Source organism: Rattus norvegicus, chromosome 19, assembly GCF_036323735.1.
Source record: "Rattus norvegicus strain BN/NHsdMcwi chromosome 19, GRCr8, whole genome shotgun sequence".
NCBI lineage: Eukaryota > Metazoa > Chordata > Mammalia > Rodentia > Muridae > Rattus > Rattus norvegicus.
Window position 1 is genome coordinate 10,604,016 of NC_086037.1, and position 1,153,433 is coordinate 11,757,448.

The window sequence follows — 1,153,433 nt, forward strand, 5'->3', positions numbered from 1 at the left end:
AAATTCCTTATGGGGATCTTAAGTTGGTGACTAAAAACCTCTGGGCTTATCCATTCCTTTCTCAGTTGAAAGCGAAGTTTCTTAAGAAATAATTAGGCCGAGTACCTTGAATTTGGAGGATCTAATCTTGAAGGGTTCCTACACAAGCTAGTGACATTTAGATAGGATATGGGGCCATACCCAGGCACAGGCCTAGTCACCAAGAGCTTCTGTCTCACTGCTGCCTCCCTGGAACAAACAGCCCTTAAGTGTTTGGGTTACTTAAGGATTCGCAGCTCAACTATTGAGTCTCCAGTGACAAAAGACACAGCAAGCTTGCCAGGACAGTGGGAGTCCCTGCCACAGTCGTTCATAGCAAAACTTTATTGAACAGAAAACCCGGCAAAGGCTTTACCTGTGCCAAGTCGCCGCCCTCAGTAAGTAAGCACTGCGTTTTAAAAAGCAATGATACAATAAGTCTCTCCTAGAAAAGTCCTGCTAACATGTCTAGCAAGTCACTGATTATATAAAGTAGTACACTTAGTGTAATTGCAACATTCCAACAGGAATCAAATCGAACCAGCAGAACCGTTTCTGCATCTATGACTTCCATGTAGAGCACACATGCACACACGTCTATGACTTCCATGTACGGCACACATGCACACACGTCTGGGGAGGTGCTCAGGCAGAACATGCGACCCTGGGCCTTCTGTTTACAGTGCCTATGAGACTACATACAGTATACATTAAAGCTCTTCAGAATAACGACATGAGGGGCCCTGTTCAGTTTGTACCACGGCTTCATGTCTTAGTTTGTGCTTTTGCTTGGCACAGAAGCACATCGTCATCCTGTGGGTTTTCAATGACTCTCTCGAGTCCACGCCAGGGGACGATCCAGTCCAAGCTGTGAAAGCCTCCAGCAACAGAGCACAGGGGCCATCAGTTTGCTAGGGCTGGTGGGCCTTCCGGAAGAAGAGAGGCAAAGAAAGTCTTGAAGACTAGCCATGCTGTGCTCATGAACGAGGGGCTGGTATGCTCAGGGTCCAGCACTTCACGGCCTACGGGGAGGCGGTTGGGGTCTTCCATTTCAGGGTCCAAACCTCCCTATAGGCAAAGACAATGAGAAAAATGATTAGAGTCTAGAGGAACTCCTATCCTCAAGTCAGGTCAGGGTAGAGCCTGGTGAGGGACGAGTGCAGAAGGTACCTCTCGGGGTCTACAGCACTTCTGCAGTTGACCTCCCATAGTTCCAAACATTCCTCTCGGCCAGTGTCAGAGGAAGTGACCTCCGGTTACTATCAAATAGTAATTAACTTTGCCACAAGCTAACCAGTCCTCTAATTTGGGCGGTGCCCTGAGCTAAGAAACCAACCTGGCAACTCAGTGTTCTAAAACCAGACTACAGGGGCGATTTCTGTTATAAAGTACATCCTTCAGGATTATGCACTAATCTGCCTTGTGAAGAAAACCTATTCTGAGGCGCGGTTATGTACCCGGTCCATCAGAATAAAAATCCACCAGCAGTTTCCAAAGTTAAGCGCACAGTTACATCTCTCTTATTCTCAAAATGTGGGTCGACCCCCCAGCATTGCATATGCAAAACTCCCAATTGCCATGTGCTTATAAAGAATAGTCAAAGTCTCCAGTGATTGGCCACAGCAGTAGTGCCAAGAGAGACGAAGCCTATGATTGGCCCACAGCAGCAGTGCAGACAGAGACGAAGCCTGTGGGTTGGCAACAGTTAAAATATGCCAGCACCCGGCTTCTGACCTTTCAAATGCTTTCGTACAATTGCTACCCACAGCTGCCGCTCCACGTGGTTTGGCCTAATGCAACCAGAGACGGGCGAACCAGAAGTGTGTCGCCTCACACCTTTCCACACATGATTCCTCTTTAGAATTAATGGATTTTTAAACACTTCTAAAGATTAAAATTTAATTGAATTAAAATGTTTAAAAAAAGAATATTCGAAGTCTTAAAAACAGCTGCCATGAGAACAATTCTTTTTTTTTTTCCTCTTTTTTTCGGAGCTGGGGACCGAAACCCAGGGCCTTGCGCTTGACTGAGCTAAATCCCCAACCCCGAGAACAATTCTTATCCATAAAACGCTTAGCCTTACACACGGCAAAGCACTAGTTCACAAGGCTGACGCTCAGGACTAGAGCAGGCAGGGCGGTGGGCCTGTACCTGGAGGTTATTGTTGGGGTCCTGGTTGGCAGCTTCCTGAGGGGGACCGTCATCTGGGAAGTTCTGAACTGGCCTCTGTCTGAATGGAAACCACCCGACGTGGTGCCTGTGAAGAAAGCACAAATAGGCACCACTCAGCCAAGTCGCCGTGGGATTCACACGAGACTCTTAAGGCCCCAACACTTAGGCGATACCACCTCACAGAAGCCTGTCAGACCCTAGATTCTCTCAGGCCTCTGGTCCTTAAAAGCAGGGTGCGTGTCTCATTTCCTGGCAATAGATAACTGGATGCGGCGGGTGCTAATAAATGCTTGCTGATACGAACTACGCCTGGCACTTGAAAACCTCAGTGTAGCCAGGGTATCGTGGCATGGGGCCCAGTAATCCCATAATCCCAGCCCCCTGGGAGGCTAAGGAAGAAACCAAAGTTCAAAGCCTGCCTTGGCTACAGAGTGAGGTCCATGCCACTGGTCAACTCTGCAAGACCCTGTCTCAAAACAAAAAATAAAAACAAAAACAAAAACAAAAACAAAAAACAAGCCGAAACTATGAGTGGAAAGTGCCTGCTTGCGTGGAGAGAAATGGCCTAGGGTTCTACTTCAGCACCACAGAATCAGAGCAAACCAAACAACAGAAATGGGAAATATAATCATATATAAAGCTGCTGTAATCATATGTATATGATTATATATACATATGTATGTATACACATACACATACATATACACACACATATATGATTACACACACATATATACATATATATGTATATATAATAACAACCTCAATTTGGTCACAGAAATATTTGATTCTAGAGATAGAAATGTTTGATAAAAGCCTTTAACTGGAAAAAAAAAATCTAACAAAATTCAACTTTCAAGACGAAATATGAAGAATGCTTGTACTTCTTACATTTTAAAAGACGAAACTAGGACCCATAAGTTTCACTGCAAAGGAAAAGTTCCTTCCTTGCATTCTAACCAGAATGGTCCCTCTAGCCCAAGCTTTCTTGGGCTGCATCCTCCAGATGAGCTCCCCTGCACACTGCTGGAAACTCTGAAGCATCCCTTCCTACCCTACTCAACCACAGACCAGCCCTCTCGCTCCGACATCCTTCAGATACCGCCAAATGTCCTCCGGGGGAAGATGCAGAATTACCTCCAGTTGGCGGCTGGAGCAAACACAAAGTGTGTAAAAGGTCACTGGCCCTTCATGGCTGTGACGACACTGTCTGAACTTTGTCCTGCAAAGGCAGCTACAGCCTGATAAAAACCATCTGTCCTTCTGGAAATAAATACAACCTCTTATGCTTCAGGATGGCTCTGTACTGTTACATCATGAGCCCATGAGCCATGAGCCCATTTATCTGCTGATGCAGACGATGAAAATATGCTTCTTTTGCTAACCTGGGATTTCTGCACTCTGTGTTTGCATTCCTTGAAACGAAAGTGCCAGAATGATAAAATTTAAGTACACCCCCTTTAAGGACCACAGACTGGAAGAAAATATCTGTACTCAAGTGACAATATAGTGTCACTTTCCGTAAAGGTAAAAAGAGAAGCCATCTGCTTACAGGTACATGACTACGGTGGCGCCCATGACCATGAGGAATCTGCTCAGGGAGGAGTAGAAGTAAAGAATGCTGAGGAAAACGGAAAATGTCGCTGCTGAGTAGGTCCAATCCAACCAGTCTCGGTTTATCTCATCATCTTCTTCCACCAGAGGGCCGCCTTGTGCATTCATCCGCAAGTTCTGATTGGCTCCGGGATTAACAACCGCTTGAGCGGCTGCATTCTGATTGGCCGGCTGGTTTTCTGCCGGAAACTGGTTGTGTATAGGGGCGGGAGCCGGTGTAGAGACCACAGGTATTTCTTGTGCACTTGGTGTAGGGCCAAAAGCTCCTGAAGCAGCAGTGGCAGCCAAGCTAAAAGACAAACAGGCAGACGCGGCTGAAGGCAGGGCGTCGTGGAGACCGGGCTCTCTCCGCAAGCTAGGCAGCACTAAACATCACATCTATAAAACGTCTTTTTCTGAGGAGAGCTCTATGGCAAAGCTTATCCGGAACTAATTCTACATCAATACCCAAGTCTTGAAGCTGCTATCATTTCCACCCTACTACATCCAGGACCACAAAGAACAGGGCTCCAGGAGTCAGGAAGACACACCCATCTCTCCATTTGGCACTGTACAGCCATGATGGGATTTCTCTCCATCCCCCACCCACAGCCGGAGTAAGACTCACTATTGCATGTAGTACTGTCTTGCATAGATCTGCTGGAACCAGGAGAGCTGCAGCCACCCGTAGGTGGTGTAGCCAGAGAAGCCGGGCCCGAGGCCTTGGAAAGTCTGCTGGACGGCTTCAGGCCTATACGCAGGGTCAAACGAAAGAGCACTTTGAGTTGGTTGGGAACGACGACCTTGATACTAAATTACAATCAGCAATAATAAATAGTTAAAGAGACAGGACAGACAACACAATAGTCAACTCTACGATGTGTCCTATATGTTGAGGACAGCAGCACCGTGGCTCATCAGATCCCATGGGAAACATGAGCTCCGTCCGGCCCTGGCAGGGGGAGGCTGCGTGCTTTCTGCACAGCTGTGCTGACAGGCTAATGCTTTCCCTCTCAAGCCTCACTCGGGGTTAAATCCACGGATCGTGCTTTAGAGGGGAGTGCTCAAACCACATTGCCAAGTCCATCCTGAAAGAACTCTGTCGTGCCCCGACCCCAGGTAAAAATCCACACTGTGGCAGTTCTGAGTGCCGTGACAACCCTCCCTGTGTTTGCAGCTCATCTGGTCCCTCACACAGGTTGTTGCAGGAGCTCAGAAGCCAAAGGAGCAGGCTGGACTCTTGGACACATTTGTGCCGTGCCAGACCCGCTTCTTCAGGCAAGGAACAGCCTTCGCTTGCCGGGAGCAGGCAATGAGAAGCTAAGGGCTGTGCCCTCTCCCTCCCGCTCCCCTTTCTCTGTGCAGCCCTGGCTGTCCTGGACTCCATCTGTAGACCAGACTGGCCTCCAACTCAGAGATCTGCCTGCCTCTGCCTCCTGGATTCTAGGACTAAAGCGTACGCACCCACTGCCTGGCAGGCTGCGCAAGTCTTAATCAATTAGGACAGGTCAGAGGAGGACATGAGAAGGAGGAAGCCCCACAGTCTAGAACCTGTTACATTCCTTACCAGTTAGGAACCAAGAAACCTCGATACGACTGATAAAATACAAACCGCATAGAAATAAATGCTTCTGCTCCTAAAAAGACATCACAGTAAGGATGTCCAGAACAATAAACCATCTTGTGTTGGGCCAGAATGTTCCTGACCTGAGGTTTAAGTTATTATAATACTTATTCCTTCTTATCCCTGAATCAAATGATGCGCCTCAAAAACTTATTTCATTTATGGAAGTAAAGTCTCCAAGAGGAAAAAATAAAACAACTTGTTTATTTGCATTTGATCGTTAAGCTCTGCCTCACCTTTATCCTCAGATCTCATCACAGATTATAGCTTTTCAACACTGTAGCTTAACGCCACAGGGACAGGACTGGTCAACTGGGTCCATTTACGGGTTAAACAACCCGTGTTTTTGCCTCATATACCTACTTTTAAAAATATACCTCAAGAGACTAATATTAAAAAATCCACGAGGTCTTTAGACTGAAGCCATCTTGTACGTCCTGAAGTTCACATTGTACCAATTCGTTTTTCAAGACAGGGTTTCTTGGTGTAGCCCTGCATGTCCTGGAACTTGATCTGTAGACCAGGGTGGCCTCCAACACAGAGATCTGCCTGCCTCTGCCTCCTGAGGGCTGGGATCAAAGGCATGCGCCAGGATGCCCAGCTTAAACACACCTTATTTTTCAATTGACACAAATGAAGTACGACTGTTTTCTGCATGGACACTCACCTAGAGACGTTCTCCCATCCAGAGGGAGGAAGGTTCCGAAGGACTTCCCTTTCCCGTAAGCCATCGCTTGAGGAATCCCCAGGATACTGTGCCTGACTAGTGTTGTCCGGCTGCTCTGTGGACTCAGCACCCTAAAGCGAGTAACACAAATGTCAGAACAAAGGGCCCGATGCAACTGTTGGCAATCAGGCTAATTATTTTGCCACCAAGTGACTGATGTCCCTGTCCCCGCCCCTCAGCCTGACAAAATTAAGTGCAATGTCATAGGAAGATTCTGAATTTGTTCATTGCAACAATTGTGAACACACAGAAGCTAGAGCTGAGGAAAGGTAGCTCAGTGGTAGACCTCTCCCTTGCCTGCATGAGGCCCTGGGTTCGAGCCCCAGCAAAAACTCTCTATACGGACACCAATACACACACACACATACACACATGCAAAATAAAAAGGATAATCCATGTTTTTCTCTAAGAATAACTACGGTTGTCACAGGAAAATATTGTGACTACAGCTACCACTACTGAGAAAGCTTCCCACTAATGCTAACATGTATGTTGTGGAACCCAGTAGGTCTAGAAATCAAATGTGACACATAACTAGGCAGCAACGTAAAGGAAAGAGAATTCCCGTGTGACACTCAGAAGTTGCAGGAAATACAAGTGAACTACAAATGTAAGTCAAGTACCACTCTAGAAGGGGTGTAGTGTTCACATAAGCAGATGTTGTCGAGAGGAAGAGCAAATGTGTTTCACTGTCAAACCAAAGTCTTTAGAGATCATGTAATGAAGACTGTGGTCTATTCCTACCCAAGTAATCATGACAGAAATTTCCATAGGAAATATGTTTATGGCTCTACTCTTTATAAAATTAATATTCCTAGCCAGGTGGTTGTGACACATGCTTTTAACCTCAGCACTCAGGAGGCAGACGCCAGGCAGGACTTTGGGAGTTTGAGGTCAACCTGATCTGCAGAGTGAGTTCCAGGACAGCTGGGGGTACATAGAGAGACCTACACAGAGAGACCCTGTCTTGAAAATAAATAAATAAAGTCCCTTAGAGAAACGTGTTCATTTCTGTAAACACCACTTTCATCTGCCATCCTGGGCAAACGGTGACCTCAGGTCAAAGGCGTGACTTTGCTTTTGCACACGGCATGCATATGGCAGTCTGCTTTCTACTATGCCCAGTGGTAAGCACTGAGGGTTACCACTCAGCCCTCGCTCTACTGAGAACACAGCCTCTAAGTTCTGGCATGCCTTGGGGGAAACACCATAACATCTTTTTTTTTTTTTTTCCGGAGCTGGGGACCGAACCCAGGGCCTTGCGCTTCCTAGGCAAGCGCTCTACCACTGAGCTAAATCCCCAACCCCAACACCATAACATCTTAAGTTTCACTCAACTTCCTTTCTCCCTCCCTTGGGAATCAGAGACACAGGTAGCTGTTATCATGAAAAGGCACCATACCTTTGTGCTGGCTTCTGGCTTTTTTGAGGGACTCCTCACATTGCACACGAGGTGCAAAACATGTCGCTTTTCCTGCTGAATGGAACAAGAGACACTTCAGGACCTGAATTCCAACTGCCAGAGCTTGACCACACCCCAAGGCAAGAGCTAAGGATGACAGATACCTTTGGAAGCAAGTCTTGGAGACATTGGTGATCCAACAGCAGCTTCCCAGAATAAATTAACCTCTGGTCCTCTGGGCGCTGATCGTAAAGGGAAAGAAAAGCAAACGTCAGCATAGAACCCAACAAGTATTTTCCCACACCACAGGAAGATCTTTTCAAAACATAATAATAATGATGATAATAATAATAATAATAACAATAATAGTTCTCATATGTAAAACTTTTTTTTTTAGTAAGTGCTTGAGTTTAATCTCAAATTTGGAAGGCAAATGACCCCCTAGTCCATAAGAACTACGACCACATACCTTACTTCTTACTCAGAGGGACTGTGCTTTCTGCTACTAAAAACACAAACTGGATTTAGGGCTTCGGCAGCAATGAACTTTAAAACCGGAGAAAACTCAATTTACTTTTGGTCAGTCTTCGCCCAGGCCACCCGAGGTTACCTGCTGCTAGAATCAAGATTCCAACCCATGTCCTCCTCTATAGCAGGGACTTTAAAGACATAGAGTCCATATACTTTGATGTAATTCTCATTCCTAAAGTCTACTTTTAAGTTTCTCTTAAGCCATATTTTTAAAAGTATCTGCTTAAAAGCAATGAACTCCAAGAATGGACACCACCCTGCAGATCACCAGCCTGCACACCAGAATAACCCATTAAGCCAAACTTGGAATTAAGATGTTCCTTCCAGTCTGGGAAAAAACAAACAAACAAACAAACAACTGAACCCGAGACTAGACTCTCAGCATGAAGGTCGCTCGGGCAGAAGTTTGAGGCCAGAGAGCCCCTATCTCAAAATGCTGCCACCTCCCCCCCAAAAGACCAGGAGAATTGTCCCCACCAACGCATGGTGACACATGCTCACAAGCCCGGCACTTGAGAGGTAGGAGCAGAAAGATCAATAGTTTATGGCTAGCCTGTGTTAGGAAACTTGGCCTCAAACCATCCAAAACAAGGACAGCGAAACCTTTCATCTGCTTATCAACATCCGTTAGGACTTTTTGACACCACACCTAAAACAAAAGCATATTGGATGCAGTGTTGGGGGGGGGGGGCTTCACTGACAAATGCTGTTCACAACAATTTGCATAATGCTATTCTCAGTGTGAAACCAACCACCAGCAAATAGTAAAAACAGCAACAAGAAAAAACAAAACAAAAAAAACCACACACAGTTGCAAGCCAGTTTGAACTGTTTTCCTCTTCTAAAGACCCAAACTGAAGCTCTGTTCTCACCTGGAAGGCCAATTCGAAAATTAAATATTAAGCGAATAACTATTATAAACTATTATCATCACCCACTGATTGGTACTACTACAGAAAAAGAAATATGAGCATGCTTTCTTCCTTAATTTCTGAGAGACTCTCATGTATCTAGCCCAGTCTGCAATGCTTGCTCCTCCTGCCCTGGTCTCTCCAGAGAGAGATCACAGAAGCGCGCCACTGCGCCCGCACCGTATTTTTTAAGGTACGGATTTGTATACCCAGGAGACCTGTATTTATCACCTTAGGTCTTCAAATCCAAGAGGCCCAATGTTCCTCGCCCGAGGAAAACAGGCCTCAAAACAGCCTTTTTCAAATGATGCAACCAGCGATAACAGGAGCATCATTTTATGCAGCTAACTGCCATCTCTCATCAAGGACACCTGGTTTCTTGAAAACAGCCGCGGAAGATCCTGCAGACTGTCCCAACCAGTCCCAGAGGATTAGAAGCTTACACCCAAAGTGATAAAGTTCCTAGCCAACTCTTAAGGAAAAGTCTTGTTGACATTCCCGACAACGCGGAACAAAAACAAACCGAAACCCACGCGCCACTGCCGGTTGGAGCTCAAAGGCCACTGTTCGAAGTCCCCATCTGCAGCCACCCGATTGCCCTCTCCTGTTTGAGCCACAACTGCACTCGTGGACACTTACATAACATCAGAGAACAAAGTAAATACAGGAAGGTCCAGAGCACAGCCTCCGTCACGTGGCAGGGACCGGAGGGGTGGGTGGGGCTAGGGAGCTGTTGACGGACGTGTCAACCAAAGAGGATAGAGGGAACCCCACAAAACAAGAAAGTCTCCTAACTGACCCATGGTTGTCGTCAAATCAGACTCAGGGCTACGCCAGCTGCTGGCTTCCTTTCTCAGTCATCCTTAGCTAGAAAGTTAAGGGGGCTCCTCCCCGAGACTAAGTACTGCGCGACAGGGAGGGGCAGCCAACGGAAGGGTGCAGAAGAAGAACCATGTCTAGCCTCTGGGTGTGGGACCTTCAGAAGTTGGGCACGCACCCCGCCCTCTAGCTAATGGCCCAAGCTGGCACATAGACTCGTCTGTCTTCGGTGCACCCAGAAATCTTGTCTGGCAACATTTACTTTTCTTATTTCTACCCATCAGATGCAAGCGGAACTGGGAACACCCAGTCACCTACTAGTCTGTGGAGGGTCACTGAGATTTGGATGGGGAAATGACTCATTAAGGTCAAATTACTGTTTCCCTGGTTTGGCGAAGGCTGTACACTACCTGGGAGGATGAGGAGTGGGTAGAGGGACGTGGGGCAGACGTGTGACAGTCTTGGGAGTTAGGTGTACGGGGAGGTGAAGTAAAGAGGGCAAGGGAGGAGGGGTGGAGGCCCATAAGGGATGACAGGCGCTGGAGCGAGCAGAGGGGCACCCGGGACGGTGGGGCAGGAAGGAGACCCGCGCCCTGTGGCTTGTGACAGGTGAGCTCAGGCAGCCTTTCAGGCGTGGCACCCCGGGGTCCCACTCACCGGGCGTTCGGGGTAGACTCGGCTCAGGTGGGCCTTGAGGCGACTCACACTCCAACCGCGGTCGCCACTCAGCTCCAAGTCGCGGTGGCGCTGATTGGGGCTCTTCACCAGCAGCGTGACCGGCTCGGGCTGTGGCTCGGGCTCCATGTCTGCGGCGCTGGAGGCTCGACTGCGCTCAGGGATGCCGAACGGGCGGCGACGCAGCCGTCTGCGACCCCACAACGACACTTGGTGTCTTTGGGACACGCGCCCCCGTCTCGGGTACCTTTTATGGGCGCCCCGTGCCAGGATTCCGCAGATAGCGCTCTCTGTGGCTGCCGTCCATTGGCTGAGACAGAGGTCAGTGCCCAACGTGGCCCAATCAGCGCCCGGGGAAAGGCGGCGGAGGGGCGGGCTAAGCGCGAGGGTGCGGGCTGATGCAACCCGCCGTGGTTGCGTCATCCTGAGTCCCGACAGCGGCGCGGGAGCCGGTCTTCGGCGGCCATGTCAGGGTGCCCTCTGGGGCGCTGGTTGGGTTCAGGCTCCCTAGCGCGGGGTGCGTGCGGTGCCTGAGCCCGGCGGCTCGCCTGACTCCCAGATCAGCAGGCTCTGCAAATTGTTCCCTCACAAAGCGGCCCTCCGCCCTTTCTGACCCCATGCGCCTGACCGTACGTCTGTCCGCTTGCATTTTCCCGGGTGGCTCCGCTGCCTAGCATCCAGGGAAGCCTTATGAACCAGCCAGGCTGAGGTGATACCTTAGAAGCGAAGAGAAACCAGGGCTGTTTTGCTCTGAGCTAAGAGGACGAAGGATTCGGCCACTTTCCAATTTGCCTGCAGCTCTGGTCTTTAATGATGCATCAAGTGTGGGACATGCCCCTTATTATGAATGGCACTAAGTGCCTCTTGGTTGACAAGCCCTTTAGGAGACACTGGAAAGGGTCATCATTTATGAACTAACAACATCTGCTTTTAAACCGGGGTTGAGACAAGCACAGCTATGGTCTCAGATAACCGGAAACCTGACCAGAGGCCTCAAATGTTGTTGGTGCTCCAGTGTTTCCTCTGAGCTTGAAAAACAAAACTGGCATTGCTCTGACCCATCTTTGTCCAGATCCTGTTGGGATGCCCGGGTTTTCAGCCATGTCAGGAGCTTATAGAGGTCAGAGGGGGTAATAGGAGGAGCCTGTTTGGAGATGGTTATGTGAGAAACACAACCATGAGAAAGTGTCATAAACCGGGGGCTCAAGCAACAGAAATGTATTTCGAAGCTGTAGAAGCTGGAAGTCCGAGACCAGCGTGTAGGTCAGCCTTGCTTCCTTTTGGGGGGGAGAATCTATCTGTACCACTCTCCTAACTTGTGCAGGTTTGCTAACTGTCCTTGGCACATCTTTGCTGAGAATTGTTCCAATACTTTCTGATCACATGACATTCTCCGGGTGTGCATGTGTGTGCATGCTCAGACACGTGTGTGAGTGTATCTGCATGATCTCTATGTATATCTCTGTCCAACACCCCTCCCCCTTGATAAGGGTATCATTTGTATTGTAGTGGCTAAAGACACCATCTTTATTATCTTTAGCAAAAAAAAGACTAAATGCCATCATGTTCTGGGACTGAGACTTCAGCGTCTCTCTGGAGGACACACTTCACCTCACCACAGCTGGGCATTTGCCAGTGGTCCACCAGAAACACGCCACAGAACACCAGATGCTTTCCCTCTCAGGTTGTGTGTTGAGGACCACTGAGGCTGGGTGTGGTGTTACAGCATAAATGCCTGCATCTGGAGCCAGAAGCAGGCAGAGTTTCAGAAACTAATCAGAGAGCAGCAAGAAGGCTTCTGTCCCTTTGCATAAAGACTGGCCCCAAGGGCACGTGATATCTGCCACAGTCATCTTCACATTTGATTTGATACCGTGTTGTTTCTCCCTTAAAATTGTTTCTCTCTCTCTCTCTCTCTCTCTCTCTCTCTCTCTCTCTCTCTCTCTCTCTCTCTCCCTCCATCCCCGCCCCCTGGGCTCTTGTTAGCCCACAAGCTGCATGCACCAGCAATCCTGTCTCCCCTCTACTGAAAGACATTTGCAAGGGACGCTCAGTTTGTTGTGTGGCTGCTGGGAGCTGAACTCTAGTCTTCATGATTTTGAAAAAGTGATTTAAACTCCAGCCCTACCTTTTCTCTAAGACTTCTTCATAAGACTAATATTTTCAGTTTTTTTTCTCTGGCCCCCACAAATTATGAAGCCTTTCCTACTTCTTCTGGAAGGGCAAACATAACAGATTATGGTATGGTAGGCTTGCTGGCCAGAAACCGCCAGTCGTAGAATATTAGATAAGACAAGCCAGAGGCCTTGGGGAGGCAGCCAGGTGAGAGATACAGACCTCATTGGCAAATAAAGTGTGCCTACAAAGTGCTTTCCCCTGCCTTCAGGGACAAACCTTAGAGTCCCTAAGATAGCTCGTCCGTTTCCACGAAGTACTTACTACCCAGGAAAGGGATGGGCTCGGGATGCTGCTTGATGGTAATATGCTTGTCAGACATATATGAGGGTCTGGGTTTGAGCCTCAGTAGTGTGTATGTGTGGAGTGGGGAGAGAATCTGCATTCTTGACTTTACCCTTCCCCAGCCCAAGAAAAAAAAGCACATCCAATTTGTTTCTGCCTTGGATTTTATCTCCCTGTAAAATACCCCTCCCCGGAGGCCGGATTCTGCTTATAGTGTGTTTCAGAAACTCTGGGGTTAGCTCATTAAATTGCCAAGGATAGAAAGATAGGTGCAATGTGACCCTGCTCTTCCTGGCCCTGCAATTCCGAGGGGCAACAGCTGTGGGACAGTGATAACAGAAATGCCAAAGAGATTGCAAAAGCCTCAGGGTTTTGTTTTGAATGCAGAGACTCACCATGTAGCCCAGGCTGGTCTTGAACTCATGATCCTCCAGCCTCAGCTTCTGAGGGTTTGTGTGTGTGTGTGTGTGTGTGTGTGTGTGTGTGTGTGTGTGTGTGTGTGTGTGTGGTGTCTGCCTGCCTGTCTGTCTGTCTGTGTGTCTGTCTGTGTCTGTCTCTGTGTCTGTGTGTACTCATTCATGTATATGAACATGCGTATGTGCCTGCCATGGCGCTTGTGTCCCAGAACAACCTTGGAGGGTGGTCCTCACCTTCCACCTCCTTTAAGACAGGGTCTCTTGGTTCCTTGCTCCTGATGCGTGGGCCAGCTGGTGGGTGAGCTTCTAGGGATTCTTCTGTCTTTGCTTCCCGTCTCTCCATGGGAGCACTGGGATTATAGAACACTAGAGACAGCATCTGCCTTCATTCGAGTTCTGAGGATTCAAACTCAGGTCCTTGTGCAAAATATATATGTGTTGTATATTACATGTCAATATATTTATTATACATAAAAACAGTTGGTGGTTAATAGCTACGGGGCTAGTTATCTTTATACACAGAATTTGCATAGGGGTTGGGGTACAGCTCTGTGGTGAAACTACTGAGCCAAACTGCCTGTCTTCAAGCCCATTCAAATGGGAAGACATTACTAGGTTGGTGAGACAGAGCCGGTCGTCTAGTGAGCGCTCAGCGAATACCCGTCAGTGTTTGGAGAGCAGCAGCGACTCCAGCCGACAGGTTCTGAAACCAAAGTCACCCAGTGGACTCTTCTTCAAAGGGACACCAGGGTTTGAAAGTTTGCCTCCTCCAAACTCATCTTGAAATTCAATTGCCGTCGGAGGATATTGAGATGCGTGGCCCTTAAGATCCGATCATGCCGTGATGTGAACTGACCGGACTCAATGGTCACAGGAGCTACGGTTCCTTCTCTCACCGAGGGCTCACATCTTCCCATGTTCCCTCATCTCACTTCCTTCTCTCCACGTGAGGAGACTGAGAGGAGACTCCTGCCAGATGCCGTCACCTTGACATTGGTCTGGCTAGCTTCCAAAACTGCGAGCCAGTAAACATCTTCTGTTCATGATGAATTGATCCGACTTTGATGTTTTTGTTACAGCGGCAGCATAAGATGGACCCGAGGCGCAAAGAGAATAATCATCCACAGGGAGAAAAATTACAAAACAGCACAGCCCTGTGGAATTTGGCTTAGTGATTTTCATACAAAGCTATGCGCACACACACACACACACACACACACACACACACACACACACACACACCTCAGAATCCAGCCATTATAGGAGCAGGAACCAACCCAAGGGAAAGAAAGAAAAACTTAACATCTGACTGAGACTTCCACAAGAATGTTTGGACTGTGCTGGGAACAGTCCAGGGAGTCAGATAAATTATGATGTCCATAATGTAATATTACTCAGTAATAAAAACGAGTGGATAACTGACACACTCAGTGGCGAGAACAAACTTTAAAACCACGTTGAATGAACGAATCAGACACAATGAACCTGGTCGGCCCTCAGATTCTATGAGTTTTGCATTTATGGATCTAATCAACTTCAGCAGAGCCATGTTTAATGCTACATTGTTTTGTATGATATAGCCACTGTATTTAAAATAATTAAATCTTGATAGTTAAATGGATCGGAAATCCATGAAAATTCAGAGGGGCTATAAAGACAGAAGATTGTGTTTTGTGCCGCATACATTACAGGGAAGCTGTCATAAACCTAGAAGTTACTTCTCTTGACTATTCAGTAACCAGTCCATGAAGTGACTTGAGAAACCTTTGGAAGATGTGCCTACGAAAATGAGCAGCCTTCCTGGGGTCTGGGGGACTTGTACTTGGATATGCCAGTCAGCAGAGTGTCACACTGAGTATTCTGAAGACAGGGCTGTTTCAAGCCTGCGGCTGCCTAGGAAGCCTCCAACCGGAACTGCAAAGGCCACCTTCTTCACGGCAGAGTTGCTGTCACACTGGAACAGTCAGAGGTGCTCCAAGCAACCCTCTGACCGGATTGGTCTGTGTCAGCGTGCAGCAAGATCACTGGATCGCAGAGCCAGGAGTGGCCAGCAAAGAAACATATTTTTAAAAAGTTGTGTCTGGAGCCAAGCACATGCCTGTAACCCCAGCATTTGAAAAGCTGAGGGAAGAAGATCACATATCTAGGGCCAACTTGGTTACGAAACAACACCCTGATTCCAAAATGAAAACAAAACCCAAATAGTTTATGTCTGTACTGAACCATACGGAAACTGTTGTCATCATTCCCAAGACAATTTCTGTGACCTCAAATTGTTAACTAATCTAGAGATGACTGCAGCCTCCAGGAGGATGCGTGCAGGTTCTGCACAGGAGTTTGTCAATTGTGTAAAGGACTGGAGTATCCACAGATTTCAGTACAGGGAACCCTGAAACAAATTCTCCACGGGTACCAATGGAACATGTAGGTCCCCACGTATGCTACTCCATTCCACTCAGAGGAAACTCTGAAGAAGCCTAGGTGACAGGAAATAGTAGCTGCCTTGGGAGGGAACAGGGCAGTGGGCATGGCCTCGAGTGGGGTACATTTATGGTCCCAGTTGTCCTGGTTCACCAAGACTCATTGTAAGTCACTCTGCCCAACTCTGACTCAGTACACTGATAGCTGGTGACTGACTATGTCAGAGTATGAGTACCAGGGAGGTCAACAAACACTGGAGATCTGTTCCAGGACATTGGATTATTGTACATAGAAAAGCTAGTTGTTAGCAAAATCTAAAAGCCCCAGTAGATGTGTCTGTCGGATGCAGTTAGGCGTGTCCTGAAGGGATGCATTTTTGGGGGTGCCTCCAAAAGCCTCCATAGGGAAGATGCTGAAGAATGGAATGTCCTTGCCTGGTTTAAGGTAAGTCGCTTGGGAGAAGTCTCATGGTCTTTGCTCTATAACACAGGCAAAGTCAGCAGGGTGACTTTGTGCTACCCCACCACTTGGTTTGGAGTTATTCCCCCACAGGATGGAGATGTGGTTCAGCCTGCCAAGGGGAGGGGAGGGGTTAGAACTTCTTTTCTAAGCAATGGAACCTTTAATAGAGAGCTTTCTCCCCACCCCCACCCCGCCTCACCTCTCTCTCCCTCTACCTCCCAGTCCTCTCTTGCACTCCTGCACTCTCCCCAGCTGTAGGCTTTGAACAGCCTTCATGGATGGAGCTCCAGGGAAGAGATGGGGAATCTCTCGTGGGCTTGCAGGAACAACAGAGAAATAGCGGGCAGAACAAGAAGGCTTGGATTTAGAGGATCTCAAGATAAAGGTAGCCTAACTCCTTAGAGTGGCATCGATAAAAGATCGATCTCTCTCTCTCTCTCTCTCTCTCTCTCTCTCTCTCTCTCTCTCTCTTTCTCTCTCTCTTTTTTCCCCCGGAGCTGGGGACCGAACCTAGGGCCCTGCCCTTGCTAGGCGCTTGCCTGCTGAGCTAAATCCCCACCCCACCCCCCATAAAAGATTTCTAAAGCCCTAGCAGTTTAGTTGTAGCATCAGGCTTGGAGATAGATATTTTGTATGTAGTTCAAAGAACAAGTTGCTTCGGGGAGCCAGCAGGTGCTTACCTCCGGTTAAGCCTCCCATGCCTTGATTGCTATAAATATTAGTTCATTTAAACGGTTACAGAGATCACCAGTAACCTTTTCCTAGGAATCTGTGTTAGTTATGTCAGCATACTCCAAGGCACCAGGGGCATATCTAGAGGAGGATCTACCCTTTGTTTTGATTAGAATATGGCTTACTCTGGCATCTAAGTTTGTCATAACTAATCAAATTAGGGCTAGAGGTGTAGCTCAATAGGAGAGCATTTACCTGACACCCACAAGGCTCTGCGTTACATACGCAGCACTACAAACAAACGGATGATCAAATTGTGTGTTTACAATTTGTGCATTATTGCTGAGCAGTGCTGGTACAAGCCTTTCACCCCTCCAGAGACTGAGGCAGGCTGATCTCTGTGAGTTTGAGACCAGCCTGGTGGTCTACAGAGCAAGTTCCAAGACAACCAAGGCTACACCAAGAAACCCTGTCTTGAAAAACCAAATAAATAAATGTGTGCACATTGTTGCATTTATATGCAACTTCAGTTTAAAAGTATACAGACTTTACAAAGGACAGACAAGTCAGGTATGGTGGCGCACAGAAATCAGGAGCTCTCGGCAGGGTGATCTCAAATCTAGGTCAGATAAGCTACTCCGTGAGACCCTGCCTGCCTCCCCTTAAAGGGCAAATGTTTGTGAAGCTTCTCGGACCTACCTGGTAGGGCCTGATATGATCAACTGGGTACACATTCAAAGGCCCCACTCAAGCTGACAACAAGTACAGGGTTTATTTTTAGGTGATGGTGGTGGTGGTGGTGGTGGTGGTGGTGGTGATGATGATGATGATAGTGATGATGATGATGATGATGATGATGATGATGATGATGATGATGAAGCCATGTTAATGTCAGTGAGACTGAATGGAAAAAAGTCTTAGGGCAGCTTAACAAAGACCCTCTTGGAAGTGTGAGCATTTGGGGAATTGGGGATAGTTGGGAACAAAGCCATTACAGAGAGGGAGAGACTTGAGGCTGGATCTTCCTACTGTCAATGGAAGAATAGATACAGACCTGCAGTCAGGTGGAATAACACACGGAGGGAGGGGAGACCCTGCAAAACCAAAGCAGGAGGAACAAGGGCTTAGACAGTGAAGACTGCCTTTGCATATAAACTGTAAAGACAGCTGCCACACACAAGGCACGCACTAGGGTTGGTACCATAGTGACACCTCGGGGAATGTGCACGACCTCATCTTCAATTGACCAGCGCTGACTTAGAGAGGATGGGATCACCCTTTCCACCCTACAGCTAGGCAAACCAAGCACTGAGAATGCTAGAGGCTCTGTTAGTCTTGGTATTTAACTAGGCCTGAGTTGTGATTGACCTATATCTTGGCAACTGTATTTGCCTATGTAACCCATACCACTCCCATAACACAGAGCATTCCAATGTCGCCCACACTCCTCAGCGTCCCTTCCTAGTCAACCTCCTGGCTCCTGTCACTCCTCTCTGCCATCACTGGTTGGTTTCTGTGCCCCTCAGAGATAGGAGTTCAAGTGGACCAAGGGAAGAAAGTCATGGAGCTGATGAGAAGTCCATGGTTTTAGATGGTATCTGCAAATGAAAGGGCTGTGGCCAGTTAGAACTCGATCGTGCTGAGACGTAAGACAATTTCCATTCTGAACGTGGCACGGAAAGCCCGAAGGAACCTGGGCTGACTCGTGCACAGTCATGTCTGAGGGTCAGAAGAGGTCTTCACAGACCCGGAGCTGGGGAAGAGACAGAGCATGCCCACGTTTTGCTTCAAACCCTCCGGTGTCACAGGCCTGGTAGAACTTCTGCATTTCATTTTTGGAACTCTTGTTTTTATTTGGTTTCTAGAAATCCCCTAAATAAAGCACCAAGAGCTTTGCCTTTTATAGTCATTTCTGAGGTCAGCAGAACCACATCCAAAAGTATCTTTGTCGCCAGGAAGAGGCGACATGTTCCCTGTGTCATGTTCCCCATTCTTGAAATCTGTCTTCCTGAAGCCCATGATAACCACGGTAACCAGAGCAACTCTCTTGCCTTACCAGAAGCTGCTCTGGAGTCAGATCCCCCTCCTAACTGTCCCCAGTGCTATTCCACTTGAGAGAGAGGAAGGATGGCTTGGTAGTTAAGGGCCCTTGCCGCTCAGTCCTGAGCACCAGAGTTCAGATCCTGGGGCCCATATGCAGTAGCACACAAATGCCTCTTCTTGCCTCCATGGGTACCCGTGCACCACCACACATGCCGGCACTCATCGTCGTCATTGTCGTCGTCGTCATCATCATCACGATGTCATTTTTAAAGGAGGAGAGGACTTATGGGACTCATTTCCCTGTTGACCTCTGTCCTACACACACACACACACACACACACACACACACACACACACCTAAAAGAATACACACACATCCTAAGCCCCCTACTCCCAAAAAACCCCTCTCCTCTAACATTGTTTAAAAATGTACCCAGATTTCACTGTAAGTCAAACATAATATGATCCTCTGAGCTAGCAATTTTACTCTTAGGGTTACATCAAAACAAGAAACTAACAACAGCAAAAAAACAAGAACTGAAAACAGTTTAAGAAGAGAAAAAGGAAACAATTTGCTTATGAATGTTCACTACAGCATGATTTACAGCAGCTCCCAAAGCTAAAACAACCCGGGTAGATGTCAACTGAAGAATGGGTAAACCGTGGAGGGGCCGCACAAGGGAATCCTACCCAGCCTTCAAGAGGTGTCAAGTGCGAACCCCTGGTGATGTGGCAACCCTCGGAAACAGTGGACTAAGAGAAAGAAACAAAACACAGAAGGGTACAAGTTCCACCTACTGATAGGAAATATTCAGAATAGGCAAATCCATTGAGACAGAGCAGATTAGTGGTTGCCAGGGAGTGGGTAGGGAGTGAATGCCTTACCCATCCAGAACTTCTTTTAAAGGGTGATGAAACCATTGGTGCTCCAGAGCTCTCGCACACGGGCAAGGTGCTGGGTCCACTGGGACACGGTGGAAACGTGGTATTGTTGTTGTTCTGTTCGATCTGAGTTCCCAGCCATTGCAGTGGAGAGAGGACAAAATAGCAACTGCCACATAGCAAATGCTTATAGATCCCCCTCTTCTCCCCGCAGGGCAGGGGGCTCGGCTGTAGTGGAGCAGTGGGGAGGGCCGTCTGATCAGACTGCCCGTCTCTCAGAGCAGCAGCTGACACGGCTCAGCCCGCAGGGATGTCCAGATCCAGACTTCTGGTTCTCCCTGGCTGCTCCAGTTTGTTTGCTTTGGCTTCAGGATGTGTATAAGAGTCACGTGGACACCAGCCAGCATCCAGGGAGCAGTCACAGCTGAACACCAGCTCCAGGTAACCGCGGAAGTTAACCTTTCACCCCGGAGCAGCCTCCCCCACAAACCTCTCGATTAAAAATGCCACTGGGCATTTTACTTTGAAGGGACAGAAACCAAGTTGGACAGTGGTGGTGCAGGCCTTTAATGCCAGCACTCAGGAGGCAGAAACAGGGGGATCTCTGTGAGTTCAAAGCCAGCCTGGTCTACTGAGTGGGTTCTGGGACAGCCAGGGCTACACAGAGAAACCCTGTCTCTGAAAAACAAAATAACACCATACCACACCACACACACACACACACACACACACACACACACACACACCACACACACATACACACACCACACACACACACACACACACACCACACACACATACACACACCACACACACATACACACACCACACATACACACACACACCACACACACACACCACACACACACACCACACACACACACATACCACACACACACATACACACACCACACACACACATACACACACCATACACACCACACACACCACACACACACACCACACATACACACACACACCACACACACACACACACACACACACACACACAGAAGTGGGGAGAGAAAAGACATCAAGAGCTGTGTATTTGAAATGCTTACTGACTGGTTTCTTTCTCCCCCACCCATCTCTATCCCATTTCTGGCTGGGGCTGGAGTCCAGTGATAGAGCACGTGCTTAGCGTCTGTGGTGCCAGAACCTCAAACAAACAAGGAAGCCACACGATCTTACCTTCCTGAAACCAGTTTCGCACTAGACCCAGCGCCTCGGCGAGGACTAGAGACACAGAAAGAGCTCGAAGGCCATTCTTGTTAAAATGGTAGGACCTTCCAGAATGTCTCCAGTGTCTCCCTCTCGAATTTCCTGCTCAATCTTAGACTCTTCCCTCCTGTCTATCCAGCCCACGCAAATGCCTCTGCCTGCTACTCCATCTCTTTCTTTCTTTCTTTCTTTCTTTCTTTCTTTCTTTCTTTCTTTCTTTTTTTTTTCTTTTTTCGGAGCTGGGGACCGAACCCAGGGCCTTGCGCTTGCTAGGCAAGTGCTCTACCGCTGAGCTAAATCCCCAACCCCACTCCATGTCTTTCACTGCTGATCTGCTCAGGGCAGGAATTTTTCTTTTAGGACCAGGGTAGCTAGTCAGTCTATAGGAATCAACCCTGGGTCTGGGTCTTTGTGAACAGGCCCAGATCCCTTCCTGTCCCTTGGTGTATGGTTTGGGTTGTAAATGCCTCAAAAGACAATTGGCTGTAACCTACTGTGCTATTGATAGGTGGTGCAACCCCAGGATGTGGGGCCTGGTGGGAGGAAGTGGGGTCAGTGGAGGTGTGACCCTCAGTGAGTCTTCCCTGCTTCCCTGCTTTGCTGTACTCAACACTATCCACCATGTTCTATTTCACCAGAGGCCCAGAAGCAGTGCAACCAAGTGACTACGGACTGGGACCTCTAAAACCGAGAGTGAAAACAGACCTTTCCTTTTTATAAGTTCACCGTCTCAGGGATTCTGTCACAGTGATGAAAGCTGACTAATACATCTGAGCTATTACCCCAAACCTCTCAACCTTAACCAATGCTTTCCTCCAAGAAAAGACCCTTGAGCATTCCCCACTGAGGAGGCTACACACACACACACACACACACACACACACACACACACACACACACACACGCGCACACGCGCACAGACACGCGCCGCACACACAACCTGACTCCCTCTTGCTGCCTCTCAGCTGATGCTGTGTCTCTTTTCCTGAAGGTTTCTTCAGGAATGGCCTATTGATGTTCAGAACTGTTTTCTAGGTGCCCGTCTTGTCACTTGCTCCCACAATGCACTGCTCTGTTGACCTTCATTTTGTTGACATCTATTCCCACTCCTTCGAGTGTAATCCACTCATTCTTTATTCATTCACTGCACAGATGTTTATTGAATGCCTACCTGAGATGAAATGAAAGTGTGGAGAGAAAAGAAAAACAGAAGACGTGGATACAACTTTATATTCAAGTAAACCAGCAATGGAGAGACCTGGGAAGCTGAAGTAGAAACTCAAAGGAGTTTCACCCTTTACAGGAAGTGTCTCATTGCACTGTCTTAGGGAGCATATTAGTCAGGATGGTGGCAGGCTCTGCTGCAGTAAGAAATGGCCCACCAAGTGTTTGTGGTCTGCAAAGCATGTATTTCTTTTTTCCAAATATTTTTATGTTGGTCAGGCAGCTCTTCAGGCCCCTTCAGGTTCCATGATCAAAGATGAGAGATCTTGTAAGTCTAACTTTAATGAGTGAGCAGCTTCCTGGTCACTGATAAAGTGGGAGAGCTGTTCTCTCCACTTCTAATACTGCGGCCCAGCAGTTGTGTGCTTTCTCTCAAAGTCTATTAACTGAGTAGGCCGGCTCTACCCAACTGCAAGGGGGCTGGGACAGTCTGGGGGAACAAGAGGATAGACATTAAGTTCAGTTCTCCATTCAAGACTGGAGATGAGTAGAAGAGGCCAGATGCTGCTGATAAGTCAGAAGGGAGAGATTCAAAAGGCGAGGGAGCCGCAGGGGAGAGAGGGGGCTCAATTCAGGGAGAGAGAGGAATAGCAAGCCCAAAACGTGGCTCTGGGAAAGGCAGAGGTGAAGTGTGTGGTTCAAAGTCACAAATCAGCCAGGGCAGTCTTGAGGGACCTACCCCTGGCAGGGCTCCTAAATGCAGAGAGAATCTGTTGTGTATTGTATGGATGCATCACCTGTCTGTTTAAAAACCTATGCCTATTGGAAAGGGTAGAACAGACGGTGGGGCACCCAGAAGGCAGAGAGGATTCTGGGATAGAGCAGGTGTGGGAGACTCACCCAGGAAGAGGAGACAGAGGGATGGGCCCTGAGCACAGGCACCCAGCCACGTGGCAGAAAGTAGCTCAGAATAGATGGGGTATATTAAGTTATGACCTAGTCAGAGAAGAGCTTAGCTACATGGCCAAGGTGTTTTTAAAATCTGATTTTTGATTCTGAGTCTTACTTCAGGAAGCACAGGGCTGGGAGGAAGAACTAGACGTAGCTTCTACACCTGAATACCACATAAGGAGGTAATGTGAAGACCAGAGTGACTGCTCCAGCCACACAGCCGGCAAAGCAGGGATGGAAGGACAGGGGCTTCGTTCCTCAGTCCTCTCCCCGCCTGCCATGTCACCAAACCGTCCTCTGTAGGGAGCAGCAGTGTTGCTGTGGCTTCAGCCAGGCAGCTGTGGTGTGAGTCCCCCCAGTCCTTCAGCTCCTCCTTCTTTGGAGCCCCCTGAACTACCCGCTTCCCTGCCCACCAGCAGCGCTCTTTGTTTGTTTTTAATTTAATTTTTAAAATGCATTAACTGTTTTAAATTTTAAAATATGTAGCTGGGCGGTGGTGTTACAGGCCTTTAATGCCAGTGCCTGGAAGGCAGAGGCAGGAAAATCTCTGAGTTTGAAGTCAGCCTGGTCTACAGGAGAATTCTCAGATAGTCAGGCATAAACAGGAACCCTGTCTTGAAAAAATATTCGATCTGTATGAGTGTGTGTGTGTGTGTGTGTGTGTGTGTGTGTGTGTGTATGTTTGTATGTGTATGTGTGTGTATGTTTGTGTGTGTATGTTTGTGTGTGTGTTTGTGTGTGTATGTTTGTGTGTGTGTGCATGTGTGTATATGTTTGTGTGTGTATGTTTATGTGTGTATGTGTATGTATGTTTGTGTGTGTATGCTTGTGTGTATGTTTGTGTGTGTTTATCTGTGTGTATGTTGGTGTGTGCATATGCTTGTGTGTGTATGTTTTTGTGTGTGTGTATGTGTGTTTATCTGTGTGTATGTTGGTGTGTGCATATGCTTGTGTGTGTATGTTTTTGTGTGTGTGTATGTGTGTGTATCTGTGTGTGTGTGTATATATCATGTGCATGCCTGGTTTGTCAGATCTCCTGAAAGTGGAGTTAGAAGCAGTTGTGAGCCACCATATGTGGGTGCTAGGCACTCGACCAGAGTCCTTTGGAAGAGCAGCAAGTGCTCTTAACCATGGAGGTAACTCTCCAGCTCTTCTAATATTCTTTGGAAAGCTCCATCAATGGCTGCCTCCCCTTCCTCCTGCCTGCTAAATGGAGCTTTCCCCAGCTCTGGCATCTGCTCCCTGTTCCTCGTTCATATTCTCTCTCTCTCTCTCTCTCTCTCTCTCTCTCTCTCTCTCTAATCTAAAACGTGGCTATGCTTTCTGTATCCTGATCACGAGTGTATCTCTCAGGTCTGTTTCTGCTCATGGCTTCCAAGAGCTTCCAGCCAGTGGTGAAATGCCCAAGCTCTTCCACAGCTCCTGGGTCACAGTTCTGATGGATTATGTGTTTGTGCTAAAATACCCAGGAGGGTTTATCTTGACCATCCACTTGATGTGATTAAGAATTACCTAAGAGAGGGTAGGTAGGTCTGCGATGATGTTTCCAGAGAAGACTCACTTGAGATGTGTGGAAAATCCTTCCTTCCCTGGGTAGGATAGGCTCCCGGACTGACTAGGAGGAACAAAGCAAGCTGAGCTCCACGTCCTGTTTCCTGACAAGCTGCCTCCCGCTCTGAGAGCACACCTCCTGATCACACGGCCTAGCCAGTCAAACGGAGAGCCAACATTCTTCCTTAGTTGCTTTTTTCTGATATTTTGTTACATCACTGAGAAAAGTAACCAATATCACAGTACAGCCAAATCTGTTCATTCTCTTTCCATAAGTCTATTCCCTATGTTGGGGTCCAGGAGTCCCCTCACAAACCACAAGAACGCAAATCTCAGACAGGGATAGTTCATTGAGCATACACCCCAGGACTGATCGATCAGGGCCAGGCTCCAGGTTTGGGGACTGACTGAACTGTGACCCTGAGTTAAGGCATTATGACTTTTTTTAAAGCCTGAGACCTACAAATACCTGTGCCAAGTTATTCCACCAACTAGGGCCAGATGATTTCCTTAGGAACGTCTTTGTTGTACATTTATTCTGTCCCCATTGGTTGGGGTATTCAACTGCGGCAGGGGACTCGTCTTGCCTAACGCTCATGTCTTAACTTGTCTACGAGGATGGGACTTGTCTTGTAACATTCATGTCTTAACTTGCCAACCAGGACATCAGTTGCCCAAGTACATGCTTCCTTCTGCCAAGTAGGATATCAAATCCTGGGGAGGTCTTGGGAACTTAAATTTTAATCCATTACTAATCAAAAATAGAAGTCTTATTCCAAACAGTGTCTTACATTGGTGCACGTCTCTCTTATGTTGGGTCCATCCCAGGAACAGCTTATAAAAGAAAATACCACAGAAGCTTATACGCAGGTGCAGGAAGTGCTGCCGGGTGGTTGGTTCGGGTCCAAGCCTATTGTGGGTAACTATATAAAGCAGTTCTACTGACTTCCATTGTGATCGGTTTCCAAGGGCACAGAGTGTGGCAGAATATGCAATCAACTTGGCATTAGAAAGTTTCCTAGTGACAGCAGAAACACAAGGAAGTTTCTTTATAATGGCGTCCTATGACAGTTACCTAGGCCGTAACACCCTGACCCCATGGTCGCAATGTCCTTCATTCTTAGAACTGCCCCAACTCAGTATCGGGGACCCTGTCTACTCATGCATGCATCCAGGCAATCCCTACTTCCATTTCTTCCTACCGTGCTCTGCACCCTTCCTCTTTTCCCTTCTATCCGTCTTGCTTAGAATGTTGAGCTCTGGGGTTCCATTCTGCTTCCCACTGAATCCTCCTGGTTTCCCTTCCCACCCTCACCATCTGGCTAACACTTCCTGAAGCTTGGCTTATCCCTTCCCACCTTCAGTACTGAGCTCCTCTGGCTTATCTGGAAGCTCACCCTCACCACCTTGTGTAGTTTAAGACAGGGTCTTCTACATGTCGCAGGCTGACCTCGAACTCACAAACTTGTCTCAGCCTCTCCTGGGATTACAGACATGCCTCCCCATGCCAATTGCCTGCCAGCATTATACCTGGGGTCTGCATGCGGTGGCCCTGCCATTCTTACTGGCCTGGGTGCATACTCTAGGAAAACTGGTTGGTTCTGGTTTTCCCAGCATATCTAGAGTTGCTTTTAGGCTGGTCCTTGCTCGTGCTCTTCCTCCTGATAGCATGTTTCTCCCATCCCAGCTCCTGCTTCTCCATTTTTCCTTCTATTGAATCCTAATCATCCATTGAATTTAATAATTAATAAATTCCAGCAGCAGGTTTGCTACTCACCTCAATGCTTTACATTTTGGAAAGACACACACACACACACAGACACACACACACACACCACACACACACACTCATACACACATACACACACATACACACATACACACACCACACACACACTCACACATACATGCACACACACCACACACACACATACATACACAAACACACAGACACATACACACACATATATACACACACACACTCACACATACACACACACCACACACATACACACACTCACACACATACACATATACACACACAGTCACACACACACTCACACATACACACACACCACACACATACACACACTCACACACATACACATATACACACACAGTCACACACACACTCACACATACACACACACCACACACATACACACACTCACACACATACACATATACACACACAGTCACACATACACATATACACACACAGTCACACATACACATACACACACACACTCACACATACACACACACACCACACACATACACATATACACACAGTCACACATACACATACACACACACCACATACACACACACATACACATACACACACTCACACACACATACACATATACACACACTCACACATACACACATACACACATACACAAACACACACAGACACACACACATACACATACACACACATCACACACTCACACACACATACACATACACACACATCACACACTCACACACACACACCACACACACACACTCACACACACATACATATACACATACACACACACCACACATACATCACACACATACACACTCACACATACACATACATACACACATACGTACATACACACACACACTCACACATACACACACCATACAGACACACACCCCACACACACACATACAGACACACACTCACACATACACATACATACACACATACGTACATACACACACACACTCACACATACACACACCATACAGACACACACCCCACACACACACATACAGACACACACTCACACATACACATACATACACACATACACACACACCACACACACACACACACACACACACACACACACAGCCTTTATATTTTAATATGCCTTAAGCAGCACAATAGCTGTGCCACTGTCTAACCTTCACAAGGTTAATCCACCTCCTGCCAATAATCCCAAGTTATTACTTACTAAACTCTACATTCTATCTCGACTACCCTGGACCCAGTTGGGCAGCCCTCTTGGGCCACACTTCCCCGACTCCTTCTCTTGGCCTCTCTGTCCAGCACTCTTCTCAGACATGGCTGATCTCCTCTCCTCCACACTCTCCTCTTTCCTCACCACCACCCCCATCCCAAGTCCAGGAACTGTCCTGCCTCAATCTGCCCTTCCCAGCCATTGACTCCTGGCACCTTTATTTACCAATCAGAGCCAACTGGGGGTGGGTTCCCAGAAGCGACCTGCAAACACTTATGTAAGCAGTTTTGGGGACCCAAATTAACATTAGAATACAAGTAACCTTAGGCCAAACCCACTACACCCATCTTCCAAGGTTCTTTTTGGGGAGGGCCAATTCTCCTGCCTCAGCCTCCCAAGAGTTGAGGTTGCAGAATGGCTCTGTGAGATCCGAAGTTACATTTTAAGTTGTAATCATTGTGCCTAAGAGAGCCATAAACAAAAATGTCTGTAATTTATAAGCCTCTTGCCCAAGCACAGATATTTCCTGAAAAGCTGGAGGCTAATGTTTGTGGAAAATTTTAGTTGCATGTTTTCACTTCTCTAAACAAATGTTTAACCCAACTGTACCCATCGTGTGCTTGATCACAGGTAGTTAAAAGATGTGTAGGCAAGAAATAAGTCAGGATATATACTTGCCCGATTGGACCTGATGGGAAATATGGTAGCCTTATAGCCATGCCTTTATAGGTCTCTGCTAAATGTCATTGGTACCCATTTTCTGGGAACCCTAGGATGATCCTGGCAGAATGTATTATAGTGGCCAGTGTTAGCATTCTGTCTAGGCTCCACCCCACAGTTACCTGGCAACAGCCAGGTATGTATAAGAGGGGCTGCTTTCCCCCTCCTCTCTCTCTTGCCTTCTTGTTCTCACTGTCCTCTCCCCCTCCCCATCTCTCTCCACTTGCTCATGGCTGGCCTCTACTCCTCTACTCTTACACACACTCTCTCTCTCTTTCTCTCTCTCTCTCTCCCTCAGGGGGAAGGGATGTCTCAGCATGGGCCCTGCAGAGGCACCCCCTTCCCCCACACCTAACTACACATCCACCAAACCTATTCCTTTTCTCCATAACGTTTTATAAAACACAGCAGTCAGTATTTAATTAAAGCTTGCCTCAAATTTGGGTCAAATTTAGTGGTAGTGGTCTCATTCTTGATCGGTTCAACACCACCACACAAGCTCTCCAAGCCTCTTTCCAGTGCCATATTCTCCACAGGGACTTGTCTGACTTTGTTACCAAGTGTTCTCATATCGTTTGCTACGGAAACGTTTTTCTTTGTAACTCACAGAACCACTTGCTTTTGCCACTAGCCACCGTCTCCTGTGTACCCAGAGGACTTCCGTTTGTGGGCCTCCCAGCCAATGGCTCTCACGTCTTCAGAAAGTGAACTGCTCCTGTGTGTTTAAGGAAGCAGGTGCCTTCCGAGGCACGTGTGTCTTCAGTTACAAGATTAAATTTCTCACAAACTGGCTTATTACCAATCCAGACAGTGGCTGGACTTTTTGTTCTGTAAACATTCTTGAAGCCTTGATGCTGACGCCATGACCTGTGTGAGGCCAGTCAGGCTGCTTGACTGCTTTAGGGGCTTCCCAGCCTGGTGGTTCCTCTGGAATATTCCATCAGGTCTCATTTCTATGAAACCCACCTCACCCTGACCACACCGGAGAGGCCAGGCAAGTACTTAAGGGGGAATTCAGTTCAGAGTGAGCTGAATGAGACCCAAAGCATCAAGAGAGCTACAGGGCAGAGAGTGGACTGCACTCAATTACTTCAAAGCCACAAGACATCTATCTGGGAGCCGAAGGTACAGGTAATTCTGGAGGCTGAAAGGCCAAGGGGGAAATGAGAGCTACTTACTGGAGCAGCGCCCTCAGGGGAGCGAAGTGAAACCTTCTTCAACAGTGGCTAAAGCTGGCATCACCTCTGTGCCCTACCTCCCGTGGGAGCATCAGAACAAAAGCACTGTCAGAAACAATACCTGCTGGCTGTGAAACACAGTAAAGTGGAGCCTGGGGGATGGCTCAGGGGTTAAGAATATGTATCGCTCTTCCAGAGGACCCAAGTTTGGTTCCCAGCAATCACACCAGGCAGTTAGTTCCAGCTCCAGGGGATTCCTCACCTCTAGTCTCTGATGACGTCTGCCCTCCTATGTACATACCCATACTCGCGAGCGCGCGCGCACACACACACAAATTCAAAGTAAACATTAAAATTGTTTTTTGATGTAACAATGTGAAACATTTTGTTACCCAAAGACAGAAAGAACTCCGTAGCTGTCACTGGGCCTCTCTGCCCCTGCTGCTGCTGCCTAATGGGGGAATGGAATGCCTTAGAGACCGGACCTAAAGCTCCTACAGTTTTAGGAAGGGGTGGGCACAGAGAGGAAGTGGGGACTGGAGAAGGTCTATTCTGGCCCCACCTGCCCATCCATGTTATTTAAACTGTTTGATCAGCCTTGATGGGTCAAACCACATTCACTGGCTGGTAAACTGCCCAGTCCTCTCATTTTGTAAACAGAGGCTGGGAGTGCATCTGAAGTCACACCATGGAGAGTATCAGAAACTCAGATTTAAGTTTTCTTTCTTTTTCTTTTTTTTTTTTTTTTTTTTTTTGGAACTGGGGACCGAACCCAGGGCCTTGCGTTTGCTAGGCAAGTGCTCTACCACTGAGCTAAATCCCCAACCCCTTCTTTTTCTTTTTCAAGTTTAAATATATAAGTACACTGTAGCTGTCTTCATGCACACCAGAAGAGGACATCAGATCCCATTACAGATGGTTGTGAGCCATTACGTGGTTGCTGGGATTTGAACTCAGGACCTCTGGAAGAGCAGTCGGTGCTCTTAACCACCGAGCCATCTCTCAAGTCCCGAGATTTAAGTTTTCAAGCGGCCACATAATAGGTATTTGTACTCAGCCTCCCTTTTGGTTGAGGCAAGATCCCAAAAGCTGTCAGTCAGGGGGCTGAGGAGAATGTGCTCCCTGTGGACTGACTACAAATGTAGTTAAGAGGAGCAAAGGGGAAAAAACAGCTGCAAATATTCCTAAGCAAAGTGACCTCAGGGACCAAGAGAAAAGTCCCATCCAGGGGAGAAGAAAACAAAACAAAGCAACAAACCCAAAAAGCAAAACAATGAAACAACAGCTAATTTTTTTCAAATCACTTCTCATAGTTGAAAAATGTTGAGTTCCTAAACAAGTAAGTTCTTCATCCTGCTTTTAGGCCTTAAGTTTAATTTAAAAAAAAAAATTTTTTTTTGTTTTTTTAATGTGGGAGGTGTCAAGAGAGGGTGACCCCACACTTGTAATCCCAGCATTCAGGAAGGTCGTAGAACAAAAGTGCTAAGCCCAGCCTAGTCTGTGAGTAAAACCTTCTAAATCAATTAATATTTTTATATTTTTTCTCTTTAAAAATAGGACTTTTATTATTGTCGAACATTGTCTTCACTAGGGTTTATATCGCTGTGATATAAACACCATGACCAAAAAGCAAGTTGAGGAGGAGAAGACTTATTTGGCATGTCATTGAGGGAAGTCAGGACAGGAACGCAAACAGGGCAGGAACCAGGAGGCAGGATCTGACGCAGAGGCCATGGCGGGCGCTGCTTACTGGCTTGCTCAGCCTGCTTTTTGTAGAACCCACGACCACCATCGCAAGGATGGCACCACCCACAATGGACTGAGCCCTCTCCCATCTGTTATTAAGAAAACCCCCTTCAGCTGGATCTTATGATGCCATTTTCTCAATTAAGGTCTCCCTCCTTTCAGATGACTAGCTTATGTCAAGTTGAGAATGAAACTAGCCAGCACAAATGTATTTAACATTTAAAAAAAAATCTAAATATCCAAAGCCAAAACATTCTGTAATCTCAAGCCAAGGACTCCTTGGTGTCTGAAGGAGGACACCATTTGCCAGGAAATTGTTATCATGTACTTCCAGAAAAGTCAACACTGCCTAGAGGAGGCAAGAGTTTCTATAGAGCTGGGAATTGGGTGCAAGGTCCTGAGATAGCAGAGCTAAGCTCTGCCAGATCCCTATCTTGCTCAGCAAGCCCTGGTGTACCTTGAAAGCAGAGAGGGCTTGGTAAGAGCCTTCAGGCTTGAAGCCCTGGCGTTTGGGTGGGAAGACATCAAGAAGGGCATAGCTTTTGTGACCGGATGACCTTGAGTGACCTTGGAAGGAAATGACAAAACCCAAGAACGCCCTACCTTGCTGTCTTCCTCAGCATTAGAGGGACAGGCCCAGCCATATCACCAAAGAACATGACTGTCTGCCTCTGTCCATCAAGACAGCAAAGACCATTGTGTTTTGTATTGGTGTCCCAAGAGTTCCTGTGTGCCCTACTCTCGATGCATGTTCCCGTTTGTCTCACTCTTACACCATAGCTGCCACCTTTCTTGGGGACCCACCCTGTAGCAGCGCTGGCACACTCCCTGTTGCTGGGTGTAAGTCCTTTTACCACCTGCCCAGCTCTCTCCGCCACCTTACCCTGGTGCACTTGGCCGTCTGCTAAGCTGCTCTCTTTCATCCGGGTTGGAGGATCCTTCCAGCTCTGGGCTGCGTAGAACGTTTCCTCCCTTCTTCCTTCACCCATCTTGCCATCTTCATCACCCTCTCCGCTTTTAACATCTGGGCTGTCTCTTCTTCCAGCCCCACAGTGTAACACCCTGACCCTAGGCTCCTTGAATCCTGCATCTTCTTGTGCCTTCTTTCTCAACCCTCCCCGCATCGTGGCCGTCTCTCCAGCTTTGCTGGTTTCCTTTACTTTCCTGAGCGATGGGTGGGGATATGGGCAGTGATGCCCAGCAGTGCCCGGGTTAGTCAGGGCTTCTATTGCTTTATAAACATCATGACCAGAAGCAACTTGGGGAGAAAAGGGTTTATTTCATCTTATGGCTTATGGTTTATAATGAAGAGAAGTCAGGGAAGGAACTCCAGGCAGGAACTGAAGCAGAAGCCATGAAGAGACACTCCTCACTGGCTTGCTCCCATAGCTTGCTCAGCCTGCTTTCTTATACACCCCAGGACCACCTGCTCATGGTGGTACGGCAACACAGTGGGCTGGCCCCCACCCCGTCAATCATTACAGGCCGCCAATCAGCAGGAGGCATTTTGTCAATTGAGGTTCCTTCTGCTTAGATGGCCCTAGCTCCTGTCAAGTTGACAAAACAAAATTCCCGAGCAACAAAGAAACCAACCAGCAACAGACCCTACACACAACCTCCAGAAATTAAACCTGTTTTTCAAAGCACGGGTCACTGCACACGAGTGGGTTTGAAGATCATTTAGAAGGTTGCAATCAACTTCAAAGGAGCACACTAGAGACTGGGCGGGGGTAGCATAGTCAGCAGGTGATTGCCGGCACCCATCAACCGTAGGTGTGGTCCCTATCACCTCGTGAAACATGCCTATGTGAATGTGCCTGGAATCCCTGTGCTCTGTAATGGAGGCAGGGGGATCAGATGTTTGAAGCTATTCTTGACTACAGAACAAGTTCAAGGCCAGCCTGGACCACATAAGACTCTGTCAGAAGGAAAAAGGAGAGAGAGAGGGAGGGGGGGGAGGGGAGAGAGGGGAGAGAGGGGAGAGGGGAGAGGGGAGAGGGGAGAGAGGGGAGAGAGGGGGGAGAGGGGAGAGGGGAGAGGGGAGAGGGGAGAGGGGAGAGGGGAGAGGGGAGAGGGGAGAGAAGCACCCTCGAGAGTGAGGACCAGTTTGTGATGCTTCCCTACCATTGTTCTGTGTGTTCTGAGTCTCTGAGGAAACCATAGAATTTGTAATCAAAGAACCCAGAGGACCCTGGTCTAAATAACTAGTAGGAGCACCCAGGATCCATCACTGAAAGGGAACAGGAGGAGAAATGTGTGTTGCTGTGTAGCTCAAAGGGTCCTGTGGTCATCAGAACTCCACATGGGTCCTCAGGATGGGCTCCTGCTCTGTCTGGGGGAGATGAGACAGCTTTGGGGGTGGTCACAGGGAAGGTCCCGAGAGAGATTGTCAAGTTGCACACCCAATACTGGGACTCGATTTGTATACAAATCAAAGACTGAATCAATGACTAATATTTCGGTCATCAAGACAAAAAAAAAAAAGAAAAGCTTTTTAAAAAGAGATAAGACTCTTCCAGAAGCTTTTCCGTGCAACTTCAAGGTCTAGAAGGTGTGTCTGATGGGGTGCAGCCAGCTTGGAAACACAGCCGGTAGATGTGATGACACAGCAGGAATTGAAGCCTCTTCTCCAGCTGGAGAGCGTGAGTTCCGACTCTATCCCACGCGCTCAGCTCTCGGCAGGAACTGCCACACTGGACATCACTGGCAGTAAAAGGTGAGCACGTTCTCCTGGTTACCTCGGATGAGGAGAACGGGAGGACTGAGGTCCTGGGACAGGGTCTCCAGCCAGGCCATGTACAGTGAACTGGGGCACTTCCCCTTCCTTCCAATGGGCAAGGTACTGTAGGAGGAAGAGCAGCAGCAGAGTAATTACCCTCAAAGAATATCTTCAGCCACAAAGTATTTCTAAGCAGACCTATGGCCTGCACGGTCCATGAGGATCCAGTCCCCTGCAACCCTTCTGTGGCGGTTTGCATAGGTTTGGTCCCCATAGACTCATGTGTTTGAATGCTTGGCCCACAGGAGCGACACATTTAGGAAGTGTGGCCTAACTGGAGAAGGTGACACTGTGGGGGCGGGGCTTTGAGGTCTCCTATGCTCAAGCTATGCTCAGTGACACAGTATCCGTCTGCTGCCTTCAGACCAAGATGTAGAACTCTTGGCGGCTCCTCCAGCACCATGTCTGCCTGCACACTGCCATGCTTCCCACCATGATGACAATGGACTCAACCTCTCAAACTGTGAGCTAGCCCCAGTTAGACGTCTTCCTTTATAAGAGTTGCCTTGGACATGTTGTCTCTTCAGAGCAATGAAACTGTAACTAAGACACCTTCCAACCTCACTCGGTCCTAATCATTCCTGAATAGCCATGGTGGTAAATTGCTCCTGTCTTGAGACCTTTGGACTTGGTAAACCACCATGCCCAGCTCTGGGTGGCTCCTTTGAATCATCCAGGCTTGAGGGCATCCAGCTGCTTAAGGACAGCTCCCCTGATTGACCACACCTTTCCATCCAATCCCCAGATGACTGTTTTCATGGCTCTCCACAATCTTAAAGGCGTCTTTAGCTGTGTTTATGTGTCGTCCGTCTCGCTCATTGGAACATATGTTCATCTGCCTGCTGAGTTTTGTCTAGTCCTTCCCTCTGTGCATTCTGAGACAGACAGGCTCAAAGCATGATTGCTGAGTGGGTGAGGTCACCCCACCAGGTCACTAGCATGCTCCTGTGATGTGGCTGCAGACCCTTGTCCTGCCCCCCCGGACCATGAAGCATGTCAGGGAAAAATCCGGCATGGTTTCTCAGGGGCCTCTTGTCCTAGTTGCAAAACACCATGCAAGCAACGGAATGTCCTAGAATGCTATTCAGTCATTTTTGGCTGTTTAGATAAGAAAGTGATCTTTTTCTACCATATTAAGAATTCTAAACATACATTTGGGACCATTTCAGCTCCTGGGAAATACAGCATCCCACAGTACCAGCTATGGTGCACGAATTTGGGATACAAGCGCTTACACAGCATTGTAAGGGATTGTACCCTTGACAATCCCTCCATCTTAGCTCTAATACAGAGCAGCAGTGGACAGTGCCCCAGCTGAACTCGGGCTAGCTGGTGCAGCCAGCCAGGCAGATGTGAACTCGGGTTCAGAGTTCAGAATCTGACCCCATAGACGTTGTCTGAGTGCTGGCATTGCAATGTCCTCAACTTGGCGGCTCTGGCAAAGTGCCTGACTGGCCCTGAGCCTCGGAGTTCTTTAAATAGAGAACTCACAAGACGTACTGCCCCTGTTGGCTGTCTGCGGTCACACAAGGTACAGGCAGGCGGTAGAGATGGGTCTCCAACCAGGCTCCTAGATCTTCCTACTTAACGCATCTGCTTCCTACAACCTCACCATGTCTGTGACCACTAACTAAAATGCAGGGTCAGAACATGCAGGAAACATTGTCCTATTTTTAGAAAGTAAGGTTCCAAAGGGCAGGGAAGGTGGGTGGGAACAAGGATGTCTATATCACTAAGCAACTGTCGTCTTCACCTGAAAGCGTTTAGTGATCTTCCACAGAAATGGCATAGGAGAAGAGAGAGGCCGAGTTTAGAATTCACAGGCACTCGTGAGGCTAAGGACTCTGCCATCAGGGAAATGCTATCGTATTCGGGGAACTGAGTTCACCAACTTTAAAGGCCACAGGGCACAGGTGTCTGTCTGCTCAGTCAGAAAACACCCACAGCTCCCGCAGCAAGCTTCAGCATGAAGTTCCCTCCCTAGGCAGAGTCTGTGGCCCTGTCCCAGGAACAGCACCTTTAACTCATTCTAGCATTAGCCAATGACAGGCTTGCTCTTGCCAACAGGATGTGCTTCCCTAAAACCACTGATCTTTAGAACAAAGCCAAGAACAAAACGAGTTCTGTTCAAATTTGCAAGGCTATGTTGGGTGAATGCTCGCTTCAGAAGTTAAGTCCTTGAACGGAACCAATCCAGGAGGAGTGCCAGGCCACTCCCCATCTGGAAGGCCCTGAGTAGAAGACCTGACTCCTATGACAGTGTCCTTGTCTCAAGGAACACAGTTTAGTTATGATCCTTAAAACAGCAAGGCCTATACTTACAGCATCCTCCTCGGCACATGCGCTGCTGGTAAGGATGCCTTAATGAATTACTCTTTGGCAGTGTGGAGGAAATCCTTACTGAGAAAAGGAATACCTGGTCCTCACAGGAACAGGCAGGCTCTTAACCTGCTCAGAGGCTGTGGGGTGGGGATGGTTACTGTGCAGTGCCAGCTCAACCCCTGTGTGGGTGTAGCTGCGTTCACACATGGGTGGAGGTGTGGGGGTGGGTCATCGGATAAGCCACTGAGTAGGAGACAGACAGAGCCAGGTTCTGCCCCAAGCTGAACCATTTCATGGAGTTTCAGTGAGGATCGCTCCTTGTTTGTTGTCCTTAGAATATCTGGGGACAGAGGTCTTGAGGCCCACCCAGCCCTCTTCTGGAAGAGACTAGCATTTGCATTTTCAGGGTTTCCAAGTCTTATGAGGCTGACCTTGACTACATCCTGTGAAATCTGGGCTGGTCTCCAACTTGGAGGGTTGGGACACATACACAGCTGCTCTGTGGAGTTGGCCCAAGAGCTGGGGCCCTGTTGGGTGACAGCTGGCTAGGGTGGGGTGGGGTGTGTGCAGGTGACCAGACACACCAGCTAATCCCGCCAAGACTAGTTGGTGGCCTTTTGGATTTTCCTCAAGTTTTGGGGAAGAGAAGAAAGTGGGGTAAAATCCCCTGTTGCGTGTCCCCCACCCCCAGGCCAGAGATGGATTCATTTTATAGCAAGTGAACTTGGGATCTCAGTGTGATGAAAGAGAACCTTGAACCTACTTCAGGTTCCTGCTTCAGGGAAATCAAGGCTAGAGAGACATGGTGTCCCTCACCAAGGCCGCACAGTGAGTCAATAGCAGGTCATAACCGCAAGTGTGTTTCTTTGAAGAGAGACTGCACTATGGAAGCTGCAGCTCGTCCCACCCATGCACCCTGGACAGTTCACACCTCAGAATCCCCATATGGTTCTACGTCTTGAGCCATCTCCACTGTCTTGACTCAGGCCACACCCTGGACTCAACCTTGCTTTAGGAACATTATCTGAGAGGTGTTGATGGAACAAATCACTCCCCTCAGCACTTTCTCAGGAGGAAAACATGGCCTCCTGCAGGTCCTGGGAGGTGCTCAACAATGGGTGTCATGGAACTTCAGAAGGCCCTACCCCAGAGGGTCCACATCTGGCTTAACACCTTGTTATCACAGTCTTGACGTTTTCAATGCTGTAAATTGAAAAGCATTCCAAGGCAGAATTCAACCTCTGGCCTGTGACACCACCCTTTGGCTGCTGAGAGCTGAGTACAGCGAGCCAGCCCTTGAGGAAAGGCCTGTAGGTTCCAGTGTCCTCTGGGGTGGCCCAGAGAAGAACTGGCAACTGCTGGAGCTCAGATCTCTGTGCTTGGATGCTAATCGGTCTGAGATCCTGAGACCACTCTACCCAGGACTCCACCAAATCACTAAGGGTCCTGCATGCCTCTCTTCCTTGGGCACACTTGAAGTAACTCACAAGAACAAAGTCAGTAAGCTATTTGCTGTGGTCTGAAAGTGCATGGTCAGCTAAAACTCAGCCCATTGAAATGCTTCCTTCTGGGTTAGAGGACGATGGGTTTAGGAGCTGGGGGGCTTTGGGAGGCGATAAGGTCAAGAGCTTAGCACCCTCTGTACAAAATGTCTTGGAGAGTTCCTGCCATGTGAGAACACAATGACATGGGATCTCCTAATGACATGTGACTCTCATCTCTGACCAGAAGGCTGGCTTCGTCAGATACCAAACTTGCTATCATTTTGATATTAGACCCTGAGTCCTTCAGAGCTGTAAGAAATGAGCTCCTGTTGTTTATAAAAAGACCCACTGTGTAGTATTTTGTTACAGTTCAGAATGGACTAAAGACGTAATTTCTGAACCTTGGTTGACTGAGTACTGTCCAAGAAGACACCCCATCCCCACACCATCCCCACAGTCTGGCCTGGAACATAGCTCAGAAAGTTCTCCATAACTCTAACCTTTAGCGGCTAGCCAAACTCTGTTGGTAGAAATAAAGCACCTTATGCGCTGACGCCATATGCGCTCCCATGAATCTGCAGACAAGACTGAAGGGCCAGACCCCACTGGCATCAGGGCTCCGATAGTAGGCTTGCCACGGGCCTCAGACCTCACTTGTCGTTCTCCTGTCCAACTGCTGGAAGGCCCTGGGCATTTTTGGTCTTTACTCATTTGCCATTGCAGATCTTCCCACTGCCTGACAGAATCAATGGCGGAACCCTCCCCTGAAAAGGTGGTACTCCTAACTGTGTGAGAAGGATACCCCATTTCCTCCTGTCCCCCCCTCAAGGGACTAAGGAACAGTCTCTTCTTGTGAATTTAATGTCAGGTATGGCCTGTGGAGACTATGGCGCTAAGTTTGAGGCCTCTCTACAGAAAAACTAACTAACTAACCAACTAACCAACCAACTAGCTAACTAGTTAGCTAGCTAGTTAACTAACTAACTAGCTAGTTAGCTAACTAACTAGTTAGCTAGCTAGTTAACTAACTAGCTAGTTAGCTAACTAACTAACTAGCTAGCTAACTAACTAACTAGCTAGCTAGCTAACTAACTAACTAACAAAACCAAACAGCCTTTTCCACCCATTCACTGCTTGTCCTGGTTAATTTTTGGTCGACTTGACACAAGGTAGAGTCGATTTTTTTTTTTCCCAAGACAGGGTTTCTCTGTATAGTCCTAGTTATCCTAGAGCTCACTCTGTAGACCAGGCTGACCTTGAACTCAGAGATCTATCTGCTTCTGCTTCCCAAGCAATAAAGTCAGTTTTCGAGATGACCACAGTTGAGACAATGCCCTTATCAGACTGGCCTGTGGGCAAGGTTGTGGGGCAGTTCCTTGACTATTAATTGATGTGGAGGGTGGGGGGCAAGGCTATGTGGGCTAGCCATCCCTAGGCTGGCAGTCCTGGGTGCTATAAGAAAGCAGGCTGAGCAAGCCATGAAGAACAAGCCAGTAAGCCGCACTCCTCCCTGGCCAGGAGCTGATGCAGAGGCCAGGGAGGAGTGCGGCTTACTGGCTTGTGCATCAGCTCCTGCCTCCAGGTTTCTGACTTGAGTTCCTACCCTGACATCCTTGAATGGCAGACAACAACCTGAAATCAACTTTTTCCTCCCTATTTGCTTTTGGCCATAGTGCTTATCACAGCAACAGCTACTGTACTGCTAGTATCAACAGGTAAAGATTTCTTTCTAGACCAGATAACACTTTTGCAGGTCTGTCAAGATGTTTAGTGCTGAGGCTTGGCCTTTTGCTATACTAAATACAGGTTGCTCCCAGAGGACACTCGATTGTAGACCCAGGTGCCACTATGTGACCTTGCTCCCCACCCCTAGTTGTCCTTGATTGGTGACTAAATACAGACAGCTAATAGCTGGGCAGAAGAGACATAGGTGGGTGTGTGTGTGTGTGTGTGTGTGTGTGTGTGTGTGTGTGTGTGTTGTGTTAGGATTTCCGGGCTTAGGGTGGGGGAGACCTGAAGAGAGAGAGGAAGTTGGGGAAAGGAGAAGATTTCATAGGGTAAAAAAGTCTTAAAAAAAATTCAAAGCCCAAATTTTTTAGTGTTGGGGATTTAGCTCAGTGGTAGAACACTTGCCTAGCAAGCTCAAGGCCCTGGGTTCAGTCCTCAGCTCCGATTAAAAAAAAAAAAATTCAAAAAAAGTCTTAAAATCACATCCACGAGGGCTGGCCAACTGTAGTTAAGAGCAGAGCGGATGGAACACAGTAAGTAATAACTCAGAGTTATCAATAGGAAAATAGAGTCTAATAACACAGACAGTAGATATCTGCCCAGCTTTAGTGCTGATCAAGGGTTATTAGAAATTAAAGGCAGCATGTGCCTTTTATCTGGGAAGTGAATAGTCAAGGCAGGGTGGAAGCCCCTGATTGGGATTAAATATTTTCTATAACAGTTTAGATCCATGCACATTAAAAAGGAGGATGCTAAAAGCACATGGACGCTCCATTTGTCTGTGACCATCATTATCAAGTAAGCCTGCCTCTGGCCTTCCTCCTTGCCACTACCTCAGGATTTTATGAGAAAGACCCTTGAGGTCTATATCAGAACACGCCTTGAAAAGGCCACTTCCAGGCGGGTTGTTGCTGGCTGCCAAAGAGGCGGAGGTAGAAGGACCCCTGGTTTGAGTCCCAGCTAGGGATTCATAGCAAGCTCCAGATGTTAGGCTAGGGGCTTAAGTTCTCGTGTGTGATGTCCTGCCTGAGCAAACAGTGCTTGGCCCCTGGCGAGCATGAGAAATGTCTTACCAAATCTGCAGGTTACCCTAAACTACAAATGTGGAGGTCTTGGCTAGCCATGTTCTCGTTCCTGGCCCCAGAGAGGTTAAAGCCACATAGAGAACCCTCCTTGCCACTGTCCCCATCCACTTGCCCTGCCCTGGCCAACACTGGAGGGTAGCGTGGACTGGGTGTTGTTCCAGGGGACAACGTGGCCGCAGCAGACACCATTCCTCTTGTCCAGGTTCAGCACGCAAATCATTAGGGAATGGCAAAGGGCCAATGAGAGTTGGACAGTTTCCAAGCTAGGGGGAGACACTGGCTTCTGGGATGAGAGGCCTCTGTCTGCCAAGCCTGTTTGGCAGGAAAAGAAGTAAACAAGGAAGGAAGATCAACAATGCCTGAGACAGAGGCTCAGGCCAGGGCCTCCAGGCAGACACTGGACTGCATTGGACTGGCTATGTTCTTTAAGAATCCACCAGGCTCAGGCTGCAGCCTCCTGGGCCCCTCTGAGCAGCTACCAACACCCCAACAGGCCACTCCCCCCCCCACCAGCCAGCCACCCATGACTTACAGGATGATCAGAGCAGCATCCCGGGAGTAATCCAGGAGAATCTCATTCAGCCTCACCTGCCGAAGGGACTGGGGCCAGGGAAAGCCAAGGTCACTCCCTACTTTCTTAACAGCACCCCACCGTACCTCCATTTCATCTGGATACAGGATTACTCCCCTAAGCAGTTCCTGACTCCTCAGCCCCAGAAATACAGGGACCCTTGTGGGAATCTCTCTCTCTCTCTCTCTCTCTCTCTCTCTCTCTCTCTCTCTCTCTCTCTCAAATTATTTTTTTTATGGTTTTTGGTTTGGTTGTTTTCTTCTTTTCTCCTTGCCTGACTCTATTGACCACCATAATGATGGGAAGAAAGTTCTTTACTGGGTTGAAACTTCAGCCCCAGAGCTTCTTAGCAGAGAGCCTGGGCAAGGCACAGTGAGTACCTTTGCAAAGTGGGTATGGTAATGCTCTCCCCAGGGGATGTGGAAGAATTCAAATGCGCTAACTCACAGCCGGGGCAAAGGGGCAGGCTCTGCCTCCACAGTGGCAAAACTTGGAGCCAGCTGTCTTTAGACACCCTGCTTATTTAGTCCTTTCTACAGAGCCAGCTGGTGCCAGGCTGGGAAAGCATCCAAAGTCCCAGGGTGTGTGGGGCAGCCTGGGAGGCACATCTTAACCTAAGGAGTCCCTCCCCCGACCTGAGAGTGGATAGATATTTTCTGTAGAAAAATAATCCGAGGAGTTAGTCCAGTCCGGGACTTTCATTGTCTCACTCTGGACATCTTGGATGCCCAATCTTTGCTGTGATGTTGCCCTGTGCCTTGTAGGACATTTAGCAGTGCCCTGGGTCTCTACGTAATATGTAACAGCTGTAGCACACATCCCTTGATGTGACCTCCAAAAATACCTCCAGGCCATTGACAAAATGTCCCTACTAGAGGACGGTAGCAAGTGGCCCCCCAGTTCAGGGCCACCGAGGGGAGAACTAGATCTGTCCCTTGGGGGCCTGGCTGTCCCTGCCATTTTATTTACTCTGACTAAAAATATCACTGCAGACAATTTCAAGAGTCTAGTGTCTGCTGTAAGAGTCTGGGTATTGGAACGCCACCAATAGCCAGAACCACTTATACTGTAGGAGGGTCAGTCTCCCCACTAAGGACGGCATGGGGCTCTGTCCTCTCATGTGGCCCAAGGACATCTCAGACATTGCTAAGGGCAAGTAGGGTGGGGCCAAGAGGGGATTCCAGAAGCCCAGGACAGAGACGCATACTGGGACCCCAAACCCTGGCGAGCCCCTTCCCTCTCTTGCACCTTAATTCTGTTCTTATTAATCTCCTCGTCTGAGATCTTCCAGGGATAGTCCCTCCTCATCTCGGCAACAGTGGCCTCGTCCTTGAAGCCGTCATTGAGACGGAAGGGGGCAATCATGTCCTCAAACCGCTTGGTGCTGGGAAGGAAAATACAAGTGAGGCTGGGCGGCAGGGCCCTGTTTCTGGAGGAGCCAGGGACTTGGGAGGAAGCTCAAAGAATACCTAGGGTTACCACACACAAAGACGTGCTCCTCGGACTGAACCCATACAACTCTGCCATTTGTACGGAATGGCTCACGTCTGACATTTAGCAAAAGTCCACGGGCTGTCCGCTGACCTGGGCCCTCCTCTCCCAACCCATTTAGCAAGTAGCATCAAGTCCTGCTGCCCCTATGTCAACAAGACAGACTGGACCCCATCCTCACTGAACTCCTGATCAGCCTGGCAGAAGCAAACAAACGCAGAGGCCGGTCTTTTAGGAAGATATGCCCTGAGTCCTGTAACAGAGAATAACTGGGAGAGGCCTTTCTGCTAGCTGAAGGAAGCCTGTCCTTCTGAAGTCAGCCGTGGGCATAAGGCAGAAGGTGCTGGGTGGAGAAATGTGCAAAGGTCCTGAGGCCCGCATGAAAAGCAGCACAGGAGCCAACAGGTCTGGAAGAAAGAAACAGCAAGCAGAGGGATCCACAGGCCCAGTGCCGGCCCTCAGTCTGGAACTCCTAACACAGAACTCACTGCTCCACCTGGGGCTTCTGGTTGATGTCAGGAAGGACGTGGACTTCATGGAATCCCAGTCTGAACTTGCTCAACAGAGAAATGATCCTGGAAGACAGATGCAGAATTTTTTTAAAAAAGTGTCCATCCATTCTGATATTCCTTAAGCACCTGCCGAGTACGTAGTAATGAACAGAACAGAAGGGGCTAACAGAGGGGGCGAGGTGGCTAGACAGTGAGAAAGTATGGTGGAGTAGGTGAGAGAGTAGCAAGTGACGTGGAGAAGTATTTGACCAGAATCTCCCAAGTATCTGCTGGCTGGCTCTGAACCAGTGTTAGCCGGCCCGGGTGGAACCTAGGATGTTGCTAGGCTTGGGGCCACACTCTGGGAAGTGAAGGCTGAAGGGAGGAAATGAAGAGAGAAACTGAAGAGAGGTGGTAGAGACAAAGACAACAGCACACGTGAGCTAAGGAGAGAACCAGGAGCTGAGCGTGCTAGACGGGCAAACTTGGCATCTGATGGAGAAGCCCACTGTGGTCTTCACAGTCATGAAAGACGTCACAGGGGAAGCAGCCATCTGGCAGGCTGGTACATGCTGGAGAAGGTTGCTCTAGGCTCAAGGAACTGGGATAGGGCAACGTCCACATCAGAATCTCCCAAGATTGTTTGCAGAACACACCAGTCAGACTCCAGTCAGTGCGGGGCCAGAAACCCTGGCAAAGCATAGTCTGGGTGACACCTCCAGGCTGTGATGTGCTCACTGACTGACTCATTGGAGGAGGAAGTCAGTCAGAAGGTGGGGAGGAAGCAACTGGGATGATATGGAGCATGCTGGGAAGGGGAGCCTAAAGGCCCAGGCTGGGGCCTCCACAGACAGCTCCTGCTGGCTCTGGAACTTAGGGGTGGGACTTAAATTCTTCTCCTAAGATTGATGTTTTTATTTACACATATGTATGTGTATTTCTGTGTGTGTATGCCATCTATGTAAGGGTGTCTGAGAAGGCCAGGAGACACCAGATCCCCTGGAGCTCAAGATCTAACAACGTGAGCTGCCCTGTGTGGGTGTTGGGGCCCAGGTTGGGCGCTGTATAAAAGCAACCGTTGTAATAAACTGGGGAAGCACCTCTCCAGCCCTCGCCCCCAGCCTGCTATGCCTTTGTGATTGCTGGATGGTGGGTTTGGGTTTGTTTTTGTTGTTGTTTTGTTGACATAGGGTTTCTTTGAGTAGCCCTGGCTGTCCCAGAGCTTTGTCTGTAGACCTGGCTGGTTTGAACTTGCAGAGATCTGCCTACCTCTGCCTCCCGAGCGCTAGGACTAATGGTGTGTGCCATCACTGACCTTGAATTTCTGCCTCTTCTGCATCCCCCTCCCCAATGCTTCTATTTCCAGAAGCAGGGTTTTAAAAGCAAAGCCATGGCAGTTTCATCCATGTATCTGTCAGGAGCCCAAGCAGTCCTTGGGTCATAGGGCCAGCAGATCACATGACCCACTAAGTGGCAGTTGGGACAGAAGGGTTTTTATGACCATGGTAAGAAGGACATGTGGTGGGGCTGGGGATTTAGCTCAGTGGTAGAGCGCTTACCTAGGAAGCGCAAGGCCCTGGGTTCGGTCCCCAGCTCCAAAAAAAAGAACCAAAAAAAAAAAAAAAAAAAAAGAAGGACATGTGGTTACCCGATGGGCAACCTTGAGCTAAGCAAACCTCAAGGAACCCAGCTGCCACCCAGAGCTGCGACAGGAAACACAGACTGTCGGGGAGCCTTCTGGTCTGTTTACTCTTTAAAAGTCCCGAAAGCCAGGTGTCTGGGATCCTTGCCAAAGAAGGCCCTTTTGGTGGTGAAGTTATCACAGGGTACAGGGGGCTGAGGGAGGAGGCAGGGACAGTATGCTGGGCCTCCCTGAACTCACAGGGTGATTAGAAGAAAAAACAGGGGTGGAATCCTGGTATAGGAAGAGTGGTACAGGCCAGGGTCCTACTGTGGTCTTGTGCTAGAACTTGCATCAGGCTCTTCTCTATGGACAACACCACTATTGGTCTTAGCATGTCTTATCTATGACCTTTAGTATTACTTTCCTTTGCTGAAAAGTCGATGTTGCCCCAACTCCTCCCCTACGACTCATGCCAACCTGACACCACCTCGGTCACACCTCTGTGTACTTCTGTGTTTATTTAAGGCAAGTCACATTTTGTCTTGGTGCTGCGATTTGCATACAGTTTACCCCATAAACTCAGGTTAAATTTTAATCCTCAGCGTGTGGGAGTGAGATCATGGAAATAGAATCCTGTTCTTGTGTTTCTGGATTGGGGACTCTGGGACATGTTTAGGTTTGAAGCCAGGTCACTGAGATTGCATCCCACGGTTGAACTGAACTTTGGAGGTGTCATAAGAAAAAGGGGAGAACGCACGCACACACACACATATATACACACACGCACATGTACATACACACACATGCACACACACACATATACATACACATGCACACACATGCACACACGCCCACACACAAACACACACACACACGCACACCAGTATCTTGCCATATGATAACCGTGTCACCATCACGTCAGGTGTCTGACAGCAAGATGAATGTCACTAGACATGGCCCTTAGAGCAAAAAGAAACCTCTCTTCTTTATGAGCTGGACTGCCTCAGGCGTTTTGTTACAGTCATTAAAAAGGGGCTAAGTAACATACTTCAGAAGAAATTTTATCTCCTAATTGAAGTAGGAAACAGCGCTTATTGTCAGAAAGAGGTCACAATGAAAACCCATATAAATATACCAGTGTCACCAAATTCTGCCAAGATTGGGCATTGCCTGCCAAGCCAATGAGCCGGGCCTGCTCTGTTTGCTTAGAAGTTCCACTGAGCTCAAGAATAGGCCAGCTTTACACCAAGATCTCCTGCCAAATTATCCCGAGACCTGAGGGGGAGTTAAAAGTCACTTCTCACCATGAGATTGGTGTGGTTTTCTCATCTCCTGGCCACCTCACGTTTTCCCTAAGCCTGCATCCCCACTCTGGGGACACTGTCAGGAAGCATTCTAATCCTGCTTCACTTACCTCTGTCCTGTCATCCCACAAGTCTGTCCTTGAAGAGTCCTGTGATTTCAGACTTACCACATGCTCCTATCAGAGCAAACACCAAGACACCTGGGTCTCCTTAAGGTGGGTCCAGGAGCCAACCCTTCAGAGATGGAGACAACTCCTGTACGAGCCCCAGGCACCATTACTGTGAGCTGGAGAGAGGCTGACCTGGGCTTTGGGGCAACCTCAGGGCCACCCACAGGCAGAGCTGGAGGGTACAGGAACCGGGAGTCTGGCACCACAGGGAGGCGGGATGGGAAGTCAGCTCAGCCCCTGTGGTCCCCACTTACGCCTTTCTCTCTTCATCCATCCTGTTGATCTGGCCCCCAACGAACACGCGGATCTTGCATTTGCCCCATCTCTTCTTGCGGTGCAGGAGATAAGGGATGAGGAGGGTGAGGCCTGGCAGGGAAGATCCCCAGGAGCCAAAAGTAAAGGACTCAGGACAGAACCCCGTGTCTTTCCACCCCACACTGCCACAGCGGAACTCTCCCCTCTCTGGACGTGAGCTCCTCAGCCATGGAGGAGCTTGCCAGACTAAGCCAATGCACTTGGCAGGCTGGGGTTTATTTGCTCGTCTGGCTCTTTACTTTTCAGAATTATCATTATTTGGCCTTTTTGAGGCAAGGTTTTATTATGTAGCTGAGGCTGGCTTCGAACTCTCGATCTTCCGCCCTCTATCTCCCAAATGATGGGATTGTAGCTACGTGACACTGTGTCCAGTGTCCTTCCTCCAGGCAGGCACAGATTCGCATATCCCGGCTTACACAGGTGACATAAAGAACCACACAGTTACTCTTCGATATCCACGGGGAAGTTGACTCCAGGACCTGCCCTCAGATGCCCACCTCTGCAGGTCCCACAGACCCTTTAGAGAGTGATGCAGGATCTGTGGGGCACCTACACACCTGCCCTTGAATATCCCTTAGGTCCTCTCCTATCACTCCTGCCACAGAGCAGGGACCATGATAATGGCTCCTGGAAATGGTGACAGGAAAATTAGCTTATGTATGTCCAACCAGACATAGTTTTCTTCAGTATTTTGGTCTCTTGGAGGACAGGACTCATGTGGAACCCACAGACACTAGGGCAGGGCTGTGGTCTCTTTCTTACTCTGTCAAATACAGCGCCACTAAAGCTGAGGGCTGTGTTTTAAAACCAAGATGGGCTAAGGCGCCTGTCCACTTAGAGGCTCCCACCAGAGGCCTGGGCAAGCGCAACACAGAACATCATGCCAGCATATGCAGAGACCCTGAGGACAGAAACTCCCAAGGGACAGAGATGGGTCTGAGGGGACCAGACCTCCATCGTCAAACAGCCAGTAGATGTCAATGGTCTTCTTGCCTTGCTCCGACTGGAAGATGGTGCTGGTCTGCTCCTCCTGTACCAGTGCCTCTGGGGCTGCTGAAAAGAAGGTGGCCAGAACAGAGGCAGGAGATTCACTGCCAAGACCCACCTGAAAACAGCCAGCTTTCCCAGATAGGTGGGCTAGCCACCCTCACCAAGGTGAGCATGCAGTGGCCAGAGGCATCCTGCAGGCCTGGTAAGACAAAGCTAATGTCCCTTCCCATGCTTTATATAGTGCTATGTGAACCTCTTCCCCGCTCCTGACTCCCTCTTCTTGGATGCTGATGGGCACTGAGGGACCACTGGTTAGGAGAGCACTCTTCCATCTCTGCGGCATCCCTGTGCAGCATCTCTGTATCCCTGTGCAACATCCCTGTGCACATGGAGCTTGTCCGTCTTCCTGTACCTTTTTTCCCCTCACAGATGTAACAGGACATCCCCTTACTAGCTGCCACTTTCCCCACCTCCCAGTTGCCCCTGAAAGAAAGCAACTGCACGCTGCTCCTCTTTGAATATGCCATTTGAACAACCGAGAGGGAGTCTTATAAGGGGCAGAACTTGGGCCCATAACTGGTCATCTTCAACAGGAAACCAAAACCTACAGTAACCCAGCCCTGGCTGTTAGGACACCACTGTCGCAAGAGAAAGCCATTTACTCTTGGCCAAATTCCCAGATGGCCTGACACTAGCATCCCATAAGACAAGAGTACTTTGATCTGAACAGATGGGGGAGGGGCTGACCCATGCCAGACACAGATGGCCCAGCCTTTCTGCCACTGGCTCTCCTGTCTCCCTCTCTGGGGTCAAACATGGGATTAACTGCAAGGGGAGGTGGGGGGTTCTGCCCGTAGGCTCCTCATCTTCTGGATCTCTGCTAACACTAAAAGGAAGTTCTCTGCGTCTTCTGCCAGCGTACCTGACTGCTGCTTGCTTCCCTCTCCTGCCCTGGCTTCCCACAAGTCTTTAGGTATTTTGTTTTGTCTTGCTCCTCCACCAGACACACTACCTCAGGGTGGAAGGTACCCCACCTAAGACATTCCTTGCCCAGCTCTGCCCTCCTCAGCATCAGACAACCCTGGTCCTCAGAGAGGCCTCTGAGCATCCACCTCCCCAGGATACTCTCGTGTTTGAGGTAACCATCTTGAGCATCAAGCATGGCTTTGTCCGTAGAGGCTCACCACTCTGGGTTGGGGGAACTTTGTGTTCCCTGCTGAGAGCATGATTGCTGACTGCCACAATGGCTACATAAATGTTTGTGCCTGGATGCTATGGACATAGGAATATCTTTGGCCCCAGGCGACAATACCCTTGCCTGCAAGGAACAGAGTTCTGCCTCCGTGTCTGCCAGTCCTGACCACCCTTTTTCTTCCCCATTTCTATCACTAATTCAGAGTCTTCTCGGTCAGGTGCAACTTCCAGATGCCGTAAAACACGTTCCAGCTTTGAGTACCAAGGACAGACCTGAGATGCAATGGTCAGAGTCCATGGCCTTTAGGTATTTTCTCTGTGGTATTTCTAGATGCCTGACTTCTATCAGGTCCAACTTACCCATTGGTTATCAGAACACAACAGTGACTTGGAGAGCTCTAGTCTCCTTTCTGGTCCTAGCTGGAAGCATGACCCTGGCCCAGTTGGTCACTTGCTCTTTCTGGATCTCACTTCCGTTTGGAAACCGATGGACTCCAAGGAACCATTAAGAACTCGCTATCTTCACGTCCATGACTTAACTAATTTTTCCCTCTCTTCTACTGCTTAGAAAAGGCACTGGTTTTCCACAGGGGCTGATCAGATGGCAGCATGTACTCACTGTGCGTCTGCAGCGCCTCAGAGACATTGAGCCCCTCACGCATCCTCATGATGCACACCCCGTAGTTGAAGTCAAAGGCATCGCTAGAAAGAAGACGCAGGGTCAAGCTGCTAGCCCTGTGACCTGGCTCCCAGGAGATCTGATGTCGAGCACTGGTCTGCGGGCCTCAGTTTCCCTATATGTGTAGTAGACAGGCAGAACTGGAATGCCATCCAGGATACTCATGGGGAAACCGAATCGGGGCTGCTTCACATCATGCTCACGAGTTGTTCTTGTCAACCTCTCTGCCCACAGTAGTGGGGGTTGGTGACTCTAGTCTCCACTTTCCACAGGAAAACCTGTCCTGGGGTGGGGGCAGCTTCCTCACCATCAGACAGTAAGGAACTGAGTAGCTGGGACCAAGATTATGTGGTGGGACCATAAGCCAATGGACAGGTGTGCACACAGGAATGGCCTTCCTCACATGACAGGTCAGCTATACAGGATGTCTGGAAGACTTCTGACCCAAGAGTATAATTACTGACTCACTGATAGTACCAAGGCTTCCCTGAAGGTCTGACCCATTGGGCTTCCCAGATTGCCTTAGACACTGGAGCTCCAGAGAGCCTGGAGGCCAGATTTTCTACCCCATGCCATGCTGTGTTAGAAGCAGCTACTGTCAGAGCTGAGTTCTATAGAGGGTCAACAGCAGACCCGGGTGTAGGTTGCAGGGCCTCAAAGCTCAGCCTTGTATTTTGATGGTGCTTCTCTCTGTGTGGGACGACAGTGGAAAGACAATCTAGACAGCCATTCCCTACACACAGAAGGGCAAGAGCTGGAGGTGCTGAGGTGAGAGTCAATGCTCAAGCCTTCTGGGACTGTTCTCAGGTCTCTCTCCCCAACTCTGCTTGATGTCCTACCTTAAAGCTGTGAACCTTCAAAGATTCTCCCTTAACCACCACCCTTCTCGGCTCCTCTGAAAAACTGAAAGTTCCTGCAGCCCGGATTGGCCAGTGCTTTCTCCAGTTTGCCACAGTCCCCAGTGCTCCCCAGAGTCTCACACCTGGCCCGCTCCACTCTCTGCTGCCAAATCCCTGCTGACTTCGGTGTCTGTGGAAGTCAAGGGGAAGACGCCCTCTGCTAGTTCTACCGCAGCCTTCGCCAAGTGACTCAGATGTCTCCGCGCTGCCTCTGCTCGGCTTCCCTCTACCCAGGAAGTCCCTGTGCTGCCAACCCACCGCTCACAGGCTGTCCCTGCATGCTCACTCACTGCAGGATGCCAATGTAGTCCTCCAGTGTGGCTGGGTGGGCAGACTGCCAGTTCTTCTTGAAGCCAACCACCAGAATGTTAGGTTTCATTCTTCCCAGACCCGAGGCCTTCGAGGGGGGTAGGGAGAAGAGTCAAGTCAGAAAGTGGCCTGGCCCCCCGAGACTCTAGGATCAGCAGGGGCTCTGCCCTGTGACAAATGACCAGGGAAGGGCTCTTGCCCCTCCCAGCCACCCCTCCCACCCAGGCTCCAAGGGGCTCAGGGTTCTGTCTGTACGGAAAGCGTGAGACTTGAGTTTTATGTCAAGTTACAGGACTCTTGGGCCACCCAGTCTGAATATTCTCCCTTCCTCCCTGTCTCTCCTCCTTTCTTCCCTCCCTCCCTCTTTTGTTCATCTTCCTGCCTCTGCTTCCAAAGTGCGGGTGTTCACATCCTGTCAGGGTCTTCTCTTTCACTTCCCCCCAAGTTCCCCCCTCGTTCCTTCTCTCCCTCCTTCCTTCCCTCCCTCTGTTTCCCCTAGCCTCTCCCTCTCCTTCTCCCTCTTCCATATCAGAATTCTTTAAAATATTTGGAGTGAAGTCAATATAGTAAATTAGCCATTTTGGCGTGGGGAGAGACAGGAGGCAGATCCCTGTGAGTCAGATTAACGGGAGGATCTGCACTGATAGTTTCTGTTAGCCGGGATCACACTGTTAGACCTTGTCTCCAAAAGAAATTAATCATTTAAAGGTATATAATTCAAAACCAATTCACATATCTCTCTTTATATACGTCAGTCTATCTATCTGGGCATGGTATACTTGCCAATAGTCATAACTACCAAGAAGCTGGGGGCACACGATGGTTTTGCTCAGTGCTGGAGTGAGTGCCGAGTGCTTGCCTAGCCTAGCACTCAGGAGACCCTGTACTTGATCCCCAAGTATCAGCCCCCAACCCCCAAAGCTAAGAAGGAGATACTTTGCATGAATTGGAGGAATTTGGGGCACACCAAGCAACACAGTGAGTCCAAAGCTAGCACGCTCTGCATGGTGGTTACTGGTGATCACCTGTCTCAAACGAGAAACAGGAAACCCACAAAACAAACACCAAGTGCACACTTCACTGTGTCCCTCTCTCTACCTCTTCTAAAACTTTTTTTTTTTTTTTTTTGGGAAACTCTGGAGCGACCTCCAACATTTTTTTTTCAAGCTGAGAAACAGCTAAAGCCATTGAAAAGGATTCTCTGATGTTTCTCGTAGAAACATAGAGCAGTGAACTCACTGGCCAGCAGAACAATCTGGATGTCAATCTGAGCAATGGCTATATACCACTGTATGGTGGCCACATGTGCAAACATCTGTTACTTTGCTAAGTGCAAACTATATTTGAAAAAAATAAAATAAAATAAAACGGGAGCTAACTAGGAAGGTGAGGCAGGAGGATTTGCAAGTCACAGCCCACCTGGGCTGCAGAGCGAGTTCAAGGCCAGCCCGGATAATTTAGTGATACTCAGTCTCAGTCACTTTTTGGTTTGTTTGTTTAGTAAAAAGGTCCTAAGGCTCAAGGCCCAATACTGATACTGAAAGAGAAAGAAGAAAAAAAAACAAAACAACTAAATTTAACTAAACTAAAATAAAGCAGAAACAGGATCTGGGCAAAGCCCCAAAGTCCCCACAAGTTCCCAAGACTCCTGGGCACTCTTGAGCCTGCACTGCTTGAGATGTAAACCAGTGCGGGGCGTCCACTGCAGTCAAGAAGCTTAAGCTGGGTCAGCCCACTCTGCCTCTGCCGTGCTTGCTGCCTCGCTAAGTCCCGTAGGAAGCCTGGCTAGGACACCTGCATGAGAATCTGGACGCCACTGCGCAAGTCCTCAGCTATGACGTCAGAGTAGAAGGCCTTGATCTTCCTCTTGTTCAGCCACTTGGTGTGTCCGCTGGCGATGAGTCGGAGCTCCGGCACTCTCTGTTTGCCGGGTGCCTGTGGGTGAGGAACATGTGGTGTCATGGCTGTCCTCAGTCCTTCTGGTGTCCTAGAGGCTCCCCTGAGCCTCAGAAGCACCTAGTGGTGTTCTTGATTAGAGCGGAAGATGGGAGGTAAAGAATGGAAGCTAAACGTGGCACTTGGGTGCTCTGCCTTAACTACACAGTGAACTTGAGCCAGCCTGGGCTTCATGAGACCATGTTTTCTTTTCTTTCTTTCTTTCTTTTTTTTTTTTTTTTTTCGGAGCTGGGGACCGAACCCAGGGCCTTGCGCTTGCTAGGCAAGCGCTCTACCACTGAGCTAAATCCCCAACCCCATGAGACCATGTTTTGAAGGAAGGACCTGGCCAGACTCTGCTAGATCTATTTCCGCTGTTCCTCCTATCCCTTGATAGATACTACATCCAGGTCCCAGTGCCTCAGGGTACAGGTTGTCCCTCCCAACACCCCAGGAGCACTCAGAATGAGCACGTGGCCACACCCCACGCCCCGTGGCCACACCCCACGCCCCACAGTACAGGGTGTCCTTCCCAAGCCCCCAGGAGCACTCACAATGAGCACGTGGCCACAGATCATCAGGCTTAGGTTCTGGGTAAACGTGCTCACAAAGTCCACAAGAGCTGGGCGGAAGTTGGGGGGTCCTGTAAGCACCAGGCACTGGGGGCTAGGAGAAGGAAGAACACAGCGAGAGGTGTCAGGAAAGACCCTTTAGGGCCTTTGTGCTAAAGGCATATGCTCCTGGATTCCTCAATCCTGATAGCTTTGGATGAGACTTGTGTGCACTGGGACCCATTTTTCCAGCTGTGACACGAGATCTTTCATGGTTTTTTTTGAGGTATGATACTTTGTTTCCCTGTCCTTGCCTGGGCCATCAGACGCACCAGCCTACCTACTTCCTCTGCCCCCACCAAACCCAGCGTGGCAAAAGCAGAGTACAGATCAGTCACAAGGAGGCCATTGTTTACAAACTCTGGCCGGGTGCCGGAACCTTTGTGTTGAAAGGCAGCACGAGTTAAACATTCCTGCCCATCCAAACCAGACTCCATGGTTCATTTGCCGGCTGGGCAAACAGAGGTAGTTAACATCTCCAAACTTCATTTGTCCTCTTCTGTGTCTGAGGTTAGGACCCTCCGAGGTTTGCCATGAGCATCGGGGGTCACAGTCATAGATCTTACTGAATCTACTACGGCCAGGTGAGAGGAAGATAGAAGGTGAGCGACTTCCCTCACCATTCAGCTTTGAAGGGCTTGTCACTGCCACCAACCCACGATCGTGTCACGGGAATCAGACCATGTGACCCTGACAGCTCGGCTTCCACTGTGGGAGTTGGGACACTTGGACCCCTTATCGCTTTGTCCCTACCTGGCAGGGCCGACTGGTTCTTCCGTCCTGGACCTACCAGGGCAGAGAACCATGGCTAGCTCCAGGCTCCCAGCTGGCCCGGAAGCCCTGCTCACCGATAGTTCTTGATGTGGTCTTCCACCTCATTGAGGCCCACGGAGTAGCTCAGGGCCAGGTTGTAGGAGCCAGCCTGCACTGAGGAGCCCCAGTTTACCTCTGCGGGAAGAGAGGCGAGAACAAGACTCAAAACTGCAGGGAGCAACCAGTCAATTGGGGGTTGGGGGAAAGGTACTGTCCATCTTTCTTAGGCACAGAGCACCTCGGGATGGATAGACAGCTGTGGATGGATAGACAGCCGGCAGCTCTGTCCCTAATGAGTGCAGGTCTGAAGCCAAAGGCCACATATATGGTCACCTAGTTCAAGGTCATGGAGCTAAGGGTTGAACACCCATTCGACAAGCAGAGCTCTGAGGCCATCCAGAAGGCCACGTTCAGAGGTAGAGCTCTAGGGTAACCTCCCTCAGACTGCAGTCCGTTCAGGACTGCTACATGCAGGTAGACTGTCTTTCTCAGTGTCCACCTTTGCAGTTCACTCATGGTCACCCTACCCCGTATGTACACGCTATCCGGTAGAAGACTGGCTCTCAGTGGGCTTGTTCCTTTGAGCACCAAGCTCAGGAAGGCTGCGGTGGAGGCCAGCCTGAGTCCCACTTAGGGGTGAGGCCAAGGCCAGGAACCAGCTGGGAGGAAGGACAGGCTTGGCTGCATGGCTGCCCAGGCAGGGAGTTGAGCCCCAGGGTAATGATGGCCACCCACCTGGCTTCTTGTAGATCACATAGAGCAGGAGGAAGAGAACGACTCCAATGGCAATGAGAGCTGCCCACCAGGTAAGCAGGAACATGATGACCACGGAGATCACTGCCCCAAACAGCGCCGCCCACTTGCTGTAGTATCGGAAGGAGGGTCTCCATCCTGGGCGGGGCCAGGCCAGTGCACATGCGCATGCTCAGGAGCCTTCTCCCTCGCAGAGCTACAGCAATCTCCATGCTTTCACAGCCAGTGCTGTGGTCCTGGCCTGTACCCACTACCCCTAGGGCCCCACCAGGCTTAACACCCGGGGTGGGGTAGGGAGGCTCTAGGGAGTACCACAACCTTGCCTGTTGGGTATTTATTTCACTATGGCGATAAGCTATACCAGGAAGGGAACATCCAGCCCTGATCAAACAGAGCCCAAGCATCAGCAACAGTACCAGATCCCAAGGGTCTTATGGGACCCAAGGGATTAAAGGGATGGAAAGACACTTAATTCTGCCTGGCTCTCTGCTAGGTCAGGGCTACTTCTAGTGATCACTGTACCATGACGCATCTGTTAGAGTGCCAGGCACACTGTGGTCTTTATGAAAAGTGTTGGGATAACAGGCCCTTCGAAGATCTAGGATTCATTGGCGAAAGTATTCCTCTGCTCGCTACTGCCATCTGCTAGAAAGTTTGCAGCAGCCGCGGAAGTATCGCCTCCACCCCAAATCTATGCCGTTAAATTGCTGCAGGATGAACAGCGCCCCTAGCGGTGATCTGTGCACAAACAGCTACATCTTCTGCTACTGGGAAATTCATCCCTTTCTGGCCCAGGTCTCCTCCTCCTTTCCACCCGCAGCTCCTCCCCCCCTCTTCCTGTGGTTGGAACAGGGGTCTGCTCACCAGGTGAGTTGGTGATGGAGGCATGGAAGCAGCTGAAGTTGATGAGGGCGTAGGAGCAGAGGAAGAAGTTAGAAATGATGGGAGCGATGGTGTTGAGCTCAGCTTCAGAGACCCAGGGAGAGAGGGGCAACATGTTGGGCTCCTCCCAGGAGCTGCCTGGCGCGCACTCACAGGTTGGCCCCTAGCGCCGCCAGGCCTGGATGCTCAGTCAACTCAACCTTCTCATCTGGGAAGCGAGTCCTTTGCCCCGTGAGGTTCCCGAGGGTCAGTGTCTTAGAAAACCTAAGCGTCAGTTTTTAAGATAGAGGGAGCAGGCAGGTAACGCCACTCCCCATCAAGGCCTGCTGGCCTGAGCCATCACACAAGCGCTGGAAGGAGTGGACTCCCGAAAGCTGTCCTCTGACCCTCATATGTTCCCCCTGCCCCATAACAAATGTATAAAAATATTTAGAAGGTGGAAGACAGGGGGATGGACATTTTCAGGCTACTGGGTGACCAAGGGCAGTAGCCATGACAGTTTTGGCCTCAAATAAAAGGAATACATTTGTCAGTGTGACCCATGACCCCTGAGAGCATCTCCCAGTCCTGTCCACAGTGGTCCTTCCTCTTCCCTGACTCGCTGGCTGTAGTACACTCACATAAACATGTGCATGTCCAGCTTAGGGTCTTTCTGGGGAGCCCAAAAGAAAGACAAGCAGCTCTTTGGGGACAAGTATTTCTGCACAGAACCTTATTAGGTTCCCTTGAGTACTTAGGGTCATGGTCCTCAGCTTGGCTAAGTCAGAATCATCAGCCCAAAGGTACCACCCAGAAACCTACAGCTCTAAGGAGACAGGGTGGCTCTCGAGAAGGCCGGACGACGAGACTTCTCTGCTTCCCAGGCGAGACACTTCATACAATGCAGGATCTAGTATCTAGAATCTTCCTTTGGGTGATAGCAACCAGACTACTAGGGGCAAGTCTCATGGCTGGATGACTAACGGGACCAGCCGGAGCTGCAGGGATCTGGCTCTAACAAGAAGGTACCTTTGGGAGAGGGGGTGGAGAGTGGGGAATAGGGGTGGGGGTGGGACTTTCCACAGACCATACGCCCCACTTCTGCATAGGGAGCCGGGCAGGGGATGTCACGTCATAGGGTGGTTGCTTCTCTTTTTCGAATTCTGCTTCCTTGACTGAATTAACCAGGATATATTGGATGTGTGCGTCTGTATGGGGTTGTGCCCTGATATGGACTCTCTTTCTGCCCATCTGTGGCTTACAATCCATGCACTGCCCCTTACTCTGCAGCAGAACAAACCGTGGCTCAGAGAAATGACAGTCATACAGCAGGAGCATGGCAAAGCCAGCAGAGGCCAGCCTACCTATTATTTGGGTGAGAGGCTGGCTTTGTCTAGTTTACGCATGCGCAAAGGTAATGACTGTGCTAGCCAATTATATCAGGTTGGCCCACCTCCAACGGTGTCCTGGGGGCGGGGTTACGGCCCAGCTGTCAGGACACTGGAATGCAGAAGCAGGAAAGGCACTGAAGTTTCCTCCTAACAACACTCCCTGGCATGGCTTGGTGTGGGCCACCCTGTCTGGAGGTGGAAAGGATTGTGTGGCCTTCCAGGCTGGGCCTCGCCCACACAAACGTTTATGTACCGGGACCGGGATGTGCCTCGATAGTAAAACAAGTGTTTAGTTTGTGCCTGGCCCCAACACCAAATAAGTGCTGTTCGCCAAGTGCCCGGTGACACAGGGTAAGGGGAGCAGGTCCTAGGACCTTCACAGGGGGCAGGAAAAGGAGCCTCTTACCAATGATGATGAAGGCCACCGCGATGGCGTAGGCCAGCAAGTAGCCACGCACAGGTTCCTTGTTCTTCCCATAGCCCTTGCCAAAGAAGCCAATCAGAGGGTACAGCTGGTCTTCGCACAGGCACTGTAGACAGTGAACGCCACACTCAAACCCTAGCCAGGACCCACCCCTTTGCCCTTCCCAGGGCCAACCGTGCCCTTGACCTCGGCAGCTTTTCATTTCTGAGAACGGTAAAACCCAGCCCTCTCCTCACCATGGAGACAGGGCTACTTCCTTTAAGAGTTTGCGAGCCCGTTTTCCTTCCCTTCCACCCAGACCCATATCACATGACCCACTTCACAGTAGCCAGGGACCCTTCTCAGCTCTTCCCAGCCAGAACCCCAGCAGCCCCTTTCCGCAACCTCACCTGGAAGACCTTGGCAGCTGAGACAAGACAGGCCAAGGCCGAGGACAGGGTGGCCCCAAAGATGCCGGCTGTGATCAGGGGTGCGAAGGCAGACACCATGCTCATGGTCTGTGGGAATGTGGGGGTGCTGAACTAGAAACACCATTGGGTATCCCTTCCCCAAAGCAGGCTGTGGTCCTGACATTTCAACCCCCACACTCTCCCCTACCTCTCTGGACTTGGGTGTCCCTCAGCCAGGTCCACCGCTTATACCTGGTAGTAGTTGATGAGGCCATAGCGGCAGCTGTGCTGCTGGGAGCATTCCGTGAAGTTCCAGCCATAACCGCAGGCTAGCCCTTCACAGAGGCCTGGGCCAGGAGTTACGGTGTCGTTCACGTCCCCAGAGGCATCCCTCACCACACAGGACCCTGAAAGGAGGAAGGTGTGTTGAGATGTGTGTGCATTGCGTGTGCATGTGCGTGCGTGCGTGCGTGCGTGTGTGTGTGCATGTGTGTGCATGTGCATGTGTGTGTGCGTGTGCATGTGTGTGTGCGTGTGTGCATGCATGTGTGTGTATGTGTGTGTGTGCATGTGCATGTGTGTGCATGTGTGTGTGCGTGCATGTGTATGTGCGTGTGTGCATGTGTGCATGCATGTGTGTGTGTGCATATCTCTGTGTGTGTATGCATTCGTGTATGTATGTGTGTGTGTTCGTGTGTGTGTGTCCTTTGCTTTACCCTCTCCCCTATCCCCAAAGACTGGCCACCTCTACAGAAGTTGAGATACTGTATACAGGCCAGCTTATCATGTGACAGTATCAATGACAGCAGCTATGGAGGTATTTGGGGGGTACCTGACAATCTGAGCAAGGCAATATCCTTATTTTTGTTTAACCCAAGGCTGGGAGAGCTGAAGTGCTGTGCTCTGTGTCCTTAAAGCAGAGACCCGACTCTTAAGCCCCGAGTGCCCATGAGAATGTTCGAGTCCCCTGGCCACCTGGAAACAAGAGTACCCAGAGATTCTACCCCTCAGAGCCCTGGGTTTCTTCTCTAGGACGAAGGCAATGGTAGTGCCCAGATTAAACGTGATCATTAAACACTGTGCACGGTCTTCACACAGGGATCTGGAAAAGCAATGTCTTGAGGTATCAGAGGAACCTGGTCTGGCCTCCCTCACCAAGAAGATGCTCTGTCACTGTAGAGGTAACGGGTGCCCCAGAAGCAGGGTTCAAGGGCTGCCCCACAGAGCTCTCACAGTTAGAAGCCAAGTCCACATTGCAGACTCCTCCAGCCCCACTATGGGGCGGAGCCACTCTTCTCGTTCTCCCCATCCGTGCTCTGCTGGCTACTCACCGATGGTGGCCGAGATGGCAAGGTAGGAAATGGTGGTCCAGAAAATGGCCATGAGTGTTCCCTTGGGAATAGCGACAGCAGGGTCCTGGGGGAGGGCATGGTATTATCAGGCAGCCTGTGGGATGGATCCCCTTGGGCCTCAGTGCCTTGGTGGGGTGAGCAGCAGACCCTGACCTTGGACCCTCAGAATCTGTCCAGCCCTGGAAGAAGAGGGTCCACCACTGAGGACCTACAAGATGGCCGTCACTCTGGGATCCCAGGGTTGAAGGTGAGAAACCTTATCAGCGCCGTATTACACCCAGAGGACCCATGTTAGGGCTCACTGGTGGTTGTGGGGGGAGGGGAGCTCATGCTGGCTCTCCATCTCAGACTCACCCGCGGCAGCTGGCTTCAGCTAGAAATGAAGCCAGGGCCCAGACGCTCTTTGCCTAGCTCTATGTGCCACAGAAAATCACCATTAGCTTTTAGTCTGGCTCTCCGAGTCAGAAGACATCCCCCCAAGCATTCTCCTGCTCTGAGAAAGATTTTTCCCAACTGTCACGACGCCCATTTCCCACTCCCTACGCCCACCCCCACAGATCATAGCCTTCTCCTCCCCTGCGCTCTCTCAAACACAATTTCCCGAGATATGGCCTGTACAATCCCACCCAGCTAGTGAGGAATTGAGGGTGGTGGGATGTGAGGAGGACGGCTTTACAGAGCTTCAGGTGCAGTCCTGACCCACAGACCCACAGCCTCAGACCCCGGGAGCTGGTTCCTGCCCAGCCGCACAGGCTACTTTTCCTCAGCAACCTCAATGACTGCTCCACTCCTGAGGCCCAGACCCAACCCAGGGGGAAGGCCAAGTCTGCCATGAACTAACTGTCTGCAAACCTTCCAGTGCCCCGGGAAGCCCAGCAGACAGATCACAGTGTGAAACGAAGGTTAACAGACTGGAGAGGGATAAAAGCAGAGCCCCACAGTGGAAGGAGGCTGCAACCTGGGGAGACCTGAATCTGCCGGGGTCTCTGTCTGGGGATCCTATGACCCTAGCCTTGCTAGCGATGCTCAGTGATCTGAGTTGTGTGCAGTGAGGTCCTGGCCCCAATTCCAAAAGGCCATAGCCACTAAGTGTGGAACTGTTGGGGTTTCTCACTCCAGAGGGTTTCTCAGGCCTGAGCTGTGCTGTGCTGTGCTGTACTGAGCGTTCTCTGACCTCCTCTATACACCTCCACCCAGAACCTCAGAACACGCCCTTATTTGAAAAGACGTCATTGGAGGGGTAAGTAGAGATGAGGTCATTCTTAAAGGGAGCAGGGACTCCCTGAGTGACTGAAATCTTGAGTGACTGTGTCAAGGACTCCGAGGCCTTAGCCCCAAGAGAGTGACAGAGCCTTACCCTGGTGACAAAGCTTTACTTGGGAGTCTAAGTGAGTGACTCGTGTATACAAAGACCGGTAGCGTCTGAAGCTTCTCCCTCCTCTGGGATGCCTACAGCCTGAGATTCTCACCTACAGAGACTTCCTACCAAGCTAGTAACCTCTCCCCTGTGCTGGACTTAAATATGCAGTGGAGAGATTCTGGTGGCTGGCGGTAGGAGGTGTGTGCTCCATTGGACCCAGACTCCAGTGTCCCTGTCCATGTGTCTGTCCTTCCTTTGTTCCCTCGCTGACCCTAGTCAGGGTTCCCAGACCCAATCACAGCTGGTCACGCTACATGCTGGATTAGAGGGAGCCTCAGCTGATGACTGGTGTCCTATTAGAAGAAGGAGCATAAAGATGTCCCCCATTGTTAGAATGACAGGTTAAAATGACCGCCAGTTCAGGGCGGCATTGTCAGGATGCCACACAGCTAGGACAAAGCTAGAAAGGACCATCCCCAGACTTTTAGAGGGGCATAGTTGTCAATGCCTTCTCTGAGGTTTCCAGTCTCCTGAGCAGGGAGATGTAGATTTAAAGGCCTCTGGTTTGTGGGGACCATGTAGCCACAGGGAGAACATCTAGCCCTCAGCCTCTACTTGCACCCCTATCTTGGTCTGAGGGTGGCTCGCAAATCTAGCCCATCTCTTCCTAGCCAGGTGTTCTGGGAGGCCCCCCGGCATCTCTGAGACTCAGTTTCCCCACCTGGTGAAATGGGCTCATAAATGGTGTGGATGGGGACGGACCATGCCATGCTCTCTGCATTCCTGGGCAGCTCAGTGTTATATGGGCTCCGATCTGCAGAACCCACACAGAGCTCAGCACGGAAGCTCGCATCTGTAATCCTAGGGCTCCCACGGCCAGATGGGAGTCAGGGACGAGAGAAGTTCCAGCTTATGAGCCAGCTAGCCCGGTGTGTGCCAGAGTAGACAGTGAAGCAGCCCTGTCTCAAACAAGGTGGGAGGTAGACAGGGCCGCCCAAGGTCATCCCCTGAATTCTATTACAGATACCTTCCTTAAGTTTACACGTATGAGCCCCACACATCATATGTACACAAAATATGCGAAGGCCTATAAAATGGGGTCAGTGATACAGCTCAGTGGGTAGAGCGCTTGTACTGACCCTAATAACCTGAGTTTGATTCCCAGATCCCGTGAAGGAATGGGAAAACAAATTCCTAGAAGTTATCTTCCCACCTCTGTATCCGTGTGTTGTGGCATGTGCCCATCTGCACTTATACCTGTACACCACACACATGTGCACATCTGCACTCATACATGCACACCACGCACATGTGCCCATCTGCACTCATACATGCACACCACACACATGTGCACACCTGCACTCATACATGCACACCACGCACATGTGCCCATCTGCACTTATACCTGTACACTACGCACATGTGCCCATCTGCACTCATACCTGTACACTACGCACATGTGCACATCTGCACCCATACATGCACACCACGCACATGTGTCCATCTGCACTTATACCTGTACACCACACACATGTGTACATCTGCACTCATACATGCACACCACGCACATGTGCCCATCTGCACTTATACCTGTACACTACGCACATATACACACCTGCACTCATACCTGTACACCACACACATGTGCACACCTGCACTCATACATGCACACCTCGCACATGTGCCCATCTGCACTCATACCTGTACACCACGCACATGTGCCCATCTGCACTCATACATGCACACCACGCACATGTGCACATCTGCACTCATACCTGTACACCACGCACATGTGCCCATCTGCACTCATACATGCACACCACGCACATGTACCCATCTGCACTCATACATGCACACCACGCACATGTGCCCATCTGCACTTATACCTGTACACCACACACATGTGCACACCTGCACTCATACATGCACACCACGCACATGTGCCCATCTGCACTCATACCTGTACACCACGCACATGTGCCCATCTGCACTCATACATGCACACCACGCACATGTGCCCATCTGCACTTATACCTGTACACTACGCACATGTGCACATCTGCACTCATACATGCACACCATGCACACATAGTAATCGTTTTTCAAATAGCGTTAAGTGGGACCTCTCTAAGCTTTCACTGTGTGGCCCCTCACCGTTGCGTGGTCATTGTCACGCCTCTGGTTCTGGGCTTGCGTGATAAGAACAGGGCACAGATGACAGCCCTCCCTGCTCTCACAGTCTCTGCTCTAAGTGCTTAACAAGAATCAGCCCTCCGAGTCCACACCTGCTGTATGAGGCTCACTTCACAGCTGAGGAAGCTGAGGCTTACAGAGATTGCTCAAGAGTCCCACAGGAAGGGCGGAGCCAAGTCCAAGAGCCAACTTAAGGCCTGAGGACAGAGGGCACTGCACGCCACCATACCAGGCTCTTGGATAGCTTCTGGCCCTGATGCTGGGCACTGGGGAGAGAAGCTTGATGACTGTCATGGTTTGTATGTGCTTGTCCCCGGGAGTGGCACTATTAGGAGGTATGGCCTTGTTGGAGAAGGTGTGTCGTTGTGGCATGGGCTTTAAGACCCTAGTTCCCTGGAAGCCAGTCTTCTCCTAGCAGCCTTCAGATGAAGATGTAGAACCCTCAGCTCCCCCTGCACCATGCCTGCCTGGATGCTGTCATGATCCTGCTTTGATGATAATGAACTGAACCTCTGATCCTGTAAACCAGTCCCAATTAAATGTTGTCCTTATAAGAGTTGTCTTGGGGAGTTGGAGAGATGGCTCAGCGGTTAAGAGCACTGACTGCCCTTCCAGAGGTCCTGAGTTCAATTCCCAGCAACCACATGGTGGCTCACAACCATCTGTAATGAGATTTGACTCTCTGCTGGTCTCTGAAGAGAGTGATGGTGTACTCACATACATAAAATAAATACACCTTTAAAAAAAAAAGAGTTGTATTGGTCTTGGTGTCTGTTCACAGCAGTAAAACCCTACCAAGACAATGACGCTTAACAGGGCTTGAAGAGGGTCAAGCTGAAGGCCTTCTGCCAGCTGCTCTCTCGAGTGTGTTAGGTAAACGTCCTGCCCTCCAGGCTTTCTCAATAGGAAGCTCTAGCTTAGCAAGCTGAGTGGGTCGCTTTCTTCATTGCCTCCAGGACACTGGGTTTGCTCTTGGTTTGTTTTGGCAAAACAAACAAACAAACAAACAAACAAACAAAAAATGGTGCCTCACAGAGCCCAGACTGGCTCTGAACTCATTGTGTAGTAAAGAATGATCTTCGCCTTTCCTGATCCTCCCCTCTCAACTTTATGAGTCCTGGGATTCCAAGCCTATGCCACCATACCCACTGTGCCCACCACATCCACTGCACCCACTGTACCCTCCATGCCCATGGTGCCCAATTCTTAATTCTGCGAGAAGCGCGACACCTTCAATGGGGAGGGAGTCTAAAGTAAGAGCTCAACACAATACCATTTTGGGCCTACTGTCTGGCACACCCCCAGCTCTTTGGCGTCTGGCTCTGGGCCCACTCCCACCCAGAAGATCTGCTACTCCTTCTCTTCTCACTCCCACCGCACAGCACTTTGCATTGCTGCTTTGACTCTACTCACTACCATTCATTCAACAAACACACCAAGCACCTTGCTCGTGTCCGACGCTAAGCTGGAGACAGAGCCAGAGACACTGGGCTGACCTCTCATGCTGGGAACACACCATGGTGGGCGGAAGGCCAGCCAGAGCCCTTGCAGGAGGGATTTGAAAGAGGCACAGAACTTTGCAAAGTAACAAGAACAGAGCAGGGCGGATTAGGTCTCTTAGGCAAAAGGCCTGTCATGAGCGAGTAAGTCAGTCTTCAGAGCAGAGCTGGGGGGCACCTGGGAATGATACCAGGGTTCCAGGATGCGGGTCCTCTGTGGTACCAGACAGTTAGGACAGCCTCTGCTTACCTTGAGGTCCCCAGAGATGTTGGCCCCTGCCAGAATGCCTGTGGCTGAAGGGAAGAAGATGGAGAACATCCCGAAGAAGCTACCATCGATGCCTCTCCAGTCGGGTACCAGGTTCTGAACAAAAATGTCCCCTGGAAAAACCAATGCCTAAGTCAGAGCTACCCTCAGGGCTTGGCCATCTAATATGGTCCAGCCAGACAGCAGTAGGATCCCTGGAAGCCTGTGGCCATGGGAGGAGATCCTGGCCTCTTGTGCCCATTTAAGGAGTCAAATACACAGCCCGACTGTCCCCATCCACAGAGCCACTGTGGGGCCACCGGCCTCACGTACCATGGTAGCTGTAGAAACCTTTGGAGGCTTTGTCCTTAGATGCTGGGATCAGCGTGCCCACCAGGTAGTTGGCAAAAGAGACCATGATGACAAGAAAGAACAGCACCTGGGCCTGGAGTAAAAGGACACGGGAGGTCAGATGGCGGCTCCAGCCTTCTGGGGGGCTGTGTGGTCCCTGACTCTGTTAACCACGTGACTGTGTCCTCATCTCAGTCAGGCTGCAAGGAGTCAGGGACGTTGACAGTGAACAAGTTGGCCTGCGACTAGAAGCAGGAGGCATGATGGGGTCAGGTTGGGGGCTCCATGAGCAAGGCGGTCTGGAGTAGTAGTTCCCAGCAGCAGACGCTTGCAAGGGGAAGGCTAGTGAAGAACCACCTGGAGACCAGAGCCAGGAGGACAACATGGAGAAGCGAGGCACACAGGCCAGGCCCCTCCCAAGTCAAAGGCTCCCTTCTGGTCCAGCCCGCTGGCTTATAGCTCAGCGATTCTTTTGTTCGGTGATACAAAACCTCTGAGGTTTGGCTGGATACAGGATTTTGCAGGATTGGAGAGCACATTGTCTTGCCTCTCTCTGCAGCTTCGCAAGCTACAAGAGCAGGTTCTGGCCAATGGGGTGTGAGCAGGAGCAATGTGCACAACTTTTGGCTTAACCTAAAAGCATGGATAGAGAATTCCTTTCTTTTCTTTCACTCTCCCCAGTCTCTCTCTGCCTGGACCACAGGTGTCAGGATGGCAGCCATTGTGAACCAGGTCAATAAGGACCGCACTCAGGGCTGGAAAGGTCACGGGATGGAAGGCGTCTTCATACCTCTCCCCTGCTCCATGGAAACCACCATGCTAGCCCTACACCACATCCTTGGGAGAGTTACAGGAAATAGAACAAAGTCTGTCTTAGGGTTTTTGTTTGTTTGTTTATTTGTCCTAGAAGCCACACTTCAATCCTAGTTGGCACACTTAGAAGGGGCAAAACCAGGCCCACCTCCTCACTCCCAGCATATCCACCTCACCTTGGACTCCCACTCCATCCCAGCCAGCGAGATGGCCAGCAGCACAGTGACCGTGACCACACCGATGATGCGGATGTCATTGATGGGGTCTACAATGGGTGTGCCGTTCTCCTGTGGGGAGCAGACCCGCTGTGTGTCCAGTCTCCCCCTCTATTCCTCCAGACCCCCACTCTCACTTCACTTAGGGCATACCCTGAGAGGATACCTCACCCCTGCCCCAGAGAACTACTGTATGGGCAGGGACAACATGGCCCAAAGGCAGCATGTACCCTAAAGGGGATCTTGTGAGGATGGTCTATACTTATGAGACTTTTACTGTCAAAGTGACCAGACACAGCTTTGGTCAATGGTGGGAAAGATTAGGCTGGGGGAGGAAGGCCTGCGTGAGGAGCAGTGTGGGGAGGTGGTCCCGCTCCCTCCACCCCACGCCTGGCCCCTCACCTGAAGTAGGTCTCGTACGGTCTCTGCAAAGCCCACAGTGTGCATGGCCACACCCACGGCATTGGCAAAGGCGAAGATGAGGCCAATGGAGCCCCCCAGCTCAGGTCCCAGACTCCGAGAAATTAGGAAATAGGTACCACCTAGTGGGCAGAGCAGGGGGCCAGAGAAGAAGCCATGTTCTGCAGGGGGCAGGACCGAGGGCCACAGGGTGGGTAATCCAGACCGCTTTGAGAGGTAGAGAGCCCCCACAAGACCCCATCTGAAGCAAGGTGGGTATGATGGGGTACACCAGGGGTGGGATGGCAGCTCAGAAAGCATGGAGTCCAGGGAACGCTGGCCCCAGAACTCACCCGACTTGACCTTGCCATTGGTGGAGATGGCCGAGATAGAGAGGCCGGTGATAGATGTCACCATGACTGACAGCAGGATGATGAGCCAGGTCAGGACTGTGTGGGGGTGAATGGGAGCACCCCAAAACTCAATCAGCACAAGTCTCAGGCGAGAACCCATGGAGAAACCTGAGTCTGTCCCCTAAATCCCCATGCGACCCAAGTCCCTTTCTCTGAGTCTCAGTTTGTCACCAGAGGCTGAAGTGCAGGCCTGTCACCCCAGCATTTGGGAGGTAGAGAGTTCAAGGCCAGCCTGGGCAATAGAGAGAGAGGCCCTGGGTCAAAGCAGAAAGGAGGAGCCAGGCATGATGTCACGGGTCTTTAATCCCAGCATTCACACGGCGGAGGCAGATGGATATCTCTGATCGACAGAGCAAGTTCTAAGACAGCCAAGTTTACTTAGAGAGACAGAGAGCCTGCTTCAAACAACAGCAGCCCCCACAAAACCCTCTGAAAATAAGGACTGGGGATGTAGCTCAGTTGGGAGAGTGCCTGCCCAGCACAAGGACCGGGTTTGAGCCCCAGTACCCCATAATCCAGGCATGGCGGCACACACCTTTAATCCTAGTAGCTAGAAATCCTGGTAGCTAGAACTCTAAGGTCATCCTTGGTTGTTACATAGTGAGTTTGAGACCTGGGATAGACCAGACTCCATCTCAAAATGAAAACAAAAGCCAGGGAACCTGGGAGTTAGCCAGGTACAGTAAAGTGCTTGGCTTGCAAGAGCGAGAATGTGAGTTTGGTCTCCACAGCCTGCACAAAAGTCAAGGCCTGGGGTTGGGGATTTAGCTCAGTGGTAGAGCGCTTGCCTAGGAAGCGCAAGGCCCTGGGTTCGGTCCCCAGCTCCGAAAAAAAAAAGAACCAAAAAAAAAAAAAAAAAAAAAAAAAAGGTCAAGGCCTGGTGGCATGCACCTGCAAGGCCCATATTGGGGAGGTAGAAATCGGAAGATCCCTGGGGCTTGCTGGCTTAATTAGTGAGATCTGGGCCAGTGATCCGTCTCAAAGGAGACTGATGGCTCCTGAGGTAGATGCCTGAGGCTTTCTCTGGCTTCTACAGGTTCAAGTACAAAGATACACATGAGCATGTTTGAACACGCATGCACGCATGCACACACACGCACCTTGCCCTACTCAGTTAAGGTTGGTCTGTCTACCTTCCTTGGTGAGCTGACTAACAGGAAGTTCGTGTGCCCATGTTGGAATAGTTTCCGGTCGTGGAAAGGACGGCAGCCACTTTGACAATAGGAAGAAAGCCATGCCTGTGTTGCTTCCCAGCGCCTTGTAGCCCTGTAGGCGGGTACTGTTGTCAACCCATTTTACCCACCAGGAAACCGAGGCTCAGAGAAGGTTAGGGACTCAAAGATACCCAGCATCTGAACCCTGCTCTTTTCAGCTCTGACACAAACACTCTGCACTAGAAGTTGGCTCACCGAGGTACCCTGACACGGCTGACTCTGCATCCGATGTTCTCTTCTGCTCCACCCTCACCGGTGGCTGCTGCCATCCCAGGTGTGCTGGGGAGGAGCAGGTCTAGCCTGGAGTCTCTACAGCCCAAGGGGTTTGACCCAGAACTCAAGCACATGTGCTTTCCCTTCTCCTTGAGGTGACTGGCACTCACCAATGCCCGCCTGCGCCGTAATCCAGGGCAGCCGCAGATAGAGGATCACACCCCATATGTTGAGCATGCATCGGATCTGGTAGGAGAGCGGAGTTAGAGGCTTCCTGAGGGCCAGACTCAAGGCCAAACCCTCATGTGCTTGTTCCCAGGTCTAGGGGACACCCGATGCTTCTTGGGCTTTCCCTCCCATGGGATCAGCCTGCCTGGCTTGGGGGAGAAATGGGAGGACAATTTTCATCTGCTCCCACTCTGCCATGGAGGTCTGGGGATGGGCTTTAGCCTTCTCATCACTCTCCCTGGTCCAAGCCCAAGACTGTATATCTGCCAGATCCCAGCCATTGCCTTGAGCAGCTATTGGCCCTGGGCATGGCGTTCTGGAAGCATCAGCAAAAGCCAGCTGAAGCCAGCACCCCACATAGAGCAGAAATCAAACCTCAGGTTGCTTCCATATTAAAGACAAAGCCAGAGGGGCTGAAATTCCAAGTAGGAGGGCCTGATATGGACTTTGGCCTTGCCAACTACTAGGGCCAGGTAGGGCCAGGTAGGGACATTTGACTTTCACACTCAGGAGATTTCTGGGGCTGAGATGAAAATCAGAGGGTGCCTGGTTCCGGCTAACACAGATCAGGGCTGTTGCTACTCTGATTGCAAAGCCCCCGGGAGATGAAGGCTCTGGTTCTGGTTTCCCCTGCACTCCATCCCATCATTTTTGTAAAACCCGATATTGTCTTTCAAGGTCAAGGCCACTTGACTCTTTGCTTCCTGAAGGCTGGCGTAGGCTTCCTACTACAGCTAACACCCGTCTCCCAGTAGGTATGGTATGGGAGTGGAGGGGGAGGAATTGTAGATTTGTATGTTCGTGCTGCCCTCTAGTGGCCCTATGTGGAATTTCTTCTAATAACCCCCTAGCAGGCGTTGATTCAAGAATTTTCACACATAGTAACTATTTTAATGCTGGAGGTTACAGGTGAGAAAACTGAGGCTGCCAGTGGCTAAGTAACTGCCCTAAGGACACATTAGTGAGCAGAGATCTTCCCATGGTTGGGTCTTGGCCAAGAGCACGTAAGAAGTGTGGGAAGCCTACACCAAATATGATGTCACTGCTTATGGGGAAACTGAGCCCAAAGTCTAAACTGCTCGCTAGGGCCTGGGAGTCAAAGCTGAGGCTGAATGGGGCTCTACCTCTTCCCTGTCTAGACATCACACCCCAGTCCACAGCCACTCACCATCACTCCCTTGACCCAGCCGAAACGCACAGGTTCTCCAGGGCTCTTCTCGCTGTTGGCGCCTGTCTCGTCTTCCACAAGTCCATCAGTCAGCTCATGGCCTGGCCGTCCATCAAAGGCCAGGGCATGCAGGTGGCTACCTTCCTGCTGGGGGCCCAGAGACCGGTAGGAGTCAGGAAATGGGGTTGGGGGCTGGGTGTCTGTATTCAGTCCTGCCTGCCTCACTTTGCCACACAGGCAGCCCCTGGACAGAGCCTTGCGCACAATGCTGCTTGAAGCTTGGAGAAACACCAGAGAGAGCAGAGTGTGCTTCTGCTCAGGGAGGCTCCTCCCCATCTGGGGCAGAGGGCTGAGATGTGACAAGCCCGCAGTCTAAGAAGGGACAGGATGGAAGGTGAAACAGTATGTCCCATGTCACACACTGGGTCTCTGGCACAGATAGACTGAACCAGGCCTGGACCCCCCCAGCATGGCAGTCTTGGGTTTCCTATCCCTACTGACTCTGGGGCCACCTATCCCACAGCCCACTCTGGGGCCTTCTTCCCCTTCTTCCCAGCATCTCATCTCAGCATTCCTATTCAAACAAGGGGTCTTGTTTGGCCCCTTCTGAGGTAGCTTTGAAACACGGAAGAGTGTTAGAGGTTAGCAAAGCCCCAGATCCAGAACCATGCAACTGTCGGTGAAACCGTGAGGTGACAGGAATTAGACCCTCCAGCCTCCCAGACAGAGAAGCCAGCGAGCTGATATTTGAGGGGGCCCAGCATGCTCCCTCCCACTCACAGTCTCTCTCAGTGGTGTACAACCTGCATTTGTAGAAGCAGCAGGCTCCGCTATCATCTTTGGGCTGCGGGGGCCTGGATGATATGTATTATGTGTGCCCCTGAGCTTCATGGCACCTCTGTCCACTATTTCATTTGGGTATCTTTTTTTTTCTTTTTTTTGGAGCTGGGGACCGAACCCAGGGCCTTTGGCAAGCGCTCTACCACTGAGCTAAATCCCTAGCCCCTAATTTGGGAATCTTGATCCTTGAGGAAGGTACCCAGTCATCTTCACAACACAGATGACAGAATGTGCCAGGCAATCACGCCAAAGTCACACAGCCGGGAAGCGGCCGGTCTTTAAACTGCTGCTTACCTTGAGGAACGAGTGCAGGTCAGCCAGGGTGGGCCGCACCTTCCGGGGCTCGCCGGGCAGAGCGCTGTTAGCGTAGTGTTCGTAGGCGGGTACCACATCTATAGTGTTGTAACCAAAGGTGCGTAGGTACAAGGTGCTGCCATGGGTCAAATGGCTGGGCTGGCTATTGTCACAGGCAGCTGGTGGGGGCTCGTCACCCCCCAGCAGCGTGCTGATGGTGAAGCGCCCACTGCACAGAGCATCGCCTGGCATCTCTGTCACGGGTAGCTCTGCCATTATGGCTCCGGGTGTCAAAGGAGGGGACAGAGTGGGCAAGGACACTCAGGGTGGCTTTATAGGCTGGGCACCAGCTGGGAGAAGGCGGGAGCTTGATCCAGACAGCCCATGGCAAAGGAGCAGGGTCTCTGCTAGAGTGGGAGGCGGAGCGTAGCAACTGCTGTCCTGCCCCCATGTATCTGATCCTTGATACAGGGGCCACTTTGAAGCAGGAGGGCCGGGTTAGAGCCACGAGCCACATCTCTGAGTCCTGCAGCAGCTCTTCTAAGCCTAGGAAGCAGCAGACGTGAGGGAGGACCCAGAGAAGGCCTTGTTGCCAGTGCCTACCTACACTGCAGGTTAACAGTCCTTGTATTTCTTCCATTTTACTTACTGGTTTGAATGGATGTCATCTTAGGACATGCATATAACAAAAAGGAAGCCTGTCTTCCAGTCTCTGTCCCTCACAGTCTCAGCGTCTCTCCTGATACATTTCAATATACATTATGAGCAGTGGCCTCAAGCCAGACCTGCAGCCACCTCTTGGCTGACAAACCTTGAGGGTTTGCTCCTGGTCACTGGCCTCTAGGACAATCAGGCCCAGTGCCATATCTGATCTCTGCATTCATAGGCTGGCCTACGGAGGCCATAGTTTAGAGTCCAGAGATTTCCTCCCTGGACCCATGAAGCAGTGTTCCTGAAGGCTCTTATTATCCATGGCAGGGACAGTGCCCTGGTATGAAAGACACCCTGGGTCTTGATGCATGAAGTAGTGAATGCTCGATATGTTCTAAGACGGCAGTGGACTTGTGGCTGTGAGGGTCCCCAGAGTCAGCCCTTTCATGAATGGCCCCACCCAGAACTGTCTTTCCCTGGGAGGCTGGGCATTCAGTAACTGATGGCTGTGAGCCATAAAAGCCTGACATCCTGCCTTGACTCTGAAGGCTCACCCAGGCTTTCCCTGGATCACCTGAGGCTTAGGGCCTCCGCTAAAGCCTGCTTCCTCTGCCCTCAGACACATGCCCTGAATTTGCTCTCAGTTTGCTTCCCAGTGAGGTGACGCAGCCTCTTACAAGAATACGAGAAGACGGGCTGGAGAGATGGCTCAGTGGTTAAGAGCCCCGACTGTTCTTCCAGAGGTCCTGAGTTCAATTCCCAGCAACCACATGGTGGCTCACAACCATCTGTAAAGAGATCTGATGCCCTTTTCTGGTGTGTCTGAAGACAGCTACAGTGTACTTATATATAATAAATGAATAAATCTTTTAAAAAAAAAAGAATACGAGAAGACTGTGAGTATTTACTGCTGCTTTATTGACTCTAACAAAGATTTGGAATTGACTTTGTCCATCAACAGACAAATGGATAATAAATCTACATATATATATGCACATATATATATGTAGTATATATGTATATGTATATGTATATACACACACATATATGTATGTATAAATTATATATACGCATGCCACTCAGCTATCCAGTTTAAATGTTTCCAGGAAATGGATGGTCTCAGAATGAATATAAGGTAAGATCACACAATCTCAGAAATAAACCACACCTTCTCCCTCATGTGGAATCTAGCCAAAAGCATCTATGTATGTATAAAAACCAAAGTCCCTGTGGGTACAGCATAACATGAAGAAAGAGCATAGGAAGGCTGAACATACAGGGATGGGGAAGGCCTGAACCAGGCAAGGACACGGAAAGGGGACAAAGGCTAATGTTTTCCTAGTTCTAACTGTCACGGTTTTTCTGTTTTGTTTTGGTTTTGGTTTTGGGTTGGATGGGGGACAATTGCAAAACATCCATTCGATCCTAAATGTGTAAATTAATGTGAAGGCCTGCAGCTTCCATTTCTACACCAATTCTACCTGTATAGGAAGAAGTTCATTAAGTTGTGATGATTTGCGGGTATGGTTAAATTTGGTATGGAGCTTTTTATTTATTTGCAAGATATTTTTTGTTTTTCGAGACAGGGTTTCTCTGTATGCTAATAGCTCTGGCTGTCCTCTAACTCACTTTGTAGACCAGGCTGGCCTCAAACTCACCCGAACTCAAACTCAAGTTCCTCTTGCCTCTGTCTCCCAAGTACTGGGATGAAAGGCAGGCACTACCACATCTGGCGCAAGATTTCTTAAAATAAAGTTTGTGAAGTTAAAAATAAGGTTTGAGAACTCTCATCGCTGTCCAACAGACCTTTACTAGCACCCCATGCTCTGGCAGTGGGAGCCAGGGACTTGGAGAAGCCACAGTGGAGCAAGAGCTCATGAAAAGCTACAGCCGGAAGCAACAGGCCAGACCAGCTGTGAGGTAAGCAGACAGCTGCAGGAGTGGGTCACCAGTGAAGGGTTAAGGTGTGGACAGCCCAGGAAGGCTTCCTGGAGGAGGCCTTTTACCTGCCTTGTTCCTACCGAGGCCTGGGCTGAGTAAAGTTCAGAAGGCTTCTGTCCACTCAGTACTGGGACTCCGCTTAGGCTCAGCTTCCGTTTCAGGCTCCAGCATCTTCCAGAGGAAACTGGAGGAAAACACTGCTCCCTCCCACGGCCTATTTCTCAGGGCCTACCTATATCCCCTAGGGGACCTGCTCCAAGGCATCCAGACCCTGGCACCTCCAACAGGAAGATGCGCTCTGGGCCAGAGGGAGCAGGACAGATGTGTCTAGCTAGGAAGACAGTGCTGGGACCAGTTAGAGACTGTCCCAGCGTCATCCTATGAGCATGGAGAAGTTCTCAGACCTCAGTGCTCCTTTTCATCGAGGGGGCAAGTGTTCCCTTCAATTGCTTGGAAAGGCAGCCGCAAAGGCGGGGACCTCGCACGATTGATTCTTCAGTGATTATCTCGACCAGCCGGACTTTCACGCCGGTGCTCAATAAACGCTTTGGCTGTGCAGGGAAAGAGTGAAGGAGACTAGAACCAAGGAAAGCTAAGCCTGGTGGGCAATCCTTGGCTGGCAGGATTACCTCGAGGTGGGCACGCAAGGGGTCTTTGGGGGTCCCCACAGCACAGATCCTGCCTCTATTGGACATTAAGCGGTGAGCAGAGGAAGACTTAAAGGTGGACACATGAACGCCTTTCCCTTGCCAGCTCCCAGCAGGGCTGAAGGCTTGAAGTAAGGACTCAGGGGCCAGGGACCCTTCCTGGTCAGATTTCTACCTTCTTGGCATGGGTGGTGGGATTAGTGAAGCCTCCCCCACACCACCCCCCAACAGGTCCATGGCCCTCGGGGCAGATCTTATCTTCCGAGTGTTAAACGACAACTACCTGGTAAAAATCACAGCTACCCAGCATCCCCACACCATTCCAACACACTGTGCCCTGGCAGCTATGGAAAATTCCAGATAAAGATCTTGGGATAGAAGAGGCCAGTGCTGGTTTTCAGCCAGGAGTAAAAGGCTGTGAAATTGCTGAGTGACCTTGGCACACAAACCCTTCCTTTCTGCAAAGCACTTCTGTTAGCTGGAAGGGGTGTGGGTTTGCTTCCCAAAACCTGCTGCCCACTGCACTCTCTGGAAAGAGGTTTAGGCTGGATCCCTTGAGGGGCTTATCAGTAGGCCAGCTGGTAACTGTTTGATACCTTGTGCCAAAGCACAGACCCTGAAAATGGACTGCTCGTGACAGATGGGATGCCGAACGCCCTGGATCCAGTTTCTGAAAAGATATAGGACCCCTACTCTGAGTACAGTCCTGAGATTGGAGCTCGAGAAGTTTCCATTCTGTTTGTTTTGCCTGGGGGTGAGGTGGGGGTGTCTCTGAGAGAGTCTCCCCACTGGATGAGCCTCAACTATTACCACAGCGAGGCGGGAGCCACACTTGTACCATGACTAGCCAGGGACCAGACAGACTCAGAGATCAGAAAAAAAGAAAAATCCTCTGGCTGAGCCACAAGGACAGGAGGGCAGTTCCCAGCCTCCCTACCCTAGGCCTGCAATCTTCATGGCCACAGAGTCCCCTCCAAAAAGTGCCTTGTATATACCAGGCCCTGAACCTGGAGGCTCAGAGAATGAAGCACCGGCAGAGGAGGGGACCTCACAGGAGATGGGGGCTGAGAGGAAAGCTGGGTACGGAGAGAGGAGGAGGGTGGTTGGCTGAAAGAATAGAGAATTGGTGGGATAGCAGGCTGAAGGGGCTGTCTACCCATTCCACCACACTTCTTAGGTAATTAACATATACAGTTTTCTGTGTGAGTGAGCCCCGCCCCCATCCTCCCTAAAACAAGACAAGTCCCTGTCCTCCAGGGGCTCACATTCTAGAGGGGGGGGGGGCAGGCGGTAATAAACAGACAGGCAATCATCAGAATACACTTACTGATATGTGCTATGAAGAAAATAAAGCTTTTCTTAGGTGGCCCACTAGGCCTCTTTGAGGATGCAAATCTTGAGCTTGGCTACCCCTGTGTGAGCAGGAACTGTGGGGGGGGGGGTGCGGCGGGGGGGGGGGGAGATAGGCAGGAAGGGAGCAAAGGCCCTGGAGAAAATGTGGCTTGGGCTTCCAACAGAGCAGGAAGTCCTGTGTGTTAGGGCCAAGCAGGCAGGGTGTGCACATGAGAGAGAGAACCTTGGGGCCTCATAGACCGACTTTCAAGTGGCAATGGCGGAGAGTCCTGAGGTCAAGAGATGATGGCATTAGCATTTTGTATGAAGCCAGGCTTCTTTGGAGGGTGGGGTGGGAGAACCCATGGGCAAAGATGTTTATGAGTAGGGATTCTTGACAGGAAGGGCCTTGGATACCAGGATGAGGAGCTGCTTTTGTCCTGGGTGTTGTGGTGCCAGGAGCAGCCGTTGAGTGATGTAATCTAAAGGAGTGGAGCCGGGAGGGCCCACGCATGGTCAGACAAGAACAAGGGAGCAGTTCAATTCTGAGCCCTGGGCCTACCTGCTTCCTTCTTGCTGCCTGTGGATTAGAACCTCTGGGGAAGCTGACTCTGAGATCATACCTCTGAGCCTTCATGGGCTTGGGCAGAGCAGTGGGGAGGGCAGACACAGCGGCCCCAGGTGATTGCGAAATGTATGACAGACACACTATGGGCTGCCGGACATTATCTTTCACAGTCAGTTGTCCCAACCCACCCTGTCCCCAAGTTCCTGTGTCCTGTGGTCCCGCGAGGCTTGCCTGGAGAGGATGGGTAGGGTGCAACCCTGGTGTCGTGAAATAGCCGGGTAAGAGGATGCGTTGCTCGTCGGCCTGATTCACAACACCAGCTGCAGCAACCATACCGGAATTAGCGGCTTCTTCCTGGGGGCGTGGCTCCTCCGGCTCCAGTCGGTTAGAAAGCTCATGCAGACGTCTTCCCCGACCAGGAGCTGCCCATGAAGGCCCAGAACCGTGCAGAGGTCTAGAGTTGTCAAACATGGAGTCAGATCCCTGCCCACTAGGGGCTCACAGACTTGATGACTCCACGGACGAGAGACAGATCCAAATCCTACCCAGTGTAGGGACAGAGAAGGCACAGAGATATCAGGTCTACAGCAGCTCTGGGAAGCCAGAAATAGGCTGAACTGCACGTTTCCCATGGGGCCCTGAAGAGCACAGGGTGTCTGTGCTACCTGCACAGTGTTAGAGTAGCTGGACACCAGCATGCTTTGAAGCTATGGCCAGCTGGCACAAAGGGGAAATGTGCAGACATTAAGACATCTGCATGCTTAAAGAAAGGACTCCTGGCTGTTTCTTGGCCTTCTGGCTAAGATCTAGGGAAGGAAGAACTCCTGGCTTCTTTTCCTTCATGGACAGATTAACTGTTTAGCCACCATCCACCCCATGGGCCTCCGTGGATATGAGCAATGCATTAGGCTTAATCAACTGTTCTGGAGCATAAGCAGAACAAAGTACGTTGGTGCCCTCAGACGCATGCAACTCGGGACCCAAAACCATGAGTCACAACCAAAGCATAGAAGCATAAAACCTTTGTATAAAATACTACATGGGTTCAGAAAAGGGCTGGCTTCCTCTGGCTGGGGCAAGGATGCTATAACTACAAGGCGTTTGTAATATCTCAAAGAAGAGAGAGAGAAACAGCAATCCAAGCTTGGAGCTTCTTGGCAGCCAAGGTAAATGGTAGAGTCCTGGATAATGGTTACTGTTGGCCGAGTGAGAGTTGACTTTCCTTCTAGCTTTTCTGTCTCATAAGGCAGGAAGCCTCCATCAGCCCTTTAGCCCTCCACGCAGGCTTAGCTGCATTTTCAATGCAGGGCTGGTCTGAGCTCCATGCAGCTGCACAGTGGCAACCCTAGAGAAGTCAGGTTTCCAGTAACAGGTAAATTCCTCCATCCCACTGACAGCCAGAGAACCAGTGATTCAGCCCCGTTTGCTTCCCTTATGTCTAGACTTTCATTATAAAAGCTTTCTAGCCTCAAACTTTCCCCTTGAAATGGGGGTTATGGAGGAAGACATGACCATTTTGTCTCATCTGAATTCCAAAGGTACACTTTTGGTAAGAGTCTTCTATTAGCAATAGCCTCGTCTCGGATAAACCTCATTGGCTGCAATACTGCCACTATGCGAAGCTCCAAGGGTTCAGTTTTAAATAAGCTTTTTGTTGTTTTGTTAAAGCAATCTCAAACTGGGTGTGGTTGCCCATGTCTGTAATCCCAGAATTTAGGAGGTACAAGCCAGAGGATCAGGAGCTCAAGGCTATCCTCAGCTACACAGTACATTCAGGCCAGCCTAGACCACATGCACCCCGAAACAAAACAAAACAAAACAAAACAAAACAACCCATGAGGTTTTACTATGTAGCTCACGGTGGCCTTTTTTACTTTAAGATAGAGTGGTCTTGAACTTGTGATCTTCCTGCCTCCACCTTCTAAGTGCTGGAGTTATAGGTGTGCACCACCAGGCTCAAACTGTCTAATTCTTTTTCTTTAATTCTTTTTCTTTTCTTTTCTTTTTTTTCGGAGCTGGGGACCGAACCCAGGGTCTTGTGCTTGCTAGGCAAGCGCTCTACCACTGAGCTAAACCCCCAACCCCTAATTCTTTTTCTTATTTTTGAGACAGTCTTGCAAAAGAAACATTGCTGGTCTGGTAATTGCTATGTAGCCCACACTAGCCTCAAAGTTGCAGCAAGTCTCTTGTCTCAACCTCACAAATTCTGCGATTATAGACTTAATGGTCTCAAGATTTTGGACCCCAGAAGCTCATGACCTGCTCCTGCAACGAAGAGCTTGGAAACATCACCTTAGAGTTGCTTTTAAAGCCCAGTACCCGGGCTGGAGAGATGGCTCAGCGGTTAAGAGCACCCGACTGCTCTTCCAGAGGTCATGAGCTCAATTCCCAGCAACCACATGGTGGCTCACAACCATCTGTAAAGAGATCTGATGCCCCCTTCTGGTGTATCTGAAGACAGCTACAGTGTACTTATATATATAATAAATAAAATAAATCTTTAAAAAAAAAAAAAAAAAAAAGCCCAGTACCCAGTTAGCTCTATTGCCAAGCCTGGTGCTGGAGTCACAGAGGGACTAGAAGAGGGATCTGGTCCCATGCCACAAACACTTTGAGACCTGGGTGTCAGTCTCACCACCTGACGAATGGAGAGAACCCTCCCTCTGCGGGCTGACCATCAAGCAGGGACTTTGAAGGACATTTGCGGTGTTCTGTAAACAGAAAGGCTTTGTGTATTTCTGGACTCAGCTCTTCAGTTAACATGAAAAACAGGTGTGCGAAGATAAATTCCTTGACTAATCTGTTTAGTTGACAGCATGCTTTCTGGTGAGCAGCTGCTTCAGTGGTAGGCTGCGGGCAAAAGCTGGACAGAGCGGCTCAGATGCCAAGCAATAAAAGAGTTGGCCATGTCTGCAGGTGAGAGGCTGGGTACAAAACTAGAAAATACTCAGAGAATTCTGGGAGTGCAGCGCATGGTGCTTGCATGACACCTGAATGATCTGCCCATCTCCTTGAGCTCTCCAAGTCCCTGACTCTCTACCAGTGGCCTCTAGCACCTGAGGACAGTTTCTGAGGACATCTGACCTCAGTCTGAAGAGCTGGGCACTGGATCCAAACTGGATCTATGGTGGCTGGGGCCAAGTCCGACAGTGTTTGTAGTCCCAATAGGAAACTGCTCAAGATTTCAGGGAACGAGCTTGGGTTCTTGGCCCAGAGCTTGGACTTCACACTCCAGGCATTGAAAGGCTCTTGGAGGGCCCCAGTCCTTTGTCACAGCATAAGAAAGCAGGAGCAGGTGGACATGTTGGGTTTGGGCTTAGGGATTCAGCTCAAGTTAGCAGATTCATTCACCTGTGATATCTTAAAAACATGACCTTGACTCCTGTTCCCCACGTGACAACTTTTTACATCTGATGCCATTTAAAAAAGTCATGTCCCTTTGACCATGGTGGGGACACTGAGCAATGGGCTGAGGCCTGGTGAACTTTTTCCTAGCCGAGCTGAATTTTACTTCTTTACACAGCTCAGAGGCTTTTCTGAACAAGCTGCTGTGCTGTGGGGCAGGGGAAAGGACTCCGTGTGTTAGAGGCTGAGAGGCCCCTGCCTCACCACTCCCTGCAGTCAAGTCAGAGAGACGCTTCCTGATCCTGCTAGAAGAAAATCACCTGAGAAACTTCTGAAACATACCAGCCAGTGTCCAGCCCCTCAAGTCAGATGGCAGCAAGACCCCAAGAGCAACAGTTAAGAGCCTCCTGTGTCATCAGGCCTGGGGGCTGCTGGGTTAGAGCTGAGAGGAGGTTTGGCAGTATAGCCCGAAAGCTGGCTCTTCTGGCTAAAGGAATGCTGACTTGGAAGTTTTCAAAACTTTCCTTTACGCTGCAGGCAGCTTCTGGAGATCTCTCTTCTTCTGGTTAGATACTGAAGACAGAATGGCTTTGTGCTAACTCACTGCCTCGGTGTGATAATTACTGCCTTACACTAACAGGTGTCTCCTCAAGTCACTTACCCAACTTCTCTCTCTGCCTCATGGGTCACCCTCCCCGCTCCCCTCCTGGTCCCCACATACCTCTTGAACAAGGCAGGTACCCTGTGATCCAGGCTGGCCAGGGAAGGGACGAACATGAGGCCTGTGACCTCTGGCAAGTTCTCCTCCGGCTTCTGCTGCTTCAAGCCACAGGAAGCGTGAACGCACGTGCCGCACCACTGGAGCATGAGAAGTGGGAGCAGGGTGGGATTGGCCTGGTGCCACACACACCTTCCGCTTGCCTCTGTGGGTCTGAATCTATGTCATATACAGAGAGCTCCTCCATCCCCAGTTCTAGAAATCCTGCCTTCCATCTTGCCCCCTCTTTTGGAGGGCAGTGCTGGGATTGAACCCAGGGCCCTGGAGGAGGCAAGCAGGCACTGGCCAATGAGATAACCCGACCCCAGTGCTTTTATATTTTGAGACAGGGTCCTGTCATTTAGTGGCCCAGATTGACCTCCAGATTGCAATCCCCCTGCCTTGGCCTACATAGCTAAGATTATAGGTGTGCACTACCAAGCCCATCTTCATCCTTCTGTATCCCCTCTTATAGCACTTTTGGGGGCCTATTTCATTAGTTTATGTATATACATCTAGATCCTCCAGAAAACAGGGCTGTCTTCACAAACTGCCCCAGGCTATATAGCCTCAGGGCTTCCGGTTAGTGCTCAAGGAGGTCAGAGAAGGCTTGAGGTCAGTCAGGAGACTGACTCACTTGCAGGACAGTCCTTCCCTGTTGCTTGTCCCCGAAGCGTGCAGTGACTTTGTTTTAGGGCCATGTCCTGGGAAACTGGGGACACAGTGTGAGCTGAGTCAATTGTCTGGCCTTGTGCAGGCCCTCAAACATTTGTTAAATCCCAATCTCCAATCAGCAGTCCCTGGACACTTAGAAACCACCAGCTGAACTTGACACATCAGTGTCTGTCCTCCAAGAGCAAAACATTGCTCCCTGGCTGTGACCTAAGTTTTCATCTTGAAATAAAAGAAATAAAGGAAAAGCCCACCTTCACGAGGGCTGTTCTGCCTGAGGCCATGTGAAACCCTGCTGTGAAGGAAATACACCAAACAGCAGAGAGAAACCCTCTCAGCTTTGAGAGCCACCTCCACAAGGCAGGGAGAGGAGAGACGCAAAGTAACTTTTACCTGATGAGGGTCTCTCGAGTGATGGCTCCTGGTAGGTGAGTGACTTGGATGCATGACTTCCTAGGAGCTGAGGGAGAGGGAGCTGGTACCCCTGTTTTCCCTGTGGCAAGGTGTCTCAGAGCAGAGAGGAACTGAGCTCCCAGCCCTTCCCAGAGCCCTGCCACACTGTAGCTCTGTGGCATAGGATGTCCCCTACCAGCTCACGCTCTGTGTCCAGGGCTCTGCTCTCCAGAGTGCCTCATTCGACTGTGTCTCTTCTGTCGCTCACACCTCTCAGGGGCAGCTTATGCTTTCAAACGTGGATGGCTGCAGTTACCACCAAAGGGGCCGCATGGCACACAGCCAACCATGGCTTAGAAATTGGTTTGCTTTAAAGTTTCTGAAAGTGCAGCCAGCCCATTTGCTCAAGGGCTCATGGCAGGATCCCGTTCGTTCTGAGCGAGTGAATGACAGAGGCGGTGAGGAGGAAGCCTCTAGTGTAGCGCTGCTGGAGAAAGACACACGTAGGACAACTGAGAAGGAAGTTTCCGGCGATCTTCAGAGCAGTGGGGATGGCGCCCAACAGAGCTGCTGTGAAGCTCCTAGGCTCTGGGCCTCTCTCTCCAGCACTAGTTCATTTGCTTCCAAGGGTTTTTATTGCTGAAACCTGGTCATTTCCAAGGAAAAGCTGAGCTGACGATCACGATGGGCCAATAACGCACCCCCCTTCTTTTTATAAAGACAAGGTCTTAGTTGGCCTTGGGCTAAACTCAAGTCCTCCTGTAAATGCTTCCCAAGTAGCTGGAACCACAGGTAGATTCAGAACTTTTCCATGAAAAAGGTAGACACTTCAAGAAACAGCTGCAGTAGTATTTCTTCTCTGTCTGGTTCCGCCCACTCGCCCACGTCCTTTCCAAGGCCACACACTGCCTTGCCACTCTGCATTCAGTAGGTGCTGAGTTCAGAGGACATCATGAAGCCTTAGAAGGGGTATGAGGCCATGGGTACAGGGCAAGGCTCTAAGATCAGCCGACTGCCACCAAGGGACCTGCTCAGCTAAGGGCCCCAGCAAGAGCCATGACCACCAATCTGTACTGCTGGTCATTTATCTATCCCCAGGCAGAACACCAGAGCCCAAACCTCTACAAACACACAGCAGGTACTGCCAATAAACCCCAGTCCCCAGGGCAGGCTCACCTTTCCTGATGTCAGCTAAGACACAGCCAGCCCTCGATATGGACTACCCAGTGCTTCCTGAAGGGCCTCGGCCCCAGAATGCCACCTGCTGCCTTTGTCATCGAATGCCGTTTATTGTCTACCAGTTTGAGTCTGATGTTCCCCAGCTGCCAAAGGGCTAGGTCTGAGGCTATTAATGACTTCAGAGCTGGAACAGAAGTCCTCTACTTAGGGAAGTGGGTGGCTGTGACTGGAGACCCACTAGGGGCCAGGTAGGCCTTAGGAGCCTTACATACAGGAGTGCAGGGGAGCTCCCTTACCCGAGGCGAGGAGAGGCACTTCTGTTACCTTCTGGGAGCCTTAGCTAGGGGGTTCCCATTCCACTGAAGAACGGAACAAAGGTAGCACATGGTACAATGGGAGAATATTTACCGAACAGACAGGGGTGGAGTGAAAGAAGCGTCCTGAACAGAGCAAACACACAGGTTACTGCACGGAAAGGAACACACGAACACGCACTGACTCCCCCACCACTCCCTCCCCACAAACACGAGTGACATCAGAAAGGTAAAGAGGAAAATAGAGAATCCGCCCACCACATTCCCAGCAGAAGTTACATATTGAGAATTAACTCTGTCTTGCCTCTTTCCCCCTCTACACAGCATCTGAAGCTCCTGATGGACAAACATCTGGCAGGTGACGGGAGAAAAGACCTCTGGGGTCCCCAGTTATCCCAATCAACCTGCCTGAAGGCCAGTTACTGCTTTCTAATCTTGCTGCCATTTTTGCTACCTCTCAAGTGTGAATGGCAGCAAAGGAGGGGTGTCCAAGCAGCAAAGAGCCCCTAGCAGCCCACCAGGCCTCGGCCCCCAGGTAATGAGTGTCAGCAGACGCAGAGACAGAGGCACACCAGACAAACTGCAACTCATGCTGTCATCGCTCACTGCTTACCTTTAACCCAGAGGTGACTGTGTTCATTTGCTAAACCTGTCCCCAGTGAAGGAGGTCATACAATCTTTTGCTACTAAAAGGCTAGGCCGGGTCTTCTGGGACCCCAGAGGGCTACATTTACTTTGAAGCTAGACACCCTTTCTAGAGCTGCAGCCAGTCAGAGAATGTCACGAGCCAATGTTTTTACCTGCCTCGTGCCCCCCAAAAAACATGCTCAAAGGCAAAGGCAGCCAGGAACAATGTATGCCAGGAACAATGCAATGCTGGGTCTCTGCCCACACTACCCCTAAGTATGCAACAGTACTCAGTCTTGGGGACGTCACCCTGTAGCTTGTCAGTCAACCCCACTTTAGCATGCTCAGGGCAACATGCCAACCCGGGGGCTATTTGTGACATAGTATTCAGCAAGATCCAGGCATGAATGGCATAGACAGGAGTGGATTCACGGGAATCTGGCGAGATCCATGAAATAGCCAATGAACTGCAGACAGAGGCTCTGATGCCCAAGGAAGAACATGGGTGTGGATGGAGCCTAAGGCGGCAGGGGCTGGCACATTCAGCTAAGTCAACCTTGAGGGTTTGGACCAGGAGCATTTACTCAACTAGAATAGGCAGTTCTGAAATCCAAAGCTAGAACAAACTCACCCTTTGTTTTGTTATTTAAATCAGGTAGTGCTGGGAACTGTGGGAAGTCCCACAATTCTTTGGTTAGACTATCCTAAACCCTAGGACCTAAACTGACAGGGCTAAAGCATCATGAGCAGTAACCACAAAACTCCTTCCGCTCCAGTCTAAGTTTACATGGTGTAGGAGTAGGGTCTGCTTTCTGCCTCCGGTGTGAAGGGGCTTCCAGTCCTTCAGTGAACCTCCCAGCTCGGGAACTGCAAAACCAGAAGGCTCGCTCTATGAGGGTCCCCCAGTTCCACTTCACTGTTCACTTGAAGTTACCCAACTTTAGTTACGAGTTTACCTGGGAGCAGAAGGAAAGAAACTAAGGGAGAAAAAAAAGGTGAAATCAAATCTCCAGGCCCCAAAAAGGTGCTCTCAACTCTTACCTCCCCTGTATGGTCCCCAGGAAGTTAATTATGAGCCTCCAACCCTGTCTGTCTCAAAACATCCTTGATTTTAAGACTAGAGTCTCAGCCGTGGAAAACAAGGCACTCTAGGAGCCATTTTCTTCTCATTTCTCCAGGTAAGCAATGAAATCACAAACAATGCATGAGGAAAGGATTTAGTTCTCTGAACAAATGAGTGGAAAGATGGCTTAAGCTAATAATCTGCCACAGAGTCATTCAGCCAATGGACATGCATGGCTTCCGGGAACAACAGAACCTGATGATGTCATGCCATGCAAACTCAGGTTGTTTCAGCTCTACACAGGCCCAGCAAGACACATGCAGTCACAGAGTCAGCTTGTAGAACAAGTGCTGTAATTTGCTTGTGGGAAGTTTGCCTCTTCTGGAACAGTACCTCACCCTTCCCACAAAGGTCTCCCTACACTACGTCTTAACCTGCTGGCCACTAACCTCACCACTGTGTGAGCAGCTGCTTTTCATTCCTACTTGCTGTTGGTCTCGTTTGGTTTCTGGCGGACATGTGTGCAGTTCTGTAAGCAGCCAGACTGCATGAAGGAAAGGCAAACTCACAACTGACTCTCATGGAGAGAGGAAGAGACAAGCCAGAGGCCACAACCACCTCCAGCCTTCTTACATTGTGGGGAAGGAGCCAATTTAAGAAATACAGTCAGGGGGTTGGGGATTTAGCTCAGAGGTAGAGCGCTTGCCTAGCAAGCGTAAGGCCCTGGGTTCGGTCCTCAGCTCCGAGGGAAAAAAAAAAAAAAGAAAGAAAGAAAGTCGGTTAAGTGCCATGAATGTCTGGAGTTCACTCAGAACGTCCTATCAGCTCTGGGGGTGCATAAGTGAGGCAGACCTGGCTCAGACACATCTATAGGTCTTTCCTTCTGTGACTTCAGAGTGAAGCTCAGCTTTGGGCTCCAACAACAAGATCAGACCAAAGAAGGAAGATAGAACATGACCTGGAGGACCCTCAAGTAATTCCCTTCATGGATCATGAAATCTATGTCCATTATTGATCTATTAAGCCCTTTCTCAAAGGACAAGATGTAGACATGACTATCCTGTGGTAAGAGATTTCTCCCTAGGAAAATCCTTTTGGGGGAACCCGTGGGAAAATGTGTTCCTAGAGAGCAGGCCTTGCTCAACTGGCTGACTCAGGAGCAGATGCTCATTCAGATCTTTCTGGTTTAGTTCAGGGCTATTGGTCCTGTAGGAGAAGTAGGGTCAGTAACAGACGACAACTACTGCTCAGGGACCAAATACCCAGAATGCAGATGCCAAATGGTTTCTGTGTGTGAAGCATGCAGAATGAGCCCACAAACTTGCTTCTGTGAGTCTTGGAGGATCTAAGTAGATCAAGTGAGTGTCAAAGGAGAGATGTTTAAAAGGGCTTATGAGAGGGGAGTGTGGAGTCAGCCCTCGCAGGCTCACCCTACTGCACTGTGAGGTGGGTGCTTGCAGCTCTTCAGTCCTAGCAGGCTATGCCCATGCTGTGCTCCACCACTGGAACTGCAGGCCAGCAGACTGTCACCTGGAATCTTTGCTGAGGAATGAGGGGTGGTTTGGGGCTGGATGACCTCAAAGGCCACTCAAGAGCACAGCAGCACTTGGTCCACCCGAGGTTGGCTTCACGCTCGACTATACTTGTGAAAAAGCTGTGACTCTGTTGTACGAACTATGGTACCTGAGTGACCAGGAGTCTAAAGGCTGTGATTCCTTGCTCATGGTGGGTAACTTTTTAATCATTTAAAGTCACATTGGCCAAATTCATACACCTATGTAGCCTCTCATTCTCTGGCCCCAAAACTGTTGACAACATTTCCTAAGTACACACACACACACACACACACACACACACACACACACACCCCAAAACAAGAAAAAAACCTAAAATTTTAAAGGAAAAAAAAAAGGAAAAAATTTTTAAAAGAAATATAAATCAAAGAAATTTATTGGTATTGACAAAAATACATAATACAAAAAACAAAACACAACACAACAGAAACGGAACTGGAAACCCACACCAGCTGGCCACATGCCTAATAGACTGTGCAACCTCAGACCCCATCACACAGCGCTTAATTCATCAGGACCTCCATCTGCACCAGCCTGGCATTAGTGTCCCCAGACGTCCGGTACGGTATCATCCCAGCAAAGGTAATCAGGGCTCTGGCTTGACTTCGGAGTTGCTGAGAGAAAAGGGGTCAAGACAGGAAACCTGGTTAACTGTCAGGCTGGGCGAGGCACCCACCTGGCTCTTCTGTGCTGCGCACTCAGTGTGAGGAGCGCCTCAGCCTCCACTGCCACACTGTTGCAGCTTCACATCCCTTTAACAAAACTTGTCCAAAGGGGCCCCACCCACAGGGTGGCAAAGCTTTTGACTGAACAAACGCTGGAGATGGCCAGAAATCTGCCTCACCTCAACACACCTGGTGAGCTCTACATGGCTGAAGCTTAGGTACCTACCTGCTCCAGTTTCCTGAGCCTCCCTTTCTCCTAGCTGACTTCTGCTGGTCATCTCTGCAAGGACCTGAGTGTCTAGTGCCCCACAGAGCCCTGGCAGTGCCACCCTGCAGGCTATGTCCCTGCAATCCCAGCCACTCTTCCCATCCCTTTTGCCCATTCCCTCCTTCTCTCCCTCTAGGACATAGGGCACTTTTCTGAAAACACAGTATTTTATCAAATTCCTGGGTTGTAGGGGGTAAAAAGAGGGCCCTACAAATTTAAAAATCTTTCCAGTAACTGAAAAAAGAGAGCCCGATTTCCAAGTGATAAATTACTGAACACAGAAGAGAGAAATTTAGGAGGGGCAAAGTAGACTTAGGGTCCTGTCAGGTAGGTTGAGAGACAGGCTCTGGTGACTCAGGCTGCCCATACTAAGATGAACCCTCTTGTACTAGCAAGCAAGGAAGCGATCCAGATCATAGAGGAACGGCCATGCCTCCTCTACAGATCATAGAGGAACGGCCATGCCTCCTCTACAGGGCCTAAGGGTACAAGTGGACAGCACACAACCTCAGAGAGAGGAGGCATGATTGTCTAACATGTCCGATTCCTCCAAACAAGTTCAGTTAGCAGAAAGTGCTCATAAAATCCCATGAAAATACTAGACTAGGCAGTTGGTTCTAGTGGCCAGCACACTGGCTCTCAACTTTCACATGCCAGGATCGAAACTTTAGTGCAAACTCTAGGGTCACTACTAGGTCCTCAAAGACCATCGATGCTTTTCACCTGAGATGTGAAATAAACTGTCATGTATATGGTGCCTTGAATGTCCTAACAAAAAGAAACCTTACTCTGTGATGAGAACCCTCATGGTATTTCTTTCAAGGTAAACAAAACCACCTAGGCTACCAGGCCGATTCAGTTTCCTTCAATGAGTTATGGAGAAAGTTAGGTAAAGGGATTTGGCAGCGCTTACACTGGAAACTGATGGTGGCTTTGATGGATAAGCTTCTACTCAGGGTCATCCGTCTCCACCTCTCAGAGAAAGACAGGAGACTGGGCAAAAAGGCACATAACTTTAATCCCAGAACTTGGGAGGCAGTAGCATGCAGCTCTCTGTGACTTCAAGGCCAACTTCGTCTATAGAGTGAATTTCAGGATAGCCCACACTATGTAGGGAGACACAGCCTCAAAAAGGAGGGGGAAGAGGAGGAAGAGGGGGAGAGGGAGGGGGAGGAGGAGGAGGAGAAAGAAGAAGAGGAAGAGGAAGAGGAGGAGGAAGAGGAAAATACAGAGTGGTAGGCTATGTATATAACAACGGTTCTCCCTTTCGGTGCTGGGATGGGATGTGAGAAGTCACGCACACTATGCAAGTGTTCTACTACACTGCGCTCAGAAGGTCTGCGGAAAGGGCTCCCTCCAGATGAGGGAAGTGGCTGGCTATAGCACATCCTGCAGGGTCCCACTGACATATAAAAACACACAACTGCTCAGAGGTTCCTTTGCCACAGAGCCCCCGGCAAGGGGTCGGTTGCATGAATGGGCTATCAATGGTGCATTCAGGACACAGGCTCTAGACTCCCCAGGGGCAGTTGTATCTGATGTCCCAATGGACCAGCACAGTGGCTCTCAACTTTCACAGGGGTTGCATATCAGATATCCTGCATATCAGATATTTATACTAAAATTCATAACTAGCAAAATTACAGCTGTAAAGTAGCAGCAAAAATTATTTTATGGTTGGGGTCACCACAGCATAAGGAACACTAAGGTTGAGAACCACTGGCCCACTGGATCACTTCCATGGAGCACTCCCAGGCACTGTTCCCTACTCACAGTTACAAGTTCTATCAGGGACAGTGCCTAAGGGTACAAGTGGACAGCACACAACCTCAGAGAGAGGAGGCATGATTGTCTAACATGCTCGGTTCCCCCAAACAAGTTCAGTTAGCAGAAAACGCTCATAAAATCCCATGAAAATACTAGACTAGGCAGTTGGTTCTAGTGGCACAAACACGAAATCTTAATATGCAGGAAGCTAAGGCAATAGAATCAGGAGTTCAAGACCAGCCTGGCTGACTGAGTGAGACCTTGTCTGCAAAAACTGTAAAACATAGCTATTAAGGCAATTTAAACAAACTGTCCCCCCAGTCCCAAAACAACAATGACAACAAAAAGCCAGTGTCTGTTCTGCCTCTTGGCTTAAATGGATCAAAGCAACGGTATACGCTGTTGAGTCCCAGGATCCAAACCACTAGACTACTGAGCATAGGAACTGATGGAAGCCCCACAGGAAGTCATACCCAGACTCTCCCAATCCTTTGAGGAACCAGCCCTAGCACAAACAAGTGTTCCCTATGTCAGGTCTGTATTAAAGAATGTACTAATCAAAAAAGTAGAATACAATATTGTTGAAAGTGTTCACCTCTGAGCAAGACTCAAAGTAACCTTGCATGTTAAAATGAACAGAAAATCCCATGGAACCAATAACAAATCAACATTATTTCCACCCCATCCACCCCTAGTTTGAGAGCAGCAGCAACCCCACTATTTGATTTCTCCCAGGAGCTTCCTGTGTAAGGTTAACACTACTGCTAAGTTCTAAAGTAAAGAGTGATTAGGTTCACGTGGTCAAAGAGGACTAGGAAATGGGATTCCAAACCAGCAAGGGATTCTCAGCAATATTTCTCAGGAATGCTGGGATCTTACAGAGTCACGGTCTTCGATGACTCGCTGGGGCCTGGTTGCTGAAGATGGGCTTGTTCCCTTGAGCCTCTTAAACTGTGTGAACAGGATGTTCATGGTGGCGAGAAGAACTTCCGAGAGGTTGTGCCTGATCTACAGAGAAAAACACCTAGAATAAGGGAAAGGGCCCAGTCCACAGAGGGAGCAACAGGTGGAGGGAGCATGGCCTCTGCCTGGTCATGCTTCATCCCACAGCTGCCAATGGAGAACTACAATCAAAAGGGAACATCGTGATGTCCCTGGTGGCATCCTGATGTCCAGAGTGTCAGCAAACTCCTGGAGCTGCTGCCCACTGGTCCTTCTCCCTGCTCCCTTACGTACTCTGGTGGAGCATCATGCCAAAGTACAGGCAGCACCTGGAGCCCGGAGGCTCCGCTGCCAGCATAACGGGACCAAAGTGTCTGCGTTTAGTGTAACAGCTCCCCAGGTCCCTGAAGCTTCCCACTGCCTCAGGCCTGTCTACCTGTCTCCACTAGCCCTTCATGGGGAAGTGTACAGGGAGAGCTTGGTATATTACTTTAGCCTATGATGCAATAAACCTTGTATCTAGGGCAAGGTAAGAAGCAGCACAGAAACAATGGCTGATAGCAGGCTCCTCTCCTTGGGTGGAGGGGATAGCAGGCTCCTCTCCTTGGGTGGAGGAGACAGCAGGCTCCTCTCCTTGGGTGGAGGAGACAGCAGGCTCCTCTCCTTGGGTGGAGGGGATAGCAGGCTCCTCTCCTTGGGTGGAGGGGATAGCAGGCTCCTCTCCTTGGGTGGAGGGGTGGTTGGTAATATCTCTCACTGAACCTTCAGCTTCACATTCTGGCTGGCAGCCCCACTCCCAGCCCTGGTGCCAAGGTTATGGAGATGTGCTGCCATGCTAATGTTTATACTCCTACTGTTGGCCAGGCAGTGGGCACCCACACTCAGACCCTTCCTTCTTCCTGCCATCACCTTATCCAGTGAGCCACCTGCCCTCCAGCTTTTTATTTTAATGTATTCTGAGAGTTCTAACTACAGTAGCCACCTAGACTGGATTTTTCTAGAATGGGTCCAATTTCAGCTTTCTTAGTGGTCTGTGCGTTCATACAATAGGTTCTTGGAGAAAAAGGGTTCTGGTTGGCCTGTGAGTTTGGCTTAATTCTCTCTCTGTCCATGTACACCAGAGGATATTTTAGCACTTAAGTATTTCTACAGGGTGCATGAGATACACCCCATGATTTACACCCTACTTCCCCAAGGTCTGCCTCAGTATATAGAGTGGAGAGCAAATGAGGAAGACATCTTCTGTGAGCTTCCACACATACCCACACATATGTGCTCATGCACATGGGAACATATATACAGAATTCTGAAATGAAAAAAGAGAAAGACTCACTTCGTCACTGAAGTTTCTGAAGGCAGCCACCCTTTCTTCCATACTTTCCTGATTCAGAGGCACCAGCTTCAAGCGGTCGATAATCTGTTTCAGACAAGGCATCACCAGCCATATGATACAGCATTATTGCAACTCCCCGCCCCTCCCCAAATGGTCAGCTTGTTCAAAACAACAGAAAATGCTAATCTTCTTGTACAGAAAGCTTTGATCCTGATAGTGGCACATGTCTTTAGCTCCAGCACGAGGGAGGCAGAGACAGGTGGATCTCTGTGAGTTCGAGGCCAGCCTAGTCTGCATAGTGAGTTTCAGGACAGCCAGGGCTACATAGAGAAACCCTGTCTCAAAGAACCAACATCAAAAAAACAAAAAACAAAACAAAACAAACAAACAAACAAAAACCCCAAAACCAAAAAAACCCAAACTCCAAAACTAAAGCTTTGATCCTAACTTATTACTAACTTCATTTTTATAATTTCTAGACCCTAAATTCTAAATTCTAAAATTCTGAGATTTCTTTCAGAAGCATGTTTCTATATTAAATGGGACAGAAAAAAAGAAAAGTGCTTGGGGCAGTGGTGGTAGGGGGTGGGGTGGAGACAGAAATCTATAGATGCCCAGGATCACACCTGTCTTCATCATTTAACAGTATGTTGGTGGTAACTTCAAACACTCTTGCAGACACTTACATCGAAGGCTCTGTCAATATGACCACTGTGATATTCGTCAAAAAAGGTGATCAGGTCCAAGAGGAGATAGAACGTAGAGTCCACAAACTTATTTGCACTTATTCCCTGAGCCCTGTACCTGAAAGACAAGAGAGAGGGGTGCTGAGGGGGGCAAGAGTGGAGAGGGATTTCCACAGAATCCTAACCTGAATACATCAGCCTCCTGAGCTCTCTGGACGGGCATGGGGGAAAGTGGCAAACTGTTCATTTTGACGTTGTGAAGGGCTGACCACTGTAGATCTGGCAATACTCTACCCCACACGTTCTAAGAAAAGCATGCTTTTCTAACATCTGCCATCAGTTCTGCAGCCAAGTCTTTAGGAAGGAGAAGAAGACCCCATGGCTAAAGAGCCTGAAGGCTAATGCTGAGGAGCACTGCTTACGTGAGAGGCCTCACTGGCTAAAGGGTGTCTTGTGTTGTTACAGGAAAAGCGTCTCAAACCCAGTCTCCTCTGGAGTTAAACAGTCTGAGAACTCAGGAGCTTTACTGGGGAGCAAGGTGGACTCTGTAACAGTGTACAGAACCAGCGGAACCCCACCCCACCCCCACTGAAAGACACTCTGAAAGGTGAATCAGTGTAACCTCTGGACGCTGTCTGTGTGCCTAGTGAAGCTGAACACACAGCAGGGTGGACACAGTGACCTGACCCCTTTGGCTCCTTTGAGCAGGCCCTGGCCTTACCGCTCTGCAATGGAGAGGGCCATGTTCTTCAGCCTTTCCTTGTTAGACTGTGGGGCGCTGATCTGTGGGACCACAGGGCTTAGCAGCTTGTTCATCAGCTCCAGCACCTTGTCCGCATTCTGTTTACATTTTTAAGATTAAGGAAACAATCAACAAAAGGACAAAGTAATTAAGCAAAATAAAACCAGCAACCTTCTGGGGTGATGAGCGGAAGGAACTGTTCTGTGTCCTGAGATGGAGCTGTGAGGACACAGCTGTGGACAGCTCAGCCAATGAGTGCCTGCCTACCACTTGGATGTTTTCCTATGTCCTAAGTAGACCTCAACACATTTTAAAATTAGGAAATCAATATTTTTAAGATTTATTTATTTTATTTATATGAGTACACTGTAGGTGTCTTCAGACACACCGGAAGAGGGCATTGGAGCCCATCACAGATGGTTGTGAGGCACCATGTGGTTACTGGGGATTGAATTCAGGACCTCTGAAGAGCAGTCAGTGCTCTTGACCACTGAGCCATCTCTCCAGCCCTAGGAAATCTTTCTTAAGTTAAAAAAGATTCACTTACTTTATGTGCATGTTTTATGCCGGCACGTACGTATATACACCATGCACATGCCTGGTGCATGTTTTATGCCGGCACGTACATATATACACCATGCACATGCCTGGTGCATGTTTTATGCTGGCACGTACATATATACACCATGCACATGCCTGGTGCTTGCAGAGGCAGAAAAGGTGCCAGAGCCTCTAGAACTGGAGCTATGGGGGGTTGTGAGCTACCATGTGGGTGCTGGAAACCAAACCCCAATTCTTTGGAAGAGCATCATGAGCCACCTCTCCAGCCCCAGACGCCCTTCTTTCTACAGCACGTAAGTCATCAGAGTTTATCACATGCTCTTAGGAGACCACTTTAACCCAGGCTCTTGGACTACACATTGCTGGCCACTACCACAGGGAACCAAGGTGGCTTTGACAATGTACAGGAGAGTCTTTCATGATGCTGTTATTTGGCCATAGATACTTTTTGGACGGTTAGCATTCTGTAAAATGGGAGCTTCACCTGGCTGAACCATTAACATGGCAGAGAAAATGTTTCAGCAGGGACAGTGATAACAAGACAGAGCTGAAAAGCCTGAGCATTTATGGCAAAGGCCAGCAGAGCCCAAGCACAAAGAAGAGTGGTGAAAAGGGCATTTACCTTGGCAAGGTCATAAAGCTTGGCTGCTTCTTCAAATAGTCCTTTATTTTCTGCCACGGAAGCAACTTTGTTGATAATAGGCTTTGTGTCACTGGTAAACTTATCTATGACTCCAGGCTGACAAGACAAATATCAAGGGGGAAGGAAAGACTCAACATCCAGCAGCAACTGTGTTACGGAGCACTTGAACTGGAAACGCTTGGCCCGGCCAGATTTGGGCTCTCCCGAAGACATAGGGCCCACACCATGACCACGGAATGAGAGACAGGACACATTTAATGGAAGTACTATAGATTCGGCTATGGCACGTTAGTGATTTCTGAAAGATTTCCAAAAATGACTAAGAGTAGCTGAATTGTTAGCGATTCCTAATTTGCTGGCAAGCAGGAAGCTATGAGGAAATACCTTCAGGACTTTAGATTTGCTTTCTACGACAGACGCTGACCAAATATACAGGAAGTAGTGGTGAGGACTTTGGAAAAAAAAGTCTCCATCACCATTCATCAGTAGGCACATGACCAGGAGAGTCTGATAAGCCCCAGGACACAGAGAGGAGGAACAACACTGTGCTTAGCCAGGCTAATGCTCCTTCAGGGCTGGACTTGCCCCTCAAAGAAATCTGCTCAGATTCCAGTTGTGTGGTCTTCAAGAAAATAAGTAGCCACTTTCATTTTTGCTTCTTCATTTGGGAAACCAAATCTAATGGTTGTCATTTTGTGGGTGACTGTCCTAACGCGTAAGAAAGTGCACAAAGCTCTGCCATACTGCCCAAGACGATGGGCTGCCATATCAGTACCTTCAGGCCCTTGTCTGGGCTGCTAGGTCAAACCATGCAGTTTACAAAGGAAATAAGTGCTTCAAGCACACAGGGGACCCAGGGTTAGAACTGAGCCTTGGCACGAGGCTTCTGCCCTTCTCTTATGGTGTCCCATGGGATGGCAAGTCCTAGAGGAGCTGCTGAGGCTCCTGGGAGATGGCATTTCCGGGGTTGGCGGGAGTTCTGAGTTTTGAGAGAGGTGAAGTGCATTTCTAATTTTTCCATCTGGAGAGAGTAGACATAGTAAGCACAGATTTTTCTTCATGTTTTCTGAGTCAAAAATATAGCTATCTCAGCTTTAAGAAAAATGGCAGGTACATTTTGAACATATGAAAACACTAATTACAAATGTATAAATTTTAAAGAAAGAAAAATGTGTGTCAGACTAAGCCTATCAGTTGGGCTTACAATTCCACCCTTCTAAATGTTACAATTACTGTATCCAGATGTGAATCCTACAGTGTAATTATATTCTGACAATCAAGGGCACATATAACCTACCTTTCTACTTCCGTCATTCTCTAGCTTCCCAAGAATCATATCAAACTGTGGGGAAAAAAGGTTTACTCAGCTTACTGGTCAAGGAAATGAACACAACACACAATTCCTTAGGGACAAGGCAGAGGAGAGATCTCACACAACCAGAACACAGCAAGACTGAGATCAATACTGTCACTGTTAGAAACCAAAGCAAGCCCCACCCTGTCTCCCACTCGAGCCCATGTATAACACATTCACACAGAGTAGGACGAGAGCACATTGAAAATTCCAGCCAGGATGACAAGAGTGCTGACCTACCTCTCGACTTTCTATCACAAGCTCACTCACACAGCGCAGAAACATGTTTTCTCCTTGACTGTCTTTCTCATCCCTACAAAAGCAAAGAAGTAGCTTGGGCGATTTGCGGTACAGATGCAGACAGTGTCTCCAACAGTCATTGTCAGGATGGAGAAATAAAAGCTAGCCAAGTAAAAAGGCAAAAGCAGGTTTCACCTGAGGAAGTAAAAGTACTGCAGGGCTTCTCTTGGGTCCGTGGACTCAAACTTGCGGGTGTAGAGCATGAGTAGACGCACAAAGTTCAGCCGTCGCATGCAGGGAGGGTCACCAGGCTCGTGGCTGACTGCACATGGGAACGGAAGAGTCCCTCAGCCCTTGCAACCCAGGACCCATGGAAATCAAATGTACAGGCCAACAAGTGTGACTTCTGCAGTGCATTCCGCATTTTCCAGTGTGACCTCACCACTGTCCCTCACTTTCCTTTGTACAGACAGTAGAGGAGAATGTCTCTATGGTGAACGGCCAGCCTGATGGCCTTTATAGGAAATGACTATGTACCTGACCATCATGGCTCATGCACTGGGGAGAATGTGCTGACTCAGTCACTCACATTTACCTGGTTCTCTACCTGCCTCTCCTACCAGGGTAGGCAAGGAGATAGGTGACTAGCTGGTGTTTCCAAAGTCTTCAAAGCTTCCAGATCCCTAATGAACATCATACTCATGACTCCTGGCTATGGCCTTGCCTGGCCACAACGCTAGTGCCTGGAATCACCCTTTAACATTCCAGGAAATGCCAAGGGGTTAAAACAAGCATTCTAACACTAATAGAAAATCTCAAGTACCTACAATGCTCTAAGATGACCAAAATCCGGAGTGGTTGCCATTTTACCACTGTAATCAAAGGGGATGGTGTGCTGTGGTCGCATCAATGCCAACTAAGACCTAAATACTCACGGAGCTGAGCACTCTGCCCGGAGGACTTTAAAAGCAGCTTTAGCTCAAACAGCACCAGGGCCACATGGACAGCATGGCAGCGCAGCCGCTCCATGCGGAAGAGAAAGGCAATGGCAGCTTCAAACTGTGCAGTCAGGAACAGCACTTGGAAGTAGAGGAAGGGCTGCTGGTTCACCGTGAAGTGGGACTCGCCTGCGGAGAGAAGGCAAAACCTACTCAGAGGGAAGCCGCCTCCAGCGTCTGACCCACCCTGGGTATCTACTGGCCTTGCTGGGTGAGAGAGAGCAGCAACATGAGCCTAAGGGACCCTGCACACTAAACTACATGAAGCCAGGCATGGTGGCCCAGACCTCTAACACTTTTAGTCACAGCTACAGAAAGACAGAGACAGGCGCATCTCTGTGGATTCAAGGCCATTTCTGACGTACAAACTGAGATCCACAACTGCCAGAGAAAAACACTGGCTTAAAATAAACAAAGCAACACGACCCAGTCCCTCTACTTCTCTGGGCCTCATTCATGGTTGGCAAGCGGGGTTCTGTTACAAAAATCTAAGCTGCTTGCATTAGAGAGGAGAGAAACAGAGATGTTGAAGCGACAGAGGCAGAAACTGCCAAGCTGAGGTACAGTTGGAGTCACCGAACCCTGCACTGAGGGCAAAGGGAGAGCTACTCCTCTCTGTAATCGAATGTGACTAGCAAGATCTACGAGGGAGCAACTGAGACCCCATTCACATCTCTCCCAAGCAAGAACTAGGATCATGTTTATGGTCTATGACTGTGGAAGCCGCACGTTTCTCTTTTCTTTTGGCCAAAGATCAAACTCAAGGTCTCTGGAATGTGAGGCAAATACTTCGGTCCTGAGCTACAGCCCCAGACCCTTTTATTCTTATTCTGAGACCAAAAAAATGTCAAACTCACTCTGTAGCCTAGGCTGGCCTTGAACTCAGGATATTCCTGCCTCAGTCTCCCAAGTATCCAAGTGATGTATATGTCTCAATGCATAACAGTCTGTGCCTGATTGAAAATGGTAAGCCCCAAAAGAAGATGGCAATCGTCCAGGGTCTTACCATAGTCCTCTAGCAGCTGCTTCTGGAACTGTGAGAGAGTGAGCCTGTCTTGTGGCGAGCTGGTGCCGTCATCATCGAAACACACCTGGTTCAGCTAAAGCCCCAAAGGAAACAAACACACTGGTACAAACTACATCCTCACCACATCAGAGCTGCCTGCCCAGAGGCTGGCTCTGTGCTGTGATCTGGAGGCTGCACAGCACACTGTGGTTCTGGGTTGGCTTGTGTGTTAGTAGAGCATGACTGAGACCCTAGATGCCATCCCGAGCAATACAAAAGGGGAAGGGAAGTGGGGGAAGAGGAGGGAAGGAAAGAAGGAAAAGAAAGCTAACTGTAGTTATTAGCTGGAAATCACACAATAAAAAAATAGGGCCAACTAGACACAAAACCCACTGGCCCTGTCTTGAGCCCCACACAAACGTCATGCACTATGAGGGCAGAGTATAGAGAACTTGGGCAGCCACAGGACACTGTGCCTACTTTTAACCACAGGTAGTCCTCGGTCTTGTCTGCTACTTCGCTCTGGTTGTCGGTGATGTCGCATCTCCCAATGATACAGTACACAGCTCGCTTGTAGGGGTCTGTGTTGTTCCTGAGGGCTCTGCGGTAGTGAAGCCGGAGTTTGTTCTCAGTAGCTGGAGACAATCTGAAGACACAGAGAGACACAGACTCAGCGAAGACTCAAAGGTGGAGTGCAAGCATGCCCAGAACACTCTGGAAGCTCTCCTTCATCCTTCATCCTGAGCGCAGGGCCTGCCTGCCTCATCCACCACGTTCACCGCCGTCTAACTACTAGCACCACATGCTTTGGCCCATCAGTCTTCTCAAGTCCTGAGACCTCCTTGGGAAGATGGGGAATGCTACGGGTCAGTATTCTACCCTACTCAGCATTCCTCCAGCAGTGACAGAGCAGTCCTTCCCTAATCGTCTTACAGTTTGTTTATCTGAATGCACATATGTGTGCAGTAGAGGATAGAGGCAGAGGTGCTGTTTTTCTGATATAGTATGTCTACTGGTCTGGAGCTTGCCAATTAGGTTAGGCTGACTTGCCAGAGTCCCAGAAATCCTTCTTTCTTCATCTCATCATGCGGAGATCACAAGCTAGTGCTACCATGCCTAACAAGGTTCTGGAATTGAACTCAGGTTTGCACAGCAAGCACTTTTACCCACTGAGATTGCTCTCCAACCTCCTCTCCTCCTTCAACTGTCATAAGCCCTTGGGTCCCCACCTTCCCTTATTCACATGGGATCACCTCCCAAATAATGGACTTGCACCCAAATCTTTGGCTCAGGATCTCCTTCTGAGTTGGGTGCTAATGCTGCCTCCACTCCAGTGGTGATCAAACACAGGGCTCCGTGCATGCTGGACAAGCAGAGGCTCTACTTCTGAGCTAATCTTTAGCCCTAACCCTACTTTAATCTATATGAGCGAATCTGAGACAACCTCTTCAAGTGGCAGTATTACCCCTTGAATATTTGCTTTCCCAGGACCCACTGGAGTGAGCATCACATTTCCTCTATAAGTGCATACATACAACTGGGCTTGGTGAGTCCAATTACATAAGCGCAATCCCAACTCTGCTTAGCAGGCCCTTAGTTCAGGAAAGCTTCTCAGGGCCGTGGTAAACATCCCAATGCTAACTTCACACGGACTAAATTCTAGCTCTAACTTGAAGCATAAAGCACACACATCCACACGGACTGAACAAACCAATGTCTAACACAAAAAGTCTCATTCTATTTCAGTTATTATTTTAGTGGTTTTGGAGACAAGGTGTTAAAATGTAGTCTAGGCTACCTTTGAACTCACAAACTGATGTGTCAGACTCCTGACTGCCGGGATTACAGACACACACCAACACTTTTGGCCAAAACGTTGTATTTTACAAAGCAATCAATCTGAGCCGAGAGGGTGTTCCACACAGTGCTCCACTGACAGGAAACTCACTAAATGCAGTCTACGACTGCAGCAAAGCAGGGCACTCACTGTACCTTCTATCCTTGCTGTTCATGTATTCCTGGAACCAGGTTTTAAATTCCCCCAGCTGGTGCTGGGCTCGACTGACGACTTGTGATGCAGCAAGCAGGTCTCCACAGCGCATGCAGTAATAAATTAACGCCCAGACCGGATGGCCTTCTACCTCTCCATCCTAAAAGACAAAACACACAGTCAAATAAGAGCTAACCAACCCCTTTCTGATGTGTGGACACCCAGCTAAGGCATTTAATTCCCACCATAACCCCATGAGTTAAGAGCCACCGATTGTATCCTACTCCCTGTGTTTTGCAAACACACTAAGTTGTCCAGGGGAAACTGGGAGTGGCAATGTAGCATGGATCTGGAGTCACTGAAATGTGAACAGAGCTTACCTGTGTGTTCTCTCTTAGCCAGCAATGATGGGATCTCCTTCCTCTTCTTTTTTTTTTTTTTTTTTTGGTTCTTTTTTTCGGAGCTGGGGACCGAACCCAGGGCCTTGCGCTTCCTAGGCAAGCGCTCTACCACTGAGCTAAATCCCCAACCCCGGGATCTCCTTCTTTATTTTGACAAAATATAGAAGGGCTAAAGATGTCACTGACCAATGAGAGCCACTCATCCACTTGAGTTTATAAAACTAACTACTACTGAACCTCCCTACTGAACCTCCCTTGTTCCTCCAAATTTTTGATGTCTGGATATCAAGATCTGCAGGGTGACTGTCTCACCCTCCCAACAATGCAACCACCCACCCACTTACTACTCGTCCATGGAGCAGGCCTGGACTTGTCCTATGCTTCATCAAGTCTTTCAGAACTCTTGGTACTCCCTTCTGTAGCAGAAGCTTCACAGACTTGACATCACATGGTGTCACATGTCCTCTTCAACACATTTAAGCTATTCAAGTCCAAAAGCTCAGCCTTGGCACTCACAGCCTTTCTCTACCAGCTAACCCAAAACATGCTAAGCCCTATCACATGCTTACCCACTCCAGATACGTGGCTTTCTCTGTTGTGTGCCCACACTGTTCTCCCCTCCTGGAACAGCCTTCTAGAGTCCCACTGAGGGTGAACCCCTGCTCTTTTTTTTTTTTTTTCGGAGCTGGGGACCGAACCCAGGGCCTTGCGTTTGCTAGGCAAGCGCTCTACCACTGAGCTAAATCCCCAACCCCGAACCCCTGCTCTTTAAGAGTAAGTATGATCTTTTATAAAGGTAGCATCTTTTATATCCCCAAACTTTTGGCACAAAGCTCCAGTTTAGCTTGTACATTCTATCAGACACTAAAATAATCCCCCAGTTGCAAGGCACCTTAGGCAGAAGGACTAAATCACACCCAATGCCATTCTTTCAGTTGTTTGGCTTTAAACTTCTGACATATTCCTCACTTTGCCTCTTACACCCACATGTAAGTTTCTGAGAGTCCTTAAAGTTTTTCTGAGACCTGATGTTGACCCCCTCTCCTGTCTCTATTCAGGATTCCTGCATGACTGATTTTCAAAGGGTCCCACGTGAGCACCACCCTCTCATCTCTGGCCTTTTTACCACATAGAACTGCTTTCAACTAAGAATGCCCAAGACCAGCCAGTGGCTCCGGAATGTGTCTGAGCACGCAGAGGTTTCTAGTACCTGAAGTCCTGGTGAGGGAGCTGGCAACTTAATGTTTAGAAAACTGCGAACCAGCTGGTAAGTCCCAGGCACACCGCCCAGCTGTGCCTGATGCAGGTTTCCAAAGACAGTCACAAGGGTGTAATTTTTATAACTGGAAAAATGTTAAAAGAAAAAATTGGCAAAGGTTGACAACATGTATTATACACATCTATGTCCATGTTCAGAACACCAAACTATGAATTCTATAGGCCAGGGCTGATTTTAAATTTCACACAGAAGAGGAAACACATAGGCAAAGAAGCAAATTCTATCCATATCATTGTGTAGATTTTTATTACAGATAGCCCTAAGAATTCCTAGGAGAACGCAGCTGAGGAGTTCACCTACTTTAAGAGTAGAGCCCATGGCTCTAATGGGTTTGCTTTTTAAAAAACAAAACTTCTTGTTTTAAAGAACTTGAAATCAATTCCATGAAAAGTCAGAATTGTCCACTGATTCCTTCTTGGCGTTTGCCTAGATTACCAGGTTCTGATATTTGTGCGCCTTCTCTCTCTCCATTTCCTACCCCACACCCAGACACACATAGGAATGTGGTCTTGTTTATTCCCAGAAGCATTTAAAATGTTCTGAAAAGAGAGTTACCTTACCTACCGACACTTCAGCCACGTGCCTCATGAGAGCCAGGACATTTCCTACCTAACCCAATACCACCGGGACACCCGGAAATCGAATATGAACAACCTACCATCCAAAGCACGAGCCTTGCCAAGTTTTATAACAATGGACCTGACCTGACTGCTATGGTCATATTCACAATCCACCCAACACCACTTCTGTTTGAGACAGGGTCTTACTCTGTAGTCCCGGTAGTTCTGAAACTGTGGGAGGGGGGCACTTTGTATTCATAGTGATCCTTCTGCCTCAGCCTCCTGAGTGCTAGAATTACAGATGTGAACTACAGGACCCAATAGTTTGTTTTCTTTCTAAATCCCAGACTCAATGTATAAAAATCAAGGGAAGAAACTGCTCCCATTTTCAGCCCTTGAGTCCAGGGAGTGATCCCACCTTTCTGCCTTTCATGATAGCCACCTTGTTCAGAGAACCAAGAAAAGCTGTCTGACAGAATGCCTCACAGCTACATCATTTCTACGTGATTCAGCTCAGGCTTACGTTGTCACCCAGTAACTAACTCTTCGTACACAGTGAGGGTCTTACAATGAGAGTCTGATACTGGCAGCTACTACATATGGTTCTCTTGGCTACCAAGCACTGACCAGAAGACTCTTCTCCTAGTCTGTGTCTGTGTGGCTACTCTGTTCACTGTCAAAGTTTAAATTTACCTAACACTTTTAACTCCCATTGGCAGTCCATGTTGAACCATTATTACAGCGGTGACTACAGAATGCTATCATTCCAGTGTCACTTCCCTACTTCCTACCATGTTTCTTTTTAAGTACCTCTGGTTCAGTATGAGTCCATACTATAGTCAGAACCTTCTAAACATGTTCTGTTGAGAACATAACTGACTGCCTAAAGGTCAGGCTTCCCATGAGCACAAAGATTTTTAATGCTAAGTTAGATGCTGTGAGCATGTGAGGTGAGAAAGGGGGAAAAGATGGTGAATAAATCCAAAGGCCAATTTCAGAGAACAAATTATAAAATTTGATGCAGTTAGTAATAATGGTTTTCAAGAATTAAAAATGAACTATGCAAAACTACACACACACACACACACACACACACACACACACACACACAAACACACACGTACATCATAACTGTACAAAAAATTAAACTAAATACTCATGACCGAAGAGGGAGGAAACTACAAAGAGGCAAAAGGAGCCTCTGGGTATGAGGAATAGCGACCTCTCTTCCTTTCTGTAGGTCTTCTTTTCATCACTTTCCAAAATTTCTATAAAAAAAGCATGTATAACAGAAAAGAAGCACAAGGTAATTTAATAAATGCATTCCCTCCGCACAGTAAGTATTTAAATGCACAAGAAGAGAGAACAGAATTCTATGCAGTAGCCAGAACAAACAGATGCTCGCTACCACCTCTTCCAACTTGCAACAAGACTTGTATGCTGGCAAGAGCCTAAATTAAAGAGTCCTAAACTCCTGAGGACCACGACAAACATACCATTCCTCCAGCCTTGGAACATGGAAGGGACAAACCAAGCCTGTATTCTCTCAACATCTTTGGCCTAATATCTAAAAGCATATTTGGAATAGGTCTGCTTTACCATCTGGTATATTATGTAACTTGAAACACTGTGTATACTATCAGCAGAAAAGCATCTGCAGAACTGTAACCCTGAGACAGCTATTGTAAACAGGTGACAAGGAGAGTTGAAAGGATGCTGTTGGAGGGTAATGCTACTCAAGAGATGGAGAAAGGGCTTTAGTAACTGGGCAGGTGCTTCAAGAGAGCTCTTAAAGTCCAGTTAGAGAATGGGCAATGGAAAAATAAACTCTGGGCTGGAGAAATGGATCAGCTGTTAAGAGTACTTGTTGCTCTTACAGAGGACCTACGTGGGGTTCCCAGAACCCACATGGTGGCTCACAACCGTCTGTAACTCCATACAGTTACGGCCTCACTGTACCAACCTCACTGGCACCAGACATACATGTGGTACACATACATACTTGCAGGAAGAACACTCATACACACAAATAAATACATTTACAAAGTTCAACACTAAGTAGAATAAACAATAAACTGGGATCATAAACAATGGAACACAGCCTGGTGGCTGAAGCACCAGTTTAATGATTAGGTTTATCAGAAAAAGCATTTTTAAACTTTTTTATTTTAATTTTTAATTCCTTAAGATTTTTATTTGGTATAAAATTATCTGACTCAGTTTTCTAACTAAAAATGAACAGATATTACTTGAGTAGGGTTCTTATACTTGACAATCAATACAGCCAAACTTCCATCACAAAAGTTTAGCCAATGAGGCTGGAGAGACAGCTTATCAACTGAGAGCACTGACTGCTCTTCCAGAGGACTTGAGGTTCAATTCCAGCACCCACATAAAGGCTGGCTCACAAGTGTCTTTAACCCCAGTCCTAGGAGATCCAATGCCCTCATCTTGCCCCAGTGGACCCTGTACACTTGAGGGACATGCAGCAAAACCAACCATAAAAATAAAACTGCAAACTAAAGTGAAGACAGTCTAGCCAAAGTCTGAGGAATTACTTATAAAGCCTTTACAGAGAGACTAGAGAAACTAAACAACGACCCCACTTTACAGCTCCAGATTTCTTGTAACAGGAATGGAGACTAGTGAGGGTGCACATCTCATGTTGCTAAGGTGTAATTAGAGTGATATTTGATATGAAAACCAGTCCCTGCAGCATCAAGTCTGACTTCCCTCAGGGAACTTCCTAATGAAGTATTATTTTGTTGACGAAGAGCAACCACGCTGCACGGCAGATGCAGAGACTCTGAAAAGGGCGCAACTCAGCTAGTACATTCAACCAAGCCTTCTCCTCTCAGGCCAGCAGGGTGACAGCCAGCACCTCGTCTCTGTTTAGAGTCTGTTGCGCACGCCTGACCGTCCCTGCTGGGATTCTGTAGTCTTTCACAAAGACAATGAATGGCGCTGGCCCTAATGATGAAGTGGACAACAGGGTACGAGTAACCACCAACAAATCTGTCAACAACCAACCCTGACTAGTGAGGGGATGGCAAGAAAGCCCAGGCACGAAGCACTGACTCGGGGGTTAACTGGGCAGAGCCAGGAAAGGTAAAGCCACAGGGGCCGTGCTAAGGTTTCTAAGTCATTCACTGCAGGAGTGAGTTAAAAAGCTGTAAGAAAACAAAGGAAGCTGAGGAGTGAATGCTGAATCCCATAAGGAAACCGGGATGATGACCTAAGTCGTCATGATGTAATCAGCACGTCACTACGTTAAATGATGGGAAGCAGAGAAATAAGAGAGATGCCAACAGTACCCCCTCACCACCCTTCCCACGTACTGTTTCATCAGTTACAGAACAGTCTGGTAGATAAGTGTTCTGACGACAGAATTAGCTCAGCTCCAGTCAGTTTAAAGTACTCCAGGTGTAACACACCCAATCTCAGAACTACATAGGACTGAGAAACAGGTGACTAGGGAAGGTAAAAGCTAGCCCCCACCAGACACACAGACACACAGACACAGAGACACATACACACACAGAGAGACACACAGACACAGAGAGAGAGAGAGAGAGAGAGAGAGAGAGAGAGAGAGACAGAGACAGAGACAGAGACAGAGACAGAGATAGAGAAAGAGAGAGCTGCCTTACCTCTGCTCAAGGTATCCCAAGGCCTGCTTGACAAAATCCATGCGCACTTCCACACTGCTTCGGCTCTTCAGGGCGTCAGTTGCCGGTGTCAGGACCACATCTGTCATTTGTTTTACCATGGCCCACATGTCAGAAATGCTCTGCACATAAAGAGGTTGTGTATGACAATGCTGTAAGAGTGGAGGCGTTACCTGGCTCTGACTGTGATGGCAGGCAGAATGAGGAAGGGTTGAAGGTTTATGTCTGAGATGCCCCTTGCTCAGTTCAGAAGATGGGCCTCTGCCTTGGCAATTGTAAGGCTCTGAGCATTGATGAGTATCGCTTCCCTGCTTGGAGCTGGCTTTCAGAGCAACTACCATGGTAGGCCTGGCAGAAGCACCTCAATGATTAAAGGTACATGAAAGTAAGAAGAGCTGAGTCTCAGTGGGTCACCCGTTAAGAGTGAGTGAATGCATTTCTAATTACCCAGAGCTCTAGGAATTTAAACACAAGGCCTTACAAGGTTATTTAAGTTTCTTAAGGCTTAAAATAAGAGGTTAACCTAAATAACAAGGTTTTGTCTTCCCAGAGGCTCTCTGGGCTGCCACCATAGCCCACTTTATCAGTGAATGCCACAACCTCCTATTCTCCCTCCCACTCCTCCTCATAAACGCTTCCAGGAAAGAGCCTTTTCTTTGTGTTCCTTCCCCAGAAACATGTTTTCTGGCCCCTTGGCAACACTCTAAAGATAGAACCAGAGAAAAGCACCGCAGTAGGGAGACGCTGGTTCTCATGGCTCCTCGCTCAGAGGTGAGCGCTGCACAATGAATACCAAGCAAACGTGACTAGTGAGTTCCCCACTTGTCTTCAGACCTGTTTGTATTGCCTTTTATTTTACTCCTGGGGAAAGCACCCTCTGAAAAACAAACCTGTGTACGGGTGCCTCTGTGCTGGCCTCCCTTCCTTCTGCCTTCCCTCCAGCACCTTCTAATGCACCCACCTCCACCCACCCACTGCTGCCCCTTCCAAAACGAGAAAGCTGGCCAGGGAATTAAGAGGGTGAGGATAATAAAAATCGGGGGAAGGGATTCAAAAAGAAAATGGGTTAAGTTCAAAGAGATGGCACAAACTATGCCCTCTGCCATCGGCTGTCCTTGAAGTGTGTGCTGGTACCTGAGAAGAGAAAATGGGTAAGCGGCCAAACAGAACTCAGGACCTCTTGCCACTGACTAATCCATCAGGGCCTTTTGAGGACATCTTTTTTAAAAGTCACCACAAAAAAAAAAAAAAAAAAAAAAAAAAAAAAACAACCCTCCCCAGCTCCGAAAAAAAGAACCAAAAAAAAAAAAAAACAAAAAACAAAAAACAAAAAACAAAAAACAAAAAAAACCCAAAATCCAAATTTATATAAAACACTGGAAAAAACAATGTCATGTCTTAGAACAGTCACTCTTAGAATACTGCAGTCAGTCAGTAAGGGGTTGAGCCCTCCTGAATACTGAATGTGGGTGTCTACCGAGGTTAGGTCTGGGCACTACCTTGTCATCCAGCTCTGCGACAGAGGCACACAGGTCCACCAGGTTGGGCTGTAGGTGTCCACTCACGATCTTCTCATTATAGATGTAGATCTGAAATAAGGAAACAGCATAGGCTACTTTCATTTCTTTTTAAGATCTGAAGTCATTCTGAAGCCAGCCAGTGGTCAATAGAGGCGTATGCCGTCCTTCCCTTCATCAGAGTGCCTCATCGTCCGCAAGGCCAGGGCTGCAGCTGTGGCCAGCACATTAAAGCTAACCACTAGCCCAGCCTTACGGAGCAAGACAGCGGAGGACAGAGAGGCCAGGAGCAAAATGGGAAGATGGCACACTACAGAAGCACAGCCAGGCTGTGGTAAAGCCAGTCGAGAGGACTGAATGGTCTCAGGGCCAGGGTTCATGGACTGCGGTAGGGTGCGGCTGCCCTCTGCTTTGCCAGGACAGTGTTTGCCACACAAACTAGGAGTTGGAACATTACTCCAGAAAGCACCTCTGGGCCCACACGGGAGTGCAAGGAAGGCTGAGTCCCACTGGCCGCCCTCTCACCCTCTCAGCACTGCCCCGACAGTGGGTAAAACAGCACAGAAGGGGGAAGGGATCTCTGTCTGCTCTTCAGGTGACATCTCTCAAGAAACAAACAAGCAAAACAACAGAAACAAACTATGAAGCCACAGCGATAGTTTAGTGTCATGTTTAAGGCGTAAGATGGTGCACCATTTTACTCTGGATCTGGCTTATAAAATATTAAAGTGAGGGTACATCATGACCCATGGAGCCTCGGCCTTGTCTACTGTAGATGGAGGGTGCTGATGTCATTTAGCTTCCAGGGCTGTCACACAGATTAACAGGTCCTGAGTACGTACTCACTCAATGAGTGCCCTAGGAGCCTCCCTTTGGAAGGCTGCGTCTACAGAGCACCTAAGCAGTCACTATCAGTGGGAGAGACCCACCTACTGGGTCCTGGTGCTGCAGAGGTTAACTCTTCAGAGGAAGAAGCTATCCTGTTTCTCCATGCGTTTGTAACTTTGTTGGGTCTGAGCTGGTGGTGGCCACAGCAACCAAGGGAATTAGCCAGGTGAAAGCTACAGGATGCTGATGTGGAGTGAGTAAGGAAAAGGAGGGCGAGTGATGGAAAAACTGGAGAAGGAACTGAAGTCTAGTGTGAAATATGGAGTGAAAAGAAGGGGATGTCATCTCTGGAGGACGAGGTGGGCCTCAGCTGCCTGGAGTGTGAAGCGGCAATGTTTGACAGAAGAGCCTTCAATCCTAAGTCTGCTACCCTCCTGTGCAGTGTACTCTTGGTTTTACTATCTCTTAACACGCATCTACATTTACACTAAGAAAGCACTTAGGATATTTATCTCCATGTGTTAATCAAGATTTCTGATATATGATACTTGATGTAGAACTCCATTAATAAAACTAGTTGCTGAAGAGAGTCCTCTATTGCAGAACACAAGGTCTAAGTTCCTCATAGGCCCTGCTCCTTTCGTAGTCGCCATCGCCAGGGTGGCAGGGGGGAGAAATATATTCTCTCAGAGTCCTGGCTAAATGACACAGGTCTGGACACTCTGTGGAGGAAAGCAGCAGTTACAATGAAACACGGGCTTGAGTTGCCATTCCTTTATTCCAAGAGTCAGCCCCAGGTAAGTCTTGCACACAGCTCCAAACAGACCTTGATCTTGATTGATGTGTGCTTACTGATGCAGGCTCATGATCAGCCACCAGGAACAGGACCCAGCAGGCACATCCTTAGTGCCACTGCAATGCTAAGTAGTGTCAGCACGGTGTGTTTATCAGACAGCCCTTTGAAAGTCCCATCAACTAGGGTAAAGGAGCTGACCATACCATTAGCCAGCCAAGTAAGCAATTCAGTTAATACAGAACCCCATTTGCTTCGTTCTCCAGGAAGCTATTGCCAGCAATGCCAAAAGAAACACCTGGTCAGTGGAAGGGCGAATTTCTATTACCTTGCACTGTCTGAGTCATGAGATTACCCCATTTAACAGACTGTAGAACAGCGGCTTTCATGTGAAATATTAACTAATCCCATGAGCGAGAAGCCCCCGTGCTTTCAGGTCTGACTCTGCTGTGAAGTCACGATTCCCCCGACTCTCTCCCGGATCACATCTTCCTAAGAGACATGCTCACCTGCCGGGCATAGGCCATCTCAATGCTATCCAGAGAGCTTCGGCCAGGAGGACTCACATCGCTGACGTAACTCGGCTGTAGGTAAAGACACAGCAGGATTAGTTAAGAACAATACTCGAGTGCAAAAAACACATCCATGTCTGTAACCTGAACAGGAAAAGCAAAGGAGAAGAGCACAAGGCTGTGCTACAAGGACACAGCTCCTCTAACAGCCCCAGGAAATATTTTCCAGTACTAAAAACCTAATTTTAAAAATTATGCATTTAAAGAGTACTTGATTGCAGCCTCTGGATTTCCATTTAAATGACTTTTGCTTAATGCTCCTGTTGTCAAAAGCACCTCTCCTTCAGCTGTCCTTGGCCAAGCCACTATTTTATCGCACCTAAAGTCAATTATCCATCAACAGGATGTGTGCACATAATTCCTGAATAGAAGTGGCTGGCAAATGTTCAGCCGAAATTCCACAGTCAGGGCTGCCTAAGAACTGGGAACATGGATGCCAGCACACTGTGTGGGAGAACGTTCCCTACACCTCCTACCTCCAACCAGGTCACTGGAAAAAATGTAGTCTATATATGAAGCCATACTGGCTATGACAAGACAGGACACAGTAAAAGAATGTGTAACAGGCCCAGGAAACCAGAGATCAGAAAAGCAACGAAGCCAGGCAAACAAGGCCGGAGAAGAAGAGGACTCACCAGGAGCCTGGAGGTATGTGAAGAGACAGCAGTAAGCAGTGTAAGACAGACAGACAGACAGACAGACAGACACACACACACACACACACACACACACACAAAGGGGGAGGGATGGGCTTCTCAGAGTAGAGAGCATTCAGAAAATAGCCATTCTGGGACAGGCATGTAGCAGAAGGGTTAGCACCCATGACTGTACAAAGTGTTTGCAGAGGTGTGTAAAACTTTCCCAAGGAGAGGGTTCCCTCTAGCACTCTAAGCAGAGGAGAAGGAACTGTAATAGCACTCGCACAGAACAAGTCTACGGTGAAAACTAAATCCAGTGACACACACAAGGAGAGAGATGAATTCCTACATAGAATGTTTTGCCTTCATGAACACAAAGAGAAATTAAACTGATTACTTTACAAAATTGTTATAAAAGCATGGTACTGTTTAATTAGAAAAATAACAACAAACAAACAAACAAACAAACACCAGGACCTGAACATTAGAGCTCTAAATGCAACCCATTGTGTATAGCCTAATATATAAAACAAGCAGAGGATGTGAGCCATTCCTATGAGGGAATTCACCACAAGAAAACCAACATGCCCTTTCCTATGTGGACCACCACCACCACCAAAACCAAAACCTCGATTGTCAGTAAAATATAGGGCAAAGCAAAACTGTAGAACCTCAGATACACAACGATATAGCTTATACAGTTGACGAGGAAACAATATGGCACAAACATATAATATCCATACATGGAAGTCCCTAACAGGGAACCAGAAGGACTGACAGAAATTGTCTAGGTGTCATAAGAGTGCACCATGTGAGGAAGCTTTTGTGGTACATCACTGCAGTAAACAAAGGGCCCGTTGAACAGAGTTTTAAACATCTTTTGCATAGAGCAGTGGAGCACTTTCTGCGCTTGGAATTCCACTCGAACCCCAACACATGAAACTAGGCTCATCCCTCAGCAACCTGACAGGGAGCGCAATACACAGCTTAGAAGCATCTAGTGTGAGGCTGTCAAATTCAAATGTCGGTCTACATTTACAAGTACATCATTCATTTAACACATGTCATACTTGCCACTCTATGCTAGAAAGAACAAAAATGCTGCCAAACCACGCCCATAACTGAATAAGATGTTGTGATTTGAGATGTTAAAATATGGGGACTGAATGACTGACACTTGAATACGGTATGAAGTGTCTCATCAAAATCAGTGGCTGCTCAGCAGTCACGAGTCCCACACAGAGCGGAGCGGCAGCTGTGTCATCCGTCATGAAGCCTCAGTTCCGCTTCCCTCGAAAGTCTGCTGCTGCTCAGTCACTCTCCAGACAATAGTGTGGGGATGCGCCAGTGACCATGGCCAGAATCCAACCCACCAAAGTTAAATCCCCCTTCAAACAAAAGTGTGTCTGGCGGGGGGGGGGGGGGGGGATACACATATGCACATCTGTATGCATGCATGAACATATGAACACATGTATACATACGTTGAAGCCTCCTCTTCCACTGCCCATGGCTCCCAGGGTTCATATTGAGGCCACCAGGTTTTCATGGCAAGCACTGTTACCCACTGAGCTATCTCACCAGCCCCAAAATACATTTTAAATGTCAGTTAAAATATATCTAGGAATTCCCACACTGCTCAACTCCATCTTGCCATGCAAGCCACAGACACTGGAGTCCTTCCTTACACTGACCAGATGTAAGAACTGGGCCACAAGAATCCACAGCAGGGCAAACAGCCTCGAGGGACGTATGTTAAGGCACATTATTTTTATCTAGACGAACAGGAAAAGTTAACAATCTTTCAATTCCTACCTTCCTAGCTGTATCTCTTTCTTCAATGGCATCCTAAGGATATTAATTTTCCAAGTAACTTTATGCTACTAAAACTTGCCAGGAATAGACATTAACAGTATCTTTGCTCTTCTGTTATTGAAAGTCTGGGGGGAACAACTGTTCTAGAGACTACCACATTTCAGTTCATTTCTGCCTTTAGAAAGTCTCCCGAAAGCCTCAGGCTCAGCTCTATATTAAATTATCCAAATTGGGATATTTTCCTTCAAACATAAGATGAACTCAAAATGATCTGAGATCTCCTCTCTGACAACTCTTTGATCCAACAATTGCTACCAATAAGATGCCCAAAAAAGAAGGCTGGCTATACTCACCAAGTCCTACTTCTTCAATTATTATTTTTCTACTTATATCAGATTTTTTCATTCTTAGCAGTACTTCATAAATCAAAAGAGAAAAAAAACATATTGAAACAACTGATCTTAGCAATGTGCAGCTTACCAAACGCTGAGTTTGCAACATTGCACAGGCGTGGAGCATGCACCCCACGCCAGACACTGGGCTGCAGCTTTATACCTGTTCCCAGGCCTTACAGCAGAAGAAAAGGTGTTTCACAAAGAGACATCCAGGCTCAGGTTTAATTCTGATACTTGTCATCTGTCCTTCAAACTGTGTGCTCTCCTCTACAGGATGAATGAAGTGGAGATAATATATCTTTCCATCATTTTGAAGGAAATTACATGGAAAGTGCCTGTGAAAATACAGGGCTCTACCTACTACAAGAATGGCCAAATTCTGAAAGATCACACACAAGTGTGGCAAAGACAGGAAACAGATGGATTTCTCACAGACTGACGGTGGAGGACATATAATGAAACCATTTAGGGGCATGTCTAGTAAAGTTAACTTTCCCAGGGTGTGGTGGTTCATGTCTTAATTCCAACCCCTTAAAGAAGCTAAGACAAGAGGATCATTGTGGGTTAAAGTCAGCTTAGACTACCCAGTGAGTTTTGGGCCAGCCTGGACTACAGAGTAAGACCCTATCTCAAAAAACCAAAAAAAGGGCTGGAGAGATGACTCAGCGGTTAAGAGCACTGACTGCTTTTCCAGAGGTTCTGAGTTCAAATCCCAGCAACCACATGGTGGCTCACAACCATCTGTAATGAAATCTGGTGCCTGCTTCTGGTGTCTGAAGACAACTACAGTGTACTTATATATTATAAATAAATCTTTAAAAAAAAAAAACAAAAGAACAACAAAAATAAACTGTGTATGGGGGGAATGGGGTACAAAGGAGAGGTGGGTGCTGGGAATTGAACCTGGGGCCTGTGCACGCTCAGTGCCCTCCAGTAACCCCGGCTCAGCTCCAAAGCTGAACACACATACCCAGTCACTCTCTCTGGTGTACCCCACAGAGATATAAATATATTTTCATCAAAAGATAAAGAAATTTATAAAATTTATTTTTATAAAGTTTATAAAAGCCAAGTATCCAAATGTCCATCAACACTAGAATGGGCAAACAAAACTAGTTACACTGTTCAGCCACAAAGTGAATTTCTTACCACTACAGTAATATCTATGAGTAGAGTATGATGCAAAAAAGTAGCTACAAAGAAGACGTTTTATGACTCCAGTTGTATAAAGTTCACAGAGGCAGGACCATGGGGGAATGGGGCAGAGGTCAGAGGTTACTGCTGAGATGCTGGGACTGTTTTAGTAACTGTTCATTTTTAATAATTTACTGAATTACATACTTCAGATTTTATGCTTTACTATATAATGTTATACTTTATAGAGAAAATTCAAAACAATAAAGGCAATGAAAACCATATGTAAGCTGAGAATCAGCCATTGTAAGCTCAGGTCTGTAACTCCAACACTACAAAGAATAAGGCAGAGATCTCATGAATGAAGTCCTGCTGTTCAACCCACAAGGATCCTCTTGTCTTAGCTTCTTTTTTTTTTTTTTTTTTTTTTTTTGATTCTTTTTTTTCGGAGCTGGGGACCGAACCCAGGGCCTTGCGCTTCCTAGGTAAGCGCTCTACCACTGAGCTAAATCCCCAGCCCCTTGTCTTAGCTTCTTTAAGAGGATGGTATTAAGACACGAACCACCACACCCTGGGAAAGTTAACTACTCGGGCTATATATTAAAACCCTAATTCTGTCTCCAAACAAAGAAACAAAAACTTCCCACAAGTTTTCAGAAAATGGTAATTCTCTGGATACATGGAAGAGACTTGTGTGTACCACCTGCCAACTTACACGGCAACATTGTTAACTCTGCCAAAAATCCCAATGGAGAACAGTACAGGCATGGGTAACTCTCTCCAAGGGCCTGGAGGTCATGGAATAAGAGCCTACTGAATAGACTGTCTATTTTTGAGAGAAGAGCAATCAAGGAAGAATATTTCATTTGTAGTTTATAATTACTTTCAAATCCCTGTACAGAGTACAACCTATTAACACCATTTTAAAAAAATGAAGTTTATGAAACCAGGAGTTGCTCTAATTATTGGCTCAGACTCCGGAAGAATTGAAGAACACTAGATTAGCCAAGGGTCTTGTGTATATTAGTTCTTCCTCCTCAAAGATGGCTTTCAGCTGAAGTCTTTGAGTCTAAGAAATATAGGACAGTGTCCTTAAGGAGCAATTTCCCAAAATAACCAGACACCAGTAGCTATTTACCTGGGCACTTGACTGAACAGAAAGACTGGTTCTTAAATCAACTTCAAGTCCACCAAATCCTTGACCCACACTTCAATACAGCCAAGACCTGAAGTTCTGGGCTTTGCAGCATGTTCTAACTCTGAGCCTGAGCGTCCTACCTCCATATAGGTAAGCGTGTAGAAACCTGCTAAGGGGCATGCACCTGTAAGCCAGTACCACAGGATAGGAAATTTGCAAACCCGAGGGTAGCTTTGGCTACATAGTAAAATCTTAAGTCCTCACCAAAAAGACTGAACACGAAGCACTGGTAATACTAATATCATCACTTCTAAAACCTTAAAAACTTTAAATAGCTATTTCTGAAAGTACTTTTAGATGCTTTTTCTTTTTTAACTTGACATAGGATCTCATGTATCCTAGGCCGGCTTTGATACTGAACTTGTAATCTTTCTCCTCTTGAGCTCTGGGAATTGACCAGGGCTTGCACACGTTGCTCTGAATGAGCTACCTCCTCAACTCTGAAATTCCTTTAGAAAGAACACAGGGCTTTAATTCTAGTACTCAGGAGACAGAAGCAGGCAGATCTCTGTGAGTTCAAGGCCAGCCTGGTTTACAAAGCAGGTTCCAGGACAGCCAGGGATACACAGAGAAAACCTATCTTGAGAAAAATAGGAGAGGGGACAATTGGGGAAGGGAGAGGAGGAGGAGAGAAAAAGGAAGAGGAAGAGGAGGAGACGGGTCTGTTAGACCTAAAAATAGCCCCCGAAATTCCTTGCAGGAAGGACCTCCAACATGCAGTGAGACAGAAGAAAGGGAGCACACAAACACTTTACACAGACACGCACACACACTCAGCCGTGTGCACCTGTGTAAAGCAATGTGAGATCTGTGTGTGAGGGGAAGTGATGGCCTGCAGACTACAAAGCGGGACAGAATGGAGTACCGGGTGTTTTAAGTTTTGAACCATGGCCCTACACTTTATTTGTTTAATTAAATCTTTCAAAGAGAAGAACAATCTCAATTAGTACAACTGCCAATTAGACAAGCAGACAAGCACTAGGGCTTCGTATTTCTACTGATGGTGACGGCCTGATTGAACCTACCTCACTTTCTTGGGTGAAGTCAAGGGCATCCTCCCCTGATGCCAGCAGCGTATGCAGAATTCTTTGTTTCACCTGTTCCCACTCGACCAGCATTGACTCTCGATGATACTCCTCAGCCATGCCAAAGGTCTGCCAGACAGAAGAGAGCGGGCCTGATGATTCTGGTTTCCTTTAAAACAATGCAGAACTGCAAAATCGGAGCTCCATTCACTGACCAGTTCCAGAAGCAGACCCAAACCATCTACTTAAAAATTTATCATTTAAAAATTTGTTAGCAATGGTTTATAATACACTATTCACTGATGTGAAGACATTTTTAAAAACTCATTAAATTGTGAGAAAATTTATATAAAATATACCATTTAAAGTTATTTTATTTTTATGTAATAGCTGTTTTACCTGCATGGATGTCTGCACATCACATGCATATCTGGTGCCCAGGGAGGCCAGAGGGGGATATCAGATCCTTGAGACTGGAGTTACAAATGATTATGAGTCAGTCACCATGCTGGAGACTGGGAACTGAACCCACATCTTCTGGAGTAGCCAGTGCTTTAACCTGCTGAGCCGTTTCTCCAAGCCAAGTTTTCCAGTTTTAAGTGGACAGCCACCACCTTCCATGCTTATAATGCTGACACAAAACTAAATTAGTTATTCACTCACTAATAACAGGCCGTTCCTTTCTCTACCCAGACCCTGGCAACCATTATCCAGTTCTCTCTCTCCGAATGGGATTACTCCCGTCATCTCTCAGAAATGGAACCATACACTCTATCTTCTTACGACTGGCTTACTTTATCTAGCAGTCCCATCATGTTGAAGCATGTGCCAAAATGTCCTTCCGTTTGTATACAACGCTGCTAAGAACATGGCTATGCAATATCTTTCCAAGTCCCAGCTTTCAAGTCTGGGGATATACTCAGATGCAGAGTCGCTGCCATCGTCTTGGTCAATCTGGATTTCCTGCGACTACCATGTTTCCATCAAGGATGCAGCACTTCAGAATCCCTCTGACACTGAGTCAGGGTTTCCATTTTCTACCCCCTCACCGACACTTGCTCTCTGCTGCTGCTGCTGCTGCTGTTGCTAATAAAAAGTGTCAGATAGTCGTCCACTGTCATTTTGATTTGTGCCTTCCTAATGATTAGTGAGGATGAGCATCTCTCCCTCTGCTTAGTAAGACAGACATCGTTACTAGCTCTTGAATTAGGCTATTAAAAGCCACAGTAGTACCTTTTCCTTGTAAGATATAAAACAATGATGGATCCTTTGTATCTTAAGAGTTAACACACACTAAAGGGTGGAGGGCTCTTCCAGTGATTTTATTTATTTATGTTTTTTAAAGCACTAATATTTCTTGTAACAGGAAGAAAGCACTTTTTTAAAAAAGCCTTCTGGGATTGATTTCCCATCATCCTACTCAGGTGACTACACTATTGTTAACTGGCAGAGACAAGACAGGAAGATACCAGAACAAAGGCACTGGGGATCGGGGAGGGGAAGAAGGTGGAAGGGAGAAAATCAAGAAGTAAAGGATGAAAGGAAGTCAGAACTAGCACAGTTTATAGCTCCACTGAACCGAGGCTGCTCTCGGCCTGTAACTTCGCACTTGGTGGGTCAGGGTTCCTAGATTAATCCCACTTTTCAGATGGCTACCTCACCTGCAGTGAGATCGCCATGTAATCAGGCAGCACTGAGAACATATTAGTAATGCCTGCTTCATTCTGGGCCATGCAGATAATTTATACTGATAATAGTTATGTATACAAACTGTAGGGAACTATTAGAGAAATGAACAAAACTTAAACCAGACAGCATGGGTGTCAGGTATAGAGGTAGGACAGCCAGTTAGCCAGGGTTGGAACACAGAAAACCTTTGTCTCTTGTTAATATGTATAAACATAAACACTAAGGCTGTGCATTTGTGACAGATCAGAAAGGTGGAGCTGAAAGAGGTGATTTCCTGGATGTGACTCCCAATGTGTACACAAGGACACCACACTTTTTCTAATGTTCTTCTTAGTGGAAGCTGCTGCCTCTTTAACCTTGAGCCTCTCCCCACAGTTTTGTTCATTCTCTCCCACGTCTTCAGAGTACATTGTAGAAAGGGTATAAAACGTGCTGCCCTTCTTTCTAGTCATTGTGTGTGTATGTGTGTATTTTTTTTTTCCAGGAGCTGAGGACCGAACCCAGGGCCTTGCACTTGCTAGGCAAGCGCTCTACCACTGAGCTAAATCCCCAACCCCGCATGTGTTATTGTATCCCTTGTTCCTTTAGCCTACATTGTAATATGGTTCAAAGCTCAGTGCATTTGTAGAAAGTACTTGATTTCTCCCTTCCACCCCTCTTCCCCTCCCTGGTCCCCAGTGCCTTTGTTCTGGTATCTTCCTGTCTTGTCTCTGCCAGTTGACAATAATCTAGTCACTCGAGTAGGATGGTGGGTCAAAGCAACCACAGTGGAAATTAACTACCCCATCCCCACGCCACTCCATTTACTAAGCTCTCCTGGCACTTCTAGAAATACCAAACAACTTTGATGAGTGGAAGATTTGGGGGCTCAAGTGCTCACACGTCCCTAGGAAGTATGCCAAGTTACTCATTTACAAACAACCAGGAACCTAAACACTGTCATTCTATTTATTGTTGGTATGATAAAAACAATGACCCAACATTAAGATTCTCTTGTCTTACCATATCGCCCCCAGCTTATCTTAGAGACTGTGGAATGTCTAACTTGCGGCCTGCTCGGATGAGGAGCACCCATTGCCCAGCTGCGGCCTGCTGGAGTTACAGTGGAGTCTGCAGTACTGAGCTAGAGACACAAAAAGTAATGGCGACTAAAGAGGAGCTACGCAGAAGAGAAGCTAGAGAACAGGGTCTGAGGCAAGGTAGGAACGGGACACTGAAAGAGTAAGGAGCCACTGAAAGGAAATGTAGAGACCTAAAAACCAAAAGGAGGGCAAAAGCAACCACAGAAAAAGGGACAAAGGAAAGCTGAGTCACCCTTATGTTATTGTTGTGTGAGGAGAGCATTACCTGTGGAAAGCATTACCAGTTAAGAAAAGAAGGCAGGGAGCAAACTAGGCAACTGAATTAAGACCTCGTCGGGAGCTCCTGCACTCCACTTGACCAAAATGAAGAAAGCAAACTGCTTTGGCTTCACATCCTATCATTACTGAGCTGCTGCGGCTTTTAGAAACATTCGTATGTTCTGAGAGTGTCGTTTTGTCTCTGCTGGGATGCACTAAATGGGAAAAGCAAAGATCCATTTGTGGTTTTCTAGCCTGTTTTCCTGGCATTTCAGCAGGACATTGGCAAGTCATTCAGACATGAAATTGTAGCTGAAATGCCAGGAAGCTGCTGATTTTTTAATTATTTTTTATTGAAAATTATTTTTGCTCAGCAGCAACCTTCCAATGTCCAGCCAAGTGAGAGGTATCCCCTCAGGCTAGCTCCCAACACTGGAATGTCTTCCTCATAAACACATATGCACACATTTTGTGCTATGGCATGTCACCTAAATGTTTTGGCTGGCTGCACATTTAGTCTCAGTATGGCACAATATTTAGAGACTGCCAATTTCAGAAACACATTCTACCGGGTAAATGTATTAATAAGGTTTGGAGGCACTCAAGAATCCTAATTTAATTTCATTGGTCTTTTATAACAGGACAATTTTGGTGAGAAATTCAAGAGTATGAACAACAACAACAACAAAATCCTTTCTAAACATCTTCAAATCTAAACCAAATGAATTTCTCTATCTCCAGGCCTAAGTACTGTTGCCAACAATGTAATGAATGAAACTGGAATTTCTCTACTGGTCACGTAACGCCTTTGGAACATTTCTCACACACTCGAGAGGGCAGCCATGCCTGCTCTCAGTCTTATTGAGGACTTTACCCTGTAGACTAAACTGACAGAGCGCACCAAGCAGGGGCACGTCTCACTTTATTACTTGCAGATTTCACAATAATACATAAACACATTTCACCTGACAGTCAAGCTAAGGAAACACTGCAACAGAAACAGCCTTCCGTCCTCCAATTCCTTTGCAGAGAGACACAGCAGACAGACTGGCAGGTGCTTCTGGGAGAAGGCGTCGTCTCAGAGCCAGGGCTAGCTTGACAGCTAACCACCTCTCTCTCTTCCCCAACCTCTCAGAAGCCTCAAAACTCTCTGAACTGGGATGTTACGGAAAGGCTTCAGTCCTTATCAGAAGCAAGAGGAGCTGACTCAAGTTAATGAAGGAGATGACCCTAAGAGCATCATGAAGGAACACGTCTGTAAAATACGCACATTTATCCGACATGGGATGCTATCCTGCTGTGCCTTGGGGATCTCACCTAACAATCATATTCTCTCCCAGGATGAAATCATCCAGGAACACCTGGGTAAAACTATCTGCTCTGACATTTTCCGGTTGAGAGCATTTACAGAGGCGGGGACAGGCTAGAATGTACAATGGCTTGCTGCCAATCCGGAAACCCCCACCCCCACCCCCGGGTCTGAACTCTGAACCCACATGGTAAAAGGAAATAACCCACCCACAAAAGTTGTCCTCTGGTTCCACACGCCCCACACTAGGAATAAAAGGCAGCATAAAGCAAAGTTTTAATTTTAAAAAAGCGTCGCCATCATGCAGTAAGATGAGGAAGCAGAACAGGCCGGACTTGCGCTCCACTGGTGAACACGTCACTCATGCGTCTCCCGTGGGCTGTTTCTTACCCTCTTCCGGGACTCTTCGATAGCAGACAGCAAGGCATTATCTTTCTCATTCTTCAGGAAGCCCTAGAAAATGAAGTAAAGCCACATAACCAAGGTTACTTTCAAATAGCAGGAAGTGACTGCTGAGCAGAGACAACCCCAGGAGCCTGGCAAAGCAGTGCATGTCTTCACCTTCTGGCACCGAGGTAGAGACAGGAGTATCAGGAGCTCAAGGCCATTTTCAGTAACACAGGAAGTATGCCGGCCAGACTGGGATACTGGGACTTCATGTACTCTCTGTTCTCACTGCCCCTGCCAAAGCCTAGTGGCAGGACATTAGCCAAACTCTAAATGTCAGCTGACTTACGTATAACAAGGAGATAACGTAATGAAGCTCTTGGACCCAAGGCTCAATACACAGCCCTATCATTAATACGGACTGCCTGATATGTGGGAGACACTAAGGAAAGGGAGCTCAGGATGACCTCCTTGTTCTTGTCCACTGTCTCTATTTGCCTGAGGTCAGTTGAGAGAGGACACAAGAGACTGTGACAATAGCCGCAGATACACACAGGCAGACACCAGGTCAACACCCTGTCTTTTATACATAGGTAAAGCTTCTTTTCCACAGCCTGGGGCTGAGGGGCCGAAGTAGAAACAAGGACAGCTACAGTTAGTATTATAGATTCAAGTATGGAGACCAAAGTTTTGGATGTAATATGAAAGACTCCAAGGTATGCCGCACCCCAGATCCACCTACATTCTGAACAGCACAGTTGGCAAGCACACTATTCATACATTTATACATTTCAATGACCTGCTTTCTTTATAATTTTTTAAAAGAATTTTGGGAATATAATAGAAAGAATTAAGCAATGGCTTTTAAATGGCAAGCTCACTGAAGCTGCCCTGATGATTTCCCACAGATATGGTTGGTTTGAATACTTGCATTTTAACAAGCGTAGCTTCACTGCACTCTGTCAAACAGCCTAGTTCTTACACTGCTGGCTAACAAATTGTGGGTGGAAGGCAATACAGGAATATAGTTTGGATAAGATATTAATAATAACCTTAGAGTTCCAAGATTCCTTATGCACTGGCCCACACTGCTCTCACACTCCAAACCACACGATGCACTGAGGTAGGCAGCCAGCAGCCAGCCAACAGTCGTCTCAGAAAGACGGCTCTAGAGCAGCTCTCAGGATTCAATGCAGACTTCCATCTACACTGATAACAGGGCCATGAGGTGAGGGTTACGGAGGGGTTTCAGTCCCTCTTTAATAATGGTCCCCGCATGTAGGAAAGGGAGACAAATTATGTGATTATAAAATATGCATATATTGCCCTTGATGAAAGAAGTCAAACTTTTATTATGAATTCTCTATTTTTGAGACAGGGTCTCAACTGTATAGCATCCAACTCATATCTTTCTTATGAGGACTTCAATGGCTAAGGCTGTATTAAAGGCTTACAGTGTCTCCAGTTACGAGCAAAACTATGCATCATGCTGTGAACTGATACTGCTCAACAATGGCAGGCAGGGACCATGCGCTGCTGCTTCAGGCAGCCGTGTGAACAATGGTAGGAGCGAGAGGAGAAGCCACTGCTTGCTAAGGCCTAGTTTAATTTTCCTGTTATGGCTGATGCAGAGGGCAGTATGCTGGTTAAGTCTGATAGTCTATCTTCTCTTCTATGCTTCCCCGATCTGCCCAAGTCAAATGATCAGCACTTTAATTTCTTTAACCACGCTTACATTCATGCATTTCACATACATGCATACTTGCATGAAAGCAGTGGTCAGACACATTGGTTCAAAAGCGAAATTCTTGTAAATGGGGCTCTTAATTGAATTTAAAATTTAAAATTTTCTCTCTCTCTCTCTCTCTCTCTCTCTCTCTCTCACACACACACACACACACACACACACACACACACACACACACACACATACACACACACACACACACAGAGTCATAAAAACAAACATTACCAACAAGAAAAAAAGGCCATATATTTGAAGAAAATTGGGGTGGGGTTTACATGGGAGGGACTGGAAGGAGGAAAGGGAAGGGGGTAAATGATGTAATTATATTATAATTTCCAAAAATAAAAGATTATCATAGAAAAGGGAAAATAACAAACGATTAGGGTCAGATTAAGCTCCTTGCCTTTTAAAAACTGTTTTTAAAAATGACAACATATTAAACGACAACATATTAAACGAAGCATTTGTACATGAGACTTGGATTTCAGATCCTTTCCCAGATAGCACAGTATTTGCGTGTGCCCTGTGCACAGTTTAAGCCATAGATAACTAATGCAATGTGAATGCCGAGTTAAGAGCTTAAATACCATATTATTTAGGCAATGATGACAAGAAAATCTGCATCTACTTAATACCCCTCCACCAGATCTTGCCATTTCTCTCTCCAAGGCTGCCTTAAATGTCCAATTCTCTCTCCAAGCCTCCCAAGCACCGGTGTTACAGGTCAGTGCCACCACACTGTGCAGGTTAGACAGTGTTTATTCTAGAATGTTTATGTTTGGGTATATACAGGGACAATTACATTTATTCTGATCTTTGATATTTATCTGTTATTTCTTTCTACAAGGAAACATTAGAATAGACTATACATATTATATTTTTTAAAACTATACATTAGCAGCCGATCTTTAAAAAAGAATTAGCAGGTACACAGTAGTGATGGGCTCTTGTGCCATCTAGTGGTGATTAATGTCTTCTAAAGAACACACCCTTGGGGGAAAAAACGAATGAAGATATTTTAAAGACACCATCTCTCTCTCCCATTGACTATCAAACTATAGAGACCACCCAAGAAATTCTAATTTCCCCAAGTATCTCATGATGGGAGGAAAAGGGCTGAAACTAGTGCCAGACAGAGGGGCAACCTGTCCCCAAGACAGACACTTAACACAGGTCTGACAACTCCTCAGACCACCCTGCAGGACAGACTGGAGTCCAGATGAGACAGGGAGGAACACAATCAGACCAGCAGGCTTGGCTAGGCAGACTTCTTGCTCTGTGTTAACTTAAACCTCATGTCAGGACATGAAGATGGATTTGGAGGGACTGGGGGCCACTTTGTTCCTCTCCCAGTACGGTCATATTAAATAAATCTTCTTCTGTTCTTCACCACCACCACCACTACCACTTACCCACCCCAGACAGGGTTTCTCTGTGTAGCCCTCTCGTCCTGTAACTTTCACTGTAGACCAGGCTGGCCTTAAACTCAGAGACCCACCTGACTCTGCTTCCAAATGCTGGCTCTGTTCGTCCGTCTTACTTCTCTCTTTCGCTCTCTATAGAGCATGAGTAGCCCTAACTAGCTTTATAAAGGATGAGTCTTCACAACTCTGGAACAGTAACACTAGGCTGGAATAAAATCGCTGAACTAAAAATGGGAGCAATAATGTATTTTACCATATAAAACAATGAAAGCAAAATTAAACATCGAAATGGGTAAAAGATTCCTGTCTTCTCCTCCCCTTCCTTCTGACAGCCTGGACAGGGCCAGCTGTGGTGGCTCACCACTGTAATCTCAGCACTTAGGAGTAATGCTGCAAGTTCAAGGCCAACCTAAGCCTCAGCGTAATACCTTGTCTCAAAACACCAAAACCTAAAGCATAACAAGATAAACTGAACAGTTGGACAGAACACAGTCTGTCTCCACCCTAGCTTCTAAGCCTCTTCCTTGACTTGCTGTGGCTAGTTATGTTTTAAGTTTAAATTACTGGGCTGGAGAGATGACTCAGCGGTTAGAGCACTGACTGCTCTTCCAGAAGTCCTGAGTTCAATTCCCAGCAACCACATGGTGGCTCACAACCATCTGTAATGAGATCCGATGCCCTCTTCTGGTGTGTCTGAAGACAGCTACAGTGTACTCATATATAATAAATAAATCTTTTAAAAAAAAGTTTAAATTACTGTGCTCAGAGATCTTCTAAACAGAAATGCCTCTAACCTGCCAGCCCCACTTGCCCAAGAGCAGAAAACTCCCTGGAACGCCGGGGGCTATTGTTAATGTAAGAGAAGAATTGGGTTTCTGCTTCTGTGAACAACCTTGGTTGTCCCAACTGTACACGATGTGTTTGATCACACATAGGCAGGCATTATGTATGTCAGGATGTATGTGTGCCTTTGATTGGACGAATGTGGTTAGAATATAGTTCCTGCTTAATGTAATTCAGTGCCATACCATGGGAATCCAGAATCCGTCATTCTGGCCAGTATTGAATAAAGCTAGCTTCAAATTTGGCTCAAAAATTGCGGTAGTGGTCTTATTCTTACTATTGGATCAATAGACTTTGTCTATGTGCTGCTTTTCTTTCTTTCTTTTTTTTTTTAAGATTTATTGTTTATGTATATGAATACCCTGTAACTGTCTTCAGACACACCAGAAGAGGGCATCAGATCCCATTACAGATGGTTGCGAGCCACCATGTGGTTGCTGGGAATTGAACTCAAAGCTCTGGAAGAGCAGTCAGTGCTCTAACCACTGAGCCATCTCTCCAGCCTGCTTCTTTTCTTTTGGGTTTCTGAGCCTCTTCTTAAAACTATAAAGCCTATCCTCATCCTGGAGAGGCATTTTTATCATTTACCAAAAAGTGGGTTCTCCGGAAAACAAGTTAGGGTACAAAGGTAGGCTGAGCTGGGTCTCCACAACTAAAAGGTCTCTGCGCATGGCTCCCCTTGTCCTCGGAGATGCCTGCAGGCCTTTGGAGTTAATATGTCTATACCCAACTTTCCTATTTGCTCCTCCCTTCCAGAGCCCTGGATTAGACACTTCATGGACTCTTGGAATGGGTTTTGGTTTCCGGCTTTCAGGAACACTCAATAGCTCCCATTCAGGAAGGAATGAGGCAACTCAACAACATCTAGGGTCAATCCTTTAACAATAAAGAAGCACAGACATCACAAGTCTAAAAGATCCATAGCATACACACGCACACACGTACAAACACACACACACACACAAACTTATAGTATATATATATATAATATATACATATTTAAAGTATGTATATATACATACTATACATTTATATGTATATGTACACACAGACACACACGCATACACACAGGCCTGAGTATTTACATGTATGTGATAACACATGCATGCCTGGTGTTACAGCCACCATATGGGTCTTCTGCAAGAGCAGCAAGTGTTCTTAACCGCTGAGCCATCTCTCCAGTGCATCTTTGCTAGAATAACCCAGACCAAAGCTTCCAGATCCCATCCACTTTCGTAGCGATACAATAGTATTTAGGGATCCGATGGTCAAAGTGGCTCCTAAATCACTGTAGGCCGGAAGATGAGCCTTATTTAACTTAATACAGACTCTGGTACTCAGAGTACTCCAGAGAAGCAGCATAGGCAAGAACACTGCCTTGCCTAACGCACACATGTTCTTAGTTCATCTGCTTCTAACAGTGAGGAACCAGTTCAGCAGGCACGTGCTCTTTCTCTTTCAAATCCTGAGGACCTGAGTTCAGAGTCTTAGAACTCATATAGACACTACATATGTGCTCACACACACGTGCACATAACATAATCACTTAAAAAAGAATCTCTAATGAGAAAATTTTCCATGTTCAGTTTAGTCAGAAAAGAAAAGCCATTAAAAAAACAGGATTTATACTGCTTCTTTTACAGGTCTCTGCTCCCACCTACAAGTAAGCTTGACTTGAACATATAAAGTTCCTCACTGCTGTAATGCAGGCACACACACAATTAGAAGCTGCTGCACAAAGGAAAAGCCATGTTTTATATGGTTCTCACAACACAAAACACTATTTATTCTCTCTTTCCTCCAACAGACCAACCAGCAATCCATGCTGTCAAATGGAGAGTGAGGCTGGATGGTGGACATTTACCAAAAGGCATCTGACACGATGTAAAACCCACAGTGGACACCATGGAACCTTTGTGCTGCCTCCCACGTCATATATATGATAGATACAAATTAACAGGAAATCTGTAAGAACCAACACTCAAAATACTTAAGTTTAAAATTTTACATTTACTTATTTGGGCCAGGGATCATGGCACACATGGAGGTCAGAGACAACCTGTGGGAGTTGGTTCTCTCCTTCAATCACATGGCCTCCAGAGATTGAGCTCAACTCAGTAGACTTGGCAGCAAATGCTTTTATTCGCTGAGTCATCTAGCCAGCCCCAAATCAAAATATTAACACTATGACTGAATGAAGTACCAAGACACAAACAAAAGGTGGATAAGCAAGAAGGGGCTAGGTGGGCATGGTGACACACACCTTTAACCCCAGCACTTGGGAGGCAGCGGCAGGTGGACCTCTGTCATCTGAGGCCAGCCTGGTCTACAGAGAGAAGTCAAAGACAGCCAGGGCCATATACTGAACCTTGTCTTTTGGAAGGTGGGGACAAAGGAGGTGGATAAATAAACAGGGTAACTCTTACTCCGAGATGAAACAGAACACAGTGAGCTGGGCCTCTGGAATGCTGTGGACATGCTTCTTCATTACCCTGTCTGTGGCGTCTGGTGATGCCCCTCCCACACCCTCCTAAGGAATCACTCAAGTGCAAATGATGAACTCAAAGAGCAGATAGTTTTACATTTGGGTAAGAGGATTTACTAATGTCTTAAAGTACTTTGTGTTATTTTATCAGGTAGAGATTACTGTGATAAGGGAATATAGAATGAGGCTGGATCTCCACTAAGGTTCAGGCTTTATTCTCCAACTCAGATTTAAAGTCCCACTGCTTGTTTTCTTAAATCATCTGTTGATAGATTGCATATGTTCCCCATAAGAAAGTCATGTCAGACAGACTAGAATGACGTCACTAGCCTGATGCTGGTGTGAGTCTGTGCTGAGCCTCACAGCCCTTTCAGCAGGCGGCAGCAGGTGCTTGTTCAGACAGGTCTGGAGACAGAGGTGGCAGCCCCTGGCAATGTGACACGGTGCTGTACAAGTCATGATGACTGTCTCATTTTGTATTTTGGACAAAATGGACTTCAAGTGTTAGGCTATAAGGAAGGTCATAAAATTGCATGCTGGATCTGGATGCTTTAAAGCAGATCAGATTATTATTAAAACTGGTTTACGGGGCAGTCTTCTAGTTCTCCCCCAGGAGGAAGAGAATGCAGTGTCCACGAGGAGATGCTAATAAATGCCAGCATGGGTGGTATGTCCTCCCAGACCAACAAAGGGCACGTGGGCAACATTTTGACCTTAGGGCGCTGACACACCTGGTCTCCTCAAAATCATGTCAGTATTAGTCCATCTGCACCACTGCCTTCTAAGAAAGCATGGGCCTTAAAGAGGGGCACTACTGTAAGCCCACTTATGCTTCATGCATATTTCCTCCTTACATGTTCCCCACCCCACAAACAGGCAAAACCCTAGAACAAAAGCCCAACTTCTAAGACTTCAGAGTCAGCTAAAGCTGTGGACAAGCAGCAGCAAGGTCAGGTGGTGAGGGCTGCAGAGATGTGTAAACACCGTCCTGTCAACATAACGTGGGCACAAAAACGCTGGATGCCTCTTCCTGGCTCTGCACCGAGGCATCGCACTGCGGCTGATTAGTACAGGGAGTTGCTAACTTGAGGAAGACCGTGTTAGAGGCTGCGTTCCACTGAGGCTGCTTATATCCTATGCTGCTACCGATAAGCCTCTTCTGCCCCTTGTAAGGGCAGAGGGGCATTCTTATTACCTGCCTTATTACACCAGCCATTTCTAGATATTCAAGAATGATAAACAAGTCACACATCATAGTTATTGGGAGGCTCGATACAGAGGGTACAAGTATTGATCACATCATATAAATGAGTGATTCCTTTGACATTGGTGACAAAGGAAAAAAAATGTTTTTCTACACATTCTGCTTTCTTCCACATCCCAAAGAGCTCTGCTGCCCTTAAGGCCTGCATAAAGCACTGCTTTTTCACAGGAGGACTGGAGAGGGGACAACTCAGTCAGCACTGCTGTCACAGCACACCTTAAAACTATGTCCACGCCTACACCCAGTGAGAGAGACCAGGATGGAGCATGGTAGCATGGCCTCTGCTGGCCATCCCCTCCCTCCCACCCTCCTTCACTCCCTCCCTTCCCCCCCACGGGGGGGGGGGATGTGGCTGTCACAGTGGTAGACAAGGGATAAGGGGGGCCAGTCAGCAGCTCTGACACTGGGATGACACCAAAGAGAAAAAATTGTGAGCATTTCCTCTCTTCCTTCATCAAATGGCCCTAACCTCAGCACACTTGCTAAGGCTAAACTATGGAGACACAAGAAAGGGAAGGATTCTGCAGGAAGAACTTTTTCAATCCACCTCTGCAAATGGAAGGAATATTAATAGTACATTGTGTGCTTGGCTTCAGAGAGCATCAGCAGAGGCCTCTCCTCACCCAGAGACATGAATAGGATCTCACAACTGGACCCACAGTCACTCTAGGGGAGGAACAGGTGGGCTCATTAGGGACAAAGGAAGCATTCCAAGTTCACCTTGGACTCCGGGTACTAAACCTGCCCTGCAGCATAAATGGGAATACACCAAGAATGGCCTGGTCTGTGAGCAGCATCCTCTCCACGGCCCTTACAATGACTCTGAAAAACCCACTAAGGCAATCTCTACTTTTAACAGGAAACAAGAGTAGGAATGGATTCCTGAGCTTTATCTGATCTTGTGCCTTCTATCCTGTTGGGGAAAAAAATGAAAGCAAGCTTTGGACACTGAGCTGGGGGTTGGGAGTAGGTAGGGCTTTAGCAGAAAGTGTGTCTCAGTGAGTGAGTGAGAGCTAGCAGCCTGCTTTCTGAGGAGCTCAGGATGAAGCCTGAGCTCCACTCAGCAGCACAGGAACGCTGGGAGGACAGTGTTTAGGATTCACACTCACATTAATTCTCCGCTGCTGCCCAGTGTCGGTCATTCACACTGCAGCCAAGAATGGCAGCCTCTGTGTTGGGGATTTAGCTCAGTGGTAGAGCGCTTGCCTAGCAAGCACAAGACCCTGGGTTCGGTCCCCAGCTCCGGGGGGAAAAAAAAAAAAAAAGAATGGCAGCCTCCCTGCTCTGCAGCCTCCCCTGCTCTGCTCTGCAGCCTCCCCTGCTCTGCTCTGCAGCCTCCCCTGCTCTGCAGCCTCCCTGCTCTGCAGCCTCCCCTCTCCCCTGCTCTGCAGCCTCCCCTGCTCTGCAGCCTCCCCTCCCCTGCTCTGCAGCCTCCCTGCTCTGCAGCCTCCCTGCTCTGCAGCCTCCCTGCTCTGCAGCCTCCCCTCCCCTGCTCTGCAGCCTCCCTGCTCTGCAGCCATTCCCAAGCTGATAGGTCTGAGCACAGGCCAGGATGGGCATCACAGAAGAGAGAGCCTTGGTTTCACTGCAGTCCCTTCATACTCAAAAATTCATTTTTCAAAAAATTGGAAACAACCAAAGACATTTCCTCTGACTTCACATTGGTTTAAGTGTAATTTGTCAAAGCATTCCTTTGTTAAAAGTGCTTGAAGTTTTGTTCTCTCCCAAACCTCTTTGTTAAGGCTGGAAACCTTCAGACTTTACTCTGTTGGAGCCAAGGAATGCTGCGGAATGCACCACTTACCACTGTCACCATAGACACGGCCGCAGGTCTGAAAAATATAAGCAGTGGAGAACATGGGGCAAGGCCATTTATCAAGTAGAAACTGCCCCAGATTAAAGGCAGCTAAATCCTTTTACTCATTCTTGTCCTGCAGAATGTTCTACTAGGGATGACTTCAGAGAACCCAGCCCCATTCCAGCTAACAGAGTATCTATTCACCACGAGCCTAGGAGCTTCAGTTGCAGACCATATTTTTAATTGTGTGTGTATAAAGGACAAATTGGTAAGTGTACATCATCTTCAACACAAACCCAGGAAGACTCTCAGCACAGCTCAGGAGTCATTTCTGAGATAGCTGCAAACAGACACGTCTGTAAGTCAGGTTGCTCCAGCAGACAGACAGATTGACTGTGATGACTCTGACCAGCCGGCCAACAAAGAACAAAAAAAGGAGGAGGGGGGAGAGGGAGGGGAAAGAAGAAGAGGAGGGGGAGGGGAGGAGGAGGAAGAGGAAGAAGAAGAGGAGGAAGAGGAAGAAGAGGAGGAAAAGGAGGAGGAGGAGGAGGAGGAGGAGGGGGAAGTAGATGCAGACAGCATGTGGGTCAGGAATACAGTGCTATGGATGTAGAAGACATCATTTCTTATGCCTGACCTTGAGAAAGTTATTTACTGCAGTAAACCTTGCTTTACTTAAACCAGATAAGCTGACTGTACCAGATAAACTTTATGGTTGGCTCCAAAAACTCAAACTTGTAAGAGATGGTAATGAGAAAAGCAGCATCGTCATCACCATTCTGACCATATTTCATCTCAGAACAATCTATCCCCAGAGTCATAAGAAATACCGTAAGCTTCGTTTTGAAAGCTCTGGCATATTTCATATATAAAATAACAAAGCCCATGAACAACTAGAATGAGACAGAGAATACAGTCTTACAGGTATGTTACTTTACCCTGCCACTAAGAAACTGTTCTGTGTTCTCTAAAAATGCATCTATATAACAAGTTCTACACTAAAGAACACACAACGGAGGCCACCCCAAAGTGTTAATACAATCTCTTAAAGGTGGCACAGACACAAGTGCTAACAACTCTTTAGGAAAATCTGAAACGTCTATCTTCTATAGATCACGAGTAACCGTGAACTGTTGGATGTCTTCAGACTGCAACAGAAGATAACTGCAGCCCAGCTCTCCTCATGGTGCCCCCATGACGCCATTTTACTCCCTCCTCACTGCCATCTTCGTGCCACTGCGTGCTTCCTACAGGCTGGCTGGCATGTGTGCTTGTCTGCTATGTACTGCAGCACAGTCAGAGGTGTGATATGAATTTATTTTCTGTTATGGAAAGAACCAACTCCTGATTCTTTACTCTCAAAAGGCTAAAATTGTATGTGGAAACTGAAGAGCTTCCAAATTGCAGAGCCTCAAGAACACAAGTATCAGGAAGAGCCTCATCAAGCAGCCAAATTGGAGTAGACCAGGCTGGGAGCGAAGAAGACACAAAGCACTAGACCTCTGCCACCTCCCAGATGATCTAAAAAGGTACTTGGCACAGAGCTTTTTTTATAAAGCCAGTAACAGGAAGGAGGGGAGAGCCCACAGAATCTTCTAACAAAGAGTACTTCAAGATTTTCAAAGGAAGGCTTTGCAGAGCTCCTTAAACCATCTACCCACATTCTATGTAGGGATGCAGTTCTAATTCACTACCTGAAGACACTTTGATTTCAAGGTGTGAGCCTTGTGAAATCAAAGGGAAAGGGACCTTTGCTTTCTAGAACATCTATGAACAATTAATGCATGCAATGCAGGCTCTCTGAGACATTAAACACCCACAATGAAGGCCAGGCTTCTTTCTGTATGAGGATTCTATCAGCATAGAGGGTTTACAGAATGTCTCTAGGATTCCCGTCAGAGTCTGTACAACTAGCTGAGTCTGCCATGTCAATATAAAGTTGCTGTGAAGAAAACTGCTCTTTCCTGAGCATCCAACATGTACTAAACAGAGACAGTGCATAGCGTCCAGGAGGAACAGCAGCCCCAACAACCTACAGAAGGAGGCTTCCTAAGCCTGCCACAAGTCAAGAGTTCTGTGAACCCGGTTCTGTGAAGGCTGAACTGAAACAGCCCCTCAGCCTGGTGAGCCAGCTCTTCAAGCACAGTTTACTGTCAAACTTAACACTCTTCAGGGTTAAAAAGATAAAAATCCTTCTGCCTTTAAAAAATAAACACACAAGTCACAGTTAAAGTCCACACGTGTTCTCTCAGCAATCAGATCTGAATCAAGTCAAGTCCAACTATATTTAAGAATCCAGGTTCATAAGCTTACAGTTACAGAAATGGGTTTGATGTAAGTAGCTCTGAATTCACAAGTATTTAACTAAGTAAAGGCACTAACTATGGCCCCCATAAGTGAGAGACAGAACTCAATCTAGTATTTTTTAGAACAAAATCTTCTTTTGTTCCAAACACTTTTTCCTTATGCCTTTAATCATGTATTTATAGACTATTAACATGGAAGTCTTTTTTTAACAATAAAAAGCTCTAAAATTCAACAATCCTTTTCAGGAATAAAAAGCATTCTTCTTAAAGACAATAAAAGAACCTAAACTCTGAAAGTTACTACTCTTATGCTTCCTTTTGTTCCCTCAGAAATCATTTCCATCTGTGATTAGTGATAAATTCATATTTATCATTATTAATGAATAATTAATTAAGGTCATTTGCTAAAATTACTCATGAATCCCATATTTTAAGAATATACCTAATTTTTGACATAGAACTCAGAAAAAAAAAATCCAAGGATCTCTGCTATACTTTTACAGTGGCAACCTTAGCTTAAAGTCTATTTTACCCATTCAACCAGAGACAAATTTTCGACCTTTATCACTATGGGAAATACTTACTGTAGACAAAGGATTCCGTTTTCTCTGGGAATATCTCCCCACCCTAAGGAACTTCTCTACAGCGTGTAAACCAGTGTAGGCCACAGCTCTGTGCCACAGCAGCTAACATAACTGGGGTGGACCTGCGGTTGCCTTCAGAATCCTGCTCATCTCGCCCAGGATACAGCTAATTGGTGAAAATGGTGGAGGAGACATTTCCATACATTCCATTCAGGAGCTCTGAGGAGGGCACTGGCATCCACCCACTTCAAACAAAGGGAAATAACTGCAAGTGTACAAGGCGTGGGTAACTGAGTCACCTCCCTGTGCACAGGGTCTGCCCCCCCCCCCCCTCACAGGTTCCTCCATCTTTACAAAATGCAAACCACAGCCATTGTCTCATCTCAGAAATCAATTCTATGCCGTGTTGCATCGGGTCAGAGTTTTAAAGGAATCTTAGGCACAAGTAAATCCAGACCCCACCCCCACCCCAATACTGAGAGAAACCAAATTCTCACAGCTCCCCTCCCTTTCTGAGCAAGTCTCCTCCATTCGCACTTGATAGCTTCTCCAGCTTCCTATTGTTAGTAAAGAAAGTCCCACCTCTGAGGGGCCAAAGCTCAGCCAGGTGAGCAATTTCCAAGTCTCCGTTTCAAAGGAGCTCCAGACCCCACAGGCCCCACAACAGAAACAGAGTCTTGAGATGAAAAGGTGTGTGTGTGTGTGTGTGTGTGTGTGTGTGTGTATAAATTGGTATTTTTGTTTTTTTTATTTAATTGCTTTTTAAGGCATGACAATGAACTGATTTAATGTTGAACTAAAACTACTTTATTTCTGATATTAATCAAGTTATTAAGTACTATTTATAGAAAACATTATTATTATCTTGTTATTCTCCAAACACTGTTTACATGACTTAGGAAGTTTTTATTTCACTTATAAAAATCACAAAAATCTGAGATATATGTAAAATATATGTAAAAGACCTATACAGTTCTCAGTTGGAATTTGAGAAATTAAAATTATTGTCTTAATTTAAATTGCCAATAACTGATATTAAGAATTTATGCTACGTACTAATATTTAATTTTTCTCATTTAAAATCTTATACTAAATCATTCCCTGTGAGATAATTCCAATCTGACAATAATTTTTTCCTTACACAGTAAACCCAAGTTATGGGATTCTATGAACACACACACACACACACACACACACACACACACACACACACACACACACACCCTAAATTCTAAAAAAGGAACTGGTTTTATCAAAAAACAAAAAAGAATTACTTTTTTTTTTTTTCGGAGCTGGGGACCGAACCCAGGGCCTTGCGCTTCCTAGGCAAGCGCTCTACCACTGAGCTAAATCCCCAACCCCAAGAATTACTTTTAACTTCATATTTCACATCATACAAGAATTCTGTAGTTCACCTAGCTCTTTTAAAAAAATCCTAAAGTCTACACTATTTGCTAAAGATAAAATTGACAAAAAAAAATTAAAAATAAAATAAACCAATTATTTAAGTCTTCAGGCAGATCTTTGCCCCACCCAAACAATTTTTTGTTTTTAAGAAAAACATTAAAATAGTAAGGCACAAATCTGAGTGATTCTCAGAAGAACAGAATACTTTTTCTAACAAATGAGTTAAGTGCTACCAAATTTATCTCAAAATTCCACACAAACTAAGATCTTACCTTTTAAAGATACTGCAATGTGCCATCACTCTAATTCGGGGCACAGTTATCTTATTTTCTTTATGAGACAAGAAATCCTACCTGCTGCTCTCAAAAATGCGAGGAGTTGCAGCCGGTGATCTGATCCGTCAGTCACTGCAGCTTTCCCTACCCTTCTAGTGGGGCGAGTGCTGCTGGCTCCAGTGCTCAAGGCTTCCCACCCTCAACTGCCTGGATTGAAAAGTCCGGTGGGAGGAGGAAGAGAGAGAAGAGAGAAAGAGAGGAAAGAAAAAGGGGGAAAATCCAAGCTCTCTGCAAGTGCTAATATGACTAAAGCACTAGAGTCCAATTAGACAATGAGACTGCAGCATCCTCTTAAATGGGGTGCACGGCAGGTCCCTGCGCAGAGCACTGCAATCAGAAGTGCTCCACAGGAAATCAGAAAAGTCAGCTATCAGTTTGCAAGCACAAACTGATGGGGAGTAACAGTTTATAGGTTACAGAAGGGTATTTTATTGTTAACGGACTGTACCAAGTTAAGATTAAAGAGGGGGAGAGACAACATGTAGGCAAGGAATGCTAGGGTACTTTTCCTTCAACCCAAGCCACTACAATTCCTCTGATGTAAATTTCTGATGACTTCCGACATCTTGCATGGCTAATAATCACCTCTCTGTCATGTTCGGTTAAAGTGGGAAATACATTTGCTGCATTGTGATGCAGTGCTATGGCCACAGATTGTGCAAAGCGGGTCCTTAACTGAGCAGCAGAAATCTGCACATGTCATGATGCTAAAATAAATGGTAGTTAAAGACTTTGTACAGCAGCAGGCAGATTCTGCTATTTTAGTCTACAGAATATGTAGCTCCAACGTGCAGGATTGTCTCAGACACCATGCCCTTGTCAACTGCACTGCCCTTCAGAGAGAGCAGTAAATTCACCATCTTAAATGCTTGGTCTCTGAGTAGTTAAAAGATTTTGATACTAAATAACTACTTGGGTTAATTATATCTTTGAACAGAACAGAGGTTATTTGCATTTCAGGAATATACAGCCAATGAAACTGTCAGTGACACAGGAAAATGCTGGCCTTTTATTAACATATGCTCAGCTCAACTGTCACTTCTTAGTACAACATTTCGGGGGAAAACATATGATGTGTATGTAATGAATGTTCCCATTCTACTGCAACAATTTTTAAGGTGCTTGTCAGAAAAAGGTTATTTTTTCTGCACATGTTTAATACACATCCTGGAAATTAAAGATCAAGATACGAATGTTTTTCACTGTAACAAAAGAAAACTCAATGCAGCGAATAAGTGTGCAATGACAAGAAGGTTTCTATAAAACAGCAAAGATTAGACTGCACCAAGGTGGGTAAAGTCAGACCAGTTAGTGAGAGGGCATGCACGGGAGAGAAAACCTGAGACATCCCCTCTGCAAAGCCATATCAGAGAACCCGAGAGTGTAATCTGTTGGCTGCAAACCCAACCCCTACAGTTACAACCCCACACGTACAGAACCTGAGTGATATGGATACACGCCAATGTCATAATGCACTTTGGCAAAAATATTAATCTGGCCACTCAGCATCCAGAGTTTGGGTACTTAAGGTTGTTTATTCTATCATCATCATTTGTATCTTAAGAAACAGAACCAAGTCATAGACTTTGGTGCTTAAAAAAAATCCTAATAATATAATTCACATATTTCTTACATCAAAACTTGTCAATTAGATACCCAAATTGAGATGCTTCTGACATTTCTACCTCACAAACAAATCAAAGCCACTGACAAAAGAAATGAACGCAGGAGCACACCACACAGTGGTGTCAGAACAGAGTCAGACACGGAGGGAACTTAGGACACTGGCACAGAGAGACGCCCAGGGATGCTGGTCTTTCACTGCGACAGCAGCAAATTCCTAGCTCAGATGTGCATGTTGCTAACAAGGGCGATAAAGCTGAAAAGCTTTCTAAGTTTCTGATCCTAACTTAAAATTAACCGCACCAACAGTGCTATTCAGTGCCATAGCAGATGTCACAATAGTTGTTGTTGACATTCAACAATTCAGGTTTTTGTTCCAGACCCAATACAAGGAAGGTACCACCAGCAGCTCAGAACTGCACAAGGAGGAAGGCAGGAGCATGTGTTGGGGTGGCTTTGAAATTAACCAGGCTCGGCTTAGCCTCCAATTACTGAACAAAAGACAATCCTGGGGGACTTCTCTCTGAACCAGTACAAGAAGCAAACTCATTTGTCTTTTATCAAATAAATCTGTATTGAGCATAGCAGACATGCAGCAATAAGGGTTCTGTCTGAAAATGGAAGGAGCAAGAAAAAAGATCCCAAGTGTGGTAAAAGTCAAAATACCCCACTGACACAGAATCTGATGTCACATGGGGAAGTGAGAAGACACTCTTTGTTTACTTAAAAGCAAAATATCACTGCGCTGAATCTATAAGACCTTTTTACTCTTTACTAACCCCACCCCCAAAATTAACAGGATGTTTCTTTGTAGCAGAATAAATTTTAAACCAGTTCAGAGCCTTTCCCTCTGTCCATGAATATTTAAAAAAAAAAAACCAAAAAACGAAAAAAAACAAAAACCAGGCAGGACGCTCAGCTCAGGACTGCAGAACACTTTGGCAGAAGAGGCCAAGGCAGTGGAGACAGAGGTGCAGCTAGTCTGCCTTCAGACTAAATGCCTGGATGTGGGGGTCAGAAAAACACTGGGAAGGTGTCACTTACAAAAACGGAAGGATCTCTACATGTGTCACTAGCCAAAAACAAACCAGTCCATTTCTAAAGATGTATTTATTTATTTTTATGTATGTGAGTACACTATTGCTCTCTTCAGACGCACCGGAAGAAGTCATTTGATCTCATTACAGACGGTTGTGAGCCACCATGTGGTTGCTGGGAATTGAACTCAGGACCTCTGAAGAGCAGTCAGTGCTCTTGACTGTTGAGCCATCTCTCCGGCCCCCAACCCATTCTTAAATGTCTATGAGGTCATCCATTTTTAATTTAGTCCTAGACATGAAAAACAAGCAAAACTGGGATTGTTGACTCATATTTACAATCCTGGCATTGGGAGGCAGAAGCATGAGGATTTCAAATCCAAAAGACAGCCTGAGAGAGAGAGAGAGAGAGAGAGAGAGAGAGAGAGAGAGAGAGAGAGAGAGAGAGAGAGAAAGAGAGCACGCGCTCAAAGCCAGTTTAAGCTACCTTGTCTTAGAAGTAGGGGAATGACTCAGGGGTTAAGAGCCCTGAATGTGTTTCCAGAACACCCACATCAGGCAGCCCCCAACAGTCTGTAACTCCACCCCAGGAGACCTGACTCACTCTAACCTTCATGCACCTGCTTTCACGTGATGAACATAAGCCATGCAGGCACACAAACATACACACATTTAGAAATCAATAAATCTTTTAAAAAATACTATCTCAAACAAGTAAATGAAGAAAGGGGGAAACAGTATGTTAATAATTATTAACATTAGATAATATAAATGATAAGACTGCAGAAAAAAAGCCACTGAAATTCTATAGTTCATACAGAATTTTAAGCATCGTCAGATAAAATCATATTCATGTAAACAACTGTGAAGAAGTGTAACAAGCGCATGCAGACGTCACCCAAAACTGGGTGGACTCTGTTTTCAGGTTCCCCAGGCTGCTGTGAAGATCACACAATATTGCTAGTGGCATATCCTATCTTGATTTTTTATGGCAGCTCATCCATCAGGTGGCCTAAGCTGGCCACGGCACTATCTTCCTGCCTCAAGTTTCTGGGTAGCTGAGATAACACTAGGGTAACGCTCCTTTATTCTTCTTCGTATTTACCTGCTCTCACCATAGCACCTGCTGCCTCCATCCCGCCGCGTGGCAGATGTTCATGCACAAATCCATGTACAGACCAAAAGAATCACTTAGTGCATCACTTCCTGGCTTTGGTGTGACTGTATTATCCTTCTCTCTCACTTTCTGCAAGCTGAACCTATTTTATCTCTCAAAGCCCATGAAGGTCCCAATTACTCCATGGATTCTTCTCCAGCCTCCCCAGAACTCGTCACTGCCTCTTCCGCCTCAGAATTCCCAGGGCATTCAGAATTTCATAGCACTCCCATCAGCTGGCAGCTCGATCCTGCTGTAGGACATTAGTCCTGACTCTCTAGAGGGAAAACAGGAAGGTGGCTCTGGAAGGCAACACCTAGAACTTAAATTTATTCTAACTATCTTTGGTGGCTACCGAATGGTGTTATAGTGCTCACAAAACCATTCCTGTACACTACCACGTCTCACCCAGTAGAAGAAGAAGGTGACAGTTGAAAAGGAAAGCAAGTATTATTCTGATTGTTGTTGGTTCCTTCAATTCTCCAGCTTCCTGACAATTCCCAGCCCTAGGTGAGGGGCAGATGCTGAGGCGGTTCTTAGCCAACATGCAGAAAGTCACCGAACGAGCGCCCTGTGACCAAGCATCATCTGAAGCAGTACTCAGTTCCCAGAGTCAGCAGCATCTCACAGAGCCAAGAAGGCTTGAGAGAAAGGAGAAGGCTCCCAACCAACAACAGTGGTAAGGCATTCACAGCTCGTCTGCCCTTACAGATCTGCCCAACACCAACAAGGAGTCCACAAAGTCACGGCACACATTTTATCCAGGACACTGCATGAGAAACACTACTATATAGTAGCAGTTGGTTAAAAAGAGAACTTGTTCATGTCTTTACCTTGTAGTAAAACAAGTCAAGGTTCTTTCTCTCTTCTTTCTATTCAGGCCATTTGGACCAGGGGCCAAAACGCATGAAAAGAAACCACAAGCACACCCTGCCTGGAGAAGGGGGTCTTCCTGACACCTGGAAGCAAGGTTCTTCCTATCTTCTTCTGTGGCAAGTGTATGCCATAGAGGGATGGGGTATTAAGAGTGAGCTACGGTATGGTACGATATGATATATAATATAGTAAGATAAAATTTATTCAGACCCTAGGTGGAAGAAATTTGAGAGGAAGACTCTAGCTATCCCCTGGTAAAGGCAGTAACCAATGGGCTTAAACTAGGATGAGGAACTATCCTCCACAGGTACTCCTTCAGGTTTGTGACAGACTGCACTGCATAGTCCACACTGGCCTCAAACTGGTGATCCCCCTGCCTCTGCCTCTTGGGTGCTGAAATTGTAGACATTTATTACAGCTTCAAGGAGTTTCCTGATTTTGAGAAACACAAAATGAGACTCTTTGTCATCCATCTATCTTGTCTCTCTTATTGTCTAATGCCTCTGTCTCTCTCAGCTCTAACACTAACAGACTTCAGGATGGAGAGAGATGGGACAAGCCAGGCGGGTGTGGTACATGCCTTTAATCACAGCACAGCACTTGGAGGGGGAGACAGGTCTCTCAGTTTGATGTCGGCCTGGTCTACAGAGCAAATTCTAGGACAGCCAAGGCTATATAAAGAAACCCTATCTTTAAAAAACAAAAACAATCCAAAAAAAAAAAAAAAAAACAAACCTAAAAGGATGTATGTGCAACAATAAAAGGTAATGAAATGATAAAATTATATGAAGATTCATGAAATTCATGGCTATAAAGTTCCTGAGAATACTCATTTCCTTTGTAGAACAAGTTATGGAAATGAAGTGCAGAAAAACTAACTTAAGTTCTAGCCAGAGTCCTGCAACCACCTGCCTGGGTTCTGACTTCAGCCCAACCCTTGACATTGTTGCTCTTGGCCAAGCTACTGCCCAGTGACAGGGCACTGAGAGAAACTACTGGGCACATGCCTAATCCCAAGTTTCAGGGAATATGACATTACCACTGGGGGATAATGGTAATTTCAAAAGAACAACCTCTGGGGTTGGGGATTTAGCTCAGTGGTAGAGCGCTTGCCTAGCAACTGCAAGGCCCTGGGTTCGGAAAAGAACAGCCTCTAGCTTGCTAATTCTTGTTACCACAAGCTAATTCTTGTGTACTTTACACAACAGATGTGTTTCTTGCCAGGTTGACTGCAAACAGAATCCTCTTAAAATCCATATTGAGTTTAGTAGGGAAGCTGTTATGTGAACAAATACTAAAATGAAACATACCAATTTGTCCTATAAATCCACATATTCAAAGTGTGGATTGCTTATTAATGTAGGCAGAGAGGTTATTAGAGGGAAGATGGATCTCCATTTCCACACAAGCTTTTTGCTACACGTATTTATTATTTCTACCTTTTTGATTACTAGTTAAAAACACAGGACTGCTTGGCAGAGCACGGTGATACACACCTTTAGTTCCAGGCCTTGGGAGGCAGAGGCAGGTGAGTTGAGTCTGAGTTCCAAGCCAGACAAACACACAGTGAGATCCTAGCTGATAAACAAACACGTAAGAACAAGGAACGGACTCTCTAGTAAAAGAACAGAATTAGTCATTTACTCAATCCTCAGCAACTTAAAAATGGGACAAAAACTATTTCATTTTAAGGTCAGAATTTCATATCTATTCGCAGAAATACACATTCTTAATACATGTGCCTTTGATTCCAGATCTTGGGAGGCAGAGGCAGGTGGATCTCTGAGTTCTAGAACAGCCAGGGCTGCACAGAGAAAGTTTGTCTCAAAAAAGAAAGGGAGAGGAGGGGAGGGGAGAGGAGGAGAGAGGAGGGGGAGAGGAGGGGAGGGGAAAGGAGAGAAGAGGAGGGAGAGAGGAGGGGAGAGGAGAGAAGAGGAGAGGAGAGAGGAGGGAGAGAGGAGAGGAGTGCAGAGGGGAAGGGAGGGTAGCAGAGGGGAGGGAAGGGGAGGGGAGGGGAAGGAAGGAATGAAAAAACCAGGACACAAACTGATGCCTGGAAGAACAGTGGGTCTAGACAAAGAATGGAAGAGATACCCACTCTGTCCTCACTACTACGGCCGGGCAACCTATCTAGTCCAGGAAGCTTCTTATGCCACCTTATAAAGCACTGTCAGGTTCTCATCTCCGAATTAGGGACACCAGGATCTGGAATTCTAAACCTTTTTTTTAAAAAAAAAACAAACAAAAAAAAAAAAACAGGCTGATTTGGAAGCTGTTTTCCCTGCACCATTCTCTCCACCAGCTTAAAACCACAGCAAGTGGTTTTAAAAATAGGTGCCTTGTTTTATCAACACGCTTCTTCACAGCAGTCCACAACAACCAACCAAGAAGACCAAATATCCAGTTGTCACCTCACATCCCTTCGAGTTATTGGGCATTTCAAATAGCCAAATCCTGTTACAGAGCTTGGAACACTGAAAGTGTAACGAGCATGGGGATTTGGCATCCACTTCACAAAGATCTTTCCAGGACGTGTGCTTCAGCAAGTCTCTGGGTGGTAAGGGGTAGAAGGCATTATCTGGAAGTTCTTACAATGTCTAGGCAACTGTGAACACCACACCATATACTCACAGTCTCGGACTGAAGTACTCCTTGGCAAATTATTACAATTTAATCTGTTTAAGTACCTCATTAAAGGTACCACATATGATCTCTAAAATCAAGTGACAAAGATATCTCCTGAAACACATGCTGAAGTTGGAGCCCCAAAGCAAATGGGGCCTAGGTAACTCCATACAAGCTATTTGCTCTGTGCCTCAGTCCCCCCCCCCAAACCCCAGACCCATTGTCCAAAGGGACAATGCCTGTACCTTCAAACGCTACAGGAGTGGAAACCTCACTACAGGGTTATTCTTCAAAGAGAAGTCAATTAAAATGATTCCTAAAACATAGGTTGCACATTCTAATGCAATTTTCAAAAATGCAGACTGATTTCCACAATTCCAAGGAGCTGCTTCACTCTGCTCCTCTGCTTGCTCTCATGGCATCTGTTGTCAGTAGCAGCTAAGGAAAAGTAAAACCTAATGACATTAACGGTAAACCCAAGATCCCCAGCGTTCACTGAACTGAGGTGGGGGGTGGGGAAAGGAGGCTGGGAGAAAGGAGCAGGTCAATGAATGAAAACAAGTCCATCTTTCAGTTCTTCTGGCTCCTACTGATGGCAGACGGTGTATTTAATCTGCTGAGAGACCAGATTTAAGGCTTCCTTTTGGCATAGTCCACCCATGAATTATTAATGCTCGCAGAAGCAATAGCACATCCGCTCACAGCATCAGAGAGGACAATGATGATGAACTAAAATGGGATTATTAAGCCCACGCCCTGTGTCTATGTCTCCCTCTCCCTTTCATCCTCCTGTATATGACTGCTTTTTAGGTAGTATATTTTGAGCTAAGCTTCAATTTTTATTCAATATTCCCATAATGAAAAAAGTCGTAATTGACAAATCTTAAGTCATAACAGATATGTCAAGCGTAGTTCTTGACTCCTGTGTCCTTGAAGAAGCACAACTAGAAACAAGGATGGTTCTAAGAAGGAAGTGGTGGCTCCGACTATCATCTCAACACCTGGGTGTAGAGGCAGGAGGACTAATGTTCTAGGCTAGCCTTGGCAACATAGTAACTTGGAGACCTGTTTGGGTACTTGAGGCCCTATCTCAAAAAATCAAAACCAACCACATAATAGCAGCAGCAACAGAGGAAAAAAAGCAACCCAACAAAACCCACCACAAATGATTATGTATCTTTTGTGGACTCAAGAACTTTTAAAGATAAACAGCTTATAGGTTGGTGCTAAAAATTATTTAGTAAAAAAAAAAAATCTCTTCTGGGGTTATTCACAGGTAGACTAAACCCAAAAGGCACAAGAACATGTACAAATAAGTGGGTTAGTTGCACTAGACTTCTGCGCTCATACAACCCAGTTGGTTCAAACAAGAACGTTTACACACATGGTGCAGGCCTTATCCTAGGGCTAATCACTCTATGAGGGCTGGACATGCCAACTTCTAAGTCCTAAAAGTGATATAAATGCCACTGTCCTGGGTACCGCACTTTGGCCACTAACCAAAAGCTTCTAGTTGCCAAATATGCACGGGGCAGGAGAGTCGCACGGAAGGAACTAAAGCCACCATCATGTAGAAAGCTAATACAAAACACAGAAAAATAGAAGACACAGGAACATGCAAAAGTAAGAACCAGAGTGCATGAAGCCAGAGGTAGATTAATTTACAACCTTGTTCCCAAAGTGTGAGGGGAACAGTCTTGTTTCCTCTGCCCCTCTGAGTCCTTTCCTCTACTCTGTGGTCTGCTTTCATGTGTAATTTGTTCATCCTTTAAAATGAATAGTTCTAACAGCTTCCACTCCAAATCGCTATTTGTAACAGAAAATTCTTATAGATCTTCAACACAATCTGAGTTAAACACTAAAAATCAAGAGTAGAAAGTTAGCCCAGGGTTTAAGCAAGAACCAAGAAAGAAAGTAAAGAAATACGCTTCAGGACACTTGTTAAAAGAACAGGGTGAGCCGTACTCTCAGCACGTTGGGAGGCAATGACAATAGGACCCTAGGTCCAAGGCCAGCCTGACTATATATTAAGACCCTGTCTCAGAAAACAGGAAAAGAGAAAAGTATAAAATATAGTTAAGAGCTGGCTAAGCTAAATTCTAATTTTTTAAATAAGGATGCAAATTAAAATTAAAAACTATTATTGAGAGAGCAGGCATGGCAGTAGGCAAACAAAATGGTCCAGATGGGGACAGCAAGGTAAGACCTCCAAGGGGCACTTGCCACCAGTTCCACAGACCCAGCTCATCTCAAACCCTGATGTGCCAGTCAGCTGTGGCAGGTGAACACTGCAGGGCTAAGGAAACCCTGAGAACAGACAGAAGAACGGACTAACCATATTCAATTTCTCCACCTCACTTATGCCCCAGGCACTCTGAGAGTCTGGTCTGGTACATTTCCATTAGCAGTCGCAGCATCAGTTGACAGCCAGTCTGAAAATGCTGAGGCAAGGAGAGAAGGTGGTAGGGTAGGGAGAAAGATAACAAAGGACAGATGGGAGGGAGAGAAGGATCAAGTATAAAAAAAAGGGGAAAAGGTAAAAACAAAATACCTTTCTTCTCATCTACTCTGAATGCTGATATTCTGGTCCACCTAAAGTTCAAACTTACTCTTGTAGGCCACTTTGCGTTTATTTAATATTTTAGGGTTCCTACTGTTGCAATGAACCACCTTAACAAAAAGCAAGTTGGGGAAGAAAGGGTTATTGGCTTATATGTCCACACCACTGTTCATCATCCAAGGAAGTCAGAGCAGGAACTCAACCAGGGCAGGAAGCTAGAGGCAAGGGCTGACACAGAGGCCATGGAGGGATGCTGCTTGCTGGCTTGCTCCCCATGGCTTGCTCAGCCTACTTTCTTATAGAATTCAGGACAAGTAGCCCAAGGATGGTACCATCCACAATGGGCTGAGGCCTCCCCCATTAATCACTGAGAAAATACCTTTCAGCTAGGTCTTATGGAGGCATTTCTCAATTAAGGTCCCTCCTCTCAGCTACCTCTAGTTTGTGTGTAAGGTGATGTAAGACCAGCCAGCACACTTGGCATCAAGGACTGATTCATGTGGTCTAAATGTAGCTAATGGGCAAATCTCAAAACTTCAAGCCCTTCACACAGCAGTGAGCTGTGTCTGTAGCAACAGCAAACATCAGTGTGTTTGTTCCAAAGTATTCCTTAGGAAGAAAAAGTAGGGTCACCATTATTCCCTGTAAAGCCATGGGAGCCTTAAGTACAAATTACTTTTCTAAGTAGTATCTTATACATCCTTATAAACCGGATAGTTGACCCAAAATCTTTCACACAGAAAAAAATAAACAGAAATATAACTTCAAATAAAACAGGCAAGAAGATATCCAAGAAGAAACATAAGGGCACAGCATTTAAAAAGCCGCCAATGAAAAAAACCAGTACAGCATGCTGAGAAACACCTGTAAGCTCAGCATCCAGGAGGCCAAAGGAGGAGGCTGTCCTCAGCTAGAAAGCAAGACTGTCTCACAGCATCAACAACAAAAAACAAAACTACATCCCCCTCCACCCCCTTCAGCCCCCCAAAAAGCCAACCACTCACTTATGGTGTATCTGCGAACAAACACACAACAAAACCAAGTCAGTCATGGTGGCCCACACTTGTAATTCTAGCATTTGGAAGGCAGACATAGGAGGAACAACTGTATACAGTTATCCTCAGTTACTAAATAAATTGGCCAGCCTGGACTACATGGGACTATCTTCTAAGAACAAAACAAGACCAAGCCTGCCAAATAACAGAAAGAACTGGCTCAGTGTCTGCAGCAAACAGAGACATGGAGGTCACTCTACCAGGTCACTACCTGATGCCCTCTTCAATAAGGCAAGATAGGGGTTCAAATCTCAGATCTTACAGCAGCTACTCTCTTCTGTTGCCAGTTTCTTCTACTTCTTAGTTTTTTCTGCCATTGCTGCGACAAAAAGAACTTAAGAAAGAAAGCATTCGTTTTAGCTAACAGTTTAATGTACGTGTGGTGGTTTTGAAGGAGACTGGTTCTATAGGCACTGGCACATTTGAAAGGAAGTAGCCTGGTTGGAAAAAGTATGGCAGTGGCGCATGAGGTTTCAAAAAGCCCATTCCAAGCCCAGGGTTTCACTCTCTCTTCCTGCAGATCCAGATGCAGAACTCTCAGGTACCTCAGTACCATGCCTGCCTGTGTGCCACCAACCTCCCCACCATGACTACAATGGACTAAACCTCTGACACTGTATGCCAGCCCCATACTTTCTTTTATAAGAGTTGCCATCATCATGGTGTCTCTTCACAGCAAAAGAACACTAAGATAGTATAGTTCATCACCTCAGAGAAGACAAGGGAGCAAGACTTGAGATCGCTGATCCTATTTCACCACAACCAGAAGATAGAGAGGGATGTGTGTGCCTGTGGAAATGATCCTGCCCACAACTAAGATAGGTCTTCCCAAATCCCTTAACCCAATCCAGATAAACCCCCATGGGCACGCCCAGAGATACTTTTCCCAGGTGTCTCTAGATCCTGTCAAGTTGGTAATATCAATCATCATAATTTCTAAATTAAGGTGAAGCCAACATCGTTGGACCGGCAAGTACTACAGTGAGGAATAGGTGAGGAATGGGCAAAGTCCACTGGAAAAGAATTACACAAAAAGCAGAAATATTCTGATACACCAACAGTTCCCCAAACGCTCCTGACTGGTTTCTGCCCCCAAATCTTCCCAACTAGGGCAAAAGCAAAGATTTTCAGACTAGCAAGAGTTCCAAATGGTCCGAGGGGGATAATAAAATGACTCAATGACTGTGCATAAAATCTATGTGTCCCTTTTCACATAACGGAATGCTTCTCAATCACAGAATAAAATAAAACCCCACATGCTGTTTTACAGGCCCCTAACACTTGTCAGTAGTAACAGCCATTCCAAGCCATCTCTAATGTATGCTTGATGTAATAATTCCTCGCTTCGGGGCTGGAGAGATGGCTCAGCGGTTAAGAGCACTGACTGCTCTTCCAGAGGTCCTGAGTTCAAATCCCAGCAACCACATGGTGGCTCACAACCATCTGTAAAGAGATCTGATGCCCTCTTCTGGTGTATCTGAAGACAGCTACAGTGTACTTATATATAATAAATGAATAAATCTTTAAAAAAAAAATTCCTCGCTTCCCTTAAAAACATGCCAATTTCTCTTTTCTACTTTTTCTTTTTTAAAGACTGGGTGTCACATTGCCCAATCTGGCCTCCACTTTAACAATAAGCAGCAGAGGACAATCTTGAAGTTCTGATCCTCGCCTTGAGCATACACCTGTTGGGTGCTAGGATTATATGTGTGACTGCCACATCCAGTTTATGTGGTGCTGAGAATCAAACCGCCAGTGTCTCATATATGCAATGCAGACTTTCTACTGACTTAGTCATATCCCAAGCCTTCTTTGTCATTTCAAACAGGACTTTTCACAACCCTGATATCTGGTTATCTTGTCCAAATAAACATTTTCAAATGGTGGCTGTTCCAACAACTTTATGAGACAGCATGTCAGTCAAGGTAGTGTGCTAGATCCATTTCCCAGGATAGTTTTGAATTAAGCAGGTCTCACTGTAATGGTAAATGTTAACTGTCAACCTGATGCAACGTAAAATCACCTGGAGAGGCTCCATGAGAAATTATCCAGATTGGGACAGCCTGTGGGCATGTCTGGGTTATTATCCTGATTACATTAATTGATATGGGAGTGTGCCCACTGTTGGTGGCTCTATGTCCTAGGAAGGAAGTTTACTAAGAATGGACAAAGCACGCTGAGCATTAGCATGCATACATCACTTCTCTGCTCTCTGGTCTTAATGGTCAAACGACAGGTTCTCCCATGCTCCTACGGATCTAAACTCCTTGCCAGGATGGTCTGTAACCTGAATTGTGAACCAAATAAACTAGTTTTCTCTTGGTTTTGTCAGAGTATTTGATCACAGTGTTTAAATGTGAGCACTCCGTGTGCACTGGCTGCTAGATGTTCTCTTCATGATTCCACAGTATTAGTTTGTATTTAATAGAAGAACCAGTTAGTCTGCAGTACATGACACTCATGTCAGGCATTAATGTTCTGATGAATTCAACTCCTGCCTCCTAGAAGTGGGCAATCTTGCTGTAGATAATCTTTTTTCTTATATTCTAGAATACATGCAAAGTTGAGAGCTTTGTCTGTGTCTTTAAAATTCAAACACATATAATACCCTTAGGCAGCCAAATCATATTACACGATACAAGATTTCAACATTCCGGCACATTGCCAGAGCTTAATGGCCACTTAGACTCAAAGTAAGGAAATGGGTCTGCATTAAGCCTACAAATCAGTCAACAATCAATAGTCAGTATTACAGTAAAGATGTGATGTGCCCTTTAAATTGCTTCTAGCATCATCTTCTAACTCAAGCTCAGTTTTAAAAACAAAACACAAGGACGATCAAACAAGAAGTGGTACACAACCTATTCTGCACAAACACGAACCTGGCATTTTGAACCACAGTTGCTCCCGGATCACACACAAGTCTTACTGTGCACCTATAGGGCAGCAGGCTGATAAATAATAGGCTGTGCTTCGGACAGTAAATTACACTGACAGCCCAGCAAGCAGAGAACAATAGCTGGGAAGCAGCACCTGGAATGTGAGTGAGTGGAAGGATTTGGTCCTCCTGCCACTCCCCATCTCTCCCCAAATCCAGCAGGGCTTTGCATCAAGGTTTAGCTGTCCAGCTTTTTATTCATTCAACATTATTTTACTATTAAGTCTCCCCCAAAATAAGCAACACCTACCACATTCATTCAAAAGGTAGCACACTGACCTGAGAAGGTGGCTCAGTGGGTAACAGTGCTTGCTAGGACCTGTGTTCCCCAGCACCCCCACAAAAAACCTGGGGTTAGCCATGCACATAGTCCACCCCCAGCACTGATGGGACAAAGACAGGTAGCCCTCTGGAGCTTACTGCCACCACCTTGGTCCCAGTTCACTGGGACCCTGCCTTAAGGGAGTAAGGCTGAGCACACCAATGTTCTCCTCTGGCCCCATGCATGCAGAGGTGTCTGTGCCTACATACATATACAATTTAAATTTAAAAAATCATGTATCTTTCTCAACATGTTTAAGATAAATAGAATGCTTATTAAGGAAGGAGGAACAGCCCTGGGTGGTGGTGGTACATGCCTTTAACCCCAGTACTCGGGAAGCAGAGGCAGGAGGATCTCTGGGATTTTAGGGACAGCCTGGTCTACAGAGCAAGTTCCAGGACAGTCAGGGCTACACAGAGGAACCCTGTCTCGAAAACTCTCCCCTCCCCCAAAAAAGGCAGCTTTTGAATTACTGATTGCATAGCACCACATTTCTTCAACACTAAGAGGTCCAGGACATCGTGGGGCCTCATGATGGAGTCAGATGTCACTGTGAACACTCACAAACCTATGCGGATCCACCAGGTCCTGCCCATTTAGAGGCCAGCCCTACTGTGACAGCCTGACATACTCTGAGTATGGGAGAGTCTAACAGAGGAGAAAGTGCCCAGAGAATAGCATACCCATGTATTCTGCTTCCTTGAGGAAATTAAGTATATCATAAACTCCTATGGTGTTTGCCTGCTTTCAGACAGTAACAGCATTTTAAAGGCACTGGAGGAATGCACGTACATATCCTCTTGCTCACGTCATTCCAAGAAATAACCAAATTAGGCAACAGTAATAAACCTTAGTCAACAAAGCCACAGTCCACTTCAGAGTCTGTTGCCCTGAAGCTCCTCTAGTTTTAGATATTGCACAGACAGAGCAGTCCTGCTTGTAAATATGTGTCAGGAGACCCGCCCTTTCTTCGGCACGCTTTGTCAGCTGCTGCTGTGCCCCAAGTGCCCCATGCTTCTGAAAAGTACCACAGACAGGCTCCTGCATCTGCACCTCAGTCTCAGCCACTCTACAGTGAGCGGCAAGGCCTCAAGCTTACCCTCGACTACTAGCAGTCATGGGCCTGTGCTGCTCCTGTGACACACAGGTGGGGCGTGTCTGTCAGAATGGAGGGCCTCACTCTGGCATCACCGGAGCAAGCTGGCCTTAACAATGCTGAGATTTTTCTACCCCTCAAACCCAAAATGAAGATGCACAATTGTGGAGCAGGAAAATGCTTTAAGCAGCAACAACACAACTGGTTCTAAGTAACAAATGATGCTACTATTCTACTCTTAGCTTCCTTCCTCTCACCAAACGAGAGTAAAAGCCACTCCAGTCTGAGCCGCTCCCTCCATTTCTTCTCATAGGAGGTACTGGTGGTGGAGACCTAGGCCCTAAGTTTCATAACTACAGAGCCACACTTTCCAACTTTGTTGGTCAAGCAAAGGGGTCACAACAGGCTGATAAGATGGACCACAGAGCACAGTGTGCAGCAGATCAGAGTGGCACAGGGTCAAGGGCTGCCCACAAGAAGTGCTGTCAATGTCTGACAAGGCTTTAACCCAAATCATATCCACTCAAGTGTCGGACAGTTGAGATGATAAAAGGATACGCTCGTTTCAGGTTCTGAACAAACAAAGCCTTTTAAAGATGCTAGACTGAAAATGACAACTTATGTTCCCCAGCTACAGAGGGTGCTGCATCAAGAGACAGCAGCAGGTTAACAGAGCTAATGAAGAAGGAAGGGATGCCTCAGTGCCAGTTCAAAGGCACAGCCCTGACAGTATCTATCCGCCCTGCTCTATTCAGATGTTAGATAAATATTTTAGCTGTGGGCTTGTTCCAAATATTCAAAAAGAACTATTCCAACTTCTTTCTTCCTTAAGGTAGTAATTGATATTCTCTGGCTCACTACGGGGTATAAGAAAGCCCTGGGAAGACAAAACAGCCTGTCATTTCCTGCTCGCTCAGAACGCATTCAGCAGCCATTTGCTTGCTTGTTCTGAAAACCTGGCTTTCAGAAGCGAGTGTGAATGGATGAATAAAAGGACTGAAATTTTATATCCCTGGCTTACAGAAAAGCAGCTTCACACTTTCCACAAACCCTGTTTGATTCCAAAGGTTACAGTTTTTATTTCCATTCACCAAACAATGTAATTGTACTCTGCTACCAAACCTCATAATGCCTGCCTTTTGTCTGATCACAAACAGGCAGGAAAATGTAATCATTTTAGTCCTCACCATGGTTGATTTAGTATAAATAACTATAAACACAAAACAGGATGCACAGTGCCCTGCCTTTGTGGAGACACCTTTTTTGGGGGGGTTGGAGGTAGTGGTTCAAGACAAGGTTTCTCTTTATAGTGTTAGCTGTCTTGGAACTCACTCTATAGACTAGGTTAGTCTGGAACTCCTTCTTCTGCCTCTTGGGTGCCGGGAAGACTTGATTTTTACAAGTTTACTGGATTTTGCCAACTGTGAGATTGACACTGGGTCAAGGTTCAGTGTCAAGGACAGCAGTTATGTTTGAACAGCATGAGTATGGAAACCACTATGTTCACATGGAGAACAAGGCCTGGCATAACTCTTGCCTCCGAATTATGCAGAGCTGGGCACAGATGTAAGCTTTGCTAAATGCAGCTCAGCTGTCATGCCCAATCTTGGCCTAAAATTTACCTGCTATTCCAGAAAAGGGTTTCTCTTCAACCAACAGGCCTCAGATGCTGCTACACTGATTCATTTGCTGGTGAGTCTTAAGAACACTAACCACAGCCTACATTAGGACTGGGAGAGATGCTATGTCAAGCTGGGAAAAGACAAGGTCCAGATGTCCATTGAAATCCTCTATGATCAGAGTTGGAAGTGACTCAGTTGTTAAGAGCTCTTGCAGAGGACCCGCGTTCAGCTCCCAGCACCAACCTGACAGTTCCAAACTGTCCCTAACTCCTATTCCAAGGGATCTTTCCCAACTCCTCTTCTGGCTCTGTGTACATGGTGCACAAACATACACAGAGAAAAAACACACAATGCACAAAAAAATTAAACCTCTATAACCTTAAAGAAAAGGTTACCATGAACTTCCCAAAGGCTCTCTTAGGGTTGGAAGAGATACAATAAAAGAAGATTAATAAACACAAATGCTTAACTAAACTTCCAACCACAGAGTACATGAACTGGCCTCATGTTTTCTTTCTTTTTTTTTTACTTCTTTTTTTTTTTTTCTTTTGGAGCTGGGTACTGAACCCAGGGCCTTGCGCTTGCTAGGCAAGCGCTCTACAAGCGCTCTACCACTGAGCTAAATCCCCAACCCGGCCTCATGTTTTCTATTACATGAACATACCAATTGGTACACAGAGACCCACTCAAGCATATGAAGTATAGTAAAGCGAGACAGAAGGAAGGTGTGTTTGGCCCACTCACGACAAAGCAACTAACTTCTTTCAAAATGGGCACATCCCAGTGCTGAGAGGCAGAGGCCAATCTGTTCTGCATAGTAAGCTCGCGGCTAGCCAAGGCTGTCCAGTGAGACCCTGTCACAAACCCTGTCTAGACCCTGTCCTAGAGCCTGGCATAATGGCTCACAACTTAACCCCATCCCTCAGGAAGATCTCAAGGCCAGTCTACACCTACAACACCACCACCACACACACACACACACACACACACACACACACACACACACACACAGTAAAGAAGTCCGAGTGCTAAGATACTGTCTGCCACTCTGACTAAGGCATTTCCAGCTGCACTATTACAGAATTCCCATCCGCACAGCGACGCTCCCAAGAGCTGCTACCCACTGTGCCAATCCCTCTGGCAAACCCAGCACTCTCTCCAGCAAACTACACAGGATCTCTGCAACCTGTTCCAAGTGCACAATTACTGAGCACACAACTTCTTTCCCTCTTTCATGTTTTATATAGCTGTGTCTAAATGGTAATGTCTCCTTCTCAAGATAGAAAATCAAAAGACAAACTGAAAATACCAATTTAGATGATAAGGGGTTACAACATTGATTCATTTTTAAGCTCACAAAGACATTTAGTTTTTCTTCTCACTGTTTAAAAAATAAACTGAGTGTCCTAAGCATACTTTACATTTCCAAGAACAGAAAAAGAAAGAAAACACAGAATATTTTATCATAAATACAGTGTGGTAAGCAAACAGCTTACCAAGCATCTCAACACCAATGCTGTGCCTGTGACAGATCAACTTTCCCGACTCTGAATTGTCTCATGATAATGTATCCTTTATTTAATACTTCTCTTTACTCTCATAAAACAGTTCAATCTACTAATTAAGGCAGATTATGAAGCTGGAGGCCAGCAAGGGCTACACTGTACTACTGGGAGACCAAAGGCTACATTGAAAACTCTATGGAAGAAAGAGGGGGCAGCTTGCTCTGTTCAGGGCTTTGTGTGCAGCAGACCATTTGTAACTGAAAAGGTCTGAACTGAAGTCTCTCTAACACATTATTGTTCCGTGACTTGTTTGGACAGAATGGGTGGCACTGAACTCTGGAATCAAGATGTGAGTAGTCAGCCCCCTGTCCTAAAGGCCCCCAAGAGAAGTGGGAGACGCACTGCCCTTGTTTGCCTAGTCACAGGACATGTAAGTGCTTACTCCAGTACTCTCCATGGGTTCAGCTGAAGTTGTTTCAGGATTTTTAATGAAAGGTTTAACATTTCTGGTACTCAAATTTCTGGACTCAAAACTGTAAAAGAATAAATCCCCATTGTTTTAGGTACCTATTAATATTAGTTTCTGGCAATTATTCAATTGTACAGTTATTCCAATACTGCTTTTTTCTAATGCCATTTAGAAATATTACAGATTAACACTGGAAAATGCAACTCCCATTTTTACGCCCTACCCATAGCCTTTGAAATATGTGTTTGTAGTCTTTTTGATGTATAGCCTTTTGAAATATACAAGAAATGTAGTTTTAAAAAAAAAAAACAGGACTATGTGAAACTATACTATATAATTCATTTGTGTCAATGATACATGAGGGCTATTCAGACGGTGGTGAGGACATACAATCTGTCTTTAACAATACACTGAAGTGAGCAAGTGGACTTCTGTAAACCTTGTGCCTAAAACCATACAGACACTGACCAGTCCAATACAGTCCACTCAGCAGCCTGTCATAGCACACTACTGCTCGTAACACAGGTTGGTAGGCCTTCTTTATGATTGTTTCCAAAAATAAAATCAATAAAACATTTTAAAAATGTCTACTAAGTATCATTCCTATGTATATTTAAGTGGTTTCCTGTTGCTTGCCACAGCAACTTTTTAACAATGCATTCTCAATGTGTGCCAACGTCACTGCATTCTCAATGTGTGCCAACGTCACTGCATTCTCAATGTGTGCCAACGTCACTGCATTCTCAATGTGTGCCAACGTCACTGCATTCTCAATGTGTGCCAACATCACTGCATTCTCAATGTGTGCCAACATCACTGCATTCTCAATGCTTGCCAACGTCACTGACTAGGATAAACAAGAGAGTAAAAGCAAAACCCATGTTAATTTCAAGAAATTAGAAACAGAAGGAAATATAGTCAGTGTTTATACGTGGAAAAATGCCCTGTGAACTTGTAAGATGACAAACTATGAGCAGTAAAGCCCGACCGGCATCTGTCAGAGCGCCCCAGCCCATCCGTCCGACCGGCATCTGTCAGAGCGCCCCAGCCCATCCGTCTGTGACAGTGCACAGATCTTATAAACAGATGTGGCAGTTCTACTCTGATACTCAGCATACAGGGTTACCACACAGTATATTCTTGTGCCCAAAAGACATGCAACATTTGAAAACCAAAAGCTCATGTATCAATGCAAAAGTCAATCACACGGGAGGAGGTGACTCCCACTATTCTCCGCTCTGAGGGCAGAGGCAATAAGATCACTGCAAGTTGTAGGCCTCCCAAGCTACTTAGTGAGTTTCAAGTCAGTCATAGCCACATATGAAATTCCGTCTCAAAAAAAAAAAAAAAAAAAAAACCTTATCAGGACTGGAGAGATGGCTCAGCAGTTAAGAACACTGGCTGCTTTTCCAAAGGACCTGAGTTCAATTCCCAGCACCAACGTGGCAGCTCACAACTGTCTATAACTCCTCTTCCAGGATGTCAAACACCCTCACACAGACATACATGCTGTCAAAACACCAATTTATATAAAATAAAATCACTAATTAAAAAAGATCAAGTATATGGTATGTGAATAAAAAAACAGACTACCAGATATTCTTCTAAAATTGAGCAAATGACAATGTCCAATTTTACTATTATCCACAGCCAAAACACACCAGAAGAAAGGTAAAAGGAAGACCCTCAATGCTAACAGTGGCACTACAATAATCAGGCGCAAACATGATATTGCTGGACTTTAACATAAAATGAGAGCACAGAGCAGTGCTCCTCACCCTTCCTAATGCAGCGACCCTTTAATACAGTTCCTCATGTTGTAGTGAACCCCATCCATAAAAGTATTTTTGTTGCTACTTCATAACTACAGTTTTTCTATTGTTATAGATCAAAATGTAAATATCTGATATGCAGGATATCTAATATGTAACCCCCAAAGAAGTCATGATCCATAGTTTAAGAATCACGGGCATAGATCAACTGAGCTACAAACCACAATTAAAACCATCAATTCCTACAGATAAACTTGAGTTAGTAGTCCAGTTCAAAGTCTTTTCAGGCCAAAGCTATATTTTCCCTTTCTTGACAAGAAGATGAAGCTGACAGCAGCTTAATATTACCAAGTCTGACCTTTTCTTCAGGTCTAAACGATAAATTCTCCCCTACTCTGCAGGTGTAGGGTAGGAAGAAAACCTGGGCAAGCACGAGGACCTGGGTTCAGCTGTGAAAGCTGCATGGGGAGGGGCGTACCTACAATCCAGCAGTGGAGAGAAGGAGGGCAGAGATATGTGGGTGCCCAGAACCTCACGGGCCAGCCAGCCTGCCTCACATGCTCAATTTCCAGGCTAATGAGAAACCCTTTTTTAAACAAAAGGTTAAAAGTGCCCAAAAATAGATAAAAAAGGTTGCCTTCAGCATTCTTCCCGTGCCTACCTGTACCCTCCCCTAAAATCACATACAGGTGGGTGAACACATGGGAATACACACCCAACTGTCTTGGATTATTATGCATTCTGGCAAAGTCCAAGTGAGAGCTGGAAAATCTGAAGTAGAGCAACTTTAGTCTTAAAGTTCAAAGCTTTTCCCACACAAGACTAAAACTCATTGCAATAATCATTCCAAATTAAGAAATTCCTTCTGATGTGACTGAGCATACATTGCTAGGAAACCATCCACCAGGATGCTGGAGAAGATGTTCTTACACTAAGCAAATGGCTGGAAGAAATCACCACTCTTCCTCCTACAGCCAGAGCCAGCTCCCTGCCAAAGTATTTGAGTTCTATCCAGTTCATGCCGTCTGATCAATGCCAGACGTACTATGGCAGAGCACCAATACTTGAGATCGGCTAGTATTTAACTTGTTAAAAGGCAAAATAAAAATAAAAACCTCAGGGTTTTTACATTTTGGGAACATTCAGTAATTGAGGAAATCATGAATATCAGTAATTTCTAGTCTCCATTCAAAACTACATGTTTCCAAATTAGAATAAATGCAGAAATATAGAAGCAAAGTAAATGGGTCTTCAAAGGGTAGTGGCATACAGTATTGATTTAAGTCTGCCTCATAGAGAACACAATTACCACCCAATTTCTTCCTGGACTTGCCTTTGTGGGACCTGAATCCTTTCAATTTCAAAGGAAATTGGAATAGGTGATAGCACAGTCACAACTCCTCAGGAGCTCTGGGACCATGAGCCAGACCACGCAAGAGTGGGTCCTATCTCAAGCAAACCAACACAAACAGCACGTGCTTTCATTCCAACACAAAACTACTCAAACCATGAGGTTTCTTCTTAACAGTTTTATAGCAGTTTCTGATTAGATTAAAATAGCGAGTAACATCGAGTGGAATGCTTGGCTCAACGAGAGACTTGGTCTGCTATTAGGCCATTTCCTGGTATCACTAATGCGGAAATATTTCCTGATAATCATTGAGTCAGTTTCAGTAAATAGTACTTTAAGGCCCAATACAACAAGATGCAAAAAGAAATTCAAACAATAAATAGTAAAATATCTGATATCTAGTAAAGAAAGCAAGAGAAACTGAACAATTCCTGTCTCTGTACCCTTGGACTAAGTCCAAGTAAAGAAGTGAAATCTGTACTCAGGACCAAAATTATCTAAAAAGTAACAGGTTGGAACTGCTTTCTTGGGGTTGGGGATTTAGCTCAGTGGTAGAGCGCTTGCCTAGAAAGCGCAAGGCCCTGGGTTCGGTCCCCAGCTCCTAAAAAAAGAACAAAAAAAAAAAAAAAAAAAAAAAGAAGGAACTGCTTTCTTAAATTTAGCCACAAAGAGCACTCTGAAAACAACCCAATGATTCTCCTCTCATCTCCAAACCCGAATCTCTTGTTCTTTTAGTTCCTGGGCAAGAAGAAAATCAAGTAAGAAAGTGGTGTTCTAACTGGTGAAGAAAGGGCTGTGGCCTACAGCCTGGGTACAAGCTCCACTGTGCTCGCAGCTGGCAGCCCTTACCTGAATGTCCGTGTCCTTCACAGGCTCGAGAGGTTCAAAAGTGGTGGCTGCACTCAGACTCTCCAGTCTCTGGGAGATGTGGGATATGTCAAGTCCACGTGACCCGAGAAGAACTGATCTATATGGGGATGAGGACAGGAAGACAAGGGAGAGAAAGCAGTATTAGGGTATCTACTACATACCGAAAAGTACTAGACAAGGGAGAGAAAGTAGTATTAGGGTATCTACTACACACCGAAAAGTACTAGAGAGTTGTTTTCATTCAAAACCTCCTACCTTGGAATAGAGTAGGAGACCAGAACAAATGGTAGAGCACCACCGAGAAAAGCTTCACTTTCTGACCAGCTGCTTTTCTATGGCTGCTTTCTTACCTTCCCATAAAGGTCTACAAACTTAAACAACAGACATAACACTGCATGTGTGAGTGAGAAAGACATCCAAGCTAGCAATGACTGACTTAGGGAGAGGACCTCATTACAGAACGATATGACATAAACCTAGTGAGCTCCAAACACTTTGAGGAAATCCATGAGACAGATGCCATTACTCCACCCTGTTTTGCGTATAAGAAGCTAGGGTGGTGTGGTGGTTTGATTGTTTGGCCCAGGAAGTGGCATTATTAGGAGTGTGGCCTTGTTGGAGTAGATATGGCCTTGTTAAAGGAAGTGTGCCACTGTGGGGGTGGGCTTTGACACCCTCCTGGATGCCGGGAGAGACAGTTTGCTCCTAGCTTCCTTATGAACAAGATGTAGAACTCTCAGCTCCTCCTGTGCCAGGCCTGCCTGGAAGCTGCTATGCTACCAGTTTGATGATAATGGTCTGAACCTCTAAACACGTAAGCCAGCCACAATTAAATGTTGTCCTTTGTAAGAGCTGCCTTGTTATAGTATCTCTTTACAGCAATGGAAACCCTAATTAAGACAGGTGTGAAAAGACTAACCAACTTGTCCAAAGTTACACAGCCAGGACACAGCAAACACAGATGATAATCACTCTATCCTAGAACTAGAAAACAAACTCTTCACCACCACTCTATGCTTAACTGCTTTTGGAAGGAAAAGCAGGAGAGCACAACATTTTAACTCCATGAGTACCCACGTCTAAACGTTAGCTGAGGAAACTGTCTCGGGCAGTAGCAGATAACTTGCACAGAAACAGTCAGACCAGAGTCAAGGTCTATTCTGCATGGCTTCTCTTCAAACTCCAGGTACCATGCTACTATACCTTCAAATTCTCTCTCTCTACTGCTCAGCCAATAAGATAGTAGGCTGTTTTCTGAACAATAAATGCTTTGGAAGTAAATCAGAAATATAGCCAACTTCATTTCTCCTCATCTAGGCAGCAAAACAATGAATACATTTTGAATGAATGAATGAATGAATGAATGAACGAACGAATGAATGGTCCAGTATGACATTGTTTATCAGTTAGAAAGGCTGAACCAGGAAGACTGCAAGCTCCAAGCTAGCCTGGGCTACAGGCGAGCCCTTCTCTCAAAAATCAAAACAAAAGCCAAGAGATCCTCCCTAATACCTAAAGCTCTTTAAAGAAAGAAATTTGGGTAAGTTAGGTCAGCTTTCTTCGTTAGTTACATTTTGGGAATATCAAATCATAATACAAAATTAGCAATCTAAAAAATAAACCTGGCTAGTTAGTTTTGCTTTTATTTCTATTTCGTGATGTGTGTGTGTGTGTGTGTGTGTGTGTGTATGTACACATATGTGCACCAGTGCGTTCTCTCAAAGTAGAGCTGCTGGGTTAAATTAGAATTCTGTTAAGTCTTTTAACTTAGTCACCACAAAAGTCACCAGGTCCCTTGGCGCTAGATTCACAGGTCACTTGACATGGGTGCTTGCCTGGGAAGCAAATGCAGCTCCTCTAGACGGGCAACCAGGGCTTTCCACCTCTAAGCCTCTCTCCAGCTACTTCTGTTTTATTTGTTTTTAGAAGTCTCACTTTCAACTCCAAATATAGAAAATGTCTCCATGCCTAACTAGCCAGGTTTATTTTTTAGATTGCTAATTTTGTATTATGATTTGATATTCCCAAAATGTAACTAACGAAGTATGCTTTCACCTTGAGTAAGAAGCTAGAAAGCCAGGCTGAATGAGACCCCAGATGGTGATGGAGACGGAGGAGGACGAAGGGGGCTGCAGCCTCTGGGACCTCACAAGACACCTGTGAGCATAATTCAACATTTTCACTCCCAATCTAACAGAAGAAAAAGGGTCCCCTATGCTTAGCTGTATTCTGGTAAATGTTGACAGCTCCTCCCAGGAGATTCTTAATTCCTTATGCCACCATCTCTGGACTTCCCTTCTAAGCTGACATATCTGATAGACAGCCTACCTCTCTCCCAACAATCCTTAACAGTTATCTTCCTTCCACAGTGCTTCTCAATCCTGGCTCCCTCTCAGGATCGCCTACACAAAGACCTACTCTGACTTCTCCTGGACAAAGTGGGGAATCAAGTATAGTATAATGTCCCCTCCTTTTAGGAAAGCTCTACTAATATATACTTGCATACATAAGAACTCATCAGTTACCGTGTACATACAATACAGTATGTACAGTGTACATACAGTACAGAAACCTTAGTATGTTCATATACAGAAGTACACAACCATCACCACGATCAATTCTACAATATTTTTATTATCCCCCAAAGTAAGCTCTGTCTTGAGAAATACTTCCCTGTTTCCCCGTATAAGACCCTGACAATGCATATAAATGGAGTAAGACAATGGTCTTTTGTGACTGCTTCCTTTCTCTTAGTGTAATGCTTTTGAGGCTCATCTATCTGGGGTTGATTTAAGACTTCATTATATTTTATACCATACCTCATTTTATGTAACCATTAATCAATCAGTGAGCATTTGGGCTGCTCCTAAGGTTTTCCCTATTATGAAAAATGTTGCCAAGAACATCTACGCATAAGTTTCACATAAATGTTTACATTTCTCTTGGTTATATACCTCAAAGTAGAGCTGCTGGGTTAAATTAGAATTCTGTTAAGTCTTTTGAGGAACCCAGACCTTTTTCCAAAGTAGTCACACCATTTTACATGCCATCAGCAATCTACAATTCCCACATCCTCACCTTTATGACTACACTATCTTGTCAGTCTCCCTTTCTGGTTGTTATAAAAAAAATGATTAAATGCAAGATTAAAATACTATATTTTTCATACTTATCACCCAGCTTCAACAATTCATAGGACATGATCACTGTTGGCCATCTATCCTATTTTTCTCCACTGCTCCAATTACTTTGAGGTATATTACAGTAAAATCAATGTATTTCCCAGTTGCCTCATAATTTGAAAATCTGTGTTTGTCTGAATGAGTGCCATATATGATCTTGTGGGCGACTGGTATGCTTTCTAAATCTTTTTTCTTTTTTTTCTTTTCTTTTTTTCTTTTTTTTTTTCTTTTTTTTGGGAGCTGGGGACCAAACCCAGGGCCTTAAGCACTCTACCACTGAGCTAAATCCCCAACCCCTAAATCTTTTTTCTTTATAGGTTTTCCCCTCCAACTCATTTTTTCCTTCTAGTTTCTTTGTAGACGAGTTTAGGTGTGCCTGTAAGACAATTTAACTCAGATTTAATCATATGGGTCACCTAATCTGGGAAAATGCTGGGTCTGATTCAACAGCTCTGGATAGCGTATAGAGCCTGATACTCGTCATTTCAACAAGCCTTGTGGTCGACACTTAGGTTACTGATATGAAGAGTTCGCTCAAAGCAAGTGCTAAAGGTCTGATTACATGCAGGAGCCACTGGTCTGTTGCTATGTCCTAGTCACATTTCTATCACGAGGTATGGAATGTCCGCAGACACTGATGCCCACTGCTTAGACTCAGCTGCTCCTTGTGGGCTTACAAACTGGACCGTACTTCTACCTTTGTGAATCCTACGGTCGAACATGTGCTCACCCTGAACAGTGAGCTGGCTCTCCAGCACTCTTCAATGTGACTGACTGTTATTTTGGTATCATCAAAAATTGAAACACATTTGATATTTTAACCTACTGGATTCTTACAGGTTTATTTTTTAAGTTTTATTTCTATTTTGTACATATGGATGTTTACCTACATGTATGTCTATGTACCACATATGTACATGATGCTGTGGAGGCCCTGAGACTAGAGTTACAGATGTTATGAGCTGCTGCCATGTGGGTGTAGGTTCTCTGGAAGAGCAGCCAGTGCTCTTAGGTGCTAAGCCATCTCTCCAATCTCCTATGCATTTCTTACCCTCCTGATGCTCAAATGATCTCACCTTTGGCCAGTGGAAGCCTCTTCACATTTATTTCTAAGTTTTAATTTCATTTCATTTTTGTGTTGATGTAGAGGTGTGTGTGTGTGTGTGTGTGTGTGTGTGTGTGTGTGTGTGTGTGTGTTTTGGCTTTTGGCTTTTGGCTTATGGTGTTGAGGATAAAACCTGGGAGCTTACACACACTAAACCTCTATTTAACAGGTATCAGTACTGCCTTCCGAGTTCTTTCTGAAGTGACTCCAGTAAGTCTTTGTAACTGCCATCTGACATGGCAAGTTTCAGGTGAGTCTTAAGCAGAGTCAGGGATCAGCCACCTCTCCAAAGAGCACTAGTTACCTTTAAAGAACTTTACAGACAATCCTCTGGGCAACCAGGATTGCTGTACTGTTTCTAGGCCTCTTCAAAAGCAGAGCTAGAAATGGAGCTTCTCGTTTTGTCTTCAGTTTCTTGTGACAAATTACAGCATGAGTTGACATTACTGCTTTCAATTCAAACTTAAGAACACTGAATTTCAGGCTTGCTTCAGATGCTCTAATTGTATCTCCTCTTCCCGTCACAAAAGTCTCACCACCATAACTAATAATGTATTTTAACCTACTCAATATATGTCTCCAGAAAACAGTAATAGCCTTCTACCAGTAACAATCTATTATATATTAAATAACATTAAAATATAATATAGAGATATTATCAACTGATAAGCATTTAGTTTGTTTTATCCATTTTAGGAATTTTTTTCAACTTAAACTTTATTTGAAAAAATATACTAAATATTTACATACCACTCCGAAGTCAAGTCCATTAAAAGGTCCCTGTCATCTTCACCATATTCCTCTCTCTTAACGCTTTGACATGTGGGGCTCTGCTGACACTGTAGAGTGTCCCTCTCAAGGAGTTCAATTTCCAAAAGGTACCAAAGTTCCACTGCAAACAAATCTTTCCTATCCACACCAATTGTGGTGGTTCAAGGGAGACTAGTCCCCACAGACTCACATATTTGAATGCTTGCTCCCTAGTTACTGTTTGGGAGGGATTAGGAGGTGTGGCCTTGTTGGAGGATGGGCTTTAAGGTTTCAAAAACCCCCACCAAGCCCAGTCTCCTTCTGCCTGTTGCCTTCGGATCTGGATGTAAGCTCTGTCACAGCTCCTACGCCATGCCTGCCCTAATTCAATAGTTCCTCCTTTTATACTGTGCCATAATCGTGGTATCGTCTCACTGCGATAGTAACCCTTGACACCAATCAATCCACATCCCATGTTCCAATCATCTCCTTCATCAGATTCTCACAGGTGATCAGACTGAGCCACAATATTTCCTTCCCAATCATGCCAAAGCCAGGTAGCAGATAACTAGAGACAGCCTCTGTACCTCAGAGCCTACAAAAATTCCCCACCCTAACTAATTCTAACCATATTTACCATCCTTCTACAGAAACCACAATGAAAGCTCCTGCCCTTGCTCTATCTGCCTCTTGATTAGGTTTGGGCTATAATCCCAAAAGATACAACCTACACAACCATAACCCTGAATGGCAAAATCTCAAAAGATCAAAATACAAAAAAATATAATTCTGGAAAAAATAATTTTAAAACTTTAAAGAATATTTATTGGAGTCAGACAATATGACAGAGGTAGACACCTATAATCCCAGCATTTGAGAGGTAGTCAGGAGGATCAGAAATTCAAGGTGATCCCCCTTCATAGAGCCTGAGGCCAGTCTAGACTTCGTGAAACCCTGTCTCAAAACAAGCACAAAAGGCATTTGTCTTATTTACGTGCACTAAACCCAGAGGGTTTTGCTGCTGCTGTTGTTTCTTAAGATAGGGTCTCTCTGTTATGCAGCCCTGGCTGTCCTAGAACAAACCTAAGATTCTGAGGTACTAAGCACATGCTCTACCAACAAGCTACATTTCAAGTCCCAACTCAACCCCCCTCATGCACATGCATGCATGCCTGAGTGTATGCAAGTGTAACAGTTTTGGTCTGTACCTGAGGCTGCCCTGGAACACATGGTGTAGACAGAGGACATCTGCCTGAGACTAAAGGTGTGCATTATCATGCCCAGCTAGTTTGTCTTTTTAAATGGAGTCATTTGGGAAACACAAAACATTCTGTGGGTGGTTTTATTCAAATGGTTTTACAAGTGTAAACAAATATACCACAACTCTGTGGGTGGTTTGAATAAGAATGGCCCCCATAGTCTCAGACAGAATGCTTGGTCATTATGGGATGGCACCATTTGAGAAGGATTAGGAGGAGGTGTAGCCTTGGTGGAGGAACTGTATCACTGAGGGTGGCTTTGAGGTTTCAGAAGCTCATGCCCACCCAGTCTTTCCCTCCCTGCCTTTGGGATCATGCATGTGAAGCACTCAGCTGTTTCTCCAGTGCTGTTCTGCTCCCACTGTGATGATATAGACTCCGCCTCTGAAACTGTAAGCCAGCCTCCAGGTAAATATTCTTTAAAAGAGTTGCTTTGTCAGGTTGGGTGTGGTGGTGCACACCTTGAATTTCCACACTTGAGAGGCAGAGAGGCAGAGAGGCAAGCAGATCTCTGAGTTCAAGGCCAGGCTGGTCTACAGAGGGAGTTTCAAGACAGCCAGGGCTACACAGAAAAACTCTTGGGGGTGGGAGAGGAGAGAGTTGCCTTGAACATGGTATCTCTTCACAGCAATAAACAGTGACTAAGACAAACTATAAGAACAAAGCTATAAGGGAAAACCTTATTCAAAAATAGGTTAAAAAAGAACAGGCAAGGGGTTGGGGATTTAGCTCAGTGGTAGAGCGCTTGCCTAGGAAGTGCAAGGCCCTGGGTTCGGTCCCCAGCTCTAAAAAGTAGAAAAGAAAAAAAAAAAAAAAAAAAAGAACAAGCAAAAATGTATAAGGATATAAAGCCCTGCGTTCATTCCACAAATATCCAACAAAAGCCTTTTATTCATTTGTCATTACAATTGGTAGTTGGTGTACCCAGCTATGTTTGTTGTTTGAGACAGGGATTCTCTGTGTAGCCCTGGCTGTCCTGAAACTCATTCAGTAGACCAGGCTGGCCTTGACTTACCTCTGGATTAAAGCTGTGTACCACAGCTTTATAACTGCAGTCATATAAAAGAGCATGATGGATAACCTCTCTCTGCTAGCTTTTTAAAATGTATTCTGTGATATATATCACCATAAGCATGCCCTATTATGTCTTCCACAATTCTGTGTTGATTTGGGTACACAGATAGAAATCCAACCTGTGCCACAGTGATATAAAACCACAAAGTTGGGAGAAATAAACTAGCACCACTGTCTAAGTTCCTCTCATAGCACCACTGTCTAAGTTCCTCTCATAGCACCACTGTCTAAGTACCTATCATAGCACCACTGTCTAAGTACCTATCATAGCACCACTGTCTAAGTACCTATCATAGCACCACTGTCTAAGTACCTATCATAGCACCACTGTCTAAGTTCCTCTCATAGCACCACTGTCTAAGTACCTATCATAGCACCACTGTCTAAGTACCTATCATAGCACCACTGTCTAAGTTCCTCTCATAGCACCACTGTCTAAGTACCTATCATAGCACCACTGTCTAAGTACCTATCATAGCACCACTGTCTAAGTTCCTCTCATAGCACCACTGTCTAAGTTCCTCTCATAGCACCACTGTCTAAGTACCTATCATAGCACCACTGTCTAAGTTCCTCTCATAGCACCACTGTCTAAGTTCCTCTCATTATACCATGCGCATGATTATTTTTGAGGCAATTAGTAGCTGCTGGGTTCTTCAGGCAAATGTAGCTTTCATTTATTAAAACCTCCTGGAATCTCACCATCTGGAGGGAATGTGCATGCTGATGAGCAAAGACTTTTTAGGTGACATTTCCATCGTCACTGTACTGCATGGCCAACCCTTTCTGTAGAGGCCAGCCTTGAACCCCTCCCATGCGGCAGCCTTTCTGACCACCAGAATTACAGTTTGCAGAGCTCTGGATTTCAAGGTTTCAACATGTGAGACTATGGCATTCTCCATCAGGCCACTGCTACCCAGCTGGCTGCAAACAGTTCTAGTACTCACCTGGGTGGGCTGCGCGGTGTATCGGCCTGTATCCAGGCAATATGTGAATGAAAAACTACCTTGATGATAGCCATTTCCCTGTCTGCCTTGACCATGTTCAATTAAGACAAACCTTAAGTATTTAACCTTAAAGCATCTCCTTTTTTTAAATCAGCAAGTACGTATATACATTTGTATCACTTGTTCTTTAAGAAAAGCTTGTGATTCAATTCTTTCACTGTGTAATCTATCCATTCAAAGTATAATAATCAGTGGTGACTCTTAGGTACACTCAGTTACCCAGCCATCACCACAATCAACTTTAGGACATTTTCATTGCTTCCCAGAGAAAACCTCTACTCTTCACAATTAGTTCCATTTCCTCGTTTGCTGTTTTCTACAGATTTGCCTATTCAAGGCATCACTCATAGGCAGGACCATACAATATGTGTTCTGCCTGCTTCACAGGAATATCTGGTGTTCACAGAGGTCAAAGGAGGATGGCAGATCCCCTGGAGCTGGAGTAACAAACAATTAGGAGTCACCATCTGGGTGCTAGGAACTGAACCCAAGGCCTCTTGAAGAACAGCCTGTGCTCTAAATCACTGAGCCCCAACTAGACTTGTAATTCTATTCCAACAACCCATCCTCATGCCACATAATCTTGATTAGTGTGGTTTTCTGTTTATAAATACGGGGTTACATTAAATAGCCCAGATTTGTTTTGGAGCTCACTATACAAGCAGACAGACCATGAGTTCACTATTCTCCTGCCTCACACGTCGTGCTGACATAATGGATATGGATGACCACACCTGGGAACTACTGTGGCTTCCCAGAAGTTTTTAAATTCTTAGTCTTCTTTGTTCTGTCTTTTAAAGATTATTTTGGGGACTGGAGAGAATGGCTTCATGGATAAGAGCACTGGCTGCTCTTCTAAAGGACCTGGGTTCAATTCCATGGGTACCAAGCAGGTACATGGTACACAGACACACAAGCAGACAAAACACCCAAACTCACTTAAATTGTTTGCTTGTGCAAGAGCTCTTGTATTTTGGTTCAATCCATCAATTTCAGCAAAAAGGGCCAGTTGGGAAGCTGAATTTTTTTTAACTTTTTTTTTTAATGTCTATTTTTTTTTCAATGTATGTAGGTATTTTGCTTGCAAATGTTTGTGTACCTTGTGCATGTGTGATGACCTTGGAGGCAAAAGAGGGCATCAGAATCTCTGGAAATGCAGTTAACAAATGGCTATGAGTTACCATATAGTTGTTGAGAACTGAACCCAGGTCCTCAAAAGAGCAGCCAGGGCTCTTAACCACTGAACTGTCTCTCCAGGCTTGGATGCTGGGATTTTAACAGAGTTTCTGTTGAATGTATAGATTGACATCTAACACATTAACACATTAATATATTAACATATCAACATATTAACTACCTCAAGCCACTAACATAGGATGTCTTTTATCTGCTTTCTTAAGTAGAAGGGAAAAGCACTATGCACCTACCCACCGACCCTTTTGTTGTTGATGTTGTTGTACTAGGGACCACCGCAGGACCTTTCATAAGCTGGCCATGCATTCTATTTCTGAACTACATTTCAGTCTAGTACTTTAGACACTTTTCCCTACCTTGAAATGTTTTCTTAATAACTTGTCCTGAAGTCACTCCATGGTAGAATACATGATTATTCCTTGGTCCCACTGTGAAGTATCCAAGTATCCAAGCCTGGCATACCTAGCCAGCATCCTAAAAACAGACCCTGTTCCCTACGTTTGCTGTGTCAAATAAGGCCACAGTGATTCTTTATGCACAGACACTTCATGTTTCTGTTACTAGGTCTTCGGAATGAATCCTTAGAAACAGAATTACCAGATCACTTTTAACACTGCATCTTCACCAGTAACATGTGAGAGTACATCCAGTGTCCAAATGACCTTGACATGTACTAGAATAAAAAACTCCAGAATTGAAAAATCAGCTCTTGGGGCTGGAGAGATGGCTCAGTGGTTAAGAGCACTGACTGCTCTTCCAGAGGTCCTGAGTTCAAATCCCAGCAACCACATGGTGGCTCACAACCATCTGTAATGAGATCTGATGCCCTCTTCTGGTGTGTCTGAAGACAGCTGCAGTGTACTTATATATAATAAATAAATAGATCTTTAAAAAGAAAAAAGAAAGACCAGCTCTTGAGCCAGGGTGGCAGCTCAGATTTGCAATTCCTGCACAGGAGAGGCTAAGATAGGGATCAAGAATTCCAGGCAAGCTTAGATTACATATTTAGTTCCAGGCTAGCCTGGGCAACACAAATAGTGCAAGTATTGGAATTAGAGGAGAATGCCCATCTAAGAGGCATCTACAAGAACTAAATTGCATAGCTTACGTGTTAGCTATGCAAAAATGCTGGTGAGGAAGAGGGAAGGGGAGAGGAAGCTCTCTAGCAGAGTGAAGACCTACATGAGGATGGTTACACCAGAAATTTCATACAACGGGCAGGAGTTCTACCACTGAGCTACACTTCTAACCCAACATTCAGCTCTTAAGGCCCTTGCCTTTTATCAGCCCAAATCCTAAGTCTACACAGACAGACAGTCCCCACAATCAGAAAGCCACAGAAGCTGGAGTCACATTCCAGAGCCCAAAAGAGTAAAAGACACAAAAACCGTTCCCAGTACATACAAGGTTTAGGAAAAAGAAGAAAGAAAAAGAAAAGAATTCAAATTTCATCTACAATTTGCTCATGAAAAAAAAACCTTAAATAGCATTTCAAACATGAGCATCAGTCCCTACCTCTCCCATTTCTCGAGCTCTGACAATAAGTCAGAAGAGTGACTGTGACAGTCCTCTGAGAAAGTACTTATGGCAAGTGCCAAAAGGGTTTTTTTAATTCATTTATTTTTGTTTTACATGCACTGGTTGTTTTGCCTGCATGTGTGTCTGTGTTGGATCTCCCAGAACTGGAGTTACAGACAGTTGTGTGTGCCATGTGGGTGCGGGAATTGAACTCTGGTCCTCTTGAAGAACAGCCTTAACGACTTAACTACGGGCCAGCTCTCCAGTCCTCGACAAAAGGGATTTTTATTGACCAAGCTGAATTTGACTCTAGTTGTCCACTACGACCTGATCTTCCTTACTTAGAGAGTGGAGATGATGTGGTTTTCAAGGGTTGACTTCACATTAAATGATGACACTGTACCAAACACAAAAGTGGCCAAAAAGACAGCTTAGTAAAATTATCAAAGCAAATGAATATTTACTATGCAGCTTTGGCCAAATTATGTTAGATGTTTCACAAGGTATGGAGAAAACTGTCAAAGATTACACAAATTAATAACGATAGTTACCTTGCAGGATAAGTTAAGGCAGGAGAGTGGTTACTGTCTTTCTCTTTGTACCTCTCTAGGTTGTTAGGCTTTGTTTTAGTGGATAAATCCACTGACCTACTTCTGCTGAGAAACGTGGGCAGACAGTGATGACAGGCAACCACAGACACTGGTAATGTTCTGTATTTTAATGGAAATATACACATGAGTGTTCGTCTATTCTATTACTTACACAAGGAGTTTGTGAGATTTTGTCCTATAACCTGTGGCAATCACTCAGCTCTGTCATACAAAAAATAAATAAATAAATAAATAAATAAATAAATAAATAAAAAAGTTACACAGTCAACAAGTAAATGTGGTTCCCATAAGATGTAGTAGTAGACAGCGGGTTCATGGGCACAGTCTCCAAACCCCTGCTTTACAGATGCCAGTCTTGTGTGGTGGGAAAAAAAACCAAAAGTTTAAAAGATCAAATACATGCATGCAAAACTGCTATCAAATTTGCTCTCTACGCTGGAAGTGTTGGCATACTCCTGTAACCCTAGCTACTCGCTAGGCCACAGCATGTTTTAGGCTAGCTGGGACCAGTAAGATTCCATTAAAAAAAACTGTTCTCTTAAAAATAAAAATGCATGTGGTACAGGCAAAACACCTATGCACATAGAATAACATTTTTAAAATGAAAAGAAAAAACTGCACAAGATCCTGTTCGGTTCTCTTCTCTGCCCTCATCCAGCATGTACTAAAATATCCACACCACACTTTGTGACTATGCCTATCAAGAAGATGGAAAAATACAGTCGTCAGCCCTCTGGTTTCTTTTTAAGCACCTGCCCCACCCAATATCCATTCTTTCAATTCCCAGCCTCCCTAAATAATGAACTTAAGGTAGAAGGGATGAGGAAGAATGGAAATTTACAAGAAACAGAATATGACTGATAATTGTTACCAAGAAAACATCTTCCCTTTTTGCTCTTAATGGGCTGTAAAGCTGATGCAATTAAATTATAACTATAGCAACTCAGCGGGCATCCACGGGCTCCTGCTCCTCCAGCATCCTTGCACAAGCAGAAGCCGTCTGCTTAAAATCAAGGAAACTGTAGGCAGCCAGAAACAGAAGTTTGGGGCCTACGAGGAAGACAAGTTGGCAGAAATATCTACAGGGTACTGGGGACCAGTGTAGGTTAGCCATTGGCAGCGTTTTGCTACAAGGCTGGATAGTTTAAAAAGACAAAACCAAGATACGGCAGTGTGACAAATGCCTTTTACCCCAGCACTTAAGAGGCAGAGACAGGCTGATCTCTATGAGTTCAAGGCCAGCCTGGTCCACAGAGCAGGTTCCAAGACAACCAAGAGTGGTCCATAGCTTATTGTTGACTTCATCCAGCAACTAAACACTCCCTTTCTCATGATCACCGAGAAAGGGAATGCAGCCTTCCACACCACTTTGACATTTACCAAGTCCCTGAAACAATGCCCTCAGATTAACACCAGTCTTTCTCAAGGTCACAGAATGAACACTAGATAGACATTCTCCTGAATTACACAGAATCCTGGTGACTTTCTGGACGCAACAAAATCTCAGTAGCAGATCTCCCTTCACCCCTTTCTCCAGGACCCTTCCAGAAATACAGGAACATGGGTGCTAGCATCAGCCTTACTGGGTTTGAATCTTGGCTCACCACTTGCCTGCTGTATAATCTGAGAAAGGAACTAGCCCCTCTCTGAACCTTTGTCCTTCAATTAGAATATACAGATCAGCAACTTGATGCTGGCTGTGATGGTTAAGCAAAGACTTAATGTATAAGAAGTTTCTGATACACCGTAAATAACCATTCAATTACATTTTTCACAGAAAGCAGTTTGGTTTTGACTTTTTTGTTGGGTTTGTGTTTTATCCAATCAAGATCCTCTCTAGGGATCCTGCTAAGGCTGTTAATCAGCATTTTCTCGAAAAGCCTTTTTCTCCTGGGGCTCGCCCACCTTCCTGTTTCTGCAATCAGCTGGAGAGCACTGTATTTCAAGGCCTTTCAGAGGCAGCCTCTGGGGTCACCAACAATAAGCAGACAAAAATCACTCCTCACTTGGATGGCTTTCCTTACTGACCAATCATCAATTTTTTTCCAATTACCCTTAAAAACTCTGTTCACCGCTGAGTGCTTTCTGGCTTTGGGTAGCATTTATGTGCACGACCCGTATCTACTAACACACTTACAAGGGCCATTTATGACTCAACAGACCACAAACCCAAGCAGGAACTACGGTGCAGAGCTCCCCCATCCTATGATATGGGTTATCAGCTTGGTCAGACAAATAGACTAAAACTCTAAAAACCTAGAGAGGCACAGAAACAAAGCAAGGTTTGCTGATCTGCTTGTAACTCTGAGGTCCTGACTATCCGGCTTGTGACTATCATAGAAGAAACTGATCTGCCCCCAAACTACCCAGTCCAACAGTACTTCCCCACCAGTACTCACGCCTTGACATCTGCTGTCTCCTGGGATGTTCGTGTGAGGGTACGGGAACGCAGGCGCTCACCCGCTTGCTGGATCTCCTGTAAATTTCGTTCTACATGTGGAAGCTCAGAGATGCCTTCGGTCTCAGCAGCAAGCTGTTCAGCTTGCTGAAGGAGCTCACCAAATCCCTCAGTATCCATTGGAGATGCAGATGCTACATGAAAGAAAAAGACCCAAGTCAAGGGGGAGGGAGGCGTCATGTTTGCTTCAATCTGTTACAAGATAATAAAACTCCAGGACTTTTTGTAAACTGAAAGGGGGGCAGTTCATCAACAAGCAAGATTTGTTCCTGAATATAGCCCAAGAACAGGCCTGACAGAGAAAATGAGTCAGACTGTGAACAACAGATCATTTCTGTGAATATTGACAGTCCCAAGATTGATTTCACAACCAGAACCAATGCAAGCATATTAAGCCACAGGCTAGAATTCCTGCCTTTTCCTGTAGACCCAACACAGATAAGGAAATGCAAGCCATTGTGGCAGCTCCAGGAAGCCTAAAGAACGATCCTTCTATACCTCCAATCTCTCCACATTTATCTTGAGAAAAGGGCACTACCACCCCTCCACCTGAAGAATGCCCCTATTAAGAAGGGGTTGCTGTAGGGCCATGATGGTACACGCCTTGAATCCCAGCATTCCCGAGGCAACGCAGGAGAAGCTCTTTGAGTGTGAGGCTGGCCTGGTCAATAGAGTAGGCAGGGCTACACAGTGAGACTCTGTCTTGAAATATGCTGCACCCCAAAGAAAAGATGAAGGCATTGCTGTAGCCTAAGGCCTTCCATGAGGATGTTCACGGTAACTCTAGTCCACGGAACTCAGTTATGTGCCCGGCACACGCCCTGCAGTGATCTGGCTGTACTGAGATCAGAGAAACACTAAGTGTCTTCTAACTAAACCCAGTCTCGCTTTGTTTTAGCTCATCCATGTCTTCTTGAACATAGAAGACATCCGTTTTTATTACTCACACCCTGGACTCCATTTACACATTCTTCTAAAGTTACTGAAGGCCTCATTATGCATGACATATACCTGTCTTTTAGACCATGAACATAATTAATAAGGCCACCTGTTTCTCTAACAAGTGATTTAAAGTGCTGTAGCTTGAGAAGATGACTGAACTCATGGGGAAACATTTGCTATTGTGACCAACATTCAATTCCTGAGGTCCATACGGTGGAAAGAAAACTGACTCCAAAAAAACAACTCTGGCCAGTTTTCCTCTAACCTCCACATGTGGTATGGCATGACTCCACATACATACAAGCACACATACACATACTGTTTAAATAAATGTTTAAAAAAATATCAGGAGTTGGAGAGACAGGTGGTTCAGTGGTTAAGAGCACTGACTGCTCTTGAAGAGGACCTAGGTTTAACTCCCAGCATCCACATGTCAGCTCATAACCAACTATAACTCCCGCTGCAAACCTGATACGCTCTTCCAGCCTGAGGGCACTGCATGCATATCAAGCACAGACACATTAACAGGTAAAACACACATAACATAAAATAAGAATATTTTACTTTTTAAAGAAAGTGCTGCCCTTTGCCAGGCATGGAGGCACACACCTTTCATACCAGCACTCAGGAGGCAGAGGCAGGTGGATCTCTGTTCAACGTGGTCTATACAAGACACGTATATCCTGTCTTGAAACACGAAAAGAAAAGAAAAGAAAAGAAAAGAAAAGAAAAGAAAAGAAAAAGGAAAGAAAAGGAAAGGAAAGAAAAAAGAAGATCGAGCAAGCTATTTACCAGCTAATACACATCTATGAATCTTGTGTATATACACTATACCATCCTAATACAAGGTTCTTGATGAAGTCAATATTTTTAATTCCTACCACTATTAAATTAACAGAAGGCAAAATGTATTAACATCATAAAAATAGTTAAGGACTGGCGAGGTGGCTCACCAGTCAAGAACACGTGCTAATCTTAAAGAGGACCCCAGTTTGGTTTTTAGTTCCCATGCCAGGCAGCTCACAATTGTTTGTATTCTAGCTCCAGAGGATCTGATACTCTTTCTGGCCCCAAGAGTACCCAAAAATATATACACACATGAGTAAATCTTTAAGAGACTAGAGAGATGGCTCAGTGATTAAAAACATTGTTTATTCTTAGAGAGGACTCAGGATTTGGATCCCAGAACCCACAAGGCACCTCACAACTGCCTATGACTCTAGTTCCAAGGGATCCAACAAGTTCTTCTCCTCTCCATGGGCACTGCATTGATATGGTGCACTTACATACATGCAGGATAAACACATAAAAACTCATACACGTAAAAAAATAAATCTGCAAAATTATAATGCTAAAAGATTAGGAACAAGTTTATTGTTAAAAAGAAAACATTTAGAGGGGCATCGTAGCTCACAACTGTAACCCCAGTACTCAGCAGGCTGAGGGAGGATTGCTCCAAATTTGAGGCCAGCCTAGGGATACAAAGTTGAGTTCTAGGCTAGTCTATAATATAATGTGAGACACTGTCTCAAAAATGAGGTGGACAATTCCTTATAAACAGCAGCTCGATTTTAAAGATTTTATAAATTTTATTTTGATGTGTATGCTCATGTGTCTGTGTGAGTGCACAGTGTGGGTATGGGTGTCTGCAGGAGTCGGAAGAGAGCATCCGATTCCCTGGGGCTTGAGTTTAGGTTAGTTGTGAGCTGTCTGAGGAGCGTGTGGAGAGTCAAGCTGGACTCCTCTGGTTGGACTGCAGATCTTAGTTACTCTTTCTTTCTCTGCTTTATGTCCATGGTTTCAGCTACACACATGAAACCCCAGTGGTCTAGCTCTATACTTAAACTGTTATTATCGCTCAGCTACAGAAACATATGCTAATGTGCAGGGCCAGAGTAACCATCCTAAATCCATAGCTGGAAGATAAGGACTTTTTGAAATGAGCATTAAAGGGCATTAACTTTAAAGGCTGGTTAAAACGAAAATAGATCCTCTCAGAGTAATCATAGAAGTATTTTGGTTTTCTTCATGTGGTTCTAAGCTGGCTTTAATCTTTAACAAAAATCATATACACTGTAAGTTTTAGAACTAAAGTTCCTAGAAAAGTATATATACATATTAAATCCAATACATTCAGACTACACCTGTCATTATATATGGGAGAACGAGGAGGGCAGAGCTAACATCCTCCAGGCCTGCTCTAAGTCTACTCCCAACCTAGCAAGCAGTGATCCTTTTAAATGCAGGTCCTATGCTTGGGCTTAAACATCTGGTACAGTGGTGCTCTCCAGGTGGGGCTCTACCTACCCCTGACTGTCCAAACCTGATTCCCTTCTTCCTTGGGCTCTGTCCACCCTCAGGGCTTCCTTACTGGCTCCAGGGGAAGAGGCACATTCCTGCCCTAAACCTTTCTCTTCATTTCTACTACCAGAGCACTCCTCCCCAGTTTCAGCTGAACTTCAGACTGCCTTTGAGGCCAAGCTGTAAGATGCTATTCTGAAAGGTTAATACGTAGGACTGGAGAGACGGCTCTGTGAGCAAGAAAGGGAACTTACTGCTCTTGTAGAGGATCTGAGTTTGAGTCCCAACACTTATGTTGGGCAGCTAACAACTGCCTGTAACTCCAGCTCCAGGAAATCTGACACCCTCTTCTGCACCCCCCCCACCGAAAGCGAGAGAGAGCAAGTGACAGACAGACAGACACACACACACACACACAGACATAAATCAAATAAATTGTGCCAGGTGTAGTGGCACACGCCTATAGTCCCAGCACTCAGGAAGCAGAAGCAGGTGGATCCCTGATGCTATCCTGGTCTGAGTGAGCTCCAGAACAGCCAGGACTACAGAAAAATACCTGTCTCAAAAAATAAATAAATAGATAAATAAATAAATTAGCAAACAAACAAACAAAAACACTATACATAGATGGATGGATGGACGGACAGACAGACAGATTTAAAAAAATTATTGGATATATTTTTATTTACATTTCAAATGTTATTCCCTTTCTCGGTTTCCTGTCCAGAAGCCCCCATCCCCTCCCTATCCCCCCTCCCCACCTTCCCCTACTCTAGGGGTCCATCCTTGGCAGGACCAAGGGCTTCTCCTTCCTTTGGTGCCCAACAAGGTCATCCTCTGCTACATATGCAGCTGGAGCCATGGGTCAGTCCCTGTATAGTGGTTTAGTCCCTGGGAGCTCTGGTTGGTTGGTATTGTTTTTATGGGGTTGCAAGCCCCTTCAGCAATTTCAATCCTTTCTCTAATTCCTCCAACGGGAGTCCCGTTTTCAGTTCAGTGGTTTGATGCTAGCATTCGCCTCTGTATTTGACATGCTCTGGCTGTGCCTCTCAGGAGAGATCTATATCAGGCTCCTGTCGGCCTGTACTTCTTAGCTTCATCCATCTTATCTAGTTTTGGTGGTTGTATATATATATATATATGGGCCACATGTGGGGCAGGCTCTGAATGGCCATTCCTTCAGTCTCTGCTCCAAATTTTGCCTCCATATCCCCTCCTATGGATATTTTTGTTCCCCCTTCTAAGAAGGAGTGAAGCATCCACATTTTGGTCATCCTTCTTCTTGAGCTTCAGGTGGTCTGTGGATTGTATCTTGGATAATTCAAGCTTTTGGGCTAATATCCACTTATCAATGAGTGCATACCATGTGTGATTTTCTGCGATTGGGTTACCTCACTCAGGATGATATTTTCCAGTTCCATCCATTTGCCTACGAATTTCATGAAGTCACTGTTTTTGATAGCTGAGTAGTACTCCATTGTATAGATGTACCACATTTTCTGTACCCATTCCTCTATTGAAGGGCATCTGGGTTCTTTCCAGCTTCTGACTATTATAAATAAGGCTTCTGTGAACATAGTGGAGCATGTGTCTTTGATGTATGTTGGAGCATTGTTTGAGTATATGCCCAGGAGTGGTATAGCTGGGTCCTCAGGTAGTGCAATGTCCAATTTTCTGAGGAACCTCCAGGCTGATTTCCAGAACGGTTGTACCAGTTTGCAATCCCACCAACAATGGAGGAGTGTTCCTCTTTTTCCACATCCTCACCTGCATCTGCTGTCACCTGATCTTAGCCATTCTGACTGGTGTAAAGTGGTTCTCAAGGCTGTTTTGATTTACATTTCCCTGATGACTAAGGATGTTGAGCATTTCTTTAGGTACTTCTCAGCCATTCGATAATCCTCAGCTGAGAATTTTTTATTTAGCTCTGTACCATTTTTTAATAGGGTTATTTGGCTCTCTGGAGTCTAACTTCTTGAGTTTTTTGTATATTTTGGATATTAGACCTCTTTCAGATGTAGGATTGGTAAAGATCTTTTCCCAATCTGTTGGTTGCCATTTTGTCCTAATGACAGTGTCCTTTGCCTTACAGTAGCTTTGCAGTTTTATGAGGTCCCATTTGTCAATTCTTGATCTTAGAGCATAAGCCATTGGTTTTTTGTTCAGGAAATTTTCCCCAGTGGCCATGTGATCGAGACTCTTCCCACTTTTTCTTTTATTAGTTTGAGTGTATCTGGTTTGATGTGGAGGTCCTTGATCCACTTGGACTTAAGCTTTGTACAGGGTAATAAGAATGGATCTATCTGTTTTCTTCTACATGCTGACCTCAAGTTGAACCAGCACCATTTGTTGAAAATGCTATCTTTTTTCCATTGGAAAAAAATCTGTAGATTGCTTTTGGCAAAATGGCCATTTTTACTATATTAATCCTGTCACTCCATGAGCATCAGAGGTCTTTCCATCTTCTGAGATCTTCAATGTCTTTCTTCAGAGACTTGAAGTTCTTGTCATACAGATCTTTCACTTGCTTGGTTAAAGTCACACCAAGGAATTTTATATTATTTGGGACTATTGTGAAGGGTGTCATTTTACTAACTTCTTTCTCAGCCTGTTTATCCTTTGAGTAGAGGAAGGCTACTGATTTATTTAAGTTAATTTTATACCCCGACACTTTGCTGAAGTTGTTTACCAGGCTTAGTAGTTCTCTGGTGGAAATTTGGGGTCACTTAAGTATACTATCATGTCATCTGCAGATAGTAATATTTTGACTTCCTTTCCAATTTGTATCCCTTTGACCTCCTTTTGTTGTCTAATTGCTCTGGCTAGGACTTTGATTTTTAAAACTACTAAAATTAAAATTGGCAGGACTAAAGTGGCAAGGTATACCTGTACTCCAGTACTCGGGAGGCTGAGGCAGGACTGTGAATACAATGCCAGTGTGGGCTCCTACTCAGTGTGACTCTGTCTACAAAATAAAGTATTTTGAGTTTTGTGGCACGCAGCTTTAAGCCCACAACTCCAGAGACAGATACAGGCAGACAGATCTCTGTGAGCTTGCAGCTAGGCTGGTGCTCTATACAGTGAGTTATAGGCCACCAGGGTTACAGTAAGACTCCATCCCAAAAAAGAAAACAAATAATGTTCTTACTGTGATGATCCCATGATCTACATCTCTTTCCCCAGCCTAGAATATACTTGGGAACCTTTGTAAGAAAGCTCTAAACTTACTGTGAACTACAGATGAGCTACAGTGCGGAATGTTCTTCCCAGAAGGTAGCCTTCCAAAAAAAATTTAAAAATCACACAAACTATGATAAATAAATGCACTTAAAAACATTTAACATACCCCAGCATGTCCACATTATCGCCTTAGAGAAATATTCTTGGCTTTCTGCACATGACCAAAGGTGGTAAGGCATAACGCCAGGGGTATTCCCTCATGGTACCTATATTTGCTTAAGCTAAACTGTAAACCTCCTGCTTTGCTTACTTTAATAATAAAAAATGAGAAGTGCTTTGTTTGCACTACTCTTGAACTCAAAGCCTGGAGTTCCCTGGTATCCCTCTCGGATCTTTGGAATATAGTCTTTGAACCTTAAGAATGTAAGTGGTGGTGGGTTGGTAGCTGCTGAGAAAATTAAATTCAATAACTACTGTCCACAATTTCTTCTGTTTCTTCATGCTGCTTTGCATTCAGCTGCCATTCAATGTCTAAACATGTCCCCCACAGGGGGTGCAGTAACATTCTCAAATGAGGTAGATGCAAATACTTGCAGTTTGAATGTGAAACGCTCCCAATAAGGACTCAGTGGTTGAACACTTGGTGCCTGGCCGTGGTACTTGCTAGGGGACACTGTGCACCTGCAGCAGGTGAAGAAGTTCCCTGAGGACAAAGCCTGGAGGCTATAATCCAGCCTCACTTGTATGCACACATTTCCTGGCTGTGAATTCCCTGATGTGGAAGGCAGTCCTTCAGCAGGAGCCATTATCCAGCTGGGGTTTCTATTGCTGTGATGATGCACCATGACCAAAAGCAAGTTGGGGAGAAAGGGGTTTGTTTGGCTTACATTTCCAGAGCCCTGTAAATCACTTAAGGAAGCCAGGACATGGTCTCAAACAGAGCAGGAACCAGGAGGCAGGAGCTGATGCTGAGGCCATGGAGAGGTACAACTCACTGGCTTGCTCTCTATGGTTTACTTAGAGCCTGCTTTCTTACAGAACCTAGGAACACCAGCCCAGGGATGGCACCACCCACAAGGGAATGGGTCCTCTCCTATCAATCATTAATTAAGAAAATGTCTTATGGCCTGGAGAGGTGGCTCAGTGGTTAAGAGCACTAACTGCTCTTCCAAAGGTCCTGAGTTCAATCCCAGCAACCACATGGTGGCTCACAACCATCTGTAACGGGATCTGATGCCCTCTTCTGGTGTGTCTGAAGACAGGTACGGTGTACTCGTGTAAATAAAATAAAATCTTTAAAAAAAAGAAATGTCTTATAGCTTGATCTTACAGAGACATTTTTTTCCCCTCTGATAACTCTAGCTTGTGGCAAACTAACATAAAACTAGTCAGGACACAGAATGAACTCTTTCTTTAAACTGTTTCTTGCCAGGCTATCTGGTCACAACAAACAGAAAGTTAACTAAAACAATCCTTACAGTTGCATATATAGTAAATGAACTCATTATAAAGATAGTGAAAATACATCAGATAATTTCAGTTCAGCTGCTATTAAAACATATGAAGGGTTGGTTTGTTTGTTTGTTTGGTTTTAATTTTTCGGTTTTTGAGACAGGGTTTCTCTGTGTACCCTTGGCTGTCCTGAAACTCACTCTGTAGACCAAGTTGGCCTTGAACTCAGAGATCCACCTACCTCTGCTGGGACTAAAGGTTTGTACTGGAGATTGATCTTGTGAACTATACGTTCAGATGCTAATTTCTGTACCCTGAGATCTAGTTATAGTCAGGATACATGAATACTGAAGAGTCTCCTAGATCAGTGTGGTGTAACGAATGCTCCCCAATTATCTCTGGTTAATAAAAGGTTGAATAGCCAATAACTGGGCCGAGTAAACAGAAAGGCTGGACTTTATATCCCGGCCAGGGGTCTGAGGGAGAAGATCGAGGTAGAAAGATCAAGGTACAAAGAGTTAGGGTCCAAGAGAAGGGCCACAAGGAAGAAGATGGTTGCCATGAGCTTGGGTATGAGGAGGAGTTGCCATTTAACCATGTTAAATATTCAATCGAGCCAGAAAAGAATAGATATCTAAGAGCTCCAACTACTGAGAGCCTCTAAACCATTCTAAGTCAGTGTCTTCATAAAATGCCCCTTCAGTATTCTAAGTGGCCCCTTAATGATTTTCCTGCTTTTATGTCAAAATGTACTCACCTGTTCCTGGTAATACTAGCTCGTTGGTTTCTCTCCCTTTGCCTTTAAGCACCATCAATAAGTATTCTTTTTACCTAACAGGCCTTGTGACAACTTCCAAATTGGAGGTTCACTAAGTTCTTTAAAGTCTACTGCCTTGAGCATGGTTGGCACATGCCTATAATCCAGGCACTTGTAGGCAACTGGATAAGGAATTCAAAGGCACTCTTGGCTGTTGATTATCAACTTGAAAGGATGCATAGTCATGTAGAGTGAGTTTCTGTACATACCTTGAGGATTGTACATACCTAGACTGGGTTAGCGTTTGGGCGTGGCAGTGAAGAGCTACCTTCAATGGGTTAATTAAAGTAGGAGACCCAACCTAAATATGGGTGGTACATTTCCATGGGCTGAGACCCTGTACTCAATAAGGAGGAGGAAGCAGTGCAGTGCCAGTGCAGTCCATTACTCTTCCTAGCAGCAGATGCAATGGCTGCCCTCAGGTTCCTGCCATCATGCCTTCCCCATCATGGACCATCAATCTTTGAGCCAAAATACATCTTCTTCTCTTACATTGCTCTTGTCAAGGTATTTTATCATAGCAGCCAGAAAAATAACTAATACAGCTACAGTTTGAGGCCAACCTGGACTACATGGCACACTTTCTCAAAAGCAAAAAAGACCACTGGGCCATCCCAGGCATGGCTACAACTCCATGGTTCTTTTGTTTCAAATCTGTTACTCTCTGAATACTTTCCAGAGACCAGAGTCTTCACAGCCTCAAAACTGACAATCAAAGGCAAGCATGAAAGACATGGAGGCAGCCCTCTCAGGTCTGTCTCCTAGGAGCAAGGGAAAGGCAATGACTATTTTAAACTTTAGGCCAGACTCTGTCACAACTCAGTAAAACCACTGTTATTCGACAGCAGCCACAGATAATATGCAAGCAAACAAGTATGTCTGCTCTCCAGGAAAAAAAAGCTAAAAGAAAGATTGGGGATGCAGCTCCCTAACTAACAAGCACAGTGTCCTGGTTTTAATCCTCAGTACTCCTCACCCCTCCCCCCAACAACTTTTCTTTTCTGTGTAGTTCTGGCTATCCTGGATTCACTTTGTAGACAAAGTTGGCCTCAAACTCTCAGGGATACATCTGCCTCAGTCTCCTGAGTGCTGGAATTAAAGGGATGAGCCACCACACCCAGCTCCTTAGCACTTTTTTCTTAAAAGATGTGTTTGTTTCTTTGCTTGTTTATTTAATGTATGTGCGTACACTGTCGCTGTCTTCAGAAGAGGACATCAGATCCCCATTACAGATGGTTGTGAGCCACCATGTGGTTGCTGGGAATTGAACTCAGTACCTCTGGAAGAGCAGTCAGTGCTCTTAACCGCCAAGTCATCTCTCCTGTCCTCCTCAGCACTTTTAATGGCTCAGGAGTTAAGATCACTCTCTCTCTCTTGTGTTCCCTACTGGCCTCCATGTCAAAGAGACATTTAAGGGCTAGGGAGATTGACTGATACAGAACATGCCTGTTATATGAGCATGTGGACCTGATTTTGGATCCCAGCACCAAGTTAAAAAGCCAGGCCTAGTGGTGTACACCTACAATCCCAGTGTTGGGAAATGGAGATGAGAGGATTATGAGAAGGAAGTACACCCCCCCACAAATCCCTGCCAGTCTCACCAAGTGGATAAGCTCTAGGTTAAGACAAAAGGCTCAAAAAATAATATGGAAAGCAGTAATAGGAAGACACCTAGCATTGATCTCTGGCCTTTGCCTAAGCATGCACAGGCCCAGGATCAAGTGCACGTACGCATGCATGCACACGCATGCACGCGCGCACACACACACACACACACACACACACACACACACACACACACACACACACACATGGGTAGGGAAGGGTAAGGGAGATTTTTGATGCATAGCAGGTAGATCCCTGAGTTCGAGGTCAGCCTATCTAGAAAGTGAGTTATGCACACTCACAAGATTGATATATAGCAAGCAGGTCTCTGAGTTCAAGGTCAGACTGTCTACAAAGTGAGTTCCAGGCTAGCCAGGGCTACACAGAGAACCTTGTATGGAAAAAACAAAAAGCAACAACAAAAACAAATAAAAAACAAAAAAGTAGGGCTGGAGAGATGGCTCAGTGGTTAAGAGCACCGACTGCTCTTCCAGAGGTCCTGAGTTCAAATCCCAGCAACCACATGGTGGCTCACAACCATCTGTAATGGGATCCGACGCCCTCTTCTGGTGTGTCTGAAGACAGCTACAGTGTACTCATTTACAAAATAAATAAATAAATCTAAAAAAAAAAAAAAAAAAAAAAAAAAGTATTCTTATTTTTTGTTCTGTTTCTTTGTTGGGCAGAATCTTATTCATTCTGTAACAAAGGTAGTCTAGAATTCATTAAGTGTCCCATCAAGGTCTTAAACTCAGGTGATCCTTTTGCCTCAGCCGCCAAAGTGCTAGGATTACATGTGTGAGTTACCATATCCACATAGAAAAAAATTAATGTTTAAAATGTTAAACAGTTAAAAAGAAAACAGTGCTGGACAGCTCCGTCGACAGTAAGGACGACCTCGGTACCCACCCAGTGGTGCACCAGCACTCAGAACCCAAGTAGAAACCTGATGCCTTCTGTGAATGTCTGTAAGCATCTACACTCCCAGCACCCCTAGGGGAGATGTCTGGCAGAGACAGGAGAACCCTCAGAAGCTAGCCTGGCACAGTCATCAGAAAAGCATCAAGGAGACTCCTGAGGTTGGTCCTCTGATCAATGTGCAAGTTACCATGATACACATACCTATATTTACACACAGGAATACATGTGTACATTCGCACTCAAAAAGCAAGGTGTTGGGTAATTCTTTATGGTCCTATAAGACAGTAAAAGAGAGACCTGACCAAAATTCACAATAGTCTTCTGGGGAAACAAAGAAGTAAACCAATTAGCCCACACAGAAAAGAAGGATCTAAGTACTGCCCAGGATGACTTAGTGTCTGCAGAGAGGAGTAGGTAGTGTGGGAAAATGTCGCTTGTGCTGGTTCATCTCCAGGGAACAAAGACAAGTAACCTGGTAGCACATAGAAATATAAATGATCTACACAAGGACGTTTGGGGAACTCTGGCCGTCCGGGACAGAAGTTCTAGCTAGAAACAGAAAGCAAGAGAGGACCCAGGAAGCTCCACCCCACCCTCTCACCCTGTGACTGCAAATGTCCATGGTGATTTCTAAGGCCCTGTCCAAACATCTGTATTCAAACTCCTCAAAAGGAGCAACTCTTCAGAGGTGACATTCTTTATCCCAGGATAAGGTAGGCTCCATCTTGTAGCTGACATAGACACACAGGCCACCAAGCAGTGTAAAAGGCTTCTCACTCTGAGTCTTTTCTCTAAGTTCTGGTTAGGGGTGACTTTGACCTGAGGCCAAGTGTGTCAATATTCTGAGATATTCCTGGATATCACGATTTGGGACAGAGAATACACATTATTGTTATGTAGAGAGTAGAAGCCAGGGTTTCTGCTAAACATCCTACCACATACAGCATAACCTTCAACAAAGAATTAGTTGATTCAAAATATTAATAGTTTCTAAGCTGAAAAACTCTTCTGTAAACCAAGATAGGTGTCTTAAACTTGGGTTACTACTGATTGCTGTGATGAAACAAAGGGTTTATTCAGTGTATGCGTCAAAACCATAGGTCATCATCCAAAGAAGTCAAGCAGGGCAGGAACCTGGAGGCAGGAGATGATGCAGATAGAAGAGTGCTGCTTGCTGGCTTGCTTCCCACGGCTTGCTCAACCTTCTTATAGAAATCATGACCACTAGCCCAGGGATTGTACCACCAACAATGGGCTGGGCCCTCACACTACATCAATCACTAATTAAGAGAAGGCCTGGGAGCTGGAGAGACTGGCTCAGTGGTTAAGAGTACGCAATGCGGGGTTGGGGATTTAGCTCAGTGGTAGAGCGCTTGTCTAGCAAGTGCAAGGCCCTGGGTTCGGTCCCCAGCTCCAAAAAAAAAAAAAAAAAAGAGTACACGATGCTTTTCCTGAGAATATGAGTTCAATTCCCAACACCCACATCAAGTGGCTTACAACTACCTGTACCCCAGCTCCAGGGGTCTCTTGACATCTCAGACTCCATGGGCACTTGCATTCATGTGCACATATGCCCCTTTATACACACAACTGAAAACAATAAAATATTTTTTCAAAAAGAGAGAGAGAGAGAACACTCTCCAGGCTGTCCTATGGCTGATCTTATGGAGGCAATTTCTTTTTTTTTTCTTTTTCTTTTTTAAGATTTATTTATATATAAGTGCACTGTAGCTGTTTTTCAGACACACCAGAAGAGGGCATCAGTTCTCATTACAGATGGTTGTGAGCCACCATGTGGTTGCTGGGATTTGAACTCAGGTCCTCTAGAAGAACAGTCAGTGCTCTTAACCACTGGGCCATCCCTCCAGCCCTTTTTCTTTTTTTCTTTTTCTTTTTAATGGAGGCAATTTCTTAATTTTCTATCCTGTCAATGGCTCCAACAATGTCAAGTTGACATAAAGCTATGCAGCACAGGAAGTTTCAAAGTTATACATCATTAAAGACACTATGACCCCCTGGAAAGCAATATAGATTTTACTAGACCCAAACAACAATATAGGATCCTTCCCCCACCTCAAAAAAATTTAAAAATCACTGTATACACAAAATTATCTTAAGGTAGTATGCATACTCCAGGATATCATATAGCAATAGAAAAGATGAAACTATAGCCTAGACTCAAAATTAAGGGGGACAAGCTGTGTGCATCTATTTAAGAACAAGAAAAACTAATCTATGCTGCTAGAACCCAGAATACTGGCTACCATTAGGGGCTCAGAGGGAGAACTGATTCAGAGTGAGCATAGCATACCTTTCGGGGTACTATGGATTGAACTGTGGCCCTTCAAATTTTGTCTGAAGTCCTGACAAAGGAATGGCATAAAAAAATGAGGCCTCTGAGAGGCAGTAAGTTTGAAATAAAGTGATAAATGGTGGGAGTTCTAATATGCAACCAGTGGGACTCTATGAAATCACGCTAGGAAGTTCATCATCATCTCCCATATCCTGAGGCATATGTCAAGAAGATTAGCACAAAGTAAGAGAAAGATGGTAGCCATTAACAAACTTCCAATTTCCAAAGCAGTTAAGAAATTTCAGGAGGAAGAGTTGAGTTGGGCTTTTTCCCCCTTTGTATGGTTTGTTTTGTTCTAACAAACAAAATCTTTTATGTAGCTAAATGGCCTTTCTGGAAAAGACAATCCAACCTCTTTCTCCAGAAGGCTGGGAATACAAGCACCAAAGCCAGCTCAAATTTCCTTTTAAACAGCTCAATCTATGGCCTTTTGTTATGTTAACTTGACCTGATAAGGATGCAAGGGTAATGGGAAATTCTATCTCAATATTCACTGATCACAGGCATGAACAGACATGTAAAAATAATTACTGAGCCACATCAGGAACAGCTCTTAGAAGGTTAATAAGAAACAAACAGGGGTTGGGGATTTAGCTCAGTGGTAGAGCGCTTGCCTAGGAAGCGCAAGGCCCTGGGTTCGGTCCCCAGCTCCAGAAAAAAAAAAAAAAAAAAAAAAAAAAAAAAAAAAAAAAGAACCAAAAAAAAAAAAAAAGAAACAAACAACACAGCAAGAAACACTGCCTCTGAATTCCCTATTTCAAACCTGCTCACTGCCCCTAACTAATTCTCAATGACTCACATCCAGCCCTTGCACTCCAACTCCAGCCTGGGCTGGGTTTCAGACTCTGCCAGTGTACATCCCCTCATCACTGTCAACCTACTAGGTGCCAAAGTGTAGTTTTCTAAGCACCACTGCCAGCTACCCAGTCCACTCCCATGTGGCCCTGGGTTTCCATCTCTCAGGTTCTAACTCTCGCTTTCCCTCTTTATCTGCACTTGACCTTAGATTGTTACCTAGCGAGTATTTCTCATTCTGCTAACTCTGACATCATAATACCAATACCTTACACTTTGTTTGCAGGGAGGGGTATGTGTCAGAGTGTGGAAGTCAGAAGACAGCCTGCAGGAAGAAGTTGTTTCTCACCTTGCACCTCATGGGTGCACCTAAACGTAGGTGTGGTCCATGTCCCTTTAGCCACACCCTCCGGTCAATCTATTCTTTGTCTCACATCACTTTCCATAAAATACTCTAACTAAAAACGCCTTGGGCCCCACTCCCAGGGATTCCAGTGAGACTGCTTCTGACTTCGGCATCTGGTCCCCAGATGTACTGTCCATGACTATGCCCTGCCCAGGTTTCTAGTTAACATTTTCCTCAACGAAAACACCCACCAATCTTCTAACAGCTATTTCATCCTTGTATTGTGAGACTCTGAGCAAGATAATTACTCCCTCTGCAACTCATCTTTGACTACTTTAACTATACCTCCCTCCCCTGCCACATTGTAACCACTGAGCAAATAATAGCATTAAGGCCAATTCAAGTCAACCCAATACTATGGTTTATATATAGTTGAAGCTATCCAAGACTCCAATGTGGCAATACTCAGATGTGATAGGACCTTTAAGGAGTTGAGCCTAGTGAGGAGCCCCTCCTTGTTCCTGCTCCCCCCCCCCAAGTGTCTGTCATGACACCTGCTAATTAACCTGAGTTAATTTATTCTGAAAAGACATAAATACCTATACGAATCCACTTGTTTATTCTACCACTATCACCCTACTCCAAGCCACTCCATGCCTCATCCAAGATCACAGTAGCTTCCCTATTCCTATACTGACCTCTGCTACCCATATGTTCTCTTCCATATATATGAAAGGGGGAATAAAGGCTAAGCCTTCAATAATTCCCATTACCTGTACACTCAAGTCCAGCCTAATGTGATAATAATTGCCCGCCTATGATCCCGACTACCCAGAAAGCTGAGGCAGGTGGTCCTGTAGCATATATGAGCTCTGTGTGTGCTGAGATCTCCATCATGTGTCCATGAATCAACCCTTGCCCTTCTGTTCCCACTCTTCCCCATGACTATATAACCATATGGCCTCCTGCTGGTTTTCAAATATGCTAAACTCAAGAGCTGTCACTGCCCTCTGCAGGAACCACTTCCTCTGCAGCTACAGAGCATTTGCCCCTAAATGTGGGCGAGGCCTATCCCCTTACTCAATTCAGGTCTCTGCTCACGGGTCTCCTTTGTGAAGATGCTACTAAGACGCTCCACATAAAGGAGTCCCACCATTTCTACGGTTTATCCCATAAGAAGTGCATGTCAAAACCAGGTCTTCTAACAGTGTCCTTGAGTCTGGCAAGCTTGTCCTGCTTTTTTTTTTTTTTTTTCACTGCATGAATTCCTAGTGCAATGAACAAAAAGTAACTAATACACCAAAGACACCCGAAAACTACTGGAGGGAGAAGAATAAGGTTATTCCTTTAGTTGACCTTACAGATCAGCACAGGAATGTAGAACAGAAATTTCTGGAGGTGCTTGAGGTTTTCCTGGTAGTCAGTAACTGTGTACTGGAGTTAGATTAAGCTACTATTTGAGCGCATTGGTGGAGTAAAGTGGCCTTTAGTCCTTACAAACAGAAGGCCGCTGACTGCGAAAAGTGAGTTCAGCGCAAGCGTGAGGATGCGAGTTTGAATCCCCAGTACCCATGTATAAAGCTGAATGTGGTGGCATCAATTTGACACCAGCACTGAGGGAGGGATGGACAGAGACTGGTAGATCTTGGGTGACTCATTGGTAAGCTGGTCTAGCCAATTGGTAGGCTCCAGGTTCAGAGAGAGTTGCTGTCTCAAAAAGCAACAAAAACATCCAACGCCAACCTCAAGACTCCTGACCTGGGACATCCACAAACACGCATGGGCATGCATCTCACCACCCCCAACACACACACACACACACACACACACACACACACACACACACACACAATCAAATGCATACAAAGTATAAAGCTACAAAACATTTCAACCTTTAGGTTATTTGAAACAGAGGAGAGAGAACTATAAGAGGCCATAAAATAAGGCAAAAAAACAAACAAACAAACAAACAAACAAACAAACAAAACTCCTGCATCTTTAAATTCTAATTCTTTCTCCAAACCAATTCTTTCTACTCGTCTATCTGATAGCTACTCCTGACTGATCTATGAGTGCCAGCGACAATTCTAGTTCCTCATCTTAGGTCCCCACAACAGTCAATTTAACCAGAAACCATCTGGCTCCCCTCTCCCCCGAGCCCAGCCTATCTCCAAGTTTACTTCTCATACCTCATAACGAGTCACACCCTCACCTTTCCTCTCTGCTCTGACCCTCATAACTTCCTCCAATTACCTCAACAGCCTAAAACTTCCCATTTCTTCTAACCCAGTCTTGCTGTGGCCAAAGTGGATATTCCAAAATACCTCCTACTTTAGACCATCAGGGGCACCTTCAACCTCAGGTTGTGACCTGGCTGCATGCTCTGTAGAATAGACAGTGCCATGCACCATCTTCGACTCCTCCCCAGCTGTACCCTGACAGTTCTCTATGCCTTAGGAAGCTCTGCATAGTTTCCTTCCTTCATGCTCCAGTCCATGTCAAGTACACTCACATCCTCACCAGACACAGGGAGCTCCTAAGCATACTGCCAAGTCAGAGGGCTGCTCTAACCTACCCAAAGGACTCCCTAATTATACTGAACGTTCTTCCCTAGTGGAGCAATTGCAACCACTTCTTCTCAAACATGTCTTCCTGTAGGGAAAGGTTCACAAATATTTAACCCTGAATCCTGAGCATCTAGCTAAGCCTGGCACACAACAGAACTAAAAATGTGTTTGCTAATTAAAATGACCAGTGACCATAACAGACTTGGGTCTTCTTCCTGATCTTTACTCTGTCACACACACACACACACACCCACACTTCTAAATGTAACTACCTCATAGGCCCAGGGGTTAGAGAGATGGCTCAGCAGTTAAGAAAACTTACAGCTCTTTAGAGGACCCCAGTTTAGTTCCCAGCACCCACATCAGTGATTTACAGCTAGCTGTCTGTAACTCTAGCTCCAGGGAACCAGACACTCTCTTCTGGACTCCATACATATATCCATATACATAAAAGTCACACAAGAAGGAGGGGGGAGGGGGACAGAGACCCCAAACTCACCACAGCTCCAACAGTTCATCTCTCATGGTGTGTGTGTGTGTGTGTGTGTGTGTGTGTATACACACACATACATACATATACACACACACATATATGTACATATGTATATACACTCATATGTATATATAATATATATTATATATATGATGTCTTCCCAAGAAACAAGCCTGTCTCATTCACCACCACATTCACAAGCCTATAATGATATCAATAACATTCATTTATTTGGTATTTATTGAGCACCTACTTTATTGTGTGCCAGACCCAGGTTCTAGGTAGGCGCTCATGTTCTACAGCGGAGAGACAAGACATAGGTCGAGTAGAACCTAAATATTGGAATACAACTAAGGCAGTGAAGACAAGGAGTGAGGAAAGGTTTACACTCTAAATGCCCCTCTAGAGCTGGCAAAACAGACATCCAACCACAAGAACTAAGACCTGAAGTCAAAGCATGTCTAGCAGTGGTAGCGGTGGGGGGGGGGGGGGGTGTAACAGACTCTGAGAATGTGGGTCACATTATTTAAAAGCCTTACAGCTCACTATGGGGGGGGGGCTTATATTATTGTTGTTATTATTATTACTATTATTACTAAAGCACTGACCTTTGCTTGTGCTGAAAGTCATCTAGGGAACTAGGGGTGGATGATGATGATGATGATGATGATGATGATGATGATGATTATTACTGTTATTGTTACTAAAGTGCTGACCTTTGCTTGTGCTGAAAGTCATCTAGTGAGGTAGGGGTGGGGCAGGGTCTAATGTAGACCAGCCTGGCTCCAACTCCCTTTGACAGTGACACCATGCCCGGCATGCTGTGATTTTCTTTTAGAAGGGACCCAATATATTTGGGCACTCCTTACAGAAGATAGGATACAGGGTACCCAGAAACAGAAGAGACAACCGGAGTGGCAACCATTAGCATCCTGTTGGATTATCCGTAAAAGGAGACAACAGTTGACAGGGGTTCGCTGGGTGGCCTCCCTTCACCCGGAAAAGCCATTCTCTAGAAGAACGCCCCCCACGACCCACAGAGGGCAGCCAGGCCTAGTGACGCCTGGCAGCCGTGGGTGGGCGTGGCGATAGTGCACCAGTAGGAAGGACCACGCTCAGAAGAGCCTAGTCACAGCACTCGGTGAGCTGTCGCCGGTCGGCGTGCCCAGCCAGCCACCACAAGAAAGGAAGCGCGAGCCTCGTGGCTACGAACATAGGATGGAGTTCGAGTTAGGCTCGGGGTTCTGCTTCGAGGCCAGACCCCGAACTCGGGCCAGGCCCAGGATCGGGGTCGCGTGGTCGCCCACGCCGCACATGCCTTACCTGGCTCTGCCGCCTGCTCGCCGCCAGCTCCCGGCTACTTCACTACGCCGCCGCCGCCGCTTCTCGCGCCGCTCGCCCGCGCTTCTTGATTGGCTGAGGCGGTCAGCTCCCAGAAGCCCCTGCGCGTTGCGCCGCCAAGTGAACTTTATGGAGATCCGCAAGAGAACACAGACGTGGGCGGGGCTGGGGCGGAACCAGGGGCGGAGCTGTCGCTACAAGTAAGTCAAGGGAGCTCCGCCCTTCTCCCGCCCACGTAGTTCAGGTTGACAGTACTTGAGAAAGCATTTCCGCAGTTCCCACAGCTGGACCAAACCAGAGAGCTCAGCTACTCGCTGTAGAGCTCTAGGCAAGTGCCTGGGCTTGTTCTAGGTGTTGGGGACACGGTGACTTCCGCAGCAGACAAGATCCCTGACTTCAAACGATTCTCAGCTTGGCCAGGGAAACAAAATATAGTGAATAAATACAGGAGTAATTAGGAGAGCTAAGAACAGAAAAGCAAATTAACTGAAGAAAAATGGTTGGGTTACCAAGGAAGGCTTCTCTCAGGTGACATTCTGACTAAAAGGTGGAAGCTAAAAACATGTTTTGGAGTTTTTAAGGGAAAAGTCTGTGTTTTGGCAGTCTGAACAAGCAAGCTAGGTTGGCCGCCTGCCCCAGTAGGCCAATTACAGAAAAGAACAGTGGTGAAACTTCAAAGAGATTTACTTCAGTGTAGCCATGTTGGGAAGTGGAACAAAGTGTGTCACTGGGATATATAAGAATCCTTCTGGAGGTTCTTAGTTTAGTAAGTAAAAAGAAATTTGAAAACAGACCCAGAAGGAAGACAATTTTGCTGGAAGTTTGAGAGAAAAATAACAGTACAGGCGGGTTGGGGATTTAGCTCAGTGGTAGAGCGCTTGCCTAGGAATCGCAAGGCCCTGGGTTCGGTCCCCAGCTCCGAAAAAAAGAAAAAGAAAAGAAAAGAAAAGAAAAGAAAAGACAAAACAGTACAGGCAAGCTACAGATCTCAGCAACTGCTGGGAGGAGAATGTGTGTGTGTGCGTGTGTGTGTGTGTGTGTGTGTGTGTGTGTGTGTGTGTGTGTGTCCTTGTGCCCAAGGGGGCCAAAAAAGGTCATCGGATCTGCCGGAGTGGTTGTGAGACATGGGTACTAAGAAGGAAACCCAACAAGTCCTTTGCAAGAGAAGTATGCTAAGCCATTGCTTCAGCTCCCATAATAGCGTTTACTTGTTAAAGAGGCATTTTTTGGGTTGCACAGTCTCAGACATGTCTAATCTTTCAGTGAAGGTCACCCACCTGACATAATGAGGTACATGTGAACACAGGCCTAGATAAAATTGTCACCATTAATAATTCTAGTTTGGTGGATGCCTGCCTGATAAAGTGTTCTATTAAGCTTTGCCTGATATGCTTAGGGAACCTAAACACACTTATCGGTCAAGGAAGCCCACAATAATTAGCATGTCAGCCGCATAGAACTTCTTTCTGCCTGCATGTGTATGTCTATACATTTGTGTATGTACATACATAAGTGTATGGGCAGCTATGTGCACACGTGTTTGGAGGTCGGAGGTCGCTGTTGCGTGGTTTCCTCTATCCCTTTCCACCTTTTTTTTTTTTTTTTGAAGCAGGCTCTCTCACTGAACCCAGAGCTCACCGATGGGCACAGATAACTAGCCAGTGAGCTCCAGGGATCCACCTGTCTCTGCCACCCTCCCCTTAGTGCTAGGGTTAAAGGGGCTTCCCACCACACTTGGCTTTTACTTGGGCACTGGGGATCAGAACTTAGGTTCTCATGTTTGCTCAGAAGGTACTCTACCAACTAAAATGTCTGGCCAACCATAAAGGTCTTTACTTTTATGACATTAATTAATGTGCCAGGAGACAGAGAGAGAGAGACAGAGAGAGAGAGACAGAGAGAGAGAGAGAGAGAGAGAGAGAAGAGATAGCTCTGTGTGTGTGTATGTGTGTGTGTGTGTGTGTGTGTGTGTGTGTGAGTGTGTGTGTGTGTTCCCAGGTCCTTAGACTTGGTAACAGTGTCTTTATCCGCTGCACCATCATGCTAGCCCCAGAAATTCTGTTTTGTTTTAACTTCATGGATATGAGGGTTTTGAGTGCATGTGTGTATGTGTTCTGTCTTTGTGGGCCAGATGCCCACAGAAGCCAGAACAGGGCATTGAATCCCCCTGAAACTGGAATTACAGACAGTTGTGGGCCAGCCTGTAGGTGCTGGAAATAGAACCTGGGTCCTCTCCAAGAACAGTGAGCACTCTTTATACCACCAAGCCAATTCTCTAGTTGCCCCCCACACCAATAAGTTCTTTATAAATTAACCCAGCTTCTATTTTTCCAGCAAAATTTAGAACTTTTGGCTCAGTGAGCTCTACAGCAGTGGGTCTCAACCCTCTACTGTGACCCCTTAATACAGCTCCTCACGCCGTGGTGACCCCCAACCGTAAAATTACTTTGTTGCTACTTCATGATATAATTTTTCTACAGTTATGAGTTATAATATAAATATCTGATATGTAGGATATCTGATATGTGGCTCCTAAAGGGGTCTCAATCCACAGGTTGAGAACTGCCAGTCTACAGAAATGACAAAAATCAATACTTTAGGACTTTCTCTTGCCTATGTAGGGAAGGGGAGTGGTGACCACAAGTGATCATTTTCTAATGTCTAAGGTGTGTCTCATGTACAATAGTAAATCTCATCTCGTCAAGCAAATAAATATTGGCCAGTGTCTTTGTTAGGGTTTTACTGCTGTGAAGAGATACCATAACCATGGCAACCCTTATAAAGGGAAACAGTTAACTGGGACTGGCTTACGGTTCAGAGGTTTAGTCCATTATAGTCATATCGGGAAGGATGGCAGCATGCAGGCAGGCATGGTACTGGAAAGGCTACATCTGGATTGGCAGACAGCAGAAAGAAAAAAATGACAGTGGACTGGGCTTGAGCTTCTGAAACCTCAAAGTCCACTCTGACACACTTCCTCCAACAAGGCCACACCTACTTCAGCAATACCATACCTCCAATAGTGCCACTCCCTATGGGTCTATGGGGGCCATTCTCATTAATTAATTTATCCACCTTATATCCTGACCACAGCCTCCCCTCTTTTCCCAGCCCCCACCTCGCACAGCCACAGCCATTCCTCCCATGCCCTTCTCCTCTGAGAACAGGGAGGCTCCCTGGGGTACCAACCCACCCAGGCATATCAAGTCACTGAAGATTGGGCACATCCTCTCCCACAGAGTCCAGGGAGCCCAGTAAGGCAGGCAACAGAGTCAGGGGCAGTCCCCTGCCCCTGTTGTTGGAGGACCCACATGAAGACAAAACTGCACTTCTGTTGCTTATGTGCCAGAGGGCCTAGGTCCAGCCCATACATGCCTTGGTTGGTGGCTCAGTCTCTGCGAGCCTATGGGGGCCATTTTTATTTAAAGCACCACAGCCAGGTTTTAAAAGAACAATGAAACTGGCCATTTCATCTGACACTGATCACAAAGGACAAAAATGTCACACTTTTATTCACTGTTTGATACGCTGTAAGTCACGGTGCAATGCATGTTGCATAAAAGAGAGCATTCTGTAGTTAGTAAACTTGCACACTAAAAGGTTTAGCTGTAAAGTTTTGCAGAATATTTAGATACACAGCTCTACACGTTAGTCTCTAGTCACAGATCCAGAGGGTGTTAAAATGTACCAAAAGTTACCTTAATATAAAACTACTTGGAGTGGCCCACACCTTTAGTCCCAGCACTTGGGAGGCAGAGACAGGTGAGGCTCCTAGAGTTTCAGGCCAGCCTGACCTACACGGTGAAACTCTGTATCAAAAAGACAAACAAGGGTGCTGGAGAGATGGCTCAGCCTTTAAGAGCACTGACTGCTCGTCCAAGAGGTCCTGAGTTCAAATCCCAGCAACCACATGGTGGCTTACAACCATCTGTAATGGGCATCCGATGCCCTCTTCTGGTGTGTCTGAAGACAGCTACAGTGTACATTAAATAATTTAAATGCAGATACATTAAATAAATAAATCTTTAAAAAATAAGCAAAAGTTAACATAAGCAGTTACTTAAGTGAACCCTTACTCCGTTCAGACTGTCTCCCAATTCACCAAAAAGCCTTAGAAAACAGCAGAAGCACAAATAATTTCTTGATTTTAAAAAAAGTCTTCGTCCTTGAAGCCAGTTTTTACAAATGTCTCTAAGAGCGGAATATCTTTATTATTTTAGACATGACCTCACTATAGAGCCCTGGCTGGCTGAGAACTCCCTATGCAGACCAGACTGGACTAGACCTCTTGCATGAGTCTCACAGAATGTGAGGAAAAAGAACGAGATGCAAAAGGAAGATTCCATTAGCATAGAGTTCAAACCAGGCAAAGCTAATTGCTAATCTGTGGTGATGGATGTCAGGATGGTGTCTATTTTGGAGTGGAAAGAGGGTGTTGGCTGGGAAGGGGAAGAAGGAATCTTCTCAGATCTGAAAAATGTTCTGTTTCTTAATCTGGCTGCTGAGCACACGGGGGTATTCACTTTTTTAAAAATGTATTAAGCCGCACATTTAAGATCTGTGCATTTTGCCATGAATATATTATTCATTACACTTCAAGAAAATACTTGTGGAGTTTGAAATCATTTTGGTGACCCAGAATTCTGATTTATCATTTTGCTATTCTCCCATATGAAGGACAAAGCAAGAAATACTTTGTAAAGGACAGACAGACACCTCCCCCACCACACCGATTGCTCTCCTATCTCAAGCTGCCGCTGCCAGAAATGATTTCATAGTGGGCGGCAGCAAATTACATAAAGCTTTGTGATCTGTGGCTGAGCGATCAGCCATATTTTCCAGGAGACATTAAGAGCTTAAAAGGGAAGGCGCTAACTTCACCCTCTGCATGGGTTTAATTTCAACTTGCACGAAAAGTGACTTGACATTATCGAGGGTGGCAAACTGGCTTCTGCTGGAGCAGCAGCTCCTGGCAATGCAGCAGGCGTGCCTGGAAGCTGGTGTGGGGGATGCCAAGAGCAAGTCCAGGCTCAGTGGAAGACTGTTAGGAGCAGACTATATAGCCCAGGACAGTTGAGCTGCAGGTAATCAGTTGAAACAATGAGGACCCTTGCATGCTCTCCTATTAGGGGTCCAGCAGTAAGGGGCATGTCCGATTGATTGACCCAGTTCTTTCCATATCCATGCTTCACCATCCTTAAGGCAGACTTAGCTTAAAGAAATAAGGCTGTTGGGACTGGGGATTTAGCTCAGTGGTAGAGCGCTTGCCTAGCAAGCGCAAGGCCCTGGGTTCGGTCCCCAGCTCCGAAAAAAAAAAAAAAAGAAAAAGAAAGAAGGCTGTTTCTGGTTGAAGAAAGTTGACAGTTCCTACCCTGTAAGGCAAATCACATCTTCAGACTCTGTCAGGTCTCCTGAGAAGCGTAAGTACCTAAAACTGTTATCTCCAACTGGGATCTGTTAAAGAGCAGGCCCAAAATATCTGTAAGTAAATAAATACCACAGAAATCAACGATTGAGCACTAACTGTGTGCAATGTTCTGGGATGAGAGGTCTCTGCAAGGATTTTCCTCACGTAACACTCACAGTGACTTTTGGGGAGAGGCGTCAGTAGCAGTCTCATTTCAGCCGTGCTGTGAAAGCAGACTAGCGGGAGGATCATACTTCCCCAAAGCCATATGTTGAGCTCAGAGAGGAATAATGAGCCAAACAAGACCAGGGCCATAAGTCCTGTATGAATCCCAACACACCGTCTCTTAATTAATACTAACGGTAATACCCCCGGCACAACGGAGGCCGCCACAGTTCACAGGCAACTAGTATGAGTCAGAGAAATCCCATTCTCATGCTTTTCCGGAGGGAACAGAAATTTAGACCGCTGCTCCAGAAAACTAGCAACCGCCCATCATTCTGGCGCTATGTACTTAACCTAGGAGACCCAGAAATGCGTTTACACAGACTTGCTTCTACCAAGCAGCTTTATTCATAACAACTCAAAACTGGAAACAGGTAGTTTTCCATCGTCCATCACCAAGAGCTGAATGGTGTGTGGACAGTCGCATGGCTGTAGGGACGGCTGATGGCTGCACCTGGGCAAGTGTGTCTCCTAAACCGCTGTCCACCCAGAGCCAGACATGTAAGAGCAAACGGTCTGAGACCCCAGTTAAATCAAACTCAGGGATACACCAAGCTGGTCTGCAGTGAAAGGGTTGGGAATAGCCTTTCTTAGAACTGTTGATGTGATGAAGATAGCCTTGTGGCCAGCATGACACGCACAGCAGTACACGTGTGCAAAACTTTACTGAGTTGCTTGTCAGGATGCCTGCGTTTTACTTCAGGAAATTGTTTCTCAGTAAAATCCCATTCAGCTCGGGAATCGGGCTAGGGCAGTAGCTCAGTGGTTGCGTGCCTTCCCAGCATGCCCTGGGGCTGTGCTCTGACACTTGTCATCAAATAAGGCAAGACAAAGAGAGGAAATAGGGGGTTGGAGATTTAGCCCAGCGGTAGAGCGCTTGCCTAGCAAGCGCGAGGCCCTGGGTTCGGTCCCCAGCTCCGAAAAGAAAAAAAAAAAAAAAAAAAAAAGAGGAAATAGGATTTAATAAACTTCCATTATTTCCAACAACCTCGGATCCTTGCCAGGCTCCCATCCTAAACTCTGCGGGGAACTGAAGTTCCAATGGTTAGGTGTTACACAAGCTGTGGTGGCAAGCCAGCATGGGCACTCTTCTGCTTTGAAGGCCAACACTGTCTATGCCAACCAAGCCTCACAGGCAAGCCTAGAACCCTTGGGGACTTCCAGAAAAGCCCTTAAAGCTTTGCAGGCAACTGTGATTGACATAGGAGAGGAGCCCACATACTCATTAACCACAGTAGCAGCTGACGAGCAGACAGCATTGTCAAGGGTAGGGTCTCTTCCAAATATCCAGATGTTTTATTTGTTATTAAATATATTGACAGCTGGGTAAAAAAGAAAAAAATGGGGGAGGGGGAGAAACCCGACCACCCCACACAGTTCTCCGTTGCAGCTGTGTAGAGACAATCTGTCGACATCTGCCAATTTTGTTTATGTCAGATCGGGCAATTTGTCACTGATGCTGAGTCTGCCAAAACAAACAGGAATTGGATTGACAAGACCTGGAGCTTCTCTCCCTTACATTTCATTATTCCAGATGTTCTATTAAAAAAAAAAAAAAGTTGTTTCCCCCATCAGAAAGGCTCATCTGTGAGGGAAACATGAACCAAGGGAGGTTGGGAGACGTAGTTTTGGATTTTGTGGGTCTTCTTGATTGGCCAAATTACCCTCCATTTTTGACTGCCGTCTCTCATTGGAGCCATCTGTTTTGAGCCCATCTGTCAAGGGCTATGTTGTGGTTGACTATTAAATATATTTGCAGCTGATGTTTCAAGAAAAAAAGTGACAAAAGAAAAGCATCTCCGAGAAGGAAGGGGAGAAAAAAAAAAAAAGAAGAAGAAGAAGCAGACTGTAGTCATCACTGTGCCCAGAAACCAAAGAACTTAATTCTGTAACTCCAGCATTTATGAGGCTGAGGTAGGAGGACTGCCAGGAGTTCAGGGCCAGCCCGAGACTATATGTGAATTCCAGGCCTGCAGTATTAGACCCTGCCTTGAAGAAGGAGAAAGGGGAAGAGAAGAGGAGGAAGAGGAGGAGGAAGACGAAGATGAAAAGCTTCGGGGTTGGGGATTTAGCTCAGTGGTAGAGCACTTGCCTAGCAAGCGCAAGGCCCTGGGTTCGGTCCCCAGCTCCAAAAAAAGAAGAAAAAAACAAACTGTATTAGCTAGGGTTCTCTAGAGGAATAGAACTTATGGAATGAATGAGTGTGTGGTGTGTGGGGGGGGAGTGTGCGCATGCGCGTGCGTGTTATTAGAGTGACTTCTAGGCTGCATTCCCCTAATTCAACAATGTCTAGCTGAAAATTCCAGAAATCTAGGAGTTGCTCAGTCCCTCAAGGCTGGGGGTCTCAGCTAGTCTTTGCTACATCCTAGATGCTGGCATCACAGAGAAGTAGGTTCCATTACCAGTGAAGAAATGGATGCGCTAACAAGGCCAGGGCAAGCAGAAACTTCTTCCAGGCGAGTCTCTCTCTCTCTCTCTCTCTCTCTCTCTCTCTCTCTCTCTCTCTCTCTCTTTCTCTCTCTCTCTTTCTCTTGCCTATGGAGTAGGATATGGTTCTCCTCTATGCACTAGTACACAGTGTGCCATGCTTCCTGTCGTGCTGATAAGGAACTAAGCCTCTGACACTGTAAGCCAGCCCCAATTAAATGCTTTCTCTTATAAGAGTTGTCTTGGTCATGGTGTCTCTTCACAGCAATAGAACACTAAGGGCACCGGGCTTGTCACGTGGGTAAATGCTAGAATCTGAACTTCAGTCTTCAAAACATAATAGGCACTCCTAACCTCTAAACTCTCTCTCTCTCTCTGTCTCTGTCTCTGTCTCTCTCTACCTACCCCCCCTTTTTCTTCTAATGTTGACATCTTCATAGCTTCATTGCACATAACCATTCTAAGGTGATTTTTTTTTTCTTTTGGTGTGGTGGTTTTGTTTTGTTTTTTTCTTTTGAAGCAGGCCTGCTGTATAACCCCATGTGGTGTTGCATTCAATCCTCCTTCCTTGTCCTGAGTTCTGGGATCGCAGCCATGCACCACCATACTCAGTAGGAAGTTAACTCCTCACACAGTAGGTATTCTTATAAGAATAGCCATAAGTTACTGGGAAGGGGTCTTGTCAGGACCAGGTTAGTTGATGCATCTTAAAGACATAGGTACTAAGGGTGCAGCTCGCTGGGAGAGTGCTTGTGTGCACAAGGCCCTGGGTTCGAGTTCCAGTGAAGGAAAGAATGGAGGAAGGAAGGTAGGCTTAAAACACAGCCATATACTATATATATATATATATATATATATATATATACATACATACACATACATACATACATACATACATACATATTATACAGTAGACACTCAAAAATGTTATTTATTTTTATTTCTGCTGAAGCCTACTTTTACAGACTTTTAGAACTGAGTAGAATAGAAGCTGCCCCTCCCCATTCACTAAGACAAAACTTCCAAGCACTCTACAAGCTTCCCTGTCCACAGCTGTCTGTAGACTTAGCCCTTGAAGGCCTCGGTGTGGCAGTTCACCTTCGTGTCCGTTAGGGGGTGCTCAAGGACTGCTAGCGGAGAATGGTCCCGCAGGACCTTGGAACTCCAGCCAACATTGATGGCAGAGGCCGACTTTTAAACAGAAACAGGACACTAGCATTTGAGCCAAACAGGGCCAACAAGCCTGTGTGGCACTCAGTGTTAAAAGGAATCAGCTCTTCTGTGGACTCCCTTCCTGGTCGTCAGTCAGTTCAGCTCGGCTGAAACATTGCTAACATCAAAACCTTTTCTGACCTCGCTGGCTATGAGAGATGAGTGATACACTCTGGCCAGAGTCGGAGTCGACCGGTATGCAAGCCATGGTCACACTCTCTGAAGGCTGTGCTATCAAGAGACTGCGGTAGGAATCCGTGAGTTCAAGAGCAACCTGGAGCTACGTGGTGAGTTTAAGGCCAGCGTAGGTTGTCTGCTGAGATCCTGTCTCAAAAAAAAAAAAATTAAACAAAACAAAATAAAGCCGGAACAGGCTGAAGGCACTCACATGGCAACCCAAGCTAGCCCTGAACTGTCAATCAAGAGATCACCTCGAACTCATGTTCCTCCCATCTTACCTCAGAGTGCTCAACTTTAACTGGGCTGGCCCCGCAGGTAGTTACACTTACTGACCACAGCAAAACGGGTTCTTTGCTCCCTTGCTCTATGACCAAGGAGAGAGAGAGAGAGAGAGAGAGAGAGAGAGAGAGAGAGAGAGAGAGAGAGAGAGAGAGAGAGAGAGAGAGAGAGAGAGAGAGAGAGAGAGAGAGAGAGAGAGAGAGAGAGAGAGAGAGAGAGAGAGAGAGAGAGGGGAGAGAGAGAGAGAGAGAGAGAGAGAGTCCAACCGGAAGCTTGCTTCTAGTTTCGGAGGGTTAGTCTCTGACCTTCATGGAAAGGAGGCAGATGCTAATTTGGGAACCCGTGTGTCCAATCAATAAAAAATACACGGCACGTGAGAAGCCCAGGGTTTGCTCCTGCTCAGCTTTAACCAGGGTGGCCCACTGAGTAGTTACCCCGACCAGCGCCAACCGCATTGATCACCCATCTTTTCCGACAAGGAGACCTCTTTGCTTCTGACTTCTATCCTTTAAGCCATTAGCTTGGAATTTTGAGCCTCTGGGGCTGCTCTTTGCGCAGAGCGGAATCTGGGTTTGTTTTTCATTACCACGCTAAGCAGTCCGAGGGTCGTGCTGGAGAGGGTTTAATTAGCGTACCAGGTGGATGAAGAGTCATATTTATAGTAAAGACGATTTTAGGATGAGGGGATTCTGTATGTCCCATGAGCCCTCCAGCGAATGCTTGCCTGGCTCATCAAGAAAATATTGAGTCTCCTGGAAAGTTACAGTTTCGAGCCACCAGGCAGGGTACTGAGAAACAAACCCAGGTCCTCTGCAAGAGCAGCAAATGCTACAGAACCATCTCTCCAGCCGCAAAGCCTACATTTTTAAAGACTTGAGTTTTTACAGCCACCTTGCCAGAAAACCAAACACGCGGGGTATGTCGTGATTCAGGAGTATGGTTTGCCGTGTTGACTGTCTTTCTGTCTGCCCGGCAGTGGGATGGCAGCAGGCAGGGCTGTGCGGATCAGGCCTCATTCTTCTGAGAAGGAAAATACTGCACTCTCCCCACCCCCTAACACAGACAAGGTTTCTCTCTGTCCTGGAACTACCTCTGTAGACCAGGCTAGCCTTGAATGCACAGAGATCTGCCTGCCTCTGCCTCTAAGTCCTGGGATTTATAAAGGTGTGTGCCAACACTACCCAGAACCTGTCCCTGGCAGGAACAGTCCCTCAGTCCCTCCTCTGCAGAAACTTGGCTTTTCCCAAAGGTTGGCACCCCTGTCAAAGCCTGCAGTGATCTCCCCTCTGCCTTCTGTTTTGTCTCCACCTCCATTTTTTATGGACCTATTTACGTTTTTTGTTGTTTTCTTTTTTAATTCCACCTTTCTCCCCATTCCATACCTAGCTGCTGCTTGAGGCTTCAAGGCAAGTCAGGGAAACAAGTCTTTCTTGCCTTAGCCACCTGCCAGCTGAGCTTTCCAGGGGTTGCTACCCTTCACCAATGTACCAGGAAACCTCTGACAGTACAGGGCCTTATAAAGGATTGCTGGGCCCCAGCTACTGGCACATGGAGCTACCCCTGAGCTGACCCTGGGGCTCTCCCTGCCCTGGGAACCTAGGCAGAGACACCTCATCCCAGAAGTGAGTAGATGAAGCAAAAGCCCATAGAGTCACAGAGGCTAAATCCATGTTACAAGGTAAGGAAAGGGAACGTGTGGACAGAAGAGGGTGTGACTTCACACTAAAGGAGGAGGGGCAAAATCTCAGACAGCATTGTGAGCTGTTTAAACCCCATTGCCACCGGCAAGATCAACAACTTAAATGTTCTAGCATTGAGGGAAAAGCTTAATTATGACACCGCACGCTTATGAACACGATATTGTCCCTGACAGTGCCCTAGAAAGCATGGGAAAATGCTGACTTTCACGGGAGCTTGGCTTTATTAGACAAGTCTCTCTGCTCTGTGTATCTAGTTAAATTTTTGCATAATAGCACATTTAAAGATGGGTGAGAGAGCCAGGGTTCAGCTACTTGGGAGGGTGAGGCAGGGGGATCAACTGAGCCCAAGTATTCTGGCCTAGCCTGAGCAACATAGGGAGCCTCTCCCTCCAATTAAAAGAAAACAAAAATGGATGGAGAAAATGTTACAGAATATTTAATGACACTTAGAAATTGTACTGTGCCATTAAATAAAACAAAACTAGCCCAAACTGCTAACTCGGGTACATAAAACAACATACGTTTAAAAGAAAAGTTTAAATACCAAGAAATTGGCTTTTGGGGGTGGCTGAGCTGGCAAAGTATTTGCCAAAATTTGGAGTTTAGATCTCCAGCATCACCATTAAATGCCAGATGCTGTAACCCCATCTCTGAGGAGAGAGAGAGAGAGAGAGAGAGAGAGAGAGAGAGAGAGAGAGAGAGAGAGATCCTCAGAGCTTCCCAAACTGGCTGGCTGATCAAGCTCTAGTAAGAGATCCTGTCTCAAAAACAATAAATAAATAAGGTGGCAGTGGCTGAGGAAGACACGTATGTCCATCTCTGGCCTCCATACACACTGACACACACATGTATGCATATGAATTAAAAAATTGAGCTGGGGTTGGGGATTTAGCTCAGTGGTAGAGCGCTTGCCTAGCAAGCGCAAGGCCCTGGGTTTTGTCCCCAGCTCTGAAAAAAAGAAAAGAAAAAAAAAGAGGTCCTGGATCTTATCTCAGCATGGCAGAAAAAGAACGAGAAACAAAAGAAAAGTTTTCGCCATTTGCGAGTGCACACGAACAATCTGCAGTACTGTTAAGTGCTTATCTGGCAAGAGCTGGAAATAGCAGGGGGGAGGGGCAGAGCTAGCCATCTACTAGAGGTGGAGACCCACTGGACTGTCCTAATTTTTCACAAGCATATATTCATGTATTCTGCATAATTAAAAATTAATAACACCCAAAATACTCTCCATGGATACACACTGGCATTAGCTAGGAATCTCCACGGACGCGAGGCGGTCTTAGTTCTTTTCTATAATTTATGGCTCTCCTGCCAGTGAGCATTTATGGCTTAAGCTATCAAAGCTGGGGGAGGCTGGAGGAGGGATGGGGAAAGAGGCTGAGGTATGGGTTGGTTGTAGAGCATTTGCCTACCCTTACTTCCGTGTGCAAGGCTCTGGGCTGGAGCCCGGCACTGATACAAACAAATAAATAAGTACAGTTAAGCTGAGCGTGGTCGTGCACACCCTTAACCCCAGCACTTGGGGGCAAAGGTAAAAGCAGGCAGATCTCTGTGAGTTTGAGGCCAGCCTGCCTGGTCTACAATCGAGTTCCAGACCAGCCAGAGCTACATAGTAAGACCTTATCTCAAATACATTTTAAAAAGAGGAATGAAACTCTTTCACTCTCTTATAACATGGAATCCATGGTGTCTAGAGTTCACTCTTCCAGGCCCCACTCCAGGTTTCCTGGTCCCCAGTCCTTCTCCATGGTCAGTTGCTCCCTTCTTGGTGTTCTTTATGCTCAGGAAAAGCTCCCGTAGTAGGTTCAGACCATGTTGGCCCACAGGAGTGGAGTATGGACAGTCTTGGCCTGTGCTGGTGCTGGCCAGTCACTCTCCTTGCTGAACTGCCCCTTGGAAACCTTCCTGCTCCTCCATGGGTATTGAGAATCATTGCGAGAATTTACTTTGTTCTGAGTGTATTAAAAAGGAAATGGACCCAGCCTGGGCTACAAAGTGAGTTCAAAGCCTTCTTGGGCAATTTAATGAGACCTTGTCCCAAAATTTAAAGGCTTACCTAGCAGATTTGAGGTCTTAGATTTAATTGCCAGCACTGAAAAAAAATAAGCAAATAAATATAAAAATTAAAAATATACATAGGTTCCTTCCCCACTCGGGGGTCTCCTAACACCCATTCCCACCCCTGCACTCCCAAAGTTCCACCACCGAGGGACAGAAGCAGGCAGATCTCCAGCCTCATCTACAGAGTGAGTTCCAGGACAGTCAGGGCTATGTAGAGAAACCCTGTCTGCAAAAACCAAACACCAAACTAAACAAACAAACAAAAAAACTCCACTGTGTGACTGGCGTTGTTCTAGGGACAGAGAGGTATGACTAGCAAATAGTGACAGGCCTGACCCCAGGCCTGAAGATGCCACTCCTGGTAGAAGACCCAGAATTAGGGATTAACCCCTGTCTGACTGGATCCTTAGTAACCATTGTTGTCAGTTTTGAGCTGGAATTTTCCAGCATGACTGTTACTTCCTGAATGCCCTTTGGTGACCTTGCTTCCCTGCCTATTTATTTTAAAGATTTTTTAAAAATTTATTTTATGTACGTGAGTACATTATTGCTGTCTTCAGACACACCAGAAGAGGGCATCGGATCCTATTACAGATGTGAGCCACCATGTGGTTGCTGGGAATTGAACTCAGGACCTCTGGAAGAGCAGTCAGTGCTCTAACCACCTAGCCATCTCTCCAGCCCCTGGAGGCATTGTCTTAACTGGGGGGTTTCTTTTTTCAGCTAAGTCTAGTTTGTGTCAAGTTGACAAAAACAAACAAACAAACAAACAACAAACAAAACAAAACCTCTATACACAACAAATGGATTCCTTCAAAGAAAATCCTCATTTCCAGATATAGAGGTCTTTAGTGTCTAATTCTGTGCTGTCTGACTCCTTTCTTAAGTCCATACCTTACAGTTTAATATTTGTAGTAAAGACTTCATTTTTTAAAAAATCGGGCTGGAAAGATGGCTCAGCGCTGCTTGCTATGCAAGGCTGACAGCTTGAGTTTGATCGGTAAAATGCATATGAAGGCTGAAGGAGAGAGCTAACTCTGTAAAGTTGTCCTCTTGACAAAGGCCAGCTTCCGTAGGTCAGGGACTGAGGGGATGTGTGGGGTCGAAGGCTAATCACTCTGTGAACTTTTTCTCTGAGAAAACAAAATTTAGTTCTCTGGGGATTAAAAAGGGGAAAACACACATACATATACACATACATACACATACACACACATGTATGTACACAAATATGCCCACATGCACACACATATGCACACATACACATACATACACACACATATAAACATACATACACACATACACACTAACACATACATACACACATACATACATACAAAGATACATACACACATGTGTACACAACACACATACTCACATATACAAACATATACACATACACACATAAAAACATACATACATGTGTTCACACATATACACACATACATACACACATATGCACATATATACACAAACACACACATACACATATACACACATACACACATATATACATACACACACACAAACACACGTGCACATACACAATTGATGGATGAATTGAGGCTCCAATAAATTTACCTTTTTCTCTTAGTCTTTTATACCACAGACAAAAATTCTCTTTGTAAGAAAAAGGATCAACTCGGGCATAATTTACATAGCCACCCCCACCCCAAAAAAACCCCACAGAAACATATTCTTGAAAAACAGATTAAAACCATTATACAAAGGGAAATTACAACATGGCTACTTATTACATGGTCTTCTTTTGAAACCCACACCTAGATGAACACTTCCCATCTGTCTCTCCATCCACACACTCATCCTCGCCCCAGGGCAGTCAATCTTTTGTCCTCCATTAACAGGGTTGAAGCAAGAAAAGTCTGCTGTGGCCAGTTTCCCCTATGCTGGCTGAGGACAGTCTGTATTTATCAAGGAATAAATCTCATGTCTCCTTTTCTGCGGCCTTATTCAGCCAATCTGGCTGACCATCTCCCCCTACTCTTATACTCACAATAGGGTCCATCTGCTCTTTGTTCATAACCCCGTCCTTCATGGTGGACACTGAAAGCTGTGGCCACCCCCTTAGATCACCAGATCAAGGAACTCAGACCCAACCCAGAGAGAATGTCTTCTTTGATCATTATCCACTCAAACCTCTTTCTCTCTCCACAAGTACATGTATGTGCCTGGGCCCGCATGAGGGCTCGCTGGGCTCCATGTCTAGCCTGTGCAGCCCTCACCAGCATTACTCTATGAAAGTTCTTCTTCATGTTGATCTGCAGGAAACCGTCCAATAGAGTGGACTGCACGAAGCAGTCACACCAGACTGGAGGAAGTGAGGGTCTCCCCATGAATTCACACCATGCTAGCTAGACACAGGAGGAACAGGAAAAGGTCCAGAACCATTAAGAAGCAGGGGCAGTATGTCTGTCTGTCGTGCTGTCTAAGCGTGGGAGCCTCAGCACAGTATCCTGCATCCGAGGAGTGTAAGCCTGGCAACCTTTAGGGGCGGCCTGGTTAACTTGTTGACTCCAAATCACAATTTCCCAAGCTTGCAATGAAAAGAATTAACCAGCAGGTGGCAGCAAAGGCCCGGCAAATGGAGTCAATCCCGGCTTGAAAACTGCAAGCTGCTTTGGATCTGTGCTGTCCTGCAGGATGACCATGGTTAAATTACGCAGCTGAAATTTTCTTTTGAGGTAAACATCTCATGTATCCAAGGCTGACCTCAGATCTGTTATGCAGAGAAGATCACGTTGAACTTCTGATCGAGGTGTGAAACTGATGAAATCCCGGAAGGTCCTGAGTGCTGGGGTTACCGGCATGGCCCCCCCCATATCAGACTGTTGGGATAGTCTCCGGTGCTGTTTGAGGGCGGTAGGATAGAACAGTGTGCTGTTTCACATCGCTCCCCAACTTTGTTTAGTAACCTCACACTGGTAGTGCAAAACTGGGCGGTACTGATGGAGCGTTTGCCTCCTGTGCATGAGACCTGGGTTCCTTCCCCATAACCAGAGTGGGGAGAACTTAAGTGAATGAATGGATGGATGGATGGATGGATGGATGGATGAATGAATGAATGAATGAATAAATAAATGTCCAATTGAAGCAAGTTGTATTCTTGGGACTGGCCACCCTAAGTCGCGATTTGAAAGAGTAGCTCCTGCTGGCTTCTTGAGGGCCTTTTTGTAGGACAAAGTGTTCACAGGGAGGAGAGAGCTGGCTATTCTCCATTGTTAGAAAGATACTGTAAACGGAAGGGAACAGGGGAAAGGATGAACATCACGGGAATGGGGTCGAAAGTTTAGTGTGCAGGGAAAAACATCTTTTGCTATTTACATCAGATCTAAGAAACAAAACCATTTTGTTTTGTTGCTTTTTTTTTTTTTTGAGACATTTCTCTGTGTGGCCCTGGCTGTCCTTCTCTTGCTTTGTAGACCAAGTTAGTCTCCAACTCACGGTGATCCTCCTGCCTCTGCCTCTTAAGTACTGTGATTGAAGTCATGCACCACTGTGCCTGTGATGGTTTGTATGTGCTTGGCCCTGGCAGTGGCACTACTGGGATGTGTGGCCTTGTTGGAATAGGTGTGTCACTGTGGGCGTGGGCTTAAGACCCTCACCCTAGCTGCCTAGAGGTCAGTCTTTCACCAGCAGCCTTCAGAGGAAGATGTAGAACTCTCAGTTCCTCCTGTACCATGCCTGCCTGGATGCTGCCATGTTCCTGCCTTGATGATAACAGGCTGAACCTCTGAACCTGTAAGCCAGCTCCAAATATATGTTATTCTTTATAAGACTTGCCTTGGTCATGGTGTCTGTTCACAGCAATAAAACTCCAAGTCAGACAATGCCTGACTCAAGAATTTATTCTTTTTTTTTTCTTTTCTTTTCTTTTCTTTTTTTTTTTTTCCCGGAGCTGGGGACCGAACCCAGGGCCTTGTGCTTGCTAGGCAAGCACTCTACCACTGAGCTAAATCCCCAACCCCTTATTCTTTTTTTTTAATGATTCATTTATTTAATATATGAATGCCCTATGAGCATGTACACCTCCATGCTGGAAGAGGCCATCAGATGCCAATGAAGATGGTTGTGAGCCATCATGGGTTGCTGGGATTTGAACTCAGGACCTCTGGTAGAGCAGTCAGTGCTCTTTTTTTTTTTTTTTTTTTTTTTTTTCGGAGCTGGGGACCGAACCCAGGGCCTTGCGCTTCCTAGGCAAGCGCTCTACCACTGAGCTAAATCCCCAACCCCGCAGTCAGTGCTCTTAACGGCTGAGCCATCCCTTCAGTGCCCCAGGAACTTATTCTTGATTATAAATAGAAACCTTAAGCTTCAAAGACTTAACACAGGCACTTGTGCTTTAACTGCTAACAGAACCCTTAGCCTGCACCGGACAAACAGGAACTTCTTAACTGTCTTAACTGCAAACAGAACCCTTAACCTGCAAGCAACATTTATCCCACTTTGGTCTCCCATTAACCGAGGTATGTTGTTCCTTTTGTGGTCTCTCGCACACACTCCTAGACATACCTGGAAAGAGGAGACAGGACCTCACACTATGTAGCCCAGACTGGCCTGGAACTTTCTATGTAGGCCAGGCTGGCCTTGACCTAGGCCTAGACCCCCTGCCTCTGCTTCCTGGGTGCTGAGCCTGATCGTGGCACTACTTTCTTTTTTTTTTTTCTTTTTTCTTTTTTTTTTTTTTTTTTTTGGAGCTGGGGACCAAACCCAGGGCCTTGTGCTTGCTAGCCAAGTGCTCTACCGCTGAGCTAAATCCCCAACCCGTGGTACTACTTTCTATACCTGACAAGGAAGAAGGAATCTTTATTGAGGAAGTACGTCCAGCAGAGTGGCCTGTAGACAAGTCTGTGGGACATTTTCTTGATTAATGATGGATGTGGGAGGGCCCGGACCATTGTGGGGTAGGGAGGGTGCCAGCCTGGGCTGTGGCCCCGGGTTCTCTAAGGAAACAAACTGAGCAAGCCATGAGGCTCTCTCTGAGTTCCAGGCCAGCCAGGATTACATAGAACAACCCGGTGTCACGAAAAAAAAAAAAAAACAAAACAAAACAAAAAAAAAATAGCAACAACAGCAACAAAGATACATGTTATTTATTGAAAGTGAGACCCTGGGCTGTTGATATGATATAGCTCAGTTGATAGAATGCTTGCCTATTATCCATGACTCCCTGGACTCAATTCCCAGTACTGAAACATACGTGAGCGGGTGTAGTAAACACACTTGTAATCCCAGCAGTTGGGAAACGGAGGCAGGGGGATCAAAAGTTAAAGGTCGTCCTCATAGCAGGATAGACACCCCTTACGCTGCACAGTAAGACAGAACTGTCTCATGTGGAATGGTGGGGTGGGGGTAGGGAAGGTCTACACAATGCTTACACTGAAAAAAATATAAAAACCCCTTAGAAAAATGGCCACAAACAGAAAACAGTGACATATGGTACAAAAGGGGAAAAAAGTGTGTGTGAGGGGTGTCACTGCTCTAGGGGTGGTGGGACCCGGGAGAGCGGAACCACAGATGAGGCAGACTGAGGTCTCATGTAACAGCTAACTTTATTCAGAGCCCTAGGCAGTTTATACTCTGAAGGTTAAGAGGAGCCACATGGGGGTATGATCACTAGGGCAAGCCGCAGGGGACAGGCAAGGTATGCAGCAAAAACACGCATTTCCACAGAGGCAGCTAAACAAATAGCGCGCTATGGGCAGTGGTGAGCAATGGTTTGAAGTGAACCCACTCCCAGCTGCTATACCTGGGAGGGGCGGGAAATCCAAGAGCAATCCCCTAAGAAACTGAGGTCACAAGACTCTTGTTTGGATTTCTTGGAATTTTTTTTTTTTTTTTACAAGCCCTGAGAAATCGCCTCACATGACTTCACGCCTGGTTCTGTCAGAGAGGGAGGAAGAGGGTGGGGGGAGAGAGAAGAAAGTGATTCGTCTACAGTGATGTAAGATGGGAAAGGGACACAGGAACCAACGGAAAAACTTCCCGATGGCCGAAGCTGCAATGGTCTGAACAGGAAAACGAAGCAATATCGGATTGGAATCTAAATCACAAAAACATAATCTAAGTCTTAGAACAGCAGCCTGGACTACACAGGGAGATCCTGCTTCCCAAAACCAACGTCAATGTTACAAGGCACTGGGTTCTCCTCTCTCCACGGCTTAGAGAAAGAAAGGAGGGAGGAAGGGACAAAGGGAGAGGATGGGGAGGAAGAAAAGGGGAAAAGGGCCAATAGAGAGATGTCAAGGTCATCAAAACAAGGATAGTGTGAGAGGCAAGATGCCGCAGGAGACACCATGGCTAGATGCTTGTGTATCTTGGATCTAATCCTAGGACAAGAAGAGCTTCAGGTGAAAACTGGGGAAACCTGAACAGAGCACAGACCAGTTCATTACAAACAAGCTGGGATTCAGCTCAGCTGGCAGAGTGCATGTCTAGCGGGCAAGCCAACGTGGGTTGGCTCCCCAGCATGTGAGTAAAACCAGACCTGATCACATATATCTATAGTCCCGGAACGTGGAAGCAGGGGGGGCTGAAGTTCACGGTTATCTACACTTTTGTTTGTAACGTTTGTTACATATTGGGTTTGAGGCTGGCTTGGGCTCCAGGAGAACCCGATTTAAAGCAAATGTAGGAAACAACGGGGCTATGGAGGTGGTTTGGTGGCTAAGAGCTCTTGCTGCACTCCCAGAGTTAGATTCCCAATACCCATTGAAGAACAGCCAATGCACTCGAGGGACAGATAAACGTATATCTTAGAAAGGGAGACCACTGTATCAAGAAGCCTAAGACCCCCAGTACTGGCTCTGAACTGTGTATTTAATATCGCCTCTCGAGCCATAAGCTCAGAACCGCATCATTAATCAGTTCTCGTCACAGGTCCACCACAGGACAGAGAAAGTAGCGGGAATGAACACATCATTGCTTTGCTCCTTAACCATTCCTGCTGCCCCGGAAGTGAGCAGATAACACTATTTCCAGGTGTTTTCTCATTCTGCTTCTTCCACTGGGTCAGGCAGGGCAGTCTCTGGGGTGAGTGTGTATGTAAGGGGACACAAAGATGCCGCTAGCCCTGGGCTACCCTCTTTGACCTCTTGCTGCCTAGGGAGCTTGCTATGGGGATTTAGTGTTGATTTTTCCATCTGCACAGTGGGCGCACATGACCCATATGTCTCTGAGGAGCTATTTACTTTTTTAAAGAATTATTTATTTATTTATTTTATGCAGAGGAGTGCACCCTAACTGTCTTCAGACACACCAGAAGAGGGCATCAGATCCCATTACAGATGGTTGTGAACCACCATGTGGTTGCTGGGAATTGAACTCAGGACCTCTGGAGAAACAGTCGGTGCTCTTAACCACTGGGCCATCTCCAGCCCGAAGGGTCTACTTACTATTGACACAGATTTGAATTCTTCCCCGGGGAGAGTTTTCGTCAGGCCGGACCAGGATGGGAGAAACAGCTTCTGTGTTTCACAGGTGGAGACAAGAAGGAGTAGAGGAAATACAGTGTCTTTCTGTCCATTCTGCCTGAGTCTGGGGCCCTGGGATAAAGCCAGCGTAACTCAGAGTCAGTGGGCAGTTCTGCAATGCCGAGGGAAGGCCCCTCTCCACAAGTTTCCTCCCCACCAAAGGGATGTCAGCCAGGATTCTTCGTGTGGTCAATACAATGAAGCCAACACTTGTTTGCTGGAAGAAGGAAAAGTGGGGACCAGGAGACCACTCTTAGAGGGCAGGAACGGAGGGAGGAGCCTAGAGTTGGGGTGTAGGATCCACACTGTGGTCTTGGGGCCCATAGTTGTGTCAAATATCTTCGATGAATGTCCTTTGAGACAACTTTCACAGTGAACAACTGACTGGCTGTGTCTGGATGTAAGGATGAAATTGACTTCATCCTTAAGTTAGCTTGCTTTTGGCTAACTTAAGAGATCAAGGGATTTCCCACAGCTGGAAGTCACAAAGACAAAAGAAATCAGTTGAGTATAACTGGCAAAGAGGTGGGAGAGAGAGGACCGCTCTAGACTATATTCCCCTGACTCTGTCTCGTCAGGCCCAGTGGCAGCCAGGTAGTCACAGCTGATGTTGACACAGCCTCTCAGGTTTAGGCTGCTGCTCTCTGGACTCAGGCCTGCCTGGCTACTGCTCCCCAGGCTCCAGACCTGGGAGCCTACACTGAACCCCTTGAGCCTTTTTCTTTTTTGTAAACAAACTCTTTATTAAGCTTTGCCCAATTACTCACTGATTTCCTGCCAAGACTCTAGCTGGTATAGAAAGCAGATTCCAGGGGAAATCTCAGGGGTAAGCAAGGCCCCAGGTCCCACTAGAGAATCGGCAGGTGGTCAGGTCCACCTTCTCCCCGTTCAGCTGAACTTCCTAAGACTGAGAGGGTGGGCGGGTCATACTCGAGGAAAGAATAATCCAATGGAGAAATTACTTTGTTCTATGTAACAGTGGTAGATGGCAGGGCGAAAGAGGTGATATCAGCTGTGTCAACTCTGCACACTAGCCAGGCTATGCATGGGACACAGCCTGGACCTCCTGCTCTCTCTCTGTCTCTCTTAGCCATGGTCTCATTGTGTAGCCTCAGCCGGCCTGGTCCTCACTATCTCTATGTAGGCCAGGCTGGCCTGGAACTCAGAGATCTGTCTGTCCCTGTCTACTGAGTGCTGGCATCGGAGGCATGTGCTACCTTGCCTGGCCTTTTTTCCCCCCTTGAGTGTCTCATTCTGTAGCCAAGGCTAAGCTAGGCTGGAACTCACCATGTACTCTAGGCTAGCTTGAATATGTAGCAATTCTCCTGGTTAAGTCTCTTGAGTACTGGTGAGGGTCTAGATGGCAGACAGAGTCCTGATAGGCAGACAAGGAGAGAAGCCACCACGAGATAAACAAAAATGTCGGGCCCAGGCTTCTTCTTTACCCTCCTGACCAGAGACCAAGGCCTAGCATCTTCAAACAAGGGCACGGAAGACTTTTATCCTGCCAATATGCCCTGCCTGGTGGTGAACCCATCAAGTTCAAGGCTGGACCACGATGTGTTTACCAAAGCTGTGGGCCTATCATCTGCTGTCTTCGTTCAAACTGAGCAAGCCTAAATTAGGGTAAGAAAACTCTGCAAGACCTTAAGAAGCCCCAGCCCTCCAGAAGAGTCCCAGATTTGGGGTGCTTGGGGCTCCCTTTCCTTTATAGCGGGCCTTTCTCCCTGTGTGCCTTGCTTTGTATGTTTTGTTAATGCAAAAAGGACAGCTCTTATCTCAAAGGGAATAAGAGATATTTTATTCTGGTGTCAAATTTGAGTGAGCATACATGGGAAATGCAGTATTAGGCTACCCTAGATTCTATGACCCCATATAAAAGCAGTTTCATGAGTCTTATAGTAAGAGAAGGTAGATAGATCGATAGATACATAGATTCATAGATACATAGACAGACAGACATTTAACAAAGGGGTGGGGATTTAGCTCAGTGAAGAGTGCTTGCCTAGCAAGTGCACGACCCTGGGTTCAGTTCTCAGCTCAAAGGGAAAAAAAAAAAAAGATAAAATAACAAAAAAGACCAAAATGATGAGGAGGAAGAAGGAGGAGGAGGAGAAAGAAAAAGAAGAAGGAGGAGAGGGAGGAGGAAGAAGAAGAGGAAGAAGAAGAGGAGGAAGAAGAAGAGGAGGGGGGGCTGGAGAGATGGCTCAGTGGTTAAGAGCACTGACTGCTCTTCCAGAGGTCCAGAGTTCAATTCCCAGCAACCACATGGTGGCTCACAACCATCTGTAATGAGAAATGAGATCGATGCCCTCTTCTGGTGTGCTGAAGACAGCTATGGTGTACTCAATATAAATAAACTAAATAAATCTTTCTTTAAAAAAAAGAATGTTAGGCACCATTCAAAACAAGACAAAAGGGGTTGGGGATTTAGCTCAGTGGTAGAGCGCTTGCCTAGGAAGCGCAAGGACCTGGGTTCGGTCCCCAGCTCCGAAAAAAAAAAAAAAAACCAAAAAAAAAAAAAAAAAAAAAAACAAAACAAGACAAAAACAAAAAAAGAAGGAAAAAGAGAGAGTTCTAAGTTAAGGTCATTTTAAAGTACATTTATGAGTTATTTAGAGAAGCAAGTGCAGCAAGATGGGGAATTGCTCCCCTGGGCCTCAGATGCTGTCTGATGACACTCTTAAGTCTTTGCTCGGTAGAAGTAAGGGGCTGTGAAATTAATACTTGATCCCACAAGGTTTTTATCTGTCAGTCACAGGACTGACTGATACATGTTAGCACTGACACATACGTGGGCATGCCATGGCTACTGTAGGACTGAAACTAACCCAAAATAAGGAAATGGGGTTCTGGGCCTGCACCATCCCAACATCCCCACATCCCCGTAGTTTAACCAGACAATCGGTGTTTTCAGACATAGCTTCTTTCCAGGAGTTCCTGATTGTGCCTTTAATAAAATATTTCTTCACTGGCTAATTCTGTCTGCTGTGTCTGAGATTTTCTCCACTGCTACCTCAAGATTTTCCCAGCCTTCTCATTCTTTAACTGGCAGAAAAAACAGACCTAACCATGACCCCCAGACAGTGACTCTGGGATCAGGTGTGAACTCACCCCTGGGCCTGTTGCTTTTCTAAGCTGTTTCCCACCATTCCTGTTAGCTCTATGGATCCCGATATCCTGTTTGATGAAGTTGTCTTGCCTAATTTACCTAGACCTCACCCCTGCAGCTTGTGCCCAAGGAATCCCAAATGGGATAGGGCTTGCTTCTAGAATTCACACAGTACAGTGGGTACCCTTCTCAGAAGATGCCCAGCCACCCTGGGTCCCTTGAAAAGTAAGATTATACGGCGTTCTCACAGAAACACAAGTCCAGGCTTGGCAATCAGTTACTGCGGCCGCCATCCTTTACAGTCACACAATGCCACTCTAGTCAACACAAGCTCTGGTGGCCTTTTATAGATGTTCCACGTACATCTTGAATTTACACTCCTAAGAAAAGAGAGTCTGACTGGTTTCTCTCGTTTCCACCCACTCTGGATTGTACGGTTGGATAGGGCGTCATGTCAACACTTCAGAAGACTTAACTTCCTGCTTCTCTGTCTCATCCACCGATGGTTTCCCTGCTGTGGGCAAGACGTGGTCATGCGAACAAGTAGGGCCCTTAAAAATGGCTCAGTGGATGAAGGTACCCTCCAGCCAGACTGGGCCATTGGTGGGAGAGAACTAACTCACAAAAATGTTTTCTGACCTGCATACATGTCTCATGCCATATGCACATGTATGTGTGTGTGTGCACACACTCTCACTAAGTGTAATAAAGAGTGTGTGAGTGGTGTGGTTCTGAGTTCTGCTTCCTTCCTCGAGGTGTCCAGGCACCACTGCACACTCGGGGTCGGGGGTGGGGGGAATGAAGTGGAGCCCAGAATGGGCGGGTCGGAATGGGCGGGTCGGAATGGGCGGGTCGGAATGGGCGGGTCGGAATGGGCGGGTCAGCAGGATCTCAGTCCAGCTATGAGTTGGGGGCTGGACTTCTCGGAGGATTTCAGTGTTACAGCTCTTTTAGACAATATTCAGTGAAACAGCTCTCTTCGAAGACGACATTCGGTGAAACCGCTTCCTCTTTTATTGTTGTTTTGGGTTTTTTTTTTTTTTCTTTTTTTTTCGGAGCTGGGGACCGAACCCAGGGCCTTGTGCTTGCTAGGCAAGTGCTCTACCACTGAGCTAAATCCCCAGCCCGCTTCCTCTTTTAATTAGAGGTTAACAAGGGTAATACGAAGAACTATGGGGAGAGGGTAGGAGTTTTCAGGGTGAGAGTACATCATTGGCTGTGGTAGGAAATCTGGGAATGCTTCATTTACATGAAGAGGAACTCCAAGTGCTTGCCAGCAGGTTCTTAATGGGAGAAATGGAAGTCGAACCTTGGCCACAGCTACTCGACTTTCCAGGGGGAGAGGATGTGGAGGGTCATGCTCTCCAGATAGGGTCAGGCAGAGAAGAGGAAACCCCGGAGAGAAAGGGAGTCCTCCACTTTGTGCCATGCTCAGAAGCTATCCGGACACGGTGGACTTCAACCTTTAATAGCAGGTCTTCCAACAAGTAGGGGTGTCTTCTGCCCTCCTGGCTTCTCCCAAGAGTTCCACACATCCGTCTTAACTTGTCCCACACAGACAATCCTAGAGTCAGTGAGGGAATGGGGCCATCGCACGGTGGAGATGTTCAATTTGTAGCTATCTGTTCCAGTTCAGCAGCAACGCTCTGAAGTGGTGATTGATCCCTGAATAACACTGTGTGGGCGCAGCTTGACACAACTGAGGCCATCTTGATTATCCCCGTGATTATCCCAGGGTAACCCGAGTTAATGGCCCCGGCACAATTTCTTAGCAAACCATGAATTGATAGGTGGAGTCATTTATGAGGCTTTCCAGTCAGACTCAGGCTGGTGGGATGCATCTGACTCCCCACGGTCATCTTAAGATAAGCCGGCTACATTCCATTAGTGTCAAGTCACTTTTGTTCTAGCCCATAAAGCCCTTTCTGAGTCAAATTGTGGCGTACCAGATTGGACATGCTGATGCCTGGGACCACACTTCGATTAACAAATCCCCCAGTAATTGTCATTCATTAATTCTAGATTTGTTTACATCTCTTTGACCTCGCAGCCCCTTGTCCTCATCCGTTAGGACTGGGCTGTTCCAGATGAACAGTAGACTTGAAGACTTCTGGAAAAGGGTCTGTGTTATATTTATATATCCTCTCCTCTTGGAAGCTGAGCAGGGTTGTACCTGGTTAGTACTCGAATGGCAGGCAGTGTCCTATACGTGCTCATTTAACTTAGAGAGCGTTTATGGATCACCTGCTGACTGCCACACACCATGGCTAGATGGGAGGGAAACAGTCCCGATCCCCTGATTATGTGGCAGGGACTGCCCTAGACACATTCAGGTTCATGGCATCCCTATGGAGGGATCCTGCGTGCTTCCCAAGATGAGACATGGGATTGCCCATATATCATCCTACGACACTGACATCCTAATGGGGGAGCAGGTCTAGCTAGGCAGTCTGGATCCACAGCTCATTTTCCTCACAACATCACCAGGGCATTTCACAATGCTGTACCAAAGCTTCCGGAAGTAAGCAAGCCATTCCAAAAACACCCGCATCAGAAGCATTCGATTTACTGTAATCTTACTCAACAACAGGGTCTACAGTTGCCCTGTTCTGCACAGCCCCATGGAAGAGAGGGCTCAGGGACAGGGAAGGGGTTAATAGAGTGTGCCCTCCCACACATGACTTGAAAAGGAAAAGGCTGCATGTTAAACGATTGCTTTGTCAGGCCCAGTGAAGACACTGTGTTCCTATCCCCTTAGAGGCTTGGCAGCTGTACTTCTACAAAACACAGTTACCACAGAGCAGTGGCTGGTTACGTTTGAAATCCTGGCACCACAGCATCTAGACCAAGACAGAAAACAACATGCCCTTGGCCAGGGCCCACAAGGCTTTACCCCAGATTCTTTTGCAGGGAGATGGTGGTGGGCCACCCACACTGGACAAGCATGCAGGACCAATAGGAGTGTGTAGCTGCCTGAGTTGGTTTCCATGACAACAGGACCAAACACAATTCATAGCATGCCATATTGGGTACCTGGTTACCTCGACCATGTAACTCCATGGTCTCCTCGTCACAGTACTGGCAGCCACGTGGTTGGGGAGTAGTTCCAAATGCCTTCTGTGAAAATAGCCAAACCCAAAAAAACAAAAATGTCCTCAGGAGTGGAGCGCTGAGCATAGAAGGGTGAGCACACAAGAGAGAATGGATTTAAACAAATACAATGAGAAATAGACGTGAAAACACTATAATGTAGGTATTACTATGTAGGTTAACTTACAATTAATAGTAATGGGGTCAAAGAGGTGACTCAGTCAGTAAAGGCCATGACTCAAAAGCATGTGGACCTGATTGGATTCCTTTTTTTTTTTTTTAAGATTTACTTATTTATTTTTATATGAGTACATTCTAGCTATCCGCAGACACACCAGAAGAGGGCATTGGATCCCATTGCAGATGGTTGTGAACCACCATGTGGTTGCTGGGATTTGAACTCAGGACCTCTGGAAGAGCAGTCAGTGCTTTAACCACTGAGAAATCTCTCCAGCCCCTGATTTGGATTCCTAACACCCATGTAAGAAGCTGGGCAAAGTGGCATGTGCCTATGACCCCACAGAGGGTTGATGGGGACAGGTGGATCCTTGAAGCTCGTTGGCTAGCTAACCCAGCCTAATCAGTAACTTTCAGGCTCAGAGAGAGACCCTGTCTCTACAAATACAGGTGGAGAATGGTCCAGAAAAGACACCTGATGACTAGACCTACCTACCTACATTAAACATACAAACACCTACACTAACAAGCACACACCACTCACACAACAGTTAAAATAATAACAATGACTGTAATTATAATGGTTATTATTATTATAAAAAAGAAATGTTGTCTGAGCTTGAGACCAGAGAGAAAACGTCTTTTCCCAAGCGGTTCTGTGTGACGCTTCCAGGAGTTGTAACCTGAAGGACTCATTGAGGAGAATTTCCTGGCCTAGATGTGTGCTGCTCCGTGGTAAAGGGCTTCCCTAGCAAGGCCAGGGGCATGATCCCAGCACTGTGAATAATTAATTTAACCCATTAATTAATTAAAATAAATGCAGGTGTCCTAGGTCCATGAGACCAACCTGCTGCACCTGCTGTCCTGAGAGGGTTGATTTCCGGATCTATCTCAGCTCTGAGGAGGTTGATTTCCGGATCTATCTCAACTCTGAGGAGGTTGATTTCCGGATCTATCTCAGCTCTGAGGAGGTTGATTTCCGGATCTATCTCAGCTCTGAGGAGGTTGATTTCCGGATCTATCTCAGCTCTGAGGAGGTTGATTTCCGGATCTATCTCAGCTCTGAGGAGGTTGATTTCCGGATCTACCTCAGCTCTGAGGAGGTTGATTTCCGGATCTATCTCAGCTCTGAGGAGGTTGATTTCCAGATCTACCTCAGCTCTGAGGAGGTTGATTTCGGGATCTATCTCAGCTCTAAGAAATCAGAATAGTGGCAGGAGTGAGAGGCTGCTTCAGAACTTTCTCTGTAGTGATGTAGCCAGAATGGGAACCGTGGTTGAGTGAGGCCTGGGATCTCTGTCCACCCCTCCCTCAGAGGAACACAAGCTCCTCCCCCTTACACCAGACACAGGCTGGCCCTCTGTTTCCAGGATGCAGCAAGCTGTCCCTTAACGCCAGCCCTTTGCTCCACTGTGCCTCCTTGGGAGTCCGGCTCAGGTGTCTGTGCAAGGAAGGGGCTCTGACTCCAGGCTAGCCTCTGTACTCTCGATGGAAGCCATTCTCTGTGTACAGTTTGGGTTCCGTTTCGGCTTGGTCTTGCTCATCAGCCCACACCTACCTTGAACTTGGAATCCTCCTGCCTCAGCCTCCAGGATACTTAGGGTCGTAGGGGTGCACCATCATGCCTCACCGCTGCTTTTCATTCTTCCCCCTCTTCCCTGTTCTCCTCTTTCTCCATCTCTCCTTTTTTTAAATTAATTTTTTAAAGACTTTATTTATTCATTTTATATATGACGAGTACACTGTCACTGTCTTCAGACACACCAGAAGAGGGCACCGGATCTCGTTACAGATGGTTGTGAGCCACCATGTGGTTGCTGGGAATTGAACTCAGGACCTCTGGAAGAGCAGTCAGTGCTCTAACCACTGAGCCATCTCTCCAGCCCTCCTCTTTTTTTTTTTTTTTTAAAGCAAGATTTCTTGTCCTGTAACTCTCTGTCTTCAGTAAGCGCCACACTCCTCTCACCAACAAGAGCCTCAGACTTGGGCAAAGTAAACAGTCGGTGGAGCATAAGCGGCTGCTAGGTATATACCATGACACTGATGTGCGAGCTAGCGGAATCATCTGTTGAGAACAGAAGAAATCCTTGCCACGACTCACAAAGAGCTAAAGTCGGAAGAGATTACAGAACACTGAGCACCTGTACCAGTCCAGCCGGTATGATGTCCTCTGAGGGGGGGAGTGAGGATGACTACAGGAAAGAAAGAAAAAATGCTAGAGAGAGGTATGGGAGGGCTGTGGGTTTACACCGTGCCAGCAGAGGGTGGATTTCTCATAGCCTTCTTATACTACAGCACGGTGGAAAGCAAAGCCACAACCTAGCACAGTTTTGCTAAAGCGTACAAAAGACATTTATTCCCATCCCCCAAACCCCTCTGTTCCTTCCTCAAGGTCAACAGAATCTTCGGCCCCTAGCCTTGAACCTCAGGTGCACCTCCCCTTATCATCCCAGGCCTCAGCAGACTGGGAAACCTGCCAGCAGGCCTTACCCAGCCTTGACTCTGCCTGACAGGCAGACTTTTTCTCTTCTCTTTTTTTTCTCTCTGCTTCAGAGAAGCGGCAAGATGGCTCCCGACGTGGACCCAGACTCCTGTCCTCACTGCCCTCACCTCAATTTCCTTCAGCTTGAATCCCTTACAACACAACTGAAACCGAGTCCCATGCCAAGTGTCATTTTCACATACCAGGAGGTAGCTGGAGCCTAAATAGTCTACACAACTTTTTATTTATTTATGTATTTATTTATTATTTATTTACATATTTCACAGGAGGGGCTGGAGGAATGCCTCAGAGGTTAAGAGCACCCGACTGCTCTTCCAAAGGTTCTGAGTTCAAATCCCAGCAACCACATGGTGGCTCACAACCATCTGTAATGGGATCTGATGCCCTTCTGGTGTGTCTGAAGACAGCTACAGTGTACACACATATTTCACAGGAAAAGGAATATGGCATATGATAGAGTTTTTGTTTTTGTTTTTGTTTTGTTTTTTTGGTTTTGTTTTATTCTCTGAGAATTTCATACAATATTTTTGATCCTATTTTTTTTCTCCTACCCCAGATCTTCCCAGACCACTCTCTGCAATCCACCCAAATTCATGTTCTTTCTTTCTCTTAAAAAAACAAAAAACAAAAAAAACCTGGGGCTGGGAAGATGGTTCCGCAGTTAAGAGCACTGGCTGCTCTTCTAGTGGTCCTGAGTTTAATTCCCAACACCCACATAGCAGCTCAAGACCATCTATAAAAGGATGTACATGCAGCAGAGAACTCACATATCAAATAGATTTTTAAAAAATCAAGTCAGCAGTGGTGGCACATGCCTTTCATCCCAGCACTTAGGAGGCTGAGTATGGGATATCGTGTGTCACTCCTTCAGAGAAGACTGATTTCTCTCTCCCAGCAGCTACCAACAAAAGCAAACTGTTTCTTGTGCATCTGACTGCCAATTTTAATTGTCAACTTAATACTATCTAGAATCACCTGGGAAAGAGTCCCAAAAGAAGCATTGTATAGATTAGGTTGTCCCAACTTGACTTGGGCCCTAGATTTTATTTTAAATTTGTTTGTTTGTTTGTTTGTTTTTCAAAGCAGGTGTTCTCTCTGTGTAACAGCCCCAACTGTCCTGGAACTCACAGTGTAGACTAGGCTGGCCTTGAACTCACAGAAATCTACTTGCCTCTGCCTCCCGTGTGGGATTAAAGGCGTGTGCCACCACTGCCTGGTCCATATTTAAAACATTTTAAAAGAAGGTGAGCTGAACACTGGAGAAACCATTAGTGAGTGTATCGTCACTCTCATTCCTAAGCATGGATGTGATATAACCAGTTCCCCCAAGCTTCTGAGGCCGGCCCGCCCCATTGAGCTGGAACTGTGAACTGAATCATGTTCTTTCTCCCTCAAGTTGCTTCTATCCGATATTTAATCACAGCAACTGGGAGGGAAGCCGGCAAGCAAATAGGTGAGCGCTGTATGAAAAACATGTCCAACTTTTAGATATCAGAGGACTTGTAGATATCATGACGTTGTGGGGAACGCTGCCCCATCTCACATGGGCAGCTGCACCTGCTTAATGACACTTTGTAGCTGCAGTGCTGGACAGAAGGCCCGGAAGCAGCTCTGCCTCCCACCCACAGTAAGCCATGCTCCATCAGCAGAGGGTTTGGGAAACTACTAGAAAAGTGCAGACGAGCCCCGCCGAAGGACTTAGCGAATCAAGTCAGTAGCAAGCACTTTGGGCAGTTTCCCAGCATCGGGACACTCTAGGTGGGCCTCAGTGTCCCAGTTCTAAGGATAAAGAATCAAACACCTTGTAGTTCTCCCTGCTCTGACCCCCAGTCAATTGCCGAGAGAAGAGAAAGGGAAACAGGAAGTGGACGTCAACCTGGCGCCTGCCTGATAATTTATGGGTCCCCTGCCCTGACTCAGCCCTTACCCACTAAGATTCCTGCACAAGGGGCACCAGCCACTGTGCAACTGCAGGAGTCAGTGAGGAAAAGAATAGAGGAGAGTTGGAAACAAGGGAGACAGAGCACGCAGTCATTAACTTCCCAGGGCACCTCCGGCCCCAAGAGCTTCTGCCTGACTTGAGGAAAAGGGGGAGAGGCCCATTCTTATGCCCCCTCATCTGAGAAGGGCAAGTGCCCTTCAGGTTTACCACACAAAGGAAAGTCCCTAGGTAAGCCCATGATGGCAGCAACTGAAGTCAGGACCTGAGGTCCTCGGCTCTCTGCCCTCCACCTTCACTGAGACTCCCAGACACACACACACACACACACACACACACACACACACACACACACACACACACACACACGGAGCCCTGGGTCCGGGTAGACACCCCCGACCAGCTGAGTGATGTTAGATGGGGTAGCTTGAGCCTCAAGTCTGAAGTGTGACCCGGGAGGAACATTCGGGGTGGACATGCTTGCTATCAGGAACTCAGCTAGAAGGAAGTCAGTGGACGAACGGAGTTGACTGAGCTCATAACCCAAGATCGACCCTCCTCACACCCACGCACATTCAGTGTTGTCTCTGGGAACTGGGAATCCTAAGACCCATTCCAGGGGTCACTTTCCAGCGGCCCAGTGGATCTTTTCCCAGACTATAGGAAGATGGAGGTCTAAGCAGGGATAGAGGTGTAAGCGGGATGGAAGTCTAAGTAGAGATGGAGGTCCAAGCGGAGGTGCTGGTGATCACCAGAGGACAGCTTAGAGCCTGGAGCAGTGCCGCTCCTTTCCAGGTATCACAGCGGCCTGGTGCACTCAGCACTGGTGTCCTCTTTGGCTGAGTCATCCGCACCTGGCCCTGGGTAGTGAGTGCAGAGCGCACCAGACGACCTGAGTGCAGAGCCTATGGTCGCACGGGGGCGGCGGAGTCCCTCCTCCCATGCCGGCTCTATCTGGTATAACCTTTTGCTTGCCCGGTGGGCCTCCCTGCCTCGAGGCAGGCCTATCCCACCCACTTCCCTGAACCTCATTCCCACCAACATTCCAGAAGACCAATCCCGCTTTCCACCCTCACCCCTTACATCATGATGGTTCTCACCTTACCCTGGCTTGGAATAACTGCTCCCGAATTGCTGGGCTCTGATGAGCTGTGAGGAATTGGTTGGTCCCCAGTGTCTGTCACCTTTGTGTTCCTCTGCATTTTTTCTCTTTTCTCTCACTCCCAGCCACTCCTGTTTTGGAACTTTCCTGGGGCTCCCCAAGCTTGCAGGCTCGCTGCATTCCAACACACCTAGACAATCAGTACTTCCTCAGGAGCAGACAACATTCGCATTAACATTAAGAGAACGTTAGGCAATTGCCTCCAAATCGTGGAACATTCCAACTTAATGGCCCAGGGCTAGAATCTGAAGGGGCAAATTCATCCAGACTTGAGGAGGCGCCCACAGAAAAGGAACCTCGTCACGAGCTCTCCTTGTAGCGTCCTTTCAGGATTCCAGGACATTGATGATATCCCCCCCCGCCCCGTGTGGATGTCTGTACTACACTGCTCAGAGTGGGACCCTCATCTTGGAGGTGTGTGTAATGCACACCCTCGAGGAACATTTTCTTCAAACTCCAATATCCATAGCTCTAATCTCAAGATGGTGAGACCTAAAGCAGGGTAAGAATCAAAGCTGCCAGGCATGGCGGTGTATGCCTTTAGTCCTAGCAGCTGGGTGTGGTGACGCATGGGAGGCAGAGGCAGAGGCAGAGAATCTCTGAGTTCCAGGCCAACCTGGTCTACAAATTGAGTCCAGGACAGTCAAAGCTACACAGAGAAACCCTAAACCAACAAACAAAAATTTAAAAAAACAAAAGAAGAAAGAGAGGTAGTCAGAGGCTGAAAGTAGAAGATAGAGATCTCTTATGAACATGTTCAAGGAGAGGACCGACAGAACAAGTCTGCCTCCCCACCAACACGCCTGCTTTCTTATGCGCCAGAGATGAAGCCCAATGTACCTTACCCGTGTGGTTTGTGTAGGGATGGGACTCTAACATTCGAGTCCACAGTCCAGGTCTCTACATTGATGTCAAATACCTCACCTCAGTCCCTTACCCCAAAGCCTCACTCAGAAAACCAGGTCGGAATATATGTATTCTGTGTGTATGAAGAATGAATCCTGCTTTTCACGTGTTGTTCTCTTTACAGGTGGGAACAACAATTGTCACGTCAGCCATGGCAGCTGCTCTTGTCAGACACCAATCTGAGACAAGAGAGGAAGGAGCGAGGCAATGTTAACCTCTCCAGGCCTCACACCCAAGAAGTATTTGTTGGGTACTTGTTTAGTTATTAATGAACAGGGTCTGACATAGCCTGTGTTAGCCTTGAACTTATGATCCTCCTGCCTCTATCTCCCAAGTACTCATATGACACACCCATAGCTCCATGTTCCTATGAGGAGGCATTTTAATGAAGACCTCGGCTCTGTCTGTCCTGAGAGCCCAGATATGAACTTCAGGGTTTGTGACCCAATAGAAATAGGCTACCTAGTCTTGGGACCTAAGGACAAATGCAGAAACTCTGGATTGGTTAAAGGATAGCCAATGTCCCAGAGTTACAGAACCAGAGTCAGCTGTGTCTTTCCTCTGGCGCTCAGCCCTAGGCCCCAGATCGTCTCTGACTAGAGACACACTTACAGTCTGCAACTGCAGGGCCACCCGTGAGGAGGAGAGAGAAGCAGTAAGCTAGAGACACGGGCGAGAGCTCCCCGAGGGCAGATTTGCTGTGCATGTCTGGGCCATCCTCCTGTTCTGTGAGGTGCACAGAAGCAAGCCATTGGACCTCTCCACCCTACTGCTGGGAAATACAGTCTCAGATGGTTTTCCCACACGAAGGAAAGGGAGGTGCTCCAGCTCTGGGAGTGCAGGGGTGATGGCGGACAGGACAGGTTAGAGCCCAGGCTTTTCTCCCTTGACATGAGAAACTTGAGGGAAAGAAGGACTTGGTAAATTCCAAAGTGTAGTGAAGTTGCTGGGGTTGGGGATGGGGGAGAACAAACTAGCAAAGGGCTCCTTCGAGAGAGAACCAGCAACATACAGTAAGGAGTCCACTTTATCCAGAAATGAAAAGGAGGCAACTCTGGCCAGCTGTGGTAAGCAAGCACGCTCTGGTCAGCCTTGCCCTTCTCCCCCCATTCCCTCTGTCTTGCTTTAAAACCATTAGATTACATTCCTAAAGCTTGCTACCAAGGTCTGTTCTCTTATTTGACCAATCCCTCCTCCTGAGGCTGACCACCAAGGTCCAGCTATCAAAGTATTGAAGTGGGGCAATCAAACACCTGCTTTGGGGCCGGAGAGATGGCTCAGCGGTTAAGAGCGCTGACTGCTCTTCCAGAGGTCCTGAGTTCAATTCCCCGCAACCACATGGTGGCTCACAACCATCTGTAATGAGATCTGATGCCCTCTTCTGGTGTGTCTGGAGACAGCTTTGGTGTACTTATATATAATAAATAAATCTTAAAAAAAAAAAAAAAAAAGCCCGCTTTGGCTCACCTAATTAACACACCCCATTAAACCTCATCCTAACCTAACATGGGGTTTCCCCTTGTACATTTGTCTGTCTCCTCTCTATCCAGAGGCAGTCTTCTGTCTGAACAAATAACCCTGCCTCCACCCCTTCTCCTTTGGCCTCTGTCTCCTGTCTTTGTTGCCTCTGGTGCTGAGACCTTAGTCTTGGGGTTGTCCTTAGTTAATACTTTTCATTTCAGAAAACGTGTGCTCTGAAGTCCGTTAGGAGGGACACAGGAGCAGTTGGGAGCTATTTCCAATGCAAATGACTTGAGGCCCAAAGAAATTAACAAAAAAAAAAAAAAAAATCACCTAGGTTTTCGGGAGGCACATGGAAACTGAGGAACCTGCCTGCTCACTTTACAGTTAAAGTCTTACTCTGTGTACAAAGGTCCTGCCCAGACCTTGCACCCACGACTCTCAGCGGGCTTGCAGCTGACTGGGTTGTGCAGAATGTACACCGAGGACCCACACTTCTGCTCCCTAGACAATATGAAGAGGTTGAAGGCTCCCTGGGTGGCCTAAAAGGATAGATCACTGGCAGCATCTGTGTCGGATTTGGGCTCCGTGCGACGGCCCCGCCTCTTCGCAGCGCTGGTGCACTCGTTCCTGCCGTAGTACTACGGGGGCGGGGGGGGGTGTGGCGGAGCTGAGCGCAAGTTTCCCGCTGGGCGCAGTCTCCGCGTGCAGAGGGTGCACCCGGCGGGGGCGTGTCTTCTGCGCCCGCCACTGGGCGGCCCGCAGGAGGAGGCGGGGTTTTGCGCTCAGCTCTACGCTGCTTGCAGTCACCCGGCTTTTTTTTTTTTTTTTTTTTTTTTTTTTGGCCAGTTCTAGCAAGTTTGCCGGTCATTCCTCCCTATTAAAGTTTCAGAAACCTAGTCCTGGCTGTTTCCCACGCTCAGCTTGCACCAAGGTTGTCACCTTACTCTTCTATCAAAGTGAGAATGAGATTAGTGTGTGCGGGTGTCCTATGTGCTTCTGTGACATAGCCTGTCTTTGTCCCCACCTGCGTCTTTGGCTCCATTTCCCTTGTACCTAGAGAGAGGATGGACACGGGATTTCGTCTCCGTCTTCCATTGTTCATACAACAAACAGAGACAGGCGTGAGTTCTTAGCCTAAAACTATTCTAGGCTCTCCATAGCCAGTGAACCGTCCCTACCCCCCTGGACAGTTTTGACACAAAATACTTCATTTAGAGTCAGAAGGCTACAAACGTGGAAAAGGTCCTCAATCCTGGATCACTGTGCTGGAATTTGAAAGAGCACATTCATCCTGACTTTGCAAGGAACTGCCACCTATGTCACAGCAGTGGAGGCCCTCCCAAGTGTGCGTGTGCACAGGGGCCAGCCGGGAGCTCCTTGGGGATCTCTGGGTCAGCTCAGTGTACACGTACGTCAGTGAGCAGCTGTGTGCAGTGGTTAATCAGTTTCCCCGTGAGCTCATATATTTATTGGTTTCCTATTGAATCTTCAAAAGGTGCGTTTTGTCCCTCTGAACTTATCTTTTCATACAAATAGTATCATTTGCCCCAATGTCACGCTATGGGGGTGTGGCTGAGCTGAGTGCAAACTTCTAGAGTGCAGAGAGGGCAGGGGTGCTGAAGGTGTCTAGGAAATCCAATATCTGGTTCATGGTGCATAGAAAATAAAAACAGTAGGAGATTAGGGCCTATGAGCAGAGTGCTTGCTGCCCAAGCCTGAGGCTTGCTTGGCACCTCAGCGAATCCTTAGCACCTACGTAAATAGCCAAAAGAAGGGGCAATCCAAGTCTGTGACCCCAGTGCTGAGCTGAGAGTGTTGGATCCTCAGGGTTTGCTGGCCATCCAGTCTGGCAGAAATAGAGCTCTAAGCCCTGTGAAAGACTGTCTCACAAGGTAAGGTGGAAAGTGATAAGATCTCAGGCCTCCCCGTTCACCACAAACACGTGTGTGTGCATGGGCAGGCACACATACAAATTTTAAAAACGAACTATATAGAACCTCTGGGGATCAAACGTCTGGGAGTTGTGTCCCACTCTGACACTTGAGAAGATGTAGCCCAGGTTACCCTCAAACTTAGTACCTAGTCTGGCCTCGAATTCCTGACCTCCCTCCTGCTACATCTCAAACGCCTTGATTACAGGCATGAGCCTGTAATTTATTACTTGTAAATTGCCTGGCGGCAGTCAGTCCTGTAATCCCAGGTACTTGGGAAGCTGAGGCAGGAGAATCAAGAATTCAAGGTCGGACTGGGCTGCAGAAAGAGTTCTAGGCCAACTTAAGCGACTTGTGTCAAAATGGCCCCCAAAAAGCCCCTCTAACGCAACTCTCCAAAAAAAGGGTCTGGAATATAGTTCAGTGTTAGTCCCTGCCTAGCATGCTAGACACCCTATGTTAATCTTCGTACCCCTCCATATACCCAACAACCTGAGATGAAACCGAATCCTGAGAACGGATATAAAAGACCTTCTGTGCTGTGTGGATGGGACACTAGTCTCTCAGGACTACCCTCCATCCCTCCTAACACACACCTGACCCGGCAACGCTGCTTGTCTTCCGTATGAGGAAGCTTATGGGATAACTTGGCTTTACCCAAAGACATTATTACCCCTCTTTGGGAGCCAGAGGCGGGAGTTAAAAGGCACGGGCGAGTCCAAAACCAGATCCCCAGACTATCAAGTTAACCCGTGTCGCCCCAGTTTCTTATTTCTAAACGACACCAAGAAAACCAGAGTTAGAATAAACAGGCTTTTATTATTCACATGCTCGGTAGAAAACGGGGTTTAGTAAACTGGGTGGAGGTGTACGGCAAGACTCTGAGTTGGTCCGGAAATTATTTACACCTGAGGGCAGCAGCACTGTTCGTCACTTCAGGCACAGCACGTGCACTTGTCCGAGGCACCTTTGCAGACACAGCCCTGGGCACATTTGGAGCAGCCCACGGGGCAGCAGGAGCAGCAGCCTGGAAAGAAAGATAGAGGAAGATGTCAGAGTAGGCTTCCTAGTCCCTCCGGTCGCACAGGTCTGGCAGAAGACCTGCTTCTTGCCCCAAACCGAATGGCCTCAGACGTTTCTCAGAGCCAGCTCTGTAGGAGTTCCCCCACCACCACCCGAGGGTCCCAACTCACTCTTCTTGCAGGAGGTGCATTTGCAGTTCTTGCAGCCGCAGGAGCTGGAGCAGGTGCAGGAGCCGCCTGTGGAGGAGAAGGAAGACAGCGGTCAGTAAGAGGCAGGATTACAGCAGTGGCCAACACCATGTGCCCTGCTCAATTCAAAGTGCTATTCAGAACTCCAGGGAGCCTAGCCCCTCTTCTCTCCTCACAGGGTAGGGTAAGGCTTGGGTCTTTGATCTCAAGACACAACGGTCTCTCACCTCTCTTGTAGATCAGGCAATTCACAATAAGGTTAGTAACAACTGGGTCTCAACTCAGATGTCCCCACTACGTGGGTGATCGGGACATTTATTTGCGCGTCTAAATCCTACCCCAAACCCCGACAAGGAGCCGTTCGGACAATAATAATACTCCAAGAACAGGTGAAGGCGATTCCAAGAGCGGGTTCTAGAAAGAACTAGGACGAATTGTCAACTAAAGGTGCCTATTCCCGCCAAACCCCTACAACTGGGTATTCTAAAGACCAAGGACCGGGCGTCTTACCGGTGGAGCAGGAGCAGTTGGGGTCCATTCCGAGATCTGGTGAATCTGGAGCAACGGTGTAAGCGACAAGAAGGCAGTCAGGCTGCTGAAGTCGGGATGAGGCTTAGCGGACAGTCTGCTCTCTTTATAGTCGTTGGACGGGTCCGGGCGCAAAGGGTTTGCACTCAGTTGGCGGTTGCTCCAGCCCGCGCTCAGTCACGAGCGCAGCGTCCTTGGCAGAGCCGAGCGCACTCTTCGGGCGGAGTGCAGAGCTCCCTCGGGCGCCGGTGTGCACAACGGGACCGCCCCCTTTGGTGCCACAGGCCCGAGTAGGAGGGCCCGGGTAGGAGGACCCGTGTGACGTGTGGAACATCATGTTTCTGTAGTGCTTTCCGGGATATTACAGGCCATCACTGATCCAGTGCATTACGAGAACACACCTCAGGAAGCCCAACTGTCTCTGTAAACACAATCGTAGCGCGCTATCCTCAGCTTCTCCTTTCCTGGAGTTCCTGGGCAGCGACCGGCTCCGCCCACGTCTCTCTGAATCGAAGCTAGCAGAGGCGAAGGAGACAGTTTTATAAAGACTAGCCTTGATTACGAACTTTCCGGGTCCTTATTGTCTGTCTCTGTCCCATCATGGTCTTTGGTTGAGCCCCTTCCTTCTGGACACAGCAACAGAGCCAACGGAACTCATCGCAACATATTCCCCACTCATGAGCGGGCATATGTAGGCACGTTCCGGGCTGGGGGTCGCAAACCTTTAGCCATCGGCTCTACTCCAGGCCGGTTTTAAAAACCGAGGCAGAGGATTTAGCTCAGTGGTAGAGCGCTTACCTAGGAAGCGCAAGGCCCTGGGTTCGGTCCCCAGCTCCGAAAAAAAGAACCAAAAAAAAAAAAAAAAAAAAAAAAAAAAAAAAAAAAACCGAGGCAGAGGGATCATTTTAGGTGATATCCAGGGACTGCATTAGATAAAACAAAACAAAACAAATAAACAAAAAAAAAAAAAACAAAAACCAAAACCAATACGGGCAGCTGTTTATATTTTCAATGTTTCTGACTTTAGAGTAACGTTAGATTCTGTCAGCCCTTGAGACTAGGGCAAGAGATCAGCTATGCCATTGGTTCACGCGTACTCAGAGCTATGAGACCTTGGGCAGGTTTTGCTTAACTGTTATAGGACCTCCACCAGCCACTGTGCGATATGATGATTATGCCAGAACCAGGAGTCAAACCGATCTCTCACCTAATACCTATATAGAGATGCAAATTCTATTTACACACAAGGACAGAGGATTCAATGACCTGCCGGGTGGGCCATACAACCAGTCAGTAGTAAAACGGGCTGTGAAGCAGTACAGCTTGACACCAATGTTCCTGTACGGGTCCCAAGTTCTCTGATGCTGTCCTTCTGTACGTAGGTCCGTGTGTAGGCAAAGAAGGCACCTAGTCCTGGGCTATGACACTCCTCCCCCTCCTCCTTCTTTCCCCTCTTTGCCCTCTTCCTCCTCCTCCTTGGTGGTTTAGACACATGTGTCTTTCCATTAACCTATTACCCACTGGTTTGGTGACAATGACCCAGGCCATTTCTCCTTCCTCGGGATACCTCATCTTGGAGATGACACAGTTATACCCTCTGTGTGGGAAGATCCAAAAAACTTCACGTGGAACTGAGTCTTGGTCTATAGTTAAGTTCTTGCCTGAGGCTACCTCTTTAATCTCAGCTATTAGAAGTCAGAGGCAGATGGTCTTCTTGAGTTCAAGGCCAGCCAGGGCCACACAAATGAGATCCTATTTCAAAAATTAATAAGCAATTAAATATAAAAATTAAGAAAAAAACAGAATCCTTGCCTGGATAACGTTGGATGACTCCAAATCTCATGAGTTTACTGGTTTTAAATAGCTAAGGACTGGGTTTGGAAAGAGAGAGGATTCAGCCTGGACTAGAGACAAATTCTAAGCACTCAAGGGCGCATCCTAAGCAGAGATCCCAAGTCAGAGACACCAGTGGTTCTGCACTGGCTAAGACTGCTGGCTTCTCGGGTAGAAGTCAGGCTGAGGTGTGCCCTAGCCCAAGGATGCCCAATTCTGTCTGTCTGCTGTTTTCTGGATGCATACTGAGATGCTTCTGCTGAACCACATGAAGTATGTTTGTAGTTGGTACTCTTGCTTGTTTTTACCAACTTGTTATATTTTATTGTCTATTACCAAAACTGAGATCTGTAACAGATTCTTGGGCCTTTAGACCTCTTGCATAATATGATTTTTTTTCCTTTTTTTACAGTAAGGATTGAACCCAAGGCTTCCTGGTTACCAGGCAAGCATTCTACACTGGAGCTTTACCTCCAGTCTTTTAGATTCTTTTTATTTTGAAACAGGGTCTCACTAAGCTGTCCAGGCTGGCTTTAGACGTGCTCTGTAGCTAGACTTTGAGCTGGAAATCCTCCCCCTGCCTCAGTCTCCTGAGTAGCTAAGATGATAGATGCATGTTGCCAGGCCCAGTCTCTCCTCCTCTCCTTCCTCTCCTTTTCCAAGGGCCTCACTCTGTAACTCAGAATGGCCTGTCGATCACCGAACAGCCCAGTCTGGCCTTGAACTCAAGACAGTCTCCTGCTTCAGTTTCCCAGGTTGCTAGGATACAGGTATACGTGTGTATCACAATACCTGTTGTGTTTTGTGTGTGATGTCTTTTTGGAGACGGCTTTACATGTGGCCCACACCTCAAACTTGCCGTGGTCCTTGAACGTTTGATCCTCCTTGCCTCTGCCTCCTGCGTGTTAGAATTACAGGTGTGTGCCATCAGACTGCTTACTCCATGCTGTGGAGCGAACCCAGGGGTCCGTGCATGTTAGGTAAGCACTGTACCAGGGAGCTACATTCCCAGGCCCACGGACCTTTTTTTAATGGTTCTAGGGATGAACCTCAGAGCTTCACAAAAGCCTGGTAGGCTCTCCACTGTGAGCCAATTCCCGGCCCAATGTCTTCCATTTTAATTGAGAAGCTAAATGTATAATTGTCATTCACTTGGTTTCAAGGCATTCTGGGACTAAGAGTGGTCCCAGCACTCATTCCTAGATGCCCTACTTGACACACAAGAGTCTTAATTAGGATATTTGCTTTGTTTGTTTGTTTGTAGACAAAGAGGGAAATCTCTGAGGGTACAGCCCGAGTTCGGTGTCACCTAAATCAAGGCCAGGGCTGAATGAATGGTGTCAGCAAGGGCACACAAGAGACAAATGAGGCCAGATTCCCAAACTGCACTTACAAAACAAAGTCCTTAAAAATCAGATCTGTGCTTGGTTGCCCGTGTGTTCTTTGGGGACAGGTGGTTATCAGCATCTAGGAGGGCAGGATATCAGCATTTGAGGGGTTCAGTGACTTGCCCAGGCTACATGACCAATAAGAGAGAAAGTGGGCTGTGAACTAGGACTTCCTGACAGCAAGAAACAGAGGCTGTCTTGTAAATTTACTCTTCACAGAGAAAGCCTACGGCAAGCTTGGTCCTTACTTCTAGCCAAGAAACTTTCCCTTTGATTGAAGACCAAATCGCATTACCTCAACAAATAGCCAGGGGGCATTAACGGCTGGTTTTAATTGCATGTATTCACCTCCTTCCTATAGAGTAGGAAACTCCACCCCGCCCTCCAAATTGCAGACTCAACCTGGATGCCTAGCTCCTGGGAAGATGCTAGTCAATTCCTTCCAAATTTCTAGTTACTTTGCTTAAATTGCCAGGGGTTGGTATGGAGTGAGGGGTAGGTAGATTTCTGCCTGACCTTGAGAAGAACTTCCAGACTGACAGCCAAGTCCTATCACAGGGCTCTCTGGAAGAGGAAAAAAAAAATCCTGTCCGTGTCCCTGTATACCAGAGATGGGCAGTTCCTCATGGGAGCTCTAGGTTGGACATGTGCCATTTAGTCTCCAAACTGCAAGGCACACCCTTGGATATTTATAGTGTTTACAGTACTTTTCATGGTTTTGTTCACGTTACTGATGTCTTTTCTGCTTGCATTACGCCAGAACGCGTAAGATCTCATTACAGATGGGTGTGAGCCACCATGTGGTTGCTGGGATTTGAACTCAGGACCTCTGGTGAAGAGCAGCCAGTGCTCTTAAACCGGTGAGCCATCTGTCCAGCCCATGTTATTGAATTTTTATAAATGGGTTTTAAGGGGCTGGAGAGATGGCTCGCCAGTTAAGAGCACTGGCTGCTCTTCCAGAGGTTCTGAGTTCAACTCCCAGCAACCACATGGTGGCTCACAGCCATCTGTAATGAGATCCGATGCTCTCTTCTGGTGTGTCTGAAGATAGCTAGAGTACTCATATATACATTTTTTAACTGATTTTTTAAAATTTTTTTATTTATTCATTTATTATATATAAGTACACTGTAGCTGTCCTCAGATACACCAGAAGAGGGCATCAGATCTCTTTACAGATGGTTGTGAGCCACCATGTGGTTGCTGGGAATTGAACTCATGACCTCTGGAAGAGCAGTCGGGTGCTCTTAACCGCTGAGCCATCTCTCCAGCCCTGATTTTAAGCTGAGCCTGTAATCCCAGTACCTAGAAGTCTGAGGCAGGACTGCAAGTTCAAGGACCATTTTAGGTTACACAGTAAGATGGTCTCAAAATCAAAGGTTAACAGAATTTGAGACCAAGTTGGCTTCGGAGTTGCACCGATCCTTCTGCCTCAGGCTCCCAAATATTGGGACTACAAAGAGGAGTCGTATGAGACTCACTCCAACTTTTATTTTATTTACCAAAGCTTATGAACAGGTATTTCATACTGCTTTAAGCCTAATAATCCAAAATTAAACCAGAATCATTATGCATCTAGGGGTAGGAGTGTGGCTCATTAGAGCACCCTGGTTTATAAGCAGGAAGCTTTGGGTTTAATCCCCAATATACACATGCCCACATTTGTGACCAGTACATGTTTCTGCCCACCATGTTCGAGACTATCAAAGTCCAGAGGGGTCATCAATCCACTTATCCCAAATCAAGGTGCACCAATCCCATTTCAACGCCTCTGCCAGCCCCTTATTTCCAATGAACACAGACAAAGCTGGGTTAATCAAGTCAAGTTTTTTTATTTTATTGTCAGTTACATGCTTTATAGAAAAAAGTGTGGAGAACCGGTCAGGGTTGTACAAAAAAAGGCTAGGTTCCTACGTTGTTTTATTTACACCATTGTGAGGACGCCCCCACTTCAGGCGCAGCAGCTGCACTTGTCCGAAGCCTCTTTGCAGATGCAGCCCTGGGAGCACTTCGCACAGCCCACGGGGCAGCAGGAACAGCAGCCTGGGGGAAAAAAGTTGAGCGTGAGCGAGAAACCGAGTTAGAGGCACCCTGGACGCTCTGGGAAGGTGCGGCGGGCTAGGGACCGCAGGGGCGCGAAGGGAAAGGGTAGAGAAAATAAATCCAACTCACTTTTCTTGCAGGAGGTGCATTTGCATTGTTTGCATTTGCAGGAGCCAGCGCAGGAGCAGGATCCATCTAGAGGAAGAAGGCAGGGAGCGCGGTGAGCGGGACCCGGGCATAACTGAACACAGTTCTCCAAAGAACTCGGGTGCAAGCCAGCCAGCTTGGGCGAGCCATTATCTCAAGGACTAGTTTAAAAGGGGCGGGAGTGTTCCAGAATTCGTTCGGAAGGAGCAGCCAGTAGTACCCTAAAAGTAGTTACCAGAGTAGGGGCCCAAAAGTCCGTCCTGCTCTCCCAGAAGCTCCGGTTACAGAGGCCCGTCAGCAGCCCCCCTTACCTGTGGCACAGGAGCAGTTGGGGTCCATGGCGAATGGAGGCGGCAGTTGGAGATCAACGAGAGATCGCTGTAGAGTTCTAGGAGCGTGATGGAGAGAAGCACGCGGAGCGCGACCTTTATAGCCCAGAGTATTGGGTCGCGCGCAAAAGCTCCGCCCGGGTGGCGGGGCGCCACCTGCCCTCCTCCCCACTGCCTGCACACGCCCTTCTTCTGGCTCAAGGGAAATGGCCCGCACATGCCCGGGAGCCTGCGCACGACCCGAAGTCTGCAAGCATCCCTCCTTTTGCACGTGGGTACAGAGCCTGCACACGCCCCCGCGCTGAGTCACACCCCCTTTCTCCTGGCGCAGGGACTGAGAGCAAAGGGCTGAGCGCAAAGGGTCTGCGATCCGGTGGGGACCGGTTCCAGGAAACCTGCTCACGTGCCCTGGGGCCCAAGTGGCCGGGTGCAGAGGAGTTGCGGGACATCGAGCCCCCTGCAGCGTCCACGGGGACACAGTCCCCACAGCACGTCTTGAGTGCTAACTTGGGTGAAAGCGGGGCTTGGAGACCCCGCATACAGGAAAACCTAGCTGACAGTGTGAACAGGTAACAAAAACCAGCCCTAGCCCAGACTTTACCGGCCTTGGTTACGTACCCCCTGCGTGTCACGTACCCCCTGCGTGTCACGTGCTGGGGGCACTGTTAGGGCTCTCATTTTTCCTTACAACATAGCTTGGGGTGTTCATTATTTTCACAGTAGAAAAGTGGAAACGGAGGCGCAATCACATAGTCATTAGCCCAAGATGAATGGAGGGTTCGAATCCACTGAGACTCCAGCCAGTTGTCAGAGACTAGAGACCATAAAGACACAAGCCTTGTGCTAAGGATACTTATTCTTGGTGGGGGGGGGGGCAGAGAGTGAACAGGAAAAAATGATGGGGGTCTCTGCTGGAGGTGGAGAGCAGGCCATTCTGGGAGGATATGAACTAGGACTCTGCGCAGGTGTTGGCCAAGCAGAAAGGGCCAGATCGTAGTGTTCTGAAAGACAGGGATGGAAAGCCCCACTAACCCTCCCCACCCCCACCCACGGTGGATGCTGAGGGAAAGGGTGGAGACGGCAGCCAAATTTTCTTTCCCTGGAGGCATATGGTGTTTCCCCTCTTGCATAAGACTGCTGAAATCAGACTCAAAGTCGTAGATGGAATGTCTGTCATTTGAGAAGGCAGGAAATGTGTTACCGGAAGCTCAGGACAGGCTGTCCTCTCAGCCCTTACTGTAAACTGGGGCACTGCCTTCTTGGCTCAGCCCAAGCATCACTTTCTCCTGGATCCCCATGGCTGCCCATGGAATGTGTGGAAAACATCCTGTTCTTTCCTTTCCTGGCACTTTCCGTGGTTGCCCTGGGTATGAACTTGAACCGGATTGATTTCTGTGCTCCAGTGCTCCCTTTCCAGACTGGTCACAGAGCAATCTTTGCCCCTGTTGGGCTGTGACTTCCAGCCTCAAGCCAGGATGTCGTTGGCAGTCGCGGCTCGCAAAGTCCGGTAAACTCATGGAGCTAACCCACCGTACTGTTATTCCTGCCCAGTTCCCACTTCCCGTTAGGACTTAGATTTAGAAAATGAAAGTAGGTAGGTTGGATGTATTGGTCAGTGCCGTTAATCAGAGCACTCAGGAGGCAGAGGCAAGTAGAATTCTATGAGTTCAAGGCCAGCCTAGTCTACACAGTGAGTTCCAGTCGTCCAGCTTTGGTTACAAACAGAAAAATACAAGCAACAATGAAAAAGAAAGTCAGGTTTGGGTGGTGTGACCCAGGCCTGTAATCTTAGCACCTCGGGAGTCCCAGCCAGGGTTGTGAAATTTGTCACTCACTGAAGGAAAAACACCACAAGGGCAGGGAAAGAGAAGCCACCAGAAAGGCAAATTCTGATGGAATTCGGCCCCACTTTTGCCCTTGGGGTACTCCCTCCTTCACCTCCTGCACTCCTCCTATCCCTCTCTTTACCCAGGCATGGAACCCAGACATGTAACACATGTAACACTTTACCTCGAAGCCCCCCCCCCTTCTATGTGGCTCAGAACCTCAGGTTATACATTTGTCAGGGTCAGATAGTACCAAAACCCAAAGGTCGCACGCCGGAATTTTCCGATTTGCTTGCTTTCTGTTCTCCATGTTGGTGTATATGTGTGTTTGCCTGTGTGTGGAGATCCTAGGCTGATGATAGAGTCATCTTTCATCTTGTCTCTGTGGCGGTTTGGATGAGAATGACACCCCCTCCATCCCTCCCATCCCCGTCCCCCAGTTGGCAGATTGTTTAGGGAAGATTAGGAACTGTGGTCTTGTTGGAGGGCATGGGTCACTAGCAGTGGGCTTTGAGGCTTCAAAAGCTCAGCACGGTGGTGGCAGCAGGGTACACCTTTCATCCCAGCACTGGGCAGGTAGATTCTTGAGTTTAGAGTCACCTTGCCTTAGAGAGCCTCTGCAGTGGCCTCACTGGCTTTGATAGGGAATGCCACGAGACTCTTACTCTTGTCTGAATTTGTGCTAAGTCAGTGTGAGTTTATCTCCCTGGAACTCTGGCACAGGGTTTCCAGCATCGTCAGCACACTTAGGGTGCCCGAGGCCCGGGGTTTGATCTGGGGCACCCAAATCCAAACGCAAACAAAGCCAACCATAGATAACCACCAATAACAACCCAATTCCCTAAGGCCCGTGATGTTAACTCCCACAGAGGCCACACGATCTGCTCAAGTCTTACAGGATTTGAAGGATTGGAGCTGGTATTTGAACCCAGCCATTCGTGTTAATCCTGCATTGAACAGAGGACTTGTTCTCTGTGTGACAGAGATAGAGCCAGGACAGTGGATGGGGGTCCAAGGACAAGGATTCAGCTCTAAGAGCAGAAGGTCAGTTCCTCCTTCCTTCCCTTTACCAGGATCTCACTTTGTGGCCGAGGCTATCCTTGAGTTCACGGTATCAGTCTGACCTGCAATTTACAATCTTCCTCCGTTCCTCCCGTCCTGGGATTATCAGCCTGCAACCACACCCTTCTTCCTTTCTTTTGTTTCCTTTACGGTACTGGAGATGAAGCCCACGCCTTACCATAATAGGCAGTTAGACTTCCACTGAGCTTTACTCCCAGCACCAAGAAGCCAGTGCCCCTGTGCTGACTGGTTTTATGTCAATACAATACAAGCCAGCATCATCAGAAAGAAGGGAGTCTCCATTTAGAACATGCCTCCAGAAGATTCGGCTGTAGGCAAGGCTGTAGGGCTGTAGGGGTAGGGCCCAGTCCATTATGTGTGGTTCCATCCCTGGGCTGGTGGTCCTGGGCCCTATAGCAAGCCTAAGGAGTAATCCAGTAAGCACCCCTTCATGGCCTCTGCTGCCTCCAGATTCCTGACCTGCTTGACTTCCTATCTTGACTTCCTTTGATGATAAACTGTGATGCTGAAGCATGGGCTGATAAACCCTTTCCTCCCCGAGTTGCTTTGCCATGGTGTCTCGTCATAGCAACAGAAACCCTAGCTAAGACGAGTTGGTACCAGGATGGTATGGTATTGTTCTGACAGACCTGACCATGTTATTTTGGGGGGAGGGGGGATTGTGGAGAGACTTTGGAACTTTGGACTAGGAAAGTCATTGGGCATTCAGAGCCTGGTAAGCTGTTCTCTGGGAGCTTGGAAGGTAAGGATGTTGAGGAAAATTCGGACAGTGGAGGCCGGCCTTGTGAAGTTTAAGAGGGACGTTTAAAGACTCCCACGTGGCCGTTTGATATTTTGAATCAGGATTCTATGGTTCTGGTGAGCTGGGGTAGAAGAGCCAGCTATGATCAACAAGAGGTCAGAACTGCTAAAATGAAACCTTGGCTTTGTTGGGATACTGGATGTTGGTCAGCTGGAGCAGAGGAATTAGGGGTGACTAAAAAGAGACCAGCATCATGGACGTGAGGTCTGCAAAATGTTTCCTGAGAGTCAGCACACAGGAGCATACATGACTGAAGTTGGACCTTGTGCCGCTGGCTGAACTCCACAGTTTAAGAGCCACCCAGGTGGTACTGGTTTTGAAGTCATGAAGAGGTGGTGGGGAGCAGCCTAGGCTTGGCACTGTGAGAAGCCAGGAGAAGCCATTGGTGAAGGTGCAGCCTCAGGGGCAGTCAAAGGGGTCAGGCACTGAAGCTGAGGCCTGGCACCACGAACAGAGCCTGTGAGAGGCTATTGGTAGAAGTGCAGCCCAGTTGCAGCAGAAGTCCCCAGCAGTTTTGGAAATGCCAGAACCAAGAGCAGCATCAACTGTGGAGTAGAGCCAGCAGGAGCCTTTCTAGGAGGCAGAGGGCAGAGCTGGAGAAGTGACCCAAATCCTTTGGAGGAGCCCAAAAGAGCGTGAGTGGGTCCCAGAGAAGGGATGGCTGGAGTTTGCTTTGATCATGACCGACCCCGTCTTTATCTTGGGAGTTTCACGATTTTTCTATCGCTGCATAAATATTAACCCACAGCTTCACAGCTCAAAAGAACACAGATATACTGTCACACACACACACAGTTTTTGTGGGGTATGAATTAATGCAAAGTTTAGCAGGGCCCGCTGGCTCACAGATCATACATAAATCGAGGCCCCTACGTGGGCGACTTTCATCCCAAGGATTACATGGACCAAAATTTGCATCCTTGCGCCACCCCGTGGTTGTATGCGGTACTGCATCCTTACCAACTGTGCTGAGGCCAAGGATCTTCTGAGCTGATGGCTGGGGGCTTCTTCCCTGGGCTTCTTGCCACATGAGTCTCACTCCAAAAATAATGAGTAGGTGGGAGGCCAAGGAGAGTAAGAAAGAAGCTACAGAAGGATAGTCTGTCAGTCATTCGTCCTTAGTGAAAGCGCTGTGGTACAGGTTTGTTTTTGTTTTTCTTTTTCTTTTTTCTTTTTTTCGGAGTTGGGGACCGAACCCAGGGCCTTGCGCTTGCTAGGCAAGCGCTCTACCACTGAGCTAAATCCCCAACCCCACAGGTTTGTTACCTCATCGACACGGGAGCTGAGATAGAAGAACGAGAAGTTGAAAACCTTCCTAGACTCAAAATAAAAGGTAAAATAAGTAAATAAATGCATACATAAAATATAATGTATACACAAAATAGGTAAATAAATGTATCATGGGGCAGGGGCTGGTGGTAACACATTTGTCAGTATGTACTGGTACATTAGTATTGGGGAAAAAAAAAAACTTTAAAAGTTTCCTGCAGGGTTGGAGAGATGGCTCAGTGGTTAAGAGCTCTGACTGCTCTTCCTGAGGTCCTGAGTTCAATTCCCAGCAACCACATGGTGGCTCACAACCATCTGTAATGAGATCTGATGCCCTCTTCTGGTGTATCTGAAGACAGCTACAGTGTACTTATATATAATAAATAAAATAAATCTTACAAAAAAAAGCTTCCTGCATATGTGATCTCAACTGCATAACTCCAGGGTTAGGTGATTGCAAGCCACGGCACAATACGTTGCTCTCCTCTTCCCTGGCACCGTCGTGGGGAGGAAGCTTTTCATTTTAAACCATCAGACGAGAGTATGCCATTGCTAATCTATGCCAGCCAGAGAAAGGCTTACGTTCTGAAGGATAATTTCTTACTATGTCCAGTGGCACATGCCTGTAATTGCAATGCTAGAGGGGAAGGGGCAGGAGGATCAGGGACTTCAGCCACGTAGCAAGTTCAAGGCCACTCTGAACTTGAGACTTTCCCAAAAAGCCTGTCTGTGAGTAGGGCATGGTGGTGCAAACCTGTTAGCACTCAGGCGAAGCAAGAGGATTTTCAATTCATGCCCCATCTTAGGTTATGCAGGGTACATATTGGAACCCTGTCTGAGAGGGAGACAAATCAGAAGCCAGTCTAATTATGGAAGCGACACTCCATTGCTATCGTAGTATTTTATTCATTAGACGTGAGTCATTAGGCCCAACCCCCACAGAGGCTTCTCAAAGGTGTCCCCACGCTGGGAACCACTAGGACCGTTTTCAGTCTGCTACCAGGGACACAGGCAGTGGCTTGCACTTATTACTCCCCATAGCTAGAACACATACACGTGTCCACCCATCGGGTCTCAGTCTAAAGGTGTACCCTGACACATGTAAACCCTGTGCTAGTGGAGCTGAGGCAGGAGAGTTGTGAGAGTCAGGACCTCCTGGGCTACTTACAGGATCCTGTCTCCCAAGAGGAAACAAGTTGACCTAGGAGGCTCATACCCGTAATCTCGGCGCTTTGGGAATAGAGGCAGGAGACAAGTTTGAGGTCATCTGTAACTACGTAGTTAGTTTGAAGTCAGTCTGGGGTGCACGAGACAGTCTCGAGACAAACAAAAAGAAAATCCCCAAATGACAAACTCTTGATCAACCCATCATTAACTGAATAAAGGCCAGGCCTCAAAAAGCCTTCCTGTACCTTAGAATTGCCGAGCCCTTCTGTCCCAAGTAAATACACCCTTCTCTTACCACTTTATACAGTCGCAGCTGTCGGTCACATCATGGATACTGTGTAGTCCACCCCTCAAGCTGGGTACTCGGTGCTCTGTGTATGTGAATGTAGTCCAGCCTTGTGATACAAGGATGTCTGTTATCCGCTTCTTAATCGGCATCTTTGGGATTTTTTTTTTAAAGACTTTTTTTAAAAATTTATTTATTATATATGAGTACACTGTAGCTGTCTTCAGACACACCAGAAGAGGGCATCAGATTCCATTTCAGATGGTTGTGAGCCACCATGTGGTTGCTGGGATTTGAACTCAGGACCTCTGGAAGAGCAGTCAGTGCTCTTAACCTCTGAGCCATCTCTCCAGTCCCCCCCGCCCCCCACTGTTCACATTTTACAAAGGGAGAAACTGAGACTCCAAAGTCAAAGCAGGAAACTCTGCTACAGGCCAAGTAGGCAGCTGAGCTGCAGGCCATGGTTTCCGGCCTGAGCTGCAGGCCTTGGTTTCCGGCCTGAGGATATCTCTGGCTGCTGGTGCCACAAGTGGCTTTTTGTTCAGTCTGTCTCCCCGGAGGGCTGTGGTGGTCCTGTTGTGGTTGCCATCCTAGCTTTGGCCTCTGGTCCAGCGGTGCCTGGATTGAAGACAATGAAATCCTGTTGGATCTGGGGCAGTCAGAACCTGCCTGTGAAAAGACAGTTTTCAAGTCTGTATCCATTCAGAGAGGAGCTCAGCTCCCATGTGGTGGTGCAGAGAAGGGTCCAAGGACCCTCCTCCTGTCCTACATTTTCTCAAGCCCTGCACTTCAGCCCCAGGGCAGCCCCCCCACTCTTCTCTGAACATACATCCCAGGTTTTGATTTCCTTCCATAGTCCCCCAAGTGTCTTCTCCACCTAGAGGCCTCTCCCTCTTTCTAATTTTCTTTCTTGCCTCCCCTCCTCCCATGTTTCTGGATCTCAAATAATTCACAATGGCCTTGAGCTCTCTACATAGAAAAAGTTGGCCTTGAACTCCAGATCCTCCTGCCTCTACTCCCACATGTTAGGATCAGCAACCCTTGCCACCATACCTGGTTGCATCTTCCCCTTAAAGTTACCAGAGCTTGGGGACCTCTCTGACACTCAGTTTCCTCATGTGTCAAATGAAGCAGGCTTTTCTATCCTGGGTCTGAGAATGTCTCCAACTCCAGAGGTTCTCGAGGTTCCATGCCATCCTGGATGTCTTGCGTATGTGTGTGGTGTGGGAGGGATGGGTTGAGGCAGGGTTTTTCTGTGTAGCCATGGCTGTCCTAGAACTCACTTTGTAGGCCAGGATGGTGTAGAGCCCATAGAAATCTGCTGCCTGCCTCTGCCTCCCAAGTGCTGGGATTAAAAGCTCATACCTCCGCCGCCCAGCTTCATCCTGGATGTTTTTGAGATGGCTTCACCACCAGTCCGGGAACTCCGTGAAGTACACAAGCTGCTTTTTGTTGTTGTTTGTTCGAGCACAGATCCTGGGGACTTTTTAGGCACCCATAACACTTTGTGACACAATAGTTTGGAAGGCTGGGTTGAGACAATAGATTCCATGGATATTTAAATCTCCTGCACTTGCTCAAAGTCCCTTGGAAATCCAGAGAAGATCATTCTCTAACCCCCTGAAGAAAATGGGATACGATAAAGAACATTGGACGAAATGGAATGATGTCCTATCCAGTTTCTAAGTTACCAAAAAAGCCATATCAGTCAAGGCTCAAGCAAGGAAGAGATAGGGAGGGGCTGTAATATTGAGTTCAGGGCCATTTCGGGCTAAGTAGCAAGGCAGTTTTCTCAAAACATCAAAACTTAAGCAAATTTAACAGTAGCAATAAGCAAAACTTGTCCCTCTCCCCAAACCAATATAAAACAGACTTTTTCCTCATGGTCCCAGTGTCTCCTTCCCTGGGACAAAAACCCCTGGATCAGATCCTAAGGGTGTTTGTTCACTCAACCCCAAGCTTCTCCAGAAGGAAGACAAGTCAGAACTTGTAAAAGCCTTGGAGCTTCCCAGCATTTTCTTCTCCTATAGCCTTATCTGTAGAAATATTCCACTCCCACTCTTTTCATTCCCCTCAAAGTCTGGTCCGAAGCTAAAGAGTAGGTTGACAGGTGTCCATTTAGTACTATGTCCACCACAGAGAAACCCAGAACAAATGAAGTATGTGGTACGGGTGTCGGGACAGACGTTTAACTGGATGGGACAGGTCTGGATCTGAGTCGGCAGATGTGTGGTCATCTATCTGTAAACGTGCTTGACGCCACTGCACTGAACATCTAAATGTGGTAAATTTTTATGTTGAAAATATGAAGAGAGGGGGGCCGGAGAGATGGCTCAGTGGTTAAGAGCACTGACTGCTCTTCCAGAGGTCCTGAGTTCAATTCCCAGCAACCACATGGTGACTCACAGCCATCTGTAATGAGACCTGATGCCCTCTTTTGGTGAGTCTGAAGACTGCAACAGTGTGCTCACATATATGAAATAAATAGGTCTTTAAAAAATACATGAAGAGGGGGTTGGGGATTTAGCTCAGCGGTAGAGCACTTGCCTAGCAAGCACAAGGCCCTGGGTTCGGTCCCCAGCTCCGAAAAAAAGAAAAAAGAAAAAAAAATACATGAAGAGAGAAATGTGGGTGAAACTTTCAAATAGGCATGTCACCACAGAAAGCATATACATGACTGGTAAGCACTTGAAAAGACGGCAGTGTGAGTCCAGACAGCAGCGAAGGCCAAGCGCGGCAGTGCAACTCTGCAGTCCCGGCACTAGAGGCAGGGGGATTGACTTTTCAGAGTAACCAAGGCTAAATAGCAAGGCTCTCTCTAAAACAAAACAAAACACAGACAAAATCAAGACAGCAGCAACAACAAAATATCCACAAGAAACCATAGCAACGGGTAGGAGTGTTGGCAACGGCAGATACTTAATCCTCACCAGGGTCTGCGTGGGTCTATAGCACTGTAAAAAGTAAGTGAGGTTAAATAAAAGTGCAGTCATACTGGGTCTAATATAAACAAAACAAAAAAGGTCGAGAGTGTAGAGAAATTGCTGGTAGAAATGCAAGACGCTAGAGTCACTTGGGAAAGCAATTTGGCAGTGTCTGTCTGCAACAGTTAAAGGAGCTGGCACGTAGCTTAGTTGAGTGTGTTTCTGTGAGGCTCTGGGTTTGATTCTATGTCACCAAAATAAACAAAAAGTTAAGCATAGAGTTACGCACAGGCAAGCAATCCCACTAGGTCGATCCAGGAGGCATCAAACCAATCCTCAAATCAACCAATGGATAAATAAATGACTCTGGTACAAACATGGTAGCCATTGGTGAACCTGGGTCCCATTTAAAAGTCTCAAGAAAGGAAACAGCTCAAAAGCCCAACACCGTGTAGCTTTTCCAACCATTACTCAGCAGATTTTACAGAACGAATTGCTGACACACACAATAGGATGGATCGGCTCTCAAATCTCCTGCTTCTGCAGATCAGTGGTCAATTGGTGTGCCGGCAGCGGCGAGAATGAATTACCCTACAGCGAGAGGGAGCTTTTCAACGATGGAAATGTTTTAGAACTGGGTTGTGGTGATGGCCCAACTCTTAAACTTTGCTGGTACCACTGATTAGTATATGAGTATTAGTATTATGAGTGAATTTTTATGACATATAAATTATAACTTGAAAGAAGTGATTTTCAAATGCCTTTAGGCCAAGCATGGTGGCTCACACCTTTAGTCCCACCATTAGAGAGGCAGAGACAGGAGGATCTCTCTTGAGTCCGAGGCCAGTTTGGTCTACAGACCAAGATCAGGACAGCCAGGGCTACAGAGAGAAACCCTGTCTCAAAAAACCAAAACGCTTTTAGGAGATAGAACTTTAAAAGCTTTCCCCCAAATCAAAGTACATAGAAAAGAAGAGACTAGTGTCCAAAATATTTTCTAAAAATCAAGAAGGAAATAATAAGTTGAAAAGGAGGTAAGGGCTGGAGAGATGGCTCAGCGGTTAAGAGCACTGACTGCTCTTCCAGAGGTCCTGAGTTCAATTTTGCAGCAACCACATGGTGGTTCACAACCATCTGTAATGGGGATCCGATGCCCTCTTCTGGTTTGTCTGAAGACAGCAACAGTGTACTCACATACATAAAATAAATAAATCTTAAAAAAAAAAAAAAGAAAAAGAAAGAAAGAAAAGAAAAAAAGGTAAAAGACTCGAGTCTTCTTTTTTTTTTTCTTCTTTTTTTCGGAGCTGGGGACCAGACCCAGGGCCTTGCGCTTGCTAGGCAAGCGCTCTACCACTGAGCTAAATCCCCAACCCCAACTCGAGTCTTCTTGAGTCAGAATTTCACAGAAAATTGGTAACAAATGACCAAGAAATGAGTGGAAAGAAGGAAAGATGTTCCGTATCATTGGTAAGAAAGGATGAACATTTAAAGCTGGAACTGGGACACACACACACACACACTATAATATACATACACAAACATACACACACATACATATGCAGCAAACACATATACAGACACATGCACACACATTCACACGTGCACATGCATGAAATATACATCCACAACACCCCCCCCACACACACATTAATTCAACTATCTATCTGTATCTATCTACACACACATACACAGACATATACATGTTCACATTCATACACACACACACACACACACACACACACACACACACCAATCACTGAGTCAATAAAACCTAAGACAGAGCCATGCATGGTTCAACATGCCTATGATCTTAGCGCTGGAGAGATCGAGACAGGACCATCTCGAGTTCAAGGCCAGTTTGGATTGCAAGTGAGTTCCAGACCATCTATAGCAGTGAGTCTCAGGTGGTAGGTTGAGACCTCAAACAACCGTCAGAAAACACACACACACTCGTTATGATTCATAAGAGTAGCAAAATTATAGTTATGTAGTAGCAATGAAAATAATCTTATGGTTTGGGAGGGTCATCATAATGTGAGGAACTGTATTAAAGGGTCACGGCATTAGGAGGTTTGAGAACCAGTGTTCTAGAACCTAGGACTGCCTGGCTAGGGATGGCATCCCTCATGATGGGCGGGGCCCTCCCCCATCAATCACTAATTAAGAAAATGTATTCCGGGCTTGAGTGCTTACAGCAGATCTTCTGGGTCAAGCATGGTCTTAACTGTGTCAAGCTGACATAAAAGTAGCCAGCATATGTTTTCCCCCTTTTTGTAGTTCTGGGGATCAAATCCATTTCCCCGAGCATGTTAGTAACCACTCTGCCACTTGGCTGTAGCCCAAGCCCTGGGGGAGGGAAGTTTAATGGACCCTAATATCCAATCAGTGATGCTGTAGTATCTATTAGGGTTTTTGCTTCCCAACAGGAATAGATCTCCTATTCAGATTTCTTTTTTTCAAAGACAAGGATTCACTATGTAGCCTTGGCTGCCCCTTGGCTCACGATGTATACCAGGCTGGCCTCGGACAGCCTCTGCCTCTGAGAGCTGATTCTGCAGGCGTATCCCACCGGGCCTTGATCTTCTTTGGCTTGTAGTGATCACTTGCGTATTTAAAAATGAAACGAGTGTGGCATGTGACACATGTAATTCCAGCACACAGAAGGCTGAGGCAGGAGGATTGAGCATTTGAAGCCAACCTGAGATACAAAATATGCCCAAAACAAGTGAAATGCCTGGGCTTCTCGCTTCTCAGAGTCCATTTCCTTTCCAGGCATTCATATCTCTATGCACATATATGCCGATATGGTGTTTATAATTTTCCTCCTTACATAATCTGTTCTACATATACTGATCTGCAGTTTACTTTTTCAACTTATAAGTCAAACTTATGGTTTATTATTAACTTACGGTAAATCTTGATTGTCGATTTGGCAGGATCTAGAAACACCTAAGAGACAAACTTCTGGGGATGTGAGGGAGTTTTCAGATAAGGTTAACGGAGGTGGGGAGACCCTGCTAACTGTGGCAGTACCACCCATGGGCCAGAGTCCAAGAGCACCAGCATTCTTCTCTCTCTGCTTTCTGACTGTGGCAAGGGACCAGCTGCCTCCCGCTGTTGCTATAGCCACCTTGCCCGGATGGACTATATGCCCTCACTGTGAGCCAACAGGGTCGCAGGGATGAGGAAAGTAATTCAGAGGTTGAAGCTGGAGGATTGCAACTCTAGCTAGGGCAGCGGGTTGGGGGTTAAGGGTGAGGGATAGGAAGAGAGAGAAAGCGAAAGAAACTGGATGGTGGTACGTCTTTAACTCCAGCACTTGGGAGGCAGAGGCAGGCGGAGCTCTGAATGTGAGCACAGCCTGGTCTACAGAGTGGGTTCCAGGATAGTCAGCGCTACATAGAGAGACTCTGCCTGAGAGAGAGAGAGAGAGAGAGAGAGAGAGAGAGAGAGAGACAGAGACAGAGACAGAGACAGAGACAGAGAGACAGAGAGAGAGAGACAGAGACAGAGACAGAGAGACAGAGACAGAGAGAGACAGAGAGACAGAGAGAGACAGAGAGAGACAGAGAGAGAGAGAGACAGACAGAGACAGAGAGACAGAGAGAGAGAGACAGAGACAGAGACAGAGAGACAGAGAGAGACAGAGAGAGAGACAGAGACAGAGAGACAGAGAGAGACAGAGACAGAGACAGAGACAGAGACAGAGACAGAGAGACAGAGAGAGACAGAGAGACAGAGAGAGACAGAGAGAGACAGAGAGAGACAGAGACAGAGAGACAGAGAGACAGAGAGACAGAGAGAGACAGAGAGACAGAGAGAGACAGAGAGAGACAGAGAGAGAGACAGAGACAGAGAGACAGAGAGAGACAGAGAGAGAGACAGAGACAGAAACAGAGAGAGGGAGATGGGTAGGGAGGGAAAAAGAGGTAGTCAGAGAAGGAAGATGAGGGAAGGAAGAGATTTTGTTTTTAATTCCTTTGAGTATTTACCCAGAAGTGGAATTTCTGGATCATATAATTCTATTTTTAAATTTGAGGAACTGCAGGACTGTTTCCCACAGCAGCCATCTAAGATTCTATTCCCAAGGACCACAGTTTCTCCACATCACGCTATTTACCTCTGTGGGGTTTTTAATTAAAGTATTTATTTTATGTGTATGGGTGCTTGGTCTGCATGGGTCTGTGTACCATGTGTGTATCTGGTAACGAAGGAAGCTGGAAGACAGCATTGGATTTCGCGAGATTGGAGTTAGAGACAGTTGTGAGCCTCTATGTGGATGCTAAGATTCAAACTGGGGTCCTCTGCAAGAGCAGCCCGAGCTCTCAACTGCTGAATCATCTCTCTAAGCCCCTATTTTGGTGTTTGAGACATGTATTTGCCATGAAGCCCACACTGGCCTCAGACTTCTCCAGTGTCAGTCTTCCGTGTCAGTCTTCCGAGGACTAAACTCACAAGCCTGTGGCACTGTGCCAAGTTTGTTCTGTAGCAGTGCCTTTGTGGGACATGAAGTTATTAGTGGTTCTGGTTGGTTTGTTTGTAACACAAGACCATCCAGAAAGTCGGAAAACAATGCAGGGTTAAGCATGGGGCACTGGACTTCAGGCTTGATTCTCACCCCAGTTCTGATACATTCTAGTGTGTGACCCCCACTCACATGAGCTGGGTTCGGCTGCCCGTTGTAGAATGGATACGGCATTCACATAGTTCGCTAAAGTGGTAAGGTCCAGCAGGATAACGTACTTCAAAGGACACATCACAAGGTCAGTGTCTATCTGCCAATCCCCAGCACTCACAGAGAAAGCTGGTGTGGGGATGTGTGCTTGTAATCCCAGCACTGAGGAGATGGATGGACAGATCCCTGGAGTTGGCTGCTCAGACAGCCTGGTTGAACTGGAGAGCCTTAAGTTCTAGTGAGAGACCCCATTTCAAAAAACCAAGGGGGATGACACATCTGGCCTCCACATGCATATACACACACTCAAACACAGGCACACACACACACACACACACACACACACACACACACACACACAGAGAGAGAGAGAGAGAGAGAGAGAGAGAGAGAGAGAGAGAAATAAATTCAAACAAAACCAGACCCCTGCATAGTCAGAAGTCCAAGAAAAATCAGTGGGGAAAGAGACACTCACTAGTTAGGGCATGGTTATTAAAATAATTGGTCTCCTTTTGTGTATCACAAAAAAGAAAAGAAAAAAAAACCCTCAACTTATATAAACACACAGAGACAAAAGCTAGAAAGATTTGGGAGAGCATTTTTTTTTTTACTTTGGGGTATAACTACATTTTAAAATAAAAGGTCACCAAGTATGATGACATAGACCTGCATTTAGAGGCTGAAGCAGGAGGTTAAGTTCAAAGCCAGGGGCTGGAGAGATGGCTCAGCGGTTAAGAGCACTGACTGCTCTTCCAGAGGTCCTGAGTTCAATTCCCAGCAACCACATGGTGGCTCACAACCATCTGTAATGAGATCTGATGTCCTCTTCTGGTGTGTCTGAAGACAGCTACAGTATACTCATATATAATAAATAAATAAATCTTAAAAAAAAAAAGTTCAAGGCCGGCCTGGACTATGCGGTAAGACTGTGTCTCAAACATTAAATTGTGTGTGTGTGTGTGTGTGTGTGTGTGTGTGTGTGTGCATGTGCCATGGTGGTTGTGTTGAAGTTAGAGGATGACTTTCAGGAGTGGCTTCTCTCTCTCCACTTTACCCCCTGAGCCACCTCCTCAGCCCCAGGGTCTGTTCTGGGGCTTTCTGTGTCTGGAGCCAGGATTGCTTCCCAGTACTTGAGAGAGCCTCTTACAGCTCCTTTTCAGAGCTGACCTCCTTGTTCTTAAAACTCAGCCTATTAAGAGTATGAAACAATGGTTGTGGTGAGCTTTCGAATGGAATGTCCGGCCGCCGCCGTGTTCACAGCCCTGTGTCCCCTTACAGGCTAGCTCCAGGCTTCCCACAGTCTTTCTCCTGTTTCTGGCAGCTCCGAGGAGGAGCCGAGAGTTCTCTTTATTAAGGACTGACTAAGGGTGCAAGCTCCTATTACAGTTCTTTTCCTTGGGAAGCAGGGAGGGGAGCTGTAGACAAATGGCCAGACTGAATGGAGTTTGAAACAGGCTGAGCAGTTTGAGCTGGGGAGACAAGCTGGTGACCTTGGAGACAGTTCTGCCGAGATGAAGCCCAGGGGGTGGGCATCCTGGCTTCTCCTCTACCATATGAAAGCTGGCAGTTTTGTAGGAACAACTAGAACATTCCAGAGATCACAAGTGTTTGGTGCCAGAGTCTGATTTTAATTCCCTGTAGCCCCTCTGTACAGATGATAGAGTGGGGTTTCTAGGTTGGACAGATAAACTTCTGCAGGCCTGGCCTGCTATCTTCCCGCTCTGAGCTTAGGTGGACTTCAAAGAAGAATGGAGTGTCTCATGATGGTATCTGTGTGTGCGCATGCGTGCACGTATATATGAGCGTATGTGTGGGCATGTGCATATGTGTATGAGTGTGTGTATGGGCACGTGCACATTTGTACTGTCCCCACAGCTCTGTTCCAGTCCTAAACAGATAGAAGCCTAAATCTTAGGCTTCTACTTTTAGCTGGATAGGTTCCATGGAGTGGCCTCCCCGACCCTCCCACATCCTTCCCACTGGAAAAAGAGACCAGTCTTGGGTTCATGCTGTGCATGGGATTTATTCACACCCCCGGAGCAGGAAGCCAGGGAGGGGGGCAACAGCCACGCCCCACCAGGGACACGCAGCACTATTCACATAGGCTGTGTGGGAGTCCTCACTGGCAGCAGCTGCATTTCTCGGCCTTGGCCCCCTCTTCGCCTTTGCAAACACAGTCCTTGGCACACTTCTCACATCCTGCAGGGCAACAGGAGCAGCAGCCTGGAGATAAAATGGGTAGGTGGGTGGGTGGATGTGTGCCCAGTCTGGTGCCAGCATCTGTCTCCATCAAAGGAGAGGGAAAAGCAGTATTGGGGGGGGGGTGGATGGAGAGTCATCAGGCTTTGCCCAGGACAGGTGGCTCTCCCTTCATACTGCCACATCAGGTCTGACTCAGCGTCTATGGTACTGCAGTGGCTGCTGGGTCTCAGTAGAGAGTCGCCCTGGTAACTAGCCCACAGCTTCTTGGGTGGGTGCTAGGGAATCCCTTGGGAATGCTGGGCTCAGGCCTGGGCCAGAGGGAGAATTAGGTCTCAAGGAGAAGGCAGACCAATGTGAAAGGTATTTGAGAGGGGAGTTGCAGCAGGGGAAGGGCAGGGATAATGTTGAAGCCAGCAAATTCGTAGGATCTATGCATAGCCACACTCAAGAGAAGACAGCATTGGTCTCACCTCTACACCTCACCCCAAGGATATTATATTGTTGAGTTCTGGAAAGAGCTAATTGAGGAGACCCACAAGGCCTGAGAAGGACCAAGGCACTACAACTTTAAAGCTGACACCCCCCCCGCCCCCGATTCTTGCTTGGGGATCCCCAGGCACTGGAAAAAGAGCGGGGCTTGAGCAGGGGCTTAGCTCTCAAATCAGCTACCTTTAATAGCTTCTGGAAATTCATCAAAATATCTCCCCTTACACTGTGTTAATTAACACCGGCTGCAATAGCCTCGGTATCTGAAGGTCTGCAGCAGGAAGCTTTGCTACATAGTGTCTGGTGAGGGTGGGGTGGGTGCGGCTGGAGGTTATGGAGGGGGCTGGGAGTGGGGTGGGGTTGGGGGTGCACTTACTCTTCTTGCAGTTCGTGCATTTGCAGCCCTTGCATTTGCATTTGTCCGAGCAGGTGCAGGAACCACCTAAGAGGGCACAGGAAGAATTATACTAGGGAAACCTGGCGTCCCCATACCTAAATGAAGATTATCACCATCACGGGGTTAAAGATGGGGGGTGGGGTGGACTCCGCCCCCAAACGTCCTTGAATGAAGACAGAGGAGTGGGTTTGCCAGTAAAGGGCAAAGTGCTGCAGGAGGGGGAAGGGGCTCACCAGTAGGACAGGGGCAGGTCTCAGGGTCCATATCCAGGCCAGCAGCCGCGAGAGACTGTAGCTTAGTTCCTCCAGGCAAGCGGATGCGCTGCGTAGCTAGGGCAGCAGGTGGCAAGGCTTTTATAGCCCCAGGCGGGGGCGCGCAAGCAGCGACTTGGCTCCCGCCCCTGCGCACGCACAGCGCCTGCTCTCTGTGCGTGTGCACTGCGGCAGCTGTCCCGAGTCCCCGCTGAGTGTAAGACCGTAGGACCGAAGTAGCTTATTCTGCCCGCTGTCCACTCCCTGCCACTGCAGCCCGCTTCTTGAAGGTGCCTGCTCATACCGTCTTTGCAAGTTGAGAGAGAGGAATTAGTATTGCTCTTTCCCACAATTCTCCCGGTTATCCCAGAAGTCTTGATCAGTTTGGTCCAAACAGGATGCTGAACAGTGAGCCTTCTGCTAACCATCTCGGCAGCAGCAGCAGCAAAGGTGCTCCCAAGATCCCTGAAGACAGGGGTGACCTGAGGGGTGACTTGCAGCTTGGTGGGAAGACACATGGCCTTTCCTGGCAAAATATAAAGCCCTCCTATGAGACCCTGAACAGGTACCTCCTTAGCCCAGACTAATTTTGCAGAGACAACCCCCATTCTCTCTCGAGGTAGTTTGAGAAGGTTGCTTCTGTTACTGAGACAGGGTCTTGCAGAACAAATTCGAGCAAACCAAGGACGGTGCACATCGCCAATCCTGGGTTTATTTTTATGTTTATCTCATTTATTTTTGAGATTGAGTTATCTCAAACTCTTAATCCTCTCGTAGCCCAGGCTGGCTACCTCAAACTCAGGATTCTCTCACTTCAATCTCTTGAGTACTGGAATAATGACGGTGCAACCCCCTATTTGGCCTCAGGCTGAGGCTGTCAGGGGTGGGCTGGGGTGTTGGGGTGTGGTGGGATGCAGTGGTGAGATACCCAGCCCTGCTATAATTGTCCATCAGACAGAACTGAGCTTCTATTCCAAACCTGAGCTGGACAAGTGGCCTTCAATATGGCTTGGCCAAGGAAGGGTGCGTGTTGGGGTGTGTGCCTGTGCACACGCTCACCCAGACTAGAGGAGGACTTTGGTGTCCTCTATCACTCTTTGCCTCACTGCCTTGAGATGGAATCTCTCACCAAACTGGAAGCTAGGCTGGCAGGCTGGGGGTTCCCTGTCTCGACCTCCCCCCCAGTGCTGGGGTACTAAGCATGTGCATCATGTCTGACTTTTTTTTTTTCTTTTTTTCGGAGCTGGGGACTGAACCCAGGGCCTTGCACTTGCTAGGCAAGTGCTCTACCACTGAGCTAAATCCCCAACCCCTCATCTCTGACTTTTATGTGAGTTCTGAACATCTGAACTCAGGTGCTCATGCTTGTACAGCAAGTGGACTTACCAGCCCAGCTCTTTCCCCAGCCGTCTAGGGTCTTTCTTTGTAGGACCTGAGGTCCCTGAGGTTAAATTTTACTGGAGTTAGAAAGGAAGGAAGAGGGTTGGGGATTTAGCTCAGTGGTAGAGTGCTTGCCTAGGAAGCGCAAGGCCCTGGGTTCAGTCCCCAGCTCCGAAAAAAAGAACCAAAAAAAATAAATAAATAAATAAAAGAAGGAAGAAAATAAAAAAGGGGGGAGAGGATTAGAAGGACCTAGAGAAGAGACAGTGTCTCCCTCCTGTGCTACTGAGCTTGAAGCTGGAGTTAGTTCTAGCGGTTCAAACCTGGGGCCCAGCAATTCTAGCACTGGCTTTGAGTTTGTTTCCATTTGGCCTCACACTTCTTTCCTTTAGGCCTTGGACCCCCAAGGCATTTACAGCTTGGTTGATTACTGACCAACAAGCTCAGGTGTTCTTCTGTCTCCTTGTCCATCTCAAGGTTGAGATGACAGAAGCATACGGTCACCTTTGGCCTTTTAATGTCGGTGCTTGGAATTGAATGTAGGTCCTTATGCTTGCATGGAAAGCATTTTGCCAACTGAACCAGCTCCCCAACCCCGAGCAGCTTCTTTTAAATTTCGTGCTTCCAGTCTTGTTTTACCATGGGAACTAAACCCAACGCCTCAAACCGAGTGAGCCCTGAACCACTGAGCTACACCCCCAGCCCACCTAAGATTCAAACACAGATCTCAATCCCCAGTACTAACTCCCTGTCTCCCTCTGCCTTTCCGTTCTTCCTAGCATTTGCCACCATCTAACAAATACATTGTTTACTCTGTGCCTTCTGTAACCCCAGCCTGAGCCAGTAACAGTAGCCAACTTTGTTTCTGTCCACGGACCATGTCAAAGTACCTATGCCTGAGTCTTTACCAGACCCGTCCAGAACACACTTAGTTATTAAGTAAAGGGACGGAAGAAACCTCGCTGATTGGATTCGATTGTCCTGTGACTTCTACAACTCCCCAGACATATTGGTAGTGTTGCTGCTCAAGGGAAAGTGGTAATAATATTTGTCACGACTTTTAGATTCCTGGGGACTTTGAGTGGGGTGGCACACTGAGAAAAGCACTCCGGTCACACTGGCTCTGACCAGTTATAAACAAGTATGTCTTACATGACCCCTGCATCATGGTCAGACTAAGCTCTGTGCTTCTAGAATAGGGGTCTGTAGGCATGGGTTTGTGTGTCTCTGGGTCATCCACGGCAGGCTTCACTCCAAGCCCTCCCAGCGATCTGGGATAAAGGAGTTTATGGGAAGTTACCTTTTCAGGTAGATTAGGCTCAACAAGCAGAAACAGGTAGGGTGGGGTGGTGGTGGGAGAACAGTCGGGCTCACACTTACCAAGAGATGGAAAATCCCCTGATGATCTCACAAAAGTACTAGGAGCCCGGCGAGTCCCACACCCTGGTTGAAGTTGATCCTGAGTTGGATTAAAACTTCTTTCTTCTCAGAGTTTCCCAGTTTACTGTCCTGGGACGGAGCCATTGGCCAGGGTTTCAAGAACCTTGGTAAATGACATCCATACAAAAGAGCGCTTGCACCTCTGCCTATCATCTGCAAATGCTTGCACATCTGCCTATCATCTGCAAATGCTTGCACATCTGCCTATCATCTGCAAATGAAGTCTTTTCTCAGGGTGATCCGGAGTGTAAGTAAAACGAGTGCTGGCAAACAGTTGTCCACGGGCAGCTGATGCTGGCGTGAGGAGTACTAATAGGTACTTTTGTGGACTTGGGAACCCTCACCCTGGTTTGTTTTCACATGGGTTCACCAGATGATGGTTAATGGCTTCCACAAATAATGTCTTTGTTGAGGGGAGCTCACTGTATGCCAGGTACCCTGTTGTAGGAATGCCACGTGGAGCTAAGCATGCTACATAGTTCTGTGAGAACTTTCAACCACGGTGTTTTGGTAACTGAAGAAACTGAGGCTGGGAGAAATTAAGTGACTTGTCCCAGAGGCAGATTCAGGACTTGTGTCTGAGCCCAGTGCTCCTCAGCCTGCCCTGATAGATTCGCATTGATGCATTCTGAATTCCATTTTTCCAGTCTTTCAGCCCATGGGGTTCCCGGAGCGAAGGACGTCAGAACTCCAGCCCTATGTAGCAAGCTCTTTACTCCAGGCCTCCCCTAGCTTAACCCAGGGTTCTTTCTGCTGTGCTAAGGACCCAGCTCTTATTTATCTTTCAGGGAGCCAGGTTCGAAGCCTAGGCCAGTTGTGAGCTGTAATAACTAGGTCCAGAATGCCTGAATTCTAACCATTTTGGCCACTGACTTCCCATCTGTCACCAAATGATGATGATGGTGGTGGTGATGGTGATGATAATTTCATGTTTTTAGTTTTTAGGTTTTTGTGTTCTGAAATAGGGTTTCCTTGTGTATCCCTGGCTGTCCTGGAACTCACTCTGTAAACCAGGCTGGCACTGAACTTTGAGATCTTCCCACCTCTGCGAGTGCTGTGATCAAAGGCGTGCACTGCCATGCCTAGTCTGTCACCAGATTATTGATGTATATGGGTTTTACCCTTGAGTTACCAGAGTGCTCCTCCCTGCCTCCTTGCCTGTCCTGTTATTCACCTAGGGTTAGGGCAAACTCTGACTCCTGAAAACTCATGTCCTAGGTACCTCTTATTTTAGCCGATCAAAAATCCGAGACAGTCTTGGCCAAAAATATATGATTTGGACAAGAGGGAAGTAAGGCTAGAATTTGATACTTGACTCCAAATCTGGTTCTAACGTCTGCAAATGATACAATGGTATAAATTAACCCTGAATCACTTGTTGATTTCTGGACCAATATCTCAGGTTGCATTAAAGAAATTCAGCTTGGTGCAAACTCATCTTGACGGCCCCTCTCATGCTGCCCTAGCCCCTCCATTTTAACACACAGAGGCTGGAGAAGCCAGAACAAGGCCAAGGGGAAGCCACAGCTGGTAGTTAGAACTTTGTTTCTTTCTCTGTATTTGTCTCCATGGTTACTCCCCCGCTCCTGCCAAATGACTCAGTGTCTCCTCAAAGGCACTGACACAGAGTTTCTTTTAAAAATAAACTTCTTTATGATACTAGGTCAGCTGCTAAGTGATCATAACTAAAGTCAGGAGTTTCTCAAAGGACAGTGGGCAGGGAAGCGTGGTCTCCACGGGTCTGAAGTCTCAGGTACATAGATCCAATCATCTCGGAGTCAGTGCTTTGCTCTGACTGTGTCCTTCCTACCTTGGCTGGATCTAAAGGCCATAGGAAGGCTGCATGTGGTAGCTGCCAGTGAGCCCTCTTAAGAACGGTTACTGTCGGGGTTGGGGATTTAGCTCAGTGGTAGAGCTCTTGCCTAGCAAGCGCAAGGCCCTGGGTTCGGTCCCCAGCTCCGAAAAAAAAAAAAAAAGAAAAAAAAAGTTAAAAAAAAAAAAAAGAACGGTTACTGTCAGGGCTGGAGAGATGGCTCAGAGACTAAGAGCACTGGCTCTCCTTCCAGAGGACCTGGGTTCAATTCCCAGCACCCACATGGCAGCTCACAACTGTTTGTAACTCCAATTCCTGAATACAACACCCTCACACAGACATACGGGCAGGCAAAACAGCAATGCACATAAAATATAAATAAATAAATAAATAAAAAACCAACCAAGCAAGCAAATGAAAAGAACGGTTATTGTCCTCTTATGTCCCTGATTTAACACCTTGGTGACCATTAGGTAAACTATTTGGAATGCACGATACACCTTTTTTACTTAATGTTTTAACTTAGTAGACCGGCTCAGAAGTGCAATGTCACCAGGGAGCATCTGAGGCCTAGAATAGGGGCTTTCCCACTTTGCCTGTCTCCGATTTCACCAATGTCTTTGAAAAGGGTCACTTAGGACTTTCTTTGTTCTATAAAAACTTCAGGAAAGAGCTTCCAAGTTAGAACATAGAATCTGGGGTGACCTAAATCTGTGTTCCTGGGCTATGGTCGCTTATATTTGGCTCCAGAATAAACTTGTGCCCCCTTTAGGTAAGTGATGTATTTTTGTATCAACAGTGGTCTCAGCCACAGAACTAAGGCCACCCCATATCTGTATCCAAGTTCCGTGGATATGGAGTCTCTGCGAGAACGGAGCGTGATTTGGGAGCCAGTACTTTACAGGACCCTTCAAGGCTAGGCCGTGGATGGAAGAACCAGGATGGATTCAGTGCGGATTAATAAGATTAATAAGATTAATTAATTAATAAGATTAATAAGATTCACAATGGGCCCCCTCTGGCTTGTGTTTCCTAATGAGCGACACAGGGAAAGTTCTATTTCACATCCAAAAAAATTTATAACGGCTTTCATCACCTGCATTCAGTTACAGTGTTGAGATCTGCTCTAATCCCGATGCCACGCAAGGTGGTACGATGAGGAACAAGATAATGTCCATTTTCTCCAAGATGCCAAAGTCTAGGCGAGAAGAGAGCTATTTCATTCGAATCCAACATGGAGAAGACAGATGTAGTGTGGTGACACGTTCCTTTAACCCCATCATTTGGGAGACTGAAGCAGGGGGATTGAGAGTTCAAGGCTAGCTTGGGCTGTATTGCAAGACCCTATCTCAAAAAGAAAACAGTTTAAAAGCGCATAGTAAGAGAAATGCAGCCAGGAGTCTGCCTAGTGTGGCAATAACAGGGCCTTTTACCATCAATAATCTTTCCTCTCCCCTCTTATAATAATTAGGTTCCAAGGCATCGAGTCAGGGCTGGACCCAGTATCAAAGTTTCCTCTCATACTATCTCGCCTTACTTCAGTGGTCCTCACCTGTGGGTGCCTTTGCCTCATCCTGCCCACCCCCACCTTCAAGAGGTGTTTGGTAATGTTTGACAGCAGCTAGGTGAGCAGACGCCCTTAGGGGCAACCTCCTATGCTAATGCACCTTAGTGTCCTTTGGGGAGAAAGATGCTAAGCCTGCCCAGTACGGTTCACATCTCCATCTTTAGCTCTCAAGCTGAGTGTGCCCAGAAGTGTTCCTGTCTCTGTGTCAACTGTTCATGTGTGCACTACGACCTTGAGCTAAACGCCGTTAGGAATATCTCCCATCTTTCCTTCTTGAACCATGACCTTAAACTAGCATGCTAGTCAGTGCATCGTAAACCGAGCATGCTCTGGAAGGCTCCTGCCTCCAAAGTGCTCTCCCGTGGGAATAGGCACAGGCCCCCTGAACGAAACCTTCATGCTTCCTTTTGTCGGAGAGGGCCCTGCTTTGGGAATAGCTCTGGTACTGTCCTTAGGTGCCAGGGGGCAGCAAGCCTTCCCATTCTTTTGCTTTCTGGTTGGGCTCTTTGGCCTCTCTGTCTTGTAGAACCCACTGCCTTCAGTTGCATCTGGAACCCTTTGTAGCTGTCAGCCTTGGCTGTGGTAAAATGACGTTTGACATTGCTGCCGAGTGAGAACTAGGGGCCAGGGCCACCGCAGTGCACAGGGCTAGCCTACAGTGCACAGGGCTAGCCTACAGTGCACAGGGCTAGCCTACAGTGCACAGGGCTAGCCTACAGTGCACAGGGCTAGCCTGCAGTGCACAGGATTGTCTAGCTACTTCTATCATCAGCACCAAGGCTAAGAGACACTGTCTTACTCTTAACAACCCTGCTGCGTGCGAGTTAGAGATCCGATGTGGAAGGGAGGGAGCCAGGGAATCAGACATGCTATGCAAGGCCTACCCTGTCACCAGTTAGCAGCTCTAGGGTCTATCAAATGTAGATTGTCATAGCTACACCTGCTTCCCTAAAGAGGGAATTTGGGTCCAAATAAGAGAAAGCGAACAAGAATCTCTGGGGCACTGATTTGTAAAGGCAGATAAACAGCACACCTGGGGCTACCACAGTCAGATGGTCCAGACTCTAAAATTTCCCATCGCTTCAATTCCATGTATTTCCCCCTTTCCTTTTCTTCTAAACTTGAACCAGGTGTGATTCACCCCATGTCTATTGGCCCCAGCACCTCGAGTTCGAGGCCAACTTCTTACATCTAGTAAGATCTTGCTTCAAAACTCAAAGAATCATGGAGATAGAGAGATGGCTCAGTGGTTAAAAATGCTAACTCTTCCAGAGGACCTGGGATTGATTTCTTGCATCTACATGGCAACTCAGAATTATCTGTAACTCCAGTTCCACCGGGCCTGAAAGTGGTGTGTGTATACACGGCGGCAAAACACCTATACGAACAATAAATAAGCTGGGTGTGGCGATGCACGCCTTTAATCCCAGCACTCAGGAGGCGAAGGCAGGCAGATCTCAATGAGTTTGAGGCCAGCCTGGTCTACAAAGTGAGTTCTAGGATAGCCTGGGCTACAAAGAGAAACCCTACCTGTGAAAATTGAAAAAGAAAGCATAAGCATACATTTCTTTTGTCTGCGATACAAACACAGATAACAGTTCAATATATTTCACTTCTGCATTCTGTGCTCTGTGTGGCTTGTTCAGAGAACACTGCAAGGACCAGTCCATGGTTCTGGCACCTTGAGAGGCTGAAGCAGGAGTCTTACTGGAGTCCAGGGATTCAAGATCCTGAAAAACAAAGCAAAATGGTCTCCCCTTCCCTTTCCTCCCCCCAAAAGACAGACTCAATGGATGAGCCTAGCATTCAAGAGGCAGAGATAGACGCTAAGGGTCATCGATCAGGATTGGTGTAAGTTCAAGGCCAGTCCAAGCTACTTAGTGGGTTCTAGGCCAGCTATATCCTGAGACCCTGTCTTTAAAAAGCAGAAAGAAGGGGCTGGGGATTTAGCTCAGTGGTAGAGCGCTTACCTAGGAAGCGCAAGGCTCGGGGTTCGGTCCCCAGCTCCGAAAAAAAGAACCAAAAAAAATAAATAAATAAAAAGCAGAAAGAAAGATTACTACATAATGTATAACCTGCTTCTTTACAACATGACCACAACTATTGTTTCTTGTGGTTTCTCATCAAGAGCCGTGTGTGTGTGTGTGTGTGTGTGTGTGTGTGTGTGTGTCTACATATGTGCAGCCCACTCTTCACAAGTAAATGTCAGAGGACAGCTTGGTTCTCTTATTACCGCATGGGTCCTGGAATCAAATTCAGGCTATCTCGCTGGCAGCAAGCACCTTCATCTGCCGGATCAGTGCTCATAGCTCGTGGAGTTAAACCATAAGATCAGACAGAAGGGACATTTTTATGGTTCTTTCATGTAAACTGCTTAAGTATCTTTAAATCTTATATATTTGGTTGTGAGCCTAGCCTTTAACGGCTGAGCCATCTCTCCAGCCCTATCTTTAAATCTTTATGTGAATCCGGCTGGCTTCTATGGTTTCTCTCTCTCTCTTTTAAATAGTCTCTGGAAGAGCTTTATCCCGAGGATCCTCCCAGTGGCCTTCTGGGCTCTCCTGATTCCTACTCACACAGGCCGAGATGGAGCGTACTCTCAACCACGCTTGGGTGACTCTTTTGGACTCAAGGTCACCACTTCACTGGCTTCTGGGTTGGAGTGTCCCCTAACTCCCCTTTAGGGCCTGTAATGACGAGTCCACCAGGGCATGACTGGGGTCAGACTCTGTCATAGCCTTTGTCTTCCTCAGACAGCACAAGAACACAAGATGTAGCAGCCTCAGGACCCAGCACTTTTCTATTCAGATGACCACCATGATGAGTTCTTGTGCGGTTCTGGGTTGGAAACCAGGTCCCTGTGCATGCTGGGTAAGTGCTCTGCCACTGGGCCACATTCCAGTCTCTTCTTGCTCCTTGACCTAAGTTCTGTTTTCTAGGCATTTTTTTCCTGAAAGCTGCAGTGTTACCCCCAGGGCCATATGTAACAATTTTGCCCCTGTCTCATGCCAGTCAGCTTTGTGAGCTTCAGGTCTCTGCACCAGCTAGTCTGGACTGTTTGGAAGACACCGCAAGTCTCTGCGTCTATTTCCTGTGGAATGAAGGACAATCTCTGTCTTACAGGGTAGCCTTAGCTCCTACCTTTGACTGAGGTAATAACATCACAGAGCCCGGGCATTTATTTCTCCCACCTGAACATCTGTCACAAAGACTGAGAGAAGACCAAGAACAGCCTGGTTGGGGAAGGATGCAGACAGAGCAGAAACTCTTGAGTATTTCTGAAATGCCAGAATGGGTTAAATCCCGCTTATGAATAAACAAGGGACAGGGAATGTCATAGCCCAAACGGAGCAGCCAGAGAGTCTATGGAGGACGTCTAGGTGTTTTGCTTTGTTTGGGCCAGGTAAGGGTCCAACTAGAATAATAATGACTAAATCTTGCTGTAGACCAGCCAGGTGGGTAGCAGACGCGAAGAGAATGGTTATCTGCAAGTAAGAGAATTAGACTCTGCCCGGCACTCTGTGGCCGGCTTGCTCTTGGGTTTCGTAAATTTGTTTGTTGATCTTTGCAAGGTTTCTATAGATTTTGGAAGCTTTTAGTCCCGGCCAGCCATTCTTTTCGTTTCTAATCTCATCACAAGGGCTCCACCCTCATTATCTCATGATGTCCTGCCTCTAAGTACCATTACAGTGGGGATTTGGGATTCAAAAATACCTTAATATTGTGGGCCCACAAATGTTCCTTCCATAGCATGCACATATTTAACAAATAATGCATTTTTTTTGTGAGTGCTGTGACTTGCTTAGCATTGCGAATATTCCGTGCCACTTCTGCAGTTACTGGATGTGTCTCACCAGCAGAGAATGAGAGAGAGTATGTGGCATTGTCTTACTCACTTTTCCATTGCTGTGATAAGACACCATGACCAAGGCAACTTCTAGAAAGTAGGAGTTTCTTTAGGGCTTATGTTTTCAGAGGGTGAGTTTATGACCATCATGGCGGCAGGCAAGCAGGCACGGCACTGGAGCAGTAGCTGAGACACACCTTGAGACGGGCTGAGAAAAAGACACGAGGCTTGTCATGGACACAAAGCCCGCCCCCTAGTGACACACCTCCTCCAGCAAGGCCACACCTCCTAGTCCTCCCTCAAACAGTTCTACCAGCTGGGGGTCAAGTATTCAAATACACGAGGGCCCTTCAAATCCATGGGAGCCCTTTTCATTGAAACCATCGAGATAACCAGTAACAGTCTTGCCTTGTGAGAAACAGACACTGACGAGTTAGTTGATTCTCATTTCCCGCCATTTCCAGCACTGTCATTCTCCCTGACCTTGAAATGGTATCTGTCTCCCACACTGGTATCTGAACGATCCATGAACCCTACTGATGTTCAACGATCCTGTTTTTGTTTTGAGGATACAGGCCAGAAGATAGAGGAGTCTTTCCCTGGGGCCCGAACAGCATTAGTCAAGAGTGGATGTTAGACCTGTTTGATCACACAGTGCCACGCAGACACCAGCCGCTGAGTGATGGAGGCTGCCCTGCATTCTGTAACAAACTTAGGGTTTGCGAGCTGCGATATGGGGCTTTCTAAAGCACCGAGCCGTGCAGGGACCGCTCATGTAACACTGCCCTTGGTCTTTTCTCTGAGCTCTCTATAGAGCATGGGCAAGAATTAACCTGAGTCAGGCAGACCAGACCGAGTCCCTGCCTTGCCCCTCACAGGTCTTATGAAGCAGAGTCAGTCACTGACTGCCTTAAACCTTGAATTCCTCATTCGGAGATCAAATGTCACGACAGCATTCTCCTCTGTGGCTGTTAGTTATAGAAGTGCCCCCAGCATTTGGAGTGGGCAGAGGCAAAAACACAAAGGGAAGACTTGTTCGCATCCCATGGCTCTTTCCTCCCACCCCAGCTCGTTCCGCTCTATGCAGACATCAAAGCTCACATTTCTAACGTGTCCTTACCCCACCCTCATCCTCAGCCCTGAGAACAGCTACCCTTGAGCAGGACTAAGCTTCAAGAGGCCGATAGCAGGGCAGGGTCCACCCTCAGGAAGGTCAGGTGTGAAGGAAAGGTTATAAACAGATTCTGAAACTGGGCTCTGAGGTCCCAGGTAATCAAAATATTGTCCAGAGGGTGGGAAAGGAACTTAGGGGGAGTGGTAGGGCTGAATGAATGCAGCTTGGGCATCCCACTTTGGACCCATAGACTCTTCTGGGATTAGAGGCAGACATACACGCTACCACATCTAGTTCCATAGACACTTAAAAAATAAAACCCTCGATCTGTCTGTCTGTCTATCATAGTGTGTGTTCAGGGGGCGAGGGGGATACAGTATATGTGCACGGCCATGGCACATGGGTAGAGGTCAGAGGGTAATGTTTGTGCAATCATTTCTGTCCTCCCACATTGTGAGTTCTGTCAAACAAACGCAGGTCATCAGGCCTGTGTGACAAGCGCTTACCCACAGAGCTGTGCCACCGGTCTAGACTCTCAGCGCATGTGGACCCTCAGAGAGGGACCCTCCAAGGCAGGAGCTCGAGTAGCGATGATTGTTTGGCTCTGAAGTGTTCTTGATGGCAAAAGGTCTGTAAGGTAATGTTTCAAAACTCTCTCACGCAGTGCTGGATGGGTCCAGTGTTCAGTATACGGTAAGCATCTGTATTACATTGGTGCTATTACTGTCAGAGTGAGAATCTGAGGGGTGAGTCTCCCTTTCAAAGGTGTGTCGGAAAGAAAAGAGCCTGTTGGCCTCTGGGCAAGGTGAGTAAGAAGGGCCTGGCTGCAGGAAGAGTAGCCAGCCTACTTGCCAGCGACAGCCTGCCTGGTCCTGGAGGGTGTAACTTCCAATACCCGGTGTCCTTGGCAAGCACTCCAAAGCCTTGCAGAGTGACTAGTCAGGGGCTTTCTCAGAGATTAATAAACGGAAGCCAAAAGTGGTCTCTGTCCACAGAGAAAACCCCGTTCATGGGGTACCTACTATGTGTGTGGATGTTCCGCCAGTTTCTCTGTGTGTCCCTGGGAGGGGACTTCACAGAGGATAGAGGAGGACATTGAGCCTGGAGAGGGTGAGTGACTTGATTAAGGTCACGCAGACAGAAACAGTATATCTGGTGCCAAATACCTGGTGGCAAAGGCCATGCCCTTCCATTGTTCCGAGATGCTGATTCTGCAGCATAGCTTGCTCTTGGGCAGAGCGCGAAAACCTTCCCAGGGAGGTTTTCTAAACAGCAAGGAGGGCAGGAGGATTAGACTGCTCAGCCCCAAGTCATTCGTGGGAAGTTCACAGCTCCTCCTTGTGCTTGAAGCTGCCTTGGGACCCTTGGCTGTGTTGTCACTGCTCCTGTGCCTTAGGACTGCTGAGGGGAAGGCTCTCTCTTGGTGGTATAAATGCAAGGCATCACAGGGATTGGGCTCTACCTAGTGCTGCACTGAGGGCTACATTTTGAATGACCCACAGTGGTCGTTTGTCCCCCCATGATTTTTTCACGTAGTTCAGTCAATCCATCTAAAAAGCCGTCTCTTAAGAAATCGCTGGGGGTGGGGCGGTTGGGGATTTAGCTCAGTGGTAGAGCACTTGCCTAGGAAGTGCAAGGCCCTGGGTTTGATCCCCAGCTCCGAAAAAAGAACCAAAAAAAAAAAAAAAATCGCTGGGGGACATTTTCCTTGCTGGCACATGTGTCTGTTGCCCCAACCTGGTGTTGGCCCAAGTAACTAAACTGTGACCGTGTGTTGGCTCTGCAGCTGTTGGTTTTTTTTTACACCCATATAGGTTCTGTTCACGACTGGTGACCATGAAGCTTTCTGCTGGGTGAGTTTATCTGGATCAAGGTTAGGCCAGGCTGGGGTTGGGGATTTAGCTCAGTGGTAGAGCGCTTGCCTAGGAAGCACAAGGCCCTGGGTTTGGGACTCAGCTCCGGGGTGTGTGTGTGTGCGTGTGCCAGGCTCCTTAGGTTAAGACAGACCTTTGCTCAGGGGGTTTCTTTGGACCCTGGGTGGTGACAGCACACACCTTTAATCACAATACTCAGGAGGCAGAGGTAGGCAGAACTCTTGAGTTTGAGGCCAGCCAGGTCTAGAGTTCCAGGACAGCCAGAGCTACTCCGAGAAACCTTATCTCATTAAGACAAAAACGAAGCAAAGGTTTCTTTGGGCAGGGATCCCAGAAAGCTCTAGTTGGGGACCATAACAACGAAGACAACCTCAGAGTCTGTTAGCTGTGAGCTGTTGGAGCTCAATACCCCTGTAGACTTCTGGAAGACAGTGTAGAAATGCTGGGTTTTGCTTGGTGTCGGTTAGGAACTGTTCCCAGGGCCATGAGCTCTCCTGAACTCTTGACTGCCCTGTGTTTGTAAAGTGGGAGAAAGCCCCAGGCACAGCTGCAACACCTTAAAGTGAGCCCCAGTGAGCAGTACCTGTGAGTGGGGTTCCAGTGGGCAAGCAGCAAGAGGGTCTGCGATAGGGCCAGCCCTCCTTGGTCCTCCTCAGTTAGGCTTGCAGTTAAACAATGCTATCAGTCACCAGACAGTCATGAGTGGAAACTTTATTGTTCCAAGAACTTTACATGAACATCACCCGCCCCACATTTGGGCACACATATAAAAAGCACAACCTATTATACAAATCCAATCCCTTGTCTCAGGTACAGCGTGGTCCCTTCCCAGGATCTCTCCCAGTGCCATGGGTGGGTTTCAGGGGCAGCAGCTGCACTTGTCTGAGCCCCCTTTGCAGATGCAGCCTCGGGCGCACTTGGCACAGCCTGGGGGACAGCAGGGGCAGCAGCCTGAAAAAGTTAGATGGACAGATGAGCCATGACTCTTCCCTTCCTGCCCTACCCCCAACACCTTAGGGGAAATAGCAGCAAACCCTGGGCCAGGAGGCTGTGGGATAAGAGAGCAAGAAGGGAGCTCAGAGGTCCTCTAGGGTCCATCAGAGCCCCAGATTTAGAGGGTGAGCTTTTCAAAGGCCACAGCCATGACAGAAATAAGATTAGAAGCCAGGGCTCATTCCTCCAAACCAAAGCTTTATCTTCTTCCTCACTGGGCTGGACAGAACCTGTCCCCAGTTCCCTTCCTCTTCCAAATACCATGGATGTCCTTAGAGCTGGGTGGGCTGCAGCCCAGGGGACCTTTGGCCCAGGTATGTCATTGGACGTCATGTCATAGCCCTCCGGATGAGAGAAAGGATCCCAGATCCCTCCACTGCCCTCATAGAGTAGATAGTGACGGTGAGGGTTTCCCGCTCACACCTGGCAGTGTCCGGGCCGATACTCACTTTTACGACAGGTTTTACAGCTGCAGGTTGTGCATTTGCAATTGTCTCCGCAGATGCAGATCCCTCCTAGGAGAGAGGAGGGAGAGAGGGTGAGCATGCGGCCGCTGCTACAGAGTCCCCTCGGGATGAGGGGGTGGAGAGACAGGAGAGGGTTGCTGCTGCTGGGCATGACCCCAGGGCTGTGGGTGGGCCAGTGATTCTAGGGACAGGTCATCGATGGGGACCAGGGGCAGGAGGGGCAGCATCTGCTCGAACCGGGTTACCTGGGAAAACGCACATTCCTGACCCCAAGCCTTTAAATAGGTTCATTCATAACTCTGAGTGAGGGGAGAGAATCGTAGTTTAAAAACACGGGTGGTATAGATGTCCATTCAGAACTAACAGACAAGGCTAACCCCAGATGAGGACAGCCATCAAGGGCTTTCATAGCATCTTCTGGACAAGGCCAGATGGAAAACCTGAATGGAAAGCAGAAAGGGGTACAGAGATCCCAGGGGCCTCCATTCCTTGCTTTTATTTCATAAAAGGGACTCACACTTCTTTGTTTTTCTCAACTCATCCTGTCTACCACATTCGGTTTCAGAACACTAGAATTTTCCGTATCTTTTCCAAGTTTTTGGGACAGACCTGTACTGTGAAGGGTGAAGGATGCATTTGAAACTCCGAGGTGCTGTTTTTCAAGGCCGAGAAAGCGCAGGATGGTTTTGAACCCCGATCTCCCTCCTTCTGGTCAACATTCTCCCTAGCACCAAGCAACCCAGAATGGCTTGGAACATAGTTTCCTCCTGCTGCTAAGCCTTCTGAGTGCTAGAATGTCCCCCACAACTGGCTTTTACTGGGGTCCCAGCTAAGGACCCCTCTAAGCATCACCCCTGTGCTCGATAATTTTAACCTTTCCATAGACTCCATAGTGTGGGAGCTCCCCGGAGTGAGTAACCCCAGTTTGCAAAGGAGGACACTGAGGACCATAAATCAGATGTGAATGGCAGCTGAAGACCAAAACCAAGGGTCCAGGTTCTGGGCCACAGCTCCATTCCCTACTCGGTGGCTGCCACTAGGGACCAGTAGCTAGAAGAACTAAGGTTTTCAGGTCCCTTCCCTCACTATTCCTTGGACCAAGACTATCTGTTTCTTCAAATCTGGCTGGGAACCGACAGAGTAAGAGCTGTCCCAAAGGTTGGAGATCCAGGATAAACCACCTACCTCCATGGTGCCTAAATAAAAGCGTTTCCAATAGTCCCACATGCTGTCTGCAGGACACAGACCCCAAAGGGGCTCCCTTACTTACCAGACATACACGTGCATTCCCCAGGGTCCATGGTCCAGGTGTGTGAGCGTCTAAGAAAGGGAGGCTGAGGTAGCAGCTGCTGCAGGCTCCCTCTTTATAGCTGTGTAGGTGTGGACTACAGCTCACCCCACCTCTCCCTGGGGCCAGACGCCCTGCACACGGCCCAGTGAGACGCTTAGAGCTAGGGAGGGCAGGCAGCAGAGGGCAGAGGGCAGGTAGAGTAGTTTGGCTATTTAGGTGGCTCTCACAAAGGGCTAGACCTGCCCCACCTGCTTACCTGCCCAAGTGTCAAGGAAGCAATGTGAGGTTCCCATGATACTCAGCGCAGGCTCTTAGCCCCACGCATCCAGCTGCCCAGTTACCTGCCATTTCTGTTCCTCTTTCTTGGGGTCACTCTTGGCCTAGGCTCAGAGCGTCATTCTTTCCCATGGTTGGTCTTTAAAGGCCTCATCCTAGACCAGAAGGTGGGAAAGCAGGGGGTTGTGCCCGCCTGGGCTTGGAACCTTTCCTTCTAGACACACATGGAGGGAAAGAAGAGAAGACTCGGTGGGGGGGGGGTCCTTAACCAGCCCCACTTCCACCCCAATCCCATTCTTTGATAAGATAGCTACCGACCTTTCATAGGGTGGGAAGTGCCCAGTGGGTGATGGGCTACCCCATTGGAGGTGCAGTGATCTCCCTCTCCCTTTCCCTCTCCCTCTCCCCCTCCCCCTCCTTCTTCCTCTCCCCCTCTCCCTCCCCCTCCCCCTCCTCTTCCTCTCCCTCTCCCCCTCCCTCTCTTCCTCTCCTCCTCCTTCCTCCCCTCCCTCCCCTCCCATATGTTTCCCTTGCACACATCTCACGTTACTTACTCTGCTATATGGATATTTATTCATGTGCTAAGGCAGCTCTGCACCGGCTCAGTCTTGCACGAGGGTCTGCGGATGCTGCGTGCGTAAAGGAATGAAATAGGTGAACGAGTTGGATGACGTAACCAACCGCTGAAGACGAGAACTGGAAAGCGAACAAAGGAAAGATGGGCTCACTCCCGAGTGTCTGGCACGCGGTTTATCCCGATGGCTTCTGATGAGAAGTGCTTTTCCCACTCAGCAAAGGGAAAGCATGTATCCTGGCTCCAACCCACGTAAATACTTCCTCCCCATTCCCAGCTTGTCTCCATCAGTCAGGCCTCAGCCTGACCCGGGATGCCGTGAACTTGAGCTGAGACTATCTAGTGAGGAGAAATGGACTGGCATCATGGTCATCAGATAGACAGCCCATGGCAGAAGTAGAGCTGATACCGTGCTAGTGCCGAGATGGTCATGGCAGGCACCCATGGTCTAGCAGTGGACACTTTTATTCTTTATTTTCCAAGGGCCTGCACTATGCTGTGCTGGGTGCTGGGGACCCACTGCTGATTGTGGTGGAGAGTGTCAGGAGCACAGCCCAGCTCAGGAGCTGCATGCTTGCATGCAGCTGCTCACGGGCTTTCTGGGCCTGCGCTGGGAATTTATCCCAGCCCGTCTGTGGCACAGTCAATGTTCCCTGCCTCTAGCAGGTATTAATAACACCAAGGGCCTGGCCCATGGAACAAGCCCAGAGAGTGCAAGGTGTGTTCCTCTACCTGTCTAAGCCACCTCTCTTAGCTCCTCGCCACCTGTGCCAGCAACGGTTTCCTCTTTGGATGATGTTGTGATGTTGCACAAGGCCAATCGATTCACAATAGTAAATCCCAATCCCTTAATACATCCATATTTCCTAATTCCCGGGCTATGCAGGTTGAAACAATGTCACACTCGCTGGTCTGGTTGAGGCTAAACCGTGTCCAGGCTGGTCCAGGGCCTGAGAAAGAGCGTACCAAGCCTGGCTCACTGCTCTGCTCATTCTCTGGGTCTCGGCTCCTGATGGAAGCTAGTGGTCAGAAACAAATCTGCCCCGAGGAGATAAATGACTTCAACCCCACACAGAAATACATGTCGTGCTGGCAAAACAGCACTAGCTGCCAAGCATGATGATATGAGTTTGATCCTTGGACCCCCATGGAACTAGACAGCTGAGACCGCCACATTGGGGCTGTCTTCTCACAGAAAATGAATAAATGTAAAAGAAAAAAGAGTTTTTACAGAAACAATCATGTCTTTGGAGAAGGGAAGCTTTAACCTCCTTCCCAGGAGCCTTTAGAATCTGAAGATTATGTTCTAGACCTTCTTCCAGGGGTGGGGAGTACGTGTAAAGCATTTCTCCCCTGGGCTTCTAGCATGGCCGTGGCTGGCCTCAAACTTTTTATCCTCCTGCCTGAAAATGCTGGAGTTACAGACGTGTGCGGCTGTGCTCAGCAGCTCCTGTTTTACACAGCAGTTAGACTCCTGTGAGCCACCAATTCCTAAATCTCTTCATCCCCAGACGTGACTACTACTTTATGTGTAAGAACATTCACATAATTTACTCCCAACAATAAAAGGGGATGCTTCAAAGAAGTGTCTGATGCCACCCCTAACACAGCACAAAATGACTGGGCTTGTCACTTCCTGTCCCATGCAGGTAAAAGTTTGCAACATGTTCTCTGAGACAGAAAATGCTACAAAGGAGTATCTGGGATGCAAAGAATAGGCAAGGTATTCCATCACGAAATCAGAGCAAAGAAAGGTCTAGTATCTTGACATTGGCCCATCACCATGTTTGCTCTTCCCAGGTTTTCTATCCATGCCCTGTTTATCTCTCCCATTCCCTCCCCCCCATTTTTTAAATGTATTTTAATTTTTAAAATTTTGAGACAATAATATAATTGTAACATTTCTTCATTTCCTCCCTCCTAACTCTCCCATACCCACCCTGACTCACCTTTTAATTCATGGCCTCTTTTTTCACTAATCATTATTGTATACATATCTGTATAAACATCTATCTATCTATCTATCTATCTATCTATCTATCTATCTATCTATCTACCTCCCACTCTGTCTATATAATGATACTGGCATGTATGTTGTCAGAGCTGAGCCTTGCTGTTGGACAACCAACTGGTGTGCTCTTCCCTGGGGAAGGACACCTCTTCTGCTCCCAGCTTCCCTCCATCACCTGTAGTTCTCTGTGTAGGGTTGAGGCCTCATGAGCTTCCCCCCCATGCAGTTCAGCATGTCTATTGGTGTCCCCCTTGTTCAACTCACGTTAGGGCAGTCATGTTGCTGGACTTAATGGGTATAGCTTCTGATGTTATTAGAAGGCACAATATCATGCCAGATTCCCTGATCCCTGGCTCTTACAATCTTTCTGCTTCTTCCACAATGTTCTCTGAGCCTTAGGTGCCAGAATGTTTTGTATATATATTCATCCAGACTACATTTTGATTGGTGGTGGTTTTCTGTAGTGGTCTCTGTCGGAAAGAGAAGTTTACTTGATGAGGGTGAAGGCTTGTCTTATCTGTGGGTGTCTTAGTCAGGGTTTCTATTCCTGTACAAAACATCACGACCAAGAAGCAAGTTGGGGAGGAAAGGGTTTATGCAGCTTACACTTCCACATTGCTGTTCATCACCAAAGGAAATCAGGATAGGAGCTCACACAGGGCAGGAACATGGAGGCAGGAGCTGATACAGAAGCCATGGAGGGGTGCTTCTTACTGGCTTGCTTTCTTATAGAACCCAGGACCACAAGCCTAGGGATGGCACCACCCACGGTGGGCCGGGCCCTCCCCTCTTGATCACTAATTGAGAAAATGTCTTACAGCTGGATCTCATGGAGGCATTTCCTCAACGGAGGCTCCTTTCTCTGTGATAACTCCAGCTTGTGTCAAGTGGACACACAGAACCAGCCAGTACAGTGAGTTTAAGGGCAAACATCTATAGACTGTCGTTAGGGATTATGCTGGTTTAACAAATTAGTGGTTATAGATTCTCCTCCAATAACTACGACCTCACTAGCACTGAGCCGTTAGCTATGTGCCAGGACTAGGCATGGTTGCACAGTTCTTAAGTCCAGTTAGAGAGCTGATGGTTACTACCAAGACATGTGTACACTACTACACCAGTAGGGCTAGCATGCCATGTTGGTCATTGGTGTGGTTCATAGGTGTCATAGGGTAGGATGGTTGGTTGCCATCTTCCTTTGGAAGCTTACATGGTGCCTTCTGCTCCCATGAAACTAGTCCTCAAGGAGGGAACATTCAGGTCAATCAGAGTTCAGAGATATCGGGGTCCTGTTTCTAAACGACAGATAGTTTCAGCAAAGGGGTTTAGCTTCCGTTTCTTGCCAGGGGCAACACTAACTGGCTGTATGTTTTTGGGAGTTTCTTGGACAACTCTGGCCAGCAACTCAAAGAGAACTTCTTGTATCTGGTGTTAGAGTTTGTTAGGTTGGCTAGAAGGAGTGCTGACCATGTACCAAGATGGGGAAAGTTCATTAAAACTGTATGTTTATGTTTTATACAGAGAATTTGTATATTATAGGGTTTTAAAAGGTAAATAATTAATCGTATGGTTCCTTGTGGCTTTTTTCAGACATCTTTATTTTACCATTCCTTCCTTCTTCTGTATTTATCTCCCTCCCCTCCCCTAAAGAGCTCCCCTTTCCCATTTCTCCATCAGTTCATCTGCATTCTGCTGTTACCCTCCCCCACCTTCTTCTGTATTTACCCCCCTCTCCCTTAAAGGTGCCCCCACCCATTTCCCATCGTTCCTAACAGGTCTCTGGTATCTTACTATCTCATTCTCTATTGCTCCTCGACCCCCTGTCCTGGCAATGGTCCCATTTTGCTTTCCTGGTTTCTGTAGTTTCTGAATGTAATTGTATGTATGTGTACATGCATATGTGTGGCCACAGCATGTGTGTGGAGGTCAGAGGACAATGTCTGGGCGTGGGTTCTCTCCTTCCACCCTGTGGGTCCTAGGGATTGAATTCAGAGCATCAGATTTGGCCACAAGTTTCTTTACCCATTGAGCCACCTTGCTGGCCCTCTTTTCTCCCTCCCTCCCTCCCTCCCTCCCTCCCTCCCTCCCTCCCTCCCTCCCTCCCTCATTTCCTATATATCCTTGACTGGCCTGGTACTTGCTATGCAATACATCCTGGCCTCAGAATCACAGAAATGATTCTGTCTCAAGCCTCCCACATGCTAGAGTTACCGACCTGAGACACCACACATGATTCTCCTTTGATTTTTGAGTGTTTGTGTTTTAGACAGGGTCTCCCAGTGTACACCAGGATGACATGGAACTTGCATTCTTCCAGAGTTCTGACATTACAGGCTTGAGCCACCACATCTGGCTTGCAAGACCCTCTTGATCTGCGCCTTCCCAGGAGCAGGCTGGAGCCAGCGGTTTTATTACACTGCAGGAAAACTGGCTTCTCTAGACCACAAGCATCTCAGGGCAGTGGCTGTGGTTTCTTAAAGTTGACGTTGCTAAGCCCAGGCACACCGAGTACTTCTGCAAAGTGGGTACTCGATAAATATCCATTCGTCAATGATGACTAAATGGCTCAATGAAAGAGTTACCTCCGACTGGTCTTTTCTGGCTGTTGTTCAGAGATCCCTAAAGCATCTCTGCTCGCCAGGAAAAGCTTGAGAGTAGAGTCCTACTGCAGGGGTTCGAATCCCAGATTTGTTCTTTCTTTGCTATGATTTAGGGCATGCTATTTGACTTCTCTGAGCCTCAGTTTCCCCATCTGTAATGTCTGACTCATACAAATGCTAACCTTATAAGTTTTGTCATGAAGGTTAGATGAGAGAACAGGAAGCACCCTCCCAAGCCCTCTGTTCAGAGCCTGGCACAAACTATGCATTAACATAATGTCCATTAATAAATGCTGTCATTACTGTCTGCCTGTATGACTTGGCAGTTGGTCTAGCCACCCATGCGCTCTCTCTCTCTCTCTCTCTCTCTCTCTCTCTCTCTGTATGTATGTATGTATGTATGTATGTATGTATGTATGTATGTATGTATGTATGTATATATGGATGTGCTAAGGATGGAACTCAAGGCCTTAGGCCTGCTAGGCAAGAGCTCAGCCACTGAGCCACACTCCCAGCCTTTACCTATGTATTTGTATGTTTCAGGCTCATACCTTAGGCCTCGTGTTCTGAGCAGGATGCTGTAAGCAATACGGTTCATGGAGTTTGAGTCTCTTCCATCCCTGCTTTTAAGCTCAGCTTAGTTTGAGTCCCAAAGCTTGGGGACCATAGAATGCATTTCTTCCTAGTTGTCCTAAAAACAATTTTCTTAAAATTTTTTCCTTCCTTCCTTCCTTCCTTCCTTCCTTCCTTCCTTCCTTCCTTCCTTCCTTCTGATCTTCCTCCCTTCTACTGTTGGTGGTGTTGTGTGCAACACATGCGTGTGTGTGTGTGTGTGTGTGTGTGTGTGTGTGTGTACGTGTGTATGCCTATGTGCATGCATGTGGAAGGCAATGGGTGTCTTCCTCTACTGCTTTCTGCTTTACTGCCTGGAGACAGGCTCTCTACTAGATAGGTAGCTTACCCTTGTGGCTTGGCTGTCTGATCAGTGAGCTCTGGGATCTGCTCATCCCTGCCCCACAGCGTTGGGGTTCCAGGTATGTATAGGACAGCCTCTTCTTGTTGTTTTGAGACGGGGGTTTCTCTATGTGGCTCTGACTGTCCCAGGACTTGCTATGTTGATCAGGCTGGCCATAAACTCACAGAGATCCTCTTGTCTCTGCCTCCTAAGTGTTGGGATTAAAGTATGCGCCCCCATGTCCAGACCTCGAGTCCAGCTTTTTTTACACAGACACTGAGGGTTTGAACTTGTCTTCCCTTAATGCACAGCAAGCACTCTTGCCACAAAACCATCTCCCCAGTCTCAGTCTCTTCTTTTTCTTTCTTTTTATCTTTTTATATGTAACCCAAGCAGGCCTCAACCTTGTGATCTCCTGCCTCAGCTTCCTGAATGCTGGGGTATTTGGTACCACACTTAGTACTCCTAACTACGGTTTCTGTCTTGTAGGAGGCCAAGTTTACCTTCTGTAGAGAGCCCTGTTTAGCAGGTATTTCTGACCTTCTGTATAGGACTAGGCATGGGATGTAGGGGGTACAGTTCAGTCAAAGCAAGCAGGGCTGGTGTGCCTGCCACCTGATCCTACACATCCACTTCAGAAGAACTAGAAAGTAAGGGCCAGCTGCTAGCTGCCAACTGGGGTCATGGGAGCCCCATGCGACCAGCTGACCCAGTCACCAAGCCTGGACTGGTGGGAGGAGGAATCTGAACTTGGCTCCCAAGATTTACTGCCATAACCCACGCTTTAGAGCAGAAGTACTCATGACAGACTACATTAGCAATCTGGAGCAGCATGGCATTACAAACTGTTTATTAACTCATTTTTATTAGAAAAAAGCTCAAACACACACACACACACACACACACACACACACACACACACACACACACACACAAACCAGCATTTTTAACACCGTTGTAGTTACCACCCAGAATGAGCAAGAGGCTGACGCCCTCTCTTGCCTTCAGATCCTTTAATTGTAAGGGCGAAGTGCCACATCTTGTGCCTTTAAACAGCCATGATGTGCTGGTGAATCCCACAGCGTCCTTATAGCCAGGGCCACTCACCTGAACTCCAGTGTCATGTGTTTGGCTGCCACTGGGCAAGCTGTTCTAGAGACCATGCCATCTGAAACCCAGAGTATCCCCAGGGAGCTTCTGGCTACCCACGCCCTCACAGCTTCATCCTCACAGCGGCACCTGGTTTGAGTGACTACCATCTCCTGCCTAGATTCTGTACTTGATTTGTGTGCCTGTTTGTTGCTGCCCTCTTGACCTGTCTCTCTGGTTCTAACTGCTGCAAAGTACTTGCAGTGAGCCTACTAAAATCCTATCGTGTCACTGTCCTGCTCTGAATTCTTAGAAGCAACAAAGCCCTAGATTACCCAGACCCAGCCTCTGCTGTCTGTTGTCCCTCTGCCTTTGTTTCTCATATTGATTTACAATGCCTCACCCACTCACTCTGTGTGTGTGTGTGTGTGTGTGTGTGTGTGTGTGTGTGTGTGTGTGTGTATTCTTACAGTGCTGGGCCTGAACCCAGGGCCCCATAAATGTTAGGCAAGCATTCTACCAATGAGCCATACCCAGCCATTTCCTGTTTCTTCCTTGGTATGTATGGCCACTAAATATTCCTTATGCTTTGCTGTCTCATCTTGTTTTCACTCTTTTTCCAGAGTGAGTCTGTGTTGGTAGGGATTTATTCCATCACATGGTCTACAAAAGTAGGACAGTGTACCAAACAGATGCTCAACTTTTCACATAGTAAAGTACACATAAGGACAGGTTTCCTTATGACATTTGCATGCACAGTGACATTTGCATACACGATGACATTTGCATATACCCTGACATTTGCATGCACGGTGACATTTGCATATATTGTGGCATTTGCATACATGTATATAATGCATGTTGATCATAGTCACCCCATTGCTCTTTCCTGTCCCCTCCACTTTCCAGCCTGGTCACTCTTGGACTTTCACGTCTTTCTGTTACTTTGCTTCCAGCCCAATGAGTTCAGTTAGGGCTGCTAACAAGAGCATGAGTGAAGGGTTACTTTCAGGAGTGTGGGCAACTGCTAGCGCTACAACACTAAAGAAAGACTCCCTTTCACCCAGCAACCATCGGCCCGCCTAGGATTCATCCATGAGGAGATATGGAGCCCCATAAGTTCCTCTCCCAAGCTTCTTGAATTAGAGGTGTATACCATCATGCCTTGCTCCCATTTAGATTTTATAATTCTAAAATTTATTTAATTTTGTGTGTGTGTGTGTGTGTGTGTGTGTTTACGTATGTGAATACATGTGTGCATATGTGCCACGGGACTTTTGTAAAGGTCAGGGGACAGCAGACACCTTTCAGGAATTGGTTCTCTTCCTTCCACCAAGTGAATCCCAGGGACCACCAACTAAGGCTGTGAGGCTTGCAGGCAAGTGTCTTTACCCGCTGAGCTGTCTCATAGCCCCTGTAAGCCCAGACCAGAGCTATTTGGTTTTTGTGCTTTTTACTATATAATCTGTGCACGTACTACTTTATATATTTGTAAAATATACCTAAGTGTAAGCCAGCTGTGGTGGCACATATTATAATCCCAGCAGAACTCAAAGGCAGAAGCACGGTGATTAAGGATTTGCGGCCACCCTGGCTACACAGACACCCTATCTTAAACGGACAAACAAATGAACGGACGAATGAAGTACAGAGTGGTATTGCAATGTGGATACTGCCTTCCGCCTGTCCTCCTCTGCAGTCATGTGAGGTCCATGTGTGATGAAGCCTGCTCATCACAGGCCATGTGTCTACGGCCATGTATGACAGAAACACAGAATTAGAAGTGGAGCCAGAGCCTGGGAAGGTTCTACCCCTCTAGGCGGGGGAAGCCAATTTCTCCTCCCAGACTACATGCCTATTCAAAAGTGCCCACCATTCTACTTTTCTGGTCCCAGGTTCTCTTCAACGATCCCTGTCAATGAGCCCCACAGCCAGTAAACAGCCAACCCTCCAAGGAGAAGAGTGGCCCAGGACTGGGAACTATGGAAACTGGGCCAAGGGTAATTAGCAGGCACCCTGTTCCATGCCCTGTGCACCTATGCACTCTGAGCTTCACAGGATCCCCAGGGCTCCCTGCTCTGGTTAATTACACGGAGCCCAACTCCAGAGCTATAATTCAGTACCCGCCGGGCAGGTGAAACCCTCCACTTTGCACACGGTCCTGAGAAAGGATGAGTAACGCTAAAGCCAACAATTATCCACACTGGTTGCCTGTAGCAGTGAAGTGGTTGGTCCAGCTTGGCTATGAGCCCAGACCAGAGCTCTTTAAAGTGAACGCGCGAGGGCTCTCACCCCCTCTGCCTCCCCCTTCTTTCCTCTCGTTTCTTGGTCTTCCCTCTTCCTCCTTCTTAATCAATCCTTGCAAACATGTTTAGGGCATAGTCTGTGCCAGGCTTTAGAGTAGCCCTCTGGATCCGGCAGCTGACCCAGGCACAGATCCACTGTCTTATGAAGGGTCAGAACCGTGCTCCCCAGCTACCAGAAGGGGAGAAGAGGAACCATGTGAAGGGCACAGGAGGGCAGGCTGCCCTTGAACAGTCAGTGAGCAAACACCTTATTGAGCATTGCCTTGCTCCACCTGCCCCATCGGTGTACTCTCTGGCTTCTTTGCGGAATGTGGGGAGATGGACAAGCGTGTTTTCATACTGTAAATGCTCAGAGCCTGGGGCTTCTGGGGGAACAGTATAGGAGCTGCTGGAGTGGACATTGCTTTTGTCAGCTCCATACATTCCCTCTAAAAACTCTGTTTTCAACCGTTTGCTCCATCATAGCCTTCTCACACATGGGGGGACCTGGTTATCGTTGGGATTCTTCGTTGCTATGCAGCCAAGGTGGCCTCAAGTTTATAATCTTACTTTGGCCTCTGGAGTGCTGGGATTACAGGTGTGTACCGTGTCTGACTGTTAGTACTTATTTGTGGGTGGACGGACAGACAGACAGACAGAATCTTGTAACATAGCCCAGGCTGGCCTCAGATTTACAACCCTCATGCCTCAGCCTTCTGTGCACTGTCCCTGAAGGTTCACACTGTCGTCGTTGCTGTTTTGAAGGGGAGGCAGTAGCCATGGGAGGCTACCTAGTAAGCTTAGAGGCCTCGTGCCACATCCTCTGGGGCACTTGTGACCCATCTGCACCTGCAGTGCCAAGTGGATGGAGCTCGTGGCCCAGTGCTCTTCTTGGCTCTCCTCTTTTTAAAAATCACTTTTAAAATGATGATTTTTTTTTAAAGAACAGAGAAGAGTCGAGGGTTAAATATGGAATTGTCTAGCACCTTGTTCCATTCATTTCTGTGCTTCAGAGTAACAGAGAAGACACAGGACTCCTCTGTGATCACCCCTGCCTTGTTCCAAGCCAGGGCTCCAATTGCAGAAGTTAAGCATTTGTCCTGATGACACACCTTTTCCTACCTTTCCTACCCGTGTGCATACCCATAAAAGTGACATCCCTGGTTGGCTTCATGGGTTTCTTTCTTTTTTTTTTTTTTTATTAACTTGAGTATTTCTTATATACATTTCGAGTGTTATTCCCTTTCCCGGTTTCCGGGCAAACATCCCCCTCCCCCCTCCCCTTCCTTATGGGTGTTCCCCTCCCCACCCTCCCCCCATTGCCGCCCTCCCCCCACCAGTCTAGTTCACTGGGGGTTCAGTCTTAGCAGGACCCAGGGCTTCCCCTTCCACTGGTGCTCTTACTAGGATATTCATTGCTACCTATGAGGTTGGAGCCCAGGGTCAGTCCATGTATAGTCTTTAGGTAGTGGCTTAGTCCCTGGAAGCTCTGGTTGCTTGGCATTGTTGTTCATATGGGGTCTCGAGCCCCTTCAAGCTCTTCCAGTTCTTTCTCTGATTCCTTCAACGGGGGTCCTATTCTCAGTTCAGTGGTTTGCTGCTGGCATTCGCCTCTGTATTTGCTGTATTCTGGCTGTGTCTCTCAGGAGCGATCTACATCCGGCTCCTGTCGGTCTGCACTTCTTTGCTTCATCCATCTTGTCTAATTGGGTGGCTGTATATGTATGGGCCACATGTGGGGCATGAAGGGGGTGTTCCTTCAGTCTCTGTTTTAATCTTTACCTCTCTCTTCCCTGCCAAGGGTATTCTTGTTCCCCTTTTAAAGAAGGAGTGAAGCATTCACATTTTTTTAAAAAGATTTATTTATTTATTATATATAAGTACACTGTAGCTGTCTTCAGATACACCAGAAGAGGGCATCGGATCTCTTTACAGATGGTTGTGAGCCACCATGTGGTTGCTGGGAATTGAACTCATGACCTCTGGAAGAGCAGTCGGGTGCTCTTAACCTCTGAGCCATCTCTCCAGCCCGAAGCATTCACATTTTGATCATCCGTCTTGAGTTTCATTTGTTCTAGGCATCTAGGGTAATTCAAGCATTTGGGCTAATAGCCACTTATCAATGAGTGCATACCATGTATGTCTTTCTGTGATTGGGTTAGTTCACTCAGGATGATATTTTCCAGTTCCAACCATTTTCCTATGAATTTCATAAAGTCATTGTTTTTGATAGCTGAGGAATATTCCATTGTGTAGATGTACCACATTTTCTGTATCCATTCCTCTGTTGAAGGGCATCTGGGTTCTTTCCAGCTTCTGGCTATTATAAATAAGGCTGCGATGAACATAGTGGAGAACGTGTCTTTTTTATATGTTGAGGCATCTTTTGGGTATATGCCCAAGAGAGGTATAGCTGGATCCTTAGGCAGCTCAATGTCCAATTTTCTGAGGAACCTCCAGACTGATTTCCAGAATGGTTGTACCAGTCTGCAATCCCACCAACAATGGAGGAGTGTTCCTCTTTCTCCGCATCCTCGCCAGCATCTGCTGTCACCCGAGTTTTTGATCTTAGCCATTCTCACTGGTGTGAGGTGAAATCTCAGGGTTGTTTTGATTTGCATTTCCCTTATGACTAAAGATGTTGAACATTTCTTTAGGTGTTTCTCAGCCATTCGGCATTCCTCAGCTGTGAATTGTTTGTTTAGCTCTGAACCCCATTTTTAATAGGGTTATTTGTCTCCCTGCGGTCTAACTTCTTGAGTTCTTTGTATATTTTGGATATAAGGCCTCTATCTGTTGTAGGATTGGTGAAGATCTTTTCCCAATCTGTTGGTTGCCGTTTTGTCCTAACCACAGTGTCCTTTGCCTTACAGAAACTTTGCACTTTTATGAGATCCCATTTGTCGATTCTTGATCTTAGAGCATAAGCCATTGGTGTTTTGTTCAGGAAATTTTTTCCAGTGCCCATGTGTTCCAGATGCTTCCCTAGTTTTTCTTCTATTAGTTTGAGTGTGTCTGGTTTGATGTGGAGGTCCTTGATCCACTTGGACTTAAGCTTTGTACAGGGTGATAAGCATGGATCGATCTGCATTCTTCTACATGTTGACCTCCAGTTGAACCAGCACCATTTGCTGAAAATGCTATCTTTTTTCCATTGGATGGTTTTGGCTCCTTTGTCAAAAATCAAGTGACCATAGGTGTGTGGGTTCATTTCTGGGTCTTCAATTCTATTCCATTGGTCTATCTGTCTGTCTCTGTACCAATACCATGCAGTTTTTATCACTATTGCTCTGTAATACTGCTTGAGTTCAGGGATAGTGATTCCCCCTGAAGTCCTTTTATTGTTGAGGATAGTTTTAGCTATCCTGGGTTTTTTGTTATTCCAGATGAATTTGCAAATTGTTCTGTCTAACTATTTGAAGAATTGGATTGGTATTTTGATGGGGATTGCATTGAATCTGTAGATCGCTTTTGGTAAAATGGCCATTTTTACTTTATTAATCCTGCCAATCCATGAGCATGGGAGATCTTTCCATCTTCTGAGGTCTTCTTCAATTTCTTTCTTCAGTGTCTTGAAGTTCTTATTGTACAAATCTTTTACTTGCTTGGTTAAAGTCACACCGAGGTACTTTATATTATTTGGGTCTATTATGAAGGGTGTCGTTTCCCTAATTTCTTTCTCGGCTTGTTTCTCTTTTGTGTAGAGGAAGGCTACTGATTTATTTGAGTTAATTTTATACCCAGCCACTTTGCTGAAGTTGTTTATCAGCTTTAGTAGTTCTCTGGTGGAACTTTTGGGATCACTTAAATATACTATCATATCATCTGCAAATAGTGATATTTTGACTTCTTCTTTTCGGATCTGTATCCCCTTGACCTCCTTTTGTTGTCTGATTGCTCTGGCTAGAACTTCAAGAACTATATTGAATAAGTAGGGAGAGAGTGGGCAGCCTTGTCTAGTCCCTGATTTTAGTGGGATTGCTTCAAGTTTCTCTCCATTTAGTTTAATGTTAGCAACTGATTTGCTGTATATGGCTTTTACTATGTTTAGGTATGGGCCTTGAATTCCTATTCTTTCCAGGACTTTTATCATGAAGGGGTGTTGAATTTTGTCAAATGCTTTCTCAGCATCTAATGAAATGATCATGTGGTTTTGTTCTTTCAGTTTGTTTATATAATGGATCACATTAATGGTTTTCCGTATATTAAACCATCCCTGCATCCCTGGGATGAAGCCTACTTGATCATGGTGGATGATTGTTTTGATGTGCTCTTGGATTCGGTTTGCCAGAATTTTATTGAGTATTTTTTGCGTCGATATTCATAAGGGAAATTGGTCTGAAGTTCTCTTTCTTTGTTGTGTCTTTGTGTGGTTTAGGTATAAGAGTAATTGTGGCTTCATAGAAGGAATTCGGGAGTGCTCCATCTGTTTCAATTTTGTGGAATAGTTTGGATAATATTGGTATGAGGTCTTCTATGAAGGTTTGATAGAATTCTGCACTAAACCCATCTGGACCTGGGCTCTTTTTGGTTGGGAGACCTTTAATGACTGCTTCTATTTCCTTAGGAGTTATGGGGTTGTTTAACTGGTTTATCTGTTCCTGATTTAACTTCGGTACCTGGTATCTGTCTAGGAAATTGTCCATTTCCTGCAGATTTTCAAGTTTTATTGAATATAGGCTTTTATAGTAAGATCTGATGATTTTTTGAATTTCCTCTGAATCTGTAGTTATGTCTCCCTTTTCATTTCTGATTTTGTTAATTTGGACACATTCTCTGTGTCCTCTCGTTAGTCTGGTTAGGGTTTATCTATCTTGTTGATTTTCTCAAAGAACCAACTTTTGGTTCTGTTGATTCTTTCTATGGTCCTTTTTGTTTCTACTTGGTTGATTTCAGCTCTGAGTTTGATTATTTCCTACCTTCTACTCCTCCTGGGTGTATTTGCTTCTTTTTGTTCTAGAGCTTTTAGGTGTGCTGTCAAGCTGCTGACATATGCTCTCTCCTGTTTCTTTCTGCAGGCACCCAGCGCTATGAGTTTTCCTCTTAGCACAGCTTTCATTGTGTCCCATAAGTTTGGGTATGTTGTACCTTCATTTTCATTAAATTCTAAAAAGTTTTTAATTTCTTTCTTTATTTCTTCCTTGACCAGGTTATCATTGAGTAGAGCATTGTTCAATTTCCACATATATGTGGGCATTCTTCCCTTATTGTTATTGAAGACCAGTTTTAGGCTGTGGTGGTCCAATAGCACGCATGGGATTATTTCTATCTTTCTGTACCTGTTGAGGCCCATTTTTTGACCAATTATATGGTCAATTTTGGAGAAAGTACCATGAGGAGCTGAGAAGAAGGTATATCCTTTTGCTTTAGGATAGAATGTTCTATAAATATCTGTTAAGTCCATTTGGCTCATGACTTCTCTTAGTCTGTCTATGTCTCTGTTTAATTTCTATTTCCATGATCTGTCCATTGATGAGAGTGGGGTGTTGAAATCTCCTACTATTATTGTGTGAGGTGCAATGTGTGTTTTGAGCTTTAGTAAGGTTTCTTTTACGTATGTAGGTGCCCTTGTATTTGGGGCATAGATATTTAGGATTGAGAGTTCATCTTTGTGGATTTTTTCTTTGATGAATATGAAGTGACCTTCCTTATCTTTTTTGATGACTTTTAGTTGAAAATTGATTTTATTTGATATTAGAATGGCTACTCCAGCTTGCTTCTTCCGACCATTTGCTTGGAAAGTTGTTTTCCAGCCTTTCACTCTGAGGTAGTGTCTATCTTTGTCTCTGAGGTGTGTTTCCTGTAGGCAGCAGAATGCAGGGTCCTCATTGCATATCCAGTTTGTTAATCTATGTCTTTTTTTTTTTTTTTTTGGTTCTTTTTTTCGGAGCTGGGGACCGAACCCAGGGCCTTGCGCTTCCTAGGTAAGCGCTCTACCACTGAGCTAAATCCCCAGCCCCAATCTATGTCTTTTTATTGGGGAGTTGAGGCCATTGATGTTGAGAGATATTAAGGAATAGTGATTATTGCTTCCTGTTATATTCATATTTGGATGTGAGGTTATGTTTGTGTGCTTTTCTTCTCTTTATTTTGTTGCCAAGAGGATTAGTTTCTTGCTTCTTCTAGGGTATAGCTTGCCTCCTTATGTTGGGCTTTACCATTTATTATCCTTTGTAGTGCTGGATTTGTAGAAAGATATTGTGTAAATTTGGTTTTGTCATGGAATATCTTGGTTTCTCCATCTATGTTAATTGAGAGTTTTGCAGGATACAGTAACCTGGGCTGGCATTTGTGTTCTCTTAGGGTCTGTATGACATCAGTCCAGGATCTTCTGGCCTTCATAGTTTCTGGCGAAAAGTCTGATGTGATTCTGATAGGTCTGCCTTTATATGTTACTTGACTTTTCTCCCTTACTGCTTTTAATATTCTTTCTTTATTTTGTGCGTTTGGTATCTTGACTATTATGTGACGGGAGGTGTTTCTTTTCTGGTCCAATCTATTTGGAGTTCTGTAGGCTTCTTGTATGCCTATGGGTATCTCTTTTTTTAGGTTAGGGAAGTTTTCTTCTATGATTTTGTTGAAGATATTTACTGGTCCTTTGAGCTGGGAATCTTCACTCTCTTCTATACCTATTATCCTTAGGTTTGATCTTCTCATTGAGTCCTGGATTTCCTGTATGTTTTGGACCAGTAGCTTTTTCCGTTTTACATTATCTTTGACAGTTGAGTCAATGATTTCTATGGAATCTTTTGCTCCTGAGATTCTTTCTTCCATCTCTTGTATTCTGTTGGTGAAGCTCGTCTCTACAGCTCCTTGTCTCTTCTTTTGGTTTTCTATATCCAGGGTTGTTTCCATGTGTTCTTTCTTGATTGCTTCTATTTCCATTTTTAATTCCTTCAACTGTTTGATTGTGTTTTCCTGGAATTCTTTCAGGGATTTTTGCGATTCCTCTCTGTAGGTTTCTACTTGTTTATTAATGTTTTCCTGTGTTTCTCTAAGGGAGTTCTTCACGTCTTTCTTGAAGTCCTCCAGCATCATGATCAAATATGATTTTGAAACTAGATCTTGCTTTTCTGGTGTGTTTGGATATTCCATGTTTGTTTTGATGGGAGAATTGGGCTCCGATGGTGCCATGTAGTCTTGGTTTCTGTTGCTTGGGTTCCTGTGCTTGCCTCTCGCCATCAGATTATCTCTAGTGTTACTTTGTTCTGCTATTTCTGACAGTGGCTAGACTGTCCTATCAGTCTGTGTGTCAGGAGTGCTGTAGACCTGTTTTCCTGTTTTCTTTCAGCCTGTTATGGGGACAGAGTGTTCTGCTTTCGGGCGTGTAGTTTTTCCTCTCTACAGGTCTTCAGCTGTTCCTGTGGGCCTGTGTCTTGAGTTCACCAGGCAGGTCACTTGCAGCAGAAAAGTTGGTCTTACCTGTGGTCCCGAGGCTCAAGTTCGCTCGCGGGGCGCTGCCCACGAGCTCTCTGCGGCGGTAGCAACCAGGAAGACCTGTGCCGCCGTTTCCGGGAGCTTCAGTGCACCAGGGTTCCAGATGGCGTTTGGTGTTTTCCTCTGGCGTCCGAGATGTGTGCAGAGTGCAGTCTCTTCTGGTTTCCCAGGCTTGTCTGCCTCTCTGAAGGTTTAGCTTTCCCTCCCACGGGATTTGGGTGCAGAGAACTGTTTATCCGGTCTGTTCCTTCAGGTTCCGGCGGTGTCTCAGGCGCAGGGGTCCTGCCGCTCCTGGGCCCTCCCCCACGGGAGCCCAGAGGCCTTATACAGTTTCCTCTTGGGCCAGGGATGTGGGCAGGGGGTCGCTTCATGGGTTTCTAAATCTCACATTCAATGATATCATTCTCCTTTTGGCCTTTTATTGTTTCTGTTGCTTTTCATTTTAATTTATTTTATTGTCTTTGAATCTCATGCTTCCAGTTGCTTGTACAGCATATTGTTTGACTGCCTCCTGCTTTATCTCACCCCACCCCCCGCCCTGTCGCTGGCCACTCGGATGCTTCCACTCTTCATTCAGGTCAGGGCTCCTCCTGCAGTATCTTCACACAGACATCTTTCCATGTATGAACTCTATTGGGGTCTTTCTAGGGGTTCTCTCTTCAAGGAAACCTGATGACTCCAGTTGTCTATTGAAGAGACTACGTGCAAATATCTGTTTACACCTGGCAGCACATGGGATTGCCAGGTATTTTTTTTTAATGATTTATTTATTTATTGTAGGTGAGTACACTGTAGCTGTCTTCAGACACACCAGAAGAGGGCATCAGATCTCATTACAGATGGTTGTGAGCCACCATGTGGTTGCTGGGATTTGAACTCAGGACCTCTGGAAGAGCAGTCGGTGCTCTTAACCACTGAGCCATCTCTCCACTCCAGCCCATAAATGTATCTCTTTAGTGTGTGTGTGTGTGTGTGTGTGTCTGTCTGTCTGTCTGTCTGTCTGTATCAGAGGACAATTTGCAAGAGTTAATTCTCTCCTTCCATTGCATGGAATCTGGGGATCCACTAAGGTTGTCAGGCTTGGTGGCAGGTGCCTTTACTCCCCTGAAACCAGCTTACTGGCCCGAACTTTTACATTTTTGACAACTAAATTGTGTGTAAGACTGTGACTAGAACATACATGGCAGATAGTAATTGTATCCCTCTGGTTGTTCATTTGCTGATGACTACCAAGGCTGCATTTATAAGATTGGGGTCCATCCTTCCTTCTGTATTCTACAGTTGCTGTCTGGGACATAGCTCTAACTTGGTACACGTATGTAATTTCTCAGATACTTTACATTTTTTTTAAAAAGGATTCATTTATTTTATTATATTTTATGCGCATGAGGGTTTTGCCCGTATGTATGCCTGTGTATAGAATGTGCATACCAAATGCCTGGAGAAGTCAGACGTGGGCATTGGATCTCAGGACCCAGAGTTATGGATGACTGTGAGCCACCATGTGGATGCTAGGAACAGAACCTGGGTCCTCTGCAAGAGCAACAAGTGCTCTTAACTGAGCCATTTTTCTAGCCCTGACACATTCTGGTTTCTGATATCTTATATGTCTAGGAGGCTCAGAGCTGACCTTGAGAGATGAGGAAGATACACATCTTGGTATTCTGGAGAAGGTCAATCAAGGAGGTCAGGGAGAGAAGGTGGCTGTTCAGATCAGCGCCCTCAGCCATCAAGTCTTAGGTAAGCAGTCACCGAGCCAAGGGGCATGGTCGACAGGCAAAGGACATCTTGGCCTCCTGTACCTGGTCCTGTCCACACAGAACCCTTTCTTTCCGTGAGTAATTAATTCATAACAGGGAGCCTTTTTTGTTTTATGATACTGGGAATTGAACCCAGGGCTTTGCACAAATTAGGCAGGAGCTCTACCACTAAACTGTATTTCCAGCCCTTCCTTCCTCCCTTTTTTCTTTTATTCCTTCCTCTCTCTCTCTCTCTCTCTCTCTCTCTCTCTCTCTCTCTCTCTCTTTCTTTCTTTCTACAATGTCTAAGTTGCCCAGGCTGGCCTTGAACTTTTGATCCTTCTCTCTTCTGAGTAGCTGGGACTGCAGGCCTGTGCCATCAGGCTTGGCTCGCTGTAAGAAGGCTTTCACAATGGCTCTCACTTGAGGACGGGCAGGTGCAGACTAGCTCTTCAAAAGGGGATCGTTCTGGAATTTCTGAGTTCCAAGGGTGGCAACGTCACCCAGACCTTCTCCTTCCATCCTGACATAAAGACGGGGTGCCTGAGGCTTGGAGACAGGAACTACCTGTGCCCTCACCGTCCATCTACAGTCTTCGCCCAGCGAGCTGATGATTTGGGCGGGGGGTGGGGAGGCTCAGCACCTTGTGAGGTGTGGGCGGTGCGCAGAATCACCTCCTGAGACCACAGGGAAGGGGGACCCCACACAGTGCCACGTGCCCCACCCAGGGTACAAAGAGTGCTTTATGGTGTGATTCAGGAGCTGAGACCAGCACCACAGACTAGCATCGCTCTGTGTTGTGTGGTGAAGTGAACCAGGATCCAGACACACAATCTCAGCACTCCTCCTTCCCCTTCCCCTATTCCCCCGTCTCACTCAGTCCTCTCCCTCCCTCACCTTAAATTTTACTCTCATTTCTTTTTCTTTCTTTTCCTTTTGCTTAAAACAGAAACCTCACCCCAGGAGCCTGAGCATTTGAGGTCCTACACTCCATCCCTCGCCCTCGGCTTCACTTTCCTGCCTCTGTTTCCCCTTAACAACAAGAGACACAAGTTTCTGGAGGATGCCTGTTACTGTCCGCGAGGCAAGCCCTTAGTGAGCATCTTCCCCAGGAAACTCGCAGTTGTCCGTAGCAAGATGACCCCAAGCTACCGGAGGCACTTCTGCCTGAGAATCCGGAGAGTGGGACAGGCAGCTCAGGCCCTGCAGACCCGGCACCATGCTCACCAGATTGCCAGGGTACAAGCCCCGGTTCTGAAACCTGGGATCTGCAGGGTTCTGCTTCAGAACTGGCCAGCACCGGACAAGGCTCCAGCCACAGAGCCCTTGCCCGCCACCTCTCAGGGCTGTCATTGGTGAATTGGACCTTTCTGTACTGGTTATTTGTATAAATCAATGAATGGCTCTAGAAAGTTATCAGATCACTTCAGTAATTCTTAGGAAGAAAAACAAAAACAGACAACCCAGAGACAGCCTGACGGTTACAGAAGAGAAGGGCATTAATTAACATCTGCATTAGCTTCTTGCCACAGAAACAGTTGCTGACATAGCTCTTGCTCCTCTCTGGCACCCACAGGGTTACTGACCTCAGAATCCCAGGATGAGAACTGGGAAAAGCGGCCAGGACAGCCAGATCCAAGTCTGAGTGAACCCCTGGGTGACATAGGTTTATGCTGTCACTGATTTGACTTCTCTGTCTCTCTTTCTTGCCCAACCCCATTCAACAGGTAAGTCACTTGACCTCAGTTTCCCTGCTAATAAACTAGAACTAATCACACAGCTCTCTAAGGGCAGCTTTTAACGATAATTAGCCAGTTTTTGCAGAGCACTTTGAAGTGAATTGCCAACAGGATGCTCTGCTGGTCTGGAATGTTCCTTGGTGCAGATATTAAACAGAAGAAGATGGCAGTGTTCTGATTCTGGCCCCCGGCAGCCTGGTCCTGCCTGCCAATGGAGTTGGAGAGGGTGGGGATGGGGGATGGGGGTAGGGGTGGGGTTGGGGCTGCCATCCCAGCCTAGGCGTGCCTAGGTAATGAAAGGCATTGCCATGCCTTTGATGCCCGTCTGTAACGCTTGTTAATTTTAATGGACGTGAGCAAAAGGTTCTGCTTGGCAGAAGAAAACAGGTAGAACCTGAAGGGGATGGGGTGGGGGTCCGTGCCAATTCAGTTCTGATCTCCTTTGGCTTTGATGTCCTTGGCTCGATGCTGGAGCTCTAAGATGCCTCTTAGCGGTCGGTAGGGTGAGACTGGGGGAGCTTGGGAAACCAAGGACCCTCACTTTGCAGTTCAGCCAGAAGCAGACAACCCCTGTCCCATGTCAGAGGTCATCTTAAAACAGCCTCCCGAGCTGGTGAATTTCTGGGGACACTCTCACTGGGGTTGTCAAACCGGGGTGTCCTCAGGCGAGGTAATTAATATAGAGGAGGAGGCAGGGTGGCCTGGAAGTGTAGCTCCTCAGGAGTGTGGAGGCTCAATATCCAGACTGAAAAGCAGCAATGAGTGAAGACAGAGGGAAGGCCGGTTGTGGGTGTGGGCAGCTTGGCTAACTAAGCTCCTGTCATAGATGGGCTCTGAGGGGGCCATGCTGCCAACTCTGCTAATTTTACAGAGCAATGGAGAATTTGGGGTTGATATGTGACGAGGAAATTCCAGTTTTGAAACAGTGGTTTAAGTTGTTTATATGTTTACACAGCAAGATGGGGTCTTGCTGTGTGAGTCAGGCCGACCCCATTCTCCTGCCTCAGCTCTAAGTGCTGGAATAATGGAATAACACCCAGCCTCTGTTATGCTTTAATACTGGCCACAAGAGGAAGCAAATGCCCAGGCCACCGCTGCACACAGAGCCCTATTTTATGAGTTCTGCCTGAGAAGTTTAGATTTTTCATTTCAGTTTCTAGTTACTATTCCCTCTCTTCCTCCTGCTTCCTTCCTTCCTTCCTTCCTTCCTTCCTTCTCTCCTTCCTTCTTTCCTTTCTTCCTTCTTTCCATTCTTTCTTTCTGTGTGTGCGTGTATACAGGATGGAAGGATGTCGAGGTCAAAGGTCAGCCCCTGATACCGTCTCCAGCCCCTGACTCAGGGGCTCTACCTGAACCTGGAGCCTGGCGACTCAGGCTAGACTAGCTGGCGGGTGAGTCCCAGGAATCCTCCTCTCTGCGTCCCAAGTGTGCCACAGCTCCCACCTCTTTCACTTGGATGCTGGGAATGGAAAAGCGCTGTGCAGGCTGAGCTCTCTTTCTCTAAGCATTTTCTAGAGACTTCAGACAGATTAGGGACGTTGGGAATACTCATGTTAATCCTTATGAAAATACAAGGTTTAGCCAGGCATGGGGGCACATACCTATAATCCCTACACTTGGGAGACAAAGGCAGGAAGATCAAGGGGTTCAAGATTATCACTGGAGCTGGTTCTGGTGGCGCAGGCCAGTAGGATATGCTGAAGGAGGCAGAGGCAGGAGGATCTGGAGTTCGAGGCCAGCCTGGGATACACATTTTTGGGGTCGGAGATTTAGCTCAGTGGTAGAGCGCTTGCCTAGGAAGCGCAAGGCCCTGGGTTCGGTCCCCAGCTCCAAAAAAAAAAAAAAAAAAAAAAAAAAAGAACCAAAAAAAAAAAAAGAAAGAAAAAGAAAAAAAAAAGATTATCACTGGAGCTGGGAGTGGTGGCTCTGGCCTTTAATTCAGAAGGCAGAGGCAAGGTAGATCTTTGTGAGTTTGAGGCCAGCCTGGTCTACATAGTTCCAGGCTACCCAGAGTTACATACTCTGTCTTAAACATACAAACAAATACAGATCATCATTGGCTATGCAGTGAGTTGTACAAGGCCAGCCTGGGCTACGTGAGATCTTTGTTGTTGTTTTCTTCTGTCTGTCTGTCTGTCTGTCTGTCTGTCTGTCTGTCTGTCCGTCCCTTTCTTTCTTTTTTTCCCGAGACAGGGTTTCTCTCTGTAGCCCTAAATGTTCTGGAACACCCTCTGTAGATCAGGCTGGCCTCAAGCTCATAGAGATCCACCTGCCTCTGCCTCCCAAGTGTTGAGATTGAAGGCATGGGTTGCCACTTCCTGGCTTGTCTCAAGTATAAAAGAAAAGTAGAGATTCTGAGTCATTAGATTTGGAGTGTGACCTGTGGAAGTTTTTCAAAGTTCTTCTTCTTCTTCTTCTTCTTCTTCTTCTTCTTCTTCTTCTTCTTCTTCTTCTTCTTCTTCTTCTTCTTCTTCTTCTTCTTCTTCCTCTTCTTCTTCTTCCTCTTCTTCTTCCTCTTCTTCCTCTTCTTCTTCTTCCTCTTCTTCTTCTTCTTCCTCTTCTTCCTCTTCTTCTTCTTCTTCCTCTTCTTCTTCTTCTTCTTCTTCTCCTCCTCCTCCTCCTCCTCCTCCTCCTCCTCCTCTTCTTCTTCTTCTTCTTCTTCTTCTTCTTCTTCTTCTTCTTCTTCTTCTTCTTCCTTCCCTCCTCCTCCTTCTCCTTCTTCTTCCTATTTAATAATAATAATAATAATAATAATAATAATAATAATAATAATAATAATTTCGGGTACAGGGTTTCTCTGTAGCCCTAGATGTGTTTGGAACTCACTCTATAGAATAAGCTGACCTCAAATACAAAGATCTTCTTGTCTCTGCTTCCTGGGCACTGGGATTAAAGGTGTGCACAAACGTACTGCTCTCAGAATTTTTAAAAACTTTATTTTTATGTGTATGAGTGTCTTGTCTGCATGTATGTCTGTGTGCCACATACGTGCCTGGTGCCTAAAGAGGCCTGACAAGGGCATCAGATCCCCTAGAACTGAGTTACAGACGGCTGCTATGGGTGCTGGGAATTGAACCTAGATTCTCTGGAAGACCATCCAGTGTCCTTAACCCTGAGCCAACGCTCCAGCCCCTTCCTTAGAATTTTAAAACTCGGTTAAGAGCACTGACTGCTCTTCCAGAGGTCCTGAGTTCAATTCCCAGCAACCACATGGTGGCTCACAACCATCTATAATCAGGTCTGGTGCCCTCTTCTGGCCTGCAGGCACATACACGCAGGCAGAAAGCTGTATGATGTATATATACATAATAAATAAATAAATAAATAAATAAATAAATAAATAAATAAATGTTTAAAAAAACAACAACAACAAAAAAAGAATTTTAAAACTCCTCAGGTAAGTAATATGTAGCCAGGGTTGAGAAACAAAATTATCTTATCAGTCCCTCTCAGTGTTTATTGGGCATTTGTTTTAGTTTTGTGCCACAGGAGATGGCATTCAGGACCTCACACATGCCTGCCAATGTCTGTTCTTGGCACCTCATCTGCCTCCCCAGGGTGTACACCCTCCATCCTACAGTGTGAAAAGCCAAACTTGAACATTGACTTCTAGCATAGCTTCACCATCCTTGATCCCCACGTCTGAAAGAGGAGCCTTGCAGCCTGAGTCAGGTATCACAACTTGGAAATACAAGAGCATCAAACTAAGGTGTAGCCCAGCACAAATACTGACCACAGACCCACCTTCATCACCGGCTTCAGAACCGTCACCTAGGGCGCTCTCTCCTCTCTCTCTCTCTCTCTCTCTCTCTCTCTCTCTCTCTCTCTCTCTCTCTCTCTCTCTCTGAGACAGGGTTTCTGTGTAGCCCTGTCTGTCCTGGAACTCACTCTGTAGACCAGGCTGGCTTCGAACTCAGAGATTCACCTGCCTCTCTAGTGCTAGGATTAAAAACCAGAGCTACCACCTCCAGGCTTCCGAAGCTTTCCTAACCCCGTCTTTAGCTGTGGTCCAATTTATCTTTAAGGGACAGAGCAAGCCAAAAGATTCTTTTGGATAAGGTAGGTTAGAGGAAGTTTTTTGCTTTGAACTCTTAGGAAGTTCAAGGCAGACTTCCTCTTTTGTTGATGTTAGGTGCCCCACCCCTGTCTGCTTAGGAATTTTATAGATTTAGGTCAAGCCTTGCCTCCATTTCTCCACACAGAGATGGCTTCACTTCATGGTTCTGTCTCTTCACTTCCCTTTCATCCCTGTGGCCATCTATGGTTGTCTGAAACGTGTTCCATGTTTGAAAGCAAATGTAGTTATTCTGGCCACTCCCCCCACCCCTGGGATTTTGGAATGGAATTGACGTCTGCTGTCCAAACTCACAGCACAGCAGGGTGACTGGCAGTCTCGTGGGATGAGTACCCAGGCCTTCATTCCACAGGCATCTGCCAGTGAGGTGCAGGTTCTGGGATGCATACTTCAGATAAAGGTAACAAAACCAGCTAACTCTTGCCCTGTTGTCTTCCTAAGTGGGGAAACAGGGCAGAGAGATGATCCTAGTCGTGATAAAATCGACAACTGTGAAAGGTAACCTGGATGGAAACTTCATGGGAAGGGGACCCTAAGGTTGTATCAGGCAGTGGATGCAACCTTTGAACTTTGCTTCATCTTAAAAATAAAAACAAAACCTTGTATGTGTGTGGTGTATGAGTGTGTGCATGTGTGTGCATGTGTGTGTGAGTGTGTGTGAGTGTTGTGTGAGTGTATGTATGTATGTGTGTGTGAGAGTGTATGTGTATGTGTCTGTGTGTGTGAGTGTGCATGAGTGTGCATGAGTGTGAGTGTGTATGTTTATGTGTGTGAGAGTGTATATGTATGTGTGAGTGTGTGTGTATGTATATGTGTGTGTGAGTGTGTATGTTTATGTGTGTATGTAAGTGTATATGTATGTGTGTGTGAATATGTGTATGTGTGTGTGAGTGTGTGTATGTGTGTGTGAGTGTGTGTCTGTGTGTGTGAATGTGTGTGTATGAGTGTATGTGTATGTGTGTGTATGTGTGTGTCTGTGTATGTGTGTGTGAGTGTGTGTCTGTGTGTGTGAGTGTGTGTATGAATGTGTGAATGTGTGTGTATGAGTGTATGTGTATGTGTGTGTATGTGTGTGTCTGTGTATGTGTGTGTGAGTGTGTGTATGAGTGTGTGTATGAGTGTATGTGTATGTGTGTGTATGTGTGTGTGTGAGTGTGTGTGTATGAGTGTGTGTGATGAGTGTGTGTATGTGTGTGTCTGTATATGTGTGTGTGAGAGTGTGTGTGTGAGTGTATGTGTGTGTGTGTATGAGTGTATGTGTATGAATGTGTGTGTATGAATGTGTATGTGTGTGTAGGGAGGGGCATGAAGGGGAGATGGCCACTGGTGAAGAGCTTAATGCTTACGCAATAGGACTTACACTCGAATCCTCAGCACTCATGAAGAAAAATAAATGGGCATGGTGTGTATTTGTAATCCCAGAGGCAAAGGTGGGAGGATCCCAGGGACTTGATAGCCAGCTATTCTAGCCAATCTATGAGCTCCAGGATAGGTGAGAGACCCTAGAGAAGCAATTGAGAAAGGCAACTGACATTACCCTGTGACCTCCAAAGGCAAAGACATGGTCTCTCTCTGTCTGTCTGTCTGTCTGTCTGTCTGTCTCTCTCTCTCTCTCTCTCTCTCTCTCTCTCACACACACACACACACACACACACACACACACACACACACACACACACAAATGGGTGCATCCTGAGATGTACAAGATGCAGGATGCTGGCATCCTAAGAACCTGGTTAATGAGTTGCAGGTGCCCTAGTCCCATCAGTAGGCTAGCAACGTGGGGGGCAAAGCCTCAGCTTCCAGAATACAGCAAAACTAGGAACAATATCTTGCCTCTCCACCCCCCCCCCCATTCTCACAATAGCTTTCGGTGGCCTAGATACTGCCTCTGCTAGGATCTGAACCCAAGCTCCTCCGGAAGAGCAGCCAGTGCTCTTAACCGCTGAGCCATCTCTCTAGCCCCTACGTGCAATATCAGATGGGGTTCGTATGCACAGATTTAAGAGGCTTTTGCCCTTCCAGGTGAGGGATCCTTTGTCAGAAACCTGACTGCTGAACAGAAGTTAGCTGAGGAGGGCTGTGGAAAACTATCGTACATGGAGGTAGCTTTCAGGCTCGGGAGCTACAGGGAAACAAGAGGGCAGGCTAGAATTCACAAACCTGGGCACACTGACGCTGGCCAGAGCCCAGAGCTTAGGGCCGTGTGGAACTAGCAACTTGGAATGCGGTGGGGCTAAGTCACAGAGACTTTGGAACTAGGATAAAAGTTCTGTTTTGGGGCTGGAGAGATGGCTCGGCGGTTAAGAGCACTGACTGCTCTTACGGAGGTCCTGAGTTCAAATCCCAGCAACCCCGTGGTGACTCACGTTCATCTGTAATGAGACCTGATGCCCTCTTCTGGTGTGTCTGAAGAGAGCAACAGTGTACTTACACACATAAATAAATAAATCTTTTTAAAAAAAAGAGTTTCTGAGCTTCAACTCAGAAAGAAATATTTGGGTTTGATTACAGAACTCTACATTTCAGAGGTTTTCTTCTTGGTGTGTGTGTGTGTGTGTCTCTGTGTGTGTGTGTGTGTGTGTGTTTTAGCTTAGTCTTTTTTAGGAGGCAGGGTTTCATGGACTCCAGGCTAGCCTCGAACTCACTATATAGCCGAGGCTATCCTTGAACTCCACATCCTTTTCCTTCTACTTCCCAAATTCTGGGATTACATATATGCCCCACCACACACAGTTATTTTCTTGGTGTTCTGTCCTTAGACAAGAAGCCTGGCCAATCACTTCTAATTCTGGTGCCAGCATCGCACTTGCAAATGCTCAGCTCCAGCAAAAGCGGGTCCTTTGCACGTCCATATCTGGGACAAGAATGCTAGTGTCAAGAGATAATCTACCTAAAAAAAAAAAAAAGAAAAAAAAGAAAAGAAAAGAAACCATCCACCTGCAGAATGAGGGTTTGATTCCCCATTATCTGAGTCCAAAGCCTGGGCTCTGTTCTTAACAAAAATATGGTCAAATGATGACTGACAGCCAAATATTAGGGAGGAAAAAAATGTTCTATGGAGCTTCCCTTGTCCATGCTAGAGGAGCAAAAGCAAAATCCTATCTCTGCCATACACAGGGCTATCACAGCCAGCTGAGTGGGAGGAGCTGGAGCTTGGCTGTGCACGTTGCTAGCCTACTAATGGAACCAGGGCGCCTGCAGCTCTCATTAACCAGGTTCTTAGGATGCCAGCATCCTGCAATGCTTTTCTCTTCCAGAGAACACTGAAAGGCCTCCTGGAATGGATATAGCACAAAAGGGCTCTTTGGGGCCTGCTGGAGAATGAACCGTTCTGTTCTGAACAAAGAGAGAAATGCAGAGGCTCTGGGAAGTTTTGTTTCTCTGATGTGGGCAGGCAGGCATGCCGCAGTCTTGGGACAGGCATGGGATGGGACAGGCAGACAGGAGGGACAGGGAGTCCTGGATGCAACGGCTGGGGTTAATGATGGCCTCTGGCGGTATAGCTAGAGGTACCTGAAGAAGAGCTGAGCTGGGCTGGGGATATACCTCAAAGGTAGATCACTTCCCTAAAACGTGGGGGTGGAAGGGGCACTGAGTTCAGTCCACAGCACTGAAAAATTAGAGTGGAAGCCTTGGGTGTGATAAGACATACAGTGGTCTAGATACAGCAGAGGTGCAGGTCTACAAAGGGCTCAACTGGGGACAAGGGACTAAAGGGTTCCCCAGGGGAAAGGTGAGTTTGTGTGCTGTCCAGGAAAATCATGGAGGGAAAAAAAAATAATACAAATGTCAGTTAGAACCAGTGAGATACTCATCTCCATTTATGCTAATAGAGATGCAAATTAAAGTAACAACCAGAAAACATTTCAATGATCAGTATGATAAGCAGAGATCCAAAAATTAAAGGCATGTTCATGGAGCAGCTTTGGGGAAGCAGATGTGTTTAGATATGGGTTCCCTGAAACATGAGCCGCACCAGAATATTCAAATGCTGTCTTGCTTTTAAGACATTAGGAAAGGCCTACATGTCCATGATAATGGGAATGGGGTTCAATGAATTCAGTCAGTATGTCTGGAGATGAAGGGTCTGGAAGGCGTAGCATCAACTGGGAGAAATATGCACCGGTGAGAATGGTCATGAGCAAAAGTGATGCGTATCTGTGCTCCTGTAGAATTCACATTCAGAGGGAGGGCAAAAGGAAGAAATCCATCACCATGTTGAGCGTATGGTTTGTTAGAAGGTGGCAAGGGCATAGAGTAAGAGGACTTAGAAGTTGCTGGAAAGGCACAATGGGGTAGTGAAGGCATTCAAGAGGACTGCCACAAGTTCAAGGCCAGTCTGGACTATACAGAGAATTCAAGGCAAGCCTGGGCTATATACCAAGACCCTGTCCAAAACAAACAAAAGTGCTGGGGGTGTGGTGGGGGGAGTGGTCATGTGCTGTATACAGCAGAGGGGGACAGAGCAGGCTCCGGAGAGAAGACTGTGGTCACAGGCAGTGCAAATAGGGCAGAGATGGGAAGTGTAGGGACAGGCAGGGGCAGCAGTGTCCCTCAGGCTTGGTCAGCTTTTCACTGGTGTGGATAAGACCTGCAAGAAACCTGGCTGTGGGGAAACTGAAGCCCAGGCACACAGAAGAAGAAGGAAAATGAGGGCTGGAGAGATGGCTCAGCGGTTAAGAGCACTGGCCGCTCTTCCAGAGGTCCTGAGTTCAATTCCCAGCAACCACACGGTGGCTTATGACCATCTGTAACAGGATTGATGCCTTTTGGTTCTGTCTGAAGACAGCTACAATGTACTCATATTCATTAAATAGATGAATGAATAACAAATCCATCTTAAAAGAGAGAAGGAAGGAAGGAAGGTAAGGTGCAGTCCAGCATCCTCTGCTCACCAGAGCTTTTAGACTGTTTACAGAAAAGGAAGTCCCTTACAGCCTTAGTGCATATGAGAAGGAAAAGCAAGAGATTATCATGCACACTTCACAACGGTTAGTGCCTAGGATGAGTAGTTTTAGTGAATGGTGAGTGTCTTGCCTGCATGCATGTATATGCACCATGCATGTATGTGCACCGTGTGAATGTAGTTACCTATGGAGTGCAGAAGAGGCTTCTTGGGCCTGGTGTTACAGATGGTGTGAGCTGTCATGTGGCACTGGGAACCAAACCCAGATCCTCTTTAAAATCATGTGCTCTTAATTAGCTAATTGAAAATAGATTTTAATGAAAGACAAAGGGAGGGGATCTGGAAGGGAGGTGGGGGGGAACTGGGAGGAATAGAAGGAGGGGAAACCGTAATCAGAATATATTGCCGTGAGAAAAGAATCGACTTCCAATGGAAGTATAACTTTAAAAATGAGCTGGCTTACTGAAGAGACCAAGTGACTCCTAGCACAGTCGGGGAACTCCTAGTTTCAGCGTCATCAGCACCAGCATCTGTCACTGACGCTGAACTTGTAAAGTTTGACCTTGTAAAGTTGACTCTTCTGGGACCAGAGGAGAGGGGTGGAGCTTAACCTCCATCCCCAAGCATTCCTGCTCAGGAATTCCCACAGCTTAGAATCTACACCATCACTGGCATGGCCCTCTCCCTAGGCTGTCCCTGCCTCGCTGCTGGCAGCTGTGGGAACCAGACCTTTTTATAGACAATTTAACCTTCAAAGTGCTTTTGGCGTATTAATTGGCTTGGGCAGCCCTGCCAAGGACAGTGCTCACCACCTAACCAACTAGAGCCCAGATTCTCCATGAGGGATGGCACACAGAAGACCCTCTGGGCCCATCTGCTAAGTATCTGTCTGTCCCTCACATTTGTGAGGCCCCAGATCTGAGTTAGAGGCAAGAGGAAGAGTCCCAGGTCCTTTACTTTAATGCATCTTGGGACGCCTCAGTCCATTGTGTCAACCTATGAAATGGGGGAAGGGGGAAGACGGGGTGTAGTGATCTTCCACACACTCGCATACCACTTCCTCCATGTAGCAGATCAACACTTGGTACCTTAACATTATTGATACCTTTTCTGCTTTGTATTCAGCGAAATCACGATCCCACAGTAGCTGTGGACTCCATGAGGCCGGGGCTTATGCCCTAGGTATCATTGTACCCCTCTGGGTAGGGAGCCCAGGGCCTGGCATGAAATTCAGTAGATGTCTGTGTACCCCAGAGGCAAGCAAATAAGAAAGCCATAGTGAGCGAGAACAAGTGCCCTAAAGCCTCACTATGTGGGTTTAAGCTCGGTCTGTCATTCACTAGATCTTAAGTAAGGCACATAGCTTCTATGTGCCCAGGAGCTGTGGCTGTAAAATGGGGGTAATTAATGACAATAACAGCACCGACAGCCATCAAGTTGCTGTGAAGATTAAATCGGTTAATATACCCAGCATGCCTAGGACACTAGCTGCCCCAGGAGAAGAACTATTGGTTACTATTTCACCAGCATCTAGAAAAGGCCTCTCCCCTCCATCCCCCCCCCAACAGGATCTTGCTTTACAGCCCAGGATGGCCTCAAACTCAGAATCTTCCTGCCTCAGCCCACTGAGTACTGACATTGCAGATGTGGGCCACTACATGTGGTGCAAAAGCCTTTCTCCAGGTATAGCTTCCGTACAAGCTGATCCTTCCAATGGAGAACACTAGAGAATCCCTGGCTCACTCTCTCCTTGGGCAGTTACCCATTTGGCAGGCTCTGTTCTTTGAAGTTAGGACCCTACCCTTCTTAACATGCAAGTGCTGCCATCTACAAATGTTTACTTAACGTTTCCTGGATAGAATGCTTTGTACAGGAATCTCCCTTTGTAAGCGATGAGGATGCTGGCAGCCACAGTGTATACTCTTGGAATCACAGTTCTCTCTGGTAGCAGAGGCAGGAGGATTGCAAGGACAAGGCCCGTCTCCACCTCCAATCAATCAGTCAATCAATCAATCAGTCAATAGAGGGAAAGAAGATGTGGATGCTGTCCAAAGCTCTTCAAAGCACATACTAAATGAAAAAAGCCAGCTTTTAAAGACACAATTATGGGGCTGGAGAGATGGCTCAGTGGTTAAGAGCACTGACTGCTCTTCCAGAGGTCCTGAGTTCAAATCCCAGCAACCGCATGGTGGGTCACAACCATTTGTAATGAGATCTGATGCCCTCTTCTGGTGTGTCTGAAGACATCTACAGTGTACTTATATATAATAAATAAATAAAAACAAAGAAAATAAAGACATGATTCTGCCTATGAAGCATACAAAGGTTAGGGTAGGTGTACAGGAAGAGGACAGTTCATAGTGTAATCACCAGCCCTGTGTGAAAGGAGAGCCCAGAGCTGGTGTCAGTCAGTGCTCTGGGGTTGAAGGTTGGCAGCCATGGGATGGAAAGAGGTTGCATTTCATTGCACATGCCTTTTCAGAAGACACACTTTTAAATTTAATTTTGGTAAGATATGTGTAACATTAATTTTATCCTTTTAATTCCTTTACTAACAAGCCAAGCATGTATCTTGGAGGGCTGAAGCAGAAGGATTACAAGTTTGGGGCCCAACTTGGTCTGGATAATGAGATCCCTTCTCAAAAAGCAGAGCAAGCAAACAATGATCCTGAATTCCCCAGCTATTGAGAACTTCTCTGTCTCCGTGAATTCGATTACAGTAGATACCATACATAAGAAGCATACCATAATTGTCCTTTTCCTCCTGGTAACACAATGTCCTCAAGATTCATATATATTGTAGCATATGCCCAGATGTCATTGCTTTTCTTGGCCATGTAATATTCCATTGTGTGCTTACAAGTTTATTTATCTGTGGGTAGACATGGCTTGTTCCTCTTTTGGGCTATTGGGACCAATGTTGTTCTGAATACTGGTGCATGGATCCATGTCTCTGCTTTTGAGTTTGGAATATACACACACACATGTGCACACACACACACACACACACACACACACACACACACACACACACGCTTCAGCTGCTCTGTCACTTTCCAGTACCATCAGCAGCATAAGCGTTCCAACCTTCCTGCTTTCTCATTTGCTCTACCTTTTTACCTTTCCATTGAACACATCAAAGGATCATCCATTCAAACAGTAAACAAAATATTTTCAGAAGGCCCCATGTCAGAGGGGTGAGTGTGGATCATAGACGGGAGGAAAAAAAAAAATGCCCAGACACCCAGAAGCACACCCGAGTCAAGAGAGCTGAATCTTAGTTTCCCTTTGCCACAGCCTTCCCTGGGACTGGGTTTCCCCAGAGGTCCAAGGAGAGAGGGTTGGGTTGGGTTTTCCTCAGCTTCCTTCCTGCTTTGTCAGCTAGGGACCACCCCATCCAGCTGTGGTCAAGCTCCTGTGAATACAGCTTCATCCAGGGGCCCTTCCCGAGGTCTTTTCTTCTCTCTTTGCTTAGGTGTGGTCCACCTGCACCTGCCCTAACAGAACACCATTCTGGCTGAGCACCTTCTACAACAGAGGCCTACTCTCTCCCAGTTTTAGAGGCTACAAGACCCAAACCAAAGTATGGGTGGGGTTGGTTCCTTCCAGGGACTGCGAATTAGAATCCATTCCAGGCCTCTCCCCAGCTTCCAGTGGCTCTCCCTGGTAGTTCTGTGTGCTGCTTGCCTTGTAGATGCAGTGCTCGGCCCTGCCTTCATTGTCGTATGGCTTTCTCTCCCGAGTCTGTGCTTGCGTCCACACTTCTCTCTTTTATAAAGATGCTAGTCATGCCAGGATTTGTCTATGTCACCTAAAGACTTCTTTTAACTTACCTACGTAAAGACTCTTTCTGCAAACAGATCATACTGTGAGGGGCTTGGCTTGGGCGAAGGATGTGAGCACATCTTTTTTAAGGTGTAGAGAAGACTGCTCAGTTCATAACAAGCTGTCTCAGCTTCCGCTGTGACCTCCTCCTGCCTTATTGTTCTCCCAAGTCTCGGCCTTTATCTGGCTGCTCCCCAATCCCAAGTGACTGTTCCCTATGAGTCCAGCAGTGACACGGCTACCGTGGACCCGTGCTAGGCAATTAACACCACAACACACACAGAGAAGCATCAACTTTTGTTCCTTGGGGTTTCTCCTGGGGGAATTCCTATAGCAGCTCTCACCTCTGGGTTACATCTGGAAAACCTGAGGAAGGAGTAAGGAACTTCTTGGGTCCGTCTGGTGGAGAGACACAACGTGCCTAGTCCGCTTTAGAGTTCTGTTCTCTGTCAGAACGGAGCCTTGAAGAGGGATGGGGTGTGGGGTTAGACTGACCCAAGGCTTTCTCTGAGGCCATGATGTATGGAGAATGACCACAGTCCTGTCTGTAAAGTCAGGAACATGATTGGCAGAGCCAGGGGTGGGCTGGGGCCAGCGTCTTGGAGGAGTTGGGGCTTCGGATTCTGAGAACCCAACTCTTCCCACGTTAAGCAGCAATGGTTATCAGTCCCAAGGGCACTGTGGGCTTGCTCAGTCTGTGCCGCCTTTGAGATACCCTGTGTTCCCCTTGTGCAACATTGCCTGATTAGATTCCTGCTGACTTCATCCCGTTGAACGTTGGCTTCTGATTATGCTGTCCCATAACCCCCAACAATGCTGTGCTTCTTAATAAATCTTGCTTGCGTTAGAACCTCTGAGCCCATCTTTTCTATCGTCTTTATCTCTGATACTTGAGACCTTCCTCCTCAGGACCCTGTCACTGAAGAATGACCTGCTGGTTCAGATCAATGGAGAATGGAAGGGACAACTCAGTGTTTGAAAGCACTTGTTCTTGGAAGGAAGGGTGCCGGGTTCCATTCCCAGAACCTACATGGCATCTCACAACTGTCTATGTCCCCAGTAGCAGATCTGACATCCTCTTCTGGCCTCTGCAGGGACAAGGCATCCATGTTGTGCTCGGACATACACTCTGACAAAACATTCATAGACATAAAGTGAAATTTCAAAACGAAGAAGGAGAAAGGGGAGGAGGGAGAATAAAGAAAGGAAGGAAGGAAGAAATAAGGAAAGGAAAAGAAAGAAAGAAAGGAAGAAAGAAAGAAAGAAAGAGAGAAAGGAAGGAAGAAAGAAAGGAAGAGGGAAAGAAAGAAAAGTAAGTTGGTGCCATTAAGGCGGCTTAGCAGTCTGAGGCACCTGTTGCCAAGACTGGCAATTTAAGTTCAAACCCTGGGACTTACATGGTAGAAGGGATAATTGGGCTTCTGCAAGTTGTCCTCTAACGGCCACATGTGTGCCCTGGCATATGTACACACACATGCACACACAAATAAACCAGAATGCAATCTTAAAGTTTTAAAAATGAAGTCATGGTAACGTGTGGCCACCTTAGTAAAGAAACTAGACACGAACTTCCCTGAGGCCTGTGGAAGGAGCCACTCACTGGTGTCCAGCATGGGAGAGACTTAGGGTGATACACTTTCTAATAAAGGGCTGACATGGAGGAGTGCTGGAGTCAACCCTCTACTTCCATAAAGAGATCAGTATGTGGGTCACTGTAAGTAGGGGCCTTAAGATCTATTTATAGTTCAAAGAACTGTGAGCTATTGTCCCTGGAGAGATTGACGCAAAGCCTGGGTTTTGGTTCCTGCCGTGGGCAGGTAATCTTTCTGGTCCCTTCTACTTGTGGATCGTGTGGGTATAGAAATGGAACTTGAAATGTCTTTTATCCCTCTGTGTCCCCTGAAGACATGGCACTCAGATCTGCAAAGCTATATGAATTTAGACCAATGCAGGATGACTTGGGCCTTCCTCGAGTGCCCAAGAGTTGGCTTCCCCCACCAAATGGGTAGTTATTAAAGCTGAGTCAGGCCTTAGCCAGCGTCTGATGCTGGTCACACCCAGGGATGGCTCTAGGGGCTCCCAAGGAGCACACTCCTTGGAAACTGGAACAGATCCCAGCAGTCTACTTTGATCTGCACCTGCTGGGAGGGTGGGCCAGAAGCCAGTTCCTCGCCTCATGATGCCAGACTCACAGGATCCCACCTTGGCCTTGGATAACTACGAAGTCACTCCATGCTCTCCAGCTTTTGACTCTTCCTTCAGAGCAGATTTGTCACTGTCAGGTGGGTATGGCCATACCTTCTTGTCAGTACCGCCTACTACTGTGTTCTTGGCAGCTTTTTCACTGATCCGACAAAAAGATTAAGGAGCCTGGGTTCATGGATGTTAAAAAAAAAAAAATCACAACTTATGAAAACTATGTATGAGTTCAAAACCAGAGACGTATGCCAAAACTGGAGATGACTGGGGAGAATAAGAACAATGCCAACAAGAAAAACAAACAAGGGGTTGGGGATTTAGCTCAGTGGTAGAGCGCTTGCCTAGCAAGTGCAAGGCCCTGGGTTTGGTCCCCAGCTCCGAAAAATAGAAAAGAAAAAAAAAAGAAAGAAAGAAAAACAAACAAACAACAAACAAACAAACAAACAGGTTGGGGGGGGGCAGCGAGATGACTCGGTGAGTAGAACACTTCTTTCAAGCCTGAAAAGCTAAGAGCCATTGTAGAGAGGAGAGAGTTGGTTCTCAACTCCCCAGAGCTGTACACGAAGAACACCGCATACATTATACACATACACATGAATGTTAAAGTAAAACACCTAAAAATGCTTCAGAAAGGTGTTTTCTTTGAGCGAATTATTTGGCAAAGACGTTGAGAACTGAATCCTGGCAGGCCAATTATTTTCTTTGATTTTTCTGAGGCCCTTTCTAACCTGGAACTCGCTAGTCACTGACTGAGGATGTGTTGAACAGCGTCACGTGACTGATGGCCAGATGTGGTGGTGAGTATCTGTAATCCCAGCAATCCGGAAGCAGAGGCGGCGGGGGGGGGGGGGGGGGGGGAAGCGGGCCCGCGGCGGCTGGAGAGATGACTCAGCAGTCCCCCCCCCCCCCCCCCCCCCCGAGCTGGGAACCGAACCTAGGGCCTTGTGCTTGCTAGGCAAGCGCTCTACCACTGAGCTAAATCCCCAACCCCGACTCAGCAGTTAAGAGCAGTGGCTGCTGAGTTCAGCTCCTAGCAACCAACCACGAGGTGGCTCACCACCATCTACAACGTGATCTGATGCCCTCTTCTGTCCTACAGGCGTAGACACAGAGAGAGACCTCATACATAAAATAAATAAACCTTAAAACAAACAAACAAGCAAACAAAAACAGAGGCAGAAGAATTGCTAGGAGTTTGAGGCCAGTTGTTTCTAGAAGAGGAGACTGGGGGCTGGAACACCTGTGAGGGCTGCTCCTGAAGTGAAGGTAGGACAGCCCACAGTGATTGGTTCTGGGTAATCTGTTCTACTCCAGTGGCCTCCTGGGCTCTTTCCATCCATAAATCGTGGAGAGATCCCCATGGTCACTCATCTGGAGAGTTTGGGGACACCTAGAGCTATGCGTCTTTACACACAGGCTATGTGAGATGGTAGTAGGAAGAGGCACGGACTATTCCCAGATGGCTTCTATCTCCATTATGTCAAGGGGAAACAGAGGCAAGAGAGTTGCCATGAGTTCAAGGCCGGCTGGACTATATAGTAAGATCCTATCTCAAAGACCAAAGCAAAAATAGCAGGCTTTCTCCAGCCGGCCTTGTTTGGAATGCACTCCTCCATGAATTTCAGCATTTTTCTCCAGTCCCCATCAGGCCTTGGGAAGTAAGCTTTGCTACTGTTGGAAGCACCCTGTCTTGCTGGAGTTCTTCCCCTGCCTCCTAGCCAGAATCCCATCTGCTTTTTACACACACACACACCCTCTAGTGGTGATGCTCTGAAAACTCAAGGCGAGGACCAGAAGCAGGCGCTGCCTACCCTTTCCCATTAGTCAAGAGCTAATGTTTTGGTCCTGGTCTAGCCAAGTAGAACCTGACTAGCTTAGACCGGCTTTCCTAACCCAGGGCTGAAGAGTGGAACAACATCATCTGCTAAAGACAGAAAAGAGAGGAGATGCCGCATTCATCGCCATGGACACCCCGACCAGTCCCAGATAGCTCAGGCTCTTAGGTAGAATATTAGTAACTCTGGAGCCCCCATTAAGCACCGGACATTGGCTTAAGCACTGTTTCAGTTTGCTTTCTTTGCTGTGATAAAGACTGTGACCAAAAACATTTTGGGGAGGAAAGGGTCTCTTTGGTTTATATGGACTCTTGGCTGGTATAGTCCATTGAGGAGGAACTCAAGGAAGGAACCCGGAAGCAGACAGTGAAGCAGAGGCCATGGAAGAATGCTTCTTACTGGCTTGCTCTCATGGCTTCATGTGCTGTACAGGGTCACCTGATTAGAGTGCATCATTGAGGGAAGTCAGGGGCAGAAGCTCAAGTAGCAGCAGAGACAGGAACCACAGAGGAGTGCTCCTTACTAGCTTGTTCTCTACGACTCTTTATACAACCCTGACCATCTGCCCAGGTGTGGCACTGCCCACAGGCGGCTGAACCTCCACACATTGATCATTAATCAAGAAAATGCCCCAATAGGCTTGCCTACCGGCCAATTTGATGGAGACGATTTCTCAACTGAGGTTCTGTCTTCCCAGATGATTCTAGCTTGTGTCAAGTCGACAAAAACAAACAAACAAACAAACAAAACTATTCAGGACAAGCTCTATTAGTTCATCTGAGTGTTGTGACACCCCATACACATGACACTGTTAACCATCCTCTTTTTCTAGATGACAACACTGGTACATGGTAAAGTTCACAGCTGGAGTCTGCATGTGTGGCCTTAGGCTCTTGCAGACTGGGTTTGCTCTAATGGTTATACAGCTGTGTGACTCTACAGTTGCGTGGCTCTACAGCTGTGTGGCTCTACAGCTGTGGCTCTACAGCTGTGGCTCTACAGCTGTGTGGCTCTACAGCTGTGTGGCTCTACAGCTGTGGCTCTACAGCTGTGTGGCTCTACAGCTGTGGCTCTACAGCTGTGTGGCTCTACAGCTGTGGCTCTACAGTTGCGTGGCTCTACAGCTGCGTGGCTCTACAGTTGCGTGGCTCTACAGCTGTGTGGCTCTACAGCTGCGTGGCTCTACAGCTGTGGCTCTACAGCTGCGTGGCTCTACAGCTGTGTGGCTCTACAGCTGCGTGGCTCTACAGCTGTGTGGCTCTACAGCTGTGTGGCTCTACAGCTGCGTGGCTCTACAGTTGCGTGGCTCTACAGCTGCGTGGCTTTGGGCTTGTATCACAAAGACTCCAAGACTCGATGTCTTCCTGTGTGACCTGGGATGATGCCAGTGCCTCCCTTCAAGAGAGGCTGTAAGTGTCAGTGACTTAATAGTGTGTGCCAGCACTTGATAAAACAGAGAGGGGGTAGGGGGTTGGGGATTAGCTCAGTGGTAGAGCGCTTGACTAGCAAGCGCAAGGCCCTGGGTTCGGTCCTCAGCTCCGGACAAAAAACAAAACAAAACAAAACAAAACAAAACAAAACAAAACAGAGAGGGGTCAATAAGGGTGAAGATTAGAGCCAGCCTTAGTGGCACAGGCTTTTAATCAGAGCACTTGGGAGGCAGAGGCAGGCAGGTGTCTGTGAGTTTGAGGCCATCATGGTTTACATAATGAATTTCAGAACATTTAGACCTACATAGTGAGACCCTGTCTCAAAAAAATCAAAGAGTATTAGGACAAAATAACAGTCTCAAGTCTCCACTGGTGGCTGATGGAGGAATGAATATAAGGTCTGCAGCTGCTGATGTTCACGGGCTAATCTTCTGTCTAGTGCTGCCTCCCTGGCCACCCAATGTCACCCTGTTTACTGTGAAAGTCCTAGGACCTCCAGTCCAGGGCTGTCACTGACCTGGGATGACAAGCATCTCCTTGGAAGAGCCACTGATTCTTGAAGGAGTTACAAAAGGCCGAGAGGACTTGAGGAGAGTCTGTTTTCTCTTTGGAGGAAAGCCTCTGAGTTCTCTACCTGACTAGGTGCTTGGCAGGGAAAGCGGTATCCTGACTATCTTCCTGGCTGATCATTGCTGATCTTGATGATAATTGTTCCAGAAACTCAGACACCTTTTACCTGGCAAAGGTCATGACTGCTGGAGATCTGATGCAGCCACAAAGTGTGAATGGCAATGACCAAGGTGATCAGGACTCTGGTGATATTCAACTGGAGTCCTAGAGATGGGTTTTGGATTCGAGGAAAGACATTCCAGGCAGAGACGAGTTATGGGCAGAGATGTTTGAAACAGCAAGGGGAGGGACGAAGTTTGAAGCAAGAGACAAAAACTGAGGCTACAGAGACTAGAGGTCCAGCTTTGAAGATCTCCTGTAATCAGTCAGAGATCTCAGACTGTGGCTGGAAATCTGGAACCAACTGGAGATGTATAAAGAGACATGGTGACAATGGAAAGACTTTTGTCATTTGTGAAACAGGATAACAATACCTACATCACTGGGTATTAAGTCAAGTGATCCACACAAAGTACTTAGGATGGCTCTCAGATAATGTTCAATAAATTGTTAGTAGTGTGTTTGCTGAGGATTTTAATGTCCTGTTAGGAAGAGCAATTACAAAGTCACTGACTACCAAGGCGGTGCACAGATGAAGTTTGGTTTGACCAAGTGGATGGTGTCCAAGCCCAGTCTTGCATGGAAATTTAGTAGGCTTGGGCTTATCTGAACAATAAGGAAGACATCTCAAGCTTGGTGTAGCCCACAAGTGCATTGTGGTCTGGCTAACATCTCCCAGTCTCACACAGTGGGCTCCAGTCATATCCTTAACCTGGCTTCTTGTTTGTGCCATCCCCTCTATCTGGAATGACCTTCTGTTACAGCCTCTCAGAGTTGCCACTTTTCTATTATAAGCTTTCAGTCCTAATGTCACTTGTTCTGAGGGACTTTTCCCAAGTCCCAGCTCATCAATCAGCCTTATGGTCAGATAAAATGACTTTATTTGTCATCATGTTTAATGTCTGCTATTCCCCAAATTCCATAGGATTTACCATCCATAGGGGACAGGTTATACCTTCCTTGCTTGACAATATATCCCTGTCTGGAACAAATAGACCATCAATAAATGTCTGCTAGAGAGCCGTTCTTTTCAAGTTGTTCCCAGCAGGGTTGACCTATCAAACTCAAGTCAGAAATTAACATGGATCAGTGACTTCAGTGATCCGGGAGCTTTGTGGAAGTATAGCCCTTGAGCTAACAAGAAAGGATTACATAAAATGAAGTAAGTGTTGATTTGGAAGAACAGATCCAGGGCAGTTGCCATTAGCTTGTCAGTGAGGAAGATGCTCCTGGCCTTTGGGAGTCTGCAGGTGATCTATAGGGAATAGGGATGGTGTAGGAAAGTGAAAGGGATACATATCGTTAGACGTAGGGGCCTCTGGTGGAGCTCAGAAGCATGGGCTATTAGTCTGGGAGGGCCATGGCTTGGGTCTTGGATCTCATCAAACCACTAAGAATGAATCTTTTGACATTATCCCCAAAGGAGATTGCAATTAGCCGTGGTCATATCAACAGACTTGGAAAAAATGATGCCCAACATTACAAAATGCAAACATCAAGGGGAGTGTAGGCTCACCCCCCCCCCCCCAGTACTCACTGCAGTGCCTTCCAGCTATTCTTTTGCTTCTAGCAGCTGCCAATCTGTCACCCAGGCTGACGTCCCCCTGATTCCCCCTCCCCCTGTGCCTGCTCCGCAGTTTCCTAAGGCAGTGACTGCAGTGACTGCTCATCTCATTTGTCATTGGTGAATGCCTATTCCAGAAGGCAGCTAGAATGAGCCCCCTCTAGCTTTAGCACTTCCACATACTGGAACCTTCTCCCCGGAAGCTGGTTTCTTTACTTACTTTAAGTCTTTGCTTGAAAGTCATTTTCCTCAGGAATTTGTTTTCCCTATCACCTTAGTAAGCATGGTTTCCCTTCAGCCTTCATCAACTCTTCTCACCTTCCCTAAGGGGCCTACCCTAACGGCTATGCATTTGTTGTTCTCTGTGACTACTGTTTGTCAGTTCTAGGAGAGGAGAGATTTGTCTGCTACTGCTCTCTATTCTCTGGAAGACTGTCATACAGAAGGCTCTTAAAAATATGTGCAGAATGAGGGGTTGGGGATTTAGCTCAATGGTAGAGCCCTTGCCTAGCAAGCGCAAGGCCCTTGGTTCGGTCCCCAGCTCCGAAAAAAAGAAGAAGGAAAAAAACATATATGTGCAGAGTGAATGGTTGGTTGCAGCATTTTAATTTTGCATATTTGTATTTAGAAATATATACATGTAGTTCACGAGCAGTCCTCTGTTCTCAAACTTTTATGGCTTAAAAACAAGATTATTCCCACACATGTCCATAGCCAGAAGTCTGAAATGACGATGTTGATAGGAGACTGTTTCCTCTCAACGTTCTAGGGAAGAAGTCCAAGCTTTGGGAGCCCTCGTGCACTCTTTGGTTTCAAGCTCTTTAACTTAAGTCTGTAAAGACTGCTCTCCAAATAAGGCTACCCTTTGCTACTAGCAGTGAGGTGTGAGATACAGCTTCACTCTGCCACCTGGGGCAGCGCACTCCCTGGGGACTTCTTTCCAGAGGCCTCCACTCAAGCGATAACAGGATTCTCAATTTCATTGCAGCAAAGAATTCCAGGGCCAGACAGTTTGGGGCGGAGTTGAAGTTGACTGAGATTTTGGTCCTCAAGATGGCTCAGCAGGTTAAAAACACATGGTTGGTGACATGAGTCCCTAGAACACATGGTGTTGTTTTACACACACACACACACACACACACACACACACACACACCATATACCATACATAATAAATATAATCACAGATGTAAGTATAGCGGGGAGGGTTGGGGAGTAGTTTAATAGAGGGGATAGGTGCTCAGGGAAAGAATACTTCACAGCCAAGAGCTTGGATGTGGGGTTCAAAAGGGAACAGCCCACTTAAGTATCTTTTCAGCCATATAGACTGCTTAGTAGCTCTCATTACACCCCAATGGGCTCCACCTCCACCTTCTTTCTCTCTTTTGTTTTACTTTGAAAATTAGCTTACAAAGTAGCCGGTCTTTAATGACATTTTCCTACACACTGGGTGTGGCTGGTCCTTCTCCTGGGCTAGCTCCTTTCCTCTATCCTCCTTGTCCCCCGTCATGTTTATGCTTCCCGTCTTTCCCCTCTTTTTGATGAGTGAGGTTATAAGGTGACTTTAAGCGGTGCTTTGAGTGGAGTTTGCAATTTGGTGAGATAAAGCCATGGGTCACAAGGATGTAAAGGGTTAAATCACATCAGTTCAGTAGGAGTTCCTGTGAGGTCCCTAGCAAATCGCAAGTTTACAGCTGGGAAAGGCAAAAGCACTTAAGCAGGATTCACCGCTTTTTCACGCCTCTTTATATAAAGGGCATGTTGTCTGGGCAACTTTCATAAAAATGCTAACTGTGCTGACTCAGCGGATGGACTTAACTGGGCTTGGGAGAGAAGTACTCTTTCCCTTCCCATGCCCCTCGACTTTGCGTCTATCTCTCTTGCCCTACATTTACTGCTTAAACTATTTACATACAAACTGAAAACTCTTTATTTTTATTTTGTGGGGATTGTTATTTTCAGGTTACTATTGTTGTTTGCCTGGGCATAACAGCTAAAGCAAGGGACATAGTAGACACTTTAACGTTAGTTAGGTATTGTTTTTTAATATTAATTTTTTTTTAATCGTGCGTGTGCATGCCCTTAGAGCTGGTTTTCTGCTTCGAACTCGGGTCATCAGGCTTGGCATCACTCATCCATAGGCCGGCTAAAGCTTTAGTTCTTGAACGAATGAATGGGTGACATAGTGTGTGGTGTACGGGGGTGCAGCTTGGCTGACATGATACAGAGAATCCCGGGGAGGTACTGGCTCAGAATCACCACCCTAGACGCCAAGGTAGAGATGCATCGAACACTAATTGACAGCAGCAGCCTGAGAAACAACAAAGAGCGCGTTCCAACCAGGCAAGACGCCACTGCGCAGTCGCAGGAGCTAGTTGGGACCTACGTAGCTCTGTAGCTGGGCGGGTTCGCGCAGGCGTAGAGAGAGTTGGCGACGCAGGTCGCGCTCCAGCCCGCGCTTGCGGCGCCAGGCCTGAGGCGTTCCGGAGTTCCGGGTGTATTTACCTCGCACACTTTATCCGCTGCTAGGCAACCGGCCTGCCAAGCTGCCAACCTTGCGCCTGCGTGGGGAGTCTGTCTTCCGCCCCTAGCTGGCGCCATCATGCTGCTGCCTGTGTTCACCCTGAAACTGCGCCACAAAATCAGCCCCCGCATGGTGGCCATAGGGCGCTACGACGGGACTCACCCGTGCTTGGCGGCCGCCACCCAAGCGGGCAAGGTAACCGCTCCTAACCGAACTCCTTCTGCCTCCAGATCCCGCCCCTCACGCTGCCCCGCCTCCAGCCCGCATTGCCTGGCAACCGGTCGCTGCTGTCCTTGGCCTCGTTCCAATCAAAATGGTGTTTCAAAGAAAAGCTTCACAGTAGTGATATTTTTTTTATCCCCAGGTTCTCAGTGTTGGACAGTATTGAGGACAGATCAGGAGCTTAGGAAAAGAAGTCCCGGGAAGGAGGAGAGCTTGTCCAGGATTAGCAGCGATTGCTGCCGACTCCAGGGCCTCTGCTTGCCTCTTGGGAGTCTCTTCCACATCGCGGGGAAGGAACAACAATCCCAATGTTAACTTCAGATTGTAGTTTCGATTCTTGATCATGTACATTCCGATCTCTTCAATCTCTTGTATTCTGTTTTCCTCATAACTTAAGTATTCATTAAATGGATATTACAAGCCACATGCTGGGAAAGGTGTCAGGGTCACAGATAAAAGATCATTCAACATTCACCTTTACAGTAAACACTTTTTTTTTTTCTGCTAGATTTTGGGGATTCTGTGTTGACACTTTTTTTTTTTCTTTTTTTTTTTCGGAGCTGGGGACTGAACCCAGGGCCTTGTGCTTGCTAGGCAAGTGCTCTACCACTGAGCCAAATCCCCAACCCGACACTTTTTTTTTTTAACTCTGTAGATACAGCGGTAAATGAAGTTTCACCGCTGGAGCTTACATTTGAGAGAGTCCCAAGTAGTAAGCAGAGTGTGCATGTAATGTGTACTTGATATATCATGTTAGGCTGTGTAATAGGATATGAACTGTACATGCTATAGACACACGGAAACGTGCGTTTAATTTATACACGTACTATGTGTAAGAGAAAAGAATAGTATTCGGGTTGACAGGACTCGCTGGTTGAAAGGGTGATCAGAAAGGCCTCTGGTAGCATTTGTTCAGAGCCTGCAGATATGTGGGCTAACTGCAGAAGGATCAGGAATTGCAGACGTCTTGGTACGATCCAGGACACAGACTGCGGGGACAGAGCTGAAGGGCTGGGGCCACAAGGCAGCCAGGAGCCTTGTTAGCCGTGTTTTTCTTGGTTGTTTGTCTTGGTTTTGGTCTGAGCGGTAGAGAGAATGATCTGTGATTGTGCATAGAAGATAGGTAGCAAACCATCATCAAAGCAGGAAGCCACAGCATCCAGCAGGTATGACGAAGTAGCCTCAATATGAGAGTGAGCAGAGGTAGCACTGCCAAATCACATTATCGAGGAGAATGACTGGTGTAGAAGGGACTTTTATTTGCCTGGTGTAACTGTCCTCCCCAAGGGTTACTGCCTCCATATGCTAACCTAGGTCTAGTCCTGGAAACTTCTGGTCTCTGTACGATCTTATCTAGACCCCGGATGTTTCAGCGTCTGAGACGTACTGCTGAATAAGTCCACTCTTTCTAGCTCGTTCTGAATTCTTGTTGGCTGGTTCAACTCAGGGGTTCTTGTTCAAAGTTTTCTCTAAGATGACTGATTCAGTCTGGCTTCTCTCTCTGTCAGCCTCTCTCGGATACTTTGCCTTGCCTTATGTGAACTTTGGCAATCTGTTCTACTTTTCTGGCCCCTTCTCATTCCCTGGCTCATTCTGTCTTCACCTGTGTCTAGCTTGTTTTCTCCCTGCAACCTGTCTCTGTGTCACCGTCCCGGTTAGACTGTCTCTTCCCTCTCTGCACTGCTCTTTGAAGTAGCTTCCCTCCCCTCTCTGTTCTCACGAGAGTTGGGCATGTCCCATTCTGTCAAGTCTTTCTCTGATTTGTCACTTGCCTCTCACTCACTTTTAAACATGGATACTTTCTTGTATAAACTCCCTTTACCTTCATGTTTGGGATTAAAGGTGTATGCTAAGGGCTGAACCACACCACAACTAGAAACAGTTTTTTTGTTTTTTTGGTTTTTTTTGTTTTTGTTTTTTTCTTCTTCAGTAAATAACACAATGTCGGAGTTCACAGTGTGATCAAATATCCTGCAGCAGACTGGGGGAGCCCTACTGGAGCAGTTATACTGGCCTTCTCATCTGGGCAGACAAGTACCAAAACAAACAAACAAACAAACAAGAGTGGCTCAGCAGGTAAAGGTGTGAGCACCAAAGCTCACATTGTAGAATGAGAGAATGAAATCCACAGGTTGGCCTTTGACCTCTGTACACATTGCCATGGTACATGCATAGGTAAAGTTTTAACGCTTGGTAACATTCTGTCGTCCATATAAAATGTAAACAGAGGGGGTTGGGGATTTAGCTCAGTGGTAGAGCGCTTGCCTAGGAAGTGCAAGGCCCTGGGTTTGGTCCCCAGCTCCGAAAAAAAGAACCAAAAAAAAAAAAAAATGTAAACAGAGTCTTTAAAATCACGCATTGCTGGGTGTGGTGGCATATGCCGGTATACTTGGACACAAAGACAGGAGGATTGCCAAAATGTGGAGGCCCAAACTAAAACTAACGAACCAAACAAAAAACACAGAGCAAACAAAATCCCCCAAAACAAATTGCAGTCAAGTCTGACAACCCAGGCCTATGTTCTTAGCTACTCAGTAAACAGAGGCAGGGCTGTGAATTGAAGACTGGCTTGGGCTATAGAGCAAGACCCTGTCTCAAAAGTGAAAGAAGTTGGGCTGGAGAGATGGCTCAGTGGTTAAGAGCACGGACTGCTCTTCCAGAGGTCCTGAGTTCAAATCCCAGCAGCCACATGGTGGCTCACAACCATCTGTAATGAGATCTGATGCCCTCTTCTGGTGTGTCTGAAGACAGCTACAGTGTACTTATATATAATAAATAAATCTATTAGACAAAAATGAGAAAGGTCTAGGGTAGGGTACTTGCCTCACATGGTCAAGGGACTGGGTTCAATCCTCAGCGCTGCAAATAGGATAAAAAGCAGAACAAGATTCCCAAGTGAAGCCAGAGCCTACTCTGCTCACCGGGCCACATGTCCAGAAGCAGGCTTTTATCATTACATCCAGACTGGACCTTGGCCCGACAAGGATATTTTATAGAAAACAATTGTCATATTATATATTTTGATCGTTCTTTTCCTCTCCCTCAACTCCTCACAGATCCTCTCTATCTCCCCATCCAACCAATTCCATACCCCCTCCTCTTCCCCCTAAAAAACAAACAAAAAGCCCAAACATGGCCCCCAAATATACAAGGAAAAGAAAGCCTAAAGAAAGCAGTATGAAAGAATAAAATCAACAAAAATATCATTAATAAAAAAATATTATTTTGTGCTGGCATCGACTCCTGGACATGGGTCATAAGTAAGTATACCCAGGGAGACTCCATTGGAAAAAACTATGTTTTTTTTTGCAAGTGGGCGTCAGTTGCAGATAGCTTCTTGGATGGGGTGGGGGGTGGGGGATGCCCCCGTCCACTTATCACTCTCAGCGTTGACAGCCCATCTGGCTTGAACTTGGGCAGGCTCTCTGCATGCTGCCACAGTCCCTGCAAATTCATATACGTACGTACCAGCCCTGTTGTGTGTGAAGAAGTCACAGTAGCTCTTGATTCTTCCCTTAGGCCTGTGACCTTTCCAGGCGCGGGCTTTTGGCCACGTGAGCAGTGTCAGGCGTGGGTCCCGTTTCGTGGGATGGATTTTAAACTCAGTCAGAGTTGGGTTACTCCCACAGCCTTTGCCTCACGATTACACTGGCATACTTTGAGGCAGTGTAGATCTCAGGGTTTGCAGCTGGGTTGGTGGTTACCTTCTCCTCTGGTGGTGTGTGGAAGACTTTCCATTATCACGAACACAGGTCAGTAGGGGCGAAGCTTCCCATTAGGCACCAGCTCAGCTTCGAGCTGAAGGACACACGTAAGTACTGTCTTCAACGGTAGAAGTTGCTTTGTTTTGTTTTTAAAGCATACTTAATGCACAGTAATAGAGTTTACATATGGAAGAGCACTATGATAGAATGGTCTGAAATAGCTCTAAGTAAAGGGAAAAATTTTAGGTTCCAATGACAAAAAAAAATCCAACTCAAAAAAAAAAAAAGACTTATTCTAGCTGGGTCATTGTAAGAGATGCATTCAATGATGCCTCCCATCAAGTTCCTTCTGCACAGATGGCAAGTCCCCTCATGGTCCCAAAGGATGAACTCACTCTCTCTCTCTCTCTCTCTCTCTCTCTCTCTCTCTCTCTCTCTCTCTCTCTCATACACACACACACACACACACACACACACACACACACCAGAATGGAATTGAAACTAGGAGAAATATGCATATTCTTTGTCCTTTTAGATATTAGCCCCCTAGTGGATGTAGGATTGGTAAAGATCTTTTCCCAATCTGTTGGTTGCTGTTTTGTCCTATTGACAATGTACAGAAGCTTTGCAATTTTACGTGGTCCCATTTGTCAAGTTTGATCTTAGAGCATAAGCCATTGGTGTTCTGTTCAGGAAAATTTCCCCTCTGACTATGTGCTCAAGGTTCTCCCCACTTTCTCTTCTATTCATTTGAGTGTATCTGGTTTGATGTGGAGGTCCTTGATCCACTTGGACTTAAGCTTTGTTCAGGGCAATAAGAATGGATCAATTTGGGGCTGGGGATTTAGCTCAGTGGTAGAGCGCTTACCTAGGAAGCGCAAGGCCCTGGGTTCGGTCCCCAGCTCCGAAAAAAAGAACCAAAAAAAAAAAAAAGGATCAATTTGCATTCTTCTACATGCTGACCTCCTGTTAAACCAGCACCATTTGCTGAAAATGTTTTTTTCCCCCATTGAATGGTTTTAGCTCTTTTGTCAAAGATCAAGTGACCATAGCTGTGTAAGTTCATTCTATTGCATTGATCTACCTGCCAGTCTCTGTACTACCTGCCAGTCTCTGTACGAATACCATGCAGTTTTTATCTTGATTGCTCTGTAATACAATATGAGTTCAGGGATGGTGATTCCCCCAGAAGTTCTTTTATTGTTGAGAATAGTTTTCACTATCCTGTTATTTGTTATTCCAAATGAATTTGCAAATTGCTCTCTCTAACTCTGTGAAGAATTGAGTTGGAATTTTGATGGGGATTGCATTGAATCTCTAGATTGCTTTGGGCAATCTATATTAATCCTGCCAGTCCACGAGCATGGGAGATCTTTCCATCTTCTGAAATCTTCAATTTCTTTCTTTAGAGACTTGAAATTCTTGTCATACAGATCTTTCACTTGCTTGGTTAAAGTCACACCGAGATATTTTATATTATTTGGGACTATTGTGAAGGGTGTTGTTTCCCTAATTTCTTTCTCAGCCTGTTTATCCTTTGAGTAGAGGAAGGCTACTGATTTGTTTGAGTTAATTTTATACCCAGCCACTTTGCTGAAGTTGTTTATCAGATTTAGGAGTTCTGTGGTGGAATTTTGGGGTCACATAAGTATATTATCATATCATCTGCAAATAGTAATATTTTGACTTCTTCCTTTCCAATTTGCATCCCTTTGACCTCTTTGTTGTCTGATTGCTCTGGTTAGAACTTCAAGTTCTACATTGAATAAGTAGAGAGAGAGTGGGCAGCCTTGTCTAGTCCCTGATTTTAGTGGGATTGCTTCAAGTTTCCATTTAGTTTCATGTTGGCTATTGGTTTGCTGTATATTACTTTTACTATGTTTAGGTTTGGGCCTTGAATTCCTTATCTTTCCAAGACTTTTATCATGAAGGGGTGTTGAATTTTGTTAAATGCTTTCTCAGCATCTAATAAGATTATCATGTGGTTTTCTTTTTCCTTTGAGATTGTTTATATAGTGGATTACATTGATAGATTTCTGTATATTGAACCATCCCTGCATCCCTGGGATGAAGTCTACTTGATCATGATGGATGGTCATTTTGATATGTTCTTGGATTTGGTTTGCAAGAATTTTATTGAGTATTTTTGCATTGATATTCATGAGGGAAATTGGTCTGAAGTTCTCTTTCTTTGTAGGGTCTTTGCATGGTTTAGGTATAAGCATAATTGTGGCTTCATAAAAGGAATTGGGTAGTATTCCCTCTGTTTCTATTTTGTGGAATAGTTTGGATAGTATTGGTATGAGGTCTTCTATGAAGGTCTGATAGAATTCTGCACTGAACCCATCTGGACCTGGGCTCATTTTGTTTGGGAGACTTTTAATGACTACTTCTATTTCTTTAGGGGTTATGGGACTGTTTAGATGGTTTATCTGATCCTGATTTAACTCTGGTACCTGGTATCTGTCTAGAAAATTGTCCATTTCCTCCAGATTTTCCAGTTTTATGGAATATAGGCTTTTGTAGTAGGATCTGATGTTTTTTTTGTATTTCTTCAGATTCTGTTGTTATGTCTCCCTTTTCGTTTCTGATTTTGTTAATTTGCATACTCTCTCTGTGCCCTCTGGTTAGTCTGGCTAAGGGTTTATCTATCTTGTTGATTTTTTCAAAGACCAGCTCCTGGTTTTGTTGATTCTTTGTATAGTTCTTTTTGTTTCTACTTGGTTGATTTCAGCTCTGAGTTTTATTATTTCCTGCCTCTAGGGTGTATTTGCTTCTATTTTTTTTTTTTAATACTTTTAGGTATGCTGTCAAACTACTAGGGTATGCTCTCTCCAGTTTCTTTTGGAGGCCCTCTGAACTATGAGTTTTCCTCTTAGCACTGCTTTCATTGTGTCCCATAAGTTTGGGTATGTTATGCTTTCATTTTCATTAAATTCTACAAAGTCTTTTAATTTCTTTATTTCTTCCATGATCAAGTTGTCATTGAGTAGAGCGTTGTTCAACTTCCAGGTATATGTGGGCTTTCTGTTGTTTTTGTTGTTACTGAAGACCAGTCCATGGTGATCTGATAGGATGCATGGGATTATTTCTGTCTTCTTCTATCTGTTGAGGCCTGTTTTGTGACTGATTATATGGTCAATTTTGGAGTAGGTACCATAAGGTGCTGAGAAGAAGGTACATTCTTTTGTTTTAGGATGAAATGTTCTATAGATATCTGTTAAGTACATTTGGTTCATAACTTCTGTTAGTTTCACTGTGTCTCTGTTAATTTCTGTTTCCATGATCCTTCCATTGATAAAAGTGGGGTGTTGAAATCTCCCACTATTATTGTGTGAGGTGCAATGTGTGCTTTGAGCCTTAGGAAAGTTTCTTTTATGAATTTGGGTGCCCTTGCATTTGGAGCATAGATGTTCAGAATTGAGAGTTCACCTTGGCAGATTTTTTTCCTTTGATGAGTATGAAGTGTTTTTCCTTATCTTTTTTGATAACTTTTGGTTGAAAGTAAATTTTATTCGATATTAGAATGGCAACTCCAGCTTGTTTCTTGGGACCATTTGCTTGGAAAACTTTTTCCAGCCTTTTACTGTGAGGCAGTGTCTGTCTTTGTCACTGAGGTGTGTTTCCTATATGCAGCAAAATGCTGGATCCTCTTTACCTATCCAGTCTGTTAGTCTATGTCTTTTTATTGGGGAATTGAGTCCATTGAGGTTAAGAGATATTATGGAATAGTGATTGTTGTTTCCTGTTATTTTTGTTGTTAGAGGTGGAATTATGTTATTAGGCTATCTTTTGGGTTCATTGCAAGAAATTACTTTCTTGCTTTTTCTAGGGTGTAGTTTCCCTTCTTGTGTTGGAGTGTTTGATCTATTATCCTTTGTAGGGCTGGATTTGTGGAAAGATATTGTGTATATTTGGTTTTGTAATGGAATATCTTGTTTCTCCATCTATGGTAATGGAGAGTTTTGCTGGATATAGTAGTCTGGGCTGGCATTTGTGTTCTCTTAGGATCTGTTTGACATCTGTCCAGGATCTTCGGGCTTTCATAGTCTCTGTTGAGAAGTCTGGTATAATTCTGATAGGTCTGCCTTTATATGTTACTTGACCTTTTTCCTTACTGTTTTTAATATTTTTTCTTTGTTTTGTGCACTTGGTGTTTTGACTATTATGTGATGGGAGGAGTTTCTTTTCTGGTCCAATTTATTTGGAGTTCTGTAGGCTTCTTGTATGTTCATGGGCATCTCTTTCTTTAGGTTAGGGACGTTTTCTTCTCTAATTTTGTTGAATATATTTACTGGCCTTTTTTTTTTTTTTTTTTTTGGTTCTTTTTTTCAGAGCTGGGGACCGAACCCAGGGCCTTGCGCTTCTTAGGTAAGCGCTCTACCACTGAGCTAAATCCCCAGCCCCATTTACTGGCCTTTTAAGTTGGGAATCTTTGCTCTCTTCTATACCTATTATCCTTTGGTTTGATCTTCCCATTGTGTCCTGGATTTCCTGGATTTTTTTTTCATTTTTGTATTTTCTTTGACTATTGTGTAAATGTTTTCTATGGAATCTTCTGCCCCTGAGATTCTCTCTTCAATCTCTTGTATTCTGTTGATGATGCTTTCGTCTATGACTCCTGATCTCTTTTTTAGGTTTTCTGTCTCCAGCGTTGTCTCCCTTTGTGATTTCTTTATTGTTTATATTTATATTTTCAGATCCTGGATGGTTTTGTTCAGTTCCTTCACCTGTTTGGTTGTGTTTTCCTGTAATTTTTTAAGGGATTTTTTTGTGTTTGCTCTTTAAGGGCTTCTACTTGTTTACCTGCGTTGTCCTGTATTTCTTTAAGGGAGTTATTTATGTCCTTCTTAAAGTCCTCTCTCGTCATCATGAGATGTGATTTTAAATCCAAATCTTGCTTTTCTGGTATGATGGGATATCCAGTACTTGCTGTGGTGGGAGAACTGGGTTCTGATGATGCCAAGTCATCTTGGTTTCTGTTGCTTAGGTTCCTGTGCTTGCCTCTCGTCATCCTGTTATCTCTGATGTTAGTCTTGTTGTCTCTGGCTGGAGCTTCTCCTTCCTATGGGCCTGTGAGCCTATGATCTTAGGAGTGAGAGCAGTCCTGGGAGACCATCTCTCTCTGGGCAGGTTTTGTGTCCAGAGAGCTGTGGGACAGCCTTAGCTCTGGGCACTGATGGAGACTGGAAGGCTTATTTTACTTTTTTAAAGATTGATTTATTGAGTACACACAGTGTTCTGCCTGCATGTATGCCCGTACTTCAGAAGAGGGCACCAGATTCCATTACAGATGGTTGTGAGCCACCATGTGGTTGCTGGGATTTGAACTCGGGATCTCTGGGAGAGCAGTAAGTGCTCTTCTGAGCCACCTCTCCAGCACCCAACCTTGAATATATTATGCATTAATTAATTTGTGTATATGACTGCATGGTTCCATAGTATGTGTTTGGAGGTCAGAGGAAGTCAGTTCTCTGTGGGAGTCAGTTCTCTCCTACCCTTCGGTTCCTTGGGATCAGATGCAGGCTTCCTGGCAAGCTCTCTTACTGCTCAGCTCTCTTGATGGTCCCACTTTTTTCTACAAAATTATTTTTCTTTTCTTTTCTTTTTTTTTTTTTTTTTTGTTCTTTTTTTTTGGAGCTGGGGACCGAACCCAGGGCCTTACGCTTCCTAGGTAAGCGCTCTACCACTGAGCTAAATCCCCAGCCCCTATTTTTCTTAAACTAGTTTGCGTAGGTAACAATTTAAAATTAATGTAGTATTTATCCTAAGGGAATGAAATATTTAAAATGAGGACCCAGAGATTTCCAAATTAATGTTTCTCATTTCTCCTTCTGTCATGATTATCCGTTAAAGTGTTCTTTTTCCTTTGTTTGTTTTAAGATAATAAAAACACTAGGCATGGTTGTGAACACCTTGAATCCTAGCCCTTGGGAGGCAGAGGCAGGCTGATATCTGAGGCCAGCCTGGTTCACATGAGTGGGAGGACAGTCAGGGCTACACAGCAAAACCCTGTCTCAAGAAAATAAAAGTTTTCTCAGTGAGGGAGCTGCAGAGGTAACTCAGGTTAATAATTTCACTGCCTTTGCAGAAAACTGGAGTTTGGTTTCAGTACTACCTCATCCCCTCATAGCCACCTGTAACTAGGTCTAGGGCCCAGACCTTCTTTTGGCTGCTGTGGGTGCCCACACACGTGGACAACAGGCACAGAAGCATACACATTAGCAAAACTAACATCTTAAGAAATAGTTTCTCTAACGCCCTACATCCCCCCCTTTTATTGCTGCTCATTAGAAGCCACAGGCCATTCTAATATTTAAGACCCTCTACCCCACCCCAGGTCCCTATCTTGGGAGCAATGTCATGGCACCTGGGAAGCCATTTTCTGATTTAATTCCATTTTCCCAGGTGAAGCTCAGGGAAGTTGAATGCTGTGTGAAGTTACTCAGATGACTGTGTTTATGAAACAGATACAAGTGTTGGGCTTCTGACCTTGGGACCAATTTAATTCTTGGTCCTACTAGTGGAGACTAAAAGAATCTTCAAGAATTTGATTTACATGACTCATTGTGAAACCCATTAAACTCATAGACCCTTTTAAGGTTGGGAAAGGAATTTATTTGGGGCTGGAGTAAAAGCTCCTGCAGGGCGTGCTTATTCTGGTTCCCGAGATTGTGCGCTGTGTAGCATCAGCACGGAAGCTCGGGTCAGCTTCCTGTTCGTAACACTAGGAGCAGGTCCACGTGCGTGCACAGTCCCGGTGGAGAGCACACGTGCTGTCCTCATAAGCAACAATTAGAGCCTGCTCTTCACTTGCACAGCAGGGCGAAGAACCACTGGATTTCCATAATCTACAACGGTTGAAGGTTGACTAACAGAACTGTGTGTGCGTATCTTATCTCAGTTTTTGTTTCTGTTTGTTTGTTTGAGACAGGGTCTCTCTGTGAGTCCTGGCTGTCCTGGAATACATTTATATGGTGGACCAGACTGGCCTCAAACTCACAGAGATCTGACCGCCTCTGCCTCTCCGCTGGTTTAAAGGTGTGTGCCACCAGGTCTAGCCTTGCATAAATATCTTAAGCTTTATAAATTAAGGTGATTTCTTGTTATTGTTGGTATCTTCTAACCATTTTTAATATTTTAAAGATTTAAAAAGTAAGATGTGACTTTGGCCTTTTGGATGTTCTAGGGAATGAACTGTTTTGTCTTTCAGGTTTTTATTCATAATCCTCACATGCGGAGCCAGCATTTTAGTACATCCAGAGTGTTCCAGAGCCCTCTTGAGTCTGATGTGTCCCTCCTCAACATTAACCAGACAGTCAGCTGCCTCGGCGCCGGAGTCTTGAACCCTGAGCTTGGCTATGATACTCTCTTAGTGGGGACACAGACCAGTCTTTTGGCTTACGACATCTACAATAATTCAGATTTGTTCTACAGAGAGGCAAGTGTGTTCTCCTTTAGCCTTCGAGGGCCCCGTGCTCATTCATGTCCAGTCTTGTCTTTTGCTTGTTTTTGTCAGACAAGAAGGGTTTTTGTGGGTGGCAGTGTTAGGGGTTGAACTCAGAGCCTTGGGTGTGCAGAAAAGTTAAGCGTTCCGTCACTGAACTGCTGTTCCAGCCCTGGTCACTGTGTTCGAGGATGTTTGTTGGGGTGACCTTTGGGTTGTTGTAACAGGCAAGCAGTGGGGAACTCAGATTTGCTTCTTTTAGGGCATTTGTAGCCTACGTGTGGGGTTTTGGTTGTTAAACCCTTGGTGACAGCATGTGTATCTGTGACACCATCTGTCCAGATCTCTTAGGAATCCCACAAACAGTTCTTTGGTAGCCTTGCATTAAGCCCCAAAGTGCACTGGAGGGCCTGACTGTAGCCTGCAATCTACAGGCTGCTGCAGCCTTAATGCCTGAGCTGTGCATCCACTATAGGAAAGCCAGGGAAGAAGGTTATTTTAAATCACCTGGAGACAAACAGTATTTGAATTTATTCACAAATAAAATGGTGTGACTGTGTGAGTGTGTATAGTATGTGTGTGTGTAGTGTGTGTGTGTGTGTGTGTGTGTGTGTGTGAGAGAGAGAGAGAGAGAGAGAGAGAGAGAGAGAGAGAGAGAGAGATTAGGTCTCACTTATTGCCGAGGCTGTTCCTAAACTTGTGACCCTCCTTCCTCAGTCTCCTGAGTGCTGGGATTGTAGACATAGACCAACTATGCCTTGTTATAGTTTGTCTGTTCATTTTTTAAAAGTGTATATGAGTAAAAATTTTAAAAGTTCCTTTAAAATATTTTTTATTTATTTTTGAAAAATTTCTACATTTATACAATGTATCTTGATCATATCTTCCCTTTACTCACCCTGCCTCCCTGACACATCTCCCTTCCAACTTTATATCTCCTGTTTTCCTCTTTCTTTTTTTCTTTCTCTCTCTCTCCCCTCTCTCTCTCTCTCTCTCTCCCTCCCTCCTTCCCTCCCTCTCTTCCTTCCTTTCTTTCTTTGTCTCTTCCTTGGGGGATCCTCTATTTTTAAATGACACTCAAGAGTTCAATTAATGCTTCAAATATGCATATTGGTGTGGGACCGTCCACTGGGGCATGGTAACCTACCAGTGGCCACACCCTAAAGAAAAGGGTCTCTCCATCTCCAAGCAGCCAACGACTGTCAATAGAATCTCAGCTAGGGGAAAACAACTTTTCTTACAAAATGGAATCATACTGTATGATCCCCCCACCCCATATTAACAGTAAAATCAAACTTTATAAGTTCACCTAAAATGTCCCAATGATTAGTTTGGAACTTTGCAGAGTTTTGGAACATTCGTTACAATGAGTTTTAAAGATTTTTATCACTTCCAAAAGAAACTCCATCCCCAAAACAGGTATCTTCACCTTAGCTTCTGGCTTTAGGCAGCCTCCATGAATATGAAGCCATGTGTGTGTTTTGTGACTGGCATGTTTCCCAGGCTAGCCCATCCTGTAGCCTGTGCTGGCGTCTCTTCATTTCCTTTTATAGTAGATAATGTGCTGGGTTTTATTTATTTATTCATGAGTTAATGGACAGTCTACTCCCTGACTGTTTTGGATGACTTTTCCCCCTAGGCATAGGTACTGTAAGTTCGTAACTCTAGCCCTCAGGAGCTGAGTGAAGAGGACTGTGCGTTTGAAGCTATGCTGGACTACATAGTAAGTTTAAGGCCAGTCTGAGCTACAAAGCAAGATGCTGTCTCAACAAGACAATCCAGCAGTTAAGAGCACTGGCTAGTTATTGTTTGCATTCAACTTTATGTTTCGATTTGCTGATCTTTTGGCAATTTAAATTTCTTCTGAGAGCTGTTTTTATTACTTATGTGTACCCACACACATACAATATTTCTCTAGAATATTTCAGGTCAGCGTACGGTGTATTACTGTGTTTCATCCTTGGTCTGAGTCTTCTTCCCATGAGTCCCGTCTGCCCTGCAGCTGCTCCTCTTTGTCTCCTCATTTGTAGCCTCTTTCCTTTCACATGTAATCTGGGAGCCTTTCTATTTCCTATCTATTTCTTTATAACTAATCCTCTCTTTATATTTATGTATACTTATATACATATTGGATGTGGTAGTGTGAAATGATTTCTATCTAAGAGGGTTAAAATAAATTTTAGAATGTGGGTGTGTAAAGATGCATGCCTTGGTCATTGGGAGAATCTGCCCCTGCAGAAGTCAAAAGTCCTTGAGAGCCCTGGATTATCAAAACCATGCTTTGTAGAAGCTTAGTGTGAGAGCCGGGCTCTGCATGTGCCTGGATCCGGACTTGTTCTTGTCTGGTCCACAGCGTGGGCCCTAGAGAAGCCTAGCTGCCCTCTTAGGAGACGGAGCAGGGATGGTTGAATATCTGGAGACATCATTGATTACCTCACCCCCAAGTGAGCCTGCACATCCCTGAGTCCTGTCTTTTTCTTCTTAGGTCGCGGATGGGGCAAATGCCCTTGTGTTGGGGACTCTGGGGGACATTGCCCCGCCCCTTGCAATCATCGGTGGAAATTGTGCTCTTCAGGGTTTTGATCACGAAGGAAATGACCTCTTTTGGACGGTATGAAGAAGCGAACATTTTGCTCAAAGCATTTCTACTTTTAGGTTTTTTTTTTTTAGATGTTTTTTGAAGTACTGATTACATTGAATAATCATTAAAAACAAACAAGCAAGCAAACAAACAATCAAACAAACAAACAAGCCCAAATGGAATAATAGACCAGAGGAGATGGCTCCACTGTTGAGTACTCTCTTCAAAGCACCAAGAGTTTACTCTTCAAAACATATACAGACGTTGAGCCTGGTGCCTGAGTTTGTAATCCCAGCACTGGGGAAGTGGAGACAGGGTCATTCCTGGGCTTTTCTGACCATCCAGTCTAGTCTAGTTGGGAACTTCAGGCCAGGGGGAGACCCTGTCTCAAATGCAATGGCCAGACTTCCTAACGGTGCCATTTGAAGTTGCTCTTGTCTTCCTAGGCCTCCTCATCCATACGTACGTGCACCTATGTCCATACAGAATATAGGGTATGCATGCATAAACACACACACACACACACACACACACACACACACACACACACACACACACACATACACGGAAATAATTTTAGACAGCAGGACAGTATATTAATATGGGTAATATTGAGAATTCACTGGTACTTTTTGTAAGCCTTCCCTTTTGAGGCTAATATGTTTGAGTTAAATGAAAAAGGGTTGCTTATTAATGACTTTCTGTTTTATGTTCAGGTTACTGGAGACAATGTTCATTCCTTGGCTCTGTGTGACTTTGACGGTGATGGGAAGTCAGAGGTGTGTGGCAAAGAAGCCATGGATGCTCTGTTCAGCTGAATAAGTTCCTTTTGACAGTGACGTTAGCTTCTCACGGCTGTTTTAGATCTGAGCTCACATGTCCTTGTCTTTGTCTCCCCTCTCTTCTCTCCTTATTCATCTCTCCCCATCTGCTTCCTTCTCCTCCTCCTCCTCCCCCCCTCCTTCTCCCCCTCCTCCTCCGCTCACTGTTGCATCTCTGAGACATTGGGGGAGGAGAAGGCAAAGGCTGATGAGACCTCAGTTCCACTCATAATCCCATAGACCACTCTGATGCTTTGAACACTCAGTCATTTTCAATCTTGGCTGATAAAGTCATCTCATTTGAAATTATTCTGATGATTGCAGCTGGATATTCATATAAGAAATTACGCTAGAAATCAGATCCTTGAGAACTTGTTATGTGTACCGTGTCTCCTGGGCCCGCACTTCGCCTGTTTCTGTGGACACTGGGCTTGGGCTCTGAGAGACAGGGTTTCGTGACTGCACTGTGTTAGAAATATGGCCAACTATGTTTGTGTCTTTCCACAGCTCCAGAATTTATTAAATAACAATAAATGTGCCGAGGGTTTTGTAGGCAGCAGTTGTCAGGTGACCCTGCTTTCCTTGTAGCCCTGGCTGAGGAAACAGACCTCTTTTATTCCAGTAGCACTTACTGGTATTACTCACTCTTAGACCACATATTGGACAGCATAGAGAAACTGTATGTGTATAGTAGTGTACACACACATATGCTTACATAACTGTGTGTGTATAGTAGTGTACACACACATATGCTTACATAACTGTGTGTGTATAGTAGTGTACACACACATATGCTTACATAACTGTGTGTGTATAGTAGTGTACACACACAAATGCTTACATAACTGTGTGTGTATAGTAGTGTACACACACATATGCTTACATAACTGTGTGTGTATAGTAGTGTACACACACAAATGCTTACATAACTGTGTGTGTAGTAGTGTACACACACAAATGCTTACATAACTGTGTGTGTATAGTAGTGTACACACACATATGCTTACATAACTGTGTGTATGTAGGGAGGCGACAGTGTGGCTGCAGGGGCGAAAGGCCTGAGAGGCAGGGAAGCTAACACTTGGCATAGTCTGTCAGCCTCTGTCAGCTGGGGAGCCGAGGTGCGATGCAGAAGCTTCTGCAGCAGGTTCTGCAGCAGCTGCTCCCACTGTGCCGCTGCTCGACTGTGGGCAGTCAGGCTGCAGAGTCGCAGTCGCTGCAGTGCAGGCTGTAGAAATGGAGGTCAGGACCAGGGCCACCACCGTGCACCGTCACAGCGTTAAGGGCCACCTCTGTGGGTCCAGGTGAGGGAGCTGCACCCTTTCTCCAGTCTAAAGTCCAATAAGCTGTCAACCTGGCTTTCCTGATATCATTGTTACATCATTGATACATTGTGTGTCCCCACAGTCCTGTTTTACTCCAGGAAAATGGCAGCATTTTGCTTCTAGAAAGAAGTTAATTATCAGTCTGTGTTGCATGGGTGGGTGCTCCTGGGCAGACAGCACATTCATGTGCTACCAAGGTGTGCAGCCTTTGAGGGCTTCTGTCACTCAGGGAAGGAGCCTGTCCTGCCCTGCCCTGCCCTGCCCTGCCCTGCATAGAGACACTTTTTCTCTTGTGACCAAATCAGGTATAACCCCCTTGAACACTGGATTTCCAGAGGACTGGAGCTTGTGGGTAGCAAGTAGTATGGCAAAGTAGCGAGTAGCATAGAAATGTCTTCTTTTTCTTTTTTTAATTCATGAAACTTTGCTGTGCTTACACATTAAACCCTGATACTGCTGTCTCCCTTCCTTTTTCAGCTTCTTGTTGGGTCTGAAGATTTTGACATTCGAGTTTTTAAAGAAGATGAGATTGTGGCAGAAATGACAGAGACAGAGGTGGGATGTGCTGCTGCAGAGTGGTGGTGACCTTAGGCCAGCAGAGAGGACAGGCACCGTGTCACAGGCCACAGGCCAGGGTGCAGGGTGGTGACCTTGCAGTAGGCGGGACAGCATTGCACGCAGCTGCCTTAACTCTGCTGCTCAGCTTCAGAAGGGCTTTTAAATCTGAACACAGTTGTGGCAAAGAGGTTCTTGACTTTTCCTGGGGAGTCTCTCTCTATTCACCCGAGATTGAGAGGGCAGTGACAGACCCAGGGAAGCATTCCACTCCAATTTGGCTTGGTGAACCAACGAGTTTAACTGAGGACATCACAGCTGTTCTGATCTCAAGATAGCAGTGGGGGCAGGAGGGATGGTTCAGGGGTTAAAACACTGGCTGCTCTTCCAGAGGACCTGAGTTCAATTCCCAGCAACCACATGGTGGCTCACAGCCATCTGTAATGGAATCTGATGTCCTCTTCTGGTGTGTCTGAAGACACCAGCAGTGTACAAAAATACATAAAATAAATAAATCTTCAAGATAGCAATGGCCACGTCATGCCTGGAGGACCGAGTTCCTTGTAAAACCATGTTGCATGTGAAGTTGAGTCTTACTGAATAACTGTTTCCTGTGTTGTTTTTTGCAGATAGTCACCTCTCTGTGTCCCATGTACGGCAGTCGGTTTGGTTATGCCCTTTCTAATGGCACAGTTGGAGTTTATGACAAAACAGCCCGGTACTGGAGAATTAAAGTTAGTACAGCTCAGCTCTCCTGTTTGAGGCAGGTTATACTTCCAACATGGAGGACTCCTTCACTAATTATTGGAATTCTTTTTCAGTCCAAAAACCATGCCATGAGCATCCATGCTTTTGACATCAATTCTGATGGAGTGTGTGAATTGATCACTGGGTGGTCTAATGGGAAGGTAAGTTTACGTTAGGAAATGTCCGTGTGACTCAAGGTAACATGTTTATGGTCTGCTGCACTACTGAGATATAAACCAGGGTCAGTCTTTCCTCATTATCTCTTCTTGATATACGACAGATGTGTCCTTTCTGCCTTGTAAACTTGGAGAAAATCTCCAGAGAGTCTTTCTCAGTCTCCTCTTTGAAGGCATGAAAATCAAATTGTAGTGTAGACCAGTAACAAAATTAACCCAGTAAAGGGCTGTGTGAGTAGCTCTTTTGTAGAATTAACAGGAAGAATCATGATATGTTATATATTTTCTACCTGTAACTTCAAAGAAAATCCTTTTGCTTTCTTTACTTTTTAAGCTTCACATCACAATCTCTTGGTGTTTTGGCAAGTCAAGCCTGTCTTGTTAGCTTCTGATTTCCATGGACACCATTTGTAGTAACTTCCTTCTCTGTCAGTGTTGGCCTGCCCGGGAGATCAGCTAATTCCGGCCTTTTCTTCTACGCTCTTCCCTACCTTTGGCCAGAACCTTGCCCTTCCTTTGATATTGTTTAAAAAGCACATGCTGAAAAGTTGTTAGGTTGGCTCTGACTTTCTTTTGGTTTTGCCCTTGGCAGAGGTATTAAACGTCGTAAGAGAAGAATATGTCTTCATTACTTGTTAAGAATTTCAAAGTCCACTCACTGACTATCTATGTTCAGTTAGGCTGTGCTAACACGTAACATGGCCTGGGTACTTGTAAGCAGTGGGAGTTTGTTCCCCATTAGTCTGGGGTTGGGGCCTCTGTCATCAGGTGCAGAGGGATTTGGTGTCTGGGAGGCTGCTTCCTCATGGGTGACTGTCTTCTCACTGTGGCCTCGTGCAGTAGGAGGGGCCGAGGCATCTCCAAGAATAGGGAGTGCCTGGCTTTGGGGGCATCTTCCATGAGCACTAATCCCACATGTGGGTACCCTCCAATGGCACTATGCTTTTGAGTAGAGTTATAATGTACAGATCCAGGGGGAGGCAAGCATTCAGACCCTAGCAGACCACATTCTTGGGGAACAGGAATTATGGTTGAGTCCAGGATTTGGAGCCAGGTGTGGGGGTGTATACTTATACTTCCTGCACTTAAGAGGTAGAGCAAGGATAATAATGTTTAAAAGAAATTACACGTATTTACGGGAAGTGGCAAGCGTGCCAGGGTACACATGTGGGGGTCAGAGGGCAGCTTGAGGGAGCCAGTTCAGTCCTCCTACCCTATGGGTCCTGCAGCTCAAACTTAGGTCATCAGACCGAGTGCCTCCTACTGAGCCATTTTGCCAGTCCATAAAGATGTAATTTATATACGAACCTTTTGTTTTGAGACAGAGCCTTCCTCAAACTCACTGTATGGCCTTAGCTGGCCTCAAACTTAAGGCAGACCTCCTGACTCAGCGACTTGATTGCTGGAGTTAGACAAACATCGAGTGTCAAAGCTGACGTCTGCTGTCTAGTCCTATGTGTGTGTTTACACCACTTTACGTGTTAATACTCTCAGCACTCTGTGCCCTGTGAGGTGTGGGCACTGTTCTTACTCCTGTTCTGGTTATTGATCTCCATATGAAACCATGAACAAAAAATTTAAGACACTTGCGTAAGCTCTCATGAGTGGTATGTTCAGGGTGGACTCTGGGCCTTGGCAGATAGGCCTTGGAGCACATTCCTTTGATCATGTGCTGTGTGTGCTTTATGACCAGCTCTCAGCAGACCTCGTTTTTCACAAGGGACATTGAGGGAGGGACGGAGTCTGCTGACAAAGAGGTAAGGACATCTATTTTGAGATGTCCTCTAGATCCCCGTGGCCCCTCAGCCACAGGCTTCATAATGTACTCTTGAATGCATGTGTTCCTCCGTGCATGCGTGTATCTGACTGACAACACCTTATGTAGTACAGGCTGGCTTCAAACATGACATGTAGCTGAGGATGGCTCTGCACCAATCCTCCCAAGTGCTGGGATTACAGGCGTGTGTCACTACACATACTGGACCAAGTAACTTTTTTGTTTTTGAATCAGGGTCTATGTAGCCCTTGCTGTCCTGTAACTCTTGATGTAGACTAGGGTAGCCTCAACTCAGAGAGATCCTCCTGCCTCTGGAGTGCTAGGATTAAAGCATGCACCATTTCACCTGGCTTTGGACTAATAACTTTTAAAAATTTGTTTTTATTTTTATTTTTATTTTTTTTAGATTTATTTATTTATTATATATATATAAGTACACTGTAGCTGTCTTCAGATACACCAGAAGAGGGCATCGGATCTCTTTACAGATGGTTGTGAGCCACCATGTGGTTGCTGGGAACTGAACTCATGACCTCTGGAAGAGCAGTCGGGTGCTCTTAACCGCTGAGCCATCTCTCCAGCCCCAAAAATTTGTTTTTATTTTATGTGCATTGGTTTTGCCTGTGTATATGTCTGTGGGAGGGTGTCAGATCGCACGGAACTGGAGTTACAGACAGGTGTGAACTTCCGTGTGTTCTGTGCTGGGAATTGAACCAGTCCTCTGGAAGAGCAGCCCGAGTTCTTACCGGCTGAGCCCTCTTCCCAGCCCCAGGGACTAAGTAACGTTTAGAGCTAGTATTTATCTTAACGTTTTTTGTTGCTGTTGTTTTTAAACTGTGGTGTGAGTGACTTTTATGCTACGGTGTCTTTTTCAGGTTGACGCTCGCAGTGACCGGACCGGAGAGGTCATATTTAAAGACAACTTCTCTTCTGCCGTTGCTGGTGTGGTGGAGGGAGATTACCGGATGGATGGCCACGTACAGTTAATCTGCTGCTCAGTGGATGGGGAAAGTAAATTGGGATAAGAAAAATCCTTGAAAAGTCAAAATTTCAATTTGGTCAGGTTAAAAATGCCTGAAAATGAATTCTGCAGTATTTTATTAAGCTTTTCTAACAAATTCACCTAAGTCAGGAAAGTGAAGATATAGAATTTTGGCTTGTCTGGGCAGGCCACTGACGGTCTGGAGTAGACCCAGCTATGCTCAGGGTCTTGTCTTCCGTTCAGTCCGAGGCTACCTGCCAGGCACAGCTGAGATGAAGGGGAACCTCCTGGACACAAGTGTGGAGCAGGGCCTGATCCGAGAGCTCAGTCAGAAAAAGCAGAACCTGTTGCTAGAACTGCGCAACTACGAGGAGAACACCAAGGTGGGGCCTTGCTCTAGCGTCTGAAATGGAAATGTTGGGGCTAGCCAGGATGCTCTGCAGGTGCGGGGAAGTGCCAGAGTCAGGGCTGGCCAGGGCTGGGCCCTCCGGGCCACCGGCAGGGGGCTATGAGGAGGCTCCCCAGTTCTAGCCCGCAATACATAGCCAGGTCTTGTCTCAGAAAAAGGAGAGACTGTGCTGGAGAGGTGGCCTAGCAGTTAGGATTGCACTGAGCCTGTGGAGGATGCGTGTGTGGGCTCTAGCACCCACAGGGGGCTCACAGTGGCCTATGCTCTTAGGAGATCCTATACCCTCTCAACCATCTCCGCCCCACACATACTCACCAAATTAAAAATAAGTATAAAATGTTTTTAAAAGGAGAAATAGAGATGAGACAGATAGACAGCCAGAAGGACAGCCAGACACAAGCATTTGTAAAGGGTAGGAAGAGGTATGGAGGACCACAGATGGGGACAGCAGTGGGATTGCTCACAGGACCAGATACAGTGAGGGAGCACTATCAGGGTGCCTGGGATTCAGAGGAGCTGTGAAGATGGGATTAGCGAGGGGGCGGGCAGTCCGTCCTGTCCTGAAGCTGCATAACCAAGCTGTTTAACTTGGACTTAGTTCACTGAGCGACTCACTGAAGTTAGGAGGTGTCTTACAGGCAGAACTGAGCAGTCCCCTGAATGAGGCCGATGGACAGAAAGGCATAATCCCAGCCAATACCAAGCTCCACACAGCCCTCTCAGTCAATCTGGGGAATGATGCACAAGACGCACATGCGGAATTACGCATTTCCACTTCTAATGGTGAGACTCTCTCTACACACAGCTGGTGCTGGTAGGCAGCCGTGCTATCTTGGAGTAGTCCCGAAATGATGTTGTTTTCCGTCTCCCTTCAGACACAATCATCCGGGCAGTACTCATTTTTGCAGAGGGAATTTTTGCGGGTGAAAGCCACGTGGTCCACCCCAGCACTCACAACCTTTCCAGCTCCATCCGGGTACCAATTACGCCTCCCAAAGATGTCCCTGTGGATCTGCACTTGAAAACCTTCGTGGGTTACAGAAGCAGGTGACCCTTCCTGTCACAGGTCCTTTCTGTAGGGACAGGGAATTGCTATTACAATTGTCCCTTGCCAGACCAGAGAGGTCACTGAAGGATCTGCTTGCTCGTCAAAGGTCTTCCCACAACCTTTTATCTCCTTAGTTTAAATTCCTTCCAAAGAAAATAGAGGTATGTAAGTTTAAGGTGGTCATTTTCAATGTTTAGTCAGGCAATCTTAGGGACGTGAAGATGCATATTTGAGCTTTTGTGATGCTCAGTGGTAAGACTCACGCTTAGCTTGCTCGAGGTCGTAGGTTTGAACCTCAGAACGACAGTGAAAGGACGACTGGATAACACCATTCAGTTGCTAACACTCTTTTTTTTTTTTTTTTTTCTTTTTTTTCCGGAGCTGGGGACCGAACCCAGGGCCTTGGCGCTCGCTAGGCAAGCGCTCTACCACTGAGCTAAATCCCCAACCCCAGTTGCTAACACTCTTAAGGGGTGGGAGATCCTTATGTGAGGTGCAGTACTGAAGCTAGTGGAAAAGCTAACTACAGTTGTTGAAGACACAGGCTGGGCAAGCTAGTTCAGGCCTGTGATCCCAGCAGTCAGGCTGAAGCAGGAGGATCAGGAGTTCCAGGTCAGTCTAGACACTAGGGGAGTTGAAGGCCATACTGAGCAACTTAGTGAAACCCTGTTAAGTAAATACAACAAAATCTGCTGACCAATAAAAAACAAAGGCTTTTTATATTCTTTCAGGGTGTTATGAAGCCCTGGGGCATGAGTTTGTATATGTGGACAGCTTACATTATTTCTAAATCTCAAAATCACTATGCTGCTACAGAACTTTAGCCCCCAAGCTTCCCCCCCCTTTCTTTAGTATCACGCTTAGACATCTGCTGGTGTTGACTCAGTAATGAGTTTTTTTCCTGGGCCCCCACTGTGAAATAGCATTGTTCCAAGCCAGGCATGGCGGTACATGCAATCTTGGGAGGCAAAGGCAAGAGGACCAGGAGACAAGCCTGGGCTACATGAGACCCTGTCTTAAAAAGCAGGGGGTGGGGGTTCGGGATTTAGCTCAGTGGTAGAGCACTTGCCTAGGAAGCACAAGGCCCTGGGTTCAGTCCCCCAGCTCCGAAAAAAAGAACAAAAAGGAAAAAAAAAAGCAGGGGGTGGGGAGTGCGCACTAACACTATACCAAATACTTCTCTATGTTCACTGGTTGGCCGTAGCACCCAGTTCCATGTGTTTGAACTGATAAGGCAGCTGCCCAGATTTACCATGTATGCACTGACAAGCCCAGACGCAGCGAGCGAGCCTGTCAGTTTCGTGAACTTCATCGTAGTAGAGCGGGCACAGAGGGTGAGTCCCGTACTCTTTGCTTTCAGTTTATGGTTTGCACCTTAGAATCCGTTAGTTGTTACTATGTAGAAGAAATACCAGTGTCACGCTGGTGGCAACAGACACTGTGAACTATGTAGTATAGAGTTTGCTCAGGAACTTTTAAGCTTCTTTTAATTTCTTGTTAATGCATGCATGTGTGGGCTGTGTGTTTATGTTTAGGGTTCTATGTGTACATGCCATGGTGTGAGTGTGAGGGTTCGAGGACAATGTTTAGCCGTTGGTTCTCTCCTTCCTCTGAGTCATCAGGCTGACATAGTTTACTGACTAAGTCATCTTGCTGGCTCTGGTTAGTAACTTACAGTGAAACATTACTGGTTTTAGGCCTGGTGGCATAGGCCTGTCTACAATTTAAGAACTTCAGATGCAAGAGGGTCGTTCTAGGACATCCTGGGTTATATAAGTGAGACACTATTTCAAAAAGCCCAAATAAAACAGAACTCAAAATTTGCTGAAATTTTTCTTCTTTGAACTTTGAAAGACACACACACCACACACACACACACACACACACACACACACACACATACACACACACACTCCTAAGTTATCCTTAGTTACAGCTGAATTCTTAATTCTCTTATTTCTTTTGTTATGATATTACTGCAGTTGTCTTGCCTCCATGTTTCAAGAGAAGGGAAACAGAGATGTTTAGGGAAGCAATGTCCATCCGTATTCCCAATTCCTTGCAAGATAAAGGCAGAAAGATCACGTGAACCCAGGAATCCCTGACCAGACTGGACTGCATAGGGAAAAGTCTCAAGGGGGGGGGAGATAGAGAAGGTAGGATTTGGAGATGGGGGCTTTTGTTTTAAGCTCAAGTGCTCCCTTAACTAAATTTTTAATGATTTTGAGGAGCTCCCATCTAACGGGAGGGTAGTATCGTCCACCTCATAAGGAGCCCTAGGAGGCTCCATGACTGGTGTAAAATGCCTTATAGAGATTGCATCTGTGGCAGTGGACTGTACCTTTGGTTAAGCTTCGGAACTCTTCTCTCCTCACTAATGCACTACTTGCTTGACTTCTCTTTTAAACCCTGAGCCCTACTTTCTCCATACTTCCGGGGAGGCTCTGGAAGAGGAACCTGCAGGGCAGAGGAGACATGGGAGAGGACTGTGGGGACTAGAGGTAGACACAGCTGCCTCACATGGCGAGGAGGATGAGCAAGGCCACCATTAAGCAAGAGAGCCCATGGCCTCTGAGAGGGTGAAGCCCAGGATCCAACAGTTGCTGCTTCAGAGAGCGTCACAAGCATAGATAGCGATGAGGCTCCCCACATGGTTCCAATCCCAGTCCCAGAGCCGACACCCCAGCTCTGCCAGCCCTGCTCCAGTGAACTGGGCTGCTGTGCTGATGCCCCTTGAAATGGCCCTGGTGTGGAGGCTGCAGCCAGGCATGAGTCAGCTCAGGAGATGTGGCACTATTGGGCTGGGGCTTCCATCGCCAGTGCTTCTGTCTGTTGATTCAACAAAACTACGGATAGCGGTTGGTTCCTGGTAGAGCAGAACTTGGATCTGGCCTACATTTTCAGGGTGAGGAACGGCAGGAGAGCTGCTGCCAGGGCGGAGAAAAGAGGGCGGGATGCTGGCTTCTGAATTCTTGAGAAGGTTTTAACTATGTAGATTCTTGGATCACTTCAGGACCTTCTAGATAGCCTCGTGGATGATTCTTGGAAGCAGGATTGCAAAGTATTAACATTACATTTAATGTAAAGTATTAACATTAAAACTGTAGGTAACCTGCATTGAGTTTACACATGGATGCTTAATAAAAATATTACACGGCAGTTGATCCGCTCCCTGCAGACAGTCCTGTGTATCTGCAGACAAGCTGTTAGTGAGCAGAAGCAGCACCCCCTTCAGGCCTTTGTGCCTTACATGTAGGGAGGAAGGGCCTGCTATGGGACTGGCTGTAATTGTGAGTGTTGCTGACGACCAGGACTGAGGGAAAGGGGAGTGTGACCCGCATGGCCTTGGCCTGGATGTGTAGGAGGGCTGCTGGGGTGGAATGTCTTTTTTAAAACCAAGTAGTAAAACTAGAGAAAGGAATTCTTTCCACAATGACTGTACTTGAAAAACTGAAGCACACTTCATTCTACTATTTTTAAGATGGTCACGTGGCTCAACCAGAACTTCTTGTTGCCAGAAGACAGTAACATTCAGAACGCCCCGTTTCACGTCTGTTTCACGTCCTTACGCAACGGTGGCCAGCTCTACATAAAAATGAAACCAAGTGGTGAGGTGACGTATGATGTCCGACTTATGACACAGTGGGCATAGAGTTCTGTCTACCATGCTGTTTGTCCATTCGCGTGCAAAGTGCAGCTGCACTGTCAAGGTCACAGAAGCGAGTTTCCCAGGCTGGTGTGTCGGTCTCTGTCCACACTGGGCTCACTCTGCAGCAGCAGTGTTGTGCTTCGTTCTTGGCTTTTACTCCTTCCTTCTATCATTTGGGGAGAGCTGGTGTCTTAGTGTCCTTTCCTGTTACCGTGACGAAGTACCCAGCAGAAACAGCGTAGAGGAGGCAGGATGTATGCTTGTCAGCGTCAGCCTTAGACCCTGACGTGGAGGAGTTGCAGTGGCAGAAGCTGCCCGTGTTTCCTTCCACAGCCCAGGAGCAGAGAGGCAGAACTACGGCATGAGCCCCTTGCTCTTCTGTTTCCTTCAGTCCAGGCCCCAACCCCTGAGATGTTGCTGCCCATCAGGGTGCTGTCTTCCAACCTCAGTTTACCCAGCTAAGAAAATCCCCTTACAGGCATGCCTCTGAGCCTACCAATCCAGACCACTCAGTTTCCTTTACAGTTGATTCTAGATTGTGTCAAGTTGACAGTTAAATTAACTGTGAGGGACAGGCTATGGTGGCACACAGGAGGCAGAGGCAGGCAGGTCTCTGAGGTCAAGCCTGGGTTATGTACTTTGTCTCAAAAAACAAAACAAAACAAATAAGTAAAAATGAAAATCATCCTAATAAAAACCGTGATGGTTGTGAGTCTAGAGGGTGCTGCCCTGTAAGTCCAGGGAATGATCTACTGTAGCCATGATAGCTGTGCTTTCTATTTTGAATGAGTAAGTTTACTAACTATATAGCAAGCAGAAATAAGTCAGTGGCAGGAGAGAGAGCAGTAGCCATTAGAGAACAGAAGAACATCACCAAATAGGACTTCACAGCATCCAGCAGGGGTGGCTAGGGTCGCCTGATGAGAGAGCACACCAAGGTAGCACCTTCAAAGTGAGCTACACATCGCCCAGCAGACTGGGGAAACTGAGGCAGACAGTTGGAGTTCCTGGCTGAGTTCCGTCCATGACTGAGCTGCTCACTGTGGGACTTCAGCTTCCTGTCCCGCTGCTGGCAGTTTTGTATCACGAGATAGAAGAACGTCAGAGATCACTTCTGTATAGCTGTTCTCAAGGACACCATGTTTTTGCTCCTGGCTGTTTGCTGTTTTTCTTTTCTCCTGGTTACAAAGCCACGCCCAATGGCATGCCCTCTAGTCCCAGCTACTCGGGAGGTTAGATTTGAATGACACTTGGCACACAGTCATTTTAGTTGTTTGGCTAATATTTCATTTAGTTTATAAGGTTCCAGGAGTGACCTTTAGCCACCTGCAAGCAAAACTGACTTTTCTAAAAGCAGCCTGACTTCATCGCTCTCTGTACAAACATGCTCTCAAGAATTGTGTGGAGCACAGAGAGAGTCAGGTGCTGCCCTTCCTGAGAAGACCATTATCACTGTCCATCTGTGAGGAGGCTAACCTTGCCCATTTCCCCGGTAGATCACGGTGAATACTGATGATATTGATCTTGCTGGTGATATCATCCAGTCGATGGCATCCTTTTTTGCTATTGAAGACCTTCAGGTAGAAGCAGATTTCCCTGTCTACTTCGAGGAGTTACGGAAAGTGCTGTTGAAGGTAAACGGTGGCAGCCTTGGAGCTGGAAATATGTCTCTTATAAACTGAGCAAAGATATCTGTGGATATGTGCCCTGTGATAATCGTGTTCTTTTCGATGAGCACTGGCGCGTGAGTTCCTTAGAGGACTTGTGTAAAAGTGAAGCCACGTCTTCAGCCTTGCTTCTGGTTCCTCTTTCACACACACATCACACTAATCTGCTCCATCCACGTTGGTCTTGAGTTCATTGCTTTCCAAAAACTCAAATTCAAAGTTTAAAAAAAAAAGATTATGATTGGCTGTAGTGTAAACCACTCTGGGGGTTGGGGCTATAGCTGAGTGGTGCCCAAGGTTCAACACTCAGTGTTGCACTGCCCTTCCTGAGAAGACCCGCAGACCATTGGTCTGAGAAGACCATTATCACTGTCAATCACTAAAACCTTAATGTGTATGTTGCCCAGACCCTTGGTGCTGACACAGGAAGGTCTAGCCTGGGGTATCATCCCTGAAGGTAGTATAGACCATTTGTTAAGAGGCGATGGAATAGAGAGGTAGGTAGGATGGTATGACTGAGCGGGCAGGGAGGACAAGGGGCTCTGTATGTGGCAGGCAGTGTCTTCTCCGTCTTCCTGGCTCTGGGGAAGTGTGTGAAGCCTGGTTAATTGAGTGCTCTTGGTCTCCAGGTAGATGAGTACCATTCAGTGCATCAAAAGCTCAGCGCCAACATGGCTGATAATTCTAACCTCATCCGAAGTTTGCTGGTCAGAGCGGAGGATGCTCGTCTGATGAGAGACATGTGAGTACTTAGCAGAGCTGGAATACGTTAAGCAAGTGAGTGGGAAAGAGTAGGTGCTGCTCGGCGGAGTCCAAATTAGTTTGGTTACTGTGGAAACTAAGTTGGCCTTGTTAGTAAAGCTGCAATGGAGTGAGCCAGCAGTTTGCTCGCAGTGTAAGGCTTAGAGAAATCTGTGCTCATTTTATACATTTACACAACGTTTATAAAGGCATGGGGTATAAAAATCCTGTATTTGCTTCCCATTGCTACAGCAAAATGACTCATAATGACTGAACAATGTATAAGGAATAATGACTGAACAGTGTGTGAGGAATAGTGACTGAACAGTGTGTAAGGAATAGTGACTGAGTAGTGTGTAAGGAATAGTGACTGAACAGTGTGTAAGGAATAGTGACTGAACAGTGTGTAAGGAATAGTGACTGAACAGTGTGTGAGGAATAGTGACTGAACAGTGTGTAAGGAATAGTGACTGAACAGTGTGTGAGGAATAGTGACTGAGTAGTGTGTAAGGAATAGTGACTGAACAGTGTGTAAGGAATGATGACTGAGTAGTGTGTAAGGAATAGTGACTGAACAGTGTGTAAGGAATAGTGACTGAACAGTGTGTAAGGAATGATGACTGAGTAGTGTGTAAGGAATAGTGACTGAACAGTGTGTAAGGAATAATGACTGAACAGTGTGTAAGGAATAGTGACTGAACAGTGTGTAAGGAACAGTGACTGAACAGTGTGTAAGGAATAGTGACTGAACAGTGTGTAAGGAACAGTGACTGAACAGTGTGTAAGGAATAGTGACTGAACAGTGTGTAAGGAATAATGACCGAATACTGTGTAAGGAATGATGACTGAATAGTGTGTGAGGAATAGTGACTGAGTAGTGTGTAAGGAATAGTGACTGAGTAGTGTGTAAGGAAGGGTTGTCTATTTAGTTCTTGGACGTTCAAAGTCCACAAAATGCCACACTGGTTCTGGTGAGGGCCTTCCTAATGGCATGACCCTATGGTGGGTGGCATCACGGCAGGAGCACAGGCAAGAACAAGAAACTGCATAGCAACACTGGACAGACAGACTCACTTTTTCTTTTACAGTAGTTCTCTTGGGAAAACCAACCAGGATCCGATGAGATCTACCTTAACTGTTTCCAAAGGCAGCGCCCTTAGTGAACTGATGACCTTGAACTGTATTGTTTTAAAGGTCCTACTACTTAATATTAACACACCGAGGACCTTTGGGGGGCTCACTAAACCATGTCAAAATCACAGCAAACCGCCAGATGGACGTCCAGAGCAGCATCAGCAATCTGATGGAAGGACTCCGAGAGTCATCAGCAGGGCACTGAGTCATGGGTGGCCCAGCATGAAGGGCACCAAGAAAGCTTAAAAACATGTCACAGATTGAACGCCCCTGTACAAACTGTTTCCATTTATTTAATTTGAAAAGCAACAAAACTGTCTGGTTTGTGAGGTGTGTGTTGATTGGTGAGAGGGCCCTGCAGACACCCAGGCAGAGGAGCAACTGTGAGAAAACAAGAGTGAAATCCGGGGTCGGCGGACTTCATCAGCCTGGGCCAGACCTTAGGGGCCTACTGCAGGCCGTTCATTGTCACTTTATTTTAAACACAGGACAATTCAGGAACTGGTCTCCAGTCAGTCCCAATCCAGGTGCACGATACATTTAAGGTATGACCACACAGAAACTCCTTTACACAGGTCACGTGACGTGAGGGTGCGCTCTACAGCTGAAAGGCTTAGACGCTAGTGTGGTCTCTGGTGATAGATATCATAGAGGTCAGCAGGTCATGATGGACATGTGACATCTCGCTTAAGGACGGGTAATGCTCTAGGGAGGGAAGAGTCTGGGAGAATCGTTCTGGGGAGTTTGGGTGAGGTCTGCCTCCATAGCCAGAGGTGGGGGAGGTCTGCCTCTACAAACAGTATAAAGGTCACCAGGTCATTAACAAAATCCACTCCCAGCTTTCTGGACGGAATGCAGGCATTGATTGTTGTTTCTTCTATTGAGGATACTCCCCTGCCTGATGAACATTCCTGGTTCCCTTAGTGCTTTGTCAGTACAAGGACCTTGGTGCCCCCAATAATTAACTCTCCTCTTTCCCCTCTCCCCAGCCCCACAGACACCAGTCCACGTGTTGACTATGGGTTATGGCAGCTTTATGGATTCCTCATAGGAATGGCCTCATGTACTATTTGTCTCTTTGGAACTGGCTTCTTTCACTCAGCATCGATCCTCAAAAAGTTCAACCAAGTTGTTGCACATTATTGATGCCCTTCTGTCTGAAGGCTGAGTAGTTCACTGCCTTCTAAGCTGTGTTTCTCCTTTCATGTGCCTATGGGCTTCCTCCTGTGTGTGTGAGTGTGTGTGCGTGTGTGTATGTGTGTGTGTGTGTGTGTTCACTCTGTGAACAGTGCTGCAGTGCACATCCACTGCTAATCTTCTAAAGACCCTAATTTCAATTCTTGTGGTCAGTAAGCCAGAAGTAGGCTGCTGGATCACACAGGATTTCTGTTTTAGTATAGTTTTTGGGAGGCTAGCCTCACAGTTCACACTCACAGTCCTCCTGCCTCAGACCTCCTGTGGGGCTACAGGCCACCCACTCTCATCCTTCTTAACGACTTGTGCTCCTTTGCTCTTTACAACTAAGGTGACTCAAATCCTGGAGAAACGGTGCACTAGTGCTGTTGCCGTCATGTTAAATTTGTTAGTTGTGGGGGTTGGGGATTTAGCTCAGTGGTAGAGCGCTTGCCTAGGAAGCGCAAGGACCTGGGTTCGGTCCCCAGCTCCGAAAAAAAAGAACCAAAAAAAAAAAAAATTTGTTAGTTGTGGAAGAAGTGACGTTAAAATGGTGTCATGTTAGCCAAGAGTTCATGATGGATGGCTTCAGACTTGCTCCAGTCCTGTCTGCTTCTCAGCAGTGCACCGGGGCTTCCTTCATCTGGGTGCCAACCACTTGAAGGGTTTGTTTTTGTCCAGTCTTTAAAAACTGTTCCTGTGCCAGACTGTGGAGCCCGGCACCTTTGATCCCAGCATTTGGGAAGCAGAGGCAGGCAGATCTCTGTGAGTTCCAGGACAGCTAAGGTTACAAAGAAACACCCTGTCTCAAAAATAAACCACCCCCACCCTCAAAAGAACAAAACAACAAAAACTGTCATCTCTGAGGCTCACTGCTGAATAAGCTCACCCTTTCTAGCTCTTTCTGAAACTCTTGTTGGCTGGTTTAACTTATCTGTCATGGCTCAAACTCCTCTCCAAGATGAATGATTCAATCTGGTTTCTCTCTCAACCTCCGATGTTTGGCCTTAAACTAACTCTAGCAACTTGTTCTGATATTGGTCCTTCTCATTCTCTGGTTTGTTCTGTCTGCATGTTTCTAGTTTGATCTCTTTCTGCAACCTGTCTCTGACAACTGTCCCAGTAAAACTGCGTCCTTTCTTTTTCTCTCTGCACTACTCTCTTAAGTAACCTCTCTTTTTCTCTGTTCTCACGAGGATTGGACATATCCTATTCTGTCAAATCTTTCTGTGATTCATCCCTTTGTCTGCCTCTCAATTAGACATCACTTTAAGACATGGCACTTCCTTCTACACATTAACTTTACTTTTATTATTTGGGATTAAAGTGCACTAAGGGTGTCTCTGTATTCCAGCCAGAGGGATTAAAGGTGTGTTCTAGGGACTGAGCTGTAAGGTTGCTTTTTTTGTTGTTGTTGAATAAGTAACACAATCTCAAGGGTCAAATGTCCTGCAACATTTTTGCCATGTTAAGTTTGAGCCTAGATGTTTTCTATTCTTTGCATTATAAATAGTAACTTTTATATTGTATTTTCTGCAATTATAGTTTTCTGTGTTAGTGAACAGTATAAAATGCTACTTAAGAATTTTCAGTCTATGGAAGAAAAAAAAAAGAATTTTCAGATGAGGGCTGGAGAATGGCTCAACCATTAAAGGCTAGCCCAAAAATATAAAAGAACTTCCGGGCGTGGCTGACTGTGATAGTGCACACCTTTATTCGCAGGAGACAGAGGCAGGTAGACTGAAGCCAGCCTGGTCTACAAAGCGAGTTCCAAGACAGCCAGGGCCACAGAGAAACAGAATTTCCAGATGTGTAAATTGAAGTAGGGTTTTGCTTTCAATGGCCAACTACTTCTGGGTCTCCACTTGCGCTTTCATTTCTGTGATGGTGGCAGCCTTAGCATTCGATTTCATACAGTGTGCGGCTCACAGAGGAACAACTGTCTCCAAACCTCATGCTCTTCTCAGGCTCATCCGTGCTTCCCATGCAGACGCTGCATACACGGTTGTGCATGCTTCTTATTCATGCGGATACAGTTGATATATCGCTTGTAAAGTGCACGAGCAATTGTCAGAACTTCCCTGACTGTGTTGCTGCTGCTAAAAGCAAGATGTGGAATGTTGATTCCTTTGGGCCTCTGCTGATACCTTTCCCCATCTCCAGGGACCATTTCTAACCCTGTAGTTTTACCTTCGCCTAGTACCGTCATGCCACGTATAACCTTTTAAGTTGGTCTTTTTCTCACTCACTCTCCTGCCTTTGAGAGTTATCCAGCTGTCGTATGGGTCAGTTTTGCCCTTCTTTATTGCTGAACAGTGTGCCACACGGAGACTTGTGTGGTTGGTTTTTCCTTCACCAGCTGGCAGGTATGTGCGCTCCCTCACTACGGTGGTTGTGTTTTTATAGAGTTTTGTGGACATGCATTTTTACTCCTCTTGGAATAGGACTACTGGGTTATATAATAGAAATGTAGCAACATAGAGGGTTTTTCTCTTCCTTAAGCAAACACAGAGAAAACTAAAGCTGGTCTGAGTTAAGAAGCTGCCAGCCTGGCAGAGAAGCTGCCCCTTTGTATTCAGCACAGCACGAGTTCCGTTCAGCATTTTTACTTAAATAATCTTCATTGTTGTATAGGAATATTTTGTGTTTAAAAATTTTTTACGGATTTATTTACTATATATAAGTACACTGTAACTGTCTTCAGACACACCAGAAGAGGGCACCAGATCCCGTTACAGATGGTTGTGAGCCACCATTGAACTCAGGACCTCTGGAAGAGCAGTTAGTGCTCTTAACAGCTGAGCCGTCTCTCCAGCCCCCTTGTTGTGTTTTTAAAATTTATTTTTTTACGTTCATTTCATTTGCTTTTCATGAGCACAGGCATGAGTGCATACACACGTGTGTAGAGGTCAGAGGGCAACTTCTAGCATGTGGGTTCTGGGGATTCAACTCAAATTCTCAGGCTTGGTAGCAAGCCCCCTTATCTACTGAGCTATCTCACTGACTGACCCATGCTTTATTGAAGTTTATAAGACATGAAGCTGGGTCTGCTCTCTAGAAGTATTTTACTAATAGGCCTCTTGTTAATGAATTACTAATTTGAAATTTGAAGCTAGCTACTGCCTTGCTGACTTTTCCCTACCCACTATCCCAGGGCTTAAGTTTCTAAATCTAAACAAACCATGAACCAATTGCTCAAAAGCTCACTTGTTTTCTGTTTATCTGGGGGAGAAAGAGGGTATTCTGACAGGAACTTTTGGATGCTTTCAAAGCAAACCTTAGTAATTAGTCTGTATTAGTGAGAATACAGTTAAAAGCATGTTTTCCCCTTCCCTCCCTCCTTCTGTTCTTTGGAGCCCAGGCCTTCACTAGTGGCCCAGGCTGGCTTTGAACTGTGTACCATCATGTTTACTGTTTTCTTTTTCATTGTGAGTCAGAAGCCTGGTGAGTGTTGATGCTAGGTTTTTATTGATTTCCACAGGAAAACAATGAAGACTCGTTATATGGAGCTCTATGACCTTAATAAAGATTTGCTAAATGGATATAAGATTCGTTGTAACAACCACACTGAACTGCTAGGAAACCTGAAGGCGGTGAACCAAGCAATCCAGAGGGCAGGCCGTCTGCGAGGTACGTCTTTCCCCGGTACCTGATCTGTCTGATATTCTGAACATGAGCGCATGGACGACTGTGGATGCTTTGTAAACTCACACTGGCGCCTAAAGAGCCTTCCTTCCACACTGGCTTCTACTACTCACACCAGGGCTTTAGTTTTCTCTAAACAGATTTTTGTTTTGTTTTTATTTTATTTTTTAAAGAAGTAAAGTCTTGCAGGGCGTGGTGGCGTACACTTTAATCCTTGCACTCGAGAGGTAGAAACAGGTAGATTTCCTGTTAGTCTAGGCCAGTCTGGCCTACAGACTGAGTCCCAGGACAGCCAAGGCTACATAAAGAAACACTGTCTCAATACACACACACACACACACACACACACACACACACACGCACAAAACAAAAAAACCACCAAAAAAGAAATAAAGCTTTAAATTCCTTTTCTGAGCTTTTGCTGTAGCTTTTAAAGCAGCAGTTCTTAACCTGTGGGCTGTGACCCCTTTGGAGGTCATATATCAGATAATTATAATTTATAACAGTAGCAAAATTGGTTATGAAGTAACAAGTAATTTTATGGTGGGGGTAGCCACACATGAGGAATTAACATATCACAGGGTTGCAGCATTAGGAAGGTTGAGAACTGCTGTCCTAAGGGAAAACTTAGAGAGCAGTAGGATGGGCCACAGGGAATGGAAACAGCCTGAGGCCGCTGATTCTGCTGCATTGATCAGTGCTCCCAAGTCTCTCAAGTAGTCTTTTTAGGAGTGAGAGCTGAGTCGTCTCTACAAACCTACTGTCGATTCTGGCTTGGGATGACCTCCAGGCTTGTTTTGTAATAAATTCTGTCTTTTCTAAGAGGTAGCAAGTTAGCAAATTTTGTATATGTAACTCTTTTCTACCCTAGTTTCATGCTGTTTTCAAACTGTCCTTACCCCACCTGTTCTCTTCCAGATAGGGTTTCTCTGTGTAGCTCCGGCCATCCTGGAACTCATCCTGGTCGTGAACTCAGATCTGCTTGCCTCTGCCTCCAGAGTGCTGGGATTAAAGGCGTGCGCCACCACGCCTGGCTTGGCTTTGCATCTCTCTTTTGGGACGCACTGACTCGATGTTTTTCCTCACACAGTTGGAAAGCCAAAGAACCAGGTGATCAGTGCTTGTCGGGATGCGATTCGCAGTAACAACATCAACACACTCTTCAGAATCATGCGGGTGGGGACTGCTCCTTCCTAGGAGACAGGAGAGAGGAAGGAAGCTGCGAAAGGTTTGTGTCTAGACATGGAGGCTGGCTTGCTCCCAGTCCCATCCTGATGAATGGAGATTGCTAAGGATGAAACCATGCTAACGAACACAACTGAAGACAGAGCACTCCATCTGAAAGTCTCCTCGTCTGACGTCAGTATTGATGAGAGAGTGAGACTAAAAGTAACTATATCACCATTTCAGAGTTTAACTTGTTTCTGTACATAAAGTTAGTGTATGAATTTATCTCCCCCTTGAAATTGTAACTGAAATTTAAAGTGGAATATTTACTTTTTCATTAAAAATAAAAGACACTGGTCCTCCTTGTTGTTGATTATAAATTACCACCACAGCAGAAATGCACAAACATCTTTATTTTGTGAGGAAAACCGGAAATATAGATCCATTTTCTTAATCACTCAAATATATGTGTAAACATTTATATTAAGGAAACACAAATGTAAAGGAGGGTACCAGTCGGGCAGCATTAGTGGGACACAGATCTCCAAGAGCATCTCTGGCTGCTCATTTTCATCCCTAAGAAACCTGAAAGACACTCGCTTAAGGACCCCCTGAGGGACCATTCTCATTCTTGTATGCAGTGGTGGCCATTAGTGTCTCCCTCTGAGCCCTGTCTGACAAACTGCCCTGTAACCTTGTATTTATTTGCCGGACAGAAGACAGGGAAGAGAGAACGAAGAGGAGCCGTGTTTCCTAATACAGTGTAGGGTGGCCACGTTGACACGGTTACAGCAACACACGACTGTCACAGGATGGTGGATTTCAATTGACCTTTGTGTTTTTCCACACTTTTAATTTCTCAACAATGAACATGCATTATCTATAGTCTGAAGAGATATAAAGCTGTTGTCTTTGGAGGGAATATCACCTTTAGGAAAAAGAGTTATAAGAACTGGAAGTTCACAGCTAGACACAGTGGTACTCTGTAATCTTAGCAGTTGGAGAGCTAGGGCCTACAGAGACCCTTCTCAAAAACACCAATAAATAAGAAAACAAGAATTAGAGGCTCATTATTGAGAGACATGCTATTGGTCACACAGAAATTAGCATAGCTTTTACCAAGAAAAGACATTGAGAGCCTACATTCGACTCTCTTGCCCCAGGCCCAAAGCAGCAACCAATCAGGATCAAGTAATTGCAAGCGGAGGCATGGCCACTGTGCAAACCCGACAGTGCACTTGGAGAGACAATCGGAAGCTGTCTGCCTTCCAACATGGACGACATGTTAAATGTTAAAAATACTCTATTCAACAGCCTTAACTCACACAGTAGAACTTACTTTACACTTTAATTTTTAGGACTTTAACTTATAACTTTACATTGTATAGCTACAAAAATATTTCCTTTATTTTCTTTTTAAACCTTTCTGATGCACGCACGCACGCACGCACACATGCACGAGCACACACACACACACACACACACACACACACACACACACACACACACCTATGATTGTCGTCATCATCACTGCCTTCTACCTGTGTGGTTTGTCTACTGTGGTCTGCATGGGTAGTAACAGGCACAGAAGTGCCAACCCCAGAGCCATGCCTTTCCCTGAGTCCTCTCTGAAGGACCTGCCCGAAGCACATGGGAGTTACCGCCGTAACAGCAGTGCACTCTGAGCAGGTAACGTGAGCGAGCGCATGAGGGTGGCCTGCTGGCCACAGCTGTGTGCACAACTGCCTGGGCTGCGCCCTTACCGGTGGCAGCACAGGTGGCCTGGGCTGCGCTCTTACCGGTGGCAGCACAGTGGCCCGTTCTGGAACAGGAACCTTTCAGCTCCACTGGAGACTTAACGGGCCCACACACACGGTCACACACGCCAGTCATCTCACAGACACGACAATGTGGCTCACGGCAACTTAAAGGAGCAGCTGCTCCTTAGAGCAGAAAAGCAGCCTGCAGGTTCCGTCACTTGCAGGCCAGGGGCTCTGCAGACACAGAAAGGCCCCTTCAGAGGTCTTTCCAATCAGGCACTTCAACTGGGGGAGAGCGGGGTCTGCCTTTAGCCTGCAGCAGTTCAGAAAAGGCAAACTTCAAAATGGAGCATTAGCAACAAAGCGTGTGCAGTCCTGTGTGAGCGCTACTCTGTTTTAAAGTGCGGTGACGTCTCAAACAGGATGCGTGGGCCACAGCCATGGCTGCCTGGCATGGGAAGTCAACTCTAAAGCCAGGTCTGCATAGTCTTCCTTTGTTTTTGATTCCTGAATCAGGGTCTCACTATGTAGCTCTGGCTATCCTCAAATCTCTTTGTAGACCAGGCTGGCCTGAATCCACAGATCTGCCTGCCTCTGCCTCCTGAGTGCTGGGATAAGATGTGTACCTCCCACTCCTGGCTTGATACTTGTTTTTGAGACAAGGTGTATTGTTACCCAGGTTGGTCTTGAACTTGCTGTGTGGCTGAGGATAGTCTTGAACTCTTGATCTTCTTGCCTTTACCTTCCAAAAGCATGGGATTAAAGTATACCCCCTCAGTTTAGGCCTGGGTATTCTCGTGTCATTATTTAAGAATGACTTTGTTTTATGATTAAACCCAGAACATATAAACTTCTAAGTATCCATTAGGGTATGAATGTTAAATGTGTTTAACTGACTGGGGTAAATAAATTGAAAGCCATCAATCTAAAAGACAATGCATTTGGATGGACTTTTAGGACGTCAAAGAGAAGTGTGAAGAAGCCACTTTAAAGGTCCAGCGCTTTTCCTACTAATAGGTAAAGTCCATACTGAAAGCCACAAGGATAGTCAGAAAACGAGAAAGCAGCAAAGGAATGTGGTGTGGGGTGGTGAGGACATCTTTCAGCCACCAAGCACACCCCCACAAAATGGGAAGAGCTATGCCATAGTCCCATGGAGCAGTTCATGGAAAAGGACAGAAGCAAAAGGAGGACTTCTTATCCTCCTGGCACTGCCTTTAACATGGGGTCTTTCAAAAGGAAGGAAAAGGCAACTCCTTTCACACCCGGTCCTCCAGCATTTAGGAACACACAGTAACTGGGAGGCTAGACTCAGAGAAGTCATGGTTCCAGGTTTAAAGGCAGTAGATGAGGGGGAAAACAGGGCAGTAAACAGCCACAGGATTCCTGGGGCTGTGTTAGCTTCCAGCCAGATCTTTCCAAGGGAGCAGCGCTAGCTATGGGAGTGCACCCTGTCCTGGGAGTCAGGGTGGAGCTCAGCCCACAGTGCAAGTCATGACTCAGACTGTGTCACAGCTCTCAGGTTCAGCACGAAGAGGGTTACACAAGGTTTCTACCACTACTTAGGAAGGAGTGAGAAAGAAAAACACTGGAAACACTGATGGACCCTGAGGGCGCTGTGCTAAGTGAAACAAGCTAATTAGGAAGTGATCCACACTGTATGGATCACTGGTGAGGCAAAAAGTCGACAGAGAAGGGACCAAGCAGCATTTCCCTTTGGGAAGACGGAAAACACCCGGATACGGCAGTGATGGGTGCTTTGCACTTCAGTGTGCTCAACCCCACGGACTATACGTGCAGGAATTGTGGGGGTGGCGGCTCAGGCCTGCAATCCCAGCACTTAGGAGTTGAGGTGGAAGGATCAGTATTTCAGAGCTAGCCTGGGCTACATAGTAAAACCCTGTCAAAAGAACAAAACAAACCCCCCCGCCTCAAACCAAAAACAAGTGTTATCCTGCTAAATTGTGTATGGGTGTGTGTGTGTATTTAACCATAAATTAAAAAAAAAAATCACCAAAGTTAGAAAGTTGCCAAGGCAGTTACTATAGAACCAAAAGAATTCAAATGGGGTAAACCAGTTTTTAAAAACCAAGGGAAAAGTTCATAGCTCCAGCATGATGTCTAGTTTGAGGACAATCATGACTTTTATGAGAGGATGACCAAGATTTGTATGTTTGGGGAGACAGTAGCACTGTCTAAGCCACACTGACCTTGGAACTGAAGGTCCCCTTCCTCTGCCTCCTGAGGCTGGCATTACAGGCGTGCACCAGCACAGGGCAGCCTGTAAGGAGGGCACTTAGTTACCCAGCATGCGCGCTTCCCTTCCCCCACACGTTCCCAGCACTGGTGGAGCGAATGCTAGCTGGCCCTGCCCAGTCTTGTTACTCGTAGTACATGAATGCGAAGTCCCAGAACCCGCTTCTGTTTGGGAAGGTGTTCCTCTGCTCTAGGCTGCGGTGGTTAATGTGCTTCACAAATCTCAGAGTTTCTCTGTCTCTGTAGACCAAGGCCAGAGCATTGTTTTCTGGATTCACTATGAGCAGCTGAAACAGGACATACAAGACACATCAGAGCCCAGAGTCACTCTCAGCTCGGCGGGGAATCATCACAGAGCAGGGGGGCAGTATTTAAGCAGGGAGGAGGTTCCAAAGACGTTTTTATTAGGAGATGAGCTTTTCTCTGTCTAGACATTTCCCAACAAGCTCTGCTTCACTGTGCAAACTCAGAAAAGGTTTTGTCTAGTGTGTTTTCAGCTACTTAGAGAGCGGGGGCGTGGCCTCTTAGCACGCCCCTCAGTAAGGCACAACAGTGTGCGCTGACTTCCCTTTCACAACATTACTGCAAGCTCAGCATTTTCTTGTAAAATCAGAGCCACCTCAAGGCAGGCTAGCATGAATTTTCAGCTAAGACCACTGGCTGAGGTAACACAATTTGTGTTTCTTGCCAGTCGTGATGGCTCATGCCTGTAACATTAGCATTTGGTCATTGAAGGCGGGAGTGTTGTGCCAAGAATGAGGCCAGCCTGGGCCATATAGTGAGACCCTGCCTCAAAAAAACACCCCCCCCCAAAAACAAAAACAAAAAACAATTAAAACCAATAAGGAAATAAATTGGTGTCTGAAGAGCAGGACTCTTTCAAGAGCTAGAAAGGAGAACTTGTTCAAAGGAAGCCCTTACCTCTTCATCTTCACCTTTCGCAATGTAGGAGGTGAAGCCGCCATACTCTGGCTCCCAGCCTGACGAGGGAAAGAAAACGGCACTGAGCCCCACTGCCAGAGGGACTCCTGCTGAACAGGGGCTCTGGAACTTGTGTATTGGCCTTTAGCATCTGCTGTCATGGAGTCCCTTCTGTTAAATGCCTAATTTCCCAGACAGCTGAACTGAAACCCAGGCTTACCAATGAATACGGAAAGAGGAAAGTAAAGGGATTAGCCTTTCCATACCCAGGTATAAATCCTGTTTGGGGAGACTGAAGTTCACCGTCAGTACCCTGGAGAGATCTGAGGCTGTGGCCAGCGGCCAGTAGGTATGAGTCGGCTGAGCTGGGAGTCCCTCTGGAGAGCCTGCCTGGACTCAGGAGATGGCTCTGCTCCTTCCTACCTTCACAGCCGCAGTACAGAAACAGGTCCAAGGCAAACTCCGTCTTGCTGTTGTCGTGGACTAAAGTGTAGTGACCAGTTTTCCATCGCCTCAGCTCTCCCTGGCACATGGGAACACTTGATTCTAAGAAAACACAAAATAATGCCCAGCAGGTTTTTACAGCTTTGATACAAATGCTTGAAGGCAAGACCCACTGTAAGGTCTTGTGACAGTCAGACGTTATGAGGTTTTACTACTCAGTGGGGAGGATGCCAAGTTCTAATGTCAATCTCTCTCTCCTCCCTCTCCCCAGTGTCTCACTCTCTGTAGACCAAGTTGAACTCAGAGATTCACCTGCTCTGCCAAAGAATGGTGTGGTGAAAGGGCGTGCCAGCACCTCTGGCTGAGTCTCAGAGATTTAATCACAAAATGAATCAGTAAATAAATAAACCTTGAACATACTTTTATGCATCTTAAAGCAAGGAAGAGATTTCTTATGTCACCACCAACACAGGAAACATGGATGATGGATAGACAGACAGTAGATAGATGGACGGAAGACAGATGGACGGTAGACAGATGGACTGTTTACTAAATCTTTTGGTTATTTGGATGGTAGATAGATGGACGGTAGACAGATGGACGGTAGATAGACAGACGGTAGACGGATGGTAGACAGACAGACTGATTGCTAAATCTTCTGGTTATTGCTGAGGATCCAACTGAGGAGCCAGGAACGGCAGGTGAGCACTTGACCTTGACCACTGAGCTGTCCTGCCCCTCCTGCTGCCTACTTGGAGGAGCTGGGGTCTTCACAAAGCCCAGACCAGCCTTGAGGATGCAGTCCTCTTACATTACCTCCTAAATTCTGGAGTTAGAGGTGTCTCGTCATGCCCAGCTTTGAGCACTAAACTATTTTGTAGAGTCGGAGGGTTAGGGCTAGCGTTTGGTGGCACGACACCTGCCTGGCGTGGCCAAGCCTTGAGTTCCATTCCCAGTGCCACAGAAAGAACACACAATGACAACGTTTATAAAGCTTAAAGGAAGGCAGAGACTCTGGGTCCGCCACTGCCTCTTGGTTATAGACCCAGCTTAGCTCCTTCCTCTGGATCCTCTCAGCCCTCCCTCCTAGCCCATCTCCATTCCTTTGTGTCAGCAGCAGGCACCTAGAAACACTTTCTGCCTGGGATCCCCAGTGAGCACCCCGGGAGAGGACTCAGGCAAGGAGGTTTTCACTCTCCTTCCTGGTCTCTCACTGGAAACCCTGCAGCAGCACGCTCGCAGGGGCCACCCCTCTCACCCTACCTCTGTTCCCTGAGTATTCCAACTCTTGTTACAGATGGAGGTCTCTCCTAGCCCTCATGCTCCTCTCTGCAGACGTACTTGTCCTTCTGCAGCCTCCTTGTAAGAGCCCCTCCTTTCACCACACCTCCAGCTCCATGGGAACCTTGCTTCTCAGTGCAGACAGGAGGTCCTAGTTCATTCCCTCAGTTCTCAGCCTTTCCTCTTAGCCCAACTCTATTCCTCTCTGCCACCAACTGACCTGGAGAAGCACTCTCTACCAGGAAACCCACAGCTAATCCACTTTCCCAGAGACACCAACACCCAGAATCACTTCAGTCTTAACTACAGATGCTTAAGACACCAGCACAGAAATACAACATGGAGGGCCAAGACAAAATTCCTGCACCAGAACCCAGCAACTTTACTACAGTGGGGTCTGGGAGATGCCATTCAGCTGAAGCACAAGACGTGGACTTTACTTATGTTCAAGGACCTTAAACAGTATATGAATAACTTTTAATGATGTCCACAAAACCACAAAGAAATAGTGGGACGAAACAGTGAACAGCTCAAGGCATGAAAGTTGAAAGAGAATAATGAAAGAAAACCCCAATCTGAAAAACTGGAGGTGAAAAATTACACAAGAATCTTAGAGAGAAGCCTCACCAACAAAGTGGGAGACATGGAGGAGAGAGTCACTCAGGCCCTGAAGACAAGGGACAAGAAATGTTAGAGGAAGGAGAATAAACCCAAAGACAGGAAATATTTTCAACAGAATCATAGAAGAACCATTTCCCAGTGTAAAGAAGGAAGTGCCTATATATGCATTTAAATGCCTACAAGAAGCATATAGAAGAACAAAAACAGGACCAGAAAAATTCCACATGACACATAATAATTAAAACACTAAATGCATAGAATAAAGAAAAATATTAAAAACTACAAGGGAAAAAGATGAAGCAGCCAAAAGACCAAGTAAAGGCAGGCCAATTAGAATAACGCCTGACATATCAGTGGAGACTCTAAAAGCTAGAAGGGCCTGAATGGATGTTCTATAAACTCTTACGAGACCACAGATGCCAGCCCAGATTATTATACCCAGCAAAGCTATCCATCACCACAGATGGAAAAAATAAGACATTCCATGATAGAACTGAATTTAAGCAGTGCTTATTTACCAATTCACTTCTATAGAAGGCACTAGAGGGAAAACTACTACTGCCTGAAGAGGCAAACTACACAAGAAAACAAAGAATAAATAATCCAAGAGCGGTCAATCAGAAGAGTGGGGAAACCCCCCACACCATAACAAGAAAATAGCGAGAATCAATAAACACTGCTCATGGGTAACTCTTAATATCAATGGTCTTAATTCCTCCTAAAAAGACACAAACTAACAGAATGGATGGGAAGAGAGGATCCATCCTTCTAGTGCATGCAAGAAACACACCCAACCACTAAGGCTAGATATCACCTTAGAATAAAAGGATGGAAAACGGTGTTCTTAGCAAATGGACTCAAAGAAAACCGATATAGCCATTTTAGTATCTGACAAAAGATATTTCAAACCAAAACTAATCAGAAGGGAAGGACCCTAAAAACTCAAAGGGAAACCCACAAGAGGATACTGGAATCTTAAACATTTATCGCCAAACCAAGGCACAGAACTAAGCCAGGTAATCTCAAAGCATCAAACAAAATGGCCGAGAAACACTTAAAAAAAAATTCAACATCCTTAGCCAGCAGGGAATTGAAAATAAAGTACTTTTAGAGATTCTGTCATTTGCCATTCAGAATGGCCAAGATCAAGGAAACAAATGACCGCTCATGGTGTCCAGGATGTGGGGAAAGGGAGCAGGTATTCACTGAGGGTGGGAGTGCAAACTTGTAAGCCGCCATGAAAATCGGCTCCCTCAGGAAGCTGGGAACAGCTCTAGCTCAGGATGGCACTACTCTTGGGCATGCACCCAGAGGACTCGGCATCTTGTTCAGATACACACACTGCTCATCTGTGTTCATTGCTGCTCTGTTCCTAAGGGCCAGAAATTGGGAACTGTCTAGATGTCCACTAACCTATGATAAAGAAAATGTGGTGTTTTTACACAATGGAATAGTATTGAGATGTTAAAAAATGAAATCATGACATTTGCAGGTAGATGAATAGGACTAGAAAAAATTCATCCTGGGTGAGGTCACCTAGACCAATAGACAAGCACTGTATGTTATCTCTCTTACATGTGGATTTAGTTTTTAAGCATTTGATACTACAATCCATATAACCACCGAGGCTAGAGTAAGGGACTAAGGGAATGTATCTTTGAATGGAAATATGGGGAGGGACAACTAACACTAAGGGCCATTGTGGGTTACATGGGAATCTACTACTGTACAAGCTTCCTAAGAGAGAAACACGTTCAAGAGATATAAATGGAGTCAACAAAGAGCGGGGGAGACAATGTCCCAACCAGCCGCCTTTGTCATCGTGTGAAACCTCCGGTGCCAGTAATGGGTTCTATTTAGTTGAGTGGCTGGCCAAAGTATCTCCATGGGAAGCCCCAAACATCTCAGGCCGTTGCTAAAGTCATTCTAAACTGACGGTAAGGCTTATTACCGAAGACATCATTTACATATCTCGCTGAACACGGCGAGATCAAGGAGGTGCTTCACTAGAGGCTTCGCCCCTTCTGGTTAGTGTTCATGGTACTGGAAGGTACTCTGCATGCTGTCAGACGGGAAAAGGCAGCCATCAACCCGGCCACAAACCCTGTGATCTACAGAGGCGGGCTGCTTGAAAGATACGCTGGCATAGCAGTGGCACGGACACCGTGGGAGTAACCCACCACGCTGACCACGAGATGGGACCCACGCCTGACACTGCGTGGGTGGCCCAAACAATAGTGTTCTGCTAAAGGAACACAACAAGGAGACTCTGCCAGTTCCATAGACCGCGCTCAGCCACCAGAGACCCTCTCCTTGCAGTCGATGGACACTAACACAGACACCCACAACTGGACACTGCGGAGAAACAGAGAACACTCAGTCCTAAGTGGGATGGAGCTATGCAGAAGAGAAGACAGAAAGATCGCAAAGAGCCAAAGGGGATGGACACAAGAACAACAACTCCAAATGACCCCTCCGCCACAACAGGGCTGATGCACGACTGGATTCACAGAGACTGTGGCAGCGTGTAATGGGGTCATGTGACAAAGAGTGACTATGACTGAGCAGCCTCAGGCGAGAGGGTAAATGGCAAAGCTTCTGCGAGGAAGTGCCACAGCTCGGTTCTGAATGAGAAGGAAGGCGGGAAGAGCGGCGGAGAAGGCGGAGAACCAGTAACTTTATTACAGTGAGGGCGTGGTCCCTCGGGAAGTGACACAAGATGCTATGTAGGCTTTCAGCTCTGCGTGAGGTTTCTTTGTTTTCTGGGCATAGATCTGACCTCTGCCATCTCCTTGGAGAACTCAAGGTCCAGGAGAGCTGACTGTTTTATTCTCCTGTTCCTGAGGTGGAAATAGTAGATGTTCAGGAAGTAAAGAAGGGTCAATCATTTGTGTCTGGTGCCTCAGACCGAGGCCATCCCGACACCCAAGGATAAATCAGTGGAATGTTTCCAGGTGGAAATAAAAGCGAGTCCTAACACCAGCTTACCTTTCTTTGCTTCGTCTTCCTGTGGTTCTGGGTCTGCCTGTTCACCATTCTCTTGACTGTGGCTGCCGACAGCTGCCTGATTATCCTCTGGCCCTGGGGGGCTTTGGCTAGTCCCTTCTTCAGTGCCACCAGCAGCGCTGGCTGTCTCCCCCTCTCCTTTGTCCTCGGTCTCATCATCTTCTGAAGGGGCCAAGAAGTGAAGCTTCAGCCCGGTGAAGTTGGAGAGCAGCAGGAACATTGCCTCTGAGTGAAACAGGCCCATGCACTCCTTCAGAACATCAGGGAGGTTACTTTCCTTCGCTTTCTCATAAAACCTGAAAAGAAGCAACGGCAAACTCCTCAGCCCCACACTCGAGACTGCCCATCCATCGAAACTGGTCATTAGCGTTGAGCCTTTCTCCCTAAGTGACGGCACAACTTATGACAACAGTGAGACTCTGCTAGGACCTGCCACAGCATGTCCTGGGGAACTAAATATTAAGGCAAGTGCCCTACTGGGGATGAGCTGTGCAGATGAAAGGGAGATGCTAAATGCAGATGTAATGGTGACCTCTACCTGTAATGGTGACCTCTACCTTTTGTTTGGGGGACCATGGCTTTTCCATTCCACATCTCCTTTCTCCAAGGCTTCACAGACCTTTGCAAATTTCTCAGGCTGGAAAATAAGCAAATAAAGATGTTAGCAAATCCTCCTGCAATCAATCCCTCACTATTCCATGAGGAGAAGTGGCTCTGTAGAATATTAGCTGGCTGATTCCTAAGAGGACCATTTGAATATTTCCTCTTTTATACACGGTCTCTGTGGCAGCTGTACCCAAAGGAACCAAGTGTCATTGGGCTATTCCGTTAAGTGTTTGTAAATTTATTATTAAAGATTTTTATTTGCATATATGCGTGTGGTGTATGTGAATGTATGCACATGAATACATGTACCCATGTGTGTGTGGGTGGAAGCCAGAAGTATCTCTTCCACTGGTTCCTCACTGGACCCGGAGCTTGTGGTTCCCAGACCCTCGCCTCAGTAGGTTGGTAGCCAGCAATTCCACCCTCTTATCTCTACCCTGGAAGATAAGCAAACAAACATCTGCTCACATGGGTGCCAGGGGTCTGAGCTTAGACCCTCACGCTTACGAAACAAATGGCCCTACTCCGTCCCTCTCCCAGCTCTTAGTGCTTGAACGGCTTACGTTAAATTGCTTATCACTAAACCTCAGATTCCTAGTGGCACTAACTCCTCTTGGATTCTTAGGATGCCGTGAGGAAAAGGTAAACTGTATTAGCGAGTCTCAGTAAAATGGACATCTCTACACACCAATATAGACTCTCTTGGTCCCACTTGTCCCCTCATTTAAGAAGCTCTCGAATTTAGCATAGTCAAATACAACGTTAAGAACCTGGCTTTCTATTAAAATATACCCGTAAGAGGCTTTACCTAAAAAATTGTATGTATATGGGTGTTTTGTCTGAATGTTTATGTGTCTGTGCACTGCCCATGAGGGCCAGAAGAGGCCCTGGATCCCCTGGAAATGGAGTTAAAGACAGGCGTTAGCTGCTATTACTTTTGTAACAAGATAAAGCCTCTCAAATTCTGTAACGTTCAATGTCAGCTGTGAAATTCTGACAGAGTCAGTTTACAGAACCCCTCCTCTTTTAATTTTTTTAAAGAATCATTTCTTTATTTTATGTTTATAGTACACTGTAGCTATCTTCAGACACACCAGAAGAGGGCATCAGACCCCATTACAGATGGTTGTGAGCCACCATGTGGTTTCTGGGAATTGAACTCAGGACCTCTGGAAGAGCAGTCAGTGCTCTTAACTGCTGAGCCATCTCTCCAGCCTGAACCCCTCCTCTTTTTCGTGGAGGAAGAGCTCCTGGGAATGTTTATTTGTGTCTGCCGTGGTCATGGAGTGCTTTATCAGTGTGTGCTGTCTCACAGAGCTCTTGCAACTCTGCAAGACAGGCAAGGTGGGTATCGTCGCACTGTAACCAGTAATACAACAAATACCTAGTGAGGCTGATTGGCTCAGGTCAGGGAAACCTGAGCCAGCACATGATTCTGACTTCGGCTCTCTTTCCACTCAAGTTGGCTCATGATGGTCAAACATTCAGTGTTAGATCAACTATAAGTAGCAATCTATCTATTACAAATTAGTTGGGGTTGGGGATTTAGCTCAGTGGTAGAGCGCTTGCCTAGGAAGCGCAAGGCCCTGGGTTTGGTCCCCAGCTCCGAAAAAAAGAAAAGAAAAGAAAAAAAAAATTAGTAAATACCACACTAATCAAATGAACAGGAAAAAACCCCAACTAGGTATCCAGTCCCTATCAAGGCAGGGATGTGTATGTGTACACTGAGCAATGTAGTCCTGGACAGGAGAGATGGTTTAGTGGTTAACGTGCTTTTTACAGAGGACCCCGACCTGGAACTGACTCAGTGCCAGGGGATCCGATGCCCTCTTCTGGCATTTAAGCACCCATATGCATGTGTGCAAACATCCATGCTTCTTTTTAAAAACAAAAGATAAACCTTAACAAAAGAGTTCTCAGAATCCTGGGAATATCAATTTATTTGAAGAGAATTACATAAACATCTGAACTAAGAGGGAAAATAAGTCTTGGGGCACTCACGTTTCCCAAGATTAAATGTCAAACAACACATACAGATCAGGGTATGGGCCTACCTTAAGAAACTCCTTCAGGAGAATTTCAGACCTTTCCTCAAATTCTTCCTGAATTTGCATTTGATAATCCATTTCCAGGTAAGCAGGGTTGATCCACTCGTATAAAATTTCATGCTTATAAGAGAAGCAGCAGATACAGGGGATCCATTAGTCCCTTCTGTAGCACCATTCCACATTCCTCACTTTTTATGTTTTCTCCCATCAAACAAATAAGTTCTGGAAAACTATGCCAAAAACATTATCAGAATCTGTCTAAGAAAAGTGAAAGTTCCAAGTCTAGTTTCAGCACTGGCAAAACCCAATTTTACGATCAGGAAAACAGGCTGAGTATACAGTTCATTGGAAGAATGCTTGGTTAACGTCTGCGAGGCCCTTGGTTTGATGGCTAATGCTGCAAAATACATGCCAGTTCTCACGTCCTCCCAAGTGAAGTCAGAAAAACGACTGATGTGTGTATAGTACATAAGGTAAGACTTCCAATAATTTATGCTTACGTCTTGTGGGATGTGAGGGCTTCGAGGGACTGGGGGCTCAAAGTAGGTGGGAGGCCTGGCTAACGAAGGACCGTGAAACCAGCCACTTATGGACAAACGTGTTAATTCTTCAGACAGGACTTCAGACACCTGCAAGAGCGAGACCATCGGCATCAACACAAGGGATGGGGAGTGAGGACACAGGTCAAGGCACACTAGCTGGGTACGCAAAGGTCCTGGTGAGACAGTGAGTCCAACGGGAAGGAGACACTGTTAGTGAGTGATCCGAGAGCCAGACCCTTCATCCCTAGGGCACTGTAGGTTTGCCTTACGGTCTTTACCTGGTGAAAGGATACTGGAGACACTTCAAAGAAAACCAGTTTGTTCCAGGCAGGGACAAGAGACTTCACAATCTGCTTTGGCTGCAAGTGTTCTGCATCGGGAGAGAAGACACCCATGAATAGGGCCCAGCATCCTTAGCACTTTCCGGCTGCCTCATCCAGCTCCGGCCTTCTCATATACTCCCTCCTACCTGTCACTCAAGCTTGCTCCTTCAGCTAGGTGACATGTGCTTCTCCCACACCGTCCACCCATTGCTGATGAGAGCCAGATTAGGTTCTCATTCTCCTGGAGTCATCCCGTGCTGAGCCCCTCAAAAGACCTGAACTCTTGTCAAACAGACTGCTGTTAGCAGACTCATCGGCACATGGAGCTCGGTGTGCTTTTTACCCTTTGCGGTTAGGACACAGTTAAGGCCCACTTCTCATATGAATCAGCTTGGTCTCTGGAGAACTGACCTGAAATGTAACTTCAAGAGGTGGTGGTTGGGCTTGCATTAATTCCACCCATGTTAGTCACTGTGCTAAGTGCACGGTTTCTCTGCAATTTGACACATCGTATGTCAGAGTGGCTGTCCTGAGGCAAGTGCCGGGAATTCAGGAGTGGCTACCTGGAGCTGGTAAATGTGCATCTTACCATCCGTGTCATAGAGGTCCAGGGTGCCCCCCAAGTCCCTGTCCCAGGAAGGAACCAGGTACAGAATGAAGGCGATCCGGCGCCCCTCCAGCTCGTCGTCGTGGCAGAGCAGAGCATCTGTGGGCACGAGAGCGTAATTTAGGTCTCTGCGTACACAGTCGCTGCTACCTGCTTTGTATTCTGTCAGGGCTGACACTCGTCTGTAACGTCCACTCCAGCTGGACGTTAAAACTGTGCTGCAGTTTTAAAACGACGCTTCTCTTGTGTAAATGTAGCAATAACGCTCAGACAGTATAGAAAGCTTTAAACACAACCGATACGGACAGATCTACAATACGGTTATGGAAACACTACTTTCCACATATTTTTTTGTAGTACTTTTCCCTTGTATATATGTTTACCTAAAGAAATGCTTATGCTATAGTGGTGGGTTATAGACTGAGTGTTTCAAAATTACAGGGCGAGCGTCGTTCCATCAATACACACCCTGACATCACTTTTAATGGCTGCACTCGCTGTTCTGTGTAGAGGTACTGTGCACCTTCTCTTTTACTGCGTTTCTAATATTATTGAATATTTTTGCTTGTATTTCTTGGCTATTCCAAAGAAAGCCTTAATGAATCTTACTGTTCCTGGGTATACACGCTCCTTTGTTTCTGTTTTTTGTTTTTTTTTTTAAATTTTAAACATTTATTTCTTGTGATGTTGGTGGCAGGAGAGGGACATGTGGATCAGAGGACAATGTAGGAAGGTGGTCCTCCCTTTCTGCCACGTAGGTCTTGGGAATGTAACTTAGACTGTCAGAACCAAGCTGCCTCGTGGCAACTTACACTGCAGTGATCTACCAATATAAAAATTACCATGTGAAGATAACTGAACCAAGGTTTGCCGACAAACATGGCAGTTACATAATCTTAGAGCAGCATGTTCAAGGTTCTTGGTTTGTCTCCCACAATTCTGATAGTCAGGTCTGGGAGCAAAGCTTTACAATCCTAGCTACTGCAGAAGTTGAGCAAGAGATTCAAGTTTAAAGCCAATCTGGGCTACAGGGTGGGTTCAAAAGCAACCTAGGCAACTTAGATTTAGATGCCAACTGAGAGAGAGAGAGAGAGAGAGAGAGAGAGAGAGAGAGAGAGAGAGAGAGAGAGAGAGAAGGAGGGAGGGAAGGAGGGAGGGAGGGAGGGAGAGAGGGAGGGAGGGAGGAGGACTGAGGCTACATCTCAGAGACAGCATCTGCCTAGCCAAGTTGAGACCCTTGGTTCAATCCCAGCAGCAGAACGAACAGCAAAAGCATCTGCCACAAAGTGCGTCCTGAAGGAGGAAGGCGAAGCAAGGCATGGCGATCTGAGACTGGCCTCCCTGTAAGCTCTCCAAGGTCACATCTCAAGGTTACAGTCACTTTGAACCATCCAGCAGGATTCAGGAAAAGCTCAGCATTAGCTATGGCGTTCCTTCCAAATGCACGTCTCGAGGAGAATCACCCAATCATAAGGACACACCAGATACATCTAGACTCAAGGAGTTGTTAAAAGACAAGTGTCTGTAAGTCTGTGGAAGCAGCAGGGTCCAGGAAGTCGAGGAGAGACCAGGAGGCTGATCTAGACTGAAGGGGGCTCAGCAGACAGGGCGAGCGGATGCGGCACGCCATCCTCCACAAGATCTTTTCGCCTCAAGGACTGAACAGTAGCAAGTGAACGATGTCTATGAATTGGGTGGGAGCAACACTGGCCGTCACGTTTCTGACTCTGAGGTTCATTACTGTCACAGAGGAAGAACGACTGCAGTGTTCAGGCCTATGGAATCTCAGGACTGCAACTGCCTTTCAAGTAAAACGGGAAAACAAATTATTTGTGCTATGCTTGACTTTGATTCTACTTCTGTTTGAAATTATTTTAAATTAAAAATAAAAAAGCTAGATGTGGTGTCGCTCCAGATGAGCTGTTAGACTGAGGCCAGCCCGAATAACAAAAGCGAGTCCCTGTCTCAAAGAAAATAAAGTAGTAAGTAAGAAAAAGTACTAAAGATACAGCATGGCTTTTCACATGCATTCCTAAGTTCATCTCCAAAACACTTTACCAATTTAGACTTCCCCAAGGCCATATGTGACAGCAAACCTGAATCGAAATTTAGTAAGACAAAACCACGTAACCCTTCCTTCCATACACACTCCGGTGCACATTTCTGAGTTCAGAAGGGGAACTGGAAGGCAAAAGACAGCTCTGAGGGGGAAAGGCAGGTGACAGGGTTGTTACTGTTTTCATATCCATTTCCTATATCCACTTTCTAAAATCAGAATAAGAGAAGGAAAACATTAAAGGAGAGGAGGACCTTTAGAAGTCTTGAACAGAATTTATAGCACCACCTTCTCAGTTTTACAATACTGTGTGCGGGTTGGTATGAGAACTTTTCCGCAAACACGTTCAACAGCTCCATACACCACAGACAGCCATTACCTTACCCTTTGTGGTGACGGCTATCCCTGTGTATGAGCCGAGTCCTTACAGGGAAGACCGGAAGCTACCTGGTACCCTGATTCTACCATCCATCATGGTGGAGCTAAAGCCTCGGAATCTTTAGACAGCAGGGCTTTAGCCTCCTTACCAGTGAACTCGTATTTAGCACAGGACATGTCAACGGTTGCTTCTAGGTCAATGCCGGAAACCTTAGAAAGCCAGGCCCGAAAATCTTCAAACATAAGTGTCCTAGAAGTGTGAACAAAAAAAAGACGGCTCGTTAGGCCACAGATGGCCTCGGTCTGCAGCTGTGTTATTCCTATACATACTCTCTCAAGGTCACATTTTACTCTGGAGCGCTGCTCTCAAATCTCACTCACAAGACCCCGAGAGACGCTCCGTCTCCCTTTAAACTTGCACAGTGTTCAGTTCCCAGAGACACAGTGTAACTCTCAGCTACCACAGTGCTCTTGTTCCAAGCCTTTGCACGCATTGTGTTCTCTAGCAGTTTGCCTTCATTTGGGATATCCTCCACACCAGTGCCCTGAGCGCCGTTGTAAGCCCCCATGTCAGGGCTTCGTTACAAATCACCCATTGTCAGAAAGCCTTTCCTGCAGTAGATGGGAAAACTCAACCACTATTTTCACACATTTTGCTTCGGACATCAAACATGTGGGCTTTCTGTTGGTACCTACCTATTTTTGGAAGCAATTCGTTCAATTCTTACACTATCTACAGGTTTAATGGTTCAGACTCAAGGGATTGGTCCAACCTTCAGACCCAATCAGAAAACCAGCTCATGAGTTTTGCCAGCTGGGTATAAATATGAGGCCCCTACAACACTCTCCTCAAGCTGGATCCTTTGTTAGGTAATTTCTGCTTACTGTATTTCTAGTTTATTATAAAAAGAGACAACTCAGGGGTTGGAGAGATGGCTCGGTGGTTAGCAGCGTTCCCTGCTCTTGCAGGGAACTTGGGTTTAGTTCTCAGCACCCACAGCAGGAAGCTCACATCTGCAATTTCAGTTCCAAGGGATTCAATGTCCTCTGGCTTCCAGGGGCATCTACACACACATGAGCTCAACGAGGGCAGACACACATTAACAAAATAATAGACAAATATAAAAGATTCACAGCATAAAGTGCTGGGAAAAGGAACAGAGCTTGTCGCTATCTCTCTAGCATCCACGACTTACAGATGCTTTGCTACACAGGCCTGATGGATTAAACACACCGCTGGCCACTGGTGATGAACCCAGCCAGCCGTAAGCCCCTCTTCTTCTGCTTTGTAGCTCAGTCTTGGTCTACAATGTACTACGTCACTCAGGCTAGACTCAGACTTGGGGCACTCCTCCCACTCCATCCAAAGACCCTCTGGTTTTTATTAGAGGTAGAACATCAGGGCTGAGAGCTGTACTCCTCTCCGTTATCCTCTTGGCAGCTGTCCCTCCTTCCCCAACCTTAGGGGTGTTCGTTACCTTCAGCTCTGGTATGACAGAAAAAGATTTTTCCTGAGAAAAGATTTCCCATTTGCCTTTATTAACTCCAACACTTACATTCTACGTTTTAGGAGCTGGCTGCCAGCAACGGGGACTAAGATCAAATATGCATTTCCTGTTATAAACCTCAGTGTCATAAGCACTAATACTAATGCAGTGATGTGCCCTTGAAATGAGGATTGTTTTGAACTGTCTTTTTTCTGATTCTCATTTCGGTTAAATCTACATGTGTACCTCTCCTGCTTTTCACTGCATCCTTTCTAAAACTGCAACGGTGCTGTGGGGAAGGCAGAGTCTGACTGAGAACAGCTCTCTCTTCACTTTGGGACATAATTGTCAATAAACCCATTTTCCCCTTTTATGTATTTTATGACACTTTTTCTTCACAAAGGCAAGAAGCTGGGTCCAGGGTTGAGTAGTGAGTCCTAGGGACTCCAGTAACACTAGAATTGCCACTTACAGGCGCCTGGGTGAGCAGCTGCAAGAGATCATAAAATGACCTTTCTTCTTTTTTTCTTTATCTTTAATTTTTTTTAAGATTTATTTATTTATTATATATAAGTACACTGTAGCTGTGTTCAGACATACCAGAAGAGGACATCAGATTCCATTACAGATGGTTGTGAGCCACCATGTGGTTGTTGGGAATTGAACTCAGGACCTCTGGAAGAGCAGTCAGTGCTCTTAACCACTAAGCCCTCTAGCCCTAAAATGACCTTTCTAAAATTTAAATTTATTTGTGCGTGCGTGCGTGCGTGCGTGCGTGCGTGTGTGTGTGTGTGTGTGTGTGTGTGTGTGTGTGCGCACGCGTGTGTGTGTACACATACAATGGAACACATGTGGAGGTAAGAGGACAATATGGAGAAAACTGTTCTGTTCTCTTATCCTGTGTGTTGGGAATTGAGCTCAGGTCATCAGGGTTGGTGGCAAGCACCTTGACCAGCTGAGCCAACACATTGGCCCACAAAATGACTTTAAATTGTAGTAACAATGAATACTATATTAATCACACAACAGTCAACAATACCCACAGGTGTTCTGATTCGAGCGGGGGTGTTAACATAAAAGATAAGGAACATTTGTTTCCATTATAAGCTAAGCTAGCCTTCTGGTCTTTGTGTAGAAGCCTCTTTAATATAATTTATAACTAGTTGAGTTAGTCAACTGAAATAATGTTAACTTTGATAATTAAAAAGCTTTAGTTGGACATGTGGTACATGATTCTGATCTCAGTGTTGAGGAAGGTAAGGCAGGAGAGGAAGGTAAGGCAGGAGGATGGCCATAAGTGCAAGACCCACCAGGACTATATAGAATGATTTCATCTGAAAACAAAGACAACAACAAAAATAAAGTACAAACTCCAAATCCAAGTATTTAAAAGATTTACCTGTGATCAAATTATGTATGTACAGATACAGTATTTTTGGCTCAAAGGCATGGAATAGAAATTCCTAAAACAATGCAATTGTGCTGTCAATTACTACATATTAAGTCTCCTGGGAAAAGATTCCACCACAATTGTCTTATCATGTTTATATCCTATACGATAGTGTGCTTGGCTGGGAAAACCCCAGAAGTGTTGGGTAACATCTTAAGGCACAGAAGCCACTTATGCAGAATGTGCCAACACAGCCAGCTGCTATAATGGCTTTCAGACAATGGTGGGGGGTAAGGGTGGGGATAAACACTTCTGGAAAACACCGACTTTCAAAACGGAGGCTTCAAAATGCTCTTTCTACACTCTGTGAACGCGTCACAGGACAGGCCCCTACTTTCTGTCATCCTCGGCATCTTTAATGTCCTCCATGAGGATGCCCAGAACATACATGGCAGGTAAAATGAGCAACGTTTTGTAATGGTCAAGGAGGTTCAGCTCTCGTATTACTGAGCTGTGACTTCCAATCTGCAGTGACACTCAGCCAGAGATGACAGGTGCCTTGGACTCGGGAGATGAAGTGTGTTACAGTGAAATTGTCCCTCTCTGGGAGGAAAGTCTAAATTAGTACGCAATATGAGTTACAGCTAACGCATAAGCTATACTTCTAGACAGAAAGAAAAAACCTGCCCAGGCTGCTATCAGATGTATGGAAAACAGCTGCTATAAAGCATGTGGTCATCCCAGAAAAACAAACTGACAGAAGTAGAAAGAAACTCTCAGTTGGTATACAGGGGTAGATGTTTATGTCTGTGGCAGTTCTTTTCAAGGCATCTGAGTGGTGTCTGATGGTGGCAACCGTTATACATCTGTAAGGGGAGAGAAGGTTGCCAACTGAAATAGAATACAGCAACTATCCAGGATACTAGATCTTAGAGACTGAAAAACAAAACACTGAATTCAGGGTAAAGTGTGACTGTGCTTATTAAAATTCAGATGCGTATTAATGGTTGTGTAGTTTTTTGTATGGGATCTTTGAGTATTTCTTCCTTCTGTCATGATCTTAGAACCACTCTATAAAATGTGCATACTTGCGGGTACACAGAGGTGACACTAATTAAGAGAAGTAGAGGACCTGGGTTCAGTTTCCAGAACCCACATGGCAGATCATAGCCATCCGGAACTCCGGTTCCAGGGGCTCCTGCATCATCTTCTGGTGTCCATGGGCACTGCACACACATGGTGCACATGCACATACACAGGCAGAACACTCATGAGCATAATAATTTTTTAAATACATACATACATACTGCTAAGGGTTTTGATACAGCATCTTCTAAAGTCCTGTGGCAGTATGAAAATATATCTGTCAACACTGGAGTTTTAATTTTCAGAACTTCCTAGCTTCCTGAGCAGAAACTGCTAGCTCCAATGTTACTTTGTTTCCTCCATAAGTGAGAAAGCCAAACATTTTATTATGAAGAATTTGGAGTCAGACATGGTAATCGGCACTTGGTAAATCTGAGGTAGGAACCTTCTGTAGCTTTCAGGCCAGCCTGAGGTACATACGTAGACAGTGCTAGACCAGCCTGAGACCCTGTCTGAAAAGAAGGGAGAAAGAAAGGCAGGGAGGGTAGGAGGGAGAAAGGGAGAGTGATCAAGCCAACCAAAGCCTAAAATTGTATCGTAGCTCCTTCAGTTTTCATTTGGTTGTCTTAAAGAAGTTATCTAGTTTTTTCTGGTTTGTTACCTCCTTTACCAAACACAACAATGTCGGCAAAGACTTCGTGATCTAATATTTAAAACTCGGTGCTGTGCCTAACACCCATCTGGCTCCTGACAAATGCAATTACCTGCTTACCTCAAGGCTGAGATATGAGGCTCTTTTCTCTTCTTCAAATCATCGGACTTGATCATAAAGGGGGAAAAAAAGAATTCCTTGTTACAATATGCAAAGAAGGGCAGTAAGAACTCTGACAGTAGAACTCTGGGGCTACCAACCCAGACAATGAAGAGAACTACCAGGTCTGATGTGTGACCCCGCCATCTGACAGCTCTGAGGCAGGCAATCTGGTGCATTTGTGTATTATTCAATCAACAAACACCTAAGTGGCTATTACAGAGAAGTTTAGGTTTGTCGAAGGATGCAGAGAGTAGACATAAAATTGATGTTAGCTTAAAGATGACACTCACGGGACAGAGAGAGATGGTCTGTGCTGAGAGCGGGAAGGGTCTGCAATGGTAAGTAGGGTACCCAGGCTAGACTTCAATGAGGAAGAGGCAAATTTATCCAAAATGTTGTAAAGACACTAAGGGGCTGGGGGAGGTGCAAATGGGAAGCAGAGCGAGACGAGGCTCGAAGGCTTAATGCAAGGCACTGTGTTGGCCTGGGGCCTCTCTACATGGCCATCAGCCGAGGAAATGAAGAGTCATTAGTTTTCAGGCAAACAAGGAACGTGAGGTAAAATTATTATCTTTTAATTCTTTATTTACATACAGTGCTCTGCCTACACATCAGATGAGAGCACCGGGTCTCATCATTGATGGTTGTGAGCCACCGTGTGGTTGCTGAGACTTGAACTCAAGACCTCTGGAAGTAATAACTCTGAGCAGTCTCTTCAGCCCCATGAGATAAAATCTTGAGAGGAAATCCCCATTGTATAGAATCAGACATTTTAGCCACTTGAAAGCACCCAACTCCACGGTTTCACACGTTCCTGACGTGGGCAACCATGCTGCATAAGCCTAGAATTTAACACTCTGAAACCCTGTGTCTAGTCGGGAGTCAGACTCCATGCTTTTTGTAACAAGCATCACCCAGTTTCTGTTTCTATGGCCATCTGCCTAGTGTGAACATGTAATATGTGTGTATGTGTGTATTAATATGTGTGATACTAACGTGCCATGGCCACAGGACATCAGGGTTCAGCACCTTGTTGAGGTACGGTCCTTCTTGTTCTACCGTACTGCAGACTCCAGGCTGGCTGGCCTACAAGCTTCTTGCCTCCACCTCACCAGAGGAGGCTGAGATTAGATGTTTGCCACCACATCCAGCCTTTTTATGTGGGGTCTGAACTCAGTCTGAACTCAGAAGCAAGTGCTCCTACCTGCTGAACCATCTCACTGGTCCCAGAGTCTGGCTCTCCTGTCATTTACCAAAATGTTTCTAAGCTTCATTCCTGTTGCAGCCCTGACTGATTCTCCACTAGACTGGGATGCTGCATTTCGTTTTCCCATTACCGGTGGATAGATGTCTAGGTGCTTCTACTTTACAACTACTATAAATGGTCCTTCTGTGAACATTTGTGAGCAAGTTTTGACTAACTTTCTAACTCTCTTGAATCCACTTATAAAAAGGAAGAAAATGGTGACACATAGGTATGTGAAGCCAGGAGACTGGCTAGTACACCGATACAGTAACTATAGTGAGAGAGACAGCTTGGACGAGGCGAACTCTGTTGATGGTGGAAGTGTAGGAAGTGTTTTGGGATGCAGTGAAGGATGTCCTTGGTGGACAGGACACGAGGAGTGAACCGGGAGTTAAGAACTGAGATCAAGAGGAATGGCAGGATCAGTTGAAGACGATTAGTGTTGGTTCTAACCCTGAGACTCCTATAAGACTTCCAAGAACAGACAGAAAGCTATGAGGCTCCATGGAAATCTGTATTCGATCTTAATTCAGAGATCAAACTCTTGATTAGTATGGCGTTAAGAAGGACTCTGTCATTAGGAAGTTGGTTATGTGAGCCGGTGAGATGGCTAAGTGTGTAAAGGTGCTTGTGTGAAAATCTGCTGACCGAGTTTGCACCTGGAACCCATGTAAAACTAGAAGGAGTCGCGGCCCCAGAGTCGTCCTCTGACGGTCGTCCCACCATGCCTCCCCTCATGATACTAATTAAAATAAAAAATGGTGGTTGTAAGGGGGAAAACCCAGCAAAGGAAACTAAGAAAAAGTGCTCTACAATAAGAAGAAAAATTAAGGGAGTATTTGTGGTGGTTTGAATGAGAATGGCTGCCATCCTTATATATTTAAATGCTTGGTTCCCCACTGGTGGGTTACTAGGGAGGAACAGGAGGTGTGGTCTTGGAGGAGGTGTGTCACTGGGGGTGGGCTGTGATGTCAAAGCTCACGGGACTTCTAGTTACAGCTCTCTGCCTAGTGCTTGTGAGTGATTTGAATTCTCAGCTGTGGCTCTGGAATCATGCTTATCTGCCCACTGCCGTGCTTCTTACCATGATGGTCACGGACTGCTAACCCTCTGCAATTGTGTGTGTTCATTAAATGCTTTCTTCTATAAGCTGCTCTGGCCACAGTGTCTCTTCACAGTAACAGAAAAATAACTAAGTCATTATGGTACCCTGAAAGGAGAGGAGAAATGTGTTTCCAGGAAGGAGTGCGAATGCTTCTGAGAGATGGAGAAATACCTGCCTTCGTAGCATAGTGTGTATGTTTCGGCCTCATTAAAGGACAAAGAACGCCAGGTGATGACAGTATTTACAAATGTGGAGGCGGAGTGTCTCAATAGGTATAGTTTTAGTGGAGCAGTAAAGTCAAAAGTGCAATAGAGTGTGCTGACAGGAGGAGAGTTAGAAGAACGGTGTCAGTGGTATGATGTCACAGGCCTGGACCCTCCCTACTCTGGGGGTACAGGCAGGAGGAGTGTCAGTTTGAGGGCTAGCCCTGGCTCTATCTAGAGACCTAGTCTCAAAACAAACAGATCACACCAAATCAAACTAACTTCCAAACAAGTGAGCGAACAAAAACAAAAAACAAAAAAACAAAAAACCAGGATGGACGCAGAAGGGGAAGTTAGCTCAAGAGCTTTTACATTTTCATTTGATTGAAAATCTTTTAATTAAAAAAAAAGAAAAAAAAAAGCCCAACGTGTTTCTGTTACTGTTGCTACTTTAAAGAAGTGAAGGAAGAAGGAAAGTGTTGCTTCTAGAAGTGAAGGAAAAATGGATGTAGCAGGGGCTGGAGAGATGGCTCAGTGGTTAAGAGCAATGACTGTTCTTCCAGAGGTCCTGAGTTCAAATCCCAGCAACCACATGGTGGCTCACAACCATCTGTAATGGAATCTGATGCCCTCTTCTGGTGTGTCTGAAGTCAGCTACATTGTACTCATATATAATAAATAAATACATCTTAAGAATGCTTTCTGGTTGGGGGTTGGGGACTTAGCTCAGTGGTAGAGCACTTGCCTAGCAAACGCAAGGCCCTGGGTTCGGTCCCCAGCTCCGAAAAAAAAAAAAAAAAAAAAAAAGAATGCTTTCTGGCCAGGCGGTGATGTCATGCACCTTTACTCCCAACCATCAAGCAGGCTGATCTGTGTGACTTCGAGGCTAGTCTGGTCTAAAGAGTGAGTTCCAGGACAGCCAAGGTTACACAGAGAAACCCTATCTTGAAAAACAAAACAAAACAAACAAAAAAGAATACTTTCTGCCTGGGCTGGAGAGATGGCTCAGTGGTTAAGAGCACTGACTGCTCTTCCAGAGGACCCCAGTTCAATTCCCCAGCAACCAGATGGTGGCTCACGACCATCTGTAATGGGATCCAGTGCCCTCGTCTGGTGTTCTGAAGACAGTGACAGTGTGCTCACACATATAAAATAAATCTTTAACTCTTGCTCCACTCTTGCTCTTGCCTTCCTGCCTCCATTCTCTCCCCATTCTGTCTCCTCCTCTCTCCACGTGCTCATGGCTGGCCTCTACTCCTCTTCTCTCTCTCTTTGCCTTTTTCTGCCTCTACTACCCTCTCAACTCCTCTCCCCATGCCCTGAATAAACTCTGTTCTATACTAAAAATAAATAAATAAATAAAAATAAATAAATCTTAAAAAAAAAAAAACAAAAACGGACATATAGCTTTCTATCTGTAAAACAGGAACAGTAGTACGTTTCCCTCACAGGGCGCTGACGAGAACTTCATGACTGAGACCCTTGGACTGTCATAAAGTATTCACTTGGCAATGCTTAGAATAGACAGATATTACACGAATCCTAATGGCAGGTGAATTAGGCCTTAGTTAGGGTTTTACTGCCGTGAACAGACACCATGACTAAGGCAACTCTTATAAGGACAACATTTAATTGGGGCTAGCTTATAGGTTCAGAGATCCAGTCCATTATCATCAAAGCAGGAAGCATGGCAGCATCCAGGGAGGCACAGTGTTGGAGGAGCTGAGAGTTTTACTTCTTCTGAAGGCTGCTAGCAGAATACTGGCTTTCAGACAGCTAGGCTGAGGGTCTTAAAGCCCACGCCCACACCCACAGTGCTATGCCTACTCAAAAGAGGCCACACCTACTCAAACAGGGCCACTCCCTGGGCTGGGCATATACAAACCATCACACATTACATGTCAGAATAGGTCAGAGACCCAATTAATTATCTGCTAAATTTACAGCACATGAAAAGAAGTATACAGGTAAAGAGATCCTGCCCCAAAGTGAGCAAGGTAAAAAGAGTTTATAATAGGCAATAGTTTTCTCTCTCTCTCTCTTTTTTAATCACCCACTGCCTTTTTTTGTTTGTTTTTGTTTTTTTGCTCATTCCGATTTCATATTAACAAAATACTTTCTTTTGTTGAACGGCATCAAATAAAAACGATTCTGGGGTTGAGGAGATAGCTCAGTCGTTACAACGGTTGCCTGACAAGCACAAGGATTTAGGTTCAATCCCCAGAACCTACAGAGAAGCTGGGTGGCAATGTGCTTACAAGTTCAGTGCTAAGCTCTTTGGTCAGCCAGCCTGGCCTGCTTGATGATGAGCTTCAGGCCAATAAGAAACTGATTAAAAATGAAGGTGGTTAGTGCCTGATAAAAGGCACATATGCACAGTTACATCGCTGCGCGCGCACACACACACACACACACACACATACACACTCTCAATTTAGTAATTAGACATTGCATTGCTTAGGGTTGAAAAGTTGATACAATTATAACAGCAGGTAACCGTGGGTCTTCATTAACCTCATAAACTTTACTTGGATAAAAATATGATTTTCATTAGAATTTCTGAGCATTTCCTCATGTGAGTATTTAGGTTGGGTAATTCAATCGTGCGTACGAGGTCTACAAATTGGAGTGGGATAGGATCTGAGCGGATGGCCAGCTATAGTGTAAAAGAATAAGATGTTAGTCTCTCTCTTACTCCAGATAAAATCAAAGGGGAAATGCAAAGAAAGCAGAGATAATTCTTCATCTGCTTCCTCATTTTATTGTACATGTACGTGTGTACATCACGTGGTGTCCTTGGAGGCCAGAAAAGGGTGCTGAATTCCCTGGGGCTGGAGTTATAGATGGGTGGGGGCAACCATGAAGGTGCTGTGACTGGAAGGCAGGTCCTCTGAAAGAGCAGCCAGGGTGCTTAACTACTGAGCCAGCTCTCCAGCCCCCTTTTGAATTTGCCAACCCTGATGGCCTAGAGAGTTTATGAGTGATCAATGTATTGAAGATGACTCCATACTGAGGGAACCAATTACTTGTACTTTTGTGCTAGACAGGCCTGACTTCTAAGAGTAGAAAAACAACATTTTGATTTCAAGATGGCCCCTTCTGCTAAATTATACTGTCCACCAAAAAAGAATGGAAAATTGGGGGTAAAACTCAGTAGTAGAGTATGAGCTTAGTGTACTCGTAGTGTTGGGATCAAAACAGCATTCCTACTCTCCAAAGGAAAAGCATAATTTTCCCTTCATACTGGATATACTGCAATGTAGAATACTATAACTGCTATATGTCACAAAAGCAAAGACATGAACTCGAGTTCGAATGGCGATATATCTTTACCATGCCACTGCCCGAGTATACGCCATCCCTTTGTTTATGGCCCACTTGCTAGCTTGAAGCATTTCTGTCACTATCATCTCTATTACTAAAGATGTTAGAGGGCAGAACCTGTCAAAAATCTCCCTTATAACCATCACAGCAATTAATACATAGCTAACACTCAGTAAGGTCATGTTAAAGGAATGTTCAACAAGGCCAAGGTGAAGATGCTTGAAAGCAAACCTAATCTAGAACCGGAGTATAAATAAATAAATAAATAAATAAATAAATAAATAAATAAGGTCATGTTAAAGGAATGTTCAACAAGGCCAAGGTGAAGATGCTTGAAAGCAAACCTAATCTAGAGCCTGAGTCTAAATAAATAAATAAATAGTATGGATGTATGTATATCTGTCTGTGGGTGATTTTAGAGGTTCATGAATCCCCTGATGTCTGTGCTAGGAACTGAACCTGGGTCCTCTGGAAGAGCAGTTACTGTTCTTAACCACTAAGCTACCTCTGCAGCCACCACTAGTGGATGATTTTATGGCTAAGGGATTTCTGAGGAGGAAGAGCCAATGAACGTAATAGGAATAAATACCTGCTGGAACTTATATAAATCATTGTACTTTTCATGGAAGTCCAGGCTCAAGAGTTCTTTCTGAAGTCCTTCCAGGAAGTCTTGGCTTTGGATGAAGTTTGGGATCACACAGTGAAGAAAAGGATCCATGTCCAAGGCAATTGCTTCTGTTGGAAGGAAAATAGTACGTTTTGAAAATAGTTCTGTACGTTTGACCACCAAGTAGCGTAACAGAATACAAAAAGAGAGCAGCATGAAGTTTTGGTAGCCTAATATGTAAAGCCTAAGATTCGTGAAGAACTGTGCATTACATCATCGCTTTACTCATTCAAAACTATTGCTCTCAGATACTGTACCTCCAAGTTAGGCTTTAGTGGAAGGGACAACACCAATGGAAGCTCTTGGTTTTTGTTTTAAGTTATTTAGTTTACTGATTCTTGCATCAAATGCACTTTGATTCCTTTTAAAAAAAGATTTATTTATTTGTTCTATGTACATGAGTAGTACACTGTCACTCTCTACTACACCAGAAGAGGGCATCAAATCCCATTACAGATGTGAGTCACCATGTGGTTACTGGGAATTGAACTCAGGACTTCTAGAACAGTGAGTGCTCTTAACCACCTCCTCAGCCCCACATTTTAGATTAACTCATTCTATCCAGAGTGAAGTAAAACAAGAATAGCAAATTAAACAAGAGTAGCAAAACGGGCTGGTCATTTCTCTTTAATCCTGCCCTTTCTTTCCCCAAGTTTCTGGGGGTGGGACGAATACAGTTTAAAAAAAAAATCAGTTGGTTTTTAACTTCTTCTATTGATTTCACTTCCACTAGATTATGAGTAACAATTGATACTCATAATCCTGACCTACTAAGAGCCTGACCCAGTGTTGTCTTACAAGCATTAATTCATTTACATTCTTTACAACGGAGGAACAGATAATACAGTCACTATGCCTATGCAACAGACAAGGAAACTGAGAAGTCCCTGAGTAGCCAGAGCCTGCATTTTATGAATCATCTTTCTGTCTGCATCCTGAGCGCCCAAGGTTTGCCTCTTTAAACACTCAAATGAAACAAACAACCGGCAAGTCTGGGAAAATTCAAGACGCACCCAGCAAGATTCACATTGTATAAGGTAATAACTTGTAGCTATGTCTGGAACGATGGTTCCTTTCGAGACATGCTCGTTTTGTGCGTCCCAAGGCATGTGAAAACTGGTTAAATCCAGGTGCTGGCTTTTCTGACAGCTCTCAACACCAGCGTGGGTTAGATGGCCATGTAATAGCGGAGAGTGATCCTCGCTAGCTATTTACTGGTTCTCAGGGAAACATTTATGAATGTCAACAAGCATTAGTTTGTCAATCCTATCTTCCAGAGGGGGAGTACTATTAACGATTCCGTTTTATAAAAGAAGAAACTGACCCTTAAGCAAAGTTATATGCATTGTCCATTGACGCACAATCAATCAACAGAGGGATTCTATGAGTGACCTCTGATTCTAGAATTCAACACCCAGTCTACATGTCTCCCACTTCCTCACACTGTCGGGAATTTATATTTATTTTCCTCCCTAGGCTTGTCAAATCAAGCAGAATTTGGAATGAATCGAGCAGCAGTCGGCTCCGGGGTCGGAGGTGGTTGCGAAGCGATCCTCCCCACATCTCTTCTCACCGCTGCGCCTCCCTCACAGCAGCCCATTACCATGACTGAACGGCGTCCGGCAGCTCCAGGCCTCGGCCACCTGCTTCCTCAGGATTTCTTCAGTGACAGCGTCCGAAAATTCTGCCGCTACCTGCTTCTTTCCCTTCTTCATTGGCCGCGCTGGGCCGGGATCTGCCGGCCGTTTCCCGTTCATCTTCTCACCATGCACAGACCCACGCCGAGGAAGTCAGGACGCTACTTCCCTCCAGAAACTACAGTTCCCGAAGATCCTCTTTCCTTAGTTCCCGAGCATTGCCCAATGGAAAGGCACTAAAGCATGAGTAGGCGGAATCTATACACAAGTAACTAATGGGAGATCAAGATATTGCGTCACGCTGCCAGCAATTGGTCAAATGGTCGCGGGAGTGCCTCCCAGCTTCCTGCCGCCGGAGCGTATTCACTTCCGGCGTGTGTTCCGCTCCTCTTGCTCTCGACTGTTAATGGCGGGCGGTGGCTGCTGAGCGGGACGCAGATAACCGCTGCCCGCCCCGCGGTCGTCTCCCCGGGCCCCCGCTTTCTACAGGTCTCCAGTGTCGGAGCTATTCAGCATGTCTGTGGTGCCGCCCAATCGCTCGCAGACGGGCTGGCCCCGGGGGGTCAACCAATTCGGTAACAAGTACATCCAGCAAACCAAGCCCCTCACCCTGGAGCGCACCATTAACCTGTAAGTACGGCGCAGCCTCGGCCCGCAAGCCTCTTCCCGTGCGCCCTCTCTCACGCCGGATGCCGTGTTTCCCTTCCGGGACGTGCGCTTTCTTTCTCAGACCTGTTTCTCGACCCCGACTTGGCAGTTTTCCTAATTTAGAGTGAGGCTCGTTTCCCCTTTTTCTTCATTCAGTCATGGTTGAAACCCACGTTTGCTTTGAATAATGTGTGTATTCTCGATCCGTTGCTGGTTGTTTCAACGCACACTATTTATTTGAATAACAATTTTGTAGGGTATACATTCCTTTTACAGTAAGTTTTCTGGATTTACCTCTAACAGCCTAGTTTTCTTCTTTAAATGTTGTGTAGTATTCCATCCAGTGGCCACATTTTATTCATTTTCGCGCTGTTTGGTCTACTCTTTTGCATTTGTATGTCTTGTCTCCCAAAGTGACAGCATACAACATCTTCGCAGACTCCCAGTAGACCTAAGTTGGGAGTACACATTGTTGTCTGGTTGTACATTGAGACGGTTGGAGGTACATGTTGCCCAGACAGCCTGTTTGCAGGCTGTTTTGTTTTCAACAAACCTTTTTCTTAAGCAAATGCTTGCGTTTCAGGATCACTCAAAACAGAATTTTGTTGTGGATTGGGATATAGCTTGTAGGTGTTCGGTATCTCATTCCCAAGTGGGAGCTGATTCTAATGGGAAAAGGTGCCCAGTTTAGGCTGGTTAGGTGTTTAAAAGGTGCAAGACATTGCTGATGGGGGGTGGGGGGGTTGGGTAAGTCATTTTAGTGTTTCTCAATTTCATATTCAAATAAATAAACCTTTCCTCCTAAAACTGTGACATGAAATTGAAAACTTCTTGAGCTCTTGAGAACTGTTCAACCGTTGGTTTTGGCAAAACAAGTACTGGCCTGCAAACTTAGGTAATGAAATATAATGTTTATAAAGTGTGGAGAGAGTTGACAGTTGTGTCTATGCAAATTTACTTTTGTCCCAAAATACACAGTAGCACTTTTTAATTTTCTGTCGATTAAATGCTTATTAGACTCCCACAAAGTCGAGGAGGCAAGGGCTCTTTTGTAAAAAAAAAAAAAAAAAAAAAAAAAAATGAATGAGTGCAGGAAGAGTTTACTAACTGGCAGTGGGCTTGCCTAGTGTGTGGAATGCCCCGGATTCTGTCTCCAGCATCTCAAAGTAAAAAATTGGAAGCACAAGTTCTGTATGACTTCAATGATAAGCCAGAACCATGGGTCTTATTTAAACTTTCCTCGATTGCTGGGTCTGTTCATTGGGTAGAGTTGTTGAAATAGATGTGCTGTCAGCAGGGCGTTTTGAAGGTTGAGTTTGTCACTTTTTACTTCCTATGTAAATGGAGTGCTACGAGGTAAAGTTGCTGTGCAGTGTGAGCTTGAGTTCACCTGGGTGAATTAGCCACTAAGTGGGAAGTCAGTCTTTGTTTCTACAGTCCATTCCCATTTAGGAGACAATGGATGGGTCGTGGCACACCACAGTGTGATGCACGTGGCAGTTGTTTGGATACACACTCTACTTTGGGATGCCCACAGTACGATGTGGAGAAGAGTATTCTCTTTGTGGGCTGCTGCTCAGATTGTACAGCTGGGAACTCTAACATTTCATTCCTTGAGATCTTGGGATGGAGGAGGCAGCCTTTGCAATAGAAATGTGTTGTGGCTAGTCTCAATTCTTTCTAATGTAGGTTGGGAAAACCAAATGTTAACACATGCAAAGCCTTGTACAGTCCATAAAGTTGTGTGCAGTAAGTCCCCCGAAAATGGTATGTTTTTATTATTTCAGAGGTACCTTATGTTTAGACTTTGACTTTGGGAATGAATGGTTTTCTTTTGGCTACCTTGATTTCCCTTCTCAAGAACAACTGAGGAAAGTATGTAGTTGTCTGTTATTGTCAAGAGTTTTTTGTGCATGTTGTACATGTGGGCTGTATGCATTCAAGCAGATATATGCAGTTGTGTATGTGGGGTGTATGTGCATGTATTCACAGCATTTGTGAATGTATGATGTGCCTGGGTGACAGCACACATGCGTGGAAGTCAGGACAGTCTCAGGAGTCAGTTCTCACCTCCTACCTTGTCTGAGAATAGGATCTTGTTCGATCTGCTGTACCAGGTTACCTGACTCAGAAACTCCCAGGGAGTTTTCTGTCTGCTGTCCAGCTCGCTGTTGGAGCACTGAGATCTCAGGTGAGCCTACTACAGCCAGCTTTGCGTGGGCTCCAGAGGTTCAACCTTAGGTACAGTTTGCACGTCAGGTGCTTTACACACAAGCCTCTCCCCAGCCCAGGTTTATAGAGTTCGCAGGTGTGCCTGCATATGCTCTCTCTCCAGCCCAGCCCCTTCCCACTCTTGTTTTTGGAGACGTGGTCCATCACTGTCCTTGAACTTGCAGAGTAAGCAAGGCTGGCTGGCTGTTGAACTCCAGAAGTACAGCTGTCTTCACCTCTACAACAGTGGGACCACTTTGCTCAAATATGTGTGTGTGTGTGTGTGTGTGTGTGTGTGTGTGTGTGTGTTGGGTTTTCTTGTTTGTTTTGGTAGGTTGTAAATGTAATTCTGGGGGGTTTTCTACCCTCCCCTCCCCTCTGCTCACAGGTAATGACAAACAGTGCCTGCCTTATCCTGAATAAGAGGATTCGGTATTTTTATTAACAAGCTGCAGGCACTATGCTGGGCAGGTTCTGAGCTATTCTAATTCAACTAGGCTGCCAGTACCCAGCCAAATGGTCTTTTGTCTGATCTCAGTCTTGCCCTGGCTCATTCTGGTCCATGTGTGTCCTTGTGGCCGTGGTTACTCTCTCCACTGTCTTCCTCTCTATCTCCTCTATTGAGACCACAGACTGGGACCAGGAGTCCTGCCCTGTTCTCTTCTGCCCAGCTGATTGGCAGATGAGTTCCTTATTAACCCATCAGAGGTGATGGGAAACAGTTTTTATGTAACATTGAGACTGGAGATGCTTAACCATGCCATTGTCAGGACTGGTATCTGGGCATAGAAATCAGTATCTGAGTACACAGTGCACAAAACCTCCCATCAGTGGGAGCTGGAGACTGAATTTAGGTCCAGGCTTGCTTGACAAGTCCTTTACTGACTTAGGAAGAAAGTTAGAAGTTAGGACTAGATTAGTCAGAGGAGCCAGGCTGGTACTTCTGGTATCAGTGCCAGGAAATGATTTAAAACCAGTACAGATAAGCACTTTGCTAGGCATTTCAGGGACCTTAGGGCAGTGCTATCTGTGATTGACGCATGGAAGGTCTGGTTTCTGGAGTCAGGCAGCAGCAGAACTCTGATCTCTGCCATCTCCTAGCTGCTTAAGCTTTGCAGAGCTGGTCTTCTGAGCAGTGTGGTTCTGTATGTGTTATTTTGAACTGTCCTGGTAATTAAATACGACCATTGGTTCTCCTGCTAATGCTTGCATTTGACTCACAGGTACCCACTTACCAACTATACTTTTGGTACAAAGGAGCCCCTCTATGAAAAGGACAGCTCTGTGGCGGCCAGATTTCAGCGCATGCGGGAGGAATTTGATAAGATTGGGATGAGAAGGACTGTAGAAGGGGTTCTGATCGTACACGAGCACCGCCTGCCCCACGTGCTACTGCTACAGCTGGGAACAACCTTCTTCAAACTGTAAGTGGTGTGGGAGATAATAGCCAGACAACCTGGGAAAATGGCTCTTTAATGCAGCTTAATTTTGAGTCTAGCCTTTATTTACCTAAACAATATGAAGGGGTCTTTAAAGAAGTCATGAGTTTTCTCCAGTCCAATGCTTATTTCCTTTCCAAGGAGCTAGATTAGGCCAAACTCAGTTTCTCAAAGTGATGGGAATGTGACTGAATCCAGTTGTTTTCATGCAGCTTAACCATAGGAACCTGTAACTCTTTAAATGTTGACTTTCCCACTGGTCAGACTGTGCCAAAAAGAAAGGCCTCAAAATAAATTGATAGTCTTGAAAACTGTACCATTCTTCAGATGTAAGAATGGAGTCTGTTCTCTGGGTATTTATTTGCTAAACTCGTCTAGCTCTAGTTTACCTTTGAGGAGGCTGTGATGGATGCTGGCCAGCGATTGTGCTCACTCTCTATATATTAGTGTTGCTGTTTGAACTTAGGGTTGTATACAGTGGTCTGGTACTTAGCATTACAGAGTCAACTTCCCAGCACATCCCCTACCGCAGGCCCTCGTTTTGATTGCTTATCAGATGTCACTGGAATGGTGGTTATTAATTCCTGCTGTTATCCCCAGATTGTATTAAATTGTAAGCTGAAATTCTTAACCTTTTACAGACCTGGCGGTGAACTTAACCCAGGAGAAGATGAAGTTGAAGGACTAAAACGCTTAATGACAGAGGTATTTTTCTGTTTAACCACTTGGACAATTTTATTGCCCATCTGAATACTTCCAACTTAATAGATAATCGAATTTTCATGTGTCTTGTAAAAATAAATTTAATTTGAGCAGTTAGTAGTAAGTAGAACTTAAATCTGAATTAGTGTAAATTGTTTTCTGGAAAATAAACATGTCTATAATCTTAAGCTAAGACCCAAAGATTATCTTGAGTTCAAGACCATTTAAGTTACATAGTGAGTGCTAGGCTAGTTGGGCCACAGAGTGGGGCCCATTGCTAAACTAAACAAAACAAAACAAAAATGATGATTGAACAATAATGCTGTTGCCATTTGGTAGAGGTTTAGAGGGACCCACTCACTTTTCCTCTGGTTCTTCTGAAAACTACCAAAAAGTCAGGAGAAAGGTAATTTTTAAAGGTATAAATTCAGTAGTTTTATGGAATGCAAAATGAGACATTAACAAAAAGATAAAGAAGTAACTAAGTTAGAGAGAGCTGGAAGGCTGCTGGGCACACCGAAACAGACTTAGCAGAAACTGTAAGCTCACAGGAGGGCAGTCATTGTGCAGCATTGAAGAACAGAGACTGAGGAATTGCTGCTGCTGGTTCCAGGCCAGTTAGTGCACGCATGTGCTGGACTGGCTGAATCTGTAAAGGTTATGTTGAGCTGCATTGTCTTTCCCAGTCTGTCCAGTTGAGCCAGGACTGACAGTTGACTGAGGCAGTAGGCACTGAATCAGCTAACACTTAGCAGTAAAATGTTTAAGAGATGGGGAGAATATTTGAAAACTCTGATCCTCACTAGTAAGCAGTGTAGGAGTCAGGCCGTGAAGTGGGACTGAGAACAGAACAGTAGACCAGTACAGTTCCTGGCTGAGAGGATGGTACCGGGCAGAACGGAGGCTGCAGGTTTCTGCTCTGAAGAGTGACCAGTCCTAGAAAACGAGGTGATTTCATTTGGATCTTACAAGGGGGCAGAACTGTGTCAAAACTCCTGCACCTATTGAGCAGATATATCACTGGCTTGTAAAGAAAGCTTTTTAAGAAAATGCAGTCTGGGGGGGCGGAGGGGAATGCAGTCTAAAAATGCAGTCTAAAAACACAAAAGGAATTCAGCCAAAACAGAAGCTAAATGAGTCACAGAAATAATGATTCTCTTGGAGTAATAGAGGAGCTGCTATATCTGTGAAACAAGGGGCCGCTTAGAAGACTTTAGCTGGGCTGATAGGATGGCTCAGTTAGTAAAGGAGCTTGTCACCAAGCTTGACTACCTGGGCTCTATCTCCAGAACCCACATACAGGAGGGAGACAATTGACTCCACAAAGTTGTCCTATGACCTCTGTGGTACGCTCACAGTGCACACACTGTACAATAATAGAATTTTAAAAAGGAAATCAAGAAATGTCTCATCTCTCGGGAGCAATACAGGAAGTGCAAAACTCTGAAGCATGCCTTCGTAACTGCAGGACTATGACTGCTACACCAGCACTCTTAATGTAACTGCAAAGCAATGAGGAGAAAGTAGTTATTTTAACTTTTGCAGAAAGCTCGAAACTATTGCACCTTACACCGTTTCGCAGGAGACAGTAGAGAAAGCTTGCTTCCAAGATGAAGGCATAAGGCAGGAATAATGATATACTAATCAGAACATGAATGTCCAACACTGCAGGAGAAAGGCCAAAGCCGGCCTCGTGCTCAGCTGTGAACTGTGCAGACTGACAGGAAAGGGAACCAGCCTGAGCTCCCAGATAGTGTGGGAATACATCTAGTGATAGCAAATGAAATGAGGATCGTTGTCCAGATTAAGTCTGGTTTACTAATTGTTCTTCTGTGAAGGTAGGCATTAATTGAAGCACTATTTAATCAGATACTGATAGCGGGCGGGTGGTGGGGCAAAGCATGAGTGAACATTATAGTGTCAATACTTCCGTCTGACCTACAGTTGAGAGAGGCAATCACGGTTCACATTAGCGCTGAGTCATTGATTGCAGCATGATCCTTTCATATGATTTGATTTGCTATTAGAATGGCATTTTACTTCTGTTGTCTTTCTCGACAGAATCTCAGCCTCACTGTGAAAGACTAATCAAAATCTTGACTAGTATTTCTCAAAACTGTCAAGATCATCGAGTATGATATATATTTTATATGATAGATGAGATCCTGGACCTGAAAAGAGATATTAGGTTCAGAAATTAAAGATGCAAAAACTGTATGGGTTTCTGTGGTATAGCATTATTCATTAGTTTAACAGCTGTGTTATACTGATGCAAGATCAGCACAGTCGGGGAAAGGTGTAGGCGTCAATGGGAGTTTCTGGCCTTTCTTAATTTGTAAAACTATTCTAAAGCAGTTGGGAAAAAAGGGTTAAACATAGAGACAAATACTGGGGAAAAACTAGGAGCTGAGTCTTGTAGCCAGTTGGATCGGGTGAGACAGCATGGGGGATTGCTTCTTGTTCTGAACTTTATAATACTGTTTTCGGCCAGTGAAATGGGTATAGCATAATGGTTTAATGAGTTATTTATGTGTGTGGGCATTTGTCTGCATGTGTTAGTGCAGCAGGTGTGTGCTTGGTGCCCTCAGGGGTCAGAAAGATGGGGTTGGGTTCCTAGAACTGAAGGCACAGACTGTTGTGAGCCCCGTGGGTGCTGGGAACTGAACCCAAGCCCTCTGGTAGAGCAGTCAGTGCTCTTAATCACTGAGCCATCTCTCCACCTGAGTCTAACTTGATCGAAATAAGTTCATTGTTATGTTTCAAGAGTAATAATGGAATTTTGTGAAAATGGAATCTTTTCATTTTTGTAACTTTAGGTATATGATTCGTAGAAATTGTAGTTGATTTTAGAAAACCGCTCGTATACTATTTGGCTGACGTTGGTAAATGCTCACTTTTGATTTTCCATGTATAGCCAGAACAAAAGAACAGGTCTTTTGCAGACAAGGTCTCACTACATAGCCTTGGCTAGCCTGTAGCTTGAACTCAACAGAGATCCACCTGCCTCTGTGCCTCTCTGCTCCTCTGCCTCTCTGCTCCTCTGCCCCTCTGCGTCTGGGTTTTTTTGATAAGTCGATGCTAGATTTTTAAGCTAATCTTGTGGTTTTCGACAGTGTGGAATGGATATTAACTTGTAGAGAGGGAATCTATGGGGAAAACACTGGCTGACATGTCTCTGTTCGGAGTGTCACTGAAAATAGTCTCTACCAGCAAAGGGAACTCTCAGGCGTGAGTATTCATATACTTACTATACTACTTTGCACAGATACTGGGTCGTCAAGATGGAGTCCTGCAAGACTGGGTCATCGATGACTGCATTGGGAACTGGTGGAGACCAAATTTTGAACCTCCTCAGGTCAGTGTTCAGTTGTGTTTGTCAGGCATTGGTAAAGCAGAAAACTCACCTAATTCAAGACATTTAAAGAAGTGATCAGGCCTTGTAAGGTGGCTCAAAGGGTTTGTACCAAACCTCATGACCCAAATTTGATCCCTGGAACTCACATGTTAGAAGGAGAGGACAAATGTCGTGGCATCTACACGCATGTGTGCACATGCGCACCGTGAAAACAGGCTGTCTTGTGTTTCAGTTGCCAATAGCATCCTTGTTTTACTGAATGAGTGCTCTTTCTCCTAAATGTTTCATAGGTTGATAAATCAGTTGATTGGATTCAGGCTCAACTAACGGGGCAAAGGGAACAAACAGGGCAAGCTGGTTTATTGCTGCTGTGCAGCACATTACAGGTTGAGCATTCCTAATGCAAAAATCTGAGATCCAGGGGCTTTGGTCGACATAATACTTAAAAAGTTGTGGCTCTTATGATTTTGGACTTTGGAGTTAGATATTCATGAATATAAATATTCCAGAGTTTACCAAACTCCAAAATCTGAAGCTCTTTAATCCTTTGCATTTCTGTATTTCCAAATTTAGTAGCCTAAGACAATAGATATTTATTATCTTGGAATTATCAGGGAATTTTCAGATTCTGCATCAAAAGTCAAGAGTGGGGCAGGGATCTAATCCCTAGTTCATGTGGAAGCAGACCTTCTCGGCTATTAGACTGGTCTTCAGTTTTGCCAGTGCTGCCATAGGGCTTCCCTCAGTTCCTTGTCATCTTGGAAGGATAACTTCCTCTAGAACCGAAGCCTTATTTCGAACATGTACTTGACGAGGAGGATATAAGAAATGATGGCAAGCTGTGGCCAGTTAGCTTCCTGGTCTTGGCAGTGACATACACTCGCTTCTGTATTCTATTCAGAGCCTTCTGGTACATAGTGGGAGAGTCTACAAAGGTGTGAATGCAGATGACCTGGATGACTGGGGCCTCCATAGGTAGTGGTCTGTTCTTCTATACTATTTGATTGGTCTACTGGCTTCGTTTATGTGTCAACTTGACACACTCTTGAATTATCACAGAGAAAGGAGTCTCACTTGAGGAAATACCTCCATGAGATCCAGCTGTAAGACATTTTCTCAATTAGTGATCAGAGGTGGGAGGGCCCAGCCCATTGTGAGTGGAGACATCCCTGGGCTGGTGGTCCTGGGTTCTATAAGAAAGCAAGCTGAGCAAGCCAGGGGAAAGCAGTCCAGAAAGCAGCATCCTCCATGGCTTCTGTATCAGCTCCTGCTTCCAAGTTCCTGCCCTGTGTGAGTTCCTGTCCTGACTTCCTTTGGTGATGAACAGCAATGTGGGAAGTGTAAGCTGAATAAACCCTTTCCTCCCCAGCCTGCTTTTTGGTCATAGTGTTTCATTGCAGCAATAGAAACCCTGACTAAGAAGTTGGTTTTCATGATGTTAATGTTAACAGGTCACTGTTGATAATTTCCTACAGTCCTGAAGTTTCCAGAGATTGTGTGTGTGTGTGTGTGTGTGTGTGTGTGTGTGTGTGTGTGTGTGTGTTTACACAGAGAACCTCATCAATTACTTGGTTACTCTGGAGTGTACAGTTCTGTAGGAAGTAATAGATGCTGCTTTTCCTTTCCTTAAGTTTTCAGAAGAAGGCGGCATTCATCCTTCCAGCATGTGCTATGGAATGGAAAGGACAGGTGTGGTAAAGACTGAGATGTGAGACAGGAAGTAGTAAAGGATAGGGAGAGGGGCCTAGAAGTAGCAGTCATTAAAAAGAAAAAGAGGTGTGCATGGTGGTGCATACCTCTAACCTCACCATTCTGGAGGTAGAGGCAGAAAGTTTATGGCCAACCTTAGCTATATACTGAGCCCTGTCTCAAAAAAACAAGCAAACACCCCACATGATAGTATTGACCTTACTGTAACTGTAAACAGCTAGATTAATATTACTAAGGACTGTCTAGGAACCATATCGAATGTCCCTCTGAATTGTCTGTCAGGAACATGGAAACCCAGGGACTCCTGTCCCTGTTGAATGAATTTCTCTATAATTTCATGAGTTGAGAAACTTTGCAGACTCCAGAAAGGCTTGGCCTGCCCTAACATCTGTGGGAGAGTGAGATTCTTAGATGGGGTGTGAACACGTTATTAGAATGTTGGTATGGCTGTGTGGACTCAAGTGTATTTAATGAGTTTAGTCCACTGTAATGACTGATAGTTATTGATAATGTTATTGATGCTCAGGTTTTCATATTTTGGCAAGTATCTTAAAGTTGGGCCTTACATTCTCTGGACAGATCAAAAGCCCTATTATTAGAGAGCTTCTTTTCATAACAGTGTGTTCCAGGTCAAGTGTTACACAATATTGGCCAGGCAGAGGATGTTCTGCCCTCCTGACTGCCTGGTGTAGCTGAGGATAAGTACACAGGGCTCTGTGGACACTGGTGTTCCTGAGAATTGCCACAACACATCTGTGACCTGGCTTTAGGAAGCAAAGCTTCACCATACACAAATGGTGAAGTTGCTATTTCAAAGATGCGTGTAACAGTTACCGTAAACAGGCTTTGGTTTCTTAGACATTTCTTGACCTAATTGGAAGTAAAGTGCTCAGGGATAACTCAGAAGATTCCGTGCTGTTTACTGAATACCTTCCTTATCTCCTGTACTGTATGGCTCTGTGGTATTCCTTTTCTTCACTGAAGTGGAAGATTGGCCCTGGAAGTATGGATGTGAGAGAAGGGCTGGCTGTTTAGTTGGCTTTAGTCCATTTTCATTGTGTGTCACTGTGGAAAGGTACAGCATTACTTCCTTGTCTCTGTCTTTTCAGATGAACCTTACCAGCATAGCTGTTAAGAGCAGAATTGGAGAGCACCCTTTTAGAAAGGGGAAGCAGCAAATAGAAGGACATTATTTTGTGCTGCCGTGATTTGTTGAATGTGAACACATAGCACATACTGTAAATCTGGGTTTTAAGATAGATAGTTCCTCGAGCTCGTTTGTCCTTCAGGGGCAGTGCTGGTGTATAATTGTCCTAACTTGAGTGATGGTTGGGTGCCAGTGAGGGGAGAGGACAGGAGGTAAGCAGCAGGCTTTTGTGACAAATGAAGATGGGAGAGATCACTTGCAGTGGGGCTTCGCTAAACTGCACAGTCTGGCAAAGGTACTAGCTTCTTTTTTTTTTTTTTTTTTTTTGGTTCTTTTTTTTCGGAGCTGGGGACCGAACCCAGGGCCTTGTGCTTCTTAGCCAAGCGCTCTACCACTGAGCTAAATCCCCAACCCCATAGCTTCTTTTTTTTAATAATTATTTTCATTTTATGCGCTTTGGTGTTTTGCCTACAAGTATGTCTGTGTGAGGGTGTTGGATCCTGGAGTCACAGACAGTTGTGAGCTGCCATTGGATGCTGGGAACTGAACCCAGGTCCTTTGGAAGGAGCAATCAGTGTTCTTAGCTGCCAAGCCTTCTCTCCAGCCCCGGGCAGTTTTGAAAGTTTCTATGTAAAGTGAGTGGGAATTATACCTCACCCCCAATTTATCAAATTGCTCTCAAGCAGTAGTTTCGCTAGTTCTTTTTGTCCTTTTAAGTTTTCTAAATATTTTCTCATTTTACCCAGCAGTTAGACTGCGCAGCTGGCAGAACTCCACTTGGCTCATTTTCGTTCTTAAAGTCTGTGCTACGTGTATGGGAGGTAGGAAGAGGGGCAAAGAGCATCCTGTCAGATACCTCAGAGGCTTTAAAGTTTTCATGGAGGAAACATGACCATATCAGAATTCTAGAGTGCAGTAACAAGTTGCAGGAGCAACTTATCTTAAAACCAAAAGTTCATTATGTCGTAAATTTCCCTAGCCATACATTCTTTGCTGTACTTAAACAGCTGATGGGTTTACTATTTATTATGTGTGTGAGAGCACGTACTTTATCTGTTAAAGAGAGATGACACAGGCACACCTGTAGAGAACTAAGTGAGGTCATCGGGTAGTCATTACAATATGACTGAGTTAGCATATGCGGGTAGTTGAGCTCTGTGTCTGTAGTTGGAAGAACCTGATAGTTAACACATGAGGCGTTAAGAATAGTGATGCTTGAAAGCTACAAGTTACTCTCACTTTCTGTTTTAGTACCCGTATATTCCTGCACATATAACAAAGCCCAAGGAACATAAGAAGTTGTTTCTGGTTCAGCTTCAAGAGAAAGGTAAGGCACTTGACTGGCAGGCAGCCGTCTAGAAGCTCTTGCAGTGTTGTGAGGGTCTCCGCTTGTCTCTTCCAGGTTTCTTGAGTAGCTTTAGGTTCACTGAAACACCTTGTTTCTCTCTGTGCCACTCATGGTGTAGGGGGAGTGAAATCGAACTAGAGCGTAAAACAAACAATTATCGTAGTTGTTGAGCTGTTATTACTGATTTTCCCATTGTGGTAAGGTGAAGACCTTGAGATTGGAGGTTGTCTTTTTAGAGTCTTCAGACCTGCCATATTTCAACAAGTAACTGTTCCCTTTCCAGCCTCCCATCCCTAAGCCCCACGCCCACCCCTCTACCTCAAGAACAAAGACTGAACTCCAAGATCTCATGTAACCTACACTGACTGTCCTTGAACTCCTGATCCTAATGCCTCTGTTTCTCCAGAGCTGGGATTACAGGCTTTCACTGCTACTCAGGTTCTTGCTATGTAGCCCAAGCTTGTCTCCAGCACGTCCATATGTGCGTGCGTTCGTATGTGCATGCATGCATGCATACATGTGGGCACGTGCACATGGGTGTGGGTGTGGGAACTAAACTCCAGTCCTCTGGAGGAATAGCAACTGCTCTTAAGTGCCGAGTTGTTGTTCAGCCTGCCTATCGCTTCTCCCTCCCTCCCTGACTGTGAGTGTCCTTAAGAGGCTTCTTATTCCTGTAGCTCACCAATTAGGTTAAACTGGCTGACCACCTGTCTCTGCTTGTACCAGCATCAGGATTACAAGTATACATTATATGGCTTGGGGATTGAACTCTGTTCCTCATGCTTGGAAGGCAAGCCTCCAAATCTTGATTCTCCTGTTTCAGCCTCTTGAGTGCTGGAATTGTCACAGTGCCTGGCTCCATTTCTTACAGTAGCTTTATGGGAGAATTAAAAATTAAGTTATAAACCCAAGGCAATTTTCATTTTGCTTTTTTAAGTTGTTTATGGCATTTCTTTCTTGAGAGGATGTTTCAAATATATGTCTATAATCTCTAGATGACAGACAACCCAAAGTGAGTAATAAGAATTGTCTTTTTCCTTAAAAGTTTTTCTCCGAGCTGGGGAGATCGCTCAGCAGGTAAATTGCTCACTGCGGTCATCAGAACCTGAGTTCGGTTCTTCAGCACCCATGTAAAAAGATGAGCATGGTGGTGTACCTCTGTAACCTACACCGGTAAGCAGAGAGACAGGTGGCGTCTGGGGATTCTCTGGCCAGCCAGGCTAGCCTACCTTCACTGAGAAATTTTCAAAAAATAAGGTGGCGGGAGGAACTTTGGGCCAGGTGTGCTAGTACACACTTTTATTCTCAGCACTCAGGAGGCAGAGGCAGAGGCAGAGGCAGAGGCAGAGGCAGAGGCAGAGGCAGAGGCAGAGGCAGAGGCAGAGGCAGGCAGATCTCTAAATTCAAGGCCAGCCTGGTCTACAGAGCAGGTTCTGGGATAGCCAAGGCTACACAGAAACACTGCCTCAAAAAACAACAAAAAACCAAAAAAATCCGGGGGGAAATAGGGGTGTCAAGGAAAAGCCTCTAGCTTGTCCTGCACATGTGCCTGCATGGGTGAACATACATGTCAAAGCTTGTTTGTAAAGCATGTAAAATTGTTGACTAATTACGAACTGGAAGTAAAAATTACATGAAGGATTAAAGAAACTGAACACTGTTTTGTAGCCTTGTTTGCGGTCCCTAAGAATTACAAGCTGGTAGCTGCACCGTTGTTTGAACTGTACGACAATGCTCCGGGATACGGACCCATCATTTCTAGTCTTCCTCAGCTGCTGAGCAGGTATGGAAGACTGAACGTTTCTGACAGGACTGTGTGAAAGTCAGGTAAAGACATTCGGGGCCTGAGAAGCGGCATAAGGAATATAAAGACAATTGATGTAATTTTACATTGTATGTAATCAATAGATTAAAATATGCTTAAAAGTACCTGAAGACAGATTACTACATGCAGTTCTCACATGGGACTGTGCTTCCTCAGATCTGCTGTCTCTTCAGAGAAGAGATGGTAGAACAGTCAATATTTAAAATACAGAGTAGTGGTCTGTATAAAAATGGACAGTCACCGGGCATGGTAGTGCACCCTTTGATCTCAGCACTCAGGAAGCAGAGGCAGGTGGATCTCTGTGAATTTTTACTGGTCTGCAAAGCAAGTCCAGGACAACCAGGGCATGTTACACAGGGAGACCTTGTCTCAAAAAAGAAGAAGAGAAAAGAAAAGGGGTGTGTGTATGGGAAAGAAGAGAAAAGAAAGGGGTGTATGTGGGATACTCAGATCTTTTAGTGTGATTTATCATTCATTTTTGGAACTTACTGCACTTAGGTCTGAATTGGCAAATGGTATATGGAGTCCGATTTTTTTTTTTTTTTTTTTTTTTTTTACACGACAGGGTATCTCTACATAGCCCTGGCTATCCTGGAACTCACTGTGTAGACCAGGCTGGCTGAGAAACTAGAGATCTGCCTGCCTCTTCTGGGAGTGCTGGGATCAAAAGTGTGTACCACTATGCCCCATTTGAGTATGCATTTTCTAAATTGATTTTTATTAGTTTAGTTTCTTAATGCCAACAATAAGTAAGGACTGCAGATAAGTTTATTATGAGGCCAGGCATGGTAGTTGTACTGTGAGTTCATAGCCAGCCTGCTCTACATAATAAGTTCTAGGCCAGCCAGGGTTATGTAGTGAGACCCTGTGTCAAGCAACAGAAGAATCTGGATTGTGTGCTGGAGAGATGGTTTAGTGATTAAGAGTGTGTCTTGTTTTTGCATAGATCTGAGTTTAGTTCCTAGCACTTACTGGGCAGTTCACAGCTGCCTCATGCCTCTGGCACCTGTGCTTACATGTGTGTGCACATGGACACTTTACACTTCTGTGCTTGTGCTCTCTCTGGTGTGGGTGTGTGACAAAATCTTTTGGATCGTGTGGTTTTGGATTTGAATCCCACTCTTTTATGATTTGTTTTTATTTTATGTGCACTGTGTGTTGCTGCACGTATGTTTATATGAGGGCGTCAGACCCCGGGAACTCGAGCTACAGAGTTGTGAGCTGCTCTGTGGGTGCTGAGAATGAACCTGGTCCTCTGAAGAGAAGCCAGTGCTCTTAACCCCTTGTCTCTAGCCCCTTTCAGTACTTGCTAAGACTTGAAATAAACTCTTACTCACTTGTTGCCATATACTTCACATGCAAATGAGGATGGTAGTTTCAACATAGGACTGACTGTAGGGAGCCGAGTCACAGAACACATACAAAGAACACACTTGGAAGTACTTACTACATGCCAGTTTATCAGCACCGTAGTCATGGGTGCTTCTATGGAAGCTTGCAAGCCTGTTTACTTTGTCACTAGTCCATTTTTCTTTTGTTTCTTTACTTTGGCCTCTTGCTGTATCGTGTGCACGTAACGTGTGCACAGAGCAAAGGACAAAGGACATATAAGAACTTTTATGCCTTCAAGGAACTTTGTGTAATTCATAGTTAACCAAATTTACACTCTTACTGTTTCTCAGCTGCACTTCTGTAGTATATAAGTATGACCAGTGAGGTCACTCGTCTTAATGTACAAATGCCAAACATGTCAGGAGGGGAGAAATGGCCAGGTAATTCCCTTGTTTAAGGTAGAAACTGTATAACTAATACTGTTTTTAATAAAAGTTTTCTGTTTTTTAAAATGCAGGTTTAATTTTATATACAACTGAACTTCTCCTGTACACAGAAGTAAAAGAAGCCGTCTCTGTGAGCACAGCTTACACATGTAGAAGAATAACTGTAGAACAAGTTTTGGTTTTCTCTTGTTCCCTAAATTGCCACCACCTTCCTGTTTGAAGAGTAAAATTAATATGAACTAGATAGTGGTATAAACATGTGACAGTGTTCATTAACTTTTGGTTCTCATACATTTTTTTTTGTACATTAAAAAAAGTGAATTTCTTATTTGTATTATTTTTTTTTTAAGTTTCTCATTAAACTCTGAAAAGTCTTATAGCTGAGGATCCTTTTTTCCCTGCTTCAGTCTGGGGGATATTAAAACATGATCATGGTTAGATAAGGGGAGATTGTGGGCCCCCTGCTCCAGTAGTGTTGTAAGCATATGGTCCTAGACTGTTACAAGTGTTTGTCATGAGGACTTTCCATTACTCTGGGGAACTAAATTTATCTGATTCAGTCCCAAGGTGCAGTGTGTACCAAACTACACTGTTACAAAGACTCCCCAGTATTTTTTCTGATGAGTATATTTTATAACTCTCTAGGCCTTACTTTATAAGTCAAGACATTAAACATTTGGGAAACCATTAAGAATAGGTTAGCAGAGAAACCATTGGGATTGGTATAAAAAGTCTGTCTACAACTCATGGCAGTATTTTGCTTCGTGTAATGGGATAGTGATTGTTCGCACTGCTGTGAAATTGCTTCTTACTGAGTGAGCCATGACAGAATGACATGAGATTACAGAGTTACACTTGTGGGAATCTGAGGTGGTGTATGCATAATGATAAAAATCATGATTTTAGAAAGCAGCAAAGCTTTTCTAAGTATTTTAGAATAGGCTGGGTGTGGTGGTACATGCCTGTAATCCCGGCACTTGGGTGCCTAAAGCTGGAGGACCAGGACTCTGTAGCTGAGATACTTAGCAAGTCCCTACCTCAAAAATAATAGAAACAAAGAATAGTCTGAATCAACTGGATTATAGAGGTCAGGACAGGGTTTGTCAGCCTAAGGAAAACAGCAACTTTAAACTTTATACTGCCTGTGCAGTTAGGATGAAATTATGGGAGTAACGTTTTAGGACAAAGATGGTTGAGAGTGGAGGCACATATCTTTGATCCCAGCACTCCGGAGGTGAAGGCAAGCAGATCTCCCAAGTTCCAGGCCAGCTATGGGGACATAGTGATGCCCTACTTCAACAAAGGACTGGAGAGTTGTTCTTGCATAGGGCTTGGACTTGGTTCTAAGCACCCACGTGGTGGCTCACAGCCATCTGTAATTCCCGTTCCAGAAGATCTGACACTGACCTTGGGCACCAGGTATTCATGTGGTACATATACTTACATGAAGGCAAACATTCATTAAAACAATCTGAAAAAAAATGGGTAAAGGACTTGGCTGATTGTGTCATTGTGGTCGCTATAGTTGCCTTATCACAGACTTGTTGGCTGTAGACTCAATGTAATGAAAGAAAAGTTACACAAGAGGTAGCCAGTTTAACTTTTTAATAGGCAGAAATAAGCTTGATTAGTTCCTACACTTTTATGCTGTCTAACACAAGGTATGTGTCCTGGGTATTGGGCAAAAGCAATGTAAATATTTTCTTCCCGTTTAGCTTTGACAATTAGGTCAAGAGTGGTTGAGGAATTAAACCCATTTAAGTTTATTTAGAGTCATCTGCAATGTCTAACCATGCCCAGGCTTGGTAAGCACTAGTCTTCATGACCAAGAGTGACAACTGTTGTCCTCTGAAAAGCCACTAGTTCCTTGAATATTCTTCTCATCCGGGAGCCAACAGTTTTGCCCTAGTCGTTTATGTAAGCACATTCCTACTTAGCATGGGCTCATTAAGAGTCTAGCTAGTCCTTCAGACTGGGGAAGGTACACGTGGAGCTACGTTGACTAGGCTCTCTGTACTGTTGGGCCCCCGGATTCAGGTGGGAAAGTGGAGAGGGGTGAATGTCCTACCAGAGGTTAAGAGTGCTGTCAGAAGCAGTGCTTGAAGAGTCAATTCTGATTGCAACTTCAGCTATGACTCAAAGTCTTTGAACTGTAATGCTTGAGCCAGTCATTCATACTCCGAGACCTTTGATTTAAGTTACCTGCTGTTCTAACCATGGCAGTGGGTGCTGGGAATCCAGATTCCTGTCCCTGAAGAGCAGCCAGCAGTCAGTGCTCTTAAAGGCTGAGCCAAGTCTCCAGACCCTCCTGGTTCTTTAAGGTGGTCCATAAGATGTTGAGAGTCTAGTGGCTATTATCTCTCAAGGGCACCTTACCTGGTTCCTGCCTGATGATCTGTCCCAAGCTGTGGCTTTTATATGCTCAGTCCTCTTGGCTTTGGTCTGTCTTATCCAATGTACCAATGGAATCCAAGTTGGCTGCAAGTTTATGACAGTGACATATTTGTGCCTTCAGCTCCCCAGACTTAAGAGCTTTTTACTAATTCTTAGTGTTTGGAATGGTATGTGGGTTGCTGACTGCTGCAGAGAATTTTCAGTTTTAAAGAAGCTTAGCTTCTGTAGCTTAATATTAGATTTTCCAACACATTCCACTTGTTTTCTGTCACTTACATGGGTTAGACTGGACTCACTTGAGTTTGCCTCTGTTTAAATACAAGCTGGAAAATTGATCTGGAGCCATTAAATTCACCTGTTAGCTCATATAACACATATGGCTATTTTGAGGGGAAAAAGAAAAACCAACCAAATATATCAAGATTAAGCCAGTTAAGTCCACTTTGTATTTTAGTGAGGAATTAAGGCTAGAGCTAAGTTAGAGGAAATATAGAAATTAAACTGCTCCATCGAGAGAAGAGCAATCTGTTGAGAAGCAAAACCTTTGGCTAGGGCTGCTGCTCAATGGGAGAGGCTTGACTAGAAAGCTCTGTGTTCAATCCATGTGTCCTCCAAACAGAAAAGTTGGTTATTATGCTCATGTATGGTATACAAGCACCATTTATAGTTGTGGCTTTGAGAACTTAAACCTGGTCTGTTTATAGGATTGTATACAGAAACTGGAGTTTTGGGTTATGTTTTTTATATTTGTAAAGCAAAAGTTTGATCAAAATGATCATTGTTCTTTTTAAAAACTTTATTTCACTGTTATTTCAATAAAAACATTTAAAACTGAATGACTAATTATTTGGGATAGTTCTGAGTGCTGGAGGGCTTGCTAAATTTAGAATACTAGTAGTGATCCTGCATAGTTCTGTTTCCTTGTCTGTGGTGAGGTCCACTGGGTAAGGAACCACTTTGGCACAGTGGCAAGGACCTGATGGTCTTAGATTATCCATCGATGTGTGTGTGTGTGTGTCCCCCTTATTTTTGAGATAGGCTCTATGTAGCCCTGGCTGCCTTAGAACTCACTCTGTAGACAAGGCTGGCCTCTCCCAAATGCTTCAATTAAACTCGTAAGCCACCATTGCCTGGCTATCTCTCAGTTGACAGATTCAGAGCCTGAAGACTGGGTCCTTAAAGTTGCAGTGCAGTTATATTAACTACCTGTGGTTTGTATCATTAAGGACTGTTTCTTCATCTGCAGGGTCACAAGTGGGAGCTACTTTGTAAGACTTTAGAGGGATGGCTCAACAGTTAGGACCTCTGGCTACTCATCAGAAGCACCAGGTGTAATTCTCAGCACCCACATGGCAGCTCATAACTGCCTGAGACTGCAGTTACAGAGGATCTGAGGCCTGGTGGCGGCTTGCATACATGTGATACACATAGACTTGTGCAGGCACACACAAATACACACAGTCTTTAAATAGGACTTTAGAGTTTAGTCCTTCTTGCACTGGGCCTGTGAACATGCTCTAAAGTCCTATCTTCTTGGACTTTAGTCAAGCTCATCATTTAAAGCTCAGCAGTTCAAGACTACTAAGACCCTGTCTTCAAAATAAACAAACCTTCCAGTGTGCGGAGGAGAGGGAGGGAGGAAAGGAGGAGGGAAAATGGAGACACACAGACAGGTGTTTGGTTGTGGTGGTTCACATCTTTCAGTCCTCTAACCTAACAGGAGGTTCAGACAAGGGAATTGCCTCAAACTGGAGGCCAGGCTGGGTTAGACTGAGAACAAGTATCTCAAACAGATCCTTGAGGGAAGTTTGAAGTGCAAAGTGCTTTCTGGAGAGGTAAACAGAACAATGACTGTTCTCATTCAAAACAAACAAAAAAACAAAAAATCCAAAATCTTTTGTATTATTTTAAAATGTAACTGAACTGGGTTAGTTTCATCTGTTAACACATGAACATAACATGGGTTGTCAGAGGGCCCAAGCTCCTGAGATTAGAGAAGGCAGCCTTGTTATCAGCAATGTGAGAGGACAAGTTTGGTATCTAATATTACTGTTTTGTGGCTCACATTGAATGTGAATCGCAAATGCTTTAAAGAACACCGTGACTCAGATCTGACCTTGTAAAGTAGAGCCTGTCTCTGGAAAATTACCACCCTCATTCCTTCAGAATAAAGATGTCCAGTATTTGGGCAGTAGTGTTAAGGCTTGGTGTTTTATTTTTGCATTTAGTTATGCATGAGGGAGACACAGATAAAGAAGTCCGAGGACTTGGGGGAGTTAGGAGAATCAAACTCAGGTCGTCCCCTGAGCCATCTTGCAAATGACTGGGGAGCAAACCAAAGGGAACTCTATCGTATAAAGACCCATGATGGGTGTTTTTAAGAATTATAACAAAGTGATTAATTTTCAGATTAAAAAAAAAACTACAGAAATATTTGGCTTGAAAAAATAGACAGTTTATCCCCTTTAGAAAATTCAACAACTGTTTACAGAGCATACATTCTGAGGTAGGCACTAACACACGGCTTGGGAATATGATTAAAAAGTGTACCCTATGTTATTTTATGTAATTCACATATAGAGATGTAACTTGCTGGTTATAGTGTACAATTCTGTGACTTCGAGTGTATTCATAGTTGTATAACAACAGTTTTAGAATATTCTCACGTCAGGAAACTAGTACCCCAACCTCACCTCCAGTAGAAGGGGACTAATACTCCACACTCCATGCATTTGCCTTTATCGTCGGGATAGAATTTAGCTCTGTGTGGCTTGACTCAGGCATCTTCAACGTTCACTGATTTTGTGGCATGTGTCTGTACTTTATTTTCAAACACTATATTCCACTGGAGTTTCCTCCCTCTGGGTTATTAGGAAACATGCTACTGTCAACCTCTATGTAGAGACTGTGTGGGTATATGTTTTCGTTTCTCTTGTATGTTTTTTTAACAAGCAGTGAAACTGCCAGGACAAACGGTCACCCCTTGGTTTATCTTTTAGGAACAGGTATTTTCCAAGAAGCTCAGCAACATTTGACATTCTCACCTGTGGTGAAAGAGGGAACAGATTTTCATTTCCTGTTAAATTGGTTACTCCGTTTAAAAAATATTCTATCTCCGGGCTTCTGTTTTAAAAACATTCTATCGCAAGGCTTCTGTTACTTCCTAAGCATCATGTCTCCTCTTTAGGACACAAGGAAGCCTCTAGTCCACAGGGTGGTGGGATGGAGGGTTTACCTGCTTTGCCAGGGAAGAGCAACGGACCGGTGTCCTGCCGCCTGACCACGCTCACAGGCCTGCCGTCATTGCCCACAGGCCCGGCTCACCCTAGAGCCGGGCTCCGGCGCGCCCGTGGCGTCAGTGGGCCCAGGGTCGCCAGGGATGCTGCAGGGGACCCGGACGCGGGGCCCTAGGTCGGGTCTTGTGCATTTGGGGCTGCTGCGCGCCCGCTGTGGGCGGGGGACGAAGGCCGCGCCCCCGCGCCCGTCCCGCCCGCGACCCGCTAGGGGCGGTGGCCCGCCCCGAGTCCGCCGAGGCTCTTCCGCGCCGGCAGGGGCAGCAGCGGGAGCGGCGCGGGGCGGAGCGGCGCGAGCAGCCAGGAGCGGCCCGGCCCGGCCCGGCGCGGCGGCGGCGGCAGCGGCAGCGGCGGCGGCAGCGGCGGCGGCAGCGACGCCAGAGCCCGTGGGCGCCGTTCTCGAGGCCGCCGCAGGCGCCTGGCCGCAGCGCGGGGAGCCTCGGGCGCCGGAGCCCGCCGCCGCCGCCATGCCGCTGCTCTTCCTCGAGCGCTTCCCGTGGCCCAGCCTCCGCACTTACACGGGCCTCAGCGGCCTGGCCTTGCTGGGCACCATCGTCAGCGCCTACCGCGCCCTCAGCCAGCCCGAGGACGGGTCGGGCGAGCCGGAGCCGCTAACGGCCCCACTGCAGCCCGAGGCGCTCGCGCCGGCGCGCCTGACCCCCGGCGGCCCCCGGGTCCGCGACGTGGCCCAGTACCTGCTGTCGGACAGCCTGTTCGTGTGGGTGAGCGAGGCTGCGGGCCGGGCGCGGGGGCGGGCGGGAGCCGCCATGTCACCCATTATCCGCAGGGGGGCGTGGCCGGGCCCTGACCCCGACTGAGGCTAGACTGGCCCTCGCGTGGGGCTCGAGGCCGAGCGGCGCTGCGAGCGTGGCGGGCCGCGTAGTGAAGGTGTCCGGCTGCGAAGAACAGCCGAGGCAAGGGCGGTGGGGCCCGCGGACTCCAGGGCGGCGGGGCGCAGCGACCCGAGGCAGTGAGGAGCCCGGACAAGTCGGGTCCAGCTCGGCGTCGTTGGGGGAGGATTGCGGATGAAGAGGGGGCCCAGAGTTAGGGGGGACATTTTACTCTTCACAAAACAACTTCGAAATGTTGCTATTTGGCAATGGATTAGCTCCGGTGGACGCTAAGCAAACAGACCAGCAACATCCTTTTTTTCTTTTTCACGACGGTTCGTGTCTGTTCCCTTTTGACAGAAGGCAGCAAAACATTCGGATTGGTGTGGCAGCTCTTCCTTTGCGATCCATTTTAAAACAAGGGTTCTGGTTTGTCTGCCGGTGCGAGATAAGCAACGTTCACATGGCACAAGTACTGGCTTCGTTTATTACATCATTTTAGGCTGGGCAGATCTGAGAAAATTTTGCTCTCACCTTGCACTTGAGTGCCTCTTCTACGAAACCCTCAGAAATATGAAAAGTTGCTCCAGGATTTAAAAATTATCACTTGGATTTCCTACGGCTTGGTGGGTTCTCGTCCCCTTGCTCGGCTTCTAGAGTAGGCTGCAAATGACTGAGGGGTTAATGTTCCAAGTTTGTAGAACTAAACGCATCTCATTTGTTGTAATTATTCCCACTGTGCTTCATCAGGAAGCAATGGGATTTGTGAAAATCGTGGGCTGTAGATTAGGCCTCCTGGTCCTTTGGTACATAGTTTATAGAAGGCAGTGAAGGGTGAAGTTCCCCTTTCTCTACTCCTGTGAAAAGACGAACTGTTCATCTTTAGGATAAGAAACTTAGAATTGTGCCTTTCACAAGGGTGAAGACTATACTGTAGGTAGTCTTTGATACCTTGTTTTAAGCCTGAGAGAACAGGAACCATTATTTGTATTAATGAAACAGTCAGTAGTATTGTTTAATGATTTTTTTCCCGTAAGTTTCTTCTTGCAAAACCCATGTTCAAATTCCAAGGTTAATACCTCTCCATAAAACATTAATCTAAGGCCTTTTGGTTTTTTTCTGAGAATTGTCGTTTTTAAGAAACGTTCTCTTTCTTTATACATTCTTCCCTCGTGCAGGTTAATTCCCTCCTTTGAATCCTTGTTCCCCAGTTCTCCATTCGGTTTCCTTCCATCTCCTCTGTGGAGTTTCGGCATGCTTATGTTGGTTGCACAGTGTCTGCCCAGATCTGTCTTGGATGTGCTGTGACCATTGTTTTTCCTTTAGTGTTTACTTTGTGCTCTAACAGCTTCAGCACTCAAAAGGCTTTCCCTGGGCCTGGCAGGAACATTGAGTGACAGTGTGGTGGGCCTTTGTCAAAATGGATGCTTCTTGAGCCCCACCCATAAGCCTTGGACATTAACCACCCCCCCATGACCCCCATAAACACAAACCATTGTCTGCCAACGTCAAGCAAGATAGACAAGAACCTGTCCTTTGTGAGTTGCCAGTGGCAAATCTTACTAGTTGTTCGACTCTCTAGAGCTTGTCTTTGTAGAACACATTGCAGTAGTATCTCGGGAGGGTTGGGATTAGCACAGGCAGAAACAGACCCTTCAGAGGTGCCATTTGCAGCACTCTGGAAGACACAGCTGCCAACAGCACTTCCCCTACCCTTAAATGACTCATATGCAAATAAGGCAAATAAGGCAGCTTATGATAGGTGAACACATAGACACATAGAACACATAGACCCGGTGGGGTTTCTAGGTAGGAGTGCTGTGTGGGGAAGGACCGACTACAGCTTTTCTGGCTTAGAAGGAGACCAGAGGTAAGAGGAGTTGACCCAGTGAGAGACAGGAGGTGAGAAGCCTTTGCGGCTCCCTCTCTCCAGGTGTGGCGCTCAGGCTGACTTGTTGCTTATGACAGCCATCTTTGGTTTGCCACTCCTCTGCCACATGGAGTGAGAAAAGTAGTTGGAATTTCAGAACTGGTTCGGTTAGTTCTAAACTTAAAACTTTTTAGACAGATCCTACAAGTTCATGTTTCAAAGGTCAAAGTAAACAAAGGTGACAGACAGGGAAAGGGAATCTCTGCTCCTTGCACCTGCTTCCCTTTCCGTCTTGTAATTGATGCTGGCCTTAACACAGCCGGTGTCTCAAGTCCTTTACCCAGTTCATTTCTGTGGCTTACGCGTGTATGCATGTGAGCATGCTCTGTTTCACACCTACACCTGCTTTTTATTCTCTCCGAGCTGGATGCTTCTTTGAACTTTTATCTGAAGTTACCTTGACATATCGGTATGTACCCTTCCTGGGCTGATGCTCTCGGCCCCTCCTGTGGATCCACTGGATGCCCGTTGCCCGTTTATGAAGCCTCCAGTGATGGACATGAGCACTCCATTTTTCTGTTCTTGTACAGTGGTCTGGGGAACTTTTTTTTTTTTTTTTAGCTTGATTGGATTCTGCCTGTGAAAGAAATTAGTAGTGTGTGTTGTGCAGATAACATTTTAAAATAGCTCCTCACTATTGTCTAAGTGAAGCGGCTGTTCAGATCAGGCTCAGTTTGTTCCGTACTCTGGGGCTTTTGAAGTCTGGGCCGACTTGTCAACTCTGCAGGAGTGTCAGGATTACCTGGAAGGACAGATGCTCCCCTTAGGTTCCTTTGAGCAGCTGAATCTTGTTTTGTTGAGTTTCTTTTTCTTTTCTGGTTTTGGAGACTAAGTCTGGCTGCTTAGTACCGAGTCGTGTGCTGCCCGCTGTTAGTCCCAGAGTGTCTGCCTCAGCCTCCCCAGGGGTAGAGTTACAGGCCTGGGCCACCATACGTGGCTCAGTATATTTTCAGTTGAGAGTGAGAGGTAGGTTACTGTGTTTATTGGGATGACGTAATACCTGTGAAGTTAAAGCTTTTCTCTTTATTTTATAAAGATTTATTTTATGGGTATGAGTGCTTTGCTTACGTATATAAATGTATACTGCACACCTGCCTGGTGCCTTTGGAGGTCAGAAGAAGGCATTGGTTCCTCTGGAACAGGAGTGCCAGATGGCTGTGAGCCATGATGTGTGTGCTGGGAACCAAGTGGGTTCTCTGTAGGAGCAACAAGTGCTTTTAACCACTGAACCATCCCAGCCCCAACACTTTTTTTTTCATAATTAGATGTAGAGTAGTTCATTGTTGAAAATCATTAAAATATTCCAATAGAGCACAATTTAGATCCTTAAAAATATTTTAGTTCTTCCAATCTGTATTGCCTTGGTGTTCTTATAAAGGTTATTTCTTTCTCTTTTTTTTTTTCTTCTCTTTTTTTCTTTTTTCTTTTTTTCGGAGCTGGGGACCGAACCCAGGGCCTTGAGCTTGCTAGGCAAGCGCTCTACCACTGAGCTAAATCCCCAACCCCTAGGTTATTTCTTTTTAAATACATTTTCTGCCAGTAGCTTTGTGCTTTCTTTTCCCTCTCCTTCTTCCCTTCTCCCCATTCCTTTCTTTGCTTTGAGACAGGGTCTGGGTAAATGGCCCAGGCCAGTTTTGCAGTCTCGACCTCTTGTTTCAGTCTCTCACATGGCTGGGATTACAGGTCTGTCCCCAGGTGAGGCTCTTTATAGACATGGGGCATTTCACCCCCCCTGCCTCCAAACTGAGTTTCTCTGTGTAGCTGTTGTTGTCCTGGAACTAACTCTGTAGACCAGACCAGTCTAAAACTCACAGAGTGCTGCCTTCCAAGTGCTGGGACTAAAGGCCTGTGTTTCCACTGCCAGGTGACATGCTGATTTTCAAGTCATCCATTTAGATTAAAATAGAAATGTTTAGGTATTGGTGATGGAACCCCAGAGTTATGAGGAACTTTCAGTGTGGTCCCAGCACCCGATGTTAGGCTGCTCACAACTGCCTGTAACTCTAGGTCTAGGAGAATCTGCTATCCCTGACTTCCATGGGCTTTGAGAGTACACAGGCACACATGTGTAATTAATATCAAAGAAAATCTTTATAAAAGAGATTGGGCTGGGAGGATGGCTCAGTAATTGGCTGCTCTTCTAGAGGACCTGGGTTCAATTCCCAGCATTCATGTGGGATCTCACAACTGCCAGTCTGATAATCAACTCCTACACACACACACACACACACACACACACACATACACACACACACACACACACACACAGAGGCATTCATGCAGGTAAAACACCCAAACACTTAAATAAAATCTCAAAAATAACATTTTAAATAAAATTTCTTTTCAGAAACCTGACAATAAAAATGTTAAGGTGTTGAAGTAGATCTGTAACAGGTGGGCTTCCCTTGTATTTTGCCACTCAGTAGAAACTTCAATCATATAAGTTAGAAGAGATGTCATCAAAACCACAACCCTCATACCACCTCCCTTACCAGGCAAATATGGTATCTTAAAGAAATCGACTGAGCTCTTCCAGCTTGGTTGGAGCATAATTTTTAAAAGCAGGTTTTTTTTGGTTTACATATCATCATTTGAGTTTAAAACACAAATGCAGTGCATTTAGGAATTGCTCAAGGAATGGGGGAAAGCTGGAGACAGGAAGAGCTGACTTTGAACTCCGACTTAGTTTGTCGTTACTTCTCTAGCCAAAAAAAAAACCACTGCACCGAGTCATGAAGAAAACTTAGTTTTACTACTTTCAGTTAAGCTTTTTTAAGTTTTTGACTTGAAAAATTATGTATTAAAAAGTTTCTTTGAGGGGCTGGGAAAATGCTTCAGAGTGAAGAGCACTTCCTGCTCTTCCACAAGGCCCTAGTTCAGTCCCATCAGCCTCGTGGTAGTTCACCGTCACACCAAACTGTAGCTTCAGGGAATCCAACACTCTTCTGTCTCCATAGGCACCAGCATACACCTCTCTCTCTCTCTCTCTCGCTCTCGCTCTCGCTCTCTCTCACTTAGGCACACAAATGATTTTTCTTAAATCTTTTTTTTAAAGTTAAACTTATACTCCCACTTCCAAAAATCTCTGACATCTTAGAATTAAAGGTGTGAGCTGAAGTGTTTTGAACTAGGTTCTTACATAACCAGTCGAAAAGCTGTAGGATTTTTGATCAACTGTTTTTTTCTACCTGATTAATTGAATGGTTTTCCAATCATGTGACTTTAGACCAGTTAAGTACCAAACAGTAAACCCCAACATACTAGGGGAACTATTTTTGTTTTAATCCTTTAAAAATATCTTACTTCCTGGCCCCAGAACTAAGCACACTTTATTTTTTGTACCGAGTAGGGCTTCCATTATGTGTTCCTCCGCAGGAGTGCGTGGTGGGGAAACAAAGGGAACCTGGAGAGATGGGAGGGAGTTTGCTTTCTTAAAGGACCTTTTCATCATATTCTCTCTTCTCCTCCCCCCTGTCCTTTCCTCCCTCTCCCTCCTCCCTTATAATTTGCTTTTAAAAATAGAGGGGATAGACCAGGTGGGCGTGGTGGCACATGCTTACAGTCCTAGTGCGTAGGACCTGGAGACAGGAGGAAAAGTTCAAGGCCAGTCTTTGGTACATGGGAATCCATCTCAAAACAACAGCAACAGCCAAAGTCAGGGAAAGATGACTGCTGTTTAGGTCTGAAAATACCCATTTTTAAATTATTTTAAAGAAAAAAGTTTTGCCAACAAATGTGGAAGGTAGCCTTTTTTTGGCACTGGTATCCAGAGTATCTTTCCAGTTTGTAGTCCCTCTTCATTACCTGATACTTTTGAGACCATAGTCCTACCCTCCTCCACTTGTCAGGGCAGCATCCTTGAGTTGTGGATTTTACCGATCATGTGACTTTTAGACCAGGTATCCGATAGCTATCTCTCTGGTCTAAAAGTCCATGTGGGAATGAAGGTGCATACTTTTTGTGGTTACTTATTTATCGAGACAGTGTCTGGACTGGGCTTTCAGTCAGCTTGCCCCAGCCTTCCTAGTGTGTGGACTACAGATGTATGCCATCATGCCAAGTTTGTTATATACAGTTTCACAGAGACAATAGAGTTTCCATAGGGTTCTGTCAAATCTGAGGAAGGCAGCCTGCTAGAGGTACCCCATTGGGGCAGGGGTCTAACTCAATGAGCTGTGAAGCCTGTGCTTCTCCTCCCCATGCCTTTCCCCTTTCGCATCAGTAACACTTAGCTTGCTCTGTTAGAAAACTGAAAGGCTCATCAGAAATTGTACACTGTATTTGTGTCTCACCGGAACTAAACTTCCTTTCTTTGGTTTATGTGCAGGTTCTGGTGAATACTGCTTGCTGTGTTTTGATGTTGGTGGCTAAGCTTATCCAGTGTATTGTGTTTGGCCCTCTTCGAGTGAGTGAAAGACAGGTAAGTGAACAGATACTTGCAAAGAAATTTTTAAAATGCTGTCTTATTTCAGACATATAGAAAAGTTTCATGTATATGCAAAGAACTGTTGTACTTCATCCAGATTCATGTGTGTGTGCGTGTTTGAGTGTGTGTGTGTCTGCGCATTCACGTGTCTGTGTGTTGCATATGCACACGGGTGGGCCTGAGTGCACACCTATATTTGGCACGTGTGGAGGAGAACTTTAAGTCTTCCTCTTGTTCTCCATTTTACTTTTTCAGCTGTGCTCTTAATGAACTGGACACTGTCACAAGGGCTTGTAGCTCTGAGCCATCTCCCCAGTCCTTAGAGCCACTTACATAGATTTTCTAATCTATTTGAATTAAGTAGGGGACATTGTATAATTTTACCCCAGGTAGATACTTCAGGATGTGTTTCCCAAGAGTAGAGTTTCCTACTTGGGAAGAGTTTCCCAATGAGATCTTGGTAATCCCAGCCCAAGAATAAGACTAGAGAAGCTAGCTTTGATAAAATATTTTGTTTAGTTGTACTTGGTATAGCTAAGCTATTCCATTATAACTTTTTCTTCATGGTTTGGTTTTGTTGAAACAGGACCTTGCTATGTAGTTCTGCAGGCCTGGAGCTTGCTTTGTAGAGCAGGTTGCCTGTGAACTCAGCAGTCCTCACATCTCAGCTACCCAGTACCGGGATGACTGTCACTTCTGCCTCAGAAGCTCTGTTCTTCATACTTCATTCTTCAAATTTTCCTTAAAAAATTCCTCCTTCTTCAAAGCTTTGGTTCTTTCTGAGCAGGAAATGGAGCAGGCCAGTGGCTGTCTGTCTGTCTGAGTGCAGCAGCAGTGGCTGTCTGTCTGTCTGAGTGCAGCAGCAGTGGCTGTCTGTCTGAGTGCAGCAGCAGTGGCTGTCTGTCTGAGTGCAGCAGCAGTGGCAGGCTGTCTAAGTGCAGCAGCAGTGTCTGTCTGTCTGTCTGAGTGCAGCAGCAGGCCTTTGATGCTTTGTTTGCTCTGTGCCTAGTGTCAGGTCAAAATTCACGGAAGACATTACCTTCAAGTATTTGAAGCTTTTGCTGTTGGCCAACTCAGCCTTTTCAGTCTAGATCACATCTGTTATGCTTATGTCTGTCAGCTTACTTTATGATGAATGACATCCAGTAGTGTTTATTAAGAACTATTTTGAAGCTGGGTGATGTTGGTGGTGCACACCTTTAATCCCAGCACTCAGGAGGCAGAAGCAGATGGACCTTTGAGTCAACCTGATCTACAGAGTAAGCCCCAGGACAGCCAAGGCTACACAGAGAAACCATGTCTGAACACTCCCTCCCCCCAAAACAGAACTGTTTTACACTAAGAATAAAGAATTGACATAGGTTTGTTCCATGAGTGCTTAAAGTTTAAGAAATAAGAGTGATATTAGAGGCAAGGACACTGAGAACCTAGAGTGGGATAAATGCTGCAGTGTTAAATAGAGGCTTAGGTTGGTGCGAGTTGTCTTCTTTCTTTTTCTTGAGTTTGTTTTTGAAGATTTGGTTATGTGTATGAGTGTTTTACCTACATGTATATAACTGCCTGGTGCCTGTGGAGGCGAGAAGGAGTGGATCCCTAGAACTGGAGTTACAGTTCATGGATGGTTCTTAGGTACCATGTGGGTGCAGGGATGTGAAGTCGTGTCCTCATAAGAGCAGTTACTGCTCAGACACACTCAGCACCTCTCCAGCCAGAGAGTTTTTACAAATATTTAAAACATTTACTGCCTGTTATGGCAGTTTAAAAAGCACTTTACATATACTTACACACACAAACACACTATATATTATATGTATATTCTCTTTAACTTACCAACTATTGTGTGAGACATAGGCTATTATACCAAGACCCACTTTATGACTTGGGAAGTGGAGATGCGTCATGTCAAGGACACCACTGGCAGAGCCAGAAACCACAACAGTGATATTTCAAGGTCTCCTACCTTTCCTGCCCTAGAAACAGATGTTTACCCAGGATTCCAGGTTTACTTTCTTGGGACCTGGTGTTCAGAACCAGGGTCAAACTAGCTGTATACACTGTGTGAGAGTGCAGTGCTGCTCCTGGGCATCTGCCTCTGGTGGGTAGAGCTATAAGACTCAGCCAGTCTCCTGAGTTCACTTTGTTCTCTGAACACAGCATGTGTAGTCAGGGCAGTGTTTGAACTCTCAGAGGAATTCTCTATGTGAGGTCTTGCTGACCTCAAACTCAAGACCCTCCTGCCTCTGCCTTCCAGCTCCAAGTGCAGATCATAGGTATCACCCAGCCACACGCCCAGCTTCAACTTGAGTTTAAATTCGTAAAATGTGTGCAGTCCTTAAAATCATATCTAAGTCTCATGCTTTTGCTGAGCAGTGTGACACATGCTCAGGAGGCAGAGGCAGGCAGAGAGGCAGATCTCTGAGTTTGAGGACAGCCTGGTCTACAGAGTGAGTTCCAGGATAGCCAGAGCTATATAGAGAGATACTGTCTCAAAAAAAAAACAAAACAAAACAAAACCCAAAAAACAAAAACCAACCAAACAAAAAGTTTTAAGTTCATTCTTACCTTTATCCATCAATAGCTAGGTAATCAGATATTTTAGTATCTGTAACTACTAGAACTCATCTATTGTGTCCCCACCTTTTCCTCTGCCCCAAGAAAGTGATGATTTTTAAGACTGAAAGTTTTTATTGTGTAAAGGAGTGTAAGGGCTCAGCAGTTAGGAGTACTTGTTCTTGCAGTGGACCTGGGTTAGGTTCCCAGAAACCACGTGGTGGCTCACAACCATCTGACTCCAGTCTTGGCTGTTCCAATATTCCTGACCTCCGGGAGCACCAGGCACTCATGTGGTGCAGATACAACACACAGACAACACACGCACACATAACAATTAAAAACATAGCAAAGAAGTCCAAGTCTACTGCTTATGGGACTTTTTACGCAGCTTGTCTAGAAATCAGGTGACAATTGTTAGAAACCATAAAACATTTGTGACCTTTTTTTCAACAGTGCTGAGGTAGAAACTCATTCAAATGTATGTAATTTGATTAAATATTCTGTGGATAGGGGAAAATTAACAATTTGTGTCTGTCACCATTAAGACACTATGCTAATATACCTAGAGAATATTTACTGGCATTGGTAGATTCTCACAAAAATGAGAGATGAGAGAAAACTGTGTAAAAATGAAAATATTTGCATATCAAAGGGAAAAAATAAATATTAAGGACATTATTTTATTTTAATAGTGTTTGTTTTGGTTTTTGTTTTGTTTTATTAGTGCAGGGTCCTGTGCAGCCCAGCTTGGCTTCCCAAGTGCTAGGATTGTAGGCGGATACAACCTAGAGGCATAGATACAGTTTAAATATTTTATTGATTATATACTGGCAAGTAGCCTTTTAATTTTTTCGTTTATTTATTCACTTTACACCCTGATTACAGCCTCTCCTTCCTCTTCTGCCTTTTGATTTTTATTAGTTTTTTGTTTGTGGAGCGTATTTATATGTGTGCACGTTGTGTATGTGAGTATGTATACATGTATTTGCATGTGTGGAGGCCAAAGGTTGACTTTGAAGGACTTTCTCCATTGCTTTGCACTTCTTTTTAAAACAACGTATTTTTGTTTCTATGCTTGCATGAGTTTACTGCACCATAAGCTTTGTGGGTGCTGGGAATGGAACCCAGCCAGATCCTCTGCAGAAGCAGTAAGAGCTCCTAACCAGGAAACATCTCTCTGACCCTTTCCATTTTACTTTCTGAGACAGGCCTCACTGGAGCTGGAGCTCCTCAGTTTGACTAGACTGCTTGGCCAGTGAGCTGCGAGGGGCTGCTGTCTCCGCCCTTCAGAACTGGGGTTACACTGTGCTTCTCCCGCTGGGTTTACTTGGGTGGGAGGGCTCCCAGCTCAGGTCCTCCTGCTGCTTGATAAGCACCTGCTGAGCCGTCCCTGCAGCCACTTCTATATTTTTTGATTGCTTAGAAAGTTTAATCTTTTCTATTTTTTACTGAAGTCTTTAAAAAAATACCGATAACCTTGCTGAACATATAAAATATAAAATAAGGTTTTTTAATGGCTGAAATGTCATAACTGTTTCAGATTACAAGTTTCAGTTCACAGATGACTTTGTCTTACCTCTTCCCATTATGAAATAACTATTTTCCTTGCCTTCTGCACAGAGTGTGCTGTAGGCTGCTTTCATGTTGTTAACATGTACTAAGTTGACTTGGTATGCTGGAGCTCACCGTTATAAACTTTTTCCTTTTTAGCATCTCAAAGACAAGTTTTGGAATTTTATTTTCTACAAGTTCATTTTCATTTTTGGAGTACTGAATGTCCAGACTGTGGAGGAGGTGGTGATGTGGTGTCTCTGGTTTGCTGGACTTGTTTTCCTGCATCTGATGGTCCAGCTCTGCAAAGACCGCTTTGAATACGTGAGTTTTTGGCCAGCCTCTTTCTTTTCTCAGTCACATATGTGTGCTAGGTTTGACATGAATTGCAGTGTGAGAAAGTCACAGGATTGCACGTCACGGGCAGCTCTAAGGACTGCTAGTTTAGTTATGGCCTGTTTCCTGAGGAACTTCTGCCTGCAGCGGTAGGATGCCTGTTTTTAGGGAGCTCCCTCACCTCCATCCCCCAAGCCCTACAGCCACTCCTAGCCTTGTCTTAGATCAGAGTGTGAAGGAGCCTTAATGAGTACCCTGTATACAACCTGAGCTCTTCTGGAGGCTTCCGGCTTAGTCTTCTCCCGTCTTTCTTCTCTTGCCCTGGCTGGTGGAGCTTTCTTTCTCACTGGTTATACTGTTCTTGGGTCCAGACTGAGTGAGCTGCCTCTGCTTCCCATCTGGCTGTAAGATCTGCCTGAGACTTCGTCAGACTGTGCCTGTGAGCACCTCACACAGGCTGAGGTAATCATGTCTGAAGCAGCCTCCCAGTTGAGCCCACTCTAGGACCTTGTGTCCCGCTCTTCAGTCAGTGTTCATGGAGATGGCCTTGCACGTCTTTGTGAGTTGATCTTTCTCTTGAAGGCTTTCTTTCTTTTCCAGTTCCCATTCTTACAGATAGGAGCTGCTAGCCTTCCTTTCTGGGCCGATTGTAGCCAGCATCCAGTACAGCGGTAGTTATAGCTCCAGGTTTCCTTTCCAGGCGTTTACTTGTCCTTGTCTAGTATCAACATACCAGGCTCCCGATTCCTTTCCCTTGTCCTACCCTAACAGGCTAGGCCTCCAAGTGAATTCTGCAAGACAAGCAGAAACACAGCAGAAAAGGACACTGTTCTGAGTCCTATAAAATGTTAGTTAATTGAGTATCCTTCTAGAGATTGTAATCTCATGGTAGGGGGGACACTGGAGAATATGAAATGGAAATGTAGTGCATATCATGTCTGGGAAATTAAATGATAAAGATCTATAAATCTCAGCTCGTGTATTTAGGTCACAGTAGAATTTGGGCTTTTTTGTTAGTAGGGTGTTCCAAGCAAAGACACCAAGCTTGATCTTGAATTCTGAGGGCAGTTGCCATGGTGGAGGAATGAACTCACTGTCTGTCTGTCCTGCCCCTTTCAGCTTTCCTTTTCTCCCACCACACCGATGAGCAGCCATGGGAGAGTCCTGTCCCTGCTGATTGCTATGCTGCTCTCCTGCTGTGGACTTGCAGTTGTCTGCTGCGTCACAGGCTACACCCATGGCATGCACACCTTGGCTTTCATGGCTGCAGAGGTAAGGTGCCAGGCACAGGCTGTCTCTGATTAGATTACTAAACATGTTCAAGACCAGAGGGTGGATGGTATTGCTTTAAAAGATATTTGGTCTTTGACTTTAACTGGCATTTACTGTTTTCCCACTTTCATTGGGTGCTGGTACTGAATGCTTTTATATAACTTATTTCATATAACCCTTGGAGATTCATTTTTCTCAACAATTCAAGACTAGGGGCTGGGTTGGCAGGTAAGAGCACTGTGCAAGCATGAGGCCCTGAGTTTGAATCCCAGCACCATGGTGAAAAGCTAGGTGTGGCTGTGTGCACATGCTATGAGCCTAGTGCTGTGTAGAGCAGGGGCGGGCGTGCTGGGTTTGCTTGGCAGGCTGGCTCTGAGCTCACAGAGAACCTTGTTTCAGGACAGTAAGACAAAGGTAGACAGAGCAGAATACCTGGCACCCTTGTTCGGCCTCCATGTACACGTAGAACGTGCTAGGGATTGTTGTGGGAACTTTTTTTTTTTTCAGAGCTGGGCATTAAATGTAGGATTTTGACATCCTGGGCAAGTCCTCTACCACTGGTCCACAGCTCAGCAGGAATCATTTCAAATTCTTTACACATTTGATTCCTTATTAATTCTGCTCATGGTAGAGGAGGAGACCCTGAAGCCTAGTGTGTGAACTGTTTGAGGTTTCAGAATGGCAAATGCAATTCAAGTACTCTTCCTCTAGAGTAGGAAAAGCAGTGTTTTCACGATATAAAAGAAATGGTTTGTGGTGAATATTTATTATAATTTTTAGAGCCAAATAAAAATTTATATAATTATTTAAACTATGTTTATTACTTTAAAGGGGTGTGTGTGTGTGTATGTGTGTGTGTGTGTGTGTGTGTGTGTGTGTGTGTATGTATGCACGTGTGTGTTGCTGGAGATTGATCTTAGGGCTTTCTGTCATGATAGGCAAGAGTTGTCTCTAGTCCTCTATGAATTTTATTATTATTTATTTATTTATTTAGAGAGTTGGTCTCATTATGCAGCTCTGGCTGGCCTGGAACTCTATGTAGTTCAGACTGGACTCAAACTTACAGAAATCTGGGGTTTCCTCTTTTGTCTTTAATATCCTGAGGCTGAGTCCAGTGAGTGCTTCTTGCACACTCACAGATGTGGGCTATCCTCCCTAAATATTTAAAAATAAAATACTTCTAAAAACTTAAAGAAGATACCATTTTTCTTAAAGATAATCATTTTTCTCTGGTAGAAACCCAATTAAAAATTAAAGATGTTTATTTTTCATATGTTGGTGTTTTGTCTATGTATGTGCGCCATTTGTGTGCAGTGCCTGTGGAGGCCGTGCGTGCAGTGCCTGTGGAGGCCGTGTGTGCAGTGCCTGTGGAGGCCGTGTGAGCAGTGCCCGTGGAGGCCGTGTGTGCAGTGCCTGTGGAGGCCGTGTGAGCAGTGCCCGTGGAGGCTGTGTGTGCAGTGCCCGTGGAGGCTGTGTGAGCAGTGCCCGTGGAGGCTGTGTGAGCAGTGCCCGTGGAGGCTGTGTGTGCAGTGCCCGTGGAGGCCGTGTGTGCAGTGCCTGTGGAGGCCGTGTGAGCAGTGCCCGTGGAGGCTGTGTGTGCAGTGCCCGTGGAGGCTGTGTGTGCAGTGCCCGTGGAGGCTGTGTGAGCAGTGCCCGTGGAGGCTGTGTGAGCAGTGCCCGTGGAGGCTGTGTGTGCAGTGCCCGTGGAGGCCGTGTGTGCAGTGCCCGTGGAGGCCGTGTGAGCAGTGCCTGTTGAGGCCGTGTGTGCAGTGCCCGTGGAGGCTGTGTGTGCAGTGCCCGTGGAGGCTGTGTGAGCAGTGCCCGTGGAGGCCGTGTGTGCAGTGCCCGTGGAGGCCGTGTGTGCAGTGCCTGTGGAGGCCGTGTGTGCAGTGCCCGTGGAGGCCGTGTGAGCAGTGCCCGTCGAGGCCGTGTGTGCAGTGCCTGTGGAGGCCGTGTGTGCAGTGCCTGTGGAGGCTGTGTGAGCAGTGCCTGTGGAGGCTGTGTGTGCAGTGCCTGTGGAGGCTGTGTGAGCAGTGCCTGTGGAGGCTGTGTGAGCAGTGCCTGTGGAGGCTGTGTGAGCAGTGCCTGTGGATGCTGTGTGTGCAGTGCCTGTGGAGGCTGTGTGTGCAGTGCCTGTGGAGGCTGTGTGAGCAGTGCCTGTGGAGGCTGTGTGTGCAGTGCCTGTGGAGGCTGTGTGAGCAGTGCCTGTGGAGGCTGTGTGAGCAGTGCCTGTGGAGGCTGTGTGAGCAGTGCCTGTGGAGGCTGGAAGAAGGTGTTGGGTCCTTTGGGACTGGAGTTGGAGTTGGGAGCTGCCATGGGTGCTGGGCACTGAGCACTGATCCCTGGAAGAGCAGCATACTCTCCAGCACCCAAGCCCAGAGGTTTTGTCTTAAATCTTTTTCTAGATTTATTTAGTATATTTTTTATGTGTCCAAGTGTTTTGCCTGCATGTATGTATGTGTTGCATGTACATCCCTCTTGCTGTCAGAGGTCAGAAGAGGACATTGGACCTCCTTAAACTGGAATCCCAGAGGCCTATGAACCACCTTGTGGGTTCTGAGATCCAAACCTAGATCCTCTGCAAGGGCAGCGAGTTCTCGTGACCTCCGAGCCATCTCTTCAATATGTTTGTGCTCTTTATGTTCCATAAGTAATATGTCAGCTTTTCTTCAGCCAAATACCAACTTGGTAATTACTTTTACCTGTAATTGCTAGTTGGAAAAATGAAATATACTGGATACTTTTAATTTTACTCTCTACAGTTTGAGTTATCTTCGGTAAGCTGCTAGCTGAAATTATTAAATGGAAAATTCTGGAAATAACAGTTCTTAAGTTTTGGTTTTTTGGTGCTGCATTTAATCTCCGTGTATGTGCACTCTCCTACTCAGCTTCTCCACTTAGCCCCACAGTATATAAGCTGTACGTTCTGCACTATCCTTGAGGAGCAGAATGACTCGGGTGCTGTGCTGCCTGGAGCATGAGTCATTTATTGGTTAGGACGTCCATTTGCACATGCTGCTCGCCTGCTGATCATTTACTGACCGGTTTACTTATTTGATCACCTACAGCAGTGTCCTAATGCTTGTGTTTGAGTGTCCTGGTTACTTTAATGTCGCTGTGATAAAATCGTCAACAAACCCACTTAAAGGAGAAAGGCTTTATTTTGGTTTATAGTTCCTGATGTAGTCCATCTTGGCAGGGAAAACATGGCAGCAGGAGCGGGGAGCTGGCTCGTCACATTATATTTGCCCTGAAGAAGCAGAAAGCCATGACTGTATGCTGCTGCTCAGTTGTCCTCTAGCTATACAGTCCAGGATCCCAGCTGGGATGGTGGACAGATCCGATGGACGGGTCTTTCTCCCTCAGTTAACCTAATTCATATACCCCCAAAAGCATGCTTAGAGACCCATCTCCTAGGGGTTCCAGCTGACAGAATAATCTCTATCTGCTTAATAATGATCATAGTGTACAAGAACAGTGAGGCAGAGGAATCACTAGGAGTAAACCAGGACAGGTTACCTATATTATAATATGGCAATGCATTAGGACATACAGGAAAAAAAGATACACACACACACACACACACACACACACACACATAAACACACACACACACATAAACACACATACATAAACACACATATATAAAATATGCTTTTAATCCCCGTGCTTGGGAGGCAGAGACAGGCTGATCTCTGTGAGTTCAAGGCCTGTCTGATCTGTTGTTGTTTAAATATTGGCTGGCGCTCTCCCGATAAAGTACACCAAACCAACATGGTTCCACGTGGAGAGATTTAATGGAAGAACAAGACAAGGGGAAGGGGCAAGAGAAAGAAGAGAAAAAGAGAGAAGAGAAGAGAGAGAGAGAGGGCAGAAGAAATCTGCCTTTTATTTGGAATGTGACATAACTACTCCCAGGTGGAGTTGGGAATTGAACCAAAAGCTTTACTGGGAACGTATGGCCATTGCCATGGCAGCAGTGACCAAATGGTGTCACTGTTGGAGGGAAAGGCAAGGAAAAAAAGATACACACACACACACACACACACACACACACACCACACACATACCACACACATATACATAAAATATGCTTTTAATCCCCGTGCTTGGGAGGCAGATACCAATATGGTCTATTTAGTGAATTCCAGGATACCATGTCTGAAAAAAGAGGAAAGAAAGAAACAACATAACCTCCTTTGGATAAGAGAGAGTATGTAGTAGACATACTGAAGCTACTTGTTTATTGTCAAAACACATTAGGGGTGAATATTTAGGAATTTGTTAGAAGCAAGGTTAAAGTTTATTTTTGCCCAGTAGTATTCAATTTAGAGTATATGTAGTACCAATATAATCAGCAAAGGGGCCAGAGCTGGAGCGGTGACTCAGCGGTTAAGAGCCCTCACTGTTCTTTCAGTGACACAGGTTTCATTCCCAGCCACCCACACGGAAGCCTTCAGCTGTCCTTAACTCTAGTTCCAGGATTCCTACACCCTGGTGATGGTCAAGGGCACCAGGCACGCATGTGGTATGCATCATGCATATAAAATAAATATTATAATTTTTTTAAATTAGGAAAACATTTAAGTACTTAGAGAAAATACACTCAGTTGAATATGAATGTGTGAAAGTATGGAGTAAATGTGTTTCCTCTTTAAAAGACCTATTTAAAACATACATATAGTAATTAGATTCCTTAAGTATTTTATTACAAAGTATTATTTGGATGATATTCTTACTTGCTCTTTTTCCTGATTAACTTTCAGTTCATAGTCTGCCAAACTTAGAAAAAGATATACCTAAAAATAAACAAATTTAAAGTAGGGTGAGTGGCTGGGTGTGGTGCATGCATATATTTACAATCCTAGAATCCAGGGAGAGCTCTGAGCTTGAAGTCAGCATGGTGTACATACATAGCTTCAGGCCAACTAAGACTACATAGTGAGGCCTTGTTTCAAGAAACAAACAACTTTACGTCACCTTTTTAGTCAATACTCAGGCAGTATACATTGGCTTTGAACTCCTGTTCTGGGGTTGAAGAAATAGTTCTTAAGATCAGTTTCTAGTTAAAAAAAAGTAGCATGAGAGTCTTATTTGGGGTTTGATTCCTTTGTTCTTCCTTGTTCTGGTCAATGAAGGAGGCAGAAGCTTGAGGACAGAGAGGCTGTGCCCATGTAGGACAGTTGTAGGTGACGTGCAGTTGGCAATACAGGGTCACCCCAGTCAGATACCCTTTTAGGTAACCAATCATGGTAACGCGGAGTCTTGTCAGATAGAAGTGGTTGGTTGACACTTGGGATGGACCTCATCATTGCACAAGGCTTTCCCAGGAGGTGGGCAGGGTGGGCTGTTTCATGGCTGTCAACTGGAAAAAGCTCAGAGCGAGCTGCTCTCCTGGGTTAGAAGACATTCCTCACCAACTGGGGGTGATAAACTTGGCCAGTCTCTTTTCACCTTGTTTGCTTTTAGAAACAGATTTTTAATTAAGCTAAGATGTATTTCTCTTTTTGCAGTCTCTTCTTGTGACTGTGAGGACAGCTCATGTGATTTTAAGGTGAGTAGAGACGTTGGAGGGGTGGTTGACATTTACACTTGCTCAGTTGACTTTGAGATGCAGTAGTGTTAAGTATATAAGCGTGACTAAACTATACCATGTGTAAGTGGGATTTACTTGTAATAAATAGGGGGTTGGGGATTTAGCTCAGTGGTAGAGCGCTTGCCTAGCAAGCGCAAGGCCCTGGGTTCGGTCCCCAGCTCCGGAAAAAAAAAAAAGACTTGTAATAAATAGTAAGTTAATTAACATGATTTCTCCTTTTCTGTCTATATTGTAGATATGTAATTCACCTCTGGGACCTCAACCATGAAGGGACCTGGGAAGGAAAGGGAACCTATGTGTATTACACCGATTTTGTCATGGAGCTCATGCTCCTGTCCCTGGACCTCATGCACCACATTCACATGCTGGTGAGTTCCCCCAGAGAGAGAAAGAGGGAGAGGGAGAGGGGGAGGGGGAGGGAGGGAGAGGGGGAGGGGGAGGGAAGGAGAGGGGGAGGGGGAGGGAGAGAGAGAGACAGACAGAGAAAGGAGAGACAGAGACAGAGAGAGAGACAGATAGACAGAGAAAGGAGAGACAGAGGGAGGGAGAGAGGGAGAGAGAGAGAGACAGACAGACAGAGAAAGGAGAGACAGAGACAGAGAGGAGAGAGGAGAGAGAGAGAGAAGAGAGAGTGAGCGTGCATGAGCGCAGGGCTGAGGTTTTCAAGACAGGAGCCCTGGTTTTGTACATTTGAACAATGAAATCCTCACGTTAATGTGAAGACCCCTTTAAGAGACTGGAGTGTGGTTGGGCAGCCCTCATCCTTTGGCAGCTGGATGGAAAGCAGTGCTGTGGGGCTGCTCTGGGTGGTGCATGCCCAGCTCAGGAGGTGAGTGCTGGGCTAGGAGACTTAGTTAACTGCTGACCAGTCAGTAGAGCATTCCTAGAGCAGGGTAAAGGGGACCTCTCCTATAGCACCTGTGGCTTTCCTACTGAACACCTGCACTTTAGAGGTAATGGGAAGGAATTCTTACTGCTCTTACCTTCTTCTGGATTTATGTTTTTTACCTTTGTAATTAAAATCAAAGTCTTTGAACTGAAAACTACCTCATTAAATTGATGTGTCAGAAAGAACTTGTGAAGAAAAGGCAAGGGAATCATCAAGCCAAGGTCAGCCTGGGTGTATACTGAGGCCTTGTCTCAGATACCAAGGACTGGCTGGGGATGAGGCTAAGGGAAGAGCACTCGCCTGCAGGATATTCAGCACCGTAGGAAGGGAACGTAAGTCTCTGACGGGTAGAAAAATCTAACTAATAATGGTAAGAATCAGTATAGTAATGCGCAGTTCATAAACTCGTCACAGAAACGTTTAAAAGGTACTGGGACACCACATTTATAAGTGTACTTTTTGAAGATGAAAAAATTTAACATTTTGCTTTATTTTTTAACTTTATAAATTTTATTATAAAAAACTTACAAATAAACACTACACTCTAAAGACCCAAAGTCTATATAACTTAATGTATGTACGTATATGTATATGTGTATGTAAGTTTGTATGATTAGACATCTTTTTACATTAAGCTTTTAAATTTCAAGCTAATTACTCAGGAATGGCGACAGTGGGATGGATACATAGACTGAAGAGCCAGGTGTATTGTTTAGGGCAATCAAATAAGTACATGCATTTATTTACCAAGAGATTGTTCTATTTCCCTTTCACTCACTTTAAAGAGCCTCTGTTGTACATGTACCTTCATTACTAGCGTGTGTGTGTGTGCGTGCGTGTGCGTGTGTGTGCACGTGTGTGTATGTGCGAGTGTGCGAGTGTGTGTGTGGTTTGTGTACGTTAGTGTATGTGTGTGCTCACCTGCACACAGATGTGTGTATGGATCCATGTGTGGAGTCAAAGGGTGAGGTGAGGTGTTTTCCTCTGCTGTTCTCTACTTTATATTCTGAAACAGGTTTCCTCACTGAATCTGGAATTATACTGCTCAGTGAATTTCAGAGCTGTCCTGGCTTCATCCTTCCAGCTCTGCGGTTACAAATGTGCTTGGTTACACCTGTGTGGTGTGGTGTTGTGTTGTGTTTTGTATAGCCTTGGCTGTCTTGGAACTCTGTCGGTAGACAGGCCAGCCTCGAACACACACAGGTCTTCCAGCCTCTGTCTCCCAAGTGCTAGGATTAACTGACTGGCTCAGGCCTGGCTTTTTTATATGGGTGCTAGAGATCCTAACTCATCCTCTTACTCATTTACTCAGCATTGAGCTGTGTCCTTAGCCCCTCACATGTGTTTTCATTGTATGTTTTACTTCCCTCTCTCTCTGCTCAGTTATTTGGCAACATCTGGTTATCTATGGCTAGCCTGGTCATCTTTATGCAACTTCGCTACCTGTTCCATGAGGTACAGCGCAGGATCCGCCGCCACAAGAACTATCTGCGAGTGGTAGGAAACATGGAAGCCAGGTAAGAAAGTATGGCTTTCTTTTCGAGATCACATAGAACCTCTTGCTGGAATGTGGGAGGGTTCCAGAGATACAAGGTTCTTATTTTTAGTCATTGTTGTTGTTGCTTAGTGGAAGCTCCTGGGGTCTTCTGACGTGTGTTTTGGGAAGGTGTGTCTTGCTTACAGTTTACATGTATGTTTCTGTGTTTTGGGAAGATGTGTCTTGCTTACAGTTTACATGTATGTTTCTGTGTTTTGGGAAGGTGTGTCTTGCTTACAGTTTACATGTATGTTTCTGGAAGTGGCTCCTCTCTCACTGCAGACTTTCACTGTCAGCTCCGGGCTGACTGAAACCAGAAGTGCAGGATTAGTGGGCACTCTTTTTGCTTCTTAGGGACAGTTTGGATCTCTGGGGGTTTGGGTCCTCTGATATTTCCATAAATGTCATGAATGTGTCACTGACAGGTGCCACTGTTTCTGCAGTCAGTTTTGTGCTGAACTCACTTGGTTTTTTAAGAACTATAAAGAATAAAAGTAATGTTTTCCCTCGACCAGTTTTGCCCTGTGGTTGTGCCATCGTAGTGGTTGTGTGTATAATGCGGTGTCTTGGGCTGTGTGAAGGTAATGGGTTCTTCCCGGCCTGCTGTGTGTGGGCCTGCTGTGTGCTCTGCAGGTTTGCCGTTGCCACTGCAGAGGAACTAGCCGTCAACAATGATGACTGCGCCATCTGCTGGGACTCCATGCAGGCTGCGAGGAAGCTGCCCTGTGGACATCTTTTTCACAAGTAGGAGCTGTGTGCAGGGAGTTCGGGAGTGGGTTTCTCTCCTGGGAATGTGAGTGCTTTTTCTGTGGGTTTGAGTATAATCCCAGTAGTGGAGCAGGAATGTTACCTCAGCCTGGCCTTGCTGTTGATGTTGCTTGGAGCCTGTGACTAGCCTTTTTTAAAAAAAACAAAAAAAACAAAAAAAACCTCCTGAACCTTTTCTTTTTATTTGCCTTAAGATGGTTCTTTACCCACATTTGCCAATTTAATTTCTATTTATTAGCTTTCTTCAAAATTTTTCCCATTTTAAATTCTAGAGAACTGGGTTGAAATGGAACCAGACCAAGAACGCTCCAGTGATCCATAGCAAAGGTCACAGGCTAGGCCCTTCCAAAGCTCCAAGAGTGGAGAGATCTCATGGTCCAGAGATAGCAAGACAGTTTAAGCTAAATAATTTTGTGCATGGATATTTTGTGCATGAATTTAAGCTAAATAATTTTGTGCATGGATTTAATATTTTGCTACTAATAGATTTATAGGTACCCTGTGACTTTTTGACTATTGAATTTTTTTTTTAAATCTTATCACCTTTAGTTTTTCCTTTTTAGAAGGGCTTTGGAGCTGGAGTTAACAGTGTCCTGACAGTTTATGTGTTGGGATGCTGTGTGTGTTGGGATGCTGTGTGTGTTGGGATGCTGTGTGGAGCTGTGGGCTAAGACAGAAATGACAGATGAGGTCTTGGTTTGTGGAGTCTGCGGTCTAATGTAGGAGTAGAACATGAGTTAGCAGGCACATCTAGAATGTGAAAGTCTAATAGACATGTATGTTTTAGAGAAACAGGGCTCTGAAGTGGTGGTGCAGGCCTTTAATCCCAGCACTCAGGAGGGAGAGGAATCTCTGAGTTCAAGGCCAGACTGATCACAGAGTGAGTTCCAGAATAGCCAAGGCTACACAGGGAAACCCTGTCTCAAAACACTAAGGAGGGAAGGCAGGCAGGAAGGGGAGAACGAGCAGTAACAAAGGAATCTGATTCAGATTAGGAGGAAGTAACTTTAGTGAGAACCGAAGGAAGAGCAGCAGGTCAGAGGTCAGGAAGGGTGTAAAATGGGAGGCACAAGGAGCAGCCCCAGCAGAGGGGAAAGGTGCTGTGGTGGTGGAAATAGATAGAAGCCAGCGTGTGAGAGCATGGAAGAGGACGGAGGAAGGAGACGTAGGCAGGATAGTCAGGATACCTTTGAAGGAGTCTAGTGAGGTGGTGGATGGAGAGGAATGAATTAGAGCTGCAGAGTCAGGGTTCTGAAGAAGAGGCCCTGGTTATAACTATATTGGTCAGTAGTTATGGCAGTGAAGAGAAAGATCACTTGAGTAGAGCGCTCACGGGGGGAAGAGGCGAGTGCCAGATGAGTGAGCCACGTGGATTCTGAAGTAGCTGAATGGGGTTGGAGATGAGAAGCTAGGCCATGAAGTGGGAGAGAGGAGACTGTAACCAGGAGATGGTAGACGTCTGTGATTAGAGGGTGGTAGCCACAAGTATTTGTCAGCATTTAGATCTGGCCAGTGGTAAATAAAAAAAGTAAAATGAGAAAGAAAAGCATAGTAATTCTGGTGATTTCTCACAAATATGCTGGAGTGATTGCATATGCTCTCTCTCTCCCTTTGAACTCTTCGATAGCTCCTGCCTTCGTTCATGGCTAGAACAAGACACCTCTTGTCCAACATGCAGAATGTCTCTTAACATTGCTGACGGCAGCCGTGCCAGGGAAGACCATCAAGGAGAGAACCTGGACGAGAACTTGGTTCCTGTAGCAGCTGCAGAAGGAAGGCCTCGCTTGAACCAGCACAATCACTTCTTCCACTTCGATGGTAGAGTGGCTCCAACTTCTACACTCCCCATGCGGCCTTCTTTCCTAAACGATAGTGTCAGCATTATAAGCTGCTCTGTATCGACGAGTTTACTAGTACTGAAAAATATTTTTACTGCCTTTTACTGAATTCATGTATTCTGTGTGGTTATGTTTGGAGTACATGTATTCATATCCTACATGGCATACACGTGGAGGTCAGAGGGCAATTTGTGAATGCTGGTTCTAGTATCATGGATCTTGGGGACTAACTGGCTTCTCAGGCTCAGCATCAAGAACCTTCACTTGCTGGGTTATCTTGCCAGCCTTAGTATTGCATCTCAACTTCCTTTACTTAGTTTTAATACAGACTTTCTGTGTATCCCAGGCTGGCCTTGAATTTAGGGTTGTTGTGCCTCAGTCTCTCCAGAGTTATGCTTACAGACCACCGTGTCTGCCTTATTCCTCAGTTTCAAAAGTGTTCAGGGTGGATGGATGAGTAGGCGGACTTGAGGGGTTATTTTGTCCATCAGTGAGTGGGGTGAGGTGGTTAGTGGTGCACGCCTTTGATCCCAGCACTCGGAAGGCAGAGGCAGGTGGATATTCATGAGTTTGAGGCCAGCCAGTCTACAGAGTGATTTTCAGGACAGCCAGGGCTACACAAAAACCCCGTCTCCAAAACAAGGAGCTGTGGGTGGGGGTGAGATTTGGAAGTGGAAGTAGTAAACTGAATTAAGTGTGCCTTCAAGGAGCCCACATAACCAGTGTATAGTGATGGAAACGTATGAAGGCTCCCTGAGTTGTCTTCTCAGGTACACGGTTGGAATCTGAACTGGAGCCCTGTTGCTTCATTCATAAAGAATGGCTGTTTCTGTGGTTTGGATCCTAAAGTCATGGGTATTGGTGATTATCTTCCCTCGAGTCACATTACCCAGTGGATATTGAGCCCTCAATTCCAGTGCCGTGTGCTCTGTGAATCCTGCTGTGGAATTTTCTCAGGAGAGGTGCTGTTCAGACGCTGATGTAAGTTAAGTCACTGAGAGTGAAGTTGGTAAAAGTATTGGTGCAGTCCTGAAAGGCTCAAGGGAAGTAGGTGGAGGCCAGTGCCTAAAGGGCTTCAGGGAGCTGGTTTGGTTCTGTTACTACAAAGGTAGTAGAGCACATGGGAGGCAAAGGTGGGCAGAGCTTTGTGAGTTGTATGCCAGCCTGGTCTACATAGAGAGTTCCAGACAAATCCAGTTAGCATGGTGAGACCTTGACTCATAAAGATAACTGTACACACACATGCATACACATGTACACACAACACATACATACATACATACATACATATATGTAAATTGCAATTATTACATCTGTAATCAAACAGTTACTTTGTCCCTTGTGTGCTCTTGGAAAAATCCATTTTATCCTAAGTGCATTATTTGGCAAGACCCCTTGTATCCCACGCTCCACTGGGTAAAGCAATAGAAGCCCTGCACATGAAGCTCGATAATGAATTGCTTTGTAAATGTCACATGATGGCTTTGTATTTTGATCCTAAAATAACAGAAATAACAACTGGCGATGATTATATCACTGTACAAACCTATATTGGAGAACTTTTTGAAAAAGAGTTTTTAATCTGAAAACTAAGGTAACCCCCACCCCACAAGGTTTCATTGTGTAGCCTTTGCTGGGTTCACTATGTTGGCCAAGCTGGCCTTGAATTCATAGAGATCCTTCTCCTTCTGTCTCCCAAATGTTAGGTGTGTTCTAGGGAATGGAGGTGTGCTTCTCCTGAATGGGTAGGAGCACTGGCTGTTCTCCCAGAGGTGTTGGGTTTGATTCCTAGTGTCTATATGATGGCTTACCACCATTTGTAAGTCCCAGGGGATCAAACACCCTTTTCTGGGAAGGCACTACTTACTACTTACTACTTACTACTAACAGGGAGGCACAACTACTTACTACTTACTACTTACTACTTACTACTTACTACTTACAGGGAGGCAAAACACCCATATACCTATTTTTTAAAAAAGGCATACACCACAATGCCCAGACCAAGGTTAAATCTTTAAATTATACTAAGCAGAAAGTGGTTCATGAAGGTAATCATGAAAACGATTCATCCACATGAGGAGTAATTTGTGCTGGTTGTAAGAGAGGTAAAACTGAGCTGTTATAACAGGTCCAGAGTCATGGGAGCCCTCAATGAGAGAAAGGATTGCAGGTGGAGTGGCTGGTTGACCTCACATCCTGCCATGTTATTAACCTGTGTGATCTTGTTCCCCAACTTCTCAGTGCCTCAGGGACAAGGCCAAGGTTGGGGTCAGAGTCCTATCTCTGAGAGGAGTGGAAAGCACATGTGGGTTTTCCTGAGGACAGAATGAACTAATCTAGAGACAACACTTGACAAAAACAAAAAGGCCTGGCATAAAGAAAGCCCTCAGTGAATAGCAGTTGTTGTAGTAGTGTCTGGATACACAGATGACACTGGGGCACAGACCAGGGCACTAATTCTTGTGTTGGACTCTGATTTGTCTTAGGGTCCCGGATTGCAAGCTGGCTGCCAAGTTTTTCAGTCGAAGTGATGCACACTACCAACATTCTTGGCATCACACAGGCGAGCAACTCTCAGCTAAATGCTATGGTAAGAAGTGCTACTGCTTAACACGAGAGCCAGTGGGCGACTGAAGGGCGTGAGGGGCTCCGGGATGGACACGTGGACGTGTGGATGTGTGGATGTGTGGACGTGTGGACGTGTGGACGTGCGGATGGCCTTGCTGGTTTCTCTCTTACCTAGGAGCACAGCTGAGTTTTCAGGGGCCACTTCCATTTCTTTTCATTTATTCCTTTCTTCTTTGTCTCCCCCTCTCTTCTTCCTTTCCTCTCTTGTAAAGAGATTAAATCCAGGGCCTTGCATTTGCTAAGCATAACTCCACTGAGTGTTATCCTTGCGGTGGCTTTGACTCAATAAGCTAATAAGACGGTGCTGACTGTGAGTGCTTAGGTAGTGAGGCAGGCAGCCGAGACCTGCTTTTGTTTTACCTGTGGCAATGCTCGCTGTGAGGTTTACCTAGCTGTGACCTAAGCCTACACTGAAACTATTTGATTTAAGCAAACATTCAGAATTATTGACAAGAGTAAATAATGTAAAAATTGTGCAAGAACTATCTTTTTTGTTCTTCTGCCTCCAAAGTGTGTGTGTGTGTGTGTGTATGTGTGTGTGTGTGTGTATGTGTGTGTGTGTCTGCTCCTTGTAACTTTGAGGTATGCTATTGACTCAAGGAGATTGTTCAAATACTTTTCTTTTCCTTGATGATATGTATTTGTTTTTTGGGGTAGGGTTCTGTCTAACATGAAATTCTATGTAGAACAGGCCTGACTGCCTCTCCATCCTGAGTGTTGAAACCGAAGGCGTGTGCCACCGAATCTGGCCGACCTTAAGTTCTCTATTGAAACAATTGTGCTGAAGTCTCTCTCTGTGAGTGGACTGTACTCAGCTCAGCAGTCACAGTGCCATCAAGGCAGACCTGAGTCTTCTCCAGAAGGTAGTTTGCATGTAAGCCAAAAGGTTGGCAAGATGGCTGTTGATAGAAGAAAAAGCAGAAACAGTTTTTCAGGCTGTGGGTGAAGTTGTGCTGGGAACTTGGGAAGGCTGCCTTGTTGGAGCAGATTGTTCATAGCAAATCGAAGTGGGCAGCAGAGAGATTTCTCATACACTTCTGCTACCTGTGAGTTTGCAAGGGTGTACAGTAAGCTACGGTCACCTTTGCAGACTATTTCCACTGCCCTATCGAGAGCACAGCCATGGGTTGTGTTTTAGTGAAGATTGTATGACTAGGCATGATCTTTGGAGAAGTAGAAATTGAAGGTACAAACCTGTAGAAATACTGACTGAAATCATCACCCTGGGAGACATGGGTGCTCTGGACTGGATGAGCACTGGAGGGCTCTTGGCCGCCTCTGGCCTGCAATAGCCACATTCCAGGAGGTGTGAGCTCCTGAGAGGGGCTTGGTTTAGAATCTAGGCAGGCCCTGTCAGCTCTTTAGTTATTTGAATGGTCTGAAATAGACTAATTTTTAGTACAACTAATTTACTGGAACTATGCATTTTTAATTAAAATCCAGTGTTTGACTGGATTTTCTGGTAGAAAGATTTATGATAGAAAGTTCAATAAAATGAATCCAGCTTTGTTTTCCTTTTTCTTTTTCTCAATTGGAGGTAGAGAGGTAGTTGAAGAGAGAGGAATTCTATCTGCTTGTAGAGACTCTTTTCACTTTGCATTGGTTTGATTGGGGTAAAAATGTTCCATTCTTCATACAGTACGGGGTCTCCAATGACATGGAGTCAGGGGCCCTCTGGGCACTGGACATCTTGCCGTTAACCCCCCCCCCCCAGTGACTCAGCAAAGCTCTGGACAGTTTTCACCTGAGCTGCTCTTTCAAGTTCCAGTGCTGAGACGCAAGCCATTACCCTGCAGTTTGTGATGGAGTGATCCTCTGTAACTGACACCCAGTCATACTTTCTTGTACCTCAAAGCAGTTGTCTCTCCTGTTCCTTCCCTCCCTCTTTTCTCTATCGCTCTGTAAATTATAGATTTTTCTACAATAGAAACCTAAAATGTAAGATTTATAAAATATATACTTATATGTATAAAACACATGCATATGTGCATTACGTGCACATACAAGTTTTGAGGTGCTTGGATGGAAGTATGGATGGAAATTTGTATATTTGTGCTGTACATACATGCCTAAACCCGTAAGTGCATGCCGAGATGGATCTAGAGCATAGTTTGAAAATTGTAGTTCCGGGGCTGGGGATTTAGCTCAGTGGTAGAGCGCTTACCTAGGAAGCGCAAGGCCCTGGGTTCGGTCCCCAGCTCCGAAAAAAAGAACCAAAAAAAAAAAAAAAAAAAAGAAAATTGTAGTTCCAAGGCAGTACTAGATGTTGTACCCAGTTGGTATTGAACTTGCAGCTCCTCCTCCCTCTGCTTCTGAGTGCTAGGGTTATAGTGGCATGTCACCATGCCTGGCTAGAAATTGACTTTTATAATTAAAAAAATTATAGAATTTTGCATGTGAATATTCTATTTACAACTTTACATTCTTTAATTGTATTTTTTTAGGTTGCAATATAATTTGTATATAGTAAAAATGTGCTTTGGTTAATCTCAAGTTTAGCTCACACAGCTGTGTAGACTTAACCTAATCGGCAGTCAGGGTGGATCCAGTCCTCCTCTCTGTGGTTCCAAGGCCCCTTTGAAGTCTGGTTCTCCCTACCCAGAGCCGCCTGCCTGCTCGCCAAGCCCTTTCCCCAGCAGCACTCGGCCGTACACATTGCTCGACTCCCCCTCTACTTGCGCCTGTTTCCAGGTGTCATCCAATGGAACCTTGGCCTGGCTTTCACATCAGTCTTTTCACTTGGCATAAAGGATATGAATAGTATACACGCTGACTCTGAACATCTAACTTTAAAATGACCCCTTTAGCATAGCATGCAGGTAAATACTGGCACCAATAAAGTAATCCTAAATAAATCTTTAAAATGATCCCTTTTAAAACCAGAAGATACTACTTGACCCTTTCTTGAGATCCTACTAGATTTCTGTCTGCTCTTTTTGAAATTGTTGGATTCCCAGACATCTGGTACCCTACAACAGTAAAAAGAAAGTAAAAAGGTGTGCAGGTGATCTGCTGAGCCAAAGTGGCCTTTCAAGATATGATGCCAACCTCTTTGTCCAGGGTCTGCCATGTATGCACAATGACCCTCAAGTCTGCGGAGGGTGACCTTTGCTGGGGTTCCTTGTATTTATCCAGGCTCATCAGATTCAAGAGATGTTCCCTCAAGTCCCATACCACCTTGTGCTCCAGGACCTCCAGATGACACGCTCCGTGGAAATAACAACCGATAACATCTTAGAAGGACGGATTCAAGTACCTTTCCCTGTGCAGGTAAAACTGGGCCGTTATGCCTAACAAGTGTATTTTATTTTTACAAAGATTGGTCCTAGCACCTAGATATTATGATTTGAGGAAGGGTTTATATAAGTTTTATTCAAATCCTGCATGAGAACACATCAACCAAAAGTAAATACAGACAATTGGAGTATTTTTTTTTAATGCAGAAACATACCCCAAATCAGCCTTCCCCTGCTGCAGGTCTGTAAGGGGATGCCATTGGTGCCTGTCAAAGGTTGACTTCTATTTTTGTGAAGAGTGAAGAGTAAATATTTAGACTCTGCTTGTTTCACAATCTGTTGCAACTAAAGCAGGCATTGGCAGTGAGTATGTGGGTGAGCAGGATTGGGGTCCAGTAAAACATTATTTGTAGAAGTAGTTGAGAGGGGTGAATATGGGGCTATGGTTTATGAATCCCTGGCACTCCAAGAGAAGGCTGATTGTATATCGTGTGTGTGTGTTAGTTACAGCCCACATCTCTCTGAGGCTTGGACTTTGGACTTCATTAAAACGGTCAGAGTTTGTGCCTCATCACCCGGCCTCTTAGAGAGGCACAGAGGAGCAACAGGAGGGCTTCAATGATACTGAGGACGTCAGTGAGTCCTTCAGTGATACTGGGGACGTCAGTGAGTCCTTCAGTGATACTGAGGAACTTCAGTGAGTCCAGATAATCATTTACCAAAAGTTTTGGTGTACAGTCTATTAATGTATAGAGATTCATCAATAAAATTAAAAAAGATGAAGCTCTTTTGAAGATTGTAGCCTTTGGAGACAGCTGGGCTAAGGTCTGTATAGCTGGACTGGACTAAGGTGCTAACTATATGTTCCCTTGGGTCTCAGCTCTGTGACCTGACTGTTGGCTGCCTGACTGGAGGTGGCAGAGTTGTCTCGTGTGGTCAGATAAGATTGTCAGTGAAACACATAAAACAGACATGAAGGTGCTCAGACCTGAAGGGATATATTCTGCAGGAAGGACCCAGAACAGCTCTAGCCTGGAGATGTAATCGCAGTGCCTGCTTCATAGACCTTTAGGAAGGTTACTGAGAAAACCAAGTGTTTACTTGGTGCAGTTGACCTTTGCCATTGCCTTTTTGCAATCATTATTACTGAAGAGGAAGCTGACTGGAGCCATTTGCTAACTATTCTCAAACATGGAACTTATGTAGACCTCCAAGTCCTTTGCCTTACCTTTCAGGTTGTGAGGTATGCTGAGAATGTCACCTGCCCCCTCTTTACCCCATCCTGAATGACTGCTGTGTTTTCTTTCAGCGGTCAGATAGCCTGAGGCCTGCACTGAACAGCCCAGTAGAAAGGCCCGGCACTGACCTGGAGGAGGGAGAAGCATCTGTCCAGGTACGGTCAGCTTACTCGAGCTGTGCTGTAGAAGGGCAGTGTGGTCCGGTGAATTCATTACAGTTTATTGGGTTGGTAGTGTTGGGGTTTAAATCTTAACTCGTGTCCAGACAGAACACACCAAAGCAACATGGTTCCACATGGAAAGGTTTAACAAGACAGAAGAGTAGAGGAGGGGAGGAACAACGTAGGCCGGCCATGGGCGCCTGGGAGGAGGGTGGTGGATGGGGAGAGAAAGGACAGGGAAGAGGGCATGAGAGCAGAGAAGAGTAAGGGCAAGCAAGAGCAAGAGGGAGAGGAGGGGGCAAGCTTTATAGTCAGGCACAGCTGGCTGTTGCCAGGCAACTGTGGGGCAGAGCATACCTGGCTGTTGCCAAGTAGCTGTGGGGTGGAGCTTAGACAGAATCCCAACAGATAGTATAGTTGGAGAGGGTTTCAGTCTGTCACAGTGGGGAGGCAGGGGCAGTAGTTGAGTTCATGGTGACCAGATCTTGTGATGGAGGAAATTTACATCATCATCCCAGGCTAGAAAGCAGTGAGCAGGGCAGAGACAGGAGCAGGTTATCACCTTGGAAGACCTGACACTAGTAACTAACTTACTTTTGCCTGCTAGGCCCCACCGTTTCCACACCTAGGCTTGGAGCAGGCCCTGGTAGTGTATTTCTCTACTCTTTGTAGTTAGGGCCCCAAGACTGGAGGATGATGGGTTTCAAGCCAACCTGTAGTAAGTCAGACCCTGTCTCAGAGAACAGAGAGAGGGCCATAGTTAGACTGTGCGTCCTTTTAAGACTATTGACTAATTTCTGCAAGAGTTTCTGCATTAGGATTTTGGACACTTACAGAACTGTGAGCATGATTCTGCCTTGGGAACATGTGAAGAACATGTTTGCCTTCATTCCTCAGTTGTTCAGAGTTAGTTTAAGAGTTCTAAAAAAGATTTTATTTATTTTTTTTAGTGTAATGAAATCAAGGAATTTATAGGAACTTTGCCGTGTACAGGAAATTCAAAGACCTTGACTAACAGTTCATTAAACCGTCATTAGGAAGGATGACCAGGGCCATAACTTGACCAGATTAATTATATTTGCTTAATTACACATACCTTTTTTTTTTTTTTTTTTTTTTTTGGTTCTTTTTTTCGGAGCTGGGGACCGAACCCAGGGCCTTGCGCTTCCTAGGTAAGCGCTCTACCACTGAGCTAAATCCCCAGCCCCTACACATACCTTTTACCTTCTGTTTCAGTGTCAGCCCTGAAAAGATAAATGTGGACTCACCGGACCCCTTTATGTTTTTCTTCCTAGTGTAGCTAATCAAATCATTAAAACAAAAAGCAAAAGCGAGAGGCCCTCCAGCCCGCCTAGTAGTCGCATCATTTGCTCCTTGGGTGGCTGTAAATCTGTCCACTTGTCCCAGGCAGTGAGTGAGACTTGAGGACACAGCAGGGCAGGGCTGAGGCAAGCTCAGTGGGCTTTGCTTTCCTTCTCCTTGTCCTCTATGGACTGCTTGCCTCTTTGTAGCCTCCTGGGAGGCTTAGAATGAGGCTTTATGACTGTGTATCTTTATTGATGTTAATCCTCACTGCCCTGAATAGTGCCAAAAATACCAAATGTTTGAGTTTGTGTTGGCCTTTACGACCACCTCCAGGGGACCTTTTGGGCTCGGTCTGTGTTCAACAACTTTAGGCTATTCCCATCTACAGGGCTGTCGCCTGAGCTCTGGGGTGTGTGTTGCTTACTGTCACCAGGTGTCACACTCCTCCCCACTCTTGGTGTGCTCCAGCCAGTTTCGTTAGACTCTGGCTATCACCAGTCCCTCAGCTGCAGTGGATGTGGGTGAGCAGGCCTCACGGCGCTCTCGTCTCTCCTCACTTGAATGACGTCCTTTTGCTCATTCACTCCATTGCTCACTAATGTGTACCTAGGTTCACCTCCTTCCCACTCTGTAAGACAAAGTCTTGCTAAGTAGTCTAGACTTACTCCGTGGGTCAGGTTCATACGGCTGTCTTAAAGTCCACTCGGACTTGGCTGAAGGCAGAGAGAGCGCGAAGGGTGGGAGACAAAGAAGCCCTCGCAGTGCAAACGCCTCTAGAAAGGCCTCAGCCCCGTTGCCGATTAGAGGCATGTGGTGGGCTAGCTCCGGCCTACGTTCTCTGAGGCTGCAGCAGGAGCAGTGTGCTTGGTCTCACCTGTTTTAGGATGTCTGGCTATCTGGGCAGTGTCTTGGCATTTGGAGCTTTGGCCAAAACCAGGAAAGTCCTTTGTTACTCGGTAAACACATAATCAGTTGAGTCTGTATTCACAAAAGATCCTATTGACTGTTTTTAACTCAAGAGCAAACATTTCTTGCAACAGATAAGACGTATTTAAATTCTTAAGCAGCTGGTAGGATTCTAAGAAAAGATTTTGGAGTACTAACTAGCAGTCTACTTGTGTTCCACTCCAAGAGTTTGGAAGTATGTATCATGTTGTTCATTACTTACAACTGCATGTACATGTATGTATATACGTGCTGCCAGTTACTACTCCACTAACAGTGAGCAGCCCTGACTCTCAGCACAGGTACGTCAGACATGCGGCTTGCCTCCCCAGAGCCCAAGACTCCCTTTGCTTCCTGTCTGGCAGAAGGTCCAGCAGAGGCTTGTGCAAGGGGTGCACTTGGCAAGGTAAGGAAGCTGCCTGGGAGGCGAAGGCCTGTGATAACAGCTGCCTCTCTGTCCAGACGGAGCGTGTACCACTGGACCTCAGTCCTCGCCTAGAGGAGACCTTGGACTTCAGCGAGGTAGAGCTAGAGCCCGTAGAGGTGGAAGACTTCGAAGCCCGTGGGAGCCGCTTCTCCAAGTCTGCTGATGAGAGACAGCGCATGTTAGTCCAGCGTAAGGATGACCTCCTGCAGCAGGCTCGAAAGTGAGTTGATTCTCCAGCCCCAGTTGGCACACACAAGTTATAGGGCAAATGGCAGCTGAGTGCCAACATGATCTCAGGCCTGTACATGAATTGCCTGTCTTCCCCTTGGTTCTGAGAGGAATCACTGTTAACCCATGTGACAGACACAGGTAAGAACCTGAGACCTAGGGTGCGAGGACCTGGGAGAGGTCTGCCCCTAAGATTCCTCTTGACCACTCTTCCGTGGGCCATATGAACAGAGCACCGGTGTCCAAGAGTTCCTTGCAGTGGGCGGTACCTGGAGCAGGTACTGCTCTTGTGGGTAGGACCTTATTTCAGTTCTCCGTGCGGGTTGTGGGCCTTGCACAGACCTGTTGTTATAAGACCTAGTCTGTCTGTGGGAAGGAGAGAGGCAGAGGAGAGAAAGTTCAACTGTTATTTGACAGTCCTCTCCCTGGGAATTGGGTTCATCCTGGAGGAGTCTGCTGTGTCTGTCCTTCCTGCCTGGCTTCTTCCCTGTTCACCCTTCTTGGCTTTTCTTTCTCTTGGCTTCGCATGTGCTGAGCAAGTGGCCTGCTACTGAGCTGCACTGTGCCTCAGCCCCTGGGCAAGGCTGTTTTTACTGCGGGATGACCTTGACTGACCTTTGTGGAGTTGCTTGTGGAGAGGGAACTGAGAACAGCAGCGTCCGGCATGGCTTCCTGTTTCCCATCTTTCTCTCTCGTGGCTTTTTCATTTCTTATAGGCGGTTCTTGAACAAAAGTTCTGAAGATGATGGGGCCTCAGAGAGACTCCTCCCTTCTGAAGGCACGTCCTCTGACCCCGTGACCCTGCGCCGAAGGATGCTGGCAGCGGCTGCTGAGCGGAGGCTTCAGAGGCAGCAGACAACCTAGTGCTTCCTGACCTTCCTCAGCCTCCTGCCCGGCCCCAGCTCCCGGAAGAGGCCTGTCCCAGTTCTGCCTGCTGTGTGGAGACCTGCGACTGCATCGCTGCTGCATAAAGCATGTGGTCCTAATAGTGTGTGCACAGCTGACAAATCGAATCCTTTGTAATACTTTCTAATGTGACATTTCTCTTCCCCTTAGAAACACTGCACATTTTAACTCTAGGCATGGTCTCTTCTGGTGTTGGCTGGACTTGTTGGGAGTAGGGGACAAGCAGAAGGAAGTGGGCACTTGGGCAGTCACCTGCCTACAGCAGGTAGCTTGAATTTGTTTTGATATAAGCCACAGCAGATGTTGGGTCTTTTAGCACCATAGCTGGAAGGAAGCATGGATCCTGGGGAGGGTGCATGGCAGCAGTCAGAGGTGCGAGCAGGAAGCTGACTACACCACGGCTAGGTGTCCTGTTATTAAATGCTGTGCGTGGGGAGGAAGCATCCTGTGTTCTAGAGGCCAGTCCCACAGGCTCTTGGACCTCCAGACCAGCAGGGCCTCATGTAGAAAGAACTGGTTTAGTATCTGCAGTAGAAAGAGTGAGCTCAGGGCTGCAGAATGAGGAGGCCCTTTTCTGCCCTCAATATCCAGGACCAATCTGAGCCGCAGTCCACAGCTGGCTTCACACCCGTTCACTCGGGTGCATCACTTAAGCTCGCCCATGGCCACCACCTCTCTCCACTCCCTGCTTAATTCAGGCATGGGAAGGGGTTGAGTAGGAGGCTTTGGTTATGATTTTAATTCCTTGGTCAACCCAGTTAGGCTATGCTAAACATAATGGGTTTGATCCTTGGAAAAAGCTGTGGCCCTGTTAGGCAGGGGTGTTTTGGAGGACATTGCTGAAGAAATAACTTTTGTATCTTTCCCTCCCGGAGCCCTTCATTCTCCTGCTTTCGTTCCTGTGGGTCTCATCAAATAGAAGCAGGACATTGAATAATCCACATGCCTCAAGCAGTCTTGTTCCCAGATCTCAAATTCTCCACGTATTTAAGGATTTGAAACATGCAATCATAGGTTACATAGTTTTATGTCCCATTGGATTAAGCTTTTTTTTTTTAATGTTTCAAAACATAGTTTTATGGTAGTCCTTTTGGGGAAAATCCAGTATTATCTAAAATTATTGGCAAAGTTAAATGTATTTTACATACCTGAAAGTTTTTAGAATGTTGACAAGTAACTGAGAAAAGGATAACAGGCGGATAGGCGAAGATAATTTATTTCAATAAATCTTTCAAAAGCCTTACCTTGAACTGCTGTTAGTTAAATTTCTATGGGTTTTTTTGTTTTGTTTTTGTTTTGCTGAAAGCATAGCAACTTGTTTTTATTATAAAGCAACAATAATAAAAAGCAAAATCTTGTCATGTTGTGTGGGGACCCCTGGACTCCCACACTGCTCGTGTCTGCTCTGTGGGTTGGGGGTTTTATAACTGTTGAACTGGGTGAGGTGTTGTCTCTTCTGTGTTTTACTTAGAGCAGGCAGCACTGGGCTTGTCTTTGTCCTTGACACCTTTCCATGATGCACATGAAAATAAAGTGGAAGCTAAGTCCACTCTTCTTCATTCAGGGGTGTGACGGTAGGAACCATTTCAGAGGGTCTAGGAACACTGGAGAATACTGAACAGCTGTAAATGGAAGTGCTTAGTATGGCTTAAGAGAGAGGTCCCAAGTTTATGCTTCATTTGCTCCCTCTGTAGATGGGTTGGGTCAAAAGGAAGCTGGTAGAGAAATGATCTGGACGGTCAAGGATTCTGGGTGCAATAGGAGGCTTCTTGGTTTTTTTTTTTTTTTTTTTTTTTTTTTTGGTTCTTTTTTTCCGGAGCTGGGGACTGAACCCAGGGCCTTGTGCTTCCTAGGTAAGCGCTCTACCACTGAGCTAAATCCCCAGCCCCTTGGCTTTCACTTCTTGTCACTTCTTGGGGACAATGGACAGGTAGCTACTCAGTGAAGGCCCTGGTGGTGAGATTGGGTAGCTTTCACTGTCCTCTGGCAGCCAGGTCATTGGTCCTCTGGCTCGGCTGTAGAGAAGCAAAGCTCCAAGAGACTTCTGGCTAATTTTGGAACTATTCTGCAGTCTTTTCCTAATTTTTTATTTTCCATATTTAATTTTTGTCTTCTTGGGTCCTTAATTTTTCTTTCAACTTTGATGCTTTTATGTAGCAGGGTGATTGTGTAAATTTACACTAGGGCTGGTTTGACTCTCGAGTACTTAGGTAGCCTGCATTTGACCTTCCCTAGAGTAGAGAATGATCTTCAGTCTGTAGCCAGCAGGCTCGATCCTTTGCTGAGATTTTGGGAAAGGGATCAGACAGCTCTTTGGCAGTTGAGAACACACAGGTAGGAGGCTGGTTAAGGAGTTGTGTCTGTCCTCCCTGGAAGGCTCTCTGTCTTACCTGAAGATCCATCTCCCATCTCTGCTTTCAATAAGTTCTGAAGTGTTTCTAACCCTGACTGTACATGGAGAGTGTGTGTGTGTTTAAATAGTGTATAGATTCTGCCCCTGTGATTCTTGTACTAAACCTTCCCTCCCTATCCTTTCCAAAAACTGCCTCCTTACCTTTCTCTTAAAGAAAGCCATGCTAGGACTTAACCTACTGGATACTGCCCTGCCTAACATGATGGTATCCTAGATTCTATGTCCAGCACTGGGAGAAATAGAAAATTAAGGTTTAAAACATTGGCTTTCACCTAAATCTGCAAAAATTCACTTGTAGTTTGGTAAGTTGGGAAAGCGCTAGCTAGAATGTAGCTCATTTTGAGAGAAGTTCAGATGTCTGGGTTGTGTTTACCTTTGGCCTTCCATGGGGATCTTGGTTTGTTGTCTGATACAGCAGTCAAGGTGTGGACCGGTCGTAGGTTGTGTGTCCCCCTCTGTATTCAGCAACTTGGAGTGGAGGCGTTGGTAGAAAAGCACTGGGAAAGAGGTGCGCCTTGGCAGAAGAGGCTTCGGGGTATGCATGCATTTACTAGGTACTTAGGACAGCTGGGGACAGGCCTTGGTCTGAAACAGTATTGTGTCTGCACCTTCACACATACACCATGCTGGGTTCAGATGACCAAAGGCATGTGCCATGTGCTTTCTGAGCTAAGAATTTCCACGTGGGGTGCTGTTGGGATAGGATTTTGCTAATGGACTCCTGTAAGGTTCCCCCATTACACTGGTACAGAACCTACCCTTAGCTGCTTACCTAATGACTGGTCTGTGGTGGGAGGCATTTTGGTGGGCCCAGTCTCAATCCATTTGCTAGTTCTTAGCAAAGCCGCGTAGTTTGAGGGGCCATAGTGAGGTCAACAGCTGGGAAGCTCAATTCTGGGAGCCGAGCTGTGCTGTCTTGGGTTCCACCTGCTGATACCCTTGTACCCAGCTGCAGTGGGACAAGCAAAGCTGGAGGAATCCTGCCGGAGGGTCTTTGGACCCAGCTTGTCCTTTGGTCTCAAAGTGGGTGTGCAGAAGGCTGGGGCAGTTTGACCTTCTTGGAAGCACCTATCTTCCTCTTGGAGGGAAAGCCCTGGGCATGGCAGACAGGAGCTGGGTGTGGCTTGTCTTTGCTTTTCTCGCCCCAGTGTCAGGCCACCAGGAACATGAAACCAGCTGTGCTGGAGAAGTTGCCGCAAAAATAAAACTGCCCATCTCCCTGCTTCCATTCCTGTTTGTGTATGCAGGTAGGTGTGTGTGTGTGCGTGCATGTGTCCGTGCACGCCCACACGTGAGAGAGAAAGGAGAGGAAGGTTAGGGACAGACTGACAGGGAAGGAGAGGGGAAGGAGAGGAAAGACAGATTCTAGGCAGTTTTCCCAATGGCTGTGCTCTGAACTGCCTCTCCTCGGTGACAAAATGTCGAGGACCTAGATGATCCTGTGGAGAAATTCCTGACCCACCACCCTCCCAGGGTAGGTGGCCTAGTGTCTCCTTTCCTGTCGGAGTGAAGCCCACCCCAGGGACGATCGTCTAGAAGGCAGAAGGTGAGACTCGGGTACAGACAAACATTCTCTTTATTGAGCTACACATGAATCCGTTAGAGAAGTAGGCTGGCAGTGTCAGGTGTCACAGAAACCTCACCGTTGGGAATAGAAAGGCTTACAAAGACCCGTGGGCTTTTTATTTTATTTTTTTTTTAACGTTTTTCCTTTTTTTCAAGTTTTTTTTCCTGTATTTTTAATTTTTTTGTGTTTTGTCTTTTTGCCTCCATTATTGAAATGGCTGTGACTGGTCTTCAGCCAATATTGTCTTAAAAGTGAAACCGTGAACAGGTCTGGGGTTAGATACTAGGCAAGTAGAAATGACGTAGGACTGATCATGAAAACTGGCTTTAATGTAAACACTACATTCCATCTTTTAATTTTTTTTGTTTTTCTTCCATCTTGTGGTATTTAAAAACTTTTATTTATTTATTTTTTTTGTTCTTTTTATCTGCAGCACAAACATCCCAACATGAGAGCGAGGGAACATAGGTCACTGGAACAGAGAGGAGAGGTGGAGAGGGGGCCACACACAAGGGAGGGCTTCTGCCCAGGGCCAGAGGCTGTGATGTTAAAGGAAAAACAAAAAACAAAACCACACAACCCCCGTTCCCCAGACACTGGCAGAGCTGGTCAGGTATGCATGGGAAGTACTCTTTAGGACGAGAAGAAAAACCAAAAAAGAACAACACAAAGGGAGCGTAGGAAGGGGCGGGGCAAGGTGCATCTATGGGGCGGGTTTCTATTGATGAGCATTGTCTGTGGCAGCTACCCCCGCCAGAGCTGTGCTTTTCTACGCAAACTGCAAACTTTGAGTGAGTGTGTTCGGAGTTGGGTGGCTGGGTAGGGCTGCCGCTGCTGCCTGGTGGTGTATGAGGTGTCTGGGCAGCCGACAGGCGTGGGAGAGGGTGGTTACAGTGGCCAGTGGCCTTCTAGAAAGCCTAGCCTGGCAAGTTCTCAGCAGCCCTGGGCTGCACAGAAGCCCTGGGAGGTACTGGGCCCAGCACTGCCTCTGTGTGCCAGCCCCAATTTGAGCTGGGATGGGGAGGGTGTGGTTACTGACGTGTATGTTTTTTTTTTTTAACTTCAAAATAAAAGGAAATATGGATGAAATGGTGAGTTTTCCTTTTTAAAGCTACAAAGCACATGAGAAATGTTTTTTTTTTTTTAAATCCTTTCAAGTTCTAAATGTAAAGACTCAACTAAAACCGTATTCTACAGCATTCTACAGAAATACACAGCCGTCAGTCACTCTGGGGTCGTAGGTTAGACAGGGGCTTGGTACAGAAAGGCTGTGTGTCTTACAAAGGCCAAAGGTCATGCTACCAGGAGATCAACATCAACAGCAAAGAGTCCATGAAGCAGTCTGTAGAGAGAGAGATAGGTGCCAGTCTGACCATTTTCTTTGACTTTACAAACCAACCAACCAACAAACCAACCTAGAACGTTTAACTAGCGCAGGTGGTGGGGCACAGTGGGGAGTCCTTAGTAGGGAAGCCCATCCCTGTCTTGTACCTTGCTTCTGGCCTGTCCAGCCCTCCCCAGACCACTCACACCTCGTCCAGGGCCCTCTTGGAGGAAATCTGGCTCTAACTCTGTAGTTGAGTTTGGGCAATGGCTCGTGCACTCCCTCCCCTCAATTACGTGAGAAAGCAGACCAGGTCTCCCATCTCTAAATTTTCCTCTGTTCCCATGAATAAAGAAAACTCAGGAGACAGTGGATTGATCGGAGCAATGATTCTTCTAGATTCTTGAAATAAATCACCACCACCACCCAAAATAGAAGGGTCCCTAGAGTTTTCTGTTGTGGCTATGATAGGGGGATGTTTAGTGTTGGCCATTTCTTAAATGTTTTTGAAATTTGGGGAGGAGCAAGGCAGAACTGAGCAGGCTGCCTCATGGTAGGATGCAGAGGGGGACGGACAGAACCAGGTCTCCCCCTGCCTGCCGTGCTCATGCCCTGGGGCTGTCTAGAGGAAAGAGTGCTAACCCAGGTTCCCACCATGCCCTGTGTGAGTGTGTGCACGCACATGTGTGCATGCTCATGTGCTGTCCCAGGGAAACTGATGAGCTAGGGATGGTGGTCAGTTCTGTCCGCAGCTCTTTTAAATATTAACTAAAAACATTTTTTCTAATATATACGTGTGTATAGATAAGGTTATGGTATGCCTTTTTAAAGTTTTATGTACCAACTTGCACTGGTTAGTGGTGTGTGTGTGTGTGTGTGTGTGTGTGTGTGTGTGTGTGTACACAAGCTGTTCTGTGAGTGCTGGAATCATTACCAAATAGGTTGCTATACAGGACAAGAGGTCAGTACAAGCCACAGCCCCGGAGATTGTTGGCAATGATGATGTCGGTGACGGCGTCGAATACCACCTGGATATTATTCGTGTCTGTGGCACAAGTCATGTGACAGTAAATTTCTTTGTTGGGTGAGCGGTTTTTGCTTTCAAACTGTGTTTGGATGTAGGCAGCTGCGTCTTCATAGGTGTTGGAGCCTGTAGGAAGATACAGAGGGGCAAGCAAGATGCCCTGGTGAGAGCTGGGTGTGGACGGGCAGGCAGGAGGCAGAGCAGGCGCGGCGAGGCCGGAGGGAACAGCATTCCGGTGAGGAATCGATTCCTCACCCGATTCTCCAGGGCAAGGCTGCACAGAAGCTACAAACCACCAAAGGCCTGGCATTGCCTGGCTTCTGCTTCCTCAGCTTTCACTTACTGTGTTTGTATTGTATGTCTGCGATGGCTCTGGGCAGAGCCGTGGTCACAGATGATCTCATTAACAAAGCTAGATAAAGCAAGGACCTTTCCATGTCACGAAGATGAAATGGAAACCAACTCCATTACTCTGTCTCACCACTGGGCCATCTCCCCAACCCATGTGACTCTTTAAGATGTGTGTGTGTGTGTGTGTGTGTGTGTGTGTGTGTGCCTGTGCGAGTGTATGCACATGTGAGTGCAGTGTCCACAGAAGCCAGAGAGGGCATTGGATCTCCTGGATATGGAATTAGAGGTAGATGTGAGGCACCTGATGGGTGCTAGTTACTGATCTTGGGTCCTCTGCAAGAGCAGGACGTACTCTTTTTTTTTTTTTTTTTGGTTCTTTTTTTCGGAGCTGGGGACCGAACCCAGGGCCTTGCGCTTCCTAGATAAGCGCTCTACCACTGAGCTAAATCCCCAGCCCCGCAGGACGTACTCTTAATCACTGAGCAATTCTAATAAACCTGTAAACAGGGAGGAGGGCGCCAAGAGGCAGTCTTGTGGTACTTCAGGTGTGGTGGGCATCAAACTAGCCTGTGGTCTGTCTGCATGTAGTACCTTCCTCCGAGAGGTCCCTTTGTGGGCTGGGGCATCACCAGGAAGTCTCAGTTCTTGGGTAAGTGGCCAGGACATGGGAACAGTGACAAGCTTGTGTGAGATACCCATTGGGCTCTACAGTACCTCTAACAATTCCTTTGGGGTCCCCTTGATTCTGGCAGGCTGGGTGGGGGATAACAGGGCATATTTGTGGATGATTTAAGGAGTTTTCCAATCAGCTACTGTCTAAGTACTTCTGGATCTGCCCTGTAGGCACTGTTTAGTTGAATAACCTATGCTGTAGACCACCACAACAAATGTTTGGAAAAGTCCAGAACAAGGAAGGTGCCCCGTTTCCCTTAGTCTGTTAGGAGATGGCCAATACAGAAAAAAATGGTATCCTGGGGGAGTGTGAGCACAGGCTGGCTGGCAGGGGTGTGGGCCACTGGAGGCACTGGCTGGCAAGGTCTTTCTTCCCTTCTGAAAGAAAAGATAGCTCCAAGCTGGAGTTCCAGGCTGGTGCTGAGCCTCCGTGAAGGCTGAGCCTCCGTGAAGGCTGAGGGGTGGGACATCCCCCAGGTGGGGTAGGGTTAGCCCTTTCCACCCTCATCACAGAGCTATCGAGAGCAGAAGCACATTTGGTGGTAGGTGTCGGTGAGCTCAGCAAAGCCACCAGAGAACGGGGAGTGCTACAGGCTGCCGTGCTAAGGAGCTTCCCAGATGGAAAGCTTCAAGAACAGACTTCCAGATGTGCTCCACTGTGCCACACCTGATGAGCCCAGTGTTCTTACACAACTACCTTGCACACACACCCTGGCTCACCCAGTCTCTCAGTGACCTCCTAACCCTCCTCCTCCTACCCATTCTGTGCCCTCATAACTCCATATCCCACGGTGGCATAACATTTGTGACTTTCTTTTCCCTTCCGGCTGTTGGCACTCCAGCTGTATCCTCTGCAGGCCCTGGAGAACTGGGGACCTCCAGAACGTACTGCACACAGTGAGACTGGCCACCCAGGCCACATTCTTGCTGAGGCAGAGGAATTCAGCAGTGGCTGCTAAGAGCTGTGCCTGCTCTAGCATGACCTCCTTGGCCTTTTGGGGGGTGTTTTTGCTCTTGCTTTGCCTGCAGAGGGTCATCCTTGGCTCCCTCTGCCTTTTCCTCCTCTCAGGACCATGGCAACACTGACCATCAGTTACACAGATCTGCTACCAAATGCCTGTCTGTCTCTCTCACTATTCCTCTAGCCACCCTGAGGTGCCATCATAGTCTGCTGTGGCACCCAGATAAAAATGGGTGCAGCAGATTAAGCAACTGGTTCCCTCTGCACCTTTGCAAGCCCCACAGTACAAGCTGGTGGGCCTTCTTCACACGGCTGTTTTAGCTAGAGAAGAAGCTGGGAGAGACTGTCATCCACCTGTGCTGTAGTTTAGGACCCCTTCGGCTGGCTCTGGGGACCTGTGTGGCCCTAGTGAGTGAGTTCCAGGCCCATGCAACATGTGGCCGTCCCTGGAGTATGGGGACACCCCTGCCTTTTGGGGTGTTGGTCTTGTTCTCAGCCTGATTCTGCTCCAAGGGATCCCTAAAACTATCCAGTTTCTAGAGGGCTGGGCTGAGCTCTGGCATCGAACCAACCCTGTCTCTAGCCTCTCCCTCCGATGCCCATTTGGAAAGAGCTTTTTTGGCACGGGGCAGGGGAAGACTGGTTGCGATCCCACCCCCAACTCCGAGAACCATACAAGGTGGGAAAAGGGACCAGCAAGAGCAGAGGAGATGCAGGCAGGGGCGGAGAGGGCGTGCGATACGTGGAGTGGTGTGTTCTGGAGGGGAAGCGTTTGTGAGGTTGTGCGAGGGGGCGAGAGTTGGCATGATGGCGAAGGTGTGGCATGTTCAGAACAAACTGGCGGCAGAGCGCAGGTGCCCGAACTGTACCTTAGGCTACTGCCCCTTCCTATCACAGGACAGCTGCTGTGCTGGGCCAGGGGAAGGACAGGTATCCTTACCTACCCTTGGAGGGCTTTCCTACTAAGTCCTGAGACCTAAGGGGCAAAAAGCTCAGAAACACCAGTGGTCCTGCCCTTGCCTTGATCCCTGAATCTATTGCCATGGTACCCGTGGCTTGGGTGGTCCACAACTAGCCGTGTCTCAGTGCTTCTCCAATACACCGACAGACTCCTGCACTGGCCCCTTGCTCTCTAGCTGGTCTGCACAGTGCTGGCCCAGCCTGTCCCTGGAGCCCGCAGGCTGTGGGATTCCAGTTGGCGTCTTTTATGGAGGTAAGGGTGAGGGTTGGAGGTGGGGCAGGGGAGGGGATCCAGGTCCACAATCAGGGCTGGTAGCGGCTTTCTCTTATACAGGGCCACGATAACACGCACCTGGGTATTCAGGAAAGCAGATGGTCAAGGGTGACTTCTTAATCTTCTCGCCAAAGAGGTCTTTCTTGTTGAGGAAGAGAATGATGGAGGTATCGATGAAAAACTTGTTGTTACAGATGGAGTCGAAGAGCATGAGAGACTCGTGCATGCGGTTCTGCAGCCCCAGGTGGAGAGGGGAAAGAGCAAGACAGAGAGACACACAGAGACAGGGAAGAGAAGGAGAGAGTTAGGTGTGAAGAGAGACTGGGCTGTTTAGCACCCAGGAGGCCCTGGACCCCAGGCTCCTCCATGAGGTCGGTGTGTAGGGCCTGCAGGTAGGTATGCATCACGGTGCGTCTGACGCTGGCATGGAATGGTAGTCACCATTCTGGGCCAATGGGAGACTGGCCTGGGAACCAGCCATGGCTCTCCAGGCAAGGCTGAGGTTAGGACACCCAGAATCCAAATGGCAGTCTCTAGCATGTGATAGTCTCTCTAAAGCGTGTGTGAGCATGGTGCTGGACTGGAGTCAGCTGGGGTTTCTCCTTGTATCTGGATCCTGCTGCCTCAGTCCTCCTTCATGGGATATCAGGTGGGGAAGTACACGCCATGGTGTGGCCATTGCTAGCATCATTGAGGGTAGCTATTCAAGGAACATGGAGGGCCATGCCTCCTCTTGCTCGGCCTAAACCAGCCACAACCATCCCTACAAGGTCTTAAGCACAGCGGATAGGGATTGCTAGCTTGTAAACAGAAAGCTGTCTGGTAAATGGCTGAATGTGGCAGGCACTCAAAATAAAACCCCGAGTCTCAGGAGGATGGCCGTTCATCCTAGGCAAGGATCATTTATTTTACTTTGGGAAGCCAAGTGCATTCACCTACTTCTTGTGGTAGAGGAGAGCCTTGTTGCTCTGTCAGTGAACCTCTCCCTGCACAGAGAGGTGTGGGAAGAGGCAGCCTCTCTTATTGTCCTAAACAGTCTGTTCTAGCTCTGGGGCTCTCATCACTGGGGTCTGACCCCAAGCTCTGAGCAATCCACACCAGAGCTCTCTAGCAGGTAAAGGAAGGAGGACAGAATGGGTGCGGATGTTGGCCAACATTGCTGAAGCTCATGGACCTGAAACAAAGAGTAGGAGCCAGGTTAGCTGCTGGCCTGGTGGCCATTCTGCCTTCCCATATGAGCAGGAGGCTAAGGACGATGGTTTGGTGACCACTACTGGTCCTAGGGACCCACCTTGCCCAGCACCATGCCCGGCGCTCTACCTGCCTGTGTCATTTAGCTTCATCAGGCTGTAGGGGACAATAAGGTGACCTTAAAGAGAATAGACTAGTCCTGGGAGGTGTGGCTGGCTGTGCTTGCCCAGATCACATGCTGGAGGCTCTGGCTTCCATCCATTCCCCCTGTAAACAGAGGCATCTACTGGGCTCTAGGGGTGATGGTAATGTGGGGGTGCACAGTCCAAGTTCTCAGCTGCTTTCCACATTCCCATGGCAACAGGGAAAACATATAGTGCCTCTTGAATCTGCAGTTAATCACTAGCCTTTGCCTCTGCTAAGCAAACCCAGAGACCGTCACTCCTGTTCGCCGGCACAGCCTCCCTGTCCCTTGCACACTCACTTGCCAGTGCCGTGTTGGTGAATCTGCTCACAAAGGTAGAACCATGCAGTCCTGTCTGTGTTTAGGGCCCAGCACTGTGACACTGGCTATCAGTGCAAGTCTGGGAGGGAAGCCCTGAGACCCCTAAGATTCCACAGGAAAAGACATTCCACCCCCACAGGGGTACCATGTCCTACGGCTGCCAATGCAAAACCTTGGCCAGAAGCAAGTCTCAACTCCCCTGTGTCCCAGGAGCTGCCGAGTCTACAGAAGGCAGTGGGCACAGTGCAGACTGGGAACTCTTGAGGACCAGGAGGAGATCACAGACGGGTCACCAGAGTTAAAACAAGCTAAAGTTGGGGGCTACTTGCTATGGACAGGGCTGAGGGATCCTTAAGGGTCATTGAAGCTTAGGTTTGGAGGACTGAAGAGCAGGTCACCAAGGTTCTCGGATCCCTGCCTGATGAGCCTCAGCCCACCAGAGTCCCCACCCCAACACCGTAGTCCACGCTGAGTCCAGTGACACAGTGACCACAGGCATTAACGATGTTGACGTCCTGGGGCAGCACAGATTAGCAGAGGTTGTGGGATTGGAGTCTGACACAGACCTGCTCTGCAGGGTTAGGCTGTGCAGCAGGCCTGGACAGAACTCTGGGAGGGCAGCGAGAAGGGGAGCTGCTGGTGGGGGAGCGCCGGTACTGAGACTTCCCCATCCCAACATGCCCGGAGCAGAGTGTATGGGAGGTTAGGGACAGATGCCAGGGACATTCATACCACATGCCACCATTTGAAAAAATGAGGAGTCAGGGGTGGCAGATGACCAGCAGCCACCTGCCCCCTGTCACCTTCGCACGGAGCCACTGGAGTCCTCCCAGTCCATTACCGCCCAAGTGGCAGCAGAACTGAGGACAGCAGGAAAGGATGTCTCAGTGCCCATCACCAGGGCAGTGCCATGGCCCCTAGCTACCTTGAGACACCAGGGGGTAGTGTTTAGGGTACTGGGCCTGGGAGGCAGCTCTGTCTTCTGTCCTTGGCAGGCTGGGAGTGTGGACGGTGGCCAGCATTGCCAACAGCGCTATGCCTACTCTGCTGGGCTGCCCACAGTCCCGAGACTGCGAGAACCTGTTGTGTGGGCTTCTCTGGCACTGACACACACATCACACTCATGCTAGAAAGAGCTGGCACTTTTTATTAATGGTGGGTTACTAATAAATACATTATGGCAGCCAATAAATTATTACAATAACTAGGTATTTATTAACCAGCAAGTCACTCTTCTTACAAAATTACAGTTAATGAGGTGAGGGTAGGTGATGGCGGTGGGTCAGGGGGTGGGGTTGGTACACCCAAGGCTGCTAAGGGGAACGTAGGGTGCCCAGCCTCTGGCCTGGGACTTGAGGGTGTGTGCGCATAGGCCACAGGGGTCAAGTCGGAAGTCAGGGAGAACACAGGAAGTGTACAGCTGCTGTCCATGCTGGGCAGGCAACTGTGGCTGGTGCAGGAGGCTGAGGGGACGGGCGGGAGGAGGACATGAGGGTTGCTGGGAAGGGTGCTGTTTCTGTTAGTGGCCTTTTGTGTCTGTCAGAGGGTAGAGCACTCTGCCTAGAGGCCCAGGACTTTTGAGTGGGGGCCATAAATTCTGGTTTTCTTCCGGCTCCCTCTTTGACATGGCCATAATCTGGCACAGGGGGTGGGGGATGTCTGTGAGGCTGAGCCCCGCTCTCTAAGCAGATGTGTACAAGGCTCTCCTTACTGGGCGGTGGGGTGTGGGGAAGCCTGATTACAGCCCTGGCCCTGTCCTTTGGGATGCTGGAACTTTCTTTAGCTTGTACCTTGATGGGATTACCACCTTGGAGGGTGCTTGTCTCAGTGCCTCAGATACAATGGAGCTGGAGCCTCAGGACTGGGTTCCTGGAAGCCACACACCTGGAGCTTACCAGGAGGCCCAGAAAAGAGGGGTGGCAGCTGGAAAATGCTCTGTGCCCTCAGGATCTTTAGAAGAGGGTGACAGGCTACTACTGGGTCAGGAGGGAAGATCTGGAAGGGTCTCTCCTGGGTGTAGTGGATCTCCATGTCAAGAGCCTGGGTCAGATGAAGGGGAGGAGGTCAGGAGCGTGCACCCTGGTCTCACTGGCTATAGCATGCAGTACGTGGGAATCACAGGCACACCTCTGTGGCAGTATTCTCTGCAGGAGGCAAGGGTCGGAGTGAAGCACTGTCAACCTCTGTGGACATCCTGGGGATGGGGTTGAACAGGGCACTCAGTGCTACCCAGTGCAGACCACACAGGTCAGGAGCCTCCAGCCCCCACAGTATGTGGGCCTGGCTTCGAGGCTGAGACGATGGAGATCTTCTGCATGGCACACAAGAGGGGACTAGGGGACAGGGCGCCAGGATCTAGGGGCTCCATCCACCGAAGGGATCGAGAAAGGCTGAAGGCCAATACTACTAATGAGTGGCTCGGAATGGGAGGATTCCATTCCCGCCCCCGTACAGAGCCCAGCAGCACTCTCCACAGCTCAGAGGCCTCTGCCTATGCTTAAAGGGAAGATTCTTGGAATGGACATGGGCACAGGGCACAGGACTTGGCCACAGGCACCTAGGCAACAGGCACAGTTCTCTGAATGTGGAGAAGACACTCTTCCTAGAAACTGGCTTCCACCTGGCCTGCTGACTCAGAAACTAGCATGGGCCCTCGGGGGACACCGCCACTGCACATTCCCTTGATCTGGTCACTTTCAACACTTCCCCCATCCCCAAAGCCACGGCGGCGCCAAGATTCATCTGCCACACGCATTTGTCCCCCATGGTAGAGCTGCTGGTGATGACATGGGTGGGAGGCAGGCCAGCTTTCCCTATGGACCACATTCTTGAGGCTTCAAGTAGACAGCTCTGAGCACTAAGGGCGAGCACGGCACTAGGCTGAACACAGTAGGTGGGGGAGAAGGCAGCCCTGGAGACAGGAGCGGGAGGGCTGGGTACAGGCCCCGGTTCTAGCCGAGGGCTCCCGCAGCTGAGCTGCAGTGATCTGGAGGGGCCGCACGGGGGATGGGAAGCTGTAGGGGAGTACTTAGGGGTGGTGACGTCTCCCTTCCTGGAAGTGATCTTAAAGAATGGGGCTTGGCTAAGATCCCCTGACAGCAGGTGCTTTTAAACTTGGGGTTACAGTCTGTAGACGGGTGGCCACACCCAGGGGTGCTGCTGTTGGTCCAAGGACTGAATTGGCCTTCGCCATCACAACAGATCACTGAGACTGCGGTCTCCAGGCTCTTCTGTCACCCCTTGTACATGGCACAGGGTCCTAAGATGACAGGGATATATACAGTGGAGGCAAATATGGGTGGAGAGGGAAGGGCGAGGCAACCAGACTGGGGTAAGCTCCCCAGAGGATCACTCAGACTGGGGTGGACTCCTCAAAGGGTCACCCAGACTGGGGTGAGCTCCCCAGAGGATTACCCCGATAAGCTTTGGCACTGGGGAAGGTCCTTGTGTCTCCCTAGACCACCCAGAGTTCTGTTCTTGTTGGAACCAACAAGTCCAGAGCTGGTGGCAAGGACATGGGGACTATGAAAGAGGGCCAGGGTCCTGCCTGCCCTGTGACAGAGCAGGACTCAGAGTGAAGGCCAGGAAAATACAGGGCTTGAGGAGGCAGGGACCTTTCTTGACTGCACATCTACATCCTTCAGTACAGCCTGCCATTGAGCATTCAAGCCCGTCCCACCCACTGGCTGTACCAGCTGACTGGAGATGTCTAGGAGTGGCAGGGACATGTGCTGGCTGTCCAAAGTCAGCTGAGGCTAGGGTTGCTAAGAACCACACCACCCTTTTCTGCTGGGGAATCTCTGAAGTAAAGCCCGTCCCTGGGTTCCTAGGGCTCTCACCAACCCAGGGGCTAGCCGTGTGTCTGTGGTTTACACTTCTCCTGAGCCCACCCTTCAGGGTGCTGGCTCACTGCTTGCCCCGAGACCAGGAATATACCATGGGCTTTCTACTTCCTGACCAAGGGTGGAGTAAAGCAGGGTTCTGGCTTCAGAGCTGGCTCCTAAGTTTCCTATGCTTCTGCCTACACACTCTCCAGTGGCAAGGCTGCTGCCTGCTCTGTCTGTGACCTGAAGCCTGTGGCCTGTCTACTCACTGCCGCCCAGGGCAGCTGAGCCTGTGTGAGTAGATGCAGCAGATGGCATTCTCAGGGCTCACCATTAGCCTATCAGGAAAGAGCTGCCTGCCCCTCAAGCCCTCCCCTTCTGTGGCGCAGGACTGTTACTCCACCAACACCCCTTTGCAGTCAGCCAGTTTTAAGGAATATTCCCAGTCCCGTGGGAGTCAGGGCTGAGTATCCTGGGGAGCCCAAGGGCAAGGGAAGATGACCAGAGAAGGGCCAAGATCCAAGGTGAAGGAGGAGAGAACCCCTCCCCAAGGTCTGAGTCTTTGCACCCCAAAAGTGGCCTGACTCCATGTTGGCTTTTGTCGACGGAACCGCCCTCTACCAAACAGACCCTAAGGAAAGCATCAACTATCTCCTGACCAAGCAGCGCCTGCCGCGGGCCACTCTGCCGGCCACCCTATCACCAGGACACCGAGCAGGAGGTGCAGAGAACAGGACATGCCCATTCTGAACCAGATGGCAGTGCTGCCCACCCGGCCTCTGAGTAAGAGACGCAGCTGACCAGTGAGCAGCACCCAGGTGGCATGAGTGGTCTCTGGCCTTGTGGTGTGTGCTCCATGCCTCTGCCCAACCCTCTTCCCACGTGTCATGCAGTTGGAGTTGGGACGCTCAGAGGATGCCTCCTGCTGCCCCCCAGGCCAGCCTCTGGGGTTTTCTTCACTGAATAGGGCATCTGAGCGGCGGCAGAGCTCTGGGTCCAGGGGAGGAGTGAGTGGCAGGCTGGGTGGGAGGCCAGGGCTCAGTAGAGGCCACAGCCCCGCAGGTTTTTGGCGATGATGACATCTGTCACGGCATCAAAGACGAACTGGATGTTGTTGGTGTCCGTGGCACAGGTGACATGGCTGTAGACCTCCTTGTGAGCTGACTTATTCTTACTCTCATACTGCCCTTGGATATGAGCCACAGCTTCTGTGAAGGCACTGGGGCCTGGAAGATGAAACGGCAGGGGTCAGTGAGGGGAGGTCCCAGGCCTGGGCTGGCCACTGTGTCACTGTGTGTCAGGCCAGTGGCCATGGAGCAGGTCCCTAAAGCCTCCTCAGGACCACTAGAAAGCGACAGAGTAGGAAACCTACGGGTTCAACTCCAGCAACAGTGGCTCGTGCCAACCAGCTAGGGGTGGAGACCTAGAGCAGAGATCACCGTAGGAAGCAACAGAACATTCTCTATCCCAGCGACCGACTGTCCAAGGCTGAGGATGGCCTGAAAAGCTGCTTTCTTCTCACACTGGTACAGAGCCGTGACACAAATTCCACCTCACCACAGGCTGCAGGTGCAGGTGGAAGCCTGGCTTTTAGCAGGTTCTGCCTCTCTGTGTGCTTGTGAGGCTGCAGAGGGCAGGGCCCCTCCTGACGTTACGGATAAAGTAGGACCATGTACTCGTCCTGGCTATGAGGCTCCTTCCCCTCTCCTTGACGCTGTCCTCTGTTCTCCTAGGACAACTGAGAACTGACTCGCTCATAGTCTTCCAAGATGTCCCCACATTGATCTGGCTCCATGGTAAGTCCAGGGAGAGGATGTTTGGGAGAAAGTGCTGGCTTGGAGGAAGAGCAGAAGGGTAAGACTTCAACTTTATATGGACTCTCCCACCCTCCCCCTTACTGCTCCAGCTTCCAAGAATCCAGGCTATCGTAGTCCATGCTGGAAGCACTTGGTAAGGAAGGAGCTGGACAAGGACTGGGATTTGACCACAGTGCAGAGCTGGGGTGACCCATCTGAGGGAGTCCCAGCCATCTCAGGCACATGTGTAGGCCACAGCTCTGAACAGACCATGCTGTTGGCTAAATCAGGGCTGGAATTAAGGCCAGTTCCTTCTCAGTTAGGGTCCCCTCCTGTCTTGACTCAGTTGGTGACTAGCAGACAAGGGGGTCCCACAGGCCATCTTAAAGCTAGAGAAGAATCTGGCTGGCTGGCGAGGGAGACTGAGCCCTGTTCTCCTCAGCTGAATGCTCTCGGACTCCTTGCCTACTGGCCTACTGGCCTACTGGCCTGATTTAGAGAGACAAGTGTAAGAAGGGCAGAGTGTAGAACCCTTGCCTCACCTCAGGCCATGATCCACAGGCACATGCTGCCAGGATTTGTGTCCCCTAGGACCTGGCCACCTCAGAACAGCTGACAAGAACCGGCTTGTCCTGGGCTTACTACAGCCCACCTGATCCGATTGCCAGTCTTGAGGCTCCCTCGGGGTCCCTGGTCACTGATAGCTAGCTTCTTGTCCCTGCACCCTCTGCAGTATATAGGCAAGGCCCTACTGCTTGCCAGAGTCTGTCCCAGCCAATGGACCATGTCAGTCTTGTGGCCACCTGTGTGGGAGGTGCTGTTAGAATAGCTGTTTCTCACTGTGATCATAACAGTGACATCAGATTGCGTGATCACGTACTACATAGCGAGTGCTGCGCTTTGCATGGGCATTTTCACCCTTATGGTAAATCTGCAGTGGAGGGAGAAAGCCACATGACAGCCCCGTCTCATGGATGGAGAAACCTATCTGGAAAGGCTGTGGCCTGCCTAGGCCTCTCTCTAGGGGCTAAGTAAGAATGGACACTGCTATCCGACCTTACTCTAAGACCAGGTTTGTTGTCCCTTTGCCGTTGTGGGTTCCCACTGTGCATGCGCCCTCTGCTTACAGATGCCTCACTTGAGCTCCCTAGATTGTTAATATTACACTGAGATGCAGATGTGACAAGCCAGGGGCCCAGGCCCTCGCTGCCCGGCTCTAGTACAAGTCTTTGGGGTGGGTTTTGCAGGGTGATCTGGATACACTTGAGCACAGCAAAGGCACCTGCCTCCTTGGCTGCCCCGTAGCTGCACGGGGCTGTGTGGGATGGGGAGGGCTCTACCTGTGTATTCAGGGAAGCAGATGGTGAGTGGGGACTTCTTGATCTTCTCCTCAAATATGTCCTTCTTGTTGAGAAACAGGATGATCGAAGTGTCTGTGAACCACTTGTTGTTGCAGATGCTGTCAAAAAGCTTCAGAGACTCATGCATGCGGTTCTGCAACAGAGTGAGACCCAGGTGAGTCCGGCTGTACCCAGCACCCTGGCCAACTGTGGCTACGACATAGCAAGACAAGCAGAGGGATGGGCCACCAAGGCTCTCAATGCATTACTGGGGACAGAGACAGAGGGCCCACATGGACAAACAGGACATGTCCCGGCTTCATTCCACACACAGGCAGGTTTGGCTGGAGCTGGGGTGGGTCAGGAGTGCTGTCCCTTTCAGAGAGAGCTGGCCTGGGCAGGGCAGTGAGGTCACTGCAGAGGCTGCAGTCCCTGGAGAGGACATGCACCATGCACGTAGAGGACAGGGGTACAACCACCATCCAACATGTCTACACGAAATCGTGATCATGCAGACGTCTCTACTGGGGTCTCATTCATTTTTGCCAGCAAGGTCAGGAGGGCGCACGCATTCAGCTGAATAACATTAACCGAGGAGGGAGGTCCTCGAATTAATCCTGAGTTGGAAGCAGACACCAGGGGGACAGCGTCTCGGGGTGATGTTGCTGTGGCCTTGGTTGGTTGGGCGACTTTGTCGGATGACTGAGCTATGACTGGGCTGAGGGAAGCTCTCTCTCTGAGAAAGCTGGGAGTAGGGGCTGGTTTCTCAGAAGACGGGCCAGGACAGCCCCAAGAAGAAACTCAGTAAAACAGATTAAAACTGAGAGGAAGCTAAAAAACCCAACAGCAAACACAAGAGAAGAAAAAAGAGAAATCCTGAAAAACTGATCCAATTGGTCTCAGACCCAGGAAGTCCAGGGCAGCTGTGCAAGTCACTCACAGGCTTCACCTGCCTTGTGATGGGTGCCCCGTGGCTGGGATGGAAGGCTATGGAGGGAGGACGGCCTTAGCTCAGAAGCCAGCATGGAGCGTAGGCCTGGGGCCGGCATTCACAGCAAAGTCACCCAGCGGGGCCCTGAGAACCTGCTGCTTTCAACTCTTAGCTCATGTTTGATCAGAGGGAGGTGCTTCATACCTGCTGGGCTTGGAGGGTCTCTCAGAGCTGCCCATGGTTTTGGCCTTGCTTTGGTAAGAAAAGGCCCTGCAGGCGCTCGTGGCAGTAGTGGTGGTGAAGTTGTGGCAGCCTGTGGCCTGGCTGGGTGGCGCTGAGAGCAGGTACGAGGACAAGATGAGCCCATGGGGTCCCAGGGTGCAGCGAGCAGGGTGGCTGGTCCGGTGTTGGGCAGCCACTAACCGCAGGGCCTTCCTGGCCTAGCTCGGGAGCTGTCTCCAGACATCTTTGTCTCTGCAGCCCCAACTTTCCCCACAGGCCAGGGAGGGAAGTGCAGAGCTGGCTTGGGGAAGGCCGAGGACCAAGGACTGGGCAATTGGTGCCTACATCTTGCCTCTCCGGGGAAGAACATCCATATGCTACCACCTGCTCCCTGGCTATGTCATCTGGACAGAGGAGTGGAACTTCCTTTTACTGAGAGATGTCTTTGTAGACAGCCTTCCGGCTCTTAGCCCGTAAGGCGGTTTTACCACTGTCTCCCTGCAGCACAGCCTGAGGAAGGTGTGGCGATCGTGCATGGTCACACAGCTGGCAGGAGTGGTGCCAGGCCTTGAATTGGATCCATTTGAATCCCAAACTGTCCACCTCACACACAGGCTCCCCCGTTCTGACGAGCACTAGTTCCACAATAGTATCGGTTCATTGCCACCACAGCCAGCGGCTGCTGCTGTGGGCCGCTGGCACGTTGGAAAGCAACCCTTGTTCCCTGGAGGCTTGGTTCTCTCCCCTGGCTGTTGGGTGACCAGCCTTGGGGAGGGAGAACGCTGGGAAGAGCTTGCTTCCGACTTTGGCTCACATGCTTTTCCTTCCCCGAGGTTCTTACCTCCAGCCCTTGTGGAGGAAAGCAAGAAAAATGGGGAATGAGCTGGAGGCAGGGGAGGGCCGAGAGAGTCAGGAAGAATGCTGGAACCAAGAGCTTCAGGGCTTGGCTGCCACCGAGTAGTAAGGCTGGCTACCCCCAACCTGGAGACCTGAGGCCATAAGGCTTGGGGGTGACTGGACATTCCCTCAGGTCCATCCTGTGCTCTGGGAATTGCTGAGGGCCTGGCCTCACAGTTGAGGTCCCAGGCCTTGGCTCAAAAAAGAGGCTATGCTCCAGTGGGAAGGGTCTCCCCCATCCAGCCTCCAGCTCCTGGACTCTTTTTCAATTCCATGTTGGGCGTAGCATGTACTTCCGGATGTGGCCAGGAGAAGAGGTAGGCTGAGGACAAGAACACGTAGCGGTCGTAGCACAGAGGCAGTCCATCGTTGTGGAGAGAACTGGGTCAGTCATTCAGATGGATGCACTAACAGAGAAGGTCCTTGGCTTTGGCTAGTCACAGAGTCTGGGGTTCAAGAGCAGTGGAGGGCATGTTTAACCCCACTCCCTGCCGCAGCCACTGTGAGTGACAGCGCGGAATCCCAGCTAGCACACGATGAAAGCCCAGAACAGCAGCTGAGCTCAAAGGCACTCAAGACGGCGGGTCCTCCTCTACCAGCACCGTACCCCACAGTACCCCCAGAGCTCATTCACACCCCCCACAGACACCAGTAATGACTGGCCAATCGGACTCATAAGGAAGACAGGCCTTGTTCAAGGCTAGCCTGACCACAAGCCCCTCCAGTGACCCTTGTGTGATCCCAGAGGCTCAGGGTGAAGGGTCTGATTGTATTCCAGATAGGAGATGCCCCAGCGTGAGCCCACAGCCACAAGCCCCACTCTCAGAAGCAGGCTTGCCTCCCTTGTCCCAGTAGGACATGCTTGAGGCCTGGGTCCCTTCCTAGGCTCTGTGAACAGGTCCACAGACTGGTAGCTTAAACTCCAAGTGGGAAAAGCTCAGTGGATGTATCTGACTCAGGGCAGTCACCAGTGAGAATGTATCTACAAGCTGGGCACTGCTAAGCCAGAAACACTCCCATGACCAGCAGCCTTAGACAAGGCTGGAGCTGTTACTGTCCGCCTTTCACACGACAGGAGCCCAGGCAGAAAGGTCACTGCCTGAACCTAGCGGTATACCAATGGGCAGCAGAGCCAGGAGGAGGCCAAGGGGAAGGCAGGCGAGGGCCCCCTCTCAAGCCAGGTGGCAGGTCTCAGACACTGAGTTTGGCAGAGAAAGCCCAAAGCCACGCTTGACACTCACCAGTATGCTTTCAATATTTGGGTCCTTCTTGGCCAGGCAGCCCCACACCTCTCAGGCTGGGCAGTACCCAGGGAAGGCAGACAGGCTAAAGCCCCCTCTGTTGCACGTGTGCCCTTGCCCCACTGCAGTCTGGCTTTGTAGCATTTGCTTAACTTTTTTTTCCTGGTCTGACTGCTCTGACTCCATTGTTTACTAACAAGGTGCTTTCTGATATGCTATTTGTAGTGAATTAGTACACAAAGTGCAGCAGGAGGCCCCCCAGAGGCCCTGCTTCTGCCTCTGCACTGGCCTCACTTCCCAATTACCTTGGCGACACAAAATAGGCAAGGGCGCCTGGCACCACCCGTCTGTGAGGCCTGAGGACTCCGATTGTTGACATGGTCTAGGGCCAGCCTTGAGGTCACTCACCGTGGTTTCGTCCTCGTGGAGCACCTGGTCATAGCCGCTGAGTGCGACACAGAAGATGATGGCCGTGACATCCTCGAAGCAGTGGATCCACTTCTTACGTTCAGATCGCTGGCCCCCAACGTCAAACAGCCTGTAGGAAGGCAGGGAAAGCTGTGAGGGCCGGGATGCCTGGGACTAGTGGTGACAGCGGTGAGCAGTGGGCAAGCAGCACCTCATTCTGAACCCCAACAGACTGACGGATGACCAACTGCCACCCTGGGGACTGGAGGCTGCCCTTTGGGACTGGAGGCAGCTCTCATCACCCATGAGACCTGTCCCAGGACTGAACTGTGTGCTCAAGCAGACTGGCTCAAAGCCCTGCCTCAGTTCTCTGTCTCCTGCTATCAAGACACCAGACCTGGAAGACAGAACAGGGGTCACCAGGCCTTACTTAGCACATGAAGACTACTCTTTGGAGACAAAATCCTCTGGTAGGGTCCTGGAACCTTAGCAGCACAGTTTAGGCCCTTGTTCTCAGGCCTCAGAGCCTGTGCTGGGAAACCTTTTTTTCTTTGTTGTTTAGGCCTTGCCTTCTCTAGGTCCTTCAGCACACGAGCGGGAGAGCGGCTCTCTCAGGCTCTTTAGGTTTGAGACCATAGTGATCTTTGGTCTTCCAGGAACTGCTTACTCGCCTGTCAGGCTTACCGCCATGTTCCCTTCCAGGGGGCTCTTAAGTAAGCCACTTGTGGTTTTAGCCTTTGAACTTGGCAGAAACCAAGCACCCAGATGGGCTTCTTCTGGTATCTAGCTGTCTGACCAAATGAGAAAGGCATTTGAGGCAAGGCGCTACCTGGCTATCCATGGGGTGAGGCAGGGCATGACAATTCCCCTGTCTCTCTGCCCCATCTCCTCAGGCCTCACCTGAAGTGGAGGTTCTTGAAGGTGAAGTGGGTTTCTACGATGCCAGTTGTTTTGACCCTGGTTCGGAGGATGTCCTGCTCGGTGGGCTGGTAGTCAGCGGCTCCAATCCGATCCAAGCTGTCCAGGTAGCTGGGGATGACAACAGACAGGAGTCCATGGACCCAGGCCCTGTTCTAGCCTCACCACCTTTAGAGTCTGATGTCAGCCATAACCGTTCCAAGATTGACTGTGGGACCTATGGCGGCAGGGGCGGGAGGGGTGTCAAGCAAGAGAGAGCCTAAGGGGCTTAGACTTGCAGTCTCTAAGGTCCTCTTATTCAGACTCGAAGGAGTTGGGCACACAGACCCAGCAAATGAGACTACCAAGTTCATAGCACAGTTCTGTTATGTCTTCACTTAAAAAAATAATAGTGGCCAATAGGTAACATTACTCTTTATAATATATCTAATATATATATATATAATATATAATATATATATAATATATATCTAATCTATCTAATCTATCTATCTATCTATCTATCTATCTATCTATCTATCTATCTATCTATAGTATGTGTGTGTCTTATCTGCATGTATGTCTGTGCACCACATGCATGTGCACCATAGAGGTCAGAGAAGGTGTCAGAGTCCCTGGAACTGGAGTCACAGACAGTTGTGAGCCACCATGTGGGTGCTGGGATTTGAACTCAGGACCTCTGGAAGAGCAGCCAGTGCTCTTAACCAGTGAGCCTCCTCCCCCGTCCCACGTTCTACTCTGTACATGTACTCATGCTCCATCTTTAACGCTCTACACATTGAAAGACCGAGGCTCAGTGCAGGACAGTCCCGTGCTGAGAGCTCTGTGGTACCTGGAGAGGCTCTGAGCCTCCATCTACCATTTGACCCTCCTTCCTTTTTACCAAGAGGTCTGTGTGCCTCTTCCCTTTCGGTGCTCTCATAAGTGGAGATCGGGGGTCTACCTCAGCCAAGCAATGGTAGGAGCTCCCCGGAACCTGGATCTTTGGAATCAGGGTTCTTCAAATGTTCTCAGTGGGAAGGCAAAGTGGGCGGTGGTCAAGGGAAAGGAGCTGAGGCACCAGAATAGGTCTGCAATATTGGACCCACCAGGCTCCTTAGGAGGCCAGAGTGTATCTGGGAAGGTTTTGCATTCAGTCCTCAGGGGCTGACTCTCCTGTCCACAGCTACTAATGGCCAATTCTTTCAGGCTAATCTCCACGGTCCTTTTGGACGCGACACCTGGAGAACCCATTCCTTTGTCCTGCTATCCCTATCTCAGCTGGGTGACATCCTCTGAACACACAAGCTGGCATCTGGTCTAACTTTATGCTGGCTGAGTTTTATCAAAGCCTCCCAAACCATGTATGCTGGTTGGCCTTTTTTCAACTAGTCACAAACCTAGACATATTTGGGAAGAGGGAATCTTAACTAAGAAAATGGCTTCATAAGTTTGGCCTACAGGCAGGTCTATATGACATTTTCTTGCTTAATGATTGATGTGGAAGGGTCTCATGTAAAGTGAAGAAGTATTATGCTCATCAAGGAAGCGAGGACCAGGAAGGCAGTCTAGGAAATGACCGCTCCCTTCCCCTCTGAGCCTGGGGTCTACAAGGGGCAGGATTGGGGTGGGGTGGTTTGGTATGGTGATTAATTGGGGTTTTAGGATGTTAATGGCTCCTCTTGGAGCTGTACAATTTCATAGCCTTATCAGGGGCAGTTTAACTCCTAAAAGCACATAACACTGGACCCCAAACAGTGTTTATGACAGCAAGATGAGGTGGCATGTACCTGCAGTCCCAGCACTCAAGAGACTAAGAGCAGGGGGCGCTCTGAAGCCTGTGTGAGCTATAAAATAGTTCCAGGTAAACGTGGGATACACGGCAAGACGAGGCAAAGCTGCACATAAGGAAGGTCCTTCTCCCCTTGATAGTCTGGGTATCTGTCTGCCCCTCCATCTTGCTGTTGCTTTCTCTCCGGGCAGCACAGAACACATGACCAGAGAATGTGGCAAAGGAAAGTCAGAGAATGGGACTGGGGGGGGGGATTCAGGGGGGGGTGGGGGGGGAGATTCAGAGCAGAAAACTGGAAGTAGTGGGAGCGTGAGAAGAAGGAAGTGACCTGGACTCCATTTCAAGGTAAGAGTCAGGAAATACTGGCTGAACAGGATGAGTAGATAAAAATAGCTGAAGGTAGTGGTGACAGGTGGTGTGTGTGTGTGTGTGTGAGTGTGTGTGTGAGTGTGTGCATTTGAGTGTGTATGTGTGAGTGTGAAACAGTATGTATGTGTGTGAGTGTGTGTGTGAGTGTGTATGGGTGTGTAAGTGTGTATGTGTGTGAGTGTGCATGGGTGTGTGCGTGAGTGTGTGGGAGGGGACTGCTGTTCATTTCATACCCTACTCTGTTGTTGAGATGCTTTTGCAAGGGATTCACTTTAGTACTAATAAAATGGTAAAATTCCAGAGGAGTATTTGGTGACCTCCAGAGACAGGCTGAGACCAGTAGGCCCTCTGGTGCCCCTGCCAGTCCTCCTGGAAGAGAGGTCAACCTGCTTGCATCTGCCCACCTTACGTATCTCTGCCCATGTACAACCCCATGCAGACTGAGACATGGGAAGAGGTTCTTGGTCTTACTCTGGTCCTGTGGTTGTTTGAATAGGAATGGCCACCACAGACTCCTCTGTTTGAGTGCTTGGCCCATGGGAGTGGTATTATTAGGAGGTGTGGCCTTGTTGGAGTAGGTGTGGTCTAGTTGGAGGAGGCGTGTCACTATGGGGGTGGGCTTTGAGGGAGCCTATGCTCAAGCTCCACCCAGTGTGGACTCCACCTCCTGGCTCCTTCAGATCATGATGTAGAACTCTTAGCTCCTCCAGCACCATGTCTGCCTGCATATTGCCATGCTTCCTGCCATGATGATAGTGGACTAGACCTCTGAAACTGTAGGGCAGCCCTGTCTCTTCACAGCAATGGAAATACTAATTAAGACAGGTCCTGAGTTTATTAGGTGCCGTCATAACCACTGAAATGCCGGCATGTTGTTAGTGAGTGCCTCTCTGTTGGGTCCAGCTGGCTATGCTAGTAGAAAGCAGATTGCAGTTTTAAAATTTTAAAACTTTTTAAATCGAGCCAGGAGCTCACTGTATAGCCCAGGCTAGCCTCGAACTTGCTACCCTTGCGCCATCCACTTCCTGAGCAAGTATCTATCATCTTACTGTTAATCTCAGCCTTATTGATGTTTTGTATTGGTTGATCAGTTTGGACCAAATGTTCTGGGGCTGTCCTGTCCAGTGTAGGGCGTCTAGCATTACATCTGGCCTCTGGGTGCTGAGAGTGACAAATGCCTCCAGAATCAGGTCCCCGCTGAGAAAGAAGCACGGTGACATGGGAGTCACACATGTCCTTCAACACTGGGTGGGTAAAGCCCACAGCAGCTCACTGCAAACGCTTGTGGAGAGCCCGGCGGGGTGTAAGATTATAAAAACTAGGGCACTCTCAGTGCCAAGACACAACCCCAGGGTGTCATCCATTCCAGGACTCTAGAGCCTCCCATGGGGAGGGGATGGCAAAGCTCAGCAGGCTGTCACCCTGGTGTCACAGGAGGGGCGGAGACACTTCCTTGGCTGTGGCTTTTACCACTCCTCATTTCTTGTCATTTCTCTGCCCCAACCTCCCTCTTTTCTATCTAGTTACAGCACAATGCTGAGAGGTATGCTTGCTTATTTATTCTATTTCTGACAGAGAACTACTTATTTCTTACTTTTCACTTTAAAGCTAGAAGAAATCTGGGAGTGGTGGTGACACCAGCACTTGGGAGGCAGAATTAGGAAGGGCAGAAGTTCAAAGCCATTGTCAGCTGCATAGGGAGCTCGAGGCCAGACTGGGTTACATCAGACCCTGTCTCTCAAAACAAAGCAAAGCAAATAAAAAAAAAATTTGTAAGAAACACATAAAGTAATGGATTCCTTATAACATTTTCACACACATTTCAGAAATTTATTTTTGTGGTGCTAAATACTTTCCAGGATCCAGCATTCGCTAAGCAAGTATTCAAGCTAGAGCTTAGCCCCAAGTCTATCGCTTTCTTAGAAACAGAAGACAGGCACTGTCTGCATGGCTTTCTGCCTGTATATTTTTGTTGTTATTTCTCGTGTATGTGTTTTGATTGTTTGAGACAGGATTCGTCTATTTAGCCCTAGCTGACCTGGAATTCTCTGTGGACCAGGTTGGCCCTTGGTTCACAAAGATCCGCCTGCTTCTATTCCCTGAGTGCTGGGATGAAGGTGCTTTATTCACACTTGCCTCTTCTAGTTCACACTTACGGCCTGGGGCTTCTTAGAAGATAGACACCCTACCTGCTAGTCTGGACCCTCCTCTATGGGGTCTTAGTTGAGTTTTATTGCTGGAGGCATCATGACCAAGGCAACTCTTATAAAAGACATTTAATTAGGGCTGGCTCACAGGTTCAAAGGTTTGGCCATTACCGTCATAGCAGGAAGCATGGCAGTGTGCAAGCAGACATGGTATTGGAATTGCTGAGAGTTCCACATCTTGATTTGAAGTCAGCCAGGAGGAGGTTCTCGGTACTGGGTGGAGCTTGAACACTGGGAGACCTCAAAGCCCACCTACACAGTGACACTTACTCCAACAAGGCCACACCTCCTAATGGTGCCACTTCCCATGGGCCAACATATTTACCCATCATAGGTGGTGCCCAGGTTCCTGTCCTCTAGAAACTTCCTGTGTGGTTGTCTTTTGGCTTTCTCCCTTCCCTGACCTCTTTCTCATCCTAGACACAGGAAGTGAAGCCCTCGCCCCTCACTGATATCACTCCCTGAAGTCAGAACCTTTCCCCTCTCACCAGTCTCTCAGCCTCCATCCCTGCGCCTGCGTCCTCCTCCAGCCTCCGGCTTGCGCGTGCGCACTTACTATTTGGCAGAGTCGTTGAGCTGATACTCCCGAGATCGGTTGAAGCACTCCTGGATCCCCGAGTCGCCCCAGAGTCGCATCATGGCAGAAAGCAGTTCTGCAGAGAATGGTTCAGTGTCCTCCATGCGACTCACCACGTCACACACCATCTTGGAGTCTGCCTGCAAGGACAGACGGACACATCGGTGAGGCTTCCAGTACAATCTCTGCCTCGCCAAGACACCATACAGGGCCTGCACGCTCAGGAGCTGTGAGTGGTTCTGGGAGCCCAGGGCCTTGGGCCTCACTTTCCTCCAAAGCCATTGCCTCAAGAAAGTTCTAGAAAAGAGATTCTCAACTGGTGGGTCTTGGACCCCTTTGTGGGGGTTAAAAGACCCTTTCATGGGAGTTGCCTAAGACCATTAAAAGCACAGGTATTTACATTACAATGCACGACAGTCAGCAGAACCACAGTTATGAAGGAGCAGTGGAAACAAGTTTATGGTTGGGATCCCCACAGCATGAGGAACTGTATTGCAGACGAGATCGGGCGCGTTTGGTCTGCAGCGTTAGGAAGGCCGAGAACCCCTGCTCTACAGTCATAAACTCCACGGTCAGTTCTCCACCTTTCTCTTCCCTAAAACACCTCTACTTCCACCTGGAAACGAGGCTTTTGTACAGGATTTATTTTCCCCTTGGGTGGGGAACAACATTTTAAAGCCTGTCTTCTTAGTCTAGAGTTATAATTTCCTGTTTTCTTCTCGGAGGGAGCGAGTCCCTGGATCTTGTCTCTACCTGGGAAAGGGTCTGGTTATTTGAGAACTCCGAGGGACTGGACCTGGGTGGAGTTACTCTTTACAGGTATATGAAGCTTTTCACAGACATTTAAAACTCATGTCAATACTGACTGAATCACAAGAACTCAGGCCCTTACATGTTTTATTTGCGCTTTGTTATGTTAGTACAAGCTGGCCTTGAACTCATAATTTTCCTACCTCAGCTCAGGATAAGATTCCATGTGTGTGCCACCATGCCTAGTTTAGAATGTAATTTTTTCCATTTGTACTCAGTTTTCTGTGGCCGTCAGGCCTGCTATGTAATCCAGGAGCAGGAAAAGAGATGATCAGTGGCACCCAAGCTCGCCCCTTCCTCCTGCTCCTTGTCTGAGGGGCACAGCTGAATGCTTAAGGCATGTGAGTGAGTGAGAGCCGCCAAGAGTCTTGACGGCTGCAGGGAAACTCCTGGGTAGTTCACGGGCTCTTCAAGCCCATTCCACAGCTACGGAACAAGCAGGGCTCACTCATTTTCAGAGGTGACAAGAATTCAGAACAAGCGCAGGAACACTACTGTCTCAAAGGCTCTTGGGAGCCACAGGGCTGCACTGCTGCCACTGCTGTGCACACGAGCAGCTCTGCACAGCTTAGCAAGGACAGCCATGCACACACACTGATCGCCCAAGGACAGCCGTGCATACACACTGATCGCCCAAGGACAGCTGTGCACACACACTGTTCGCTCAGACCCTCACAACCACCTGAACTATGGCAACAGTATGATCGGACACTTCTTTGATTTCTGTCCATTCCCTGTGCCCTGCTCCCCTTGGGCAGAATACACTTCCTGCTTCCCAAACCTGTGGCTACAGTGTCAGTTAGACAGGGAGGAATTAGCAGGCTTGAAGATCATTCGGGATGGTCTTTCCTTACCAGAAGCTTGTAAAACCAGGGACTGCAACTGAGACCTTGAGCCCTGGTCAGGAGAATGGGATCTGAGCTGAACTGTGGGCCCTAGGCGGAGGAGACCTGCCCTCTGCATTGCTGGGATAACAACAGACACCTCCCTACCTACAAGCTCAGTACTTGTGAGGCAGGTAGGTGCTCCCCAACCAGTCAGGACCACACTTCAAGACTGTCTCAGAGAGAGACAGGTATGGGAGAAGGGTAGATGGGGATCAAATCTTGTAAGATTCCTACTTAGGGAGACTTTGTGGTAAAGAACAAAGACTACTGTCTCCTCCCTTTAGAGTTGATTCAAGTGGGTCTGTTAACACCATCTGGAAAGGCAGGACAATGCCTTTCAGGGGAGGCAGTCAGTTCCAGAGACATCAGGAGCAGGATAAAGCATATCTGAAATGTGGGCTGGTACAGCAGTGCCTTCTGGTGGCCACTGTCCACTCGCACTCTTTCAGAGTACTTCTCTTTACTCTGTAATGAAACCTACTTTCCTTCTAAAGGTGATTATTTTATGTGTATGGGTGCCTGAATGCGTATCTGTGTACCATATGTGTGCCTGCGGAGGCCAGAAGAGGGCATCAGGGTCCCTGGGAGAAAAGCTGGTGCTGCTAACTGCTGAGCCATCTCTCCAGCCCTCATTGTAGCTTCTGTGCTATGCTCTGGATGCCTCATTTGAATTCTTCCAACAGAGGGAAATTCAGATAACAGGACTTCCCTTGGCTCACAGTATGACACGGGGTGGCAGTGTGTGGATTCCAATAGGATGCGTTTTGCCTGCTTCTGCTGGTTGGTGTGGGCCTCTGCATCACCCTGAATGTGCCTGGGCTTCCATTCATCCCAGCAGTGGACTTGGGATACATACACAGAGCAGAACCCACAGCAGGTCTCTGAGCCAAGTAGCTGAGTTTAGGGGACGGCTGTTCCACCTGTTGGCTGTGGCACTTGGCAACATAGCACCTATGGGTGTTAGGACTACAGAGAGGTTCAGGGACCCAGTGACATTCCTTCTCTGTTTCTTTCTCAAGGTTGTATTTTTAGAGGCTTTATCACAGGTTGGGAGACACAGATGTTAGGGACACACCCTTGTAAGCTTGCTTCATTTGAAAAATCCTGGGTTAACAATACACGTCCCTAGAGGACAGACAGAAGAGTAGCACAGGGTCAGAACGGAGGCTAAAGGGGTAGCCTGGGCTGGGAGACAGTGTCCAACATCATGCCTTTCCATAGTTTTGCCTGCATAACTCTGCTTTGAGCCCTTTCAAAACCAGTAGATACACTGTGTGGCTAGCTAGTTTGGGAAGTAAGTGGGTGGTGTACAAGTCCTTTGCATCCTCTGGGGTGGGAGAGACAAAGGAAACAGCTCAACACCTGGAGGGTCTGTGGCAAACAGAAGGTCCTGTGGAAAGGCTGAGTGGGGATTCTGTGGCTTGAAGATTTCTTTGGAGTTCTGCTGTCTGACTAGTGGCTCTTTGTTGGAGCCTGGCTATTGACTAAGGTTTATGAGAAAGCTTACAGCTGTGTTCCCCCTGCCTGCTCCAGGAAGGAAGTGACTCCTGGCAGGAAACTGAAAGGCCATGCCCATCACGCTAACCACGATACAGCGCTTTGAGGACAGTGTTCTAAACACCTAGGTGGCTAAGCCACCTCACCTGATTTTTTTTTTTTTTTGGTTTGGGGGAGAAGGGTTCTCTAAGGCAGCCTGGTTTCCTAGGGTCATTCTGGAAAGTGGGTGAGTCTGGATGTTTGGTGCCCCAGGCAGCCAGAATGATTCAAGGAGAGGTGGGTGGAGAAGGGGAAGCAGCTTCCACCTGAAGCTAAAAACAGCTTCGGGACCTGTGACTCAGGGACAAGTGCTCCGCCTGGCCTGGCTGCCCTTAGGGCATCTCTGAAATCTCTGGGTCAGTCTTAGACCTGTGGGGGCAGCCAGTGGACCTAGCTAGAGTTCCCAAGTTCCTCAACTCCCATCCCCCTAGGAGCCTGTCAGTTCAGTGCACTGACAGATTTAGAACAGGGCAGGACTCAGGGGTTCATGGGGCAGGTCAGGCAAGGCTTCTGGTGGTCAGAATCATTCTCCAGTCTGAGTGACCGAGCTATGTCACATCCACACAGAGGATGTGGGGGTTGGTTCACAGAGGCTGTGCGAAGATAGACTGTGAGCCCCCTAAGGCCGTTTTGTCCCTAAATGTGGGGTGTGGAGTGTGTGGAGCTTTATGCTTTCTGCCCTCAAAGTCCTGCCTGTAGCCTGCAGCTGTGGTAGGAGTTGTCCCGGGGTCTTCCACATACAGCTCATGGGTCCAGACTTCTCCCTCCTCCCCAAGAGAGCTGAGAGGGAGGAGCCCATGCTAGCCCATCTGTCCCTGGTCCCTTTCCATCTCCTCTAGCTGAGACGTTACTTCTTGTGCTACCCACCTGGCAGAGAAGCCAGAGGCCACGGACAGCTGCTCCCATTCTTTCCATGTCCTCACCAACTTCCTGTGGCCTCAGTCTTGCTCTCTGCAGCCTGGGTATAGCCAGAGATCACTAGTGTCCTAACACTGAGACTCCCTTCTTCATTAGATAAAGAATCCCTGTTTTCGTTTGTTTCTTTTTGAGACAAAGTTTCTTTGTGTACTCTTGGCTACTGGAACTCTCTCTGTAGAGCAGGCTCGTTTCAGACTTCAGGTCTGCCTGCCTCTGTCTCCCCAGTGCTGGGACTAAAGGTGTGCACCACCACTGCCCAGCAGAACCCCCAAGTTTTATCTGGGCACAATGCAACTATGCACAATGCACAATGCACAACTAAAAGGGTGCCCATCTTAATGATTCAAGTGGTTAGGGTGATCACTCAGCAAATTCCCCAACAGAAGCAGGCTCAAGCAGAACAAGGAGGTACCATTTAAAGAAAAGATCCAGGGCCGATAAAAATGGTTCTGTGGGTAAAGGTCCCGTCCCTATGACCTGAGTTTGATCCTTGGGACTCAACCACATTGTGGAAGGAGACTCTTACACTTTGTTCTCTGATATCCACAGACATGCTAAGTCTTTCTCTTCTTTGTTCACAAAATAATAAATGAATAAATGAATGAATAAATGAATGAATGAATGAATGAATAAATTTTTAAGTAAAATAACGATATTATCTACAAGGCCGAGGAAACAGCTCAGTGGCAGAATGCCTACCCCACCCCCACCCCCAACCTTTTCTTTCCTAGTGCTCAGAACTTAAGATGTGGCGGCTGGAGCTCCAGCAGCGGGCGGCGTCATCATGTAGGACAGGTGGGACAGTGGTCTGAAAACAACCCAGGTCCTGACAGCTGCATGCAAGCTGTGCTAACATGATTTCAACTGCTTAGTTTTTAATTTTAAAACATTTCTGTCCTATTTCAACACTGTGTTCAGAGCATCCACAGCCAAACCTGATGGTTACAAGAGCTGTTATGACGAGTTTATGCTCTTTCAATAGTCCCCATTGTTCCTCTGAAAGCATCATCATGTCCCACTAAGCACACTGACCTGCTTGTCTTCACTCTCCACTAGCCCCACTGATGGGCCCTGGCCACACAGTCCTTTCCTCCCATTGGCTGATCAGGCTGTCAATCCCCATCAGGGGCTCCATTGTGCAGGGTACTTTTGCTCTGGCCACGCCTACCTTGACTATCCCTTCTCCACCATGTGGCTGTTGCTGGATGTGTGTGTTCTGGCAGGGTGACCTTGTGACCTCTCATGTGTCCTGGAGCTCACAGTGCCCTGTAGACAGCTGCTGCACAGCAGTCTGATGTGACGAAGGCTCTTTGGCATTTTAGTGTCAGACTTGGCCCTAGCGTGTATCATGCTATAGCTGACAGCTCAGGACTCATGTCAGGTACAGCTAGGGGGCAAGGGGAGCTTCACTGACATTCCCGGAAGCCTGTGTGGGCACCGAGCAACTAGCAGGGGAGTCCACCCCGTTCCTTTGCACGACTGCCCTCAGGCCCAGGGAATGGGGCTCACCCCAACCACAGTCTTCTTGTCCGGGCCTCCTCCTAAGCCAGGGGTGCAGCTTACATTCCAGTGCCTTCCCAATATGGCTTCCCAGCACTGTGCCCTCCTGCTGGTCAGGTGTGAAGAGATGTGCTATGCCCAGAGAAATTAAGGTCTGCAAAGCACAGGCCTGCCTTTGGGGTAGACCCATGAGGTGCTGCAGTACTCCCAAACTCCTCTGGTGAAATCTCAGCCCCCAGGATGATGGTATAGGAATCACTATGCAGATATGGCTGGCTTATGAGGACAGTCTTCATGATTGGGATTAATGTCCTTCTAGGACACCTAAGAGAGAGACCCTCACCCCTCCATCATGTGGAACAAGGATAGAGCAAGAAGAGTGTCTGGATCAGGAAGTGGTTCTCACAGACTGAGAAATCTGCCAGCATCTTGACCTTGGCCCTTCCAGCCTCCAGGATTGTGAGACATTTCTGCTGCATGAAGTTATCCAGTCTGTGGTGGCTGAAGTTACAGCTGCCCGAGAAGATGAAGACACCAGGCCTGACCTCGTGAGATTATGAGTGGACCCTTCTGGAGCTACCACCCATAGAGAGCATGCCATGGGATCCTGCCTTGGCCGGATGCAGCAAGGACCAGCCTCTAGCAGGAGCCAGACCACTTCCTCTGCTGCTGGTCAGGCCCTTTCTGCTGGGTGCTGCTCTCTCCATCTCCAGCATTTCCACTCTTGTCTGCTGTCAGCAGAACCCTGGCTTCCCAGGAGGAAGACACGCCCTTCCTTGAGCCAGTCTGAGTGTGGATGGGGCTGACATTATCTTCTGATTTGGGGGCAGACACACATGTTCTAGATAATTCTATTGGCCCATGTACAGTTTGGGGTGCGCCAATTTGTCAAGTTAAGCTTACAACCAACCACAGTATCTCAACCAGCCCCTAGGATATTTGTTGAAACTATCAATAAGGAATCCCAAAGCCTGCAGGCGTGTGGAGTGGTCACTGATGAAGACACAGCCAAGACAGCGATAGATCAATGTTGAATAAAGCCAATGCCTGGATTCACATCCTTGTTTTCCCATAGGGTCATCACACAACAACAAAACACACAGTGTAGGGCGGCCATCAGCTGTGCTAGCCTCTCCCCGGCGGATGGGCATGCACTTTCTCACCTCTCGAGTTGCTGTGGGCATGCAGTGGTGAGCAGGGCCTGGGAGGTCAGGACCCTTCTCTGGGGACGGCTGGAACTGCAGGTCTGAACATCAGTAGTCAAGCACTGCTCGTATAGATTTAGGATCCGGAGGCTGGGAGAAGATGTGGCCTCTAGAAGTCACCAGCAAGAAACCTTTTTTTTTTTTTAATTACGTCAATGACAGAGAAACAGCGTGGCTATTCTGACTGTTTTAAATAGTATAGCCTGTCTGCTTAAATGGCTCTCACTCCTAATGTAGACATACAAATGGATTGATAGAACTCAGTGTAGACAAGAATCACTTTGGAGGACCTCGGGGCTCTAGATGACTCCTTGTGTAGACCCGTGCATAATGGCAGGGAGATGCTGGGTGTGTGTGTGTGTGTGTGTGTGTGTGTGTGTGTGTGTGTGCGCGCGCAGCTGGGCCTAGTTTCCCAGAAGCAGGCTGCCTTATGCCCTTGCTGGGGAGCGGAGAACGTTCAGGCTGGTATCAGGGTAGTGAGGCCCTTGAACTGGAGGCACATAGCAGACCAAGTGCTGCAGGGCAGATCCTGAGCGTGCATTGCAAGCGGTACTCAGACCTTATGTCAGGCCAGCCAGTGGGACAGCCCACTGGTACCTGGGGAGCTTGTTGTTCCAGAGTTGTCTACAGCAGGTCTCTAGAGCTAAACCCACTGGGGGAGAGTCAGTGAGGGCCTGTCCACTGAGCATATCGGCTCCCACTTGTTGGGCCACAGGCAGCTTCTGTGCTGATTTCTGCACCGATGTCTCAGAGATGTAGTGATGCCTGTCTGTACTGTGCTATTCCCAGGGCGGGCATTAGTGATGGCCAAGTGAGGTCAACTCTGGCCACATATCTTCTGCCCCAGCATCCCACGCTGCAGGAGCTTACAAGGTGCCAGATACATTCATTGTTTGAAGGCATGTGGGCAAACTGTACCTCTTAGGACTTGGGTTTTCTAAACCCTTCCATGTTCCTGAGCGCAATGTAGGCTTTTCTAGAAGAATGGGCAGCAAAGAATCTGAAAGCCAGAGGATCACAAAAGACCCAGGTCCTCTCAAGAGCGGAGGTGCGAAAGTGGAAGAGGGACAGGCATCTTCAGTCGGTGGCCCAGGTCCAAGTCCTGGCCCTGTGCCTGATTCCCAGTGGCCTTAGACAGACCCCATACCCACCTAAGGCTTCTGCTCCCCCACTGGCACCCGGGGAGAAAGAAGGCCATTTGTGCAGATGAGCCGGGCTGACGATGTGACAGCTCTGTGGTGTGAAAGAGCCCCGCAAATGCTAGTTATTATGAGCAAAGATGGCGCCTCAGACACAAACAACAAGCTGACATAAATAAGCCTGCTTTGTACAAGACTTTCCAGGCAGGCATGATAATCTTGATAACAATAATCATAGTAATTACAATAATAACCCCTTCCATCTGAGTAGCTGCTTTGGATCGCTCAGAGTTTTCCTCCATCTCCAATCTTTGAGGCCGAGTGAAATGAAATGGAAGTGTGAGCATGGGCGTGCGTCCCCTCCTACCCCCTAGCTCTCCAGCTGCAGCAAAGGCCTTCACGGCCCCACCTTGCCCCATGCGCTGCAGTTGTCTCCATCACCACCAGAGGGCAGTAGAGCACAGGCCAACAAGAGGAACAGGGTGCCAGGCACGGCCTGGCAGGGCCTGGCCCAGTGAGCCAGGGCTATGTCACTGGATACTGACTAGCAGCTCTGGGGCAAAGGTCAGAGACCTCAGATGCTGAGAACCCACTGAGGCACTGCAGCCCCAGCAGGCAGAGAGCGGTGTGGGTGGCATTCTGAAAACTGCCAGCCACACCTGACTGAGGCCTGAACCTGTGAGAAAACAACCATGTTTCTTTCACTCGCAGAGAGCCTTCTGCTCTACACTTGAGCGTTAGAACGCCGCACTTCGAGGGGAAGCAGTAGCCCTGCTCCCTCACATCTCCAGCAGAGTCTGTTCTCCTGGTCCCTGCTCCCACCAACATCCATTTCAGACATGAAGGCACTTCGTTGGCAGTGGCAGTAACTGGGGTATACCAGGTACTTGGTGACTGGGACTAGATGTGCTTGGAGCCTCTCACCTTTGAGCTTAAGGCCCTGTCAATACCTCTACCTACAGCATGTTGTCAGCTCACAGGGTCTCTGGGGTTGTGGGGCTGTGTGTCCACCATCTACTTTGGGGGAGAGGACTGTCCTGATTCCCTCCAAAGACCCTGAAGCAAAGCTGAGAGCTTGGCAGTTTACAGCTTGCCTTCTCTCCAGTTAAGACAGCACCCCTGCCCTTTAAGCCTGCTGGTCTTCCACACAGCCCTGCGCTTTTTCTAGGTATCAAAGGGACTTGGGGTCAAGGATGGGACCTGGAGCCGAAGCAACCTATGGATGTCCCTCTGGCACACAGATAGGCCTGGGCTCACAAGGGACTTGGTGGAGGCAAGACGAAGTGCAGGGTCGAGTGGGGTAGGGCAGGACGAGATCATCAAATGCAGGATGAAGGCCCTGTGTTTTAGCAACAGTAGGAGATGGTTCAACCTTCATGGGCGACGGTGTTTGTCACCCAGCTGCTACAGGTTCCAAGCACAGTAACTAATGTTACCGTACACTCAAAGCTCCAACCATCTACCCTGTGGGCCAATTTGTCTAGCTCCAGTTCTCCCCTTGATGTTCTGCTCTCTGGGGTGGGTACAGACCCACTCTGAGCAGCTGAGGCACCAAGCCAGCTCCAACCGCTCACAAATCAGCTTTGGAGAACGAGATAGAAAATCTCAAATTCATGCTGCCTCCACCCACCCTCTGTGTCCTCTCTTCTGAGCCCAGTGTTTTAAGAAGGACAAAAGAACACGAATCGGATAGACAGAGTTTCTAAGAAATGAACGAGAGCAGATTCAGATTATCCACAGAGAGTTTGGTCAAAGAGGAAGAAAAGTGATAATGGCCAACCTCATATCCTCAGAATACAGAGTAACAGAGATGAATGGTTTAATTAGGGCGGCCTCGCCAGCAGATATTAGCAACCCAATTAGGGAAGAGAGAGGATGGATTCTGGGACTCCACACACACGATGGGGCAGGCAGAGGCAGGATGTGAGGCTGGCAGTTTGGCAGGTTGGTACCACTCTCCAGATCATTCAGACACCCTTCCAGACCCAGTTTCTGCTCCATTCATCAGAGTGGTCAGGAACTTCTCTGCTGGACTGGTGAGGTGGCTCAGTGGGTAAAGCTCGTGCTGCTAAGCCGATGATGTGAGTTTGATCCCTGGGACCCACTTGTTACAAGGAGAAATCAACTTCTAAAAGTTGTCCAGTGACCTCCACATGTTACACACTACAGACATACAGACACATAGACACACACACACACATAGAGACACACATACACACTTTCAATAAATAATAAATAAATAAATGTTAAAAGAAAAAGGAAGAAGAGGGTTGGAGTAGGAGGATCTGGACAAGCCAGTAAGACCCTGTATCAGAGTGAAGAGTGGGTTAGGGTGTGCTTTAATGGGAGAGCTTTCCCCACCTCGGGTTCAGTTCTAACAGCAGCAGCAGCAACAGCATGTACACACAAGTTGCTTCATATTCTGGGGAGTTTTAAAGAATAATTTTCTGAAAAAGATTAAAAAGTATCTCTTCCTTTTTAAAACTATATATCTATGTGAAGGACCCAATATTTTATAGCCAAAATAACACATTAGATCAAGCACAAAATCCCATCAGACTGAGCTATCTTCTGCCAGGCAAGATTTTAAAGAGATCTCTGAAGATAATAAGCTATGGAATTCTTCATTTTAAAAGTAATATTGGAAAATAGAGGAGAATTTTATGAAGTGTTATTCATATCAGCAGGCGATGAGTTTATCATATTTATTTCTTTGTAGTTCTGAAGTAAAACCGAGGCCTGGCCGTACATTTCACCACAGTCACTCCCCAGCCTCGGCACCTAACTATCTGCCTAAGCTGGTCACGAACCTCACCCCCCCGGCTCAAGTGAACCTCTCACTTCCAGGTCCTAAGCAGGCGGCAGCCACTATGCCCAGTAATTACTAGTATTTTTAAATGAAGGGATACTTAAAACTTTCTTCATTCTAACAACTACTTCTTTCTTCCTCCTCCTCTTCTTCCTCCTTCAACATGTAAGTGTGTTTTGCCTGCATCTATGTCTATGCACCATGTGCATGCCTGGTGCCTGTGAAGGTCCGAAGGGGATACTGGATCTCTTGAACTGGAGTTACAGATGATTGTGAGAGCTGGGAATCGAACTCAGGACCTCTGGAAGAGCAGTCGGTGCTCTTAACCTCTGAGCCATCTCTCCAATTTCCTATTTCTAACCTCTATTGCAATTACATATAAAAGCTAACACACACAAGTGCAGATTAAATATGTTTGAAAACTAGTAGAGCAGGCTGTTCTTTCCCCAGCCCCCTCGTAGCTTCTGCTCAAGCCCTGCGTCAGCCGGTGACTAATACTAGTTTTCTTATACACATCTTTGTACTTTATAAATGCCATATTCCTATGGAAAACGGAGAATCTGTATAAAGCAGTCTAAATAGAAGGCACCCATAAAAATAGCTACAGTGACAGCAGAACACTATTTTAGTTTTAATTCTAGCAGGACCCCATGGTCTGGTGCAGGCTCCCTGCCTGGGCCCTTCCTTCGCTCCATGTCAGGGTGTCAGGGTCTCAGGTGTTACGGGTGTAGAAGCACCTGCCTGAGACTCAACATGAAGGGCTGAAGGAGTGAGATGTGTTCTCGACTTGGACCCTGCCTCTACACACTTGTGACTCTGTTCTTCTGGCCCAATCCCATCTTACAGACTGGCGACATGTGCCTCAAGGGGCTCTGAGTAGAAGAAGGTCTTCCAGGACCTCCAGTCAGCTATACAAAGTGAGGCTGCTGAAGCGTCCATCTGCTGGGGTGTGGTGGATAGTCTCATGGTTGGGAGGAGGGCTGTAAGCTACAGCCAGCACTTGGGGAGTCTTGGGCAGGTGCACATGGATGCCAGATGTCTCCTGAGAGTTTTCCTCAACGATTTCTACCTTATTCTTTGGAGACAGGGTCTCTCAGGGAGCCGGAAGCTCACTGGTTGAGCTGATCTCAGGATTCGTGCTTGTAGAGATGGAGCTCTCTCCCCAGCCTGTGGCTCCATGCCTTTAAAGGCGGCAAATGCTGCCTCTCTTTGGCTTTATTATCAGAGACGCTGATGTAGTTTCTAAGACTTGGATGTCACTTGGCCAGTAGGGAGCCCAACCCTTGGCCAACACCAGCGTCCACATGCAGCACTGCTTCCCACTGTGGTCTGTCTGTCTGTCTTTCCAGGCCTGGGGGAGGAGGTGTGGCCATGTCCCAGGAGAGGAGGATGGATGCGAGCCTGCCTCATCCAGTTCCCTCTGGACAGGTCTTTTGCAGGAAAAGCTGGCACCCGGGAGACTCTCTTGCTGTCACCACTGCTCTCCTCAGCTCTGCCTTAAGAGATTAGAGCTCCTAGAGGGCCTGGGTAGTGCCTACCCTGGGGACCCAGGGTTAGTATGTTGACTCCAGCAGTGTTTACCTGAGGCAGGTGGGGTGGTGACAGGTGTAAAAAGCAAGGATGACAAATAGTCCTATCAGCTACAACACAGGTGAGGTAAAGAGCCAGCTGTGGCTGAGGACCAGCTAGGTCAGACACAGGTCCCAGCCCACTGCCCTGGGTGAGGTAGGAGGTGCCAGGGTTGGATGCCCAGTCCCTGGCTCTTGATGCCTTCCCAGAGGAAGAAGCCTGGGAGACTAGGAAGCTAAGAAAGTATCCAGGGGCCACAGTGGCCAGGAGGAAGGAGGGATGGGCAGCACCCTGAATGTCTAGGCCAGCCCAGGGGCAGGTGCGTAGAGCTGTTTCATCATGGATGTCACTGGCCTGAAAACTTTCTGGAGTCTGGAATGAGGCTGACTGCTTCCTTTCCCACTTGGTCCTTCTCATACTGATTCTCCCTGCCATAGACATTGGGTGAAGAACCTGGAGGGAAGGATGATGGCTCTCTGCTTCCCTAGAGAAGTTTGGTGCCCCAGGAGCACCAGAGCTGCAGTGGTGTGCCCTTCCCACTTTGGGGAGAAAGGCCTTGGCTCAAGCTGGCATTCACCCATGTGACTAACTGTAAGGCCACACAATAGGCCACCAGATGCCACAAGGGCTCTGGTTCTACTCTCCAAGTCCTTTTGGTTCTCTCTTCTATCACTCCACTGGCATTCCTGTTGCCCTTCTCCTCTGTGCAGTAAGGTACAAGACTTCCTAATTTCACTTGGCCAATAGGGGTCTGCAGCCCAACCCTTGGCTCCAGAGACTACACCAGCGTCCACATGCAGCACTGTTCCCACTGTGGTCTGTCTGTCTGTCTTCCCAGGCCTGGTGGAGGAGGCCAGGTAGGGGTGGATGGGAGCCTGCCTATCCCAGACCCCTCTGGGCAGGATCTATCCAGGGTGCTCTAACCCTGGCATCTTCACTAATATTTCTATCCACTACATTCTTCTGTCCCTTGCTTCTCCCCCCTGCATGGTGCTCTGCCTCTGCTTAGACTACAGGTTTTGCACACAATCTCTATTGCTTCAAAGAGAAACAGACAAAACAGCATGTCAACTGGGGAAGAGAAAGATAAGGTTTCTGGAATCTCAAACTATCTGCACCATGCCCCAAGGAACACCGAACGCCCCATGACACACAGTAGTAAGAAAGGTCATGTTCTACACTGAACACTCACTCCATGACACACAGTAGGCATGCAGTAAGAAAGGTCATGTTCTACACTGAACACTCACTCCATGACACACAGTAGGCATGCAGTAAGAAAGGTCATGTTCTACACTGAACACTCACTCCATGACACACAGTAGGCATGCAGTAAGAAAGGTCATGTTCTACACTGAACACTCACTCCATGACACACAGTAGGCATGCAGTAAGAAAGGTCATGTTCTACACTGAACACTCACTCCATGACACACAGTAGGCATGCAGTAAGAAAGGTCATGTTCTACACTGAACACTCACTCCATGACACACAGTAGGCATGCAGTAAGAAAGGTCATGTTCTACACTGAACACTCACTCCATGACACACAGTAGGCATGCAGTAAGAAAGGTCATGTTCTACACTGAACACTCACTCCATGACACACAGTAGGCATGCAGTAAGAAAGGTCATGTTCTACACTGAACACTCACTCCATGACACACAGTAGGCATGCAAGAAACACCTGTTACATTTCTACTGCATTTACACCATTCTAGCTATAATTTACTTACTATCTGCCATTAAATGTTCTTCTATTTAAATATACTTCAAACAAAAGGAAATGTAGTATAACCTATAAAATCTATGCAGAGCTTTTCGGGGGTAGCGGTGTTAAGGATTGAGCCTGGAGCCTGGCCCATGCCAGGCAACCATTCAACCACTGATCTCCAGGGCATTAAAATAACTTGACATAAAAACCGCATGTAACCGCATGTTCATCCACCTTACTAAAAGCACCTGATTCCATTACATTAGGGAGCACTGCCCCAGTACCCAGCTTGATCCGGGGCACCAGGAACAATCCCAGGTCCTGGGCTGCAATCTGAGAGCAGCTCACTCCTTCTTCCCGCACTGTTGTCCTTGCCCTTGTCACTCACTTGTCTCCCTTGTCACTCACACTGCTTCCTCTCCTAGGGTAGGGTAAGAGGGCAATTGAGGGGGATGAAGGGATAGATACCTCAGAGGTGTCAGGAGTCAGATGGGTGAGCAGACCAAGCAGAAGGAGCAGAAAGAGTATTTTCCAAAAACTTGTGGACAATTCTAGGATCTGATCTTGCCCAGGGAGAGCCTGGGCAAGTCCCTGTGATTGCGCATGACTGCGCGTGACTTCTTCCTCAGCTGTAAAACTGGTGCTTTTCGTGCATATGCTCTTTTCAGGGTGTCTGTAGGAACCCAGGGTCTATGTGTGTGTGTGTGTGTGTGTGTGTGTGTGTGTGTGTGTGTGTGTGTGTGTGTGTGTGTGTGATGTACACCAGGGTTAGCCGTGTGAGAAGCAATAATGGTAATAACAGCAGAACCGGCTGCCCTGAGTGTTTCCACGCAATACACTACGGTGGACAAGAGAGGATGTTCAGGAGTCCTCTAAGGCAAATGGCCACTCATATCCCCCTGCCCTCTACCCCCTACCATATCTCTATACACTGGTAGAGAAACTAGAATCCCCAGAATTCTGGGAGAAGGCAGCAGGTCTTCTATACCCTGAGAGGTCACCAGGAGCAAGTCCTTCAAGAGCAATGTCTCCCAATACTACATACAAGGACCAGGGGCAGACTGGGTAGGCCACCAGCCTGGGGCCAACCCAGGCTGGAGCTGTGTCCAGTGGTAACCCCAAAGTGGCCTCGCCTGCAAAAATGCTGTTGCTTCAAAGATGAGGCTATGTTTTGATTAGCTCTCCTCCCAGTAGTGGCCCCACTGACTCCCAGCAGGTCCCCCCACACCCCCTGCATAGGGCTGCAGCTCCCCACAGTCCCTAGCCTTTACCCAGACTGTAAGCCACATTGTGCTCTGGGCCCCATGCTGCTCTTTTTACCCGGTTTGCAAGGCCAGTGGTAGGCAGTGTCTTTGAAGTCCTGTTTTCTGTTCCAGTTGGAAACTTTGCTCAGAACCAGAATTAGAGAGGTTGTACAATCAACTTGCAATTTAAAATACCACCCAGGCCTCCCTCCCCTCCCCCATTTTAAAATGTCATCTTAATTAGATGGCACCTGGTTTCATGCTTTCTGAATTTTAAGGTAATTTCCTGAAGGCCTTTTCTTCCTTGTAGCTATTTTTATCTTCAGTTATGGTGGCAGAAACCCAGTTGGAGGGTTGGGGAGGTTACTACCTAATTCAGCACACACTCTAGGCATTTCTCGGACATAGGGCCAGGCCATGGGTGGGAAGGGAAGAAGCTGGGGTAGCTGGGGCCGGGTGCCCTCTCCCTCCCCAGCCCACTCGCCTTACATACAGGACAGTCACTTTCTTTGTTAATCATCCCTTTCAACAAAGAGGGAGCAGCTGGTATTGAGGCTGGTCTCCTACGGCTTCCTGAGGTGTCATGGGCATTTCTCTACCTCATCTGCCATGGGAGATTAGGGAGGACCTGCTAGAAGCTGAATCGGGTGTTCCTAAAATTCCTATGCGGTGATGCCCATCCCCACAAATGCACAATACAACTGTACTGTGGGACTCCATCTTTAAAGAGGTGCTCTAGCTGAGACTGTGAAGGAAGGTCCTCATCTTGTAAGAGATTAAGACATAGATGCACAGAGAAGGAAGACTGTGAAAACACAGGCACCAGACAGTCATCTACAGCTCATGGACGAAGGTGCCAGAAGAACCAGGCCTGCTGTCATGGTGACCTCCAGTACTATGTATGAGACAATAAATGCCAGTCATTCAAGTTCCCAACTTGTAGGACTTGCACAAACTGAAGACCCACACAGCTCCTGAGATCCTTCCCTGGGCTGTGGTGTCATCCTGTACTCTATCCACAGACCAGGCAGACTCTGGATCTCATCTCCCGTGTCGGCCCATAGTCACTACCCAACCCCCTCTCATAGTCACTATTCAACCCCCGCTCCCGTCTGCAGGCTTTGCACAGGGCCCTTATGCCAATTCCAGCCACTGCCACAGACAGAGCTCCTGGACTTGGCTCTTCGCACATCTCCAGGCTAAGAGTCAACTCTTCTTCTTCGTTGTCTTAGACTAAACAGGACTCAGAAGAGAAGGGAATCCTGGATTCCTCTGGACCCACCCACTCCCCAGACTATCCACAGCAGACATCTCAGCATGCTTTTTGTTTCTTTAAATGAACCATCACGGCATGTAAACAGTCCTGTCTCCTTGCTGACTCTCTTTCTAGAGAGCTGGTACGCTCTGTGAGGGTAGGGCCCACTTCTGCTGTTCTCACTGTTGGTTTCAGTTATGAGGTAGGACTTGTAGAATGTTCCAGGCCATGAGCTCAGACAAATGCCAGCACTTTGTCCTTAGTGGGCCAGGCAGTGGCAGGGCGAGCTGGAGGTAGGATTGAGAAGGCAGAGGAGGAACTGCCCAGAATTCATTCTCAAGGTCTGTGTTCTCCACAACAGGAAACCCAGAATAGCAGATAAGCTGGGGGCAGGGGGTGGGGTGAGGTGGGGTGGGAGCTGATGTCACTGGTAAACAGAACTGGGACTCTTGGACTCCTGGATGTTCTGATACCTCAAGAGTATGTGGAGAAGGATGCTGGGTTCCAGCAGAGATGGGAGTATCTTCCCTTGGCAGCTATGTGTGGCTGATACAGAGGCACAGCTACATGGGCGCAGCCTGCATGTGTGGGCACAGCAGGTCATCGGCTTGTGGTGAGTCTGAAGTGGGTGGCACGGGACACCACAGAAGTGAGTCACGGACAGCACAGGACAGTCTGCCTCGAGGCCAGTTCTGGCTTCCCTATCTAAATTTCAGAGCCTTTAGTATCCCTCCTAAGTTATCTGGATTGGAATACTGCAAATGAAGACTACAGACAGGACGTGAGCAGGAAAGTGTAAAGTGTTTGCCTGTATCTGTCCTTCCCCAGAGAAACCTATAAAATGATTTTTGGGCCTAATTGTGTAATTAATCTGGAGGGGCTCCCTCTCCCCTCAGGATCTGATAGCCAGATCCCTCGAAAGTTAAGCTCTATGTCAAATTCAATCATCTAGGGTAACCATTGTTTGGGACAAGGGGACGATGTTCACTGGTGACAGTGTTATGTAGGGCTCAACAACACTATAGGAGAAGCGGTTTGAAGAAGGGCCCATGAGCTGCTTGCCTGGGTAGCCCCAGGTCTTCACCTGCCCTGAGAGGAGATGGGCATTCAGCAGAGACCTTGGACCTCTAAAACTCTAGGCAAAGCCACCGAGAATTAAAGAGATTCCACACAGGGGCTCACGAATGTCTGGGCTGCGAACCTGTTCCTCTCTGTTGAGGTGGCGCTGAGTGTGGCCTCTACCCTCTGTGGTTTGTTTCTACAGTCTATTCCCTCCACCAGAACGCCCATGCAGGCGCCCTCTTGTATCCAATAAGCCAGGCACATAGTAAGTGATAAATAAACACTAACTGAGTACATTTGGTAAAGAAAGGTTGAAAAACACTGAACCCTGGCTTAGGAAACTTTGGATTCCTATCACAAGTCTATGGAATGAAGGAGCTGCCCTAGACAGAGGCCATAGCTTCTTCAGCTTGAGGCCTAATCCACTCAGGCAGAGAAGACACAGAGGAGAAGCTTAATATTAAACAGCAACTCTCAAGGAGGGCGTAGTGGGAGGGTCAGAGGGAGAGCAGAAGCCACAGCAGGCCGCTCTGAATTTAGTCATTTTGGAGCATCTCTGAGGTTAATGTCTCCCGCCATTTTGACGTTACCCCTGTGCAAGTGCTTTAGGTGGCTGAGTGTCCGAGGAGCTCCCTGCTCCAGAGGCTTCGCCATCTGGACTCACACTCAAGCTCCACCCCCTTTTAAAAATTGGATAATTTTTTAATTTACATTTCAAATGTTATTTCCTTTCTCCCACCCAATCATTCATCCCTTCCCACCTCCCTGCCCTGACATTCCCTAAACTGAGGGATCCAGCCTTGGCAGGACCAAGGGCTTCTCTTCCCTCTGGTGTCCAACAAGGCCATCCTCTGCTACATATGTAGTTGGGTCTGTCCATGTGCACTCTTTGGATGGTGATTTAGTCCCTGAGAGCTCTGGTTGGTTGATATTCTTGTTCTTATGGGGTTGCAAGCCCCTTAAGTTCCTTCAATCCTTTCTCTAACTGCTCCAATGGGGACCCCATTCTCAGTTTAATGGTTTGCTGCTAGCATTCGCCTCTGTGTTTGTCATGCTCTGGCTGAGCCTCTCAGGAGACAGCTATATTAGGCTCCTGTCAGCGTGTACTTCTTGGCATCAGCAATATTAGAGGATAAGCCATTGGTGTTCTGTTCAGGAAATTTTCCCCAGTGCCCATGTGATCGAGACTCTTCCCCACATTTTCTTCTATTAGTTTGAGTGTATCTGGTTTGATGTGGAGGTCCTTGATCCACTTGGACTTGAGCTTTGTACAGGGCAATAAGAATGGATAGATTTGCATTCTTCTGCGTGCTGACCTCCAGTTGAACCAGCATCATTTGTTGAAAATGCTATCTTTTTTCCACTAGATGGTTTTAGCTCCTTTGTCAAAGATCAAGTGACCATAGGTGTGTGGGTTCATTTCTGGGTCTTCAATTCTATCCCACTACCTGCCTGTCTCTGTACCAATACCATACCATTTTTATCACTATTGCTCTAAAGTTGGAATTTTGATGGGGATTGCATTGAATCTGTAGACTTGCTTATGCTCTAAGATCAAGAATCGACAAATGGGACTTCATAAAATTGCAAAGCTTCTGTAAGGCAAAGGATACTGTCACTAAGACAAGATGGCAACCTGCAGATTGCTTCTCTCTTCTCCTCCTTAGGATCTGTCACTCAGAAAATGACTAGGGGTGGTTCCTCAGGCGTACCTGTGACACTCTGCGAGGGTGGACACTGGTGGAGCCTGGTTCAGCAAATGCCTCTCATCTCCTTCAACACCTAGCTTTCCTCTGACATCTCATTGGGCTCGGAATCTCAGAATTGGTTGGTGGATGGGTTTCTGTGTGTCAGCCTTGAAAGGACGAAGAAGGCAGAGTTTGCCTCTTCCTGATGTAGTGTACTGGAGCCATGGCTAGAGCTGGCCCACTGAAAGCAAGGTGAAATCACATAATAGCCATGGCAGGCTACCTGGGACTCTTGGCAGCCCCTATCAACTGACTTCATCCTGACTGGCCATAGAAGTTCCATCCCAGGCCACAGAAGTTCCTGGGACAGCCAAGGGGTCAGGGGCCAGTTGTGTCCAAAGCACCTTCAGAGTTACACCCAGTACACAATCCCTACATTCAGGGCACCGTGAGTCACAGAGAAGAGAAGGCAGGCAAAACACCCATACATATAAAACACAAAATTTAAAATTTCTCAGAAAGAAAGAAAGAAAGAAAAGAAGGAAGGAAGGAAGAAAGAAAGAAAGGATGCTGCCTGCATTTCCTCATACAGGTTGGGAAGCTGAGACACAGGAAGGAGTTACTTGGCTCGAGGTTCTGGGACACTGGTATTTTAGCCGGTGGAACTCAGAGGAATGTAGGTAGGAACAAGCTCAGATCCACGAGGAGCTGGGGGAGAAGGAGGAAGAGGTGGTAGAGATTCTTCAGGAAAAAGCTAATGCCTGAACTACACAGGGATCCAGCAAACCCGGGAAGGTACAGAGTCCTTGAAAACAGAACACCGCAGGGGAGTCATGGAGCTGGAGGGAGACAATGTGAGGCTACCCACTGGTAGGACCCAAGGTTGGGGGCTCTCAGGGTCTCACGACTTCCTAGTCATACGTCCATGTGAGCCGTCAACTCTGAGCAGTGCCTGGTTTGGAAATCAAGCCTTTCGCCATTACACTGCATCTTTACGCATAGGTGGGGACCAGCATAGCGGGTCTGGGAGTTCTCAATGAATTAGTGAAACCAGGTACTCAACACGCTGGTCCCTCATAGTAAGGCTTCACTATAGGTATAGCATAGAGCTCCATAGAGATGCTGCAGGGGCCAGTGAGAGCCAGATAGGCAATGGTTGATCCTGTGGCTCCCCGAGGAAAAACAACAAAGTGGGCAAAACTACCCTATGAAGCTGAGAGGCAGAAAAGGTCACCATCCACGCGCTTTGTGCAAACCTGCCCAGGGGACACAGGAACTAGCACGGGCCGCTCCAGTGAGCTTCTCAGCATTCCCCAGGAAGCATTCCAGTGGAAGACTAAGGAAGCTGAAGACTTGGGGAAGACTGAGGAAGCTTGTAATGAAAGAGAAATGAAAGCCAAGATCCCTCCCAAAGGGGAACAAAACCAAAACAAAAGCCCCTCGAGGTCCCCACATGTCTAAGAGGCCTTCTCTTGCCTTCTCTTCCAGGCATCACCCCAGATCAGAGGGAAACAGCTCTGCTTAGCCACCAGTCCTGTGGAGGAACGGGAGAGACGTGGGATGACATGGCCGCAGAGGACAAGCGGCCTTAGGAGAAGATGGTGGCTAAGCGCAAGAAAAATTATAGGAGGGGTACTGCTGCCTCTGGATGAAAAGGGAGTCTGCGGCAGGGGAAAGGGGGAGCGGGGCTGCCACGCCTGCAAAGAGCAGGAAGAAGAGGGTGAGGAGGAAGACGATGAGTACGTCGGTTCTAGTTTTTCTTATCTACAAAGCATTCAACCCACTGTGTACATAACTCCATTTAAAGAAAATAGTTGGAGTGAGATGTTTTAAAACTGCACAGTGCTTCTTTGTCTGTAAACGCACCACCAAAGGGGCTGCCAGCCCTGCCCAGGCAGTGTTGCCAATGGCGCTGACCTTGTGTGGTACAGTCTGGGCTGTGAACTGTTACGGGGACTTCTGGTGCTGCACAGCACTGATTACTTACTTATCTATGGGCCAGTCGTTCTTTCTGTCCTCACTTGTCTTTGATATAGCTTATATGGAATAATTATTCTGTTAACTGAAGATCACTCTGTTTTTAAAAAGAAGGATGTGGCTGTTTTGTTGATGTTTTGAATAACTCTAAGAAAATATCATTCTTTTTAATTAAAAAGAAAATTCACTACGATAGCCACTGCCTTACAAATTACGCACACCTACAACTTTCCTGCCAAATCTTAGTAAACAACACCATAGCTTAGCTGTATTCTACATGGAAGGAAAGACAGCAAAGCAAATGCAGCTGGGGTCTGGCTAAAAATAACTCCTCAAAACAACAGTGTCCAACAACTAAAAACATTAACTATCCGTCTCCCCTCTTCCAACACACTGCACACAATTCCCAGATTCTGCTCTAAGTGCTTACTGTGTCAATACAGAGAGCCCCATTTCTACCCATCTTATCCCCAGGGCACTGAGACCAAGGTCCAGGAGAACAAAGGGCCCAGAGGATGGGGCTGAATCCTCACTAGAAAGCTGTCACTGGTATATGCTCATGGAAGTCTGTCAAGGCTGAGGCCGAGGGAATGGTGCAACAAAGGCAGAATCAGATCCGGTGTAGTGCTCCAGTGTGGGCCCCAGCTCTGCTGTCTGGACCACTGAGCTCTTGCTCTGTTCCTTGTCTGCCAAGTCAGTTGTTCTCACACAATCTGGGCTAACAGTGGATAGAGCACTTGGGAACCCAAGGGGTTCGGGCCTTGCACTGGCTGGAGAGAGGTGAGACTGGCCGGTTGGGAGAAGGCAGGGCAACACTAGTATGTCAGGGAACTGGGGCCTAAAACTAGAACTGTGCTTTGCTACAACACTGAAATCAGCAGGAGACAAGTCAAACTCACTTGTAAAATCATATTTAAGAAAAATTCCTCTTGTTATTGGTTCAGTTGGCATCTCTGAAGGGGGCTACAGAAAAGGCTGGTGGTCTCGAGCTCCTGGGCTCGGGTAATCCACCTACCTTAGCACCCCATGTCGGGGGCTTCAAGGACACTACCACCCGCAAAACCAAGTTCCAAGTTCTCCCTTACTTTTCAGGGACAAGCTCAAAGGCATCAACCCATTTTGAGGATGAGAATAATTGTGGTCACACAGGCACAGCAGACAAGTTTCCCAACCTTAATTCCTTTCTGTTCTGTTGTCTGAGTTTTTGTTCGATCCGAGTCATCGTGTTCCTGAGATACCTCATTTGTCAACACACTGTGAGGGAGCTGGAGGTAGGTGGTCTTAGATTTCCATCCCAACTCTGCTGCAGACTGTGGGGCTCCCCAGATGTCATCATTCCCACTGTGAGACCCCACCTTCTCTAGGTGCTATGAGCCCTAAAGGAACAGAAGCCACTGAAGACAGTAGAGCCTGAGGGGCAGTCGGTGGGCAGCAGCTGCTCTGTGCTGTACCGATAGCTAAAGGAGCTGGGCTGGCACCAGGTGCGTACTTAGGTGGCCACTTTTGGGAGGAGAGGAAGGCCTAAGTCTCATAAAGCTTAGTCTCTCTTTCTCTGTCTCTCTCTCCCTCTCTCTCCCCACTTCCCCTCCCTCACCCTTCCCCCAGGAGCTACACACGCAGTCACATATGGGGTGGGCACATGTACACATGTATACTCATGCTCACCCGATTTTCATTTGGGGGCTTGTAAATCCCAGGTTAGACCCATCCTGCTCGATTATAAAGCATGGGCATCTGAAAGGTTTCTGGGCTTGGGCGAATGCTCTCTCCTCAGGTAATCTGTGCTGATTTCCCCCAGCAGGGCCATAAACCTGGCCTGTGTACCAACTGATTTCCATCCTGCCCTTTCCCCACCTGCTGCTCTGGGCAGAGAGGGGCCCTCGGCTACAGCCCTGTGCACAGTGTGCCCAGTGTCAGGTCTACACAAGTCAGGTGCAGTGCGGCTTGGAGGTTACAGCATATAGAAAGAGGCATTCAAAAAACCCCAAGTTACTTGATGTATCAAGTCCATAGCTCATTATAGAAAGTAATTCAGGGACAAGAGAGAGGGAGTAAGTGTCGCAGAGACCAGGGCAGAAAGGACAGGCCCCTTCGGGTTGTGCTCAGCCAATGCTTGGCAGCCACAGCTCTGCCAGTCACATGCAGCATCACGCCAGCTCCTTCTGAAAGGGCTTTTCAGTGGATCCCGTGCACTGGTTCAGAGGAAGCACAGCTCAGGCCCCAACTCCCCAGAGCATGGCTTGCGTCATAAGCAAAAAAAAAAAAAAAAAAAAATCCCCGAAGCGGCAGCTCTGGGAAGGCGGATGCTAGGGCTGGGGACGGCACCTGTACAGCAAGGATGAGAACGTTTACCAGGGCTGTGGGCTCTCACTTGGCCTGCAGAGCCCAGTGCTGGCTCTGCCAGCTATCGCTGTGTCACATGGATATGTCACTCAATCCATGACAGGGGTGGATACGGTGAGTGTTGCCAGCACCCAAGACCTCTCTGTCCCTGTGTCAGAAGGTCTGCTCCTGTGAGATGCCGCAGACCCTCACGTTCTCAATACATTTCACGTAACTAACTCACTTTTAACCAAGTTAAAGCCCATACGCTGGCCTTCCTTTCAGGATGCCACAATTATTATTCCTTGGATTCACACTAAGATAAACATATGGCTATTAAATGGAGCCTGTTGGCTGGGATAAATCCAGAAACAGGGTCCCTGGCACAGCGCCGGCATGTACATGCTCAGTGTGTAGGCGTTGCCGAGGCTGTCACCGGTGCCCTGGCATGCTGGCGATCTTACGGCTCTCTGCAGTTACCTATCCTGGCCCGGCCTCCTAACCCCTCCTTCACTGCCCCCTCCTCACCTCACCTCTTGTTTGACTGATGGGAAGAGCACCCCACACACTGACTCTCGTTGCTTTTAAATTCTGTATAGAGCAGGAGCACAGCCTCCGCCCGGTCCTGCTCAGCTGCACACATCTTTCCTCTCTTCACACCTCCCTCTCCCCCAGTGTGGCAAAACTGAAATGTCTAAGGAGGGGGGAGCACTCCATCCAGCACTGCCTGGTTATTTTTCAATTCTGCCTTGCTGACTAACACAGCATTTCCTAATTACAACTCTACTAGGAAGCTGTGCAGTTTCATTAAAAAAAAAAAAAAAAAAAAAAAGCCAACACCCAAATTCAGACTTTGCAAAAATTCTCACCTTCTAAACACAAACAAACAGATACACAAACAAGCCAATCAAGCAAGCAGGTGTGTGTTGCCCAAGACATCCGTGCAGCTAAGGTCGTGAGATGCTGGGCAGGGTGGCTGGCCACCAACCCATGGCTGTGCTGAAGATTCTTGAGGTGGCTGTGTAGATGAGGAGACAAGGCAGGATGTGGGTACTTTGCAAGGTGTGGGGCTCTGCCACTGGTATCTGAGGTAAGAGGTCACAAGTTTGGGACACAGTGGAGCATAGAGGGAGGTGAGTTGTACCTGAGCCACCTTGGGCTTTGTCCTTAGTGCCACTAGCTGAGGGTTAAAAGGTGTCGTGGGCAGATGTTTCTTCTTCCAGGGGTACTAGGACTTTAACCAGAGCTCCAGAACCCTACGGGCTGAGAAAAGACAAAGGGCTCTATTTACGTAGGGACTTTCATGGGCAGAAGTTTTGAGTTTCTTAGATGATGCACATCACTTCCAGAAAATTGAGGGTCGCCCCTTCTATTCCTAGGGGAGGAAATGGTACCCCAGAGCCAACTCAAGACACCAGTGTGGAGCTCCAGTCTGCTCTGACCACAGGCCAGTTCCATATCCAGAAATGGCTGAAATAGCTAGGTGTACTGCTAGGGACAGGGTGGCTCCCCAGCCCCACCCACCTGCGCCTTGCTGTTGGCTCTCAGCAGAGCCACTGGCTGAGGGCCAGCGTGGCAGGTTCTTGGGCCAAGGAACCATCTGGTAGGAGGCACCCTCTGAAGCCACGCTCTGTGGCCTCGGCATCTGCCCATGCTTTTGTGTAGGGTGGGAAGCAGCCAGAGCCCAGCCACACTGCTGCAGACGAGGAGGGGACCAGTGAGCGGCTTTTGTACCCCTGTTCACGCAGGCAGGCGTCCTTGAACACAGCCTTGTTGTGGGCACTAGAGCTTGCCTCTGCATGGGAAATAAACACTGTTCCCTTCAAATCTGAAGGACTTTGTTTAGCTGAGCTCAATTCCGGAGACTGTTACCCTGGCAACGAATCTTTGGGGGATTTGCATCTCATGCATCACAACGGAGGAAGAGCCTTTCAGCAAGTAAGGAGGGCACAAAGACCACAACACAAAACCGTTCCCCTATCCCGGGAACACTGCAACAAAACAAAAAACCAGAATCGAGAACAAAAATCTCCCACAGCCTATTTGGCCCGGGCTGGCAATTAGCCAGAGAGGAATTCAAACTTAATCAAACTTTCATGTCTCCTTGTCAAGCTCAGGAAATCAGTAATTGGCTTTATAATTGAATTTTCTGATCACGTATGGAAGGACTGGACCCTGCCAAAGGCAAAGGAGTGGCCTGTCCCCAGTAAGGACAGCCAGCGAGGCCCAATGAAGACTCTAGAAGGTAGGCAGAAGGACCTTCTGGCTGGCTAAGATGAGAGCCTGGTATTTATACTCAGAGGTGAGACCATTCACAGCCAAGCCTTGCCCTTGCAAAGTGGTCTCCCCTGAACACCTACCCAGGAGCCCCGACTTTCCAGTTTAGAAAGGCAGCTGTTGGTAACTGCAGCAGCAACACACAGGGTAGACAGTAGGGAAGTGGAGGCAGGGGGATCATGCTGGTCACAAGGAGAGGAAGTCTGGGTCCTCAGGGGAAGAGGCTGGCTCAGGAGCCTTTCGGGACCAGGAAGTGGGATGGATGTAGAAGCGAGGCCAAGGTTTCACTTACACAAGGGAAGGAAGCTGGTGCTTTCTCTATCCTGAGGGAGACAGACAGACAGACGGAGCTCAGGGTGTGCAGCCTGGAGTACTGATAGCCTTAGCGACAGGGTATCACCAGCCATCTCAGCTCTGCCGTACTGTGTTAGGTGCTGGATACCATCTCATGTCACCTTCACAGCAGCCCAGAGAGGCCGGTGACTAACATCCCCATTTTAGACTTCATAAAAATAAGGCTCAGAGGGCAGAGGCGATGTCCTGAGAGCTGGGGTGTGGACTGTCTGTGACACTCCTTGACCAGCAGATACTCCCCACAACACTCAAAAGCAGGGAGGGGGTGGAGGAGAAGTGTGACAGTTGGCAATTCAGCATTTAACAACTTAATGTATTCAAAAACATTTTCTTTCCTAAAGGCAATCTATAGTCTGTATATAGTTGACAAAGAAATGGCTGAGAAGATAGCTCAGTCAGTCAAGCGGCCTGTGGCTGAGACTGGGGACTTGATTTTGAGCCTGAGATCCACACAGTAGAAGGAGAGACCTGACCCCTGCAAGTGCCCTCTGCCCCCCACGTCAGTGCACCATGGCACTACTGCCCCCAGATAATTATTAAATGTTAAACATCCTTGTATAATTCATTAATAAAACTCTCACAATGGTGGGAAAAGTCAAAACGGATACCTTACAACAGAACGACCAAAAGGCACATTAAAAGGTGTTAAATTTCTCAAGTCATCAGGGAATAGAAAAACAAAATGAAAGAGAATTAACAATCCAAATGCCAGTGGGAGTCTCTCAGATGGAGCCTTATACATTTCTGGTGTAGCCATTCTGGAAAAGGTTTTCGGTATATTATATGACTGCCATGCTCTGTCCTATGACCCAGCAATCCATTCCTACGTAGGTATCAGGACAAATGAAAGCAGAGAGCCGCATAAAAACTTGCACAAGAGTGTTCCAGCGGCATGGGAAGCGTGAGGCTCAGAGACAGGCGGGGCACTCCTAGAGTGGCTTCCTAAATTACTGCCAGCCAGAGGAGCAGGAGGACCGTGGCTGACGTGGCCAGGGAAGTAGCTTTTCTTTGCTCATTGATAAGCTGGTAGTAACAACACCTTTCATAGGATCGCTGGCACAATTAAATGATGCAATACAGTGTTCTCTAATAATCCAAGTATCTACCCGGCACAGAACACATGGTCCATGCCAGGTTCTACTGTCTATCATGTGACACACTTGTCCTGTGGTGGGAGCACGTGCTACAGAGAAGGAAGCACACACTGGGACTACACATTGTACATGCTGGTCTTGCATTTCAGCCTTTTAAGCCCATACAATGTCCCCCAACTTGCCACTCATGTACCACTTTAATTCACACATATCTGTATAGCCTAGAAATTAATCTCATATTAGTATATGTGAACTTTTATGTTGGATATGTTGGTGATTTATTTAAAAAAATAGCAAAAGTTTAAAAGGCTGACCCATTTACCACTGAAACTGTAACTCACCAGTATATATGCCAGGCCAGAAAGCTGCTGTTACCACTGGGAGATGTTTGTCTGTTAGCACACAGACAAGAAGGAAGGCTCCAGGCTACCCGTGTGGCACACCCTGCCCAGGATCAGCACTTTTAGAACTGGCTATGCTCAGCCACAGCAATGGCTGACAAGGTGAGTCAGCTTCACTTCTAGTCACACAAAGGGTGAAGCTCTCGGAGTCATCCAGGCTAAGTACCGACTGCGAGCCAAGAGAACGGGACTCTAACTATACCGGAGGCAGTTCTTCCGTGAGTTAGCTGCAATTTGGTTAAAATACAACACCAGAGAGACCTGCCTACTGATAAGAGCGTGCTGTCTTTTTTTCCTTGGGGGACAACTGGCCATTTCCCAGGCTCCTCTGAAAAGTGTGACCTCGAGACTAAGTTTTGGCCAAAGGAATGTCTCCTGGTTTAGACACATGCCTTGTAACCTTCCCTGTCTGCTGGCCCATGTCAGGAGTCCCACAGAGGGGCAGCAAAGCCACTACCCACAGAGGTGCTGGCTAAACAGTGTCCTCCCACCATTGAGTGTCCACACTTTCACACTGGACGGCCATGGCGGGAGGGGAGAGAATTTACTTTTATATCAAGACCAGGGCTTAAATCTAGGAAAAAAGAGATCCAGTCCTCAGAGGGATCCCCACAGGGCCATGTGACAGGTAAAATCTCCCATAATCCCAACTTTCCACGCATCTCACCTCTTCTCAGGCCCAGGTCTGGGAGGACTGGACTTATCTGGATGTCCAAGACTCCTGACACCAATGCCTGCAGCGGAGCCAGTCAGCTGGAGGTTGCTTCTGGAGAAAGGAGCACCTGAGGTGCATCTAGAGCTGTCGTCTGAGAGGACAGGTCAGATCAGAGACTGCAGGAGGCGGCTCTTTCCTGAGCTGAACTGGAACAGGAGCAGGAGGGATCTGCTAATTGTGCAGAATGGGTTGGAGAAGTGGACACAGATGAGGGGAAGCAGCTTAAAAATAACTGCAGACCGCTCCCCTCCTAATTCTAATTAGAGTCATGTGGCCTGTGTCTGTTCCACAGACAATGTTCTCTCTCTAACACACACACACACACACACACACACACACACACACACACACACACACACACTCGCGGGGGGGGGGAGAGAGAGAGAGAGAGAGAGAGAGAGAGAGAGAGAGAGAGAGAGATCCTGAAGGAAATAGCTCCCAGATATTTGAGTGTAGGGAACCAGGAAAAAGCTTCCAAAGGAGGTGACTGCAGAGCCAGGGTTCATGGCTGGAAGGTTAAGAGGAGGCAGCACAGACAAAAGCCCCAAGGCCAAGGCCTAAGTCTCAGAAGAACCTGTGAGGAACTGCAGAGGGGATGGATGCTGGATATACAATTTGCAGTTCATTTTGGCTGCTGTATGGAACATATTCCAGCCTTTGGACTGGGTTCTGGGGAGGCAGTGGGAGTCTGGGGTCCTGGCCTGAGCAGAGATATCTGGTGGCATCATCTCATTTCCATCCGAAGAGCTCCACGTGCCCTAATGGTGCCACAGAACACTTGTCCATGTGCTTGGCATCGGAGGTGTGGGCTGATCAATAAGCTATATGCAAATTGCTTGTGACATTGCCCTCCCCCAGTTGCCCAAAGGCTCCCTGGTCTTGGCACTCTCCATTCTGAGCCTGCTTCACAAGTTCGCCATCTTATTCATCAAGCAGAGTCCCTGAAAACCACCTCCCGCTCTCATACCCAGGGGCTGTGTCTGATTGGAGTGCAACTGGCAGCCGGGATGGCCCTTCTCGTCTGCCTGCATCCCCAAGGCACGGCTGCCCTTGACGAAAAGACAGTGACGGCAACGTCGATGTGTTCTGTTGCCTGTCTTGGTGGCTCTAACCCATGGGTCAGACTTAAGTACAGAAAGGTAGAAGACAAATCTGGAAGTCTTGGGCATGCTCTAAGCTGGTGATTGAGAGTGAATAGAGGCTCTGGAATGGCTCCGGGAACTTGGCCTTTTGTAAAAGAAATTTATGAATGTCTGCCTTCATAAACTATAGGGAAATGCAGAAAGAGGCCAGCCAGTCCTGTCAGGGAGGCATCTTCCCACAGGTCAAAGAGACTGCAGAGTCAGTACCCTGATCAGACAAATGTGGGTGTTACCTGGGAAGCTTTGACTTCATTTCTTAAAGATTTATTTATTTTATGCATGTGAGTACACTGTCGCTGTCTTCAGACACACCAGAAGAGGGCACTGGATCCCATCACAGATGTTATGAGCCACCATGTGGTTGCTGGGAAATGAACTCAGGACCTCTGGAAGAGCAGTCAGTGCTCTTAACCCCTGAGCCACCTCTCCAGCCCACAACTTCATTTCTTATGCAAATCCTTCCCTCAACCATCTCTGGCTGTTGCTACCTCTCTCCTCAGAAGCCAGGCGTTGAGTTCTGTAGAGGAGGACCTTCGCATCTTGTGCGCCTGTGCTCTAGCACTTAGTAAACCTGCTGCGTTCTTTCCTCATCTGGTTGTTGGTTTATGTCATTCGCTAAATGGTCAAATCCCCAGAGGAAAAGCATTGAGTCTCAGCTTCCTTACAGTAGCCACATGAGTCCCCCCAGCCTCCCTTGGGCAAGGACCACACCTTTCCTACAGGCCCTTCTCTGGTACCACAGTGCTACACACACTGGGTGTTCAAAGGGCTCCCTTCCCGGTGGCCGCCCTGTCAGGAGTACCTGCTCGTTCCCTGGGAGAAAGTCTTCAGTTTACCATGTGCCCTGCATTTGGAGCTTGGGGTTTCTTTCCCTTTTGGATACAAAGGCAGAGCCTTAGACTTAGCTGGCACCTAAACTCAGCCATGAGTTCTGCTGGGAGAATTGATAGAACTTTTAGGACTTCTTTCTGTCCCTGCTGTGGGAGTAGGTGAAGAAGGGGGGCAAAACCTTAGATCTGGTTCCTGAGTTTTTAACATAAAAACGCCAGAGGGTACAGGGTGAGGACACGTACGTCTTTAGTTGAACAGATTGGGGTGGGGCGGGGAAGGGATGGGGAACAGAGCTGGGCCTTGGGGTCAGTGTACTTCTTGTCGTTTGAGCTCAGGCTTGGCATACGTCTAGGCCAGGATGAACAACACCAGACCAGAGCCCAGGGTCTTCTCTTCTGAGTATTTTGAGGTCCCAGGCATCCTGTGCTCCTGACAAACACCAGCAGGTCCCAGGGAGACCTGGCATGTCAGTGCATGCCTGCAATTCCAGACGTGGGAGGCTAAGGCAGAAGGACTTTTAAGTTTGAGGTGATCAAAGTGTACACTATGAAACCTTATCTTTAAAAAAGAAGAAAAGAAGAAAAAAAAAATCACATCTAGGGGACACTACAATTTATACTGGTGCTCTCACCACCAGGGTTGGTGGTTTAAGAGATAGGGTTTGTTTTCCAATTCCTTCCCAACTCCCTAGCAAACACATATATCCTACTTATCTTTAAGAAACCAGGCACCATACAGAGGCCAGGCTTGGCTCTTCTCCAATAGCTTGGAGGCTTCTGGGCCTAGGGATCCTGGTTCCAAGGACATGCTCAGGTTCATGGTCCTTGCATGGCCATGATGGAGACACTAGGGCAGTCTTGTTCCTTTCACCCAGGCTGGCAGAACTCTAGGAATGGAGGTGGGATGAAGGGTTATTGCTCTATGGGCATCCTGGCCTCATCTGTCAGAGGCTAGGCAGACCATGGCTGGTGCTGTGACAGTGGCTGAGGATGGCTGTTTCCTCATTTCCGTGTTTGATGATTCTTGGCTGTGAGGGGCACAGTCTAGTGCCTGGGCTAAGACTGTGGCTGCTCAGGTGGGGATGGATTACCTCCTCACTGATGGTGAGCCGTATGCCTGGGTTTAGCTGCTGACTAGTATTTCTAAACCACAGACTTGTGACAGGACCATAAACAAGCGACTGGCATATTGCTTGTTTATGGTCCTGTCAACAAGCATACTACTCTTACAGAGGCAAAAGAGAGGGCGTGAATGAATTAATATATGGAAAATGCTAGAAACAAGGCCAGGTACGTGGGTGTTCAGTTCCCTTTTGCTATTCCTTGGGGCAAGCAAAGTGCAAGGGAGGCCCTAAGTCTTACATAGTTTCCAACCATGCTGAAGGGTGATGGCAGGAGAGATTATGGCTGAACCTGGGCTTCTTAACCATAGGCTGATCAGTTCACTACAGCTTATGCTGTGGGACAAAGGAAACAAAGATAAGTGGCTGCCAGTGACCCTGGAGGGGGCTTGGAGATGCCAATGCCATAGAGCAGGCATCACAGGAGTGTGGGAGGTTCTTGCTCCCCATTAGAGCTGGGGAGAGGCTCAAAGGCAGGAAAGTCTCTGGTTTTCATCCCAGCTCTGCTGTCACCTGACATTACTAATCTGAGTGAATCTCTTTACATTGTGCCTCTGACATGTCCTTATGTGAAAGGAGGGACCTGGCTACAAGAGTTATTCAAAACACAAGGTGTGGGAAACATGGTGTCGTACATCAACAGGCCTCCTTGCTATGGAATTCTGTGTGCTTACCACAGGGAATGTATGCTGTGGTCTCCACAGACAGATGCAGTTTCTGTCCTCTGACTGGCTCCATGAGAGGTGAGACAATAGGAAGTCTGCCTCAGCCAGGCCACAGACTCACAGCAGCATGCTGTTCTTGATTCTCCAATGGGGCTGCCACAGACAGCGGGGGTGGGGTGGGGTCGGGGTTGCCCATCAAGGCAGGAGCTTCGCTGAAGCTCACTTGAGCAGGCGGGAGAAGTGCTGAGTCTGAGGTGAGCAGTTAAGGACAGGCTCTTGGGAAAAGCCACTGAGGTACTAGTTAGCCAAAGCAAGGCCCTTGCCCTGCCAGGAGGCTGCCCTTCAGTGGCCAATGAGGGAAAAGAACCTGACATTGTTGGCCAGGAGAGATTCAAGGGTCTTGGATTAAAGTCTGAAGCAAACATCTGAGACCTTACCCAACAGGAAGACCTGCCACTTTGCCACATACTAAGTCATCTCTCTACAACACTGCTTGTCCCTGGGTCTTCCCTTAACACAGATGCCACATGGCCTACTCTTTGGATTCTGTACTCCCTGGCCTAGCATGCAAGGCCTTCTACAGGCTAGTGCCCCTCTTCCTGGGAGGAGGACACAATGTATGACCTGTTCCCTATCCTCACTGACGGGTGGTCCATGCCATCCTGCCAGAGACATACTGATATTATTGACATTTTACTAATAAAGTAACAGGTCTAGGGTAACCTTTGCCTGGGGTCAAAGCTAATAAATGGGGAGCCTCATGCACCCTTGGCCCTGTCTGGCGGCAAAGGCTCGGCTCCGTGGTTCTCCATGAGAAGATACCCTATGGTGACCTCGGTGCTAGGTTCTGTTACGCCTGGACTTGGTCCCAGGAGGGAAGTGTCAAGGAGAACATCATCAGGTCCACAAACATGGACAGAAAAGAGACTGAACACCCTGGCAAGAGCCTTGGCCTACAGGTTCACTGTTCCCAGACAGACACCTTGGTCTCAGAGAGCCACCTTTCTATTCCTTAGGCAGTTGTCATCAGGGGAACCAGCTGGTTTGGGCTCTGTGTGGCAGGTGGGGGTTGCTGTGGGAAGTGCAGCAGGAAGCAGCGAGGAAGACAGAAAGCAGGAAAAGCATCAGGACCCACAGAGCTGGAAGAGAGACTGAGTTCAGCACTGAGCTATTTTAGGTCTGCCCTGGGGATCTCAGGCCAGAGATCTTGGGGGAGGGGAATTTGTCTGTGCAAATGATCCTGGTCCACATGTCCTCAGGAATCCATGGTTGCTTCTGGGCTGCGGAGGAAGGGAAGAGAAGAGCCCAGCCTGCTAGCACATTAGCTCAGTGACACAGCTTGCTGTGTGGGCCAAGGGGCTGTGGGCACCTTTGCCACTGTGGCATTTGCTCGAGCTTTTTTCTTGAAAGAACTGACTTTTAGTTATTTACCACAGATATGTGATCTTTCCTGATTTACAGAGGAGGGGACTGAGGCCAGGGGTGGGGCTGAGTCAAGTAGGCACTGAGGAGAGGAGGCAGCAGCATTTTGGCTGCAAAACCTGGAAGTGGTTTCTCCTGAGATGCCCAGGGCACGGAAGGCAGGGCCAGGGGCAGAAGGGTCTCCATCTGCTCCCAAAAAGACATATTCAGGGTTCAGTACCCCTTTCCAGGTTATATCATGGGGAACCAGAAGGGGTACTGGGTCAGGCAGACAATGACTGACCCAGAGCAAGGCCATTCTCTTTCTGGCATGATAGCGACCCTCTCCATCCCAGGATGCTACTGTTCAACTGCTCTGCTCATTCTTCCCTGGACACAGCGAGCCTCCAGTGGACATAGTGAGCCTTCCCTGGACACAGTGAGCCTCCAGTGGGCACAGTGAGCCTCCAGTGGACACAGTGAGCCTCCAATGGGCACAGTAAGCCTCCAGTGGACACAGTGAGCCTCCAATGGGCACAGCGAGCCTCCAGTGGACACAGTGAGCCTCCAATGGGCACAGCGAGCCTCCAGTGGACACAGTGAGCCTCCAATGGGCACAGTGAGCCTTCCCTGGACACAGAGAGTCTCCAATGGACACAGTGAGCCTCCAATGGACACAATGAGCCTCCAATGGACACAGTGAGCCTCCAATGGACACAATGAGCCTCCAATGGACACAGTGAGCCTTCCCTGGACACAGTGAGCCTCCAGTGGACACAGTGAGCCTCCAATGGACACAGCGAGCCTCCAATGGACACAGTGAACCTCCAATGGACACAGTGAGCCTTCCCTGGACACAGTGAGCCTTCCCTGGACACAGTGAGCCTCCAATGGACACAGAGAGCCTCCAATGGACACAGAGAGCCTCCAATGGACACAGTGAGCCTCCAATGGACACAGTGAGCCTCCAATGGACACAGTGAGCCTCCAATGGACACAGTGAACCTCCAGTGGACACAGTGAGCCTCCAATGGACACAGTGAGCCTTCCCTGGACACAGTGAGCCTCCAATGGACACAGTGAGCCTCCAATGGACACAGAGAGCCTCCAATGGACACAGTGAACCTTCAGTGGACACAGTGAGCCTCCAATGGACACAGTGAGCCTTCCCTGGACACAGTGAGCCTTCCCTGGACACAGTGAGCCTCCAATGGACACAGAGAGCCTCCAGTGGACACAGTGAGCCTCCAATGGACACAGTGAGCATCCCCTGGACACAGTGAGCCTCCAATGGACACAGTGAGCCTCCAATGGACACAGAGAGCCTCCAATGGACACGGTGAGCCTCCAATGGACACAGTGAGCCTCCAATGGACACAGTGAACCTCCAGTGGACACAGAGAGCCTCTAAAGCAAGCCATGCTTACTCCTGCTTTCAGCCTGTAGTGGCTGAGCCAGGAACAAAGCCACTGCCCTCCATGCCTAGGACTCTCTGTTCTTCTTCCTCTGGACTCTTGGGTACCACTGACACTGATTCCCGGCTTTGATAGCCTCTACACATGCTGTTCCACTTCCCCAAACACTCTTCCCCATTCCTTCTCACGCCTCTCACTTCACGGTCGCTAGCTCCTCCTTCTTCTTATCAGATACTTTGTTCTCTGCAGAGATCAGGGAAGGCACCATTCAGTTCCTTAAAACCATGGTGTGTGCTTCTGCTTAGCAGCTGGGCTTGGGGACAGAGGCCTGTTTGCTCTTGGTTCTCCACAGTGTGCATATAGTCCTGCTGGCACATAGCAGGGCGTAGCAAACTCATGAATGAATGAATGAATGAATGAATGAATGAATGAATAGGAAATAACACTCCTGGAAATAAAACAGCTGTTGTTTCAGGAGTGTTTGCTTTGGACCAGGCCCTATCAGGGCTAGGATGCCCGACAGGGTGACTAACCCACTGTTCCCCATGTGGTGGTCATGCAGCCTTGCTTGTCACCCTTCTCCTTTCTGAGTCTCCTTCCCTCCCTGTGTCCATCTCTTTGGGCTTCTCTCCCAGGCCTTTCTGGGTCTGGTTTGGAAGAAGGACCCTGTGCTCCTCCTTGCAAGGTGGAGAAGAGGCACACGCCTAGGCTATTTCCTGGCTCTCCCTCTTTAACCGTGGTAGGTCAGTGGCTCTTGGATACTGTCCTTCTGTCTCTGGTTCTGAGCAACTGTGACACTCGGGGTTTTGGACCTGGCTCATCATGGAATATGGGGGTGGCGAGGTGGGGGCACCAGGGTAACAATAGGCCTTTCTGGAGCTCTTAGGGGGAGCTGGTATTGTGTGTAGCCATTGACGTGTTAACTCATTTTAGCCAGGGCCATCCTGTGCTAGGTGCCATTATTCCTTCTGCTTCTGGAACGAGAAGCTCAGCTATGTGGTAAGCTTTCAGTACCAAGGGAGCAAGTGGCAGGCAGGGCCAGGACTCCCAGCCATGTTACCTGATTTGGAAGTCTGGCTCTAGCCCTGCTGGATGACCTTACCACTCCCAGGAGCTCTAAAATAAAGCTCATCTTGGTGGCACCAGCTGGCTCAGACAGGTTGGGAAAGACCCCAGTCCCTTGCTAACTGCCCATCTCCCCCCTTTATTTCCACCCTTCTCACTGCCCCTTCATTAGCCCCCGTGGGACGGAAGGTGTGGCCAGCGGAATGGGAGGTGGGCTGACTGTCCATGTACTCTGTCACTTGGGCCCCTGGCCGTCCACCATGGGAACAGGAGTCTAGTGTAAGTTATCATGTACAGACTAGAATCTTGGCTGGCCTTCCATCACCGCGTGGATCCCTCTCCACACAGAGGTACAGCTATCAGGGCCAAAGTCAAGAGAAGACTCAAGGTGGCTTATTATGGCTTCCTCAGCATCCACTTCTGCTTTGTCTCTTATTGTCTTGGTTTTCCTATGAGAAATTCACTCATCCTAGGAACCCCCCAGCCAATCAGAATCCTATCCCTTGGTCACAGTGGTTGATTCATCACTGGGGCTCATTACTAATTGGCCAATGAGATGGTAGAGACCCAGGTCTTGTGGAGAACTCAGGGGAGAGATGGCACTTGTGTCCTGGCTTAGGACAACTGCTGCAGCCGGCTTCCTGACTGGTGGGGAACACTGTCGAGGGCTGGTGACCTACAGTCAGAGAGGATCCAGGGGAATCAAGGGTCCCTGCAGCACCACTCCTGGACCTAATCACTGGCCAGCTAACTGTCGTTCTTGTTTTATTCTTGTGGTTCTGAGAACCAAACCCAGGGCTTTGTGGCTGTGAGGGAAGCTATCTACCACGGTGCTGCATCCCAGCTCTCCAGAGGACTGCTTTTTATTTTAATAGCCCAGTTTGATTGCACTGTCAATCATGTGCAAACAGAGCATCCTAACTCACCACGAGAGGTTTCCGGGAGTAGATGCAGACCGTGGCTGGCTCCCAGCAGACAAAGCAGAGGGGGAGATGTTGAGGAACCAGGGGTAGGAGAACACAAACAGCTGTGGGTGTGAGTTGTGGGAGGTGAGGTGCACACTGCTTCTCCCTTCAAGGATGGATGCTGTTGCCTTGGATCTATGCTTTCCTGGACGGCATAACTGGGAGGAGGCGAAATACTTAGGAAGCATGGCCTTATGGGTAGCCCTTGCATTACTGGAGACAGCCTAGCCCCTTCTTTGTCCTCCATAAAGAGTTATTATCTTATGCGTCTCGGTGTTTTGCCTGCATGTATGTATATTTGTATACTACGTTTCCTGTTTCTTGCAGGCCAGAAGGGGGCATTGGCTTCCCTGGGACTGGAGTTACAGAAGATTGTGAGTCAACATGTAGGCATTAGGAACTGGACCCAAATCTCCTGAAAGAGCAGCAAATGCTCTTAACCACTGAGCCATCTCCCCAGCCCCGAGTCCCCTTTTAAGCTAGGGTCTCACAGCTGTCTTGGAACTCAAAGAGATCGCCTTGCCTCCTGGGTGTTGGAGTTAGAAGCGTGCCACCACACCCAGACTTTTGGTTCCTCTTGTTTCCCAACTCAGGATATAAATTTCCTTTTTGTATTTCTCACCTTTACCGTTTCTCACATGCACCGGCAGACTAAAGCTCTGTGACTATCTGATCTTGGTTTGGACGCTCTAAATCTATGAGCCAAAATAAACTCTTTTTCTTGAAAATTAATTTCATCAGGTATTTCACTGGAGTGACAGAAAGCTACGTATACAATCCTACCTTGTGCGAAACATTGCAAAGCCCTTACATATACTTAATGGGGTTTCCGCACTAGGTTAGGTGGGACAGATACCCCTGGGGCTATCTATCGTCAGGAACCTCTGATTATGGCCTCATCCACATGATTCTGCAACCTCGAGGAAACGCAGTGCATTTCATTCCCTGGGATTCATCAACAATTCAAAATGTGCCCTATGGCTCCTTAACAGGCTCCTGTGTGTCCAGGAAGGACCAGCCCATTTACAAAGGAGCATGGACCAATAGGGGCAAAGACCAAATAAAGCTTGAGCTATAGCCCCAGACAGACTTCTTGGGGTGAACTGTTACAATGTTCACCACACGCTCCAGCCTGTGACCCACTCTAAGATCATGTGGCCAGTCTGACCACTGTTAGTCAATTATTGGTAAATCCTATGCTTACTCTGTAGGGAACATAACCTTATTCCATTCCATTTGGGGTGGGGTCTCAAGAATTTGCAGTAAAAATACATCAAATGTTACGACCTCATTTTTCAAGTTCATAATTTCATAATATCCCAGGAACTTCTAAATATGGCCTTGGCTGGGCAGGATCTCTCTGCAGGTCACAACATCTTCTAAGGCAGTGGGATCTTTTGGAAGCTTGCCAACTTAAAGTCAATTCTGAGCCCAAAGGAGGTACCCTGGGTACTCCCTTGCAAAGACAAGGTCCTCCTGTGGCAATGTTAGGGGGAATGGGATCTCTCAGACACTGGAGGGGCACTCAGCTGGCCTGATGATTGGAATTTTGATTCTCATTCTTGTAAACTACTTCTCATAAACCATCAGATGAGACTAAATGGGGCTGGGTGGAGTAGAGGGGTGTGAAAATGAGGCAGGGAGAGAGCAGGAGGAGGGGGGCAGGCAGGCATTATGGCTTGTGGTTGGTTCTTATTTACTGTTGGTCAAAGCTTCACTTTTTCTTCTTGTTAAAAAATATGCCTGCCTACAGTCACCTAGAGATTTACAGTGGCCCAGCCTTGACCAGTCATCCCCTCTGCATGCCATGGCACAGAAGCCAGGCATGGCAAGCTAAGAGACTGGACACTGGCTGGGGGCTTGGCAGTAACCAGGGAACCCAGTGTGTTGGAGAAGGGTGAGACGAGGGTACCAGGCCTGTGCTGTGGGCAGTTTGGGCACCAGGATTTACCTGCCACACAGATGTTTCTTTGCCTATGATGCCTCGTGGGACAACATTCTAGCTTCTGAGGTGATGTGGGAAAGCAAAGGCAGGAAACGAAGAGACCTGGACTCACCTCTGTCAGCAGCCTGATGATCCACTATCTTTCCTGACCTTTGGGTGCCGTTTCCCTGCTGTCTTAGCACATCTAGGTCTTGTTTTTATTTAATCCCTGGTTTGCCTGGGCACCTGCTGGCTGCTACCTTTCCTCCTTTGTGTGAAATCTAGGAGCAATTTACTCAAGAGAAGGGGCTGCCATTGCAGCTGAGGTCTCTTGCATTTCGGCAACAAGGGCAAGTCTTCCCTCTGCTGCCTGCTCAGCGACTTGGAGAGCAGGTCCACCCCAGCCTGCTACTTGGGCAAAGGCTCATGGCAGGAAGGAAGAGGACGTCTGTGTTAACTGTATTTTTATTTTTGCCCCCAGGAGTTTAGTTTAAATCTTCAGAATGTTGTACGACCACTCAGCTTGGACTCCTACAGGAATGTCTTTTGCCTCTGATCCTGTCCCTCAATCCTCAAGTACACAGACAGACTCCAGGGTCAAAGTGCCTTCCCGTCAAGTGTTCTCAACACCTGGCTTGTGGGACAGGGAATTCGGCAACATTTTATCAAGTTCAGAAAACTACAGGTCAGACACAAGACTTTTCTTTTTAGCCCCAGGTCTTATATTTGTTGCTGGGAAGGATCATCCACTGGGCACTTTCTCACCACTGTTTTCTCACTAACTGGCATAAGACGTAGACTTATCCCCACCCGCTCCCTGCTTCTTCCCATGTCTCTCTCTGTGATAGACGGCCAACACTGGTCAGGGCAATGGAAACACCAACATCTGTGATAGACTAGACGGCCAACACTGACCAGGGCAATGGAAACACCAACAGAAAAGGTACACCTCCCATCTATGCCACTGCTTGGTCATGTTGTCCTCTTCCTGGACTGGCTGTCCCCACTACAGCCTAATCTACATTGGAAATCATGACCCTAACATCCCCTAATTTTCTGGAGCACCTACTACGTGCTGATCTGAGATCAGCAGTAGGCTTAAGCAGATCTTATACACACTGAGTCCCCTAATCTACAGACAATCCCACGACTCGGTGTCTACAGTCTTCATTACCATCGCCCAGTGTGTTACTGAGAGACAGGAGGCTTCTTTCTGCTTTCTCCCCGCAGGAAGTAGAGTTGGGATTTGGTTAGGGTAGCATTCCAGAGACCCTGCCCCACCATGCTTCCCATGACCGCACCATGTACTGCCGTGTCTGTCTCTGTTCTAACCCACCACTGCATGAATGCCCAGTTAGAAGAACAAACGGAGAAACCCATAAAGCCACTCCAGCCTTCACTTGGCCGGTGAGGGAACCAAGAAGGCATGAAAAGCAGCCTTCGCTGTTGACTTCCTGGACCCACGGTCTGGCTGTGGAGCTATGGAAAGCAGAGGGTTGGAGGTAGCTGTGAGTACAGCCGAGAGAGACAAGAGGCCAGAAGGCACTGCTATTCCTTACAGTGGTTTTTCCCTATAGGGGAGATTGGGAGCCGGCCCTAAGCAGTGGATGCCTCCCTCAAAAGAGGAGCTCAGGGCCTGACCCGGCCATATAATGTGTGGAGCAGGCTGATCCGGCTGCACGAGTCCTGGGCATGAGCAGGGCAGGATCTCACCTGCAAACAAGATCGGGCTCCTATCTTTGTATCCATCCCTGATGACTCACGCACTGTTCTCCGAGTACATACTAAGTATTTGTGAATGAGGGAAAATGAGGTCTTAAGTGGGCTGAGAAGCTGGAAGGAACTGCACGTGTGTGCAGGACCCCTCTGGTCTGGTCACGGCTGCCACATGTTTTATTAAGCAAGTCTCTTCTGTTTGGGACGGATGGCATATTTAGTCACATGTGTAAAAGGGAGTCCCAGGAGGCGATAGTCTTGGGTGGAAGAGTTTCAAACTGTTAATCTGAGCAGGACAGGCTGTGGTCTGGGCTGGCAGTGCCTCAGGGTCTGGTCTGTGCAGGTATCCCTGCTTCCTCTTGGCCCTCAGTTTGGGGTGAGTACGGGGTCTTTATCTGTTTCTTCTCACAGCCTCTCCTCAGATCTGACAACTCGTGCGTGATCTTGGCTGCAGGGAACTCTGCAGAGCCAGCAGACAGCATCTGTAGTTTTATCTGCTGCAGGATTTGTGCAGAGCACGGAGGAATGGGCTCTGCCGTCTCCAGGTTAAAGAAGTGCAGTCTGAGTTCTACTGAACGACTTAAAACCTCAACACTTTTCTCACCCAGAGGGGATCCAACGACGGGCTGGACATAGGCCTGAACTCTGAGTCTGCCTCCCGCAAGAGCCGCCATTGCTCTGGAGTAGGGGTGAGGCACTGGTGGAGCAAACATGTCCTGACAGCGATTCCAGCCACCACTGAGCCTCAGTCCTGATTAGGTCACTGACCTCGAGTAGCAAATCCCAAGTCGGGCGCCTCCATTTGTGACCAAGAGAACCTGAGACATGGCCTTACCTAGTCCTCACTAGACTTTCGTGAGGATAGTTCCTCACTATTTTTTAATCAATAAAATTAATAATTTTAAACAAATAACGAAAAGAATAGCTGCGCTGAAGCTTTTCTGAGCTTGGCAGGCGCTATCTATGCACAGATGTAGGGTCTCCTCCACTCCTGTGGCGGTCAGTGGAGCTGGCTTAGGGTTGCACAGATCAAACTGTGGGAGTTGGAGGGGTCAAGAAGCCTTTCCAGGCCAGGCTGGTGCTACAGCTGACATCTGAATCCAAAACCCATTATTTCTAGGGTCAGGCATTAAGTTAGATGTGTATTCTGTTCTTGGGTAATACAATTATGGAAAACCAACACATGTGCAGATATTGTTTAAAGAAGAAAATGACATCATGTCCACTCATTCATGACATTTCTTTGTTCCCGAACCGGTAGAGGGGGCAGGACCTCTCCCCCATCACCAGAGTCACAGACAATGCCCCACCACAAAAGTCAGATGAACAAGAAAACAGAATGGATTCAACCAAATAAGTGGCAGAGGAGTGTTCAGAAGCGAAGGCTAAGACGTGTGGTGTGGGAGGTGTATCTCTTTACGTCTGGGCACAATGCACAGCTGTGTAGAAACTGGACTGGACAAAGGGCGTGGTCTGGCGTACGAGTGACTGAGGGGCAAACTTGGCACTGCGTGTTTGGGTTCTTTTACCACTGAAGCGAAGGTTACAGGGCCTATCAGACTACACTATCAGACATGGTACTTTAGAGACTTTAATTGTAAGGATCCCTCACACAGCAAGAGAAGCTTATGGCCAGCCTTGGGGAAGAGGTTCTGGCCTCTCTGACTAGTAGAGAGCTAGAGAGGCGGACAGAGACCTCACCCTGGAGGCTCTTGCTTTGTCTTTTCTTTCAGCTTCTGTTGTCTGCATTTGTACTCCTTTCTATTGCCCGTACACAAAACACATGCTTTATATCTGTTTACATGTGTGTGCATGCATGGGGCAAAATTTACTAACGTGAGATCAGTCAGTCAAAATGAGCCTTCAAACTCCATCACTGTCCCGTCTCCCTGTCCTTTCTTCCACAGCTGGCTCAGGGCAGAGCAGGGCTGAGCTGGAGAAAAGAGAGCTGGGAAATCTCAACTGGAAAGTTGAAGACAATTTGTACCAGAGAGATGGGTGGAGGGGGGAGGTAGGGGAAAAGGAATAGGGGGAGGTGGGGGAACACTGAGAACGTGAAGATATGGAGCAAGGGAGATAGATGGTAGAGAGGGAGGCCTTACGACCAGACAGAGGGTAGAAGGAAGCCGAGGGAGGGAATCCAAACAGAGAAAGGCAAAGGCAGCCTGAGGATGGGGTAGAGAAGATGGCCACTGGTGCTGGGGACGTGGAGTGAATTCAAGGAAATGGGTTAGACAGACATCAGGAAGACAAGAAAGAAAGCAGGAGAAAGGCAGTGGGTGTTGTCTTTTTGGTTCCCCTTCCAAATTCTTTTACGGATTAAAAAAAAAAAATGGATAGGACTTTGCTGCGTTGCCCTGGGTAGTCTCAGATTATTGTGTGCCTGCTTCAGTTTCCCAAGTGCTAGGATTGTGTACCAGTCCTGGCTTAGGAGCTCTTTCGCCTGGCTGCCCTGAGCCTGTGTGTTTACGTGAGCCTTTGCTGTGGACTGTAGTCTTGTTAGGTAAGCATGCCTCTCTGTACACATCCATGTTTTATACAGAAGGACCCTGGGCACATCACTCTGATGCTTTCTGCCTCTCTCTCTCTCTCTCTCTCTCCCTCTCTCTCTCTCTCTCTCTCTCTCTCCCCCTCCTCCCTTCCCACTAATAAAATGATAGCAGTAGCAATCACTGCTAGGTGGTTGTTAGGCTAACATTAAACAGTATTCCTTGAATAACAAGGCACATCATTTAACACAGATCCCAGAAGATAAAATGCAGAAGCCTCTGCTATCCTGGAGCCAACAATTCCCGGAGCTCCTGTGCTTTGAGTCCGCCCCTGTCCTTGCTGATCACTGTGTGGAAGCTCTTGGTTCTGAAAGCAGACTACCCAGCAGCCTTTTCTCTCTGCCTCCGGCTGAGTCGCTGCTCCATGTTGGTCACCCGAGTGCTTGGTTCTCAGTCTTTATTTTCACCCAGTGTCAAGGCCACCCAGGCCACCCAGGCCACCCAGGCCACCCAGGCCATCCGTTCCCCTTGTCACTACACCTCGTGCACCTTTCATTTTAGACTGCTCACCTGACCCCAGGTCTCATGCGTATTCTGTTGCCACAGCTTTCAGACACAATTCCCTCTTTGGCAGCTCCTTGATGATGTCACCCTATGCCTGCCATCCTCGTGTCTGCCATCCCACTACACCCCTCTTTCTAGCACAGTCTATCAATGTTTGCTTCCTACCAGCAGGATGAAACCATACTCACTGGCTAGCGTCCAGAGCTCACCAAATCTGGCTTACCTGTACTTCCAACTCTCTCACCCTTGCCTACCCTACGCTCTAACCACCTTCCTCCCTCTGCCAGCCAAATCTCCGTTGGTCATTATTAGCTACTTCCTGAACTCAGGGCTGATTGGCTGCTTCATCCTCACCTCCCTCCGCGGTCACCTTTCAAACCATACCTAGGTATCAGGCACTGTAGTCTTTCCTAAGAAGCCTCCTTTGACTATCTCAAGAAAATGGGGTCACCTAGACAGGGAAAAATGAGGCAGACTTCAAAGTAGCCAGAGGTTAAGGTATAGCTGTACTATAGCAGGACATCATATTACCCTCAAGGTGAAGAAACAAGACCACTCCAGACCGCTGGGGTAACATGGCAGATCAAGAGGACTTAGTGGTCTTTGCCTCATTTTATTGGCATCTCCATAATATCAGCCTGGTAAGCTTGCCTGTTTGTACTATGCAGGTGACACCATGTCACATATGGAGGACATATAAGGACAGAAAACAGGAGAAACCTGACTGGAAAAAATCCCATCCTATCCTCTGCCCCTGCCCCATGCCATTCAACTCAGGAATAATCTTCCCCTCCATTATTCATCGTAAGACGCCAGCGCGATCTCTCGAGAATCCTGATTCACACCTGGAGTACGTGCCTCTGCCCTGTAGTGAAGTGTTCTCCCTGCTGCTCACTGGGTTCGCCCGTCTCTGAATTCTTGCTCTGCCAGTGCTGGGAGTCTGGGTCTCAGTCAGGCCCCTCTACTTTTGCAGCCTACCCAGCTTTGACCACATGTAACAGAAGTCACGCTCAAGAGCTTGCTCATCCCGTCTCCCCCAAGAAGACGGCCAGCTCCTCAAAGCCTTTGAACCGATTCAACGCTTCCCTAAGGCTACACACCGGCACTGTACACACTGGGATGTGTCATATGACCATTTTGGGATAAGATTCCAGGCACTCCCCTTCTCTTAGAATGGGGAGAGGAAGAATACAATTCCATTCAAGACTTTTTTGCTGACCTACTATGCTCTGGGCACAGTAAACATGGGCTCAGCACAGTCCTGGCAGGCAGCAGTGCTCTGGCTATTTTCGTGCCCGCCGTTCCATGGCCACGAGGATGAAGAGGATATTGCGCTCCTCACCAGTCGCTGCACCACTGTGATGGTTTGTATGTGCTCAGCCCAGGGAGTGGCACTATTAGAAGGTGTGGCCCTGTTGGAGTAAGTGTGTGTCACTGGGCGTGGGCTTTAAGACCCTTAGCTGCCTGGGAGCCAGTGTTCTGCCAGCAGCCTTCAGAGGAAGATGTAGAACTCTCAGCTCCTCCTGCACCATGTCTGCCTGGATGCTGCCATGTTCCCACCTTGATGATAATGGACTGAATCTCAGAACCTGTAAGCCAGCCCCAACTAAATGTTGTTCTTAGAAGAGTTGCCTTGGTCATGGTGTCTGTTCACAGCAGTAAAACCCTAAGCCAACCACTTACTCACACTGCCCTCAGGTACTTTCTACTCATCAGCTTTCTCTGAACACGGTTCCCTTTGTGCACGCTCCTGCACAGAGAGTGCTGACATAAGCGAGCCTGAGAGGCAGTTACCTTTACTCCCCCTTTCACTTCCACATACCTTGGTCTCCCACTGGAGAAGAACCTGCGATAAATACACTGCCAGCTTCCTGTCCTGCCTCTGGGGAGCAGCAGATGGATGGGCTCTGCCAGGACCCTGCTGCCCACCCTAGGCTGGTATAGACACTGTGTCAGCCACCCATTACCCCAGGCCCTGGAGGTACCATCCTGAGCTGAGGTGACTGCCCCGTGGAGTGAGGATTTGTGCATAACATATCAAGTTTTACATGCAAAGCTATCTGACACAGATAATATGTCAGACTTTGAGAAGGCCAGGATAGCTTTTGTCTGTGAGGCGGGGAAATGTGTATCAGTCAAGTCACCGGAGACTAAGCTCCCTACTCAGAGACTGGATGCAGGCCAGCTGCTCTGAGGCCTCCAGCTGCTCCCTGGGTGGGGGTGGGAAGCAAAGTCCAGCTTTAGGAGAGAGTTCTCAGGTTGTTCTTACACCTTCTTCACACCATCCTCATTTCACATTCAGGAGGCTTTTCCGCAGTAGCTGTTTGTAGTTTAGCCTTGTGGTGGATGCAAACAGTTGCAAATAAAAGGCTTTTATATGCTTTTCAGAGAACAGTGCTTGGTCTGAAGGCCCGCTCTCTGCAGGAAGGAGGGCCTCACACCTCCCAGGAGAGGCAGAAAGCACACCATTGGTGTGAAGAGTGAGTGGCAATTCCAACAGATGCTTCCTTCCTACAAGGTGAGGCAGCTCTCCTCAGCAGTGAAGATGGCACCTAGCAAAGTGGGTTTTGTTCAAGAAATATTTTTCTGATCAAGCCAATTGTCCGGGGTCAGACATTTCCTCAGAGTTGTGCTGACTCAAAGCATCTCTCTCTTCTCATCTACAGAACAGACTAGGAATGGTTTGGCTTCTGCTTATCCTGGTGAGACTGACCTATCACAAAAGTCCCTGCATTTGCCAGGGATTGGTAAAATGGCTTGGGCTGGTGGCCACTGCCTTCTCTCCCACATGGAGCACAACCTCCCCTAGTCATGATCAGGAGGAGGGAGCAGAGTCACAAAGGCCTCTCTCACTATGCCTACCTTCCTCTCCTTGTCACCATACTCCACGCCCAGAGTATCCATGGCCCGCACAATGGCTGCCAGAGACTGGATGGTGTTGCTGTAGACGACAGGCTTGTACTGCTTTACGTCTTCTCCAGAGAAGCCATCTTCATGGATGATCCTGGAGGGAGAACCATAAACAACATGCGATGAGCGCAGTGTCCTCACCTAATATGGACAGCACAGGGTTTGGGGGCCCAGCGCAAGCCCTGCCTTCGCAGAGGGAGGACTGGGAGAGCCGGGTCCTGTGGAAATGGATTACTGAGATGCTCTACGGGTGCTGTGAAATCTAAAAATCTAAAAACAAAGCAAAATGAAAACCCATTCACCTGAGTTACTGAGTACTTATAGTCTAGAACCTTCATATTCTATACACAGGGTTAGAAACGAGGAGCCGAGGACCCTTGAAAGTGCCTGCAACTGGAGCAGCAAACGCCAACTGCTCAGCCATGCTGGCTGCTGGTTACTTAGGAACAGTGCAGGGCCTGGACTCGTGTTCACTCAGAGGGCATTCCTGAAGAACCCTGAAAACACTGAGCAAGCGAAAGATACAATCTCAGCCTCTCAACCAAACCCCACCCCTCCCCTGCTATGGATCAAACCCAAGATCCGATGGATGTACTTGCCAGGAGAGGACAGGTCTCCAAGGGGAGGGCAGCCATGCCTACAGCTCACTCACAGGGCTTTTAATGGAGGTAGGGTGATGCCTGGCTTAAAGGAACAACCGTCCTAGCCCGTGCACACGTGTAAGATACACACCATCAGAAAAGCCAGCAGAGGGCATTGCCGTACTCTTAGCTGGTGTTAGGTAGTCACCCTGTTCTGCTGGATCTTAATGGTCGACAGAGTCCACACAGGGGACATCAAGGGCAGAGGCAGTGTGAATGGCACATGCTCATTGCTGACAAGTATGCAGGAAAGAGGAAATCACATAGAGACTGCAAGAATGTTCTTAAAATGGAAGTAAAGGAGAAACGAGCACATTTTAAGGACAGCATCAGAGGCTCCTTGCGCTTTGATGGACTGTGTGAACTCTTTGGGGGCCATCTTTCCAGAACAGGAATCATTACCATGTGTAGCATACTCAGGCTTTAGCATGGGAGCCGAGCCCTCTATGTCATCAAAGCCCCGTCCATACCTTCCTCACCTCTTCTCTGTCTACAAGAACAGATATCGGACAGATATCTTGCAGACAGACAGCTTTGTGGGATTCACTTCATATACCACACAGTCTGCTTGATTAAAGCACGAAGCTCAATATTTGCTTTAGTAAATTTCAGAGATTCAGCGACCACAACTGCGTCCTAACTGTAGAGCATTTTATTCCCTTCCCCAGGCAACCCTGTGCCCATCACCAGTCACTCTGCAGATCTGACTTCAATCTACGTCATTTCTAAAAATTTGCATAATTTGGAGAGTCCACATACATAAGATTATGTGTGTGTGTGTGTGTGAGAGAGAGAGAGAGACAGAGAGAGTGAGAGAGAGACAGAGAGTCTCTCTCTGTGTGTGTGAAAGAGAGACAGAGAGAGACAGAGAGAGACACAAGTGTGTGTGTGTATGTGAGAGAGAGAGACAGAGAGAGTCTGTGTGTGTTTGTGTGTGTGTGTGTGTGTGTGAAAGAGAGACAGAGAGAGACACAAGAGTGTGTGTGTGTATGTGAGAGAGAGACAGAGTCAGTGTGTGTGTGTGTGTGTGAAAGAGAGACAGAGAGAGACACAAGAGTGTGTGTGTGTGTGTGAGATCTCTCTCTCTCTCTCTCAGTATGTGTGTGTGTGTGTGTGTGTTTGTGTGTGTGTGACTGGTTCTGTCATTTAACAAGTCTTTTCAACAGAAGTTAAGAGCACTGACTGCTCTTCCAGAGGTCCTGATTTCAATTCCCAGCAATCACATGGTAACTCACAGCCATCTGCAATGAGGTCTAGTGCTCTTTTCTGATCTGGTGCGTCTGAGGACAGCAATGGTGTACTCACATACACAAGATAAATAAAATCTTTTTTAAAAGTTTTTTTCAAGATATGCCCATGTTATAGCATGTCTCATTAACTCATTCTTTTTTAGTGCGGAACAATATTCCTTTGTATGGACCTGCTAGCATTGAGTTATTCAGTCACCAGTTGATTGACAGACAATAACTCCTGTGGCAAACTGAGAGTTAGTGCTGGCTGTGGGTCTCAGTCTGAGTTTCTTTCAGAAGCAGAGCACAATGACTCTGTGGACAGCTTGTGGGTTTGATTGGCACTAAGTCTGATGCTTTGTTTGTTTGTTTTGATTTTTTGGCTTGTTTTGAATTTTATAAAAGCTTCTTTTTAATTTACAGGATTTGTTTTTATGAGTGTTCGCCTGCATGCATGTAAGTGTGCCACATATGTGTCTTGTGGCCCCACAGGTCAAAAGACAGGATCGGACCCCTTGGAACTGGAGTCACAGGCATTGTGGATACTGAGAAGGGAACCTGGTTGACCACTGAGCCACCTTTCCAGATCCTGCAAAATCCTCTCGATGGAGCAACGGTCAAACAGCCCGCAAGTTTGTGACCCCAGAGAGTCCCCCAGGGAAACACTAGCATCCCAGTGGAGCTGGAGAAGTGGAGGGGACACGTGGACACTGGCTGTGCAGGTGGCTTGTGGACTACAGTCGCCAGCCACACAGCACAGGCTGGAGAAGCCAGGGACACCACAGGGCTCATGGACCACAGGGAGGGATTAACGTGAGGAGACTGCAGAGAGAAAGGGAGGGTTCTTGGCGTCTTTTCAGAGTCCCTGAGGGTCTTTGGCTGAACAGATGAGACTCCACAGCTCCATAGGAAGAGCACCAAGGAGAGAACGCCCTCCAGAGGCCTCGGAGGCTGCACGCTTACAGCACTTCTCCAAGCCAGGAGACGAACCGCTGAAAAGTCAGAGTACAGTCCCCGGGGACTGCTGGAGCCTGCAGCAGGGACACCAGAGGCCACAGCAACTAGGTTAAGATGGCTCTCATGGCTCCCTGAGGTCCTCCTGACACACTAGAAAGAAAGCCTAAGAAATCTAGCTGCCCATAACCAACTTAGCTACCCCCGGAAATAGCAGAATAAAGACAACAACCTTTAAATGGGGTGGCACTCAGTAGAGTGACGCCCAATACCACCTTCCAGGGGGAAAATCCTGGCTCTGCAGGCGAGCAGGGAGGTGCGGCTCACAACCAAGAGAAGCATCAATTAACAGAAATGGAGGTGGAAGAGATATGGATGACAGAATTAACACGGTATTGCAAAAATAAAATATTTTAAGACACCAAAGAAGATTGTGAGTACAATTCAGAGAGAAATAGAAGATACAGGAAATGGACAATAATGGAAGTAAAAGTTGTCCTAGGTAAAATCGATGACGGATCAGACACCAGAAGATTGCCCAAACTGAAGACAAGGCAACACAACTATTCAAATGCGGCAGAGAGAGAAAGAGCTAAAGGAGTTTGTAATGCCAAACTTCCAGTAACGCAAAGGATTAGGGGTGGGGATGCAGAAGGCTGCGTCTAGACAACCGTCACGTGACTCAGAGGTAAATTAAAGCGTGCGAGATACACATGGGCATTTAAGAGTAAACACTGACAACTGTAAGAGAAGGCACTGGGCACTCAGACTCCAAGAGTGGGTCCCTCAGGCGGCTGTGCTGACCTGAGAGATGCTGGCCTTCGCTGTGATGTGCTCCCCCAGACTTCACTTCTGAACCCTGGTCTACCACTCACCTGGGGATGCTCTTCAGACCCCTGCTCCCCATAAGATTCTGTAACTGAATGTAGGGTTATGGCAAATTTGATAATAGAAAAAGGTTTCTGAAGAAACAGTGACTAAGAATTAATGGAAAATTACATGCGTAAGGAAGCTGAGGTACCTTAGGGTGCTCACCATCTTGTGGGCTGCAACTTCACTGCAACACCAGCTGAGTGCACAATGGGAGCAACGTACGCTGCGCTCGCGATAAAGCCACATGACCCCAACAAATGTCCCCTGAATATCATGGTTCACAATACGACTATTGTGTGTCAGGAAGTGTGGTGTTTTTATTGTACTTAAGTTTTCTACTCATATAGAGCACAATAACCTAATTTTCCTACCAACATTCCTCAACAGGTAGAGTACAATTTATATTATAAGATATATTAGTCTACTCTTGGTTTGTTCTGCAGTAGAATATTTGATTTTAAAATTTTCCATTTGTGATACTAACTTTGGTTTGATTAAAAACCAAATCATTATATTGGTTTTGGCTTGGCATTAGGACAGAGTTTCTAGACTTGCCCCACACATACTTCTGTCCTCATGGACTGCATTTATACTGTTTTATATAAGTGTTACATATATGTAACATATATGTTATAGATACTGCTATATATTTATATTATGTGAAGTAGCATTCAACACCGATGATTATGAAATCAAAATACTCAACAGTGATAGACTCCTACAGTATCAAATACAGCCCAAGATCTAATTCTGTATGAATAAAGATAAGCACTCATATCTCATTAATATCCAAACTTGTTTTAATCTTTAATAAATGGCAAAAATATACGTATACCAAAGAGTTGTCTTAAAATAACCCTTTAAAATATTTTACCATTTTAGGGCTTGGGGATTTAGCTCAGTGGTAGAGCGCTTGCCTAGCAAACGCAAGGCCCTGGGTTCGGTCCCCAGCTCCGAAAAAAAGAAAAAGAAAAAAAAATATTTTACCATTTTAACATTTAATTACCATTAAATGCTTGATTTGTTTATCTATACTATATATTCACACACTTCGGGTCACATAAAATTTTCTCTGGCAAAGATGTTGCATGGGGAAAAAACCGAGAAAACCTTTCTTTCGATCCCTGGCTGGCCAAGGGACTCCTTTTCCCACGATCATTTTCCACACTTACCTACTGAGGTAGGAAGGCTGGGTTCTCATTATATCCGTTTAGCAAAAGAAACTGAGGCTGGGAGTTTCACCATTGACTCAGTCTCTCTCAGCAGATCAGTTAGAGTCAAGGCCAGACAGAAGCCAGGTGTCCAAGCTGACAGTCCTTCTGACCACATCTGCCCCATCCCCAGAACATAGATTATTGCCTATCAGGTGCCATCCTGGTTTCTGGGGTGGCCCAAGAGAAAAATGTTAGAAAGGATGCAATTTGGATCAAGGGTCAAAAGTCACAAGTAGTACCCCTGGAACTCGTCACACTGGCAAATATTTGCTTAAACTTGGCTTCAAGAGGTAAAGTTTCACAGCATCTTCAAGCAGAGAGTTGTAAGCACCACTTGGCACAAGAATATGTGGTCTACACAAGACAGCAGGGAAGGGGTCTGCAGTGCCAGGCTTGTCTTTTCTCACACCATCCTCCTCTTCTCTCTCTTTTGGAGTTCAGGCTGACATCTTTGTGAATATTAAATAAGGTCCCTTTATCTTCTATCTCCTCACATCAATCCAGTGAGGCCGAACGGCAGTGGCAGCAGCTGATGTGACAGCCAAGCTGCTCCCACACTGCCTCTGTCGCTGAGGGTCTGTGTCATCCCTGGTAAATGACCTCACTGAACAGTCTTGTTTCCAAGTTGGCAAGTTGTTCTGAGAAATAAGATGGTGTGGTTGAGCAAGCCAGACTGATGGAGGATCAGGAATTCAAGGCCAGCCTAGACTATAAGAGACCCTGTTTCCAAAATACAAAAACAAAAACCCAAGGGAAAAAGAGAGACTACAGGGAAGACGCTCCAAATGGCAGCCAGTAGGAGTGAGTAGTGGTCTCATTCTAAAGTCAAACTCCCAGTGCAGTTTCTCTCACTGCTGGCCCAGAGGCAGCCCGAGTTTGAGGGTTGTCAGTCAATGATAAATGTTCTACCTGCTGCATTACTTCTAGTCTTCAAAACAGCCCCAGGCTTGATAAAAATCACCAGCTCCTCTCTACAGACAAGGTTAGGCCACTTCCCAGAGCCCATACTGCTGGTTACTGGCATCTGAGGTCCAGTTTGTGACCTATGGGCAGACGGTGAGAGGCAGGGCTGCTTTCTCAACCCAGGCCCTCACCTCCAGGTTCCTGAGGTCCCAGTGTGCACACACGTATATGGTGTGTGTATGCACGCACACATGACTGCAGTGCCTGTCTAATGTTCTGAGGGCCTGGAAAGGGAAGTGGGCTCCTCAGAGTCCTGAGGGATATATCCCAGGGGAGTTCGGTCACATGGGATGGCTCTTGCCTGGATCTTGGAGACTAGGATTTGGAAAGCAGAAGAAAGGCTCCATGAGGCTTGTAGCAACAGCCAGTAGTGCCACATCCTGCAGAAGCCTTTGATGGAATTGCTGAGTGAACGCACAGAACCAAGTCTCGGTGACATCATGTGAATCCCTAACCCCAGCCATGCCAGAAGCTAATGCTATCCCGGCCCCTCAGACAGATACCAGCCAAAATAGTCCTTACTTTTGCACAATCTAATGTGACCTGAGCTTCAGTCACTCATCCAAGTCATGACTAAAATGTTCTATATTTGATAACAATAATCTCGGATTACCTCTCAGCATACTTGTCGTTGAGTCTTTTCTATCCTGGCTGTTGATATCTTGTTTTGCCCACCTGTCCCCTCCTCCTCAGAGTTCCTGGCACAGGGATGGTGAAGGTGGAGACACCACTCCTTGAGCTCTGTGTACACAGACGTACAAGGTGTGCCCCACCATGGAGCTCACAGGCAAGCCTGCTTGTGTGTATTAGGTGACATTTTTTTTTTAACCTGCAGAGCCAGGGTATCCAATGGAGGTCAAGTTATTTCTCACAGTGTCCACCTAAAACCCAGGACTCTGAGGAGCCGTTCTGGGTCACCAAGCCAGAAGAGCCAGGGGAAGGAGGATTCTGACCAGACAAGGTTGACTGCAGCCTGAATATTCAACTGTGGATCCTCACAACCCTGCTAAGGAGGCGATCTTGAGGGAGAGGAATGGTCAGGGGCTGACCACAGCAGGTGACCAGTGTCCAGTCAGTGATGGGTCCTTGCCTTCCCACCCCACCCCCAACTCTTTTTGATGCCTTGGGGATTCTGTAGGAGGCCCAGGCCTGGCTCTCCTTCCTCTCAGCCGGCTGCTTTTAGCTGCGGGAAGACTGCTGGGCACAGACACCTTATATGGTCACAGAACCACAGGCTTGGGAGCAGGAAGGGACCTCACACGCTCTTCTGGCCCGGCAGCCTTTCTTGCACCACGGGCTCTTTCTGAGACTGTGACAAATGCACCAGCACAGGCTCGTCCTCCATCTGTGGAGGTCTGTGAGTACCTGATGAAAAGCTGTGGGAAGCCAACTCCAGCAATGGATAACGGAGTTGGCTATTTCCCCTCTTTTCCCCCGCCTCACCATCCCCTGCTACAAGTGTGAATGATTTAGACTGGGGGTGGTGGCGCCAGGCACTAGCCGTGTGATGGGGTGACTTCCCATAACTGCTGGCTGTCAACTGTTCTCATTGTGTTGTGTTCAGGGCCCAGAGAGCGGCTGTACAGGCAGGAGAGCAATAGCCCAAGTGACTGCTGGTACATTTGGCACACAGAGGTCATCCTGTTACTGTCCTCCATGGGACAAGGACATGAGGCTGGTCCTAAGAGGAGGGTGTCTATGAGGTGCGCCTTTGAGTGTGTCTGTGAGGGCGTTCCCTGACAGGTTAGCTGAGGAGGTAATGCCTTAGGAGCTGGGGTCACGTACTAATTAAAGAGGAAGAGATTAGGGCCAACAGAGCTTCCTCTGTCTCTGTTCCTGGTTGGCCATGGAGGACAAGGCTCTTCCTCAGCTGTGCCTTCCTCTCCTTGATGAACTGCACTGCTCAGTGAAGTAAAATAAACCAAACTGTCCTCCTTTAAAACTGTCTTTTGTCTGGTATTTGGTCACAGTCATGAGAGAAGCTCACAGAGGTGAGCCCCAGAGGATCTCCACCAGCCAGGAAGAAGACAAGAAAAGGCCGAGGGACTCCAGTTGGAGAGGGGGATGGGCTGGAGTGGGGACTCTGCCTAGTTATCAAGCGGCCATCTTGGGAGAACGTATAGGTTGATGCTCTGTTAATGCTCTGGTGTTGTCTGAGCAGGAAAGCAACCTCAGAAGACATTTGTCTGGGAACGGCTTTGCTTCAGTGATACATGATAATGGTTTCTAGTCACCACTGGCCTGACTGACCCAATCAACAGTGTGACTGCAACTCTGGAGCCATGGGCCTCTTAGGTGGCCAGTGACAATCCTGGCCTCATACAACACACACATAAGTAAACAGTGAACAGGAAGCCCTTAGCACAGGGGGGCTCCACAGAGAACACGGAGATGAAAATACTACTAGGTGTGGTGCAGTGGGTGCCCTGCCAGCCACACTAATGCACTAGGTGTATGTTGGGGGAGGGGCATGGAAGCTGTGGCGAGGAGGGAGGGGATGGATAGGCTGAGCAACAGAATGGAGCAGTCGTCAATTTTGGTGGTAGCGGTCAGTGACTTGGTATTGTCATCTTTCTGTTTGCTTCATTCTTAAAATGTTCATGAGGTGTCATTGTCTAATTTTTTTAAAGATTTATTAATTTTAATATTATTATTATTAGCACATGTATGTGGGTGGGACACATGCACCACAACACACATGCAGAGGTCAGAACAACCTAAGGGAGTCAATCCTTCCTTCCACCCTTATGGGTTCCAGGGACTGACTGAGGCCCTCCAGGTCTGTGCAGCACGTGTCTTTACCCCGAGTCACCTCACTGACCTGCAACACATTATTTCCAATGAGAATCAGATACTCTATGTTTAACACTGTGACCATGTTGAGGAGACAAGATAAGAAGGGTAAAGCGTTGTCAGCAGGGGTCTCCTGACCTGATTTGTTTGGGCTTGGCTTGCTATGAGGCCCTCCTATACTGCCAGGCCCATGGGGCCAGTTCCTTGCCTTCTGGGGACTCAGAGTAGATGTCAAAATAAGGCTAATGACAAAATCATTTAGGAAATAGTGTCCAAGGGCAGTGGACAGGCACAAGTATCAGCTATGTGAGCTGCCATGTAACAGCCACTGCCCTAACCCTCAGAAAGCTATTTGCCTGCCTCCTTTGCAGCTAAGAGTGGCCACATGATCTAGTTCAGGCCAATAAGACAAAAGGGGAATGTTTAGATATGTCTCTAACAAAAAGCATTCTACTTCCTGGTCCCAAAACAAATGTCTTTGTGAATACTTTCCCCTACTTTTCCCATTGGCCTTCCTCCCCCTTCCCACAGGGTTCCTCTCCAACAGACATTTCTGGCTTTCTGCCTTTGTATACAGTGTAAGGAGTCAACAGAAGGTTGCAGAGACACCATGGTCAGATGCTAAATGTCACCACTATGGGAATGGAAGATCAAAGGGGCACAGGGAGTCCACCATGACTTGCTGAACTGACATCTAAACCTTTATAAACACAAGACAGTTCATGCTTTCACCACGATGCCCTCTGCCTGGGCCACAGAAACAGATATGCTCTAAGGCCACATGTGGGGAACTGTGACTTAGAGATAAATCCATGCCTATAGGGGCACAGTTGGTGTGTGAAAGAGCAGGGACTAAATCCTCAGAGGCCTTTCTATTGTGCTGCAGGTCTCTGATGGCCTTGGAGCTGAGGATGATGGGAGATCCCATGTGAGAAAAACATGGACCCATCTGCAAAACAGAAAGACTCTCTTGACTTGGCAGGTCCAAGGCTTTGGGGGGAGCAAGACGTTCTATACTCACGACCATTAATCCATCCCCTAGGTTACTTTCACGGATTGTTTGAGTCCCTTTTATGTGCCAGATAAGATATCATCGTTGAGGATTCAAGAGTAAGCTAACAGGCAGAGTCCCTGTACTCACAAAGACCTTATTCTAGTGGGAGGTAGAAGATGAACAGGAATTTAAAACGTAAGGGTAAGGAGAAAGAATAACCAGAAGGTTCATACCCTGGGTAGGGCCCTACCTGGAGCAGTGCTGACAGAATCTGGAGCTGGCTGGGCTGGGAGTAGCACTCCAGATACAGTAGATGTGTGCAGCTAATTAGCCAAAGGCTGCAGACAAACCTGTACCCAAACAAAGCTAGACCTCTAGTCTTGCCTCAGCAGCCATGAGACCCTGCTCATGCAGTACTGTAGATCCTGGCCTCAGCTGAATGGCATCCTGGGAACTAGATGATAACCCTTGTCTACAGAGATAGGCTTGAAGACCAATCAATGCCTGGGCAGAGGTTTGATGCCTGTGTTTTACAAAGCAACTATGCCATGGCCTTGACTTCTGACTCTCAGCACCCAGAAGAACAAAGCCTGGAGACCCCAATGGAAGTCAGAGCTTCATTCTTCTCCAGGCACAAGAGCTAGCTCTCAACTGGCAGAGCCAGGGATACCCCAAGATCACCATCTATTCCGCTTCACTGTGAGAGTCTTCCCTCCTCACTCAGGGGGTCATCTGAGTATGCTAGCTGAAGTTCAGACAGCACAGGAGACAATCATGAACCGGGCAGACAAGTCCCTTACCTTCCAAAGGTTTCACGGTCTAAGAGAGGAACACAGAAAAGAAGGAGCACACAGGCAAGTATTGTAGTATAATATGCATAAAACAGGGGATCAGTCTTGGGCGGGGTGAGGGTGAGTTAGGAGCCGGGAACTGACATGTAAAGGTAAGGCGTGAACGAACAGGTAAATGTGTAATGTGTAAACAAAACTTTCAGGCAAAGAACAGAAAATGCAACCAACATCCAGAGGGTACCCTGTGTCTGGGGCAATCGATGAACCACAGAGTAGAGAGGCAGGTCAGAGACAGCAGTGGGGCCCAACCACTGATGGCTAACATGCTAGGTGTATATTGGCTTCTAACGACATGTAAAACCCGCTTACCTACTAAAATAAATGTTCATCTGTGCACCTCTCAAATCATCTAGACTCCCACCTGTGTACTGGTCCAATAGTAGAGCGTTTTTAAACGGCAACTCTCCTCCTCTTTCCCCGACTTCCACAGCTCTGACTGAAGGCCTGTTCTTGGAACACTTATGGATTTCAACCCACACAGCTGAGCAAAAGAGAAGAAAGATAGCTGCCTCCAACCATCTTGCCACAGGGAGGAGCCATGCCACAGGCTGGCACATGTCCACATGCATAGCCGCTCCCAAAATGGCATCCTCCTGTGGCTTCACTCACGACGAATACCATGCTCGCTTCAAAAATCATCTTTCCTTTGAAACAGGGTCTTACTGTATGGCCTGGGCTGACCTCAGCTTTGCAGTTGTCCTCAGTCTTTGGAGCGCTGCCATATCAGGTAGATGCTGCTATGCTTGGCTGACAAGTGTTTCTTATATAAGCAGATGCTAGGTACAGAGTTTAGAGCCACTGCTGAATATTGGGGTGTGTATGTGTGGGGGTACACAGCATGGGTAACTCAATCCATCCTGTCCAGGTTTCCTCACATGGCTTGTGTCACCACGGAGTCTTGAATTATCCAACTCTACTGGTCTCCACTGAAGCTTATTCTGGGATGTGACCCCTTGCCACTTTCAGATCTAGTTGCCAGAGGGAGCTAACTGCCATGCTTCTCCCAGGGGAGCAAAAGCAACAGAGCTTGTGTAGAGTTCGATGAATGCTGCTTGACCCTGTCCCCCATCCCCCAGGCTGGACTGTCTGATGTCTGAGTACAAATGAGACCCTTGGCAATTTTAGGAGGTGAGAGATCCAATTAGAACCTTCCTGGCTAAATGGTAAATCTGTATGGGATGAGAAAAATTATTTTAAATAAATCAAAAGGTCCTTTAGTAATTAATGTTATATATAGAGCTTGACATGCTAATATTAGAATATTATAGAATGGAGTTCTAAAATGATAGTAATAGGCAAATCAGTCCCCTGGGGGAGCGGCTGGCACAAACAAAGGACACGTCCTGCTGACAGTGACTTGCAGAAATCTATTATAAAGATACCATTTTTAATAAGATGCAACTCTAGCCAGAAGCGAAGATGTCAGCTGCCAGTTGTCACCAGACAGAGCCAGGAACAAGTCTGGGACTTGTTGTGACTCCAGGGCAGAGCCTCTGTTGCCATCACTGGGAAACAATATAGACCTGCCCTTCCCCGTGCTCCAGGTGGGGTAGGGATGGCGGTGAGGCCAGTCCCTTTCATTCTCCTACTGGAGCTGCTGGTCCGCACCTGGGGGCTTGCCTTGTGGTAGAGAGCTCAGATCTTGGACCTGAAGGCAGAAGACATTTTGGTTTTGAAGAATGGTCGCAGACTAAAACAACCCCACGTGAAACAGACAGAAGAGCTCTTCAAAGGCCGGCTTCTCTAGCCAGAGCCTGAGCTCTGGCTTGTGTTAAGTCAAAGCTTTCTGGAACTCTTCTCTGCCTCCTGTCAGAACACCTCTGGCTTCCTCACAATCCTCTACTTCCAGTCACTGGCATCCTGGACGTTCCATTGTCAGCAGCAGTAGCTCATTCCCTGACCCAGGAGACCTAAGGTCTAGTCCTGGTTTTGCCATGGACCAGCTGACATAAACTTGGACAGTTCATGGGGCTCGGGACTCATTTCCTCTGTGTACTACTCATCTCTGAGGCCCAGTGTTGGCTTGGAAGCTGGTTGTGACAACTTTCTGGGTTTGCCCTGTTTCTCAGACCGGTCCGACTCTATGGTCATGCCTGTGTCTACGTTTTTGCCATGTGCAGCCTTTGAGGATGTGAGAGCTCAGGAAATGTGGAGGTGCCTGCAGGCAAATCTCCAAGGGGGTTCTTGTGGACCAAAGAACCTCTCTGCAACAGAGATGTGTTTATGGCTGTGCTCAAAGGTCGCTTCCTCAGGCTCCAACACTTCCCCCATCTCTCCCCTTCCTTATTGCCGCGTCCGCATCTGTGTATCTATTAACGGAACACTATCAGTTGCCTGAGACGCCACTGTGTGCTCCATTAGAGGGGAGACACCCCCAGTCTTGCTCACACACCATAGTTACTGGCTGAATACTGAGTTCAGCAGGCATGGGTGTCGGTCTTCATGGTCTAAGGTGGCAATCCCACATACACTGACTCCGCTCTGAAGGCAGTCCTTACATTAGGAGCCAGGATGGATGAAGACGTCTGCCGGCCACCTTCTGCTGTGCACCCCTGCTTGTCAATCCATCTCATCAGGACCTGAACCCTGTTGCCCTCTTCTTGGTGCTGTGACCTAACCTAATTCTGCTCCCGGGTCCCGACTTCTGGTCCCTGCAGGGTACCTCAGGGTCAGGACAGATGGACACTGTTACTTCAGGAAATACCCAGAACTATTCTTTGAACTCAACCATGAAATTACTCATCCTGTAGAAGGAGAAGACCAAGAACTTTATGGACTCTGAGCCCTTTGAAGTGAATGTTTCATATAAAGACAGGAATGTCTTAAAGATAGAGCAAGCCTGTGAATGAGGCTAATTCACCCTTTGTTTTCACTGCCTATACCTAAGTAGGATTCTTGGCTTCCCATCTGCCCAGCCAGAGCATCCCCTGAATAGTTTTCAACTGCTGACAAAATGGAGTGCTTGGGCCATGATGTTTACAGCCAGTGACACTGCGCGTCACCGGGGAGATACACAGCTTTCAGCTTGTCTCCTGGAAAGTGCCCAGGTGAGGTTGAGTTTTTGCTCATCTGGCCCTCCCATCCTGTCTGCATATGCTTCATCAGTCTGTGCTCCCTGCTCAGAAGCCTGGAAGAATTCTTCTGCACCACAGACTAGAGGGATGAGTCTGTGGACGCCCACTGACCTCACTGACAAGGCTCTTTACAAACGCACACCATCAAATGTCTTTTTTTAGACAAGTGAAACCATCGAATGAGACCAGGTGGGATGGGATGGTCTATGTGACGGCTCCTATGGGCCACTCTGACTTCTGCGCTCCAACTACCTGGAGTGTGGTGGTGGGTAGCTCACCACGGAAGACACCCATGAGTGGTCTCCATCACTGTGAATGGCAAAGAGGGCTACAGGGACATCTGTTGTTCTTTCATGCTCTGCTTCTGTTCCTCCCTTGGAAACAATCTCTGTAGGAAAAGAACTGTCATCCCTCACGCTCTGAGGACTCGCCTCCCTCCTAGCTTAAGTGCCAAGGGTGAGCCCTTCACACTTTATTGGTCAGTCAGTCCAGCACACACTGGGATCCAGACATGCCTGAGGATCATATAGCTGCAGTCACTCAGTTATTTAAGCCAACATGATCCAGACGTGTGGAGGGAGGTTTCAGTTATTAGTAATCAGGATTTTTTTTTTTGCCATTTTCTAATGTGTGTAGGTGTAGTATGCATGTATATATGTGTGTGTGCGTGAGTGTGTGTGTATGTGTGTGGTATGTATATGTGTGTGTGTGTGTGCGTGTGTGTTATGTATGTGTGTGTTGTGTGTGTATGTGTGATGTGTGTATGTGTATGTGGTGTGTATGTGTGTGTTGTGTGTGTGTATGTGTGTATGTGTGTGGTGTGTGTATGTGTATGTGTGTGTGGTGTATGTGTATGTGTGTGTATGTGTGTGTGGTATGTGTGTGTGCGTGTATGTGTGTGTTGTGTGTGTGTATGTGCATGTATGTGTGTATGTGTGTGGTATGTGTGTGTGTGTTGTGTGTGTGGTGTGTATGTGTGTGTTGTGTGTGTGTATGTGTGTATGTGTGTGGTGTGTGTATGTGTATGTGTGTGTGTGGTGTATGTGTATGTGTGTGTATGTGTGTGTGTATGTGCATGTATGTGTGTATGTGTGTGGTATGTGTGTGTGTTGTGTGTGTATGTGTGTGGTGTGTGTATGTGTGTGGTATGTGTGTGTTGTGTATGTGTGTGTTGTGTGTATGTGTGTGTTGTGTGTGTTGTGTGTGTGTGTGGTGTGTGTATGTATGTGTGTGGTGTGTGCATGTGTGTGGTGTGTGTGTGTGGTGTGTGTGTGGTATGTGTGTGTGGTGTGTGCGTGTGTGTGGTATGTGTGTGTGGTATGTGTATGTGTGTATGTGTGTGGTGTGTGTGTGCGTGTATGTGTGTATGTGTGTGGTGTGTGTGGTATGTGTGTGTATGTGGTGTGTGTGTGGTGTGTGTGTGTATGTGTGTGTTGTGTGTTGTGTATGTGTGTGTATGTGTGTGGTGTGTGTGTGGTGTGTGTGGTATGTGTGTGGGTGGTGTGTGTGTGTGGTGTGTGTGTGGTGTGTGTGGTATGTGTGTGGGTGGTGTGTGTGTGTAGTGTGTGCATGTGTGTGGTATGTGTGTGGTATGTGTGTGTGTGTGCATATGTGTGTGGTGTGTGTGTGGTGTGTGTGGTATGTGTGTGGGTGGTGTGTGTGTGTGGTGTGTGCATGTGTGTGGTATGTGTGTGGTATGTGTGTGTATGTGTGTGCATGTGTGTGTATGTGTGTGTTGTGTGTGGTTTGTGCGTGTGTGTTGTGTGTGTATGTGTATGTGTGTGTGTGGTGTGTGTATGTGTGTGTATGTGTGTGTGGTGTGTGCATGTGTGTGTGTGTGTATGTGTGTGTGTACACATGCTCTGCTTGCGTGAGTGTAAACACGGATGCTCGAGGCTGACACTGGTAATCTTCCTGACAGCTCTTCCGTCTTGGTGACTGAGACGGTATCCACCATAGAGCTCATCGACATGGCTGGTCTCCTTAGACACCTTGTTCTGGACATCCTCTGGCTCTGCCTTTCCAGGTCTCCATGCCATCTGGACGTGAAAACTCTGGTATTTACACTTACACTGTGTCTCAGCTAGGGCTTCTGTGAGGAGACACCACAGCCATGGCAACACTTATAAGGGAAACATTTAATTCGGGCTGCCTTACAATTCAGAGGTTTAGTCCATTGTCATCATGGTGGGCAGCATGGTGGCATCCATCAAGACACGGTGCTAGAGAAGTAGCTCAGAGTTCTACATCTGGATCTATATTGGCAGGAGGAAGAGAGTAGATACTGGGTCTGGCTTGAGCTTCTGAAAGCCCAAAGCTCACCCACCAGTGACACATAAGGCTACACCTCCTGATGCTGCCGTTCCCTGAAGACCAAGCATTCAAATCTACGCGTCTGTGGGAGCTACTCCTATTCAAAATACTGCGTTCTACTCTTTAATCCCCATAGGCCTGTAGCCATACCAGAGTGTAAAATGCATCCAGTGCAACTTCAAGTCTCCATAGTCTGTAACAATCTCAAGACTCTTAAAAGTCCAAAGTTCAAAGTCTCTTCTGAGACTCATGATAATCTCTTAACTTTAACCCCCTGAAAACCAAAGTCAGAAAGCAAATCACACATCTCAAACATACAGTGGCACAGAACATAGCATTCTAAAAGGGAGGAAAGGGAACATGTGAGCAAATATTGTACGGCTAAAAACCAGCAGAACAGACTCCAAACTCTGTATCTCCGTGTGTGAGGTCCAAGCGCTCTTCAGATCTTCAACTCCTTTCAGCTTTCTTTACAGCAACTCACTTTTCTCTCTTGGGCTGGTTCCATTCTCTGTTAGCAGCTTTCCTCAGAAGTATCTAGGACTTTGGCATCTCTCACATCTAGAGGTGGGCAATGGAACCCAGGCTTCACCTTCACAGCTTCAACACAATGTTCTCTTTGGGCCTCCATGCAGGAACACCCTGAGGTATGTCTGGCCTCAGTGGCTTTCCTTAGAGGGAAGTTTCCTTCAGAGGGAGAAGCTATAATCCCTCCCTTTCTTGTATCCTTCACTCTAAATCCAGAACTGCTTTCAAGTTCTTTTGCTTGCTAGAGCTGGAACATGGCCTCCACATTCAAATACATCTTCACCAGTTTTCTGTTTTCAATGGTTTCCTTCATTGCCTAAGTTTGGCTGTCCTAAAACTAGCTCCATAGACTAGGCTGGCCTCAAACTCTGCCTTCTGAATGCCGAGATTAAAGGCATGCACCACCACACCTAAATTTTTATTTAAGTCCTTTTCACAAGTTGGAAACTAAGCTGAGAGAGGTCCTGCTCTGAGGTCACTACTTCCTTTATTCCCTTTAGCATCAGACATTTCTTTAATCTCCATGAGCACCAGACTTAGTCCATTTCACTTCCTGGTACTCTTTTTCTCCTCCAACTGTACATTTTGTATCTTCCTTGCTCAGCTCGCTCCTTTTCATTATAAATCTCTGTAATCCTGACACGCTGATGACCAAGCAACACAGTCAATACTAGGCTGTCTGGACATCTCCTCTGTCAAAGCTGATAACCCAGAACTCCTCAAGTTAGCTCTAGGCAGACCTCTTTGGACAGGAGAGAAAGCAGCCACATTCTTTAACAAGATATCACAAAATGGTTTCTAGGCCACATACTAATATTTTTCTCCTCTAATATATCTTGAGCCAGGCCTTCATAGTTCAACTTGTCCTGAGCATTGCTGCTTTCCATGCTCCTACTAGAATGGCCCAAAAACCCCACTTAAAGTATCTGACTATCTCCTACTGCAAAGTCCTAAAGTTCACACTCCTCCAAACAAAAGCATGGTCAGCCATCACAGTAATACTCCAGTCCTGGGCCTGTCACAGTAACACTGCAGTCCTGGGCCATCACAGGAACACTCCAGTCCTGGGCCATCACAGTAACACTGCAGTCCTGGGCCATCACAGGAACACTGCAGTCCTGGGCCATCACAGGAACACTGCAGTCCTGGGCCATCACAGGAACACTCCAGTCCTGGGCCATCACAGGAACACTCCAGTCCTGGGCCATCACAGGAACACTGCAGTCTTGGGCCATCACAGGAACACTCCAGTCCTGGGCCATCACAGGAACACTGCAGTCCTGGGCCATCACAGGAACACTGCAGTCCTGGGCCATCACAGGAACACTGCAGTCCTGGGCCATCACAGTAACACTCCAGTCCTGGGCCATCACAGGAACACCGCAGTCCTGGGCCATCACAGTAACACCCCAGTCCCGGGCCATCACAGGAACACTGCAGTCCTGGGCCATCACAGGAACACTGCAGTCCTGGGCCATCACAGTAACACTGCAGTCCTGGGCCATCACAGGAACACTCCAGTCCTGGGCCATCACAGGAACACTGCAGTCCTGGGCCATCACAGGAACACTGCAGTCCTGGGCCATCACAGGAACACTGCAGTCCTGGGCCATCACAGTAACACTCCCTCCTGGGTACCAATTTCTGTCTCTTATTGGTGTGATAGACACCATGACTATGAGACTTCATATAAAGGAAAACGTATTTTAAACTTTTTACTGACTCTGTGAATTTCACATCATACACTCCAATTCCACTCATCTCTCTCCCCCGTCCACCCTTGCAAATAAAATAATATTCAATAAAAAAGTCTCTTGTTGTGGAAGTTTAGTGTGTCACAGTGTGCCACGCAGTGTACCCTTTGTCCACACCTCTTTACTCGTGAATGTTCACTGCAATGAGTCATGGTCTGTTTTGAGGCTTCTGCTACACTACCAATCCTGGATCCTCATGGGGACTCCTCTCAGATATCCTGTTTTTCACCTGTGTCATGGAGATCCTGCAGCCTTGGATCTGTAGAACTGGCCTTTTACGTGCTCCAGGAGATCACAGTTGGGGGAGATGTTGGGTGGGCTAACTCAAAGCCCTAAATATAGGCCCAGGAGGGAGCTGGGTAGCCTGCTAGCTCTTCTGCACCCACACCACCAGGGCAAACTCTCCCGCTGCCACAGTTACCAAGGGACGGGGCATTGCTCCTGCTCTCATGAGCTAGGGCTGGCTCACCCACTGCTTTTGCCACCGGGGCCAGTTCTACTGTGCTGCCCAGGTGAAATGCAGGGCCTGCTCTTCAGAATGCTGCAGCCAGTGAGGGGCAGGCCCAGCTCTCCTATTCTCCTGACCTCAGGGCCAGCTCACCTGCCTGGCACGGGTTGGGGAGAGGGAGGAAAACATTTAACTGGTGCTAGCTCACAGTTCAGCGGTCCATGACTGGTGGGAAGCATGGTAGCACGCAGGCAGCCATGCACTGGAGAAGTTGAGAATCCTACATCTTGATCTGTAGGCAGCAAGAAAAGAGGAGACGCTGGGTCTGGCTTGAGCTTCTGAAACTTCAATCCCACCCCAGTGGCACACTTCCTCCAACAAGACCACATCTTCTAATAGTGTCACTCGCTGGTGGCCGAGTATTCATATCTATGATCCTATGAGGTCATTCCTATCAAACCACCACCATATACAGCAAGCACTTTAACAACTAAGCCATTTCCCTGGTTAGCAATCAGGGTTCTTGCTGGCTGTGAAGCTGTACATCCTTGGAAGTTTCTTTGAAACCTAGACTAGCCAAATAGATTCACCAATCTCAAAGGTAGTGTCTGGTACAGCATTACTTCTGAGGACGTGGACACTGGAGGAAAGTATAAACTCCATCCCTATCTTACATTAAAATCTCTATGAGAAGGCTGGAGGTGACTTCCTCTTATAGGTCTTTCAGGGATTAGCTGCTCCCAGACTCTGTCACTTCCCCCACAACACCAATTAAAGACCTTAGCAACTGCCCTCTCCTTTCCCCTTCTAGATGACAGACGTCTGTCCCTTCTCCTCCTCCTTCTCTGCTTCCTCCTCCTCCTCTTCCTTTTTTAAATGAGGATGTTCCTTTCCTTTCCTTACCATGTAGCTAGACGGGGACAGACACCAAGAATACTACATGAGCCTGCAGAGAACGTGGGGAGGAAAGGTGTCCCTGGTCTTGGGTCTTGGTTCAGGTTGCTTGGTAGCCACTCAGAAAAAAGCTTTTTAGATCTGCCATCAAGTCTTAGCATTGCCACAGAAAGAGGTCCATTTTAGGTGTGCTGCTTTCAAACAAAAGGGTAAATGAAAAGTGTTCTTCTCAGCTCGTGACTAGTAGAGAGCACGGCAAAAGGCACCAGTTACTCCAACAGGTGCTCGCAGGTGGTGGGAAATCTTGTTTTCTCAATACCCCTGGGAGAAGTGTTTAAGGAGCTTGCCAAGAGGAAGTCTGATTGCTTGTTTCCTTCTGGGGTAACCGACCTCTCCTCCCAATGGCAAAGACAATGGTCAGTCTCCATGCCAACTTTTAGGGGACAAGCTTGACTCTACCCTCCCCCTCCCCCTTGTGGGCATAGTATGAGTCACATTCTTTGGCCCTTTGTGCTATCGGTTAGGTCTTTGGAAGAGAGTAGGGGAGAGTTTCCCAACCTCTAAAAACTTTAGTAACTTCTAAGGCCTTGTCTGACTAGATAGACCAAGAGACACGGATGGGGCAAAGCCCGGCCCCCAGTTCTCCTTCCCTTCAGTGGTGGTTGTGGCTCAGAGAGGATGCTGCTCTCTGGGTGGTGGGTTTAAACAGTCCCGCCACAGCCTTCTGGCTTTCCTACTCCAACCTTTCTCAAGCAGAAGTTCCTTGTTAATCACCATTATGGTGTGGCCATGCCTAAAATAGAGAGTCCATAAAAATCACTTTGTGGGCTCCCACATCGATCTCCCTCTTGAGGGATGTTCAAGTGGGGTGTTTATCCTGATCCTCAAAGCAAAGCATGCATTTCCAGTTTCAGGGGCCACCCTGCACAAAGCCCTCTCAGATCACAGTGGGGATTGGGGTTCACTGGGTGGCTTTGTCAGTTGTGGGGACAACAGAAGGGTAGGCGGTACTCCTTCTCTCATGGGCTGGGTCCCTTCTCATTGGGAGTTTATTTCTGACCAGTTGCTGACGTCTGGTAGCACTGGGACTTTGTATGGCTATGGAGCCTAAAAGAGGTTCATGTGGAAGACAGTCTGAGGAGGCCGTCCTTCCGTCCTTCCGTCCTGGTGTACATCCACGCTGAGGAGGCCGTCCTGTCCGCCTTCCGTCCTGGTGGATACGCAGCAGTCCTTGAGCACTGGGTCCTGGTGAAGCCTAGGCATGGCCAGTGCCTGTGGATCCCTCCAGATGTTGAGGTATACTAGGCTCCCCAGCCACTCATGCCTGAGATGAATGCACAGACCTCACACCCCAGCATCAGCACAGTAAAAGCTACATCAATGCCTGTGCTTGCCCCACTCCAAAGACTAGGAGACCAGTCCGCAGACGCTCCCAAGACCATTTGGTTAGGAGGTCCATATTCCTAACCACTCCACAGACAGCACGCCCTCTGGGACTTCCAAGGAATACTTAGGGCTTCAAGCACAGTCATAGCACAGTTGGTCTGGAAGTCGGTCCATCCTAGTAAGAATTCCAACCAGCTAGAGAAGGGGGGGCTTCTGTCGCCACGATGGCTGAGTGCCAATTCTTTTTCCTCCGTAAACACGGTTCTACTTTCATGGCATAGCTGTGCTGTGCACAACACCAGAAACATGGTGTCTAATGTATGAACAGTGAGTGCAAAGCTAGGGTGCCTGCCACTGTCCCACTCACATATGCCTCTTTTATCATTGTGGCTATCCTTGCTGACTCCTGCCCACAGACCTTCATGCTCCAACACACATGATCCCCAGGATGGGATGGTGTATGTGTGGCAAGGAATTGGGAGGGATGGTGGGATGGGGGAGTGAATAACTTGGTTTTCCAGCACTGGATAAGCTTGAAGAGGGATCTCAAGAATAAAACGGAAACCCATAAGCATCTGTCCCATTCACTCCAAGTGCAAGGCCTGGCATTTTGCCTCTGATGTGTACAGACCAATGAGGACTTGGCTCACCATGTTTGAGACTGCTGGGGCCCTCAGTGCCATTTCAGAGGTATACTCCAAATCCTGTGGGTCTTCCCAAAGTGGCGCTGTCCTGCTCTGGAACCTAGAGTGGCTGCTCCTCCCGTAGTCATTCTTGCATTGGCCCAGGTTATCTCTCCAACTTGCTGACTCACAGGGATCACAAACACCCATGAGGCTGTTCAGCTGGCAGGGCAAGAGAAGACTCCATTTTCCTGTGTGGGCTCTGTGGGTTTGAGCCTGTTACCAGATTCTGGGACACAGATTGTGGGGCGCCTGAGCTCAGGAGCATAGGAGTTGTATACAGGAGCAGGCTTGGCTGTAATGCCCGTAGCTAAAGGGAAAGCTCCAAAGGGCTCTCGAGGTCAGACCGGACACTGTCCCTATCTTAAGTTCATACTAAAATTTCTCCTACCTCCAGCCAGCCCCAGCCAGCCCCAGCCAGCCCCAGCCAGCCCCAGCCAGCCCCTGTCTGGCCCAGCACTATGTCTTTTCCTAAGGGCTATCCTAAGGCCTTTCTGGGATACAGTATGGCTAACAGCTCACTCTGTCTCTGAGATAGCTCACAGTGAAGTTTGGAGACCTCGCCACCAAATCTTCCTTAAGGCAGGCCCTAGAACTCCAGGAACTGTACCACCAGCCTCACAGATGCGAGGCTGCTCCTGCTCAGCTCTGCTGCCTCCATGATGGTGGAAGCAGAGGGAAGGCCTTGCTGATCCAGCTGGGATAACCATCCCCAGCAGTACATACGCCCGATCGCCCCCTTCACAGTATGAGGAATTTAGATGCTACTGAGAGAACTGTTATGAACAGCTCCGATGGACTTAGCATCCACTCCGCAAGGTGTTCACACGTATGCTCTCACAACACGTTTCGGGAGTGAGCAATTCCGACTGATGCCAAGAGGTCCACTTGGCCAGCGTCTTGCAGCTGGTGAACAGTGGGGCAGGCTGAGCGGGGCTGAACCTGCTGCCTATGCTACCCGGCAGCTCCATTTCACAACAATGGGGGAGGAGGAAGTGGGCCCAGTGTCAGAGCTTGGGAGACGCCTGGACTAGGGCCAGTGAGATGTACCTGGCTTGCAGTGCTTCTGGGTTTTCTCTTTATGTAAACACCCGTAAATCAGAGGGATCCTCACAAAAAGACTGTGTTTTCTGACTAAAAAACTGGACACACTGACTTACCAGGTGCTGTGGGTTGGGTCACTCTGAACCACAGACTGGCTGGTACGCGGGTCCTGTTGGCATTGTGACCCCTTCAGAGTGCCAGTCAGTGGCATTAGTCACACTTGCTGATAGCACGAGCCTGGCAGGAAGTGAGGAAAAGTGCTAAACCATGGACACATTGGTTGTGTTTCTCTCTGTTGTCCTAACAAACATGGGCAGAAGACAGGAGGAGCCTCCTAACCCAGAACTAGTGTGAGCCACACAGAAGCATGTTCCCGCCTTCCGTTTGGCCTCACGGAGGACATCATGGCGTCTAAGAAACTGAGAAGATGCAGGAACAGACAGAAGGCCTTGCACAGTGGGTCTCTGGCCACTGCTCAGACACATGGAACCCTGCTGATAATCATGTGATCTCAACTGACAAGTAGCCCAGAAATGCTGGGTAGCAAAGAATCAGGGAGCCTTAGACCACAGTACCCAGAGAAACAACCTTATCTACACTCTAGCTGCTGAGGCCTTTGGGGAGAATGAGGATATCAGCAGGAGACTGGGTTGTGGTAGTGGTCGGGAAGTGCTGTGCCAGACTCTTTGTTAATTAGAGGCCAATTTGATAAGTTTTGGGGCAAGAGTCAAAAGCCACAGACAGGGCTGAGGTGATTCAGTTGTGGAATACTTGCTTAGCCTATATTGGCCTTCTGTCCTGGCTCCACAAAATATAACAAAATAAAATAAATCAGGCCGTAAAGCCCAGCACTGAATGTCCACCACACAGCACAGCACAGGAAATGTGGCTTACAGAAGACCCACTCCTTCTGATCAAGGCCCAGCCTATGGACAGTGGGAGGCGGTTAGCTCCTGACCCCCTCCCTAACCCAATCCCGTATTCTTGACCTGGATCTCTTGGAGTTGGGTCAGTTGGGAATGCAGCCCGAAGATGGCAGTAAACGCCATCTATGGCTAAATACCAGCACGAGATGGAAAGTCAACAAAAATGTTGAAAAGAACCTTGAGGAAAAACCCCACAGATAAGGGGTGATCCTCTTTGTTTTAGGGTGAGGTGGGAATAGGGGAGATAAAGTAGCTATGACCCATAGTTCCTTGTCCCCGGTGCTTAGGAGGTCAAGCGAGAGCAAGTTCATAAGCAGCAAACCTTATTCCGAGGGTTGAAGGAGAACCAGGGTACGAGGGAGAGAGTCGATCCAGCTGTCCTAGAAGTAGATTGGTGTGTCACTTTCCGAGATACTACCAAACTAGTGGGAGCGAGAATCCCATCCCATCAGCTACAGACTGCTGCTGCTCAGGTCCCACAAGCAAACACAAGGATGAGAACACATTTACTGACTGATTAAAGCCCCAGCAGAAGAGCAGTCAGAAATGGCGCACATGCTCAGTGCTTTAGGAGACAGATAACGATGTGACCAGAACATCCCAGTATCTATCTGGAGAGCGATGCAGGGCACATGCAGAAGATGTTCTAGACATTAGCATACTGTCTTCCCAACTGCAGTACACTCCTGCTGGTGTGAGTGTGAGTTTGAGTGTGAGGCCTGTTGGGACAAATGGGAATACAACTTCCAAGTATATAAGAGAATACAGAGAACGTATGTGCACAGGAAAAGCAATGATGTGCAGGACAGATCCAAGAAGACCTAACTGGACAGGCAAATTGGGAGTTCTAGAAGAAGAAAGAGAAAGTGATGTAGGACAGTCAGTAATCAAACAGCAAGCAGAAGACAGGTCCTGACTGAAACAGACTTGTGTGCAGACCGAAAAGGTGCACAGAATTCCAAACAGAAGGATAAGAAAAGACATATACGATTCCTCAATTTAAGGATGAGCAAACAGCATTGTAAGAACGCAGGCTCACAGGCATGGCAGAGCACTGTAAGCCTCAAGACTAGCTAGACTGAAGGAGAGCTGTGAGACTCCAGGCTAGCTAGGCATTGAGGAGAGGTTGTAAGACTGCAAGCTACAGAGGCATGACGGTGAAGGTCTGCAATCTCAAATTCTATGCTAGCCTAGGCTACATAGCGAGACCTTGCCTCAAAAATAAAAACGAAACAAACAAACACCATGTCTAAACCACAAACTACAAAAAGCAAATCTGGAGGGAGGGTGGGGAAGGCAGAGAGGCACCTACCTTAAAAAAAAATCAGGCCTGCACTGGAATTCTCTTCTGAAACATGACCAGCCAGGAGAGTAGAAAGCCAAGTGGACTGCTTCAGAAGGAACCAAAACTCCCCCTACAGTTTGGCCACATTTTTAGAGCAAATGATCTTGATCAGTTCTTCAGGTATTAGTCATGAGCCCTTATGCCTGGTTTAATTTACATGGTGGTTTGAATAGGAATTGCTCTTACAGGCTCACAGATTTGAATGCCTGGTCATTAGGGAGTGGCACTACTTGATGGGGATTAGGAGGTGTGGCCTTGATGGAGGAAGTGTGTCACTAGGGGTGACTTTGAGGTTTCAAACGCTCAAGCCAGGCCCAGTGTCTCTCTCTTCCTGCTGCCTTCAGGTTCAGATGTAGAACTCCCATCTACTTCTTTAGCATCACGTCTTCCTGTGTGTTTCTGACATGACAAGAATGAAGTAAACCTCTGAGGCTGTAAGCCAGCCTCAACTAAATATTTCCCTTCATAATAGTGGCCACAATCATGGTATCTTTTCACAACAGCACACTAAAACAATCTAATCATATAGGAACAAGGTCTGTCTTGGCTTACGCTAACTGTTCCAAACATCATATCTCTTATATTCCCAGACATTCTATTTATGGAAAATATTTAGATGCAAACAACAAATTCACCACAACAGATATCCAATATGGGAGAAATGTGCAGGTCAGAAAAGCAGATGAGTAAGGGTCTGCTCACCACTCCTCTCCCCTCCCCTTTCCTAGGTCTACATGGGCACTGACTCAGCTGAGAGAGCAGCCACACACAAAGACTTTATACAGAAAGACCATACATGGTGGAAGCCCTAGTTCTGCTCTGGACATTGGCTAGATCCCTAACATCATAGAAAAAAAAAAAGGAAAACATTTAGTTTAAAACTAAGAAACACATTCTGGATAAACCTAGAATTTAAAAGTAAACAAGGAAAGATATTGAAAACTATATAAGCATCATAAACCGCTTCCCTAGGTGGGCAGCAAAGTCCTTCCCAGAGGCAACACACAGGAAGTAGGGTAGAACACAGGTTCACAGAAAAACACAGTCAAAAGCAAAGCAAGATTCAAAACAGCAAAGGAGTGAAGGGCTTTCATAAATGCAAACGACCTTAAACCAAGCAAAACAAGGCTCATTACGGGTAGTTAGGAGGAAGACAGCAAACAGAACAAGTCCAGGAACAAGAGCAGAAACTCAACCACGGCGGTGGAAAAGATAACGTCACGGCAGAACCATTCAACCCTCTGTGGCCGCAGACCTGAGAATTTGAAGATCCAGTTGCCAAACATAATCAGCAAAACTGACTCAGCTCAAGGAATAGACATGTCACCAAGAAAGAACAGCCAGAGTGACCAGAAAATAAATAAATATGTGTGTGTCTGTATGTACAACAATATTATTTCAAAACTTGTTTTTTTCAAAACTATCAAATTAAGTTAGGCAGGCGGTTCATGTTTGTGGTTCTAGCATGAGGGAAACTGAGATGGGAGAATTGCTATGAGTTCCAGGCTGGCTTAATGAAACTTAGTTACGTAGCATAACTTTGAGGATTTTCTTGGGAGGGCTAAGTGACTCCTCGTTGAGTAGCTACTTCAGCTCTGGCCCTTTGTACATTCTCCTGTTGATTACAGCGGATACTATGGTTTCTTAGCATAGTATCTTAAGTTTCCCGACCTGCCAACTTTATGAAGGCCATTTTATCTCTCACTTTGCACACAGAGACAGACCTTTTCTCAAAAGTCACAAAAGCAAAAATAAAAACAAATAAATAAATAAGATGTAGGGGCTACAGAGTTGGGTCAGCAGCTAAGAGCGCTCGTTGTTCTTACAGAGGATGCACATGTGTTTCCTGGCACTCACACAGTGGCTCACAATTGCCCATAACTCCAGTCCCAGGGAATCCAATGCCTTCTTTTGGCCCCTGTGGGCTCTGAACACACATGGTATACACACGTGCATGCAGGCAAAACAGTTATATACATAAAACAATACATTAAATCTAAAAATAATAAACAATCAAACTGAATCTAGTCAAGAATCAAAGGGAAAAAGTCATGTTACAATTGACTGTCGCTCTGGGATCATAGTGTGTTTATCAATATCATCCACGACACTCATCATGGGGTGCAAGGTGCAGGGTATAGGGTGCAGTGTGCAGGCCCACACCAATGGAAGCAAAAACAGCTCTTCTTGGCAATGGTATTGAGGCGGGTAAAGAAGGCTGGGTTTAATGCCAGTGCATACCCCAGGAATGAATGAAGGCACTCCATGAAGCCCACTAATATGCACAGTTAGTAATGGATTTTAAATTTTATAAAGAAAAATTCAGATCATTTCTAAGTAAGTAAAAACCAGACATGGAAACTAGCGCTTTACTCAGAATAAAAGCTAGCAACACCCAACAAGAAGCATGCTATTGAATAGTAATTGTTGTCACTATGGTTACTGAACAGTAATGGTTGTCACTATGGTTACTGAACAGTAATGGTCACCACTATGGTTACTGAACAGTAATGGTCATCACTATGGTTACCGAACAGTAATGGTTGTCATTATGGTTACTGAACAGTAATGGTCATCACTATGATTACTGAACAGTAATGGTCATCACTATGGTTACTAAACAGTAATGGTCATCACTATGGTTACTTACTATGATCTTAAAACTAACATGAAAAGTAAGAAAATGGCACCAAATGATGCAGAAGATAATCTTTTCTTTTTTTTTTCGGAGCTGGGGACCGAACCCAGGGCCTTGCACTTGCTAGGCAAGCGCTCTACCGCTGAGCTAAATTCCCCAACCCTGCAGAAGATAATCTTAATGATGTTGGATATTTGGGAAAGTTAAGGTGCTAATATTTAATAATGTTGACAAGGGGCTGGATCCAAAAAGCAAACAAACAAAAATCTCAAAAATGGAATAATTTTATCTACCAGCAAGAAAAAACTTAAAACTATGCTAATTATCTTAATTTAGCCATTCCACAATGTAGACATATTTTAAAATAACTTACGTGTGATAAACATTATATAAATTTCTCAGTTAAAAATTAACTTAGGGCTATGGAGATGAAGAAATTTAAGAAAATCTGAAGACACAGCTGGGTGTGGTGGTATGTCTTTAATCCTAGTGCTGAGGGGGCAAAGGCAGGCACTCTCTGTCAGTCTGGTCTACATAGTGAGTTACAGGCCAGCTACAGCTATACAATAAGACTTTTAAAAAGACATGCTTGAGCGGGAACACTTAACATTATAAAGCTTACCTGTATGATATAAATTTAATACAAGTCTTAATTGAATTTTAACAAATCTCCCTGGGGCTTGGTTTAGATTTCAGATTGGAGCTCACATACAGAAAGTGGCATCTCCCTTCCTCCCCCAACCTGGGGAAGAGAGAGGTTCAGGTTGGGCCCCTCTATCCTACACTGCCACCCAGATCCCAGCTCTGTTTCCGCAGGACAGAGGCTTATAGTCCATTAGGATGAGCCGGATAAGCCGTGTCTATACCATCCTGTGGGAACCGAACCTGAGAGTAGCCCAGCAGGACAACACAGCTTAGAGCTGTCATGGGAGGGCAGGGCCACGAACATGCCTGCTTTTACTCACTAACGCTGACGGAGAAGAGTGGACAATGTCTGCCCTACTGGGCTGTGACAATATTTTCATTTCTACAGTTCACCTCTCGTTTATTTTAAATGATTCTCAAGCAACCAAGTCTTGCATTGCAGTCCTGCTATACGTCCTGGAGACAGCATAGCTGTCCCCTTTTAACCACCTTCCAGGCAATAGGAAAGTTTGCAAAGATGTCATTTGTTCAAGGTCACTGGCCTTCTAACCCAGTCTTCTGACTTCATCTTCCAAGCTTCCTTTCTACTAATCTTTGTGATAAGACAAAGTTGCAAGGTGAGTCCATGCTGCTGCTGGTGACATGGAAAAACGATGGGGGTGGTAGGTCTTGGCACGATACCCATGGCCCTTTAGAGTCCTCTGGGAGAGCTGGCAAGAGGGGGTTGGGGCTGTTCTCTGCTCCGACCCTCAGCTCGAGATGCCTGGTGCTGCTGCTATCTCCTGGGACACTCTAAGGTCAAGTGAGAGCAACTCCGTAAAAAGCCGTTGGCAGGGGGCAATCACCAGCCCTGAGTATCCCCACAGCTTAGGACCTGGCTCTAGCACAGTGCCTCCCCAGGGTGACTTAGAATCCACTTATAAGAAAGACCCCAATGAGCAGCAGAAGACAAGTGCTACCAAAGCAGCAGGTCCCCTCTGAGCACCCAGCCAGGAAGAAAGATATTCAGGGCATCTGTGAATCTACTTGGGTTTTTCTGGTGCGGGATGATCTACCCCATGTCTGGCAACTTGGCAAGGCTCATGAAGGGCTGGCACCCCAAGATGCCATGGGATAGAGATGCACAACCTGTGGCCACAGCAAGGAATTATGGTACAGGATGTCATGCTCAGTGGGTGACGTGTGACATCTTTCCTCCTCAGAGCAACCTAAGCCGGGCTGTCCCACACAGGGCGAGTGGAGGCTGGCAAAGACTGCTTTGCTTACAAGGCCACAGAGGTCCGAGGAGGTAGCTCAGAGCTCTTTGGCTGGGAAGTTCTCTAACTGGGGCACAGATGATGTGTATCTCTCATCTGGATTATGTGGATGGTTCTGGTCCTTCTGGAAGCTGGCTAGCAATTCATTTCCTGAATTCCATTGTCCTGTCTGAAAGTCTTGCCCAGCCTGGCATGTGGTGGTCAGCAAAGACTGGAGTTAGAAGACCCTGCTCACAGAGGCTACCACGCACCGTGCTGAGTGCTCTACCACCCAAGGGTATAACCACAAAGGTCGGAGCATGGCACAGACGATGCATCTCATACCTGCAGGCATGTTCTCATCAAACCCTAAGCACACACAGTTCCCTCCAGCATCCTCTGAGAGGACCTATTATGAGGGCAGGGAGTGCTTTCTTAGACTTTCTATCTCTTTTCTCACTGTTCATTTTTCTGAAAGGACAAGCACAGGCCTGTTTATACAGGCCTTCCAGGGATTGGAGACAGCAGCTGGAAGCCTCTTGTTCTGTCTGGGCCCCAGAGAGTGTTCTTAGGAACAACACGTGGAAATCTAGCAGGGATGGTCCGGAGCCACCTGCTCACCCAAGACAATGGCAGTCTGGTTGATCAGGCGGTGGCAGAGCTGAGGAACCTGAGAACGAAAGGCTGATGAAAACATGGGTAGAGGGGCTGCCTCGGCCCTAGGCTGCCTCGGTGCTAGGCTGACTTTTACATAGAGAGGCGAAATAGTTGGACCTTCAGAGCAGATTGATTTCTGTCACCTAACAGGCAAACTCCTACTCTTTCTTCTTCTTCCTCTTCTTCCTCTTCTTCCTCTTCTTCTTCTTCTTCTTCTTCTTCTTCTTCTTCTTCTTCTTCTTCTTCTTCTTCTTCTTCTTCTTCTTCTTCCTCCTCCTCCTCCTCCTCCTCCTCCTCCTTCTTCCTCTTCATCTGTTTCTTCTTCTTCCTCCTCCTCCTCCTTCTTCTTCCTCTTCGTCTGTTTCTTCTTCTTCTTCTTCTTCCTCCTCCTCCTCCTCCTTCTTCTTCTTTCTTCTTCTTCCTCCTTCTCCTCTTCCTCCTCCTTCAGGGAGGCTGTAGGGGTCAACCTGCCTGGGCATGACCACCTGGGGCTCTGTATAACAAACCTTCTTCCTAGAACCCATCTTAGTTAGAAGGGAGAATATTTGCTGACTGTCTCGTAAAAGTCAATTAACTCTTATTAAAACATGCCTTGAGCTTAATGATGCTCTTTATTTTACCATCTACAAATCTCGAGGCTTCTAGCAATGGCAGCTCCGAGGATCACTCTTTTACTTGACTTTATTTGTGCTGTTTAAGAACTTCTTTCAAATATGCCATGGTCTCACAGTTGGCCATGGGTGCAGTGGACAGGAACTCTGGATTTGGGAGTCGTAAGATAGACTTGCCAATTTCTATCTAGATGGCCCTCAGTTTCTTTATCCTACAAACATGATTCCTACTCTTCCTTTTCTAAGGATACTGTGGGGTCTGGTGAGATGTCTCTGCTAGTAACTTGTAACACATATCAAAGGAACAGTGAAACAAATCTTAGGTATTTATTTCTTAGACTTTGGGGAGTATCTTGGCCTGGCTATTTGGAGCTTATATCACTTAGGATCTGTTTGTCCACCATTTGCCAGCACCAGGTGTTTGGAGGCCACTCTTCTCCAACTCTTGGTAACACTGCTAAGGTGAGACCTAAGCCATCACATTACAGTTGCTGCCCAGATGGGAATGGACAGCAAGTGACTCTGAAAGAACAAAGAAGATGTGTCCTGGCAAGTGCAGTGAGGAGACCCACACTGGGGACTTGAGGCTGATGCTGTCATCTCATGGTCCTGTGGACTGAGCCATTCAAGTGTGAGGTTTACATGGGAAAGACAGCAGATCCTGATGGTACTCTTGGAGCCCTTGGGACAAGGTTGTCAGGTGACCTGTGCTATGTTTCTTTATCTAAGCCAGTGTGGGCAGAGTTCCTGTCATTTGCAACTCCAAGAGTCTGATACAGGATCTGAAAGAAAACAGGCACAACCAACAATTGGTTTCAGTTTCTGGTTAGTTTTCCCAAAGCAAAGCTCTGCCCTGCTTTGCTTTTTACTCAGAGTCAGCCCTCTAACTCTGGATCAGCCACACAGAGAGCTAAAATAATGACGTCTCATTTTCCCCACAAGCGTTATTTCTATTTTAACATGCCAGGCCAGAAGTTCTTTATAAACTCCTTTCTGGAGTTGGGCTGACCTAGAAGGGAGATCTGAAGACCTCCAATCATTCAAGGTCACTACCAAGGTATGAAGTTATGGTTCCATCGTAAGGCTTCCATTCCCTGCCACAGTGCGGCCAGCTCATCAGCCCCCAACTTCCTATGCCTTCCATGCTTCTGTGCACCAGCTTGAGCTAGCCATCCTTCCTATTACACCCACGTCCTTCTTCTCAGGGGCAACTCCTTTTGACTGCTCAAGATGGGGGCAGACACTGTTGGTGGTCAAGTCATCCACCATATTTATTTTCATCTTTGCTGGCCAAGTCCTACTTGTGATCTGATTGGTCTGAATTCATCATGTAACTACACTGCCTTAACCAATAATGGCTTAGGAAGAGATATTGGACCCATCTATATAATGAGGTGTAACAGTAAATTGAATCTGGGGTGTCAGAAACGAGACGTGTTAGGTCCTGTCTTAGGGTTTTACTGCTGTGAACTGACACCATGACCAAGACGAGTCTTATAAAGAACAACATTTCATTGGGGCTGGCTTACAGGTTCAGAGGTTTAGTCCATTATCATCAAGGTGGGAGCAGGGCAGCATCCAGGCAGGCAGGAGGAGCTCAGAGTTCTACTTCATCTGAATACTGACTTCCATACAGCTAGGATGATAGTCTTAAGCCCACACCCACAGTGACACACCTACTCCAACATGGCCACACCTCCTAATAGTGCCATTCCCTGGGCAGAGCATATACAAACCATCACAGGTCCTCTCATGGCCCAGGATTCCATGGGCCTGGATGTTGTTAATGTGAAGAGCTAACGTGAGGTGGCCAGCTGAAGATGCAGATCACTGACAAGATCTCCGAGCAGTTTTAGGATGACTGAATTTTCATATTTTCTGATATGTGAGCTGCAGTTTCCATACAGTTTATCTGAGCCATTTTAAGTTGGGTTTTCTATTCTATGCAGCCTGAAGTGACCTAATACAAAAGCTTAGTTCTGGCTTGTGCCTCCTTCCCTCTCCCTGGCTGTGCTGGTACAGGGGCTAACCCCTTTACCCCTGTCTAACCCACACTCAGTACACTGTGTGTACTGTCACAGCCAAGGCTCCTGTGGCTCCGAGTGGATTCTGAAGCTCAGTCTTGAGGTGTGGAAGCAACCTTTGGGCATCTTGGTAAAGAGCAGTGTGGCTGTCTAGGATGAACTTGCGATGCTCCCAGCTTTCGGAGTGCAAACAAGCTCCCCCCCTTTGCTTGGTTCTCACCTTCTTCCACATCTCAGTGAGTACCACCCCCATTTCATCAGCTCCTTGGCCCCAAACCTCGTATTCATCCTTGACTTCCCTTACACCCACGTTGAATATGAAAGGAAATCTTGTTTTACCTTCAAACACACAGAGAGCCCGACTGCTCTGTCACCTTCCCGATCCTTCTTCTCAGTTCTGGGCCCCCATGGCCAGTCCCCTAATGATCTATCTGCTTCTACTCTCATCCCTGGGCCATCCCCAGAGGCTCCCACCACTCTCAGAATAAAAACTCAAATCTTTACCACTGTCTCAAATATAGCCCAACCCCAGCTTCCCACTCCCCACGTGACTCCATTTCCCAGCCCTACCCCTACTGCACTTCAGCCACAAAGATCTCTTTCCTTTCTCGCCTCCTCTCCTCTTCCCTTCTGCCCCTTCTCTTCCTCCTTTATTATGTCTTGAGATTTTTAGATGGGGGTAATTCTATATTCCTCAGGATGGCCTGAAACTTGTAATCCTCCTGCTTCAGCCTTGCAGGGAGCAGAGATGCGGGGGAGGGGGGGTGTTTGCCAGCAAACCTTGTAAGTCAGGTTATCTTACTATTATTTTGAGATAAAGTTTCAATATATAAAGCTGCGGCTGGCCTGGAACTCACAGAGATCTGCCTGCCTCTGGGTGTTGGCTTGGCGCCTGGTTTTTAAACACACTAAACCACTCCCATCTCAGGGTCTTTGCACTCGCTATTTCCTCTGCGTGGGAAACTCCCTTCATCTCTCTGCCTGCTCTGGAGAAGCTCTGTTACCTCAGAGAGGGCATCTCTGATCATTCTCAGCAAATCACAGCCCCTTGTCACACTGTCAAAGCTTCCGTCACAGTCTATCTCTCTCTGGTATGTTAGTGTCTTATGTGCTTACTGCTTGCTTCCCTATGCCACATGGCAGAGCCCAGCCACTAGCATCTTCACAGCAACCCCATCTCCCCACTGAAGCAGGCATGTGGTAAGCAGTGCACTCCTTCACGCAGTAGCTGCTCACAAGCCTGCCTATCAAGTGCGACATTCACCACTGGGTAAGATCAGTGCCTCACTTTTATTTCTGGCAGCAGCCAAAGTCTCTTTTGACACATATTGACAGGGATCAGAAGGGCACATAGAAAACTAGAAATGATAGCTATGGGTGGTGGGGGTCTCTGCATGTTAATTACCCTGAATGTACTATGCTTAGCATGGGGAAGAGACATACGATATGACTTACTGTTTTAGAGAACTGCGCATGTTGTATTAGTGTTGTCTAAAGCAAGGAAGCTCATGTTTATGAAAGGCAACTGAGGCAGGCAAGTAAAACTCTCCCTCAGAACCTGGGCCTGTGGAGACACTTCACACCTTTATGTAAATGACCTTATGTAAATGAGTGAGGACTTTCACACTCAGTGTGTTTGTATAAAAATGCATGGTCAATACCACGATTCCCTCACCTTTATATTTCTAGTCTGTAACTCTAAATATTCTGTACGGATCTTTTTGTTTAAGTACTGCTATACATTAGCAATGGTTCTCTTAGAACTGATTCTAATTCTCTGCCTTAGACAGGCTGCTTACAGATGTTTATATATTTGGCCAGTATTTGTCAAGTATCATTCCTGTCAAGAAGCTGCTAGCTTGCTGGAGAGACAGATGGGTGGCCATCTTTGAAGGACTCCAGGGAAGATGTGAGCAGGGCATTAGGAAGATTGTACAACACATCCTAAGCGTGTAACTTACTGAACTTCTATTGTGCTGACTGTTGAGCTCAGCTAGGCTACACAGTTAAAAGGCTGGGCAGTCAATTATCCAGCATGGGAGAGGCAGTCAGGGAAAACATTCATCCTAAGAAAAGGTAGCGGAATGTGAGCTATGCTGCAGGAGAAGAGGAAACTCACCCATGTTTTAAAAGAGCCTAGGGTAGGAGGAAGCAAAGCTGACTGGAGAAAGGTCGAGTACGACTCCAGGAAAGCCATGACACTTTACGGCCGAGCAGAAAAGGTGGGTGTGACAGCTAGAGATTTGGGGCATGTGGGTGGGGTTATTCTAGGTGAAGGAAACCACGTACCCCAAGGCAGAGAGACAACAGGGTACAGATGACAGTTTCCCTGGGTGGTCATTCCCCAGCCTGTGTGGTGAGGAGACGTGGGAATGGTAACAACCAAGGGGAGCTGAGTTCAGCAAAGACTTCCAGAATAGAGAAGAAAACTGAGCAGAGAGGAGAAAGCATGGTCAACTGGAGGCCAGCTTATTCAGGAAGGCTACAGAGAGGGCTCGGCTTAGCTAAGTGGGTACCTCTCTCATCAGACCATAGTCTAATGTACGGTTTCACACACATAAAATGTTACATAATGAACAGTCCTACTTGACTATTTCGTCGAGTGATCAAATAGACAAAATTTTGCTCTTTGAAAAGTCTTTTGGGAGAGAATGAGAGGAGTGGCTTCAGGAGGGGAAGGGTGGTAGGGTAGGAGGGTGGAGGACAGCGGCCAATCTGTGTGATTGATCTGGGAGTGGGGTGGGGAGAATGCAGAATCGTGGAGAACAAGGTCCTTTGGCAGGCACTGAGGGGGGAGTACTGCCAGAGCTTTTCCGTAAGGGAATCCAAGGGGAAGGAGCTTTGGGTCACCAACATGTGTCCGCACCTTCTCCATTCCCAGCTAGGGAGTTTGCTTGAGCACCATGTAACCTCAAGATACTGAACTTGATTACCCAGCATCCAACAGTAGCCACAGCACAACATTGATAGCAGGGGCAGGGGTGTCCATAACGACCCTTGTGTCGGGGCAGGGCTGCGTGTGACCCTGCAGATTGTCACCTGGGCATGCCACTATGAACACAGTGCCTGAGAGAGGGTTTCTCCACTGCAGCCTCTGTGGTTACAGCTGGTGGATACAGGCATGGGCTGCCTGCAACATGACCTTTGGAGGAAGCTTACCAGCTGCTTCAAGGGGGCTGGGTCTTGCAGGCTCTGGATGCAAGCAGTTGGATGGAAGAGAAGGTGTGGGTGTTATCCCATCTCTGACATGTCAAAGAGGGCACTGCAGTCAGCCATGTTTCCCCGCTGGGGATCAGACAGCTGTGTGCCCTACAGTAGCGGTAGCGACTAGGCTTCGAGGAAAGAGGGCTGACCCAGGGGCTGGGAGAGCCGATTCCCTCCCTCCCTCGCTTTCTTACATGCATGGCAGTGTCCTTAGCATGGAGGAATCGGGCAGTCGCTGTGGGATGTCTGACATGTCTGAGTTTGAGTCCTGGAGCTCCTTAGTTTACATGTCCAACCTAAAGTGCCCACAATCCCTTCTTAAACCAGCTGCATCTTTCTTTCCTAGAACTTTCCACAATTACCATGGGTTTAGTATAAGCCTGACCTAGAACTTAGAATGGCGGCTGCCTTAATTGCTCTGTTTTTTGTTCTCAGTGGGCTGTGTTTAACAGAAAATGACAGTTCCTAAATGTTATTGAGTCTTCAGAGGCCAGCGTAAATGACACTTGTCCACAGAATTTTCCTTGGTGTCTTCTATACAAGGGTGCCTTTCTATACAAGTGTCCTGCCTCCTTTTGGCCCAAGTATTTCTTGTTTGGATGATCCCTCCTGTTGCTGCTGTGGTACAAACCACCCCTTCTTAGGTGGACCTGCCACTCCTTTGGGGTCAGGGGCATCCCTGCTATGTTTGTGAGTTAGTGGATGATTCGGTGAAGAACATGTTCTGAATGCTTGAAGGCACATCACCCTCTAAATGGTCAGGGCTGAGTGAGCATGACCTCATTGGTTTGAACCAAAGGAACACTATAGGACCCAAGGCAAATCCATACAGATAGAATAGGTGTGTAGAATAGACGCAGCTCTCACTCAGGGGTGGCAATGGCTAGCTCCCTCCTGTCTGAGTAAACCAGGCCACACCCAGTGCTTGCAGTGAGGCTTCTATGAGACAAGCCCAAGCTCCCGTAAAGAAGAAGAAAAAAATGGACTTTTTCTTGGCTCAGTTGCCCTTAGACTTCTGGGTAGACCCATCTAAAAGCACACATGTGTGTCAATGCTGGTGAAAACCAGCAGTTGGGGGCGGGGACCTGAGGCGGGTGTGGTGGAGGGTACTAGTGGAGTATCCTGTCATTGTTCCCAAGTTGGCTTACTTTCTAGTTCTCTGGCTATGACTGAAGCTGGGACTAATAATGGGACGCAGGCACAGTCGACAGAAAAAGAAGTGAAAGAAGTGCTGGCTATCATGGCCCCGTGCGAAGTTCCAAGAGCTTGGTGTCAGTGGCCACTGTACTGTCTTCTGCCCACATGGCTATGACCTGCCACAGCCAACACCTATGTGCTGAGAAATGATCTCCTTAGCCAGGACCTGAGTGATCCTAGGAAGCCAGAGTCCTACAGGGGGTCAGTCCCATGTGGTCAGATGATCTTAGAAAATAGTCAAAATGGTGGTGGCTCCCAGGTCTGAAAGTAGAGTTCGCTACCTCGTGGCCAGCAAACAGGGTGTTAAAGACTGTTCCACCACACAGAGCTTTTCAAAAACACGGGATCTGATTTCTAACCCTGCTTCAACAGAGCCAGAGGCACAACTGCTAGTCAGGGCTTCGTCAGCTTGAAGTAACCGTGGTTACCGCTCTGGGCGGATGTAATTCCAGCCGCAGCAAAGATGCTGCATGGTCTTGTTAGGCAGTGGGGCCTGATCCCAGTCAGGATCCCAGTCAGGATCGCAGGCAGGATCGCAGTCAGGATCGCAGTCAGGATCCCAGTCAGGATCGCAGGCAGGATCGCAGTCAGGATCCCAGTCAGGATCCCAGTCAGGATCGCAGTCAGGATCGCAGTCAGGATCCCAGTCAGGATCCCAGTCAGGATCGCAGTCAGGATCGCAGTCAGGATCGCAGTCAGGATCCCAGGCAGGATCCCAGTCAGGATCGCAGTCAGGATCGCAGTCAGGATCGCAGTCAGGATCCCAGTCAGGATCCCAGTCAGGATCGCAGTCAGGATCCCAGTCAGGATCGCAGTCAGGATCCCAGTCAGGATCGCAGTCAGGATCCCAGTCAGGATCGCAGTCAGGATCCCAGGCAGGATCCCAGGCAGGATCCCAGGCAGGATCCCAGTCAGGAGCTTTGTTTTCTTACTTCCAAGCACCGTCCGCAGCCTCGTTACTTCCAAGGTCTAAAGGATGGGGTCTCTTACACCTAGCCTGAGATACGGTTCAAAAGATGAAGGCATCGAGGCCCAGGAATGGGAGAGCCTGATTTGGAGCGAGTTAGTTTATAGTCTCTTAGATGATGTTCTACGACTTCCTTTCCCCACACAAAATTGAGGGGACTCAAGCTCTAGTTGTTGCAGGGACCCCTTTACACGTAGCACAGTAGGTGCTCAGGGTAAAGTCTGGAGGCAGATTGATGTCCTGCCTTTGTTAGGAACACTTGTACCTACAGTCAGGGATACTGACTGTAGTGAGGACAATATTCTCTCTCTCTCTCTCTCTCTCTCTCTCTCCCCCCCCCCCTCTCTCTCTCTCTCTCTCTCTCTCTCACACACACACACACACACACACACACACACACACACACAAGAATACTACCTTGGGTCACTCTGCCTTAATTTCCTCAGAAGCAAGGTGGGAATATTTATATTATAGGGTGATTTGTGACAATAAAATGGGTTAATATTTTAAAATGCTGAAAACGGTGGTACTCTTGTTTTTTATGGCTTGAAATATAACTCACATATACCATACAATTTGCCCATTTAAAATATGTAATTAGTTGGTTTTCAGCATTCAGACATGAGCAACCACCACCATAGTCAATTCTGGAATACCCGTCTCCCTCAGAAGAAACCCTGTGGCCTCTCGCTCACACCCGCTTCCCACGTGTCTGCTAATCTCTAGTGTTAGTATCATTGTCTGTTTCTGTGGATGTCCATGTTTGGGACTTCATGTGAGCACATTAGTGCACGAAGTGAGGTCTCCAGTCCCTCTGTGTCTGTGTTGGATACCACCAGAACACCATCTCATCTTAGGCTGCCTTGGTCCACTTGGATGGTTCCTACTATTTGGCTATTATGAATGATGTTCCTATTAATATTTTTGAACAAGATTATGTGGACCTATGTCTTCCTTTTTCTTGGGTATATACGTGGAAGGGAATTTCTGGCTTGTAATATAACTGTATGGCTAATCGTCTGAAGAACTGCCAGGCTTCGCCATCTTATATCCCCACTAGTAATGAAGGTTCTGTGTTCTCCACATCTTCCCAACATATGTAAGTCTTTGTATGTCTTCCCAGCACAAACATTTTAAATTTTGATGAAGTCGGGTTTATCTGGTTTCCCCTGTCATCCTCCATTATCACGCTTACCCTGTGTTTTGTAGCTTTGTCCTTCTGTTTGGGACTTGAGGTGATTTCTGTATAGGATGTGATATCCCACATGCACTCATATATCTCTGGTTATTCTTTGTGAATAAATGACATTTTCTTCATGGCACAATCCACCTCGTCCATAGGCCTGTGGGCTTATTTCTGGACTCTCACATTAGTGCTACCACTCTACCTACCCACCTTCACATCAGTACCACATGGTGACCATGTGGCAGCCATGTGGTCTTGGTCACCAAAGCTTTGTGGTGAGTTGTAAATTGTCAAGCTTTGAGTCTGACTTTATTCCTTTCTAGTGCTGTTGGCGATCCTGGGTCTCTTAAAATTCCAAATGCATTTCAGAATCAGCTTGTCAATTTCTAACATAAAGAAGGCATCAGGGATTCTGACATGGGGTTCAGGATCAATTTTTAGACCATTTGTGCCCCCACGTCTTTTTGATTCTCACTCTTTTTTTCCAGACAGGGTCTCAGGCTGGCTTGGAGCTTACTCTGTAGCCCACGATGGACTATGGAGCAATCCTGCCTCGGCCTTCTGAATGGTGGAATCACAGGCAGGAGCCATCATGGCGTCCTGCAGGTCTTCTTACTGTCATTAATACTATAGCCTCTGAGAGTATAGGAAGCAAGGAGATGGCCCAGTGTGCTCCAGTCTTAAGAGATAAAGGAGGTGCTTTTCAATGACTGCTGTGCCCACACAGGAAGGGGAAGGGCTGAGGGGCTGGCATACTGCCCCCTAACATAGACAGTGGTCAGGCAGGAATACAGCCTGCCTCTAGGTCATAATACAGGGAAGTCCGTGTCCACAGCATTTCCATTCCCTAAGCACAGGCTCCCACTGAGGCTCTGCCAGGCTCTACCAGCAGACAGTGTCCCTCTCTGCTTGGGTTCAGCTGCCACAGGCCTGGACCTGGGAGCTCCATGAGGCATAAACACACAGACACACAATCAAAACACCTTCTCAGCAGCCTTGGCAAGGACAGAAGGCTACAGGGTGAGGAAAGGGGCAGGCTTGGTTCAGCGTCTTCTAAACCTCAGCTGCCACACTCTTGCTTAGCAGTACTTTGACTTCATTCCGGAAACAAGAATATCTCCTCATTCTAGGGGGAAAATTTATAACTCAATCTTAGGTGGAAAATCACACCTCATACTTTAAATAGTAGTGAATGATGAAAGCAAATACAATGGAACCCAAAGCCCGGCAGGAGGCTTCATTATAAAGACTAGTGAGATTTACAGAAGCACCCACAGGCTAATGCTAGAGGGAGACACTCTTCAAGCTGCTCAGGATGGGCGGGGGGTATCCAAGGCTGGGAAAAGCCTCCAGAAGTTAGGCCAAGCCTGGCACAATGGCACAGTAATCCCAAGACTTTAGGAGCTGGAAGAAGGAGGGGGAGGGTCTCTAGACAAAGACCTGCTTGGGCTATTTCCAAGCTCCTGCCTCAGAGAAAAGTAAATGCATGTGAATGCAGGAAAGAGGTGAGGAGGAAGGAAAGAGATCCACAGTGGAAGGATGAGGGCGGGAGGGAGGGAAAGGGATGATATGACCCTCACACCTTTGCCCTGTGACTCATTCCTGTGGATAGTGGTGGCAGTTAGAACTCAGGCTCTCAGCACAGTTGCCCTTATAGGAGCAGAGTAGCATAAGGTCTGTAGAAGAGTCCAATATGGCTTTCTTGGCTCTCTCAGTCTGTCCGCACTCCACAGAGCAGGGAGCAAAGCCTGCCCTGTCAAGCACACAGAGGTCCTCATACAGAGTATGGGGCTCCAAGGACACCTGGAGATGCTACTGTCACCCCTCGGGAGAAACTCTTCTGGAGACACCTGTTGTTTCTTGGCTCCCACCTGCTTTGCCTTTGTGTTCTACACAGGACAAGAATTCCTTAGCTGGGATAACTGAGCCATGGACCTGCTGCAGTGTTCTGATTACCTTCTACACACCCACCCAAGGGCTGACCCTGGCCAGAACACACTGGCCTGCTTCCCAGCTCACAACACTCTTATGCCCGACCACAAGTTCCCCGAACCAGGAGATCACCCAACTATACCAAGACTGAGTCACAGCTTGTAGAGTTCTCTGTAGGGATTCCTTGGAGGAATCAGCAAAGTGAACAGAAAACAGGAGATTCAGAGCAACTCAAGACAATGAAAGAAAATGCCATAGGTAGGTGTACAATATATATGGGGCTCACTCCCCAACACGGCTGTCATAGAGCTATGATGGGCTAACTGGACAAATTTCAAATCATTTTTAGGGAAGTGGTTGAAAACCAACACCCCATTCCTAATGCCTCCCTCAGTATGAGGCATTGCCAGCGTGCCCAACGCCTGCCTGGCTGCTAAATTGACTTGGATGCTGAGAAGCAGCCGAGTGTCTCCATTTGCAGATGGATAACCTCTGCAGGCCCAGGGGATAAAGTAAACTCTAGCCTGCCTCTGAGATCTGGAGCCCTGCATACCTTGAGCTGACAATAGCGAGAGGCCACTTCCCTGGTGCTACTGAGAGGTACCGTTTCCAAGCACTTTAGGGGCGTGGTTTTAGTAACCTATGTAAAATTACATCAGGGTTGCTAGGCTCTGCCCTGAACGCAGAGCATGTGTATGAAGCCTCCTGTCTCCACTCACAGAGTGCTCACTCTTCCTGCTCACAGATGCAGGGCGAGGGAAGAGTAGATCTTACGACTCAGAAGCCTTACCCATAAGCATCCTTTTGGACCTAAGATTTTATTTTGCAAGGCTCATGGACACCACTGATCCTTTCTGTGGCACGGGGCATTACCAGAGCCACTGACCAATTCTCTAAGATATGCTGTGTGTTACCTCACTTTGTTGATTGTTTATTTGCTTCCTTGAGACAGGACCTTGCTAAGTATAGACCAGGCTGGCCTCAAATCCAAGATCTTACCTCAACCTTGCAACCTTAGGATTTCTGGGAGGTGCCCTATCCCCAAGAGGACTTTGAGGACTGTAAACAAGGCTCCAAGGGGCACAGGAAGGGGCTGGGGACTGTGTTTCTTTAGAACATTATTTTCTTTGAAGATAAATGTTGAATAGGGTCCTTAACCTGGGAAATCTGTAACCCAAAAAACTTCACAAGGGCAGCCAGAAGGTCTAGGTCCCCAGATCCTCTTACAGCATTATCCTATGATGGGTAAATGGCAGTGCCGTTGAGGGTTAGTAAGGAGAGCCCTGCTGAAGCCTCCGGTGGTAATTAACAATGACATTTGCAGTGTTCCAGAATCTTGGTTACAGACAGCGGTTACCACATCTGCCAATCCACTTGAGGCAGAAAATAATAAACATCCAGCCATTATCTCTAGCACTCATCTCTGAAACGATTTTCCTTAAACTCTGAAGAATATGGCACCACAGCTCCTCTAGGGGATGGGCTCTAAAGGGAACAGACATTTCCATGTATCAGTGCCTGGACAGGTCTCTCCTGTCTAATGGTCGGGACACTTTCAGACCATCTCTTTCCTTGCAGGGATTTTAGCCACTGCTGGATTCCAAGGGTGGTGAGGGAAACACTGACTTGGACACTTCCTTTCAGTTCCACTTGTTTTGAGATGGGACCTTGTTCTGTAGCCTTAAACTCATGATATTCTTGCTGCAGTCTTCTTGAGTTCTTGTGTGCCGTCACACCTAGCTATGGTGGCTTTTTTTAAAAATGTCTAGTCATTCAAAGGAGTTCTGTGAGAAAATGATCCTTTTCTTCTCTATTGAGACTACCTGCTCAGTGCTTAAACGGCATCAGGACAATTCCGCATGGTTTCCAGCGTCAATGTGCAGTTCACGGAGTTGACATCTACTTTGGCAATGTCTCTGGGTTGATGGACTTAGTAGAGTCCAATCGGAGCTTGAAGTAGGAAGGCTCCAAGGCTGACTCTCTGAGGTCAGAACTTTGCAGTGTCTGAATGTGAACCTGCGAAGCAGTGGTTATGAGCGTTTTCTACTGACCCTGTCTCTCAGGGCAGAGAAAGAAACACAGACAAGGCCTCCCAAAAACCTCCATACACGACCAAAGAGCCTACAAAGTGGCACACAATTATATACGTTGGTGTGGGAGATGTTCAGAGAGCATACTGAGTATAAAAACAAGCAACAAAAGTATGTATTTGGTATGATAATATCTTTTGTTTAAAAACAGGTCCATATACAATAAAAGGAGTCTGGAAATAAATATTTCATAAGCTAGTTATGGTTTTCTTTGAGTATAGAGGCCACGTTGCTGGAATATCTCAGCTTACAGCACTCCTGGGAGGTGATGTAGCCTTTGAAAGGGGATCTGAATGAGAGGGCTGGCCACTGAGGCATGCTCCTAAGGGGACACTGGGGCTCCAGACCCTTTCTTTTTTCCTTTTGTTCCTGTCCACAAAGTAAGTAGGCTTTTCCTACCCCGTGCTACAGCCGTGATGCATCACTGTAGAATGGGCCCCAAAGCCTGCATGCTGCCAGCAGACCATAATCTCCAAAACCTAAATAAAACCTTTCCTCTTTCCGGTTATCTTAGGCATGTTACCATAACAGTGGGTTATATTTAAATACAGGTTATATTTATTCCTTTTCATTGTAAGGTCTGAGTAGCTGTTATCTAAGCTAAATAAATATTAATTATATAAGCAAAACTGGATCTTAGGAGGCCCTGCTATGCTGTCTTCGGCTGCCGGTTGTCCCGTGTCCTTCAGAAGCAGATTGGACATAGAAACTTGGAGGAGATCACTGGGCCTGTCTTCCACAGGAAGATCCTTTTGGCTATCCTCTGTAGCTATGCTGATGTGACTAACATGAAAGAAGAGGACTCAAGAGATAGGAATGAAAGCCTCCAAGACTGTAGTCCTTGTCATGACTGCCTCATTCTGGTCTCAGTTTGCAGGGCTAGTAGCCATCTGGGCCACTGGCATGTGCCTCACTGTGGCCTTCAGGAAAGGATACACTCTTCTGGAACAAGAGGAAAGAAAGGAGCTCCAGACCCATACTTCAACCCTGTTGGTGCCTCACAGACTGCTGACTCTGAGTCACATCGTCTGAAAACTTCATTTTGTTACCTGGTATCAGGAGGACATAACAGTCTGCTGGAAAAGTGGTCTTAGCAATGGGTGTGCATGTGAGTCTCTGTGACAAGATCTGTGACAGCGACCCATGTCTGCTCCATTCCTCACTCTATGTACCTACTTTTGTTCTTGTTTCCATAAAATGTAGGGACACAAGTGAAATAATATTTCTGGCCCAAAGCTCTGAGAGAGATGGGGAGGGAAGGTTGTACTGTGGTCAGTCACAAACTCCACAGAGGAGAATGAACAGGTGGTGCTCAAGGTGCAGAGACACTAACTTGTTTTTGTATTTTCACTCTGTTTTGTTGTTGTTTGTGTTTTCATTGCCAGCTGGGCTGAAAATGTGAAGCTTCCCAACAAACAGCAGCAACAACAACAGCAGCAGCAGCAGGAGCAGCAGCAGCAGCAGCAGCAGCAGCAGCAGCAGCAGCAGCAGCAGCAGCAGCAGCAAAGGCGAGCATTTTACTTTGGATGACTTTGCTTCACACTGTGCTCGCCCCCACCCCCTACAGAGCGGGAGTGTTGTTATTTCTTTTCAATTTCAGAAGTTATGGAATGATTCATGGGTTTTGCTGGAGCTGAAGTCAACCAAGACCATTCATAATTGTGAACAGACTCTGTTATTGTTAGAGGGAGAATGCCAAGGCACCTGTGCTTCCCAAAAACACATGGGGGACAATTCCAGTTTGGAAATGGAACGGCTGTGTTTCTCCCCCTCGAGTTAAATTTAAACAGACTGATTTCCAGGGAGATAGTTGTGCTTTGGTTGGGGGAGGGGTTGGGGAGGGGGTGGGGTGGTGAGTGGGGGGCCCAGAAGGCATGGTTCCTCCTCTGGGGTAGGGCACCCAGGTATTGTTCTGGTTGTTGCACATGAAGGGCCCGTTTGTCCTGCAAGCAGGAAGAACTCATTAAGGTACATGTCTTTTTCATCCCAGCATGCAGCTGTGAACCCTACTATGTACTTGTTTTCCTACTAGGTGTTTAACAAACGTTTTTGAATGTCTGTAGGAACCAACTCATGTCACCACTCTCCAGTTCTTTGACTTGTATTCTTTGTACGCTATTCACTTGTACTGGTGGGAATATCTATGGGAAGGACTGGCCTGAAATAAAATTGTGACAGCGAATGGTTCTGAATACATATTATATACTAACCACTTTGTACATAGAAGCCATTCACTTCTGAGAACTTTATTAATTAGGTCCTACTATTACTTCCTTGTTATAGTAACTAAGGAGCCAATAAATAAATTATCTCAGATCTCCAGCAGTAAGAAGTGGAATTGAATGCAGGTGTTCAAATGCACAACACTACGTGTTCAACACCACCGTGCAGTGAGTTTCTGAGATGTATTCCCAGAAACTGACATGTATTCAGGACCTGAAGCTATTTACTGGTGGTTACATTTCATTCTCTGTCGGTGAGTCTGACTTCCTGATATCATCAAAAGTCATTCAAAGCCCTAAGGCACTTGGTGATTACAGTGGACCACGGGATTTGGAAACAAAGTTGCCAGTGCCACTACAGAGCCAAGAGACCAATTTCCCTAGTAAGGCATGGATGAAGTTAGAAAGGTCCCTGCATAAGAGAAGAACGACGGGAGAATGAAACAGGGCTAGACTGGGAAGAGTCTCTGCTGGGTGACCACGGAGGCATTGTACCTTGCTAAGTCTGGCCAATATGTGGCTGGGCTGGCTGAGGACAGTGTCATTCAGACCTATCAAGAAGTCACTTTGGGAAATGTCTAAAGCGTTAGGCAGGGCCTCGCTACCTTCTCTTCTTCCAATATGTTTTCGGTGGTTCATTATAGGCTCAGTCTAAATATTTCTATGTATCTATGAGTGTGTTTTATGCACGGGGAATAAAGAATACATAGTTCAATTTCATCCTACTTTGAAAATCCTACTTTGAAAGTTACATCTGAAGTTCCACTCTGCAGCCTAAAATATAGCCAGAATCTTACCACTCATTACTTCTTCTGAGGTAGAACGAAGTGGATTTTCTAGCAAAGACCAAACATTTTACCAGCTTCAGGAAAGTTCTCAGAAGCAGTGGCAGGAGAATGTTGTTTCTTATTTAGGTGAGACCTGAAACTAGGGATGATTGTCAGGGAGGCCTGGGCTGACAGGTTGTCAGGACTGACGTCAAAGTAGGCTGACTTGTGTGGCTCATCTCCTAAAAACAAAGAAACACTGATTCCCCAGAATGATTTCAAGCAATAAAGACCCCAGTCGTGCACATAAATGCTCTCCTTTTCCTTAGACAGGCTCTCTCATTATGTAGTCTTGGCTGGTCTTTTTTTTTTTTTTTTTTGTAATAAGCAAAGGTGAGGTTTATTACAGAGATCTATTACGGAGATCTCCGGGCCGATATGTATCCTGTGCAGGAGACAGAGGTGTCGAACTTGGCTGGTCTTGAATTCATTTTGCAGCCCAGGCTGACCACAAACTCACATGGCTCTGCCTGCCTTTGCCTCCCAAGTGCTGGGATTAAAGGTGTGTGGGGCTCCACAGCCTGCTAAGGGCTCATTTTTACCAGCTTCTTTCATTGGATTTTCCTGTCTTTACGGAGCTGACTAAGGGCTGCGAGGCTGGGTGACCCTCCTGGGTTCAGGTGGGAGCTGGGTGATTCTTGTGGTGATGGGAGAGGTTGCACCCTGCACAGCAAGAGAAATAGATGCTTGAGGGGCTAAAGACTGCAGGACATACCTTACACTCTCATCAGAGCCCATGGGTGATGGAAGGTTTTCACTTGGGAATCAAGGTGTGCCCAGCACCGTAGGAGAGAGGAAATCACATTACCAGTTTCCAGGCGCCTAACTCACGTCTACCTGGCCATCAGTTCCTATAGTTCCACCTCTGTCCTGGAGTGTCTGTAAAATACTGGGTTACATTATCTGTCTGCTCCTTTCTTCTCTAAAAATCTAAATCCATGTCAAGTTGCTCAGTGGTCTGGCTGGACTAAGCCACCTACAACAACAGAGAAGTCCTAAATCTTCCTACGGGAGACAAACAGTAGAATAAATAACGTGTGTTGAGCACCAGCCCTCAAGGGCATATCAGCTGTACGCATCTTCCGCCCTCCCAGTTGTGCCCTGTGCCTGGTCAAGAGCGGGTGTCTTCTGTAAAAGCCACGTGCCCAGCACCATGTTGAAACCCTGGGGTGAAGCGTGGGGCGAGAGACATAAATGGTGCTTCCACAGCTAGCTAGTGGCTGATCTGACCTGGGCAGTGCCGCTCAAGATAGCCACAGTGTTCACCCCCATGAAATGGGCTCTTGGACCCAGAGAGACAACTAGGGAGACAGGCAGACTGTTTTCCTCAATCCCTAAGCTAGACTGTATTCTCTTGGAGACTTGTTATGGTAGAAATGGCCCTGTGCATTCCAAGTGTTGTTCCTGGAACAGAAAGTCAGAGGAGGGGAAGATTCCTATTCTGAACTCCCTCAAGAACTCCGATGCCCTGCAGAAGCCATCTACATAAAGAGGTGAACATTTGGTGTCTGGGTAAATGAATGCTTCAGAATGAATAAGAAGCCAGGTCAAGTCTGAGAGAGTTCCCAGGCTGATCCCTAGATCACAGAGTCATCCCCATCCTGCAGGCTAGACTCTTACAGCACAGTCCAATGAAGGTAAGCCTGGCCCAGTCACAGCTCTAACTCTTTCAGGGCTGACCTGGCTTGCCCCTCAGCCATGCACCTTCCCAGCCTCCTGACACTCTGGGCAGGAGGGTCCAGGCTATGATCTTGCCTGGTAGCTCAGGCCTTTGCCTCTCACCGCCCTTGTTAGTCTTTTCCAACCAGTGGCACTGAGAGAGTGAGGTTCCTCTCAGAGTGGATTCACCTCCTAGTCTACCAAGGCCAGGCCAGGGCTGCTAAGTTTACTAGCAGTCCTTAACGATCACCGATGCAGGCTCTTTCTGGGGCATAAACCAAGTGTTTGGGATGAACATACCACCACGGAGTAGAGCAGAGTCAGCCTCTTGCCTCAGCAGAGGTTAGGTCACTGAAGGCAGAGAGAGGCTGGGGGCAGACCAACATCATACTTCTCAGCGAACATGTCCCCAGACTGGTGTTTGGGCTGCTTACTTTGGTCCAGGGCCTTGGTTATGTTTCCTCAAGAGAGGGCAAAATCAACATTGGAAAGGCTGAAAGTCCACAGGCTGCTCCACGGTACCAATCCACAGAAAGGCGGATGTAGGCCCTTCAGGGGCCAGGAGTGTCATGGTGGTCAAGGGGCTCTACCTTCCCCTTGCCAGCTCTGGGTATTTCTCTCTTCAGAAGCGGCCCCACAGGCAGCACCTATCCGTGATATTCCCTCTGCTGGCAACTCTGTGGCTAGAGCGGACCCAGATCTACGTGTAGTAGCCAGGAATAGAAATCCACACGGCTTGGAACCTCGAGGCCCGAGGCCTTCAGACGACACCGTCACCTTCCAGGAAATCACCTCACGCTCTGCTTCTGAGCTCCACTTGGTGAACCACAGCAGCTGGGTGCTGGCTTCTCATTAACACACACAGGGAGGGGGGAGGGAGCAAAGGCTTGCTCTGTCTCGAGCAGCTCCTTGGGTGCCAGTTCTGTGGGAACCTGACTCAGACATGCACTTTGCTCTCCAGAGAGAGAAGACCCTCCGTTTTCCTCACCCACTCATTTGTCAGTCTTTATTAAGCATCTATCACTATATATCAGAAAATGCTCGGGCATAAGAGTGATCAGAACCAAGGTGCTGCTGGACATGTTTGTGTATAGCTTGGGAGACAGAGGCAGGAAGTTCAAGAGTTCAAGGCCAGCCTCAGCTGCCTAGCAAGTCTGAGGTTAGGCTACATAGAGGCCTTTCTCCAAGAAGCAAATCAAGGTGTTATCCATATACTGAGGAAGAGTAGCACAGCTATACTGGTAGGCAAGTGTCCATCAGGACCTGCTCTGTAACAAACACCCTTCTAAAAGCTAAGTGTGGCCCTGGCAGCTCCCAAACCCCATGAGGCCAAGGCTGACGCTATGTACACTGATGCACAACCACTTTATATGTACAAGAATAGGCATTGTCTAGAGTAAGCCATGCTCTCTGATGGGTATGCAAACCTACTTAATGGTATGATGCAGTCTCTCCAGCCATCGGCATCGCTGAAGCCATTTCCTAATGGTGAGTTCTTTCTGGCATGTGAACGCCATTTGTGTAGTGGCGGCTGTATTCTCTTGTACTCCCAGAGGGGAAAGAGGTTTACAGAGGAGCAAAACCAGAATCAGAGTCTGTAAGGAAAGGGTTGTCTTTACAGAGCCATCTTTCCTTCCTCCTTTCAGTACAAGAAGCAAAACTCTGTTTAGAGGGATGTGGCCTCAATCCCCTTTAAGAGGGCCTGGATATCATTTTTTCCACCATGGTAGTTTACTGTTGCGATAAAGAAACAGCAGGTCCGTATACACTGAAAGGTAAACATCAGGATGTCCTGTGTACACAGTCCTGCTCGCCTGTGTGTAGAGAAAGACCACTGGTCAACAGCATCTCATGCAAAAAGAGAACTGAGATCAAACCAGTGGAGGAAACTGGTAATTACACAGAAAGAGCTGCAGGGATTTTTCTTGACTGCAGAATTCCTCAGAGCCTGCAACACACTAGAGTGCATGGTGTTTTGTACACATTAAGAACATTTTCTATTCGGCCTTAGAACTCTTTAGAAGAGGTGTATCATGTGTTTAAAGCTAACAGAATCAGAATTTGAAGGAATACAAACCTGGGAAAGCCCACCTTGCCCACTGGGCATGAAGCTGCACAAATGTCTTGAGATGTTACTGCAGAGTGATCGCTCTAGTACAGACACCAGGAGGCCCTCACCAAGCCTCGGGGAAGATCAGTCAGTTCCCCCTACTCCTTCAGCTCCCCCCAACCCTCTTCTCCTTGGTAGGAGAGTTAATTAGAGTGAGAAAAGAAAAAAGGTTAGCAAAAAGAGAAAGAAAAAGAAAAAAGAAAGAAAGAAAAAGAAAGAAAGTTCCTTGCTAATTCCTTGTTGTTGTAAGTCCTTGGGTAGGTTCTTGCCCTGTGTGAGCATTGGTTCCTACTTACCCAATAGGCAAGAAGGAAACAGACAATTGTGGGGGAGCGTGGCTCTTTAGCCTCCATATTGTCCTCTATGCTATGATCTGCCAACTAGCTAGGAGAAGGCTTAGTAGGTAGTTACACTCTAAGTGTGGATCTCTAAGATATATCTTTGCCTGGACCTTCCTGATCCCCATTGCACAGGACAGGAAAAACCAGAGCCTAAAAGGAGCAGAAGCCCCCATTGATGTGAGAAGTCTGTTTGGTGACTTTTCAAAGACTCAAAGATGAGTCTCAAAAGCATCTGTTCTTGTGTCTTTACAGGGCACAGAGAAGGTTCCCGCTCTTCTTGACCTCATCCTCCAACTCTCTCCTCTATGCTCCAAGTCTCTCTTAGTTTGTCCCAGATGCCCTATCTATCCAGTCTACTTATAGGGGACATGTCAGATACTCTCCTACGTACAGAGACACAGCAGGGAACTCAACCCGGCACTTAGAAATCAGAACGGGCATAAATGAATATGTAAGAGGTGAGGAAACCTGGAGAAGAAGTCTGCAAATACAGGAACAATAGTGATAAGCTGAAGTTTTAGACAAGATGTCACATAGTAGCATTTGGTCAGAGATCTAAACAAAGGAAGAATATCCCTTGTATATGAAAGACCTGGGGCCCACTTACTGTCTAAGGTTTCAGAGGCCTTGGAGGTACACCATGAATAGACCCTGCCAGGCCTCACTGGAGGGTCAGCTAGATCTGGACCTAACTAGAAAGCCCTTTCATAACTGCCCCAGTAATCGGCATGCTCTATTTTTTGAATTGTGCACTTCAGTGTCCTCGCCTTTTCCTGTGTCTCTGAATCCTAGCTTCATGATATAGCCATGGGTTGAGGATTAACCAGATAAGGGAATTGAGGAACTTGTTGACAGTCTGTTACTTCATGGTCAGGTTATGGTGTGGTGGGGGCTTCCCTATCTGTCTCTGGGCTCAGTTTTCTGAAAGAGGCCTAGGTTGATACCACGGCATGACTGTAGAACATAAGGGGTGGGGGGCATAAGCTGTGAAGAAACCTTTCTATCTAAGAGTCAGTCAAAGTCTTGCAAACCCTGCCCTGAAGCATAAACCTAGAGCCCTTAGTTATCAGAACCATGGTCTTGTGGATTGAGCCTCACTGGTCTGCTTTGCATATACGCCAGAACTTTGGCGATATGAAACAAACCATGAGGCTTATTCAACAGCATCAGGATGTCTCCTACTTTCTGTGCTTCTCCTTACCAACTCTCAGATTGAAGACACAGGGCCAAGCTGTAAAACCTGCTTGAGAAGGTAACCCTTTATCACTGGGTCAGGCCAGGTACTGTTTGCTAAAGGCTCCATTCATCCGGGTGCTGCCATCACCCAGGTCTGAAATAACAGATGGTCAGGCTCAGAAGTGAATGTCCTGCTTCCTTCAGACAAGCTGTGTTTGCACAGGGGACAAGTGGCTGAGATCCCACTGTGGGCAGTGGAAGAAAGCAGCCCTCCCACCAGCCTGCAGTGGTCTTTGCAGAGCTCATAGCAGGACATGCTTTCCAAGAGGTAAACACCAGACAGCAGCCCTGATAAACCTTTCTGTTTTCCTTTGTTGTTTGTTTTTCAAGTTATTTATGCCAAGTTGTTGGACAAGCAGGAGCATCATGTCTATGTTAAAACAGGAGGGATTCATTTTACCATATAAGGAAAATGTATGAAGTCACATGAATTTTAAAAGGAAAAGGTAAACAGATACTCAAGGAACTCAGGCGGATGTGGGTCACTCCTAGTGATGAGTTCAGAGGCCCAGGCTCAACTGCCTTCCCCTTGCAGGAAGGCTTCCTGGAGGCAGACTGAGACAACTCTAGGAGACAAAGAACTGGCTTTCTCCAGCTCCACAGGTTTTCCCAGTGGACTTGCTGCCTGTCAGCCATGGCTTTAGCACGTTGCAATTAGATAAAATTGAGTTTCTGGCCCATACGGGGTGGTTGTTGTTGTTTTGTTTTGCTTTGACTCTGCAAAATGCAGATAATAGACGATTTCATCACGTTACCTGAAGGTAAAGTTCCCCACCTCCCTTTACCCTAGAACAGTGCCTCCAAGTTGGCAGACAGTCAATTACTCTATCTGCCTGCCCCAAACCATGGGTAAAGAAAACAGTGAGGTCTTCCATCAAAGCAGATATTCATTCCTCTAAGGATCCTGCCTCCACCTTCTGAATCCTCCATTATAAAAGTTTACTAAGCAGCATTAGTAAAGAGAAAGTTAATCCAATCACCGAGTACTTAGGAAATTCCCACTGTGTGCCAGGGATTGTGAAGTAGACAATCCCTTATGAGTAGACATGGGATAAGACAGCTAGTAACCGACAAGACATACGTGTGCGTGTGTGTGTGTGTGTGTGTGTGTGTGTGCGCACGCGCGTGTGAGTGTGCGCGCACGCGCGTGTGAGTGTGCATGTGCGCGTGCACACGCATGGCAAGGAGACTGCCTGAAGAAAAATGCAAACCAGCTGCATTTCCTGGCCTCGCTGTGCTCTAAGCTCCCTGCTGCATGGCTGCTCAATCCTAGCAGGCTAATTTAGCAGAGTGAGGGCAGAGCAGGACAGGCAGTCAGGAAAATCAGTGCATTTTTAATTATAGTAATTTTTGGTTAACTTCTCTGTTTTCTATTTGTCTTATGCATTTTAATGTGTATAACCTAAAGGACACAGACAAGCAAAGGTGCAAACATCTTTCACCTAAGAGGCCCCTAGGTGGCGATGCCTGGCAAGTTCTGCCGCTCTGTAGGTTCATCTCTACAAACTGTCCTAGTCCAACCAGCATGTGGCCCTTATCCCACCTGGGGACATCCTCCTCTATGGCTTCACCTGGCACCCAAACTCTGTCTAGATGAGGCCAGCTGGTCTTCCTCCCTGCCACTGGAAAGTGGCATGCACTTGGTCTCCTGGTCATGCCAGGCTGGGGAGAAACCTGTCAGTCCTGCTATGCCATTTGGGGTAACGGAGCTGGGCACTGCCCCAGGAAAGAATACAGGCTTCTGGTCTCTAGAGAGCCAGGCTGCAGGCCGTGGGCTCCTTTCAGACTACCTGACAGCAGCATTTGCTCAGCACCAGCCACACCTACTGATGCTGAAGTGGGCCATTAAGTTCATTACTTTTACCAGATGGTCAAAGAGCTGCCAACAGAAAAACAATACCCCCACTTGTAAGCAAAATAGTAAGGATTCAGCCAGGGAAAGCGGTGAGATGGCATTGCTGGGTCAGTTGTTTCCACTGAAGCTGAGGATGCCGTTGGTAACTGGCTTTGGTCTGGAAGACAGCAGCTAAGCAACTCACAGCGAGGCCCACGGCCAGGCTCAGGCCAGAGGAGGTGGTGATGAGGTACTGCAGGGAACAAGCCAAGAGGCAGCCCTCGGAGGTCACTAAACCCTGGCTCCACTAGAGCAAGGGATGCTGTGACGCCTCCTGGGCTGATTCCAGAGGGCAGGTGGAGAACAGCAACGAACTGAGGAACCCGTGAGTGGTGGCAGCGGGGCGGGGGGGGGGGCATTATTGAAGGAATTACACTTACTTTTTCTTCTTTATTGTCTTCTCTTTTAAAATGCCAAATAGGCTAATGAAACAAATGAAAACATCTTTCCTCCTATTTCCTTCTCACCCCACAGCAAAACCGCACCGTGCATCTGAGTGTGGTGTGTGGCCGTAGGAACTATTCTGCCATTTCTTCTCCAGGCTCAAAATGGTCTCTAAACTTCTTAAAGCCTCACTTTCCCCTAAGATCCCTAAAATAAGGCATAGAGCCAAAGAGGAAGTGGATTCCAAGGGTCAGTGTTGGAAGCAGTCAAGACCTAGGTGAAGCTCAACTCTGCCATTTGTGGTTGTACAAACATGGCTGGATTTCTCAGCCTTTTCTTCCTCGGTTTATTTTTCTATAATAGCAGCAACCACCAAGCTCTCAGTTCCTGGAAGAAATTCCATTATTGACAAAGCATGCAGGTGCCTAAGGATGTATTAAGCAGGCACTTGGGCCTCAAAAGACGCGTCATTTTCCTACCGCTTCCCCGTCCTCCTCGCCCTGTCTAGCTGTTTGCACCTCCGTCAATGGCTCGTCACTGATCCCAGTGCCGAGGCCAAAGACCTGGTACTTCTCTTCTTTGAGCTTTGCTTCCTCATCTTCCACAGTCTGATCCAGTGCTAGGTTGGGCTGGCTCCAACTGGTTGTTAAGAGCAGAGAGCGTGCTGTTCTTAGTCCTTTAGGAGATTGGATGAGCCTCGGAGGGATACAGTGAACTCCACAAACAAGGGTTTCTCTGTCAACACTTCTCATTTATCAGCAGAAGATGGTCCTCTCATAAGTAGGTTCTATTGACTCTAACTACGGGCTCCAGAAACTTCTCACCATCTACTGCCATTGGAAGCTCCCAGTTACCACAGTCTCTTGCCCAGCGATTAGTCTAGGCTGACTTCCTCCTCAGCCTCCCGCCTGCTGCAGCCTCTCTTTCACACCGCTTCCTAGGGGAGCTGAACACCCAGTGTCCAGACAGTACATATGGCAAACATTAAGAACTCTCCATCCTGCCAATGGAGTGAACTCTCCCATCCCAGGGTGTCCCTTAGAAGCACCTGCTATGACGACCCCCACCATCCTCTCATTAAGGCAGATGGGATGGAGTGAGCCCAGGTGGACACCCACCTCAGCCAAAGCCAGATCATACTCAGAGCCCAGGTAATTTCTGTAGCATTCTCCAAGCAGTGAGAGTCATCGCTTCCCAGGCTGCTCTTCTTCATCTGTAAACTAGCAAGGAGCCAACAGCAATGCTGCAAGAGGGCTGTGCATAGTAGGGGCACACCTCAGGTCCTGTTCTAGGGCCGATGCTGTGCATAGTAGGGACACCCCAGGTCCTGTTCTAGGGCCGATGCTGTGCATAGTAGGGGCACACTCCAGGTCATGTTCTAGGGCCAATGCTGTGCATAGCAGAGACACCCCAGGTCCTGTTCTAGGGCCGATGCTGTGCATAGTAGGGGCACATCCCAGGTCCTGTTCTAGGGCCAATGCTGTGCATAGTAGGGGCACCCCAAGTCCTGTTCTAGGGCCGATGCTATGCATAGTAGGGATACACCCCAGGTCCTGTTCTAGGGCCGATTCACATGGGTGAGATGTTACCTTCGCCAGACAGACATGATTCCAGGGCCATAGACTAAATACCATATCCTGCTCTGCAGTAGTGACAGGGCAGCCTTCCACAGGCCTCGTGCCAGGGGTGGACTGGCACCACATCAAGGGCCAGAGGTCTTGGGCACCAGTCGGCCCCACCTTAGCTGGATCCCAGGGAGGGTACTACCAGCCATCCAGAGATATCTCACAAGTTGTCAGGGTATCTGGCCTCAGCAGAACCAGGGAAGCCCTGGTATAACAGGACAACGCTGTCCTCAAGGCTGAAGTAAAGCTCTCCGATTATTTCTCTCAGAGGGACGGAGACACTGGGTCATCATTTGAGTCGCCAAGTTACAGAAGGGGAAACTGAGACTCGAGGTGAAAAATGGCTCTAAATCATATAAATACATATAAGCAGGCAGGCTGAACTATCAGACTCTTGACTGCTGAGCGGCCTTCTGTCAGAGCAGAGGGAAAGAGTGCAGGCACCTAGTAGGAAACGGGTATTTGGCTGACATCCTGTTGGGAAGCTGCCTTGGGAGCCTGAGGAAGAGCCAGTCAGAGGAGGAGCCTTTAGAAGGGAAAAGTGGGATTGGCTCTCTCTCCTCCCTCTCCCTCTTTCTTCCCTCTCCCTCTCCCCACTCCGGTTAGCTCCAGTTTCTGCCACTGTGCCAGGGGATGATACAGAGGTAACACCTCTCTGCCTCTGGAGTAATCCCTGGTATGGCTTGTGCCATGGGGCACAGAGACCTTTCTGAAGTGGTTAGCATGGCACAGAAGACGACATACACGCGTCCTGGCGCTCTGCCAGGCACTGCCATGTAGGTGTGCCTCCACCCTGTGCCTCAGGTTCTCACGGGGAAATGAAATGCTCGAGGCTTGTAGGCCCTTCCTCCAGTTCGGGCACCCTGCACATCTCTCTCTGTGGCCTTACACAAGTCACTTACTCTTTAGGGTTCTTGGTCATTCATTCCACATACAAGCCACCAGCCTTGTGCCTGGACCAGTGCCCACTTGGTACAGAGACAGGGCCACAGAGATGAATAGAACTCACTCTTTTTTTCTCAAGAACTTCTGATCTTGCTTCTCAGGCAGGTCATTAACACCTCTAAGCATGTTTCCTCGGTTGAAACAGGTTATCTCGGAGATCAAGTCCCACAGGCAACGCCAAGCTACCAATGTACCCCCAGTTCCACTCCATGCTCAGTCCCCAACCTGACTGATGATCATGGTCTCAGTTAACAAAACCAAGAAGTCAAGCAAATTTCTCCAGGTCACTGTGAGGAGCGGACTAATGGCCTCCCAGCCAGCAGCGTCTGCACCCTAATCTCAGACCTCACATGGTAACAGGGATTTGGTGTTATTAAGGTTACAAGAGGTGGAGATTAGTCTGGATCATCCAGGTCAGCCTGTCTAATCACATGAGTCCTCAAAAGCACTTAAAAAGAACTTTGTGGCTGGAAGCAAGGGTGGGGAGTGGAGGGGCAGTGGAGGGGTGGGGGGTGGTAGCCGTCAGAAGAGGGGAGTCTGAACTCAAGAGGTAAAAGATTGAATTTTGCCAACAATCTCAAACAGCAGTAAAAGGGATCTCTCTCTAGGCCAGAAAGGAACAGAGCGGGTGGGATACCTTGACTCTAGCCTGCAGAGATCTGAATCTGACTCTGAGAACTGTGAGAAAAACACACGTTGTGTGGTATTAAATCACAACACCCATGGTAACCTGGAACAACTGTATAGGAAACTGTACACTGAAAAGATTGGAGCTGGATGACATCAGTCTTGCTATATTCAGGACCTTTAGATAAACATAGGTTCTTGGTCATGCTAGGACGCTCTGCATAGACAAGGCACAAGATGTCACCAATTCAGCACGCGTGGTGCAGGCAGCAGTCCAAACACATTACTGTTGCCCTCATCACCAAGTCTCATAATCTAGAGGCACAGTGGTGTCACATGGCTTCCCCAGAACCACGCAATGGAGCTGGACTCAATGTTCTCTGAAGCACCTCTCTTGGGCTTTCTTTGGTCTGTGCATCTTTATTTTCACACATGTAGGATGGAAATTTATGCCACAAAGCGAGTCTCCAGCCTTCAGCGGGGCTGCTGGGATAGCCTGTACTTGGTAGGCACACAGGAGGGGGATACCTCGTGGTGATAGGTGTGGTGACATGTATATTCTTGGTTGAGGAAGCCACCAGCTGGGACTTGAGGGAGGGGCACGGGACTTAGGGTTTGGGGAGAGGGGAACCAGTCTAATCTGGGTTGTGATATTGCCTTAGGTGCAGGGAGACATAACGCAGGACTAGCGAAGTATTTATGTTAAGGGTCCTTTCAGGTGGAGCAGGTTACTTCCTTTGGTTCTGACCTTAGCATTCCACGATTAGGGCAGGGAGATTTTCCACCATCGACCTGGGTCGTTTGCAGGAATGAGAGAGGCCTGCAAAGCACTCTGCAAGCCGAGGAGCTGCCTCACTTGCCCCCCGGAGCTTCAAGCACACTGCTGCTCCCTCCCTCCCTCCTTCCCTCCCTCCCACTGACATACTCTGTGCTTAATAAGGCTCCCCATAAAGATCTTTCCTTCGAGATAATCATAGACTCTCAGGGGCATGCCACTCTTAGCTGTCAGCATCATTTAGAAAGACCTTATAAAGGCTTTCTGAACCTTCCGTTCATCTCAAGTTGAGATCTCTTAAGCACTCCATCACCCCCCCCCACACCCCTGCAGAACCTCTGTGCTAGACTCGAAGCTCTTCTTCCAAGTTTCTCCAGCATCCCACCTGCCCTCCTGCTACCCCTGCCCCCCAGAAGCAGAGGCCTGGGATCCACTGAGTACCTCTGCCTTGTGCTTGACTCTACCATGGCACGGAAACTCAAACACCACAGCACGCTGGCGTGTACACTCTCTGTCGGCTCCTCTGATAGCAACGGTCATGACAAGTACACCTGTGCTCTGGTCCTCTGCTAGGACAAGCTGCCTGCCAATGGAAGAATCAACAAGTGTCTCTTCTCAAAGGAGACCATAAATGCCATCTGGTCCAGGGAACCTTAATCTGGAGCAGATGAGTTCTAAGTGCAGGTTATGGTAGGGAGGTCTCTTTCCGGACTGCCTTGGGAGATGTTTGTGATAGGATAACAAAGTACTGGAGACTGGGGGACTTACAGAGAAGAGAGATTTATCTGCCCAGAGTTCTGGGGATGGGGGTGGGGTGGGAATACCATGATGGGATGACCTTCATGGCCAAAAGTGACACAGGGGTCATGTCAGCCCCTGCAGGTCTTTTATTAAAGCTTTAATCCCTTTTGTGAGGATGGAGCCTTTAGGACTTAGTCATTTCCTAAAACCCACAGCTCTTAATACTATTGCATTAGGGATTAAGTTTCAGCCTGCATTTTGGAGGGGCCACCAATAATCAAACCATGGCAGTCCCCATATGCTAGCATTCATTTTTAAATTAAAATTTAAAAAACAGTACCACATTTTTCCTAAAGAGACTCTCTATAGTTTTCTTGAAAGGGTCAGTGACTCCAAATTTGTAAGAACCAAAATTTTTGCCCTTGAAGTTCTCCAGGAGGCCATGGATGTCACTCTGCCCAGGAAGCCTGGAGCCCAGCCAGAGCACAAGCTCTTAGTAACTGTTTGTCCAAGAAAGGTTTCCAGAAGTGCCTCCAAGGTGGTTTCTGTGTTTCCTCCCACAGGGGGATTGGGGGTTGGTGGTAATTTTTAGAGGAGGTGCAGGTTTTTTCTTTTTTTTTACAGGCATATGCAGACCCCCTCCACCCAAGTTGGGATCTAGGAAGCCTAGGTCCCTGTCTTAGGTCTGTTTTCAATCTGCTTCTTTACCTAGAAAAAGATGACAAACATCTGTCCTGCATGTCTGTCCGTCCAAGGAGCCATGGGAAGCTACATAAATAACAGGTACAGAGGAACACTGTCGCCTCCAGTACTCCTTTTCTGTCACAATGGTCCCCGCCAAACATGCCGACACTAACTTCCCTCTGCATACTGCTTGGACCTCGGGGCAGACAAAGGCCTTTGCTAGCTCTAGGCATTCAAGGTCTCAGTTCCAGTAGAACTCCAGAACTTATCCTTGCAATGGGACACAGGACAAGAGGCATGGGTAGTATGTGATGGGTTTCCACTCCCCAGAGCCTCACATACAGCCCCAGGCTTCTCCCCTAGGACTGTTGTTGGGCAGAGATTTCAGAGGTCAGAGCCTTGAAAGGCCAAGCACAGCAACTGTGCAATAAAGGCGGGGCTGCGCCAGGGTCAGGAGGTGGGGTTGATTCTCCACCTCCAGCTTGTGTCTATTAGTGTCTTTATCTGGGATCTGGGCATATGATAGAGAAGTTCATCTTCTAATATCTGATTTTATTTTTCAGTTTTCTAAGCCTGGTTTTCTGGAGGTCACATAATCACTATGATCAGACAAACGGAGGGATCCTGAGAAAGCCCTTGCTCTGGAGGATTTCAACGATTTAGAGATGTCTTCCCTGCCAGGGGCATGGCAGAGAGGACACCAGGAGAGCAAGGGAATAGAAGAGAAGTAGAGATGAAAGATTAACATTCACTGTGGTGCCAAGGCCCAATGTGATAGAAAAGACCTGTCTGAGGGTACCAGCGTCTCTCCCAGCAACCCAGTCCTTGCCACAAGGTAGACACACACCAGTGGCGTTCTGAGGGTACATAGTTTGGGGGCAGAGGCACAGCATGGGGGTACACTTCCTCAGCACAGTCTTTCCCAGTTCAGATATTGTGTGTGCACATGCCCACAGCTGAAAAGACAATCAAAGAAGGAGTGTGAGGCGAGGGTTGATCTGTTCTACCTACACCTGAACATCAGTGAGTCTCAGGTTCTGAGGAGACATCTATGAATGACACCTATAAAGAGGTAAGCACTGGGAGAGGATTTGGCCAAATAGAATGGGGGAGGGGTTCTGTGAACAAATGCGTGGAGACAGCAGGAGTCTGTCATAAACACTGAGGGGAGTCCAACAGGCTCAAATACAGAACGAAGCCTAACAACTGCCAAGGCCTGAGGCTGGACAGGACAGTCAGAATGCACAGCACTTCAGCAGGCAACAGGACAAGAAGCCACTGCTGAGCTGTCAGGAAGCAGAGGAAACACCCTTCCTAAGCTCAGATATCATGGTAGATGGTACGATGGGGTCCTGGTTTCATCGCCTTTCTTTATGGGACTTATTGGGAATCTCTCTCGCTAGGCCTACTGCGGCAAAGCACTGATGTTCTACTTTGGTTTTTCTGCACTGTCACCTCACCATGCCCTTCCTCCTCATAACTCCCACAGGGGCAAGAACAGGTACTGGTTCATTTCCACCTACCAGAAAAGGTCAGTTCTCTCATTCTGGAAGGCTGAGCCGATGGGCAGCAAGCTTAGGGGGCAAAGCAATGCCCCTGCCTCAAACTGAGGGGCATTTTTCATCTCCAGGAAAGAGCAGGAGGGTAAGTGAGAGGGCTACTGCGGTGGGACATTTGAGAGGACTTCTGGCCTAGATGGAACTAAGCACAGCTTCAGACTCATTTGTGGCAGTTCCTCGGACAGCAGAAGTGCGCACAGACAAGGAGACCACAAGATAAAGCTAACAGAATTGACTGCAGTGTGTGTTTGATTCAAAGAGCCAGATGAGGAGTCAACATTCTAGCCTCCTCGCACGGAAGCCACACCAGCCGAGGGTGATTTCTCACCATCCCTTTGGAATCAAGGCTCAGTCACCACATCCAGCACCTTCCACATCCGGCATTTTCAACTTAAAATGCACACTACCTTACTGCCAGTGTTTTGCTAACCTGGGTGTCCACTGAGGCTGTCTATGCAGCAGTCACTGTGAACTGAATGAGAAGACCCAGACTGGACCCGCCCCGCCCCCTCTGAAGTGCAGACCAGAGAGCTCCCAACTGATGCTGAGGCAAACCTCTGAAGGCAAGGACATGTCACAGGGGCCTTTCTGTTTATCAGGTTAACTCAGAAGATTAAAGATTTTGGCATAGGGGCAGGCAAGATGGCTCAGCAGGAAGAGGGTTTGCTGCCAGGCTTGATGACCTGACTCTACTGTGTGGGACTCACGTGGTTGGAGAAGACTCCCACAGTCTGCTGTGCATGCACGCCATGGCCATGCTCAACCACTAAATGAATGCAATACCACATCTTTTAAAACAGAAAATGACCCATCTCTAGTCCCAAGTCAGAATGAAGCCAACACACAAAGCAGTTCTGTTTGAACAAGGCCTGTGCTGTTTTCCTCTGCTTTTGCCTGACAAAGATGCCCCTTCGGCCTGGGAGGGAGCCTTGCCTGTGGTGATACTTGCATGGCTGAACCCGGGGCCAAGGGCCTCACCTGGATGATTTGTTGCCATCATCCCCACTTTACCTCGGGGAGATGGGGAAAGAGGGTTAATAGCAGTGGCCAACCTTACAAGCAAGTAAGTAGAAAGGCCAGGACCACTGTATCAGGCTGGCCTCTAGAACCTGTGCCCAGAGCTGCTGGGCTCCAAAGCCCTCTGCTTGGCTCTCTCACACATCAGTCACCCAGCAGACATGGAAGTGCACAGAGTGGATAGCTTATGCTTTGGGCCTTGCTACGACTTTCACATCATTTGATATGCTCCGCAGCCATGATGGGGGGGCGGGGGTCAAAGGCTCATTCAAGGCAGAATTAGAAATTGAGCCTTGAACTTGCAAAGCCGGCCAAGGAGGTGCTAAGGGACAAGCTGTGCCATGAACTCCTGTGCTAGGCAGTTCCCCGTCTGCTCTTCTCAGGGGCAAGTGTGGGCTGAGGGTGCTCATAGGTGGCCACTGCCAAGCAGTTGAGTAGAGAAAACAGAAATGGCTGCTCTTCCCTTCTGGGGGCTCAAAATCTCCCCGACCAACACTCCCTCCACTTCCTGAAGAACTGGACTCTCAGAGATTAGTGGGCTCAGGGAGGTACTACTTAGTTTTCTAGGCTTTCCTTTATTGAACAACAACAAAACAAGCAAACCAACAAAAAAACCCTGAAAATGTCAATATTAGCTTTTAATAATTTGATTATTTATGTATAATCTATACACACAAATCTAACATGTATAACGTGTACAATTCAATGGGTCTGACCGATGCCTAGCCTGTACACTCACTACCTCACCAGGATGACATTCCTTACAGACTTTATGCTCCAAGGAAGACCAGAATGAGGCCTGCACTGTCCCTTCCCCACCCACACACACACACCCGCAGTCTCCTCTTGTTACTTAGTATCTGTTTTAGAAACAGATACTTTCCTGCTGGAAAGGGTTGAAAGCTCTAAGATCTGCACAGAAAGGGAGCAAGGTGCAGTTTTAGGCTGCGGGGAGATGAGAGGGGGCAATCAACAATGGGAACCACTTTAGCAGGGGAAGGAGTATGCCTTCCTCTCTCCCCGCATATAAGAAACACGAAATAAAGAGCTGGGCTCTGGTGGGCTCAGTAACTTTTAAGCCCCTGGAGATGCAAATGCACAAACTATATGTCATGTATACAAGCTGAGATTTCATAACAACTTATATTTTAACCAGTAATACACTAGGAAACCAAAGGCAGTGTGAACAAGGGCCACTATATTTACATAAATCACCACAAATATTCACTGTATGCCACAGGCCTATTTGGCTATGGAGTCGAGGAATATGAACTGAGAGTGTTGCCACAGGACATTTACAGCCTGTGCAAGGAGTTTTGCACACACCAAATGTTTGTCCATTAGTGAGCAATAGCCATAGTTATTCATTCTTGTGTTCCTAGTGCTGGGTTGAAAATGTATTTTTCTGAGATATAATATTGCCCATGCTGTCCTGGACAGTTCTCCTGCCTCAGATTCCTCAGTTCTGGGATTATAAGGTTTCTTTCTTTCTTTGGTTGCTTCTGTCTTTCTCCACTATGTCCTATCATCTTCAAACTTACTTGCTCAAGGTCACAATGCTAGAAGGTAGCACAGACAGGATCAACCCAGGCAAGGCTGACATTGGAGCTGGCACCTCACCATGTGCTGAAACTGCTTCTCTGTAAATAGCTTCTACGCAGAGCTTGCTGCTGGGCTCCTAGTGAACAGGGCCGTTGGTGCTGTTCTCTGTGCTCCTGCATATACTTATCCATAGGCAATGCTGGACCAGATGAAGGGGCCATCACTACTGAATAGCGCCAGCACAAAAACCCCTCTGATTGGTGGTACAGATATCAGATATTAAACCGCTTCAAGAGTGGCGTGCCAGTGTGGGTCAGTGTGCAGAGGGTTGCCCATGGAGCAGAGGAGAGATCCTTGCAGGTCAGGTTTGCAGAAGAGGAGAGCATGCCTTAGCATCTGCAGCTGCAGAGGCAGGGGTGTGGGCATCCTCACAGCCAAGGCAGCTCCAGACGGGAGTCAACTTTGGAACAGGGAGAGGAAAGCAGGGGCTGTGGCTAAGAAAGGCAGCAAGGGGCAGGAACAGCCTCGCCAGAGGACAGTTGAGAGGAGGGGCAGGGATGGCAATGAGGAGCTGGGGTCCAGCACGGGTAATGGGAAAGATCAACTGATAAGCAAGTGCTGAGATGAAATGGTCAATGTGGCAGCTCCTGGACATAAGAGAGGCTTAAGATAGCGTTCCTATAGGAAGGCAGAGGAGTCCAAAGCACCTTCCCATATCCAAGACGGCAGGAACCTCTCGGACAGCAGGCTTGACATTAGCATTGCTTAAACATCATTGTTATCTTTGTACTAATACCTTTAAGTTCACCTAAGCACAGATCGCCTATAAAGCCATGATTCTGTTGTGAGAGACACAGTAACATATGTGTTCACTCACACTACTCAGCCTTTACACTGCATTAGGAGAGTCTTGTCCTGTAGCTCTGGGCCACCAGGATCTACAACTAGGCTGTGAGCTTGCTTGCTAGGCATGCCCCAGGCCAAGCTCACCCTGGTGTCAGCATTCTGAATGAGGTCTGGGAGTCAGTGTCCTGCAAGTCTCATTGTTTGTGGTCTGGTACTGGTAATATGGGGAACAGGGGCAGAGCTGGGGGCCAGAGATGCTGTTGATGGGGACCTCCTCTACCAGGAGACCATCTGGGCCAGGCAGCCCATGCACTTTTGTACTTACCTCCTACAGACCACCCAGAAAAGCCTGACCCAACCTAGACCGTGTTGATTCAACGCAGTCCATTTATAGTAAGAATCCTTCCATCCTTCCTTCTCTGCTCCTCCTGGGTCAGGATACCCAACCCCCTCTTTCTCGCTTCTCTCAAGGCAGGGCTTGCAAGGGTCTAACAGTCTGAATGTCCAAAAGACAAAAGTCTGTGGTGAAGCTTCGTTTCCAACCTCTATCTGTAGATGAGACACATCACAGATAACCATGGCAAGAGCGCACACTCTGTAAATTTGTAACTCCAGCCATGCAAACGTGTGTGTGTGTGTGTCTGTGCGAGTGTGTGTGAGTGTATGTGTGTGTGTGTGCGTGTGTTTGTGTGATTACATATAAGGCCCACCTCTGACTCAGAGCCTATGCACTTCCTATTCTTGCTGGGAGAATACTCTTCCCCTGTGTGTCTTAGAAGATGCCTCCTGTCCACCAAGACTGTGCTTCAATCTTCTCAGTGTGCTTACTTGACCACTGTTAAACACCAAAAGCTCCTCTCTTCCCTTCCTCCCCTCATTCCTCCTCACAGCATCTACCAGCAGCTATGATGCTCCTCATTTCATTTGTTTATTGCCGCCTCCACTCATTAAAATGTAAGGCAGAGATCTGTGTACCTCAGTTCCAATACCTAAGACTGTGTTTGGCCCAAAGTCAGGTCTCAGAATGCATCTACACAGCGGAAGACATGAATTAACAGTGATGTAGGTACTTTTCCAACCAGTTTCATGGGATGGTTGTAGCAGCCGGAAACAGCCCAATTCTTATGCTCTCTTTCCTAAAATTGCTGATATGTGTCTGGACCCAGCAGTAGTGGTTGGGTCAGGCTCAGCTTTTAGCTTTTGCAGACAGGCAGACACCACGATGCCAAACCATGGGTAGGGTCCTGGAAATGCCTCTGCCTGTCAGGCAGCCCTACCCAAGGTGAACCCAGGTGGGTCCAAACCATTTTACAGAAAGTACCACACAGCACCTGCATTTGAGAGGTTTCATGCCTACCTTCTTGTTGCTAAGGCCTGCATCTTTTGTAATAAAGAAGCACCTTTAATAAAGATGCATCTTTCTGAACGTTATTTGCCCAGCATTTCCTGTGAAATGACGGACAGTCTGAGTGAGAAACAATGAGTAATTGTAGACAGTAAGAGACCACGGTGGCAGCATCTCTCCTCCACCACAAACATTTGTGTAGCACCTCACCATCATCACCTCATTTGTATGCAGTCCTGTGTCACAGGCAGGCAGAAATGGAAGAGAAAACATCTACGCACCATAGCACAAGCACCCACCTTAACCGCACTCACAGGTCCACATTGTTTCTTCTTGTCCTATGAACTACTGTGACAGGCCTGGTCATTTAGTTTTCTGTGCCATTATAGATTCAGAGTAGCACAGAAAAGAGGGAAAATGGTGGATCTGGAGGAACATTGGAAGCAGCCAGGTATGACAGATGTCAGCAAGTGATGAGACAGGAAAATTACACAATGTCTATCAAAGAGGAGTTAACTGCACTCGGGACAATTTAGGGGTGGGGAAGGACAAATAGTTGCATATCAGTTGTCCCCAGGGACTCTAGTTTTTAGCACAAGGCAATAATAAAAAATGACGACTTAAGGCCATTAGGGCAAAGGTTAAATACTGCTACCATATTCAGCATTCAAGTTATTTTCCAGACACCACAGGACTAATTCCTTTTGTAAATGTCCCTCCTAGTTTCTAAAACTCTCCTGGAATTGATAAACAGCGTAAAAAGAACATTTACATTCTTTAAACAGCCAGGCCTGCTCTCCCAAGTAGTGCTGTGTGGGACTTCCGGCTGGGGTTCTCCGTTGTTAGAGCCCTTCCTCTGCCAAGTAGCTGAGGTCTGCATGCTCACATTTCAGAGCCAGGCTAACATCCAGCTCCTCCTTCCTTTCATCCATTGTTTAATTCTGCAGTTGCATAATTTATTGTCACCCTGGGAAGGGCCATGTGTTACAGAGTAGGAAGCTGTCACACTGAACAAAGCACCCCTGGACTGTGTTCAGAGAACCCCAGGATCCTTGAGCAGCCCCTGCTGCCCCTGTGGGCAAGCAGCTCCAGTATCCCTGTCGGTAGGGAGGAGCTGAGGAGCTGAGAGCGATGCACGAATGAACTCTCTGTAGTCCACTGCGTAACGAAACAGGCTGTAAACTCATCGCATACCCAGGGTTACTCCTAATTTGGTTCCTAGAATCCAACAAGGTGGTAACTGACTTCCTCTGTGGGGAGGGAATACTGAGGAGAGGGCAGGAACTCAGGGCAGGAATTCAACCAAGAGCTGACAGTAACCAGGCTGCAAGAACCTGGATCTGTAGAAACAGCTTTTTAAGAGGCAGCAGCAGACCTGCCAGTAGCTAAGGAAGGGCCTTGTGAGGCAGAAGGAGAAAACAGGAGGCCGGGGCCTTGACTAAATGTCTGAATTCCAATATAGACGATATGCAGTCATATGCCGCATGTGGCACACACATGTCAGAGCACACATGTCAGGGCATACATGACAGGGCATACATGACAGGGCACACATGTCGGGGCACACATGTCGGGGCATACATGACAGGGCACACATGACAGGGCACATGTGACAGGGCACATATGTCAGGGCATACATGACAGGGCACACAGGTCTCCTCTAGCCCTAGTTCTCCAATCACCAGCCAAGGCATGATTATCAAGACCTTTCTCTAGTAAGAGTCAAACCACAGGTGTCCAAAATGTGCTATTTTTCTACCCCACAGCTGGCTTTCTCCAGTCCCTCTTTAATGTTATTTCATTGGAAATCACAAGAAATATCAGATTTGTTCTTGTTCTGCTTCCAGTCATGGGAATTATCTATTAGAATCTAAACAAAATTTAAGGTCGATGAGTACAAAATCAGTACACAAAATGAGTTCTCTCTCTACATACTAGAAATAGTGAAAAGACATTTTCTGTAGAGCAAACGTCAAAAGAATGAAGACAAGGTACAGGCTAAGAGAGAATACTTGCAAATGTCTGACAAATACTGGTATTCAAACTATACTAATTATTTTATTGTTAAATTGTGTGTGTGAGTGTGTGTGTGAGTGTGTGTGAGTGAGTATGTGTGTGTGAGTGTGTGTTGTGTGTGAGTGTATGTGTGAGTGTGTGTGAGCATGTGTGAGTGTGTGTGAGTGTGTGTTGTGTGTGTGAGTGTGTGTGAGTGTGTGAGTGTGTGTGAGTGTGTGAGTGTGTGTGAGTATGTGTGTGTGAGTGTGTGTGAGTGTGTGTTGTGTGTGAGTGTGTGTGAGTGTGTGTGAGCGTGTGTGAGTGTGTGTGTTGTGTGTGAGTGTGTGTGAGTGTGTGAGTGTGTGTGAGTGTATGTGTGTGTGAGTGTGTGTGAGTGTGTGTGAGTGTGTGTGTGAGTGTGTGTGTGAGTGTGTGTTGTGTGTGAGTGTGTGTGTGAGTGTGTATGTGTGAGTGTGTGTGTTGTGTGTGAGTGTGTGTGTGAGTGTGTATGTGTGAGTGTGTATGTGTGAGTGTGTATGTGTGAGTGTGTGTGTGTGTTTGTGTGTGTGTGTGAGTTGCAGGTGTGCATGCAGCCCAGAAAGGGGTATCAGAACTCCTGAAGCTGGAGTTACCTGCAAGCAGGGCTGGAAACTAAGATTTGCTCTTCTCTGTGCACTCTTAGCAGCCATGCCATCTTTCTGGCTCCAAACTATACCAAGTCTGAAGACTCAACAATAAGAATGGTAACAACTTGCTTTAAAAATGAGCAAAGGACACCTTGCTAGAGGAGACACAGAGACAGCAAATGAGTCAATGGGAAGGTGTCCAACATCACATCATTAGGGAATTAATGTTACTGAGAAACCACTATACACAGATCTGAAAATCTACAATACTGACACCACCAAATGCTGGGAAGGACACGGAGCAAAGGAACTCTCATTTATTATTGGTGGGGGCATGGTGTGTCTAGTCACTCTGAATTTAGTGGTAATTGGTTTTTGTTGTTGTTTGTTTTTTTGTATTTTCAAAACTTCATATTCTTTTATGTAATCCAAGCAATTGTTTTCCTTGGTATTTACCAAAAGGAGCTTAAAACATGTCTCCCATAAAACAAGCACGTGGAAACATACAGTAGCTAATAACTGCTCTATAAAAATAATCATCAAAATTTGGAAGTGATGAAGACTCCAATCATGTACATAAAAGAAGAAAACGCAGAAATCTATGGCAATTCAGATAACAGAATCTTGTTGGGCTCCAACAGTAAATGGACTTTACTTTTTAGCATGAAAAGAGATGAGGGAGACTTGAACGAAGTCGGTCTGCACAGGCTGCAATCCCTACCTGCTTACAACTGTAGGACCTTCAGGAGAGCGAACGATGAATACAGTGACAAGACTGGTGGTTGCCAGAGCTTAGAGAAAGAGGGATTAGTAATGGAGGGAGCACAGGAAGATTGAGGACGGTGAAAATTCTGTTTCTGCTATTGTAATGAGGCATACATGCCATTACACATTTGTCTACGCTCAAGGATGACGACACGTGCAAACCTGGAGGTGAACTGTAACTTCAGGTGACAACATGCTCATGGATTAGAAAGATGCTAGACATTTAAAGACATCGGTTGTAATCAAACAGATTAGAGAATTCAAAGAATTCAAAGTCTCAAGAAAGTTTTGTGTGTGTGTGTGTGTGTGTGTGCATATATTGTATATAAAAATTCTAGCATTTTTACTCAAAGGGCCAATAGCTTGGGCACACAAAAAAGGAACAAGGCAAGGAGATTTGCTAAATCAAATATGAAGACACTTTATGAAAATATACTACTTACAATAGTGTGGTGATGATTTAAGAATAAAATCAGCCAATAAACTCCATGGGCATAAACACATCGCTCACAGCACAGAGACCCTCGCAAGATAGGGACATAAAGAATAGCCTTTGCCATGACTGATGCTGGAATAAGTGGGCATCCATGTAGAGGGGAACAAACCTGGAACCCTATCAAATGGCACACAGAAGAATTAATTACCAGTAAACAGCTACATACGAAGAAGAAAAGCCTCAAAGTGTTTTGAAGAGAGTGACAAGAAAGGAGGACAGCATTTCTCACCTTGAAGGAAAAGCTCCTTAACTAGGACACAAAAAAACAGTAGCTATAAGAGAAAGAAAACATGGCTGCATTAAAAATGAGGACACGTCTTTATCACAGATGCACCATCAGCAGAGAAAGTGGACAAGTTACAGAAGAGGATGGGACGAAGAACCATGGTGAGCGCCTACAAACTAACGAGGAGATCAGAACCACAGCAAGAGAACAAGATGCTCAACAAGACAGGAAACAACTGCTCAACAGACATGAAAAACTGTTCTGCTTCTAGACCCATCTAGAACACGGGTCACAAACGCACAGTACAGACCCACTACCCTGTAAGCTGGCAGAACAGAAAAGGTCTGACAAGAGGGGTCCCTCCACTGGTCTGACAGAAAAGGTTACTGCCACAGTGTGCAGAAAGCATAGTTGTGGCTGGTGTGTAACGGTAAGCACCACACAGTGAAAGAAATGTGCAATTTAGAGTACATTTTCATGAGTGTTCACAAATGTTTCTGGGTGCTCCACAAAACACTACAGTCACAATAGTAACTGATACAGGACATTATATAATATTACATAGCGAACAAATCCCAGCTATACATACCGATTTGGGTAAATATTATAAATGTAACATTGAAAGAAAGGCCACAAGACTTGGTATCTAGTGGCATAGTTTCAACTATGTCAAACTCAGGCAAAAACTACACAGTATGATTAAAGGCTTCATACAGTGGTGTGAACTCTATAGAAAGAATAGAGACACTTTCCAGAAAAGTCAAGGTCCCAGGGGTGATGAGGAGGGACTAACAACTGGGAGGGGACACTTAGAGACATGCCTGGGCACTAACAATGTCCTGGCCTTTCACATACGGATAACTGTGTATGCACTGCCTTTTAAAAACACCCGAAAGAGACGTAAACTACATTTGTGTATATTCTGTTTTGTGTAACAATTATATATCTGGGGCTGGAGAGATGGCTTAGGAGTTAAAAGTGTATAACTGCTCATAACAGAGAGAACAAGAGTTTGGTTCCTAGGATTCACGTCTATCACTCCAGCCCCAGGAGATCCAGTGTTCTCTTCTGGATTCCACATACATGAATGGTCAAAAAATAAAATGCCTTACAATACAAAAAAAGTATTAGAAATATAGATGTACTCTTTAATTTAAAAAAAATTATACCTAAGGGTATTTTTCCTACATGTATGTCTGTGCACCACTTGTGAGCCTAGTGCCTACAGAGGCTGGAGAATAGCGTCAGATCCTCTAAAACAGGAGTTACAGATGGTTCTAAGCCACCAAGTGGGTGCTGGGAATCGAAGCTGGGTTCTCTGTAAGATCAGCACTGGCTTAATTGCTGAGGATCAGCACTGGCTTAATTGCTGAGGCAATCCTATAGCCCCTTCCTTAACTTTGAAAGACAGTTTCTTTCTCCCTTTTAGTTATTTATTTTCCCTTTGTGTGTATAGGCATTTTGCCTGTATGTATATTTGCATAGCATGCACATGGAGTGGCTGCAGAGGCCGGGTCTGGAACAGGAGTTCCCGGAATTGTTAGTTTACATGTGGGTGCTGGGAACTGAACCAGGGGCTTCTGGAAGAGCAACCGCTGAGCTGTCTCGGCAGCCCTTTCAGGGAGTCTTCCCAGAGGTCTTCACTGGTGGGGGCTGCCGGTGAGACTTCCATCTCACGTGGTGACAGAGCTCTCTAACTACAGAGACGGCTCTGCTAAGAGGGGCAGACGTGGGATTCCGTTTGACTCACTGTCATACTCTGTCCACAGTGTCCCACCACAGCGAGTGCTCCATAAATAATTAATAGTGTGTTTAAGTATCTGAGTTGGTAAAAAGCAGTTAGCTCTGAACTGAGCAACTGGTAATAAGAACACACTAAACTGAATTAGCTTTGCCATGGCCGGAGACACCCCGAAACCCAAAATATTGGATCCCACTCTGTACGCAGCAGTGGTTAAGTACTAGTTAGTAACAGAAAACCATTTTGTTACCAAAGGAAAGTGATACCAATAGCTTTTGTTTGAGGAATTTGAGCTCTGTGCTAACTGATCTCATCTGCACCGCCTTATTTAATCCTTACAGTGTATTCGCAATGTGTTCATTTCTTGTTTCTTGTCAATGATTGAGATCCATAGAAACCGGGTTATTTCCCCCCACACCATGCTGGTAGCCACACAAAGGGCAAAGCCTACTTTACCACAGCTCATGATTCTGGATGCTGCTGTACGCACCATTTCCTTTTGCCTTGACTTCTTCATCTATGAAATGAGGACGCTGTGACATGTCTATCTGTGCTCTCCGTTCAGCTGGACTAGACGTGGCTCAAAGGGCCGAGGAACCTGAAGGCAGCCCTTGGGTGTAAGGGCACTGATGTGGTAAGCGTGTTCTGTGGGCCTGTACCACGAGGCAGATGGCTTCTATCCACTCACGCTTATACAGCAGTTGTAAAGGGAAGCTATGTAAACAGGAAGACTAGGAGTACACATCAATAAACCGATGTGAGGAGTCCCCGGGAACAGCATGCAATAAGTCTACACTATTAGGAGGCCAGGTGAAGGAAGTGCCCATCTGCCTTGCCTGGTGGCCTCTCCCTCCTGGCTTCTCTGTCACCATCCTCCACACAGTAGACATGACAGTTCTGCTCAAGCTCACTGTAGTACCTTTTAAATTTAAATGGTAGTTTAAAATGATCCTTTGACAGTTTCACAAATTTATATAATACCTCCTAGTCATATTTACCTTCAACTTTTTCCTATCCCCTCCTCCCTCTTCCCCACTTGTGAAACAGTCTCTGTTTATAATTCAGGCAGGCCCTGAACTGGCCATTTTCCTACTCCTGCTTCCTGAGTTCAGCGATTACAGGTATGACACACGGCATCCTGTATGTTTTACTAGACAACTATATTAACAAGTATATTAACCCAGAGTAAATCCACCCTTTTGAAAAAAATACACAGTTGTATAAGTATGAGCACCATCAAGGCATTCCACCTCCCACAGAAGCTCCCCTGTATGCACTGATAATCCACTCCTCCCCTCAACTTGCATCCCAGTCTCCGAAACCAAAATGCTGCAACTCCTGTCTTTCTGGTTTTGTCTTTTCTTGAACATAGAGGGATCTTTCAGACTTTTACACTTAATTTTTACATTTACCCTCCCTCCTTTGTGGGTGTAGTTTGTGTATGTGCACGTAATATGTGTGTATGTGTGTGTGTAGTTTATAGCATATGTATGTGTGTGTATGTGGTGTATGTGTAGCATATGTATATGTGTATATGTGTATATACACTACCAGTAGTGGCCAGTTCTCTCTCCTACCATGTGGGTTCTGGGTTTCCGACTTGGCTGCAGGTACTTTTAGGTGGCTGAGCCATCTTACCAGCTCTATGGGGATCTTTTAAATGCAGTCACACCTCTCATGGCATCATGGCACTCCTAATGAAAGCCAGTTCTACTGCACAGCTACCAGGCCCATTGCTGCCCTAGCAGACTCTTCAGCCTTGCTGGGCCTCACTCCTCCATTCCTGTGGTCCAGCCTCATCCCTTTAGCTTCTGTTGATTCCTGCCTCAAGGCCTTTGCATTCTGACTTGCTTTCATATCCCTTTCTCCCTAACGATTTTCCATTATTTATCCCCAATTTCCTCCATGGGAACACACATCACTCTATGAAATAACCTAATTTTCCTTACTTATTTACTGTGTCCCTAACACTGTCACATCCTGATGACAGAACATGTCTATCCTACTGAGCTCTATTCTTGGAAGGGAAGAGAGTGCCAAAGAGCAGCTGGTCCCCCATTGATATTTGTGAAGTAAGCACCCATGTGTCAATGGTAGAGAGTACTGAGGTCCATTGATGGCTACAGGTCTAAGGAAACATCCAAAGAAGAAACAGCCACATAGCTTCACATGGGAGTGCAGGAGGGATGGCTTAGAACTAAGTGCTCCCTTCTGTCATTCTGCCACTTGTCCCCAGATGGCTTCCACTGATGGGGGCTGGTGGTCTGTGGGGGTATGCGGGGATCTATCAGGAGCCTCTTGTCCCTGCCCTCTGTTGTCCTCAGGCTGGTCTACCTCCAAGACATGGGTTCCCAGGCTCATTTACACCTGCCCTGGCTGGAGCTCCCTACACAGCCATGTCAGGCTGACAGTTCACTAAGGGACTCCAGAAGTTGTCTTGCCTTTGCCTTTAGTCAGCACCAGGTCCTTCCTGCAACCCTGACAGTGTGAAATGCATCTCCACATCCTCAGGGGATAGAGAGGACACGAGGACTAACAGGTGTGTGTGTCCACAATTCCCTGACATCCCAGTTTCTTTCTCCCTTAGCACTAGGGACTTGAAAGGTTAATTTTGTTACATTTGTTATGTCAGCTGGAAATGGCCATGGGAGAGGGAGAATCCCTTCTGGGAGAGCATCTGTTTTGCTGAACAGCAGGATTTAAATCATGATCTTAAAACTGAACCGGAAACTTAACAGATCAGTCCAGGCTCCGAATGTTGCATGCAGAATGCTGAGACCTTGAGACCTTGCCAGGGCCACAGGGACGTGAGTTGTTTGACTCTTAGTCCAGATTCCTTCCTGCCACTGAGTTTTTCTTCAGTTTGGCTGCTGCCTCTTTTCTCCACTGAAACGACTCTTTCAGAGGTCAGTGGCTTGAGTCACAGAGCACCGTAGCCTTTCCTCATTTCTCACGCCGTCCATTAGGACGCCCATCCCCTCCTGGACACTCAGCTCTCTCCGGGGCTTCTGACCTCTTGGCCCCGTTGCTGGGTGGAGCTTCCCATAAAGACCCATGCAGGTGCCCTGGCTCACTTTGACCCTGTGGATTCCTCCTGTCCTTATGTACCCCAGGGAAGGACATGTACTCTCAAGATCCTACCAGGAAGGCAGGTAGCTGAGCCCATGTCTCCTAGACCGGAAAGACCCTTTTTCTAAGCTGAACGTTTCCTTCCAAACACTGCTCAGCATCCCCAGAAATGGACTCTAAGGAACCCAAGGAACCTGTGCACGGTTTGGCCGGGTTCCTCTCCTGCTACTCTTGTTTTCCGACCTGCTGGTCTGGTCTAAGCTCCACCACAGAGTCACAGCCGAAGGATGCGCTCAGCCCTAAGTCCCACAAGATACTAGTCTGCCTCCAACAATCCCTTCCCTTCCCCTCTGTACCTAATGTCAGGAGAACCTACAAGCCAGTCTTATTCCTCCTTTCACTTGTCACACTCCCTGAAGTCCCCAACCATGTCAGATTCAAAACAAGCCACCACTCTTCCGCATGAGGGCCCTGCCTGCACTCAGGTCTTGGTTTATGCTTCACTTCAGTTTCTTGGGTCTTTTTGCAAGCTCTTCCCCTTCCACTGGACGATTATGGCTATAAGGGACAGACTCTCAGTTCACACATTGTGATAGGGCTCAGTGGTAGAAGTACTTGCACGGTAGGATATGCAAGGCCCTGAGTTCAATCCTCAGCACCACCTCAAAACAACAAAAACACTAGTTAAGTCAGTTAGAAGAAAGGGCAGGATGTGATTCACTCTCTCAACTTCCTAGATTGAAGTAGGACCATCAGATGCCTCTTCTCCCTGTTCCTGGATCCCAAACTCTCAAAGCCTCAGTCTGCCTGGCTTTACTAAGCAAGCTTCTCTCTAGGGGACAACAGAGATGTGCAAACCTGGCCTCAGAGAGCTCCCCACTGGGTACAACTGAACAACAGCTTCTTTTTCATACAAATGCCAGAGAAAGGCCTGGCTTAAGTCACATGCCCACCCCCAGGATCATTCACCTTGGAAAAGCCTGAATCTTGTGCCCACTTCTATATTTGAGCAGCAGTGACAACCAATTCCCCTATTGGCCTGAGGCCAGTAAAAGGGAATCTACTGAGCCTTCATTTCTCCAATCAGCACCATCCCAGTTCAACCCAAGCTCCTACCCAAATTAAGCCTGCCATTGTTGCCTCTCACCCACCATCTTCTTCTCTCTGGCCATCTCCTGTGATGGGCCCAGTTCTCTGAGAGTAAGGAGTGGAGCCTTCTGCAATCAGCCTAAGATATGTTCCAATGGTGTGGCTCAAAACAAAAAACCAAACCAAACCACCACCACCACCACCTCCTCCTCCTCCACAACCACCACCACCACCACCACCACCACCACCACCACCACCACCACCTCCACCACCTCCACCACCACCACCACCACCACCACCACCACCACCACCACCACCACCTCCACCACCTCCACCACCACCACCACCACCACCACCACCACCACCACCACCACCTCCACCAACAACAACAACAAGTCACGTCTGCTATTATTGCACTCAATGGAGACTGCCTGACATCCTGCCCTGTTCACTGAATCCCTAAGCATAGGACGCTGTATCTTGTACGTGACAGGAAGTAGTACTGGATATGTGAATGGCTAAGTGATCTGAATAGAATAAAGGAGACAAGCCCTCGGAGTTCCAGTAAGCGAGCGCAGCTTTCTTTCTCATTTCAGAGAGAAAAAGAAATGGGAAGATGGAGGTTTCCTCAACTCTACGCTCCTCCACACGCTCTCAATTCTTATGGCCTCTCGGAAGCAGGAAACAAGGCATGTGCAAGCTGTGCAGCCTTGGGAAGTGGGGGGACTCTGCTCCTGCCCTCATCTCCTCCTTTTCTGTGTCTTTAGTTTCCACCTCCATTGTGACCCCACACCCCCCAGCTTTCCAAGGAACCCAAGCCTTCCCATGGTAGCCAAGAAAACAATAAGAACCAGGCCCTCCCTCAGCCCCAACCCCTCGGCCTCACTCCTCAGTCTCCTCCTTCCCAAGGCCGACACATGAGGTAAGGAGATCTCCCTCCCTGACCCTACCACTTTCCTGAGTCCCACACCCTTAACTCCTACTACACTTTGGCTTTTTTCCCACCATGCCACTGGAACTGTTCTTATCCAAATCACCGAATTGCCACACTCGGTGGACAGCTGCCAGCCTTCACCTTCTCCGACACTGGTAATATCTGAGTCACCCTCAATGTCCCTGCCTTTTATTTTCATGATGTTGTTCTGCCTTGGGCTCCCTTTTTCATTTCCATCTCAGGCCCTTCTTCTGAGGTTATTATTTTGGGAGCTCACTGTGAGTATGTATGTATGCCTTTCTGCCCAGTTCACTTGGCCTGCTGAGGTAATCACCTTACACCGTCCCTCTTTCTTCCTCTTAGCCAAGGGAATAAACATCCACCAGAGACCCCAACCAGGAATCCTGGACACATTCTTGTCAATACTGTCAAAAACTGATCTCTTCCTCAATGGGTCTTTCAACCAATCTTCAGGTAAGTTTAATCACCTCATTGCCCAAATATGCCATCTTCCTACCCTCCTGCCTGCCTCCCTCCCTCATCTGCATCACCCCAATGGCTTTAACTTAGTCCTAATGGCTTCCCACCTGGATTGTACAAGCGACTTTCCTTCTGTTCTCCCAGCCCCTGATGCACTGACCTTGGCACCTATTTCCTTTTGGTGAGAGTTTGTTATCTTTTCAAGTTGTTAGCACAGCATGTTAGACCTTTCAGGATCTGGTGCCTGCCTCACCTCTCCTCTCTCATTTTGTGACATTCCTTTCACGGACTGTCCCAGTCAGAGAGAGAATTACCCACATCCCTAGCATCTTCTGGGTGACAGGTCTAGCCTCTGTACATTCTGGTCCTCTACTGGCTTCCCCCTTTCCCCCTGGCTAACTTCTACTTGTTCTGCAGTTTTGTCCCTGGGCCATTTTACTCAGTTGACTTTCCTGACCTTTCTGCCTGAAAAGCCACCGTCTGTTTTCACATAGCACACTGCACACACAGATAGCAAGTGTAAGACCCTCTTACGAGGAAGCTCTGGGTTCCTCAAGGCTGGGGACTAAGTAAGACTTTCCTCTCGACGTACATGACACCCTGACCTCGTGCTTGTGGATGAGTTTGTGGCTGTATCGCCTTCCTGTCTTCCCACAGGTGTCTAAGCCACCTCCATGACTCAAAGCCAATGCTTTCAGAAGCAGCTTCCCTCTGCTGCCACTGGAGCACAGCTCACACCTCAAATCAGGCACAGAAAAGACAGGAGTTCTTTGGGTGGTTCTTAGGGAAAACTGCTACTAGTGTCAAATGAATGTGATATATGAGGCCGACCAGCACTGCAACATCCAGAAGAATATCAGCACTGTTGGGCCGTGCTAGTGTCTCGGTCACCAACCTTGGCCAAAACTAGTGACATCCAATTTACAGATGAATTTCAGACCCCAGATCCAGTTCCCCATTGTCCATACTGGCGGTAGTCATCTGTTAAGAACTATGATATTGCAACGGAAGAGATAGGCTTGGAATTAGACCAATCATTGTCTGAATGAGACTGTCACTAGCTTACTAACTTACATGACCTTGAGCAAACCATTAATGTCTCTGACCCTTGCCTCTTATCTGCAGGACGGAAATGCTACTTCCTCATAGTTGTTGTGAAACCACAAATGAAGATAACAGATCGAAGAGCCATAGCCACCAGGAGCATTCAATATTATTCTGACTTATGCAAACCAACGAGGCATATTCCTGTGCACTTTATTTTTTCTTGTTCTTTTCTTCAGTCAGTATTCTGTGAGCAGCTCCTTTGCACCAGGTGCTAGGCTCAGTGTTCTAGTGCCTGAAGAAACCAGTAATCATCTTTAGGGAGTTTTGGTGAAGAAGGGACCCCAGGGTACTAAGGAATAAATACATTAACATCTGATTAATGTACAATGCTTGATATGCATGGGGTGGGGTTGAAGATGACCCTGGGCCACATTACAGCACAGGGAAGGTATTCTAAGTAACATTTCTTTCTCCTGTTCCTCCTCTCTTTTCTTTTAAGACAGAATCTTGCTCTACAGCCCTAAATGTTGCTATGGCAACTGAGCTGATCCCACAAAGTGGTCCTTGTGTTTCTCTGAGCTTACAGGTGTATCCCATATCTCCTGACTTACAGGTAACAAGCTCCTGTAGAAAACCTATCTGTGATCTAAGACGAACCTAGACTTCAGGGTAAATCCTTGGCCATGGAGTCTTATTCTTGTATATCACCCTCCATTTTTCATTTTGCTTGCTTCTCAGACGGTTGACAAAGCAAGGGGCAAATTCTATTAGTCTTGCAGGATTTTATTTTACCTTAATTTTTTTGGTGCTATGAAAAGCACAATATTTTTCCTCTTCTCTGTGAAGAATATTAGAACTAAAGACAGCTCAGCAGATAAAAGCTGTGGGTGGCAGATACTCCCACTCTCCCCCCTGTGTTTCAGGCTTCCAGGTTTCTCTTTGCATTTACTGTTTCCTTAGAGCTAGAAAAGACACTAGAGAAATTTCACAGTGAAAGCCATACACCAGGTAAGAGACAAACCACCCAGGGCCACGAAGAGCTAAATGGTCTGCCCAGAGTCAACCAGTGAATGAGTAAGAGACAACACACTTTCGTATCCTGATCCCCTGGCTCTTTAGCATCGAAACCCAGACATGTTCCTAACCAGGAAGCCCTCCATGGTTAATGGCAGGGTTGTGCCCACAATTTGAACATCTAGAAGCAACAAACCTCTTCTTTCTGGTTCTTTCTCCTACCAGTGACATCATGCTTCATACTAGCAGAACTTTTTGGTTTGGGAACCGTTTCTCCATGAAAAGTTTGGCTAGATTTTTTTTTTTTTTTGTCAAAATGTTTCTCACTACCATGACTTTGCTGGCTTGCAGAGTTTATGATCTAGGTTCTATTGTATAGTTATATGATCCTTAAAAGACTTATCTCATACTTGTCAGAACCATAGTTGATGATTTTATGTGTAGTATTGCAAGATGCTAGGGAGCAGATGAGGAGTAAGAAAGGGAGATGGGGGGGGAGGAAGGAAGGTAGGGGAGAGAGAAAGATAGGGGGGAGGATGGAGGGAGGGAGGAGAGAGAGAGAGAGAGAGAGAGAGAGAGAGAGAGAGAGAGAGAGAGATATTGAGCTACACTCTCAGTTTCATAGACCATTAAGGGACTTGGGCACACCTCGTCTAACTCTTTGAGGAAACTGCTCTCACAGGCAGGTTCAGTGCTCTCTCCCACTCTCTAACATCACCTCAGTCTCTTGGGCTGAAGCAGCTGCACCATCAAGAATGTCACACTGGTTATGACAACATGGCTTGTTACATAACTGGTGCTGCAGAGGGGATAAGAGGAAGAGCCATGAGCAGAGGGTGAACCACTGCCCCTCCTCAATGGTTCACAGGTCAGCCAAGTCCATACTTCCAAGAGAACGACACAGGGGAAAGAAACGCCCACTAATCAAAGGAATGAAAACAGAACTAACCTTTGTATAATGACTTTTATGTTCCTGGCCCAGTTATAAGTGTATTTCCTATGGCAACTCATTTTATTCTTTCACCAGCTTTAAATTGTTGCTTTGATTACCAGCCAAGAGGTAAAATAGCTAAGCTCACACATCTGGTAGGCGACTTGAGATTTTAAGGCCAGCAGCTTGAGTGTAGAATAATGTTCTTACCCCTCTCTATTCCAGAGAAGCACACCAACCAGCTTCTCTAAGAGAGAAGCCATCTGTCTATTTGCCTGGGCCTGTCAGGCTTCCACTCTTTCTTCTCTTGCTCTATCTACTAATTCCTGACTGTTCAACAATGTCCTTTCTACCAGGGCTTAGTGGTGTAATAAGAAAGATGTGATAAAATATAAGTGGAATATAAATTTAAACAAATTCCTGGAATAGAGTTCATCTGAGCACCTTTAGGCCTTCTGTAACGTAGTCAACAAACATGCACCTGATTTTAAGTCCATGCAGTTATGTGCATGAACACACACACACACATATATACTGTTTTTTTTTCCAGAGTTAAAAGTTGTTCTTTGCTAGTGTCAGTTTTGGGGGGTAACCCTTCCCATTTTTTCCAGCCTGGAACCAACCCTGCCGTGGACTTGCCAGTTGCCTTTCAGATTAAGGTAGGAACCTATAATAACAGCAACACAGAGGTTCTCAACCCCTTTGGCAATCCTCTGTAAAAATATTTGTTATAATTCATGACTAGTGAAATTACAGTCATGAGATAGCAGGGAAAATCATCTTATGGTTGGGGTCACCTTTCCATGAGGACTGTGTTGAAAGGTTAAGAGGGTTGAAAACCACGAGAACAGAACGCATCCTGGTGTACAGGGAAATCAAGTGCCACGCCCACATGAATGCATTCATCAGAGCACATGCAGAAAAGTAGGCCCTCTTCTGCTCAGATCTCCAGAGTTAACTGATATAGCAGGAAAAGCAGCTGAAGACACCGGTGATCTTGGCCCAACTCTAACAGACATGGCCTCCTAAGAGGCACAGGAGAATCTAGGTGCTCCAGGCAAGCCAGCACCTGAGCACTGATCCAGCTTCCCACGCATGGGGAAGAAGTTTTGGATTCCTATTCAGCCTTGTCAATCTATGTAAAGCTTCACCTTCTTAATCCAATGACCACAGGCCTTTTCACAAGCACACAGGCTCCATCTTGGGATCCACTGAGGTTCAAGAATTGTACAGCCAACTCCGGATGAGATCTGCTGGATTGCTGGCTGCTCCCCTGGCAGGAAGGCTGCTGGTATTCACAGTTCAGTGAACAGCAAGAAGGGAGAGGGCACCAATCCATCAGCGAGGGAGGACTCCTCTGCTGCTACTGGATCTGATGTTCTGTTTGCACTCACACTGTCTCCGGTGAGTAAAGGTACATCTACTTGAATAAACATGGAGACAGAAGTGGGGAGGGAGGACAGCCAACAAAGTGACTGCAGAAGCAAGCCCACCATCTTGAAGAGTAGCTCTCAGTGGACTGCTACCTCCACTGAGAGACCTTTGAGCAAGGGTAGGAAATGCCCTTTTAGATGGCTGTATTTTCACAAAGTAATGGTTGCAAGTTGTCACCTCCCCTTCTGTTAATGCCTGTCACTCACTAAATGCTGAGAGCACCACAGGCTTGAAGCCAACCAAATGGTCTTGACACCCAGTTATAAAGTCAAGGTCGACTGGGGGGAGGAAACCACCATCTTTTTGGCAGACATCGACCTTTCAAAACCACCACCTTCCCTGACAGAGTGGTATGCTAAAGCCCTGATTGTAAGGACTGCGATGTTTGTATGAATAACGATATCGTCAATAGGCAAATCCTTAAACTTCTTTAAAAATTGTACTCCAGAAATGAATGTTTCATTTCATTTCTGCTTACACAGGTAAAGTCTACTAGGTGGCAAGCCAAGTCTTTTTTGCAAGCTTTAAACTCTACTTACTGAAAAACAAAACAAAAACCTAATGCTCTAGAGAATATGAGGTAAGCACCCCAGCAAATGTAGCACCTCGAGTCAAGGCAAGCTGTAATCAAAACAACTCCAGGGGTCATTTTACCATATCCAAGCATCCGATACCCAGCATTCAGACTTGGGAAGTCAGTTAAAATGACACTCTATTGATTCTATGCACCATAAAACATAATTCGAAGACGTTTCTTTGCAAGGGTTCAGAAATCCAATAAAATTTATCCTCTCTGTAAAAGTTTTATTAGTCTGTGTAAAAGCATCGCTAATTATGAATAAACTGATGAGGTTATATCACAGGTCACAGAGGTCCTAAACACAAGCAAAGTCCTTTAAAGCGCCATGCAGAGAAAAGAGGCCACCGCTTACTCATGGGACACGTGAAACTATATTTGTGTTATTTCAATCATCACTGTTCATGTCTCATACCGTAAATGTTTTGTATTTCATGACAGAGAGAAAATGGAGGTGAAAGCAGAGCCAGCAAGATAGCTCAGTGGAGAAAGCACTTTGTCAGGAGGCTGGCAATTCGAGTCTGGTCTTTGAGCCCATGCAAAGGTAGAATGAAAGAACAGACCCTCTGGCGTTGCCCCCCCCCCCCGACCCCGAATTATAAAAGATTTTAAAGACTTGAGAATTAGGCTTCTGAAAAATGATGTAAACTTCCCCTTTATGACTTGCACTGAAAAGAAAATCCCAAAGGTCTGTCCCTGTGTGGTCCTAGGCTGCCTGCTCCAAGTCGAATCTTTGCCTGCCAGCCCCTAATGGCTTCATCTCGGCTGCTGCAGACACATTCTGATTCCTCCTTGTACTCAACACACCACGACCTGAGGAGGACACAACCCGACTGAAGCAGCTCCTTGTTTTTCTGAGGAACGCTGACGACAAAGGATCTGATAACATGTGAATATCAATACTCTTCCTCTCAACCAAAAGGGCTGTGCTACTGGGTTCAAATCCCATTAGAGATCCCTGGCTTCTCACAGGGTGTCCCCTACAGCAGACTTTGTAACCATCTCATTTCATCTGCCTGGGTGAAATAACGCGGCATCTGAATTAACTTACACACATGGCCTGATGGGCTTCTCACCAATCATACTGCACAGGGAAACAGGAAATTGCTTTCTGCAAACGCTACCAAGGCTTTCTGGGCAGGCCCCACCCAGAAAGTATAATCTTCCCTGGCTGCAAATGACTCTCACTCAAGTGGTGATCTCAAAAACCCATCTCTGGAAGTGAGGACTCCAAAGAATCTGTCACTGGGATACAGTGACACCAATCTCACATTTTGTGGTTAATAAAACAAGTCCTGCATCCAGCTTGGCACAAGGCCCTGATCTGACTTATTTCAAGCCAAGCTCATAGGAAAACTGCCATTCATGAATGCTTCGGGAGGGCAGGTCAGCTGGGTCTGTCGTGGCAAAATTGATATGTTCAGACTCATTTCCCATGGACTTTCTCATCAAACCAACAGATTTCCTCGAGATTTGGCGCATTTTGTTCTTAAAGGGAAACAAACAAACAAACAAAAAAAATCAATTACAAAAACCTCAGTTTTGACAGTTTTCACCGAAAAGGTGATTGTGGGAGTAGAAAAAGAAAAATGCAGGGAAAGAGGAAAATGTTCTGATTTCCGATTTAATAGACTCAAACATTGGACACTTCACCCCACCTCCCTCAATGCAACCCAACTAAATAAGACAGAACTTTCTTCAGAACATCTCCTCCGTCTTCCTTTAAGATTTCGTGCCCCAGGACTTAATCAGGAATTTCCATTCTAAAGTGGCACACCGATCTCCTCAGAGAGCTAAGCTTTCTTTGAATAAAAAAGGCAAGTCTCCTTTTGGGGCCTCTATACGTATTTTTAAACCTCTTATTAAATCAACCTAATTTATGGGGCATGTTCAGGAAGAGCAGGTAGCAAGCTGCTTCGGTGGATGCAAAGTTTCTTTGCTCTCCCCTCCCACACCCCGACTCCCCACCTCGTTTGCCCTCCCCTCTCCGAGGGTTTCCGAATATCTTCGGGGCCTTTCCGAAGCTGCCGAAGCCGCTCGGCCCTCTCCGCTTGGACCCCGACTGTGCTCCGAACACTGTCGAGATCCTCCGAGCCCCGCGCCCAGGCCAGGCCGAGCGGAGCCGAGCAACGCCAAGCTCAGCCCCATCGACTTTTCCAGCCTCGGCTGGGCGCTGTCCACCACTTGCAACGCCTGAAACCTCACCCCAGCTCAGGAGGCCTAAGCTTCAGCCGGACTCCCAACCTGCCACCGCAGATTACAGACTTGGGAAGTTTTGAAACCTGCCCCTAAGGAGAAAGAGGTGGCGCGGTTTGCATTTTCCCGACAACGCGAGGGCTCCAGGCAGATGCAACATGCACCTTGTTGCAAAAAGCAATTCCCCAGGCCCCGCCTCTCCATCCATTTGGACTGCACAAGCCCCAGAGAAACCCCAGGCTAAATTACTGGTGGCTCAGAAGGGTGAGGCTAGCCGAAGGGGCCTGTGAGAAGAAAGCCCCCGGGAGCTCTCGAACGCAAATAAGAATATGCCAAGCAGATGGAGGAAACTGTCTCCTAGTCGCGGCTCCCTACCATCATGGCGCCGCCTGGAACTCGCTTGTCATGCCTGTTACACATGCAAGAATTTTTGCTTCTTGGTTTTGAAACAGCAAGCACGATTTGTCTCCCACCCACCTTCCCTCGAAGGGGGTTTTTATTTTCCATTGTTTTCCTACGGGATGCAATTACTTCGGCTATTCTGTCAAGTTGAAAAATAATCATTTTTGTTTACTGCACAGCAACCTCTAATTAGGAGCTGTGTGTGCACGAAGGTGTCACAGCAAAGCGACATGGAATCCTCGCTAAACGGTCCTAACGAACTCCTCCGTCCCGAACTGACAGGCCAACGGAAGCAGGGCCAGGAGGCCCGGAAGGCATGCACGGGTTCCCTGCCAGCCACCCCTCCCCAGGCAAAGCTGCCTGTAGGCTCACTAGGAGCTGTGGAGTGGATGGGGCAAGAAGCAAGCCAGAGAAGGGGAAGGACGGGCGAGGCTCCTTATTGGGGGAAATGTGGAAAGGAAGGAATATCCCATTTTGTTTTAATTTTCAATCATCACTCAAATCCACCCCCAGTTAATTAGGAGGGGAAACTGATATCTAATGCAGAAGGGGGCGGTGGCAAGTAGGGCCTGAAATCCGCATTGAAAGTAGACTACAGGGAACCTGGCCTAAGTAGAGTGTAAATATAAGAATAAAGGCTACACAGCGACAGGAAACTGCGGGTGTCAGAAGAGCAAAGCCTGGAGGGTCAGGGAGGAGAGGGGCTGGAGGACAGATGAGACTTGCTTTCATTCAGCAACACAGACAGCCTCCCCCTTCCACCTCTGCCTTGGATGAGGCTGTGTCTGTCACATCCGCTTGGAAACCCACCCTTTCTCCCTAGTGCACGCCCCCTCCCCTAATCCTTGCTCGCTCTTGGGGGGAGAGGGTCTAAGCCACAGCTACCAGGAATTCAGCACCAAACTCATGAACAGCAAACACTGGATCCTCCACCCCAATCTGCTAGGGCTGGGTCCCCTCCATGTTTTAGTCAAGTTCAAAATCACTGCCTCGAGGGAAGCAGGGGGAAGTGGGATTCGAGAGGTGGGGTGGAGGAGGAGGGGAAAGAAAATGAGGCAGAGACAGAAATGGAGGCAGCAAAACACAAAATACTCCACAAGCAAGAGTTATGATCATAATCACGCTAATAGTGTGATGTTCTGATCAATATGGCGGACACTGTCATTCATACAACTAGAGGCGCTCCCCTTCCCTCCCCCAAAACACCGACCCCAGGAGTTGGGGTGGGGAACCCAGTACCAACGTAGGGAGTGGGGGAGGGGAGGCAAAACCGGGTCTCTTCTGTGTGAGCACGAATTAAAAACCAGGACCGGGGAGCAATTATGGTTGATCAAGATAATAAAAACGACATAAAATTATTAATAAAAGTACAAATCCCAATGCCATAGGGACTTACTTCATCTGCTTCACAATGGTGCTTTTTCCTGATTCTCCAGCCCCTGTTGGGACACAGAGAAGGGGGAAAACTGGTGAGTGTCAGCTCATAGAAATGGGAAGGGGGCTTCAAGGCATGCAAGGGGTGGGCGCTCCTGGGCACATGGTGGTGCCAACTCCGGGACCAGGTCTCCCGGGGCGCAAGTCGGGTAGGGAACTGTGGCCGGGGTCGAGGGGCGGGGGTGGCTACCGAGGTCCTTACCCAGCAGGAGTAATTTCACGTCTTTGGCGGCGCTGATGCCATCTTCTTTGAGATTTTTCTCAATCGCCTTGCTCCGCTCGAGGGCGGCTCTCTCCTCTGCGCTCAGAGTACATCCCATGGTGGCCCCTTCCCTGCCACAGCCCGCACGACTCGGCTGGCACGACTCCTCGGGTCGGCGCGCCCCCCACCCCCCCACAGAGCAGAGCCTGGGCTCAAAGGGGAGAAAATCACGATATCCTTTCCTTGGTTGGGAACAAAATTGTCGAAAGACCAGAATCCCCCCAAAAGGACAGCCTCTATCAAGATTCCAGCGGCGAAGATTAGCGGCGGCTGGCTGGGGTCTGGGGGTGTCGAGGTGAGGGTGGCCGGGGTCTGGGGCTCCGGAGCCGAGAGAGGAGGCGCCCGCGGGCCCGGGAGGCGCGGGTTGCAGGCACCGAGACTAGTGCACGACCCAAAATAAATAAAATAGGAGTCGAGGCTGGATCCGCAGCCGGAGCCGGCGGAGGGTGGGGTGGGGGGCAGGGTGGGTCCTTCTGCCGCGGCTGCCGGAGGCGGAGGAGGAGGCGGAGGCGGAGGCGGTGGCGGCGGCGGCGGCGCGGGGTGTGGAGGGAGTGAGTTAGGGGGTGCCGCTAGTGCATGTGCATCGCCGCTCCTCGGCCGTCGGTGCGTCCGCGGCGCCTTCTCCGACCCCCGCGCGCAGGGCAGGGCTGGGCAGAGGGCCGGGCCGGGGGTGAGGGGTGCAGATCTCTAGCTGGAGGCGGCGTCGCCGGGGCCCAGAACTCGCATCGCTCGGCGGAGCGGACAGGAGACAGGGAGAGCGCGAGAGAGCCGCGGCCAGCGGGGAGCGCGAGAAGAGGCGGGCAGGGAGGGCAGGGCACGCGCGCGTGCCGGGCCGGGCGGGAGGTGGGGGGGGGGGAGATGAGGCGAGCGCAGCGCGCGAGTGCGCTTGGTCCTGCGCAGCTCCTCCAGGCGCCCGCTGACGTCACAGGGCCGCGCGCCAGGGCCCGGGGGACGGCGCGGGCGGGGGCGGCGCGCATGCCCGCGGGACGCGTCAGCCGGCGGGCGCGCGCGCGCGCGAGGCGCCGCCCGCTCTCGGGTCCCCTCCCCCGCAGCTTCGGGAACGTGCGGGCTCGGGAGGGAGGGGCCTGGCGCCGGGCGCGCGCCTGCGCCCCACCCCGCCCCACCCTGGCGGGTCTCGCGCGCCCGGCCCGCCTCCTGTCAACCCCAGCGCGGCGGTCAGGTGGTCCCCAGCCCTTGGCCCCAGCCTCCAGCTTCCTGGTCCCTCGGGCTCTGAGTCCTGTCTCCGGCAGATCGCCTTTCTGATTGTTCTCCTGCGCAGCTGGAGGTGTATAGCCCCTAGCCGAGCTATGGTGCCTCAGCAGATGTGAGGAGGTAGTGGGTCAGGATAAACCCGCGCACTCCATAATAACGTGCCAGGGCTCAGTGACTTGGGTCTGCATTATGGAGCATCTAGTGTATACAGACTGGGCTCGCAGAGAGGAACGCAGCAGGCTGAGAAGAGGCACGGCCTGTTCCTCAGGAGTTTTTGCCTCCCTTAGCCAATGTGAGCCTTACCGCGAGATTCCCACAGCCTCTGTTGCTAGAGATGGTTACCATCCTAGGATGGCTTGATGCCAAAGGCCCAGGGACAGTGTTTCATGAGAGCCTCTTGCTCCCTTAAATTTTTCTCTATATGATGAACCGATGGTCTTGCTTGGTTCTCGAATTCTTGTATTCCCAGAACACAAACCGGTAAAAATGAATTCTTCAAAGGTTTTTGATGAGAGGTTTCTTCCTCCTTTCATCTTAAAATAACAAACTACTAGAAGAAATACACCCCATATCTTCTCAAATAGTCAGAAACCAGGGTCAGTTAATCAGCAAACAGCTAACCCAGCACTGGGGAAAACAGTAGACAGTTGCCAAAGATCGGTCATGTTCTGGGTGGTCTCTGAGAGTTTGAAGAATTAATCCTGACTGCACAAAATAGTTCTACAATAAGTTCCATCAGGCAGCCCCAGGGGCCTTCCTAGATAGAAGAGCCACAGGCAAGGCTGCCCAGGGAAAAGACAGGCAAGGGGCCAATGAAAAACATGGGTTTTTGTTTTTTTGTTTTTGTTTTTGTTTTTTTAACTGTTGGGCATTTCTGTGACTCCGAAAGGAAACTTATTTGCTTCATTTCAACAATGGGGAGAAAAACCCTATTTTGGAAATGTCACCCAGCAAAAAAAATTATTTGCAATTGGGGAAAATGGTAATTAAGACCCACCCAGAAGAAAATATTTTTCTCCTGCATATTTTTAAGTTTGGTGTTTCCCAATGTGGGTTTGTCTTACTCTACAAATGTCTGTGTCAAAAGTTATATGTAATATAATTGGAATATTTAAATTTGGGTCATATCCTACCTATCTTAGGAAACGAACAAAAGAATTCTACAGAGTTGTTTTATACCGCAAATAAATAATACCCCCTTCTCTATATTCTTTCCTGTTTGCATTGGGTGGGGATATTATTAGAAGATGAGGCTGGTTTGGCTTAAAAAATCAAGTATCACTAAAATTGTGCTTCCAGATCCAAAACAGAGCTCTCAGGCGCTCAACGTTCTGTGGACCTTGCTTCCTCCAGAGGTGGCTGGGGACAGGTGCACCGATCCACCATGAACCAGATTCAGGGAAAAAAAAAACCCACTGTTAGTTCTGCTGTTTGTACAAGACTGCGTTTGATGGACCGAAGGTAAGGATCAACCCGTTTTCACTGTGTACTGGCATGGGGCAGGGCGGCGGTGGCAGTGGTGGCGGTGGCAGCGGTGGCGGGGATACCCTATTAGATGTAGTTAGTGTTTGTTCCTGTCAAGTGACTTTCAAGTTCCTGGGTGCATTCTGATCGTGTTTGGGAAGATGAAGCCATCCTTGACTTCTAAGTGCCTGGCCTTCCTCCTTGCTGATATGGCAGAGGTATAAACTACTTTTTTTGAGTTTTTCTTCACTCCCCCAGTACCTATGAGAATCTACTGACTTCGTATGTAAGATTATGTTCCAGCACTGTAGATGGGTTTCAAATTTGCCTACCCTGTTTTCTTATTGTTACTGTTGTTGCTGTCGTCGTTGTTCTTATTCCTCCCCCTCTTCTTCTTTACCCTCTTCTTTTTCTCCTTTTCTGGGTCACCTTGCATCTTTGTGGCTGAGTTTCATAAAAGACTCATAATAATCCACTTCATCTGTACAGTGCTTTACAGCTTACGGAGCACTTTTACAAAAATTATCCCATACGATTCTCCCACATAAACCTCAGTTAGACGCTAGTGTGGGAAGCACCGTGGATGAGTGGAAAAAGCCCAGACTGGGAAGACAGATTGATAAGAGAAAACTTCGGAGGTGTCCTACATTTGATTACAAAAGGCCAGGGGATGTGAGAAAAGACAAATGGTGTGGGATGTTATTCGGTAACAAGATGTAGGCCCCAAAGAATGAAAGGCCATTTTTCTGTTCTTGATTGTACATCTAAAGCTTCGCTCAGAGCTGCTCTGACTGCCTAGGTACCAGCGAATGCTCCTTGCAGCATTAACCAATCCAGAGGCCTTGGCTTCTTCTCTAGTTGCTCTCCCATCACGAAGCCTTCATTGCTTCAGGTAAACCCTCCCTTATGATCCGTAGCCAGTGTAGACTCAATGTACGTAGTATGCATGGAACAACGTTTTCACTGTAAAGTCCTCTGCTCCTTTAGATACTCCCTTAGATACCCCATCTACCCCTTCGGCACGTGTAGAATTGGTCCCAGAACCTAGTCATTTATTTTTCTCCCTAGCCTCTTCAGTGGCTCGATAATCCCATTTATTTCCGAAAGTTCTTGCAAGGCCTTGCACATTTTGGTTTAATGAAATACAGTCTGGCACCCATTTTACAGATGAGCAAGCTGAGCCTCCACACAGAGACTTGAATAAATGATTAACGGTCAACAAACTCATTAATGAGTCATCGAGTCTTTGCAGTTTTGTAAACTGCACATTTTGGAAACAGCACATTATATACATACATAAAGCATTCTCAGGTCAGAAAGCCGAAATCTCAAACCCAAAGGTATAAGTAATAAAAAAAACCCTCCAACTATATTAAATTGATACACAATTAATTCCTGTGGGAACAAAGAAATGGCAGATCTAATATTAGGAGCTAGACCGGGACAGTTTCCCTTTGGTTTTGTTTTATATGATTCTCAGAATTGTATTTTTCTGATGAATTATTTTTTTTATCAGAAAACAGTTCTCACCCCACCCTTAGTCAAATGTTTATTGTGCTACGCACACACCGTGCATCATATTTCTGACCTTGAATATCTCACGTACTCTAGGAGAAAAACACTAGCCAAGGCTACATTAAGCTGCCTCCACTTCTAGACAATAGGGATCAGGAGGTAAAGAGGGTCTCCAGCTCTCAGTTACCCAGTGTGGGCTTTGGCTAGATACACTTGCTCTTTCTTCTCTTTTTTTTCCTGTGTCTCTAAAAGACAATCTCCCCAATTGATATTTTTTTCCCTGACATGTTTTTGTGCATGTCTCTCAGACCACCAGAGCCGTGGTTCTCAAATATTATTACCTATAGAATTACACGAGATGCTTTAAAGTTATATTTAAAATTTAAATTTAGATCCAAGAGTTCCATTTCTGGAATCCACTCAGTAAATCTGAGGTGGGACCTGAGGACCATGTTTATAAACACACTTTCTCCCTCAAGTGATTTCCCTTCTTTGTTGGGAAGCTTGCTGCTGGAATATAGGTTCTTACAAGGAAAATGGTTTTCTTTGTACCTGAAAAGGTCAAGAACAGATTTTGTCCATCAGTTGTCATAATATTTGTGTCGTAGTCAGGGTTTCTATTCCTGCACAAACATCACGACCAAGAAGCAAGTTGGGGAGGAAAGGGTTTATTCAGCTCACACTTCCACATGGCTGTTCATCACCAACGGAAGTCAGGACTGGAACTCAAGCAGGGCAGGAAGCAGGAGCTGATGCAGAGGCCATGGAGGGATGCTTCTTACTGGCTTGCTTCCCCTGGCTTGCTCAGCTTGCTCTCTTATAGAACCCAGGACCACCAGCCCAGGGACGGCACCACCCACAATGGGCTGGGCCCTCCCCCCTTGATCACTAATTGAGAAAATGCCTTACAGCTCGATCTCATGGAGACATTTCCTCAAGGGAGGCTCCTTTCTCTGTGATAACTCCAGCTTGTGTCAAGTTGACACACAAAACCAGCCAGTACAATTTGTCGACGAAAGTCACCTGTGTGAAAAGGGCTTAATTAGGTAATATATAGGAAAGCTCTTACCACCTTTGGCATTTGGGTTTTTTTTTTCTTAAAACAAATTCTGCCACTTGATTATTCCAGAAAATGTTTAAGATTCAGTGAAAGTCATGTCATCAAGCAAAGTTCTATGACATGAAATGATGCTGACTTTGAACCAACAAATGGGAGAGTTAGTGGCCAACAGGCATTTGTGAGAAGAGATTATGCCTAATAGTTTTGACATCCCCATAACAAAAATTCTTGACTAACTTCTGTGTCTTGTTCTCCAATTTTGTAGGGTTTATGAAAGGTCAATTTTCTTATGTATAATTGTTAAGTGTAAGAGATGATGCAGGAAGAAATAGGGTTTTTTATATATATACTGTTAAAAGAAAGAATTTGCATGAAGAAGCAAGATAAATGTTTGCATGTCATAGAATTGAGCTCTCAAGTTTTGAAAATCCACCATGTGGTCACTGTTGATAAGATTACCTTTTAAATACACTTTGACGGCTTGGATACTCCAAAGAGAATGCGCTTTGTGATTTTTTTTAAATTTTTAATTATTTGTTATTTAATTATTCTAACTTATTTAATTATCTTAACTACTTAATTTATTTAATTATTCAATTAAATAACCTAAATTATTAATCATTTAGGATAGCAAGGGAATGCCACAGGGTTGCCTTCGGAGTGTTGGAAGGGGCAAGGAACACTGCTTTTTATGCAAACAAGATTGACCAAGAGCTGAACTTGACATTGAAGTTTGTCCTAATGTGAATGCATTACCTAATCGTCTTGGTTCTGTGTTGGCATTTTCTTGGGAAATCTTTCATCTGAAGCTAAGATTCAGATCTGTTATGATGGGAATAACAACAAACTTTTTCAACCCATCTTGGCTGGGGGTTGTCACCAAGAATTCCCACCTCTACGTTTGTAAGGAGTTTATTTCCTACGCTCTTCAGGAGACAGAGAATCTTCTGACACAAAGGGTTCTTGCATTCTCCTACTTCCTGTCTCCACGGAGCCTTTTCACACATGCAAGTCAAACACATTTTAGACATTATCTCATTAGTCTTCTGTAACCTTCAAGGCCCGAAGAGTTATTACCACATTGTTCTTTGCAAGCAGAACTCTGTTAAAGAGTCCTTTGATGTGTATAACATGTTTGCCTATATGTATATACAGGGACCATGTGTGTGCCTGGTGTCCACCAGTCAGAAGAGGACTTGGAATTTGACTTACAGATGGTTGTGAGCCACCATGTGGGTTCTGGGAAGTGAACCAAGGTCCTCTGCTAGAGCAGTGAGTGCTCTTAACCACTGAGCCAACTCTCCAGTCCAAGCAGAACTGTTTCTGTTTGTCCCTGCAGAAATTAGGTAGGTTTTTATCTGACCAGTTTGCCTAATCTGTACGGACTGGAACTGGAGGAGAGAAGGGGCTGCCAATGAGCCGAAACTTATTAAGTGGAAGGCGATGGTCTAGACTAAGCACATTTAATTTTGTTTGGGTGTTGCAAGGCACATGCTTTGCAGTGTTCAGCCAAACACTAAGAACATGCAACCTACTGAGGCAGGGTGGTTTTTTTTTTTTTTAGTTGACATTTAGACACGCATCTCTTCCCCAGAGGCCTACAAAATCTGCTCTGTATGCCAGAGAGGAACATTTTTATGAAATTCCCGTATGATGACACATGGCTCTAAGACTGAAAAAGGACAATCTTTGGATAAACACAATTGTAAAAGACCCCTAATCTCAAGACATTTGGCTGTAATAATTTAGAACTTGAAGTCAAAAGGAATCTTTACTGACCATCTTCTTAAGCTGTCCCCTCAGTCTGCTGACTTTCTCCCTGCTCACTGTAGATGTCAGAGAGGGCTAGCAGAAGAAAGAATCCTGGGTTAGCTATAAATGAAAGGCAGTACTGTTTTTTAATAACCAAAGAGAAGACATACGTGTTAAGTGTTAAGTGGAGCACGTGATGTAAAAACTTAATGATGATTCTGAAATCAAAGTATCAATGTGCGATGACACTCTTTAAAAAGAACCAGCAGCAGGTCTGAGAGGTGAGGGAGACTGGAACAGTGGACCAGAAAGAACGGCATTTCGGACTGGCCAATTGGACCACCCTTTCTTCGCTTCTATTACCTTTGTTTGAGAAGGGAGCGATGCCAATCGTTCTCATTCAGAAAGGGATACAACTTTTGTAGCCCCATCTGCTCTATTAATACAGTTGGCTTTATCCCTTCATAAATATTTCCCCTATAATCATCTTTGTTTTTTTAAAACGTGGATTTAGCTAATGTCTATTGGGAGCTTACCATGTGCCAGGCACTGTTAGATGCCAGGCATGCAAAACATATAGCTAGTCCCCTGCTACGTTGGTATACAGAGTCTCTGACTTTTGAACTGCAACAGTCTCTTTTGCATTGTTTGATTTGACCCTCACAACCTTTTCTTAACCGAGTTTCACTTTATGCATCATGAAAAATTAAGATCAAGAGTTGTACAAGTGACTTAGCCTTGATCACCAGCTTATATGTTACATGTCTGGGGGTACACATCCTTTTTTCTGAACCCCATGATTTTATACACACACACACACACACACACACACACACACACACACACACACACACACACACACACGTCAGGCTGCTCTTGAACTCAATATCGTCCTGTTTCTGCCTCTCAAGCACTGAGATTACTGGTATGTGACATTATGTCCTCTTTCTCATTCATTCATTCATTCATTCATTTGTTCATTCAATTTACATTCTGATCACAGCTTCCTCCCCCCTCTCCTCCCAGTACCACTCTGACAGTTTCCTTTCCGCATTATCCCCTCCCCTTCTCACAGAAAGAGAATGCCCCTTTAGTGCCAGCCTGCCTTGGGACATCTCGTCCCAGCAAGACTAAGAACATCCTCTCCCACTGAGGCCCAACTAAACAGTCCAGTTAGGGGAAGGGGATCCAATGGTAGGCACCAGAGTCAGAAACAGCTCTGCTCCAACTGTTAGGAGACCCACATGAAGGCCAAGCTGCACATCAACTACAAATGTGTAGGGCGCCTAAGTCCAGTCCCTGAATGCTCATCGGAAGGTGGTTCAGTCCCTGTGAGCCTCCGCAGACCTAGGTTAGTTGACTCTGTAGGTCTTCTCGTGGTGTCCTTAACCCCTCTTGCCTGCTCAGTTCTATCCCCAATTCTACCACAAGATAGAAGAAGCTCTGCCTGCTGCTTTGTGTGGGTCTCTTCCTCTATTTCCATCTGCTGCTGGGTGAGGACTCTCAGGAGACAGTTATGCTAAGTTCCTGTCTGCTCACGTAGCAGAGTACCATTCGTAACGTCAGGGGTTGGCTCTCTCCCGTGGAATGGGTCTCAAGTTGGAGCAGTCATTGGTTGGCCATTATTTCATTCTCCACTCCTTCTTTATCCCTGTGTATCTTGTAGGCCAGACAAATTTGGGTTTTGTGGGTAGGTTGATATGCCCCTCTCTCTACTAGAAGTCCAACCTCGCCACAGGAGGAGGCTACTTCAGTCTTCATATACCTGGCCAGGAGGGATCTCACCTAGGGTCACCCCTGTAGGCTCCCAGAGCCTTCTGTGTCCCAGGTCTCCAGGTAGTCCCAAAGATGCCACCCACCGATTACCAATTTCACTCCCACGCCTCCCCCAAACCCCTTCTCTCTACACCTGATCCCCATCCCCTCCCCCTCATCTTCTCTCCCACCGTTATTCTTTCCATTTACCTCCAATGACTATTTTCCCCCTCTGAGTGAGATTTATGAATCCTGCCTTGGGCCCTCCTTATTACTTATTAGTTTCTCTGAGTCTGCCATTATCCTGTACTTTATTGATTATTGGATTGATATCCAATTTGTGAGTACATACTGTATATGTCTTTCTGGGTCTGGCTTACCTCACTCAGAATGATATTTTCTAGTTCCATCCATTTGCCTACAAAATTCATGATGCCTTTGTTTTTAATAGCTAAACAGTATTCCATTGTGTAGATGAACCACATTTTCTTTATCTATTTTTTTCGGTTGAAGGACATCATGGTTGTTTCCAGTTTGGGGCTGCTATGAACTTAGTTGAGCAAATATCCTTTGGGGTATATACACAGGAGTGGTATAGCTGGGTCTTGGGGTAGAACTATCTCCCGTTTTCTGAGAAACTGACAAATTGATTTCCAAAGTGGCTGTACAAGTTTGTGCTCACCCCAGAGATGGAGGAGTGTTCCCCTTGCGCCATATCCTCGCCAGCATGTGCTGTCACTTGAGCTTTTGATCTTAGTCATTCTGTTGGATGTAAGATGGCATTTCAGAGTCCTTTCGATTTGTATTTCCATGATGACTAAGGTCATCAAATATTTCCTTAAGTGCTTCTCAGGTGTTAGAAGTTCCTTTGTTGAGAATTTTCTATTTAGCTCTGTACCCCATTTTAATTGGGTTATTTGGTTTGCTGGTGTCTAATTTCTCGAGCTCTTTATATATTTTGGATATTGGTCCTTTGATGTAGTGTTTCTTTCCCTATCTATAGGCTGCCATTTTGTCCTACTGACAGTATCATTTGCCTTACAGAAGCTTCCCAGTTTCACGAGGTCTCATTTATTAATTGTTGATCTTAGTGCCTGGGCTGTTGGTGTTTTGTGCAGAAATTTGTCAATGTGTCAATGTGTTCAAGGCAGGTCCCCACTTTTTTCTACTAGATTTAGTGTGTCTGTTTTTATATTGAGGTTCTTGATCCACTTGGACTTGAGTTTTGTGCAGGGTGATAGCTATGGGTCTATTTGCATTCTTGTACGTGCAGACATCCCATTAGACCAGCACCATTTGTTGAAGGTGCTTTCATTTTTCCATTGCATGGTTTTGTCTTCTTTTCAGATTTTAAGTGTGCATAGGTGTGTGAGTTTATGTCTGGATCTTTGATTCTATTTTATGGATCAACCTGTTTGTTTCTATACCAATACCATGCAGTTTTTATTGCTCTGTAGCGTAGCTTGAAATCAGGGCTGGTGATTTCTCCAGAAGACAGTTTTTGCTGCACAGAATTGTTTTAGCTATCTCGCTTTGTTTTGTTTTGCTTTTGTTCGTTGTTGTTGTTTTTTTATGGTTGTTTTATTTTTCCATATTAAGTTTGAGAATTGCTGTTTCAAATTCTGTATGTTAGAATTTTGATGGGAATTTATTCAATCTGTAGATTGACATTTTCACTATGTTAATCTTACTGATCCATGAGCAGGGGAGATCTTCTCATCTTCTGAGGTCTTCCTTGATTTCTTTCTTCAGAGACTTGAAGTTCTTATCATACAGATCTTTCACTTGCTTGGTTAGAGTCACACCAAGATACTTCATGTTATTTGTGTGTATTAAAGGGGTGTTGTTTCCCTAATTTCTTTCTCAGCCTGATTATCATTTGTATAAAGGAGGGCTACTGATTTCTTTGAGTTAATTTTGTATCCAGCCACTTTGCTGAAGGTGTTTATCAGCTTTAGGAGTTCTCTAGTAGAATTTTTGGGGTCACTTACGTACACTTTCATGTCATCTTCAAATGGCGATACTTTGACTTCTTCTTTTCCAATTCATATCCCCTTGACCTCCTTTAGTTTTTTTTTTTTTGTTGTTCTAGCAAGAACTTCAAGTGCTATGTTGGCTAGAAAGGGAGAAAGTGGGCAGTCTTGTTGTATCCCTTTTTTTATTGACATTCTTTTCATTTAATTTGATGTTGGCTATTGGCTTGCTGTATATTGCTTTTATTATGTTAGATTATGCATCATTTCTCCTTGATCTCTGTAAGACTATTAACTTGGATTTTGTCAAAGGCTTTTCCAGCATCTAATAAGATGATGTTTTTCTTTCAGTTTGCTTATTTGGTGGATTATGTTGATAAATTTTTGTATATATAATGGTCCTTGCATCTCTGGGATGAAGCCTACTGATCATGGTGGATGCTTTATTTGATGTGGTTTTTGATTTGGGTTGCAAGTAGTTTATTGAGTACTTTTGCATCAATGTTCGTAAGACAAATTTGTCTGAAATTCTTTGTGTGTGTGTGTGTGTGTGTGTGTGTGTGTGTGTGTGTGTGTGTGTGTGTTCTAGACATCAGACATCATGGTGACTGTGGCCCCATAGAATGGGTTTGGCAATGTTATTTCAGTTTCTATTTTGTGAAATATTTTGAGCAGTATTGGTATTAACTCTTTTTTGAAAGTCTGGTAGAATTCTGTACTAAAACCATCTGGTCCTAGGCTCTTTTTGATTGGAGGGTTTTAATGACTTTATTTTTTTAGGGGTTATACAACTATTTAAATTGTTTATCTAATCTTTATTTAACTTTGGTAAGTTGTATCTATCAAGAAAATGGAACATTTTTCCCAAACACAAAAGAATATCCTTTCCATTGTCTATTTCATTTAGATTTTCTAATTTTGTGGAGTACAGGCTTTTGAAGTAAGACCGAATGATTCTTTGAATTTCCTCAGTGTCTGTTGTTTTGTCCCCCCTTTCATTTCTGATTTTGTCAGTTTAGAAATCTATCTGCCTTTTGGTCAGTTTAGCTATTGGTTTGTCTATCTTGTTGATTTTCTCAAAGAACCAGCTCTTGGTTTAGTAGATTCGTTGTTTCTATCTGATTGATGATCTGTCCATTGGTGAGAGTGGGGTATTGAAGTCTTCCACAATTAATGTGTATGGGTTTGATGTGCAAATTAAATTTTAGTAGTGTTTCTTTTACAAATATTCGTGACCTTGGATTTGGGGCATAGATGTTCGAATTGTAACATCATCTTGTTAGATTTTTCCTTTGATGAGTATGAAGTGTCCTTCCAGGTCTCTTTTGATTAATTTTGGTTGAAAGTCTATTTTATTAAATATTAGAATGGCTACTACAGCTTGCTTCTTGGGTCTGATGGCTTGGAAAAAAAATTTCCAGCCCCTTACTCTGAGGTAATATCTACCTTTATCTGTGAGGTGTGTTTCTTGTATGGAGCAGAATGATGGATTCTTTTTTCACATTATTCTGTTAGTCTGTGTCTTTTATTGGGGAATTAAGTCTATTGGTATGAAAGATATTAATGACCATTGATTGTTAATTCCTGCTATTTTGATGTTGGTTGTGTTTGTGTGTGTGTGTGTGTGTGTGTTTCCCTTATTTTGTTTTTGCTAGTTTGAAATTATTTATTTACTCTGTGTGTGTGTGTGTGTGTGTGTGTGTGTGTGTGTGTGTGTGTGTGTGTTTTGGGTGTAGTTAACCTCTTGGGTTGGAGTTTTCTTCTAGTATTTTTGTAGGGTTGGATTTGTACATAGATATTGTTTAAATTTGGTTTTGTCTTGGAATATCTTGTTTTCTCATCTATGGTAATTGAGAGTTTTGTTGGGTATAGTAGGCCAGGTTGCAATCTGTGGTTTCTTAGAGGCTGCAAGACACCTGTCCAGGCTTTCCAGCTTTTAGAGTCTTTTGTGAGAAGTTAGGTGTAATTCTGATAGTTCTGCCTTTGTATGTTACCTGGCCTTTTCCCCTTGCAGCTTTTAGTATTCTTTCTTTGTTCTGTAGATTTAATGTTTTGGTGAGAGGGTTTATTTCTGCTCCAATCTAATTGGAGTTCTGTTCATAGGCATCTCTTTCTGATCCTTGGAGCTGGGATTCTTTTTCACCTTCTTCACCTTCCTATTGTTTTTAGGTTAGGTCTTTTCCTGGTATCCTGCATTTCCTAGATGTCTTGTGTGATACTCTCATCTGTTGTTCCTGTTCTCTCTCCTAGGTTTTCCATCCCCAGAGCTGACTCAGTTTGTATTTTCTTTATTGCTTCTCTTTCTACTTTCAGGTCTTATACAATTTAATTCGTTTGTTTCCTTCACCTGTTTAATTTATTCATTTCCTTTTTAAAAGCCTCTACCTGTTCAATTGTGTTTTGCTGTATTTCTTTAAGGATTTTACTCATTTCCACTTTGAAGACCGCTATCCCCTTTATAAGATTGGATTTAAGATCATCTTACTGGGCTTCACTTGTGTTAGGATATCCAGAGCTTGCTGTAGCAAGATAGCCATGAACTAAAGGTGCCATATCGTTCTGGCTTTTGTTGATTGCGTTCATATGGCCTTTAGCCATCTGGTAGTCCCCGATGTTCTTTGTGCAGCAGATATCAGGAAGGCGGGCCTAACCTGGATGTTCCTGGTGCAACAGGCTAACACTGGGCATCCTTGGGCTGAATAAGGGAACTCAGGGGCCAGTGCACATCTCAGTGCAGCTGGGTGTGCCTGAGGGGACACTGGAAGGCCGGGTATTGGGGTTGAGGGTCAGGGGCGATGGTCTAACCTGGGTGTTCCTGAGGCTGCAGGCCTGGTGAAGGACGGCAGAGAGTGGAGCTCTGGGGGACAGCATAAAGCTCCCATGCCCACTTTCTAAATTAGTTTTCTAAGTAGCACTAATAGCACTATGTTACTTGTATTTTACTGAGTTCTTATTCAGTAATCTTTCCCCTTTTGGGTCAGATGTTGTTGAGCATCATGAATAAACATATTTTGTTGTTTAGTTTTTGTAACCACTTGTGCTTTTTAGCCCAAGCTGACTTGATATTCCAGGCAGTCCCCCTGCCTCCACTTTTCTAGTTGAGATTTTTAAGTCTGAGCCACCATGCCCTTTCATAAATAAATTTAACCAGATAAGTTAATGATCCTATGGTATTTATTATGTCAAATAATTTCTAAGCCTTAAAAAGATTAGATTATCTTTGTAATGAGTAGTTATTAGAATATTATACGTATTTTTGTGGCACCCTTCCCATAACAGTGCCAACCTGAGGTCAGGATTACAGAGATCGGGAGTACAGAGAGCAGGGGTACTGAGATCCAGATTACGGAGATTCAGATAACAGAGATGCCGAGTACAGAGAGCAAGAGGACGGAGATCCAGAATACAGAGTGCAGGAGGACAGAGATCCAGAATACAGAGTGCAGGAGGACAGAGATCCAGAATACAGAGTGCAGGAGTAGGGAGATCTAGAGTACCGAGAGCAGGAGTACCAAGATCCAGAGTACCGAGGGCAGGAGCACTGAGATCCAGAATACAGAGAGCAGGAGCACCGAGATACAGACAACGGAGATCAGGAGTACGGAGATCCAGAGTATGACGATCCCAATACAGATATTTGGAGTACAGAGATCAGGAGTACAAAGGTTGGGAGTATTGAGATCAGATCCAGTGTATGAGACATTGGGAGTACAGAGATTGGGAGTCCACGTTGTTCAACTAAGGGAAGATGTCAGTAAACTCCATTCCCAGTAAGTCTGAATAAATGATAAATGAAGGTCATTTTCAAAGCAAAGGGCGCAGAACAAAGACACGGGACTAACACTCTTCATTCAGTTAACACCGAGAGATTTAATTCACACACCAGGCTTCAATTTCTTCAACTAGACTGGGTTTTAGGTACGTTCTGTTTTCCCTACCTGTGTTTCGAGCAGACAGCGAAGCGGAAGAGCGTCGTAGAGGATGTATTGCAGGGAGAGCCATGGTGAGTGACTTGGAGGGCAAAGCAGGAAAGTTACAGCTCTGTTACCTAGGCACCGGGCACATCGGTCCCACTGTCAAACAGTGGCTTTTACTTTCTTCTTTCTTTTCAACCAAGTCTGATGCCCTTACAGCCTCAGATTTGCCTTGATGCTGGCCAATGCCGTTCACGTCACTTCCTGTTCTTTCCCACTTGTTGAAAGGGGGTGGAAGAATTCAGCATGGCGCTTCCACAGCACTAGAGACATTAGTGCTCTGAGTGTGAAGGAACAGAAAGCTAGCTTTTTAGGAATCCTAGAATACATGCTCTAGGTATCACATAATTTACGTTAGACTTCTGGATCTCCAGAGAACTTAGCATGAACTAGGTTATCATTGTTCTTGGCAGCTGACACATCTTGTAATGCCAGAGCTTGGAAGACTGAGAGCAGAAGGTCTCTGAGTTTGAGGCCAGCCTGGACTACATAGGGAGTTCCTATACCTTAAATAAAAACAGACTGGAGTAAAAAAAAAAACAAAAACAAATAAACAAAACAATCAAACCAAAGGCAGTAACAACTCTTGCTTCACATCAAAATGAGTGGACATCTACACATTTAAGTTAAAAATCAATGTTCACTGTAGACATGAGAAAGTTATTTCATTAAAAAAGTAATCTGCTACCGTAAAGAAAAGCAGAATCACACTGAAGACATATGTGTTGTCTCCCCTATGGTGACTAAGCAGTGACATTTCAGAATTCCTTAGGGCAAAGACAATTTGCTATTGATTGCAGATCCAGCTGCACTCTGCCCTCCTCAGAGAGCTATTCTACTTAGGAATCAGCTCTCCCCACAGCTAGCTGGCATCATCTTAACCACCAAAAGAAATCAGCATCATGAGGGCATGCTGATGCTTACCCCCGAAAAAGAGTCCAGGTAGTGGGCGGGAAGTTGAGTCAGACAGAGCCAGCATTTCCTGTCTTCAAGCTGGTCCAGTTAGCTCCCTAGGACAAGGTAATCCTTGTCACAGATTCTGGATTAACAGGCCGTGAACGAGGAGGAAAATAAAGTGCTTGCTTGGTTTCTGGGCATGAAATCAGTCCAGGCTGGTCCTTCAGTATCAGCCTCTTTTAAGGTCTATGTAACTGTTTTGGGATTATATTTAGGTCCACCTCAGTCTCTTTAACTTTATGGAGCCGAGAGGCAAATCTCTCAGCCTGTGTGAGTAGATCTTCTCTACAAGCTGCTGTATCTCTGGTTGTCCATCATCTTTCTGTCTGGTACTTGGCCTGTTGTCAATGCCTGATTCCTCACATCTCTCTAAGAGTGGGTTTCCACATGTTGAAGCTGTGAGACCTTTGTCCTGCCCCATCATGACTTGTTATATATTTACCCTCCTGTGCGAAACAACCAGGAAAAGAAAAAAGACAAAGTGCATGAAATAACCCTACTAAGGACCTTAGATGACAGGGATCTCCTGAGAGACGAGAGACAAATGGGTGAGTGTCCCTTTGCTGACCACAGCGTACTGCCTTGAATCAAGTTTTAGATTGCGGTGTAATAAGATGGGGCCCAGATAGAAGGAAGCAGACCCCCCCAAGTTGGCAGTTGGAATTGAGAGTCTGGAGAGGTGGAGGAAGCTAGAGCTCCTAGGAACACCAGAGAACAGAGTTGCATCTAGAGGATGCTGCTGCAAGTGTCTTCTTATTTACAGCAAGAAGAGATGGCGTCCTTGGTCTATTATACGCCATGAGGACAGGGATGTGTAGACATTTAAAGCAAGAAAACTGCTTAAAATTGGGAAAACACGAGTAGGTGTCAGAGCACATACCTGGCTTTCCTAAGACTCTGGGTTTGAGTTCGAGCAGCACAAAGGGGGAAAAAATGGAAAATTAAAAAAAAATATTAGAAGGAGCAGTGCTAGCCTTCGCAGATCTCCAGGAATGACATCTGTCCCTTCTAAGTCAGAGCAGAATGTCTTGTATCCATGGCCTAGGGGCAGATGCAAGGCAATGAGAATAATCAGCTCCAGATGAAATATTCTACTGATTCTACCTAATAAACAGTTTTAAGATGATCAAACTATTTTCAGAGAACTTAATTGTGTTCTAGAACAAACCTAAAATATGTTAAATAGGATAATATTCAGTCCCCACTAAGGGAACATTGGCACCATCTAGCATATAAAAAAAAAATGGAGAAAATCTGACTCATGGCGAAGATTCATCAACCAAAACCAAATCAGAACCAATACAAATATCTGAGTGTCAAAAACATTAAGTCATTCTAACTAGGCCTTCTCTGTGAGTTTAGACTGTGCAATTTTTTTATTTTTTAATTTTATTTATTTTACTGTGACAGAGTGTTTCTCCTTAGTCCTAGCTGGCCAGGAAATTGCCTTGTAGACCAGGCTGACCTTGAACTCACAAATTCTCTTGCTAGCCTTCTGAATGCTGGGATTAAAGGCATGTGCCACCATGCATTATATAAATGTGTTTCTTAAAGGCACAAATCAGTCTTCTAGACCTGAAAACTGGCATGTCTCTGACGAAAAATACAATATACAAGGTCAATAGCGAGTTTAATGTTAAGAAGAAAGTAATTAATATGGTGGCAGAGACTTAAAAAAAAACCCCACACATTTGGGAATGGTGAAAAATTAAACTTAGGCAGATGCAGGTCTGGGTAGTTGGCTCAGTCAGTAAAATTGTGCTGTGTGAGCATGAAGACATGAATTCAGATCTCTAGAACCCACACAGGAGAGATATAGTGATCCTACTGCTTCAGTGGTAAGACAGGAAGCGGAGACAGGAGACACCACAGGCCAGCCAACCTGGTCAACATAGAGATGAGCAGTAAGAGACCTTGTCTTAATCAAGGTGGAAGGTGAAAACTGACCGCCACACACATGTTGTGGCACACAGGTGCCCTCACTCACATGCATGCCCACACAAAGATGAAGATACAAAGACAAGATTAGGCAGATAGCAATAACTCACCAGCAATTACATCTCAGTGTAAGAACAGATGAAATGTTCCACGTAGGAGACAGATATTGGCAAAATAATTTAAAAAGAAATGGCCCAGCTATGTGTTTCCAAGACCACTTTAAAATATTTCCTTTTAAAAAGATGGTCTTACCATGTATTTTAGGCTTGACTCCTGTCTCGGAGACTCTCAAGGGCTAGCAAAATATACCCTGCTAAGAACAAATTTTAGATGTGAAGATACGAATGAAATTGAAGGCGAGATGATGAGATGAAACCTTGGCATCATTCGAACAATAACCAAGAGAGACGAAATACTGAGATATCAGCCAACAATTTCCATATACTTTTCATTGCTCCGCTGAGAATTTAATATATGCACACAATGTATTTTGAGGCTTCTTAATCCCTTCAATCCTTCTGGATCCATCCCTCTTCCCCACTTCATGCCCATTTAATCCAAATTTTGTCCCCGGTATAAGCACAGTATGGGGCCATCCTCTGGAGCATGATTGACTCACCAGGGACCAACCAAACCCCTAGAGAAAACCGATTGCTCCTCACTTCAGGGTGAAACCTCAGCCAGGGTGGAAGCTTGTGAGCCCAGACCTACACCCCATGCTGGATGCGGACGTCTTAATCTCAGCACTCAAGAAAAACAACATCCAACATCCGAACACATAACGATTACTAGCATATCTGAACTGAGCATCAAAATACATGAGTGAAAAGCTAACAAACCTCAAGAAACAGAGAGTTCAACAACAGTAGGCCTCCATGTCCTACCCTAAGTAATGGAGAAAGTAACTGGGAAGAGGATCAGCAAGGAGACAGAAGACATGAGCCACATGTACGTCGTGCAGGTCCACTGATGTCTGAAGAACAGTCCACCCCACAGCAGAGGAATCCCACTTTCCTGAGCACACGCGCAATACCCTCTAGACTACATCAATGGTAGGTCATAAAATAAGGCTCACTAAACCAAAGTGACTTCATACCAACAAAGTACGTCTTTAGCCACGAGGACTCGTTCAAAACCAAGGGTTGGTGGTGTAGCTCCGTGGCACAAGGCAGGGAATACGAAGCAGCACAAGGGGCTAGGATAGAGCTCAGTTGGTAGAGTGCTTGTCTAGCGTGCATGAAATCCTGGGTTCAGTCCTCACCGTCATCAGATAAACGAAGTGTGGGAGAACACACCTATGATCCCAGCACTTGGGAGTTAGATACAAGAGGATCAGAAGTTCCGGGGCATCCTTGGCTACATGGCAGGCTTAAGCTGGTTTGGAATAGATGAGTTTATGTTTTGAATAAAAGAAAAGAAAACCAACGAGGAAATGTAGGTATTGCACAAATGCATAAAAAATATAGCAGGCTTTTATTGTTCATGACTTTCAGAAGTATCTTCTTATGGGGAGGGGTAAAAGAAAGGTGGTAGAGAGAGCAAAGCTCTTTCCTGGTAGGAAGGGTTCCAAGGAGTACCGGAAAACTGCCAGTCTGGGGACCTTTCAGAGGTTTGTGCTGGAAACTGGGATGTAGAGGGGACTGGGCTTGTCAGGCCAGTTAGCTGTCCAGTGTCCAGCTGCCTCCTTTCAGTCTCAGTCCCTGAATGGTACCCAGACTGAAGGCAGAGGTCCAGATAAAGAAACAGTTATCTTATAGCGTTCCTAGCCTCCAGCAAGGACTTCTCAGAACTGCTACTTTGGGGCCCCGCTCTCCTTGGCTAACTACGAACTCTTTTTTGTGAAGAAGTAACACCAAAATTATCTAAGAACAACACCTGAGATCAGAGTCTCCAGTAAAAAGTTACTAAATAAACAACGGGCCAGGATAGACATGGTGGCACATGCCTGGTATACTAGAAGCCTGCTGCTGACACAGGATGATGGCCATAAATTAGAGGCCAGCCTGGGCTCCACAATGAGACCCTACTCCAACAAACAAACAAACAAACAAACAAACAAAATAACATAACAATGGGCCAAAGAACAAATGGCAAAGGAGACTACAAAATATTTTGAAATAAATGACAATAAAAGTTTGAAAATTCTAGAATCTATGACATTCAGCTAACGTGGGGTGAAAGTGATTTAATTCTACCATTTAAAGAAGAGGGGAAAAATTTCTAAAGTGACTGTCCTTGATTTTTACTACAAGAAGCTTCTGGAGAAGAGCAAAGAAAGCACAAAGCAAGAAGATGAGGAAAACAAAAGCAAAGAAGAAATACATAAATAGTGGGAAACTGGGTGAAAAACAATAAATGGCTTTGAAAAGGTCAACTAAATTGGCAAACATTTAGTTAGACTGGCCTGGAATGAAGAATTAAACTACCAAAGCCAGAAACCAAAGAGAGAATATTACTACCAGCCACAGGGAAGAGAAGATATTGTGAATGAAAACTATGGAAAACTGTATGTTAAAAAATGACATGCTATAAAACTAGACAGACTAATGAAACTGGACAATTAGGTAACTTGGATTAAACTAATGCACTAAACAACATCAAAGATCTGACTAAATTTGTAACAAAGATACAGTTAGTAATTTAAAATCATCCAGTGAGTAGTCCAGACCTAGTAGTTTCATTAATAAACTCTACCAAGGAGACCATTACAGAAAACTAAAAGTCATAAAGATGTAGAGATAAGAGACTGGTATCTAGCCGCATCTATACCACAATTCCTGCCCCCAAGGCTCAGGGATCGTTGAAAGAGGTGGAAGGACTGTAAGAGTCAGAGAAACAAGGAGTTGGCTGTGAAATTTTGTCTTTAGAAACTCCAGAGAGACCATGCCCATGAAGTCTCAGCAACATGGCTGCCTAAACATGACCTGAACAACCAAGACACCAACCGACATGCCAACAAGGAAGAGGAAACGTTCTCTGGGCCTCAACTGTAGACAAAGAACTTTGGACAACCGGGGAGAGTGGGAGAAACGCTCTTCCCCAGAGAAGAACCTCCACAATAGGGGTCTAATAACAAATGATCAATCCTGAGATCATGTACACACGAGGAACATTATATGGATTGAGCAGGTTATATCTTTGTATTTAAGAACACACGTACACACACTGCCACCACCACCACCACCACCACCACCACCACCACCACCACCACCACCACCACCAGCAACTAAAGAGAAAGAGGCCATGAATTTGAGAGGAAACATGGGAGTAGTTATAGGGAGAAAAGGGAAAGGGAGAAAATGACATAATAAAAAATTATAAAAAATTAATTCTACTTAATTGTTAAAGAATCATTTTTTTTAGACTGACTATTGTTAAGATATCCAAAGCACCCAGAAGAATCTATGGTGTAATGCTATCTCTTTTCACATTTCAATGGGGACAGTTGAAGAAATAGGAAATCTCTTCTGAAAATTCTTGTGCGATTGATTTCAAGAGTCTCCAATTAATCCAAATTTCTTGGGAAACAACAAAGCTGACATAGTCCACAGTTCTGATTTCAAAACTTACTATAGAACTCTACAGTTATCAAAACAATCTTATACATAGACCCACAGACCAATGGAACAGAATAGAGAGTGTCATAAACTCTTATAACATAGATGCTAAGATATTTGAGGAGGGAGAAAGGGCAGTCTGTAACAAATGAGGCTGGAATGTGATATTTCCATGTGAAAGAATGAAGTTTGAACTTTATCTGTCATAAACAGAAGGATGATTCAGGATGGATCAAAGACCTAGATATAAGATCTGGTGCTATACAATTCTTAACAAGGAGACAGGGAAATTCTTCATGATGTTGAGTTTAGCAATAACTTCTTAGTTTTAACACCAAAGCCACAGGCAACAAAAGAAAACAAAACAGACAGACTTGACTTTGTGAAACATTTAAACTATTGAACATCAAAGAGCCCTAGCAAGAGAAAAATAACCCATGGAATAAAGAAAATGTTTGCTAGTCTGAAATGATGTTAACATCAAGTTTATCTAGAGGACTTGTGGAGTGAATCCAACTAATGAAAACCCTTGTTTTTTACATGGGCAAAAAAGAAACAAACTTTCTCTGAACAAACTAATCATAATATGGAGTAGTAGTTGGCCTAAGAGAGGGAGGGAGGATAGGACAGTCACTGTTGTGGGAATAGACAGAACAGTGGTCCCAAATATGTCTACATGACTTAGAATTGTATTGCTGTGAAAGACACCATGACCAAGACAACTCTTATAAAAAACATTTAATTGGGTTTACTGTTTCAGAGGTTCAGTCTGTTGTCATCAAGGTGGGAAGCATGTCATCCTGTAGGCAGCCATGGTGCTGGAGAAGGAGCTAAGAGTCCTGCATCTTGATATGAAGGCAGCCATGAGACTGGACTTCAACGTTAGGAAGAGCTTGCGCATAGAGACTTCAAAGCCCACTTCCACACTTCCACATTTCCTCCAATAAGGCCACACCTCCTACTAGTGCCACTCCCCATAGACCAAGCATTCAAACACCTGAGTCTATGGAGGCCAAATCTAGTCCTTAGATCCTGTGAATATGTTAGCTTATGCTATAGAAGAGATTTTGTAGCATAATTAAATGGGGTAGAAGGAATTTGTAGTTGAGTATCTAATCACATTAATCCTTAAAAATAGAAGACCTCTCCCAGCTTTAAGCCAGACACTCCAAATAAAATGTAGAGATCAGATTACATTAAAATTCAACTAAACTATTATACTCATTACAAGAAACAATTGAAATATAAATATATGAGTAGGCTCAAAAACAAAACAAAAATGGAATAAGATGTCTATACAAACACTACTCAGAAGAAAGTTGGAGTAACTAAATAATGTAAAAGTTATAAAAGTTGGTTTATCTCCTTAAAGGAAGGGATGAATTTACAAATACAGGGCTTGGGCTGAGCCCAGAATGTTTCTATCCCTAGGCTGAAGCCTGGAAGTTTCTAGCCTTCATGAAACCTAATCTTCTACAAATCAGAACTTTGCAGTCTTCATCTTCCAGCCTTCATCTGCTAACCTAGGCCTAGAATGTTTCAGCCTCTGAGACTTACTACTGAATAAGCTCAGTCTTTGTAGCTCTTTCTGAACTCTGGCTGGCTGGTTCAACTCAGCTGTTTTGGTTCAAACTACTCTCCAAGCTGACTGATTCAAACTGGCTTCTCTCAGCTTCTGGCTGAATTTCTCTGCTTGGAAAACTGAGCGAACTGAATGGTGTTAGTAGATTTTTAATAAGTGGTACAGTTTTCCTCTTACCCAGGTAGCTCCTAAATAATTGAGACTGGACTATGTTATTATTTAAGAAGCTTTAAGGGCACAATAACTGAGCAGTATTACTCCATTTTAATTTTCTATGCTAATCTGGCTACCTCCTAGCCAAAATCCCCAAGATGCATGCATTTTATAGCCTTTTCTGCTTAAGCTTTTTTCTCACGGTGTCTTCTGGACTCTCACCCCATGGCTAATCCCCACTTCCTCTCTCTCTCACCCCTCCTCTGGCTGGCAAGGAGTCTATTATTATTCTCTCCCCTGTTCAGTCATTGACTGTTAAGCTCTCTTTGTTGACACATCAGGGAACAATTGGAGAACTGGTATTTGCACAAGATTGATATAGGAGATTCTTTGAACAAGGATTGTACCCAGATATAGAGGAGACAGAAATCAGCATTTAAATCTTCACACAGTGCACAATAACATTATGTCTGCATCATGGCACTGCACAAACTCAACTGAACTCAACTGCACTCATCTGAACTGCACCAAATTCAACTGAACTCCCTTTACCTCTCTTCCTGAACTGCCCTTAAGTAGCCTCTTTTTCCTGTCTGTTCTCATGAGACTTGGGTGTATCCTATTTCTGATTCATTCTGTCAAATCTTTCTCTGATTTGTCACTTCGTCTGCTCCTCAATTAGATGACATTGTTTGGGATTAACGGTGTAAACAGACCTAGATCTTTTGATGTGATTCCTTAAAGAGTAACCATAGTGCTGGATTAAAATTCTTCTACAAAAGTAGATTTTAGAGCAAAGAGTAGCACCAGGAATCATGAGTGGCATTTCACAATGATAAATGGACTAACAAAAAAACAGTTCAACCATTTATGAGTCTCAGAATGCAACTTCAAGATACATGAGACTAAACTGACAGAAATTATACTTTTCAGCATTCTTTTCCCGGTGACTCAATACTGTTAAAAGAAAACCAATAAAAACAAAAATGGAACTGGGGAGATAGCTCAGGGGGTATACCACTTACTGTCAAGTAGGAGGACTTGAGGCTTGGATGCTTATGCAGGTACAGCAAGGAGCTTCTGTATTCCCAGCTTAGAGGGGAGTGGGGGAAGAGAGCAGAGTCAGGCTGGTGCTCTGAGCTCCAGGTTCAGAGAAAGAGCCTGTCTCAAAATAGAAGAGGAAGATACTTGATATTGGCTTATGGTCTCCACATTCATCTCTCTCTCTCTCTCTCTCTCTCTCTCTCTCTCTCTCTCTCTCTCTCACACACACACACACACACACACACACACACACACACACACACACTCATGTGCACATACACTCATGCACACATGCAAAGAAATAAAGGACTTGAAAACTACTATTAATAGAGTTTCTTAAATGACAATTACAGGACCATTTGTTCAGCAGATATGGAAAATACAAATATATATATACATACATATATATACATAATATATATATATACACACACACATATACACACACAAACACACACACACACACACACACACACACACATATATATATATATATATATATATATATATATATATATAAAATTGTGGAAGGGTCAAAGACACCACAAGAAGACCTACAAAGTCAACCAACCTGGGTTCATGGAGGCTCACAGAGACTGAACCATTAGCAAAAGAACATGTAAGGGCTGGATCTAAGTTCCCCCACATTTGTAGCACTCGTGTAGCTTGGTCTTCATGTGGGTCCCTTAACAATTGGAGCAGGAGCTGTCTCTGACTCTGGTGCCTGCCATTGGATCCTTTCTCCTACCTGGACTGCTTGGTTGTGCCTCAGTTGGAGAGGATGTGCTTAATCCTGCTGGAACTAGATGTCCCAGGGTGGGGTGGTACCCAAGGGGCTTCACCTTCTCTGAGGAGAAGAGGTGTGGGTAATAGAAGAGGGATTTGTAAGGACAGGACTGGGAGGAGGTGAGGGGGTGGCTGCAATTAGGATGTAATATGAATTAAATTATGAAAAGTATATATACTGTGGACCATAAGTCACATTTTTAAATGTTCTTAAAATAACACCCTTAAAATAATCACATCATACAAAGTATATTCTTTTTTATTGGTTATTTTATTTATTTACATTTCAAATGTTATTTCCCTTCCTGGTTTCCCCTCCACAAACCCACTATCCCATTCTCCCGTCTCCCTGCTTCTATGAGGGTGTCACCTCCCTAGCATTCCCCTACACTGGGACAGCTTGCCTGGGACAGGACGAAGGGCCTCCCCTCCTACTGATGCCAGATAAGGCCATCCTCTGCTACATAAGCAGCTGGAGCCATGGGGATCCCTACATGTGTACTCTTTGGTTGGTGGTTTAGTCCCTGGTAACTCTGAAGGGTCTGGTTGGTTGACATTGTTGTTCTTCATATAGGGTTGCAAACCCCTTCAGTTCCTTCAGTCCTTCCCCTAACTCCTCCATTGGAGTCCCCATGCTCAGTCAGATCATTAGCTATGAGCGTTCACATCTGTATTGGCCAGGATCTGGCAGAGCCTCTCAGGGGACCTATACCATAATAGCTAATTATAAATAAATAACAAAATTTTCTAGAAAATCCATTAGTATTTGGAAATTAAGTAATATATTTTTAAATTACCAAGAGACAAAGGAAAAAAAACCAAAAGAAATTTAGAAAATATTTTGTCTTGTATAAAAGTAGAAATGTAATATACCCCCCAAAAAAACCCAACCCCCCCAAAAAAAAAACCAAAAAAAAAAAAACCTTGTGGGATTTCTTAGATAGAAATTAGAACATTATATCCCAAATTAGGAAAGAAATCACAGATCAGCAACTGCTTTTCACCTTAAGAAACCAGAAGAGTAAACTAAAACCCAAACATGTAGAAGAAAGGAAATCATAACAGAACAGAACATATATCAATGAAATAGAAAAGGAAAATAACAGGCAAAAGTTGAAGGCACTTGTTTTTTTAATAGCAGAAGGTTCCTTCAATAAGAAGGTAAATAAAATGTATAGACCCCTTGAAACTGATTAAAAGTTATGTAAAATACAAATTTCCATTCCAGTGAAAACATTTACATCACTACAAGATATGCTGTATCAACCATAGGCAACGGTATGAATCACTCCATGCTAACAAATCCAGCACCCAGATGAAATGGACAGATTCATTTTGGAAGACACGAGGTGTCCAGAGCTTAGTCAAGAGAAATAGATAGCCTGAATAATCCTATATATACTTAAAAAAAAAAAAGCCCGAATTAGTAGTTCAAAATCTGAAAACAATGGAAGGCACAAATGGCTTCATTGGGAATTCTGTTTAATGAAAAAAAAAAAAGATACTGTCTTTTATCAGAAATTCTTTCAAAAACTAAAGAGAAAGAAACAGTTTCCAGCTCATTCCATGAGGCCAGCATGAGCTTTATTCCAGAACCTGATAAAGATGTTCCAATGGGAAAAATAAATGATAGGCCAGTATTCTTCATGAATGGCGATTCAAGCATTTGAAGGAAAATTTCATAGCCCTTTAATAAGAACAAAGGCTCAGATGCTTCCTTGGTTGAGTTCTTTAGAAGGCTGCATGCCTTTATCTTTCTATTAAAATAAATACTGTAAGTATATAGTTACTACAGGGTTGCATGTTCTCCCTAGAGCACTAATGATGTCCAGGAAATTTTGGAGTATAAAAATGGTACGAACAGCAATGGCTTTGTCTGAGCGTTTTACAATGACTTTCCCTGTGAATTTAGGAGAGGACCTCCTCTGTTCACATATCACTTAACTCCCAGGGCCGGATAGAATGTAACTTGAGGATGACTCCATTTCGTGTTTACTTTGGCAACCAGTTTTACGTTTCCTAAACTCCGACTGTGTGTAGTCCCAGAGTGTTATAGTTCTATTACTGAACCATTTCTGATGTTTAGATAGTAGTTTGCCTGTTTGTGTCTTGTTCCTCCTGACCATTGTTGATGTTTGCATCAAAGAAGACTAAATAATCATAATGTAGCTGTATTTCCAAAGACTCGACTTTCTATATCTTGTCAACAACCTGATACATGGAGAAGTTTAATGCCTCAATACACTACAATGCTGTGTGTGTTTTTTATGATAATCCCAATAGATGATAATCTTTGCTCACAGACACAAGCCAAATGTGTTTTATTTAGTTATTCTTTTGGTACAAACCATATGGATGGCTTTTTAAGCTTATGCTCATCATAAACTATTCAGCGATTGAGTTTCAAGGATCTCTATTGACTGGGGCTGATGGCAAATGGCTATAGCCCCAGCCCAATCAAGATACAGAGGCAGAAGGATAACTGCAAGTTCAAGGTGAGCTTGATTTGCATAGAAGAGTTCCAGGCTAGCTGAGGCTACGTAGTGAGATCCGGTCTCAAAATTGAACAAACAAAATAAAATGCAAAAGGTTGCATGTAGCGCCATGCTTGATACTCGGGGTGACATCGGCTTCATTTTATATCTTAGTCTTTGTGTTTGCTTTCAGTGTTTTCCCTATGTAATGTGCTTTCCAAAAGGAAAAGACTCTTGAAAATACTGTCATTTAATTTTTGACAGTACTTTTAACTTCGCAATTCATATAAATTGTTACACTAAACCACCAAATCGTTTAAGTGCCCTGAAAATAACCTCATGGCTTATCTTTTTTTAATATAGCATTTAAATATAGCATTCTTAGCTGCTATTGGCCTCAGCAATCATTTACATAAGACGGTATCATGTATTTAAGACCGAGGCAAAATGCTCCTCGGTGAGACGCTGAGCATTTCACTGTGGTAATTCAGAGCACCTCAATTATCATGGTGATGATAAACAAATTAAGGCCATAATTGCAGGAAGAAACAGTTTTCCTTAATGGCCCTGCAAAGGTTACATTCAAATAATTATCCTTCATTTGTAGGTTGATAAAATAATGAAGATAACAAATGTGACCCTAATACTGTGTGTAGGAAACCACTCCTCCAAGCGAAAATCATCATATTAGTAGCAAAAACAAAAGCTGTCTTTGCCGCTAGTTTGTCTGTTCACTGGCCCCATCAGATGATCAATATACATTCCTTATTTCATGCAATCCTCGTGACACTATTGTGTGAGTCTCTGTCCTCATTATGCGGGCGATGGATAGTTCCTCAGCTTTCTCATGCAGAACTCTATCTTCCCTCTGGTCTGTGTTTCTGGGCCAATGAGTGCTGCCCCAGCCCCAGATTCTAGGAGTAGTCAAATTTAAATTTTTGGCCAATTTTAAACTTGTCATTTTCTGAGTAAATGGTGATTCAGAAGTTAAGACTATTTGCTGCTCTCCCAGAGGACCTGAGTTCAGTTCTCAAAACCCAGAGTCAGGCAGTTCACAACTGATAGAAGTCCAGTTCCAAGGGATCCAATGTCCTCTGCTGTCCTCGATGAGCATTTGTATGCATGTTACATACATCTGTGACGTCACATTACATCTGGGACATAAACTCATGCAGACGCAGACACATAAATAAAAACACAAAATCTTTCCAAGGAAATCTGATTCCACAGAGCACAGTGCTTGCCTTAACCGTTGAAATAGCCCACACTGATCCAGTTAGCCCTTTCTGGGACTATTCTGTTGTATTTCCAGGGACACTGTGGCCTACCTCAGACAAGAGCACGGCATGACACATTAGGAATCCAGGATTTGAGATTATATTGCTGGAAGCCGTGGATGAACAGTTACTCAGGCTTCCTATGTCCCTGAAACTACAGCGGAGAACTGAGAACATCGTGAACATAACTGGGCCCTGCTTTTGTGACTCATGTTGGCAACAAACACAGCATAGACCATGCCAGTGGCTTCTACTATGCCTCATTCACTTGCAAATACCAGCGAAGCGGCCACAAATGTGATGGATGTGCTTTTTTTCCCGACACATTAAAATAAACTTAGAACCATTAAGAAAAATTTACCTAGGCAGTATTCTCAATAACTGCGTGTCTTGCAGTGGTCTACATGTCATAGTTTGAGAAACCTTGTATCGCAGAGGACACCACATTATCATCATCGTCTTGTCTGGTTCAGAATGCTGCTTTTCCGTTTGTGTGCTTGCGTTTAGCTTTACGTATGTAACGTTTACCTTAAAGGGACAGAAAAGAAGCCTGCGGCAGGAAACTATATCTCGGCACTTGGGAGACCGAGGCAGGAAGGTCACAAAGCCAAGGGTAGCACCGGTTAAAATGAGACTTTGTTCCGAAAGATAAAGGTGAGAGGGGGTGGTTATTGTATTTTAATGTGAAGAACTGCTAAGCAAGGATGTAAAAGAGAAGGTGGGATAGGTAGAGTAAAAACGAAATGTCTTGAATACCCTAGAAGCAACTACACAGATCCTTATAATGGACACGCTCAAAATCGGGAAAACTCAGACCTAAATACACCGTTAATGAAGAATTTGGTGACCGAATTTTAGTAACTTTCTTAAACTAGTTCACAAACAAGTTTTTTGTCTTTGTCAAAAAAAATGGGATTAATAAACTCGTTTCACGACGGGAAATACTTATTGTGAGATCTATATTTTGGTACAAAACACATCAAAACATTTGTTTCAACTCACCTTGACAAACATCCCTTTCTAGGATAGCTTACGGAGAGTGACCATCTGCTCTTCGCTGTACCTCTGAATTGCCGTCCCTTCAAACTTGTCCTTCTCTGCATCCTTTAACTGAATAAGGGCTGCTTGTCCCTTTACCAAGTCCACTTGTTGACCCTGTCACAAGGATGAGCTTGCATTCTAGCACACCTTAGTAACTACAGTGACAGTGGAGTAATGAGTCAGGGATTCAGAACTGTCTCAGTTCCGTTGTTGTTTTCTGACTGTTCTCAGACTTTGGGAGGAGTATCTAAGTCTGCTAGTGTGTTTACCTTTTTCTTTTTAAAAGGAAGATTTGTCGTTATTGTTTTTGAATTATGTGTCTGCGTCACAGATGTATGTGCAGCTGCAGAAGCCAGGGGTTGTCCCTGGAGCTGGAGCAACAGTGGTTGTGAGCTGACCAGTGTGGGTGCTGGGAACCAAACTTAGGTCCTCTGCGAGAGAAGCGTGCGATCTTAACTGCTGTACCATCTCTCCAGCCCAGTGCCTTGCCTTTTCCTGAAGTAGCTTTGAAACTGAGACATCCCATGCGCTGGTGAGCTGGTTAAGATCCTACCAGTACTGCACGGAAGCGGTCAGGGGTGAAAGAGAAGTATGAGTTACTGGGACCTTAGCTTCTGCACCGCTCCTCCAGTCTGTCTCTCAAGGCTTTGAAACCATACAAGCAGAGGCAAGTTTCAATATCATTCCAGGTAAGCGTCTCTCCTTGGCTTTACCAACTAATGTAATGTTTTCAAAAGTCCATCTTCATATGCTGAACCACGCTGGGACCTCATTCCAGTTGTAAAGAGTTACACCGAGTTTTATTAGCCCCTTTTTTTCCTGGTGATAAAATTGAAGTTGAGTGATTTGATTATGATCGTGAAACTTGGGTGTTTAGAGTTGGGATGTGAGCACATGTATTCCTGTCATTCTGTTATGTTAAAGGTTTGCTTTATCATGAGGGGTTAAAGCAGCGGTTCTCAACCTTCCTAATACTCTGACACTTTTAGACAGTTCCTCTTGTTGTGGTGACCCCCCAATCATAAAGTTATTTTGCTACTATTTCATAACTGTAATTTTGCCACTGTTTTGAATCATAATGTAAATACCTGATCTGCAGGACATATTCTATGTGACCTTCAAAGGGAGTTGAGAAGCTCTGGGTTAAAGGAAACTGTCCATTTCGTTTGTTGTTGTTGGAATGCTAGCTCCTTGGATTCTCTTGCGAAGGTTTGTCTTGTAAAAGTATGATTCTTTTCCATTAGCATAAACTACATCAAATGCACTGCATCCTTCCACTACACAATGTGTTTGAAGAACCAGTCCCCATGTGAAGACTGTCTTTTTATTCATATGGAACATTTAATAGAGCAAACAGGAATGACTGTGAATTGACCACGAGGCTTTTCCTATTGCCTAATTTAAAGACATTTTCTCGTGGAACTTTTCAGTCACCCTCACATCAAACAGGCAGGATAACATATGGATTTGAAAGAAAATCAATCACTTCTTAAAGCTGTACATTTACTCTGTCTGAAGATATTATTACTAGGAAATTGAAACATAAATACCAGTGTCCTTTCCTAATTGGGCCTGTCAGGAAGAAAGAGACTTCTGGACACTTGAAAAAAAGTTTTAACTTGTTTGAAGCATGTTTTGGTTTGTTTTGGGCTCAGAAATGTTATGGATCATGTAGTGAGGTGAACGGAAATGCCATTTCCAAAGGCAACGAGGTGCTCATGAAAAATGTCTTCTGTCATTTTCACTGGCTTTGTAGGAACAAGGCTGGTGGCTCAGTGGTTAGCAGCTCCAGATCTTAATCATCATCAGGAGCCTATGATGCACATGTGCTACAAGAAGACAGATATTGGCCTTCATGTATGAGAGAGCACTGTTAGGATTGGGAAGTATGCTTGGTGATGGCTCTCAGCTTCCTAACACAGAAGCATCCAGTTAATAAATGCTAGCATGTCGATGATAGTTTCACTGTGATGATGGTGGTGTGTTCCTTCCCCCCATGATTCTCCGATGATATTAATTCACACTAGAGATTACCCGTTCTCTCCATATCTACTTTGGTGTGATTAGCAGTTTGAACTATTTATACTCATAAAGAATATTTTTTTGATAGATAACAGAAAGTCTACAAATCAGGCCATGAGAACCATGGCCTAAAGGATATGTCAGCTTGGGTTTGACGTTCATTCAGTCCCCTATATTACCTTGTGGAGCTTTCTAACAATGTCCCCAAAAGAAGAGTCATCATAGTACCTGAAACACTCTTCCCAGCTACCACTTTGATATGCCATTACTGAAGAGCAAGCAGGGGAATTCTCCTGAACTCTGGAGAAAGATGCACTGACTTTTTGAGCCGATATGAGAAGAACCAGACGAGACTGGTTGACAAGGAGGTCAACACAGTTGCCAAGAGACCGGACAGGATAGGACTTGATTGAGCACTAAATTGGGCTGGTGCCTTCCCTTTAGCTGTAGATTCAGTTGTAGTCTGTACTGTGGTTTCCCCGTTTCCCTCGAAGAAAGTAGGGTGATGCAATTGCAGACATGATTTTCAGAAATGCAAACAAGTGTGTACCCAAATATATACATAAACACCTATGTTACACAGTACATTCGCAACTGGATACCATAGGAGACATGGGTCAACTTAGACAGATGTATTAATTCACTTACTTCATTTGTAAGGAGGATCCGACATTGTGCTTAATAGCAAACCTTCTCGGACAGAGGAACAGTGTCTGAAGGCGGTGGCATACGGAATAGCTGAGAAGAACTTTTCAGTGGACAATGTACAATGACCCTTCTTCTTTCAAGGGTAAGACATGTCAGAAAGCTTCACAAGATAACACAGGGGACCAAATAGAAGTCAAACACCAGCTGACAGAACCATAAGTGTGATGATCTAGGGAACAGAAATCCAGAAGATTCTCATTGTTGTCTAAAGGAAACGAGCCACATTATGTGGTCCAGTTTTCTATGGAAAGACTTGTTAAAATATCATGTTTCCTGTCAGGCCTGGGGCCCCTTTAATTAAACGCTTCCTTAACCCTTGTCTGGTGCTCTTCAGAGTGGCTGTCTTATTTAGTGTTCGGCATTCTGCAAAGTCTCGCTTAGCATCCTTCATAGTGTGCATTTTTGATGAGGATGGTGTTGCTATTTTTACATGGGCTTTGTGAGCTCCTTTGAGGAATGCAGGGGTCCACAGAGAGGTGAAGGCGTTTGACTTCTTGTATTTAATCTATCCTTTCCTCCATCTCACAGATCCCCACGGAAAGCTGCACCTCTAAGAGATGATTTGCCAACTGTTTTTGCTCGGAAGGGACATCACCTATTTTTAGCAACAAAGAAGTGTTAGGAAGGGGAGGGAGGCATATCTCAGAGGGACAGATCTGAAATGAAGCCCAGAATGCTGGGGAGATGGGAGAGGAAGGCACAAGGGTGTTTGTGAAGGATGTTCAGGAGCGCAGCTCTGAGCCTTACACTGCAGAGAGGAGACCTCTTAAATGGCTGCTTATAGAGAATTGAGAATTAATGTTATTAAAGAGACCTTTAAGACAGCCAAAGGGCATCAAGATGAACCGCTTTGATTAGTTCCATGATCTATATTTTCAAAAGTTTTCGACTGAGATAAACTTGCAACACATTAAAGGGGCAACTTTGTATCTTATGCAGAGAGCAGGCGTAGGGTGGGGAGAAGGAATGACATTTGAAAGTCTAAGGTGAGGCACATCTTGTCCAGAATGCATTGGAAACTGAATTGGTTGGTTTCTATGCAAAGTTTAAAGCAGTCATTAGAAAGTTATTCTCATTTTTATAGATTACCAAAGGCAGAAGAACTTCTCCCCTCCCTCTTTCTCCCTCCCCTTCGGCTTCTCTCTTCTCCTCCCAATTTCCTTCCCTTCTTTCTTTTTCTTCCTTTCAAGGTTGGACTGAAGAATTAATAGAACACACTGCCTTCCTTCCAAGGTTTCATTTTTTCTAAAGCCAGCAGAATCTCAGCTTTGTAATACGTGTACAGTAGAAATATGATCCCAGGGAGCTCAGAATGAGAAGCATTGGATTCTGCTTGATGCTATCACAGAAGGCTGCTGGGAGGAGGTAATTTTTCTTTTCTTTTTCTTGTCCTTTTATTGAAAATAATTTTCTTCTCACACGATATATTCCTGGTTGTAGTCTCCCCCTCCCCAGTTCTCCCTACCTCTTCTCCATCCAGATCCGTCCTCTTTTTGCCTTCCTTAGGAAACAAACAGGCTTCTAAGGGATAATGAAAATCAAAGAAATGAAAAGGAAAGAAAAAAAAAAGAAAAAACGAACATCAGCATAAGACAAAACAAACAGATGGAAAAGAGTCTAAGAGAAGGCATAAGAAGTAGATATAGACACAGTGACACACTCATTTGCACACTCAGAAATCATACAAAAACAGTAAATCGGAAGCCATAATATATACATAAAGGTCATATAAAGTAAAAATGGAAAATACAAATAAACTAAAATAAAAAATAAGATTAAAAGGAGGAGGAGCTCCGACATGATGTCTTGGGATAAGTTTCCCCCACTCTAAAGATGCCATTGAGTTGATTTTCTGTTGGCCTTTTGTTGCTGGGTGTGCAGAAGGGGGATACCCTTAAGAGTATCTCCAGTGAGACCTCTTTGAAGAAAACCAGTGCTCCTGGCTGCTCACTCAGTAGCCATTAAGGTTTTTTATTTCTGGATTTTGCTCAGTTACTTGTTCTTCTCAAGCAAGGAAGAGCACCCTTACCCTTGCCATAAAAGCCTTAAGAGAAGGTTGGGTAGGCTGATTAATTTTGTTTGATTAGCCTAGGAGTAGAATATGTAAAGTTTGAGCCAGTGAGATAAGAAAGAAAGTCTGATATGGCCTCCAAGAAATGCTTCTTGACCGTAAAGGGAAACGTCTTTTGTTCTTTTTGCCTTTAAGCATCTCTGTGCTTAGAAAGGATGCTTGTTAGAACTACAGCAGGCACCCTGTAACAATGAAGAGAGACAGCCTAAGGGCGTATCAAAATTTCCAAGGACGACAAAGCAAAGGGGTGAAAACAGCGTGGATCTTTGCGGAATGTTGCTGGGCTGCAGCGTGGCCCAGTCTGCCTTTCAAACGCTGCTCCGTGATGTTATAATTCATTGTTGTACCGAGAGCACTAGCTGGAATCTTCTATAATGGCATCCTCACTGATAACAGAGCATGTGCAGAAGCACAGGGCCCAGGAAGGTCACAGAGTACTTAGAAGTCACCAATCATCTACCATGAGCGACGTGTGGGATGGAGTGGAGTGGAGTGTGAGGTGACGGAGAGCGATAAAGTAAACCAGACTGAGCTCAGGCCACAGGGACCTTAGATGCTAGCGTCAGACACGTGCACTTTCTTCTCTAAGCTAGGAACAGTTACTGGGGAGTAAAAACCCTCCTTATTTTTTGCATGTGTATGCGGAGTGGATTCATACATGTATGCATGTGCGTAGGTACATGAATGCATATAGGTGGACATGCTTATGTCTGTGTCAAAGTCGATGTCACGTGTATTCCTTGATCTCGCTACCTTTTATTGAAGCAGGCTCTTTCATTTGGTTCCACACTTTGATGGCTTAGCTAGCCAGCTTGCTCTGCCCCACTCTACCTCCCACATAGAGATTAGCTTCCATGCCTGCTCAGCTTTTTACAAGGGTACTGGGGATTTGAACTCTGGTCCTCATGCTTGTGCAACAAGTGCTTTACCTGTTATACCTCTCTTTGGCCTCACTGAAGCATTAATATTACAGTTAGGTGGAAATTTTAGGACTTTCTTCTGACTGCAGGATGGAGGGATGAGGATCTCCCTTGATGTAGGAGATAAACTGTCAAGGTCACTCACTCAGGGGCAAGTGGATTCACAGACAGACTGGTCTCTTTCCAGGACTATCCCATTGTATCTTGGAAAGACACGATGTCAGTTGTTCAGAAAGTTGTTCTTTAGTGGACAGTTAAAGAGACAGGCTGTTAGCGCTGTGGAATGTCGAGATAAGAGTAGGCCAGGCATTGTGCTGGATTTCAAAGTGTAGACTAGATTTGAGTTGAACATTGAAAAACTTAAAAGAGCTGGGAAGTAAAGTGGAGCCTCAGACCACACAGAAGGGAGAGTTGAGTTGAGACGGATGGTTTTATGGTGGGAAGATAAAGCTAGAGTGGAACCAGAATGGTAGAGAAGAGAAATTAAAGTTGGTGTCAGTGCTGTTCCTTAGAAGTTATAGACTGCTGGAGTTTTTATGTGCTTTAACTGTAATTAAAAGATATTCTACTAGTGTCACTTAATGATACCCTGCACCCTATATTATGTGATGGGCAAAACACTTTTCCTTTGTGATCTTCCTTCCTCAAGCCCACAGTCACTTCTAACCACTGTGGCGGGGAAAATCAGACAAATATTAGTGGAGGAACATTTCATTTAAATATTATTTTATGTTAAAGGTCATTTAAAAAAAAAAGGAAGACTAAGAACTTGTCACAAGGTAATAGAGACTAAGGAGGCGGGGCAATCAAATGCAGACTGTAAGACTAACACCCAGTAAGACCAGCATTCAACATTGTGCCAATGCTGGGTTTGTCAAACCAAACACAGGAAGGTAAGATAGTAAGAACAGGGAGTCTCTGAGGAAGTAATGCTAATATTTTGCAACCTTCCCATGTGCCTGGAAAAGGTTCACAACGAAATCTTCATTTCTATGAGTTATGAGACTTGACTGGGGCAGCGCGTACATGAAGCCGCCAGTATACAGTTATATTAGTTATGTTTCTATTAATGAAAACCAAGGCCAGGACACCTTATAAAAGAGTTCATTTGGGTCTACTGTTCCAGGGAGTTTAGAGTCCGTGATGCCGGGTGAAGATAGGGTGGCAGAAGCAGGAAGTTGAACACTCACATATTGAACAGCAAACACGAAGCAGGGAGAGCGAACTGGAAGCAGGCTGAGGCTCTAAGCTCACAAAGCCTGTTCCCAGTGGCATACTTCCTCTAGAAGGCCACGACTTCAAAGCCTTTTCACACAGTACCCCCAACTGAGCATCTAGTGTTCAAAAACGTGAGACTCTGAGGCACATCTCATCCCAACAGCCACGATGGCCTCAGATGTTAGTTCCTTTTACCCTTTTCCCATGAGCGAGTGAGTCTCAAATCAAGGTGTTTAATACTCACTTGGACATTTTTGTCACAAAACTCAGGACCCCTGCCCCAGAGGTTCTGACTGAGAAAGTCTGGAATGGAGTCCAGAATGGTGTGTGACAGGTGTCCTCTTAGAGGTGGTGATCTATGACCATACTCTAAGAATGACTGTCATAGATGTCCGGGAGTGAGGGTTGTATTTAAGGGACAGAGACAGGGGATTATAATGGCTGCCCTACTTACTGCACACAGGGCTGGAGAAAGAAATCGAGAAAGCACTATGCAAGTAAATCATTACAGATTAATTTGGAATGAAGGAGAAGTCTGATTTAATGATAGCAGCAGTGAGGTTAAAAACTAATTTTTATCTATTTTAAGGATCTAAAAATATCTAGCTGTTCTCCTGCTGAAGCACTCGGATGACCCATAGACAAAGGCATACATAGTTCAGCCCCCTCAATTACAGATGAGCTAACTAAAGTTGAGGAAAGAGATGTGCTTGGTTCAAGGTCTCCGAGCTGGTCACTGAGAGACTCAGATTAGAACCTGCTCTCTCAGGCTCCAACCTAAGTGCACCCTTCTGCTGCCACGTGGTCGCTGGCGGCCACACTCAGAATCCCAGACCTCTCATATGTGTTTGGAAGAAAGGGATAGGACATCCGACTTACTGAGGGGATGCCAGGCATTTGTTGACCCAATTCCTGCTTGTAGATTTTTCTCTTGGCTTACTGTGTCACAAAATGACTAACATAAAAAAAGAGATTCCCTGGACAGGAAAATGACCGCCTGTGGACAGACTTTAATCATGCTTGGTTTTCAGGTCCTCAGCCATGCCAGCAAAGTGTCACCCATTTGAGAAAGCTCAGCATGCCTTCAAAATGCCGACTGTCACACCAGGCACACCTTCCTGTCATGGCTCAGCTTTACTGTGCCTCTCTAAAATGTGATGCTTGTAACTATGCTATTTTCAAGGTTGCGTGGTCAACCAAAGAGGCTTCCGGGAAGAATAGAGACCCAGGGGACGCTATTGTGTGTTGACTCTATTGCTTTGACTTGGTCTAATTTAAACTGTATTTAAGTCAAGGGAGACTTGGACTAGCCGTGTAGTTCAGTGGTGAAGTCATTGCCTAACATGAATGAGGCTTTGGGTTCAATATCGAACAATGAAAAAAAATTAGGGTAACCTTAAAGAGGTCCCAATAGCAGTGGTCACTGCTTGTTACCACAGTCTGTCACTCATCTCCCTGCTCGCAGGTTATCTTTCATGTTTTGGTCAGTAAGACACAAATGCTAATTTGGTTGATGTGGAAAAAGATTGACCTTGTCAATAATAAGCTTTTGTAGTCATACCGAGAATCACAATTATGTTTTAAAGAAGCCAGGGCTGCCTCTGGAGTTTGCTTTGCTTGTATCCCTTTCCTCACTCCACCCACAGGGGGGATATGTGCCGTGGCCATTGGTGGAATAGCATTACAGAATAGAGATGCAGCAGGGACCCAGGCCTTGATCACCTCTGAAAACTGAACTATCCTCCAACTGGCCAAGTCCTGCATGGCGTTAGCTGGCCGTGGTAGGCATTCCCTTGTTTACAGTTTAATACACTCTTAACAGCTCACTTACATCCATCTTCTCCTCCCCATTTTTTTCCCAACACAATTATATCCCATATTATCTTGGTTGACCAAAGCGATGTTCACGGGAGGCACCACAATCACTTAGCTTTGGTGGTCTGCTGGAAGGGGGTGGATTTCATCCTGAGTCTCAAGCTTTATGTTTTTTTAAAACGGTGGTGGTTCTCGAAGGATGGCCTCCAGACCATCAACATCAGAACTGCAGACTCCCAGATCCCGCCTCAGACCTATTGAATCAGAAATCCTGGTGGGTGGAGTGGTGATGCTTGTAATCATTTCCGAGGTGACAGAAAATCAAAACTGAGCAAGGGAGACAAGGCGTGAGACACTAGGGTAAAAATGGAAGGTAAGCTCAAAGGCGCATTTTGATTGGTGACCCTTGCTTCTTCTCTTACCCGTTAGCCTTTTCTCAGAAAGCTACAGGAGGAGGCACTCTACCGCATGGAGGCCTTTGGCCCACAGACGGTGGCATGGGTTCCAGAAGCAGAAAAGGTGAAAAGGGAACTTTTAGGATTGTGCCAGAGAGAGACCCCAGGTGACAGCTGTCCAGGGGCCTTGAGAGAAATTGGATCAGACAGGAGGGGTAGATGGGGGGCTCCAGGAAAAGGGGCTCCATCTTACAGAACGTTCCTCTGGGTTGTTAGTAAAGGGTTGGGTGTGAACACGGGAGCAGGGGAATGACTGAAAAAGGGATGGATGCTTAGGAGGAAAAGTTACTACCTGACAAGCAGAAAGCAGAGCCCAGAGCACTCTCGCCCTGGAGGAAGAGCCAGAGTTGAGCATGTTTGATATTCAGATGCCTTGGTAATACGAACTCTGACTATTGCATGATTTAGGAAAAGGGATCGAGAGACCGTTCAGTGGGCACCAATGCTCTCAGCCAGGCCATACAACCTGAGCATGAGCCCTGGGTCTCATGAAGTTTCGCATGTGTACTTACTTGTGCATGCATGTGCATGCACACACACATACACATACACACACATGCACACAGACACACACACACATGCACAAACACACACACTCATACACACACACACACACACACACACACACACACACACACACACTTTGTTTTTGATGTTAAAAAAAGAAACCCAAGGTTGGGGATTTAGCTCAGTGGTAGAGCGCTTGCCTAGCAAGTGCAAGGCCCTGGGTTTGGTCCCCAGCTCCGAAAAAAAGAAAAAAGAAAAAAAAAAAAAGAAACCCAGAAAAGAAAGGCTTCGGTTACGTTGGGAAAAATGAGGTGAAGAAGTTGGATGGGTAGAAATAAGCCGGATTCTCAGTTACCAGAATGATATGTGGTAAGTTGCTAGTCAGCGTCCAGGATCAGTGAACTAAGCCATACCAATTAAAGCCCATTGTTTAGAAATATGAAGATAACCACAAAAGAAAACAGTGAACATATAAATAAAAATTTGCCTTCGGGGAACAAGATATAACTTGAATTTCTGCGATTAAAAAGAATACACAACAACCCCTCCCCCCAAACAAAAATCTACCTGATGTGTCAGTTGATGTGAGTGATTGTGTGTCTGTGTGTGTGCCTGAGTGTGTGTTTTAAAAGATTCAGTTAGCAAAAAATAAACCAAAATACTTCAACCTCCACGTGCGTGGCCCCACCTAATGTGTCATTCTGGTTCTAGGCTCTTACATTTGCTTCCCGTCTCATCTCGGAAGAGAATCAGGGACAAGAGGTTTTGACGTCGTCAAACCATGAGGTTTTGTTGGAGTCCACACCCTCTGTTAACATGACAGTAATCTTCTTTAGGGACGAAAAGAAACTATTAAAATATACACTGTAAGCTAGGGACAGTCCCTCTCTCTTCTTTGGAGTTTTGGAAAGCCAGGTGTGGTGGTGTGTACTAAACTTCTAGTAACATGTGTGTCCTGTGAGGGCAGATTAGGTCATGAGCTGGAGACAAGCCTGGGCTGTGCAGTGACAGCCTCTCCCAGAAACAAAAACAAGCAAATGCGTTTCGGACTTTCCTTGTTTCTGCCTCAAAGCTGTGTGGTACATACTGAAAGTTTACACCGTGGTTTTCGCAGCTCTTGTTATTCCAAACCCACCCTTTGTGGTTGATGCAATGCTGCAGATCAAAACCAGAGCTTTTTACACACCCTGGGCGAGCAGTCTACCTACTACCACCCCCACTCCTGATTGTATTTGTCAGTTTGTTTCAGTGCAGAACAGTGGAGCTACCTAGGGCACTGCGCATGCCTAGTGAGTGCTGTCTGTGGAGTGCCATTCACACCCAGCATGGTCTTGGTCCTTTCTGTTGGCAAGCTCTTGGGTGTTTCCCTCTTCCTGCTTGGATGATCTGTTTCTTTCTCATTTCCAACTTCCTTTTCCCTCAGTTCTGTTTCAGTCTCCTCTGAGCTCCTCTCTGCTATCTCAACAGTTTCCTTATAATTTTTGTCTGAGTTCTTAATATTTTAGCATGTTGTGCCTTTCTTGAAAGTGTTAAATATTTCAGTAGGTAGCTAAATATTAACACTGCATAAATTTTTGATACATAAAATTTGAGGAAATACTGTTGAGTAGTAAGGCTACACGGGTGATACGTTTTCTTATTACCTAGTCAGACTTCTAAGCCTATTGTAAATAAAATCCTGTAAGTAGTTATTTTCTGCTTGTTTCTTGTCACTGGGGTGTTTATTAATTAACAGTTATGCGTTCCTCTCGAGTACCAAATGCTGGCTCAGCCTGAAGTGAGAAAGTACAAACTATCTCGATTCCTCTGGCACCAGGAGGGTGGATGGGAAAAATTGTAGATGTGAGGAGATGGCTCAGTGGGTAAGGTCCCTGGAAGCCTGTGGGCCGGCTAGGCTGGTACACACAGCACAACCCAAAGAGAGACTATGTCTCTAAAAAAGACGGAAGGCAAGACACGGGAAGCTGTCCGCTGATCGCCCCTGCGCACCACAGCACAGCCATGACTGCCCGCGTCTCGTGCCATCCAGACGCAGCAATCAGCGGATATAGTCCCCCAAGTGCTCCTAAGTAGTCTCAGGGCTGCAGATGGAAAACAGTGAGAGGCCTCGATTTTACACGTTTATAGATATTATTATGTGATATTCCAGGAAAACACACAGATCACATTCCTGTAATTTTTGTTTGGGATTTTTATATGTTTGTTGTTGTTTTTGTTTTTTCTAAGATCCAGCCTCCCTATGTAGACCAGGCTGGCTTTGAACTCACAGGATCCACCTGCCTCTGTCTCCCAAGTGCTGGAATCAAGACATTTGCCACCATACACATTTTGGGATTAAGTTGATAACTGCCGGAAACCCCAGGGATCAAGCGGAGTATATACCGGAAGTGTGTCCTTACTGGAGTGCTGTGTCTCAGTATTCACGGTAGATTATAGCCAGGGTCTCTGCCTGGTGAGGTCTCTGGAAACTCACTGGACGTTTCTAAACTCTTTTTGTCCACTAAATCTATCAAGTGAAAAGGAATTTTCAAACAAGCAACGTGTATTTAATATGAAGAACTTTAAAGATGGTAACCAATTGTTTTAAAGATGTATTTATTTTATGTATATGAGCGTCCTATTTGCATGCACACCTACGTGCCAGAAGCAGGTATCAGATCCCATTACAGACGGTTGTGAGCCACCATGAGGTTGCTGGGGATTGAGCTCAGGACCTCTGGAAGAGCAGACAGTGCTCTTAACCGCGAGCCATCTCTCCAGCACCAACCAAATTGTTAAAAATTTAAGGATATATATGTAAAGATAAATTTTAACTATGAAAGAAAATCCACCAGATATAATAAAAATCTAGGGATTCATTCAGAAATTTATATAGATATTAAAATGCCGTGGCGCGTACGTGCACGCGTGCACATGTTGATGTAGATGGCTTTGGGAAATGATCTGGTTTTGCTTGAAAGAGAATGCATGCTTTCCAACTGTTGGATGCAGCTTTCTGTGTAACTGTTGTCACTGCATCAAGTGTGCTGCTGTGTTATTAAATCATTTATAGCCGCGTTTATTTTTGGTCTTTTGATCTCCCCATTGTAGGAGAATAATGTCAGGAGCCCTTTTCTGGTTGCGCACCTTTCCCTTTAGTCTTTCTGGTTGCGCACCTTATGTTGCTGGTTTTATGTAAGTTCAGAACTATCACGTTTCTCGATGAACTGCCGATTTATTTATTTATTTATTATTTATTTATTTTGCAGTACGGTCTCACTATGTCTGGCTCAGAACTCACTGCCTCAGCCTTCTGGGTGCCACTCTCTCACCTCATTTAAATTACTCCTTTTAAAGTATTTTTATTTTATCTTATTTTACCATTTTAAATGTTTGGTGGTTTGCTTACATGCATGTCTGGGTACCACGTGTGTACCTTGTGTCTTTGAAGGACAGAAAGGGGTATCGGCTTGCTTGGAATGTGAGTTACAGAGAGTTATGAGCTGCCACGTGGGTGTCGGGAATGAACCTGGGTCCTCTGCTGGAGTAGCAGGTACCCTTAGCCACTGAGCTATCTCTTCAGCCCAATGAATTACTGTTTTGTCATTAAATACCCATAGTGATATTGTTTGTCACTTTAATTTTTGCTTGATATTCGTATGAATTTCCTTTAGTTAGCACTTATCTGATACATATTTTCCTAACATTTCTCCTCTTCCTTTTTGATTTTTTTTTTGACACAGGATATTGTTCTCTAGTCTTGGCTGGTCATCAAATGTAAGATTCTCCTGCCTCCACCTCCTAAGCTCTGAGATTACAGTTATGCACCATCCAGAGTCCCAAGATTTATTCTCAAACTCTGTCACTAAGTTGTCATGGAGTTCAGGATGGCATGCACAAAACCCTAGGTTCAAGCCCTAATACTCAGAGCTAGCAATTCTGAATTGCGAATCAGGATATAGGCAGCTGGATTTCATCCTGAGGTCCTACCCAAGTCTCTCATGTATTCCGTACTGATATCTTCCTTTTATTCCTATCCACAGAGTGAGACTGTTACAGTTGTTGGTGTTTTGTTACTTTCCTACCTCCTAATTGTCTCTCGCAGTGCAGCCTTTCCTCTGGGTTACATCTCTAGGTACCCCTTTCAGCTGGAGGTTTGAATGGCTTGCTGTCTTACAGGAGTGTTTTCATGGTCCAGTGGTGAAGTCTGGTAACAGTCACCTCGGTGCTTTGCTAAGTAGGATTTTCTTAGCTGCGGTAGCCCCAGTAGCCCACTAAGGCCCCGGGGTTATCTGTTAGATTATCAGTTTCTGCCCCTCTCTTCTCTGTCCCTGTCTCTCTTCTCTCAGTAGCCCCCTCTCTCTCCTCCTTCCCTCCCCCTCTCTCTTCTTTTGTGGGTGACGCTAGCTCAGCTCTCTGTCTTGAGGATGTATTTCTAAGTTTGACACCAGTCTTTCCTATTCTTCTTACCTGGGGAATTCTCACTTTCTTTCAAGCTTGACTGTGTGGTTAGGATATCCTGTCTGCAGAATTGGAGTCATTAATGGCTTTACTAAACACGCTTGTGTTTATTCCTAGTATGGTTTCTAGTTGTATTTTACTCTTAGCCACACTTAGAAAATCGAAAGATTGGACGAGTTTGCAACTTCAATTTGTTTTGCGAGCGAAACACCTGAGTTTGTGTTAACACTCATGGCAAATAATTTTCTGATAAAAGGAGGATATTTTTCCTTCTTTCCCTCATCTTTTCCCGTACTTTCTGATTTCCTATCTTGTATTTAGTACTCTCCAGCTTTTCACTGTGCCTAGAGTTTAATGACTGAGCATTCCCCCGACCCCCCAAAGATCATTCTTTCGGAAGTTGCTGTGTTCTAACAGTAGACAGAGAAATGCAGTTTCCTTTTATGGCATTAAAGAAGTCCACCATCAAATATATTTTGTGTTTTCTTCTACCTGTGACATACTGGAGAAAATTAACTTGTAGAATCGCTGGTTTTGAGCCACAGATTCGGAAGCTTGATCTCTTGTTTACTTAGCTCCATACTTTAGAGCCCGAGGGGAGGCATGCAATAGAGCAACATTAGTAAACTCATTTGGGAGCAGGAAAATGAAGGGGGCCTGGCCTACTATTCCTTTAAGGGCACATAAAACCCCCCTACTGGATACCACTTCCTAAAGATCCTACCCTTCCTAATAGCCCATTCTAAGGATCAAGCCTTTAACACATGGTCCTATGGGAGACAGTCCAGACCCTTTTGCAGCAGGGACCGATCATCTGGTGCACTAGATCGTCAACCTAGGAGCTGCTGTCTTTATTATCCCTTTTTAAACATGCCTGCGCCCTACAAGGAATTCAATGTTGACTCTTAAAGGACCTTGAAAGGAATAACATTTCAAAAGCAGAACAGAGCTTTCTGTCTTCTGCGTCTTTTCATTTTACACACACACACACACACACACACACACACACACACACACACACACACCAGAGAACAACCAATTATCACAAAGATACCTTAAATACTGTGTGCTCTGGCATCACAATATGGTGAACGTCACACTCCAAATATAGAAGAAGATCTGGTCCAGCTTTCGTCACAGCAACGATGTGAAGCCCATTTCGAGGAGTAAAGCAACGGAAGGTGTGATCCAGTGTATGGAAGGGAAATGTATGCCCATGAGCGCTGCCATATTTGCACATCCAAGCCTGGTGGGAAATTAGGCAGCTCCAGGTGCACACTGCCCTCCCCAGGAGATATCAGATGAAGGGACGAAGATGTTTAAGGCAAACTGTGAGACTCAGGCCAGAGGATGCTCCCAGCTGCATAAATGCTTTAACTTAGCTTCTAGTCTGAAATTAAGAAGCTCAGCGGAAACTGAAGCTTCATCCAGAAGCTACATCCAGACTCAGATGCTGAAATTGGTGTCTTCCTGTAGCTTTGGCTGTGGTGCAGCCAAAGAAATGGGCCTGGCTTTTAGCCTAACTCTCAGTGGAACCGTCTTTTTCCTTTGCAGTGGCATGGCACTCAAAATATAACTTCCTTATGTCATTACTTCTTCGAGCAGATATAGAAATCTACCTATTTTGGTCCATGAAATTCTATTTGGAGAATTAGATAATATATTACTCGGTAAAGCTAACAGACAGCTAGGTTTCTTGCATCAAATGGTGTTGGTCGCTTAAAGCCTAGAGAGCCTCACTTTTACAGGTAAGAGATGTAGAACCGGTTTGGGAGGAAGACTTGGTTTTCCAATGCATTCTGTACTAATTGCAACACAGAGGCAGGAGTTAATATTAACAAATGGGTAGAATGGAAATCCAAACCAGCACATTTGCCACTGAAGTAATACGTCTATGGCAGGGGCTTGGTCTCAGTCCCTAGAACAAAATGCTGTCAACAGTCAACTGTGCATCTTTTTCAGAAATTGGCATGGAGTATTCAAGATTATCTTGAATGTTTCAGATGAACAGGTCATACAACTGGCACCAAGAATATCTCTCGTGTCTGGATACCTGGAGCTTTTATTATTCTTTTCAAATGATTGGAATGATTGGCATGTTTGAATGATTCAAATTGAACGATTCAAACACTCAATGATTGAATGTTTCCAGAAGAATCTTAATATATTCAACTGGTCTCCTAACAGATAAACATTTAGGTTGTTTACAACTTTCAATATTTTTACCTTTCATAAAGTCTTATATGAAAAAGAAACCTTCATTTAGAATTTTATACAAGTTTGAGTCATATAAAAATAGATTCTAAATAGATTTTTTTGGACTCTCAGTTTAAACACATTTAAAAATTTGATAGATGCATTTACACTCATGATAAATTTGTCAGACTAGAATCGTTTTAGTTAGGGAGGTTATGCATTTTGTCTTACAGTAATGCCACACCCATTCATATTTCTGGCAATAGGGTTGACTAGATAATTGGAAAATGCTCTCCCCAAATATGTCTCAAATATTTAAAAATTATACAATAAGTATTTCATATGGAAAGTTAGACTGATGGGCATGAAGGGAATTTTCTAGGATCAGAACAGAGAAGAAGCTACAAACCAAGAGGAGACGCACACACTGAGCTCACGGGTCCAAGTCGGGCATTCGTTGGTCATGTGTAGCCAAGACTTGGGCACATGAAGATAAGGTCTTGAGCTATGCAAGGTGAAGACTAGAAGCCAGACCTTCAATGAAGCAGGAACTTTCTTTTTCTTTTTTTTTTTTTTTTTACACAGTTAAATTTCTGTTTACTATGAAACTTAAGTTTCTGTTTTCTGATTTCTTTTCTTTTTTTTTATTAACTTGAGTATTTCTTATATACATTTCGAGTGTTATCCCTTTCCCGGTTTCCGGGCAAACATCCCCCTCCCCCCTCCCCTTCCTTATGGGTGTCCCCCTCCCAACCCTCCCCCCATTGCCGCCCTCCCCCCATAGTCTAGTTCACTGGGGGTTCAGTCTTAGCAGGACCCAGGGCTTCCCCTTCCACTGGTGCTCTTACTAGGATATTCATTGCTACCTATGGGGTCAGAGTCCAGGGTCAGTCCATGTATAGTATTTAGGTAGTGGCTTAGTCCCTGGAAGCTCTGGTTGCTTGACATTGTTGTACTTTTGGGGTCTCGATCCCCTTCAAGCTCTTCCAGTTCTTTCTCTGATTCCTTCAACGGGGGACCTATTCTCAGTTCAGTGGTTTGCTGCTGGCATTCGCCTCTGTATTTGCTGTATTCTGGCTGTGTCTCTCAGGAGCGATCTACATCCAGCTCCTGTCGGTCTGCACTTCTTTGCTTCATCCATCTTGTCCAATTGGGTGGCTGTATATGTATGGGCCACCTGTGGGGCAGGCTCTGAATGGGTGTTCCTTCAGTCTCTGTTTTAATCTTTGCCTCTCCCTTCCCAGCCAAGGGTATTCTTTTTCCTCATTTAAAGAAGGAGTGAAGCATTCACATTTTGATCATCCGTCTTGAGTTTCGTTTGTTCTAGGGATCTAGGGTAATTCAAGCATTTGGGCTAATAGCCACTTATCAATGAGTGCATACCATGTATGTCTTTCTGTGATTGGGTTAGCTCACTCAGGATGATATTTTCCAGTTCCAACCATTTGCCTACGAGTTTCATAAACTCGTTGTTTTTGATAGCTGAGTAATATTCCATTGTGTAGATGTACCACATTTTCTGTATCCATTCCTCTGTTGAAGGGCATCTGGGTTCTTTCCAGCTTCTGGCTATTATAAATAAGGCTGCGATGAACATAGTGGAGCACGTGTCTCTTTTATATGTTGAGGCATCTTTTGGGTATATGCCCAAGAGAGGTATAGCTGGATCCTCAGGCAGTTCAATGTCCAATTTTCTGAGGAACCTCCAGACTGATTTCCAGAATGGTTTTACCAGTCTGCAATCCCACCAACAATGGAGGAGTGTTCCTCTTTCTCCACATCCTCGCCAGCATCTGCTGTCACCTGAGTTTTTGATCTTAGCCATTCTCACTGGTGTGAGGTGAAATCTCAGGGTTGTTTTGATTTGCATTTCCCTTATGACTAAAGATGTTGAACATTTCTTTAGGTGTTTCTCAGCCATTCGGCATTCCTCAGCTGTGAATTCTTTGTTTAGCTCTGAACCCCATTTTTTAATAGGGTTATTTGTTTCCCTGCGGTCTAACTTCTTGAGTTCTTTGTATATTTTGGATATAAGGCCTCTATCTGTTGTAGGATTGGTAAAGATCTTTTCCCAATCTGTTGGTTGCCGTTTTGTCCTAACCACAGTGTCCTTTGCCTTACAGAAGCTTTGCAGTTTTATGAGATCCCATTTGTCGATTCTTGATCTTAGAGCATAAGCCATTGGTGTTTTGTTCAGGAAATTTTTTCCAGTGCCCATGTGTTCCAGATGCTTCCCTAGTTTTTCTTCTATTAGTTTGAGTGTGTCTGGTTTGATGTGGAGGTCCTTGATCCACTTGGACTTAAGCTTTGTACAGGGTGATAAGCATGGATCGATCTGCATTCTTCTACATGTTGCCCTCCAGTTGAACCAGCACCATTTGCTGAAAATGCTATCTTTTTTCCATTGGATGGTTTTGGCTCCTTTGTCAAAAATCAAGTGACCATAGATGTGTGGGTTCATTTCTGGGTCTTCAATTCTATTCCATTGGTCTATCTGTCTGTCTCTGTACCAATACCATGCAGTTTTTATCACTATTGCTCTGTAATACTGCTTGAGTTCAGGGATAGTGATTCCCCCTGAAGTCCTTTTATTGTTGAGGATAGCTTTAGCTATCCTGGGTTTTTTGTTATTCCAGATGAATTTGCAAATTGTTCTGTCTAACTCTTTGAAGAATTGGATTGGTATTTTGATGGGGATTGCATTGAATCTGTAGATTGCTTTTGGTAAAATGGCCATTTTTACTAAATTAACCCTGCCAATCCATGAGCATGGGAGATCTTTCCATCTTCTGAGGTCTTCTTCAATTTCTTTCCTCAGTGTCTTGAAGTTCTTATTGTACAGATCTTTTACTTGCTTGGTTAAAGTCACACCGAGGTACTTTATATTATTTGGGTCTATTATGAAGGGTGTCGTTTCCCTAATTTCTTTCTCGGCTTGTTTCTTTTTTGTATAGAGGAAGGCAACTGATTTATTTGAGTTAATTTTATACCCAGCCACTTTGCTGAAGTTGTTTATCAGCTTTAGTAGTTCTCTGGTGGAACTTTTGGGACCACTTAAATATACTATCATGTCATCTGCAAATAGTGATATTTTGACCTCTTCTTTTCCGATCTGTATCCCCTTGATCTCCTTTTGTTGTCTGATTGCTCTGGCTAGAACTTCAAGAACTATATTGAATAAGTAGGGAGAGAGTGGGCAGCCTTGTCTAGTCCCTGATTTTAGTGGGATTGCTTCAAGTTTCTCTCCATTTAGTTTAATGTTAGCAACTGGTTTGCTGTATATGGCTTTTACTATGTTTAGGTATGGGCCTTGAATTCCTATTCTTTCCAGGACTTTTATCATGAAGGGGTGTTGAATTTTGTCAAATGCTTTCTCAGCATCTAATGAAATGATCATGTGGTTCTGTTCTTTCAGTTTGTTTATATGATGGATCACGTTGATGGTTTTCCGTATATTAAACCATCCCTGCATGCCTGGGATGAAGCCTACTTGATCATGGTGGATGATTGTTTTGATGTGCTCTTGAATTCGGTTTGCCAGAATTTTATTGAGTATTTTTGCATCGATATTCATAAGGGAAATTGGTCTGAAGTTCTCTTTCTTTGTTGTGTCTTTGTGTGGTTTAGGTATAAGAGTAATTGTGGCTTCATAGAAGGAATTCGGTAGTGCTCCATCTGTTTCAATTTTGTGGAATAGTTTGGATAATATTGGTATGAGGTCTTCTATGAAGGTTTGATAGAATTCTGCACTAAACCCGTCTGGACCTGGGCTCTTTTTGGTTGGGAGACCTTGAATGACTGTTTCTATTTCCTTAGGAGTTATGGGGTTGTTTAACTGGTTTATCTGTTCCTGATTTAACTTCGATACCTGGTATCTGTCTAGGAAATTGTCCATTTCCTGAAGATTTTCAAGTTTTGTTGAATATAGGTTTTTATACTAAGATCTGATGATTTTTTGAATTTCCTCTGAATCTGTAGTTATGTCTCCCTTTTCATTTCTGATTTTGTTAATTTGGACGCACTCTCTGTGTCCTCTCGTTAGTCTGGCTAAGGGTTTATCTAGCTTGTTGATTTTCTCAAAGAACCAACTTTTGGTTCTGTTGATTCTTTCTATGGTCCTTTTTGTTTCTACTTGGTTGATTTCAGCTCTGAGTTTGATTATTTCCTGCCTTCTACTCCTCCTGGGTGTATTTGCTTCTTTTTATTCTAGAGCTTTTAGGTGTGCTGTCAAGCTGCTGACATATGCTCTTTCCTGTTTCTTTCTGCAGGCACTCAGCGCTATGAGTTTTCCTCAGCACAGCTTTCATTGTGTCCCATAAGTTTGGGTATGTTGTATCTTCATTTTCATTAAATTCTAAAAAGTTTTTAATTTCTTTCTTTATTTCTTCCTTGACCAGGTTATCATTGAGTAGAGCATTGTTCAATTTCCACGTATATGTGGGCATTCTTCCCTTATTGTTATTGAAGACCAGTTTTAGGCCGTGGTGGTCCGATAGCACGCATGGGATTATTTCTATCTTTCTGTACCTGTTGAGGCCCGTTTTTTGACCAATTATATGGTCAATTTTGGAGAAAGTACCATGAGGAGCTGAGAAGAAGGTATATCCTTTTGCTTTAGGATAGAATGTTCTATAAATATCTGTTAAGTCCATTTGGCTCATGACTTCTCTTAGTCTGTCGACATCACTGTTTAATTTCTGTTTCCATGATCTGTCCATTGATGAGAGTGGTGTGTTGAAATCTCCCACTATTATTGTGTGAGGTGCAGTGTGTGCTTTGAGCTTTAGTAAGGTTTCTTTTACGTATGTAGGTGCCCTTGTATTTGGGGCATAGATATTTAGGATTGAGAGTTCATCTTGGTGGATTTTTCCTTTGATGAATATGAAGTGTCCTTCCTTATCTTTTTTGATGACTTTTAGTTGGAAATTGATTTTATTTGATATTAGAATGGCTACTCCAGCTTGCTTCTTCTGACCATTTGCTTGGAAAGTTGTTTTCCAGCCTTTCACTCTGAGGTAGTGTCTGTCTTTGTCTCTGAGGTGTGTTTCCTGTAGGCAGCAGAATGCAGGGTCCTCGTTGTGTATCCAGTTTGTTAATCTATGTCTTTTTATTGGGGAGTTGAGGCCATTGATATTGAGAGATATTAAGGAATAGTGATTATTGCTTCCCGTTATATCCATATTTGGATGTGAGGTTATGTTTGTGTGCTTTCATTCTTTGTTTTGTTGCCAAGACGATTAGTTTCTTGCTTCTTCTAGGGTATAGCTTGCCTCCTTATGTTGGGCTTTACCATTTATTATCCTTTGTAGTGCTGGATTTGTGGAAAGATATTGTGTAAATTTGGTTTTGTCATGGAATATCTTGGTTTCTCCATCAATGTTAATTGAGAGTTTTGCTGGATACAGTAACCTGGGCTGGCATTTGTGTTCTCTTAGGGTCTGTATAACATCAGTCCAGGATCTTCTGGCCTTCATAGTTTCTGGCGAGAAGTCTGGTGTGATTCTGATAGGTCTCCCTTTATATGTTACTTGACCTTTTTCCCTTACTGCTTTTAATATTCTTTCTTTATTTTGTGCGGTTGGTGTTTTGACAATTATGTGACGGGAGGTGTTTCTTTTCTGGTCCAATCTATTTGGAGTTCTGTAGGCTTCTTGTATGTCTATGGGTATCTCTTTTTTTAGGTTAGGGAAGTTTTCTTCTATGATTTTGTTGAAGATATTTACTGGTCCTTTGAGCTGGGAGTCTTCACTCTCTTCTATACCTATTATCCTTAGGTTTGATCTTCTCATTGAGTCCTGGATTTCCTGTATGTTTTGGACCAGTAGCTTTTTCCGCTTTACATTATCTTTGACAGTTGAGTCAATGATTTCTATGGAATCTTCTGCTCCTGAGATTCTCTCTTCCATCTCTTGTATTCTGTTGGTGAAGCTTGTATCTACAGCTCCTTGTCTCTTCTTTTGGTTTTCTATATCCAGGGTTGTTTCCATGTGTTCTTTCTTGATTGCTTCTATTTCCATTTTTAATTCCTTCAACTGTTTGATTGTGTTTTCCTGGAATTCTTTCAGGGATTTTTGTGTCTCCTCTCTATGGGCTTCTACTTGTTTATTTATGTTTTCCTGGAATTCTTTCAGGGATTTTTGTGTCTCCTCTCTATGGGCTTCTACTTGTTTATTTATGTTTTCCTGGAATTCTTTCAGGGATTTTTGCGATTCTTTCAGGCATTTTTGCGATTCCTCTCTGTAGGCTTCTACTTGTTCTCTAAGGGAGTTCTTCACGTCTTTCTTGAAGTCCTCCAGCATCATGATCAAAAAATGATTTTGGAACTAGATCTTGCTTTTCTGGTGTGTTTGGATATTCCATGTTTGTTTTGATGGGAGAATTGGGCTCCGATGGTGCCATGTAGTCTTGGTTTCTGTTGCTTGGGTTCCTGCGCTTGCCTCTCGCCATCAGATTATCTCTAGTGTTCCTTTGTTCTGCTATTTCTGACAGTGGCTAGACTGTCCTATAAGCCTGTGTGTCAGGAGTGCTGTAGACCTGTTTTCCTCTCTTTCAGTCAGTTATGGGGACAGAGTGTTCTGCTTTCCGGCGTGTGGTTTTTCCTCTCTACAGGTCTTCAGCTGTTCCTGTGGGCCTGTGTCTTGAGTTCACCAGGCAGCTTTCTTGCAGCAGAAAATTTGGTCTTACCTGTGGTCCCGAGGCTCAAGTTCGCTCGTGGGGTGCTGCCCACGGGCTCTCTGCAGCGGCAGCAACCAGGAAGACCTGTGCCGCCCCTTCCGGGAGCTTCAGTGCACCAGGGTTCCAGATGGTCTTTGGCTTTTTCCTCTGGCGTCCGAGATGTGTGTGCAGAGAGCAGTCTCTTCTGGTTTCCCAGGCTTGTCTGCCTCTCTGAAGGTTCAGCTCTCCCTCCCACGGGATTTGGGTGCAGAGAACTGTTTATCAGGTCTGTTTCCTTCTGGTTCTGGTGGTGTCTCAGGCACAGGGGTCCTGCCGCTCCTGGGCCCTCCCCCACGGGAGCCCAGAGGTCTTATACAGTTTCCTCTTGGGCCAGGGATGTGGGCAGGGGTGAGCAGTGTTGGTGGTCTCTTCCGCTCTGCAGCCTCAGGAGTGCCCACCTGACCAGGCGGTTGGGTCTCTCTCTCACAGGGTCTGGGGGCAGAGAGCTGCTGCGGGCCGGGATCCGCGGGTGTGGGACTTCCGGTAAACACAGAACGTGCCCGGTTCTACAGGAATTCTGCTTCCGTGTGTCCCAAGCTCACCAGGCAGCTTTCTTGCAGCAGAAAAGTTGGTCTTACCTGTGGTCCCGGGGCTCAAGTTCGCTCGTGGGGTGCTGCCCACGGGCTCTCTACAGCGGCAGCAACCAGGAAGACCTGTGCCGCCCCTTCCGGGAGCTTCAGTGCACCAGGGTTCCAGATGGTCTTTGGCTTTTTCCTCTGGCGTCCGAGATGTGTGTGCAGAGAGCAGTCTCGTCTGGTTTCCCAGGCTTGTCTGCCTCTCTGAAGGTTCAGCTCTCCCTCCCACGGGATTTGGGTGCAGAGAACTGTTTATCCGGTCTGTTTCCTTCTGGTTCTGGTGGTGTCTCAGGCACAGGGGTCCTGTCGCTCCTGGGGAAGCAGGAACTTTCAAGTGTGACATCTGTCCCACAGAGATGAGATAGAAAATAACTAAATTCAATAATTCAGACAGTAAGTGTTAGCTTTAATTTTTTGAACATCGGGTGTGCAAAAATATCTCCTGAGCACTCGTGACCTCAAGCCTGTCTTAAAGTAGGCTATGAGTTCTAATAGACAATACCTCGGGGTAGCTGTGTACTTAACGTGGGCCAATATGAATCTTCCCCAAAGAGTCATATCTGCATTGTAGGCTACAGGCTACCATGGGTATAACATTTGAATGGACAAAAATTCAAGATCAAACATTGCATCGTGAAGGAAGACACAGATTCAGAAGGCCTAAGAGAAGAACCCAAGGTACAGCACAAAGCTACAAGGATGGGAAGTGTGCGTGACAGGGAGAATCACTGTCCCAGGATGGACGCGTATGCGCTGTAGACAGAGAAAGGGGAATTGAAAGAGGTGGAGAATATCTTGTGAGACAGGACTTTCCAGAATGATGATATGAGTCTTTAAATTCAAGAATTATTGCGTTTTGGCATATAAGACATGTTAATGAAATTGAACTATGTTTCCCAAAACAACAACAACAACAACCACAACAAAAGCAGCAAGAAGAGTGGCATTGTTTTATATCAGTGAAGGTCTCTTCAATGCCTGACTTAATAGGACATGGCTGGATTCTCATAGCGGCTTTCATTTTTCAATCACTTGCCATGTAACCTCTGGAACAAGTAGCTTACGAGAGAATGAGAATGAAGAGGAACATTGTGTATTGCTATAAATACAGTTTGGCCTTGAGGAATTCCTGAAAAAATTTCCCAGATTCCTCAAGGATCGTACTTGACAACTACAGTGTGTAGAGTGGAGGCTTCCTCTAACTGGCCACTGTTAGTAAACTGGACATCACAAGCAAATGCTGTGTGCTCACACTCTCCTCATCCACACCCTCCATGTACACTCAGTGTGAGCCATGGGTTTCCAGGGAATTAAAAGACCATGAAATACTTGGAATTTCAAACAAGGTAAAAAACCCTTAATTCCATCACTCTCCTGTGATTCACAGAGGACTTGAGGGTCCTACAATGTCAACACTCAGTACGTTTGATAGTATGTGCACAAGTCTGGAGTCATCTCACATACTTTTGGTTGATAAGAAAGTAGATTAACTATGTTACAGTATCGCGTTTGAGGCATACATAATGAAGACTGATACAGACAATCTGGGAGCCTGTAGGGGTCTGACTTAAGCCCTCTGCACATATGTTATATGCACATATGTTATATATGTTGTATAGCTTGATGTTCTTGTAGGACTCCTGACAGTGGGAGCAGGGGCTGTCTCTGACTCTCATACACAATATGCAAAAATGTCCCCAAAGTGGGAGGCAAAAATTATCGAGCAGGACACCAACACATTAGGCCTTAGTTTCTGCTTTGCGTTTTGATCACATACCCCTCAGAAGAGTGAGGAAGCTGGTGGAACACTGACTCTGTAGAGTGTCAGGATATTTTCAGTTGTCTGGGAAAGCGTCATGGACATAGATGTTTTCTAATCTGCATCTGGTTTCCATTTCTGATTCTCTGTCATTAGGGAGATGCCCCCCATCTGTGTTAAGGGATTAAATTCTTGTTCTCTATTGATCTCTTCCACATCGGAGAAATATGACTCATATGATTTTCCTAACTTATCTCATATAAACTCTAAGATGCAAGACATTATTTTAGCCAAGGGGAAAAGGAATTATAATAAAGTGTTGCTGTAAAATTTAAAAAAAAGACCTGCTGTATTTTATCCTGCACTAGATCCAGCACCGCAGTGCCCCATGACATCTGTTAGATGTCTTTATCTCAGTCAGCAAAGCCTCTCACCCGTTTTGCTCCATCCCATATCACTCTGCCGATGGCTACCCTCTGAGCCTGGCAACAATCTCTCTACCCATCTAGTTCCCAAGGCAGGTTGCCACCATGCCAGACATACACATCCCAATTCTGTGGTGGCTCAATGTCTCCAGCCACCACAAACTCTCTTGAATTTAATTAAATCACTACATGAAAGAACGCACAACACAATAACTCTGATCCAATTGATAAGATATAATTGCCCACCTAGACATACAAAACCCTGTATACGTCCATCCCTTAAGAACATTCATAACCTGTAAATGTGCAGAGAGGAATCTTAACGCCAGCCTCCATGTTCTCTCAGTTGATTCTCCTCCCTCATCTCCTCCTCCTCTAAAGCTTTTCTCCTGACCATCCTTCCTTCTCGTCCAATGACAAGCCTTGTTCTATCTTGTACCAGCCTACACCTGTATAATGACATCATCCTACAATAAAAAACCCACTAGGTATCAGACATTGCAATTTTCATTAAAAAGAGGCCTTCTCTTGGGGTTTCCTTCTGTTAGTTTGTCTTATCCGACTACCAAAGGATAGTTTTGTTTTGTCTTATTATATTTTATTTTGCTATACTTAAAAAACTGAACTAAGGGTGTTGGGGATTTAGCTCAGTGGTAGAGCATTTGCCTAGCAAGCGCAAGGCCCTGGGTTCGGTCCCCAGCTCCAAAAAAAAAAAAAAAAAAAAAAGAAAAAAAAACTGAACTAAGGTAGTGTAATGGTTAGTTTTGTGTGTCAACTTGACACTAGCGCTGGAGTTATCATAGAGAAAGGAGTGTCAATTGAGAAAATGCCTTCATGAGACCCAGCTGTACAGTATTTTCTCAGCTGTAAGATGTTCAAGGTGGGGACCCAGCCCATTGTGGGAATGTCCCTGGGCTGGTGGTCTTGGGTTCTATAAGAGAGCAAGCTGAGCAAGCCAGGGGAAGAAAGCCAGTAAGTAACATCCCTCCATGGCCTCTGCATCAGCTCCTGCTTCCTGACCTGCTTGTGTTCCAGTCCTGGCTTCCTTTGATGATGAACAGAAGTGTGGAAGTGTGAGCTGGATAAACCCTTTCCTCCCCAACTTGCTTCTGGCCATGATGTTTTGTGCAGGAATAGAGACCCTGACTAAAACATGTAGTGGCTTTCAAAGACTGAACTGACAATCTGGGAGTCTGAATGGATCTGACTTCGGCCCTCTGTGTATATGTTACAGTTGTGTAGCTTGGTGCTCTTGTAGGACTCCTGACAGTGGGAGCGGGGGCTGTCTCTGACGCCTTTGCCTGTTTTAGGGACCCTTTTCCTTCTATTGAGTTGCTTCATTGAGCTTTGATATTTGGGTGTGTGCCTAGTCCTATTGTAACTTGTTATGCCTTATTTGGTTGGTATTCCTGGGGGGCCTTCTTTTCTGAAGGGTGATGGAGGAGTGGATCTGTGTGAGAGAGGAGGTGGAAGGTAGTACTAGGAAGAGTGGAGGGAGGAGAAACTGCGTTTGGGATGTAATATGTGAAAGATTTTAAAAATGAATGAATGCATGCATAAATGAATAAAAACATAGCCAGTAGGGTAAAGGTTAACAATTAAATTTTCACTTATACCTATTGGGAGAGGGAAAATCAGTTTTCTCCAGTAGAGTGATACTAGGTATACCAACCATTCTAGGGCTGGCCTCCTGTTCAGGAGTAGTTGATCAACTAATAATGGACTCCAAAGTTTTGTGTGTGTGTGTGTGTGTGTGTATGTATGTTTGTGTGTGTATGTGTTTGTGTATGTGTGTATGTTTATGTGTGTATGTGTTTGTGTATGTGTGTATATTTGTGTGTGTATGTGTTTGTGTGTGTGTATGTTTATGTGTGTATGTTTGTGTATGTGTGTATATTTGTGTGTGTATGTGTTTGTGTGTGTGTGTTTGTGTGTGTGTGTTTGTGTGTGTGTGTTTTTGTGTGTGTGTGTTTGTGTGTGTTTGTGTGTGTGTGTTTGTGTGTGTGTGTGTTTGTGTGTGTGTTTGTGTATGTGTGTGTTTGTGTGTGTGTGTTTGTGTGTGTGTGTACGTACTTTTATTTGGTTACAATTTGGTCTTTGGGACATTATTTTGTTTTTGTTGTTTTATTTTATTGGTTTTTTTTGTTTGCTTTTTTTTTTTGAAAACTTAGAAAACTTAAAGTTGGGTGGGTAGGGAGGGGGAGAGGATCTGGAAGGATTTGGGGAGGGGAAGAATATGATCAAAGTATATTTAAATGTAAACTTGTTTTAAATACTCATTACCCACCTCCCCACACATACACCGTTAAAATTCTTTCTCTCCCCTTCCTAAAATTCTTTCTAAATAGTTACACGAAGTCACAGGTTTAATCCCAATTCCTTTTTGCTGATATACAGACAGTATAATATTAACTGGCCCATAGTTAGCATGGGACACCTGTGATGTGCAAAATATCATAATAAAAAGGAGATGAGATGGAAGAATGACTTGCTCTGGGAGATTCTCACTTGTTACACGGTGTGCTGTGGACTTCCACATTCTGCCTGGCTCTGGGCTATAGGAATAAATCTGAGTCTAATCCTTATAGCCCAGTGGAGGAAAAACCTGATTACTGTAGTGTGATAAATTATGTGCACAAGATATATTTATGGTACCATAGGGTTAGTGAACAACTTAGGGAATTAGAAAACCTTTTTTTTTTTTTTTTTGCGATAGGACCTCATCACTAAACAGCCCCACTTGACCTGAATCTTAACTATGGAGACACAAAGGCCTCAATCACACTCTTGCCTCTGCCCCCACTACTCCTGGGATTAAAGTATGCACCATCATGCCTGTCAAAAAGCTACTCTTTGGAGTTGATCCTAAGTAAGATGGAGTTTTCTAGGCAGATGAGAAGGAAGTGAATACTTGGGGGGGGGGAAGAGACTACAGTTTGGTGAGTTTGAAGTGAAAGACTAAGTTGGAAAACAGTTGGAAGTGACATCATCAGATGGTGTGTACAGACCAGTGTGCCAACCTGTAGCCCAATTTAGGAAAGTTTAACTTGAACGTGAACGTTTCTGATTTTAGGAAGGATTCACCAGGGTCTCTTGGGGGGGTTGTTGAGGTGTGGTTGGGCCCCCTTTTACTCCTCTTTAGCCTGATTACTCAGCATCTACACTTGTTTGAAGCTGGACATTAGTATAAGATTTCACTTCACTCAGTAATTGTCTGCTGAGCACATAATAGTGCTAGCCTGATACATTCCCATTGCCTGCCCAGTGCTTACCTCCCAGTGCTAAAAACGCTCCTTTATAAAAAGGTTGGACGTCCAGGCATACAGGCAGTAGGCAGCAAGGAGGAAAGTAACATCACCAATGATAATGCCACGCTTATCTATTTGACATGGATTAGACAGCAGAGAGGGTAGGCTGGAAATGAAACGTATAAAATTAATAAAATCAATATTGTTTGAGGAGGTAAAGAGAGCATTCTTTTAGGCAAGCCCCAGGCTTCTGGTCTGGATGAATTTGTTGACCACAGGGACTGTACAGGGAAAAGGAGGGCCCTAGGGAAGAGCTAGGTGAGGGGACATGGGCAAAGAAGAACAAGAAAGAAAGTTACCTCAGAGGATAGTGTGAAAGCAGATACTAGTCGTGTATGGCAATTTAGAGAGGCCTGGCAATGCAGATCAAGATATCTTAACTTCGTTTGGCAAATGTAAGGGGTTCCAGAGACTTCGGTAGGATCTGTTTTAGTGGAAGCCAGATTGCAGTGGGCCGAGAAGCGAGTGTGCGGCAGGACACGGGGACGGTGAGAAGAGATACTGCTTCTAGAAAGCGGGAGGGAGAGAATGACTGCTGGAGAAGGCACTTGAGTGGGAGGCATGGGCTTATCAATATGTGCAGGAGAGGAATCCAGAAGGACAGAAAACTGGAGAGAAGAGTGGTGTTTGCATGTATGTGTGCACGAATGTGTGTGATTGTGCATGTGTGTGCATGTGTGTGTGTGTGCTTGTGTGTATGCATGCGTGTGTATGTCCGTGTTTATGTATGCTTGTGTGTGTGTTTATGTGCACATGTATGTGTATGTGTGTGTGCGTTAGTGTATGTATGTGTCTCTGTTTATGCATGTGTGTGATTGTGTGTGTGTGCATGTGTGTATGCATGTGTGTGTGTGCACATGTGTGCATGATCTGTGTTCAGGTGTGTGCAAGAGTGTGTATGTCTGTGTTTATGTATGCTTGTGTGTGTGTTTATGTGCACATGTATGTGTGTGTGTGCTCACATGTGATTACTGAAGGAGGTTCCTGAAGAGGTGGGAGTCTTCAACCCAAATTTTCCCTGAGAAGTGTGAAATATTTGCACACTTAGTAGGAACATGCTGAGCATTCAGTTGTTTGTGTGTACACTTACATATTACACATTTGAAGTGTTTTTGAGGAAAATTTTATTGAGACAGTTTTGAAAATTAATTTCAGTTTTCTTCCAGATACTTTTAGAGGATTGCCACTATTAAGGAATTGTGGGTATGATGCACTTCTCTGTAACGTTTACATTTTTCTCTAAGTCATTTAAATCTAGGAATATCAAAGCTACTTTTATTTGAGGTCTAATTGATACTTTAATAATCTGCTCTGGAGCGCTTGGAATATGCACACATTTTCACCCCCCGGAAATGCCCTAAGAAATCACCCTCTTATACCTTTGTTCTTGCTGGCTTCTTAGTTTTCCACAAAGGTCTAAGTTATAAGTCTGTCACGAGCATTAAAAGGCACCTTATAGTATTCAACAGTGACTTTACATTTGCCTGCTCCTATCCACTTTGTAAATGAAATATTATCTTCTTTTTTCCACAACTGGATGCTATTAGAGATGCTAGGAATCCTCTAAGGTAAGCCGGATGTGTAAAGTTATGAGCCTCGAGGGGTGACTTTAAAATAAGAGATGGCATCACACTGTTTGAATAGTCGCTGTTGGTGCTGTGCTTTGCAAGCAGCTAGGACACAGCAGTCCGCTAGCCTGAGCCGTTGTTTGTTTCCATTCCACCTCCAGGGCGGGTGACAAGGCAAAGGTTGAGAAATAGTTCTGAAGGTGTGCAAAACATGTAAATCTCTTCGTTGCACTTGCAATAATTGCCAGTGTTGGGTAGGAGAGGCATGTTAAATACCACTACATGCCAGGCTCCCGATTTAGAAGGCTGAGCAGCTACAGGTGGTTCATGGGAGACTGAACTATCTATTTAGAAACTAAGAGATAGTAACCTAATACAGTGCACTGTTCCTGACTGTTGGGTTTGTTAGTACGAAACGGCCCTCGAGGGTGTATTCCCGTGGCTTCTAGCCACAGTGTTTATTACTGACGGTGAGAGTTGGGCTGAGTCTTTTAGACATGGACAAACTTCATTTTGACATTGATCTTAGGCCACAAGCATAAATCGCTGGCTTTCCTCACCTTACCAGTTCAATTTACTAAGAAAACATGTTTCTGATCTGTTCAGTGTCCCAGCTGGGCATTGTGGGAACTCCCCCTGAACGTGTGTTGTTATCCCTTCCCGTCTGTACTCCTGGATTACAGACAATGGTTTTACTATCATCTCTGACTTGAGCACCTTTCTTGTTTCCTACCTTTGTTTGTATGTCCCTTCATGCATACAGAACAGCCTTTTTTCCCTCCCTAAATAGTACCAAAATGCTAGATTGTCAAAAAGAATTCGACAGGAGTATGCTGTGCTCTGTACTCTGAAAGGAGCTGATCAAAGTATCCTCTTAATTGCTATAGTAATGATTTAGATGTGCAAAAAAATGCTCAAGCTAAATTTGCATGACTAATTAATTAGGCACAACTTACAACTGACAAACATAATTAGCACATCCAAAATTGTAACCGCATCCTGGCCCTCTTCAGTTGGAGCCAAGAAGGAAAGCAAAGTGCTCACAGCTCCCGGCTTTCTACTCTGAAGCTTTTGTTGCCAATTCTCATTTTTATATTTTCTATACCTGGAACATAGCTAATTGCAAAACATTCCTAAGGATTACACTTTTTTAAAAGAGAAATCTTGTGAATCTTGGCATATTTGCCCAACCCTTTAGCAGCTGAATTTTATCCACCGAATAGAGACAGCAAACAGGAAAAAGATCTCTTATCACTCTTCAATCACTCATCCATATTGCTATAAGCAGTTAGATTTGTTCTATGGTAGATTAATATTTTGTGTGTGAAAGTGGTTCGGCACGGACAGCTGGAGAGCAGCAGGTCTAGTGAGAGTGGACGTCACTTAGTGAGTAGAACTGCTTTCCCATGGCTGCTTGTGGCCACTCCTTGAGATACCAACACAATTCAGAATCTGCCAGACTCCTTGTTTAGTCAAAGCCATGCTGGGTCTGAGGAAGTTGGGACCCTGCGTGCCCTTATTCATTTATCTTGTGTCATACTTTGTGGCAAATAGAGTCCCCTGTTGGGAGTAACACTGGGAGGAAATATCACTTCCTTGTAGCCCAAATAGCCTTTGGTGCAAAGACTTCTTATCATGTACCTGGTGGTGGACCAAAGCCTACTTTTCTGAGTCAGGTACCATATTGTGTTCACCCACGACTGCTTTTATCCCTTGGATGTACCTAACAGCAAATCTTCATTCAAACAATCCCAGCGTAATGGATGTAGCAAGCCCTTTCTATTAAACTGTTGACTCGTGAACCTTCCACCCACCAGGGCAGCATGCTTCCTATAGTCACTGAATCAGTGCTGACCCCATATGTGCTGTGTGCCAAACTGTCTTCCGAGCACTGATACTAGCATGCACACTTACATGCTGTCATATGTAGGTGTGCACACAGATCCTTCATACACAGAATTTCCTTTCAGTTTCCTCTTAGTAGAAGGCATTCTCTGTAGCAATTCCTGTCCATGGTATATTGTGTGTGAAGCATCATATAACATAATTCTATTTATGAAAACTTTGAAGAACACCGAAAGAACTAGGGGCGGCGTTCTGTAACATGAAGGTCTAGGATGGGCAAACAGAATTTCCGAGTAACAAGCGGCGTGTGCTTCAGATTTCTTTTTAATTCAAGGAAACAGTGTTTTATTGACAACGCACTGATCATTCCATTACTCATCCTCGCTATCTTCCTATAGGTACCACTGGTATGGTCCTGCCTAGAGTTCTGTATGTCTCCACTGTATCTTTTATATTTTTTATGAGATATGGAATATTACCAAAACAGCCGTAGTGTTTTTTGATTCTACATAACCATGTCAAACAATGTACATGTTTGATAGTTATTTTTGAACTTGACCCATTGACCCATTTTGCTGCGTATTTAGTTCTAGTTTATCTTTAAAGTGCTGCGTATTGTCTTATAGGAATCTATTTTAACCCATATGTCTATCTTCTGCTTATAGGCATTTATAATATTTATAATTTTTCCCTAGTTCTAACGAAGCTTAATGGGACGTCCTTGAGCCAGGTGGTGGTGGCGCACGCCTTTAATCGCAGCACGTGGGAGTCAGAGGCAGGTGGCTCTCCGTAAGTTTGAGGCCAGCCTGGTCTACAGAGTGAGTTTCAGGACAGCCAGGGGTGTTACACAGAAAAACTCTGTCTCAAAAAATCACAAGAAGAAACAAACAACATCCTTAAAATATCTATATAACAGGGTCTGACTACATAGTCCTCAACTCCCAATCCTCCTGCCTCAACCTCCCACACGCTGAGTAGAGAAAAATAAGCAACAGCAATACCACTTTTTGAATACTTTCATGGTAGATAGGAGGCTTCCTGTCTGAGACAGTATCCCGTCTTGCATGGCGGTTAGTCTCCTCAATTTGACACCAGCTGGGGTCGGTCATCTGGGAAGAGGAGCTCTCAGTTGAGGAATTCACCCCATTGTATTGGCTTGTGGGTATGTTTGTGGATCATTTTCTTGGTTAATGCTTGCTATGGGAGGATCCAGCCATCTGTAGGTGGTGCCACCCCTGGCAGGTGGTCCTCGGTTCTAGGCCAAATCAAACTCATCAACTCACAGAGAGCAAGGCAGGATCTAGCATAACTCCATTGTCTCTCCCTCAGCTCTTGCAGCTACTTTCCTGCCTTGAGTTCCTGTTTGGCTTCCCTAGATGATGGAGTTGTACCCTGTAAACCAAATAAAACCCTTTTCCACTCCGGGTTATTTTTGGTCGGCGCTTTATCACAGCAGCAGAGAGACAAACTGAGACACCTGGGTTGGGGTATGAACGGCCTCAGAGGCTTGCAAAATCACTGGTCACTTAGGGATAACTTTCTCAAATGTAAATATCTTAGAAGTAGAGTATTACTCATATTTTCATACTTATCGAATAGGCAAGATGTTCCTAATAACGGTGTAGGAAACATCTGTACAGAGTCAATGCTCAGTGCTTGCAGCCCTACTAATCAGCCTGCTGAGTTGATTATAATGGGTTTGCCTTGCCAAGTATGCCCTTTGAACATCTGAGATGTAGCTAGTCCTAGTATAAGCTATGCACCAGGAAGAGGCAATGAGGATGACCTCTGGACAGACTAAAGCTCTACCCCTGCATTTGGCACCCTGGCCTCCCACCCTGACCCCGTGTCCATAAGGAAGGCTGAAGGGGACACTAAAGGAGATAACACCAGGGCGAGGGATGAGCCACAGGGATCGATGGCATCGTTGCTAAACATACACCTCCCAAGTCAGAGTCCAGGCCTAAAAGACAAAGAAAAAGAATTTACTCAAGGGCTGTACTGACTGGTTTTGTGTGCCAATTTGACACAAACCAGAGTTAATCACAGAGAAAGGAGCCTCAGTTGTGGAAATGCCTCCATGAGATCCAGCTGTAAGGCATTTTCTCAATTAGTAATCAAGGGGATAGGACCCAGACCATTGTGGGTGGTGCCGTCCCTGGGCTGGTGGTATTGAATTTTATAAGAGAGCAAGCTGAGCAAGCCAGGGGAAGCAAGCCAGTAAGTAACATCCCTCCATGGCCTCTGCATCAGCTCCTGCTCCCTGACCTGCCTGAGTTCCAGTCCTGACTTCCTTTGGTGATGAACAGCAATGTGGAAGTGTGAGCTGAATAAACCCTTTTCTCCCCAACTTGCTTCTTGGTCCTGATGTTTGAGCAGGAATAGAAACCCTGACTAAGACAAGGGGAAAGAGGAGAGCTAATGTTAGAAGGATGCGGATGATTTTGGAGAAGATGGAGACACCAACGTGGCCCAGGCACAGAAAGCTAAGGTTCTGGAGATGCCAAGTGAGTGTGTGCATTTGTGGTAACCGTGATTCTGGCGAGTGCACGGCTTGAAATACTATTTGTCATGCTTTATACACAGGAAGAATTTTATTTTACTTAAAAAAAACTGTTTTGTTTTGTTTTGTTTTTAGCACACAGAATGCTTCATTGGTTTGGAGGCAGGAACATGTGTCACTAACACAATGTCTTCCAAGCTGAGTTGAGGGAGAACACATTTCTCTGCTAAACACTGCTCTTGGCACCCAGGAGGGACTCCCTGATGTTGAAGGCATAATTGATCACCAAGGCACACAATGCCCTGTAGTGTGGGAAAACTAAAATCCTTTTATATCCACCTCTCCCCTTATCATCATCAATGTAGATTTAATTCATTTGAAACCAGAGATCTGTGGGGACCTGACCCCCTAAAATTTGGTTTTGTGGTGACGTCAATGTGTGTTTCCCCCAAAGGGCAGCAATTCCCTTTCCAAAAGATTGGTTAGAACTTCGGATTCGTAATTCTGACATTTTCATTTCATTTCCTGAAAGTCAGGGTCGGCTTGTGGAAAGCCGTTAGACAACATCTTAGTGTGAAATGCCAACCCTCACTCTCAGCTCCTCGCATCTTTCCAAAGCATCGGGTGAAGACTTCACTGGGCTTTCTAGTAGCTTTCTGGTCTTGCCAGTCTATGCAGAAAGGGAGTTTGAAAGTTCTTGCATGCTGTTAATGGCTGTCTACTCCAATACCGTGACCATTTATGAAAAGTGTCTTAAACAAAGATGGATACATGGATTGGGAGAAACACAGGCCAGATTCTGAAGATTGGATATTAGATATCTCGCTAACAATGGTTTTTATTGATTGTTTTCTAGTGATAACTCAGACCTGCTGTGCTAGTTAAATTAACTTCCGGGTTTTTGCTTTAAAAACACGTCCCTGCAAGGAAAAAGTTTTAAATGCAGGTATGGATCCTGATACATTTCTACTGGTTAAGCTTGAGATAGAAACTAGACTCCAGTGTTGAATACCAGAGAGTAGACTTTGTGATCTCAGCTAAAGGTCATTTTTAGTTCTTGTTCCATTTTGCCACTGGACCCCGTGTATGAAGCGGGGTCTCTTCCTTTAATCTTTTGGGTGATCAACTGTATTGGTTGATTTTTTTTTTTTCCTTCAACTCCCATGTTGGCTAGTGTACGAAATAATGGCTTTTTAGCCAGACATTTTCACATTTTACATCGTAACGCTCTTCTTTGTCTCCACCTGCTGCCTCATAGCCTCTCTCCCACCTCTTTCATGGTTTGATGTCATATATGTTCTATCTTCTCTCTTTTTTTTCCTCCCCTTCCTATGGGTCTCTTTCTTCTCAATGCTTTTTCTACGTTTACATAACTCACACACACATATCCATATCTATAATCTATCATCTATATATTTATGTGTCTGTCTGTCTGTCTATGTAGTCTGAAGTATCAACCAGGACATTTTACACTCCTTTGTACCATCCTGGAGTTCATTTACTTGACTTTTGCTTAGGAATCTCCCCCATATTCACAGAGGAGACTGGTCTACAGTATTGACTTCTGTGCTCTCTTTACTGGCATCCAGTGCATACAACAGACTTTGCTGCTAATAGCACTTGCAAACACCTGGGGGCTTAGTACACAGGTCCTTCATTGATTGCCTACAAAACCTTTGTGTGTAGATTCCATACCCCTCTTCACTCACCTGTGCAGAGGAGAAACCTCCTACGTGAACTTGCCCAGTGGTAGCGCTTCAATTTGACAAAATGTTAGGCTGGCTTCGCCCCAAACCATCTTAATACAAAATTCCAAAAGCTCGAATAAAGCGATGAAAGAGTTAAACGAATTGTGAGCCTGCAAAAGAAGTAGGGCAAGCCCTGGATTCTTTGGCTGTCACATCCATCCTCTGAGCTTCAGTTTTAATATCTCTTAATTGGGTGCAGGGGACAGAGCTAAGATCCCAAGCCAGGTGGGCAATGGGCCCAGAGCCTTCCAGCTTAAATCCAGATCTGCAAAGTGACCTGGTTAGTGAGTCAACAGGGAAGAAAATTATCTACTCTCCCACACTCTCAAGGTAGGCAGAGAAGAAAGTTCCCTTCAGCCATGGCTGCGACTGACTGTGGTCAAGATAGTCAGGGTCCTGAGTTAGCATTGCAGTGTCTTATAAGTTTTCAAAGAGCTTTCGGAAAGGAGTACTTACGCTGTTCTCAGTACAAAATATTTTATAATTCCCACTGTACTGTCCTCTTAACCTTTGCTTATATAGAAACAACAATTTTACCTCCAAACATAGACGTGTTTTTACTTTTTCACTTTCCCTCCTAGGTCCAATTTAGTTGCTCAGTGTTAAAAATAAGCAATTATCTTTTAAAAGCTTTATTCAGATTTCCTTTGTAACTATGATTTTTATAAATATATCACAATAAATGTATGTTCTCTATTTGGAGTGGAGTGTTGTATTCTCTTAATCTATAAATACAATAGATACTATTTGTTGATCTATTCTCTGGTTATTTGATTTATATGTTAGTGTCTGAGAGAACTGTGTTAAAAATCTTCCCCTATGAATATGCATTTATTCAAGTTTTTCTGTGATTCTGGCTTTTACTATATATGCTTACACCGTGCTAGTAGATACACATGGGCTAATGATAATATTTTCCTGTAGACTTTTCAGAGTCACTGTAGAACAAGGCATAGTGGCCCACTTGAGGGGCAGAAGCAGGTGGATATTTGTGAGTTTGAGGCCATCCTGGTCTACGCAGCAAGTTCTAGATCAGCCATGGCTACATCGTTCACCCTGACTAAAATGTATGTATGTGTGTGTGTGTGTGTCTGTGTGTGTCTGTGTGTGTATATGTATATGTGTGTGTGTATATATATGTGTATGTGTGTATGTGTGCATGTGTATGCATGTGTACACGTGTGTGTGCATGTGTGCATGTGTGTGTGTCTGTGTGTGTGTGTCTGTGTGTGTGTGTCTGTGTGTGTATATGTATGTGTGTGTGTATATATATGTGTATGTGTGTATGTGTGTGTGTATGTGTGCATGTGTATGCATGTGTACATGTGTGTGTGCATGTGTGGGTATGAGTGGGTGCATACATGCATGCATACATATATCATTTAGAAATGAACTGTTTATCTCTGTTAATGATATTAGTCTTAAGTGCCTTTTTTTATTGATATTTGCCTGATTTCTCTTCTTTTCACCTTTTTTTTTTGTTTTTTTTTTTTTTATTAACTTGAGTATTTCTTATATACATTTCGAGTGTTATTCCCTTTCCCGGTTTCCGGGCAAACATCCCCCTCCCCCCTCCCCTTCCTTATGGGTGTTCTCCTCCCAACCCTCCCCCCATTGCCGCCCTCCCCCCATAGACTAGTTCACTGGGGGTTCAGTCTTAGCAGGACCCAGGGCTTCCCCTTCCACTGGTGCTCTTACTAGGATATTCATTGCTACCTATGGGGTCAGAGTCCAGGGTCAGTCCATGTATAGTCTTTAGGTAGTGGCTTAGTCCCTGGAAGCTCTGGTTGCTTGGCATTGTTGTACTTTTGGGGTCTCGAGCCCCTTCAAGCTCTTCCAGTTCTTTCTCTGATTCCTTCAATAGGGGACCTATTCTCAGTTCAGTGGTTTGCTGCTGGCATTCGCCTCTGTATTTGCTGTATTCTGGCTGTGTCTCTCAGGAGCGATCTACATCCGGCTCCTGTCGGTCTGCACTTCTTTGCTTCATCCATCTTGTCTAATAGGGTGGCTGTATATGTATGGGCCAAATGTGGGGCAGGCTATGAATGGGTGTTCCTTCAGTCTCTGTTTTAATCTTTGCCTCTCCCTTCCCAGCCAAGGGTATTCTTTTTCCTCATTTAAAGAAGGAGTGAAGCATTCACATTTTGATCATCCGTCTTGAGTTTCGTTTGTTCTAGGGATCTAGGGTAATTCAAGCATTTGGGCTAATAGCCACTTATCAATGAGTGCATACCATGTATGTCTTTCTGTGATTGGGTTAGCTCACTCAGGATGATATTTTCCAGTTCCAACCATTTGCCTACGAATTTCATAAACTCGTTGTTTTTGATAGCTGAGTAATATTCCATTGTGTAGATGTACCACATTTTCTGTATCCATTCCTCTGTTGAAGGGCATCTGGGTTCTTTCCATTTTCTGGCTATTATAAATAAGGCTGCGATGAACATAGTGGAGCACGTGTCTCTTTTATATGTTGAGGCATCTTTTGGGTATATGCCCAAGAGAGGTATAGCTGGATCCTCAGGCAGTTCAATGTCCAATTTTCTGAGGAACCTCCAGACTGATTTCCAGAATGGTTTTACCAGTCTGCAATCCCACCAACAATGGAGGAGTGTTCCTCTTTCTCCACATCCTCACCAGCATCTGCTGTCACCTGAGTTTTTGATCTTAGCCAGTCGCACTGGTGTGAGGTGAAATCTCAGGGTTGTTTTGATTTGCATTTCCCTTATGACTAAAGATGTTGAACATTTCTTTAGGTGTTTCTCAGCCATTCGGCATTCCTCAGCTGTGAATTCTTTGTTTAGCTCTGAACCCCATTTTTTAATAGGGTTATTTGTTTCCCTGCGGTCTAACTTCTTGAGTTCTTTGTATATTTTGGATATAAGGCCTCTATCTGTTGTAGGATTGGTAAAGATCTTTTCCCAATCTGTTGGTTGCCGTTTTGTCCTAACCACAGTGTCCTTTGCCTTACAGAAGCTTTGCAGTTTTATGAGATCCCATTTGTCGATTCTTGATCTTAGAGCATAAGCCATTGGTGTTTTGTTCAGGAAATTTTTTCCAGTGCCCATGTGTTCCAGATGCTTCCCTAGTTTTTCTTCTATTAGTTTGAGTGTGTCTGGTTTGATGTGGAGGTCCTTGATCCACTTGGACTTAAGCTTTGTACAGGGTGATAAGCATGGATCGATCTGCATTCTTCTACATGTTGCCCTCCAGTTGAACCAGCACCATTTGCTGAAAATGCTATCTTTTTTCCATTGGATGGTTTTGGCTCCTTTGTCAAAAATCAAGTGACCATAGGTGTGTGGGTTCATTTCTGGGTCTTCAATTCTATTCCATTGGTCTATCTGTCTGTCTCTGTACCAATATCATGCAGTTTTTATCACTATTGCTCTGTAATACTGCTTCAGTTCAGGGATAGTGATTCCCCCTGAAGTCCTTTTATTGTTGAGGATAGCTTTAGCTATCCTGGGTTTTTTGTTATTCCAGATGAATTTGCAAATTGTTCTGTCTAACTCTTTGAAGAATTGGATTGGTATTTTGATGGGGATTGCATTGAATCTGTAGATTGCTTTTGGTAAAATGGCCATTTTTACTATATTAATCCTGCCAATCCATGAGCATGGGAGATCTTTCCATCTTCTGAGGTCTTCTTCAATTTCTTTCCTCAGTGTCTTGAAGTTCTTATTGTACAGATCTTTTACTTGCTTGGTTAAAGTCACACCGAGGTACTTTATATTATTTGGGTCTATTATGAAGGGTGTCGTTTCCCTAATTTCTTTCTCGGCTTGTTTCTCTTTTGTATAGAGGAAGGCAACTGATTTATTTGAGTTAATTTTATACCCAGCCACTTTGCTGAAGTTGTTTATCAGCTTTAGTAGTTCTCTGGTGGAACTTTTGGGATCACTTAAATATACTATCATGTCATCTGCAAATAGTGATCTTACTATAAAAACCTATATTCAACAAAATTTGAAAATCTTCAGGAAATGGACAATTTCCTAGACAGATACCAGGTATCGAAGTTAAATCAGGAACAGATAAACCAGTTAAACAACCCCATAACTCCTAAGGAAATAGAAGCAGTCATTAAAGGTCTCCCAACCAAAAAGAGCCCAGGTCCAGACGGGTTTAGTGCAGAATTCTATCAAACCTTCATAGAAGACCTCATACCAATATTATCCAAACTATTCCACAAAATTGAAACAGATGGAGCCCTACCGAATTCCTTCTACGAAGCCACAGTTACTCTTATACCTAAACCACACAAAGACACAACAAAAAAGAGAACTTCAGACCAATTTCCCTTATGAATATCGACGCAAAAATACTCAATAAAATTCTGGCAAACCGAATCCAAGAGCACATCAAAACAATCATCCACCATGATCAAGTAGGCTTCATCCCAGGCATGCAGGGATGGTTTAATATACGGAAAACCATCAACGTGATCCATTATATAAACAAACTGAAAGAACAGAACCACATGATCATTTCATTAGATGCTGAGAAAGCATTTGACAAAATTCAACACCCCTTCATGATAAAAGTCCTGGAAAGAATAGGAATTCAAGGCCCATACCTAAACATAGTAAAAGCCATATACAGCAAACCAGTTGCTAACATTAAACTAAATGGAGAGAAACTTGAAGCAATCCCACTAAAATCAGGGACTAGACAAGGCTGCCCACTCTCTCCCTACTTATTCAATATAGTTCTTGAAGTTCTTTTCACCTTTTTATCATCAGTCTCTACTTTGGGCACGTCTCTGAGAAGTGGCCTACTACTGACCTTTGCTCTTCACCGACAATTACAGCAAGTACTTCGATTAACTGAGTTTCGTCTGTTTCCAGAGACTATAATTCACTGAGCAGTTGGATTTATTTCTATCATGTAATTTTCTATTTACTAAGCTCTATATATTTCTAATCTTTTCTTGCTTTTTTAGAGTCACACATTTTCCTTTTATTATTCTTCCTCTCACTTCCACACTGGTAATTTTTAAATGAGATTCTGTGTGTGTGGTTTTCCCCCTAATTTCCCCACATTTTATTTAGTTTTCCGCTCTCCCTGCTCTTCAGATACAGCAAAGCATTTCTCGTTTTCCTTTTCCTCACAGAATGTCCACCCCTGCCTGCCATTTCTCGGTTAGGTAGGGTTTTTGGTTGGAGTGTTTTGAAAGTCACGGGGCATTTATAGTTAGCAAGCAATCCTTCACACAGCCTCCAGCACACTTACCCATTCCCCAGTGCCCACGCCCCTCACACCCCAGTCCTTCCTGCTGGTTCTCCTTTTTGTCCAGCTGAAATGCACCCCTTCTTGGTCTACTGTACTTCGTTCCACCTTGAACTCCCTGTGAATCTGAATTCACACCACGACATCCTTAGATGTGAATTTAATTTTGTTTTAGTCTCAGGACAGTTGATATACATATTTGATATGGGAACTCAGTTCTTTCATCACCCCTCAGCCTGGAAAATTTGTAGCAGCCTTCACCCGTTATTTCTCCTGCTGGCATCTTCTGGTTTGACCTCTCTTTTCTTCTCACTGAATTATCTGAGACACATGTCAGGTTTTCTTCCACACTTTCAATTTCCAGACTTTTTTCTGCAATTATTATCTTCATTACTTACCACAGATAAAGACTATAGTCATTGTTTTGTTAATTTTGAGTGATCTTGAATTTGTGTGTTTAAGTACAAATAACTTAGTGCTCTCCGAAGCAATTTGAGTGTGTGTGTGTGTGTGTGTGTGTGTGTGTGTGTGTGTTGTATGTTCAGGTGTATGCAGGTGCAGAAGCATATATGTGCACATAGATATGGAGGTCAGAGGTTTATAATGGTATCTTCCTCAGACACTCTCTACTTTAATTTTAGAGACAAGGTCTCTCATTGTATCTGGTACACATCGCTTGGCTAGACCGGTTGGCCAGTGAATTCCAAGGATCCTCTGTCTCTGTCCCCCCACCCGGTGCTGAAGTTATAAACATATGCCACATATTCTGCCTTTATTTCGATGCCAGGGATCTGAACTCAGGTTCTCATGCTTGTTGCTTCAACAACACAGCCATCTCCCCAGCCCCTTCTCAGACAATTTGAAAATAAGCTTTTGGTCTGATGTTCTGTTAGAGTCCACTTGTGGGCATTTCTTACACATAAGGGCTTTTCCTACATGATTGATGTAACCACCAGAATCGGGAAAGCAATACTGATATATTACTATAATCTGATGATGATGTTACTTTACAACTTTATGGTCATCCCATTGATATCACTTTATAGAGTTGATCCTGCTTGGAACATTGGTTGTTTATGTACCAAACCTCCTTAGTCCTCTTCGGAATGGGGCATTCGTCCAGTCTTTGCTTAAACCGAATGATCTCGAGCTTTTAAAGAGTCACAGACCAGTTCTCTGAATGCTTCTCAGTCTGCTTTGTCTGCTGTTGCCTCATGGTTGGTTTTAGCTTATGTATCTTGGCAAGCAGATCAAAGAGCTGATGCTGGATCCCTCACGGCAGTGTCTAACTAAAGGTGGTTGTTCACTTGGATAACGTGGCTAAGACAGTATCTGCCAATGCTGTCATTTGAAAAGTTGTTTTTTCCCCTTTGTAATTAAGTACCTTTGAGGGAGCTATTTCAGAGAATGCGAACATCCTATTTCTTAGGGCCTGGGGATTAGCTCAACTTGTCGAATGCTTGCCTAGCATGCGTAAAACCCCAGATTCAACCCTCAGGACCACACAAATCAGGTGGCTCATGCCTGTATTTCCAGCAGCCAGGAGACAGAGGCAGAAAGGTTAGAAGTTTAAGTTCATCTTGGATCACATGACAAACTAGGCAAATGTGGGGCAGCATGAGACCCATGTCTCAAAATGAAACAAAGACCATTTTCTCACCTATGTTTTCCCACTAGTCCCTGCAGTTAGTGGCAACTAGTACTCTAGTGTTTACTGACAAGAATTTTTTTAATTTATTAATTAGAATTTTCTATAAAGGGAGCAGATGGTTTATTAGTTGATGTGCATGTGTATGTGTGTGTGCGCACGCACGCGCGCACGTGCATGCATGCATGTATATGCATATGTGTATGTGTATGTTTGTATTTATGTGTGTTAATAGTTCAGATTGGCCTGAGCCTCTGGTGTGCAACAGTTATAGCCATGCACCACTATGCCTGCTACTTATATCCTTTCTGAAAGCATGGAATGCTTCGTCTTCCTGGTGGCTTATTGACGAACCATTTCAGTGCATAGCTGATCCCCAATTGTAAAACTAAACCAATCATCAGCAACTTTATTATGCATCTAAGATTCTGGCTTTGTGTTTATCAAAAAGTGAACAAGGCAAGGCACCCACTCAGCATGCAGGAGTGCTTTAGCTGATTAGAGTGGTGAAGACAGTTAGGGCCTTCCTTTTCTCTGGAATCTTCACTTTTACTCTGCAATGTAATCTTCATCCTCGGCTTTGAGTCTCATGTCCTTTTTAACACAGAGAAAAAAGAACTCTAAAACTACAACATTTTAAAACTCAAGTTTAAGAGTCATTTTGCCAACTTGAGGCTTTCAGGTTGGTGTATTTTCTCAACATTGCCCAAGACTCCAGTTGGATTCCCAGCACAACAAAACAAAACAAAGCCAAAGTTTTGGAGAGTTAAATTTGGTTAACAAAATTGGCTTTTATTAAAGCTACAAATGTAATTGTTAATTTAAGCAACCCACAAAATAAAATCTCAACTTCTACAAAATAATTTCCTTATGTATTTATAAGGCATAGGGTATGTGGTAAGAGAGAGAAAGACAGACAGACACACTACACACACATACATGCACACGCACATGCACATGAGTTGGGGGCAAAGACTGAGACAGAGAAGAATCTAGAGAATCTATATCCTTAAAATGAAAGAAACCACATAAGATTTGAATAAAATAGGGACTCCTTTATTAATTGATATCCTATTCAGAAAGAGTCACTTTTCGAGCTGGGATGGTGGAAGAATGGTTTTGCAACATTCAAAAGTGTCATGAGAAGCTGGAGAGAGATGGATCAGCAGTTCAGAGACCTTGCTGCTCTTGCTGAAGATCTTCTGGTGGCTAACAACTGCCAGGAACTACAGCCCCAGGGGATCGGATACCCTCTTCTGGTTTCCAAAGGTGTGCACTTGCCTGTGCACGCACAGATTTTAAAGTCCTGCACATTTTGAATAAATTATCAAATTAAACATCTTGGTTTTAAAAAATGCCAAAACAAGACACAGTAACTTGAAATTCTTGTCAGCAAAGTACCATCAACTTTAAGGCAGCTTGTAGAGTCTTGATGACAGGTGGGGAGCTTGGCAGTCTTACAGCACCGTCCGAGGTCTTTGAAATAAAGGTCCCTGTTTCATAGAGTCTTGATAACAGGCCATCTTCCAGCGTGTCTGGGGCCTTTGAAATAAACAGTTTACACCCGTTCTTTCTCACGCTGTAAACTCTCCGGTTTAGTAGCCTCTTGGTACTGTTCTACCATGTAATCCTTACATTTAATAGGTATGTGTGTTTTAACCTTGGCTTCCCATTGAGTGTAAGCTTGTGAATGGAACTTATAGATTGTATATTTTCTCTTATCTTATTCAGCACATTGACACATGTCGGTGCTTGAGCATCTTAGCATGCTGACTCTTTTTTACCAATTTCATTTTTTAATATTTCACTAACGTCTTAGACTTGCATATATTTTCTTCAACCATTAAATCTTAAGAAATTTGCTCTGTTCTGAACATGTGACATTTAAGAATTCAATTCAAGGAGATGGCTCAGTGGGTAAGAATATATATGTATGTATATAGTTTTTCATGAGAATCTGAGTTCAAATCTCCAGCACCATGTAAAAATCCAGGCACAGCTGCACATGCCTGCAGCTCTCAATGGAGGAGCAGAGCCTTGTAGATCCTGAGAGCTCACTGGGCAGCCTACCTTGAAACGCAAGCGTCTGGCTCAACAAGAGACCTCTTCTCAAGGCAGCAAAGCAGACACCCAGTATCCTGTTCTCATCTCCACACATGTGTGCACAGGTACATGGGCTTGCATACATGTAGCTTACATGTAACACACACAAGCAAATGTCATGGTGAAGGTTGTGGAGAACAAGATAAGGTCATCTCTTATCTCCATCAGCTGCAGAGGCTTCACAAAGAGGCACACATGGTAACTGCAAAGGTATAACAGCATGTGCTCGCTTCTCATGTTCGAGCTGCACAGGGAGGAGTGGGAGAGTTTTGCACTTTTAGAATTTTAAAATTGCAGCAAAGTTTAAAAACTTCCTTTTCTATACCTGGTTTCCTTGCAGTGTCTTGCTTGCTGGGTATGGAAATTCTAACTCCCAAAGGCATCTCTTGCCAATGCCTTCCTACAGCTGGACTGATTTTTCTCCTTGAGCTCTGGATGTGAGGATGGGAATGCCAGAACAATTCATCTCTTAAATAAAACCAGTACCTTTCAGAATGGGACGGCAATGGGAAGGCAGTGCTGTCCTAACATCTATCTCTATGCCGGCTTGGTGGCTGACAGCTACTTGAAAGGGAGCCTGTTTTCTTTTTTTCCTCCACTCCTGATTTGAATTGCTTTATTTAGGAGCATTTCAGGGCATGGCTCTTGTTCCTTGCAACAGTGACAGAACAGAACAAGTGTTTCCTGGGCGAAGACCACAGGAACAGCGCTGAGCCAACCCTTCCCCCTACCTTTCTCCACAAAGGAAAAACTAAGAGATCGTCTTCATAACATCCACTAATGAGAGCTGCTCTGGAGTTCAGCCCCATTCTGAAATTCCTGATCTTCCTATTGCTGCCACCCCCTGCTGATCAATGTCAGCCACTGGCTCTGCGCTTTAATGGAACTGTAAGTAAGTAAAATCGCATTGCTCCTCATTAATCCTTAAAATGAATGAGGTTAATAAAAACAGATCTTGTGAATATATGATTTATTGGCAGACCAGTGTTCTTTAAATATGTGTGTGATGATCTTCTAATGCCTCATCTGACTCTCTATGGTGCTTTTTATTGCTTTGGGCCTTACGTTATGGATGAAGTCTGTGGCCCGTCACATCTAGTAGGTAGTAAATCTTTCTGAGGTCAACGTGTATACCTCTTGCTTCTTGATATTGCTCCTGCTTACTAGGCTATATTTAGCTGGCTTGCAATAAACACTCATTTGGTAAACGACTACATTAAAATCGTCATTGATGGGGATGGAGAGATGTGCTCAAACCACGAGAAGCACATACTGTCTCTTGCAGAGGACTGGAGTTCAGTTCCCGTCACTCAGGTTGGACAGTGCACAACCGCCGGGAATGCAAGCTCCAGAGACTTCAGTGTCCCTGACCTGCTCAGGCGTCTGTATTCACAAGCACATACTCACACAGAGGCACATACACATCTGAATATATCTTTTAAAAGGTCATTGATGTGTGCACCTACTGTTGCATACCGCATACGGATAGTGACTTTCCAGGCAGACCTTTGAAGCGGGTGGTGTGGAGATGTCATCCTGGTCTGCTCTAACAGGTCATTGGCCTGACCGCAGGACCACACGGAAGTTCTGAGGCGAGGGTGCCTCCTCCGTGGTTTGGAGGCTGACCCCTACATGCTTGCTTCCCCTCTTGCTTTCAGTGCTTTTCAACATGATGTGCTAACTCTTTTGGTTTCGGTGGCCCAGCAAAGATCACACAGCAATTCCATTTTAGGGCTTTAACTAGTAGTTTACCCTTTTATAAGGAATATTTTAGTTATTCTCTTCTAAAGACACATCATATCCGCCATTCTCCTGCCTACTGTCATTATGAATGGTTCGTGCCATCTTGGTATTGAGTTTCCCAGAAGCCCTTAGGGCTATCTACATCAACATGTGCTGATTGGTTTGCTCAGGTCATTTCTAAGTGGTTGAAATGCATCATGTCTTCATTTTAATGCCTGTCATCCAAAAGAACTTAGATCGTTCTACTAAAATTGCTTTTGGAGGCATGATCTGAAGAGATAGAAAGTGTGTACCTTGCATCCCAGATTACATAAAGCTCTGTGTGTGTGGTTTATACTCACTCTTCCTCTACTAGATAAAAAAGAGATCTGTGCTCTAAAAACAAAAATCCATCCAGAGCACGGCTAGTTGATTGGAGCTTTCTGTAATCTAATGGAGCAAGTTTAATGACTCAAGAGAGGCTGGCTGTATATTGCAGTTCATGGCTCATGAAAAAAAAAATACACTATTTAATTTTTAAGCTGGGTCTCTTAGGCTGAATTATAATATTTGGGTAATGCCTACCCTGAATGAACTGCTGTTATCTGAGCTCCAGCATCACAAACGTACCACAGGAAGGGAATCCTTGTATGGGAGTGAGTTATTGAATTCCAACAGGATTTTTTTTCCACTGTGGAGGAAACTGGCTGGTGGATGGACAGTATTAATGCTTTAGGGTAAAACAAACATTTTTTTATATGTCCAAGCACAGCCTTTATCTGCTAGTAAGTGTAGATAATGAATGTCAGGGGCCTCTCCTGTAATAGTTTAGTGCTTAGCATTAATGCAGGAGAAACTCCAAAGCCCTTCACATAGCACAGAGGGCATTTGCCTCCTGGTGCTTACTCTGAGCCTGCCTCTACTCACAAATTCTTCCCTTTCCCCTTTCCAGCTAAATTAGATTGTGTTTCGGGTACCAAATATCCCCACTGGGCCTCCTTACCCACATGCTTTCTGCCTGGACTATTAAGTGTCTTCTTCTACATCTATCTCACTGTTAGTCATGGTAGGTGTTGAATGAAAACGGGGCATGCATGGATTCTCTTCCTTAATCTTACAACCAACCAGAAGCACTATGATTATTCCCAGTTCACAGATAAGAAAACAGAGGCTTGGCAAATTTAAGAGCCATGAGCAGACCCATATAGCTGTTAAGTAGAGGCATAGAGAGAAGAAGCTGAAGATCCTCCCTCTGAAGCTCAGTCTAGGCTGCCTTTCCCCATAGCATGCAAACTAAACATGACAAACTTCCACTGTTATTTAGGTATCACTTGTTCCAGAAAGCTTTTCTGGCAGGCTTCCTGACAGAAGCTCTTCCTGCAACATCCATTTATCCACTCATAGCATGTATCAGCTATTACTTCCAAAACTGCTTGTTTTCTTGTCTGTGTCCCCCAACTTGCCTCAGAGGCCCCCAGAACAGATCCCACGTGTCCTTCTTACCTCCATACCCAAAAATTCCAGAAAGGCCTGGAGTTCAACAGGTACCAGAGCCTTTAGAATGGTAAACTTCACTCCTCACCTCCTTTGAATATCATGCCACTAGAAATTCTGTGCAATTCTTAGTGCAGGAAAAGTTTAATCTCTCCTACTGATATCAGGATAAGTGACTTCTCCTTTTTGGAAGGGATCCAGAATTACGTGAGTAGATCGAGGCCTTCTTGTGGTTAGTAGGGTCTAGTCATGTGTTTCAATGAAGCTTTTGCTCATTCCAGCAACCCCTTTCCCTCAGCAGACTCTTTGGTAGAAAACAAGAAGTGGAAAGTGGCTGGTCACTTCACAGGTGAGTCAATGAGAGATTCTAATCTCACACACACACACACACACACACACACACACACACACACACACACATTTGTGCACCATCAGGACCTGGTCACCTCTTGGGTGCCACCTTTCAGTCTATTTTGTATTGAAGAACAAGCCTCCATCATGAACTCCTGGAGGATACATTCCAGTGATAGGAAGCTTTGAGATGATAGCTTTATTTTCATATGTAGGACTCCTAACTTCATCATACAGTGCTTAAAGCACACCTCTCCTTTGTGTAACAAACACCTTACCTTTCTAAAATGTTAGCATATTATCAAGCTGACATGGTAAAGTGATAGGCAATTCCTGTGTGGGGCTCACTCATTCTACAATGTTCAAAATATGTACCACCCAATTATTTTGGGTGGCTTCTGGTGTCTCTTCTCTTTAAACAAAGTGTCATTGACTCTCACTAGCTGCATGTACTCTGAGCTGCAGTGGGTGCACACGGAGATGACTGTAGTTTTGTTTATTTTTTAAAATGTTTTATTGGTTCTTCGTGAATTTCACACCATGCATCCCAATCCCACTTATCTCCTCTCCCCTCATGCCTACCCTCCACCCCTGAAACCACCTCTTTAACAGAGAAGCTCTTGCTTATTCTTTTGGGCAGTCTTGGATGCATATATGAGCGGACTGACTGGTATTAGGGTGTCTGACTGTTGATTCAGCCTGACTCTGCCCCCCAGCTACTACCCAAAACCTTTGACTTAGCCCATTAAGTCAACATTACCAACATTGTCTGACAAAGATCTTTGTTGCCTAAAAATTTAGAGAAATTATTTGTGCAAATATTTTCCTTATTGCTATAGTCTCATGCCGTAATAGCAAACATTTGGAAGAATCGAACTGCTTACTTAAAAGTGGATGAGGTGGTGACTCTTATTGGAAAGGTACATTTTAACTGCACAGTTTAATTACAACAGCAATGAGAGATTTCTCTAATAATTCACATGGTACTAAAACTTCTAGTCTAGGGGCTGGGGATTTAGCTCAGTGGTAGAGCGCTTACCTAGGAAGCGCAAGGCCCTGGGTTCGGTCCCCAGCTCCAAAAAAAACCAAAAAAAAAAAAAAAAAAAAAACCAAAAAAAAAAAAAAAAAACTTCTAGTCTAGCAGAATTTTAAGGGTGCCGAGAATTGAACTGAGGGCTTCACACATGCTAAACAGGCACTCTTACCCTGAACCACATCCACTGCCCAGCCTAACGGAGTTTTAATGACATCCAGTATCCCAAGAAAGCTTTCCTTATTTCCTGTCTCTATTCAAAGGTAAAACTCATCTAATTCTACAGAGCAATAACTCAAGGCCAGGTTAATTTTGTCCCTGATGTCTAGAATAGCTCCATTCATCTAGCAACATATCAGTCCACTTAATTAATATGTACTGGGTCTTCTTCAAGGCCAAGCAAGGCCCAATAATGGGCTATAGCTAATTTTACCCCTTTCTTCTTTGTGTCACATCCTGCTTCCCTGCTCCTCCCTAGCCTTGCGTGGTTACAACAATAGTTCAGTAGGAGACTATCATGCTAGCTTGATAAAATTAAATAGCACACTACCAAAAGGCATGGGGTTTTGGACATGCCTCTTACCTGCATCAGGGAGGCGAAATAATATGTCTCCTGCTCTTGGCATGGAGAAGTTTACAGAGTGAATATGTGAAGTTTTTGCCATTTGTTGCGACTGAACACCATTTTTCTTTGTATGAGAAATTCATAGCTAAGTGGGGTCACTCCAGAGAGCACATGTTTCCCAGTAAAGAAAAGTGTTACCATCCTACTGATGCCAGCAAAGCCTGTTAAGGACTATTAATTTTATTGTTCATTTAGGCATGCATGGTTGCCACAGCAACAACATTAGTTCCTTTAAGTCTCTATGCAGTGAGCATCTGTTGAGAACTCTGTGAAGGTGTCACTATCTCTCTCTCCTGTCCCAGACTGGGCCCCCCCTATTTTTTTGCTCTCCTTCTGAGCTACACATTTTCCAAGAGTACCCCCACCCAGAGAAGACACTTCTGGAATCAGGCAAAGAAGAATTCTACAGGAAAACGAAGGCTTTTCTCTCCTGTGGGTTGTTGCAGGGGAATGGATGGTTTGGAAGTTAGATGATAATTAAAAATCTTGGGTCAGCTGAAATGTGAATAATTCCTTGGCAAAGTTCACAGCTAATCTTTAATGCAGGGCAGCCAGGACACTGAGTGTCTTGATTAAAGCCAAAATTATAAATTCTAGCTCAAACTCCTAGTGGCATGCAGTAATAGGGTATAGTTTTCTTGCCAGCTCTCTCATATTCCAAGATCTTCAGAACAATATAGATTTAAGACAATATGTTTTTTAAATTTTTATTTATTATATATGAATACACTGTAGTGGTCTTCAGACACACCAGAAGAGAGCATTAGATCTCATTACAGATGATTGTGAGCCACCATGTGGTTGCTGGGATTTGAACTCAGGACCTCAGGAAGAGCAGTCAGTGCTCTTAACTGCTGAGCCATCTCTCCAGCCCCAACAATATGGTTCTTAAAGGGGATCATTCATTTTTTGTTTCTCCCAACGCACAACCAGGGTCTGAGAAAGAAAGATTAGATGCTTTTGAAGGCTTCTGTTAATGGATAGACATCGGTCTCTGAGGGTATTATTCAGTGTGGGTTCTTGACTTAGGTCATGTCCTAAATTATGTCACCTGTAATTTAGACAGCTCAACTACAGGAGGATTTATAGATAGATTCCATATTAGCTAGGGGGAGGCTGCTGGGCCCAGACAGTGTGTCTTTCTAAATAAAACATTGCTACGTATTCATTTTTTGATTTGTGTTTGTGCACACAAATCTGCATGTGTCAATGTGCATATGTAGGTGTCAGAGGATACCTTGAGAGAGCCAGTTCTCTCTTTCCACCGTGTGAACCCCAGGAAGAGAACTCACATGGTCACATGCTCAAAGGCAGGCCCGTTTCCCCTCCACCCATCTAGCCAGCCTCAGGCTGTCTCTTACATTGGTTGAGAGGAAGTATTGTAAATGTGTGCAGAATCCATAGTTGAAACTTAACATGTAAATGTTAGGGCACCTGAGTGAGGGCGTTTATCAAAACATCATCACAGATTCCTCCTCCTCCTCCTGTCAGTGTTCTAATCAGGCTGATCAGAGGCAAGTTTTGTATTCATTTTTGCAAGGAACTTACTCATCCTCAAAATTCTTACCTAATGATACCTATTGTTCAATCATAAGTAATACTTAACAGGAAAATCTTTTACTTGGAGTAAATTATCTTCGAGAGAGATTCAACATGGGATTCTCCGTTGATCAAGAAGTTGACATCGCTCTATGCAGAGTTCCATCCTTAAGCGGGAAGCCTGAGCTTGTGATGTCCCAGTGTCCACAGCTTCGAAACAGTGAGGTTTTTCTTTTGTCCCCAGCTCTGATTTAAATTCACAGGCTGACTCTGGACAGGTCCGAAATTTGCTAGTTCTCAGTCTCCATCTATAAAACGAGAAGAGCGTTCTCTCAGAATGTGTGGTGATGTGTGGGATGCGGGGGGTGGGGGGTACTGTATGCATAGAGGAGCCAGTGAGCATTCGGGCAGCCTGCCCGCTTTTGGAGTCTACATCAACCTGCTAGCTTTTCTGTGAATTTCCCTGGACTAAACAATTTCACCACTAGAAACATATGTTGCAATAATCATAATATCATACAGCAACGCATGTTAACCAACACAGTTATTAAAAAGCTGGAAACAATATTAATTTTTCACGAGGAGAAAGAAAGTTAAAGAATTACCCACACAGTGGGATACACTCCATTGATGTATAGAATAGCTTCAAGACAGATGGTGTTTGAAAAATCAACAAACAGTTTTAGAGTGTAGGAGCCCACTTATGCTAAATAAAACCATATAAAAAATCCAACAAGCCATACCTGTGCATAGGAACACACTTGTATATAACTTGGTAATTTTTCAGGTCACCGAGCGATCTATTCTTACCGTACTATGTAGTACAAAGACTATAGATTATGAAGTGAGTCTTGAGGTTGGAAGTGTCGTCCCGGTAGAAGAATGTGTGTTTAGCATACTCAAGGCTCCAGGCTCACACTCCAGGCACCCCTACCTACCTCCAAAAATACCTATAGAGTCACAGTGATTGGCTTCAAATCGTAACCTGACACTTCCTAGTGTGTTTGTGGGCAAAGAACAACTCTTGCTGGACTTCATTTTCTACCTGGAAAAGAAACTGGAGAATTTCTACCTAACATTGATCATTTTAGAGATATAAAAAAAAATCTAAACTACACACACACACACACACACACACACACACACACACACACACACACACACAGATCTATGTCTCCTGGTATTTGGCTCTGAATAGACTTGACATCAATTGTAATCTTTCCATGAAGAACAGGAATAAAACTGAAGTCGGCAGGAACCAGAGAGACTGGGGGACACGCCGTGCTCCAGGTAATGCCTAAGCCACAGGCAGGCCTTGAACATCCTGTTCTCTGATTGAGAGGTCCGAGATCATTGCTCCTGTTTCCTGCAGGACTGAAGTTGACCTAGCAGCCCAGCACGCAGGAATGCTGTCTCACCACTGCACTGCCTATGTTGGAAGCTCAGCCCCACCCCGTAACAGCTGGGTACTTGGGGCAAAGCACCTTCGCTTTCTGATTCAGTTTCATCATCTATTAAGTGGACTAGTATAGCCTTGTCGTTTTGCTAATAAAAATGACATAATGTATTAAGATATGCATGTAATTAGCTCACCTAAGCATGCTCAAATGGCTCAAATGGTGGCTATCATTATTTTAAAGTTAATCTTATCAAACTGTAGTTAATAATGTATTACACACACACACACACACACACACACACACACACACACATTTTGAGACAGTCTCACTATGCTACCTGGAACTTACCATGTAGACCAAGCTGGCCTTAAAGTCACAGAGATCACCTGTCTGTGCCTCCTTAGTGCAGGGATTAAAGGACTGCACCATCACACCGGCCAATAATATGTTCTTGAAGACTAAAGTAGTAGATTTTCAGTGTGTTTACCACAAAAATTGAAAAGTATGTGGTACACCTACTTATTGATTTGATGTTGCCAACCTATTTCGAAACAACAAAATGGAGGCACAGTTGCCAAGTTTAAGGAGAAGGCTCCTCTCTACCCACTAGGAGGGGCTGGCCTTCTCCTGGAGCTCTCTCTTCAGCTCTGTTTACCTAGCTCCTTACCTCCCGAACTTGGTGATCTGCACTCTTACCAGGAAAGAGGCAAACCTTCCCTCTAGGGAGGTCAGGGAGATTGCAGTGCTTTGCCTCATGCAAACAGACCTCGAGGGAAGGAGCCTTAACTCTCCCTGCTAGGCCGCTCGACTGAGATGCCCTCAAGGCCTGGCAGCCCGTCAATTGTAAGCCAGACTCCTAGGGCAGAGGTCTTACTGGTTACCTGAAATTATTTTCAATTTCAACAACACATTCACTGCTTCTTGCATGGATTTAATCTCCATGGATAATAATTGTATTTGGTGGACCCAGTGAGCCAAGTGCATGATTCAAGGACTCCCGGTTCACAACTGACCCACAGAGATCTACAGACAAAGAAACAGGGCCGTGGGAAGTCAGGCGATGGGCTAGGGTCAAGTCGCTAGCGGTGGTTCAAAGCATTGAGGTAGACCCAGATTGAACAGACACACAACTCTTGCCACCATGTTAACACGTTTTCTAAGCAGTACGAGAGTTTTATTTATTTTTTTTTTTGAGAGTTGGTTTTAAAAGGATAGAGATCACGTGACAGGCAGAAGGTACTACACAGAACATGTTTACACCCCTGAAAGAACAGTTAGAATTTCCGAGTGTCCCCTCGCCTTATTTTCTTTACTATCTCTGCGCAGCTGTGAACTGAATTGTGTTCTAGTGAATAAGCCTGCATGTGTGCCTGGAGGTGATGTCAGTGAGGTCCCCTGGAGACTTACGAGAGTCACTCCTCTTGGGTTTTATTTGGTAATAAAAAATAATCTGTGGTGGTTTTGGTTTTTCCCTGTCTTACACGCTGGCAGAGTGAGCCAGGATGGCACCACCTTCTCCTTTTCTGTGTGGCCATTATCCATATTCCATTCAGACCGCACCAAAGACCACTGGTTCTTAAATGCTCCCCCAGGGGCTGTTCGTGTGGTCAACTGTGGGGAGGGAGAGGCAGAGGTGTGCAGGCAAGCAACCCTGACCAAAGTAATTCTTCTGAAAGCTTGTGTACTCCCAGTGTGATCTCACCCCTGGAAGGCTGCCGTGGTTTCTATTTTAAGGTTTTCTGTGCCCCTTATGTCGCCAAGCAGTCCCTTATGCTACTGTACAGTGTGGTTGTACAGAAAAAGATAAGAGTTTCTGGAATTGGAATGTCTGACTTCAGATCCTGGCCCTGTGCATGCTGTCTGATGATGGGCAAATGGGCTAAATCGTAGGTTTGCTGACTCTCCATAAAATGTGAATTTTTATCCGATTTACACGAGAACTAACCAGACGCAATCTAGAGACTAACCAAAGGCAGCTCCTGGCATTCAGTAGCCACTTACTGAATGCTGCTTGGTGCTGTTCACGTCTCCTGGTCGTGGAGCCCAACACAGTGGAAACACACTAACCTGGCTGAGTCAGGAGACCTAGAATCTGTTTCAGAGCTTCCCAGTGGCTGCACAGACTTGAAACAGTCGCTTGATCTAGACGCACAGAACACTAGACACAGGAGAAGCAAGCATGTGACCCAACACCCTACGAATGTACTTGGGGTCCGAGTGCAGAGGAGCCGCCCCTAAAGTCCCCAGGGCACCAATGTCTAGCCAGGATGAGCCAACACTGCTCTCTTGACTTCTAGCCCAGAGCTTCCCATCCTTACTTTGGAGACGAAAGCCCTTGCCAAGAATCCTTAGCTTTGCTGAAGGCTTGAAGACTCTGAGACCAAGAAGAGAATGCACCCTCCCCCTCGCCCCGACCCCCTAACATGCTCCATTAGGACCGTGACCGTGCAGAAGCAGCAGCCAAGTCGATTCCAATATTCACAGGTGGTACGAGTACCGGGAGCATGATGGAGCCTGTAAAAGGCTACTACATGGTGGGCTGGAAGTACAACTCCGTGGTACAGCATGTGTTTTTTGCGTGCATGAGGCCCTGGACCCTATCCCTAGCACTAAAAAGAAAATGATGAAAAATGAAAAAAATATAAAATAAAAATAAAGAAAAAAAATGCTGGCTGTAAGTCACCACCTCAGTGGGCAGCCCAATCTAGACTAACAGGAAAAAGCTGGGCAGGTTCTTAAAGTCTGACGACGACGGATTACTTCATCTTTCATTTCCTTGGCTTCCACAGGCGAATTTAGAACGGCGTCAGCTCTATATACACTGTAGATCTCTCTGTCTCTCTGTCTCTGTCTCTGTCTCTCTGTCTCTCTCTCTCTCTCTCACACACACACACACACACATTGGACAGGGTCTTTTTATTCATTCTTTGAGAATTTTATACATATATAGATATATAGTGTATTTTGATCATACCAATTCTACTCTCCCTCCAACTCCTCTCGGACACCCTCTTAACCGTGTTTCCCTTCTAAGTCTACATCTTCGCGTAACTTACTGAGCCCAGCGGTCAGTGCTGTCTATATGTACATGAGTGTAAGGACATCTAACTTGAGCGTGTTCAGCCCTCCAGGGACCACATTCTGACAGAAAACCCACTCTCCTTGCTGCAGCAGTCTCTAACCACTAAAGCTCTTCAGCCGTGTGCCCCTTCTGCATTTATACTGTAATGTTGACTGGCTTACATCTTGTGCAGGGCCGCCCTAGCTGCTGGGAGCCCATGAGTGAAATGCCTATTTTGTGTCCCAAAGATTGGTTCATAGCAGTCTACTCTGAACTCTGGCTCTTGGGATCTTTCTTTTCTCTCTTCTGCAATGTTGTCCAAGCCAAGAGAAAAGAAAGTGTTGTGTAGATATTCTGTTTAGGGCTCAACACTCCACAGTTAACTAAATCTTGAGAGTGAATCTTACCATATAACCTTGGCTTGCCTGGAACTCACTGTGTAGACCAGGGCTGTCTTCACACTTGTGATCCTCCTGCCTCTGGCTATAGATCGCTGGGACTGTAGGTGTTTATCAGTGCACTCAGCTTTGGAGGTTTCCCTTGGAGCTGTCACTCTAGGCACTTTCCATTCCTCGTGTTTTCTGCTCAGATTCCCAGCAAGATCCTAGGACCACGGTTGACCTACTGTCTTGGGTTTTGCTTTGACTTGTAAGACACATCTTCTGCACGCAGCCACACCGAACATGTAAGGTGTGTGTGTGTGTATATGTGTGTGTGTGTGTGTGTGAGAGAGAGAGAGAGAAAGAGAGAGAGAGAGAGAAAGGTGTGTGTGTGGGAGAGTAAGGTGTGTGTGTGTGTGTGTGAGAGTAAGGTGTGTGTGTGTGTGTGAGAGAGAGAGATGTGTGTGTGAGAGAGAGATAAAGAGAAAGGTGTGTGTGAGAGAGTAAGGTGTGTGTGTGTGTGTGTGTGTGAGAGAGAGAGAGAGAGGTGTGTGTGTGTGAGAGAGAGAGAGAGTAAGGTGTGTATGTGTGGATGTGTGTGTGTGTGTGAGAGAGAGAGGTGTGTGTGTGTGAGAGTAAGGTGTGTATGTGTGGATGTGTGTGTGTGTGTGAGAGAGAGAGAGAGGTGTGTGTGTGTGTGTGTGTGAGAGTAAGGTGTGTATGTGTGTATGTGTGTGTGTGTGTGTGAGAGAGAGAGGTGTGTGTGTGAGAGAGAGAGTAAGGTGTGTGTGTATATGTGTGTGTGTGTGTGTGTGTGTGTGTGTGTGAGAGAGAGAGAGAGAGAGAGAGAGAGAGAGAGAGAGAGAGAGAGAATGATAACATCATTAAATAGGCTGTGGGCATGAATGGAACAAAACAATAAAAGCAAAAGGATGAAGCCCTCAAGTATAAGGACTCTCTGCTTCTCCTGCTCATGCCACGCAGTGAGTGTGCTCCACCACACCCTTCCTGTCAGGATGCTTTGCCTTAGACTCACAGCAACCAAGCTAGTGGACCGGAAATGAAACCTGTTGAAACTGTGAACCCAAATAGACCTTTCTTCCTTTAAGCTGTTCTCTCAGATCACTGGCCCATTGCTGAAAAGGCCATGCCACATGTCTGTGCACAGATGTTTGCCCAGGCCTCACAGATAATGATGCCCTGCTAAGCCCACATTAGTCCTTAGAGCCTTCAATGCCAGGACCAGCTGTAACTGAGGCTACATGGTGTTATGGCCCCATCTCTTTTAAGGGGTTCCATGCTCTTGGAAGTCTTAATCACCTGAGCAGAGTCCCTTCTGTGGCAGAAGCTGCTTCAGACTCAGTCCAGCAGTTGTTGGCTGGCTGGTGGGCTTGAAGTAAGGAGCTCAAGTTTCCATGAAAATGATGCACCTTTATCCCCAGAGTGCTTAGTGAGTCCTTGGCTAACACCTTTCTCAGCTTATGGCCTTCCTAGGGTTACTTAAATTTAGCTCTGGCAACATCTTGCTGTTTTGACTTTTTAAGAAATCTGTGGGACACATTTCCGAAAGGAAAGTTAATTAAAATTAATTTTCTTACCTTCTTCTGTTGGCACAAACTGATGATCCTAGACGGACAGGCAAAAACTATTTTAAAAAAGTACTTTTAAAACGAAAGTAAAATAGGTCAGGCAGAAGCTGATGAGTAAAGGCTACCAGGGACTCTCGTTTGCTTAGTCCACCCAAGTGACAAACAGAACTCTCCTGGTTCGATTTCCTGCATTTTAAGAGGAAGCTTAGTTGTGTTATTTTGTCAGAGTGGACATTTCCGTAGCCCTCTTGCTGGGGCCCTTGGCCTACTAAATCCTGTCACCTAGAACAGTGGGCAGAGAGTACCACAGAGGTCGGTTTACCGGTGCAAGATCAGGTTTCCCACCACAAAATGTTAGCCCCGAATTTGGGGGGGGAAATGAGAAGAATTCGAGGATTAATCCTTGAAGGCCTTTCACTCCCACTTCTGTTTGCTTTTCAATCTCTCTATTTAGAAAATAATTGGTGAGCCCTTCCGTGACTAATTAAAGCACATCAAATTGAAATTTTTTCAGGCCAGTAATTAAAGCAAGGAGCTTACCAGCTTACAGTGCAATGTTTACTCCCTGGCTCCCAGATTGTAAATTCAGGTTCTCTTCAAATTGTTCTTTTCTGTTTCTTGTTTCTTTCCACACCTCCAACCGCAGAGAGTAAGGCAGCCTGCATTTACAACAGCTTCTTGTGAAAGGAGCAGGCCAGTGTGTGTGTGTGTGTGTGTGTGTGTGTGTGTGTGTGTGTGTGTGTGTGTGTGCACTTTCATATCTGCAACTTGAAATCCATCTCCAAGAGCCCTGATGGATCTAAATAGTATTTAAAACTAAAATTTAGGCATCCAAAGCTGGGGCCATTTGCAGTGGAAAATGCCAGCCACAAAGTGGTCGCTGATTCTCCTCTCGCAAACCAGCTTACAATCCAGTGGTCCCACCGGTTTAGGCAAAGCTCGTGTGGTGAACGTGTCACGTGAATGTGGTGCACCCACTCTTCTTTTGGTTGCCATCCACAAATTTCCTTAGAGCTGTTAACCTTGGCTTGAGACTTTGGGTAATTCATATATTATGGGTAAGAAAAGGTAGGAGAAAGACTTTCCAGGAACACATTGCTTTTCTGTACATCCATGGCAGCATTTTAAAAGCCCCTCGTTTGAGATACCTGAGAGGTCTTTTGGGGGAGGATTGCTGAAGATTTGAGATCTGTTGGTTTCATTGTATCTTTCCCCTGCAGGTTGCTGTAGGGCTGTGTGACACACACACACACACACACACACACACACGGAGTATGTTATACCACCATATACCTGTGGTATTCAAAGGCAATATTGTATGAAGCTCAAGGACAACAGGGAAATAGTTGAGTGCTGCCCTAGGAATCTCACAGGTGATGTGTTTTTGCCCAGATGGGGTGGGGGTGGGGCTTCTGCAATCTGCCAAATATTACAAGCATGAGATATAGTTAAACAAACACACAGCTTGCTGTAGGGTTATCTAAAAATTTTTGTGGGCCTCAGAACACAGTTTCAGGATCTAAGGTAACAAGAAGCTTTGAAATTCAATAAGCAGTCAAAATCCAAGGATAGTTTTCAAGAGTTACTTTTCTGCTAAATAAAAATAAATAAATAAACAAACCCTCCATTTCCTATTCCTTCAGAGTCCTTAGGCCACAGAGGGAGCTGACTTCTCTGCATTTCAGGAGCTCTCATTTCTTCTGCTAGTACATTGTGTCTGCGATGTCATGAGTGGTTACCAGGGGGGTAATTGCCATGGTGTGGGGGGATGTGTGAATCCAGGTATGGAGAACTCAGCCTTGAGAGAGAGATAGGTCTTTAAGGAAAGAGACACATCTCCTTTCACATCAACCTCCTTAGTAACAAAGGGGTGAAGCGGGAAAGGCTGTGGCTATAATAACTGGAAACTAGCTTTTGAACACAACGCTTCTCATGCTTCGCATGACATACAGGAAAGTCTTCCACTTGTCCGTCTTTTAAATTACATTTTGGTCACATATATTGTAGGGATATTAAAAATGAATTGTATGTTCTTCCTTGGGAAAAAAAAGAGCAAAATATGGCTGATGGCAGAGAATCACAGTATATGACACCCAGAGGCAATATTATACAAAGCCCAAGGACAGCAGGGAACCTGAGTGCTGCTCTAGGAAGCTTGGAGACGATGTGGTTTGCCTAGCTTTGGGGATTGGGGTGGGGGGCTTCTGCAATCTGCAAGACATTACAGAAATAAGATACAGACAGGCAAACAGGGCAGTCGGCTTGGCTGCTGCTGGCATTTGACAAACTAGGAGAAGGAGACTGCAGAACTCCACAGGGAATTTTCCCTGCTTCACGTCAATGGCGTACTGTACATTTATTTCCTGGGACTAAGGGTGGTTGGGGTGAGGACCTCAGTGTTGCTGAGCAAGCATTTTAAGGAAATGATCCAAAATCCCCTGCCTCTGGCTTGGAATAATCAATGTCATTACTGCTTGTTTGCAGCTTTGTCTTTTCTTGGAAAGGACCCAGGGCTGGCAGGCAGAGGTAGTCAGTGTGGCGGCTGATGACAGAGGGACTCTGTGAGGCAAGCAGGCAGAGTGCCCTTGAGCCCCAGATTCTACACAAGAGACCTGGGTTCCAATCCCCGCTTGGCCACGTTGGATTTTTCTTTAACGCTCTTGATTGCTGTGTGTTCTCCTCTTATTTAACGGAATGAGCCTGCAGCAGCAGAAAAATGGGAGATTAAGAAAGAAATGTCTGAACTATGTACAGACAAAAAGGATTAGACCTCATTCATTGAAGACCCACAGTAGCAGAATAACGGTTAGTCATTTTTTTTTCCTTCTTGTTTCATGGCACCCTTTGTGGACATTCTGAGGACAAGAGGTACTCTCTCCCCTGAGACCTGGACCTGAGACTGGCAGCCAGCTCACCGTGGAAAAGAAGGCAGTGTTCTTAGGGACTGCTCAGTTCCTGCAAAGTCAAGTGTAAAAGCCTCAGCCTGCCGTAGGGCCTTCCACGGTTGTTCTTCAGTTAAGAGTTCAGTTCTTCACCTGATCCCTGTGCTCCTTGCCTTCTTTAAGACCAGTTTATGTGCGTCTGGCCTCCTTTGTGGCTGTTTGTTCTAGTTCTTTTCGTACCTGACTGGTTCTATCTATTCCCTGCATCACGCCTCTGTGTGTGTACTTCCCTGTGAACGCCACTGGTCAATGATGTCACATATACAATATGGAGGCAGTGCACTTTACAAGGACCTTTGCCAGAGAAGGAAGGTAGGATTTTAATTCTAGCCAAGGTTGTATGTTCTGCCGAGGGGCTATTGCCATGGAAGATTATATATTTTCCCCAATTATAAAAATTAAGAAAAAATAGATTAAAAAATAAAACAAAAAAGTAGAGAAGAGAGGGTTGATACAATTGTATTGAGACACTTAGATTTTGCCTGGTGTTTTCTGGTAATTATAAACACCTCAGCGATTTATGCTATGATTTATTGTTAGATAGTTCATGAGAAATACAACACGCCTATTTTAAAGCAGAGAGAGAATTCAACAGAAGCCCTTTGAGGACAACTTATCTTTCCCTGTTAGTCTTGTGCACCCAGAAGGTCTTTAACAACTGAGATATGCATTCTCTGGTGAGTGCTGATTCCTGATATAACTGTAAACCATGTAAACCAATGTCACTTCCTTTTTAAAGTTCTTGGTACCCATCTCTGCTTCTCTGGTGGAAGGAGTGCTAAAGGATACAAGGAGCTTCCCTCTCAGACTGAGACTAGATTTTGGGTGAGGGATGTAGGTTATGGGCTCATCTTTTTACCTATTTCTGGGACTTCATGACAGGTCAGAAAAGTAGGCCTGGACCTTGTTGAACAGCAAGGTCTATGTGTTGAGGGCATCAGGAGGTAAAGCTAATGTCTTTGGCTCAAGTCTTACAGGATTATTAGTGGGGAAGGCAGCGGCCATAATCGCTTTAAGAAGCACTAACAGAACAAGAGCAGGCCCAGAGAACTGTGAGGTCAGTACGAGACCCCAGACATCTGCTTTCCCTATCAGCGAAAGGCACAAGTAGAACAACAGTTGGAGAGAGACAGGTAACTTCAACTGGTAATATGAAGTAATCTTGTTCATGTCTCTGCTGAGGTCCATGTGCAGATGCAGAATTCACGTAGTGAATCCAACCAGTGCGACAATCTTTCCAGATGCATCGCCCTATCCAAATGGCTTGGCAAATTCTAGTCTGGTAATTAATTTTCTTACTTTCTATTCCAAGCTCTTGGGTCAAGTTTACATTTGCATCTCTTTCCTGGAATGGATGCATTTCCCTCCACAGTGGCCCTCTGTGCCCTTCTCTGGCGTTTTAACCCTTTCTCCTTAGAGCAGCTGGAATGACTGTTTGAAGATGTAATTGTGTTGTATGCTATGTGACCAGTTCTCCCAAACCTCTGTTTCTCTTAGGATCAAGACGTAAGCCCTTAGCATAGACTCTAGACTTTTCATGGTCCGAACTCTTGTAATTCCCTTAGCTCCCTGGAGGATCAGCTTCTCCCATATAGCTCCAGTTGGAGAGTCTTGAGTGGTCCTTGCCTACTCTCAAGCTCAGGGCAGAAAACTTCCTCAGCCTGGAATGCTCTTCCATGGCTTGTCACCTCTACCACAGCCAGCCTGCTTTGCCTAATTTGTCACTTCTAACTTTTCAGATGTTAGTTCAAATATTGCTTCTTTTCCCATTTGATCGAGATTGTTTCAGCCTTCTACTTTGTACCTATGTCAAAGTCCAACTCCTGATGAAATATCATAGTTTATGTAAACACATCAGACATCTATTTTGCGTCTATCTGATGGATGGATTTTCCTGAAAACCTATGAGTTCTGGGATGCTGGCTGAGCTCGCCCTCTAATTCATTTCCATGACTGTCTTAGTGCCTGATTACTCTTTAGGCTAAATTAAACCTGCATTGAATGAATAGATGCAGGAAGGTTGTCCTGGAATGGAAACCTATCCTGTGGTACTACATGGTAAGCAACTTAGGAGGAAGAAGCTGGAGGTGAGGTTAGGAATTGGTGTGGCTGAGTTAGAACACTAGGGATGGATACACTATGCAATGACGAGGACTGGGCCACCCGGGAGGTAAGTTCTAAAGCAACAGCTCTGAGAAGAGTATGCTAAGGTGTGGAGGGAAAAGGGTCTTGGGAGCTGGGACACATAGCAGGAGCATCTGATGGGCACAGCCTAAACTGACAGTCCAAGGGAGAAGTGGACAGGCAGAATGAATGAGTTTAGTATTTTTTCTCAACTTCACTTTCCTCCCTTAGGAGAGGCATCTATTTATCATGGACACTGTGGATATTAGATTTTTTCAGTCTGCCTGACCTGACCACTACGCATGGGGAAGAGTTCGAGGTGGGTAGTGAATGCTGGGGATATGTGGTTAGTGCAGGGTTGGAAGGTGTATTAGTCTGAGCTGCTACAGCAAAGTAGCACCCTGTGGTGGGTGACTTATGAACAGCAGAGATGTATTTCTCACAGATTTAGAGTCTACCAAACCTGAGATGGTGGAGCCAGCCTGGCTGGGTTCTTGTGATGCCTCTACTACGTCAGACAGTGTGGAGGCATTATATCCTTGCATGGCAGAAAGTGCAGGCTGGCTCTGGGTCTCTTTCTAAGAGTATTAAGCTCATCCATGGGACTCTGCTCCTCTGTGACCCAATTGCTCCCTATAGGCCCTGCCTCCAAATCACACTGAAGACTTCATTTTGGCATAGGAAGTCAGAGGGGCCAAACATTCCCCACCCACAGCCCAGGGCCACGCTAAGACCAGAAGTCCTGAGCAGGTAGATGGTGGGTTGTTGTATGAGAGAGCATGGAATTCAGGGGCGTTTCTCTGGGGCTGGACATTCCTTCTCTTTATTTACTTTTCCAGGTCTGGGATTTCCCCGGCAGCCTGTCTTAATGGAGACATCTCAAACATCCTATAGATGAGGGTTTGGAGAGGAAAGATGGAGAGGAGGGCAAACATGGACAGACTAAACAGATAGTTGCCTCTCCTTGGGCTTGGGGTCACATCCTATTTTGCTGTTCTTTGGTTCTTTTGGTCTGAGTCACAATGCTGACTCTAGGGGTGGGCTGCGTTACAGCATGGAACTGGAGGCTGCTAAACTTCAGCCTTTTGCAATTTTTCCCAAAATGATGTAACATCCTCTTCGAGAATGTCACTGGTACAATAATACCACCGCGTTAGTGTTGTTTATGGCTAATGTGTCTTATGTCATTTGACATTTGGAGACTACAAGTAGGCATGCTATTTTTGGCAGAGCAAATCGCATGTCGCCCAGTTTCAGCCAGCACTGTTCACACAGGCATGGAGTCCCCTGGAGTCGTGCAAAGTTGGCAACCCATCCCATAAGAGTGTGCACAACAGGAGCAAGCTTCATTTTGCTGGCTCATGATGGCGAAACGCCTCTTTCAATATCATGTAACGAGTAAATGCTGGCATTGTCTCCAGGGCCCAGCTCCTGAATCCAAATCCTGTCTTAATGTTGCTGCAGTCCTGGCTGTTCAGTGATTGAGTGAGCCAGCAGGGTTGAAGCAAAGCTTCCATTTAGGATCTAAATGGCACACATGGCAGTGATTTATTCTGAACTCTCTGGGTCCCATCAGCAGAGATCAGCTGCCTGAATCTCTATTCATTTGCCTACCAGGGTGAGCTCCAGATAACGTGGCCTTGGGTGTTTTTCCTCCTACTTCCTAAGTCCCTTTCCTCTTCTGGGCTTATGCCTTCCCTGACTGTCATATTCTATTAGATCCTCTCCTTCAGCCACTGCTAGGTCATCCTATTCTCTAAAGTGTTCATTGATAAACTGTATTACAATTTATAAGAATAAAGGGTATCGTATCATTATATCGTATATGCTATAAATAATGGAAGATGAAACAAATCAATCAATAGTTTCAGCGGAACTCCTGCCTGGGTTGGTGAACTGTGGAGCTGGGCGTTCTTTACATGGGGAACCAAAAGGAGCCATAGAAATCGCAGAGCCCATATGAGCCTGTAAAGGACCCTAGAGTTAGTTAGTGGAATTGCTAAGGGTGAACCCTATGAGTCTTCTGTGATGACATGTTCCCACTAGCCATTTTAACTTGAAGTCTCCCCTAGCAGCCCTTTCACCTCAATGACCCTGCATTAGACAACATATGTCCCGTTCGTGTTGGAAGTGAAGGGGGACAGTGTCAAAGGGCAGAGGGAGTTGATACAGCACAGCAGTGTCCCCAGCCCCTGATGTGATCCAATCTGCAGTCACTGCTTTTAAATGCCATTATGAAATGCAGTCTGTACAGAGCTCAGGGCCTCTTCCCATCAGACTAATGCACCTGGGGTGGAGGGTGGGGCAGTGACTGGCTGCCTGGCAATCTCTCAGAGCCCAGGAAAGGGATTATGTTAGCTCAGTGGGCCTCATCACCATAATAAAATGGAAGCAATGCTTAGCGACTCATCAAGGCTCCCCATTTAGGCGATTACCCAGTTTCCAATCCCATTTCTGGAGAAAAGAGGATTGCCAGACACTTCCGCCACCCCCATCGCCACCCTACTCTGGCAAAGCTATGTTTGCTGGTGGTGGTTTCATGAGGTCAACGGTGGAGGTAAGCACACAGGGCTGGGAGTTGCCCTCTTTGTCTTCCAGAGCTGGCAGGCCACAGTGGGATAGCTGTCCCCTGAGACTTTGGGGTAGAGAAGAAACAGCCCAGCAGGGGCTTGGAACAGCTGGCTGGTGCCACTAATTTTCCTGCAGGAGACTCTGGTGGCTGGCAGGAGCCCACATCACTCTTCTTTCTGCCTTCTGTGTTCTCTCAGGTGTTACTAAAATAAGCCCTGGAACACTTGAGCTGTGCCAAGCTAAACTCAGCGTCTCTTAGCCTCATCTCCATGGACCCCCTCTAAAGCGCAGCCTCCCCTAATTGGAACAAGACAGAGAGGGAATGACTCTCAGCAGTAAGGGTCTCCCTTCCATATTTCTCTCTCTGGGCAGACGAGCCTTTGGTGGTCTGTCTCAGAGACCTCCGATGCTCACTTAGTCCAGACTTCTTACTAGTTTGGTAAACTGTATTCTGACACTCCAACAGATTGCCTAGACAGAACAAGAGGCAAAAAGAAAGTGCTAGAAAGTGCTGGAGGAGACCAAGAAGGTTACATTCATAGGATAAATGTGAATGTGGTTTCAGTCCCAGGAAGATGCTGGGTGGGTCCTGAGAACCCTTCTAGTGCTGCAGCCAGCGGTCTGTGTGTCTTGTTTAACAGTGATAACCAGGACCCGAGAGGAAGGGAAAGGAGACCTCAGCAGGTCTCTTATACTCATCCTACTGAATCCCCTATAATAAGGGGCCACCTTTTGCTTGGGGGAAACCTTGAGTTTGGATGGTTAGGAGCACTTGGTTGCCTTTGGTGGAGTCCTCTGGGCTTATTGTCTGTTTTTGACCCTCCTTTGTTCTTTGCCAGCAAGTATGAATTCTCAGGGATGTTTCTAGACAGAGTAAAGTGAAGAGTTGTAATAGGTAGACAGGACTGTGTTGCCCACTCTAGTATAGTCATTGTTTCTCAGTTTCCCTACCTGCCCATTGACCCGGGAGGGTGTACATTCTTTTCTTCCCTAGCTACGATCCTCCTTACTGGCCTAAGTGTTCTCAGAGTGAATTTCTTTCCAGGTAGAGTCTCCACTATACCTAGTAAAGCATTTATTTCAGATCAACCATGGATACTTTTTTAGTACAACCATGCTTCATTCAAGTATTTCATGGGGTCTACTTCCCACCCTCAACCCCACCAAAGTCATTGTTTATCTGAAGCTTGGGTTTAACTGAATATCCTACTCATTAAAATAAATGGTTAATCTTATGTCCGTCATAAATCTACAGGAAATATGAAATGATACTAAGAGTTGCAGTACCCCACACCCTGATCTCCTTATTACTCTCTTGCTTTTGCCACTATTAATGAATGGATATTGAAATAATGTCACTAACTAGAGTCCATCATTGTTTAGATTCCCACAGTTTCCCCTGACATCACGTTCTGCTCTGGATCCCATGACCCCACACCCCAACTGTCCTGTCTCCTTAGGCTCCTCTTGGCTGTGATGGGTGTCTCAGATGTGCCTCCTTTCTGATGACCTTGGCAGCTTTGAGGTATGCTGGTCAAGACACTATAGGACAGCCCTCACTTTGGGTCTGAGATGAAGAGGCAAAACTTATTCTTTCTCATTCTGTGTTAGTAGGTGTGGGTACCACCCACAGGACTAGTCATTTCCCATGATGACCTTGACAGTTCAGTCTGGATAGTTTATCAGATTTAGCTTCCCGGATATTTTTTTTTTTTTTTACCAAGTAAGGGAACTCTATTTCATTTATCACTCATTTTTAACCAGGTCCCTGTCCCCTGCTTCAGACTTCTTTCTCAACTATGGATCCTTCCTCTGATGAACCAATACCCCCCTGGCTGTTCTGCTGCTGTCCCTCATACATAGTCTCTCTTCCTCGGATGTCCCACATCTCTGAGTCCTATCCGCACGTTTCCTTTACCTGGCACGCTTCTCAGCTGTGCCGTAAGAGTTCGTTCACACCCAACTCTCTTGGAGAAGGTTCTTTCCCCTTTAGTCTGTCAAGACTGGGTGGTGGCCCCAGGCTGGTAGTTCTGGTCATCTTGTGGGTATGCTCTGTTAACTGTCCGTCCGATTCCCATCCACTCGTGACGTATTTCCCTAGAACTCGGAAATGTATGAGTAAGTGCTTGATTGTGTCAGATTATCCAGGTGAAGCTTTGAGCGTGGAGTCTGCTTGTAAACAACAGATGCTCAGTAAATGCTTCTCTCTCCATGCAGGAAGACACTCTCCCTAGATCTGAGCAAATGCACTGAATGGTTCTTACATGAAACCCTTGAGTCATGCATGATCCTTCTTAGAAGTAGGGTCCTGGAACAGTGAAATGGGATTCTCTGAGACCCCCAGTGAGCTGTGTCAAGAGTATCAAGAAAGCCAGGGATAACGAAATGCAGGCTCTTCTTGGTCAGTTTGAAACTATGAAAGTACTCTCTACCAGTAGAGAAACTTAAAATTACAAACTCCTTGGATCAAATTTCCATTATCATCCCCTGATCATTGCTACTCAGAGAAAGGGCCTACCTTTAATGTGAGGCCTCATGTTAATGGTATTTATGTACATTGCTGCTGGTCCTCAGTGACACATATGCTTACGTATGGGCTTATGTGTATGTTGTGTTTGGTTTCTTTCTTTGTGTGCTCACAGGCTAGTTGTGACCTGATCTTGTAGGATCAAAGAGCAGAGACTCTCAGACAGTAGTTCCAGAAAAGTCTGATGTGCTTTCGGGCTGTCAGTTACACATGCTGTCCCAGGGACTTTGCTCACATCACTTCTGCTTCTCTTAGCAGACTGTAAGATAGACATTATTGTCGTATTACAAGCGAGGAAACCACAGCTCGAGATGCTTAAGTAATTTGCTCTGTTTTCCTGCAGTGGAATCAAGTTTGTTTATAGGGCCATGGACTAGATCCCAAGCTCCATGCTCTGGGTGTGGCTGCCCTTCTAGGCTAGAAGGTTCTGTGATAGATGGGAACAAATACAGAGACGTGTGTGTGTGTGTGTGTGTGTGTATGTGTGTGTGTGTGTGTGTGTGTGTGTGTGTGTGTGTGTGTGTGTGTGTGAGAGAGAGAGAGAGAGAGAGAGAGAGAGAGAGAGAGAGAGAGAGGGAGGTGGGGGAGACAGACAGACAGACCTTGGAACACACAGGTCTAAACTAGACGTCTCCGTCAAATCCCTCCCCTCAGAGCTCGGAGGACCCCATAGAACAGGAGGCAGAAGGAGCTGGGGAGGTAAAGGAGGCTGGGGGAATAAGACCTTCTAAAACAACTGAGCAAAGCTCATATGAACTCAGAGCCTGAAGCAGCTTGCCCAGGGCCTACAAAGGTCTACACCAGGCCCTCTGCATGTATACTCTAGCTTTCAGTTTAGTATTTTTATGGGACCCCTGAATGTGGAAATGAATGTGTCTCTGATTCTTATGCCTTCTCTTGGGGTTCTTTTATTTTTCTGTTGTTTTGTCTTGTCCAACTTCAATATGGCCTTTGTTTTGTCTTATTGTAGTTTATTTTGTTAAAAAAAAGAGAAAATAGTCATTTTATATTTAGAACACTTTTCAAAAAGAAAAAAAAAGGGGAAAGAAAAAGAAAGAAAGCTATGCAGCAGAGAGATTTGCCTCTAGGCTTATGCTGGTCAGAATGGTTTTGGGGTCCCGGTTTGGGGCTCTTTGTGGTCCCACCTCACTTCACTGGAGCAGACCCCTACAAACCCATGTCTGTATACCTTAGGAGGCTTTTTGGATTCCTAGCCGCAAACCCCAACCCATGTTGTCATTGCCTCATGCAGGATTCACAAGCACGCCTTTTGGGCTTGCGCTTTCCCACGTCTAAGACCCTATACTTACTTTACTCCTTTCCCGAGCCAAGCTCTACCTCGAATTTAGCCACAGCAGTCCTTTGCACGGCCCATAAACAAGTCACACATCTCTCCATCAGGATGCTGAATCTTTGGAAGCCAGAAGCCTTTTCTCCGTGCTCACCTTTAAGATCCTGCTAGAGTCCCCCTCGGGACTTCCCTGACTTGTTATCTCCCCTCCCTCCCTCTCCTCAAATCTGCCTATACTACATGAGGCATAACTTCAGGCTTGTGTGAGACCACGGGGAACTTCCTTTTATTTCCAGTTTAGTTCTCTCTATCTGGATTACGGGATCACAGCCATCTAAGGGTCAAGAAGTCATTTAGTAAAGAATTTAACCTCATTGGTGTAGAACTTACATTCCATAGTATGCTGGGTATAACTGCTCAGTTTGATGACTTTTGACCAATCAAGGAGTGCTGCTATTAGACCTTAAGAGTCTGATAGAACTTGGTAGTGAATCCGTGTAGTCCTGGGCTTTTCCGTGTGAGAGACCTTATTTCAACCTTGTACTGGTAATGGGCCTGTTTCTCTCTTCACTTTGGTAGAATTCATTCACTGCTTTTAGGCCTTTCGGCTTTTTAGAGTGTAAGTTTCCAAAGTGTTCCCCAGCAGCGCTCTGAATCCCACTGGATTCTGTTGTTACAATGTTCCCCAGCAACGCTCTGAATTCCACTGGATTCTGTTGTTACAATGTTCCCCAGCAACGCTCTGAATTCCACTGGATTCTGTTGTTACAATTTCGTTAGTTTGAGTTTTTCCTCTTCTTGGTTTTTCTTAAAAGTTCAATCTTCACTTCTTCAAAAAGCTAGCACTGTGTTTGATTGTGTGTTCTGTTCTGTTCTTCCCAGTATTTAGTGTCTCTTGCTGTCCACTGGGTTTGGAATTGGCTTTTTGAGTCTTTCTAGAGTCTTAAAACGAATCATTAGATTGTTTATTGAAATCATACTACTTTTTTTAAAAAAAAAAGGAGATTTATTATGTATATAGCATTCTGTCTGCATATACAACTGCATGCCAAAAGAGGGCCCAGATGTAGTTCTAGATGGTCATTAGTCACATGGGGTTGGCTGGGAATTGAACTCAGGATCTCTAGAAGAACAGACAGTGCTCTTAACCTCTGAGCCATCTCTCCGGCCCTCATAGTACTTTTTAAATATGAGTCTTTATAGCTGCAAATTTTCTCTTTGAACTGCTTTGGTTGTACCTCACAGGGTTAGCTAGGTATGTTTTCCTTTATTTGACTCTGGGGATTTTCTTTAAGATTTCTTCAACAATATATGATTTTCTATAGTTTCTATAGTTCTTCTTACTTTTTTAAAAAAAATCTCTGGTCTGATAGGATACAAGAAATCACTTCCTTTTTTGTGTGTTTATGAAAGCTTGGTTTGTGGCATATGATGTGATCAGTTTGGGAAAGGTTTCGGTTGCTCCTGAGAAGAGTGTGTATTCTTTGTGAGGTGGACTGTTAACTCCAGTCATTTAGAGTGTGTTTTTATCTCTGGAGTTGCTTTAGTTGTTTTTAGTTTGGAATGAGAGAGTGAGGTAGGGAGTCTCCTTTATATGGTTTTAATTTGAATTTCCTTGATAATTAGAGATGCTGAACACCCTTGATAAGATGTGCTTGTTGGCCATCCCCATAGTTTTTGAAGAATATACTCAAACATATGCATGTCTGTAGTTATTGATAATTTGTTTTTAAACTTTTCAGTTATGAGTTTTTCCTATATTTTTGAGCGTCACCAGACATACATATTGTATTTTCTCTCAGCTTATCTTTTTGACTACCTTAATCATGTCTGTGAAGATGATTTTTTAAAAATAAAATTTGATGAATTCTATTTAATTGATTGTGGTCATTTGAAATGGCTAACATGTTTCGACCTTGTGAAATCCTCATCTGACCCACGGTTTTTCAGGTTTTCTTAAATTTTTCTTTAGAAGCTTCAGTTTTGCCTTTGACGCACACCCAGAACATGGCCTACCTTGGTTGAATGTTTCATGTGCACTTGAAGAGAATGTGCATCTTGTATCCAGGGAGCGAACGCCACTTAGGTCAGGTTGTCCGGCAGTGATGCTTAAACGGTCTATAATCTTCTTTGGCTTTCCATCCGCCTGTCTTATGAATTATTGAAAGTATCGAAAACTCTGACTTTAATTTAAACTTATCTGTTTCCTCCCTCATCCTTGTCAGTGTTGTGTCATATATTTTCACGCCCTGTTATTCACACTTGTTACACCTTCCTGCCTCGTTAGCCCAGATACTTAAGGCAGTAGCACGGTTCTATTCCTCACAGCTTCAAAGCTTACACGGTGTGATACGACTCCAGCTCCTCCAGCCCAGGGTTTGCACAGTACGTCATCTCCTCACAACCTTTAAGCTGTGGACAATTGGGTATAGAAGGTGGATTCCTTGAAGTGTACAGAAGGGTATTTTTGGTCCAGTCTGACAATGTCTGCCTAATAATTTCTGTGCTTTTGACTGTGGGACTGTTTGAGGGGACTATACTTTTCTGTCTCCCTCTGCTTCCTGTGAAGAACAACCTTTGCAGCACATGCTCTAATGGTCTGCTGAACCACGTGGGGCCAAGCAATTATGCACCAAATCTTCAGAAATGGCGGGCCAAAATTAATCTTGTTCTTTGTAGACTGCTTATGTCAGATACTCTACCAGAATTTGAGACAGGAAAGCAATACGGTGTTTAGTGAATTCCCCCGGTGTTTAGCAAGCTTTCTTCCTGCTGCTTGGTTATTAACATGAATGTTTCCCAGGCACATGTAGGATCTATTCATTCTTCAGCTCATGGACCTCTGGTAGATATTCTTTGGTAGTTGCTCTCTAGGTGGTCATGGTGTACAGATATCAAAAGATGCAGGGGCACCCAGTGACCTAACAGATGCTCTTCCTCCTTGAAGCTCTTTGTTTGGTATTCTTGTCCCTCAGACTCCAGCCACATCCTCTCCTTTAGCTTTGATCCACATTCCTTCAGCCCATAAGGCTCCCATGCTCTGCTGATATTTCTCATCCCTGTTTTGGGGTCTGGTGCAAGGTTAGAAGTAGAAACCCAGAGACTCATTTAAATTATTTTCTAGTATCTGAAAACAATTATTTCATAAGATTGCACAGTACTGTACATATAAAACTTTTAACGACAAGGGTAGTTGGTTCCTTTAATTCCATTACAGCCAGAACCTGTTTCAAGAATCACTCTTAAAGCAATTTGACATAGTTGTCACAGAGTTAACAAGGGCTGGATCAAAGCAAGATAGAGAAGTCCCAAGAGTCTGCTCACCTGTGATGTTTACAGATATTCTAGGATAGACTATGATATCGAAGCAGGAGCTCTTTTAAGGATCAAAGTCCTAGAGATGCTGGAGGAGAACTTCACAGCTATAAAGTTTTGAGTTTAGCTCCTTTTCTCTGTGAGGCCACAGATTCAGTCACCATGTGTAGAGATCATCATAACAGAGTCACATGAGGTGAAGTTTGTAGGGCCTCTAGCCATGGCCTGTGACTATTAATCCTTAGAAACCAGTACCAATTGGGTGAAATCCAAGTTTATTCCCTTTCCAGACCATAAATGACTCAGCATCCCAAAGGAAAGGTTGGCAAAGGAGATTCAGAGAGTTCCTGAGCCAATACCATGACAGGAACAAGAGAACTTGAACTAAGAAAAGATAAGGACGGGAGAAAAGGCTGGTGACCAACACCAAGGAAGCCTTCAGAGATGCAGTAGTCGGGGTTGACAGTGTCATCATGACGTCTCTTAGTTACAGGGAAATGAGACAACCACTTAGGTTTAGAGGATATGGGAGAGAGGGAGAATCTATTCATCCATTAAATATTTTCTGTGCCTGTAGTTTAGTAAGCGCTGACAGGAGCACTTTCCAGTGTACTCAGTGAGAGAGAGTGTTGACACACATATATTTCCCTGTAATTAGGGAAGAAACCAAATGGCATATGTTCCTGGGTGGTTGCCATGGCGGCATCCTATTCTCTGTTTGCATCCTGGTGAATTTCATTTTCTTGTTCTCAGCTCGACTTTTCTTTCCTTATGGCCTCAATGTCTTGCGTGGGGGAATCCCCTTTACCACTCCAGAAATAGAATGTGCTCATGGGTGAGGTGAAGAGAAGTTGGATTATATCAGAATAAAAGGTTCTAGGAGCCAAGTCAGATTATTTCAATTCACTCTGTAGTCTTAAAATACTGGTTTCTATTTTCTAGCAAGGACATTTTGGGACCAATAGCATCTTATGACATCACTGGGGAGGATTTCCTGACTCAAGCAGAGCTGGGTGGGGTGTAGTAAAAAGTCCATGGACTTGGGAATCACAGAGACAAATCCTCAGCACGTTTGCTCATTAGCTATATGAATAAGTTATTCATCTTCCCAGAATCCTGATTTATTACCTATAAAGTAGAGTTATTTTAAGACTTAGGTAGAAAGTCAAAGAGAAATATGAAAAGGGCCAATTGCTAGACATGGAACAGGTAGACAAATGCATTCTCCTCCCTTAGACTCTGTCTGTCTCTGTCTCTATCTCTGTCTCTGTCAGTCTCAGTCTCTCTCTCTCTCTCTCTCTCTCTGTCCTCTCTTTCTCTCCACCCCCCTCTCCAGTTCTATCAGGGAACATGGCATTTACTAGCAACTTAGAGTTGTCTAATAAGAGACTTTTTAAAAAAGATTTATTTTTTTATTTTATGTGTGTGAGTACAGTGTCACTGTCTTCAGACACACCAGAAGAGGGCATTGGATTCCATTACAGATGGTTGTGAGCCACCAAGTGGTTGCTAGGAATTGAATGCAGGACCTCTGGAAGAGCAGTCAGTGCTCTTAACTGCTGAACCAGTTCTCTGAAGCCCCACTAAAAGGCTTTTGAGGAAATGAAACCCAAGGCCTAAGGATGCCCTGGTAGATCTCTTTTTCTATGTTTCTAGATCTCTGTCCAAAAATCACGTCTTTGATTCTCTTGGGCTCTCTGAAGCAAGCAGTTGGATAAGTTCATCTTTGGACCAGAGGAGAAAATTAACTCTGAGGTACCTTGTTCTTAACTGCCAAGTCCTTTGCCATAGTGCTATCCCTTGATATGATGTCACCAATAACCAATCATCTATTCTGCTTCTAGGAAGTGTCATTCTCGAAGGCCTAGACTTGGAGGATGAGGTGATCCAAGAGCTTCTCTCTCTCTTTCTCTCTCTCTCTCTCTCTCTCTCTCTCTCTCTCTCTCTCTCTCATTCATCTTAGATCCCTGGGTTCAGATGTTGGTGACCCCTTTGCTGATTGAAATGTAGTTTCTACCTTTTGTGAACCTGCACCCTGGGTGCTATGTGGTGATCATGAAGCCAAATTTACTAGCCACAAACATGGCTTCTGAAACATGTAATTGATGACTGGAGGTACTGGATATTTACCCACCAATTGTTATCCCTCAGTGGTTCAAAGTAGCTCTTTTCTGAACTTTAATTCTGATCCATGAATGGGCTAGCCTGTTCTTGTCACTAGAGAATTCCTTTGAGCAACAAGACACAGGTGTTTGGAATAGTATACCTCTATTAAATAGGGAACTGCTGGTGATATCTAGGATTGGCAATAGTTTTTGTGATAACCCCTTAGATGATTTCTAAGTTAACATGTAGTTGGGGTGTTTGTTGAGCATGTACTATATTCTTGGTATCATCCTAAAATTTCTGGCTATTCCATAGTTAAAATGACAAACCAACTTCAGTTCTCAGGGTTCAGGTTTAAAAAAAAATATTTATACCACAGACATAACAAACACCAGGCATTTCTACCTACGATGCTCCAAACAGCCCAGTCTACTCAGATGTTTCAGACACTTCCACACACCCCTCTATTCCCTACCTTACTCCTCACACAGTTTAACTTCACTTCTACTTACCAGCCTTGCAAGTTCACTTGAGTGTTCTCAAACACCCCAGTCATGGGAAACCCTCTATAACTCTTCTGCTTCAGCGAAAGGCTTGACCACATACCTATTTGCCCTGAAATCCAAGTCTTATCCTTTTTTGCACAATTCCTTTACCACACAGGGCCTAACAAAATAACTACTACAGATAGCACAGATCCTGAGTGCTTTGCATGAATTACTTCAGGAATCTCAAACCCCTAGAGGTACACATTCTGTCTTATTTTACTGATGAGAAAACTGAGGCCAGGGTAGGGTGAGTCACAGTTAGTATCGGGGAAACAACAGAGTCAAGATTGAGTCAAGCAGCATGCTCTCTCCCACAGTGCCTCCGGTGTAGTGGGAGAGATAGGCACCGAACCAAGAATTTTACTGATAACCATCTGATTACCGTGGTGAGGAGTATTTTAAAAGAGAAGTCAAGAAGCCCTGTTTGCCTCAGTTAGTAAAGGAAATGTTTCCTTGAAAGTGAGTCCTGACACAGCCTGCAGAACCCCTTTCATGACCTCAGCAGCAGGCAGCCTTCTGAAAGGGATGGCAGACACAACTTGCATGAGAGAATATGTAGAGAATGGGGAGAGTCTACCACAGAGGTCACCCCTAGACGGCCAGTCTCCTGCTTTCCGTAAAGCACAATGAGACCCGGTCCCTTTAAACTTAATTTTTTTTTCCATACTGTTGGCCAATAGGCAAATGCTCTGGTTTCTTTTCTGTGTCCTGGACCAAGGATTGACATACTTTTTCTATATGGGGCCAAATAGAAATTATTTTAGGCTATGTGGGCCAAATAGTTTCTGCAACTCTTCAGCTCGGTAATAATGTAAAAGCAGCCATAGACAGAAATATAAGGAAGGCCAGCTGCTGTGGAAGTTGGCATGGCGTTCTCTCCAAGAGTTACCCTATGATCCAGCTACACTACTGCAAGGTATGTAAGCATAAAGTTTCCAGCACATCCACACTTGTCCCCACAGGATTCACATGGGGCTTGTCATAGACTAAGACAAGCCAAGATGCTCATTGTTGGATAAAGAAAACACACACATACATGCCACATATATACATACATAAACACACACACCCACACACACACACCCCCTCCCCCCCCACACACACACACTCCCAATGGGTGTTTTGTTTGTTTAGCCAGTTCTGTCCTATGCAGGAAAAACAGATAGAAGCAGAACTTACCACACTAAGTGAAATAAGCCAGGCTCAGAAAAACAAAGAAAAGGGAGAGAAGAAAGAACAACACAAAATAACCCAAGAAATCAGGTCATGAAAGCAGACAGCAGAGAGAAACAGAAGTGCATGTGCTCAGCGTGCATTACATACGAAAAGGAAAAGCATTGTGCTGTACAGTTAATATGCAATTTTAAACAAATTCCACAGGCAGTGAGTTGTATCAAACTCTCACTGCAGTACCAACTTTTTATACTTACTACACCACAAACTATTCTTCTTTTGTTTTTTATTCAGCCATTTAGGGAATGTAAGATCTCTTATCTCACAGGCTAGCTGTAGAAAAACAGAAGTCTAGATTTGCCTTCTGGCTGTAGTTGACTGACTCTGCCCCAGATCTGTATTTCCAGTCCTTGTATAGACATCTTTCTCTGTTTTGTTCTAAAGTCCTCAGTAAATCTTTTACTCAAGTTGAGACTAACATCTTCCTGATTGTTGCCTTCTACCAAGGGATGCTGGAGAAGGAAAAGGGAACAGAGAGAGCGGAAGAGCCACTACTGTAGCCAGCAAGGGTGCTGGCCCTTCTCCAGGTCCCACACACCAGCCTTTGTAACTCCTGTGCCAGGCCCTTCCTCCTCTTCTCCTCGGAACTTTCCTTGACTTGTGTCTACTCCACGTCATGGTGTCATTGCCTGCCACTGATCACCACCTCCCCTCTGCCTTCCACTCCATAAGCAGATCTTCAAGGTCTTGGATGATCCCAGCTCTCTTCTGACTTGTAGTGGACATGACTCTCTCTGGCTGAAATGCTCTCATGATTTTGGAAGCTCATCCTGGTCTTCTTTGTGTCGTTCCTTCCTCTTCCTGGCTTGGAAGTTCATTTCCTGGCTCAGGGTCTCTTCTCTTCCTAGTCTCTTCTCTTGATCCCATGCTTTCTCTTTGACAACACGAGTCCATGTCTCTGGCTTTTACTTCTCCAGTGTCTTAAAGGTCTTCAAATGTTACATGTTCCAAACCAGACTCATTCACTTAACCTACTGCCCATACAGTTACTAAATACTTGCACCAGTCACTAAAGATCAAGAGAACAATTTTGTGTAAAATGGGAGTCCCTGCCCTTGGCATATAGTCTAATGAAAAAGACTAAATTTTAACACCTCTCAGTACCCACAGCTCATCTCTCTATCAAAATGGCCCCTTCCCATTGTTCTTGTCTAGGTATTTGGATAGCTAACAAGTCCTGGAAGTCAGTTCTTTTAACATTCCCACTATCAACTCCCCACAACCTTCTAGTCTGGTTGGTTTACCCCATGTATTTCTTGACTCAGGTTCCCCTCAACCTGACTGTGGTGATTTGAATAGGTTTGGATCCTACACATTCATGTGTTTGAATGCTTGGTCCACAGGGACTGGCACTATTAGGAGGTGTGGTCTTGTTGGAGTAGATGTGGTCTTGTTGGAGGGAGTGTGTCACTGTTGGGGTGGACTTTCCTCCTGGCTGCCTGCAAAAGACAGTCCCCTTCTGTTGCCTGCTGGTCAAGATGTAAAACTCTTGACCTCTTCCCCAGTACTATGCCTGCCTGAACACTGTCATGCTTCCCACTATGATGATAATGGACGGAACCTCTGAAACTGTAAGCCAGCCCCAATTAAATGTTGTCTTTATAGGAGTTGTCTTGGTCATGGTGTCTCTTCACAGCAATGAAACCCTAACTAAGACACTGAGAGCTACTTTCTCAGGCCTCTTTCTCTGTATCTCCTGATGGATCCCTGATTCATCTACTGTTAACCTCTTACAAAGTACATATTTCTATGGTAAAGCTTTCACATTGCCACCCTGAGTCTTGTTTCCATGCAGGGAACCATGCTTTCAGGAACCTATCTGCCCTGCTAACTCCTGCTGGCTTGCCTTCCACACTGCTCTCCACATGGAATTCCCCTTCCTGGAGTGTGTAACCCTGAATTCCCATCACACTCTTTCCGACCTTGAGCTCATCTCTTTTCTCTGTCAGGCATACTAAAGTAAACTTTTGTGTTTGGGTGGTTTAAATTTACCCTTTGGAATTCCACCCTATCATTACTTCTCTGGCAAGGCCTTTTTGGATTTCTGCAGACAGGTGTTTGAACACTCCTTATGGTGTTTGCAATTATTTCTGAAGGTTGAATACTTTGGTTGATGTCTGTCTTCTCAGTGGTTCTCCAAGACAGGGATTTTTGCTTTGTATTCAAATTCTACTGTAGACTTCTAACACAGAGCTGGACAGAAAGGAGGTGTCTGATAAGTACTTGTTAGCCAGTAGATAGAAGGATGCTTGGTAACTACTGTGAACCAAGGGATAGCTGGAATGAAGAATGGATGAAAAGCAGCACAATTTCTCAGCCCAAAAATCACTTTTCCTGCCCTTTCCAGGCCGCTCAGATGCTGCCTTCTCTGATCCTCATGGTGGGAATTTGCCTCTCCCTGCCTTCTCTGCATTGTGGCTGCCCCAGTTGTAATTATCTTGTTCCTTTCTCTACTGTGTTCACAGCAGCTGTGTCCTTGAGGTCCAGAGGTTTCCTGACTTCCAGGACCAATCTTGTTCGCCTCTGTATCTTCCAAGGCTCAAGAGAGACTTGAAGCATTTCTTCAGATGGTCCAAGTCTTTCTGAGACATCCTCCAAACATGATGTCACAGCCACCCAAGGGCTGAGAAGGGACATCTACCTCGTTGACCACTGTCATTTCCCTGTACAGCCACCAGAAACAGTCCTTTTCCTTGCCTTCCTATAAATCTTAGCACAACGATTCATTGTCCTGATTCGTGATTTCTGAGTTGCTGGTGGTTCGATGAGTTTATTACCGTGTCATGTCACTGCCCGGGGGATCCGTTTCAGCCCTGCTCACAGCTTTGTTACATCTACCTTTCTAAGAATGTCCTTGCCTGTGCTCTAAAATCAATACTTATGTTCACAAGAACTGAGCTACTTCTAAACTGTAAAAACCCACTCTTTACTAAAGTTTGATGACCAAGACAGGAACGCAATAATTTAGTCAGCCCCCTTTCTTCTGCATTGCCCAGAAAAGGCTGGGGGTGTGACTTAAGACTTCACCTGACATGTGCAAGGGTGTGGCATTGGCATCAAAGAAAAGAGAAGGGGGGATGGAGAGAAAGAGAGAAATGAGGAGAGAAAGAGAGAGAGAAGAGAGAGACAGAGATAAATTAAGAGAAAGATGAATATATATGTATATATATATAGAGAGAGGGGGATGGGGGAGGGAAGAAGAGAGGGAGGGGAGGGGGAAGGTGAGGGAGAGGGAGAGGAGGGGGGATGGTATACCTGATTTGAGATTTTTACTTTATACATTTTGGCTATGCTTTCATAGCTGTGATTTAGCACGGCTGTTGCTTCGGGATCCCAATGGCATTGGCTTATTACACACTCCAACGTCATTTCTGCTCACTTCAGCATGTTTATCCATGCTGTGTGCGCTAATCTTTTTTTTTTTTTTTGTCTTGTTGGGAGAGTAGGGTGTTCCATTGCACTGAGTATTCTGGTTATCTGAGTTATAGCCGATATGCATTTGACTTTCATAAAATTAACCACACAGTACGGTTTCCTCCATCGCATTTCTATGGTGGTTAATCTTGACTATCGATATGGTTGGGTTGAGAGGCCTCTAGAAGATTCTGAGAGTGCCTGTGCGGGCATTTCAAGAGAGGGTTAAATGTGTGGAGAAGGTCTACCTCTCATGTCAGTAGCATCAACAATAAACTTGGGTCCCAGCTGGAACAAAAAGAGGGAGAGGATATCATAGCCCATCGCTATGAAATTCCCTCTCTCTGCTTCATGGCTGTGGGCTGTGCTTTTTTTCTTCTACCACTCACTTGCTGCCATGACATTCGGCTTTGCTACAGGCTTAAAGCAAAGGAGCCAGCTGACCATGGCCGGGAACCGTGAGCCAAACTTTCCTTTCCAAGCTGTTATCCTGGGCATTTGGTTACAGGGATGAAAAGCTAATGCACACAACAACTAATTGTTCAAAACAACAGGGATGCATTCCAAATACCTGGTCCCATTGCAAGGACTGTCACGTGATTTCTTATATAGTCCTGGCAGACATCCCGCAGCAAAGTGGTTTGGATGAAGAAATCATCACACAGAAATGCTACCTTCATAAGTCCTCAGGACTAAGAACAGCAGGATCAGAATTCTTGACTCCAAAGCCCTTAACTGTACAATACATTTCCCTCCAGAGCGCTGGGGACTAAAACTCGGCGTGCTGGGTCACATGCTCTGTCACTGAAATATGCCTCCATACCTCTACGTATCAATTCTCAATTAATTTCCCTTTTATGATCCCGAGAGCTCTGAGGGCTTTCTTATTTCTTCCAGACAACCATGACAAACTGCCCCTGAGCCACAGTTTACTGGCTAAGGAGCACTGATTGGGTCTTCCTTATTTTTCTTCCTAGTCTTTGGGACCACAGAACCTTCCTAACAAAACACAAGATTCTAGACACAATAGGCTGTGGGGATAGAGAGGTTTGGTGTCATAGAGTTGGTTTTAAATTTTAGCTACAATCCCTTGACAAAAACGTAAGAAACAGAGTCTGCATCTGATATAGGAGGCCTGGATCAACCAGTCCATCAACAAATCTTCATTAAATGCCACTAAATGCAAGGCACCACCATGCTCAGTGCTGTGGGCAGCTGTCCGAGTGGCTCTGGTTTATAGTCGTGCTGCGATTTGCAGCTTCTGATGAAAAAGACTATTTATGGCAGGCCAGAGCGTATGAGGCTGATGGCTGCTAAGTCTGCTTAAGCCTTTAACTGAGATTGCAGCTTTTTCTTGAGGGAAGAGAGAAACAAAAGCAAGCAGCCGTCCCTCCGGTTGAAAGTGTGTAAGTTAAGCTTCGATGTTATGAAACACCGGGGACGGGACTGAAATTGCCTTCCCTGGGAAAACGAGAAGCAAGAGGCCCCATGAGTTCACTATTTCTGCAGGGAGGGGAACGGATGGCATTACAGAAGAAAGACGGGAGGGGCACCATTTTCATGGCGTGTTTCAAGCATGCGTATTTTTTTCCTTTTAAATGACACGGAACTTATCTTGCCATTTGGAAATGTTAACTTTGGAAAGGGCAATTAGCATAGGGACATGTGGAATGGTTGAGCGTGTGAGGATTGTGGGGTGGAGAGAAGAGAAGTGATGGATTGTCAAAACGCTCGTGGCGGCCTGGTGTCAACGATGCCTACCCAGTTTCAAAGAGCAATAGGGGGGGCACAGCGCACATGTCAGGACACCCTGGGGAGCCCAGGGAGACATTTTGTTTGATAGCCTTCTGAACATTTGCAGAGGGAATGGCATAGTAGCAGCAGAGTGCCACCATGGAGGAGAAACCATCCAGAGACACTCCAACCAGAGACTCCATGTTGTAGATTGGGTGTTGGTGACCTCCCAAAATTCCTATGTTGCATCCTCATGCTTTCTATGGGGTAGAGCCTTTGGGAAGCAATTAAGACACAAAATGCACATCCCAAGAAGTCCAAGGGTGCTTCCTCACCTCTTCTGCCATGTGAAATGTAATAGGAAGGCACCATCTCTAAATCTGATCTTGGGCTTCCCGGCCTCCAGAGTGCTAACACATTTTATAGTTGGCTACCAGTCCCTACCTGTCATAGCAATCAGAGTAGACTAAGCACTCGAAACTCCACGGAGTTATCAGGAGATAGACTTTGAAGATCTGCACACGATTCCACACGCACTTTAGCTGAGCTAGGCGTGGCTTGCTAAAGTCTCATAGGGTTGTTGCAACCACGTGCTCTAGGGCTCATGTGCACGGAGTCTGAGTTCTTGCAGTATGACCTGGGCCAAGTCAAGTGATAACTTCTCACGGCTTCAGCATGAAGCAGGGATACGGATGGTGGCCATACTTCAGAGGGGTTTCAGGAAGATGAAACAAGATATGTGGAGGCTACTTAGAGTGGTGTATTCTATGTTCAGAGGAGCTAGCTGTTACCACTGTTATCTGTTATGATTATTGGTCACAATAGTATGGCCGGACTAATACGACGAAGGGTCAGGTGAGGTTCAGGGCATTTGGCTGTTCCATGAGGGCAAAGTGACACCAAGTTAGACCAGTCTGAAGGGAGTGAAGCCTCACTGCTGTCATTGTCCTCAATGTCCTCATTTGCTCTTTAGGGAGGTACTACCATCATCTCTAATCAGGGAAGCCAACTATACACAACACTATTTATACATAGAGGAAGCAAGAAGGAAAACAGAGAGGTCTTAGCCTCCAACAGAGAAGTCTAAATGGATATTTAGGTAATTTTGACCCATTATTTCAAACTGCCTTTATCTTAAAAACAAAACAAAACAAACAAAAGAAAAACAAAGACGCCTATGGGAAGGCAAGAGTCCTTCATCCCCCAGGTAGTATTGCTGGAGACCAATTACAGTTGAGAAGAGGGACTAGGTTTGGAAAAGGATCTTCAAAGTGTGCCAAGGCATGGGTGGGAGGTGCTGTAGGTGCAGATGTCTATTTTTCTGATCATACGTCTCGGTACCCAACATAGGACTGGGGAGCCCCATGGTGGTGTGTTATCAGGTGCAGAAGGAGTGAGCTCCGGTGAAGACAGATTTCCTTAGCTTTGCTGACAAGGTTTGGCCAGACGATAGCTGTAGGAATGTAGTCCGTGTGCCCCAGTATGGAGCCAGGAATGGTGTCTGCCCTCACAGGATGGAGAGTAGGGAAGAGATCCCAGGATCTTCCTCTCAAGTCTTCAGAGATAGGTGTGGTCTGCTGGATTCCTATTGAAATTGTATCACCAAAACAGCCAGGTGGGAGAAGTCAGTGTGACCTTGTGCTTGTGGGAGAAAGTCACTCCTATGAGACAGCAAGTTGGTGACAATGTACAGGATCCACAGTACAGGGCCTCCTGCTTCTGACAATGGTGTGGTGCTTAGTCAGAGGCCTGGAGGGCGTAGAAGGTAACCACATCAGCTGGGGTGGCCTATTTCTTGGTCGTCGATATTTTAGAGAGTGCTTTGGGACCACAGCATTTGGGAATAGGCACAACTGGGCAGAGGCGGGGGTGGGGGGATTCCTTTTGTATCTACGTCCTACACCATGAAGGTATCTTAGTTTTTCATTGCATAATCTTCCTATCCTCACATGGCATCCCTGGTCTTAGGAAAGAGTCTGTTTTGGGTAGAAATCTAATAAATTAAACCTAAATTTAGAAAAGAGAAACGTACCCATCATTTCCCCCAATCATTTCCCCCACCATTTCGGTCCACACTGCTAAGCATCGGCAGCCCTTGAACAGCTTTTATGCAGAGCGAGTTTCTTGGGTAGGGGGAATCTCAGTCATTTACCCTAAGATTGATATTGCAGACTCCTTTACTCCTGTAGGAGATTTTGAACTGTGTCTACTGCCCTGTCCACAGTTCTCACTGACCTCCAACGTGTTGGCAGAATTGTGAATTTTCTCCATTTTTGCATCTCTCTGTTGGAGGGTTAGGCAGTCACAGAAGGGTCCCGAGGAAGCTGTGCTGTGTGGCTTTTCCTGCAGGAGATGTGAACTGATTGGTTGGAAACCCTGCTCACCCAACAGAATCTGGGACTTTCCAACCCCCACTCTGCTCTCCTTCCCTCACCGCCCCCATGGGAAAAAAACCTCTAGGCTGTGACCACCCCTCGCCTCGGCATTTCCAGCAACCTGCCTAAGAGCACCCATCCAGGGGTTCAGCTTTTGGGCACAATCCTAGGTCCTAGCTGACATGTCATTGTGCCTTGCCTAAGACCTGTAAAACCCCCTTCTCTTAGCCTGGGTGCACAATTTCCCTCGTCTTGTTCCTTAGGACCAATGAAAGAGTCTAATAAGCCTCCCTTATCTGCTTCTAATCTGGTTTAATCTGGCCTATATTGCATTGGTGGAGAACCTATTGTGAACAAATGGTTATTCACACCAGATAAGACTGAAGAAGTGATTTTACCCAAGTCTAGTTTGGTGAGCCAATGCGTTTATTGGGTTACTTACAAGACTGCAGTGACTCCAAAGACAGCTGTATTCCCCAGAATCCACTGCACCATGGGTGAAAGCTGCATCCCTGGATCCCTGCACCACCTGCATGGAGTGGAGCTGAAGCTGCACCAAGGAGTCTCTTCCCCAGGAACCGTTTGCTGCTTCTGTGTCCTTGGGGAGAGGGGCCTTGCTAACCCTACGCATGCTGTCTGAGTTTCTTCTACCTACTGAGTTCCTCTGGCTCCCTGAGCCGGGTAAACCCCCTCCCTTTGGACAGCAAGAAATGCTCCATTTCGGAAGAGATGGACAGGTACATCACAACCAACTGAGTGAGTATGGCCAGTTGCGCTGGTTTTGCTCTGTCTGTGTAAAAGCAAGCCTGCAGCTCAGGCTAGAGTTGGTAGCCTTGCACCTCCTCATCAGGACATTTTCTCTCTCAGTTTTGGATGCTAGGCCATTCCGATATTATTTGTAAAAGAGCCCTTCAATCAAATACATTGTTATAAAAGTGCCTCCCTTCCAAGAACATGGTTGTTACAAGTATAATACCTATTATGTAAAATCTGTAAGTCAGTGTCATGATGCAGGCTTGTCACCCCAGTTATTCCAGAGGCTATGACCAGAGAATCCCACATTTGAGGGCTGCATGGGCTGGTGAGTATGATCAGGACAGCTTGGGAACTTAGCAAGACCCAGTCTGAAAATAAAAGGAAAAGTAAGAATGAAGCCAGGGCTAGATAGCTCAGAAGTAGTGTCTCGGTAGCACACATAGGGTTAAGTAAAAATCCTGGACCAGAAAACATTTGCTTATAATAGGAACAGCGTCTGGGCCTTAGCATCTCATTTCTCTGTGCTTGGCTCATCTCTCATTTCTTAAGCTCAGCATCGGGTGGATACTGAGCAGGGCTGCAGGAACAGGTCTTGGTATCGGCAACTGGAAGCCGCTTAAGAAGCCATCAATGAGAACTGTCCATCACAGGGCTTTGGGAGAAATCCTCCATCCCTCCTAGCTGCAGCCTTTGAAGTAAACAACTCCTGTCCATCTAGAGAGCGCTATCTTCACATTTTCAAATATCGGCTTGTCTGCCATGGACCTGCTGCTCAGGGGAAGAGCGCCTGTGTCTTGCGCCTATGCTTTCTTTGTGGAGAAACACTAAAGAGGTGTCATCCCTTGGAAGAAAAGTGCTGTGGAAACACACATTTTTCTTTCTCACTTTCAGGAAGCATACATTTACCCAGGTCTCTCTCATATTTTTTTTCCCAGCTATTGCATTCTTTTTTTTTTTTTTTTTTCTTTTTTAGCAAGGGAAGCTGACAGGTTTCTCGTCTGTCCTTCTCAACCTAATTTGATCTCTTTGATTTGATCTCTTTGATCTCTTCGTCAAAACCCATGTCTGTGCCATTGGCTTCTCCATGGCAATGCAGAGAGGGTGGTGAAAGTGATCACACCGAGGAGTCTGCTAGAGCACAGACTCTGGGGCAGCCACTCAGATGTGCCAGCGGTCCTTTGTCATCCAATAACCACCACAATCCCCAGTGTATGCAAAGAAGGAAGCAAACCTTTGTGTCAAGGTGAAGTGCAGGGTGGTAGCTTCTGGAGCCATTGGGATTAAGAAGGTGAATACCTTGGTGTTGGGGGTGGGGCGTGGGGGTGGGGTCACATCTCTTCCCTCATTCCTGGCAGTCTTCGGTGGAGGTGATAGATATTTCTAACTACCTCTGGGGAGCAAACATTGGCTTTCCCTTTATCATTTTGTTATGTAGATCATTTCCCGTTAGATCATGTGAAATTAATACCACACTGGATATGATGGTGCCAAGAAGTTTTACTATGAGGCTGATCCTGATCGTGTGTTATTTTTACTTTTATGTAGGCTCCAGTAAGAAACCTTTGGCAAAACAGAATACGTAGAAAAAAATGTCACCAGTTGTTTATGCCCTTTAATCTCCTCTTTTCAAAACACCACTAGATGACAGCAAAGAAAAGGTATAGATCCCGAGGGACAGAGAAAGGGAGAGAAAATGACATTAGACAAGAAGGACCTGAAACTGGAAAGCTGAAGGCTGTCCCAGTGAAGGGGAAGCTAAGGGGGAATGGGCCAGCTGTAGCTAGGAACTGTGGGAAAATCAGCAGCTGTCAGAACTGGGAGCTGACGGAGATGGTGGTTAAGACTCTTTGAACATGATAGGTTTTCCCAGGCCCAGTTGTGCTCCATCCAAAGACCCAGGGTGAGTGAGAGACACTTGTGGTTACTGAAGATGAAGCTGAGACAGTAGCTCCTGAGCTCACAACGAGTGAAGCTGGAGAGCTCACCAGTATAAGCAAAGTAGAAGCAAGCTTTATTAAGAACGAGAGCAAGACATTAAGGGAAAGTGAACCTCTCAAGAGTTAGAGGGGCTCTTAAGAGAGGAGAAAGCTGATGGACTTCCTTGTTACATAGCGCTATCTATGGCAGGCACACTGGACGAAGGCTGAAGGAATTGCTAAGAGATTGGTCTCTTCCTCAGACATATGGCTAGCTGAGCCAATAGGCGGCTGGCGTACCCACAGGATGACCCTCGCTTGTCTGGAGATGGCGATGAGCTGCGGATGCACAAGCCAGCACCAGGTGGCCTGAGCATCAGTGGGTGGTGGGAGATCTCATCACAGGAGATCCTTGCTCCAAGTCTGAACAGCCAACAGCTCTCCTGCCCCCCTGATCCTTTCCGACACACACTCCGTTACTGGATAGTTGAGCCAGAGGGAGACCAGAACTGAAGGAATAGTGGGAACCAACGAGACCAGCATTGAGTTGGATGGCTCAGGTCTAAGAATGAATCTGCTTCTGGGTGTTTCCTGTGATCTGATTCCCCAAGTATCTGCTCTCTGTTGATTAGTCTTCTGTCACCATGATAAATACCAGAGAAAAACAATTGAAAATGTGGGAAGCTTTACTTCGGCTCAAGCCTTTGGAGCTTTCCGTCATCAATAGACTGGCTCTGTTGAATTGGGCCTGTAGTTAAGTTGAGCCTCGTGGCAGGGAACACCTAGTTAAGCAAACACAGTTTAGCCCTCGGCAGACAGGACCCAGTGAGACAGCATGCCTACATGAATGGGCTTCTGTCTCCTGCTTTTCTCCATCTTCATCCCCCACCCCCAGCCTATTGAGTGGTATTCTGCACATTTAGGGCACATGGTCTTCCCTCAGTTACTGTCCCATATGCCAAGTGTCCCTGGAAATTGTCCCTCACAGACACACCTAAGAGTGTCCCTTATTAAGCTCCTAGGTGTGTTGTCGACTTGACACTCAAGCCAACACAGCCTATAAGCAGGGAACTAGTGTGTCCCTCCCAAGAAGACCACCCTTTAATGACTTGTCCCCGCTCAGTAACTACACCTCAAGTCACCCACTGGAAATCCCTGTGCTTGAGCTCAGGGCTCACAGCGCAGGAGCAGCTCTCCCCTGTGAGAAGATGGCCTAAGATCAGCAGGCAGAAGTGCGCCTGCATCTGCTAGCTTAAGAGAGGCTCAAAGGTGGAGCAGCAATGGAGAGCCGCAGCAGAGCTAAATCAGCCTTCACATGGGTCAGAAGGCCTCCTAGGACACCGTGCAGAAGTGGAGCGGGACCAGGGCACAGGCCAGATGTGGTGGGGCCCAGCTGCAACCCCAGCATTAGGGAGGCCGGGGCAGGGAAATGAAGTGTTTAAAGCAAGCCAGGGCTGCAAAGCCAGACTCTATGTATACATGTAAAAAACCAAATGGAGACAATGACGAGAAAATGACAGGTACAACATGTGACATTCAACCAAAACAAAGGTTTGCGTCCTTCCGGGGATGTTACAGATGCCTCTGGCAATCTGCTAAGGCCTTTGGATCCCTCCTCAAACAAATTGTTTTTCTTTTAGTTAAAAAAAAATCCTTTTGACAGCAATAGATTTTTTTTTTAGAACAGTTTTTGGGGTTTTTAAAATTATTATTATTATTATTTTTTTTGCAAATTGGAAAGGAGGAGATGAAAGGGTTAAAAACTGAATCGCGGGTTGGGGATTTATCTCAGTGGTAGAGCACTTGCCTAGCAAGCTCAAGGCCCTGGGTTTGGTCCTCGGCTCCAAAAAAAAACAAAAAAAAAAAAAACAAAAAAACAACAAAAAAACTGAATCGCTTTCGCATACTGTCTTTTTACATACTATATTCTATATCAGCTATATCATTATACTATATTATTATATTAGATTTCTATACCAGTTTCATTGAAATAATCAACAACATAGTGACACGGGAATGTGAGGTTTTAAGCAGTCTCGTCAGACCCAAAAGCAACCCCCTGTAGCTGTGGAGCACCAAAAATGTGAGATGTTTGCATTAGTATGCGTTCAAATCAAACATCTCACATCTTCTTGGTGACCAGGAGACTAGGTTTAATCATTGGTTTACTCAATTATGTTGTCTTGAAAACCACATATGCATATCAGTTTTAGAAAAGAGCAACCATTTTTGAAGGTAATTAGCAAGCATAACTTTTATTTTCAATCGGAGAGAAGAGACCAGTGCAAACAAATTCCGTGAGATCCTCAGAGGGAAGAGTGAGTAACTTCAAAATAGCAAGCTCAGCTTCCCTGGCACTGTACAGTTTGCCATCCCACAATTTCACACCTTCTCCGTGATTCTCACAGCGACCTCCAAAGAGGGGAGTCACTTTATAAATCAGACACTAAGGCAAGAATCAAAATCAGGTCCTCAGACTCTATCAAGTGAGGCTTGATGATAGGCCCGGAAAGAGAGAACGTCTATGAATCCCAGGGATGCTCAGGGTCTCGGGGACCTACAGCCAACGTTCACAGGAAGTGGAACTGCTATTTGAAGCTTAGCTCTCAGGCCAGAATTAAAAACTGCAGGAGCTGTTGAGCACAGGTCAGCTTGGACAGCCTAGGAGCCCAGGGAGTGCCAGAAGGCAGCTCTTTGCTGCTGTCCCATACTGATGTAATTATTTCCACGCTCCCCACCTCCAGCAAGACTTTACCCCATTGCTCTTCTCTTTGCTAGTGTGGTAAGCTGCCAAAGGTCTTACTTCAGACATCCTCATTGCCGTGACAGAGCTGTCAGTCATGATGGCTGGTTTCCTTCTTCACACAGTTTGGCCAAGACTTGTGTAACATGCCTGGGCACAGTGGTTCTCCAAAGGAAGATGCACAGGGTCCAGGCTTAATTGGGCACTTATTGCAGACTATCTCAGTTGGAGGTAAAAAGCTACTCTTTTTTTCCCCCTTAGTTCGAAAACATTAAGCATTTGTCTGGAGTTGCTAGGAGCTATTTTCTCTGATATATGGAGAAAAATTCTCTGACGTAAAATAGAAGGATATTAAAATAGATACAGTGGAAATGAAGTGCAAAGAGGAGAGAAAGAATGGAGTTGTTGGGGATTCATCTATGGGGAGCTGGGAAGAGAAGGAATGCAAATAAAGAAGTGGAGAGGAGAGAGGAGACAGGAGAGAGAAGGGAGGGGAGAGAGGAGAGGGGAGGGGAGGGGAAGGGAGGGGAGAAGAGAGGAGAGAAGAGGAGGGGAGGGGAGGGATTCCTGGGTCTTTGGTGGGTTTCATGTCCCATTCTGGGTCTGGTCTCTGAAATTTCTTTCTTTATTATGCAAGTCAATACAGTGTCCTTTGCACCCAACAAAGCCATTAATTCCTTCCTTCTTAAACCAAGTTGTTTCTTACTCTTGAGTGGCAGGGTCCTGGCTCCTAATCAAGAGACCCCGGGCATTGTCAGATGTCAGTATGCGCTTACAGCCCCCTGCCTTATTAAGGCTTTTAATGAGAAGATGCTGGATCATGGGGACCCTCTAAGCTATACACTCTTCCCACACAGCTTTGCCCGGATCTTCTCCCTTAATCCTAACGTGTCATCTGTTCCTTTATCCACAGTATTACCCATTTTTTCTCATCGTTGTGACCAGAACACTCAACAGAGTAGGTAAATTAGAAATAAGGGTTCACTTTGGCTTGCAGTTTAAAGTCGCCGTCCATCATGGTGAAGAAGAATTAGTGCTAGGCGTGTGCGACAGCTGGTCACAAGAGAACGCAACCAGGAGGCAGAGAGATGAACTCTGAGGATCCACTGTCTCCTCCCTTTCCCTGTCTAACAGTCCAGGACTTCAGCTCATGAGGTGGTGCCGCTCACATTCAGGGTCAATCTGACCTCTACTATTAAAAGTCTCTGGGGCCTCTTTCAATGGCAGTTAGAGGTGTATGTCTCCTGTGTGATTTCAAATCTGGTCAAGCTGACGATGAGCATTATGTTTACAGAGCACCAATTTGATGGGAACAGAATCCAGCAGATTGGATAAGGACATGACCTATTGTGAGCCAGTGAGGACCCTCCAAGCTCCCCAGAGACCCTCTACACACTCTTCACACAGCTGTGCCTGGAACTGTTTCCCATTTCCTGAAACAAACGGGAAGTCATGAGGAAGGTGTGACCATTATGGCCAGGTCTGGAAAAACCCTTGTGGGTGGTGTAGATGGGTAAAGAGGAAGATATCTGTCTACAGGGTGGAAGGAAAGCATGTGGATTTGGCTGTAGCTGTGGTTCCTTTTGTAGGGAGAAGCCTGATACCAGCAGAGGTTCAACCTGTACCGTGATGGGAGACTCTTGCTGTCCGGCTAGGCTGTCTTGTCATCAGCCCTCAGTTACAGTGCTGGAGGTGGAGAGAGGCTGTCCACAGTTGTGTCTTCATGGTACAAGGATTCTTCCATCCTCAACCTGAGGCACTGGCTTACACAGTAGTTTTAGACCCAAGAAGACCTGGGAAGCTGGGAGACCTGACAGTGTCACCACAGGCAGGAGTCAGTCAAAGCTATATGCTAGTTCCACACTAGGACCACTGGTATCTTTGTTGATGTGTCTGCTCAGGGATCACTGCTAGTTTATGGGGTGCTCTGGCACCCCGTTTGCCTTCCTAGAGCCTTGCACACTACCTACAGTAGGAATCTGTCCCCTGTCCCAGACCTTCTTCCCATTACAATTTCTCATAGGAAAATCTAGACTTTCCCTCCATGGTCTCCTTTTCTTTTCTTTTTTCTTTTTTTTGTACCAGTTCAGTGGGTTAAGATGAGCAGCTTCCCACGAAGGAAAAAAGAAAGCGCTAGTTTTCACTAGCCTGGGGACCAAAGATTTAACTTTGCTGTTGTGTATCCACTGAGTAAGCTTTCTTCTGTAGAATAATTTGATGCAGAGAGATCTCTTTATCAACATGACCGGAAACTGAAATGCCCTAAACACACAGGTTTGCAGTTCTTATTTTCCTTCTAAAGCAAACATGGTCTAAACCAGAACAAAACCAGAAAATCTGTCACTGTTAGACTTTCAGTAAACTAAATTGGTTTGGCCATTATCTTAACCATCCAAGCCTGTGCCTTCTCGTCTGCACACCGTAGCAAGTAGGAATGTATCAGATATCCTCCGCCTCATCTTGATTTCTATATGCTGACAGCTTATAGCTATACATCCTTGCCAAAAAGAAAACTAGACATGGTTATACGTGTTAAAAATAAAATAAGAGTCTCCAAAACTCACAAAGCCCACCTTCTCCAGGAAGCCTTCCAAGAATCAAGTAGTGATTGAGATAGTGAGACACTGATAGCCTGTTGTGTTCTGAGTTCATGTGGTTATCAATAAACAATAGAATAGTAATAACAACAACAATAACAATTATGGCAATGCTGAATTAAGGTGCAAATGAAACACAGAGCTAAAAAAGTTTAGATTTAAGTTTCCGGTTCCCTCACTTGCATAATCCCTACTCAAGGACCCAAAAAGGGTGCCAGCAGCATCTTTACAAGGTCTCATGTTCTGTAAACTTTGCTAAAGAAAAATATTCCCACTAAAGTCTAAGGTCTGCTGTCCCTTTTCATGCCAACTCTCCCCTTGTCAAAGTTCACCTCTACCACATGGCTTGGTAGTGACCATGAGTAGATTCACTGTCCTCCTAAGCTGAATGGAAGATGCATTCGTCTGAGTTTAGTGGGTATACTTGTGGCATCTAGGGAAATTCCCACTGTCCTCTGGGACAGTGTACAGAAACAAGGACATCAACAAGTGATTGGTGGGCACTGTTCTCTCAGAATGAATTGAAGATTAATCACATCATGAGACAACCTGAAGTATTCTGAACTCTCTTAGCTCACATGGAAAAGAGAGTCCTTAGAGGATTTTCCATATTTGACCACAGCACTAAGAATGGCTACCTCACTATAAATAACAAGTCATAACACTGAAGGAAAGTTTTTCCTGGACTTTATCAAGAGTAAGAAATTGGCCAGCTAGGCTAGATAAAGGCACTGGGCTATCTTCATATTTTTCGTTTTTCTGATTAACAATAGAAAAAAAAATTGTCGCCCTATGAAGGAGTGGTTGAAAGTATATAAACACAGAGGCAAACACATTATAAAGGTGTGTCAGCAGGGCCTTATCAGAAGTTTTACCCTCAATGTTTTTATGTTTTCAGCATTTGTCAGTCCTATCATCTCTTTCCTGTTTCTGAGTGAATGAGAACTTCACTCTGAAGTTGGCACCCATAGCTCCTGGTTGAGGTTGTTCCTAAGTTCCTCATCCATATCAGGCTCTACACAACTGGACGTAGCGCTGGAGGAAACTCGGGGAAGGCAGAGGCTGTGGGTTTCTCTCTCATTACTCAGTCATCGGGATGACCTAAAGCTACCCTCTGGTCCTTAAATGTATTATGGATCAATGTGAGTGAGTGGGTCTTCCTCATCCTTAAATATCCACTCCTGTTTTAGCAAAGCTACTTTTCAATGTCAGTGGTTCTGGCAAACATTGTAGGTAAAGGACTGGCTGGGGGTGGAGGGGATTGTATGCTGTCTACCTCAGTTCCGGAAGTTGCTTGCTTTCCGGAAGTTAGGTTGCTGGTCCAAACTGCCCCATACCTGCATGGAGAAAGGTAAACCTTTTTTTCCTGAGTAGTGTTTGGATTTCAGTGGGATAAAAACATCCCCTTCTGTGGGCTATTAACTTTAGATTTCTTGGGAAGGAAGAAAGAGTATCCTTGTCGTTGTTTTTGAGCGAAAATGGTCCTCATAGGCTCAAAGGGAGTGGCGCTACTGTGATAAGATGTAGCCTTGTAGGAGTAGGTGTGGCCTTGTTGGAGGAAGTGTGTCACTGGGGGTGGGCTTTAAGGTTACAAGCACTTAAGACAGGCCAATGGTTTCTCTCTGCCTGCTGTCTGTGGATCCAAATGTAGAACCCTCAGCTACCTCTCCAGGACCATGGCTGCCTTGCATGCCACCAGGCTTCCCACCGTGACTATAATGGACTGAACCTCTGAACTCGTAAGCAAGCCCCAATTGGTGTCTCCTTGCAGCAATAGAAATCCTAATTAAAACAGAATTTGGTACAGGGACTCCGGTATTGCTGTGATAGGCTTGATACTTTTGTTAGGAGGAATGTGGCCGTTGGGACTTTGGAATAGGAAAGCAGTTGAATGCTTTTAGTGGGGATAAGCGGACCATCCTAGTTGAAGCACCCTCAGTGACACTGAGGGTGATTTGAACTGTGGGGGCCTGGCTCAAGAGGTTTCAGAGGAGAAGAATATTATTACATGGTCTAGAGACTGTTCCTGTAATATTTTGGGGAAGAACGTGGCCCTTGTCAAATTTGTTTTTAAAGAAAGTTCTACCTGAGACTCGATTTAAAGGTTTTAGATCAAAAGCTTTGCTAGAGGATATTTTCAGGCATTTACTGTCTGCACTGTATTTACTGTGTTGCTTGGTCATTACTGACCATGCTTCTGTGACTCTATAATGAAAAGGATCAAGTCAGGAAGCTGCACTCCTCCATGGCCTCTGAATCAGCTCCTGCCTCCAGGTTCCTGTCCAGGCTTCCTGCAGAGACGGCTACAATGTGAAAGTGTGGGCCACATACACCTTCTCCTGCCTAACTTGCTTTTGGTCATGGTGTTTCACCCTAGCAATAGAAACCCTAACTAAGACACTCGTGGACTCATCTTCTAAGGTAGACAGGGCCAGCCTTACTGAATAGGAGATCCTCCACAGACAGCATGACTTGAAAGGAAAACACGTGTTGACATTTATCTGAAAAGGTTCCCCTTCCGTTGGTGGTAACTAACGATCTTTATATACTGTCTTAAAACATGAGCGTCTTCAAGACCTATCAGACGGAGTAGTTCTCTCTACGTTTGACAAGGCGCCTCTAGCTCGATGAGTTTCCTCACCCCACTTCAGAGAGAGATTAAGTCCGTAGAAATCTTAGCTCTCTCCCTGCGCATTTCTCTAGCTTGTTTAGCAGTAACAGATGGTCAAGCAGGCAGAGAGAAAATAGGAAACTGAGCGTCTTTACTCTTTCCCTCCCATCACCTATGAGAGTCTAACTCATTAGACTCACAGTCTAGTCCTCCAGCAGATAAGATGGGAGGTGAGGTTTCTCCTCAGCCTCCTCTTTCCCCAACTCCCAAATCTATGCTCCCAGTAACCCAGTGGTCTTTTTCACACCTTTATTACTGGATCCATCAGGATGAATCATTTTGAAATGTAACTACACACAAATGTCTAGAACCTCACAGATGGGTAGCTTTCAGATTTCAGTCTCTTTCAATCGGTGTTTAATTAAGCTTGTTTATGTGAAGGGCATATGATGGAGGAGTACCGTGAAGAAATAGTCTTCTTCAGAGAGGTAGCATACGTCAGCTAATGGCATGCACAATTTACCTTGCTAATTCTTTTTAAAAGAAAATTATCTCTGTGTGCTCAGTTTCTCATCCATGTAATAGGTGTAGTGAAACTCTGCAAGGGAACTAGCTGCTGGTTTGCCTTTGAGTCCATCCCTGAATTTCTCTGTTCTCTTGGGGGAGCTCATTTCCCAGGACCTTTGGTCACCCAACCATTTATGCAGGGTTAGCCAATAGGAAGCCTTGATATAGGTAGGCTGGTAACAGAAAGGGAAGGTCAGGTCTGTGCACATGTTACCCTGAGCATTGCCAGATTTTATAAGCTAAGTGGGGTTGGACCTACCTGGTCAGGGCTTGAGTAAGAGAAAGAGAGAAGGCAGGTATCCCTTCTTGATCATGCAGCACACTGGCTGTGGTTTCCACCAGTGCCTACCAAATAACCCTCTTCTACAGTCCTAGCTTCTCTGTGCAGTCTTCATAGCAGCCGTGGCTAATGTTGGTTGGTCCCAGGTTTTGAACATTACAGACTGTGTCTTCAAACACTGGCTCCCTAGCCTCAGGGTTGGTGGCCTTTCCCTAGTTTGCTCCTCACAGCTTCTGGTCTCTCGGCATTTCTGCCACAACTGTGTCCTTTTATTCAATTCTGTGTATTGGAAAAACCTGACGAGGTTTCTATTTTCCTGGAGGTAACCTGAGTGACTCTTAAAGATAACAAATCCCCAAGGAGGGCTGAGTTAAGGTATGTAAGGGTTTAATGTTGTTCTGGAACACAGCAGGTGTCTAGTAGATAGCGACTGTCAGCACTGACCTTTCTCATCAATGATTCAGAGTTCCTGTGCATGGATAATTTTTTTTCTTTTAATCTTAGTGGTTAAAACATGACATCACTTAGAGAAATCCTCAATGGCCACACCTGCTGGGAAAGACTACTGAGCATCTCGAGCTCATACGCACTCTCCAGTTTCCATGGAAACCAAGCCGAGAAGCCTAGAAAATAGGTAGATTCAGGTCTGTGTGATTATCTTTCGAACCCTTTAACACTCAAGCAGACTGCTATTACAAGGTATTATATTGTTTACTTAATATCTTTTTAAAAATACGACCCAACAGATACCGGCTCTTTCTCTATGAGGAAGATGGCATGAAATATAGGATTTTTCGTTTTCTTTTCTTTTCTTTTCTTTCTTTCTTTTTTTTTTTTTTTTTGCTACAGCACAGTCCCTGTCACAGCCCCAGTACCACTGATTCCAGGGCAGCTGTCACTGTGCTTATCTGCCACATTGCTGGACAAACCTACCCCATTTTCCTGTGTCTGTTCAAATGCTGTTTATTGTTTTCTGCTAAGACACAAAAGCAAAGAAATAACTAAACATATTATGTTAAGCAAAATTCCGGAATGCAGGAGGACCGATTGAAATCTCAATTACCATCCTGGCAGCGAGGGCTCAGCTGGAATGGAAAATATTACATTTCTCTGTGTTGGAGTGGGGAGGCAGGAAGGATTCTTGGGTCATTTGATTACAAACCAAATCCTCAAAATCCCTCTTCAGCCATCAGAGCTGGTGGCAGTAACAGGGGAGACAGCTCTGAGTCAGACCTGGCAGAATCTGAATCAATAACCAGGCAATCTTGCTCCAATTTCCAAGCAATTTTAAATCTTTCTCTTTAAAATGCCTTGAGGAAGAAGGAGCTGAAGGGATGGGAGGGACGGGCAGGCGCCTAAAATTCCAAGGTGAACTTCAATTTTTTCTGTCAAAAGACTCCCATGTGTTCCCAGAGGTATCCTCAGGACACTGGCAAGGCTCTGCTGCCCTGGGCACCATCGGAAGAATCCCCTGCCTCCACAACAACCTTCCTGGAGCAGTTTCTCTGGCTAAGCGCGTGCTTAGCTTAGCTAGTTAGAGCAAAGAGAAGGGAAAACAAACACAGGCGATAAGAATGGAAGGCAGAAGGCAAGAGTAGATGGAGTTGTAGGCTCGAGGCAGGAGGCGCCGGCCTAATCTTGCTGCCTCCATTTTAAAGGGGTGTGACCCTGAACAAATCATTTCGTTCATTTGTTTGGCTTTTCACGAGTGACTTGGGACAAGAGTGCATGGCTCAGCACAAACGCTGGCAGGAATCAGGAAAGCTTGCTCGGCGGGCACGCGGCGCGCCCACACAAACATCAGGACATTGGTGAGGTAGCAATGTCACAATAACAGTGTGGAACAACATTCCAGCCCGTGGAATCCTGTCCTGATGACGGTGAGAGGGAGCTGATTTTTTTGGTTTGTTCGTTCATTTTTCTTAAGTCAGAACTGTTAAATCCATGCCTCCTGGGTGGCCTGTTTGCCACCCTCCACTATGCAGAGTTTCTGTTGGCCATCTTTAATTGTTTTAGGGTGACTTTTTTTGTCCCTGGTTTCTGAAGCGACAGACAAGAATGCTGAATGTAATTGATATCTTTGAGGACACCCAGCAGTTTCACTGTGTCCCTCTTTCCTTAGAAGAGTCCAAAAGCCAAATGCTTTCTCACTGGACTTTTCTTCTTTAAAGAAAGATAAGTCTTTGCTTTATGATTGAGTTGAAGATACAGAACTTCACATGGAGTCCAGGAGTGAAGGCTCCATCAGGCTGACGTTGGTTGCCATGGCATTCAGACAGCCATTTAACCCATTCCAAGAAGAGTCATCCCAAAGGGGCTGAGGTGAGTCTCAAATGTGCTATCATTTATGTTCCTTCACGGTGAAGAGCTCTACAAATGCCAGTGAGCTAATCCTCCCAACAGACCTGGGCCAGCAGATCAATACTATTATCCTCGTTAGTGCATGGTATTATTGCCCACTTTCAGGCTCATTGTCTACCAGCCAATTATTCCATCTTTAAAGTCACATCAGTGTCTTACTGTAGCAATATCCCACTTTGTGGCTGTGACTTTGTGTTATCCACAAAATTGCTCTCAGAAGAGCAAGTGAGGCCAGAACTCAGGTAAGTGATGTAAGATATACTGGGAGCCCGAACGTCGTCAGAATTTAAGGAGCCCATGCCTGGCAGAAAGCTGGACCACCTACCTACTCACCCAGTGACCTTGCAACATCCCTTCTTTCTGAGATTCTGCTAGAGGCTCTGCAGAATGGGAAGCCACCTTAACATTTTTGTCCTCTTTTCTCTTTTGCAGAATTGGTAGGTTGAAATGGGGAGTGTAAATGGTGTCCAGCAACAAAACAGAAGGAGCTTCATTCAGGCCAGAGTACAAACAAATGGGTGTGAACATCTGTTTAGATGGATGGTTTCAAAGAGCCAGGCATGGTGGGGTGGGCTCTTAAGCCCATCAATACGGGGTGGAGGTAGAGCTATGTCTGTGAGTTCAAGGCCAGCCTGGTCTATATATTGAGTTCCAGGACAGCCAGGGTTACATAGAGTGGTCTTGTCTCAGAAGACAAAACAAAAGAGGAAGAGGCAAAGCCAATCATGAAGAAATTAAGACTTCCTTGAAGTCTTTTAGTGAGACAAATGGCAAGGCCTCTGGGACAAAACCTAAGGCCATGGGAGCAGCTCATCTCTCTCTCTCTCTCTCTCTCTCTCTCTCTCTCTCTCTCTCTCTCTCTTTTTAGGTTTGCTTAGGGAATCTGACGGCTGTTTGTCTATTCCGAGTCTAGAGTCCCCTGTCCTTACCCTTCTAGGACTGAGGATGTTCATTAAAGTCATGGGTAGCATTCTTAGAAATGATTTACCCAAGGTAGAGCAGAAGATTCTTTGTCAACTTCTGGGTGAGTGCTAGGCAGGCACAAACTGACCTATATCACAAACAATATTTTGAATGTTGGAATTTAAAATTTTTATTATTTCATTATTTCATTATTTCATTATTTCATTATTTATTTATTTATTTATTTATTTATTTATCTATTTTTGAGAGAAGGTCTTACCTAGGAGACTCTGGCTGGCCTGAATCTTTACATGTAGTCTAAGCTGGCCTGAAATTCATAGAGGTCTACCTTCCTCTGTCTCCCAAGTTCTGGTGTTAAAGGCGCCACCACATCGGTCATGGATGTTCTCAATGGTCACCAAGTCCACTTTCTATTCAAGACCATTCTGAGGATTTCTCCTTCCCAGAAAGACACTGAGGTTTATGAAGAGGCTTGTTATTACAGAATTAGGGGTCAGGAAATTCTCTGTCAACAATAGCCTACTTCCTCAGGTTGCCAACATCTACCCTGTGGTGAGGTAGGAGAGAGATACTGAAGAATTCCTGCAAGCTCCTGGGCTAGCTAGCTTTGCATGTGTAACACTAGAAAACAAGAGGTCCCAACTCAAACAAGGTAGAAGGGAATGACCAACAACTGAGATGTCCTCTGACCGCCACATGCACACTATGGCACAGGCACATTCACACATCAACACACACATACATGCATGCAGACATTCAAACACACACACATATCAACATATACACACATATCAACACACACATACACGTCAACATATACACACATGTACATATACATGTGTGCACGCACACACACACATCAACATAAACACACATACAGATACACATACCCAAGAAAACCAAAAATGAATATTTAGGATTTAGGATCTTACCTTCATTACCAATTTGAGCATTGTGTGTAATTACTGATATGGTCCATATTTATTTTGGTAGCTCCATATGTATAAAGCTTAATGTAGTCATTTGACCATTTGAAGTTGAATGCAGTCATTCTCAAGTGGAGATGTTTATATCCAATACCTATTGTGGATGGTGAAGCTTGAGCAGGTCAAAGCCTGGCCTGCCCTAAGAAGAAACAAAAACAAACAAACAAACAAACAAACAAACAAACAAACTCCCAGTGAGTGTCAGCTGTGCAGGGAACATTGATTATCTGAATAAAGATGCGGTTGCCTAGGAAACAGGGAATTGCTGAAGGTGGGATCTATTTGGGACATCGACTGATGTCCCATGACATGTATTAATGAACCTGGCTAGAACAATATTTTATTCTTTTCAGATGCTCAGAACCAAAATATATAAGATTGCAGTCATATTGGAAATGGTTATAGAAATGTTTAAAACTCCTTCAACCATATGGTATAATAAAGTATGTTTATCTTACTTACTTATCTTTGCATGCTGTGGACTGGATTTAGGATGCTAACCATACACTCTATCACTACGTTGACCTCTGGGCCCTGATATTGCTATTCCTCTTCAATTCTATCCTGAGAGCAACCTTCCAGGGTCTCCGTTAGAGTCCGTGAGCTCCCGTCTCAAAGTCCTTCTGAGTCTTTCTGGATAAGGGTGGCTGGAAAGTTAAGGATACCAAGGCGTGGCATGGTAGGAGTACTATGGCTCTGCAATGATGGGAACCACAATGGGGTTGGAGGGAAGAAATGAGTTTTGCTGAAACTTCCAAATATCGGGTAATAACAGGGCACCAGAGCAGTCACACAAGCTGTGCTTCTGGAAACACTCTGGGGTCCCAGCAATTTGCTGGGATACAAGTAGGTGGTCTGAGCCTGCTGTGTGGCACTGGCCATGGCTGGGTGGGAATCAGGCCACTGACAGATGAGTTCTCTTCCTCTTGCCGAGGAACTGTTTTCCAAGACAGGATCGCATGACGTTGTTCAGGCTAGTTTAACCTTCTGGACTTAAGTGAGCTAACCTCCCCAAGTTCTGAGACATGTATTTAGGAGCCTGGCTAGAGTAGTATTTTATTCTTTTCAGATGCTCAGAACCAAAATATAATTTATTTATTTTTAACATTTTAAAGTGGCTAGATGAAATAGTAGGAGTGGTTATTATAGCTTAGATGGTTGAATGCATGCCTAATGTGTATACCATCTATGCTGGGTATGGTGCATACAGATGTAATCCCAGCACCTGAGACACGGACACAGAAGGATTCCTTTAAAGTTATCTTTGGCTATGCAGAAAACTCATATCAGCCCAGACTGCGTGAGGCCCTTTATAAAAATGAGAAAAAAAATTAATACTGCAACAATTGTTCTAATTTTGAAGGATGGTTTAAAATGACGTCTTGAGACACATGGCACCCGAGGATGTTTGAAAATTCTGTTGGTAAAAATGTCACAGGTCCAGTGGTTTTTTTGCCTTTATTCATAGCCAAGGAAAATACTAATGTTTAGTTACCATGGAGGTCATCAGACTTTTTCTCTGATGGTCCTGATCATAATCAGTTTGGGACTTCACGAGCCATATGGTCCTTGTCAGAAAATATTCAACTCTTTAGATGTGTGTGAAGTAGATAATATGCAAATGAACGGGCAGAGTTATATTTTAATATCTTGACTTAAAGTTTTATCACGGACAGTCGAATTTGAATTTCATAGAATTTCACATGTCTTGAAATAATATTTCTCTTTTGTGTTTCCCATCCATTTGAAAATGTAAAATATATATTCATGGTTCCACAAGCTAGGAAAAAAAAATAGGTGCAGAAGAAGCCAGATTTGGTTTGTGGGCCATAGTGTGCTGACCAGTGAGTCAGAGTGAACCAGAATAATCGTGCGATCTTTGGATAGCATTTAGGTTTTGTAGAAGGTTTTGAGAGATGCTATCCCAAGGGTAGTGGAGAACTGTGATAGGACCCTGAGCACTAGTCCAGATTCAGGAACAGCTCAGTATAGAGAGTTAGCAGGGCTGGCGGAAGGCCCAGGGCTCCCAGGAGAGCTGGGCATACAGACCCCAATTCCCACTGCATGGTGAACAAGGATCCCTGAAATATTTATTGCTGCAGCCAAAACCATTGGTCGCTTTCGTAACTGGCATTTCTTTAATGACCAGCATTTCACTTGGCATATAGAAAGTATTCAAATACCATACGTCCAGTGAATGACTGGAAGCTGTACACGGCGAGTACGTGGACTCAGCGGGAGATGAAGCTTCAGGAAATGAAGAGATGGCTGGAGAAGGTTGCTGCCGTTGAGCAGCACGTCTCCTTGGGTGGAGTGATGTCCTGCAAACCAGAGCCCACAGTTCTAAGTTCCAAGTGTATGGTCTGAAAACTGGTCATAAAGACGATAGTGGGTTTGCAATAAACTCTTTACTTTCCCCAGACGCACAAAGTGTTAGACATCCTAGTCTCCTAATTTCAATAAGATAACATGACTGCGTTGTGTCCAGTCCAAGGTTGAAGGAATGCAACCTTTGTGTTGCTTAAAGCCTTGGCTCTAAAGCAAGTCAGAAAAGTCCATTCACTTTCACCTTCCTACTCTTCATAGAATAGGTTCAAGACATTAGAGCCACATGAGGGGAGGGGCAGGAACCCCAGAGCAGCCATCTGGAGGCTAAGAAGTCACCCAGACTGTGAGATTTTTTTTTCAAGTTGCTAAGTTCCTTTTTGTTGCAGTAACATATCTTGGTCTACCTGAGAGTACACTTTGTTCCTAAGGTCAGAGGGGATTCACATTTCATAAAAGAGTCACTCTTTGAATTCTCTAGAAATAGGCCTTGAGGCATGAATCTGAGTACACATTTTTTCTATGGGTGGCGTGGGAAATAGCATCAGGAGGGTAGGTAGACAGAGTAAGATTGGAACAGGAAGGAGCTAGAAAGGGTGTTTAGCTCCTTTCTGTGCACAACCGTAGCTTAATCCTGTGGGGAAACCGAACCAGAGTAGAAAGCATACCTCTACGTTCTCCCATCCAAGGGGAGGAGGCCAGTGTATTGGGAATCAGGGGTTTAATAGACCAGCCCAAGAAGTCGATGATACTTAGGCTAAGGCAGATGGGGAAAAGGTGCACAAGGGCAGCTGGACCTGGGCTGGAACCTGTTGAAGTCTGATGCCTCCCGGAACATGGGTGGGGCCAGCCAGCATTTTATACACTAGTTTGAAAAACATAACAAAACCAGGAGTGGATTTCGTGGCCATTCTGGCTGCCACGGCTGATTTCACTTGGTTAAGCTCTTTATTCTGATATCTGCAGCTTGCTTACAGTTACGGCAAGGACGACAAAGGGTATCAGAACTCTTGCTGTGCTTACAGGTTTCCTTTCCTCTTTGGACCTTTCAATTGTTTGTGTGCCTCAGTTTCCCCACCCGTAAAATTCAAGGGGCTCGCACGATGGCCTACCTCCAAGTCCTCTTTCAACTCTAAAATTGTTACGCTAACATCGTTCAGCTTGAACGCTGGCCCATGTGCCTGTTGATGGGTGCTTTCCTAGTTACTGGGATGGGCAGGAAGGATAGGGCCAGAGCAGAGAGTGGGAACTTCTCACGGAAGAGAAGTTTCCAGTGGACTGGCGGGTCAGATAGCTGGCTGGAGCATAGCTGAATTTTTAAAGTACACTTGGCTGGGGTCTTCACCTTGATAAACTCACTAAATGTGTCATGGACCAAAAGATATAATTTTGAGGGAGAATACAGATTATATTGTGGTTTTAATTTCTCCTCAGGAGTCTACGTAGTTAGTGTGCTGGGCTAAAGAGACTCTTGGCTGATTCTTAGGAAGCTTCAGGGTAAGATGGGAAGACCTGCATCTGAGATCCGATTGCATTCTCAATGGATAGTTTGTGTTTGGCTTCAGGCTATCTTGGATTTTAGCCCCCATAGAGCCCCAGGAACAAGGCAGAAAATGCAGGAGACTTTGGACAAAGGGTGGAGACTGGAGTCTAAGCTCCAGCCAAGTTTTTAACATTCTCTATTTTTTAAAAAAATCAAACCTCCAAGCTGTGCTGTAGAAGGAAAGATAACGGAGTCCTAAGTGATAGGACTTTAGCTCACTTCCTGTTTCTGCTTCAATCCCAGGTCCTCAATTACAGGACAAGAGTCATCTGTGTAAGTTCGCCAGTCAGCCTTTATTTATTTATTTATTTATTTATTTATTTATTTATTTATTTATTTATTTATTTAATTTATTTTTTTTTATTAACTTGAGTATTTCTTATTTACATTTCGAATGTTATTCCCTTTCCCGGTTTCTGGGCCAACATCCCCCTAACCCCCCCTCCCTTCTATATGGGTGTTCCCCTCCCCATCCTCCCCCCATTGCCGCCCTCCCCCCAACAATCACGTTCACTGGGGGTTCAGTCTTAGCAGGACCCAGGGCTTCCCCTTCCACTGGTGCTCTTACTAGGATATTCATTGCTACCTATGAGGTCAGAGTCCAGGGTCAGTCCATGTATAGTCTTTAGGTAGTGGCTTAGTCCCTGGAAGCTCTGGTTGCTTGGCATTGTTGTTCATATGGGGTCTCGAGCAGCTGGGGGCCTTTTTCCTGGGTAATTTCCCTCATCCCAGAGGAGTGAACATGGAGCAGCCTTGTGAGACCTAGAGCTCCTGAGCACAGATGGTTAAACTAATCTAGAACAATCAGACATTTTCTCATTTCAATACCGATTGCAACTCGAGAGATTTAAACAGTGTCTGCTTTGTCCCTGGGAGTGGCTGTCCCATTTAAAGATGAGACTCTGATCCTATCTTCAGTAGGGGATGCCTAGGTTTGCTTTTCTTTACTAATTCAGAAGTAAGTCCATGCCCAGCCTATGCAGGACAATGGCCCGAGTCCCCCATCCCTTCCTTCGTGCTTCCCCTAGGTTTCAGTTCTCGTACTCACTCTGATTGCCTAGGGTTTCTTCTCTCTGGTTCATGATGTTTCCCGACTTCTGGAATTCTCTTCAGAGCTCTCTATCCTGTTCCACTGGTCACTCTGTCCCTGTGCATTTTAAAATTAAAGATTTTTTAAATTGTATATAAGTATGGGTGTGGGTACTTATGAGTGCAGGAGCCCACAGAGGCCAGAGGAGTTGAACCCCTTGGAACTGCTATCACGGGAAGTTGTGAGCCACCACATGTGGTACTAGGAATTAAACTTGGGTCCTCTATAAGAACAGGAAGCACCCTTAACTGCTGAGCCATCTCTCCAGCCCGTTTCCTTATCTTTATAAGAATATTTTTACTTATAGTACATCTTACTAACATACAGTAAGATAATTCCTCTTTGTCTTAAAGTTGATTTTGTTATTCCTGCATATTCTTCTTCAACACAGATCTTACAGTCAAGTTGTTGAATTCCTTCAAAGTAGTCTGCATTTTTTAAAATTAGAAATACACTGAATTTATAAATGTAATAAGAATTGATCTTTTATGCTAAGCGCTTTTGTCTGACAACCTGCATAATTCTTAACTTATTAAACATATCGCTTGATGTCTTTTAATTATTACTTTTAGAGAAGTTCTCATTATATAGTCAGGCTGACTTCCAACTCATGAACCTATTGCTTTAGCCTTCCTAGTACTGTAGTTATAGATGTAATCTTCCACACTAGGTTGGAGGAGGTGTGTCATTGGGAGTGGACTTTGAGGTTTCAAAAGCCCATACTAGGCCCAGTCTCTCTCTCTCCACACCTACTACCCACTTCCTGCAGATCAGGATGTAAAGCCAGCCCGCCACTACTTTGCTAGTGCCATGCCTTCTTGTCTTCTGCCAAACTCCCTGACAGGATAATCATGGACTAATCCTCTGAATCTATAAGCAAGCTCTCAATTAAATTCTTTCCTTGATAAGAGTTGTCTTGGTCATGGTGTCTCCTCATAGAAACAGAAAAGTAACCAAAACAGAAGTTGGTACTGGGAGTGGGGTATACAGAACATGCCTGCAAGGTCAAAGGTAAACATTAGACATTTGATGTCTTCCTGAATTGTTCTCTATAATATTATTATTTTTTATTTAAAACAAAGTCTTTCACAGAGCCTAGAGATCACTGCTTTAGTTAACCTGGTTGACTAGTGAGCCTTAGGGATATTTTGTCTCTTCCAGCACCGGAATTACATGTGTTCACTGCTAGGTCTGGCTTTTTATGTGGCTGCCAGGATTTAATCTCATACCTTCATGCTTATGCAGTAAGTGCTTTACTGACCGAGCCATCTCTCCAGCTCTAACTTTTTTTGAATACATAAAAATTATATGCATTTTCATATATTTTTAAAGGCTAGTTTAGATATCTTTACAATTTTGTGGCTATATTGGCCGACATTTTATTTTCTCTCTTATTTTCTGTTGGTCCTTGCCAGTATGAAGGAATACGGTGGTCTTTCATTTTGTCACTTTGTTGACAGAGGCTTATGCTTATGACATAAGTGGGCAGTGTCTAATTTACAGTCTTAGCAAAACTGAAATAAAACTGTCAGCTTACATGGGACCCTCAAGTTACACATTTAATGAGAATTTCTTACCAACTGAGCTCTATGTCTCTGGTGGTCAACACATCGCAAGAAATTAGAGCTCTTGAACTAGGATGACCTCAGGAGCCATCTAGTTTACCTTCTGGGTGATGTTATCTTTTCTGTGGCATATTAGTTTTATGTCTGGCCAGCAGTTATGAGAATTCCTCAGAGATGCAACATCCACCACTGGGTGAAAGAGCCTAGCCCTCATCAGTGGGCTCCTTTGCCTACCTACAGGAGCAATAAGTCTTTCTCCATTGTATCTCTTCATTATGCCCTGACTATCTATCAATCAATCTATCTATCTATCTATCTATCTATCTATCTATCTATCTATCTATCTATCTATCTATATCTGACTTTATACTGCAACGATGGCATCTGGTGTATGCATAGAACCATGGGTGTCTTTGGGGAAGCAATCCTGACATAATGCATTCTATCTATCTATCTATCTATCTATCTATCTATCTATCTATCTACCTACCTACCTACCTTCCTACCTACCTACCTATTTAAATTCTCATGGTCTAGCAGGTTCTTGGTACTGAGTAGGTACCAAAAGACAACAAACAAAGAAGCCAATATGGGACACTTCTTATATATTTTTTTTCTTTTCTAATTCTCCTGGTGCCTTAATCTCTAGGATATCACCTTTATTATTCAATTATTCACTTCAGCCTGTGAAGCTCCTCTCTTTCTGAGACACTAATCACAGACATCACTCTGAGAGGTGCTACAACCACTCCTCAGCTTGGTTCTACATGTCTTTATTTCCTGAGTTTCATTATGGCCTGTCTGGAATCTGGTTCCTCTCCTTGGGCTGTTGCTCTGTGGTGTGGCTAAGCACTTGTATACTTACAGACTTTACTACTCCCAACACCGCTGTGAGGTACATGACACAACATTCCTAGTAACTACCGAGGGGACACTGTTTCAATCTGGAAATGGAGGGAAGGTAATTTCTCAAGCTGTCAAATTTCTACCAATGGACAACCACTGACAGGAAGTCTGAAGTCTTCCTTCCCTCCCCTCCTCTCTCAGAATGTTCCAAGGCACAGGTGACTGACATGCCTTCTTAACAGTGTCCTTTGTGAACAGGTGAATGCCCTGAACAAGTGACCACCCACGTCTCTCCTTAGCTCATGATGCAAACTCACACATGACCTCACGTATGTATAACCCTCATTCAGTACTACGTACCATAAGGCTTCTGCTTCTTTTTTTTCCTTCACTTTTAGTGTCAGGAAATTCTCCCTCTCAAGTAGACTCCCAGCACTTAATTCTTATCTTGTGCTTTTTGTTCAAGAGGAATCTTGATCTGAGACAGATATCACAAGGGAAAACAGCAACAGCAATGAAGACAGCAGAGGACCCCAGGACTTGACCCTTCAGACCAGAACTGTTCCTTGAGAGTCTGACCTTAGCTCTTACTGAATATTTCCCTGCAAGGTTGTGTTATGCTTGTTCAAGCAGGTACAGATGGAAGCCAGAGTTGATATCTGGATGTCATGTCCTCAATTCCTTGCCCACGTTATTTTTTGAGACCTCATTATGCACTGAACCTGGAGCTTAACATTTCAGCCAGACAGTTCCACCCACCTCCATTCTTTTCCCCTGGGGGTACACAACTCTTATGTGTGTGCTAGAGCTTGAATTCAGATGCTTGTGTTCGTGTTTTAAGCACTTTAGCCACTGCGTCACGTCCCAGCCCCTTTCCTCTTATTTCTAAATGGTCATCTATTCCTTTCCATCTCGAATTCTCTTCTCTAAACTGGGTACTCGTTAACACCCCTCTCAACTACACTGCTAAGAATCCAATGCCACACACAGTAGAGCTTCTGCTTCTGAAAGAATCATAACCAGGAGTCATCTCTTCTGTTGCTTTAGAAGGAAAGGGAACCTGAACATGCTGCACACTACTGCATCTAAAACATTGTACTCCGTGTTGTCTTACTTGGCCCTAACAACTGCTGGGCCATGCAAATGATTCTTTTTCTCATCTCATACACAGTTAGGTCAGTAGTTTTCAGTATCTCATTGAGCTGATAAGTAGACTGATTAGGATCTGAAGCCGTCTCCATCATTCCTATGATACCAAATCCCCAACATATTTAGCAGTTGTGGTGGCTTTAGAAGGAATGGCCCCCAGAGGCTCCAAGATTTGGTCGTTATGGAGTGGTACTACTTGACAGGTATTAGAAGGTGTGACCTTTTTAGAGTACGTGTGGCCTTGTTGGAGGAAGTGTGTCATTTGTGTGTGTGTGTGTGTGGGGGGGGTGGACTTTGGAGTTTCAAATACTCAAGCCAGGCCCAGTGTCTTTGCTTTTCTTTTGCTTTTTCTTTGCTTTTCCCGAGTTTGCCGATCCAGATTAGAACCCTTAGCTACTTCTCCAGCACTGTGTCTGCCTACACACCACCATGTTTCCCACCATGATGATGATGATGGACTAAATCTCTGAAACTATATGACAACCCCAATAAAATGTTTTGCTTTGTAAGAGTTGTTTGGTCATGGTGTCTTTTCACAGCAATAGAACACTATGGCAATTCAATAATGTAGAACAAACTACTGTCATGCTCATACTAACTCTTCCAAACATTGGATCTCTGCATGGAGGGCCCCGAAGATGTTTTTGTATGAAGCTGTGAAGGTAGAGCCTGGGGTTCATTGGCTTCATCTTCAAAATTGTTGGAGATGTCAGAGTTGGGGGATACCTGCCAAAGAGAGCTGCTAACTGGGTGTCGAACCAACCCAAGAGAGAAAAGTGTGTTGCAGTCAAGAAGGTTGAAAGGCGTTGTAGATCTGAAGAGTGCTTTGCATCAGACACACAGATGTGGAGTTTGGAGCTTGTCCAGTATGGCCTACAGTACCAGTGCCAGGAAGAATGGCAAGCTAGCAGCGTATATCACCATCTATCCAAGACCGTGCACTATGGCTACCTGAGTCCAACAGGTGCCTTAGATGTGGGAAATAGTAACATTTGACTGTATGATACAGTCAGGGCGACTGAACGAAGACAAGGAGATCTCTACAATAAATATTGGTCATGCAACCAATTGTATCCAAACAAAGAGGTAGGAATTTGTGTAACGGAGAAATCTAAGATAGCCAAGGGGAAAGGCTTGCCCACAGCATAGTGAGAAAAAATATAATCCGAGTTGTAAGTATGGCTGAGACGGTGTCACAGACAGGGATATATGGGGGACAGCCATCAAGGGAGAAGTAAAAGAACTGTGTTGTGCCTTCTAATTTCAGCAATAACTCAGCTTTGACTCTGGCTGTGTGGCCATCCAAGGGCTTACATCTATCTTTCAGACTTTTCAAGCAAAGAATTATCCTGCCTAGGACGGAAGACAGCAGGTAAGCAGTCATTGTCACTTGAGACCCGAGGAAGAAATGTTAGCAACCAAGAGACCCGTGCTGCTCAATCGATACCCGTGGGCAGTGTGCATCGCTGTGTTTTCATCTAGTCATTTCTCAGCGCCACTGTGCTTCCTGGGGAGAGGTGGTTAAGACATCTTTCTTGAATCAGAGAAAGAACTGGAAGAGCTTGAAGGGGCTCGAGACCCCATATGTACAACAATGCCAAGCAACCAGAGCTTCCAGGGACTAAGCCACTACCTAAAGACTATACATGGACTGACCCTGGACTCTGACCTCATAGGTAGCAATGAATATCCTAGTAAGAGCACCAGTGGAAGGGGAAGCCCTGGGTCCTGCTAAGACTGAACCCCCAGTGAACTAGACTGTTGGGGGGGGGGACAATGGGGGGAGGGTGGGGAGGGGAACACCGATAAGAAAGGGGAGGGGGAGGGGGATGTTTGCCCGGAAACTGGGAAAGGGAATAACACTCGAAATGTATATAAGAAATACTCAAGTTAATAATAAAAAAAATAAAATAAAATAAAATTAGAAGACACAGACCTTTACATTGTAGTGCATAACAGTAGCAAATTACAGTTATGAAGCAGCAAGTAAATAACTGGGGAGGGGGGCTGGAGAGATGGCTCAGTGGTTCAGAGCACTGACTGCTTTCCCTGGGGTCCTGAGTTCAATTCCCAGCAACCACATGGTGGCTCACAACCATCTGTCATGGGATCCGATGCCCTCTTCTGCTGTGTCTGAAGACAGCTACAGTGTACTCACATATATAAATAAATAAAATCTTTAAAAACGAAAAAAAAAAAGACATCTTTCTTGTCCTTCTCTCCTCCGTGGTCAATAACACGGTGTCCTTGTCTCCTAGACGAATCCCAGCTGGTCCCCGACTTACGGTGTGGTTCATCTTAGAATGTTTTCACTCCACAGAGGTACGGAAGCGATATGCGCTCAGCAGAAGCTGAACTTTGGATTTTGATCTTTTCCTGGACTGGTGGTCGGTGGTGTGTTGCTCTTGGGAGATGCCAGGCAGCAGTCCTGAGCCGTCACTCCCCAGTTAGCCCCGAGATCATGAGAGCAAACAACTGATACTACGCGAGGACGTTATGTGTTGCTAAGCTAAGCCGTTTGCTAAGTTAGTTGCATGAATACACTCCCCGCCGCTAGTGGAATAAGTGGGACATCTGTGGTGTCATAATCCCAGCTCATTTCTCAACCCATCCTCCTCCCTCCCTCCCTCCCTTTACATTGTTGATGAGCTGCTTTCAATGACACATCTTAGTGTAGAAGGTTCCAGCAATATCCTCCATGTTTTAGAGCCCCTCGAAAGCTTAGATTTTGTCATTGCTACTCACAGAGTGGAGGAAAATATCCTTCGACCATTGGTTTTGGGTTTGACCATGGTGTTGGCCAATAAAATGTAGTGAACCCGATGAGGTGCCCATTCCAAGTCCTGGAGTTTAAGAAGCTTGTGGCATTTCCTCTTGCTTGCTTGTTCTTTCTTGCCATGACGGGGACAACTAGTTCAGCTGTCACTTCTATCACGGGAACAGTCTGTGTCTACTCTATCAGTTGCCCCATTTGAAGGTCCACAATAATCAATTTCTGTTTTCTTTCTGATTCCATAGCATCTTGTTGTCATTTTTGGTGTAGTCCCCAAATATTGTTTCAGAGTCAGCTGTTGTGGCCCTGATTACTTAGATGCCCAAACCTGTATTCTCTCCTTCGTCCCCTGTAGGACAAATCCTGATTTAGTTCAGCTTGTCAATGTTCCCAGGGAGCCCCGCATACCCCCCTCTGGGTGGTCCAGGGTCTGATGACTGCAGAACATGCAATTCTGATGGATGTAGTTGTTTTTTTTTTTTTTTTGACAACCTCCATATAAATACCCACTGTTGTAGCTTTAATACCCAGCAGAGTGGCAGGCACAGAGTAGACCCTTGTACAGGCTTGCCGAATTGAGTTGAAACCTCAAGCAATATGGAGGCTGAAGGTTTGGGGACAGGAGCTTCGGTTCCACCCATCGCCAGAGGAACATCTCCTAATCTATCTGTTCTAAAATTATCTACTAATTTCTCCTGTGTCTGACAGTACACTTTACCCTATTCTACAGGGAACTGGAAAAGAATATTGCCAGTGCATGAACTCAAGTCTTACTGTCTTACTGTCTACTAAGACCTTGAAGTCACAGAGAATAAAGAACTTTACCTGTTAATGAGCTGACACCTCATTAGAGCTAGTGTGAGGCAAGATAGTTATGGGGATGACTCCCACCATCCTGGCACCTGTAGCCAGCTAAAACACTGTTTCTAAAGGAACCCTGAGAACATGAGGACAATGTCAAAGCAACATACCAGGCTTTGGTCCCTCTATTCTCACACAGGGACCAAGGAAGAGGGGAGAGTGGTCTCAGGGCCACACTCCCAGCTACCCCACTAGTCTTAGGGACAGTGTACAAAGCAGATGGTTAATGAATTGAAGTCCCTGCATACCACCTCATTCCCCAGCTTTATTATCTCCCTCTTCTGATATTTCTTTTTAGAGTTGGCCAGATTCCTTCTCTCTTACTTGAAATAAAAGAGACTCCACTCCTGGGCATTTTCCGAAAACCAGCCATTCACCTCTTTGTTCTTCCTATTTATTTTTCTTCTCTCCCAAAGTCTCGTGCTGTCTTTGGTTCCATTACTATTAGTGGAGCTACTAAACACGGTGAGGTTTCCAGTGAGTCTTCTCCTGCCAGGCCTCCAGCTCAGTTCCGTCCTCCTCATCCTTTGCACGCACTCTCTTGGCTACTTGGAGGAATGCATGGCCCATGGAAAACTGTCTCTCAGTCAGGCTCTTCAGACCAGGTATGGATGGCACTGAGCTTCTCCCCCCACTGGAAACCCCAGGTATATGTTTGTGTTTCCTTTTCTACTGTATCACAGGTATGTCGAGCCATAGGTGGAGAGTGTTGGAGAAGCGGGTCTCCCTGCAGAAGGAGAACCCAGTGTGAGTAAAAGCTCACACGTGGTGCTGCATATGACTCATTCTTTTTTTTTTTTTTTTTTGCTCATAGTATTAATCAATGTAGTGTTTTCCTTCCTTTCAAATATAGAAATTTGATCTATGTTTAAGTTTCTCCCAAGTCTGTTCTCGTGTCATCTTTCTTGGCCAAAGGCAAGCTCTTTTCAGTGAACTGCCACTGTGTGAAAGGTCACATGAATGTCTCCAGTGTTTTATACCTCGTATTCCTCCCAGAAGCCTTAGACTTTGTACTTCTTACCGATGGGGAGAGGGGTTGTAAACGGAATTATATATTCTATTTAGTGTGTAGAAAAGACAAACGATCTTGGCGTTTTATTAACGAGCTGTAAGCCTAGATCGGGCAGGTTTTGGAGCCACTCTAACTTTTATCCTACCCGTAGGTCCCTTGTTGCTTGCTGTTTCTCCTGACCTCAAGTTCCAGGACCATCTCCTCTCATGGTGGCCCCCTCCCTTTGTCTCCTTTCTTTTCCTCCTCTTGGTCTCTCCTGAGACCTGTCACTCAATCCTCAAGTCCCGCCTTTCGCTCTCTATTGCCCAATCATGGGCTTTAGCTTTTACTGACCAAGTAATTTGGGAGCGAGGTTTACACAACAAAAACTCATGTACAGGAGAATTTGCTCCTCTAGAGGCGACCAGATCTTGGGGTACAGAATTTAGCATTTGTAACAGACCAAATCCAAAAGAGAGATATTTCTGATCCTTTTATTTGAGCTTTGCTCACATGGCCGGTTTTAATTCTGCAGACCAATGCTGCTGCTGCTGCTGCTGCTGCTGCTGCTGCTGCTGCTGCTGCTGCTGCTGCTGCTGCTACTGCTGCCACCACAGGGAGGTCTGAATAAAAACCTCCCAAAATGCCCATGCTTTAATCTCTCAAACCTGTAACTTGTTAATTATACGGTAAAACAGGCTTTGCCAAGGAGGTTAAACTAAACCAAGGGTCTTGAGATTATTCTGGTTTCAGAGTGGGTCTTAGACGCGATCACAGAAGCCCTTTAGAGGAAATCGATGGAGGGAGATTTAATGATAGAACCGTGAACACGGCCAGAGAAGCAGAGAATGGATGAGGCCGCCATATCCCAAAGAAGGCTTGCAGCCCTGCCGGTCCCTGACTTCAGCCTAGCAAATATGTTTCGGACCTCTGGCTTCCGGGACAGTTAGAGAATACATATGTACTGCTTTAAGCCATGAGTCTTTGTTGTGATTTGTAATAGCAGCCAGCAATTTTTTTTTGCAATGTTTTGACATATACGTACAGTACAGAATGATAGGATCAAGTTAACGGGCGGACTACCTCCTTAGACAAGCATTTGTTAGTGTTGGGAGCATTCAAAATCCTACACACTTGCTATTTTGAACCGTTCAGTTCATTGTTGTCAGTGTTAACTACTGTGCCACTGAACTTTAGAAGTTGTTGCTGTATAATGCTGCTCCCCTGAAATCTTTAGCCACGCCCTCCCTACCCTTTCCTCCCCATGCCTGTCCCAGCATCTGGAAACCTCACTATTCTACTCGCTGTTTATTTGAGATCGAGCTTGTAGTCTTGGCTGACTTATTTGACTAAGGACCTGTCCCCAAGTTGCTTCAAATGACAGCATTTCATTATTTTTGTGTATATAATATTCCATTGTGAATATACACCATGTTTTTCTTATTTATCTGGTTGTCAATGGGCACTTTGGTCCATTCTATTATATATATATATGTACATATATATACATATATACATATATATGCACATACATATATATATGCACATACATATATATATATAAAATGTATATGCACATACACATACATCATATACATAATGAACAGTGGGTGAACGGTGAGCTTTGGGTGCTTCAACAAACATTGGGGGCCAGTGTTTCTTCATCTTTGGACATACAGTAAGTAGCAGAATTTCTGAGTTACATAGTAGCTTTTTTCTAAGTGTGTGTGCATCACCCATACTGTTTTAATCAATGTGCTAATGCCATGAGAGACACCATGACCTTGGCAACTCCTATAAACAGAAAGCATTAAACCGGGGCTTGTTTATGGTCTCAGAGGTTTAGTCCACTATCCTCATGGAGAGGAGCCTGGCTGGCATGCAGGCAGACATTGCGGCTGAGAGTCCTACATCCAGAGCAGGAGGAGAGACTCACTGGGCTTGGCTTAAGCTTTTAAAAACCAAAGTCTCACCTCCAGTGACACACTTTTTAATCCCCTCTGGAGTATCACCACTCCCTAATGATCAAGCATTTAAATATATAAGCCTATGGAGCATTCCTAGTCAAAGCTACCACACACCGTGTGGATGCCGTGTGTAGAGCTGAGAAGTCAACTTCTAGAATCTTTCCTCAGTCACAGTATCTTTTGTTTGAGACAAGGTCTCTCACTTGCCTGGGATTTCGATAAGCAGGCTATGCTAGCAAACCGGTGAGTGCCAGGGTCCTTCCTGTCTCTGCCTCCTGTTTCATCACTACTGGGGTTACATGCACACACCATCACCCTGGCTTTTCATGTGTCTAGAAATCTGACCTCAGGTCGAAAGGAAAATGCTTTACTGACTGAGCCATTTCCCCAGACCTATTTCTAGTTGTTGAATCTTTAGTCAAATCTTCGGTTAAGTGACCCACAGATACAGAGGCTGGATATATTTTCTTACTAAGAAGTTTGATCTTCACTGAAGCCCAGTAATCATGTCAGGGTAACCATGCCAAGGTCACGAGCCAAAGTTCTGTAGCATTAATGGTACCAAATAGCCTGTTTCTCGAGAGCCATTCCACCAGGGACATGGAAGTCACAGTGAGGGTAGTGCCCAACCCTTCAGTATATTGATATTGTTCATCTGAGTGGCCCTGGGAAACAAGGTGAACATTTTGTTCCTGCCTTGATGAAGTGTAGCTAGAGAATCCTTGAAGTCAAAGGACCTTCATTCTGCCTCTAAGCAGGTAGATATGCAACATTGAAAGGTAGATTTTTTTCTCCCCCTTCCCAACTATTCTTTAGGGTAAAATTTCTGTAGCTCAACTAAATTTCTATCTTTTATCATGCTAGGTCAAGTAAATTAAAAGTACCTTAGCATATCCAGTTGCTACCATTTCTGGGTTTTGTGTTAAATTCATTTCCTTTCTTTGACTTGACTCTCTCTAGCTGTAAAAATGTCTGATTTCCATCTACTTGAGACTGCAGCTTGAAGTGAAAGGCATTAGGCAATTATTTCCCGTTTTGAAGAGAATATCTCTCTTGTGAGAAAAGGAAGACAGAGGTAACCTAAGCCTGGCTTCCATTCCTCTAAAGATGTGTAGGAACATTGTCCACTTAAATGGCCTGTCAGAATGCACTACAGGGTAGGGAACATGTGGTGCATGCATTCACCGGTGCTTTATTGAGACATGGTCCATGTCCCAAATAGTTCAACCATTCAGAGTGTATGATTCAGTGCTTTTTAGTTCATTCAAATGGTTGTGCACAGACTGTCAAAAACTAATTTTGGAACGTTTGTGTTTCTTTCAAAAGAAACACTGTGTGCAGCGGTGCATTTCTGTAATTTCAGCGTGCAGGAGGCCGAGACTGAAAGATCGAGTCAGAAGCCACCTGAATTGCAAGCTCTAGATTAGTGTGAGCTATGTAGCCTTTCTGCTTCACAAAACAAGCTACCACCACCACCACCACCACCACCACCACCACCACCACCACCACCACCACCACCACCTCCTCCTCCTCTTCCTCCTCCTCTTCCTCTTCCCCACCTCCCCCTCCTCCTCCTCCTCCACCACCACCACCACTACTACCACCACCTCCTCTTCTTCCTCTTCCTCCTCCTCCTCCTTTTCCTCCTCTTCCTTGTCCACCACCACTACCACCACTGTACTGGCTAGTTTTGTGTGTCAACTTGACACAAGCTGGAGTTATCACAGAAAAGGAGCCCCAGTTATGGAAATGCCTTCATGAGACCCAGCTGTAAGGCATATTTTCAACTAGTGGTCAAGGGGGTAGGACCCAGCCCACTGTGGGTGGTGCCATCCTTGGGCTGGTGGTCTTGGGTTCTATAAGAAAGCAAGCTGAGCAAGCCAGGAGAAGCAAGTCAATAAGAAATATCCCTTCATGGCCTCTGCATCAGCTCCTGTTTCCTGACCTGCTTGAGTTCCAGTCTTGACTTCCGTTGGTGATGTACAGCAGTGTGGAAGTGTAAGCTGAATAAACCCTTTCCTCCCCAACTCACTTCTTGGTCATGATGTTTGTGCAGGAATAGAAACCCCGACTAAGACAAATTGGTACCAGCATAGTGGGGTATTCCTGTGACAACCTGACCATGTTTTGGAGAGGACTGTGGAAGGACTTTGGAACTTTGAGCTAGAAGAACTATTGGGAGGTTAAGAGCTTCTGTAGGAGCTTTGAAGATAATGTTGAGAACAGTGCAGAAGATGGAGGCCTGGCTTGTGAAATTTCAGAGGAAAGATTAAAGACTCTTATCAGGGCCATGGTGTTTTGATTGTGAAGATTCTGTGGTTTTGGCTATCTGGGTCTGAAGAATCAGCTGTGGTTAACAAGGTATCAGAACTACTAAAGCAAATCTTTGCATCACTGGGACCATAGATGCTGGTCAGCTGGAGCTAAGAAATTAGTGGTGGTTAAGAAGAGACCAGCATCACTGAGGTGAAATCTTCTGGGAAGTGTTTTCTGAGAGAACAAAGAGGCTGTGTTCCAGAAAAAGCCAAGGTTGTATCTTGTGCTGTGGCTGGACTTGGTAATGTGTAAGCATCACTCAGGTGGTACTGGTTTTGAAGGCATGAAGGGGTCATGAAGAACAGCTGAGGCTGGGCACTGTGAGAAGCCATGGAAAGCCATTAGAGAAGGTGCACCCTCAGTTGCAATTGATGGCCCAGGACTGAAGCAGTCATGAAAAGGAGCTGAGGCTTGGCACCATGAAGAGAGCCTGTGAGAGGCTGTTGGTGAAGCCTAGTTGCAGCGGAAGCAGCAGCATTTTGGAGATAACCACCAAGAGCAGCAGCAGCAGTGGAGAACAGGCAGACACAGACTAGAAGACAAGGTGTGTGTTACAAATGGCAGAGCTGGAGAAGTGACCCAAGGCCTTGGAGGAGCCTAGAAGATGGATCCCAGACATTGAACAGTTAAGAGTTTGATTTTGCTTTTGATTGTTACTGTGCCCTGATATTTTTCCCTCTTGAAGGAAGAAAGTATTTTAGTGGAGTCCATAGTTAAGAGACTTTGAATTTTAAAATGACTTTGAATTTTAAAAGATATTGGATATTTTAAAGGGATTTAACTTGTAATATGTGAAGACTGTGGGCCTCTCGAAGTTATTTAGATCTTGGGGATGAATAAGAAGTAAGGGTTGAGACTTAATAGTGATGTGTTTGTGTGTCAAGTTGACAAGGGATCAATTGTACTGGCTAGTTTTGTGTGTCAGCTTTTCTGGAGTTATCACAGAAAAGGAGCCTCAGTTGTGGAAATGCCTTCATGAGACCCAGCTGTAAGGCATTTTTTTCAACTGGTGATCAAGGCGGGAGGACCCAACCCATTGTGGGTGGTGCTGTCCCTGAGTTGGTGGTCTTGGGTTCTATAAGACAGTAAGCTGAGCAAGCCAGGGGAAGCAAGCCAGTAAGACACATCCCTCCATGGCCTCTGCATCAGCTCCTGCTTCCTGACCTGCTTGAGTTCCAGTCATGACTTCCTTTGGTGATGAACAGCAATGTGGAAAGTGTAAGCTGAATAAACCCTTTCCTCCCCAACTTGCTTCTTGGTCATGATGTTTGTGCAGGAATAGGAACCATGACTAAGACAACCACCAAACCTGTAGCAATGAATACTCACGTTCTTATATCCTCCCCCAATGCTAATTAATGACAGTTTACTTTATCTCTAGGTATTTGTCTTCTCTGGACATTTTATGTGAATGGAATGCTATATGTGGTCTTTGAGAATGTGCCTGTTTCCTAGGTTTGCTGTATTGTAGCATATATTGTGAGTTTGTTCTTTGTGATTGTCTGAATAATATGTGTGGATTGACCACATTTTGCTTTTCGTTTGCCACCAATATTGGGGGTGGTTTCCCTTTGTGGCTATGATACCAGACCAGGCCCCGCTAGGAAGGTTTGTATCAAGTTTTTGTGTGGGCAAAGGGTTTCAGTTTTCTGTCTGCTTAATTAATTCTTATTTACTTGTGGGTTTTTAATGTATTTATTTTGTGTGTGTGTGTGTGTGTGTGTGTGTGTATGTGTGTGTGTATGTGTGTGTAAGCACATGTATGCATGCATGCTATGGTGTACATGCAGAGGTCAAAGGACAATTTTTAAGAGTCCGTTTCTTTATCCTGTAGATCCTGGGGATCACACTAAGCTTGTCAAGCTTGGTGACCCAGTGAGCCATCTTGCTGGCCCTCAGCTTTCTTCCATGTACGCATGTGGAACCATATTTATCAGACTGCTTATAACGATGAACTTACGTTTTTGAGAATCTTCCAGACTATTTTCAATATAGTCATCTAAACGAAATTCATGAAAGGTGGGGGGTGTGCCTAGAGAGGGGGAAAGGATGAAAAGAGCTTCAGGGTGGCAAGGCCCCAGGAACTGTAATGTATGCTCAGCCAAGGCATCCGGTCCCAGATTGGCTGCTGTCAAGGGAACAGAGCCAAGTTAATCTACGGAAGTGCAACAAAGCACAAAGGGTATTGGTTATGTTTTGCCGGGCTCAAGAGCTGTCCCAGGGTCAAATGTTTTGATTGGGATGAGGCTGGAACAGGAAGTTCAGTTTTGATCTTGGGGCAAACCCACCGTGGAGGGGCTAACACACTGGGTTTGTTGGCCTAGACAATTGCTGTGAACAGGGAACTCATAGCCCAGCCTGTTCTCGCACCAGCCCACCCCACAGAACAGCAAGCTTGGCTGGGATCATGTTTTCTGACCATTTTTTTTTGTCCTTTCATCTGCTTAAGCTAGTTACACGTCACTTTGAGCTCTGGCTCCGATTCCTTTGGAAAGGCTCTGTCCAGATGTTCATGTATTTAGCAAATGCACTTTTCTGATGCTTTGGCACGGCTGCTCTCAGATGGGGATGGATATTTGATGCTGTTGGCTGTTGGGAACATGTACACTCAAATGAACAGCAAAGTCTGTGACTCAGATTCCCTGTGTCTCTAATTCTCAATGCAGCCGATCTATCATTTAAGGTGAAGCCAACAAGGGAGCACAGGGGAAAGCAGTTCTGTTTTCCCCATGGTACCTTCTCGTGGGTCATGCAGGAGCTCTTCCTAGAGAGATGGCTGTCTTGTGTCTCTTTCCACATTAGAGGATACGACTTCCACTTTGACTTAGGGATTTGCTGCCCATTTTAAGACCACTCCTTCCACACACAGGCAGAAACCTTTAACAGACTTTGTGTTTTTGATCCTCTTTGAGCTTGGAATACCTCAGAGACTCTTTTACATTTTACAGAGCGCTCTGGGGCTAAAGGATGAAAAAGACCTTCTTAAGGCCACCAGATCAGTGGAGGACCAGCCTCCCATACCTCTCTCTACACCTCTCTGCTCTCAGAGTCCCTATCCTGAGATTGTGGTGTTCTGTTTACTGTTTTATTTCCAATCGTCTAGCTCAGTGCTGGCACACGGTCCTGGAGCCTGCCTGTGCCTTTTTGAATACTGATTCCCAACCAGTACTGCTCGTGGAGAGACTTGGATATCTTCCTCTTTCTTTATGAAGCTTAGCTAATGGTGGCAGCCATCTCGAATATGTGTGCACTGTCGGAAGTAAACAAATCAGTGTGCTTACAGTGATTTAGAAAGGTGTCTTTTTTGTACTAGGCCTTCCTGAATGTTGATTGAGTAGATAGAAGAATGCCTTGCTCATAGGAGCATCCCCTCAGGGAGTAGCACCACATCCTTCAGTCTAGATCCTGCTCTACGAAATCAAGTTGTAGGTCTAGGGAGCTGGGGTAAGAAGGGCAGTCCTGTAAAGACCGATGTTTTAGCCAGAGGGCTTTGGGGCATAATAATCTCCTCCTGGATATTCCTTCACCCCTAACTGCTCTTGTGAGGATTCCATGGGGATTTGAAAGCACAAGCACAGACTCTGTTCTGGATACAGTTCACCGCTTTCCGTGATCGCCAGTTTGTGTTCCCAGAGATCTTGTCTCAGCTGTCTCTTTCAGGCCAAAACCTTTGGATGCTTCATATCAAATGTGAAGATCTTGAGCCCACTGGGCTTTGCTTAAGAGGATAACAGAGTTCTCAGCATCTCAAAAGGAGGCTTGGGTTGACAGAGATATGGTTTGAGGAGGCCAGCATCTCTGCTCATTTCACTTCTAAATGCTGTCATTAGAAGGTTTCCTCTCTCCTGGCTGTGTGGTGTGGGGATCCTGAACTCCAACGGGGAGTGTGTGAGCAGGCCGTGACCAACGTATGACTCATCCATGTACGATACATATCTAGATCCTGGCAAGGTGCCCACATCCCTGGCATTGGCCTGCCTTTCTGCAGCAAGTACCCATCCCTCCTCAGTCTCAAGATTCAGAGATGCTGGGTTGGAAGGGATTCCATGAAGTCACTGAGCTCTTAGGCAGGACAGTCCAATGAAGGGTGCCACGAGGAAATGAATGGCTCCTTAATGTTGACTCCAGGGCCAGCAGGATGCAGAGTAGTGAGCATTCATGAGACCCTTCATGTTTAACTCGAAACAGCTGTGTGTGATTTCTGACTGCCAATGGGATGGCTGGGTTGGTAAAAGAACCCGCCTTGCCATACAGTCCTGAAGGCCTGAGTCCAGTGCCTGGAGGCTAAAACAGACTCTCAAAGGCTGTCCTCTGATTCCACATACACTGTGGCATATATGTACCTGTACACATATGCATGTGTGCACTCATGTACACACACACACACACACACACACACACACACACACACACCTGATACCTCTGCTAAAATAATAAAATAAAATAGAATTTGTCAGATTTCTAAATACCAGCCTGAATCATGGCAGCAGTAACCTTATTTGGGAAACTTGAAAATATTGATTTTTTTTTTTTTTTTTTTTTGCTTTGGGATTTCTGACCTAGAAGGTCTGGAGTGCAGCTGAGGAATCTAAATTTTTATTCAAGTTCTCCGAAAGTAATTCTACCAGAGAGTCGGGCCTGTAATGCTCTAAGTCAGGGTTCACTGCTGGCTGAATCTCAGCTGTGCTTCCAGAAACTGATTCCATGTATTTGGGTAGAAGGTTCTAGAGAGTTGAACCTCTTCTCTTCCCTCCTCATCTCTTCTCCCTCCTCTTCTCTTCTCCCTCCTCTTCTTTCACTTCCTCCTCTTCCTCTTCCCCCTCCTCTTCTTTCACTTCCTCCTCTTCCTCTTCCCCCTCTTCCTCATCCTCTTTCTCCTTTTCCTCATCCTCCTCTTTTTGAGGCAGGGTTTCTCTGTGTAGCCCTGATGGTCCTGTCACTCACTTTGTAGACCGAACTGGTCTTGAACTCAGAAATTCGCCTGCCTCTGCTTCCCAAGTGCAGGGATTAAAGATGTGAGCCACCACCTCCCAGATGTAAGGTTCTATTTATTTTTAAGTTTTTCTACAGGTATGTAGTGCGTATTCAACATTACAGGACACCAAGTGAATCTAGGTGTAGCCATAGTAGAGAACGGGGGCGGGGACCTGAGAAACCTGACAGTCAGCTACCCCTTTCCTTAGTGAAGGTACTGAAGGAGTAACACTTGCATATGTGATACCCTGACACAGAGCATCCTTGCCACATCCTTGCCATAGTGGCCCAGAGGCCACTCAACCCAGAGGATCCTCAACATTTAGCTGTTTCAGAGCAGATCTTTGCAAAAGATCCTTTAGGACTGACAACGCTGCTATTTTTCTATTTATTTTTTTGTTTTATTTTGCCAGCTTTTTATTTTGCTAAGTTAAGGCACTGAACACAAAGATACAACCCAATCAAGCACCCTTTATCTTGTACCATTCTGTAATTTGTTTTGAATGATAGGGCTGGAGAGATGGCTCAGGAGAAAGAGCACTCATTCTGATCAGAAGGATCTAGGCTCAGTTTCCAGCACCCACATGACCTCACAGCCACCTGGGACTCAAGTCCCAGAGGATCTGATGCCCTCTTTGAGGGCGGACTTTGAAGACACCAGCCACATATGTGGTACACATACATATATGTAAACAAAATGTCCATACACATGAAATAAAAATGGATCTTTAAATGACGTTTTTTACATTCTATTTCTAGAACAGGCCTGAAATAAAGCCAAGGGTAGTTCTTATGGTGATTGTATTGGCTTAAGAGGAACTCACTTCACAGACTTAATCTTCCTTCATTAAATTCTAGTAAGACAGTAGTCAGCTTCCAAGTCAAGGTCAAACTTTCACAGGTGAAGCAATTAAGCCCTGGACAAGGGAATGTCTTTGGCTCTGGCTGCTGAGTTAACAGGGCTAGGGCCAGAACCTATTCTAAGGATGTCTGTTTATATTGCTATATAACGCTCTGGTGACAGGCCTGGGAGCCCTGTTCTTCCCAGCTAACATGTATGGATCAGAGCCACTGGGATTGACTGCCCAGTCCCCTAGCCTCATTCAAGCTTACTTAGAGTGGCCATTATGGTAATTACCAAGCCAATGGCTCTGTTAGGTGGGATCATCTCCAGGCAGGCATTGCTGTGCATACCTGTAGACTCCTGACTTGAGAGTTGAGGCAACAGGATGTGACTTCAAGGCCAGCCTGGGCCACATAGCAAGCCCTTGCCTAACAACAAACAAACAGACAAGGAGGTAAAAATCTAAAACCTCTAGCAACAATAGAGTGTGGAGTCTGATTGTGTGGGTCCCTAGAGTAGCAGAGGGGAACGTCAGTTGTACAATACAGGAGCACATCACTGTTCTGTCCCACTAGGACACTGTACTTCGAGCATTAAATATCTGGGAAGATTTAATTTTCTGATTATCTCCTGCAGAGTCCAAGTATCTTCCCTTACCATGCTGTTAATTTTAATAAGTCAACCAATTGGCTAATTCTTTTGGAAAGGTTTCCATTGAGGAGATTTTACACAGTTCTCTTGGAGAGGGAAGAAAACGGACTTCCAAATGCATTATCAATAAGTAGGGCATTTGATTCCCGGGATAGGATGTGGACAAGATGTGCTGAGCTCTTAGGTACAGATGCTCAAGTCAGTGTGTGAAGGAGGTGGGGCAGCCATGGTTTTGGCAGAATGATTGTTTCCTCAGGACCAGTGAGGGACTTTTGAAGGGCAGGCCCACATCCAACTAGAATCTCAAGTCTACCCAAAGTGGTCAGATTCACCGCCTTGAGGTGAAGAACATTCAGGAAGCAAACACAGGAAGGCGCACACTCCTCTCCTGAGGGGCGGGGCGTGACCTAGTGTTTCCTAACACAGGACTGGCCCTTATAGATAGTAACACCTAATTGGTTGAAACAAAGTGTCTTTTAGGGACCCAAAGGCATTTCCCTACATTGCAATCAAGTGGAGATCTGGAGTAAACCAGAGCAGTTTTGTGGGGGCGGGGGCGAGGAGGATGGGAGTGGTCAGGAGGGACAGTCTGCCACGAAGCCATTGGCTAGCTGCCCTGAAAATGGGTCGTGAGGGTGCCCTGGATGGGAAGGAGAAACACAGAGCAGAAATGTCATCAACCTCATAATTTGGCTGCTTCCTTAGCCCATCCCTCTTAAAACCTACTTCCCGCAGCCAAACTGCAGGTTTAATATCCCAGCTGCAGATCCCTCTGGACACTCTGGCTCCGTTGGGATCCTACCTACCAGAGGTAAAAAAGACAGAAGGAATCCAGTTCCCTTTAAAGTCATCGTCCGACTTCATTTTTTGACCTGTTTCCGCATTCTAATTTAGTCAAATAAACCCACATACCTTAAAACTGTGCCCTGCACCACCAAGGGTCTGTGACTCATTTAAGCACCGATTGAAGAGAGGAAAGTAGCTGGCTCGCAGCTCAGCCAAACCCCTGCCCCGCAGTTAAGTACCTCTGCCTCACTGGATGAGAAGTGGGACAGGACACCTTCCTGCCTGTCGCTGAATGACAAGGGAGGCTGAGAAACCCAGGCCACAGAGGCTAAAGTATGTTGAGACCAGAGTCCTTGTTTTTTGGGGTGGGGTGGGGGGAGGTTAGAGGCCACTGGAGCACACAGAGATAAGCAATAAGCCCCAGGTGACATCAGCTGGTGTCAGAGCTGGACCTAGAAAAGGATTCTTCCGCCACTGTATCACGCTGACTCTCCAAGTGCCTGGTGGGATGGACTCATGCCCCCGCCAATACCCCCCCCCCCCAAAAAAAACCCCACAAGACTTTAGGCAATAGCCTTACTTCCGGAGAAACAGGAAGTGGTCAATTTAGACGCTAAATGGTATAAATAATTCATAGGGATTAAGTTGTGCAATCCTTGCTACATGTTGCATCTGCACGAGAGAGCCTATAGCGACTCTATTAACAATGATACATGGCGGCGTGTGCCTCCGCGGGTCTCTATGCCTGTGTGCATAAGCATTTAAATTGAGGTGACCGGATCACCAGAGTTGGGGGCGGAGGAAGGAGGACCAGCAGGAGGGCTCAGATCCTGGCTCCCTAGTTCTGAACACACCCAGAAGAACCTGCCCTCCACACTAGGTACGGGCCGAGATGAGCGCACCACTGCCCTCTGCTGCACTGAGGTGATTCTGCTCCGTAGCAGCTTCCCCTTGGCCAGGGTGGGGGTGGGCGCTGAGTAAAAAGCTGCGTACCAGCGGATCTGCACCTCCTAGGGTCACACCACCCCCTCCCCACCTTTGATCTAAGCAGCAGGTTAGGTAGGGCAGGAACACCTGGTGCTTTGGGGCTCAATCGTGAAGTAAGTTCCGACATTGCTCCAGGGCCTCCCCAGACCCAGTCTGAAGAGGCTGAGAGTTCTGGCAATTCCATCTTCAATCTTTCTGGCTTTACTTGGGGGTCAAAGCTCAGAATGCTTCTTAAAGGTAAAGCTCCCCCGCCCCCCCCATTGCCTTGGGCTAGTTCTTTCGTTTGTAGATTTGTAGGCACAGAGACTTGGGAGAAGAAGCCAGAAGACGTCCCGGAAACAGCTCCCTCTTTGCCTTGCAGAATTTGTTGGCTGGATTCCCACGGGTCGCCTCACATGATCTTTATAAACCTTCACGTTATGTAGAATAGTAATCATTCTTCTCGTTTAATAGATGGGGGAAACTAAGGCCTGGGAAGCTCATTGCCTTCTGATTGATTCGGAGGTGATTAGCTAAGACAGAAAATGTTTCTCTGGCTGGAATGAAATTCATCAGGCTTTAGAAGAAAACAAATTAAACTTCAAAGTAGCGACAAACAAGGCATTCAGTAATTAACTGGGTGATACAAGGGCAAAGCCCATAGCTGTGCCTTGAGCTTTATTCCTGATATCCCGGAGACCTCAGCCTCAGAGATCTCAGACTCCCGAGGTCTAAGTTACGTCTATTTTTAATGGGGTCACGGGGAGCTTCATGGTAGAGACTTATTTAACTAACATTTTTCTTTTTTTTTTTTTTTCGGAGCTGGGAACCGAACCCAGGGCCTTACGCTTGCTAGGCAAGCGCTCTACCACTGAGCTAAATCCCCAACCCCAACATTTTTCTTTACATGATAAAAAATGTTTATGAATTTTTGGTCTCAAGTTTAAAATAAACTATCCTAATCTATAATCTTAGGGCAACAGCTATTACAGCTTCCATTTTGATGCCGTCCGAATTAACTTCGGAAGAACCACCCAACCTTTGGCGGTGTCTGCTTTGGTGTTTGTTCTGAGTCAGGCTTTCTGCTAGCCCAGGGAATACAGGAATGGCCAAAGCACATATGGTCTTGGTGCCTATGAAGCTCATAGCCAAGGAGAGGAGAGAGAGACACATAAATAACGCCCATTTGAGTATATATAGAGTCTATCCCGTGGCTAATGCTATGAATTGGGACCAGGCACTGTAGACTCTAATGGCAGGGCCCTGTCTGGCCAAGGTTTCAGAAACACTTCCCAGGAATCCACAGGCTTTGAGGAGCTGGCCTAGCACACGGTGCCAAGTAGTAATATTGAGAAGGCCTTGGTCCCTAGGTAGCGGGCAGTGCTGTTTGAAAAGATGAACCCTTTAAGAGGTGGAGCCTCTCTGGAGGAAGTAGATCACTGGGGGGGAGGGGTGAATCTTGAGGCTTTATAGATTAGACCCACTTCCTGTCCATTCTCTGCCATCCTGTCTTTCCCTCCATCATGGACTGCAACCCAAATAGCCCCTTCCTCCTTTGACGCACTTCTGGTTGGGCATTTGCTTGAGGAAAGCTATGAATACACGCAGGCGTTGTAGCTAGTAGGTAAGCATAGTGGGTAGCGTAGCCCACACTATCTCTTTCCGTGATGGGAGTATGGGCCCAAGACGGTATTTTCAAGAGAAGCAAAACTCACTGAATTCTACTTTGAAATTTTAATTTAAAAGTACTGGCAACAATTAAGAATATAAAGATACACAGTGGGTACTTAATGCCTTTGGGAAGACAGAATAGATACATTCTTATATTCTTTACATTCTTCAAATTCATACATATATGTATATATGTACATATATGCATATCTATGCATATAGGGGGTGCTGTGCTTTGCAGCATAAATATATGTACATATATACAGGTTTATATAATATACATGTGATATATGATGATTCTGAACAGTGGAAACGAGGAAGCAAGATTTTAGGACTTTTTATGGTCTGGATCATAAATGTCCCAGCTGGCTCATATGCCTACACCTTGGTCTTTGGCCTGTAGCACTCACTATTGGGAGTGATGGAAACTTTAGGAGGTGGGGTCTAATACTAGGCAAGGAAGTCAGGTCATCGGGCATGCCCTTAAAGGGGGGTATAAGGGACATTGGCCCTTTCCTTTGCTCTCTGCTTTTTTTTTCTAGCTACCAAGGATGAACAGTTTTGCTTTAACCCAGGCCTTTCATGACGAGCCTCCCCACATGCTCAAAATGACAGCTGAGTGTCTTTGAAATCACAAACCAAAATAAAACTTCCTTCCTTTCAATCTGGTCATCTCAGACATTTTGTCAAGGCAGTAGAAGCCTGGGTGACCCAGGACCCAAGACCCAGTGGTCACATATTCTAGCTGTGGGACCGTCAGACAAAACCAAGAGGAGAACTGCAACTTGCCTTCTGTGAACTTAGAGGAACAACTATGCTTCCCTTTCCTCATGCACGTAACTCTGCTGGTGGTGGAGACCTCTTGGGGAACTCATGAGCTTGGGCTTTCTCTTCTGTTTGCAGTAGTGAAGGTGCCTTTTGCCTTTTGCTGGACTGGTGCTGGAGGGGTAGAGAAAGGACGGACTCCCCAATGGCATCTCCATTGGCAAGATATGCACGAATGGTGTTACTCCAAAGTAATTGCTAATAAATAGTAGATTGCAAAAATAAACTCAGCAGCAGTGTGCACAAAGGAAGTGGTTTGGAAAAAATAGTTCCAGGAAGACCATGATACAGAGGTACTGGCTGGTTTTGTGTGTCAACTTGACACAAGCTGGAGTTATCGCAGAGAAAGGAGCCTCCCTTGAGAAAATGCCTCCATGAGATCCAGCTGTAAGGCGTTTTCTTAATTAGTGATCAAGGGTGGGAGGGCACATTGTGGGTGGTGCCGTCCCTGGGCTGGTGGTCTTGGGTTCTATAAGAGAGCAAGCTAAGCAAGCCAGGGGAAGCAAGCCAGTAAGTAATGTCCCTCCATGGCCTCTGCATCAGCTCCTGCTTCCTACCCTGCTAGAGTTCCAGTCCTGACTTCCGTTGGTGATGAACAGCAATGTGGAAGTGTAGGGTGAATAAATCCTTTCCTCCCCAACTGGCTTCTTGGTCGTGATGTTTGTGCAGGAATAGGAACCCTGTCTAAGACAACAGGAGAATATTTGGCAAAAAGAAAGACCGAAGGAAGAAGAAAACATTACTTTTGAGACCGAGGATGAAGTAAGGATGGCCACTGTCATTTTCTATATCCAATGTAGTGTGGTGCTGGGACCACACAATAGGGTCTTAGGACAGAAAAAGAAAATAAAAGGAAATAGCATGAAGGAAGAAAAGTTGTCCTTGGTAGGTAACATGGCTGACTATTTTGGAAGCTTTTGAGAAATCTACCAAGCCAAGCCAAATACGCTCACTGTCCTAATGCATGAATTAAGTAAGGTCACCAGAAATCGAATAAACATTAAAGGCTTCTAGACACATGGACACCGAAGCTGAAAAAGGCAAAATACAGTCACTCAAAAGTAGAACTCTTGGGTGTGGATCTAATAAAACGTAGACAGGACTAAATTCTGAGTGGTGAGGAAAGACCCCATAAATAGAGACAAGCATACCTCTGGACTGGAAACCCGGCCCATGGAAGCGTCACTTCATCCCAAACTAGTATACTGACATACAGGTTTAATGAAATTCCTATGTGTGCACGCATGTGTGTAAGCATCTATGTGAAGAGTGTAGGTGTATATGGGTCCATGTAGACGTCAAGGCCAGTGGCTGAAGTCAGGATTGTTCTTGACGGTTTTTCCACCTTAGACAATGAGATGGGGAACCTAGAACTAGCCATGTGCCTGGTGTTGCTGAGACCTTTACGATCTAGTTTAGGCCGGATTCTTAAGACAATGTGTAACAGCGCAATCCATAAAAAGAAACACTGATAAATTGGGCTTCGTTAAAATTAAAGGCTTCTGTGAGAGGCTGTTAGGAAGATGAAGAAAGAAACTGTATCTGGAAGAAAAATGACTGCGACTGCACATCCAACGGGGTCAGAACCTAGAACCCACCACACAGAGAAGCCTGGAAACGCAACACAGAAAGTGTCCAATTACAAAACATTTGAAAGATCGGACCAGACATTTCAGTGAAGAGGATCCATAGGGGGATCCACAGGCAGAGATGCCAATGAGGACCATAACGAGATGCTGTGACAGAGCCATCAAAGGAGCTAGGAATAGAGTAGTAGGAATCTCAAATGCTGTGGCTGCAGGGAAACTAGATCACTTACACACTGCAAGTGGGATTGTAAAACAGTGCAGCATTTTGGGAAACACTTGGCCAGTTTAAAAAAAAAAAAAAAACTACTGAATTCAGGGTTGGAGAAACGGCTCAGTAGATAAAGTGCTTGCTGTGCATAGCTCCCCACCTCCATAAAATGTCAGGGGTGGTGGTCCCTGCCTGTAAACAGAGACAGAGAAACAGGGACAGGAGGGTTGCAGGAGCATGCTGGCCAGGCGGTCCAGTAAGAGGATGCCTCAAAAAGAAGGTATAGAGCAACTGAGGAAGACAGGCAATATCTATCTTTGCCTCTCCATGTAAGCACATGGGCACATGCACCCCACACAGGTATACACATATGTATTCACATACGCCCACACACCTACACACAGGTGCTCACACACACTTGTATACATGTTCTAAACATGCAGTTATAGCCCGGCAGTTGTATGTGGGCCATACATATTATGATACACTATTCAGGAAAAAAGAAAAGAAAGGACAAACTAATGGGATATGCCTGTGTAGACGGGTTTCCTGAAGGGCACGTTGAGTGAAAAATCCCACCGTTTTGTTAGAGATAAAATGAAGTTAATCCGGCCATAGATGTAGATGTAAGCGCTCCCATGTTATGAAGACTGATATGCTTGGTATTTTGACTGTGTAATGCAAGATGTTATGGTCAGATACCACTATGTGAAGGACACATGGACATTCTTTACGTTGTCTTTACAACTGCATATGAGTAACAATTGTCTGAAGAGAAAAAAGTTTAAAGAAAATGTCACGAATACCAAATAAAAATGAATCTCTTGGGGCCAGAGAGGTGGCTCAGTGGTTAAAGGTACTTATCACCAAGTTTAATGCCACCAAACCTGATGACCTGAGTTCAATCTCCAGAAGTCACATTGTGTGAGGAGAGAACCAACTCCCATAAGTCGTCCTCTGACCTTATCTACACACACACAGATGCACACTCAAACACACACTCACAATAGGAAAAAAATACATGTGTGCATCTACCTGCCAGACATTAGGACTCCTGTCTCTACTCTCAGAACTTGGAAGACTGAAACAGGATTTCAAGTTCAAGGCCAGCCTAGGATATATATATATAGCAAGCGTGAGGCCAACTGAGCTGTGTAGTGAGACTCTCGAAATACCGAACTACACATGGCACACTTAACCACTGTCTTCGGATTCCTGCCGTCCAATTCCTCTTCCTTTGAGCCTTTGCAGGCCGTCTCTTGGCAGCTTGGAGTGTGCTGCAACTCTTCGCACCTTCCCCCTGGTTGTAGGGCTTCGCATGCGTGAGTCATGCCATCCTACTTACTGTGTGCTCGCGATAGAGTTTCCGTTTGTCAAAATTCTATCTAGGTGAATTTTCATATCTGCTTTGCCCCCCTTTCCCTCACATTATTTTCCTTCTGCTCCTTCGGTGATTTAAAATATAGACACTCGATCTACTGCAGCTTAATTAATTCATTTCAAGTCTCTGATGTTGCAGCGGGAGAGCCGGCTCGCTCTCTGCCATCTCCTAACATAAATGAAAACATGGCGCTCCTCCGTGATGCCAGAATGCATGGAGATGGCTCTTCACCAGCAAGCAGGCAGTCAGGTCTGCCGAGGACACCAGCTGGCTGGCCTCCAATTCACTTCCGACCTGCTGCTGTGCACCTGGAGATGGCGTCAGCTCTGACAGGTTGAGGCCTCGGATCCTCATGCCGATCCCATGTCAGATATCAGCCCCAAGTCCAGGCCTTCCTTCGTGACTTCTGACCCATGTCTTCACAATGGGGCTTTCATACCCTGATCCCACACATACCTCACCCCTGCTCAGCTCATGGAATTTCATAAAAACACTGTGCTTTTAGTGATGGGTTTATCCTAAAGGACACTTAAAAAATACTGATAAGTATTGGGTGAAAGAGAAGTCTTGGAGGGTACTGGGTCAAGAACCTCTGCTCTTTGCAGTCCCAGCATGTAAGTGAGATCTGTTCCCTACCCCTAAGCCCCTATGAGCTTGGCTGTCTAGATGCTCTCTCTGTCTCACTTGTTCTTTTTACAGAGCCGTCTCTGCACAACCAAGATTTACGCATGGAGACCTGTGCTGAAATGAGATTAGACAGAAGGGTATGCCCTAATGCCATCAGATGGAGAGAGGAACCCTACAGGGCCCATCTGTCTAGCATCCCCTTACCCCCTCCAGGGAATGGAACAGGACCCCTTTCTGGAATGAGGGTCTTAGAATCTGCTGTGTGGCAAGGTAGACGGGAGAGTGTCTCTCTGGCCTGCTCATTCCAGGAAGACAGGGAGTGGGTGATTGGAGTATGCCTTTAGTTTCTATGACCCATTGTGGGGAAAAGAAATTCTAGTTTCCATGGTGCACTTTTGAGAAATGAAAGGGACAAATGAAGGGGACAAAGGAGCTTATAAGAGAGGGAAGAAGGGAAGGAGAGAGAAGCGAGCTAGAGAGAGAGCTCCAAGATTATGGTGAAGAATGCTTGATTAGCATTCTGGGGAGGGGACCAGTGAGGAGAAAATAGTATGAGGGTTGTCTTAGGGTTTCACCGCTGTGAGCAGACACCATGACCAATGCAAGTCTTACGAAGGACAACATTTAATTGGGGCTGGCTTTCAGTTTCAGAGGTTCAGTTCCATTATCATCAAGGCAGGAGCATGGCAGGATTAAGCAGGCATGGTGCAGGCAGAGCTCAGAGTTCTGCATCTTCATCTGAAGGCTGCTAGCAGAAGACTGATTTCTGGGCAGCTAGGATGAGTCTTAAAGCCCACAGCCAAAGTGACACGCCTACTCCAACAAGGCCTCACCTACTCCAATAGGGCCTTACCTTCTAATAGTGCCACTCCCTGGGCCGAGCATATGTAAACCATCACAAGGGTCAACAGGGTAAAGGAACAAATCGGAAAAAAATATATTGATGCTTATGTCACAATTAAATCCATTACTTTGTGTGCTAACTTAAAAAGATGAATCACTCTTGGCCCATGAGATGGTTCTGTGGGTAAGGGTATTGATGCCAAGACAGATGAGTTTGTTGATTCTCCCCAGTGACCCACATGTAGGAAGGGGAAAAACAGTTTCTGCTTACATGCACTGTCTGGTGCACAAGTGTGCATGCACGGGCATACAGTACTACTACTAATTATTATCGTAATGTAATTAAAAATGATCACTCTGCACCAGGTGGGGTGGCACACATCTTTAATCCCAGCACTAGGGAGGCAGAGGCAGGCTGATGTCTGAGTCTGAGGCCAAGCTGGTTTATAGAGTGAGTTCTAGGATAGCCTGAGCCACACAGAGAAACCTCGTCTTGAAAAACAAACCAAAAAAAAGAAGAAAAAAAAAAAAGGACCATTCTGAGGCATCCCAAAGCTGATCCAAGAAGCAAGAACAGAAGGGCAAATACTGTTCTACCATCTATTATTCTTGTTCTAGTGTTCCAGGAAATATCAAGAGGTATGGAACTTACTAGCCAAGGACCACGGATGAAAGTCAAACTACATAAACCAGAGCGGCAGCCAACTGAGCCCGTAGCTTACTGTAGCGCGCTCCCATGTGGTCGCTGCTTCACCCAGTGTTACGGAATTTTCCCTTTGTGAATTTACCCTCAGCGAGGCCTCATAGGATCCCACGAAGCCTGGGTTGGCAGTGCTCTCTGTGACAGTGGACTTGATCGATCTGGGGACTTGGCGGGAATCAAGACAGCTCCCAATCTCCTTGGCCTGAAGCTGTGGCACCGTAGAAGAACCCTTGCCCGGCATCTGAGAGGCCATGGATTCAACTCTCAGCACAGAGGAAACAAACCCAAGTACACCAGTGAACCAATAAATAAAAGCATTGCTTTCTTTGGAGCCTAGTATTTCCACTCCCAAGGCGGGCGGCTTGGGGATTCCTCACCTCACAGGCGACCCAGATATGAATCTCAGCAGCTGTAACCCTGCGTTGTTGCCGGGGTATTGCCTTCTGTTCTACCGGAGGCCTAAATTAATTGTTCATTTTCTTCTTTCTTTTCTCTGTCTCTTTTCACTCGTTTGCAAATTGCTTACGATAACTCTGTGGACTTTATTAACGCGATTCGATGTATTTGATGCAGCCTCCTTTGCTATTTTAAACACACATATTTCAGTTGCCAACGTACACTGGTTTCAACATTTCAGTGAGCTGTGAGATTCTGTCTTCAGTGTAATTCCCTTTATCTTTACCAAATTTCAATACTAGCGCTGCAGAGGTTGTGATTCTGTTTTTAAAAAGGCATTTCAGTCTCTGTGAGGCTAGGCACTTCCTCTTCCACTGAGGCCAGACAAGGCAGCCCAGCTAGAAGAACACATTCTACAGACAGGCAACAAACCTGGAATAGACCTGGTCCCAGTTGTTCTGGACCCACATGAAGCACATCTGCTACATATATGGGCAGGGAGGCCTAGGTCCAGCCCTGTTTGCTCTTTGGTTTGGTGGTTCAGACTTTGAGAGCCACAGGGTCCAGGTTAGTTGACTTTTTTGTCTTCCTGTGGAGTTCCTATCCCCTTCAGGGCCTGCAATCCTTTCTCCTATTCTTCCATAAGAGTCCCCAAGCTCTGTCCACTGTTTGCCTATGGGTGTTTGTGTCTGTCTGAGTCAGCTGCTGGGTGGAGCCTCTCAGAGGACAACTTGCTCCTGTCTGCAAGCCTAACAGACTATCATTAACCTTGTTTGGGATTGGTGGGTCCGTGGGATGGGTTTCAAGTTGGGCCGGTTATTGGTTGGCCATTCCTTCAGTCTCTGCTCCCTTCTCTGGGCCTACATTTCTTTTAGACAGGGTTGACCTTTTTTTGGGTAGGTTTGTGTCTCCGTCACCCTACTGGGGTTCCTGCCTGGCTACAGGAGGTGACCTCTTGATGTTCCATGAAATCTTGGTCAAGACAGTAGATCCTCTTATTCACTTTTGAATTTGGGAATTTGAAATCAGCATAATTTTATTATCTATCAAATGAACAGTTTTATTCATATGACTTTCTACAACCTTTCCCATATAAAAATTATGCCCCAATTTAAAAATATTTCTATTTTCAGTTGGCGTATGGCAGTTATGCACATTTGTGTATGTAGTATGGTATTTCCAAATCTATATATTAAGTTTAATAATCAGCTAATTGTAATTGGCATGTCTCTGTCCTCAGGCAAACACATTTGCTTTGTGTCAGAAGCTCTGGAAGTCCTCTTTACCAGCTACTTCGAGGTATTCAACTCATTGTGGTGGGCCATGTTATCGTGATGTGTGGATTACTGGGAGGCTGTTCCCTCCTCACCTTTATCCGTCCTGTCTCTGTGCTCCTCACGCCTCATACTCTCCTCAGAGACTGATAACTACATTGTTTCCCACTTCTTGAGATCAGCTTTGTAGATTCTACCTGTAAAGAAAGCATGTGACAGCTTCTCCCTAGTCTCTGACTTTATACTTAAGTCAGTATATTTAAATCAGTGTATAGTATACTTAGATCAGCTGCCTAGGCCCATCTGTGTTGCTACAAATGACAGGATTTCATTCGTCATGGCTGTAAAGTACTCTACTGTGCGTATATCTCACATTTTATTTATCCATCTGACAGTTGATTGTAGTGAGGATTTTGGGTTCTTTAAGCAACCTAGGGATATTGTTAAGATACGTTTTTGTTTCAATCCCAGGCATGGGGGATATGAGGCTGCTTCACAGTAGGTGACAAAGTCCTGTAGCAGAGTGATTTTGTCAGCTACAGGTAATTTCTTACAGTGTGCAAAATTTGGAATTCTGGAAACTTTTCAGAGAATATATAAATTCTAGAGCCCCAATAGGTTGTAGCTGGTTGTTGGTTGTTGGTTGTTGTTGGTTGTTTGTTGTTGGTTGTTGGTTGTTGTTTGGTTGTTGTTTGTTGGCTGTTGTTGGTTGTTGGTTGTTGTTGGTTGTTGTTTGTTGTTTGTTGTTGTTTGTTGGTTGTTGGCTGTTGTTGGTTGTTGTTGGTTGTTGGTTGTTGTTTGTTGTTTGGTTGTTGTTTGTTGTTGTTTGTTGGCTGTTGTTGGTTGTTGTTGGTTGTTGGTTGTTGTTGGTTGTTGGTTGTTGGTTGGTTGGTTGTTGTTGGTTGTTGTTTGTTGGCTGTTGTTGGTTGTTGTTGGTTGTTGTTTGTTGGTTGTTGTTGTTTGTTGGTTGTTGTTGTTGGCTGTTGTTGGTTGTTGTTGGTTGTTGTTTGTTGGCTGTTGTTGGTTGTTGTTGGTTGTTGTTTGTTGGTTGTTGTTGTTTGTTGTTTGTTGTTGTTTGTTGGTTGTTGTTGGTTGTTGGTTGTTGGTTGTTGGCTGTTGTTGTTTGTTGTTTGTTGTTTGTTGGCTGTTGTTGGTGTTGTTGGTTGTTGGTTGTTGTTGTTTGTTGGTTGTTGGCTGTTGTTGGTTGTTGTTGGTTGTTGGTTGTTGGTCGGATGCTGCTGGTTGCAGTTTGCTAAGTAAGTAGTATTGTGCAAAGAAGAAAGAAGAAGAAGAAATTAGATATCCTGAGAGCATATATCAAACTTGCTCCAAGGAACTCCCCTCCCCCACTTGGCAGTTAGTAGTCTAACAATAATGAAGGGAGTTCTTGAGGAGTAGGTTTGGAGAAGCAAAGAAAAGTCCAGAAAGTTGAAAATACGTCTTTATTTGGCAAAACTTAGAAAAGTAGTATTGGGCCATATTAAATAGTTGGCTTGGAGGGAGAAAGTATTTAAGATTATTTTCAAGGTTACCTGGAGGAACTCTCTCCCCTCTCTCCTTTTTTCTCTCCTATTGAGTGTTAGAGGTTGAAAGGGTAGGAGAAAAAAGAACCCACAAAGTACCCAAAAGTCTAGCTACAGTTGATTCTATTCGACATTCAAGTCAATTCTGTTACAGTAACATAGATTTTCACATGATACATTATTACTTTGTTATCATGCATGAGTTTTTATGTTGCTTTCATTCCTGCCACCAATGTTGATTCATTTAACGAGTTTTTTTTTTCTTCCCCTGCTATGGACAGAATACAGGTCACAGGCCTCTACATCCTAGGTGAGTACACTACTGCTAAGTTCTCAGCCTTGATGATATATGTGTATATATATATATATATATATATATATATATATATATATACATATATATATACATATATATATGTATATATGGCATATATACCTCATATATAATATATATCTATATCTATATGTATATGGGGTTTGTGAATAGTTATGATTGAGGAGATCATCCCACAAAGATGCTTCTCTGGGTGTCTCTCATTCATTCCCTTCATGAATAAACAATGTGGCCAAATTAGCTGGGGGAGGCCGATGGGCTTCAAAAACATACATGGCTGTAAAGAGAGGATAACTCTACCCCATTGAAGAGAGTAGATGGACAATTTGGAGGGTGTAAACAACAAGAGACAAACTCCTGCTGGTATTTTTATGCCCAGGTCTGAAAGGGTCAAGGCTGGCTGGGCTGGCTGAAGGGCACCCCTTTTCAGGTGAATCTCAGAGAGGGACACAGAGGGGTGTCGGTTGCTCTGTGGGGTCTCCACAGCAACGCCACCCATGCTCTAAGCAGATAAGGCTGGTTTCCTTAGAAATGATACCAAAAAAAGGGAAGGGAGTTCTTGAGGAGTAGGTTTGGAGAAGCAAAGAAAATTCCAGAAAGCTGAAAATACATCTTTATTTGGCAAAATTTAGGAACTTAGTATTGGGCCATATTAAACAGTTGGCCTGGAGGGAGAAAGTATTTACAATTAATTTCATTGTTACCTGGAGGAACTTTATGTTTTAGGACATAATCATGCAAAAACAAACAAAACAACAACAACTTTTCCTATTGTAAGCGGTTTCTTCATTATATCCATCAGGTGGCAATTTTCTTCTGGCAGAATAGCCAAAGGCTAAGAGAACAAGGAGGCGCTTTGCTGGTGCCATTGTGCTGCGATGAAGAGAAGAACCAATCCCCTCCCTCTGCTCACTGGGCTGCCAGTGGGACGGCCATGTTTCAGCCTCCCAGGCTACAGAATCACTAATCTTAATGGGCACTGAGGGGGCTTGAATCAGAAGGGGCTTCACTGTAAGCGATACTTGTGAGACAGTGAACCTGGCCAGATGATTGAGAAGGGAATTTCAGAATTTGGGGACTGGGTGGGAAGTTTTAGGTATGTGGCCCTTGAGAGTGAGAATCCCTGACTCAGGGCAGGCATTCAAGAGCAGTTCTGGAAATGTTGAGTACTGAAATAAGCTGTGTGGAATAGTTTCCATTTTCCTCTCTGGGAGGCTTGCATAGCATCCCCTGACTCAGGAGAATGATCTGGGCTAACCCTGAGAGCTTCTGCATCCTCAGTCTGGTGGAAAGCCCCGTGAGAAACAGTGAGGTAAGGGAGGCCAGGGTGTTTCATCCTGCATCTCTGTTGCTGTGGCTTCTCCGTGAACCACGCACCACAGTCTCTAGGCATGGGCATAGCATGCTGCTTCTGGGCCATCACTATCCTTTCCTACTGCTGAAGCCCAGAGGTGGGTGGGAGCTGCCCAGCTATTGCTGCTGACCTCAAGTCTCTGACTGCTCTGCCTTTTGTTGTTCCCCTATTGGACCCAGTGTTATAAGCAATCCCTTTGTTAAACTATAGCCACCAGCCTCTCTCTCCTTCTTTGTCTCTGTCTCTCTGTCTCTGTCTCTGTCTCTCTCTGTCTCTGTCTCTCTCTCTCTGTGTGTATGTGTGTGTGTGTGTGCATATGATTTAGTTTGTTTTCCCAATATTCTGACAGATAGGTGAAGTAAAGGAGGTATGTATGATATGCTCCTCTTTCTGAGTTCTGAGAACTTCTAAAGAATTCCTCAGGAAGGTGGGGCAAAATACTATAAAAGAAAAACTGGCCAGTGTCCCTGGGCAAAAGCTTCCTTCTTAAAAAATGTTTCTCAGAACAAATCTCATTGTAACTTCATCATCAAGAGTACAGAAATTAGACCATACGCTAGCAATCAATTCTTACTTTTATGATCTCCCTAAACATAACATTAGACAGAAGGCGAGCTATAATAATCTCCTTCACTCCACGGAGTATGGAAAAATACAATAGAAATCCTCTAGAATCAGGGTCCTTGGGCTTTGTTTTGACACACATGGCCCAGAAAAACAGACCTCTTAATTCTTTTGAACCATCCTTAACATCCTTTCCTCACTGATAAAATACAGCAATTGGGCCACATGGCTCTTAAATGATCTTGTAACTCTAATAGATTTTGTGATTAACAGGGCACAGAAGGAAGTGGTAGTGTGTGAATAGGGACATTGTGTACAGGGTGAAGACTGGAGAGTGTGGTGTGTATGTGGGTAGTATTAGTGTGTGGTGTGGGGGAGGGCACTGCCCCCGCCAGCGGGGACCCAGTTATTCGTGGGGGTCGAGGGGGACCCATACCTGCGGGAGAACGGGTGAGAAAGAGGAGCGAGACCAAGCAGTGTCCTTGTCAAGGTCTGTTTATTGAGAGGAGTGTACAGCATTTAAAGCCCTGAAGCAGGAACTGAAGCTTAGGGTGGCGGGGAGAGAACTGGGAAGTGCCCAAGGACATAAGGCGAATCTCTAAACTGCAAGATATTCTCCTTAGACCAGGAGGCAACAGTCTTCCGGGAACCTGTTCTTTGAAAAGGTCAAGCCCTTCTCAGGAATCTGCTTCAGGGCAGGCTCTAGCTTTGCCTAGTCCCGCAGTTTGGTCCCCAACAGGGCACTGGAAGTCAACTTTGAAGAAATAGAAAACTTCATGGTGTGACTTGGGGTATTGCTTGATGGCACAGAATCAGAAAGCAATGAGGTACTGGCTGTAAGCTCAGTTCACACTGGTACTGGAGTCAAGCAGCACCTGTTTAATGAGCTCTGTGGAATTCTACAAGGAAGAGTATTGGAGGGTCAAAGTTTGGGGATGGGCTCCTACTGGCTAGTTGTATGAACTTGGCTGCTTTCTTGCTCTTTTAAGTTCTTGAGTGAGGTAGAATGAGAGTTTATGCCCTCTAATGGCCCTTCCACATTGGAATTCCAGGAGCCCCTAAATCCGGCTATGTTCTCAGGGAGTTTAGGATTCCTCAGAAGGTAGGATGCTACTTCTTCAAAGCAAGAGGTGGTGATAAAGACAGAGACCAAGGGAAGGATGACGAGGAGGGAGAGGCAGTAGACATCTTCACCCTCCTCCCAAGCCTTCTCTTATGGTTAAATGGCATATTCCTCCCCTTCTATATTAGCTTCAAAGAGTAGTGCCATGTGTACTTTGCTAGTCGTTGTGGCTGTTGACAAATACTCAAGGATTCCTTTCCATCCAGAAAAGATTCTATTTATGTGTGACCTAAAGCATATATGACAAAACTACAAAAGAATTCTCAATGTAACAGTGTTTACAAGGCACACAATCACATTAGCACATTGCCTTGGCCTCTCCTGGGCACTGTAAGGAGCTCCACACACACAGAGAGGCGAAGGAAGCTTCAGCTTTTCTACTACTTTCCGAGAGCACTTTCACTCCCGACTGCTGCTAGAAACCCGTGTTTTTATCTCTTCAGAAGCTCTATATGGCTGTCTACCTTGAGTTAGTTCCTGAACTATGATAAAAAATGGAGACCTGCCACATTGCGGTGAAAGATTTCTAAGCCTGTGCGTGACATGATGTGTCCATATCAAGCTTGTATGGGGACTGCGGAAGCAGCTGCCACCTGGGCTCTCTGGATTACCAGAACCTCACGGTCACAGGGGCACTGTGAACAGAACAAGCCATGGATAGTGTGGAACCAAGGAGACTTCGGGGGTTTTGTTGTTGATGTTGTTACCACAGTATACTCTAGCCAATTTGACTGTAACAGCGAGGCCTGATGTGCTTCTACGGGTATGGTGGTATTTATTCTGGAAGATCAGATCAAGCTCAGAAAGACTAGGTGTATCAGTAGTGAGTGGGTAGCCACCTGCAATGGAGCCCAGGCGGCTTGGCCCTTAGGCTCTGTTGGTGATGGAATGTGGTCCAGGACCCACTTGCAAGGCATCTGCATTACCTGTCAACTCTGTTTCTCTTCTGGTGAGCCCTAGTGGAGTCTAGACGTCTCCTGGAGCAAATGCTTCACATCCTTTTACATGGTCCAGCCGGGTCTCTAAGGGGAAATGTTATCAGGCAGATGAAACCCCCCAGAGAAGGAGCACTGGTTCTCTTTTCTGGAATCCAGGTGAGTTAGAAAACTGTGCATTTTGAGTATATAAAGACACACTCACACCTCATCTATTTCGGACTGTGGTTATTACCAACCCCACCACACCCCAGGGAAAACTGAGTCTTAAGAGAAATCGCTTTAAATTCTTAGTGATCGTTAGACCAAAACCAGTGGGTATATTTTGACTTAGGGAAAAACAGGTGCCTCAAGGAAAGACTCATTTCCCAGGAAGTGCTCTACAAGCCCCTAGGTACACTTCCAGTTCTAATGCCAAGGGCCAAGAGGAAGGAAAGGATTCCCATTGGCTGAAGATAGTTGGTCCAGGGCACTGATAGAAACAGCTCAGGACTCAGAGTAGCTCATCTGGCAGGGGATCACTAGGCTTGTGCTGCATAAAGACCCATTAGGAAAGTGAAAAAATATTGCTGGCAGAATTGCATTAGGCAGTGTTACCCTCAATATAGTTCGGTCCTGTCCACCACCATCCTGTCTTTGATTCCGGAAGGCTTTGTCAGATGGGAACTGTTATGCTGGAGAAGCCATTACGTAAGTGCAGACTTTCCCTTTGTGAGAATAAAACCTCGTGAACTCTGGAGCCTTCAGAATCCCTTTACCGATAGGTAAGAACTCAACAGTCAAATATTCTTCTAAAATTAGCTTTTCTGTTGGCTTAGGCTTCCTATTCCCTCATATGCACTTTCTTTGTTCCTCTGCTTTCTGTTTTGTTTGTTTTTTTTTATTACCCCAAAACCTATCACTTCATGAGATTTCCATGATTTAGAGCAACTTACAGAGTAGAAAGCACAAGCTAGACAAAGAGGCAAGCCTCAGGAAAACTAGATATGTTTTCTTTCTACTACACTGTTCTCCTCAAAATAAATAAATTTCAAGTCTAAATAATTCTTCACGAGTAGAGCAATACCCCCAGTGTTCAGAATAGTGGGGAAAACTACAGTGTTGTTAGAAGGAGGCTATTATATAGATTTCCTGTGGATTGCCAATGGTTGGCTCATTGCGATACAGGAAAGTATATCTAAAAGTCTGAGCATTTGCTTCTGGTGTTTCCAAAGGTCCATCATGGGCTGGTGAGTTTAACTTGTTATATTCTGAGTGATTCTCATTATTTAGGACACCAACTGGGTGAATACAGGAGGCTGAGCGGAACCTTTGCTGACACGTGGACCCCCCTGGGGGACATTTTATATATAATCTGTCTGATGTAAGCTCGATTTCTTTGACATTTCTCTCTTTCATAAGAATAAAAGGCTACAAGAAATGTCTGTTTATTTTAGTTTTACTTCTGTTTGTGTTCCGAGAAGCAGGAGGCTCATAACCCTCTGGCTTCTTACCATCTTTCCAATGAGTCTATCTATGACTTCATCCATCATCCTAGCCTCCTAGATAGCTAGGAAGAGACAATTAGCAGTTAGTCTCATTCCTTCAAGCAGAACTCCTGCCACAAGTGAAATATATTCTCTCCTGTCTCCCAAGCTGGAACTCCCCTGTGTCCTCATCCATTGCCTTGCATCAAGGGCCAGGGAGTGCAGAAAAATCTCTTCCTTCTAGTATGCATCCCAGCTCTTTAACACTCAGGCCAGTGGTTGCCATCTTGAGGGCTCTTTTCTAAAAGGGCAACGCAGTATAAGAGAAACATTTACTCAGAAGTTAGAGAATTGACTCTCACGGCCTACTTTCACCTAAAGCTTCTTAGCCTTTTGCCAAAAGCAATACATTCGGATTCCCCTGAGCCCAGTTCCCTCCTGTAAAATGCCTTAGTCATCTTGCCCCACCATCTGTATAAACTCTAGTGAGGAATGACTACAGCAGTTGGCAGGGAAGACTTGCAGGGCTATCTGGGTAGGAGAGACGTTCTTTTCCTTGTCTTTTGATCCCATTGGCGAGGTTTCAGGAGTGTCGATAGGATCTGGGAGGAAGGTGTTTTGAGATTTGCCTGAAGTTTAGACGTTTGAAAGGATCCAGTTTTCCACGAAGGTAGCACCTGTGAACTTGGACCAATGGAAGGTCAAGTTTACGTCTAGTTGGTGAAGTATCTAGGTCAAATAGGATACATTCATCAGAAGCACCTGCCCTTACTCCTCTGGCCCACTCACCCTCTGCAAGTGGACCAAAGGCAGTGATACACAAGGCCTTGAAATGGCTGTTTCCACTGGTCGTCTTGTCCTGGATCTCACCCTCAGCCTTGTCCTGAAGATCCCTCAGTAAGGAAAAAAAATGTGTTCTACCTAAGCTGCCCACCACAGCAACCACTGGCCACAGGTAGGTATTGAATGCTTGAAATGTGGCTCTTGTGACTGAGACACTGAATTGTTAATTTAATTTAATCTGCATTAATTTAAATAGCCACCTGTGGGCACAGGGACCAGAATCCTTTTCATTAAGTTTCACCGTGAGGAACACTGCTCAATTGCTTCTGTGTTATTATTTTGAAGCAAGACCATATGGCTAAAGATGGGTTTTGGCATGTGTGTGGGGACATGGGAGGGCAGACAAGAGAAAGCTTGCCAGCAAGGCCAGCTTGGTGGCTCTCAGGAGACCTCTAAGAGAACATCTGGCTCTGTCTTCAGGTTCAGAGACAGGATTTTTTTCAGGGCATGGAGAATCAAATTGATCTTTTGAGGTGCGAGCTCTTTAATCAAGCTCCCCAAATGGATGCAGTCAGCCAGAAAGCTAACATGTCAATGTGCAAGGAGGCTCGGAAGCTCCCGCCTGCTAGGCATCGGTCGAGGGAAGGACATCTGAGGTCTGAAGTAGAGAATAGCTTGCTGAGTGCACATCCTGATCAAATAACAGGTAACCACTCAAATGGCGATGGGTGTGTTCTCACGGTACAGCAGATCTAACATGTCCTGGGAGTGAGACAGCTGTTTCTCACTGTAATCCTCTCTGCCTTGAGCATGCTATTTAAGGTCTTGCTCTGTGACTTAGGCTGGGCTCGAACTCATGATCCTCTGGCTTCCTGTGGTTAGAGGTGCGTACCACCATGTCTGGCTATCAAAGCAGGTTTGCTTCTGTCTCCACTTTATTTTCTAACCTTTACGGTCATTTTTAGCCCATTTGCTTGGCTGTAACAGACGTCTGAGAAACCTATCCATTGAAAGTTTCCCCCCTACCATCAATGCTCAGTTGTTTCAATTCCACATTTGGCAAGCCCAACCTCAGCTTCATGAACAGCCGTGCTTTTAGAGCTATGTCCACATTTGGTGACAAGAATGTAGGAGCTTTCAGGGCACTCAAAATAAGGACACATGGGTCTTCTCCCTCGTAACCTCACATGTTCCGCCTCTTAATACCATCACATACAGAATCAAGTTTCAGTGTAAATTTAGGGGACAGTTCACTAACGTTCAGTCTTTTGTACCCGCTGATACATTCTTTAGTTGGTATCACACAGATAGTAAGGCTCCTGGTTTTCCCTGTACACTTACTGGGCAAGCATGTCTCAAAAACAATTACATAATCCGAATAGCCTTGAACTGATGTATCATTTTTGTTGTTTCCAAATCCTTGGAGGCCCCAAGTACTCGCTGCTTCCATGGCCTGTGGGGAACAGAAAATAGATTAGATATCAATAGCCATATATGCCCTTTGACATATGGCATAAAGACTGATTGCCGAAATGCTTATCGGGGCCAAACAATAGCATAATGAGGAGCCTGTGTTGGCTTCCTTGCTTTGACACACCTGGAAATGGACAAGTGTGGCTCACACTGTGGGCAGACGAGCTGGAAGGCGGGGCCAGAGCCATCAGTTCTTTCTAAAGGAAAAATAAAAAATCGGGGGTATTATTGTGAAACCTGTTGCTGCTTGGATCATGAAATGTCTCCCCAAAGCACCTGTTTAATGGTCTGGTTTCCAGTCAGTGACATTATTAGGAGCTGGTGGGACCTTTAGGAGATTGAACCTAGTGGAAAGAATTCAGGTCATTGGAGTGTGTCTTTGAGCAGGATGTTGGGACACTGACTCCCCCTTTTCCTCCTCCTTCTCATCTTCCTCCTCCCTCTTCTTCCTCCTCCCATTCTTTCTCTTCTTCTTCCTCCTCATTCTTCCTTCTCTTTCTCCTCCTCTCCCTTCTTCCTCTTCCTCCTTCTCCCCTTCTTCTTCCTCCTCCTCTTCCTCTGCTTCCCCCCCTTTTTTTCCTTTTCCTTCTTCCCTGCTACCTAGATGTGAGCATCTTTGTTCCAGCCCATGCTCCCTGCTGTGATATACTGCCATGCCACAGGCTCCTAAATAATGGAACCAACCAAACATGACGTATGAAACCATAAGTCAGAATAAAGCTTTCTCCCTTATTAGTTGATTGTCTCAAGTATTTTATTACAACAATGGAAAGCTAACAAATCTACTAATTTTTCAAAGATAGAAACTGATTTAGTTAAAATGTGGTTCTGGGGCTGAAGACCTATTTCAGTGATCGAGTGTTTGCCTAACATAAGACCCTCAATTCAGTCATTTGCATTGCAAGAAAAAAATAACAAGGCATAAGTAATATGATATAAACCTACTAAAATATACCAGCAAGTCACATTTAACTCATGACCTACGGTTTAGAGGTTTCTAGCTACCGTGGGAGGTCTTAGCCTGCTCATTTGGGTTCTTGTTGAAAATAAATCACAGGTGTTGCAGAAGGCACATGCCTCTTCCTCCTTAGACTCTGTGAATTTGGTGTCAGTGAGCCTATGTCTTAGATTTCCTCTAGCTTGACATTAGTCTCCTAGGGCTGACTTACCATGGACTAAGTGCCCAAAATATTTTCATTTTCTCACAGTTCTGAGAAAGGAAAAAAGCCTTTGGGCTTCTGAGATCCATTTCTTCCGTTTGTAAATGGTCGAGTCTTTTGGGCCCACACATGGCTTTTTTGTACATAGGCACCCCAGATACCTCTCCTTTCCTCCTTTTCTTCTCCATTCCCACCTCTTTAAAGAAAAACAACAAAAACAAAAGCAGACCAACAAACAAAAAGTTTCCTTAGTTCTTTGAGTGTTTTTGTACATGCTTTGATCATACTCACCTCCCCCAGCCCTTCCCAGGTCCACCTCTCTCTTCTCTACCCACATAACTGAATCCTGTAAAAGAAAACACAAAGAGTGATTTGTGCTGTCTAAATAGTCTTGTATGTATGGTCTTTGTTAGAGGGTGGTCGGCTTAAAGGAAATGGCTTTTTTCTTTTCCCAGCAGCAGCTAACAGTCTCCAATAGTGTAACTCCCATCTTATGCTGGAATTTGGTCTGACTTGGGCTTGCACTGGTCTTGCGTAGGCCGTCACGGCAGCTGTGAGTTCAGCTGCCTGAGGTGTCTGGAGGACACTGCAGTCGTCTACCACATCTGGCTCTTATCCTTTCCATCCCCCCTTCTGCAAGGATCCTTGAGCTTTGGGAGGAGGGAATGCAGGGTTCATTTGGGACTGAGCATTCTGCAGACTCATTCTCTGCACCTTGGCCAGTTGTGAATCTCTGAGTTAATCACTGTCTGCTGTAAATAGAAGCTTCTCAGGGGGTCGAGAGATGCATGGATCGATGGGCATAATGATAAGTCATTAGGAGTTGATTTAATACCGTGTTCATTGACCAAAATAATAGTAGTAGGTTACCCGAGTGTTCATGACCTGTCTCTCCATAGGTTCTTGGCCCAATAATAGTTCTAGGTATGAGTTCATCTCTGGACTAGGACTTGAATCCAATCAGAAAGTGGCTGGTTACTTCCATTCTATTTGTGCCACTATTAAACTAGCGAGTTGGTCTTGTCAATCTAATCATTATTGTAGCTTGAGGATATACCTGGGCAGAGCTGATGATGACTATTTTCCTCTAGTAGCATACATAGACCTTGCAGCACTGTGAAAGCTAGACAGAGGGATGAAGCTACTAGGTCAGTACCGTCTTTATTTCTTCATAACCTATGACTCAAGCATAACCAAAGACAATGGTGGTAGTAGTTGTCAATAATGGACTTTCTTTGTTACCCTCTGGTATCTATTAAGGGCACTGTTGCCCCTTTATAGGGTAACTCCATTTTCCTCCGTGTGTGTGTGTGTGTGTGTGTGTGTGTGTGTGTGTGTGTGTGTGTGTAATCTCACTGAACCGGGTGTTCTTCAGTTGGCTAGACTGGCTAGTCAGTAAGCTATGGGGATCTGGCTGAATTCACCCCTGTATTAATACACACAGGCACAGGTACCTCACAGGCATCTCAGATATCTCTTCCTAGTCTCCTTTTCTTCTTTCCTCCCCATCCACATTTTAAAAGAAGTTTATTCATCCATTTTTACTTTATAGATTACAAGTTGCACAAACTCATCCAGCCTTTCCATGAAGTTCTGGGAATCTGAACTCAGGTCTTTATGCTTCTTCATCCAATGAGCCATCTTCCCTGTCTCCTTCTCCTCCTCCTCCTCTTCTCCTCCTCCTCCTTCTCCTCCTCCTCCTCCTCCTTCTCCTCCTCCCCTCCTCCTTCTCCTCCTCCTCCTCTTCCTCCTCCTTCTCCTCTCCTCCTCCTCCTCTTCCTCCTCCTCCTCCTTCTTCTCCTCCTCCCCTCCTCCTCCTCCTCCTTCTCCTCCTCCTCCTCTTCCTCCTCTTCCTCCTTCTCCTCTTCCTCCCCTCCTCTTTCTCCTCCTCCTCCTCTCCTCCTCCTCCTCTCCTCCTCCTCCTCTCCTCCTCCTCCTCATCTTCCCTCTCCCTCTCCCTTTCCCTCTCTCTCCCTTCTTTACCCACAATGTCTCCACTGACATTACCACCCTTTACAGTTATGTCTCACAAGATTCAGACATATCCTGGCTATTGATACAGATGGAAATCAATGCATTGGTCAAAGTCCATTAGTGCATTCAGCATCAGGAGAGAGTGATGGAGACAGATCCATGGATGCTGGGGACATCAGAAAGAGGGCACTGCAGGGAGTCTGTCCCTGGGAGCCTCAATAGCAGCACGGGAAGCTGTTTAAAGGGGAAAGCGCAGGACTCCGGATGTCCCAGTTCACTTCCTAGCAGTTCTGCTGTTGTTTCCTCAGCAGCAAAATGTAGACAGACATGGGTTGTCTTCTTAGTATAAAATGCATGCTGATGGCACATGACACCAGCAATGTGATTTGTCCAGTCCCTGGCATACCCTAAATGATTAATGCTAGCTTTGCGGACTTAGTCTCGCCTGTGCTAGGTAAGTGTGACTCACTGAACTATCTCTCTGGGTTGCTTAACTCTACTTTGAAATAGGGTCTTTATGGTGACACATAGTGCATGTGTGCATGCGTTCGTGTGTGCGTGCGTGCATGTGCATATGTGTGTGTGTTTGTGTGTGTGTGTGTTTGTGTGTTTGTGTGTGTGTGTACGTGTGCGCATGTGTGGAGGTCAGAGATAAGTCTCTCTGTCATTCCTTAGCAGTGGTCTACCTTGTCTTGAGATAGGGTCTGTGTCTGGGAGTTACAGCATCCAGATTAGGGTAGGCTGGTCAGCAAGCCCCAAGGATCTGCTTTTCTCTTTCTCCCTAGTTGGAACGCAGGTTCTCATGCTTATGTGCTGAGCATTTTACTGAATAAACTCTCTCCCCAGCCTGACAGTTAATCTTGATTGACATTTTGGCAGGGTCTAGAACCACATTGGAGACAAGCTTTTGGGCATGTCTGTGAGGAGACCTCTAGAGTGGTGAACAGAAATCGGAAGCCTCACCCTGGCTATGGGTGGCACCATTCCATCTGGATGAAATTCGATAATAAACAGGTTAGATGAGCACTAACAGTCATCTTCCTGTGTTTCTTCTGAACATACTTATTTATTTTACTTATGGGTGTTTTGTCTTCGTGTATGTCTGCAGACCACAATGCACATCTGGTACCTGAGGCCAGAAGAAGGTGGCAGATCCCCTGGAAACTGGAGTTTCAGATTTGTGAGGCACAATATGGGTAGTGAGAGTTGAATTCAGATCCTCTTGGAAGATCACTCGGTGTTCTTAAGTTCTGAGCTAACTCTCAGCAGTCAAGCACTCTCTCTGTTGCTTGACTTGGGGCTCAGGGTGGCCAGCCACCTAATGTTGCCACCTTGCTGTCAACCCCATCATTATGATGGGTGACTATACCATCCCCAACTATGAGCCAATGTAAACCCTCCCATCCTTAAATTGCTTTTGTTATTTTGTTTGTTTGTTTGTTTTCCAGCAATAAGAAAAGGAACAAATACAGTTTTTGCTAAGTTGCCCAGGCTGACCTCAAAGCCCCTTGCTTAACATAATTTAGCAAAGATTGTACAAAGAAACAGGGTTTGTGGAAGCCTTGAATATTGGGGAGAGTTTATGGGAAGAAGGAGATCATTCTAGAATGCACATAAACACAGATAACAGTTCAAAATAAACAGGATATAAACTATTAATGTAGCATTTAAAGGTGGCTATTCATTAGGGAAAACAGCAGGGAAACTAGACTGTTTCACAGCGAGAGCTATATACCACTCAACACCGAGTGAAGTACCTGCAGATAGTTTGTAGTCATAGAAGAGACATTAAAGGGGGCAGGTAGCTGGAAAGACAGCTCAACCATGAAGAACACTAGCTTCTCTCCCAGAGCTTTCAGGGTCTGTTCTTAGCACCCACAAGGTGGCTCTCAACTGTCTGCAACATCAGTGGGACAGAATAGGATCGAGTGCCCTATTCTGGCATCTTTGAGCACCAGGATTGCACATAGCACAGAGACGTGCATGCAGGCAAGACACACATACATATAAAATTAATTAAAAAGACTTCTCGAGGTAGGGTCTTTCTATGTTGTGCTAGCTGTCCTGGAACTCACTAAATATAGCAGGCTGGCCTCAAACTCAGAGATTCCCCTGCCTCAGCCTCCAAAGTCCTGATATCTAAGGCATGTGTCACCGTACCTCATCCAGAATAAATAAAAGCAGAGATGGGGGGGGCAGGGTTAGAAGAAAATTGGGGGTGAGTGGGTATGGAAGGTATTAGAAAAAGAGGCGGAGGGGGTCAAAATATACTCAAAATACATTATGAACATGTATACAATTTTCAAAGTATTCACAGAAAATATGTATTAAAAAAATAAGGAGAGCAGGTGTGGTAGGGGAATGAATGCCTTTAAACCCAGCACTTGGTGGGGCTGAGGTAGGAAGATCTGTGAGTTTGAGGCCAGCCTGATCTACGCAGAGTGTTCCAGGCCAGCCAAAGCTACATTGTGAGACCCTATCTCAAAACAAAGCAAATCCCCCTCAAACTGAAGGGAATTGGATTCAGCAGTTAAGAGTACTTGCTGCTCTTCCAAAGACCCCAGGTTCAATTAGGGTCTCTAAGCAGGATGTCTGAAATCTTCTTCTGGCCTCCGAGAGAACCTGCACTCACATGCATGTGCTTGGGTGCACACTTAAATAAAAATAAACAAATCTTAAGCAAATGAACAAACAAACAAAATGATTTAAACAGGACTATGTATATTTTTATAAAATATAGCAAATATTCACCTGAAAGCTTTTCTTCCTTCTTCCCTTACTTTTTATTTATTTATTTATTTATTTATTTATTTATTTATTTATTTATGTACTTATTTATTATTGAGACAGTTTCGAATGCTGTAGCCCCAGATGGCCTGGAATGCACAGTCGAGCTCACACTAACATTAACTTGTCTTACCCTTCATCTTTCATCTCCTGAGTGCTGGGATCACAAACATGAGTCGCTATGCTCTGTTTGTCTGGCAGTGGCCTGTAAACATTGGTGAGAAGGGAGGACGAGTCTATTGTCATCCATGGAGGTAGCATAAGACCTGTCTGACAAGAGACTGGACACACGTCAAGCTCTTGACATCACACCGAGCTCATTTGGAAGAAGGCAGCTTAGGCTGAAAAAGATAGGTTGAGCCGCTCAAGTCAGATGGCCATGCCTAACTTCAGAAATGAAATGGAGGCGCTCAGTCCTAGAACCACCCAGCGACGGAGCAACAAGGACTTTGTAAGATTCCAACTTTAACATGGATTCCCCCCTGCTCCCCACTCTCCCCGATCAAAATAACAGGGCCTACCTGTATTTCTACCAATGGTGCTGGCATAGAGGTGTCAAGATACATGCCTCGGTGGGTGGGTGGGGCACAGGGTGTGCATATGCCTGCCTTTGCGTGGGCAGCCACGAGGGGCGTGTGGTAGGAACGTGAACAGCTGATGCCTGTCATCAAAGAGCACATCTCCATGTTTGTTCGGCACCCCTTTGCAGCTCCACCCTGTGCTGACGAAGACGCCTGCTAACATTTTCTCAGTTTTTTTAAGACTGTGCCTTGGCTGGCATTTTCCCTCGTGGGAGCTAGATGTCCCAAATGTAGCAGGAGAGTGCCCCTAAACCCACACACCAGTCCAAGGAAGACATGGAAAAAGGCCATAGTCCACCCAGGGAATGATGGTTAGTGAAACAACCTTTGAGTAAAGTAGAGTGAGGAGGGAGCCTGAAAGTTTCTGTCCTAACATTTAGGAAGAATTTGATGAACCCTTTTCTCATCTATTAAAGGTATACTGTCCCTTTTGAGAGCGGAGGGGGTGGAGGAAGGGGTAAAGGAGGGGGTGGAGGAGGGGGTGGAGGTATATCCTGAAGGTGAGAGTGAGTCTAACAGGAGTGAGTCTTTGATGGGTAAGGTTAAGTATATACACCCATATTTCACACAGTTGATTAGAAAGGCTTGTATAAACCTCAAAATATTTCCATTGGAAGAGAAAGAAAAATTAACTCTTCAGTCAGGGAAAACCAAACCACGGATTTTTTTTTTTTTTTTTTGGTGAACATCAATCTGACCTTTCTAATCATTAATAATTTCCTCTTGTCTTTTTTCCTAGTAACAGGATCAAAATAAGTAGGCTCTAAGGCATTAAAGATAGAGAGCAAAATAAAGGGCCGTGTTTCATTAAACTGGGAGAAACCTTTGCTAGGGCATTTAACAGTCTAATAAGGAAAACTCGTGTAGGCTTTTGATGTAGAATATTTGATATAGGCTCTAAATTATCACTTTGTTGGGAAGATATTTTTCTGGAACCCTAACGTTATAACAATCCAAGGAAAGGACAGCATCGTGTTTAGGCTAAGACCAGGGCTGAGAAGCACCTCAGGGGTGGTCACCTGGCTCTGTAGATGCTGTGGGTAGGAAGGAGGGCTCTGGGGAGTCTACGCAGGCTTACAAACTGTAGGCAAATGATTTCATGGATGCATTTTTACAGAGGGCAGTTGATAGCCTTCAAGATATTCTCAAAATGTCTAGGAACACCTCTGAGGTAAGAGCCACAGATTTGGATAAGTCACTTAAGTCCAGTAATCAAAAGATTCAATTTACTTAATGCTTATGCTTATGAGATATAAACACATAGCCCATTTTAATGTCATTTATGAAAGTTCGAATTAATGGTCATGTTCTATATTTTATCAAAGTTTATAACTGTATGGGAAATATATCTAATTAAGTAAAGCCAGCATTGTTCTTTTCTATTATCTAGCTGTATTCCTTAGGGGAGTCTAAAAAGAGAAGAAAACAGTATGGCGGGAGATGCCTGACAAGAGCTCACGATATGTCAAGACGATTGCTTGCCTGCCTGGCATTCAGGGATGCTCCTTGGCATAAGGCATCCACATTCCTGCACTGATGCTGCCTGTCACTCTGGGTCCCCATCTATCACCAGTTGTGGCCTACGAACAATTGCTGAACAGGAGAATGGGGGAACAGGGGAAGCCTGCAAGTATGGTCAGCCAAGCTGCCGACTTAACTTTGGTGGCTGGATGCTTTATTTATTTGCCTTGATGATGATAAGAACAGAACTCTGCTGTAAAAGGGCCGAAGCTTCAGCCCAGAGGAACGACATATAAAATTCTCTTCCTGCACGGCCATCTTCTATGTTCCCTGACCGTTCCTATGCAATGATTTAAAGAGCAGAGTGACCAAGGGAGCGAGTGTGAGAGGTGTGGCTACACTACCCACGGAGAACATTTGAGTCCCCTCAAGCGTCTTTGACAGCTCAGAGAGCTGACATAACCTAGAAAACATGTGCTGTTGTTTTGGTAAGGGCAGAAGAAGACGTATGGTTTTATGTAAGAGTTTCCAATGAAAAGACCTAAGCTCATTAAAGGAAAAAAAAATGTGGTCCAGGGGCTATAATCTGTGGTATCACAGAAGATTCTAAGTTCCTAGGAAGGTGGGGATCCAGAAGCAAGGAGGATGTCAGGGAGCACCCTGTCCAATGCCATCATCTTAGCTAAAGAACAAGGTAGGGTGTGGTAACTCCCAAGTAGATGGCGAGGGCGTCATGACTGAACTGAATGGCCTGACCACACCCAATGCTAGCACATGGTGTCCTTTCCAGACCTTAACCCCTGACGTAGGGAAATATTGGCGGTGGGTAGGATGGCACATCTCACACCTAGGCTTCAGGACCTTTCACACTTGTGCAGTTTTATATTATTCTAACTAAACTGCTGGTGTCTCCTCAAATTAAAAGCTGAGCTCATTCAACTTGAAAGTTGGCGAACTAATCATTCATTTTGTCAAGCCTTGTGGCTTGTATGGAATAAACTACAGGCTCTTAGTGAGCTGCTTAAATATTGATGAGAAGCTGAACATTGTTTTTCCAGCTCATTGAAGGGAACTGATGCTGTGAAATGAAGGGACATTGCCTATTGAAGAAGAAGGACATGAGAGTCTGAAGTGTTCCCCTTTGCAGGGTTTTATTAGTGAAGCTCAATTAACGTGTATTAGATCTCAGCACACATCAATAAAACCTCATATCAGAGACGGGAATATATGACTGAAACTTGAAAACATGTTTCCTGGTTCTCTGCATGGTGATTTGAGGTGTGGTCTCACTTTTGAGCCATGTCTACTGCTGCAAAGACATTTCCACCATTAGAACTCTATGTACGTCTTATTTACAGTTGATGATCTGCATATGAGAGCGAGAGCCCCTTCACCCCTCCCATCTGCTCACCAAGGAAATTTACACTTACAGGTTACCAGCAAAGACAGGTACCCATGTCAGTTTTGGGAGTAATATACTGGAGACTCTGGTCTAGCTTCAACTGGAGCCTGGCTCTAGAGGTTGAAAAGGGATTCATTCAGCCATTGTTTTCACCTTTTAGCTCTGAGCTACATCTGAGCTCTTCTATCTAATGCCTTTCTGGGTCCTTCAAATGCTTATGGGTAGTGGATGTGTGGCCTTAACTACAGTATCTGAATGTATTAGCTCTGCTCTGTATGTATAAAAACATGCACTTTAGATCCCCTGGAGATTTATTTAGTCCTGGTTTCTGCATTTCCTAGTCTCTGGTCTCTGCAAAGTACTGAGCTTGAAGCTCTGAGCATCTGAAGATTTCCCTGCTGGGAAGAATGTGGACCATATGAACCTGGCCCTTAGGAACCAGCTCCTGCAGCCCAGAAGACTGTCGGGCTAAGAAGGCCTGTGACAGTTTTCTCTCAGACCTGTACTGATCAACTGTAGAACTGTCCCTTGCTATGATAAAGAGAGCTTCTTCATGGGCTTCATGGGTCCCCCTCCCTGTGCCCATGGCATCTGGCACAACACTTCTACAGAGGTGCAAATTAACAAATGAATGATTAGGTAATTATCAAATAGAACAGGGACATTCCTAGAATCGGTCACCAAATCAAGGACCACAGGAACAGAAATCCTTTTATGGTTTTACTTTGTTAAATGTCTGTCAGAACACCATCCTAACCAATTACATTAGAAACAACCCCAAACTCAGTGTCTTCAAATACCAAGTCACTGGCTCTCTTGGTTCTGTGGACACACTAAGCTCAGCTCGCTCTCGCTCTCTCTCTCTCTCTCTCTCTCTCTCTCTCTCTCTCTCTCTCTCTCTCTGTCTCTCTCTCTCTCTGTCTCTCTGTCTCTCTCTCTGTCTCTCTGTCTCTCTGTCTCTGTCTCTCTGTCTCTCTCTGTCTCTCTCTCTGTCTCTCTGTCTCTCTCTCTGTCTCTCTCTCTCTCTGTCTCTCTCTGTCTCTCTCTGTCTCTGTCTCTCTGTCTCTCTGTCTCTCTCTGTCTCTCTGTCTCTGTCTCTCTCTCTCTCTGCGTGTGTGTGTGTGTTTGTGTGTGTGTGTGTGTGTGTGTGTGTGTGTGTGTGTGTGTGTTTTCCTGAGATTTGTCATGTCATGCAGTTTTAGAATGGAGAAGCCAGGGTTGGAGTCATTGGGAAGCTTGACTGTTGACTGGGCAGATATCCAAGATACATTGAGGACAGCTGATGTCAGCGGCTGGGTTACTCACACTTGTCAACTGGATAGGACCAGTTTATAACACTTGGTCTCTCCACGTGGCTTGGATTTTTCACAGAATGGCATCTGGGTGCCCAACGGGAACATCTGTCAGTGAGCACTCCGAGAGAGCCCATAACAAGCAGCAAGCTTCTTATTATCCAGCCTTGGGAGCCATAGCATATGGCTACAAGCAAACGCATTATCTTGGGGGCTTGGTAGAGCATGTATGATGGCCTGGAATTGAAAAACAAACAAACAAACAACAAAACTTCGAACATGCTTTCCCAGAGTTCAGCCTATCTCTGCAAGCACCTCCCTTGATCAGGTGATCTGCTGTGCTGCCCAGCACTGGGAGCAGTCACTGTCAACTGGATTTAGCATAGGTAAGTGGGAGCAAGGAAGGGGAGAAACAGTAGCATGTGAGGTCGTGGCTAAGTGTTAGGTTTGGTGAAGTTAAGGAGGGATATAAATGAGATTGGGAGATGGAGGGTTGGGGAGTACTGCAGACAAATCTCACCTGCTCCCTTCCCTGGCTCTGTGTATGTGTGTGGATAAGAAAGGTTAGCACAGGTCACAGAGTCTCTGCAAATGCTTTTGTCTATCAGTTGCCGAGTATAATTCTAAATGAAGATCGCCCTATCAACTGGACCTGAACAAGTTCAGTTCTTTCTCATGCATGCGTTGCGTTGCATCTGTGGCCTCCTGTTGTGTTGAGCCCGGGCTCTATGCTTTTCGTCTGGACTCATTTTAGAGATGCTCCAACATTAGCTGTTGCCTTTGCCTGTGTCCCGTTCAAGTTGAGGGAGCTTGGCGGAGGACCAGTGAGCTGTGCTTGATTAGGGAGGTGACTCAGGACTCCTATCGTGTAGCCTTCACTGGTGAGTGGACAAAGCTCTAGGGAAGCTGGATTCAATACCTCCCATTCCGCCTCACAGCCTGGCTACCCTGCCAGGGAAGAAGCCCTTAGGGTGCTTCATGAATGTTTATAACTGCCAGCAGGGAGCGTCCATCCTTAAGGGGGAGGCGAGGAGGGAGCGTTCTCTTCTTTTTCTCTTTAACCTTTCAAGGAGCATGCTGGTTTCTTTAAAACAATTAACCCAGACACCAAGGTTTTGATTTCTTGTCTCTGTAAGGACTTAACATTTCTTCCAGGAAGGGAGATTTCCTTTTACTGTTTTAGCACTATTTAGGGCAAGAATCTGCTTACTTCTTTCTCGGATGCTGAGATGCCAGGCGTGGCAGACTCTGGACAGGGAGAGGACACCTCACAATCTCTGCAGTGTCCTCTACTGTCTGCAGGTGCATCCCTGTGTGTGCCTCGAAGCCCACTCCACATGGTTGGTTTTCTTCCTCGAAGCTTCCCCACAGCCATTTCGGACATTTTAAACCTGTCTGCTCAGTCAAAGTCTTCTAAAAGATGGCACATAGCATGAATGGACCCTGGGCTGAAAACCAGGGCACATCAGGGAGCATCCCACTCTTCCATCAGCGTGACTTTGATTAAATTTTTGCAATCCCCTGGCTCCAGCTTCTCTGGATATTAAAAAAATGAGAGGCTGGTCTCTTTAGTTCTTTCTTTCTTTTGACCTCAGAAGTTACAGTTGACATAATGCTACAGAATTCTGGCCACTTGCCAGGCTCATTTACGTTCATTCCCTCCCAATAACCTTGAGTCTCCTTGTTCATAAGATGCTGTCTCCAGACAATGCCGTTACTGAAAACACGGACTGGGCGCTCCTTTTCCTGCCCTGTCCCTATCGCTCACGTTTCATCCGGTAAGTAGCTCACACTGTTCTTCCTAGCTGTTGATGCTCCAAAAATCTCCTCTTAGGATAAAGCACAGCAAATGGAAGCAACTGCCTGAAGTCTGAACTTCAAACATTCTATTAATGCAACGCACAACATTCCAATCCCAGTAGAATGCCCGCAGACTGACTGATTTGGTTCTCCTTTGATGAGGTTCAGATGCAAGGCAATAACTGCCCTCTTGGAGGGAGGCATGGTTGGTGAGAGGACTTCGGAGTCCCTGTTAGCTCTAGCACCCAGTGTGAGGAACAGCTCCAAGGACGAAGGCTCAGCCCTGGGAGTTGATATTTTGCTTCAACTTTGTGCAAGGTTCTGCTGTGCCACAAAGATTATAGAAGCAGTCTTGAGGGAGATGGGCAAGATTTGGCTTTTTAAAAAAAATCAGAAAACGTTAGAGATCTCTAAAGCTATTTTTGTGTTATATATATATATATATATATATATATATATATATATATATATATATATATATTGTGTTGGGGAAAGCTACCTTTGCAGTTAGCCAGTGGCTATCACATGCTCCCCAACTGCACAAGACATTCCACATCCTCTGCTTTCTGCCACTGACATCCACCTTATACTCCCAGCTCTGGGGTACTCTTTCATGTTCTCTCTGCTTGGGATGCACAGGCCCAAATGAGCCCCATTATCATTGCATTTGCTCTTTGGGGCTAAATGATGGGGCTTGGAGTCTGAATAATTTAGGATGAAATCCCAACTTTCTCCTTCTAAGAAGGTTGTCTAATTTCTCTAAATGCCTTGAATTTTCTTATTTGTAATATGAAGCTAATAATTCCTGCCTTACAGGGTTGTAGTGAGAATTACATGTGACAGCAGGAAACTTAACACGGTATCCAGAATCCATGGGGCCCACCGAGTAGCATTTACTGTCCTTTTATGTTTATCTCTTATGAGACATGACAGAGCTGCTTTGATTTGGCTTGTGCTCGAAGGGTTAGTGTTTTAGAAGCCTGGTTTCTAGTCTGAAGATGTTAAGAGGTCATTGGGAGGAACAGTCCTAGAAAGGAACTGGCCTTACAGTCTTAATATTAGTCTTGTAGAGTACCCTAGTCCCTCAGAGAGTAAGTTGTTATAAACAAGCAAGACTCATGTCTCTTTGGTCAATGGCTTCTTGGTTCACCATGTGACCACCCTCTTGGTTTTATTTCCTGTGCTCCCTCCTCCATGAAGACATTAGCAGTATTATGATGAGCCACAAAGGCCCTCACTGGAGGCCAAACAGATGGGACCAGCCTATCTTGGACTTTCAGTCTTCTAATCTATGAGCTGAATCAATTTCTATTTATCAAATACCTAGCCTTGGATGTTTTGTTATGTAACAGAAATCGAATGGTATATTCATACCATTAATGGTGTTACATTTATGTAAACATATAATTTATCCCACTGGTTGAAATTTATCCCATTAAACTGATAACTTCTTGAGGGTAGGAATTAGTTGGCAATCCTTTGTTTTCAGTGTTGGAAATCCATTGGCTTTCAACATTAAGCACAGAGATTTCGGTAAGGCAAACTCCATATATTTGGTTCAGATAAATTGAATTGAATGGAACTGAATTGACTACTTTATTTTACTTAACTTTTCCTTTTGATTTTTTATCCAACAAAGACAAGAAAAAGTCAATCATGCAGAAAACAGGACAAAGCATCCTATATTTTAAGTTTACAGCACTATTTTATCAAGAGTGCAGCCTTGGGGTCTTATAAGTTCTAGAGAATAGGGAGGCAGTTGAAAGCATGACCTTTGTATGTGCCTGCAGTATTTAGCACTCTACAGGGTGCTTGCTGAATATTTAAGTATGTTGCTATTCACGATAAAAGCTCGTAGAGTGACAGATCTAGGAGCAGAGAGGTAATTCAATAATGGATTTCATCTTGGACAAGTGCAAGAGAAAGCCCGTTTAATGTAGTTGCCCTAGCTACTCAGTCCCATCCCAACAACCTCCACAAGGGCAGCTCTGTAGTGTGGGCTTTCTTCCTGTGAGGGGCGTTGGTGTTCACTCCTGGTGTAGGGGAGAGGCCCTATAAGTCAGGGTAAGCGCCACTCCAGAGAATGCTCTATATTCTGTTAAAGAGTGGTCCACCCAGTGAGGAAGTCATCCTAAAAGCTGGCTTTGGCTTTCTGTGTTGATGACCCTATTAAGATAGATAGAACTTGGGAAAGCGGGAGCAGCACAAATGTGTGGTAAAGAGCACAGACTTGGGCCAGTTGCCTGGATTCATCTTCAGCCCCACACCCTGCTTGCTTGTGACCTTGGGTACAATACTAAATTTCATCGAGTCTCAATTTCTCTAATTTCTCTATCAGTAACTTGGAGGTGATAGTGTGCCTACTTTATAATGAAGGTCACAGGACAGATCTAGGTCAGGTGTCTAGAACTCTGCCTGGGGTAGCAGTAGCAGTTGGAACAACTACTCAGACAATGCTACCACTTTGCTGGAGATGTAAGGCCTGCTCTATAGCATGTGTTTCTTGCATATCTCAGCTTGGCAGCATCTCTTCCCTTCACTAAGAAAAGACCCCACAAGGGAAAAGGATGCTGTCTTTGGTGGTCCACACAGGAGTCAAAGGTCAGCACTGAGGGGCAGAGGAGACATGTGAGGAATGGGTAAGAGGAACATGTGGTCACTTCATGCCTAGCTCAGGAAGGTCCAAAGTGGCCAAGACTCAGAGTGTAGGGACCAGTGATGACTTAAAAGAGTAAGAGACTCTGTAGGAAAAGAGGTTCAAAGGATATCAAAGCACATTGGGGTGGTACATAGAGATACTCACAAGGTTTCGGTAAAAGCTTCAAGTAGAGCTTTACCTGAAGCACCATGAAAGCCAGTATAGCCAGAAAACTTACTGCAAAGTGCCTGGCATGTAGCCCAGAAGTAAACACTGCACTGGTTTGGGGCTTTGAGGTCTCTGTTTCCAGTACTCGGTGTCATTTTAGTTTGACAATAGTTATAAGCCACGTGAAATGAATGATGTTGTTTTAATAAAACTTTATTTACAAAATAGTTGAAGGAGTTGCTTGTCCTTGCTCCAGAGCTGTGCTTTGCACATGGCAGGTACACAATGAATGTTTATTGGGTTAATTTACTAGCTCCAGGAACACCTCTCTCTCTCTCTCTCTCTCCCTCTCTCCCTCTCTCTCTCTCTCTCTCTCTCTCTCTCTCTCTCTCTCTCTCTCTCTCCCTCTCCCTCCCTCCCTCCTTTCTTCCTTCCTTCCTTCTTTCCCTAAGTAATCACTTCATTATAGAGCTATACTCCAAATTCATGCAGGTTTTATAAACACTTGTGCTAAATTATTTGAAGTACAAACAACCTTTGATAATGAAACACAAAGATATCCACAAAGACAGATCAGAGCAAGGGTACTTAGGTTACTCATGATATAAAAGAAGCTACTACAGGTTTGAGATATGTTCTAGAACTGCAAAGTATCCCTCTCGAAACTATCTGGACTGAGTCCTAGGCCACTGGCAAAATAATTGCAATGGTGAACTTCAGGGTCAGGTAATGAGAGAGCCAGCAGATTTTACCCCACCCAAGGGCCAGGCAAGAGGTATTGGCTTCCAGAAGAGCACTCTGAGAGTGCCCAGGGACCCTGCATGGCACTCTATTCAGGTCCAGAAAATTGACTGCAAACACATTAAATAATTAAGAAACAGAACAAGTATGCATAACATCCCTTGCGAAGAGCTGGTCAGTGCAAGGAAATGGAACATTTCCAGTGGGAGGAAATGGAACAGTAGATGGGGAATTGGAACCATATGAAGAAGTGTTCATTTTGCAGTCAGGAAACTAGTCAGAGAAAATGGGGGAGAAAATAAGGGGGAGGGAAAGAAAAGGAGGGAAAGAAAAGGAGGGAAAGGGAAAGGGAGAGAGAGAGGGCTTCTTTCTTCAAAATAACCACATAGTAGGGCAGTCGTAGCTGCAACACTAAAACCTGCACTGTTAATTTCTTGGCTACCTTCCCAAGGATGATTCTGAGCTCTGTCAAGAAATGGGAAGCTGGATTGAAGAGGAAGCTTGTATTTGACCACAAGTTGCAATAAGTTTTTCTGTTCCCAAGAACAGTGTGTAAGGGGATTGCAGAAGCCCAGGGTTCCTGAAGGATCTGACAGCTCTGAGGTATGACATATCTGTGGTTAGGTGACGGCAGCAGCTGCCTCTTTGCACGTATGTGTAGATATACATGTATATTCATGTGTTATACACATGTACCTGTAGCTGTATTAAATACAGACAAGTTTTAATATATTCTCAACTGGGTTGCTAGCAGATATTGCACTATCTGAAATCTTCACTGTCTCTCATGTAAGTTAGCACAAGTTCCCATGAAGCATGAGGACAATTCTTTATTTAGTTCTAGAGTTTAGACAATACTGGGGATGGATGGCAAAAACCAAAGGGAGACTATATTTTAGAAGTCAAGATTTCTTAAAAAAAAAATTAAAAACAGCCATGTCTGTGGGTTGACCGTGATTAGGAACTGTTGACACTGCTTTACTCTTAGCATGCTCTACAGTTTATGTAAGTCCAATGGGGCTCGATTCCCAGCCTGGCAGCACTGATGTCCTGGATACATTCACACTTAGTCCCTTGGCTGCTGTACTCAAGACAATCTTCTTCACAGATCAAATTCAATTAGACTATACCCTGCACAGGGCTCCCCCATCCCAAAAGACCAGAAGTGTAAGTTTGCTCCTCGGGTAACAGGGCTTTTTATCACTCCCACCAGATGACCACCTCCTCCTCTCCCATTTTCCATCACTTCTAGTCACGTTCTTTACTGTGCCACACAGCCTACCCTGTCATTCCCCTTGCCTTTGTCTGACCATTACACACCTGGTTTCCATTGACTTAATCACCTGGTAGACTTCCTCACAAGTTTTTGGACCCAGTTCATTTATTCTTCTGTGTGCAGCATGGCTGATCTCAAAAACATCTTGTCAGGAGCCATAATGGGACAAGCTAATAACCAGCAGGTGATCATCCTGAGATGACCTGCCTTGGATTATTATATAATCTGCGACAGGTTTGCCCTTATTAAGCAAGGCTGTAAGGGATTCATTTTAGGAAAGATTCCTGCTACTAAAATGCTTTTCCTGCTATTATTAAATACATATAATAATCATTAAGTAATAGCACACTCCCTTTGGAGCAGATATCTGCAGATCTATGAAGATGTGCTGTCTTGTAGTGGTGCTATATAGACAAATAAATGACTTAAGTCTTAATAGTAATCCTATAAGGATTCCTGAAATTATATCAATGATTATTAAGCTCTTTTATAGTGGGACTGCTATTAAGTCTCTTTCTGATAGTCAAAATGGCAGTAAGAACTCTGCCAGTCTCCCAAGTGTCACCAGTTAATCGCTCTTAGATGGTAACCAGACTTTCTCCTACTCAGAGCACATTCCAAGAGGTTGTAAAACAATTAACCAAAGGTCATAAAAAGCAAACTAACAATTTATTATAGGTGCTAGGACAGAGGATAAAATATTGACTGTGTTTATCTATACAAAACTTCACTAATAACTTAGTTATGGTTTTAAACCTTCATTGAACCTGTAGAGCTAAGACAGCTGATGGATGTTTAGCCAGATAATTACTCCTAATGCATGTAAACATTCTCTGTTGTAAACTTCTATTTCAATTTATGATTTGATTTTTTATGTAAACTTGTGATGAACCTTATAACATGTGATCATGTTATTCTGAAAGATGTTTAAGTGCAGAGAACAAGAAGATTTGGGACTGAGCCGGAGAGAACTGAGCTAAGAAGAGCTGAACTGAAGTGAACTGAGCTGAAGAGAGCTAAGGAAAATTGAGCTGAGAAGAAATGAGCAGAGAAAGGAACTGAGCTGAGGAGAAGGTTTTAGACAGAACACCTTTTAGACAAAACTGAACTCAAGAAGAACTTAGAAGTATAGGCATAGCATTGGGAAAAAAGACATTGAGAGTAAGAGCATTATTGGGACATCAGAGCAGGAGGGGAGAGCAAGATTAAAAGGAGAATGCAGAGTGGACTAATTTAGACTATAAGTAACATAAAATACTAAGAGAGCAATGTGCAGAATGCAGAAGGAAAGAGGGAAAGAGAAGAAGCTGCAGAGAGCAGAAGGAGCAGGAAGGCTTCTCCTTATATGGGACAGACCAGGTCCTTTCTTAATAACAAGGCAGGCTTAGCTTATTAAAAGGAACAAGCTTTTTTTTTTTTTTCTTACAAACTCGAGTTTAATTAGTTTAGCATTAAAAGAGTAGAAGCCTTTTCTTTCTCTATGCAATAAAGATTGGAGCTCATTTTTCATCCAGAATGAGTGAGGTCATTTGCTCCATATGCAAATGTAAGTATGGATGTGTGTGTAAGTATGTAATTGTGAGAATGTATGCATGTGTATGTGTAAAAATGTAATTGCGAGAATGCATGTAAACGGGAACCAACTGGTTAAGTGGAATGTATAAATATGCATTCACAAATCTGTATATAACTTATATAAGTTTATGCATATTTGCCTATGTAAAAGTTTTTCCTTCTGCAAGCTCTATTCACTTCTCTTGGTTCAGCAGAAGTTTATTGCTCCAAACTTCCCCCTAGCCTGACAAGCAAGAGACATAGGGACAAAAAGGAAAAGGCTCTAGCAATTAATCCTCTACTTTATCTCCTGCTCTTTTAGAATGAGGTGCTAAGTGCCAGAGACTGCAGTTTCTGGCCTCAGAGGAACACAGAAGGCTGGTCAGTTAACAGTAGCAGAGCATAGTGACTTAGACATAGATAAGCAAATCAGCTACAGTAACATAATAACTTAGATAAGTAAACTTATTATTATACAGCAACCCTCAGTATCTCATAAGACAAAGTCTTACAACCCCACACCCCTTATCTGGTAAGACAAAGTCTTACCCTCAGCTGACATTCTGGGTCTCTGCTTCAGTGGTATGCTACCTCTTTCTTCTGTCTGGACATAGATTTTTGGGGTCCTTAGTCAAATTCTAGCTCTTCTGTTTGCTGTGTGTCTTTCTTTGGGACCTTAGCCTTTAGGTCTTAAAAAATGAGGTTGTTCAGAGAGTCCAGTCACAGGATTGTTTGAGGTCTTGGTTCAGCTGTGTGTGTGTGGGTGGGGTGGAGGCTTACTTACCTCAGAGCCTAGAATAAAGCAGGTATACAATAGATATTTTTTTACTTTTCAAAGACCTTTTCTTTTCTTTAGCTGGGGATTGCGGAAGTCTGGAATGTGACTGATATATCTTGGCCACTCCAGTGCTCCCGTAGTGCATGACTAGCTCTGCGTTTCTGCTATTACTGATGAGAACACAGCCCAGTGGAAAGGCAGAAGATGTACCTGTTTGGTTGAATGGTGTGGTGAATGAGTTTGGCCCCAAGAGTTCACTCCTTGTAGTAGATACTCATGATGTTTTCATAGCCTCAACATTACTCCATTCTTTGGAAAGAACTGAGTACCATCACCTAGGTTTTGTGGTCTTGTTTTAAAAATTAGGTATGTAAACAGGAGACTTGTAAAAGGCAGCTTTGTTGAGAGACAAGAGGAGCTTTAATAACGGAAAGGAGGAAACCCCTAAACTCACATCAGAGGACAGATTATGGCTGGAATTCTTTTTCTAAGTCTTATATCCAGGTGTGAATGGGGAGAATGAAGAGAGATGCTTTTGTGACCACCACTGTCTACTATGGCCCTTAGATTACTCCACTGGGAAAAATTTTCACAAGTGGAGTGGTCCTGCACAAATGTATTCTGTAGCATTTTCTCAGCTCCTGTTGTATGATCTCAAGAGATCTGATTGGCATTTCATAGTCAAGTGTGTCTTGGAATCATGGCTCTGTAACCTTCAGTTACTCACACAGTGTGACACATTTTTTTCTTGGTCATCTCTGCTATAAATGAAAAGAAATAGTTCAAATGCACCTCATAAAGCTACCAGGAGCTTAACTGGACAACAAAAGGGTACATGTCCAATACAGTGCCTGGTGACATCTCTAATGGATCCTTTCCCTGTGGTGCAGCATAGCACAGTGCAATACAGAGGAAGGAAAAGCCAATCTGAACTCCAACAGGGTCCCTTTTGTGTTCAATCCAGAAAAGCTGAGCCTGCTAATCCAAAGAAACATGTTTCCTTTCTAGTTTGTTTGTCAGTTGTCAGCACATCTCAGAACTAGGAAAATGTCGGAGGGCATTATTGACTGCTTTATTGATTTAATTGAAGACATTTACACAAATTATGGTCCATAAAATTATAGGCTTCCTGTTGTTTTGCATAAGGCAGTACTTGCATGTAGCTGAAAATGGAAAGTACCCTCATCCCTGTAGGTAGGATCCAGAGGAGCAGAGATGGCTCTAAATGAGATGAACCGAGACAGATGTAGGAAAGGCAGAGGAAAGGATTTGTTCAGAAAACATTTCTCGAATATTAGAGATGGAGGCCAGAAGGTCCTCTACCATCAAGCTATGTCCTTCACACCTAGAAATGTTTCCTAAGTCAAATGTGTAAGGAAAAGAGAAGGCAAGAGAGGGCTCGGGTGTGGCAAGTGAGGAATGCCTTGAATAACATTCTCTTCAAAGCAATAAGCCTTTCAAAGTTTTTGAGCTAGGAAATGAGATGGTCAGAGCTTTGCTTTGGGAAGATAACTCTGGCAAGAAGGCGAGAATGGATTATTTCGGAAGGGGGCAGAACAAGGGGAGACAAGAGAATGCTTATGGTTTATTGCTGTGTCTGGACAAGAGATGATAAAGGTGGTGGGTGGGCATGGAGACAGAAGAAATGGCAGACACAGTGTGGCACTCAGACTGCAGGAATCGTCCACTGACTGGGGGAAGGGAAAGGGAGAGTAAAGGATGATTCAGGCTCTTAGCTTGCAGAAAGTGAAGTGTGTGAGTTTGCTAATGTAACACACAGGGTATAAGGAAAGCTGTCATTATCAAGTTGTGTTCATTTATTCCTCATGCAAGTAAATGTATAGATGTGTATGTAGCTTTGTACATTTTAGGTAGTATGTATCAGTAACACAATGTGCACACATATACACACACCATATCAATATATATACACACATGGAACACATACATATACTCACATATACCTATACATATATGCTCACAGAGACACATACCCATACACATACACAGAGGCATATATAAACATGCATATCTAGACATACAACTATACACACATACACACACACATATATATACATACATGTACATCCATTATACACATATAAATACAAAGACACATACCCATACTCACATACACATGCCCATATACACATACTACTCCATAGAATACTAAATTTACCTTGACTGTATATGAAACAGGGTACTTTGAGGTGAGGGTATTAGGCTCTCTGACCTCATCTGAGAAACTACAGTTTTTGTACTGCCCAGGGAGGAAATTTATGGCTCTGAGAAGTCGTGTTAGTCTGATTAATAGTAATAGCTTCAGCAACTGAGTACTTGTTTGTCCATACTTTGTACACCTTCTGTTGCTTGTCCTTACAACAGTCTGTGAAGGTAGATAGTGTGAAGGACACATTCCCAAGCCATTATCAATTTCCTCCTCTCATTCTTAGGTAAAGACTGCCCTTGTAATTAGGGGTGACCATAAAACCCAGATCTAGACATGTATGGAAGAGTTACAGGTAAGACACCAGCTTCCTGTGAGAAGGAACAGTGTTTAAGAGGTAAGGCTGGCAATTCTTCTGTGCCAATTTCCCAGGTTAACCATGGCAGGTGTGTTAACCAAAGCTCCATTTTCAAACATAGATGACAGGCATAAAGATGGAAGGCCAAGGATTCTAGATGTCAGGAGCAGGGAACAGAAAAAGTTTGACCTCAATTGCAATGCTGAGTTATTGTACCAATCCTGGGCTCATTGTGTTAAGATTCTTTTTTGTAAGCTCTCTTTTCTGTTTCTTGCAGACAGATACACCCCAGTGTTCAATTTCTTGCCCAAGGCCTAGCAAGGAAATGGTGGAGTTGGGATTTTAACCCAAGTTATTCAAAATTATGTTATTAGCTACTTGTGATATAGATAATGTCCCCGATGGGAACTCCTGGCAAAAAGTTGCTAGCTCTTGGAATTTTCCGAGTGGTAAGGATGACAGGATCATGCTTTGATTTAACGAAGTCATTCTCAGAGAGCCACTAGAACCAGAATGAGGACTAGTCAGGAGAAGTAGCCCACCTTGATTCAAAGCTTGGAATGTTTACTTTTAGCTGCCCCTATCTTCTCTGAACAACAGAGAAAGTGTGGAAACTGAATTGATCGTCAATCTGTAATGGTTTAACTTATTGTATCTGCATAAAACCCCTTAAATGGCCCCATAACTCCAAAATGATGACATTCAGTGAACCTTGGAGTTGATATATATAGTCACATGCTGGAAGGGTAAAGACCCACAACTCCAAGGCATAGAGAGAGACTCCAGCACTTGGACACTTATAGACTTTGTCCTACCTTTCATCTGGCTGCTCACTTATCTCCCTTAGAACAAACCAGGAACTGCATGTGGAGTGCCTCCTTGTATTTTGTGAGACCTCCTGGTTGTGGTAAGTCTTCATTTCTTAATTGTCAGAAGTATAGCTGGCCTGGCACTTGTTATTATCTTAAGTAGGAACATTCTGTGAGGCTAAGTCCCTTAATTGTAGAGTGCAGTGCTAATTCCAGGCAAAAAAGGACAGAACTGGACTGTGGTTTTGGACACTGAGTATCAAAGAGTTAGGGAATTCATACGGGGAAATTTTCCCATATAAATGGTGTTAGGAATGACATCAGAGGAAATAACCCAACCCTACTACCTCACTTTCTTTCTTTCCATATGCTGAAACTATACAGGGTATATTTTGTTATAATGCACACATGCTGTCCCAGGATGCTTACCTCTCTTTGTATCCACAGTAAAAGGAACCTTAGATTAAAAATAAGTCTATGTACCTTTATTCCTACACTCAGGCTGTTCATGATGCAGAGGAGGAACTGGTTCAACGTCTTGGCCTGCTGACATTTTTGTCTGAGCTAATAATATTTTCCCCCATTTTCCAATGGTCAAAAGAAAACTGTTAAAGAATATTTTGTGGCTAGGAAAAAATTTTTATGAATTTAAATTCAATTTCATTGATCCTCAAGGTAATTATACTGGAATGCAGCCATAGCCAATCACTTCAAGTGTTGTCTGTGGCAACCTTTATGCTATAACCTCAGAACTGAATAGCTACAACAGAGATTATACAACTCATGGAGCTTAAGGTATTACTAACTGTTGAGAGTGTGGGTCTGGGAAGGATTAGGCAAATGGACAAACTATTGTCGATATAGGGAAGATTTCCCCACATAGAGGAATATCCAAAGCTGAGTGTTCTCAATGGTTTTTTCCTTTAAAAGTAGATTTTTCTAAAAATGGTGCAAGATTGGGACAGGGCATAGTTTTGAGACAGCTCAGGGGGACCCACCTGGACATTGGACAGATAGAAAGCACTGTTAAATTCTACTAAAAGCAATGTTGAAATGAATAATAATTTTTCAATATATATTTATAAACACTCTTTCTGATGAGCATTTTCTAGTAAGTGAGCAGAGACTTGTTTACAAGATAGTCTAAGTTCCTTACAGTTGAGGCCACCTAGAGAAAAAGGACTGCCAGCCTAATAGCCAACTGGTCTACCCTTATGTCAGCACCAGGAGTCTTCAACACTCTACAAATATCTTGAGACAGGAATTTGCTGCTGCTCATCTCAGCTAGCAAAGGCACAGTCCATGCCAGGACTGTTTGAAAATGTTTGTGCCAGATTTTTTTCCTTCTTTCTTTCCTTTAAAAAAAAATGTTTCTGCTTTCATGAACCATTTCTTCTTTGAACATGGGGTTATCACTTCCTCTAGTGTAGGGAATTACTTTGATGGATGGCATGGCCATTAAGTGTTCAAAACACAAGTCTACATGATGTGATCAAAAGATTGACATACACAACTTCTCAGGCTGTATAGGCAGTTTGCTTAGACTCTTTGAGTGAGTTGTTTGGGAGACACGCCCTACCTACCTCCTGTAGTGTTATAACACCAAGTTCAATTGAGACCCTACCGTGGTCTTCCTTTGCCTACATTGACTAGTGCTGGTTGAGATAGTAACACGAAGAAAGCAGAGACAGCAGAAGACAGTGAAAGGTGACAATGGAAAAAGATAGCAGTGTCTATGTATGTATCTTGAGTAAGCAGCCTACAGAGCAGGGCAGTGGCTTCACAGTGACTGAAACCTACAGTCACTGAAGACCCTGCAGATAGTGCTTAAACTCAACACTGCCCGGTACAGCCCGGTACTGCCCGGTACTGCCCGGTACTGCCCGGCTCCCAATCCCCTGTGCTGGGTTCCTTTCTTCTGATCCCCGGGCCCTGGCTTCCCAGTGTAAAGTATTGATAGCTGCTTCTTGCCTACTGGGGAAATGATATCGTGGAGAAGACTTTATCCTGGTTGCTGGACAGCTAAGGAAATGGTTGCCCAGGGAGGCCCAGGATCTAGCTGTAGGCAGCACCCCAGGCCTGAGTCTTTTTGGAAGTACTATATGGGATGACTGAAGCAGACAGTTTGCCGATTCTCTTCGGGGATCCTGTCTCTTGGGGTCCTGTCCCTGTCAGAGTGGATCCTGAAGTTGAGTGATTACAGTTGTACCCAGCACTTGGTTCCCAGTGGATCTCTGGGTTCCCCCATTCTAAGCAGTATTAGGTGCTCCAGAGTGTCCAGGGCAGGGAGAAGGAGGTGGGAGTAGAGAGATGATAGGAGTTGATAAAAGGCTGTAAAGAGCCAGAGAACAGAACCTCAGGCTATGGTCACCAGAAGAATTCCTAGGGCTGTCCAGTCTTCAGGGCCAAGGGTTACAGCTCTGGGACTGACAGCTATCATCCTGGCTGAGGTCAAGGGTCCCCAGTCCAGTAGGTTACTGACGGTCGTTCCCTCCAGACAAACACTAAGGGTAGCCAGAGACCAGCATATGAAAAGGTTTTTGTGCACTCACAGTTTATATCCAGGCGATCAAAAAGACCCCGTCTAGCTGAATGGTGACAGTTTGGGCCATTTGTTAAGTTTAGTGATCTTAGCCTTGTGAATCTGCTTTGTAACTTATGTGTGAGAGACGGAACTGCATATTTCCATATCTTTGAATTCCACACAAATGGAGAGAACGCATCAAGACTTTTTTTTTTTTTTAATTTTCTGGTGCCAGGTTCAGAACCTATAACTCTGTACATGAGGAACACATGGTCTGATGCTGAACTAAACTCCATGAATTCTTTTAAGGTACATTATATAATTTTGAATCAAGTAGTTTTATCCGAAAATCCTGATTGGCCCTTTAATGAAGGTCCTCAGAACCTTCTACATATTGGCTGTCACCTGAAGCTGTCATGTGCTTGTGGAATTCTGTGTGTTGTTGACACACCCCACTTAGATTATGGATCTGTCATACATGTCTTGCTGTTCTCATGAAGCCTGTATATATTGTACACATGTCTAGGGCAGTGGGAAACCACTGGTTTAGGATCTTGTCTTAGGATCTAGGAAGAATTTGTCAGAAGTGGTGGATGTGTCTGAACAAACAACTTGGAATTACAGAAAGATGAGGAAGAAGCCCCTTTCTTGATATCTGTGTGTGATTTGCTTGTATAAAAGGAATAATAAAAAATGTCTATTGACTGTCAGTGATGGTTTCATCCCTAAGCTATATGATGAAACTAATAACCTTAACGGAAAAGAGAAGGATAGTAAGGTTAAGTGAGAGACCCTGTCTCAAAAGACTCAGTGGGGAGTAACAGGGGACCTGTCATCAAAGCCTGGCTTCTAATGTGCAAATATACACACGAGTAAATCTTGAATCAATTCTAAAAAGTATATACAGCATCAGTATTATGTTATATACCTATAATTTACTAAAACTAAATGCTGATTACCGAACCAAAAGCAATCCCTCATTCACATGGAAAATTATAGGCTCTCCTTCTTAGATAATCCAGAGACAAAATTAAAAAACTGGAATGGGAAGCCATTTTAGGAGATAACAATGGCAACGTATTCTGTATAAGAATTCGCAGGACACAGCCCATTATGTGTCTCCATCTCCAAATTCGTGTACCAAGTCCTGATCAACCCTCACCACTTCAGAATGGTCTTATATAGATAGGCTAATCAACATGGAACGAAATAGATGGTAATCCAACATGACTTGTGTCTTTATGAAAGGGAGGAATTTTACTTCCTGTCTCTCTCTCTTCCCATGCCTGTCCTCTTATCACCCTTGTGTATCTTCCCTGGGAAACATGAACAAATAGCTGTCTGAGAGTCTAGATAATACACCATCAGTAGATCAAAACTAGATTCCTCAGGTCTAACTTGGTGAACTGACAAGTTTATTATGGTTACTACAGTACCTAATAGACACCTGGATGAGGAATTACAGGAGCTTGGGTGACTCAGAGGCAGCTGTGCTACTAAAAAGTCTGCCCCAGCATGAGTGACAAATTGTGAAAGCTACATTCTTCACAAACTTGGGCAGCCCCACCAGAGAGTCTTAGCTCTTGCTTTTATAACTTTGGAGGGCTCACAGGTATTCTACATTTCCAGAACTTCTCTGCTCTCTTCAGGTGGTAGGTAACAATGTTTCCATTCAGAGGAAATAGCTGCACCAGTGGTTCTCAACTCTCCTCATGTTGCAATTCTCTAGTACAGTTCCTCACATTGTGGTGACCCCTAACCATAAAATTAGTTTTGTTGCTATTTTGTAACTGTAATTTTACAAGTGTTGGGAATTGTAATGGGAATAACCGTGTTTTCCAGTGGTCTAAGGAGACTCCTGTGAAGATGTCATTCAACCCCCCAAAAGTGTCTCAACCCACAGCTTGAGAACAACTGATCTACAATGAACCAAGAATGGCCTCTCAAGGATGGTACCAAGGGTAAACTCTGCAGCTTTGAAAGGGTAGTAAGTTTCAAACTTCCAGCGCTAATTAACATACTGAAACAATTACTTAATGTGGGGAAGTACATCCCAAAAGCCATGAGCATCATTACTGGGGCAACCAGTCTTCTGATTACAGGCAAGGGTTGGTTAACAGTGTTATGCCACTGTCTTTCACTGAAAATTATACCAGGCGGACCCTTGAATTCAAACAGACAAGAGCAAGAAACCAACAGTAGTGGTTTGAATGGGAGAGTGAAAGCGTCCCTGGCTATAAATGACATGGCTGGCAATACATCAGATGAGCTGATTTCAGAGCTCTCTTGAAAAAAGTAAATACACTAAAATAGTGAGGAAATACAAAGATACATAAGAATTAGTCTTATCAGGTATAAGGGCGTATAAAAATCTAATAAGGCAAGACACTACATAGAATAAGTAGACATGCTCAAGAAACAATAATAGGTAAAAAAAATTCTGTGGTGATTCAAAGTATGACAAAGACGACATCACAAATTAGAGGATAATTCAGTAAAATGGATGTGGAAAATTTGTGTCACCACTTGGAAATATTCCAGTTATCAAGTCTTTGTGCTGGCTGGTGTTTTGTCAACTTGACATGAGCTAGAAACATCTGAGACGAGAGGGCCTTCACTGACGGACTGCGTCCATCACGTTGCCTGTGGTTCATTTTCTTCTTCAGTGATTGATGTGGGAAGACCCAGCTCACAGTGGGTGGTGCCACCCCTGGGCAGACGTTTACACAATTTAACTCAGCTGTTAAAAACAATGATTTCATGAAATTCACAGGCAAATGGATGGAACTTGAAAATATCATCCTGAGTGAGGTAACCCAATCACAAAAGAACACACATGGTATGTACTCACTAATAAGTGGATATTAGCCAAAAAGAAGCTTGAAATACCCATGATACAACTCACAGGCCATATGAAACCCAAGAAGAAAGACGATCACACCAAAGTGTGGATACTACAGTCCTACTCAGTAGGGGGAAGAGAATAATCTCTGGGAAGTAGAGGGGTCTGAGAGGGAAAGAGGAGGGGGAGGGAAAAGGGGGTCCAGTTCAGATATGGGAGGAGATGGGTGAGAAGTACAGAGGGTCAGGAATTTGAAAGTAGGTGTGTAGTAGTGGGGGAGGGGGAGCTGGGGGGGAGCCAATAGAAAGTACCAGATGCTAGGGACCTAAGAGGTTCCCAAGACCCAACAGGGAGAACTTTAGCCGAAATACCCAACAAAGGGGGAGATAGAGCCTGTAGAGACCGTATCCAGTAGATAGGCACAGCCCCCCAGTTGAGGGATAGGGCCACTCACTCACCTCAAAAATATTAATCCAGAATTGCTCCCGTCAAAAGGAAATGCAGGGACAAAGAGTGGGGCAGAGACTAAAGGAAAGGCCATTCAGAGACTGCCCCTCCTAGGGATCCATCTCATCTGCTGACACCAAACCCAGACTCTATTGCTGATGCCAAGAAGTACTTACTGACAGGAGTCCAGTATAGCTGTCCCCTGAGAGTCTCTGCCAGAGCTGGACCAATATACATAGTAATGTGCACAGCCAAACATTGGACTGAGCGTGGAGACCCCATTGGTGAAGTTAGGAGCTGAAGGGGTTTGCTACCTCACAGGAAGAATAAAAGTATCAACCAACCAGACCTCCCAAAGGTCCCAGGGACTAAACCACCAATCAAAGAGTACACAGTGGGGGCCCAAGGATCTAGCTGTATATGTAGCAGAGTATAGCCTTATTTGGCATTACTGAAAGGGGAGCCTCTTGGTCCTGTGGAGGCTGGATGATCCAGGATAGGGGAATGCTAGGCTACTGAGGCAGGAGTGGATGGGCGGGTGGGGGAGCACCCTCATAGAGGCAGGGGGAAGGAGGAGGGGATAGGGGGCTTGTGGAGGGGAGACTGGGAAGGGGGATAACATTTGAAAAGTAAATAAATAAAACAATCTATTTAAAAAAGAAGAAAAAAGGAAAGCAAGCAGAACGACCTATGAGAAGCAAGCCAGTAAGCAGCATTTCTCCATGGCTTCTGCTTCAGATCCTACCAGGTTCCTGCTTGAGTTCCTGACCTGATTTCCTCAATGAGCAAAATAACCTTGTCCTTCCTAAGTTGCTTTTGGTCATGGTGTTTATCACAGCAGTAGAGAGCCAATAGGACAGATTTGAATGTCAACTATGGATATGAAAGTGTAGAGGGGAGAATGGAAGAATCTCCTAGAAGCTATCTAAGAACAGATTGACAGTAGACATTCCAGAAAGAACTATACACATGGATCTGAGTTGAGGGTACCAGCTGAGCTTTCCAGGTTGTTGTGTTTCAGGACAGAAAATTGAACCAGACATGTGTAGTATTGAAACAGAGATACTTTGTAAAGAAAAGGAAAGGTACTCCTGGGTTTGGGAGTGGGTGAGCGAGCTGGGGAATGGCGTTATGTCCAAGGCCAGGGACCTTGTGACCCTTATAAATGGGTTGCATAGTAACCATCTTCTCTCCAAGTTGTATACAGGGATCTTTTTCTCAGGTGTACTTTGTTACATGTTGCCCAGGTTGAACATATTACATTTATTAGAGTGCCTTAAAGACTGTGGTTCAGCTAGTCCAACAATGGCTACCTCTTGAGAAGAAGCCTCGTCCAGTAGTTGTTCAGTCCATGGTTCTAGATATCTTATCTGGTCTTTGGTAAATGCTGGGATCCAGAAGAAGTAGGCTGTAATACCGGTGAAGGAATGCCTCAGCAGCTGGTATAAGACCTTGCCAATGAGAGTGAGGGAAAGCAGACAAAAAACAAAAGATCCCCCCACCCTCCAATGTCCTTTATATCGGCTGCCAGAAGAAGGTGCAGCCCAGAGTTCAGGAAGGTCTTCTGACATCGAATGATCCAATCAAGAAAAATCCCTCACAGAGGTGTCCAGCTGCTTGGGCTTTTAGTTAATGTCAGATGTGGACAAGTTGACAAGCGAGAATAGCTATCAAAACTGGACTCGCTCATATTTTAATTTTGGTAGCTGTCTCTGCATAGCCCTGGTCTCCTGCCAGAAAAGGAGCCAGGCGCTTGCTATCTATTTATAACAGTAAATAAAAACCTGAACACACTGTAAAAAAAATCAACAACTCTTCTTAGATTCTCAGAGAATTAGGATCACTGGTCAAACCATTGCCTCCAAATCTGGGAAAACAGATGAGTTCAGTGAATCACATCGGATTCACAGAAACCTCCAGAAATCAGTGCTTGGAGGGGGAAAGCTCAGCTTGCAATTGACCAATTGCTGGAGAATCTCTGTGAAATATGTTCGAGAGTAAAATTTCTAAGGACACAGTAATGGGGAAGGACAGCACTTGTTTTTCAACTCTTAACAGACGGGCAAGTACATCTTTTCTCTCTTATAGTTCAATAACGAGTTAAAGTTTGGACAAAGAACATGAAAAGAATGGCTGACATCACCAGCTATCGGGAAGTACAAATGGGTGCTACCCTTCATACCAAGTAGGAAGACCTCAATATAAAAGACAAAAACAAACCAGAAGCAACCAGCCAGCCAACCAACGAAGAGTTGATTTGATGAAACTTTGGAGAAATTAGAAGCTTCATTTAGTGCTCATAAGACTATAAAATGCCTCAGTTATATAAGGCTATAAAGACAGAGAGTAGATCAATGCCTAGATCCAGGAATGGAAAGGGGGATAGATGAAGACAGCCAGGAGGGTGGTGGAGAGGTGGGGATTGATGGGTAAAGAGTGAGCTCCCCTTCCCCACCCACAGGGGTGGAGAGAATATTCTAAAGTTGGTTGTGGTTAAAGCTGTATAATTCTGAACACACTAAAATCCATCACATTGGATATTTTAAATAGGTAAATTTTATAGTTTCAGATTATATTTATCAAAAATGAATGCTTTTCTATTAAAAAATCTTTTTATACCAACATCTGAAATCATCCTGGTAGAATAAAACCATCTTTAATGGTCACACATCAAAAAACAGTAAAAAAAAAAAAGTTTAAGTAGAAGCAGCATAGGGGTGTGCGTAACAAAACTATTTTGCGTAAGGCTAATCACGAGAAAGCAAGTAACTCTATAGCATGGCACTTCCATAGGACAAGGTAATATCCGTGTTCTTCACAGAACAAAGTAACACTGCTGTTCTAGGTGGGAAAAGAAGAAATGGATGTGTCAACTACATTCAACGTACGATCACTGAGTGAGTCCTAAATCTTAAATGTTAAAAACAAGGAACCCAACTCAGAAAGTCCATTCCTGTACATACACCTTGTCGTATATTGCCCCTTCCTTTTCCGTCAGTTTTAGTGTTTCCGGTCTCATGCTGAGGTCTTTGATCCATTCAGCATCCACCTTTGCGTAGACCAGGGTGATAGATATGAGTCTTATGTCATCTTTCTACACAGAGATGTCTGGTTTTCCCAGCTATCTGTCAAAGATGCCCTTGACAAACGAGTTGATAAGCAAATGTGGGTGGGGGAACTCTCATAAGGGCCCTAGATGGAGAGTTACAGGCAACTAATGGCTTCCAAGAGAGGGCATTATTAGTTTTCTGCAGGGACAGGGTGCTTAACTGGTTACTCAATACCAAATGTTCAGTTCTAAAAACATGTACACGTGCACAGCACAGAATGAACTCAGCATGTGGTATTTATTCATTTATATATCAATTTGTTTACATACAGGTGTAATAATATTTAAAGAAGCCGAGGCCATGATTTTGAAAGGGGAGGCAGGGAAGGAATCGGGAAGAAAAGAGAGACAGGAGGAAATGATGTAAATATAGTTCAGACACACAAATATTTAAAAAAAAATAAAGATAAAAGGAGCAAAAAAAGAGCACGGCCAGAAGAAGAAAGGAAATCTGAATATAGACTGTTTCATAATACTGTCAAACTTAAGTAAGATAATATTCTTCGTATATGGGGAAATGCTCTTGTCTTTAGTGAGAAATGCACTTACATATTAGGGAATAAAGTATTATGCTTTTTAACCTACCTTAACACACAATTAGCGACCAAATAGCAATTAGTGACCAGTTAGCAATCAATGAGTCTCAAGTAGGTAAAAGTTCTTCCAGTTTTCTATGGATTTTACACAGTTAAAAACAGAAGGGCTGGAGGGATGGCTCAGTGGTTAAGAGCACTGACTGCTCTTCCAGAGGTCCTGAGTTCAAATCCCAGCAACCACATGGTGGGTCGCAACCATCTGCAGTAGGATCTGATGACTTCTTCTTGTGTCTGAAAACAGCTACAGTGTACTCATATACATCAAATAAGTAATATTTAAATAAAATAAAAACAGAAGGTGGGGAAATTAATTAAAAGAAAGAATTAAGAGAAGAACCAACTGAAGCAGTATCAGCTTTTTGACGCTAGCAATAAGGCCATTGCCCCAATCTGTGGCTTGGGGTATGCATTCTACTTGATTATATTGATTACATGTACATAATGCTTAAAAATGATTACTGATCTGTCAACAAAACTTAGGAAGTCCCGTAAAGGATGCAGATTGGATATCTGCATACTTTAGCTTGACCTTAAGTAGACCTTTAGAAATAGCTTGTCAATACTTGATAGAGTTATCTATGACTTAGCATTCCATTCTCTTTTATATATTGGATAACAGTCCATGTTATTATCTACAGGCATGTACACAGTTCACATGCATCCCTATGTCTTTCAGACTCTACTGACAATTGTTCAATAAACAAATGGATGGATAAATTAAGATGTTTTCACATAATAAAATAGAACAATACAAAGAAATGCCCTGATGCTTGACAGAACAGCATGGTCCAATTCTACATCTCCCCAAGAAAACGTTGAAAGAAGACACACACACAACACATATATGATTCTGTTGATCAAAGCTAAAACACTGACAGTTTTATTTGTTACAGGGGCAAACTATGGATTCTCTTAGGGCTGAGGCATAGCAGTGAATAGGAGGGGGAATGAGGGCATTGGTAATCTGTTCATCTGAATTTCTAGAGCCATAAGTAAGTTTGCTTTACAAAAATTCATCAATTAAAACAAATAATAATCCAGGGGCAGAAAGGTTGCTTAATGGCTAAGAGAACACATGCGCCAACAGAATAAAAATAGTTTCATTCGTTGTAGGTGTCTGATTCAGTGGATTCACGATGCAGGGGTCCTGCCAGAGAGAATGTAGGCTCAGATTTTGGGTGTGGCTCTTCTGTCTAGCCTCTAACATGACCAGGATGTGCCATCCTTCCATGTAGTTGATGGGCACTAATAGACTCTTGCTGGTCCATGACATTTATCTCTCTCTCATTTGTACCATACAAATGAGGTTAAAATGCTGACACCCTGTTGGCACAGAGGCAGGCTAGTTCCAAAGTGTCCCATTTTCTCTTGCTATTTAGCATTCAGAGTGGATTCAGAACAACAAATGCCTGGCCCACTTTGAGAACGCAGCCTGATCCTATGGTACATGTCAGGCCTTGTTCCTCCAGTGGGTGCTTATTAAGGGGTCTCTCATCCTTCCTTCATAGATCAGCCAAGTGCTTGAAGTGACTATGTAAGGACAGTGACATGTTCTTTCAAGGCCAGGGGCTTGTAGTGGAAAGGAGGCTGGGCCAGAATGGGAAGAGTACCAGTTGATTTAAATCCTGGTAATGACAGAAACCTGGGAGAGTCACAAGACTATATCATTAGATGCTACCATGACAAGAGGCCTGGACTTAGGGCCAAAATTCTGACTGCAAACTTTGTAGGCTATCTGACTCCAGTCTGGTGTAGTTATGCCCTCCAAGGATCTATGTCTCCATCTGTGGTGTGGGGAGAGTTAATCCTGCTGCTTTGTCTCCCAAGGTTGTTGGAAGGGGCGTGGAGGTTTTCTTAGTTGAAACACGCGGGGCTTGGAAGCTGCTTCCTCGATTTTCAGCAGTACAATCATTAACCATTAACCTCACTCTCTTTTATGGCCCTTTTCATAGGCTGCATTTTGTTGGAGTTATTATCTTACATTAGCTGGCGTTTTAAGGTCTGTTTGTCTCACAGTGAAGAGGCATTTCAGATTAATCGCATGGAACCCACAAAGCAGTATTTCACTGCCTACCGGAGAGGGCTGGGTCCTTCTCTGCTGATTCTATCAACTCTCTCCCTTTTTACCTGCGTCAAATTGGGCTTTGGGGAACGGATATGTATAAGTACAACACACACACACACACACACACACACACACACACACACACACACACGTAAATCTCTTCCAAGACTGACTGCGAGTATTGCCTGTAGAGATAGGAAGAGAAGCAAGGAGTTGAGCAGCAGAGAGCTGGGGGGACCAGGGACCAGGATACCCTTATAAGGGACTTGGTAAGACATCAAGGGAGTGGGGAGCAAGGTTGCTGACATCAGTGGGTTTCCTCTCTTAGATTTATATGAGTTCAGGCAGCTTCAAATCTTGGTGGTTTCTCTCGGGTATAAAAATTTGATGGGATGCTTGCCCTGAAGAGAGAAGAGCAATCAATTCTTCAATCAACTCTTACTGCTTACCTGTAACTTTGGTGTGTGTGTGTGTGTGTGTGTGAGAGAGAGAGAGAGAGAGAGAGACAGAGAGATAGAGAGACAGAGAGAGACAGAGAGACAGAGACACAGAGAGAGACAGAGACACAGACAGAGACAGACACATACACACACACCCAGAGAGAGAGAGAGAGAGAGAGAGAGAGAGAGAGAGAGAGAGAGAGAGAGAGAATATGAATCGTGTCAATATATTTGTGAGGTATCCAGGAGTACTAGGAGAACAAACATGTCAGATATAGGATCTGGCTTTATGAGACCCATCGAGTTTCTCCATTAAGTCATTAGGTGGACAGTGTCCCACTGAAATTCTTGGAGGCTGTGCCAATTATGTCCCCCAAACCTTCGTGTCTGCTCAGATCTTCAGAGTGTGGCTTTCTTTCGCAAGGGGGTCTCAGCAGATGAAATTAACTTAGTAAGGATGTGGTTGTAGTGGATTGAGGTGGACCCTGTCCACACTATGGATATCTTAATAGGAAGAGGAACATTTAGACAGAGAAGATGACGCACAGGAAAATGGCTATGTAGAGGCAGAGACTGTAAGTGAGGTGATGTACCCCCTTACTGAGCAGTACCGATTGTCGATGGCAGCCACCATAAATTAGAACAGTACAAAGAGAGATTTAGCCCTGTATCTTTTGGAGGGTGGGAAGCGCTATTTTCATCTTGATATTTGGACTTCCAGCTTTCAGATTTGTGAAAGAATAGAATTCTGTGCTTTTTAGATACCCTGTTTGTAGTGTGTTATGATGGTGGCCCCAGGGAATGAGCACCAAAGCTAAGCAATGGTGTTTTCTATGGCTCTCCTATAGCATGTGGCGAGCTTCTCCCACCCAGAGACAAAGTTGGCTTGTTTCATCATCAGCCCCAGCCCCAGATCTAAATCTCCTTCCCAAAGTCCCTGTTCGGAGATGCACCCATGAAATCAGAACATCATAGTTGCCCAAACAAGACTTGCATGCACGGGGCAGCACCAGTTGACATTGCAGTGCTGAAGAGGAGCGAAATCTTGCAAGGCCCCAACCCTAGAAGAAGAGCTACATGCAATTCAGAGCTTCTGGGAGGAGGAGGAGAATCAGTGGTCTCCTTGCATGAACTTTCTGGTAGTTTTCCCAATCCTAATTTATATATTCATATATGTGTATATACGCATATACATATGGGTATATATGCAATGATCATTAAAAAAGGAGGAGGGCATAAATTTGAGAGGGAGTGGGAGACATGGGAGGAGCTGGAAGGAAGAGAATATGGGGGTGTACATGATGTCAATAACGTGAAACACCAGCAGAAAGTGCCTGTTCCACAGAAGAATGGCTCTGCTGATGACAGACCAGCCATCACCATGTCTGTTCCAGGCTCCTTGGACTTGCGTGTCTTGTCCCTCCTCTGTGTCCCACTTTACGTTCATCCTTGCAGGTCTTGGGGCTCACATAGAGTCCTGAAGGAGTCCTGGTCCCCAGCACGTTTTCAACTCTTTTTCCAAACTTGTGGTGATTTGAAGGGAGAATGGCTCCCTTAAGCTCAGATGATGGCATGCTTGGCCTCGGCTGGAGGAATAATTTGGGAAGGATTAGGTGTGAACTTGTTGGAGGTGGGCATGTCATTGGGGGGGGGACTTTGGGGTCTCAAAAGATCACACCATCTCCAGTTAGTCTCTCTCTCTCTCTCTCTCTCTCTCTCTCTCTCTCTCTCTCTCTCCCTCCTCCCTCCTCTCCCTCCTCCTCTCTCCTCCCTCTCTCTCTTTCTGTCTCTCTTTCTCTCTCTCTTCTCTCTCTCTCCTCCCTCTCCTCCCTCTCCTCTCTCTCCTCCCTCTCCTCTCTCTCCTCCCTCTCCTCTCTCTCCTCTTTCTCCTTTCTCTCTCCTCCCTCCCTCTCCCCCCCCTCTCTCTCTCATGCTGGAAACCCATCTCCTGGGTCTACTGGTGTGTCGATCTTCATCTTCCGACCTCCAGAGCTCTGAGAACCGAGAATTTATTGTTTAAGTCACCCAGTGGTCTGTAGTAGTTTGTTATAATAGCCCGAGCTGCTTTCCTATCACTTTAGTCTCACCCACTCTCATTATCCCTCTCTGCTACCCACATAGTTTAAAGTCCTTTTTAAAAGTTGTAGATTTTTTTTAATATAAAAGGCTTAATAATAAAGATTTTTAAATTTTCGTGGGCCATCATGGCTATCCTTGTGGTAGTAGTCATTAATAGTATTTGAACAAATGGGTGGAGCTCTGTTCCAGTAAAACATTATCAATGGATACTGGCATTTGAATATCATATCATTTTTGCCTTCAATGAAATTTTCTTCCTCTGATGTTCCAACAGGGACTAAAAGAAAATTGTTGAGTTTGTAGGAATCACACCGACAGATATTTTGATAGTTCCCAGGAAGCATTCTCAGCCTTCTTCAAGACAGTCTTTGCCTTATGATATTCCACTCTCATAGATACCCCTCAAACAAATATGGAGCACCTATGATGGCCAGGAAGCAAGTTTATATCAGATGCTGGGGGATATGCATCTGAGAAAGACAGATGAACCTGGCCAGAGCTGGAGTTGATCCCAGGGCTTTTCTTCCCCCCAGCAACCCAAGTCATAGAGATGCACACTTCCCTCTAAACATCTCGAGGCTGTCTTTTGCTTCTCTTACATGCTCAGTGCACATAGAAGACTCAGCTCATCCTGGTTATCTGCTGGCCCTTGGCGTTTTATGAGTCATTTTTAAGTCTCGTGGTCTTTTGTTCACGGGCACTCAATACTTGCCTGATGACTCTCCACGATGGTAAGCTATCATCATACAAAGGCCGTCTTAAGGAAGGAGTTTCTCAGGGCTATCCAACTACAGTCCCCATCTTTTGTGTGCCTCCCACAAACTCAGTGGTTTCGCTGCATTTGTTGGAACATCAGAGGAAGAGTATTTCATTGTAGGCAAAAATGATATGGCATTCAAATTCAGTGTCCATAAAGTTTTATTGGAACACAGGGAGTAGACAAAACATTCTCTTACTAAGATCATTGACCTGTTTACTGAAGAACCACAATTTCTTTTTGATTCTAGGACACCCTCAAACTACTTCTACAGCCGTTCACAGCCCAACTCACGAATACTCTGAGAACTGCAGAACTTCTGTTGGTTGCTTTCCTCATCTGCTTATGTTGCCTCTTGAAGGAGAGGCAAGAAAAATGGCTCTGAACTCTGCACTTTGGCTAGGGCAAAGGAGCCACCCTTGAAACAATATAGTACGGTTTAGTGGAGAATCCAGATTTCGTGACAGTAAGGAGCCAGCAAAGTCAAATGGCAGCGTTCTGTTGGCCCCTGAGCTCCAACCGAATGCTCTAGGGCCTGGATGTATGAAGTGAGCCTGTGGTATGCCAGGGTAACAGACAAGATTTTTGTTAAGGAAGAGACTTGCCTGAGGGAAGGCGGAGCCTTGAAACAGTCTTTATCTGTTTGTCTGTATTTAGCTCCAAAGCAAGGGGTATGAGGAAGGGCCTCGGACCCACTCTCAGGACATTTCTAGTAAACTCAGGGGCTGTTACCTGCTGGGTGGATGGTGCGATTTAACAAGCAGGAGGTAAAATATGAAGGACCCGGATTCTCTTTGCAGAGAAGAGGGTTGCTAGATTGGCAGCATTGACTGCTGCTGGTCTCCTGCCAGGTGACAGGTGTTTTAGGGTTTTGTGCTTGACCTTGGATGGTGCCAACCATCTGGAGTTGAGTTAGTTCATAGCCCACATGTATATCTGGGAACACCCCGGGGAGATCACAGCTGATGGAGACCTGGGGTCTATCTGGCACTCCCCACTGTCTTCCTCTGTGGTTTGGGACAATAATTCCTAATAATCCCCTGGGTCATTTTCCTTCTGCAAAATGCTCAAATCAGTCACTTTTAATCTTAGCTGCCCATTGTTACTGATATCTGAAGCCCACCCCCAGCCAGAAAATGTGTATTAAATGATAAATTTCCCACATCATAGTAATTGGTCCCTGACTTCTGAAGACTGGGCATTTGATTTTGACCTTTTGATGGTGCAAAGGGGACATATACTCAGTAAAAGAACACACCTTCGCTTTTGATCTTTTGCCAAGTCAATGACACATTATATAGTACTCTGTTATCACAGTGTCAAGCAGAGGAAATCAAAAAAAAATATTTTGGAGTGGCCTATGTGGCTATGCTAGCATGTTTGGTAGATCAGATATATGGAAGAGACTTAAATTTACAATAGTTCATCTGGCTCTAACGTCATTACCCTCTGTAACCCATACAGGCACTTTTGGGAGTCAGCAAGCCAAACCACTGATCTCAGACCTAAGGGCACACCAGCAATGACGGGGTGACCGCTGGAGATTCAGAAGGGCGGGCGCAGCTACGGCTTTGGATTTACTTCGTAAGTCAAGCATCCACCTCCGAGTGACGAGTATAAACAATGCTATAGACAAGGAGAGAAGAAACTAGAATGCTCCTTCGGGGCTCTATTATCAGTTTAAATGTGTGGTTCAAAAGTCAGCGTTTCCCGGCGTGCGGAGAGAAGTTGGGCGTGAATGTGCTCGGTAGGCTTCATACATGATGCAAGGGCAGCAGCCTGGGAAATCCTAGAGTCTGGCCTCCGAGGTCCTGCGGCTCCGATCCTGAGGTCCCACAGGGCAGTGATTTAGTTCCTCCTCCCCATGCCGGAGCCACTTGTTGACTGTAAGCTCAACAGAAGTCACTGTTTGTAAGCTCGGCTTCAGAGTCCCCCGAGAGAGCAGCCAGCTGGCAGCCGTGCAGAAAGCAGTAAACACATTTGACTTTTCTACATTGACGATGCCACGTATGTGGTGTTCAAGGAGACTGGATCTCTGTGTCAAGGCAGCAGGGTCACGGAGGCTTAGCGTCAAGCCCAGTTCCTGCTCCGTTTTACTGTGTACATTGATCCAAAGGTAGGAACTAGCTAGACGCAGCATTTGCCCAGACCCTAGTTCCAACCCCTGGAACAGGAAAAATAGAAATATCTTTAGAGATCGTCTCTTCAGGACAGCTCTCTGGGCCACCTTGATGCTGGAAGAATAATGAGCAGAGATTAGCGGATCTGAAGCAGGTTCCGGGGCTGAGCTCTGAGCCTGCCCCTGACTCGGAGAGATCATACCCACACGTCTTCTCCTCCATGTAGCGTGTGGCAACTTAGTGGCAGTGAAATTCATTGTGCGTAATGGAGTGATTGATGAATGATTTCAAATATGGAGAAAGATGTACTCAGTAAGTCAAGCAGACGCCTCCAAGAGGAGATAACTGGGAATAAAAACAATTACATGGTTAAACGGGAAAAATTTAAACACGTCTCCCAAGTTCTCCATCGGTTTGACTGTGTAGTTTGGAAGGCTGCAGGGATTTGGTTCAGTGAATTACTAATCGAGATTCTTTTCTCTTCCCCTTCTGGTAGCTAGTGATATGTGTGTGTGTGTGTGTGTGTGTGTGTGTGTGTGTGTGTGTGTGTGTGTGTGTGTGTATGTGTGTGTGTGTGTGTGTGTGTGTGTGTGTGTATGTGTGTGTGTAGAAAAAACAAGGGCAGGATTTTGGTATCCTCTGGCAGTCCCTAGGCTTCGATTTCTGGGGATTTAGTAGGCTGTCCTTGTGGTGGTCAGAGAGGAATCAGAAATACTTGGCTGACATCAGGCAAGAATCCAGAGCCCTGCTGAGAGGGCCTTCAGAGGACATCTAGCTGGCTTCATTGTGACACTGAGGTCCAGAGAAGGAAAGGATCCCACAGGGTCAGTTGTGTGGCTCTACGCCAGGCTTCTCCACTGTTCTTTCTATGGAGTGGAAATGCTAGCATGGACCTCAGTGAGATGTGCCGGGGAAGATCAGGAATGGGAGGGATAGACATTTAGTTCCTGGGAAGGTGGGGAAGGATTGGCCATGAACTTATTTACGTTCATTTTGTGAGGAACCCTCGTCTTTTATCACCTTACCAGCTGTACCTACGCTAGCTGAGGTTCCTGGGCCCCTGTCCCCTGCTGGCTTGAGCACAGGCATAGGCAGATACGGCCCCTGACATTTTCCTTGAGATGGTGACAGCTGGTGAGACTTTTGACTAAAGAGCAAGCGGCAAAAAACAGTGACTGTGTGAAAAGCGGTTTAAAAATGTGCTGCTGCCATCTGTTTGGCCACAGAGGTTTTGTGGGGCATGCGTGGGGCGGTGGGGAGGCCTTATCTCCCACGTCTGGGTATCACCTTAGTCGGGGCCAGCAAGGAGAAACTTTTCCAAGACTGCCAAGTTTCGTCTTCTTTATCTCAGCCTCTCTTCCTGCTCCCCATGCAAAGCCTCATCTTGTTTTCTGAAAAGACATTTTCTCAACATCTTCAGCTGCTAACCAAGTACCAAATCTGTAGATAACAGTGGGTTGGCTCAAAGGGGGGCTTTGCTTTCAAAAAGCTGTATGTGAGCTAGGATTTAGAAGACCGTTATCTTAGCTGAGGATGGAGCTCTGAGGTAGAGCACTTTGTACACTGTATGTACAAAGCTCTGGGTTCAAATCCTTGGCTTCACTCTGTATTGTCTTTCACATCTCAAAGTACCCCACACTTTTTTTTTTCCTGCTGACATTGCCTCATGTCTGTTTATTTTGTTTTGTTTTTTTGTTAAAAGATTATAACAATTACACTTTCTAATTATTTATCTTCGTGTCACACAGAAACTCTTAATGTTGTTTGCTGATTCCACTCACACTTCTTTTGATGAATTCGTGTTTAATTACAAGAAGATTTTGGTGCCTGTGTGTTTTTGATGTAGGTCATTATACTGATTGCAAACGTTAACAGCTTCGTCTCTTTGTGCTGAGTGTTGGATTTCTCTTTTCCTTCTCTTGTCTTGTCACTGGGCAAGCTTAGAGGACAGCCTTAGTCCTTCTGAGTGCACTTTGATCCTGCCTCCAGCTATCACGTGTGCTGTGAGTCCAGGGCAAACAAATGTCATCTGCTGTTTTAATAAAAAAATGAAAATGACGTAAAATTCCAGAGTGTTAAAATCATTCGTGGAGACTAGTCTATTGAGTCACATGGGTTGTTTTTTAATTTTGTATTCACCTTACGGTTCCCACATCCATTGTATTTTCCTTGTCTGGTTTTGGTACTGGGCTGTGCTAGACATATAGAATGAACCGCATAGTGTTTTTCTCCCTGATGTAGTGCAGTGCATGGAATCATACCCTTCTTGGACGTTTGGTAGAACATGACCGTTAACATTTCCCTGTCTGTCCACTGCAGCACAGGATGGGTGTGGGCAGTAAACCCTCTCTTGTTACCATGTCTTTGACTAATTGTTCTTTGATGGTGGCCTTCTTTTCCAATTTTCTAGGTGTACTGTTTCCCAGAAAGCTTTCAAATCATCTATAGCTGAAATGTCTTTGTGTAAATTAGTGTATAGTCACACTTGAATTAAAAAGGAAATGTATTTTGAAGCCTTAGAGCTTTAGCTATTAGCATTACTATTGTTTGCCCAGCAAAGTGATGGTGAAGGTCACGTTGCTGAAGATGCCGTACACTTCACACAGAGACTCTTAACTGGACAGAGCTGAGACTAAGTGGCTGCTGGGTGCTCATGTTGGATACCCTAAGTTGGGGGTATCTGCATCACATCCCTCAAGGCCCAGGGAATGTCATGGAAGATAGATTGTTAGAGCTGCGGCATGGGGAGGAGAATCCTAAACACTGTCTTCTGAATATGAGATGGCCATTGCAGCCATCACCACACACACAGCAGCTGTGGTTACCGATGTAAGACCTAACACACACACACACACACACACACACACTCAAGCACACACACACTCACACACACACTCACTTACACTCACACACTCACACACACACTCACACACACACTCATACACACACACTCACACATACACACACTCAAGCACACACACACTCAAGCACACACACACTCACACACACACACTCAAGAACACACACTCACACACACACTCACACACACACACTCACACACACACATACATACTCACACACACACACATTCAAGAACACATACACTCACACACACACTCACACACATATACACACACACACTCAAGCACACACACACACTCAAGCACACACACACACACACATTTATATGTGACATAGAAGTTGGAGGGGGACTGGTTGGGAAGGAGGAAGTCAGCAGATGTGGGAAGGAATAAGAGGTACCTGCTGTGACCGCTATGTTCACGTCTATGACGTTGTCAAGAGGTTGGAATTGTTGGTGGCAATAGCGTAACAAAACCAGTGAGGGCTTGGGAAGATGGCTACCCAAACAAAGTGCTAGTGAGTATGAGAACTGGGTTCCCAGAATCCATGGAAAAGCCAATGAATGTGAATGAATGCCTGTGTTCCCAGCATACGGAAGGCAGAGATGGGGACTCCCTAGGGCAATTTGGCTAGTCAGACTAGAGGAGACAGCAGGCTCTAGGTCCATCAGGAGACCAAATCTCAACATATGCAGTAAATGATCGAGGAAGACATTCGGTTATTCACGCCTATACTCACACATGTACATGTGTGCTTACACACACATACAACCCACATAGGTGATCATGCACATACCACATATGCCTAAATGGCACACTGAACTGTGTAAGTGGACAAGTTGTCCACTATCTGGATTTTTAAATAAAAACAAATCTTTAATCAAAAAATTGAAAAAAGAAACTTGCCTGTTAAACCTGCTTTCTTCATCTTAAAGTTGTTTTACGATCTTTCACCCTATTCCTATGGTCTCAGGTTTTCATAAGTTATATAGCAAGCTTATTGATATGTTCAAAGAACTAGCTTTTAGCTTTATTAAAGATCTATGTTATTAATTTTTGTTTCATAGCTTGATGATTGTACATTTTATATTTCCTATTCTTTCCCTCTGATTTTACTAGGTTTATTTATTTTCCTCTAGCTTATTGAATTAAAAAAAAGAGAGAGCTCACTTTCATTCTTCTGGTTCTTTTCTTTAAAACCAGGTTTTCCTGGCTTCGGTATACATCTTCATGCTGTGGGATTCATGGCCATGATATCTCCTTGATATGCATTTCTAGATAGTTTATTATTTTTTCTTTGTTAACTAAGGGTCACTTAAAAGGTGTCTAACAGTCTAAGCTACACAGGTTGGCTAGCGATTTGTCATGTTTTCTACTTTCTACCCTAGAAGGCAACCTCTGATTGCCTCCTTATAGGATTTGTTGACATTTCCTTTGTACCTTAGTGTATGAGTAAATTTTTCTCTTACAGTGCTGCCAGTTGAGCCCAAAGCCTTGCCCATGTCAAGCAGGTTATGGTATTTACCATTCGGGTCTCCCCTTTCTGTGTGGGAGTCACAGCTGTTTGATGTGACAGTTCTGAGAGCTAGAGAATCAAACACATCTCCCTGGTGGGAAATGGTCACGGTCTCCTTGTGCATATTTTAGGTTTTCCTTTTTGTAGCAAATCTATGCTTTTGGGTTTGTGGAAGATGAACTATCTTCATGGATTTTGCGTGTTCTTTGCATGTCTATTTTTGTGGTGCTGAGATTGGACAAAGGCCACCGTTCATGCTGGTCAAGCACTTTGCCACTGAGTTATACTCAGCCCCTGGACAGTTTATTTCATCACGTTGGAATAGCTTTCTCCTAGCTCCTTTCTTCTTTACCTTAATCTAAATCACTCCTTGGAGTGCGTTGTTTTTATTAGAATTGGAATAAATATATTTTTCTACACTCCTAGTGTTATATTGCTTTGGGTATGACTAATAAGCCACATCTAGCTGTATTTTATATTAAGGTTCTTCTTTGATAACCCCTGTCACTCAATAAGAATTTCAACCCATTCACACTTACCGGGATGATCGATAGACTTTCAAGTCGATTGATTTGTCAATTTCGAGGACATTTTGTTCATAATAAGTTTCGTTCTTGTACATTCAACCCATTGTAAAAGGCTGATGCACTTCGAGGTAGTGACCTATGCTGACTCATGTCTGGTGTCTCTCCGGTGAAAACATTGAAATCTGCTTTTTATTTTCTTTTATTTATTGTTTCCTGACATGATTCTCATTTTTCTCACATGAGCATTTGCATACTGGTACACCTAAGGACTTTAGTTAGATTTTTTTCTTTTACAATGATGAAGATCTAAGTACAGCTCTTCCCCCTTTCCCTCCCATCCTCCAGCCCTTCCTGTGCACTCCAGTTTGTCACTGTCCTCCGCGTCTCTGGACGTATTTGAATGATTGCAAATCATTTGTTTTGTTGTCATTGTTTTTTGTTTTTGTTTTTGTTTTGTTTCCCAGACTTTTTCTATTTTTATGTGGCCTCAGAATTCTTTGTCACCTGCTTGAAACAAGAACAAGAATCATGGGGCTGGCTGATGGTTCCGTTGTACCATTTGATGAGTCTGCAAACAGGGGGGGAGCAAGGACTGGAAAGATGCCCAGGAGGGCACTGCAGTGGGACTGGAGCTGCTTTGTGTCCTGCTCTGAGTCTCCAGGCATTGGGATAGTTGTTATGTGGCGTTATTACAGCAATTTCTGACTGATACAGCAGTCTTCCAGCCCAGACAGGGATCCTAACTCTTAACACAGCACTGCCTTAACCAAAAGACTTGGGTTAGCGGTAAAAAGGTCAGGTCTGGTTCCCATGAGTGAGGTTAGTTATTTCCAGGGCCTGAGACAGGGACTGTAGCAGAAAGAAGAAGACAAAAACAAAACAAAACAAAACAAAAAACAACCAACCAAGCAAACAAAAAAAGAAAAGAAGACAATCAACAAAACAAACAAAAACAAAACAAAACCAACCAACCAGCCAGCCATCCAGCCAACCAACCAACCAACCAACCAACCAACCAACCAATCAGCCATCCAGCCAACCAACCAACCAACCAACCAACCAACCAACCAACCAACCAACCAACCAATCAGCCAGCCAGCCAACTGTGCTCACTTAATGCTTTCTGATGGCTTTAATTAGGAAGAGCAAGATTTTGATCAAGAGACAGAGGATGGGGCTAGGTGGTGCCTGGGGGCTCCTTTGTTTTTCTATGAAGCTTCCCATGGAGACTTAGGGACCTCCTGCCCCGGGGCCTGAAATTCTGCCTGACTCGGGGCTTCTCAGAATCTCCACTGGGGCAATGGAAGAACAAGAGCTCCCATGTGAACAATATGGAAACCAGGAGTCAAGTCTCACCGAAATATCCTGACCGGTATGTTAGGAAATCGGGGAGAAGCTGCACCGGCTTCCTTCCCACCCAAAGAAAGGATGGATTTTAAGGTGCTTTCCTGCAGTTGAGTTTCCGTTGCTTAAGTGAATTCCAAACGCTGCTGAAAATTCCATTCATTATTTAAACCATTTCAGCTCCCCTGAGAACCTAAGTGCCCAGCAGGAAGGAAGGCACTTTCCCATGCTTGTGTGCCGGGGTGGCTGGAGGAGCTGGGGTAGAGGCAGAGGGCAGGTTTGCAATGTTCCCCAAGAGTCTGTAGAGGTGGGCCAAGAGACCATGGAATGGTGGTGGTGGGATGGACCGGGACAGGGCTGGGAGCCATTACAACCATCCAGGGTGTTACCCTAACTCTCTGATCCTGCGAATCATCTGACTACTTGCTGAAAAATAAATAGATTGCCAGGCAGATGTGGTTTCAGCAGATCTGTATTGAGATCCGAAGATCGTCACTTTTAGGTAAACCCCGAGGTCACTTTGGTAACTGGGTGGGCGTGGCAAATACTGACCAACCAAGCTGCCTTTGCTTTAGGGGTGCAGCTATTTCGGGTTCAACGATGGGGGTCTCACTTGTGATCGCAGGGTGAGCCAGTTAGCACTGGATCTAACTACAGGGCAAACCTACGGAGGGCTGGGTTGAGATGGCCAAATCGTAGCCTTATTGGAACTTACACGCACCCGGAGTGTTTGATGCCCCCTTGCTTTTGGCAGCTCATTTTCTTTTTATAGGAAAGCTGATGGCGCGCAGGGCCCCTGGAAGCCAAGCTCAAACCCTGCCTCACCTCACTGCAGGACCACAGGGAGGCTATTGATCTCCTTTTTATTGATATGCACCTTATAGCAAATGATGCTTCTGTACCTAGTAAGAACATTCATTAGCTTATTAGCACTCTGACCAATTATTTGAGACGATACTGTCTGAGGAGGAAGGATTTATTTTAGCTCATAGTTCTAGAAGGTCCAGCCTGTGGCTGTGTGGTCCCAAGTACTTTGTCCTGAGAAGGGTGGTAGCAAGAGTACAGGAGGAAGCTGTATACTTGATGATGGAGAGGAAGCAGAGAGAAGGGGCTGGAACCAGTATAATCTTTAAAAGCATTCCCAGTGACTTATGACTTGAGGTGGGGAGGGGCCGCTCCCTAAGTGGTGCGGCCAGCTGGGGAGGGAGCATTTAACACCGGAGCCTGAGGGAGACATTTTCTATTCAAATCATTACTCCATTCTAAGTGGTATTAGGCAGTGAGTACTTGGTGAGGGAAACAGGTTTAAATGAGAGGCAAGAGCCCCACTTTAAGTATGACTGTGGGTGTGATATGAGCACGGAACCGCCAGCAAGAAGCCTCTGGAAGGGAAGCCTGCACACCGGGCTGCCCAGGTTCTGGGAATTGATGTCGGATTTCAGGTCTAGCAATTGGTGTGGAAATGCACAGGACCCAGGGAGCTTCTTAGCGTGGCTGCCTGTGATAAAGAAAAATCCAGACTTAACTGGCTGTTTCGATTAGAAGTGATGTAACAGGCAGGCTTTGGCCTAGTTTTCTCAAAGCAGGCAGGTTCCCCAGGCTCCTCCCACACCCTTTTCTGAATTGTCAAGTGATGGCTACTGCCACCTAGTGGTGAGGACTGCACTGCACGGGCATGGAGAAAGGCTCTGGACCTGGGGAGATGCTGTATCCAGGGAGACACGCAAACGGAAACCCCTCAAGTGTTCATGTTTCTCCCTCTCCCCTCTCCCCTCTCCCCTCTCCCCTCTCCCCTCTCCCCTCTCCCCTCTCCCTCTCCCTCTCCCTCTCTCTCTCTCTCTCCCCTCTCCCTCTCCCTCTCTCTCTCCTTCTCCCTGTCCCTGTCCCTGTCCCTGTCCCTGTCCCTGTCCCTCTCCCTGTCCTTCTCCCTCTCCTCTCCCTGTCCTTCTCCCTCTCCCTCTCTCTCTCTCTCCCTCTCCCTCTCTCTCTCTCTCTCCCTCTCCCTGTCCCTCTCCCTCTCCCTCTCCTCTCCCCTCTCCCTGTCCTCCCTGTCCTCCCTGTCCCTGTCCTCCCTGTCCCTGTCCCTGTCCCTCTCCCTCTCTTCTCCCTCTCCCTCTCCCTCTCCCTCTCCCTCTCTCCCTCTCCCTCTCCCTCTCCCCTCTCCCTCTCCCTCTCCCTCTCCCTCTCTCCCTCTCCCTCTCCCTCTCCCTCTCCCTCTCCCTCTCCCTCTCCTTCTCCCTCTCCCTCTCCGTCTCTGTCTCTCATCCAGTCTCCCCACATACTCAGACACAACACAGTAAGACTGCCTGGTTCCTTATCTCTCCTTGGAGACAGGATTGGAAGATGACTTATTCTAGGAGTTCTTGGGGTTTTCTCTACATAGAGGTGAATCTCTTTTAGTTTAATGGCACCGAATTTTTGCTTTGGCCAGAGAAATGCTAGCATGAGAGCTTGTAGCAGAGCAGTGACCGTCCAGCCACAAATGCTTACAGAAAGTTCCTGTGGTCCAGGCTCCTTACACTACGGGTGGGGTAACGCCTCGATGATATCACAGATGGGGAACACCGCGGATGACATCACTTGGTGGCTGTCCTAGCCTGTCCTTTCCCAGATCCTCTTTCTCTCATGAACACTCAGCGTTAGTAACTAATGCTACCATATGCCAGGAATTTCTAACCGCTTGGCAGGAACGAAAACCGTAGCGGTTTCAAACAAGGGAGGAAGCCATGCATGTTCGTGTTAGCATCTCCAGCGGCCGCCATTCCCAAACCTTTCAGTGAAACAGTACGCAGAATTAGAATTTATGGGCAAAGTCAAGTAATAAAAACTGCGGAGAATGACACTTACTATGCCCCTTGGACAAGCTTGAAACACCCGAGAGCAAGGGAGGTGCAGCTTGGAAGCCAAGGCAATTTGTGAGAAACCCCAGATGTGGAGTCCCAGCGCCTGCCTTCCTGTCCTTCTCTGGCCAAAGCTTGGGGTGTGGCTCTGGGGATCACCCTGGCCTTTGGATCTCCTAGGTTCTGTACTCATAGAACAATGTCTGGGATCTTGGGAAGAACCAATGAGAGAATTGGAGAACGGGCAAAGTGATTTGCGTAACATCCTGTATCCGTAAATGATCTATTTCCTTTTTCATAATTGGGTTTAGTTCGTAATCAACAGACGTTTGTGTCTCTTACGTGGTTGGGTCTGTGAGTTGGGATGATTGTAATCGTCTTAAACCAGAACCTAAGATAGAGCGTCCTTAGTGGGAGACAGCGCTCTGCTGTCCTCTCTCCTCTTGTTTCCAGCCTGGCTCACCACGGTGAGCCTGGGATCTCTGGATGCGTAAATTTAGAAGAAACCATCAAACAGGTGCCTGAGAAGCCGCATCATTTAATATTCTAGAGACGTGATAGTGCGCTTTGGCCCACAGACTCCACATTTGTGTTGCCGATCTCTTCCATAATGATCGTCGTGGTGGGTAAGGGTTCACATCCACAGTTAAATGCCATGGATTGAGTTATGGCTTATTAATCTTCCTTTGTGAGGCAGCCTTAATGTTCTTACCATTTTTTAAAAAGTCGTCGGGGGGCTGGGGATTTAGCTCAGTGGTAGAGCGCTTACCTAGGAAGCGCAAGGCCCTGGGTTCGGTCCCCAGCTCCGGAAAAAAGAACCAAAAAAAAAAAAGTCGTCGGGGCATTTTATTATTGATTTGTTGGAGCTCTTTATATATTTGATACAAGTTTGTCAGGTATACGTTTTTGCAACTCGTTCTCCTAATGGGGGTTTCCTACTTCATTTTCCTCATGATGTCTTCTTAAAAGCAGGGATTAAAAAGAAAACCCAAGTCCAGCGATCTACTGTTTTGATTCATATTTAGTGTTCTTTTAATGTTCTTAGATCATCCTTTGTTCAGTCTTGGACTGCGGCTATTTCCCGTGGCGTTTTCTTTGAGATGTTTCATGGTTTTCAGTTTTATGTTTAGGCCAATGATCTGCCCGAAGTCATTTTCATGGGTAGAGAAGAGGGACTCAGGATTCCACATGGATGAGAGTCCTTCAAGCATCATTTGTCAGAAACATTTTTCTGTTCACCACTGAACTGGCTTAAAACTTTGGGAGTTAATTTTTAAGTAAGTTTATTTTTAAAAAATGCTTGTGCCAAGTAAATTAAATGAAAACCACGGCCCCACAGGTCACAGCAGCACCAAGTATTCAGGGGCTGTCCAATCCCATGTATAGAGTCATATATCCACTGCCACAATCAAATACAGAAGAGTCTGATGTCCTCAAACCTCCTCCACACTGTGTTCACATCTGTCTGTGGCTGACTGACGCATACCCCCTAGATTGAACACTGAACATTATAGAACCCCCCTTACCCATGTGTCCTCTGATTGGCACACACTGTCTAGATTATTGAACACATGGTAGTTCCAAAGATCAGGGCATATATGGCATTACCTAAAGAACACTTAGCCTGACTGATTTTTCTATTGTATTCCTTTTAGATTTTTAGTTTTTACATTAGATTTATTGTGCTCTTCTAAAAGATTTATCCTCATTTTCTTTTATGTGTCTGCGTCTGTAAGTCACATGTGTGGGTGCCCATGAGGACTTTATGCGGGTGCTGGGAACTGAACTCAGGTCCTCTGGAAGAGCTCCCAGCTACTGGGTGGTCTCTCTAGCCTTTTCTTCATACCGTGTTCTTTTTTCTTCCTGATTACTTTGAGTTAATTTGTTCTTTTTAAATCTCTTGCAGACTCTCAGTCCACCACCTCTTTGAGATGTTTCTTCTTCCTGACACATATATCTAATGGTGTCCCCCGACCCCCAGGTTTTAGCTGCTGTCTACTTGGCAATGCTGTATGCCAATTCAATTCACTTCAAGCACTTCCCAATTTCTTTTGAGAATCTTTTACTTTTTCTGACTCAAAATTTACCCAGAGATGTACTGTTTGATATCTTAGTGTTTAGAGATTTTCCTCTCATCTTTCTTACTGATATCCAACTAAATTCTGCTATAGCTTCAAATATATCTCACGTGGCCATTATTCTGAATTGGTTAGTATGTGTTCCATGATCCATGCCTCTGGTTTTCATTGGCATGGACTTAATGCTCCCTTAAAGAGAATGTGTGCTTTCCCTTGTTGGGGAGGACATCCCTATAACTACTCACGGGAGTTATCCATTTGTTAGGGATTTTATTTTATTTTATTTTTGTTTCTTCACATCTAAAATCTGAGTCTCCTACTTTTTTTTTGGAGATGCCTTCTGATTTTACTTACTATTTATTTATTATTTATTGAAAATAATTTTTTGTACAACATATTTTAATCATTTCTCCTCCCCAAATTTCTCCAAGATCCTTTGCACCTCCCTACCACCCAATACTGTTCGTTCTCTCTCTCTCTCTCTCTCTCTCTCTCTCTCTCTCTCTCTCTCTCGCCCTTTCTGACTTTTTGAGTCAGAACTGTAAATAATTTCAGTGCTGTCAGTTTATCCTATGTTTCTGACTCTGCCAGGCTCAGGTCTAGGGAGGCCAGAGAGGATGTGGATGATTCACAGCCCAATACTTTGCATCTGGCCCCAGTCCTTTGTCTGCTACTTCTCCCTTTGCAGATTGCTCTGGATGCTCTCAGATTTTAGAGTGATGTCTCTTCTGGAGGCTACCTCCTTATTCTCAGTTCATGAGGAAGCATGAAGGGGAGCTGGCAGCCATGGGTCCTCTTGCTGTATCCTGGCTAATGTATCGACTCCAAGACTACAAGGGTCATTGTGGAATGGACACTGGACACAGGATTCAAGTTACACAGCAAGTGTCATCACTGAGCCTTTCGTGTAGGCCAGAGAGACACAGAACCTTTTTGCTGGAGTTAACTCCTGGAGTGAACTCACTCTGGGAAGAGTTTACTTGACAGCAAGTTGACACCCAGATGAAATGGTCTGTGAGGGAAAGGAGAGAGGCAGACTCCTAATGGGCTTTCTTTAGGGACCTAGATCCAGCCATTCCTGATGTCAGTATGTGTTTCTCACATCCTGGGCTTTTTAAGCAAAACAAACCAAGCCAGACCTGGCAACAAACCGCTTTCTCTGAGTTAGTCAGAGTTAGTTGATATTTCTATCATTTAATATAAGGGAGTCTCATTGTCCTTGACGCTATCTCTATGTTTTAAGTTTCCTTTCAACTCCATAAGTTCCCCAGCTGGGATTTAAGGAATCCATTACCTTCTTAAGCCTGAGAGCAACGCCCACTTCTTTGAGAGGGCAAATGGTGTATTTCATGGTTCTCCAAACTTGGCGTCGTTGGAGAATCTCAGCACAGACAGTGAGTGAGCAGAGAAGCTTGTGAGGTTGACACGGAAGGCAAGCTGTGCTCCAGAGCCTACATCCAAAGGCCAGAGCTCATCTTCCTTCAGAAGGGAAGACAGCACCCTGCGAGGGACAGAAAGGACGGCTGCTCCCTCTTTTGCTGGTACCAACAAAATCTACATTGCTGGCAGCTCAGAAATGATGGGGTGTATTTACTTTTGGGACTCAATTCAAAAAGAGGGAAATGATTTGAGGAGGGGGGGGAACCTGACAGTTTTCAGAAATGGGAAAAGGAATGTTGTTTCTCCACGGTATTTTGCTACATCTGTTAAAATTAAATCAAGATCTCAAATTACAGGAAAGGTGACATGTTAGACTCGTAGGTAAAGCGTGTGTGCCTAGCAGTTATTAGGAGCCCAGGACCATAGGGATAGTTTTGCTGATGGAGAGGAGGGCCCTTGGGGGAGGACTCTGTCAAGGTCACATGGGGAATTAACTGAGGGTAGCAGCCATGCTCTGCAGTAGATCTTCCTGGTGTGGATGCTCCCCTGTGGTTCAGCCACCCACTCTGTCACTCATCCCTCTGGCAATCCCTGAGGTATAAGTGAGTTTTTGTCAGGCAAGGTCTGAGGCGTGAAGGAGGCGGCAGCGTCATCAGGAGGGTTTTTTGAGCACTTCCATGTCCTACACAGTTTTGGGAAGACCTTGGCAGCCCAATGGACCATGCCTTCCAGGAGGTCCCAGCCCAGAGAGAGTGAGACGCAGAAACACACGCTACTTAGGGCTGGGATGATTGGACCAGTGTTATGCTCCTGGCAGGATAAGTCAAAGAAAGGGATTCCCAGCAATGCTGGGACAGGGGCTGGTTAGCAAGACTTCCCCAGAAGAGTAAGTAAGGTCTCATGTTAGATCTTGAAGGCCACTCTGATTTCTCCATGTTAGTGAGGCATGTGACTGGGTTCTGGGGGAGGGAGGCATATGTCCTCCTTGCTTCCCTTGTGACATTTATCTAACAGTGGCCTTTGTGTCAAGTTTGCTTGGTTTCCCAAAGCCCCTTTGTAGCTGTATTGGACATCCATGTGCCTTGTTTTCCTATTCTGTCAAGAAAGTGTAATCACAACATTCCTTCTAGATGGTTATTCATCACGTAGAGATACAAAGTAAGAGTACGGAAAGATGTCCAGTGCACAATCAGCACCCAGTCCTTGCTTAGTTTGGCTTTGCTTGGCTTTGCATGATCCTGTTGTTGCAGCTTTGCAGACTAGACCTCGCTCTTCCTCCGTGCACTTGCTAGAGTGTGCATTTGAGAATCCTCTGGGCTAGCTATGCCAACAGACAACTTGCCATACACAGCCTCCTGGTGATGATGTTCAAGGGTAAAGTATCTGAGCCAGCGAGACGGGTCATCAGGTATCTTCTTATGACCGGATCCAACTGGCCCTGATGTCTTCTGCCAGCACCCATGATAAATGAACTACAATAGTTAATACACAAATGGTGCTCCACACTCTTTCTCTTCATTAAAATGTTCCTTAGCTTTCAAGTGACATTTCATTGTCTGAAATAAAGTCTCTATTCTGGCTGCTAAAGCCTCTAGCAGCTTCATGCCCCACTCCCAGAAGGCATCTGTCTTAGTCCTTGGTCTACAATAACTTAATACCACATACTGGGTAATTAATAAAGCATAAAGTTTTATTCTGCTCAGGGTTCTGGAGGCTGGGGGTGGTATGAGATGGAGGGAGTGCATCCAGGAAAGAGTTTACTACTGGTGGGGGACAGAGTCCTAGGGTGGTGCAGGGTTTCCCACAGAGAGATAGCAAGTTGCTAACTTGAATCTTCTTATAAAGCCAGTGCTTTATCATCATCAAGGGTCCAACTTTATAATCTCATCTAATCCCAATTGCATCTCAAATGCTCTGTTTACAGATCAATTAATGTATATTTTAGGGATTGGATTGCAATGTGAATTTTAGAGGGAACAAACACCCAGAATGCAGCAGTATCCACTTAGAGCACATGCCTTCTTAGATGTGAGTAGGCTGGTTTGTCTGAACTATGCTGGTATTGCATAGAGAATAGCCAGGCTTTAAGGAGCCCTAGGCATCAAAGAAGACGACTCAGCTGGCAGAAGACATCAGGGCCAGCTAGGGAGAGAGTGTATGATTGGATCCGGTCATAAGGAGATACCGGGATGACGCTTCTTGCTAGCTCAGATGTTTACCCTTGAACATCATCACCAGAAGGCTGAGCAAAGGGAGTTACCTGTGGGTATGGCTAATCCAGAGAATTCTCAAATGGATACTCTAGCAAGTACATGGAGGAAGGGAAGAGTCTATCCTGCAAGGCTGCAACGACAGAATTGTGCAAAGCAAAGCAAGGACTCTCCTTGCTTTTTCCAACTATGGCAGAGATCCAGGCATGCTGCTGAGGATGGCCTTGGGAAGAAGGGAAGTGACAGAGGCCCAAAGCAGGTGGCAGGGCAAAGTATGCAGTAGCAAATGCTGTCTGAAGCCAGAGGATGCAGGACCTGAGAACAGGGCTCCACACTTGGGTGGCTGTGAAGGACCTTCGTGCAGACTGGAATTCAGACAGCAGTGGCAACCTCAGCTTGTGTGTGTCACCTCTGACTCAGTGTTTTTATATGTGGCTTCCTGATTACTAAATTCTGTCCCTGGTAATTCTGTGGTTGTCAGGCAGCTTGCCTGTTTCACATTTTTTAGAATCCCAGGAGGAGTAGGTGGAGTGTGTCTGGGAGGGGCAGAGTTCTGGAAGAGGAGAGAAACTAATCAATGAAACTAATCAATGAAACTGGTTGCCAGGACAGTACAGGGGGAAAACTTGGAAAAGATAACTCTCAGGCAGTTAGAATCTGAGGCTGCCATTTTTTAAAATGGCATAGAACTCAGAGTTGAGGCAAATGAGCTATGGAGAAGTGGTTTTTGGCAAGGCTTTGCTGGTTAGAAGGACATTGGTGCTTGAAAAGGGAAGACACAGAAGTCCAAGAAGGAAGGGCAACTACTTTTATATATCAAGTTGGGCAACTGGGTACTCAGATATTCAGTCAAATATCATTCTGGATGTGTTTGTGAAGGTGCTTTTAGATGAGAGTTAGAGTTAGTTAGTTCTTCACAACGTGGGCAGATCTTGTCCAGTTGAAAGTCTAAATAGACCAAGAATAGCTACAGACTCCTCTCTTGACTGTTTTGTGCTGGGACACGCTCAAACTCAGTTCTTGGGTCTCTGACTTGCTAGTTATCAGATGGAACTCTCTTCAGACAACCCTCCTCATCCTCAGGCTTTCAGACTGATGGGGATTGTTATGGTGGTATCTCCTGGGTCTCCAGTAGCCAATCTTGGGATGTCTCAGCTTTCATTCTTTCTTCATATTCTCTCTCTCTCTCTCTCTCTCTCTCTCTCTCTCTCTCTGTGTGTGTGTGTGCACATGCAAGAGAGTACACACACACGTGCGCGCACGCACACACACACACATGCACACACACTCACACAATGAATTTCTATTCATTTACTTCCCTACAGAACCCCAATCAATCAGATGGACAATGTAACGGTGGAAACCAAGAGCACTGGATATCCTCATGGGTCCCCAGGCTCAGCTGGAGGACCACATTTCTGCATCTAGCCCATGGGTCGATAAATAACAAATATTTATTGTGTACTTAGTCTAGTCTGCAGTGATGATGTGTTTTACATGTTCATCTGTTTAATCAATAAACACTTCCTGGGTGTCTATTGAACGTCTGAAATATATCATTCAATAAGATAAGAATCCTTATGCTCTCGAAGTTCACTTTGTAGCTAAGGCAATGTTGAACAATGAACAGTGATATGACATTCACGTAGTTTATTGCTATACAAACATTAAGTAAGGGGCATTAAGCTTTGGGGTTAGGTTGCCACTTTAAACAGGTTAGTCATGGAGCCCTCCCTTTGAAGGGGAAATGTGAGCAGGGAATTAAGAAGCAAGATAGAGCAGACATAGAGGAGGAAAGAGCACACGCAAAGGTCAGTGCATTTGAGGAAGGGGATGGGACAAATCTAGTGGGGCTGGATGAGCATGAAAAAGGAGGGGAGGCCAAGAATAGAAGCTGTAAGAAGAGAGTTGTAGCTTTAAGAAGAATGGAGTTATGTCAGGGGCAGGAAATGGGATAGGGTCAGAGATGGTCATATGAAGAGAATGAGGCCAGTCTCATAATGGCAGGCATATTTTCTCTCATTTGTGGTTCCTATACATAAAATCATGTATGTATCTATAAAGCAAGTGAGAAATGTCTAGAGAATTCATGGGAGGGGAGGAAGGGAGGAGAGATAGGATGGGTAGGAACTGGTCGGGGAGGGATATGTTCAACACACAATACATATCAGTAAGAAAGATTACACAATGCAGCTTTAGTCCAGACAGGAGTCCTTGAAGCTTTCTTACAGAAGGATGGTCAAATTAGTCTTATTTTAGCAGAAGCCTGCCTTCCCCAGCCCCCACCAGATCCCACTTTTCAGTGATCCTGGGGGAGACATGGGGATGGCTGGAACCAGGGCAGTGCCGGGTAGATGGATTAACAATCGAAAGTGACAGGGGGAGCACTGGTGTGGTTGGAGCAGCATGGGGATGGAGGAGTCTGGTGTAAGGTGAGGTTACATGCGGACCATCAAAATCTAATCACGTGAGGAAGGGGCTGGCTGGGGAAGAGAGCTTGTTGCATATGCATGAAGCACTGTTTGGATCCCAGGACTCATGTAATAAGTTGGACGTGATCTCAGGTCTACTCGAACTCTAGCACTTGGCATACAGTCAGGTCGGAGAGACGAGAGCAAGGCTGGGGCTTGCTGGACACCAGATCTTAGCTCCAGGTTCAGCGAGAGACCCTGTTTCAAGAGAATAAGGCAGGGATTGGTACACTAGAATGCTTAGCATCCTCTTATGACCTCCATACATGCAAACTACATAGGTGCATACACCCCTCGCATGTATAAACACCACGCGCGCACACACACACACACACACACACACACACACACACCCAAACATTATAAGACTACCTGGGGAGTGGGATGAAGCCAGGTTCTGTGCACTTTATGCAGGAGGCATGTGCTGGTAGACAGACCTGCTGTTTGCTCCCCATTCTGAGGATTCTGAGGAGGGGGCTGGAAGAAGAGGGTACTCTTAGCATCACATCTGCACAACATGTCTGCCAGCAGGCTTGTCAGCCAAGCACCTACTTCCTCAGAGAGGTGGAGGAACCACTTTCTCAGGAGAGCGAGAGAGGAACACGTCCTGTTGTCTTGGCATACTTTGGTGGTTCTAAGGTATTCCTTTCTCTGTTCCTGTCGAGTACCTGATTTGACCCATTGTAGTTGAAGCCCAGGGGATCTCCGCTTCTCTTTGTGATTAATCTACCAGGCCCAGTTTCCTAACTTTCCACACTCCTTAGCTGAGTGTCTTCAACCTGACAACAGCCTTGGCATTTCTATTCAGCATAGACTTCCATGGATTTCCTGGTCAGGTGAAGGGAATGAGTTGCACCTGCACTGGAGAAAGCACTTAGAGTCCTCGGGGACCACTTTTAACAGACTTTATCATTTTTTTCCCCTTTTCTCTCTTCTTCTTTTTCTCTGTCTTAAGCAAAAATTCTGAGTTTTCTGTTGAGTGTCGTGGCAGGTATGAGTCATGATTATGCGAGCCTGGACACCCATGTAAGCACCATATGGAAGATGGGGGACGAGGGTCCTTTAAGGAGCCAGTGCAACGTAGAGCCTTGACGACTCAGTGTGTGGTCTGTGATTTAACAGCATTAAAATCATGTAGGAACTTGTTAGACACCTCAGGCCTTTTCTCAGATGGCAGAATGAAAGTATGTATTGCCTCATTTTAGAACAGAGATCGGGGGATGATTTGGCGCGCATTCAGATCTAAGGAGCACCACAGTTTGAGTGAAGTGTGAATGTGGCCCCCAAAGATCAGTGCTCTGGAAGCTTGGCCCCTAGTGTGGGGTTAAGGTGGTGGAACCCTTAAGATTGAACCCAATGAAAGGTGAGGAGGTTATAGGGGTGCTGCCCTGGGAAGAGATTAATGTAGTTATTTCAGGAAGAATCCTAATTGTTCCCTCAAGAATAGTTCTATTTAAAAAAAAAGAACAATTCTGACCCCCGGATCTGTTTGGCTCCCCGTGTCATTATGTGACTGTTTTATACACATTCTGTCCATTGTGCTGCATTTATCAATCACCATTAAATACTGAATCAATGGGGCTTCTGTATCTTAGACATTCAGCCTCCAAACTATAGGATACCAACCCCCCTTCTAATTATAAAGTACCCAGCCTCAGAGATTTATTCTTTTTGTTATAGTGATAGAAAATACAAGAATCATTTCCGTGGAACGCCAGAACAAATCCCTTTAGCTCCCTGAGCCTTTGGGACTGGGTATTTTTGTGATTAATTGAAGCGGGATCAGGGATCAAATCAGGACATTGATTACTTATTGGTGTAAGGACGGTGGATAAATTTATTTTAAAATATCTTCGAGCCTCAGTTTTTTCTTGTGGAGATTGTAGGTAGTAATGGTAGATAATTGCCTGTGATTTAAGAGGAGTTCATGGCATTTTACTGGTGGAAAGTGCTTGGCACACTGTCAGGCTTAGGCAGAGAGAGCTCAGAATATGCCAGAGATGTTCTCCCCCTGCAGCTCTTCAATGATTGCACTATCTTCAACCCACCTGATGACTTTTGATAGATGAGACAACAGATGGAGATACATTTTGGGAACATGTAAATTGATGAAAATGGAGTGTTTCTCTAAATTTTGAGAGAAGATCATTCATAAAAGTGATTTCATGTGTGTGGTTCAGTTGTTGGCTGGCTTTGGCATGAGCTTTAGACCAGGGTAAGGGGGTAAGGGTAGGTCACCTTCAAAGGAGTGCACAGAGCTCTGAGCTGTAAGGTAGAGTTGGGGAATGGCCATGTACCTCCCAGGAGAGACTGAATCATGGCATTTAGGCAGGGACCCTGGCAGGCAGGGAGATAAAACTAACCACAATGACACTCCTGTCATGTCAGGAGCCCTTTGCCCCATAGTTTCCTAGTCTGCATCTGTATTAAGAAATGACTCAGGGGCTAGAGACATAGCTCAGTGGGTATAGCTTACCACTCAAGCTTGAGGACCTGAATTCTGATCCTTAACTTCAGTCTTAGTTAGGGTTTTATTACTGTGAAGGGACACATGATCAAGGCAACTTTTATAAAAGAAAGCACTTAATTGGGGGCTGGCTTACAGGTTTATACTTGATCTTAGCCAAAAGGCCGAGAAGCGATGGCTTGCAGTTTTAAAGGTTCAGTTTATTATCATCATGGCAGGAAGCATGGTAGCATGCAGGTAGACAAGGTGCTGGAGAGGAGCCCTCAAAGCCAACCTCCAGAGTGACTCACTTCCTCCAACAAGGCCACACCCACTCCAATAAGGCCACACCTCCTAATAGTGCCACTCCCTATGGGCCAAGCATTCAAGCACATAAATCTATGGGATCATACCTATTCTAAAAACCATGGCCTTCATATAAAAAGCCAGGTGCGGTGGCTCAGACCTGTAATCTTAGCTTAGCACTGGGGATGTGGAAAGAGGGAGATCCCCGGGGCTTGCTGGCCAGTCAGTCTAGCCAATTGATGAGCTCCAGGTTCAGTGTGAGAGACACTGTCCTAAAAATTAGGGTAGAGAAGCAATTGAGGAAAAACATTGGGTGCTGTTACATTGTAAACTACATATATTCACAGAGAGAAAGAGAGGGAGGGAGGGAGGGAGGGAGAGAGAGAGAGAGAGAGAGAGAGAGAGAGAGAGAGAGAGAGAGAGAGACAGGAAAGGGAGAGGGGGAGAGGGAAGGAGGAAGGGGGGGAAAGGGAGGAGAGAGAGAAAGGGAGAGGGAGAGGGAGAGGGAGAGGGAGAGGGAGAGGGAGAGGGAGAGGGAGAGGGAGAGGGAGAGGGAGAGGGAGAGGGAGAGGGAGAGGAGTTCCTTGATGTATTATTGTATAGAGCTCAGAAGAATTCCAGCTTGGAGGCTTGACCTAAGCTAGTCTTAGTGTGGGGAAGTACAAGGTGTTCTTATAAGGAGCCAGTATACGTCCAGCAGGAAAAGCCCGTGTCCCGGGAACAACTCAGCCTCTGTTGAGAAACACTATCAAGACGGAGGCTGGTGGTGTAGCTCTGGCCTTCTAGGATTGGCTCTGGGTGTGATTGAAAGTTAGGTCTCAGCATGTTGGAGATTGTCAGGTAAGAGTAGGTGGGAAGGGCCCTTAGAGCACAGCCGAGGCTCTAGAATGAGAACTGCCATGAAGGACTGAAGGAGGCACGTGGGTCCTCTGCTCTGCCCTTGATGCTACTCTGGGACTCACCTCATTGGCAAGACTGAGCCAGCTGTTTGAGAGTTTTGAAGAGGAGCACAAGTTTACAGAGTCCCATTTAGTCTCTATTGTAGGGTCTTTAGAGGACTGGCTTGAGGTTTAATAATAAAGACACAGAGACATCTATTAGCTTGTTTGCCTGGGCAGTCTCTCAGCTAGCCTCTAACTTAACCAGACTTCACCACTGAACCTCTCAGTTTGGCTATCATGGCCTTACCTCCCTGCTCCTTCTGGTCTCCCTGCTATCTGCTGGTCCTCCTCCTGCTCCAGTTGCCAAGGATTTTTTATTATGCAAAAAGCCACACTCCTTACTCCAATTGACATTGGATGACCTTCCTCTCACAGCTTGCCTTTCTTTTTGGGCGGGTGAGGAAGCACAAGCATTTGCATGTCCTGCTAGTCTGGTACCGCTGGTCTAGCAATTAACCATCGAGAACACAGGGACAGCAGCATTTTCTCCTATGTTTGGGTCATCTCAACATCTCCCCCTATTAGTTCAAGAAATTGTTTTCTCTCTAACATTAGTAAACTACATATAACAATTAAATATGAGAACAATCATCTGGGCAAGAATTATATTCATCATATTCGGTCCATTTAGATTTGGCACCTCTGGGAAAGCACTTCACTATCTTCTAGAAGGTTTGTGTCAAATGAGCAAGGGAAAGAGATCTGAAACATATATATCTTAAATCCTCTTCTCACTATCTTTTAAGCTTTTATGTCCTCCAACCTTAAAACACCTTCTCAGACCCTACAACAGTCTCTTAGACCCTACAACTTAAGCTCTTGTATCTTTTCGGAGTCTGGCAATGAGGTAGACCGTAAGACAGACATGTAGCTCTAAGAGAGTGAGGCCTGAGGCCTGACCTTCCCACATGAGGATAACTGAGAAAGCAGCTTGAGTCTTGGTTGTTAGTGATAAGCTTATAAAAGTATAACTGTCTAGTCTTCAACCTCATCAGAGACCTGAGAAGGATAAATTTTACCTGAGCAAGCAGGAAATGCAGAACAAGTAGCCTCCGTATCTATAAAAATGACAGAGACCTGAAATGGTCACCCAAAGTTCCTCAGTGGGGCATCCGCCTTTGACTGCCAGGCCCAGAAGATCTGACAGGGTGTGTGTGTGTGTGTGTGTGTGTGTGTGTGTGTGTGTGTGTGTGTCTCTGTGTGTATGTGTGTGTGTCTCTGTGTGTGTCTGTGTATGTGTATGTGTGTGTATGTGTGTATGTATATGTGTGTGTGTGTGTATGTGTGTGTGTGTGTGTGTATGTATATGTGTGTGTGTGTGTGTGTATGTGTGTGTGTGTGTGTATGTATATGTGTGTGTGTGTGTATGTGTGTGTGTGTGTATGTATATGTGTGTGTGTGTGTGTGTGTGTGTGTGTCTCTGTGTGTATGTATATGTGTGTGTGTGTGTGTATGTGTATGTGTGTGTATGTGTGTATGTATATGTGTGTGTGTGTGTGTGTATGTGTGTGTGTCTCTGTGTGTGTCTGTGTATGTGTATGTGTGTGTATGTGTGTATGTATATGTGTGTGTGTGTGTGTGTGTATGTGTGTGTGTGTGTGTGTATGTGTGTGTGTGTGTGTGTGTAGCAGGAACTTGAGTGGACTGTCCTACCTACTTTAGGCAAGGTAGGGTAAGCGACTGCCCAGTGTCCTGCTTGTTCACAGTTTGGACAGTGTGCTGTTAGCAGTCAAGGAAAAGGGCAGTTTATAGCTCAATGTCCAGCTTTACTACATGTAAAGCATGCTCCAGGGGAGGGTTCTTCTGTGCCCATCATCTTCTTTGGAGGAGATTAGGGATGCTTCCAGGAGCTGATGTGTGTCTCTGTCAGAAAAGCCTCCTTTATTGAAACACCTTAAATGCCATATTCTGTAGATCCCTGAAGTATTTGAGGACCACTGTATGTCTAATATATATCTAAATAGATAAATTTGTCTGTTTCTAGTGACTTAGCTTTTTTCGTTTAAACATTGCAAACATATTCAGGAGGCTAAGAAGGTTTGTTCCTACCATGACTACCTAGCATGACTACAAGTATTGTTCTGAATGCATTAAAAGATTTTATTATTTATAGGTGACTGACTACTAATTTGTATTTCTTAATTATCCTTAACAGTTTACAATAGTAACTTTCATAACACTAGGGTTTTACACTATATTTTTAAGTGAAATACATTCGAGTTATGTGCACATATACCTTAAACAAAAATCGAGTCATATCTGCAGTATGTTGAGGTAAATATAACCTTAAATTTCTACCATCATACAAAAATCCATATCAACCTAAAATATTTGAGACTCATTGCTTTCTTAGTCTAAAGGACAGACAATAATCCACCCTTCTTTTCCCTCTCATTCCCCTCCCCAGTTTCACCCCCTAACACTAGATAGGAGAGAAAGAAAGATGGAGGGGAGGGAGAGAAAGAGACCCCTTTCCTTTGTTTCTTTCCTGACCATAGCTATTAACAACCCCAATCAACCCCCTTAGATGTCAACAATCATCCATAATCCACCAGATGACCGATATCCACCTACTCCACCTCTTGGGAATGAGGCTGTTGTGTCCTTTAGATGGCTTCCTGCAGTCTGGGGGGCAAGTGCAGGCAGGCCCAGGAGGAGCAGGTCTTGGCCTTGACTCAAGCCTTATTGCTCTGTTCTCTTCATCCAGACATAGTGATGATACCAGGCCAACTGAGAACACAGGGATACACTTTTTCATAGCCAGTGGATACAGTATTTGTGGGTCATCTTTAATCAACCCGAGGTCCGACATGAAGACAGTACTGAAGTGAGGCTGAACAACACCCAAGTCCAAGTTCAGCAGAAGGAGGTTTTGCAATATGGCGACTAGAATGACTAGACAGCAGGCAAACCCGGGGTTCCCATTCCTCTTTCTCTCTAGTTGCTTGCTGTCAATAAGGTTCTGGATGATCTTCTCAGCCTTTCAGATCACTTCCTCACTAAAAGCACAGCCTTTAGTGTGAGGCTAAATTAGTTAGTTGCAAGCAGTACAAAGCTCAGGGTGCAGGGTGTAGACAGAGTAAGAAGCCAGGCAAGGCAGCTAATTATTGCTTCCAGAATCTGGTGGAGTAGGGGGTGTCTTAGTTGGGGTTCTATTGCTGTGAAGAGACACTATGACCATGGCAACTCTTATAAAGGAAAATACTTTACTCAGACTGGCTTATAGTTTCAGAGGTTTAGTCCATTATCATCATGGAGGGAAGTGTGGTGGTGCGCAGGCAGGCAGGATACTAGAGGAAGTGCTGAGAGTTCTACATCTGGATTGGCAGGCAGCAGGAAGAAGCTGCCACACTGGGTGTGGCTTGAGCTTGTAAGAAATCCTGCCCGCCATGGCCCACATTCTCTAACAAAGTCACACCTACTCCAACAAAGCCACACTGCCTAATCATGCCATTCCCTAGGGAACCTATGGGGACCATTTTTTTTTTTTTTGTTGTTGTTGTTCAAAACACCACAAGGGATTAGAAGACAAAGGGGTTGGGGAATTCAGAAAAGTCTTCTCAAGAAGGAGAAATTGCAGGTACAGGAAAAGAGACAGATCCACAATGCTTAGGGAAAGAGTTCACTGTGGTTGAAATGGTAGCAGATCCAGTCACCAAGGTCAGGCTATGAGGAAGCTTTTGGACAGGGTGAGGACAGAGACACTTTGCCTCTGGGCAACTCCTATCTTACTGGGACTGTGCATGTCTCTGGGCTGTAGGCTTTGGGTGACTGTTGCTGGCAGGCTGCCTGTTGCCATGAGGTGGACACTGAGGAGGGGAGACTGAAAGCAAGTGGGGTGATCAGGTCTCTCTGTGTCTGTTGGGCCATGTATCTCCCTGTGATGACAGTTCGAGGCTGATAACTGCCATGCCTTCCTACCTTCCCAGTCTTTAGGAGTTCCCACCTATGTGAGAACCATGCAGGAGTCTTACTCAGATCCACCACAGGCCTCTAGGAGGAGTCTAGGAGCTAGTCTAGCTAGTTTTAGCTAGTCCAGATTGAGAGGACAATTATCACAGTTCTGAAACATTACTTCCCAAGGTAAACTCAAGGAGGAGGAAGAAGATGAGGTGCATGTTTCACCCGAGATGCCTGTTTAAGATGACACCCTGTGATCCTGAGTCCTGCCACTCATTTCCTAGGAGATCCTTTCCTCTCAAGTGTGGGCTTGGTGAGGGGACTTAGTCTAAGAAACATAAATCAGCAGCCGTGATGGAATGTCACTTTTAAGACCAGGTTATAAAAGGATTGAATTGTGGCTTCCGTCCTCATGAGTCTTCCTACTGTATTAGTTTCATGCTCTGAGGCCAGCCAGCTCTCCATTTGTTAGCTGATTCTTTATGGGCCCACCTAACAAGATATTGAGGTAGACCCGTGGCCTGTGGTGGATCTGAGTAAGAATCTGAAATCTATAGTCCAAAGACCACTTAGGACCTGAAACCTGCCAATTGCCACGTAGGCTAGTTTGGAAGCGAAATTTCCCTCTGTCTACATTCAGATGAGATCATAGCTCAAAGCAACAGCTTGTCTCAGAAAACAACTTGAGCTCAAGGGCCCCCAGAGGGAGCCATCCAAATTCCAGACTCACGGAAATTGTGATACATCAAACAAGTATTGTTATAAACTATTATCTATCAGAAGACATTTTCTGTAACAGATTAGTATTTGTAGTGGTCTCTGTGACCACCCAGGATAGCAAAGTGACATTCTAGAGGAGGCAAGAAGACAGTTTGGTTTGTTACAACTAAGTGGCTGGCATTATTTTAACTTGGTGATAACTCAGTTCTGTGTGCACAACAAGGCACAAAATAAGCTAAATAAAGATTGTATACAATGACATCAAAACTCTTTGTAGGAATAAGTGGCCTTCCATAACGGTGGGTTCTGGAGCTTGACTACACACGACACCTTCCACAATGATGAATTCTATAGATCGAGAAAAACAAACTTACAATAAGGGTCTGAGGGAGAATCTGGTGTGGTCTTGTCCACAGACAATGTATAACCCAGCCTTTTGGGCAGAGCACAGGCTATTCTGTCCTTTCTGTGAGCATAATGACCTCTGTGCCTCCTATAATTGGGCATTGAGGTCTGCCATACAAAGGAAAAAGCGGGCAATGTGGAGAGTTAGTGCTGGGGCAAGTCTGATGGCAGAGTGCTCAAGTGGAAGGCTTTCGAGTCCTGTTTGGGTTAGTTGATGGAGACCGTTTCACTGTAATGGGTTAGTCGATGGAGACACTTTCTTGGTGTGGCCTGACTTTAAAAAAAAAAATCCACCTTTTAGCCATTCAACCAAGACTCCTCCCAGGTAGTAGTTATCTACAGAGGGAGAGGATTCATGGCTGCACAAGCACGTATTTTGTTTAACTTTTTAGTAAAATGTTAACAGTCAGTCCTGGCGTACTATAGGAGCACCTGGAAAGTCTTTCTGGCAGAGTGAATGGAGGCTCCCAGGAGATCTCAATGCAGAATGGCCAGCTGCCTGAGGAGAAGGTTATTTTGAGTTCATTTCCTAATCCCACCCTCTCCTGACCTTTTCCTGTTCTTCCTACTCTTTCCTTCCCTGACCTGCCTCCTCTCTGGCTTCTCTCTTCCTCAACTTCTCTCCATTCTCCTTAGAGGCCTTTCTCTTACCAACTCTAGTCCTCCCTTCCCCTCTCCCCTTCTCCCCTCCACTCTCTCCTCATGTCCTGCTCTTTTCTCCCTCTCTCCTTCCTCTCTCTTCCTCCTTCCCTGGCTTATGATGAAAGGCCTCTTCAGCCTCCATACTGATGAATTATGCAAACCGTTCCAGCGGGTGTGCCTGGCATCCAATTAAGTCCTTGGCTAGGTTGATAACACAGACAGATTAAAATGTAATTCATTGGGCTTGACATTTAGGCCCCAGTATGAGTGGCAGGGAAGAGAAACAACACCCTCGGGTACTTTGTTTGCATTTTGAGAGGGGGGCTCTGGGTTACCTGTGCTTGCTTAGCTAATGCTGGCTTAGAGTAGTGAGTTTTCCCACTGTGTTTGTGGTAGGTCAAGGGACTGCGGGAAGGCCCATGATGGGCTTTCAGCTGAAGCAGACTTGCTTTTTTTTCTTGTTCCCTCTAGACTTTTAATTTGGAAATAATTTGAGAATTACACAAGAGTAGCAATCATAGCACAGCGAGTCCCCATCTCCTTCCCTGAGCTTTTGCTGATGCTCACGTCTTATGTAACCACGGAACAGCGATCAAAGCAAAGAAATTAACATGGGCACAATCCCATTAACTAAGCTACTGATGTGTTTTGGATTTCACCCAGTTTCTCACTAAGATCTTTTTTTTTTTTTTCTCCTGCTCTAGGATCCAGGCCAGGACCTTACATTCCACAGCGGCCTTTTGTGATCTTGATTCCCTAGGGAGAACAGTTCCTCCTCAATCCTCAAGCCAGTGGCTCTCATACATCATAATTGTACCAGCGATTTTGCTTAAAGGGCACATCCTTCAGTAGACATCCCAATTGGGAAGTCTTTGCTACAGGCTTGGCATCTTTATCCTTAACAAGCAGCCCACAGAGAGATGGCGACCCTGCCCTGCCCCCAAGCACAGTTGTCTAGTCTCAGGGCTCTCAGTTTCTTTGCCAATTCCCTTGTCACCAGCGCCATGTGGCGTTCCTCGTCTTTTGGCTTAGCCTTAGGATAAAGCTGTGTTCTCACCGTGCATCATCACCCCTGGCAAGATCTAGAGGGCAGGGGCTCAGATTGCATGCATTTCCCCCTTTCCACTACTGAGATGACTAATAGTTGGCCTGAGCAAAATCCCCATGCAAGTCCTACTTGGAGAGGCCGGCAACTGGGACCTCTGTGTCTGGACAGAAATCTCCATGTTGCCCTTTAATCCATAGAATAACCCTGCAAGGAAATAAGGGTTCTTTTCATTTTATAGAGCAGTCCTAGGAAAGACAATATAAGAAGTGTGATTAAATTTGGACTTTAGTATAGGAACATATTTATGTTTTAATATTTTTATTAACACTGAAAGGTCAAATGTAGCTGAACCTCCTATTTTTATCTTTAGTCTCAACTAAGTAATGACCTGTGACTTAGAGACTGTAGATAAACTCAGACTTGGATGTGATGGTAATGGCTATAGCAAGAGGAACCCTTGTGCTTGTCTGTCCAATGTCTGTCTTAACTGGGAGGCCACAAGTAACAGGATGTGAGGACCATCTGTTTTTGTCCCTCACCGTTTCTCCAGAGTATGGTACAATAGGGCAGTGGGGACTTAATAAATATTTGCTGCATAAATAAATGGTCATATGCATGAGTGCTTATACAAGTGAACATATAAATGAATGGCTATGGGCATGAATATATATATACACATATATATATGCATATATATACACATGTATATGTATGTATATATATGTGAGTGTATAATCACATGCATGTATGTAATGTATGATGGCTACAGGCACTATACACATACACCACAAGGATGTACAAATGAATGGCAACAGACATGAGTGTATAAGTGAGTAACCACATGTATATGTATTATGTTAGTATATATATATATATATATATATATATATATATATATGAGCTATCAATAGGTGACTGCAGATGTGAGTGTACAAGTGAGTGCATAAAAGAGGGCTCCATGCACAAATATGTAGACGAGTAGTTAATAATAAATGCTACACACATGCTCAGAAGGACTTGCTCCTGCACTGATGGTGGTTAGACAGGTAAGCTGACTAGGAGTTGGAGGTCTGACCTGTCTCCAGAGACTGTATACCCCGTGAGCATGGGCTATGAACCAGTTCCTCATCTTCGTGCTTAGCACCTCTGCTTTCTCAGCTGTGAAATGCTGTCTCCTCTGTAGCTAAGCTTCTCTGGTCTATGACCTTGCTTCCTTAACCCCACCCTCTTGAATGGGTTAAAAATGAGGATAAAAGAGGCTCACTGCTGGCTCCTAGATATTTCTTCCCACTTTGCTATTTCTTCTCTCCTTTCTTCTGCTCATCTCTCCTATCCCATGACAATGTTTTGAGCACCCCTTTTGCGCTTGGCCTTTCAGTTTTGTTTATTTCTTTTTGTTTGCTGCTGTTGTTGTTTTCCTTGAATGCCCCCTTCCACATTGTCAGATGGATCCGAAGCCTGGAGGGGCTGGCATAATGTGGTTCCTTGCAGACCAGGGAAGACATCGGGAGCGACTGGAATCTTTTAAAATAGACCTGTTGTCGTTGTCGTCGCTGGAATGTATTTTTAGCCCTGTGAGAGATTGGCATACTCTCTCTACCACCATCTGCCAAAGGCAGTTGCTAGGCAACTGACACTGACGACAGCAAGGGGAGGATCTGGGGACTCTAGTGGCTCAGTCCTTCTGCACTGTCTAGTTCTTACATGACAACAGTCTGGCCCAAGAGAATAAACACTCCTAACCTGGGAGAGTACAATTCAACTCAGTTCAAGGTTCCTGAGCTGAGTCCAGAGGGGACTGCCCAGGCAACAAGGACAGTGGCAACCAAGGTCTCTTTGTTGCCCAGGCAACAAGAATAGTGGGAACTGATGTCTTTTTGGTAGGCAGAGATTTTATTTAGAAAGGTCAGGTGCTGTCGCACTCACTGAGCCAATATAGCACAGCCTCAGCTCTCACAGCACTGTAGGGATGGGCCTGAGCTGGACATGGTCTATTGGCAAATGGTCAGTCTAGAGCAGGAGCCCTGGAATGAAGCAGGAGGCAGATGGCTGGGGTTCCTGGGCTCTCACCCAATTTGGTTTATTTTTCTCTGTGTGAGTTGTCTGCCTTTCTCTGGACTCTAGTTGTCTCCTATCCAAAGTTAGGGTGTTGAACCAGGTAGAACACATCCATATAAAAGAAGGCAAAACAATCACAGAGCAAGGATCCATTAACAAGGCTTGGCATCAGATCTTCACTCTACCTCTTATGGCTTGTTTGTGAGTTCAGGGAAGCCTCAAAGACACAGTCTCTTCTGTGAAAGACAGACTTGTTCTTATTATTCTTTGAGAATTCAGAAAATAGTACTTTGATTTAGGTGTATATTGCAGCACAGAAAATAGGTAGATATCAATAAATTTCAAAGCAGAGAAGGTAAATCTTCTATAATCACCTATCCTCTTTCTTATTAACAGACTTAAATCTGGGAATGACTCCAGCCTTCCGTGTAACAAAATTTTCACCAAAGACTGCTGAAGAAATGAGAAGGGTACCCCTGCTATTTTATGCATTTTTAGGAAAACTGCTTTTCTTAGAGTTCCTTATAAACCAGGGCACAGCTATGCCTGGAACACCCACTTATGAAGCAAAGTGGGAGGCAGTGCTAGGGATGTAGACGAGACGGCAGAGCAAGAAGATGGCAGGAACCTGGGATGTGCCGGGCTTAGTACAGATCCCTCCACTCATGGAGGAGGGAGTGAAGTATTGTGTGAGGGGCCTGCGCACTGGTGGGTGAACTGGGAAGGTGTGTTACCAAGTAGGTATCACAGAGGATGGGCAGAGGTGTGTTCTATAGGGAGTCTCTGAGAGTTGGGGAGCATCTGGCTCTAATTGCTGCCCAAGGGGTGGGGAACTGGGGCAATGCTACCCTGACACTCATGAATTCCTGCGAGCAGCTGTTCTCTGGCACCTCCAGGCTTCTATGCTGTGGGCAGAGTGAGTACCAGTAGCCCAAAGGCATTCCCCTATGAATCTCCCAGCGTATACAGTCCTTCCATTTTTTAGTATGGTGATACGGAGCTCAGAGAAAGAATCAGCTTGCTCAAATACTAGAAGACATAACAGAATCCATATTTCCTGACCTCACCCAGGTGAACAGTGCAGCCAACACAGAGGTAAGTGAGTCCACAGGGGTACATGATGCCTTTCACTCTTCTTGAGATAGCTGTAGCTGCTCTCTGCTCTATCCCAGTGCTCCTTCCAATCGCTCTGGTATCTGGTATCTCCACTCGTTGTTTGATTTGGCTTAGTTTCCAGGCACAGGTTGGTGTGATGATGGGAAGAGGGTTGAACTGCCTCTATAATCACTGTCCTGTTTCATGGGGAGAGCCTGGAGGGAAGATGCTTGACATCACTGCCTTCAGCTTTGCCTGCTTCCCCCAGTAGCTTTAGACATGTTGGAAAGTGTGAGGGCACTTCAGATAGGCTCCCAAGTTGCCTGCCATCCTCAGCATGGGATGGAAATAGAGGGCAGTGTTCTCATTGGTGAGAGGACAGGGTAGCTTTAGAATAAACTCGGGCAAATGAAAACTGTCCTTTCGATTTGGTTAGAATCCAAACACCTCTCCACTTCCTCTCCTAGGAAGACCTTGGATCAATGCTTGACCTTCTCCACGTGCTGTGGGAGAAACTAGAATGGTACAGGTCTACTCACTTGCCAGCCTGTGCCAGAACAATAGCTATACTTGACACAGCCACCCTTTGTTTGGCTTCCAGCAGAGCATGCTGGTGGCTCTGCCTCTAAGCCCTCCTCAGGCTGCTCTCAGTGCTAAGATCTGCCCGAGCTGATCCACCCAATGAGTAGTTTATAGTAACACCCTGATTAAATCAAAGCCTGATCTAGGCAGCTTTCCTCAGCTCTTACAGCGCAGTCCAATCATGCTGACTCTCCCATCCCATTGCTGGTTTTCTTTCGTGTGCCTGTGGCTTCTTTTAAAAGGTAGAAATCCCTGTTTCTTCTTATTTTTATCCCCTTTAATATAGACAGTAGAGTTAAAGGAACTGCATTTCAACCCCAAGTTTTCTTCTCCCTCCAGAGTTGTGTTGGAACAGACAAGCATTATGTGAAGGCTTCTTTCAGCCCCCACTTGCCTTCACTGCTGACCATCGTAGGAGATGCCATGTAGGAGAATCCAGACACTGTGTACAGCTGCATCTCAGCATGGCCCATTTTGGCTGGAATTCAAAGAGTAATTATAGCCAAATGAGTATTATTACAACCCACGTCAATCAGCAGCCTTCTCCTCGAATGCTCTCATAAGGAAACAGGGACACTCTCTGAAAGATGCTGTCTGGGTAAAGCCCATGTGTCTTTCTGGGGACCAGGATGTGTGTGCTTATCCGGAGGGAAAGAGTGCCTATTACCTGTTGCCAAGTCTGAAGAGGATAGCCTGTGTGATCTGAGACTGTTGGTCCCTGGAGTTAGACAGATCCAAATTCAAATTCCACATGCTACTTCCTCCCTCTGTGAACTTACACATGGGCTTAACGTCTCTACATCTCCATGTTCTGATGGGTGATTTGTGGCTTCAGGGATTCAGAGAGACAGCGTGTTTAAAGAGCCAAAAGAGTTCTAGGGTGATTTGTTAACAGAACTTCCTTTCCTCCTCATTCAGTAATTAATCATCAGCTCTTTGTCCTCTGTTGGGGGGCGTGGCTGTGTGATTGTGAAGGCTTTGCATCAGCAGCTGGATGCTAAGACACATTTGTCTGCATTTTAGGCCTCCTTTGGAACACAAAGCAATGGGTGCAGGGAGAGTTTCCTGGAGAAACGAGTGTGGGGAAGTCATACTGAACATCACATTGGCAACTCTTCTGTAGGGGGATGGGATGCCCTGGGGAACAGGGTAGGAACAATGGGAATTGGAAGACTCCCATAACTGTGGAGTTCCACCAACTTTAGAACAGTACTTTGGGAAATCTCATGGGTGTGAAGGAAAGACTTTGTCTCAGTAGAAGTTTGGTGGAGAAGAGCTCTTTGCCTAGGCCCCTGGTGGCCTGGTTAGAAAGAACATTGTTATGGTTTCAATCTCCAATGCCCACCATACACTCTTGTTTTGAACATTTGGTTCCCAGCCAGTGGAACTGATTTGGGAGGGTATGGGTCTAGCTGGTAGGCATAGGTTTTCATGAGAGGGTTCCTAGCTCCTGACTCTCTTTCCACTTCCTGATCTGCATGATGTGAATAGCTCCCCATACACACTCTTACAATTGCCACCCTACAGCCGTGGTCTGAACCACCATACCAAGCCTCCTCTGTCATAGCGAAACTCCTTGAGACCATGAACCCAGAGAATTCTTTTCCCCTTTGAATTGTTTCTGCCAGCTATTTTGGCCATGCTAACTCAAAAGCAACAAATAAAAATGCTTCTAAAAGTGGGTCTACAAGCAGCCAGGCAACCTTGTTCGTAAGCATGGGGCTTGGGCATGGGGCTTGAGTCAATCTTGTAAATTTGCTCCCTTCAATTTACTAAAACAAAGATTTGCACCTGATAGGGACCATAATTTGAGGTGTCTGGAATTTCTTTGAGAATGTGTTAGGGACCTGGGTGAGGTTTAGAGACCCTAGGTCCTTCTGCTAGGTCACAACCATTTCCCAATAGCCTTGCCTTCCCCCCAACCTTTGATGTATGGTGGAGTATTTAAGATCTAAACTATAGCATCAGGATTTAGAGAAAAAAGCCTAGTGATCCCATCTCTCAATCTCCTCCATGTCTTCTATGGACAGGTCCTTAAGATGTCAGTTCTGAGGGGGAGGAAAGTAGTAGACAGTAGCGTCACCATGCCATTTCATCCTACCCAAGGAAGGGGGATAGCCATCTTTAGGACTTGCCCAATGCCACATCAAGTATCGGTAAGGACATCCCTATTGCCAATCCATGCCTTCTGACCATATCCTCCCCCAAGCACAGCCACTTTTCAGGAGCAGATGCTCACGTTTTTCAGAACCTGCCCTGGCTGGTTAGGTGGCGAGGTGTTCTGCTTCATTATAAGTAGAACATGAAGCATCGGGCATCTTTAGTAGCTTTTGGCAGGCAAAGGATCAGAGCCGTGCTCAGCATCCAAATGTAGAGTCAAAAGGCTCAGAATCAAAGGCAAGGCATTTTGTTTGAAGTCAACTCTCAGGTCATTATACAGCACTTCTGTCATTTAGAGGAACAGCGATGAGGAATTTTGGCTGCAGCTGGCTGTCTTGTACTGTCAGACAGTCCCGGAACATCCAGAACCTTATTGTTGGCTTCAAAATTAAAATAAAAGCCATTGATATGGAAGAACTAAAGAGGAACAGCTCCAGTGGGGTCAATGTACTGTTTTCAGATATTTTGGGTTGGCCTGTATCCCATAATGAGCGTGAGAGGTGCTGGAATTTGCCATGGAAACAACCTGAGGGATGCTGGGAGGATTTAGAACTTGGTAGGGGATTCTAGCTATAGCTGGTACCCAGTGCACAGGGAAGATGAGTGATGCTTACATCGCTAAGAAGTCGGAGGAGCCAGATCCCAGCGGCAGGTGCATCTTACCAATGATGAGGAAGCTGTTCTCCAAACTGTAAGGCTGGGCAGCTTGGTGTATTTTGGATACGTGCAATTAATTTTAGCTTCCCATTGAAACCAAGTGAGGAGCTTAAGAGATTTCCCTGTCAGTAAAGTGGGGCTTGAGTTTGAATCCTTAATATCCACATCAAAGCCAGGGGGTACTCCTATGACCTCAGTGCAGGAGGGACAGGCAAGATAGGGAAATCCTTGGAACTTGGTGGTTAGCCTAGCCGACCAACACATGTGTGAGCCCGAGCTTGTGCAAAATAAACTTCTAACAGTATTCTTGACAGTATTGTGCTCTTGGATCCAGATGTTGGTACCGGTGTCAGCACAAAGTATGGAGGTTGAGTATACACTGGTAGGTGAGCAGCTGCACAGCTCCTCCTTGCTTTTGGCTGAAGGAGGATGAGCTTGTATTTCCTGCCTCAGCCTAACCCCACTAGTTTGATTGCTCCATTTCTCCTGGGTGGTGGCCAAGTTCTGGGACATTGCCCTGGGCTTTGGGCTCAAGCCCCTGGAAGCAACTGTAGCATCACATAGTAATTTTTCCTGGACTTGAGTTCTCCTCTTCTTGGCCAGGCTCCTTCCCAGATTTTATTATGGGATGGCACTGAGCTGTTTCTTCCAGACAGTGAGGCTCCTTGTCTATCTGGGGCAGAGCTATAATTAATTTCCTATTAAATATCTCAGCTGCCTTTTCTCTCCGTTAACATTCGTGAGAGGGTCTGAATCTCCCTTAATTCCCTGCAGCTGCTCTCATTCTGCATGGCTTCTTGGGGATATGATTCTTTTGTTTCCTTGTTTTTCTTTTTAAGCAAATGTTTTGTTTTTGAGTTCTGGATAGGTGTCATCTGGAGTCTTTAGGGAGAAATATCCCCCTCTGAAACTTCTGGACAGGGCATTAGAGCTGCTGGTTGGGAAGAGGTCATTGCTTGTGATTGGTCAATGAGATTATCACCAAGGAAGGCTTAGTAGGGCAAGGAGGAGAGCATTTGAATCTGTATCCACATTCTCTGCTGTGTGATCTTGGGAAATTCCTTACCTTTTTGGGCCAAATTATTACCATCTGTAAGGATGGGGTTGAGTTTAATTAAAGGTTTACAGTTAAAAACAAAAGCAAATCCATCAGAACCCTCATTAAAATCAAGGTAAATTAAGTGTGATTGCTAATTTCATTGGTTAAAATGGTTAGTATCATACATTTAGCTCAATGTTTCTCAGCCTTTTTGATCTATGGACCTTTGGATCCAGATGGTTATAGGAGGCTGTCCTATGCACTCACAGTGACTGAGAAAGGCCTGAGAAATATTCAGATGTTGACAGAGACCCCACAGTGGGCAACTGTTGCCTCTGCAGAGAATTACAAGTTTAAGCTGATTGACCTATTAAAAGATGAGGGTCCAGGGAATAATGAAAGGTAATTATTGGTCCACTCTCCATGGCCTTCTGGTGAACCAGGGTTGCAGGAAACAGTTTAAACATCAGTACATTCAGAGTTTCAATAGTTCTCAGCTTAAAACTTCCCCCATGGACCCAGGATCCTATGTGTTTTTGTCAGCTCTCTGCTGCTGCTTTCAAAAAGTCACCCTAAGGACAAAAGACTTGACTCATGTTCCAAAGGTTTCAGTCCATGGTTACTTGGCTCTGTTTTTCTGTTTCTGGACCTGTGACCATGCAGGACATAACAATCATGGTAAAGCAAGGAGGCTAGAAGGGAGGGAGAGGAGAGGACAGAGGATAGGAGGGAGAGAGATGGGGGTATTCCTCAGAGAATTACTCCATTCAACTAGGTCCTATGCCTTGAATGTCCATTACTTCTCAATAGTCCATCAATTTATGAATGTACTACATTGATGAAGTCAGAGTCACCATGATTCAATAAATGTCTAAGACCCCCGCCTATGAATATTGCAACATTGGAGGGAAAGCCTTCAATACACAAGCCTTTAGTGATAATCGCATGTAAATCATAACATCTCCCTTTAGATATGGACTGAAACACACTCTCTTGTTTACGTGTCCCTGAAATCTCTGGGTTTTAAAGTTTAAGATGTCAAGTGGAATAGCCAGCATCCTCAAGACTGTGATTAAAACCTGTGTGGGGTTGGGAACTTCCTACTAAAGAAGCCTGAAGCCATGGATCCAATAGTCACTAGTAGAGTGAAGCCTAAATACAGTTTATCTGGGTTTCTGCTCTAGATTGGATCTGGGATGCTGCTTCAAGGCTTGGCTTCTTCCAACCCGTGGGAGGTGGAACCTTTAAGAAGTGGGGAATAGTAGGATATCTTTAAACCACTGGAGGTGTGTCCTCCGAGGAGACTGTTTCTGCATTTTCATAACCATGCCCAGGTCTGCAGAGAAGGACTTATTGTAGAATATGAGGGAGATTAAAGCCAGAGGCATCTGGAAGAGTCCAGAGCAAGGAGAGAGAGAAATAGATTTACTATGGTCACCAATCTGAACTGGGCCATGAGACAAGAGAGGCAGCATGGAAAGGTCAGCAAAAGAGGAAGAGAAGAGAGAAGGGGAAGAGGACGTGTGGATCAAGGAGGAAGCTGAGGACTGAGAGAACAGAGGGAAGAGAGGGCAGAAAAAGAGATAACCAAGAGAGTGCATGGTCAAAACAGAAGCCCCTGTGCTGAAGAGGTTTAGGGTAGGGGCTCGGGTATGCCAGCCAGGATGACTCTGGAACAGGTATTTGCTGAGAAGGCCTATAGGCAGCATGTCCTTGGGTAGGCTAACAGCCACCTCAGTTGGCCATTTGTTCTGAGGTTATTTGGGACCTGATAGTCTCTTTTCTTCTTCTTTTGCCTCTGTGGCTGCTATATGACAGGCATCTGACTAGCCTTACCCTATGCTCTCACTATGATGCAGGCCAGGAAACAGCCATGAGATGCTGAAAAATGTCCAAAACTGCAACTCAACATAAACTCCCCCTCTTCCTAAGCCAATTATCTCAGATAGATTGTTATAGTAATATAAAGTCAACTAACACGTTTACCCCTGTTAAACTGCCTTTTTTTCCATGTGCCCAAACATGTCCAAATCTCAATCATTTTTATCACATCCTGTCTTCTGTTAAAGTTACCAGCACTTGCATGAACCTCCTGGCCCAAATCTAAGTTCTATGGGTAATCTTTATGTCTCAGTTTCTCTGTATGCTTCCCCCCTCCATCTAGTTTTCACATGAGCCATTTAGTGAAGTTAATAGGCAGAGTATATCAATCCTTTCCAAGAATGAACAGGTTAACAATGTATTGGTATATGATAATATATCTCCTTCTATTCCTTCCACCCACTGGCCATTTTTCATTCAGCTAGCCATTTTCTTGTATTTATCAATTCAAGAAGAATGGGTTCAGCATAATAATGAGAATCAGTTGTAGAACTATGAGGTCTCAAAACCTTAGACTCTAGTAGAGTAGAGAAGTCTTATATTTTCAAGAGTAAGTTTGTGATTGAAATCAAGTGGTAGTGACAGGGAATTCAACTCCATGGTGTGGTGTCATGTACTTGTAAAAACTGTGTTGAGTTGGAGAAGAATAGGGCTCTGCTTGTGGTGTTCCTCATTGTGTGGATCAGGATTCCCACGCACTCCTATGCTAAGCCTGTGGTGAACAACTATTATCTTTGACAGATTCCCATTTGACTGGTTCTTTCCTGGTAGAAATCAGAGAGGATTCACCTGGACTGATGAAAGAGCTTATATCATTGGCTGACAGTGTTTTCAGGGCTAAATCTTGAGCTAGGGTTTTGGCCGATAGATGAGTATAATGGGCTAACCAATCATGAGTCAGTGTTGGGAAAATGTCCAGACAAGCATATATTGAGTATGAGCTGGAACACCCATCATCTGTGCTTGACAGTGAATGAATGAGGACATGGTCCTGACTTCCACCACTCTGGGTATATGACCGAGGAGTTGACTATTTTCATCCATACTAATAACTTGTCATCAGAACCAGTTAGTAATGGGCCCCATCCTATTAACTTATTCTTCTTTGGGTTACTGAAATATAATTCACTTTAAGGAGCAGAGAAGGGGCTCAAGGGGTATCTTCACATTTCTGTAGGTATGTGACCACCAGATCACGACACAAAACATAGAAGCTCAAGCGATCTCCTGTGTTCTTCTCCCTCTTCAATACTCACCACCATGAGGCCACTGTTTGCCTCTATTGTATAATAGAGTTTCTACTGAAGAAGCTTTAAAAGTTTATGAAGTATAATTTATTATTCTTTTCTGGGTGTTATATTTTGTATTCTCCTTTAGAAATCTCTGCCTGTTATAGTACCAAAAAAAAAATACGTTCTCCTGAGTTCACATTTAAGTCTACAACTTATCTTTAACTAATTTGTGTGTGTGATGAGTTATGGTGAAGGTTCCTTTATAGTAAGTGAGCCTTGCCATTGGGTAGCATAGGTCTCCAAATATTTTTCAATATGCCTTGGTTTTTCCATGTAAGATTAGAATTACCATTTCAATTTCCAATAAAGTGAAATGAAATAAGCCACCTGGACTTTCATGTGGATTCAATTTACTCAGTCTAGTCTGAGAAAATTGATATCTGTGATGATTAATCTTCATCATTCACTTGCCTGGATTTAGAGTTATTTAGAAGATTGGAGAAGCACGCTTCTGGAAATGTCTATGAGGGTGTTTATAGACAAGTTTAACTGAGGGGAAGACCAATCCTAAATGCAGGTGGCTATAGTCCTAGATGAAATAAAAGGGGGGAAAGGGCCACTTCCACCAGTGCATTGGCATTTCTCCTGTCTGCTTCATGGCCTGATATGATGTGAGTTTCTGTGCTCTACTGTGATTTACCCTCCATAGCACATGGAAACCTCTAAACTGGGAGCCCAAGTAATCATTCTGTCCTCAGCTTGTTTCTGTGATACATTTTTGTCAGATTAAAACACAAGCATCTTACTGATATTGAGTCTTTGAACCCATGAACACATTTTAACACTGAACACATGGTTACTTGAGATCTCCTTTAGTTTCTCTTAGCAGTACTATGTAATTTTAGGATACAAATCATTCAAATCTTCCATTTAATGTATTGAGTATTGGATATTTTGATTCAGTCATACTTTGCATTTTGAAATATTTAGCTTCTTTGTTCATAAAGAATAGAAAATTGATTTTCATATTGAAAGAACATTCCCATAAATTGAATAAGGATTGTTTTTCATCTATGGTAATAAGTAGTCAGTAGAACTAGTTGTAAGTTTGTTCAACTGACCCGTGATGGCTTGTTGTAGTAAATATACCATTTTAAATCATGAAATTACTGTTAACACTTTTCTTCTAAAAATCAACCAACCAAGGATAAACTCACTTCAGTAAACACACCTCTGAGTATCAGCAAATCAATACTAGGGAAACCTGAGCAAGCACACTTCTAAGAAGAACTCAGCCCATTTATTCTATCTAAAAATCCATCACATCCTGAACCTTGTACAATTTTCCTTGTGATATTTTCCATTGATTCTTGGATAATTTACAAATGTGTTAACTTTCAAGGTGTAGAAATTTTATTATGTTTAGTTGCTGATTTCTATATTGTGAGAGGATATAATCTGCAAATTTTTAATATTTTGTTATTTATTAAAGCTTGCTTTAGGAAAATTTCAGAAGGTGGCTGAGGACATACAGGTGTGGTATGTTAAAATTCCCGGAGAACAAAGTTGGGAAAGTTGGATAACAGATGTCAGTTGATGTGGGTGATAGCTGAAAATCTCCAGTTCAAAAGAAAGGAAAACAAAGGACATTGGCAAACAGATCATGGATAAGTCAAGATCTGCCTTGAAAGGATTGGAGGTTCTAGGAACTTCTTCCCAGTGAGAGGTACTGAACAGGAGAGAGAGAGAGAGAGAGAGAGAGAGAGAGAGAGAGAGAGAGAGAGAGAGAGAGAGAGATTAAGAAAAATCAGCAGTGTATTCTCAATAAAAGACATTTTAAATAAAAAATAAATAAAAAGAAGCAAAAGAAGGGAGTTTGCAACAGAGGGAGACAGAACACCAGGAAGGACTTTATTTTGTCATCCAACTGTAGCAGTGGAAAGATGCCATTAATAGAGACCTGTGCTGAGTGACCCTGTGTTTGGTGACCCTCAGCTATCAGACCCTATATTTCACAAACCTCCAGCAAATCAAATGCCACAGGATTATACCCTGAGACAGTCTAGTAGAATACCTTGAGACTGTGAAGAACAAAATTTGCATGCAATATTCAACAACATAGAAACCTAATTGAATCTAAAGACTATGGAAAACATAGACACAAGGTTCAGGCAGTACACCTAATCTTAGTTGAGAAGAACCACTGAAGGACAAAGTCAGCACTTGGAACCAGACTCCAGAAGTCTCATACACCCACGTTTGTGATCTGACCTCACAAAGGACTGCTGAAAGGTGAGAATAGTATTCATAACACTACTCTTTAAGAATGTCATAGAAGCATGGCTAGTATCTGTGTCCTGACTTGGTAAAGGACTGCTCAGGTGTATGGCAGATGCCGAACCCATATCATACAGTATATAGTATAGAGTACTAATAAATTAATGCTCATAGTACTATCAGTGTTTTTTTCTTCATGAAATGATTGACATTTATATAGTTACTGTATTAAAGGTAGTGGGCCTACCCTTTAATGATGATTGTTTGTAGATAATATTTTGCTTTCAAGCCTGATGGCCCTAATTCTCATGTAGAAGAAATCAACAACTCATCCCTACAACAACTTGAATACTGCAGACGCCTCCACTGAAAAAAAATTAAAAGGTATCAAAAAAGTAAACCAATGATTTAATCCAAGATGCAAAGTCCTGATGCAAAATAAAAGAAACATAAAAAACCAAGACAGCATGATACTTCCAAAACTTAAACCTGTAGTAATGTCCTCTAGTGAGAATGCGTTAGATGAACTCCCAGACAAAGAGTTCAAATGAACAATAACAGGTATGTTTAAGAAAATAAAGCAGGGCACAAATAAACTTCTTAATTAATCCCAAAAGAGTTCAGACAAACAACTGAATGAAATAATGATGTCAATATTAAAGTGGATGAGAGATACTGAAAAAAAACAAACAAAATGAAATAAGTCAAATAAAAAAAGCTCTGCAGAAAATCTCAGCAATACAGTGTATCAGGGGAAGGGCAGAAAATCAGGGCTTGAACATGGTGGTGGATATGGAACATTCAGACCATGACAAAGATAATAAGAAATATGAACAGAACATTTGAGATCACAGGGACCCTATAGAAAGACCAAATCTATGAACAGATGAAGGATGATTTAAATCTTAAAGATACAGAAACATTCAATGAAATCATATCAAGAAATTGCCAAAATCTAGGGGGAAAGAATTATTCATCTAGGTATAGAAGGTGTTAACATTAACCAGACAAAACCAGAAAAGCATCTTCCCATGGCACATTGAGATGGTTTAGTGGGTAAAGGTTTGTGCTTGTAAATTCTGATGACCTAAATTTGATTCCTCAACCCACATTGTGCAAGGAGAGAAACAACTTCCACAAGCTGTCCTCTGACATAGACAGTTGTGTGTGCACCTGTGCATAAATAAACCTTTCTATGCCAGTATTCATTTATTTGTTGCCTCCAAGAAGTGCACCTCACCACCAAAGATGTATACAAATAGAGATGCAGAGATGATCCAATATATGCAATAAACAAGTATAATATATCACATAAAGAGACTTGTCTTAGTCAGGGTTTCTATATCTGCACAAAACATCATGACCAAGAAGCAAGTTTGGGAAGAAAGGGTTTTATTCAGCTTACATTTCCACATTGCTGTTCATCACCAGAGGAAGTCAGGACTGGAACTCAAGCAGGGCAGGAAGCAGGAGGTGATGAAGAGGCCATGGAGGGATGTTACTTACTGGCTTGCTTCCCCTGGCTTGCTCAGCTTGCTCTCTTATAGAACCCAAGACTACCAGTCCAGGGACAGCACCACCCACGATGGGCTGGGCCCTCCCCCTTTGATCACTATTTGAGAAAATGCTTTACAGCTGGATCTCATGGAAGCATTTTCTCAAGGGAAGTTCCTTTCTCTGTGATAATTCCAACTTGTGTCAAGTTGACACACAAAACCAGTCAGTACAAGACCTGAGGACACAAATAACATGATCATCTCAATGAATGAAGAAAGACATTTGACAAAATCCAACCAACGTCTTTTTATGATAACTTATCATGATGCAGTTTAGGGCCTTGGAAAAACAAGAACAAACAAATCAAGAATCAGTAGACAGAAAGAAATTATTAAAATTATAGCAGAAATTAATAAAATGGAAACAAAAATAAGAACCAAGGAAACCAAGAGTTGGTTGTCTGAGAAGATAAGCAAAACGAACAAACTCTTAGCTAAACTAACCAAGAGAGTGAGAAAACCTAAATATTAGAAAATGGAGACAGAAAAGGAGAAATTTCTACAGATACCAAAAAAAAATTAAGAAAATCATTACTAGAAAGGTCATCCAGAGACTGTCCTACCTGGATACAGACACCGAATCCAGACACTTTTGCAGATGCCAAGAAGTGCTTGCTGACAGGAGCCTGATACAGCTATTTTCTGTGAGGCTTTGCCAGAGACTGACAAATACCGAGGTGGATGCTTGCAGACAACCATTGGACTGAGCATGGGGACCCTGATGAAGGAGTTAGGGAAAGGACTGAAGGAGTTTGCAACCCCATAGGAAGAACAATAATATCAACTAACAAGACCACCCCTCCCCCACAGAGCTTCCAGGGACTAAGCCACAAACCAAAGAGGGACCCTTGGCTCTAGCCACATATGTAGCAGAGGATGGCATTGTCTGGCATCAATAGGAGGAGAAGCCCTTGGTCCTATGAAGGTTCCATTTCCCCATTGTAGAGGAATGCCAGGGGGAGGAGGGATGGGCAAGGAGGTTCTGAAGGGGAAACCAGGAAATGGGATAACATTTGAAATGTAAATACATAAAATGTCCAATTTACAAAAAAGAAAATCATTAGTACATATTAAAAAGTGCATTCCACTAATTTGGAAAAGCTAACAGAAACATTGATTTCTAGACGTATATGACCTACCGAAATAAAATCAAAATGAGATAAACAGCTTCAATGTATCTATAACAAACAATAACATTAAAGTAATAATTTTAAAATCCTCTGATTAAAAAATAGTCCAGACTCAGATATATTCACTGCAGAACTCTACCAGCCATTTCAGGAAGAGCTAATGCCGAAGTTTCTCCCACTGCTCCATGTAGTAGACAAGGTAGGGACACCACCAATAATCATGATGTTATTATGATATGAAAACCAGATAAAGACATAAAAGAAAACCACAGGCTAAACTTGTGATGAATATAGTTGCAAAAATTCTCACAAAATGCTTTCAATCTAAATTTAAGTCCACATCAAAAAAATCATTCACCATGTTCCAGCTGGTTTCATTCCAGACATTTAGGGGTGGCTTAATATGTGCAAATCAATAAATGCTAACACTTCACAGAAATGGATTTCAGGACAGGAATTGCAAGATTACCTCAATGGATGCAGAAAAACCTTTGCTGAAATCCAGCCAACATTTCTTTATGATAGAAGCCCCAAAGAAAAGACATCTCAGTGGTTTAAAAAAACGTTTGCTGCACAAAGCACAAAGACTTGAGTTCAGATCTCTAGACTCCTTGTAAAATGAAGGCAACCACACATGTACCAACCTTGCTGGCTAGTGTTTATAGTTAGGGAAACTGCTATGTGGTATGCTGGGGTATGAAAGACATTAGTGGTCTTGTACAAGACCGTGCGTGCTGTAATGATGACTTGCCATGGAATTTGCACAATGGTGGCATTACTGCTGTAGCATAACCAACGGTTTTCTTATTGGATATGCAGCCTAATCCACGGAAGGCAATCCGTTCTCAGTACTATAGAACTGGTGAAAGCCTATGACTGTGGAGGTCATAGGTCTTAGAGCGAAATGTACTATCGTTATTTCGTAAATGGTCATACTGTCAAGCTGCCTTTTAAATATTTATATTCATAGACATGAGCTGTATTTAATTAGATTAAATCAATTAATTCTATTCAAGTCTTTATCTTTAGTGGTTTCTTTTGCCTATTTGATCATCTGGATGGTTTTGTTAAAACTTTGTGACTGTTTTCTATCTTTCCTTAAGGCCAGTGTTTGCTTCATAATATAGAGGCTGTGCTGTTAGGATTGCTATACAGTGCTAGTCATATCTATGGGTGTTCATGTACAGATTTAGACAAGCATGGACAGGTAATATATATTTTAATTGCATAGACTTCTCTTGTCATTGTCTACTAAAAAAATAAAGTAACACAACTACTTAGTAGATTTTATTGTAGTGAGAATTATATACCACCTAGAGATGACTTAAATAGAAGAGTGTAAAGCCAGGCCATGGTGATGCATGCCTTTAATTCCAGTACTTGGGAGGCAAAGGCAGATGGATCTCTGAGTTCAAGGTCAGCCTGTTCTACACTGTGAGTTGCAGGATAGCCAGAGCTCTATAGAGAAACCTTGTCTTGAAAAACCAAACTAAACCAAACCAACCAACCAACCAACCAACCAACCAACCAACCAACCAACAAAACAACTAACTAACCAACCAACCAACTAATCAACAAACCAACCAACTAGCCAACAAACCAACCAACCAACCAACCAACCAACCAACCAACCAACCAACCAACCAGCCCTGTTCCTGCTGTTTATAGGAATATATTGCACACAGCTTTTAGATCTAGTCAGTTTATACTATTTTTAAAAGCTTTGATTTCTATGAGTTGCTTATATTTAAAGGATCTATCTATTATCCAAAGCAGCACATTAGAAACTTTAATTATCATCATACAATTGTCCCTTCAAAACTTGTGAGTTCTGTTAGATGTGGGTGTATTGGGCCTTCATCATTACATATACCCTTCTCTATGTCTTTTTAAGAGTGTTTGTGTGGTCAAGTGTGTGTGGGGGTATCCATGTGCAGGGGTGAGAGTGAACATGAGTTGCCTAATATACAAAGTCAATATTCTTATAATGATGTCTCATTAGGAAAGGGAAGGAAAACACTCCCTTCGTGTCAGAGACGGTACTGAGCATGACTCAGCAGACAGCTCACCAGTTGACTAAATTGGCACCAGTAGGCTGTAGGGAGTCCCCTATCTCCCAGTCCTGTCACTAGCAGTGAGCACACAGATGTACGCCACTCTTATGTGAGTGCTGGAGGTGCAAACCCAGCTCTTCACCTTTGTGTGACAGACACTTTAGAGATTGTTTTCTTTTTAATTAGTTTCTTTCATTCTACTTTTATGTGAACTATTTTTTATATGTTGACGTTTTGTTGAAAATTATACATCCTGAATATCTTAAGACAGAAGTTCTGCAAATCCTCACTTTACCCAACTTTCTGTCACTGTAACAAAATAGTTCTGAAAAATAGCTTAAACAGAGGAAAAGTTCACTGGTGGTTTTTGGACTTCAGGCCACAGTCTCTTGGGCCCATCGCTTTGGGTCTTTGGCAAGGCAGAATGTCATGGTAGGAGCTCAGGCCATTATGGCAGAGGACTTCATCACATTATGACTGTTCACTTCATCACAGTTCCAAGTCCTCTTCAAGCACCCTACTCCTCCCACTGTGCCCCACTGTCTAGAGTTTCTGGCCTCTCTCAATAGAACCAGCAGACTTCTGATCAACCCTTGAACACATGAATGTCTTTGGGCTGGGGCAGGGGCATTCAAGATCCAAACCACAACCTTCCCCCTTCGAGTGTGTTGTTTATATTTCATTGGTTTTTCTATGTTTAGTGATTTATAAACTAAATTTGTTAAGTTTGTATTCTATGTTCTCTGTGGCCACTGATATCTCTATTTGGTCAGCTTAGCAGTCATTTGGCAGGGATTTCCTGTTTACGTTTCATTTTTTTTTTGTTTTGTTTTAATTTATTCTGTGGAGTTTAAAGTCGAAATTTAAATGCACATACCATGGAGGCTTTAGATATGGTACTGAACAATGTTGAGACAAAAACCAAAACAAACAATAATAGCAACAAAACCAGATCATTTATACATTCCTTTTTTTTTAAATTTTACTTTTACAAAGGTACTAGGAACACACAAGTCCTAAGTCCTCACTGCTTGCCAGGCAGTGAGTCAGCAAAGAGTCACAGGACAGAGGGCTCCCCTAAAAGTTCTGCAGGCCTAAGTCTAGCCTGTGCATATTTTATTGGTTGGTGGTTCAGTCTCTGAGAGCCCTAAGGGTCCAGGCTAGTGGATTCTGTTGGTCTTCCTGTGGAGCGCCTATCCCCTTTTAGGGGCTGCAATCTTTTCTCCTATTCTTCCATAAGAGTTCCCAAGCTCCATCTGCTGTTTGGCTATGGGTATATGCATGTGTCTGAGTCAGTTGGTGGCTAGGGCCTCTCAGAGGACAGCCATGCTAGACTCCTGTCTGCAAGCATAACAGAGTCTCATTGATAGTGTCAGGGATTGGTGCTTGCCCATGGGATGGGTCTCAAGTTGGGCTAATTATTGGTTGGTTGTTCCCTCAGTCTTTGCCCCATGCCAATCCCTACATTTCTTGTAGTCAGGATAAGTTTTGGGTGGAAAGTTTTGTGGGTGGGTTGGTTTCCCTGTTACTCCACCAGTCCTCCGTGATTCCTGCCTGGCCACAGGAGGCAGCCTCTTCAGACTCAATATCCCTAATGCTGTGAGTCACAACCAAGGAGACCCCCATTGGTTCTCGGATGCCTTCTCTATCCCAGGTCTCTGTCTCTTCCTGGAGATGCCCCCACCATGTCAGTTGCAGATTTCCATTTAACCAAAGAACATACATGGACTTGACCAAGGCATCCCTGCACATATGTAACAGATATGGGTCCTAAATAACTGGAGTGGGGGCTACCCCAAAAACTGTTCCCTGTATGTGGGATATGTTCTTGTAGCTGGGCTGTCTTGTCTGGCCTCAGTGGGAGAGGAAGCGCCTAGCTTCACAGAGACTTAAAGTGCCAGGAAGGGGAGATGCCCATGGGTGGGGCCCACCTGCCCACTCAGAGGAGAAGAGGTGGGCAGTTGGGAGAAGGACTGTGGGAGGGGGTAATTGGGAGGGGGAAGTGAGCAGGATATACGGTGAGTAAGTAGAAGAAAAACCCTACAGCAGCAGTGTGAATGAATGGCTATGCACAGACCTGGGCAGGAAGGTGATATCAGGCGTTCTTCACGCAACAGGCAATGGGTATGAACCGACAATTGGGAAAACCTGGACTTATACTGATACTGAGAGACGATAAAATCTTAGCTCTGGGACACTTTTTATTTATTTTTTATTCTTAAATTTACTTATTCACTTTATATCCCAATATCAGCTCACTTCCAATAACCCTCATGCAGATCCTGACCCCTCTTTTCCTACCCTCCTTACCCCCATATACTACCCCTTTGCCTTCACCCCCTACCCGCTTCCCAGCACATCAAGCTGCTTTAATTCTGTTCTGTAACCTAACACTTCCGCAGCTGCCTGAGAGGCAGCCTGCCTCAAGGGCTTCTCATTAGCTTTAGGAAAGAGACCTTCAAGTATAAAAGCGCTCAGTCCGCCTGCGAAGAGTCTACATTTACACCGATAAACGGGGAAAATAGACTTAAAAGAGATTGCATTGTGGGTTCAGAATAATTTTTTAAAAAGTCATTTCCCTTGAAAAGGAAAACATGATACTCTTCAGCTCTTTCAATGTGCGTTAGATGCCCATGGTTTGTAAATTCTAAACTTGAAGCACAATTCTATTTTTGAAATGCTTCTTAAGCCTAATCCAAAAAAACAGAAAAGAAGCCAGCATATTTGTGAAATGCCTACCCAATACATGATTTCACTGGAAAAAATCCATTCAGGTCTATCCCTATCTTCAGATGAGTGTTTAGTACTCCCATTCAACAATTTCACACAACTATTTAGTGCCTCTAACTATGAGAAGGCATAAACAAAATCTTCCAGTCTTTGGAGATATTTTCTGTGTGCACTAAAGTCCGCCTTCAGCACCCAGGTTGGCAGTCCACAATCAACTTTGCCTTGTTGCTTAAAGACATTTGTTGAGTGTGTTCCCCACCTTTGAAATGCATGTTGCCACAGGACTACAAGGGAATGCTTTAAGTCTTTCCCATGTGGGAGTCAGTTTTTTGTTGCTGTGACAGAATGCCTCGCACAAACATTTTAAATGGAAGAATAATTTATTTTGGCTCATAGGCTCAGGGATTTCTGTCTGCCACAGTGTGAATAGGGCTGAGGAAGCAGAGAGAGGGAACACTTCCATTGGTAGGTAGGTTACACCCACTCTTATTTTGTTTGGGCCCCCAGAATATAGGGCAGGGCCACCAACATTGGGGTGGGTTCCTGCCCTTAGGTAACGCCCTCTGGAAAAGCTATGTTGGGCACACTCAGGTGTGACTTTGAAATCAAGCTTTGCTCTCACAAGTTTCCCAGTCTCCAGGTTGTCATCTGAAGCTTTCACATGACAGCTGTTTTCCTGGATGGGAATCCCCTGGCCTACCATGATCACAGTTATTTTTTCCCATTTTTAAATTTAAATTCCTTTTTGTTCATCTAACACATTTGATCACACTCTCTGAACTCCTCCTGAGTTCTGCTCAATATCCTACGCACCCAACATCACCCACAAAACAAAACACCATAAAATTTGTGTTGTGTGGGCCAACTCCCTCTGAACGTGAGCCTGCCTTGGAGTCTCCCAGGGATGTTCCATTGCAGAAAATTAGGTTTTCCCCTCTCATCAGGTATCAATTGTAAATGGCTTCTTGGTTAGGAGTGAGACCCTGTGTCCCCTTCCCCATCTTAGCCCTAGGACCCTAGATAGCTTGAACCTGTGCATGGAGATAGAATATGATCAGTTCGTTGCTAATGAAGTCTTTTTTCAAAGTCTTTTTTCCCCTCTACTGGGTATTTGAATTGATCCATCTGAACTCGCCAGAGAACTGGGGAGTGGGAGAGGGGGCCAAAAGATGCCACAGAACTCCCCTGCCGTGGCTTAGGTATTCTTATCTGGATTAAAGGTTTATCCGGTTTTGTTTTCACACAGCTTTCAGCTGCTTTGCAGAGAGATCAGATAAAATTTACTCTGACAGTTCTGTTAGCATATCCACTCACTCGTGGCTGAATGGGCTCTGGGAGTCCTTCCTCGCTTGATGGTTGTCTATGGTTTATTGGTAATTTCTCCCTAGGTCACTAGACTGTAGGCTATGATTGGTCTTTAGATAAAGTCCAGCGTGGGTGAGCTGAGGACTTGCTGATAAGGTTCCCTGATTCTTTTCCCTGATTCTTTTCTTCCTGTATGGATCACAAGAGCCCTGAACACACCTTTGCTCTTCTTGGTGCTTGAAGGCTAGCCTCGGGGCATAGGTGTTGGGCAAGCAGTTTTTCCCCTTTTCTTCTGTTCCCATCTTCTGAGCGTCCTCCAGGGTTGCTTCTAAAAATAGCTACCGTTCTTTGGAGTCTCCCGGACTCCAAAGAGTCTTGTGTTTTATTTTCTGTCTGCTTTTAAGCTTTCTCTTTAAAAAGCTTTTGATTTTCAGACATTGATCTTGGTATACTAAGTAGCAATGTTTTCCTTTGAATTAATTTGGTCTAGAATTTGTTGAGATTTTTAGATACGTGAATGCCTTTTTAAAATTAGTTTTTCAGGCAATATTTTTTTTTCAAGTAATTTTCAGTTTTGCTGCCTTCTCTTCCAGACTCTAATATTGTTTTGAGATAAGATTTTAGTGTGTAGCTCAGGCCGATGGCAAAGGACAATCTTCCTGCCTCTGTCTCATAGATGCTGACTGAGATAACACCCACCACCCCAGCCTTTTCTGGTCCCCAATCTCACACAAATGTTGGGCTGTTACACATTGTGTTGCTGTTTTCAAGTTTGCTCACCGATTCCCCAGCTAACATGAGTTTACTCTCTAACCAGTTCAACACAGAATTTATCTTACGTGCAGCATTTTTATGCTTCAAAACTGTCATTACCAGTATTGTCGCGTTTTAATTTTGCCTGAAATATTCCATCTTTCTGCTCATCTTGCCCGCGTGGTTCTCTTCCCTATGTTTGTAATCGTCATTTTAAAGTTCTTATAAATTACTAACGTCTCGGTCATTTATGAAAACTGCTTTTTATTGAGTTTGACTTCTGATGGCAAGTCGTGTTTTCTTGTTTCCTCACGATTTACATGGTTTTCTACCTTATACCAGATATCGTTAACTACAGTTGTGCTTCAGTCAGCTTAACTACTGCTGATCTCCAGTTTCACTCTTCTGGCTGGGACGATCCAGTCTTTTCCGTCTGTGGGGCTCTAGTAAGCAGCACAGTCCGTGTGCGCCATTTCTGTTTCCCAGCATCCCCCTGGGCTTCTCAGCGCCAAGGCTCACTCCACAAACCTGTGCCTGGGAAGTGGCAGCCGGAAAGCCCTTGTTGGACTCTATTCCAGACTTTGGTCTGCTGGGCTAACCCACATTAGCACCGGAAACTTGGATGGTCTGATTCTGTTCCCAAGAGAGGCTACCTGTCTGGGTAGTTCATTCTCCTAGCTTGCGAGGCCCACTTGGCAATCCCTCTGCATCCTGTATTCATATGCACATACCAGGAGTGCTTTGTTCTCTTTGTGTAACTTGCTTTAAAGAGGCTTCTCTGTGACCATCCATCTGATCTTCAAACAATTTTAAGGAAAAAATCCATACTTTTATAACTTTATCCAGTCTTTACTCCTTCCTACACCAGAAGCTGTAATAATCTTCCATGTTTTAAAATTTCCATGACTGACTTTACAAGCAGAGTTGTATTTCCTAAGGTTTTTGAAAAGCCACCCTGATGACTGCTCAAGGTTTTGATATTAGGCCAGGGCAGCCTGTTATGTGGTAGCCACACAGACTAATTTCTCTAATATTAAACCAACCTTGTATGACCAGGTAGCCATGGGGAAATCTAAGTAAGTGCTTGAGTTTCATTTGCTTCTAATAGACTTTAAAATTCATCCTTTTTTTTTTTTTGAGGTCACAGAGCTAAAGGATTATTATGGATACCTCTGAAGATGGCCAGTCCATTAAACTGTTACCTTTTGCTCTCTCGCCTTATTCTCCAGCATATAATTTTTTTTAATTTGTTTTATTTTAATGATTAAACGCAAGGTAATTTATTCATGGGAAAAGAAAGTAAAAAGAATACACAGTATAAACTTACCTCTTAGTACTTTCCTTTTAGATATATTAAATTTGGATATCCAATAGTCATCAGATTCAAAATGTGGGCAAAGGGTTTGCTAAATTTGTTATTGTTTTTCTTTTGTTGTTCTTCTTCTTGTTCTTATTGTTACTCTTGATGTTCTTGTTCTTGTCATCTGAAATGCTAATTTATGGAAAGAATTCAATAGATATTAAAGGGAGTCATCTATATTTGATTTTTATTCCCCCATAAGGCCTTTGATCTGTTTTGAATGAACATCTGGGAGTGTTAGAGTCACTGTTTCATCACTAGGACCAAATACCCAACAAACTATTTAAAGAAGGGTTTGTTTTGGCTCACAGCTTTGAAGGCACCATTCTATCATCATAGGAGGGCATGGGAGAGCCAAGCAACTCATAGCATGGCGTCTAGAAAGCAAAGAAAAATAATATGAGAAACAGGGTAGGATAAAATACAGCAGTCAAGGAAAACAATCTCTCAGTGACCCACTACTTGAGTTAAGTTCTAGTTCCTGCCTTTCACTGCCTCCACCAGACACTATTATGTTATGAATCCATTGAAGGATAAATGCATTCACTAAGCCAGAAACTTCATGGTTCAATTTCCCATGGAAATGATCTCACCTCCCCACCCCAGGCAAGCTTTTCTAATCTCTTAGGCATTTATCCATCTAGTTAAATTGACAATCATGATTTGCTATTGCAAAATAGTATTCAATATTTTAATTCTCTCTGCCATGTTGACATGATTGATCTTTAAATGTTTACCCCTCCCTCAAATCATAAAAAAGATAAAATGAAAAAAAATGCCTATACAGGATTCTCTTTCACATTTTCCTTCTCAAATTTCACAGACAATAAAAATGCAAGAGTTATTTACTTCAAATCTCAAGCACCTTAGATGCACCTTGAAATGTGAGACTAGATGATTTGACTTTTTTTGTTTTTTGTAATCAGTAACTTCAGATTCATTTTCCCCCCCCAGGTTCTCTTGGGAAACAGTTTCCTGTGTTTCATGATCCTTCTTTTCTTTTCGTAGCTTTTCTTCTCAGTCTGATTTAATATGTAGTGGAAGGTAGTCTCAATCAGCCTTAGAGACCTTCAGATCCTAAAACCCTGGAGTCTCTGAATGATACCAGCTTGTCTTTCTATGACAATGGGATGACTAGTAGATGAGGACTGGTCACTAGAAGGTTAAAATGATGAGTCCCTTCAACAGTGTCTGGGGATGGGAAAGAAACCTAGTGTTGAACTCATGAAGAATGTGCAGTGATTTAATCAATCATGCCCATAGAACAAAAACTCCTAGTCCTTCAGGTGAGTAAGCTTGGTGAGCCTGTGATTAGCTGTCACTGGAAGTTCCTGGAAATGGGGGTGGGGGTTGGGTAGAGAAGAGGAGCCAGGGAGAGAGAGAGAGAGAGAGAGAGAGAGAGAGAGAGAGAGAGAGAGAGAGAGAGAGAGAAATGCCTTTTCAATGAACTTGATCCTTCTACCTGGCTACTCATCTTTATCTTTTATAACAAGCATAGCAATGCAAGTGCTTCCCTGAGTCCTCTAAACCACTCAAGCAAATTAATCCGACCATATCCTGGGTTGCTGAAATTCCAGTTTCTATCTGATCAGAAGGATGAATACTGTTTGTGACTGAGATCTGAGTTAGTTTGTAGTCTTGTAGGGCCAAGCTCTAACTCAGTGGTATCTGTTGCTCTAGGCAGTCAAATTGAATTGTCACTTGTCAAATGTCAGTGGGCATCCAGATGGCTTTCACTGGAGAAGTGTTTGAAGTATGGAAAAATAACCTACACAGTGGGTGAAGTGTTGTGTTGATTGGTGCACGAGACTAGAAACAAACAAATAAACAAACACTTGTTTTTTGCTCTATCTCTTAGACTTACCAAGATCTAGTCCCTGTCCTTTAGAGTTCTAGTACAGGATTGAAATGTTTTGCTAAGTTTAGGTTATTCTTGGCCACTTTGCAGAAGTAGTATCTTCATCTATTGAATTCATTTATAATTTTAAGCATAACATTTACTAAAGTCCCGTACTATAAAACATAGGGATGGTCAATGGAATAATAAGGAAATCCAATGGATCACAGCCCTTGTGTGATCTGTAACCCAGTGTGATGATTCATTTTGATTTTCAACTCGGCGGATTCTAGAATCTCCTAGAGGCTGAACCTCTGTGTGTGTCTGTGATTCCATGGGCTCTGGTCCAAGACCAGGTACGAAGGAGAAAGCTGGAGCTGAGGATATGACTTAGAAGTTAAGAACCTCACTCTTGTTCTCTTCCTGAGGACCCAGGTTCAGTTCCTAATCCCCACATGGTGGGTCACACTGATCCATAACTCCGTATATAGAGCATCTGATGCTTTCTTCTAACCTCCGCAGGTACCAGACACACATGTGGTGCGCGTACAGAGGAACACTTACACACATAAAATAAATATATATCCTAATAAATATTATGAAAAGGAGAAGACCAACTGAGCATCAGCATTTATCTCGCTCTGTTTCCTAATTCACATTGTGAACACAGTGGAACCAGCCATCTCATACCCCTGCTGCCTTCCTTCCTATGACAAAACTCACCCTCAAAACTATGAGCTGAAATTAACTCTTTTTTCACTTACGTTGCATTCATTAGGCATTTTGTCGTAGTAACAAGAAAAGTAATTACTACGCCTAGTAAGAGAGGCTGAATAACATTGTGGTTGAAACTAGCATCAAACAGATCCATGTTTAAAGACTACCTTTACCACTCAATGATCTCTATGACCTTCCTTTTACCCGACAGGGCTCAGTTTCTTATCTCTAAACAGAAGAACCAAAGAATCACTTCCATAATATTTTATGAAGATTTAACAATGCAAGGCTCGTTATACTGTGAAGACTGACACAGAATTTATCAACATGGAGTCTGTATTTCCATAGCAGGGTTTGTTAAAACTTCAGCCGACGTCAGAGAGGTCCAAAGGGATTTATGTAAAATCTCTGAGACATCTGCTTGTGGGGAAGCTCTTTGAATCGGGGAATAATGGGTTCATCCTTGGGGAAGTAGTATATTACTGTCACAGCTCCTTTCTTTCCCACCTTGGTAAATATTGGGGGGGGGCTCCTGCTAAAGAATTGTATCCCATCTATCTAACTCTAAAAGAAGTAAAGGGCCCATAGGTCTTCCTCATTGATTAAGATAATTAAAATAGATGTTCACAGAAGTCCTCTTCCCAGGTGATTTCAGGTTCTGTCAAGTTGATAATTAAGGTTAACTGCCACAGCACTCAATGTTTTCTCAACTTGAGACACGGGTGACACCATTGGACTCATTTCCCAAGATGCATCTTCATGTTTCTTCCTAAAACCTCTGAGTCATGTTTTTTTGACCTGCCTCTTTCCAGGCTCCTGAGCAACCCACTTCATTCACCAACATCCAGAAGTGTGTTTGTATTTCAGGTTGTTCTTATTCAAGATAGATGTCTAAAAGCATAGCTTAAAATGGGGCACGAGTCTTGCCTGGTCTCCTTTAGGGTAGGCGTTATAGAACAATTGGATTTTCACCCCACTTTTTTTTTTTTTGGTTCTTTTTTTCGGAGCTGGGGACCGAACCCAGGGCCTTGCGCTTCCTAGGCAAGCGCTCTACCACTGAGCTAAATCCCCAACCCCTCACCCCACTTTTCTTAAACATGACTCTATATGAACAAAGACTGTTTTCTTCCTTCATCAGCTAGTGACAGAGACTCTGCTGTGGGTGGGTATATGGATTCTCTTAAGAGAGGGGCATTTGCCCAGGGAAATGACAGGGGCAGCCATGCCTATGTATGCTTATACAGATTTGCTTAGTTCCAACTTCTAAATGTGATTGTCTGACCCTATTTCTAGATCTGAAAATATTCAGCTTCTAACTGACAGCACCAGTGGTAATACTTACTTTATATCCAAGAGAAGGATAGTAGCAGCCATGGGGATGGGCTTTGCAAGTGTCCAAGTCTTAGACTGGGAGTGCCAGCTGCTGGCCTCTGAAGTCACTTTATACCACAGCCATGCTCCCTGGAGGCTTCCTCCAGTTATACTGAGCACAAGAGTAATATAAGACACAGACCAATTTCTGGGGAGCCTCTGTGGTGATTGGTTTTAGTTTCTAGGCTCCCCAATATATTTTATACCAACTTTAGTCCTCATGGGCATCTAGAATGCTCCTGACCAACACATTTGTCTTATTTTATCCAGTTAAAATGAATCACCTTTCAGAATCACCTTGGCAACTCCCCTCTATTTGTCTGGCTCCTTCCCCAATTTTAAGCCCCACATAACTCCCTCAGTAAAAACCCTTGTACAAAATCCTCTCTGGGCACATGTTTCTTAGTTGATTCAACACAAAGAGTATCAAGACTAGTCTCAGAGAGCAGGCAGGTGGTATGATGGGGGGACAGGAACTGGGCCTTGAAGAAATAGAAGGTGTTATCTTGTTCGACTGGAGGTGGGCAGGGAGACTCTATCACAAAATGGGAGCTCAGTTGCTAGCATTTTTTTTTTCTGGTGTTGGGGGGATGATATTAACAAATTGAGAACATGGTAAGAGGTACAGTAATATAGGATTGGAAAAATAGAACACCAAAGCCAGCATAGACAAGAGAGTAGACTGATGGCTATTAAGTTCTGAGCTGCAGAACATGGTAGAAGACAGAGCTCTTAAGGAACAGAGAATGGCTGTGCACGAGACCATCAATGCCCGTGTGAAAGCATAAAGAAAGTCTTTTCACTCTATTGTGGTAGCCATCCTCAGCGTGCTGTTGCTACTCCATTCTCCTGTCTCCTTTATTGTGGATGTGAAGCAGCATCTCATGGTCTATTTTGCTTCTCCAGACACAATACCTTATTAAGCAACTCTATCATTTCTGATAGGCAAAAGCCTTTTCATGGGTCCTTGGATGTTTGGGGTCTTAGAGTCTTTCTCCTGGCAGCTGAGTGTCAACACCTAGTATTGACACTCCACCATCTTCTAGAATGATGGCTATCATTACCACTCTCTTGTAGGAAAGCCCTGTGACCAGAGAACCCATTTCTCTCGTTCTCCTGCCTGTTGATGCTAGTCCCTGACCCCACCACTCCCACATCTATGGTGAAGTCTTACCCTGCAGCTTCACTGAGTTTTCCTTGCTATTCTTTAAGTACACCAGGAATTCTCTCAGGACAATCAACCATACATCACGTGAGTGTGTTATTATTATTATTATTATTATTATTATTATTATTATTATTATTATATCCTCTCCTACCCTACTTCATCTTCTTCCCATCTCTTCAGGACCACCATCAAGAATCATCTCCACTCCATTCCCGTTAGTACCTGTGAGGCACACTGTATAACTCATTTGGTAAGAAATTTATTTTCCTCTACAGAATGGACAACTTGAAACCTAAAAGCACAAGTCTCCCAGAGTTCATTCCCATTACAGGCCAATTGTTCTCAATCTGTGGGTCATGACCCCTTCCAGGGTCCAAATAATCTCTCACAGGGGTTGCCTCAGACCATCAGAAAACACATATTTACATTACAAATCATAAGAGTAGGAAAATTACAGTTATGAAGTAGTGATACAAATAATTTTATGACTGGGGTCACCACAACATGAGGAACTGTATGAAAAGGTTGTGGCCCTGGGATGTTGGAAACCTATTGCTATAGGTAATCTCCATGAGGAAATGAAGTTTCATTTTGTGAGGCATAAGTCCCAGATACAACCTGTGTCTTGTTAGAGCAGGAGTTTCTTTTTTCCTTCAGTAAAAAGGGGAGGAGGAGACTTTAGGGGAAATCTGGGTGTTCCTGGTTTTCCAATGGACCATCCCAGGCCCCATGGCATGCTTAATGCCTCAGTGCCTGGCTTTGGCTTAGGAGACCTTAGCTTCTTCCAAGGTTATATATGGAGCTTCTCGTTTAACTCTGCTATCCTTGTGATTGAACCCTGTGTCTAATTTTCAGCACAGTCTAGGTACTAGGAATAAAGGCTCTCTTTCAAAGCTGCCCACAGGCCCCTTGACTTGCACATCATGTTGACAACAGATTCTACTGAAGCTCACTTTTCCCTTCAAGTTTCCAAGGCAGTTAACAGCCAGCCAATGCCATGCTTCAAACTCTCTTACCTCTATCTATGTCTGGTGCGGTTAGAGCTTAGGTGCTCTCACAAGCTGCCCTTCTACTGGGAGTCTTCCTAATCTATCAGTGCTAGCAATCTGAGGCCACTGGACTAGCAAGTAATTGCATTTTATAGTTTCACTGTGTTCTTTCTTCTGGTTCTTTTAATGCCAGTGGACTTAATTTTGTTTCCTGAAAGCAAAACCTGGTACAAGGTTTCTCAAACAACAGCAACAACAACAACAACAACAACAACAACAACAACAACAAAACAGATTGAGAGAGAGAGAGAGAGAGAGAGAGAGAGAGAGAGAGAGAGGGAGAAGGAGAGGGACAGGGAGAGGGAGGACCAAGTTGGGCTATGTGTGCATTATAGACAATATAACTGTCACATGAGTGCACACATTATAGACGAGATTACTGTCAGAATAGTGAGACTTTGGGTTCTCGGTAACAATGAGAATCTAACTTCTCTAAGTCTCTGGCCTTCTGAGCAGCATATAGAATGCCTCCAGAACCCTCCTTGCTGTTGTGGCCCTCTCATTGACAGTTGCTGTCAGGGCTTTAACTGTCCTGTAATTACAGTTTCATTTGAGTCAAAGATATGTTTGTATATGTTCCAGTCTGAGTCTGATTGAGATCTCAGCTCTCATCTGAGTTTTCTCCCTCAGGGTTCAGTAGAGCAGCCTGGAAAACAGGGAGAAGTGGTCAAAGGTTAGCGTCTCTGGGCCACTGGTCTATGCTCCTGATGAGAGAACATTTGGGACCAGGGAGGTAGTGGCAATTGAAAGGGTGAATTGATTGTGGGCCAAGTAGACAGAGAAGCAAGACTGGCCTTCCTGGTCTTATTGTTCCTCGTTTCTTTTTTTTTTTTTTGGTTCTTTTTTTTCGGAGCTGGGGACCGAACCCAGGGCCTTGCGCTTCCTAGGCAAGCGCTCTACCACTGAGCTAAATCCCCAACCCCTGTTCCTCGTTTCTTATTCCATTCTCCTCAGATGTATAAGATTTGCTGTTAAGAGGTAAGGAAGTTAGCTTCAAGGCCCAGATGTGTCCATTACTGTGATATTGAACAAGCGTGCTACTACATAAAACTTCGATTCCTTATATGCAAGTTGAAGAATTTTATTACACATGTGAGGGTTTTAAACTGGGGCCTGGTACCTATAATACTCCCTATCAGTGGAAGGTGAGACACTCAGAGGTGTGTCCTATGTGATAACAAGATAGCATGTTTGAAGCCACTTTGAAAGTTTTAACAGTAAACTACTGACTTCTGATTGGACAGAAATGGGCACAGATACCCAGTCAGGAAGAATGTTTGTGGCTGCCACACAGGAAGACTGGGAACGAAGGAGATTAAAGTAACTGGCAGGGAGCACATTGGCCTTCATCCTGGCTCACATGACTTTTGAGGTGGCAAAATTTGTGTCTTCAAAGCCAGTCACCTGCCTGTCAGCAACCTCCCTCCTTTCCTGTGGAAATGTCTCTGCTTCTTTGTCAGGTTCCCATGGTCTCACAGGCAGGTCTGGAAACCTCACACTTATGACCCTAGGACATATCATCATTAAATGTCTGAAAAGCTGTCATTTATAATGCAGGGAAACTGAGGCCCAAAGGAGAGGAATGATTTGTTCAAGGATACCTTCTATTCTAAGGGAGAATCAAAGTAGAATCCAGGTCTCCATTAAGAATTATGGAATTAATTACCCATTAAGGCCATGGGTAAGAACATCTAGTAGCTTAGGGCTGCTCCACCAAGAAGTGCTGGCTTGGAAAGGCAGGGAGAGAAAATCATACTCTTCTTTAGGACATTTTGGAGACCAGTTTGTGGGGAGGATTCAGACTTGGATTCTACTTGGACAAACACCATTGTCCAACCTACTGTAGGTTCCAGATCTGAACAGAACACTTTGACATCTACAAAGCTATAAAGGTAGTCTGGCTGCAGTCAGTGTCCTGCTGCTCATGTGTTGAAATAGCCAGTGAACCCGACTCAGATGAAAAATGAACACACCTTAATCAAAACTAAAATTGTTAAAGCTTCTTGTGAATTCTCTCAGTAGCAGGTATGTATGTGAGCATTCATTAGGCTCTTTACATGTCCAGAATTGCATGCGTACGTGTGAGCTTCTCAGGCAAGCTGGGAATGGTTTAGACATTCCCTCTCCTCCACCGACAAATTGCCAGAGGTTTTGGTCACCTCAAAGACGGGCAGTTTAAAGTGCCAGGTCTTTCTTATTTTTCTTTTTCTAGCTTTAAAAAGTGAGGTTTAATTAGTGTATAATATACACTAATATATTAGTGTAACATGTAAACAGCCAGGTTTTAACCTAAACATCTCTTTTCCTCCTTAGTTGAAGCTTATAGTCTACTAGGGTCTAATCTCCTATGTTGGTCATTGGGATTCAGGGAAAATTTGCAATATTTTAATTTTATTTATACATATATTTATTTTATTGAAAAATAGATTTTTCCTCATGTAATATATCTTGATTATGTTTTCGCGTCCCTCTACTTCCACCTCCTCCCCACCTTCCCTCCCAGCTGGATCCACCCCCTTTCTGTCTCTTGTTAGAAAACAAACATGCTTCTATGGGATAATAATAAAATATAAACAATAAGAAAAAATATAAGATGAAACAAAAGCTATCATGCCAGAATTAGATAACACAAACAGACAGATAGAGGCCGAGAGAAGGCATGAGAAACAGAGACCCATTCAGAAATCCCATAAAACACTACGTTGGAAGCCATAATATATATACACAAAGACTGCAGGGTAAAAAGAGAGAAGAGAAAAATATATAAATTAAAATAAGGTAAAATGAAAATGAAAACGTAATAAGATGAAATGAAAATAAAACAGGAAGAGCTATGACATGACATTATGAGACAAGACAGCTCCACAGATGTGACTGAGTTTGTCTTCTGTTGGCCATCTTTGGCTGGGCCTGCAGCCTACGCCTTCTCTCTTCATGCGGCCTCTGTCTCTATGAGCTCAGATGACTTCCGTCTTGTGGATTTTGAGGGCCCCGTTTTCTTGGTATCCTCCAGCCCCTCTGGCTCTCATACACCGGAGCTCCCTGATCCTTGGGGGCTGTGGATTTCATGGAGACATCTCATCTAGGACTGAGTATTCCAAAGTTTCTCTCTCTCTCTGCATAATGTCTGGCTGTGGGTCTTTGTATTTATCCCCCTCTGCTGCAGGGGAAAGCCTCTCTGATGATGGCTGGGAAAGACACTGGCCCGCCTTTCTGGCTGGAGCCTAGACACACACACACACACACACACACACACACACACAAAATCATTAGTTTTTTTATTTACCTGTGTGTGTGTGCATGCCTACACGAATCTATGTGTCCTGTACCTGCAGGTGCCTGTGAAGTCAGAGGATGTGGAATTTCTTGGAAATGGAGTTAGAGGCCATTGGGAGTGGCCTGACATGTGTGCTGGGAACTGAACTCAGGTCCTCTATAAGAGTAACCAGTGCTCCTAACTGCCAAGCCATCTCTCTAGTCTCAATCAGTTCTTAATGTTAACTTAAAGCATTGGAGATTTTTTGCCGAGTCAGGAGCCAGACTTCCATGGATTTCGCAGTCACCTTTCTACAGTTTTGGTGAACCAGCAGTACGTAGGAGTGGAGTTGGGAGCAGGGAGAGGAGGACCAGCTGGAGTAATTCAATCCTTCATGGATTTACGGAGTGTCTTTGCTTAAACAAAGAGTATTCACCAGTCGCTGGTTCTGACTTTGAGAAACTCCGTTATTGTTTCTTGAATAGAGTTTTGTGTCCAGCAGGAATTTAATACTTGCTCATGACTCACCATGTGAACGTTCTTGAGGTGACTACCCAGAAATCTGTGAGTTAGATGGATACTTCCCAAACCTACTATTATGGTTTTCAAATCATAGAGCCTGGTACCCAAATCGCCAAGGGATGGGAGGATTCGTTTTTACCAAGTACCAGTCCAATCTACCAGCACTTGGGAAATCCTCTTCGAGGCTCTTGACTAAGTGAGGTGTGAAGCCATAGGGGAAAGTGAGGCTGTTCCTGGTTCTTGCTCTGGATCCCCAGGATCTACCAGAAGTTTCCCAGAGCCCTTACCTATATCGGAATGAGCACTCTGATAAGCAATCAGAATGCTAAAGACAAATCCGGTGGCATTGATATCATAACTCCATCTCTTTAGACCTGATATATAGGTATAGCTTAGTATATAGGTGGGAAACCCTAGGTGTAGGTTAGTTGCAGAGGGCTGACTCAAGACACAATTCAAGCCAGCAAAAAATGTGATAGTGAGGTCAAAGAATTAATTTTTAAAAAAATTGAAAATGTCTTTAAAAAAAACTTGACCCACAACACTTCCATAAAACAAGTGTGTACTAAAGGTGAGGAGTCCCTGTAACTTTAGCAAACATACATTTTGTTCAGTTTGCCCACGTCCTTACCATGCCCGATTGCCTCTCTCCTGGTCATCTTCATTCACTGCAAGTTTGTAGCCTTTCCAGGATTCTGTCAGCATCTGATATGAATTGAATATCACATATTTCCTACAGGAGCAGGTGTCCCTAGCTAGTGATGCTCTTTTGAGATATTATGGAAGCTTTGGGGTATGAAACACCTGGGGGAAGTGAGTCACTTAGGGCAGGTCATTGAGGGTTTCTCATTTTTGGCTTCTTCCTATGTCCTTCTCTCTGCTTCCTGCTTGTTATGGTAAAACCTTCCACCACCACACATATCAACTGCCATAAACTCTTTGAAACCATAGGCCCAAACAAACCTTTTCATGATTTCTTCAGATTGGGGGTTTTATTACAACAAAGGGATATCTGACCCACACGGCATCTGCATGTGAAAACCCTAGCTAGCAGATCCTAAGAGTCCTTCTAATTTCTGTCATCCTATGAGTTCAAATCTATAAGGCGCTTTTTCTCAGGACAAATGTTAATCATTACCTACTCCGTATGTAAATCAGAACTGGAAGGTCCCGTTTGACCAATTCTCTGAAAATCTTGCCTTAACCTTATTCTTGATTTCTTCTGCGTCCCATGTCTTGCCTTTGGGGTGCCTGTCTACTCACAGGCAGCACATTCCGGTCCCTGACAGAAGTTCTTTGAGGCCAGAAGCAACCGTGGATATCCAGACAGTTCAGGCACACCAACCAGATGAGTGGGGACTGGGTGCATACAGGCCAGGCCCTAATCTGGGTCCTTTGGATCTTTGCAGCCATCATCAGGGGTGAGATGACCTGTGGGAGATGAGGGCTCTCAGGCTATAGGAGAAGGGCAGGATTTTCTATTAGGGGAAATGAACCTATTTCCCAGAGGTCTCAGGGAGGTGGGCATGGAGACGGATGTGTAGACCTTGGGTTCCTCACACCCTGTAAGGAAAGGTGTCATCCTGGGCGCTGGTAAGACATGTGGACTGGAGCCTGTGTTCTATGGTGTAGGCTGTGGAGACAGGACTTGCCCAAATGACAGGGAAAATGATGCCAGACTCCTGGGTCCTGCTAAGTAAGTAAGGCTTCATGCTCTGTGCAAAACCCAAGAGGCTTATATGCACTATCTTCAAACTCTTGTAAGCTTCCAGCTATCATTATGAGCATTTTCTTTAACATTCTCACTGACATATTCATTTTCCTAGGTAACCAAAGCAGCTGCCTAAGTCATCCAAAGACTCTATGGCTATTATTGCTCAGGGGTCCATCTAGGCTAAAATTTAAATTTTAAGAAAGTTTACTTAGTTTGTAAAAATGTCACCATCCAGAAACTGCAGGCCGCAGGCAATGACTGACGTGTGGAGGTTTTGTGGTGAGTATGGAAATGACAAGATTGTAGTAGACTCCACAGTCCTTTTGGCACCTACCAAGCACCAAAGAAAGGGCAACTTTGGTGTGGTAGAAGAGAAGTTCTTTGGTGTGGTGGTGGGCTCTCAGAAGCAACTGAGGCAGGGCCCCGTGATGGTGGTTTCCAAGCAATCCTGAAAGAAGAGGGCCTTGTCTCAGAGAGAAGGTCCCAGCTACTGTACCCTCTGGATGGAGAAAGAGTCCCAGCATGGCTGATTGTTTCCCTCTTTCCAGTCAGCTTTCTCAGCCCTGCCTTGTGTTTCCTCAGGGTCTGTGACTGAAGAGCCACATAGGTATACCAGGCTGGGATGGGTGCAGGGGAAGCAAGCCACTGTGCTGGGAAGACTTGAACCTGTGAACGTGTTTCTTGGGATCCCCTTTGCTGCACCCCCTCTCGGACCTCTGCGGTTTTCCAATCCACAGCCTCCGATCCCATGGCACGATTTGCGAGAAGCCACTACCTATCCCAATGTGTAAGTCACAGGTGGCTTGTGTCTCTGGGAACTTGAAGAGATTGTTGAAGGGCAATGCAGATCAGAAAGTCTGGGAGCAGAGGAGAGGAAAGATGGACCTGGAGGTGGGAGGACACAGGTCTGGGTGTTTCCGTGTCTCAGCTCTCCCACGGTGTCTGCTCAGCAGAGTTGCTGGAACATTGTTAGGAATGTTTGGTTCCTTGGTCTCTTCAAAGCTTCCGAATCAGACTCCCAGAGCTGGGTCCAAGAATTTTAATGATCGGAAAGCTCTTTGGGGTTCTGAGTCCTGAGAAGGTGTAGGAAGTGGGTTCCAGTCTTTCAATGAAAGGGGTTTTCCTGATGTTTCTATGTGACCCTTCACCCTGGGATGACCTTTGTGGTCAGTCTGGGTGAGGGTTTCTGAGAGCATAATGACAGTGTGAGTATGTGTATGTCAGTGTGTGTGTGAGTTTGTGTGTATCTGTCTGTGTCTGACTGCATGTATATCTCTCTCTGTGTCTGTGTCTATGGATCAGTGTGTCTGTGTCTGACTATGTGTGTTTGTTAAAGTCTGTGTGTCTGTGTCTATCAGTGTGTCTATCTGTGTCTGACTGTGTGTGTCTGTGTCTAACTGCATGTCTGCTAATGACTGTGTGTTTGTGTCTGTCTGTGTCTGTGTCTGACTGTGTGTGTGTCTTTGTCTGACTCTGTGTGTGTCTGTCTGTGTCTGACTATATATGTATATGTATATGTATATGTATATGTATATGTATATGTATATGTATATGTATATGTATATGTGTGTCTGTGTCTGTGTCTGTGTCTGACTGTGTGTGTCTGTGTCTGACTCTGTGTTTGACGTGTGTGTGTGTGTGTGTGTGTGTGTGTGTGTTCGTGTGTGTGTATACATACATATGCTCTAAACTCCCATAGTCTCAGTTGTGTTTCATGCAAGGCCAGGCCCTCAGTGGGAACTCCATAGATGCCTGTAGAATGGTTTTATAAATGGCTGCTGCCTTAGTTATTTTTCTTGTCTCCATGACTAAAATCTGACAGGAAGCTACTTGAGGGAAGAAGGGCCGATTTTGGCCCACAGTTTGAGCAGACAGGATCTACCGTTGTAGGGAAGGCTCAGCAGAGTCTGTGGAGGCAGGAGACTGCAGCTGAGACTCCTCATATCTGGGCCAATGAGGAGGAGGCAGAGAACAGGGTTTGCTTCTGCTCCTTTCTCCCCTTTCCCTCACTGTGAGACTCAGCCCACAGGATCCATTTAGGGTAGATTCTCCCAGGGAGCATCTCCTAGGAGACTCCAAATGCAGTCAAGTTGCCAATGAAGATTAGCTGTCACAGATGCCTCTGTGACCCAAGAGGCTTAGGAGGCAAGTAGCTCCCAGTCAGTGAAGAGTCCCAGGGCCAGCAGAGTAACAAGTTACCACATTAGTTGCAGAAGAGTTAGGGAACACTGTGTAGGGTGGGGAGTGAAGAAAGAATCTTTTGCACTGTATGGAAGCATCGCCTGTCAATAAAAATGCTATCGGCCTAAGCCTTAAAGGGCCCTGGGGATGCCCAATTCTTCTGCTTTTCTGAGTTCTTAGGTTGAGTCACATGGGTCCCAGGCTAAAGGAGTACTTTGGTACTAGGACATTCCCTACACCACAAGAGATGGCTTCAAGTGGCTCACCTGTGAACTGGAAATAATATGATAAAACCCATTAGTTGGCTTTTTTATTTGATTTTTGCTTGTTTATCCATTCAATTATTCATTCAACTCATTGAGAACCAACTCCAAAATTGGATACCATTAGGTCTTGGGGAATTCCACAGTGAACTAAAGAGATTCTTCAGTCTATAATGAATTACATCTTTGTAATTTGTACATTGTAAACTGAAAATATATTTAATTTCCTTATTGACCCTACCCCACATCATCCCCCCAACCTGAATATGTGCCCCTGTGATACTGTGACCATTCACCTATACAACCAAATAGCTGCGCATTAGGCTTACCCAGGTAAAAATCAAAACTTGGCATTTGAAGTTTGGTTTCTATGGATTACATATTGATTTTTTTTATATCATAAAGTTGAGAAACCCACAGGATCATTGTGTGTTGGGCACTGTCATCACAGCCTCCCTGAAGGAGGATGTAGACCAATAACGACAGAGGGCAGAGAAAAATAATTAAAATGTAAGGAGCCAAGGCAACCACCAGGGGTCAGAGAAGACAACTGAGAGGCAAGAATTACCTATCCCAGCTTTAAGGAAAGGTCAGGCATCCTCAGGGGAAAGCAGTGAGGCCTGAATTTATGAATGACAACATACAAAGAAGCAAGGAGCATAAAAGCTCCCAAACGAATGTATTTCAGTGATGTCTTCTCCTTGTTCATGAGTGTCCACTCCTATCAAGGAAACAATAATAATGGAGCAGTTAAGAATGACAGAAGTATATATATGCACACACACACACACACACACACACACACACACACACACACAGAGACACACACAGACACACACACAGACACACAAACACATAGACACGCACACAGACACTACACACACACACACACACACACACACACACACACACACACACACACAGTTTCCCTTCGATCACCCCTTAGCCCTTGGGCTAAGATCAAATGTAGTATGTTCTCATTGTTAGAGTGTGTCAGACTCTTTGCTAGGAACTGTGGGATGCAGAAGTGATTAATCCAGACTCAGAGGCCTTTTAGCTGCTCACATTTGACCTGCTAATGTCACATACAAGCCTAGGGCAAGGTGTAGGGGATAACCCACATTCAGGTGGGTGTTTCTAAAGAAGACCTATGGTGACTTGGTGAAACCTCAGGTGGCTTGTTGGGGGATGAGTATTTGGAGTGAATCTGAGATGGAGAACAGAACATTTAGGGAGAAGCAATCCAGGCAGAGATAGCTTGTGCAAAGCCTGGGCTCAGAGCCTTCCTACATCTGTCTGGGTGCCTGACACAGAGGCGATCAAAAGATCCCATTGTTTCTCTGGCTGAAGATGAAAGACTGGTGGAAGCAAGCTTTTGCAAAGCAACTCTGGTGGGCACAGGCAGGGCGTGTGCCCAGGGTTAATGACACAGCTACTCTGGACAATGAACTTTCCTATCCAGGAACTGTATCAAAGGGGCTCATCACATGTTAGTTTACTTGTTTGTTTCTGAAAAAAGGAGGCCCAGGGCACAGTCAGATTCTGTGCCAATCATTTTGACGTGCCTTTGTGCTCAGAAGGGATGCCTGGGCCTTGCTTCTGTCCCAGGAAAGCATGGTGCCGTAGATGCTGGAGAGATTAATTTTCCTCCTACCTCTCTTTCCCCTCGCCCTCCTCTCCCTCACTCTCAGGTGCTTTCAGAACTTAGAGTGGCTCTTCATATATCAAAACCTGCTCAAAGTACATTACCCTAAACTTGGAGTGTCAGAGGACTGTCTGTACCTCAACATTTATGCACCAGCCTACGCCAATGATGGCTCCCGTCTCCCGGTAAGGCTGCCTGCTGCACTGGGGATCTGTTAGCAGGCCTGGAAACTAGCTAGGCATGGGGCATCTAGAGTTAGATTTAGCCTCCTCTTGGGTAAGAGGAAAAGCCCATCACACAAGTAACTCAAAAAAACAAAACAAAACAAAACAAAACAAAACAAAACAAAACAAAACAAAACATAATGGAAGCTGTCCTTTGCATTGTCTCTGTTGAATATTTCAATGGTAGAGGTTTTAACAGTCAATTTTCATTTTTCCCCCTCAATGGTATTGAAGTCTGTATTTCTTAGAAAAGATACATTTTGATTGTTATTTTTTTTTTAGTTTGAGAACGCCCTTTTAAAAAATATAATTGAATTATTCAACTTTTCTTATCTAATTGAGACAGTCAGGTATGTAGAATGAAGGAAGGCTTCTTTCTATAGTCTTCATCTTAGATACTACCTCCCTCTCAGCACTCTCTCTCCATGCCTCTGTAAGGAAAGAGCCTTTCCACATATGACAATAACATTTATCAAGTATTTACTGTGCACCAGGCATTGAACATTGCACTATTTAACTCAGTGTGTAAAAGTGGTTGAACCCATTTTGCAGATGACAAAGTTGAGGCACAAGGAGTGCACACATGCGTGCTCTATGTTGTACAAAGCTTCCCCTCCATGGCTTTCTTCTTTTTCCTTGACTCGAGGGCTATTGTCTTGGATAAGGGGTTGGATGAACAGAAGGGATTTATTATGAACTATGAAAGTGACGATACCATTTGAATAGCATTTTGTGTTTCTTGATCCTACTTTTTCCTAAATAAGAGAAGATTTCTATACTCCCCCTCTCTGCCTCCTTTACATTGAAGATGAAAGAAAGAAAGAAAGAAAGAGAGAAAGAAAGAAAGGAAGGAAGGAAGGAAGGAAGAAAGAAGGAAGGAAAGAAAGAAAGAAAGAAAGAAAGAAAGGAAGAAAGAAAGAAAGAAAGGATGGACCTAAAGAAATCTCTTCAGCTTAATAATGTCTTAGTAATTTGTCTTATCACTATGAGAGAACACCCAGGCAAAAGCAAGTTTAGGAAGAAAGAGTTGATTTTGGCTAACAGTTCTAGGGGTCAGTCTATCATGGCAGACAAGTCACATCCTCTGTTGCTCCCACTGGATCTGCAGTTAGGACCAGAGATATGTTTGATGATGCTCACCAAGGTCTCTTCTCTAGTGTAGCCCAGGACGCCAGGCTCAGGTTCAGAAGAGTCTTTCCACCTTAGTTCTCCTAATATAGATAGTCTTTCACAGCTATGCCCAGAGGCTAACCTAATCTAGACAGCCCCTCACACACTCACTTGGAAGCATGTCTTCTAGGTGACTCTAGAGCCTTCCTAACATTACAACCCTTTGGAATAGTTCCTTGTCCTATGATGACTCCCTGGTCCAAAGTTATTTTCATTGCTACTTTTAACTGTAATCTTGGTATTGTTATGAATCATAATGTAAATGTCTGCATTTTCTGATGGTCTCCGGCGACCTCTGTGAAAGGATCATTTGACCCCAGGGGGGTCGCAACTCACAGGTTGTGAACTGCTGTTCTAGTGCCTGTGAAGTTGATAGTTTTAACTTTACAACTTTTCCCCTTATAAACCCTACAGTGATTTCTGTCTTCCTGTGAGTCACAGACTCAGTGAGTTTCAGTTACTGGTCTCTGAGCATTTGAACGGAATCAATGCTGTTTTAACTAATGCTTTGGTTGCAGACTCTTATTTGGACCTCACAGAATCCTCCTAAGTGAGGTAGTTATACTCGTTACAACTCTTACTTCAGTAGGGAGGGGGGGGAAGAGCCCAGGGTGGTTGAGTAGCCTGTCAGTACACACTCAACTAATCCAATCTACTCACTGAGATGCCAGGAGTCTATATGTTTACCCCTGGGTCTATTCAAAAGACAAGACCTAGGAGCCTACTTAAAAAGAAGAGTGAGACACTTACATTTTCCTCAATTTAAAAAAAAACAAACAAAGAATCCAACACGCATGGGGAAGGATTGACTCGAGTGACTCTGTCTCCTCAGGTCATGATGTGGATACCTGGAGGTGGCTTTGAGACTGGCTCGGCCTCCATCTTCGATGGGTCTGCCCTGGCTGCCTATGAGGACGTGTTGATTGTGACCATCCAGTACCGCCTAGGAATATTTGGATTCTTCAAGTGAGTCTCTTCCGGTGAATGGCGCTCCATATCACAAAGGGAAGTGGCGTAGCAATTGTGGATGACTGAACCTTCAGTAGCACTGAGTAAATTAGGTCCTAATTAGCTTGGCAATTTAGCACATTAATATAAAACTGCTCAGATCCTAGCAGTTTAAAAAGACCTTTCTCATCAAGGACACTCTAGGTTTGTGCCCCAGATACAGAACAGATGTCCTTGCACACAGTTAACCGGGACCCTAGGACCCTTCCACCTTGTGTCTCTGACACAGATGCTCTCCATCTTTATTTGACCAGCAATGAAGAAAGCATGTAGGGCCACACAGGAGACGCACTCCCGGGTCAGCCTCAAGGAGGCATTCACCACTCTGTTCACATACCACTGGGTAGAAGGCATTCACAAGACCCACAGAGCTGCAAAGGAGACAGTGGTGTAGCACAGTGGTGAGACCTGGAATTTTGTGAATCTGATAGTCCGGGACAAGCCCAATTGGGCAGGGAGCTGGATGCCATGATGTTTATGGAATTTGGGACTTTATCTTTTATAGACTGGGAGGGTCCTAGAAGTGGCCTGCTCAGAGAAGAATAGCAGGAAGCAGTACTTTGGGAGAGACTGGAGTCTAGACCATGATTGACTGCTGTTCATTAACAAATGAGGGGGCAGCAGTAGGGAGGCTACTGCCGACTTACTGAATCTATGGAAGGTTGAACCATAGAAGCAAGAGGAAGCAAATGTAACACAGTGTGCCTGTTATCTATCTTTCCAGCAGTCCCACAGAGCAGGCACTATTTTTATCCTTAGTTTCATGAGGAATTTGAGGCCAAGTGGTTAGATGACTGGCCCAAGGCTACCCGATAAGCAGTGAATTCTATGCCACACCTAGAGATCTTAGTGACTTCTATGAGGTGGTTCTCCCTCTGGGAGGAACGGAACCACTGTGGGACACACTATGGAAGGAAGGTTAAATTGACAGGGCTTGGAGAGGGCTGAGAATGAAAACTTAGCCTTAGCCAGCCATGGTTACAGGCAGACAGAGGGATGTAGAAGAGGGAACAGGTTTGAAAACCTAAGGATAGTAGGGGATAGGATGCTGAAATTTCTCTCACAGCTTGCAAACCACATGGCAGTTCTGGGTCCCAATATTTCTTTGTTTTCTTATTTCATGCACTTCCCCATGAGTTGCCCAATAATTTTGGGAAGCATGGGACTTTATGAGACACATGCATTGAGTGTGATTACACGAGTGGATTCTGAGGGCAGAATCGTTGACTCCTATTTTTTTTTCCCGATCTTTCTGACAAGGAGATTTAATATGTCTGTGCCTGAATTTCCCAGTCTGTTTAGAAGGGATGAGTATAATGGTGGGACATTCATAAATTTATCTGACAAGAATTGACACAAGCATGGCGTTGGGGTAGTGTGCCATTATCCTCTCTGTCTAGCATGGAGGGCACATGGGGTGGTGGGGTGTATAGCCTAGACTCTCTCCACTCAACCCTCAGAGCCTCTTGCCAATGGCGCAGGCTGAAACCCAAGCAGTGCAGTTTCTAGAGGCCAACCTTTCAGGGCAGGACAGAGAAAATCCAGAGAGGCAAAGAGGACAATGTCCAGAGCCATCTGTCTCACAGGCTGTGGAGATTTTAAGAGTCAGCCAAACATTTCTTGGGGCCGTATTGGGCACACTTGCTGCTGTGGGTACTGCCTTTATTGTTAATAAGGAGGCAATTTGGGATTTTGTTATTCATTGGAATTTCTTAGTTCAAGAAAGCCTGGGTCAAGGGGGCAGAGATAACTCTTAGCAACCAAACACTTTAGGGGTCCATGTGTTAAGGGGAGCCAACAACACCCTAACATTAGACATAAAATACTGCCTGTGTACTTCTCTTAAGGACCATTTTTGCATTTTTGAGGAAATCACAAAACATAAGGGCAAGGCCTTGTGCCCTCAGCGTGTGCAGAGTTCTGGTTCCCAATGTCCTGCCAGCTCACACCTGACAGGGACTAGGGACTGGGGACCTGACCTGACTGGGGACTGCAGGACTCATGCTAGCTAGCTAAGAACTTTCACTTTGCCTCTTGCTCCCAGCACACAGAACCAGCATGCCCCTGGGAACTGGGCCTTCCAGGATCAGTTGGCTGCCTTGCAATGGGTTAGGGAGAACATCAACTACTTCGGTGGAAACCCTGACTCTGTGACCATCTTTGGTGGCTCGGCAGGAGCCATAAGCATTTCTAGCCTCGTGAGTTTTCTGCTTTATGACTTGGCTGTGGGGTGGTGGTGGTTTTCGTCATAAAGACAACAGACATCATCTACATTTGCTTGGTCCCCTTGTGTTGAATACATATAACATTTTTTATTTCCTTAGGGTTAAAAAAAGACACTTGTATAAATTCTTTGAGAGTTTTATATGTGCTGACAATGTATTATATCCATTCCCTTCCTCTTCTAAACTCCTCCAAGAGGCAACTCTCCAAGCCTCACATCCTTTTTACTTTGAATAACCCACCTAGTTCAGTTTGTGCTGCCCATGTCCACATCAGTGTGGAGTGGCCCACTGAAGTAGAATATACATTTTAAAGAATATATATTGCTTCGTAGACAAGTTGAGAGGCTGGGGCACAATCTATTTCATTGACAAGACAGCTGTCAACAGGAGAGTTTAGATAAATACCTAAGGTTACACAATGAGTGATGATTTGAGGGGGAAAAAATCCCTGTGTTTGTAGAGTCAAATCTTTATAATCTAGTCTTCTGTACTGGTAAGCACTTGTTGATAGTTCTCTACCTTCTCTTCCTCCTCCTCCTCTTCTTCCTCCTCCTTCTCCTCTTCCTCCTCCTCCTCTTCGTCCTCCTTTTCCTCCTCCTTCTCCCTCTCCCTTTCTTTCTCCTCCCTCTCCCTCTCCTGCCTCTCCCTCTGCCTCTCCCTCTCCTCCTCTCCCTCCTTTTCCTCCTCCCTCTCCCTCTCCTTCTGCCTCTCCCTCTCCCTCTCCTCCTCCCCCTCCTCCTCCCCCTCCCCCTCCTCCCCCTCCTCCTCCTCCTCTTCCTCCTCCTCCTCCCCCTCCTCCTCCCCCTCCTCCTCCCCCTCCTCTTTTTCCTCCTCCTCCTCCCCTTCTTCTTCTTCTTCTTCTTCTTCTTCTTCTTCTTCTTCTTCTTCTTCTTCTTCTTCTTCTTCTTCTTCTTCTCTCTCTCTCTCTCTCTCTCTCTCTCTCTCACACACACACACACACACACATACACACACACACACACAGGGTAGGAGCCCCTGAAGGAAGAACAATCACATCTTGAACCAGGAAACCAGGAAGTAGTGAGATACATGCAGTTGGGCCTGCTTAGTTACCACTCTCTCTGGAGAGCCACTTAGGTCCTTTCTAGCACCAGAGGCCCCTCCTCAGCTCTACCTTTTTCACACTTTTTTCCAATACTGTGGTCCTGGAGACTAAACATCTAGTATTTGGACCTCCTTACAGGCAGGGGGGGTCACACAAACCGTAGCATTATTCTCTGGAAAAACTCATTTAAACACGAATAAGGAAAGACATTGAAAGACCTGTAGATGTGCATATAATAACATTAATTTCTCCCTGGAAACAGGATGTAGGAATTTTAGAGTTTGTCTGCTGAGTTTGGATGTGTATCTTTTTGTATAAATCGGCTGCAGAACTCACTGGCTTTGAATACAGTTTCTGAGCCTTTTATTTTCCAGTTAGCATCTATATTCAAAGTAACTTGTAGTTTGCAAAGTAGCTTGTACTCTTATACTGTTGTAACAGTATGGCAGGGTTTTATAGTTCTCTAAAATATTTCACTCTTACCCATACCAATTTTTTTTAGCCACTCATATTTACCAATATTTCCCTAGACACAATGCTTTTTTTTCATATGGGAAGGCCACTGGTTTGGATGATAGTCCCTCGGCTGTGTAATTACAGTAACTTGTGTAGTTGGCAGTGCAACATTGCAAACTTCATACCTGACTGTTGGGAAATAGAATAGAAATGTATGAATCTGCTGGAAAATGGCTTGTCCCCACATGGTCAGCATTTCCCTGACATAAATTAACATGTTAACCAGAGTCCAGTTACATAGTAGTGGGTCAAGAGGGTTTCTGCTGTGCAGTGGCCACCAGTACTCAAGGTAACTTTATGTTTTCAATATTGCCTTCTAAGGAGGACTATGGTAACCCACTTTGTGTATATGATAAGTGCCATCCTTCCTGAATGAAATCGATCAGGCACTCAGTTGATGTTAGCAATCGGGCAACCTCTGAGGAAGGGGAGGGGCTTGTGGGGGAGGAGCTGGCCACAGAAGGGCTGGCTTCAGAGGTTACCTCATATTCATTACTTCTTCCACCCTAAATAAAAAAAAAATCTATGACACAAATGCAACTTTTGCTACAGTGTTTCAGGGGAATAAACTGATGCTTGGAAATATTAAGTAACTTGCCAATAGCAAGGGAATAAAGATACTAGACGCCATGCCAGAATAGCTGTAAGTGTTCCTGAAGCCAATCATGGAGGTCCATGCCTGAAATCCTGGCACTCGGAGACTGAAACAGAAGAATGGAGGGAGCTGGGGCAAGAATTCGTGAAGCGTTCCATAATTTTTTTTAAAAAATTAGATCCTATCTTCAAAGCAGAAAAACAAAATGGGAAATGGGGACTCACAGAGGTGAAATAACTCATTTCAGCCTTGAATATCCAAGCAGGGCTCTCCAGGCCAAAGCTTGGATTCTAAAGCAGACTTTCTGGGAGAATGTCTTTAAGGAAGGGATTGATCACATTGGGTGTGATTCTTGGATCACTGAAGCTGGATCTCCTACATTCTCTTTCTAGATTCTGTCTCCTTTGAGCGCGGGGTTATTCCACAGAGCCATCATGCAGAGCGGAGTGGCCATCATCCCCAGCCTGAAGAATTTTGATGATGAACTGAAACATGGTGTAGGTATACTGTTCATATCTCTCCGTAGTACTCAAAAGCCCACAGGGTGCCCTCTTCTCATACGCTTAGACTTTCTTCCTGACCATGGCAAGGGCTACTTTATGCCTATATGGAAGGTCTGTTCAACAGGAAAGGCACCAGCTATTTGTACCAATGGGTGTATGTATGCATGCCATGGAGCAGTGGCTCTCAACCTGTGGGTCACAACTCCACGAGGGGGAGTCAGATGGCCCTTTCATAGGGGTTGCTTAAGATCATCAAATAACAGAGATATTTATATTGTAATTCATTATTATTTCATTTTTTTTATATATGAGAGTATGCTGTCGCTGTCTTCAGACACACTAGAAGAAGACATCAGATCCCATTACAGATGGTTGTGAGCCATCATGTGGTTGCTGGGAATTGAACTCAGGACATCTAGAGGAGCAGTCAGTGCTCACTGAGCCATCTCTCCAGTCCCTGGCAGTTATATTAACATTAATATAATATTAGCAAATAATATATCATATATTAATTATATATTATATATTAATTAATTAATTATTATATATTATATATTAATTAATTAATATATTATATTATATTATATTAACATTAATATAATATTAGCAAACAGTGGCAAAATTACAGTAATGTAGCAATGAAAAGAATTTTATGGTTGGGGGTCAGTACAGCATGAGGAACTGTATTAAAGGGTCATAGGATTAGGAAGGTTGAGAACCATTGTCACAGAAGAAAGGAGTCCAGCTACACAATGCAACATTATTGTTGTGTCTGAGTGTGCACATATGTGTTATAATTCTTAAATAATTTTTGTGGGGATACAAATCAGTCCCAGTATTCTTATTCTGTACAGCTAATCTTCTGTGCCTATCATATTTTATGCTACCCTAGAGTGTAATGTTGAGAAAGACTCTGAGGCTGTTTCCGGGAGTGTGGTGCAGTGACTCTGGAGTTTAGGGGAAGAGGTAGGGTATATATCTCAGATATTTGTTACCCCCTGGAAATTAGTCATTCAAGACTATTTCTCTTCCTTCCTTCCCTCCTTCCCTCCCCCTCCTTCCTTCCCTCCCTCCCTCCTTCCTTCTTTTCCTTCTCTCTCCTTCCTTCCTTCCTTCCTTCCTTCCTTCCTTCCTTCCTTCCTTCCTTCCTTCTCTTGAGATGAATGTCTCACTGTTATTTTGACTGGTCTCAAATTTCTGGGGTGAAAAGGCCTTCCTATCTCAGTCTCTAGAGTATATGGGTACTACACTGTAAACCCCCTCATTCAGATCATGTGATACATTTTCTTAAACATGATGTAGAAAATAGCACACATAACCTCCGACATCTAAATAATGTCATAAGATTGTGAACTAGCTTCAGTGCAGATGAATACTGATTTGGGTAATGCTTAATTAAACAAGGCTACTTTCAACTTATGCATCACTCGTTCACTCCCAAAGCACTCATTGAGCACCTGTGGTTTCTCAGTGCTCAATTAGGACTCATGACTTTATCAACGGAGAAAGCATATTTTTCAACTAGAGAAGTCTTTTGTTATGTTGATGTTACCTGGAGTCTGTGGATTGGTATGGAAGCTTGTTCTAAAACGACCTAAAGTCACATGTAGACACTATATGTTGACCATGTATGCAACTTATATTCAGTCCTCAGAGCATTCATGACTCCCAGTTACAAAGCTCCCATAAGGACAGTTGTAAATGAATGAATGAGCTCTACAAATATGGGAAACTTGATGGTAGGCTGCAACGATGCCTGGCAATGGCTGGGGTAGGAAAGGTGGGGACACTGGAGTATGTGAGATCAGGGAACAAAGAGCATTATGGGACTTCAGTGGTCTGGAAGGGAGTCCTAGAGAAGGCAGGGCTTGGGCCTCAAATTAGAGAAACAAGTAAATCAAGCAAATATAAAATTATAACTATAAAATCTTTAGATATAGAGAAAGGACCCCTAGAGATTCCTAGCCATTTATGGGACTGAAACTTAATCCATAGAGAAACTCAGCACAGATCCCAAACCCTGCCTCAGCTAATGATTGGAGGTCCCAAAGTGATCCCTCACTCTTGAGGTTCAAGCTCCATTTAACATACCAAGATCAGAACCTGTGGCATTGTAGCTAAGTGTACAGGCCTGGTATATCTGTGACCAGGAAGGAACCCTGATTCCAATCCATGGCCATAGACTGACAACTCCTTTCCTCCAGCTCTGGAAGCCAGTAGAGTTAGGATAGCACAAAGCTAACCTCAATGTGGCAGCATTGGCCTACAGCAAGTTAGGTAGCATGCTGGACCTCACTCAGATGGACCAACCAACTGTGGCTGGTGGAGGCCACTTTCCAGGCCTTAGTTCTCCTGGATACATTCAGTACCACTGTCTGTCTGCCCTCTCTGTAAACAGTTGCAGGTGGTTGCAGATGTCTGTAAGTGCAACGTATCAGACTCCAAGGTTTTGCTGAAGTGCCTGAGGGAAAAGTCTTCTCTCGAGTTGCTGAGCCTTGGCCAGGTGAGGAGGGGGGGAGAGCTGGGGGGGGGTGGATAACTCAGTAGATGGATTGGATATATATTCTAACCCTTTATTTTGATCTTTTTTATTTTGATTTTGATCTATCTTGACAAGAGAGGGGTTGGAGATTCATGGCAACATCTGAATGTTGTGGGGTTTCAGACATTTCCTTACAAGGGATTTAAAGAACACTGTGGGATGGGGATGTTGCTCAGCCTGGGTTGTTCTTAGACATTGAAGGCATCGCCCTGGGAAGAGGGCCCTGCTTGTACTCCATGACCCTGAAGCTAAAGTCAAGACTGAGTGTTGGGAGTTTGAATTGGAAGTGACTTTTTTTTTTCTTGTTGTGACAGAATATTCAAAAAATCTCAGTTGCCTGAAAAGGAATGGTCAGAGACACACCCACTGCTGTAGGCATTCAACCAGTCTGGCTGGTACTTGTGGATTTCCGTCATTAGATGACTAATGGCTAATCTTGAGATTCTGCTAGTCCTTGAATGATTAAGATTGTTACTTATCAGACTCAAATGTTTGTAGCTACCTGGCATGGATAAAACATCTGGAGTCTAGAGTGGGTAATAGAGAACCACCAGTTAAGCTCTTGCATGGCTCTCTTCTACCCAATTTCCTAAACTGGCACCCAAAGAGAGAAAAATATGATCAGGGCTGGTGCGAGAGCTCATCCAAGAAAAGTATTTGCTGCATAAGCCTGATGACATCAGTTCAATGCCCAGAACCCACCCAAAGGTGAAAGGAGAGAACCACGCTACCCAGCTGTCCTCGGGTCCCACAAAGACACTGTGGCATGTACCAGCTGCATGCCACAGCCCCCCTCCCCCAACAAATAATAGAAAAAGATGAGAAATAGTTGTTGCTTTCTGAGGCCCAACACACAGGAGTGGATTTGTACCCACTTTCTCATCCAAGTTACTCCTACCCTTCCCAGTTTGGCCAGAAATTCTGAAACTTGAGTGGACATCAGTATCACCTGGGGGCAGCCCCAATGACAGCCTGCTAGACTGCCCTTAGTGTTCCCTATTCAACAGACCTGAGAATTTATGTCTCTAATAAACTTCCAGATGCCATCGATGCTAGTCTATGAACCTCTTGGAGAACGACTTTGCTAAGCTCTTATTTTCCTTGGGTGATATTATCATTGTTGTTTTTATTATTTAGCAAATGACAAAACACAGCGCGGCAGAGTTTAGATTTTTTTTTCCTTAAGTGCACGGCAGGCCAAGTCTGAAACGAACACATCTGGCTGGGTCAATGGTGTTTTGCTTCTCCTTTTCCTGAATGCATCTGGGCTTCTGAGGACAGTAGATTTCATAAATGGAAACAACTGTTGGTTTCCCTTTTCTTTGTTGCAGAAAACAAAGGCATTCACTCGAGTGGTTGATGGTTCTTTCTTTCCTGAAGAACCGATGGAACTGTTGTCTCAAAAGACATTTAAAACAGTTCCTTCTATCATTGGAGTCAATAACCAGGAGTGTGGCTACATACTGCCCATGGTAAGAATTCTGGCTGTCCTCCTTGCTTCTGCCTCTATAGCAAGACGACTGTTTGCTTTCATAGATGATTCTCTGTGTGGTAAGAATTGGGAGACCATTGATATTCATGCAACAATAACCTTCCCACTGACCAGAAGAGGAGTCATAGTCTGCTAAAAGAAGGATTTATTTGGCCTGTGATTTCGACCAATAGAAGTAAAAACAGTATGCTTCCAGCATTTGGAGATGACATCACATGACGGAGAAGTAGAAAGGGAAGGCGTTATGCAGAAGGGGTCCAGCATAAAGAGGTTGCCTTACCTTTTTAATGACTCACCCTCTTGCAAACTAACTAGTTCCTAGGAGAATTAGAGTAACCTCTTCCTGTGACCTAGTCACTTTTGCCTAGGTCCTACCTCCTGGAGATTTACCACTGTACAATACACTTCTAATGGGAACCAAACTTCCAGCACATGATCACCTGGTTGGACATACTCAGTCACATCTAAACTACAGGCAAGAAGAACTAGAGACTGGAGGATCAACAGTATGTCAGCCTCGGCCCTTATACTGATTTATTGCAAATGAAGCAACTGTATCCAGAGGAGAGAGTTAGATCCATTGAGAGTTGGATCCATTTGTCTTTACTAAAAACAAAACAAAACAAAAGAAAACAACCCCTAAAGTTACTATTTCAGATAGATTTGTGGAACTGCACTCCCTCAAATTATATGCAGTCTTTGTCTAGGTATTTTGACTTCCAAGAGCCCTACAAAGATTGCTTCTGTGTAGAATTATGAAAAGTAGAGAAGTTGTATACATTTAGAAACCCTGAACCTTTGATAGTAGACATTCATAGCTTTCTGTCAAGTCACATTTTCCAGGGCCATATAGTGGATACGTATAATTAGAAGATGCTTTCAGAGCATGCCCAGAGCAATGAAGAACACAGGGTGGGGAAGAAGTCATCTTCAGGAGTGTCAGAGGGCGGCAATGAGGATAAGCCCTCTGAGGAGGGGTAGATGGTTGAACAGAAGCCCAGGTAAGCAGAGGGAGGGACACTTTCTGGACTCTGGGAAAAGCTTTTCATCTGTTTTATAAGTTTGGAGGAGAGTTCAAATTCATTATGACATCAAAGTTCACTTACTTAGACCAACCTCTGTTTTAAAGTGGCAGGGTAGCAGGGAGAGAAGACTAAGAAATAAAGGAATCAGTGACTGCGAGGCACTATGAGCAGTCTCCAGAGTGCCTTCCCCATACCAGGCACATATCATCTGAACGAAAACTTGCAAACAGGTGCCACCTCTTCTACTTTTAGTTAAAAAACTGCCCTTCAGAGGGTGAGAGTGGTGTTTCTGTCTCCAGCCAATAAAGAGACCGTGCTGTGTAACTTGTATGCATTTAGTCTCTGCTTTTCAAGATGGAAACTCATTAAATAGCCTGGCATATTGCAAGCTCTCAGTAAGCACTAGCTTTTGAATAGCTTTAGGATAAGGGGGAATTAGTGCTCAGGTCTGCACCATTCAGGGGATACCATGCCTATGGGTTTCAGTCAAATCTGTCCTTATTTCCTTGAGACCTAATGCAAATCTAGTTCCTAAAATGTGTCTGTGGGAAAGTGTCAGGGAAGAAGATGACAAGATTTTCAAGTAAATTTATTTGCCTAGGGAACTATAGGTCTACCAGATAATGTTTTAAAGCTGTAGTACTGCCAGGAGATAATCACCAAGTATCTATGTAGAGCCTCTGCCATGTAAGGACCGCCACGGTGAGTGCTTTCCAAAGAGCAACTCTCCAGTGTCAGCAGTCTTTGTGGGTGGTTCATTGTTTTCATATCTCAAGGGAAGGATTGGAGACACAAGGAATTATTTGTACATTCACCACAGCCCTCATTCCCAGTCCCCCAAAATGTTGTGAACCCCTGGTCTTACCTTTGGCTTCTTACCAGTTATGGCCGAAAAGGTTTTGGAAGGAGAGTAACAAGCCACTGGCTTCTCTCTGAATCTGAGGTCAAAGCCAAGTGTGTATCAGTTCAGATCACCATAACAAAGTGAGTCTCGGTGTCTTGAACCACAGAAGTGCATCTTCTCTCACTTTTGGAGTCCCCTGTGCTTGAGATCAAGCTGTCACAAGCTTGGCTTCTCTTTGACTTGTGGATGGTCACTTTCTCACTTAGTTCAGTATAGTGTGTCCTTATGCTTGGATTCCTAGTATCTGTGGGTCTGAATTTCTCTTCTCAGAGTGCCTTTAGTGGTCTCATTAAAATAGCATCACTGCTTTAAAGACCAAATACTGTTATACTCTGATACACAGGGGTTGGGGAGGGGTGTTCAGCACCCCAACATATGAGTTTAATCCAGCTGATAGCTCGTAACCACTAGGACTCCACAGGGCCACAGATATGACAGGGAATGGCTGCTTTTGATAAGACAGGAGAAGGGGACATTCACTGGCCAATCGATAACCAACACTTCTACATGCATGGCCACCTGGGACTGAGAGGACTCCTGTCTTTCCGGTTTCCACTGGAAGAAAAATTACACGTTCAGGTCCTGTTTTGCTCTCTGGTGCTCATGGAGGATTCCCTGTTTCTCTCTCTTCGCAGAGGGAAGCGCCTGAGATTCTTTTCGGCTCCAATGAGTCTACCGCTCTCACCCTGATACATGTCTTGCTGGTAAGTGACTGTGGATGATGTGGCTCTCCAGACAGTCATCCACTTGACAAATATCCCTGTGCCCTACACGTGGATAGAGCTGAGAGTTCCTCAAAAAGTTGACCTTCTGCAGTCTGCCATTGAAGCTCAGGACAAGGGCAAGGTTAGAAGAGTGGGAGGCAGCTGGAGTTGGGTTTAAGAAGGCACTCAGTTGTCCAATGGAAGGGCTCAGTCAGAGCGATCAGGAACCAAGAGATCCAAGGCCTGCTCTCAGCCAGGCAGCGTACTCTGCTTGTCCTCTTGACTAATCCTTAGAATGACCCATTCTAAAAATGACAGATGAAGAGAATGAGGCTGTAAGACAACAAATGGCTTAGAAACACAGCTTGCCCTAGGAGCTGGGACAGTTTTGTGGATGTATGGCCAGTGTGTCATACACCACTTCCTTCTCCTTCAGCTTGATGCTTTGCTGTCAACACCTGGAAATTCTTAATAACTTTGAGACACAAGACCCCAGATTTTCATTTTGCAATGAGTGCCACCAATGTGTACTGTGTGGCCTAGGGCATGGGGTTTGAGGATAGACTTGTGAAAGAATTGTAGTCCCATGAGTTTGGACCAACCATTTATTCTCTTCATGTTCTCTAAGTTGCCAAAACTGTGGTGTTATTTTTAATGCATCCTAGGATTGCTGGTGGGTGAAATGAGGCAATGCACAGACAGTATTTACAACTTTACCTTCACAGGTTAATGCTTGATTAACAGGTTGGCTATTGTTACTTGGATTTCCTATGACCATGAATTTGTCTTTTTTCTCTTTTTCTTTTCCTTTCCCTTCACTTTTCCTCTTCCTCCCTCTTTTCCTCCCTCCCTCCCTTTCTTCCTCTCCCTGTCCCTCCTTTCCTCCCTCCCTCCCTTTCTTCTTTCTTTCCTCTCTTCCTTTCTTTTCCCAGCATATTCCCCCCCAGTATATGCACATCGTGGCAAAAGATTACTTCCACGGCAAGCATTCTCTGACTGACATCCGAGACACTTTACTGGATTTGTTTGGAGATGTGTTCTTTGTGGTTCCTGGGCTGGTCACAGCTCGAAATCACAGAGGTGAGTCCCTGAAGAGCATTTCCTCAAGGACACAGACAGTGAGACAGGAGGTTACAGGGTCCATGTTGTTTCCTGAGGACCCATCCCAAGGCTCCTTCACTGTGAGGATCTCTTTGGTGCGCTCATGGTGGAAGAACACTATAGCCATCGTTGTGACTCGGGAACATATACCACTTATTATTTCAGTTCTCTACTTTCTTCAGTTTCCTCTCTGGAGCTGGTTGTCTTTCAAGACATCTTAGCTATAGGAGTAAGGAAGAAAGCGAGATGAAAGTAAAAAAGTCCTTGGGGAGTTAATGTAAAGGTAATCTCCCTTCGTCTGTTCCTCTTTCCTCCCCTTCCTTCCCTTCTCCCTTCCCCCTCCCTCATCTCCCCTTCCCCGTTTTTCTTCTAGAAAATACTTATCAGTGACTTCCTTTGTACTTGATTCTGCTCTATATCCTGGAAGTTTGGCATCAAGCAGAATAAATACCCTGCCACTGTGCTAGTAAGAAAGACTGGAAAAAAGAAACAGATTTCATGTAGACTGTGTTCTATGGTGATATGTGCAGTGGCATCAGTGAGGGACAAAGACCATGGGCCAGGTTGCCATGCGAGGTCTCTGTTGCACTGCATCTCTTAATGACAGACAAGGTGAGGACTGTTCAGTTGATGTTGAGTTTGACAACACAGAAGTCACTGGTGACCTTGACAGCGACTTTAACTGAATGATGAGAGAGTGTAAGAGTAATTTAAATGGTTCGAGGAAAGTGGGGTTGGGGGACATTTATCTGTAAACGCAGTACTGTGGAACAATTTCAATTCTTTTGTAACAGTTTTGTAGATATTAATGAACTAATTCTAAAATTTACATGAGAATGCTGGGATGGCCAAATCAATCTTGAGTGAGTGTAACAAAATTAGAAAAGATACAATTCACTTGATTTTAGGACTTATCATTGAACTAGGATAATTGAGCAGGTCCCACCTCTCACTGAGGCACTACTGGCAAGGAACAGTTGCTAGGGTAGAGAGAATAATTTTTGTGGAAGTGGACACTGGTTGGTTGCCAGTATTTCAGTAGATCACCTGACCCAGGCCTATATGGGTGACACTAACCGGGTTAGTAGGTTATAGAATTAAAATACATCAAGTTGAGGGAGGTAAAGAGGGGGGAAAGTGGGCAGGCATAGTCTTATTTCATTATATACATGTATAACATTCTCAAAAATAAGGAAAAATTTAAAGGAGGAAAGACCATTCCTTCAACCCCCAGCATGCATATGCACACATGCACACACAAATGAGTCTGACTGAAAGGACTGTGGTGTTTTCTTCCTCTGATCTGTTTGTTTCATTGGTCCCCAAGGTTTATGGAAATCTCAGCTGGCTTACTGTCATAAACTGATCACTAAGTAACAGAAGATAGGCTGCAGTGACCACTTAGAACAAATAATAAAAACTTTATAAAGTCAGTATAGAGTATCAGTAAAACAAACAAACGAACCCAGCAGTACCCCCAAACAAAAATTCAGGCAGTTAGTAAGATTAGATTCCATCACTTCCACACCAGAACTTCTGTTGTTATTGTTTTTATTTTTTTTAATTATTGTAGACAAAGAAACAAGAAGGCAATGCTTACATACAGGAAAAGTAAATTAACAGCCCAAACATTACAGATACAAAAACTTTAAATCAACTATTTTAAATATGGAATGGCAGGTATGCTAACCACTGTCTCACCATCGCCTGAGCAAAAATTTACTATTTTAAATATGTTCAAATGTCTAAAGGAAACCATGAGACTAACGTATAACTAAATAGTGGCCATAAAGAGAATTTATTTCTTAAAACTGAGAAGAAACTGTACAAAGTGGAAAGATACAATAGCTGAAATGAACAAGTTACTCTAAGGATCCATCATGGCTCTGTGCACATGAAAGAAAGAAGAAGGCATTTAGTTTATGCCAATTGAGACTCAATCTGAAAGAGAAAAGAAAAAAGGAAAATGAGCAGAGCACAGGAATCCTGTAGGATAATTTGACCAACCAAATATATGTCTAAAAGGATCTCAAGAAAGACAGGAGAGAGAAAAGAGGCAGGAAGAATAAGTAACGGACAAAACGTTCCAAAGTTTTTGAAAGTCTGTCTTCCAAGAATGTCAAAACCCCAGATAGGAAAAACTTAGAGACCACAAAGAGACACATTGTATCTAAAGTCAGAGATAAATAAAGGAGCTTCATGGACACAGAGAGTTGATACTTGTCATTTATGAATCAGATTATCATAGGCTCTATCAAATGAAGTGATGGTGGTCATAAGGCATGGGGATGACATATTCAAAGTGCCAGGAGATAACATAGTCAAGGCTGCTAACCAATAATTAGATATCTGGGTAAAACTGTCATTTGGAAAAGAAGGAAAAATTATGGCATTTTCAGGTACACAGAACGTACATAGCTAATAAACTTGCCAGAAAAGGAAAAGGAATTCTTTAAACATTTTAAGCTGAGACAAAAGGATGCAGAAAGGATTTCAAATCCACATGAAAAAGAAAATAATACAGTAAAACTAACCATGTAAGTAAATATGGAATTAATTCTTAATCTATTTTTATTTACAACATCCCCTTACATAAATTATTTTAAAGACAATCGCATAAAACAAGTGTAAATCTGTTAGAAAGATACAATACATAGACATATAAATTCAGTCTTAATAACAAAGGTTTTACTCTATTAAGAGTAAATTGATATTAATTTGAACTTGATTATCATAATTTAAGATGTGAATTACAATCTTCAACATTAATTTAGAAAATAACTAAAATTTTCCTGATAAAAAAGCAAGAAGTGGATCAAAATGATGCAGTAGAAAACTCTAGTGCAAAAGAAGGCATTAATGGAGCTATTAAAAAAACCAAACTGCTATAAAAGACATAGAAAACAAATAGTAAATTGGTGGAAGTCAGTCCTTCTCTTTTATGAATTATATTAAATGTAAATGGACTAATTTCCCAATAGTCAGATGTTTCAGAGGGATTAAAGAAACTGTGCTATTGAGAAGAGATTCACCCCAGAACAAAGGAAGTACACTGGCTGACAGTGGAAGAATGGAGACGATTGTCAAGGCAGACAGCCACCAGAAGAAGCTGGGCTGCTGCTTAAGTCAGACAAAATACATCTGGAGACAGAAAGTGGGACAAGACACAGTGAAGGACATTATAACTACACCAAGAAGGCATCACAATTAAAAACCTACATGTGCCTTACGATAGAACCACAAAATATATGAAGTAAAAGTGATGGGAAAAGATCGAAGGGATAGTTTTATTGTAATAGTTGGAGACCTTAACATCTCACTTTCAATGACAGAACAATTATGAAAGTTATGAAGAGGGAAATAGCCGAGAATACTATAAACCAGCCAGACCTAACGTTGCGTAAAGAGCATTATACCAGAGTCTCCATTTCTCTCTTGTACATGTGATGTACACGATAGACTACACATTTGACCACAGAACAAATCTCAGTGAATCCGAGAAGGTAGAGTATGATCACAGTGGAGTGAAATCAGAAATCAACAAGAAATATGAAAACTCGAACATGTAAAAATTAAACAACATAATTTTCACACTTAAGATATTATGTCACGAGATGTATGACAAAGTATTTAGTACTCTAAGCATTTTACATATTTCCTATAAGTGAAATACAATATTTGTGGTTTTTGTCTAGCTTATTACCATAATGCCCAAAGTTCACCTATTTACTACCACCTACGAGAATTTCTTTCTCAGGCTGAGGAATAATCTTTGCCCGTATATACCATGTTTGTTTATGCATTCATCAATGGTTGTTGGAATGGATCTACCTTCTGATTATGGCGAAAAATGCTGTTTGAACACGAGCATAGGGATACCCATTCTTTTACACGCATATTCCTGGAGCTCACAATCATTCTATCTTACGAAGAGCTGCGCGTTACTTTCATAATGGCTCTGACGATTTTCATACCCTCTACCAATGCGTGAGAACAGGATTCCCTCTGCTGCATCGACACCCGCTTCCTGCAGTTTCAGGAGAAATAGCTACCACATACATGTATGTGTGGGTGAAGTGATATTCAGTTATCGTGTTGATATGTGTCTCTCCAATGGGTAGACAGGTTGGAGAGATCTCCATGTACTTTTCAGACATTTTGAAATTAAGTTTTCTCTTGCTCCCTATTCTCTTCCCCTCTTCCTTCTCTGCCCTTTCTCTCCCCATCCCCCTCCTCCTACCATATGTTCATGGCTGACCTCTACTCCTCTCCTCTCTCTCTTTTTCCCCTACCCCCTCAACTCTTCTAAATAAACTCTATTCCATACTAAAAATAATTTAAAAAAATCCAATACAAAATAATGAATCTCATGATGAGAGTTCCATACATGAATATCATCAATTTTCCCTCCCCTACTCCATTTGGTTGAAACACACATCCCATGTAAGAGAAAATGTGGAATATTTTCCAAACATTTTCATGTCTCGTAGCAAAACAAAATGCCTGTGCAAGTTGTTTCCTCTTTTTTCTTTTAACTGAGAATTATCTCTTTCTTTTTTTTTTTTGCTTTAGAAATTCTTTGTATATTGCACAGACTAACTCCATTTGAGATATGATTTGCAAGTATTTGCCATAATTTGAAAGACACTCTATAGGTTGATTTCTTATTCTGTTGATAGTGGATAGCAGAATACTGGTTTTAAATGTTCAAATATTGCCTCACTTATGTTTTCTTTGTTAATTGTGTAATTTGTATTGTATTTTAGAAACCACTGCCAAATGCAGGGCAGTGGGAATTAAAACAAATTTTATTTTTGTTGTGTTTAAGTTTGTGTGTGTGTGTGTGTGTGTGTGTGGTGTGTGTGTATGGTATGTGTGTGTATGGTGTGTGTGTGTATGGTGTGTGTGTATGGTGGGTGTGTGTATGGTGGGTGTGTATGTATGGTGTGTGTGTATGGTGTGTGTATGGTGTGTGTATGGTGTGTGTATGGTGTATGTATGGTGTGTGTATGGTGTGTGTATGGTGTGTGTATGGTGTGTGTGTATATGGTGGGTGTGTGTATGGTATGTGTGTATGTATGGTGTGTGTGTGTGCATGGTGTGTATGTGTGTGTGTATGGTGTGTGTGTATATGGTGTGTGTGTATGGTATGTGTGTGTATGGTGTGTGTGTGTATGGTGTGTGTGTGTATGGTGTGTGTGTGTATGGTGGGTGTGTGTATGGTGTGTGTATGTATGGTGTGTGTGTGTGCATGGTGTGTGTGTGTGTATGGTGTGTGTATGGTGTGTGTATGGTGGGTGTGTGTATGGTATGTGTGTATGTATGGTGGGTGTGTGTGCATGGTGTGTATGTGTGTGTGTGTGTATGGTATGTGTGTGTGTATGGTGTGTGTGTATGGTGTGTGTGTATGTATGGTGTGTGTGTATGTATGGTGTGTGTGTATGTATGGTGTGTGTGTGCATGGTGTGTGTGTGTGTGTGTGTGTGTGTGTGTGTGTGTGTGTGTGTGTGTTGGGTTAAGGGACATATTCTATGTGGTCAGTAAATGATTATGCATAGATGTGCCAAAGCTCCTCAAATTCTACATTTGAAGTGTGTGCATTTTATTATGTGGGAAAGAAACATAAAGAGAAGGAATGAAATAAGTGTAAGGCAGATAGATTATGCTGTCTTGTTGGAAGAGATGCCAAGAAACGAGCTGATAATTGGAAGAAAATTTGAGACCAAGTGTGTGTTTTTGCACGCGAGTGCCTGTGTGCTCAAGAATGTGTGTGTGTGTTTCAGAGGAAGGACGTTGGTGGAAGGAGGTGGGGTGGAGGTTGCATGGGTGCAGACTGTTTTGGAAAGGGGGAAATTCTGGGTGCTTCCAGACATATGGACCAGGGTGAACGACAGGAAGTCACAAGGTATATCTGGGCTCAGTATGGTGAGTTTTTTGTGTGTGTCTGTTTGTTTATAAGTAGAATTCTTTCCTTCTCTGAGTGTGCATAGGGTTGCCACATCTTTGTCAGTAGGATAAGAAGGCTGGTCTAGAGGGGGTTCCAGCCCCAAATAAGGAAGGAAGGAAGGGAGAGAAGGAGGAGGAGGGAGGAGGAGGAGGGAGGAGGGAGGAGGGAGGAGGCAGGAGGCAAGAGGCAGGCAGGAGGCAGGAGGGAGGAGGGAGGAGGCAGGAGGCAGGAGGCAGGAGGCAGGCAGGAGGCAGGAGGCAGGAGGCAGGAGGGAGGAGGGAGGAGGCAGGAGGCAGGAGGCAGGAGGCAGGAGGGAGGAGGCAGGAGGCAGGAGGCAGGAGGGAGGAGGCAGGCAGGAGGGAGGAGGGAGGAGGCAGGCAGGAGGGAGGAGGCAGGAGGCAGGAGGCAGGAGGCAGGAGGCAGGCAGGCAGGAGGCAGGCAGGAGGCAGGCAGGAGGCAGGAGGCAGGAGGCAGGAGGCAGGCAGGAGGCAGGAGGCAGGAGGCAGGAGGCAGGAGGCAGGAGGCAGGAGGCAGGAGGCAGGAGGCAGGAGGCAGGAGGCAGGAGGCAGGAGGCAGGAGGCAGGAGGCAGGAGGCAGGAGGCAGGAGGCAGGAGGCAGGAGGCAGGAGGCAGGAGGCAGGCAGGAGGCAGGAGGCAGGAGGCAGGAGGCAGGAGGCAGGCAGGCAGGCAGGCGGCAGGCAGGCAGGCAGGCAGGCAGGCAGGCAGGCAGGCAGGCAGGAGGCAGGCAGGGTGGTTTATGAGCTAGCACACCTCTGGGCCTGTAATTTGGGCCTTGAAAGGTAGGGCTACAGGACCATGCCTACCTGATGCTTTCTGCTCTTTGTTTTTTCAGATGCTGGTGGACCTGTCTATTTTTATGAGTTTCAGCACCGACCCAACTGCTTTCAGAACACAAGGCCAGCTTTCGTGAAGGCTGACCACACGGATGAAATCCGCTTTGTCTTTGGAGGCCCATTCCTGGAGGGTGACGTGGTCATGTTTGGTGAGTAAGTGGCTGTGGGCTCCTCTTGCAGGGACATGGAATGCGGAATGCCGTGAGAAGAGAGTAGAGTTAATTCCCCCAACTGCTTCTGTAAAGCCCCCTGCTCATCCACCCAACCCCACTGTGCAAGAGTCAGTAAGAGCTGGGGGCTGGGATTTCATTAGCTCAGTGGTTTATAAACATATACCTATTTTACACACACACACACACACACACACACACACACACACACACACACGGTGGGGGGAAAAGAGGGAGAAGAAATGGGGGGGAGGGAGGGAAGGAAAGAAGGAGAGAGAGAGAAGAAGGAGGAGGAGGAGGAAGAGGAAGAAGAAGGAGAAGAAGAAGAAGAAGAAGAAGAAGAAAAAGAAGAAGAAGAAAAAGAAGAAGAAGAAAAGAAGAAGAAGAAGAGAAGAGAGAGAGAGAGAGAGAGAGAGAGAGAGAGAGAGAGAGAGAGAGAGAGAGACTGAAAAGTTACAAGCAAATCCCCCATAGGAACAACGACTAAAACATTTAGTTTAAGATACCATGCAATGGAGGATCTTTACTAACTCAGCCTTTGACAGAGGATAGTTCTTTTGTTGAGATTTGTGGATTGTCGTTTCGTCATTTTGTTTATCTACCCATCCTTATTAGTGGTGGCAGAGGTACCCCTAAGGTGCTTTTTATTTTTGTTTGTTTTTTGGTTTTTAAATAAGGATGAAGTTAAATAATTGTCATAAAACAAACAGTGAGTGCTTAATACATGCTTTTATTTAGCAGTGGTTTCACACTCTGACTGAAGGAAGGCCTCTCCAAACTGGAAACAATGATTAGCCTTAGTGGTGTGTGTGTGTGTGTGTGTGTGTGTGTGTGTGTGTGTGTGTGTGTGTGTGTGTGTCTGTGTCTGTGTCTGTGTCTGTGTGTGTCTGTGTGTGTTGGGGGGGGAGGTTAGATTCCTTGCACTCTAGAATCTTTAATGTCTGTAAGGAAAGAGCAAGCTAATAAAATCTTGAACAACTTATGGAAAAGTAGAAATGTGGGTGACTTTTAATGTATGCAGCCTGCTCAAGCTCAGAAATGGCAGGAGAAGAACAGACCACTCTTGGCCCGTGAATCATTCTACCCTAAATCAATCCGTGTTTGGTCTATTCCAGCAGGTGTGGGAAACAACTATTTCATATCTTAGAGGAAGGCTGTAGACATTTGCAGTGTGTACAGTCCTCAGCCTAGCAATTCCGTGTGCAGGGCTTTTGGCTAATTATATCCACATGTGCCAAAATATAAAAACATACAAGAAACATTGCTATCTCCAAAAAGTGCTTGATAGCATGTAAATATCTGTCACTGGAATGTGGGGTACACATACTATGTTCAGTACTTTCTTAGCTGCCATTGCACATACACATGTTTGAACATTGACTATACTGTGAGGTTATAGAACAATGGTAGGTTTACAGCTGACAATGTAGAACTTATAGATACAATTTCCAGATACAACTTTTGTAGAGAGAACAAGGTGCAGAACCTGTGCCTGTGAATAAACAGATGCATAAAGTTGTGTCCAGCTGTGCCCTGTGACCATCTTCCTGAATGTGTCTACAGCATTGGTAACAGCGCTTATCTTTGAGCCGGCAGCTAAGTTTCTGCAGGGAAGTGATGGGATTTACCTGTTATTGCAAGTGAGAGGGAAGTGATTTAAAGGGTTGCAGATGCTATCTGCCAAATGACATTGTTTTATAGATGGGCTGTGGGATCCTTGGGGATTTATTATTGTTAGGGGCATCTTGGAAACAAGCTTTAGCAGATAGTAGTGGATGGCTGGGGGGGGGGGGAGAGGAAGAAGGAGGAGGCGGAGAGAAGAGAGACAGAGAAGCAGAGAGACAGAGACAGTCAAAGAGGCAGACACAGAGACAGACAGTCACACACAGAGAGACAGAGACACAGAGAGACAGACAGAGAGACAGTCACAGAGAGAGGGAGAGGGAGAGTGAGAGCAAGAGCGCGTGCACGCATGAGAGAGCGAGAGAGAGAGAGAGAGAGAGAGAGAGAGAGAGAGAGAGAGAGAGAGAGAAAGAGAGAGGGAGAGCACTCTGCATTCAAATGGTAATGGGTGGATCAGAGGACCAATGAGAAAGATATGCTCAACCTGCATTCTATGGGCGGTGCCTCAGTTGCATATTGGAGCTAGGACTTAAGGATTCAGTAATGGGCTCAAGGCATGACTGGGCTCACCATTGGGAGGAGGCTTGGGATGTCTGTGACGCAGGCAAGCAGCTGCATTTCTGTTCATCTCCTCCAGAGGAAGCCACTGAGGATGAGAAGTTGCTAAGCAGGAAGATGATGAGCTACTGGGCTAACTTTGCCAGGAGTGGGTGAGTGAACCAGCCAGCCTCCTTGCAGTTGGGCGTTTGAGGATGGCCATCTTACTGGGGTCTGCTCTCATTTTCAGGGATCCTAACGGGGATGACCTGCCTCTGTGGCCAGCCTACGATCAGAATGAATCGTACCTGAAGCTGGATGTGAACATCAGCACTGGATGGAGACTGAAAGATCGGAGAGTGGAATTTTGGACAGACACCCTGCCCCTGATCACGTCTGCTTCCAAAGCGCTACTCAGTCCCACTTTCCCCTTAATCCTCTTTTCGCTGCTGCCGCCGTCTCTTCTCTCCATTGCTTCTTAGAAGTCATGATTGTTTGCTTCTGATTTTCTTCTAAGTTTCTCCCTCAGCCATTATCCCCATTCCCAGCTGAGCTGCTTTCCTGGAGACTTCTGTGCGCTAATCTGCTTTCACTGATGTTTTATGGGCTTAGGGATCAACCTCATAAAATTCTTTTCAACATCAAAAAAATTCAATTTGTCTTGGAAGGTAATGAAATTTTCTCAATGAGTCTGGAGGAGGGCTGGTCCATTACTTGTCATATAATGAACCCATTACTCATATAAAATAAAATCAGAGTGCAAAATGTATGCAGGGAATGCAATTTAATTTGTGTTCGTAGATCCCCTCCCACCCCCCCAGCACTCAAGATACAGATAACGAATACAATGGGAGTTCTCTTAGCTCCAGTGCAGTACAACTTTTAGTATGAACCACATCTTGGCACCTCTTGGCTGTGTCTTAGTGAGCAATGTGGGGGAGGGGCACATGCTGGAAAGTGTTCTGCTCTGACATCATTCAAGGTCCGGGGGCGTGGAGCTCCAAAAGCAGACAGCAAGGGTCAGGCCAAGAACAAGAAGAGGCTTCGATGGTGTGGTTAAAGATGATTCCACAATTCGTTAAAGCTATGCCGGGTGCATCATATATACCAGGTATATCCCCAATGGGTAGAGTGAGTGTTTAGGAGATCTACACCTCTGAATGTCTTATGGTATAAATCTAGTGATTGCTACTTGGGAAGTGTACAGTGTGTTAAGATTTAGAAGAGAGGGAACTTGATTTAGAGCAAAGCTGTGGGCCTTCTCTGGAGAACTCACATTTATGCAAGAAAGGGTAGAATCAAGTTAGCCAACTGGCAGGTGTGTGTGTGTGTGTGTGTGTGTGTGTGTGTGTGTGTGTGTGCGTGTTCTTCTTGCCACCATTTGACAAAACTAAGGTGACATGCTTACTCTTTCTATCCCTACTGTATAACTTGTCACAGTATCTTGTTGTTGCTTCAGGACTATACATGATGTACAAACAGCAGGCAGCTTCCTGTGATGCCAGTAACTTTGAGCTTATCCAGTTCACAGGTCTCCAACTGACAGACTGATTCTGCCCGCCCAGAAGGGCATTCTTCAGCCCAGGCAAAAAAGAACTGATTTGTAATTAGTAGTGGGCTAATTTTATTGGAGGAACTTTGTATTCCAAGCCACCTTTCCAACTTCTCTAGAAAATAAAAACAAACTCTGGAGTCAGCAGAGTTCTGTTCCCATATGCTGAGAACCTATGGGCCACATGCTGGAAGGTGGGGCTTCCTCAAGACTGTTGCTGACGTCATCCGGGAAGCTGACTTGCTCCTTCACAGCAAGTCTCTTTCTGCCTCTGCTTACTCTCTGAACACGCCAACACCATGGGCTGTCTCTAGCTCAAGTGGTTTTGGAAAAGGTGGATCAGAGATACCTGGATCTCTTTAGGGTCCTAGAAAGAGGTCACTCCATTTGTAAGGGAGCCAGAAATTCCATGACCTCTGCAGCTGTTGGGAACTCTTTCCTATCGTATTATTTGGAAAAACTATCAGCTAGAAGCATTTATTTAAAACAAAAAAAAATGTTACAGAGTTGGTACAGTGGTTCATTCTATCGAGTGCTTGGCTTCCCAGTGTGAGCAATAGACCCCACATACAAATTTCGGGTGTAGTGCTAGGCACCCCTAATCCTGGTGTTGGAGAGGTGGAGACTGGAGGTTTCCTGGGGCACTAGCCTCATTGGTGAGTTCAAGGTCTGTGAGAGACTCTGTCTTAAAGAGTGTGGACTGCATTACTGAGGGAGGGTGATGCCTGACATTGTCCTTTGTTTTCCACATGCATACACATGTGCCATGTACACACATGTGAACGCACATGTGAGCACACATGTGAGTGCACATGTGAACACAATGCATTACATTACTACTACATCGAATGCTGTCACAGGCTTCATTTACACTGCCCACGTCCAGCATCCTCAAACAGGGTTCTAATTTTGGCAGGTGTCTTTCTGTGATATTCCCATGTCACCCAGATAATGAGTCCTATCCTTTTCTCTTAACATGCAATTTGATGTATTGTGGATTTGAAATTGACATATAAATGAAAGCGTGTGTCTTAGTTAGGGTTTCATTGCTGTGAAGAGACGCCATGACCAAGGCAACTCTTATAAAGGACAGCATTTAATCAGGGCTGGCTTACAATTTCAGAGGGTCAGTTCATTATCATCATGGCAGGAAACATGGCAGTGTCCAGGCAGGCATGGTGTTGGAGGAATTGAGAGTTCTACTTCTTGTTCCATGAACGCAAACAGGAGAAGACTGGCTTCCAGGCAGCAAGGAGGAGTGTCTCAATGTCCACCCCAAAGTGACACACTTCCTCCAACAAGGCCACACCTAACTCAACATGGCTACACCTCCTAATGGTGCCACTCCCTGGACCAAGCAAACTCAAACCACTCACTACATGTTGGGTTTTTTTTTTTTTTTCTGTTTGTCTGTGACTCCCCTCTCAGGGGTGTAGATGAATCGTTTGGATGCATATTCTAGTATCCAGTAGCTAACCAGTCTCCAGTCACAATGAAGTAGGAGTTCCCGGCATGGGCCCCGGACATCTGTATTTTCAGTTCACAGATGTCTGATCACTTGATTAAGAAGCCCCAAGTCTACACTTGGTCTACGTATACTTTCTCTCCAGAAGCCTGTTTTAATATCCTGGACAAGGATGCGTATAGTTCCATTTTTAATCTTTGGTGTGTTGAGACACATTTCAGGTAGCCTGGTCTTGCCTTGAACTCAATACATCCGTGGTGAGAGTGACCTTGGACTCCTACCTCCCAGGCGCTGGGATTATCAATATATGCCTTCCCTCCTAGCTTTAGAGGTATAATTTCATGAGCTACTTTGGGAATGATTGTTTTTTTATTTTAAAATATTTATGGAATCAAGATTATTAAGAACAAGGGTTCCCATAAGTGTATTCTCCATGAGATATTTAAGTTCACCAACTGAAGAGTCATAGCACTTCCTTCTCATTTGCAGTGTGTGGTATCAAGACAACGTGTAGTTCATAGCAACCACCTATGCTTTCCTTCATCGTACAAATCCAAAGTATGTAATAATAACTTTATTATTTGAAAAAAATATATATATTCCTTTTATAGAAAGTTTTTTTTAGCTATCCCACTCCTGATCTTGGGCCCTTTTCATTAAATCAAAACAAGATCAAGATTTAGGAACAAAACACATCTTTGCCTGTGAATCTCGTAGTGTCCAGCTCATAGCAGTGCACCAACAAGGAAAAGGAGCTTCCTCCTGCTGGCAGCTCCGGGCAGCTGGGGGAACCCTGTACATCGAGGATGGGACACAACCATGCTGAACTAGAAGGAGCAATACCTTCGACTTTCATTTTTGCTGTAACATTTGGCATGGGAAGTGGCGTTAGTCATGACCCAAAAGGCTAGACTCATAGGCCGACGAGAGGTTGAGCAAGGTCTGAGTGTTTTTGCTTTGTACTTTCTGTAAAGTTCCCGAAGAGCCTCAGGTGAGGCCAATCTTTCTTCTAGGCCTACCTTTTCTTTTGTTCTCCAGATGGCCTCTGGACTGGAGATCATCTGCTCAAGTCAAAAGTCCAATTCTTCTTTCTCAGCCACTGACCAGAGATGTATATTAGCTTCCACCTTTCTCAGAGGTGGGGAGAGAGTAAGAATTGTGCTCAGTCTTACACTGGGGAAGATGCCATATCTCGTACTTCCCCAGACATTTTGCCCACAGCTGAGAGGGAGGCCATTTTGTTCATAACCTTTGTTCTCTGCTAAAGGATTCTGGAGTGGGTGCATACAGGGAATGATGGTTCTCCCAGGCTACAGAAGGAGGTAAACAGAATCCGTGGTCAGTAGGGGTATGTGATGAGGGACCTTGTCATTATATAGAAGGAGAAACTGAGGCTCCCATGGAAATGCACTTGTTCAAGGTCACCTGAAAATCACAATGAGTGTGCCTCATTTGCTCCCTGGGAAGAAAAGGATAGAAAGAAAACAAACCAAAACCAGGACAGCAACAACAACAAAACAAGAATAAATATAAGAATGAGGAGGAGGGAGGAGAAAGAGGAGGAGGAGAAGAAGAAGACAACAATCTACTTAGCCATTTGAGTGTGTCAAAATACAGGACACACTGATCAATGTTGGCTTGAATGGATTGGAGCTCATGTGTAGACTTAAGGGTGATTAGTAAGGGGACCTGCAGGAACAGTTCTGCGAGAGTGCGGAAGCACATGTGCAGGGCATGGAAGGGGCTGACCAGCACACAGTGTGCTTATGATCATAAGGTTGCTGGAGTGAATACATGTGAGGACCTATGGGGACAGCTTTCATAATCTGATCTGCAGGAAATACTTAGAAAAAAACCAGAAAGTCATATTAGTTCGTCCTCTGTTGCCGTAACAATATACTCAAGGCCGAGAGGCTCGCATAGATAAAAAGCTTATCGAACGCACAGTCATGGGGCCCAAAAGCATAGTGCTGGCATCTGCTGGCTTTGGTGAGGACTTTAGGATAGATGACACTGTGAGGTGGGAGCATGTTCAGAAGAGATCTGTTGGGGGGAAGATAGACTCGCCTACTAACAGCAGCATCAATCTAGTCTGTCCTTCCACAGTCAACAGATAACACAGCTGAAAGGGTTGGAGAGTCAAATACCCTGTCCAAATTCTGTCCATTGGGTGAAAGAAGATCCAGAGAGAAGCCTTGATTTGCATAAGCCTTGAGTTCCTGGTCTGATTTCCCTAAGGGATGGACTGCTCTCCTCCCCACATTGCTTTTGGTCATGGTGTTTCACACAGCACTAGCAACTCTGTTGTGCCGAGCACAGAATCTAGAATCTGGAAGTGTATAGAGAGGTACAAAGAATAAAGCATCTGGCTTGGGTTCTGAAGTGATAGCTCACTGAAGCTCAGGAGGTAACTGCAGTGGCTATGACCCTTGACCAATCTAATACCTGCCACCTAGCTCTCGATGGCGGTCCAGATAGTGGTCGGTATGTTACCAAGTGACTGTCAGTGGTTCATTTCCCGTTTTGTTTGTTTTCAGGTAGGAATCGTTTTGTAGATAGAGTATGTCGTTACTTGTATTTCTCCGCTTACTATCTGTTTATTTGATCATCTAATTTTTAAGCGCACCGACCTATTTCTCACATTTATCTCGAATTCATTGCATGTAACACTGGTCTTCCATTTATAAAAAATGAGTATCTGAAATTAAAAAGTAATTAGTGCAGTTAAAGAAATTTCACAGTGACAGAGATGGTATGCCGATTGGTGTGGACCTCCAAACAGAAAGCAGAAAGGGTGGGAGTGGGGGAGGGGGTTGGGTTCAGGGACGAGACGCCCCTTTGAAAAGCATGCCCAGACAACATATTTCCTCTCCCTAGGTCCCTGCTCCTGAAAGTACATTCAGCTGCGGATTCATCAAAAGATCATTAAACTACCCAAGCCAGTGCCCTCATGATCCACTCAGCTCAATAGCATCATGATCTAGGGGCAAGTATTCAACACTTAAAAATGTAGTTAGGCACGTGATGATGAAATTGTAACATCGGCAGCTTGGGTAAAGTACATGAGCGCATCCAAACTTGGAAGCCTTGAACCATCAGAGATACCAGACCGCAGAAGCTGGGAGATGTGTCTTACCATCTTCATTGAGCAACTTTGGGGTTTCAAGTTGCCCTACAGTGTTGCACCTCCTTCTCAGGGTCCAGGTAGCCTGATTATGTCTGACTCCAAGGCTAGAGTTCTACAGTGGAGAAAGTCTTATATACAAAGTCGGATTTGTTTATGTGTATCTGCTATGGACCTGTTACAGACTGTTCCGGTGACAGAGAATAGACATGGCTTGGTGGCCCTAAAGGATTTCTGGGAAGCCCTTTGAAGGAGGGAGGTGTTTTGTGCTACATTAGATGATGTAGTTGGTCTGTTTATACAGAGCAGTGATTGAGCTCTGGGGCAGGGACAGCACATCCTTTAGGGGGAGCCCAGAGAAGTCAGAGAACTGTTGCAGTTCCCACGCTCTGGTTCTGGTCTCCATCTCTGCTTGCATGACTTATGATGAGTCCCCTCAAATACAAATATTATGAGCTCTGTTCCAGGAAAGAGGTGGGAAGAACTGTAAGGGATAATGGTTTGGGTTCTGGAGAGTGTTTTATTCTCTGAACTCAGACTTGAAGTTGGAGGAGTTGTGTCCAATCAGCCTCGGTCATGAAAGATGATACAAAAGACCATAAAATCCCTGAGATCTCAGCAGGCATCAGGTTCAGGAGGCCAGTGTGCTAACTGCAGGCTTCATACAGGGGGAATAAAAGATTGAATTATTAACCCCTTGATTCTTAGTCTATTTCTAGCTGGATCTGAAATATCTAAAACAGATTGTTAAAACATTTTAGCAGAATATTAAAGTACTGACCAGTTTCAGCTGGAGCATAGGTCTAAATCCAGCTCAGACTGTAAGCTGTGTACTTTTATGTGCTGGATGATCCTATGTTTTAAAAAGGGATAATATTTTTTGGGCTGTAGTGAGAAGGAAGCAAGTGCTTGTTTTTTAAACACTTAGAATAGGCTAGAGGAGGACACACACCGGACATGAGTATTGCCAAAAGACACCAGGTCATTCAGGAGGTATTGGGTAGATAGGCTGCGGGCAAAGGCCTTTATTGTGTTTTTCCTGAAAGGAAGTGAGGAGGTAGAAGAAGCTGGTGTGTAGTCTATGTGGAATTATTTCAGAGGACTTTGGGGCACATGGGCTGTTCCTAGTTTTCTGGTGTTTCGCTTTGGGTGTCTGGAGTGTGGATTCTGGAGTGGGTGCATCCAGGGAATGATGGTTCTCTCAGGCTACAGAAGGAGGAAAACAGAATCCGTGGTCAGTAGGGTTATGTGATGAGGAACCTTGTCATTACATAGAAGGAGAAACTGAGGCTCCCATGGAAATGCACTTGTTCAAGGTCACCTGAAAATCACATCTGGACACATCTCTGATTCCAGAATCTAGCCCAGGGCTCATCTATCAGAGCCTAGACAGCCCAAGCCTCTACTGGATTTTATCTTCTTTCTGGGTACGGGACACCATGAGAAGTCAGGTGCTGAGTGCAAGGCAGAGCTGGGAAGGACTCAGATTTTATTTTGGCAATGCTCACCTATTTTCATTTTCAGGAGCTCCACACAGTCTGCTCTCAGAATCTGCCCTTTTATCAGTTAAATAAGCACATTACTGGGCACCTAGCAAGGTTTCTTTGAGGAATTAGTTGTACGAGGGATTGGAATCCACACCTGGCACACAGTAAGTGCCTGATGTGTGTACCTTCGTACACTTACTATGTACGTGTCAATTTCTCATGGCCTTTTCTTTGCCCTTCCTCGTGGAATTTACTCCCTATAAAGTTTATCAAGCACAAAGGCAAATTGCAAGGCTGCTGCTGACTGTCGACATCCAGAGCTATGGTGACAACTCATGAAGCAGGGTTCTGGGTTTTTAGAGTCTCCAATATCAATGATTAAGTTATGGTGGGGCTATGTTTTCTATATTAGATTAAAATCATTGTAAGTCAGAACATGATAAATTAGGGACTATCTGGACATGACTCCCTGAAAGTTCATAACAGTGGTATTTGTAGTATTAGCAGCCACCATAGAAAACAGCCTGAGTAGACACAGCATGGAACTGGCCACTGGCATTATGACACTTGGATACTATATCTATCTATCTATCTATCTGTCTGTCTGTCTGTCTGTCTGTCTGTCTGTCTATCTATCTATCTATCTATCTATCTATCTATCCTCTCAATTTATAATGAATAATTTATTCAAGACATACTATTAGTCCATATAATATGTAATACTTTATTAGGAATGTAGTTAATCACTATAAATTATTACTAATAATAATTACTCAAGGAAAAATCCAGAGTAAATATGAGAATTTAGAGGTTCAGATATTGTTTTTAAAACTTTTCCCACAAAGCATTCCTAAAACATGGACTATGATTTTGTGAGGCTCCATCTAGATGGTTGTTTTTGTCTCGGGCCACACATACTTTGCTATCAGGAACCATTGAGAAAAGGCTAAGGCTAGCAGTCAGCCTGCTGTTTTTGCGTGGTCTGCCATTGGTGAGCTCTGAGAAGCCAGGACTCAAGCAGGTATGCCTTCAATGTCATTATTATATAGCCCAAGGATTGCTGGGCATTGGCCCACCCTATTGAGTAGATTTCCTACAGATCAACAAAAGATGAACTTTCACAAATTAGTGCTTTTTAGGTGAATTAATGATTTCAGAGAAGTCATGATTTGATTAAAATAATTTTAGGAAGAAAATTTTAAGATGGTTTTACTTATCTTGCTAGAAGGATGTAATAAAGTTAGAATCAAGGATAGAATATGCCCACTCCTCATAAATAGTAAGTAAAAGCTGCATAATAAGAATCCTTCAGGAGGGTTCATTTGTAGGATGAATTTCACAAATGTCTTCCCATTAGAGAGTCCTGAGATGTTCGTTTTTGACAGACCCATAGAGATAACAATTGTGGACGTTCTCAGGAGGATGTTCAGAAAGGGGAAGGAGCTGGAGGGAAGGCTCAGGAGAGTTGGGACTGGCCTAATTGCTTCCAACCTACATGTGCAGTCACATGATTATAGGCATCTTAATGGACAATTAAGCCAGAAGCTAGATAAAATAGTAGGATAGACTTTATGCACTAATATGACCACAGTAAGTTAAACAAGTAAGCATGACCTGAACCTAAATCTCTGACACTAAAAGATGTAGATGGCTCAAAGAGGGCACCGCAGGTGTGAGTCCAGGTGTGAGTCCAGGTGTGAGTCCAGGTGGCTACATCCATGGTTTGTTAATCAATTCCTGCAGGGGAATTGTCAAATCCTCCTACATCTTCATCAGAGACTTCGTAGCCTGGCCAAGACTTTTCTCCCCAAATACTGAGGATTCAAAGATGTTTAAAATTTTTAAAGTTTTTTAAAAACTGCTCTCAGGTCCTTGAGGAAGTGGTTTTGTGTAGGAGATTTGTACCCCGAGCAGGGAAATGGCTGCCAATTGAAGCTTTCCAGAACAACTGCATCTGAAAGCATCAAGCTTTCTCAGGCTGGCATTTTAGGGGGCTGTGCTTATCCTGAAGTGTGTGTTAGGCTACTGGATCCAGCTACAGTTATATCTCTCAGTGCAGAGGTTTAAATATGACCAACACATCCTGAGGTGCCTGAGCTCATGTTCGGAAATTTTGGAGGTCATCAAGATCTCAACCATATTGGTTGATTTTGGTTTCCTGTCACCTGAGTCTAAGGAGTGTGTTTTCTATGTCCCCTGTCCATGAACTCTCTGCTTCTACATAGAAGTCCTTTACTTTCTTTGACTTTTTCTAATTCATGGAAGAACTATGCTCATTGAGACCCAACAAAGAAATGCCTTGCTTTTTATTGATTTGATCGATTTTTCTCTTAGGTTCTTTCTGTAAATTCTTGAGGACTCACAAGTACTTAATTTCTTCAACAGATTATGGGATATCCACTTTCTGCTGGCAAACTGGACCAGAAGACAGCCACATCTCTTGTGAGGAAATCTAGCCCCTATCTTGTAATAGGCTCAGGGTTGTGAGAATTGATTGAGAAGCACAGAAGGGCTGAGAGTTCATCTCAAATGGCAGACAATCCAATGGCCCAAATATATGTAGGCTTGAGGTTCTTTTTTTTTTTTTCATCCTTTTAACACTTTATCACTGCAGCAGAAACTGAAAAGTTGAAAAAGACTCCTAAACGTTGCTCGCCATTTAAGGGCAGGGACTACTTTACTGATTTATTTCAGAACATCGCTGAGGATATGATTCCAGCAGCCATTAAAGAGTACTTAGGAGGAGCAGAAGACTCTGTCAAAAGACCTATTTGTAGGCTCGATTGGAGATGTGTTATTTGCTGTGCCATCTGTGAGTGTGGCTTGCCATCACAGAGGTGAGACCCAGGGGCTGGGTACTGCAGAGAGTCTCTGACATCAGCATTTGTTTCGGACCCATTTGCCTCCTGGCACAGACAGATGAGGAAACTATCGAGAGCTGGGCTCAAAGTCTTGATTCTATGTCGCCATGGATGGGTATTCTCCTATTGTATTATCTGCTGGTAAGTGGCACATGCTAAGGAAAGGATCCAAATACATGCAGTTAATTTATAAGGCTAACAATGCACAGTTGAGCACATGTTTAATATTGATGATGGAAGCTTGAGAGTTCTACAGAACAGTCAGAATTTCTTTTGGTGCTGGGGACATTGAGACCACCTAGGTTTCCTCAGCATGAATGTACATGGACCCATGTCTTCTCAGATGATGGAGCCCCTGTAGGAATGTGAGTATCACTCAAGCTTTTCATCAGATCGGAAACCTGTGGTAGTGGTGGGCAACCATGGGGATTATCTCTTCTCAGTATTTGGTGCTCCATTTACAAAAGGTAATGGCTCCTTGGTTATATGCCAAAAGTCAGGAGGCCTGGGTTCCCAGTCTTGTTTGAGCATCCTTGAGAGAGTTCTTTGACACTAGTTTCATGGTTCATTGAAATGGAGCTGAGCTAATTTGGGCAGTCCCTAGCCTTTCCCTGCTCTGATGGGCATGAAAGAGGATGATATTTGTGTGTGACTTAAAGACCCAAGAGCTGAGAGCAATCCTATGAGGCAGAAAAAGTTCTGGTTATGGCATTTCAAACTTATAGTAAAAGTCTGAAGATTTGGTATGGAAAACAGAAGAAGTCAGCTAATTGATGGACTGTGTGCATCATTGAAAGTGTGAAATTGGTCAGCATTTTATTCAAATGCAAATTTTAACTCAGTTAATATGGAATAAGGGTAGAGAATTTACAATGTTAAAGGTTTCCATGGCAGTGATGCTGCTGGCCTGTGGACCAGTATGAGCAACAAAGGCCTTTTTTCTAAAACTCTTCCTCACAGGGGGTGCCTCAGGTGGAGAGATCAACATCATCAAGATGGTGATGACGTTTTGGGGCAATTTTGCTCAGAATTGGTAAGACTGTGGCAATGATGGACAGGGTTGCTGGGTGAGGTGGTATGTTATGGGGATACCCATGGGGAAATGGTGGATTTTTAAAGTTTAAGTAATCAAAGGCCTAGATATATGACAATAAGAGCTCTCTAACAGTGGTTAGGCTATCTAAGTAGATAGGGAACTCCTCATCTCCAGGGTCATATGGCCCATGGCAGCAGTGTATCCAGAGTCCATCCAATTTTCAGAGAAACATGTGAACCACAAAGCACATCTGAGAAACTTTGTGATTCTAGGAGTCCCAGTGGGAAGCCATTGCCTGAATAGCCAGAACACAGCCAGAAGGAAGGACACTTGAAGACTGGCACAACCACTCAGCTGAACGATAAGGAAATGGCATTTTGGACTAAAGTCTGGACTAAGGAGGCAGTGGAAAAGCCCCTCCAGGAAAAACTGAACTCTGAATAGAAAGCCCAGCTAGCTTTGGGGTAACAGTGTAGCAAAGGCAGTGTTAGACCATGTGGTATTTGTAGCTGAACGGGGTGTCTTACCATGGGGACTTCAGAACTGTGTGATAGGATGTGTGGCATAGGAAGGCAAGAAAAGATGGGATATTTATCTCATTGCTTCAGTTTGCAGAAAACATTAGCTCTTTAGGAGACCAAGTCTGTGTCTATGTTACAGACTCTTCTTTGGCAGAAGATGATGAAGAATCACCATCTTAGGAAGACAAGGGAAAGTGTAGGAAACAACTTACTCAGGGGGGAGGTAGAAACAACAGTAATATACATGAGAAAAATAACATCAAAGATAGAAGGAAATAGTTAATACTATTAGAAGAATTAAAGTTATACCTGACATGTATTGTTTGAAGAGATGAGATCAAACCTGGCAATGGAACGCCCAGGGCAATCAGTAAAGGTTTTCTTTCCTTCTACACAAGAAGAACATACAGTGTCATAATTCTTACATGCTACATGCCCAGAAAACCAGCATATTATTGGTAACGACAGAATTTGTTGCCGTCTTGAGCACTAATAGATCCCCTTGGTCACAGGAGCCTCTGTATGCCTGGATGGATGGATATGGAGAAACAAGTCCTAAGGCATCCCTGTGTGAGCACAGTACTACTCAGCTCTCTTCTCAAAATAAAATGTTTCAAATTTATTTAAGTGTTTTCACCCTTCATCCCCACAAGCCTATGCTGGGTGGTATCTAGCTAGTGCCTTAGATGCATTAAGGCATCTTCCTTATTGTCTCCATGCAAATGGTCCAATATTTTGAACTTTCTTCGTATGTATCTTTGAGTAGTAGTTTAAATAGAGTGAGAGAGATCTGATTCTCGGTTTTTCTGGCATCAAATGAAAAGGTATTTTCTAGTATATGTTTTGGGAAACTTTGGCAAAAATCAAGTGGCTATTTTTTTTAAAAAATCAAGTGGTTTGTTTTAGAGTAGCATGCATACTATATATATATATGTATATGTATGTATACATATACATATATATATATATAAAATCACATTGATTTTTTTTCTCATGTGGCTCTGAAATATATATTTGAAAACAGGGATTGCAATGGCCCCAGTTTTGCCCCTTTGCTGAGGATTGCTTTATTTACTCAGCGACTCTTTTGCTTTATGTGAATTTTATTGTTTCCCCACTTTTATGAAGGAATGCATTAGTATTCTGATGGGGCTGACACTGAAATTGCAGCTCACCTCTATAGACTGGGCATTTAACACATTTAACAACACATTAGCATTTCTCTTTATCCAAGAGCACATGAGGTCCTTGGATCTTCCAGTGTCTCCTTCAATGTCTTTCCCCACGCTTTACCATTTCAGTTGTTAAAGGTCTTCTTCCTCCTTTGACTTAGTTCTAGATATTTAATTTTATTTTGTGACTTTATCATGAATGGTGGTGTTTGCCTCATTTCTTTCTCATGGTTTGTTAGTGATATACAGGAAAGCTATTTTTTGGCTCTTGGTCTTCAAAGCATGTGCATAATAAGCCAATATAGACAAAATAGAATTACAAATGTTTCTTTAATCTCAAAGCGAACAGAGTAGTAGGAAAAGAACGTTGAATATATGAAGGAGTGGGAATGTCCTCCCAAGGTAGTCCACTTTGGGGAAACTCTATTTAAATTTCATTAAACAATGGGGATTTAAACTCATTAATTAAAAGATATTATCAAATGTGCCACAATGAGTCTGATTTGAGTTTTAGTTTTTGTCTGTTTTCATTCCTTGCCTTGTTTTGAAGGAACAACAGAAACAAACATTTAAAAAGTGATCCCTACTGCACGGCTTCTGCATAACCTATTCTTGAGTGAGCAAAGACAAACCAGAATCCTGAAATCAAAGGCTGAGACAGGAAATGTCTGAGACCTATGTGTTGTAAAGGGGTTCTGTCTGCACTCCTTTTTACTTGCTGCTACCACATTTGTCTATTTCTAGAACCTGGGGCCTCAGAGTGATACCCTGTAGGAGTGAAGCCCCAAGGCAGTTAAGGACAAGAGATGTCAGAGTAACCAGGGTCCCAAGATTCTCGTCATCCTGGCCTTGCTTTGGCTCTTGAACTGCAGCCATCTTAGCTCTTCAAGGCCTTTGCACGGGTCAGTCTGGCACCTGGACTACACTCATTGCTGTTCTGCTCAGCTCAGTGCCACCTCCTCAGAGGGGCCATATCCAGAGCCGATTGGTATCCATCCCAGCAATTATCATTTGGTGCTACAGATCCTGGTGATGTACCTGGTGATGTACCTGGTGATATACCTGGTGATATACCCGGTGACGGTTGGCACAGGTATCTTCACTATTACTGAAAAGCTGCTCTTGCTGGCGGCTGGCTGGTGAAGTTTCCTTTAAGCAGGCAGATGCTAGAGAGGCATTTGTCAGTTTAAAGGGCCAGAGATACAGAGAAAGCTTAAACATGAGATGAAGATTAAGACAAGAGTAAGCATGGAGCTGGTATTCATGAGTTCAGACCTCAGGCCTTGGTGGGGGAAGAAAACTCTTCGGCTTTTGGCTTCAGGTTTTCTAGAGAGCTTCAGTGGGTGATATCACAGGCAGGGAAATGGGGCAGCAAAGGAGATTACTTAAGTATTCCTGAAAGACACTGCTTTGCAGTCACACCATAGTGACCTTTCGGAATCGATAGTCCTATGTTTCCCTGGATACCCCTGCACTTTATAGAATCAGATCCCACGTTTGTCTTGGACAAGTCCCTATCCTAAACACCAGCTACTTCTCGTCTTCTCTTCCCCCAGAGAGAAGGAGACGAACCAGAGAGGAGGAGTACAATGGTAGACCGAGAGAAGAAGGAGCTTCCTCCACCCCCCCAGCTCCACTTCTGCTCAAGCAGCCCCTCTCTTCTCAATCCCCAGCTGTTGGGTAGCACTTGCATAAGGCAGGAACTCCAACAGTGAAGCGAGACAAAGCTGTGATGAGAGCTGACACAGAATCAAAAGCATCTTGTGGATGTGGGGCTGAAGCTCAGTGTTGGAGCACATGTATAGCATGTGTAAGAACCAGGGTTCTATTTCAAACGATACAACACGAACGCACTCACACATGCATGCATGCATGGACGCACACTCCATCATTTAACAGGAGAGAGATGACAAAGAGTTGGTGGCAGGCTGTGTGTGCTACACTGTGAGGCCAGCAAATAACTGTTTTGTTAAAGGGCTACCACCTTCCCAAAACAAAGGCAAGGATGCTCTGAAAAGCACATTACCACTGGAAACAGCAGCAGAAGGGCTGGTGCTTAATAGACGCCACCAGACACCAACTCGAAAGACAGCAGCTGCCTTGTTGGACTGTGCCTTTAACAATAGCTTTTGTCTCCCAGCTTCTCCCTGGTCATTCCCTGCATCTTTTAAAGGTGCATCTCTATCATGGGATATCTAAATTCTGAAGAGAGGCCTCTTTACAGCCCCCTTCTTTCTTCAGACTATGAACGATCCTCAGTAAAAACAAAACAAAACAGACAAAATCCATGCCTGTCTGAAAATATTGGATGGTGTGTGTGTGTGTGTGTGTGTGTGTGTGTGGTGTGTGTGTGTGTGTGTGGTGTGTGTATGTGTGTGTGTGTGGTATGTGTGTGTGTGTGGTGTGTGTGTATGTGTGTGTGTGGTGTGTGTGTGTGTATGGTGTGTGTGTGTGTGTGGTATGTGTATGTGTGTGTGTGTGGTATGTGTATGTGTGTGTGTGTGTGTGTGGTATGTGTATGTGTGTGTGTGTGTATGGTGTGTGTATGTGTGTGTGTGGTATGTGTATGTGTGTATGGTGTGTGTGTATGTGTGTGTGTGGTATGTGTGTGTGTATGGTGTGTGTGTGTGGTATGTGTATGTGTGTGTGTGTGGTATGTGTATGTGTGTGTGTGTGTGGTATGTGTATGTGTGTGTGTATGTGTGTGTGTGTATGGTATGTGTGTGTATGTGTGTGTGGTATGTGTGTGTGTGTGGTGTGTGTGGTGTGTGTGTGTATGGTGTGTGTGTATGTGTGTGTATGGTGTGTGTGTGTGTGTGTGTGTGTGTGTGTGTGTGTGTGTGGTGTGAGTGTATCAGATCTACAGGAGCCACTTGCTCTGCAGAGGAAGCCTGCCAGCCTATGAATTCCTTGCCCATTGGTCCCCTGTATTCCTTTCATCTATCTTGTGACTTTCATGCCTTTAAGCTCTGGCAAACAATGGGTATATGAGATGAAAAAGTCTCTACTATGCTTAGGGTTTTCAGCTTGTTTTTGAGACATGTTCACTCAAAGTCCATCTGTAGGCTGCAGCTCAGGGGGGAGGAACTTCAGCTACTGATGAAGCCTCCGGGAAGTCTGACAGGGACCACTGCTCATCCCCTAAAGTAAAATCAACCTGATGGTCAATAAAGGACCAACAAGACATGCGGGATCTTCTAGACACTTCTTGCCTTTTTTGACCTCATGGAAATACCAGACACATACACTAGTTACTCTCCATTGGGGCCTTGAGTTCTTATATTGCTTCTACTTGTCATAGTTTTAGGCTCGTGGACTCTGTCTTCGTGCTCTTCCCAGCTTATTCTGACTTTACTGCTCTTTGTGTCTCCTCACTGAGCTTGGCATTCCTACTAATGAGGACATCAGTCAACAACCCTGAGTTATCACTTACTGTAGTTAATCTGGGATACTCTTTTTTTTTTTTTTTTGGTTCTTTTTTTTTTTTTTTCGGAGCTGGGGACCGAACCCAGGGCCTTGCGCTTCCTAGGTAAGCACTCTACCACTGAGCTAAATCCCCAGCCCCATCTGGGATACTCTTAATGCCAATTGGCCAGTCCTCAGGGCCATGTTTTCATGACTCACCTAACCCATGGCAACTTCTCCACTCTTCCCCCCCTCCTCCTCTGTTTCTTCTCTGACCCCCAAACCCTGGAACCCTAAACCCCACCTACATCTCTTCTGCCAAGCTATTGGCTGTTGGCATCTATATACACCAGTCAGGAATAATTTGAGGGCAAGGTCACATAGCATCACTTGGGTCTACTTGGGGACTCTCTCTTCTCTGGGGCAACCAGGTCTTGAGGATCTGGTATTAGCATTAGAATGCAAGCAGCATCAGGCCAATATAGCACGTCTATATAAGGAAATGAATTGCTTTTTGTGCCTTTGACTGGCCTTCATTTCAGGTTGGCTGGTCAGCTGAAGGCTATTTATTCTTTCTCTTATTTATAGGGCACAACTATACACACTCTCTTTCATTCTGGCTTGCACATTCCTGATAGAGGAATCTTTGTCCTTGATAAAGAAGTAGCAGCCAAATTCTGCCCCCTAATGTCACCATTTTCATTTCAGAAGAAATAAATCAAACCAAGGCATACCTCATTCTTGTCAGCCCTGGCAAACAAAGAAGAAATGCTGCCACCCTATGTACAAGCACTGTAGGCAGGAAGTGGAACTGGTCACTGGCACAGGTGATTCTCCCTGGCCTGGCTTACTTCTCCCAGCCCCTGGGTCAGTTGCACTAAGATAGAATTTTTTCTCTCTGGAGACTGTGCTGAGCTCTGCCCACTCTGGAGCAGGCTTCCTGTCAGCCCCAGTCTCCTGGCCATTTTCTTGTATTTGCTCTGGCCCCCAGGCTACAATTTTCTCTCAGAAACCTCATCCCACCCTGTATCACAGAAACAATAATAGATTTCCCTAGGACTTCCCCTTCAGAAGGACGATCTACCATTCTTGGGGTTGGTTGATGTAGGATGTGTTTCTCTTGCTGTTTCCTAACCTCCCTCCCTCCCTCCATTCTTCCCTTGAGGCTCCCATATGAGGAGCAAAGCAGGGGGAGAGAAATGAGACAGGGGAAGTTGTGAGCCATGTATACTCTATGATCCTTTCTCTGCTAGTGTTCTATATAATTGAAACTCCAACACCTCTGTTTCAGAAAAGGCCGAAAGTTTGATTTCTCTACAGGAACTGATGTTTTACAAGCACCAACTAACTTGGGAAGACTGTCAGAAGTATGTCAAACCCTCTTCACAACCAAGAGAAAGAAAGAATTTGACTGGAATCTCAGAAACATGTCATGGGAAACAATGGAAGACCAACCAGTGACCTGAGGTTATCTAAGAAAATTTCCCTGCCAAACAGCCACATGGGACCTCAGTTCTGGTGAAGGTAGAGAGTCTCTCAGCCACATTCACTCGACTCTGTTAGGAGGTCTCTGGGTAATAGTCAGACAACCTACAAGCTTCTCTAGGGTACAACAAATAACGTGAGGTTCAGATCAGGCACCATTTGCTTTTCTGGAGCACCCCATAGAGGCCTATACAGCTTATACCCAGGTTGACCTGGAATCCACAGAAAACCAGAGGGCTGTTAGTGTGACTTTTGTTTCACAACACCAGATAGGTATTAGGAAGAAAATAGAAGGATTTGAAGGAAAAGTATTAACAAAGTTCATTAAGATTGCTTTCTGAGTATGCAGTAACAGAAATACCCCAGAGGACAAACTAGTGTGATGAAAGTTTCTGGTTGTGGCATGTGATGCAAACACACATGATATTCTACTGAAGTAGACTCGTGATGTTTTGCTGAGGCAAGAGCCATGAGAGGACAGGTGATGTTTGGAGAGAGTATAAGTAGGACTCAATGGACAGTGATGGGGCTTGCATATCTAGCCTTCCAACAATTCATTGATCTTGAGCCTTTGATGGCATCCAGGCTGATCACTTACCACACCACCCACAGCCCTGCCCTGCTGATTTGTGCTGATTCAGCAGAGGCCTGGCTGATTCTGTCAGATTGTGCCACCAATGTTGGTTCTTGTTTGGTGTCCTGATACTACTGAACTGGACTGTTGGTATTCTGACAGTGGAGATTGGAATTACTCTAAAGAACTACTTCTAAACAGGTCCATATCCCCTTGTCCTCTTTACCATCCTTTCCCCTGATCTTTGGGCAGTGGGCTAAAAAGTGAGGGGAGTCGAAGCATTTGAGAACCCTTATTAAAATAGGTTTTGAAAAATCTAAGCCTACAGACTAGAGAACTAGTTAGGACTGTGGTGGCATTCAACAAAGGGGAAGGATCCTGGCTTTCAGGATCTTCAAGGGAAGGGAAAGGACGAGAGAAACAGACATGAAGAAGAGCTATCTTGAAGAAAAGTTGATGTCTACACAGGAAGGAAATAGGCCACTAGAAAAATGAAGGTTCAAAATGAGAGCACAAATCTGGATCTATGCTCCAGCTAGGGAAAGACTGATAGGCTCTGGGCTCAGTTTCCACCCTCAGATCCCAGGATTACTTCTCAAAGTGGGGAAGGGGCTCCTGGTTAACATTCTGTTGGATACAGGAGCCACACATCCTGTTCCAAAACAGTCAGGTGGGCTAATACGTCAAGAGCTAACAATAATACAAGTGGTTATTGGTGGTTTACAGATCCACTCCTGAGCTACCAGAAACAACCAACCAATAAACAAACAAACAAACAAGCAAAAAAGTGTAGACTTGGGAAAATGGACCATCAGCCACTCTTGCCTAGTAATGTCTGAAATTCAGCAGCATCTGTGGCTTCTGCTTTTTTGACCTAGGTGGCATGGATCCATGGTACAATGCCACTATTGTTACAGACATAGAATTGGGGAAATCACTGTGCAGGACTCTTTTCCCAGTTGGTTTTACTGCCCCTTTGGGTACCCACTTGTCTCAAGAGAGTTTCGGTTTACTGGAAATGGGCGGTAGTCTCTATGTGTGCTGGGTTTCTCGGATAGTTCAATGACTAGCCTTTATGAAGAACTGGAGGTCCTGGAGTGACTTGAGAAAGGAATGGCTAGTGTTCCGCCAACTGCTGGTCACTGAGCTTGGGATGCAGTGGAAAAGGTCTTCTGAACATAATCTCATTGGGGGAAATTCCTTTCTTAATGGTCCAAAACAAAGGAAAGAAGGTCTAGCCACCCCTCACTGGATTCTAATGGCAGTTTTGTTAGTTTTAATCATTGCTTGGTTTTTAATTTTACCTACCCAGAACTCTGAGGTCTAGATGCATAATGAAGTTTTCAATCTATGTCTAAAGCTTTAGCTATTAATTGTGAAGTTTTGGCCATGAAAGCCAGGCCATTGACCCCGTGGCTAGAGGGAGGCCAAATCAGGGGACCAGTTCCTAGGGAGCTTTTGAGAGCCAACTAATGCATACTTGTATTTTCACCTGGCAAGCCAGATCTCGATAAAGCCTGTTTTCCACAAGTTTGCTGGAGTGTTGGTCTCTCATTTGGACCCCTTCTTGGGTAAGGGCTCTCTGTTTTGGATTTACTTGAGTACAAATCTAGCATCTGGCTGAGACAGCCTATGTTAGGCTGTCCAATCTAGGTAGAACATACCCTAGTTCTAAACAACTCAGAAAGATTTGTGGACCTCAGATGAGTAACCTAGTTAAGATCAGTTTCCAAAGTTCTTCCAGATGGTTCTAGTAGGATATTGTTTCTTCTGGGGTCCTCCATCAACTTTGGGTTGGAGCTGTTCATTTCTTCTTCTTCATGGATTCTCAGGGAGTATTGGGTCAGGATGTGTCATTGTAATATCCTATTTGGGGACTCAGTGCCCCTCTTTGTGCTGGTGTATAGAGTCCTTGCTATTTCCTCATACTCTTGTATCCAGAGGTATTAATACCTAGCTGTACATAGAACTCTTGAACATGTATCTTAGTCTTTGGAGTTGGCCTCTCAGGAGTGGCAGTGATCCTACTCTGGGATAGGCTGCTTTTGCCTTCCTTCATCTCATAGCCTAGATGAGTAGTCTCTAATGTACAGAGTTGGGCTCTCCTTGGAGGAGGGGCCCAATCTCATTGTAGGGTCCTGTGAGTAGCAGTTCCTCAGTGTGGCCCTTTTCAAGTAGCCTGGTTAGTATCCTGGTTATGCATTACCTCAGGGGAGTCATCCTTTTTGTGTGGTCATCAGGCAAGAGGGTAGCAGGCTTGATGGTAGTGTGTTTTTCAAGCTAAACTCAAGGGTGGTCCATAAGTAGGCCCCAGTACTGTGTTACACAGGATTTAGACAGCTTTCTGGCACCCCTTCTCACCAGAAGCCCTCTTTCTCTATTGATCATCTATGGCTATATGTCATAGTAAAAATATAGTGATTATCCATATATACAGTGGTGGACTTTAAATCCTTGGGGCAACCTGTTACATCTAACCTGCTTTAACCTCCCTCTTGATCTCTCCATTTAAAGTCAGAGATGAAATTACTCACCTCTGCCAATGAGAGGCTGCAGAAAGCATCTTACAGGTTGGAGATTGTGTATCTCTATTTTTTTCTGGAAGAAGCAGACTCAGGAGAATCAGAGGTCCTAGGTTTCCCCATAGGCAGGAAAGATGTAATCTAGGTTAATAGGATACCTGTCTCCATTAGCCAGACAAAATGTATTGTAATAATCCCTTATCTTCCCAGGATCATTGAACATTGTTTAATCTGGGCAGGGGTACCTGAACTGGTTAGGTGAACAACTATAGGACCTTGGTGTTGGGCCAGTCCTTGGGGACAAGTTTCTGCCCGTAACCCTTAGAATATTTATTAACAGAGAGAGTATGACTGTATCTTTTGATTGGAGTCAGAACTTTCAACTAAGAGGTATTCTGACAGAGCAAGACACCAAAATTTTGCTGGATTTTTGTAAATCTTATTGTGTCTCTTTATTAGAGAATGTGATGGCAGTTTTTAGTTCTGCAAAAATTCTTGTCCCAATCAGTTCTCTGTTGTTAAAAATTGTTTGGCTACCTACAGGAACTGGGACCTAATTATACCTTTAATTTTCCAAACTTTTATAATTTTTTTCTACTGTTAAGAGGCATGTTCTAGATTTCAGCCATCTCAGGAATGAGTTCCACCTTGCTGGCAGGATCAAAACTGAGTTCAGGTTCTCAGGCCCTGGATCTCAACTTCTATCCTGCTTCTTCATGTGCTTCATGTTTTTCTGTTAGACAGTAAGGGACATAAAGAGGGAAGATGCTATAATCCTGTTATCTAAACAGTAGAGAGTCACATCTGGCTTAAGGCTGGGAAGGAGAGCTAGAGTGTAGATATTACTTGATTTACTACAGTGACAAGCATCAGGCCACAACACATGCATAGCGTGCTTGACTCAGAAGTAAGCAGCAGAGAGGCTCAAAGGCAAGGCTCAAAATCTGCTACTCGGTGTGTCTCAGATAGCAGTTCCTTCCCCTGGATCTTTTTTCAACATCCAGCCAGGGCAGCAGTCAGTTGTTTTCTGGTCAGAGAACAAGACAGCATGATGGTATTCACTATCTCAGCATCAAGACCTCTGCCTGCCTGCTGTGAGCCTCTGCTTTTATTAGCTACAAGGGGCAGTCACACTGTATCCAATCATACCCTAGCATTACATCGTTATCTGCTACACACAGCAGAGATGAGCTAGCTGCTCATCGCTGTAACATCCAACTCAAACCTGTTCTTATTTCTTAGTTACATGCTCTCTACATTTCATCCCCTGAAGTCTTGTGGCACTTAGAGTCATGGGGATTCACAAGGGTATGCAGGCCACAGGTACCAGAGTAATGAGTCACATTTTTTGTTATACTCAGTTTGGTAAATCTTAAAGTTAACCTCTCCAGTCTTAGCAGTAGGTTATACCTTTTTCACATATTAAATTGTGATGGGAGGTTTCCTTTGTAACATAAGCATTGAGTTGGAACAGACTTGCTTCTAAAAATGGTTTTACCAATTGTCTAGTACAACATGCATCTAATCTTTTTGCATCTCCATGAACAGATTCACCATTATGTCTTATCAGAGCTTTGCAAAGATCATATTTGATAATGGCTACCTTTATTTATATAGGCTGCAAACATGGAGGCTATGCAGTGATTTTCCTGTCTAACTGCAAACTGTTCCTTATATAGTGGGTATCTGGTGAGTGGAAACAAACATGGTTTACTAACATACGATGTAGGTCTTCGCCTAGTGGGCCCCTGAGGTATATCATGCTTAATGGGGACATACAATAAGTACAATTTGGGGGAATTCCAAATGTGAACATATGCAATCTGCTAAACAAATGTTTCAATGGCTCCATAGTTTTATGGAAACAACTAACAAAAAAGTGTCTGACTGCAGATGAATTTGCCAGATCGCATTGACATCCTGAGTGTACTCCCCAGTTCTTCCTATTAGAAACTCTTGCTTTCCTCATTATAGACACGTTTAAAGGGATACAAACTTGTTAGTACAAAAAATGCAAAATATCATGAACCAAAATACTTTCAACCAGTTATATACAGGATAAAAAAAGCAACACACACACACACACACACACACACACACACACACACACACACACACGCACACGAAATCAAACTGAGCAATCCTAGCTACTTGGTTCTGTATGCTACATTTCTTCAGTTCCTTATTATCGTCCTTATGATGTAGGCATTTGCTCTGAGTAGGCCTACCACATTGTGTAATTCTGCAGTTCTATGCATTAATAACTTTTCTTGGTTCAACCATGTTTGATGTATGCTCTAGTTGTTTCTCATTGTGCTCTGCTAGCCCATCCTTTTCTCTAATAGTTTTAACAAATTTACCCACGTGGCCTTTCTCCAATTCAAAATCAAATTGTGCCTCAGACAAGAAGTAATATTTTAGTTGGCAGTTTACTGTGGCTATTCTCTGGTTGGGTACCACGATCTGGAAATAATAACGTACTAGACAGCATCCTCTAGTTATAATCCATTCTACATGATGATCATCCATGGTGGTTTTATTTAAATAATTGCATCTAGCTCTCATTTCATCATTGATGCCCACCAAGAATTTAGAGTTACCCAGGGCTTGTATAGTGGAAAATGCCTCTCGGACTGTTTCCTCCATGTTTCTTATGGGTGTGTGTGGAAATTCATATGTGTTGGGTCCTAGTCTGTAAGTTTGTTCCACGGGGACGTATCCTGGATACATGTTATTGACATGTATCCATATGAAGTGGTCAGTTGGTGCTACCCAGCTTTCCTCCTGTTTATATGGTGTTTTATATGACTTATAAGGTTGTGTTACATTTTTACCTATATATCAATTCTGTGCATTTTCTAAAAATATTTGCACTAAGTTTAATTCACATATGCCTTCAGCACAGTGAGACATTCTTTTTTTTGTATTTGACATTTTTTTTTATTAACTTGAGTATTTCTTATATACATTTCGAGTGTTATTCTCTTTCCCGGTTTCCGGGCAAACATCCCCCTCCCCCCTCCCCTTCCTTATGGGTGTTCCCCTCCCATCCCTCCCCCCATTGCCGCCCTCCCCCCACAGTCTAGTTCACTGGGGGTTCAGTCTTAGCAGGACCCAGGGCTTCCCCTTCCACTGGTGCTCTTACTAGGATATTCATTGCTACCTATGAAGTCAGAGTCCAGGGTCAGTCCATGTATAGTCTTTAGGTAGCTTAGTCCCTGGAAGCTCTGGTGCTTGGCATTGTTGTACATATGGGGTCTCGAGCCCCTTCAAGTTCTTCCAGTTCTTTCTCTGATTCCTTCAACGGGGGTCCTATTCTCAGTTCAGCGGTTTGCTGCTGGCATTCGCCTCTGTATTTGCTGTATTCTGGCTGTGTCTCTCAGGAGCGATCTACATCCGGCTCCTGTCGGTCTGCACTTCTTTGCTTCATCCATCTTGTCTAATTGGGTGGCTGTATATGTATGGGCCACATGTGGGGCAGGCTCTGAATGGGTGTTCCTTCAGTCTCTGTTTTAATCTTTGCCTCTCCCTTCCCTGCCAAGGGTATTCTTTTTCCTCATTTAAAGAAGGAGTGAAGCATTCACATTTTGATCATCCGTCTTGAGTTTCGTTTGTTCTAGGGATCTAGGGTAATTCAAGCATTTGGGCTAATAGCCACTTATCAATGAGTGCATACCATGTATGTCTTTCTGTGATTGGGTTAGCTCACTCAGGATGATATTTTCCAGTTCCAACCATTTGCCTACGAATTTCATAAACTCGTTGTTTTTGATAGCTGAGTAATATTCCATTGTGTAGATGTACCACATTTTCTGTATCCATTCCTCTGTTGAAGGGCATCTGGGTTCTTTCCAGTTTCTGGCTATTATAAATAAGGCTGCGATGAACATAGTGGAGCACGTGTCTTTTTTATATGTTGGGGCATCTTTTGGGTATATGCCCAAGAGAGGTATAGCTGGATCCTCAGGCAGTTCAATGTCCAATTTTCTGAGGAACCTCCAGACTGATTTCCAGAACGGTTTTACCAGTCTGCAATCCCACCAACAATGGAGGAGTGTTCCTCTTTCTCCACATCCTCGCCAGCATCTGCTGTCACCTGAGTTTTTGATCTTAGCCATTCTCACTGGTGTGATGTGAAATCTCAGGGTTGTTTTGATTTGCATTTCCCTTATGACTAAAGATGCTGAACATTTCTTTAGGTGTTTCTCAGCCATTCGGCATTCCTCAGCTGTGACTTCTTTGTTTAGCTCTGAACCCCATTTTTTAATAGGGTTATTTGTCTCCCTGCGGTCTAACTTCTTGAGTTCTTTGTATATTTTGGATATAAGGCCTCTATCTGTTGTAGGATTGGTAAAGATCTTTTCCCAATCTGTTGGTTGCCGTTTTGTCCTAACCACAGTGTCCTTTGCCTTACAGAAGCTTTGCAGTTTTATGAGATCCCATTTGTTGATTCTTGATCTTAGAGCATAAGCCATTGGTGTTTTGTTCAGGAAATTTTTTCCAGTGCCCATGTGTTCCAGATGCTTCCCTAGTTTTTCTTCTATTAGTTTGAGTGTGTCTGGTTTGATGTGGAGGTCCTTGATCCACTTGGACTTAAGCTTTGTACAGGGTGATAAGCATGGATCGATCTGCATTCTTCTACATATTGACCTCCAGTTGAACCAGCACCATTTGCTGAAAATGCTATCTTTTTTCCATTGGATGGTTTTGGCTCCTTTGTCAAAAATCAAGTGACCATAGGTGTGTGGGTTCATTTTCTGGGTCTTCAATTCTATTCCATTGGTCTATCTGTCTGTCTCTGTACCAATACCATGCAGTTTTATCACTATTGCTCTGTAATACTGCTTGAGTTCAGGGATAGTGATTCCCCCTGAAGTCCTTTTATTGTTGAGGATAGTTTTAGCTATCCTGGGTTTTTTGTTATTCCAGATGAATTTGCAAATTGTTCTGTCTAACTCTTTGAAGAATTGGATTGGTATTTTGATGGGGATTGCATTGAATCTGTAGATCGCTTTTGGTAAAATGGCCATTTTTACTATATTGATCCTGCCAATCCATGAGCATGGGAGATCTTTCCCTCTTCTAAGGTCTTCTTCAATTTCTTTCTTCAGTGTCTTGAAGTTCTTATTGTACAGATCTTTTACTTGCTTGGTTAAAGTCACACCGAGGTACTTTATATTATTTGGGTCTATTATGAAGGGTGTCGTTTCCCTAATTTCTTTCTCGGCTTGTTTCTCTTTTGTGTAGAGGAAGGCTACTGATTTATTTGAGTTAATTTTATACCCAGCCACTTTGCTGAAGTTGTTTATCAGCTTTAGTAGTTCTCTGGTGGAACTTTTGGGATCACTTAAATATACTATCATATCATCTGCAAATAGTGATATTTTGACTTCTTCTTTTCCGATCTGTATCCCCTTGACCTCCTTTTGTTGTCTGATTGCTCTGGCTAGAACTTCAAGAACTATATTGAATAAGTAGGGAGAGAGTGGGCAGCCTTGTCTAGTCCCTGATTTTAGTGGGATTGCTTCAAGTTTCTCTCCATTTAGTTTAATGTTAGCAACTGGTTTGCTGTATATGGCTTTTACTATGTTTAGGTATGGGCCTTGAATTCCTATTCTTTCCAGGACTTTTATCATGAAGGGGTGTTGAATTTTGTCAAATGCTTTCTCAGCATCTAATGAAATGATCATGTGGTTTTGTTCTTTCAGTTTGTTTATATATATAATGGATCACGTTAATGGTTTTCCGTATGTTAAACCATCCCTGCATGCCTGGGATGAAGCCTAGTTGATCATGGTGGATGATTGTTTTGATGTGCTCTTGGATTCGGTTTGCCAGAATTTTATTGAGTATTTTTGCGTCGATATTCAGAAGGGAAATTGGTCTGAAGTTCTCTTTCTTTGTTGGGTCTTTGTGTAGTTAGGTATAAGAGTAATTGTGGCTTCATAGAAGGAATTCGGGAGTGCTCCATCTGTTTCAATTTTGTGGAATAGTTTGGATAATATTGGTATGAGGTCTTCTATGAAGGTCTGATAGAATTCTGCACTAAACCCGTCTGGACCTGGGCTCTTTTTGGTTGGGAGACCTTTAATGGCTGCCTCTATTTCCTTAGGAGTTATGGGGTTGTTTAACTGGTTTATCTGTTCCTGATTTAACTTCGGTACCTGGTATCTGTCTAGGAAATTGTCCATTTCCTGCAGATTTTCAAGTTTTGTTGAATATAGGCTTTTATAGTAAGATCTGATGATTTTTTGAATTTCCTCTGAATCTGTAGTTATGTCTCCCTTTTCATTTCTGATTTTGTTAATTTGGACGCACTCTCTGTGTCCTCTCGTTAGTCTGGCTAAGGGTTTATCTATCTTGTTGATTTTCTCAAAGAACCAACTTTTGGTTCTGTTGATTCTTTCTATGGTCCTTTTTGTTTCTACTTGGTTGATTTCAGCTCTGAGTTTGATTATTTCCTGCCTTCTACTCCTCCTGGGTGTATTTGCTTCTTTTTGTTCTAGAGCTTTTAGGTGTGCTGTCAAGCTGCTGACATATGCTCTTTCCTGTTACTTTCTGCAGGCACTCAGCGCTATGAGTTTTCCTCTTAGCACAGCTTTCATTGTGTCCCATAAGTTTGGGTATGTTGTACCTTCATTTTCATTAAATTCTAAAAAGTCTTTAATTTCTTTCTTTATTTCTTCCTTGACCAGGTTATCATTGAGTAGAGCATTGTTCAATTTCCTCGTATATGTGGGCATTCTTCCCTTATTGTTATTGAAGACCAGTTTTAGGCCGTGGTGGTCCGATAGCACGCATGGGATTATTTCTATCTTTCTGTACCTGTTGAGGCCCGTTTTTTGACCAATTATATGGTCAATTTTGGAGAAAGTACCATGAGGAGCTGAGAAGAAGGTATATCCTTTTGCTTTAGGATAGAATGTTCTATAAATATCCGCTAAGTCCATTTTGCTCATGACTTCTCTTAGTCTGTCGACATCACTATTTAATTTCTGTTTCCATGATCTGTCCATTGATGAGAGTGGGGTGTTGAAATCTCCCACTATTATTGTATGAGGTGCAATGTGTGTTTTGAGCTTTAGTAAGGTTTCTTTTACGTATGTAGGTGCCCTTGTATTTGGGGCATAGATATTTAGGATTGAGAGTTCATCTTGGTGGATTTTTCCTTTGATGAATATGAAGTGTCCTTCCTTATCTTTTTTGATGACTTTTAGTTGAAAATTGATTTTATCTGATATTAGAATGGCAACTCCAGCTTGCTTCTTCCAACCATTTGCTTGGAAAGTTGTTTTCCAGCCTTTCACTCTGAGGTAGTGTCTGTCTTTGTCTCTGAGGTGTGTTTCCTGTAGGCAGCAGAATGCAGGGTCCTCGTTGTGTATCCAGTTTGTTAATCTATGTCTCTTTATTGGGGAGTTGAGGCCATTGATGTTGAGAGATATTAAGGAATAGTGATTATTGCTTCCTGTCGTATTCATATTTGGATGTGAGGTTATGTTTGTGTGCTTTTCTTCTCTTTGTTTTGTTGCCAAGACGATTAGTTTCTTGCTTCTTCTAGGGTATAGCTTGCCTCCTTACGTTGGGCTTTACCATTTATTATCCTTTGTAGTGCTGGATTTGTAGAAAGATATTGTGTAAATTTGTTTTTGTCATGGAATATCTTGGTTTCTCCATCTATGTTAATTGAGAGTTTTGCAGGATACAGTAACCTGGGCTGGCATTTGTGTTCTCTTAGGGTCTGTATGACATCTGTCCAGGATCTTCTGGCCTTCATAGTTTCTGGTGAAAAGTCTGGTGTGATTCTGATAGGTCTGCCTTTATATGTTACTTGACCTTTTTCCCTTACTGCTTTTAATATTCTTTCTTTATTTTGTGCATTTGGTGTTTTGACTATTATGTGACGGGAGGTGTTTCTTTTCTGGTCCAATCTATTTCCAGTTCTGTAGGCTTCTTGTATGCCTATGGGTATCTCTTTTTTTAGGTTAGGGAAGTTTTCTTCTATGATTTTGTTGAAGATATTTACTGGTCCTTTGAGCTGGGAGTCTTCACTCTCTTCTATACCTATTATCCTTAGGTTTGATCTTCTCATTGAGTCCTGGATTTCCTGTATGTTTTGGACCAGTAGCTTTTTCTGCTTTACATTATCTTTGACAGTTGAGTCAATGATTTCTATGGAATCTTCTGCTCCTGAGATTCTCTCTTCCATCTCCTGTATTCTGTTGGTGAAGCTTGTATCTACAGCTCCTTGTCTCTTCTTTTGGTTTTCTATATCCAGGGTTGTTTCCATGTGTTCTTTCTTGATTGCTTCTATTTCCATTTTTACTTCCTTCAACTGTTTGATTGTGTTTTCCTGGAATTCTTTCAGGGATTTTTGTGACTCCTCTCTATGGGCTTCTACTTGTTTATTTATGATTTCCTGGAATTCTTTCAGGGATTTTTGTGACTCCTCTTTATGGGCTTCTACTTGTTTAATTATGTTTTCCTGGAATTCTTTCAGGCATTTTTGTGATTCCTCTCTGTAGGCTTCTACTTGTTCTCTAAGGGAGTTCTTCACGTCTTTCTTGAAGTCCTCCAGCATCATGATCAAATATGATTTTGAAACTAGATCTTGCTTTTCTGGTGTGTTTGGATATTCCATGTTTGTTTTGGTGGGAGAATTGGGCTCCGATGGTGCCATGTAGTCTTGGTTTCTGTTGCTTGGGTTCCTGCGCTTGCCTCTTGCCATCAGATTATCTCTAGTGTTACTTTGTTCTGCTATTTCTGACAGTGGCTAGACTGCCCTATAAGCCTGTGTGTCAGGAATGCTGTAGACCTGTTTTCCTGTTTTCTTTCAGCCTGTTATGGCGACAGAGTGTTCTGCTTTCGGGCGTGTAGTTTTCCCTCTCTACAGGTCTTCAGCTGTTCCTGTGGGCGTGTGTCTTGAGTTCACCAGACAGGTCACTTGCAGCAGAAAAGTTGGTCTTACCTGTGGTCCCGAGGCTCAAGTTTGCTCGAGGGGTGCTGCCCTCGAGCTCTCTGTGGCGGCAGCAATCAGGAAGACCTGTGCCGCCATTTCCGGGAGCTTCAGTGCACCAGGGTTCCAGGTGGCCTTTGGTGTTTTCCTCTGGCGTCCGAGATGTGTATGCAGAGTGCAGTCTCTTCTGGTTTCCCAGGCGTGTCTGCCTCTCTGAGGGTTTAGCTCTCCCTCCCACGGGATTTGGGTGCAGAGAACTGTTTATCCGGTCTGTTTCCTTCAGGTTCCTGCGGTGTCTCAGACAGGGGTCCTACCGCTCCTGGGCCCTCCCCCACGGGAGCCCAGAGGCCTTATACAGTTTCCTCTTGGGCCAGGGATGTGGGCAGGGGTGGGCAGTGTTGTTGGTCTCTTCTGCTCTGCAGCCTCAGGAGTGCCCACCTGACCAGGCGGTCGGGTCTCTCTCCCACGGTGTCTGGGAGCAGAGAGCTGCTGCGGGCCGGGATCCGCGGGTCGAGACATTCTTTCAGTGTCCAAAATAGTTCAAAATTCCGGGGTTCATCCTGTTCACCCTGTTGTAAACAATATGTAACTCTCTACTTAAACTTACTACATTTATAAATTTGGCTCACAATCAGATTATGATTTTTGGTAGTAAGATTCAATGTCCTTTTGTATTCCTGACTGTATGTTTCCTGGAATACATGTATCTCTGTTTCCATGTTACTTACTCTTATATGTAATGCATCAATGGATTGTGACATGGCACGGAACACTTTGGCTGTGTCTGCATTAATATTTTGTATACGATAGAGCTCTGCTTTGACAGGTTGAGCAATGGCTGCCACTACTACTCTGCCCATAATACCTCCAAGGATTGCTCTAGCCACAAAAGCTCCCACTGCTAATGCTTGTAGTAGTTTTCTTCTGCATTTATTTGGTGAGGAATATTGTAGATCATCTAGACAATATGGTTTGGGTGGTTATAATGCTGTTCAATTAATTTTTAACTGGACGGGTTTAATTCTTTTGGCAAGAGAATGGTTTGTGCTGGTCATGTTGTGTCTGGTTCAGTAAATGGAGCTACTGTTAGCTTTGGTTTACCTGGTAATGGTATTATCCATCCTCTAGGACAGTGGGCTCTTTTAAATTTAATCTGCATAGATTTTTGTTTACTATATGTGGTGTATTTGAATTTTCTGCATTGTGTCATAATTTACTGGTCATGGGCAAATAATAAATTATATCCCGTGATTTTCCAATAATATCTTTCCATTTGCTTTAGGTTTGTGAGTTGTCCAATCCAACATCTTTATTTTGTGGATTGGGTACTAACAATAAAAATAATATGGTAAACTATCATGTCTAATTTTTGAAATCCCCTTCATATCTAAACCCGAAGTTCTCCACCATTGCTCTGTGTGATTCTGTATTGCTGGGGTGGAGTACAGTAATACTTGTGGTGTGCCTGCCTTTTGCATATTTTGTAGGGCAATATGTGGCTTAATTATTTTCCACTCATGTCCACTCTGAAAAACTGAAGGCCGGTATTTGTTGTGTCTCTTCATATTTAGCAACATTTTTGGCTGGCATTGTTTCCACGGTGTCATTTACTTTAATGTCCCATGGTATTGGGAAATCTAACCTTTGGTTGTCCAGTGCTGTATTACATATTGATTTCAACTGTCTGTAGGACAGTTGTCGTTCTATTACTTGTGTCCCAAAACGTTTCATTACCTTGGTGTTTGTCAGCAAGCACGAGTATTGTGTACCTGCCTATTAAGTTCTCCTTTAGGAAGGTAATGTTTGCTAGGGTTCTGTTATCTTTGTTATTCTCAGTGCGTTAGTTTTATTATAAATATCGAGCTTGAATGGTATCACTCTCATTGGGTATCCAAATAGTACTGGGATATTCTATTTACTAATGTATGACATTTCTGACAACCTTATTTTATTCTTAATATTCCATCCAAACTTTTCTGTTCTCATGATTTTAAAGGTTGAAAAGGTATGACTCAAATTTTTGTAAAGTAGGCCCCTAACATTCTGAATTGTGAAGCTTGTTATTATATTTGGTATTGATATTTTGCTCAGTTATAAGATATACCTGGGGTCTGTGTCTGTACTGGCTAGCTTTGTGTGTCAACTTGACACAAACTGCAGTTATCACATAAAAGGAGCCTCAGTTGTGGAAATGCCTCCATGAGACCTGGCTGTAAGGCATTTTCTCAACTAGTGGTCAAGGTGGGAGGACCCAGCCCATTGTGGTTGGTGCCATCCCTGGGCTGGTGGTCCTGGGTTCTATAAGAAAGCAGGCTGAGCAAGCCAGGGGGAGCAAGCCAGTAAGTAACATCCCTCCATTGCCTCTGCATCAGCTCCTGCTTCCTGACCTGCTTGAGTTCCAGTCCTGACTTCCTTTGGTGATGAACAGCAATGTGGAAGTGTGAGCTGAATAAACCCTTTCCTCCCCAACTTGTGCAGGAATAGAAACCCTGACTAAGACAGTTTCCTTGCAATGTTGCCTTCTGCCCTACAGAGTAGCACATAGATGTTGTAGTGCTATATGTGCAAGACTATGGTTTACCCTATGTTGTTGGCCATGGTTGTGGGAAGGGATCAGGAAGCACTAACAGCTGTAATGTTTTATGCCCAATGCTTTTGTTTTTCACCATTGTTTTAGGTCTGGGAATTTTTTTGGTCTAATACCATAGTCTCAGGATGCTGCATTATATGGTGTTATGTTACCATACCATCATAAATTAGGGAATTTTATTATGCATAGCCAATTTCTTGTGTTCCATTCCTGTCTTTTTTGCTTTCATGGAATTGGAGCATCTATTCTCATATGGCTTGGGCAAAGGTGGCATCCCTGACTGTAGGGGCCAGGGTTGAACAGTTATACTAGGGTAGTATGTCCAATTCATTGGTTTATATGAATTTATTGTGGTTGAGATGGTTGTGCGTTGTGTGGTTGACTAGATTGCCAGAATCCTCTTCTTCTAGTTCTTCTTCATAAACATACTCATCAATCTGTTCTTCCAGTGCTAGAGTTGTATGGTTATACTATAACTGATTTCCTCCAGACCATATCTGGTGGTGCTAAGCACAACTTGAAAGATATAGAACTGACGACCACATCAAAGGTTGCTTCCGTTTCTATGCCTATAAAAGTGGTTGTGCCGCCCTTTGATGTTTTCTAGGTGTTGTATCTTAGCTGTGAGGGTCTGCACCAATGATTATTGATTACAGCTCTAGCATTGGAAGCATTGCTATACAATTCATTAAAATGACATTTTAGTGGACTTTGCTTAGGAGTATTAGTATCATTTCCATCTTCGGTATCTAACATGTAGGTCTTAAAGGGATGTGCTGGTTTGGTTGCTGCTCTTAATTGGTCCCATCCTTTAAAACATCCATAATTTAAACAATAATATTTCTGCCGAAAGGAGTGGGTGCTGCCAGTGAACCATGTCCAGTATCTCTTAGCTGTCCAATAACCCAGAAATTTTCTAACTGGTCCTACAATAGTGGAGCATCCGGTGGCATTAGGATTTCTTGGGGGAGCGGGTCCAATAGTTGGTACTGTGGTGGTCCGTTTTCTTGAGTGAGTATTTGCACTGCTGGTTTCTGTCATTCCTCTGCTGACCATTGTGCCTGAGCCTGTAGTGCTCGGCATGGTGCTGGTGGCTCCTGCATTTGTTGGTGCACTGGTTGTGGTGATTCCAGTTGTATTGTTGCCTGATGTTCCCTGACTTAATGCAAAACAGTAAGAGCCACAAACATAATGGTGCTAATAGACTGTAAGCACCCATATGCTAATCACCCATATGCTAATCGCCCATATGCTAATCACCCATATGCTAATCGCACATATGCTAATCACCCATATGCTAATATGCTGTAACCACCCATGGGCAAGCCATAGTAATTATGGCTATTCCTGCTATTGCTTCCAGAAGAGTATACAGGATAGGCATCTGAGATGTTTCTACATTTAGGTTATAATTATCTCAGCTATCCATTGTGATGCTTGTGAAGTCAGTACCAATACCAAGAGGCCTGCCAGGGTACCTTAACTTGTATGATCTTATAGGTACACAGTCCAGCAAATAGTCCAATTGGCGAATTTTATTTCTGCCCATTTCATGTTAATTATGGTTATTGTTATTTGGTCACACCAGCGTCTTGCAAAATTTACCACCAGCACTATAATAATAATTATATAATATATTATATATAATCAATAATATATAATTCTAATGTATATAACATAACATATATTATACATGTGGTTTAGTTCATGTATGAATTTCATTAGTTTTCATGCCAGGGAACTTCTCTTACCTCTCTTTGCTAGCTTAGTTTTGAGCAGACTGTTAAATCTTTCGATGGCTGTCGCTGCTGTTGACTGATAAGCCATGTGTTATTCCCATCATATAGTCATAATCCTACAAAAAATTTTAACCTTGCTCCACTGTGCAATGTGTTCCTTGATCAGACTGTATAATATTTTGGGTGCCATAGTGGGAAACCCTATCCCATAATGTGAGTATGGTTAAAGATTGGTTTGGTTCTGGTGTGATTTTGGAGGATCCTAATCTGGTGCATATGTCTACCAAACTGCACACCTATACTCCCTTCCACTGACTTAATGGTCCTGTAAAGTCTATTTGTAAAGAAAGATTGAAACTCAGCCTACGCCCTGTTTCCCTTATAATTGTGTGTGAATCTAGCTTTGACTCTTTGCATTGGTTTATTGCAACCTTGACCCTTTTCCATGCTGCCTTTAAATTTCTACCTGAATACCAATGGACCGTGGCATGCATTCCTGCATGTCCCAGGGTCGCATGTATTTCTTCGTTGGTAATCTTTGTCTCCAAGTCAATAATTGATATAAGTTTCTGTTCTGCTTTAAGCCTTAAGTTACTGGAGCCTTCCAATTTCATTTTAACCTAATTGTTAGGCTGGATAATTTATCCTCTGTATAATTCTGTCTATATTGGCAATCTTCTTTATTAGTATGGGTGTCCATATGATGTATGTATACCCTAACTTCATTGGTTATATTATATAATTCCGTCCAAAATTTCTTGGACCATACATCTTTGCCATTAATTTCCCAATTGTTCTTTCCATTTTCCTGACAATATGCTATCCCATTGGCAACATACCATGAGTCAGTGAACAAATGCAGTACCTTTTGGTTTTCTTTGAGGTTTTGTCTTGCTGCTGCTGCTGGCTGCTACTTCTGCATCTCGTGCAGGTTTAGCTGTTCCTTGTTCTGTGATCACCATTCCTTCCCAGCTCTGCAGGCTGCTGCCTTTCACAAGACCACGTTCTGTTTACTGGTCGGGGAGCCATCCGTAAACCAGGCATTAACCAGGAAGGGCTGGTACTCTCCTGTCCCCCAATGCCCTGGTGGTACCTGTTTCTGGGGAGGGGTGGCATTTGGGATGATTGATAATCCCTGTGAAGTACAGGGCAGTTGGTCTGAAGTATCGACTCTGACGCCTTTGGCACAGACCCCTTTGCAGACAGGGTGCCAGAGCGAAGGAGCTCTGTTAAGTACCATTTTCACCCAGGGACTAAGCCACTACCCAAAGACTATACATGGACTGACCCTGGGCTCTAATCGCATAGGTAGCAATGAATAGCCTAGTAAGAGCACCAGTGGAAGGGGAAGCCCTTGGTTCTGCCAAGACTGAACCCCCAGTGAACATGATTGTTGGGGGGAGGGCGGTAATGGGGGGAGGATGAGGAGGGGAAGCCCATAGAGAAGGGGAGGGGGAGGGGCTAGGGGTATGTTGGCCTGAAAACCAGGAAAGGGAATAACATTTGAAATGTAAATAAGAAATACACAATTTAATAAAGATGAAAAACAAGTACCATTTTCACTGCAGTACTTTCCTTTCCATGGGTAGACTGACCGGCCCGTGCTTCTTCTGGTGCCTAGATCCAATCTAGGATCAGGGTGATGTTTCTGAATATTACTTGGTCATTCTGTAGCATGCTGTGGCAAGTTTTTAAGGCCTCATATCCTGTCCAAATTGTTTCCTCAAATAGAATTTGTTTTCCAACCATGGGAAGCATTTACAATAGAAGCCTTCTGACCATTTCTTTTGGCAAAGATATTCCAGTGTCCAGTGTTTTATGTACAGTATGTTTAAATATGCTATATCATCTGGTTGAATTATTATACCTTAGAATATCCCTTTATATATTCTAGCACTGTTTTCACAGCTTGTTCTTGGGGTTTATTACAAATAAAATAATTTGCTTTCCTCATAATATACAAAGGATGCAGAAGGACTTGAAAATATGGTATGTGTTGTCTCCAATATCAAAATAATAATCCTATAAGATATTGTACCTTTGTTTTATTGGTTGGTGTTTTACTCTGTTTTAACTTACTTATGACTTCTGTAGGTATTTCTGGTCCTGTAGTGGGCCGCATTACACTCACGAACTTGACCTTTGTATCTGTTCCTGATACCTTATCCTTACTGATGTTCTAACCATCATCTCTCAATACTTGTATGGTTTTGGTCTACTGGGTTTTATTTTTTTCTTTTGGTATATTGTATTTTTTATTCTATTATCAAAAGGCCATCAGCATATGAATACATAAAACAGTTAGGTGCTGGTGTGACCTTATCTAGTGACCATCTTAGAATGTTGCAGGCTATTATTGGGCTGCTTAAGCTTCCTTGTGGCGATCTTAAGAATTGGTACTTTCTCTCTTGCCAAGTGACTGTGGTGCACTCTCTGTTTCGTAGATGCAATGGTATACCAGAGCACATGTCTGACAAATCTAAGGCTGTCAGACATTTTGGTGCTGGTTTCTTAATCCTCACGAAAATATCTTCTACATCTGGTCATTGTCCTGGTGGCTTAGGGAATAATTCATTAGTCCACCCATAATCTACTGTCACTGTCATTCACCATTTACCATTTGGTTTTAAAACCGGCCAAACTGGACTGTTGAAATTGAAGTTTTGAATTGCTTCAATTACTCCTTCCTTTAGTAGGGTTTCAGACATTTCCTCATTTCCTCCTTTAATTGGGGATCATAGCATAAATGAAGGTTTAATTGTTGGTAGCCTATAGGTTCTATTCTTACTCCTACTAGATTATATTTTACTTGGCAATATTTTTTCCTTTTTTAATTGGATATTTTGAATTTACATTTCAAATGTTATTCCCTTTCCCAGTTTCCCGGCCATAAGCCCCTATCGCATCCCCCTCTCCAACCACCCCCCCTTCCCACCTCCCCACATTCCCTTACACTGGGAGGATCTAGCTTTGACAGAACCAAGGGTTCGCCTCCCATTGGTGCCAACAAGGCCATTGTCTGCTACATATGTTGCTGGATCCATGGGTCTGTCCATGTGTAGTCTTTGGGTAGTGGTTTAGTCCCTGGGAGCTCTGGTTGGTTGATATTGTTGTTCTTATGGGATTGCAAGCCCCTTCAGCTCCTTCAATCCTTTCTCTAATTCCTCCAATCAGGACCCTGTTCTCAGTTCAATGGTTTGCTGCTATCATTCGTCCCTGTATTTGTCATGCTCTGGCTAAGCCTCTCAGGTGACATCTATATCCGGCTTCTGTCATCATGCCCTTCTTAGCTTCATCAATCTTATCTAGTTTTGGTTGTTGTATGTATATGGGCTGGATCCCCAAGTGGGGCAGGCTCTGAATGGCTGTTCCTTCAGTCTCTGCTCCAAACATTTTCTCCATATCCCCTCCTATGAATATTTTTGCTCCCCTTTTAAGAAGGACTAAAGCATCTGCACTTTGGCCATCCTTCTTGAGCTTCATATGGTCTGTGGATTGTATCATAGATAATTGAAGCTTTTGGGCTAATATCCACTTATCAGTGAGTGCATACCATTTGAGGTTTGAGTTTTTTTTGTTTTGTTTTTTTTTTGGGTTTTGTGTGTGTGTGTGTGTATGTGTGTGTGTGAGTGTGTGTGTGTGTGTGTGTGTGAGAGAGAGAGACAGAGAGAGAGAGAGAGACAGAGAGAGAGAGAGAGAGAGAGAGAGAGAGAGAGAGAGAGAGAGAGAGATTGGGTTACCTCACTCAGGATATTTTCTAGTTCCATCCATTTGCCTATGAATTTCATGAAGTCATTGTTTTTGATAGCTGAGTAATATTCCATTGTGTAGATGTACCACATTTTCTGTATCCAACCCTCTGTTGAAGGACATCTGGGTTCTTTCCAGTTTCTGGCTATTATAAATAAGGCTGCTATGAACATAGTGGAGCATGTGTCTTTGTTATATGTTGGAGCATCTTTTGGGTATATGCCCAGGAGAGGTATAACTGGGTCATCAGTTAGTGCAATGTCTAATTTTCTAAGGAACCTCCAGACTGATTTCCAGAGTGGTTGTGCTAGCTTGCAATCCCATGGAGGAGTGTTCCTCTTTCTCCACATCCTCACCAGCATCTGCTGTCACCTGAGTTTTTTATCTTAGCCTTTCTGACTGGTGTGAGGTGGAATCTCAGGGTTGTTTTGATTTGCATAACTAAGGATGTTGAACATTTCTTTGGGTACTTGTCAGCCATTCGATATTCCTCAGCTGAGAATTCTTTGTTTAGCTCTGTACCCCAATTTTAATAGGGTTATTTGGCTCTTTGGAGTCTAATTTCTTGAGTTTTTAGTATATATTTGATATTAGCCTTCTATCAGATGTAGGATTGGTAAAGATCTTTCCCCAATCTGTTGGTTGCTGTTTTGTCCTAATGTCTTTGTCCTTTGCCTTAAAGAAGCTTTGCAGTTTTATGAGGTCCCGTTTTCTATTCTTGATCTTAGAGCATAAGCCATTGGTGTTCTGTTCAGGAAATTTTCCCCAGTGGCCATGTGTTCCAGGCTCTTCCCCACTTTTTCTTCTATTAGTTTGAGTGTATCTGGTTTTATGTGGAGGTCCTTGATCCACTTGGACTTAAGCTTTGTACAAGGTGATAAGAATGGGCCAATTTGCATTCTTCTACATGCTGACCTCCAGTTGAACCAGCACCGTTTGTTGAAAATGCTGTCTTTTTATCTACTGGATGGTTTTAGCTCCTTTGTCAGAGATCAAATGACCATAGGTGTGTGGGTGGCAATATTTTTAAAATTTAGAAAATCAGGAAACCATTCTAAGATCATTGGGAAACCTAAAATATTTTTTTGTGAAACATGCAAAATCTAAGGGAATTATTTTGTCATATACCATTAATTCTAACTTACATACAGGTACTATGGATTTTCCTGCCACTCCTTGCATAGTTATTCTTTCCTTAGTTGATATAGTGTCTGGTAGTCCTGTATATATGTTAATATCATTGCCTATGTCAATTAGCCATCTAACATTTTCCTATTCTTAATTCTTAGGGGCAACATAATACATGATTTATTGGCTCCTGACTTGACTCCTGTTGGAAGGCATATGTGTTTGCCTTCTTATAATTGGGCACCAATTATTCCTTTGTACTGGTGGCAACCTTTGTGGTGGCCTTCCGTTCCCTAAAAATGGCTTAGATTTGTTTTTCCCCAAAAATCCTATTTGGTGTACCCCTCTGTGGGGTTCCTTTTGCAAATGGCTCTCTGAGTTTTCTGCCAAAGTCTCTAATGTTTGTGAATGGCCTGAGAAATCTGAGTGTTCACCTCCATTTAAATGGATTTCTTCTTATATTTAATGTTACTACTTTTTTCTTGGTCTAACTCCCTATATCCTTTAAAGAAATCAATTACCTCAGAAATGCTTCTGCAATTTTGAAGTGGTTCTCCCTTAATTAAACTCCTTTTGAATTGAGGGGTAAATGGAGCAGCCTCTGGTGAAGCTACTTCATATACATAAACCGCAGTACTCCTAGTTTTCTCACTAGCTGAATGGCCTCTTGGAAAGTGGTCCATGTTTTCGGCTGCTTCAAATCAATGTAAGGCCTAAAGATGGAAACGTGTATCCCCAGTCTGCGGTTATCTAGCCCAGGAGAAGGGTGTGCATCACCTCAAGCAGTGTCTGCGACTTGCTCTAAAGCTTCATACACTGCTGGCTTCTCTATTCTTAATTTTCTTCATCTCTAATTCTGACAGCATTATTGTGTCTGCTCCTTTTCCCCAGAGCTTTATCATATGGGATGCATCCTTCAGTCCATTCTGGGAGGATTCTTGTCTCAACTGACTTAGTTCTTGAGGAGTGCCTGGTCTCGTTTCTATTTGTTGCTCGAGCTGCTCCTCATCATCGATACCAAACAATGTGAATCTTCTAGGTGTACTGGAAGATGTCACTGGGAGGATATAGCTCTCTTGCTCTGTGTTAGGAGAGCATCTTTAATGGGGTCGTTTATCCCCATCTCTTAGTTATATTAGCAGCTACCTTTTGTCCATTAGTCTGTCTTTGCGTCCACTACAGTTTTCATCAGCATTGTGGGAACTTCTTTACTAGCTGCGTGCTCTAGCAGTGGCTCTACCATTTGTGCCTTTGTCAGAGGTACCTCGATCTTCTCTTCTTTAAACTCGGCTTTCCTTTTGACCTTATTCTTTGTTCCAAGCCATTTCCTCTCTGTGGGATCTCCATGGCATCTGGACTCACTTTCATAGCTTTGAAGCCACTAATTAAATTTCTTCATTCTGATGTTAATACATATGACAGGAAGTGTAGAGCTTTAGTAGTTTTCTCTCTTATGTACCACCCAAAGATAGTTAGGGGTGGGTTTCTTCTTACTTCTTCCAATAATTTATCTGACCATCTCACCAGGCATCTGACCAGGCAACTGGTCTCCCATGGGTTACCTGCACCTTCTGCTCTTCCTAGCATTTGTATCTAGCAGTTGGCTTCAAGCGTTGGTAATGAGCCAATGCTAAGTTCCTTCACCCACTGTTCTTCCTACTGCCTCAGGAGTTGTTGACTTTGGGGTGATGCTCCTTCCCTTCTTTCACCACTTCCATTAGAGTTCTGGCTAGTTCTGCATTTGGGTTGCAGTTAATTTTGTATGACCAGAGACTTATTGCCAGTTTGGACAAATTTAGAACAAACAGGAATACTATGGTCTTTAGAGGATCCAGTTTCCTTCACTTTGAAGGTGGAATCCTGCCGACTACACCAACTGTCTCAAGTCATGCCCAGCTTAAGGATGGAAAGGAGATATAGGGTCCAGATACCATTTGATCTCAAGGTTTATAAACTACAATGACAAGCTTCAGTCCACAACACATACATGGGGTACCTGACTCAGAGCAAGACAGTTCAGTGGTCTTCAGTGCTGCAGCCTCAAGACCTCTGCCTACCTGCTGTGAGCTTCTGCATTTATTAACTAAAGGGGGCAGTCACCCTGTAGCCAATCACACTCTGGCCTTACATCATTATATAGTACTTCATTCTTCTTTGCTACACGTAGGTGACATGAGCTAGCTGCTCATCGATGTAACATCCAACTCAGTCCTGTTCTTATTTCTTATTTGCATGCTCTCTACAAAAATAAGGCGCACAAGCAATAAATGTGATAAACATGTTGCTTGTCTTGACTTAATTGACTAGGTGAGGCTTCCCCACTCCTTTGTTCCATTACCATTCTAAAATTCCAGAGACCAGGAGGGGACCTGGCTGCAAAAGCTGGCTCAAGGACCCTCAGGTGACCTGGATAAGGCTCAGTCTCCAATGTTAACTTCCTTGCTTAACCCTTGTGTCAGAATATGATCGGTTAGCGCAACAGCCCACCTAGTTCCCCATCCCTTTGTGTTCCCATCCTGTAAGAAAGTTGCACGCTCTCCCTTCAGGAATGTGGTTCAGATCCTGAACTGTTAACCCCCCTGAGTGCTCAGAAAATAAAGCTTTCATTTTTAAGCTTTTAACTTTAAAATGAGTTTTCTAGGTTTCCACCTGGAACCCAACACTACTGTCTTGGGCCAACTGAGTGGCAAAGGAAATCCTCTTAGCACCTGTCTTTAATCTAAGAAGGATCTAGTGAAAATTGTTTATGGTCTCCTTGGTAAATGGTGGGCAGAAGGAAACATCCATTCTGTGAAGGCTGCATTGTCTAGCAGTGATTCCTTACCCTTCTACTTTTCTCAGAAAATGATGCGTTTAAGTTTTCCAATTATAAGGATTGTTGGTTGAGAGGAACCCATAAGCCATGAAAGAGGAGGAAGTAATTCTTCCTCTCTTTCGCTTGGGTGGGACTTTTCCCTTACTGGTGGCTGCTTGGAGCAGGTGGGAAGAGGGGAATGCATGCTGCAGAGAACTCTTTCCCTTAGAGGCCCCATGAGAGGCCTGGGCCCTCCCTCCACACAGGGATGAACCAGGAATGAGAGGCAGAGACTTGCAAGGTAACAAGCCTGAGCTCCAGGAGAGGGACAGGCAGAGGGTTTTTCCTTTGTTTTGGGGTGGAGGGTATTTCTTTAGGTGATCTGGCACAGCCAAAAGGATTTGGGTCCCCAACAGTAGGGAGCACAGCTCTTAAGCCAGTATGTGTGGGTGTCTCATAGCAGAGAAAGCCATTGCTCAGTACAGATAAACAAAGCTGACAGAAACACGGAAACAGACACATAGGAAAGACAACCAGGGGTGGTCACCACACATTCACATACCTGAACAGACAGGGGGAATCTGTCGTCTCACATGACCACTAGATGCTGGATTAGTGGATGCATCTGACCTCTCCTATGTGTCCAAATAAATGGTACCTTAACCAGACTCATCTCTAGAGTTGATGGAGCAGGCAATACTCTAAATTTTTCCTTTAAGGGTGGAGGTATAAAATTCCCTTGAGGCCTTAATAGTATTGGGTTCCAGGTGAAAGCCTAGAAGACTCATTTTCAAGTTGAAAGCTAGTGATTGATCAAAGGGTGTTCTGGGGCCCTGGAACATCTCAGCTTGCACACCTCTTAGGAGGCCCTGGAACCACCATACTCTATTCTGAGGGGATCTGAGACCCCCTAGTGTTTCAAGGTCTGGCCCCTTGGGATCTCAGTGTGACCTCCAGAAATGTGGGGAATTCCTCTTGGACACCAGCAGTCCTCTTGGACATGGGTTTAAGACAATAGAAAGTCTTTAATAGCCAGCAGCAGCTTCACTACGTGTTTGGCATCCATTATATGGCTTAACATACTTCAGTTAACAATAACAGTTACAGAAACCAAAGAGTTGTTTCCCAGAACTATGAACTAGGATGGATTAGGTCATTGTTTGCATTTTGGCAGGTGGTACTATCTACATGCTGAGTTTTATGGCCTGATGGTACTCCCATCATGAAGTCAATTGTGCTAAGGTCTGGGGGTGGGGGTGGGGGTGCTACTAAGGTCTGGGACTCTGTTACACGCACACTTAATACTTACCAAATTTTCTTAATTCAGTATATCATGTCAGTACTGTTGCCCTGATCTAAAACTGTTACATTCCTATTTATTCCTCTGCCAACTTTTGAAGTAATTAACACATTTTGCACACTCTTTAGCTCAAGGCTTCCTAGAATAGTGCCTCTTGACTGCCTCCCCAACCTACCTCTCAGAGATGCAGATTCGGTCCCGTGTCAGCAGGAAATTCACATCCTACCTATCTTCTCTGCCTTTCAATGCTCTGCCTTATTTTTCTTTTACCTCCTTAGTGCAACTTATTTCTGGTTTTAACGCAGTTCACGCACCAATCGGAAACCTCAAGTTCTTTCAAAAAAAGATCATTGACTGGAATGTGGTACACACCTTTGACCACTGTACTTGTTCTTGGGCTCGATTCTTATTTGGAGCTGCCTTCAATCTATATATTTGAAGACCCTGTTTCAGAAAGCCCACACAAACACAAAACACAAAACAAAACAAAAAAGTAAGCAAGCATCTGTATCACACAGAAGAACTCCTATAACATAAATTTCACCATAACACAAAATTCTTTTTTTTAACCACAACACCTATTTATTGGAGAACATGGAGAAGGAGAAGGCAAAACAGCTTTTGCACAAGCCTGTGTTTCTTGAGCAAATAAATATAAAGCTAAGAGGAACAAAAGAGAGTAATGTTCAGCGGGGGACAGAAGTATAGTACTTTATATGTAACAAAATATCACAGTGAAACCCATGATCCTGAAGAATTCAGGTGCACTTTAAGAGAGGCTGTGCCTGAGGAAAGTGTTACTATGCCGTACTGTAGAGCCTATCTTGCTTTCTGTGGCTTCAGGATTAAACTACAGTCCTAAAATGAGTAGAAAATCTCAGAAATGACCCATAAGTTAAGAATAAACAAAAAAAAAACCAAACAAAAACCACAGAAAAATATCCAGCATATACTTCCTAAAACTTTCTTTTCTTACCAGCAATGGGGAGAGAGAACTTCAATATTCACAAGATACTAGAGAATGCCTCAACAACAGAACAAAAACAGCCAAGCTAGATACAGTATGCAAAGCTCATTAGCAATTTTCCAAAAGACCAGATTATTTCTGAGTAAGTTCATTTTAGTCCTGGTCAACAGAATACGAGAATTCAATCTAATTTTCTAAGAATCTCATTAATCGATATTTAGTATAAATGTTATATTTTTGAATTTTATAATTGTATAGATGAAATTAGAAGCAAAATAACAAAAACTAGTCATATCTAGTTAATATGCAATGTATTGAATAACTTTAAAATTCTAAGTATTCTATTTGTCTAAACCCTAAAAAATATCTGATAGCATCTAGGGAGTTTCTCTGTTAAAGTAGGCTGGCATGCTGAAATCTGCCCCATGTATGGGTCAAGTCCTGCTTAGATACTACTGAGCATTGTCTCAGGGCCTTTGTGGAGGCTCTAAGAACAGGAGTCCTCTTGCCAGGTAACTATGCTCAAGAGCTTTTTATTAGGAATCTACAGGAACCAACTCTCTCCTCATTGAGGAGTCTTATTTATAATAGCCAGAAGCTGGAAAGAACCCTGATGCCATTCAACAAAGGAATGGATACAGAAAATGTGGTACATCTACACAATGGAATATTACTCAGCTATCAAAAACAATGACTTCATGAAATTCATAGGCAAATGGATGGAACTAGAAAATATCATCCTGAGGAAGGTAACCCAGTCACAGAAAAACACACATGGTATGCACTCACTGATAAGTGGATATTAGCCCAAAAGTTCGAATTACCCAAGATGCAATCCATAGATCATAAGCTCAAGAAGAAGGATGGCCAAAGTGCAGATGCTTCACTTCTTCTTAAAAGGGGGAACAAAAATATTCATAGAAGGGGATGCGGAGACAAAGTTTGGAGCAGAGACTGAGGGAATGGCCATCCAGAGCCTGCTCCACATGGGTATATAGCCCATATACATACAGCCACCAAAACTAGGTGAGATTGATGAAGCTAAGAAGTGCATGATGACAGAAGCCTGATATAGCTGTCTCCTGAGAGGCACAGCCAGAGCATGTCAAATACAGAGGCAAATGATAACAGCAAACCATTGAACTGAGAACAGGGTCCCCATTGGAGGAGTTAGAGAAATGATTGAAGGAGCTGAAGGGGTTTGCAACCCCATAAGAACAACAATATCAACCAACTGGAGCTTCTGGGGACTAAACCATTACCCAAAGACTATATGTACATTGACAGACCCATGGCTCCAGCTGCATATGTAGCAGAGGATGACCTTGTTGGGCACCAATGGAAGGAGAAACCCTTGGTTCTGCCAAGGCTGGACCCATAGTGCAGGGGAATGTTGGGTGGGAGGGTGAGGGAGGTGGGAAGGAGGGTGGTTGGGGAGGGGGAAACACCCTCATAGCAGAAGGGGAGTGGACACAGTGAAGCATGTGCCTTTGTTGTATGTTGAAGAATCTTTTGGGTATATGCCCAGGAGAGGTATAGCTGGGTCCTCAGTTAGTGCAACGTCCAATTTTCTAAGGAACCTCCAGACTGATTTCCAGAGTGGTTGTACCAGTTTGTAATCCCACCAACAGTGGAGGGGTGATCCTCTTTCTCCACATCCTCGATAGAATCTGCTGTCACCCGAGTTTTTGATCTTAGCCATTCTGACTGGTGTGAGGTGGAATCTCAGGGTTGTTTTGATTTGCATTTCCCTGATGACTAAGGATGTTGAACATTTCTTTAGGTGTTTCACAGCCATTCGGCATTCCTCAGCTGAGGATTCTTTGTTTAGCTGTACCCCTTTTTAAATAGGGTTATTTGGCTCCCCAGAGACCAACTTCTTGAATTCTTTGTATATTTTAAATATTAGCTCCCTATCAGATGTAGGATTGGTGAAGGTTTTTTCCTAATATGTTGTTGCTGTTCTGTCCTAATGTCTTTGTACAAGTGTCCTTTGCCTTACAGAAGCTTTGCAGTTTTATGAGGTCCCATTTGTTGATTCTTGATCTTAGAGCATCAGATGTTTTGTTCAGGAAATTTTCCCCAGTGCCCATGTGTTCAAAACTATTCCCCATTTTTTTCTACTATTAGTTTGAGTGTATCTGGTTTGATGTGGAGGTCCTTGATCCACTTGGACTTAAGCTTTGCACTGAGCGAAAAGAATGGGTCGTTTTGCATTCTTCTACATGCTGACCTCCAGTTGAACGAGCATCATTTGTTGAAAATGCTATCTTTTTTTCCATGGGATGGTTTTAGGTCCTTTGTCAAAGATCAAGTGACCATAGGTGTGTGGGCTCATTTCGGGTCTTCAATTCTCTTCCACTGATCCACCTGGCTGTCTCTGTACCAATACCATGCAGTTTTTATGAACTTTTGGGGTCGCTTAAGTATACTATCATGTCATCTGCAAATAGTGTTATTTTGACTCCTTCCTTTCCAATTTGTATCCCTTTCACCTCCTTTCATTGTCTGATTGTTCTGGCTAGGACTTCGAGTACTAGATTGAATAAGTATAGAGAGAGTGGGCAGCCTTGTCTAGTCCCTGATTTTAGTGGATTGCTTCAAGTTTCTCTCTATTTAGTTTAATGTTGGCTACTGGTTTGCTGTATATTGCTTTTAGTATGTTTAGCTATGGGCCTTGAATTTCTGATCTTTCCAGGACTTTTAACATGACGGGGTGTTGAATTTTGTCAAATGCTTTCTCAGCATCTCATGAAATGGCCATGCGTTTTTTTTTTTTCTTTGAGTTTGTTTACATATTGTTTTATGTTGATAAAGTTCTATATATTGAACCATCCCTGCATCCCTGGGATGAAGCCTGCTTGATCATGATCATGATGAATGATCATTTTGATGTTCTTGGATTCAGTTTGCAAGAATTTTACTGAGTATTTTTATGTCGATATTCATAAGGGAAATTGGTCTGAAGTTCTCTTTCTTTATTGGGTCTTTTATGGTTTAGGTATAAACATAATTGTGACTTCATAGAAGGAATTGGGTAGTGGTCCTTCTGTTTCTATTTTGTGGAAAAGTTTGTACAGTATTGGTATGAGGTCTTCTATGAAGGTCTGATAGAATTCTGCAGTAAACCCATCTGGTCCTGGGTTCTTTTTGGTTGGGAGACTTTTAATGACTGCTTCTATTTCTTTAGGAGTTAAGGGGTTGGCTAGATGGTTTATCTGTTCCTGATTTAACTTTGGTACCTGATTTTTGCCTTGAAAATGATCCACTTCATCCAGATTTCCCAATTTTGTTAAACATAGGCTTTTATAGTCGGATATAATTTTTTGAATTTCCTCAGATTCTGTTGTTATGATTCTCTTTTCATTTCTGATTTTGTTAACTTGGATACACTATCTGTGCCCTCTGCTTAGTCTGGCTAAGGGTTTATCTATCTTGTTGATTTTCTCAAAGAACCAGTTCCTGGTTCTGTTGATTCTTTCTATGGTCCTTTTTGTTTCTACTTGGTTTATTTCAGCCCTGAGTTTGACTATTTCCTGCCTTCTACTCCTCTTGGGTGTATTTGCTTCTTTTTGTTCTAGAGTTTTTAGGTGTGCTGTCAACCTGCTAATGTTTGCTCTCTCTAGTTTCTTTTTGGAGGCACTCAGAACCATGAATTTTCCTCTTAGCACAGCTTTCATTGTGCTCCATAATTGGGTATGTTGTGCCTTAATTTTCATTAAATTCTAAAAAGTCTTCAATTTCCTTCTTTATTTCTTCCTTGACCAAGTTATCATTGAGTAGAGCATTGTTCAACATCCATGTGTATGTGGGCTTTCTGTCATTATTGTTGTTATTAAAGACCAGACTTAGTTCATGGCGATCTGATAGGATGCATGGGATTATTTCAATTTTCTTGTATCTGTTGAGGCCTGTTGTGTGACTGATTATATGGTCAATTTTGGAGAAGGTAGCATGAGGTGCTGAGAAAAAAGTATATTCTTTTGTTTTAGGACGAAATGTCCTATAGATATCTGTTAAATCTATTTGGTTCATATCTTGTTAGTTTCTCTATGTCTTCGTTTAGTTTCTGTTTCCATGATCTGTCTGTTGACCAGAGTTGGGTGTTGAAGTCTCCTATTATTGTGTGATGTACAATGTGTGATTTGAGCTTTAGTAAGGTTTCTTTTAAGAATGTAGGTGTCCTTGCATTTGGAGCATAGATATTTAGGATTGAGAGTTCATCTTGGTGGATTCTTCCTTTGATGAATATAAAGTGTCCTTCCTTATCTTTTTTGATAACTTTTGGTTGAAAGTTGATTTTATTTGATATTAGAATGGCTACTCCAGCTTTTTCCTTTGGACCATTTTCTTGGAAAGTTGTTTTCCAGCCTTTTACTCTGAGGGTAGTATCTGTCTTTGTCTCTGAGGTATGTTTCCTGTATGCAGCAAAATGCTGGATCCTCTTTACATATCCAGTTAATCTATATATTTTTATTGGGGAATTGAGTCCTTTGATGTTAAGAGATATTAAGGAATAGTGATTGCCTTTTCCTCCTATTTTTGTTATAGAGATGGAATTACATTTGTGTGTGTCTCTTCTTTTGGTTTAATTGCAAGGAGATTACTTTCTTGCTTTTTCTAGAGTGTAGTTTCCCTCCTTGTGTTGGAGTTTTCCATCTATTTTCCTTTGTTAGGGCTGGATTTGTAGAAACATATTGTATAAATTTGGTTTTGTCATGAAATATCTTGGTTTCTCCATCTATGTTAATTGAGAGTTTTGCTGGATATAGTAACGTGGGCTGGCATTTGTATTCTTTTAGGGTCTGTATGACATCTGCCCAGGATCTTCTGGCTTTCATAGTCTCTGGTGAGAAGTCTGGTCTAATTCTGATAAATCTGCTTTTATATGTTACGTGACCTTTTTCCCTTACTGCTTATAACATTCTTTCTTCATCTTGTGCACTTGGTATTTTGACTATTAATGTGACAGGAGGAATTTCTTTTCTGGTCCAATCTATTTGTATGCTTCTTGTATGTTCATGGGCATCTCTTTCTTTAGGTTAGGGAAGTTTTCTACAATTTTGTTGAAGATATTTACTGGCCTTTTAAGTGGGGAGTCTTCACTCTCTTCTATACCTATTATCCTTAGGTTAGATCTTCTCCTTGGTTCCTGGATTTCCTGAATGTTTTGGGCTAAGAGCTTTTTGTGCTTTACAATATCCTTGATGGTTGTGTCGATGCTTTCTATGGTGTCTTCTACCCCTGAGATTCTCTCTTGTATCTCTTGTATTCTGTTGGTGATGCTTGCATCTATGACTCCTGATCTCTTCCCTAGGTTTTCTACCACCAGGGCTGTCTCCCTTTGTGCTTTCTTTATTGTTTCTATTTCCATTTTTAAATCCTGGTTGGTTTTGTTCAATTCCTTCAACTGTTTGGTTGTGTTTTCTTGCAATTCTCCAAGGGCTTTTTGTGTTTCCTTTTTAAGGGCTTCTACTTGTTTGCCTGTGTTGTCCTGCATCTTTAAGGTAGTTATTTATGTCCTTTCTAAAGTCCTACATCATAATCATAAAATGTGATTTTAAATCCAAGTCTTGCTTTCCTGGTGTGTTTGCATATCCAGTATTTGCATAGGTGGGAGAAATGGGCTCTGATGATGCCAAGTCGTCTTGGTTTCTGTTGCTTATGTTCCTGTGCTTGCCTCTCACCATCAGGTTGTCTTTGATGTTAGCTTGTTTTGCTGTCTCTGACAGTGGCTCCACCCTCCTGTAGGCCTGTGTGTCAGCACTCCTGCAGATCTGGGAACAGATCTGGGAACAGAGAGCTGCTCCTGGCTTTGTGTGACCTGAAGCCTCGAGGCCGGTTGCTCGGTGCGGAAGAGTTGGTTTTACCTCTGCTCTCAGGTGTGTAGGCGCTACCTTGACTGGCTTTCACCTCTTGGAGCAGGCAGAAACCTGAAGGGTCCTGCCCCTTACTGCTCCTAGGTCCCTGTGCCCATAGGGCACTGAGGGCACTCGGTGGGTTCCTCTTGGGCCAGGAACATGGGCAGAAGTAGATGTCTCCTCTGAGCTCTCAGGAATGTCTGCACTTCTGAGAGTCTAGCTTTCTCCCCCATGGGATTTGGGTTCAGGTAATGACACAAGATTCTTCATGGGATCTGTGGTGTTTTGTTGACTGCAAAGTACAACCAACATTGTATAAACTCCTAATACAGAATCATGCACAATCTGGCTCCAGTCAATTTCCCTTTTGTGGTCTCCTTCTAGCTCTTCAAACAGGCAATATAGCCTTCCTTCTCTTCATGTCGAAGGACCTTTGAGGCCCACTTAAAAGTGTTCATTTTATGTGTTGTGTCTAATGTCTGTCTGTGCACCATGTGCACGCCTGGTGCAAGTGAAGGCCAGAGGTTTCTTATCTGGAGGATGTGGAATTACAGATAATTGTGAGGCACCATGTGGGTGCTGGGAACTGATCCAGAATCTCTTCACCACTAAGCTATCTCTCTAGGCCTTTGGGCACGCTTAGATACTTTTTTGTTTTCTCTTAATGGAATGTTTCTCTTGTTAGTTCTATCTCCTGAGACTTTTCCAAATCAACAAAATGTATTCATACTACTTTATGAACAATAATAATATGTCCAATCCATTTAAAAAGTTCAACAAAACAAGGGGACAGTATTCTAGTAAACACAGAAAGAAATTTGAATTAAAATACTGCAAGAAAGATATGTCTGGGTCGTCATGGGTGAATTATTATTTCACAATAAAGCTTGAGCCAACTGTGGTGATTTTTAAGCAATTCATCCTGGTGCTTGGAATCTAAGTGTTAGGAACATAAGTGAAAGTATTTTGTGCAAAAACCAGTTTGCACAGCTTGAGAAAATGTGATGCTCAAAGGATGGTTGAAGGAACCAGCCAGAGGCAGCTACAATGTGAAGTAGCTAAGCCTAAGACAGGTTGTAAGTCACACTAGGTATCTCAGATATGTTAATGAGTGGTGTTGATATGTTAACGAACTGTTCCTAAGCTGTGACCCCAGATAGAGCAGAACTCACATCCACTAGCCAATACAAAAAGCTGAAACTTTGGATCCTGGAATGCAGAATGGCACAGCCATGCTCCCAGGCAGCATTTCAGGTCCTTGCACTGATACCCATCAGCCTGGGGACTGAGACTGGCCACTGTGTGACTCTGATCCCTGTTGTGATTGAGTTTGCAGCACTAGTGCTGAGTTTAAACATACCAGCCTGTCAGAGTGAGTGCTGGCCAGGACCTTCTGGATCTTCCAATAGTGCCATCCTCCTGTCTGCCTTGGCGGATAGACCTCCTAGAGGATGCAGGTCTAGCTTGTTGCAGAAGCATTCTTACCAGAGAGGGTTTTCCAGTGGGAGCCTGCAGTATTTCCTGTCCTATCAGCCATTCCCCACTCATGAGATGAGATTACTCTAGACTTTATACTAGCATGGTTTTGTAAGGAATGTTCGTTTGAACAAACCTAACATATTTGAAAGGCAAGTCTCTTGTGGACATCCTAAGCTCACAGCTTACTGAGAGGCTCATAACCCTGAAGTGGAAACTTTTGGATTTTTTTTAGAAAGTCAGTTAGTTAAGCCAAATGATGTTTTTCTGGGTCAGGCAGGTGAAAGGATGTCTTGCTAAAGCAGAGACATTTAAGAATGTTTTCCTGAAGCAGATATAGATAAAAGGAAATTTTGCTAGAGCAGACCAATGAAAGAACGTTTTCCTGAAGCAGAAAGAGGGTAGGATACTTTGCTATAGCAGACATGTGCAAGGACATACGATGAAGGGACATATGACCTACAGACAATGAGAACTGAACATTGAGCATTGGTTTGGTTTGCTAAGCCTGTATTAATTTGCCTTCTGTAGAATTATTGAGCTCTATCTCTGGTAACACCACCACTGAGATAAATTCTTCAAAGAGCTGCTGGTGAAGTTCCTGGGGAAGCTTGCCTCAGGCTCCTTGGCAAGCTTTGCAGTTTCTTCAGAATTGAACTATAACTTCTGGTTCATACCTGGTATTTGCCTGCTAGAGTTGTATTTGGTGTTTGCTGTGGGACTGAATTGCTGCCAAACAAGATTGATCTTGGCCCCAAAGAACTATTGCTAAACAGGCCCACTCCTCCCATATCCTAATAACTTTTCTTTTCAACTTCCTGAGTGGGTAGGTGGGCAAGAGGAGAGGTTGAATGCTTACTAAAATAGACAGTCAAAAATTTATGGCTATAGGTGGTACCCAACATGGTGCATAATGGGTAACTCTGCTTCTAACTGGTAGATGAAATGGAAGATTTATGAGGGGTTAGGAACATTGCTCAAGGATATTGGCAAAATGGCAGCTACTGACACTGGGTTCTCTCTTACTGTGTTCCCGGAGGGCTTTTTTCTGGGTTTGCTTTGTAGTTTTTCATATATAACATTTTGAAAAAGACTGGAGGGAAAGCTGAAAATCCAGAAAATTCACTCAATTCTCTCTGCGAGAAAGGATTGCAGAGTCAGCTATGCATGTAGAGAGTTTGTGACTAGAGGTAGAAATGCTTGGAAAGCAAAAAGGAGCCCAGGGGGAGTGGGAAGAGTGGGGAGGAGAACAGAATTCAGGCTTGGTGAATGAGACCAGGAATGTACTGCATGGTAAATAAAAGAAACAAAAGGGCTGGAGGGTAGAGTGCTGACCTGTCCTGCTCTTTAACTACCAGGTACCCAAAGCACCTCAGTTGACAAGGTGCCAGGAAGAGCAGGAGACAAAGGGTTAATGTACAACCAAGTGCACCAGAGTACTTACTTGGGCCTATACAGGCACCTTCAGCCTTCCCAGTATTTGTACAGCATATGGATGCTAATCATGAATTCCTGCTTATAACTGACCTGGTGACTGATAGAAATGTTAGATTTAAAGCAGTTTAAAGAGTTTATTGTATCATATGGCTTACATTCTTCTTATGTTAAAGAAACGTTAAAATAACTGGGCTACACATCATAGGGTGATCCCTCAAGATTGGAAAGGATTGGTGTCAGCTGTTCTAGGAGCTGGTCAACAATTAAAATGGTTGTCATGGTGGAGGTATGAAGCCACAAAAATAGAACAATGAAATATGTAGCAAGGGGGATATATGATATTAAAATAAAGACCAGCTGCTTGGTGAAGGGCATTATGCTGACATACAAGAACAAATCAGATCTGATGGTGGTGTAATTGAACAATGTCATGTCCGGCTTTAAGAGCTTGGGATTTTGTTGAGCAGCCTGGGGAGAGGGGAAATCCACCTCATTTACTAAGATAATACAGGGTTCTGGAGAAGTATTCACAGAATTCTTATAGAGGTTGGACTCACCTGTGAACAGAGCCATAACAGACCTTGAATCCAGACAGTCATTGATAGAAATATTGGCATTTGAGAGTGCAAACATTGAAATATGAGAGAGCAATCAGACTATTGAAAGCACATGGAGCCTCTATAGATGAATGGATAAGGGAAGCAATTGGTATTGGTTCTCCGGAGTATAATGCTAATATCATAAGGCGATCTGTAGCTAGAAATATCAGGATTCAAAATGCTTGATGTAACAATTGTGGTGAATTTGGTCATTTCCAAAGAAATTGTAAAACTACAAGATTCAGAGCACCCAAATAACAGATACATTGAGTCTAAAAATATGGTGGTCACAGGAGAGAACAAGCAGGTTCTGGTTGCTATGAGCCACAAAAGTTTCCAAGGTATCATAACCACTGTGGAAAAGGCAGATGTTGATCAAATGATTGCGCTGCAAGAGAGACATACAAGATAACCTTTTGCTATCAGAAAATGAACTGAGGGACCTGTCAGCTCAAGGCCCTGTAGCAAACAATATGCACTGTTTTCCTTTGGTCAGTCAGGAGGTACTAAGCAGGCAAGAAAATTAGGGATTTCTGATCTTATACATGCAAATGCAGCTTTGGATCTGTCCACAGACCCCTCTTACATTATCCTCAAAAGTTGAATGTTACAAGTTAACTATTGGTGTGCATAGTTCCTTACCATCAGGGACAGTGGAAATAATCTTGGGAAGAAGTGAATTAACTTCTCAAGGATTTATTGTATATCCAGGGATGGGGATATCGAGGAAGAAATAAAAATCTTGGCAAATGTGAAAATGGAAATGTAAATTGAAACAGGGAATAGAATTGTTCAATTGTTATTTCCTTACATCAAGGGCATTGCCACTCCAGTTGAAAGAACAGGGGATTTTAGGAACACCGGAAAACTTGTATTCTGGCAAACAATGGTCAATGATCAGAGACTCGAATTAATGGTACAAATGAATGGTGTGGACATAGAAGGATTGGTATATCCAGGAGCTGATTTTAGTATACTTTCTGAAAGTCTTGGAATCCAGATTGGCCACTTCCGAAGGTTAACACACACTTTAAAGGAATTGGTAAATTATCAAGAATAAGACAAAGTGTTTAATGGATTAACTGTGTGGGACCAGAATTGCAAACAGGTAAATTGAGACCTTATGTGGCTGACCTAAGCATAAATTTATGGGGAAGTGATCTTCTACAACAATGGAGTACTCAAATGAATATTCCTGCAAGTTTGGGGGCAGCAAATAAGGACGTTAGAGGTGATATGGTAGATACTCCTGGGGAAGGTATTGATACAGGTGTTGGAGAACAATCGCAAGTTGTGCCCATGATCAAAAACCAGAACAAGCAGTTATAGAAAGAGCCAATGGTACCTTAAAAGAGATGCTTATTAAACAAAGAGGGAGAGTAAAAAACCCAGGGGCTGACTAAATAATGCATTGTTAACTCTTAATTTTGTTACTGTTAGTGAAAAAGGAACAACAGCAGCCAAGAGACACTGGATTACTGGGGAAAAAAACCTGGGGAACTAGGCCAACCAACACACAATAAGGATGTGTTGACATTATAACAGAAACCTGCAATAGTTTTAAGATAAGGAAGTGATTATGCTTATGAATCTACTGGGAATGAAAACATATGGTTACCAACAAAACTTATAAAGATTAGGTCCTGACCAGGGGAAAACCCTTTTAACAACTGAGACCTGAATGTCTTTACCAATCAAATAACCCAGGTCATTCACAGACTGTCTCTGTTACTGATTTCTCCAAAATATTCATGCAAATCAACTAGCCCCAATGATCAATCACACAGAGAATGGATAACACAGAGCTCGGACAAGCAATATGGAGTCTGGATAAAGAAAGACTGAGCAACAAATGCTACAGATAGCTTTTCTGAGACTAACCCCTTTCTCCTTGGGGTCTGTACAGGGTTTCTCCGCCCCAGTTCAGCAGGAGGCAATTTTATGAAGACCATCGCCCTGGTCCCTTAAGTTGGAGTGGATAGGTTTGGTCATTTGATGTGCTGTAGGTTTTGTTATTAGTTATGATCAGATATTGATAAAAATTTAGTCATTTTGTTTGAGTAGAAGAGAAGAAAGTAGAAAACATATATTTAGCTCTCACCATGACAGGGTATTTTTAGGAAGAAGAAACATTAAAAAACAAGTGGCCACCAAAGTGACTAAGCAGAAAGAGAGGCTTAGTTTCAAGTAACACACAGGCAAAGGCAGGAAAAGGAGGGCTGGATACTTTGTTTCGAAAAGCTGACAGGGTGTTTGCTGAGTCTCTTGGGACATGATTCTTATGGTTTTTAGCAGCAGGTTTTTTTTTTCCTCCTTTACCTTATTTTGGGCTATTTGGTTTATAAAATACTAGTGGGACAACTTAAAAAAATGTGAGTGGAACTAGAGAAGCTTGGGGATACAACAACAACAGCAAGAAAGCAAGAAAAACCTCAAGAAAAGGGAGAACAAATAGGTTCATTCCCAGTGACTGAACCAGAGAAAGGGAGTTTTCCCTAGGTAGAAGGGGAGCAAGGACCTGTATCCAAGGGCAGTCAAGTCAAAGAAATGAGAAGGCAGGGGGATGGTCAGAGGAGACCGCCTTTTACAGGAGACAGGGTTAAATTCACAGCACCCTTTTGAGGATAAGCCATCCTGGGTCACAAAACCACCAAGAGCATTCTCAGTAGTTTTATAGTCTATGCCTGCTAATGGAGACGATCCACAAGGTTCTGACAAAATAAGATGGCATCCTGTAGAAATGATGATGCTAAGATGTTTTAAAGAGGCAATGACATCTTATGAGGTGCATTCACCTTATGCGGAAAAAACTAAATCTGAATAATTAGGCTACCCAAAATAGAACTCTTCCCCCAAGACTGGAGGGGATTGGTAAGAGCTGTACTAGAGGATGCCCCTCAATTTCAATGATTGTCATGGTGGAGAGAAGCCAGGAGTTTAGAACAGTGAAATGGAGTCAGGGGGATTAATACAAGGGATCAGTTGATAGGTAAAGGTTGTTATGCTTATAAACAAGAACAGGTTCAATTTGAGGACAAGATCATAGAACAATGTAATTTAGTGGCTTTAAGAGCTTGGGACAAAGTTGAGGAGTTAGGAAAATTTTTCACCTAATTTACAAAAATTGTATATAAGGCTCAGGGGAAGCCCGCACTGAACTTCTCCTTTCCTTTCCTTTCCTTTCCTTTCCTTTCCTTTCCTTTCCTTTCCTTTCCTTCCCTTCCCTTCCCTTCCCTTCCCTTCCTTTTCTCTTTCTTTCTTTCTTTCTTTCTTTCTTTCTTTCTTTCTTTTTCTTTCTTCTTTCCTTCCTTCCTCTTCATTCTCATTCTCTCTCTCTCTCTCTCTCTCTCTCTCTCTCTCTCTCTCTCTCTCTCTCTCATCTCCAAAGGTGCAGGCATCATCCATCAATGAACAGATAAAGAATACCAATATTGGTTCTAACATATACCATACTAACAATATAATAGGTCAAGATATAGCTAAGGTCTCTAATATCAAAAGGTCTGGTGTTTTAACTTTAGGAAACATGGACATTTGAAACAAAATTGTGACCAAGGTATCTCTTAAGGGCAATGGTTTTTCCAAATATAAACCAGAAAGGAGACCTAGGCTTCCAGGAGTGTGCAGGTGATGTGGCAAGGGTTGCTGAATTAGTGTAGGTCCAAGAGAGATATCAGACAATTTCTAACCGTTGGGAAACAAAATTGGAGGCTTGGCTTGAGGCCCCACAGCCAAAAGTACATGCTGTTTCCTGCTTGTCAGCTAGGAATTAACAAGGCAGGCAGAAAAGCCTCAAGCACGTACTGCAGATCTAATGCATGCTAATTCAGGCACTGCTGTTCTAGACTTGGCCATAGATGAACATCTTAACTACCCTCCAAATTCTAATGTTATAACTACTGGAGTTTACGGTCTTTGTCCTCAGGGATAGTAGGAATGATCCTTGGAAAGAGCAGTTTGACTTTCTGAAGATTCATGGTACATCCAGGAATTATAAATGAAGATCGCAAAGGAGAAATTAAAATAATGGCTTCTGTAAAAAGAGAAATGCGGTTTTAAAAAGGTGATGGTGACGGAGTTGCTCAGCGGCTGCTGTTCCCCTACGTCAAAGACAAAGCTGCTTCAGTAAAACGATCAGAAGCCAAGACTAAAGTCGCAAGCAAACAACACTAAAGTAGGTTTGGTGGACTCAGGAGCAGACGTAATTATGATTGCACAAAAATCTTGGGATTCAGAATGGCTGCTTTGAAAGACTGATAGCCAATTTCTAGGGATCAGAAAGTTATCTCGGTTGAAACAAATTGTGCAATGACTTAAATGTGTGGGGCCAGAAGGTCATAAGGAAGTTAAGGCCTTATGTGGCTGACCTGGTCATTAACATATGGGGATGAGACTTACAATAGCAGTAAACTCAGATACTTCAATACCAAGGGCAACCCCAGGGAACCAAGCTTCTGCCTAGTTGTAGGCTGTAGGCATCAGTGATCTTCATCAGGGATAGCTGGGGGCAAGGCCACGTAATATCACTTGTGAATGTGCAAATTCTCTCATCCCTTGGAGGGGGAAAGCAGGCCTTGGGGGGCTGGTATTTAGCATCACGATACATAGCAAAGGGCCAAACCTCACCACCCTACTGCTTCCTCAACACAAGGTTCAGATCCACATTCCTTCCCGCTTTGCTCTCATCCTGCAAGATAGCGGAAGATCAGCTGAAGGATGTCAAGTCCTTTCTGTTCCATCGAATCCAGGTAGACAATTCTCTTCTGTAGATCTGTCACCACCAGACTCTAGTGAACATCCAGGTGAATGGGCACCAGAATAAGTTCCTTTGCAAAGAGATTAAATTCCTGGGTCCATTTTTTTGTCTGACCTATAGCCCCTACACTTTAATTTTGTATAAAAGAAGGTATTAAATGCATGTAGCACAGGGCGACCTTGAGTTTTCACATCTTTCCATGACAAGATTCATGTAAAAATTGATGACTCTGTCACTGAACCGCTGGGTGTCCTTTAGTGTCTGCCTGTCTCCTTGAGTAATTTGCAGTTTGAAGGCAGAACTTAAGAACTCATCTTGTGGCCCTGGGCCTAGCTCAATTCTAATTCCTTTTCCATGCCTGCTGTGATGTCAGGCCTCTGTCCTCTTTTCCTTGACCTCAGGTATTGAAATATTATTGATGCTACTACCATCGTTGACCGTGTGTACTCAGATTTGGACCCAGGGTCCTCCAGAAAGTCAGGCTCAGGGTGGTGGTCCTCCTTATTTTGGTCTTTTCCTGATGCTTATTCCCAATCTCTTGTATTTCAGTGTTTCTCTGAACACCTCTTTTTACTTTTAGCTGGTGAGTATTTTGCTCTTGTTACAACATGGGCAGTTCGTTTTGGCTGAGATTGAGTTGTTTCAATTCATCTGCCATTCCACATAGCTTTTCATTTTTTTTTATGGTATCCACAGGGTTTGTGTGAGTGCTGCGAGGGCCAGAGTCCACAGGCTTTCCAGGTTGAAGTGTTCTAACAACCTTTGGTACTTCTGATTGTGATGTTTCTGACCACCTTTCTCTGTGCAACAGGAGGGGTGCTTGTGAGCCTTGCTACCAGGCAAACACTTCACCTCAGTCACAACTTCTTCCTGAGGGTCTTTGACACTCTTACTGTTCTAGAGGAAATTAACCCTCTTCCTGGGTTTTCCTTATCTCACCTTGACCAGGCTCTGCATACCTGGACTCCTTTTTTACCCTTCAGCCTTCCATTTCCTCTTTTGACCTTTGGCTGGAGCTCTTGGTGTGCCAGGCTGCTGGTAGGGTGTCCATGTAGACTGTCTACTTGGATTGCACTTCCTCAGGTGCCTGTTATCACTGCTTTGGTACAGTCTTGTGATTTCTGAGTCAAAGTATGTGTTAGCAGGACTCTCGGTGGATGCTCTTGGATTGTTGTACCCTTGATAGCTAAAGGGTCAATTTGTCCACATGGAGGTGTTTTATACACACTGGACATGTTGGTCCAACCTCTATCACTGCATGGACAAGAGCTCGGATTTCCTCTTTCTCAATGGAGGTCACCTTTGGCATTGGGGTCAGCAGAATGTGAAGCCAGATGGACATGAGAGCTTCAAAGAGTCCTTGGTACTTAGTGAATCTAATCATGTGTGTAAGGAGGCAGAACGTAGAAGTTCTATGAGCTTCTGTAAACCCTGAAATTATGGAAATCACACTAACCTTCATAGCCAGTTGTCCTAAGACAGGAGACCTTGGCAGCCCAGCCAAGACACTGGAAGCAAGACAACTGCAGGCCTTGGCTGTTGCCCTGGCTATGAACCTCTAGGTTCCATAGCTGGTTATGGTGCAATTTGAGGGACACATCATGACAACATCCTATGCTTAATGGAGACCTTGCCCACCATCATCCAGGTTAAGGGTCTTAAAGGTTCTTTCCAACTCCTAAGTTCCTGTTGGTCTGTGGTTCCAAAGGTTGAAGCAAACCCAGAGTCAACTAGGAGGAAAGAAGTATTGGTAAGAACAGTAGAGTAACTACATTTCATTTTTTCTGAAACAAAGTCTAGGAGAGAGATTTGAATCCTTGGCAGGATTTATACACATGTCCCTTCCCCTCTTCCAAAGAGAGGCTTATACTCAGTGATATATTTTTTCCATTTCTTTTTATTGTTGTTGTCCTTTTTTTTCTTTGAAAAGAGAGTTTTGTGATCTTAAAAAATTGCTAACTGTTGCAAAATATTTCATTGCCTCAACTACTTGTACATGGCAATGGATCACAAGATTAAACAGCTAACACCTAAGTTCTGCTTTTGTATGAAATGCTTGCTTGCTTGGGTGGTTGAGACACCTGCTGGACATGTTACAAAACTGAGCCTTGCCTGCACCCAGACAGGATAGGAGTTAATTCGACTCCCTAAATTTATTACTCTGTGGTTTTTGCCTTTATAATCCTTGGGCTAAAGATAGCTGGGACCTTGCCTAGAGAACTGTATCTGGTTTGGTCCTGGCTAATTTCTTTTTAATAAAAGGCTTTTAATTAACTAACACCAAAATTTGAGTCAGACTGTTGAATGTCCCTAGACCCACAACATATATAGATAATAATAGAATCACAGAGTCCTAGCACAGTCCTTTGACTTGATCCCTCCCTACAGGTCACAAGACACTGAGATAGTTGTAAAGAAAAAAGAGCAGAGAGGCTGGGGTCAGCCATTGTACATTTGGAGCAGCAGGGTTCTAGTGGAAGAATGATGCAGGTCACCGGGGAACCAACAGAAGGTGGTGTTAAGTGGTCAGAATCTGTTAAAGGAGAAAAACTTATATATGTACCCACTCCTACCTGCACATGCTTTATGGACCTAGAGAGAAAACCAAGACATATGCAGACAAAATGGGCAGTCCATAGCTTCTGCAGGTACAGAAGGCAAATTTGTATGCTGGCATTTAATAAACTGAATGGTTGTGAATGCCACTTAACACATTTAAAATGTACCATCATCTTACGGAATATTATAGTTATATACTTCTCACACTATCCTTGACTATGGATCCAATACTAGAAATATCTTGTTATATGGAAGTTCTTCCTAAGGTTCCCAGGCATCAGGGTACTCCTTCAGATCCATATAAAAACCAAGTATTTTGTGGAGTAAGCGTTTATATTTAAATCACATTTTTTCTGCCTTTTGTTTTCTTGCTCAAACCTAGGTTTTCCTGTTAGGACGGTAAGTGAGCAATCTCTTGGGTGATTTCCTCAGGAGTTACATTAGTACGTGTACATAATCTCGGTAAACAATCTATGTCAGTTACCTTTGCATTCTACCATTACAGAGACCAGAACATTAAATCATGTTACTGTATTTGGCCTTCCAGTGCTGGAGCGAGAATGCGGAACGTCCTGCATCCTAGGAATGCAGTACCATAGCCCTATATATCAAGCCCTTTGTTCGAATTGTGAAATTAAAAATAATGCTTTAAGTAGAACGCTGCCCATAAACACTTTAAAGTCTTACTCGTTTAAATCACTACTCTGCCTGTGAATTTCTCACAGTCCAGCAGGTGGCAGAAAAACAACAGGGAAAATACGGTTCACAAAGTTCCTGGCCTACTGCTGGTGAAAACAACTGCTGAACTTAGAATAGAAAGAAATGTTTGTAAATATCCCAATACACACACGCACACACACGCACGCACGCGCACACACACACACACACACACACACACACACACACACACGTGCATGCATGCTCACACACAGCCTTTCCTCTGTAGCATTTGTAAAGGGAAATTGTATAGTCTCTAACTTGAAAATTGACAGACTAGAAGCTAGGGCTGCAGTTTTGGTTTTTAATTTAATTTTTGTACTTTCTGGTAAAGTTCTTGAAGATCCTCAGATAAAGACAGAAGAGTTTGTTTAGCACAGTCGTGATGGTGCCATGACATCCCTGTCCCTTGTCTGTGTCCTGTGTCATCCAACCCCACGTCCAAGGATACTAGTGATGGTGCTGCCATGTCCCATGTCCAAGCACACATGTGATGATGCCATGACGTCCTTTGTGTCCCATGTCACCAAACCCCAAGTCCAAGCATACACGTGACAGTGCTGCCATGTTCCGTGTCCCATGTCTGAACACACATGTGATGGTGCTGCTATGTCCCATGTTCGGTGACCGAGCATAGGCGTGATGGTGCTATTGTGTCCCGTGTCTGTGGCCGAGTACATGTGTGATGGTGCCATAATGTCCCATGTCCATATCTGTATCCTGTGTCATCCAACCCCATGTTCAAGCACACATGTGACAGTTCTGCTGTGTCCCATGTCCCGTATCTGAGCACACGCATGACAGTGCTGCTATGTCCTATGTCCTGTGTCTGAGAATACATGTGACTTCACTGTGACATCTATGCCCCATATCTGTGTCCTGTGTAACCTAACCCCAGGTCCAAGGACTCGAGTGATGGTGCTACCATGTCCTTTGTCCCATGTCTGAGCACACATGTGATGGTGCTGCTATGTCCCTTGACTGTGCACATGCATGATGGTCCTGCTATGTTTTGTGTTCCTTGTCTGAGCACACGTGTGATGGTGCCATGATATCCCATGCCCATGTCCTGTGTCACCTAAACTCACGGCTGAGCACAATCGTGACGGTGCTGCTATGCCCCATGTCCCGTGTCCTGTGTCCAGGCACATGTGTGAAAGTGCCATGAAGTCCTGTGTACCATGTCACCTAACTCCATGTCCGAGTACACACATGACAGTGCTGTGTCCCATGTCTGTGTCTGAGCACACACGTGACATCACCACGACATCCATTTCTCATGTTCGTGTCCCTTGTCACCAACCCACAACCAAGCACACATGTGACAGTGCCATGATATCCCTTGTCCTGTGTCTGAACACAGGTGTGACAGTGATGCTATGTGCCATGTCCTATATCCTAGCACACGCGTGATGGTGCCATGATGTCCCGTGACCTGTGTCTGAGCACATGCATGACTTCACAGTGACATCCATGTCCCATGTCTGTGTCCCCTGTCACCCAACTCCATGACTGAGCTCACACGTGACAGTGCCATGACGTTCTGTGTCCTGTGTCTCAGCATACATAAGACAGTGCTGCTATTTCTTATGTCCCAGCACATGAGTGATGGTGACTGAGAACAGGTATGACTTCACCATGACATCCATGTCCCGTGTCTGTCTAGTGTCACCCAACCTCACGTCTGAGGACACACGTGACAGGTCTGCATGTCCTGTGTCTGAGCACATGCGTGATGGTGCCATGATGTTCTTTGTCCATGTCCTGTGTCACTGAAACCCACATACAAGCACACGTGTGACTGTGCAGCCATGTCCCGTGTCCTGTGTCCGAGCACATTCGTGAAAGTGCCATGATGTCCTTTGTCCCGTGTCACCTAACCGCCCCCCCCCCATGTCCTAGCACACATATGGTAGTACTGCTGTGTTCTGGGTTTGTGTCCAAGCACACATGTGATGGTGCCATGATGTCTCGTGTCACCCAACCCCACATTCGAGCACATTTGTGATGGTGCTTCTGTGTCCTGTGTCCGTGTCTAAGCACACACATGAAAGTTCCACGATGTCCTTTGTCCTGTGTCACCCTACCCCACGTCCTAGTACACGCATTACAGGGCTGCTGTGTCCAAGCACATGTGTGACGGTGCTATGACATCCTGTGTTCGTGTCGCATGTCACCCAACCCCACATTCAAACATACACGTGACTTCACTATGACATCCGTGTTCTGTGTCCGTGTCCTGATCAAGCTGACACTGACCCCACCATGCGTACCGATAGGGCGTGCAACAACCACTCCTCCCTATGGGTCTCCCGGTACAACCTCCTAAATAGGGTCCGTACTCAGACAGGACGCCATCTTCCCAACGGGATGCATCTGCCTGCTTGCCTAGACTCCTCTATCACTCTGGCTGACTCAGAGCAGGCACTTCCCGGTCCTATGATGAACAGGAGCGTTGAGGAAACTTGTCACCACTAGGTGTCGCCCTCTCGATCAAGCAAACCAATACAGACCGCTCACGTTCTGCAGCCTCCTCTCCCTCTCCCTCTCCCTCTCCCTCTCCCTCTCCCTCTCCCTCTCCCTCTCTCCCTGTCCCTCTCCTTCTCTCCCTCTCCCTCTACCTCTCTCCCTGTCCCTCTCCCTCTCCCTCTCTCCCTCTCCCTGTCCCCCTTCCCCCTCTGTCTCCCTCTCTCCTGCTCTCTCCCCCTCTCTCCTCCCCCCTCTCCCTCCCTATCTCCCTCCCCCCCTCAGTGTAGGTCAGTAGCTAGGTCCTCCCTAGCTCAGGGGGACATACCCATGCACAATGGTTGTACACTCTACCGAGTGGCACAAATGGTTTCCGTTGACCCGCCCAAACACAATGAATGCGGGATGAGCCCACTCAGGCAAACCCCCCCTCAAAACAAAAACAAAGCAAACAAAAAAAAAAAAAAAACAAAAAACAAAAAAAAAATAGGACAGAGAGGCGAAAAAAGGGTGTGACACTAAGGAATCGGTTAGCCCGGGAAGGAACTGGCAAAATTAGGGGAAGGGAGCATCCAAGCACCAGTGTGAGGGGAGGGCGGTGGCACCTCAGTTCCATATCATTTAGGATTCATTTTTTTTTTTTCGGAGCTGGGGACCGAACCCAGGGCCTTGTGGTTGCTAGGCAAGCGCTCTACCACTGAGCCAAATCCCCAACCCCCAGGATTCATTTTTAAAACACTCCACGGAGGAGTTTGTGGTCATTGTTTTTTGTTCCTTGCTGCCACAGACCACCAGCGGAGACTGCCCGCTGGCCTTCATCAAACCACCCACCCACCCCCTTTTTGAAGACTAAACACAGAAAATAAATTAAAAGAATGGTGGAATGGTTAATGGTGGAATGGTTCACGTTTTGCTTGTTGTTGTTGTTTGTTTGTTTTGTTTTTTCCCTAGGAAAACATTTTCATAGTGATTTGTTTTCACTTTGATCAGAACATAATTATTTTATGCGTTTGCATTCCTTTGTTCTCAAGTGAGCACACATGCATGCATGTTCCAAATTGATTCTATTTGTTTCTATATATCTGTTCTGCCTGCCTGCCTGCCTGCCTGCCTGCCTGCCTGCCTTCCTTCCTTCCTTCCTTCCTTCCTTCCTTCCTTCCTTCCTTCCTTCCTTCCTTCCTTCCTTTCATCAATACAGGATTGATCTCTGCACATAACCCAACCCACCCTTGAACTGGCTATGTAGAACAGGCCAGCTGCGATCTCTGAGCATTGACCATCACCTTATCTGCCTATTTCCAGCTCCTTTCCTGCCTGTTGGAGTTACTGACTTTATGCAGGACAGAGTTCAGCAAGGCAAGCAGGGACACACCAGGGACCCGAGAGCATGCTAGGTCAGCTATCAGGATGGGGGGCGGGGAGAGAGAGAATATAAATGAGAATGAGAACTGATTGAGGAATCAATAACTCGGCAGGATGGGTGGGGTCGGGCATTAGTGGCAAAGGGGTTTCCTTTGGGAGTGGTTTAAGAGTAGAACATTTAGCCAGCTACGTTGGGAAGATTGCTAAAGAGAACCAGTCAAGCCTCTTGCACTCTCTTTTCATGGCCTTCCTGCCCTGCCTCATAAGAAAAGGTTAAGGTTAAAGAGCTGAAACAGGAGGATGAGGAGGAGAGGGAGGAGGAGGAGGGGGAGGAGGAGGAGGATTATAATAATAATGTTAAAGTAATTTTTGATAGACTCACTCATTCACAGCAGCACCCAGGAAGATATCCTGAGAGCCTCAGTGAGACTGGATCCCTGCGGGTAAGGGAGGCAAAACTAATCCATAGGGCTTTCTGGCTAGCAGATAAAATTAAATCAAACTAAGAAGTGAAGTAAAAATTGAATAAACCAAAAGATACGTCATAAGCACGGAGCTCCCTCAAAAAGCTGAAACGGGCTGGACTTTGGAAAGCAGCATGGAAGCAGTCTCCCTCCCACATCACCACACAAAACTCGACCACCATCTTATCTGCACATTTTCAGCTCCTGCTTTCTGGAGTTACTGAGTTTATGCACTGAGTTCAGCAAGGTAGGCAGGTACACCCCTGGGGTCTGAGAGCATGCTAGGCTGATCAGCTTTCGGGATGGGGACGGACGGGAGCGTGGGGGGGGGAGCATGGGGTGTTCCTTTGGAGGTGGTTAAAAATAGAATTGTTTTTTTTTCCTTTTTTTTTTTTTATTAACTTGAGTATTTCTTATATACATTTCGAGTGTTATTCTCTTTCCCAGTTTCCGGGCAAACATCCCCCTCCCCCCTCCCCTTCCTTATGGGTGTTCCCCTCCCATCCCTCCCCCCATTGCCGCCCTCCCCCCCACAGTCTAGTTCACTGGGGGTTCAGTCTTAGCAGGACCCAGGGCTTCCCCTTCCACTGGTGCTCTTACTAGGATATTCATTGCTACCTATGAAGTCAGAGTCCAGGGTCAGTCCATGTATAGTCTTTAGGTAGTGGCTTAGTCCCTGGAAGCTCTGGTGCTTGGCATTGTTGTACATATGGGGTCTCGAGCCCCTTCAAGTTCTTCCAGTTCTTTCTCTGATTCCTTCAACGGGGGTCCTATTCTCAGTTCAGCGGTTTGCTGCTGGCATTCGCCTCTGTATTTGCTGTATTCTGGCTGTGTCTCTCAGGAGCGATCTACATCCGGCTCCTGTCGGTCTGCACTTCTTTGCTTCATCCATCTTGTCTAATTGGGTGGCTGTATATGTATGGGCCACATGTGGGGCAGGCTCTGAATGGGTGTTCCTTCAGTCTCTGTTTTAATCTTTGCCTCTCCCTTCCCTGCCAAGGGTATTCTTGTTCCCCTTTTAAAGAAGGGGTGAAGCATTCACATTTTGATCATCCGTCTTGAGTTTCCTTTGTTCTAGGGATCTAGGGTAATTCAAGCATTTGGGCTAATAGCCACTTATCAATGAGTGCATACCATGTATGTCTTTCTGTGATTGGGTTAGCTCACTCAGGATGATATTTTCCAGTTCCAACCATTTGCCTACGAATTTCATAAACTCGTTGTTTTTGATAGCTGAGTAATATTCCATTGTGTAGATGTACCACATTTTCTGTATCCATTATCTGTTGAAGGGCATCTGGGTTCTTTCCAGTTTCTGGCTATTATAAATAAGGCTGCGATGAACATAGTGGAGCACGTGTCTTTTTTATATGTTGGGGCATCTTTTGGGTATATGCCCAAGAGAGGTATAGCTGGAACCTCAGGCAGTTCAATGTCCAATTTTCTGAGGAACCTCCAGACTGATTTCCAGAACGGTTTTACCAGTCTGCAATCCCACCAACAATGGAGGAGTGTTCCTCTTTCTCCACATCCTCGCCAGCATCTGCTGTCACCTGAGTTTTTGATCTTAGCCATTCTCACTGGTGTGAGGTGAAATCTCAGGGTTGTTTTGATTTGCATTTCCCTTATGACTAAAGATGTTGAACATTTCTTTAGGTGTTTCTCAGCCATTCGGCATTCCTCAGCTGTGAATTCTTTGTTTAGCTCTGAACCCCATTTTTAATAGGGTTATTTGTTTCCCTGCGGTCTAACTTCTTGAGTTCTTTGTATATTTTGGATATAAGGCCTCTATCTGTTGTAGGATTGGTAAAGATCTTTTCCCAATCTGTTGGTTGCCGTTTTGTCCTAACCACGGTGTCCTTTGCCTTACAGAAGCTTTGCAGTTTTATGAGATCCCATTTGTCGATTCTTGATCTTAGAGCGTAAGCCATTGGTGTTTTGTTCAGGAAATTTTTTCCAGTGCCCATGTGTTCCAGATGCTTCCCTAGTTTTTCTTCTATTAGTTTGAGTGTGTCTGGTTTGATGTGGAGGTCCTTGATCCACTTGGACTTAAGCTTTGTACAGGGTGATAAGCATGGATCGATCTGCATTCTTCTACATGTTGACCTCCAGTTGAACCAGCACCATTTGCTGAAAATGCTATCTTTTTTCCATTGGATGGTTTTGGCTCCTTTGTCAAAAATCAAGTGACCATAGGTGTGTGGGTTCATTTCTGGGTCTTCAATTCTATTCCATTGGTCTATCTGTCTGTCTCTGTACCAATACCATGCAGTTTTTATCACTATTGCTCTGTAATACTGCTTGAGTTCAGGGATAGTGATTCCCCCTGAAGTCCTTTTATTGTTGAGGATAGCTTTAGCTATCCTGGGTTTTTTGTTATTCCAGATGAATTTGCAAATTGTTCTGTCTAACTCTTTGAAGAATTGGATTGGTATTTTGATGGGGATTGCATTGAATCTGTAGATCGCTTTTGGTAAAATGGCCATTTTTACTATATTAATCCTGCCAATCCATGAGCATGGGAGATCTTTCCATCTTCTGAGGTCTTCTTCAATTTCTTTCCTCAGTGTCTTGAAGTTCTTATTGTACAGATCTTTTACTTGCTTGGTTAAAGTCACACCGAGGTACTTTATATTATTTGGGTCTACTATGAAGGGTGTCGTTTCCCTAATTTCTTTCTCGGCTTGTTTCTCTTTTGTATAGAGGAAGGCAACTGATTTATTTGAGTTAATTTTATACCCAGCCACTTTGCTGAAGTTGTTTATCAGCTTTAGTAGTTCTCTGGTGGAACTTTTGGGATCACTTAAATATACTATCATATCATCTGCAAATAGTGATATTTTGACTTCTTCTTTTCCGATCTGTATCCCCTTGATCTCCTTTTGTTCTCTGATTGCTCTGGCTAGAACTTCAAGAACTATATTGAATAAGTAGGAGGAGAGTGGGCAGCCTTGTCTAGTCCCTGATTTTAGTGGGATTGCTTCAAGTTTCTCTCCATTGAGTTTAATGTTAGCAACTGGTTTGCTGTATATGGCTTTTACTATGTTTAGGTATGGGCCTTGAATTCCTATTCTTTCCAGGACTTTTATCATGAAGGGGTGTTGAATTTTGTCAAATGCTTTCTCAGCATCTAATGAAATGATCATGTGGTTCTGTTCTTTCAGTTTGTTTATATAATGGATCACGTTGATGGTTTTCCGTATATTAAACCATCCCTGCATGCCTGGGATGAAGCCTACTTGATCATGGTGGATGATTGTTTTGATGTGCTCTTGGATTCGGTTTGCCAGAATTTTATTGAGTATTTTTGCGTCGATATTCATAAGGGAAATTGGTCTGAAGTTCTCTTTCTTTGTTGTGTCTTTGTGTGGTTTAGGTATAAGAGTAATTGTGGCTTCGTAGAAGGTATTCGGTAGTGATCCATCTGTTTCAATTTTGTGGAATAGTTTGGATAATATTGGTATGAGGTCTTCTATGAAGGTTTGATAGAATTCTGCACTGAACCCATCTGGACCTGGGCTCTTTTTGGTTGGGAGACCTTTAATGACTGCTTCTATTTCCTTAGGAGTTATGGGGTTGTTTAATTGGTTTATCTGTTCCTGATTTAACTTCGGTACCTGGTATCTGTCTAGGAAATTGTCCATTTCCTGAAGATTTTCAAGTTTTGTTGAATATAGGTTTTTATAGTAAGATCTGATGATTTTTTGAATTTCCTCTGAATCTGTAGTTATGTCTCCCTTTTCATTTCTGATTTTGTTAATTTGGATGCACTCTCTGTGTCCTCTCGTTAGTCTGGCTAAGGGTTTATCTATCTTGTTGATTTTCTCAAAGAACCAACTTTTGGTTCTGTTGATTCTTTCTATGGTCCTTTTTGTTTCTACTTGGTTGATTTCAGCTCTGAGTTTGATTATTTCCTGCCTTCTACTCCTCCTGGGTGTATTTGCTTCTTTTTGTTCTAGAGCTTTTAGGTGTGCTGTCAAGCTGCTGACATATGCTCTTTCCTGTTACTTTCTGCAGGCACTCAGCGCTATGAGTTTTCCTCTTAGCACAGCTTTCATTGTGTCCCATAAGTTTGGGTATGTTGTACCTTCATTTTCATTAAATTCTAAAAAGTTTTTAATTTCTTTCGTTATTTCTTCCTTGACCAGGTTATCATTGAGTAGAGCATTGTTCAATTTCCACGTATATGTGGGCATTCTTCCCTTATTGTTATTGAAGACCAGTTTTAGGCCGTGGTGGTCCGATAGCACGCATGGGATTATTTCTATCTTTCTGTACCTGTTGAGGCCCGTTTTTTGACCAATTATATGGTCAATTTTGGAGAAAGTACCATGAGGAGCTGAGAAGAAGGTATATCCTTTTGCTTTAGGATAGAATGTTCTATAAATATCCGTTAAGTCCATTTGGCTCATGACTTCTCTTAGTCTGTCTACATCTCTGTTTAATTTCTGTTTCCATGATCTGTCCATTGATTAGAGTGGGGTGTTGAAATCTCCCACTATTATTGTGTGAGGTGCAATGTGTGTTTTGAGCTTTAGTAAGGTTTCTTTTATGTATGTAGGTGCCCTTGTATTTGGGGCATAGATATTTAGGATTGAGAGTTCATCTTGGTGGATTTTTCCTTTGATGAATATGAAGTGTCCTTCCTTATCTTTTTTGATGACTTTTAGTTGAAAATTGATTTTATTTGATACTAGAATGGCTACTCCAGCTTGCTTCTTCCGACCATTTGCTTGGAAAGTTGTTTTCCAGCTTTTCACTCTGAGGTAGTGTCTGTCTTTGTCTCTGAGGTGTGTTTCCTGTAGGCAGCAGAATGCAGGGTCCTCGTTGCGTATCCAGTTTGTTAATCTATTTCTTTTTATTGGGGAGTTGAGGCCATTGATGTTGAGAGATATTAAGGAATAGTGATTATTGCTTCCCGTTATATTCATATTTGGATGTGAGGTTATGTTTGTGTGCTTTCATTCTCTTTGTTTTGTTGCCAAGACGATTAGTTTCTTGCTTCTTCTAGGGTATAGCTTGCCTCCTTATGTTGGGCTTTACCATTTATTATCCTTTGTAGTGCTGGATTTGTAGAAAGATATTGTGTAAATTTGTTTTTGTCATGGAATATCTTGGTTTCTCCATCTATGTTAATTGAGAGTTTTGCAGGATACAGTAACCTGGGCTGGCATTTGTGTTCTCTTAGGGTCTGTATGACATCAGTCCAGGATCTTCTGGCCTTCATAGTTTCTGGCGAGAAGTCTGGTGTGATTCTGATAGGTCTGTCTTTATATGTTACTTGACCTTTTTCCCTTACTGCTTTTAATATTCTTTCTTTGTTTGTGCGTTTGGTGTTTTGACAATTATGTGACAGGAGGTGTTTCTTTTCTGGTCCAATCTATTTGGAGTTCTGTAGGCTTCTTGTATGTCTATGGGTATCTCTTTTTTTAGGTTAGGGAAGTTTTCTTCTATGATTTTGTTGAAGATATTTACTGGTCCTTTGAGCTGGGAGTCTTCACTCTCTTCTATACCTATTATCCTTAGGTTTGATCTTCTCATTGAGTCCTGGATTTCCTGTATGTTTTGGACCAGTAGCTTTTTCCGCTTTACATTATCTTTGACAGTTGAGTCAATGATTTCTATGGAATCTTCTGCTCCTGAGATTCTCTCTTCCATCTCTTGTATTCTGTTGGTGAAGCTTGTATCTACAGCTCCTTGTCTCTTCTTTTGGTTTTCTATATCCAGGGTTGTTTCCATGTGTTCTTTCTTGATTGCTTCTATTTCCATTTTTACTTCCTTCAACTGTTTGATTGTGTTTTCCTGGAATTCTTTCAGGGATTTTTGTGACTCCTCTCTATGGGCTTCTACTTGTTTATTTATGTTTTCCCGGAATTCTTTCAGGAATTTTTGCTATTCCTCTCTGTAGGCTTCTACTTGTTTATTAATGTTTTCCTGTGTTTCTCTAAGGGAGTTCTTCACGTCTTTCTTGAAGTCCTCCAGCATCATGATCAAATATGATTTTGAAACTAGATCTTGCTTTTCTGGTGTGTTTGGATATTCCATGTTTGTTTTGGTGGGAGAATTGGGCTCTGATGATGCCATGTAGTCTTGGTTTCTGTTGCTTGGGTTCCTGTGCTTGCCTCTCGCCATCAGATTATCTCTAGTGTTACTTTGTTCTGCTATTTCTGACAGTGGCTAGACTGTCCTGTAAGCCTGTGTGTCAGGAGTGCTGTAGACCTGTTTTCCTCTCTTTCAGTCAGTTATGGCGACAGAGTGTTCTGCTTTCGGGCGTGTAGTTTTTCCTCTCTACAGGTCTTCAGCTGTTCCTGTGGGCCTGTGTCTTGAGTTCACCAGGCAGGTTTCTTGCAGCAGAAAAGTTGGTCTTACCTGTGGTCCCGAGGCTCAAGTTCGCTCGTGGGGTACTGCCCACAGGCTCTCTGCAGCGGCAGCAACCAGGAAGATATGCGCCGCCCCTTCCGGGAGCTTCATTGCACCAGGGTTCCAGATGGCCTTTGGTGTTTTCCTCTGGCGTCCGAGATGTGTGTGCAGAGAGCAGTCTCTTCTGGTTTTCCAGGCTTGTCTGCCTCTGTGAAGGTTTAGCTCTCCCTCCCACGGGATTTGGGTGCAGAGAACTTTTTATCCGGTCCGTTTCCTTCAGGTTCCGGCGGTGTCTCAGGCAGGGGTCCTGCCGCTCCTGGGCCCTCCCCCACGGGAGCCCAGAGGCCTTATACAGTTTCCTCTTGGGCCAGGGATGTGGGCAGGGGTGGGCAGTGTTGGTGGTCTCTTCCACTCTCAGAACTGTTTTATTAAAAATAAAAAACATAGTTAAATACAGCCACATTGGGAAGATTGCTAGTGACAATACAGTCCAGAGTATGGAGCCCAGAGCGCAGGACACTCTAGACCACGGGTCTCCCATTCCTCATGAACCAGGCACCCAACACTGCCTTCCCTAGTTTGTTTGTTTGTTATATTAATTTTATCCCAAGTTAATAATTATATTTATTTGGTGTTTTTTTCCTATTCATTTCTTTAGTTGGGGCAGGGGCCTCTCTATATAGCCCTGGAAATCACTGTCAAGATCAGACAGAGGCTTCCACCTGCCTCTGTCTCCTTCCTGACCGATAGGATTAAAGGCATATTTGGCCACATCCTGTCTCGTTATTTCTTCAAAAACCCCAAGAAGGTTTTTTGGATTTTCTTTTGGTCGCTGTTTTTAATTGCTTTTTCTGGTACTTTATTGTATATTTGGTCCCTTTTCAAGTTGTGAGTGTGTGTGTGTGTGTGTGTGTGTGTGTGTCTGTCTGTCTGTCTGTCTGTCTGTCGTTTGTATCTGTGTGTGTTTCCCTGGAAGGTTTTGTGTCTGCATGTCTGTCTGTTTCACCTTCAGGTTCTGTCACTCAGTTGCACATTGACCTCAACAAGATGGAAGCCGACATGTGGACGGCTAGCGGCCATCTTGGCTGCTGCTTGACCTCACCAAGATGGAGGGAGCCAGCCATGTGACCTGCTGTTCCAGGTCGCTTCTGTTTTCCCCTTTCCCAGCCGCTAGGGGAACAGAACTTAATTAAACCCAGTTTGCATGCGCAGAAAGGTGAAGAGGCACCCAAAAGAAGCCAGAAGCCTCAGACCATCCTCAGGCCAATGTTTTCCTTCTGCCTTTGTTATTACTTTTAAATTCTCGACTCTGAATAGATCATTTTTTAAAATTTCTGTTATCTTTAATTGAAATGCATAACAAAAGTTAAATGCAATTAGTCATCCTGTAATTTCTTCTGTATGCCAGGCAGACTTAGCTAGTTAGACAGCTAAGGTAAATAGGTAAAATTTTATATCAACATAAATATCATTCACTAAGAAACCCTATCTGAAGAAATGAAAAGAAAGAATGAACAAGTGAAAGAAAGAAAAGAAAGGAAAACAGGCAGACTTAGGTATTTTATTTATTTGAGATGTTGTTTCTCTATGTAGCCCTGATAGACAGACAGGAAGGCAGGTAAATTTGTTTGTTTGGTCGCTTTGTTGGTTGATTTTGTTTTGTTTTTCAGGAAGTGTGGTGGCTTGCTGCCCACACAAGCCCAGCCAGGTACAAGAAATAAATAAGTAAAAAATCTCTAAAAACACAAATCTGAGGTAGGCCCTAGCTTGGAGACACACACACACACACACACACACACACACACACACACACACAGAGAGAGAGAGAGAGAGAGAGAGAGAGAGAGACAGACAGACAGACAGACAGACAGACACAGAAAGAGACAGAGAGAGAGAGAGACACAGACAGACAGACAGACAGACTATGCACAGGCCTGTATGACTGTGTGCAGGATGAGATAGTAAAACTATGTACAGGCCTTTGTCTTCCAGCTGCAAGATCTGCATCCAAAATATGCCTCCATTTCTGGATTGTTGTTCATTACAAATTAAAAGTGCAAGGTATTCCTTATTCAACCTCAAACATAAACAGTAAGCTTACCTGGGTGGGATTATGCAGTGAAGTCACTGTTCCTTTACTCTTTGTTTCCTTGAACACTGGATTTAGCTTCATTTCACTTCCTGAGCTCCCGTTATCATTACTTAAGCCATATATTTTGTATTTTTTCTTTTTTAGCTCGCTATGCTTGATCAGAATCCTCTTTATGAAACATAACCAGAAAACAAAGTCTTTGCTGGGATTTTTTGGGACTTCCTTTGTCGATGCAATTAATATAAAGCTCGGGGCTGGGGATTTAGCTCAGTGGTAGAGCGCTTACCTAGGAAGCGCAAGGCCCTGGGTTCGGTCCCCAGCTCCGAAAAAAAGAACCAAAAAAAAAAAAAAATATAAAGCTCTACCTTAGTCCCAACCAGGTTCTTCAGACAAGGGCATAAAGCAGTCGCTTTCTTTACCAGTAAGCCACAAAACAGTCTCTAGGCCATATACTGAAACTCTTCCCCACTGTGAATTCTTGAGCCAGATCTCCATGGGTCAAACCACTCCCGGCAACAAAGTCTTCCATATTACTTTTTAGGATGTCCCATTAAGCCCCACTTAAAGCATTCCACTGCTTTCCAAATCCACATTTTTCCAAACGGAAGCATGGTCAGGCCTGTCACAGAAATACCACAGTCCCTGGTATATCAACTTCTGTTTTTGTTAGGGTTTTACTGTTGTGAAAAGACATCATGACCAAAGAAACACTTATAAGGACGACATTTATTTGGGACTGGCTTAAAGGTTCGGGCCATTATCATCAAGATGAGCGCATCTAGGAATGGTGCAGGAGCTGAGAGTTCTGCATCTTGATCTGAAAGCCACTAGGAGAAGACAGTCTCCCACATAGTTTGGAAGAGGGTCTCATTGCCCACCCCTGTCTCCCATAGTGACACATTTCCTTCAGCATGCCATGCCTACTTCAACAAGTCCCTGTCTCCTAATAGTGCCACTCCCTGAGCCAAGCACACTCAAACCATCATTGTTTGAAACATGAAATTTTCTATTCAATTGCAGTAACCATTGTGTTACAAGACATGCTAAATTTCTGTGTAAATGCTACCTTTCCGAAATAAGCTTGGGAATTTAAATATCTTTATTATTATTATGATGATGATGTATCATCATCATCATCATCATGTCTGTCTACTCTAATTTTATTTTTTCATTTTTTCCTGATTTATTTATTTACATGTCTGTCATTAGCCCCCTTTTGGTCTCCCCTCCCACAGTTCCTCATCTTACTCCTTCTCTCCATTCCCCCGAAGAGTGTGATCCCATCTACTAGTCTTCCCCCTTTCCTGGGTCCTCAAGTCTCTCAAGGATTAAGCACACCTTCTTAAGAGTTGAACACAATTTCAAATAATAAACATAGGTTACTCTGATATCATAATTTTTATATTTGTGAAAATCCATAAAGAGCTTGTTTTATCACTGAAAGATGTGCAATGAAGTAGGTTGTGGTCCTAGAAATTAGGACTGCTATTCAATGGTCTTAGAGTTCTAATTCCACAGAAACATAAAAAGAATTTTGATCCATATATGAAATCCACAGCTGATTCTCTTTAAAAATGTTTTAATATTTGAAATTTCTTTTATGAATAAAACATCTTAATCATATTGAATACTTTAAGGATCAAATAATACATCAAAATATTTCATTTATCTTCTCTATTCATATCCATTAGTACCCTAAAAATATCATTAACACATATTGAATAGTATCCATAACTCAGGATGCTACTTTTTCTTCATGCTTAAAAATCTCAGTATTATTTAGTGAAACCAAACCCCATCCTGTCATGGACAGGGTGCACTGGCACTCACTACTCACCATGTTCAAGGAAAAGCACCCGGACAATATGCAGTGAGTCCTCACACCCGCTCTCTAGTCATAATTTAAAGGTATTTCTCCATGGTAAAGCTACAGTAGTTATGTAACAAGGCAATACTACATGCTTTAGAGAGTCCCATGAAAAAAATAATTCGATTGATTCTAATCCCCGATGCAAGGCACAGAAAAGCACCCACATAAAGTGCCCATGTAAACAGCAGTGCACTGCACCTTTCAAACAACATGAATTGTGCACAGCCTGACCCATACAGAAGGAAACATAAAGCCCATCATTGACACAGCTAAAGGCATGGTAACATTTCTACCAAGAAACTGCTCTTATTTTTCATAGAACACGCTACATAACCTCTGTGAAATACAAAACCTTCATGGACTTTTCATACTGCAAAACCAGCGAGCTCCAGGGGTATGCATCAAGTCAGAGTACTCACAAGTGGTCAGGAGTAAATGCACGAGGCATTTCTGCAGACCCATGTTTAATATCTACCAGCCCTGGTGGGCTATCTGCGGCCCCATGGAAAATGCATTAGCAACCACAAAGGCACAAATTCCAACAAACTTCTTCATGAGGCTCACTTAGTCCACAGTATTCGACAGCAGTGACAATGATCAGCTTTACCAAGTAAGAAAAGTTCTGTATTGGTTGCCGTTGTGTCCTAATGACAGTGTCCTTTGCCTTACCAAAGCTTTGCAGTTTTATGAGGTCCCATTTGTAGATTCTTGATCTTAGAGCATAAGCCACTGGTGTTTTGTTCAGGAAAATTTCCCCAATGCCCATGTGATCGAGACTCTTTCCCACTTTTTCTTCTATTAGTTTGAGTGTATCTGGTTTGATGTGGAGGTCCTTGATCCACTTGGACTTAAGCTTTGTACAGGGCAATAAAATGGATCGATCTGCATGCTGCCCTCCAGTTGAACCAGCACCATTTGTTGAAAATGCTATCTTTTTTCCATTGGATGGTTTTTAGCTCTTTTGTCAAAGATCAAGTGACCATAGGTCTGTGGGTTCATTTGTGGGTCTTCAATTACATTTCATCAATCAACCTGCCTGTCTCTGTACCAATACCATACAGTTTTTATGACTATTGCTCTGTAATAGAGTCTGAGGTCAGGGATGGTGATTCCCTCAGAAGTTCTTTTATTGTTGAGTATAGTTTTCTCTATCCTGGGTTTTTGTTATTCCAAATGAATTTGCAAATTGATCTTTCTAACTCTATGAAGAATTGAGTTAGAATTTTGTTGGTGATTGCATTGAACCTGTAGATTGCTTTTGGTAAAATGACCATTTTTTGCTATATTAATCCTGCCAATCCAGGAGCATGGGAGGTCTTTCCAGCTTCTGAAATCTTCTTAAATTTCTTTCTTTAGAGACTTGAAGTTCTTGTCATACAGATCTTTCACTCCCTTCGTTAAAGTCACACAGAGGTATTTTATATTATTTGGGACTATTGTGAAGGGTGTCATTTCCCTAATTTCTTTCTCAGCCTGTTTATCCTTTGAGTAGAGGAAGGCTACTGATTTGTTTGAGATAACTTTATACTTTGCTGAAGTTCTTTTATCAGGCTTAGTAGTTCTCTGGTGGAACTTTTGGGGTCACTTAAGTATAATATCATATCATCTGCAAATAGTGATATTTTGACTTCTTCCTTTCCAATTTCTATTGCTTTGACCTCCTTTCATTGTCTGACTGTTCTGACTAGGACTTCGAGTACTATATTGAATAAGTAGGGAGAGAGTGGACAGTCTTGTCTAGTTCCTGATTTTAGTGAGATTGCTTCAAGTTTTTCTCCATTTAGTTTCAATGCTAACTACTGGTTTGCTGTATATTGCTTTTACTATGCATAGGTATGGGCCTTGAATTCCTGATCTTTTCAGGACTTTTAACATGAAGGGGTGTTGAATTTAGTCAAATGCTTTCTCACCATCTAATGAGATGATCATGCAGTTTTTTTCTCTGAGTTTGTTTATACAGTGGACTACATTGATTGATTTCCATATATTGAACCATCCCTGAATCCCTGGGATGAAGCCTACTTGATCATGATGGATGACCATTTTGATGTGTTCTTGGATTCAGTTTGTGAAATTCTTATTGAGTATTTTTGCGTCGATATTCATAAGGGAAATTGGTCTGAAGTTCTCTTTCTTTATTGGGTCTTTGTGTGGTTTAGGTATAAGAGTAATTGTGGCTTCATAGAAGGAATTCGGTAGTGCTCCATCTGTTTCAATTTTGTGGAATAGTTTAGATAATATTGGTATGAGGTCTTCTATGAAGGTTTGATAGAATTCTGCACTAAACCCGTCTGGACCTGGGCTCTTTTTGGTTGGGAGACTTTTAATAACTGCTTTTATTTTTTTAGGAGTTATGGGACTGTTTAGATGGTTTATGTGTTCCTGATTTAACTTTAGTACTTGATATTTGTCTAGAAAATTGACCATTTCCTCCAGATTTTCCAGTTTTGTTGAATATAGGCTTTTCTAGTAGGATCTGATGATTTTTTTTAATTTCCTCAGATTCTGCTGTTATGTCTCCCTTTTCATTTCTGATTTTGTAAATTTGGATACAACTCTGTGCCCTCTGGTTAGTCTGGCTAAGGGTTTATCCATCTTGTTGATTTTCTCAAAGAACCAGCTCCTGGTTTTGTTGATTCTTTGTTATAGTCCTTTTTGTTTCTACTTGGTTGATTTCAACCCTGAGTTTGACTATTTCCTGTGTTCTACTCCTCTTGGGTGTATTTGCTTCTTTTGTGCTATCAAGCTGCTGATGCATGCTCTCTCCTGTTTCTTTCTGCAGGCAGTCAGACCTGTGAGTTTTCCACTTAGCATTGGTTTCATTGTGTTTCATAATTTGGATATGTTGTATCTTCATTTTCATTAAATTCTAAGACGTCTTTACTTTCCTTCTTTATTTCTTCCTTGACCAAGTTGTCATTGAGTAGAGCATTGTTCAACTTCCATGTATATGTTGGCTTTCTGTCGTTTTTGTTGTTATTGAAGACCAGCCTTAGTCCGTGGCGATCTGATAGGATGCATGGGATTATTTCAATCTTCCTGTATCTATTGAGACCTGTTTTTTAGCTGGTTATATGGTCAGTCTTGGAGAAGGTAGCATGAGGTGCTGAGAAGAAGGTATATTCTTTTGGTTTAGGATGAAATGTTTTATACATATCTGTTAAATCTATTTGGTTCATGACTTCTGTTTCCCTATGTCTCTGTTTAATTTCTGCTTCCATGATCTTTCCATTGATGAGAATGGGATGTTGAAATCTCCTACTATTATTGTGTGAGGTGCATTGTGTGATTTGAGCTTTAGTAAGGTTTCTTTTATGAATGTAGGTGCCCCTGCACTTGGACCATAGATATTTAGGATTGAGAGTTCGTTGTAGTGGATTTTTCCTTTGACAAATATGAAGTGTCCTTCCTTATCTTTTTTGATGACTTTTAGTTGAAAGTCAATTTTATTTGATATTAGAATTGCTACTCCAGCTTGTTTCTTTGGACCATTTGCTTGGAAAGTTGTTTTCCAGCCTTTTCCTTTGAGGTAGTCTGTCTCTGAGGTGTGTTTCCTGTATGCACCAATATGCTGGATCTTTTGTATCCAATCTGTTAGTCTATGTCTTTTTATTGGGGAATTGAGTCCATTGATGTTGAGAGATATTAAGGAATAGTGATTGTTGCTTCTTGTTATTTTCATTGTTAGAGATGGAATTATGTTTGTGTGTTTCTCTTCTTTTAGTTTCGTTGCAAGGAGATTACTTTTTTGCATTTTCTAGGGTGTTTCCCTCCTTGTGTTGGAGTTTTCCATCTATTTTCCTTTGTAGGGCTGGATTTGTAGAAAGATTGTGAAAATTTGGTTTTGTCATGGAATATCTTGGTTTTCCATCTATGTTAACTGAGAGTTTTGCTGGATATGTTAGCCTGGGCTGGCATTTGTGTTCTCTTATGGTCTGTACGCCATCTGCCCAGGATCTTCTGCCTTTCATAGTCTCTGGTAAAAAGTCTGGTGAAGTTCTGATAGGTCTGCCTTTATGTGTTACTTGATCTTTCCCCCTCATTGCTTTTAATATTCTTTCTTTGTTTTGTGCATTTTATATTTTTTACTATTATGTGACAGGAAAAATTTCTTTTCTGGTTCAATCTATTTGGAGTTCTGCATGCTTCTTTTATGTTTATGGGCATCTCTTTAGGTTAGGGAAGTTTTCTTCTATAATTTTGTTGAAGATACTTACTGGCCTTTAAGTTGGGAGTCTTCACTCTCATCTATACCTATTATCCTTAGGTTTGATCTTCGCATTGTGTCCTGGATTTCCTGGATGTTTTGGGCTAGGATACTTTTGCATTTTATATTTTCTTTGATGGTTGTGTTGATGTTTTCTATGGTATCTTTTGCCCCTGAGATTCTCTCTTCTATCTCTTGTATTCTGTTGGTGATGCTTGCATCTATGACTCCTGATCTCTTCCCTAGGTTTTCTATCTCCATGGTTGTTTCCCTTTGTGCTTTCTTTATTGTTTCTATTTCCATTTTTAAATCCCGGAAGGTTTTGTTCAATTCCTTTTTTCGTTGTGTTTTACTGTAATTCTTTAAGAGATTTTTGTGTTTCCTCTTTAAGGACTTCTACTTGTGTACTTGTGTTATCCTGTATTTCTTTAAGAGAGTTATTTATGTCCTTCTTAAAGACCTCTATCATCATCATCATAAAATGTGATTTTATATCTAAATCTTGCTTTTCTGATGTGTTTTGATATCCAATATTTGCTTTGGTGAGAGAGCTGGGCTCTGATGGTGCCAAGTAGTCCTGGTTTCTGTTGCTTAGGCTCCTGTGCTTGCCTCTCACCATCAGGTTGTCTCTGGTGTTAGCTTGTTTTGCTGTCTTGGTCAGTGGCTTGACCCTCCTGTAGGCCTGTATGTCAGCACTCTTGTAGACCTGTATTCTTTCAGCCAGATCTGAGAATAGAGAGCTCTGTTCTCAGGTGTGTAGGTGCTCCTGGTGAATGGACTTCAGCTCTTGGCTCAGGCAGAAATCTGGAAGGGTCCTGCCCCTGACTGCTCCTAGGTCCTTGTGCCCCGGGGGCACAGATGGAAGTAGGCAATTTCCTCTTGGGTGGGGAATTTGGTCAGAGAGTAGTCTCCTCTGAGTTCTCAGAAGTGCCTGCACTTCCGAGGGTCCAGCTCTCTCCACCATGGGGTTTGAGTGCAGGGAGCTGTGTGACTGGTTCAGTTCTGTTCAGTTCCAGGCTCAGGCCAGATCCAGCAGGTTCCTGCCACTGACTGTTCCTATATTCCTGTATCCAGAAGCACTATGCAGTTTCCTCTTGGGCCAGGGATGTGGGCAAGATGGGCAGAAATGGCAATCTGTCCTGCTGTCTCAGGATTGTCCACACTTCTGGGTATTCAGCTCTCTCTCTCCCCACAGAATTTGGGTGCCCCAAAATTGTTTAAGTTCATTAGGTGACAAGGTCCTACATGGAAGGTTCCTGAGGATGAGATTGATAGAAAATGTAGAAGGTACAAAGTATAAAAGCTGGAGTGGGGAGGTCTGGTACAAGCTACGTCTTATACTAAGCAAGCTTCTTACAAACAGTGTCACCATGTATACTACTTTCAGGGGGAATTGAAAGAAAGTGGGAGACAGCTATGAATTCAGTATGAACTATCATACAATGGCATGAATTCTATAGGAGTCTAATAAAAGAAAGCTGCACAAGGGGAACACAGACTATCTCAATAGTATTACTGATCCAGACTACAGTAGACTTGGGACTCAGCACCATGGGGTGGGAAGAGGTAAGTTCTCAGGATCTGAAGTAACTCCTCCCCAAAGGCTCTGGCTCTAGAGCATCACCAGCTCTCCCAAACGTTCCTGACTTTAGAGAAGAAACTCTATTTTATTTCCAATGCATTGAAGTCTTACAGAAAGCTCCTAAGGCCTAGACCCTAGGCTGTTACTGCCTCTGCCAAGTATATTCCTAGGTTTGAGAAAGCTGTCATTCTTCATACATAAGGGCTTAGTGGTAAGACTTGCTTGATCAGAGGCAAGTCCTCAACATAACCACGTTTTCCTTTTCAAAGAGATGTGGCAGAACTATATTTTTCTCAAGAAGAAAACTGGACCTTTATGACACTCCAGTCCTAATGTTGATTTCGAACCTGCAATGCCTTCTTGAGCAACTTGTTAAGAGGTCTGGTCTTTGATATGAGAATGGGCCTAGCTGTTGGTTGTAAATCAGATCTGTCTCCTTTGTTATGGTTTGGAGTTAAATGTCTGGACAATGCTTCTGGACAAACAAATGTTTCCTAATCTCTAACAAGCCTGGTTAGCATAGTACTTATCTTTGAGGTGTTTTAGAGGAAGCCCTCCCTCAGCTAAATTCTACTTGGTGTCACTTATTATTTCCCAAGCACTGGTAAATCCTTCACATCATCAACTGTATTCTTCAACATCACTGCTCAATACTGGAGTGTTACCTAATACATGAGATATATTTTACAACCTCTACAAAATTAACTCCAAATGGACCTAAAAGTTTAATGCTAAGGGCATAACTTCTAGAAGATACTAACAGAAACTAGGATTCTCTGAGTTTTGCATCCTGCCAAGAATGTCTCTACACATCTCCAAATATTTTAGCATGAGTGCAGTCACCATAGCAAAGTTAATCAGAGTCCACGACCAGGTCCAGGGAGTGACTAGGACCATGGAGCCTTGATAGGTGGTCTCAGGTTCCCACCCAACCCCAGGGAATACACACCACAACAATCCCCGCTGCTCCGCCCCTTTGTGGGCAGTGATCTTATGCTCACCATCAGGTCTTAGTAGAGCTCCCCTAACAGAACACAGCAGCAGTGGTCAGAGCACATCACGCTGAATCATTCAAGTACACCACCATACAAGTTGAACTCACAACATGGCACCCGGAAAAGCCCTCCTCCTCTTCTGACTGGCAGGTCTGCCAAGAGCCTGATTGGCCAGTGAATCTTGAGTGACATGAATACCTCCCACATGGTTAGAGGGTGCTAAAGGGGCACAGCACAGTGGTTCCTGGCCCGTACTTCCAGATCAGAGGTGGACCTTTTTCCAGATATGCAAAGATTTGCATTTAAGTAGCACTTGTGCCCGTCCAACTGTACTCACATCCAACCCTGTGGAGGACCCATCCCTCCAGCTCCTCTGGCAAAGCCCGAACAGGAGCTTCTCCAGCTATTCTGCTCTGTGGACAGTGAGTGATCCTTCATCCCACGCTTACTATGTCAAGATTGGAGCTTGCCTGAGCTCTCATCACAGCACTCGATAGGCACTTTTCCTTCTTCCTCCTGAAGTCAAAATGGATAGCTTGCATATGTAATTCTCAAAATTAACCTGTAAGCCTAATCTTCCCAGGAACCAGGTAACTTCCTGGGATGTTGGGAACGGTAGTTCTTGGGAAATAACAATGAATGGGAGAGTATGGTGGCCTAATTGATTTGTACTTATAATCCCTGCAATACCTGACTTGGGGCAATTCCAGCTGGGAAATTCTGGAGAAATGGTTTTTAACCAAGTAAATCTCTTGGTCAGTATTCAATATTTAATAAATGCTTGATTTAAATTGGGCCTAAAAAGGTGATATTATTCTCCCCCCCCCCCTGACATTAGGATTAACATATGGAGGTCCCTTGTTAGATACCTCTACTCCAAATTCACTCTTCGCTCCCATACTGGTGAGTATGACTCCATGTACTTGAGCAGTTGCAAATGCATATTGGCTATCTGTGAAATGTTAACAGCCAGTCACTTACCCAAGATGAGGATCTGGGTTAGCACTCAGTCCAGCCCTTTGAGCTGAAGAGCCTGAGGAAAAGACTGATCCCAGATTACCTCCATTTATGTGGTTACTTCTTCTCCTGCCTTCCTCTGACCCTCATGAATGAAATTGCTTTCATCTGTAAACCAAGTCCACTCTGCCCCTGGCAAAAGGGATTCCTTTAAGTTAGGTTGGGTACTATATACCTGGGCCAAGATTTTTCTGCGGTGGAGTGGATGTTCCAAATCAGGGTCAGGGAGAAGCACCCAAATTCAAGGAGATTCAAGGAAACAGGTGGCTGGAAGATACGTGGCCAGGGTTAACTAGTAAAGTCTAATAATGAGTCATACAGGCATTACTGAACCACTGGTCATGCTGTGGTTTGAGTATCCCTTCAATTCCATGGAGGGTAGTTGTGGCTAAATTCTGTCCCAAAGTTAATTTCTCTGCATATTTCACCAGTAATGCCATAGCCACAATGATACATGGGCAAGGTGGCCATCCTGCTTCCACTGGATCTAATTTTTTGGACAAATAATCCACTGGCCATTTTCATGGCCCCAAAGTTTGAATCTGGACCCCTTTGGCTATTCCTTTATTTTCATCGACATACAGGTGAAATGGCTTAGTAATGTCTGGTAGCCTCAAAACAGGAACTAACAGCAGGGCCTGCTTTACTCTCTCAAAGATGATGATCCTAACAAAAAAAAAAAGTCCTTGATTTCCTTGGTGGCTTCATATAAATAAAGGTTTGGCTATTTCAGTAAATCCTGGAATCCATACTCTGTAAAAGCCTTCAGACCCCAAGAACTCTATTACCTTTCTTGGGTTCTGGGGGTGGGAGGGTGGATGTTGAGGATAGTTTATTTTCTTACTGTAGAAAGCTATTGCTGGCCCTCCTTCAGAATATAACCAAGATAGGCGACTTCCGTTTTACAGAGTTGTGTTTTTTTTTTTTTTGGAAGATGCCTGATATCCCATATTCCCCAGAGCCCGTAGAAGACTCTAGATCCAACTTCTTGCAACATTCTTTGGTTTCTGCTGCAAGTAACAGATCATCTACATACTGAAGAACGGTTATGTCTAGGTTATTGGCCCTGTACTCACCCAATTCCTCATGTACAGTTTCATCAAAAATAGTGGGTGAATGCTTGTAGCCTTGAGGCAGGAGGGTCCAGGTGAGTTGCCCATTAATACCTCTTTCAGGATCACACCTTTCAAAGGCAAAATATTCCTGGCTTTTGGCAGCCAAGAGTAAGCTGAAGAAAACATCTTTTAGGTCAAGGACGGAATACCATTTCTGATCTGGTGGCAATGAACTCAATAAAGTATAAGGATTAGGCACCATGGGTGTATGCCCATTACTCTGTGGTTAACTTCCTGTAAGTCCTGGATGGGGTGATAGTCATTAGACTTTGGCTTCTTCATGGGCGATAATGGAGTGTCTAGGCTGATTGACATGGTCTTGAGGACTTCCAAGACCAACAGTTTTCAGATGGTGGGGATCTCCTTCTGTGCTTCTTGAGACAAGGGGTATTGGCAGACTCGTACTGGGTCTGCCCTAGTTTAAGCTCTACAAATACAGGGGATGCTTTGCTAGGGCCATGACTCCAGTTTCTGTTCATGCCTGGGGAAACTTTGTCAACCGAACATCCAGATCTTGTTCAGGGGTGGCTGCTGACTCATATAGTCTATAGTCTCAGAGGTCAAGTGAAGTGTCAGCACCTGGATCAGATCACCATTCTGATCCATTAACTGGACTTCTCCAAGTTTAAAATTAATCTGGGACCTCATTTTAGCTAGGAAATCTCTCCCCAATGAGGTATAAGGGCACTTAGGAATGACTATGAATGAGTGGGTTACCCATTCTATTCCTAAGTCCATTGCTCTTCAAGTAGTTCAGGAATATTGTTTGGAATCTGTGGCCCCTTGGACCCAGGAACTTTTATGAGCACTGAATGTTGAGCTCCAGTATTCACCAGGAATTCTAGAGACTTCCCCTCCACTCTCTGGGTTACCCAGGGCTCAGAGAGGGGCTCTGAGTCCTGATTCCCTCAATCTTCTTCTTCCTCAGTGACCATAGTCTTATTCTTTGGCTTTCTTGTTGGGTGTTCCCTAGCCCAATGCCCTTCCTCTGTACAATAGGCACATTGGTTTTTACCTAAGATTGGTAGATTACCTCCTCTAGACTTTTCCTTCAGCAATATTCTGGAGCTGGCACTTCTTTCTCTCTGGTCCAGATTACTATCGGCTAGAAGAACTTTGGCCGGATCTCTGTTCAATACCTTCCCTGTCTTAATCATCTTCTCCCTATTATGATAAACCTCAGCAACCTCTACTAAATCTCTCAATGACTTCTCCCCGAGTCTTTCTAACTTCTGTAACTTCTTTCTAATGTCTAGTGCTGACTGATTTATAAATGCCAGTACTACTGCATTAGAATTCTCTACCTCTTCAGGTCTAGGTGCATACAACAGCAGAAAGCATCCATAATCCACTAGAGAAACTCTGCTGGGCCTTCATTATCCTTCTGCCTAACATTATAAACCTTAGCCAAATTTGTCGGTTGCCAAGTGACTGCTGTGAGACCTGTCATTAGAGATTGCAATAGACTGGGAGATGTTCCCTACTTTCACCCATATTGTAGTCCCAAGATCATCTCCTGAGGGGAAATCCATCATCTAAGTCAGTTGGGTTCTGGGTTGGAGTGCTGCTAGCTCCTGGAACATTCTTCTGCGCCTCCAATATCATTCATTCCTTTTCCTCAGTTGTAAAGAGGATCTGCAAGAGTTGCTGACAATCATCCCAAGTGGGCTGATGGGTAAAGAGGATAGTATCTAAGAGACCAATGAGCTCTCTGGGGTTCCAATGAACTCTCTAGGTTTGTCAGAGAATCTGGCATTCTCTCTCCTCCAATTATAAAGATCAGCAGTAGCAATGGGCCAATAATGGTGGGGTTGATTTCCCTGTTGTTCAATTGTTCCTGCTGCCCTTAGGGGTAAGACAGTGGAATCGACCTCTGGCTCTATAACCTCAAGAGGCACTGGACATCTTATTCACATCTCCTGTGCCAGCACCTCTCTATTCCTAAAGTTGATACTACTGTGGCTGGTGGCACTTCTTTGGGGATGGGTGAGGCTAGAGTGCTGTTCTTTAAACCTGGTAACATTTGTTCAGACAGAGAGGCAGGACAGAGCGGCTGGAGAAGAACCTTTTTGACCTGGGAAGAAGTAACTCATTCCATTATCTGAGACCAGAGTGTTTTTACAACATGGTCACAGCTGTCTGGGAACACGTAATTGCCTCTTTCCCATAGCTCGAGTGGGCTTTACCACTTCAAGGATACAAACTCCTGTCTCCTTCAAAGACAAGAGCCATCTGCACTGGGAAAGTTCTATCGATTAGAATTATCACAAAAAAGGGAGTGCAATGTTCTGTGGGTGGATTCGGAGGCCAGATTGGTCTCTTCCTTGTCTGTCCCCTTTAAAGGCCAGAGGCATCTGTGCTGGGGGTTGAGGGAAGGGAGAGCCAACCATTCTGGCTCAGCAGAAGGACAAGACAGTGCAGGGTTTGACGCGTAGAGACGAGGCAGGTTACCTGTGTCTCTTCCTTCATAGCCTTAAATTCTCCTAGTCGGACTGGTGAAACAAATTAAATTTTTACTGTTGTCACGTCTTTTTTGTGTCTTGATCCTTCTTTGCATGTCACAACGTGGGGAGACTAAATTAGATGAAAGAACAACATTTTAAAAAAATGGACCTCTGAAGCAGAGAAGTCCAATGTCGTTTGTCACATGTATCTGATCTCTCTTGGTACGTTCTGACTTGGGGATAAAAAGCACATCCCAAAAGGAGCTCCAAGTGCTGCTGAGCTCCACCCCCACCTGCTGGCAGCAAAGCTGAGCCATGCAATTAGTGATGCTCTGACTTGGGGCTATGTCTCACAGCCACAGAAGTGGCTCCAGGCACAGCCCTGCCTTCTGCCTGCTCCTACTTGGGTATAGCTGACAGGAAAACCTGGTCTATAAAAACTTCATCCCGGAATGCCAAATATAGGCACAGGGGCCTTGAGAACAGAATTCATAAACATGCTCGGGCTCAATGGACTCAGGGCCCCATCAAGCTGCCCTATCCCCAACAGAATCTTGTTGACAATGAAGCTGAGCCCTACCTTGTACTGCTTCTGAAGCCACCACATGCTTGTTTCTGACCGTCTTGAATTAACGAACAAATAGTGTTTCATTTGCAGCCATTCACCAGTTGCCTGAGCTCAAAATTCACCTCTGGGTTTTCTGGCACATGGATTTAATATAGTGGAAATTCAAATGTTCTTTGAATATGGATAATATTAATTTTTTATACTTCTCTACTTTATTGCTGGCTCTGGAGATGGGGTATGGGCTCACCCCTTTCCAGACCTAAGCATGTTTTTAAAATACAGGGTCAAAAGCTTAAAAGATTATTGACTTATAAATTATTGAATGCAGTTACAAATCTGTAATATCTATAGCAAAGGGGTTGCTTCTATTTAAATCCTAAACCATGTGGTATGATTCTAGTCTGGGATATAAAATAACTGTAGAGAGAATCTCTTGTAAGCCTCACCTCTCAATAAAAATGCTGAGGGCCAGCCAATGGGTTAAGACAACAAAATAGGAGGTAGGACACTGAGAGGAAGAGAGAATTTTGGGAAATAGAGAGTAAAAGGAGAAACAGGGAGGAATGGTAAGGAAGAAGCAGGCTAGGTCTGAAGGATATGTAAACAACCACTTGAATGGCACAGGAATAGTTTGAATGGGTTAAATAAGTTAAGAGCTAGTCGGGGAATGAGCCAAAGCTTGTGGACCAGGCATTTATCAATAAATTAATAAATAATTAGTCCCAGAGTCACCAAAATATCATGAGGTAAAAATTTACTTTATGGCCAGGTTAAACATGTGGTCTTCTCTGAAGTAGGAGAGAGAAGTGGCCCTGAGTAAAAGTAGAGGAGCATTTTTATATTTAAGCTCAGAGTTGAGGTACAGAGCAAGTCATTGAACAAGTGGAAGTTTTTGCAGTTAGTAATTTAGATATTTGCCAGCTAATTCTCAGAACATACCAGGAACAATAGAAACAATTTATCATTTAAAAATCACAAGATTTTAGAGAAAGAACAAGTCAAAACGCAATTTGACCCTTGGGACATGAGTTATAGAAAACATCATATGGGACATTATAGAAATAAATCAAATTTTAGGTTCAATTAGGAAGAAGAAAAAAATGAGTCAGTTAGCCCTTAACAAATATAATTTTGAATTATTTTGTTTGAGATAGGGTTTCATTTAGAACCAAACCTGACCTTGAGCCACTAAGTACACTATAATGTATAACACATGGTGAATCTGTAACAAATACTTTCATATATTTAATCCTGTGTCTTTGGATCATCATTCCTAGCATGATAGTCTTTTATACAAGAGGGATCTTAGGAGCTGTTTGATATTGGTCTAGTTAAAAGTTAAGAGCACTGTTTTTTTTATTTACATTTCAAATGTTATCCCTTTTCCAAGTTTTCCCTTCCCAAGTCATCCTCCCTTTCCCCTGCCTCTATGAGGGTGCGCCCCCACCCACTCACCCATTCCTGCCTCAGTGGTCTAGCTTTCTTCTATTCTGGGTCATCAAGTCTCCACAGGACCAAGGGGTTCCCCTCCCAGTGATGCCAGATAAGGCAGTCCTCTACTACATATCCAGTCGGAGCCATGAGAACCCCTTGTGTACTCTTTGGTTAGTTGTTTAGTCCCTGGGAGCTTTGGGGGATCTGGCTGGTTGACATTGTTGTTCTTCCTATGAGGTTTCGAACCCCAGTTCCTACAGAAGAGGACTGTTCTTAACAGTGTTATGTTGTGGTAAATACTTAAAAAAATTATACACCAGCCCACGCTATTGCCAGCACCAGTGGGCATACATGGCATCTGTGGGGTATTTTCATCTTAATCAGCAAAACATTTCAACCCAACTCACTAAGTTTTCAATTTCCATCCCACACTGTCACCAGCTACTCTCTAGCCCCAGCATCAGCTGACCTTTCTGCCTCCATTGCTAGCACCAGCAGCTCTCTGTTGTGAGCTCCATTCACATTCTCTGCAGCTGAGCCCTGTGGTTATAGTCCCAATTCCCAGTGTCCCAGTAAAATCAAAACTCTAGAAGCTTGTAATTTAACAATCAAATTTATATCAATAAATTCTCACTCCACAAAACATCCACACAATAAACTGACATCTAATTGATAATGATATAAGCTTCCCACCTAGATAAGAAAAATTGTCCTGTAATAGTACATCCCTTATAGGATTTTCATAGTGACCTCTGGCCATTTAAGGCCACATGGATCTGGGTTGTTCTTCTCTGCCTCCGTCTTGGTTGTTCTCCCCTCTCCTCTCTCTCTCTCTTCTCCTCTCTCTCTCCCCTCGCCAAAACTCTGTCTCCACCTTACATTTTCACTGCCCAATCACAGGCCTTGCCTTATCTTGTGCCTGCCCTCACCTACATACAGACATCAATCCACAGGGCTGCTTCTTTATAAAAGTCTAGTCTTGTCAATCTTGGGGGCTGCTCCTAACCTCAAAGGTTTGGGACTTATGCTAACTGTGCTAGAGCTAAATTTAGGAAAAAATTCTCCCCAGTTTTGTTAGTTGGAAGGGAGGATGTGTATTGTGCTGATCTGCATAAGCCTTCCCTATAGTTAACTTTTTATTGCTTTCATAAAACACGCCATGACAAAAGCAAATTATAATTGAAAGCATCAAATTGGGCTTATAGTTCCAAAGGGTTAACTTCAGTGATGGCAGCATAAACACATGGTAGCAGGAATAGCTGAGAGCTCACATTTTGAACCTTAGACAAGAGGTAACAAGCACAATGTGCATGGTCAGAAATTTTTAAAACCTCAAACTGCACCCATGGGACACATCTCTCTGCCATACCTGTATTCTTTCCAAAACATTTCCACGAACCGCTAAATAATTATTCAAACATAGGAGTCAGTGGGTGACATTCTCATTTAACCACCAAATGTTTCTTCAACTCCTAGATAGTGACAACTACTTTTCTATCCCATACTCTACCATATACTTAAGCGAGACTGTTATGTTTCCATCACACAGTGTCACAGAATAAATAGTCCTATTCCACAGAGAATCAGAGTATAGCAGAGATTGAACAGACCAAAGCAAGACCAAATTAGAGTAGAGAAAACATCAAATACCATAGTTCCTTGTTCAGCTACTTGAGATTATGATGAAATTGCCTTGACTCCAAAAGAATTAGGGGTTTCCATTCTTCAGCTCTGTTATATGAAGCTCACACAGCTTCTTTTAGGCCAATTTCACTATCTGCCTGCAGCTTTCCTCAAAGCTGGTCCTCGCATCCCACACCTTGTGTATATGGTATTCTATTTTATTTTATTGAACGTGAATCGTCAGGACTGAAGAGATTATGCACTTCTTAATAGCTCTGTCAGAACCAGTTTCATTCCTAGAACTCACATGGCAGCTCACAATGTTCCGTAACTTCAGTTCCACAGGAGCTATAAATCTAAATTGCTGACTATAAATTGATAACTTGCATTGATATGGATGATTACATAAATGAGAGGTTTTCTGTGAGTGGTGAGATGTGGATTCAAAAATTAGTGGTATAAAAAATATACCCCTGTCCTACAAGAAACATAAAAAAGTTGTTTGAGTTACCATCGACATGTGATATAAAGAATGAAAGGTATATTCTAGCTGATAGTTTTATAGAAGAGATAGTCAATTATGATAGGAAAGATTTGGGGATAGGGTTGGGAATCTAGCTTGATAACTGGTCTGAGGCCAGGCAGAGATCAAATAGAAAGCTACCACATCTATAAAACTTGAGTACTTGACAGCAATCCATCTCTCAGAGGAGACTTCATTCCCTAAAGGTTGCAAAACTACAAATCAGAATTGTCAGTTTATAATCCATTGTTCAAATACATGAACTATGGAGGATACTTCACACTCAAACTATAAAAATTAGTTCTAGAGCCAAATGTCAGTGACCATGATCTAGTAAAAGATAAAATTGATTCAAATTCTGTGATCTTGTATAGTAAGAGTCTCATAGGTGTTTTCACCTACAGTAAAAGAACAAAAAAGTTATGAATAAAAGCATTTAAACTATATTAGTGGAAGTATGACATAGATGTGTTATACAAAGTGGGGAAATCCGTCATATAGACTTTACATTGGCCGGCATGACAATGTTAGTATATTTGTGAGTGAACATTATGGTAGAATGGCAATGAGGACTATGATCATCCTACAAGTTAAATGGACATCGGGAAGAGATTACTTAATATGTTACCATGGAGTTTAGTGTTTCCTTAAGTTTGATTGCCCCATTTAGAAATGGAAATGTCATGATAGTGGATCAAGAAGCCATATTAGAAGAACTGAACCATTTCTTTTCTCTTTTAGAAAGAAAATCTAAGTGTATGTAATATTATTTTGTTCTGCTTATATGGTGGCCAGACTGCTTTGTAGAAAAAAAGGCAGTCACTTTCTCATCACTTCCTCTTTATGTTTTTAAGATAAAATTATATATAATAGATAACAATATATCCAATTTAGATGTTTCCAAGATTAAGGGGATGTTTCCAAGGGAATTTTAAAAAAGATGTTTAAAAAAAATCAGGATAGTTTCTAGATATCTATACCCAGCAAAACACTCAATCATCATAGATAAAGAAAACAAGACATTTCAAGGCAAATCCAAATTCAAACAATATTTATCCACAAATCTAACCCTACATAAAATACTGGAAGGAAAACTCCAACCCACGGAGGATAACCACATCGAAGAAAACACTGTAAATAAGTCATCACATACCAGCAAAAACAAGGAAAACATGCACATACACAGAGACTAACAACAACATCATAATAAGAGGAATTAACAGTCACTGGTCATTATTATCTGTCAACATTAATGGATTCAATTCCCCATTGAAAGACACAGGCTATCAGAATGGAGGCAAAAACAGGATCCATCATTCTGCTGCATACAAGAAACACACCTCAGCAATAAAGGTAAACATTATCTCAGATTAAAGGGCTGGAACAGTTTCCCAAGCAAAGAGACCCAAGAAGCAAGCTGGAGTAGGCATTCTAATATCTAATGAAATAGACTTTTAATCAAAATTAATAAAAATAAAAACAGGGAAGGACATTTAATCCTCATCAAAGAAAAAATCTACCAAGATGATATCTCAGTTCTGAATATCTATGCCTCGAACACAAGGGTACCCATATTTGTAAAAGAAACATTGCTAATGCTTAAATTGTGTATCAAACTTGACACATTAATAGTGGGAGACCCCACTTTTCCCAGTTGACAGATCATCCAGGCAAAAACTAAATAGTGAAATAATGAAACAAATCAATGTTATGAATAAAGTAGTCCTAACAGACATTTACAAAATATTTTACTCAAATAAAAAAGAATGCACCCTTTTCTCAGTACTTCATGGATCCTTCTCCAAAATGGACCATATAGTCATTCATGAAGCAAACTTCAATAGGTACAAGACATCTGAAATAACTTCTTATATATTATCAGACCATCCCTAATTAAAGCTGGACTTTAACAATGATAGAAACACCAGAAAACCTATACAGTTAAGGAAACTGAACAACTTTCTACTCAATGATCTCTGGGTCAGGGAATGAATAAACAAAAATGTTAAATACTTTCTAGAGTTCAACAAAAGTGAAGACACAAATACCCAAATTTATTGGACATAACCAAAGCAAGGATAAGAGGAAAGTTCATAGAACTAAACACTTTTATAAAAACTTAGTAAGTTCTTATACCATCAATTTAAATGTACATGAGAAAGCTCTAGAAAAAAGCAAGCACACAGAAGAGTAGAAGGTAGGAAATAATCAAAATTAGGCCTGAAATCAGTCAGTTAGAAACAAAGAAAAAATTCAAAGAATCAATGAAACCAAGAGCTGGTTCTTTGAGAAAAATCAACGAGATAGACACTTAATCAAATTAATTAAAAGACAGAGGGACAGTATCCAAATAAACAAAATCAGAAATGAAAAGGGAGACATAATAGACAGTGAGGAAACTCAAAGAATCATTATGTCTTACTTCAAAAGCCTGTACTCCACAAAATTGGAAAATCTTAACAAAATGGATGATTTGCTAAACATATACCATCTACCAAAGTTAAATCAAGCGAAAGAATTATATGGCAGAAACTTCAAATAACTGAAGAAAGAAGTTGAGGAAGATATCATAGGATGGAAAGTTCTTCATGCTCATGGATCAGCAGGGTTAACATAGTGGAAATGGCCATCTTACCAAAAGCAATCTATGAGTTCAATTCAATTCCCATCAAAATTCCAACATACTTCTTTACAGACCTTGAAAGAGCAACTCGCAACATTGTATGGAAAACAAAAAAATATATATAGGATAGTTAAAATGACTCTGAACAATAAAAGAAGTTGTGGATGTATCAACATCCCTGACCTCAATCCATACCACATAGCAATAGTAATGAAAACTGCATGTTATTGGCATAGGAACAGACTGATTGATCACTGGAATCAAATCCCTGAAATATAACCACACATCTATGTACACTTTTGATAAAGAAACCAAAACCATACAGTGGGGGAGAGAAAGCATCTTCAACAAATGGTGCTAGACTGACTGGATGTCTACATGTAGAAAAATGAAAAATAGATCCATATCTATCACCTTGCACAAAACTCAAATCCAAGTGGATTGAAGACCTCGACATGAAACAGGAAACCCTAAATATAATAGAACAGACTGAGCTCATTGGTATAGGAGATAACTTCCTGAATAGAGCACCAGTGGCTCAGGCTCTAAGACCAATAATTGATAAACAGAACCACATGCATCTGAAAAGTTTCTGTAAGGCAAAGGACACTTTCAATAGGACAAAACAGCAGCCTACAGATTGGAAAAGGATCTTCATGATTCCTGCATCGGACAGAGTTCTAATGTCTAAAATATATAAAGAACTCAAGTTAGACATCAACAATCCAAGTAACCCACTTATGAAATGGGGTACTGATCTAAAGAGAGGATTCTCAACAGAGGATCTTGAATGCCTGAGAAGCACTTAAAGACATGTTCAACACCCTTAGTCATCAGGGAAGTGCAAATCGAATCTGCCCTGAGATTCCACCTTACTCCCCTCAGAATGGCTAAGATCGAAAACTCAAGTGACAGCACATGCTGGAAAGGATGTGGAGAAAAAGGAGCACTCCTCCATTGTTGGTGGGACTTCAAGCTGGTAAAACCACTTTGGAAATCGATCTTGTGATTCCTTAGAAAACTAGAAATAGTTCTACCTCAAGATCCAGCTATATCACTCCTGAGCATATACCAAAAGATACTCCACTATGTCACGGTAACACTTGCTCAGTGATGTTCATAGCGACTTTATTCATAATAGCCAGAAACTAGAAACAACTTAGATGTTCTTCAGCTGAAGAATGGAATACTACTTGGCTATTAAAAACAAAGGTATCATGGATTTTGTAGGCGGAAAAAGAAAAAGACAACTTGAGAATATCATCCTCTGGATGTGCCAGAGACCTGGGATGCGGGAGGCTCCCAGGAATCAGTGGGAATGACAATTGTTGAGACTCACTGCAATTGGAATATGGGACCTGAAGGGGCCACCTCTTGCAGCCAGGCTAGAACCCCAGTAGAGTGATAGGGATACCAACACACCCACAAAATTTAGATCCCAAATTTATCCTGTCTACAAGAAATGCAGGGATAGGAGATGGAGCCGAGTCTGAAGGAAAGGCCGGCCAATAACTTTAGACTCATCCAATGGGCAAGCACCAATCCTTGCCACTATTAATGATAGTCTTGTTATGCTTGCAGACAGGATCCACACAGAAACTGAGTGAAACTGATACAGAGGCCCATAGTCAAACATTGGATGGAGCTCAGGGTCCCTTACAGAAGAGTTGGGGCAAGAATTGAGGGCCCTAAAGGGGATTGGAACTCCATAGGAAGACCAACAGTGTCAATGAACCTGGACCCTTGGGGGCTCTCAGAGAATGAGCCACCAACCAAAGGGCATATATGGGTGGACCTATGTCCCCAACACATATGTAGCAGATACATAGTTTAGTCTTCCCCCAAGAACTTTGCAAGACTAAAACTTTTGCCTCCCTGTAGAATAAGTTCTCTTAACTGGGCTTTCTTGTCTGGCCTCAGTGGGAGTGAATGCGCGTAGCCCTGCTGTCTGAGGTAATTTAGTCTCACCCAATTCTCTGCGAGTGGATCCATTACTTGTAGGCTTGTTTTAACACCTAGAATGAGAGCTCTTTCCCATGATTTGGTCTAAGTGTCTTTAAGATTCACTCTCTACACATGAAAAGCAGCTATTCTTGGGAATAGCTATATTCTGGAAGAAATGGATTCCCAACTTTGAAGTCATTTTTAAGCCTTTTTATCAGGCTCTGCAGGGAGACTATCAGGGATTTGTGACCTGGAAACAAATCAATAGCGAGCAATTGGTATGGTAAAGAGTGCCTGAGTTATAGTCCAGCCCTGTAACTGCTTGAATGGAGAAGCCCTTTTAGGTCTTTATAGTACAAAGACAGAGTGGGACTAGCGATATTTGCCCAAAAGCTGGGAAACAATAATACATTTATTTGCCTTTATTTCTGTCTTTAAAAGCTCTTTCTTTTCTCAGTCCTTTGGAATATTCTCATAGTTTACTATGGCATATATAATCTCAACATACTGCTCTACTTGTCACCACCCAGTGTCATTATTCTTTATAGAATCTATTTGTTTTTACTAAAATAAGAATATGCAAGCTATTTGTCATGTTCCAGCAGCTCTCAGAAGCAAGGGACATCTTGTTTTACAAGGAGATAGATGACAGGTAGGTATCGATGATATATATCTATAGATATAGATATAAATATGGATACAGATAGATAGATAGATAGATAGATAGATAGATAGATAGATAGATAGATATAAACACCAAAGAAACAAAAGCCTCTGCACTTACGTTGGGGAATGACCAGTCATTGTGGTGAGGTGTGTAGAAAGCCAGTTTGGAATCACAATGATGTGTGTTATTTGAGACGAATGGGGTTTTTCTTGGCTCTAGTTAAGTTTACCTACATAAAGGTAGCGTGTTTGACAATCCTGGTAACTGTGGCTAGTCTGTTAAGTGAGAAAAACCAATTTTATAAAAGAGCTGTATATATTTTTCTCTTGTACATGAAATCTATGGGACAAGAGGCATGAGAATCATGAATGAAGGAAGTGGAAATGAAGAAGTGGAAAGGTGGTGGGAATAAGAAAGGGGAACACAGAAGGGAGTCTGATCACTACATTGCATGTATGTGTGGAAGTTGTTATGACCTGGTGTGCCTGTCTAAAGTTGCTCCAGCCTGGGGTTTTTCAGACTGTACCTTGCCCTGAAAGGTTCCATTTATGAGGGGATTTTTAATATGTTTTGGGGATAGAAGATGGCTCTGAACTTGAGTGGACATGTGAGCAGCACCGTCTATAGGATGGCGCCCATGCAACAGAGACTGATAATGACTTTTTCCTGTGAGTAGGAAAGATTTCACTCTATAAACTTGTCAGGGGGAATTACAATTGTAGGGACAGGTGGACATGTGAAAATCATATTTTTTTTTAAAAAGTGCCCAAGATCTTACTGGATACAAAGAACTGAGGAAGAGGTATATTTTGCTACCTATTCCTTATAAAGAGTTTGACATATAACACAGAGATGACAATGGCCTTACCTGCCTCTAAGTTTACCACCTAGATGATCTGTCATGGGATCGACAGGCCAAGAACTCCCAGATGCCACAGGGGCTTTGGTAGGGCTCAGGAATATCATTTGCTGTTGAAGGCCCTTTCATTAGCCATTGTTATGGTTGCTGACACTACTTCTCATGTGTTACAGAATGTCTTGAGGACCCTACAGAGGCCACAAAGCCATTGCCTTGTGTCTTTGACCACAAGTTTTAAGCACTCCCAGTGCTGCTGCTATCTTCCTTCCTGTGAAAGAGGCTCATTCTGTCATAGCTCTGTTAGTCCTAACCCCCATAAACATTGAGTGCAAGCACCTCCTCTTTTGACATCCTCAATTAATGCCTAACCTAAATGGCTTGGGCCCTGTTCTTTGCCTTCCCCCAGTGCCTAATGCCTGTGAATCGGCACACTAGGCTGCTGTCCTGTCTGTTTCTCTCTCAGCAGCAACAGGCACTCTGTATAAACCCACTCTCTTCCCACAATTTTCTATCTGGTATGTGCAATTTCCTATCTGGTATGCAGACTTTTGGGAGGATTTCCCAGATTCCCATACTCTGTACATTTCCTGCACAATGTCCTTCCTTTGTGGGTAGGCATCAGGGCATCACTCAGTGACTGTGCTCAAACATCATCTTTGCTGGCTTTGAAGAAATACTATATCCCATAGTGGACAGGACACTGGCAGAGATCAGTCCTGGGCAAACATCCAACTCTCCTGGCCTTTCAGTCACCAGAAAGGAGAGACTGCATCCTCCAATATCTAGTGAAGTTGTGAGAAGCCCCCAAGGCCTAGATAAGAATTATAGTATGGCTAACACTTTGATGGTAGCTTTATGAGAGTATAGGCAGAGTATAGCTCTACCTGGACTCTTAATCCAAAGAAACTATGACAATATTGTTAAGCTACTTAGTTTGTGGTAATTTGTTATACAAATACACTCCCAAAGAGATTAAACACAAACACTGGGTGTTGTAGTTGTAGTCCATTTCGTGCTTCTACAGGGAACCAGAATATCAGATAAGAATGTGATCAAGGGACTGGAGAGATGGCTCAGCACTTAACAGCACTGGCTGCTCTTCCAGAGGACCTGAGTATGATTAGCAATACCCACAAAGAAGTTTACAACCATTTCCAGGGAATCTGATACTCTCTTCTAGTATCTGTGGCTACTGCATGTATAAGGTTACGGAAAAACATGCAGGCAAAACACCCATTCAGTAAAATAGAACACTTTCAAAAGAATTATGCAGCTGACTTCCCTGGCTCAAGTCCTAGGTCTATTAAATTGGGAACTTGGGCACCTGATTTATTGTCTCTCAATTTCCCCTTTGTAAACAGGTTTGTTACTCAACCTATCTTAGATTACTATTCGAACCCGCTATTGACATCACTATATGAAAATTGCTTATGACAGGCATAGCAAGTCCCTACTCAAGTGCTTCTTACAATTATGAATCAAAAACGGAATGGGATCTATATTTACAAGCATCAAGTGCTGGTCTATGTGGGGATGAAAACTCAGATAAGAAGTTAGGAGTCTTTTTTAATATGAAAGGAATAAATTTTCAAAGTGAATTAAACCTGCACCCATGGATCAAAAGCCTAATTATAAGTGCACTCAAAAGAATTTATAGTCAAGCAAAACAAGGTAGTTGCCCTTGTACTGGGCAGGGGTGGGGTGGTCTGCAGTCAGGTTCTTCAGTCATTTTCCAGAACAGTATCTCTGCCTTCCTTTTGACTAAGTCTACTCAGCCTTTTAAGTCTAGTTTTAATGTGAAACTAGCTGAATCAGTTTAGGTGAACTTCATATCGGATTAAGTTCTTTACTCTTTGCCTTTGGAGTTAATGTCCTTGGTCTGTTTTCAGCAATGTATAACATGCTGGTGACAGTTGATGATGATGACATAATGGCCTCTGGGAAAAGGCAGAGATATATGCTAAGAACTTCCTCTCTGATAATAATGATGTACTGTGTGGACATATTTATGGTAACTATTTGGATGTAATCATTCCTCATCGACCTATGGGCATTTCTATCAAAATATGGCTACATACGGTAATACAATAAATACATATGATTAATTTGGAAAAGAAAAGTCCTTGTAAGTTGGTTTAGCAAGAACATCTTACCCTTGATAATATCCCCTTAGCTGACCTCACTCTTCTTCACAATAGATATGAGACAACCTTCATATCTATTGTGACAGTTTTAACTAAAGTGTCCCATATCATTTTATCAAATGTTAGAATAACTTGTCTTTCTTCAAAACAAGTATCAACTGTTTGGGAAGCCTTCCATGATCTCCAGGCTGGAGCAAGTGCCGATTCTCCAGATACCACCTAATCCAGGTGTCCCAACACCACTCAGATGTTGTTACTGACCTATCTATCTGTCTTCATCAAGCCACTGGGACTCCTTGATGGCAGGAATTATGTATTACTCATACTTGGTTTTGAATATTGGAATTCTTACCAACTAGCCCAGTTGCTAAGTACCTATCTTTAAAAAAAAATCAATTCCTTATGTGGTGGTTTGAATAAAAATGGCTCTCAGAGGCTCATTGGGAGTGGCACTATTTGAAAAGATTAGGAGGTATGTCCTTGTCGAGGAAAATTGTCCCTAGGGGTGGGATCTGGGGTTTCAGAAGCCCATGCCAGGCCCAGAGTCTCTCTCCTCCTGCTGCCGGTGGATCCAGATGTGGAGCTCTCAGCTCCTTCTCCAGCACCGTGTCTGCCTGTGTGTCACCACACTTCCCACCGTAATAACAACAGACTGAACCTCCGAAACTATAAATAGACCCAACTGAATGCTTTCACTTCTAAGAGTTGCTGTAGCCATGGTGTGTTTTCACTGCAATCCAACAGTGACTAAGACAACTTGCTGGAGATTTGCTATTGATGCTAGTGTATCTGATGAATGGCAGCCCTGATGTCAGAGGTCCACAAATGTTTGGAAACGAGCCTATGGTCAAAGTCCCGAAGAGACCACATGTAACAGCAGCCTCGGCACTACTTGGGGTTGTTAGAAATACAGGCTCTTTGGGTCTACTAAGTAAACTTGATGTTGATGAAAACCTTAATGTTATTCCTACATACGGGAAGATTTTAGACATACAAATGGGAGTAAAAGATAAGATCAATTCCCAGAGGCTAGGCCTATTTTGCTTATTACGATTTTATAACGTAGCACTTATATGAATCCCAGGGAAACTGAACAACGAAAAGAACAAACCTGGGGGATGTAGAGGCCAAGAATGGACTTTCAGGGCTCATAGATAACCCCTCTGAATATGTTTCCTTATTTTTATAATAGAGCTAATTCCTGCCTTATGCTTTTGGTGCAGTTGTGACTAAAAGCAATGTCTATCTCTCAGCTCTTTGGTCTCCCTTAGTTCACAGTCCCGGACTCACCAGTGCCTATGCTATCCAGAGTTTATGTCCATGTTAAGCAGCCATGTGAAAAAGCTTAGATTCTAATCTACCCCTACACACGAAGCACTTCAACAGCCACTCATTGTTTGGTAGTGAAACAGCTAAATTAGTGGTGCACCCTACGGGGAAATTATTTCCCAGAACTGAGGACATTCTTATATTTTACAAGTTATGGTGTCTCTAAAGACCATTTAAAATGCTGCAACAAATCAATGACCAAATCCACAATCAGAAGCCCATTACCTACTTTTAGATACCATTTTTAAACAAAATGTCACTTTTTGAGATAATTTTTTTGTTCAGTGAATGAAAACAAAGGTCATAATATCTCCAACGTCAGAGCCTGTGGGCCTGGAACCTCTGAGATGACTCCAGATGATTGTGGGTTTTTTTGTTGTTGTTGTTGTTGTTGTTTTTATAAATGATAGTGTCAGTAAACTGAAGAGTTGATCTTTAGGATTAAAAGAAAACAAAATATATCATGTCACCAGGAACTACACCCAAAGATGACTAGAAACCTAGTGGGCACCTGCAGCATCACGCAGGAAGGTCACAACATATATTAGTGTAAAGGGACAGGTTTTTGAAGCCAGTCAAATCTTTATCTAATCCCAAAGCATTCATTATTATCTATAGGATCTTGGGAAGAGCATGTAAATTTTCTGAAATGTATCTCTGCCATCTAAGTATGAGGAATCATAAAACTGCATGGCTATCAAGATCTAGCACCGCCAACTACCATTGAAGTCTGGGCTTGATAACATAGCTCTTACCATCTTCATTAGTAGTGTGCAGAGACTACCTGCAAGGGTATTTTTTTTATCATATTTCTCTACCAACATCAGGTTTCCTAAAGGATTGGTAACAAACACAGCCTTTACTTTGAGAGAAATAGTATTAACATAGTGTCTGTGCACGAGAGGAGTCTAAGAATCTTGGTAGATAAGCACTCTATAAGAAAGTTCAACATGGTTACAGACATCATTTTGAAGCAGCTTGATGGGCTGAGACTTAAGAAAGAACCTAAAACTTCACCCTTTTACCTGAAAGTTTATCATTTGAAGAGACCATTTCTGTCCCCTTAGATTGAATCCACCTGTTTACATGTAGTCACAGACTGACAAGAGCGTCAGGAAGTCCATGGGCACAGCTAGCTTTGGAGAATGGACAAATGTCTGTAGTTCATGCTATGTTACTGGACAGATATTGAGGGAGGAAGGTTAATCATTTCTCTTGTGGGTTCGAATCTTTCCCCTCTCAATTCTTATTTACTCAGCTGTTCCTTACCTGGGGAAGCAATAAGAGTATTGCAAGTTATGTAGTTCTGGGTTAATTAATTAGGATTGAGTTTAAAATCTGACTCTGTGATATCTGAACTCAGGGAATTGGTGGGAAGTTATTTCATTGGAATGTATTCCATCTCCTCATTGATAATCAGCAAAACCCACTTCTTGGCTTTGCTCTAGTTACTCAATGTGCTAATATCTACAAAATGCTCTTGCACAAAGTGGTTCATTATTTAATAAGCAGTTCTTCTGGACATTGAGCATAATGGAGGTAATGAGAGATCCTGCCCTTCCTCTCAACTGAAAGTCGAGATAGGATTGGCATGACATCAGCACGACCTATCCCAAAGTTTGTTTGATCTTAAGAAGAATCACCATCCTTGTCTCAAATGGCCCTGTTCCCCACTTTGGGCCTGTGCTAGCACCAAGTGGTGACTCCCGAGGTCCCTGCTGAGGATTCACTGGTTGGATCCAGGTATCTCAATCTCTACCAGCTGCCAACTTCTTGTTTGAATTTGGACACCAGTTAACTTTTGTTTTAGATGGGACTAAATGACAGTGTCAGACAGCCATATTTGAGGAAATAGAATGCTTCTCATGCTGGTATGGAGTGTCAGCTTCTGGCTTTAATTGATTCTATATATATGCAGTTTCATTATCTTCCAGTTCATGGGTATTATTAGCAAAGTAATTAGCATCTTCTGTCATTCTCAGGAGTGACCGTATTTGACTAGCAAATTATATGGTCATTGGCTATTCCTATAAATATGCAAATTGAAACAAGGTATCTAGGCCTGATTCATGTGCCAGGATAAATGTTTAAAGAAAATCTTTAGGGAATTAAAATTTTATGCTTACTACTGAGGAACCAGCTAATGTTCAGTTTGACTCAAGTAGCTGGAAATGATTAGTTCAGATCAATAGATCAATATCAACATCGATAGCTAATCTGGGGGAAAGCAGCAGAATTTTTGTGTGCCTCTGGGTGTGTGTACACATACATGTGTATGAAGAAAGGAAAAAAGCAGTCAGTGCTAAAGGTAAGTATTTCATAGCCAATCATGAGGGTTAGAGGACATGGCAAGTGGAGAGAGATGGACACAGTAAATGTTGTAAGCCTGTGGGAGGTGGCTGCAGCACCATTACTGAAGAAACTCAACTTAATATATATGACTTTGAACATTTTTTTGTCATGTTTTCTTGTAATGGTGTTCATGGGTTCCTTTCACGCATTACCTTGATAATGATAAATCCGGCATATATGCTATACATGCAAGGACTTCCTTTATGTATTATATGTAATATATCTGTACCGACAATGTGATAGTTAAAATTGTCAACTTGATAGGATCTAGAATTAACTAGGGTAATCACCTAGTTATGTAGAATCATCTAGAGTTAACTAGGATAATCAACCTCTAAACATATCGGAGTTTATCTACATTAGACTAACTGAAGTGAGAAGGTCCAACCCACGGGCAGGCAGTATCACCCCGTTGGATGGGGTCCCTGATTGAACAAAAAAGGAGAAAGCAGTCTGAGTGCTGTCCCTCATTTCTTTCTGGTTCCTGCTACCATGCCCTCTCTACCAAGATGGGCTGGATTCTCAAACTCTGAGCCAACATAAGCCCCTTTTTCAGATATTGTCCTAGTAATGAAGAAGTAACTAATAAAGACACAACTTGTCTGTATCTCTGTGTCAATTAATTCTAATTACAACTTTCTTCATTTTGTACTAATCTAGGGGAAACACCCTTGAATGCACCACATGCAGTGGTCTCATTGATTGGACTGTTATGGGGCTCCACAGGCCAAGAGCGCCCTGAAGGACAGGTTATTCAATTGAATGATACCGATTACCATAATTTGCATAGTTAAAATATAAAACATCTGGCTACAGTGCTGGGACAGGTGCACAAAAGAAAATTTGAATTTTCCTTGAATTGGGAGGGAAACAAAGGTGACATTTCAAACAACAGGAAAGATGAGCTGTACTCAGAACACAGAGAGTGTACGGTGTTGCGCGCGGCTTTGACTTTGCCCTCTAGACCAAGTGTGTCATGTGGCTTCTTACAAGGGTGGGAGGCTGAAGAGGAAGAAACAGTCTGTATTTTCATTTATTGAATGCAGCTTTTGCTGGTTACATGGCAACTCAATATAAACAGCCCAGTGGAGGGTAGGCCATTAACTCTTGTTCTCATCAATGTAAACACAGCAGTAATAGTGAAGGGTAAAGAAAATGGGCCCAGTGTTTGTTCCATATGAACGGTGAGGAGGTGCTTGCCAACACTCGGACAGGTCCTGAGGGGAAATGAAGTTCATCAGCTCCCTCACTTCCAACAGTGAGGCAGAGAAGAACACAGAGATACCCGACCCACTTCTTCCAGTGGCTTCAACGTAGTCATATGGGTGTTCAAATTGGACTTCTGCGAACTGTTCAAGTCCCTCTCGAGGCCTAAGAAGGGGATCATACCTTCTGTGAGTGTCGAAGTAGTTCCATGAAGCCCTTTCCTTGTGACTTGGTCACGGTCCATAGAAAATGTGACTTGCATATAGTGTTTGGCTTCATATTTCTGTAGTCCCTGTTATAGCCCTGGATCTAGTGAGTAGAAACTTGAAATCAGGTTGTTCTCAGGGTTCATCATGAAGGAAGCTGCTTACACGTTCTCTGAGGATGGTTGTCTTTGCAGGGCCACTGATGTTGAGGGTTGTTGATTGAGGGAGCTAATTTTTCTTTTAGAGCTTTAAGGATTACGTTAAAAAAAAAAACAACTTGAATTACTAGATCAAAATCCCCCAAATTCAAAAACTCAAAACAAAAACAAGAGTGACTTTGAGAATAAAGAACCAATCCATCCCTCCTCCAGGTCCCTGCATGTCTAATGTCCCTATGAGAGTCTCCAGACGTTTGTTTCGTTCCTTGGGTTGCTCTCCCTATGGGAATCCAGCTAGGTGGCAGGGTAAATTTCCGTCGTAGGGAACTTTATTGCTTTTACTTCCTCAACAGCTAAGGTTTGACCCATGATTGTTAAAAAGCAATGGGAACATCCAGAAACCCTGACTTGGTCTGTGGCTTTGTGGTAAACTGCTAACTCTTCATTTGCTTCCACACCTTCTATGTCCCATTCTGGAAGCACTCATGGTGGGCTGGGTCTCTGTCGAAGATCTCGGAAGAGAGCAGCTTTGTGGGGCCAAAGAGACAAAGGGAAACAAACCAAAGAAAAGCAGTGTTGGAGTTCTCAAAAGTTGGGCCCCCAGGAAGGAAGTGGCTCTTCCATTGTGGCATGTCTCTCCCTAGTGGTGGCCTCCGTGGTGCTAGCTATTGTTCTCAGCCGTGAGATATTTCAAGGCAGCAAAGCCGTAGCGTCGGGACATGTCCTGTTGAAACTCTTCCTTCAGGGTTTTGAGACAGACTCGGTATTGCTTGTTGGAGCGGAACTTAGTGATGTCGAAACTAGGAGCATGGGGCATGTGGATCATGTAGGCATTGGGCAGCACGGTGAACTCATACTCCTAGAAGGAGGAAGACAAGAGTAAGGAGAGGTCTTGTAAGAGCCTTGGGTCGAGTATGATTCTGAGTCAAGGGACTGAAGGGGAGAACACTAGGAGGGGGCACAGCCGCTCCAGAATGACTTGCGTCAGGGTTCTGCCCACGATCTTGTAAAAAGTATCTCAGTCATCTGAGGTTTGGTGTGCTCATATACAAAGTGAGAGTGAAAAAAAATCTATCTCGAAGGCTGATTACAAGGGTGAAACTCACACTTTATGGGAAGAAGGGAACAGAACACATGTCCGCCCCTCAAAGGCTCTCCATGCACCACATAGTCAAGCCGTAATGATGCTACTATGCAATGTTCTCTTGAACCATCTATTTATGTGACAGTCTCCACAAAAAGTACAAAAAGAGGGGACAAAACAAAAATAAAAGGCAAGTTAAAAAAAAAAAAGCAAGTATTAAAGTTCAACGTGGTGGCTCAGATCTGTGACCTAGCACATGGAAAGCCTACATGAGAAGTCTGCCATGAATTCCAGGCTAACCTGGGCTACATAGGAAGTTTCAGACCAGTCGAAGCTATAGTATAAGACCCTGTCTTAAAAATAGATATATAAATATTACGTAAATAAAATACCCAAATAAAAAAATAAAATGCTTAGCTATATTGAAGCTTAAGAAGGATAAAAATTTCTCCAACTTCTTATAAGTGATGGCATTATAGAATATGCTCGACACGGCAGGATACATACAGTCAAATACACATCTCTGAACAGCCAACGCAGTGGACAAAAATTTAGGACATGTAACAAAGACAGAACCCAGCACATGCACGGTCTATATCCTTGTTCCAATTTGGATTCGTGCCATCCACTTTCTCAGCCCAGGGCCAACAAGAATAAACTTAGCAAGGCAAACTGAGGACAGGACAGGCAGAAGACAGAAGCTGACAGTAAAATAAAAAAAAAAATCAGAACATGCAAGACCCACCTGACTGGGCATTTTACACAGGGACGGAGTGGGCTACCCCATCCACCGGCCCCTATAGCTGGGGCTCTGTGAGTGCCTCACTATCTTAAGTCACTGGAATGAATGGATAAGACTGTGTCTGATGAGTGCTATAAGCAAATACAAGAAAGTATATGGTCCATTTGCAAAAACTCTGTGAGTGAGTCTTAAACAAAGGCGAGGCCTTTGTGACGGGGGCGGGGATGGGGGGACTCTCTTTTGAATGGTCACCACAAAACACTGTTGGGCCCAGAAATACCACTGTCCTTGCTGGTAGCAGCAAAAGTAGGCTAAGACTCACAGTCTGTTGTAGGCAGGTATGTTGGCCATTACATGGGTACCAATGGATGGATAATATGTTCTGTTTCGCTCAACATGAACACTATTCCACAATTCTGCCAATACCACTGGCTCTCAGTTACCCGGCATTGGCTCAGACTCAAGGGAACATGTGCCTCATGAATATAGCAAATGGTGTTGAGAGACTACAGCCTGTCTGGTTTGCTTCAGTTGTATAGACGAAGCAGTTCTGAAACCTGGCCGTGAATATCTGTTTGGAGAACATCTAGGAGGAACAACAGTGGTAGAGCCGAGCAGGGCAACTTGAAGGTCTCACAAAGTTTGCAAATCCTTTGCAAAAGTGTACAGTACCCAGCTCAGTCTATTAAAACTCTGCAGGTTTCTTCTGAAGTAGATGCTTGCTAAGTACTGCATAAATGAACGAAGGTTTTCAGCTGGAACACCTAAAAATTTTTAGTCTAAAAATCACTGCTGTTTTAATTGCTGGGCAGGATAATTAGCAACGTTTTAGTGGCCTGTTTTGTGCCACTTACAATGAGACAGTCATACAATTTGGAGTCCAGTCATCCTGTGCTTATTTTCTTCACCAGATAGAGGGGGTAGGAAGCTCATCTTTGCCTAATCCTGGCCAGGAAACTAATTCCTATTCAAGGAAAGACCAAAGGTTTGAGGTTGAAAGTCTAGAAAACAGACGCACATGTGTTAGTTCCTCAAACCCTGTTGTTCCTCCCAAGGTCCTTATGAATCCTGTCTCCAAGGTTCCTTTTCAGCTCTCATATCTGTACATCTCTCTCCCCACATAGTCTGAGGCTGGTGTTCTGTTCTCACCTGTGCATCCAGTTCCATGATGTGAGCCACTTTGTTCCAGCCAAAGCCCACAAACCTCCGGTCGTACTCGGGGCAGTCTCGCCTCACAACAACGTATGGCTCGAAATCGGCCTCCCACTCGACCTGGTAAGGCGTGGTGGCAGTCCGCCACTTGGCGAAGTTTGTGGGTGCGTGGCCTTTCGTCCATACGTGATACCTGGGACACGTAGAGAGAAGCCGTTGAGTGAAGGCATGAAAGCTGAAATTTTCCCAACCCTGGCGATGGAGAGGAAGAAGAAATACATGTTGATATGGTCTTCCTGGCGAGACATGACTGTGTCCCTGAAAAACCCTCATTCAAGTTCAAACTTTCAGTGCCTGTAAATGGGACCTGATAGGGAACAGGAGCTCGATAAGTATACTCAAGTTAGGCAAGAAACCATGTGCAGATTCAGACAGAGCTAGAACGATGAACCCATTAAGAAATAAGTAACGTTGATGACTATTGGCAATCACCAAAAAAACAAAGGCAGAAAGGAACAAGGAAGGCATCTTTCCTAGAGCCTTTAGAAAACCACTGACCTACTGGGACCTTATATTGGACTTCTGACTTGTAAAACAGTTAGATAATGAACAGCTGTGTCTTAAGCCCCCTATGTTGTAGCATTTTGTTACAGCAGCCCCAGGAAACTAATGCAGTCTCTCAGAGTTATCCATCACTAATGAGAAGACCCCATAGAAAGATCAACGAACTTCTGAGCACTTATCACTTCCATGAAATCTCTATCTGGTATTTCCTACCAGGGCCCACTGGTAATCCTGCTCAATCCTCAATTATGGGGCAGAATATAGGTGCAGGATACTCCTCTGATTATATTATATTCTGAGGCAAGGGTGAATTTTTTTTTTATAGATATAAAGGTTACTAAGCAGGTGCCTCTGAAGTTAATGAAAATTGAGATTACCAAGGTAGGTATGATCTGATTCATAATCTTTCATATCTGGAAGGAAGGAAAGAATCACACTGTGAGCTGTTTATAAAGTCAGGGTGAAAAGCAGGAGGAGCCAGGAGCCAATGGGGTACATGTCCAAAAACTAGCAGAACGAAGACTTCAGCCTGTGGTAACAAGAAGAGAAACCCTATCAGCACCCAGCAGCCAGGAAGAGGATCCTGGGGCACTGGGGAAGACCAGCCTGCCTTCAGACATTTGTTTTCCACACAGTGATAGCCTAGACAGAGAGTTGGCTACTCCACACAAGCAGAACGAGACAGTCAAGCTGGGAGTCTGCCTTGCTTTACGGTATCTATCAGTGAGAAATGACCCACGTAACAATCTGAAGGTTATTTTTTTTTTAGACATTTACTCTGTGCTGGGATGATTTTAAATGGTCTAGATGCATATCGTTTTGAATTCTAAAAATGATTCCGATACTGGGTTGCAAATAGTAATGAACCCTAAGTAGTCTGTCTCAAGGGCTAGCTTTTGTGCTACTGTCCTCAATATGCATACAAGGATAGAAGGTGCCAAGGGGGTGAGGCAGAAAGACTTGCAGATTAGGACTCTGTTCTCACTCTATGTTTCTGAATGCACCACAATCCCTTTTCAATCCCTCTTTCCCACCTCATCTGAACATTTTCTTTTCAGCTTTAGGATCCAGGGCTTTCTCCTCCCTTAGCACTAGGTTGGTGCCCTGTTCTTACTGGTGTGTTCAGTTTTAGGCTATGAGGAAAGTACGTTGAGAAAATGAGAGGATAAATAATCTAAAACTTGTGAGGTGTCAGAAAGAGAAGGTGACTAGTGAGTAGGGTGGGATATTGTCACTGCAAGTATTGGGGGAGGTGAATGCAGGGAATGAAATGAAGAGACAGTTGAAGATAACAGAAAGGGATTAGGAAAGATGTCTACTAGGGGTAGAGAGAAAGGCTTCCTGAAACAAAAGAAAGACAGGACGGGTAGGACCCAGTGGCTTAGCTGCAGGAGAAGTAGTTAATGGGTTTCTCTAAGGAGGCTGCATTTGTTGGGCATTTGCTCTGCGCTGGGATGATTTTAAATGCTGTAGATGCATATTGTTTTAAATTCTAAAAATTCTCCTGGTACTGGGCTGCAAATAGTAAAGAATCCCAGGTAGCCTGGGAACAGCTCTGTAAGGGGAACAAGGCTGTGAAAGCGAGTGCCCCATGGCAGGTGGCATTCCAGTCCCTAAAACTCTCCTTTCACCAAAGAGACTGGATTTATGCCAGACTCTAATACAAACTCAATCCATCGGACTCAACGTGTTGCTGGGTAGGAGAAGCAAGTTGGGTAGAGGCAGGGACTTGAGGTTCAATACCATCAATGAGACAGAATCCACCAAAGCCAGTTATGGAAATGAAAAGGATAGGGGGACTGTTACTTTAGTGGGGCTTGGAAAGAACACTGTAAGATGTTAGGGACAAGTCTAATCCAAAAATTAGGTCATAGAACAACTGATTTCCTATCTGAGAATTTGCTGAACAGGCAGCTGTGATACCTGGTACCTTTGACAAAATGGGCATACCGTTAGGTGATGACTGGGAATTCATATTGGGTTCCAAGCTCAGCAAAGTAAGACCATTGGGCCAAGGGTTCAAAGCTCACTGCTACCACTTATGAACATCAGACTCTGAACAATCAAGTACTTAATAGTTTCCTCTCACGTAAGCTGGGAAAATCATACCTCTCATAAAAAACTGCCCCGGAGCTTAAACAAGACAATGGTAGAAACACTGGCACAGGGCCAGCATGCAGAAGACGTTCCACAGATGCTGGTTCCTTACTAGACAGTTATGAGACTGTGAAAGGTAGCCTGGTTCCCAGTTGAGCCAAGGCTAGAAGCCCCAGAGACCGTGAAGGGACAGTAGGGTCTCTGCTCCCAGGCACCAGAACCCTGTCACTAGCCATGGCCCCCCATAGATTGGTGGTCATCAGTCATGTAAGGGCAATGCCCCAACCTCCTCCACATGTAGATGAGGAAAAGGACCTGACCACAGGTCACTTAGGCTCAAGACAGAGATCTCCATTTTAATGAGGTATCTAAAGGCCTGGAGGGCTTAGCCAATAAGCTTTCCTTCTTAGACATTCCTCCCTACAAAAGGTATTTAATCTCAGGCCTACTTTGAGAAGTGGGGTAGATTTTACATTTCTGACATGACAATAAATGCCTTTAAACTGTGGACTGCCTCTTTTCATTGGGGATCTGCTGTGGGAAGCCATGGAGAATGCCTTTGTCTATAGAGCTGCTATAGAAGGCCTCTCTGTGCTCCCAGCCCTGACTGCCACCAAGCCGAGCTCAAGCTAACCACTGAGAAGCCAAGGACTCCTCCCCTCCTCGGGAGCAGCCAGAGTCCCCACTCCCCACCTGGCCATGGGCTATATCAAGTCCGTTCTCAGCTCTTCCACGGCTTCCTGTGGCACCTGAGTGTCCAAGAGCCTGAGAACCAGACAGCACCAGCTTTGTCACAGGCCCTGGGACCCCTGAACGAGCGCCAGCTATCCTGGACCTCAGACTGTGTTTTCCTACTCCTGATCAATCAGTGTCCAGGGGCTTCCCTATGGCCCAATACCCTCCTGGAGACAATGTAGGGTAAGCACATCAACTACCCTGTCCCGCCTCCCCAAGCGGCCAAGCCCTGTGGCAGAGCGGATGTGAAACCAGCAGATCTACAGACAGTTAAAGTGTTTACTAATAATGGCTACTGACAGCAGCCTGCCTGGGGTTGCATCCTTTTGTTTAGCTGTGTGAACAGGTTAACTGCCTTGTTCCTTTCTCCTGGCAATGCAAGAGATAATATCAACTTTTAACATGAAGTGGATTCTCACAAAGCACTCATGGCCATGTCTGCTTATCTGGTTATAGAGTACTAGTTTCCATTCACTCAGTCTGGCCTGCTGACAGAATGACAAATAGCTGGGCAGAAGAGCATGCAGCTAAGTTACTACCACAAACCCAAAATGCATACTCACACTACAACCTACAGACTGCCTGGGGTCTACTGTCTACTGTTGGTCCAGCAGACACTGGGCCACAGGGTCTAGCCACACCAGGCAACCTCAGGCTCTCTGAGCAGTGTCTTCAAACTTGATATATGCTAGAGCCATAGGAAGGACTAGTTTTAATACCAGGGTTTATGGTCCAGGATGAAACCCGAGACTATATTCACAAGAAGGTTCCAGACAACGTGATACTATTGGTCTAGGGGCTATACATACTCTGAGCACCATGTTCCTGAAGGATGCAGAGGGGTATAGAAGCTTCTCATGCTAGATGTGGTGAGGGGTAGGTTTCTCTGGAGAGCACATGACAAAAGCAATTTCTCAGAGCGAATTCTGTAATTTAGCACTTGGCATGGTGGCTTGCAAGCTGCTGGCCAGAGCAGTAATCATGGGTCCAGCAGACTAGGTCCCACCTCTCATGCCTAGAGATAGGGCCTTGAAATGAGTTCTCACATCACCTGGGGTAGAAGATGGCAGAAAGAACACCTTGGACATTTGATAGATATTTGGCTACTGAGCTACAGAAACCGTGGGAGACTCAGACGAAGGTTTGACCTCAAATCTCAATGTCACCAATTCATGATTTTTGTGTTTTCAAACAAGAACTGATATGAAAAATCAAGGGCTTGTCAGCAGCCCAATGCTATTCCAGCTAAGACCGGACTGGTGGTTCCTCATGTTTTGCCACTTATCAGCCATGTGTCACTAGCAGATTATTTTATTACAGACATCAGTGTTTTTGCTATAAGGTTTATGTTCATCCCAATGCCTGGTCCATATAAAATATGCAATTTATGGGGAGAGGAATTCCTCTAGGTTCCTTTCTAGAGTTCTGATTAGAAGATGGCGGCTGGAGATTGAGTCTGTCTCTACCAGACACCCTCCACTCCCCACAAAATACAAAGATGCATAAACTTGGCGTCATGGAGTGAATATCTTTACCCACAAACACTCTGAAAATGCCTTGCAAAGGTTTTGTAGTATCAGGACAACCCAGCTGCTATGCTTAAAATATTTGTGCATAATCCGGGCTGTTTAAAACTGCACACTTCTCACTCAGAGAAAGGAGGGGTCATTCCTACACTGTATGAAATAGAGGAATGTGAACTGTTAGCAGGAACAGGTAGATGCAATGGTTCCTTTCATGTTGTTTCATCTGAATGAGATTAGCAGCATTCCTACTCCCCTAGTCCTGACTGCTACAGTTAATGTTAGGGCCTAGAGCTCACTGTGTGGGTGAGTGCTGGGATACTCTGGACAGCGTAGCTACCTGAATAAGAAGGCACTGGGGTCTGGGAATGAGAAAACCAATGGCTTTGGTTGCAGCTATCACTGGGCAGTTGGCTCTTACATCAGTTGTGTGCAACTCTGGAGTCCTGTTGATGACTTTAGATGATGAGTTTAGTTGCAGGTGATGACTTTAGATGCCTGGTCCATGCCCTAAGAGCTTAGCGATTAGACTTCTTACACAAAAGGGAAAAGGACCTTAAAAGGGATCTCAGGGTAAAACCCACCCTGCAGGAGAATTAATGCATACTTTCATGGTTTCCATTGTCAACGTGATACCAGAATGTCTCAATGTAGGACTGTAGACCTTGGGTTGGTCCATGGGATGTCCCGTGGGGATTGTCTTGATTACCTTATTTGATATGGAAGACCTACTCTAAATGTGGGTGACACCTTCTCGCAGTGGCCAGACTTGGAAGACAAAAGGTTTTGTTCACTGGATTTCCACTGTCATTGACAAATTTATCTATCCTGTCGCTGCTGACATCAACAGATCCTCTGTGATATGAGAACCAGCCTTTTCAGGCTTCCAATGTACGCTGAAGAATAAGAACCTACTAGGTCCTCAGCATCCAATTGGTATTGTACTCAGCCTCCTGGACTGCCAACTACCATATTCTTGACTCTCCACTGTTGGACCAATCTGGTTACATTGCAAAAGTTACTCTGATAAATAGATTGTAAATATATACTCATTCTATCAGTTTTGTTCCTCTAGAGAACAGTGCAATGTATATACCAAAGACAAATCTGAGCCAAGGGATAGTGACAGGGCCCAAACAGAGTTTGTTTGCTACAGTAAGCCTCTCTTTCCATCTGGACACAGTGCCTACCATCCCTGTATAAAGCAAAGCAAATAACATGCCAGAAAAGGAGAACAGACAGAGTCCCAAGGACAATGGGCTGAGCATCTTTCTTTGGTTTTTACGGTGAATTAATACAACCGACTGATTGATCTCTTGGCCAACAGCTTTGACATCTAGGTGATCTGCGAGGGAGGTCCTTCGTGCACCCCAGATGATTGCTGTGAGAGTCACTCACCTGAATGTGAATAGGGTCCCCATGTCCAACATTGACAGCAGCTCTGCTTTTGACTTGGGGAAAGAGAGTCGGTAGCGCAGCGTCTCAAATGCTGGGACGATCATTGCTTTCTTGGTATTGGCAAGGTCAAGCTGGATGACAGACTTCCTAAAAGAGAGGTAGGTAGAGATACAGGGTGCCTTTGATGTCAGGTCAAGGCTCTTCCTTGTGAGGATAACTGATTATCAGCCCACGGAGGCTAAGTAACTGTTTAAATCCCTCACACAGAACAAATAGAGGGACCGACAGGTTACCATGGCTGACCACACAGGTTAGACCATACAGGCTGGGTTCGCTTTCCATAAATTGCAGTGTGCTAATATCAGAGCTTATCTCTTTTGGCTCTTATCTTAGTATTTCATCAGGCTTTTCAGGGCAGTCTGAAAAGACTTATAGGACTATGGAGCAGGCTATAGAAGACCAGTGATGAGAAGCCATTGAGAGGAAAGACCAACCATGATCCATTAACCTCGGAAATGGCCTAAATCATAGCCCCACAGAGTAGGTAGAAACCCTCTTCACACACAGTCATCATCTAGCCAGGTGAGTCAGGAGCCTGATGGATTAATTGGAATCCTCCAACTTCACTGACTCCCACTCAGTCTTCTGTTCCTCAGGACCTGTTTCCTGCCTTCTGACCACCTGGGTTGGACTTTCAGCTCAGACACTGCCTCTTATAAAGGGAGAAAGGCTCAAAGATGGCAAGCTAGCATGAAGCCTTTAAGAAATACAGACTGCATTTAAATGCTGGCAATGCAACTTAGAGTCTTGTCCTGGCCAAGTAAGCTAGCTTCTTGCTACCTCAGGTGCCACCTGCCCAGAATAGTGACAATAATGTCTATCTCCTGGCGTTGAGGCGTTGAGATGGGTGAGGCATTATCATGCCTGGCAGGGGGCAGGCAAATAATGTAGGTAGGCAAGTATCATTTACAAGGCTGTCACTACCCCACGGCCTAATGTACTGTCATCTCTTTTGGCTATTACCTTAATATTTCATCAGGCTTTCTAGTCACAACACTGACTTTAGGATCTTGATGCAACCATGGACCTTCTGTGTTTATCGTTACAATAAAGAAAGATATTTGGAAGGTTTAAGGGAACAGCAGACACTTCTGAGAGAAGCAAGTTTCGTAGCCATATGAAGCAGCTTCACTTAATGAATCTCAGAGCAGTTACTTAGGCAGGGACTCAGTGGGGGATAATGTTCAAAGAGAAGCCATGTTCTCTGTTAGTCACTGTGCTCACCTGGGCCAATGGAGAGTAGAAGAGAGGCACAAGCTGAGACGAACATAATCAAGACTTTATATCAATGAATGAGAAGGAAGGGTATGGACCAGAATAGATAAGAATAGTCTTTTGAAACCATTGTTAGTCTTACCATATCTTGGTGGGTGAATAAGAGGTAGTCAAGAGGTGGTGTGGAAGCTCAGTTAGAACCCACAAATATCATCCTAGCTGAGTCTTTATAACTATGATTAATTATAGTAATACATACCCCCACATCACTACTACAGAGGTTTTTAAAGGATGACTGTAGATGGCTACAAACTTTACTCAGCCAGTCTGAGAGCCATGAGTGTGAGTCAGTCTGTCCCCGCCTACATCTTCTTTCCCCTGTTTCTCTGTAGAGTGATGTCAAATGTACACAATGCCTCTGTGGTTAGATATCCATAGTTAGGCTTTTATATTAAACGTGAATTAGATACAGTGTTAGGCCTTTCCCTTCCTCCTAGAAAAGATGTGTACTTACTTATTCTTGGGATAAGATATAAGAGTCTACATCTAAAACATAATCTTAGGTCCCAGGGACTCTGGGACATGGGAAAGATGTTAGTGGGAGATTGCTTCTCATTCAGTAGTCACTGTACATCTGTCATTAACATGCCAGTTAAAGAGAGATACAGCCGGCCAGTCACAGACTGCTGTCTGAACTGTGCTTACCTGCTGACATAAATGGCTCAATTTGCTAAAATTCGGAGGATAAAGATCTCTAAATTGGGGTTAAGAGTGAGTCTGTGAGTTCTTAAGATATAAATTCTATCAAAATAGTAGGAGGTGGGGAGGGCTAAACTGTAAGTGGGACAGGGCATTTATTAATATTCAATATATAAACATTGGGTTCTCTACATAAGCCCCAGTTACTGTTACAATCACAGTTATCCATATGTATGATGTCCTTCCATAAACGTTGGTGCATCTTTTGTAGTACAAGGTCAGCCTCAGAGTGTCATTCCACCTTCTACCTTGCTTTTGAAGACATTGTCTCTTCTTGGGAATTGGAGCTTGCAAAGTAGGTTATGCCAACAAGCTCCAGGAACCCACTTGCTTGTGCATCACTAGGGCTGGGACTACAGTGTAGTAGCATGCACTTCTGCACTGAGCTTTTTCATGTTGATTCTTGAATAAAACGTGGGTCCTCAAGCTTTTCCAGAAAGCCCCTTTACTGACTGAGCTCTTGCAGCTACCGTTAAAGCTGTTTTTTAAAAATGTTTTGCTCAAAATAATACTCCTTTTTACAGCCCCTATAGATAGCAGCAGTTCTCATTGGGACACCCTTTATGAGTCCCTACCTAGGACATATTGTCTAGTCAACAAAGTAAATATTTCCAGTGGTGATTTGCACAGAAACAGAGGCTGGGAGACCATGACTTGCATTGTTGGGCTCTACAGGTTTTTGAACTTCTGCTGCAGAGATGCCCAGGGCTGCTCACTTTAACTTTGGTATCACTGCTCTTGTTTCCCAATTCTATTTCAATTCCATAAGAGACATTCGCCCTTTGATTTGCTTTTAACTTTAATTACATTCTTGAGTGGTTCCTGTTACTTATCACCAAACAACGCTAATGGATACGTCGTAAGACTCCTCAACAAACAGACTCAATCTTTTCTAGGAAAGAAGGCTATTATCTCAGGGCTGTGAGAAATCCTTCCTGCCACTTCAGCTGAAGGTCTGCTCTCACATTCAGGCTTGCAGCTCTCACCATCTTGTCAGTCCTTAAGATCTCTCTTTTTCTATACTTCTATATGCATCAGTCTGTCAGTCCGTCCGTCCGTCCATCCATCCATCATCCATCCATCCATCCATCCATCCATCCATCATCCATCCATCCATCTATCCAACCATTCATCCAACCATCCACCCATTCATCCATCCATCCATCCATCCATCCATCCATCCATCCATCCATCCATCCGTCCGTCCGTCCGTCTCTTTGCATTACCTTTTCTCATGTACTCCTTACCTGGAGAGCATTGAGTAGTATACCTTGCTTCTTTTCCACAATACTTGTAAAATACTCATAACTTTTATACAATAGTTTGGGTTTAGGAATACATAGGGATCTACCTAAATGCTGACGGTACTACTGATAAAATGGAGAACAGTACAGACCAGGCACTGGCTTCAAAGCCTGCCCACCTCTCTTCTCACCTTGTGAAGACATTGTACGGACCATTATACTCGCAGAGTCCCCATCTGACAATGGAGGTAGTGAGTCTATCTCCTTTCTCTCAGGTTTTTAGAGGCGGATGGAGTGTTTGGCTTGAAATAGTGAGTTCCCTCTTCTCCCATAACTCAACTTACAATGAGCTTGAAGCAGGAAAGTGGGAGAACACGGTAAATTCAAGAAGGAGCCCACTGTTAGAGCAATGGCAGATATCTGGCTTGCCTATGGAAATGCAGAGCATTACCTCTCTGTTTCCAGCCAGCCTTCTGCATCCTTCTTATATCAAAACATCTTGGGTATTAAAGTCAGTTTACCCATGTTTCCACCTCCCACCCCCACTCTATGTCTTTGACTTATTTTCCCTTCAGTCCTTCTTCTCAACTCAACAGAATAAGCAAATAGTCCCTAACCCTGGAAGAAGTGGTCAGCAGAGGAAGAAATGTGGGTGAGTAATGAGGCTTCCTGCGCCCACAAAGGAAGTAAAGACTATATGCTCATGAAGCCTAGTATAAATTCTAGGATTCGTGGGAAAGGGTGACTACTAGCTAGATGGATTTCCAGTGTTGATAATTCCCAGATCCTAGCAGCTGGTCTCACATATGTACATTTCTTTCTCTGTCCACCTTTTCTCTTCATCCTCTACTTTGGAATCAGGTGTTTCTGTAACTAGGAAAACAGTTCAGGCTCTAGCATGAGATGATGGGGGGGGGGGGCGGGAAGTACCTCGTACAAACGAGGGACAGCCTTGATTGTCTTCACAGAGAAGACAAGGCTAAAGACTCTGGGGCTTAGCTGATATTTTGATTATTTCTTTAACTTAATTGTCCTGTACTTTATGTATGTATGAGATGGGAACAGTAATGACAGTGTTTGGTTTAGAAGGTGTTTGCGACAAAGTGCATAAGAAGTGCTTTAAAAGTGCCCGTCGGAGACTAAACATCAATACTTATAGATCTATAGGAAGAGACCAATAGTTAAGAGTAAATGGGATTCTATGATGTGCAGTCAACCTAGCACAACCACCATTTAAAGATCATTTATATTTTACTACAGATCAGAAACTGTGTAATGTATATTGGAGCATGTGCATAGCATATATATGAATTTGATAATCACTGCTAATGCAGTACCCATTCAGTGATTTTAGTATCTTCTAAAGTCTGAGCTCTAAGGGGTTGGTGTCTCTATATGAAAGAGTGACTGTATTTATATAAACCATGACAGAAAAAGATGTTCATTAGTGAGGCACCACCACCACCACCACCACCACCACCACCACCACCACCACCACCACCACCACCATCATCAATCAACAACAAGAACAACAAAATAAGATGTTGCTAAGAAGCCAGATAAGAGCTAGGGATGTCCACTGGGCTTGGGAACGTGTAAGTGACCTTCCCCTTAACAGCTAGCTCTTGGAATAAGATAGGAAGCAGCCTCCCACACAAGACTGGGTATGAGGACAACAGTTATTTAGAGTGGCATCTCCTAAGAACTCTGCAGACCCAAAACAAGGGTGGGTTTAGATTACATTTAGGAAGAGAATCCATACCACCTAGCTTTCCCCTCCTGATTCATTCTGATTGAATCCTGGATGACAGATGTGAGTGAGGCAGGGATACATGAAGAGGCCAGTTCAACAGTCCAACAGTAGGTACTTGATACTTTTTTTTTTCTGAAGTGACTGGTGGCAAAAATTTATATGGTATACTGGTTTTTTTTTTTTTTATCAACTTGAAATGAACCTAGACATATCTGGGGAAAGGAGATCTGAATTGGGACTTGCCTCTAGCAGATTGGCTTATGGGCATGTCTATGTTTTCTTGACTGATGATTGATACGGCTTCCACCTTACTGTGGGTGGTCCCTATCAAGTTAGGCGGCCCTGTGGAGTTTAAGAAAGGTAGTTAGATGTACACCTGGGAGCAAGCCAGTAAGCAGCATTCCTCCATACCTCTGCTTCAGTTCTTGCCTTTGGAGTTCTGTCTTGAACTCCTGCCCTGACTTCCCTTCAAAAACTCTAAGCTGAATTGTGCCTGCTGAGTTGTTTTTGATCATGGTGTTTATCACAGTAACTGTATCAGACGAGAACAGACAGTTTACAGGAAAGAAACAGCAGCTAACCCTTTTCCTAATGGCTAGGAGATAGGAGAGAAGATCCATGGTTTGCAAATTGACCCTTCTAGGAGTCACACTGTTCACAACTTTCCTGAAGAAAAGATTCAAGCTACTTGCCAGTTTCCAGCAAAGGATTAACTACCTCATCCAGAAAGCCTTCAACTCACTTAAAACACCCTGAAAGAGAAGAGATTCTTCCTTACAAAGCCATGGCTGTAGGCATCTATCACAAACCCAGCTTAGTGTTTTCTTTGTAAGAAGAAAATCAGGAAATAACATATCTTGGAGGTCCAGAAAAGTGAGAAGCACTATTGCATTTTAACCAGAAAAGACGGATTCTGAGGCATCCATCTGTCTGTGACCATCTGGGCAGGGAGTGACTTTAAACTGCTGTGAAGCCAAGGCCAGTGTTATCAGAACACGGTGGGGCTGGTGTGCAGGATGCAAACAAGATCAATAATAGTGGGTTACAGAATATGCTAGGAAGCCCATGTCTAGCACATAGGGGCAGCTACTCTTTGATTCCAGCTATCGTTATTTATGCTTCTGTTTCAAGAGGAGACAACTAAGAAGGTTTTTAACAAAGGGTTAAAGTTTGATGGGAGGCTGAACTGTGAGACAAGAATCATGAAAATGTTTTGAATCGAATGACGTCTACTGTATTTGGACTCCAGCACTTCTGTAATTACATAGTCACAGGCAACTTTCTTAATTCTCTGAGCTTCTCTGTTTTATCTTTATAATAACCAATGCTTTATGTACTTGGCTATTAAGAGAACTAAAGTAACATATTCTCCAACTAATAAATATGATGAAGCCAGATACATAGACATTGAGTTCTAAGCTTGAATGAGCAAATGTAAGTATAGTGTTCCAGGGCAGGGGAGACAGGGAGGTAGAGAGATGAAGACAGATATCTGTGTATGCAGCCATGGAGGAAATCATAGAGAAGATAGCCAGAAGACCCACCTATAATGAGGTCAGACTGTCAAGGCCACAAGTCAGACAGTCAAGGTCATCTACCAGAAGTAGGAGTTCCAAAGCCCCAGCAAGATGGGTAGATTCTTAATTGATGTCATACCCAAAGAAGGGCCTGTCAGTGAAGAGTAGTTGAAAGAGAGCGGCTCAGAATGAACCCAGGAGCAAACAGTAATTAATGATGATGATGATGATGATGATGATGATGATGATGATAAGCTACAGAACATTGACCATGAGCATGGCTCTGACCTGTGGCCTCTGTTCTCCATCATTTTTTAATATCCTCAGCATCGCCAATAAATGATCACCTTTTCTTCAGTGTTAACAACAATGGCTAGATATCATGGAAAGCCTACCACACACGTGCACTGAGTTAAATGTGGGCTATGGGTTACAGCAGGAAGTGAAGTGCCTTGAATCCAGACTTAACCTAGGAAACCACAAGATAGTACTCTTGAGCAAGCTCTGGAGCCCCACGGTTGGATAGAATCTGCACTTAATGTGTACTCTGTAGGGTTTAGTGTTAATTTTGTTTTTTGGGTAAAAGTTAAGATAGTTCTGAAGAATAGACCTCTCTCTACGTGCAAGCCAGGCTGATGATTATGGTCACAGTGATGAACTTGGAGACGAGCCCATCAGGTATCTGGATCAATCAGCAGGCTAAAAAGAGAGCACTTCTGGGAAAGTTCATAGGTACACTAGGTAGCAGTGCTGAGCCCTGAGGTACTCAGGCTGAGCCCTCTCATCAGGAAAATGAACGGAGGTGCTGTTCTGCATAAACACATGCAGGGAGAGCCTAACAATCCTTGGCACACAGCAGGTACTCAATAAATGTTAAATGTTATAGATATCGCAAAATTAAAAGGATGTACGGACCCAAGGAAATGCCACCTGGTTAATGTCTCTTGGCAGGCACCCAGTCTGACTCACTTGGCACCACTTCTACACTTGCTCCACTACACTCCAAAGACAATATGAAGAGAAGTAGTTACTTGTCCCCTCGGACAGAGTGGAATTATATTGATTACTCATTTATACATGCTACAAGATAAGAGTGTGTGTGAGGGAAGCATGTTTGCTTCCTGGAAGCAAACTGGGAAGGAAATGGAAACACCCATGGCTTGTAGGTAAGGATCAGTGGTGGAAACTTTGCAGGTGATCAATGACAGAAGCCTGCCCAGTCCCACGGTGTGAGCAGCCCTGGCTATGAAACAGTTTGACATCTCACCTTCCTACACCTCTGCCCTTTAACCTATCAGCCTCACCAGCTGCTTCTGAGCCCTAAGTGTCCTGATGTCTCTTGCCTTTAGACCCATTGCCCTTTCAATCGAATCTCAGCGACCAGATCTTTCCGAGCCCTCCCATGCCCAACCACTCCTGCCTGCTGTCCTCTCAGTTCCTGTGGATCCTCCTTTTGCATTCATAAAGACAGAGTTAACGATAGCGGCAAAGGGGGCAGCACAGACACAGAGAATAAAGACCTCAAGCACGCAGGCAAGCTGCTAACTCTGTTCTTTGTCAAAAGCCTGCCATAGCAGATATGTACTGCACGCTCATGGGAAGAATGTCCTGTCACCTCTGGTCTTCCAAAGACCAGATGAGGCGTCACAGACAAAGGACATGAAAGCAGTTAGATGCCAAGTCCAAGTAAATGTTCCCTAAGGAGGTGTGGTGGTTCGAGTGAGAAGTACGATTTCCAGTCTCCGGCATTGGTCCCCAGCTGGTGGTGCTGTTTGGGGAGATTTATATGGTGAAGACTTGCAGGGAGAAATATGTGACTAAGAACACATTTTGAGATTAAAAGCCCTACCTACTTCCAGTTTGCTCTCTCTGCATTGTGCATGGAGAGGATGTAAACTCTTAGACTCCTGCTCCAGTGACCATGCCTGCTACTTGTTTTCATGCCTCTTCTCCATGATGGTAACTTATCCCTCTGGAACCATTAGCCAAAATAACCCCTCTCTTCCTTAAGCTGCCTGTGTCACGGCAACAGAAAAGTCCCTGATGGAGGACAATCCTGAGTTACTCATCACATGCTGAGAGCATGGTGTGTGGGAAATCCATTTACTGCACCTAATCTAGCTGGCACCGTAGTAGCTTAATTTCACAGCACAGTGTGAGGGTGTCATATCAGTGTTTTCCCGTGACAACATATCTGTCTGGGAGCTTCTGTCACTTGTTCATGCTAGCATCAAAAGAGAGGACTATATGCTTCCTGCTAGCTGGGGGAAAAAAAAAACAGTATTAAGTATGGTTTCTGTGGACTCATGATTATGTCATTGAAATAATCAGAAGTTGAACCACCATAGATCAGAGACCATTTGTCTGTTTCGTATGTCCATGACAGAAAAGAAGGAGATAGTTCCATACGGTTACCCAACTGTCCCGAAGGTGGCAGAGAGTTTGCAAGGGGAGGTGCCGAGTCGATGGCTGGCAAATCAGCCCAACACTGACAGTTGTGAGCAGGCCATGGAACACAGAATTAACTCCTGCAGAGCTCCTACTCTATAACCCAGCAGTAGGCTGTTAGTGCCCCTTCATTAACTAAGAAGAAAGCAGGGCTGGGAAATGGAGCAAGCTGCCCCAAGTCATGTACATGTTCAAGTGCGGGTCTGTGCGATTTCTCCATGACCCCTGACCTTACTTAACAGTTGTGCAATCAAGGATGAAAGCGGTGACTCTACCAGCTGCTTTACCAGACACAGGAAAGGGCTAAAAGAGACTTTGGTGACACTGCAGCTTTGCCTATACATAGACCTGACTTCATTATTTCTATTGGAGCTGCTCATTTTTGGTATTTTAGGTAGTTGCTAAGCAACTGCTTGGTGAGTTCCAATGCTCACTTTTTTTTTTTAAACCAGGGAAGACTTCAAGAAGCATGACATAAGCAAAAATTTGGGGTACGAAGGTGACCTGGGTCTTCTTGTGCAATGAGCAAGCCGAGTGGATGAATGGCCAATTTCTCCTCTCTCTGAAATGATTCTTTCACTTCTTTGGGACCTAAGTTTGGTCATCTGTAGCAATGTTCATCTACTAAAGGAAAGAGAAGAACATTAAGAGGGCCAAGCAGTCGGCAGGGCTCCCAGTGTGTGGGAAGGGTTCCTCTGAGGTATCCCCGTCACCATTTACTATTGAAGGTCAATGAGTGTGGGTAAAACACTTTGGTAGATGTAAGTATGAAAAGGTGACTTTCTGCCAGGCTATGCTGCCTTCTTCAACATCACAGATACTGCAGCAAAGAGCACCCTTGAGCCCATCCTAAACCAGTAACAAGGCACTGAAATCAAGGGTAGCCATGAGTGACTCACACATCAGAAGCAAACAGTTGTCACGAACTGGAAAAACTTTTAAGGAAGGCAAGTCAGTATAACTGTCTACCTTAAAAAAATGAAGGTGTGGGTTTGTTTTATTTATTTATTTATTTATTTATTTATTTATTTATTTATTTGGCCTTCTGACTGAATTCTTACTGGTTGTCAAAATTCTAGTGTCTAGAAATAATCCTAGGTCAGAGGTTGCAAAATCGTGAGCAGGTGAGAGGGGGCTAATGTAACCTGGGGGTGCAGTTTAACTCCGTAACATTTAAATCTCATTTTTCAATTATTTGCTCATTTCAAAAAAGATTTTTATTTTATGTATGTGTATGATTATTCTGAACACGTGTGTGCATGCGCATCACACATGTGCTTGGTGTTCAGAGAGTGCCAGGCCTCTGGAGAAATGCATAGCTGTGAACGTCCATGTGTTAGTGGGAACTGTACCTGGGTCTTCTAGAAGAAGAAGGGGTTCTCTTAACTGCTTAGCCATCTCTCCAGCTCCCAAATGTTTAATAATATTAAAATATTAAAATACATAAAAACTCAGATCCTCTGCAAACATATAAAGAGTTAGTAATTGCAGTCCTGTCACAACTGCAACATGATTCCATGTCTGGAGAGATGGTTCTTCCTTAGATGGACCTATGAACCCTCTTAAATCGTACCTTTCAGACAGGGTGTGCAAAGACAGTTTGAGGGGAAACATGCAATATTTCAAAACCCCTGATGAGATTCTTATTGACCCTGGAACTAAGCAAAGTAACTTGTGGTGTTACCATGTGCTACATGTCGCTTAGCACTGAGTATGGTCTCCATCTGTAGAGAGCGGCGCGGCGAAACAAAGATGGCACCGACATCCAGCCTTGTCTGGATATAAACGACTTACTGCACATGTGCAGGCTTGTCCCCTTGCTAGGGCTCCCTCTAGTGGTGAACAGCGGTACTGCACATGTGCGGTTTATGCACCAGGTGTCAGTTGACCGTTAATATGCTAATGAGGTGATTCATTCTCCGCCAATCCCTGGAGGACAAGTAGTGGGGTGATCCAAGCCCCACCAATCCCTGAGAGATAACTAGCATACTGTTGTCTATATAAGCCGAGCGATTTTGCTGCTCGGGGTCCCTGTTGAAGAGAGCTGTAACACTAAGAGAGCTGTAACACTAAGAAGAGCTGTAACACAGTAAAGGCTTGTTCGCAGAAGAATCCTGTTGCCGCGCGTCGTTCTTACTGGCGGGACATTAGGCGCGTGACATCCATCAGCAATTTTAAGTCATCGTTCAGTAACATACAGGAAAGAAAGGTGAACATGAATTCCTGTGTGCCATGTTGTAAAACATGCTGCCCATAAGGTAAAGTCAGGGAATAGACCACTAAGGCAAGGGTCAGGCCTGTTCAGTTTTGTTTTTGCGGTGAGGATGCCTTGGGTGCTTCTGAGGAAAATCACAGAAGCTGAAGGGTCGGCAGAGTAGAGTCCTCCAGCTTCTCTCTTCTCAGTCTAAGTAGAGGCTGCTCCTGACTACTTACCTATTCTTACCTATGTTACCTACTATGTAGCCTGACAATCTCACTGATTGCCTAACTTCCCACACTGTGAGGGATGAGGCAGAGCTGAGGATTCATTCTGACCACATGGGGGTCCCTAGTTCTACATACTGGGATACTGTCACCCAGTTGGAGCTCGAGCAAAATTGGAGAATGGAGTCTGGCAGTCAGGAATTAATTCACAGGATGTTGGGTCACAGCTCCACCTACTTCTGTGGTGGAAGGTTATATTGCTTGGGGCCGCTCACCCTTCGGCCCTCTGACAGCTGATGGGGATCTTCCAGGCTAAGTAGGAAGGAACTGATGGCGTGCTGTGTCACACTAATGAGATTGAATACATAGTTTAGGATACCGTCTCTTGACAGAGAGTGTGAGAGATCGAGAGGGAGGGGGTAGGGAGGTAGGTAGGTATCTTGGGAGTTCACGTACAGCCTGTTTTTGGATAGTCAGAAACTCCAGAGCAGTTAGGTAAGATAGGGGCCTGCCAGACACTCCTCAACTCCCATGGCTGTCATCTCTCTGGACTCAAGCCTGCTATTTTGTCTCTCCAAGCCTTACTGGCCCATGGTATAATATAGGGCAGCCTCATAAGTGTTTGAGACTTGGTATGCGCATCCTAAAAGGACAAGATGTATAAACCATCTTTAGGGACATGTGGATCCTGGAAGGCACTATATTAGATACAGCAGATATCCATGCTGACAATTGACAATAGGAAAAGGACCCTTTAATGATGTTGTTAGATCACGTGACTTTACTTTTCTCCCACGTACAATTCTGAGTTGTATGAATTCTGCACTACCTTTCAGTTCATACTGTTTATATTAATTGAGCCGCCCAGCCTCACTGCCAGGAGAGAACTGCTCTGTCATGGGAGGAAGGGTGGAAAGGGACACTGGATCTTCGTACAGTTCTGTGGTTGGGGGTCCTGTGTTGTGACTCCCGTGACTCCCAGCTCCTCCCGTACTAGGCGTGTAAGACAGGGCCAGCATCTTCCAGTCTTGTTCTGCACTTTCTCGTTTGTAAAATGAAGATGCCACTATGACCCACGGCAGGGGATGTGCAAGGAGGAAACAAAACGAAATCTTACCTGCCAATCATTTTCTGGCATGTGCTCAAGTGCTTCAGTACACGTTAGGCATTGCTACTACTGAGACTCGTTTTTTTTTTTTTTTTTTTCCCGGAGCTGGGGACTGAACCCAAGGCCTTGCACTTGCTAGGCAAGCGCTCTACCACTGAGCTAAATCCCCAACCCCCTGAGATTCCTTTTAAGGAACAGGCAATGGTATTTTGAGAATGATTATAGGAATGCCTGTCTACTGCAAAGTCGGAAAAGAGACAGAAGTTTTAAGCAAGAGAGGTATTTCAACAGAAAAATAATATGCAACTATGGAAAATTGGGTCTCGTCTGTGCATGGGATAATAGGCCTTAGTGTGCACATTCCAAACGTGTAGGCAGCGCAATCACTGGGCAGGTCCCTGCCCGCTTTTCAGTTGTGGTTGTCCTATCTATAAAAGGTAAGTAGCAGACTAGACAACGGCTCTGATGGTCTTGAGATCCAGCTTTTTGTGAACCTGTGTGGCTATCAGCCTGACGAGTGGAAAGACAGTGGAAAGGCCCCCTGGTCTTCTTACCTGAGGTACTCATAGAGTCCATACATGGGCAGGAAGTCAATGTCGGATAGGAACATGTAGGGTGTGCTGATGTGCTTCATAGCCACGTTGCGCAGGAAGTTAACGGGATAGAACTGACCCTCCTTGTACACGATGTGATAGCCCACATTCTGCCGGCTCATGAGCACCTCGGATCCCTGGGCATAGCGGAGGAACTGCTGGGCTTCTGCGTCCGACAGGTAGAGAGCCAGACTGATGGGTCCCTCCCAGTGTTTACAGATGGCCTCCAACATCTGTAGTCTGGAAGAGAGAGTGAAGAAAGCAGCATCAGTAGGCCATCTCCCAGCCTCTGTCTCCAACGTCTCTTGGTTCATCGGCTATGAAACCAAATCTCTTAAACTCAATATTAGTCTTTTCCTGCTTGCAACTGATTGCATGATATCAACAGTAGCACGCAATCTAAGTTCCACACTCATCCTCAAAGGTGCTATGGATAGGCTGGGTGTTCCCCCGAAGGTTCACGTGAGGGAAGCCAGCTCTTCAGTATGATGTGGCTGAGACCTTTAAGACATGGGACTGAGGGGAAAGCAGTTCGGCCATTTGGGTTGCTACCCTTACTTAGAAGGAGTGAGTGTATTTCTCCTGGGATCTCAGTTGATTCCCATCAGTGTGGACTACCAAAAAAAAATAGCGATACTCTTGGCTTCCTATCTCACCAGAGGTCTTGCCTTATTCTGTAAGTCCAGTGACTTTCATTGAAGAGACGGGTGAGGACGGACATAAGGGAGCACACCTTTGATGCCCGGAGCCAGAAGTCAGACACAGGTAGATCTTTGGGAGTTCAAAGCTTAGTCTACATATTGAACACCAGAACAAAACACAGAGAGACACTCTGTCTCAAAAAAAAAAGAAAACCAGCTCCCCTAAAGAAGAAGGAAGAAAAAGAGCAGGTAGAGAAGGAGGAGCAGGAGCAGGGGCAGGGGCAGGGGCAGGGGCAGGGGCAGGGGCAGGGGCAGGGGCAGGGGCAGGGGCAGGGGCAGGGGCAGCAGGAGGAGGAGGAGGAAGAGGAAGAAGTAGAGGAGGAGGAAGAAAAGAAGAAACAGAAGAAAAGGAGGAGGAAGAAGGGTTTTCTTGATTCCTTTTCTGTATGCAGCTGGGCTTCATTAACAGGTTTTGACAGTCAAGGGACCCTTTGTTTCCTATCATTCCCAAGCATTTCTGCTCCTGTCAGCAAACATTCAGCTCACCAGAGCCTGAATCAGTTGCTACAGTTGAGAGTTAACAGCTTGTAGCACTGTGAGGTAAATAGATTTTCTTTTCTTTGTAAGTACTAAGGTTGAGACATTTTTGCCACAGCAACACAGATTCAATATTGTAACAGAGGTGGGCTGAGTATCTACTGGACTGTAGTATAAGGGCTGAACTTTTCCAGCCCAAACTCCTGTTTTCTCTCAGCAAAGCCTTAAAGTTTGCAAGTCTCCTCAAGCACTGACCACCTCCAGAAGCTTGGTCCCAAGGAACATTCGAACAAGCACTAAATGAGAAGTAATTACAACTATTGTCAAGGTCTGGTATGCCAGCCATCTTCCAGAATTCTCGAAGCACTCCTGTGCAACTTCCTGTTGAAGAAACTGCAGCTCTGGCTTTGATTTGTGAGCTTATTGACCCAATCTATGTACAGACAGGCGCCTTAATGGGGTCTTGAAGTTGGTGAGAAAAGGACAAAAATTAGTGTTTTGCAAAAGAAACAGGAAAAAATAAACCATAAGAACAATAAAAAGTCAATTGTATATTCGGCACCTTGGGTGGTACCATCTTCGGTTTTGAGCATTTCCTGCTCTAGGACATCCCGAGCAGCTTTGAAAGGCTGAGCTGGGCTTGGTGGCTAAGCCTGTCCTCTGTTCAGGGCAACAGAACTGCTGTACAGGTAGTCTGGGCTATGAGTTCCAAGGCAGCCTGGGCTCGCTCAATAAAACAAAAACAACAGCAGCAGCAGCAGCAGCAACAACAACAAAAACAACAACAAAACAAATTAAAACAGGCAAAAACAGAAACAAAAGCACAAAACACGTTTACAGGCCTACTGCAAAGAGCTGAAGAGAATGGTGTGCAGGGGAAGCAAAGTCCAGATAAAGAACAAAAAGGCTTCTCCAGTGGGAAGGAGGCAGCAAGAAGGTTTGGCAGTCAATCATGAAGCCTCTATTCCAAAGACATCTGAAGTGTCTGGTGTATAAAGCCCGTGCTAAAGGCAGAGCAAAAACCCATTTCAGTGCTCCCTTCCCTTTACTCAGTAAGAGGTACCCACATAAATAACAGTCGCCTGGCCAGAGTCCCTGCTTTACTGGGGCAATTACTGAGAAATCGATGCCATGCATTTCCACGTTTCTAAACAAAAAGGAAACAGGTGCACCTGCTTCTGTTCAATGGCCTTTCCCTTGAACTTCCGGAGCTTTCTTACAACGATTCTGTCAGTTGGTACCGCTAGGATCTGATGTTTCTTTCACTGGGGAGGATTGAGAGGCTTGTGAGAGTAAAATACCCTCGTGCTTTCTTGTCCTCTGTTAACCATGGGCAACGAGACACTATTTAAAGGCTTCTGGATGTATAGATCCCCTGAACTTGTGGGTCCATTTCAAAGCAGGCTCTCCTGCTTTTGCCTGGGATCTCCCTTTGTGCTTCTGTGGGTTGGAGGGACTCTGAGCCGCAATGCCATGGAGAGCCATTGCTATGAGTCCTTTGGAACATGAAAACGAAGAGCGGGAGTGACTGACTCTGCTGAGGCATGAGCAGCAGGAGGAGTATTTAACTGGAGAGAGGATGGCTAACTCTAAGGTCCACTAAGGATCTGGAATGAAAACACAGTCAAACGTACTTAAGGTTCTCAGGAGCAAGGTGTTTATAGAAGACGGTGCCAAATGTTTTCAGGAACGGCAGTGAGGAACTAATAGAAGGGGTTACACTGCTTGCTTCTGGTGGATTCTATCAGCCACAAACCCTCCAAACTCTTCTTCTACAGAGCTCACCATTCAGCAAGGATGGACTCATCGATAAACTGAGGTCCCAGCAAGGACAATGGTGGCATAAAGGGTGATACTCTAATGAACCTCTTACTACCTGCTGCTAGATGGCTGTCAACCATGACTGCTGCTATCAGATTTGATGCTCAAAGTGACTACAAAGGGAAGTGATTTTTTTAAAGAAAGCACCCTTAAATTGGGAGGGTGGCTTTACATTCGAGTCTGTTTGACCCCAAAGCCTAGAATCCATGTAATTAGTCAATGAAATAGAATAGAATAGAATAGAATAGAATAGAATAGAACAAATACCCCCAAACCTTTCCCTCTCCTTGCCTCTCTCCCCACGTAAGAATGCTGTGTTCATTTCCTTTCTGGCTGATGCGAATGAACAGCTGACAAGAAGAAACTTAAGGGACTCAGGGTTTATTCCCCTCCCTCCCCCTTCGAAATGATACGGTCCATCATGGTGGGGAAGTCATGGTGGCAGGGTATGAAGCAGTTGTTACGTAATGTCTGCAGGCAGGAAGCAGGGAGGGAGGAGTGAAGAAATGGAGGTGGACCGGACAACTTCAACTACTGATTCTAATGACCTGTTTCCTCCAACAAGGCTCTACTTTATAAAGCTTCCACGAACTTCCAAAACAGCACCACAGCTAGGACCCAGTGTTTAACCATAAGAAATGGGAGACATTTTACATCCAAACCACAACAAACACGTGCTTTACATGCTGCCAAGTAGTCTCCATTCCTTTCCCTTCTTTAGCCCCTCTTTGGTTCTGTCACAAAGGCCCACCATTCTCTCAGGGCTGTTGTTCTCCACACATGGTCCTTAAGAAACACCCATCCCTATACAGTTTCAAACGATATTAATCTCCGTGCATCTTTTTTGGTCTGTGATGGGGTAGCCAGAACAGCCAGGTTCTAGGCCAATGTCAGACATTTGAAGAGGCAAAGGTTAATTAAAAAATTATTGTAAGTTTGGGGAAAGTATTAAAGTTATATCCATGTGTGTGTGTGTCCCAAATGGGATTGTATCATTTTTATGGTGAAAGAGCTGTGTTTTAGAGAGTAAGTATTTGCCAAACAAAGGATGAGCCAACTCAGAAGACAGAACCCACTACTGCCTTCTCCTGGAGAAAGCAAGCACAGAGCTCAGGGTTAGAATCTTGTCATATTACTGGATTTGATCTCTCAAGGTGCAGAATAGGTGGGGAACTGGTGATGGTATTTTGATGTCAGTGTGCATAGACGTTCACTGGGAATGAGGATATCTTCCATTAATTACAGAAGCTAGCTAACTCTCCCTATCAACGCTTCCGGTTTGACACTCGCTCACGTGTCAGGTCTGGTCATACGACCTGGGATAGTTCATGAAACATTAACAAAAACTGAAGTTAGAAGCATTAAAAATTACTCGGGCACCTGGATTTGATCCCCAACACTCTTGGGACCCCACAACACCCCCTACCTTGAGACTAAGTCTATATTACCTATTCTGATAATGAGCCACATACCCGAGTAGTCCCACCTACCCTTAGAAGACCGTCTTAGCGGACAACAGACATCTGAACGGACCCATAGGCACCCAGTCCAAAGATTTGGGAGAGTTTATTAGGCAGCAAAACAAAATGTGATTGGGTTTGCTGCGATAATCGTAGAGAGTTTGTGGAGTTTGTGGAACACAGCAGGTTCTCAGTACCTGAAAACTATAACTTCCTTATTTTCAGATAAACCAAAGTTACATCATGAGACTGGAGGGAAGGACACACAAAACACCCACACACACACACACACACACACACACACACACACACACACACACACACTTTTTTGGAAGCCCCAGGGAATAGGTTTCCCAAGAGAGCAACAGCTTTGGGTAAAATCAGCTTAGCATAGCCAAACGAGACATCAGACAAGTATGAACGCTGTGGGGAATAAGTAGCAAAGGAGGAAAAATATCATGGAGTTGACTAGATGCCTCTTAGGGGCCTCACTCTTAGGCAGCTGGCATACTATTCTATATAAGGAGAAGTCATTAGGGAGTTTAATGACGTGATCTGTGTCTCAAAGATCACTGAGTTTGTCACAGGGAGAAGGAAAGACCTCTCACCCCCAGACTGGGCTTGGTGCTTTTAAACACAAATATCCTGAGGCCCACTTGGGCACTATCAGAGCACATTCCTGTCTCCACAGTGTTTCTGGAGGGTCTGGGTTAGGGTGGAGGCTGTCTATTTCTAGTTCTTTCTCTTCCACGTTTAGAAAGTCATCAGGAGCCCCACCCGTCCCATGATGCTTACAATCATAGTCACTTCTCCAACATTCTTGTCAAAGAGAAACTTAAACAAACAAACATACAAACAGAACAAAGATCAAGTATCTGTCACTAACCAGATATGTTATTGTACTGGTTTGTGTTTTGCCGATTTGATACAGACGGAGTCGACTTGGTAGAAGGAATGGTCAGTGGGGAACTGCCTCCCTCAGAAGGGTCTTAGGCAACTTGAGGGGCTCAGTGATTAGTATGGAGGGCTTAGTTCACAGTGGGAGGTGCCACTCCAGGGCAGAAAGGGAGCTGGGCGAGCCATGTGCAGAGGGTCAGTAAACAGTGTTCCTCCATGGTCTCTGCTTCAGGTTCTGCCCGGAATTTCTCCAATGACTGATTGTGGTAGGGAAACAGAAGTCATACCACCCCCTCCGCTCTTATCTCTGCCAGTGGCACAGCAATAGGAAATGAGCTACCGGGGAACACCCTCATGGAAGAAGGGGGGAGGGGGATGGGATGGGGGCTTATGGACGGGAAACTGGGAAAGGGAATAACATTTGAAGTGTAAAAAAAATCCAAGAAAAAAAGAAAAAAGCAATCTTTTTTAAAATGTAAAAATGAAATAAAATAAAAACGCTATATATTGAAAAATCTAAAAAAAAAAAAAAAGTAAAGTAACCATTTTGCTCAGCCCTCTCTGCCCATTCCTATCCTCTGCCAGGAGATCCTAAAGGGCAGAAAAAGCTGCTGGTTCCGCACTGGTGGCTGGCGACACTGTAATTCTGGAGAGTTGCCAAGTCTCTTGGTTAGTTCTGCTAAACTCACTACGTCATTCACATAGGACCTACCTCTGACTCAAAGGTTTATAAGCATACTGAAGTATTTCTTAGATGAAAATTCAACCCAGGGGACCCCATTCGGTATGCCGTGTTCTAACTAGGTATAGAGGGTGGAGTGAAGGCCGGGATCATTTCTGCATTGGCTTTGCATTATAATCTGCATTGCTTTTCGGTACATGCGTCTCTCATGGAATTTGACAATGTCTTACGTCTTCCTGGTGTCACTTGGATGAGGCCATGTGCCTGCCTTGAGGCTAGCATGACAGAGGGCAGCAGGTGGGCTGTTCTAGGGAGACAAAGCGCAATCTGAGGATCCCGAGTCCAGGAGGGGCTCTGGCCTGGCTGGAGCCAATAGGCAAGTGGTGAGGTGTGAATGCAAGCAGCAGCCCAGCCTGTTAGGTGGAGCCTAGATCCAGGGATGCTTCAGGAGAGGAAAATCTTCCCTGGAGTGTTACAGCTCAGTAAGGCGGACACCCTCTGACAATTCTTGGTGTAAATAACTCATACACTTTACTCATCGTGGATAGAGACCTTATAACATTTGGAGGTTAGGGTGGGATCCAGGGGTGGGTGCTTCCCATATGCTCAGTCCGAGATGTTAGGGTTGTTTTATTTGCATGGGAAAAGACTTCAGGTGTCCCTTATGTGACTGGTTGTCATGGTCCTTCTAGTGGGGTGTTGTGGTCAGGTGTTCCAGGACAAGTAGAGACTTGTTGGAAGCTAGTTCCACTCCTACCTTCCTCAATTATGAGATTTACCAGGGTTCTGAACCTGCTTTGACTATACCAGTTTTCCCGTCTGGTGGCACAGGATCCATTTGCCCCACACTGTAGGGTGTTGTCTGGATAGCAGTACTTGTCATCATGGATTAGAGGCTACCCTGTATCTTCTACACTTGGGATGTGTGCAGTTTGGACGGAATGGTTCTGTGGTTAAGTGTTTGCTCCTAATGCAAGTGGGGCTGGGGTTTTCTGTAAGGGGTGGTAGGGAAGACGCTGTCTGGTTACTGTGGACCGGGCCAACGTGAAACTTTCTAGCAGTGTGTGCAGCTGCTTCACTTGGCCAATATTATAGAGGGCAACAGATGTGTACAAAAACATGAAACTGTTTTCACTGTAAACCCAAAACGTTCTCCTGCCGTCAGTCTGTAAGTCCTAGGCAGTGTAGACGTGGACACACAGAGGAAAGGGTAACTACTATTTGCCTATATCATTATGTTTTCAGCACTTTACATCCCCTTATGGTATAAGATCCAGACAAGAATCAATGAGGCTGACTTGACGGGACAGTATCATCACTACTTCCCACGGTGAGGCTGAAAAGAGCCAAATACTTGATTCAGATCCACATATCTAGGCCACGGTGCAGCTGGGCCAGGTACAGGTTTTGTTTTCCCCTCGTTATTATCTCTAAATGCCAACCATCCTGTCCCAGTTAGCTTCAGCCATCAACGTGTCACAATGGAGAGTCATCTGAGGGACTCTCAGTTGAGGAATTGTCTAGATCAAACAGGTACGATATGGTCGTGTCTCTGAGGTATTATACTTGGTTGGTGATTGATGTGTGATGACCAGCAGACGATGGGTGGTACTATCCCTAGGGCGGGAGCTCCTGGGCTATATACTAAAGCTGAGTGTGAGCCTGTCAGGAAGAAGTATTTATCCCTGGTTTCTGCTTTTAAGTTCTTCTCTCAGCTTTCCTCAATGACGAACTGTGTGTCCTGCAAAAAAAAGCCAAATAAATCTTTCCCTCCACAAATGGCTTTTGATCAGAGTGTTTTATCGCAGCAACAGAAAAGAAAACACACAAGTGTCCGACAAGGTATTCAGATCTAGCCAATGGTTTGTGGATGGCAAATATGTTACAAGGTCTTCTGCAGGTTCTCTCATTCAATCCTAACCATTATTTTAACCCTATTTAATAGGAGAAAACAGAAATTTACGATATTGAATGAAACGCCAAAATCACGAGCTGGAGAAAGAAGGAGCAGATGAGATTTGAGGTCAATCTCTGTCCTTAGGCCTAGTGCCTTCTACACAACACAGCACACACATTAAAATCCTGGTCACTCGTGTTGGTACTAGTTCATGAGATTTTTGTATGTATATCAGTACAAAGTATCGGGCCTGCGTTACTCTCGTGATTATTATAACCTTAGGGAGAATTACAGTAATAATGTAATTATTCCCAGGTAACAAGAAAACTGGGGCTTAGGGAGGCAAGATTACTTGTCTAAAAAGGTCAAAGTCAAGAAGTTCGGTGCCACTGGTCACAGAGTGTGTACATAGCTATACTAGTCATGTATGTGTGTATGTGTGTGGATGTAAGTCAGAGGTCAATTTAAGTGTCTTCCTCAAGACTTCTCTCCACCCTATTTTCAAGAAAGGCCCTGCTTCCACTACTTACACCCAATAAGGGCCATTCCCAGACAGCCATGGTGTGCAAACTTCCAGTCATTCTGGGCTTTCTAGATGGTGCTCTGTGAGTCTCTGTATGTCTGGGTTCTTGCTTCTTCAAGTTTTACGCCTTCTTCATCCACTCATGACTAACAACAGTGGTCTTTATGGAACACTGATCGCACTCCTGGTATTGCTCTTCATACATACACCGACTCATTTCATTCCTCGAGCAATCCCAAGGCATCGTTACCCACAGGACACACAGGCACGTCAGGTAGCTCAAGAGACAATCAATCAAATGTCCTGCTGAAATGAGGCAGCATGGGCCAAAGGACACTGTGTAAGAGCAGCCACTGTGGGGCCCTGTGTAACTTAAACAGGAAGCTGCTGTGTAACATGCTCTGTGTAGCAGAGAGCTGATTAACTCTGGAGAACTGACCTCGGAGCTTCGAATCCATTCACTTCCTGTAACCATCGAGGCTTGCAGAATTGTAAACAAGAGCTGGAGAGATGGATGGCTCAGCAGTTAAGGGTATGCACCACTCTTGCAAGGACCTGAGTATGGTTCCCAGTGCCCATGTTCAGCAACTCACAATTATCCTTAACTCAGATCCAGGAGATCTGACACCCTCTTCTGGCCTCTGTGGGAACTTCACACAACAAAAATTGTATAGCTACATATACTTTTCTCAGGTCAGGTTCTGGAATATATAAATTCCACCATGGGCTCGTTGGACTCTCCAGTTCATCTGTCTGGAAAAACCTTAGAAACTGGTGTGCCTGGCTATCTTCCTTTCCTTCTAGGTCTCTATGGATAATGTCTTCTTCCCACAAAGACATTATCTACAGAAGATGCCCGACCTGACTGCTATCATCCATCCCAATCCCCTCAAAGCCCTTGCTGCAGTTACAATTCTATTAAATTGTCTATAGATGTCTACATTCCTGATCCTGCGTCACACACTGCAAGCTTAAAACAGCGTCAGGACAAAGATTCTGTCTTGGCTAGTTTGTTATGGAGCCTGGAACCTATTTCAAAAGCTCCCCACTGTGACTCAATTTGTCTCTTGTTATACAGAGAACCAGCCAAGCAGACCGTAGTTAAGAAAAGGCTAGTGGTATAGCCATGACACTGGGAAACATCCCGTGGAAGACTGTCACATGTGTGAGGAAAAGAAATTGTCAGTTTTGCTGTGACCACTGTGGTGGTTTGACTAAGAATGGCGGCCCCCATAGGCTCATGTAAGAGAGTGGCACTGTTTGGGAATGACTAGGAGGTGTGGCCTTGTTAGAGCAGGTACAGCCTTCTTGAAGGAGGTGTGTTCTAGGGAGGTAGGGTGGGAATGAGGAGGTGAGGTTTCAAAACCCGAGCACAGTGCCTCTCCTGTGCTACCTTCCTGCCTGCAGACGAAGATGTAAGCTCTCAGTCTCACGTGTTCACTCCTGTCACCATGCTCCCTACCAGGAGGATCACAGATTAATCCTCCGAAACTATAAGCAAGCCTCTAATTCAATGCCTTCCTTTAAAGAGTTGCCTTGATTATGGTGTCTCTTCACAGCACTAGGACAGTAACCAAGGCAGCCACTGAGGCTCCAGCACGCAGCCTTTTCTGTCTTGTTTTACTCCTGATGAGCCAACCCTCAAGCAACACCAGCAACTAAAAGAGGACATCAGTGCTGTACAGCATCGGGGATGGGATTAAGGTCAACCTCGAGTGCAGGAGTATTTTAAGCCTACAAGACCATCTCTCATCTTCTGCCGTTCCACGGGGTAAAGAGAATCAGTTATGGGGACCATGTGGTGGGTAAGGGCATCGGCCGTACCTGTCCATGGAGAGCTGAGCAACCAGGGTAACATCTGTGTGGTCAGCAGAAGGTTCGAACTCGTAGTGCAGGAAGTACAGGTGGGTTCTGTGGACAGTGAAGCGCTCTCGCCTGAACTCATAGCACAAGTCATCCTCATCCAGCTCAGACAGCTGCTTCTGAAGCTGCAAAGGAAACAAAAAGCTTGAGGATAGGAAGCGAAGACTTCAAAGGGCCCAGAAGCCCGCCTGCTGTAGTCTCTTTCCCGTGCTGGTGGTGGTTCAACAGAAAGGACATTTCTCCTCACTCACGCTAACTTCAAGAGATCACAAAGGCTTGCGCCTTTCCCATGTGAGAAGTGAGCCACCTTGTGGCCAAGAGACGCACGAGTCATGCTAGCTGACAAACGCAGAGCCACGCAAATCCTTACAACTAAAACAGCATTTTCCTGGGTAAAACAGTCAAGCGGTTTGGTGTTAACACAGGGAAGACACTTGCAGATGAAGAAAGAGCTACACACTCAACCTCTGGGTCGGGTAGGAGGAAGAACCAAGGGACGACATTGATAACACAAAGCTCTATCCGTTTGTTTATTTTTCAACCTAAACTTAGTGAAGACAACCTCTTTCTCTCTTACCTTTCTTTAACTCTCTGAAAGTCTCTCCTCATTGGCAGAAAAGCATCTTTAGTTCTATTTCCCCTTTCTGTCTGGTCTAATGAAAAGAGTGGTTAGACCTGCTAAGAAGTAGATAAACATTTTCATGGCTACGAGTCCCCAACCCACTATATTCCCTTGGAGTGAACTCCACAGTACCATGGATGTGTAAATGATGCTGTCTGCTTAATAGATGAACAGCTAAAATCTCAAAGAACTTAATAAAAGAATATCTATAACCAGGAAAAGCACTAACTACAGTGATGGAAAGGACTTGGTAAATATGAGTGGGGGTGGGGTAAGGGTCTCAGAAAAAGACCAACGGGCTTCTGGGGTCATGGGAATGGCCTACATCATCACTGTGATGTCTGATTTTTACCAGAGTACAAACACTTGTGAATGCCCTGCAAGCTACAGCTATGGGCAGAGAAGACTTAGGGCATGGAGTTGCCATTTCAATAAAATTAAATTAAAAAAAAATTCCCCGAGGGGTCATACAACTGGCTGTGACTTTTTTGACCTCAATTTCACCATCCATATATATAACCTGTTTGAGAGTAATAAACAGGTTTTCAAGAACTGAATGTTCTTTTACATTTTGAAACTGACAGTATAATTCATAGGAGTACACATTAACCTGCTTCTCTCAGTATAGCCCTCCATCATTGAACACAACTGTCTTGATCCGTTATGCTACTGTGTTACTTCTCAAAATCGTGGTAGTGGTATGCATGCATGCAGATGGCTTTATCCCTTTCCTCACTCCTCTGTCTGGCATGGCTTCACTCTGTATAATGGTGCTTACTAAAGCTGCGAGTCTCTATCCTGGATACCTAGGTTGGACACGGAATAGGCTTTTGTTTCTAGAAATGAGGGAAAGCCATATCCTTCTATTCTAAGGCTAAACCCTAAGAGACAATGTGTGATTCTTTCTTTACCATAAACAGGAGTCAATGCCCAGGCTAGCCTCAGGGGAGAGGACAGATACCCGTGGCAGGTATACTTTGTGCAGTTGACCACATCATGTGAGCAAACTCAGCCAAGCTCAACTGGGTTGTTTTACAAATATTTCTTGCAGACCACTGAGGTACATGTAACAGATAATGTGGTATTAGAACTTGATGAGGGGGACATGTTTTCATTATGGGGCCTGACAGTTCAGCTTGGATAGAATGAAATTCTTACTCATTAATGACTCTATGCACCACATGATCCCTTCTGCTATATAAGATTTGACCTGGAGCTCTCTCATGGCAACCACGGACAGCTGTCCTACCCGTGATATAATCCACTGCAGGCCCCATTAAGGCTCTTCAGACTTGATGTTCCCTCTCGGTTTCTATGAATTCGTTGGGCATCACTTTTTTCCTGCTTGGCAAAGCTGCCTCTCACCAGACTCTTTGCCACCCTCTATCTAACTTTTAAGACTCAGTAGCTACAGATTGCATGTATGAATAACATGTGCTAGGCAAAAGATGAACACCATTACTGTGATAGCCTGCCCTCCAGTTTTCCTTTGATTCATCTAATTTTATTCATGGACAGCAACCAACAATTCGATATTGTTAGTCTTGTGATTTCCACTATTTGCCTTCAAGGGCGTGTGGCGGTTCCACAGGTTTTTAGAGAGCAAGGAGATCTCTGTACAGGTGCTCATCCTCTTCCAGGCACCCTGGGCAGATCCGTGTAGACCTCACATGACAGCTAAGAAAGCAGCTTCAAATTCCTGAGGTCCCTCAGACCGGTCATACCTATACTCTCAAGGGAAGATTTCATCTCCGGTGAAGGTCACTGGCTCACTCCCTTCTCTCCCCCTAGATGAGTGGGCATTTTATTAACTTTTCCGAACTCCAATATCCTCACGTATATAAGCAAAGGTAACTGCAGGGGGATGACGGGAGGTGCTGTGTGTACAGAGTGTAGTGCTTGGAGTGGGAACGATTGACTCAAAACCACCTGTTAAGGTCTTTAGACAAGAAGCTACCTTGAAGACAACAGCAGGAAGGGCTTGGATAAGGGAGGAGGGTCAGATTTAGGTGTGTGTGCATGTGCGTGCGTGTGCATGTAGAAGCCAGACGATCTTCAGGAGCAAATAAACTTGTTTTTGAGGTAGGGTCTCTCACTGGGACTTGTTCTTTGCCGATTTCCCTAGGCTGGTCAGCAAATGAGCCAGTTATCCACCTGTTCCCACTTCCCAAGCACTAGGATTACAAGTGTGTACCACCACATCTGGCTTTTTACACGACTTGTAAAAGGATCATGAGGCTTGCCTTGTGATCACTCTAAGGGCTAAGGCATCTCCCCTGCCTCCTCCTTCAGATTATGTTTAAATTTAATACTTTTCATTTGCCTGCATGTCTGTGCATCACATGAATCGTTGGTGCCTGTGGAGGATAGGGGAGGGCATCAGATCCCCTGGGATTTGAAGATGGTTGTGAACTCAGGTCTTAGGAAGAACAGCTAGTTTCCTTAGCCACTAAAACCATCTCTCCAGCCCCTCTTCCTGATCTTGAAATGTCAAAAGTATTGACAAACAATAACAACAACAAAACCCAAAGTTAAACTAGAATATGCCTAGAAACCATTATGTTATCTCCCAAGAGGAACCTTTACCAGTTAACGCTTTCTTCCCTCCTCCCTTCTCTGAATCGCCAAGATTTCCTATTCAGCAAAGAAACATCTGCAAACTCCTTACAGGCATGGGGTTGGCTTTCTCTCTCCTTGGTTTTGCTTTGTGGCTATAGCTTGTTGACAAAGGCACATGGCTTCTGGCTTTGTGGAAGGAAGGAAGGGAGGGAGGGAGGAAGGAAGGGTATGTGTGATGTTTGTGAAGCATGTGGAGATACACATCTTCCTTTGAGAAATTTTCAAATAAGCATGGCATGGTGTTAGTGACCAAATAGTAGTATGCATTGAGGATTCACTTTACATGGGCTGGGGAAAAGAATTATCAAGTTGGCTCTCCAGGTTACTTTGGAAATCACTCATAGAACAAACTCTAACAGCAAGAGCTGTACCCTACTCAAATTAGAACCCCAAACCCTGGACAGTCTGTGTTGTGTTTCTAAAAGGTTAAGGAAAGGGGGAAATATGTTGTATGGAGGTGTGGGGAGAAGGGGTGCCTGAGAGGGCCCATGCTGAGACATCCCTTCTCCCTGAGGGACCAGCCACAGGATGGTAGAATATAGAATAGAGTTTATTCAGAGCATGGGGAGGGGAGTTAAGAGGCTAGTAGGGAAGAAAGAGAGAGAGAGAGAGAGAGAGAGAGAGAGAGAGAGAGAGAGAGAAGAGAAGAGAAGAGAAGAGAAGAGAAGAGAAGAGAAGAGGAGAGGAGAGGGGTAGAGGCCAGTCATGAGCATGTGGAGAGAAGGGAGAAGGGAATGGGAAGAGAGAAGGCAAAGGGGCAAGAAGGTAAGAGCAAGAGACAGCAAGAAAGGAACGAGAGAGTGAGGAGGGGGCAAACAGCCCCTTTTATAGTGTCAGGCATACCTGGCTGTTGCCAGGTAACTGTGGGTGGAGCTTAGACAGAATGCTAACACCCTGAACACCTTGTATGCTATGCAAGCTTCGGTTGGTTGGTGTGGATGACCATGATAAGAAAGGGAGTGGCCATACAACTACCAAGGTGTAGTTTTCCTAGGAGGGAAGACTGAGTTTTAGTTCTTGGGTGTGCATGCCCTCTTTTATGAGCTGGACGGTATCCATGGTATGTGATTCACCTGAATCCCATACAGGTAAACTAAACACAGTTGCCTGTGAGACTCCAGGGTACCTAGATACCAAGAGAATAGTTAGTTCTAGCTAGAATAGATAATAGAATGGAAAGGTTAGTATTGCCGTTACCACCATCACCATGGCATGCACCAACACTGATACAGGTAGTGCTCAGTGTTGGCTGCTGGGTGCCCAGCTAATGTTTCCCGATGCTCTCCCTCACCTTTTGAAATCCCTCAGTGCACATCTCTTATACAGAGGAGAAAAATCCAGGTTCAGACCTCCAGGCCCTGGAACATTTCACACCGAACAATGACCTCATCCCCAGAATGGATGTGGGCTTTAAGAGGAATGGTAGACAACATAATGTGCCTTGAACAAAGAAGGCCATTCTTTTTTTTTTTTTTTAAAGGCACAGATAAAAAGCTCCCAACATGGCAAAAACAAACAACTGAAATCCACCAGAAAATCAGTCGAGGGAAACATAACAAGGTTAACATAGATTTTGCTCTGAGTGATGGATTCAAAGATAAATTTTATTGCTTTCTGTATACCTCCCTGTAGTTAGCAAATTCTGTGCAATTTTCCCAAATGAGCTAACCCACGTAGGAGTGCTTTGTAAAGTGTAGAGTGTTCCACAGACCTAAGCAATGCGATTATGATCGGATTACTTACCTTTCCGAATTCTAGTGTCGGCTGGCTTATTCCTGACTGCTGGCTGGTCTCAAGAGGAAGACCCCAGCAGGGTAAATACAGTGTCCTCCTCACCCGGGGACTGCGCAATGGCCCCAGGGAGATCCTGGGATGGAGGAAGTACTTTCATGGACAGATCCGAAAGCTACTGCACCCTGTTCTCCAAGGAGAAAACTGGATTCCCCAACAACTGAGTGACAGAAACTAAAGATGGATTTCTTCTGAGATGAAACACATTTGCTAGGTTGCTTCTTTGAGCAGCCACTGAGGTACAGGCAGAGTTTGACTCAAGGGAAAATGGCCCTTTAAGCTGTTTGCACTCCTCTTCTTGCTTCCCATCCCTAAGAACAATCCCTAGATTGGCCTTGGAGCTACCTGGAATGATGGCTGGACATGCTTTAGAGTTCAGTGGAAGCGAGTTCCCTGGCTCTGGCTGAAGGGACTTCTGCTAGGTGAAGAAAGAGTGAGATAATGGAGAAGCTGGAAACCAGGACTTGATGACTCTGACCCTTGTTTTCTATGTGTCCTTGAACAAGTTCCATGTAAACAGAAAAACAAGGGTTTGGGCTTCACACAGCATCTTCACACGGCACTCAGCAGGCGCTTCTATGTAATCCTCCTACTAGCCCCACAGGGTAGGGAGCCTCTGGGTCCTGCCTGCTTGATGAATGCTTTATCATCTGAAAGGTTCAGTCATGAGGTCAAGGTTACACGATCAGTGAACACAGCAGCTAGAACTGAACCTAGGGACATTTCCTCTGAGTTTGTGTAGGCACCAGGCCACTATCATGTAAGTCAAGTGCTCTCTGAGGCATTTTTTAGGTTTTTTTTTTTTTCTTTTATTGGGTAGTTTTCTTTATTTACATTTCAAATGTTATTTCCTTTCCTGGTTTCCCAGACATAAGCCTGTATCCCATCCCCCTCCTCTTCTTCTACAAGGGTGTTCCCCTCTCCATCCATCCCCCTTCCCACCCACTGACATTTTACTCATCCAGCTCAATGGTTTTGGGGCTATAGGACAGTGACATTCCACTGGAAGTTGTCCTTAGCAGAGTTATTTTGGCTTCCTCTTCCAGGTATTCTCAGTCCTAAGGAATAGCCACCCAAGGGCTGGGATTGATGGCACACCAAGGAGAGGAACTCCAGTTGGAGGCCAGTCTGGGCTACACAGTGAAACAGGATTTTAGAGGAAAAAAGTTAGGCTGCAATTAAATGATTAAGATGTCAACTGCTAAAGATGCTTTCCTTAAACTCCTGGGGAAAATATTTGGTGCCTTCAGACGCCATCTTTGCTTCTTAACTCTGGGTATCAACATATGCAAAGGATGTGAACTGCTATGGTGTTTCTATTGCGGCCAGGATGCACCCATGAAATCTCAACAGTAGGGCCAAGTAGACAATATCTGCAGACTGTCTGATCCACGTGCTCTTCTCTAAACACAGGTACCTGTGAGCAACGCTACAATAAATGTGGACTCAGAAGGTTTCGTATGCAACACACACACTCACACACACACAGAGACACTCACTCATACACACAGACAGACACACACAGACACACTTACACACAGACACACTCACACACACAGACACACACACACAGACACACACACACTCACACACACAGACACACACACTCACTCATACACACTCATACACACATACTCATTCATACACAGACACACACAGACACAAACACACACACACACTCACTCATACACACACTCATACACACACATACACACTCACTCACTCACACATACACAATCACACACACAGACACACACTCACTCATACACACTCATACACACACATACACAGACACTCACTCACACACAATCACACACACACACAAACAGAAACACTAAACTATCAAGCTCAACGGTAGTGCCCATCTGTGACCCCAGTGGTGGTGGAAGAGATTGGTGGATCCCTGAAGCTGTGCTCCAATGAGAGATTCTGTTTGAAAAGATGAAGGTAGAGAGTTATAGAGGATACCCATGTGTGCTCTTCTGGCAAACACGAGCTCACCCGTGGACACACACACATACACACACACATACACAGACACTCACTCACTCACACATACACAATCACACACACAGACACACACTCACTCATACACACTCATACACACACATACACAGACACTCACTCACACACAATCACACACACACACAAACAGAAACACTAAACTATCAAGCTCAACGGTAGTGCCCATCTGTGACCCCAGTGGTGGTGGAAGAGATTGGTGGATCCCTGAAGCTGTGCTCCAATGAGAGATTCTGTTTGAAAAGATGAAGGTAGAGAGTTATAGAGGATACCCATGTGTGCTCTTCTGGCAAACACGAGCTCACCCGTGGACACACACACACACACACACACACACACAGAGAGAGAGAGAGAGAGAGAGAGAGAGAGAGAGAGAGAGAGAGAGAGAGAGAGAGAGAAGAAATGTTGCCCCAGAGATTTGCTCAGAGAGCCTGGGGCACCACACTCATCTCCTGAAATCCCATCCAAGGCGCTCTCTCTTGTGGTTTCTAGGAAGCAGTTGAGCTTTATTGAGCCACAGAAACAGGGAAAGAAAAACCACTACCTCACGGTTACCTGCTGTGAGCATTAATCTGTATGTTGATGTCATTATGTGGGTGAAGCAGACCCAAGATAAAACGAGGCCTGTCATTGGACGAGAAGAAGAGGCGGGAAGAGAGGTTTTAGAAGGACAGCGAGAGGCAGAAGGGAACAAGAGAGACGACACAGAGGCAGACGTAAATGATCCTCAACGTGTATTTCTACACAGATACAGGTTGTTATGAATATTTAAGGGGTGATTTCTATAGGTCAATTTATCTTACTTAGGTGGGTGATTTATATCTTTATCATTCGGTTGTGAGTTTATTGTGAGGATGTATTATGGATTGAGAATTTAACATATAAATCTGATTGTTGGATTACAGCTTGTCGAGTCTCGATTTTATTGGGTAGCTGGAACCAGAGAGGTCACGGCTGGTAGAGAGCCACCAGGAGAGACACTAACCAGAGATAAATTATAGCTAGTTCCATATGGCCCCACGGGTGTCGGAACTAACACTAGAGACCAGCGAGGCAAGGTGACACGCTGGAACGGCTCACTGATTGCCTGGGTCTGAGGGTCCTTGGGGGCAGCATGCAGCCACTGAGATAAAGATAACCCACAGTACCATGTGACCCTATAGCCAGTGCTAGAGCAAGTTAAAAGGTTCCAGCCTTTTAAAATATTTTCCACAACATTAATCAACGAGTTCTGGTATCCAGAGCATTTTTACTCAGTAGCCCAAACCAAAAGCCACTTGCAGTCTTGCATGAGTGGAGGAGGCCACGCTTCAGTATGCTCAGGGAAAGTCGAGAAGAGCTAATTCTGCAGGCCCTGACTAGATTTGGCAGGGAGAGAAAAGGCGAGGGCACAGGTTCCTCTTTTCCAGATCCCAGTATTTACTTCTACATCACACACAATTAACAGGCTTATATTTATGTCAATCTCTAAGCTAGAAATGAACCTGCGGCCATTGTTTCTATTTTTCAATAGACCCTGTAGACTAGACGGAGAGGAATGGAAGCAAGTCAGAAATTGCCATTTTGTTTGTGGTTCTGGAACTGGAACCCAGGCGCTAGGCCAGCACTCTGCATTCTACCTCCCGGCTGCAGGCCAGTGTGATCACGAGTGCCCAGGGATTTGGGGGAAACAGGTGTTAGTGCATATTATTCTAAGCTTCCAACTTGTGTGACTTAGTTTCTTTGGTGTTGCTATTATAAAAGCCTCTGATAAAAATCTACCTAAGGGAGAACTGGTTTATTTTAGCTCCTACTTACAATTCATAAAGCTGAGGAAGTCGAGGTATCAGGGGCTCGAGGCAGCTGGTTACATGACATGCACGGTCAAGAGAAAGCAGTGAATTCCTGGTAATATTCCACTTGATTTCCTCAGTCTTACCGAACTCAGGATCCCCTGCCTATGGAATGGCACTAGTCATGGTGGGTGAGTCGTCTCACCTCAGGGCATGCTGTCAGGCCCATCTCCTACATGCTTCTTGGTTTTATTAAGTTGACAATACTAACCACCATACTGCCTAACTTACTTTGTCCTTTTCAGTCTAACAGGTTGATATATCTGATTCCATTTTACAGAGAATTACCCAAAAATAAATAAATAAGAGGATCACCATAAGCCCCACAGATTTTTCATGAGGCACTCATAAAAAGACAGAGCACTACCGGATGAGTATGCAGAAGCGACAACAGAAGCTAGGGACTCTGGGGCAGTGGACTCTGGACAAGGTGGGGCTGACCTGGAACCAAGAAGTCAGCTACAACAGGTAAGAGTGTACCTGGATATCTACCCACGGAATCTCCTAATCCCAGGCTCCTCCTCCTCTTCATCCCCTCCCCTGATTAAGCTACACTGATTTTTAAGGCCATAGAGATGAACATGTCCACAGAGAGTCACTGGTGAGGAGCCTTGCTCGGCCCATCCTAGGGCTGTAGGTGCTGTCCATGCTCGACTTAGTTGCGATCGTGTGACTGAAAAGCTGGTGTCATGCTTCTGGCTCAGCACTTTCTGGTTTTCCCCTGGGGTTTCTCTGGGGTACCGATGTTTCCACGAGAGCCATCTGCTCTGCTTTTCGGCAGTGCTGTACAGAATGATGTCAGAAAGCGTCTAGAGAATCTGTTTACATGTCTAACTTTTCAACTTCTAAGTGAACTACGGTGATGCTGCCTTTTCCTCCTAATAGGCTTAGTAACTGGGAATGGAGCTTCGCAGAGGGTCGGTCTTTCACCTTCAGGGCAGGATAAGCGTGGACCTGTGGGCCTTCATTTCAGAGACGATGTGATGTGAAATCTCAGAGGGGTTAGACAAAACGATGTCTCGGGTAAGAGTTTCCCAACACACAAGACGACTGCTTCTAGTTATAGGGCACCTCACCTTTTAGCCATCTAAATATGGCCTGCATGGATTAACCCAATGGCCATTTTCCAGGTGAGAAATCAGAAACTCAACGAGAGCTAGAGTTACACTCAAAGTCATAGAACTAGTCCAGGGCTAGATTTCCTGATCGCACACCCAAGAATCATTCTAGAAAAATGCACGTTTTGGTCAAACAACTTGTTACAGGATTTTTTGTTTTTTTGTTTGTTTTTTGTTTTTTGCCTTCCTGCCTCATCTATTCTTTCTTTTATTGGATTTTTTAAATTTACATTTTAAACATTATCCCATTTACTGGTTTCCCCTCCAGAAACCCACTATCCCATACCCTATCCCCCGACACATACCCTGCTTCTGTGAGGGTGCTCCCTCACCCACCCACCACTCCCCACCTTCCCACCCTGATATTCCCCTACACTGGGGCATTGAGCCTTGATAGGACCAAGGGCTTCTCCTCCCACTGATGCCCGACAAGACCATCCCCTGCTACAATTCGGATGGTGCCAGAGGTCCATCCCTGTGTTCTCTTGGGATGGTGGTTTAGTCCCTGGGAGCTCCGGTGGGGGGAGTGGGGGTCTGGTTGGTTGATATTGTTGTTCCCGTCTTATGAGCTTGTAAGCCCCTTCAGCTACCTTAGTCCTTTAGTCAAAAAGAGTGATTAAAAACCAGGTGATAAGCAGTCTTTTCATAGATATTCTGATGGAGAAAAAGTAAGACTGACCTCAGGAATTCAAGCTAGGGAGATGGCTCAGTGGGTAGCAAGCTTGCTACTATGAGAAACACATTATTTTTTTAAAAAGGGAGCTTGCCCGCCAAGGCTCAATACTCCATAAACCTTCTCCATCTTATACTTGTTTACTTAATCTCTAGATATTCTTGACATTTAAATCTCTCACACCAATTGGATAACTGGGTCAGATTACAATTTGAGCACCCACTAATGTGATGGGATGAATCCCAGTCACCACCTTTGCTTGGTGGTTTCTTTATATGACCCAACATTACTCTTCTCCTGTACAGTAAGCCCGAGGACCTGAATTCAGATCTTCAGTCCCCACATACAAAAATCCGGGAGTGTTTACATAATCTGTACCTTTAGTACTAGAAGATAGAGATAGTAGATCTCTGGATCTTATTGGCCAGCCATTGTAGCCAACTGGTGAGTACCTGTCTCAGTAAGACTCTATCTCAAAAGATAATTTGGGGGCACATCAAAGGACACATCAAAGTTGATGTGTTGGTGCTGGACACACACACACACCACCACCTACACACAAGCACAAACACAACACACATGCACACACGCTAACCTGCTCACATGCATACTTACTCATGCATACACATTCACATGCAAACACACATGTACATGCGTGCCCGCACTTGCCAATACACATGTACATGTGCACGCGAGCACACACACAGAGACACACACACAGACGCACACACATACACACACACAGACACACACATACACACACACAGACACTCACTCATACACACACACAGACACACACTCACACATATACACACACAGACACTCACACACACACTCATACACTCACACACACTCATACACCCACACTCACACACACTCATACACACTCACAGACACACACTCACACACTCACTCATACACACACTCACACAGACACGCACACTCACTCATACACACACACACTCACACAGACACTCACTCGTACACACAGACACACACACACTCACACACACAGACATGCACACTCACTCATACACACACACTCACACAGACATTCACTCATACACACAGGCACACACACACACACCACAAGTGCTATGAAGAAAAATAAGAAAGGGACTGTGGAAGACAGGTCATGCTATAAAGGAGTGGTGACTGGAGGATTTTTTTAAACAGTTGAAGGGACACTGATGATAAGGAATGAGAGCTTGATATCAGTTCTCACCCTGCCGCCACACTGTTCTGTCATTTTCACTTTCTAAACCTCTATTTCCTTCTCTAAATATGAAACCAGCAACGCATGCTTTGCAGGCCTTGGAGAGACATTTCGATCATCGTCACGCCATACTTAAATATTCAGCTGTCTCTACCTATATGGGGTCAGTATCATCCTGCTTTAGGGCTTTAGAGTTACGTAGATCTGGTTACAATACTGGTATTATCATTCAGAGTTGTGTGACTCCAATCTTCTCAGCGCTTCTTCCTGCGACACATGACTTACAAGGCATGTCATCATAGAGATTACAACTGTATTTCCCTCTCTCATTCCCTGAGGAAAATCTCAGCTCCCAAACATTAGCAGAATGTGGCTGGAGCTCCTAGAGGAACACAAATGGCTAGGGCCATTGCAATGACAAAGATTCAATCCTGGGATGCCCAGAAGGCTTGCATGCTTACACCATTGCTAGGAGACAGAAGCTGATGACCCAGAGTGCTGAGGTGGGAAGGGTATGCAGCCTGGGACCAAGTGGGTAGAGTGCAGTTATCAATTAGTGATGTCTGATATGCCTATAGGATTAAAAAAAATATAACTACTACCAACAACAAAAAACTGATCTGAAAGGCGCTGATGGCTGTTCACAATTGCATAAAAACTCCAACTCCACTGGTGTTGCATCCTCGGTTTTTTTCCTGTTTTGCAGATGTCTAATAAGTTTCATAATTAATTGTTAATAGCGGCTAACTTTTTACCATGAGTCCATCTGAAATAAAGACATATACAATTTTTTTTGGCTTCTCAGGAAATGAACCTAAAAAGATCTGTTCCTGAGGCTAATAAACTGAAAGTGACAGCTGTCAGAAAAGAATGTGCAGAGCTAGTAGCCATTGGTCCCAGGCCATTTTTCTGCCTGGATATATGGTGTCCTTCCTCATGGCAGGCCTCTGTTCATTTAAGCCTCCAAGGGCTTACCAAAAATTTATAAATAGACTTCAGTGTGCTTTAATTACTGAAGTAAAGGCATGCACTTTGTTGGGTTCCACTTAAACTGGTAGCACCTGGCTAGTTCAAGCATTTTTAAACCATGAGGTTCTGTCAGCAAACTCCCCTGGGTGGAACAAAGCCTTCTTGATAGGGGAGATCTATTATGTGTTCCAGTTCTTAGGGAGAGCATGCTGTGGACTGACAAGTGACAGGGAGACACACTATGCTCAGTGCACGGTTAGACTGCCTTAGCTCTCACTTCTCTGGAGAACAGGACTCAGACTGACAGGTTCCTTGTAGAGGGGCTGCTTCCAAACTAACAGGGAGTAGTGTTTCTCACCTAGAGAGGGCCCACAATGGAGGACCTGCTCTGGGGGTGGTGAGCTCCCTGTCTTTGGGTGATTTCAGCACGATGTCAGAGACTAGACTTTGAATAGGAAAGTGGGCAGAGAACAACTGGGATTCTTACCAGCTGGGTTCCGTGGAGCACCAGGGTTTGTGTATGGGCCTGAGGGGTGGGTGACCAGTGGAGTAGTGGGAGAGATGTGAAGGTAAAGAATTTTCATCTCCATTCATATTCCAGATAAGGAACCACAGATAGCCACGCATAGTATGAATCCCTGCATTATATTGTATTACGTAAATGAACTCACTGGACAGGAGTGGTTGTGCTTCATTAGCTGCTATCATTCAATATTCCTGGTGGAACCTGTTTTCTAAACCTGAGTGAATTGTAATTCCAGCAGTCCCCTAGCTGGAGACTGTGCTCGTTATAACCCAGTTCCTTGCTACTGAGGCACACCACTATGGTCGATGGTTTTATGTTGCCTCGACACAAGGTAGAGTCATTGAGAAGAGGGAGCTTCAATTGAGAAAGTGCCTCTCTAAGACTGGGCTGTGGGTAAGCCTATATGGCACTGTCTTACTTAGTGATTGATAGGGGAGGACTCAGGTCCTTGTGGGTGCTGCCCCCTCTGGGCTGGTAGACCTAGGTTCTGTATAAAAGCAGGAGAAGGAAGCCATGGGGAGCAAGCCAACAAGCAGCATTCCTTCACAGCCTCTGCATCAGCTCCTGCCTCTAAGCTCCTGACCCACTTGAATTCTATTCTACCTGCTTTCCATGAGCAATGATGGAAATATAAGCTAAAGAAAGCCTTTCCTCCCCAGATTGCTTCTGGTAGTAATGTTTCATCACAGCTATAGTAACTCTAATTAATATACCCTCGACTAACTCATTTATTTTATTATCTTATTTTTGGTTTGAGCATCAGGAACAACCAAAAGTGTTAATTAAGCCTAATGTCTAGTCACCTTAGTGACAGTCACCTTACTGCTAAAAGTGTCCCCTAGAAGTGTTAATTACACCTAATGTCTAGTCACCACAATGACAGTCACCTTAGACAGAAGGTACATCCCAATGCATGGTGTGTTCCTAAAAACCAAAATGTTGGATGCTGTTACAAGATTTAGCCAGGGAACACTCAGGAAAACATCTTGGTACCCATCGGTCAGATGGTAAACAGGGTTTACGAACATTCATGGGACTTTGCTGAGGTCATGTCTATTAAATGAAGGTTGCTCATCTCTAGAGAGCCAACACCCTTGTCATCACCATGTCAGAAACAGCTGAGCAGGCATAAACATGGCATCCTTTATAACCCATGCCTGCCTTGTCTCCACTGCTTCTTTGCACACAGCATTGTTGATTGGGTCAATAAAGACTGCAGAAGCCAATCACTGGGCGAAGGATAAGGTGGGATTTCCAGGCAGGACAGGAAGAGAAGGGGAAAGAGTGATTGGGCGTAGATGAGAGGCCCCTGTGGCTGAAGCTAAGGAGAATGGGGCAGGATATTCTTTGCCAAGCCTTTAAGTTATCTGGTCAGTTTTAAAATATAAAAGTCTCTAGTGTTTTCCTTCCTCCAGGCTAAAGGGAGCTCGGTGAGAGGGCTGTTGCTGGCACCCATCGAGTAGAGACCAGAGCAGCTTGGTGAGGCTAGCCATGGGGGCTGGGTAAGACAGCTGTTCCCAGCATGGGGAATAAAGGGAGCTTAGTGGAGACCTCAGGAAAGTGTTAACTAGCCATGGGGGCTGACTAGAGCACAGGTGAGCGGCTGCTACTGCTAGTGTCTAGCTGGAGCAAGCCTGTTTAATAAAACTACATGCAACACTCAGCCTTCAGATCTGAGCTCCTGGCCAAGTCTGGCGGTATAGACCTTCAATTCTAGTACTTGAGGAGCAAAAGGACCACATATTTAGGTCTAGCCTGGACTACCGAGTGAGCACGGAACCTAGCAGAACTTTAAATAAAATGAGAGTTAAAAAGCAGAGAGAAGGAGAGAGGGAGAGAGGGAGAGAAAGAAACTGAGGTACCATGGATGGCACTCTAGGTTCAATTACAAACACTGAGGAGAAAAGGTAAACATTCCCTTCAATAAGATGCTTTCTCTTAGTCCTGTGCTCCCTCAGACCACTCTCACCATGTACTACTTACTACTATCATGGACCACCACTTGTCATTCTGTGACATTCTCAAGCCTGTCTGCATTCTCCAGGAGACAAAGCACTGTGATAGACAAACTTAATCCTTCAGAGTCTCAGTAAGCATCTGCTGGGCGGCCGAAAGGTCTTGAGGCTTGCATAGTCTGCCGTGGGAACCATTCCCTTTGGGAACCAGAAGGTCAGATGAAGCAGAATTTGGCTCCTTCCTCCAGACACACAGCTGTCTGTTTACTGTGCCAGCTCTGATGGCCTCTTCCCAGAGTTTGAAGCATAGGCTTTGGACAGGACCTTGGATTTGACTCAGTCCCTTCGCCATGGTTTTTACCTCACCTTTGAGGCAGAGAACCAGGTGTTGGGCCTCCTACAGAACTTGGCACAGGGAGAGCAATGTTCACAGACTGCCACCCCCCACCCCCATCCATACAGCCTCTGTCACTACTGGATTCAGCCTGTAATTTAGTCAGAAAAGACACCTGTCTGGCAGGATTCAGGAACCTGCTGCCTTGATTCATGAGTACTAGGTATTCCTTTTCCTTGTCCTTAAAAGCTACAAATCCATCCAACTGAGTTCTCCATTCCTGCTGCTCCTGGCTAAGTTCAACCTCATTGTCATCTCTTCACCTGGCTGGAACACGGTCTCTGAGTGTCTCTTTTATTTTGTTCCCTGCATTGATTTCTCTCAAATGTAAAGGTGACTATACCCAGAAAATTATCAGGCTTTAGTTCAAATTCCCAACCCTGTCAGAAGTCCTTGTGCTGCGCCTTACAGGGCATCAAACAGTCGAATAGAAGCCACCAGCACAATGTTTTCTGACTCTGTCCCTTCCTCTTCACCTGCCTGCCCTCCTTTCTAACTGGCCCTTTATTCTCTCTATAATTGCGTATATATTCACTCCATGAACATTTATGCGCCAGGTTCTGTTCTAGGAGTGGGAATTCCAGGGAGAAAAGGTTCCAAATCTCCAACATAGACGCCTCAAAAACCAAATGGATTAGGTAATTGCAGATAGTAGTGTGTGTTCTGATAGAAAATGAGAGAGGTCACAAAACATGACTTAAGGGATTACTCTGGGCGGCCATTTAAATGAGATCATTTCAACATGCCAGGGAGGGACGAGGTATTCTAGCTGGTAGCAAAGCACACATGTACTGGTCTAACGGTGAGCTGGGGATAGAAAAGGAAACTGAGGCACATGGTATTTGGTGGGGATAGGCTAGGAGGCTGAGTTCTTAGAGGAGACTACTCAGACCTGGAAATCCTTACTCTCGGCCTCTCAAGGCCATTGTCTGGGCCCTGGCCTATGTTTGCATTTACTTATATATACAATGAGCATTATTGTACAATTATATATATAAGCACAGCCCCTGACTCTGAGAAAGGTAGAAAGTGACCCCTCCAACCCTCAGGATACACACAGGGGAAGGAGGGGCAGACAGCCTTTGAGGAACTCAAAGACTCTGAGAAGCCATGGATGCACATGACTGGTGGTGTAGACAACCACAGAAAGGAAATGAGGTAGAAGAGAGTTTTCACTGGTCATCTGGAAGAAAACTCCAGGCAGGCACCCAACCTTCAGTGGTGAGAACAAACTCTGATTTGAGCAAAAATAGAGGCCAAGGAAAATGGGGTGAACGGAAACAGAGTGCTTCTTAGAGCTCAAGGGTTTCAAGTGCTTCTGGGATCTCCTTCTCTGATACCTCAGTGAATTGTAGACACTGAGAAGGCCTCTAGGGGACGAGGGAGAAGAGCTAGAGCAAACAGTCACTTCACTGGGACTCAGAAGCATTGCGATCAGAGTAAGTCCATCAAAGGGCAGGAAGGCTCCTGACCATCCACAGAGTCTAGAAAGACTTCTCAGGACATCTAAGACAGCAAAAAGTGCCTTGCCAGTCTAAGAGGGAAATTCTAGATTACATACATTTTCACTTAGTTTATTTACAAAGGATGCTTTCCTAGCTCACATCCTTCCATCTGCTGTGTCCTCCTCTTTTTCCCACCCACTAGTCCCTCCTCTGTTTCCCAAACAGGCCCTGCCTCTGTGCTTTTGTACCAGGTACATCTTCTGCATGGACACACACACACACACACACATACACACACACACACACACACACACACACACACACACACACACACACACACACACATATATATCCTTTGCTTGACTACACCTGGCTTTACTGTCATTCAGGTTTCAATGTCAATTTTATCTTCTCATCTCAAGCTTGCTGTTCCCCAGAGAAAGAATCTGCCTGGCTTCTCATTAGCCATTGCTATATAGCACTAGATATAAGCTGATCATTTTTCCTTACAACTTGGGTGGTTATCAACTAGCTAGCTGTGTCTATCCTGCTAGGATACATCTATCCCGAGGGAGAGACCATTGTCTCTTCCTTCTTCTCCTCTACTGTCTGTCTTATTCATTTATTTTCATTTTAAGTAGATGAGCATTGGCTTGCATATATATGTGTGCACCACACGCTTATAGAGGCATAGAAGCCATAAGGGGCCATCAAATCCTCTGAAATTGGAATTACAGATGGTAGTGAGCCACATGTGAGTGCTGGACACTGAATGGCATCCTCTGAAAGTGCGACCAGTGCATTTGACCACTGAGCCATTTCTCTAGTTCCCCTTTCATCTAACCCTATGAGAATGAGAAGAAGACCTCTGTATACATTTCTATACTAAATGAATGAAACAGTTTCTTCTGTGTCTGACACTGAGACCAAGGAGAGACAGAATAAGCAGCATACAATTTCTAATCTAATACATAGCAAATGCTGACCTCTGGAGTGTATATGTCATTTCTTGCCCATTTTACAGTTGAGGAAATAGATATAGAGGCACAGGCTATATTGTTTGAGTCCATATAGGTAGATGTGGTGGTCTGAATAGGGATGACTCCCATAGACTCATGTGTCTGAATGCTTGTCACATAGCAAATGACAGTATTAGGGGATACTAGACAATATTAGGGGTGTTATTGTGGAGGCAGTCTTTGACATCTCAGATATGATCAAGTTATACCCAGTGTGGCTGAAAGACTTGTGCTGTTTGCAGAACAAGACATAGAACTCCCAATTCCTACTCTACCAACCCGTCTACATAATATTGCCATACCTCCTACCATGACAATAATGGATTAAAACTCTCAAACTATAAGCAGCTCCAGTGAAATGTTTACTTTTATAAGAGGATAATGGTAGACCTTGGACTCTGGCTCTGCACCCATTCCCACAATACTCAGAGGGAGCCCGACTCCCAGGTGCTCTGAAATGCCCAGGATCACAGGATCACAGAGGAGGCTTGACTCCCAGGAGATCTGACACAACTAGGAGCACGGAAGTTCTGACACACTCAAGATCACAGTTGAGGCCAAACATCTTCCCCAACACCCAGCATAACTGGGAACCCCATAGGAACCACGGAACCACAAACCTACACCCAGCTAGAGGCATGGGGTCCTTCCAGCTTGCACCAGAGCCTGGAGCAAACCCAGGGCTCTGGCTCCCTACCCACTCCAAGAACACCCTGAAAAATCTTGACTCCCAGGAACTCTGACACCACAGGATCTCAGGAGCTTGGTCACACCAGGATTTCAGGATTCCAAAGGCAGCTTGACTCTTAAGAGCTCTGATACATACAGAATCTCAGGATCATAGGATCCCGGAATCACAGGGTCATAAAGACAGCTGGACTCTGAGGAGAACTGACACAACCAGGATCAGAAGGACAGGCTCCTGTCAGAGACAGCAAGGGCAGGTAGCACTAGAGATAACCAGATATCAAGTTCAAGAACATAAGCAACAGAAACCAAGGCATCATTGGAACCCGGTTCTCCCACTAGAGCAAGTCTTGGATACCCCATCACACCAAAAAAAAAAAAAAAGCAAGACTGGGATTTAAAAACACATCTCATGATGAGGACAGAGGACTTTAGTAAGGACATGAATAACTCCCTTGAAGAAATACAGGAGAATACAGGTTAAAAAGGTAGAAGCCCTTAAAGAGGAAATACAACAATCCCTTAAAGAATTACAGGAAAATACAATCAAACAGTGAAAGAATTGAATGAAACAATCCAGGATCTAAAAATGGAAATAGAAACAATAAAGAAATCAGAAAGGGAGACGAACTTATGGGACACAATGAAAGCAGTGCTAAGAGGAAAACTCATAGCCCTGAGTGCCTCCAAAAAGAAACAGGAGAGAGCATACACTAGCACCTTAACAGCACACCTAAAAGCTCTAGAATAATAAGAAGCAAATACACCCAAGAGGAGTAGACATCAGAAAACAATCAAACTCAAGATGAAATCAACCATAGAAACATAAGAACTATACAACGAATCAAGAAAACCAGGAGCTGGTTCTTTGAGGAAATCAACAAAATAGATAAAACCTTAGCCAGCATAACTAGAGGGCACAGAGACAGTATCCAAATTAACAAAATTAGAAATGAAAAGGGAGACTAACAACTAAAATGGAGGAAATTAAAAAATACCAGATCCTACTACAAAAGCCTATATTCAACAAAACTGGAAAATCTGGAGGAAATGGACAATTTTCTAGACAGATCTCATGAACCAAAGTTAAATCAGGATCAGATAAACCATTTAAGCAGTCCTATAACCCCTAAAGAAATAGAAGCAGTTATTAAAAATCTCCCAACCAAAAAAAAGCCCAGGACCAGATGGGTTTAGCGCAGAATTCTATCAGACCTTCATAGAAGATATAATACCAATACTGTCCAAACTATTCCACAAAATAGAAACAGAAGGAACACTACCCAATTCCTTCTATGAAGGCACAATTATGCTTATACCTAAACCATACAAAGACCTAACAAAGAAAGAGAACTTCAGACCAATTTCCCTTAAGAGCTCTGATACATACAGAATCTCAGGATCATAGGATCCCGGAATCACAGGGTCATAAAGACAGCTGGACTCTGAGGAGAACTGACACAACCAGGATCAGAAGGACAGGCTCCTGTCAGAGACAGAGTCTCCTTCTGTGTCACCCTAAGCACAAACCAAGATGAATCATGGGTCCTTTGTAGATACCTTACCACTAAGTGCTTGGGAATTTCCTTGCCTTGAGACAGACATACATATCTGATGGTGTCTTCTGTTTGGAAGCTCACTCTGATCCACTCAGCTGAGCTCCTCCCATATCGAAAGTGATCCACAGGAAGTCACCAGATGATCCATTGGGCTATCGATTCTATGGCAGCAAAGGTGTCTTATTCCTCTGGGTCTAGCCCTGAGCTGAGTGTAGTACCCAACAAAGACCCAACATGACAAACGAGAGTATGGCCAATCTCCCCAAAGATCTATGGGACACTCACATTTTCACTGTTGACATCAGTCTCGCTGGGGCACCCAAACAGCTCCCGCCGCAAGAGGTTGCCATCATACTCCAAGAAGGTCAGGTAGAGGTTGCGGAAGAATTCCACATGTTTGTTCTTCACACGGAGCTTCTTGGGGGAGTTCCAGTGGATAACCTGGAGGGTGGCAAGGAGGCTATCAGATGGCAAGGGCTATACAACATGGCGTGGACTGGACAAAATAGGTGTGGGTCTGCAGTTCATTCCCTCCCTCATTTATTTTATGTCATTATCAGAGTGGTGGGGAACCAGTGCTGGGCATAGATCCAAGTCCGTCTGTGTTCTAAGCTGTCATTTAATCCTCAGGAAGTTCCCTTATTCTCTGTCACAGGAGCACCCACAGTTCCTTCATGTGCTGTATTAGACTTTCACCTCTGGGAACTTTCAGTTCTGCAACACAGAAGCTGGGACTTCAGGGATCAGAAACCTACTTGGTGATGCAGACAGTACAGAAAGACAACTGGGACCTGAGGAAGGACAGGCATTCTCTTCACTTCTTCTCTCTGCTCTTAATCACCACAGTGTTAACCATCTCCTGCCATTTCTGACTTATGTTTTATTACAGGGCCAATTCCGTAGCTTTTGCCTCATTACCGCTTCTAAAAATTAAATTCCCTGCTTAAATAATTGGGGCCAGGACTAAGTGCCAGTCTCATAGAACTGCTATGGAATGTGAACATGTGAAAACCTGGCACTGGGTAAGCTCTCGTAAAAATGTGGGTTCCCTCAGCATCTACAGTCTCCCACATTGAGAGATGTCTTGAAGCATGTCACCCTGGGAGCTGCCCATAGCATATTCATGGTCTGCCAACATGTAATCAGAAGGCAGAGTAGAGGGAAGGACATGGAAGACAGAACTATTAAGTACAAGTTCACAATAAGCCCCATGGTCCCTACTTCTCTGACCAGACAAGATGGGACACAGGAAGGTACACACTTGCTGAGTTTGTTGAAAAGAGAAAATATGAAAGGGATAAAATTGAGAAAAGTAAATGAGTATTTGGAATATTTAACCTATACTAAAACTATTCTAAATACTTTAGGTATTAATATTTACTGATACTTCTTCATACATATAATTCCTACTATTATGTTGTGACTAGAGACAATGAATTCGCTTTTAACAAATCAAGTCTGTGGGGCATCACTGTGAAGGGTACTCCTGTCCAGCAAGGTAAAGGGAGGCTCCAGAAGATTCTGTTTCCTCATGGTCTTACAAATTGGATTTAGCACTTTGCAACCCATGCCAAGACTTTGCTATCTCTGAACTGGATGTGGAGCGCTGCAAAGGCAGAAGGACTGCTGAGGTCCTCTGAGGTTGGGTGAAAGTGTCAGCAGATTTCAACAGTGCAGTAGGAGACAGAGAATGGGTCCAGGAAAAATTAATCTGCTGAAGGAAGGCAGGGCCAGGAAAGGGCTGGCTCCAGAGGGACTGTTCTATGATGGTGGCTCCCATGACTGGTCACATTCCCAGAGTCTACAGAAGACACCAAGAAAGACCCAGCCTTGACATTGAGTGAGAATAAGAGGTAGACCCACAGCCTGTATGGGACGCCTGAAAGGGCTCAGGGACCTTGGGCTGAGTGCTAAAATGTATCCCCAGAAGGGAGCTGTATCCTGAAAGCTCAGTAACAGGTTTGCATTTGCTGGTACTGTAACTTGAAAACATTTCCCAAAATTTATGTGTTGACAGCTTAAGACACGGGTTCTTTAAGAGGGGACTGAGACAAGAGAGCAAATGCCTTTGTGGAGGGACAGGCATATGATAACAGGAGTTTGCTTCTTTCCTAACCCTTTCCCTTTCCTACCTTTCTACCTCTGCCTTGGACTAAGACAGCATTAACACCCTGGCCAGAGGCAGCCCCCCCCCCCTCCGCCAGTCTCCAGCACACTGTTATAGCAGCATTAAACACACAGAACAGTTGACTCTCTAGACTCCTACAATCACTGGAACAACAAACAAAGAAGGGTAAACAGTCCAAGGCACCTGCCCAAGGCCACCCGATTAGTGGAAGTCATATTGCTAAGCCTCACTTCTGGGCTACAAAGAACAGAAGTTAGGTCGTTACAACTTCCTTTTTCTTGCTTTGATGGCAGAGGAAAGACATAGTCCCAATTTTCTCCTTTGCAGTTCTCAATGGCCTCACTCTTGGGTTATAATAGAGTATTATCTAATGGTCCATATTCTCCTATTTCCCTACAGTCCTATTAAAGTTCCTCTAGCCTCCAAAACGAAGGCATTAGGAGACAGGGTCTTTGGGGTGCTTAGGTTGTAGGAGGAATCAGGGTCTTTATCCAAGAGGATCCAAGGGCAACCTGGACTCTTCCATTACATATGGACACATTCAGAAAGTGCTATCGGTGAACCAGGAAGTGGGCTTTTACCAGATACTGAATCTTTCTCCATCTGGAACTTGGAAGCCTCCAAAATGATGAGAAATGAATGTAGATTGGTTGTACACTAGCCAATGGTTCTGCACAGCATAAGACATTGCAGGTCAGCTACTTTCTCATCTCCCCTGCATGCTGAAATCTGACTATAGAGAGTCTGTAATAGGGCCCAGAGCCTGACAGCTGGAGATGGGTCAAGATGGCCTGGCTCCTTCTGTCTTTTCTTTTGAAGGTGTAGATAGGGGATTTCCTTTGACTCTGGCTATAACTCTCCAAAGCCTCCTACCTCCTTCATGGCCTTGTTATATAATACAAAGTATGGCTAATTTAAGTTGCATTTCCCAACTTCCACCTATAACCAGAAACTGCACAGTACGACCTGCTACAAGTACTGTGGCCCTCAGCTGGGCTATAGACTTCATTGGACTCCACTCTCTTCCTGAAACCTTCATTTCCTTAATTGCAGAATAAGGACGAGTCGGCCTAACAAAGAAGCATGTGGATCTGCTTAAGGCCCTCTAATTCTATATTTTATCTTTGTTGCCTTGGTTCCTTCTAGGTGGCTCCCTAGTCTTTGCTGCCCAAGATGCTTCTGTGCAGCCTGTCCAGGGCTCACAATCTGGTTGATTTTCCTTCTGCAGCTCTAAGTCTGATAATGGCGATGCTCCCTCCCCTTCCTTCTAGTTCCTAGCCCACACAAATTCAAAGGTCTGGCCTGAGTCTACCTGCCCACCCATTGGCTGTTGTCTCTTTATTATGTGATCAAAAACCAACAGGGACAAGGAACTTCACCATTTGGACACTTAAGATTCCTGATTTCGGGGGCTAGATTAATTGAAAGCATTAGAACTAATCCCCAACACCACCCATTCTAACTTACAAGCAAATGTTTTAGTGACTCCTCCCCTAGCCCAGTCATTTTAACAAGAAACTAGGACCCAGACTAGCACATCAAGCTGTACAGTGTCACACAGCAGGGCTAGAGAGGTGTATGGGCCAACTTCTATTTCCTGGGTCACTGCTTCTCTACTAATCAACGTTCAAAACTCTGACACATTGAATCAGAATTCCTGCTGCTGATGTTTTTAATCATGACTCTCTGCCTAGTAAGAAATGTCATTTCCAGGTCTGTTGATGGACAGAAGTACTATCCCTACTGGCATTGAGGTAGCAATCCCCAAGACTGACAGTAAAGAATGTGTCTGCGAATAGATTTTTATGTGAGACTGGTGAACAGAATCGAATCTACAAGGACTGCTATGAGAACCTGCCATAACTCATTCCCATTTCTAAGGCACATTAACACTGCAGTCAGAATATCAATGGTGATTATAATAGTTTGCTATTCACACGATTTGATACTTGTTGTGTGTCAAAGATTGCTTCAAATGCTTCACTTGTCACAACTCATTTGTTCGACCATACTTCTGCAAGATGCCTGCCGTCCTAATTATGCCCTGTGAGCGTTAATATCGTCAGTTTGACAGAATTTATAATCACATGGGAAACAAATCGCTGAGCATGCCAGTAAGAATTGGCTGAAGTGAAAGATTCACCCTTGTCCTGGGCAGCATCACTCCATTGGTTGGAATCCAGGATCAAATAAAACGGGTAAAGTGAGTTGAGCATTCGCATTGATCTCTCTCTGCTTCCTGACTGCAGACATAATGTGACCAACCACCCTAACACTCCTGCTACAGTGGGGTTTATTTGGTCATAATGTACTATAACCTCAAAGTGTGAGTCAAAGTAAATCCCTCCTTTCTTATGTTGCTTGTAAGATATTTTTGCCAGACCAATGAGAAAAGTAACTATTATATACTCCACTCAGGTAAGGAAAGTTTAGATCATTTTTCTTCCTATTTGATCAGAAATTAGGATAAAAAAAGAAGACTGGAATTCGAGCAGACAGAAAAGCTATGAAGGCCTATTCTTTATTATCTGCCTGGAGATTAGAGAAGATGAGGGGATTAGAAGTATTTCCTTTCCTACCCGTGGGACACACCTGAGCTTGCAGGTAACTGAGGTTTTGCAGATGAGCTTCCATTAGCTTTCATCAGAGAGGCAGCAGGCAGTTGTCAGGTAGGCTGCTGAAGCATGGAGGTTAAAGGATATGACATCATTGGATCTGAGACACCTTTAAAGGCTGAGGAAACATGCTGATTTGTCCTTGGACTCTAGTGAGCAAGGAAGAACTGGCTGAAAGTGAGTATTGTCCAGGAAACTCAAACAGCATTTGGGAAGGGAGGAGTCAAGGTGAGCAAAGGGGACATGAGAGTCCCATCATCATTCAGGGCCCGGAACACGTTCTCAGTGTTCTGTGGGAAGAATCTAGCCTATACTGTTGCTTGATGTACTTAAACCGGGGAGAGCTTATAAAAGTCATTCATGGGGTACACTAACTGAGAAAAGTCAGACGGTGAATGCAGTCAACAGGTGACAAATATGTGCTCCAAGATACAGAGACATGGAGCGCTGGAAAGCGGGTGTCTGAAGGAAGACTTCCAGGACTCTGCATGCTTCACAAAGTAATAGCATACTGTGTCCTTACCATCAGTTAAGCTTGATACCATCAGCTCCCACTTACGGCATTTCTGGTGTCTCTTCACGTTATCTTTCATGACTCAGTGGCTTCAAAGATTTGCCCTTCCTTATAACATCCTTCCTTCTTTAGTATGTGTCCGTCTGTTGTCTTTCAAGCATTAGTGCAGATATACCTCTTCTGTAACCTTTTTGTGAGTGTCCCTGACCGAGGGGTCCTTCATAGCACATCTCCCTTTCTATCCCACTCTGCATTCCTTGTAGAACACAATGTTACAAATGCTCAGAAAAGATCATGAGCCATTTAAGGTTTGAGATAATCTTGGAGGATCCCAGACTATGATTTCCTGGATACTCTTGCAGCTCTGGGTGTCAACAGATCCATCATCCTCTATAACCTTAGGTATGAAAGCATTTGATCTCCTAAAGGTTAAGATAAACAGGTGATATCTTCCCACTCTACCCACCTTTCTATCATAAATAGAAACATAACAACTCAGACTGTGACAGTTGTTGTGTGATCAGGATGGACAGATCAACACATGGCTGACCTTTGAAGCAAGTTCTATAACTGCATGCTCTACTGCTTTTAAGCAAAAAGCCAAACTCTTTATTTTAAGCCATTGCAAATTTGGTATTCTGATGGCTATTGTAAGCTTACCTACAACAACACTGGGGGACAGATGCTGGGCCATTCTCAGTGTTCCACAGATTGGAGCGTTTCTCCATTAGAGAACTTGTTGCACACTCTTATAATTGTTTGTTTACATGCCTGCACCTGGCAGTATTGGAAAGTGAATATCTAGGCTGGCAGGGAGCACGACTTATTATTCTTCCCAAGTGACACACACCCCGGAATCGTTAGCATTAAATAGCTGCCCTTTGGTTTCAGAATGGAAATCATGGTGGTGACATTCTCGATAAGCATGTACACATGCTGTCTGTCTACAGTAAATCAGCTGTAAAGGCCCCATCAATGAGCTCTTGAGAATGCAGAAACACCTTTTAGTGTCTAAGGGCGAAATAGCTCATCATTTTTTTCCTATCAGGGAGTTTAACCTCCTTCTGTTATCTGGTTGCTGGCATTTGAAAGAGAAGGGCAATGTTTTCACAAGTCCTTTCTCCTTGTCATCTTCAGGATTAAGATTCATGATGGAAAAGTGGGACCGAATTGGACTAGATGCCACACTCAATCCACTCTCATCTGCTGTGTTAACTGCATCAAGATACCAGATATCATGGAGGCACTCCTCATCTGCACCTGGGACTAACTTCAACTCCCTTCAACTCCCAGGTCAGAAGTGCTGCAGTGACAGACAGAGAGATGATGAATTGTAGATGATAATGTGGTCATATAAAGGATTACTACTTAGAGACTCGGTAGTGTTTGTTTCTGGCATGTCTGTTTCTAGAGTAGAGTGGCATATGAGTCCACAGATCAAGTGACCGAGACTCACCGTCAGTGTGTATGAGACCACCCAGTTAGCTCTGGGCCTGGATGACAAAAACAACCTCCCATCTCTTGGGGTTGTGATTTAGTTTTCTTGTCTCTCTCTTCAACTTCAGAATTCCATGCTCCCTCACCTTGAGACTCTAGGACTAACACCGCATTCAGTTAATGCAAATATTTTGGGGAGTGGAATAGCTTTTTCCATTTTTTTTTTTACTACATTAACTTTAAACGACCCACGCAGACAGTAAGATAAAAACTCTCTGCTTTCCCTTTTCCTTTCCCATACAATTTTTCACTGTTTTGTCTTCGAATTTCATTATGTTTTTTAAATTGATAGACTAATAGGGTGTGGTCCGAACACTTTTCATCTCAGTACTTAGGAGGCAGACCTCTGGGAGTCGAGGCCAGGCTGGTCTGCATAGAGATTTCCAGGTTAGCCAAGGAGGGTGATATAGTACAGACCTTGTCAGAAAACGAAAACAAGCAAAAGCAAACCAGAAAGCTTCCTAACGGATCACTCATTGTGGAACCTGGTGAGGTACCTTGAACAACTCTCATCCTCCTGCTTTTTCCTACCACAGCAAGATGACTTCACTGCTGGAAATCAATCCAAATCCCCACGAGAGCGGTTGTGCCAGCTGGAATCTGGGAACTTGGGATCCCACTAATGTGGTAGAAACGTCCGCTCTCAGCACAAAGATAAATTGCCCCATTCAACATAACCGATTACTCAGCCAGGGTATGTGCCAGGATCCAGGGCCTACCCGATTTCTTTGTCTTATATTAATGTACAGTGATACGAATTTGTACGGAAACAGGTCATCTTAGAGATATTTTAGTGCTGCAACCCACAGGAACTTAGCACGGCACCACAGCCTGAAGGGCCCTCATTTGCCTAGGGCCCTACCTACCACTCTCGCCAGCTTCCTCATTTCTTGGACACTGTCACCTTCTACCGTCTGTGCTCATTCATGCTATTTCTGCATGTGTAGAAGTCCCCTTTCTTATCTGGATTCTGAAAAGTACTATTCTCACGTTGTGAGACTATTCTCACATTGGCTGTAAAACTTTTCGAGAGCAGGAGCAAATCCTCAAACTTGTCTATAGCTTCAGAGTGACTGGGCATGGTCAGCACCTTGGACAGTGCTCACCAGTGTAAGTCCCTGGGGGTTTGCCACACTGAACTTTGTACTGTGGCTTTCTCCCCTAGAGACCAGCTTCTAGAACCCAACTGTGGCTCAAAAGCAAACATAGGGTCATGGAACTGAATATGAAAGCGGAAAAACATTTTTTAGTAGGTTTTTGACTGTACAGTGACCAGAACAATTAAGTTCTGCCCAATGCCTGGCAGTGGACTTAGCTTTGTGTCTTGGTTCTAAATACCCATGAGTCCCACTTTGCCCTGTCATACCACCCCAGAATGTAAAAGTAATGAATGGTACCTAATCCTTGGCTCAAATTCATGGATATTATATGTCATGAACTGCTTGTGGCATTTTACTGTACATATAAATATTTTGGTTCTCATAGAAAACGGTGGCTTAAATGACTATAAAGATTAAAAAATATTATTCTATCATTGTTCCTCAGCATGTAAATATCTAATTAGTATAGATTTGAATTGTGTTATGGTAGATTGCTTGACTTTGAAAAATATAATATATTTATATTAAATATATTTATAACTAATATACATATATATCAAGGAATTTGAGAGGGAATGAGGGAACATGGGAATAGCTGAAGGGGACAAATGATATAAATATAACATGTATATATAAAAGTCTCAAAGAATTTAAAAATATTTTTAAAAAAATGGTGTTTTAGTTGCTGACTGAAGCTTCATAAAGAAGTGTTGAATTCTGGCTTGCTATTGGCACAGAATTTCTACTAGTTCCTGGAATGGCTTTAAGTGCATTTCTGTATTTGGACACTCTGTATTTGTGTGGAGAGGAGTTTTCAGCATCCGGAATCAGAAGACCAAAATATTTATCAGTTATGAAAAACATCAAAATGTCCTGCATCCTGTATTATCACAGGATAACACAGAATCCTGTGTATTCAGTCCCAACTAAAACGTAAAAATAAATAAGCACATACATCTAGTTAAAATGCAAATTTTATATTTAATAACTGATAAACTTATATACGTCAAAGAAGCATTTAAAAGCAGTGAATTTCCACATAACCCGTGATTAGAAGTTGTTTGCTTTGCACGCCTACTTCTGAAGTAGTCTGGAGCTCTAGATGCTTCTGCTGCTGGTCGTCAGTTACAGTTAGCGGTCCAACCAGTGTTCCCTGGCTTTGACTACTCTCCTCCCCTTTTTGATTGACTGTAAACCTAGAATCCACTTGAGTTATAGTAATTTCCAGAAGGTAGCTCTTTGACTCCTCCCCTTTGCCCAACCTGCTTGCTTTTGAAGCCCTCTAAGGTGGAGAATCAAAGCTTCCCTCATGTGGGTCCTTGGTTAGTGTGTCAGGGTTCAGCCACCAAAGACTGTTTCTTCAACCATGTTCTTCCTCAAGGAGCACAGCTCTATGTAGGCAGTTTGTCCCACATTGGCTTTCAAGGTACCTGTCCCACAAGGCGGTCTGCTTATTACAGAGACCTCGCTGTGCTGAGACAGAGGATAGACGGCAAATGGCAGGAATGATATCAACCAGGTTCCTGATTGCAGGGTTATAGAGACCATAGGCCATTCAGAGGTCCTAGAGCTCTGCTTCCCCGGCCCATCCCCAGGATCCCTCCACTTTAAAGGAACTGCCATCAAGAGCTCCTTACACTCTTTATATAGACCCTGGTGACATGCTGGAGTACGGTACGTTTCCTAGGTGCACCACTGTCTCTCTAAGAATGATGCTGACATTTCTAGAGCTAACTGCTTCCAAGTTCTACCAGCTGTGTGTCAAAGCCACGGCAGAGAGCCTATGTCATCAGAACCCAGGGAGTTAGGTGCCAGAAATTACCAGAACAGATGGGGGTTGACAGCCAAAGAACATTTGCTTACATCATCCAAGTCCTATCTGCTTAGAGTGCCATTTAAACATGTGCTAGGGCGCATGACACCCATTTCAGACACTTGTTCAAACAGGCCACCAACCTGTTTGTCTACCCTTGGGTGACTCACTTCCTCTCTCAGGGTGCTTCCTTTCCTATACGTGAAACGAGAGTTGTGACAAATGGATGGGAAGAAATGTGTTGATATTTCTTCCCTCGGCTGGCTGAAAAGTATTTCAACAGTGATGTTTTTTGAAAAGGTATTTCTGAATAATAAGACAAGTGGGTTTTCTATATAGCTCCAAGCTGTCATGATTGCACTGTGTGCCATCTTCGTGACTTTTAAATACTTATGCAAAATAATGACTGTTTTCCCATTGGCCCAGGTAAGGAGATATTATTAGACTAGGGTAAGGAACTCAGTGACACACCGTGGAGCTAGATACTCTCTCCTGAACCAGCTGTGTTTTCTTCCTCCATCCATACTAATCCTCCCGAGTCAACCCTGGCGTCCATCATCCTTATTACCTTCTCTCCGGATTCCCCTGCCTCATTTTTCACGACTGTCTGCCTGATAGTGACATGTCTGATATGCTAATGTCCACTGGTCTCTCTTCTTCCTCGAAAGATGTGGAAGCTGATGCATCTCTAAGTGTTACAAAACGTCTTCAAACTTGAGTATGGGCTACTTTCTTACGCAGATGCTATGCATTTCCTTGGCAAAAATATTTCGCTCTCCCACATACACATCACAGTTTCTTTTGGTGATTCTTTTCTGCATCTGTGCTTTCCTTTCTGATGCACTCCATTCCCTGCTTATTAAATGAATCAGGATCTACCATTCACATTCTGGGTCTGTTGCTCGAAATTAAAATGTTCTCTCGGGGAGGCAATGTTGAATGAGGTGTCTTTTTCGTAAGTTGGCCCTTGAACGCCATTTACTCCGAAGACGGTTCGCAGTAAAAAGTCTAACAGGATAGTCCTGGAAGATTATCATCTCTAGTTTATTTTCTAAAGTATATGTTATTTTATGCAGATGGGCGTTCTGCTTGCGTGGTTGCATACTCTGTGTGTGCAGTGTCCACTGAGGCCAGACAAGGGCATCAGACTCCACAAAAAATGGAGTTATAGAGAATTGTGAGCTGCCATGTGGGTGCTGGTTATTGAACTGAGGTCCTCTGGAAGGACATGGGGATGGGTCTCCAGCCCCATCATGTCCTAATCAATGGGGATGGCTTCTTATCATTGTTTTAAAGTGGGCTTGGATCTCAGAATGAACTTTTTATTCTCCCAAGTGCTAGAATTTTGGGTGTGTACACCATGAATTTGTCTGATGCTGGATTGAATCTAGAGCTTTGCACTCTACCAAATCAACGTGTTTGCTTTGGAAAATATTTTCAGGTAAAAACCTAGACCTGTGTTAGAGGAAAGAACTCTCCTTCTGAGGTCAGAAAAGGGAGAAGTGGACTCTCAGCTTTGTCTATTTAGCTGATAGGTGTAAGAAATGACGGACTCTGTAAGATCCAGAATCTCATGACTAGAGTCCTTTCATTTGGCTGTAAGTGAAGTCACTCCTAGAATGCCATTCCTATCTAATCTAGTCAGAAGTCTCCATTCACCTTTTGAGGTTGAAACCATGTCTGCCAGATTGCTTAGAAAAGCACTTTCTGTTTACCTAAAAGGAGACAGCACATGCTACAGAGAACCCTGCTGTGATCACATGACCTATGGCTTGCCCACCCACCATCAACTTCACTAACTTCATTCATATTTGGATTTCCATTCTTGCTCGTATGGCCCTACATCTGTTAGCTTTAGGGGCACCAACAGGGCAGGAATGGTGGTTTGTATAGGATATGAGAGAAAGACAGAAAGGACAGTTTGGGGCTAACTAGGGGAGGGCAGAAGCTGAGGAAAGAATAGGGTTGAGGATCACATTTCTGACTGTATGAGCCCTTTCTCTTCCTTTAAAAAACAATTATTTATCATTAACTTGTATACGGAGGAGTGTGTTTATAATACATGTGTATGAGCCTGGGGCTGCTCACGGCACAGCGCAAATGAAGATGTCAGAGGAAAACCACTGGGAGTCAGTCTCTCTGTCAGGTGGGGAAGGTGGACTGAAAGCAAGTCTTTAGGTTGAGAACAAACCAAAAAATAATGGCTTCTACTTTACAGAGAACATAACTGAACCCAGGGGATAGCAAGTGATTCATTCAACTAGGTGAGCTGGTAAGAACTGAAACTGTCATCAAAATCTACAGAATTGCCAGTTCTAAACACTTGGGCACTTCTGTTTCTGCCATGAAAACACTTTTCCTGTTTGAAATTTTCTGAAGGAAGGTGTCAGCCTGAAGGTCTTTGCTGACACTCAGGGTGGACAAAATGTACAAGGCCAGGAGGTTTATTCAAGTAGGACACGAGGGGGTTTCTGCTGTAACGTACTGAATCAATGCTAGCAGGAACCAAGATATCCCAAAGAGACTCTTGTTTCCTTCCCATTAGTTATGCGGCTATTCGAATTTTGGTCCTCGATGTCTCATCAGGAATTTCATGCTGGCAAGAGAAAAGGCTGGGGGCTCAGTACCAGCTGGAGGGGGTACTTTCTCCTAATAAAAATCTCACGAAGTTCTGACAACCTCTTGTACTACCCAGCAGGGAAGCCTGGGGCCCAGCCCATGATGATAGGAGAGACCACACCTTGAATAGGACTGATAAAGTCATGTATAATCTTCAAACGTCATTTCAGGACCTCCAGGATGGACACTGAGGATGATGCTGTCACCAGGCTTCTTTGATACTTTCCCCAATGTGGCCACATTAAATGATCACCTTTTTCTTTAACTGGCATATTAAGGGTAGGTAGCTGAATTTAGGGCTCCCAGGTCTCTAATAGTAACTAACAGTTAACAGACTTTAACTCAAACAGTTGATAGTAGCAAGCACCAAGTGTAACAGGAGGAGGATTCTGTTGGCTACCAAGAGCATTTATTTGTATTTCTAGCAGAAGTGGAAATCTAAAAATTCTTTGACCTAATGGCATACAATTATAGAAGAAGAGCCATGGTTTCTATAATAAGAAAACAGACTTCTTGGCTATAGGTTGATAAGAAGTCACTAAGATGGCTGCCTTCCATTCGGTGTGGGTAAGGTAAAGAACGGGAGAAAATGGAAATAATCCAGGACTGTCCTTTGCTTTCAAGGCCCCTCGATCTCCCTGGCACTTTAAAGAAAAGGGCTATGATGGGCCGAGGAGATGCCTTGTGAGGGTAGTTCCAGCAGGAGATCATCTAGCACTTCAACAGCAAGATCAAAACACCTGGGCTACAGATAAAGTAAACTGAGGCAGCTCACCCAGGATGAATGCCCTGTCTTAGATGTTGGATGAATTCCTCCCTATGCTGAGATCTTAGGACTCCCATCTCTCAAGTTTTAAAGTAACAGCATTTCTTGCTGTTTTACCTTTGACTTTTAAGCCTTTCACTCCTCAACCCCCCAGGGATGAATCTACGTGTGAGATGGAGTCTATGCTAATCTTTTCTTACACATGGAGAACGAGGTATCTCTCTATGGTGTCCTGAGTCGTTTCTGCGATGATCAGGAATAGCACCTTTTCACTTATCATATGCCTGTGGATGCATAGGTATCCTGAAATACCCACTCTGTTCTGTGACACACACACACACACACACACACACACACACACACACACATACGGGTTTTACTAGTAGCCAATTTTATGAGAGTTTATAACAACAAAAAAAAGATGCTTATGTTTCATCAAATAACTTTCTTGTAACTTTCCATTTGGGGGTCCACAGTACTTTTACCTGACTCTATTAATAATATCATGACACTTGCAAATTTTTAGTATTAAATTACCTTTGTCTTACTGTGGTAAGCCTAACTTAGCCATGATATAATGTCTATTTTCTACATGAGAAGATTTTGTTAGCTTAGTAATTTGCTTAAGGTTTTTACATCTATGTTCACAAATGAAACTGGCTTGTAATTTTCATGTCATAGAACTCTATTTTGGGAATCAGGGATAACTTGAATTTACAGAATGAGTTAAAAAGTGATGCACGTTTTCTTAATTGTTGGGAAAGTTTATTTAAAATTTAAAATCTTTTCTGATTAAAACTACAGCTGCTGGAGCTTATTGCTACTTGACAACTGGGGATGCTGTGTCCTTTTAGGAAGGCTTACTGCAGGGACTGGGAAAACAGCTTCATGGTTAAGTGCTTGCTGTGTAAGTACAGGGCCTGAAGTTGGATCCCTAGCATTCGTACAAATGTCAGGTGAACATTTAATCCCAGAGCTTAGGAGACAGAGACAAGAATCCTCATAGCAAGCTGAATACCTAGACTAGACACATTGGTAAGCTATTGGTTCAAGTGAGAGATCTAGTCTCAATATATAAGATAAAGACCAGTGAAAGAGGATACCAAATGAAAACCTCTGGCCTCTACATGCATGTGCATGCACATGTGCCTAAACACGTATGGGCACAAGTTGTGTACACACACGTACACACACACACACACACACACACACACACACACACACACCAATGTAGCATACCCACCATCACCACATTAAAACATCCATGAGCTAGAGAATGATAAATTTAGTCTTTGTTGTGTACCTAGAACTCAGAAAAATCACTTAAAACCTTCTGAGTCAAGAATCTGAGTTCGCGTTGGCTGTCATTGCCTGGTGAGTTCCCTTCGGTTTGTCTGAGGAAGATTGTCTGACACTGTAGATCTCTTCGGTGCTTTCGAAACAAGGATCTTCTGACTCCATTGCACAAGTTGTTAATCAATTTCAGCTGATTTTTTAATGTCTTTTTATTTTCTTTAAACTTATCCTCATGTTCACTGCATAGCATCCCAGGTGGTAATCTTAGCATATTAATTTGAAGCCTTTCTTTATTTTAATGCAAACACTGAAGCTTATGCGCTCCTCCATACACTTAATGACTCTCATATTTATGGATGTGCGTTGGTTTCAATTTTATTTGTTTGATAAGTAGTTCTCAGTTCCAATTACAATTACCACTCAGAACCACACGGAATGTAGAAGTGGATTTTCAATCTGAATCAATTAGATGACTTTCATCTTATTGTAATAGGCTTCAGATCGAGATTACGTTTTTGGCTTCATCATGGTATGAGATCATTCTTTAAGATGGACCTAGAGTTGTTCCATGGTCTGGTACACAGTTATCTTATGGTTAGTGTTGAGTATGAAGTGGGATAAGGATGTGTACTCTACCTGCCCACACGAGCTTCTTTATTTACCCTATAAATCAAGTGTGTTAGATGCTATTGAAGTGTTCTATATTTTTATTATCATTTGACATCTTTTCATATTTGAAAAGAAGATGCTAAAACATTCCACTATGATAGGAGATTTAGCCTTTTCTTTCTCTGAAGTTATAACGAGTTGGTTATATACAGATATAAATAAAAATTAAAATATATGTGCAGTTGTAGATATACTTACATTCCTTATACTTTTATATACTTTGAAATATATATGACATACCACAAGATATATGCGAATTTGGGATGCTTATCCCTGCCTGGTAAGTTTGATTTTTACTTGGGTCCATCTCTCTCCCACGAATGTTTCAGTATAGCTTTCATTGGGTCCTTTTTATGATATTATTTTTGCTTAATCTTACTGTCAGTCTTTTAAGTTTTCATTAGTGTGCTATCTCTTCTAAAGAACATATGCTACGGGTTGGGGATTTAGCTCAGTGGTCGAGCGCTTGCCTAGCAAGCGCAAGGCCCTGGGTTTGGTCCCCAGCTCCGAAAATGAGAAGAAGAAGAAGAAGAAGAAGAAGAAGAAGAAGAAAAAAAAGAACATATGCTACATATAATTCTCTCTTGAATCTGTAAAACCATTTCATTACTAAAATTACCTAGAATTCTTCATTTAGGATTACAGGGAAGAAGATATTATTGAGGTCCTACCCTTAATGAATTCAAGTTAGTGTGTGTGTGTGTATGTGTGCATGTGTGTATGCTTTATATGCATGTGTAACAAACAAAAACACGGGCAGGCAAGGATCCCTGGGAATTCATTGGTCAGTCAGTCCAGCCAATCAGTGAGCTACATGTTCGATTTGTATTCTATCTCATAAATTATGATACGAAGTGATGGAGACAGGCAAGGTTTGAGATACTATTTTCTTTTGACTATGTTGGGCAGTGAGCCAAGACATGACTTCCTTCTATGTACTTTCCACATGTTCCTTCTTCTAAGAACATCTCAGTTTGACTTGATGACATCGTACAAGGGACCAGGAGGACATCTGAGATGTCCTAGGTATCATCCTTCTGAACCGTGGGCAATCACTGTCAGGAAAAATTATATAGACTCATCGACTAAACACATAGTTGCTCATTTCAGGCACAATCAGAATATGTCATCACATTATGAACAGCTAGCTCATATACCCTGCCCTGAAGTATTCTAAAAGTGAGGCCTTCTTCAACAGTTAGTACTCAGAAAGTCACAGTGGAAACTTTTCTGCCACTGTCTGATTTGCTGGAAGAAGAGTGAGATGTGTGCTTGCTTTCTTCACTCTGAGCCCTCTACACTTGTCATGGGTTCTACGGTGTTCATTTACACCCATTTCCATCCAGGTTTCTCTGCAACCAGAGCTTCCAGGGACTAAGCCATTACCCAAAGACTACACATGGACTGACCCTGGGCTCCAACCTCACAGGTAGCAATGAATATCCTAGTAAGAGCACCAGTGGAAGGGGAAGCCCTGGGTCCTGCCAAGACTGAACCCCCAGTGAACGTGATTGTTGGGGGGAGGGCGGTAATGGGGGGAGGATGGGGAGGGGAACACCCATAGAGAAGGGGAGGGGGAGGAGTTAGGGGAATGTTTGCCTGGAAACCGGGAAAGCGAATAATAATTGAAATGTAAATAAGAAACACTCAAGTTAATAAAAAAAAAAAAAAGAAAGAAAGTAAGAAGTTATTCAAGTCTTTTCTGTAGTATCTGGCATGGAGTCAATGGATTTGGGGATCTGACATGAATCAAAACTCTGGGCAGCAGACAGAAGAGGGGAATCCTCACACCCTGGTTCTTTACTTAGGCAGCAGCTTTATGATTTCCGGAAAGTCAAAGAAGAGTGTGAAGGAAAATAACCACTAGAGATAAAAGTCATGTTTCTTTGTGTTCTCCTGGGAGCTTACATCTTCCACCACACTTCCCAGAGGTTCATACACAACTGTTTTCTGCCAATCACCACACCCAGCTCCCCTATGCCCAACCAGGACTGTGTTGAAGATGTGAACATCCCTCCAGGGAACCTCTTCACCTACCTTTAAATCGGACACATCTCTGTAGCACTGCTCAGAGCGGGTGTGGTCTGACAGCTGCACATTCCAGAAGCAGGGAAGCTGATACACCAGAAAGGGGTTTTGTTTGATGACAGCATTGAAAATGTCCTGTGGAATAAAAGCCAAAGCCAGAGTCAAGGTAATGGCAAGTTCAGCTTAGAGGAAGACATCTTTTGAGTATCCTACTCTGAGCACAGGATTGCTGCCCCTACCATGACCAGGTTTCCTGCCTTTTTTTTCTGCAGAAACCAAGCTGCAACATTTGGGCAGGAACAAGGGAGAATCATAGGTCAGCCTAGCCAGCTTGGTGCTTATGTGACTAGAGGGTCCTCATCCAGGGAGTTCACACAGAACAGACAGGGACTGACTTTCCCATGCTGACTGTCATAAAATAAATGAAGTCTCCCCCACCCCCATCCTCAGTTAGAGCCCTGTGCTGTCCTGAGCCTTCTGGAGAGGAACCAATAAGATGACAAGTGGCTCACATCACCAGAGGGTTGAGATAAATTACATATCCTCATTCCCAGCAGCTCTTTCTTGGGGCTTTTGTTTAGCCTGATGATGGATGTTTCTTGGATTTCTACAGGCCACAGCATCCAGAGTACAAATTCTTATTTCAAACTCTACTTGTCCAGGAAGATCCCTCATGTATGTATGTATGTATGTATGTATGTATGTATGTATGTATGTATGTATGTATACATACATACATATACCTTGTTTGAGCTTCTTTTCCAAACCCAACGTGAAGCCTCATGTATCTGACAGGTGGTACCTGGAGGTGAATTATGAGCCTTCACGGTAGAAGATGGCTGAACAAACTATTCTCACTGGACGCAGACATACAGTTCCTAGCTCGTGGGGGATATGCTCAGGTCATTGTTACCTGACTTGAAATATGAGAATAGCAGACAACTATCCCCTCAGGTCTTAGATAGCACCTGAGTTACTATCTTTTCCCACTTATTCATTACTCTGTATCTCATTGTTTAGGAAGGGAAATCAGTTTTGGCTCCTTGGGAAATACTGAATAATAATGCTAAAAAAAAAAAAAAAGTGATGTAACCGTAAAGACTTTCTTGTTTCTTCTGTATTTGAAAACTTTGTGGAAATCTGACAAATGAATCATGAACAAAAATGTGGCATGAGCTCAGTATGGATAGGAAGGAAAGAAATGAGTGGAGCAAGCATCTATGTCACATTCAAGATGGTCAACAAGGAGTGATCCTGGGTTCTGAGGTCAAACAGGCCTCATGCATTTCCCAGTCGAAATGAGAAATATGTTCTAATGAACATTAGTTAACAGTTTGTTGGAGTTAGAGGGCCTTTTCAGACTGTCTGGATAAGTTGGTCTTTCTTGCTTAAATGCAATTCCCGTGAGTTCAGGATGACCAGGATAAGGACCAGAGTAATGGTTTTAGTTTATACATTACATGCTGCTTTTCAGATGTACGTGAAATATCCAGGGAAATACACCATGGTATTTTGGGACCTTGGGAACACGTATATTCTATGCTGGGGGTAAAGATGGTAATGCTGGCTTTTAACACAGCAGACTGTCATCCACTTGTGAGTTTGATTCCATAAACAAGGAACTTTCTGAGGTAAAGAACCTGGGTCCTGTTGCTGGAGATGTGGCTCAGTGTACATCCATGTACAAAAAGTAAATAAAGAAAATAATCAGGTCCTTTGTTTACCTCCGCTATCTCCCTACATGTCCTAGTATACAGTGGTCAGTGACTGTCTTGGCTGAGTACATAAGTGACACTAATAGTATTCTTTCCGAAATAGCACCAGGACTGCTGTACTTTGTGGGGTCTGGGATATTCTCCTAAAGGTCCATGTGCTAAACTACCCGTTATAAGTGTTCCCTGCTTCCCGCTAGAGATGTTTAAACTTTTATAGGTAGATTTAGTGGGAAGTTTTAAAGTCACTGGGAGAATACATTTGAGGGGGGACTGTGGGGCTGTGGCGTCCTCTTTGGTGGCATTGTCATGGGGTGAGCAGATATGACCCTCCATGTGCTCTGAAGTGTTATGTTATTAGACCAAGAGCAACATGGTCAACCAACTCTGGGTTAAAGCCTACTAAACCGTGACCCACAATGAACCTCTTAATCCAGTCATGGTGGCATATGCCCTTCAATCTCAGAACTGGAGGAAGTTAACTGCCACTTCAGGGCAGTCTGGTGAATATACTGAGGACTTGTTTCAGAAAAAGCAATAGCTAAATTAAACTGTAAAAAAAAAAAACCTTTCTCAGTGTTTCCTGTCATAACAACACAGTGTGTATCAACTGGAGGGTACTCAGGTGAAGAGTCCTTGTTGCTGGTCACTCACCTGGTCAGCCAAGGAGGTAGACAGCATTCCCATGAGTTCCCTCTCTGCCGTCAGCCTCCACATCTGCTCCCACTTCATCTTCCGAAGCTTGTCCAGAAGCAGTAGTATGACTCCTGGGAGACAGTACAGAACAGAAGAACAAGACCAGCGGTGAAATGGAACGAGGCACACTAGCCACTCGGGGACGGTGCTGTACAGAGGTAAGACCTAATTACCGGCAATGATGAGTTCTCCCTCCCAAATCTCAGGCGGTGAGCCTTCACCACACAGGCTGCAGAGTCCGGAGATGAAGAATCTTGGGCTCAACACCAGGCTCTGCCAGATCCTGACCTGTTGTAAAACTAGGCCACATCTCTGAAACATCCCCACTACATAAGAAGGAATATTAAGGTAGGTGGGGAGTGCTTAGTACTTTCTGGATAAAGGTGTTGGCGATGGCTGCACTACTGGGTTAAAATAGTATATTTTTATTTTTATATTTTATCACAGTAATAATATCAGGAGATCCTGATGTGAACTTTATATGAAGTATGTTTCTCATAAATACTAGTTTCTCTTCAGTGTTTTCCTTGGAAACATGACACCATTTATACAGCTAATATGTGGCCCTTGCACAATACATACCTTTTTTTTTTTTTCCAGAAAAACTGACAAGGACCAGCCTTGGCCTGGAGAGGGGTTCTGGGAGAAGGGATGTCTGAGAGCGGCAAAAAGAATGACTCAAAGTCTAATAATGGACCCAAGCTGATGACCTATGCTTGCTATTCTGAGAGATCTCTCTGTCCATGTCCTGCTTGCTTGTGTGTGTGTGTGTGTGTGTGTGTGTGTGTGTGTGTGTGTGTTCTCCAAGGAGTTCTCTCTTTTTATCCTAAAATACCTCCTCTCCTGCAGAACACAGGTTCAGTCTTTTATTTTACAGATAAGTTCAGTCATTTACTATAGGTTTCCTTTTGATTTGATATTATGAATCAGTATCCCCTATTCCCAGCCATTTGATTCTTAAGAGACAGCAAGCATCGTTTTTTCTTAACATTGCAAAATAATTCAGAGATCTGTCTGCCTTTGTTAAAGCACAGGCAGTAAGCTAGTTTGGTGGGACCCTGTCCTGAAATCACCCTTTTACCACACCTGGTCCTAATCTTGCTATGTCCCAGGCTGACCTGGAACTCGGGAATCTGCCTGGCTTTGTATCTTTCTGACACGCTGGCTCATAGTGTAGCTGCCTCTGTTCCTTTAGATTCATGAAGTCCCTCATAATTCATAATGTATCCTTATATTTTCCACAGTTGAGAAATTATATATATATTTTGAACTCATATATTTAGAGCTCTTTTCCATATCCTTAAGGGCTGCTCTGAAGGTCCCAGTGTCTACCATTTTGTTCAGACATAGCCACACCCTCAACTTCTGGACTCCTGCTATTTCTAATTATCATGGAGCATTAATGTTAACAGGGAGGACATTCCTCAAGGGAATGTGAAAATGTGCACACTATTACACACACACAAAAGCCTTCCACCCACAGCAGCCACTTATACTTGTAGAGGCTCCCACCAGGGGCCTTGTCTCAGGGGCAGGGATCATGTTACTCTGTTCCCACCATGGCCACGTTGGGCTTGGCCAAAAAAAAAAAAAAATCAAACAGCTTTTCAACAACTTTACTCTGACTACGTATTTTAGTTTTAGTTACTTAAAAAAAAAATTATGAGCCCCTGCCCAGCGCCGTGTGGCCCAAGTGGGAAGCTAGCCTGAGGTGAGTACTAACCCGGTGGGTGAGAACTCGGGCAGGCAGACTGCCCCCAGATAACCTCGGTCCAGTGTCACATGGCCCAGGTGGAAGAGAGCTCAAGACAAGCTGGAAACAAGCACCAGGGGCAGAACTGGGGACTGGAGAGCAGTGAAGAACAGACTGGTGTGAGTTGTTGGTGAAGACACCTAAGGCTATGGTGGGTGGGGTCTTGGCCGGTACTGTCACTGAGGGCCATGTCTGAATCCATGGCCCTGCAGCAGAGTGTGGGTATGTTACCATCAAAGGACAGGTAGATGTCCCTGGCTTGCGCTGCTCCCTGGAGCCATGTTGATGTTTGAAGGCTATGCAAAACGGGTCCTATCCCTCACTTGGACATTGCGGGATTGCTGGTCTTGTCCCTAACCAGCTGTGATACTCAGGAGAGTGGGTCCCTCATCTCTCCCAGGAAGCACAGTAGAGCTGGCCCTTGTGGGAGTTGCAGGTGAGTTGGCCCTGAGGGTGTGAATATGGGAGAACTGGCCCTGCCACTTGTCTGCTCTGCTGTGGCATGGACAAAGGGGGAGATGCCCTCCCCTCCTTTTACTCCTAGCCACCTGTAGTGAACTGGAGAGCTGGCCCTGAAGTCCTGTGAACAGTAGAGTTGGCCTTACACCTCACCCGAGCAGCATAGTAAGCAGATCTGGCCCTGCTGGTGTAGGCGCAGGTGAGCTTGCTCTGAGGGCATAAGACTTGAGGGCTGGCTCTCCCCTTTGCAGCTGCAGCACTGGATGCATTAGTCAGGGCAGTGCAGAGAGCTCACCCTGGGGTAATGGTGTAGGAGAGTTGGCAGGGTGGACAGCTCAGATACCTTCCAGGCCCAGATTCAGGCTTTGAGTTATCTACCTCGTTGATGAACTACTAGAGCATGTAAAGTGGCTGGTCCTACATGACACAGAGCATCAAAAAGATAACCAAGAGGAGTCCCAGGGAGGTTCCAGAATTGACAGTGAAGCAGAAGCCAGAGGCCTCCTACCAGATGAATGACTCACTGAAACGAACATTTGCAAGCAAAGACATGTGGACAAAAGGCTGTACTGTAGGACGTACTACCGAGACACTACAGCTACCGCCGTGAGAATATTCTTTGCTTTTGGGGAGGTAGATTGCAAGGGTGAATGGCAGGTATAAGATAAAAAGATGAGTGGGATTGGGGTTCATAATGTAAAATTCACAAGAAACCAATAAAAGTTTCAATGTTTGCCTCCATGGATGTCCATGTTTAGTGCCCACAGAGAACAGAAAAGGGTGCCTGATTCCCTGAAGTTTGAATTACAGAAGGCTGTGAGCTGCTATGTGGGTGCTAGGAATGAAATGAGGTCCAATTCTAGAGCAGCAAGAGCTCTTAACCTCTGAGCCATCACTCCAGCCCCTTCTGACTACACTAAGCTCCCCAGACTGCAAAAGAACCACAATCCTTGATACCTCATCTCTACCACAATGCCCTGCAGTCCAAAACATGTCAATTCTTTGTGGCATTCAGGTATATCGTCACCTATCTGCCAGCTGGTCAGGAGTTTGTACATTGGTTCCCTGAACTAGTAGCAATCCAGGGAAAAGAGCCCATGCCAATCCCAGCTGTAGATATGACAGCTGCCTATCATAAGAGGGCACTTCAAGTGGTGCCACTCTTGGTCACTGCAGGAATAGCCATAGGTGCTGGTACTGGAATTGCAGGGATAACGACTTCCATGACCCAATATAACACGTTCACTTTCGAGCTCCACACCAGCTTTCAAAAAAAGGTCTGAAACCATGCTTACAGCTCAGAAGTGAATCAATTCTTTGGCAGCTGTGCTGCTTCAGAACTGACAGAGGCTAGATGTCCTGACGGCTAAACAAGGTGGTCTTTGCCCGTTCCTCAAAGAATTCTGTTTCTACATCAACCAACCCGGGATAGTGAGAAATAAAATCCAGGAGCTACAATCAGATGTACAGAATTTCAATGACTATGAGGCCTCCAATTCTGGATTTTTGAAAACCCTATATGGAATTAATCACACTGTATGATTAGTGATCTTTTAAACATGCCATACTGCTGCTTCTGTGTGTGTGAGTGTGTATGCATGTGCATATGTGTGTGCGTGTGCATGTGTGCATGTGTGTTTATACAAACATGCCCATAAGTAAACAGGGGAAGCCTGGCTCTATCAATGTTGTCAGTGAATAGAAACCCACTCCTGTAGGGATGACTAGAGGAGACAACTAGGTCATGTGCAGAAGACCACGCAGGTATAAGGCAGGGCTTCATCAGGACTGCCTTGTTTGATGATGACAGCAGGCCTGACCTTGTGGAAGAGACTGGCTGGAGACCAGAAAGACTGGAATCAGCACAGTGTTTCAGAGATGACTTGCTGAATGTCAGAGTGACTGTCTTCTCTCTGCATGGGAGTATACCCAATGGGCCTCTAAAGAAGTATGGGCCAGCAAGGGAACCATGTAAACTCCCTCTCTACGGTAGCTATTTCCCTTTTCCTTTGACCACACACACCATAAAGGAAGAAGAGTGTACTTCAGCTCAGTTTGAGGTTGGTATGGTTGGTCCCTTATGGTGGGGGAGGTGTTAGCCCTGTGGCAGTAGGGGTGTGAGGCTATTTGTTCATATCACAGAAGATGAGGAAGCAGAACAATGATAATGCTGATGTCCAGCTGGCATTCACCTTCCCCATTTCTTATTCAGTTTGGAACCCCAGCCCGCTAGATGATGTTTCCCCATTCTGGTTCCCTTCTCAGCCAAGTTTTCCAAGAAATGCTCCCATAGCCACATCCAAAGGTTTGCCCAACTAAAACCCAAGTGTCTCTCACTGGTAACCAGATCCACTCACACTGATAACCAAAGCCAACCATTATCCCAGGCTAAGTAATATCATAGGTCTGCATGGGCAAGACCTTTGTTAAGAGGAAGGCCTTCCCTCCCTCCCTTCTCTCAGTTTTTTTTTTTTTTTTTGTAGTCTGCTTTCATGATTAAGCTGAATGAAAGAACCATCCTAGGTCTGGCTTGGTTATTTCAGACCTCATGCTTCCTCGACTCAGGAGGAGAAATGGAGATTCACAAGGGGCTGCATAAATCCAGCAGACAAGAGACAAGTTCAAAGTAGGACTTAGATACATCATATTCCTTAAGTCAGTGTAGAATGTTAGTGAGGGGAAAACAGTTAAACAAGCTTGAAAAGACAATGTGATAAACAAAAAAATATTTGACATATGTACAGCGAGCTGCAAAGATGTTTATTTATGAGGAATTTGATAGTTGTTGTTTCTCCCATCTACACTTTCTCAGCTCCGCATCACCACCTGAAGATGAGTTGTTCCTTAGTCCTCTGGTGGTTCTTATGGCTTTGCTGGTCAGACCAATGAATGTGCCTGCGGGCACTAAACAGATGCTGCCGAGAAGATCTGAGAGCATGTACGCTCTCTTCCTTGAAATGTGTATGAAAGCAGCCCTTACAATCAAATCATGGCTTTTCTCCCCTCTGCTTTGAAGCACTGGGGGTTTCATTCTAAGCCTGATGCAATAATGAAGGTAAGTTTATTAAAAACGACTCAATTTAAGATCCCTGCTGAGTTTACCTAGGACTCACTTCAATTATAAAAATAAAAGGGTTCTGTGATCTACTTTCTGCTTGAGTTTTTTTCCTTCCTGAAACTTGGAGGAGAGAGAAAGAGAGGTGGAGGGGGAAGGGGGAGGGAGGGGAGGATGGGGAGGGAGGGAGGGAGGGAGGGAGGGAGGGAGGGAGGGAGGGAGGGAGAGAGAGAGAGAGAGAGAGAGAGAGAGAGAGAGAGAGAGAGAGAGGAAGGAGACAGAGACTGACTAGGAATATGCTTGAAAGAGTGAGACAGATTCTTACCTGAAACCTTCCACTTACTTTTGCTCATTTCTTTTTTATTAACTATTCATGAGATGAGGTATAGCTGGGTATTCCAGAGATAAAGAATATGATGGGGGCTCAGACAGAGAAAGCGCTAAGGGCTGGGTCTGGAATATCCTACAAATGCCCAGTTTCAACAGGCTTGATCTGCTTGGTAGGTGTGGGAGATTGTACAACTTTTATGAGCAAGGCCGATTAGAAGGTCTTTACTACATTGGAGGTGCAGGATTCATGAAATCCTGGCTTCATCATTTATCTCTTCTGTTTCCTAGCCATGAGATGGAGTGTTTTGCATACGATTCTACAGGTCTAGAAGTTATACATTGAAATGCTTGTGGTCCAGAACCTCTGACATTACACAGCAAAACCAAACTTTCCCTGTTTATAAGTGGATTGTCTCAGGTGTTTGCCACTGCATTGGAAAACGGATTAGCCAAGAAGGAAAGATATAGTCTGGGCAGGAATGGCAAGTTCCCAACTCTAGGTGTGAGTGAAATTTATGTCATGGGAAATGCTCCTTTTAGGAAAAAAAAATAAACATTTATCCTTCTTTACAAATCACCCAACAGAATCCTTTCAGTCTGATTGTAACAGGGTGAGCTAGAGCAATGGCTCAACAGATAAGAGAAGTGGCTGCTCTTCCCAAGGACCTGGATTCAATTCCCAGCACTCAACTGGTAGCTTACAACTATCTGTAACTCCAATTCCAAGGGATCCAATTCCCTCTTCGGACTCTGTGGGCGCTAGGTACATATGTGGTGCACATATGAAAGAAGAAAATATATTTAGAGATCATAGGGTGTAATTTTAAGAACTTATATAAATTATAGATAGGTTGACATTTTAAAGGATAATTTGGAAATGGTCATAATTTTGGACAGGGATGAAACTAGAGAGCTTAGGAAACTCATTTAAGAAGACAAGGCTTAGACCTAGTCCTTCTAATAGCTGCTCTTACAAAGTGTTTAGGATGGTTGGGTGATTAAGTAATGCAAGTTAAAGGCCAGAGAGAAAACTCATGGTAATATTAGGTTCTGATTTAGTAACAATAAAGTCTTTTCAATATTATTCAAATACTAAATAGCTAAGAATAGTCAAAGTTATATATAGTATATCTAGAGTTATATATAGTATATGAGATATACTATATATAGATAGTCTTCGAAAGCATCAGGGATCCACATAATATAGCATCTAAGATCATTTCATTATCAATAGATCTTTTGACTGGGAGACACGTCTGCTCCTGACAGGGCCCCATCCCACTTCAAAGAAGATATTGAGCACCATTACATCCAATTGCAACCTCTTCAACTGTGGCAAGTCAGTCACTGGGTAAGAACTACTCTGATTTCATTCTGCAGACAATTACTGTCCATAAAAGGAGAGTCGACTGCTTAGCTCTGCTAAGGAAGGGTAAGTTAGTCCTTCAGAATTCCTGCTTCACTTAAGATCTGTCAGATGATCTGGGGCAGAAGGCTGAAGAAAGATGCTCCAACATTATAGGAATATTGGAGCCTGTCCAGGCAGTCAGCTGTGTCTACAGATTGTATACGTTTTGGAAGCTATGTCCTTGTTCTTCCTACATATTCAGGTAATACTTACTTCCTTCTCATATCTCTGACAGAATTGAAGACTGTAGTCTCATAATTAAACTGAAGTTATTTAGCATTAAAGAAAATGATCTAGATTTGAAAGGATGTTTTTTTTAATGGTAATACAAGTTAAAATCAAACATAATTCAGGTATAGAATTGTAAACTCTTTAAGTAAGAATACTTTAAAATTGTTAAATGTGATGGATTGGATGTTATAAATCTATGTCATATATTATAATGTACATAATTGTTATAATTATGTCCAATGCATATCTGAGAGATAAGAAAGTTTAACTGGACAAAATGAGTCATATGGCATAAGCACCCTTTAGTCACTATTCTTTGGTTCAATATTATGTTTGTGAAATTTATCTACATTACCTTAGAATGTTGTTTCTATCTTAATGCTAAATAAACTATTGTTCTCCTTATCCATTTAATTGTTGATGGACAGGTAGGTTGTTTCTACATTTGAACCTGCTTACAAACACTCTGGAGTTTGTATTATGGTGTCTTGTGTATTTTTGTTGACTATATACTTAAAATGGAGTTTCTGGGCTGCTCCAAAGTTCACCTGAAGTACATCATTGCTAGTGCATACATTGGAAGACCTACAAGAGGTACCTGCCTTCTACGCTTAGTGAAGAATAAACACCACTGTAATCCATTTGGAACTGCCGATCTCTAACAAGTAGCTCACATATGGAAATAATATTTCCATCAACATATACATGTCCACGTGTCCTGGGAAGGAACACCAGTGGTATAGGGTCTCTGCAACCTTTACCACCGGAACCTGGACTAACGGATGAATGAGCTTGACCCAAGCACGTTACAGGCTCCTCTGCTTATGGGAGAAGCTTATTCTAGAAATTGGATCAGCAGGGCATGCACTTATGGTTAGTGACAGAGCAGGGAAGACCCGACTAGCTTTGTTGTGATGTTGACCTTTTAAAAAGAATGCACAATTACTTGGTTCAAGCTTTCAGCTAGAGTGATAAACATCCTTTTTTTGATCATATTTCTGGTATCCATCAACCTAGAATGCCGGAAGCAGGCTGCTTTGTCAGCTAAGGATCTAGCAAACCCACAGCAGACATTTAAAAAAAAAACAAACTGATTTCTGCTTTCATTGTGCAGAGGACAGAGAAGTACAGAGGCGCTCACATTGCTCTGTGACCATTACAGAGATGCCCAGTAAGAAGGATTTTGTACTTTTTGGGTAGGGAGAGAGTACAAAGGAGAGGACAAAGAGTATAAAGTCCTAATGCTGGCTGTCAAGGACACATGGTCACCCTAAGTTCTACTTATGTTTATAGTTCACTGTCTTAAAGTTGGAACCCTCAAAACCACTTATGCGCCTCTGTAAAACCCACCAAACCTTGAGCTCCGGTCTAGTAAAGCCTATTTTTATCTCTGCCAGAACCTGCCTGGTTCTTTCTTGATCATGCCCTCTGTTCTCTGTTCCTGTTTTCCTGCCATTTTCAATTTTTGTCAACCTTAGATAGATTTCCCCATCTCGCCTGTGTGCCTCCTCTCTGAAGCTAATCAGCTGCAAGATTTTCCTCTGGTCAATTGTCCTGCATATGTGTCCCTACCCTGAGACACTCAGTTCTTCAAGGAACAAGTAAGGTCATTTCCACAAACCAGTATCTATCAGTGGCACACATGGTAAAATCAGAGGATACTTCTGAATGAGTTAAGTGAAGGAATTGCTTTGTGGGATCCAATAAATGCTCAAAGACCATTTGCTCACAAACTGTTAAATGCAGCTGTCAATCTGGCGGGTCTCTTTAGTCAGATAAAAAAGGTCACATGTCAAAATTAAGTCTTCTGTTCAATGACCGTCAATCTCTCACAGGATGAAAAGACTCACAAACTTTAGTCAGAAGTTTTCTCAGGAAAAGAAAAAAAATATGGGCATCTAAAGAGACCTAGGTGTGAATCAGGTATCTGAACTGGCTTTCAGGAAGTGACTTACTCTCTCATATGTTCAGTATGGGACAATGCAGCCTTAATGGCCCTCAGAACATCCTACATCTGCTGATACCAACCACAAACAAAATTAATCTTTAATCAAACAAAAATTCAGAGTCCTTCTGTGGCTGAAAATTCCCAAGACAGGGGGAAGCTGGAAATAAGCCAGAGAAGCTGTGTCCTACTTTGATTGACTCCTGCTCCCAAGCTCCACACCAGGGCCACCAGAACACTGTTCTACGTGTTAGGAGGAGCCATGAGAGGGTGATGGAGACAAAGTAAAGAACTTCTCTAAGAGATGTGTGTCTCAAAATCTGACAATGACAGGAACACTTGGAGAGAGAGGGAACATGTGAGGTAGGGAGCTGCTTCTCAGTTTGCATGTCAAGCCAACACAGAAATGCACACACACTGAAATGCACGAGAAGGGTCCTGCCAAGTTGCCACTGAGTAAGGATGATAAATAGAAACTAATTGCTCTATGTTCCTACTGAGTTGTAAAGTACTAAACATGACTGACAGTTTCAGCCGGGTACAGTCCTCACTACTGTTGTGGAATAAAACACAAGGGTCTGTATGATCCTATGAAAGTCTAAGAAGTCCTGTGAAGCCCCTCCATCTTACCTCTACCGACTCTCCTTGCCAGATCCACTCTAGGCCAACCTAATGCCAGAATCAGGCTGTTGTGTTTTATAGAAAGATAAGGAAGGCACGAGTATGTTTGTAGGGGGTTAGGAATGGTGTGGGGGAAAGGGATGCCCCTGAGGGTCCAGGCTGAGGCATCCCTTTCACTTGATACCTCATGACCTGCATTTTTAGATCACGCAGGCCGAGAAATCCAAGTTTAAATGGCAATGCGTTTTCCACATTTACAGAATAGGATGCGATGGGTGCACCAACTCTTAGGGAGCTTAGGTGGGTGAAAATGCTTGCTCTCATGCAAAGGTATTGACTGATGGGTGTCCATTTGCTAGGACCTACTGTACATACAAGGTAATGCGGGGGTAAGTGAGAAGTCCGTAATAGCAGATGCTTTAAGACCAAATTGAATATACCATTCTCATTCCTTTCCCCTGTACCTTGTGTGTGTGTATCTCTCCAGTCAAGAGTGCCATTAGCCCCTTGCTGTTTCTTTTGGTGCCTCCATAAGGAATTTGTACATAATTAATGGGATGGAGATGCCCAATATTTACTGAGCATCGATACTGGTTCTATATCTGTGGGTTCTATGTTACCTTTAAGGAGTTAGACCTCCGAGCAGCCTATTATCACTGGGTTATTATTCCCATTTATCAGATGGGGGAAGATAAGTGGCACAGACAGGATCCTAACTCACTTCTGCCAGATGCACACCATACGACCTTCTGCTCTGCTCTGCACTGTTGTTGGTAGAAACTCTTGTTCTTAAAGAGCTAGAGAGTAAATGCTTTTGGCTTTAGAAACCACAAGATTTCCACTAGCACTTCCCAAGTTCTGCCACCGTGACTGCAAAGGGTCAATGGTGTGTCACAAGCCTTATTAACGGACACTGACGTTTATTTGAGTTTCATATAACTTCCATGTGTCACAAAGTAGATTCTTTGATTTTTTTCCCCCCTCAGCAATCTAAAAATGTGAAACCCATCTTGGTTTTAGGAGGACACAAAACCAGCAATTTTGGTCACCCCTTACTGCAGACAGTCAGATATTCACTAAGAGACAGAAATAAACATGGAGAGTAGTGGTAAATATTTGCTGCTGTTGTTGTCGTTTTAACTTTGTATTGATTCTTTGAGAATTTCATATTATGTACCCCAATCTCATTTATCTCCTCATCCCTTCACATCTGCCTTCCACCCGTGCAACCTACCCTCAATTAAAAACCAAGAACCAAAACAAACATCTTGCCAGGGAAGCAGCAGGGTGTCACACAGTACATCCTTCTGTCCAAACAGCTTTACCTGCAAATGTTCTTGGCAGTGAGTCATTGAGGCCTCTGGCTTCTGCTACACTGTCCATACTGGGTCCTCACTGGCACTCCTCTCAAATATCCTGTTGCTGCCCCGTGCCATGAAATCCTGCAGCTTTGGATCTGCAGGACTGGAACTGTTCTTATAGTGTGATGTCCTTACCACCCCCAGTTTAACCGCGGGCCTCAGGAAGACTGGCTTTCTTTCCTATTTCTTTGGTTGCCTGCACTGGACCAGCAAATAGTTCAGTCTTTGTCCACCAGATGAGGTTTAATAAACATGGGTTAAGTAAGCAAAGCCTGCCTGGCTAGAGCAGCCACGAAGCCTGAGAGATGGGGTCTTTCTCTTGGATGGCTAGCTTTGATAAGATCCCTTTCACTTGAAGCAGTCCCTCAGGTCCCGACTAAGGAATTCAGGATCTGCCACACCATTCTGATTCACGTACATCTGACCTACTGTGCTGAGATGCAGTTGTGAAGAGATTGCTCCGGGGCTCAAGGAAGGCTCTTTAAGGTATAATGGTGGGTGATAGGCAATAGCACACAGTGTGACTGACAGAGCATGAGTCTGGTCTTCTGCGCTTCATTAAGGCACTGGCATTTTAAGTTGGGTTCTTTGAGCCATGATAATGGGCTGGGAACAAGAACAGCAATGGAACTGCATTCTGCTGGTTTCCCTCCTAGATAGCCTGTAGGTTTTCCACACTTACCCATACGATCACTTGTAACTACATGATTTTTTTTTTCTGGACAGTCTTGTCAGTCTGTAGCCAGGCTTTGCTCTGTACTGAAGTGTCTCCAGAGCCCTCTCAATGTGATGGGGGCTCTGTACTCTTACTTATCACCTCATCTCTGCTGAGTGTGTGCACAAGAAAGTCAAGTGGTTATGAGGCCCAAGAACCCACTGATAGCGAAAATTGTATCGGATACTTTTCTCACTGGGATAAAACACCATTGGCCAAGGCAACTTACAGAAGGAAGGATTTGGGGTTAGGGTTCCAGAGTGATAAGGATCTTTCATGGTAGAGAACATGGCAACACGCTAGGCCTGGTGGCAGAAACTGTATGCGATGAGGTCACATCTCGAACCACATGCGCAAAGCATGGGGATGACTTAAATTTTTCTAAAAATCTCAAAGCTGGTCTCTTAGTAACTTCTTCCAGCAAGGCCACACCTTCTAAGCCAGCTCAAATGGCACCACTATCAGGGGACAAAGAATTCAAGTATCTGAGTCTATGTGGGAGCATTTTCATTCAAACCAACACAGGGGGGTAGGTAATAAATGCGTGAGATGGAAAGGAGGGCCCCGTCTCTATAATAAGTTCTGGAATAAAGCGTGTTCAGTTGTGTTTAGTAAATAGGAATCACCTGCTACGGATGACAAACTAGAGGCTAGGATCTAAGGCTCCCCAGGTGACTCTCCTATGTAGCTACCCACGTGGGTAGGTACCGTTCTAAGTCTGGGAGATGGTCGCAATGCTATTGAGGCAGTTCATAGCTATCTCACCTAGTTTACTGGGAATGGGGCTGGACAAATTCCCAGAAATACAACTTCTCAAGAAGCCATTGCTATGCAATGACAGGCTAAGAGCTCATAAGGAAGGCGTAAGCCCTGGGCTCTGACATTTACTGGCTCTGCTAACTCAGGAAACCAATTAACCTCGCCAAGCCTCCACGAACTCCTCTGTAAAATGGGGATTAGAGGAGCTAATGCACATGAAAGCGTGCGTCAAATCTAATGATTAGTGCTGTGAACCTGAAAGATCCCAAAGAAATGACACGTCTCGCGCCATCCGTCCCTGCGACCCGTGAAAACCACACGCAGAATGAGGGCCGACGATTTTCTCCAGGGAAAGCCGCTTGGATTGCATCCTTTCTTCTTCACTGCACAGGTTTCTGGGTAACAGGTCCCAGCTTCTGTGCTTCAGACAATAGGGTTGGCATCATGGAGATCCCCCGACTTTCCAGGGGTCGGTAGGGCAAGGCAGCGATATTTTCAGGAAAGAGAACCCCGCTTGCTACTGGTATTCCAGGTCAAGTAAAGTGCTAAGCCAGACATGGCTACTCATGGCCAGCGCTGGGTCTGCTTCACCTGGCCTCTGGTCTACAGTCCATGACCTCAGAGGCCTGTCAGAGACCATCTCTCTGAGCGGAAGAAGCTGTGGCTAGCTCCCTACTAATACTGATTCTTCTGTAATACTGATTCTTCAAAAATAATGATTCTTCTATAAAAGGGAGACAATGTACCTAATATAGACAGCAAACAAGAATGTGTCAACTCTAAGGGGGGAGGGCTTACTCATAACATACCCATTGAATTGAGAAGTATTATAACATTTAAATATCCATCACATTTGATATGGAAGTGCCTCCCTTAGACTCCTTTGTATGTTGGTATACAACCGAACAAATATGATCAATAAAGGAATTTGTACGTTATGGGTTATACTTTGAATGGAGAAAACTTAGGGAAAAGTATAATATCATTTAGTGAGAAATGAATACATTACGGTCTGTCAAATGAAAAATCAATGCAGTATTAGAAATAAATTAGCTCTATGCCCAGCCCCACAATACTCAGAGGAAGCTCTATACCCAGGTTCTAACACGCCCAGGACCACAGTTTGAACTGCACCCGGAGCAGACCTGGGGCACTGGCTCTATACCCACACCTACAACAGCCAGAGGGAGTCTGACTCCCAGGTGCTTTGAAACACCCAGGATCACAGGAGAGACCACAACAACTGCCCCAACACCTGGAGTAACTGGGATCCCAGGATCCAGGGGTACAGGAAACCTGGCCCAAGAGTGGCACGGGTTCCTTCTGGTCTGAACCTGGGCCAGGAACAGAATTGGGGTGCTGGCTCGGCATCCTCTCTTACAACACCCAGAGGGAGTCCAACTCCCAGGTTCTCTGAAATGCCCATTTCCACAAGATCACAAAGGAAGATCAACTCTTAGGAGATCGGATACAACCAGGAACACTGGAGTAGACACACTCTACTATTTTGTCCAGGCCACAACATCTTTCATAACACAAGAACCAGGACCCCTACAAGAACCAGTGTAACACAAACCCCCATCCACCAGAGGCACGGGTTCCTTCCAGCTTGCATCAGTGCCCTAAGCAAATCCAAGGCTTTGGCACCCCATCCACTTCTGCAATACCCTGAGAAAGTTTGACCCAGGATCTCAGGATCACAGGATCACAGAGATGGCAGGACTCTGAGAAGTTCTGACACAACCAGGATCACAGGACACACTCCAGTCAGAGATGGCAAGGGCAGGTAGCAGTTGAGATAACCAGATGACAAGAGGTAAGCCCAAGAACATAAGCAACAGATACCAAAGGTTCATCAGAACTCTGTTCTTCCACCACAGCAAGCCTCGGATACCCCATTACACCAGAAAAGCAAGATTCAGATTTAAAATCACATTTAATGAGGATGATAACTTTAGAAAGAACATAAATAACTCCCTTAAAGAAATACAGGAGAACACAAGTAAACAGGTGAAGGAATTGAACAAAACCATCCAGGATCTAAAAATGGAAATAGAAACAATAAAGAAATCACAAAGGGAGACAACCCTAGAGATAGAAAACCTAGGAAAGAGATCAGGAGTCGTAGATGCAAACATCACCGACAGAACACAAGAGATAGAAGAGAGGATCTCAGGTGCAGAAGATACCATAGAAAACATTGACACAACCATCAAAGAAAATGCAAAATGGGAAAAGCTCATAGCCCAAAACATCTGGGAAATCTAGGATACAATGAGAAGACCAAACCTAAGGATAATAGGTATAGAAGAGAGTGAAGAATCCCAGCTCAAAGGACCAGTAAATATCTTCAACAAAATCATAGAGGAAAACGTCCCTAACCTAAAGAAAGAAGATGCCCATAAACATACAAGAAGCCTACAGAACTCCAAATAGATTGGACCAGAAAAGAAAGTCCTTCTGTCACATAATAGTCAAAACACCAAATGCACCAAACAAAGAAAGAATATTAAAAGCAGTAAGGGAAAAAGATCAAGTAACGTATACAGGCAGACCTATCAGAATTACACCAGACTTCTCATCAGAGACTATGAAAGCCAGAAGATCCTGCACAGATGTCAAACAGATCCTAAGAGAACACAAATGCCAGCCCAGGCTACCATATCCAGCAAAAATCTCAATGAACAAAGATGGAGAAACCAAGATATTGCATAACAAAACCAAATTTACACAATATCTTTACACAAATCCAGCCCTAAAAGAGATAAAAGATGGTAAACTCCAACACAAGGAGAAAAAATATACCCTGCATAAAGCGAGAAAGTAATCTTCGTTCAACAAATCCCAAAGAAGACAGCCACACAAACATAATCAACCTTTAACAACAACAACAACAACAAAAACAAAAACAGGAAGCGACACTTTTTCTTAAATCTCTTAAGATCAATGGACTCAATTCCCCAATTAAAAGACATAGAGTAACTCACTGGATATATAAGCCGGAACCAGCATTTTGCTGCATGAAGGAAATGCACTTCAGGGACAAAGACAGACACTACCTCACAGTAAAAGACTGAACAAAACAAATCCCAGGCAAATGGTCCCAAGAAATAAGCTGGAGTAGCCATTCTAATATCAAATAAAATCCACTTTCAACCAAAAGTTTTCAAAAAAGGTAAGAAAGGACACTTCATACCTGTCAAAGGGAAAATCAACCAAGATGGACTCTCGATTATGAACATCTATGCTCCAAATGTAAGGGCAACCACATTCATAAAAGAAACTTTAGTAAAGCTCAAAGCACACATTGCACCTCACACAGTGACAGTGGGGAACTTCAGCACCCCACTCTCAGAAATGGACAGATCGTGTAAACAGGAACTAAATGGAGACACAATGAAACTAAAGGAAGTTATGAACCAAATGGATTTAAAAGATGTCTATAAAACATTTCATCCTAAAACAAAAGAATATACCTAATTCTCAGCATCTCATGGTACCTTCTCAAAAACTGACCATATAATTAGTCACAAAACAGGCCTCGATTGATACAAGAAGATTGAAATAATCCCATGCATCCTATTAGATCACCATGGACTATAACTAAGACTGGGTCTTCAAGAACAACGAAAACAACAGAAAGCCCACATACACATAGAAGTTGAACAACACTCTACTCAATGATAACTTCGTTAAGGAAGAAATAAAGAAAGAAATGAAACACTTTTAAAATTTAATGAGAATGAAGGGACAGCATACCAAACCCTACAGGGTACAATGAAAGCAGTGCTAAGAGGAAAACTCACAGCTCTGAGTACCTCAACAAAACAACAACAATAAAAAAAAACAACAAAAATAAAACCGGAGAGAGCATATACTAGCAGTTTGACAGCATCCCTGAAAGCTCTAGAACGAAAAGAAGCAAATACACCCAAGAGTGGTAGACAGCAGGAAATAATCAAACTCCGGGCTGAAATAAACCAAGTAGAAACAAAAAGAACTGTACAAAGAATCAACAAAACCAGGAGCTGGTTCTTGGAGAAAATCAATAGATAAACCCTTAGCCACACTAACCAGAGTGCACAGAGAGTATCCAAATTAACAAAATCAGAAATGAAAAGGGAGACATAACAAAAGAAACTGAGGAAATTTAAAAAATCATCAGATCCTGTTACAAAGGTCTATACTCAACAAAACTGGGAAATCTGGATGAAACAGGCAATTTTTTTAGACAGATATCAGGTACTAACACTAAATCAGGATCAGATAAATCATCTAAAGAGTCCCATAATCCATAAAGAAATAAAAGCCATCATTAAAAGTCTCCCAACTTAAAAAAAAAAAAAAGCCCAGGATCAGACGGTTTTAGTGCAGAATTCTATCAGACCTTAAAAGAAGCTCTTCAAACTACTCCACGAAATTGAAACAGAAGGAACATTCCCCAATTCCTTCTCCAAAATGGCAATTATGATTATACCTAAACCACAAAAGACGCAACAAAGAAAGAGAATGTCAGACCAATTTCCCTTATAAATATTGATGCAAAAGTACTCAATAAAATTCTCGAAAACCAAATCCAAGAGCACTTCAAAATCATCATCCAACATGATCAAGTAGGCTTCATCCCAGGACGGTTCAATATAAGGAAATATGTCAAAGTAAAATACTATATAAACGAACTCAAAGGAAAAACTAAGCACATGATCATCTCATTAGATGATGAGAAAGGATTTGATAAAATACAATATTCTTTCATGATAAAATTCCCAGAAAGATTAGTTTGAGTTCAATGCAAATACCAAACATACTAAAACATAGTAAAAGCAATATACAGCAAACCAGTAGCCAAAATCAAACTAATTTAAGAGAACCTTGAAGCAATCTCACTAAAATCAGGGACTAGTACAAAGCTTCCCACTCTCTTCTTACTTATTCAATATAGTATATGACGTCCTAACCAGAGAAATTAGACAACTAAGGGAGGGCAAAAGGATACAAATTGGAAAAGAAGTCAAAATACCACTATTTCAGATGATGTGATAGTATACCTCAACTTTCCCATCCCTCACCTCCTGAGAGAGTCCTCAGATTCCTCTCCTGTCCAGCAACTAAAGGGTATTGTCCAGGTCAGCAAGAAGGCACAATTCTGGGTCTGTGAAGGGTGGCTGTGAAGGGTGGACTGGTGTAACTTCAGCTGTAACCTTTTATGCCTAGGAGCCTGACAGGACATAAATAAGGCACAGCAGGCCTGATGGCCTGCAACTGTCAGCGGCAGAATCTCACTATTCTTCAGGGACGGGCTTCAATATAGGTTCCTTGGCTGGACACTGATGTTGGCTTTTCCCTGTCTTCTTCCAGTTTTAACTCCTACTCTGAGTATTGATTTCGTATCAATAGTCAAGTAACTACAGGTCAAACTGTAGTTTAATAGGGTCTGCTTCTGACTTTGAACTTCCAGTAGCTTGGCTCACATCCTTTTGCCTTTGGGTTCTGGGGCCTCGCGTTTAATTCTGACTTCCGTGAAGTCAGATCATCAGGTCTCAGGGTTAATTTCCTGGTTCATTTTCTGTAGAGTTTCTAGGTCAGACCCTAGGATCTGTGTATGTAGCATCTTCAGGTGGGACATTTCCCAAAACTCGGCCCCAGTTCTGTTCTCTAAAAGTACCAGCCCATTTTGGGACCTGAAATTGTTGAACCCCAGGTTATAATCCTGATAAAAACGAGGATGGGATCAATGGCAATGAGTATGGAGGAGAGAGAAGGATCCAGAGGTACTGTTGGAAACAGACGTAGGGACGAGCTTCATTCCCTGAAGCGCTAGGGTACTTAGCTGTGGGATAAGGAATGGCTACACAAGTGACTATCAACAAAAGAGAAGATGCAGGGCTGCTGTTAGTACCAAAGCAGAATAAACTACCTGGTTTTAGACATATGATATTTAAGGAACGAAGTACTTAGAAGTGCCAAGGTCCAAATATGTCTACCTTTTCTACTGCTACCTCATGGCAGGGTAAACGTGGACCTTTTGATGAAAGGAAGGGTCCGGGGGACTATGAGCTCGTGCTACTTTTGCAGCCTCTACATGGAAGACTGAAGCAAGATAAATGCTGATGATTACTGTGAGAGCAGGTCTGAAGTGCATGTATGTGGCTGGGAAAGGCAACACCTACTCCATTAAGGAAAAGGATGTTGGATTTATTACTGCAGAATGATCACAGGTTTACATCGGTAGTCAAAGAAGTTACAGCTCAGGCCGATAAAGAATTAAACAGGATCCCAGCATTAAAGCTAGCAGAGGACCTTTTTGGCAAGACTGGCAGGCTTCCACAGTTCAACTACTTCATCACTTGTAGCGTGGCATAAAGTAAGAATTGGAGGTGTTACCTGTGTATGCCTTGTGCCCTAATAAAATCAGAAATCCTTAGGTGGCCTCCTCCATGTTGCTGCTCATCTCCTTTCTTTGAGGAAGGGACAATAAATCTATGTCTCCCTCTCTCTATGGTCCTCCACATTGCCCTTATGGTTTACCTGTGTTATAGCCCCTTCCAAGGGCTGGCCATGGACGGTGATTTTTCCAGAGATTTCCAAGATACCAGTCACTCTGGTTCTCTACCAATCCCAGGACCTGTTGACCTGTAAAACAGAATACACAGATATCTTAGAAGCAGCAGTCAGACATCTAGGGCTGGAGAGTATAGAACACAAGGAATGATTATGCAGATCATAATAACAGTTCATATCCACTGGGGGTTTTGTAACTAAGTGCCAGGTCCTGACCTAAGTGTTTAACTTGTATTAACATGTTTTATTTTTATAATTATGTGGCTATTTTTATTATATCTATTTTTCAGAGAAGAGACAGCTTCCCAGAACAGTCAATTACTTTGTCCAAGATCATTTATCTACTTCCGATAAAGTTAGAGTCTCCATCCGTCCATCCACCTCCCTTCCCACCGATCCACCCATGCATGTATTCATTCCCTAAATCATGGGTCATACATGGGTCTTTACAGCCTGACATGCTAATCTTTAAGCATTTCAGTCGGATGCTTTCCATTGTGTAGTGATTTACTAGCTTTCTGAACCTGAACTACAAATGTTTATTTGTTTTGTTTTAACATCAAAGCCTAGGGAATGATCCTCACATGATGGGATGGGAGCCTATCAGGGAAGGGCCACTCTGTGACAAGCTCCTCACAATGTTTCTGTTCCCACTATGTTCTTAATCGATGTCAATTAGCACCATGTCAACCCAAGAGTGTCACCTGAGGGGATAATTACTCTTCTGCCTTGCCTCTGGTACACCATGATATCACATATGGGTTAGGTTTATAGTCCATCACTTAGGGATGTGTGTCTGGAATGTAGGTAAGACTGAATTTCTGAGCCTTTGAGGAATGTTATCAAACCTACCTGGCTTCATTAAGATAATCTAGTAAGATAGCAGTAAAAGGTATTGTCTTAGAATTAACTATGATAAAAAAAATTAGAATTTATTGACTAGGGATTGAGGAGGCTCTCCTATGGCCGGTAATTAATATAAGCCTATTATATGAATCTGCATTTGTCTGACATCTAGATCCTTTTCATTTCAATGAATTAGTTCTTACTCTTATAAGTTTTGAGGTAGGTATCATCAATCCATATTTCACCGAGAAAGAAACTGAGGCTTAGGGACTTTAAATAATGTGCTAATAGTCACAAAACAAGCCACTGATGTCTTTCACAGCTAGCTTTCTAGAGCAAAACTTCTTATGCTGTTTGCCAGTATGAGAAATAAAGTGATTTCTGACCAAATGAAAACCCACCAGCACGCTAAGAAACACTGCAATATGTTGGAACAGCACTCTGGGTGATATGGGACCTTCATGGTATGATGACAGCCCTCTGAAATGATGGTGCAAGGGTTTGGTGTAATTTATTTGTTCAATTTATTGAGCTGCTATCTAAATCATCATCCCAGTACAAACACATATATTAGAGGCATGGGGAAAAATACTACCACTCACTTTGTCAATGTAGGTTTTCACATCCCAAACTTGTATAATCCCTTAGAAAAGCGTTCATGAAATTTAAAGAGTGCAAGACCCAATTAATGTCTCATGTACTAATCTTGGGGGTTTGGTGCAGAACAACCAGCAGGAGAAGGCTTAGACCCCTTAGCTGAAAAGCTGGGATCATAATCCTGACACTAAAAAACAATTTGGTTACCTTAAACAGGAGCACAGGACAAAGCCAAAGTAATACTTGGAAGGTCATGGCTTAGAGCCATTAAGGAGTCTGGGATAGAATCACCAACATTTTTGGTTTGATAAAGGGCATCAGAAACCAAGGACAAACAAAGGTATGGTGGTTTGATTGAGGAATGCCTCTCCTAGGCTCAGCATCTGAAAATTTGGTCACCAGTTGGTCATGCTGTTTGGAGAGGTGGTGCAGACTTGCTGAGGGAAATGTATCACTGAGTGTGGGTTTGAGAGTTTATAGGTCCACCCTACCTTTACTTCTCTCTCTCCTTCATATTTGTGGTCGATGATGAGCTCTCCTAGCTTCCTGCTCCTGATCCCATTTCTGCTGCTTGCAATCACACCTTCCTGCATGATTAACTCTTAGTCCCTTTGGAGCCATAATCAAAAATAAACTCTTCTGTAAGTAAATTTTGATCATGGCATTTTATCATAGCGACAGAAGAGTAATGGATACAGGCATCACATAATCAGAGCTGACAAAAACAGGGAATGAGGTTTGACTGCACGGAGGATGGCTACCTGTGTCTCAAGGAAGACGAATTTTTAATATCTAAAAATCCAAATTTTGTAGTTTTGCACTATCCCCATCTTAACTTGTCCTCAACCTACTGCTTCAAACAAGTCTTTTCCTAGTCAATGCACCCAACAAAACACTAGGGTGTCACCTGTGTTCTTGCCTCTTGCTCACTACGCACCTCCTCTTCAGGGGCCATATTTGCACTTCTAGTCCCTGCCCACGGTTCTTTCATAGACTACATTAAGCTTGACACTTAACACATAACCCCGTCTCAGCTATACACTGTAGCCAGGGCCTTGCAGCAGATGTCTTATTTAGTAGTATCAATATGTGTGCCTCCAGGTGATTAACATCCCTAAATCAATGACTGGGCAATAGTAAACATACTTGCACCTCCTACGTATTCCTCCATTTGCACATGGGCAAGGTCTGAGTAGTAGTTCACATAGTAGGTGTGTAATAAATGTGGCCTATACAAATGAGTCTTATGGTTATATTTCCCTTAGCTAGGAAGCCCATTTATATTTGTTCATTGGTGTCCCTGAATGTCTGTGTGTGTGTGTGTGTGTGTGTGAGAGAGAGAGAGAGAGAGAGAGAGAGAGAGAGGAGAGAGAGGAAGAGAGAGGTGTATATGTGTGTGTACAAATATGCTTGCCTATGGGTGTGTTCGGGGGAGGACTGAAAGGTGACATCAAGTGTCCCCTTGCACTGTTCCCCACAGTAAGTTTTCAAATAAAGTCTTCCAGTGAACCTAGACTTTGCTGTTCCGGCTAGACTGGAGCCCAGCGAGACCCCGAAACACTGCTGTCCCAGCCTTCCAGCCTTGTCACGGATGTGCTCTCCCACACTCAGGCTTCTCCGTGGGCGCTGGGATTGAACTCAGGTGCTCACGCTTGAACATCAAGCACTTTCCTGACTGAGCTATTACGGTTCTCATCCTGGTAAAGTGCTGTCAATGCAATTGAAACATCTGCAAGTGGATGGTTTCTTTTACTTCGGTTTATTTATTTATTTTTTACTACAATGGGGATTGCACAGAGGTCCCCATGCATGGTAGGCAAGTGGTCCCCCAATGTCAAATGCCCTCCCATAGGCTTAGGAATTTGAATACTGTGCTATCAGTTGGTGGTGCTAACAGTGCCAACCCTTATTCATATTCTTTTGAAGGGACAGGCCCTTTTACCCTCTCCAATTTCCTAACACCAATGCATATTTTATGTAGCTGTTGAACTCAGGAGCAGTCAGTGTCCCTCACTTGGATAACGGCAAAGATGAAAAGAGTGGCAGTCATATGAGTCACAAAAGGCTTAAACTTAAGAATCTTTAGGGACAACCATAAGCTACCTCCCAAGGATGGCATTTGAATTATTTCTCTCTCAAGCCTAAACTGTTTCTGCTGCTGGCAGCACACAACTCATTCATTCAATGAATGGATTTTTTTGTTCTACAAAAAATAAGAATTAACTAGGGACATAATTATAAGGTTTATATCCATTGTCTGAGAAAAGCAAAATGACCAATAGCTAGAAGACGTCATTGACACATCTAGTAGGCTAGGCTCTGCCTTAGTTAAGCGTTAGGTTCATCTGCAGGGCCTGAGATATAATTAGCTTATATGTTTGTGTCTATATCCAGCTCACACACTAGCAGAATGCAGTGGGACATTCCACTGCTAAATTTATTTTAAAGTATAAGGGTGTTTTGTCTACATGGGTGTCTGTAGACATATCTGTAGATATGGTATGTAGGTATAATATGTGTATGTATTCCTAAAGGCCAGAAAACTCTTAGAGCTCCTGAGACTGGAGTTATAGACGATTGTGAGCAATTGCTACTAAGTGGGTATGGGGTATCAAACCCAGGTCCTCTGGAAAAGAACTCATGCTCTTAGTCACTGAACCATGTCTCTAGCTCCAAGAACTATACTTCTTGAACACAGTTATGAGAAGAAGAAAATGGTCATGAGAAAATTGTTAAGGATTCAAAAATCATTCTTTCTCTACTTCCCAGATGTGTGACTGGAGAAGTTTCTTAACCTCTTGGTCTTTCCTTTAGTCATTTGTGAAGAGTCAAGAAGTAAGTATATCAGAATTAGATTGTACCCCTCTAGGCCTAAGGTAATTCATGTTTATTCAAATCATACCACTCAGAAGACTCTGAAAAGAGGGTCTGGAGAGACCGGTCCGGTGGTTTAATGCACTTGCTGTTCTTCCAAAGGACCTGGTTTTTATTGCCAGTACCCACATGGTGGCTCACAACCATCTGTAATTCCAGCTCCAGGAGCTCTAATGCCCTCTTCCAGCCTCTGTAAGCAATGTATATACATGGTACATATACATGCATATAAGCAAACATTCACACATATAAATTAAAGATAGCAAAATATCCCTGGGGCATCTGGTGGTATCATTCTAAAAGCCCCCTGATGGCCTGTGCTGCTCTATGTGTCCCGACTGTCAATGCCCTCCATCTCTTCCCTGACCGAGCTGGTGTATGGCTCTTGGTTTGTGGAAGCTCTGTTTTAGGCTTTTTGTTCTGATGAGGATTTGCTTGGTGTCAGACACCACATAAAATATGAAGGAATTAAATACAAATAAAACAGCCCTTGATTCAGAGACTGTTATGCAAGGAGAAAGATAGTTATGAAGCAGTGTGACACCTGAGTGACAAAAGCTCTGATAAGTTGGAGGAATGGCAAGCAGAGAATAACTGATTCTGTGTGAAGTTCCGGGGTGGGGGGGCTGCCTGGCAGTCAATTTCTTCCCTGAATCCATCTATCATAACCCCTCATGAACAGCATGCAGACCCTACCCTCACATGCAAACCTCACAGATCCCAGCTTTCTCACTAACCTTTCTGCTAAGTACTGTTCATTAACATCCACCTAGGACAGAAGTTCCTTCTGCTGCCTGGAGTCCGGGTAGGTGGTACATGCATCCCAGCTCAGGACTTAATGGCAGCAACATCCTGGCCTCCAGATGTTTCAGTCCGAAGAGCTGACCTTGTTTACATAAATAGCTCGATGGATTACCATGCCATCAAGAAGTGAATTCGCTGGGATTCCTCCGGGGAATGCTGTAGGCTTCTACAGCCCTGACACACTCAGCATTCTGCAATGCCTGCTTCATCTCCAAAGAAGTTATTAACATAAAACACTGTGACTAACAGAAAAGGCTTTGTCACTGTTTTCGTGCTAGCTCTCTAGATATGATTAACTGTGCTGTGCTTGGTCTTCTGTACTCTAGGCATACTCTAGCTTATGGAAATGAAGCTGTCTTCTTGCTTATTCATATATCAACATTAACAACCAGACAAGAGCAAACAAGCTTGCTATGCTTTTGGGGCTCTGCCGTTGGTGTTGTCAGCTAGCAGATGAATGGCTCCAGGCCAGGAACTCCCCCATCTTGTTCTTTCTTCACTTACTGTCTCCAGCAGGGTTGCTGAAGTTAGGTTAGGGGGTGAGAGGGAAGTGCGGAAGCAGGGTCAGAGAGGGATTCGGCTACTTATAGCTCCTGGGAATGTGAGACAAAACAACTGTTCTGTGGCCGTAACAAAGGAAACGTGACTATGACAAAGAACAAAGGGATACATGTACTCATTAATTAATGTTATTACCATAGATTTGTTGTAGAAAGTGAAGGGTTCTGTGTTAATCAAAGTATATCATGTATGTTGACTATATTCACCCTCTACAACCTTCTCCTGTCCCTCTTTCTCATCTTTGCTCGTTCCTTTCTTCCACAGGACTCACTTTCATTTTCATTCTCTATCTTGCTCATCTTATCTATCTACCTATCGGTTCTATCCTCTAACACAATCTAACTCTTCTATATTATCTCCAATATATCCATCATTACATTATTCATTATATTATCTACCATACTAATGCTATCTATCATTTATCAACTACCCTTCTATCCCATCCATCCACCCATCCATCCATCCATCCATCCATCCATCCATCCATCCATCCATCCATCCATCCATCCGTGATGGTTTATATATGCTCGGCCCAGAGAGTGGCACTATTAGAGGGTGTAACCCTGTGGGAGTAGGTGTGTCACTGTGGGCGTGGGCTATAAGACCCTCATCCTAGCTGCCTGGAAGCAAGTATTCTTCTGGAAGTCTTTAGATGAAGATGTAGAACTCTCAGCTCCTCCTGCACCATGCCTGCCTGGATGCTGCCATGTTCCTGCCTTGGTAATAATAGGCTGAACCTCTGAAGCTATAAGCCGGCCCCAATTAAATGTTGTCCTTATAAGAGTTGCTTTGGTCATGATATCTGTTCACAGCAGTAAAATCCTAACAGAGACACTATCCATCCATCCAAACTTGGTTTCATATATGGGAGAAGACATGTAGTGAGCAGACCAGAGAAATACCTGTATATTCATGTTTAGAGCCCTATTCATGATTACTGTATGATTAAATCAGCCTGTGTGTCCACCAAGTGATAAATGTACATAGAAAGTGCGGTATGTATATGAGATAGAGGTTTTTTCAAAGGTAAAGAAGGAAGAAATTGATTCTCCACTCTCCCTCCACCTCTTAGCCCACCTTCATCAGACCTGTGGATTCTGAACCATACAGGTAAGCTTCCTTTCCCCCACCCATCTTCCCTGTTTCCTGAGTCCTCTGGAGCAAGACAAGCTATCATTAACAGCCTGCTATCACTGTGGGACTTCCATTCTTCCTCCACTTCTGCTACCCTCATAAGACCTGCTAAAGTCAGAATCATAAGAGTAAGCTTCCTTGACCCCACCCATCTTCCCTGCTCTCTGAGTCATCTTGGAACACCAAGCTGCCCTGAGCAGCCTGCTAGTCCAAGAGGACTTCCATTCGATGCCACCCCTCTGCCCTGATCTGAGATTCCTGAACCATAGAGACCTGCAAATACTGAATCAAACAGACACAGAGATCTGTAACAATACAGCACAGGATACCCATCAGAGGCCTGCCACACCAGGATCATCATGGTCAACCACCCTTCCAATACTTACTACCACAGGAACATCCAGACACCAAAGCCATCCAGATGGTTAAAGGGCCTCGAAAGAACACAATCAACAAAAGCCAGGGTAATATGACACCTTCACAGCACACCTAGCCTATTACAGCAAGCCCTGGATATCCCAGCACAACTGAAACACAAGAAAATGACCTTAAATTCAATTTTATAATGATGATAGAGGCCTTTAAAGAGGAAATGAATAAATTAAAGAGGTATAGGAAAATACAATCAAACAGGTCTTTAAAGAGGAAACAAATCTCTAGGAGATACACTGGAAAATACAAGTAAACAGGTGAAGAAAATAAATAAAACTGTGCAAGACCTGAAAGTGGAAATAGAACCAACAAAGACAACAGAAACGGAGGAAATCCTGGAGATGGAAAACCTAGGGAAGAGAAGAGGAAAAACCGATGCAAGTATCAGAAACAGAATACAGACACTGGAAGACAGAATCTTGGTTGTAGAAAATACAATTGAAGAAATTGGTAAATTTCAAAGAAAATGTTAAGTCGAAAAATAAAAAAATTCCTGACAAAAACATCCAGGATATCTAAGATACCATGAAAAGACCTAAACTAAGAATAATAAGAATAGAAGAAGGTGAAGAGTCTGAGCTCCAAGGCCCAGAAAATATTCTCAACAAAATCATAGAAGAAAAATTTCCAACCTAAGTAAAGAGAAGCCTATACAGATACAAGAAGCTTAGAGAACACCAATTAGACTGGGATAGAAAAGAAAATCATCCTGGCACAAAATAATCAAAACACAAAATCTACAAAACAAAGAAATAGTATAAGCAGCAAGGGAGAAAGGGTAGGTAACAAAGACAGACCTATTAGAATTTCACCCAACTTCTCAACAGAGACTCCAAAAGCTAGAAGGGCCTGGATAGATACCTTGCAATGTCGAAAAACCTCAGATGCCAACATACAGCATACTCAGCAACACTCTCAACCATCATAAAGAAAACAACACATTTCAAGACAAATCCAGGTTCAAATAATATCTATCTACGAATCCGGCCCTACAGAAAATAATAGAAGGAAAACTCCAACATGAGGAGGATAACTTCATCCAAGAAAACACAGGAAATAAGTAACTTCATACCAGCAGCAAGAATAATGGACGCATGAAAACACACACAGCACACGCACATAAAATAATAGTCACTAGTCATTAACATCTCTCAAAAACAATGGATGCAATCCCCCCCCCCCAAAAGACACAGGCTAACAGAATTGATGTGACAGGATCCATCCTTCTACTGCACACAAGGAACACACCTCAGTGATAAAGATAGACGTTACCTCACAGTAAAGGGCTAGAAAAAATTTTCCAAGCAAACAACACAAGAAGTAGACTGCAGTAGCCATTCTAAACTAGAATGTCAATGAAAATTAATAAAAATAGACAGGGAAGCACACATCAAACTCATCAAAGGAAAGATCTACTGAGATGTTATCTCAGTTTCATAAAAGAAGCATTACGAAAGTTTAAATTGCACACCGAACCTCATACATTAATAGTAGGACACTGCATTCTCAGTAATCAACAGGTCATCTAGACAAGAACTAAACAATGAAACTAACAGACATCATGAATGGAATGGACCTAACTGAAATCTATAGAATATTTCACTCAAACACAAAAGAATATACTGTTTTCTCAGCACCTCACGGATCCTCCTCATAATTTACCATATAGTCAGTCACAAAGCAAACCTCAACAGACACAAGAAAATTGAAATAATGCCTTGTATTTTTATCAGACCACCAGGGTTTAAAATTGGACGTTAACATCAGAAACTGCAGAAAGCCTCCAAACTCATGGAAATGGAACAACTCTCTACTCAATGATCTTTGGGTCAGGGAAGAAATAAAGACAGAGATTAAAGGGTTTCTAGAACTCAGTGAAAATGATGGCACAATATACCCAAGTTTATGGGACTCAATGAAAGCAGTGGTAAGAGGAAAGTTCATAGCACTAAGTGCTTCCATAAAGACATTTGAAAGTTGTCATATAAGCAATTTAAATGTACAACTGAAAGCTGAAGAAGGAGGAGGAGGAGGAGGAGGAGGAGCAGCAGCAGCAGCAGCAGCAGCAGCAGCAGCAGCAGCAGCAGCTAACACATCGAGGATGAGTAGAAGGCAGCAAATAACCAAAATCAGTGCAGAAATAATCAGTTAGAAACAAAGAAAACAATTCAAAGAATCAACAAAACCTAGAGCTAGTTCTTTGAGAAAATCAACAAGATAGACAAACCTTTAGTCTACCAACCAAAAGACAGAGAGACAGACTCCAAATGAACAAAATCAGAAATGAAAAGGGAGGCATAATGAAAGACTCTTAGGGAATTAAAAGAATCAGTAAGTGTTACTTCAAAGGCCTGTATACCACAAAACTTAAAAATTTTAACAAAATGTACAATTTTCTAGACACATACCTCTTACCAAAGTTAAATCAAGATCAGGTAAACCATTTAAGGAGCTCTATGCTCCCTAAAGAAGTAGAAGCAGTCATTCAAAGTCTCACAACAACATCATCATCCACCACCACCACCACCAAAAAGTTCACGGCCAGATGGTTTTATTGTAGAATTCTACAAGACTTTCAAAGAGCTAGCAGCAATACTCCTGAAATTATTCTACAAGGTAGAAACAGAAGGAACAGTGAAACATTCATTCTATGAAGCCACAGTCACCCCGAGGCCTAAATCACACAAAGACTCAACAAAGGAAAAGAACTTCAGACCGATTTCTCTTATGAACATTGAGGCAAAAATACTCAATAAAATTTTCACAAACCGAATCCAGGAACATATCCAAAGCATTATCCATCTTGATCAAGTAAGCTTCACTCCAGGTAAGCAGGGATATGCAATATATAAAAAAAAAATCCATCAACATAATCCACCATACAAACAAACTGGAAGAACAAAACTTACATGACCGTCTCATTAGATGTGGAAAAACATTTTGACAAAATCCAATACCCCTTCGTGCTCAAAGTATTAGAGAGATCAGGCATACAAAGAACATACATAAGCAAACATACATTAAAAAAAAAAAACAAAACAGGACGAGGCTGGCACAGCATGAGAAAATGCAGTTGTCTCTGGAACAGGGAGGAGCAGAGAGCCTTCTCTGGAACTCTTAACCAGGGTCCTGTCCCCCAGATTTATATTGCATGTCCCTCGGATAGGATAAAAGAACTTCACATAACTGGTGTTCACTTTGATTCTCTGGGTTCCAGTTTTAAATGAAACACTATGTGCTACTAAAACTTGCCTGTCCCCCTGATGGGATGCAGACTCCCCAAGGAGACACACCTCAGGGTATGTCTGTGAGGGTCCTTCCAGAGAGCTTCAACAGAGCATTGGGGGCACAATCACGGGAACTCTCTGAATCCAGACTGTGGACATAATGTGACAACCATCTCAAGTATGTTATAGCTAGAGCTGACATAGCTTCTCTTTCATAATGGAATGTGTCTCTTAACCCAAGAGCCCCAAACCCAAAACCAACAAACAAAAAAGAAACAAGAGCAAGAATGCTTCCTTCAGGTTCTTTGTCAACTATTTTGACATAGCAACAGGAACAATTTTATTCCCGTGTATTCATTGCCCACTACAAGTTTCACTGGGAGGATACACCTCACAGATCCTGAGTCCAAGGCTGAGTCTGACTCCTCTACAAAAAATTAAAATCTATATTGTTTGGAAAGTTGAAGAAAGCAAGAACAATAATAGAGAGGTTTGGCATGTGAGTGAGATCACTGGGAGCTATTAAAGCTCACCAAGGCAGAGAGGAGCTGCATTTTTCTGCAAGAAGCTTCCAGGATTCAGCTTTCATGCAGCAGGGATTTACTGAATTCCTACCCTGAACCATGCTTTTCTGACCACCAAGTACACAAGGACTGAGATCTGCATAGAACTTCAACACCTGTCCTGCTTCTATTTTACAGGTCTTGCTTCAAGTGTCACTGGGATAGTTTTGTCTTGTGTGAGTCTTGGAGGAGTCACTTCACAAAAACAGCCCCTTGAATTCCAATGAAAAGCATAGACAGGGCTATTTACACCTCAGGGCCTGCAAGGAGAGAGGGTGAAGGTGTGCAGTGAGCAGAGGACTGGACTTGGTCGCATGGATGCTTCCTTCCAACCTCTAATAGCTATTCTTGATGTCGACATGAGGACATCTGTAACTAACTAAAACTCAGTTGACTGGGCACACCTGTGAGAGTTTGTTTGTTTGTTTTAGTTAAATTATTTAAGGTGGGAAAAACATTTCTTATCTGGATCATTGGAAAGATAGCCTTTATCCCAGACCTTCTGAGGTAGAAAAATCCACCTTTAATTTGGACCAAACATTCAAACGTTCTGCTGACAGTATGTTTAAAGGACATGGAAGAAAGTTTGCCTTCTTTGTCTGCTTGTGCTTGTTCCTGGGAAGAATTTCTATCCTTTTGTGACATTAGAGCCTATTTCTTCAGGATTCCTGTGTATCATTAGACCAGCTGAAAAACCCATCCTTGTGGACTGAAAAACTACTGGATCCTTAGATGTTCAATGGCAGCCACTGTTACATTAGCTGGACCAAAGCCTGTAAGTCATTCTAATCACACACACACACACACACACACACACACACACACACACACACACACACACTATAAGTTCTGTTACTCTAGAGAACCCTAATAAACAACTCTAGTGATTTCTCTGTATTCTAAGTATGGGATCAGTTACTCAATATCCCCATCATGCTGGGCAATCCCACATCCTCCAACACAGAAGAATTCGCTGAGACCCAAAATGAAGGCAGCACTGGCCTCCTCTTTTGAGCCCTTTGTCAAGGCCCTATAACATGTGCTTTCCAATATCATCTCAAGAGATGCCTTAGAATAATCCTAGTGAGTGGCCCATGTGAAGTTCAAAGTTCTACAAGAGAAACTAACATTTAGGAAGGGAAAGTTAGTGCACTGCAAACCGACTGGGTTAGCTCCATGGCCCCAGGTTTGCATCCCAGTGTCTACGCATAGGTATTTTTAGGTTTGGATATGAAACCTCCCCAGGAGGCTCATATGGTTGAACATGTGGTCTCCAGCTGGCGACACTATCACAGGAGATTGTGGAACATTTGGGAGGCGAATACTAGAAGAAATGGGTCAATGAAGACAGGTCTTGAGGCTTTCGTACAATCCTGGTAAGATGCTGTCTTTCTGCTTCCTAATTCATTCGGATATGAGCAAGCGCCTGCTGCCACAGCCATTGCCCGTTGCTTTCATACCATTATGTAATGCACTCCCCCTTGTGGGAGTCTGAAAGGGAAACGTCTCTCACAGTCTCAGGCATTTGAACACTTGCTCTTCAGTCAGTGTTGTCGCTTGCTGTTTCAGTAGATTACGGGAAGGGACAGCTAGGGCAAGTACGTGAATGGGGTTGCACTTTGTGATTTTAAAAGTTTGCCCTACTTTCAGTTCTCCCTCTGCTTTGTTCTTGTAAATGATGTGGCCTTCAGCTTCCTGGTCTTACTCACGTGAGTGCCACTTGATGCAAAGTCACTGGCCCCACCATGAGGGACTCTTCCCCTCCAGAACGATAAGCCTGTAGAACTCTTTTCTCCTTAAGCTTTGTTGATAACTGTGTTGACCGCAGCAGCAGGAGAGTAAGGGATTCACTCCTGAAAGTGCGAGCCGCAGTAAGCTCTTCCTCCCCGAAGTTGCCTCATCTTTTAAAAAGGTTTTATTTCTTTATTTTTCGGTGTTGATAAATACTTCAAGCCTCGCCAGTTCATGAAGTAGAGTTGTAGATTTTATTAATGTCACTTTAACTTAGGATTAAATATAAGGGGTTTCAGGAAAAAAAAAACTGTGCTGAGAAGAAAGTTAGGAGCATCCAAGTGCCGGTGAAGGTTCCACAAAGCACCGTTTATTCAATAATCACAAATTACGTTTTGCTGCAGTTTGATGCTATTTTATCGAAGGTGGCCCATGACGGAGTTACAATCAACAGTGGAAAACTTTAGCCCACAGAGACCCAGGAAGGCAGGCTATCTTCAGTGTCAACTCTGAGTCATTTTATTTTTACCTGACATATCTATTTATGAAAAGAATTTCAATAGGCATAGACTAGAAAGTAACTAATTTTTAACACATAAACTGTGAGAGGGAAAAAAAAACTGAAACAAATGTATTCCATTTCTCCAGGATGAGAGCTTTGGCTGTCACCACCATGGGCAAGGCCATATTCAGAAAGGATGAGATACAAATTATTCAACTGCAGTTGAGGAACCTACTGTGCCTTTGTCTGTCTATCTCTGTCTCTCTCTGCCTCTCTCTCTGTCTGTCTCTGTCTCTCTGTCTGTCTGTCTGTCTGTCTGTCTCTCATCTCCTGGAACTTTTTATAGTATTCCGAGACCCTCTGTTGTATCTCCAGATGCTCAGGCCTTTCATTAACAATCCCAGGGCACTAAGGTGAGGGTTCCTCTTCCCCAAGGCACCCCCAAGAGACATAGAGGGAGGGCTGAGACTCAAAAGTAAAGGATTCGGTAACAGAGGAAGAATGAGTGTATTGCCAGGATCCATGAGCAAGGTTCCCCCTCCACTTCCCCTGATATTCCTCTGAAGACACCCATTATGTTATTTATTTATAGCTTAAAACATCTGCTCAATCTCAAATAATGGCTTTTCTCTACTGCCTTCTATGATTTTTGGTCTTTGGATATGTGAAAATGAAAAAGAGGAAGGAGGATGAGGAGGAGGAGGAAGAGAAGGAGGAAGAGGACAGGAGGAGGAGGGGAAGGAGGAGGAAGAGGAAGAGGAAGACAGGAGGAGGAGGGGAGGAGGAGGACAGGAGGAGGAGGGGAAGGAGGAGGAGGACAGGAGGAGAAGGGGAAGGAGGAGGAGGAAGAGGGGGAGGAGGAAGGGCAGAAGGAGGAGGGGAAGGAGGAGGAGGGAGGAGGAGGAAGAGGAAGAGGAAGAGGAGGAGGACAGGAGGAGGAGGGGAAGGAGGAGGAGGAAGAGGAGGAGGAAGACAGGAGGGGGAGGGGAGGAGGAGGACAGGAGGAGGAGGAGGAAGAGGGGGAGGAGGAGGAAGGGCAGAAGGAGGAGGGGAAGGAGGAGGAGGGAGGAGGAGGAGGAAGAGGAAGAGGAAGAGGAGGAGGAACGTTGAGCTGCTGACTCTTTTACAAGGCAGGGTTTTACACCAATTCCCGAGATTCACAGCTGCTAATACCTCTTAGATATGGCCTCCATCAGAGAGGCAGAGCTGGCCTGAATTCAGTCAGTCACCTCTCTTTGGGCACCTCTGGATCTACCTTTTCTTTTTAAAAGATTTTTTTTTTCGTCGCATTGGATGGTTCACTCATCTCTGTGACTTACCACCCACAGTGCCAAAGAGCAAATGTCGAGATTTTTCTGAGTTTCAAGAATGGCACCTAGGTTAAGTATTTGATGGTGAATATTACAGTTCTGGATATTCCAGTTACCAAGTGTTGCAACTGGGCTAGCTCCTGCACTGTGAGTGTGCATTTTTTATTTCTTGATAATAGATGATAATCAGATTTACCTTGTTGTTATCCGAAGGCTGCTCTGAGAATTAACTGAAAAGCCTTCAATCAGAGAATCCTGTTTAGATTTGATGAGTATTATTATTATTACCCAAAACTTCTGGATGATGCTAATTTAAATGATAATTTTTTCAATTCACATTTATTAATTAACAGGTAAGCAAGTACGCACACACACAAGCTTATCTTGATTACTCAAAGCAAGCTCAAATTCTGAGTCTCATGCCAAGATCTGGTTAAAAAAAAATGACAGGCATTCCTTCCTCTTAGTTCTGAAGAGGTTTCATAAGAATAACAGGACATACGACCAAACAGACAGACCTCATTGTGGGTTATGACACAGGCATGCTGACCAATGGCAGACTTGCACAGGACCACAAAGCACCAGGTATAGAGAAAGTCTTCACATGGTGAGTATTACACACGGAAACAGCTTCTAGCCCTCATATTAACAGCTAAAAGGGACAGATGGCTGGACTCTGGCTTCCTTAAGGCCATGACATAAGACATTTCCTATTCCAAAGCCTCTGATTTTGAATAGCAAGCACTGAGATGTAATGAGTGAAATAAGCTGACAAGGGTTTGGAAGTCAGGGCTCACCTACATGTAGACAGACCATACTACCCTCTCCACATGTCTGCTCTCTGAGGGCTGGAATTCCCTTTTAGAAGCCAAAAGCAACCTACCTATAACAAGCAGCCATTAGTCATCTCCTGCATTGAAATCAGCTTACTAATAACACCTCAATGAGGCACTGTCTTTTAAAAATGTTTTCAAACACTATGTAAAAGAATGGTTTTTGACAGCATTTGATATTCATTCTAGCGGAGACTAAATGGAGGCTTCTGAATTCAGGGTAGTCAGTTCTTTGCAAAGTCACAGAAAGGGGTATGGATGGCAGTGGGACAGAGGTAGAGAAGAAATGACTTTTGCCCTGGTGTCCAGATCTACAGCCACTAAGCTAGAAAGTCTTAACTATAGAAACTGATGACCAAGAAGCTAGATATTACCCAGCCAAGCAAACCCTCTCATTTGGTCTTTTGGCCATTAGTGGTCTCGTCCATCATCCCGTTACCCAACAGTTAGCTATTGAATGGTGACTCTGAGACAAATACTATTCTAAATCCCGAGTTATAAAAACGGGGACAACAGAGGTAGCTCGGTTGGTGAGATTGAATCCTAGCACCCACATAGTGCATAGTGTCAGGCATAGTGTCTTCATTAGCATTTTATTGCTGAGAATAGACACAATGACCAAGGCAACTCTTATAAGGACAACACTTAATTGGGGCTGGCTTATAGGATCGGGGGTTCAGTCGATTACCATCAAGGAGGGAGCATGGCAGCATCCAGGGGTGTTTTTGTATTAATCTTCCTTAAGTGCATGCAGAAAGCTCCCTAGGAACAGGACTTACTGTGTTTCCATTTCCCTCAGTCATAATGTGTAAAGAACTGAGAAGCATCTGAACCTGTGGTAGTTCTTGATAGTGTCATCAGTATTCTGAACTAATATTACATAAATTTGTTTATCAGGATATTGAGAGAAACGTGTTTGTCTATTGACCAAACTGAATTCTTGGTAAAGGTAAGGCTGCTTGATGGTAAGACAAGGTGAGGAAGAAAAGCAATAAAAACACAGTGGGTCCTGAGTTCCTGCCTTAAGAGCATTGTAAAGTGGGGCAGAAAGACAGTTCAGTGGGTAAAGGTGCTTGGAACCAAAATGGCTGGCCTGAGTTCAATCCCTGGAATCCACACGGTGGAAGGAACGTCTGCGAGTTGTCCTCTTATCCCTGTGCTATCACCTCCCCCAAAGATGTAAACAGAAAAATGTAAGAGTGGATTTAAAGAAGAAATATTCTTTTTCTTTTTGATATGGGCTTTTAATCACCCAGGCTCTCCTTAGATTTAGTATTTGTCAACGATAACCTTCGACAACTTCTTTTTCTAAAAGCTTTTATTGGTATAAGTCTTTGTATATTGATAAAAATTTAAGATTAATTTTGTTACAACATGATATATGTATGGTTTAACTCTTGTATAGGTGTTATGCCTATGCAACTAGTTTAAAAAATACAAGGTTTAATCCCAATCCTTTTACTAGGTGCTATTATAAACTGTTCAAATAATTAGGTAATGCAAGCAAAGAGCTAAACAGTCAAGCTCATGTTCATATTACATACTAGTTTAACTGCTTACAATAAAATGATTTCGAGGTTATTGAGAGAGTAAATAAGTAAGAATGAACAATATTTGACAACTCAGATATACTAAAGAGAGATGTACATGCATGTAATCTTCAAGTACCTCAGATATCCAAGGAATATGGCCTTTAAATTTATTTCACTATTAAAAGATACTTTGACTGTCAGACAGGTCTGTTCCTGACAGTGCCCCCATTTCCACTTCAAAGAAGATGATGAGTAGCAGTGACCTCCATAGGGAATGGCTTCACTTATGGCAAGCCAGCCACTGGGTAAAGAAAACGCCCACGCTTCAACTCCAGACAAACTGTTCAGGAAGGACAAATGGACTCAGGGAAGTCCATGCTAAACTTGACCTTGAACTTCTAATTCTCCTGCCTCCTGAGTGTTGGGATTATACAGATATGCCATAATACTTCAGATCAAACCCAGGGCTCTATGCATGCTAAGTGAGCACTGTTTGAACTCATCCACATCCCCAGACCCACTATAAATGATAGGAAATGGAATTATAACATGGGTAAGGATAATACCATAAAGTATGTGGCATGTCTATTAGATTACGCATCACCAGCTCTCAGTGACCCCATTTTTGACCTCTCTCTCATTACACAGCATTCAAGTGTCCACATATTCTTTCATTATATCATGGCCTGCACTGTAAAGTCTACACAATTATAATAGGAAGGGGAACAACAACAATAAAACTTAATTGTAGTCCAAGTCTCACTGTTTTAAAAATCCAGATTGACATTCTTAAAAATAAGATTTTCCTATAAAACAAGTTGCAAAGGCCCCTGTGGATCATGCCATTCTACACACAGGACACAACTGCTATCCTTGTGTATACCTTGTATATACATCATCCATAAGAAGCCTATATTAATGGCTGGTTTCAAATGCATTATAGAGGGGTATAAGAACATTTCCATGGATGATGCATGGGATGTAGAAGACAGAAATATGTAAAAAAAAAAAAAGGAACCTAAAGTCCATTGGAAATATTATACACAGACACACACAAACACAGACACAGGCGCATGTGCATGCACACACACACACACACACACACACACACACACACACACACACACACACAGCTAGTAGAGCCAAAGGAATGCCTCCCAGGAGAAGGGACATTTATATTGGGTCTTAAAGGACAAAGGAGGAGGTATCAGGCCATTATAGGCTAGGCAAAGGCTGAGCAGTAGGCAAGGTAGAGAAAAGCAGTGAGAAGGTGACCACATGTGATCTGAAGCAGTGCACTGTAGGTTCTAAGTCTTGGCAAGAGCATGGCCCACTTGAGCAATCTTCAGAGTCCTTTACTGAGCCTCAATGTGCCTTTTTGTCAACCTGAGCTCATAAAACCCACTCACAAACTTGTGAGGACGATGGATTGTATCTGTGTGATATATGTCTTGATGTCTAATACTTTAGAGTTGTCTAACGTGAGCTATGAATTATTACAGTTATTATTAGGGTGTAATCAAAGAGGTGAAAGTAGGCTCAACATGTGAATAGAGGATGTTTTCTTGATTTGATAGGAAGGGGCTGTGCATGTGGTAAACATCGGATTTCCCAACTAGGGAAAGAACATGGATGGAATCTAGCCAGATATATATCTTTGTGTCTTTAAGAACTATAGCAGGAAGAATGAAAACAATGAGTAGACGTGTTAATAAGATGTTGGGTACTGGGCAGAATGTAACGTAATGTTGCATCTTCCAATAACCTTAAATGGGAATGACTACGACTGATTTAAGAAAAAAGGGAAGCCAAGATATAGAGGAATTAATGCCTTTTGTCTGTGTGGTGTGAATAAATTGTAGTGCTAAGCTTCAAAGTAGGCATACTTGACTCTGAACATTTGCGCCACACTTCCTTTTGAGGGAGCCTAGGGACGTATGTGACCCACAGTGAAAGTCCTCCGGGCAAGTGTAGACTGAAGTCAAATAAAGCCTTTATGACATCAGGTCACCTAGTGAGGCTTGGACTCTTACAAGAGAAGAATCCAATCCTCTGGGTTGTGGCTGTCACAGCACACTCCTTGCAGGACTTCTCTGACCGCCTACTAACCCACGCTCCACCATAGCACCAGGAAACAAGACCATGGATGCTCAGAATATGAACCTGCTCATAGGAGGTCTGTGCCTATGCGCTGGGTAAAGCAGGGACTCTAGAACAAGCAAGTAATCTCAGCACTGTGGCTGGGAAGAGGGCGCTTATAGACATCCTCCGGCATCCTTTGTACTCACGGCGTGATGCTGCTGCTGATGTGCTTTTGCTCCGTAACAGGTAACTATAGAAGTCAGGGGATGAGGAGAGTGTTTGAAAGCAACGGAATGCAATTTCCGCCATTATCTAACTTTCCCCGTGTCCACCAGCCAAATTTAGCTCTCCTGACTGAGTTCCCAATGCTTCTGAACCATGCCTTCGCTATGATAATGAGCTCTTAGCACTGGGAGGCGCTGAGGAACCTCTGGCGAGTTTAAAAAATATATATATACATCTCCCTGGTCCAGCATCTCAGGAGATTTTAACTTGCTGAGTTTCTAACTTTAGTTTGGAGCTGGGGGTTTGTCTTTTTTAAGAGTTCCCTGGATACCCCCAGTATCAAGGCACACAAATAATGAATCCTAAAACACATAATCCCTCCCTGAATAAAAAAAAAATAGGATCAGGAAATGTACACATACACAAACACACACACACACGCACACACACACACACACACACACACACAGGCATGCACATGTACGCAGTGTGTGTGTGTGTGTGTGTGTGTGTGTGTGTGTGTGTGTGTAAAAGGAACTACTAAATGGGTAAATAGTAAATAAAGAAATGTATTCCGTACCTTGGTTGGGGAGCCTGACCTTCACTCCCCCCAAACAGTGTTACCAGGCTTGCCTCAAACTCAGAGATCTGCCTGCCTCTGCCTCCCAGGTGCTGGATTAAAGGTGTGTGCCACCACTGCCCAGCTTGGAGCCTGCACTTTCAAACACTACGTTCAGTGTTGCAAATGTAGAGACCAGATTAGGCTGTGCAAGACCAGCATGGAGAGGAAAGGTAAAGACCATAGCCCTCCAGCCACCACTAAGGCCATCTCCTTATTGGGAAAAACCACCACTACGGCCATCTCCTTACTGGGAAAAACCAAGGCGGCCTGCAGGAGGTGCTAAGCAACTCCAATGTCCTGGTCTGGCATCTAAGAAAGCCAATTTTATATATCCATAGGAGGCTCTTAATTCCGGATCCATATTCATTTAGTACTGGGGCTGGAGTTCACAGCTACCCTGCCCGTCTGGAGTCCCATGAACCCTGCATCTCTAGATCCTATCTTGAGAATTATATTTGGAAACTCACCCTTACGGAATTCTCCCAAATTTCCAAGGGATAGGGGCTCACTATCACCTGCATGCTCTCAAACCTATCGGAAAACAGATTTGCAGAAGTAACAGTAAGTCTCCAAAGGTCTGTGATCAGGAAACTAGCATACGCAGGACCTGTACTTATTCACTTTGCTTTAAAAACTAGGGCTGGGGAGATGGCTTGGTGGATAAGAGCACTTCTTGAACTTGGAGAGGCTCTGGCTTTGATTCCTAGCATGCCAGGCTCATGACAAACTTGAGGCACCAGGTAGAGGGGATCCAATAACTTCTTATGGCCTCTGGTGTTCCTACACACATGTACATACAAACTACACAGGTACACATATATACACATGAAACAGATCGTTTAAAAAGAAGCAAGAAGCTTCCAGTCTTAATCTGCGCCTAGAGCTGAGGCTGTCCCACAGCCCTCTGGACCCAAAATCTGCCCAGAAGGAGCTGGTCTCCCAGGAGTGCTCTCACTCCTAAGCCCACAGGTGCAACCCCACTTTAGCTTCATTAACTGTCTGAAGAGGGATCTTCCAGGAGCGCACAAGGCACAGGAACTACAGAGCAGCCTAGGACAGGATCCCAGAGGTCTCCATCTGCGCCCAGAGCTAAGGCTGTTCCACAGCCCTCCAGATCCAAAGCCTGCCCGGAGAGAACTGGTCTCTCAGGAGTGCTGTCACTCCTAAGATCACAGGCTTGCAGGCCCCCAGGAGGGACAAGCTCCAGTCAGAGAGCAAGACCAACTAACTTCAGAGATAACAGGATGGTGAGAGGCAAGTACAAGAATCTAAGCAACAGAAACCAAGACCACTTGTCATCATCAGAACCCAGTTCTCCCACCATAGCAAGTACTGGCTATCCCAACACACCTGAAAAGCAAGATTTGGATTTAAAATAACATCTCATGATCATGATGGAGGACTTTAAGAAGGACATAACTCCCTTAAAGAAATACAGGAGAACACAGATAAACAAGTAGAAGCCCTTAAACTGAAGAGGAAACATAAAAATCCCTTAAGGAATTAGGAAAACACAACCAAACAGGCGGAGGAACCGAATAAAACCATCCAGGACACAATGAGAGAGTTCTGAATACTGGGTGTCACTCCACGCATAACAGTTTAGGGAAAGTCATGAGGAGAATCCGCCTCAGTTCCCACTCCTATTCCTTCTCTTCCTCTCGGCAGGCCTACGGATTAAACCTAGGGTCTTACACACAGGAGGCAAATGTTCTACCTCCAGCCTGTGCTTGGGGTCCTCTTTTTCAACATGGACAGCAAGCTTCGGTGAAATAATTTGGGTGTGTGGGGTATGCACTACACTGCTCTCTCTGAAACTAAAGAGCCGTGCATGAGGAGGCTTGGGGCTGCCCAGTGCACAAACAAGTAACTCCTTACAGGGGCTGCCTTACAAACCTGTCATGAGGTCTTTTTTCTTCTCTCAAGCTAATCTGTCAAGTATAGTCGATCCATTCCCCTGGTAAAACTGCATTCTGTAAGCAACGCCCTCAGAAAAGCCCCACCTGCAGCGGGAGACACCTTCAGACTATTTTTATTTATTTTTTTCTTTTCAGATGAACCAGGGGCCGCTGGGTCAACAGACTACAATTCCAGTGCTTTACTGAGAGTCAGGGAGGCCAGCAGGTCCATCCTAAGAACGGGTTTGATCCTCTCATGCAAGACTGCAAAGGGCTTATTTTTTGCCATCTGTAAAAGGCTCTTGGTTGAGAGTTTGATAACTGAGTCCTTTAAAGAGGCCGTCAAAAGTCACCATTTGTATTTGAAACTGTCTGCTTCTTCTTTGTAGTTCAGCCGCAGCTTAGGGAAAACTATCAGTGTTCCAGACAAGAGAAATAAGGAGGCTTGTTCACAGAAAAACTAATTTCATGCGAAAGGGAAACATCTTGAACCTTCATGCAATCCATCTTCAAGAGCTTTAAGGACAATCCTGGTCCCCTCCCTCCTGGGGATGATTCCACACTCAAGGCTTGGCTCGCCAATGGCGAGGCTTGCTTTGAATGCAGCTGCATCACTGTTCACGGTGGTAAATAATCAGTCAATGCTTTGGCTCTCAATTAGATACTCAATCCTGAAGAAGTGTGTTTGGAGGTTCAGGGGCCCGCATCTGGTGATGATTTTCTTTTTGGTGAAGTCTGAAGGCAGTGCAGGGCTTCGTAGCAATTTTAGCTTCCTGTCCCTCTGATGACTCCAGCTAATCCTCACCATTTCCAAGGATCCCGCCTCTAAATACTTCAGTGAGATTGAGTTTTGATCCTAACACTCAGACCCTATCATGGCAACTTCAAAGGTCACACCTGAACTACTCAGCCTCAGCCCCTATCAAGTCTCTTTTTACATTCTGAAACACGCAGGAACTCCAAGTGTGCCTGTGGATCACAGGGGTTACTCCCACTTCTTCTAAGACCTCCTCTAAACCACGACTCTCACCTTCCTCAGGGTGAGGTTTGAAGCCCATTCCACTCACCCTGCTAACACCATTTATGTTCCAATCACAAGCTCAGGGGGTTCTCAGGAGAGAAAGGAGGATAGGGGGTCACTTCTTCTCACAGTGCACACAGAGTAAGAACACAGACGGCAGGTGCCAATCTCAGAGAAGCCGCTCTTCAAATGCTTGTTAAGTGAACCACAGATTGTGAATTGATTCACAGGACATCTTGCCAGGAGCCACTGCACAGAAAACGCAGATGCGTTTTCTGTTGTTGTTGTTTTTTTGTTTGTTTTGTTTTTTTTTGGTTTCCTCTTTGATGCTTGCAATGCAACCTGGAGTTTCTTCAATGTCTGTATCCACAGAGGCTCATTCTGGCTTACTGTGTTTCCAGGAAACAGTATTGTACTGCAAAGTCTGATGAGATCATCCCCAGGGGAGGACTTCAAACAAAGTGCCCAACAGTGGACTGTTAGGACCCTGCTGCTTTTCTAATTGCAGGAGGATGGAGAAGGCAGTCAGTTCTTCTGGGGTGATGAGTTTAGCAGCTGGCTACCTTTGACTCTGGTCAAGTCAATTAGCCTCCTTAAACCATATTTTCTTCATCGGTGAAAAACATGATGAATCATCACAGGCTTCCAGAGAAAACTAAGTGAGAGAGACAACAGAAGCTCGAGGCCTGGGAGGCATTTAATAGATGTTTGGGGCAGCCTGTCTATTTTTCCATGTGATTTCACAGAATCCTAGCCCTTGTACTATAAGATGTCAAAGAGTTTTGTAAGTTACCTTTTAGAATCTTCTTGAAGCACGGGTGCTGGGTACCATGGGGTTTCTAATGTTGGCTTAACCTTATAGTGTGGGGGAAGTGATTCTACACGGTTGACATCAATGAGCCATGAAGGTAGGTGATAGGAATATGGACACCTCCAACAGGGCCACACAAGGAACAGTTCTGTGGTCGGAACCACACAGGAGGGGCAGAGAATGAAGGATGCTTGCTGAGTTTTTCTGCTGTGGAGAGAGGTGATCTTCAGGGGTTACCTGGGGGAGGTTCTATGCACCTTTCCTGAGCTGTGGAAGTAGAGCGAGAGTCTGACCAGCTGACGGACCACAGAGGTGTGATGACAGCAGGTGTGAGATTTCACAGTAGCCACACAGAACGGCCCATATCATCTCAGGGAGAATGTGATCTCCTAGAAACACAGGTGACAGTATCAATGCATTCTTCCCTGATACTAATGTCATGAGCTGAAGCCTTTTAGGACGCGGTAAAACATTTTATATGTTATTTTTTTTCCATCTGCCTCCCGTCTCGATGTATTTTGTTTTTGTTTTTAATTTTTTTGCTTGTTTTTTAAATAAAAAAGGGTATGAGCAAGAAGAATCAGACATAAGTCTCCCAGTTCTGTGCCCATGGAGGAAAGGTGCTTTAGGAGATATGATCTTTAGCAGGCTGTACAGGAGGTCCCTGAACCCCAGGGATCATTTCCCAGACAGCAGTCCTCTTCCGGTGCATAAAATCTGCCCAAGCTCCTAGCAGAAGACATGTTCTCATAGTTGACATGCCAACGGAATCTAGGTGCAACAAACCTCATGCATCTGACAGATTTGCACGCATCTAATCTTTATTTCTGATAATAAAGCAAGGGGAAAGACTTTCATGAAATGTTCAAAACAAAACACACACACGCACACACACGAAGGAAGGTGCTTAAAAACAGACAAACAAACAAACGACTTACAGTTTATGCCCTAGACATTGTTTTAGAACAGGCCCATAAACGCTTAGTCCAAAGTCAGACAATGACAACGACACAGGTACTGCATGCCCTACTTCTTTTCCTGGATGGTGTGCTATCATCCAGCGATAGCATGCGTGCATCTCACAATATTCTATTTTATAGATATATCAACAGTTAACAAACTGATGTTGAAAGTTGTCCATGTGGGGCTGGAGAGATGGCTCAGCGGTTAAGAGCACTGACTGCCCTTCCAGAGGTCCTGAGTTCAAATCCCAGCAACCACATGGTGGCTCACAAACATCTGTAATGGGACCTGATGTCCTCTTCTGGTACATCTGAAGACATATTTAAAAAAAGGAAGTTGACCATGTTTTTAAACATTTAATTATAGGAGAACTTGCCAAAAAAAAAAGTTAGAATTAGGAAACTTCCATCAATTGCTGATCAACACTTTTAGGTCTCTGTCATCTATCAAATGCACACATTACAAACACTCGTCTAGTTCACAGACCCTTTTCTTACATCTAATTAAAAATACTTCCCTAATGTTAAGCACGGTCACAATGACTGTTATATTCCATTACTATTGTTATATTCCAGCCAAAAGCCCAGAGAAAAGAAGGATCAAACCCTGAGTGACAACAGAGACTCCACACCTCTTACAAAGACTACAAGATCCTCTGCACTAATTTTCTGCTCTCCCTTCCATCCTCCCTCCCCTCTCTTGTCCTTTGTCATTTCAAACACATTTATTGACTATCATGGATAATGTTCTGTACTGGGCTCTATTCCAGATCCTGAGGACCGAAGGTTGAATGGAATTCTTTAATGACCTATGAATGATTTGTCTTCTAGATCTGTCAGAATATAATACTTCTTGTTTGTTCAAGGAGTATCTCCCCATCGGGGGGCTGCTAATTGATTGGAAACATTTCTTAGGTGAGAAATTGTCTCTGGATGGCGGGGAAGTCAAGTGGAGCGCTGGCTGCCTTTCTGAAGGCAATGATTACTTCAGGAAACTGAGAACTGGAACAGCTCTGACAGTGCGGTGGACACAGTGTCTGTCCACATGATGCTGGAAAGATGAGAGTACCCCAGACATGTGTCATGTGACACAGGACACAGCTCATAAGATGTCTAAGTAAGCAGGCAACTCCAGAACTTCTACCATTAAAACTCCTTCAGGTCACCATCATAGCCCCTGGGTTCTATTTGCTAACAGTGTTTCCTTCCTCATTTCTGCTAGTTGCCTTTCAATCTTTCCGGAAGTCTTGGCTGGCTTGCTCCACAGCTCATGTGAGTCAGATCATTTAGGGTTTGGTGGTTTCATTTCAAGGGGTAGCAGGAAGGCAAGCAGCAGGGTACAAAGGGAAAGAGCCACCAGGCTAAGGTGTTTTCATCCAGGTCTCTCTTCTCAGAGAAGAAACTGTATTTACTGCAAGTTCTACTCTCGAGACCAAAAGCCTCATTACAGAAATGGAGGTGTTTCACCCATAACCAAGGGCAAGCAGAGCTGGAGGAGCTACTGACGCTGGGGTGCAGGAGCTGCAGGCGGAGTTTCCATGCGCAGAAGTAAGCTAGGAGCAGCAGGGGTCGGGTGCAAGTGGATGGGGGTGAAGGTGGAGGTTAGGAGTGTGGGAAGGCACCACCAGACATTCAAAGAAAGCCTGGAACAGGTGACAACCACCAGGAAAGGAAAGTGGCCAAGGGGAACTAAAGAGGGGGGAGGCAGGCAGTGATAATGGATGTTGATAAGGATTACTGGCACTCTCTTAGTTATAGCCCCTGGGCATTCAGGATCCCTCCTCATTAAAGGGTAATTAAATTATCTTCACTCTGTTAAACTGATGGAGGCAGAATTGTGGGCCACTGGCTTTTAGAGTCATCTTAAGAAAGAGGGTTGGTACATCTAAGGGCTGCAGATGTGGAAAGAGAAACCTGACAGGAGAGAGAGCTGGCCAACCCAAGCACAGGAACCTGGACAGCACAATCTCTTGTTTGACATGGCTTGGAGGTAGAGGTGTGTACCACGTGGACTGCAAAGGCGGCTGAAAGTTTAGTATTTTGTTTTGCGTTGAGCATGTAGAGTAGAAACAGGGAAAACAAAGGTAAGGGATGATGACCGGTGCCACACCCTTGCACACACATGTATCTAATGCGGTTGGGTGAGTGCCTTTTTTGAAAAAAAAAATGCTCCTTGCCAAATACACAAAGAAGTGAAAATGATGAGCATCCTGGCAAGTTTCTGATGTCTCTGTTAAAAAAATTGGTCAGCTACTTTCCCGATGTTGGCCACACTTTACTGCATACTCTTCCTTGATAAAATAAATATTCACAAGAGCTTGTTACTATGGGTGATGCAGAGAAAAATGGCCTCTCATCATGAGGAGTTTCAAGTTAATGATTACACAAGAATCTTTTCCTACAGCCAATGTCAGCTTGATTTAAATGCAGGCCCAAAACTTACTCAACAAACCTTCTGAATCCTATGTGGAAAGAGAGTATGGCTCCCAGAGGACCATCACTGAAGCATGATGCCTTTCCTCTCCTCTCAGTTTACTTCTTGGCTGCTGGGAGAGCTAAGGTCAAAAGGCTGAAGTATGCTGAAGTAGCTTTCTATTGCGTGATAGAATAGTCTGCCCGTGGATACACTGTCAGGATGAAAGCCACTGCCGTGTGTGACTCTGGGCCACGCCTTCTCCTCTCCAGTGTTCCCTTTCACGTCCTGCTTGTACACAATGACTTCTATTACATATCACCACCGAAGCCCCATAGCCTAAAGTAACCTTTTGTATCTGTTCTGCAGGCTTCAATATAAAATTAATCTATACCCTTTATAAAAAAAAAATCCGGGAAAGAAAAATATCAAAACTAGAAAAAATTTTCAATCAGTTAACTAGATACTGAAACCATTAATTTCATACGTAGTCAATCAACGACATTGTGGTTAGATGCTCCATTAGTGCTTAGATGGAAATATGAAATCCAGCCCTATTCTATAGTCTTTTAAGACACTGCCTGGGCTTTAGGTCAGATCGACACTCAGATTCAAATACATTATCAGCAAGGTCTCCTGGCCCCACACTCCTACACAAAGCATCCTTTCTCTTCTGGCATCCTAACACCCTGAACTTCCCTTCCTGTTTTAATTTCCCTCCAAGTATATGCCATAATCTAGTGTATATTCACACAATGCAGAAACAGGTGCATGCACACTCACATATGCACATGCACTTGAGCATGTGCGTGCACACACACACACACACACACACACACACACACACGGCTTGGGATTAGTGTAGTAGGAGCCACATGTACCAACAGAATTGTTGCTGTGGGACAACTTAGTAATCAGGGCGTTATCCAGAACATCCAAGACATGATTCCTGCATTGAAAGTGTTCAAGATCAGTTATGAAGAAGTAATGAAGTAGGTTTAGGAAAAAAAAATTGCAGGCCTTTAAACCAACAGTACTGGATTGATGACCTAGCCATTCCACCCCTGGGAAAATATCAAAGAAAAAGAAAAATGTCCACTCAAAACTCTAACGAGGGGCTAAAGAGATGGCACAGAGATAAGATCACTGGTAGCAGATTCACTTCCTAGCCCCTACATGGTGGCTCACAGCTCTGGTTTTAGGGGATCCAACACTGTGTTCTGACCTCCTCAATAAATGTCCACCTGTGGTACACAAACACACACACACAAATAAAATAGATGTAAAATAAATAAATTACAAATTGTGATGAATCTTCATACTCGTACTATACTGGTCAATGTTCTCTCTTAGAAACCTGAATAACTTAAGGGAGGATGGATCTGTTAGTTCCCAGGCCAAGGCAAGTGGCGTATCATGGTGGGTCAGGATGGCGGCAGGAATGCATTTGACTGTTGTAGAGAGAATGATCCCTACAGCAAATGGGGAAACTGGTGACTTCTGGGTCCAGGTCACAGATTCTGCCTTAGTATTACACAGTGGAGAGCCACTGAGGAAGACATCAGACCTTAACCTCTGGCCTCTACATGCTTACACACACACACACACACACACACACACACACAGACACACACACACACACACACACACACACGTAAGCACAGCTGTTCACAGGTGTGCTCACACGCATGCAAACATGTGTAGTGTGTTACACATATGCACACAACTCATAGACACACACACACACACACACACACACACACACACTTTTTAAGAGCCTCCATCTGTCAAGCTCATTGGGGCTGACTGAGTGTGTAACTTAAATAGCCTGCCCATGCCTTCCCTGTCTTTTCTGTTCAAGCCCTGGGATAAAGGCTCTGTAGGAGCAGTGTGTCCTCCCTGTGGGCCATCTGGACAGGGAGCTGAGTTAAACTGAACTCTGGACAGTCAGGTTTACACAGGCAGGCAGATATTAATTGATATTGCCATTGTCCCAGCAAAGATGAGACAGTCGGAATAGGCTTGCACGCCGTCTCTACCCTTCTGGGTGCTGCTGCGACTGGGGCTGGTTTCCATAGGAGAAAAGGCCCATTAGAGATGTTTCAAGCATCTGAAGGGTGATGCCGGGAAGAGCAGGATTCGTTTAGCGCGGTGAGGAGCAGAAGCTGGAACAAAGAGGGGAGTGACAGGAGGAGAGTGGAGATTGAGTGCAGGAATGCTCAAAGGCTAGAGCGCTTTGGAGGCATAGCATCAGAGAGGAGAGTTCTGCAGCGCTACTGTGGGTCCATCACTTGCTGTGTGATAGCTTGGGTAAGGTCATCCAGGCTTTGGGAACTTCTTGTCATGCTGAGATTGTGTCCTTTCAGAAATTGAGTTCTGGTTCCTGCCATTTGGAACCAATGTTCTTTCTCTCCCCTCAGTTACTCACTGAGGGTTAAGGAGCGGCGGAACTGACAGGAACACTGTTTGGGCTCCTCTATATGGAGGTCTGGCTGGGCTACATTGAATACGATCACAGTTTGAATATCCCAGATTCAAAGAAATCAAAGTCAGAACCAAAAAATATCTGAAATCTTAACATATTTGGATTGCCAATGCAAAAAAATCCCTCAGCATAAAACCCCCTTTTCACACTCAAAATTATTTTCGAATATAATTTATGATTATAGCCAAGATCCATGAATTATAATAGATGCAACCTTTGCCAAGCATGTGGCAGTATCCCAGGTTCCCAGTTGCCACCAGTTCATGCAATTCACAGCCCAGGTTCTCTTGGCTGTCACAACAGAGGCTCACCTTTGAAATGAGGCATTCTTTGATGGGAGGAACAGGGTCTTATTTTAAACCTTTCCTGCTAAAGGTGTTTTTAAAGTAAGTGTGTGTGTGTGTGTGTGTGTGTGTGTGTGTGTGTGTGTGTGTGTTTTAATCTGAGATAGCTACGTTCTTACTTGGGCTAAAGAGTCAATCCCTTCGTACTCTGGGACGATTTTCCATTTAAGCCTAGCACCAAAGAACAACTCTGGACAAGATACCAAAATCGTAAACCTCCTGGAACCAGAGGTGAAGTGGCTCAGATCAGAACGCTGGCATTAGGGACATCTGACAGCTGCTGTAACCTACAGGGGACCCTATCTGTGTTCTTAGGCTGGACAATAATTTGTCAAATTTAAGAAAGGGTTGGGAGCAGAGAGAACAATCTGTGTAGTAGCAAATGCATCTAACTCCTTTAGATAGAGTCCTTGTGGGAGCTCTTCTGTGTCTCACTGCTATTCAGCAAGCTAGCTCCTCCTCTTACAAACTATGATTATTACTTGGACAACAAAAACTGGGTGCCAGGTACTTAAGCTAAAGAGTAAGGAGACCTAGAAGCAAGAGAGAAACTGTTCACAGGCTGTAGGGCAAGCGAGTTCCTTGGTTGAACAAGATGCAAATAAAAGAAAGTTCTCTGCACAGCCCACAGTGGCAGAAGAGAAGCCCTGTGATGGGCTCTAAGCTCATGACTAAAATGCTGACAGACCTAGTGTATGCTCACGGGACAGAACTCTGATATCTGCTGTAGTCTGTGTCTGGTAAAAATACTTGGCTAAGATATCTAAGCCAGTCACATAACAAGAAACGTCCTAAAACTCCACTTATATGACCTCCGAAAGAGTCAAGCATGTAGAGACGAAGCAGTAGGGTGCTCTAGAACTAGGAGAGAGAAAATGTGGAGTGGAGTCACAACTTGGCACTCTTGTCCAGTATGTATGTTGAAGAACGGCAGGATGCTCTGCACTGTAGGATTAATGGTGGGGTCCCGCGGCGTCCACTCTGCTACAGCGCTCGGCCGCTGGAAGGCAGGACTCTGAAAGTTTGACCGTGCTTACCCCACAACTCCTCGGTGTCCGGCTGTGAGGAAATGCGGAACAGCACTCAGCCGGTGGGTGGGGAAGCGCCATCTGAGCTCAGGATACAGTCTGAGCTATCTCCGGAGTCCCTGGGCCTATAAGGAGGCTGGGGCCATAGGTTCTCAGGCTCTTGGGCATCCGGGTGCCGCTGGAATGCCATAAAAGAGCTAAGAATGGAGTGGGGGGTCCGTGGGGCTGGATCCAGCCCTGGGCTGAGGGGGAAAGAGGCGACATGCTCAGGCTGGTCCCACGGGCAGTAGTCCTTGGCTGGATAGCAGTGGCGGCTTCGGCTTGGTGGCAGCCGCTGCTGAGAGCACGGGGAGGTCTTCTGTGGGAGATTAGGAGGCTGCTCTGTAGGTGAAGGGCTTCTCTATGGCTCTGGGAGGATCCCATGAAAAGAGGCAGTCCATGGTTTCAAGGCATTTATTGGCACAGCGGATGAGTAAAACAGTCCCCTCTTCTCAGAGTGGGCCTGAGGTTACACACCTTTTGCAGGGAGGAGTGTCTGGGAAGAAAAGCTTCATTGGCTAAGCCTCCAGGCCTTTAGGTACCTCATTATAATGCAGATCTGTCTATTGTGAATAGGGGGACATTAGTAAGGACAGCTGAGATGTGCAGGAACCCCAGACTCCCATAGTTTTGTTAAGTTTTGCCCTCAGATCTTGTAATCTCCATCCCCCTGAGCTCTATTTTATAGGATCATTCTTTTTTAATTTTTTTTTAATTATATACACTGTAGCTGAAGAGGGCATCGGATCTCATTATAGATTATCAGCCACCATGTGGTTGCTGGGATTTGAACTTAGGACACCTCAAAGAGCAGTCGGTGTTCTTAACCACTGAGCCTTTTTTATAGCGAACACGGGTACTCTGTGGACAGGGGGAAGAGCGGATGTGTCCTAGCACCAGTTGTTCTTCTACCAGCGGGGTGAGGGCTCTAAGTTTCTCCCTTGCTAGAGGCCACTGTGGGACCCAGACGGCTTCCTTAGAGTGCCAATCAAAGGCAGGGAGTATTAAATCTAACAGTGGCTCCTAGAATTGGGGGTGATTTGGAGGAGGGTTTTTTTTAATGGAGCCCTGTCCTTAGGTGGGAGAGGGAGGGGCAGGAGGAGCAGATAGTTTGTTTTTTGTCTTCTCTGAAGCAATGGGGGAGGGAGGGTGTCTCCTGTCTGCTCCAACACAGGGCTCAGACCACTCGGGGAGGCAGGGCGCGTGAAATTTGACCATGCTTAACCCACGCTGCTGCCAGTCTGAGGCGCAGGAATGGAGAGCCGCAGCTGGCTCAGGGGTCCCTGGGCCTTCGATGAGACTCGGGCCCTCTGGTTCCCAGGCTCTTGGAAACCCAGGTGCAGCTGGATGAGGCAAAAGAGCTGAGAAAGGAGTGAGGGCTGAGGGGGAAAGGGAGAACTCTGGCTGGTCACTCATAGGAGTCTGTGGCTTGTAAGATATCTCTCTCCCTAGTTGGATGGGGGAAGGTGGAGTAAGGAGAGAGGCAGGTGGAAGCTCCTTTGTTTTTTAACACAGAGTCCTGTCTGCTTAAAGCACAGAGTCTGGGCGACAGTGCAACAGAGCAGGTCCCTTCTCCCCTACATCTAGGCCAGCCAAAGACAATGGGAAAACAGCTTGAAACCTGAAATTCTTCAGGCTTTTTAAAAATGCTTGTTCTCTCTAACAGGAACACCTAAGACAATGTTTGTGCTTCTCAACTCAAAATTTTCATGCTTCTTTGTTTAAATGTATATTTTCTCCCTGACATTTGTAATTCATGTCCAAAAAATTTTCAATTTGTTTAAGATTTCTTTGAAGTTACAAAAGTCATCTAGTCTACTCCCTCGGGTCAAACCAACTATACTGATAACCATTATTTAATCCTTAAATTAACAACCAGTTTCCTTTTACAGAGAAACTGTTACTGCCTATCTCAGATACACAATTAACCTATTCCCTTCCTCAGTCATCCAAAGGAGACTTAAAGGATGCCTTCCATGACTAAACTCCTCAAACAACCTTGCTTTTCTAGGATCATATCAACAGACCATGATGTGCTCCTAAGCAAACCAACACAGGCTTAACACAGGCCACCCATGCTATGCAGACATTCTCTGCTGGGGTTCTGCTCCCCTGTGGTGATCATCCTCCAGGTTCCTCTATAGTGCTGCTCCCACAGATCCAGCTGAGACTGGCTGCCATCTCCTCAGACCTGCCCGGGACAACAAAGCTGCCTTCCTCCAGACACCTCATCTGACTGAAGACTGCCCGAGACACTCTGAGACCCACAGACTTGGGACCTTCCAGCTACAGATGAAGTCTCTTGCCAAAGCCAAATGGCTACTAAGCTTTGGGAAAGTTACATGATAGGCAGGAAAACATGATATCTAGTTAGACTAACTCAGTGTTGTTTAAACCCAATGTTAATACCCTCAAACTGTACAACCCACGAAATATTTAATTGATACAATAACCTTTTGTCTTCCCAACCCCCACCCTCATCCCTTCTTACTCCTCTGGCCTGTGTAGTGTTTTCTTTTGATACTTCCGTTCCACCCAAAATTTCCACTAGAAATGACACCGTCACTCCAGTGATACCCCTCTTTTTTAAATAAAAAAGTAAGGTATCCTGATTCCTGGTCGAGATAGGTCGAAGCCTTAAGGGACCCTAACGGACAGCAGGAGCATGTCCAGTCTCCCAGGAGATCAGGCCCCTCTCAGGTAAGTACAACGCCCCTCACCCCCAGTCCCTGTAGAGAGGTTTGAGACAGAATAGTCACATAGGGCAAGCCCCTCCTCCACAGATCACATAGGCTCAAGACAGATCAGTCACGCAGAAGCAAGACCACGCCTCCAAATACGTAGATGAGGTCTTCCCAAGCTCTGAGGTCAAACCAATGGGGAAGTACCTGCTGTCAGACCCCGAGCCATCCCCAAACTGTATTTAAGAATCCTATTCAGAAGGATTAAATGTATGCAGGAATTACTCCAGCATCTGAGAGCTTCTGTCATAAAAGCTGTAACATCCCTGCTTGGGGAAGAGATCTCCGCTAGAAGCTCCCCTGCACCCCTCGCCTCCCGCTAGTCAGCCCCCTGCCGGCTCAGCCCGGCCCTACATCCAGTAGCAGTAGTGGAAACAGGCAGAGCAGCACCAGCAGCAGAAGCAGCGGAGGAAGCCATTCCTACTCTCTGCTCGAGTTTTCTCCCCATCACCTGAACCCGAGCACACAGCCGGACCAGAGATCTCTGTGGAAAGCCTCCACGGTTCAGGCCAACCCTGTACGGCCATCGACCATCGGCATTGATGAACACAATCCTTACAATGATGTAGCAAACCAAAGAAGCAGTCACCACCTGGAGGAGGGGAACTTTAACTCACGCAGTTTCCATCCCCTCTTCCAGTTTTTCACCAGTGCCCTTAATTTTACACTCTGAGCTAAGTGAGAAAAGGAGACAACCACATTTCCCTTTGATGACCTGCTCAATCCTTCTCTTAATTAACAAGACCCCACACTAGCAAACAGCTGTCAGCTTCAAACACGTCTGCAGGGGGGATCTTTGATCACTGTGGAGTACAGTGTCTAGAATGAACACAACTTGGTACAGCCTAAAGCAGACAGCCATTGGTCCAGGTTTATACCGTGTAATCTAGTGTTCTGAAAACACATGGTGAGAGTGACCCTGGATGGGACACACAGTCACGGTAGGCATCCCTGAACAGGTGAGATGGAGGTTCATCTCCAACCTGTGGGACACACATGGGTCACCAATCAGCCTTTCTCTCCTTCCAATGCACAGTATTGGTGATCAAAAGGTGATCAAAGGAGGAGGGATGACCCTTCAATCTGAGGACATTCTGTAGAAAGGATTTCTGTTCTCCAAGTTCCTTTTCTTTTCTCTAGTTCCTTTGTCACTAAATGCAGGGGGTGTTACTGGTGACTTCATCCAACAATTTCAGCCCTTCCTTGAGAATGTCACAATGCCTATTCTGACACTGCTGTAGGAAAGACTCAGGTGCACTGAGAAGGGGGAGGGGGCATGACTTCCATGGACTCCCTGGTGGGAGAAGCTTCTGGCAAATGTGATATCATTCCTCCATGTGACTGTCTCTGGAGATAATTCTACTCAGGTGTGACAGTGTTTACATGCAAATGAAAAATATGGCAAAATGTTGAGGGAAACAGAAAAGCCCACAGTGAATTTAAATGGTAGGGATGTCTTTGAACCACAACTGTTTCCTCTCCAGAGTCATTAGTGCTAATTACTAACAACCACCCTGGTGACAAGTGCTGGCAGTTACTAGCTACTAATTGGCTTCAATTTCCCACTCTGATTGTTTGGTCACAGGTTTGCATTTGCTTGGGGGGAGAGGTCTACCTGTCCTCCCTAGGCCACCCTTACAAGGCACATACCCGCTGGAAGTGTTCAGCCTACCCCAGGGTGAGGTAAAGGTGGCACGATAACCACCCAGGTGGCTCACAAAGGTGCAGACTGCACTCCTACCCCACACTAGCCATTGATTTATAGGTCTCAGTGTATGTCCATGACTGGTGCTCATGCTGCTAGCCCAGGGCTACCTGGTGAAATGAACAGAGGTAAGGTGCCTCTCACCACTTCAGAGTCCCCCACCCTCCCAGTCAAACACGCTATACAGCAGTGCAACACAGGTACACACACAACACTGTGACTAGGAGACAGAAGGCCATGTTGGACTGAGGGTCATCTGGTCAAAGGTCAATGTTAAAAATAATTCACATTTTCCCTAAGCCGAAGGGCTCTGCAATCTCTTTAATCTCTTCCTTGATTAGCCAGAAATAGATCGCAGAAAGATAAAAGAGGTCAATAGTGTATATTTACATGGGCTTCACCTAGCTAAAAGGTCTAGATAATTAGAACAGAGGCCCAGGCTACACTGGATCTCATCTGTGACCTTGAAGTTGATCCATATTTGAGACCTAAAGACCTAAGAATACTGAATACAGTAGTGAAGTCCAACTGGAGCCCACCGGATAGATCAGAGAGTAAGTTTACACACACAGCTCATTCTACTACCTACCCTAGGCAGTCAGTGTGTCCTCGGAGACAAGGATGGGCAATAACACCCGTCTCTACTAAGCCCCAATTACGAACAATGAGTTCTAAAGATAATCGTCCTAACGCCTGCACCCATCTTGTACAAGGGTGTTGGGGACACCAGGAGGAGGACATACAACATGTTCCAGGTTCCAAGACTCCTTCTTCTTCTGAGTAGTTTGCACGTTTTTAATTATTTACTACAGTCCTATCAGGAACTTTGCAAATGAGGAATAGGGGTTAAGAAACTCGGCCAATGTCATTTTCCATTAAAAGGTGGAGATAAAAAAAATTAATTTAGATTGCTCAGCTCTGGAAGATGTACAAACTCTTACACAGATTCTACCGCCTCAGCTGGCCAGTGTCATTTCAGACATGTGCCGAGCCTAAAAGAAGCGTTCCCTAATTGCTCCTTGACCTTGGGAGGACAGATGTGTGGTAGAGGGCACCATGGCTGTGCTAAGACGCCAAGCAACCTGGCACACATTCATACGCAGCGATGCTGGACGAGCTATTAAATACCAATGAGAACAAGCTGGGGCAGCCAGACTTTGCTCTCACTTGGACAGATGTTTGCACATGTGGCATCTGTACCCAGGTACACATTCACGTAGAACTTTGGTGGCTGTTCTTTCTCCTCACTGTAATGCCACACACATGCCCTGCATCTGTGCGTGGACTGGTATCTGAGTGTGGCGGGATCTGGAAGCTTGGGGAGGAGATGCCTGAGAGGATTTCTCCATGTTATCCATGCTGCCGCTGTACAGTGCATGCATGGCGTGGTTCAGCTTTGCGTCATAATCCCCAGACCGCTGTGAACTGTTATCACAGCTCCCAAACATTCAGAGGATTTGGATGACCTAAGCATTGCCACAGCTGCCAATAATCCCATTAGACGGGATGAATCGGGTTTGAGAATGAAATCCTCCACAGCGCGGACATGTACAAATGTACAAGCGCCGATGGCAAGGACAGGATGTGCCCTGCTAGAAACAGACTGTTGGAAGAAGTACATTTAAACAGAGGAGAACACACACACACACACACACACACACACACACACACACACACACAGAGTCACACAGTCACACACACTCACACACACTCACACATACTGTCACACAGACACACACACACAGTCACACACACATACTGTCACACAGACACACATACACACACATACTCATACACACACACTCACACTCTCTCTCACACACATTACACCCACACATACACACTCACACATACTCATACACACACAGTCACACACAGTCACACAACACACTCACACATACACTCACACACATACATACACACTCTCAGAATCACATACACTTACACACAGTCACACAGACACATACACACTCACACATGCACACTCTCTCACACACATATCACCCACACACACTCAGAGTCACACACACTTACACACACTCACACATACTGTCACAAAGACACACATACACACTCATACACACACACTCATACACACACATCACCCCCACACACTCATACTCTCTCACACACATATCACCCACACATACACACTCACACATACACACAGTCACACACAGTCACACACAGTCACACAACACACACACTCACTCATACTCACACACACACTCACCCACACACACACATCACCCACACATAGAGTCACACACACTCACTCACACACGCTCTCATACACACACGTCACCCCCACACACACGCACACACATACACTCTCTCACACACACACATCATCCACACATACCCACTCACACATACACAGTTATACAACACACTCACACATACACTCACTCACACATACACACACACACACAGTCACACACAGTCATACAAAGTCACACTACACACATACACTCACTCATACTCACCCACACACACTCACCCACACACACACACATCACCCATAGATACAGAGTCACATACACTCTCATCCCCCCCACACACACTCACACACACATTTACACTCTCTCTCACACACACACATCATCCACATATACCCACTCACACATACCCACACACAGTCACACAACACACTCACACATACACTCACTCACACTCACACACAACACACACACACACAGAGTAGTCTTTTGTCAAACTGTCTTCACAACAATGGCCACTTCATAATGTGGCTAGAACAGGAAGGGGCCTTTTGCCTTTGAGCCTTCTGTACTCTTATTTACACATGGGAAGAGTGGTACTTAGGAAAGAAATGGTACACCTGTGAGTTTGTGATAAAATTGATCTTTCAAAAACCAGCATCATTATTAGTTAGTGAAAAAAAGTGCTTTAAGTTAATCAAAGTTATGCTCAGAATGTCATTGTGACATAAACCACACAACAGAAGGCCGAACTCCTGCTCAAGTCTTTGGTCCTACACATGTAGGAGGACTGAAAATGCTATGGACCCTAAGAACAACTAATCCTTCCCCTGAGATGACACTCACACAATTTATGCTAAAATATTAACTAAAACAATCTCTAATATAGCAAAGGCCTAAGACATTGACTTTTTTTTTTTTTTTTACCTCTTTGAGGCTCAAGGGTTTCACTCTGCAGAATTTCAGGCTTGCTTGAAAAATCACTGTGAAGCCCAGTGTGTCCTTGGATTCACTAGTTAGCCCAGCCCGGCCTCCAGCTCATGGTGAACCTTCTATCTTACTTAGTTAGCCCCTTCAGCACTGGGATTACAGGTCTCAGGTACAAAGTTTTGATAACATTTTCAAATGGAGGAAGAAAAAAAAAACCAGAGACATTTTGAGTGGACAGAAAACAAGAGATCTTCAAAGGATGATGACTTAGCAGTAGACAGAAGTAGACAGAAGCTTACCCAGCCAGGGGCTATTACAACAATCAATAACGGTGAATGAAAACGAAGAATGAGGAACCAGAGAAACACACAGGAGGATAACACATGCCTTTAAAAACATGGAGAAGGAAGATTGGAAGTAAGAACTAATTCCTACGGAGTGAGGGGACAGAGCATTCTGTTTCCTCTTGTCTCTGGTTTCTAATGCTCTATGATACATGCATTCTTCACAGAGAGAAAACACCAAAGGTTATATTTTATGAGTCTTTAACATGCTCTGCCTGGTATCCTGTGTCACCCTCCCCATGATTTTTTAAAAGGAAGAGCCTAAGGCCAGGGAGTCCCTCATTTGTTTGGGGAACCCAGGAGGAAATATGGCTTTCGGGATGTTTTGCAGTGTGGCCATTGAACAAAGCCGTATCAGAGCTACAAGTTAGTCCATCAGCAGAAGCCTGCTTACACGGAGGAAAACAATCTTGTGCTGGCCAGAAGAGACTTAGAACAAATGCAGCCAGTTAGTGAGATCAATGAGAGAGGAAACCGCTTTGAATGGTGGTCAATCTTCAAAAATTAAAGGGCAATCAAGACTAACTTCAGGGTGATAAGACAAGCTAGCCAGGTCTAATTGTGGCCTGTGTGCACCGTATGGGCTGAACTTGGTGAAACTGGTGCAGTACTGGATGCAGAACAACTCATTCCAATTCTCCATTCAGGTTCTTGAACCTTATCAATGACATGAACCTTACCAGGAAGCTAGAAGAGCTGCAGAACATCTCCACCTTCCACACACCCGAGGCAGTGCCAGTCACGTGTGTGAGACAGGGAGAAGGGAGATAAAAGTCTCCTAATCAAACATGATGATCAACCATGCATGTGGTTCACTGGAAGAAGAGGCAATCAGGTCTCACTGAGGGACTGTCCAGATCAGGTTGGCCTGTGGTTGTATCTGTGGGGCAGTGCCTTGACTACCTAAACAGATACAGGAAGACACAGGCTGAGAGTGGGCAGCACGGCTCCCTGGTTTGGGGCTGTCGCAGCTGAGCGCTAAGAATGCATGCATTCGTCTCCCTGCTCCCCAGTGTGGGTGTGATATGGCCAGCTGTTTTAAGTTCCTGCTACTGCGACGTCCTTGACGTTATGAGTCTGTAACAGAATTATCAGCTATAGTAAACCACTTCTCTCCTTACTGTCAGGGTATTTTATCACCACTGAATTGAAAGTAGAACAAACAGAAATAAAACAAACCCCCCTGAAAGAAGAAACTAAGGACAGTCTCCCTGTAATGAGTAGCAGAAGCCTGGGGCTTGAAAGGCAGGAAATAACTTTTCTTAACTGGGGACATTCCCAGATATGTGAAAGCACAGGGGGGCTCAGGAGCTGGGACTCTGGTGGTGATGGCAGTGACAGATGAATATCTACAGACTTAGAAGCTAATAATGGCCTTGTTCCAATGTACTTGGTGTTTAAACTGTAATATACACAAATCTGTAGACAGACAGACAGACACACACACACACACACACACACACACATATGCTGATAATGACCTTGTTTCAATTTATGTGGCAAATGTGTTTATATTGAAATATACAAGAATATTTAAATACACACATTCATACATGTGTATACACATATATACACAAGATATATGCGTGTGATTGTGTGTGCATGTGTGTATACGTACACATATAAACATACTTAAATATGTATAGCCTTATTTCAGTTGGCCAGGCTACACATAGAGAAGACATAACAAGCCCAGTTGACACTTACTGTATCACAGAAAGAGAACTATGGAAAGCTGTCACCAGCAGTTCATTGATAGAGGGGGACATTGAAGAGCCAAGAAGAGTGGTTTTCCGAGCTCCACTAAGAGTGACAACGTGGATCCTAACTGTGCTGAGTGCTTGAGGGGTGCTATGCACTCAGGAGAGTATAGTCCGATGAGGTGGTCCCTGGGTAGAGTTTGGATTCAAGTCACATTGGAGATCCTGAATATAGCTGAGCCCAGATAGTCCCCCAGAGTGTGACTTCTGACTACAAGCTCCTCATTCCCACTCTAACTGGGTAGGTCTGGATGTCAGAATTCTAGGTTTTGAGTGCAAAGGTCATCATGGACAGATGACAAGTCCTTGAATACCAGGTTCTTCCTCTTAGACCTCCTAACAAAGGCCAGTCCCAGAACGTAGGGGGTTAGGACACCTGTGGTTAGTTGCAGTGAATCATGAGGCCTAGGAGAGTACTTGGCATGTGACAGGAACTCCATACATGTTTACTGAATAATGAATTAATGTTGTGACAGAAGGGAAAATAGAAAACTGGGAGCTACAGGGCCTTTCTAGCATGTATTAGAGGGCAATTCAGCTCGTTGAGGCTACTGCTAATGAGAAAAGAGAACAGATGAGAAAACGGCTCCTTCATGGTCTGTAAAAGCCACAGCAGAGAGGTAGAGGTCCGCAGTCTCCTCCCCATGCCAGGGCATGGCTTTTCTCACAGTTCCAGGAGTGAGAAGAATTCCACAGAGGAGTGTGCTAGGCAAGCAGAGGCTTGTCATCTTACGACACTTGCTGAGCTCTAGCCCTGAAAGGGCTCTAAAAGATAGAGAACTCGATTGTCTTTTGGTGTTGAGGGGCAATGTTGGAATGTATGGATTTGATTAGTCAACCCACGCCTAAGATACATAAAAGTCTTATAACTCAATAATAAAGGTAAATACTTTTCTTTGCCGAGGGTAGCTTCCAAATTGCTATGTAGCTGAGGCTAGCCCTGTATTCATGATTCTCCTACAACTACCTCTCAAGTGCTGGGATTGCAAGAATGAGCCTCCATTTCTGGATAAACCACATGTTTTTATGGGGCGGAATATTTTAATAGACATCCTGTGATTTAAGGTTGATAGGTACGAAGTAACTACATGAAGAGATTCTCGTAACCATTAGTCATCTGGACATTTACATGCAAACCACAAATACTATAGCACACTGTCCAGAATAGTAAAATAATAATAATAATAATAATAATAATAATAATAATAATAATAATAATAGATTGTCATTTCAAGTAATGTTGGCAAGGAACGTTCACATAATGTTGGAGGTAACTGAAATGGTATAACTGATCTTAAAAAGTTATGTAGTTCCTTAAAATCTCTAAAAAGAGAAAGAAAGAGTATATAGTTTCATTATAGCAGACCTTGAATATTTGCTCAGGAAGAAATGAACACCTATGTCTCTATGACCTTAACCTAACCTCCCTGTGGTGCACTCCTACTCAATGCCTCTTAACATGTTCATAGAGGAGCATGTTTTGGCATTCTCTCCAAAGCCTTGATGGTGTCAGTCCCTTCTACACAGGCCCTTCCTCTGTGATTTCAGCATTTGGGCTCTAGAATGCATAGGTAGCATTCAGAATGACAGAGCCTGAGAAATTCCTTCTGACAGAGAATTTGTGGGGGATTAACATTTGCCCTTTCCAGGGCACCTAACCTGTCGTTCTGTCTAAGTAATAAGTCCCTTAGCAACGTACCCTCAAGTGCTGCTCACCTAAAAATATTGTGCACCCACAAACACTGTGTACCCACTAGTACTGCTCACCCACAAACACTGTGCATCTACAAGCCTAGACACTCACAAGTCCTGGAACCCACATGTACTGTGTGTGCATCACAAGCCTTGGGCATCAACTGTACACTGTATTCTGTAAGCCCCAAAGAGCTTACATGTCCCAAGGGTGAGGACAGTGGCAAATGATAAGCCGACGTAAACACTGTAAACCCACGGTTCTTTGCTAAGGTGACATCTGAATGGGAATCTCAGGGAATGAGGAATGGCATGGCTGTCTGGAGACACAATCTCCAGGCAGATAAGCAAGCAGGAAGTTGAGAGGCAAACATGTGCTGCCATGACGTTGCAGGGCATCATGGGCTGAAGAGGTATGGGGATGAGAAGACCACAACCCAGGGTGCCAGCCAGGTCAGGCTTGGGGATGAGAGACTATGGGACCTGAACCGAGAACGCATCAAAGCTTCTCTTGGGTTTCCTGCTGCTGCCAACTTAAAGTGCATGAAAATTCAGCCTGGCTACGGAGCAAAAGCAGAAATAGAGGAGGCTGTGAATACAGCTTCATTTCTCGTTCTGCTTCCGTGCTGAAGGACTTCTAAGGATCTTCATTCCTGAGTCAATGGGGCTCTAGACGTGATTTGGGGAAATACAACTGGGAGGACAATAAAAGGACAATGTTCAGCTTTAAGCTGAGACGCAGGAATAGCGGCTGGCCCTTAGGTGATGCTAGGCTGATGGTGCTTTGTGCGGAGTTGTGTTTCAAGCAGACAGCGTAATAATTCGTCAAGCTCAATACGGTCAAGCACCTCCATTTTACTTAAGAATCAATTGATCCCCAAACAAGCCCAGTCACCTGCCAAAGGCTACAGAGCCTTCAAGGGGCAGACGGTGAGTAAGAACTAAGGTAGACCGGCTCTGGCATCCAGACATCATTCGATGGGTGGTCACGATTTTAGCATCTAACACAGTCCTCTTGCTCCAAGACACGCCCCCCCAACACACACACACACACACACACACACACACACACACACACACACACACACACACACAGAGGCATCAATTCAAGAGATACTGCCCTGCTTAGGATTCCAGGAGGGAACTGAGGTTGGCAGTGTGGGGCTGGCAAACAGTGAAGTGGTCCCAGGACACTGAGTGTAGCACATAGATACCAGATGGGAGTTCCACTAAGGTAACTTGAACAGCCTGATACCATGCCGTAGGCATGCTGGCTTCCTGCAGATTAACAAAAGAAAGATCTAGGTCAAATGTGCATGTCCCTGAGCTAACCCTAAATAGGAAGTTCATGGTCACACTTGTGAAGAGATACCCAGAGGGAAGAGCGACGCCCTGGTTTCTATTGCAGAGATAGTCAGAATTTTACTTCCTACAGACTTGGGCTTTACTCTCTTGCACCAGAAGGCGGCAATGTTTCCCCTGAAACTCAAGCCAGGAGCAGAGCCAGTGATCTGATACAACCCAAGAGAACATATGCTCCTGCCACACACATGCCTAGGTTCACTCGGACTCCAGGTTGCAGGGACCCCAAGAGTTTACTTCTAATATTAAAAGCAGCAAAGAAGTTGATTCTTTCCTAGCTTTATTATAACTTGCTGCAATTTTTATGATTACTACTGATTCTTTAACCAAGCAGAAGATATTCTATATTTTAAAAGTGAAGATTAAGAACTAAACAACAACAACAAAAAGAGCAACTCAGCTCTTTATGTGCATTGTGTATGCACATGTATCTGGGTTCATGCGTGTGCTTGTTTGTGTGTGTGTGTGTGTGTGGTGTATGCATGTATGTGCTTGTTTGTGTGTGTGTATGTGTGTGTGTGCATGTATGTGCTTGTTTGTGCGTGTGCACATGTGTATGCGCGTATGTGCATGTATGTGTGTGTGCCTGTGTGTGTGTGTGTACAGCCTGTGTGTGCGTGTGTGCATGTGTGTGTATGTGTATATGTGTGTGCATGTATATGTGTGTGTGCATGCATGTGTGTGTGTGCGCGCGCATGTGTGCACACACGCAGGCAGTTTAGGGATTCAACTGGATGTCTATGTAGGTGCATCAGATCTAAACTCAGCCCATCCTGCATACGTGAGCATGCCTCTTACTCAGTGAGCCATTTCCATAGCTCAACCGCAATCTGCAATCTCTGCTTTAAAAATATTGGATCAGCAACAAAACTCCATTTCTTGAACAAAAGAAGCTTTGAGCCAATCAGTCTTCAGGCCTCAGACAGACATATCTGGTGCGCTTTCCCACTCCACTCACTCTGGTGCACCACTTGTCTCTTTCACTGTGACCATCATTCAATCCAGGGGCTTGCAGCCACCAGGCCAGCCTTCTTATCCCAACACGGGGCAGAAGTGGAGCATATCCCAGATGCCTGAGGACTGAGAAAGCTGCCATATCGCGTATCCCTGAGGACTGGGAAAGCTGCAGGCCTTCCTGCTTTCGTGATAACCCATAAAGGCTTACAAGAAAAGTTAAAAAAGAAATGATCAAGGCAAACGGAAAGCAAAGGCTGAGTTCAGGTCCTGGAGGGCAAAGGGCCTGTTCTCCGTGACACTTCCTATGGGCAGAGACTTTGCTGGAGAAAGCTGGCACGGCAGACCCTGGGCAGTTCTTTCTAAAATGCCACTGGAGTTCCAACCACAGAGACTTCTGACACTTATTAACGTGCTGCTCAGACCTCTGGCTTAGCACAGTTTAAATGTTCATGTTTTGTTTGGACTCCTTCCACTGTGTCATCTGTTGATGTCATCAGGATAGAATTCCAGTCTCGGTAGAGGATATGAAAATCAGGGAAAGCAGCAAGGAGTCCAGTGATTTTTCTGACAAAAATCTTTCTGGTGTGATCCATCCCGTGGGAGCTTACACGCCACCGGGAGATGGTCTCAAGAAGGGGGGCAGCAGGAAATGAGAGGGATCAAAACTCATGCAGCAGGGCAAGGTAGAAAAAAATATAGAAGCAAGCAGGAAGGGGTGAGAAACAGCTGTCCAAATAATGCTGCCCTGTAGTGCTAAACAAAGAAACAGCAAGGGATACTGTCCTGTGACTAGAACGTGTCGGAATCTATGAAAAAGCCTCCTGCCTTAGCTTATGGCTAAACAACAACATCTGTTTCTAGGAGACCCCCTACACCCTAGATCCTGGGTGTGTTCCCTCACATAATGGCTCTGGGTATTTCTGAACTGATACCCAGAGTGGCTACAGAGGAGGACATTCTCTATAGTCCTCACCTACGTCCGCCTGTGCTGAAGCCCCATTAGATGAAAAGCCAGTGTACTGGTATCTTATATATGGGTATTCCTGGTGCATGAACAGCGATATCTGAGATACAAGACTGCAAGTGGGGCAGACATTTAGAAAACAGTTTGGCCATTCTTCAAACTGAAACACAGAGTCATCATATGACCCAGCAATTTGACTCCTAGAGGATCGAAATGAATGCCCACACAGTAGTTATGAACATAAATATTCGTGTAACATTATTCACAATTTTCAGAACCTACAAGCTGCCCGGACCCATATTGGTTGGTGAAAGTGTTAAAAATGGTGGGATGTGCGGAGGGTAGGATATCATTTGGCCATGAAAAGAACAAAGCACAAATTAACGATACGTGAATAAACGCTGAAAATATCAGGCTAGATACGAGCAGTCACAAGAGATCACACACCAAAGAGATCTGTCTATCTGAAACACTGGTACCTGAAAATCATACAGATGTGTGCATGTCTGTCTGTCTGTCTCTCTCCCTCCCTCTCCCTGTCTCTGTATGTGTGTGTGTATGTTTGTGTGTGTGTGTGTGTGTGTGTGTGTGTGTGTGTGCATGCGTGTGTGCGCACGCGCGATGAGACGTCTCACAAATATGTGGTCTGTCTTTTGGGATCAATAATATGTCTTTAACTTGGGTGATGTTACTTGCTTAACTAAGTATTTGCGCACACTAAAATCCACCGAATTCATAAGTGTGGAAAAACCCCCGAATTTTATGGCATGTGACTTACATTTCAATGAAGCTGTTGTAAAGACAAATAAGACAGTGTGGTTTGCTTTATTAAACACTTAAAGGCTCAGTAAAAATGTACACCTCTTGAAATATTAACTAGTAGAATCAAGGCAAACAACTAATTAATAGCTTTATCACTTTGGAGAATGAGCTGGGGTGACTCCCTCTGCACCGTCTGTCATAAAAGGCCTTTAATCCTGTCAAGCTTCTCTACTGGTCACGCCAGGATGTACTGCTTAACCATCAGCTCTTCTGATAGTCTAGAAAATCAGATATAATAAGATTAAATGAAATAATTTCTAAGAGCCGGAACCAACATTAGTACCCAGAGAATATGTGAATAATGTATTCAGAAAGAATTCTTGCAAGACCCGCTGTATGCAGGGCACATCCCTGTTTCCTCACACATTCATCCTGCAACATACGAGAATTCAAAGAAGAGGAAGAACCGTACAGAGGGAGTTAAGCCAGAGTCTTTCTATAGTCCCAGGAAGGGGAAGGCTGAAGCGGGAGAGTTACAAGTTTGGCCACCTTGGGCAACAAAGTGAGACACTGTTTCAAAAATAAAATAATAAAATGTAATAAAATAAGGGGACCCATTTTAGCAACGGGTGACAGGTAACAGAAGCCTGAGTGATGCCAGGCCTTTAGGCATGAGAATGAACTCTAGAGAGGAACAGAACTCACTATGGACACAGGAGCTTTTGAGTATATCTGATGAGCAAACCCAGAATGCTCTATGGTTTGCCTACTTGTCTTGGACAAAAGATAAACGTCCCAGAACTGTGCAGGATCCAGAGCACGACCTGGTCTGACTTCAGGGAACTGCACTGGGTGGGCCTTGGAGAGATACCTGGGCGACAGCACAACAGGTGTCAATAGACGGCAAAAGCCACCTCAATCTTTAAGAGTAACACGAGTTTATTCTGTTTTCCTTTACTCTCGGGAGTGAGAACGTTCCTTTTTTTTTTTTTTAAGATTTCTTTCCGTTCTCTTTGTGCATAAATTAATCAATTATGCAATAACTCCCCCAACCTGCCATTCAGTTAGAAGTTGGCTAACGCCCCAGGTATGATGTTGGAAGTGCAGTCACGATCACAGATAGGCTACCATGAAGCTCCCAGCTGACTGTCTCAAATCTCAAGGCACTGCAAAAGTGGCAACTGCATCACTACTGGGGCGGCTTAAAGCTTTGTGTCCATGGATTTAAAAACAAACAAACAAACAAACAAACAAACAAACAAACAAACAAACTCATGTCTCAAAGTTCTAGGAGACCTTTGGCAAGGCTTACCAACCCAGACGCTCCACGAACACACGGGCTAGAAATACACATGGAGAGATGCTGGTGCCATGTGGTGCTCCTTAGAGACAATGGAACAAGTCAACGGGGCTTCTGGTGCTGTGATTTCCCACAAGGGCAGGTGAACTGGACTACCCAGGGGCAGTAAGTTCCAAGATGGCACCTTTTCAGTCAAACTGTGATGAGTGACAGATCACAGATCTCCCTTAAACCCCAGCGCCAATTTGAACCATTATCATCTTTCTGGTTATCAGTATGACTGGTCAGGTCCTGTAACAGGTCTGACAACTCTTCAACCAGAGGCTGGGATTTTCTTATTCCTCTGGGACTTCTCTTATAATTATCTAGAGAAAGTGCTGAATATTTTAAAAGGAGGTAAAAGAAACCTTTGAAAAGAGTCGCTGTGTGAGCATGAGAAAGACACGAGTGTAGATCCTGGCATCCACGTAAAGAAGTGGGTGAAGTAGTGTATGCCAGGCTAGGGCTGGGCAGGCGGATCCAGGTAGATCCCTGAGATCTTGTCAGTTATTCTAGCCAAACAATGAGCTCTGGGTTCAGCAAGAGAATCTGGCTCTTGAGAGGAAGTGAGGACAGCTGACACAGTCAGGAGGATACCTGACACCAACTTCAGATGTGTGTGCACTTGGGCGCACACAGATCTTTCTGCCTTCCAGCGGTGCTGGTGGACAGACATTCATTTTAGGAGCAAAGACAAGAGCTGCTCAGTCTTTCTAGATACCTATATAAATCTGGATAATTCTACGTTATTCTAATAGCTGCCTGACCATTTTACAAGCATGGTTAGCTGGCTGGTGGCCCTGTCCATGCCTGAAACAACGAGCCCCCACCGGGCATTCTTTATAACATTGACTTCCATTTGTAACACCTTCCTCTTTTCAATTAGCAAGTCACATAGGAGGTTACTCCCCCCCATCATCACCTCCATGGAAGCTGGTGGTAGGCTGCCTTAGCGAGTGAGTGGGTCCCTTCCTCAGAAATGGATGCCCATGTAGTCTTAAAATCAATAGATCTTTTGAGTCTCAGAGCTCAGTTTATACATACATACATACACATACACACACACAGTGGACATGACATGCTGACATGTATGTGGAGGTCAGAGGACAATTTGCAAGCCTTAGTTTTCTCCTTCTACCCAGTGGGTCCTGAATATCAAACTCAGGGCATCCAGCTAAGTGGCAAAGAGCCTTTATCCCCAGAATCCCCTCACCAACCCGATGCTCTCAGGTTTTAGGAGTAACTGTGTTTATTTATCACAACTGTAAGCTTATTTCTAAGACATCAGATGGCAAACTGCCTAGCTCTGACTTCTGACAATTTTTGAAGATGGCTCAGTCAATGAAGCGTTTGCCTTTAAGGCAGAAGACCTGAGGTCAATACTGACAATGCAGGTTTAGTGGACACGCCTGTGTTCTCAGCACTTGGGACAGAGCGCCCAGGCAAATCCTTGAAGCTTGCTGGCCAGCCAAGCCTCACCTACTTGGCAAAGTTACAGGATAATGTGAAAGGTCACATGTGCCCACATACACCTGTGCATGTACAAGTGTACACACACACACACACACACACACACACACACACACACACACACACCATCCCCCAAAAGTTCTAAAACTGTTGCTCATTTCCCAAGGGTCCTTTTCTTAATGTTGAAGCTTACGTTTTATGATTGATTTGTTTGTTTTTCTTTTGTTTCAGCGCCAAGGTTATTAGCATCAAGACTGATGTTCCAGGCTGTTCTCTCCCCTACCTGTTTCTTAGTGGCTTCTTTTACGGCTTAGCAAAGAAACTTCCGACTGTCAGAGCATCATAGGTCTTTCCCTTACTGCCTGTAGTCTCTTTAGAATACACACATGGGGCACTAGCAGTGGCTTTGAGTTTGGGGGAAGCTTTGTACCGCTAGCCCCCACTACGTGATGATGATGAAATAAGTTCTGGATTTTCATTGGCCCATAATTCAGCCATGAAGCAGGGTCCTTCTGGAAGAGCCATTGGCAGGCGCAGATTCTAAAGCCTCCCTCGTCCTTATGAGAATTGTGAGCACCCAGTGACACTGGCAGAGCTTAGACTACAAAGGGACAGAATCAGACCACCCCACAAGACTTTTAGCCCATACCTCTTGGGGAGGAGCTAGGCTTCGAGGAAGTCTGGTACACTGTGGCCACACAGTGTCTAGCAAGGAATCAGGGCTGGCATGAAGCGGACAGAGGCAGGCAGCAGGAGCAATACGAACAGGAGCAAAGCTTTTTTGTCCTGCGGCCTCAGTCTCTCCATGAGCTGCTGGGAAAGCTGTGTTCTCAGAGTTCCAGATCCCGTAGCTCAGAGCAGAGCCTGGAAGAATGGGTTTGAAACTGGCTTTTGGTGGATGGGCTTGGGGGTACAATGCACCCCGAAATATCAAAATCTTGGATTCTACTGCTTCCTTAGTGCGAGGCAAAGAGAAAACAGGATTGCAACTTTCGTACAGGCTATGATAGCTGGTCCCTTTATACTGGACATGTGTAACCAGAAAAGGCCTCAAACAGCATGCATGGAGAGGAATTATGGCCAGGATTCACCAGCAGGAGGGGGGCTTCTAATCCCTCATGGGCCTGCCTATAACATGTGGTTGTGTCTGCAGCCCCTCACTGTTGACTCATTTCTGGGTTCAGTAAAACTAGGCAGTTCACACTCTGCCTTGAGTCCAGGTGGGGAAGTGGCTTGTGATGTCCACTCCCTTTCCTCACCAGGACTGGTGCTGCCCAGTTGTGTTCTTTTCTCCTCTCTGCTGTGGTAGTTTCTGATGCTCTTGTTCTCTCTGGCCAGTTGAATGTGTATCCTCTTTTAGTCCCTTCCTGTAACATTAGTGGAATCAGAGTGGAATCAGAGATAAGCTCATGTGTTCGATAAGCCTCGTTTTATAAATTTATCTTTAGTAAATGGACACACAGATCACTTAAAACTCTGTCAGTGAAACTGTCTTTCACAATGTTGCTCTCTGACCATTGTATGGGAAACCAAAATATTTTGGGCAATTCTATTTGGAAAAGCAAATCAGAAAGAAAAATTAAGAGGAACGGAGTGACCATCTGAATACAGTGGCAGACATTGTCTTGCTCTGAGAAGAGACTTGAATAAGGTGAAAATTGTCACTGTAATTTTTGTGGTGGCTACCTCTGTCTAAAGCTGTAATTTCTCCCTTCAAAAGTAGATTATTTTACTAGTCCGGATTCTGAGCCAACACTCATCCTTTATCAATTAGTTGTCAGAGGTGCAACAGGCTGGACCCAGCAGGCACTAGGAAGAATGAGGAAATGGGTAACATTGTATCTTCCATGGAGTGCTTACAAAGAAATCACAAAGACAAAGGAAGACAGCCACAACTATAATTGCAGCTTAGCCTGGGAAACATTTGAGATTTTGCTTTTAAAAAATAAACAACAAAAATAAAGGCAAAGCTACCTGTCTTTCCTTACTTCCATAAAGGAACCCAGCTTTCTTCTGGGGCAGGTGTTTAAGTACACATGGAAAGCCACTGTGGAAAGAGCTTTACCTTAAGTTGTTGCTCCTTGGGGCATAATTATTCTGTTTCTCTCTCTCTCTCTCTCTCTCTCTCTCTCTCTCTCTCTCTCTCTCTCCCTCCCTCCCTCCCTCCCTCCCTCCATCCCTCCCTCTCTCCCCCTCCTCTCTCTCTCTCTCTCTCTCTCTCTCTCTCTCTCTCTCTCTCTCTCTCTCTCCAGACTGGGGAACTGAGGCTTGAAGAGGTACAGTGTATCCCAAAGGATATCTATAAAAGCATCTTCCTTCCTTCCCCCACCTCCTTTTCTTATGTAGCATTTTTCACCTGCGCTCTGGAGACTGAACTCAGGTCTCACTGGCCCAGCATGCTAGTTTCTTACTGCTGTTGTAACAGATGATTCACTGGCTAGAATATATGCAACAGTATCCTGCAACAGTTTGGCAGGCTAGAAGCATGACATCTGTCTCCCTGTGCTGGTGTCAGGGCTTTGCAGAACTGGGTCTTCTGGAGACAAGAGGAGAATCCATCCCATGTTCCCTTTCACTTCCAAGTGCAGCTTCCACCTGCTTCTTTTGGCTTGTGGCCCCTTGCTCCATCTTCTATCATGTCGTCCCAGTTGAACTACTTGTCAAATCACTACCTCTGTCTGTAGTCAAGCTTTCTTCCACTTCCCCCTCAAAGGACACTCCTTAAGGGTGTTAGGATCTGCATGATCTGTAACTGAATCACACAGACTCTCTTTTGACATACAGGATGAGTTTTATAGATTTTGGAGTATGGCTTAGGATGATATTCCAAGGGGTGGGCGACACTGTGTGTGACTGAGAAAAAGAGGAGGGAAGGATGCAGAGCTCAGTCTTGCTTTTGAAAGGCTTTTAGCCTCCCACACACCTCATTATGATGAACAGTGAGCTTTAGCCACATCCTCAGAAACCTTGCCATAAATACACTCTCCATGTCCTTTGTAAAGAGTTCCTTTCCCTAGGAATTTCCCTCACAAACTCCTACCTAGACTATAAAGCCCCTTTTAAGTGTCCCTCATCTTAGCCCCTCCTATGCCCTCACCTTGGCATACGCCATCCAAAAGAGAGTGCGTATTTCTGCCTCCCTATTTCTGTATCCACACATTCCCTTGAGAGGCAAGTTTCTTCCCTTGAATGTTGTCTTTCACACCCACCATTACCTTGCACACAACAGGCAGGCAGTACACACACCTGAACTGACCTGAAGCTATGCTAGAAAAACAAAGGAGGCTGACGGAGGGGGAGTGGCTCATTGGGTATGAGTTCAAATCCCAGTACCCACATAAATAGCTCAGCGTGGCTGCACAGGTTCCTAAAATCCCAGTATTGTAGAATACAGACATGGAAAGACTATTTGAGTCTTGCAGGCCACTAGCAGAGCTCCAGGTTCACTGACAGACCCTAAGAGTGGGGGCACATGACAAGTCAGCTAACATGCTCCTCTATGGGCACACACACCCAGAGGGGTTGGGGGGGGATAAAACAGAAAACAATAGCATTTGGAAAGGTAGACTGTGTAATCTTTGCTGTAGTGCCATGTTTTTTAAAAGACAGAAATGAACCATATTGACCCTAACTTCCACTAATTAACTAAGCCCGTGCTGAGTACTATACCAGATGTTGGCAATACTGGGATCAAGAATTCACCCATTTGGAAAGAATGGCAAATGCCACATACAGCACTCCTTGGCACCAGCCACCGTGCTTGACTGTGCTGTACAGCCCTGCTCTTATAAGACTAAGAGCAGCCAAACAAGATCTCTCTGGCCCTTCTGGACACACGGACTCTAGAAAAGGAGCTTACAATCTATCTGGTGGTCAGAGTGTGGGGGCATCTAAAATAATGTGCTGATGACAGTGTTTTGGAAAGGAAGATTTGTAACAGTTGGGGGTCAGGGATGCAAACAACTTAGGCAGTCTGGAAACGCATTTTAAAAATTAGAATATCCCACGCAAAGTAGGAAGGGACCACAAGAGTTCGATGGAGGCAGGGCGTCGTTTTAGCCACACATTTTGTATAGACAATATTGCAGGCACGTACAGATGTGCAGAAAAGTCAGACTCGGTTTTGGGCTGGGTTCTGTGTAAGTCCCTTTCCTTAATGTTGTGATATAACATCTGACAAAAGCAAGGTAAAAAGAAATGGTTTATTCTACCTCGAGATTTGAAGCTATAGTCTACCGTGTGAGGGAGGGGATGGTGGCAGGAGTGTGAGGCAGCTGGGTCACATCACAACCAGCCCGGAAGCAGAGAGGGACGAATGGTGATGCTTCCTCCATTGTTTGTTTAGTCCGGGACCACAGCTCATCCTCAGATCCGCTCTTCCCTGCTCTTTTAAGACGTTCTGATAGCATCCTCACATACAACCACAGGAGTTGTCATGGTGATTTTAAAACCTATCAAGACTACAGAGAACATTAACCAAACTGTAAATAAAGCAGAAGGAATTTCTTGCTATGGGATCCAGTCCACCGATATGAAAAGCATTGATGGTCCTGAGTCTACACTTGATGATACAAAGTCAGGTTGGCAATGGAACCATCACAATTCTTTTAATACAAGACCTGGTGTAAAAAGCTCTCTGTGCCCACAGGTGTCTGCACTTCATACTCATCTGTCACCAACCATTAGTGCCACAATGTGGTTTCATTAAAGGAGCTAGCGGGCCTGTGTGGATGGGCTCAGTGGGGGAAATGACCATCTCCAGTGCATCTTGTTTTGTGGACCATGGCAAGCCTGACTAACACATGTAAAAACTTTCGTTAAATAGTCTTGGATGGTATTTCTTCTGGACCCTCAGTCAAAGTCATCCAATCCAAAAACATTGTAATTAAAACTCCCAGCTTTAAGAAGTGTGTGGAATAAATTCACAAAGCTGCCCATAGCTGACCTTGTGAATTCAAACACTAGCCAGGGTTTGGGGAGACCTGCACCTGCTTCTTTTTTTTTTTTCCCTTTGGTTCTTTTTTTCTTTTGGAGCTGGGGATCGAACCCAGGGCCTTGCACTTCCTAGGCAAGTTCTCTACCACTGAGCTAAATCCCCAACCCCTGCACCTGCTTCTTGATAAGTGGATCAGGTGTCAGGGGGATGGGGACAGTCCCTTTAACCCTGGAGAGGAATACACAGAAGAGAGCGTCAGTAAACAGTAAAATCTCTCCACCGCCACTCTCTCTCTGTTCTCACAGATATTTTCAGAGAAGTTAAAAAATAACCACATGCCAACTACACTAATGAGTCAAGGAGTGCCACTGCTGAGAGGATGGCATTTGTCCTTCTTCAGCAAAAGCAACAGAGCCAGGCAAACCTCCATGCTGTGGCTGGGGTGCCAAGTACCTGGGCCTTGCCGAATACCCTCACGGCACCCATGTTGCCTGCCAGTTAAGAGTTTGAATCAGTGCATATGCCAGCTCCTGCTTGGCTGTGTGTACAGGATCCCATGACCACTCCAGCCTTGACCTTTTCTGGTATTTATGATATTACGTTGGATTTTGTTCACTGTTTGAGCTCTTCATACAAAGTAAAACGGTTGGCACGCTTCCCTCAGAGGCAAGGGTTCCAGGACTTTAATCCTTTCTCTAAACACTTCTCCCAAATGTTACTGCACCTCTCTGTTTCCATAGACAAGTAAGCAAGGAGCAATGTCTCTTTCCACATAGTGGACAGTAGCCCCATGTCAGTTACCTGAGCATAGTCGTTCTCAACTCTGGTCTCACCTTACCAGTATTTTGTAAGGCCTGTTAATATGGCCTGGGGCTGGGAAGCTGTTCAGTTAATATAAATATTGTTGTACAAGCATAAGACCTGAGTTGGATCCTTAGAACCCACCTAAAAAAACCCAGATACAATGGTAAACACTAATTCTACAACTGAGGTGGTAGAGAAGGGTGGCTTCTCTATGGCTTGCTGGTTAGCCAGCTTAAACTAAGTTCTAGGTCAATGAAAGACTGTCTCTAAAACAAGGTAGATGGTGTCCTGAGGGATGACCTTCGAGGTTGACCTTTGGTCTCTACATGTATGCCACTCCCCACTCCCAGTGGGGGAACCATAGAGGCCAAGGTATCATTGGAACAGGATTGGCCTAGGGATTTGGATGATACTAATTTTAAGCTTGGGAGAAAAGAAGGAACCAGGGAAATGGGCAATCAATCTCCTCCACTTATCCATAGGCTGGCCGGCCTCTGTTAACTGATTGGGACTGGGCATAGTTTTATTGTACAGAAAACAAGGAACAAAGATAGCGAGGGGAACACCCAGGACAACACAGCCAGGCAAAGGTAGAGCATGGACACGTGTAGTTGAGAAGTCAGGATACAGGCAACATCATAACACTTCTCTCTAACAAGTCTCCATAACCTAAAACGCACAGGTAGAAATTGGAAATGTTAGCCCCAGCTTATTCCAGACAGGAGAGCTGTAATTTCTGCCCTGAGCTGAACTGAATATACACTTTATTCCTGATACAGATTCATGGATTAGGTGGAGGAGGTCGTAAGGAGGCCAGGGAGAAGTAGACTCTCCTCTTTCCTTAGCACAATACTGTCCAGCGTCCATACTTACACCTCCATCCTGCCCCACATTCTTTCCTTGGTAGTTTAGAAGGAAAACATGTTTTCATCCCTCAAATTAAAAGAAAAAGCTGGTATAGAAAATGGCAGTGGTTTTTTGAAATCCCAAGTCAAGGACATAAACACTAGAGATCTGGCTGCTAGGAGATATATTCAAGCTAGGCAAAATACCCTCCTCCCCTTGCCATGGTTTCCAGGCTTGTCTGGGGGCACATAAGCCAGGCTATGGCTATGGGTCTAGAAACTGAGGTTGTTTAGGAACTTCTGTGTGAACTCTTCAGTTTTAGGAAATCTGAATATCATGGGAGCACCA

The 1,153,433-nt window shown here is 45.2% G+C and overlaps 16 protein-coding genes, 7 long non-coding RNA genes and 1 other non-coding gene across 62 annotated transcripts in view; 10 read left to right on the forward strand and 14 right to left on the reverse strand.

Annotated features, from left to right (window-relative positions):
* Nucleotides 1-344: 344 nt before the first annotated feature.
* Nucleotides 345-20,153, reverse strand: Herpud1 (homocysteine inducible ER protein with ubiquitin like domain 1). Of its 2 annotated transcripts, none has more exons than XM_006255133.5 (8): nt 10,455-20,153; nt 7,701-7,778; nt 7,537-7,608; nt 6,075-6,205; nt 4,412-4,534; nt 3,743-4,093; nt 2,170-2,275; nt 345-1,086 (listed from the first exon to the last, which is right to left on the reverse strand). In XM_006255133.5, exons 1-8 carry the CDS (start codon nt 10,893-10,895, stop codon nt 922-924), a joined length of 1,467 nt encoding a protein of 488 aa, XP_006255195.3. In that variant the 5' UTR covers nt 10,896-20,153; the 3' UTR covers nt 345-921. The 2 variants fall into 2 exon arrangements, with proteins under 2 accessions (XP_006255195.3, NP_445975.1); NM_053523.1 differs by having other exon boundaries at nt 7,537-7,611; nt 10,455-10,692.
* On the forward strand, nt 20,131-29,944 carry LOC102553339 (uncharacterized). 2 transcript variants are annotated; one of them, XM_063278890.1, is made up of 3 exons: nt 20,131-20,269; nt 20,946-21,107; nt 22,202-29,944. In XM_063278890.1, exon 3 carries the CDS (start codon nt 26,497-26,499, stop codon nt 27,616-27,618), a length of 1,122 nt encoding a protein of 373 aa, XP_063134960.1. In that variant the 5' UTR covers nt 20,131-20,269; nt 20,946-21,107; nt 22,202-26,496; the 3' UTR covers nt 27,619-29,944. The 2 variants fall into 2 exon arrangements, with proteins under 2 accessions (XP_063134960.1, XP_063134961.1); XM_063278891.1 differs by having other exon boundaries at nt 20,136-20,269; nt 20,951-21,107.
* Nucleotides 29,945-32,578: 2,634 nt separating this feature from the next.
* Slc12a3 (solute carrier family 12 member 3) lies at nt 32,579-85,993 on the reverse strand. Of its 4 annotated transcripts, none has more exons than XM_063278266.1 (26): nt 70,731-85,993; nt 69,597-69,740; nt 68,371-68,446; nt 66,714-66,809; nt 66,364-66,503; nt 65,923-66,033; nt 64,916-65,027; nt 64,586-64,716; nt 59,263-59,347; nt 58,184-58,338; nt 57,932-58,039; nt 57,525-57,648; nt 55,731-55,832; nt 54,849-55,004; nt 54,149-54,248; nt 53,244-53,355; nt 52,549-52,689; nt 50,736-50,842; nt 49,487-49,569; nt 48,421-48,498; nt 47,635-47,736; nt 46,623-46,734; nt 43,268-43,354; nt 42,537-42,672; nt 41,250-41,317; nt 32,579-34,161 (listed from the first exon to the last, which is right to left on the reverse strand). In XM_063278266.1, the coding sequence occupies exons 1-26, from the start codon at nt 71,004-71,006 to the stop codon at nt 34,020-34,022; spliced, it is 3,084 nt and encodes a 1,027-aa protein (XP_063134336.1). In that variant the 5' UTR covers nt 71,007-85,993; the 3' UTR covers nt 32,579-34,019. The 4 variants fall into 4 exon arrangements, with proteins under 4 accessions (XP_063134336.1, XP_063134335.1, XP_063134334.1 ...); XM_063278265.1 differs by having other exon boundaries at nt 69,597-69,743; XM_063278264.1 differs by lacking the exon at nt 48,421-48,498.
* LOC120098571 (uncharacterized) lies at nt 33,898-63,566 on the forward strand. Of its 12 annotated transcripts, none has more exons than XM_063278900.1 (4): nt 33,898-34,035; nt 54,863-54,919; nt 55,580-55,733; nt 59,030-63,566. In XM_063278900.1, the coding sequence occupies exon 4, from the start codon at nt 61,822-61,824 to the stop codon at nt 62,839-62,841; it is 1,020 nt and encodes a 339-aa protein (XP_063134970.1). In that variant the 5' UTR covers nt 33,898-34,035; nt 54,863-54,919; nt 55,580-55,733; nt 59,030-61,821; the 3' UTR covers nt 62,842-63,566. The 12 variants fall into 12 exon arrangements, with proteins under 12 accessions (XP_063134970.1, XP_063134972.1, XP_063134971.1 ...); XM_063278895.1 differs by lacking the exons at nt 33,898-34,035; nt 54,863-54,919 and having other exon boundaries at nt 54,963-55,733; nt 59,030-59,284; nt 59,450-59,530; nt 60,143-63,566; XM_063278898.1 differs by lacking the exons at nt 33,898-34,035; nt 54,863-54,919 and having other exon boundaries at nt 54,963-55,733; nt 59,030-59,284; nt 59,450-59,530; nt 60,403-63,566.
* Mir138-2 (microRNA 138-2) lies at nt 76,118-76,199 on the reverse strand. The gene has a single exon (NR_031884.1). It is a non-coding gene; the product is annotated as a microRNA 138-2 (primary transcript).
* Nucleotides 85,994-86,138: 145 nt separating the features above from the next.
* Nucleotides 86,139-189,922, reverse strand: Nup93 (nucleoporin 93). Of its 3 annotated transcripts, none has more exons than NM_001011925.1 (22): nt 189,860-189,922; nt 170,706-170,898; nt 156,586-156,703; nt 119,540-119,602; nt 114,812-114,940; nt 108,544-108,618; nt 106,396-106,485; nt 104,879-105,018; nt 100,600-100,732; nt 98,991-99,148; nt 97,479-97,644; nt 96,999-97,092; nt 95,930-96,121; nt 95,190-95,316; nt 94,995-95,067; nt 94,698-94,742; nt 93,380-93,496; nt 92,176-92,294; nt 91,455-91,572; nt 90,769-90,852; nt 89,373-89,501; nt 86,139-86,407 (listed from the first exon to the last, which is right to left on the reverse strand). In NM_001011925.1, the coding sequence occupies exons 2-22, from the start codon at nt 170,882-170,884 to the stop codon at nt 86,297-86,299; spliced, it is 2,460 nt and encodes an 819-aa protein (NP_001011925.1). In that variant the 5' UTR covers nt 170,885-170,898; nt 189,860-189,922; the 3' UTR covers nt 86,139-86,296. The 3 variants fall into 3 exon arrangements, with proteins under 3 accessions (NP_001011925.1, XP_063133928.1, XP_008770504.1); XM_063277858.1 differs by lacking the exon at nt 189,860-189,922 and adding an exon at nt 185,217-185,237; XM_008772282.4 differs by lacking the exons at nt 156,586-156,703; nt 170,706-170,898; nt 189,860-189,922 and adding an exon at nt 133,748-134,111.
* A 38,021-nt stretch (nt 189,923-227,943) lies between these two features.
* On the reverse strand, nt 227,944-228,960 carry Mt1 (metallothionein 1). The gene is given in 3 exon segments (NM_138826.4): nt 227,944-228,169; nt 228,336-228,401; nt 228,864-228,960. Coding segments are annotated over 3 exon segments (186 nt in total). The 5' UTR covers nt 228,892-228,960; the 3' UTR covers nt 227,944-228,077.
* Nucleotides 228,961-233,918: 4,958 nt separating this feature from the next.
* Nucleotides 233,919-234,693, reverse strand: Mt2A (metallothionein 2A). Its single transcript, NM_001137564.2, has 3 exons — nt 234,604-234,693; nt 234,275-234,340; nt 233,919-234,145 (listed from the first exon to the last, which is right to left on the reverse strand). Exons 1-3 carry the CDS (start codon nt 234,629-234,631, stop codon nt 234,054-234,056), a joined length of 186 nt encoding a protein of 61 aa, NP_001131036.1. The 5' UTR covers nt 234,632-234,693; the 3' UTR covers nt 233,919-234,053.
* Nucleotides 234,694-250,660: 15,967 nt separating this feature from the next.
* Nucleotides 250,661-252,065, reverse strand: Mt3 (metallothionein 3). The gene is made up of 3 exons (NM_053968.3): nt 251,972-252,065; nt 251,718-251,783; nt 250,661-250,876 (listed from the first exon to the last, which is right to left on the reverse strand). Exons 1-3 carry the CDS (start codon nt 252,000-252,002, stop codon nt 250,773-250,775), a joined length of 201 nt encoding a protein of 66 aa, NP_446420.1. The 5' UTR covers nt 252,003-252,065; the 3' UTR covers nt 250,661-250,772.
* Nucleotides 252,066-265,719: 13,654 nt separating this feature from the next.
* Mt4 (metallothionein 4) lies at nt 265,720-267,816 on the reverse strand. Its single transcript, NM_001126084.1, has 3 exons — nt 267,755-267,816; nt 266,467-266,532; nt 265,720-265,975 (listed from the first exon to the last, which is right to left on the reverse strand). Exons 1-3 carry the CDS (start codon nt 267,783-267,785, stop codon nt 265,884-265,886), a joined length of 189 nt encoding a protein of 62 aa, NP_001119556.1. The 5' UTR covers nt 267,786-267,816; the 3' UTR covers nt 265,720-265,883.
* A 41,817-nt stretch (nt 267,817-309,633) lies between these two features.
* LOC108348893 (uncharacterized) lies at nt 309,634-311,805 on the reverse strand. Its single transcript, XR_001842231.2, has 2 exons — nt 311,552-311,805; nt 309,634-310,142 (listed from the first exon to the last, which is right to left on the reverse strand). It is a non-coding gene; the product is annotated as an uncharacterized LOC108348893 (long non-coding RNA).
* Nucleotides 311,551-346,896, forward strand: Bbs2 (Bardet-Biedl syndrome 2). Of its 4 annotated transcripts, XM_039097425.2 has the most exons (19): nt 311,636-311,765; nt 313,723-313,868; nt 322,710-322,937; nt 325,429-325,554; nt 326,241-326,303; nt 328,148-328,225; nt 328,855-328,959; nt 329,047-329,133; nt 331,801-331,936; nt 332,151-332,290; nt 332,955-333,099; nt 333,192-333,363; nt 334,569-334,698; nt 336,846-336,977; nt 338,510-338,647; nt 339,310-339,422; nt 341,044-341,100; nt 345,210-345,358; nt 346,464-346,896. In XM_039097425.2, the coding sequence occupies exons 3-19, from the start codon at nt 322,731-322,733 to the stop codon at nt 346,568-346,570; spliced, it is 2,085 nt and encodes a 694-aa protein (XP_038953353.1). In that variant the 5' UTR covers nt 311,636-311,765; nt 313,723-313,868; nt 322,710-322,730; the 3' UTR covers nt 346,571-346,896.
* Nucleotides 346,897-346,934: 38 nt separating this feature from the next.
* Nucleotides 346,935-376,504, reverse strand: Ogfod1 (2-oxoglutarate and iron-dependent oxygenase domain containing 1). Of its 2 annotated transcripts, none has more exons than NM_001107411.3 (13): nt 376,315-376,504; nt 374,634-374,779; nt 368,125-368,171; nt 363,539-363,639; nt 360,938-361,054; nt 360,304-360,395; nt 359,984-360,112; nt 359,490-359,603; nt 357,387-357,466; nt 356,812-357,125; nt 351,901-352,023; nt 351,478-351,536; nt 346,935-350,843 (listed from the first exon to the last, which is right to left on the reverse strand). In NM_001107411.3, the coding sequence occupies exons 1-13, from the start codon at nt 376,466-376,468 to the stop codon at nt 350,682-350,684; spliced, it is 1,638 nt and encodes a 545-aa protein (NP_001100881.1). In that variant the 5' UTR covers nt 376,469-376,504; the 3' UTR covers nt 346,935-350,681. The 2 variants fall into 2 exon arrangements, with proteins under 2 accessions (NP_001100881.1, XP_063134065.1); XM_063277995.1 differs by lacking the exon at nt 376,315-376,504 and adding an exon at nt 375,725-375,746.
* A 277-nt stretch (nt 376,505-376,781) lies between these two features.
* On the forward strand, nt 376,782-392,888 carry Nudt21 (nudix hydrolase 21). Of its 2 annotated transcripts, NM_001039004.1 has the most exons (7): nt 376,782-376,978; nt 380,431-380,631; nt 381,288-381,351; nt 384,614-384,703; nt 388,812-388,887; nt 390,577-390,691; nt 392,583-392,888. In NM_001039004.1, the coding sequence occupies exons 1-7, from the start codon at nt 376,863-376,865 to the stop codon at nt 392,602-392,604; spliced, it is 684 nt and encodes a 227-aa protein (NP_001034093.1). In that variant the 5' UTR covers nt 376,782-376,862; the 3' UTR covers nt 392,605-392,888. The 2 variants fall into 2 exon arrangements, with proteins under 2 accessions (NP_001034093.1, XP_063133930.1); XM_063277860.1 differs by having other exon boundaries at nt 376,845-376,978; nt 390,577-392,629.
* A 5,547-nt stretch (nt 392,889-398,435) lies between these two features.
* Amfr (autocrine motility factor receptor) lies at nt 398,436-434,167 on the forward strand. 2 transcript variants are annotated; one of them, NM_001427144.1, is made up of 14 exons: nt 398,436-398,920; nt 405,286-405,378; nt 409,648-409,812; nt 410,944-411,096; nt 416,610-416,650; nt 416,928-417,060; nt 418,965-419,098; nt 419,752-419,862; nt 421,514-421,704; nt 424,214-424,317; nt 427,491-427,625; nt 428,901-428,984; nt 431,703-431,887; nt 432,612-434,167. In NM_001427144.1, exons 1-14 carry the CDS (start codon nt 398,666-398,668, stop codon nt 432,757-432,759), a joined length of 1,932 nt encoding a protein of 643 aa, NP_001414073.1. In that variant the 5' UTR covers nt 398,436-398,665; the 3' UTR covers nt 432,760-434,167. The 2 variants fall into 2 exon arrangements, with proteins under 2 accessions (NP_001414073.1, XP_063134174.1); XM_063278104.1 differs by lacking the exon at nt 398,436-398,920 and adding an exon at nt 399,367-399,654 and having other exon boundaries at nt 432,612-434,044.
* Nucleotides 434,168-436,772: 2,605 nt separating this feature from the next.
* On the reverse strand, nt 436,773-594,422 carry Gnao1 (G protein subunit alpha o1). Of its 3 annotated transcripts, NM_017327.3 has the most exons (9): nt 593,559-594,422; nt 593,319-593,361; nt 507,181-507,322; nt 460,524-460,684; nt 455,603-455,731; nt 454,703-454,832; nt 442,426-442,579; nt 439,040-439,255; nt 436,773-438,123 (listed from the first exon to the last, which is right to left on the reverse strand). In NM_017327.3, the coding sequence occupies exons 1-8, from the start codon at nt 593,674-593,676 to the stop codon at nt 439,068-439,070; spliced, it is 1,065 nt and encodes a 354-aa protein (NP_059023.1). In that variant the 5' UTR covers nt 593,677-594,422; the 3' UTR covers nt 436,773-438,123; nt 439,040-439,067. The 3 variants fall into 3 exon arrangements, with proteins under 3 accessions (NP_059023.1, NP_001401839.1, NP_001401838.1); NM_001414910.1 differs by having other exon boundaries at nt 436,773-439,255; NM_001414909.1 differs by lacking the exons at nt 436,773-438,123; nt 439,040-439,255; nt 442,426-442,579 and adding exons at nt 445,171-449,093; nt 451,004-451,157.
* LOC134483691 (uncharacterized) lies at nt 460,570-485,012 on the forward strand. Of its 3 annotated transcripts, none has more exons than XR_010060575.1 (2): nt 460,570-460,708; nt 481,370-482,053. It is a non-coding gene; the product is annotated as an uncharacterized LOC134483691 (long non-coding RNA). The 3 variants fall into 3 exon arrangements; XR_010060576.1 differs by lacking the exon at nt 460,570-460,708 and adding an exon at nt 473,670-477,744 and having other exon boundaries at nt 481,370-485,012; XR_010060574.1 differs by lacking the exon at nt 460,570-460,708 and adding an exon at nt 473,670-477,472 and having other exon boundaries at nt 481,370-485,012.
* A 391-nt stretch (nt 594,423-594,813) lies between the features above and the next one.
* Ces5a (carboxylesterase 5A) lies at nt 594,814-900,872 on the forward strand. Of its 4 annotated transcripts, XM_063277997.1 has the most exons (17): nt 594,814-594,950; nt 596,130-596,291; nt 759,158-759,216; nt 760,996-761,024; nt 796,059-796,203; nt 808,016-808,135; nt 875,945-876,083; nt 878,125-878,258; nt 880,345-880,498; nt 883,095-883,199; nt 885,604-885,708; nt 887,079-887,219; nt 889,804-889,872; nt 890,805-890,952; nt 897,773-897,922; nt 900,204-900,276; nt 900,354-900,872. In XM_063277997.1, exons 8-17 carry the CDS (start codon nt 878,128-878,130, stop codon nt 900,583-900,585), a joined length of 1,308 nt encoding a protein of 435 aa, XP_063134067.1. In that variant the 5' UTR covers nt 594,814-594,950; nt 596,130-596,291; nt 759,158-759,216; nt 760,996-761,024; nt 796,059-796,203; nt 808,016-808,135; nt 875,945-876,083; nt 878,125-878,127; the 3' UTR covers nt 900,586-900,872. The 4 variants fall into 4 exon arrangements, with proteins under 4 accessions (XP_063134067.1, XP_063134066.1, XP_063134068.1 ...); NM_001012056.2 differs by lacking the exons at nt 594,814-594,950; nt 596,130-596,291; nt 759,158-759,216; ... (1 more) ...; nt 796,059-796,203; nt 808,016-808,135 and adding exons at nt 871,303-871,516; nt 872,392-872,596; XM_063277996.1 differs by lacking the exons at nt 594,814-594,950; nt 596,130-596,291; nt 759,158-759,216; ... (1 more) ...; nt 796,059-796,203; nt 808,016-808,135 and adding an exon at nt 810,698-814,947.
* Nucleotides 674,831-694,240, reverse strand: LOC120098573 (uncharacterized). Of its 3 annotated transcripts, XR_005496905.2 has the most exons (4): nt 693,952-694,240; nt 682,116-684,806; nt 680,545-680,799; nt 674,831-675,984 (listed from the first exon to the last, which is right to left on the reverse strand). It is a non-coding gene; the product is annotated as an uncharacterized LOC120098573 (long non-coding RNA). The 3 variants fall into 3 exon arrangements; XR_010060571.1 differs by having other exon boundaries at nt 680,545-684,806; XR_010060572.1 differs by lacking the exon at nt 680,545-680,799 and having other exon boundaries at nt 682,647-684,806; nt 693,952-694,238.
* LOC134483693 (uncharacterized) lies at nt 808,197-815,054 on the reverse strand. The gene is made up of 2 exons (XR_010060578.1): nt 814,932-815,054; nt 808,197-810,703 (listed from the first exon to the last, which is right to left on the reverse strand). It is a non-coding gene; the product is annotated as an uncharacterized LOC134483693 (long non-coding RNA).
* LOC134483695 (uncharacterized) lies at nt 829,281-848,818 on the forward strand. Its single transcript, XR_010060579.1, has 2 exons — nt 829,281-838,834; nt 839,350-848,818. It is a non-coding gene; the product is annotated as an uncharacterized LOC134483695 (long non-coding RNA).
* A 104,116-nt stretch (nt 900,873-1,004,988) lies between the features above and the next one.
* The window catches only part of Large1 (LARGE xylosyl- and glucuronyltransferase 1), a 448,171-nt gene continuing 299,726 nt past the window's right edge, over nt 1,004,989-1,153,433 (reverse strand). For 5 of the 6 annotated variants that reach the window (XM_063278109.1, XM_063278105.1, XM_063278108.1 and 2 more), the window contains 9 exons: nt 1,097,346-1,097,450; nt 1,078,139-1,078,251; nt 1,075,782-1,075,907; nt 1,059,013-1,059,168; nt 1,038,242-1,038,405; nt 1,027,921-1,028,199; nt 1,014,839-1,014,985; nt 1,008,519-1,008,714; nt 1,004,989-1,006,402 (listed from right to left, as the gene is read on the reverse strand). In XM_063278109.1, coding sequence (XP_063134179.1) covers nt 1,006,205-1,006,402; nt 1,008,519-1,008,714; nt 1,014,839-1,014,985; nt 1,027,921-1,028,199; nt 1,038,242-1,038,405; nt 1,059,013-1,059,168; nt 1,075,782-1,075,907; nt 1,078,139-1,078,251; nt 1,097,346-1,097,450 — 1,484 coding nt within the window. In that variant the 3' untranslated portion in view covers nt 1,004,989-1,006,204. The remainder of the gene's footprint in view (nt 1,006,403-1,008,518; nt 1,008,715-1,014,838; nt 1,014,986-1,027,920; nt 1,028,200-1,038,241; nt 1,038,406-1,059,012; nt 1,059,169-1,075,781; nt 1,075,908-1,078,138; nt 1,078,252-1,097,345; nt 1,097,451-1,153,433) is intronic. The other variant, NM_001108439.1, reaches the window with a different exon arrangement.
* LOC134483692 (uncharacterized) lies at nt 1,063,215-1,065,357 on the forward strand. Its single transcript, XR_010060577.1, has 2 exons — nt 1,063,215-1,063,647; nt 1,065,122-1,065,357. It is a non-coding gene; the product is annotated as an uncharacterized LOC134483692 (long non-coding RNA).
* LOC134483690 (uncharacterized) lies at nt 1,116,305-1,119,519 on the forward strand. Its single transcript, XR_010060573.1, has 2 exons — nt 1,116,305-1,116,652; nt 1,119,308-1,119,519. It is a non-coding gene; the product is annotated as an uncharacterized LOC134483690 (long non-coding RNA).

Coding starts and splice junctions, on each gene's coding strand:
- Mt2A (NM_001137564.2), bottom strand. CDS start 234,631: ATGGACCCCAACTGCTCCTGTGCCACAG. Junction 234,341..234,603: donor CAACTGCTCCTGTGCCACAG/GTAAGGGGGGCT, acceptor TTCTTCCTCTAG/ATGGATCCTGCTCCTGCGCT. Junction 234,146..234,274: donor ATGCACCTCCTGCAAGAAAA/GTGAGTTGGATT, acceptor TTTTTCCCCCAG/GCTGCTGTTCCTGCTGCCCC.
- Slc12a3 (XM_063278265.1), bottom strand. CDS start 71,006: ATGGCAGAGCTACCCGTGACAGAGATGCCAGGCGATGCTCTGTGCAGT. Junction 64,717..64,915: donor AGGTTTCTACAGCTACCATG/GTACGTGAGGCC, acceptor TGGTTTTTCCAG/GGGACATTTTTGTTCAGAAC. Junction 54,249..54,848: donor TGTGATCTACAAGAAGCCAG/GTGGGTGGCCAT, acceptor CTCTTCCCGCAG/AGGTAAACTGGGGCTCCTCA.
- Gnao1 (NM_017327.3), bottom strand. CDS start 593,676: ATGGGATGTACTCTGAGCGCAGAGGAGAGAGCCGCCCTCGAGCGGAGC. Junction 460,685..507,180: donor ATGGTGACAAGGAGAGGAAG/GTAGGCATAGTG, acceptor CTGTCCTTGCAG/GCAGACTCCAAGATGGTGTG. Junction 442,580..454,702: donor TCCACGAGGACGAAACCACG/GTGAGTGACCTC, acceptor CTGGGGCTGCAG/AACCGCATGCACGAGTCTCT.
- Nudt21 (XM_063277860.1), top strand. CDS start 376,863: ATGTCTGTGGTGCCGCCCAATCGCTCGCAGACGGGCTGGCCCCGGGGG. Junction 376,979..380,430: donor CTGGAGCGCACCATTAACCT/GTAAGTACGGCG, acceptor TTTGACTCACAG/GTACCCACTTACCAACTATA. Junction 380,632..381,287: donor GGAACAACCTTCTTCAAACT/GTAAGTGGTGTG, acceptor AACCTTTTACAG/ACCTGGCGGTGAACTTAACC.
- LOC120098571 (XM_063278900.1), top strand. CDS start 61,822: ATGGGAAAACAAATTCCTAGAAGTTATCTTCCCACCTCTGTATCCGTG.
- Ces5a (NM_001012056.2), top strand. CDS start 871,444: ATGAGTGGGGACTGGGTGCATACAGGCCAGGCCCTAATCTGGGTCCTT. Junction 880,499..883,094: donor CCATAAGCATTTCTAGCCTC/GTGAGTTTTCTG, acceptor TTCTCTTTCTAG/ATTCTGTCTCCTTTGAGCGC. Junction 885,709..887,078: donor AGTTGCTGAGCCTTGGCCAG/GTGAGGAGGGGG, acceptor TCTTTGTTGCAG/AAAACAAAGGCATTCACTCG.
- Ogfod1 (NM_001107411.3), bottom strand. CDS start 376,468: ATGAACGGGAAACGGCCGGCAGATCCCGGCCCAGCGCGGCCAATGAAG. Junction 360,113..360,303: donor CTCCAGTATCCTTTCACCAG/GTAAAGACCGTA, acceptor TCGCTCTTGCAG/GTGTCTGAAGTCCTGTCTGA. Junction 357,467..359,489: donor TCCTGAAGGAGTTTCTTAAG/GTAGGCCCATAC, acceptor CTTATTTTCCAG/CCTGAGAAATTTGCAAAGGT.
- Herpud1 (XM_006255133.5), bottom strand. CDS start 10,895: ATGACGCAACCACGGCGGGTTGCATCAGCCCGCACCCTCGCGCTTAGC. Junction 7,609..7,700: donor TCCAAGACTTGCTTCCAAAG/GTATCTGTCATC, acceptor TCCATTCAGCAG/GAAAAGCGACATGTTTTGCA. Junction 6,206..7,536: donor AGCCAGAAGCCAGCACAAAG/GTATGGTGCCTT, acceptor TACTCGCTTTAG/GGTGCTGAGTCCACAGAGCA.
- Amfr (NM_001427144.1), top strand. CDS start 398,666: ATGCCGCTGCTCTTCCTCGAGCGCTTCCCGTGGCCCAGCCTCCGCACT. Junction 411,097..416,609: donor TGGCTTTCATGGCTGCAGAG/GTAAGGTGCCAG, acceptor CTCTTTTTGCAG/TCTCTTCTTGTGACTGTGAG. Junction 421,705..424,213: donor TCACTTCTTCCACTTCGATG/GTAGAGTGGCTC, acceptor GATTTGTCTTAG/GGTCCCGGATTGCAAGCTGG.
- Mt3 (NM_053968.3), bottom strand. CDS start 252,002: ATGGACCCTGAGACCTGCCCCTGTCCTACTG. Junction 251,784..251,971: donor GACCTGCCCCTGTCCTACTG/GTGAGCCCCTTC, acceptor GTGCCCTCTTAG/GTGGTTCCTGCACCTGCTCG. Junction 250,877..251,717: donor ATGCACGAACTGCAAGAAGA/GTAAGTGCACCC, acceptor TTTTATCTCCAG/GCTGCTGCTCCTGTTGCCCT.
- Mt4 (NM_001126084.1), bottom strand. CDS start 267,785: ATGGACCCTGGGGAATGCACGTGTATGTCTG. Junction 266,533..267,754: donor GGAATGCACGTGTATGTCTG/GTAAGTAAGGGA, acceptor CCTCTCTCCTAG/GAGGGATCTGCATCTGCGGA. Junction 265,976..266,466: donor CTGTAAAACCTGTCGTAAAA/GTGAGTATCGGC, acceptor TAACTTTTTCAG/GCTGCTGCCCCTGCTGTCCC.
- LOC102553339 (XM_063278890.1), top strand. CDS start 26,497: ATGCTTTACATTTTGGAAAGACACACACACACACACAGACACACACAC.
- Bbs2 (XM_006255131.5), top strand. CDS start 311,649: ATGCTGCTGCCTGTGTTCACCCTGAAACTGCGCCACAAAATCAGCCCC. Junction 332,291..332,954: donor ACTACGAGGAGAACACCAAG/GTGGGGCCTTGC, acceptor GGTGTCTTACAG/GCAGAACTGAGCAGTCCCCT. Junction 336,978..338,509: donor AAATGAAACCAAGTGGTGAG/GTGACGTATGAT, acceptor TTTCCCCGGTAG/ATCACGGTGAATACTGATGA.
- Nup93 (NM_001011925.1), bottom strand. CDS start 170,884: ATGGATACTGAGGGATTTGGTGAGCTCCTTCAGCAAGCTGAACAGCTT. Junction 114,941..119,539: donor TCGAAGAGTCCCGGAAGAGG/GTAAGAAACAGC, acceptor TCTGTCTGGCAG/ACCTTTGGCATGGCTGAGGA. Junction 105,019..106,395: donor TCGCAGAGCTGGATGACAAG/GTAGTGCCCAGA, acceptor CTTTATGTGCAG/AGCATTTCTGACATGTGGGC.